Below are 1,153,433 nucleotides of genomic sequence, written 5' to 3' on the forward strand. Positions count from 1 at the left end.
AAAGGGCTAGTCCCGTCTCCAAGATCCTATCCCAATATGTAGTAGGTGTAATAATATGAGCAAATGCCTCCAATTAGAAATGTAGTATAGTTCTTCTGATTCACTGTGTCGCTTACCCTATGTGCAGGGCATTGCAGTAGCTTAGGTATTCATGATTACAACCAGTAACAACTAACTGTCACTATATGAGTGGTCGTAACCATAGATATTCATGCTACTGCAATGCCCTGACCATGGGGAAAGCGACATAGCGAATCAGAAGAACTATGCTACATTTCTAATTAGAGTTATTTGCTAATATTATTACACCTACTACATATTGGGATAGGATCTTGGAAATGGGAATAATCCTTTAAGTTACGGGTATACGTGTTCTTTGTTCAAAAGTCTAATAAAGGGCACTAGAGGCAAAACTAAAGCAGGTACAAGACAAGGTTACTTTGTTCTTGTCTTGTGAATCCCTGCGCCATTCATTGCCCCCTCAAGTCCTACACTAGGCATAAAACCGTCGCACAGAGTGCTCCTTAATATTTTCTATGACATGTTCTCTCTATTTTTATTCACTGTACAAAAAAATACTTTATAAATAAATAACTTTTTCCACTAAAAAAAATACCAGAAGAAAAAATGAGTAGGGCTCTCTAGTAACTTTCATTGGAACTGACCAGTCATTCATTAAAGGGCCTGGTCCGTAGCGCTCACCCGTAGCCCCGCTACATGTCCGCCCCGAACATTACTACTTTCACACTAAAGGCAGACCTTTTATACACATACAAAATGATCATCTTATTATGGATACTGACAACTTTTTGTTCATTTATAATGGTAGTCACGCACTAAATCCAAACAGACCACATGTTCACATTTTATACCCACTACTTTGTGCATAGAAATAATATGATCAGCTCTCACATATCTTTTTCTTGCGAAGTTTGAGTTTAATATATTTAGGGAAAACCCTCTAGATTATTGGAGTTACTATTAGATCTTGGCCACTAAGGCCCCGATTTCACTATTTTTTTGTCTACTTTTTGGTGTTTTAAGCCAGTTTTTTTTATTTACATCAATTTCTACTTTTAGTTTGTGCCATTTTTAATTACATTTTATATGTTTATTTTTTTTCTTATTATTTTTCTGTTCGCCATTGTGGTCCTGTTTTTTTGTTTTCCAGATGTTTGTAGATGATTCATCAAATGCAGCTTTTTTAAAAAGTCACAACATTTTTGCTGAAATGTACTCTAAATTCCCCCTGGAGTTCTGTGTTTTCAAATACGCACCGAAGGTTAGAATGGATGAGTGGACCCGTGGAAGTTCGGGTTCTGGTACCTAACCGAACCTGAATCCCAAACCCATTGAATTTTGGAGCTCTCTTCTCCTCCCTGGACTCCCGAACTGTAAAACGGACTTCCAAGAGAAGTTCGTGTTCGGAGTTCAGCACTGGACACCTTTCCAGTTCAGGTTCACTCATCTCTACAGATTCATTTACGCTGAATAAAAAAACCACAGTGGGCATGAGATTTCTATAAGTCCATTCACTTTGCTGGAACTGTAAGACGTTGCGTTTTTTGTGCAGAGAAACTACACAGCGTAAAAAAAAAATAACCAAAAACTCATCGTGGGAACTTAACCTTAAAGTTTGCGGTGTTACACCCTACCTCCCCGTGTAGCCACACGAATTTAAAGAACATCCTCCAAATTCGCTAGTCAGCTTCCAAATCTGATGTCCGTAACAGTATTCTTAGTCCTCAGCCTCTTCTCTCAGTATATAAGTATTTACCAGGAAGAAAATTAGCATTTGTACTCCACCGAGAAACCATGTCTACCACCTGCCGTGGCAAAGTGACCATGACGAACCCTAAAGCTGGCAATATATACTAGGCAGATTCTGCAAAATCCAGTTGGGCTTCAACATTACTATTGCCCATGTGTTTAATCCGATTTAATAGCACTGCAGTAGAGGCACATAATACTATAGTGTGCAAAATATGAGTGCATCAAAAAGAAAAAGTGCAAACCGGTATTGGCCATATTGGTCCAGAGAAGACATCATTTTTGTGCAGGTTGTGTCAGTCATCATTCAGCTAAGATAAAAATCTATGCTCATACTCTATTCTTATGAAACATCAATACAGCCATATACACAAGCCATCTGACTACCTGAATACAATATTTATAGAGATCTGTGATGCCATCGGCACGGTGAGATTTGTAGCTGGGTTGCTTATCTCCCTGCCCTGTTAAAGTCATCTTCTCCATGACCTGTCACAGACCTTCCATTACTCCAGTCTCTCGAAATGTACAAATAAAGGTCATTTGTATGATCACATTTGACCAAAATAACAATTATAGTAATGTTTCTGGAGTAAGCCCCCCAGACACGTAAAAGTTATCACTGTAGAAGTCTATCGCAACAACCATATAGCGGTACACAGAGAGGAGGTGAGGACATCTAAGGGGAATCTTAACTACTCAGGACAAGGGATCTACTTGATGATTTGTGGACAGTCGCTCCAAGCTTTTGATTTTCTCTTGGCTAATGCCAGCCACGCTGGTTCTGAGGAGGCAGGAGTGGCATCTGGAGTGGAGAACCTCTTTGGAAGATCCTTCGCATGTGGTACGGGTACAGTCTCTGTGATTTCCACTGTAGGAGAAACAAAGATATGTAATGTTATTTACAAGAAATCACATGTACAATGTATAGACTTGGCTTATTTTGATACATTGTATCTATTTTTATTGTTATTTTTACATAGAGCTGTATATAGGAATATTCAGGCAAAGTTTAACTGTCCACCCAATAGTTCATCCAACAGTCTTTGCACCATGGTTAGTATGTCTTACTGATCATAAATCATTCTTTCAATCACCATAAAACATGGTGATGTAATTATTGTAAGTGTGTGTGATCTTCAGGGTTGCTGACCTACATTTACGTTATTTCTGGACATCTAAACCAAAAATCATCAATGAAAATGAAGAAACATCCAGCTCCCATGATCAAAATAAAATAATGTATGGCTTTATTGAATAACCACAAAAAATATGAACAAGACATGGAGTGTAGATATCCAACGCGTTTCAGATCAATTATGATCCTTTATCATTGCCAAGGTTGATTGGAAACACGTTGCATATCTGCACTCCATGTATTCTCCATATTTATTGTGGATTCTTCAATAAAGCCAACTATTATTTTATTTGGATCGTGGGAGCTGGATGTTACGTCACTTTCCTCTTATCACACCTGTGATCCGTGCACCTGGTGCTTAGTTAGTTGCACTTTTCTTTTTCAAAAATCACGGATGGCCCCAAAGTTTTATGGAAATAAACTATGCCCCTTAAAAAAACAACCACATCTTCATGTCACACCCTCAACATAATGCCTAAGTATGACGAAGCCGGAAGGTGAAACGCGCGTCGAGGCTTTTGCACGGGTCCCAAGCGCACTCTGCTCCATCTGATATTATGACGCAAGGTAATTCCTATTCTTTATAATTTCTCTTAGTCATCAATTGGGACATATTAGAGATAGGATAGGATCGGGCTGCACTTATTTTTTGACTGATTGGGGACATATATCCAACCGATAATAATACTTCAGTGTATTCCTTGGTCCAATATAACTACTAGGATACTTTGTTCATATGATTGGGCACCCAGTGTGTCTCTCTATTTCTTTCACTATGGTGGATATTCCATCACCCTCTCCATAGTGTTGTTGCAGTATCTCCTCATTCCAAACCTTTTATATGATCTTTTGTGTTGTATATTTATATTATATTGAATAAAATGTAATACTTTTTCATAAAACTGACCCCACAGTTTTTTTGAATTCCTGTTTGCTCTCAATGAAACACAATGATGATCTATTCATTGAGTTATACAGATTTGGGAATTCTTTGTTTTTGGGTTTTATATATATGTTAGGGAAGCTCTACTAACTAGAGTGTAAGACATACTGTTACTGCAGCTCTGGATGTGACTGGAGTATAAGGCTATGTGTGTATGTTCAGGAATTGCCTGCAGAAATTTCTGCAGTGTTTTCATGCATTTTTGATGCGTTTTTTTATGTGTTTTTGCCTGCGGATTTGCCATGCGTTTTTCCAATGCATTGTATAGGCAAAAACGAATGCGGAAACGCACAAAGAATGGACATGCTGCGTTTTTTTCCGCACATGAAATCCTGTCAGGAAAATTCCTGATCATGTGCACAGAACTTGCAAAATGTCATAGGAAGTCATGGGATAAGGTATGCAATGCGTTTTTGGTGCAATTCTGCGCAGAAAAAACGCACCAAAAATGCACTGTGTGCACATAGCCTAAGTCATGATGTAACAGGAGAATAGTGATTGAAGCTCAGGATGTAACTAGAGTATAAGACATACTATGACTGCAGCTCTGGATGTGACTGGAGTATAAGACATGATGTAACAGGAGCATAGTGATTGCAGCTCAGGATGTTACTAGAGTACAAGACATACTATGCCTGCAGCTCTGGATGTGACTGGAGTATAAGACATGATGTAACAGGAGAATAGTTATTGCAGCTCAGGATGTAACTAAAGTATCAGACATACTATGACTGCAGCTTTGGATGTAACTAGAGTATAAGACATACTATGACTGCAAGCTGTTGATGTGACTGGAGTATAAATCATGATGTGACTGGAGAATAGTGACTGCAGCTCAGGATGTAACTAAAGTATCAGACATACTATGACTGCAGCTTTGGATGTAACTAGCGTATAAGACATACTATGCCTGCAGCTCTGGATGTGACTGGAGTATAAGACATGATGTAACACATTCCCACCACTTTTTTCTGCAGACTGTTTTTTGCACAATAAAAAGGTTGAAATCCAGCTCGCCTAGGTGAAATGCAGTTTGTGGACATTGTCCTAGGGCGGTGCAGGGATGGAAGCTGTGTCAGCAGCAGGGAAAGATGCAAATGTTGGGTGTATCCAGCATCACATCAACAGGTAATGATTAAAATCAAAGTTCTTTACTATTTCATGGTAAAATGAAAGATTAAAAAATTTTTGAAAAATTGTGTAAAAAACATTGACTTTTAACATTGACTTCAGTGGCCCAGTGGATTGTACTATGAGTAAGAACTTGTTTGAAATGCGTAAGGTTCATCCCGAATATTTTTTGCACTATTTTTCAAGAATATTTAATCTTAAATTTTACCATGGAATAACAAATAACTTTGATTTATATCATTACCGGCGGACGAGATGCTGGATACACCCAACATTTGTTTTTTGCAGACTGTCTGAATTGACAGATGGTTGGGAACCAAGTGCGCGTGATGACCGCTGCCGTGAATGGAGGGTATTGGACAGAAATCTTGCCATACACTAGTAGTAGTAGTAGTGCCTATGGCTCTGTTCATACTTGCGTTGGAGGCGCCATTATTATACCTGTGACAGATGTTGGAAGAGTGTTGGATTTCTGCAGCTGTTCCCTGCGCTGGAGTCTCGTCACCACGGTCTCACATTTCTTCTCTTCCTGGGGCACTGGCTTCTGCAGGGATCCAGATCTGCTCCTGTATTCTCCTGCTTGAACACTGGATGTCTATAAAAACAATATTTGGGAACATATTATATATTTATGAATTCATCAGCAAATTACAATCTTCTTTTTTTCAATGATTTCATTACTTTCAATAATATCTGTTACTTTCTGGATTTAAATTAATGTTTGTCCTCTAGTTCAGATACAATAATCTTTGAGCTGGCTATTATAAACTTTTAAAACATCAAGGAACTTACATAGGTGGTGTATATAGGGTACTATATTTGTCCACGTCAGGTATTAGCACTTAAGTAAATGGGGTTGAGTACCTATGGATGTGAGAAGTACTTCGTCTGTTAAAAAGATATGCAAATAGCCTCTTTACAGCAGAAGGGGACTTGATCACTAGCGCCACCTATTGTACGTAGCAATCCTAAAAGTCTATATCGACCCTGGATAAAAGCCAAATCTGAAACTCCATTAGCATATACGTGTTTCGTGGTGTTTGCCCCTCCTCAGGGCAATACAGGAAATTTGATTTGCCTGTATGAGAGCCTCTGACTGGGGATCTAAGGGGGAACATTTCACCTGGTGGGTGGCTACATTCAATAGGTGGCGCTAGAGATCAAGTCATCTTCCTCGCTGAAGAGGCTATTTGAATATTTAAATTTCCTAAGGAGCATTGCATGGCTTGTTAAAAAGTTGACATTTTAATCTCTTAAAGGTCTCCTGGGCACAGAATTGACCCTAAGTAGGTATAAGGAGTACTTTATCAGCCTCCCAATACCATTTTTATTGTTCCCTATGTTATACCAAAACTCTATATGTGAGTGTTTAAAAACAATGTGAAATCTTTTCAGCTCTCCCTATCTGCAGGCAGTGGACTAGTCAGGGACCACTGTCCATCATTGCTACAACGTGCTGGGATCATGCCCACAGCAGCGTGACTGACACCCTTGTGTGTGCAGGGAGGAGGGATCCATTCAGAAACACTTCTAGCAAAAACAGGTCTGTTACAAACGGAACAAAATCAGATGCAAAACGGAATAAAAAATGGCCATTTTAAATGGATGCGTTTATTTATTTATTTTTTTAAAGATTCAATCAAAAACTTTGGCTTTCATTTGTGCTCGGTTTGTAAGGGATCCATTATTTTTTTAAATTCTGGGTCCATCACAAACGGATGACAAAAGGACATGTGAACAGAGCCTTACACTGATCCTGATGAATTTGCATTGTATGTTAATGTATTAATTGTTTGAAAATAAAATGTAAAATCATATTTAAAAGATGTCCAGAAAAAAATTACGAAGATGCAGTCTTGTCAAAGAAAATAACATTTCATACACTACATATAAACAAAAAAACATACTGACTAGCTGTCCACATAATAACTTAAAAAATTAAGTTAATAAAATATTTACAATGAACTGCAAATGGAAAAAATATGGCAGACATCTCTTGTTTATTCACACCGCAAAAAACATGACACAGTAAGCAATATGTACCTTTTAAAAGTACAATACTATTTCTCACAAGAAAAACAATTCCTAGTAAGTCCTGTTAATGAAAAATATAGCGACATCACTTGCGGGAGCGGCGCTGGTTTCTGCATGCTAAGTATCCTTCTGACAATGAACACTGACAGTGCACTCTCTTGGTAGCGCCTTACTTCTGATCAGTCGGAGAGCGAGCGCACTGTCACTGTGCTTATTGTACAGTGACAAGAATCTACTAAGCATATTTCGGAATTGACAACCGATGCAGGAGCTAACCCAGCCCCCGAAACGGAGGTCATTGATGAAGCTTTTTATCATGGAGGGGGCAGGGACTGCAGCCTCTCCTCCCTGATAACGCTTTGTTGGAGCATCCCAGCATGCACTGGGATACTCAAGCGAGGCGTCATCAAAAAGGAAGTGGAAAAAAAATACAGCAGTTAGAGTAGTGAGGGAATGGTAGTAATGGTAGGCAATTTTTAATTAAAGTATATTAGAAAATAGATTAAATTATGACATTAAATAGATATTTAGGATGAAAACTTATTTGTGTTTCAGACCACACCTTTAAGGTTTTAATATATTAAATAAAATATTATTTGTTTACATATTTAATTTGAGAAATAATAAATCAAATTACAATTTCTTTCCCTAGTTTGTCAGCTTGCTTGGCCTCTCTAGCTTGTCTCCTCTCGTCCCTTGTTGCTTGCTGCTCGCGGAATCCTTTTTGCTTCTGAAGAGCAAGTGTGATCCAGAGGGGCTGAGCAGATTCAACTTTCTCCATCAGTCTTGTGCCATCTAATGAATGCCGGCTCTGAAGCACTGGTCTGTCTGTAAGAACAAATCATACAGAACGTCAGTCATCTCATGATAGAAAGACAGGTGATCTTACATACCTCAACCTCCTACTCATAAACTAGTAGAACAGTCGTAGAACTTGAAATCTACCTGCAGCTAAGAAGCAAAAAAAAGTAAAGATACAACCAACATGAGAATAGTCAAAAAACGTACACTTAGCATTTAGGTCATTCTAGTGAGACTACACATCAGCTCTTTATAATGACCGATTGGAGATTTGTTTTTAATGTACCAGAAAGGTGTTAGCTTTTCCTGTCTATCAAGAAAAACATCATACCAGCATACTGTATTTTTCTCATAAATTATTGCTTTGTTTTGTCAATTTTATGGCTTCAACATTTTCCAAATGTTGAACCAATATTAAAATGTTGTCCAGCGATCCCAAAAATGAAATGAATAACATTAAATGTTATATAACTTAATGGTACATTTCAATTGCGCTAGGTTCCCTGTTCGTCTGGTGGCAGTGGCGTACTGCCAATGGCGGCAGACCACGCGACTGCTATGGGGCCCGTGAGCCGGTGGGGCCCCATAGCAGTCCAGGGGTGGATATACCGCCGCCGGTGCAGCTGCGCCGGGTCCCCACCATGCAGCTGCACCAAGGGGCCCGCATGGTGCAGCTGCTCCCTGCACGTGGCGGTCAGTGAGCGATCCCTGGAGCTCTGCTGCTGTCAGGAGGAGAATAGCAGCGGAGCTGGAGGGTTCGTCCTCTGCTTCCTCCCTGACCCAGGCGCGCGCAGCTTGATGACGTCATCATGCAGCGCGCGCCTGGGTCAGGAAGAAAGCTGCCAGCAACCAGGATGATGCTGCAGGGGAGCGAGCTGAGGTAAGTTGTTTTTTTTTTGTTTGTTTTTTTACTGAAACACTGGGGAGGGGAGGTGGGGGGAGAGCAATGGTGGGATGGTGGGGCTGGGGAGAGCAATAATGGGGCTGATGGGGCTGGGAAGAGCAATAATGGGGCTTATGGGGCTGGGGAGAGGAATTATGGGGCTGGGAAGAGCAATAATGGGGCTGATGGGGCTGGGGAGAGCAATAATGGAGCTGGGGAGAGGAATAATGGGGTTGTTGGGCTGGGGAGAGCAATATTGGGGCTGGGGAGAGGAATTATGGGGCTGGGAAGAGCAATAATAGAGCTGGGGAGAGGAATGATGGGGCTGGGGAGAGGAATGATGGGGTTGATGGGGCTGGGGAGAGGAATAATGGGATGGTGGGGCTGGGGAGAGCAATGATGGGGCTGGAAAGAGGAATGACGGGGGCTGGGGAGAACAATGATGGGGATGGTGGGGCTGGGGAGAGCAATGATGGGATGGTTGGGGCTGGGGTGAGCAATAATGGGGCTGGGGAGAGGAATAAGGGAGTTGATTGGTCTGGGGAGAGCAATGATGGAATGATGGGGCTGGAGAGATGAATGATGGGGCTGGGGAGAGCAATAATGGGGATGATGGGGCCAGGGAGAGGAATGATGGGGCTGATAGGGCCGGGAAGAGGAATGATGGGGCTAATGGGGCCGGAAGAGCAATAATGGGGCTGATGGGGCTGGGGAGAGCAATGATGGGGCTGGGGAGAGGAATGATGGGGTTGATGGGTCTGGGTAGAGCAATGTGGTTGATGAGGCTGGTAAGAGCAATAATGGGGCTGGGAAGAGCAATAATGGGGCTGGGGAGAGCAATGATGGAGGTCCTGGGACAGAGCAATGATGGGGGGGGCTGGGAGAGAGCAATGATGGCGGTGTTGGGACAGAGCAATGATGGGGTTGCAGGGACAGAGTCATGATGGAGGTGCTGGGACAGAATAATGATGGGGTGCTGAGAGAGAGCAATGACGGGGGTGCTGGGAGAGAGCAATGACGGGGGTGCTTTGACAGAGCAATGACGGGGGTGCTGGAAGAGAGCAATGATGGGGGTGCTGAGAGAGAGCAATGATGGGGGTGCTGGGAGAGAGCAATTATGGGGGTTTCAGTTTGCTTGTACTTTGAAGCCTTCTATGTTTTCCGTGTGCACATAGCCTTACAGTTAATTGGGGAGAGTCACAGAGACTGAATAATTTATATTATTGGCTGGTAGAGATTATAGTTAATGGGGGCACAGTGCTGCTTATCACTTTATATTTTGATTACTAAGTGGCTAATAGTATATTAATGGGGGGGGTTACATATCTGTATTCGAGGACGCAGAGCGGGGGAAACAAATGTATGCATACAATATGTGACCTTGCTATTTTCTAGGCTGGAGATCATTGTGACAAGACGAGTCGTGGCTGGGAGATGTCGACGTGAAGGTCTGACCAGATGGAGAAGAAGCAGCAGAAACCGACTCTGATCAGATGACACGTCAGCGGTAAGTGCCTGGATGTAAATATTATTCTGTATCTGCACTGTGTGACTTGGAGTGATAATGTTATCTGTAAAATCCCTTAGGCTGCATTCTCACATTTATGTGAAATGTCCGTGTGCTGCCAGATCTTTTTATCGGATGGTCCACGGACTCGTATAGTTTTATAGATCCATTCACACATCCATGAAAATCACGGATCTGAGAATGAGATCTGTGAGGGTCAGAGAATGTCCTGTTCTGATCCGATTTTGAGGATTAGAATAGGACATGCTCAATGCATCGGTAAAACAGGGCAGCACACTGACACTGCACACAGATGCAGGAATGTAGCCTTATTATGTATAGCACAGTCCCTTAGTATATAGTGTACTCACTTATTATGTATAGCGCCGTCCTTAGTTATATAGTTTCCTCTCTAGCTCTAGGGGCTCACAGTTCGGGGAGCATACTGTGTGTTGGGGTCAGCATACTTTGCCCTGGGAGTTGAGGTAGGGTATAGTAGGGTCATTATACTGCGTATGTGGAGGAATTCACCATGGGGGTATCATACTGTGTTTGGGGGCCCCTTTTATTGGCATCACACTTTATGGGGCAATGAAAGAGAGATCTAGGACTTCAGCAGGAGGAAAATTACTATGTTAAGGATGGAAAGTTGTGAGATGTGATCTTTGGTAACCCCGACTATTATTTACATTTTATTTTGAAGGGGGGCCCAATTAGAGCTTCTGCTATGGGGCTCCATGATTCCTATGTACGCCGCTGTCTGGTGGCCCCTACAATCCTGGGTGTATCCCAGCAGTTTCCAGAGAAGGGAGTGAGCCAGCCCCCCCTCACACACTGTTACGCTTACGTGCCGTCACAGGAAATAGTCAAATGTTAATCACATGACTGGAAATTAAGCTGCCGGGACTGGAGCAGCTACAAAAGGGTCAGGGCATCTGACATAATTAAACTATATTAGTAAGTTATATAACTATTTTTAACTTTATTTTTTTTGTATTTGGCTAGACAACCCCTTTCATTTATTTCATGCCCTTTAAATTGACTTTCCTTTATATTTCCTCCAAATTTAGAGTTGAGCATTTGCGCTACAAAGTTATACTTTTGTCTCATCTGCCTATAAAGCATTTTCCTAGAAACATTATGGAACAACCAGTTTGAGCACATTTGAGATGGACCAGAATGTTTATTTGGACAACACTGCTTTCATTGTGATGTCCTTCCACTACTACTATTCATTTTCAGTGTTTTTTTATTAGAAGACACATAAACAGAGGTGTGTGCAGTGTCTTCAGTAGGTCCTCTTCTGCCACCCTTGGGTACTTTGCCATCTCTAACAGGAACAAGATACCCATTCCTAGGGAAACCTTCAACAGTTCTGAATTTTCTCCATTGGTAGTTGTCTAATCATGAATTGATGCACACCCAGGTCTTTTGGATTGATGTATACCCATGCTTTTGTAGCTTATCTAGCCTTATGAGTTTATATAACAGGTCTTCTGAAGGTTGCTTTCCTTGATGGCCTTGTATACCTAAGCCCCGGTTCACAAATCCATGTTTTGCATTTCCAGTATGGATTATGATGCACAGACAGGCTGGACCTCTAACCCGAACTTGACAGACTTATACAGTTTTGCTAAAAAGTTTACATACCCCGGCAGGATTTTTGCTTTCTTGGCCTTGTTTAAGAGAATATGAATGATAACAAAAAAACTTTTTCTCCACTCATGGTTATTGGTTGGGTGAAGCCATTTATTGTCAAACTACTGTGTTTTCTCTTTTTAAATCTTAATGACAACCAAAAACATACAAATGAACCTGATCAAACGTTCATATACCCTGGTGATTTTGGCCTGATAACATGCACAGAATTTGACACAAATGGGTTTGAATGGCTACTAAAGGTAACATCCTCACCTGTGACCTGTTTGCTTGTAATCAGTGTCTGTGCATAAAAGCTGAGTGAGTTTCTGGGATCCAGACAGACTCTTGTATCTTTTATCCAACCACTGACGTTTCTGGATTGTGAGTCATGGGGAAAGCAAAAGAATTGTCAACGGATCTATGGGAAAAGGTAGTTGAACTGTATAACACAGGAAAGGGATACAAAAAAATCCAAGGAATTGATAATGCCAGTCAACAGCGTTCAAACTGTGATTAACAAATGGAAAAGCAAGAGCTCTGTAAAAAACAAACCACGGTCAGGTAGACCAACAAAGATTTTGTCCACAACTGCCAGGAAAATTGTTCGGGATGCAAAGAAAAACCTACAAATAACATCAGCTGAAATTCAAGACTCTCTGAAAACTAGCGGTGTGACTGTTTCAAGATGCACAATAAAGAGGCACTTGAAGAAAAATGGGCTGCATGGTCGAGTCGCCAGAAGAAAGCCATTACTGTGCAAATACTACAAAGTATCTCGCCTACAATATGCCAAACAGCACAGAGACAAGCCTCAAAACTTCTGGAACAAGGTAATTTGGAGTGATTAGACCAAAATTGAACTTTTTGGGCACAACCATAAACGTTACATTTGGAGAGAGCTCAACAAGGCCTATGATGAAAGCAACACCATTCCTACAGTAAAGCACGGAGGAGGATCGCTGATGTTTTGGGGATGTGTGAGCAGCAAAGGCACCGGAAACTTGAAGGAAAGATGAATGCATCACGTTATCAGCAAATACTGGACGCAAATTTGCACTCATAAGCCGGAAGCTGCGCATGGGATGTACTTGGACGTTCCAACATGACAACGATCCAAAACACAAGGCCAAGTCAACCTGTCATTGGCTACAGCAGAAGAAAATGAAGGTTTGGGAGTGTCCATCTCAGTCTCGTGACCTCGATATCATTGAGCCACTCTGGGAAGATCTCAAGCGCGCAGTTCATGCTAGACAGCCCAGGAATTTACAGGAACTGGAGGCTTTTTGCCAAGAGGAATGGGCAGCTTTACCATCTGAGAAAATAAAGAACCTCATCCTCAACTACCACAAAAGACTTCAAGCAGTCATTGATGTTAGAGGGGGCATTACACGATATTAAGAATTGGGGTATGTGAACTTTTGATCAGGGTCATTTGGATGTTTTTGGTTGTCATTAAGATTTAAAAAGAGAAAACACAGTAGTTTGACAATAAATGGCTTCACTCAACCAATAACCATGAGTGGAGAAAAAAGTTTTTGTTATCATTCATATTCTCTGAAACAAGTCAAAGAAAGGAAAAATTCTGCCGGGGTATGTAAACTTTTGAGCACAACTGTATGTGCCCATGAGGCTGTTGAGTTTGGCCAATCTGTGCATCCCAGACCGTACTCGGACCATGAAACATAGATATGTGAATCCATCTTTAATGTAATGGACAAAGCACCTGTGCAACCAACACTTCCAATTTCATCTTAACTGAAACTCCTTTTGCCAATTAGCTCTTGGAAAAGACATTAACAGAGTTGCTCTTACTTTTTCTTTCTGCACTGTGGATATTTACTGAATGTGCTGAATAAAACATATGACCTTTTCATCTGTACTGTAATTACTTTAGATAGATTGTATACAGTGAATCTAGAATTGTGACTCCTAACAATTAGACCGCATTTTCTTAGCATTTGAAGCAGAAATATAGAGTTTGTTTGGCATTGTGAAAGATCTTGGTTGATTTTCTTATAGACCTTTTTTTCCAACATCTTTTCGAGCAGATATAAACGTATTTTTTTCCTTCAGGATAAACAGATCTACTTTAGTTATCAAGAGAAAGGAAAAAGATCCAAGATCCAGCTAGGGAGTCTGTAGAATAAAAATTCAAATCTTCATTTCATGAATTACAATCCAATGTAATTCCAAGATGCATCTCACATGCAAAGAAAAAAAAAACTAGCATACCTACGCGTTTCAACAATATGCCTCAGTTGTATGAAACGCGTAGGTATGCTAGATTTTTTTTTTTCTGCATGCGAAATCCATTTTAGATTTACATTGGTTTTCAATGTATGAAATAAAGATTTGCAGTTTATTCTATGGACTTCCTAACTAGATCTTAGATAATTTCCTTTCTCTTGATGACTTTCAATGCGGGAGAAGTCTATGCAACAGCGAACACTAATTGCCAGTAAGCTCCCTCTCTTTCTTCCTGTCAACTTTAGTTAGTTATGATGTTTTTAAGTGTAAAGTTATGAATATAAAGTTATCTTAATCGCCAAGACTCCTACAGTATTACTGATTTATTTTATGCCAACAGTTTTCATCGTATCCTTATTGACACAGATCTCTGACGAGCTCCGTGTAGCTACATAACTGATTATATGAATAGGTTGTGGAGTTACTGTAGTCAGAGGTGTACATCAATGCCAACAACCCCAAGCATGATAAAGAACGCAGTGACAGCCAAATGCACTAGACAGGTTAAAGGTTAGAGGAAATGCGTCTGAAAAATAATCAGCTGTATTCTATCAAAGAAGAAAATAATAGTGAAGCCAACTGCATCAACAATTAAGATTGTAGCAGCAATATAATTTGCTGATAAGGCAATTTATTATATTTTCTGTTCTATGGTACAGGCATGAACAAGGAAATGGAAAGCATAATTATATTGTAAGCAGTGGTGTAATTAGAGCTCTATGGGCCCCAGTGCAAAATTTGGACCTCGGTCCTCACCAAAATGTTGATCAAATGTATGGCCCCCTGTAAAAATGTCTTCCATCCTGGTCTGTATAATGTAATATTGTCCCCCATCCTGTAATAATGTCTCTAATATTGTCCCCTTTCTGTAATAATGTCCGCATTTCTCTTCATACTTCGTAGCCGGTGCATTGGAGAAGGCAATGCATGACAGTCATGAGCCGCCCCAATCACAGGAGCTCATGAGCACACTGACATCAGCTGCTGGCCTCTGATTGGTTGGCGGCATGTATAGATTTTGTGGTGCATGGAGCCGGCAGTTCTCTGCACCATAATATATCTCAGGATCTCAGCGCTGGTATCAGCAGACATCCTGACTCCATTGGCCCGGTTCCAGTCGCACCCTCAGTGACCATGATTGTTATGCCTCTGATTTTAAGACGTAAGCTACGCATCTTATGATAATAGAGTAAGGGCCCCAATACACATCAGACTAAAGTCAGCTAAACCCACAGATATCAATGAGTTCAGCCGACATTCTAATGTGGAAGGAGAGGGCACTGGCCGACTGATGATTAGGAGAGATGTCAATCGTGCATGTCAGATTTCAGACTGCCGATGACATGTCGGGCGACAGCTTTCTCATTAGCGCTCCTGTGTATGGAAGTGTCAGCTGAGATGGCTCTCGGCCAAAGCATCATTTGGTCAGTAGCCATTAGTGATGAGCGAGCATGCTCGTTGCTCGAGATTTACGAGCATGCTCGGGCGAGCACCTATTATCTTTAGCATGCTCGGGTGTTAGGTTTTCGTCGCTACCTGAACATGATTTGCGACTGTTTGACAGCGTTAATACATGTGAGGAATGCCTGTTTTTCCAGCATTCCACACATGTATTAAAGCTATAAAACAGTCGCAAATCATGTTCACGGAGTGACGAACACTTAACGCCCGAGCATGCTAAAGATAATAGGTGCTCGCCCGAGCATGCTCGTAAATCTCGAACAACGAGCATGCTCAATCATCACTAGTAGTCCTCTAATGTCCGGCCTAAGGATTTCTATATGGCCATAAAACAACTGCAATATCAGAATCTTCATGGTTCTACTGAACTGAATGACCATGTTGATGCGTGCAGTTTAGTAGAGTCTTGGAGGTCCAGGCTCCCACTTATCATGGATACAACATAGCAGACTTTTCCAGTAACATAAAGGTTAGTATCTTGGAGAAAACAGTGGTGATTTGTAACTTAAAGAGGACCCTTTCACCACGTCAATTTATTTCTCTTGCTCCCCTAAGCATTCCATTTTGTTTTTTTTTTAATCATACTATACTATATAATACACTATAATGCTCCACAGATATGGGCATTTCTATTTTGTGCAAATTTTTAAGGTCTTTGCCAAGGAGGCGATGCTCCCATGATTCTCTAGGGGCGGGTCTACAGGCTGCTCTGCATAATTACCATGTGAGCCACGCCCCTTGTAAAGACTGTAAAAATCGGTGCTAAATGAAAAGGCCCATATCTCTGGAACCGTGCATCGGATTCAAAAAACGAAAAGTGAGAGGAGTAGTGGAAATACAATAAGATAAAAAACTGAACACTTTTGACCTGCTGACAGCTTCTCTTTAAGGCTGTATTCCCCCATCGCTGCCACATTGAAGAAATATTTGCTTCATTCTTTCAAAATTGCAGTAAAAGCAGAGCAGTCCTGCCGATAACTTTATGTGAACGCAGCCTTAGATTGGAACAAATATCATATTTTGGATTTTCTCAACAAATTATGTCATTCTCGTAGAATAAATTTTTTTTGCCACCAATTAACTGAGGCCTCTGCCCTTCACTAACATTAGAATATAGGGATTTGACACTAGTGTGAACACGGATAGCGGGAAATTATGTGTTTATTATATTTGCCGAAATTCACGGCTTATTACACAGACGTATGTCGTGTCATGACTGCTGCTCATAGATCACAGCGTGGTGCACCAAAAAATATTCTCATTGGGGCTATGTTGACACTAGAAATGTGGCTTTTACTTATTATGGAGGCGAGAAACCAAAGATATCACCAATGTCTGACAGACTCCATTGGCTTATAATGAGGTCCATCAAGTTTCATAGGGGCCTCTGCCTTTTCGATAGAAGTATAGCGCTGAATGCAAACTGACTGCATTGGGAACATAGCTATACAACCATGCCACTTTCCTGCATTTTTTTTTTTTTAAATCTGCTATGAGAGTTTCCCTAAATATGGCACACGCCACTGGCACCACTTTTGCAAAACAAACATTACATTACTATTCTGACACATTTGATAACTTCTCAGTTTCAGTGTCGTCATGAAACTAGTTCTTATGTGCAGCACAGCTCGTTCCTGTGTTTCTACAGCGGGGATCATAGTTATAAATGTCTGTACACGAAATAAGACTTGAGTCAAACGTTCTGAATTACTTACACGGTTGTGAATAATTGCACCACTTTATGAGACACTTGGCTACTGGTAAGTGATATGACCAATGTTGACTTATTTTACTCAATTTAAAGGGGTGGTTTGGGCACATGATATTAATGACCTATCCATTAGATAGGACACCATTTACAAATAGGTGTAGGTCCAACACCCGAAGCCCCCACAGATCTGATGTTATTAGGCCCGGCGGTGACCAGATATAAAGCAGCACAGCTCCAGACACTCTTATTTAAGAGAATATCAGCTGATCTGCAGTATCCAGCAGCGGGACACTGCACATTACACATGGCAGTGCTGTTCAGCTCTGTTCAGTGGTTACATATGGCCACTGCTGGAGCTAATAACAGCAGATCAGTTAGACCGCTCCCGATCTGGTATAGTTGACGGATCCTAGGAAAGGTCATCATTGCCATATGCCTAAAAAAAACATTTTAAAGGGAAGCTGTCACCTCGGAAAATGCTTTTTATCTGCAGATAAAGGGTGAATCTGCAGGTAAATAGCGTTACAGTGCCGCATTATTGAATGCCACTGGTTTTCAGTTATGGGGGCAGCTACAGTCACTGCTCACAGTACCGCACACGATACTGTGAGCGGCGGCTGTAAGAAAGCATCAGCACTTTAATTAACAGCTCTCAGTGCAGCGCATCTGTGCAGAGATGGCTGTCAATCAAAGTGCCGGGGCGTACTTACTGCCACTGCTTACAATATCATGCGTGATGCTGTGAGCGAAAACTTTAGCCTCTCCATGCATGCCCCCATGACTGAAAGCCGGCAGCTCCTGGGAGGAAATAAGTTAATTTTCTCCAGGTAGCTGCACTTTCTGTAAGGCAGGCGAGCAGCATTATAACTCCATTTACCTGCAGAACTAACCCTATAGCTGCAGGTAAATAGCATTTTACAAGGTCACTTATTCCCTTTAAAAAGAACCTGTCAGCACGATGTTGTCATGTAAAGTAAAGACATGGCTGTAATGGTGCTGTAATGCTGATTACATTGATACATTTGATGAATAAATCTGCATTGTGGTTCTTCTGTAATCACCATTAGAAGTTTTCTGCTAATTATATTTGGGTGCACAGGGTCCGGACTGTGCACAGGGTCTTCTCCTACTGTCCGTGATTCCCAGCCCTTCCGCCTGCCTCCAGGTTTTGAATGATCTGATTCCTCGCTTTGAAATCTCAGCCGTGACCTGTCATTCACAGAACGGAGGCGGGCGGAGGGATCACAGACAGGGAGGAGAAGACCCTGTGCACAGTCCGTACCCTGTGCACCCAAATATAATTAGCAGAAAACTTTAAATGCTGATTAAAGAAGAACCACAAGGCGAATTTATTCACCAAAGGTATCAATGTAATCAGTATTACAGAGCCATTACAGCAATTTCTTTACCTCACATGACAAATCGTGCTTACAGGTTCTTTATGAGTAACTTCAGTTGGCAGCTTTAAATCCTTGATCTGAAAATGTCAGTATATAAATAAAAGATACATAATTGAGATCTAATTATGTTACCTCTTCCAGTTTTCTCTGGTCTTTTATCCACTTTCTCTCGCCATGGGATTGATGGCAAATCTGTTTTTTCATGCTCCAGACTTTCACTATTTTTTGAAGATGACAAAGCAGCACTCGATTTAACTTCTTCCATTACACTTCTTTGTCTGGTTTTGTCCATCTTTTCCCCATGAGGGTCATTCACATCTGTTTTACTAAGTTTTGAAAGTGGGGAGGATGGTGGGGTTGGGCTGGATGGTTTAGGTGCAAGTGATGGCTTCTGGATGGTGGGCGACTTAGGAGCTATTCTGTCTTTGTTAGGTGATGACAGATGGTGGCTTGTACCTAGGATCAGTGGAGAAATTGGGGTGCCATGCATGCTTTCAGATGAGTTGTTTGAGGTATCTATCAAGACTTTAACAGCGCTATCTTTCCTTAACATTGTAGGGGACTCTGAAATTTCTTTGTCTGATAAAGTCCTTATTTCAGTTTCATCTCCTGCAGAAAATGGAGTAGGAACTCCTTCAAAGCTGTCTCCTGCGCTATATCGTTTCTTCCTCTTCTGCTCATTCTGAGCATCTGAATGAAATCTCAAGGAATAATGTGTCCTTCTTAGTTTGATTCCAAATGGAGCCACCTTCTCTTCTGAAATTTGTAATAATTTATCTGTTCTCATATTGTGGGACATTTGTACATTGGGCGAAGATTGTCCTTCTAAATGACGACGAGGAGACTGAGGTGGGTTAGGAACCAAAAAGGATGGAAGATCTTTAGAAAATATACAACCTTCTGCACCGCTATCAAGCATACCTTGCTTTTTCAGATTATATTCTACCACTTCTTGAACACTTAATGCTCTTTCTGTAGGCCTTCCCTGAGCCATGTTTTCGGGTAACACTGTCCCTATATGTTCCTTACTTCTAACCTCAACGGTTTTTCCAGTTTCTGGAAATTTTTGCCATGCTGGTGTTATAGAAAATTTTGCACTGGCTGACATTGTCTTTCGTAAGAGATTATGGGATTCGACTTTACCCTTTCCTGTCCAGTCATCACTAGATACGTGAGTATCGCTTATATTATTTACAGTCATGGCAACATTTTCAGATTTGTTGAATATTTTTGACCTAGCGGAAGCCAATTCTGCATTGATAGACTGATTTTCCAATGTCTCTGAAGTGTATTTTGTTTTACTGCTGATGTACTTAGTATTGCCAGTATTTCTTTCATTTTTGGTTTCAACAATATCTAAGTTCCTCTCTTCTTTTAATCCAAGTAATGCCTTACAAGCTGGGTCCTTAATCTGATTAAGGTTCACTGCTGTACTGCACAGTTGTGCTCCTGTAACCAAAATTGCAGTGTGGGGAATGCTCTGCGAGGATGGAAGAACTTGTGAACTTATATTAGTTTTAGTCTCGTTAGAGCCTGATGTATTAGGGCATGTTGTTTGCTGCGTTCGTAATGTAACTGGAGATAAATTAACTTTCTCAAATATCATCTGCTTTTCACCTGATGTGACCTTAAATGTAAATGGTCTTTGCCTTTGGTCAAGTTCCTGCCATCGCAATTCTTCATTAATCAGTCTCTGTTTCAAATCCACGTCATTTTCTTTACTTTCCTCTTCTGTTTTTGGCTTTTCGGGGAGCCGTTTCTCTATAATACAGCTTTTATCATCCATAGAGGAATGCTGTGGTTCGTCTACATTCTTCTTTACATCCTCAATAATAGGATCTGATTTTTGTAATAGTTCCTTGTGAAGGAATTTTTTATCCTTCTGGCCTTCCACTTCGAGCCCTTTGTTCTCCTCAGTTGCCTTATGGGCCCTCTGTCCCTCCATGTCACACCTCTTCCCCTCTTCTTCTAGAACTGACTTTTGAAGTTCCTCTTCATGTTTCTTCTGTTCTTCAGATTTCTGGGAAGTTTTCTGCAGCTCCAGTTCACACCTTTTCTGTTCTTCTACCTGTAGTTCTTTGTTTTGCTCCACTTCATGCATTCTTTGCCCTGGTGCAATTTCAAATTCTTTCTTGCTTTCCTCTGCGATTTTAAGCACATTCTGCTGCTCAAGTTCACGGTTCCTCTGCTCTTCTATTACTTGAATTGCTTTCTGCTGGTCTACTTCACAGTTTTTCTTTTCTTGTGCGATCTGAAGAGCTTTTTGTTGCTCAGTTTCACACTTTTCCACCTTTTCTTCCAACGTAAGGATTTTATGCTCCACAAGTTTGTATTTGTTTTGCTCCCCAGCTTCCTGCAGAGCTCTCGCTTCCCCAATGTCACACATTTTCTGGACCTCTGCCACCAGAAGAGCCTTTTGCATCTCGGCTTCATACGTTTTTTGTTTCTCAGCTTCCTGCATAGTTTTCTGTTGCTCCATTTGCGGCTCTCTCTCTTTCTTCTGCTCCTCAGCTTGCTGTACGGCTCTCTGTTGCGCCTGCTCACAAGTTTTTTGTTCTTCTAGTTTGAGGCATCTACGCTCCTCCTGTTCACGTTGTCTTTGCTCATCCTGTCTTCTTTGTTCTGCTTCTTTCAAAATTTGTTCAGCTCGCAGTTTCTTCTCTTCCTCACATCTACGCTGTTCCTTCATTTCATTTTCTTTCTGTTCTCTTATCTTATGCTGGAGCCTTTCTGACTCAATTTTCTTAATTATTTCTTGTCTTCTTTGTTCCTCTTCTGTTTTAAGTTTATCAGCTTCTAACTTCTTTACTTTATCCATGTGTCTACTTTCTTCAGATTTAAAAGTGACTGACTCCTCTTGTTTTGTTTCCCAGTCTTTTTTCACTTCATGTTGACCTCTGGCCACTTGCGTGTTCTCAGGAACCTGTAATCCAGGGGCTTTTGGTTCATAATTAAGAGACACAGTGATATCTTGGTTAGAAATATCCATTGAGTGGTACATGGCTTTATTGAGAGATAGATGGACATTCAGTCCAGGTTCATGTTCATTATCTTCTATGTTGTAACAATCCTGAAGAGAAGATTAAAAATGTTGTAAAAGGAGGCTTGTAATAAATCATAAATTATAAGTTCATTGTCAGAAATCCTAACATAAAACCTAAGGGTTAATCTCCTAAAAATCAACTTATCCCTATCTTGTTAATCACTGGGGCTCTGACCACTAGGACCCCCCTAGTGAAGGGAAGTCATGAACCGCAAGCATGAGGCTCTACAGCCCATCCTTAATGGAGAGGACATGTGCATGCTCGACTTCTGCTTCATTCCTTGTCTATGGGACTGTTGAGCATGAGCACTGTGTTTGGACATTTCCATCAGTCCCATAGACAATGAATATAACTTCTGTTCAGTCCAGGACACGACTGTTCTCAGGTTTCCAGAGTTCTATTCTTGGGAATGCAGGGGTTCAGGCGGTCAGTAAGTAATCCCCCATCCTATGGGTAGGTCATCACTTGAATTATTTTTAAGAATACACCTTTAATTAATGGCATAATAATGTCAATGGATGAGAGAGAGAGGGAGTCACTGCCAAACACGCCAGGTGCTGCTTATTGAAAACCAATAATCTAATTAGGCCTATTAATCGCCTCCAATGAGCAAGAGCAAAATTAAGCCAAAAATAGTGATTTAGTGATTTATTAGCATTATTCAAATATAATTTGGCAGCTTAGATGGTCACTGGAATTGTATGTAAGAACCAAAGGCAAACAAATATGTGCCAAGACTGAAATAATATCGATTATAATTCTATTCTATTATAATAATACCAATTATAATATTTAATACTTAATACATCATAGGTTTTTAACTAATAATTATATTAGTTAAAAACCTAGGATTTATTAAGTATTAAATATTAAAGTGACATATATAGATTTCCAACAAAATAGACAAAAGGACAAATTGATGGGTGAGCCAATAAGGGAACGTCAATAGTAAAAAGGCACCAATCACATAACAAATATAATCCCACTAATCCTACTAAGGACAACATCTGCAAGGAGTTTGTATGTTCTCCCCATGTTTGTGTGGGTTTCCTTTGAGTACTCCGGTTTCCTCCCACACTCCAAAGACATACTGATAGGGATTGTGAGCCCCAATGGGGACAGCAATGATAATGTATGTAAAGTGCTGCGGAATATGTTGTCGCTATATAAAAATAAAAGATTATTATAATAATCAGCTCAAGAGTTATATAAATATCCAAATAATCAATAAAAAGTAGTATTCACACACATACACATATATATATATGTATATATGTATGTGACTCGCCTCCTGGGCCGTGGGGCACTCGGATCCGGGCAATTAGGGAAACGATGGGAGTAGTAGTGGCAACCCGGTTCCGTGGCTCAGGGTGGTCAGGCCAATGGTAGTCTGCTACGTGCTTTAGATAATGTCTGACTACGCCACCCGTGGATTGCGGTTATTAGGAACCGCCGCTGCAAGGCAGTCCGCTGGGGCTGATGATGGGTGCAGCTGAGGTGATGTGACTCCCCACGGGAAGAGTGCAGCCCCAGGGCAGTGTAGTGGATGCTGGGAGTGATGGTAGTGAGAGTCCCAGTACCGGTAGTGCCGGAGGAGCGAAAAAGCACACAGACAACGTACTGCAGTCCAGCGTCTTTACTCACGGTTAATATCCAAGTCACTTCAGCTGGCAATGACTGCCCGAGCCGTGCTGCGTCCACCAGGTGTGGGGCTCGGTCAACTCCCAGGCAGTTCAGGAGCATGGCACAGGACCCCCTTTTATCCTTTCTCTGGCCTGCCTCACCAGTGACCCACTTTTGTCCAGCTGGCGCGGACCTGTGCGGTTAAACGTGGGCCCCGTCCTCCGCTGTCCTATATGGTACCTTCCTAGCAGGTTTGATGAGGTGTCGCACCAATATATGATCACGACGACCGGTGTTTGGCTGAGGGTTGTTTCTCCTCCACCAACTTGGGATCCGGTACCCTTAATCTGCCTGACCCTGCACCCTGGATTCTCGTGGGTTCTTAGGGTCCCTTCCACCTTCTTGTTCCTGAGCCCTTCTGTTTCTCTGTCTCTCCTTCTTTGCAGTTCCTTTCTGTTTCTGTTCCTTTCTCTTGGAGCTGAGATGAGCCAGAATCTCAGCTCCCCTTCACCTCCTCCTCGGCCTCTTCTCCAGGCCCACTTCTCCTTCTCCTCTCAGGCCCCGGCCTCTTCCCTAGGCCTGCCTCTGGAGCAGCACTCAGCCTGAGCTGCTGCTCCCTGTCTTCTCCTCTCCACAGAACTGAACACTGTTCTAAGATGGTGCCCACCTTTTATACCTCCCTCTGACCATGAGCCCAGGTGACCAGCAACCAATGGGCTCCTTCCTACACTCAGGAACCGCCCCCTATCTGCCCCTACAGCACTGAGTGTTCCACCCCTCCCTCCCCACTCCAGCAGGGACATGGTCGGTCGTGCCTGCACTTCTGTCTAGTGGGAGCACCGTTGAGCTGTCCCTGGGAAATGGGGTGTGTGTGCTGCATGCAGCTAACTGAGCCCTGGTCCATTCTCCATCCTTACCCAGGAGTGGAATATCACACCTCTGGTCCGAGGTGCAATACCCCTGTAGCGGCCGAGCCCTCGGGGCGCTACATATGCAATGATTCAGATTGGGGTTCTATAAAGAGTAATTCCCAAACATCTAGATAAAGTACACATAAGAGGCTCACCCACCTATCACCTGACGCGCGTTTCACAAATGCTTCATCAGGGGTGAGCTTCTTATTACTCTGTGTACTTTTTTCATATATCTTAGATTTGTAAACTAACAATTGATATTATATAAGTCCTGGCATATATTTGTTCGCTTTGGTTCTTTCATTAGTGCCTTTTGAGACCCCCTACCCTTTCCAGGGTTGCAGGATTCTGTATCTAGGAATTGTATGTAGTTTACACAAAAGAATGTGAGTTTTGTATTATAGACTGATTGCAAAGCCACATTCTTTCTATAGATGCATTGAAAGAGAAAGGGCAGACATCTAAACTACCTTCATCTGTCTATATGCCAACATTATACAGCACATCTTCATACATTACCTGGGACATTCCCCTGAGTTTCTTTGACACTCTCTGATTTTTTGGCTTCACAGCAAGTTTGTGTTTAGCGGCACTATTATCTAAACAAGCAGCAGATCGAGGAACAGCATCCAAATTTATAGATTCGATCGTGCCAGATGGTCTCTTTGTTCTAGATGATTTCACTGGAGTCACCTGTAACATAGAGTAGATGTGGGAAAATCGACTTTCATGGCCAAATATTTCTTTAATTATCAAAAAAAATTCACATTTAATTACCAGTTCTATATATAAATATCCAGTTAGGTTCCTTTTTTTATTATTCGATCTGTCCTCTAAACTTGCATTCATCCTGAAGGTACATGGCTGGGGTGTGCACAGAGGAAAGGAAACCACTTCTAGATGCTAAGTTATACCGCCATGCCCGTGGCAATTGTTTGCCACCATCACACCTCTTGAAGGAGGGAACTGTACCACGTTCCTAAGGCAAGTTTCAAAGGTACTAGGACTACTTTTTCTGTATGGTTTCTACACATTGACACCTCAAAACTCTAAAATCCCAATGCACATGGGCCACTTACAGTAACTGCAGCAATAATAGTAGTAAAATAGTATAATAAAAACAATAATAATAATAATAATAATAAAGAAAATGACCTTCTCCTCACTCTTGTGCTCTGGCTGAGGAACATTCCTAACGCCATGAGAACTTGGAGTTGCTATAATCTGAATGAAGATAAAAATACAATGGTGAATGGTTTATATATAAGAATAGCAAATAATAATAGTACTAGTTTACCATTACAGCCATATACCTGTAGGCAGGACCATGATTGTAGCATGGTAGCTCAGTGGTTAGCACTGTTACCTTGCAGTTCAAATCCCACCGAGGACAACCATTACAGCCATATACAGGTGCATCTCACTAAGTTAGAATATCATCAAAAAGTTAATTTATTTCAGTTCTTCAATACAAAAAGTGAAACTCATATATTATATAGAGTCATTACAAACAGAGTGATCTATTTCAAGTGTTTATTTCTGTTCATGTTGATGATTATGGCTTACAGCCAATGAAAACACAAAAGTCATTATCTCAGTAAATTAGAATACTTTATAACAGCAGCTTGAAAAATATTTTTAAAATCCGAAATGTTGGCCTACTGAAATGTATGTTCAGTAAATGCACTCAATACTTCAATTGGAATAAGTAACAGGAAAACCAGCACCTACGCCTCCAATAACTCCTTTGTATAGCAGGACTAAGCACCTATGCCTTCAAGTCTTGGGTGCAAAAAAAGGTTCCATTCATAGACAAAAGATACTGTGGATAGTTCAAGAAAAGTGGAAGGCACTCACCGGACTATGTTAAAATGCTTCTTTATTGTTTCTTCTCTAAAAACATCCCAAGCTGGGGGGTATATGTCATGCTGTTCTTGACGACGGCCGTTTTGCACTGACACATGCTTCAACGGGTCAAACAAGTATGGGGAATGTAACAAAGGTGATTACTTTTAATCTAATCAACACACAATGACATCACCAAAAAGGGTCGAAATAAGACCCGCCCATACCGCTGCGAACATATAAACAAAACAACGATATTAAAAACAAAGTACAAAAAATAATTATATTAAACCAGATATTGTTTTTAAACCAGGTATTGGTACTTTTGGCTGTGTGGACAGGTGCCAAGTCCTGCTGGAGAATGAAATTTCCATCTCCAAAAAGCTTGTCGGCAGAGGAAAGCATGAAGTGCTCTAAAATTTCCTGCTAGACGGCTGCGCTGACTTTGGTCTTGATAAAACACAGTGGACCTACAGCAGCAGATGACATGGCTCCCCAAATGATCACTGATTGTGGAAACTTCACACTAGACCTCAAGCAGCTTGGATTGTGTGCCTCTCCACTCTTCCTCCAGACTCTGGGACCTTGATTTCCAAATGAAAATTGGAACTTTGGGACCTCGTGGAGTGTGTCAATGACTGCCTTCTGGACATCTGTCAAGTCAGCAGTCTTCCCCATGATTGTGGAGCCTACTGAAACAGACTAAGGGACCTTTTTAAATGGTTAGGAAGCCTTTGCAGGTGTTTTTTGCTAATTATTTTAATTACTGAGATAATGACTTTTGTGTTTTCATTGGCTGTAAGCCATAATCATCAACATTAACAGAAATAAACACTTGAAATAGATCACTCTGTTTGTAATGACTCTATATAATATATGAGTTTCACTTTTTGTATTGAAGAACTGAAATAAATTAACTTTGTGATGATATTCTAATTTATTGAGATTCACCTGTACCTGTAGGCATGACAACAATTGCAAGAAGTTTTAATGTTGTCCCTGTGTTTTCATGGGATTCCTCCCACACCCCAAAAACATACTGTTAGGGAATGTAGATTGTGAGCCCCAATGGTGACAGTGATAATGATATCTGTGCAGCGCTGTGGAATATGAAAAATGAATAAATAATAGATGCTAGGACTTACTAGACTTAAAGAGTAACTAAGGTTTTAATTACTTTCGTAAATCAATAGAACACGTGGAAATAAGAAAATTTGTAATATGTATTACCAGAAAAGGCCCCCTCTTTCTCCTCCCAAACTGATAATTCATTCTCAAAATTCTTAATTCACAGATAAAACAGTAAATACAGATTTCTCCATTACATTGGTGTGCAATGGTAACTTTAAAGCATTTTTTTATTTTACCCCTGGAGTGGTGCTTCTAATCTAAGGGCCCTGACCCTACTCTTATATTCACTCAGAAGAGAAAATGAACTGATTTGGCACTATCATTATATAGGGTGGAGGACTTAACACTGTGGTCCAACATGTGGGAAAGCCAAAGTCCGGTGGTACTCAGCTAACAGTTCCAAACAGGGAAAGCAAATATAGTGTCCAAAGCAAAAAGGTTTAGCAGCACTCACTGGCAAGGGTAAAACAGATAATCTTTATTCAAATCCTTAAAACATGCAGCGAGGAGGTGAATAGGGTGTGGTTGTGTAGACAACAGCCATTTCGCATCTGAGTACACTTACATGGGTCAAACCCTACTCTTATACTCATCTGCTGCCGTCTACACCTTTTATCACCACCGCTCCCATCGGTCTCCAGCAGTTTGTGACCTGCCTGATCGCTTCAGTGTTTCATGGAGCGAGCCAGAAGTCACAACTCAATACAAGTCCATGAGAGCTTTGTTCTGCCTCTCATAGACTAGCACTGAGAGCTTGTGACGTAACTTCTGACTTCCGGTCAGTCAGAAGCTGCGCTCACAACATGGCGCCATGGGACCGGAGAAGTGCAGGAAAAAAGGTAAAGATGCCGGAGGGTGAGGATAAGACCTTACATCACTAGCACCACTCCAGTGCTGAAAAAAAACCCCGATGGAGTGGTGCTTTAAATATTACCTAACAGAATTACGAGACGTTATACATGTGTTTTCTAGCAAACAACACCAGGCTTTTCCTGACGTGGTTTCCGCTTGAAAACCTCATTGGGTTTGCCCGTCTGGAAAAGACTTTGTGTCAGTTTACCCTAATATTTTTTGGCACTTGTATATGGACAACTTTATCTTCCAGGTCCTAGAAACCTCTGACTGGAGTCACACTGTAGTAAATTGGGTTGTTACAGTGTTTCACAATCTCTGTGTTTTAACAGTCAAACAATTTAGTCTTACCTTACTGCCACTTCGTTCTCCTAAGCTATCCATGGTACTGTTATGTGTTTCCTCAATTTCTTCTTTGGTTGCTCCCAAATTTTGCATTCTCTTTAATGGACTACCGGCTGGCGGTGGTTGTCCAAACCGAATATTCTTTCCCAGTTGTTGCTAGAATGTAATATTGACTATACGATAAATATTTGCTGAGACTAAACTTAGGACACAATAGAACAAACACGTTTTCCGCTGCTTAGAATAGTTTTGTGTGTGTTCGTAGTGACTCATATTTCATCAGATTAGGTTATGTTACATGAGATTTAGAGCTAATTTGACTTTTTATAGCATAACATAAGTGAAGTCTATATCATACACCATATTATGTGGACTATAAGATGCACTTTTAGGCTATGTGCCCATGATGCAGAAATGATGCATATTTTTTATGCTTCTCCCTGGAAGGAAAAACGCATGCGGATTTTACATGCGTTTTTCCCGCCAGGTAGAAGCGTTTGTCAAACATTTTTGCATGCATTTCTACATGCGGGTTATCAAGCGCTTTTAGAAAACGATTTTAGCATCACTTGGAAAGTGCTTGACAACTTGGTCACACTATATAAATCCATGCAACCGGCATGGATTTATAGTAGTGTGACCAAGTTAGTTTAAAAAAAAAAGAATAAGAATGGTAAAAAATAAAAAATAAAGATTATACTTGCCTTCCGATGGCCCCCGGTCTCCTTCTCCGCTCCGTTCGGTCTCCCCGGTGTCTCGCGGTGGTGTGAAGGACCTGCGATGACGTCATTGAGTCATGTGACAGGTCAGGCGACCGCCGATGTCAGCGGTCGCGTGACCTGTCACATGACTCAATGACGTCATGTCAAGTCCTCACCCCACGGCGAGCCGCCCAACACACCGCACGCATCGCTGAGGAGGCTGGGGGACATCGGAAGGTAAGTATCATTTTTTATTTAATTTTTTTTTTTTTTTTACAGTTTCTATGGTACCCAGGTCTGGATGAGAGTCTCCTCTCCTCCAGACCTAGGTACCATCCGCATATTGAACTGTGTGATATCCGCATGTGCAGATGCAGTGATGCGGATGTCACGCGGTCAAATGCAAGTCAGTGGCGGCGATTACGCTGCGTGTCCGCAAAATTAATGGACATGTTGCGGATTGTTCCGCAATGATAATCCGCAGCGGAAATTTCCGCAGCATGTGCAAAGCACATGCTGATTATGATTGGGGACCATGGGGCACATATTACCAAGCGTTTTTTAAGCGTTTTCGCTGCGGAAATTCCGCGACAGAAAAGCTTGAAAATGCATAGTGGGCACTCAGCCTTTAGCAAGAAAAATCCTGATAAACATGTGTGCGTCTAAGGCTCCATGAACTTGTTGAGTATTTTGTGAGTTTTTACCTCAGTATTTTTAAGCCAAAACCAGGAGTGGAACAATCAGAGGAAAAGTATAATAGAAACACGTCACCACTTCTGTATTTATCACCCATTCCTGGTTTTGGCTTACAAATACTGAGGTAAAATACTGACCAAATACTGAACATGTGCACGTGACTTTATGGTCCAGAAGAGCCTTCTGTGATTGAGTAGAACGCTGACACCGTGTGCTTCCTGATCACTGAGAGAACTGCGCTCTCTCCTCCTGCCCCACACTGATCAGTCTGATTAGTGCAGGGCAGGAGAGATCGCTTCTAGGACCTGTACGGATGCTTCACATCCTGAGTAGCTGAAAAACCTTTCATGTCATGTGATGAGTCACATGCCTGGAAGGAATGTTAAACTGTGGTAATGTACACAGTGTATGTGCTGTAGCTGAGCTGTGTGTGTGCTTTGATGATGTAGCTGAGCTGAGTGTTGTAGTTGAGATATGTAATTTGATGATAGAGCCGAGTGTGTTGTAGGTGAGCTGTGTCTGTATGTGTAGCAGAGCTGTGTGTGTGCAGCAGAGCATTGTGGGTGTAGTGGAGCTGTGTGGGTATGCATTAGAAGTGTGTGTTTATTTGTAGCAGAGCTGTGTATGTGTCAGAGGTGTGTGTATTTGTAGCAGAGCTGTGTTTGTGTTTATATAGCATAGCAGTTTGTGTGCACATGCAGCAAGTGTACCTGTAATGTATATGCAGCAGTGTTGTGTATATATGTGCGCTGCAGAGAGTGTATATAATGTGTGTCCTGTACAGCTATATGTGTATAATGCACAAGCTGCAGAAAAACACTAACAATAGCTCTTTTATCTCTCTATTCTACCCTAGTGCATTAAATAAGTGGTAATCACCCCTTCATTTCTTTACGCCATTAGGAAAATTTAGTAGAAGTGATTGTCTGCTCTTACCTGGAGTGACTTCACTTTGCCCACACTCTGGTCTTGTGATGCCGCCTGAGTTTCTTGATCTTCTGCATCTTGCCCTTCTGGTATGAAAATACTGTCATGAGAAAAGGCTCTTGTTCCCATGCTACTGACGAGGAATCTGGAAAAGGTAAATGAAGTATTACTATACCGTACAAAAAGAACTTTCGGCATATACACATGAGTTTCGCCATACATGCATTTTTACAGATTGAACCGGCTCTCTGTCTTCTCTGTACAAGTGGATACTTTATTTCCTAACATGATGATTAAAAATGCCATCGCTGCTTGTAAAACTGCTGATTCATACAAGTCCAAAACACATTAGCAGTTTTACATACCGAGATGGTGTTTTTAAATATCAAGTAAGACAATAAAGCACCCATTTGTATAGAGAAGTCAGAGTGTGGGTTCATCTGTACAATTTTAAGCTTTTGGCTTTAAAGGGAACCTGTGATGTCCCAAAACGCTATTAACCTGCAGATATAGGGTCAATCTGCAGTTAATACCGTTCTAAAGCCATGCGGCCGCTGTACTTGCAGCCCAGCTGCTGGGAGGAAATTAACTTTATTCCTCCCTGCAGCCTCGTGCTTTCAGTCATAGAGGCGCGGCTGGTGAGGCTTCAGTCACCGATCAGTGGATAGTGAGCGGCAGCTGTAACCACACCCTTTTAACCACGCCGGCCGCGCCTCAATGACTGAAAGCCAGAGGCTGCCTGGAAGAATAAAGTTAATTTCCTCCCACCACTGGGGCTCTCGATGCGGTGGCTGCACAGCTTTAGGAAAAATATTGCAAAGTAAAAAATAGAAGTGTTAATAGTTTATTTTTTATCAATTAACAAAATGCAAAGTGAATTAATAAAATAAAAATCTAAATCAAATCAGTATTTAGCGTGACTGCATCAAATTCTTCTAGGTGCACCTGCACACAGTCAGGGATTTTGTAGGATTATAGTCGGGTAGTAAGTAACCAATTATACAACAAGGTGATAATGATCATCATTTTCATATGTAGGCTGAAACACAGTAATTAACTGGAAAAGAAACTGCTGTGTAGAAGGCTTAAAACTGGGTGAGTTAAAGCCAAACTCTGCTACAAAGGTGAGGTTGTGGAAGATAGTTTGATGTCACAGGTCATACACCCTGGCAAGACTTGGCAATGCAACACACACACTGCTCACTCTACACAATACTTGGTACTTACTGTATCTTAGAAAGGGGGGCCTGCCCCTGTTTGTACAAAGTACAAGAGATAACAGCAAACCAAAGAATTGAGCCAAACTATAAGCTGGTATACCTGCAAAGTCTAAGCACACATTCACACTGCGCCCATTTCACAAACAAACAAAACCCAAGAAAAAGGACAAAAATAAAATGAACATGTACCCTACAGCAAGTAAATAGTAATAGTACATGTAAATAATATTGGGTACTTAGTTAACGCTATTTTGATCAAAAAGGCGTAAAAGCCATCCCACCGTGACAAGGTGTACCCATCTATATGCTTTTAACCTGTCTCTAGTATTAAAAACTTATGTGTGAAATGATATAAATGTGAATAAGGGCAGAGCAGGACAGTGCCCCGACTGAGACACCCATCCCTGGGAAGCTATAAAGATGAAATATGAAGTATAATATGAGTACAAACGGTTATTATTTTACATAGGGAAATATAGTAATTAAGAAGGGGTTGTCCGAGTAGTGGACAGCCCCTTTAGTTATAAACGCATACCTTCTGTATGACAAGAATATTGGTAAATTACATATACCTGCTATATAGTAGCTCAAACTGGCTCTTCTAGCATCCTTTAAGTTGTAGTATCAGGCCAAGTTCATTTAATACATACCAAATATGTTCTTTTGCAGTGGTTTTAACACATTTTATGAAATAGTGGCAAAAAAAGGATTATGTGAACACAGTTTAATAACCACTGGAGAGTCACACGTTGGAAACTGCTACTATAGGGAGTACAAAACTTCAATTCACTGCCAGTCTACTATTTTAGCAGGTCACACAAGGTGCAGTGATTATTGTATTGTATTCATGTTTAAAGGGGTTATCTGGGACTATTTATTTTTTTACAATAGGTCAAAGAACTAACTAACAGGCAGGAAGTTTCTACCTACCTGCCTGTTGTGCCCGGCACCGATCTCTGCGGCACAGGGCGGTCACAGACCGCTCCTGCCGGCAATTCAGCAGCTTCTGATGACGCCATGTCGACAGAGCAGCTGTTTCTTTTTTGCTCTGCTCTGTTGAAGAGGTGTGACTGCTGATGTCCTGCTGATTGACATCCGGTTCCCTGCTACCTAACTGCGGGGAGCCAGCTGCCAATCAGCATGACGTGGGCAGTCACACCCCATCAACAGGGGAGTCCAGAAGAGGAAGAGCTGCTGTGTTGATGTAGAGCAGCTGAATTGCCGGCAGGCCGGTCAGTGACCACTCTGTGCTAGAGCTGGGTAGAACAGGCAGATATTTAGCAACTACCTGCCTGTTAGTTTTTAGGCCCAGAGTAAAACAAAAAATTAGTCCTAGATAAATCCTTTAATAAATCTTTCTCACAATACTATTGAGTGGTTCATTTCTAGTGTTTACAGATCCTATGGGGTCTTATTAGAATTACATATAGAAAGTCATATACTGTAGGATGATTTCCTCAGTACAAATAATATTGTGGGTTATAGTTAACTTAGTGACAAAATGTATAATTGGCGGAGAAAGGTTGAACTTGATGGACCTGGGTCTTTTTTCAACCTATGTAACTATGTTAATTCGCTTTAGTCACCCTACCATCAGTCATAATTTGGTAGCATTGCATTGTTTAAATTAATCTGTCGTTGCTCAGGAATTTTGTCGAAAGATAAAAGTTTACTTGTATCCACAGTCTTTCTATAAGATGTAGGAATGGTTGATGGCTTTCTTAGGCATGGTTGATGGCGGTCAAGTCCATTCAAGGTGTCAAATGGCCTCTTTGGTGGCGGTTTAGGTGGAAGTTGCAGACAAGTTAAGGTGGACTCATTTTAACTAATATAATGTAAAACCTCATGAACAGGCTCGGCTTTGGTGGCCAGCCTCAAAGATGTTGTAAATGTAACGTCAATCGGGGCGGGCACGGTGGTTAAGCACAGGAGTGAGGATAATAGGGTCATTGGTGTCCTGAAAGTTTACTGGCTCTGCTTGAATGGCAAGCCAGTGCGTGCCGCCCCTTTATGGCTGTCTGTCCTGGTGCAGTATGTCAGACAGCTGGGGATATCACAGTACTGGTGAATCCCAATGTACTAGCACCTGACTTCTACTATGATTATGATAATCCTGTGATTTAAGTAAAGCTGTGGCCATTTTGACATCTAAAATAATGGGTTTTGTGTATTTATTCCAGGTTTACTGTAGTTATGGTTGTTTTACGGTAGAGTAGGGTCCGTCCCATATCCAAAAGTCATGTATCTAGAGAACGTCTCTCTCATGATTATCTGTCACCCTATTGATTTCTATTTCTTTCTCCATCTAAATACATGTATCCGGTATTACTTTATTTATTATGAACCTTCATTTCTGATATTTCTATAATGCAGAGACTTAGATGGGCTAAATCTGCAGGCAATTACTGGCAGCAACTATAGAAATGAGTCTTTCTGAGCCAGGGGAACACAATGTCTAAAAATACTCGTGAATACAATGCACCATCCTACCTGTGCAGTAAGGAGTAATCAGCGTTGGCAGGTATGTATTATTTCTTCTTATAGGACCGTCTGAATACAGCCTTTCTTGTAAGAATAAATGTATTCAGCCATATACAGAATAGGAAAAGGAACACAGTAGCACATAATTTGTCATTATATTAGGAAATGGGGAGTTATCGCTGGGAAAATGACATAAATTTACAAAACTGCATCATGTTAAATGACTTCATTTATTGGTGGAAACGTAAATCAGAAATCAATCAAACATAAATAGCTCCAGTCGTGACTCGGAAACAGGAGTAGGACTGGTGACTAGCTGCTTTCATGGATTATTGTTAGAGGTAGAGATGTCAATGCACTTTTTAAATCTGTATTTTTAACCTAAAGTCCATGTAATCTGAAAACTATAGATTCCAAATACGTCATGGTGTATATATCAATGAAGGGGTTTAAAATTAAGTTTTTGTGTTAAATGTATATATTTTTTTCATTTTGACAAAGCTTTCTTTTCCCCGATATTAGAATCTGTATTAAGAATAAGAATAATAAATCTTGCATTTTTTACACTAGCTAATAGGGTTATTCTAAACCAGGGATGTCAAACTCAAATACACTGAGGGCAAAAATTAAAAACTTGGTCAAAGTAACGGGCCAACCTAGATATTTATTTAAAAAAAAAGTCTACAAGCCCACAAATTTTATAAATTATCAATTTCAAATTTCACCATTTATGAAAAATTATTTCTACAGGAAATTGGTCCAGAACACACCATATCAGTGATCTATGGGGGTATAAGTAAGGAGGGAGGTGTGGGAAAATTAAAATTTCAATAGACATGGGAAAGAGATATAGGGGCGGAAATATCTCTTGTAGACTGGGAAAGAAGTTTTCTCTTTACTCATAAACTTTCTAGTGCTTGCATTGCTCAGGAGAAAAATTACAAGATACTCACAAGGTAGTATCACTATCCCTCTAAACTACACGTAATATATCCCACTACCTCAGAAATATGTTGGGGATGCGAGCAGGAAATAGGCTCTCTGATCCATACTTGGTGGGAATGTCCCAAGATCAAACCATTTTGGGAAAAAGTGTTTGATAACTATCAACAGATTACAGGAAATAGAGTAGAGAAATCACCCCAAAAAGCCCTGCTAACGATATTACCTTCCTCAATAGGAACTCAAAAGAAAGATATCCTTAGGTTTTGCCTAACTGCTGCAAGGATGGTGTTTCCGCGCTTTTGGAAACTAACTGACCCCCCTACTATAATGGATTGGTATAAAGAGATGGTTAAAATATGTAGAATGGAGGAATTATCAGCAGACCATAACGATGCAAATGATAAGTTTTGGAGAATCTGGAGCGTATGGACTTTATTTCAAGACTCATCTGACTTCCACAGTTTGTTCTGTTAACTCATAAAGGGACATAGGACAATGTGTAACGACATGCATATGATTTTAGGGACCCCCTTCCCCATAACCCCCTCTTTCCTTCCCTCTTCTCCCCCCCCCTTTTTTTTATTATTATTTTGACCTTTCTCTTCTTTTCCATCTTTTCTCTCTGCTATGTATTTTTCTTAAGAATAGACGCCTTTGATTGAAGACCTCACCTCTCAGAATTCTCTCTAGCAGTTAGAAGGCCACATGGTTATCTTTATATTGTATATATTTCATATATTCTACTGAAGTTGTTAATTAATCCAAATTTATGCTTATATACAGTATATATATATATATATATATATATATATATATATATATATATATATATATATATATATATATACACATTTATTCAAGTAGTTCAATACCAAATGTCAAAACAATAAGCAATGTTATTTTGTTTGCAAAGCACTTTAATAAAACCAGATTGAACATAAAAAAATGTCTACAATTGAGAAAGTTTTTCCTTATCATCAATTATGACAATGACCCTTTTCATATGGAAACAAACCTAACAGGGTTGTCCCACGAACAAAGTACATTTTAATTAATAGATCTTATAATAAAATAAATACATAATGGGGCATACTGGAATAATATAATATGTTATGTAAGAGCAGTAAAAAGGATATGGAACAATGGCCTAATTTAAATATCTAATAATAAAGGATAAAAAACTTGAATTAATAAATAATACAGATAATAACACATGATGCCAACAAAAGTGCCCCCCAAACACAGTATGATACCCCCACAGTGAATTCCTCCACAGTACCCTACACATGCACATTATGATGACCCTACTGTACCCCCCAGCAAAGTATGGTGACCCCAACACAGTATGATGCTTCAACTGTTATCCCAACACAGCCCTCTTCACAGTATAATGGACCCCACATAGTCCTCCATACAGTATAATGGGCCCTACATAGTCCTTCATACAGTATAATGGCCCCACATAGTCCTCCATACAGTATAACGGGCCCCACATAGTGCTCCATACAGTATAATGGGCCCTACATAGTCCTTGATACAGTATAATGGGCCCCACATAGTTATTCATACAGAATAATGGGCCCCACATAATCCACCATACAGAATAATGGACCCCACATAGTCCTCCACACAGTATAATGGACCCCACATAGTCCTTCATACAGTATAATGGGCCCTACATAGTCCTTGATACAATATAATGGGTGCCACATACTTATTCATACAGAATAATGGGCCCCACATAATCCGCCATACAGAATAATGGACCTCACATAGTCTCCCATACAGTATTATGGCCCCACATAGTCCTCCATACAGTATAATGGACCCCATAGTCCTCCATACAGTATAATGGGTCCCACATAGTCCTCCATACAGTTTAATGGGCCCCACATAGTCTACCATACAGAATAATGGACATCACATACAGTCCCGGCGCCAGCACCCGAGCACCCCGCCGCGCTATGGGACCCGTGAGCGGAGGAGAACGGTGCCAGCTCTCCCCTACCCCCGCTTGCTCAGGGCCCCAGCAGCTGGCACAGTACTAATCTCTTCCTGTTCCTCCGCAGCAGGTCCTGCATCTTCCGCAGCTGCTGCACTGTGACGTCTCAGGTCAGAGGGTGCGGTGACGTCTTTCCACCGCGCCCTCTGCTGAGTCGTCACAGGCAGCGCAGAGCGGGAAGACGCTGGCGACGCTGAGGAGCCCAGGGCTGAGCAGCGACAGCAGGTAAGAAGTGAGGTGAGTATTTGATTTTTTTTTTTTTACTGTATGAAGGCATGGGGCATTATAAGAGGGGGGTGGGGTGACATCCTGCATGGGGTATTAAATGGGGGGAGAGTGACATCCTGCATGGGGCATTATGGGAGGGGGTGACATCCTGCATGGGGCATTATAAGAGGAGGGGGGGAGTGACATCCTGCATGGGGTATTATATGGGGGGGGAGTGACATCCTGCATGGGGCATTATAGGGGGGGTTGATATCCTGCATGGGGCATTATAAGAGGAGGGGGGGTGACATCCTGCATGGGGCATTATAGGAGGAGAAGGGGAAGTGACATCCTGCATGGGGCATTATATGGGGGGAAGTGACATCCTGCATGGAGCATTATAAAGGGGTGGGGGGACATCCTGCATTGGACATTATAATGTGGGTTGACATCCTGCATGAGGCATTATATGGGGGAAAAGTGACATCCTGCATGGGGCATTATAAGGGGGTGGGGGTGACATCCTGCATGGGGCATTATAAGGGGGTGGGGGTGACATCCTGCATGGGGCATTATAAGGGGGGTGACATCCTGCATGGGCCATTATAAAGGGGGGGTGACATCCTGCATGGGGCATTATATGGGGGGAAGTGACATCCTGCATGGTGCATTATAAGGGGGTGGGGGGGTGACATCCTGCATGGGGCATTATAAGGGCGTGGGGGTGACATCCTGCACGGGGCATTATAAGGGGGTGTGACATACTGCATGGGGCATTATAAGGGGCGGTGACATCCTGCATGGGGCATTATAAGGGGGAGTGACAGCCTGCATGGGGCATTATGTGGGGGGAACAGCCTGCATGGAGCATTATGTGGGGGGGGACAGCCTGCATGGGGCATTATGTGGAGGCGAACAGCGTGCATGGGGCATTATGTGGGGGGGAACAGCCTGCATGGGTCATTATGTGGGGGCGAACAGCCTGCATGGGGCATTATGTGGGGGGAAACAGCCTCCATGGGGCATTATGTGGGGGGAAACAGCCTGCATGGGGCATTATGTGGGGGGAACAGCCTGCATGGAGCATTATGTGGGGACACAGCCTGCATGGAGCATTATATGGGGGCCAGTATCCTGTATGGAGCGTTATATGGGGGCCAGTATCCTGTATGGAGCATTTTATGGGGGCCAGTATTCTGTATGGAGCGATTCGCCGGTTTCTGAGCTATTGTGGAAGTTACAATAGATATCGGTCATGTAATGTAAGAAGTGAAATGTTTGGCCTTGTACTATATATATATTTCTCTGCTGTATCTGTGCATAATGAATTGTGGTATGTGTTAAAGGGGCCCACTGAGACTCTTTCGCCCAGGACCCACAAAAACCTGGAGCTGGCCCTGCTCACATAGCCCTCCATACAGAATAATGGCCCACATAGTCCTCCATACAGTATAATGGGCCCCACATATTCCTCAACACAGTAAAATGCCTCCACATAGTCCTCCATACAGTATAATGGGCCCCACATTAAAAAAATAAATACTCATCTCTCCCTGTTCCCCCCGCTGCTCCTGTCTCAGCAGCGAGCGCTCTGAAGCTCTTCACTGCTTGGCACAGCGGGCGTAAAATAGTGACGACATCATACCTGCTGCGCTGAGATGTCAGACGCAGAATGATGGCGGAGGGAGCATCAGCTGATGCTGATGCTGGCATCACGGGCCAAATATAATCACCCTGTGGGCCAGAGTTGACACACGGGCCGGGGTTTGACGTGTGTTCTAGACTTACTGTTGTTTCAGGAAATCCACATGTACATTGGCATCAATGAACTGACTCATACCTTCTCTTTTATATTGAAGCATCTAATCAGCATGTGTAAAGGTCATTGTGAAGGGAGAAAGGGGAGAGTCGCCTATTGGGATTGGTGAATCCTGTATTATCAGCTGTGTACAGAGGTGTCATCTGTCATTGTAATCCTGCCTCTGCTGATAATGAGCCTGCTGAAAACAGTTCCTGAAGTATGTGCCTAAAATAATCCCAGTGATTTAACCAGTATGCCATTTTCTGATACAATTCCTTCAAAGAATTTGGACCTCATTGGGGCCATTTATTTACTCAAATGGATTCATTTTTTAACCATATGTATTCAATAGTCTCTATGTATCACAGTAGTTAGCATCATGCAAAATGAGTTAACAGTCAAAACCTTCAATGACCTCATCTGATGGCAGGTCTGTAGCCCTTATCTCTCCTCTCCTGAACAATGTTCCAGACATAATTTATGAACAAATCGAAATTCAACTTTAATGTATTCTTAAATCATCTTGAGAGATTGTATGCTAAGCAGACTTTATTTTTTTTACAATCCCTGTATGTTTTCAGGGTCTCCACAGGATTAATACCATTTCCAAGTATTTCCGCTCTCCAAGCTGATATTAGCTTTTCTGCTGCTTGAGGAAAAAATGTAAATGGCACCCCCCCCTCCCAAAAAACAATAAGAATTTCACACAAAAAAAAATCTCAAATTGTAATTCTCTAGTTTAAATGAGCAACTATATACCAGTAGAGAATAAATTCCATACAGCAGTGAATAAAGAGCATACATAATTATATTACACCAAGAAAGAAAAGCCGTGGAATTATGGAAGTCACAGGATCGATAGACATGACTCAGTCCAATAGTAGATTCATATGCATCATTGACTAAACTTGTGCTTAGCTCGGCAGGGCCTCCCACCAGGACCAAAAACAACATAGAAAATTCAGAGAAGCCGAGGCACCCAAACCACTCAGAGCTGTATTTTTTAGGCTTGAGAAAGGCCAATTATGGCTGAAATTTGCCTGCTTTGTCTTCCTGTTTTAACTAATCTGGAATAAAGATCAAGTTTTTTTTTCAAGAACCTGCAGTTTTGGTGCCTCAGTTTCTCTGAATTTTCTAGGATCGATAGACATGTTAATAATATGCAAATAAGAAAAAAATGGAAACAAAATTTTAAAAACATCTCGATTTATTCAGTATCAAGTATGAGTGTCATGCGCAGAAGTATTCGCACATACACTTCTTGGCATACTATTAATGAGGTTATTACTGGTTGTCTGATGAATCTTCTGCTACGCTGAATGCACTTGGGCAAATCATCAAGAGCTGCTGCTGGCAGCTCCCTTTGCAATTGCCGATCAATGACATCCCAAATGTGCTTGATGGGAGACAAGTCCAGAGATGCTGTTGGCCATAGTAGCATGTTTAGGCCACACAGTAGCACGTTTAGGCTAGGCAGCCTGGCATTGTCATGTTGAAATATGCCTTCGGAGACACTTTGGAGAAATGGTCGTAGCACTGGTTCTACAAGCAAATCAAATCAACGCTGACCTGTTATTTTATCTGGAACGACAACTAGAGGGGTCTGACCAGGGTGGCCAACTTGACTGTTTATTTTTTCTGAACAGCTAATCAAAAAATCACGGACAGATATTTTTTATGAACACATTGTAAAACCATAATAAATCACTAGAATTATAAGTGTTACATGTCTACAGCCCATAATACTGATAAGAAAACATCAGCTGCATTCACTGTAAAATGATGATAATTACAGTCAAAATAATCTGTGTAAGTTTCTACAGCCTCAAAAAAATCATAGACGCCTTCATTTTTTTTACAGACAGGGCAAAAAAGTGACCAATTTTTATGGCTTGTCCTGGAATTTCTGGACGGTTAGCGACCGTGGATCTGCCTACCGAACATTATACCAACCCACACTTTAATCCCGGAAGAAGGGCCAGTGTGACATTCCCACATGAAGGCCACTTCATAATATTGCTCATGTTGGTCTACAGACCAATTTTTCAGCTATCACAGCATCCAAGACAAAAGCAGGACTCATCGCTGAAGAGGATAGAGCTCTATTCCAGCCTGTAGAGTCCATTCCAGTCTTCGATCTCCATCTGTAGTCTACACTTAATAGCCTGTTTAGACCAGCCAACTGCATTTTCATTCACCCAGTACGATCATTAATACAATCATTTTGTCCCCACAGAACATTATTTGTAGTGATGAGCGAGCATTCTCGTTACTCAAGATTTACGAGCATGCTCGGGTGTTTTCCGAGTATCTTCAGCATGCTCAGGTGTCATGTTTCAGTCACGCTGTGCTCATGATTTGCGACTGTTTGACAGCTTTAATACATGTGAGGAATGTCTGTTTCTTAGGCATTCCTCACATGTATTAAAGCTGTCAAACAGTCGCAAATCATGAGCACGGAGTGATTAAAACATAACAGCCGAGCACGCTAAAGATACTCGGCGAGCACCCAAGCATGCTCGCCGAAAGGGTTAACAGAACATACTCGCTCATCACTAAACATTATGGGATATTGCCATTAAAATTTCCTGTTTACACAGGACGGGATGCTGCCAAGAACAATAATTTTTTAGCCGGCTTAAAAATCATTTCACCCAATGAACAGGTGTTTTGCTCGTTCGTTTGGTAGTTGGTGGCCTGTTTACACTGACCATTTCAAGGAACGCTCCTTCTCATTAATCAGCCAGTGTAAATGGGCCCTAAGACTACATTTTCACAAGATTGTTGTATCAGTTTGTAATACTTGATTTGTGTGCTTGTTAAGTATATAAAAAGGAAGTAAAAAAACAGTATTTTTACCATAAATTGCCATGGTTTTATGATGCAGTTTCTGACAACGCAGTTTTTACAGGTGAGACACATTTCATAATGCGTTTTATCAGCAAAATTGATATTGTCAAACTCCACATTGCAAAAACGCGTCAATTTTCAGTAAAACCATATAAGTTTATTTCTGTGTACTATGGGCTTAATCGAGATAAGCAGATCTTTTGACATTCAAATTTGAATTTTGAATTTTCCCCCAAAATTTGATTTGCAGCAAATAAATTTGTGCGAATCTCAATACTGGAAAGCTTGTAATTGCTTGGAAAATACATGTTGGGAGGAGGAGAGAGAACCCAGGTGACCATAACAGCTTACACTTTACAGAAGAGAGAGACACTTACCCGGTGACTCTGGAGATGGAAAATGACTGCCGTACAAGCTGATCTCCACTGGGAACCACTGATCCGTTGATGACCCAGGTATTGACCACCACTGTACAAGGTATGATAATCTGCTAGACGTCATAGCTGCAGGGCATTATGGGATGGCCCATGCAGCCACACAGAATAACTATGGCTTGCTCTCTGATGCTTCAGCAGTGGAGGAAATGGTGCAGAACAAGTTTTTTTTGTAAATCGCAAATCAAATCTCAAAATTGTTTGAATTCTCGTGAAACAATTAATTACACAAAATTAGACTCAATCCTCCGCGAATCGATCCACTCATCTCTAGTGTTTAAAAATGATAAATAAGGTGTTAAATTCTTATAAAAAGAGGCCAGTGAGGACCCAATGTAATACAGGGGGATGAGAGGATCACACATCATAGATTCTCCACCTGTCCATGCAGCCTCTCTGCTCCCAGCTACGCCCCTCGCCCAAAACTGGCCGTATCTCAGGTTATAAGGCAACTAGAGTTGCAATGGTCTTATTTTAAAGACAAGAGTCTTGGCTCTCAGTCAAGAACAGACAGGAATGCGTCCCTAGCTAACTTACAAGCTGAGATAGCCCCTTCAGAAGACTATCAGGAGGGAGGGCTGGATTGCAGCTAGAGACCACTCCTGACTCCAGCCAGCCAGTGGTGTAGCATCACTATGTTCTGTGCAGGTGGACACTGCCTTAGTCGTGTCTCTCCGGGGCGGCACAATCCTACTTCACAGAACATGGTGATACTTCTGGCTAGCTCAGATCAGGAACAGGAGGATTGTGTCACTCCCTAAGAGATACCTCAGTCCGCTAATTGAGGTGAGCTACTCATCTCAATTCTTGGCAGAGGATGTCCTGCCGCTCCTCATTTTGCATTTTAATGTAGTTTTTGCAATAGCAACTAGATATAGATTCAAAAAAAAAGAGAAGCATAAATCATTCCTGTTGGGCATTCCTGCTTCTGGCTCAAAACCAAAAATCAAAAATTGTAGGACTTACTGATGTAGATGCACTTCTGAAATCTGTGCTTTATGACCTCTAAGGTGTTGCTTCAGACTTGGAATACAGAATTCCTATTTTTGGTGCATCTGTAGTGAACACCCCATGTTGTTGAGGAATGTGGTGCAGACTTAAAACAATGACAGGTCGCGTACCTAGAGGCACTTTTCTAATCTGAAAAGTGGCAAATTGTCTTTGCAATGTTTTCTAACACATGCGCTCTCATTGTAACTAGCAGTGCAATGGACCTCATACATAGGAGAAAGTATTAATGGCTTTGTGCTAGTTTTTGCATTAAAAAATATTGCAAATTTTAGCCGAAAAATGGCACAAAAAGTGGACAGGGTTAGAGGTATGATGAGAGATGTTTTACCCAATTTGACAATGCTAATCACAAAATATGGCTCAAAATGTGAAGCAAATCTACTCGTACTCATGCGCTTCTTAATATCTTTGGGGAATTTCCTGCAGGATACTTTTTGTTTACGTCTGATATAGGAGACCCAGTATTAATAAAGCTCCCTTATAACAAACATTGAGCATTTTTATTATGAAAGAATTGAAAAGTTAGTTGGACACTTACTAATCACTGGATTCTAGACACTTAAAGGGGTTGCACAGGACTAACATATTAATGGTCGATCTTTAGAAGTGGTCATTAATATCAGAATAGTGGGTGTCTGACACCCGGCAACCCCCAGCGATTAGCTGTTATGTGCTCCGGCTGGATACAACAATGGACAGCACTGGAACAGTATGACTCCTTACATTGTCTAGTGGTCGATCCCAGGTACTGCACCTTATCTCTCATTCACTTGATTAGGAGATGAGGTGTAGTACACAGAGCGGCCACTAAACTATGTATGATCTTCCAGCTACATCCACTGTTTGCATCCAACCACCTTGGGTAGACAACAGCTTATCCATGGGGGTGCTGGGTGTCAGACACCCTCCAATCTGACACTGTTAACCTATTCTACAAATAAGTCATCAATGTTAGGCTCGTCCTACATGACTGTGCATCATCCGACATTACTATAAACATGAGCACTCACTCAGCTGACAATCTTATAAACATGAGGGCTCACTCAGCTGACAATCCTATAAACATGAGGGCTCACTCAGCTGACAATCCTATAAACATGAGGGCTCACTCAGCTGACAATCCTATAAACATGAGGGCTCACTCAGCCGACAATCCTATAAACATGAGGGCTCACTCAGCTGACAATCCTATAAACATGAGGGCTCACTCAGCTGACAATCCTATAAACATGAGGGCTCACTCAGCCGACAATCCTATAAACATGAGGGCTCACTCAGCTGACAATCCTATAAACATGAGGGCTCACTCAGCTGACAATCCTATAAACATGAGGGCTCACTCAGCTGACAATCCTATAAACATGAGGGCTCACTCAGCTGACAATCCTATAAACATGAGGGCTCACTCAGCCGACACTCCTATGAACATGAGTGCTCGCTCAGCCGAGCGCTCATTTGTTCTCTATATCTCAGGGAGTACTATGCGATTGGCAGTCTGAAATCAAACATGCGCGATCAATATCTCCCCCGATCATCAATCAGCCGGCGGCCCCATATATATTAGAACATGAATATCAGCGGGTTAAGCCAACTTTATTCTAATGTGTATGAGGGCCCTAAGTCTCAGAAAACTTCTTTAAGGAGAATCTGTCATGTAAAAAAACGCTATTAACCTACATATATGGGGTTAATCGGCAGGTTAATAGCATTCTGAAGCTGCCCAAGCACCCGCACAGAGAGCCCCGCTGCCGGGAGGAAATTAACTTAATTCCTCCTGGCAGCCTTGGGTTTTCAGTCATAGGGGTGTGACTTTAGTCACTACTCAGTACATAGTGAGCGGTGGCTGTAACCGGCACTGACTGACAGCTGACTCAACAGTGCATCAGTGCTGAGCCAGCTGCCAGTTAGTGCCGCGGAGCGGTTACAGCCGCTGCTCACTATGTACTGAGTAGTGACTGAAGCCTCGCCTGCCGCATCCCTATGAAAGTCCAAGGTTGCTGGCAGGAATAAAGTTGATTTCCTCCCAGCAGTGGGGCTCTCAGTGCAGGCACCGGGCAACTTCAGACCATATTTACCTGCAGATTAACACCATACCTGCAATAATGGTTAATAGCGTTTTTTATTACATGACACATTCCTTTTAAAGCCACATTCATAAGTAGTAAAAATTGTCTTAATACCCATATTAAATAATCATCAAAATGAGTATATGTTGTGGAATTTGCAATAGATTAGATTTCATACTTTGCATTGCAAGTGGTGAAATTTGCTGGTAGAAATCTATGCACTATAGAACATAAGGCAACAAAAGGAAGAACTAAGAAACACTTCAGTTCTATCAGAGTGATGAAACACTTCCCATAGTATGATGAAACATAATTTTTATTAAGTATATTAAAAAATATGACAGTCCAAACAAGCTCCCCAACGTACGTTTCGCCCATCTTCATCAGGGGACGTGGTATTTACATTTCAATGATTATAATCTATTTATTTAGCTCATGCAAATTTGATAGTGTACCTGCCTCAGATCTTTTATGATTTTCCTTGCTTATAGTGTGTTTCTTTGGACTTCCATGTTTTATTAATATACCTAATAAAAATTATATTTTATCATACTATGGGAAGTGTTTCATCACTCTAATAGAACTGAGGTGGCTCTTAGTTCTTCTTTCTGTTGTCTTACATTTCAAAATAGTGTTTTTCCCTTTACTTTGATGGATTCGTATTAGGCTTTCCTTATATTTTGTTCACAATATAGAACATGTCAAACATCTGAAAATCCTCAGACTGCCCCAACACCAATTGAGAATTTTTTTATGTATCAGAATTTTGGTAAATAGGTGTTTTGCATCCAAAGGAAAAAAATATTTTGTATTATCTGAGGCTAGTAAACAGTAATGAAAATATATTTTCTTTAACACCATTATACTTGGAAACTAGGAAATCTGTGAATACAGTAGCTTGTATAATTTCAGTCAAGTTTGTTATTGATATTTGTTCAGATATATCACCTTGACATCTATATTCTGTTTAGCTAGAGATCAAATTGATAGCTCCACATATGTTAAAAGAAAAAAAAAAACCTCGTCGTCAGTATATTTTCACTTTTCCTACCTGTTCTTGTCTCCTAATTCCAGCAGTCGCTTTACGGCAATATAGTGTATATTAATTTATTATTGCTAATATTACAGAGTGTTGTTATCTATCACACCCGGGTGGAGAACATCCTCTTCTGTCTCCAGACCTAGATAAATAATGTGCTCACAGATGTGGACCGAGGGTGTGACCCTATTACAGCGCCCCAGCGCTCGCCAGCTATGGGCAGGCACCGCTCACATATGACAAGAATGCTGCACTGATTCATCAGCTTGGATTTTATTACTTGGTAATATTTGGATGCACTAGATTTATTTCTACCCGTTTATTCTTTTAGAAAAATTCACTGTTAATAATAAACAGCACCATTGGCCAAGTACTGTAAGTAAAAGCCAGGAACAAATGGACCCCCTTCTCCTAAAATCTGGAATACTATTTGATCGTTTCTACTTGGTTTACATATGGCTAATGTACAGCATTCCAATATTCTCACTCTCAAAATCACTTCACCCCATTATTTTACCACTAAGGCAGTCTGGTTCCTCCGCTGTTATATGTCTTTTGTGAATTGATGGCAGCTGATTAATCCTGCCCGAACCAAGGGTAGCATTATCATGATGTTTACTTACATAGCGCCATCATATTCCACAGCGCTTTACAGATACACAGATATATTGTCATTGCTGTCCTCACGCTCTAACTTCCCTATCAGTATGTCTTTGGAGCATGAATAAGAGATCGGCTCCTGCATTCGAAACATTTACAGAACTAGTCCAAATTTTGTACACTCCTGTTCATACAATGGTTTTCATTGTGTTGTAACTATAGGCACTCAAAAGAATCAGCTGTGATCTCCTACTGTCCTGTCTGTATACTATTTTGCTTCCTCCCCTGCCCAGGAGATGTGGTATGATCAGACCATGTTCCTGTACGGTCAGACACAGCCATTACACAGTACACAGCAGGGGAACATTTATAAGATTATCTCAGCACAGGAACATTTTATTTAAACACTTTCAATTGTGGAAGTTATTATTTTTCCAAGATCTGTTAATTAAATTTGTTCTTGGGAAAACCCCTTTGAGTTCCTCAAAGCACCCCTCTTTTACTTTGATGACAGTTTTACACCTGTTGGCATTTTCTCAAGCAGCTTCTCAGGTAGTAATCTGGAATAACTTCCAATGAACAGATATGCCTAGTGAAGAGTTATTTTCTGGATTCACCGGTGAATGTTTGCCACCCTTAGATGTGTTTTGCAGGGGCAGTGTTGGTGCACAGTTAAGTACAGTATTGAGCCCTATTACACAACTGTTCTAAGCCAAAACATAGCATAAACCACTTAACTAAGTAAATATGGAAGTATGTACGAGCACTGACACGACACGAGTGCAGTTCAATTTACGCAGATACAGACAATGGAGAAGATGGAGAAATTAAGTTCACCGTCTTCTCCACACCTGAGAGAATCGGATCACTGTAAACTGACAGAGTTTGAGCCAAGTGTCATTAGCATAATCATCGCTCGTGTGACTCTGGCCTTACACTGGATTCATGATAAGTTTTAGGCCATGCTCACACGCCAATATTTTGGTCAGTATTTCACATAAGCATTTGTAAGGCAAAACCAGGAGGGGGTGAAAAATGCAGAAAAGTTGACGTGTTTCTATTATACTTTTCCTCTGATTGTTCCACTCTTGATTTTGGCTTACAAATACTGATGCGGGATCCAAGGGGTAACATTTCTCCTTGTGGAGAGTGACATGCCAATATGAGACTATTAAGCCTTGCAATGCTTCTATGGGAAATTAAATATGCAAATTGCCTCTTCAGAGAGGAAGAAGACTAGAAATCTAGCACTGATGTGGGGCAGCACCCCGAAACACCGTGTCTGCAAATTGAGACTCTGGTTTGGCTTTTATCCTAAGTCATGTGATAAGGCTCGTTAAAGGGTCATTATTGACTTTTAGAATCGCTGCTTCCAATAGGTGGCGCTATAGTTCTTGTCCTCTTCCTCTCTGAAGAGTCAATTTGCATAAATACAGATGTGAAATACTGATAAAATACTGAACGTGTGAACGTGGTCTCAGGCTGCATGCCCACTATGCATTTTTCAAGCGTTTTTGCCGCAGAATTTCCACAGCGAAAACGCTTAAAAAACGCTTGGTAATACATGCCCCATGGTCCCCAATGATAATCCGCATGTGCTGTGCGCATACTGCAGAAATTTCCGCTGTGGATTATCATTGCGGAAAAATATGCAGCATGTCCATTAATTTTGCGGACACGCAGTGTAATTGCCACCATTGACTTGCATTGAAATGCATAATATCCGTGTCAGTACATTTGTACACACGGATATTATGCGTTTCTATGTGTGGATGGTACCCGGGTTGGGAGAAGATGAGACTCTCCTCCAGACCCGGATACCATAGAACCTGTTAAAAAAATAATTTAAAATAAAAAATAAAGCTTATACTTCCGATGTCCTCCCGGTGTTTTCTCCTCTCCGTCTGGTCTGCTCTATGGGTCGCGGTGTTGTGAAGGACCTGCCATGACGTCATTGAGTCATGTGACCTGACACACCGCGAGCAGTGCAAGAGACCGGATGCGGTGGAGAAAACACCGTGAGGACATCGGAAGGTAAGTATAAGCTTTATTTTTTTATTTTTTACCATTCTTATTCTTTTTTTTTAACTAACTTGGTCACACTACTATAAATCCATGCCAGCTGCATGGATTTATATAGTTTGAACAAGTTGTCAAGCACTTTTCCAAGTGATGCTAAAATCGCTTGGAAAAGCACTTGATAACCCACATGCGGAAATGCATGCAAAAACGCTTGACAAACGCTTCTACCTGGCGGGAAAAACGCATGTAAAATCCGCATGCATTTTTCCTGCCAGGGAGAAGCGGAGAAAATATGCAGCATTTCTGCATCGTGGGCACTTAGCCTAAGGCTGTGTGCCCACGTAGCATTTTTCAAGCGTATGTGCTGCGGAATTTCCGCAGCGTAAACGCTTGAAAAACCCATGTATATCCGCACCCCATGGTCCCCAATGGGATTCCGCAAGTTCTATGCACATGTTGCGGATTTTTCCGCAGCGTTTATGCCGCGTTCAAAAATCCGCAGCATGTCATTTAATTTTGCGTTTCCGCAAGCGGAATTGCCTTAGTCCAATGCATAAAAAACGCAAGGCAATTCCGCATGTGGAAAACGCGTGATAAACGCGCGAAAAATGCGCGATAAACGCGTGCGGAATTCCGCATGCGTTTTTCCGGGAGAGGACTTGCATTTATGCAGCAGAAATTTTCTGCTTCATAAATGCAACGTGGGCACATAGCCTAAGACTGATTCCTTTGTATATGCTATCAGCTATTTGGCCAGCTGTCTACCTGTGATGTGGTTATGTTGGCATTCTTGTTTGCAACCTACATGGTTGTTGCCTTTTCCTTTATTTGCACACCTGAAAGATATCAATCATTTAGATTTTTATGATATGTTTTAAATGGAATTAATCACCGGGGAGACCAATATCATTTAGGCTCTAAATATAGTTACTTAGTAGGGAAATAAAGTACTCAGTGCCAGCTCTGGTGCCAGGCACAGTGTCCCTTCATGCATGAACTCTACACACAGTACTTGCCCAAACTCAGCCACACTTGCCCAGTACATATGGTATATACCCACCTGGTTATCCTGCTATGCTAATAACAGGTTTAACTGTTGTTGCTTCCAAAACCCCATGCACCATTGGCTGTCCAATGACTGTAGCAAAAGAGGACTATGTAGTCACAGCTGAAACACTGCGCACCCCGCCACTGGTCACACAGTAGTATGTGCACACTAATCAGTACGTCAGGCAAACATCACCCTCTGCCAGTTGGGGAACCCATGCCAAGGTTACTGACCCTCGCCATATAGATGTGCTCCATTCAGACATCCTCTCTATAGTCATTCAGTTGGTTGGTAAATGATACCGGGGTTACCGATACTAGAGATCAGTGTGGATGACAGGAGTCGATCATCAACTGATTTAATATTTACAATCCATTTTAAGATCAGCAATAAATGACAGATGGCACCACTAGAAAATAGGGTTTCTTCTGTTGTAGTTAGAAATTCATCAAGTCTTTGAGCATTAGCATCTATGAATAAATATAAGTGGTGCCAGATAGAGAGCAGCGGATATACTGTAGATGTATTAACTGCAAAGGCACTGGAAAAAAACAATTGAGAAATATTTACACTGAACGAGCACTGCACAACGCTATAATAAGTCGATCGGCACTTGTTTAAAGACTAAAGGGTAAACGATTATTGCCATATTTACAAGGGTCTTTTAAGGAGTATTAAAAAAAAAAAGGATAGCTGGCACCCCCAGCGATTCTGAGGTTGCTCTGCAGCCCAGTCTCGAATGGAGCGGAGATGCACATCTTTAATGTCTTACACATGTTCGGCCTCCATTCATTCACTGAAAATGGAACTGCTGGAGAAAGCGGAGTACAGCGACGCAGTGAAGGTCAAGCAAGCACAACTCCTCTATTCAAGGCCGGACTGCAGATCCCCCTTACCAAGGTGCGAGAGCTCAATCTCAGGATCTTTGGGGGTCCCAACTGTGGGACCTCTTGAGTTCAGCAAGTTATCCTCTTTTCTATAGATAGGGGATCACTTGTTTTTTGGGGGGGAATAACCCTTAGATAGTGGAAGACATTGGACTTTCCATATAAAATCTATGGGGCTGGCCGAGGATATCCAAGGAAATTCATATCCTTGTCCCATCCAGTTTTTTTCCCTGGAAAAAGACAGAAGTGAACGGTAGACACTTTTAGTAAATCAGTGTAGAAATTGTGGCTGATATAGTTGTTATTAATCTTTCCATGTCCTTGCCCATGCATACTGCCATGTTATGGATTTACGTTGCTCCAGTTTTATCTACAGTTTTATCTAGCGTAAACCATCCCATCTTTACCTGTGCTATTCTGGGACTCTTTTGTGCAGGTTGAGATATAAAACTGTGCTACAGTAGGGTCAACGGGACAAAAAAACATGTCTGGCCTTGTATATAAACATGTTAGAGTTAAGCAAAAACATTTGCGCTGCTCTGGTGTCCAGTTTAGTCTTCCATGGCTGCCGGATCCAGGCAGCCTTTACTCCTGCATGACATTCTGAGTTACTCTGGCACTTACCAGGCTCCGCAATGTAGTGACATTGTATGACCTTAGTCACTAGGCGGCATGTGACAGGTTAAACACTTGAAACACGTTATTTTTAAAGTGAGTAATGTTTGAATTACTAGTGTTCAGTTATTTTTTCATTTTCCACTGTTTATCATTCGGATATCATGACGCAAACGTGCGTTGTGGGGCACAAATATGTGTAATATGTGCTATATTTGTAAAAGGTCCAAAATCCAAGGCACCAACGTTTCGGCCACATAGGGCCTTCATCAAGCCATAAATGAATAGAGGTGTACCAAGATTGCACAGACTACGGAGTGGTGCATGGCAGTATACCATTTGCATAGGTAGATATTGTTATCCTCATCACACTGAACTCCTGTTCCCTTAAAGGGAATCTGACATCACCAAAAATGCTAATTACCTGCAGATTAACCCTATATCTGTAAGTAAATAGCATTTTTGGTGATGTCAGGGTCCCTTTAATATAAAAATGGGACTACAGGCTCCAGATTTTAGGATTTGTGAAATAAATGCCCCTCAGAATGGCTATGAGAAGTGCCCACATGGCGTCTGTAGATGCCAGGTGCTGCCTTACTTTACAAAAGGTTGAAATGTAATCAAATTGGAGTCCGCATTGCTCAGGAAAAGAGGGACACAATGAATTATCTACTGTCATTCTTGGTTGCCTGCCAAGCAATCTCTGTAAAAAAAAAAAAAAAAAAGCTAAACTAATACAGGGTAATTACTCAAGTAATGATAAAAGATTGATTTGTTCTGAAAATCAGGAATCTGTAATTATGCTTATGCTGCAGCCTTGTTTCTATGACGATACACAAGATCGTCCTAATTAGCAATATGCACTAATCGCGGTGTCTAATGAGGAACATGAGTTTAGTATTGGTGACAGATCTTGTGGTCTTTAAGAACAACCAACCTAGAAGGTAAAATAACTACGTGCTACGTAGGGCCTCTTGTAGAAAAGAAGTCCAATTCATTTTACTCACTGTAGATAAAATATAAGGGACCAATGTAAATATCACCTGTCCTCCAGATATTTTTCTATGTGACGCGCCCCCTGGGCTGTGGGGTACCCGGTGCCGGGCCAGTCGTTGCTAGGGGAGATGTCACAGTGGCGGTGACCCGGTCCGTGACCCAGGGCGGTCAATCAAAAGGGGAATATTTACAGGGGATTATAGTTTTTATATACAGTTCGTGACGCCACCTGTGGTATGCGGCTAAAGGGAGCTGCCGCTTCTGAGCAGGTCCTCTGGAGCTGGTGTAAATGCAGCAGAGTTGGTTTAGCTCTCCACATGTAGAGCTTAGCTCCAGGGCTGTGCTGAGATGTTATGGATGTTGCGGTGTAGTGCAGGGGGTGATGGCGCAGCAGTAATTCACGGAGACAGTGGGGTGCAGTCTTCAAGGTTTACTCACAGTTTTTGCAATCCAAGTTACAGGTACCGGTGTAACTTCCCATGTCACGCTGCGTTCACCAGGCAAGGGGTTCAGCAATCGCTCAGGTAATTCCAGAGCACTTAACGGGACCCCTTTCTGTGTGCCTTTCTCAGTCGTCTTCCTGCGCTGGCTCTCACCCTCCTGCCCTGCGCCTCACAATCAGTGTCCCAAGCCTGCAGCCTCGGGTCTTGTCGGGTGACCTGCAGTCCCCTGGACCCTCTGTGGCCACCTTTTCGGCAATGTAATTGTGGCTGTAGCAACTGCACCCTAAAAGTACAGAAGCCTCCGGTTTCTAGTTGAGCCTTGTAGTTCTCCACTAGTTTAGGACCCGGTCCCCTCTCTGCGGCCTGGCCCTGCCCCCACTGAAGTGGGATGTGTTGGATGCAGGTGTTAGGGTCCTGGGCAGTACTCCTTCCTTACCTGAGAGTGGGATACCACACCTCTGGGTGAGATGCAGTACCTCTGTGGCGACTGAACCCGCAGGGGCGCCACATATGCAATGGCCTCAAGGCCTCATGCACATGGCAGATCCATATTGCACCACCTATAGGAATCAGTGGGCCCATCCTGTCATTTTATGGAGGATGTTTTCTCATATTCGCATATTGATATTGTAGAGGAGAATATAATACAGTATTTAGGCATTCGCCTAACTAATGAGGGCTCCCTGGTCTCTTGCACAAGACTATCATATGTGATCATCCCTAAAACATAAAACAATAAAATCCATTACTCCACGAAGTGTGGATCGTATTGTCTGGGCCAGTAACGGGTCTCTTGAACCAATCTCAAAACACTCATTTACACCTCACTGACATGTTCATGTATGACAATAGAAGAATGATCAGCACCGCCTGAAGATCATATAGTACTTGTATTGTGTTATGCTGATGCATTTTTACAACTGTTGCATTGATTAATAAGTTTACTGTGAAAACTATTGCTAACTGCAGGAGTTTTGGGTAAGAAAGGGTTAGAAATTAGTGGGAAGTTTAAGGAGGAGCTTCTGCTACATAAGGGGCTGTTGAGGCCTAGTTCATCAGAGTGCCTGTAGTTACAACACAAGTGAACATCAGCCAGAGAGAAAGCAGACGCTATCAACCAGGAATCCTATAAGAAAGTGGCAGAAACTTTATCCTAGAAGCTGGGAGAGGCTGGATGGGAACCATGGTGAGGTAGAGCTATTAGTAATCCTGAGACTGCTGTGGGTTACACAAGGTTGCCCTGATACAGTGGTGGACTACAAGTGCCAACATAGTGTGAGAGATTTAGAGAAGGAATTCTATTTCTTTCCTCATGGGAGCATCTGGAAAAGTAGCCTCTGCAGCCAGTGTGCAGAAAGTAGTAAAGATGGATTTTGCTAAAATGGATTTGCTAAAATTGATTCATATGACTGTGAGATTGTATTGGAGAAGAAATGTAAACTTCTGCCGTGTATAACCATCAGTAAAAAAAGAGCTCTGTCAAATTTAAGTGTGAATACCATTCAATACAAAGTCTATGGTTTGTTATGTTCTTTCAAGTTCTGTTTACTATAATGGCCCCTCCTGCCTCCTTGTCCATCACCTCCATTACACTACATCACAGGCCGCAGCCACCGGCAGTCGCCCTGCAGTTGGTTGCAGGAGATCTCTACATTTGGCATTACAGACATCTTCTTAGATGGGTGGCTGTCTTTAGGACCCAGCGGCTGCCTCCCTCTGGCTATTAGCTCCCTGGCCTGAGTGTATAAATACCTGGTGTTTTGAGAGGGAGGTGTCAGCGATATTCATTACTACTTGTGAGGCTTAAGCAAGAGCAGTACTTTGTCTTCTCTGGAGCTTGAGGCCGTGTGGGCATTTGTTTGGAGTCGTCTAAAGCTAAGCATTTGCCTCCTGTTTGTCTACAGTTGTTTTCTATATAGTTTAGTGGAGATCGACTAGTGCTCATTTCCTTCCTTTCTTAGCCTTAGCCATAAGCCAGGGAAAGTCAGGGCGAGGTATGCGTGCTGCAATTGGTGAAGAGCCAATATAGGGACGTTAGGGGAGACAGGGTGACACTAGACCAGACTAGGAGGTCTCCACTCCCCCCTTTCCCTAGTGTCTGGGCTCCCGTTCCCTCTGTGTTGCTCTAAGTCTTTCCCACACCTTGCGTGACAGATAGCCACTGATTGCTAGGTGTAAGAAAAACCGACTCCTGAAAGGGGTTAATGTTATATGAAATGATCCTAAACATATTAATACTTTAATATATAACTTATTATCTTTATAGGTTGGAGAATTAGATTATATAATCTTCACTGCATCCAATGTTTCCAATTAAAGAGCGGATTTACTCTGAGTTTCCGCATCAGTATTTCTGAAGGGGCTGAGAAGAGCCTGCAGGAACAGCTGGAATCTCTGTTATTTAGGAGGCATATTTAATAGGTGAATATATCTGCATAATAATAAACATAATTATATAACAACCAGGATCTGGATTATCCTAGAGGCTTTCTAATTTAGACATATTCTTTGGAATGTAATTTGTAATATTTTTATGTTAATAGAAAAAAGCGTTTAGATTCCACAAGGAAGCAAAACAGCACGCATGGCAAATGTGACCGCTGAATACATGGCATAGTTATGCTGGAAATAACAAGTGACATCGCTTCTTCATCATTCCATCGTATGCAGGGTGGAAGTCACAACCAAGCTTGACACTCAGCTGTATATATTAACAAGCAATAGACATTAATGGGCAGATGAAGCTGATGCCATATGAATTGTCTAGATTCATAAATGTTAAAGAAGATCTGTCATTTAGTAAAAAAGAAAATAGAGCTAAATATGTTGTAAAAAGCTCCCTTGATTCTGCGGTTGTTTTCCGTTTTGTGCTGTGTTGCTCCATTACAGAGATATTCACATTTGTTTCTTGTGGAGCGCAGTATGTGAAATCTCTGCTCGTGGTGCAACTGGGCGTTTCTTCAGAGTCTTCTTTGGGGGTATGTACTTTCATTCCTCCCCCCAGACCCAGCAAATCACAGTTTAGCAGTGTCTGAGACTGATAGACTGCTATATCTGTTACCAAGATGTGATTGGCAGCTTCTGGGAGGGAGGAGTTACAGCGAATACCCACAGAGAAGACTGTGAAGAAACAACCAGTTGGACCACAAGCAGAGATTTCACATAGCAAGCTCCTGAAGAAACAAATATGAATATCTCTACCAGGGCCGCCATGAGGGCGTTTGGGGCCCGGTGAGCAGAGGGGGGCCCGGACCTCTTTCTGCTTCTGCCCAATGGACCCCCGATTCAGTAACTCGTGCATCCTCGGATGGGATATAGACACATGGGGGCAGAATGAAGTCATATGGGGTCAGGAATGAGACACAAGGGGGCAGAATGGAGACATGGGTGGCAAATTGAGACATGGGGCAGAATAGAGACACATGTGGGCAGAATGGTGACACATGGGGGCAGAATGGAGACATGGGGGCAGAATGGAGACACAGTGGGGCAGAATGGAGACACATGGGGGCAGAATGGATACATGGAGACACGTGGGGGCAGGATGGAGACACATGGGAGCAGGATGAAGTCACATGGGGCCAGGAATGAGACACAAGTGGCCAGGAATGAGACACAAGGGGCCAGGAAAGAGACACATGAGCTCCTATGTATAATGTCACTGGTGATCACAGTGTTACCTGTACACTATATACTGTATACAAAGCTCCTGTGTATAATGTCACTGGTGAATCACTGTATTACATGTACACTGACACTATATATTGAGCTCCTGTGTATAAAGTCACTGGTGATCCCTGTATTACCTATACACTGACACTATTTACAGAGCTCCTGTGTATAATGTCACTTGTGATCACTGTATTACCTGTACACTATACACTATATACAGAGCTCCTATGTATAATGTCACCGGTGATCCCTGTATTACCTGTTCACTGACACTATATACAGAGCTCGTGTGTATAATGTCACCGGTGATCCCTGTATTACCTTTATGCTGACACTATACACCATGTACAGAGCTCCTGTGTATAATGGCACTTATGGTAATATTAGTATTGTGATCAGTGATTAGTATTAATGATCGGTATTGTAGTATTCGGTCACTATGTGGTGGTAATATGTAGTCTGGTCATGGTGTGGTGGTATTTGTTCCTTGTATGTGGTATTATTTGGTCACTATGTGGTGGCAATATGTGGTCTGGTCATGGTGTGGCGGTATTTGTCCCTTGTATGTCGTATTATTCGGTCACTATGTGGTGCTAATATGTGTTCTGGTCATGGTGTGGCGGTATTTGTCCCCTGTATGTGGTATTATTCGGTCACTATGTGGTGGTAATATGTGGTCCGGGCATGGTGTGACGGTATTTTTCCCTTGTATTTGGTATTATTGGTAATTTAAAAAAATGTAAGTGACACATTCCCTTAAAGAAAAATAAATAAAAATATATCTAAAAAGAGCATTGAATATTTTAAGAAATGTTTAACAAAAGAGTCTCCTTGTCGTGGTGGCGGCTTAAAAAATCTTTTGGCCAAAACAAAAGTTGCTGGTTGTATGTGTGATATGGTGTTCGATGGGAACTGTTAATGTGTGATTGGTGAGGACGTGGTGCAGAAGTGGAGTTTTTCCAAGAGGGGTGGAGGTGGAGCTGGGGTGGAGCCTGGGTGGATTCTCAAGGGGGCCCGAAACTTTTGCCCTTATGGGGCCCTGAAATTCCTGGTGGCAGCCCTGATCTCTACAATGAAGTGATGCACCACAGAACAGAAAAGAGTGTCAGAGTCAGGGGAGCTCAGGGATATTTACAAGGTATTTAATCCAAATTTTTTGAGCAAATGAAAGATCCACTTTAAAGGGATATTCCATTAGTTTACATTTAGACCTTAAATATTGCTTGAACAGGGCTTCTGTGAAAAGCACAGCCTAGTACTGCCACCAACTAATATTCAGGAGCCAGGGAATGCTGACAGTGACTGACCATTACTATATAAGACGTATTTGTGACCATATTTATTGCTAACCATTTTTCCAAGAAACAGAGTTAATGGAGGTATAACTTAAAATGTTGACTCGGGGATTCACATTTGCTTTTTTTTTTTCAAAATAGCTTAGAACAAATTTTATTGCAGAATTTTTAGACATAATATAAGAGGATGTTAAATACTTGCATCAAGAATTCCAGTAGAGCAACAATGTTACTGCAGCTTCTACCCTCAGTGAGTAACTCTCCAATTAACACCTATACCCAAGTGTGAAGAGATTTGGGTTTACCATTAATCAAAAATTGGAGTTTAGACATAAAGCACAAGATGTAGTTTAGAAAGATTAAGTTGGTTACAGTACAAGGGCAGCACAGTGGCTCAGTACTGCAGCCTTACAGCGCTGGAGTCCTGGGCTCAAATCCCACCAAGGACAACATCTGAAAGGTGTTTGTATGTTCTCCCTGTGTTGTGTTGGTTTCCTCCGGGTTCTCCGGTTTCCTCCCACACCCCAAGAACATAGTGATAGTATTTGTATTTTGTAAAAATCAAAATCACTTTATGATGATGATGATAATTGTTATTATTATTTTTTCTTGATGTTGAAATTGTTCTAGGGTAAAATCATGAGAACTGTTCATTTAAACTGAAATGTTTATTATTTACCTATTTTTGCATTCTATCCCCTTCATTGGTACCTTTGGTATTTTCTGATGTACTCTTATTTTGCTACCATTTTTTCATGTGTTTTGAAAATACAATGGATTTGTTCAGTATTTCCAAATATTATAAAAATCTACAGACAGGTGCTTTACTGCTGTGACTGGAATGAAAATGCTGCAAGCACAAAACTGTAGAAGAACTGACAGCACTAACATAGGGAAATACTTAGCGGGACGTAAATGTCTTTACTGCAAACTCACGGGTGTTGTGATATCAGGTTTGCACATTAAGCATAATTGGTTTTGATCAGGGTGGTCTTACCTATGTTTTCATTGTGAGTATCTAACAGTAGTTGGCAGGTCTGTATGTACAGTGTGCGTAGACACAGTGCAAGTGCCCTGCACCCATTGGTGCTAATGGCCTTTTACCTATTAACATACTATTATCTATTGCATCTTGTACATTTTGCCAGACATATCAGTATAGACCTTAGCACTCTGTAAATTTACACAATTATCTCCATCCGCATCAGTGAGGAGTAGGGTTGCCACCTGGCCGGTAACCTACAGGCAGAGCCGGGATTTACATTTGGAGATTGGTAAAAGTAAAATATTTGTACCAACAATAACCAGTGCAGGTATTTCTACATTATAATACAGTGGTGTTCCTGTGGCAGGCCGGCCGACCCTATGAACATCAGCAGCGTCAGGACTAGGCCAGGTTTTGGATTGACACCAGTGACGGATACTGAGAAGGCAGCAGAGAGCCAGAGACTGCCACTGCTTGCGCAACCCTATGTATGGAAAGCAGTGTACTCATTTAGGGTGATCTCACACTGCGCTCTGCCATGTCCATGTGCTGTATACACACTCTCTTATGTAGAGTGTAATCTCTTATGGTCAGAGGGATCACCTCTCTCTCTATTGTAGAATGTAAATGACGCGCCCCTGGGCCTGTGTCGCGCTGCGTTGCGCATGCGGGAGCTTACCCGGAGCCGGATCTCTTGAGGGTTGTAGTCTCGTGGCGGTGATCCGGTCCGTGCCCAGGGAGTCAGACTAAGTGGCGCTGTATTAGCGGTAGATGTTGGACGACTACGCCACCCGTTGAGTACAGCTAAGGAGCTGCTGCTGCAGGGCAGACCGCTGAGGCCGGTGGTAGGATTGTGCAGCGTGATAGTATAACCCCCAACGGGAGGGGTATGGCCTCAGGGCAGCCGACGTGGATGATGGGGATAGCAGGAACCACTCAGAGACGGTACGGTGTAGTTCAGGGTCTTTACTGGTGACAACGATAGACCCTCCCGGAGTACTGGCTAGCGATTGGGGCCTGGTCAGTCCTTGAGCAGATGGGATCTCCCCTGGCCAGGCGGAGTTGTAGGCCTCCCAAACTAACGATACTCTTCTGGCTACCTTGCTAGAAGCGGGTATAAGTAGCCCACGTCCCTGAGTGTACCGTGTGGTGCTCACCCGTATGGCCGGTGACTCGGGGCCTTCTAGTAGCTTCCGCTCCACGACGGCGGTGCTGGTCCCACGCGTGTGACCGTGCCTTCGGGTTTCTGGGCCAGAGGACCTGCAATCCCCTGCCGGTCGGTTTCTGCTGCTGGATAGGAGTTAGTCCCCACAGCCTCGGACTCCGGGTCCGGTGATAACTTCTCAGTCAGGGCGAGCTCTGCAGCTGCCAGCCCCTGACTCCTTGTAGCACTGCTCCCACAGAGCTCCTGATGTTCTTTCCTATATCTGCTTCTCTTCTCTGTCTCTACTTCTTCTCTACTCACTAACCCTGCCTCAGCCCTAGGTTTATATAGGGGAAGTTCTTCCCCTCCCAGGACTGGGCAGGAGGTGTGGCATGCACAGGATCCCTGACCAAGAGACCTCCCACCTGCTCTCAGACATAACATTGCCGTTACTGTGGAAACCAGACCCCTGGGGTGCCACATAAACTCTCATAGTCAATTGGGTCCTCTCCCTCTCCTGTAGTATATAAGCCCTTATGGTCAACGGGGTCCTCTCTCTATCTCCTGTAGTGTAAGCTCTTATGGTCAGGATGTCCCTCTCTCTCTCTCCTATAATATGTAAGCTCTTATGGTTAGAAGGGTTCTCTCTCTTTCCTGTAGAATGTAAGCTCTTATGGTCAGTGAAGTCCTCTCTCTCTTCTGTAGAATAGAGTGTGTAAGTTCTTATGGTCAATGGAGTTCTTCCTCTCTCTTCTTCCCCACATGTAACAAATTTTTTTGACTATAAGATTAATTTTTCCCCCCAAATTTGGGAGGTGTGGGGGGGGCAGTGGCGGTAGTGGAGCGGGGTCACAAGAGGCAGGAGCACGGTTGCCACTTCAGGAACCTGGCCGCTGGGTCAATCACGTGTGTCCACTATTAAAGAAAATGAATATCCACTGCTCCCCACGCCCATAATCCAGCCCACTTCTCAGCACCGAGGTTAGTGATAGTAAATGACATTGAAGATTTTCACTACCATAGACACCAGTGCAGAGAGGTGGGTGGGATTATGGGCTTGGGGAGCAGTGAATATTAATTTCCTTTTAATGGAGAAATTAAGATTCACTGCTCCTGCTGCTGATGGCTTCCTGCAGCGGTGACCCCTCTCCTGCCTTCGGCACGCCTGTGACTGGGGGCACATGGCAGTGACGGCATGCACTGCCCATCACTTACACGCCGAAGTCAATTGCCGGTATTAAAAAGAGGATGCCTCGCACCTGGGGAGTGGAAGGATAGTAAGCAGAATCGTTTATCTGTGAGGCATAAATACCAGGATGGGCCTATTATGGGGGACATATATACCAGGATGAGTGACATCAGGAAGGGGAACATATATACCAGGAAGGCGCCCAGGATGGGGGACATATATGCCACGGTGGGGAACATATATACCACGATGGGGGACATATACAGTAATGGCCAAAATTGTTAGCACCCTTGAAATTGTTCCAGAAAATGAAGTATTTCTCCCATAAAAATATTGCAATTACACATGTTTTGTTATATTCATGTCTATTTCCTTTGTGTGTATTGTAACAACATAAGAAAAGGAAAATTGGACATAATTTCACACAAAAACCCCAAAATGGGCCAGACAAAATTGTTGGTACACAAAACTTAATATTTGACTGCACACCTTTTGGAATAAATAACTGCAATCAATTGTTTCTTATAACTATTAACAAGTTTCTTACATCTCTCAACTGGAATTTTGGACCCCTCTTCTTTTGCAAACTGCTCCAGGTCTCTCTACCATCAGCAATTTTAAGATCTCTCCACAGGTGTTCAATGGGATTTAGATCTGGACACATTGCTGGCCACTTCACAACTCTCCAGCGCATTGTTTCCATCCATTTCTGGAGTATATTTTAGGATGCAGTCCAAGCTTTCTGACACTGGGCACTACATTGAGACCCAAAATCTTTTGGTAATCATCAGATTTCATGATACCTTGCACACAGTAAAGGCACCCTGTGCCACAGGCAGCAAAGCAGTCCTAAAACATCTTTGAAACTCCACCATATTTGACTGTAGGTACTGTGTTCTTTTCTTTGTAAGCCTCATTCCGTTTCGCTAAACAGTAAAATGATGTGCTTACCAAAAAGCTCTCTCTTGGTCTCATCTGTTCACAACACACTTTCCCAGAAGGATTTTGGCTTACTCACGTACATTTGGCAAACTGCAGTCTAGCTTTTTTATGTCTCTGTGTCAGCAGTGGGGTGCTCCTGGGTCTCCTGCCATAGCGTTTAATTTAATTCAAATGTCGATGGATAGATTATGCTGACAATGATACACCCTGAGCCTGCAGGACAGCTTGAATTTCTTTGGAACTTGATTGGGGTTGCTTATCCACCATCAGGGCTATCCTGCATTACTACCTTTCATCAATTTTTTCTCTGCAATCCACGTCCAGAGAGCTTAGTTACAGTGTCATAGATTGTAAACTTCTTGATTATGTTATGTTACGCATCGTGGACAAAGAAACATTAAGATCTCTGGAGATGGACTTGTAACCTTGAGATTTTTCAACAATTTTGGTTCTCAAGTTCTCAGACAGTTCTCTTCTCCTCTTTCTGTTCTCCAAGCTTAGTGTGGCACACACGCACACGCAATGTAAAGATTGAGTCAACTTCTCCCTTTTTATCTGGCTTCAGGTGTGAGTTTCATATTGCCCACACCTGTTACTTACCACAGAGAAGTTTGAACGAGCATCACATGCTTGAAACAAAGTTGTTTACTCACAATTTTGGAAAGGTGCCAACAATTTTGTCCAGCCCATTTTTGGGGTTCTGTGTTAAATGATGTTCAATTTGCCTTTTTTTCCTATGTTTTTTTGTGCTGTTCTAATACACAAAAAGGAAATAAACACATGTTTAACAAAACATGTGTAATTGCAATAATTTCCTGGGAGAAAGATGACGCGCCCCCTGGGCCGTGGGGTACTCGATGCCGGACCGGTCGTTGCTTGGGGAGATGTCACAGTGGCGGTGACCTGGTCCGTGACCCAGGGCAGTCAATCAAAGGGGAATATTTACAGGGGATTTATAATTTTTATATACAGTTCGTGATGCCACCTGTGGTATGCGGCTAAAGGGAGCCGCCGCTGCGGAGCAGGTCCTCTGGAGCTGGTGTGAATGCAGCAGAGTTGGTTTAGCTCTCCACAGGTAGAGCTTAGCTCCAGGGCAGTGCTGAGATGTTATGAATGTTGCGGTGTAGTGCAGGGGGTGATGGCGCAGCAATAATTTCACAGAGACGGTGGGGTGCAGTCTTCAGGGTTTTACTCACAGTTGTCAAGTTCCTCAGGTTGCACTGTCCAGTTTACATCCTCCCACGTCGCGCTGCGTTCACCAGGCAGGGGTTCAGCCAACCCTCAAGTACCTCCAGAGTACATAGCAGGACCCCCTTCTGTGTGTTCCTCCTGGCCATCTCCCTGCACCTCACACCTAGTGTCCCAATCCAGTGACTGTGGACCTTGTCGGGCGACGTCTTCTCTGTCCCCTGGGTCCTCTATAGCTACCTTCTTGGTGAGACTGATGTGGATTGTGGCTGCAGTACCTGAAATACTACAGCCTCCGGTTTCCTAGTTGAGACTTGAAGAACTCTGCTAGTTTAGGGACCTGTCCCCTCTGTGTGACCTGACCCCTCCACCGCCTGGCAGATTCGGGCGTACGGGTGGCCTCCAGCACTTCCCATACTCCTGGGGTCCCTTCCACGTTCCTGGAGTCTCTCCTGCTCCTCTCTCCTTCAGTCTGTCCAGGGCCTCTCCTCAGGCCCTCCTCCTGAGCAGAGCTCCTGCTCCCAACTCTTCCTCTCCCTGAAGGACTGTCTGAACACCCTCTAGAATGTTCCACCCTCTTTTTATATCACTTCTTCCAATGCTCCCCTGATTTACTTCCTCCACCCACACCCACTACATGGTTCCCCCTCACTTTGGTTCCCCCCACTCCAGCCAGGGACAGGGCTCAGCAAGAAGCGCAACACCTCTTGCCCTTCCAGCTGGTCTGGAGGAGTGTAGTGTTGGATGCAGGTGTTAGGGTCCCGGGCTGTACTCCTTCCTTACCTGAGAGTGAGATACCACACCTCTGGTTGAGATGCAGTACCTCTGTGGCGACCGAACCCTCAGGGGCGCCACAGATACTTCATTTTCTGGAACAATTTCAAGGGTGCCAACACTTTCAGCCATGACTCTATACCATGATATGGAGCATACATACCAGGATGGAGGACATATACACCAGGCTGGGCCACATCTGTATCAGGAAGTGGGACATTTGGACAGAATTTGGTGACCTTACCCCCATAACAATGTCAGCAGCAGATTTCCCCATAACAGTGCGTCATAATCACGTTTTGCTTACATTTTTTTCCCATTTCCCTCCTCTAAAACCTAGGTGCACCTTATGGTCCGATGCGTCTTATAGTCTGAAAAATACAGTATTTTCCAAACCAATTACAAGCTATCTAGTATTTACATTTGTGCAAATTTATTAACAAACACCAATACTTTTTCCCTGTGTCATTTCTTATGATTACACCTAACTTAATTTACGGACATCTATGGTTTGTTTTTTTGCCTGTGTGGATTGGATGGGTTGTTACTAGTGTTGAGCGAGTATGTTCTGTTAACCTTTTCGCCGAGTATGCTCGGGCCGAGCTCCGAGTATTTACAGCTGCTCGGTGATATGTTTGAATCGGCTCCCGTGTGCTTGATTTGCAACTGTTTGACAGTTTTACTACATGTGAGGAATGTCTATTTCTTACAGATTCCTCACATGTAATAAAGCTGTCAAACAGTTGCAAATCATGCACACGGGAGCGATTCAAACATATCACCGAGCAGCTGTAAATACTCGGAGCTCGCCCGAGCATACTCGGAACAGAACATACTCGCTCAACACTAGTTGTTACCGACATCTGGTGAGAATTTCATGTCAATCGCACCTTCAGGCCGGGGTCCCACTAGCGAATCACATCCGATGCGAGATGCTAATGACATTCGGCTCCTGCTCTGCTGCAAGCGGGCGCCGAATGTCAGTGCTCAGTGCTCCAAACCTCTTGCACAGACAGGATCGCAGCTCAGCTGCGGAGGGGATGGAGAAATTAATTTTTCTATCTCCTCTGTTGCTGGCATCGGCGGGAATCGCACTGCACTCGGGTGTTATCCAAGTGCAGTGTGATGTTTCACACGCACCTATAGATTATATGGGTGCGTGCGATCCGAATACAACATGCTCGCAATCCGATCGGTGCTGGGGAAAAATGCAACTGAGCACAGAAACATAGGACTAAATTGGTCTGAATGCAATCCGATTTTTTATCAGATTGCATTCGTCCAATTTAATCGCAAGTGAGAGCGAGCCCTTAGAAATATGTTTACTTAGAAAATAGCTGATGTGTTCAATACTTATTTCACCTGCTGTATATATGTAAAATAGTAATTGGATTGTCTCAAGTGTATTGAATTTAGTAATAAAGAATATGGGGAGACCATGGTCAAGATAAAATTAAAATCTGTTAGAGAGACCAGGCTCAAGATAAAAATAAAAATCTGTTAGGGAAACAAGTTCTGGACTGTAAGGTATTTTGGGATTATCAGCTGTTGGATGAAAGGAGATTCCAATATTGTAAAAGAAGAAGGTATTACATCCCCATCCTGCGGTCTTCTGCATCATGATGACAATCCCACTGACTTTTAATAGCTTTGATCGTTATAATGGGGTCTCCATCATCACCCTGACGTGCGAGTCAGTCAGTATGGCCTTATAAAAAGTTCTATCTAATCATCAGACACTTCAGTAGGAGAGCTGCTGCTTCTACCTGGCACACAGACCTGTCGTACTGGTCTGACGTGAGTCACAGCTCTGGGAATTATGGATCTTTTCTCGGTATCACCTGCAGTTGGTATCACATATTTCGTCAATCCAAAATGAGGAGTACACAATCGGCCAATGTACATAAAGGAATAAGCTGTTGCTAACCTCAGATCATCGCATGCTTCTTCATCAGAGGGCAGGGTTGAGTCCGGGTTAATGCACACGCTCCCAATAGACCGGCTGGGCTTAAGTTTGCCTTCTTGAAAGTGAAGCGAGGAAGTTTTCTTTTTCTTTTTACCGAACAGTTTTCTTAGAGGTTGAAACTTTCCTGTCCTCTTCTTCTCTGCAGAGAGGAAACGCACAGTGTTATCAGAATTGCCAGCAGCATTAAGGCATGGCCGCCGTCACTAATAATAAGATAGGACAAAGTCAAAGTGCAATAAGCAGGAGTATGATCAAACAAGCGCTCGGAATGAATGTCTTGCATTGCCACTGAAGCAGAACTGAGATTATAAAGTCATGCGTTAATAAACACAGATTTCCAAATCACAACACTGTCCCTCTCTGGCGGCTCAGTGAATATATCTGATCGCACTCCACTGAACATGGGGATCTGTGCCAGGATCATAACCACGGACATTCATAAAGAAAGGTGAGAAGCTGTGCATAGACACTGGTTCTAAAACGCTATTAGGATCTGTGAAAATCTAATATCAGAAGATCACGTGTATTAGATTGTGAAAAAGAGGAGGAAGTCTTGTCGAGTTTTCTAAAAATTCTGAACAACATCTGTCTGGCACTCAGGGTTGCCAACCATCCAGAAATTCCAGGCACGTTTTTGCCCTGTCCGTAAAAAAAATTCAAGGTGTCTGTGATTTTTTTGAAGCTGAAGAAACTTATAGTGTTATTTTGACTGCAATTATGCTCATTTTACAATTTACAGTTAATGCAGCTGATGTCTTCATATCAAGAATGATGGACTGATAATCATAATGATTTTTTATAGATTTATTATAGTGTCCCTATAAATTATTGCCTCTGCGTGATTTTGGTTGGCAACACTGATGGCACTTACTGAATTGCCTAAAACTTAGCTAAACTAGAGCAAACTTTTCTTAAAGGGAACCTGTCACCAGAAATAATGCTATTAACCTGCAGATATGCAGTTAATCTACAGGTTAACAGCGTTAGTATGCTGCCCGGCGCCTGCACGCAGCCGTATGCAGAGCAGCTGCTGTAACTGCGCCACCGATCCTGACTGACACTCCCTCTGCATTGCAGCCAGCTGTCAGTCAGGGTCGGGACGCGGTAACAGCGGCCGCTCTGTATACTCAAAGCAATGACTGAACCTGTAGCGCCCCCCGCACCCATGACTGAAACCGAATGCTGGCAGGGAGAATAAAGTTAATTTTCTCCCCACTGCATTCAGCTGCATGCAGGCGCCAGCCAGCATAATAACACTGTTAACCTGCAGATTAACCCCATATCTGCAAGTTAATAGCGTTATTTCTGGTGACAGGTTCCCTTTAAAGTGGTTGTCTGGGATTTTAAACAACTGGCAATGAGATGAAAATGTGTTAAACCGGTTTTCCAGGCTCAAAAAAAATGTCTTCAGTCCCTTCATGTGACTGCAGACTGCCAGTGTGGACATTGCACACTGTAAGGGTTCCCCTTTTTTCCCAGATTTGCATACTTGCTTACTAGACACAAGGCAATTCCACTTTAGATTTACACATATTTACATGGAATATAACTAAAACAATCAACGCTAAGTATCTTGAATTTGACTGGTTTAGTAAGTCCAATATCAAATAGCTTATTAAGCCGTTTTTAGGGGGATCCCTAAATTGAGAGCAGCTAGAATGAGCATGTCTCTCTCGGTCTCTCTTTTTGTCTCTGGAGGATGCAACACATTTGTGCATTACATGAACGGACCTTACAAAATAAGCAAGGTGAACAGTCAGGCAAATGTTAATTCTTTGCTAATCCATCGCAAAAATGGAAGACCATCTTGTAAATGCATCAGTAGGTATTACAACCCTAGTAATATTGCCAAATTGGAGATCTATCATTGGTTCAAGATGAAATTTTATTCATAAGGATGATTATCTAATGCGACTTACCTTGATAAAAGCAATGTATTAGGCTGACCTTCTGAACTTGTGCTAACCATCTCATACTATCAGCAATTAACTGCATGGGATCAGCGAAGTGCCGGAGATTTTATACCCTTCACATTGTAGCAATCGAACTACTCGGTATTTACTATACACATATATCTTTATTTAGCCTTCATAAAGGAAGATAATACGAGAACATAATGCAACATCTAACACAATCTAAAAAACACTAAAAAAAAAAAACCTAGATATCAACCAAATACAGCTACAGCGACAATTGTGCGGATGACGGTTTATTGGATTTTAAATGGAAGATAATACAAATTTTAACTGCAAAACGAATGTAAATGAATCAGCTGCAAATGCCTCTTCTTCCCAAAAGTCTGTGTATTGATTGGGAAAGGAAGTTTATTTCCGTCTCATTTACTGTATTATGTATTATACTATCCTCAGTTTACAGATGATCGCAGCTATCCTCATAGAACCTCAAGTCTGGGGGATGTAGCAGTTTATCATGGCAGATGGTTCAAAGACTCTTTGTAAATCTTGTATGTCTTTCCTATTTTATCAGCATGAACAAATGTGAATCTTAAGTGGCAGGCAATTCCTTTCTGTACTCTTGGCCTGAACCCTACACTAGAGACTGACATATGTATCACATTTTCAGATATTTGCAGATAAATTCATAATATCTTGAGCCATATCTTGACAGTGTACTGATTTATCTTTTATTGTACTCACTTATATAGCACCATCATATTCTACAGTACTCTACAGACAATCATCACTGTCCCCATTGGGGCTCACAATCTAATTCCCTATCAGTATGTCTTTCGAGTGTGGGAGGAAACCGGAGAACCCGGAGGAAACCCACACAAACACGGGGAGAACATACAAACTCCTTGCAGATGTTGTCTTTGGTGGGATTGCAATAAGGGACCCCATCGCTGAGAAGCAACAGTGCTAACCACTGAGCCACCGTGCTGACCTAGGCAATCTGTCCTAAGCATATGCTAATGAGGCTGAAAGTGTATTGGGGGCGTGTTGATGCATAGCGAGTGCATCAGTCTTCATCATTGCCTGGTACCTGGTGTCAAGTTAAAGGGAACCTGTCATGTAAAATAATGCTATTTACCTGCAGATATGGGGTTAATCTGCAGATTATTCACGTTCTGACACTGTGCAGTCCCGGCACTGAGAGTCCCACTGCTGGGAGGAAATGATCTTTATTCCCCGAGGCAGCGTTCGGTTTCCAGTCATGGGAGGGTGGCACCGGCACAGTTTCAGTCACTGCTCAGTGTATAGAGAGCGGTGGCTGTAACTCCTGCACTGACTGACAGCCGGGTCTAATGCTTAGCCACTGCCAGTTGGTGCCAGGGGCGCGGTTACAGTGGCTGCTGTCTAGGCACAGAGCGGTGACTGAAACTGTGCCGCACCGCTCCCATGACTGGAAGCTAAACGCTGCCAGGGGAATAAAGTTCATTTCCTCCTGGCAGTGGGACTCTCAGTGCCGCCACTGCACAATGTCTGAATGCTATTAACCCCATATCTGCAGGTAAATAGAGTTATTTTACATGACAAGTTCCCTTTAACCTAAAAATGCTTGTTGTGATCAACTTTTTTACTCCCCATCAGATAATATGGCCTTGTAGGTCTTGATAATACAAGCTAAGAAATACTGGTCTGGCCCCAAAGTATTGCACCAGCGCTCAGAAATATAATTCAAAAACAATTGGGCGTGTAAGTGCACAGAGATCGCATCAGTCTTCTTCAATTGCTCCCCGCCTGGTGCCATATTGTCCTTGTCTCTGTCAAGAAATGTGTCGCCAGGCGGGGAGCAGTTAGGACTGGTGCATCCATACTAATCCTATGCATTTCCAGCCTCATTAGCATAAACTGTCAGAACACGATGGGGTGCGGGGGGGGGGGGGGGGTAAAGTTGATAACAGATTCCCTTTAAGTTGTAAATGCTGCCTTCATTCGTCTTTTGATACAAAGATCTTCAGATCTATGTGTATGCTGCCAGAATCTCCCATTCCCTGCAATGCCCATGGCAGGCTGGCACTGGGAGGAGAACTGCGGTCCCTTTGTCCAGGAAACAATACAATGATAAATATAGTACAAATGCATTATCAAAGAGAGCTTCCATTCCATACTGACACTTTTCCCATAAGGTAAAGGGGTGATTCAAGGGTATAAATATATGAAAACGTAATTTTCTTAGGAAAAAAATAATCATTGCAGTCTCCTTGTCTTCTGTGATAAACTCAGTGATTGATGTTCGCCATTATATTTATTTAAAATGTTTTGTAAAATGCTAATCTGAGATGTAAAAGCAAACAGTAGGATGAAATAATTATTGAGAACATCCACATAATTATATGGAGAAAGCAGGAACAAAAGTCTAGAGAAATTATCCCTTGAAATGATATTCCCTATTGATGTCTAATAAAGGAACAAGTCACATGCAAAACTGACTGTATCAGGCTGATTCCATATCCAGAATTATGTGTTCACAACGCAGTCTTCTCATGTCATCTTATCCCATCTCATCATCCCGCGTACAGTATAGTCCCAGCACAGGTCTTTGGTATGGAAGGTTCCTTGTCCATGCTGTGTACCCAAATCTAGTGACACAAATAATCTTACTGAATTATTCTAGATAGTACCGATCACTATCTCCGCAAAGGGCCACATGGTTTGCACACAGTGTTAACACCTGTACCCCTTTTTCATTTGCATGAAAAATTGTTGGCCAAATAGTCGAGCCAGTTTGGTAAGGATACCATTTCAGAAATGATCATACCAGTATGTCTTGGAAAGAAAATTAGCCTTAATAAACTACCAGTACTCCTAATACCAATTTTATTCCAAAATATTTAAAACATCACAGTAGTGAGGAGACAATAAAACAACGTTTCAGCCACACGGCCCTTCTCAAGCCTAAAATACAGTCACAATGACTGTATTTTGTCACCTCACTGCTTTGTTGTGTTAAATATTTTGCAATAAAGTTTGTATTTTTATCAGGATCTCTATATTGCCTCAGACATCTTTGGGTTTGCTGCTGTTTTTGGACCTGGTGGAAGGTGTTGCCGAGTAGCCCATACTCATCAATGGTGCATGGGAATTCTATATTGGACCCCAAGGAAGATTGTTTTTGTCATATTTCCGCATTTATGGAAGGTAGGTTATCGTCCGTTTCGGGCAGCCCTCCTTCCTCATTGCATAGCTAGATGCGGCGTTGACTACACGTGCCACAGTGAGGTGCAAGAAACTAATAGCCACTAAATGAAGGTTAAATTTATCTTAACGTTCAATACGACCCGAGTGCTCAGTAAATACATCAATATCCAACCAACAAATGAATTTAGAGGCAAATGGTCTAAAGATTAAAAAGACATACATTTCATGAAATCCTACTAAATCATACATGTAGGATAAATAACAAAAGTAACCCCTCGAACAATGCTAGTAAGTGCATGCACTAATAACATGTTGCCACCAGGTAAAAGTAACATATTACTTTTGCCACCAGGTAAAAGTAACCATCATTAGGCTATGTGCGCACAATCAGGATTTGAAGCAGAAATGTCCTGAGCATGTCTGCATCTCCTTGGCAGGAAAAATGCTGCAGAAAAACTGTGTGGTTTTGCCGCGTTTTTGATGCGTTTTTTATGAGGTTTTTGAAGCATTTTTTAACATCAATGAATTATTTTTGGAGCTAAATAAAGTTATTTGGTGGGACATTGCTTAAACCCTTGGATTACCTTCAGAACTGGGTGAGTATATTGGTTAATTTAAATGATTAAAGAATGTCTGTTGTATTTCAAATAAAGTGTTTGCTTTGTGTCTGAGTGTTTATTTAATTCTTTACTTTACTTTAATTAGGTTTGGTCATGAAAAGGTCTGATTGACACCTTGACATCACATAAACAAAAGACAAAAGAACTAGGTGTCAGCTGATCCCATACACCCAATCTTCATTAGCATTTCCATTCATGTAATTTATGCAGCAGCTGTGACCTGCTATTTTTAGCCTAGGAAGGTTCCATTTGCAAACATGTTCCCTGGCTATAATTAACAGCTCACAGCTGTTTCATTAGCCCCTACGTCCCCCCGATCAGCACTCAGCAGCGCTTTGGACGCAGCATATTTTTGCAGCGTTCAAAACGCTGTGTTCTAATGCCGCACTTTTGCTGTCCATGTGAATCCACCGCATATAATGACACTTCAATCGGGCAAAATCTGCAGCGGAGACTAGAAATTAACATGCTGCGGGTAAGTTTGAGTAAGTGGCCAGGGTCAGGAGCCGCTGCAGGTTTGACACTGCGTGTTCATACAGCGTCAAACCCACAGCGTTCAGATCTTACAGTATAGTGGATGGGATCTCTAGAAATCCCATGTCCGCTATGTGTACATCAGAGGCTGCGGATCACTCGTGTACACTGACATGCCACACGTATTTCAGGACCGCAGCATGTCAAGTTCTCTTGTGGAGTTGCTAGTCTCCGCAACAGAAATTTGACTACTAGAATGTATTGAATGCGGTAAATCCGCATGGTTCAGTGAACACATGTGGATTTACCTGCGTTCAATAGAATGTAGCATTTTGGACGCAGCAAAAATATGAGTCCAAAGCGCTGCTACGTCCGGATCTTGGGCACAGAGCCTAAAATTTAAAAAAAAAAATGGCGTGGGATCCCACGTCATTTTTATAACCAGCAGAGGAAAAGCCGACCTCTGGGGGCTGATACTAGTAGCTAGGGAAGGGGCCATTAGTCAACAATGTTCCCTGGCTATTAATATCAGCCCACAGCTGTTTGCTTAAAAAATTGACGTAGGGCCCCCCTATAAAATCTAACCAGAAAAGGCTAAACAGACAGCTGCAGGCTGATATTAATAGCCAGGGAAGGGGCCATGAATACTAGCCCCCTCCATGGCTATTAATATCACTCCTCAGCAGTCCCAGAAATGGCACATCCATAAGATGCACTAAATCTGGCGCTTAGCCTCCGCTCTTCCCACTGCCCTGTAGCGGTGGCGAGTGGGGTAATGGGGTTGGGGTTCACGTCAGCCTTGCATTGGCGGCTGATGTGAAGCCCAGGCTAGTAATGGAGGGCGTCTATAAGACTCCCCCATTACTCACCACGTAGTAAAATGGTCGCCGCTTTTTCAATAAAAGACACGCCCAGAATAAATTATTTTAATGAAGTAAAAAACACACGGTTCTGCAATTTTTTTTATTACCTTCTGTTCGCGGAGCCATTGATCTTCTGAAAAAAACGTATTATAACAAACAACCATATCCCTCACTTGTCCGCGGCGTCAACGATGCAGTCCACGTACCACCAACGATTGTCCCATGGCGATCCGGGTCACTTCTACAGCACTGACATCAGCAATCACTGATGTCACTGCTGTAGAAGACTGCACTGTATACTGACAGGGGTGTAAAATTACTCCTGTCAGTGTACATGCTGCTGCAGGAGGTCACTGGGGTTCATCAGCTGAAGATCAGCTGATCAGCCCCGGTGAACTTACCACCATGGGAACGTTCTTGAGAATGTTCCCATGGTGAGGTCAGGTGAGCGATCAGCTGATCGCTCAAGTGACCACAGGGCCTGGCAGCACAGTATACCACTGGGAGCGAGCGCCGGGAGGAGAGGATCGCCGGGGACCACGGGGGCCACCGCACAGGTGAGTATAAAGGTTTTTTTTTCTTTTTACTTTTTTTAACCGCTTGGTAGCTGGCTTGGCTGAGGAGAACTACTGCTACCCCCAGCCACGCCACTCTCGCTGTTAACAGCGGGAGCAGCAGTCGGATGAGAGGAGATGTAGTCGTCCAATTCCGACCCGGGTACCACCCGCACCGCTTTTCCGCCGCGGTTTCGCGCCTATTGGCTTTAATTGAAATGCAGCAAATCCACAGGTATAAATATTATACCTGCGGTTTTGCTACGGTTCAATTCAAGTCAATGGGCGCAAATTCGCGGCAGAAATGCCCGAAGAATGGCCATGCTGCGTTTTTCTCCGCAATGGTAATCCTGATGTGCTGTGCACATGATGCGGAAATTTCCGCTCAGGATTACCATTGCGGAGAAAAACCTGGCAGACCTATTAACGAGCGTTTTTGCAGCTTTTCCGCGGCGGAAAAACCACTGCGATAACGCATCAAAAACGCTTAGTGTGCACATAGCCTAAGGATTATCCACGAGTTTTATGTAATGTTACATTAAAAAGGAACTTTCACCAGTTTGAGCATGTTAAACTTGCCACATCATAGAAAGGTGGCTGCAGAGCTGAGTAAACTGTAGTTTTTAATCATTTCTCCTCCCATTGCGAAGATATTGGCTTGTAAAGTTTAAGTCTTAAGTTATGTTATAGTTCAACTGGGCATTACCAGAGATTTGTTCTTGGGGGCGTGTACGTCTTCCCTTGCATGAAGTTGACCAATCATAAGCAGGTAGCGTTATGCAGGAGAGAAAAGAACACTCCCTCCTCACTGATCTCTGCAGCTACTGTGTATAGATAGTACAGAGCTGAGTTATGTATCATTAAGAACACTTTCAGATCTCATCTCAAGGCAGTCAGCGTGGAAGAAGGGTGCCAGTTGACAGCACCATGAGATATCTGGAAGTGTTTGTAATGATAACTCAGCTCAGCTGCCCAGTTGAATTATAACATAAGTTATAACCTAAACTTTGCAAGCTAATATCTCTACAACGGAGAGAAATTAAAAAGTGAAGAAAAATGTTTTGCTCTGCTCTGCTCTGCAGCCACTATTTCATGATGTGGACAGTTTAAAATGCTCAAACTGGTGAAAGTCCTCATTAAAGGGAGTCAGTCAGCTCAAAATGACTGTTCAAACACAGCACAGTGGCTCAATACACCCTTAACGTGGCAAAGTAGTTCAATGCACCTTTCCACTTACTTTTTTTCCATCTATCTCTGACCTTCTCTGACTCCTGTAACTTCAGAACTGTGAATCAAGGGAGATTAGGGTAGAACTAGATGGAAACAAGAAGGTAGGAAGGTGCACTGAACTTTGTGGCTAAGCCAAGGGTGCACTGGGCTTCGCTTGAACAGTTATTTTTTGCTTCTCCAGCGACCTCATCAGTATTCTGTGACGGCTGGACAGGAGCTCTGCAAACTTCCTCCTGCCTGATGGCATCCCACACTCTTATTTTGAATATCCAGCCTGGCGCCAAGTTACCGTTGTAGCAAGACACACACAAAATGTCGTACCAGGCTGACTATTCAACAGAGGAGCCAAGGATGTCGGCAACCAGGAGGCAGTTCGTAGGGCTCCCGTTCAGAGGTCATGGAATACTGATGTTGCTGCTGGACCAGGTCTTGTGAATTTAATAGTTCATCTCTAGTTATTATATATCTAAGGCCATGGGCCCACTATCAGGTGCTGATTTTTAGGTGTTGGCCTAGACCCCATAATTCCAGTGAAAGGAAATCTTAATGCTTCAGCATACAAGACATTTCAGACAACTGTATGCTTTCAACTTTGCAGGAACAGTCTGGGAAAAGCTCCTCTCTATTTCCCATGACTCTGCCCAATGCACAAAGCAAGGTCCTTAAAGGCATGGTTGGATGAGTTTGATGTGGAAGAACATGACTAGCCAGCTGAGAGCCCTGACCTCAACCCCATTGTGCACCTTTGGGATGAACTAGAATTGAGACTGCGTGCCCGACCCTCTCATCAAACAGTGGCTGACTTCAGTAATGCTCTTCTGGATGAATAGGCAAATATTCTTCCAAACACCCTACAAAATCTGTGGAAAAAAAGTGGAAGATGTTCTATCTGCAAGGGGGGAAACAAATCCATATTACTGCCTATGGATTTAGAATGAGATGTCATAAAAAACTCATGTACAGTGGGAAAAAAAGTGTTACGGATCTGGGTGGTGCAACCTCTGTGCTGCGGTGCAAGGAGGGACTAGAGGGGCGTGACTAAGTATCTACTCGGCCTGACCAGGGTCGCATGGCGGCTCAGTCGACTCCGTGAACCAGGGAGGGACCGAGCAGAGGGACTAGGTGCCACTCTGGGACCGACCTTGTATGAGAGCAGGTGACTCCCACGGGTCAGAAGGCAGGAACTGACCGGTACAGCGGAAGAGCACGGCAGGCAGACTGACGGGTGGTCCAGGTAGTCAGGCAGGCTGATTCGGCTGATAGCCAGACAGGTGCACCGGGTAGGCAAGCTGGCGGGTACAACAGATAACAGGCAGGTGCTTCCAGGTAATCAGGCAAGTGGGCAAGGCAGGTAAAGGCAGGCATGCGGGCACGGTAGGTACCAGGCAGGTGCTTCCAGTTAAGCAGGCTGGCAGGCATGACAGGTAACAGGCGGGTGCTTCAGGGAAAGCAGGCTGGCAGGTAACAGGCAGGTGCTTCCAGGTAAGCAGGCGGGCAGAGCCCATAGACAGACTGGCGGACTGGACTGAAGACAGACTGTCGGGCTGGAAAGTAGTCAGGCTGGCGGACTGGACTGACTTGCAGAGGACCTGAGGGCTGAAGCAAAGTAAGTATCACAAAGCAACAACCTTGCACGGGCACCTCCATATTGGAGTAGGTGCTTTAAATAGGGAGAGTCCTCCGGCCATTGGCCGGGGACTTTTTAGGACGGTGCGCGCGGCCCCTTTAAGAGGGAGGGAGCTCGCGCGCCCTAAGCACAGTGCCCGGGAAGCTGTGTGCACCAGCAGCAGCAGGGAGGCCGGAAGACACAGGAGCAGGAGTGCGGCGGTAAGGGGGGCGGTGTCTTCCTAGCAGAGGGCAGATACGCCGATGCTACAGTACCCCCCCCTTTACACCCCCTCTTTTTTAGGCCAGCAAGAAATTATTTAAGAAGAAGGGGGACATGGATGTTCTCCCTGGGCTCCCAAGACCTCTCCTCCGGGCCAAACTCCTTCCAATCCACCGGAAAAAAGGTTTTTCCTCTTACCCTTTTGGTGGCCAAAATGTTCTCTATCTCATAGACGTCCTCAGCGGAGACCGGAGCTGGGGTGGTGCCTGGATCGTCAGAAAAAGAATTAAGAATAACTGGTTTGAGGAGAGATACGTGGAAGGAGTTGGGAATCCGTAAGGTGGCCGGGAGTTTTAGCTTGTAAGCCACTGGATTGATTTGCTTGAGAACCTCAAACGGGCCGATGAACCGCGGACCCAACTTATACGATGGTATCTTGAGCCGAACATGTTTGGAGGAGAGCCAGACCCTGTCTCCCGGACGGAATTGAGGCGGATCCAGACGTCTCTTATCGGCATGTTTCTTCATCCGTTCAGAGGACAGAAGAAGTGTGGATCTAGTGTTCTCCCAAATGATAGAAAATTCGCTGACCAGAGATTCCGCGGCAGGATTGTCCACAGAAGCGGAGACGGGAAATGGAATCCGGGGGTGTTGGCCGTAGACCACAAAGAATGGGGATTTGGAAGAAGACTCATTCTCATGGTTGTTATAGGAGAACTCGGCCCAGGGCAGGAGCTCAACCCAATCATTATGATGAGCATTGACGAAATGCCGGAGAAAGCTGGTGAGGACCTGGTTGATACGTTCCACTTGACCATTGGACTGGGGATGATAAGCAGAGGAGAAGTCCAGGGTGACATCCAGCAGCTTACACGTAGCTCTCCAGAAGCGCGAAGTGAACTGAACCCCCTCGATCAGACACAATGTGGAGGGGAAGGCCTTGGAGATGAAAGAAGTGCTGGATGAAGTCCTTAGCCAGCTCAGATGCGGACGGGAGATCAGGCAGAGGGATGAAGTGAGCCATTTTATAAAAGCGGTCAGCGACCACCCAAATGACAGTACAACCGGCAGAAACAGGAAGATCCGTAATAAAGTCCATACCTATGTGTTGCCACGGGGCGGAAGGTACAGGTAAGGGCAGGAAACGACCAGTGGGAAGATGCCTGGGAACTTTGTTACGGGCACAGGAGGAACAAGCCGTGACAAAATCCGCAACATCCTTGCGTAGAGAGGGCCACCAGTAATGACGGGCGATGAGCAGGAAGGTCTTCCTCTGGCCAGCATGGCTGGCTAATTTGGACGAATGACCCCAGAGAAGAACCTTCTTACGATCTAGAACAGCTACAAAAGTCTTACCGGGTGGAAGACGAGACAGGTCAAATGGGGCCACAGTCATTATTCTGAGGGGTCGATGATATGCAGAGGCTCCTCCTCTTGGTCGGAGGACAGGAATGAGCGGGACAGAGCGTCGGCTTTAACGTTCTTGTCCGCAGGGCGGTAATGTAGAGTAAAGCAGAATCGGGCAAAGAACAGAGACCACCGGGCCTGACGTGGATTGAGTCTCTGGGCATTTTGTAAATAGGCCAGGTTTTTGTGGTCTGTGTAGATGACTACCAGGTGCAGAGTCCCTTCCAGCAGGTAGCGCCACTCCTCCAGCGCCAATTTGATGGCCAGCAACTCACGATCTCCTATGGAGTAGTTGCGCTCGGATGAGGAGAAGAGCTTGGAGAAGAAGCCGCAGGTTACCATTCTTCCGGACGGGGATTTCTGGGTGAGCACCGCTCCGGGTCGGAGGAGGAAGCATCAACCTCCAGGAAGAACTGCTTGTTGCAATTAAGACGGTAGAGCACAGGGGGGGAGGAGAAGGCTTGTTTTAGGGAGACGAAGGCCTCCTCCGCTTCGGGAGTCCACTCCTTGGGATTCGCTCCCTTACAGGTGAGCGCGGAGATGGGAGCGGTCCGGGAAGAGAAATGAGGGATGAAGAGGCGGCAATAATTTGCGAAGCCCAGGAATCGCTGAATCGCCTTCAACCCCTCCGGTCGGCACCATTTTAAGACCGCAGAAATCTTCTCGGGATCCATCCGAAGACCAGTCTCGGAGATAATATATCCTAGGAACGGAAGGGAAGTTTGCTCGAAGAGACATTTCTCAAATTTTGTGTAGAGACGATTCTGCCGGAGCCTAAGCAGTACCTGACGAACATTCTTCCGGTGTGTGGGCAGATCCGGAGAGAAGACCAGGATATCGTCCAGGTATACCACTACGCAAGAATACCAGAGATCTCGGAAGATGTCGTTAACCAGCTCCTGGAAGACGGCTGGAGCATTACAGAGACCAAAGGGCATCACGCGGTATTCATAGTGACCGTCCCGGGTGTTAAATTCCGTCTTCCATTCGTCTCCCTGGCGGATCCGGACCAAATTGTACGCCACACGAAGATCGAGCTTGGTGAAGATCTTCGCGCCTTTAAGGCGGTCGAACAGCTCCGAGATGAGAGGCAGGGGGTACTTATTCTTGATGGTGATCTGGTTTAGGCCCCTGTAGTCAATACACGGCCGTAGTGAGCCGTCTTTCTTTTTAACGAAGAAGAATCCTGCTCCAGCCGGGAAGTAGATTTCTGAATGAATCCCCTAGCAAGATTCTCCTCAATGTACTCAGACATGGCCCGGGTCTCAGCCAGTGACAAGGGGTAGATTCGCCCGCGGGGAGGAGAAGCACCGGGTACCAGGTCGATTGGGCAATCATACGGCCTATGAGGTGGAAGTGTCTCTGCCTCCTTGTCAAAGTTGTCCGCATAGGACCGGTAGGGTGCCGGCAGACCAGATAGATTAGCCGGAGAAGACGGAGGTCGAGCCGGACGAACCGGAACCAGGTAGGTCTCATGGCAATCCTGCCCCCAACGGAACACCTCACCGGATCGCCAATTCAGGACGGGTTCATGACTCTGTAGCCAGGGTAGACCTAGCAATAGGGAGTGGGAGAGTCCGGATAGCACATGAAAGGAAATCCTTTCCAAGTGCAGCATTCCCGCCTGCAAGGTCACTGGCTCCGTGACGAGCAAGATGGTCTCCGGAAGGAGTCTCCCATCCACGGAAGCGACTGCCAATGGTTCGGCCAGACGTTTGGTAGGAATCTGATACCGCTCCACAAGAGCCTGAGAAATGAGATTCCCAGCGGCTCCAGAATCCAGGTGGGCGGTCTCAAAGAAGCGGGTCTCTCCACTGGAAATAGAAACGGAAAGAGTCAAGGACGGAGAGGATTTACTCTTGCCTAGGACGACCTCTCCGAGCGGTCCTAGACACTGGAATTTCCCAGCTTCACCAGACAGGAACGGATCAGATGCTCCTTACTGCCACAGTAGAAGCAGCTCCCCTTGGCTCGGCGAGTCTCTTGGCGAGACTTGACCATCTTGGTCTGGTCTACTTGCATGGGTTCAGGCGAGCGTGACCGGGGAATTGCTGGTTGGGAGGCAGGTTTTTGGAATACAGGAGCGAGATGAGGAAATCTTCTCTCCCGGGTAGTCTCCTTAACTCGTTCCAGGAAACAGATGTCAATCCAGGTAGCTAGTGACACCAGGTCGTCCAGGGTGGAAGGGATGTCACAACCGGCTAGCTCATTCTTGATCCGTCCAGAAAGACCCTCCCAGAAGGTGGACACCAGGGCCTCGTTGTTCCAGACAATCTCATATGCGAGGGTACGGAACTGTATGGCATACTGGCCCATGGTGAGACTCCCTTGGTGGAGACGGAGCAGTGAGGAGGCAGTAGTAGTCTTCCGTCCGGGCTCAACGAAGACCTTCCGGAAGGCAGTGAGGAAACCCGGAAGATCGAACACCAGGGGATCCCCTCTCTCCCATAGGGGGTTTAGCCATGCCAATGCTTTCCCGGTGAGGTGAGACATGATGAACGCTACCTTGGCCCGGTCTGAGGGAAACTGATGTGCCAGGAGTTCGAAGTGCAGCGTGCACTGGTTTAGAAAACCCCGACATAAGACGGGGTCACCACCAAAGCGTGGAGGCGTAGAGAGCCGGGGTCCTGAGCTGGATGCCATGGCACTAGTAGGCTGAGGCGCCGCCGGAGCGGGTGCCGCTCGGCTCGAGACGGACACAGGTGGGATGGACAGCGTGTCCAGGCGGGAGTTGACAGACCGCAGGTAGGTCAGGATAGTTTCCTGTTGGGATCTCTGACGAGAAACCTCCTGGTACAGGTCAGAAAGCGAAGGAGCCTGGGAGGCACCGGGTTCCATGTCCCGTGCAAACTGTTACGGATTCAGGTGGTGGAACCTCTGTGCTGCGGTGCAAGGAGGGACCAGAGGGGCATGACTAAGTATCTACTCGGCCTGACCAGGGTCGCACAGCGGCTCAGTCGACTCTGTGAACCAGGGAGGGACCGAGCAGAGGGACCAGGTGCCACTCTGGAACCGACCTTGTATGAGAGCAGGTGACTCCCACGGGTCAGAAGGCAGGAACTGACCGGTATAGCGGAAGAGCACCGCAGGCCGGCTGACGGGTGGTCCAGGTAGTCAGGCAGGCTGATTCGGCTGATAACCAGACAGGTGCTCCGGGTAGGCAAGCTGGCGGGTACAACAGATAACAGGCAGGTGCTTCCAGGTAAGCAGGCAGGTGGGCATGGCAGGTAAAGACAGGCAAGCGGGCATGGCAGGTACCAGGTGTAGCGCCGGCGTCCCTGCCCTCTGCTAGGCAGGGACGCTGTTCCCCTCACCTCTCTGCTCCGTGCCCGGCGTCCTCCTCCCGCTCTGCTGGCAGCGCGCGCTCCTTCCCGGCCACTGTGCTTAGGGCGCGGGCGCTCTCCCTCCCTCTTAAAGGGGCCGCGCGCGCCGTCCTAAGGAGTCCCCGGCCAATGGCCGGAGGACTTCACCATATATAAGGCACCTCCTCCAAAATGGAGGTGCCCGAGCAATGTTGTTGCACTGTTCACTACTCTGCTTCAGCCCTCAGGTCCCGTTGCCAGTTACCTGCCAGATACCTGCCAGTTTCCTGCCAGCTTGCTGTCTTATTCCTGCCTGATTATCTGCTACCTGTCTGCTAGTCTGAGGTCCGACGGTCTGCCTTACTACTCCTGTCAGTCTGTCTAAGGACCAGCTTGCCTGCTCACCTGGGAGCACACATCTGCTACCTGCCTGCTAGCCTACCTGGAGGCTCCGCCGTCACGTGCTGTGACCACCTGCCTGTCCAGTGACTCCTGCCCGCTCACCTGGGAGCGCTCATCTGCTGCCTGTCTGCTAGCCTACCTGGAGGCTCTGCCGTCACGTGCTGTGACCACCCGCCTGTCCAGAGACTTCTGCCCGCTCACCTGGGAGCGCTCATCTGCCGCCTGTCTGGTGGTCTTCCTGGAGGCTCCGCCGTCACATGCTGTGACCACCCGTTCATCCAGAGACTCTCGCCTGCTCACCTGGGAGCTCACGTCTATCATCAGCCGCCACAGGTCGTACCAACCCTTTACCCAGAGACTGCCCCGGTCACTTGCCGTGACCATCTGCCCGTTCATCCAGAGACTGCCCCGGTCACTTGCCGTGACCATCTGCCCGTTCATTCAGAGACTGCCCCGGTCACTTGCCGTGACCATCTGCCCGTTCATCCAGAGACTGCCCCGGTCACTTGCCGTGACCTCCAGCCCGTTCACTCAGAGACTGTCCCGGTCACCTGCTGTGACTTCCTGCCCGTCTTCCCTGGTCGCCACCCGCTCCCTTACAAGGACCGCCCCCTTGTATAGTAGCTCAGAGGTTCCGCCTCCCAGACCCGTTACACCAGGCAGGTGCTTCCAGGTAAGCAGGCCGGCAGGCACGGCAGGTAACAGGCGGGTGCTTCCATTTAAGCAGGCTGGCAGGCACGGCAGGTAACAGGCCGGTGCTTCCAGGTAAGCAGGCGGGCAGAGCCCATAGACAGACTGGTGGACTGGACTGAAGACAGACTGTCGGGCTGGAAAGTAGTCAGGCTGGCGGACTGGACTGAAGAACAGACTGGCGGACAAGACTGACTTGCAGAGGATCTGAGGGCTGAAGCAAAGTAAGTATCACAAAGCAACAACCTTGCACGGGCACCTCCATATTGGAGTAGGTGCTTTAAATAGGGAGAGTCCGGGGACTTTTTAGGACGGCGCGCGCGGCCCCTTTAAGAGGGAGGGAGTGCGCGCACGCCCTAAGCACAGTGCCCGGGAAGACCTCTCCATTCTTTGTAAGTGGGAAAACTTGCAAAAACGGCCGTGTATCAAATACTTATTTTCCCCACTGTATCTTTTCCTGTGCTAATCTCTGCCACCATTTATAGGATATACGAAGGAGAAGTTGAAAAGAAAAGACCACAAATATGTTGCATTGAAGACTACGTGCTTCTTTGACATTGAGTTGGGTGAGCCCAGACTTACACCTTCATGATTTCCAGATGCATGATTAGTGTCTGAGTATCTACACTAGGGCTAGTTACAAAGGAAGCCAATAGGATGTGCAAGTCATGCTAAGCACCAGGATAGGGGATAACTTGGTGATCCCTGGGGGTCTGATCCTGAGATTTGGGCTCTGCAACCCCATCCTAAATGTAGTGGAGGTGTACATTATCATCCTCTGCTCTATTCATGTCCTGGAGTACGCCAAGTACAGAGCACAGCATTCTCTGCCAGTCCCATAGACAATGAATGAAGCCGAGTATTTGCACTTCCGCTCCATTCAAGACTGGGATGCAGATTCTGTTCTCAGGGGTCAAGTTCCTTGGGGATCACTGGGGGTCCCAACTATCAGCCCCTCATCAAGTTATCCCCTATTCTATGAATAATGAATAACTTGTTTTTTGGGGGGCACGAGCCCTTTAATCCAGAACCCATCAATTAGCTTGTCCTGACACAGAATATGTCATTTTGTCTTTTTCTGAACTTCTCTGTACTAATTTATGACCACAAACCTTATTCAAGTTGAGCTCAACTTTGATGTGGTCATAAATCAGCTGAAAGAAGCGCTGGGGAATGAGCTGACAAATTCTCAGTTAACTGTAAAAAATGCAAGAGCGCAATAAGGTCTCATCCAGGTAACAAATTGATAAAGAACAGTAGAACCGCTCACCTTTATAGGCTTGTGTGAGACACAAAACCTAAAAAACCTGGAATCCAGATGCAGCAGCTTCCTTAAATTATGTCTGGAGTGGAAGTTATTCTGCGCTCTCTGGAGTCACGACAAGCCAGTAGTAAGGAAAATGTAGGTTTATTGTCAAAGCGATTCAGAGTCCATCAACATGTTCTGTTGTCCTGTAGAAGAAGTCGGTTGACTCTGAAATGCGTTGACAATAGTGCAACATTTTTAATAAAAACCAATTGCAAAACTTGTATACATGTATTTAAAGGATTATTTTCATTACATTAAATCAGTAAAATTACAAAATGCTTGTAAAAAAAAGACACCTTGCTATTAACCATACTTGTTATTAAAAGTCTTCTCTATTCTCTAAAACCAAGAGATTTTTAATATTATTGTTTACTGCTTGTTGCCTAGCTTACTGGCCACCGCTGCAGTCTATCAGTGATGGCAAGGAGCACAGGGCTTACAAGCTCTTTTCTGTAGAGCTTGTAATCACTGCTCTGAAGCTGGTCAGGTCACTGGATGCAGCCGGTGTCAGTGCCACTGTGCTCCTGATGCCTCAGAGGCAAGGCGGCCTGAGAGATTGCACAGTTCAGGTCAGCGGTGCAAAGATGCTGCTTTTACAAAAACAATCAGGAGCGCACTACCCCCACCCCCCCTCCCCTCCCCGGCAAGCAGGAAGCAAGGAGGATGGGAAGCATTGTGCTCCTGAAGAAAGACAATGGGACAACCTCTTTAGAACTGCACCCAAAGGAGTCTATATCCTTAAATTGAAATAAAAAATAGAGTGTTAACATAATATAAAATATAATAATGCCAAATTTGATGATTTTGTGGAATCTGTCCACCATTGGGATCCATTGTGAAAAAATTTATTCAGCATGGTAATTTTCTTTACAATGGCACTTGAAAGTGCAGTTCCTTTCCTACATAGTTAAATCAGGGATGTCAAACTCAAACACACAGAGGGCCAAAATTAAAAACTTGGACAAAGCCACAGGCCAACCAGTATAAAGAATAATTAGCCCCATATAGTCCTTCATACAGTATTATGGCCACCACATAGTCCTTCATACATAATAATGGCACCACATAGTCCTCCATACAGAATAATGACCTCACATAGTCATCCATACAGAATAATGGCCTCAAATAAACCTCCATACAGAATAATGGGCCCCACATAGTCCTCCATACAGAATAATGGGCCCCACATAGTCCTCCATACAGTATTATGGGCACCACATAGTCCTCCATACATAATAATGGCCCGACATAGTTCTCCATACATAATAATGGCCTCACATAGTCCTCCATACTGTATAATGGGCCCCACATAGTCCTCCATACAGAATAATGGGCCCCACATAGTCCTCCATACAGAATAATGGCCCCACATAGTCCTCCATACAGAATAATGGCCTCACATAGTCCTACATGCAGTATAATGGACCCCACATAGTCCTCCATACAGAATAATGGGCCCCACGTAGTCCTCCATACAGAATAATGGGCCCCACATAGTCCTCCATACTGTATAATGGGCCCCACATAGTCCTCCATACAGAATAATGGACCCCACATAGTCCTCCATACAGTATAATGGGCCCCACATAGTCCTCCATACAGTACAATGGGCCCCACATAGTCCTCCATACAGAATAATGGGCCCCACATAGTCCCCCATACAGAATAATGGGCCCCACATAGTCTTCCATACAGGATAACGGGCCCCACATAGTCCTCCATACAGTATGATGGTCCCCACATAGTCCTCCATACAGTATAATGAGCCCCACATAGTCCTCCATACAGAATAATTGGCCCAACATAGTGCTCCATACAGAATAATGGCCCCACATAGTCCTCCATACAGTATGATGGGCCCCACACAGTCCTCCATACAGTATAATGGGCCCCACATAGTCCTCCATACAGAATAATGGGCCCCATATAGTCCTCCATACAGAATAACGGTCCCCACATAGACCTCCATACAGAATAATGGCCTCAAATAAACCTCCATACTGTATAATGGGCCCCACATAGTCCTCCATACAGAATAATGGGCCCCACATAGTCCTCCATACAGAATAATGGCCCCACATAGTCCTCCATACAGAATAATGGCCTCACATAGTCCTACATGCAGTATAATGGACCCCACATAGTCCTCCATACAGAATAATGGGCCCCACGTAGTCCTCCATACAGAATAATGGGCCCCACATAGTCCTCCATACAGTATAATGGGCCCCACATAGTCCTCCATACAGAATAATGGACCCCACATAGTCCTCCATACAGTATAATGGGCCCCACATAGTCCTCCATACAGTACAATGGGCCCCACATAGTCCTCCATACAGAATAATGGGCCCCACATAGTCCTCCATACAGAATAATGGGCCCCACATAGTCCCCCATACAGAATAATGGGCCCCACATAGTCTTCCATACAGGATAACGGGCCCCACATAGTCCTCCATACAGTATGATGGTCCCCACATAGTCCTCCATACAGTATAATGAGCCCCACATAGTCCTCCATACAGAATAATTGGCCCAACATAGTGCTCCATACAGAATAATGGCCCCACATAGTCCTCCATACAGTATGATGGGCCCCACACAGTCCTCCATACAGTATAATGGGCCCCACATAGTCCTCCATACAGAATAATGGGCCCCACATAGTCCTCCATACAGAATAACAGTCCCCACATAGTCCTCCATACAGAATAATGGTCCCCACATAGTCCTCCATACAGTATTATGGGCACCACATAGTCCTCCATACATAATAATGGCCCGACATAGTTCTCCATACATAATAATGGCCTCACATAGTCCTCCATACAGTATAATGGGCCCCACATAGTCCTCCATACAGAATAATGGGCCCCACATAGTCCTCCATACAGAATAATGGCCCCACATAGTCCTCCATACAGAATAATGGCCTCACATAGTCCTACATGCAGTATAATGGACCCCACATAGTCCTCCATACAGAATAATGGGCCCCACGTAGTCCTCCATACAGAATAATGGGCCCCACATAGTCCTCCATACAGTATAATGGGCCCCACATAGTCCTCCATACAGAATAATGGGCCCTACATAGTCCTCCATACAGAATAATGGGCCCCACATAGTCTTCCATACAGGATAACGGGCCCCACATAGTCCTCCATACAGTATGATGGTCCCCACATAGTCCTCCATACAGTATAATGAGCCCCACATAGTCCTCCATACAGAATAATTGGCCCAACATAGTGCTCCATACAGAATAATGGCCCCACATAGTCCTCCATACAGTATGATGGGCCCCACATAGTCCTCCATACAGTATAATGGGCCCCACATAGTCCTCCATACAGAATAATGGCCCCTACATAGTCCTCCATACAGAATAATGGGCCCCACATTGTCCTCCATACAGAATAATGGGCCCCACATAGTCCTCCATACAGAATAATGGCCCCACATAGTCCTCCATACAGTATGATGGGCCCCACATAGTCCTCCATACAGTATAATGGGCCCCACATAGTCCTCCATACAGAATAATGGGCCCCACATAGTCCTCCATACAGAATAACGGTCCCCACATAGTCCTCCAAACACTATAATGGGCCCCACATAGTCCTCCATACAGTATAATGGTCCCCACATAGTCCTCCAAACAGTATAATGGGCCCCACATAGTCCTCCATACAGAATAATGGGCCCCACATAGTGCTCCATACAGAATAATTGGCCCCACATAGTCCTTCATACAGAATAACGGGCCCCACATAGTCCTCCATACAGTATGATGGGCCCCACATAGTCCTCCATACAGAATAATGGGCCCCACATAGTCCTCCATACAGTATAATGGGCCCCACATAGTCCTCCATACAGTATAATGGGCCCCACATAGTCCTCCATACAGAATAACGGTCCCCACATAGTCCTCCAAACAGTATAATGGGCCTCACATAGTCCACCATACAGTATAATGGGCCCCACATAGTCCTCCAAACAGAATAATGGGCCCCACATAGTCCTCCATACAGAATAATGGGCCCCACATAGTCCTCCATACAGAATAACGGTCCCCACATAGACCTCCATACAGAATAATGGCCTCAAATAAACCTCCATACTGTATAATGGGCCCCACATAGTCCTCCATACAGAATAATGGGCCCCACATAGTCCTCCATACAGAATAATGGCCCCACATAGTCCTCCATACAGAATAATGGCCTCACATAGTCCTACATGCAGTATAATGGACCCCACATAGTCCTCCATACAGAATAATGGGCCCCACGTAGTCCTCCATACAGAATAATGGGCCCCACGTAGTCCTCCATACAGTATAATGGGCCCCACATAGTCCTCCATACAGAATAATGGACCCCACATAGTCCTCCATACAGTATAATGGGCCCCACATAGTCCTCCATACAGTACAATGGGCCCCACATAGTCCTCCATACAGAATAATGGGCCCCACATAGTCCTCCATACAGAATAATGGGCCCCACATAGTCCCCCATACAGAATAATGGGCCCCACATAGTCTTCCATACAGGATAACGGGCCCCACATAGTCCTCCATACAGTATGATGGTCCCCACATAGTCCTCCATACAGTATAATGAGCCCCACATAGTCCTCCATACAGAATAATTGGCCCAACATAGTGCTCCATACAGAATAATGGCCCCACATAGTCCTCCATACAGTATGATGGGCCCCACACAGTCCTCCATACAGTATAATGGGCCCCACATAGTCCTCCATACAGAATAATGGGCCCCACATAGTCCTCCATACAGAATAACAGTCCCCACATAGTCCTCCATTCAGAATAATGGTCCCCACATAGTCCTCCATACAGTATTATGGGCACCACATAGTCCTCCATACATAATAATGGCCCGACATAGTTCTCCATACATAATAATGGCCTCACATAGTCCTCCATACAGTATAATGGGCCCCACATAGTCCTCCATACAGAATAATGGGCCCCACATAGTCCTCCATACAGAATAATGGCCCCACATAGTCCTCCATACGGAATAATGGCCTCACATAGTCCTACATGCAGTATAATGGACCCCACATAGTCCTCCATACAGAATAATGGGCCCCACGTAGTCCTCCATACAGAATAATGGGCCCCACATAGTCCTCCATACAGTATAATGGGCCCCACATAGTCCTCCATACAGAATAATGGGCCCTACATAGTCCTCCATACAGAATAATGGGCCCCACATAGTCTTCCATACAGGATAACGGGCCCCACATAGTCCTCCATACAGTATGATGGTCCCCACATAGTCCTCCATACAGTATAATGAGCCCCACATAGTCCTCCATACAGAATAATTGGCCCAACATAGTGCTCCATACAGAATAATGGCCCCACATAGTCCTCCATACAGTATGATGGGCCCCACATAGTCCTCCATACAGTATAATGGGCCCCACATAGTCCTCCATACAGAATAATGGCCCCTACATAGTCCTCCATACAGAATAATGGGCCCCACATTGTCCTCTATACAGAATAATGGGCCCCACATAGTCCTCCATACAGAATAATGGCCCCACATAGTCCTCCATACAGTATGATGGGCCCCACATAGTCCTCCATACAGTATAATGGGCCCCACATAGTCCTCCATACAGAATAATGGGCCCCACATAGTCCTCCATACAGAATAACGGTCCCCACATAGTCCTCCAAACACTATAATGGGCCCCACATAGTCCTCCATACAGTATAATGGTCCCCACATAGTCCTCCAAACAGTATAATGGGCCCCACATAGTCCTCCATACAGAATAATGGGCCCCACATAGTGCTCCATACAGAATAATTGGCCCCACATAGTCCTTCATACAGAATAACGGGCCCCACATAGTCCTCCATACAGTATGATGGGCCCCACATAGTCCTCCATACAGAATAATGGGCCCCACATAGTCCTCCATACAGTATAATGGGCCCCACATAGTCCTCCATACAGTATAACGGGCCCCACATAGTCCTCCATACAGTATAATGGGCCCCACATAGTCCTCCATACAGTACAATGGGCCCCACATAGTCCTCCATACAGAATAATGGGCCCCACATAGTCCTCCATACAGAATAATGGGCCCCACATAGTCCCCCATACAGAATAATGGGCCCCACATAGTCTTCCATACAGGATAACGGGCCCCACATAGTCCTCCATACAGTATGATGGTCCCCACATAGTCCTCCATACAGTATAATGAGCCCCACATAGTCCTCCATACAGAATAATTGGCCCAACATAGTGCTCCATACAGAATAATGGCCCCACATAGTCCTCCATACAGTATGATGGGCCCCACACAGTCCTCCATACAGTATAATGGGCCCCACATAGTCCTCCATACAGAATAATGGGCCCCACATAGTCCTCCATACAGAATAACAGTCCCCACATAGTCCTCCATACAGAATAATGGTCCCCACATAGTCCTCCATACAGTATTATGGGCACCACATAGTCCTCCATACATAATAATGGCCCGACATAGTTCTCCATACATAATAATGGCCTCACATAGTCCTCCATACAGTATAATGGGCCCCACATAGTCCTCCATACAGAATAATGGGCCCCACATAGTCCTCCATACAGAATAATGGCCCCACATAGTCCTCCATACAGAATAATGGCCTCACATAGTCCTACATGCAGTATAATGGACCCCACATAGTCCTCCATACAGAATAATGGGCCCCACGTAGTCCTCCATACAGAATAATGGGCCCCACATAGTCCTCCATACAGTATAATGGGCCCCACATAGTCCTCCATACAGAATAATGGGCCCTACATAGTCCTCCATACAGAATAATGGGCCCCACATAGTCTTCCATACAGGATAACGGGCCCCACATAGTCCTCCATACAGTATGATGGTCCCCACATAGTCCTCCATACAGTATAATGAGCCCCACATAGTCCTCCATACAGAATAATTGGCCCAACATAGTGCTCCATACAGAATAATGGCCCCACATAGTCCTCCATACAGTATGATGGGCCCCACATAGTCCTCCATACAGTATAATGGGCCCCACATAGTCCTCCATACAGAATAATGGCCCCTACATAGTCCTCCATACAGAATAATGGGCCCCACATTGTCCTCCATACAGAATAATGGGCCCCACATAGTCCTCCATACAGAATAATGGCCCCACATAGTCCTCCATACAGTATGATGGGCCCCACATAGTCCTCCATACAGTATAATGGGCCCCACATAGTCCTCCATACAGAATAATGGGCCCCACATAGTCCTCCATACAGAATAACGGTCCCCACATAGTCCTCCAAACACTATAATGGGCCCCACATAGTCCTCCATACAGTATAATGGTCCCCACATAGTCCTCCAAACAGTATAATGGGCCCCACATAGTCCTCCATACAGAATAATGGGCCCCACATAGTGCTCCATACAGAATAATTGGCCCCACATAGTCCTTCATACAGAATAACGGGCCCCACATAGTCCTCCATACAGTATGATGGGCCCCACATAGTCCTCCATACAGAATAATGGGCCCCACATAGTCCTCCATACAGTATAATGGGCCCCACATAGTCCTCCATACAGTATAATGGGCCCCACATAGTCCTCCATACAGAATAACGGTCCCCACATAGTCCTCCAAACAGTATAATGGGCCTCACATAGTCCACCATACAGTATAATGGGCCCCACATAGTCCTCCAAACAGAATAATGGGCCCCACATAGTCCTCCATACAGAATAATGGGCCCCACATAGTCCTCCATACAGAATAACGGTCCCCACATAGACCTCCATACAGAATAATTGCCTCAAATAAACCTCCATACTGTATAATGGGCCCCACATAGTCCTCCATACAGAATAATGGGCCCCACATAGTCCTCCATACAGAATAATGGCCCCACATAGTCCTCCATACAGAATAATGGCCTCACATAGTCCTACATGCAGTATAATGGACCCCACATAGTCCTCCATACAGAATAATGGGCCCCACGTAGTCCTCCATACAGAATAATGGGCCCCACGTAGTCCTCCATACAGTATAATGGGCCCCACATAGTCCTCCATACAGAATAATGGACCCCACATAGTCCTCCATACAGTATAATGGGCCCCACATAGTCCTCCATACAGTACAATGGGCCCCACATAGTCCTCCATACAGAATAATGGGCCCCACATAGTCCTCCATACAGAATAATGGGCCCCACATAGTCCCCCATACAGAATAATGGGCCCCACATAGTCTTCCATACAGGATAACGGGCCCCACATAGTCCTCCATACAGTATGATGGTCCCCACATAGTCCTCCATACAGTATAATGAGCCCCACATAGTCCTCCATACAGAATAATTGGCCCAACATAGTGCTCCATACAGAATAATGGCCCCACATAGTCCTCCATACAGTATGATGGGCCCCACACAGTCCTCCATACAGTATAATGGGCCCCACATAGTCCTCCATACAGAATAATGGGCCCCACATAGTCCTCCATACAGAATAACAGTCCCCACATAGTCCTCCATTCAGAATAATGGTCCCCACATAGTCCTCCATACAGTATTATGGGCACCACATAGTCCTCCATACATAATAATGGCCCGACATAGTTCTCCATACATAATAATGGCCTCACATAGTCCTCCATACAGTATAATGGGCCCCACATAGTCCTCCATACAGAATAATGGGCCCCACATAGTCCTCCATACAGAATAATGGCCCCACATAGTCCTCCATACGGAATAATGGCCTCACATAGTCCTACATGCAGTATAATGGACCCCACATAGTCCTCCATACAGAATAATGGGCCCCACGTAGTCCTCCATACAGAATAATGGGCCCCACATAGTCCTCCATACAGTATAATGGGCCCCACATAGTCCTCCATACAGAATAATGGGCCCTACATAGTCCTCCATACAGAATAATGGGCCCCACATAGTCTTCCATACAGGATAACGGGCCCCACATAGTCCTCCATACAGTATGATGGTCCCCACATAGTCCTCCATACAGTATAATGAGCCCCACATAGTCCTCCATACAGAATAATTGGCCCAACATAGTGCTCCATACAGAATAATGGCCCCACATAGTCCTCCATACAGTATGATGGGCCCCACATAGTCCTCCATACAGTATAATGGGCCCCACATAGTCCTCCATACAGAATAATGGCCCCTACATAGTCCTCCATACAGAATAATGGGCCCCACATTGTCCTCTATACAGAATAATGGGCCCCACATAGTCCTCCATACAGAATAATGGCCCCACATAGTCCTCCATACAGTATGATGGGCCCCACATAGTCCTCCATACAGTATAATGGGCCCCACATAGTCCTCCATACAGAATAATGGGCCCCACATAGTCCTCCATACAGAATAACGGTCCCCACATAGTCCTCCAAACACTATAATGGGCCCCACATAGTCCTCCATACAGTATAATGGTCCCCACATAGTCCTCCAAACAGTATAATGGGCCCCACATAGTCCTCCATACAGAATAATGGGCCCCACATAGTGCTCCATACAGAATAATTGGCCCCACATAGTCCTTCATACAGAATAACGGGCCCCACATAGTCCTCCATACAGTATGATGGGCCCCACATAGTCCTCCATACAGAATAATGGGCCCCACATAGTCCTCCATACAGTATAATGGGCCCCACATAGTCCTCCATACAGTATAACGGGCCCCACATAGTCCTCCATACAGAATAACGGTCCCCACATAGTCCTCCAAACAGTATAATGGGCCTCACATAGTCCACCATACAGTATAATGGGCCCCACATAGTCCTCCAAACAGAATAATGGGCCCCACATAGTCCTCCATACAGAATAATGGGCCCCACATAGTCCTCCATACAGAATAATGGGCCCCACATAGTGCTCCATACAGAATAATGGCCCCACATAGTCCTCCATACAGAATAATGGCCCCAGATAGTCCTCCATACAGAATAATTGGCCCCACATAGTCCTCCATACAGAATAACGGGCCCCACATAGTCCTCCATACAGAATAACGGTCCCCACATAGTCCTCCATACAGTATGATGGGCCCCACATAGTCCTCCATACAGAATAACGGTCCCCACATAGTCCTCCAAACAGTATAATGGGCCCCACATAGTCCTCCATACAGAATAATGGCCCCCACATAGTCCTCCATACAGAATAACGGGCCCCACATAGTCCTCCATACAGAATAACGGTCCCCACATAGTCCTCCATACAGTATGATGGGCCCCACATAGTCCTCCATACAGAATAATGGGCCCCACATAGTCCTCCATACAGTATAATGGGCCCCACATAGTCCTCCATACAGAATAACGGTCCCCACATAGTCCTCCAAGCAGTATAATGGGCCCCACATAGTCCACCATACAGTATAATGGGCCCCACATAGTCCTCCAAACAGAATAATGGGCCCCACATAGTCCTCCATACAGAATAATGGGCCCCACATAGTGCTCCATACAGAATAATGGCCCCACATAGTCCTCCATACAGAATAATGGCCCCACATAGTCCTCCATACAGAATAATGGCCCCACATAGTCCTCCATACAGTATGATGGGCCCCACATAGTCCTCCATACAGAATAATGGGCCCCACATAGTCCTCCATACAGAATAATGGGCCCCACATAGTGCTCCATACAGAATAATTGGCCCCACATATGCCTCCATACAGAATAACGGGCCCCACATAGTCCTCCATACAGAATAACGGTCCCCACATAGTCCTCCATACAGTATGATGGGCCCCACATAGTCCTCCATACAGAATAATGGGCCCCACATAGTCCTCCATACAGAATAACGGTCCCCACATAGTCCTCCAAACAGTATAATGGGCCCCACATAGTCCTCCATACAGAATAATGGGCCCCACATAGTCCTCCATACAGAATAATGGGCCCCACATAGTCCTCCATACAGAATAACAGTCCCCACATAGTCCTCCAAACAGTATAATGGGCCCCACATAGTCCACCATACAGTATAATTCGCCCCACATAGTCCTCCATACAGAATAATGGGCCCCACATAGTCCTCCATACAGAATAATGGCCCCACATAGTCCTCCATACAGAATAATGGCCCCACATAGTCCTCCATACAGAATAATGGCCCCACATAGTCCTCCATACAGTATGATGGGCCCCACATAGTCCTCCATACAGAATAATGGGCCCCACATAGTCCTCCATACAGAATAATGGCCCCACATAGTCCTCCATACAGAATAATGGCCCCACATAGTCCTCCATACAGAATAATGGCCCCACATAGGGGTGGCGGTTCTGGTGTCACGAGCCAAACAAAACCACCCAGGGGTCCAGATTGGCCCATAGGCCAGAGTATGAGTTAAGTAAACAATATGCCGATGCATACCAGCCAATGCTATTTTAGACCAGATTTTGGGAATAGGGGACCAGTAGTTAGAAAAAGCTAATATGGCAAAGTGCAGGGATGAAGCCTGGACTTGGTGTTATTCAAGACAAAGTTCACAGCTCACATAATCATAGTTTCAGGTTTTTTGTTCACATAACCAAACAGAAAATATGTTTAAAATGCTACATTTTAAAACAATTCCTAACTTCATCTGAAAAAATAGAAAAATAGAAAAAAAAAAATGCAGTGTGAATAAAGCCTCAGAATATTTGTCAGTTGCGGCTAAGTACTGCACAGTGCAGGCAGAGTCTCATACAAATCCACCTGATTCATAAATCACTTATGGGGTTGTTCATCTGGATCAGTTCAGCTGCAGATTTATTTTTACAAGAGCAATGAATAGATCAAACAGTTTTGTTAGAATAACCCGTGCGGCATGTAGTCTGTGCCAAGATTTCACACTACTGATGAATTTCAATTACAGTAAAGCTTCTACATCAGGTCGTTATCATGTCCTGTTTAAGTTTTATATCACACCAGAGCACACATTGTTCTAAGTGCAGCCTACAAAAGACAGTTTTCTGGGCAGTATCTGGATCTGTCGTGAACGATGGATGACATGTCACAGCCCGGCACTGAAAACAAGCTGGGAGCAAAGGGCTGTGGAGTCGGAGTCGTGGAGTCGGTATGAAATGGACCAACTCCGACTCCTAAAATATATAATAAATTGGGTACAGTAGTTCAATGCAGTTTGTAGGGAATTTTTTTCATAAGAATTTGGGAAAGTTATGAAATGTCCAATAAATGTCTGTCCTATTCCTGATCTAAGGGTCTAGACTTTTAGCTGAGATGAATCTGTGCTACAGTAAATTTATCACTTAAACATGAGTCATGTATGAGGGAGTCGGAGTCGGAGTTGGTGTCATGGAAAATGAGGAGTGGGAGTCGGAGTCGGATGTTTGGCTCACCGACTCCACAGCCCTGGGAGCACGGGTGAAGTATGGCCTGCCATGTGTGCCTGCTGTGCGTCCTCCTAACCCTGGGCATGGTGCTCACATTACCCAACCCTGTGGTCTTGTTACCCTTATGTCCGTCAAACATGTCAGGCAGCTGGGCCCCCCAACAATTGGTTTATGTGCACTATCGCTTAAGAGGACATACTTCAACCAATCAGTTAATATTATTGAGTTTTAACCTTTCGCATCACTTTTAATCAAAATCCAATGATATATGGAACGTTTTCATGAAAGTAAACTCACCTCACAGTTACTGGAAGTATAACATAACCCCATCAAAGGAGAATGACATGGCACCTGGTGAGCGTGCCTGTTTATTTCAATGGTGAGAGGAGAATAAGGCTCAGCCGGAAATCTCACTACGTGACCTATCAACTGCGGGTGCAAAGGATCAAGAAGTTTAAAATCCAACATCCCTGATCCCCCATTTCCCCAATATCTATTGTTGTGGGATATCATGAGGCCCCCATACACATTAGACTATATTCACATCACATTTTACTCCGTCAGTGGCTCTGTTGGGCCTTATGTCTGAATCCCTGGAAAACATAGTTACAGAGTTTATAAGGCCGAAAAAAGACAAGCGTCCATCCAGTTCAGCCTATTTCTTGTGCACTGCAGCTATTCCGCAGCGTTGATCCAGGGGAAGGCAAAAAAAAAACATGCGGTATAGACCAATTTACATCATTGAGGAAAAATTCACTTCCCGACTTCAATCTGGCAGTCAGATTAAATCCCTGGATTAATTAACTATCACTAAGCATAAGATGTAATTTTATTGTTCTCAAGAAAGGCGTCCAGGCCTCTCTTGAACTCATTAAGTGAGTTGGACATCACCACTTCCTCTCCCAGAGAGTTCCAGAGTCTCACGGCTCTGACCGTAAAGAATCCCCTTCTATGCTGGTGCAGGAACATGATTTAGACGTATGCGCTAACGGGGCCATTAACTGTAATAATGCAGACCGAGTCAGTGCGTGCTCTTTCGGACAGCATTTTCAGCCATATACGCTCCAAGACGTGGTTTACTACTTCTCAGAGCCTGTCTCTAATAGACATATTTGGCGTATGTGGCTGAAAATTGTGTCTGACAGAGCACACTTTGCGTCTATCTGCATCAATACAGTCAATGGCTCTGTCAATGCATACACCCAAATTCCATTTTCCAGACGTAAGCTCTGATAGAGCCACTGAAGTGAGGCTAAAACGCAATGTGAACATAGCCTTAGATTGTTGGCTGCGTTTAACCAACTCATGTGTATGCCAACTTAAGGCTTGAGTTGCAAATCTAGAAGTGGGAATCCGAGTGCACAATAGGGTGTCACCCTATGGAGGGAGAGTAGGAGAGTGCTGGTTACGCTCACCTGGTGGAGCTGGGACAGGCACAAGTCCTATGTAGGCCTGAAGAAAAACAGCTGCTGCTGCCTCGTGGCTGGTGGATAAATCCTCCAGAAAATATTGGATCCAGTTGGATGAACACTTAGGTGGGCTGTGCTGCGGGAGTAAATCAATTCTTCAAAAACGATGATGAGGAAAAGTTTTTATCACAACATGTTTCAATGTCATACCAGTGTCTCCTTCAAGTGAAAACGCCGGTACGGCGTTGAAACACGGTGTGATTAAAAGACCTTTTTCTCATTATCATTTCTGAAGAATTGATTTACTCCAGCAGCGCAGCCCACCTACGTGTTCATCCAACTGGATCCAACTTAACACTAGAGGACACCCCTAAACTACAATTAGAGCCCGAGTGCTAAGTGACTGAAGGTAAAGAGCATTGATGAATATTCACCAGTGTTGGCAGGTCTAATAAAATGATGCCAACAATACAGGAACAAAACATTCTCAAATTACGACCCAACAGCTACAGGCCTCTCGAGCATCATCGTGTGTCAGTGGTAATGGCTCCATGAGAAGAAAGACACCAGGCAAAAATAGGATTCAACGTAGAATAGAAAGTGGAAAGTAGGGTTATATAAAAGTAATATGAATCATTGTCCTAAATATGGAACAAAACTAACCACCATAATCAGTGACTCAACATTTCCAAGTCAAATAAATTATAACCAAGAATTCCAAGAAGAAAAACAATAACAAAGATATATGTTGTCCTGTTCTCATCATTTTAAATTTCACTAAAGTCACAAAGCCACCATAAGAGACAGACTTTATGCTCGTTACATAGTTACATAGGTTGAAAAAAGACCTTGGTCCATCAAGTTCAACCTTTCTCCATCAATTATACATTTTTTTGTCACTAAATTATCTATAACCCACTACTTTGTTCCCATAACAGTGCCAGTCGTTCCCCCAATAAGGTGTCCTATTACAGAAAAGTATCAGAGCACCCAGAGCAGTGCAATGCTACAACAGGTATGGGCCAGCAGTTTGATGAGTGATATTATTTCAGAAGACAGTGGTACTAATATTTTTGGATACACCATGTGAATAACACTTGAAAATGTTTATTTATTTTTAGAGATAGCAATTGCATTATTATTTTGAGGTATCTAAATTCATTGGACTTTTCTTTAACCGCTTCCCGACCGCCCACTGTACATAAACGTCGGCGCTGCCTGGGCTCTGTGCAGCGCCGACGTTTATGAACGGTCGGTGGTCCCGCAGCCCTCAGGACCCCCATGGTTCTGCAAGCGCTGCGGGTGCGGTGCAGAGCGACAGCTCTGACAGGGGACATCATCGGGACCTGATTGGATCTGGTCCCAATGATGTTAACCCTTTGCTATCTTCTATATGCCGCGATCTATAGTGATCTCGGCATTTAGAAGATAGTGAGAGGAGAGAGGGTCGTCCACTTACCTCTCCGACGGCCCCCTGATGTCTGACAGGACCTGCCATTGTCATGGCAGCCGGAGGTCACATGACCACCTCCGGATTTGCCATGTATGGTGTCCTGCTAGACTCAGCCTGCAGCTGAAGTCTAGCAGGAGACACTGACTGTGAAACTGTCAGCAAAGTTATCATGCAATGCAATACATGTCTATTGCATTGCATGAGAACAGTGATTAGAAAAATAAAAATTAATGTCCCATACAGGACTAAGTAAAAATGTAAAAAAAAAAAGTCTAAAAAATGTTTTCAAACTGTTAAAAAAAAAATCACAAAATAAATAAAAATAAATAAATAAAATATTAAACCAATAAATCCGTATATATTTATGCAAAAACAAAAAAAGTACACATATTTGGTATCGCGGCGTCCAAAACAATCCGATCTATGAAACTGTCACACTAATTAACTCCTTCTGTGCACACCGTAATAAAAATAAATAAAAAACGGAGCAAAAAACTATGCTTTTTCATCATATAGCCAAACAAAAAGTGGAAAAAATGCGATCAAAAAGCAAAATGGAAATAAAAATGGTACCGCTGAAAACGTCATCTTGTTCTGCAAAAAAAAAGCCGCCATACAGCTCCATCAGGCGAAAAATAAAAAAGTTATAGCTCTCAGAATAAAGCGATGCAAAAAAAATATTTTTTCTATAAAATTGTTTTATTGTGTAAAAGCGCCAAAACGTAAAAAAAATATACAGTAAGTGTAGTATCGCTGTAAACGTACTGACCCGAAGAATAATTCTGCCTTATCACTTTTACCACATGCAGAACGGCATAAAAAAAATCTCAAAAAACAATTCCTGAATTGTTGGTTTTTGTTAATTTTACCTCCCAAAAAACGGAATAGAAAGCAATCAAAAAATGTCACGTACCCAAAAATGGTACCAATAAAAATGTCAACTCATCCCGCGAAAAACAAGCCATCACATGACTCTGTCGGCCGAAATATGGAAAAATGATAGCTCTCAAAATATGGCGATGCAAAAACTAGATTTTGAAAAAAAAAGCGTCTTTTAGTGTGTGACAGCTGTCAGTCATAAAAACCCGATATAAATCTGGTATCTCTGTAATCGACCCGAAGAATAAAGTAATCTCATCACTTATACCGCACGAGGAATGGCGTAAAAAATAAATAAAACCAATTCTTCACCTGCTACTGATTTGTTTATTATGTCTCCCAAAGATCGCAGTAAGGGTCTGCTCACATTTATCCTGCGCTCTGCGCTGAGTGCTTACACCAGAGTTTCCGTGTAAATCTCTGAAATACGTGATTCAGACGGAACCCATGACGGAAGATTCCCTGTAATGAGGCAGATATAGACCCCTGTGGATGCTGCCTGGCCTGTGATCACACGGTGTCAGTTTTTTTAGGCGTGCATAAAAGTGCGGTTGGCCACAGTTTTGTGCACTTCTGAAAAAAAGGACACCGCTAAACAGAGGCCAGACGGAGTCCAGAGTAACTCTGCTGCCTCATTACAGTGAATGGATCCCGCAGGGGTTTCATCTGAATTACATCACTTGGAAATTTAGATGGAAACCCCGATGTAAGTGCTCAGCGTAGAGCGCCGGATAAATGTTACGTAAAATGTTCCCAATAAAAGCTTCAACTCAGTCCTCAAAAAAAGCTAGTCCCCACTCAGGTCCGTCATCTGTTAAAAATATAAGGGACTTCCAAGTTAATGGTAGCAGAAAGGCTCTGGAAAAGCAAAATGGCCCTTGCCCCCCAAAAGAAATTCAGAAAACGTTGTGCTCCCAAATCCAAATGCCTATTCTACAATAATTTGTTCTCCAATTGTCAAATAGCGCTCTGTCCCTCCCAGATCTCGCCGTATGGCTAAACGGTACGATACAGCCACATATGGGGTATTGCCACTTTTAGAAGAAATTGTGTGACACATTTCGGCACCATTTTTACCCATTGCCCTGTGTGAAAATGTCAAATCTGAGGGTAAAACATTTTTTTGTGGTAAAAATATAATTATGTTTTCTTCACTGCCCAATGGTATAAATTTAAAAATTAAAAAATATTCACTACTTCCCTAAATGAATTTCTTGAGAGGTGTAGTTTACAAAATGGTGTCACTTGTGGGGGTTTCTGCTGTTTCAGCATGTCAGCAACTCTTCAAATGTGACATGGTGTCTGCAACCTATCCCAGCCAACATAGCGCTCCTTTCTCTTCCGAACCCTGCCGTACACCAAAGCAGTGGTTTTCCCCCACATATGGGGGATCGGCGTACTCAGGAGAAATTGCACAACAAATTTCACGGTGCAATTTCTCCTGTTACCCTTATGATAATGCAAAATTAGGGGATGAAAAACATTTTTTGTGGGAAAAATGTGAAAATTTTATTTTTACGGCTCAATATTATAAACTTCTGTGAAGCACCTGAGGGTGCAAGGTGCTCACCACACATCTAGATAAGTTCCCTAAGGGGTCTAGTTTCCAAAATGGTGTCACTTGTGGGGGGTTTCCACTGTTTAGGCACATCAGGGGCTCCCCAAATGCGACATGGCGTCTGCTAATTATTCAAACAAATTTTACATTCAAAAATTTAAATGGCGCTCCTTCCCTTCCGAACCCTGCAGTGTACCCAAATAGTGGTTTTCCCCCACATATGGATCGGCATACTCAGGAGAAATTGCACAGCAAATTTCATGGTGCAATTTCTCCTGTTACCCTTATGATAATGCAAAATTAGGGCATGAAAAACATTTTTTGTGGGAAAAATTTGAAAATTTTATTTTTAAGGCTCAATATTATAAACTTCTGTGAAGCACCTGGGGGTGCAAGGTGCTCACCACACATCTAGATAAGTTCCCTGAGGGGTCTAGTTTCCAAAATGGTGTCACTTGTGGCGGGTTTCCACTGTTTAGGCACATCAGGAGCTCTCCAAACGCAACATGGCATCCGCTAATTATTCAAACAAATTTTACATTCAAAAAGTCTAACGGCGCTCCTTCTCATCCGAACCCTGCCGTGCGCCCAAACAGTGGTTTTCCCTCACATATGGGGTATCAGCGCGCTCATGAGAAATTGCACTACAAATTGTGTAGTCCATTTTTTCCTGTTACCCTTGTGAAAATAAAAAAATTGGGTCTAAAGCAGGGGTCTCAAACTCAGCTGGGCATATGGGCCGCACACGGAAAAACATTTAATTTGGGGGGCCGCATTATTTGCATGACAAAGTGACATTTTTAGTGATACCATTTTATTTTCTATACACCTTTTGAACTGGTCCTCATCTTGCAGACATGGTCTCCCCTCCAGGTCCCCCATACTGCAGACATGGTCTCCCCTCCAGGTCCCCCATACTGCAGACATGGTCTCACATCCTGGTCCCCCATACTGCAGACATGGTCTCCCATCCAGGTCCCCCATATAGCAGACATGGTCTCCCATCCAGGTCCCCCATATTGCAGACATGGTCTCCCATCCAGGTCCCCCTACTGCAGACATGGTCTCCCATCCAGGTCCCCCATACTGCAGACATGGTCTCCCATCCAGGTCCCCCATACTGCAGACATGGTCTCCCATCCAGGTCCCCCATAGTGCAGACATGGTCTCCCATCCAGGTCCCCCATACTGCAGACATGGTCTCACATCCAGGTCCCCCATACTGCAGACATGGTCTCCCATCCAGATCCCCCATACTGCAGACATGGTCTCCCATTCAGGTCTCCCATATTGCAGACATGGTCTCCCATCCAGGTCCCCCATACTGCAGACATGGTCTCCCATCCAGGTCCCCCATACTGAAGACATGGTCTCCCATCCAGGTCCCCCATACTGCAGACATGGTCTCCCATCCAGGTCCCCCATACTGCAGACATGGTCTCCCATCCAGGTCCCCCATACTGCAGACATGGTCTCCCATCCAGGTCCCCCATACTGCAGACATGGTCTCCCATCCAGGTCCCCCATACTGTAGACATGGTCTCCCATCCAGGTCCCCCATACTGTAGACATGGTCTCCCATCCAGGTCCCCCATATTGCAGACATGGTCACCCATCCAGGTCCCCCATATTGCAGACATGGTGGTGCCCCATATTGCAGACATGGTCCCCGATCCAGGTCCCCCATATTGCAGACATGGTCCCCATATTGCAGACATGGTCTCCCATCCAGGTCCCCCATATTACAGCCATGGTCCCCCATCCTGGTCCTTATCTTGCAGACATGTCCCCCATCCAGGTTCCCCCCATACTGCGGTCAGGGTCCCCATCCCCCCACACGGCGGTCAGGGTCCCCGTCCCCCCACACGGCGGTCAGAGTCCCCGTCCCTCCACACGGCGGTCAGGGTCCCCGTCCCCCCACACGGCGGTCAGGGTCCCCGTCCCCCCATACGGCGCACAGTGCCCCCCTGTGCTGTGTTTCACATGACAGAGAAAAAAAAAAAAGATTCTCGCTTGTCCTCCGTTCCCTCGGCGTCCTTTATGCACCTGTGGCCCGCAGGCACAGACCCCGTAACGATCGCGGCTCTCTCCAGCCGCCGCCGACATCAGCGCTGTAGCGCAGTGTATTGCCGTGCAGAGACCGGCTCTCCGCACAGCAATACCAGTATCAGCTGCCGGCCTATCAGAGGCCAGCAGCTGATATCTGCGTCCCAGCGCAGCGGCGTATGACGTCACTGCCATGCGCAGAGGTCAACTGCTGGCCTCTGATAGGCCGGCAGCTGACACTGGTATTGCTGTGCAGAGAGCCGGTCTCTGCGCGGCAATACACTGCGCTACAGCGCTGATGTCGGCGGCAGCTGGAGAGAGCCGCGATCGTTACGGGGTCTGTGCCTGCGGGCCACAAGAAGCAGCCGGAGGGGCCGCATGCGGCCCGCGGGCCGCGTGTTTGAGACCCCTGGTCTAAAGTAACATTTTTGTGAAAAAAAGTTAAATGTTCATTGTTTTCTTCCACATTCCAAAAATTCCCGTGAAACACCTGAAGGGTTAATAAACTTCTTGAATGTGGTTTTGAGCACCTTGAGGGGTGCAGTTTTTAGAATGGTGTCACTTTTGGGTATTTTCTGTCATAAAGGCCCCTCAAAGTCACTTCAAATAAGATGTGGTCCCTAAAAAAATGTTTTTTTAAATTTTGTTGGAAAAATGAGAAATCGCTGGTCAACTTTTAACCCTTAGAACTTCCTAACAAAAAAAAATTTTGGTTCCAAAATTATGCTGATGTAAAGTAGACATGTGGGAAATGTTATTTATTAACTATTTTGTGTGACATATCTCTCTGATTTAAGTGCATGAAACTTCAAAGTTTGAAAATTGCAAAATGTTCAAAATTTTCGCCAAATTTCCAATTTTTTCACAAATAAACGCAAGTGATATCGAAGAAATTTTACCACTACCATGAAGTACAATATGTCACGAAAAAAACAATCTCAGAATCAGGGGAATCCGTTGAAGTGTTCCAGAGTAATTACCTCATAAAGTGACAGTGGTCAGAATTGAAAAAATTGGCCCGGTCACGAAGGCAAAAACAGGCTCTGGCGCGAAGTGGTTAAGCAATATAGTATTTTAGGTCATTAGGCAACTAGTAGAGCAACAAGCAACACTGTTAAAAAGCAAACATATTACTGGAGTAAAAGCACAACGGCAGTCTTAAAAAGGGTGGAAGACAAAGAATCGGAGTAGCTTTAGACCACACGAGAGAGGGGGAAAATATGTCTAGGTAGCAAATTCTGTAGTCTAATCATCTACAAGAATAATCATAGTGTTCTGGGCTGGATGGAGAATAAAAGAAAAGTGAATGATTAAAATTAGAGAAGTCACCAACTGTGAGTCACTGGATGAAATAGGTATTTACTGGGTACTGACCTCTATAGTCTCTAGAGTGATAATAGTCTGTAGACCAACTGTATAAAACTCTTATCAGACCACTATATGGTGCTCCCTGTATGGTGGCATTCTTGGTCATATTGGTCTTTTCATAGTAATATCGTACACTTGTCCTTGACTGAAAAAGTTGTATGATTAGCTGTTTCTGTGTTCCACTTTTCTAGCTTGTATTGTAAAGAGAAATTGCCACATTTCCCACCCCTCTACACCTGGACTAGTGATCAGCGAGCGTTCTCTTTTAACTCTTTCACCAAGCATGCTCGGGTGCTTGACTAGTATCTTCGGCGTGCTCGTATACTATGTTCGAGTCCCTGCGTCTGCATGATTTACAGCTTTAAAACACATGTGAGGATTCCCTTACAAACACGCAATCCCTGCATGTGTTGAGGCTGTCTTACCAGCTGTAAATCATGCAGACGCAGGGACTCGAACATAATATACAAGCACGCCGAAGATACTCGGTAAGCACCCGAGCATGCTCGGTGAAAGGATTAAACGATCACGCTCGCTCATCACTAATCTGGACCTACTGTGTGACAGAACCCAAAACAAAAAGTTTATGCACAAGTCTTCAAATGGAAAAGGATACATCCAATCTAAGAAGCCCTGCAAGGATGAGTTAGCTAAAATTCAAATCCAGCAATTTAGTAGATTGGGATCAGTCGTAGGAACTTTATAGTCGCCTTCATTTCTTCAAAATGTTTTGTAAGCAGTCACAATAGCAACAAACTCAGCAGTAATTTACATACATCTGTGTTCACTGAGGGTCTATATATCTGATACATAGCGTATATCTATAGGGGATCCGACCACTGTCACCCCTGTTGTTCACTTGTAGATAGCGTCTGCGAAGCTAAACAAGTGTGGCGCCCCTGAGGGTTCAGTCGCCACACAGGTACTGCACCTCACCCAGAGGTGTGGTGTCTCCCTTCTCTCAGGTAAGGAGGGAGTGCTGCACGGAACCCCAAAACCTACATCCAACACTACACTGCTCCAGGCCGGCTGGAGGGGCAAGACACAATGTATGTTTCCTGCTGAGCCCCGTCCCTAGCTGGAGTGGGGGGAACCAAAGGTAGGGGGAACCAGTAGTGGGTGTGGGTGGAGGAAGTAGTAGAGGGAGCACTTTGGTAGGAGTATATATTGAGAAACCATCTTAGATTGTAAGTTCAATCCAGACGTGTTGTGAGGGAGCAGTTCAGAAGAACAGCTCGGGACAGTTCAGAAGAACAGTCCGGGAGCAGAGCCTCATTAGGAGCTCTGCTCCACAAGTAGGGCCTGGTCTGGAGGCCCAGGAGGGGTGCAGGGAGTAGGCTCCATTCTGAGAAGGGATCCTAGGGGGTATGGCGCGTGCAGGACGGCACCCGTATGCCCTGCATCTGTCAGAGGACAGAGGGATCGTAGCCGCATTCTAATCCCATGAGGGTCAAGCAAGTCTGTGTAACTCTGAGGGACAGGAGGGACTTCAGAGTACCCGAACAAGATTCAGAGTGGGCAGCGCAGGGCAGGAGGGAGAAAGAACCAGTGTGAAGACAGTCAAAATAGGAACATGAGAAAGTGGGCTTCTGCCAGGTATTCCCAAGCTGCCTGAGGAAGGATTGAACCCCTGCCCGGTGAACGTAGCGCAACGTGGGAGGCCTGCATCTGTACAGTGCACCTGTGGACTGCCTTAAGAACTGTGAGTAAAAACTCGGATGACTGCACTGTACTGCCTCCGTCCATTCTTTCATCGGCGCCATTGTTCCCCCTGCACTATAACGCCCAGTACAACCCACGCTCTCATTTCACTGCCCTGAGGCCTGCTCCACCTGTGGGGAGCCGTCCCATCACAAGCTGCCCTAACATCTGCCTCAGAGGACTGTTCCAGCGCTGGTGATCCTCACCAGGCACCACAGGTGGCGTCACAAACTTTCCAAAAATCCCCATATAAAAATACCCCCTTTTTGCACTGACCACCCTGGGTCATGGACTGGGCCAGCCACCGTGATATTCCCCCAGCAGCGACAAGAGGCCCGGCTGCCGAGTAACCCACGGCCCTGGGGGCGCGTCACAAGAGTTGTGTCATTTTGCCTCCTGGCGGCTTCACTTGTCTGCGTGGTCATCCCGTTATAGCAAATGGCCCCCTGGAAAAAGCTGAGCATGTCTTATCATAAGAAGGTAAGGAGATTTATATCCGTAAACCAACGTCAGCGTTTCACCCACGCGCACAGTACGCAGGAGTAGAGCTGACGGCTGTCAGTCACTCGGCTGTATTTTCTGAATGCAGTGACATTTCTTCAGAGTGAATGTTAATGTATTTTCCAATTGTTTATATATTCAGTACAAAGCAAAGTGCAAACACCATTTACCACCGAGATGTATTACACACGTTATGCGGCCCTTTAACACAGTATGCGGAGAAGATGGTTTCATTAACCTATGGCATAATACATCTCACAATTTTGGGACCCCCCCTCCTGCTTTCTTTATTAGTGGAGATACTGTCACAATAGCGCCAATATATTCTACATACTGTAGCAGCACTCTCCGCAGGATTAAGGTCACAGCACACCTCAAACTACCATGAAATTATCCAGCTCATTTGAATAATTCATGTCTGTTCGCTGCGGCGTGAATCACGGCACACACACATTTCAGGCTACAGAGACAGAATCCATTTTTAGCAGATAATGATATTAAAGAAGAATATTAGCTAAAATACTTTAAGGTGCATTAGCATTTCATGAATTGAAGACTAAGCCTGTACAATCCCAGCATTCCCTATGACTAGGTGATGGGTAGGCACAATGTAAGGCTGATATACTAAGAAGATTTAGGGTAGCGTCCCCCGGGGAGGCTGCCAGTGGTGAATGAGTGTAAGAGTTTGTCGTAACATTGAGCTTGTGGCCTCGGCCTTCTAACACACGCGGCAGCCACAGGGTAGGGCCCTATCCTAAATGGACTCTTTGTTAGGAATCGTGGTTCTGTGCTCCCACCTGGAAATGGATCGGGTCTGGTGCTACGCTACTCCGGTCGCAGGCGCCGCCTTGTGCTGACCCTGGAGGTGGAGTTACTATGCGTGCATGGAAACCGTCCCAATCTTATGGAGCATTGCGTTCTGGAGTAGTAGGATGTGTGGGGATGCCGTATATCAAGCGGATTTCACTGCCCGGGGAACATGGGATGCTGTGTTCCCCTGTTGCCACGCAATGCAGGACGCTGCAGTGTCTGGCACTAGGTAGTGGTGAGATTGTGTCCATTCTGCTGTGCAAGTTAGCAGGGAGTGGTTGTCTGGGGATTATTGGGAGGTATTCAATACCTGATCATTTCCTCCAGCATTAGGTGGGCTGTTTAACCCTGTTCCCTGCTCAGTCCTTTGCTGCTTATTGCAGTTCCTATGTGCTGTGGTGGTGCTAGCAGTATTGTTTGCTATATTTTCTGGGTTTTCTTAAGGGTCTTCTCCTTCTCTTTTCTTTCTTCCCAGGGGTTCTTGCAGAGGTACCCACTTGGTTCCTAACTAGGCACCGGCCACGTCACCAGATGCCAGCTGACCGGCTACAGTGGGCCTGGGAAGGGCTCTGCCAAAGTCCCCCTTCCATTTACTAGGAGCCTGATGAAGAATATCCTGGCACCTCAAGGGCTCGCCTAGCTTGGCAGCTTGCGCCAAGTGCGTCTGTGGCTGCGCCTTTGCTGGTTTGGTGCCAGTCTTGCTGGGTCTTTCTGCATTAGTGCATAACCCTCTTGCTCTAATTTTTAATAAATCATTTCAGATATCAATAGTGATGATAATCTGCCTGGAGAGAGGCGTGAGGGAATCTGGCACCCTATAAAGACTAGCAAAGTTGCACTCTGTAATGCTATAGCATGCAAACAGCATGAAATTGGAATTGCATTACTGCTCTAGAAAATAGGAAAAAATGAAGATACTTAGCGCATAAATTAGCCAATTCATTTAGCCCAGGAGAGGAAACACATTAGGTTAGGTTCCCAGCAAAGAGGATCGCCTTCTCATGACTGCTAGGCACACAAGCATTAGCCAATTTATGTGCTAAGTATCTTTGCTTTTTATATTTTCTACAGCAGTAATGCAGTTCCTTTTTAATATATTTCATGTTGACATTCTATAGCGTTACAGAGTGCAACTTTATTTGTTAGTTATATATGGAGATGGCTATCTCCATGCACCTGTTCACACCTGGTTTCTGTTTGAAAGTGACGGTCAGTCTTTTGATATTTGTATACCCTATAAAGACTTAAGGACAAGAAAACCTCTTCTTTTACATTTTGGACTTTCTATTAAAGCCGATCCATGACTGACATATTGATGACCAATCCTACACTTGGCACCCACATCATTCAGCTCCAGCCTTATGAAAATAGTAATATATGGACTTTGAACAGCACAGCTCCGTACATTGTGTAATGGGAGTTGTTAATTACTGCAGCTCAGCTCCCATGTACTTTAATAGGAGTACTTTAATAGGAGCTGTGCTACGGTACCCATGGAACGGCCACCTCACAGTGTATGGAGTTGTGCTGTTTTATACTCTTTACATCTGGCCAGAGCTCATAACAACTGAACAGTGGGGTGGTGGGTGTCAGACTCCCACCAATCTGATATTAATGACCTATCAGGACCCCTTTAATATGCACCTAGAGTTGTCAATTCCTTGTGATTGTTCTGCAGACCAATCAGAAACTATTCTTTAAAGGGGTTGTCCGATCTTAAGCTTACAAGTCTGCAGTCACTCTATGTGACTGCAGACTTATGAATCTGCACATCGTGTGCACTGCCGGCTGTGAGGATACTCCGGTGACAGCAGTCATGGGACCACAAGTATGCGATATGCACACTCCCAGCCAAATTCCAACTAGATGGGCACGGCCTCCCTGAATGCAAGTGTATTGAGCTAGGCCAGAACCAGTCTAGTCGTAATGTGGCCGGGATTATGCATATTGCATACTTGCGGTCACATGACTGCTGCTCCCGGCGCTGACACTGAAGAATCCTCACAGCACACAGTGCGCGTGATGTGAGGATTCACTCGTCTACTGGCACACAGAGTGACTGCAGGCTTGTAGTTTAAGACCGGACAACCCCTTTAAGGGTATGCTCACACCGGACAGATTTGTTGCAGAATTTCTGCGACTGTCCCTTTCATGTAAATGGGGCTTACAAAAATCCATGCACATGCTACAGAAACAACCCAAGTCACATGAAAAGAATGACTTTTTCAGTCACAGAAAGCAATGCAGGAAATCTACCATGTGTCAGCATATCTTATTAGTGGATGCAAAGGTGGAACGTAACTCAAATACTATATGTAGTTGGGCTGCATGGGCAGCATTTTATCCAGACAGGAAATCTGGTGCATATCTAGGAATCAGTACTGTTAGGCTATGTGCCCACGTTGCATTTATGCAGCAGAAAATTTCTGCTGCATAAATGCAAGTTCTCTCCCGGAAAAACGCATGCGGAATTCCGCACGCGTTTATCGCGCATTTTTCGCGCGTTTATCACGCGTTTTCCACATGCGGAATTGCCTTGCGTTTTTTATGCATTGGACAAAGGCAATTCCGCTTGCGGAAACGCAAAATTAAATGACATGCTGCGGATTTTTGAACGCGGCATAAACGCTGCGGAAAAATCTGCAGCATGTGCATAGAACTTGCGGAATCCCATTGGGGACCATGGGGTGCGGATATACATGCGTTTTTCAAGCGTTTACGCTGCGGAAATTCCGCAGCATATACGCTTGAAAAATGCTACGTGGGCACACAGCCTAACTGTGATTTTGTGAAATCTCAACCCCTCGCTGCCCAGGAAATCTGCAGCATGTGAATATATGTTGTGGATTTTCAGTACGGATTACGCTTTGCAATGCAAATGTACAAATCTACACAACCTGTATGATTTGGTGTGGATTTTCCTGCTGTGAATTTTGCTGCAGAATTTCCTTTCCAGGTCAGTTCCTCTTTTGTTATCAGTGTATACTTTGTACCATGGACATAACTGTATGCCATCAAGAACATGCAGATACATTTTTCTCAAGTAAGGACTTCGGGAAAGTTCCCTGTTTTGTCCTATTGGAATTCAATCCCATTATTGGCACAAAGTGTTCAGGCAGACCTGTGTTACTACCATCTGAATACACCCAAAGGGTGGAAGATATTTTATTTTTAGTAGTGTGGAGTAGTCTATTTGAGATATATAATTAGATTATTTTAAAGGGGTTGTCTGAGCTATTGATAACCTCAATACTAGATCAGTTGGTGGCCGACACCTGGCACCTCCACAGATCCGCTGTTATTAGCGCCAACAGTGGCCAGATGTAAAGATGTACTGAGTTGAACAGCATGTGTGTAGTTGTCGATGCTGAGAACTTCAGCTCAGCTTCTATTCTATTCAATAGGAGAGGTCCCAAAATCTGTTGTCAGTAATTTCTTCATGCATATTTATAGTGGTCGGAGATTTGTTTTTTTCCGCACAGAGCCTCAAATTCTCAGCAGAGACATAGAGCCAAAAGGAATCTGTCAGAAGGATTTAATCCCCCAAACTATTTATATGTGCATGTAGCTCTTTCAAAGACAAGTCCAGCTATACTTTTATATGGCCAGCCCGTTCTTCCATTACTGGGAAATCAGTGTTTTAATTAATATGCAAATGAGGCTGAAAAACTATTTGTATATCTGACGCCTCTGTCACTCCAGCTCTATTCCCCATCCTGCATCACTTTCTCCTGCATGACTGACAGCTTCTTTGCTGTGTGACTTCAGGCAAAGGATCCATCAGTCAAGCAGGAGGAGACAGTGCTGGACGAGGAATAGAGCTGGAGTGACAGAGGCTTCCGATATACAAATAGTTATTCAGCCTCATTTGCATATTAATTAAAACGCTAATTTCTCAGTAACAGAAGAACGGACTGGCCATATAAAGGTTTTGCTGGATTTGTCTTTGAAAGAGCTACATGCACATATAAATAGTTTGGGGGATGAAATCCTGCTGACAGATTCCTTTAAGGACTTTTCCAGAATTGCAAAAAAATGCCCAAGGGGAAAAAAACGACAACAACATTTTCTCCCTTTGGGCAATTTTTTTTTTAACCTCACATAAAATATACTGACTTCCTAAAGTGGTGGCTTCAGGTAGCCAACATGTTATCTTTTAAAGTGTTGGTCATGCAAGGGATTCGGAGCTCTTGTTTGAGAAAAAAAATAGGTGACGGTTATAAAGATCTCAGTGCATAATTTAGATAAAAAATGAGTGGGAATTCACTTTAAGGCCACAGCTGAAAGTTTTTATTATTGTGCACTCTATATTAGGTTTTAGATTCAACTTTTGTCAACCTTGGATATGGATAGTTTATCTGAAGGGCATAACTGTCTAGAGCAAATCATTATGAAGACAGGTTATATACAAGATAAGGCTTTCTCCTGCTCATAATACATGTATATTATTTTTACCTCTCTTGTTGTTTCTTGGCTCTTTTCTCCTCTTTCCCCACTTCCCTCATTACTTCTGTTCACATCTAGTATACGTCCACATCAAATCTGTGACTTTTCTTGTACATGATGGAAACACATCATATAAAGTTGGTTTCAAACAAAAGAGAGATAATTCTTGTTTAATACCTATTGTTTTTGAAATCTAGTATATTTTTGTATTTCTATATTTCTTTTGTCTTTATATTATTTAGTCACTGGTATAGTAATTCTCAATTCATTTAGCCATTGTGTTTGAACCTATTATTCTCTCTACTTGTATTCCCATCCTTTATTTCCCACACTTTTTACTTATTCTTGCATGTATAAACTAAATAGTCTTTTCGTAATTTTAATGTAGTTTTCTAAGTATATGGCTTCCAGATCAGACTATATTCTATATCCTTTAGGCTATGTTCACACATTGCGTTTTTTTCAGCGTTTTTTTTTATGCCTTTTTTATGCAAATTTTCTGCTGCATTTTACAGTACCAGCAAAAGACTATGAAATTCCAGAAATCTCATGCACACACCTTGGTTTTTGCTTGATCAGTATTTTGTGCTTTGCATGTTTTTTTGCAGAATAGAGCATGTCACTTCTTTCAATGTTTTTTCAGTGTTTTTCACCCATTGGAACTAATTGGTGCTGAAAATATGCCTAGTCACACATAGCTATCAGGTTTTGCTGCATTTTTGGTGGAAAAAAGCAAGTAGAGCAGTATGTGAAACTCATTTATTTTTGTGATTTTACCATCTTGTCTTGGTCACCTGAAATGGGAGTCTCGATTAGGACAGTTTAATTAAATTAGTGATTCGTAAAACAGTAAACATTGGCTGAGCTAGGTGTGAGATTGAACAATACCTGTGGCCCAGGTAGGTGTAAAATTGAACAGTGACTGAGCAACTCGATAGCAGACCATAATAAATAGTGTCCTACAAACTTAATGCACTGCCAGTGTCTTAGATAAACTATTTATGAACAATTCACCCCCCCCCCACTGTTACATTTGAAATTCTGGTTAATATGGTTTCACATATGTTTTGCATTGGTGACCTGCGTTCATGCTTTTGTAGTGGAAGCAAAGCTGAACTTCGGGATCTTGAAAAATGCACCGAAAACGCACCAAAAAATAAGGAAAAAATCAAGCAAATCCTGAACAAACCTTCCTGGCAAGAGATCAGGTTTTGCTGCAGAAAAAAACTGCTGAAAAAAACGCAATGTGTGAACATAGCCTAAGGCCTTTTTTACATGGGCCGATAATCAGCTGAATGAGCGTTCATATAAATATTCTCTTCCGGTCATCAGCCCTATTAAACATGGCAGTGATCAGCTGATGAATGCGCAAATGCTTGTTTGTCGGCCAATTGCACCTTATATGTGGCCTTAAAGAATAATCACTTTTGGCAGAACAACCCCCCCCCCCTCAAATATGCAAACCGTATGGGGACAAATGTATCTTTAGTCTCTATACGGTTTGTATTGACCCCTTTAAAAAATGCTCTAAAATGAGAACCTATTTACCTACTATATTGTTGATCAGGGCAGAAATCAACTCATGAAAAAGGGCAAATTTTAGCAACAAGTAAATGAATCATCCTACAGACTTAGACCCAGAAAGTTGGTGGGGCCATCTATGTACAGTATACAAACAGACGAGTCGGCGTCAGGATATGTATAGATTATAATGCTCAGGCTCATCTTCCATTAAGTCTATTGCACTGTCTGCTGTACTTCCTACAATTAATAATCCATATACATTGTAAATGTTTCAGGAGTCAGACTATAATAGCCAGGACGACACTTTTTAGTAAGTTAAGAGTGTGTGTATATATACAGAAAGAAATAATAAAATATACATGCGCCCTGCTATTTCTGTATGTCTCTGATGACTATGTTGTGAAGTGCTGTATATATTGTATTAGCTTTTATCTTTATTACCCACTTTCTTTAGGCCTTAATTCTCTTTCAGTTGTTTGGATACATCTGCACATCTAGTTTCTACTCTTTTATGCAGGGGGGGACACAATGTTGGACTGTGGGTAGATTATTAAATGAATAAGATGTTGCCTTTCTCTGTACATAGTGATTCTAGTATATAGTGCCAAGTACTGCTCATATAAGAGGGTGGTGGCCCACCAGAGGATTCTCCTGTTCTCCTGTGGGCCAGTCCCAGCCTGTGGGATATATCATTGGTGTAACCTGTGCAGCCGCAGGGGTAAGGGGGCCATCACCACCTCCAAAGAGGTGGAATTGTGCATTATGATGAGATATTGGACTGCAAAGAGCCCATATATTCTTCTTGCACAGCCGCCTCTTCTGTCTGTGTCTGCTCCTGCTTTTATGACTATTATCTACAATACTGTTGACAGCCAGCCACCTTTGCCATCTGTACAGTTCATTCTCAGCTACTAATATACCAGGAAGGGCATTGAGTTTAAACTGAACTAGTAATGAAGAATCACGTGTTGCAGTGCTTACTATCAGTTTTAAAGGGTTATTCCCTTCCTGATAGATTGAAATTGCCTGATAGTGTTTGTAAAAACAAGCATTTTTGCAATGTACAGCTTTATAAAATCTTGTTGTCTTAGAAACCGACCACCACCGCTGTCTAATTTGTAAACACTACAAAAAAGCTTGCCAGGATTTGGAGGTAAGAGCACACTCCAGAGATCCCAGACAGCTTCAAAACAGTGGTTACACGCTCAATAGAAAAGAGCTTGTGAACACTGTGCATATTCAGCTGTCCAGCAGCAGTGGTCGGTCTCCAAAGCAACGAGCTGTAAACAAAAGAAGAAAACTGATAATATTTCAAGAACAGCTGAAAATTTCAAGCAGCAGTAAATTGCAAAATTTATAAGCACTATCTGATAATACCTATTTCTGAGAAGGGGAATAACCCTTTAACTTTGTCATATTGTTAGCACAGTCCTCGTTTTTGAGCTTCAGCAGTACAGACACTCTTGTAACTGGCAGTCCATCTCCAGCAGCAGACAGGGTGTGCTGCGCTGTCTCCTCTACATCTATATCCAGCAGGGACGCTGCAGCAAAACTCATTGATTATACAGTAAGAGCATCACAGCGAGGCTTTCTCCTGGCTTTGAATGCTGCAGTGTGCACAGGGCTCTGTCTGCTGGTCCTGGGGCTTCTCTCCCAGCTGTAGGAGTGTGTGGCTTGAGTTTCTGTGCTCTTGGGATGCAAAAAGAATCTCTGCTGTACAACTAAATGGCAAAGTTATGGTAAGTTCACACTAGTATTCGGAATCCATAATGGATCTAGTTAAAAATGCAAACAGAGAGGTTACAGAAACAGATCCCAAAAGTTCCGTTTTCGTTCTATTTTGAACTTATCCATTTTTACTAGAGGTGTCTCTGAATATCCCTGTTTTTATGTACAGTAGCCAAGCATAATGGATGGCCATCTGTTCTGATCTGTTTAGTTTCCCATAAGGGAGGGGTGTGGGTGCAGACACAGTATGGGGAGCGAGTAGGGAGAAATTTGAGGACAGTATGGGGAGCAAGGGGATACATTTGTATGGGGAGCAAAGTGGTGGAATGGGTGCTGACACAGTATGGGGCTTGAGGGGGAATGTATGTGAAAATGAGTATGGGGAGCGAGGAGGAGATGGGTGCATACACAGTATGGAGAGCAAGGGGGGATGAGTGCGGAAACTATGGGGAGTGGAGGGATATGTGTCAGGAGGCTATTGAGGGTAATAATGTGAGGAGACACTATGGGATGAAAAAAATGTGAGTGGGCACAGACTAGAGACTGGGTAGTGTGGGGGAGCAAGTATGGAGAGGGGGCAGCAGTGTGGGGCCACAGCAAGGAGGGGACAATATGCCAAGGAGGGGGAGTGTGATGAGGGAGCACAGTGTAGAGACTGGGCAGTATAGAGGGATACAGTGTGAGAGCACAGTGGGGGCCAGTATGGAAAGATACTGAAGAAGATGGAAGTCTGCAGAGACGAGCTGTAGCTGTGAAAAGTCATCATGGCACCTGGACAAGATGAAGAAAAAAGAGAGAAATGACTCCAATCAGAGACAACATCATCTATAAGGCGCCTGGATGTAAATGTTTATTTGTGATGCTGACTAAATCTCATCAGTACTGTGGTTCCTGTATGGTCCGCAGTCTGATGATGACTGATAGCAACAGCTTCCAGTATTTCCTTACCATTGTTAAGGACGTGATGGAAGTTGTAGGTTCATGCAATACTAATGTATATGGGTCTAATGGTGGTTCTGGTGCTGAATTCATGTACTGATGTATTGATGGTGGTTCTAGTGATGTATTTATGTACTGATGGTGGTTTTGGTGATGTATTCCTGTATTGATAGTGGTCCTGGTGATGTATTCCTGTACTGATGGTGGTTCTTGTGATGTATTCCTGTAATGATGAGGATTTTGATGCTGTGTTTCTGTGCTGATGGGGGTTATGTATTTTGTATGTTGCATTTTTGTACTGCTGGTGATTCTGATGATTAATTTCTGTACTGCTGGTGTTTCTGGTTATGTATTTCTGTACTGATGAGGGTTGTGATGATGTGTTTCTGTACTGATAGGGATTCTAGTGATGTATTTCTGTACTGCGGGGGTTCTCGTGATGGACTCTTGTGCTGTTATTGGTTCTGATCCTGTACACATGTAACGATCCATGACTTGTAAGATTACGTGATACAGTACATGGCTATGTTAGTAAAGTTTGTGCTGTCTCACAAGTTAAGGGTCACTATGTTTTTATTTATGTTTGGAGCATTAAAGGGGTTGTCCAAGTTTGTGATGAGTCATTCTATGTGACTGCAGGCTTTTGCATTCTCACAGCACGCACTGCACGCAGTTTGGAATCTCTGGTTCTGACGGTGAGAGTGGGAGGTCACGAAACCGCAAATATGTGCTTTTCATACATGCGGTCACGTGCCGTCAAGACATGTGTGGCCTTACTCAATGAAAATGAATTGAGTGAGGCCGGACACACCTAGTTGGAAATGGCCAGAAGTATACAAATCACATTTCTGAGCTCACATGAATGTCCACTCTTGCCACTGGCAAGGGTGAGTCCTAAAAGTGTGCAGTGAAAGCGCTGTGAGAAATCAGGAGCCTGCAGTCACATAGAGTGCTTTACATATAAGAAAAACATGGATTCCTCTGGAATAAGACATTCGATCGCAGATATCAATGTATCATTTTATTCAGCTTCCTATGACCTATATGCCCATATAGAGGCTTAGAATGGTTGATCCTACTGACAGATTCCCTTAAGTTCTGTTTTGTTTGTTTTTTTAATTATCCAAAGGATAGCAAATTGAATGGATGCAAATGGTTGACATTTTATAAAATTACAAATTGGTTCAGTTATACTGTAAGACCAATCAAAATGGGTCCCATAACTAAGCTTTTTATTTCTGCTCTTCTGACAGATCGGAACAACAGAAATAAAAAAGCTAGTGTGAACACAAACTAAAAGTGATTATACCACATTGTAGTATCAGCTCTCCTATCACTTCTCATCCAGCTACTTCTGTTTTGTTAGGGGCGAGTCAGATCTTCTCTGATAGATACATCCAGGCAGTGGCTCAGCAGTGACATTATTGGGCCACTGGACTGAACATGTGCATCTTTATGCTGCTATATATACAAACTATAGCAGCAATGGTGGCATAGGATTCTCTCTGATCGTAATAGCCAGCTATGGTAAGTGAGGTTTCCACAATCAAGTGCACCGTGAACATCCTAGATACCTGAAAGGTGTCCAGAAGTCTCTGTCACCAGATAGAGACCATGATTTCAGCGATGTCACTTATTGCGCTGCTTACTACAGTTTTAATAAAATCACTGTTTTATCGGCAGGAGATTATCATTAGATAACTAGTAAACCTGCTGCAATGTAGTCATCCGCATTCATGAGTGCTTTATAACCCTGTCCCCACCACTGATTGGCAGTTTTCTGCCTATGCACAGTGTACACAGAAATCTGCCAATCAGTGGTGTGGGCGGGGTTATACAGAGCTCAGCATTCAGAGGACTGGTAGATTTACAGCAGATAAAACAGGGATTTTATCAAAACTGCAGCAAGCAGTCCAGTGAGTGACACATCAGGGGAATCAGGGTCTCTGCCCCTACATTATGCTGCTCTCAGATGGGGTAGCAAAAACCTGGTAACAGATTCTCTTTAAGAGGTATTGCGCATGTTCCAGCTACACTAGGAAAGAGGTAGGAGGAACTGCGCAAGAGCGGTCACTGCATCTAGAATGAAAACTAGCTGCAATATGGAAAGTGTTGGAAGGAAAGTATTGCATCCTGATATTCATGTTTTATAACGGTAGGTGCACTTAATTAAGAGACCTGATTTTGGTATTTTACCATTGCAGTTCAGATTTTGAGGTGATCCAAGGGTGAAAGCTGTAAAACTAGTGGATGGACTAGAGACTGGTACATCATGGACACCAGCGAGCTAGAGATGGGCTAGTGTTGGCAGATCTGGAGCGTGCACCATGTTGTTCTGTTTTTCCTTGTGATACTAGTATGTTATAGGGTTATCAGCCATACATTCGGTTGTGCTTGTACTTCAGATTGATATATTTTACACTTTATATGAAGAAAGCTCTCAGGCTGACCTTCACCAAAGGTACAAATCATTCATGATATGATGCCTCTGCACGTGGGCTAATTATCATGGATTCTGTCTCTAATTTGCAGCCCAAAAGCCTTGGGAGATTTTACCTGAAATCTTAGCACTCAGCAATTCCTCCTGATTATCTTGTATTGCTTCTATTTCATCTGCCATGTTTTTCCTAGGGATTACTGAAATAAAAATGTAAAATTGCACATACATACAGTATATGGTGTAAAATATAAGATTAAACCTCACTAAAAAAAGCAAACATTACACAGGCGCAGATAGATACGGCCGGTCACAGTGGGATGACCATCACTGTGGCCCTTCTAGTGCAGGCGGTGGCCGAAGAGACGGTTCTGCCTTGTCTCCACCATCGGCCTGCTGGAAGGAGGAACATGTCTGCTGTACCACTTGCAGGGCAAAGCGAAAGGGCAGTACACTACTTGTTTTTTTGTCTCAAGAAATCTGTATTTAGTCACAATTCCTACATCTGGAATATCTACAATGTTGCATTAAAAGATGAACAGAAAACTACTGTAAAAAACTCCAGATGCAACCCAGGGAATGGGCCACATCCCCACACCGCACACAGGACAAACCTGCCTACCTTACAGTATGGTACCTACCAGCCATATGAAATTGCTACATTACTTATACAGTTATTCTGAAAAAAAAGGCACCTCCTTGAATCAGAGCGAACATCACCTTCAGATTTCTCTGATTTACCAATTTCTATGAGAGTGCCACATTTCGGCTTCCTATAGCCACAATTGCTGTGATCCAAGATGGCAGCAGGACTAACCAATCCTCACTCCTACCAGCAGCGCCCAGCACCAAGCAAGCACTAGCTTAATTCAGAGTAAGACAGTCCGCTTACTGAAGTAGGAATGGAGAGTGCAACAGTAGAATGTAATGATTATACTGAGCAGTTTTTCATCTCAGCTGCTGCCTATGCAGAGCGCAACAGCATGACAAAGTCATCTCAACTGCTGGGCTGTTGCATGGGCAGCGACAGAGATACTGTATGGTAAGCTGTGAAGCTCCTTGTGAGAAAAGACTAAGGGCATGATTGATCAATATGTCTGCACCAGAACTCTGGGGTAAAATACTTGTGCAATTTGTCTCTTCAGGGAGGAAGAGGACTAGAACTCAAGTGCCATCTATAGGAAGTATGGTAGCAATCGTAAAAGCCTCTTCAACGAGGCTTGTCACATGACTTAGAGTAAAAGCCAGAACCAGAATCTCAATTTGCAGACACTCGCGGTACTGCCCCTCATCAGTGCATAATGTGAGATCTGGTTTGGCTAGGTGAGAGGCGTCTAACCGGAATCCAAGGGGTAACGTTCTCCTTGTGGAGAGTGACATGTTATACATGTCAAGGTGAGGAGACTTTTAAGCTGCAATGCTCCTCTGGGAAAAATGCAAATTGTCTCTTCAGAGAGGAAGAGGACTAGAACTCTAGTGCCACCTACTGGAAGTAGCAATCTTAAAAGTCAATATCACCTCTCCAACAAGCCTTGTCACATGACTTACAATAAAAACCAGAACCAGAATCTCAATTTGCAGTCACTGTGTTTCGGGTACTGCCCCTCATCAGTGCAAAGTGTGAGATTTGGTTTGGCTAGGTGAGAGGCGTCAGACCAGGATCCAAGGGGAAACGTTTCTCCTCGTGGAGAGTGACATGTTAAGCATGTCAAGGTGAGGAAACTATTAAGCCGCAATGCTCCTCTGGGAAATAGGCAGATTGTCTCTTCAGAATGGAAGAGGACTAGAACCCAAGTGCCACCTACTGGATGTAGCAATCCTAAAAGTCAATATCACCTCTCCAAAGGGCAATTTTTTATGTTTTTACATCAGTCCTGGGCAGCTCTTCCAAAATGAGTGGAGATAGGTTGGGATGGGGCTTGACAATGCTCGTCCTGAAAAAAAAACATCAAAATTTATACCACCTTAGTTGTGTAAATGACTCCAGAAATGTACACCGGTCCCTCGTTGGAGTAATATTTCTGGTGGAGACGCACGGCTTTGTAATTCATTAAGAGGTATGCGCCTCTTAATGAATTCGGTGCATCTTACCTCAGCACAATCTTAATGAATCCGGCCCTAAAAGTGAAGATAGTAGACAGTATTCAAGGGGGCAACGGGCACACTGGGGTACTGGGGTAGGCAGTGACACTATACTCAATCGGGGGAAATAAACTCCGGGCACACTGAGAATTCATAGGCAGAGAAGCCATTGATTGCTGTGCTTGTATATCACAGATGATTAATAATGTGCGTAGCGAGGTGTCGGGCTGTGGCGGAGCCAACATTCCATGTTTATGTTCCGCTTATAGGAACAGACAAATGTAATTCATGAGCATAAAGTATCCGTAGCATTAACGATGCACAAAAGCACAGGGGCCCCACTGATTGTGATGGGGTCGGTCAGGGTTTTCTTTCACGTCAATTTTCACAACGGAAAAAAAGTTTTGAATGCAGAACTATTTCTTCGGTTGTAAAATGTGGCATAAAAACGGAACGGAAAAAGACCCCACAGTAATCAATGGGGCCCCCTTCTTACGTATGTATAACTCATGTATAGGGATACGTTTGCGCATGAATTGCATTTGTTCCTTTAAATAGAACAGACATCAGAATGTACGGAAATGTGCCTTAACTTTGATTACATTAATATTTTCTTAAAATACAATACATGTGCTTGGGGAGTAAGTGGTTCAAATAATGGACTGGTGTAAGGGGCTCGGAGTGTTATCACTCCACCGATGAGGGGGCACAAAATACTTGCATTTTAATACATAGTGTTACATGTATCAGTAAATAGAGAGTTTAAGAGTTTGTTTTTTAGTGCTTTCCTTGGTGACTTAGATACAGTTGAAACCAGAAGTTTACATAGACTATATAAAAAGACACAGGCATGTTTTTCTCAATATCTCAATTTGGGCATAATGACCATCGTTACGTTTGGAGGAGAAAGGGAGAAGCTTGGAAGCCTAAGAACACCATCCCAACTGTGAAACACGGGGGTGGCAGCATCATGTTGTGGGGTTGTTTTGCTGCAGGAGGGACTTGTGCACTTCACAAAATAGATGGCATCATGAGAAAAGAAGATTATGTGGCAATACTGAAGCAACATCTCAAGACATCAGCCAGGAAGTTAAAGCTTGGGCAGAAATGCATCTTCGAAATGGACAATGACCCAAAGCATACTGCCAAAATGGTAAGAAAGTGGCTTAAGACTAACAAAGTCAATGTTTTGGAGTGGCCATCACAAAGCCCTGATCTCAATCCTATTGAAAATTTATGGGCAAAGCTGAAAAGGCAGGTGCGAGCAAGGAGACCTACAAACCTGGCTCAGTTACACCAGCTTTGTCAGGAGGAATGGGCTCAAATTCCGACCAACTATTGTGGGAAGGTTGTGGAAGGATATCCCAAACTTTTGACCGAAGTCATTCAGTTTAAGGGCAATGGTACCAAATACTAATGAAATGTATGTAAAGTTTTGACTTTGCAGTAAGTAATAAAAATGCCTTAAAACTTTCTCTCTCATTATTCTGGCATTTGGCAAATATTAAGAATTATGGTAATCCTAATTGACGTAAAACGGGAAAGGTTTATTCTGATTTCATGTCAGATATTGAGAAAAACATGTATATGTGTCTTTTTATATAGTGTATGTAAACTTCTGGTTTCAACTGTAAGCCTTTTTCTAACGTTCTAATGTATGGACAGATTTGTTTTGGGGAGAGAGGTGAGGTTAATAGGAATATAGGATCAGTAATTTATATAAAAGAGAGGGAGATCCATATGTAAAATCAAACGGGGTCACATGGTTATTGCTGAATTTTACCATTTTACCAACCAGTTTTTTATCTTTGTTTTACTTCTCATACTCTTTCTGGCAAACTTTTTGATAACACTGCAGTTCCTTTAGAACACCTATTTCAAACTCTGGCCCATGGACCAAATCTATCCCGCAGGGTGATTATATTTGGCCTGTGATGCCAGCACCACCACCCCCATTAAACTATATGGAGGGCCATTATACTGTATGGAGGACTATGTGTGGCCCATTATTCTGTATGGAGGACTGTATGAGGTCTATTATTCTGTATGGAGGACTATGTGACGCCCATTATTCTGTATGGAGGACTATGTGGGGCCATTATACTGTATGGAGGACTATGTGGGCCCATTATACTGTATGTAGGACTATGTGGGGCCACTATACTGTATGGAGGACTATGTGAGGCCCATTATACTGTATGGAGCACTATGTGAGGCCCATTATTCTGTATGGAGGACTATGTGGGGCCATTATACTGTATGGAGGACTATGTGGGGCCCATTATTCTGCATGGAGGACTATGTGGGGCCCATTATTCTGTATGGAGGACTATGTGGGGCCCATTATTCTGTATGGAGGACTATGTGGGGCCCATTATTCCGTATGAAGGACTATGTGGGGCCCATTATTCTGTATGGAGGACTATGTGGGGCCCATTATTCCGTATGGAGGACTATGTGGGGCCCATTATTCTGTATGGAGGACTATGTGGGACCCATTATACTGTATGGAGGACTATGTAGGGCCATTATACTGTATGGAGGACTGTGTGGGGCCCATTATTCTGTATGGAGGACTATGTGGGGCCCATTATACTGTATGGAGGACTATGTGGGGCCCATTATTCTGTATGGAGGATTATGTGGGGCCCAATATACTGTAAGGAGGACTATGTGGGGCCCATTATTCTGTATGGAGGACTATGTGGGGTCCATTATACTGTATGGAGGACTATGTGGGGCCCATTATTCTGTATGGAGGACTGTGTGGGGCCCATTATTCTGTATAGAGGACTATGTGGGGCCCATTATACTGTATGGAGGACTATGTGGGGCCCATTATACTGTATGGAGAACTATGTGGGGCCCATTATACTGTATGGAGGACTATGTGGAGCCCATTAATCTGTATGAAGGACTATGTGGGGCCCATTGTTCTGTTTGGAGGACTATGTGGGGCTTACTATGCTGTGTGGAGGCCTGTGTGGGGATCACAGTTGGGTCAACATACTGTGTTGAGGTCCCCATACTTTGCTGGTGGGGTAAAGTAGGGTCATCATACTGTGCGTGTGGAAGAATTCACTGTGGGGGTATCATACCGTGTTTGGGAGGAACTTTTGTTGGCATCATACTTTATTATCTGTATTATTTATTAAATTAGTTTTTCAACCTTTGTGATTACATATTTAAATTAGGCCATTGTTCCATATCCTTTTTACTGCTCTTACATAACATATTATATTATTCCAGTATGCCCCATTTGTGATTATGTGTTTATTTTATTCTAAGATCTATTAATTACAATGTACTTTGTTTGTGGGACAACCCTTTTAAGTTTGTTTCTATATGAAAAGGTTCATCGTTACATTTGATGACAAAACTTCCTCAATTGTAGACTTTTTTTTTAATAAATATCAAGGTTGGCCCCCGACTTTGTCCAAGTTTTTTATTTTGGCCCTCTGTGTATTTGAGTTTGACATCCCTGTTTTAGTGTTTTAGAGATAGGAGTTCTTTAAAGTTCCTTACTACCTAAAGGACACGTGTCCATAACTACCATAGCCTTTATGGAGAGGTTACTTTGGACCGTTCCTAAAGGTGGGAGCCGTACCATCCAAGAATTTATCATTGGAAAATTTCTTCATCTCAATAACTTTATTATTTAATTTGTAAAACTAACATTTTCACCTTAAAGTTAGAAAACTGGTTTTGACATCCAATTCTTAAAAAAAAAAAATTTTTTTTTTTTAAACATTTTAATTTTTTATTTTTGCTACATTCATTCCTGTACCTTATTTTTAAATCCTATTTATTCCCATTTTTGTGCATAAACCAATGCTGACTTCTGATTTTCCTTTTAATTTACATTTTTTTAATTAGTAGGAAGAGACAAAACGACACTGAACAGAGCAGCAATGAGACCGTTACTAAACAATCTGCTTACTTCTTTACACCACCATTGCACAGCAGGAAAAAACACTATTTGCTTCCGAGATCCTATTTCTTAGATTATACCTATTCAGCGCAGGCTTTTAATGTATTTCACTGGACCAGAAAATGGAAAGTGAACAATAAAAGTTTTCCAAGGAGACGGTTTCCCAATTGTACGACCATGTTATTATATGTAGTCGCATGCTATTCTCGTGTTACTGGGGTCATTTACTCACCGTTCCCAGATACGGACAGAAAGATGATTCAGGTAAGTGCTTACCTCTAATGTATGTGTATAAGTCACCTGAGCAGGCAATTTCTACAAGAAGCCTTCACTCATCTTCTGATTATGTACAATAAACAGTGAGTTCCCTCTAGAAATGGATCAATAAACCATTACAGCTATCTCCGGTTCCTCAATCACTTTTCCTACAGTCCTAAGAGACAAATCTTACCTATACAGCAATGAGAAAGTTGAGCTTTGTAAATGACTATGACTAAAATAGAAGTCTGGGGGAATTTTTTAGCAAAATAAAAAAGTATTTTTGGCAGGTAAGTGGGCTTTACTATATCCAGTGGTACCTCTCTCCACCATCTTCAGCAGCAAAATTCAGGATCAGGTAATTTAAAGAGGACCTGTATCTAGGTCAGAAGTGGCCAGTTTTTCCTCTTATTTTATTCCCTCTGTTCCACTGACAATTCTGCTTTTTTCTTTTTTTAAATCCACCATATGGTTCCAGAGATATGGTCTTTTTAATTTGGTGATAATTTTTAGGCTCTTTTTTTCAAGGGGCATGGCTTACAAGGTAATTATGCAGCGCAGCCTAAAGACACGCCCCCATAAAATCCAATGGGCCACTCCCCCTTAGTAAAATGAATAAAAATGAGTTGCAGATACAAAGGCTCATATCTCTTGAACCATATGCCGATTTTTAAAAAAAGAAAAAGTAGAATACTTAGGGGATGTAATGGAAATAAAATAAGAGCAAAAACTGGACATTTTGCACCTGGTGGCTGGTCCACTTTAAGTGATCTGCAATGAATTTTCCGTGAGCTCTCTGTCAATCTCCCCTTTTATCATCTAGGCACTTCATCTATGAGTTTATACGAGTCAGGCAGGGCTCCATTCTCTTTAATAGATTAGCAATACTATAGGTTTTCTCAAATAACAGGGTTTGACAAGTTCTGTGCTGCAGAAAATGGAGTGGAAATTCTAAGACATCCTGAAATAAACCTGTTAACCAGCAGTTGGCAATGCTATATCCGGATCCTCACGACCATGGATAATAAAGCACAATGGACAGGAGAAGTCACATATCCAAACACTAAATAGGTCTAAGTGCCATGGGCAAGAGCAGGGAGTGAGTGCAATTCACGAGCAAAAGTAAAGGAGATAGATTTTATCAACCTTAGTGCCAGACCAATATCATATAAAGGTTGGATCTGCTGCTGTGCTTTTGATCAAGTACAAAGCCTACACGATCCCTTACCTTATTTTAATGAAGACATAATGGAACCAATGCTTCAATATGACCACAGCAACAACCAACAGCTCAGTCTCAGTACCAGATGGCCCGAAGACACTGATAATAATCGTCACATTTGTATCTGCCATTCTGCTATCCTGTAATCCCATCATAATCATTTACCTACCGCAGAGTATTGGAAACTTGTCTGAAGCCTTGTAGTTTCCTCTCAATGGCCGCTGGTCAGTGCGGGACACATAGCCTCTGAGCATGGACTGATCCACATCACCTCCCCCTTTAAAAGATCTAGATAAAAACACAGGCGATTAGTCAGTGGTCCTCCTGCTGTATGATTCTCACCATTCAGTAATATATACAACGGAGCTGCATTAGTCATTTCATCAGCGAAAAAAAATACTTATATTATGTAACCAGATTTCAATCATAAATTAATTACATTTCCTAAAAAGATTGAAAAATTATGTTAATCGAATACAGCAACTGACTTTACATTATCTTAAAAAAATATAATTTTCTAATTTGCTACCTGTGTCAAACTTACAAATAAGATAAAGCGATTGCACTGTATGTTGGACAAAACTGACTTTTCAAACCAAGCACAGACGTTTGGGTCACCCTCGCCGTTGTTGAGAAGCTCAGTGCACCTCCGCACCTAATTTCCATCGCTCTCTAGATGGAAAACAAGTAAGTGGGAAGTTGAACTGATTGGCCATGCCAATGATGCACCGAGTGACTGTGCTTGGTTTGAACAGTCAATTTAGGTTGACGGACTTCCTTTAAGGGGCTTGAGATTGGAAAAATCTGCATTTTTTTTTCCAGAAACAATGTCACTATTATTCATGGGCTGGGTTTGGTGCTTCAGCTCTACATATATACTGTACAGTACATTAAAGGACCTTTAAACCCCATAATAAATAATAAAAGAGGTAAACTGGAGATAACATACATGATTTTCTCCATATTTCTGTAAGATTTCTTGTAGAAATTCTGCAGAGAACACAGAGGTTTATTTTCTGGTCACGTTCCTTTTCAGCTTGTGGATGATGGGACAGTCGTCAAGGTTTAATGATCTTTGTGCCCTACTGCAGACAGTGGGGAGAGGCTCCTGCTGCAGCCAGTTGTCTTACAGTCAGACAAAAGATAGTGAGGAGGATGAGAAAACGGACATAGCTAATTTTTTGGGAAACAGACAAGATTTCTTTATATTTGTCTCAGTTTTTCAATGCATTATACGACAAAATAGTATGAAGGAAACGGAATCCATTAAGAAAGGAAGTGCTGGGTCTGGCATCCTCTTTTTGTACACTTTCGCTGGATATTGATATAATTTCCTTTTGATAAGTTATCAATTTCATATCAGTGGAAGTCCGTTACCCTGCACCCTCCCTGATCAGCTGCAGGCCGCTCTGGCGACCAGATGTAAACATTGAACATAGTTTCACTGCTTGGAGAACCCCTTTAAGGCCACATTCACACATTCAGGATTTGGTTACTATTTTACATCAGTATTTTCAGAGGAAAAGTATGATAGAAACACGTCACCACTTCTGTATTTATCACCCACTCCTGGTTTTGGCTTACAAATACTGACGTAAAATACTAACCAAATACTGAGCGTGTCAACATGGCCTAAGGGGCATACTGACAAATAAAGGCAAATCATTATCTGAGAGACCCAAATAATTTGTTGTAAAAAAAAAAATGCAACATGTGAAACCAATATTTGGATTAACGGTCTCATCGTCTACTAATCTTTAACGGTACTTTCATGAGAAATTTCATTTCAATATATGTTATGCCATCCATTTCCTTTGATAAACTGTACCAAGATATTTGCCTAAATTCACACCATGTTACTTATCCATGTTTGACGTATATGCCGGGAAAATCTGTGGTAATATGTGGTAAAGCACACACAGTTTAGCCATCTTCTAGCAGTGCTATTTGGAGAACACACTTGAGTTGATGCAAATTTATTTGCAGGTCTCAATCCAATTTCTACGACAGTGGTCTGTGGCCGCTGCATGGGATAGGGAGCACCGCCTCTTAGCTTTTGATGTTCGTGGCACTTGTTTTGATTAGTTAGCCTGGCGCGAAGTCACATGGGCGTCACGCCGCAACAATGACATCGCACCAGTCTGGCTAATCAAAAGAAGAGCAGCGGCGGTGCTCCCTCTCTCCTGCAGCGGCCACAGATCAGCGTCATGGCCGATGGAATGGGACGTGTGAATTGATTCGCACCACCTCTAGAGTACACCCTAAAACAGAATATCAGAGCCTCCATCATTTCCACTCCAGTATGGTTTTTCCATAAATGTAGATATAATGTAGAATGCAGCGCAGTGGGAATTTTACATGAACAGAAAAGTATAGAAACTATAAATGGGACATAAAACTGCACCAGCGTTCCCATGGACTGAATTACTGATTGATTAGATGTCACAGCATTAGGTGTTAGATCATTAAATGGTCATTTCTAAATCACGGTGACTAACAGTAATTTTATTCTCTATTAATTTCAAAGGAGGAAAGTTCGCTTGATATTGCAGCAATTCTGTACCTGGGGAATCATTCTACACTGTCAGCTATTAAAAAGATTAATAAAATGACACTAGGGTACTTTCACATGTATCGCTTGGTAATATTATCACAATGGTCAAATTTTGGACTATAATAAAAAATCCTGGAACCAAGATTGCCTCCTAGTCTGAGCACATATTCTTCCCCTCTAACAGGCCTTTAAGAGTAGCTATCAATTTTTTTTTTCCATAAATCAATAATTCACATTAACATAAGAAACTTTGTAATATATCATATTAGAGAATTTCACTTATTTCTGTACCTGCACTGTCATTTCAGGAGAACTTGCAGAAGAATGTCTGTTTTTGCCTCCAGCTCCTCCTCCTTCCCTCTCCATAGAATATTATAAGTACAAACTGTTATCTCCAATCTCAATAGTGTGAATATTTGTCTTCACTGAATACAGATTTTACCCAATAATTGAGAAGAAAAGATTAATCCAGAAGGTGAATTTCTCTGATACAATTGTATTACAAAGTAGCTTATTTTCATATGTAACATTAACTTTTGAAACAAAAATTAAAACAACGGATGCTCTTTATAAAAATATTTTGGGTCCATTTACACCACTATATATTTCATGAAGGCTTATGGAGGAAAACCCCTTATGTAAATGAGGATCTACTGATGATTAGCTGATTATTGCAGCCTGACAGATGAAATCTCCCGTGATCAGCTTTTATTTTTTGGTTGCACATTAGTGACTGCTGTAGAAAAAATGAGATATTGCATGGTGTCTGTGAGAATTAGTGGGCAACACAATAAAACAAGGTCACTTTGCGTCATCAAGAGTGGGAACTGCTGTGCGCCACAACTCTCTGCTGTGACTACTAGAGAAGTCCTAGTGAGGGCGCCACCTGTCTAAAGTGAAATTCAAAGTGGACTTGATCTTAAGGACATTAATTGTTGTTACAATGAAACACAGTATGAAACTCTCCAGCTTTTACAGAACATAATATGTTACAAAAGACATTTAACTGTTGATTAAGTAATAAATGTAAAAGCAGTTATTGTGTAGATGCAGGATCAGGGCTTTCTGTTAGTGGGCGGTAAAAGCTGAAACGATGCCATGTCTTATAATTGTTAGATGTATTGATTCCTATAGTCTGAAATAGTTGTACTGCTTAACACCCGAGAACTATACATTAGGTTAAATCATTGCCGGTCTATGTATAGTTTTGCTTAAAAAGAGAAATAATTGACTGGTGGCCACACGCTGCGCATCCGGAGAAATATTCAATACACAATCTTTCAGCATATCTCCACCCTGCTGCGCGGCATTGTAATAGCCGTGGGCGGCACCACTATGTAAATGCTGCATTTATTGAAATTATTGTGGTCTTTAAGTAAAAATCTGAAGACCAAACTAGATGTAAGAGGCCCCGGCATTGCACTGATCCCAGTGTAGAAAATGTACTTTAGCTGTTGTCCTTTAGGCTACCCCGCAAATTGTTTGTCAGATCGGAAGATGAAGATATTTATGACTATAAAACTGTACTCAAGCTTTGTGGGAACGATCAAAGCAAAAAAAGATCCTCTGCCACAATCATGGGGTCTAGTGACAACAAGCCCATAAATTCCACCCGCATACAATGTTTTGAAGGTGACTTTGGAACAGATCTTTCGCCGCTATTAGGCAGTGCGGCCTGGGGCATATGTAGAAACCATGGAGTCCCGTAGCAAAAGTCTTAATCAGCTATCCCCCCCCACCTCAAAAAAATTGGCGGAGTAGATTAGTCAGGGTCAAGGTTCATAGGTGTAGTCACAAATGTGTGTATCAAAAAAATTTTAATGATAGAAAGAAGAACATGTACTACAACAATTACAAAGTAACTTTGCCCCTATTGAAGCACCTTAATGTTCTCACCCACTAAGATACACATTTAATGGCCCCCATTAAGTATGATGCCAAAATGCCCTCAATACTGTATGATGGCCACCACAGTCCCAAAACACAGTATGATGGCTCCCACAGTCCAACAAAACAGTATGATGGTCACCACAGTCTCATAATACTATATAATGGCCCCCCAGCCCTCCACACAGTATAATGGCCCCTACAAAGCGCTCTCCACAGTATGGCTCCCACACACAGCCCTCCACACAGTATAATGGTCCCCACACACAGTCCTCCACGCAGTATAATGGCCCCCACACACAGTCCTCCATGCAGTATAATCGCCCCCACACAGCCCTCCAGACTGTGTAATGGCCCCAACACTGTCATCTACACAGTATAATGGCCCCCAAACAGTATAATGACTCCCACACTGCCCTCTGCACAGTGTATTGGCCCCCACATAGCCACCCACGCACTATAATGGCCCCCACATAGCCCTCCAAACAGTATAATGGCCCCCACACAGAATAATGACCCCCACAGAGTATAATAGCCCCCACAGTCCTTCACACATTATAATGCACCCACTCACTGTATAATGATCCCCACACAGTACAATAGCCTCCACACAGTATAATAGCCCCCACACAGCCCCCCACATAGTATAATGTACCCCACACGGCCCTATACACAGTATATTGGCCCCCCACAGCCGATGGAGCAAGGAGCTGTCAGTTTCCTGTTCCATCATTGTTTTCAACCGTATGTGTAACCATGATGCAGATACTGTTGAAAGTGTGATGCCAGGCGAGGGGTGGGGCTCCATAATGGCCAAGGGATCTGCCACAATTAGCGTTAGGCCACTGCCAGCAACACTATATGGGTTTAATATGAAGCTATATATGCAATACTCGTGGACTCATCTTCTTAATAAAACCAGTGTTATTACAGTACTATTATTACTAGACATAACCAAATGAATTTGCTGGACTGGCTTTTGATTTGAAGGCCTAATTACTGTGGTGTGACAAATGCATGAAGTTGCGCCAGACCTACTAAATAGAAGAGGCACTGGGGGTACTGGCATGTACGAGGCAGTTTGCAGGGCACCCATCCACCAACAAACTACCAACGTGGCTGCTTGACCGATCGATTAACTCATGTCTAATTTATTGCTTAGTTGTAATACTGCAGTTTTGATGTCTTGATCTTAGAAATAACTAATTCTATGGGGCAGGAGCTACATTTCTTCTCACTATAGTCCAGTCATGGCCACCTTCTCTAAGGCTGGCAATACATAATGCATAGCTATCAGCCAAGCACTTGTTTAGAATCTATCTCTCCTGATCCCCCATACACATGTATACTTACCTCAGCCATGTGTGTATATGTGGTAAATTGGGAGAGGGGAGCAAGGGGCCCCATACACAATAGCTGTCGGGCGAACGATGGTTCGGTCAATGTATTGGACAGCAGCTATCTCTTCTGACTCCGTCATACACAGGAGTGCTCGCTCTGCTGAGCGTTCTTGTGTTTTCTATGAGAGGACTGCTGCCATACTGTTCTGGTGACTTATCCCGCATAGAACAAGAGGATAGGCAGTCCGAAATTGGACATGATGTATCTTTATCTCCAGGGAGAGTTGGGAGGCCCCTATACACATTAGACTGTCGACCAAGATTGGGTCTGGGACCTGCTCTGCTCCCATCTATTTTGAGGTCTAGGTTTGGTCTGTTGGCCAAGGTTGGGTCTGGATACTGCTCTGCCCCCATCTACGTTGAGGTCTGCTGACACATAGAGAGGTTTAATACTAGAGACCGGATCGTCCAGATTGGGTACACCTTGTCGTGGTGGAACTGCTTTTACGCTTTTTTGATCAACCTAGTGTTAACTAAGTGCCGTATGTTATTTTCATGCACTATTACTCTTACTATTTATTTACTGCAGGGGATTTGCTTATTTGGTTTTTATCTTAGGTTTTGTCTGTCGGCCAAGGTAGTCAAATATGTATGGGAGCCTTAAGTCACTGCCATACATATCATGTGGCAGCATATCGCCCTTAACAGCAAAAAGATGGGGTAAGTTGAAATCCAACCACCAGGTCCTTCTTCCCACACACACCAGATTGTAGGTCCTGCGGAAATCTGCTAGTTCAGCAGACATTCATTTAAGGAGTGTGAGCACCTGAACTCTTGTCTCTTCGTTGCGACACTAGGTTTGATATATTATCATTACAATGTTATCAGTGAACTATGAATGACACACAATCTTTTTGTATTACATATTTAAGCTTTATTTTATTTATGTTGTTTTGGCGTTTGCACACATTATAAATGAGGGTTGACTCCTATAATTTATTTTTAGTAGTTGCATGTGAATAAGAAGTTTGTAACCAGATCTTCTGCTTTGTGAAGAGTCCTCTAAAGAAATCTGTTTCTAATTGTAGGTGCTGAGGATTGGTATTGTCCAGCAGGTAACGTGATCGCCTTCAAACAACCAAACATGGATACCTAAAACAGTAAGACATCAATAAGCTGCACACTAAAAGACACATAGCAATGGTGTAGAGCAATGGCAGCCGCAATGCAGGAATAGCAGCAGCATGGGCCAATACAAAGCTGTCTGCTGGATTACTTCATATCCAAGGGTAACACCTAATATTGTATAATACATCACAGGAGAACGGGCAGATGGCCTCCTGTATTTACAGAAAAAAACTGATTATTAGATGTTTCTGATTCAGCTTTCCAGGAGCCAGCATCAAGTGCTCCGGCCTCGCTCTGCAGCTGCTGGCTTTCTCCGCTCCTCTATCCACGCTCTTGTCACATCACTGTTCTGTGCCATTTAGTAAGCCTTATGTGGCCACCAGAGAGTTCAGGTAGTTGGCATCTGCTATATCGCCGACTATCACCCCTTTACTCTGGTGATACTATTCCTTCTGACATAGTCAGCTCTGCTTTATTACCACTGTGTGCCTCCTGACATTGTTACAATAGGCATACTTGGCTCTACTACATTGCTGGGCTCTTTTCCATAGCCATGAGTGCCTCCTGACATATCCAGTGTATACTGTTGGGCTCTGCTACATCAAAACTGTGTGCCTTCTAACACATCCAGCTCTAATTGTCAATGGGCTCTGCTACATTGCCACATAACGCCTTCTGATATATTCAACTCTGCTACATCGCTGGACTCTGCTACATTGCATCTTCTGATATGCTCAACTCTGCTGCATCACAGGACTCTGCTACCTCATTTCACAGCGCCTTCTGATCTACTCTGCTCTGGAATTAACGCTCTGCTTCTACAGCTCCTATTCCATCTCTACTGACTTCTTAGTTCCTACTGCATCACTCTGCAGCACTCACATCATCTGTCCATACTGCATTGCTACTGCTCATCCAGAGAGAGGACTTTGAGGATCCCCCTCACCAGGTGAGACATAATAATGTTCCTGATTGCATTATTAAAGGGGAACACAAAGGTGTATCCTTTCACACTCTGACTTTGTAAGTTCTGATTGTGTAGGCACGCACCCATCTGGTAACACCCAGTGGTCAGTCTACTCATAGGAGGAATGAAAGAGGAACTACAAAACGTAAAGTTGAGTTACTCAAGAATTGTAATTTTATGGGGAACACAAGTATTCACTAAGACAGACATGTCAAGGAGCTGACAGATAAAAAAAATATATACAGTGACATGATTACACAAAAAGTGGCAATTATACAGTACATCGATAAATTTGCTCCATTATTTCTAACCTGACTATAGTATTCTTATGATAGAAGGTGAATACACGCATATAGCATTGCACATGTCAAACAAGCAGATAATAAGTATACAAAGTAAATAACAATTAGCAGTAACAATGCATGCAGGGTAAGGAAAATAATAAAATAAATCATCCATAGGGCTTGTATGGAGGCACACCAGGGGGAACGTGGTCTTGGTTTAAAAAGACGGGTATAACAACTGAGTCAGCAAGAAATCACTCCAATTAAAATGCTAGGCATATTCATTTACAAAATGTTTTACCTTTGTTATCTTCATGTACTGTGCAAGTTCTTAATTTAGTGTTGTGATCAAATACAATCTACTTCATAAATCATCTACTGCTGACAGCACCGACAGTAACCACAATAGGTGCAGGGGTTACAGATGCACCCAGGCCCTGGAGCCCATAAGGAGCCTTTTGTCAGAATTTCTGATGCCTTATACAGTTTGACCACTAGTGGTCGCTATTGTTCACTTTAATAATTGTGCTGCAGTTTCACTCCTTACCACTGGAGGCTGCTGTTGTGTTCTGCAATTGCCCTTTACCAAGATGACAGATTCTAAATATACAGAATCCATCTTGTTTCCTGTTTGGGCCTACTTAAAGCCGCATGGATCTCTCACTCATTGCTTGAGTATTGTGTCTAGCTGTTAGCCTAGTTTCAGTTTCCAGTTTCTGAGCATTCTTACCCAGACTGTTCTAATTTATCTAGGGATTGTTTTCTACAACTCCTTGCTATCTCCAAGAACTTCTACTACCACTTGCTGTTCCTGCTTGTGCTCCTTCGGCCACTGGTTTCCAGCAGTTCTACGCCAGTATCGTAACACTTTGGACCATATGAGAAGACCAGTACTATTAAAGACAGTTAAGGCCCTGTTGGCAATTTTGCATCCTAGCCCATGCAATGCAAATAACGCCAGTGAGCACCAACGTTCCTCCAGGAAACATGTATTCTTATGAGGTCTTGGTTTTATATTTACCTATGTTGTTCCTTTACACCATAGATCAAAACACATGACTGCAATATACTATGTGGTATATATAATATGCCGTCCACCTCCACTGCGCTTATAGCAAGGAAGCAGCATTCAGTAACACAGCTGGGCAGCCCACTGTACATCGCTCCATACAAGTTTAGGAAGAGATGTCAGCCCGGGTCGCTGTCTCTCCACAACAATCCACAAACGGCAGACAAGACATGGTGACTTTTAGCCCTTCTCATGTTCGTTCTGTGTTTCTCATCAGCCCATTCACCATGGTTGGTGATGTTACACACAGTGACAGTTTCGGTAACCCATTCCCCAACCTCTCTGTGTGTGCCATGGCTGGTGATCCAGGCTTCAAGTGACATGTCTGGCTTGATTGGTTCCAAGATTGATTTGTTTGTTCTTCTTGCCATCCATGGTATTGATAACATCCTTCTCTAGCACCACATTTCAAAGGTGTCGATCCTTCTTCTGTCTTGTTTCAATATTGTACAGATTTCACATCCATATTTTACTACAGAAAAGACCAGACTATGTATAAGCAATGTCTTTGTTGCCAGTGAAATGTTCCTCGATTTGAAGACCTTGTCCAGCGACTTCATTGTTAATTTGCTCATAGCTATTGTCCTATTCACTTTCAGTGTCGTTGCTGCATCTTGAGTTATCATCAATCAGAGTAGGATGAAGTCCTTAAAAACTTCCAATTTGTCGTCTTCATCTCAAATGTGTCCCGGTCGTACCTGGCAGTCGTCAATATCTTTGCCTTCTTTGTGTTGAGTAGCAGTCCCATGTTCGAGTTTTCCATCTTGACACTCTGTAAAAAGTGCTTCATTCCACCTATGCTTGTTGCTATCAACGTTGTATCGTCTGCGTATTTAAGATTGTTGATGATTCGTCCAGCAATTTTGTTTCCTTCTTCTTTTTCGGCAAGTCCAGCCTTCCTGAAAATAGCTTCTGCATGTAAATTGAAGAGAAATGGTGACAGGATGCAGCCTTGTCTGATGCCTCGCTCTACTTTGAACCACGTCGTGTCATTGTATTCCGTTTGGACTACTGCTTTTTGGTCTATGTAAAGGTTCCTAATGAGGCTGACCAGATGGTTTGGCACACCCATATCCTTCATGGTATTCCACAGTTGAAGGCTTTGCTGTAGTTGATGAAGCAAAAATAGATCTTGTTGTATTCTTTGGCCTTTTCCATTATCCATCTAATGTTAGCAAACATATCTCCTGTTCTTCTGCTTTTTCTGAATCCTGCTTGTTCCTCTAGCAGCTCTTTGTCAAAGATGTTACTCTGTTAGAAAATGCTTTTATTCAATATTTAATCAAGAAGATTTTATGCTCTATCCATGTGGCTGGACTAAAGATGCATTTTTGGGGTAACTTTTTATGCCCGGACTCCAATAGTTCCTTCAAGTTCCCCTCATATCTTTCCTGGTATAAGTTGAGCAGATCTCAAGATGTAAATGTTTGACTAAAAAGTTGCAACAGATCCGACTATATAGGACTACAGTGGGACACATCACCCGTCGGAGCTGACTGTAAAAGCCATTTATATATTTTGTCTTACTAGATACAACTGTATGAAATAGTCCACTATGCTATCCATACATTATTTTGCAGTTTAATGACATATATTGGCTCAATGGAGGCTAATAGAACCCTCTTATGGTCTTCATCAAGTGAATAAGGCCAGGTGATTTCATGTCTATGTCATATGTACATGACAATTGTACAGTAATGTGAACAGGGCCTGGCAATACTATTCACAACCAAGAGCATATGGATATTAGTGTAGATGTGAGATGTGGGTATTATTGGTGATGTTACACACAGGTCAGGAGCACAACATGTAAAGGGAGAAGGGAGTACTGCCTAACACAAGAAGTGGGTGCTGTCTTCCACTTTTTGCTTTAGTTAGTATCTAATTAGCATATAGAGATATTTACATATAGATGCCCATTTTTCAGTTCCTATGCTAATTTTTCCTGAAGGATGACATTGGAGCAGTCTCGTTTTGCCTATATGTAAATCAGGCTGATATTTTGGTTTCTGTTATATCTAATGTATCTTACTCTCTTCTTTACTGATTACTCCAATTTCCCACTTTCAGCTTCCAACATTCACAGATATTACTTAAGGCCTCAATGCACATTAGGCTAAAAGCATCTGAACCGAGTGGTATCGGTCAACAGTCTAATGTGTGTGAGGAGTCTCTTGACTCCCCCCCAAGAGATGATGTCAGAGAGAAGGATCGGCAAGTTGGATTTCCATCGGCCGATAATTTTGTTATCTACAGAGATAAGCCAATGCCAAACATGTAAATGTAAAGAACACAAAAACACTTGGTCAAGTAAAGTATCCCTGTGTATGGGGAATCCGCAGAGATAGCTCTCGGCTGAACAATCGTGTAAGGAGGCCGTAGCTGCACCTCCCTTCTATGTGGAGCGGTGACCTAGCCGCAGCCTCTATGTCCCCTGCCCTGAAAAGGACAACCAATAAAGCTGTCAAGCTCAACATAAAAAAAAGAGATTATATTTAAAATAACCACTTTGTAGATTTATTATATTTATTTATTTTACTCACTTACATAGCGTCATTAATTCTATAACGCTTTGCCGACATTATCGGCACCGTCCCCATTGGGGCTCACCATCTACATTCCCTATTAGTATGTCTTTGGAGTGTGGGAGGAAACCAGAGAACCCGGAGGAAACCCACACAAACACGGGGAGAACATACAAACTCCTTGCAGATGTTGTCCTTGGTGGAATTAGAACCCAGAACCCCAGCGCTACAAGGATGCAGTGCCAATCACTAAGCCAAAAAGAAAGGACTCCAAAGTATGCCTCTCACATTCAACAGGCAGCGTTAGAAGGTCGGCATTGCCATGTTCTTCTCTCTCAAATTTAGTTTTTTTAAGAGTCCTACATTCCATCAGAGGCTGGACATAACTTGAGCAACCGCATCAAATAGTTAATGAATCCATTCAAAAATGTTCTCAAATCATGAGTCCAGTGAAGAGATAATAAAGTTCTCTCTTTACTGGAGCAGAGGTGTAGACGCTAAGTGAAATAAATGTGTCTAGATATTGATTCACTCACTTGCAGAATAAAACTCTTCATAAAGCATGAATCTGTTTACACGGGCAGATCCTGCAGCATTGCTGAGCTGTCCTTTTAGGTAAGGAGATGTGAACATGCCACTTATGGTTGAAGCTCAATTTCTCATAAAGACTGCAAGGTCAAAGTGCTGGACTAAGTGTCTGTCAGCTCAGCAAATCTTTTATTAACCTCAGTAGAGTAAGAGATACTGCATGCTATAGAAACATATACATATTTATTCACTTTTAACAACATGGAGAAATGTGAAATTACATTCTTGACTTGCTTTCGGCTGTTTTTCCTTTTAGTTTTCTTTTCCATCTAAAAGCAGGTCACATAGTCTCCCAATCCAAAGCAATGAGCTGTGATCATCTGTTCATTTACCCTACAGCACTACTACAGGAGAAATAAGGTATTACACTGTTCCCATTGATATGATTGATTTGTCCATTTAAGACAACAGGTGTGATATATGTTTGCAAGTGATGCTCTAATAGTGATTCTAAACAGTATGCCCCTCTCTATATAGAGCTACCTTTAAAGGAGGTTTCTACTTTCATAAAAATGGTACTCGGTCAATTGCATAGGTGTAAAACTGATAGATAGTACTCATCCTCCCTTGGTCCATTACCGGCTTTCCATGGCTGCACTGGTATCTGTGTATTAGGGCTCTTTCACACATCCGGATATTTCCGCCTGGGAATCAGCGGTAGTTAGCGCTGTTACCAAGTGCCGGGTGCTGAATGCTGCCCTCATCATTGTCCCCTGCCGGCGCTGCGTTCAGCGCTAGCAAGGGACAATGTCGAGAGTAGTATACTGCTTCGCTGTCTCCTAGTGAAAAAATAAGAATAAAATAAAAAAATCACCTGTCCGAAGATGAAATAAGTGTCCCACACTGTAATCCATCTGACCGCACACACTGAGGCACAGAGGAGAATGACTCGCTTCAGCGAGCAGGCTCCTGCACTGCGCTGAGCTCAGTGAGTGGTGACCTGTCACTTAGTGAGCTCAGTGCAGGTCAGGGGCCCGCTCGCTGGAGCGAGACATTCTCCTCTGCTCCTCAGTGTGTGCAGTCGCCTCAAGCGACCGCAGATGCTGATGCAGAATTGTTGGTCAGATGGATTACAGCGTGGCACAGTATGTTGGACAGGTGAGTATTATGGTTGTTTTTTGTTTTATTTTTTTTACAGGAGACAATGGCTAAAGGGAATTAGGTGTACAGGTGAGTATAATGTTTTTATTTAAGATATATTTTACACTTGCTGGACACAGCAGGGGCAGAATACAGCTGTCAACATTGTCCCTTGCTCACTCTGATCTTAGAGCCGACAGGGGACAATGATAACAGATGCCTGCAGCACCCGGCTCTTGGGAACAGTGCGAACAGTACTGCTGATTCCCAGGCACCGGTACATGTCACACGGATGACACACGGATATCATGCTGTGGGTAAAAAACGGACATGTCAGCGTGTTTTGTCCATATACACACGGTCCGTGAAAACACACTGAGATGTGCACAGACCCATTCATTTGAATGGGTCTACGTGTGTCAGTGTCTCCAGTACGCATGGAAATAGACACCACATGTGCTAGAAACACGGACATGTGAAAGAGCCCTTAGCTGCAGTGGTGACGTCACAACTACAGAGCACATAACCACTTCAGCCAAGTAGAGACTAAGGGCTTGAGAGCCAGAAACGCGTAACCTGTGTTTCTTTCCTATGTGATTTTATGTGCACACTGCTTGGTGTTTTTTACTCTTGTACAAAGAATTCAACAATAAATCTATGGATATTATTGCAAGCCCTTCTGCTGGTCGATTTTTTTGGACTTACTTCAGCCAATAGTAAGCTAAGCAGCTCTTTTGATGTAGGCGGCACAAACTGCTGAGCTCAGTGATTGGCTGCAGCGACGTGACGTGACGTCACCACTGCAACCAATATACAGAGATTGGATCAAAAGCACATAGCTGGCACTGGACCCAGGGTGAGTGAGTGATGTGAAGTAGAAGTAAAGTACACAGACAGCACAAAAATTACAGCAATACTACTTCAAACGATGGACCATTCAGCCCTTCCCATATTGATAGTTCTACTTCACGTCACTTATCTAATTACTGCATTATTCTATGTCCTGTTGTGTATAAATATGTGACTCTTCAGATATTGTGCTATACTATGCCTGATGAAGCGATCTGAGTAGTCTCCAAAGCTTACTATTTGTTATCTTTTTATTTAGATGTTAAAAAGTATCAACTGATATCACTGAGGACTCTCAGTTTTGAAATTTACAGTATTTTCAGTTCCCATTCCCAATAAACATAATTTTTACAGAATAGGGGGACATAAATCTCTGGGGCCAAATATCTCCAAAATGAGCAAAATAATTAGACATGAAAAATTAATTCTGCAGGATCTTTGCGCTTCCCAATAGTACCTTCCAGCAAACATATACCAAACTCTATATATATTAAGCTGGTACAAGATCCTCATATAATGGTACAATCCATCAACAAACATCTGCTGTCTATAATCACTAACAGTAACAATTGTTTTTCTGTATTTCTTTCCAGGTGCTGTTAGGAAACAAAGAAAAAACCCCACTGCGCCCTAGTATGTAGAAGCAGCCTTTGTATGACGTGACTGCAAACCTTCAAACAGGTTATGGAAAATGGCATTAGATTTGGAAAGGTCGGACATCCGTCAGCCCTTGTGATGTGATGCTTTAGAGCCTCTGTAGTAGATTCTGTCAGCACAACATGCTGCCCTGTTACCTCCTGTAAGATGACGGACACCATGATGGCAACCTGGAGAATCCAAGCAATGGGTCCATTGGACACTGGGTGTGTCAGTCATATGGCGATACATGCTCTACATGAATTCCATTATTCTCTTCCTATAACAGAGTTGGGCATTTGGATTTGTGTTGCCATGGTCCATAACCCAGTCCTCCATGGCTGGCAGATCAGGGCAGTCTGGTCCAAATGCCATGTAGGACTCGACTGCATCCCGCATTAGGGCAGTGCAAATGTTTTTGCTCAACTCTATGTAATAGAAAAACAGAATTCCTAACACAGATGTGAACAGTGTCCTAAATGTGTATAGGCAGTGTCAGACTTGGTTGGCAAAGGCTCACCAATAACATTGACTCTTGGGGCCCACTGTTCAGCTACATGCAAAAAAAAACAACTGACCCTAGTACGCAAATTTACTTTTGCTTCTATGAAATATTAAATTGGCGACCTTGTTTCCTGAATGATTAGATGACTCTTTATCTGCAACAAGTACAATAGAACTGCTCTTTAGCACTCTTTCATAGGGGTCTACCGGAGGATTCCCCGGTTCTCCTGTGGGCCAGTCCAAACCTGTGTATAGGAGTGATTCGCAGCCATACTTGGGTAGATTAGAGAATATAACTAGTAGGTAAATGTTATTATAAAGAAAGCAAGAAACATTATTCCATATAATTACTTTAACTATGCATTAAATCAGTATTCCCTATTAGGCATAAATTCTAATGACATATCGGGTGTATGGTAAAGAATATAGCGCATTCTCAAGAAACTGGAAGAAACTTGCAGCCATATAGTATGTTATATGAAATGTGGCATTAAATTGCATAACTACTGCTGTAGGGAACAACTATGCATAAGCATTAATGACAGAGCAGAGTGGAGCATGATGCCTTAGATAAGGCTAAAAAAATGATAAACTGTCGTGTATATGTGACGCCCAGCTGCGCTTGGTATCACAGGTCCTGGAAGAGTGCATTGATGGATTCCTCCACAAGAGGCCCCCATAACCATTCACACATCTCCACCTTCCACCTCAGACCACCAGAGGGAGCCCGTTAGGGATAGATAAATAGGGAAGGTGGAGCCAGGCAGCAGTTAGTCTATTCTGGTTTAGCAGTGAGTCCAGTACAGTCTGAGAAGAGTTACCTCAGAGGACAAAAGCCTGTTCCAGCTCCTGCAATTGCTATCCTGCAGTAGAGCCTATCCAGATCAAGACTCAGTTGTAGCTCAGAGTAGTGAGCTTTAGGTGTGCCGACGCCATAAGATCGGTGAAGCACGGCACACTGCCGTTAGTGTGTATAGCCTAGTGAGGGCCCGAGTAGGCCGAAGGCGAGTGGAGAGTTAGTACATAGGGGGCAGAGGAGCTTAACTAGCTTACCCCGAAGCCTTTACCGGATACCGGGTCCGAAGTTTACCGGGATCTCTAAGACCCAGTAAGGCATAACCGGAATCCCTGGAGAACTACAAGTCCCAGGATCGCTAAAGTGCTGATACGTAACAGAGCCAGGAGACACATAGGCCCGCAGCTAAGGTGCGTGTACTCCAAGAAAAGGCCCTACCACAAGGTCAGTCAGCGCAGGACAGAGACAGAGTTAGGCCTAGCTCCAGGCAGCTCAGAAACTTACTACGCAGAAGCAAGAAACAGGAAGCTCTACAACTGCTAATTGGGGAGGATCCTGACATGCACCCTTCACCCTACAGTGCTCCGGGACGTGCCGAAATTTCCATCAGTAAAAGGTACTGAAGTGACTATCGTATCTGTTCCTGTTCTTGCTCGGACCCGGCTGGGTCTCATCTGTCCTGCATTCCCCTTTATACACTGCCCTGAGGCCTAGCTCCACCTGTGGGGAGCCATATCCCAGTATAATATCCAACGCTTTTAAAGAGGGACCCCAGGGTACGGGCCCGGGAGCCAACCACCGCGACATCCCCAAGGCAAAGGCCTGGGTACCGAGTCCCCCATCTCCCAGGGTAAAATAAAGGGCTTTTTCAAGTAAGAGGCGTCACATATAGACACATCGAATCTAAAAATCTTTAGCAGGTGCTCCGGGCACATCAGTGTTGGAGGCCTTTGGCACAGAGTCACATCTGACAGGTCAGTGGTAGCACTGGACTCCTAGGTTCGAATCCAACCAGAGACATAAGGATCTTTGGGTTTTTAGGTTCTCCTGTGCTGGTTATTTCTAGTTACTCTGAATTCTTTGCGCACTCCATGATCTTTTATAATGTGCATAAAACTATAATATAGTTTATTATTGACATAAAAGACTGGGTACTCGTATTGTGAACTGCACCGTAAATTATGTAAAGCCTATAAAGAAGCCTCTCCCAATAAATGTAACACCATACTAAGGCTAATAAAATGTGTGGCACGAAGACCACGGAGAGATTCCAGTTTAGCAGATGGCACTTCTAGTTAATTGGAAACTGAAATTATTACAAGAAAGAAAAGAGAAGGCCTTTAATACAACAGCTATCCAGGGACTTGTTCGCTAAGCGCCACGACATTCTGGTGAGAACGTAATAAACTGTAATATGTAAAGTACATGTATATGAGACACTTACCCTTCTATTGTAATAAATGTAATGATTACCAGGCAAATGTAAGATTAAGAGCCTTGGAGATATATATATATTTTTTTAATTCACTAAAAATAAACCAGACACTTCGTTTTCTAATTAAAATAGGCAACGTGAATTTACAGGTGGCAATCAGGACTCATGCGCACGGGCCGACCACGGACTGCAACACCCGGACTGGCCATGAATCTCCCGACCTGAGTGTGACAGCCCCACAGCACCATATGAAGTGTCAGGAGCCACACGACTGGTCCGTGCTCAGTACTTGTTGCATGGACGTCTGCATGAGTCCTTACAGATTTTCCAACTTTACTATGAACTTCCAGGCCCTATCAATCTGGCAATAAGGGGGGATGTTTGATGCGACCACCATATCTCCTAATATCTACATTCTAAAATTGTGAGACATGAAAGGCTATAGTATTTACACCTTTGGACAGAATTTTTTTAATTGTTTATTTGCTTCCTAGATGAAAACTTAAGCAACTTTATTAATAGACTTCATTATTTTTTTTCTACCATGTTGCAGCTTTATTGCCTCTACGTCCTATATGTAGCTATGCACTTTTAAAAGAATATGTTACAAATCTGTCAGAGCTCCAGCTCTTAGCTCTGATGGCTAAGTCTGCTCCGCACCCCATTTTCCCAGTGTCACTGATAGCAGGAGGGAGGAGAAGGAGCTTATACACAGATCTGCAGTGGAGAGGGGAGAAAGTATCTCAGGGAGGGCAGAGAATCCAGGCTGTAGACAAAGAAGAAAGCACTTGTAGAGGAAATATTTTTGAGCAGCTGTGCTGATACATGAAAGCAAGTGATGACAGCAACACTTTGGATATACACAGACCTCACATCCAACCTATATTACTGGGAAGGACACTCCCACAAGAGGAAAATATGAAGCTTGAATCAGACTGCAAACTGTATATTAGGGAGTCTGAAAAGGAATGATGTTTGCTGACTGCAGGTGATCAGTCACATATGTTAATATTAAAGTTTAACAAAAAGATTCACAGGACCCTGGTCCAGCTGCCATGCTGGCAGTCTGAGGCCACCAGACCAGAGCCTCCTCTTACACTCTGGCACCCCCACCACCTCTTTGGATTAGTTACCTCGTTGCACCGTCATGTATGTGTCATATTGCAACCATGACGTCAAGCCAGACTTACTAATCAGAAGATGGTATGCCGACGTGGCCACTAGACCAGGGTCCTACAAATCTTTTTGCACAACACTACTAAAATAATATTTTCTATGTGTCTATAGTCTTTAAGCCCTCACTATTGTCTATGCTGCATCTGTAGCTGCTTTTCTGTGGGAGGTTCAGCTTGTTTGTCTGCTTGTGTCTAACCCTTGAAAACTATTTAATAAAAGCATGGACAGGATATCCTCACTCCTGGATGGCCACTGTGCTCTCTCGGTTATAGGAAGTTTCGCCCCCAGCAATTTGCCCCATCAGTTCGCCGCCATCAGTTCGCCCCCAGGTACATTTCGCCCCCAGGAAGATTCGCCCCCGGACCGGGGCGAACTGGGGGCGATATGTGCGGGGGTGAAATGTACGGGGGCAAAACATCCTGGGGGCCAAATGCTGGGGACGAAATGTGCGGGGGCGAAATGTATCCGGGGGCGAACTGCTGGGGGTGAACTGCTGGGGGCGAAACATCCAATTCCCGCTCTTCTCCTACTCAAATACTCAAAATGTTTGAAAAGAAAAATCTATTATTAAAGTAATTAGTTAAAAAAAAAGGCATGTTTAGGGCTAACTGCATACAGGACCTGGTTGCATTACAATTGGCAAATACAACATGAATTTGACTAGTGGACAGGAAGAAGAAGTAGATAAGCTAGGTATGGGTGGGGTGGAGAATGACCACAAATATCCAGTGAAATGCTATGGAAATATTCCCTTTATGACGCTCTATAAGCCACCGTTATGGGGCATGATCTATCAATAAAAAATAAAATGTTGCCATTGATATAATAAGGTCAATCTTATGGACTCTGTTTAACTGAATTTTTCTTTATTTGACCTATAATATTTAGTCATCTTGTTGGAAACACCATTTTTTATTCAGTCGAAGCCAGAATAGTGGTGCCAACCAAACGTATGGGCTTCTTTGTTGATCATGGGAAGCGCGGCATGAATGGTAGAACTTTTTTAATGCCCCTCCTTGATGAATACTTTTCATAGAACCGTAAATAATTTACATGATATAAACCCCTCCGTACCCAATGTTGTGTAAAAAGTGAGTTTCTAATTTGAAGATTAGAGATGTTTATAACCAACATGTTTTACGTGTTTGTCGGAAACAACAGCGGCCTCATAATCACTGGGTTTTATGTTGTTAAACCAATTTTAGAGCTATCAAGGCAATTTGTCTGCCCTTAAAATCAGCTAATTATTTCCCATATCCGTCCGATAGCATCAATGTGAGCAGTCCTTCACTATCTCAAAGGGCAAGTGAATGAAAACTGAAAGACCTTTGTGCACCCGACACCGGCGTAGTGTCCTCCGATACCACAGCCGTCATTACTTCAATCTTATGTCAAGTTCAACAATAAATTCAGATTGATACGTCTTACGGCACAACAGATGGCAGCAACCTGATGGGCTGTCGAGATTCAGGAAAATCTACGTAGATAAACATGGATGGAGAAATGTAGTCCATATGGCACAATGTGTCACGTTATAATGTTCATATGGAAGCTTATATGTAAATAAAACAAAAAATAAGTCATATATTAAGACATTGCAAACCTAGCTCATTATCAGAGCAGCTCCCTTGACAATTAGTAGGGATCTGATATGAAAGGGTCTTCTCCTCTCTTAAAGAAGTGTCATATTGCTAGCATATGCCATCACTGTATGATAGGTGGGGTCCAGCCTCTGGAACCCCCTCTATTCTTGACAATAAAGCACTGGTAAAGTTAGAATGACCTGCAGCTCTGCACCAGTCCTCACCCCACTCATTCTCAGGAATGGTGGGAGTCCAGAGCTTAGACTTTCCACAGTCATGAAGTGGTGGCACAGCTTAGCAATATGCCATCACTTTACATGGGAAAAACTCTTTTGGGTATGTTCATCTTACACATTTTTGCCTATTTTACCAAATCACGGTAAATTTGCCACATTTTTAGCGCATATTTGGAAAATCACAGCAAAAAATGCAACATGAACGCATCACATCCTTATAGTAAATTTGCTACCTGGTGAAGCTAGTGAAATTACTTTCAACATTTATGACAGTATGGTTATAGAATGATTTTTGAAATTCTGCCTGATATTAAATGGGCATTTTAGGAGATTAGGGTGTTGTAAATTAAATAAAGTGATTAAGAGATTAGAACCATATATAAGAATAATAAATTGTAATTGGAAATGATACAATTCCCTAAAGTAACAAGGTAAATCTATACCTTATATTGTTTTAGGCATGAAAGAAATCGACATTATGGTCAATTGGCGTATTTGTTAAGCCACATTCACACATTCAGTATTTGATCAGTATTTTACCTCAGTATTTATAAGCCAAAACCAGGAGTGGAGCAATCAGAGGAAAAGTATCATAGAAATCCATCACCACCTCTGTATTTTTAACCCACTCCTGGTTTTGGTTTTGAATTAGATTCAATGTGAATCTTATTCATGTCAAATTTATGGGAGTTCAAACAATTTGCAATTCGCTTTGTGTAAAAATCCTAAAATGACCGCCACCTGTTTACAAACTGCAGAAGACTGCATCAGTCACAGAGGAATCGCAAGAACTCGAACACGGCCAGGCTTTTCCATAATGACTTGCTGCTATCACATGGTACAGCACAGCCAATCAGGGGGAGACTAGCAAAGCCTGTATAAAAGCAGAAGCAGGGAATGCAGCAGCCATATTGTGGTGAATATGGATAGGGAGAGGACGTTACAGCTCACAGCTTAGGGTGCTTTCACACTGCATTTAATTACACACTCAGTGGCCCTGTCTGAATTGTTCAAATACGTTAGAACTGGAGGTGAACAACCAGACACAGTCTACTACATTTGCGTATCCACCTCCAGTAGGCATATACGCCCGGAAATGATGCACGGCATCAAGTTCACTTTGCCAGCACCATTATAGTCTATGGCCTCGCCGGCGCATACGTCCGCATCCCATTTTGCGAGGGGGATCGGACGTAAGCCCTGACGGGTCACTGAGCGTGTACTAAACGCAATGTAAAAGCACCCTTAGCCATAGAGATAGGGAGAGAAAGCTGTAAAACAACAAAACTCTATGGAAAAGTGTGATAGCACAGCAATGAAGAAGATTAATGTGTGAGGAACAAGTTGTTGGTTACTACCGGTTATCATCAGTTTACCCATATCCATATTAAGCCATGTAAACTAAGTACCCTATGTTATTTACATGTACTATTACTATTCACTTACTTATTACAAGTTGTTTGCTCATTTTGTTTTTATCCTAGGTTCTGTCTGTTAAATTCCAACAGTGTGAATGCACATCTATGCATTGCACTTATACCAGGGGTCTCAAACTCGGCTAAGTATATTAGAAAAAATGTGAATTTGCAGGATGATAGGAAATTTTTAATGATACCATATTGTTTTTTTCTATACACCTTTTGGATCATTTTTTGAACATTTTTGGCTTTATTTTATTCTTTTACATGGCATTCATTTTATGGGCTATGGTACAGTTTTATAGTTTTTACATGTTTACAGTTTTACAGTTTTTACAATTTTTATTTCCTTTTTGTGTCCCCTAATTGGCCACATACAGTGATTTTTTTTCTTACAATTTGCACCATATAGTAATTCTGACCAACTTCTTATAGTAATGTCCCCATCTTGTAGTAGTTTCCCCATCTCGTGGTAATGTCCCCATCCTTGTTCGCATCTTGTAGTAATGTCCCCCATCTTGGTCCCCATCTTGTAGTAATGAGCCCATCCTGGTCCCCATCTTGTAGTAATGTCCCCATCCTTGTCCGCATCTTGCAGTAATGTCCTCCATCTTGGTCCCCATCTTGTAGTGATGTGCTCATCCCAGTCCCCATCTTGTAGTACTGTTCCCATCCCGTAGTAATGTCCCCATCCTGGTCTCCATCTTGTATTAATGTCCTCCATCTTGGTCTCCATCTTGCAGTAATGTGCCCATCTTGGTCCCCATCTTGTAGTAATGTGCCCATCCCAGTCCCCATCTTGTAGTAATGTGCCCATCCCAGTCCCCATCTTGTAGTAATGTGCCCATCCTGGACCCCATCTTGTAGTATTGTGCCCATCCCGGTCCCCATCTTGTAGTAATGTCCTCCATCTTGGTCCCCATCTTGTAGTGATCTGCTCATCCCGGTCCCCATCTTGTAGTACTGTCCCCATCCCGGTCCCCATCTTGTAGTAATGTCCTCCATCTTGTAGTAATGTCCCCCATCTTGATCCCCATCTTGTAGTAATGTGCCCATCCCAGTCCCCATCTTGTAGTAATGTGCCCATCTCGGTCCCCATCTTATAGTAATGTGCCCATCCCGGTCCCCATCTTGTAGTAATGTGCTCATCCTGGTCTCCATCTTGTAGTAATGTGCCCATCCCGGTCCCCATCTTGTAGTAATGTGCCCATACCCATACCCATACCCATCTTGTCATCCTGGTCCCCATCATGCAGTAATGTGCTCATCCTGGTCCCCATCTTGTAGTAATGCGCTCATCCTGGTCCCCATCTTGTAGTAATGGTCCATGCTGGTTCCTAACTTGTAGAACATTCAACTGAAAAGAATCGCTGACTTTGGCGGCCCTCAGGACCAGGCCGCAATCATTACAGAGGCTCCGGTGCCTGAGGGCCGCATTAAGCAGCCGTGTTTGTGGCATGCGTGTTTGAGACCCCTGACTTATACCAACATATGCTCTGGTTCATTTTTTTTACTTTGTACAAACAGGTGTGTGGCTCCCCCTTTTGGGCTGTCCATTTTATTGGGCTTTCCACTGATGGGTGACTGCACAGTCGGGACCCAGGTCCTACTCTGTCCTTATCTATTTGGACCTCTGCTGACACATAGTGAAGTCACCTTAACTAAGTACCCTGTGTTATTTACATGTACTATTACTATTCACTTACTTATTACAAAGGTATTTGCTCATTTTGTTTTCATCTTAGGTTCCATTGTTGAGGACATCCACTCTGACAGTACTAAGGCTGTGTTTGCATTAAAGAGCTTGAAAAAGGTTAGGCGCAGTCCAAGGAGTGATATTCACGTCTTTTCAGGGAAATTGTAGACTTTTTTATACTTTCGATTTGCGGCAAATCTAATTTCCTGAGAAAATTCAGTGAAGCTGGTGAATTTTAATTTCAAAAGATTTGCTCATCTCTAGACAGTTCCTCTCCTTTTACATGGCTTCCTAGTAGTGAATAATTCCCACTAAAAAGCTCAAAACGTCTCTCAATCAGCCACAACTGCAGTCATGGCCGAACGTGTGGCACCCTTGAAATCGTTCCAGAAAATGAAGTATTTCTCCCAGAAAATTATTGCAATTACACATGTTTTGTTATACACATGTTTATTACCTTTGTGTGTATTGGAACAACACAAAATAGAAAAAAAGGCAAATTGGGCATAATTTCACACTAAACCCCAAAAATGGGCTGGACAAAGCATGTGATGCTCGTTCAAACTCACATGTCTCAAGTAACAGGTGTGGGCAGTATAAAAATCACACCTGAAACCAGATAAAAAGAGATGTTGACTCAAGCTTTGCATTGTGTGTGCCACACTAAGCATAGAGAACAGAAAGAGAAGAGAACTGTCTGAGGACTTGAGAACCAAAATTGTTGAAAAATATCAACAATGTCAAGGTTACAAGTCCATGTCCAGAAATATTGATGTTCCTTTGTCCACGGTGCACAACACAAGCAAGAAGTTTACAACCCATGGAACTACAGCTATTCTCACTGGATGTGAACTGCCAGAAAAAAATTGATGAACGGTTGCAACACAGCATAGTTCAGATGGTGGATAAGCAGCCCCAATCAAGTTCCAAAGAAATTCAAGCTGTCCTGCAGGTTCAGGGTTCATCAGTGTCAGCGCAAACTATCCATTAACATTTAAATGAAATGAAACACTATGGCAGGAAACCCAGGAGGACCCCACTGCTGACACAGAGGCATAAAAAAGCTAGACTGCAGTTTGCCAAAATGTACGTAAGGAAGCCAAAATCCTCCTGGGAAAGTGTCTTGTGGAAAGATGAGACCAAGATAAAGCTTTTTGGTAAGCACATCATTCTACTGTTTACCAAAAATGGAATGAGGCATACAAAGAAAAGAACACAGCACCTACAGTCAAATATGGTGGAGGTTCAAAGATGTTTTGGGGTTGTTTTGCTGCCTCTGGCACTTGCTGCCTTGACAGTGTGCAAGGCATAATGAAATGTAAAGATTACCAAAGTATTTTGGGTCGCAATATAGTGCCCAATGTCAGAAAGTTGAGTTTGCATCCTAGGTCATGGGTCTTCCAGCAGGACAATGACCTCAAACATACTTCAAGAAGCACCCGTTGAGATAAGGCACCCTTCAAATATGAGAGACCTGGAGCAGTTTGCAAAAGAAGAATGGTCAAAAATTCCAGTTGAGAGGTGTAAGAAGCTTGTTGATGGTTATAGGAAGGGATTGATTGCAGTTATTTATTCTAAAAAATGTGCAACCAAATATTAAGTTGAGGGTGCCAACAATTTTGTCCAGCTCATTATTGGGGTTTAGTGTGAAATTATGTCCAATTTGCCTTTTTTCCCTCTGTTTTTTTTTGTGTTGTTCCAACACACACAAATGAAATGAACTTGTATAACAAAATATGTGTAATTGCAATCATTTTCTAGGAGAAATATTTAATTTTTGGAACAATTTCAAGGGTGCCAACACTTTCGGCCATGACTGTATATGTAGCATTCCACCTTCCATCATGATACTGGTAGAACTTTAGGTACATTTATAGCTAGCAAATTTCCCAGTATAAGAATTTAAGTGATACCTGTGGCAGGAAATGTGGCATTGTATTGCACCCATTCATATGACTGGGTAATGATGTAATGCTTGGCTATTTAGAATTCACCTGAATTGGAGCCACTCTTTATAGTGACTGTCCACACTTGCAAATAGAGGGAACTGCAAAGCTAGTGGCCTACCTCTTTGACATCAGCATGTCCTAAAGATTGCGGATTATAGAGGGTAGAAGTAAGGACATGGAGGGGAGACATGTTCTCCATGATGGAGGTTTGTCTAAAGTAGTTGAGTAATCAGACACAATCACTTTTAAACTGTTCCTTACTTACCCTCCCCAGGTTGAGACTGAGTCTCCACCTCTGCTCCCTGTATCTGTTATTGTCTGCAGCACTGACATCTCGTCGACAGTGCTGCAGACAATCAGTGGCTTGTGCCATCTTCTCAGCCAAAGCCACCGGGCTCAGTTATTGACTGCAGCTCTGTTGACTTGACATCAGAGCTGTAGACAATAGCAGACACCAGGAGCAGCAGTGGAGACTCGCATCTGGACCCGGGGATGGTGAGTAAAGTGCAGTTTGTTTCTTTACAACAAATTGTAGCTGGGTGACATGGGTTTTCTGAAACTGGAAAACCCCTTTAAGCTTTTTTTTTTTTGCTTTAACATAATCATCTCTTGTGATATCAAAACTTTTTATAAGAAAAATTACACAAGCAGAAGTCAGAAAGTAACCTAAGAGCATATTTCACTAGATAAGTACATATGCCCGGCAAACCACTTAAGAAATGTGCGTCACCAAAGGTTGTAAGTCACTCACACGTGAATTGCACTCCTTACTGCCTACACCATGCTGCCTCTCCTCTGGTCAAAGTCTCCACTTCTCTGTAGAAATCTCCGACATGTTGACATTAAAACTTATATTTCTGAAGTTATCATGTAAATTGCTACTGTAGCACACCTCTTTGTGATATAGATAAAGGCAATAGCCAGTGATACTATACGAGTATCTATTACACTTCAGATACTTTGTAACTTCATCGTGACAACTTCAACCAACAATAATATTGGTCTAGGAGGCCTCCAGCATTGATAGTACATGTGGTTAATAATGTAGTCAATATCTGTAGAGGTAGCAGAAAGTAACAGATCACAATAACTAACATTTTTTTAACCTTCAAAAGCAGCAGCGGCATGGAGAACAATATCTAGGAGTATTGAGCAGTGCAGCTGTGAATCCAGTAATGGGGTGAGATAGAAAGTAAGTAAAACTAGCATTAGCACTATCTTCATCTCTCTTGTTCCAGTTTTTCCTTCCTCTCCACTCTTTGAAGATTTCTAATCTCAGTGCAGACACATGCAGGATACAGGACACATCTTCTGTTACTTTGGCTAGACAGCAATCACTAGGAGATATCTTGTGCCACACTGATATAGTGGGTTACTCTCGCACTACTGTCGCAATTATTAATCCCTTAAAGGGAAACTATAATCAAAAAATTAATTTAGATTTTTGGCTTAAATACACTGCTCAAAAAAATAAAGGGAACACAAACAACAGAATATAACTCCAAGTAAATCATACTTCTGTGAAATCAAACTGTCCACTTAGGAAGCAACACTGATTGACAATCAATTTCACATGCTGTTGTGCAAATGGAATAGACAATAGATGGAAATTATTGGTAATTATCAAGACACCCTCAATAAAGGAGTGGTTCTGCAGGTGGGGACCACAGACCACATCTCAGTACCAATGCTTTCTGGCTGATGTTTTGGTCACTTTTGAATGTTGGTTGTACTTTCACACTCGTGGTCGCATGAGACGGACTCTACAGCCCACAGAAGTTGCTCAAGTAGTGCAGCTCATCCAGGATGGCACATCAATGCGAGTTGTGGCAAGAAGGTTTGCTGTGTCTGTCAGCATAGTGTCCAGAGGCTGGAGGCACTACCAGGAGATAGACCAGTACACCAGGAGACGTGGAGGGGGCCGTAGGAGGGCAACAACCCAACAGCAGGACTGCTACCTCCGCCTTTGTGCAAGGAGGAACAGGAGGAGCACTGCCAGAGCCCTGCAAAATGACCTCCAGCAGGCCACAAATGTACATGTGCCCGCACAAACGGTTAGAAACCGACTCCATGAGCGTGGTATGAGGGCCCGACGTCCACGGATGGGGATTGTGCTCACAGTCCAACACCGTGCAGGACGCTTGGCATTTGCCACAGAACATCAGGATTGGCAAAGTCACCACTGGCGCCCTGTGCTCTTCACAGATGAAAGCAGGTTCACACTGAGCACATGTGACAGACATGACAGAGTCTGGAGACGCTGTGGAGAGCGATCTGCTGCCTGCAACATCCTTCAGCATGACCGGTTTGGCAGTGGGTCAGTAATGGTGTGGGGTGGCATTTCTTTGGAGAGCCGCACAGCCCTCCATGTGCTCGCCAGAGGTAGCCTGACTGCCATTAGGTACCGAGATGAGATCCTCAGACCCCTTGTGAGACCATATGCTGGTGCGGCTGGCCCTGGGTTCCTCCTAATGCAGGACAATGCCAGACCTCATGTGGCTGGAGTGTGTCAGCAGTTCCTGCAAGATGAAGGCATTGAAGCTATGGACTGGCCCGCCCGTTCCTCAGACCTGAATCTGATTGAGCACATCTGGGACATCATGTCTCGCCCCATCCACCACGTTGCACCACAGACTGTCCAGGAGTTGGCGGATGCTTTAGTCCAAGTCTTGGAGGAGATCCCACAGGAGACCATCCACAACCTCATCAGGAGCATGCCCAGGCATTGTAGGGAGGTCATACAGGCACGTGGAGGTCACACACAATACTGAGCCTCATTTTGACTTGTTTTAAGGACATTACATCAAAGTTGGATCAGCCATTAGTGTGTTTTTCCACTTTAATTTTGGGGGTGACTTCAAATCCAGACATCCATTGGTTAATAAATTTGATTTCCATTGATGATTTTTGTGTGATTTTGTTGTCAGCACATTCAACTTTGTACAGAACAAAGTATTTAATGAGAATATTTCATTCATTCAGATCTAGGATGTGTTATTTGAGTATTCCCTTTATTTTTTTGAGCAGTGTATACAGTGGTGGCCAAAAGTATTGGCACCCCTGCAATTCTGTCAGATAATACTCAGTTTCTTCCCGAAAATGATTGCAATCACTAATTCTTTGGTATTATTATCTTCATTTAATTTGTCTTCAATAAAAAAAAACACAAAAAGAATTGTCCTAAAGCCAAATTGGATATAATTCCACACCAAACCTAAAAAAGGGGGTGGACAAAAGTACTGGCACTGTTTGAAAAATCATGTGATGCTTCTCTAATTCGTGTAATTAACAGCACCTGTAACTTACCTGTGGCACCTAACAGGTGTTGACAATAACTAAATCACACTTGCAGCCAGTTAACATGGATTAAAGTTGACTCAACCTCTGTCCTGTGTCCTTGTGTGTACCACATTGAGCATGGAGAAAAGAAAGAAGATCAAAGAACTGTCTGAGGACTTGAGAAACCAAATTGTGAGGAAGCATGAGCAATCTCAAGGCTACAAGTCCATCTCCAAAGACCTGAATGTTCCTGTGTCTTCCGTGCGCAGTGTCATCAAGAAGTTTAAAGCCCATGGCACTGTGGCTAACCTCCCTAGATGTGGACGGAAAAGAAAAATTGACAAGAGATTTCAACGCAAGATTGTGTGGATGGTGGATAAAGAACCTCGACTAACATCCAAACAAGTTCAAGCTGCCCTGCAGTCCGAGGGTACAACAGTGTCAACCCGTACTATCCGTCGGCGTCTGAATGAAAAGGGACTGTATGGTAGGATACCCAGGAAGACCCCACTTCTTACCCCGAGACATAAAAAAGCCAGGCTGGAGTTTGCCAAAACTTACCTGAGAAAGCCTAAAATGTTTTGGAAGAATGTTCTCTGGTCAGATGAGACAAAAGTAGAGCTTTTTGGGAAAAAACATCAACACAGAGTGTACAGGAAAAAAAAAGAGGCATTCAAAGAAAAGAACACGGTCCCTACAGTCAAACATGGCGGAGGTTCCCTGATGTTTTGGGGTTGCTTTGCTGCCTCTGGCACTGGACTGCTTGACCGTGTGCATGGCATTATGAAGTCTGAAGACTACCAACAAATTTTGCAGCATAATGTAGGGCCCAGTGTGAGAAAGCTGGGTCTCCCTCAGAGGTCATGGGTCTTCCAGCAGGGCAATGACCCAAAACACACTTCCAAAAGCACTATAAAATGGTTTGAGAGAAAGCACTGGAGACTTCTAAGGTGGCCAGCAATGAGTCCAGACCTGAATCCCATAGAACACCTGTGGAGAGATCTCAAAATGGCAGTTTGGAGAAGGCACCCTTCAAATATCAGGGACCTGGAGCAGTTTGCCAAAGAAGAATGGTCTACAATTCCAGCACAGCATTGTAAGAAACTCATTGATGGTTACCGGAAGCGGTTGTTCGCAGTTATTTTGGCTAAAGGTTGTGCAACCAAGTATTAGGCTGAGGGTGCCAATACTTTTGTCTGGCCCATTTTTGGAGTTTTGTGTGAAATGATCAATGATTTGATTTTTGCTTCATTCTCTTTTGTGTTTTTTCCTTGCAAGCAAATTAAATTAAGATAATACGAGCAAAGAATTTGTGATTGCAATCATTTACTTTTGGCCACCACTGTGTGTGTGTGTGTATATATATATATATATATATATAATTTTTTTTTATGTTTGGCAATGTTTTTTTTCCATGTCACAATCTGTATGAAAAAGAAAAAAATAGAAATCTTGCCAATTTCACACTGAACCCCTGGGGCATTAGCTGCAATGAACAGACTCCGGCCCTTTTTTTGGAATTGAAGCATCTAATTAGTCTGTGCAGAAGTTATTGTGAATGGAGGGGAGCAGGTCAGGTGTGATATTGCCTATTGTGTTATTGTGATTGGAAGATCCTGTGATATCAGTTGTGTAGAGAAGTGTTACCTGTCATTGAAATCCTGACTCTGCTGATGAGTCTGCTGAAAACTCTATCTGAGTCCAAAAAAGCCCCATGAGAAAACTGCAAGATTCCAAATTTAGGGATTTTTTTAAAATAAAAATCATGATATGAAAAATAAAATATTGCCAGAAAGTTTACTAAAAAAACAAACAAAGAGACCCGATTTAAACAAAAGGTCATTTTCTGATGACAGCATCCCCCTTCTGCCAAGAGCCATAACTTTTTTTATTTTACCATCTGCATAGCCGGATGACAGCTTGTTTTTTTCTGGTTGTAATTTTAAATTTCTCCATTCATTTTACCATATAATGTGCTGGAAAACATGAAAAAGAATCCAAGTGAGATGAAATGGTGAATAAAGTTCTGACATTGCTTTTTTTAGTTTATCTATTCATTATGTGGGGACAATGATAATGACCTGCTGCCACGATTCTCCAGGTCAGTACGATTACGACAATACCAAACTTATAGTTTTTTTTATTATTTTAGTGGTTTAGAAACATTTCAAAAGTTTATATAAAACAAAAATTTGGGTTTGTGTCAGTATTTTCCTAGACCTAATGGACCTCTGTGAGGTCTTGATTTTAAATGCTGAGTTGTAGTTTTTATTGGTACCATTTTTGTGTTTATACAATGTTTGAATTGCTTTTTATTGTGTTTTTTTTTTTTGTTCATTGACCAAACAATAGCACTTCTGGCATTTCAAATTTTTTTCTTTACAGGCTTTATCTTATAGGTTACATCATTTTATAATTTCATAGATCAGACTTTTATGGATGCAGTGATATCACATATGCTTAATTTATTATTTATTTGTTTTCTTTTTCCATATTCAGTACAGACCAAAAGTTTGGACACACCTTCTCATTTAAAGATTTTTCTGTATTTTCATGACAATGAAAATTGTACATTCACACTGAAGGCATCAAAACTATGAATTAACACATGTGGAATTATATACTTAACAAAAAAGTGTGAAACAACTGAAAATATGTCTTATATTCTAGGTTCTTCAAAGTAGCCACCTTTAGCTTTGATGACTGCTTTGCGCACTCTTGGCATTCTCTTGATGAGCTTCAAGAGGTAGTCACCGGAAATGGTCTTCCAACAATCTTGAAGGAGTTCCCAGAGATGCTTAGTACTTGTTGGCCCTTTTGCCTTCACTCTGCGGTCCAGCTCACCCCAAACCATCTCGATTGGGTTCAACAAGGGCCAACAAGTGCTAAGCATCTCTGGGAACTCCTTCAAGATTGTTGGAAGACCATTTCCGGTGACTACCTCTTGAAGCTCATCAAGAGAATGCCAAGAGTGCGCAAAGCAGTCATCAAAAGCTAAAGGTGGCTACTTTGAAGAACCTAGAATATAAGACATATTTTCAGTTGTTTCACACTTTTTGTTAAGTATATAATTCCACATGTGTTAATTCATAGTTTTGATGCCTTCGGTGTGAACGTACAATTTTCATTGTCATGAAAATACAGAAAAATCTTTAAATGAGAAGGTGTGTCCAAACTTCTGGTCTGTACTGTATATATTTTTTAAAGCAATTGTTTTACCTTTTTACTTCATTTTTTAGTCCCCGCAAAGAACAAGCGATCGTTTGATACTATAGTATTGCGGTAAATAGCTAAAATTGTAGTCTCCTATGCAGTCCAGGCTGTAGGGGGACTTCACAGGAGCACCAAGATGGCGGTGAAGGGTGCCTTTAGCAGTATGGCATCCCATCGGCACTCCACGATTGCATTGGTTGGGTCCGGATGAACACTGGCAAGACGCCCCAGCAGAATCACTCAACTTAAACGCCGCTGTCAGAAATGGCAACATTTAAGAGTGGCATTTAAGTGGTTGAACAGCAGGATTCAGCCATGCAAAAGTTAGTGGACCTGTTCGGACATTGCATAAAAATACCAAAGTAGTGCCAGAAAATGGCAACACTTAAAGCAGTTTTATGCCAGTATTCTGGTTGGCGAATAGGCGCCTATGTGTCTGAGGTTGGGTTCCAAGAAAAATAACGAGAAGATATTTTTGCATTGGGACACTATTTGCATGAGATAACAGTGATCATTTATCTTATAGCTTGTCATCTACAGGATTACTTTATAAATTAATACATAATTGGCAATTAATTAGTAAATTTATACATTTATTAACTGTAGGATTTTTATAATAGAATTACTTTGTGAATTTTAAACTTTCTACTAAAAGCAAAACTGTGCCTCTCCATCCATAGCATTTATGCCTCAATGTTAATCACAGTTATTGTGCATGACCCAGTTTTGGCGGAGCTATAACATACGGATGGATAGTCTGGCATTCTATCTATGGAAAGCTACATTTTAGTTCTAGCAGAAAAAGCTGCCACAAACGTCCCACATATATCACAACTGTTAGTTCTAGACTATAATATAAATGAAACTCATATGAAATAAAGATCCTTTAATGCACAGAAAAGCTGTGAAAACAGTTATTTGACATCTCACTTGTGTGCTTAGATATGATTGCTTGACGTTACTGGTCCATAGAATGAGAAGAGATTCACCGGTGGCCAGTGTCTCTTGTCATGGCCTCATGTGGATACAATTCAAGTGCATGGATGTTCCCACATGCACAATCCACAAAATTCCAACATTTTGGACCCTTCCCTCCTCTGACGTCATCTGGAAGTTAGGAGGCCCTTTTATCCATTAGATTGTTGGCCAATCCCATCTAAATACTTGTCCTTTTTAGATAAAAATTCTAAACTAGCAGATACACACTACCCAGAGGTAGAGACTAAGGGACTTTTTTAAACACTTAGGAAGCCTTTGCAGGTGTTTTTTGTTAATTATTTTAATTTACTGAGATAATGACTTTTGTGTTCTCATTGGCTGTAAGCCATAATCATCAACATTAACAGAAATAAACACTTGAAATAGATCACTCTGTTTGTAATGACTCTATATAATATATGAGTTTCACTTTTTGTATTGAAGAACTGAAATAAATTAACTTTTTGATGATATTCTAATTTAGTGAGATGCACCTGTACATTACCAAGACTCCTTTAGTCTCTTATTATCCCCAGTAAATTTTGGGATTTAGCTTTGGACAGCTAATCATTGTAACCACAGCAGTGTAGACTGGAGATATATTAGATAAAGCAATGATCATAATGAAGACATATATCCTGAATTCTCGGTAAAGAGCACTCCAAGAAGCTTAAGGCGCCCACAGACCTTGCGGTGCATTTACACTGAAAGATTAATGTGAACGAGCGGTCCTAGGAACACATGTTTCCCAATAATCTTGCAGTGTAAACAGGCTGCTGATCAAAATGCTCGTTGATCAAGTGAAATAATTTCTAAGTTCGATTAAAAACCATCGTTCTTGGCAGTGCTTCATCGTGTGTAAACAGAGATCGCGCTGCCGAGAACAATTGCAGCCTATGTGCACTGAACGATCTATTACAGGTGGTTCAGTGAGCATCATTTAGCGCTGTCTGTGTTTGTAAATAGGCTTAGTAGAGTGCACAAGTGGCATGTCCACCCCTGTTCTCGTCCATATGGGCGATTGAGAAAGCATACATGCATTCTGAATGGGGAGGATGAAGTAAGGACTCGTTCACATTAGTTGACGTGCGGCACTTTAGGCAACTTTAAGCAACTAGTTTTCTGATTGGCAGTCATTTAAATTAATGTTTACACAAGCAGACGACACTTCCAATGTGCACTGAACCATCTGTAATAGATCACTCAGTGCACATAACCTGCCATTGTTCTCGCTAGCACGAGTCCTGTTTACATAGGATGCACCGCTGAGTTCAATGATTTTTCAAGCTTACTTAAAAATCATTTCACCTGACAAACAAGTGTTTTGCTCATTCTTTGGGTGGTCAACACTCATTCACAATCATCTTACCGTGTGAATGCACATTAAAGATACCGTCACACTTAACGATCCCGACAACGATACGACATGGCAGGGATCGCTGCTGCGTCGCTATGTGGTCACTGGTGAGATGTCAAACAGTCAGATCTTCCCAACGACGCAGCAACAATACGGCGACCCGTAGCGATCTGTATAACGATGCACACCTATGTGTCTCAGTTCTGAGTCGCCAACGAGGTCGTTGGTAAGGTGTCAAACACACCGATGCATGCTACCCAGCGGGACCTCAATGATCAAAAAATGGTCAGGACATTTCGACACGACCAGCGATCTTACAGCAGGGGCCTGGTCACTGCTACGTGTCAAATGTAGCGAGATCGCTGCTGAGGTCGCTGTTGCGTCACAAAACTTGTGACTCAGCAGCAATCTCGCTAGCGATCTCGCTTAGTGTGACGGGGGCTTTAGTCACTGCCAGACACCTTTGGCGGTAGCTTATCTCCTGGGAAAACTAAAGGATCGAGCATTGTAAATCAATGACCCTAACCTTTTCTCCCCTGACATCATCTCTTTGGGAAGAGCTGGGAGGCCTTAATACACAATAGATAGTTGGCAGGTCCCACAGAAATCAGCAGATTTGGCTGACTACAATGTGAATAGGGACCTTTAGAACTACCCCTGAAATGGCTACTTATAAGTAACAATGGGTCGCATACAATTGCATTGCAATTTGAAGTAATAAGGACTACAGCATGTGATTTTTATGAAATGCTTCTTCCCCGGCACTAGATCGTCATATCCCATAAAGTAGTACTAAAAAATCTTTCTCAATAATTGCGTACTAAACTTGGATAAAGCCGAACGCTCCTCTGTTGATTTTTTTCCACTTGAAAAAAAACCTTGTAAGTAATCACTAGATAATTATAAGGTTTGTGTCAGGGCAGCAAAAATCTTGTTGTATAAGAGAAACAGCAGAAAAGCACCTCAAGGGAGCTTTCATCAGCTCCATCTCTCACACTTGTATCGCAGGAGACCATAAAAGTATCAAACAAGTATCATAAACAAATTAAATTATGTTTCTGTTTAAACCCAAGAAAAAATCTAATTGTTAACGAGAATTTCTCATGCTTGCAGGCCACCATATCGCCAGGATATGTCATCTGTGTGTGGCATACGTAGTGTGACAACATAGGAGATGATCAGTTCTCCAGACTGCCGTCTACTGGGAAAGGACTTTCCCTCTAACTCAAAGGGATGTAGACCACAACCAGCCTTTTATCTTTCCACAAGGCAAATCAAGTACATGACTGTCAAAGAACCTCCATGCCTGTCCACCTACGAACTAAACATCAAATCTTGTTTCCATCTGTAACCTATCGGACCCTCAGCCCCTCAAACCATCACACAGTGCATAACATTCCTCATGGTGATGGCGACGCTCACAAGACTTGGCACAGCCTCCCATTGTATAATTGGACTGCTTTTCCATAGAGTGGAGTCTTCTTTGCTCTTCCACCCAGGTAAAGAGAGAGGACAGATGACATGACATAAACGTGCCAATTTAGTAACCACTTTGAAACATTGGGTACAACTGCTCTGTCACCATATTCATGAGAATAAGGGGAAGGGCTCAGACCCCGTTATCACACCAAATACAAAAACTAACTAGAATTCAATTGCTCTAACCTGGAAAGAAAGTGTCATCAGCTCTTCTGTCCAATGCCAAGAATAACATTAAGTCTTGAAAAAAAAAGTGTTACTATTCAGGGCTGTTATCTACTATCTACAATACCTACTATCTACATTTTCTACAAAATCCTATAAACATGTAGGAATATGAGCCATATGCAAAAAAAAATTCTTTATTGAATGCTTACAAAACATATAAAAAAAAACTTTAAAAGGGAGAGTGCCAAACATTTCCCTCGGAGGAAGCAGCACGCAAAACGCGCGTCAGGGGTGCTCCTTTGGCTGCCACACAGGTCTATCTTTATACCCTCACTGTGATTATTATTTTGGTCATTCAGCTTTTGTCATTCGGCTCAGGAATGAGTTTAGTTGCATCTATGTCTTATTTCAGACTAGCTATTCTGATTGAGCGATTCACTTTTATGCTCTGCTTATTTAGTAGCTACTTTCCTGTAGCTCATACACATTTTGCCCATCAGACATGTGCTCTGAGGATATTTATTCCTTTCAATCAGTGACTTCTCTGTCATATTCCTTTCTCTGGTAGGATTTTGTTCCACCCTATATATTTGTTGTGGAGTTCCCTCATGTATTGGTGTATATGTGCATACTGATATGGAGGTTGCTACTATAACTCAGTGATTATCAACAGCTGTATTTTATGGCCTTATGTGTGGCTTGGCCTATGTCTGACACTCTCCTTTTTAAAGTTTTTGATATGTTTTGTAAGTATTCAATAAAGAATTGTTTTTACATATGGCTCATATTCCTACATGTCCATAGGATTTTGTTGTCCTTGATAAGGGATAGCCCTTAATGGTGCTGGTCCATTAGGTAACTATCTACGTATTCTGTCCGTAAACACGAAAGTCTGGGCATATTCATAGTCACCATTTACCTGTTAAATACTTCCAGTACAATTAGGATGTTAAAATAAAAGTAACTTGTGCTGAGAAAGGATGTTTGTGGCATGGTGGATATGTGGGGACAGACTTGTGGACAAACAGTACTAGAAATGTAGTTTTAATATTTTCAGAATTGACTTGCTGCACATATTTCCAATGCAAATAGCATCGTACATTGTATGTGACGCGCCCCCTGGGACATATTCCTTTTTGAGGGGAATACCCGGCACCGGATCAGATGGGGGGTTGTAGTCTCCGAGCGGCTGTGACCCGGTCCCGTGCCCAGGGCGTCAAGCTCAGTGTGATGTGGCAGTTCTACAGATGTTACTAAAGTTCTTTTGTGTCGACTACGCCACCCGTTGTGATGCGGTCACTGTGGCCGCCGCTGCAGCAGGGTCCGCTGAGGCTGATGGTGGGTGCGCAGCTTGGTGAGATAACCCCCAACGGGAGGGGTATAGCCTCAGAGGGGACAGGCGCAGAGGATGGGGGTTGTGGTGGTGTAGTGCAGACGGCAGTGAAGACAGAGTCGGGTTGTGCAGTTAAGGGTGTTTACTTACTGCAGATGTTGTACTGGTCACTCCAGCTGCTAGTGACCACCCGAGCCGTGCTGCGTCCACCAGGTCCTGGATCCAGCCAACCCCCAAACAAGTCCGGAGCGTGGCCCTGAGCTCTCCCTCTGTCCTTTCTTCAGCCGTCCCCACCAGTGATCCACCTAGGTCCAGCTCCCTCGGGCCTTCTGTTGGGACACCCTTGGCCCTGGGTTCCCTGACCCTTCATGTGGTGTGCCTTCGGGGTGAATGTGGTGGGTGACCGTGACAGACACTGCCCACGGTCTCCGGTCTCTGGCTGGGGATTGTTTTTACCCCCACCAGCTTGGGTTCCGGTACCCTGATGCTGACTCCTCACCCGGTGCTCTGATTTGGGTTCTTGGGTCCCTTCTCTTCTGTGCTCTGGGTCTTTCTCTTTTCTCCTCTCTCACTCTGGGTCTTGGTCTTTCTTCTCTCCTCTCCTAACTTGTTTTCTGCAGCTGATCCTCTCTGCATCTGACTCTCTGCGTCTGACCCTGATCTTAGTTGGTGCCCACCTTATATACACCCTCTATGTGTGAGCTCAGGTGACCAGCACCCAATGAGCTCCTAACTTTACCCAGGCTGCTCCCCCTATCTGCCCCTACACTACATGGGATGTTCCACCCCCCTCCCACTCCAGCCAGGAACAGACTCGGTCGTACCTGCACATTTCTAAGTGGGAGTACCGTCGGCCTGTTCCTCGGAAATGGGATGTGTGTAGTGCATGCAGCCTACCGAGCTCAGTTCCACTCTCCATCCTTACCCGGGAGTGGAATATCACACCTCTGGGTTGAGGTGCAATACCCCTGTAGCAGCCGAATCCTCAGGGTGCTACATATGTTTGCTCAAAATTTTGTTAAAACTCACATAGAGGGACTCGGGGACTGCCCAAGCCAATCCTGGTGGCGGAGGATGCAGGTCCCTGATGAACGCCCATCAATCAGACATTTATAGTTTGCTCTGAGGTTGAGATCTCCCTGATCAGCTGTTATACTTTTGTTGGGAAACAAAACACATCAAGATGACCACTTTAATTGAGAATTCCTTGACACTTGTTACTTACAATGGATACCCAATTGCGGTGCTCCTGTGTTGAAAGTTACTCTGAACAAACAGCGTTTGCTGAAAGGAGGGACCTGAGAAGTAAGAATACCCACTAATATAAAAGCAAACCACAAACGGGCATTTATAAAGTCATTGCCAAAAAGCTGAAAATCAATTTAATATAAAAACAAAAGAAGCCGGTGGTAGGATATTTATTGCAAGGTATTCTGGTACATATTCAGGAGGTGTAATTCCACAATTGCTGGGGAAGTTTCACTATTGGGAAATTTTAGTTCCAGAAAATAAGGCTGAGAAGTGTGACACCTCCAAAAGATATATAGTACAGACCAAAAGTTTGAACACACCTTCTCATTTAAAGATTTTCCACATGTGTTAATTCATAGTTTTGATGCCTTCAGTGTGAATGTACAATTTTCATAGTCAAGAAAATACAGAAAAATCTTTAAATGAAAAGGTGTGTCCAAACTTTTGGTCTGTACTGTATACTATCTCACTTATGATTGTAGTAATACTTGTACCAATTCTTTGCAACCCCTGACTGAGCGAACCTTGACTAGTTGATTTTGCAATTACAGGCCCCCATACACATTAGATAACTGTCAGATGAACAATTGTTGGGCCAACAGCCATATCGCCCAACTACCTTATATACAGGACCACTCAGCTCCACCGACCGCTCCTGTCTTCTCTATGAAAGAGATGTTGTGATACTCCTTTGACTTATCTACAGGAGAACTAAAGGATCCCCGTTGGAAATCCAACAGACTGGATCATTTTATCTAAATATGCAATCTTTAGGGGGAGAGTCGGGAGGTCGCCATACATTAGACCAATGATAGCGAACCTTTCAGAGACCGAGTGCCCAAACTGCAATCCAAAACCAACTTACTTATCGCAAAGTGCCAACACGGCAATTTAACCTGAATACTGAGGTTTTAGTTTAGAAAAACAACTCGTACATTAGCGCGATATAGAGTCTATAGCAAAGAGCTTGTAAGCACTGCACTCCAAGCCTAAGATACTAGCCACCAATTGCAGTGGAGGTCTGTTCTTGATAAAGGAGAGTTTTTTTTTAATCAATAGTAGAATTGCAACCTCTTTGCAATTGTATCCCTTAATCATGATGAGAATAATCCTTTAAACCGGGGATGTCAAACTCAAATACACAGAGGGCCAAAGTTAAAAGCTTGGACAAAGTCGCAGGCCAACCTTGATATTTGTTAAAAAATGTCTACAATTGAGGAAGTTTTTCCTTACAAAATAAAATGATTAATTTTTGGAATTATAGTAGAATAATATAAAATGTTATGTAAGAGCAGTAAAAAGCATATGGCCCCATGGCCTAATTTAAATATGTAATAACAAAGGATAAAAAACCTTGAATAAAACAGAAAACAAAGTATGATGCAAACAAAAGTGCCCCCAAACACAGTGTGATACCCCCACAGTGAATTCCTCCACAAGCACAGTATGATGACCCTACTGGACCCCTCTCCCTCAATCTCCCCAGCAAAGAATGGTGACCCCATTACATTATGATTCTCCAACTGTATGATCTCCACACAGTCCTCTACACAGTATAATGGCCAAAAAAAGTCCTCCATACAGTGTAATGGGCCCCACATAGTTCTCCATACAATGTAACGGGCTCCACATAGTACTCCATACAGTATAATGGGCCCCACATAGTCTTCCATACAGTATAATGGGCACCACATAGTCATCATACAGTGTAATAAGCCCACATAGTCCTCCATACAGTAGAATGGGCACCACATAGTCCTCATACAGTGTAATGAGCCCCACATAGTGCTCCATACAGTATAATGGGCCCCATATAGTCCTCCATACGATGTAATCGGCCCCACATAGTGCTCCATACAGTGTAATGGGCCCCATGTAGTTCTCTATACAGCGTAATGGGCCCCACATAGTGCTCCATACAGGGTAATGGGTCTCACATAGTACTCCATGTAGTATAATGCACACCACATAGTGCTCCATACAGTGTAATGGGCCCTACATAATGCTCCATACAGTATAATGGGCCCAACATAGTGCTCCATACAGTGTAATGGGCCCTACATAGTGCTCCATACAGTATAATGGGCCCCACATAGTGCTCCATACAGCGTAATAGGCGCTAACATAGTGCTCCATACAGTGTAATGGGCCCTACATAGTCCTTCATACAGTGTAATGGGCCCTACATAGTGCTCCATACAGTATAATGGGCCCCACATAGTCCTCCATACAGTGTAATGGGCTCCATATACTCCTCCATACAGTGTAATGGGCCCCATATAGTGCTCCATACAATGTAATGGGCCCCATATAGTGCTCCATACAGTGTAATGGTCCTCATATAGTCCTCTATACAGCGTAATGGGCCCTAAATAGTGCTCCATACAGTGTAATGGGCCCCACATAGTGCTCCATACAGTATAATGCACACCACATAGTCCTTCATACAGTGTAATGGGCCCTACATAGTGCTCCATACAGTGTAATGGCCCCAAATAGTGCACCATACAGTATAATGGGCCCCACATAGTCCTCCATACAGTGTAATGGGCTCCATATAGTCCTCCATACAGTGTAATGGGCGCCATATAGTGCTCCATACAGTGTAATGGTCCCCATATAGTCCTCCATACAGTATAATGGGCCCCACATAGTGCTCCATACAGTGTAATGAGCCCCACATAGTGCCCCATACAGTATAATGGGCACCACATAGAACATAGTGCACCATACAGTGTAATGGGCCCCACATAGGGCTCCATACAGTGTAATGGGCCACACATAGTGCTCCATACAGCGTAATGGGCCCCACATAGTGCTCCATACAGCGTAATAGGCCCCACATAGTGCTCCATACATTACAATGCACACAACATAGTGCTCCATACAGAATAATGGCCCCAAATAGTGCTCAATACTATATAATGGCCCCGCATGATGCTTCATACAGTAAAATGGCCCACACCTAGTGCTCAATACTGTATAACGGCCCCGCATGATGCTCAATACTGTATAATGGCCCCACCTAGTGCTCCATACTGTATAATGGCACCACATGATGCTCCATACTGTATAATGGCCCCACATGATGCTCCATACTGTATAATGGCCCCACCTAGTGCTCCATACTGTATAATGGCCCCATATGATGCTTCATACTTTATAATGACCCATATGATGCTCCATACTGTATAATAGTCCCTCATGATGCTCCATACTGTATAATGGCCTCACATGATGCTCCATACTGTATAATGGTCCCTCATGATGCTCCATACTGTATAATGGCCTGACATGATGGTCCATACTGTATAATGGTCCCTCATGATGTTCCATACAGTATAATGGCCCCACATAGTTTTCCATACTGTATAATGGCCTCACATGATGCTTAATACTGTATACTGGTCCCTAATGATGTTCCATACAGTATAATGGCCCCACATGATGCTCCATACTGTATAATGGTGCCACATGATGCTCTATACTGTATACACTGTGTTCCAAATTATTATGCAAATAATATTTTCTCAGACTTTCCCAAATTACCTATGTGAATTGCTGTCATTGTAAATTTTCCAGTCAAATAACTATTAGAGTACAATTGAAAGGTTTTTGTACAAACTGCCTATGATAACAGTATATTTTTTAAAAAATAAAATACTCAAACTGCACTCAAAATGCATGTTCCAAATTATTATGCACAGCAGAGTTTTCAACCTTTTCATTTTAATAAAGAACAAAAAAATGGTCATTTTTGCAATTATAAGCATTAGCAGGTTATTACAAACTGAAATCAAACAGTTTTCACCTCAAAACTTTATTCTAGGTGATGTTACATTTGCACATAGGACCCCTTGTTCGAAAGGAGCTTCTGAACTCTCTCGTCCATTGAATTTGTCAGGTTTTGGATGGTTTCTGCTTCGATTGTTTTGCATGAGGACAGAATACCCTCCCAGAGCTGTTGCTTAGATGTGAACTGCCTCCCGCCATCATAGACACTTCTTTTGATGATGCTCCAGAGGTTCTCAATGGGGTTGAGGTCAGGGGTGCATGGGGGCCACACCATAAGTTTGTCCCCTTTTATGCCCACTCCATCCATCTGGACCATCGAACTGTTTTGTTCACCGATGAGTGCCGTTCAACGCTCGATGGTCCAGATGGATGGAGTGGAGGATGGCTGGTTGATGGACACCCCATGCAAACACGGCTACGGCGCCAACAAGGAGGAGGTGGAGTAATGTTTTGGGCTGGAATCATGGGGAGAGAGATTGTCGGCCCCTTTAGGATCCCTGAAGGGGTAAAGATGAACTCCATAATGTATGTTGAGTTTCTCAAACAGCACTTCCTGCCATGGTTCAAGAAGAAGAACCGTGCATTCCGCAGCAAGATCATTTTCATGCATGATAATGCACCGTCTCATGCAGCATATAACACATCTGCATCTCTGGCTGCTATGGGCATAAAAGGGGACAAACTTATGGTGTGGCACCCATGCTCCCCTGACCTCAACCCCATTGAGAACCTCTGGAGCATCATCAAAAGGAGTGTCTATGATGGCGGGAGGCAGTTCACATCTAAGCAACAGCTCTGGGAGGGTATTCTGTCCTCATGCAAAACAACTGAAGCAGAAACCATCCAAAACCTGACAAATTCAATGGACGAGAGAGTTCAGAATCTCCTTTCGGACAAGGGGTCCTATATGCAAATGTGACATCACCTAGAATCAAGTTTTGAGTTGAAAACTGTTTGATTTCAATTTGTAATAACCTGCTAATGCTTATAATTTAAAAAATGACCATTTTTTTGTTCTTTATTAAAATGAAAAGGTTGAAAACTCTGCTGTGCATAATAATTTGGAACATGCATTTTGAGTGCAGTTTGAGTGTTTTATTTTTTTAAAAATATACTGTTATCATAGGCAGTTTGTACAAAAACCTTTCAATTGTACTCTAATAGTTATTTGTCTGGAAAATTACAATGACTGCAATTCATATAGGTAATTTGGGAAAATCTGAGAAAATATTATTTGCATAATAATTCGGAACACAGTGTAATGGTCCCACATGATGCTCCATAAAGTATAATGGCCCCACATGATGCTCCATACTGTATAATGGTCCCACATGATGCTCCATACAGTATAATGGCCCCACATGATGCTCCATACTGTATAATGGCCCCACATGATGCTCCATTCTGTATAATGGTCCCACATGATGCTCCATAAAGTATAATGGCCCCACATGATGCTCCATACTGTATAATGGTCCCACATGATGCTCCATACAGTATAATGGCCCCACATAAAAAAAACCTCTGCCCATTTCCACGCTGATCTGGTCTCTTCATATATCATGGTCCAAATTGCACTGCCGCTGCCACTCTCCTCACCCTCATCAGCACGCGCGCAGACTGATGAGATGATGTGCGGCCTGATGGCAGGGTGCGCCGCCTGATGGGAGTGCATGCGTGCATATGAGAGTGCGCTAGTGATGAGGGGGATGGCGAGCGGGCTGAGGAGAGTGGTGGCGGTGGCAGTGTTGAGGAGATGGCATGTCCTTAGGCTCGCCACCACTGCATTAAACTTTTGGTCATTCCCACTGATATTGGTGGGTTAAGATGACTTTAGTCTAATATGTGTAACGCCGACGTCCCTGCATGCTGCTTCCCCCCTTCCCCTGGCAGGGACGCCAACATTCTCACTGGTTCGGCTGCCCAGCCACGTCCTCTGCTCCGGCTCTCCCCGCACCTCCTGTGTCCCAGTTCCTGCTTGTCCTTCTCGTTTCTATAGTATTTCTACATCCAGCAAGTACATTTTCTATGGACCTTTTGCTCAAGCATGACCCACTGTTCTTCTTGCCACCGCTAATCCTTTTTAAGCCTATATTCCCATCTCATATGGACTAAAATCTGGCAGCCTGGACATCTCTTCATCCTACTTCATCCTACCAACATTGTCGACAAGGACTGCCTGCTGTGGATTTACTTAACTGTTTGTTATGCAATCCAATCATATTGATTTTGTTTCATTGTTTTGATTTTTGTCCATTTTACTAATATCATCTATAGTGGTCCTTGTTGCTTTTGACTGATGTACTTACATGCATAGTTGTTAACTTGTATTTTCATTGTTCATTCATTCAATTATTTATTTTTTTTTTTAGTTCACATGTGTGCCTTGGCTTTTTCTTTGTCAGCGTTGTACCAATACCGCCCCTGTGGGAGCCCTCTCTTCATCTTGTGGTCATTACTACAATATTACCCTCTGTTCTGCTATAGCGCATGCGCATTATTTATCCATTTGGCTTTGCCCTTTCGCCAGCTTAATACATCTAGTTGGAACAGCGCACGCGTATTATCTACATATATGGTTTCATAGTACCCGACATGTCTCATATGTTTGGCCTCGGCCATGGCGCTTGCGCATTGCATTTTTATTTGGCATCAGCCTTTTGATTGGCTGGCCTTTTGCGCAGGCGCACTAATACCTTTAGAGCTGCCGGACTTTACTTATAAACGCCGTTTTCATATTTCTGTGTTACGCCGTACCTGATTGGTTCCTCTTTACTTAGCAAGCGCCGACCGCGCTTTTTAAGCGCTGTTTGATAGGCTTTTTTTGCGGCGTAGGTGTATTGACATTCTTTGTGATCATCCCCTGGCATGCCGTCCCTTAGCTTCATCTCAGCATGTGTGGTAAATCTTACCTTAATTATCCTGACATATAAATGATGAACTATATAGATCTTTCTTGTGCTTCCTTCCCCTGATGAAGCCACACTAGAGGTGGCGATACGCGTGGGGTTTCCAACTCCTCCATACTTATTGACCTCATTCATCTTCAGGTACTCTTCCTGGCCACATTTTGTCTATGTTTCTACCATGTTCATGTTTTTTCCTTTACTTATATTATGGGTAGTTTTTACTCTATTTAACTTGCCTCTATTATACCCTGAGGTTTATCATCTTTACTTTATGGTCTGTGGTATTTGGAGGAGGGGTGTTTTTTCCTATTATGGATTCACCTGTTGGATTGAAATCAAGATAGCATGTGTTGCTTTTTAAATGTTTTTAATTGTTTTTGTTCATCTTTTTCTGTTTAATAAAATTATTTGATTGTATTTTGTGGTGATCCCAGTTTCTTTTGCACACCGCTTGGTCTTCCATTGTTCAGTAAATTTTTTTGGTGTGCTTCTGGATGATCCCCGTTTATATTTGGGTGGTGCCTTCGGTTTCATTCACATCCAGTCCCTGCACATGCCACACAGGTCTCCTCGGTTCTTAAAGAGTTAAAAGAGGTAGCACGCGCACTCCTGATGTGTCCCCAGTAGTGTTGAGCGATACCTTCCGATATCAGGAAATATCGTATCGGATTGGATCGGGCCGATACCCAAAAAGTATCGGATATCGCCGATTCCGATACCGGAAACCAATGCAAGTCAATGGGACACAAATATCGGAATGAAAATAAACCCTTTCTTTCCTTGTAGGTTAATTCTACATGAAGGAAAACAACTAAGAATAATGTAGAATGACATGAAAAGCCGGCAATTCATCAGCGGCATACACCGGTACCCGACAATTTACAACAGAAAGAATAGAGCTTCACACATAGATTAGATAGATAGAAACATGTCAGTCACATATATATGAAGTACAGTGACAGTGTTGATTACTGTACTTGTCATTTAGTGTAAAGGATTTATTAAAAAAAATATTAGTGTTTTCGTGCACCGTCTCTTTAAAAAAGCCGGCCGGCAATTCAGCAGCGGTACCCGACAACTTATAACAGACAGAATAGAGCTTCACACATAGATTAGATAGATAGAAACATGTCAGTCACATATATAAGAAGTACAGTGACAGTGTTGCTTACTGTACTTGTCATTTAGTGTAAAGGATTTATTTAAAAAAATAATAGTGTTTTCATGCACCGTCTCTTTAAGAAAGCCGGCCGGCAATTCAGCATCTGTACCCGACAATTTATAACAGAAAGAATAGAGAATCATACATAGATTAGATAGATAGAAACATGTCAGTCACATATATATGAAGTACAGTGACAGTGTTGCTTACTGTACTTGTCATTTAGTGTAAAGGATTTATTAAAAAAAATATTAGTGTTTTCGTGCACCGTCTCTTTAAAAAAGCCGGCCGGCAATTCAGCAGCGGTACCCGACAATTTATAACAGACAGAATAGAGCTTCACACATAGATTAGATAGATAGAAACATGTCAGTCACATATATATGAAGTACAGTGACAGTGTTGCTTACTGTACTTGTCATTTAGTGTAAAGGATTTATTTAAAAAAATAATAGTGTTTTCATGCACCGTCTCTTTAAGAAAGCCGGCCGGCAATTCAGCATCTGTACCCGACAATTTATAACAGACAGAATAGAGCTTCACACATAGATTAGATAGATAGAAACATGTCAGTCACATATATATGAAGTACAGTGACAGTGTTGATTACTGTACTTGTCATTTAGTGTTAAAATAAAGGATTTATTTAAAAAAAAATTGGCGTGGGGTTCCCCTTAATTTTAGGCTCTAGCGGAGGTTAAGCAGACAGCTGGGGCAAATGTTTGAAGCCTGGGAAGGGGGTAATACCCACGGAGCTTCCCAGGCTACTAATATCAGCCCCCAGCTGAATACCTACCCTTTACTAGCTATTAAAATGGGGGAACACCCCCCCAAAAAATAACGTGGGGTCCCCCCTAATTTAATAGCTAGCACAGGCTAGGCAGACAGCTGGGGGCTGATATTAATAGCCCAGGAAGGGTGCCATGAATATTGGCCCCCTCCCAGGCTAGAAACACCAGCCGTCAGCCGCCCCAGAAATGGCGCATCCATAGGATGCGCCAATTCTGGCACTTAGCCTCGCTCTTCCACGCTGCCCTGGTGCGGTGGCAGGGGGTAATAGGGTTGGGGTTGATGTCAGCTTATAATGCCAGCTGACATCAAGCCCAGGTTAGTAATGGAGAGGCGTCTATAAGACACCCCCATTACTAACCCCATAGTCAAAGTTAAAAGAAAACACAAACACCCAGAATAAAGTCCTTTAATTGAAATAAAGACACAATTCTTTATTGTTCTAAATTAAACCATACTTACCATCACGCCCATTCCAGCTGAAGCCAACGATCTCCTGCAATAAAAGTAAAATAATAAAGCAACCTCATCCTTACCTTTCCATGGTTCCCACGACAGCTTCAGCTCTGCTACATCGAGATGACAGGCTGGACCGCAGAAGAACGCTGCCATCCAGCCTGTCATCCCGCAGACACTGAGAAGCGCAGGCATGCTTGCGCTCCTCAGTGTCTCTCTGTGACGTCATCCAGATGAGCCGAGTTCATGTCCAATGAACTCAGCTCACCTCATGCATGTCACTGACAGCGTGGGAAAATTCTCACGCTGAAGTGCTGAGTGCAGGAGAATTTTCCCACGCTGTCAGTGACGTGCATGAGGTGAGCTGAGTTCATTGGACATGACCTCGGCTCATCTGGATGCCGTCACAGCCAGACACTGAGGAGTGGAAGTATGCCTGCGCTTCTCAGTGTCTGCGGGATGACAGGATGGATGGCAGCGTTCTGCTGCGGTCCAGCCTGTCATCTCGATGTAGCAGAGCTGAAGCTGTCGTGGGAGCCATGGAAAGGTAAGGATGATGTTGCTTTATTATTTTACTTTTATTGCAGGAGATCGTTGGCTTCAGCTGGAATGGGCGTGATGGTAAGTATGGTTTAATTTAGAACAATAAAGAATTGTGTGTTTATTTCAATTAAAGGACTTTATTCTGGGTGTTGTGTTTTTTTAAATACTTTACTAGAAATTCATGGTGGTCATGTCTAATATTGGCGTGACCCCATGAATTTCGGGCTTAGGGCCAGCTGATAATGCCAAGCTGGCCTTAACCCCTTTATTACCCAGTGAGCCACCGCACCAGGGCCCTGGATGAGTTGGGTACAGCGCCAGAAGATGGCGCTTCTATGAACGCGCCATTTTCTGGGGCGGCTGCGGACTGCAATTTGCAGCGGGGGTGGCCCAGAAAGCTTGGGTCTCCCTGCGCTGCGGATTCCAGTCCCCAGCTGCCTAGTTGTATCTGGCTGGGCACAAAAATAGGGCGAAGCCCCACGCATTTTTTTTTTAAATTATTTCATGAAATTCATGGAATAATTAAGAAAAAAAGGGCTTCCCTATATTGTTGTGTCCAACCAGGTACAAATAGGCAGCTGGTGGTTGGGGGCAGCCCATTCCTGCCTGCTGTACCTGGCTGGACACAAATATAGTGCGAAGCCCCACGTCAATTTTTTTAAAATTATTTCATGAAATAATTTTTTTAAAAAAGGCCTTCCCTATATTGTTGTGTCCGGCCAGGTACAAATAGGCAGCTGGTGGTTGGGGGCAGCCTGTTCCTGCCTGCTGTACCTGGCTGGACACAAATATAGGGCGAAGCCCCACGTCAATTTTTTTTAAAATAAATCCTTTATTTTAACACTAAATGACATTTGAGGAGTTAATAAAGATGCAGTCCCTAAATTATTATTTATTTTTTAATTAATTTTTCCCAAAACTTTTGACGTGGGCTTCGCCATATTTTTGTATGCCAGCCAGGTACAGCATCCAGCTTCTATGAACGCGCCATTTTCCGGGGTGGCTGCGGACTGCAATTTTCAGCGGGGGGGGGGGGGGGGGGGGGCAGAAAGCTTGGGCCTCCCTGCGCTGCAGATTCCAGCCCCCAGCTGCCTAGTTGTACCTGGCTGGACACAAAAATAGGGAGAAGCTTCACGTATTTTTTTTTTTTTAATTATTTCATGAAATTCATGAAATAATTAAGAAAAAAAGGGCTTCCCTATATTGTTGTGTCCAACCAGGTACAAATAGGCAGCTGGTGGTTGGGGGCAGCCCGTTCCTGCCTGCTGTACCTGGCTGGACACAAATATAGTGCGAAGCCCCACGTCAATTTTTTTTAAATCATTTCAGGAAATTCATGAAATAATTAAAAAAAATTGATGTGGGGCTTCGCCCTATATTTGTGTCCAGTCAGGTACAGCAGGCAGGAACGGGCTGCCCCCAACCACCAGCTGCCTATTTGTACCTAGCCGGACACAACAATATAGGGAAGCCCTTTTTTTCTTAATTATTCCATGAATTTCATGAAATAATTTAAAAAAAAAATACGTGGGGCTTCGCCCTATTTTTGTGTCCAGCCAGGTACAACAAGGCAGCTGGGGGCTGGAATCCGCAGCGCAGGGAGGCCCAAGCTTTCTGGGCCCCACCCGCTGCAAATTGCAGTCCGCAGCCGCCCCGGAAAATGGCGCGTTCATAGAAGCGCCATCTTCTGGCGCTGTACCCAACTCATCCAGGGCCCTGGTGCGGTGGCTCACTGGGTAATAAAGGGGTTAAGGCCAGCTTGGCATTATCAGCTGGCCCTAAGCCCGAAATTCATGGGGTCACGCCAATATTAGACATGACCACCATGAATTTCTAGTAAAGTATTTAAAAAAAACACAAACACCCAGAAAAAAGTCCTTTAATTGAAATAAAGACACAATTCTTTATTGTTCTAAATTAAACCATACTTACCATCACGCCCATTCCAGCTGAAGCCAACGATCTCCTGCAATAAAAGAAAAATAATAAAGCAACCTCATCCTTACCTTTCCATGGTTCCCACGACAGCTTCAGCTCTGCTACATCGAGATGACAGGCTGGACCGCAGCAGAACGCTGCCATCCAGCCTGTCATCCCGCAGACACTGAGAAGCGCAGGCATACTTCCACTCCTCAGTGTCTGGCTGTGACGGCATCCAGATGAGCCGACAATGAACTCGGCTCACCTCATGTACGTCACTGACAGCGTGGGAGAATTCTCCTGCACTCAGCGCTTCAGCGTGAGAATTTTCCCACGCTGTCAGTGACGTGCATGAGGTGAGGTCATGTCCAATGAACTCGGCGCACCTCATGCACGTCACTGACAGCGTGGGAAAATTCTCACGCTGAAGCGCTGAGTGCAGGAGAATTTTCCCACGCTGTCAGTGACGTGCATGAGGTGAGCTGAGTTCATTGGACATGACCTCGGCTCATCTGGATGCCGTCACAGCGAGACACTGAGGAGCGCAAGCATGCCTGCGCTTCTCAGTGTCTGCGGGATGACAGGCTGGATGGCAGCGTTCTGCTGCGGTCCAGCCTGTCATCTCGATGTAGCATTGCTGAAGCTGTCCTGGGAACCATGGAAAGGTAAGGATGAGGTTGCTTTATTATTTTACTTTTATTGCAGGAGATCGTTGGCTTCAGCTGGAATGGGCGTGACTGTAAGTATGGTTTAATTTAGAACAATAAAGAATTGTGTCTTTATTTCAATTAAAGGACTTTTTTCTGGATGTTTGTGTTTTTTTTAAATACTTTACTAGAAATTCATGGTGGTCATGTCTAATATTGGCGTGACCCCATGAATTTCGGGCTTAGGGCCAGCTGATAATGCCAAGCTGGCCTTAACCCCTTTATTACCCAGTGAGCCACCGCACCAGGGCCCTGGATGAGTTGGGTACAGCGCCAGAAGATGGCGCTTCTATGAACGCGCCATTTTCCGGGGCGGCTGCGGACTGCAATTTGCAGCGGGTGGGGCCCAGAAAGCTTGGGCCTCCCTGCGCTGCGGATTCCAGCCCCCAGCTGCCTTGTTGTACCTGGCTGGACACAAAAATAGGGCGAAGCCCCACGTATTTTTTTTTTTAATTATTTCATGAAATTCATGGAATAATTAAGAAAAAAAGGGCTTCCCTATATTGTTGTGTCCGGCTAGGTACAAATAGGCAGCTGGTGGTTGGGGGCAGCCCGTTCCTGCCTGCTGTACCTGACTGGACACAAATATAGGGCGAAGCCCCACATAATTTTTTTTAATTATTTCATGAATTTCCTGAAATAATTAAAAAAAAATTGACGTGGGGCTTTGCACTATATTTGGGTCCAGCCAGGTACAGCAGGCAGGAACGGGCTGCCCCCAACCACCAGCTGCCTATTTGTACCTGGTTGGACACAACAATATAGGGAAGCCCTTTTTTTCTTAATTATTCCATGAATTTCATGAAATAATTAAAAAAAAAAAAAACCGTGGAGCTTCTCCCTATTTTTGTGTCCAGCCAGGTACAACTAGGCAGCTGGGGGATGGAATCTGCAGCGCAGGGAGGCCCAAGCTTTCTGCCCCCCGCTGAAAATTGCAGTCCGCAGCCGCCCCGGAAAATGGCGCGTTCATAGAAGCTGGATGCTGTACCTGGCTGGCATACAAAAATATGGCGAAGCCCACGTCAAAAGTTTGGGGAAAAATTAATTAAAAAATAAATAATAATTTAGGGACTGCATCTTTATTAACTCCTCAAATGTCATTTAGTGTTAAAATAATGGATTTATTTAAAAAAAAACTGGCGTGGGATCCCCCATAATTTTAGTCTCTAGCGGAGGTTAAGCAGACGGCTGGGGCAGATGTTTGAAGCCTGGGAAGGGGGTAAAACCCACGGAGCTTCCCAGGCTACTAATATCAGCCCCCAGCTGAATACCTAGCCTTTACTAGCTATTAAAATGGGGGACCCCCCCCAAAAAAATGACGTGGGGTCCCCCCTATTTTAATAGCTAGCAAAGGCTAGGCAGACAGCTGGGGGCTGATATTAATAGCCCAGGAAGGGTGCCATGAATATTGGCCCCCTCCCAGGCTAGAAACACCAGTCGTCAGCCGCCCCAGAAATGGCGCATCCATAGGATGCGCCAACTCTGGCACTTAGCCTCGCTCTTCCAGGCTGCCCTGGTGCGGTGGCAGGGGGTAATAGTGGTGGGGTTCATGTCAGCGCCAGCTGCCATGAAGCCCAGGTTAGTAATGATGGGCGTCTATAAGACACCCCCATTACTAACCTACAAAGTGTTAAAAAGAAAAAACACACTACACCCAGAAAAAAATAATTTATTTGAAATAAAACACACAATTTTATTTAATTCTTAGTTTACTAAAAATAATAGTTACCTGTCCACGTTCCTGCGCTGATCTCCCATGCACAGCTGTCACATCTGGAGATGGTGACAGCTGTGCATGGCTGCTGTAAGCTCACGCTGCCGGGAACACGTCCGCTCCCGGCAGCGGGAGCCACTGACTGAGGTCACCGGAGTGCATTCAGGCAGCGCAGCTCCAGAGACCTCCTTTACAGCACTGCTGTACCGTGGGAATTTCTCACGATACAGCAGGGCCGTAAAGGAGCTAACCGGAGCAGCGCTGCCTGAACTCCGGTGAACCCTTACGGCCCCGTCATTCTAGCGGCGGCAGCGGTTCAGAGCGGTCACATTCACATGTTCAACCTTTTAACCCACTGTGGGTCCGTCAGGATTATCATTTGCACTCATTGTCGGACTTGGGTGCCAAGGGCCCACCAGTAACCAACTCCAGGCAAATGTGACATTATCCTCAATCTCAAATTTATATAACAATGAACTGGGTCGAGTGTTAAATGAATAAGATGTTGCCTTTCTCTGTACATAGTGATTCAAGTGTATTGTGCCACTTACTGCTCATATAAGAAGGTGGTGGCCCACCAGAGGATTCTTCTGTTCTCCTGTGGGCCAGTCCAAGCCTGCTGACTTTATGAATATGTATTCCTCTGTATTTCTGCAATTGAGTAGCCTTTTTTGCCATAAAGAATACCTTTTGGTGAGCTTCAAATTCTATGTCTAAAGAATGAGTCAGGAGGACTCATTCACAAGTCCGTTGTTCTCGAGTACTATCCGTGATTTTCACATTCCTATGATAGTTTATTGGGCCATTCCCATGTCCGTGATTTTTCAGTCCACGCAAAATCGAGAAGACATGTTCAATTTTAATCCGAGTATTGGATTAAAATTGGCAATGCAAGTCCATGGGTCGGTGAAAAAATCAAACCGCACTCTGACATTCGAGTGCGGTCTGATTTCACGGACTGTCAGGAAAAGGTGTAGAAACCTTTTTTTTCCATGTGTGAAAAGAACAGATGACACTCAGACTAAATTCTAATCAAAGTCTAATAAAAATGTCTGTTTTTCTCGTATGTAGAAAATACTGACATGTGCATGAGCCCCTAAAGTTTAGACACAGAGCTGTATTATGGATCTATGTTGTAGGAATCAATAATAATAATAATAATAATAATAATAATAAAAACCCACAGTATTCTCATAATCAATCTCCAGTATTATCCATTGCTTGCCGTAATATGCAGGTATTTTCCACTATAGAGACATTACTTATAGAGAATACTGAACCTCATAGATAGGATGGCATCTACGTACTGTCTTAGGAAGTTCACATTGCCCTGGTCCAGCTACCAGAGAGTACCGATATGGATACCATATTGGGGTCCTGCAAATCTTTCTGCTGAACTTTAAGTAAAGGGTTTGTCTTATTCAGAACATTTATGGAATATCAACAGGGCATGCCATAAATGTCCAACAGATGGGGGTCCCAGCGCTCAAGTATTGGACCATGCTGAGTACTGGTGAGAAAGAAGAGATGACTGAGCATATATGGCTCTTTCCATTAATTTCTACAGAAGATGCAAAAATCTAAGGTGCCATGTCATGAAGTGGCAGAGCTCTGTACATAGCATAGCAGCCATGAATAGTACTGCAAGATCTCTCCCAGGTAGGAGTAATAGACACTAAAGGGGTTCATAGCAGATGGGATGAAATTTCCTGCCATACAAAACAGTAATATCCAAATGGGAAGTAGATGAGGAATTTTGTGGCAGCATTAGACACAAATGTATGAAGACCACCTTGTTCTTTTCAAGGCCATCTGATTCATGATGTGCAAATCACAAGCAGCATGAATGAGTCTGGCTGCGTTACTGCAGTCATGTATGTTTTTTTTTTCTGAAATGCTGCAACATTTAGGAGAAAACTCACTTTGAAAGCCCTGGGTGGCTTTTCTCTCCCCTGAACCTTTTGACCGACAGATCATTCCCTATGCACACTCACAGGAGGAGACTTGTGAGTCTAGGGAAGCAAGGCGGTGAGAAGAGGCTGGGGACCTGCTCTTGAATTTGTGACCTGAGAAACATAGTCCCTGCCGCCAGGTATGTTTTCTCTGCAATGCTACAGTGTTTCAGAGTAAAACATACCTGCGGCAATTGTGCAGCCGGTGTCTGATCCATACTGCTCATGGCTCATGCAGCATGAATCAGATAACAGGTTCCCTTTAAGTGCTAACAATCTGCACTACATCAGCTTTTCATCCATCAGAAACATCTCTAAAAGTATGTGGCAATGCGAAAAAGTAGTGCAATGGCAGGTATATTTGGTGGGTTCTGCCACAATTTCCAGCATTTGGTCCTGCGTCACTATTCTAAACTGCAGAAAAACCAGATATTCTTGAAAAAGTCTATGGGGTCAGACATGATTATTGGATAACAGATCCTTCATAGCTTTAGCCATGATGCTACTGTGATCAGGCTAATAGGTAATTAAGTCACAAGGATGTCCTAGCTTGAAGTTGTCTCATCATAATTGTACCTGATATTGCACATGTTGATGGCAACTAGGACACGCTCTTGAATTCTTGTATGAAAAGTGTTGTATCTCCCACCTTTTGGTTAAATTGTGTCGTCCATGAATCTGCAGCATTCATGTGAACAATTCAGTCATATTTCCCACATACAGTGGGGAAAATAAGTATTTGATACACTGCCGATTTTGCAAGTTTTCTCACCTACAAACAATGGAGAGGTCTGTAATATTTATCATGGCTACACTTCAATTGTGAGAGACAAAATCTAAAAAGAAAAACCAGAATATCACATTGTATGATTTTACATAATTAACTTGCATTTTATTAGATGAAATAAGTATTTGATCACCTATCAACCAGCAAGAATTCTGGCTCATAGTTTTTAGCTTTTTTTTTTAAGAAGAACTCCTACTCTGCACTCATTACACCTGTTTGAACTCGTTACCTGTATAAAAGACACCTGTCTACACACTCAATCAATCACACTCCAACCTCTCCACCATGGCCAAGACCAAAGAGCTGTCTAAGGACACCAGGCACAAAATTGTAGACCTGCACAAGGCTGGGATGGTTTACAGAACAATATGCAAGCAGCTTAGTGAGAAGGCAACAACTGTTGGTGCAATTATTAGAAAATGGAAGAAACACAAGATGGCTATCAATCTTGCTCGGTCTGGGGCTCCACGCAAGATCTCGCCTAGTGAGGTAAGGATAATTCTGAGAAAGATCAGGAATCCGCCCAGGACTACACGGGAGGACCTGGTCAATGACCTGAAGAGAGCTGGGACCAAAATCTCAAACATTATCGCTAGTAACACACTACGCCGTCATGGATTAAAATCCTGCAGGGCACGCAAGGTCCCCCTGCTCACGCCATCACATGTCCAGGCCGGTTTGAAGTTCCTCAATGACCCTCTGGATTAGCCAGAGGAGGCATGGGAGAAGGTCATGTGGTTAGATGAGACCAAAATAGAACTTTTTGGTATCAACTCCACTCGCCATGTTTGGAGGAAGAAGGATGAGTACAACCCCAAGAACACCGTACCAACTGTGAAGCATGGTGGGGGAAACATCATACATTGGGGGTGCTGTTCTGCAAAGGGGATAGGACAACTGCATCGTATTGCAGGGAGGATGGATGGGGTCATGTATCACGAGATTTTGGCCAACAACCTCTTTCCCTCAGTAAGAGCATTGAAGATGGGACATGGCTGGATCTTCCAGCATGACAATGACCAGAAACACACAGCCAGGGCAACTAAGGAGTGGCTCCGTAAGAAGCATTTCAAGGTCCTGGAGTGGCCTATCTAGTCTCCAGACCTGAACTCAATAGAAAATCTTTGGAGGGAGCTGAAACTCAATGCTGCCCAGCAACAGCCCCAAAACCTGAATGATCTGGAGAAGATCTGTATGGAGGAGTGGGCCAAAATCCCTGCTGCAGTGTGCGCGAACTTGGTCAAGAACTATAGGAAATGTCTGACCTCTGAAATTGAAAACAGGTTTCTGTACCAAATATTAAGTTCTGTTTTTCTATTGTATCAAATACTTATTTCATGCAATAAAAGACAAATTAATTATGTAAAAATCATACAATATGATATTCTGGATTTTTTTTAGATTCTGTCTCAAAGTTGAAGTGTACTGCGATAAAAATTACAGACCTCTCCATTCTTTGTTGGTGTGAAAACTTGCAAAATCGTCAGTGTATCAAATATTTATTTTCCCCTCTGTACGTTGCAATCTGTGTATTTCAGGTTAAATAATAGGTTTGCAAATATGAGAAGATTTTCTCCAGTAAGGTGTCAATAGTAACATTTAATTTGTGTAAAAACTGAATTAATTGAGCAAAGAACTGAGAGTTTTTTGGTGCTCATGCTGCTCGTCTTCGTACTGTCAGCTCCTAAAGTCTCAGATTGTGGCAGATCAACTGCACCTTCAGAGTAGGGATTAGATAACGAAATGCTAGCAGCAATGACGATGATACGTGGCGGCATAATTCTTAATGACTAATAGGAATGAAGAATTACAATACAGTGGTAGTTTACTGCTGGTGATGCATATCCTAGCAAACCTTTCTGTAATGGAGATTAAAGAACCCATGATGTACCAAAGTAGTCATAATCCTATCTAATTATACAACAATAAATACATTTATTCCAATGGGACCATTAATCCACCCTTGTTCTCACAATTATAGCCCCTCAGATCTACTATTACACTGGCCATACTGTACAAATAGTCCATGGTCTGAGGGACTTGTATTGCATGGATCCCAAATAAGGTGTAATGCACTTTAATGGTGCAGTGCATACTGCCCTATAAAAGTAGAGTAGTTATCAAAGACAGTGGAGACAGAAAACACCTTCGGCGCTGCGTATACTCCGTGTATGTCGTTGGTATAGGAAAAAATGTATTACCCAGGATGTGATGAGGCTCCCCTAGCCGCATACCACAGGTGGCGTCACAAACTTTATACAATCACTATAAATCGCCTATAAATAAACCCCCTGTTATTGACCGCCCTGGGTCACCGCCACTGTGACATCCTCTAGCATTTACCGGCCCGGCACTGGGTACCCCACGGACCAGGGGGCGCATCATAGATCCTCTTTAGAATTCAAATCAAGGAGTATTCAAAGAGAATTTAAAAAGTGTTTTATGAGCCGAATATAGAACTAGATCTGCTTCAAAATCCACATAAAAAACTCTGTATGAACATGTCCAACAGATTTAGATGCTCTACTGGTTTGACCATGTTGATGTCTCTAGTAGCCCCAGACACTCGTGATGAAGGCAACAGGCGCTGAAACATTCAGTAAGTCATTGGACCACTAGTGACACCAGGTAGGCCTGTCACGGGTGCATAGCTATAAGAGCAGGGGTGAACAACCTCTAGCTGGGGGCCACATGTGGCCCGCGATTCCATTCTGTGTGGCCTACAACCATATGGACAGAAAAATGTTTGTCTGACAGGTTAACTATATGTGGGAAGCCACACGCAGATGAGTAGTGTCAGTAGCTGAGAAGCAGGGACTGGCAAGGACTAATGGTGCCCTGTGTAGACATCTCTGGGTGCCTCATACATCAGGAGAACGAGGTCTCAAACTGTTTGGAACTACAAAAAAAAGTATATGAATTAGACAGGTGGCTTCTGTGTCTGTGGCTCGCTCCACTGTATTTTATGGGAGTTCTGAATCATTAGGCAGTAAGCAATAACACCATGATCAGAGCTGAGCGAACTTGAAATGTAAAGCTTGGGGTTCGTACCAGAAGGGGCTGAACTCCGAACATGGACTTCTCCCGGAAGTCCGTTTAAGTGTTTGGAGTTCCAGGAGGAGGCAGAGAGAAAGAGAGAGACAATTTTACAGCACCAAAGTTCAGGACCCCATTGACTTCTATGGGGTTCGGGTTCTGGTTCAAGTTCGGGTAGAGTTCTAGAGTTCTTTGGATTACAGTTCGGTTGAACCCGACGAACTTGAACATCCATGGGTCCGCTCATCACTAAGCATGATCAATGGTAGAGAGTCATGTGCAATGTGACCTGTTCCACTTTTGAGCGTATTCACGCAGGTTTTTTTTTTACGAGGATTTAGCAGCAGATTTTACTGCAAATCCACAAAGAATGCTTCAAATATTCTTAATAAGCTTTCTATTCGTTTTACTGCGAAATGTCCAAAATAATGTAAAAAAACAGTACTGTGTGCACTAAAGGAGCTTTTCCCAATAAAATTAGTCAGAAACGTATTCAAAGAATATTTGATGCAGTTTTTGATGTGAATTTAGGAGCAGAATCTATTTCTAAAGCCTTGTAAAAAAAAAAAAAAAACGTGTGTGACCGTACCATTAGAGTGCTGATTATTGGAGGTAAGAAACCTGCAAGTAGAATTTGTACCTATCAGACATTTATGGTATATACATATGTCACAAAAGGTAATACGTTGGTTTAAGATGACAATGTGGCTATAGAGGGTACAGAGGAAGCAGAAATTTCACATCATGCTTCTGATCGCTAACAGTCTATCCCTGCTGTTATTGTATAGCGCATTATTTTTGAGTATGTATATACACCTACGAGGGGATCCATGAAGAGAAGAGAGCCTTACAATGTATTTTCACCGCTGACAGATGGCATGATTGTGCTGCCGTGGGTTAGGCTGTCAGATCCACACATAACTGGCATTATAGCGGATTTCTGTGGCCTCTAATAGAATAATAGTGTTTAATACGTAGAACAAATCTGCAGAATATGCAGCACTGATGATGCCTTCTAATGAATGGCAAGGTGCACACGAAAAGCCTGCAAAGCAAACAGCCACACATAGCGGGCACAGTCACCCCCTATTTATTGCTGTTTATGGGGACACAGATCAGGCTGACAGGTTAATGAATTGAAAATTAGCTGAGGAATATTTACTAGCCGCCCTGCAGCCATAAACAGCACTTACCCTTTCTATAATCTGCCCTTCCCCCTCCCGCACTCCCACTTGCAGATCAGTTTCCTAACCATTATTGAGGAGGCATTAAATTTTCACAAAGCAAGGAGGCTGATACTAGGTTTCTTTTAACTCTTTGTATGGACACAGATATACAACTCCTCTTCAAGGTGCAAGACAGCTCAGGGGTGAATGTAATATCTTGCTTTTCTGGGATGGAGGCCTCTTTAATCAGAAATGGTAAAATATATACTCATCCTGTTCTGTAGAGAATATGGACAGGTTTACAATGGAAGTATCTGTCATTTCCTAAAATGTGGCCCCCGAGTGCTGATCTTAGGTAGGGGTGTAGTAGAAGGGGCGTTGTTTGTTTACATGCTGCAAGTCCATCCATCCCTGCGGTGCCAAGTACACGCACCATAACGGGCGATGATCGCCAATGTCATCGAGCAGAAGCAATGGCAAGGACAGTACGGTCGCTAATCGTCTTGTCCCTATACGGTATCATGGTATTGGCAGCATATCACTTGTTTACAAGGAGTAAAGTGTATTGTTCTTTGCCGCCATGAATGATCTGATCACCCGATCACCGTTTCACTAGTGGATAACTGGGAACGAGCTTTCCTATGAAAGCTCATCACCAATGATCTACTCATCTAAATGCACCATTAGTCCATAGAGCTACACGAAGCGTTATGCCCCTTGAAAAAGGCTTGCACCGAAACGCGCATCGCGGAGACGAGTTCGACGCGGAGTAGTACAGTGGCTACTATCCACTTTAGGTAACATACTTGGTTATGACTTCCATATGCTTTTTGCATGCTGGTTGAATACATATATGTACCTTAAGTATGCCCCTCCATTTTGTAGTGTCTTGTACTCACAACAACTGCACCTTGGTGGTAATCCCTTATAGTACGTTTAGACCACCTTTATATCTCGGTAACCTACTATATAATCGGCTTATCCCGTCTGTCTGTCCGTCCAGAAAATCCCACGTCGCTGATTGGTCCGGCCGCGGCCAATCAGCGACGCGGAATTTCAGAACAAGATGGCGGCCATTAGCGGCTCATCTGCCGCACGGAGGTCAGTGGCGATGCAGCCGGGAGCTCGCAGCAGAAGTACTCCGACCGGAGGCCTAGGCGGCGCCGCTCCCCAGTCCTCCCTTCACACTTGCCGTCGGGAGATCAGTGGCCCTAGCCGCTGATCTCCCGACGGTAGCCGCATGGAGGTCAGCGGCGATGCAGCCGGGAGATGACCGGCGCTAGCTGGTCATCTCCCGGCTGCTCGCAGCGAAAGTACCCGCACAGGCAGCGCCGCTCCCCGGTCCTCACTAGCACGGCGCAAAATTTAAAACACCGCTGTCCTGATTGGTCGCGGCCGAATTTGAAACACGCTTCACTGATTGGTCGCACCTGCCCGCGACCAATCAGCGATATTGGGGGGAAATTTAAAACACCGCTTCTCTGATTGGTCGCGGCCGTCTGGCCGCGACCAATCAGCGACTGGCGCAGCCCGGACGCGAATTGGCGCTGGATTTGAAACACGCAGGCCACCGTCGGGAGATCAGCGGCGACACCGCCGGGAGATGACGGGTGCTAGCCGGACATCTCCCGGCTGCTTGCAGCAGAAGTACCCCGACTGGCGGCCTCGCTCCCCGTCCTCCCTTCACACTTGCCGCATGGTCAGCGATGTTGTCACAAGCAGTATTGACAACATGACGTAATTACAAAATTCATTAGGGGCCCCGGGGGGATACATTGGGGGGTTAATTTAAAGTAGTTCACAACCCATTTAAACACTGCTTCGCTGATTAGTCGCGCCCGGTCGGCCGCATACATATTCTAGAATACCCGATGCGTTAGAATCGGGCCACCATCTAGTGTATATATAATATTGATAGGATTGGATAGAGATAATGCTCCTGCATTTTGGATGTTTTTATATGTATATGTGTTGTACACTCTCTCTAATTACCGTGTTGTATTTATGCATTCAATAAAGATTTTCAGTTTTATATTAATATTGACTAATAGATCTTTTTTTTTGCTGTTTAGCTCCTCCTTATACGAAGCGTTATGGGCGAATCAAATGTAAATATGTATTATTTATCTTATTCATTTATATAGCGCCAACCTATTCTCCAGCGCTGCACAGAGATCGCGCACATGAATCCAAGCCCCATTCGGGCTCTCAATACTAAATCTAAATTGACCTATGTGTATGTTTTGGAGGAGCCTGTGCGAACACGGGAAGGCTAAACAGACTCCATGCAGATGTCTGTAAGCCGCCGTACCAACCACAAGGCCACTGTGCTGCCAAAATCACGGCCTCTCACCTCTTGTGGTCCCCAGGATCAAGAAACCAAACATTGTATGGCTTATGGAGGAAAGTTTGTACACATCTATTGATTCTTCCATTCACCCCTATTTTTTTTTTAGTGAGGAGCACCCTTTAAGAAGCGATTAATAGGTTTCCTCCCACACTCCAAAGACATACTGATCGGGAATCTAGATTGTGAGCCCCAATGGGGACAGTGCCGATATTGTCTGTAAAGCTCTGTGGAATTAATGGCGCTATATAAGTGAGTAAAATAAATAAAAATAGTAAAACAGGAAAGTGAGGGTGCTGATGTAGATGAGGATAACCTACACAGTCTACTGCCAATGGATCACATCCTTGGCAAGATAGCCGTCACGAGGAAGAAACCTTATGTCATGGAATGTATCTTGGGTAATACTGGATGGCACCTAACATCTGGCCTAATGACAAGCACCAAATACCAGATATGACACCTACTGGCGGAGGTGCAGGTAAGAAGTACAATGGAAATATCAGGCAAAATGTACAGCCGAGGGCTACAAAACTGAGAATTTTCTGATTTGCATCTAGAAATGTCCAACCAAGAGTAAATGATGAGAAATGGCTGCTGTAGGTACATTTAGAGGACAAGTGCCGTGTAGTGTTTCCCCAGACTAAGGACAAAGGCATGAGGATCTAGCCCTGATAATGCAGGGACACTGCCGAGAAAGAACAACTAGCCCAAAACAGCCAGGGGATAATAGAGCCGGGGGGCTACAGCCCAGCGACAGACACAAAGGAGCCTGGCAGTAGCCAAGGTTAGCCAGGCAATGACCAGACCACTCTGATGTATAGGGGATGCCTGCAGCTGTCATCTGCAGCCTGGAAACCACTAATACAGGCACCATCACAGCTGGATGTACTACAATGCACACCCCAGGGAAGGCGGGCACAGGAAAAACCCTATACCCATTCATTCACATGAAATATTAGACCCCTGCGGTACGTGCAGGGCTATATCTACTGCATAAGAACTGCAAGGAGATGAGGAAAGGGTGCGTTATTAATGGGGAAGCCATGTATCAATGGATCAGCTTCAGAGCAATACTGCAAAATCAATGATATCACAGCAGCATCCCTCAGCCATGTACAGCAAGAGGCTCCATCCAGGGGCAGACAATGCAGCTCTCTGCAGACATCACAGAGCCCCCTGTCAGAACAAAGCAGCCTACCTTGTAGATGTGCAGGAGAGATGTCTGCTCCTATCAGCCTCCCCCAGCAGCTGCAGCCTGTGTATGGTACAATGTGCCTGTCTGTCAGGCAGCCTCCATGGCTGCTCCCCTCACAGCTGATGCTTGCTGCCACACCATGGCAATGTAAGAGGAGCAGTCACATGCTGCAGCCGGCACACACTGCCTGCCTACCCAGGGACCGCACTCACTGGCCTTACATGTATCCCCCTGGGGAGAGGGAGGCAATGTGCTCATCCTGCCCGCTCACACTGCAGGATAATAGGAGTTATTGTCTGTCTGATCCACAGAAGTGCTTATTACTTATGTATATAGCACCGTCATCTACAGTAGCAAAGTACTATACATATCTATGGCTCTATAAACAGATATATTAATAACCTTGTAATAAAGAGCGCTTTATAAGTCGCGGTGGCTCCTTGTATTAGATTAGCTCACTATGTTTCCTCTTTTATTTCACCCGTCTTCATGTAAAGATGATATTTGTACATCACTGTAACATCTTGGAGTTTTCATTGGAAGATACAGAAAACCATGGATGTAAGTTGCTGCCACTAGGTGGCGTGGTACTAGGAAAACATTGGCTCCTGACTACAGGCTATGCTGAGACTACAGGCTATGATCGGACTACAGGCTATACCCAGACTACAGGCTATACCCAGACTACAGGCTATGCTGAGACTACAGGCTATGCTGAGACTACAGGCTATGCCGAGACTACAGGCTATGCTGAGACTACAGGCTATACCCAGACTACAGGCTATGCTGAGACTACAGGCTATGCTGAGACTACAGGCTATACCCAGACTACAGGCTATGCTGAGACTACAGGCTATGCTGAGACTACAGGCTATACCCAGACTACAGGCTATGCTGAGACTACAGGCTATGATCGGACTACAGGCTATACCCAGACTACAGGCTATGCTGAGACTACAGGCTATGCTGAGACTACAGGCTATGCCGAGACTACAGGCTATGCTGAGACTACAGGCTATACCCAGACTACAGGCTATGCTGAGACTACAGGCTATGCTGAGACTACAGGCTATACCCAGACTACAGGCTATGCTGAGACTACAGGCTATACCCAGACTACAGGCTATACCCAGACTACAGGCTATGATCGGACTACAGGCTATACCCAGACTACAGGCTATACCCAGACTACAGGCTATGCCCAGACTACAGGCTATGCTCAGACTACAGGCTATGATGAGACTACAGGCTATGCTGAGACTACAGGCTATGATGAGACTACAGGCTATACCCAGACTACAGGCTATGATCGGACTACAGGCTATACCCAGACTACAGGCTATACCCAGACTACAGGCTATACCCAGACTACAGGCTATACCCAGACTACAGGCTATGCTGAGACTACAGGCTATACCCAGACTACAGGCTATACCCAGACTACAGGCTATGCTGAGACTACAGGCTATACCCAGACTACAGGCTATGATCGGACTACAGGCTATGCTCAGACTACAGGCTATACCCAGACTACAGGCTATGCTGAGATTACAGGCTATGCTGAGATTGCAGGCTATGCTGAGACTACAGGCTATGCTGAGACTGCAGGCTATGCTGAGACTGCAGGCTATACCCAGACTACAGGCACAAAGCTAATATCAGTTTGTACACCAGCAGAAGTGTAAAGGGTTGTTCCACTACTTTGATATTGATGACCTTATCATTATCAAATCAGTGAGGGTCTGACACCTATCACCACCACCTCAGCTGTTCTCAATGGATTAGGAGAGCTCTGCTGTACCTGGCAGTGGCTTCTACATTATTGTCAGAGCTCTCCTATTCAGTTCCTATCTGTATTTTTTTGCGAAAAAATATGTCTATAAGAGATTTCCAAATTATTGCATCCTTGTTTTCTTTACATTTTATACAGTGACCCAACTTTTTTTTTTTTTTTTGTAATTGGGGTTGCATAAACCGTGCCCCATGTATTCTGGTTCTGCTTATGCAACACATGATCCAGCTAATCATTTACCAGAGTAGCTTGAATCACTGAAATTCCGGTACCAGCTGAGTATGTGGAGCCGACCTCTGAATGTGGGAAATTAAAGGACATCTGTCAGTAGGACCAGCCCTCCTAATTAGAGATGAGCAAACCAGAACTGTAAAGTCCGGGACGAAAGAGGGAGAGAGATATTTTCCAGCTCCAAAGTTCGGGTCCCCATTGCTTTCAATGGGATTTGAGTTCAGGTTCAAGTTTGAGTACAGTTCTGGTACCCGAACCAAACTTTGTGCTAAAGTTTGGGTTGGATACCAAAACCCAAACTTTCACAAGTCCGCTCATCCCTACTCTTAAGTCATCTATATGGGCATGTAGATCATAGAAAGCTGAATAAAATGATACCTCGATATCTATGATCCGATGTCTTATTCCAGAGAAATCAACAATTTTCTTATATGTAAATGAGCTGTTAAGATCTATGGGCTGGACACTGATCTCTCTGAGATCAGGCTCCAAAGCTTATTTTAAATATAAGGGGGTGTTACCAGTGTGAGACATGTAATGACTGACAATCTGCTCTTATAGTCACACAGCTTTACAATGAGATCAGAACATAGTACAGCAGAAGTGAACTTTGTCTCAGTGCAAACATTTGCAGCAGCAGTTGTCCTCTCATAGTGCTGTAAGCTCTGCTGCACAGCTGTGCATGATTATAACCAACAGCACAGCAGAGTTGAACCTTGTCTCATTGCCAACACATTTGCAGTGCTGTCAGCTTTGCTGTACTACCTCTCTTCCCACACTGGCTGCCTGTGAGATGGAAGCTGAAGCACTATGAGAGGACACCTGCAGTGCAAATGTGTTAGCACAACAGAAGAGAACTTTGTCCCATTAGTGTTAGCTCAGCTGTACTGTGTTAGCTCTGATTTCACTGTAGAGCTGTGACTATGAGCACACTGTCAGTCATTACTTGGTTCACACTGGTCCCGCCCATAGATCTTAACAGCTCATTGGCTTATAAAAACGTGGATTTCTCTGGAATAAGACATTGGATCGCAGATATCAAGGTGTCATTTTATTCAGCTTTCTGTGACTTACATGCCCATACAGACGGCTTAGGAGGGGTGGTCCAACTGACAGATGCCCTGTAAGAATCCTATAGGTGACGTGTGATGTCCCAATCGGGTCGCTTCTGGAGGAAGACAGGCACTTGATCATTACAACAAAAGACTAACAGTAGATCAGGCTTTTGCTTAGAAGCAAATTACTTCTCTATTAGGTGTGCGGCTACATAGTGTGGTTTTGTTTTCCTAGAAAATACATCAACCCATTAATATATAAAAATGTATTTTTTATAAGCCAGCTATAACTGCACAGGTCATTAAGAATGCATTAATTGTTATGGTGTTTTAGTATTCCTAATAAGATGCATTATTTTATGCACCGTATTAATAAGATAAACCACAATGTGCCTCAGAAAAAGCTAAATATTAAAGCAGCACTCGCATATATTTTTTCACATATAATGGTATCTCCTCAGCAATATTCCATGTAATTTGTTTCATCCCAGCTCAGATGAATCTGTAAATTTGAAACCTTTTCATTTCGTTTAAAGGCTTTGTCCATTAGATGGGTAGTGTTGTATAGTGCAGAGTGATAGCTGCATAAAAATACAGGCTGTCACGCTCTGATCAGGAAAGCCGCTGGCCAGTCCAAGCATTGTGATCCGTGTTATACAGCCGTCTGTCTGTGCCCTATCCTATGTGATGCAGCTTAAGCCTGTTCCCCTGCCTCCTGCTGGTAGGAGCTGGCAGGAAAAAAACTATCACATGCAGGAGGCAGGGGAGACAAGCTGCAGCTACATTGTATAAGATACCCTGAGACAATGCAGAATGAATAAAGGACCAGCATTTTTTGTCACTGATCTATAATTGACAGTACTTATAGATAGATCAAATAAATAGATCAAATAAAATGTAACACCCTGCCCTCCTTGCAAAGCCAAAAGCAACATGGCAAGTGCAATCTCATTCAGGCTGGCTTCACACATCTGACATTCATGGCCTATTATTGACTAGCCTTGGGTCCTTTACTAAAATTCAACTCATAGGCATATATGAGAGGTGTTGCGTTTGGTTCAAGAGATCCACAGACAGTCCATACACCTCAGTCTGAACCTGGACCGTGAATATCAGATGTGTTAAATTGGCCTTAAGTGGAACCATTAGAGGGGAAGAAGAAACCTAGATATCAGACAATCCAGAAATGGTCTTGCAACAAAAGCAGGTTTTCACAAGAGCCTCTACATAATTATCTATTCATTGCCTATGCTGCACTATATCTTCAAAATTATTGCTGCTTTAATATCATAAAGATCACAGATAGAAAAAGATGTGCAGACAATAACTGAATAAATAAATACACTTTTATTAGTTCACCCTAAAATCAGGCAAATAAATGATTAAAAAAATATCAATATCAAAGAGAATCAGAAAGCAGATGGGGAACCTCCAAGATATACATGGAACACTGCAATACATATGTACATACTTATATATGCACATCAGGTGATGCAAATCTATTTCGCACCCGGTCCATCGGCCACTTCAGTAATTTGTGGTGACTGGACGGGAGCCCTGAGAACCACATCTTACCTCCTGGTATCTGCAGCTCTTTCTTTGTGTGTATTGGAACAACAGACACTGGGCATTATATTGCGACCCAAAATCCTCTTTGGTAATCTTCAGATTTGATAAGACCTTGCACATAGTCAAGGCACCCAGTGCCAGAAGCAGCGAGACAACCCCAATGCATCTTTGAGCCTCCACCATATTTGATTGTAGGTACTGTGTTCTTTTCTTTGTAGGCCTCATTCCGTTTTCGATAAACACTAGGATGTGCTTTACCAAAAAGCTCTATCTTTGTCTCATCAGTCCACAAAACGCTTTCCCAGAAGGATTTTGGCTTACTCACGTACATTTTGGCAAACTACAGTCTAGCTTTTTGTGGCTATGTGTCAGCAGTGGGGTCCTCTTGGGTCTCCAGCCAGAGCGTTTCATTTCATTCAAATGTCGATGGGTAGTTCGTGCTGACACTGATGCACCCTTAGCCTGCAGGACACCTTGAATTTCTTTGGAATTTTATTGGGGCTGCATATCCACCATCCAGACTATCATGCATTGCAACCTCAATTTTTCTCGGCCGACCACATCCAGGGAAATTAGCTACAGCACCATGGCATGTAAACTTCTTGATTATGTTGCGCACCGTGTACAAAGGAACATCAAGATCTCTGGAGATAAACTTGAAACCTTGAGATTGTTGATATTTTTAACAACTTAGGATCTCAAGTTCTCAGACAGTTCTCTTCTCCTCTCCATGCTAAGTGTGGCATACACAGACACAGAATGCAAAGATTGAGTCAACTTCTCCGCTTTTATCTGGTTTCAGGTGTGATTTTCATATTGCCCACACCTGTTACTTGCCACAGGTGGGTTTGAATGAGCATCACATGCTTGAAACAAAGTTGTTAACCCACAATTTTGGAAAGGTGACAACAATTTTGTCCAGTCCATTTTTAGGGTTTTGTGTGAAATGATGTCCAATTTGCCTTTTTTTCTGTTTTTTTGTGTTGTTCCAATACACACAAAAGTAAATAAATGTGTAATTGCAAAACATGTGTAACTGCAATAACTTTCTGGGAGAAATACTTCATTTACTAGAACAATTTAAAGAGTGTCAACACTTTCACTTTACCTTATGTAGTTTTTTTGGTTTTCATATCCCTTCTTAGTGGCCCTGATTGGTAGGCTTACTTTGCAAGTCCAATTACATTTATTGAATTGGACTTTTGCCTGACATTTCTGGGCCTCATAAATAACGTTGTACCTGTTATATATATACACACACACGAGTTATATATTTATATGTATACACAAGTGTGTTAAAATTATATACATACAGCGGGTACAGAAAGTATTCAGACCCCTTTAAAATTTTCACTCTTTCATTGCAGCCATTTAGTAAATTCTAAAAAGTTCATTTTTTTCTCATTAAAGTACACTCTGCACCCCATCTTGACTGAAAAAAAAAACAGAAATGTAGACATTTTTGCAAATTTATTAAAAAAGAAAAACTGAAATATCACATGGTCATAAGTATTCAGACCCTTTGCTCAGTATTGAGTAGAAGCAGCCTTTTGAGCTAGTACAGCCATGAGTCTTCTTGGGAATGATGCAACAAGTTTTTCACACCTGGATTTGGGGATCCTCTGCCATTCTTCCTTGCAGACCCTCTTCAGTTCCGTCAGGTTGGATGGTAAACGTTGGTGGACAGCCATTTTTAGGCTTCTCCAGAGATGCTCAATTGGGTTTAGGTCAGGGTAATAAATACACATTTTCATGTAAAAAAAAAAAATGAAATAAAAAAAGTTCACATATTTGGTATTGCCACGTCCGGAACGACCCGACCTATAAAAGTGTCACACTAGTTAACCCCTTCAGTGAATGCCGTGACCCCCCCCCCCCCCAAAAAAACTAGCGAAACTATGCTTGATCATCATACCGCTGGAAAAAAGTGGAATAAAACGCGATAAAAAACCCCAAATATAAATAAAATTGGTACTGCTGAAAACGTCATCTTGTCCCGCAAAAAACAAGCTGCCATGAAGCTCCATCAGCGGAAAAATAAAAAAGTTATAGCTTCCAGAATACAGCGATGCAAAAATAATTCTTTATCCTATAAACGTTTTTGTGTAAAAGCACCAAAACATAAAAAAACACGATATAAATGAGGTATCGCTGTAATCGTATTGACCCGAAGAATAAAGCTGCTTTATCATTTTTACCACATGCGGAATGGCATAAAAAAACAAAACAACAAAAACAAACAATTCCTGAATTTTTGTTCATTCTGCCTCCCTGAAATCGGAATAGAAAGCGATAAAAAAATGTCACGTGCCCGAAAATGGTACCAATAAAAACGTCAACTTGTCCCGCAAAAAAACAAGCCATCACATGACTGTCCCGGAGGAAGATTCCCTATAATGAGGCAGTTGGAGGCACTGTGGACTCCGTCTGACCTGTGATCCGGTGGTGTCCATCTTTTTATGCATGCATAAAAGTACGGTCAGCCACAGTATTGTGAACCTCTGAAAAGAAGGACAACGCTGAACAGAGGCCAGAGTAACTCTGCTGCCTCATTATAGTGAATGGATCCCCCCCAGGGGTTTCACCTGAATCATGTTACTCAGAAATTTAGATGGAAACCCCAAAGTAATTGCTCAGCGTAGAGAGCCGGATAAATGTGATCTAAAATGTTATGTAAAATGTTCCCAATAAAAACTTCAACTCAATCCGCAAAAGAAAACCCCACTCAGGTCCATCATCTGTCAATGGAAATATAGGGGGTTTCCACGTTACTGGTAGCATAAAGGCTCTGGAAAAGTGAAATGGCTCCTCACCCTCAAATGAAATTCAGCAAATTCTGCACTCCGAAATTCTAATGCCTCCCCCCCAGCCTTCTGAGCCCCAGTGTGTGCCTAAACCACATTTACCATCCACATGTTTGGCAGGGGTATAATTTCTAAAATGGGGTAATTTGAGCGGGAATTCTGCTCTTCTAGCATTTAGGGTCTCTGTATATGGAGTCGACAAACTATACTAGGAAAATCTGTGCTCCAGGAGGCAAATAGCACTCCGACCCTCCCGAGTCTTGCCATATGGCTCAGCAGTACTGTACAGCCACATATGAGGTATTGCCACATTCAGCAGAAATTGTTCAAAAAGTCAAACGGTGCTCCTTCCTTTCCGAGCCCTGCCGTGCGCCCAGTGTTTTTCCCCCATATATGGGGTATCAGCGTACTTGGGAGAAATTGCACAACAACTTTTGGGGTCCATGTTCTTCTGTTACCCTTGTGAAAATAAAAAAAATTGGGGCTAAAAGTTCATTTTTGTGGAAAAAATTGGATTTTTTATTTTCACAGCTCTATGTTATAAACTTCTGTGAAGCACCTGGGGGTTCAAAGAGCTCACCACACATCTAGATAAGTTAATTGAGGGGTCTAGTTTCCAAAATGGGGTCATTTTGTGTTTTTTTTTCACTGTTTAGGCACATCAGGGACTCTTTAAATGTGATATGGCATCTGCTAATTATTCCAGCAAATTGTGAATTCAAAAAGTCAAATGGCGCTCCTTCCCTTCCGAACCCTGCCATGTGCCCAAACAGCAATTTTCTGCCACATATTGGGTATCGGCATGCTCAGGAGAAATTTCACAATACATTTTGGGGTCCATTTTTATGTGTTACCCTTGTGAAAGTAAAAAAAATTGAGTCTAAATTTAATTTTTGGTGAAAAAAAGTTAAATGTTAATTCTTTTCTTCCTCATTGCTTCAGTTCCTGAGAAGCACCTGAAGGGTTAATAAAGTTCTTGAATGTGGTTTTGAGCATCTTGAGGGATGCAGTTTTTAGAATGGTGTCACTTTTGGGTATTTTCTGTCATATAGTTGCCTCAAAGTCACTTCAAATGTGATGTGGTCCCTAAAAAAAATGGTTTTGTAAAATTTGCTGGAAAAATGAGAAATAGCTGGTCAACTTTTAACCCTTATAACATCATAACAAAAAAAAAATTGTTTCTAAAATTGTGCTGATGTAAAGTAAACATGTGGAAAATGTTATTTATTAACTATTTTGTATCACACATCTCTCTGATTTAAAGGCATGAAAATTCAAAGTTTGAAAATTGCAAATTTTTATTTTTTTCCACAAATAAACGCAAGTGATATCGAAGAAATTTTACCACCATCATGAAGTACAATATGTCACGAAAAACCGTCTCAGAATCAGTGGGATCCGTTGAAGTGTTCCAGAGTTATTACCTCAAAGTGACAGTGGTCAAATTGAAAAAAATGAGGTCTGGTCATTACCCTACAAAGTAGGGGAGTTAAAGGAGACGTTAGAGTAGCAGCTAAATATTGACTATTGTGTTTGTTTTTACTTGGATATATTGTAATTTTTCAGATTTGGTGCAGTGGTCAATTTTGCAGAGGCGACATTAGGAAGTGCAGACATTGTCACCTGTGAATTCGTTTTTCAAAACTGACAATTAACGTTTACTGTGTCCATAAAAGACAAGATGAATTATGTGATCTAGTAAATTTGGATTTTACCTGGTTTGGAGTGCCAACATCAATCCCTCTTCTTTCTTCTACGATTTAGCTGTGCTCACCAGTGGGACCGGCACACTCTAGAGATTTATTCTTACCTCAGTGTGGATCCAGCGTAGCAGCTCCCTGACCCTCCGTCCTGCCTACTGAGAAGCTTAGGCTCACATTTCTAAGGTTTTCTATTGGGCAGTCAGTTTTATTTCCTTTTGGAAGCAAAAATAGTATATTATGCAGCAATGACAACACCGCTGCAGCCAATCAGTGAACTCAATGGCTTGTGCCGTCTACAGCTGAAGTTAGTGTTTGGCTGCAGCGGTGATGTGCACTGTTGTCATGATATCATTGCTGCAGCCGAGATCAAAGCAAGGTGGGGGGAGCCGGCGCTTGACCCAGGAAGACGGAGTACTACGTGGGTGTTGTTTTACAATTATGCAATCATTTAGGCAATTTGGTGAAAATGGAAAACCCTTGTAAGGCTATATGCCCACGATGCAGAAATGAAGCGGAAAATTTCCGCTTCATTTCTGCATGTCTTTGCCCGGAATTTAACACGCGTTTTTCGCGCGTTTTGGACATTCGGAATTGTTTTGCGTTTTTCGAATGCATTGCAATTCCGCATGCGTAAATGCACAAATAATGGACATGCTGCGGATTATTTCCGCACATCAAAAACGCTGTGGAAAATTCCGCAGCATGGGCATTGAACATGCGGATTGACATTGGGGACCATGGGGCACGGATTACCAAGCGTTTTACAAACGTTTACGCTGCACAAATTCCGCAGCAAAAACGCTTGGAAAACGCATCGTGGGCACGCAGCCTAAAGGTTTGAAGAGATTGTCCGGCCACTTTTTAAAATATTCAAAATTGCATAACATAATGAAAACGCGTTCTAACGCATTATAGATCCCTCCCAGTCTCTATACTTTCAGCTATGGCTGGACACATGACCGCTGCGGTCAATCACTAGCTGTAAGGAGTGACATTTTGGTACAGACAGACCAGGAAGTACGGAGGCAGGTGGGGGACCCAAAAGTGTTAGCAGGGGATTGGTGAGCATTACTTTTATTCTTCACACCCTTATGAGTAGCTTGTAAAAAAATATGTAATTATTTGGACAACCCCTTTGGATTGTACCAGGAATGTGAGCTGGACAATATAAACAAGAAAAGTAAATCTTATATTGTATATAGAGTATAAATGTATTTTACCACATGCTGCATAATTGCATAGAACCCTTTCAGATTTTGTGCTAGTAATCAAATTGTGTTTTGATTATACTGTATATTGGTACGTATGAATGGTGAAAATATATACCCGATCACTAAAGGCCAGACTGACCATTTTGCATAAATTGAGAGAAATCTGTAGACTGGCTGCTATAGGCACAGATTGAACTGGTCTATCACTACTTCCTATACAGTAACTAATTAAATTTGTAGATATAAATACACTAAATCGAAATGTAAAAGTAAAAAAACAAAAACTTAATATTTAAACACCAACTTGTGATAAAAATCCATGCAATTATACAGCAGATCTGTTTTAGGTTTATGAATGGCATTACATGGTAATAAGCATCCTACACTGATTTAGCATAGTGACAAAGGGCCAGTATTCACTTATATTACGTGGGCATTTAAACAAGTGACTTACAGAAGAATTCACTTAAGATCTCCATTGTGCCACTCGCAGAATAATAGGAGGTTTAATAGATTCTATACATTCCAGATGAATGGAGCCACCTCCTGATACATTCCTAGATAATGGTTTTTTTTCAGGACCAGTAATATCTGAATGCAAGTTAATTTCTACTATGATATAACAAATATGAGTACACATTATGTACACACACGCATACACAGGACGGGCCACCAAAATCGCAATGTGCATGTACACAGCTGTAAGTTCATATTCAACAAAGGATGTTACACCCACAATCCACATATCCGTGATCGTACACCAAACAAGAAGTTTTGGATCAAGAAGTGGCTTTTGGTGCAGCTTGTCTGAATTTACTGTGTCAGTGATAGAAATTGCTAATTGACTTGTGGGACCCTGGTCCAGTTGCCACTGTTGTAGTTTGAGACTGTCAGACAGGAACCCGGCACAGATCTCCCCCTACCTACCGGCATCCCTGGTACATTCATTGTTCTATGAATATGAAGGGTTTTGTCCAGAAGTTTAACATTGATGGCCTGCCCTTGGTATAGGTCCAACAATGTCTGATCGGTGGGGATCGGCACCCCTGCCGATCAGCTGTTTCTGGTGTCGGCTGGAACTGCTCAGTTGCGGAGCTGCACAGCTCAGTTCCATTGACTGTATAGTAGACTTGGTCATGTACTGCACATCCACCACCTATTCAAATCAATAGTACTTGGCCACAGCCACTATTCTGTCAATGCAGCTCTGCAACTGAGCATTTCCGGCCGCCGACACTGGGAACAGGTGATCAGCGGGGCTGACGAGTGTTAGGTCATCAATGTCTGATGGTGGGGGTCTATCTGTTAGGTCATCAATTTTAAAGTCCCAGATAACCACTTCAAGGAAATCTGTCACCAGATTTCAGATGAGAGCAGCATGATGTAGGGGGTCCGAGACCCCGATTGCAGTCATGTATCATTTACTGGGCTGATTGCTGCAGTTTAGATACAATCCCTGTTATATCTGCTGCAGATCTACCAGTTCTCTGAATGCTGAGCTTTGTATAACCCCGCCCACATCACTGATTAGCCGCTTTCCACATACACCAGAAATCTGCTAATCAGTGGTGGGGGCGGGGTTACCCATCAGTAGGACTATATGGCACGAGAAACCTAGTCCTGTAGTGATAATCTCCTGCTGATAAAACAGTGATTTTATTGAAAAATACAGACTAGTAAGTGACACATCACTGGTATCAAGGTCTCAGCACCTACATCATGCTGGTCTCAGATTATGTAGCTAATACCTGTTTACAGATTACCCTAAACATGCTTCATGTGAAAGGACCACATTTTATCACTCAATTTCTTGCAATGGGTCCAAATAATCGTTTATGGTAATATTTAGAAGCCACTTGCCGTATGCCCATCTCTTCTCCCTTTTAATCTGACAGTGGCTTTAGGTGAAGTAATTTCAGTACACGTCAACATGATGTTTTGTATCTGCTGGGAAAATTTTGGCCTTAATGTCCTCATGCTTCACATAATCCTCTCGTGGTTGTCAGCAACTGTGGCTGGCGTCTGAACACATTGTCTATTTTTTTGGTATGGGCCATGGACACTGGTTTTACGTCCTTTGTGCACCAAGAGATGTACACTGAGTTTTGCATGAACAGTCGGGATACTGACCGGCAAAACAGTCATGTATTTCTGCGAATGAACCTGTGCATAACTAGGCCTTCACTGTTGAATACAGTATGTTGGACAATGCCCTCCGGAGAGTGAAAATGGACTGGCAGGAAGGCTATGATGGGATCATTCAATTGTGGGCTACAAATAAAGTTTTACTGTAAATTGGTTCTGATAAATAAAGCCCAAAAAGCAAGTGGTAAGACACTTAAAATCATGGAGGTATTTCACAAATGTCACTGGAATTTAGGCTGAACTCTATGCGGCTGGACAGTCCGACCACTACTGATGAAGGTGCATGTGCCCCAGAGAGGAGGATCCTGATTGATAATGCAGTTTGTGAATCCTAAATCAAGATTAGATTATATAAAGAAGTCTCAGGGCCCGATTCATTACTGCATTTCTGCCTAGTTTTTGGTGGTTTTCATTTGTGCCTTTTTTCTTAATCTGCTTTATATGTATTGGCAGCATGGTGGCTCAGTGGTTAACACTGCAGCCTTGCAGCGCTGGGGTCCTGGGTTCAAATCCCACCAAGGACAACATCTGCAAGGAGTTTGTATGCTCTCCCCGTGTTTGTGTGGGTTTCCTCCGGGTTCTCTGGTTTCCTCCCACACTCCAAATACATACTGATAGGGAATCTAGATTGTGAGCCCCAATGGGGACAGTGATGATAATGTCTGTAAAGCGCTGTGGAATTAATGGCGCTATATAAGTGAGTAAAATAAATACATAAATATGTTTTTTTTATGTTCACTGTTGTGGGCTGTGTTTGGAGTTTCCAAATGTTTTCAGGAGATTCATGAATTGTAACTTTTTAACCCCTTTAAAGCCCATGACGTATTAATAAGCGTCTGTGCCCTGGGCTTTAAGAGCCTGACCCGTATTAGTACGTCATGGCGATCGCGCGCGCACACAGGCTGTGCGGGCGCGATCGTCGCCGGGTGTCAGCTGATTGTCACAGCAGTTGATCGCAGCATTGTGGTGGCTAAGGGGAGGTGATCGGCGATACTCACCTCCTCTTCCGGCCTCCAGCGCTGTCTGCCGCGGCTTCCCGGATGTTGCCATGACGACCCCATGTCGTCATGACAACATCCGGGTCACCAGAGAGCAGGAAGATTTTTGGGTCACGCGCAGTACATGACCAAACTATCGTCTCACTGCAGCGCTGACAGCCTGCATGGCACAAGGATGGTGCTCCATCCCTATGCTATGCAGGCGATCAGAATAAAAAAAGTGAAAGTCCCATAGTGGGACAAAGTAAAAAAGTGTAAAAACTGTCAGAAAGTGAAAAAAAAAAAAAAAATTGTAAATATATATATATATATATATATATATATATATATATATATAGAAAAAAAAATCCACCAAAAATAAAAATATAATGTACCCATCAATAAATATTATGAAAAACAAATAAACAATAAAAGTACACGTATTTGGTATCGCCGCGTCCGGGACGATGTGCCCTATAAAATTGTCCGACTAGTTAACCCTGTCAGTGAACACAGTAAAAAAAAAAAAAAAAAAAAAAAAAAAAAAAAAAAAAAAAAAACTAACCAAAAAACAATGCTTTATCATCATACCGCCAAACAAAAAATGGAATAACACGCGATCAAAAAGACGAATATAAATAAAAATGGTACCGCTGAAAACGTCATCTCGTCCCGCAAAACATAAGCCGAAACATAAACATACAGCTCCATCAGCCGAAAAATAAAAAAGTTATAGCTCTCAGAATAAAGCGGTGCAAAAAAAATGATTTTTTCTATAAAATGGCTTTTATTGTGTAAAAGCGCCAAAACATAGAAAAACGATATAAATGTGGTACCGCTGTAAACGCACTGACCCGAAGAATAAAGCTGCCTTATCAATTTTACCACACGCACAGTAGAATAATTAAAAAAAAACAAAACAAAAAAAAAAAAACAATTCCTGAATTGTTTGTTTTTGTTTATTCTGCCTCCCAAAAATCGGAATAGAAAGAGATCAAAAAAGTCACGTGCCTGAAAATGGCACCAATAAAACCGTAAACTCATCCCGCAAAAAACAAGCTGTCACATGACTGTCGGCCAAAATATGGAAAAATTATAGCTCTCAAAATATGGCGATGCAAAAACTAGATTTTACAAAATATGTGTCTTTTAGTGTGACAGCTGTCAATCATAAAAACCCGATATGATTCTGGCATCGCTGTAATCGCACCGACCCGAAGAATAAAGTCGTCTAATCACTTATACCGCACTAGGAACGGCGTAAAAAATAAACGCTAGGGCTGTTTTTTTTGTTTTTTTTCAAAAGTAAAAAAAAAAAAAAAAAAAAAAAAAAAAAAAAAAAGATGACGATATGGCGACTACTGTTGAGCGCAAGTGCTCGCTACTTGAGTTTGCATAGGGTGCTCGGGTATGCATTGAGTATCACGGGTGCTCGAGTCTCCGACCCCATAAGCTTCGCGGCCAAAAAAACCTCGCGGGGATTGCCTGCCATGCACGAGCGATTCCCGCATGTTTTTTTTTTGGGTGTCTAATAACCGTGAAACATGCGAGGCGGGGACTCGAGCATGTCACTCGAGCACCCGCGATACATGGTGCATACCCGAGTACCCAATGCAAACTCAAGTAGCGAGCACTTGCGCTCAAGACTAAAGACAATTTATTCAATATGATGACCTAATGTTATCAAATTCTGTCTCGTACCTCTGCGGGGTGTAGTTTCCAAAATGGGGTCACTTGTGGGGGGGTTTCCACTATTTAGGCACATCAGGGGCTCTCCAAAAGCGACATGGCGTCCGCTCTCAATTCCAGCCGATTTTGCGTTCAAGAAGTCACACAGTGCTCCTTCCCTTCTGAACTCTGCCGTGCGCCCAAACACTGTATTTTCCCCACATATGGGGTATTGGCGTACTCAGGAGAAATTGCACAAAAGTTTTTGGGGTCCATTTTCTCCTTTTACCCTTGTGAAAATAAAAAAATTGGGGCTAAAACATCATTTTTGTGGAAAAAGTTTGATTTTTTTATTTTCACGGCTCCATGTTATAAACTTCTGTAAAGGACTTCTGGTTTCAAGGTGCTCACCACACATGTAGATAAGTTCCCTGAGGAGTCTAGTTTCCAAAATGGTGTCACTTGTGGGGGGGTTTCCACTGTTTAGGCACATCAGGGACTCTCCAAACGCAACATGCCGTCTGCTAATTATTCAAGCAAATTTTACAATCAAAAAGTCAAAAATGGCGCTCCTTCCCTTCTGAACCCTGCCATGCGCCCAAACAGTGTTTCCCCCCCCCATATGGGGTATCTGCTAACTCAGGAGAAATTGCACAACAAACTGCATGGTGCAATTTCTCCTGTTACCCTTATGAAAATGCAAAAGTGGGGGCTGAAAAACATTTTTGTGGGAACAATGTAAAAATTTTATTTTTACGGCTCAATGTTCTAAACTTCTGTGAAGCACCTGGGGGTTCAAGGTGCTCACCACACATCTAGATAAGTTCCCTGAGGGGTCTAGTTTCTAAAATGGTGACACTTGTGGGGGGTTTCCACTGTTTAGGCACATCAGGGGCTCCCCAAATGCAACATGGCGTCTGCTAATTATTCAAGCAAATTTTACATTCAAAAAGTCAAATGGCGCTCCTTCCCTTCCGAACCCTGCCGTGCACCCAAACAGTGTTTTTTCCCCACATATGGGGTATCTACGTTCTCAGGGGAAATTGCACAACAAATTTTTGGGGTCAATTTTTTACTGTTACCCCTGCAAAAATAAAAAAAACTTGGGTCTAAAGTAACATTTTTGTGAAAAAAGTTAAATGTTAATTTTTTTCTTCAACATTCCAAAAATTCCTGTGAAGCACCTGAAGGGTTAATAAAGTTCTTGAATGTGGTTTTGAGCACCTTGAGGGGTGCAGTTTTTAGAATGGTGTCACTTTTGGGTATTTTCTGTCATAAAGACCTCTCAAAGTGACTTCAAATATGATGTGGTCCCTAAAAAAATGGTTTTGTAAATTTTGTTGGAAAAATGAGAAATCGCTGGTCAACTTTTAACCCTTATAGCTCCCTAACAAAAAAAAAAATTTTGATTCCAAAATTGTGCTGATGTAAAGTAGACATGTGGGAAATGTTATTTATTAACTATTTTGTGTGACATATCTCTCTGATTTAAGGGCATAAAAATTCAAATTTTGAAAATTGCAAAATTTTCGCCAAATTTCCGTTTTTTTCACAAATAAACACAAGTTATATCGAAGAAATTTTACCACAATCATGAAGTACAATATGTCACGAAAAAACAATCTCAGAATCAGGGGGATCCGTTGAAGCGTTCCAGAGTAATTACCTCATAAAGTGACAGTGGTCAGAATTGTAAAAATTGGCCTGGTCATTAATGTGCAAACCACCTTGGGTCGTAAAGGGGTTAAAAAGTTGGATTTTTTTTTTTTAGCACCTTTGTACTTGTCCCTCCCCGGTTTTATGTACTGAAATTTGTATGCAAATTTTGCGACATTTAAGCAAAAATAAGGAGATTTTTGTGTACTCACCGTAAAATCTCTTTCTCTTAGCCTCTAATTGGGGGACACAGGACCATGGGTGTTATGCTGCTGTCCACTAGGAGGCGACACTATGCATAATCTGAAAAAGATTAAGCGTGGCTCCTCCTCTGCAGTATACACCCCTGGACGGCATCAGCCTACTCCAGTTTTGTGCAAAAGCAGTAGGAGGAACGTAACATGGATAACATAACCATGCCTATAAGAAGGCAACTAAGTATGAGCTCAAATAAGAAAACAATATGAGAACTCAACATAATAACGGCCCGGAACGGGCGACAGGGTGGGACCTGTGTCCCCCAATTAGAGGCTAAGAGAACGAGATTTTACGGTGAGTACACAAAAATCTCCTTTACTCTGTCGCCTCATTGGGGGACACAGGACCATGGGACGTCCCAAAGCAGTCCCTGGGTGGGAAGCAATGAACGAATATTGTGTAGACGGGCCCCTACAATTGGGGTACCGCTGCCTGCAGAACACATCTACCCAGGCTCGCGTCTGCTGAGGACTGGGTATGAACCCTGTAGTGTTTGGTAAACGTGTGTAGGCTAGTCCAGGTGGCTGCCTTACACACTTGTTGTGCCGAACCTGGTGCCTAATGGCTCAGGAGGCCCCTACCGCACGTGTAGAGTGTGCCATAATACCTGCTGGAAGAGGAGAATTTTTGAGGCGGTAGGCCTCTTGTATGGTGGATTTGATCCACCTGGCAAGGGTAGCTTTGGAAGCTGGCAGACCCTTGCGGCCGCCTTTCAGAAGAAGGAAAAGAGAATCAGACTTCCGGAAGGGCGTAGTCCTAGACACATAGATACGCAATGCCCTGACAAGGTCAAGCGTATTCAGAGCCTTCTCCACTCTATGAACCGGGACCGGACAGAGGGATGGCAGTGAAATTTCCTCATTGAGGTGGAAGCTGGACACAACCTTCGGAAGGAAGGATGGGACCGTATGGAGAACTACCTTGTCCTGGTAAAAAGCCAGGAAGGGCCGTCTGCAGGAGAGTGCTGTCAGTTCAGACACCCTGTGTAGCGAGGTGATTGCCACCAGGAAAACCACTTTCTGGGATAGAAGGCGGAGTGGGACTTCCCTAAGGGGTTCAAAGAGTGTTTCCTGCAATGCTGTCAGCACCAGGTTGAGGTCCCACGTTTCTAGTGGTCGTCTGTAGGGGGGAACCAATCAGGAAACCCCCTGAAGAAATGTCCTTACTTGCGGCTTGTTAGCAATGCACCTCTGAAAAACCACAGAGAGAGCTGACACCTGGCTCTTAAGGGAGGCCAGGGACAGTCTGGCCTCCAGACCCGATTGGAGAAACCCAAGTACCCTGGGGAGGGAATAAGGGAATGGGGTCTGGCCACGAGATTCGCACCAGGTAAAGAAGGCTTTCCAGGTACGGTAATAAATCTTAGCAGAGGTTGGCTTCCGTGCCCTGATCATGGTTCCAATGACGTCCGGCGAGAACCCTGACTGGGTTAGAACCCAGGTCTCAATGGCCACGCCGTCAAATTGAGGGCCCCTGAGTTCTGGTGGTAGAACGGGCCTTGTGACAGAAGGTCCGGGCGGTCAGGGAGACGCCAGGGGAAGTCTGCTGTGAGCTGTACGATGTCGGCGTACCATGTACGTGTGGGCCAGTCCGGTGCGATTAGGATGGTTGGAACTCCCTCTTGCTTGATCTTCCTCACCACTCTGGATATCAGGGGGAGAGGTGGAAAAATGTACAGGAGCTGGAACTGGGTCCAGTCCTGAACCAGGTTGCTTCCGCTGGGGACCACTTGCCCTGTGCTCTGTGGTGTAGGTGCACCGCACCCTAACCTGTAAGGCTCGCGTCGGTGGTCAGAACCTTCCATTGACCCGTGAGAAAGGATTTCCCCTTTGTTAGTGAGGTTGGCTTGAGCCACCAGTGCAGGGACCTCCTGGTTGACTACTTCAGCTGGAACTCCCTGTCGAGAGAAAAAGGGTTCCTGTCCCATGACTAGAGGATGGCTAGTTGGAGAGGTCTGAGGTGAAGCTGGGCAAATGGGACCACTTCTATTGCCACCACCATCCTGCCGAGGACTCTCATGGCAAACCGGAGAGATCGAGGGGGTTTGCTGAGGAGAATGCGAACTCCTAGACGGAGAGGCAGTGCCTTGTCTTGGGAAGGATCATTAGAGCCTTGAAGGTGTTGAATAGCATTCCCAGGAAGGTCAGAGACTGACTCGGGGTTGGTGATGACTTTTGTAGGTTGACTAACCAACCCAGGCGACTCATGGTGTCGATTGTGATTGAGACACTGAGCTCGCAGTCCTTGGAGGTGGGAGCCTTGATAAGGAGATCGTCCAGGTATGGAACGACTACTATTCCTCTGGAGTGCAGGACGTCCATGGTGGCTGGCATGACTTTGGTAAACACTCTGGGAGCCGTGGCGAGTCCGAACGGGAGAGCCACGAACTGGTAGTGGTCCTGGTCGATTGCGAACCTGAGAAATCTCTGATGGGCAGGTGCAATTGGTATATGCAGGTATGCGTCTTGTATGTCTATGGAGGCGAGAAATTCTCCCTTTTCCATGGACGCAATGATGGACAGAAGGGACTCCATGCGGAAGTGATGTACCCGTACATATTTGTTGAGCTGTTTTAGGTCCAGTATGGGCCGTACGCCGCCTTCTTTCTTGGGGACTACGAATAAATTGGAGTAGAACCCTTGGAAGCGCTCGGCCACGGGGAACGGTACTATGACTCCTGCTTGAAGAAGTGAGAAGACCGCTTGGCGGAAGGCACAAGCCTTGGCTGGCGGTTTTGGGGGAACAGAAAGAAAGAGTCTGTTTGGTGGGTTGGAAGTGAACTCTATCTTGTATCCCGAAGACACTAGTTCCCTGACCCACCTGTCTTCTGTAATAGGCAGCCAGACTTGATGAAAGAGCAAAAGTCAGCCGCCTACAGGTAGGGTGTCTTCCGGAGTCCGTGAGTCATGATGAGGAGGAAGTCTGAGATTTTCCTCCTTTGAACCTTGACTGGCCTGCTTTTGACTGCCAGGTCTTGTCCGACTTTTGCGTCGACCGAGAGTTGTCCCTGCATAGGGAGAGGTTGCTATTTTGTGCCCAAACTGAAGCGAACGCGGGAGCCAGGGAGGCCCCTGAGGCCTCGAGAATTGAACGAGCCATGCGTTCTACGTGGCGGTCTGCTGTGTCCCTGAGGGTTGAGCTATCTGGCAGTGACAGTGCTGCTAGCCTAGAGACTGGGGGATCCACTTCGGGTGGATCTGTCCATTCCTTGGTGGTCTCCTGTGGGAAGGGGTACCGCGCCTCCAGATATTTGCGAGTGGTAAACTTCTTCTCAGGCTGTGAGAACTGTTTTTTTAAGGATCGACTTAAACTCTGGGTGGTCAAAGAAGACCTTAGGCGGCTTCAGAAGTCCTTCAAAGGAAATCTTGTGTTGTGGTGCCTCCGGGGGCGGATCAGAAATGTCCAGCACCCGATGGATGGACGATATTACGTCCTCAACTAGCGCTGTATTGCTAGGGGGGATTGGGATCAGAGACCCTTCAGTTTCCTTTTCTGAGTCGGAATCACAGATGCCTTCCGAATCCTGTGTATCGCTAAGGCGTCTCCTGCTGGATGAACCAGGTTGGAGACCTTCTCTGGTCGGGGATCGCTGCGGAGAACTGCATTGTCTGACCCTGGTAGGGGACGGTCTAGATGACCTGGAACTACGGTGTCTCTACCTAGAAGGGGATGACAGTGTGCTATGGGATGACGCAGATGAACGTGACCTGTGGGTCCGCTTGCGTCCTGACCTAGACGTGGATGTGCTCGGGTCGTCATGTTCCTGAGTCGAGCCTTCCCTTTGCTGGGTAGCGTTCATAGCCGAGGCATGACTCTGCAGAGCCTGAAGCAATGTGGAGGTTAGGTTATCTATAGACTTCGTCATAGACTGCGACATCTGAGTGACCCATTCTGGCGTGGCATTAGACACCAAGGCATTGGCAGGGGCTTCTTGGGGCTCTGGCACAGTAGTCTGGATGCAGTCCTGGCAGTGCGGGTACGTGCTGCCACTAGGGAGAGTATTTTGCAGGCTGTACAGAGTGCATAATAGCAGTCCTGCCTGGTTCTCTTGGACCTTGAGCCCGGTATAGTGCACTGGGGTGGCTATGCAGAGGGCCCTACAGGGGTGGCTATGCAGAGGAGCCTGGACTCACAGCCGAGGAAGAACTCCAGCTGTGATCTTATCCCACTGGTGTGCCCCTAGGTCCAGCGCCGAAGATCCACGGTCCTGTGCCTCCCGGAGACTGGCTGGTCTTCCCTTATCCTGCAGCAGATAATGGCCGCTGGAGTAAAGTTAAGAAAGAAGGGGGGCGGAGAGCTGAAAAGGGCGGCAGAACTGTGTGAAATCGCTCACTTTCAGTCTCGATCCACCCCCTCTATGACACTGTAGTGTCATATTTGTCATCCGGGGGGTGGGCCGGGGAGAGGAGGTGGTGGCTTCGGCTAGGCCGAAGCCGTGGCCTAAATTAGATGCCTGATGCCCAAAGGGACTGCAGGCCGGCGCGGAAGTCCGGGAGGGGGCCGGATCTGAGCCGGGGGGGGGGGGGGGGGCGGGCCCTGTGAAGAGTCCCCCCTGAGGCACCGTAGAGCTGGTGCTGCCGCAGAAACAGGGCGCAGGGAGGCCTGTGCCTCTGTTGTGTTCAGCCTGCGCTCCCCCCGGTCCCGACAGGAGCCGGCAGCAGGGCTGGGGTCCCTGGATTCAGCCGTAGTGTGCTGGCTGCTGGGAGCTGCCGCCTGTACAGGCCCTACCGTTTCAACCTAATTCCCCCCAGGGGGAGGATTAGGGAGGTGCTGTTGTCCGTCTCGACCTCAACCCAGAAACCAAAAGGAATTGGGGAAGGAGGGGGGTCTCGACTTCGAACCAGCACCCGAGGGGCTGGGGAAGGAGCGATATGGGGAATAGCCATCTCATCTTCTACCGTGCACCCCATAATAAGGGGCTGAGGAAGGAGCCATGCCGGGAGTCTCGCAGTAGACCCACTTTTCTTCATCTGTAATCCCGTCGGTGAAAAACGGAGTAAAAGTTTTAGGTGTGCCTCCTATGCGACACTAAGCAAAAACTGGAGAAGGCTGATGCCGTCCAGGGGTGTATACTGCAGAGGAGGAGCCACGGTTAATCTTTTTCAGATTACGCATAGTGTCGCCTCCTAGTGGACAGCAGCACAACACGCATGGTCCATGGTCCTGTGTCCCCCAATGAGGCGACAGAGTAAAAGAGCCTTTTTGATTTTGCGCAAAATTCATGAATCATGGGGGCCAATATAATATTTGTTGCAAAAAAAAAGTCAACAAATACAAGCCAAAAAAAACAAAAGTGACATTAAAAAAATGTAAATGATGAATCAGGTCCACAGTGTTGTTTTTTTTTTTTTTACTGATGTCTTCAGTTTCTATCGGTTCCTGGCTGCGCATTCAAAAACTACATAAAAAAAACCTCTGGAACAGTTAGGAATTTTTTTTTAAAAAGAATGGGGGTCCAGAGTCTCCCGTTCCTTTTCACTGCAGTGCTGCATGAATTAGAAAGCTGTGCTCACCCATTTATTTTACTGTCCCATACAAAGTGAATGGAGCAGGAAGGTGCATGAGCGACCACCAGGCTGTTCAAGTCCTTAGCAGTGCAGAAGAAAAGGGGGTTTGGGACCCTCTGTTCTAGCGATCGGTGTGGGCTCCCGTCGAAAATACATTTATCCTCCAACCTGTGGATAGATGATAAATGTGTACTCCCTTTACATTTACTAAAAGTGGACACATGAAATAAAAAAATGACAAATTTATTTAGTTATAAATAGTAATTGATATAAAAATAAATACACAAGGACAAGTCGTCCGCGGTATATCACAATGCAGTAAAAAGTTACAACATTTAAACATTTTAAATTATTCACATTTACAAACAGTGAAATTAAGTGAAAAATAAAAAGTAAAATGTAACCTAACCAAAATGTAAAATACATAATGTTTTATATGCAAGTTGTTTAAGCCATCAATCAACATATATCAATGTTATTTCATATATAAAATTTCATATACATACAGAAGTCAGATAACCCTCCATGCCAGCTTTACTGACCTCTTTGGGGCATCCTATATATATACAGGTACTCTTTTTGTGGACTTACGCACAAAAGGCTCAAGTTTAAAGGGAATCTGTCACCAGGTTTTTGATACCCCATCTGAGAGCAGTATAATATAGGAGCAGAGACCCTGATTCCAGGGATGTATCACTAACTGGGATGCTTGCTGTCATTTTGATAAAATTATTGTTTTCTCTGCTGCAGATCTAGCAGTGCTCTGAATGCGGTGCTCTGTATAACCATCCCACCACTGATTGGCAGCTTTCTGTGTATACTGTGCATAGGCAGAAAGCTGCTAGTCAGTGGTGGGGATGGGGTTATACAGAGCAGGAAGACTACATGGCACGAGACCTCTAGTGATAATCTCCTGCTGATAAAACACTGATTTATTGAAACAACAACAAGCAGCCCAGTAAGTGACATCACTGGAATCATAGTTTCTGCCCCTACAGAAACTATGAAAATCTTGGTGACAAAATTGAATGAATACTGGTTACATGCAGACATAAACCACCTATTACTAATAATGCACTACAACACTTTCTTTTTTTTATATGGTTTAACAAAATAAGATACAACAAAGAAAATAAAGAAATGTGTGAATTCATAGTGCAAAATACCTGAGATTTATTCTTAAACAGCTCAAAGAGCACTTGGTCACCACTGATGTGTAAAGATAGGCGTCACCACTGCTAGATCGGGCGGTCCCCATCATAAATGTTAGTGCGACACGGCGGGTTCCCCTCCTTAATTAATAGGTTAAATTATTCAATATCTACAGGATACAGACTCTATAATGTCCTTCTTGTGGATGACACTTAATGTGGCATCTTACACTTCTGTGGATTAAACATAGCATCATAATAGGAGGAAATTATACTCAAAATGTGTAGAATAATTTCAGAGGAAAGAGAATTACTAACCATTTTTATATGAGGTTTACCCTGTGCAAATGCAGCATGAAATTACAAGGCAAAATGAATGTGCGCCAAGACGGATGAAAGCTATAGAGACATTCACAGTGTTTGTCTTGTATCCGCGCTCCAGAACCATCAGTCTTTGAAACTTACGCTCCTAAGTGGGGAAAAGAAAAAACAACAAGAAAAAAAAACTTATGAATGACAGGGATTCATCTATTAGGATGAGGCTTAGAAATTTTAATTTTAGGCCCTTACATAAAATTTTTCATGCTGAACTGGACACACGATGCACTAGTGGGTGCATAGCGGAAAAAAACATTATTTTTTTAGTTTCTTCTATCTGTTGGGGAGATATTAGCAATAAACGTAACGGCACCTAATTATTTAACCTTTGTTAAGTCCAAGTGGGCGTTATTAGATAGCAACTCCTAAAAGGGAGAAGACGTACACGCCCCCAGTGAACACACCCACTTGGACTTAACTAATGTTAACTCATTAGGTGCCAAATACTTTGCTTGCTAATCTCTCCAAAGAAAAATTACAAAAAGAAAAAAAAAAAAACAGGCACAATGAAACAAAGTAAATGCAGCAGCCTCACCAATGTCAGTATTCTAGGCAGTAGCATCTCAAGCAGTTTAAATGTGTTCACCAAACAAGCACCTCTGTCTAGTACTGACCAGAAGAATAACGTTTTCTTAACACTGTTACTGCACAACAAATGGCGTAAAAAAGAGTAAATGAAAACAATTCATGAATTGCTGGTTTTTGTTCACTCTGCCACATGTAGTCCAAATAAGCAACTGCCGAAGACTTTGCCTTATTCTTCAAGCTGAAGCTTGACACCATCAGACAAAGCTTTTGCCTAAAGTCCCCACAGCCCCATCTAATATCAACTCAACCCTCCTCCTCCAAAACCAGCTTCTCCACCATTGCGGACGATCAACTTTCCGCTTTACTCTCCAAATTACACCTCACCACCTGTGAACGTGGCCCAATCCCGTTCCACCTCATCCCTAACCTTCCCACAGTCTTCATCCCAACCCTAACCCACCTTTACAACCTGTCACTAACTACTGGTGTCTTCCCCTCATGCTTCAAACATGCCTCGATCACAACCATCCTCAAAAAGCCCTCCCTTGACACATCCTCTCTGTCTAGCTATCGCCCCATGTCACTTCTCCCCTATGCCTCAAAACTACTGGAACAACACGTCCATTCTGAACTGTCCTCCTACCTCCTCCTCCATTGACCGCTTACAATCTGGCTTCCGACAGCACCATTCCACTGAAACTGCCCTGACTAAAGTCACCAACGATCTACTAACTGCCAAATCCAAGCGACACTACTATGTCCTCCTCCTAGACCTGTCATCTGCCTTAGGCTTGGCATCACAGACTGGGCCCTATCTTGAATCTCCTCATACCTAACAGACCAGACATTCAGCGTCTCCCACTCACACACCACCAAATCATCTCGCCCCCTGTCGGTGTCCACCAAGGTTCAGTCCTAGGACCCCTGCTCTTCTCCATCTACACATTCGGCCTGACACTGCTCATAGAGTCCCACGGCTTTCAGTATCACCTCTATGGTGATGACACACAGATCTACCTCTCTGGACCTGATATCACCTCCTTACTAACCAGAATTCCACAATGTCTGTCAGCTATTACATACTTCTCTGCTAGAATTGTAAAACTTAACATGGATAAAACAAAATACATCATCTTTCCACCATCTCATTCATCCCCCCCAGCTGACCTATCCATCATATTCAATGGCTGCTCACTCTCTCCAGTACCATAAGCTCGCTGTTTGGGGGTAACCCTGGATTCTAATCTCTCTTTCAAACCACATATCCAAGCCCTTTCCACTTCCTGCCGACTCCAACTCAAAAATATCTCCCGAATCCACACATTCCTCAACCATGAATCTGCAAAAACACTAGTGCATGCCCTCATCATCTCCCGCCTCGACTACAGCAACCTCCTGCTCTGTGGTCTGCCCTCTAACACTCTCGCACCCCCTCCAATCTATCCTAAACTCTGCTCCCTGACTAATCCACTTGTCCCCCCGCTATTCCCCGGCCTCTCCTCTCTGTCAATCCCTTCGCTGGCTCCCCATTGCCCAGAGACTGCAGTTCAAAACCCCAACCACCTTCTCTACTCCCCTCTTCCCACAATCGCATACAAGATTTCTCCCGTGCTTCCCTCCTACTTTGGAACTCTCTACTCCAACATATCAGACTCTATCCTACTTGTGAAACCTTCAAAATGAACCTGAAGACCCACCTCTTTCGACAAGCATACAACCTGCAGCAGCCCTCGCTCCACCATACCGCTGCACAACCAGCTCTACCCTCACCTACTGTATCCTATTCCTCAACCATCCCTTATAGATTGTGAGCACGGTACTCTCTCCTCCTGTACCAGTCGCCAACTTGTGTTGTTCAAGATTATTATACTTGTTATTTGCTATGTATGCCCCCTCTTTCACATGTAAAGCGCCATGGAATAAATGGCGCTATAATAATAAATAATAACTCATCCAGCAAAATACAACCTCAATCACAGCTCTTTTGGAGGAGAAATAAAAAAGTTATAGCTGTCAGAATAAGGGACGCTGCCAGAGCAGTTTTCATCTAATCGGTGGTGGTGGTGGGGGGATGTTGGACCTCCACTGATCTCATATTGAGTTTGGTCATCAGTTATTAAATCCTGGACAACCTACTTAATTTATTGGGAGCATTCTCCATAAGTACAAGCTGGGCAATATCCACAGCACACCAACATCCACTGCACGCTGGTGGGGATGAAATAGTCACCACACTTGCAGATGAATTCCCTGAGTGTAATAGCAACAGTCATAAAAAGGAGAGGGAAGAAGGACGAGTCAGCTCACCGCAATCTGAAGCACCTTCTCATCAGAATACACCGCACTGAGCCGCCCTGGTCCAGGCAGATATAATCATGTAGCAAAAAAGTGGGTCTCCAGCAATGATGGAAAAACAGGCAAGTATAAAACTTCACATTTATTTAAGCATGACTAAAGAAGCTAGCCAAAACGCGTTGGTTTTTTCTGTAGTGCTGCACTGTGTCATGTCGATATGACTTTTAAATAAATAATTAAATAATAATTAATTAAATGTGAAGTTTTATAATTACCTGTTTTTCCATCATCACTGGAGAACCACTTTTTCTCTACATAATTTGCACACAGGGGTCACTTTTTGAGAATTTCTGCTGTTTTGCCAGCTTTGGGGCTATGCAAAAGGGTCTACAAACTACTCCAGTATACTTTGCGCCCCAAAAGCCAAGTGGTGCTCCTTCTATTCAGAGCTGTGCAATGTGCCAAAATAGAAGTGTACAACCACATATAGGGTATTGCCACACTTGGGAGAAATAGCGTAATAAATTACAGGTGCTTTCTTCATACTGACCACAGTAAAGATGAAACATTTTCAGCTAAACCTGCTTATTGTAACAAATGTAATTTTTCATTTTCACAGAGCACAATGGTAAAGAAATCAGAAAAACATTTGTTGGATAAAAATGCTCACTACACTCCTACATGACTTCCAGGGATCGTGTAGTTTCCAAAATGACATACCAACAAAAGAACATAAGTGAAAAATTGCACTCAAAAAATGCAAGTAACCGAATAGGTGCAGAAAATCTGCAACATCAAAAAGTCACCAAAAACCCACTGTGGAAAAGTAGCCAAACTGACAAATTTTGGTGCCAAAAGCCAAATCGCGTCCTCTCCTTCCGAGCCCGTCCCTGTTCACAAACAGTAGTTTCTGACCACATACTGGGAAATGCAGCATTCGGGAGAATTTGCTTTTTAAATTGTGGCTCCATTTCCTCCTATTTACCCCCTGTGAAAATGAAAAATTTGGTGCTAAAGTAACATTTCAGTGGAGAAAAACTTGATTTTTTTTGTTTCCACGGCCAAGCATTATAAAATTCAGCGAAGCACCTGTGGGTTGGAAACGCTCACCACATCCCCAGATTAATTTCTTGAGTTTAGTTTTCGAGATGGGTCACCTGGAGGACTCTGCAAGTGGTTCCTGCATACTACTCCAGACACATTTGGGCAACAATAGCGTTTGTTTCCTTCAGAACCCTGCTGTGTGTCCAAACTAGTTTTTGACCACATAAGAGGTATTTCCATGTTCAGGAGAAATTGCTTTACAAATTGTGGCATCAATTTTCTCCTATTACCCCTTGTGAAAATTAAAAGTTTGGTGGCTTTGTAAATGTGATATGGTGCCCATAAGCAGCTTCCTTTTGGTGCCTCACCGTGTGCCCAAACAGTAGACTCTGACCACATAAGGGGTGTCCGTGCATTTAATAGAAATTTTTGGGTGCAGTCTCTCTCATTACAGCTTGAGAAAATTAAAAATCTCAGGGTAAAGCAACTGTTGAGACAATGTCATTTTTCATTCCACTTTTGCTCTAATTCTAATGTCTTCAAGCCAAATTTGTGCTTCAAAACTTTTTTTGTGCTGATCACACATTGGGTATCGACGCACTCAGAAGAAAATGCATAACAAATTGGGTCATCCATTTTCTCTTTTTACCTTAGTGAAAATGAAAAATTGGGAAAAAATAAATGTGTTCTTCCATGTTGTTTTAATTCCTGAATGCATAGGCCCCTTAAATAGGTCTGTAAAAAAACATTTTTTGTAAATTTGGTTGAAAAAAAAAGAAAATTGAAGTTAAACTTTTAATCATCTTAATAAAATAAAAGGACATTTAAAAAATGATGCTGATGTAAATTAGAGATTTGAGAAATGTTATTTATCACCTCTTTTGTGGGTTATCACTATGTGTTAGTAGGGCAAAAAATATATAAAATTTGAAAATTGCCAATTTTTATACATTTTCACCAAATTTCTTATGTTTTCATTAATGAACGCAAATTTTCTCAATTTAACCACTTCGCACCAGAGCCTGTTTTTCCTTCGTGACCGGGCCAATTTTTACAATTCTGACCACTGTCACTTTATGAGGTAATTACTCTGGAACGCTTCAACGGATTCCCCTGATTCTGAGACTGTTTTTTTTGTGACATATTGTACTTCATGATAGTGGTAAAATTTCTTCAATATCACTTGCGTTTATTTGTGAAAAAATCGGAAATTTGGCGAAAATTTTGAAAACTTTGCAATTTTCAAACTTTGAATTTTCATGCCCTTAAATCAGAGAGATATGTCACACAAAATAGTTAATAAATAACATTTCCCACATGTCTACTTTACATCAGCACAATTTTGGAACACAAATTTTTTTTTGTTAGGAAACTATAAGGGTTAAAAGTTGACCAGCGATTTCTCATTTTTCCAACAAAATTTACAAAAACATTTTTTTAGGGACCACATCTTATTTGAAGTCACTTTGAGGGGCCTTTATGACAGAAAATGCCCAAAAGTGGCACCATTCTAAAAACTGCACCCTCAAGGTGCTCAAAACCACATTCAAGAAGTTTATTAACCCTTCTTTTTCATCCCTTAATTTTGCATTATCATAAGGGTAACAGGAGAAATTGCACCATGAAATTTGTTGTGCAATTTTTCCTTAACACGCCGATACCCCATATGTGGAGGAAATTCACTGTTTGGGAGTACGGCAGGGTTTGGAAGGGAAGGAGCGCCATTTGACTTTTTGAATGTAAAATTTGCTTGAATAATTAGCGGACGCCATGATGCATTTGGGGAGCCCCTGATGTGCCTAAACAGTGGAAACCCCCCACAAGTGACATCATTTTGGAAACTAGACCCCTTAGGGAACTTATCTAGATGTGTGGTTAGCACCTTGCACCCCCAGGTGCTTCACAGAAGTTTATAATATTGAGCCGTAAAAATAAAATTTTCACATTTTTCCCACAAAAAATGTTTTTCATCCCCTGATTTTGCATTATCATAAGGGTAACAGGAGAAATTGCACCATGAAATTTGTTGTACAATTTCTCCTGAGTACGCCGATACCCCATATGTGGGGGAAAACCACTGCTTTGGTGTATGGCAGGGTTCGGAAGAGAAAGGAGCGCTATGTTGGCTGGGATAGGTTGCAGACACCATGTCACATTTGAAGAGTCGCTGACATGCCGAAACAGCAGAAACCCCCACAAGTGACCCCATTTTGTAAACTACACCTCTCAAGGAATTCATCTAGGGAAGTAGTGAGTATTTTTTAATTTTTAATTTTATATCATTGGGCAGTGAAGAAAACATAATTGTATTTTTACAACAAAAAATGTTTTACCCTCAGATTTTACATTTTCACACAGGGCAATGGGTAAAAATGGTGCCGAAATGTGTCACACAATTTCTTCTAAAAGTGGCAATACCCCATATGTGGCTGTATCGTACCGCTCAGCCATACGGCGAGATCTGGGGGGGACGGAGCGCTATTTGACAATTGGAGAACAAAATATTGTAGAATAGGCATTTGGATTTGGGAGCACAAAATTTTCTAAATTTCTTTTGGGGGGCAAGGGCCATTAAGCTTTTCCAGAGCCTTTTTGCTACCAGTAACTTGGAAGTCCCTTATATTTTTAACAGATGACGGACCTGAGTGGGGACTAGCTTTTTTTGAGGACTGAGTTGAAGCTTTTATTGGGAACATTTTACGTAACATTTATCCGGCACTCGAGGCTGAGCACTTACATCGGGGTTTCCATCTAAATTTCCAAGTGATGTAATTCAATTCAGATGAAACCCCTGCGGGATCCATTCACTGTAATGAGGCAGCAGAGTTACTCTGGACTCCGTCTGGCCTCTGTTTAGCGGTGTCCTTTTTTTCAGAAGTGCACAAAACTGTGGCCAACCGCACTTTTATGCATGCCTAAAAAAACTGACACCGTGGGATCACAGGCCAGACGGCATCCACAGTGGCCTATATCGGCCTCATTACAGGGAATCTTCTGTCATGGGTTCCGTCTGAATCACGTATTTAAGAGATTTACACGGAAACTCTCGTGTAAGTGTTCAGCGCAGAGCGCAGGATAAATGTGGGCAGAGCCTTACTGCGATCTTTGGGAGACATAATAAACAAATCAGTAGCAGGTGAAGAATTGGTTTTATTTATTTTTTACGCGGTTCCTCGTGCGGTATAAGTGATGAGATTACTTTATTCTTCGGGTCGGTGCGATTACAGAGATACCAGATTTATATCGGGTTTTTATGACTGACAGCTGTCACACACTATAAGACGCTTTTTTTTGCAAAATCTAGTTTTTGCATCACCATATTTTGAGAGCTATAATTTTTCCATATTTCGGCCGACAGTCATGTGACGGCTTGTTTTTTGTGGGACGGGTTGACATTTTTATTGGTACCATTTTTGGGTACGTGACATTTTTTGATCTCTTTCTATTCCGTTTTTTGGGAGGTAAAATTAACAAAAACCAACAATTCAGGAATTTTTTTTTTAGTTTTTTTTAAATGCCGTTCTGCATGTGGTAAAAGTGATAAGGCAGCATTATTCTTCGGGTCAGTACGTTTACAGCGATACTACACTTACTGTATATTTTTTTTATGTTTTGCCGCTTTTACACAATAAAACAATTTCATAGAAAAAATATTTTTTTGCATCGCTTTATTCTGAGAGCTATAACTTTTTTATTTTTTGGCTGATGGAGCTGTATGGTGGCTTTTTTTTTGCGAACAAGATGACGTTTTCAGCGGTACTATTTTTATTTCCATTTTGCTTTTTGATCGCATTTTTTTCCACTTTTTGTTTGGCGATATGATGAAAAAGCATAGTTTTTTGCTTCGTTTTTTTATTTATTTTTATTACGGTGTGCACAGAAGGAGCTAATTAGTGTGACAGTTTGATAGATCGGGTTGTTTCGGACGCAGCGATACCAAATATGTGTACTTTTTTCGTTTTTGCATAAATATACGGATTTATTGGTTTAATATTTTATTTATTTATTTTTATTTATTTTGTGATTTTTTTTTAACAGTTTGAAAACATTTTTTAGACTTTTTTTTTACTTAGTCCTGTATGGGACATTAATTTTTATTTTTCTAATCACTGTTCTCATGCAATGCAATAGACATTGCATGAGAACTTTGCTGACAGTTTCACACTGTCGGTCTCCTGCTAGACTCAGCTGTAGGCTGAGCTCAGCAGGACACCATATATGGCAGATCTGGAGGCCGTCATGTGACCTCCAGCTGCCATAACAACGGCAGGTCCTGGAAGACATCAGGGGGCCGTCGGAGAGGTAAGTGGACGACCCCCTCTCCTCTCACTATCTTCTATATGACGCGATCACTATAGATCGTGGCATATAGAAGATAGCAAAGGGTTAACATCATTGGGACCTGATCCAATCAGGTCCCGATGATGTCCCCTGTCAGAGCTGTCGCTCTGAACCGCACCCGCAGCGCTTGCAGGACCCTGGGGGTCCTGACGTCTGCGGGACCACCGACCGTTCATAAACGTGTCGGCGCTGCACAGAGCCCAGGCAGCGCCGACGTTTATGTAGAGTGGGTGGTCGGGAAGCGGTTAAGTTTACCACTATCAAGAAGTACGAAGTGTCACAAAAAATGATCTCAGAATCACTGGGATTGGAAGAAGCATTCCACGTAACGTGGCACGTCAGATTTGAAAAACGGGGCAGTACTTAGATGATAATAAGCCTTCGCTTGTAAGTGGTAAGTATATGAAATGAACATTTCACTATAACAAACCCTATGAATGCTATTAGAGATGCAATCATTCTCTTCTACAGCATGCAAGTGCATTGCCAATCTTTACTTTAGGCTACCCTAAAGTTTCATCTTCAGGAACTAACTGCTCCTCTGCCTCCCAGCTTCCTCCGGGGCGGGGGCAGCGTGCTCCTGAAGATTGACAGTACGGAGAAGCGGCATAGGTACGCTGCAGCCGCATCACAGGAGAATAGAGGCTCTGAAGCTGGTTTGAATAAGCCTTAGATCAGTTTTTAATACTAGAGGTTAGGACCATCTTGATTGTGGCACACCTTGACTATGGCTTTTACACTTTTTTTATCAAAATGATGTTTACTAAGTACCCTATGTCATTTATATGCACTATTGCTTTCAGGGCTGTGGAGTCGGAGTTGGTGTCATGGAAATTGAGGAGTCGGAGGTTTGGCTTACTGACTCCACAGCGCTGATCGCTTTTACTTATTTATTTACAGCAGGGTATATGTTCATTTTGTTTCTGTCTTGGGTCTTGTTTGATCAGTGTTTACAGGCTCTGTCTGCAGAGGTAGTCGGTAACCTAGACAGCGAGCATTAGACAATAAAATAAAAGAGGATTGTTTAGAAGATTTCTTCTTCACGTTTGCTTGTTTTTACAAGGACTTTGCAATTTTAACCATTAGTGCTATTGAGAAAACTCCTTTTAAAGTATTAGAGACCAAATTAAGTACAATAACAAAACCTGTCACCCATCCCAGGGCAAATACCTAAAGAAAACATGTGACTGACAAAAAACAAACCTACTTTTCTGCTGATTTATCAGATCCTCGTTCCACCGATCTTAATATGGATCGCTCTGGAGACAATGCGGGTGACTTCATAGTTGACGTAAGGGGTGATGAGGTGCGGATGGATGAAGTGGACAGACCGTGACGACGTAACTCCTGAACTGCACGCTCCCTGGTTTAAGACAATATGCATGTAGACATATTAGAGCCCCCTACTCTTATTCCATGATGGTATAATAGCTGTCACGTGCATTTTAACTCATAATACATAGGTAAAAACAAAAGAGTAATACCCATCATAGGAGGATCGCTTAGCTCTGGGTGAGGTTGTGTGACAGATTGACTTTTCCATTACTGAAATCAGCACTTCTGAGGAAGACCTCAGTTGTATGTAGCTCATGAACGAGGCAGTGCATTGTAATATGAATATTATACACTCATGTGCTGAGGAGAGAGGTGGGGGATTCTTACGGCATTAGGTTTTCAATAAGCATCCAATTAAAGTCCACTATATAATAGCCTGAAAACAATAATGTCAAGTTTAATGACTCCTTCAATGATTTATGTTCAGCTTAGGGCATTTCTGGTGGGGTCTATGGTGTCTTCTTACAATTCATACATGTTAAAGGGAATCTGTCAGTAGGATGAACCCTCCTAAGCCGTCTACATGGGCACACAGGACATAGGAAGCTGAATACAATGATACCTTTGGATCCCGGATAACAAGGTATCATTTTATTCAGCTTCCTATGACCTACATGCCCATATAGACGGCTTAGGAGGGTTTATCCTACTGACATATGCCCTTTAACACCTTTACGACCTTGGACATATAGGTACGTCTAAGGCTGTCTTGTCCCCTTTGATGCGGGCTCCGCATCTTTCCCGGCAAATGACAGCTGATTTGATCAGCCGTCAGGTGCGTCTAACAGCCGCAGATGGAATCGCGATCCATCTGCAGCTGTTAACATGTTAAATGCCGCTGCCAATCACTGAGAGAGGCAATTAACTTGAGCGCGCCGGAAGCACATCATTAAGACCTGCCTATCGGTGCCCCTGTCACGTGATCGCCGGGTACTAATGGATTGGCATGACAGCCGGGGGTCTGCAGATCTCCTCTGAACGCGTTCATAGGAGATGATGATTTCTGCTATGTGTAACACAAGCGATCGGTAAAAAAATAAATATTTTAAAATATTAAAGTTCAAATCACCCCCTTTTTGCACCATTCAAAATAAAACAAAAAATAAATAAAAAATACACATTTGGTATCGCTGCATTCAGAAAGGTCTGATCTATCTATCAAAATATAAACTAAATTAATCCATTAGGTAAACGGCGTAACGAAAAATATAATCGAACCACCAGCCCTAGATCATGAAAAATGGAGAAGCTACAAATCTTGGAAAATAGAACCTACAAAAGACAAAAATATATCTCATACCCTACCATCATTATATATAAATGTAAAGCAAAGTTGCATAATAAATATAGGGTACTTAGTGAACTATTTTTGATCAAAAAAAGTATACAAGCCGTCCCACCAGCGGCAAGGTGACCCTAAATTGGGACGGTACCTATACTGCCTATATTAAAAACCTTACTGTATATCAAAGTTGAAGTAATGCATATAAAAGGGTAGACAAATAGGACCGGGTCCCAACTCCAGACCACCCAGGCCCGTGGTAAGCTACATATATACCAGTCAGCTCAACAAAGGGGATGCCACACCCTTAAATTGCACAGAATGCAAACAAGACAAAAAACCAGGCAATGTGAACTGAGGTCTAAGATGGTAGACATGCAAGAAATAGGAGCATGTTCACACTAGCAAAAAAGAAACAAAACCTACAAAAGACAAAAATATATCTCATACCCTACCATCATTATATATAAATGTAAAGCAAAGTTGCATAATAAATATAGGGTACTTAGTGAACTATTTTTGATCAAAAAAAGTATACAAGCCGTCCCACCAGCGGCAAGGTGACCCTAAATTGGGACGGTACCTATACTGCCTATATTAAAAACCTTACTGTATATCAAAGTTGAAGTAATGCATATAAAAGGGTAGACAAATAGGACAGGGTCCCAACTCCAGACCACCCAGGCCCGTGGTAAGCTACATATATACCAGTCAGCTCAACAAAGGGGATGCCACACCCTTAAATTGCACAGAATGCAAACAAGACAAAAAACCAGGCAATGTGAACTGAGGTCTAAGATGGTAGACATGCATCTTAGACCTCAGTTCACATTGCCTGGTTTTAAATCTTGGAAAATAGCACAATTTTTTTTTTCTTACAAGTTTTGGATTTTTTTCACCACTTAAATAAAAAAGAACCAATACATGTTTGGAATCTGTGTACTCGTATTGAGCTGGAGAATCATCTTGCCTGGCCAGTTTTAGCAAGTCGTGAACATGGTAAAAAAAAAAAAACTTTTTGCATTTTCACCTAACTTGGAATTTATTTCCCGCTTTCCAGTAAGCTATATGGTAAAATCAATGGTGTCATTCAAAAGTACAACTTGACCCGCAAAAGACAAGCCCTCACACGGCCATATTGATCGAAAAAAAAAAAGAAGGGGAGCAAAAACAGAAAATTGCAGGGTTGCGAAGGGGTTAAACTTTTCTTACCTTTCAAATCGCTCTGTAGTAAGCTGCCTTTTTGCTATATCGTAGTCAGACTGCAGCTGAGTAAGTTTGTTACGGAGCATGGTGGCTTCTCGGGAGTGACTGTTGCTATAAATGTACAAGAATTAGTAAATCTCTGTCTATCAGAATACCATAGTAAAACAAACTATACAAACATATTCACTTATTATTTTATATTTACACGGATGTAAATATTTTCAGATTGATTACTTCATAGAAAACACAAGATCTATGTGGTTGAGGAACATTTTCTTGAAATGGGAACAATAAAAAGAAGGCATTATGATGAGTAAGCAAAGTAATCACGAGTGACAAATTTCACAAAATTGCTCATCTTTGCATAAACATATTATTGCCACTTGGTGCAAGCATACCAAATTAAGATACACTATAGGTGAAACCATCATGGATTGTTTGGCTTTATTTGGTTCTTATGTGTGGATAGAAAAAGAAAACTTTGCATGAAGTGCCGTTTATGGATATGGACGCCTTCAGGGTTTTACTTAAATGTATTTATTTTGGGCTAAAAATAATTTTTGCAATTGGGTTTCATTAAAAACTTTGCACCGTTTAGTTTTAAGGCTGTTTATTTAACTGCACATTGATGGCTGCAGAATGAGACTAACTAAGAATAATCCAGGCAGCCCTAAACTAATTTTTCCCCCCAAAAATTAAAACAGTGAAAATCCTATTCCCCAAAACATAGCGACTACCTCTCCAGCAGAATGTGTGTGCAGTTGTGGGATTCTCACAGGCTTCTCACAACCCTCCATTTGTAGTCAGAATAAGAGATATCTCAGGTTATTGTGACATCTCGTGGACGTAACTAAAGGAACGCTGCCCGCAGAATTAAACTTACTGATGTAATCAATGTAACAGTGGTGGGAATGCTGCGGGCAGCGTTCCTTCCGTCAAAACACCAGAACTGATATGTTATTCTGCATTTGCTCATTAAATGATCATATTAAAAAGTGATCAAATTGTTTGGATTACTGAAGAGTGAAAGAGTTTTTACAGGAATCTCAGGAAGAAAGGATACGCACAGTTTACTCTCTGCTAGGGTGAGCTTATCTTTCAGCAGCTGAATCTCCGATTCCTTCTCATGAGAGCTTAGATGACTCTGGAACTCCTTCTCTCGGTTTGTGGCTAGCAAAGTCTCCAGATTCTTAATTGTGAGCCTTTCACTTGCTAACTGTTTCTTTAAAAGTTCGGCTTCAGACTTCATATCTTCCAGTTCATCTAAGACCTTGGGAAGAATACACAATAATGTTCTTTGATGAGAAAGTCCAAGTCATTGTAAATTTCCTTACTGGGTGTATGGAAAGTACTAAGGCCTGATACAATAACAACTGAGGTGTCCGTGTACACCGGCAAGTCTACACACATACTGGACTGGTGCATGTCAGTGCCGCAAATCCTGCTCCCATCTGCTATGTGGGGAGCAAACAGAGCGGCACACAGTCATTCAAGTCCGCAATTTGCAGATGTGATTGGCCTTTTTTCTTTCGGCTGATTTAACCTGGCCTAAAAGTGGTCATACACATTAAATAATCCACCTAGCTCCACATGCAGTTTATCTTAATGGAAAGAATGGAATCGGCTACGGACAGACACCTCAGGACCAGTATGCTGAAATCCAACACACCCAATCTTTTCCCAACACCAGCCATTGGGGAGTCAGGTGGCCCCATACATATTAATTGGCCAATACTGATGAAATTGTTGAGTTTAGCCTGAGTTTTGTACATAGGTGCATTTATTTTATCAATAGTGTCCTGCTCTTGTATAATTTCTGAAAAAAAAACGACTTGAGAATGCAAGTTAAGCAGGAGTCATAAATGAGACGGTGCTGCAATTAAGAATGAATTACTGATGTTATCATAGCATCAGTAATCAAGTGTCGACTACTCAAGTCCATCTCCAGCTAAGGCACAGTGAAACCCTGCTGCTATGTAGCACATAAACAGAGCAACAGAAGGGTATTGAGGGCAAATACTCATTCTACCTCAGTTTATCTATATTTATACATCACCCAATTTAATTGTATTAATGTGCATATTCTGCATATATACACACTCCTCAACAATGTTAATGATATAAAATGGAAACAACATTTTCAAAACATCTCTATTTATTCAGCATTGAGTATAAGCACCATGTGCAGGAATCCCCACACTTAGCATGTTATCAATGAGGTTATGAATGGTTGCCTAAGTCATCAAGATCCTCTGCTGGCAGCTCCTTTTGCAACTGCTGACTAATGACGTCCCAGATGTTCTTGATGGCAGACCAGACTAGAGATGTTGCAGGCCATGGTAGCTTTTGTAGACCATGCAGGTTGTTCACAGTAGCATGAGCAAAATGCAGCTTGGCATTGTTGTGTTGAATAATGGGCTAAAAAGAGAAAAAGAGCCAGCTCACCCACACTCCTTGACGTCCTGGAGACAGAACCCAAGGGACCACTTGAATGAACAGACGAAATCAAGAGTAAGTTCCAGCTTCCATAGTGTGCAAAAAGGACTTATTGGTAAAATGGCAATTCCATAAGAAGTATAGGCATAGCAACGCGTTTCAAACGCAGTTATGCTTTTTTAGTCAAAGCTCAAATAATGGCACCTGGGACAACTTGGAGAAATTGCTGTACCACTTGTTCCATGACCAAATCAATATAACACTGAGATGCTACTATACCTGGAAAGAAGACTAGAGGGGTCCAGCAACTGTACATAATGCCACCTACAACATAATACTGGCAGTAGGATCAGTGTGATGTTTCCTAGTGAAGGCCTCACATCACCACTCTAAAAGGTGGCAAATCAGGATGGCAGTGGAGCTCAGTCCCCTTAATCCAAGAGGACTCAGTGATAGCTTGATATTGGTCTGGACATGATGTGGGCAACACAATGAAGAGGCTTTCAGGAGGGAATGTCACACCGAACCACTGGTGTGGCCATTTCTCAAGATGACAACGCCAGGCCGCATGTTGCTCATGCTACTGTGAGCAGTATGCATGGCCTACAATGTGTCTTGTCTTCCATCAAACACATGATTTCTTGGTGTTACAATTTCAATCCTGAGGAGTGTGTATTTGATTCCTTTCTTAAACATGAGCAGCTGAAATGTAGCATATATCTTGGTGAATAAAGTCCACCTTTTCCCTTATTTCCATTGGAGTGCCGCTTTCTTTCTACATTTGAAGGATTTGGGCTGGTTGACTGCATAACTATTGCATCCAAAACTATAGCATTGTGCTATAGGAGAAAAGAAAGGGGGGTTAGAAAAATTAATTATTATAATTTTTTTTTTAAAGTGCCATTCTAGTCTACGGGCTTTGTACCAAACTAAACAAAACTCATGGCCAAGAGAGAAGACATTTCTGAGAAGCTAACAATCTTGAAACATATTAAAGTGCCTCCACAGGTAATCATGCCTGAACAAAATAGATCCTTACTCGTTCATACTCCATGTTCCGTGCTGTTAGTTGTCTAGAGAACTGCTCTTTGCTGGAGTCCAGCTTCACACACAGCTCCCTCACTGATGCCAAGTCAGACAGAACCAAAGCCTTCTCATCCAGCTCATGCCGCAGTTGCTCCTCATATTTGGACAAGGCTTTGGCCATGGAAGATATTTGAGTTTCATAAGCCTGATGAGCATTCATGTGCTGCAAGAGAGAAATCCATGGATTACTGTAGAATCGACGTGTTTAATAAATGTAATCGTGTGTGTTGGAGGTACAGAGCAGTGGGCACGCAGTGGCATCCATCGCCCACAGGCTCCCCTATGCCAGTATTTAGAACTGCGCAGGAGACTGCACTATGCCTCGCAGTTCATGAAAACTCATACCAAAATAATAACATGACAAAGGCCAAAACAAAACTCTTTTGGCCTCTACCGACAGAGTGAGGGGCCTAAGGGTACATCTGCTTCGAGTGAAACAGAGGTTATTTTAGTTTTGACATTTGTGGGAGGAGGACTAGCATTGTCTACAACAGGCATTAAAGAGGTTGTCCGACACCAAAATCCACATTTTTTAAGCTAATCTGTGCTGTATTGTAATATACAACACCCCTATTCATTTTGTTTCTACCTTTCATTCCTCCTGAATTTCACTTCATTCCCTGCACACAGTTCGTTTACAACTGGCTCTACAAGACCAGGCAGCCTGAGGTAGCTCCGTCCCTAGCCTCAGTGTCCAGCCCCGCCCTCTGCACACTCATTGGCCATTAGTATCTGCCTCCTCACTGCCCTCTGCACACTAATTGGCCATTAGTATCTGCCTCCTCACTGCCCTCTACACACTCATTGGCCATTAGTATCTGCCTCCTCACTGCCCTCTGCACACTCATTGGCCATTAGTATCTGCCTCCTCACTGCCCTCTGCACACTCATTGGCCATTAGTATCTGCCTCCTCACTGCCCTCTGCACACTAATTGGCCATTAGTATCTGCCTCCTCACTGCCCTCTGCACACTCATTGGCCATTAGTATCTGCCTCCTCACTGTCCTCTGCACACTAATTGGCCATTAGTATCTGCTTCCTCACTGCCCTCTACACACTCATTGGCCATTAGTATCTGCCTCCTCACTGCCCTCTGCACACTAATTGGCCATAAGTATCTGCCTCCTCACTGCCCTCTGCACACTAATTGGCCATTAGTATCTGCCTCCTCACTGCCCTCTACACACTCATTGGCCATTAGTATCTGCCTCCTCACTGCCCTCTGCACACTAATTGGCCATTAGTATCTGCATCAGCCCCGCCCTCTGCACACTCATTGGCCATTAGTATCTGCCTCAGCCCCGCCCTCTGCACACTCATTGGCTGTTAATATCTGCCTCTTTACTGCCCTGTCATTCATCCCTGCGTGGAACTGACAGAGGAGCGATCCTGTGTCCTCATCTGTAGTGCAACAATCTACCTCCTATCACATTCAGTGGTGAGAGAGCCTTGATAAGCTTGATAAGCCCCGTTAAGTTATAGTATGAATGCAGTACACAAGCACCATCTCACTGTGCGGAGGCTGCGGTATTTTACCCTCATGCACAATTACATTTATATAGTTTCCGATTTTATAAATAAATTAAAAAATAATATTCATCCGGATTTGGAGAACATATGAAGTTCATTGAGTCTTACCTCTTGGACTTCATTTTCCAGGTCTTCAAGTCGTTGTCGAAGACGCCTTCTATCAGTATCCACAGAAAGCAGCTCCATCTTTACAGAGCTGCTTTCTCCGAGAGCACTTTGTGCCCTAACCTCCCATTCCTCCGCCTGGCTATGAACCATTCTGAATTGATCTAAAAGATCTCGATTCTCTTGTTCCTAAATGGCATAAAATGGAGTCAAACAAAAGCAGAAATACTATAGAGAACGGTATCTGTTTAATAGAAGGCTGGTTTCAACACAACATCAGGTAAGAGTCAGCACTCCATGAATGAAGAAGCCCAGGATTTTTGGCATAGTGTGCTTGACTTTAACACCTTCTGTGGCAACAACTTTTGTTACATCATTACATGTAGTTATAAATGTCAGTATCATGCAAAATAAAGTCAGCCAAGATTACAGTGAAACCTACAACACAAGGTATGGGATCCAATACAATGCGACGCAAGAAGGGCTCACCTTGGCAGCCATTAATGTCTCAATTCTAGACACCTCAGAGATGTAACCATGAACTCTTAGTTTTAATTCCTCTTTTTCATGTATTGCATTCTCTAATTCCAATGTAACAGTCTAGAAAAAGGATGAAACATAGCACATAAGCTTGGAAAAGCCAAATTGCAAATCTACATACTGATGGCAGTAGTAACAGTGGATGAACATGTAGATACAACTGATTTCACGGCCAGTTCATAGACTGCATCAATAGCAGACGTGTCCACATACAGTGGAATGTAAAAGTTTGGGCACCCATGGTCAAAATTACTGTTATTGTGAACAGTTAAGCAAGTTGAAGATTAAATGATCTCTAAAAATGCTGAAGTTAAAGATGACACATTTCCTTTGTATTTTAAATTCTTCCAGTTCTGTGAGATCCCTAGGTCGTCTTGCGTGCACTGCTATTTTGAGGTCTGGCCACAGATTTTCAATGATGTTCAGATCAGGGAACTGTGAGGGCCATTGTAAAACCTTCAGCTTGCGCCTTTTGAGTTAGTCTATTGTGGATTTTGACTTGTGTTTAGGATCATTATCCATTTGTAGACGTCATCCTCTTTTCAACTTCAGCTTTTTACAGATGATGTTATGTCTGCATCAAAAATTTGTTGAAATTTCATTGAATCCATTCTTCCCTCTACCCATGAAATGTTCCCCATGCCATTGGCTCTAACGCAACCCCAAAGCATGATTGGTCCACCCCATGCTTAATGGTTGGCATGATGTTCTTTTACTGAAATTCTGTGCCCTTGCTTCTCCACACACACCTTTGATCATTGTGGCCAAAGACTTCTATTTTAACCTCCTCGGTCCACAGGACTCGTTTCCAAAATGCATCAGGCTTGCTTAGATGTTCTTTTACATACTTCTGAAGCTGAATTTTATTGTGAGGACGCAACAGAGGTTTTCTTCTGATGACTCTTCCATGAAAGCCATATTTGTGTAGGCGTCTCTGAACAGTAGAAAAAATGTACCAACTCCAGAGTCTGCTAAATCTTTCTAAAGGTCTTTTGCAGTCAAACAGGGGTTCTGATTTGCCTCTTTAGCAAACCTACGAGCAGCTCTTGAAATTTTGCTTGGTCTTCCAGATCTTATCTTGACCTCCACTTAATTACATTTTGAACTGATGAAAGTGCAACTTGAAAACGCTTTACCATCTTCTTATAGCCTTCTCCTGCTTTGTGGCTCTCCACCATTTTCATTTTCAGAGTGCTAGCTGCTTAGAAGAATCCATGGCTGCTGTTTTTTGGCACAAGGTTAGAGGAGGATGGGTTTTTATAAAGCTGGGAAATTTGCATCACCTGGCCTTTCCTAACAATGATAGTGAACAAGCCATAACCATAACAGGCCAATTAATGTCTGAAACCTTGGTCAAAGTTATATGAGCACAAAAATCTCCAAGAGTGCCCAAACTTTTGAATCGGCCCATTTTCCTTTTTGTAATTTGTAAAAAATTACAACATATATATATATATATATATATATATATATATATATATACAGTACAGACCAAAAGTTTAGACACACCTTCTCATTTAAAGTTTTTTCTGTATTTTCATGACTATGAAAATTGTACATTCACACTGAAGGCATCACAACTATGAATTAACACATGTGGAATTATATACTTAACAAAAAAGTGTGAAACAACTGAAAATATGTATTATATTCTAGGTTCTTCAAAGTAGCCACCTTTTGCTTTGATGACTGCTTTGCACACTCTTGGCATTCTCTTGATGAGCTTCAAGGGGTAGTCACCGGAAATGGTCTTCCAACAATCTTGAAGGAGTTCCCAGAGATGCTTAGCACTTGTTGGCCCTTTTGCCTTCACTCTGCGGTCCAGCTCACCCCAAACCATCTCGATTGGGTTCAGGTCTGGTGACTGTGGAGGCCAGGTCACCTGGCGTAGCACCCCATCACTCTCCTTTATGGTCAAATAGTCCTTACACAGCCTGGAGGTATGTTTGGGGTCATTTTCCTTTTGAAAAATAAATGATGGTCCAACTAAAAACAAACCGGATGGAATAGCATGACGCTGCAAGATGCTGTGGTAGCCATGCTGGTTCATAAGGCTTTCAATTTTGAATAAATCCGCAACAGTTTAACCAGCAAAGCACCCCCACACCATCACACCTCCTCCTCCATGCTTCACGGTGGGAACCAGGAATGTATAGTCCATCCGTTCACCTTTTCTGCGTCGCACAAAGACACGGTGGTTGGAACCAAAGATCTTAAATTTGGACTCATCAGACCAAAGCACAGATTTCCACTGGTCTAATGTCCATTCCTTGTGTTCTTTAGCCCACATTCCTTGTGTTCTTTAGTGGTTTCCTAGCAGCTATTTTACCATGAAGGCCTGCTGCACAAAGTCTCCTCTTAACAGTTGTTGAAGAGATGTGTCTGCTCCTAGAACTCTGTGTGGCATTGACCTGGTCTCTAATCTGAGCTGCTGTTAACCTGCGATTTCTGAGGCTGGTGACTCGGATAAACTTATCTTCAGAAGCAGAGGTGACTCTTGGTCTTCCTTTCCTGGGGCGGTGCTCATGTGAGCCAGTTTTTTGTAGCACTTGATGGTTTTTGCAACTGCACTTGGGGACACTTTCAAAGTTTTCCCAATTTTTCGCACTGACTGACCTTCATTTCTTAAAGTAATGATGGCCACTCGTTTTTCTTTACTTAGCTGCTTTTTTCTTGCCATAATACAAATTCTAACAGTCTATTCAGTAGGACTATCAGCTGTGTATCCACCAGACTTCTGAACAACACAACTGATGGTCCTGACCCCATTTATAAGGCAAGAAATCCCACTTATTAAACCTGAAAGGGCACACCTGTGAAGTGAAAACTATTTCCGGTGACTACCTCTTGAAGCTCATCAAGAGAATGCCAAGAGTGTGCAAAGCGGTCATCAAAGCAAAAGGTGGCTACTTTGAAGAACCTAGAATATAAGACATATTTTCAGTTGTTTCACACTTTTTTGTTAAGTATATAATTCCACATGTGTTAATTCATAATTTTGATGCCACCAGTGTGAATGTACAATTTTCATAGTCATGAAAATACAGAAAAATCTTTAAATGAGAAGCTGTGTCCAAACTTTTGGTCTGTACTGTATATATATATATATGCCTCAAATACAAAGGAAATGTGTCATCTTTAACTTTAGGCCTTTTAGAGATCATTTCATCTTCAACTTGCTTAACTGTTAACAGTAATTTTGATCAGGGGGCCCAAACTTTTACATGCGACTGTATGCAGACATCTTGTTGAAGCAGGCTGTGAGAGGAGTATGAACGCAGCAGAACTGCAACCAGAAAAGTGACCTGGAAGTGTAAAAATCCTTTACCCTTCTGTATATTCTCACATGACCCTGGCTAATACTGCGAAGTGCTAGTCTCCGGTCCAGACACTGCCTACCATATGTTTGGTACTACATCAGTCAGTGTGCGGTAAAAGACCGGCCAATATTATTCATCAACACAGTACGATTACACCGATACCAAGATGTTAGAGGTCGGGGCCGGCTATATAACACAGTTGACATCAGCAGGGTATGCAGCAGGGTATGCAACAGGCTCAGCTCCTGAGTCTGCTCCATACACATACACCCAATAAAGGGGCTAAGCTAGCAGAAAATTCAATATTTATACCTGATTCTCTCTAGCCATGGTGGCCAAGTCATCCTGCAATCTTCTGTTCTCCTTCAGAGAAATTTCTCTCAGCTTTACATTTTCTGTAAGATCTGAATGGGTAGAGTCAAGTTGTCGGCGAAGACTGGAGAGCTCTCGGTCTTTGTTACTGAGGGCATCTTTCAAGTGGCTACAAATGAAAGTTATATGATTAGACAAAGGAGACTATAACGAAATGTTCACATATTGGGACTTAATCCAAGGTGCAGGTTCCGCAGTAGAAATACGGAGCGGACACTCAGATTTCTGCCACCAATGTGACACAGATCTGTATGAAGATTGATCTCCTTGTCATTAAATGCAGGTAATCTCGGCACACACCTTACCGAATCCGTAAGAAGAATGTGCATGCTCATTCTTGTGGATTTTTTCAATGGTACGTGAAAACGGTATGAAATATCGCATAGACTATGTAATGTTATCTGATCTGATGAAGATTTTAGAAAGCAATCTGTGATTAAATCCGGAAAGTATGAACATAAACTAAAAAGAAGCCATGCACTAAAACTAAGAATTGTCCTAAGGGACCGTAAAGCACATGCACATACTAAATTACTTGAAACTCATGTTTGTAGGATCACAAAAAAAAACAAATGTATGTCATCAAAGTCATAGTTATTTAAAGAGAATCTGACAGCCCCCCCATAAATTAAAATAGCTATTGGGAGAAGGTAGGCTTGAAGTATGAGTGACTTGGAGCAGTTTGCAAAAGAAGAGTGGTCCAAATTCCAGTTGAGGTGTAAGAAGCTTGTTAATGGTTATAGAAAGCGATTGACTGCAGTTACTTATTCCAAAGGGTGCACAACCAAATATTAAGTTGAAGGTGCCAACAATTTTGTCTGGCCCATTTTTAGGGTATTGTGTGAATTTAAGTCCAATTTGCCTTTCTTCTCTGTTATTTTTGTGTTGTTCCAATATACACATGTTTTGTGTGTAACAAAACATGTGTATTTGTAATAATTTTCTGGGAGAAAGAATTAATTTTCTGGAACAATTTCAAGGGTGTCAACACTTTCGGACATGGCTGTATATATTAGTATTAATTCCCAGTCTTTGTAGAAATGCACCACAATGATATAATCATAAATACCTTATAGATATATATGCAGATAGAACAGAAGCAGTAGGAAGGAGACACTAATGTCACAATGAAGCTGCATTTTCCATCATTCACAAGTAAAGCAAATGTGCTTTATACTACACTGACTTACTCGACAGTAGCCTCAAGCTCAGAAAGGGTCAGGCGTAAGTTGGTTATAGTTTTGTCCTGAAAAAGAAAAGAAAATATTAAAACTCAAACTGTTTAGAAAAATAAAAGATTTGCCAGAGGAAATTATCACAGAGTTTTGTAACATACTTTATTATCCAGATTCTCATCTAAACATGCTACATGCTCTGTCTTCTCGTCCACTTCTTCCTGAAGGTTATCTTTTTCCTTATCCAAGACAGAAATTGTGTTCCTGAGAACGGTCATTTCAGTGGTTTGTGCAGACACTTTGTAATTCAGCTCCCCTAAAAGTTATATAAAAGAAAAAAAAAGAGTTAAAGTGGTCATCCAGCTGAAGAGATTCTCTTGTGCTCTTATTCTAAATAATCTACTTTTACTTCTAAGGTCTCCTGATCTACAGTTATCAGGCTCGCTCCCAGGTGTTCCACCTCCTGTGTCAGCACGTTGTCAGTGCTGTTTGTGTAAAGGGGGCTGGCTGGTTGGCTCATTTCCATAACTGAACAACCTTATCTGTCAATGCATTATGACAGAGGGGGGCTGACTGAGCTATGGAATGGAGCCAAACAGCTAGCACTACAGTCATGGCCAAAAGTTTTGAGAATGACACCAAAATTATATTTTCACATGATCTGCTGGCCTCTGGTTTTTATTAGTGTTTGTGTGATGTTTATATCACATACAGAAATATAATTGCAATCATATTATGAGTACCAATAGGTTATATTGACAGTTAGAATGAGTTAATGCAGCAAGTCAATATTTGCAGTGTTGCCCCTTCTTCTTCAAGACCTCTGTAATTCTCCCTGGCATGCTCTCAATCAACTTTTGGACCAAATCCTGACTGATAGCAGTCCATTCTTGCACAATCAATGCTTGCATTTTGCCAGAATTTGTTGGTTTTTGTTTGTCCACCCGTCTCTTGATGATTGACCACAAGTTCTCAATGGGATTAAGATCTGGGGAGTTTCCAGGCCATGGACCCAAAATCTCTATGTTTTGTTCCATGAGCCACTTAGTTATCACCTTTGCTTTATGGCAAGGTGCTCCATCATGCTGGAAAAGGCATTTTTGGGCGCCAAACTGCTCTTGGACGGTTGGGAGAAGTTGCTCTTGGAGGACATTCTGGTACCATTCTTTATTCATGGCTGTGTTTTTAGGCAAGACTGTGAGTGAGCCGATTCCCTTGGCTGAGAAGCAACCCCACACATGAATGGTTTCAGGATGCTTTACAGTTGGCATGAGACAAGACTGGTGGTAGCGCTCACCTCTTCTTCTCCGAATAAGCTGTTTTCCAGATGTCCCAAACAATCAAAAAGGGGATTCATCAGAGAAAATGACTTTGCCCCAGTCCTCAGCAGTCCACTCCCTGTACCTTTTGCAGAATATCAGTCGGTCCCTGATGTTTTTTCTGGAGAGAAGTGGCTTCTTTGCTGCCCTCCTTGAAACCAGCCCTTGCTCAAAGAGTCTCCACCTCACAGTGCGTGCAGAAGCACTCACACCAGCCTGCTGCCATTCCTGAGCAAGCTCGGCACTGCTGGTAGTCCGATCCCACAGCTGAAACAGTTTTAAGATACGGTCCTGGCGCTTGCTGGTCTTTCTTGGGCTCCCTGGAGCCTTTTTGACAACAATGGAAGCTCTCTCCTTGAAGTTCTTGATGATGCGATAGATTGTTGACTGAGGTGCAATCTTTGTAGCTGCGATACTCTTCCCTGTTAGGCCATTTTTGTGCAGTGCAATGATGGCTGCACGTGTTTCTTTAGCGATAACCATGGTTAACTGAAGAGAAACAATGATACCAAGAACCAGCCTCCTTTTAAAGTGTCCAGTGATGTCATTCTTACTTAATCATGACTGATTGATCGCCAGCCCTGTCCTCATCAACACCCACAACTGTGTTAATGGATCAATCACTAAAACGATGTTAGCTGCTCCTTTTAAGGCAGGACTGCAATGATGTTGAAATGTGTTTTGGGGGTTAAAGTTCATTTTCTGGGCAAATATTGACTTTGCAAGTACAGTAATTGCTGTTAAGCTGATCACTCTTTGACATTCAGGAGTATATGCAAATTGCCATTACAAAAAATGAAGCAGTAAACTTTGGAAAAATTACTATTTGTCTCATTCTCAATACTTTTGGCCATGACTGTACTCACTGATGATGTGCCAACACAGAAAACACTCTCTTGTGTGGTGCACTGGCCAGAAGTGAAGCTACCAGAACTGAGGGACAAGGCTGAAAGCTGAACATTGAGCACATTTAAAAATAAAAGCAAAAATGGGGATGAGGAGTCAGCTCTGGGTAGACGCAGGTTCACAAAGGAATGCAGGTTCAATAACAAACTGGTGGTTTATTAAGTGTCCATAAACCAGTCAGGAAAACGCCTAGAAATGCCATGATCAGCTTCTTTGTGGCCTCGACCTCTGATTTATTTGTGATTTTATTTCCCCTCTACCAACCACGTAGCCCAGATACTTGGCTTCCTCTATCCCCATAGCACATTTCTTTGGGTTGATGGTAAAGCCTGCCTTTCTTAGGGCGTCAAGTATGGCTTGAACTTTGCCAAGATGACTTTCCCAGTCCTGGCTGAATATGACGATGTCATCTAGGTAGGCCGCTGCATACTTAGATCCGGTCCATGGCTCTGTGGAAGGCGACCGGAGCTCCCTGCAACCCAAACAGCATTCTGACATATTGCTAATATTTGTCTGGCGTCGAGAAGGCCGTCTTATCCTTGGCCTCTTAGGACAGGGGAATTTGCCAGTATCCTTTGGTGAGGTCCAGGGTGGTGATGTACCAAGCAGGTCCTAGCCTTTCGATAAGCTCATCTACCCTAGGCATTGGGTAGGTGTCGAACTTCGACACCTCGTTCAGCTTCCTATAGTCGTTGCAAAACCGCCATTCCCCATCTGGTTTCGGAACTAAGACTACAGGACTGGACCAGCCACTCTTGGACTCCTCAATGACTCCCAAGTTAAGTATCCGCTTCACCTCTTTCGAGATCACCTCTCTGTGGGCCTCTGGGATCTGATATGGTTTTAGGTTGACACGAAGGTGAGGCTCTGTTAGTACTTCATGCTCTATGACCTGAGTGAGTCCTGGCAACTCCAAAAACAGGTCTTTATTTCGCTGCAATAGCTCCCGACATTGCTGTTTCTGTGAACAGGACAAGGTGGCTGCCACTTTAACATTTTCCACGTTGACTTCAGACTTGGCTACCAGACAAGGAGCTTCTATGGGTTCTCTGTCATGCCACAATTTAAGCAGGTTAACATGGTAAATTTGGTAGGGCTTCCTCTTCCCCAGTTGGTGGATTTTATATTTTCTCTACCACCTCATAGTGGCCCTGCCACTTGGCCAGGAACTTGCTCTCCACTGTTGGCACTAACACAAGTGCATGGTCTCCTGGGTTGAACTGTCTCACTCTGGCTGAGCTATCATACACCCTGGGCTGAGCCTTGAGGAGGTGCTCCTTCACAATGGGCATCACGTTGGCAATCCTTTCTTGCATCTGGGCAATATGCTCCACCATGCTCCTATAGGGAGTGGTCTCAGCTTCCCAGGACTCTTTTGCCACATCCAGGAGTCCTCGAGGGTGTCTGCCATAAAGTAGTGGAAGCTTGGGGAAGTTCCCTGATGGAGAACATCAGATAGGGAAGCAGACCGTCCCAATCTCGGCCATCCTTCTCCATTGCTTTCCTCAACATCGCCTTCAAGGTTTTGTTAAACCTCTCCACCAGTCCGTCCGTCTGGGGATTGTACACTGAGGTTCGGAGCTGGGCAATTTGTAGTGTCTTGCACAATTCCCTAATAACCTTCGACATAAATGGGGTCCCTTGGACTGTTAGAATCTCCTTAGGCAACCCCATTCTGGAAAATATATGGACTAACTTCCGGGCTATACAACTGGCCGAGGTGGTTCATCGTGGTATGGCCTCCGGATACCGTGTAGCATAATCCAGTGCCACTAGGATATACTGATGCCCTCTGGCGGACTTGACCTGGGGCCCCACTAGATTCATTGCTATTCGTTCAAATGGGACCTCGATGACAGGTAGAGGTACTAGGGGACTGCGGAAGTGGGCCACCGGGGAGGTTAGCTGGCATGTGGGGCAGGAACGACAATATTTCGTAATTTCTCTGTAGCACCTGGCCAGTAGAATCTCTGGAGAATCCGTTCCGGAGTCTTATCTGCGCCCAGGTGACCACCCAACACATGGGAATGAGCCATGTCTAGTACCCTGCGTCTATAGGGCCCTGGCACTAGCAACTGCTCTATTACCTCACCCCTTGGCTTGGTTACTCTGTACAGCAAATCCCCATTCACAGCAAAATGAGGGAAACGACTGTCGGCCCCTGGCTCCTGAGGCACTCCATTTAACACGGTAACATTTTCGAACGCCCCTTTCAAAGTTAAATCCCTGAGTTGGGCAGCTCTAAAGTTTCCCTCGGACACCTCCAGCTCAGGGATATTGGCCTCAGGGGAAGCTATCTCATCTCCATCGCCCACAAACATACACATGGGAAACTCGTCCGTTACAGCCTGCGGCGAGGTTTCTTCAGGGATGATCTGGCTGTCCGAGCAACCAGGTGTACCCGCTTTCCCCCACATATCCCAGAATAATGCAGAGTCCCGTCCAATTATTATCGGGTGCATCAAGTCTTTAACGACCCCCACTTCCTGAGATGTGGTACCACAGTCCGTGTTTACATCCACCCGGGCCACAGGATAGTTTTTAGCATCCCCATGGATACAGCGGACACTCACCACCTTCCCAGGATTCAGCCGATGAGGGAGTTTGGCGCTTATCAGGGTTGCCAAACTTCCCGAGTCCAACAGTCCAGACACTTGCACCCCATTTACGGACACTGAGCATGCCCGATGGCCCTCGCCATGTTGAGGAATCGCGCTGCAGGCGGGTAGGCAAAAAAGGAGCAACGCCGGCCTATGTTGCAGTCTATTGGCTCAGAGTTCATGGGACACCGGGCGGCTATATGGCCAGGGCCATGAAACCTCCAACAGAGGATGGAATGGGACTGATTACCCAGCTGCGATTCAGCTGCCTCCTGGGACTTTGGACGCCCACTCAGTGAATATTTAGTCCTCTTCTTTGAGAGCCCCAGAAAGCTGATCTAACCCCAGCTTGACAACCCAGGGAAGCCTCTACTAGGCCCACCAGGTCGTCTGCATTTTGGGGATCTGCCTGGGCAACCCAGGACTGAATAGGCTTGGGCAGTGAGTGGATAAACCGATCCATGACCACTCTCTAGACCATCTGGGCTGCGGAACAAGTCTCTGGCTGCAGCCACTTCTGTACTAGGTGCAAAAGATCAAACATTTATGACCGAAGAGGTTTATCCCTGTGGAAGTCCCAGAGGTGGACTCGTTGTGCCCTGACTGCCAGGGTTACACTCAGCCGCACCAGGATCTCAGCCTTAACCTTGCTATACTCCTTAGCGTTCTGTAGGGCCAGATCAAAATACGCCTTCTGTGGTTCCCTGGTCAGATATGGAGTTAGAACCTCCGCCCATTGCTCCGGAGGTAGTCTCTAACGGTCCGCCAACCTCTCAAACATGGTCAGGAACACCTCAACGTCATAACCCGGAGTCATCTTTTGCAACACCCCTCTCACGGTTTTCCTCATCTGGGTGTCATTGCTTCGGCCTGGAGGTGGTGTGGCTCCTCTGACACGGATGGCCTCCGCCAGGAGCGTCATTACTTCCTGCTGCTGTCTCTGCTGAATCTGTTGCTGTTGAAGCTGGAATTGCTGTATTAACAATTTGTTGGTCTTTTGAGCTTGCTGCTGATGCATATTCACCTGCACCAGATGCTTTATAAGATCCTCCATGCTGCCGGACGAACCTTGCTGGCTGGCAGCTTTCACCCAGGATATATACGGTGTAGTGTCGGCGTCTCTGCCTCCTACCAGGCAGAGACGCCGTTCCCCTCACCGCTGCGGTCACGGTCTGGCGCCCTCCAGCTCCCCTGCTCCAGCTGTTGCACACACCGCGCGCAGCTTCCCGGGCACTGTGTTTGGGGCGCACGCTCCCTCCCTCTTAAAGGGGCCGCGCGGGCCGTCCTAAAGAGTCCCCGGCCAATGGCCGGAGGACCACTCCTATATAAAGCACTTCCTCCAAAATGGAGGTGCCTATGCAAGGTTGTTGTTTGTGTGCTAATACTCTCCTCAGCCCTCAGGTTCCAGTGCCTGCCAGCCTGCCTGTCAGCCGTGCCCGCCAGCCTGTGTCAGCCGTGCCCACCAGCCAGTCTGTCAGCCGTGCCCGCCAGCCTGTCTGTCAGACGTGCCCGCCAGCCTGTCTGTCTGTCAGCCGTGTCCGCCAGCCTGTCTGTCCGGATCACCTGTCAGGCCACCTGCCGAGTCCGCCTGCTTGCCTACCCGGATCACCAGTCTGGCTACCTGCCGTGCCCGCCTGCTTGCCAACCCGGATCACCCGTCTGGCTACCTGCCAAGCTCTCCCGCTGTACCTGTCAGCTTCAGCCATCTGACACGTGGGAGTTGCCTGCTCTCACACAAGGTCGGTCCCAGAGTGGCACCTGGTCCACGGAGTCGACTAAGCCGCCGTGCGACCAGGGTCGGTCCGGGTAGGCACTTAGTTACACCCCTCTGGTCCCTCCTTGCATCCCAGCACAGAGGTTCCATCACCCGGATCCGTAACAGTTTGCATAGGCCATGGAACCCAGTGGCTCCCAGGCTCCTTCGCTCTCTGACCTGTACCAATAGGTATCTCGCCAGAGATCCCAACAGGATACTATCCTGTCCTATCTGCAGACAGTCAACTCCCGCCTGGACGCGCTGTCCACTCTGACTGTGTCCACCTCTAATCGAGTGGCACCTCAACCCAGTGGCGCTGTGGCACAAGGCTTTGGACCCGGGCTCTCTTCGCCTTCACGTTTTTGTGGTGACCCCGTCCTATGTCGGGGCTTCATAAATCAGTGTACGCTGCACTTTGAACTCCTGGCACACCAGTTCACCTCCAACCGGGCCAAGGTTGCGTTCATCATGTCTCACCTCACCTGAGAGGCATTGGTGTGGCTTAACCCTCTGTGGGAGAGAGGGGATCCTCTGGTGTCCGATCTTCAGGCTTTCCTCGCGGCCTTCCGGAAGGTGTTCGATGATCCCGGACAAAAATCTTCTACTGCCTCCTCCCTTCTCCGACTCCGCCAAGGGAGTCTCACTGTAGGCCAGTATGCCGTACGTTTCCGAACCCTCGCATCTGAACTTGCCTGGAACAATGAGGCCCTGGTGTCCACCTTTTGGGAGGGCCTTTCCGGACGGATCAAGGATGAGCTAGCCAGTTGTGACACACCTCCCTCCCTGGACGACCTGGTGTCATTAGCTACCCAGATTGACATTCGTTTCCTGGAACGCGCTAAGGAGATGACCCGTGAGAGGAAACCTCCGCGCCTCGCTCCCGTCCTCCAAAGTCCAGTCTCGCAACCTGCACTCCCCCCCAGGTGTCTTCTCCAGAGCCGATGCAAATTGATCAAGTCAAGATGGTCAAGTCTCACCAGGAGACCCGTCGTGCCGAGTGGATTGCTTCTATTGTTGCAATATTGAGCATCAGATCCGCTCTTGCCCGGTGAGACCGGGAAACTCCAGTGTCTAGGACTGCTCGGAGAGGTGGTCCTAGGCAAGAGTTCTTCCTCTCCGCCCTTGACTCTGTCCATTTCCGTTACCAGTGGTGAGACCCGCTTCTTCGAGACGGCCCACCTGGATTCCAGAGCCGCTGGGAATCTCATCCAACAGGCTGTTGTGGAGCATTTTCAGATTCCTACCATACGTCTGGCGGAACTTTAAGCAGTTTCCTCTGTGGATGGAAAGCTTCTCCCTGCAACCATCTTGTTGGTCACTGAGCCGGTAATTCTTCAGGTGGAAATGCTGCACTCGGAGAAGATCTCCTTTTACGTACTGTACGTACTGTCCGGTCTCTTTCATGCCATCTTGCTTGGCCTGCCTTGGTTACAGAAACATGAGCCCGTCCTGAATTAGAGCTCAGGAGAGGTGCTCCGTCGGGGTCAGGAATGCCATAAGACCTGTTTGGTTCCAGTTCATCCTGCTCGACCTCCGTCTACTCCGGCTACCTTACCTGGCCTGCCAGCACCCTACTGGTCCTATGCAGACGTTTTTGATAAAAAGGAGGCAGAGACACTACCACCTCATAGGCCGCATGATTGCCCCATCGACCCAATACCTGGTGCTTCACCTCCTCGCGGGTGAATTTACCCCTTGTCGATGGCCGAGACCAGTGCCATGTCCGAATATATTGAAGAAAATCCTGCTAGGGGATTTATCCAGAAATCCACCTCTCCGGCTGGAGCAGGGTTCGTCTTCGTCAAGAAGAAGGATGGCTCTCTCTGTCCCTATATCGACTATAGGGGCCTAAACCAGATTACCATCAAGAATAAGTACCCCCTGCCTCTCATCTTGGAGCGGTTTGACTGCCTAAAGGGCGCAAAGGTCTTCACTAAGCTCGACCTGCGTGGGGCGTATAATCTGGTCCGGATCTGCCAGGGAGACGAGTGGAAGACGGCATTCAACTCCCGGGATGGTCACTACGAGTACCGCGTGATGCCCTTCGGTCTCTGTAATGCTCCAGCCGTCTTCCAGGAGTTGGTAAACGATAAATTTGAGATCCTGTGTGGTGGTGTACCTGGACGATATCTTGGTGTTCTCCCCTTATCTGCCTTCTCAATGGGAGGGATGTTCGTCAGGTACTGTGGAGGCTCTGGAAGAATCGCCTGTATGCTAAGTAGGAGAAATGCCTCTTTGAGCAGACCTCCCTGCCATTTCTGGGGTATATCATCTCGGAGACCGGACTTCGGATGGATCCCGAGAAGTTGTCTGCCATGTTAAAGTGGCCCCGACCTGAGGGGTTGAAGGCTATTCAGCGGATTCTGGGATTCGCTAACTATTACCGCCTCTTCATTCCTCATTTCTTCTCCTGGACAGCTCCCATATCTGCTCTTACCCGTAAGGGAGCAAATCCCAGGGAGTGGTCTCCCGAGGCAGAGAATGCCTTTATCTTTCTTAAACAAGCCTTCTCCTCCGCTTCTGTGCTACAACGTCATGATGGCAATAAACTATTATTCCTGGAGGTTGATGCCTCATCCTCCGGAGCCGGAGCAGTGCTCACCCAGAAATCCTCGTCCGTGCGAATGGTGACCTGCAGCTTCTTCTCCAAACTCTTCTCTCCGGCTGAGCGTAATTACTCCATAGGAGATCGAGAACTGCTGGCCATCAAATTAGCGCTGGAGGAGTGGCGCTACTTGCTTGAGGGGGCTCTGCACCCTGTGGTCATCGACACTGACCATAAAAACATTGCGTATTTGCAGACGGCCCAGAGACTAAACCCGCGTCAGGCCAGATGGTCTTTGCTCTTTGCTCGATTCTGCTTCAATCTCCATTACTGCCCGGCAGACAAGAACATTATAGCCGACGCTCTATCCCGCTCTTTTCTGTCTTCCGACCTGGAGGAGGAGCCTCTACACATCATTGATCCTTCCAGAATAATGACTGTTACACCGTTTGACCTGTCTCATCTACATCCTGGTAAGACCTTTGTAGCGGCTAAGGATCGAAACTCTGGGGCCTTACTCTCGGGTCTTACTCTGGGGCCATTCGTCCAAACTGGCTGGCCATGCCGGCCAGAGGAAGACACTTCTGCTCATTGCCAGGCACTATTGGTGGCCCACCCTGAGCAAGGATGTTGCAGATTTTGTCACGGCTTGTTCCTCTTGTGCCCGTAACAAGATACCTAGGCACCTTCCTCTTCCCGTGCCTTCCGCTCCGTGGCAACATATTGCAATGGGCTTCATCACGGATCTTTCGGTATCGGCCGGTTGTATTGTCTTTTGGGTGGTCGCCGACCGCTTCTCCAAGATGGCTCACTTCATTCCTCTGCCTGGCCTTCCGTCTGCACCTGCGCTGGCTAAGGACTTTATCAGTCACATTTTCCGTCTCCACGGCTTACCCCTCCACATTGTCTCGGATTGAGGAGTTCAGGTCACTTCTCGCTTTTGGAGAGCCACGTGCAAGCAGCTGAATGTCTCTTTGGATTTCTCTTCTGTCTATCATCCTCAGTCCAATGGTCAAGTGGAACGTATCAATCAGATCCTTACCAGCTTTCTTCGGCACTTTGTCAACGTTCACCATAGCGATTGGGTTGAGCTCCTGCCCTGGTCCGAGTTTTCCTATAACAACCAAGTGAGTGAGTCCTCTGCTAAGTCTCCATTTTTTGTGGTCTACGGTCAACACCCCCGGATTCCGTTTCCCATCTCCGCTTCAGTGGACAATCCTGTAGCAGAGTCTCTCGTCAGTGAATTTTCTGCGATATGGGAGGACACTAGATCTGAGCTTCTTCAGTCCTCCGAGCGAATGAAGAAGCATGCTGATAAGAGACGTCTGGATCTGCCTCAATTCCGTCCGGGAGACAATTTCAGGCTTTCCTCTAAATATGTCCGTCTCAAGATACCATCATATTACTTGGGTCCACGGTTCATCGGTCAGTTCGAGATTCTGAACCAAATAAATCCAGTGGCTTACAAGCTGAAACTCCCGGCCTCCTTACGGATTCCCAACTCCTTTCACGTGTCTGTCCTCAAGCCTGTTGTTCTTAATTCTTTCTTTGACGATCCAGGTACCGCTCCAGCTCCAGTGGAAGGGGTTTGGTCCTGAGGAGAGAACTTGGGAGCCCATGGTGAACATTCATGCCCCTCATATTCTTGAAAAATTTCTTGTGGGCCTAAAGAAGAGGGGGCGTAAAGGGGGGTGTACTGTAGCGCCCTGCCGAACAGAGACGCCGTTACCCTCACCGCCGCGGTCCCGGTCCGGCGTCCTCCAGCTCCCCTGCTGCTGTTGCGCGCACAGCTTCCCGGGCACTGTGATTAGGGCGAGCTCCCTCTTAAAGGGGCCGCGTGCGCCGCCCAAAAGAGTCCACAGCCAATGGCCGGAGGACCACTCCTATATAAAGCACCTCCTCCAAAATGGAAGCCGTGCCCGCCAGCCTGTCTGTCAGCCGTGCCCGCCAGCCTGTCTGTCAGCCGTGCCCGCCAGCCTGTCTGTTAGCCGTGCCCGCCAGCCTGTCTGTCAGCCGTGCCCGCCTGCCGGTCTATCCGGATCACCTGTCAGGCCACCTGCCGAGTCCGCCAGCTTGCCCACCCGGATCACCCGTCTGGCTACCTGCCGTGCCCGCCTGCTTGCCAACCTGGATCACCCGTCAGGCTACCTGTCGTACTCTCCCGCTGTACCTGTCAGCTTCAGCCATCTGACCCGTGGGAGTCGCCTGCTCTCACACAAGGTCGGTCCCAGAGTGGCACCTGGTCCACCTGCCCGGTCCCTCCTTGGTTCACGGAGTCGACCAAGCCGCCGTGCGAGCAGGGTCGGTCCGAGTAGGCACTTAGTTATGCCCCTCTGGTCCCTCCTTGCATCGCAGCACAGAGGTTACACCACCCGGATCCGTAACATATGGTTTCCTATAGCAGCCACACTGCCCCTTGGGATTCGTTCCCTCACTTCTAGCACCAACATGTGAGGAGTCAGCACTGGGTAGACGCAGGTTCACATAGGAATGCAGTCCGCAGGTTCAAAAACAAACTGGTGGTTTATTATGTGTCCATAAACCAGTCAGGAAAACAAAACATAACAGCCTCTTCCTGGCACAAAAAGGTATAACTGAACAAAAACTCCAAAATAACCAGTCCATTTACAGCACGGCCTCAGCCGTTTAAATAATGTGCTTTTCTCTGCCTCCAGCAGAGTCTGAGCAGCACATGCAAGGCTTGCTCACCCTGCACAACACACAGCACACTGAGAAAGGCACAGCTGTCTTAAATCAGGCCTTCCAAGACCTGGACAGGAGGTAAGTGAGCAGGTGATCCCCCCCCAGCTGTTTCAGCTGCTCGTAAAACCCGTCCCTATAATCCGAGCCCATTAACCACCTCTCAGCACTATGTGTGCTGGAGCCTGCTTTTCCGAGTCCTACATCCTACATATACCTCATATATTTTATTATATATATATATATATATATATATATATATATATATATATATATATACACACACACTTTCGGAAGTTTGCCCACTGACAAAGACATGAAAAGTCTATAGTTTTAATGGTAGGTTAAGTTTAACATTGAGAGATACAGACCAGTTAGACGCTCCTAATCAACTCGTTACCTGCATTAACCGTTTCCCGACCGCCCACTGTAGATAAACGTCCGCGCAGCCTGGGCTCTGTGCAGCGCCGACGTTTAAAAACGGTGGGTGGTCTCGCAGTGCTCAGGACCCCCAGGGTCCTGCAAGCACTGCGATTCCGGTGCAGAGCGTTAGCTCTGACAGGGTACATCATCGGGACCTGATTAGATCAGGTCCCAGTGATGTTAACCCTTTGCTGTCTTCTATATGCTGTGATCTATAGTGATCGCGGCATATAGGAGACAGCAGGAAGAGAGGGGGTCGTCTTACTTACCTCCGAAGACCTCCGTTTCGTTTGAGGACCTGGGGTTGCTATGGCAGCTGGAGGTCACATGACCGCCTCCAGCTCTGCCATATATGGTGTCCTTCCTGTCTGGCTTCAGCCTGTATGTAGCTGATGCCAGACAGGAAACTGACTGAAACAGTCAGTGAAGATCTCATGTAATGTAATATATGTCTATTACATTACATGAGATCAGAAAAATAAAAATTAATGTCCCATACAGGGACTAAGTAAAAATGTAAAAAAAAGTAAAAAAAAAGTTTTTAAACTATTAAAAAAAATCACAAAATAAATAAAAATAAATAAAATATTAAACCAATAAATCCGTATATTATTACAAAACCAAAAAAAGTACACATATTTGGTATCGCCGCGTCCGAAACAACCCGAGCTATAAAACTGTCACACTAATTAACTCCTTCTGTGCACACCGTAATAAAAATAAATAAAAAACGGAGCAAAAAAATATACTTTTTCATCATATCGACAAACAAAAAGTGGAAAAAAATGCGATCAAAAAGCAGAATAGAAATAAAAATGGTACCACTGAAAACGTCATCTTGTTCCGCAAAAAAAAGCCGCCATACAGCTCCATCAGCCGAATAAAGCAATGCAAAAAAAATATTTTTTTTTCTATAAAATTGTTTTATTGTGTAAAAGCGCCAAAACATAAAAAAAATACAGTAAGTGTAGTATCGCTGTAAACGTACTGATCCGAAGAATAACGCTGCCTGATCACTTTTACCACACGAAGAACGGCATAAAAAAACCCTCAAAAAACAATTCCTGAAGTGTTTGTTTTTGCTAACTTTACCTCCCAAAAAACGGAATAGAAAGCGATCAAAAAATGTCACGTACCCAAAAATGGTTCCAATAAAAATGTCAACTCGTCCCGCAAAAAACAAGCCGTCACATGACTCTATCGGCCGAAATATGGAAAAATTATAGCTCTCAAAATATGGTGATGCAAAAACTAGATTTTGCAAAAAAAGCGTCTTTTAGTGTGTGACAGCTGTCAGTCATAAAAACCCGATATAAATCTGGTATCTCTGTAATCGCACCGACCCGAAGAATAAAGTAATCTAATCAGTTATATCACACTAGGAACGGCATAAAAAATAAATAAAACAAATATTATTCACCTGCTACTGATTTGTTTATTATGTCTCCCAAAGATCCCAGTAAGGCTCTGTTCACATTTATCCTGCGCTCTGCGCTGAGCACTTACACCAGAGTTTCCGTGTAAATCTCTGAAATACGTGATTCAGCCAGAACCCATGACGGAAGATTCCCTGTAATGAGGCAGATATAGGCCACTGTGGACGCCGTCTAGCCTGGGATCCCACGGTGTCATTTGTTTTAGGCGTGCATAAAAGTGCGGTTGGCCACAGTTTTGTGCACTTCTGAAAAAAAGGACACCACTAAACAGAGGCCAGACGGAGTCCAGAGTAACTCTGCTGCCTCATTACAGTGAATGGATCCCGCAGGGGTTTCATCTGAATTACATCACTTGGAAATTTAGATGGAAACCCCGATGTAAGTGCTCAGCCTAGAGCGCCGGATAAATGTTACGTAAAATGTTCCCAATAAAAGCTTCAACTCAGTCCTCAAAAAAAGCTAGTCCCCACTCAGGTCCGTCATCTGTTAAAAATATAAGGGACTTCCAAGTTACTGGTAGCAGAAAGGCTCTGGAAAAGCAAAATGGTCCTTGCCCCCCAAAAGAAATTCAGAAAATTTTGTGCTCCCAAATCCAAATGCCTATTCTACAATAATTTGTTCTCCAATTGTCAAATAGCACTCCTTCCCCCTCAAATCTCACCGTATGGCTAAGCGGTATGATACAGCCACATATGGGGTATTAACACTTTTAGAAGAAATTGTGTGACACATTTCTTTACCATTTTTACCCATTGCCCTGTGTGAAAATGTAAAATCTGAGGGTAAAACATTTTTTTGTGGTAAAAATATAATTATGCTTTTTTCACTGCCCAATGGTATAAATTTAAAAATTAAAAAATGCTCACTACTTCCCTAGATGAATTCCTTGAGAGGTGTAGTTTACAAAATGGGGTCACTTGTGGGGGTTTCTGCTGTTTTGGCATGTCAGCGACTCTTCAAATGTGACATGGTGTCTGCAACCTATCCCAGCCAACATAGCGCTTCTTTCTCTTCTGAACCCTGCCGTACACCAAAGCAGTGGTTTTCCCCCACATATGGGGTATCGGCGTACTCAGGAGAAATTGTACAACAAATTTCATGGTGCAATTTCTCCTGTTACCCTTATGATAATGCAAAATTAGGGAATGAAAAACATTTTTTATGGGAAAAATGTGAAAATTTTATTTTTACGGCTCAATATTATAAACTTCTGTGAAGCAGCTGGGGGTGCAAGGTGCTCACCACACATCTAGATAAGTTCCCTAAGGGGTCTAGTTTCCAAAATGGTGGCACTTGTGGGGGGTTACCACTGTTTAGGCACATTAGGGGCTCCCCAAATGCAACATGGCGTCTGCTAATTATTCAAACAAATTTTACATTCAAAAAGTCAAATGGCGCTCCTTCCCTTTCAAACCCTGCCATGTGCCCAAACAGTAATTTGCCTCCACATATGGGGTATCGGCGTGTTCAGGAGAAATTGCACAACAAATTTCATGGTGCAATTTATCCTGTTACCCTTATGATAATGCAAAATTAGGGAATGAAAAACATTTTTTGAGGGAAAAATGTGAAAATTTTATTTTTACAGCTCAATATTATAAACTTCTGTGAAGCAGCTGGGGGTGCAAGGTGCTCACCACACATCTAGATAAGTTCCCTAAGGGGTCTAGTTTCCAAAATGGTGGCACTTGTGGGGGGGTTTCCACTGTTTAGGCACATTAGGGGCTCCCCAAATGTGACATGGCGTCCGCTAATTATTCAAACAAATTTTACATTCAAAAAGTCAAATGGCGCTCCTTCCCTTTCAAACCCTGCCATGTGCCCAAACAGTAATTTGCCTCCACATATGGGGTATCAGCGTGTTCAGGAGAAATTGCATAACAAATTTCATGGTGCAATTTATCCTATTACCCTTATGATAATGCAAAATTAAGGGATGAAAAACGGTTTTGTGGGAAAAATGTGAAAATTTTATTTTTACAGCTCAATATTATAAACTTCTGTGAAGCACCTGGGGGTTCAAGGTGCTCACCACACATCTAGATAAGTTCCCTAAGGGGTCTAGTTTCCAAAATGGTGTCACTTGTGGGGGGTTTCCACTGTTTAGGCACATCAGGAGCTCTCCAAACGCAACATAGCGTCTGCTAATTATTCAGACAAATTTTACATTCAAAAAGTCTAATGGCGCTCCTTCCCTTCCGAACCCTGCAGTGCGCCCAAACAGTGGTTTTCCCTCACATATGGGGTATCAGCACGCTCAAGAGAAATTGCACAAAAAAATTTGGGGTCCATTTTTTCATGTTACCCCTGTGAAAATAAAAAAAATTGGGTCTAAAGTAACATTTTTGTGAAAAAAGTTAAATGTTAATTTTTTTCTTCCACATTCCAAAAATTCCTGTGAAGCACCTGAAGGGTTAATAAAGTTCTTGAATGTGGTTTTGAGCACCTTGAGGGGTGCAGTTTTTAGAATGGTGTCACTTTTGGGTATTTTCTGTCATAAAGACCCCTCAAAGTGACTTCAAATATGATGTGGTCCCTAAAAAAATGTTTTTGTAAATTTTGTTGGAAAAATGAGAAATCGCTGGTCAACTTTTAACCCTTATAGCTCCCTAACAAAAAAAAATTTTGGTTCCAAAATTGTGCTGATGTAAAGTAGACATGTGGGAAATGTTATTTATTAACTATTTTGTGTGACATATCTCTCTGATTTAAGGGCATGAAAATTCAAAGTTTGAAAATTGCAAAATTTTCAAAATTTTCGCCAAATTTCCGATTTTTTCACAAATAAACACAAGTTATATCGAAGAAATTTTACCACTATCATGAAGTACAATATGTCACGAAAAAACAGTCTCAAAATCAGGGGAATACGTTGAAGCGTTCCAGAGTAATTACTTCATAAAGTGACAGTGGTCAGAATTGAAAAAATTGGCCCGGTCACGAAGGCAAAAACAGGCTCTGGCGCGAAGTGGTTAAAGACAGCTGTCTTACATAGTCACCTGTATAAAAGACTCCTGTCCACAGACTCAATTAATCAGTCAGACTCTAACCTCTACAACATGGGCAAGACCAAAGAGATTTCTAAGGATGTCAGCGACAAAATCATAGACCTGCACAAAGCTGGAATGGGCTACAAAACCATAAGTAAGACGCTGTGAGAAGGAGACAACTGTTGGTGCAATAGTAAGAAAATGGAATAAATACAAAATGACTGTCAATCAACATTGATCTGGGGCACCATACAAAAATCTCACCAAGTGGGGTATCCTTGATCATGAGGAAGGTGAGAGATCAGCCTAAAACTACACAGGGAAAACTTGTTAATGATCTCCAGACAGCTGGGACCACAGTCACTAAGAAAACCATTGGTAACACATTACGCCTTAAAAGTTTAAAATCCTGGAGTGCCCACAAGGTCCCCCTGCTCAAGAAGGCACATGTGCAGGCCCGTCTGAAGCTTGCCAATGAACACCTGGATGATTCTGTGAGTTATTGGGAGAAGGTGCTGTGGTCAGATGAGACAAATATTGAGCTCTTGGGCATTAACTCAACTCGCCGTGTTTGGAGGAAGAAGGATAAGTACAACCCTAAGAACATCGTCCCAACCGTGAAGCATGGTGGGGGAAACATTATACTTTGGGGGTGCTTTTCTGCAAAGGGGACATGACGACTGCACCGTACTGAAGGGAAGATGGATGCATCGTGAGATTTTGGCCAACAACATCCTTCCCTCAGTAAGAACACTGAAGATGGGTCGTGGCTGGGTCTTCCAGCAAGGCAATTACCCAAAACATACAGCCAAGGCAACAAAGGAGTGGCTCAAAAAGAAGCACAGTAAGGTTATGAAGTGGGCTAGCTAGTCTCCAGACCGTAATCCCATAGAAAACTTATGGAGGGAGTTGAAGCTCCGAGTTGCCAAGCGACAGCCTCAAAATCTTAATGATTCAGAGATGATCTGCAAAGAGAAGTGGGCCAAAATTCCTCCCGACATGTGCACAAACCTCATCATCAACTACAAAAAACGTCTGACTGCTGTGCTTGCCAACAAGGGTTTTGCCACCAAGTATTAAGTGTTGTTTGCCAGAGGGATCAAATACTTATTTCTCACTGCAAAAAAAAAAATATCTAATTTATACAATGTGATTTTCTTGATGTTTTTGGGATATTCTATCTCTCAATGTTAAAATTAACCTACCCTTAAAATTATAGACTGTTCATGTCTTTGTCAGTGGGCAAACTTACAAAAACAGCAAGGGATCAAATACTTATTTCCCCCACTGTGTACAGTGGGTACGGAAAGTATTCAGACCCCTTTACATTTTTCACTGTGTTTCATTGCAGCCATTTGGTAAATTCTAAAAAGTTATTTTTTTTCTCATTAAAGTACACTCTGCACCCCATCTTGACTGAAAAAAAACCAGATGTAGAAATTTTTGCAAATTTATTAAAAAAGAAAAATTGAAATATTACATGGTCAAAAGTATTCAGACCCTTTGCTCAGACACTCATATTTAAGTCACATGCTGTCCATTTCCTTGTGATCCTCCTTGAGATGGTTCTACTTCTTCATTGGAGTCCAGCTGTGTTTAATTAAACTGATAGGACAGTTTTGGAAAGGCACACACTTTTCTATATAAGACCTCACAGCTCACAGTGCATGTCAGACCACATGAGAATCAGGAGCTCAAAGGAACGGCCCAAGGAGCTCAGAGACAGAATTGTGGCAAGGCACAGATCTGGCCAAGGTTACAAAAGAATTTCTGCAGTACTCAAAGTTCCTAAGAGCACAGTGGCCTCCATAATCCTCAAATGGAAGAAGTTTGGGACCATCAAAAGTCTTCCTAGACCTGGCTGTCCAGCCAAACTGAGTAATTGTGGGAGAAGAGCCTTGGTGAGAGAGGTAAAGAAGAACCCCAAGATCACTGTGGCTGAGAGCCAGAGATGCAGTAGGGAGATGGGAGAAAGTTCCACAAAGTCAACTATCACTGCGGCCCTCCACCAGTCGGGCCTTTATGGCAGAGTGGCCCGACGGAAGCCTCTCCTCAGTGCAAGACATATGAAAGCCTGCATAGAGTTTGCTCAAAAACACATGAAGGACTCCCAGACTATGAGAAATAAGATTCTCTGGTCTGATGAGATGAAGACAGAACTTTTTGGTGATAATTCTAAGCGGTATGTGTGGAGAAATCCAGGCACTGCTCATCACCTGCCCAATACAATCCCAACAGTGAAACATGGTGGTGGCAGCATCATGCTATGGGGGTGTTTTTCAGCTGCTTCGACAGGATGACTGATTGCAATTGAAGGAAACATGAATGTGGCCAAGTACAGAGATATCCTGGATGAAAACCTCTTCCAGAGTGCTCTGGACCTCAGACTTGGCCGAAGGTTCACCTTCCAACAAGACAATGACCCTAAGCACACAGCTAAAATAACAAAGGAGTGGCTTCAGAACAACTCTGTGACCATTCTTGGTGAGGAGAAAATGAAAGGATTCATCCAGTCTGTTCAGCGCTCCCAGGAGACAGGCACCAGGCAGAGGTATTAAAAGTCTTCAGAAATTTACTTAGATAAAAATCATCATAAAAAAAGATACATAGAACAACGCGTTTCGGCTATATATTTGTACAGAATAGCCTTCCTCAGGTAAGATCTGAGCAGACTGGTTGAATCCTTTAATTTTCTCCTGACCTTCATTCCACGGTCTCCTGGCTGAGAGATCCGTTGTATCCAGACAATAGCTGCACATCAAGGAGTCAAGGCATCTCAGTCAGACCTAAGAGGTCGATACGCTATGCCACAAGCTACATCAAAGGTGAGCAAATTAGCGTCTGAAAAATAGCTGAACCTAATAATCTGCATTTAGATCTGCGCCCGTGTTTTCTGTCTTTTCCCCTCTCCTAGACCCTATAGCCTTGGGGTCATATACCTCTGTGACCATTCTTGACTGGCCCAGCCAGAGCCCTGACCTAAACCCAATTGAGCATCTCTGGAGAGACCTGAAAATGGCTGTCCACCAACGTTCACCATTCAACCTGACGGAACTGGATAGGATCTGTAAGGAAGAATGGCAGAGGAACCCCAAATCCAGGTGTGAAAAACTTGTTGCATCATTTCCAAGAAGACTCATGGCTGTACTAGCTCAAAAGGGTGCTTCTACTCAATACTGAGCAAAGGGTCTGAATACTTATGACCATGTGATATTTCAGTTTTTCTTTTTTAATAAACTTGCAAAAATTTCTACATTTCTGCTTTTTTTCCAGTCAAGATGGGGTGCAGAGTGTACTTTAATGAGAAAAAAATTAACTTTTTAGAATTTACCAAATGACTGCAATGAAACAAAGAGTGAAAAATTTAAAGGGGTCTAAATACTTTCCGTACCCAGTGTATGTATGTATATATATATGTATATATATATATATATATATATATATATATAAATAAATAAAATATCTATCTATATATACACACATATGCATACAACACACCTGATCTATTATCCAATGCTGTGCTATATACAGCATTCCAGCCACTGCCATTTTACCATATTCTTCTGTGATTACATACTCTATGTCCCCAATATCAAATGCTGAAAGGGTTAAATCAACTGAGTATACTCTATTTGTAATATAATCCAATAATAAAGGACGGCCTATTAAATGCAGTAAACTACAGATCCGATTGCAAAAATGAAGTACCATATATAGTAGAGTATAAGCCAACCCGAATATAAGCCGAGGCACCTAATTTTACCACTAAAAAACTTGGAAAACGTATTGACTCGAGCATAAGCCTAGAGTGGGAATAGTGCTGCTACTGGTAAATTTCCCCATCCTGGTATGCATGGCCCCCTCATCCCCAATCCTGGTATGCATGGCACCCCTCATCCCTAATCCTGGTATGCATGGCACCCCTCATCCCAATCATGATATGCATGGCACCCCTCATCCCAATCCTGGTATGCATGGCACCCCTCATCCCTATCCTGGTATGCATAGCACCCTGCATCCCCAATCCTGGTATGCATGGCACCAAGCATCCCCAATCCAGGTATGCATGGCACCCCGCATCCCCAATCCTGGTATGCATGGCACCCCGCATCCCCAATCCTGGTTTGCATGGCACCCCTCATCACAATCCTGGTTTGCATGGCACCCTCAACCCAATCATGGTATGCATGGCAACCCTCATCCCAATCATGGTATGCATGGCACCCCTCATCTCCAATCCTGGTATGCATGGCACCCCTCATCTCCAATCCTGGTATGCATGGCACCCCACAACCCAATCCTGGTATGCATGGCACCCCTCAACCCAATCCTGGTATGCATGGCACCCCTCCTCCCAATCCTGGTATGCATGGCCCAATCATCCCCAATCCTGGTAAGTGTTGTCTCCCATCGCCAATCCTGGTATGCATGGCACCCCTCACCCCAAATCCTGGTATGTATGGCCCCCTCATCTCAATCCTGGTATACATGGCCCCCTCATCCCCAATCCTGGTATACATGACACCCCTCATCCCCAATCCTAGTATGCATGACACCCCTCATCTCCAATCCTGGTATGCATGGCACCCCTCATACCAATCCTGGTATGCATGGCCCCATCATCCCCAATCCTGGTAAGCATAGTCTCCCATCACCAATCCTGGTATGCATGGCCCCCTATCCTGGTATACATGGCCCCCTATCCTGGTATACATGGCCCCCCATCACTGCACACATGAAAAAAATGAATAATGTTTTTAAAAAAAAAAAAAAAAAAAAAAAAAATCTTTTTAATATTATAATTTTGAAATAAAGATGTTATAGTTTAAATAATTGAAGCAGACATACTTCATTTTTGCAATCGGATCTCTATTTAATATCCAGCACTCTGTTCCAAGAGGCGACCAGGTGAGGGCAGGACCTTGGCATGCGCAGTAGATTTGGTGGATGCACTTTGCATTTAGGGCACAGCGGGTGCAGGCAGGGGCAGTTACAGACAGAAGTGGGTCCCTGTAAAAGAACAGTATATGGACCTTTTACAGTCCAATAGGTCATCATAATGCACAATTCCACCTGCCTTGGAATTGAAAGTGGGCCCTTTACCTCTTGGGTCAATGTGCGACTGCACAGGTTGCACCAATGGTGTGTCCGCTCCTAGGTCCAGGTGTTTCCCTATGTCATGTAAGACTTGAGGTATTCAGTATATGCGGTGAATCAGGTAGAGGGGAGACAGTCTGTATCTCGCTGAGGGATTATCATGGTATTCTTTCAAGCATTTCCTGCCAATGACATCATAGGGGGCCTATATCTTCCTTCCATTTAGCCTTAGAGAGTATCGGATAGTTTACGAATACTAAATGCAATAAAGAATTATAGTAAAGTATGTAGATCAGTCCAGCCAAGATGCATGAACTTTCAATCTTCTTCTGCAACAAATTCATGGGTAAAGGCACTCAGATTTAGCTCTTCTGCTTGGCATGCCTGTCTCAGCTGGAGATGTCTATAAAATTCAGTATGGGGAATAGAAAAATACCCCTGTAATTAACCACCTCCCCTAATAAAATATGAGATAGTCTAAGGATCTCCTTCCACCTCCAGCTCTTAAACCCCTCTAAATGAAAGAAATCGAGGAGCTAAGGGGTCTCCACACTGGAGTGTGCTGGGTGATTGCGTCTAGATCCCTAACCTTCCACCGCACTTTGTGAATTTACATTAAGGTGGGGTGTTCACTGAGGACACTCTGAACTTACAGGCCTCATACAACCTGGGCGTGCCAAGCAATTGTTGCAGTAAAAGGCAGTGACCTCCTCCTCCTTCAGGATTGTCCCTACCAGGTATATATTGAAAGTGGGATGCTAAATAATAAACCCGCCAGGCCTCATTCCTTTTGTCTCTCAGCAATGTCAAAGTTTGATTCCCCCAAATCAGTCTCCTAATGAGAGAGTTAATTTTGATAAAATATCGCTGGATTATCCACAGGGGAAAGTTGTGTGTAACGTACAGCATTAACCCCAACAAAGGAAGTGTAGAGCAGGCTGTAGCTTTGCTTTTAACTTTGTGATAATTATGGTAAGGTTCAGCCTTTCATAGTCAGCTACCTGTGTGGTTATATTAATACCCAGGTATTTAAATTCGGATACTACTTGCAACCCTGACTGACTTGATATGATTCGGTGCGACTGACTTACTCAGTTGAAGGGGTTTTTGGAGAATGTGATAAATATGGCGCCCGTGACATGATTCACACTGCAGCCATCCTAGTAACGTGTCAGGACGGCAGCACTCTGACGAGACGCATCTCAACTGCCAGAGGAGCTGCCGTCATCGGCACACAGACCTCTCTCGGCTGAGGAGCAGCCTGATGTGAGACGGAATAAATCTGGTCACCGACTGAGCACAAAGGGGAGGGGTGGGTTTCTCCAGCTTCAGTGGTCAGTCAGTGAAAAGATTTATTCCGTCTCATGTCAGCGCTGTTCTTCGGCTTAGAGAAGTATATGTGCTTATGACGGCAGCTCCTCTAGACAATCTAAATCTAGAGCTCTGTTTCTTTAACGTGCAGCTATTCTGACAGGTGGCCAGGATGACTGCAGTTTGAATTATGACCCATTTGCCATGTTTATCCCATTCTTGGAGAACCCCTTTAATGACTAACCCAGAGTATTGACCAAACCTTTCAATAACCCCAATTGTTGTGCATAAGGTTGTAGAGGTGTTCCCCAGAAACAACAGGGTATTGTCACCATGGGAGTGGTGAATATTCATAGACTTTAATAGCGGGAACGCTGACCGCCGAGCTCAGCAGGAGCCGTGCTGCGGCTACAGTGTGCGCGCTCGCTATTAGGGAGAATGAATGGTAACTGCTCCCCACGCACGCAGTCCCGGCGTGGGGAGCAGTGACTATTCCGGCACAGAGCGGGACACAGCGCTGGAGTAGAAAGGAGGTGAGTATAATTGTTTATTTTTTTTCTGTGCAGCGCGACGGGGATCAGGGAGTGCCTAGCATACCAGGATGAGGGGGGCCATACATACCAGAAAGAGGGATCAGGGGGGCCATACGTACCAGGAGCTGCGCTGCAGGCACAGTGTGCCGGCTATTAAGGAAAATTAAAATTCACTGCTCGCTACGCCCACGGGCCTGGGGAGCAGTGAATATTCATTTCCTTTAGTAGCGGTCACAGTGTAGGCTGCAGCAGGCGGCTGCTGCCTCCTGTGCACCGCTACTCCACCGCTGTTGCTTCCCCCACCACCCACAGTATGTATGTATATCGGACTGTAAGACGCACCCCCCCCCCCACTTTCCTCCAAAATTTTTGAGGAAAAAAGTGCGTCTTATATTCCGAAAAATACGGTACATTTGTTTTTGGCTACTTCCATCACATGGGAATTGTATGCGTCCTACGTCTCCGTCCAAATCAATAGGTCTCTGGACTCTGCTCACAAGACAAAAGCTTCTTATGTGGATCAAGAATTCTAGGATTTTAAAGTCGGAGGGGACCTCCAGGTTCTTCGTGTCCAACCCCCTGCTCAATGCAGGATTCACTAAACCATCTCAGACAGATGTCTGTCCAGCCTCTGTTTGAAGACTTCCATTGAAGGAGAACTCACCACCTCTCGTGGCCGCCTGTTCCACTCATTGATCACCCTCACGGTCAAAAAGTTTTTTCTAATATCTGATCTGCATCTTCTCCCTTTCAGTTTCCTTCTATTTCTTCTCGTGTTTCCATGTGCAAATGAGAATAAGGATGATCCCTCTACACTGTGACATCCCTTCAGATATTTGTAGACAGCTATTAAGTTTCCTCTTAGCCTTCTTTTTGGCAATCTAAACATTCCCAGATCCTTTAACTGTTCCTCATAGGACACAGTTTGCAGACCGGTCACCATTCTGGTCGCTCTTCTCTTAACTTGCTCCACTTTATTGATGTCTTTTTTAAAATGTGGTGCCCAGAACTGCACACAGTATTCCAGATGAGGTCTGACCAAGAAGGGGGATAATTACTTCACGTGATCTAGACTCTATGCTTCAGAACGGTTTGCCTTTTTTGCAGCTGTATCACACTGTTGACTCATGTGCAGTCTGTAATCTATGAGACTGTGTGCCCACGATGCGTTTTTTAAGCGTTTCCTCAGCGGCAAAAACGCTGCAGAAACGCTTAAAAAACGCATGGTAGAAGGTCTGCCATGTCCCTCAATGATAATTCGCATGTGCTGTGCACATGCTGTGGAAATTTCCGCTGTGGATTATCATTGCGGAAAAAAACGCAGCACTACCAATTATTTTGCAGAAGTGCTGCGTTTTCGCCGCCATTGACTTGCATTAGAACGCGCCAATTCCGCAAGACTGCATCTGTACTTGCGTAATTGGCACGTTCTAATGTGCGGATGGTACCTGGGTGTAGAGGAGAGGAGAGTCTCATCCACACCCAGGTACCATTAAAAAAGCTGTAAGAATAAAATAAAAAATAAATATATACTTACCTTCCGGCGGCCTGGCTGCGCTCCTCCTTGCTTCCTGGCACTTCACGATGGAATGAAGGACCTGCGCTGACGTCAGAGTCATGTGACGGGTCACGCGACGCTGACTTCGGCAGGTCCTTCAATCCACCGCTGCCAGCAGCCGGGACCGAGCGAAGCAAGACAGCGCAGGCCATCGGAGGGTAAGTATATATTTATTTTTTGACATTCTCTCGGTCACACTATATAAATCCATGCTGTTTGCATGGATTTATATAGTGTGACCAAGTTGACAAGCACTTTCCAAGTGATGCTAAAATTGCTTGGAAAGCGCTTGTCAACCCGCATGCGGAAATGCATGTGAAGAACGCTTCACTTCCGCTTGTCCCTGGCAGGAAAAACGCATGTACAATCCGCATGTACAATCCGCATGCGTTTTTTTCTGCCAGGGAGATGCAGAAACGCTCAGGAAAAAATCCTGAGCATTTCTGCATCGTGGGCACATAGCCTTAGTATACCCAAGTCTTTTTTCACACATGCTGTTGCTTAGTTCTATTCCTCCCATTCTGTAGATGTAATTTTCGTTTTTCTTGCCCAGATGTATAATCTTGCATTTCTCCCTGTTAAATACAATTCTATTAGTCTCTGCCCATTGTTCAAGCTTATATAGATCCTTCTGAATCTTTTCTCGGTCTTTTCTAGTGTTAGCTACCCCTACTAGCTTTGCATAGTCTGCAAAGTTGATTAGTTTACCTTCAGTTCCCTTATCTAGATCATTGTAAAAAATGTTGAACAACACTGGGGCCAAGACAGAGCCTTGTGGTACCCCACTAGAAATACTCTTCCAATTGGATGTGCAACCATTTATTGCCATTCTTTGAGTATGATCACGGAGCCAGTTATGAATCCATCTAACCGTAGCCTTGTCAATCCCATAGTTGGTCATTTTTTCAATTAGGAAACTTGGTCTTGAAGGAACTCCCCAAATTAACGGGCCGTGATTTTGGACAAAGTGATGGTATGCATTAGTACACCTCTCAAACTTCCATTCATGGCATCTCAGAGAATATTCTGGGAAAGCGATTAGCATTCTCAAAGAAATATTGTCGGAGAGCGGTAGCAACTAATTGACTGTCCACCACCTGCAGCCAAGAGATTCATGATCCACAGTCATGAATCTGGTTTTAATAAAAGGCATGTTAATAAAGAAGCGTGATCCGATAAAACCCTGGTAGATATTCTGCAGATTCTAAATAAGAAAATATGTTCTGTGCCCACTATTAAGTCAATACAGTAAATTGTTTCATGTGTCTTAGAATAACATGAGTATTGCAAATCTTGTGTGTGTGGCGCCACAGATCAATGTCAATTCCGATGATGGCCCTGATCACAGTTTGGTGAGTTACGTTCTGCAACCTGATCTGGTCCGAATTTATCCCAGCATGCGTGAAAAATATTATTCAAGTCTCCCATCATTAGCACCGGGACATCTTGCATCTTACATTATTGTATGGGGGAGGGAAATAGATGCTATGAATTCCTTGGAATATATCTTGCAATGAATGCACACAAATTTGACATTCCCTTCGACCTTGGAGATAACACATTAAAAAAACGGACCTATACATTAAGATACCGACACCTTTGGAGTATACAGAATGAAAACTAGGTCTGAAAAGAGCTCGAACATTGACAAAAAGTAACAAGGCGAAGGAAAAGCCCCCCCAATCTGCAGGTCAGACTCAACATGTCAAGCAGCACTATGTCTAATATAAAGAGAAATGATCTGTGAATATATAATGCTACCAATATATGCAGTACACTTTGGTTCCATTTGTAAAATGTTCCATTTTATTTACAGACCAGAATAAATATATAATAATCTGGGACACCTGAAAATACTTTTAATACAACTTACCTATTCTTTCTTCCAATGTTGCTATCTCTTCCTGTGATAACTGCAGCTCATTAGACTTTACCGCCAGGCGATGCTGCAGGTCTTCCATAGACTTCTGAATTTGGTCATTCAGTAACCTGTATCACAAATGACATTTTGGAAAAGAAGTTACATCATCCAGAAGACAATGCGGAATCCTTTTTGTGTAAAAGTTTATAAACATGTTTCCCCACCTCAGCGTATTGTGTATACAATTGGAGAAAAAAGTGTTGTAGTGGGCACAGTCACGAATAAACTAAGTAGTGTAAGGGGGAAAAAACCCTAGCTTTTATTGATAAAAGTAACACGTTTCGACATCGTTCCAATTTCTTTCTCAAACAGATTTCGAAATGCGCTGTCTCTGTCAATAAAATCATTTTTTTTCCCTCTTTCTTTTCTCAGTTTGTACGTGACAGCAGCAATCATGCTTTTTTTTCTCCTACTGATTTATTCCATATTATTGAGACTTTCCTTGGCTGAGCGTGAGAAGCAGCAGTCTGCTCGTTGGATCAGCACTTTCTATCAGAGTTGAGCCAGAGTCTGCACAACATCGAGGCGAGTGACCAGAACTGCTTTCCTTCTATCGCTATTAGGCTTACACTACGGAGCGCCCCTATTTCATCTTATAGTGTATACAATAGTGTCATTTAGACGAGTCACTGGATCTAAAACTCCCCGAACACTTCCTTCAGCTGTCAGAGGACGAACGGCGTGGGCAACCTACAGCGACATCTCGTGACTTCACATACACATTTGTTTCATTCATTCGTGTGTGCATTCGTTTCATTCATTCGTGTGTGCATTCGTTTCATTCATTCGTGTGTGCATTTGTTTCATTCATTCGTGTGTGCATTTGTTTCATTCATTCGTGTGTGCATTTGTTCCTAGCAAGCGAGTCTAGATTTGCAGCAAAATAATATAACATTGGATCCAGCAAGTGCCTACGGTGTCGCGTTGCGACAGAGTTGAATAGGTTTCCTAATGTGTTGGAATTTCTGTCTCTAATCGCATGCGACACACCTACCATAGACTTCAATGCATGAGACAAGCGACTTGTCTGTATTATTTACAGCAAAATCAGGGCTCTAAAATAGATGAGTCAAGTTACATAACTTTTTCAGAGAACTGCAGTCATGTGACAAGTGTCGCCATGTAGCCTTAGGCTAACGTTTACACTGCACGATAGCAGCTGTTAAATAACCGCCAATCTGCAGTCATTTGCTGGCTGCTTTAGATTGTCTGACTACAATTCTATATGCACAGAACGATGGTGGAAGTCTATGCACACAGGGCGACGTGCTGCCAAGATTGAAAATATTTAAGCCGGCTTAAAAAAATCATCAAATTTGATGTTTTGTTTGTTCGTCAGGTGTTTGTCGGCCTGTTTAGACACAGATAGTGGAGAATGATCGTTCTTATAAACGCTCATTCCCCGATCATCGGCCCAAATAAATACAGGCCCCAAGCAAAGATGTGCTGCAGACAATGAAACTGTATGTAAATTAACAATTGTACTCATTAATAATTGTTGCTCGCACAAAAAGATGATCATTGCTCCATCTAAATGAGCACCGACTGCTAAACTATCATTGCTTGTATCAGCCAGAAAATCTGCCATGTAAAAGACCATCACGCTCTACCAACAAACGATAGGACTGGGGGCTGATTTATAAAAAAGGAAACAATAGAGACATAGACCTGGATCGACGCTGACTACACAAAACAGTTACCATTTCTTCTACACTAATTCTTTTTTTTTTCTTAAAGGCAAAGCTGTGGACAATGGGGTAGATTGTATAAGAAATGATCAGGCGATCACTTATTTTATGCCAGTTCTGATAAATCTGCCCCTATTGTACTTACCAAACAATTCACATGAGAAATTAAGTTATTAAAAAGACATAATTTATTGTTGTATGTAGTGGTAAAGAAGACAGACCTTAAGGAATTTAATTCAGCTTTATGCTGCGAAGAGTCATCCTGAGTCTGAGCCAGTGTAAGGGATTGTGAGCGGTTTACATTATCTAAGGACGAGATCTTTTCCTTTAGTTCAGATATAGTAGATTTCAACTCGAACCGTTCTGTTTCCAGCTACAAAAATTAAAACAGATGATTAGTCATTAATGACACAGGCATAATAATTTAACAAGAGCCTCAGTTCCTCATAAGCCAGGGATTTTCATTTCACCTACAGTAAACGGTTATTAAAAGGGTTTTCCGATTTCAGAAAACACCTCTACACGTGTGCAGTTTGCTAGGTCCAGCATTGAGTCTGCAAAGCTACTCCCAGTGTCTGCAGTACTGATCGACAACACTGCAGCCAATCACTGAGCTCAGCGGCTCTGAGCGGATCACAGCCCCTGAGCTCAGTTACTGGCCGCAGTGAGCGGACTTCAGCGCTGCAGAAAGCAACAGACACCAGGAGCAGAAGCAGAGAACCAGTGCTGGACCTGGGGAGGGCAAAGAACAGCAAGCTGCAGCCGGGGGCAAGGGTTTTCTAAAGCGGGAAAATCCTTTTAACTATTCAGATTCAATTGCGGTTGTTAGATGAAGATTTCTATATTAAAAGCACAGAACTACTTTTCTATCCCCAGGTGCTATGACCATTCCCAAATGAGGACAAACCAGAAGTGACCCCTCATTACTAAAAAATAAAACACGGCTTACTATCTGTGCAGTACTTTCTAAGTCTGCAATCTTTTGGGCGAGCTTAAACCTTTCTGAGGCGGAAACTTCTTGCTGAACCTGAAAACAAAAATGATGACGTCAGAGATACATTACTTCTAAGACCAAACTAAAAGTGTTATTTCGGGACTTAAAAACGGTCGTTCCCCAGTCTAGGCCATCAATGTGAGACAGCATGGAGGGGGAGCAACTCAGCACCTCCACCCATCAAGTGCCATCCCTTGCGACAAGCGCCATCCCTTGCGACAAGCGCCATCCCTTTTGTTACCAGACGCAGCTCGGTACTTTTGGTAGCAGCTTAGCCTGTAATTACAGATCAGGATCATTCACCTAAATAGGACAAAGCTAACATTGCAATGAACACTGTGCATTAGATAGCTGTCAGCCGGAGCCTCATCAGGGCACAGCTATCTCTCCCACCCCTCGTTCTAGCCGTTCTTCTGCCAATGACTTATTTCACAAGAACAAAAGGATCAGGAGAAATGAAGTCTAACAGCCTGGTTCTTATCCGTCATCAGGAAAGAGCGGAGAGGCCCCCATACACATCAGATGTCATCAGTCCAGCCAAACTTGGTAGGTTCTTCTGATATACGAATGGCGGGTGATCACGTTTCATGCCCCAGAATCGCTCTTTTAAAGCATTACATCAAACCAAATAATGACATAAATCAGTTACAGTACAAGCTTTAAAAGTATCACTTGCAACAATCCACTTGAAATGAAAAGAATATTAAAGGGGTATTCCCATCTCCAAGATCCTATATCAATATGTAGTAGTTGTAATAATAATATTAGCAAATACCTCCAATTAGAAATGTAGTATAGTATTTTTTATTCGCTATGTCTCTTACCTCATGTGCAGGCATTGCAGGACCTTAGGTATCCATGGTTACATCCACTGATAAAGTGACAGTTAGTTAGCTAGCTGCTGGTGGTCGTAACCGTGGATACCTAAGGTCCTGCAATGCCTGTACATGAGGTAAATGGCATAGAGAATCAAAAATACTATACTACATTTATAACTGAAGGTATTTGCTAATATTATTATTATTACACCTACTACATATTGGGATAGGATCTTGGAGATGGGAATACCCCTTTAAGCAACAATGTAAATGAACCTCTGTCAATGCTCTATACGGGCTGTATATGCTGTAAGAGAGGTGTCCGCTCCCCCCACAGGTCTGATAAAGAGAATAATTGTAAGAATGATTACTGATATAGTAAATAATTGTATTCTGCACCGTCTCTTACAATTCTGCACGGAGCTGCGCTTTGAGAAATGTATGAATAAATTGAAATTGGGGTGTTACTAGCTGGGGGTCTCTACACGCTGACCGCCCAGAGGGACATCTCTTTGACTTGAATGATAAGAGCGAGTTGTCAATTTATTGATATATCTGAAAAAAAATAACAGCGGACCAGCACAACACATACTAGAGGATTGCCATTTTATAGGGAATACAATTATTTACGGCCTTCAGGGTCTTTGATTCTTATATGGATAAGTTTACATTGCTACCTTGCTGGAGTCACACATTGAGTTGTGAATTTAGCACAAAATCCATATCAGTAGGTTACGAATAGAGATATTTAATGACATATTATGTAGAAATCGACTACTAAGCCAAAGTCTCATGTGAGTACAGTGCTAAGATCACATCATGTTCATCTGGATGCAAAATCAAATGGATTTCACCACCATTGTACCATCCATCAATACATTGTGCAATACTTGTGCGAATCTTGATTACATCTTGTGTGATAGTCCACAGCCACATTCCCAATTCTGCAGGTCCGGACAGTCGACAAGACTTGTAGACACTGAGCGTCATCATCAAGAGTACAGCTCTGAAGCCTACAGTGGTGTAAATGTGGCTCTACATTGTACCTCCACCCAACGTAGGACCAGTACGACATTAGTAATTCTAGCCACTCAGCTCTTTTTGTAAAAATAATGCAGCTCCGTGATTTCCCTAAACGGTTTAACAGAAAAACTGGCATTGATACCCACTGCAATCAGAGCTCAGCTTTCATTTACTAAACTCCTCTGGAGACATAAAAGCTGCAGTGTGAATGGCTGCCATGTGCAAAAAGAAGTTTTTCTTTCTATGTAAGTGGCTACAAAATGGCCCGGGAGCTGTCAGAGCGGCTGCCGTACAGATCTATTGCAGCCGCCTTATCCATAGCAGCTCATAAAGACCAACCTGCAGCGATTCCGATAAGTCAGGGTCCTCTGTACACGTTGTAGCTTCGTACAGAGGCAGAATGTGCGCACTGATGTCCTATATTGGCCAAGATAACAGTTTTTTCATTACTACAAAGGTTCTTTATTTTATCGGCAAATTACAAAATTTGTTAAAAAAATAAAGAAATGCCTTTGGCTGTAAGCACAGGGACGCTTACATGGAAACGTACGTACCAGCTCCCAGCCAACGGCAGCCATTGTAGGACGAGGCAGAAGGCGACCGCACTCAAGTGAATGGTCTCATTTATATATATTGTCCCTGCCAAAGGACCACCAGCGAGGGATTACACACTGCGTCTTTTGTAATAACATATAAGGAAAACATCTTAACCTTTATCTTGTCTCTGAGTCCCTCATTCTCATCCTGAAGTCTTCTTAAATCTGACTGGACCAGATCTCGCTCCTCCTCTAGATGGCGCAATTCAACACCTGAAGAGGCGCTTGTACGGAGAGGAGACCGGTCTCGTTTAGCCAATGTCAGCTCATTCTGGGCCTGAAAATTCAGATTTTATGCAAAATAACTAAACGTTAAAAATAATTGCACATGATGAAAGCGTCAGATAAGGTTAAAATAAGTGGTATGGTGCACTGGGCTGTACTTTCTATAGATCCATACACCACTCTGCTCGAGCATCTGAGCAAAAACAATCACCACCGCAGGAGCACAGTGCTCTGATGAGTGCTTCTACCACTTCCCTTCAATGAGCGATCGGTGGGGGTCTCAGCATTCGACCTCCCCCCATCAGAACAACTGAGTGAGTATACCACTACTAGAACACGTAGGTAGAATTAGATACATCTATTTGTTTGTCTCCGTTGACAAGTTAAACAGTAAAAGAACGGTCTTTTATAGAAAATTAATTTTACTACTCCCTAGTGAGAAATCCCAAGTTAATATGGGGTTGGGGTGTCATCCATTCTGAATCTTTTGGCCAGAGTAGTGAGTGGTTACAAAGAGCATTTTCTCCCTCTGTAGGATCTGTACTGTCCTGCAATACTCGAACATCCCATTGATATGAATGGGCACCATGTAACACTTTCCTCAACACAGATATCAGCTGATTGCTGGCATCCCAGCAGAGGACTGGCCAAAGCAAAGACCACCTTTAATATTCAATCTATGCAGAAATTAAAAAAACAAACAAAAAAAACAACTTACTAGAGAGAATACAGCGCGAGCGTAACCAGATTGTGAGTCTCTTGTAACTAAGTGGAGAGTGCACTGCTCCTCACTAATGACTGGCAGCTGCAGTGTACACATCAGAGGTGTGACAGTGCACTCGTGAATACATACAGCGGATCCATGTTATTTAGCACACTAGATGTATCTGGTGCCATAAGCTGATAAGAGTGTACAGAAAGCTACTAATGTACAATGAAAGCAGAAAAAACTAACAACAAAAATAAATAAATTAAAGAAAGTAAACAAGAGGCAGCTTTATCCCAAGTTTACCTGCTCATAAAGGATTCGGAACTTGTCTCGCTCCATCGTTAGCGCCTTCACATTGGTCTGGATCTCAAACATGTGTTTTTCAAACCTATCCAGCATGTTCTGGAGGTCGTCTCTTTCTCTGGTCAAACGCTTAACGTGTGCATTGGATCCTGAGTCCTAAATAGCATTTTTATAAACAGGACATATGTATATTATAAAATATAGGTTCATTACATGAATAACTGTAAATTATCACAATCTGAAATATCCTAAAAGGGAATCTGTTACCAATATTTTTGCCACCTAATCTGAGAGCAGCATAATGTAGAGACAGAACTTGATTGCAGGGATTACTGGGCTGCTTGCTGTAGTTTTGATAAAGCAGTGATTTTATCAGCAGGAGATTATCACTAGAGGACTAGTAAACCTGTTGCCATGTAGTCCTCCATATTCATGAGCTCTGTATAACCCCGCTCCACCACAGCTTCTGCCTATGCACAGTGTACACAGAAAGCTGCCAATCAGTGGCGTGGGTGGGGTTATACAGGGCTCCGCATTCATAAAAAACAATGATTTTATCAAAACTGCAACAAGCAGCCCAGTAAGAGACACATTGCTGGAATCCAGGTCTCTGCCACTACATCATGCTGCTCTAAGATGGGGTAGCAAAATCTCAGTGACTGGTTCCATTTAAAGGGAAACTGTCATGATGAAAATGGAATCTGATCTGCAGGCAGGATGTTATACAGCAGGAGGAGCTGATCAGATTAATATACATTTTTGTTGGAAAATTTTCAGAAGAACTTTTATTCTTTGAAATCCCTGGTGTTGGTGTTAGGAGTCCAGTGGGCGGTCCTACTCAGTGATTGACAATCTTCCCTGTATGACATGTACATGCAGAGATACCTTTCAATCAATATCAGGGCAGCACGGTGGCTCAGTGGTTAGCACTGCAGTCTTACAGCAATGGAGTCCTGGGTTCAAATCCCACCAAGGACAACATCTGAAAGGAGTTTGTATGTTCTCCCTGTGTTTGTGTGGGTTTTCTCCGGGTTCTCCGGTTTCCTCCCACACTACACATACATACTGATAGGGAATGTAGATTGTGAGTGCTATATAAAAATAAAGATTATTATTAATAGTAGGACTGGACTCGTATACATACAAATATCAGGGATTTCAATGAATAAGATAAAAATTATGCTGAATCTTTTCCAACAAACCTATATATCATTGTAATTCCAAAGGTTATATAAACCTAAGCTCAGCTTTGTAAAGTGCACATCACAAGACAGTATAAGGTTGATGTATTGGGAGCATAATGAATTTGACCATGATAAAACGATATTTACCAGACCACTGTCATCTGCGCCTGACGCACGTTTTGCTGTCGCTTCATCAACTTTACACAGTCTTGTCACATGCACTTTACAAAGATGAGTTTATTTTTTATATACAGCTCTGGCAAAAATGAAGAGACCACTGCAAAATGTTCATTTTCTCTGATTTTTCTCTTTATAGGTATATTTTTGAGTAAAATGTACATTGTTGTTTTATTCTATAAACTACTGACAATAGGTCTCAGAAATTCAAAGCTAAAAATTTTGCATTTATTTGCAGCAAATGAGAAATCGTCAAAATAATAAAAAAGAAACAGGGGACCTCAAATAATGCAAAGAAAACAAGTTCTTATTCATTTAGAAACAACAATACTCGTGTTTTAACTCAGGAAGAGTTCAGAAATCAATATTTGGTGGAATAACCATGATTTTTAATCACATCGTCTTGGCTTGCTTTCCTCCAGTCTTTCACGCTGCTTTTGGGTGACCTTATGCCTTTCCTGGCACAAAAATTTAACCAGTTCTTCTTTGTTTGATGGCTTGTGACTATCCATCTTCCTCTTGATTACATTCCAGAGGTTTTCAATGGGGTTCAGGTCTGGAGATTGGGCTGGCCATGACAGGGTCTTGATGTGGTGCTCCTTCATCCACACATTGATTGACCTAGCTGTGTGGTATGGGGCATTGTCCTGCTGGAAAAAAAAGTCCTCAATGTTGGGGAACATTGCCTGAGCAGAAGGAAGCAAGTGTTTTTCAAGGATAACCTTGTATGCGGCTTGATTCATACGTCCTTCGCAAAGATTAACCTGCCCAATTCCAGCCTTGCTGAAGCATCCCCAGATCATCACCGATCCTCCACCAAATTTCACAGTGGGTGCAAGACACTGTGGCTTGTATGCCTTCTCCAGGTCTCCGTCTAACCATTAGACAACCAGGTGTTGGGCAAAGCTGAAAATTAGACTCATCGGAGAAGATTACCTTACTCCAGTCCTCTATGGTCCAATCCTTATGGTCTTTGGCAAACTTCTGCCTGGCTCTCCTTTGCCTCTCATTGATGAAAGGCTTTTTTCTAGCTTCACATGACTTGAGGCCTGCCTCTAGGAGCCTGTTACAAACTGTACTTGCCGTGCACTTCACCCCAGCTGCCATTTGCCATTCCTTTTGTAGGTCACTCGATGTCATCCTGCGGTTGCTAAGTGACATTCGAATAAGATGACGGTCATCCCGGTCAGTGGAGAGTCGCTTTCGCCCTCTGCCGGTCTGTAGCTTTGTTGTCCCGGCTGCTTGACCTTGTTGTAATGGACTGCCGTCTTCGAAATTTTAAGGATGAAGGCAACATGACGCTCACTATATCCCTCTGCTAGTAAAGCCAGAATTGAGCCCTTCTTTTCCTTACTCAAGATTTGTTCATTCAAATTACTTTTGGGCTATTCCTAGCACTTGTTTTGCCATCCAGCTTGTCCTATTGCAAGAGGATTGTGAAGACCACAGCAGTGTTGTTTATCCTTTCCCTCGTTACATAAGATTTGGTTCAGGTGATCACCTAATCAGAAGCACAGTAAGTATAATGAGGTGGACGGTGGTTGGAATTCAACTGACACTGGAATGGAATGGCTGAAGACATGTAGAGAAAACTGTGCAGTGGTCTCTTAATTCTTGCCAGAGCTGTATACCTGTGGTATACATATGCTCTTGTAGGATAGGGTCTCCTATCTACCAATAGGTGGTATACTAAAATACTGTGATTTAAATGTTTAAGCGCTACATCTAGCTCTTTTTTCCTGAACTCGTTGGTGAATTTTATATTTTGGATAATTTAAGTCTGCAGTATGAAACATCACTTAAAGAAGCATCTTTCCCGTCAAAGTTTTTATCCTCTTAATATATTGCAGTCATCACATTATATATGGTAATGTATCGAAAAAGACACTACATAGCAACCAGCACCCTTCCAATAGAGAAAATAGAAAAAAAGTTTATTGAACAACACATGATAAAATCATTTAAAAGAGGCCATGAAATGGCATGTATACTGTCCCCCCCATGACAGATGTCAAATAGCAAACAATTGTTGGCACCCTAAAATTTGTTCAAATATAATAATCAATTGAAGATGACCTTCAGATAATGAGACAATGTATCATCTGAAAATCCCCAATTATGCAAGTAGAGAATGGAATATATTAACAGGTGAGTAACTGTAAAATACAGCATGCATAAAGATAAGAGGCAACATTAATATAAGTGGACAAGGACATATATCCCAATAAATGCTGACCCCAATCAAATAACCTTCATGAGAACAATATAATATGAGACCATAAACCTGTTGCGGTCAAAAAATGGAAAATAACCCAAACCAATAGATAATGCACAATGCTCAGTATTGGGCTGGAAGATCTGAGAATAATCTATCTCCCAAAGGGGTGTATGCGGCAGGCGTCCTGACAGGACGATAGATCGTTACCTAAAACACCAGCTCGCATAAGAGGGGAGGGGGCCTGAATAGCTTCAGAGGACACAGGAAAGCCCCACGCGTATCGCCGTGACCCAAGTCGTCAGGGAAATAATTTCCGTGAGTGTTTAGTCCATTATATATCCTTATAGTGAATGGTAGCGCTTACCGGTGTTGGCGTGTCTCGGCCTGGACCAGAAGTCACGCGGCCGGAAATGACATGGGAGGCACAGCATCAGCTAATACCGCCTCAAATATCGAGAGGGACACAAAAATGTGTAACCATGACTTCCAGTGGGCGGTCACAAGGATGTCCATTCATGGCACATAACAGATATATGAAATTGGTAAGTAATTAGCCTGTTCAGTGTCGGTACAGAGAATGTGGACACATATCCAAGGTATGTACATAAAGGCCACTTACGAGGCATAGAGCATATTAAAAAGTATTGTACGCTTTGAACTGTATATAGCTAACGCTGTCACGCATTGGCCGCATGGGGTGAGGGACAGGGAGCCCTCACTGCATACAGCCAAGGTCGGCAGAGTATACCAATTGCTATGAGACAGGAACAAGGATGTATTCATCCTTCAGCATCCATCATAAGTTGCAACATATATAAACCAAGACAAGGAGTCAAAAAGGAAATCCACTTGCTACGGATATTATATCAGGCGAACCTACTGACCCCATAGCCCTGGGATGTTACCAGGTAGTGTAATAATGAACGATGGACCCGAAAATGAGTGTCAAAATGTATTCTATTAGCAAAGTCAAAAATCAAGAGATTACAAAGAGGAGAGATGGTATACGATTCCTCAAAGGTCCCACTCCATATATTGCAAATAAAAAGAGAAACTAAAAATATTGTTATAAATATTATTGGAACCAAAGAGGGGGGGGGGGGGTGAAGAGGAAAGTGAACAAGGTCCACCCAAGGATGGATGGTCCTATTCCAGGGGTGGTCAAGAACAATTTAGGAGGAGAAAGGAATATCAAAGAAATGGAGAAATATCCATCAATAGGTCACAAATAAGGGATATAAATCCCAACCCACAAAATTCACACGCAGGATAAAGAGAGAGGGGCACATATATCTCAAACTTATTGTAGTCTGTAATCTCCTCCATATCCGCACTGCAAATCCATCACTTGAGGGTCCAAAGATCCTTCTGATGTGTCTCCAAGTTGGAAGATGACATGCAGAGATAGTGTTCACCGAAGTGGTGGGTCAACCATAGTCTTTGTTGATTCAAGTAAAAAAGAAGGGTCAAGATGTATTCAATCCATTATAATGTAGATCTACCATCTCCCATAGGGCTGGTCCAGAGGAAGTATCCTGGGAGATGGTAGATCTACATTATAATGGATTGAATACATCTTGACCCTTCTTTTTTACTTGAATCATCCCATATGTTACATAGGGCTGCCAGCGGAGCTTGTAACAGATGATCAGTGGTAGTGCCGGATACTCACAGCTCTGACACTCTGACAATGGTGACTTATCTGATAGATAGGTCATCAATATATTTGGAAAGGACAACCTCTATCAATTGATGACTTATCCTTATGAGAAGTCATCAATACGAGATCATATGAAATCTGCTCTGGCAGGGGACACATTTAAACAATATATGTGGTGGAGCACCATAGCCCCAAACATTATTTAGGGCAGCTGCACTTTATTCTCATTACTCGGTGTCGGTCATTTAGCAATGTAAGGAGCTGCGGTGCTCCACATACTTTATATCCGCAGCTGCGGGAGCAGATTTCAGCTGATCGGTGGTAAGAGTGCTGGACCCCCGACAATCTCATACTCATTAGATCCAAAGCATAGGTCACCCATTGTTAAGACCCGGACAATCCCTTTAATTCCAAAAGATACATATTCCACTAAGTGATATAAATTAGTATGAGTTAAGGATTACTACTGAAGTCATTTGGAAATAACTGTGTAAATAGTGAATGAAAACTCGGCCCCGGACATTGTGAGCAGATATTACAGTAACTGGTGCCATCAGCTGATAACAAGAGCTCATTTACTCATCGTGTCAATTAGCAAAACAACAAACTGACTGGAAAAATAAATTCAGATCATTTTCATAAATTAGTGCCGTTCAGTATTCACTACAATGCACAGGAGCGCACCTTTTCTGGGGAACTTGGTGTTCTGCTGCTTTCCTGCATGGAAACATTCCGGGTGCTGGATTTTAGATTAAGGGCTCGCTCCAATTTCTCCATCTCTATTCTATAATGGTCTCTTTCTTCCTCCAAGGATTTAACAAAGGAATCCAATCGAGACGGTGAACGATCAGTTCGCAAAATGCCATGCTGTGTCCGCATCCTTTCAATCTCGAGCACCAGTTCCCGTTCTGAAAAGAAATTGAAGCACAAAAGAATATTTCATATTTTACTGCAAACAGGCTAAGATCTCTGTGATAAATCGGTGCGACCATGCACCGTGCAAACCTAAGGAGATGTAAGAACAAAGCCCAGATCGGCTATGAGAGGCAACTACTCCAAAGATTCACCTGTGACCATCTGCGTCTCAAGTCTACTTGAAAGCCGCTGCTTTTCGTTCTCGCCGTGGTTCAGGAGGGACTCTAATTTACGATTTTCATCCTTTCTGTTCTCAAGCTCACCAGCTAGTTTATTCTTTTCGAATTCACAAGTGCTTAGATCCTAAAAAGAAAAATAATATTCTGCGTACAAACCCAATTTCATTAAAGGGGTGGGCCACTACTTATTATTTATAAGATATCGTCCGGATAGGCCATCAATCGGTAGAGGTGCGACAACCGGTACCCCTGCCCATTAGCAATTTCTGGTGGCAGCTGGAATTTCTCAGACTCTGCTGGAGCATCGCAGCGCCAATCACCTCCCTTTTTAAATAGGTGATGGATCTGTTGTACCAGGCAAAACCACTAGGAGCTGCTCTGGTAGCGTTTGAGAATTTCCATCAGCTGCCCACCAATCAGATATGACCCATGTTGAGGATAGACGATCAGCAAGAAAGTAGTGGCCAACCCCTTTAACTGATGTAAGCTTGGGATGAGGTTACGGGGATTGTCTAGGATCTGCCGAATTCCTAACAAACTCCAAATATGCAATTATTAAAATAAAGATGTGTTACTCATGCGCTCTACTTGCAATGTGAGCTCATCAGAACCGCAGCAGTGAATCCAGCTTACCGACCAACAAAAGTGCAATCTCTATTCTGCACCCAATGCACTGCTAGACCAGACCTATGCACATATCATCATTTCTGGGTACAAACCTGCCAGGAAGGATCATGTATCAGATATATGGCACAAGATTTGCAAGAAAAAGTTGAGCAAGCGATTAAGTTGGACCTATATTAATACCAAATTTGTATAAGTGTTTATATCAGGCTACATTATAAAATGGAAGAGAGGATTTGGCCTGAACCAATGCACTTGCTATGAGGATAAAAATACAGAAATCAGAGACATATGTCATTTCTTGGACCTGGATCAAGAAAGGATGGGAGTTTTTCAGAGAAAAACAACAGGCTTAGATGAGGAAGTCTATGATGGAAATAGGAACCCAACAGAAGATTACATTTCAGAGATTAGGAGGACATGGCAGCAGACACCACTAATCACTAATGTTTTGTAGGCGAAAAAGAAATCATATAGTTTGAGATCATAAAAATAATACTATAAAGACAATCTCTGAAGAAAGCTGGGACTTAAAAAAGAGAAAATGGGAGATACAGATTCTTGGGTACCCTGACATATAGAAGTAGAAACAGCAATGCACGCACTAAAACTGCGATCAGAGATGTAGCAAAATAACAAAACAAAATATAGCCAAATCTTTTAAGAGTGTGTTATAGTGGGGTCATATACTGTGTCACATGTAGCAGACCTATGGAGAAGAATTAAAGATTCATGTACTTAAGGAGTGATTGACAGACATTATTCTAAATTTGATTTGTGTTGTTTCCTACACCATACGTAGCAGAAAGGCGAACACTTGTTCAGCCAACAACCAATGCCCCTAATACCCCCTATATTTGAATGTGGAGACAGTAGTGACTCGCTGCCAGATCTCCCAGGTGATGACTTACTCCCTGTAGAAAAGGATGGAAGTCCTGATCCAACATGTGTAATCCTTCTCACTCCAGAAACGGCAAAGGAGGCGCACACACACATAAGACGATCAACAGGTCCATCTGAAATCGTTCAGCAACCTAATATGTATGGTGGCCTTAAAGGGAATCTGTCAGCAGGTCTTTGCTATGTAATCTGAAGACAGCATGAGGTAGGGGTTCAAACGCAGAATTCAGCAAGTGTGGTTTTGTTTGCTTACAATGATTGTTTTAGCACCAGGAGTTTATCACTGTTGGACCCAGCAGGGAGTGCATGCTAGTCCGACTCCGCCCCCTGCTGTGATAAGCAGCTCACTATCTATGAACATTGTATATACAGAGGCTGGTGGGGGCGGGGTTAGCTTTCTCAGCTCTGCTGGTTGCTAAATCTAAAAACTCTGTGTGAGCACGGCTGCACCCGGTAATCTAAGTAATACATCGTTGGATTCAGCTTCTCTTTGGCTACATCAGGTGAGATTTAGCAGAGAAAGTGTCCGCCAGATGAGCACACATCATGTGTTTAGTTTAACGTGTTAGCACTGGACAGTGAGTCAGGAAATACTCACAAGTGAATGTAAAGAGATTTAATGTTAAATGGCAATAACATTTCTTTACTGTAAATTTATAATTTCCTTCTTGGAGTAAGAAAGAAATTGTTCTGCTCTTTTAGCCTTTGTGAGGATGACTTACCGACTTATACTGAGATAAGACGCTTTCTAGTTTAGTGATTTCAATGTGAAGTCTTTTTATTTCACTCTAGAACACAGAAAAACTAAGTTAGAAAGTGAATTTATTCACAAATAAAGAGTGTTAATGGAAACATCCCCCAATATCATAACTGTCCATCATAGTCAACATAATGTTGTGTATTCTTTTCTATTATTGCAAAATTAGTATTAGGTAGAAATTATTCAGATTCCAGCTTATTTCTCAGGGGATTTGCTCTCAAGAAAAGCAAACCAGCAATCTAATTAATGACTATGGAAACTACTAATGACTCTGGGGGCACCAGAGCGGGATATTAAATTATTTCATTGTTAAATAAATGACTGATATAAAGTCACACTTTTATTGACATCATAAATAAATTCCATGTTTCCATTATTAAGAGGGAACTAATGGAACATGAATAAAATAAAATAGCACCTCACAACATCACTTACTTTTGCCTCTTCGATTTCAGCGTCAGCAGTCACCAGCACCCTCTCCTTGTCCCTCTCCAGCTGCTGGGCCATTTGGTCTATCTCCAGTAGCTCTTGACATAGTTCTTCGTTTTTGGTACTCAGGTTCACCACTTCACTGGTGACATTTTGTCTGGTTTCTAGCAGCTCTTGTGCACGATTTTCAAGGTCTCGGTTTGCTTTCTGGAGGTATTCGATCTAGTAAAACATCCACAAAGCATTTATAAGTTACAACTGTTTTTCATTATCAAAACCAAACCAGGCTGGGGTCCCAGGTAGTGGTCAGCCTGCTTTCTGTTGTACTATTAAAGATTAGACAAAGCAGCCACAGACCAGTGAGCCCCCAACCCCCAGCCGGCATCCTTGACGCCTCTTCTAGAGGTTGTCCTGAGGAAGAAGTTTGTACACTTCGAAACGTGTTGACTAAATAAACCACTTACACTCGGATTGGCATCCCTCATACTTTCTACATGGCAGTGCAGAATTAACCCATTTGTTTCTCCATTACCTGCATGTTCATCCCCTCATGGGTCTGCAGCAGCCTAAGAATTATTAGTGATGGTGTGCACACAACCAGACCAGGTGAGCACTATCAAATTATTCTACTGTTACCCAGATAAGACCCTATTTTTGCGCTTTGTGTCTTTCCAGTTCTCCCTTTACTTGGATTTTCTAGACTACTGACATGGTTGCTGGACCGGGCTCCTGCAAATCTTCTTGCTACGGTCACTTTCAAAAATGCTACTTACCTGCAAATACAGGGGTAATCTGCAGATAAATAGCATTTACAGTACCACTCCAGCAGTTTTCTTTATTGCAGCGCTAGAGTCGTGCCACTCATCCAAGTTCCCTGCCCCTTAGTATACCCTAGTATACTCGTCTTCATCAGAATCGGTACCGCACTGGTCGGTCTTCTGCAAGTTGTGACCTGTCGGATCGCTCCAGTCACTACTCAATGTAAGTCTATGAGAGCCAGAATGAGGTTCTCATAGACTTACATACAGAGCTCGTGGATCTTACCCCCAACTTCTAGTGAGTCAGAAGTTGTGGTCTTAAGTTGAAGGTTCGAGACGTCAGGAACAGCTGAAGACAGCGGCTGATAAGTATAATACTAGGGGGCAGGGAACTTAGATTAGTGGCACCACTCCAGCGATGAAATAAAAAAAAAATGCTGGAGTGGTGCTTTAAATCATATCTGGATGGCTCACTGGAAAAGTGGCTATGGGAGAAAATGAAGTTGTATTCTCCCTTCAACTGCTCGCTTCCTGTCATCACCGCGATGCAGGGAGCGGTTACATAGTGGTCATCCCCTAATTAGATGCCATCCTTGTCAAGGCTCCCTCTTACTCCAAGGACCTACAGAGTTTGCAGATCACTCTGGACAAGTCGTCTCTGATCCCATCTTCGTGCATTATCTTCCTGGGACGGCTTTTCAACACCATTAACCCCTTTAGGACCCTGGGATTTTCCATTTTTGCATTTTCATTTTTTGCTCCCCTTGTTCCCAGAGCCATAGTGTTTTTATTTTTTGGTCAATATGGCCGTGTGAGGGCTTATTTTTTGCGGGACAAGTTGTACTTTTGAATGACATTACTGGTTTTACCATATCGTGCACTCCAATACGGTCCAAAATTATTGCTTCCCAATCAACATATAACTACAATGAGAAACCCGCGTGCTGTCGCACCAGTTTCAAGAGTAGGAAGATACACAATAATTAACATAATTTTAAAATGAATATTTTTTATTTGAAAATAATTTAAAATACATTAAAAATAAAATACAGGTACTTTCAAATTACATACACCACCAGCCCCAGGCTGATCAATTATAATTTTAATATATATATTTATTTATATTCCATCAGTTGCTATTCTAATATTATATTACACCCGTCCCCATATCAAAAGGTGCAAGTAGGCTTCAAAGTGCAAAGTGCAAAATTTTCCAGTGCAAATATGCTACAAAGTGCAAATGCAGTTTTTAAACTGGGGGTCTTTACTTAGTATTACCACCCACTCTCTGATATTATACACTTGTAAGTACACCTTTATATTCGTACCCATATAGATGTATATGTAGGAAATACTAAGTAAAGACCCCAGTGTGACTATAGGACCATTGATCAATCCTTTATGTTGAAAAGGAGTTCAGCATTAGCACTTTTATCCACATATGGAACCATTAATTAATAGTCATTTGTATATAGGGGCATAAAAGAGGTATTTAAAAACTGCATTTGCACTTTGTAGCATATTTGCACTGGAAAATTTTGCATTTTGCACTTTGAAGCCTACTTGCACCTTTTGATATGGGGACAGGTGTAATATAATATTAGAATAGCAACTGATGGAATATAAATAAATATATATATTAAAATTATAATTGATCAGCCTGGGGCTGGTGGTGTATGTAATTTGAAAGTACCTGTATTTTATTTTTAATGTATTTTAAATTATTTTCAAATAAAAAATATTCATTTTAAAATTATGTTAATTATTGTGTATCTTCCTACTCTTGAAACTGGTGCGACAGCACGAGGGTTTCTCATTGTAGTTTTACCATAACGTGTACAGGAAAACGGGAAAAAAAATTCCAAGTGCGGTGAAATTGCAAAAAATGTGCAATACCACAGATGTTTTTTTAACCACGTTCACTGGATGCTAAAACTGACCTGCCATTATTATTCTCCAGGTCATTACGAGTTTGTAGATAACAAACATGTACAGGTTCTTTTTTATTTAAGTGGTGAAAAAAAAATCCAAAGTTTGCTAAAAAAAAAAAAAAAAAAAAAAAATGGCGCCATTTTCCAAGACCCGTAGCGTCTCCATTTTTCGGGGTCTGGGGCCGGGTGAGGGCTTATTTTTTGCGTGCCGAGCTGAAGTTTTATTGATTCCATTCTGGGGAAGATCCGATGTTTTGATCGCCCGTTATTGCATTTTATTGCAATCTTGCTGCGTCCAAAAAACGTAATTCTGGCGTTTAGAATTTTTTTCTCGTTACGCCGTTTACTGATCGGATTAATTATTTTTTTATATTGATAGATCGGGCGATTCTGAACCCGGCGATACCAAATATGTGTATGTGTTTTTTTTTTATTATTTTATTTTGAATGGGGCGAAAGGGGGGTGATTTAGACTTTTATATTTTTTAAAACATTTTTTTTTCCACTTTTTGCTTGCTTCTATAGTCTCCATAGCAGACTAGAAGCAGCAACTGTCCGATAGGCCTCAGCTACATAGAGGTGATGCACAGATCACCTCTATGTAGGTGAAATGCTCCTGTGCTATGAGCGCCGACCACTAGGTGGCGCTCATAGCGATCAGTACATGACAACCACTGGGGTCTGTTGCAGACCAACGGTTGTCATGCCCACCCATCAGTGACCCGCGATCAAGCGACGGGGTCACCGATGGGCGGGGTAAGTGACGCGCTTCCGGCGCGGCGCTGTTAAATGCCGCTGTCAGAGATTGACAGTGGCATTTAACATGTTAACAGCCGCGGGTGGATTGCGATTCCACCCGCGGCTGTTGCGGGCACATGTCAGCAGTAAGAATCAGCTGACATGTGCCCGGTTCAGTGTGGGCTTACAGCCGGAGCCAGCGCTGAACAGGGGGCGATAGCCTGGTGCGTACTAATACGCCCCAGGCTGTAACGGGGTTAACCCCTGCATGACCTTGCAAATTTCTGTTTTTGTGCTTTCCTTTGTTCCTCCCCTTCTTCCCAGAGCCATAACTTTTTTATTTTTCTGTCAATATGGCCATGTGAGAGGGCTTGTTTTTTGTGGGACGAGTTGCACTTTTGAATGACACCAATGATTTTACCATATCGTGTACTGAAAAACGGGAAAAATATTCCAACTGCGGTGAAATTGCAAAAAAAAAAAAATACAATTCCACAAATGTTTTTTTTTTTATTCACCATGTTCACTATATGGTAAAACTGACTTGGCAATATGATTCCTAAAGTCAGTACGAGTACGCAGATACCAAACATGTATAGTTTTTCTTTTATTTAACCCCTTAGTGGCCAATAGATGTCTTTTTACTGACATGCGATATAAGAGATTAACATCCCCCGACACGTGACAATCCTGTAGCCATCACCTGACAACTTGCTGCATCCATCACGATCAGTGTTGGCACTGACCATGGCCGTTAAACCCTTTTGATGCTGCTGTCGATAGTGACTACAGAATCTAAATAGTTAAAGTGTGGCGGCTCCCTTTTTAACTCCATCGGCACTTTGAGATCTTGATCGTGTTGTCCTGATGTTTGCCATGGCAGGTAACGGCCAAATAACAGCCTTAGAGTCTGCCGGCTATAGCGGCCTGCTCAGACTTTATCAAAATTTAGATGGTAAAACAAAAATTTTTCATTCCTGTCGTGCCACTTTGCTTTAATTCCTGAAAAGCACCTGAAGGTGCTACCTGAAAGCAGTTTTGAATACGTTGAGGGTGCGGTTTTTAAAATGGTATCATTTTTGGGTGGTTTTCAATATATAGGACCCTCAAAGTCACTTCAAAACTGAACAGGTCCCTATAAAAATAAGTTTTGTACACTTTCTTGAAAAAATGAAAAATTACTGCTACATCTTTAAACCTTCTAAAATACTAACAAAATAAAACAATGTTTTACAAATGGCGCTGATGTAAAACAGACCTGAGGGAAATGTTATTTATTAATGTTTTTGTGTGGTATAACTGTCTGGATTAAAGGGAAAGTCATTCAAATTTGAAAATTGCAATTTTTTAAATTTGTCAAATTTCTGATATTTTTAGAAATAAAAGCAAACCAAATCAACATAAATGTACCACTACCATAAAGTATAACGTGTCACGAAAAAACAATCTCAAAATTACTGGGAAACGTTGAAGCATTCCAGAGTTATTACCACATAAAGTGACACTGGTCAGATTTTAAAAAAATTGGTCCAGTCACTAAGGGGGTTAAGTGGTGGGAAAAAAAATTCCGAAATCTGTAAGAATTTTTTTTTTTTGCTTGTGTCGCCATTTTCCAAGACCCGTAACTTTTTCATTTTTCAGTATCGGGGTTTGAATGAGGGCTTGTTTTTTGCACCCTGACATTTTTATTGATACTATTTTGGGGTAGATACAATGATTTGATCGCCTCTTATTGTATTTTATTGTAATGTTGCAATGTCCAAAAAGATGGAATTCTGGAGTTTTGATTTTTATTCTCGTTACGCAATTTACCGATCTGATTAATTTATTTTATATTTTGATAGACCGGACATTTCTGAACACAGCAATATCAAATATGTGTATTTTTTTATTGTTTTATTTTCCATGGGGCAAAAGGGGGGTGTTTTGAACTTGTGGTTTTTTTTCATATTTTTAAAACTTTTTCTCACACTTTTAACTGACTTCAATAGTCACCTTAGATTTGCAGCTGTGATTGTCTGTGCTATACATAGCAGGGCTTCAGGTCTGCTATGTATAGCATAAATAACGATCCCCTATGAACACCGGCCACACGCCAGCGTTTACAGAAGAATCACAATGACAGGCACGGTCGGTGGAAGAGTCAAAGTCCTTGTTCCTATCAATGTCCTGAAACTCAGGGAAATTCATCTTGCACTTATACTTTGGCAGGACCAGCTGTCTGGTCTCCCAATTTGAGTCCAGTCCGACAAGGCCATTGCTGTAGCTTGTATCAAGGTGGGACTTTGAATAGTCAAGCAATAGCAGAGGTCTCACAGATACTCCACTGATCGGAAAAAAGAATTCCGGCAATCTCAGCGATCCATATTCCAGGAGTAGACATCTGGGCCGTGGACTTTCTTTTATGTGAGAATAAACTGAAGCAGACTGGTCTCTGCACCCTATCGTCATTGATCAAATCTACCTGCAGTAGGCACTCCAGATGCTGACATGAGGGCATCCAGACACAATCACAAAGTTACACCTGAATTCTCGTTTTTTCCGATTAGGTTGTTCATAACACGATTAAGGACTAACAACATACTCATCTCGTATCTACCATCGTACCTGAAAGACCTTTTCCCGCTGGTGTGAATTTCAAGATGTCACCCCTATGGATTTTCCCGTACCTTCTCTTCTCATATTCCTGCAGTCGGGTCTTGAGTCTGGCATAGCCCTTAGCTCCCTCAAGAACTAGGTCTTGACCCTGTCCATTCTTTTCCAGAAAGAAATCAGAACTTTTCTTCAGTGCGTGGCCCACTATGTTCCTCATAAGGACGTCTGAAACCCGGGGATCTTAACCTGTTGCTTAACGTACTACAGTGTCCTCCTTCTGTATTAATCCATAGCATTTCCCCGTGCCAGTTTCCGGATTGCCATCACTTCCATCAGGCGAATATCAGTACTTCCAACTTTGTCCTGAATCTCACTTTTTCTTGTCCTTCACCTGGGCAAGATGGTGTTGCGTCGAAAGCCTTCATTCCTTATCAAGGTAGTTTATTCATTCCACCATAACGAAGAGATTGTTCTTCCTTCCCTCTGTCCTTTTCCTTCTAATGCAGCAGAGAAATCCTTACATGTTTGGATCTGGTCAGAGCAGAGCACCAGTACCTGTCAGTGAGCGCTTTTTTCAGATGCTCAGATTCCCTGTTTGTCATTTCAGAGGGACTTCATCAAGGTCTCTCTGCCTCTAAGGCGACCATGGATTTGTCTTGCCATGCTGGGAGCTTATAAAGCCAGGAACAAAGCCCCCCGCCAGGGGCCAAGGTCCATTCAGCTCGGGCAGTGGGGGGGGGCTTCTTGGGCTATTTGCTATCAGGCTTTGACCTTATACAACCCCTGGCAAAAATTATGGAATCACCGGGCTCGGAGGATGTTCATTCAGTTGTTTAATGTTGTTGAAAAAAAGCAGATCACAGACATGGCACAAAACTAAAGTCATTTCAAATGGCAACTTTATGGCTTTAAGAAACACTAAAAGAAATCAAGATAAAAATGTGGTACTCAGTAAGGGTAATTTTTTTCAGACCAAGCAGAGGGAAAAAAATATGGAATCATGAAAAACAAACAGACAAAAAGAACACTCCAATACATCACTAGTATTTTGTTGCACCACCTCTGGCTTTAATAACAGCTTGCAGTCTCTGAGGCATGGACTTAATGAGTGCCAAACAGTACTCTTCATCAATCTGGCTCCAACTTTCTCTGATTGCTGTTGCCAGATCAGCTTTGCAGGTTGGAGCCTTGTCATGGACCATTTTGTTCAACTTCAACCAAAGATTTTCAATTGGATTGAGATCCGGACTACTTGCAGGCCATGACATTGACCTTATGTGTCTTCTTTCAAGGAATGTTATCACAGTTTTTGCTCTATGGCAGGATGCATTATCATCTTGAAAAATTATGTAATCATCCCCAAACATCCTTTCAATTGATGGGATAATAAAACTGTCCAAAATATCAATGTAAACGTTGGCATTTATTGAAGATGTAATGACAGCCATCTCCACAGTGCCTTTACCTGACATGCAGCCCCATATCATCAATGACTGTGGAAATTTGCATGTTCTCTTCATGCAGTCATCTTTATAAATCTCATTGGAACGGCACCAAACAAAAGTTCCAGCATCATCACCTTGCCCAATGCAGATTCGGGATTCATCACTGAATATGACTTTCATCCAGTCATCCACAGTCCACGATTGCTTTTCCTTAGCCCATTGTAACCTTGTTTTTTTCTGTTTAGGTGTTAATGATGGCTTTTGTTTAGCTTTTCTGTATGTAAATCCCATTTTCTTTAGGCGGCTTCTTACAGTTCGGTTACAGACATTGACTCTAGTTTCCTTCCATTCCTCATTTGTTTTGTTGTGCATTTCCTGTTTTGGAGACATATTGCTTTAAGTTTACGGTCTTGACGCTTTGATGTCTTCCTTGGTCTACCAGTATGTTTGCCTTTAACAACCTTCCCATGTTGTTTGTATTTGGTCCAGATTTTAGACACAGCTGACGGGTGAACAACCAACATCTTTTGCAACATTGCGTGATGATTTACCTTTTTTTAAGAGTTTGATAATCCTCTCCTTTGTTTCAATTGACATCTCTAGTGTTGGAGCCAGCTCTCCAGGGTGTGATCACTCCTTTTTAGACGCAGACTAACAAGCAGATCTAATTTGATGCAGATGGTAGTTTTGGAAATTAAAATTTACAGGGTGATTCCATAATTTTTTCCTCAAAATTGAGTGATTCCAGAATTTTTTCCCTCCGCTTGGTCTGAAAAAAATTACCCTTACTGAGTACCACAATTTTTATCTTGATTTATTTTAGTGTTTCTTAAAGCCATAAAGTTGCCATTTGAAATTACTTTAGTTTTGTGCCATGTCTGTGATCTGCTTTTTTCAACAACATTAAACAATTGAATGAACATCCTCCGAGCCCGGTGATTCCATAATTTTTGCCAGGGGTTGTAGTTTTGTAAAACTCCTACTTGGTCCGCCGTCCATGCTTTCTCAAAATTCTTCAGGTTTCACACTTTTGCCTGGGTCGTTGTGAGTCTGGGCAAAAAGGTGCTGTAAGCGGCAGTCACCCAGGTTACTACTTGAGGGATTTGAATTACACATTTATACATATTTACTGCCCTTGGAATTACTTCAGAATGTCCCATAGCTTCCAATCTCTCCGATGAAGCACCTGAAAAAAGAGGACTTTTGGACTTACTGTAAAATCTCTTTCTCATAGCCTTTGTTGGGGGGACACAGAACTCATCCTTTTGTCATGTTGCCCCGGTGGGTTTTTTGTTTTGCCAGTAGGCAGGAGCCAACTTTTTCTCTTAAAGGTAGTTACTTTTAATCCACGGCCCCACTATCAGTATTTTTTCTCAGGAGTGGGAGCCAAAACCAGGAGTGGGTGATAAATTCAGAATGGGTGCACCTGTTTCTATTATACCCTGTCTCTGATTATTTCTCACTGGTTTTGGCTCCCACTCATGAAAAAAAAATACTGACCGAATACTGACCAAATACTGATAGTGGGGCTGTGGCCTTAGTGTCAGCCTCCTAGTGGCAGCAGCATACACCCATGGTTTCCTGTGTCTCCCAATGAAGGCTACGAGAAAGGGACTTTATGGTAAGCCCAAAAATCCTCTCTTTTCGCCCAGAAGAAATTGTCACTTTTTCATCCACATTGTCATCCAAATGTCCATTTTTTTTCATCTGTATAATATTCGCGTTACATTCAAAGTTTAGACTATAATAGTTTGAATATCATTTTCAACATTAAAGGGAGTCTGTCATCCCCAAGATGGTGGTATTTAAACAGTCTAAACATTTATATAGGAAACCTACTACATATTTAAATCATATTAGGCAAAGATAGCTCAACTTTATAGTTAAATAATAATAATAAAAAAAAAACATCAACTTTTATTTGATATGCAAGTGAGGGTGCTTCGGTGCACCCTTGGCGTGGCCTACGCCTTAGTACATCTCACATTGATTGACTTGTATCTAAGGCCCAGAGTGAATGCTGTGTCTCCTGTCTGCGCACTGTGCGAGCATGCACACGCGGTGACGTCTGGCTCCTGCCTTTAATTGCAATTGGTCTGTAAAAAACAGATGCCGTACGGATGGCGTGAGGTTCTTTTTGTAACACACCCATTAAGTTCAAGAATATGACTAGTGAACGTTGAGATTTCTTACACACAGACCATCAGTCCATGAATAAAAACGTTGATGTAAAATTACACCACTGACTTCCACTGGTTAGTGCGCTGTCCGTTCGCTATCAGTTTTGCATGCGGACAGCACATATATGTGATGTACACTCTGCTGAACAAGCCCTAGAAGTGTAACTTACTTGCAGATTTAGATGGGCAACAAGTTTCTCGTTACTTCTATATCTGGCTTCCAAAGAAATAACATCATGAGAACGCCCACCATCCAATGCTAGTGCTAATCGCTCTAATTCTTTGTCTCTCATTTCAACCTTAAGAGGAAAAAAAAAATCAAATTAATAATACAATATAACACTATTACAGATCTTTGCCAATCAGATGAGATCTTATAGGACTCTCTTCAAGAGTCACAGCTACAAACAACAATCCAAAAACAATGGAGAGGTCCAGATCTAAAAAAAAAATGGCAACCACATCTTCAAATATGACACATGCTGAATGAGAAAAAGCCAACCTGATGGGTGAGGTGCTTCACTGCTCTGTCTGAAGACTCCAACTTTTCTTGCAGAGAGGCGACGTCTTGCTGCAGCTCTCGTATTCTGATAAGCACAATAAGCTGATTAAATGACAGCATGCCAGAAACCAACCTCAAGACACATAATAATGGATAAAATATCTAGCTTATAAAATGGCTTGACGACATTATATGAAGACCTACCGGTCATCTGCTACTTGGAGAAGATCTGCAACGTACGGATCCTCTGGCTGTGGGACGGGATGAGTGCTGACTCCTGAGGGAGGGATCGGCTGATCAATCTGCATGCGCTGACGCCTGAAAGGTATATTTCTTTTCTTTCCACCTGAATAAAATAGTGAATATGAACACCTGGGAAAATAAGAATTAACACAGCATACAGTAGGCAAAAAAAAATGTTTGAGGCCTAAACCCTTTATCTCTAATGAAACATTTTAAAGATTTACACCCGTACATCTGTGTAGTAAGCACACAGGAGCTCAGCCTATACAGAGGACACAGTGTCTACACACCCTGTAGAATGTCTGGTTGTTGTCACATAAAAAGAATAATTTTGGAACTTTTTCTGCCTTTAACCCCTTAAGGACCGAGCAATATTTTATTTTTGCACTTTCATTTCTTCCAATAGCCATAACTTATGTATATCTCCACCCTAATAACAGTACAAGGGCTTGTGTGCTGTAGGGCGAGTTGTAATCTTGAATGACACCATTCATATTACCATATAATGTATTGGGAAAAGGAAAAAAGTGAGCTGAAATTGCAAAAAAAAAAAAACTGCAATTCCGACTTTGTTTTTTGGGTTTTGTTTTTATGGCGTTCATTCATTAATCAGTGAAAATGAATCTGCAAGTCAGCATGGTAGCGTAGATACCAAACTTGCATACGTTTTTTTTTCTGTTCTTTTTATACTTAAGCAGTAAAAGAAATGGGGTGGATTAGATGGCTTCTTATTTCATTTAACAGGTTAATAGCCGCAGTGAAGCTCTGTTATACTTGCTGCCATTAGAGGCAGATATGGCTGAATGACATTCATCATCTGATGGGAACAGGGCAGGCTCAGCTCCTGAGCACGCTCCATTCATCCTCTGCTGCTGATGGCACGGCTGGACATCTTCCGATTTGGAAGGAAAGTAAGCATGATGTGTCTTTTATCTGTTGCACTAAGTTTCCTTGGCCGACCACCGTGCTTACAGCACACAAAGTTGCCCATTTCTTGGTGCTCCTTCACAAGACCTTGAACAGCACATCTGGAAAAAACAGTCTGCTTTAAAATCTTTGCCTGGCTGAAGACCCCATGATAAAGGCGGGGCAGCACAGGTCCGAAATACTGATGAAACGACCACTCACACACCTACTAATTCATGGAGGGGGTGGCTGCCCAGTATTAAAAATGAACAAAGATGAGGCTTGCATAGGACGCCAGTCACAGAGGTACATGTGATGCACAGTGTCTGGCTTACAGACTATTGATGACGCAAGCTGCCCAACACTATATAAGTGCACCCCCCAAGGACAGACACACCCAATTCACCCAACCAACACTAAATAAAAATGTTCAAAAAAAGATGAAAACAATGTATAAAATACAAGAAGCATTGGTTGATATTTTGGCCACAATATGCAAGCTCATCTTAAAATCCCATGCTGCTTAAAAATCTGTGCCTGAGAGAGACCTTGCAGATGCAGTATAACTACCTAGTTTCATGTTACTGTGCCCAGTGTTGACATGGTGAATGACCTTTGACATTAAACTGTCTTCCATAACCTCACTTTGCAGCAAAGTTTGGCTGTTCCTCCCCCAGTTTTAAGCTTCCTAAACAGCTGTTTCTGTTTTAGCTTGGTATAATTGCTTACTCATACATCTGACTATAACCCCATAAAATCTCTGACTTTGCCCAAGTGTACCTAGAAGAACTGATGCTGTTTTGAAGGTAAAGCGTGGTCACACCAATTATTGAATTGATTTAGATTTCTCTTTTCTTCTTTCACTTTGAATTTTATTAATCGAGACACTTTTTTTCCACAACTGTCTAAAACTTTTCCAACAGTACTGTATTTTTAAAAATCTTCCCTAACTACAGTGACGTGACTCCAGAGACATATAAGCATTGTAGCGCTACTCACGTTCATTTACACGTTCTTCCTCCATAATATGGGCAGTATACAGGACAGGGACAAACAGGAGTGGTGACAATCTACGTGCCACCACTGAATGATATCTAGCAGAGCACACTTCCCTGACCAGAACTAACCTGGTGTTTGCACCACAGCCTGCAGGTTCTTCTCTTGAAGTTGTTGAATCCGTTCAGCCTTTGCTTTGCTTTCTTTTTCCATAGACCGGATTTTATGGACATATTGGTTATTTAAGAATTTCAGGTCAGCGGTTTGGTGTTCAAGTTTTCTCAGAGAAGCTTTCAAGTCTTCAGAAAAAGTAAAAACATGTTTAAGTGAAAATCCACAAGAATGTAGGGTTTCCAAATATTTGATTATTCTCTTTGTAAAGCGTTATACTAAGCTGTTTAACAAAGCAGCTCTTACTAGACGACTTGGTGTGGTGCCTGACCTTTAATGTGGCGATCCGATTCTTCTTTGATCTTCAGAAGCTCTAAGTGAAGCTCGTTATTCTCTCTGACGAGTCTGGCATTTTCTGCCTTGTAAGGTTCTATCACCGCATCAAAATTCTTGTTCTCCTTCTCATTCTTGCCAGCATTTAGCTTTGCATTGCGAAGACTTTCTGTCGTATGAACAAGGTCACTGAAAAATGCAAAAGCAAGGAGTCACTAAAAAAAGAACAAAATTAAAACCTAACACATTGAAAGGGTTGTCCACTACTCAGACCACCCCTCCTGAATCCCTATGTTTCCCCCAGTAAAATAATAACACTTATACTCACCTCTGGGGCAGTTAGGTCTCTCCCGGTGACCATGTGATATGTCACACAATTCCTTTGGCCAATCAGTGCTGGCTTCACTCCTCCTCCGGACAAATCAAGATGTCAATTACGTCTGTAGGTGAGAAGAGTGAAGCCAAAGCTGACTGGCTGCAGGGCTTGCGTGACATAAGAATGTCACAAGATCCCCGGGAAATCCAGTGCTGACACTGCCGGAACGGTGGCGGCACCGGAGGCGAATATAGGTGTTATTATTTTATTTGGGGTAAAACGTAGGGATTCAGAAGGGGTTGTCTGAGTAGTGGACAACCCCTTTAAGCCACCTAAATAAGATAACGTCTATGTACTGTATTTACAAGAGCATCTGAATCAGTCTGCACAGAACTTCACATATTAGAGCAACAATTTGTGGCCTAAAAAGCTCTATCATTCACTGGGGTCCAGAAATTGCACCATGATTTCTGGACAGGCTGGTCTCCTAACTTAAAGGGAATGTCAGCCTGTTTTTGTTATTAATCTGACAGCTCCATGATGTATAGGCTCAGATTCCGATTCCAGTGTTACTTATTAAGCTGTGTTTTGCTGTTTCAGTACAATCAATGTTTTATCACCTGGAGAATGTCACTAACTGGTCAAGTTGCCCCTGTGCCTCCTAGTCTAACCATGTCCCCAGCATTGATTAGCAGCTTTTTGTCACTATACATTGCACGCCAATCAGTGGTGCGGTGGGGTTATACACAGCTCAGCATTCAGAGCTCTGCTAGATCTGCAACAGAGAAAACTGTGATTCTATCGCAACTGCTGCACCCAGTAAACTAAAGGGGCATTTACACTGCAAGATAATCATGAACGAGCGTTATTAAAAAAGCATACTTCACGATTACTTTGCCGTGTAAACAGATTGCAAATCACTTTATGAACGAGCAAAACGCTAATTCATCATGTAAAATGATCTTTAGCTCAGCGCAAAAAAACATTGTTCTTGGCAATCAAATTTACTGATCGGCGAGCGATCATATTGTGCCATTTGTCGGTCTGTGTAAATGGACCTTAAGTGATACATTGCTGGAATTAGGGTCTCTGTCCCTACATCATGCTGATTTCATTAGATTGCAAAAACCAGCTGACAGATTCCCCTTTAAACTTATCAGCCTTGTATATGCACCTATGAGACTGATGAGTTTAACTTCTGAAATCCTGGTCCGAGCTCAGACCATGATATTTAGATGTCTGAATTCAGAATTAAAGGGGCTCTCCGGTCCAAACCGATTAGTCACACTCTGCATGACTGCAAACTTATGAATCCCCCCCCTCCCAGAGCATGCACTGTGGGGATTCGCTGGTTTCAGACCCGGGACCAGAAGGTATATATGAGTTATACATACACCGGCCAGTGGGCCCAGCCTCGCTCTCCATGGACTTGTATGAGGCCGTGCTGCTAGATTGGGCGCAGCCTCGGCTCAATACAAGTGTATAGAGTGAGGCCGTGCCCACTGGCCGGCGTATGTATAACTCATACATACCCTCTGGTCCCGGGTCTGAAACCGGCGAATCCGTTTTTTATGGGATTATATCTGTTGTGGTTGTATTTTTGTAATTATTATTATTAATTAATTTATATAGCGCTATTGATTCTATGGCGCTGAATATTTACTAATACATTTTGTCAATTATGTTTAAAATACAGTGAGTCGCTATTTACTGTTCGCCTGATGGTAATTACATTTGGAACGGTTCTTGGGAGGTACCTTCCGGACCTTAATTAACTAACTATAACTAATTAATAAGAATGGGTCACAGTGTTTGTTTTTTGATATTAACTGGATATGATGATTGACTGCAAGGTCAGGAGATGGAGGGGGCTTCAGGCCATCAGCCAATAAGTGGCCAGGTGCCTGTCTGACTCTATGGATGTAATCACCGGATCCAGCAGAGTCCATTAGAGCTGTAGGGTTTGTAGAGGTAAGTAACACTTTTTCTTTTACAACCATCCCTTCCATCTGGCCACTTCTGAAAAAGGGGCAGAACCCCCCTTTAATAACTCACGCTGATTAACCACATCACTTCGGTACGGCCATGAGACTGGAGCAAGAATATGGAGAATCTACTACTTTTCACAGAAACGAAATGATTTGTTCTATGAAACATGAGAAAATCCTTCACTTTCACACGACTGTGAGTTCTTGTGTGCTGCATCTTACAAGACACATCTCTCGCTTATTTCAGCTCTACCCCAAGCTCCAAGATACCTGAAGAGCTTTTCTACAAGAGGTAAGGACTCGATGCCCAGCGGCTGCTTGTAGCCAAGCTGGTCCAGACGTTTGCGGAGGTTTAAGAACTTTCTTTCGGCGGCGGTGCTCATTGTAGCGATCTTCACATAGACGAGGCCGTCTGATTCTTTGCAGTTTGATCCTTAGTTCAGTGTCTGCACAGGAATACAAGAAAAGAGCTTAGAAATAAGATATTGCTGTAATCCATTCTCAAAGTAAACTGCAGATTGCACGCCAGTTACATAAGAGTGATGAGCACACAATGGCTGATGCTGTTTCTGCAGCTTTCTTCTATAGAGATCTGGATGAGGAACGCTTTCTGTTTGTTAGATGACACGCAGAACAACCGGCCTACAAGGGAGTGTCAGCCCACATGACTACAACTAGCGTCCTACTACCACTGTGTGTGCGGCCATGTTACATCAGGGCTCTACGGTGCCCCTCCACTGAGGCCGTGCACTCACCATTGTACAGTTTATCACATTTACCAGTTTACATATCGCAGCATTATTTTATAACAATGAAATCACAGAAAACAAAACAGAACCTGAAGCACTGACTTATAACACACCCTATAGGCAGCTGTCAGTCAACAGCTATGTCTCCAGACTTAAACTTACACTTAAAGAGGTTGTCCACTACTCGGACAACTGAATCACTATGTCCCCCCCCCCCCCAATAAAATAATAGCACTTATACTCACCTCCGATGCTGACACAAGATCCCTGCAGCCAATCAGCGGCCGCTTCACTCACCCCACCTTTGGACAAATCAAAACATCTCGCAATTCTCAGAAAATCACCCCCAAAGTATGATGTTTCCCCCACCATGCGTCACAGTTGGGACAGTGTTCTTGGGGTTGTACTCATCCTTGTTCCTCCAAATTCAGCGAGTGGAGTTGTAACCAAAAATATCTATTTTGGTTTCATCTGACCACATGACCTTCTCCCATGCCTCCTCTGGATCATCCAGAGGGTCAGTGGTGAACTTCAAACGGGCCTGGACATGTGCTGGCGTGAGCGCAGGATTTTAATCCATGACTGCATAGTGTGTTACTAACGGTAATGTTTGAGACTGTGGTCCCAGCATTGACCAGGTCCTCCCGTGTAGTTCTGGGCTGATTCCTGACCTTTCTCAGAATCATCCTTATCCTACGAGGCAAGATCTTGCACGGAGCCCCAGACCGAGGAAGATTGACAGTCCTCTTGTGTTTCTTCAATTTTCTAATAATTGTGCCAGCTAATAATAGTTGTTGCCTTCTCACCAAGCTGCTTGCTTATTGTATTATCCTGCAGCCCATGCCACCCTTGTGCAGGTATACAATTTTGTCCCTGGTGTCCTTAGACAGCTCTTTGGTCTTGGCCATGGTGGAGAGGTTGGAGTGTGATTGAGTGTGTGGACAGTTGTCTTTTATACAGGAAAAGAGTTCAAACAACAGTAATTAATACAGGTAATGAGTGCAGAATAGGAAGGCTTCTTAAAGAAAAACTAACAGGTCTGTGAGAGCCAGAAATCTTGCTGGTTGGTAGGTGATCAAATACTTATTTCATGAAATTTAATTATGTAAAAATCATACAATGTGATTTTCTGTATTTTATTTTTAGATTCTGTCTCTCACAATTGAAGTGTACCTACGATAAAAATTACAGACCTCTCCATTCTTTGTAGGTGGGAAAACTTGCAAAATAGGCAGTGTATCAAATACTTATTTTCCACACTGTAGGAGGTGAAAAAACATTTCCTGGCCCCTGTGACAATTGGAGAGCTTATCCAGGAACTGTGGTAGTACCGGGTGCATTCTGGAAGTAATGTAATATGTATGGTGAAGAATACATAATTGTGTGGCTCTTTCAATATAGTTAGGGGAAATATGTTTAGGTGCTCCCAAGGCGAACCCCAGTGCTCATCGCTCCTAATGTCTCCCACTTGCTTCTCATCTGGTTATATAGTGGTTCCATACTAACTGCCAACAAAAGGGCATGTAAATTGGATATAACCCGAGATCCAAGGGGAGAGCAGACCCTCCTTGCATCCAGGGATCCCACAGTATCCAATGCTGGATTTTCGCCCTACAGCCCTGCCAAATAAAAGAGAATAAGAAGTTGAATCTATCAAACAAGGTTGAAAGGTCCTCTGTAAGGTCCCTTTACACTGCATGATTATCGTGAACAAGAATTCCTGGGAACATTGCTGTATAAACAATCTGGAGGGCACTCTTTGGCTGACTGAGTGCAAATGATTTTTTCTCCAGCCTCAGTCAAGGAGATTTATTTCTTCTCCTATCACAGCCCTTCTCCAGCAGCTGTGCTCATGTGCTTGCGATACTGCTATTCTGTGAGTTGAGACACAGGTCTCGGGATCGGTGTTTCTTCTTACTGCTGCCTGTCCTGGACACAATACTAGGATAGACTGCTGTTTTAATTATGTGACAGAGGCCATTTAGTACATTCTTGGAAACCCCCTTTAAAGGGAACCTGTCATGTGAAAAATATGCTATTAACCTGCAGGTATGGGGTTAATCTGCAGGTTTCTGCAGTTTCAGTCACCGCTTAGCGAATAGAGAACAGTGCCTGAAACCACACCCTTGACACTGACAACTGCTGCTCTCTATACACTGAGCAGTGATTGAACCCTCGCCGGCATCAGCCCCGTGATTGAATATCGAACGTTACCATGGGGAATAAAGTTAATTTCCTCCCAGCGGCGGGGCCCTAAGTGCAGTAGCCAGGCAGGTTCAGAACACTATTAATCTATAGATTAACTGCATATCTGCAAGTCAACAGCAATTTTTCACTTGATAGGTTCCCTTTCAAGGACGGAAAGCGTCTAGAAACATTCCAACAAGCGCGGTGAGGAGCGATTAAAGGGGTTGTCTCAAGTTCAGAAACGGGCAAGATTACAAAGTACTTGCAAAAACAAGCAACTTTATCATTTAACTCTTATTAAACATCCGCTCAGTTCTAAACAACAGAGGGATTTTGTTTATTTTATAGTGACCAGGTTACCGGCCACCTCGCAGTCTCAGAGTGGCGGGTCACATAGGCAATGAACAAGCGGTGAGAGCAGACCTACGCCCCACAGCAGGACCTACGCCACTCTAATGCTGGCAGCATTCAACCAGCCTCAGTGCACCTGCGCTTCCTTCATGTTGCAGAGGCAAAGCTGCCCCTGCTAGCGCGACTATGGCTCTCGTCTGCAATATTGATCTTCAGGACCTAACGAAGCAGGAAGCCGGTGTGCTCCTGAAGATACATCTTGAGAAAATCCAGTTAATGAACTTCGCATTGTGGTGATATTAGATGGGCAGGTTTTTTTGGTGATGTGTATAGTTTCCCATCACATGACTGCATTACTTCTCTCTCGCTGACAGATCATGTGCTGTACATGGAGCATATCCAGCCCCGCTCATCTCCTTCCCCTAATGTGTCTGTGACTTAAGAAGGCTCAAAGCGTGTGTGCACAGTATGTCCCAAACACAGGTCATGAGAGCACGCTGGAGCCTGCCGATATACGGACATCAGTGCTGACATGTACACTGGGCGACAGCACCAGAATCTGGGAACCAGAGGTCCAGGATCAATACAAAATCCAAGACTGGGTAAGCACAAGGAACACAAGCAGCGCAGAAGGGATCAGGGGAGGAGGAGCGCAGGCGGCACAGGCAACAGACAGATTTATTTCAAATGAACAAAGTGTAGTAAGGATATAAGGCTTAGGGTCACGTTCAGTATTCCACATCAGTATTTATAAACCAAAACCAGCAGTGGAACAATCAGAGGAATAGTATAAGGGTATGTGCCCACGTAGCGTTTTACAAGCGTATTTTATGCGGAATTTCCGCAGCGGAAACGCTTGTAAAACGCTTGGTAATCTGCACCCCATGGTCCCCAATGAGAATCCGTAAGTCCTATGCCCATGCTGCGGATTTTTCCGCAGCGTTTTTGATGCGCTCAAAAATCCACAGCATGTTCATTAATTTTGCGTTTCCACATGCGGAATTTCCTTTGCAATGCAATAAAAAACGCAAGGAAATTCCGCGTGTCGAAAACGCGTGAATTACGCGCGAAAAAAGCATGTGAAACCCGCATGCGTTTTTCCGGGAAAGGACATGCGGAAATGAAGAGCAAATTTTCCGCTTCATTTCCGCAACGTGGGCACATAGGCTAAGAGACACGTCACCACTTCTGTATTTATCACCACTCCTGGTTTTGGCTTACAAATACTGATGTAAAATACTGACCAAATACTGAATGTGTGAACGTGGTCCAACAGTCAGATCCGCAGGCTACATCATGATGTGTGACATGCAGGGCTGTGGAGTCGGAGTTGGTGTCCATTTTGGTGGAGTCGTGATAAAATGAACGGACTCCTAAAATATATAATAAATTGGGTACAGTAGTTCAATGCAGTTTGTGGGGAATATTTTTTCATAAGAATTTGGGAAAGTTATGAAATGTCCTATAAATGTCTGTCCTATTCCTGATCTAAGGGTTTAGACTTTTAGCTGAGATGAATCTGTGCTACAGTAAATTTATCACTTAAACATGAGCCATGTATGAGGGAGTCGGAGGTTAGGCCTGGTGACAGGTGTGGGCCCCAGGACACCTCCGTCTACACTGACCAGACTACCAGGACCGTCAGCGCCTGCCCATGTATCCCCTGCCTGGATGTGGCCCCACCATTTGATTGGGGGCACATCTATGTCCACTATAACACAGCCAGGAGAATTAGGGCTGACCCTCACCCGTAGGACGTCTCCTGCATAGGACGGCCGTACATGTAGGAGAATGTAGGGGGGTGATCCCACCAGTCACACTCAGGCCAGGGGGAGGCATGCAGGGATCCCCCCACTACCTACAAGTATGGGGGCTCCCATATCCCCATAGAGCAGAAGTGATCACAGGGTGATGGCCCATCCATGGGTGAAGGTCCTGTACACACAGTGCGACTGCTGCAGCGGTGACTGGTTTGTAGTCGCACATGCGCACTGCACTTGGAGGCACCGACCGGACGGGTCTCCGGCTCAGCGGGGTTCCCGGTGTCCCCACCACCTGACACCACACTACGGAGGTGCCGTAACTGTGGGATGGAAGTCCAGGGGGGGTCTGAGATGTGTGGGAATGAATCACAGAAGACATCGCTCACCAGACATCGGGCGATATGGTTGTTTATTGTCTGTACACTACATACAGATCGGCAGTCTGTGGCGGGGCCGGGGACTGATCGGCCGGTACACTATACATAACACGGAGACTATGAGGGCAAGAAGGAAGACGGGACCTACCGGACAGGGAAGTGTGCGGTCACCGCGGACGTCCACGGCCTCATATCAGCTCCTGGAGCGGAGAGACGCCGGAGGTCACACTGAGGGACCATGGGATGTGTGGGGGATGTGGACGGCGGGCGCAGAAGCGGTTTGAAAATGGCGCGCAGGAAGCCGGGCCTGGAGCTGGGGAGCGCAGCGCCCGTAACTCATAGCAACCCTTCCCTGTCCGCCCTCCAAGCCGGGTGACGTCTCCTAACGTCTGTCACATGCTCTAATAAACCCCGCCCTTATGTAATGAGAGCAGCGCGGCTCCACCCACGTCCGAGTGCCGCAAAACTGCGCCCATGTGAGGGCAGCACGTGATAGGACGAAGCCTTTGTTTATGGGAGAAGCCAGTGACAGGAAAAGCTCCGCCCCCATAGGAACGGTGACCGTGAAGCCCCGCCCACATACAAGAGAACTGAGTGACGTAGTGAAGCCCCGCCCCGTGCAGGCGGATCTGTCACCTGTGAGCAATGGGCAGAATCGGGCAGGTGTTAAATGTGAGCTCGGGAGGGGGAGGAGCCACAGGACCGGTCGGGCGCGAATTTTTATCGCAGTCACAGCTCTCAGACCCATTGCATGTCTTAGGGCTCGTTCACACCACTGATTTTTTCGAAAAAAAAAACCAGACTGATTACTCGGAGTCGGATCAAAATTGGACTTCTCTTGGTCTAAGGAAAAAAATCATGTGACAGCCCCCTAGACTATCATAGATAAGAGCGTCATCTGTGAGAACCATAGATGGCCCTCGCACAAGAAAAGCGGATGTGTGGACGAGGCCTTATTGTGCCTGGAGCCTGGTTAGCGTCCGCTCCGCTCTCCCGTATGATGGCTATGTGACACCGAGTCCGGGCGGTGTACAATAACCTGCCAGCGCTCGGCCTCTTCACCTGGATGACAGTAATCGTGGAGGGGCTTTTCCTGGGTCTGTGAAAAAAAATCATCCAGCACTCTGATGCCATCCGAGTGCAGTCTGTCCGGGCTGATGGGAGGCGGAGAAACTTTTTTTTGTTGTTTCTCATCCAAGAAAAAACTGATGAAATTCGGACAAAATTCTGACACTGACCAAACTGTGATGAGACTGATAAAAAAACACTGATGACAGCCACACTGATATTCTCATCACTGATGTGTGAACGAGCCCTTATCATGGCAATGTGCAGCCCCCCATCCCCATAAGCCCTAAGGAGCAGACTCCATGAGTGGTGGCAGCGGGATCAGGGGCAGCAGTCACTGCCCTCACGGCTCCACAATTCTAGGAACGTGGTTGGTGACACATCCACAGCATTGGGCTGAGATCACAGAGGGCTTACAGGTGCATCTCACTAAATTAGAATATCATCAAAAAGTTAATTTATTTCAGTTCTTCAATACAAAAAGTGAAACTCATATTATATAGAGTCATTACAGAGTGATCTATTTCAAGTGTTTATTTCTGTTAATGTTGATGATTATGGCTTACAGCCAATGAAAACACAAAAGTCATTATCTCAGTAAATTAGAATTTAGAAAAGGCTTCCTAAGGGTTTAAAAAGGTCCCTTAGTCTGTTTCAGTAGGCTCCACAATCATGGGGAAGACTGCTGAGTTGATAGATGTCCAGAAGCAGTGGCGTACCGCCAATGGCGGCAAGCCACGCGACTGCTATGGGGCCCGTGACGCGAGGGGGCCCCATAGCAGTCCAGGGGAGGACACACCGCCGCCGGTGCAGCTGCTCCCTGCACGCGGCGGGCATGGAGCGATCACTGCAGCTCTGCTGCTGACAGGAGGAAAATGGCAGCAGAGCTGGAGGGATCCATTCTGTGCTTCCTCCTTGACACAGACGCGCGCAGCTTGATGACATCATCATGCAGCGCTCGCCTGGGTCAGGAAGAAAGTTGCCAGCAACTAGGAGGATTCTGCAGGAGAGCATGCTGAGAGGTAAGTTTTTTTTTTTTTTTTTTTTTAACTTAAAACGCTGGGGAGAGGAACAGGAGAATGAGGGGAAGTGGGGAGAGCAATGGTGGAGCTGGGGAGAGCAATGAGGGGGATGGGGAGAGAAATTATGGGGATGATGGGGCTGGGGAGAGCAATGATGGGGATATGGTGCTGGGGAGAGCAATGGTGGGGCTGGGGAGAGCAATGATGGGGCTGGGGAGAGCACTGATGGGGCTAATGGAGCTGGGGAGAGCAATGATGGGGCTGAGGAGATCAATGATGTGGATGGTGGGGCTGGGGAGAGGAATGATGGGGCTGGGGAGAGCAATGATGGGGATGGTGGGGCTCGGGAGAGCAATGATGGGGCTGGGGAGAGCAATGATGGGGCTAATGGAGCTGGGGAGAGCAATGATGGGGCTGAGGAGATCAATGATGTGGATGATGGGGCTGGGGAGAGGAATGATGGGGCTGGGGAGAGCAATGGTGGGGCTGGGGAGAGCAATGATGGGGCTGGGGAGAGCAATGATGGGGCTAATGGAGCTGGGGAGAGCAATTATGGAGCTGAGGAGTTCAATGATGTGGATGGTGGTGCTGGGGAGAGGAATGATGGGGCTGGGGAGAGCAATGATGGGGATGGTGGGGTTGGGGAGAGCAATGATGGAGCTGGGGAGAGCAATTATGGGGATGGTGGGGCTGGGGAGAGAAATGATGGGGCTGATGGAGCTGGAGAGAGCAATGATGGGGATGGTGGGGCTGGGGAAAGCAATGGTGGGGCTGGGGAGAGCAATGATGGGGATGGTGGGGCTGGGGAGAGCAATGATGGGGCTGGGGAAAGCAATGATGGGGATGGTGGGACTGGGGAGAGCAATGATGCGGATGGTGGCAATGGGGAAAGCAATTATGGGGATGGTGAGGCTGGGGAGAGCAATGATGGAGCTGGGGAGAGCAATGATGGGGATGGTGGGGCTGGGGAGAGCAATGATGGGGCTGGGGAAAGCAATAATGGGGATGGTGGGACTGGGGAGAGCAATGATGGGGATGGTGGTAATGGGGAGAGCAATGATGGGGGTGCTAGGAGAGAGCAATGATGGGGGTTTCACTTTGCTTGTACTGCAAAGCCTTGTATATTGTCCGTGTGCACATAGCCTTACAGTTAATTGGGGAGAGTCACAGAGACTGAATAATTTATATTATTGGCCGATGGAGATTATAGTTAATGGGGGGCACAGTGCTGCTTATCACTTTATATTTTGATTACTAAGTGGCTAATAGTATATTAATGGTGGGGTACATATCTGTATTCAGGAGCACAGTGTGGGGGAGACACAAGTATATATACAATATATGTGACCTTGTTATTTTTAGGGATGTACTGATCATTGTGACAAGATGAGTTGTGGCTGGGAGATGTCGACATAAAGGTCTGACCAGATGGAGAAGAAGCAGCAGAAACTGACTCTGATCAGATGAGACGTTAGCGGTAAGTTCCTGGATGTAAATATTATTCTGTATCTGCACTGTGTGACTTGGAGTGATAATGTTATCTGTAAAATCCCTTGGGCTGCATTCTCACATTTGTGTGAAATGTCCGTGTGCTGCCAGAATTTTTTATCGCATGGTCCACGGACTCGTAGAGTTTTATAGATACATAACACATCCATGAAAATCACGGATCTGAGAATGAGATCTGTGAGGGTCAGAGAATGTCCTGTTCTGATTCGATTTTGAGGATTAGAATAGGACATGCTCAATGCATCTGTAAAAGTGGGCAGCACACCGACCCTGCACACAGATGCAGGAATGTAGCCGTATTATGTATAGCATACTCAGTATATAGTGTACTCACTTATTATGTATAGCGCCGTACTTAGTTATATAGTTTCACCTTTTTTTATGTATAACACCCTCCCTTATTATGCATCATCCTCTCTAGCTCTAAGGGGTCACAGTTGGGGGATCATACTGTGTTGGGGTCACCATACTTTGCCCTGGGAGTTGAGGTGGGGTACAGCAGGGACATTATACTGCGGATGTGGAGGAATTCACCATGGGGGTATCATACTGTGTTTGGGGGACACTTTTGTTGGCATGACACTTTATGGGGCAATTAAAGAGGGATCTAGGACTACAGCAGGGGGAAAATTACTATGTAACGGATGGAAAGTTGTGAGATCTGCTCTTGTGTGACCACGACAAGTATTTACTTTTTTTTTGGGGGGGGGGGGGCCCAATTAGAACTTCTGCTATGGGGCCCCATGATTCCTATGTACGCCGCTGTCCAGAAGGCAGTCATTGACACACTCCACAAGGTCCCAGACTCTGGAGGAAGAGTGGAGAGACCACAATCCAATCAGCTTCAGGTCTAGTGTGAAGTTTCCACAATCAGTGATGGTTTGAGGAGCCATGTCATCTGCTGGTGTAGGTCCACTGGGTTTTATCAAGACCAATGTCAGTGCAGCCGTCTACCAGGAAATTGTAGAGCACTTCATGCTTCCCTCTGCCGACAAGTTTTTTGGAGATGGAAATGTCATTCTCCAGTAGGACTTGGCACCTGTCCACACTGCCAAAGGACCAATACCTGGTTTACAAAACAACAGTATCACTGTGCTTGATTGGCCAGCAAACTCGCCTGACCTTAACCCCATAGAGAATCTATTATAGAGAATCTACGGGGTATTGTCAAGAGGAAGATGAGAGACACCAGACCCAACAATGCAGACGAGCTGAAGGCTGCTATCAAAGCAACCTGGGCTTCCATAACACCTCAGCCGTGCCACAGGCTGATCGCCTCCATGCCACGCCGCACTGATGCAGTAATTGATGCAAAAGGAACCCCGACCAAGTACTGAGTGCATTTACTGAACATACATTTCAGTACATTTCGGATTTTAAAAACATTTTTCAAGCTGTTATAAAGTATTCTAATTTACTGAGATAATGACTTTTGTGTTTTCATTGGCTGTAAGCCATAATCATCAACATTAACAGAAATAAACACTTGAAATAGATCACTCTGTTTGTAATGACTCTATATGAGTTTCACTTTTTGTATTGAAGAACTGAAATAAATGAACTTTTTGATAATATTCTAATTTAATGAGATGCAGCTGTAGATGTCCTTCCATCTTCATTCAGAAAACAGAAGATTTTTCACCTGTTTGTCAGCTGTGTGACATCTGCTCTTATCCATCAGCAGTGGCCGTAATGTACAAGAACAAAGTTTCCTGTGTTAATGATGGCAATGGATCCATAAATACTAGACATACTATACAGATGAGCCACATGGGATCTGATATTTTGCCTCTTAGACTTTAATATGATAGAAATTCTTCTGGATTTCAGATGAGACTATCACACAAACAGGTGTAAAAACGGTCACTTTAAAGGGGTTATCCAGGGTTATTTTATTTATTTTTTTTTACTATGGGCCTAAAAAGGCCTGCCTGTCGTGGAGCGCGTCCATTGACATCACGTCGAGAGAGCAGCTTCTCTTCTGCTGAGTTCTGCTGATGGGGCCTTACTGCTTACTGACAGCTATCTTTTTGCTGCCTTCCTCTTGGCAGCCGACTGTCAATCAGCATGATGCCGGCAGCTGCGCCCCGTCCACAGAGCATCCCAGAAGAGGAAGATCTGCTCTGTTGATGTGAAGCAGCAGAATCGCCGGCAAGAGCGGTCAGTGATCGATCTGTGCCGGCAGCGAGTAGAGCAGGCAGGTAGTTAGCAGCTACATGCCTATTCGTTATTAGACCCATAGTAAAAAATAAAATAAAATGGTTCTGGTAATCCCCATTACTGCACATCGAATTACATCTGTTGGTGGGAGCTCAGTTTTCCATGGACAGCACAGTCATGTGAACATAGCCGTAGTGTGTGATCCTAAGGCCACGGCCCCACTATCAGTATTCGGTCAGTATTTTTTCTCAGGAGTGGGAGACAAAACCAGGTGAGGAACAATCAGAGAAAAGGTCTAATAGAAACAAGTCACCAATTCTGCATTTATCACCCACTCCTGGTTTTGGCTCCCACTCCTGAGAAAAAATACTGACCGAATACTGACCAAATACTGATAGTGGGGCCGTGGTCTTACACTGGCTTCCATTCCAGTGTCTGTCATTTACAGCTGTTTTCATACATCTACACTATAAACTGTACATGATCAAATACAGTTTCCTAGGTTCATAATAATCTATATGTATCCACAAAAATCGGATACTCAAATGTTCCATGTAGGATCAGGTTTCTTTTCTTTGCTCCCATAGACTTGAATGGGTGAGTGTCATACAAGAATCGTAAGAAAGCAGTGCATAGGTCAGGGGCTGTCCGATCAAAAATTGTACAACACACATCTAATTTATATACTCGTCCTCACGTGCCCTAGCATAGATGGTGGGACCATTGCGCAGATCTGTCTTGTATCCAGTCTCCAGATGTGATTGTCATTTCAATATAGTAGGAGAATTCGGCACTCAAAAGGTTGCAGTAAATAAGTTTAATTGCCAATCGTTTCAATCCTACATATGGACCTTCATCAGAACCGATTGCGACTTGGAATTTGAATGGTAGTCCATGTATAGCAGCGCTGTAGAACCGCATTGATCGTCGCTGTGCTCATCCTCGCGTTGCGGTTCTACAGTGCTGCTATACGCTGGTTATCATTTACTGTATCCTTTTGAACGCCGAATTCTTCTACTATATTGACCACAGGTTGGAACCCAACTTGGGCACCTCACCTCATCACCAGGAGTGCCATATACATCTTTCGTGATTGTCATATTAGTCACTGTCTATAATATATCCCCTTTCTGCCAAGAACAATTTTCATTTTTACACTTTTTTTTTCCTCCCCTTTCTTTCAGGAAACACATCTTTTTTTCCACATTTATGGCCATTGTCAGGTGCATACACTTAGGAGGTATGTGCCCGATGGTGGCCATTGCCAGGATGGATGCCGAGACATCCCTCCCCCATAGGGGTCCATTGTAAGTAACCATATACTGCATGGGAAAGGTTTCTTTGCAGCGGCCTCTGTATAGGAGCAGTCGGCGGCACTTTCCTATACCCTTACACAAATGGTCAGGGAGAAGCCACATGAACACACTTTTGGCCTCCGTCTGATGAATGTGCGTCTAGGGCAATGTTACCTTAAACGGCGGGAATCGCTCCATATACTGTAGGCCAGGTGCACAGACACATGAGGACTAGTTGTTTTCTCATGGTAAGCATATTGCATGCAGCTTGGTGATACAAGTCTGTATGATGGCACGGCCCACTTACCACACGGCATCGCGGACCCCAAGTGATAAGGCTACGTTCCCACGATGAGTCTTTGGTGAGTTTTTGATGTTGCAGATTTTCTGCAGGATTTCTGCTCCTTTTAGGTAAATTCAGTTAATTGCATTTTTTTTCATTGCTTTTTTTGAGGGCATTTTTATGGTGTTTTTGACTTGGTGGCTTTTGTCTCTTCTTGGTGTCATGTTTTAAATAAAGTTGTTTTTTTTGTTATACTTCCTGGTATTTGGCTTTGATAAAACTTTATCGACACAGTCATGTGGTTTTATGCGGCAATGCTTTAGTGCGGTAGTTTCAGCCGCTGCTCACTATGTACTGAGAGCTGACCGTGCCTCTATGACTGGAAGCCGGAGGAATAAAATTCATTTCCTCCCGGCAGTGGGGCTTTCAGCGCGGGGCCCGCACGGCTTTAGAATACTATTAACCTGCACATTAACCCCACATCTGCAGAGTAATAGGGGTTTTTTAACATGACAGGTTCCGATTAAATATTTCACTAAAGACTTGAAGGTAAGCATTGTTAGTCTAAAAAAAAGAAAATAACATTATTAAAAAGCAACGAAGACTTCACGAAAACGCAAAGCGACGGTTGCGAATCCAGCCGTACTCTGCTATAATAAAGACAGAAACCGAAGTAAAATACACAGATATATTTATAGTGAAATCGGGAAGAAACCCAACAAATGAATTAATGTAAGTAACCCAAAAAGGGAGAAGTAAAATGCAAAACACACTTTTTCAACCAAAAGATTTAATTTTAGCCCCCCCCCCCTCAAAAAAAAAAAAAAAAAAAAAAAAGTAAAAATAACAGCGATAACATTAACCAGTGTTTGAGAACATTTACATTAATAAAAAAACAGTACAATATCCAAATCGCCCACCTTAAATAGCAAGTGAAGGATTTCTGGCGACAGTGTAAAGGACATTACAATTACTGGGGCAAAATCTGTTACAGAAAGATCCACCCAAGTAAATGAGGAGTGTACGGGGGAGAAACACGGAAATAAGCTCCAGGCATCATCTGCTGTCAGTCTGGGAAAAATTCTATTCTGGATTGTCTGACTCAGAAATACCCATTATCAAAGCCACATTAGGAGGGGAGTTAAAAGGGATTCTCCAGGACGATTCTATTTTTCTCTAAAAACGAACCTGCGCCGATCTCTGTTGGCACAGAGAGGTCACAAACTGCTCCTGCCGGTGATTCAGCATCACGTCAGAAACTGCTCCTGCCGGTGATTCAGCATCACGTCACAAACTGCTCCTGCCGGTGATTCAGCATCACGTCACAAACTGCTCCTGCCGGTGATTCAGCATCAAGTCACAAACTGCTCCTGCCAGTGATTCAGCATCAAGTCACAAACTGCTCCTGCCAGCGATTCAGCATCAAGTCACAAACTGCTCCTGCCAGCGATTCAGCATCATGTCACAAACTGCTCCTGCCAGCGATTCAGCATCATGTCACAAACTGCTCCTGCCAGTGATTCAGCATCATGTCACAAACTGCTCCTGCCAGTGATTCAGCATCACGTCACAAACTGCTCCTGCCAGCGATTCAGCATCATGTCACAAACTGCTCCTGCCAGCGATTCAGCATCATGTCACAAACTGCTCCTGCCAGTGATTCAGCATCACGTCACAAACTGCTCCTGCCAGTGATTCAGCATCATGTCACAAACTGCTCCTGCCAGTGATTCAGCATCACGTCACAAACTGCTCCTGCCAGTGATTCAGCATCACGTCACAAACTGCTCCTGCCAGTGATTCAGCATCAAGTCACGTTGGCAGAGCAGCTGCTTCTCTTTAGCTCTGTTGATGGGGCGTGACTGCCGGTGTTATGCTGATTGGCAGTTGTCTCTCCACTGCCTAACTGCGGGGAGCTGGCTGTCAGTCAGCATGATGGTGGCAGTCACACCCTGTGGACAGAGCAGTCCGGCAGTAAGAGCTGCTCTATTGACGTGAAGCGGCAGAATTGCCGGCAGGGGCAATCTGTGATTGCCGAGTAGAACAGGTAGGTAGTTAGAAACTCCCTGCCTGTAAGTTCCTAGCCTCATATAAAAAAAAAAAAAAAAAAAAAAGAGTCCAGGATAACCCCTTTAAAGACTGTTTCCAGTTTTACAGAAAAGTTTTTATAGTGTAGACATGCACAGTAATTAGTTGTTGTCATTAGCTGGAAACTGAGGTGTAACATAAAGCTCATGTCCCCAAAGCAAAATCATCAATAGGGCCGCAAGCGATCACAGGTGTTTAATAGGCTGCTCAAATGGGCCGAAAGGCTGTCTGGGTTCCAGGGCCGGGTGTCACTGCTACCCCTGCACCTATAGTTACACCCATGGCTGGAAATAAACTTTTAATAGAGCAAAAAATAGTTAGAATTGGATGTATCATCTATGAGGCTGGTTTCACATGGCGTGTGCTTGGATCAGAAAACCCGAGTGCCTGGTCTCCGGATCAGAACCTCCTAGACATAGATGTGGCAATCAGCAAAGGTCAGGAGACCTGTAGTCGGGATGGGTTTTCCAATCCGTGCACAAGTGGCCTAATGGAGCCTATTAGAAGACCTCTCCTTGTGGGAGTCCGGACATGGTTTTGCATTATTGTGTGTTTTCCCTGTGGTGGTGCTGTAAGGTCACTGACTATGTGCAGCAGCCAGGTTCACCCAGGATCAGTTACTGTAGGGAGACCCACTGACGGGTTGGCATGGGTTATTTGCGAGAAAGTAGCATGTCGCACAACTGATAAACATTTCTCATAAGAACAACTTCTTCCCTTGTACTTGCCCACTACAGGGGAAACACAAGATTTCATGTGCTTCAGCCAGACATGATGCAAAACCATGGCAAATTAGGGACAGCTTTGCCGGCAAGGTTCCCCGTCACGCAGTACTGAACCATTCTGCACATGTCACCTAAAATCAAAGAGGGACTTTCCAATGCAGATAACATCTTTAATTCTATTTAATTGCATAAAAGCCCTGTGTCCATCACCATCACAGCTCCTGATGAGGAGGTCGCCCTGCTTCGGCCATGGTATCACACAATCTGATAATATAACTCTGCAAAATTGGGCAGATCTTCTTCAGGAGCTCGAGCCAGCGGCACCTGTAATGGAGGCATTATTGCCACAAATCTACCCTACAAATATAAAAACGGAGAATGGACAGAAGATGATGACAGAAGTTTATTTCCTGTGATGATAATGAGAGGAGTTGCGGCCGGATAGAGCAAAATGTACTTTGCTCCTTGCTGACATTTTAACACTGCCATAATTGTAGTCCTGTAATGTGTGTGCAGTGTTCGGGCTACGGACGTCTTCTTTCAGCTTATTTCACTCATCCTCTTTCCTTTCACTTATATGACACTTAAAGTGCTTTTTATTCTTTAAAGGAAAACTCCATGAAAAAACAAACAAACAAACTAGTACACCATGTTATATGGCAGCGATGCACAGTGCGGAGATCCAACACACCCAAGGATTGAAGCCATGAGCCGCATCCTTTAGGTTCTGTAGGTGAATCAGAAAATTCCTTTCAATGCATCCAGCTTTCCTAATGAGATTGTGCAATGCTAGAGAAATACTCCAGGATGTCTTGGATGGTGAATTCCATGGTGATACCGGCTCCGGTGTAACATTTCTCAATCAAACCTTCAAAGTGCTTATACTGGCGGATAAATTCATCTTGCATGGTGTGCCAAACCACCTGGGGAACAGAACAGGCACCACATCACATTGGTAAGGGCACAGCAAAGTCACATACAGGTGCAAATACTAAACTTACACGAAAAAAGAAAAATTCAGGTAGGAGAACAAACCATCACAATATACCGCTATGTGGACAATCGAGCGCTGTACTCGCCATTTTCGTCAGTCCTAAAGACAATGAATGGAGTGGCGGGGTGCTTGGAATATCATGGCTGTGCAGCGAGGAGGAATGTACAGTGGGTACGGAAAGTATTCAGACCCCTTTCCAATTTTCACTCTTTGTTTCATTGCAGCCATTTAGTAAATTCTAAAAAGTTAATTTTTTTTCTCATTAAAGTACACTCTGCATTTCAGTTTTTCTTTTTTAATAAATTTGCAAAAATTTCTATATTTTAGTTATTTTCAGTCAAGATGGGGTGCAGAGTGTACTTTAATGAGAAAAAAATAAACTTTTTAGAATTTACCAAATGACTGCAATGAAACAAAGAGTGAAAAATGTAAAGGGGTCTGAATACTTTCCGTAACCACTGTATACAAAGGGTCCCACAAAAACTAATTTATCACCTATACACAGGATTGATGATAAATGTGAAATCACTAAAGGCCCCCAGCAATTAGACAGTTCTCACCTATCAAGTCATGGATATATTAAATAGCAGGGATTCTAGGAAGCAGGAACGAGTCCGCCATATTGTATGGTAACTGTGCTCAGTGTCTGGTGGCTGACCGTGGCCACTATGATGGAGAAGGTGCGACACTTTCGGCTTCCATGATCATTACTTGAATTCCAGCTTTAGTGTTTCTTTGAATGAGGCTTTATCCACTCACCTGCAGCAGGTTCTCCTCCTCACACAGATGTTTATCCATCTTTTTGTAGAGGTTATCTAGTCCCTTCTTCACCTCCTTTCCCGGATAGTCCTTTATGACTTTCCGCAGTTCTTGCTTGCTGAACGCCAGTTGGTAGCTGACTTCGTCATAGCCGATACCCTGGGCGACACGCGCCTTCACCCCTTCAAAGAAAATCTTTGTAGAAGCAAAGTAAATGCACTAACAATTAGTTGACGACCACAATAACCATCATCAGCACACAAATGCATAGTACTGAATAATGTGAAAATGAGAAGATTTTTTTTTTCAGTGCAAAAAAAACAAACAAGAAATGGAGTCCCAATAGGGCAACTGTAGTGCTGTACGGGGACTAGGCGGGATCAACAGGTAGCACAATTTTATGACGCAACTTCAAGTGTGAACTGTGCAGATTTTGCTGCAGACTTGCAACAGATTACACCTCTCATTCAAAGGGGTGAAATCTGCATCTGAAAGTTGACAAGCTGTCATTTTTAAAATCCACACAGCAGGTCAATTACTGTGCAGAAAAATTGGACATCATGTGAATAAACATTTGTTATAAGCTCAACCACTTCTGAGACAATAACCTGCTGCAGACTGTCAGCATGCACATAGACAGATAAAATCCGCAGCTGTTACTGTACCACAGTGTGTTTCTGATTGTATATGGAGGCGGCAGGGTGTTTAGCAGAATCTGTACAAAAACATTATTGTAAAGGGGGAAGGTGCCGCTCAGTCCCCTCCAGCGTATGAGGCTTGCAGTGCTCGTCTCATCAAAAATGGTTAAAATTGCAAAGTGCTTTAAAAAAAGCAAATAAATTTGCAAGCTACATGTTATTAAATATCCTCTCCGTTCTCAAAACGGATGGAGAGATATTTCATTCTACTGTTTTTTTTTTTGCTCGTTGCCTAGTGTCCGGCCACCACTGCAGTCGATCAGAGAAAGCAGTCCCTTAGGTAATGAGCGCAGAGCTCTTTTCTATAGAGCTTGTAAATGATTCAGTGCCTCTATCCTTCAGCATTAGAGAGCTCACAGTTTGGGCCCTTAAGAACAATCATGCCACAGGTCCAAACTGCCAATCAGGAGCACGCTGCACCCGCAGGAAAGCCAGAGGCCGGGAAGCAGTGCGCTCCTGCAGGCTGAAGAGGACCTCTTTAAAGCTCTTTACTTATGTCATCATACAAAAGTAAAACACAGTGTCCATACCAGGGTGTTCAGTTGCGTGTTTTGGGATGGCGGAATAAACACTTCTTTTGCAACTTAACACCCTGGTATGGACGCTGTCTTTTACTTTTGTATGCTGATATTTCCTCGAGTGGGTTCCTTGAGGATTATGGACGTGTGTCCCTTGCAGTGAGTGATGCTGACCACCTTCTTTCCTGGACTTTACTTCTGTCATGTCTCAAATAGCAACAGTGCAATATCATATCCACCTCCAAGCACGCATCAGGAAATGACCCTTCGAGGAAACCTTACATTTAATTTCTCCAGAGGATGTCCCAGGGAGTGTATGACATAGGACTGCAGATGGTCGTTATATTTCTGCTTGGCCTCTCTCTTTTCTGCTTCCAAACAGGAGATCTTTAATCGTGAAAGAGTAGCAAAGACGTGGTGAAAGTTTTCCATCATGACGACATCTCGAGGAGTCTTCTGGCTTTCAATTGCAACTTTTTCAACTGAAGGAAGATAGAAATGAGAAGATGTTTTCCTTTTTTTAGCTATTGGATGTACAGTATGTGTGTAGAAGCCTTTGCATAACTACTGTATTTCTTGCACACAACTTATTATAACATGCACCGCAGGTTTAGACAGCGAGAAAAAAAGAAAAACATTTACTACTAATTAAATCTTCCCTAATGAGGTCGATCTCACTAATTTTAATGCAATACGGAAGAATAGGGAGGTAATAGTTCTCCTGTTAGTGTTCCTCTGCAGCTTGTGTAATATACACATATAGCTTTACAGCACACAACACTGCTACGCCCACACTGACCTCTGATACACACACTTGTACTCCTCTGCTCTACACTGTATACACTAAAACATTTTAAAGTTCCTTCCAGGCAACTGACGGATGACAAGTTGAAAAGTCCTTCATCTAGTCAGGACCTGTAGCGTCCATGCAGCTTTAGTGACGTGTAGGCGCTGGCAGCTCGCTCTCCTGTCCTGCACCAATTTTACTAGTCAATGTCAGGCTAGAGCAGAGCGCTGTACCGCTGCACACTTCTCTCAGTGATCGTAAAGGACGCTGTGTCAGCCTTCTCCTCGATCACAGGAAGCTGCCTTCAGACTATAATCCACACACTGTTTTTAGCAAGATTTTTTTTCTTGCTACAAAGTCCATCTTCTTTAGTAAAAATAGATGGCAATTAATAGCAATATAACCAATCTATTACATTTTACTATTACTATGCATCTATTATTTTCTTTGCATATGTGTTTGACCAGCAAAGAAATAGGTCTATTATCTGCTTGATATGATTTGGAGTGCAGTAGGTAGGCGCCTTGCTTCCTACATTTAGGATTTTGTGGGTTTTTTTTTCTTCTAAAAAATGTACCATTTATGGAAACTGCTTTAATTAGTTTTGTGTAAGCTTTATCCAAGTCTCCTCGTCTTTCAGCTGATCGAAAGATTGACTCTGCCAGTTCAGCAAACTCTTCAAACCCCGACACAAATGGAAGGATACCGACTTTGCTTTTTTTTGAGATTTTGACGTCTTCCATCTGCTTGATCTGGTTGGTCTAAACAATGATGAGAAGAAGAGAAGTGTCAGTAGATCATCCTATGACAAAATTAAATACCACATGGAAGGAGGGATAACATGGAAAAAAGAAAAACAAAAAATGTATTAGGCAATGACTAGTACTAGTCTTAGCAAGCAGAGTACAGCAGGGGGTCGGTAGGCTCCTTCACCTCCTATGACCATCACCAACGCAGCTACAACTAGAGTTTCTCACCTGTAGAGTCACCTAATGTAATACAGTAAGTAGAATACACAGCATTCATTGCTTCTTTGCATAGAAATTAGATTACTCATCTATATACAGTAAGACTAATACATACATGTAAACATGGAGATAGCCTCTAGTCGCCAATGCAGAGCAAGTTATAAATGGTAAAAGCCATAAAGCAAATAAAAAATGAAACACCAAAGTTGACGTTAATCTGTTGTGTACCCTAAAAACGTATCACTAAAAAGGTCAGCTCTGCACGCAAAATACAAGCCCTCACACAGCTCTACTGCTGTAAAAATAACCACCCCCCACCCCCTTTTTTATTTTTATTTTATTATTCAAAATTTTCCATTTTTTTTACCACTAAAACAAAAAGAAAAAATATTGTCAGGTCACCTAAACTATACAAAGAAACCTGTAAAAATAAAACCTAAAAAACAAATGGCGGAACTCCATTTTTTTTTTTTCATCATTTCACCCCAGTTGGAATTATTTCATTCTGTTTTTCAGTACATTGTGCGTTAAAATGAATGGTGCTACTCAATACTACAACTCGTCCCGCAAAAAAGACAAGCCATCATGGGGCTATTTTGATGGGCAAATAAAAAATGTTATAACTCTTGGCAGAAAGGGAGAGAAAAACTAAAAAGAGCAAAAAAACACAAGTGACAATGGTGGGAAGAGGTTAAACCAAGCAATAAAAATTGTAGAAATCTAAAGAAAACAATCCAAAAAGTGAGGCACTAGCAGAAAACTGGCTACACTTTCCAGCATTAGCCCGGCACACATCTGTCCGTACTCGTACATCCCTAAGCTGAATGTTCCCCTTGGACATTAGTCAGTCTGCCAGAGCATAATCCAGAAGGTCCTACAGGCACACGCTGATACATGGCTCTTCCCACTTACTATGCACTTATCAAAATTCCTTTTCACTGTAACCAGGACGTTGCCGAGTGTAGTGCTGAGGAAGGAGGCAGAGTCCACGTTTTCTGCCGTCCACACGTGGTGGCTCATCTTCACCAGCATATACAGGGAGTTGAAGCTGTCAATCTTGTCTCCCAAAGCGATAAGGTTGTTGAGTTCTGGCTCTATGCAGCGGAAGATGTGCGTCATCATCTGCCGGATCATTTCCTTCCTAGAAAGTAGTCACCAAACCAATGTAAGAAATAAGGTACCAGGAATCAATACCAATATGTAAGAGGACCAACATCATTCACCAAAGTTCAATTTAGGGGTTGGCCTTTATTTCCCTCAGGCCAGCTTTAGATGGCTGTATTACAAGGACTGTGAGGTTAGGACTGACTATGAGCTTGTGGCCAGGGGATCTGCGGTCAAACCAGGCTTTGAGGTTCATGTGCGGACCATAAAATGCAGCCATCTGTACCCGGTATCAATGTGCTGAAAACATCACACATTATTGGGAGCTCTCTTGATTCGTATAGTGCAGTCCCCTTATTCAGTCCAATCTTCATCACTGGCTGTATGGCGTTCTACTCCTAACATGGCCGATGATGTGACCAGAGGTCCCCAATGAATGACACACTGCACAACAAATAAAACTAGTGTATGCTCAGAGCTGTGAGCAGTATTATCCAATGGAGGCCACCGGTGGACCATTCTGGTTCCCCCATGGTGAAGTCGGGACTGAAACATCATACAGCCTGTGATGAAAATTGGACTAAACAAGAGAGTGGCACTGTACAAGTGGAGACATTGGCCCAGATCTTCTACTAACATATTAAAGACTTTATGTGCACATTTGAAAAAAAGAGAGATATAATAAAAATAGCTTTAAACTCTACATATCTCACTAAAGCTAGCAATACACATTTGATAATTATTAAAATTTCAATAGGCTCTGCTGACAATCTAATGTGTATGCCCAGTGCACCTTCCTAAAGGTACCATCACACTTAGCGACGCTACAGCGATCCCGACAACGATATGACCTGACAGGGATCGTTGCTGCGTCGCTGTGTGGTCGCTGGTGAGATGTCAAACAGTCAGATCTTCCCAACGACGCAGCAACGATGCGGCGACCCGTAACTATCTATATAATGATGCACACCTATGTGTTTCTGTGTCTGAGTTGCCAACGAGGTCGTTGGAAAGGTGTCAAACACACCGATGCATGCTACCCAGCGGGACCTCAACGATCAAAGAAAAGGTCCAGACCATTCTGACACGACCAGCGATCTCACAGCAGGGGCCTGGTCGCTGCTAAGTGTCAAACGTAGCGAGATCGCTGCTGAGGTCGCTGTTGCGTCACAAAACTTGTGACTCAGCAGCGATCTCACTAGCGATCTCGCTTAGTGTGACGGGGGCTTAAGGATCGGTCATCTTAAATTCCCCACAGACGAATATCACCATTTCTTATGGTTGTAAGCTAGCTAAGCACACATCTAATACGTACAGGTGATGAATGACGCCATCAGACATTGCAGATGGGAGCAAAATTTAGTTTAACTGGTATTTATCTGCTTCAAATCATTAAACGGTTGTCATCATCAATCTTCAGGGGCACTCATCTCCCCAACCACCTGAATGTTATGGTGGGAAGGGGGGCGAGTCCTGATTGATAGTTTGGCCCAGCAGCATCATAGCACTCCTGATGCTGGTGCGGCTTCTCCTCTGCAGCAAAGGAGGCGCACAGGAACGCTGGAGCAGGCAGGACCAGGAGCTAACTGAGCGCTCCACTGATCCCGGACAGCATCAGTGCTTACAAGTTCTGGTGGGAACAGCTTGTCCGGCCATCTAGCAGCAGTGGCCGGACCATTAGGCAACGAGCAGTTAAGGATAGAAAAAAAACTTGCTCAAGTTGCTGAGTTTTACCAATCAGTGTACAGTCATACCCATCATCTTTGAAAAGGGGAATGACCCTTTAAGAGAAAACTACTGTACAACTAACTTTAATAGATCATTAAATTTAGAGCTTCAAGAGGTTGTTCAATATTCTGACAACCCCTTCTCTATTGCAATGGTCCCCCTTATAAAACAAAAATAGCTATACTCACCGCCGGCACCGTTTGCACGATGACAGCGCTGGCTCCCCCGGGGCTTGTGTGACATTGTGATGTCACGTGAGCCCTGCAGCCAATCAGCAGCAGCTTCACTTTTCCTTCAGATGTAACTAAATAGAGCTGCTGCTGCTCAGACTTCTTCAGGGTGTCAGTTTAATCTGAAGGAAGTGAGAATGAAGCGCTTAGTTGTAATTCGCACTCTTCTAGTTCTGAGCAGGAGGATGTCTTCTGCAGAGTCATGACCAGAAGTCACTCGCTGCAGGCAGCTAATTGTAGAACTAAGGAGCTTGAGGGAATGAAAACTCAGGATTGGGACACTGTAGGGGAGACGCGTACACTTTATGTCAGCAGCCGTCACTGACGCTCAAGTGCACATACAATAAGGCAGAAAGCTGCCAATCAGTGGTGTGGTTGGGTTATACACAGCTCAGTATTCTCAGCCGAGACAACAGTGATTACATCAAACCTAAAAATCAGGGTCTCTGCTCCTGCATATGTTTCTCTCAGATGGGGAGCAAAACCCTTATGACAGATTCCATTTAAAAGGGTTGTTTAATACTTGAAAAAACCCCTAGTTAATCCCTGTTTCTCCACAGTAAAATAATAAACACTTATACTCACATCCAGTGCTGTGGCTGCTCTCTCACTTCTTCCGGATGCCTTGATTTGTGCGGACGAGAGAGGGAAGCCAGAGCTGATTGGCTGCAGTGATCCGATGCCAGCACTGACTCTCCCGGGGCTTGCGTGACATAAGAGTGCCATGAGAGCCCCAGGAGACCCAGTGATGTCACTGCTGGAACAGTGCCGGCACCAGACAGGAGTATAAGTGTTATTATTTTACTGGGGGAAAACATAGGGATTCAGAAGGGGTGGTCCAGCTCCTTTAATAGACTATGCGCAGCAGAGAGGCAGTGACAGGTTCGATAAAAGCATCAGTTCACAGTCACACTCTTTGCAATTCTACTGTATTCATTTCTCCATTATCCTTGCCAAAAACAGTGTTATGGTAGAGAAATGTTTTCAACAGGTTTAATGTTAATGTAGAGCCAAGTGGATCTGAAGAAATTCTAATTCGCCAAATTGCACAGATTTTCCCGGGAAATTTTATTTGCAGCGAAGTTATTTTCCTCAAACTGAATGTCCCTTATTATGGTCTCAAGATCTCCAGATCCCAGAGGATAATAAATGCAAGATGTAAAAAGAATAAAAAAACTCATAGCTCACCTGTCTGGGCCCTCTGCTGTACCGAGCCCGGGTCTCCGCAGATACATTGCGCTGCATCTCCGGGCTGCTGTTTACTCTAAGCTGGGACTTCCAGACACGAGCTTGCCCCAAGTGTGTGCAGTGACATCGCGGGGCATGCTTGCCGCCTTAAGTCCTGGCCACCGAACCGGAACGTCCAGCCACAGGTCTCTGTGCAACGGGGCCTGTTCAGAGCCAGATGTTCCAGCTCAGGGTGTACACCGAGACAGAGATGTGGTGTCACAAAGGCTTGGAGAATCGGACAGTAAGAAGCAGGGGTGACCGGAGAGGCTTCTTAAAGGAATCCTGTCATGTCTTATCTGCTAAGTAAACTGCCCCCATTGCGTTGATAGTGATGCAATGTGCATCACCAACACGCTTTTTCATTAAAATCAGTGGTAATATAATGAGTATATAACAATTTATATCCTTATAGTCATACCTGCTCATTCAGGCATAGGGGTGTGATCCTCACATTCAGTCAGGGCTGGCGCCTACCGTGTATACGGCCAGGCAGTAAAGCTTCCAGCACTGGGAGTCGCACATGTGCTATGACGAGCGGCTCCGGCGGCACAGAGTGAAGCTGGAAAGTACACAGCCTCACTGCGCACACGCGGGGAGCCGATCATCATAGCGCATGTGCGACTCCCAGCACTGCAAGCTTTACTGCCTGGCTGTGTCATACTGCGCAAGCACCCCATTACTTCAGCGCTCTCCGGGAGCAAAATTCAAATACGCGGTAGGCGCCAGCCCTGACTGTATGTGAGGATCACACCCCTATGCCTGAACAAGCAGGTATGATTATAAGTATATAAAATTTTATATACTCATTATAGTTGCACCAATTTTAATGAAAAAATGTGCTAGTGATGCACATTGCATCACTAACAACGCAATGGGGGCAGTTGCTTAGCAGATAAGATATGACAGGTTCCCTTTAACCTTTTGTTGGCCCTCTATTGTTAAGCAAGATGCTGTTATCTGAGTTCATAAGGAGCAAATCATAAAAAAATCCTTACTCTCTAGAATGAAGATTTTTTGTAAAATTTGAGAATTCATTTCCACTGGAATAAATTTTCTCATCACTAGTTTATAGCAGATCATGTGGAGCGGACGACGTTAACAACTGCTGACAAAGTATACAACTTTCCCCCATAGTGTCCCCATCCTGAGCATTCAGTCCCCAGCACTGAATGTGCTTTCTGCTCCAAGCAGCGAGATCCGCCGATAGTCTTCGAGATCTTGCTGTTCAGGGAACAGAGATCACCTGCAGCGCTGAGAAATGATGAAGTGCCGCAAACCATGCCGGGAACTTCCAGTTCGGCTGCCTGGAACCAAATTTCCCCAAAAAGTAGACAATCTGCATACCCAGACACAAGCACTTCTGTATGTGCAATATCACGTCACATAAATGTTTACAAGCAATGAGAAGGAGAGCAGACGTACTCCGAGGAGGTTGTTGTGCTCGTGTTCGAGGGTCGAGAGTGTCCACCACCATCTGCATCATCCACTTCACCCTAAAATAAAAAACACACAAGCTTGGTTACTGTGGGCACCAGCTCCACTTTCTCTTATTCTCTGTGAATTTTCTTAAATCTTTTCCAATATCTCCATGCCAGAACCCCTATTTAGGGGCCTTCACCCACAACATACTCTATAGAGGTGCTATAAATACTGCTGCCAGATGTTAGCTAGGAGCCATAGAGAAACACAATATACTCTATACACTGCAGGATTTTTATAGGTAGCTTTCTTTGTTTCACTTTACCAACATTTTTTGTTTTTGTGTCAGTTTGGCATTTTTTTCAGGAGATTTTCTACCATAGACTACTATTCTTATTTTCTCTGTTAAAAAAAATGCTTATGCGACTACGGATTTCACATTTTGGTTCTGTTCATTGTTGTGTTTTTGAGATTGCAAAATGTGTGATTCTATGAGGAATCCTGGAAAACACATCATCTATGTATCACGACTTGGAACTTGAAAAATGTAACAAAAAACAAACAAGTACTAATCTTTAAAAAAAAAAAAACACGCTGGGAAATATCAAAACCATGATTAAAAAGGTAGCCTTAAAAAAGTAGTCTCAAGTTTGGAAGTTATCCTCAAGTATGGGATAAAGGATAACATCTTGACCGCTGGGGTCCAACTTCTGGGACCCCCAACAATCCCAAGACCTGTAAAAATGGAGTAATGGTCGATCGTGCGCAATGCCGCTCCATTCATTTTTAATAAGACCGGCGGAGATAGAGTGCTGCATTCGATTGGTCTTCAGTTCTCCATAAGAATGAATGGAGCTGCAGAACATATGATTGACCACGCTCTATTCACACAGGGCTCTTCAGAGGCTCTATTATCAGGATCAGTGGGGGTCTCAGCAGCTGTACCCCCCAGCAGTCATACCCCCAGTGATCCAGTAGATAGAGGATAACTTCCAAACTTGAGAATACCCCTTTAAGATGGCACTACAGAGCCAAATTTGCTTCTGATCTGATATTCCCCCACTGCAGATATGAGGGGCCACAGCATTTTAATAGGCTGCATTCAGGCGAGCCAGGGTTACCCAGCACATTGATCTGGCAGAGGGAATTCAGTAACCTGTGCCATGTAAGCTCTCTGCACCACCACTCACAATATACTATATGTGGTGGCCGGAAATAACTGTGCCATTAAAGAAGATCCCTCCTGTAACAAGTAATAAGTGACATCACCCGTTGTAAATGGTGGATCCAATTTTATCCATATATAAAAACACTGATGAAAAGTCATCTGTACAGAACAGGAAGTGCGAGTCTAGTAACATCATTAGTAGCCAGTGTGAAAATTGCAAGATTTCAGATTTATTTATTTTTCATTCTAGATCTAATGACACATCCCATTTAATTAAGCACTCCTCCTCCTCCTCCCATCAAAATTTTTATCCTCTTAATACATTGCAGTCATCGCATTATACAGCACTGTGTACTTACAATTGCTCATTTTCCCTTCTACCCAATCAATTCTTCTGTTTTCCATTAGGTCCAGTGTCGGACTGCGGTGCCAAAGGCCCACCAGTAACCAACTCCAGGGCCCCACTTTTCAGTTACATGCAAATGTGACATTATCCTCAATCACAAATTTATATAACAATGAACTGGGTATATTGTTAAATGAATAAGATGCCGCCTTTCTCTGTACATAATGATTCAAGTATATTGTGCCAAGTGCTGCTCATACAAGGGGTTGGTGGCCTACCAGAGGATTCTCCTGTTCTCCTGTGGGCCAGTCCAAGTCTGATTGGGTCTATGACGTCACGCGATTAAAAACTGACTAGCTGAATCCTTCTAAACTCTATGTGGAAACAGGAGGTCCATTTTCTCTGCACAAGTCATAAGTCACTGCAAAAGTCTATGGCAGAGGGGTGGAGGGAGCGGCTGGGTCAGAAGTTGAAGAGTGGAATGATGAATGCAGGGACAAGAGACTTACTGTTTCTACATAGAGAAAGCAGAAAAATTAGCTGGGTAGAAAGGCAAAATGAGCAATTGTAAGTACAGTGTTATATAATAGGATGACTGCAATATATTAAGAAGATAAAAACTTTGATGGGAGGAGGAGTGCTTCTTTAATGCTTACCCCACCTGAAAGGAAAATCAGCTAGAGCTGGACTCCTAAAATATTCATTTTTATAGCATGTATTTTCAAAGTACACAAGTCTCATAAGTTTTCAGAAATCTATTTAATAACGTATACTGTGAAATCTGATGACAGATCCACTATGAATCGTTAACACTTAGAAAAAAAAAAGAGGCGGGCAACACGGTGGCTCAGTATTCAGAACTGATGCTTAGCAGCGCTGGGGTCCTGAGTACAATCGCAGCAACAACGACATCTGCAAGGAGTTTGTATGTTCTCCCCGTGTTTGTGTGGGTTTCCTCCGGGTTCTGCAGTTTCCTCCCACACCCCAAAGACCTACTGATAGGGAATGTAGAATGTGAGCCCCAATGGGGAGAGTGATGATGATGTCAGTAAAGCGCTGCGGAATATGATGGCGCTATATAAGTGAGTAAAATAAATAAATATATAAATGGTATCTAAATGAAAAGTTTGAGTGCCACTGCTGGGTCCACTAAGAGAACAGGGCTCTGAATTGCTCCTTACATGGTCACCTATAATGGAATTACTGATGGAAAAGCAGTGATATACCATCACTTACAAGGTTGGGAATAGCCTTTAAGGCTATGTGCGCACGTTCAGGATTTGAAGCAGAAATTTCCTAAGCGTTTCCGCATCTCCTTGGCAGGAAAAACCGTTGCGAAAACGCATCAAAAACGCTACGTGTGCACATAGCCTAAAGCAAAATTCAAGGGACAGGTAAAGGGGGAATAAAATAATATAATTTTCTTAAAGTGTGTTAACATGGAACCACAAAAAACTTTAGCAATTATTCCAATGCAATAGAGTTGACACGGTGGTTATGGTTGTCTATCTGCCCAATCTTACATTTTCCTGCCATTTTAAGTGTCGGATTCTTCTAAGCCACATTATCATCTTGATAAGGGTTTGTTTAATAATAAATGGTTTCCGCCCCAACCAAAAGAATAAGATGGCGTCCCTTTTCTCCTCTAATCCATTACGTGTACTCGTCAGCTAGACTTTTACAGAACCGCAACAGAGGAGTGAATTTAATTATTAATTCATGGTGTCCTCTATGTTCTCCTAAAAAACAGGCAGTTGTGGTCAATTCATCTGTTCAGCTCAACATAAAAGCCCTGTTTATTTTCCAGTAACAGATACATAATTTCTGATTTTTTTCGCCCCCAAAAGACAATAAATGTATTTGATTATTGTATGAATGTGTATTTATCAGAAAGGCTGGAAATTAGAAAAACCAAACTGATATCAATTCCCATAGAACATTAGCGACTTTTTAGAACAATATTTCCCAACACTTGTGCTCAGGAAAGCAGCATCTGATATTTTCTGCAACAATATGGCATATGCCTTCATTTACACATTGATATATTGTAATATCATTAGAAGTACCTATAACTCACATTTTGTAATTATTTTATTATCTCTTTTCATGGGACAGCCTGAAGATCTGACACTTTGACACAATGTAAAGTAATCAGTGTACAGCTTGTATAATGGTGTAAATTTGGTGTGCCCTCTAAATAACTCCACAGACAGCCATAATGTCTAAACCGCTGGCAAAAAAATGAGTGCACCCCTAAGTCAAAATGGTCAAACTATGCATATTTTGTGTGGCCACCAGTATTTCCAAACACTGCCTTAACTGTCTTTGGCATGGAGGTCACTAGAGCTTCATTAGTAGCCACTGGAATCCTCTTCCACTCCTCCATGATGACATCACGGAGCTGGTGGATGTTGGCGACCTTGCGCTCCTCCACCTTCTATTTGAAGACGTCTCACAGATGCTCAATAGCCTTTAGGTCTGGAGACATGCTTGGCCAGGCCAGCACCTTTACCCTCAAGGCAGTAGTCATCTGGGAGGTGTGTTTGGGGTCGTTATGTTGGAATACTGCCCTGCGGCCCAGTTTCCAGAGGGAGCGGATCATGCTCTGCTTCAGCATGTCACAGTACTCGTCGGCATTCATGGTTCCCTCAATGAACGGCGTCTCCCCACAGCTGGAAGCACTCATGCAGCCACCAACGATGACACACTCACCACCATGCTTGACTGTAGGCAAGACACACTTGTGTTTGTACTCCTCACCTGTTTGCCCCCACACACGCTTAAACACCATCTGAAACAAATACGTTTATCTTGGTCTCATCAGGCCACAGGACATGGTTCCAGTAATGTCATTAGTCTGCTTGTCTTCAGCACACTGTTAGTCTTGAGCATCATCTTTAGAAGAGGCTTCCTTCTGGGACAACAGCCATGCAGATCAATTTGATGCAGAGTGTGGTCTGAGCACCGACAAGCCGATCTCCAACCCCTGTAACCTCTGGAGTAATAATGGCAGCACTTGTACATGTATTCTGACCAGACAACCTCTGGATATGAAGCTGAGCATGTACTCAACTTATTTGGTCGTCAATGGTGAGGCCTGTCCTGAGTGAAACCTGTCTTGTTAAACCACTCTATGGTTTTGGCCACCGTGCTGCAGCTCAGTTTCATGGTGTTGGCAATCTTCTTATAGCCTTGGCCATCTTTTTGTAGAGCAACAATTCTTTTTTTCAGATCCTCAGAGAGTTCTTTGCCATTAGGTGCCATGTTCTTCCAGTGACCAGTATAAGAGAGTGCGAGAGCGATAACAAATTTACCTTATCTGCTCTCCATTCACACCGGAGACCTTGTAACACTAATAAGTCACACGACACTGGGGAGGGAAAATGACTAATTGGGCACAATTTGGCCATTTTGACTTCGGGATGTACTCACTTTTGCTGTCAGTGGTTTGGACATTAATGGCTGTGTGTGGAGTTATTTAGAGGGCACACCAAATTTACACTGTTATACAAGCTGTATACAGACTACTTTACATTGCATCAGTGTCATATCTTCTATAAGATTGTAAGGGATGTACTCCCTTTTGTGATATACTATATAAGGCATATACAGTATTAGGGCTCATTCACACTTTAGTTCTTCATGTACAAGTGCTATCAGGGTGTTTCACAACTAGCACTCATGCCTATGACAGTCTATGGCTGTTCACATGTCCCTGTTTTTTAGCAGACCAAGTGGTCCATGCAAAATCGAGGAGACAAGTCTGATATTGATCAGATTGTCAGATCAAACTTGGCAATGAACATCTGCAAAAAAAAAATCATTGTACAGCAGTCGGATGCCATCCATGTGATGTCCATTTTTTCGTGGACTGACAGAAGGTGGAGAAATATTTTTTCTCCCCATCAAAAAAAAACTGATGAAACTCGGACCAAACTCTGATCAAACAGAATGATGAAGCTTGGCCTGATTATGAGAAAATCACTGATGTGTGAATGATCCCTTATAGGAACGCAGGGAGCACCAGATCTCCTGAGATTCTCTTCTCTGGGGATACTAACTGTGAGCAGAGAGCTGAGTTTATACAGCATCTGATTGTGTAATACAGGTGCATCTCACTAAATTAGAATATCATCAAAAAGTTAATTATTTCAGTTCTTCAATACAAAAAGTGAAACTCGTATTATATAGAGTCATTACAAACAGAGTGATCTATTTCAAGTGTTTATTTCTGTTACTGTTGATGATTATGGCTTACAGCCAATGAAAACACAAAAGTCATTATCTCAGTAAATTAGAATAGTTAACAAAAAACACCTGCAAAGGCTTCCTAAGCCTTAAAAAAAGTTCCCTTAGTCGGTTTCAGTAGGCTCCACAATCATGGGGAAGACTGCTGACTGGACAGATGTCCAGAAGGCAGTCATTGACACACTCCACAAGGAGGGTAAGGTCATTGCTAAAGAAGCTGGCTGTTCATAGAGTGCTGTATCCATCCATATTAATGGAAGTTGAGTGGAAGGAAAAAGTTTGGTAGAAAAAGGTGCACAAGCAGACGGGATAACCGCAGCCTTGAAAGGATTGTTAAGAAAAAGCCATTCAAAAATTTGGGGGAGATTCACAAGGAGTGGACTGCTGCTGGAGTCATTGCTTCAAGAGCCACCACACACAGATGTATCCAGGACATGGGCTACAAGTGTCGCATTCCTTGTGTCAAGCCACTCATGACCTATAGACAACGTCAGAAGCGTCTTACCTGGGCCAAGGAGAAAAAGACCTGGACTGTTGCTCAGTGGTCCAAGGTGTTGTTTTCAGATGAAAGTAAATTTTGCATTTCATTTAGAAATCAAGATCCCAGAGTCTGGAGGAAGAGTGGAGAGGCCACAATCCAAGCAGCTTCAGGTCTAGTGTGAAGTTTCCACAATCAGTGATGGTTTGAGGAGCCATGTCATCTGCTGGTGTCGGTCCACCGTGTTTTATCAAGACCAAAGTCAGTGCAGCGGTCTACCAGGAAATTGTAGAGCACTTCATGCTTCCCTCTGCCGACAAGTTTTTTGGAGATGGAAATGTCATTCTCCAGCAGGACTTGGCACCTGTCCACACTGCCAAAAGTACCAATACCTGGTTTACAAACAACAGTATCACTGTGCTTGATTGGCCAGCAAACTCGCCTGACCTTAACCCCATAGAGAATCTATGGAGCATTGTCAAGAGGAAGATGAGAGACACCAGACCCAACAATGCAGACGAGCTGAAGGCTGCTATCAAAGCAACCTGGGCTTCCATAACACCTCAGCAGTGCCACAGGCTGATCGCCTCCATGCCACGCCACATTGATGCAGTAATTGATGCAAAAGGAGCCCCGACCAAGTATTGAGTGCATTTACTGAACATACATTTCAGTAGGCTAACATTTCGGATTTTATAACCGCCTGAAAAATGTTTTTAAAGTATTCTAATTTACTGAGATGACTTGTGTTTTCATTGGCTGTAAGCCATAATCATCAACATTAACAGAAATAAACACTTGAAATAGATCACTCTGTAATGACTCTATATAATATGAGTTTCAATTTTTGTATTGAAGAACTGAAATAAATTAAATTTTTGAGGATATTCTAAATTTAGTGAGAAGCACTTGTAAGTCCACAATAAATCCTACCAGATGTCACAGTTTTGTAGAGTTAATGGTCCATAGGATATAATGGGATAACTAGAGTTAGTGAGAATCTATTTGCAGGAACCAGTCCATCTGCCATGTCAGTGATCTTCCTCCAGTGCTGGGAGGGAGGAGGTGGTCCTCAGGTCTCCTGTTCAGCAGACACAGATCACTTACATGGCTGATGTACCGAGTCCTGTGAACCAATTTGCACTAACTCTAGGGAGAACCTATTCACCTATTTCTTTTTAAAAAAAATTGTCAAAGGCAAACAATTAGGGACAGCGGATAACTTCTGAACTTGGTACAACTCCTTTGAGAAATCTTAGTAGGCCCATTTTCCAATAATGAAAATGTGCTCTGACTTTCACAGTAAACAAAATCCACAATAAACAGTGACATTAATAAATCATTAGCTCTGTACCATGGGTGTCCGAGGCATGCTCTGATGTTGGGATAGATTAAAGAATTTACTGATGAAGTCTTGCTCAGCTAGACACAGCGGCTCCAGTTCACTTAAGACCTGTTCGAAGATCTGAACAGAAAAAAAAAACAAAACAAAAATCGGCGTCCATATCTCATTAACCACATTAAAACATTTAAAACCATGTAAAGCAATTATCCAAGTCACAAAGGGCACTAAATTGTGTAGAAAACGCAAATGTTTTTAGCGCTATTTCACAGTATTAATAGTGGTGTCTAGTAAAGACCAGACCAGTAGGGCACATAGATGTCATAGAAGGGGCATCCCATGCTGAGGACCCCCTCCATGACCCGGGATAATGACCTACTCTATACAATCGCTCCCGTTCTTGAGCCAGTTGTACATGGACGCCATTCATTCATGCCGAGATGCAGTTCCCCCAGGGAAAATCAGCTGTTTGTTATGGGTGCTCTGTGCAGGAGTATCAGGGGGCTGTATTCTGAAATTGGTTGGCTTTAATTAGACATCCTCTTTAGTGATACATATGCACCATGTATGCTCGAATAAGACAGGTATTGTAAATTATGTTTTTTATTCAAATTTAATTGTGATTGGTGGGGGTCCGACCCACTGGAGCTACAACTGTCAGCAGGGTTATGGTGCTTCTTCTTCACTGTTGTTCCAGAGCTCAGTCTTATTTACTTCAACAGGACAGAGATGCAATACCATCCTTAGGACTGGGAGTCAATGTGTTAAAAGGAAGGACACCCCATAAATTGGCTGAATAAAGGGGTCACAACCCTAGCAGGTTTGCCCAGGCGTAGAAGTGCATCCCAACAAAGAGCTTTGTCCAGAAGTACAGCCTAAGTTCAGACCCACTTACTGTGATGGGGGCTACAAAGCATGCAAGGACGTCTGGACCAAGAGTAAGGAGGCCGCGTACCTCCAGCAAGCATCACAGCCTCTCCATTCTGCAGGACAGGAGAGTCTCAGGGTTCAGGCACTCAACAATCACCGATTTTGGAATTACAGCAAATATATAGCACACGTGTATTCAGCAGTGTTCCTCAGATGGCGATGAACTAACACAACCAGATATAAGTTCTAAGATCAGAAGGAAGCCTGGGTAATAGGATGCCCTCCTTAAAGCCAAAGCACTGCTGGGTATCACTGATATACCCAATTATTGCCTTATTCTGAAGAATGAAGGGACCTGGAGGGGAAGGTAATGAACAGAATCCAGGAGCCATATCCACCAGCTACATCCTATGTATGGACAGTGAGGAGGTGCGGTGTCCGCGCCGATCGCCACACGGCGTCCGCCTGCATAGGTGGCTCATAGACTGAAGGAAGCAACAAGATGTGGAGCAACATCTATGAGAAGTAGCAGACATGAATTATAGTTGTGAATTATTAACCATTTTGGGTGAAACGGCAGAGAGTTATGTGCCAGGAAAGATCCATAGACCCTCATACATCAGAAGTAGCCAATTTGGCCCTACGTTCTGCATTATCAAAAATGTAGGGTTTCTGTCCAGTGGCCCTACAGTATGACGTACCAGCTACGTGCAGTAACATCCAGTGGATTCCTATAGGTGACCGATGTCACAGTTACAGCCTCTGTCACCACATCCGTTAATATGTCGGAGGCTTGCTTGGAAAAAAAAAAATACATAAAAACTGCTTGTATTGGTAGGATTCCCTTGCATACAAATCACAGTGATGTGATGATTAAAACGGACATCTTTTATACAAGTTTTTCTTCCATTGAAAAGAGTAGGAAAAAGATCCATCAAAATGCAAAGGGGTAAAAAGTGATGGTAAGAAAAGGGCACAACAGGTCCTAAATCCACCCCCATTGCTCAATTACCCTACATCTGCAATATTGTGATTGTAAAAAAATATGGAGGTGCTCAAAGGCGAGAGATTAGCTGCAAAAAGTTCTGTGACTTACCCATTCAGATAAATGGAATTGATATTCAATCCAATAAGTAGGAATATACTCTAATAGGTTTAAAAAAAAAAAAAAAAAAAAAGGCCACGTATACATCCAAGATCACAGCTGATACCTTATCAAATTTGGTGCGGTCGGCTACATCCAAGTCTGAGGCCGACATGTTGCCCATATCCAGCAATGACGAGGACTGAGACCTGCGGCTTCCTGAACTCTGGACCGTTAGTTTATTCAGACTGGATGTGGATCCCGTCAGCTTCCCAGAGCTGCCATGAAGACCTGAGACCCAGAAAGAGGGAAGAGATGTTATAGGAGGGGAATGGTGACACCAGACAGAGTGGCTAAAGAGCTGTGGCCACCATATCAGGCCACACCTGGCCATAAAATGTTGCCAGTAATTGTGTGGACATCACCCGCGGCGGGTGGGCTTGGATTTGCTGCTTGTATTTAGCCACACTGCCTGGTTTCACTTAAAAGGAAATGTAACTGTCCAAGGATAACCTGTTACTTAAGTGATAAAAATGTTTCAATTAAAGTCATAAAAATCTTAAATTCAACGTGATCAAGACACGGGATCTGAAGCCTTCACGCCTGATCCACACTGCAACTACTCTACGCAGAATACCTTGCCAATGATATGAGTTGAATTGCCATACGACTTCACAGAATAGGTCTTAAAGTGTAACCATATTTTTAATTTTCATTTCATAAATCAATAGTAGACATGAAAATTAGAAACTTTGCAGTATATCTTGTTGGAGAAATCTGCTTCTTTCTCCTCTTGGACTGATCATTCAGTCTCAAAATTCTGAATTCACAGGTAAAATGTGTTGTCAGTGAATACAGACTTTTCTATTACTGAAACAGGAGATGACATTTAGTGCTTATAAGATTCTATGTAGATGTAGGGGGAGGAGTTCTGCCTCTAGCTCCTCCCAGCTACATCAAATATTATGAGCACCAACTATCATCTCCTATCAGTAATGTAAATATCTGTCTTCACAGAATACAGGTATAATCCATGAAATGAGAATTTTGAGAATGAATGATCAGTGCCGGCAGAGAAAGAAGCAGATTTCTCCAATAAGATATATCACAAAGTTGCTTATGTTCAGGTGTACTATTGATTTATGAAATAAAAATTAAAATGACAATTATTCAAAACTAGAATGTGATAAAATAACAGTATAGGAGCAAAAGTTTCCAAACCTTTTCCAGCTTGTAGATTGGTGGTCTTTTATACCGGTTATGTTGTAAATTCCCATTGACTTTCTGATATCCACTTAAAGGAATTGTCCAACAAACAATTTTCACCTCACCTATAGTATAGATAATCAATGGATAAATGTATGATCAGTGCAGACAGTCAACAATCCCAAAAAACAGGATCCCAAGTGCCATGCGTAAAAAGGAGTGGTAGCAAACATGTGCGACCACTGCTCCTTTAGCCGTCTACAGGTCGCACATGCTCAGTACTGCACCATTAGGACCTCCTGTTCTCAGAAGGGTGGGCGCTCAAGCAGCCGGACCACCAGTGATCATACATGTATCATGTGTGAGAAGGTGAAATGTTGTTTATAGGATAATCCCTTTGTTTTTTTGGTTTCATATGAAAAGAAAGAGATGATTTGAATTAGAAAAGGGGAAAATGTTTCTCCGTTGTACTGACTACCATCAGGCAGAAGAAGAATCTGAATAATGGTAAAGATAGACAACTACTCGTGGACATTATGACTGTACGAGCACAAAGCCCAGTGGCCTTTAATGAAGCCCATGCAATTAGCCACAGTCTTTGAATGAGGACGACAATACATCTAAAAGGTGCCGCCATTTATCAAGCCATTTGGTAAAATGATTTCATTACGCAGTTGCCAATAAAAGGCAGCCATGGTATACTCACTTTCTGTCTCCTGTTTCACGGCAGTCTCTTTTCGAGGCAGCGTAGCTGGTTTGGATTAAGTTGCAAGCACCAAAGACAAAGATGCATTAGAAAAAAACAGGCATTTAGCGGAGACCATGCACAAGAGGCTAGTTAGGCACTAGTTGGAAAGAGACGTGCAGAAGACTAGATTAAGCAGATATGGTTATCTTAGGCTGTAAACAGTTACATGGACAACTCAACGGAGAACTGTTGTTAGACACACGACGGCACACTGTATATTAGAGGTACCCAGTCATTCATGTGGGATGTGATGATGGCCACTAAATCTCATGGAGAGGATGTCAGAAGACAAGGATGTGGTTGGATAGATCTAGAAATGCCTGTTTAAAAGAACCAATGCAACCTTATTGACCCTGTGGACCCCCCCCCCCCATCTTTGCGGCAGTCGCTGCCTTATATTTATTCATTTTAGACACATATAAAAGGCAGCAGACTATATAATGATTACTTTCCTTTCTAGGTAAAATGTGGTGAGTATGTAGTTGGGTAAGAAACAGGACAACATTATGACTGTAAGACAAGGGATTCTGACTGCAGGTGAACAGAGGGTGTATCCATTATGCTTAGTGCACATTAACTTATGGACTCTCTCTTTTACCGTGTTTACTGATTATTCTTGTGGAACCAACACAATCTGTATTAAAAAGGAGAAAAATGTCTTGTGTGAAGAAAACTCAAGACCATGTCACGCACAGCCACCTTATAAACCTCTACATGTTAAGCCGCACGCGCTTGCACCATACCTTCGAGCTCCACACATCATCAGCAAGCAAGGCATCGTATAGCAGGCATAAAATAACCTATCATGTCCTACCATGATAGAGTTTGTAAGGATGTGGAAGAACTGCACACAAGCTGCACGGCATCCAGCGTTACCAAGCAAGTACAGCACAGGAAACCTTCACAACGCCTGCGGAGTTAGGGAACCTCAACGCCGGACTGATCAGAGGAAGTTTTGGATTTGCGTGCAGAAAATATACTGCTTATTACAATACCAGCAAAGAGGATGAGATTTTTAAGAAATCTCATCCACACCCTGCTGAGAAAATCTGCATTAGAAACTGACCAGTCCATTTTTACTGCAGATGTTTTTGCCACTGTAGATGTCTCTAAGGAAAGTCCACAGTGGATCAGTCCTGTTTTCACGTACCTCAATTGTCTTAATTAGAGCTTGTCCCACTGTAACCTCTCTTTCAGGGTGCTGGCTTTACCTGTTAATCAGACAGGCTATAAAGTATAGTAGGTGGCAGTAAAACCTCTGGAAGTTTCCTCGTTACCAAGAACAAGGGGCCTCAAGTCCCAGTTCCTGGCCTTGAAGCAGCAGCAGTAGGTTTCTAGCTATCGTCCATGGAAAAAAATAGAACCACCAAAACCATTTTGATGTTTCTGGAATTTCCATGAAAGGGTTTATCCAGGTTTGTTTGTTTATTTAACTATGGGCCTACGAGCTAACAGGCAGGTAATTACTAACTACTCCCCACCAATCTCTGTCAACATAGAATGGTAGAGTTGGAGGGACCTCCAGGGTCATTGTGTCCAACCCCCTGCTCAATGCAGGATTCACTAAACCATCTCAGACAGATGTCTGTCCAGCCTCTGTTTGATGACTTCCATTGAAGGAGAACTCACCACCTCTCGTGGCAGCCTATTCCATTCATTGATCACCCTCACAGTCAAAAAGTTTTTTCTAATATCTAATCTGTATCTTCTCCCATTCAGTTTCATCCCATTGCTTCTAGTCTTTCTTTGTGCAAATGAGAATAAGGATGATCCCTCTACACTGTGACAGCCCTTGAGATATTTGTAGACAGCTATTAAGTCACAGACCGGTCTTGCCGACGACTCAGCAGCTTCTGCTGATGTCAATTTGACAGGGCAGCGGCTTCTCTTCCTCTTTGCGCTGTCCAAAGGGCGTGACTGCCGACGTCATTCTGATTGACTGTCGGCTGCCCACAGTTTCGCAGCCGGCTCCCTGCAGCCTATCAGAATGACGTCGACAGTCAAGCCCCTTCGACAGAGCAACCAGGAAGAAGAGCTGTTGACTCTGAGCAGCTGAATCGCCGGTAGGAGCCGTCAATGACCACTCTGTCAGCGCCAGGTAGAACAGGCAGGTAGTCAATATACGCCATAAGTGTGATTTTGGGCCATTTTAACTGAATGTAGACCTAACCCTAACCGCTCAGAGTTACTGTAATTTGCCCAAATAGCTTACCAAATTTCTTTCCTTCCTTGGCGACACCAGTCATCTTGTTTTTAGCCACCTCGAAAAAGTCCCTGATCTCTCTGTCATATAAGCGGACAATATAATCTATGTAGTTCTGAAAAACAAAATACAAGTTCAGAGACAAGTGTCTGGTAAGGCCCCCATCGTCTTAGCATGAATTAAAATCTAAACTTTACAAGCAAATATCTCCACAACGGTGATAAAAAAAATTGGAAACAAAAAGTATGTTTTATTCAGTTCTGCAGCCACTATTCCATCATGAGGTCAGTATATCCTGCTTAAACTCGTGAAATGTCCTCTTTAATGCCCTTCCAGGCTTGGTCAAGATTTGGGCAAGATTTTGGCTTTTCTATGTTATTATAGGCAACATTAATAAGCAGTCAACATTTCAAAGACAAAGAAAGCAAACCCTACAAACCTTGGTAAGTCCCTCGTATCTTGTGTACTCCGTAGTTTTCAGCCACTCCATCAACTTGGCATATCGCAGAAGGTCACGATGAAAAGGATGGTGATTGGGTAATGTCATCTCTACGGAAAGGGTGGAAGTCTGATCGTGGCCCTGAAAAGAAACAAACAAATAAAACACAAGTGTTAACTTATTTTTTCAACTTTTCTACAAGACATTTGGAATATTGTTAAAAAAAACAAAACAAGCACGCCAGAAAAACGTCATTCCAACACAAACATCAGCCATTAGAAGATAATTATGGGATATCCCCCAAAGACAATGTTATATAGGAAACAATAAAAACCATAAAGCGTTGACACTAATACACAGCATACTTAACCTCTATAAAGCTGCTCAGCAAACATGGCCTCTGGACTCATCAATTAGTCATTGCCCCCTACAATAAGTGGACTTACATTTACATCCATAAGGTGGGATTAAATATGAAATACCCGTCAGAAGAATGATGCTTTCACCATTAATTATGCATCACCGTACAGCAGCGGGTTACAGCCTATATTCATCAGATGCACATGTTCCTATCGTGCTGTGAACAAGGGTTATTAACCCCTTAGGGCACAACCTAATATGGGCTGTAAAGGGGTATTCCTACCCATCTACAAAGACCTCGCCTACTCTGCAGAGGACACGAGCACTCGAGCGAGTCCCCGGAAGAAGTCACACGCCGCACAGAAGCCGGGGAGAGAGAGCGCGATTTAGTGCTCGAGTTTCCCATAATCTTCTATTATACTCGTTACTCGAGTCAAGCGGGTCCGAGCGTCTAACCTGCTCGATTCAAGTAACGAGCACACGAGTATTTTAATGCTCGCTCACCACTAGTCAACACCTATCCTACGGACTTGCTGCTATGATAGCCTGACCAATGGCCAGCAGCAGCGATTAATACATAATGGAAGTAGACACATGATGATTTCTCGAAGGCCTTACACAAGGAGCTCCCATATTCTACAGGCGACAGGACATTTCTATATATCCCACGGATTCGGATACTGTTTTTTCATGACTTATTGTACTTTATGTTTGTGGTGAGTTTAGGTTGATTTGTTTTGCGTTTATTAATGAAAATATCTAAAAAATTTGCCAAAAATGTTGAAAAAAATTAACAATTTTCAAACTTCTGTTTTAAGGGCACAAAAATTCATACCATACAAAATATAGTTGTTAAATAACAGTTACCACATGTCTACTTTATGTTAGCATCGTTCTTGAAACATCTTTTTGTTTTGCTAAGATGTTAGAAGGGACAAAAGTTTGGCAGCAAATTTCCATTTTTTTCAACAAAATTTTACAAAAAGTCTTTAGCTATTTACCGGTAACAGGATTTTTCGGAGACCATGACAGCACCACGAGAGAGGGGATCCACTCACCAAGGACAGGAAACCTACAGTCTTAAAAGGGTGGCACCTCTCTCTCGCCTCAGTTTGGATTAGAGCATTGAGAGGACCGCCAGGTTAATAAACACAGCAAACAATCACAACAACTTACCATACCACATGACACCCATTAAGTGTGAAATTATAATTAATTATCAGGGAGCGCTCCCACCAAGTGAAGGGAGGGAATATAAGGGTGCTGTCATGGTCTCCGAAAAATCCCGTTACCAGTAAGTAAATTATGACTTTATCAGTCGACCATGACAGCACCAAGAGAGAATTAAAGATGAGATAATCTAGGGAGGGACCACAGTCTAGAGCACTCTTCTCCCAAAGGTGAGGTCAGTGGAAACAACCATATCCAGCCTATAGAATGTAGAAGGAGAGGACCAGGTAGCAGCCTTACATATGTCTTCTATCGAGACACCTGTCTTCTCAACCCAGGAGGTCGCCACTGCCCGGGTGGAGTGAGCCTTCAACCCTTCTGGCGCTTCCTCGCCACTAGATGTATAAGCTAGAGAAATAGCCTTCCTAATTCATCTGGCTATGGTGGACTATGTGACTTTAAATCCTTTCCTCGCCCCCTGGTAGGATATAAATAATGAGCTATTTTTTTTAAAGTCTTTGGTAACCGAAAGGTAGCTAACCACACATCTCCTCACATCTAATGTATGTAACTCTGCTTCTTTCTGGTTACTAGGATTTGGACAAAAGGAGGGTAGGACTACTTCCTGAAGTCTGTGGAAACAAGTTGCTACCTTAGGGAGATAGAGTGATTTTTAGACCTGATCCTGCCTATCATCAAGGATTTGAGCAAATGGCAAGGTTGTAGACAGGGCCTGAATGTCACTAATCCTCCTGGCCGAGGTTAAAGCTATTAGCAGCGCTGTTTTAAGGGAAAGGGATTTAAGATTCTATTGGCTCAAAAGGGGAGCTAGTCAAGGCCTTAAGAACCATATTTAGATCCCAAGGAACCAAAGGTGCTTTTAACGATGGGTCTAGATCTAAACGCTGCCTGAGTGAACCAAGAAACCCAATAGTTGCCTGCCAGATCACAGCTATATAGTGAGCCTAAAGCCCCCGTCTCACATAGCGAGATCGCTAGCGAGATCGCTGCTGTGTCACGGTTTTGGTGACGCAACAGCGACCTCACCAGCGATGTCGCTATGTGTGACACTTTGCAACGATCAGGCCCTTGCTGTGAGGTCGCTGATCGCTGCAAAGTGTCCTGGACCATTTTTTGGTCGTTGCTCTCCCGCTGGTTAGCACACATCGCTGTGTGTGACCAGTGGGAGCAGCGATCAGGCTGGTAACTATGGTAAACATCGGGTTACTAGGGGCACACGCGCACTTAGTAACCTGCTGTTTATCATGGTTACGAGCCTGCTAAAGTGAGCGGTAACCTCCCGCTTACCGTAGCAGAGTGGTAACCATGATAAACAACGGGTTACTAGGAGCACTTGTGCCCCTAGTAACTCGATGTTTACCATAGCTACCAGCCTGCTCCTGCTTCAGCAGGCTCGTAACCAGGAGCAGGACATCGTGGAAAGATTCTTTCCACGATGTCGCTGCTCCCCTGATCGTTGGTGAGCCTGCCTGTTTGACAGCTCACCAGCGACCACATAGCGACGCAGCAACGATCCCTGACAGGTCGTATCATTGTCGGGATCGTTGCAGCGTCGCTAAGTGTGACGGGGCCTTAAGGCAGAAACCTGAACTTTTAAGGTGCTGGTGGATAACCCTAGTTCAAGACCCTTTTGTAAAAACTCCAAAACCTTTCCTATTGGTGCCACCTCATCAACTCTAGATCCAGAAAAAGACAAAAACTTCTTCCAAGTTCTGGCATAAATTCGAGTTGTAACAGGTTTTCTGCTACACATTAGGGTAGCTACTACACCTGGAGAAAAGCCTTCCTGACTTAGCAGTGACCTTTCAAGTTCCATACCATCAAGTGGAGGCCAGATGCTTGAGGATGGACAGCAGAACCCTCGCCTTGTCCTCCCTGATCTTTCTTATGACCATGGGAAGAAGAGCCAACGGGGGAAAGGCATAGGCCAGGATGAATTCACAAGGTATCAGGAGAGCGTCCACTGCCAAGGGATTTTCTCTGAGATTTAGGGAACAGAAGAGCCTCGTCTTCCGATTTAGTCTTGTGGCAAACAGGTATACCACCGGAGGCCCCCATCTTCGGACTATTTGGGAGAAAACATCTTGTTTTAATTCCCATTGTCCCTGCCTCAGAGGATAGCGGCTTAAGTAGTCTGCTCTTGTATTTTCTATTCCCCTTATATGGAGGGCCGTCAACAAAAGGAGTTGACTTTCCGTGATCTGAAAGAGATGATCCGTCAGTCTCATCAGCGTTCTTGACCGTGTACCCCCCTGGTGGTTCACGTATGCCACAGCAACTCTATTATCCGAAAGGATCTTTACATTCTGACCTTGGAGGAAAACTAAGAAATTATTAACCGCCTTGTCTACCGCCAGCAGTTCTTTTGTGTTGGAGGAGAGACCCTTTTCGTTATTTGACCAGGTCCCCATGGCTACCATATTCCCCAGATGGGTTCTCCGCCCACTGGGACTCGCATCAGTGGTAATTGTTCTAGTGGTTCTAAGTACCCAGGGAACCTCTCGAGATGGGAGGACGAGGCAAACCTACCACTGTAAGGACTTTACTGACCGGGGTGACAAGGACATCTTTCCTTCCAGGTGTCCCTTAAGCGAAACTTCATTATATAGCACATCCCACTGTAGAACCCAGGAGTGGTATTGTGCCCACAGAACCCCTGGGAGTCATGATGTCAGGATACCCAACAGGGATATTGCTGCTCTAAGGGACATGACCGGATTTGTTACGGCATTCTTCATCTGATTCCTTATCTTTTGTTTTTTGGCTTCCGGGAGTTAACATTCTTGAGAAGCTCAATCAAGCATAATTCCTAATAATGCTGAACTTTTGAGGGTACTAACCTAAATTTTTCAAAATTTAGCACCCAGCCCAGACTCTCTAAGATGGTGATCACCTCTTTCAGGTGTTTATTACATTGGAATACAGAATTTCCAACCACCAAGAAATCATCCAGATAAGGGATAATCAAAATATCACGTTCCCTGACATGAGCCATGACCTCCGCTATAATTTTAGCAAATACGCGGGAGGCTATGGCCAGACAAAACGGCAGGGCCCTATACTGGAAATGCTTGATTTCCTCATCCATGACCAAGGCCACCCTAAGGTATTTCTGGTATTTCTCATGGATAGGTACATGGTAATTGGCGTCTTTTAAATCAAATACTACCATTAACAGCCTGAAAATAGCAATTTTATTGTTGAATTAACAGACTCCATCTTAAAAGGTGGGAATTATCAAGAACTTATTAACCCCTTTAAAGCCCAAGACGTACTAATACGTATCTGCGCCCTGGGCTTTAAGAGCCTGATACGTATTAGTACGTCTTTGCGATCGCGCCCACACACAGGCTGTGCAGGAACGATCGCCGCCAAGTGTCAGCTGATTGTCACAGCTGACACCCGATACTATGTGCAGGGAGCGGTCCCGCACCGCTCCCGGCATATTAACCCCCGGAATGCTGCGATCAAAGTCAATTGCAGCATTGTGGTGGCAAGGGGAGGTGATCGCAATACTCACCTCCTCTTCCGGCCTTCAGCACTGTCTGCCGTGGCTTCCCAGATATTGCCATGACGACCCGATGTCGTCATGACAACATCCGGGTCACCAGACAGCATGAAGATAGTTTGGTCATGGGCAGTGCATGACCAAACTATCTTCTACCTGTGCAGAGCTGACAGCCTGCATAGCACAGGGATGGTGCTCCATTCCTGTGCTATGCAGGTGATCAGAATAAAAAAAAAGTGAAAGTCCCAGTATAAAAGTAAAAAAAAAGTGTCAAAGTGAAAAAAAAAAAAAAAATCCACAAAAAAGAAAAAGATAAATGAAAAAAAAAGCAAAACAAAAACAATAAAAGTACACATATTTGGTATCGCTGCGTCCGGAACGACCTGACCTATAAAATTGTTCCACTAGTTAACCCCTTCAGAGAACACAGTAATAAAAAACTAGGCAAAAAACAATGCTTTGTCATCACACCGCCAAACAAAAAAGAGAATAACACGTGATCAAAAAGACGAATATAAATAAATATGGTACCACTGAAAACCTCATCCGCAAAAAAACAAGCCGCCATACAACTCAATCAGCCGAAAAAGAAAAAAGTTATAGCTCTCAGAATAAAGAGATTAAAAAAAATAATTTTTTCTATAAAATTGCTTTTAAACATAAAGCGCCAAAACATAGAAAATCGATATAAATGTGGTACCGCTGTAAACGTACTGACCCGAAGAATAAAGCTACCTCATCAATTTTACCACACACTGAGTAGAGTAAAAAAAATAAAAAAAAAAACAATTCCTGAATTGTTGGTTTTTGTTTATTCTGCCTCCCAAAAATCGGAATAGAAAGCGATCAAAAAATGTCACGTGCCCGAAAATGGTACCAATAAAAACCTCAACTCATCCCGCAAAAAACAAGCTGTCACATGACTCTGTCGGCCAAAATATGGAAAAATTATAGCTCTCTAAATATGGCGATGCAAAAACTACATTTTACAAAAAAAATGCGTGTTTTAGTGTGTGACAGCTGTCAATAATAAAAACCCAATAAGATTCTGGTATCACTGTAATCGCACCGACCCGAAGAATAAAGTCGTCTAATCACTTATACCGCACGACAAACGGCGTAAAAAATAAACTCTCGGGTTAGGCTAGGGTTAGGGTTGGGATTTTTTTCAAAAGTAAAAAAAAAAAAATAAATGACGATATGGCAACTAGTGTTGAGCGCAAGTGCTCGCTACTTGAGTTTTCATCGGGTGCTCAGGAATGCACCGAGTATCGCGGGTGTTCGAGTGACAAGCTCGAGTCTCCACCCCATATACTTCGCGGCCAAAAAAACCTCGCGGGGATTGCCTGCCATGCACGAGCGATCCCCGCATGTTTTTTTGGGGTGTCTAATAACCGTGAAACATGCGGGCGTGGACTCGAGCATATCACTCGAGCACCAGTGATACATGGCGCATACCTGAGTACCTGATGCAAACTCAAGTAGCGAGCACTTGTGCTCAAGACTAATGACAACTTATTCAATATGATGACCTAATGTTATCAAATTCTGTGTCGTACCTCTGGGTTCAAAATGTTCACTATACCCCTTGATAAGTTCCCTGAGGGGTGTAGTTTCCAAAATGAGGTCACTTGTGGGGGTTTCCACTATTTATGCACATCAGGGGCTCTCCAAACACTACATGGCGTCTGCTCTCGATTCCAGCCAATATGGTGTTCAAAAAGTCACACAGTGCTCCTTCCCTTCTGAACTCTGCCGTGCGCCCAAACACTGTATTTTCCCCACATATGGGGTATCTGCTTACTCAGGAGAAATTGCACAACAAACTGCATGGTGTAACTTCTCCTGTTACCCTTATGAAAATGCAAAATTGGGGGCTGAAAAACATTTTTGTGGGAAACATGTGAAAATTTTATTTTTACAGCTTAATGTTATAAACTTCTGTGAAGCACCTGGGGGTTCATGGTGCTCACTACACATTTAGATAAGTTCCCTGAGGGGTCTAGTTTCCAAAATGGTGTCACTTGTGGGGGTTTCCACTGTTTAGGCAACATGGCGTCCCCTAATTATTCAAGCAAATTTTACAATCAAAAAGTCAAATGGCGCTCCTTCCCTTCCGAACCTTGCCGTGCGCCAAAACAGTGTTTTTTCCCCAAATATAATATGGGGTATCTGCGTGCCCAGGGGAAATTGCACAACAAATTTTGGGGTCTATTTTTTCCTGTTACCCCTGCGAAAATAAAAAAAAAAAATTGGGTCTAAAATAACATTTTTGTGAAAAAAGTTAAAATGTTAATTTTTTTCTTCCACATTCCAAAAATTCCTGTGAAGCACCTGAAGGGTTAATAAAGTTCTTGAATGTTGTTTTGAGCACCTTGAGGGGGTGGAGTTTTTAGAATGGTGTCACTTTTGGGTATTTTCTGTCATAAAGACCCCTCAAAGAGACTTCAAATGTGATGTGGTCCCTAAAAAAAATGGTTTTGTATATTTTGTTGGAAAAAATGAGAAATCGCTGGTCAACTTTTAACCCTTATAGCTCCCTAATAATAAAAAAAAAAAATGGTTCCAAAATTGTGCTGATGTAAAGTAGACATGTGGGAAATGTTATTTATTAACTATTTTGTGTGACATATCGCTCTGATTTAAGGGCATAAAAATAAAAATTTTGAAAATAGCAGAATTTTCAAAAGTTTCGCCAAATTTCCGTTTTTTTCACAAATAAACACAAATGATATCGAAGAAATTTTACCACAACCATGAAGTACAATATGTCACGTAAAAACAGTCTCAGAATCAGGGGGATCCGTTGAAGCGTTCCAGAGTAATTACCTCATAAAGTGACAGTGGTCAGAATAGTAAAAATTGGCCTGGTCATTAACGTGCAAACCACCTTGGGTTGTAAAGGGGTTAAGAGCTTTTAAGCTAATTATATATCTGAAGGAGCTGTCCAGCTTAGAAACCAGGACGAGAGGAGAGTAGAACCCCAACCCCCTTTCGGACGCCGGGACTTCCACCAGGACTGCTTTATGAACTAAGTCCAGCACCTCCTTTTGTAGGGCCAGCTGCTCTGACACTGAGGAACGGACCGGGGTCAAGGTGAATCTCCCACGAGGAATCGCCTGGAACTCGAACCTCAGACCCGAACCTATCAGATCGACGATCTAACTATACTGGCTGAAATTTGTGTCCAGGCGGGCAAGAAGCTCAACAGCATCCCGCCTACCTGGCCTACGAGTCATTGACTCGGCCTTTGGGGCCCCCGAGAAGAATAAGAACCGAACAGAAGCCCTCTACCTTTTGGCCTGCGGTCTTCCCATTTATCCTGATCTCTCTTCGGTCTCTTACGTACAAATCTTTTTTTACGAAATAAATGTTTATTAGCAGGCATGGATAAGCTAGAGAATCCTTTTTTCGTGTCACTTGCTTTAACCAAGATTTCATCCATAACTGGTCCAAAGAGATGTTCCCCCTCACATGGTATAGAGCACAGTCTCGTTCTGGCCTGGAAGTCTCCCGGCCAACACTTAAGCCACAAGGCTCTACGGGCTGCGTTGGACATGGCAGCCAACCTTGCTGCCAACCCAACCGAGACTGCAGAAGCGTCCGCTAGGAAAGCTGCTGCCCCCTGCATGAGTGGGACATTGGACAATATCTCTTTTCTGAATGTCTTATTCTTTACAAGGGACTCAAGCTTTTCCAGCCATATCATCAAGGACCTGACCGTACAAGTTGCAGCAACTGCCAGCTTTAAAGCCCCAGCTGTTGTTTCCCATGTCCCTTTGAGAAAGGCATCAGCTTTTCTGTCCAAAGGTTCCTTAAGAGCTCCCATATCATCAAAGGGGAGAGATGACCTTCTAGATGCCTTTGTTATAGCTATATCTAGTTTTGAGGTTTTCTCCCAGGAGGAAGAGGCTTAGTCCTCAAAGGGGTATTTCCTCTTAAAAGAAGGGGGAAGAGAGCCCTTTCTCTCCGGTCTTTCCCATTCCCTATGTATCAGATCCTGAAGCTTATCATTAACCGTGAAATACCTTCTTTTCTTCCGTCCCAGACCCCTGAACATAACATCCTGGACTGATTTTTCTGGCCTGGTATCCGTAAGTTGAACGGACCGCTTTAACTAGACCGTCAATTTCATTTAGGGGAAAACAATGTTGTCCTGCACCACTGCTCAAGAATGAAGAGGAGGAAGAAGATGAATCATCAGAGTCCACCTCATAGACCGACCAGAGGGAGACGTTAGAAGCTGGGGCCACAAAGTCCGTATCATCCTTTCTCTTAACTTTTTATTTTTAGAGAGGACTTTGCTGATCGCTGCTTTGACTATGGTTTTTAATCCTGAGGCGAAACTAGGGGTCAAGTCTGCCAATGTTTGGTTAATACAAGATTGGCATAGCCCTTTGGGATATCAGTTGGCCAATACGGCCTTACATAATGCACATTCCTTGTGCTTGGATTTGGAGGTACACTTCTTCCCCTATTAAGATTAGATAAGAAGGAGGAACACTCTATTACTATGTGAACTTTCTCGAAGATCCCTTACCCGAACTGCTCAAAGGATTGGTACCGGTTTGGAGGAAGGACCTTTCTCAGCTGCGGGATCATCCCTGGAGGCTGCAGATTCATCCATCCTGCTGGAGCTACGATGGCTGGACCTGGTCGCAGATCCTCGCCTTCCTGAGGTCCGGGTGTTACCGGTAACTAGAACACATTGTGTCTCCTGGGGCTCCCCAAGCGGCCGCTGAAACGGTGAAGGTGGCGGCTGCTGAATTTGCTGCTGCTGCTCACTTTCTGACTCCATTTTATGACAGAGAAGTAGCTGGGAAGCCTGTAGCAACGGTGCATAGATGCTTATATATAGCAGCACCTGCTCCACTTTTTTCTTTTTTTCTCATACATTTCTTTCAATGGTGCAACTGCGCGCCACCTTCTGGCCGTAGGGGTAATTACAGGGCTCCCTCGGCATTTGAATATACGAGACCGGAACTTCCTGGTCCGGTCACGTGACCACCAGGGCGCATAGCGGCGTCATCAAGCCGCGCCCCCAGCTACATAGAGTCCGGAAGTGCGCGGCAACCCTGGAAAAACGCCGTATCATGCGGCGCTGAAGACACAACCCCATGAAGGGCGCTGCTCCTGCTCACCGTCCGGCGACAGTGCCTGAGCAATGCTGGAGTTGCTGACCCCAGGCAGGGGCGCAGCTCCACAGGTGCTCCCATTGATGTGTAGAGCTGGAGCTGCTGACCCCAGGCAGGGGCGCAAGCTCCACAGCTGCTCTCTCACTGACGTGCAGAGCTGGAGCTGCTGACCCCAGGCAGGGGCGCAGCTCCACAGCTGCTCTCTCACTGACGTGCAGAGCAGGAGCTGCTGACCCCAGGCAGGGGCGCAGCTCCTCAGCTGCTCTCTCACTGACGTGCAGAGCAGGAGCTGCTGACCCCAGGCAGGGGCGCAGCTCCTCAGCTGCTCTCTCACTGACGTGCAGAGCTGGAGCTGCTGACCCCAGGCAGGGGCGCAGCTCCACAGCTGCTCTCTCACTGACGTGCAGAGCAGGAGCTGCTGACCCCAGGCAGGGGCGCAGCTCCTCAGCTGCTCTCTCACTGATGTGCAGAGCAGGAGCTGCTGACCCCAGGCAGGGGCGCAGCTCCACAGCTGCTCTCTCACCGACGAGCAGAGCTGGAGCTGCTGACCCCAGGCAGGGGCGCAGTGCCGCAGCAGCTTCTCTACTGACGTGCAGAGCAAGAGCTGCTGACCCCAGGAAAGGGCGCCGCTCAGTCATATCAGGACATCTTCAACAGGTAAGCCTGTCTAAGGTTCCCCCATCAAGGACAGCAAACCAAACTGAGGCGAGAGAGAGGTGCCGCCCCTTTTGAGCCTGTAGGTTTCCTGTCCTTGATGGGCGGATCCCCTCTTTCGTAGTGCTGTCATGGTCGACCTGATAAACAATTTTTTTTCAGGGAAGACACTACCATTAGTGACTGAGGGGTCTATACATATGAAATCCCCAAACATTTCAAAATCTACACGCCTGCAAGCATCTAAAACCACAGTAAGGAAGTTTAAACCATTAAGGTGCTTCACTGGAATTAACGTCAAGTGGAAGGAAATCCATTTATAAGGCAAGAAATCCCACTTATTAAACCTGACAGGGCACACCTGCGAAGTGAAAACCATTTCCGGTGACTACCTCTTGAAGCTCATCAAGAGAATGCCAAGAGTGTGCAAAGCAGTCATCAAAGCAAAAGGTGGCTACTTTGAAGAACCTAGAATATAAGACATATTTTCAGTTGTTTCACACTTTTTTGTTAAGTATATAATTCCACATGTGTTGATTCATAGTTTTGATGCCTTCAGTGTGAATGTACAATTTTCATAGTCCTGAAAATACAGAAAAATCTTTAAATGAGAAGGTGTGTCCAAACTTTTGGTGTGTACTCTATATATATTTGTATATACACACACATATATACAAATAAAATTAATTTCAATCCACCATTACACAACCTATGCTGATTGCAGCCACTCATGGTAAACTCCCCATAAGTGCTCCATTTTACACATGCAGCGACTGAGAAGACAAAGCAGGCATTGACTGCTTTACTAGTGCAGCGCCTAACTCCTACAAGAGTGCGTAAAATTGTTCATTAGAGAAACGACCATAAGCTTCACTTTATTAACATTAAAAACACATTGTCACAGTATATGTTTTTTATTAAAATTATTTGCTGTCGTCATGCCCTGGTGACAGCTGGGACCATCTATGCTTAGTCACCTCAGAGCTGGAGCTTCGCATGCAGAATAGCTTACAGCCAGGCAGAAAAGATCTGGCCGGCTGAGGAGGATGGATACTAGTTCACTGGACAGCTGAAGCAGCAAGCTGAGAGAGAGAACTGCGCATGCTCGGCCACTAAAAGAGAGGACGGGCATAGCGGTCAGCAATATGAACGCTAGAGTGAGCTAAGCCAAACAGCAAAGGTACATAGCTTTCGAGCAGAGCAAAAATGTCTTGGCCCCAGTGTTGTTCAACATTTTTATAAACAATCTAGATAAGGGAACTGAAGGTAAACTAATCAAATTTGCAGACGATGCAAAGCTAGGAGGGGTAGCTAACATTAGAGAAGACAGAAAGGATTCAGAAGAATCTAGATAAGCTTGAATAATGGGCAGTGACTAATAGAATGGCATTTAAAAGTGAGAAATGCAAGATTCTACATCTGGGCAAAGAAAATGAAAATGATGATATCTACAGAATGGGAGGAATAGAACTAAGCAACAGCATGTGTGAAAAAGACTTGGGTATACTAATAGATCACACACTGCACACGAGTCAACAGTGTGATGCAGCATAGAGTCTAGATCACCGAAGTAATAATCCCCCAATACTCTTCCTTGGTCAGACCTCATCTGGCATGCTGTTTCCAGTTCTGGGCACCACATTTTTTAAAAAAAAAGATCAAAAAACTGGAGCAAGTTCAGAGAAGAGCTACCAGGAAGATGAGCGGACTGCAAACTATGTCTTATGAGGAACAGTTAAAGGATCTGGGAATGTTTAGCTTGTAAAAAAGAAATCTAAGAGGAGACTTAACAGCGGTTTTCAAATATCTGAAGGGATGTCACACTATAGCGGGATCATCCTTTTTCTCATTTGCACATGGAAATAAGAGAAGCAATGTAATGAAACTGAAAGGGAGAAGATACAGATTAGATACCGGTGCATCTCACTAAATTAGAATATCATCAAAAAGTTAACTTATTTCAGTTCTTCAAAACAAAAAGTGAAACTCATATTATATAGAGTCATTACAAACAGAGTGATCTATTTCAAGTGATTATTTCTGCTAATGTTGATGATTATGGCTTACAGCCAATGAAAACACAAAAGCCATTATCTCAGTAAATTAAAATAATTAACAAAAAAACACCTGCAAAGGCTTCCTAAGCGTTTAAAAAATTCAAAATAAAACTTTTTAACAGTGAGAGTGATCAATGAGTGGAACAGGCGGCCACGAGAGGTGGCGAGTTCTCCTTCAATGGACGTCTTCAAACAGAGGCTGGACAGACATCTGTCTGAGATGGTTTAGTGAATCCTGTATTGAGCAGGGGGTTGGACACGACGACCATGGAGGTCCCCTCCAACTCTAACATTCTATGATTCTATGAAAATTGTTAATATATTTGCAATGAAAAAAAGTTTTTATTTTCTAAGATACCTGCGGTATTAAATACATGTTATATGGTGGCACAACCACTTTAACTTTTCTTTTATTGTTAGCATTTTTGGGATACATTTTGGATCACTTTTAAGGCTAAGTACTCTATGCTGCACTTTTACATCAGGGTGTCCATCTAAGTATGCAAAATATGTGATTTAGACAAAACCCCCAATGGATCCATTTACTGTAATGAGGCAGATTGAAACAATTTGGACTCCATTTGGCCTTTATTCAGTCGCATCATTTTATAGGTGCACAAAAGAGCGGTTCACTGTGGTTTTCTGCATGTCTAACAAGATTGCACACTCCTGGGAAATAGGCAAGATGGAGTGCCTCATTACAGCAATGGATCCATCGGGGGTGCTGTCTAAATCACACTCTTCGGAGAGTTAGATAGAAGTCCAGACGTTAGTGCTCAGTTTAAAACACAGGAGAAGTGTGAACTGAGCCTCATACCAATTATTGGGAGGTAGAATGAACAAATCAACAGCAGTTCAACATTGTTTTTTTATGCTGTTCATCGGAATAAGTATCATCATAGTTTCATAATTTTTAAGGTTGAAGGCAGATATATGCCAATCGAGTTCAATGCATACCTTTACATGTTGATCCAGAGGAAGGCAAAAAACCCATGAAACAGATGCTAACAGCTCAATATTAAAGGGAAAATTCCTTCCTGACTGCACAAGTCCCATCACAGAACCTAGTACCCATATCCTGTAGTAAGATATTTTTTCAAGAAAGGTATTCAGGACTCCTTGTACTTTTGTGATGAATCAACCATTACAACGTCATGTAGCAGAGAGTTCCATAGTCTCACTGCTCTTACAGTAAAGAATCTGTCTGGGATTATGATTAAACCTTTTTCCTCTAGACGTAGAGGATGCCCCCTTGTCTTAGACAGAGCAGAATTATCTCTTCATGATTCAGAAAGAGAAGAAATTCGAACTGCACCTGACGAAACAGAGGAATGGAAGCATGTGACCCACAGAAGCAGGAGGATCGAGAGGCAGTCAGCACCCATACTGCTCAGGAACCAGTACCAGGCTCTCACGCAGGAGAACCATGAAGAAATACAGCAAAATAAGACTTTGCCAGCAATGAATAACCTTGTAAGCCCTCAGAATCCTCCTGGATGGAGAAAGAAGAATGTTGTGAAGAAAAAACGGAGAGTGGTGGTTATGGGGGATTCCCTGTTAAGAGGAACAGAGGCCGCTATCTGCAGACCAGACATAACCTCAAGAGAAATGTGCTGTCTTCCAGGAGCAAAAATTAAAGATGTGTCTGACAGGATATCAAGACTCTTCAGACCTACAGATCACTACCCATTCCTGCTAATACATGTGGGGACAAATGACACCGCAAGAAAGGACCTGGAAACCATCTGCAGTGACTTTGAAGACTTAGGCAAGAAAGTGAAAGAATTGGGAGCGCAGGTGGTCTTCTCATCCATCCTCCCAGTGGATGGCCATGGAACAATGAGGTGGAATAAGATTCTACAGGTGAACAACTGGCTACGTCGATGGTGCCGTCAACAAGGATTTGGATTTCTGGATCACGGAATGAATTACCTATACGATGGACTACTTGCTAGAGATGGGGTGCACCTTACGAAGACTGGAAAACATGTATTTGGAAGTCGCCTTGCTACACTCATCAGAAGAGCTTTAAACTAGAACAATGTGGGAAGGGAAGCAAAAGGCCAGAAAAAGCCATACAGCTGACAAATACTATTGAGATCTCTGCTACTGGAAGTGGAAAAGAAGAACAAAGACAAAACAATTTAAATAATAAAAATATGGGAGGAAGAGAAACCAATCACAAACTAAAATGTTTTTATACAAATGCACAAAGCATGGGCAACAAACAAGGAGAATTGGAACTACTAATGCAGGAAAAGGAATATGATGTCATTGGAATCACTGAAACTTGGTGGGACGATACACATGATTGGAATAAAAGGCTAAAAGGATACAACTTATTTGCAAGAAACAGACTTGATAAACGAGGAGGAGGTGTTGCATTGTATGTTAGAAAAGCGTATATATGCACAGAGATTGAAGCTTCAGAGACTGGGAGTTCTGTGGAAACTGTTTGGGTAAGAATACAAGGAGAGAACAACGGAAAGGACACCATTGTAGGCATTTACTACAGGCCACCTGGGCAAGCTGAAGATATGGATGAACTCTTTATGTATCAAATGACCAAGTTCTCCAAAAAATATGACGTAGTGGTCATGGGAGATTTCAACTATCCAGACATTTGTTGGGAATCTCTCTCAAGTAAAACTAACAGGTCAAGCAAATTCTTATCCTCTCTTGCTGACAACTTTATCTTCCAAAAGGTAGGGGAGAAAACAAGGGGATCTGCTACTTTGGATCGAATCCTTATAAACAGGGAGGAAATGGTTGAGGAGGTAAAGGTGGCTGGGACCCTAGGAGGCAGCGATCATGCTATTATAGAATTTTGGATAACTAGAGGAGGAAGACATGTGAAGACTCAAACTTCAAGGTTAGATTTTAGAAAGGCAGATTTTAAGAGACTCAGAAAGAGAATAGGAGGGATCCAATGGCTGGATGTCCTTAAGGACAAAAATGTCCAGGAAGGATGGGAAATTTTTAAAAATGAGATTCTCAAAGCACAATCGTTAACAATCCCGAAAAGTAGGAAGAATGGGAAGCATTTAAGGAAACCAGGATGGATGAACACAGAACTTAAACACATGCTAAAAGGAAAGAAAGAAATGTTTATTAAATGGAAAGAGGGAGGCATATCTAAAGAAGATTATAATGCAGTCTGCAGATCCTGCAGGGCACGTATCAGGTTAGCTAAAGCTGACAATGAATTAAGGCTTGCAAGAGATGTCAAAAGCAATAAAAAAGGATTTTGGGGGTATGTCAAAAGTAAAAGAAAAGTCAAAGATGCTATAGGATTTTTACAGGATGAAAATGGAGAAATGGTAAGAGAGGATGTTGAGAAGGCCGAACTTTTTAATTCCTATTTTGCATCTGTTTTCTCTCAGAAATAAAATGTAACATCAACTGATCTTCACTGTCCTTTTAAAGGAATAGAGGAATCCAAGTTATCTGTAAACCGAAAGATTGTGAGGGAATATTTAGCTAACATAAATGAGTTCAAGTCTCCAGGTCCAGATGAATTACACCCCAGAGTACTGAAGGAGATCGTAGAAGAAATTTTAGAACCACTCTCCATAATCTTTGAAAATTCTTGGAGAACAGGAGAAGTCCCAGAAGACTGGAGAAGAGCAAATGTTGTTCCTATCTTTAAAAAGGGGAAGAAGGTGGACCCAGGGAACTATAGGCCGGTGAGTCTGACTTCTATACCAGGAAAGATCTTTGAACAAATTATTAAACAACATGTATGTAAGTACATGGATAAGAATGAAGTGATTAACCAGAGTCAGCATGGGTTTGTAACTAACAAGTCATGTCAGACTAACTTAATTTCCTTCTATGACAGAATCACTGACTGGGTGGATCAGGGAAATGCTGTAGATATAGTATATCTTGACTTCAGCAAAGCATTTGACAAAGTATCTCACACCATCCTTATTGAAAAAATGACCAAGTATGCAATGGACCAGGCAACTGTTAGGTGGATTCATAACTGGCTTAGTGATCGGACTCAAAGGGTGGTTGTAAATGGCTTCACATCCAGCTGGATGAATGTCTCAAGTGGGGTACCACAGGGCTCCGTCCTGGGACCTGTATTGTTCAACATCTTTATCAATGATTTAGATGAAGGAATTGAGGGTAAGCTGATTAAATTTGCTGATGACACAAAGCTAGGAGGGATAGCTAATACTAGAGAAGAGAGAGAGAGAGGATTCAAAAAGACCTAAATAAACTGGAGCAGTGGGCAGCAACCAACAGAATGGTTTTTAACAGGGAAAAATGCAAAGTACTACATCTGGGCAATAAAAATGAAAAAAGCATATACAGAATGGGAGGAATAGAGCTAAGCAACAGTACATGTGAAAAAGACTTAGGTATACTAATAGATCATAGACTGAACATGAGTCAACAGTGTGATGCAGCAGCAAAAAAGGCAAATACAATTCTGGGATGTATTAACAGAAGCATACAGTCTAGATCACGTGAAGTCATTATCGGTCTTTACTCCTCTTTGGTCAGACCTCATCTGGAATACTGTGTACAGTTTTGGGCACCACATTTTAAAAAAGACATAGACAAACTGGAGCAAGTTCAGAGAAGAGCGACCAGAATGGTGACTGGTCTGCAAACCATGTCCTATGAGGAACGGTTGCAGGATTTGGGAATGTTTAGCTTGCAAAAAAGAAGACTGAGAGGAGACTTAATAGCTGTCTACAAATATGTCAAGGGCTGTCACATTGTAGAAGGATCATCTTTATTCTCATTTGCACAAGGAAAGACTAGAAGCAATGGGATGAAACTAAATGGGAGGAGACACAGATTAGATATTAGAAAAAACTTTTTGACAGTTAGGGTGATTAATGAGTGGAACAGGCTGCCACGAGAGGTGGTGAGTTCCCCTTCAATGGACGTCTTCAAACAGAGGCTGGACAGACATCTGTCTGAGATGATCTAGTGAATCCTGCTTTGAGCAGGGGGTTGGACCAGATGACCCAGGAGGTCCCTTCCAACTCTACCATTCTATGATTCTATGATCATTGCAGTTCTAGAAGTAAAAAGATCATAAGAAAGATCTCTGTACTGTCCCCTCATATATTTGTATATTGTAATAAGTTAGCCCCTAAGCCTTTGTTTTTCCAAACTAAATAACTCAAGTTTTATAACCTGTTTTGGTATTGTAAGCCATCCATTCCAATAATAACCTTGGTTGCTCTTCTCTGCCTGCACCCGCTCAAGTTCAGTTACTTCCTTCTTATACTTGGGAACCCAAATTTACACATAGTATTCTAGATCTTGTTCCTGTAATCTATGGTGCATCTATGCCTCTAAATGCATGCCATGATTTTATCTGCCTTGGCAGCAGCAGCCTGGCATTGGTCGCTAAAGTACAGTGCCGGCCAAAGAAAAACAGTACATGTAAAATGCACGTCATGATTTCACTTCTTAAAAGTGCACACAATGAATGAGATACTCAAAAACTGTCTAATAGCAAAACTGGCTTAGTAAAATGTAAATACTAATTAATGCCGAAATACTAATCGTAACAAAATATCCAAAATAAGACACTTGAATGTTAAAGGTTGTGGTTTTGTTGAATTTGTACAGATTTTTTTTTTTTGCCGGCACTGTAGAGTTTGTCGTATCCCCAACCATCCAGAGATAAGATGGCCTTATTTTTTTTCGGGTTACTATCATTACAGCGATGCCAGATTATTATAGGCTTTTAGGTTTCGCGGTTTTTTTTTTTGGTTTTTTTAAACAAAACTTTTTTGCATCGTCGTTTTGACAGATATAACTTTGTTAATTTTTCCACCAACAGAGTTGTATAATCAGTAATAAATATATATATATATATATATATATATATATATATATATATATTTTGGGGTCGGGTGGTGGCTTATTTTTTGCGCGTCGAGCTGACGTTTTTATTAATACCATTTTGGGGTAGATCCGATGATTTGATCGCCAGTTATTGCATTTTATTGCAAAGTTGCAATGACCAAAAAACCTTAATTCTGACGTTTAGAATTTTTTTCTCCTTGCGCCGTTTACCGATCTGATTCTTTTTTTATATTGATAGATCGGGCGATTCTGAACACGGCGATACCAAATGTTTATGTGGTTTTTTTTTATTATTATTATTATATTTTGAATAGAGTGAAAAGGGGGTGATTTAAACTTTTATATTTTTAAAAACTTTTTTTTTTTTTTTTTACACTTTCTGCTTGCTTCAATAGTCTCCATAGGAGACTAGAAGCAGCACTTGTCAGATCTTCCCTGCTGCATACAGGCGACAAGCAGGACGCCTGTATGCAGCAGAAATGCTCACTTGCTATGAATGCCAACCACTGGGCGGTGCTCATAACAATCGAGACATGACAACTACAGGGGTCTGCTGCAGACCCTGGGTTGTCATGCCCACCCATCAATGACCCGCGATCACGTGACGGAGTCACCGATGGGCGAGGCTAATGCTGCACTTCCGGCGCAGAGATGTTAAATGCCACTGTCAGAGATTGACAGCAGCATTTAACATGTTAACAGCCGCAGGTGGATCGCGATCCCACCCGCGGCTGTTGCAGGCACACGTCAGCTGTATAAATCAGCCAACATGCGCTTGGTTCAGTGCGGGCTCAGCGCCGGAGCCCTCACTGAACCGGAGGTAATGGCCTGGGGAGTACTAATGCGCCCCAGGCCAGAAAGAAGTTAAAGAATAACCAGCCTGAGAATATCTACACAGAAGATACCTATTAAATCAGTAGAGCAGCGCCTTTATGCCCATACCTTTCATTTATCATGACTGATCCTGAGGACAGGTTCTCTTTAACTATCAATTTCTGATGTGTGTGCCATGTTCTGTTGTGAATGAAATACAGCTATAAGAGATCTCACAATCGTTACGTTCTTGTTTTTGTTACATTATACACAGCATCCCAACTTTTTTGGAGTTGGGGTTGTAAATCAAATCAATATTTGCCCCACTACAGAATTAACTCTTCGTTACAACACTCGTTAGTTGATTATGGACTTGTATAAACATGAACCTAATTATGCGAAACCACTCTAAGTGACTGGATTTTTCATGCCAGCATTAAAAACCATAGTTATGATAGCACATCAAGTAGTGTTAACAGTGGATGTGTTGCCGATGACCAGAATTTTCTATGCACAGAACAATCATATTAACAATCGTTCTGTGCAGACAGAATTGTGGTCAGCCTGTCTATAAAGGCTACTAAAGGGCTGCAGTCGGCGAGTCTAAATGGACCCTATGGTACACCTATACTGACAGTAGATCCGTAGCACACTGGTCACTGACTAGAACCCCTTGATACTTTCTTTACAGGAGATCTCAGCATTTTCTGAAAGTACAAAAACCATTAAAGGCAATATATTTTGCTATTTGTTCATTAAACACAAAGTGATTCCAAGAAGACGAGTCAGAAGGTCACCAGCTTGTTTTCTATTATTCACCGCAAACATAAAAACGATGACTGCACAAAGAACAGAGAAAAAGGTTAATTTCCTATTTACTCTCTTATCTAATGCTTCTTGTTAGGAAACTGTCAGGAGTCTAATAATAGGAAGGTTATTCCAACCAATGTCAAAAATGAGCTTAAAGGGCTACCAGCTTATATAGCAAGCATTCATATAGGGATGCCCCACACCTCCAGATTGTTCCCTACTGTCTACTGAGTTCACCAAAGTTCCAAAAAGTCCCACACATAATCGATCAAAGCAGGCAGAGCCGTCAATTTCAGCAGGACCGGCCGACCATCCAATCTGTATGGGGAGGCTCCTGATGAAGAGTATTCAGGCAGCAAAGACAGATGATGGCTGATAACAGCTATTTTTTTTAATCTTAAACACATGTATATACAGTGAAGGAAATAAGTATTTGATCCCTTGCTGTTTTTGTAAGTTTGCTCACTGACAAAGACATGAACAGTCTAGAATTTTAAGGGTAGGTTAATTTTAACATTGAGAGATAGAATATCCCCAAAAAAATCACATTGTATAAATTAGATGCATTTTTTTGCATTTTGCAGTGAGAAATAAGTATTTGATTCCTCTAACAAACAACACTTAGTACTTGGTGGCAAAACCCTTGTTGGCAAGCATAGCAGTCAGACGTTTTTTGTAGTTGATGAGGTTTGCGCACATGTCAGGAGGAATTTTGGTCCACTCCTCTTTGTAGATCATCTCTAAATCATTAAGATTTTGAGGCTGTCGCTTTGGCAACTCGGAGCTTCAACTCCCTCCATAAGTTTTCTATGGGATTAAGGTCTGGAGACTAGCTAGGCCACTCCATGACCTTAATGTGCTTCTTTTTGAGCCACTCCTTTGTTTCCTTGGCTGTATGTTTTGGGTCATTGTCTTGCTGGAAGACCCGGCCACGACCAATTTTTAATGTCCTGGTGGAGGGAAGGAAGTTGTCACTCAGGATTTTACGGTACATGGCTCCATCCATTCTCCCATTGATGCGGTGAACTAGTCCTGTCCTCTTAGCAGAGAAACACCCCCAAAACATAATGTTTCCACCTCCATGCTTGACAGTGGGGACGGTTTTCTTTGAGTCATAGGCAGCATTTCTTTTCCTCCAAACACGGCGAGTTGAGTTAATGCCAAAGAGCTCAATTTCTGTCTCATCTGACCACAGCACCTTCTCCCAATAACTCACAAAATCATCCAGGTGTTCATTGGCAAACTTCAGACGGGCCTGCACATGTGCCTTCTTGAGCAGGAGGACCTTACGGGCACTGCAGGATTTTAAAACCTTTAAGGCGTAATGTGTTACCAATGGTTTTCTTGGTGACTGTGGTCCCAGCTGCCTTGAGATCATTAACAAGTTCCCATGTGTAGTTTTAGGCTGATCTCTCACCTTGCTCATGATCAAGGATACCCCACGAGGTGACATTTTGCATGGTGCCCCAGATCGATGTCGATTGACAGTCATTTTGTATTTCTTCCAACGGGACCAACAGTTGTCTCCTTCTCACCAAGCGTCTTACTTATGGTCTTACTTATGGTTTTGTAACCCATTCCAGCTTTGTGCAGGTCTATAATCTTGTCCCTGACATCCTTAGAAATCTCTTTGGTCTTGCCCATGTTGTAGAGGTTAGAGTCTGACTGATTGAGTCTGTGGACAAGAGTCTTTTATACAGGTGACTATGTAAGACAGCTGTCTTTAATGCAGGTAACGAGTTGATTAGGAGCGTCTAACTGGTCTGTAGGAGTCAGAACTCATAATGGTTTGTAGGGGGATCAAATACTTATTGCTCACTGAAAAATGCAAATAAATGTATCTAATTTATACAATGTGATTTTCTTGATTTCTTGGGGGGATATTCTATCTCTCAATGTTAAAATTAACCTACCCTTAAAATTATAGACTGTTCATGTCTTTATCAGTGGGCAAACTTACAAAAACAGCAAGGGATCAAATAATTATTTCCTTCACTGTAGAGCTAAAAATCATTCTTGCTTTTGTGTTTGATTAAAACTTTTGCACAGTTTTGCTTTTACAGGATAGTTGTTTCTCTGCTCATTCATCTGTAATCATAAATCAGCTGAGAAGAGCTCAGAAAAAGACAGATAAAAGAGTTACAAACTCTCCGTCAGACTGTCACAGTGGGCTCACTCATAGATTGTCAGTTATCTCATTCTGATGGCTATATACAATGTTATCCCATACCAGTATAAAGCTAATTAATTCAAGCCAAGGCTGTTAAATATTAATATCATGTTTGCCTGGTTGCTATGTAGGATACACCAGTGCCCATATTTTTTGTAGTTTCGTGTCATCCGGGGGTTGGCAGACCTATACTAATTACACAAATCAGTCATGCTTCAGAAAACAGCAGAGCAAACAGATTGTATTGTTAGTAACAAGAAACCATCAATCTCTAGTCCCCAACCAGTGGGCGATAGACAAGAGCATAGCACTCCGTACACTGCGTACTCACTGCCAGAGCCAGATAGTAGGACCTGCTATACAAGTGAGGGAACATCTGCGTAAACTAGTGGAAAACAAAATGCAGAGAAAACCAGCTGAGATATAAAAAAGGGAGAAAAAGAAGGAACAGTTATAAAGGAAAGGTAAACCTGCAATCCATTACTATTAGAATGCTCAATCAGGTCATGATCCGGCCTGTTGACAAGCTCATTTTGATAATGGTTTTTATTAATGAGCATATAAGCAACACCCAGTGATGCCCAGCAGGAAACTGGCCAGACACACTGCGGAGTGCAATGTGGAGGCCTGCACAGGATAAGATCCTTAAAAGGTGCTGGCCACTTTCTGCCAAATTTTCAGAAGTGCTGTACGCTGATCTAATATAATAACATAAGGAAAGCTTTAAGGGCTTACATTAGCCTACAAAATGAAGCCTCATTAGAAGGCATGAAGATTTAGTGCATCAATAACTTCCCTCTCCTGCTGCGGGTGCTAAAAGCCCTCAGTCCTGCACGGTATTGGTGCTGACAGCAAGGCGATACAAGGTGTCTTTAGCGTCCCAAAGTGGCGACAGTTTCCTCTACTGAGTGTGCACATAGAAGCAAGATCTTCTCCATCTACACTTAACCACCCCAGCACTTGTGCAGCAGGAGACCCGGCCATTGTGCTTTGTATCCTATGCACAGATGAGCACTGGGAGGGGGCTTCCCTGTGCAGGATAAGGTGGGCCCTGAAGAGCTTTAGAGTTCCTTCTACCACTCCAGGTCACAACATTTCTGAGATTCAGGCAGAAACTGGTAAGCCCCTTTAAAGGCTTTTCAGACTGTAATGTGTGAGCCTGGTATGCTCCGAAAATTACAATTTGTAAGGCTGGAAAACATTTTTTACAATGGATTGTCGGCTCTTTAAGAACAGGCTGCGAATCCAAGTATATTGGTTAGTTAAAGAATAAGAGAGAGAACTATTCTTTTCAGAGACAGATACAAGTTTTATTATTAATAAGAAATTAAAAAGAGGCTTTAAAGCCTGAAATAAGTGTTGGATGGACACATTGTTCAAGTACCTGCTGGACGAAGACATTGTTCAAGTGGCTGGCGAGTCTGCGAGCAAACTGCTCCCGGAGGTCTCTGAACATCTGCTGCTGCTGGGAGACGGCCTGGAGCATGGAGTGTCCTGTGTGATATCAACAGGGGAACAGGTCAGATCACTTTATCAGAAGCACAATCATTATATTGTACAATGGATGTAGCAAGTAAATAGTCAAAATAAGAATAACTCAGACCCGCTTTGTACAATCTGTTCTGGCTGTAAGGACATGTAACTGCTGAATCTAATCGCTGGTCGCTGCAATGACACGTTGGTCACCGCTGTGGTCAGTGACCGGCACCATCACTGACATGCCCATACTGCTACAAGACAAAGCAAGGGGATTGATGGAATACCGGGGGAATTGGTAAGGTAACAATACATCATTTTTTTTCTTTTACAAATATGAATGAAATTGGTGCTAGTGTTTTAGTCAATTTCTCTTCAAGATAATGTCTAACCTGCCGTGTGACGTATAAATGGGGTGAAAAGAGTGCACGGCTTAATGGAGTACTAGTAGGTGTGATAATAAAGAATAATAATAATAATAATAATAATAATAATAATAAATAATAGCAAATACCTCCAATTAGAAAAGAGAAATGTAGTATATTTTTTTCTGATTCGCTATGTCTCTTACCCCATGTGCAGGGCATTGCAGGACCTTAGGTATCCTTGGTTATGACCACTGATATATTGTGACAGTTAGCTAGTTGTTAGTGGTCGTAACCATGGATACCTAAAGTCCTGCAATGGCTGCACATGAGGAAAGAGACATAGCGAATCAGAAAAACTATATATACCATATTTCTAATTGGAGGTATTTGCTAATATTATTACAGCTACTACATATTGGAATAGGATCATGGAGATGGGAATACCCCTTTAATGCTACTTTTTTTTTTCTTTTTGGATGCTACTTTTTAAAATGATGCAAAAAAAAAAAAAATGCAAATGAGAAAAAAAAAAGTTACATCTCTTCGTTGAGTATGAGGCCAAGTTCGTACAACCATACTTTCAGTCTGCGTGAAAAAAAGAACACACGAACACTCAGACCATTATAAATCAATGCGCTATTTTTAAGCGATATGGATAAGCGCATAAGCAATATTTTTTTTTTTCATGGACCAAATCAGAGCAATTAAAAAAATAAATAAAATTGCAGCATGCTCTAGTTTCTTCCGTGTGTCAAATGAGACTCACCCATTCAAGTCTATGGGTGCACACAAAAAAAAAAAAAAATACAAACAAATAATTCCACACAGAGACGCCGTATAGCATCCAATTTTTATGGATACATTGCAATGCTTTAAACCCAGGAAACTGTATTCGGTCTTGTAACTTTTTAATAACTATTTGTATAAAAACGATTGCACAAGGATCACTAATGAAAAGAAATATGCAAATTGCCTCTTCAGAGAGAAGGAGGACTTGAACGCTATAGCGCCACCTGTTGGAAGCAGCAATCCTACAAGTCATAATCGACGCCGAGTCTTGCAATATGACTTAGTATAATAGCCAAATCAGAATCTCAATTTGTAGACACAGTGTTTCGGGCTATTGCCCCTCGTCAGTGCAAAGTATGAGAACTGATTTGGTTACGTGAGAGAAAAATGAAAAGAAAAAAAAAAAAAATAGTCTGAGTTTTCTGGATGAAACGTTGATTCTTTTTATACGCTCATCTGATCTGAATGGCAGTGACATATCGGTCAGACACGGCAAATGCAGTCCTAAATCTGTCACAATGATTAAATAGACCAGCTTCTACCTAGGCACGGGCTTTGATAACTGTGGGCAAGGCGTGTACCTGGCTGGAGCGTGACATTCATACACTGTAGCAGCGCCTCTGACGCATTGGTGCAAGCCTCAATCCCACGGGATGACGACAGATCCGCCTCCTGCAGGGCTTTAATGTGACCCTTCGACAAGTCCATATGGTTCTGAAACATGGCGAAGACATTTATTTATACATCCTCCTACTTGTGACAATACTTTCATATCAAACACAGAGAAAACAAGAAAAATACAACTAAAAATAAAAGATATGAACTGAAATAGAAAAAAAACTAACAAATATCAGGGAGACGTTTAATATCCAACATTACTTCTACCCTCCCACACACAGCCGAAGAGCAGTACTCCCGTCCATAGGATGCAGTATAGAGTGAGTGGCAAGTGGAAATACTGTGTATTAAAGGGATTGTCCTGTATTAAAAAAAACAAAAACAAACAAACAAAAAACCATGGCTGTTTTGTTTGGGAAATAGTGCCACAAAATGCCACAGGATGTGCATGGTAATGCAGCTCAGCCTCATTTGCTTAAAGGGGTTTGTCCCCATAATTTATAAGCTCCTGATAGTTGGGATCTCCACAGATCCTGGGAACAGATGGGAATCCCTATGTTTGATAGGTTGAGAATGCATAACACCGCTCCATTCACTGTCTATGGGACTAACAGAGATCGCTGTTAAAGGGGTAATCCCATGAGTCTCAGGAATAATGCTCATTACTCACACCTTTACAACATTAGTCTCTTCATTCCTTGTGGGCGGCATCAGCTTTTCCCATGTAACCAGGAGGCACCTATATCTATCTATCTATCCATCCCTAACCATACGTGTCCACAACAGAGGGTGACCCTGCACTCCACATAGCAGAAACCACATGGGCCACTATTATCAATGAAAATAGAACTTATAAAGCCGCACACTATTTTTAATGGATGCATATTGCAAATACACACTATATTGTTTTCTGAACAATGCTTTTTCAGAGACACCCCCTTTAAGACTATACTTATTATGGGTTTACACCACCCGACTTAAAGCAATGAACGACTGACGATCAATAAATATTTACTGTTTAAAGGACTGTCAGCACAGAATGACTGTCCAAACCAAGCACAAGTGTTCGGTGTATCACAGCAGGGCCAATCATTTATATACACACCTTCCCACCTGCTTGTTTTCCCTCAATTTTCACCCCCATATTCTTTAATTGACAGCTCTGGCTTCATAGAGCCAGATAAGGGAGGAGATAGAGGGAAAACAAGCAGGTGGGAAGGTGTATATAAATGATTGTTCAAACCAAGTACAGGCAGTCGGTGCATCACAGCTTGGCCAGTCATTGTGCTGATAGAGTCTCTTTAATAGCCCGTTCACACAAGAAGACCGCCCTTCAGATGCGCACTTGGTAATCAATAACACAATATTCAGTGAAGGCCGCCATTGTTCTCGGCAGCACAAAACATGTTTACACAGGACAATGTGCGTCAGAAAACGATGAATTTATGTGCAGCACAAAAGAGGGATTTTTGGTACTCACCGTAAAATCTTTCTTGGAGCCTTCATTGGGGGACACAGGACCATGGGTGTATGCTGCGGTCGCTAGGAGGTTGACACTAGGCAAAAAAAGAAATAGCTCCTCCTCCGCAGTATACACCCGCCTACAGGCACTAAGCTCACCAGTTAGTGGCTAAAGCAGTAGGAGAAACATAAAATAACCAACTATGCAATGCCCAACGGGGCACAACCGTGAAAACTAAATGAGATGCCCAAAATCAGGGAGGGTGCTGTGTCCCCCAATGAAGGCTCCAAGAAAGAGATTTTACGGTGAGTACCAAAAATCCCTCTTTTAGCGCTTCATTGGGGGACATAGGACCATGGGACGTCCTAAAGCAGTCCCTTGGGTGGGAGAACACAAGATAGTCACAGACTAGGTCAGACTGCGGGCAACCGCCACCTGCAGGACCTTCCGTCCAGGACTTGCATCAGCCGAAGAATAAGTGTGGACCTTGTAAAACCTTGAAAAAGGTGTGGAGTGAAGAACACGTTGCGGCTTTACAGATTTGAGAAGCCGAAGCCTGATGGCGAACCGCCCAAGAGGCCCCCACCGCCCGGGTGAAGTGAGCCCTTACCCACCCTGGGGGAGGTTTGTCTGAGACGCAATATGCCTCCAAAATGGTCGAACGTATCCAACGGACGATGGTTGACTTGGAAGCAGGAAGACCCTTGCGACGCCCCTCAGGGATGACAAACAGGGCATCTGAACGCCGAAGGGTAGCAGTTCTAGAAAGGTACACACGTAGAGCTCTGACCAGATCCAGCTTATGCAGGGATTTCTCCTGTGGATGCACTAGAGCCGGGCATAAAGAAGACAAAACAATGTCCTCATTGATGTGGAAAGAGGAGACTACTTTCGGCAAAAAGGAAGGCACCGGCCTGAGCACTACCTTGTCTTGATGGAAGACCAGAAAGGGCAACCGACATGAGAGGGCTGCGAGCTCTGCAACCCCTCCTAATTGAGGTAACCGCCACCAAAAAAGCCACCTTCCAGGAGAGAAGAGAGGCGGAGATGTCCTGAATGGGTTCAAACGGGGCCTGTTGGAGAACGCTTAGGACCATATTAAGGTCCCATGGGTCCACTGGAGGACGATAAGGCGGCGCCAGGTGAGCTACCCCTTGTAGAAACGTCTTGACCTGAGGACAGCCAGCCAAGTTACGTTGGAATAGAATGGACAAGGCCGAAACTTGGCCTTTGAGAGTGCTTAGAGAGAGAGTCCCGCCTCCAGGCCAGACGGAAGAAAGGCCAAAATGACCGGTAACGAAAAAGACATTGGAGCTAGCTGATCTTGCTCGCAGTGACGAAAAAAAGGCTCTCCAGGTTCTGTGGTATATGCGTGAGGTAGCGGGTTTTCTGGCGTTAATTAGGGTCTGAATGACGTGGTCAGCAAAACCCGCCTTCCTCAACACTGCGGCCTCAACGGCCATGCCATTAAATTCAGAGAACGAGAACTCTGATGAAGAATAGGTCCTTGAGAGAGGAGATCCGGACGGTCTGGTAGTCTCCAGGGGGAGTCGACGAGCAGGTTTACTAGATCTGCATACCAGATGCATCTGGGCCAATCTGGGGCTACTAGAATTACCGGTACTCCTTCTGTCTTGATCTTTTTGACGACTCGAGGGATCAAAGGTAGAGGGGGAAAGAGATAGGGCAGCTGGAACTGAGACCATGATATGACTAGCGTGTCTTGAGCGATCGCTAGCGGATCGCGGGACCGAGCTACAAAGGATGGGACCTTGTGGTTTAACCAAGACGCCATGAGGTCGACGTCCGGCGTGCCCCACCGTAAGCAAATCTGACGAAATACCTCGGGATGGAGAGCCCATTCTCCTGAGGTAAGACCCTGCCAACTGAGGAAGTCGGCCGCCCAATTGTCGACCCCCGGAATGTGGACTGCCGAGATTGCCGGAACGGTCTTTCGGCCCAAACTAGCACTCTTGCTACCTCTTTCAAGACGGGCTTGCTGCGCGTTCCTCCCTGATGGTTTATGTATGCCACGGCCGTGGCATTGTCCGATTGTATGCAGACTGGGAACCCTGGTAGAATCTCCTGCCAGTGACGCAACGCCAGGTAAATTGCCCTTATCTCCAAGATGTTGATCAGTAGGGAGACTTCGTGGGGACTCCACCGACCCTGCACCGTGTGGTGAAGGAAGACTGCCCACCAACCGATGAGGCTGGCATCGGTCATGACCACCTGCCAGCGAAGCGGTAGGAATGACCTCCTGGGTCTGAAGGAAGAGAGGCGGGTCCACCAGGTTAGTGATCTTCTTACATGAAGTGGTAACCTGATGCGTCGATCTAGAGACGACGGGTTCTTGTCCCAAGCCGACAGAAGGGCCAGTTGAAGAGGCGGGTATGAAACTGGGCAAAAGGCACTGCTTCCATGGCTGCGACCATTTTTCCCAGGACACTCATGCATAGGTGAAGGGGGTGTGAACTTGGGTCGGAGAGAAGGTGGATCCCCCGACGGAGAGAGTTTCTTTTCCCTCGGAAGAAGGACCCGGGCACGGGTCGTGTCGAACTGCATCCCTGGAAAGGTTACATGTTTGATCTGGAGGCTGTGGAGACCGTCCCTGAACATGGGACCTTTGATTAACAGGTCGTCGAGGTAGGGGATAATTACAATCCCCCTGGCTCGTAGAATGGCCATGACAGTCGCCATTACCTTCGTGAAAACCCTCGGGGCGGAGGCGAGGCCGAAAGGGAGGGAAGTGAACTGGTAATGTGCGTTCTGGAAGGAAAAGTGAAGGAACTTCTGATGTGATGCGCAGATTGGGATGTGAAGATACGCGTCTTGAATGTCCACTGAACATAGATATTCCTCGGCTTCCATCGAGGCGATTACCGACCTGAGGGACTCCATTCTGAAGCGTCGGGTGCGTACTTGTTGGTTTAGCTGTTTGAGATCCAGGATTGGACGTAGTGAGCCGTCCTTTTTTGGAACAACGAAAAGATTGGAGTAAAAACCGGAAAACCTTTCCTGAAAGGGGACGGAAACTATGACTCGTAAGCGCAGAAGGGAGGCAATGGCCTGAAGGAAGCCGGGAAGCAGAGATGGTTGTGGGGGGTGGGACCTGAGAAATCGTGTTCCTGGCCTGGCGTTAAATTCGATTTTGTAGCCGGAGGTCACAATCTCCTTGACCCAGGCGTCTTCTATTGCCGAGACCCAAGAGTCTCGGAACAGAAGCAGACTGCCGCCCACCCTGGGAGAAGTCCCAGGTGGGAGTGACCCATCCTGCTGAGGAAAATCTGTTGGATTGTGATCAGGATCCAGAGGACTCGGAGGAGCGACCCTTTGCACGCCAGTTGGGAGTGGGCCTAAAGGAAGGCTTACGTCTCTCTCACTGTGCAGGGGTATGGTCCTTTTGAGAGGAGGGGCCCGGTTGAGCGAACTGACGAAAGGACCGGAACTGAAGGGAACGTCTCCTAGGAAAGGGCCGTTTAGGTCTGTGCTGGGGAAGGGAGGTGCTTGTCCCCAGTGGCATCAGAAATAATTTGGTCTAACTTAGACCCAAACAACCTGGAGCCTTGAAAAGGAAGATTTTTTGGAAGCCGGGTCGGCGTTCTAAGCCTTCAGCCAAAGAATTCTACGTAAGGTAATAAGATTGCTAGAGACACGGGCTGAGCAGGCAGCAGAGTCGAGGGACGCCGTGAGCAGTTATTTCCCTGCGTGGGCGATCTGATCCGCTAGGTCAGCCAGATCGTCCGGGGAAGAACCCGTTAAAAAGCCCTGCCTAAGCTGTTTGGCACATGCGGACACTGCTTTCGATACCCAAGTTGAGACAAAGGGAGGCGCCAGCAGCCTCTAAGGCTGACTTAGCCAAGGCCTCAACCTGTCTATCCGTAGTGTCCTTAAGGGAGCAACTATCTGGAAGAGACAGCACCGTTTTGCCCGAGAGACAGGAGGATCCACCGATGGGGACTCTGTCCATTTGCTGACAAGTTCATGGATAAACGGGTATAGCATGTCTAACTGTTTCTTTCCAGAGAAGCGCTTTTCTGGATGCTCCCACTGTTTCTGAAAGACGCCGTCAAATTCTGTATGGTTAGAAAAGGTGCGTGCCGGGCGCTTAATTCTCTTGAAGGAAACAGAGTAGTCCTGAGAAGGGCTCTCATCCTCTTTAACGTGCAGAGTCTGATTGACGGCCGATATAAGGCTGTCAACCATGTCCTGGATCTTGGAATATTGGTCCGTGTTGGATCCAGAGTCTGAATCTGATGCAGAGTTAGATCCCAGGGAAGTCTGGAGAGCTGGAGGATGAGCTTGTGTGAATCAGTTTCTGAGAACGTGCTCTCAGTCTGCCCTTGGGAGGAGGGGGCAGGGGTGCCTGCGAACCGTCCGTGGGAACGTTCGGAGCACTGGTGGCCGTGGATAACAAAGGCAAGCGTTCTAGGACCTGCACCAGAGATTGAGATATCTTGGGGAGGTCAGAGACAGACTGGGACATAGCAACAGCCCACTCTGGAGGAGAGGGAGTTCCTTCATCCTGGGTGGCGGGGGGATCTTGGGGTGCCAGCATGGCGGGAGGTTTGCAGGTTGAGCAGAAAGATGTTGTGAGACCCGCGGGCCACTTAGTACCGCAAAGAGCACAGGCGTAGTATGTGACTATGTGAGAAGGACAGACAGAGCTCCCTGGGTTTGGGCATATGTGCCTGACCAGGGATACTGCAGAGGAGGGAGCCTGTGGGCAGGAAAGGGTGTGGTTCGGTGCCAGGGCAGAGCCTACCCGGTCCTGAAGTAACCACGCTCAAGTGTCCCCCGTCGGAACTCCGGAGCTGAGGCTGGAGTGGGAGTCAGGAGCAGAGCTGCGGTGTTGCAGCAGCCAGGCAGAGTGATGGCATCGGCGTAGAGGGGCGGGGCAGGAGCAGAGCGCGCTGCCCTGATGACAAGGGGCGCCGAGACTCTGATAGGTGGAGGGAAAGGGGGCGGGCTAAAAGGACCCGGCTGCTGATAGGTCCGCGGGAGGGCTTGTGGGCATGGCGGAAGCATCACAATGCTCCTCGGTCCTGATTGGTATATTGCAGGAGGGGGTGTATACCTGCCGGTAAGATGAACGGCGCACCAGAGACGCCCCCCGACGGAGAAAACGCGGGCAGTTTTGCCACGCATAATGAAGAGGAAGGAGGTGGGGGGACGCGAGGAGAGGGGGCGTGGCCCAGGAAGCGCTGCTGTAGTAAGCGCCATGTTTGATGAGGGGGGGAGAGGGAGAGGAGGGGGCATGGCAGGCAGCGCTGGGGGCCTGGGACCTGCGGTTGTGAGACAGCAGGAGCTGTACCTTTCTGTCCTTTTTTAGGATCCCGATACCTCTTCTTCTTCTCCCCTTCTGAGGATGATCACAGGAGGTCCTCCGTGGATAGGGGGGATCCTGGCTCTTCCTCCTTCCCGCACTGGACAGTGCAGGAGACGGTGTCAACCCCAGATCTGGGAGAAGGTCACCGCAGTGACCACCGTCTCCCTCCCAGGCCGCTCTGAGGAGGGGGCTGGGGTGGGGAATAGACAAGGATTGGCCACCGGAAATCACCCTGAGGTGACAGGGTATAGGTCCTGCCCAGCGGGTCCGAGAGTGGGCGATGTGGGGGCTGCCACACTGCTCTCTCGGTCGCTTGTGAAATGGGTTAACAGGAGACGCAATGTTACCTGTTAAACCTGAAGAGCTGTATCTGAAAAATAAAAAAAAAAAGTATTAATAAAACACAACAGGGTTGGATCTGTTAGGACACTAAGCTTAAACTGGTGAGCTTGGTGCCTGTAGGCGGGTGTATACTGCGGAGGAGGAGCTATTTCTTTTTTTGCCTAGTGTCAACCTCCTAGCGACAGCAGCATACACCCATGGTCCTGTGTCCCCCAATGAAGCGATAAAGAAATATAATTTCAACCAACGAACAGGCATTTTTCTCATTCATCGGGTGATTGGCATTCTGTTTACTTTGCCCGACTATCAGGAAACATGAGTTCGCCCACAATTGGGTGTAAATGGGCCCTAACACAGCACAAGAACTTGTATAATAGTGTTTATATTATCAGGAAAGAAACAAAGGCAACAATACAGTGAGTACAGAAAGTATTCAGACCCCTTTAAATTTTTCACTCTGATTCATTGCAGCCATTTGGTAAATTCTACAAAGTTCTTTTTTTTTTCTCATTAAGGTACACTCTGCACCCCATCTTGACTGAAAAAAAAACAGAAATGTAGAAATATTTGCAAATGTATTAAAAAAGAAAAACTGAAATATCACATGGTCATAAGTATTCAGACCCTTTGCTCAGACACTCATATTTAAGTCACATGCTGTCCATTTCCTTGTGATCCTCCTTGAGATGGTTCTACTCCTTCATTGAAGTCCAGCTGTGTTTAATTAAACTGATAGGACTTGATTTGGAAAGACACACACCTGTCTATATAAGACCTTACAGCTCACAGTGCATGTCAGACCAGATGAGAATCATGAGCTCAAAGGAACTGCCCAAGGAGCTCAGAGACAGAATTGTGGCAAGGCACAGATCTGGCCAAGGTTACAAAAGAATTTCTGCATTACTCAAGGTTCCTAAGAGCACAGTGGCCTCCATAATCCTCAAATGGAAGAAGTTTGGGACCATCAAAAGTCTTCCTACACCTGGCTGTCCAGCCAAACTGAGTAATTGTGGGAGAAGAGCCTTGGTGAGAGAGGTAAAGAAGAACCCCAAGATCACTGTGGCTGAGCTCCAGAGATGCAGTAGGGAGATGGGAGAAAGTTCCACAAAGTCAACTATCACTGCGGCCCTCCACCAGTCGGGCCTTTATGGCAGAGTGGCCCGACAGAAGCCTCTCCTAAGTGCAAGACATATGAAAGCCCGCTCAAAAAATGAAAGTTTGCTCAAAAACACATGAAGGACTCCCAGACTATGAGAAATAAGATTCTCTGGTCTGATGAGACGAAGATAGAACCTTTTGGTGATAATTCTAAGTAGTATGTGTGGAGAAAACCAGGCACTGCTCATCACCTGCCCAATACAATCCCAACAGTGAAACATGGTGGTGGCAGCATCATGCTATGGGGGTGTTTTTCAGCTGCAGGGATAGGAAGACTGGTTGCAACTGAAGGAAACATGAATGAGGCCAAGTACAGAGATATCCTGGATGAAAACCTCTTCCAGAATGCTCTGGACCTCAGACTTGGCCGAAGGTTAACCTTCAAACAAGACATTGACCCTAAGCACACAGCTAAAATAACAGGAGTGGCTTCAAAATAACTCTGTGATCCTTCTTGACTGGCCCAGCCAGAGCCTTGACTTAAACCCAATTGAGCATCTCTGGAGAGACCTGAAAATGGCTTTCCACCAACGTTCACCATTCAACCTGACGGAACTGGATAGGATCTGTAAGGAAGAATGGCAGAGGATCCCCAAATCCAGGTGTGAAAAACTTGTTGCATCATTCCCAAGAAGACTCATGGCTGTACTAGCTCAAAAGGGGGCTTCTACTCAATACTGAGCAAAGGGTCTGAATACTTATGACCATGTATATTTCAGTTTTTCTTTTTTAATAAATTTGTAAAAATTTCTACATTTCTGGGTTTTTTTTTCAGTCAACATGGGGTGCAGAGTGTACTTTAATGAGAAAAAAAAATGAACTTTTTTAGAATTTACCAAATGGCTGCAATGAAACAAAGAGTGAAAAATTTAAAGGGGTCTAAATACTTTCCGTACCCACTGTAAATATGCAGAAATATGTCCGGTGTACTTATGTCTCTATAGCTCTTAGCCTGTGACTGGGTGGGAAAACCAAAGAGACGGCATTGCGTGGTCCTCTGTGACACTAATCACCACATTAATGCATTATATGGCCACTGTACACACACATTATGTTACTATTACTACACCAGAGTGGCTCAAGGTACTTACCACAAGAAACTCGATTTCCCCCAGCAGGGTCTCGCTGTTGGCTTTGCTCAGCTCGATGAGGTAGTTGCTTTCAGAGATGTGATCCATCTGCTCCTTCACGCTTTGAAGCATCTCCTCGTAGCTGCTCAACTTGCCTTCGATCTGGTCCACCTCCTTCAGAGCCTCGTCCAGCAGCTTCATCAGGATGTTCACTTGTTTCTCAGAGGCCATGATGGACTGGATATTGGCCTGGAAAGGATTACGCAAATGTTTACAGCCCTTAGCCTCATATTGTAACGTTTCACTGTCTTATTAATGAGGTTGCCAGAGGATAAAAACGGATCTTGACACTCTGGAAATGGCAGAATATGACCACTTAGCCAAACAAGCAGAGACCCACCAGAACTTCTTGCCATTTCCAGTGTGTCAAGACAAGATCAGAAAGTAGGGACCAGGTAAGCTTTAGTCTGGGAGCTGCTGGAAATCAGAGGACAAGTATTGCTTCCTTTATTTTTCTTTAACCAATCTAAGCCCTAACGGCTCATTCATACGTCAGTTTTTCACGTACAAGTGCGATCAATGTTATGACTAAGGATGAGTCATCAATGTAAAAGTAGTGGACAACCTCTTTAATGAAATGTCTCATTCCATGAAAAGGAAATGCAAATACTGCCACAAATATGGCTCCAGGTCACGTAACACCAAACGTTGGCCCTGAGCACTTGCAGAGATTGTCCCCTCATAGGACAAATGCAAAGAGGCAATCACCGCCATACGCAGCACACTTCCATCCTCAAGATCACTAGTGTCTCTTACCCCATCCAGAACTTGCAGCTCTCTGGATAACTTTTCTGCAAAGGCTTCTGCATTGGAAATGGCATATTCACAACCCTCCATCATGAACTCAATGTCCTGCTTCTCCCGTGTATTTAGCTCCTGGTACTCGGCAGCCTCGTCTTCTCCCCCGGCCACGCTCTGATTCTCTCCACTGGGAACAGATTCTTTAAATTTACAATAAAAAGATAAAAATCACACTGGAGAACATATGCACGAGTACACACAGTGCGCTGAGCTTTGGGATTGTCACAACAATGTGCTCTTATAGAGGAGTCAAGCTGCTTGGATCCTAAATGACCAGACCTTTTTTTTTACTTTTACTTTTTGTTGCATACAGTGGTATAAAAGGAACCAGTCAGGTTATTCAGGAACAAAGCTCCTTATACCAGACATCTATGGTTCATTCTGACACGCTGCCGCATTACAGAGAAAACATCTGAATGTTAGCTGGAAAGAGAGCAATCATCTTATTGTTCGCACCAGATTATTGCTGCACCGCTCTGCTAACGCTCATTTGGTTTAACACTTTTGGCAGCCACACATACATACATACATACATACATACAAATTTTCTAACACTCAAGGATGGAATGATTTACACCCCTTTGGGACAAGGAGGAGGTTCGAGGAAATGTAGATGTCTGTCAAATCTTTGGGATTTCAGTCTTATTTAGAGGCACAAGAACCTGGTTTCTGCATTGTTTTGGCATCCAGTGAAGGAATTGTTAAGGGGAGGAGTAAACAGTGACTTTGGCCACGACACCTGCTGTGCAATCAAAGTTCTCTAGGTGTCACTGACACAGCGCAATACAAGGATTGTATATAGTTTTGCGACTTGCTTGTTGCATTCGCAGTACCCGGGAGCACCCAGTGCTATTCCATTTCGTTTATTAGGTGTTGCAATGAAGCAACGACATCTAGCGAACTTTGATCGTGATACAGGTGTTGCCAAGTAGTTACAGGCTTACACATTAGGGAATGGCATTATGGTCTGGTTCACATAGTAAAGATCGGGACAGTCATGTCTGCAAATTCTGGATATGGCTGGCTCCATGTGCTCGTCTGCATCACGTCTGGATGCAGGAGCCGCCTGCTTTTACACGTCTGCATCACGTCTGGATGCAGGAGCCGCCTGCTTTTACACGTCTGCATCACGTCTGGATGCAGGAGCCGCCTGCTTTTACACGTCTGCATCACGTCTGGATGCAGGAGCCGCCTGCTTTTACACGTCTGCATCACGTCTGGATGCAGGAGCCGCCTGCTTTTACACGTCTGCATCACGTCTGGATGCAGGAGCCGCCTGCTTTTACACGTCTGCATCACGTCTGGATGCAGGAGCCGCCTGCTTTTACACGTCTGCATCACGTCTGGATGCAGGAGCCGCCTGCTTTTACACGTCTGCATCACGTCTGGATGCAGGAGCCGCCTGCTTTTACACGTCTGCATCACGTCTGGATGCAGGAGCCGCCTGCTTTTACACGTCTGCATCACGTCTGAATGCAAGAGCCGCCTGCTTTTACACGTCTGCATCACGTCTGAATGCAAGAGCCGCCTGCTTTTACACGTCTGCATCACGTCTGGATGCAGGAGCCGCCTGCTTTTACACGTCTGTATCACGTCTGAATGCAAGAGCCGCCTGCTTTTACACGTCTGCATCACGTCTGGATGCAAGAGCCGCCTGCTTTTACACGTCTGCATCACGTCTGGATGCAGGAGCCGCCTGCTTTTACACGTCTGCATCACGTCTGGATGCAGGAGCCGCCTGCTTTTACACGTCTGCATCACGTCTGGATGCAGGAGCCGCCTGCTTTTACATGCAATATTCTCATCAGTAAAATGGATCAGACAAGTGCACGATGCAAGTTCTTCCAGACCATCAGTGCTTGTGGAAATTGCTTGTTTGCACTGGCACGTAGACAATGTCTGGTCATTGTGCCGTCCATTGCTCGCATAGACAGCACAGTGACCGAGACTGCAGCCGTCTGACCCAAGTGGCAGCCATCCAGGTAAAAAGGAGAGGATAGGTTTTCTCACAGGGTTTATCACTTCCACATATACTAAATTTACATTTCATGGCTATTATACAATTGCTTTAGGGTTTGTCCATACATGACTGATATGCTGCGAAGTGGAAGTGCTTGTGGAAAATTCACAGCAGCAAATAATCTCATCTGTAGCAAACTGGAAGAAAAATCTCATGAATACAGAAAAATTCTGCAGCTTATAATGACCTGTGGTGCAGAATTTTAATCCATAGTATGCAAATCTATGGTTCATATTTACACAGCAATGCAAAGAGTGAATTCTACGGCATTTCTGGAATAAAATCCGTATGATTTGTTGTGGTATTTTTTTTTTTGCCGCTGCAGAATCCACAGCATATCAGTCCCATGTGCACATACCCGTAAAGTTTCCATAACACCAGACAGAAGTAGAGAAGTCAGATCACCCACCTTCAGCAACTTTAGGCAGTTCTGGAAAGTAGTAAGTTTGGGAAAAAGAGCAGAGGACAGTAAGCAAAGGAGTATTATAGCGAGACAGACGGAGATTGCACTCACATATAGATACTTGTAATACTGCACTGATTAAGAAACTTACATTATTAATGAAAAAAAATATAAAGAATGAAACAAGGAAATTATTTGCTGGCAATCTCATACCTCTTAGCAATAATAAAGGCAGGCCACATCGCATGCAAATGCTGGTGGGGTATACAAAATTGGGATATTTCTATCCTATGATCTAATATCCAAGATTACAGTAGGTAGTGGGCACAATGTTCCAAAACTGGAGCCAAGTTAGACACTTAATTCAATGGTGATCAGTTTTCCTTAGTGAAAAAGTAAAGAAGTGCAAAAAAAGTACACAACGTACATCCAGCCCCCCGAGGATCAACTGAGAAAAGATATCGCTGGAAAATGGGAGTCATTGCTTGTGCTACGACCTTGACGTTGCCAAATGCTCTCCCCCTCCAGTTCTACCCTTAGCACGCACCTTCCAAAAGCTGAGAGCTGACATTAGCAAACTCGATTTTCTTCCTTAAATATCGCTGGTTCAGCTTCCAGATGCAGGAAATGAATGCATTCTTTTCAGCAGGGCTGCTGGCGACCCACTTGTAGATTTTGTCAAAATGGAGATCAAAATCTGGACTTTCCTGAAACATAATGATTTCAATTTAGCCCAATGACGAAGCAGTGCGGTTTTGAAAGCATTTGATAGTAAAAGTAATAGTTTAGAAAAAAGGCTCTGTCTGTGAGCGTCAAACAGGGACACCTAAGTCACACAGGTACAGGGGTGTGCGACAATAAATAGCTGATATTAGGACAGCCACATTACAGCTGAGCATATAGCACCAGAGATTGGATAATGGGCTGGAGCGGTAATGTGAAGACTGGAGCCATATGACGCAACTCGAGATTACAGATATTAGACTTTTTTAGAATGTGCTCACATTTGTAGTGTGAACCACCATCGGAGATGCCACCAAGCTTTCCTGCATTTAGGCTGTTATTGGCATCACAAATACATACTTAAAAGGGGTATTCCCATCTCCAAGATCCTATCCCAATATGTAGTGGGTATAATAATATTAACAAATACCTCCAACTAGAAATATAGTCTAAACCACCACCACCACAAAGTGTAGCCCCCTCTTATTCTTGCATATTCACTTACTTTAAGAGCATCCTTGGCATCCACCATAGACAGGTCTTTGAGCAACCATGCCGTCTGAGTCTTGTAGAAGTCACCTTTATCAGACTTCTTCACCTTCACCACTCGGACGTGTGCAGGCCACTCAGTGGTCACTGGGTGAATAGAGCGGCGTCATTAATTAGTGTGATAAAATGCATTACACAAAAATGTCACAACTTTCTGGTCTGAGAGACACATCTTCACATTGTAAAAATCTGAAGGGCATTTCCCATCTCACACATTTTGGGCATAATGGCAGTTTATGCTGAAAATGTCTGACTGGGGGGGGGGGGGGTGTCAATCGGGTTCCAGGATTGACGCTTATCAGTAAAACGGAGTTCCTCAGCTTCGTTGTTCCCCAAACTCCAGAGAAGAGGAGACATAATGGCCACAAATCAGTTATCACCACTATAGTTTTTGGGAGTTACAAAAACAACCACACAGCGGCCCATATAAGTGTCAGCCTCACACCACACACCATCCATCTATTAGGTGGCGACTTTCCTCAAAAAATTTGCATGAGCAGTTTGGGTCATAGTGATATATCTTAAGCCACTTTTACCCACTAAAATCATGCTTCTTGTCAAGTGAAGCAAAAAAAAGGGTCCAAACAAACACGTGAAATATGTGCAAGGCATGGGCTGCAGGTTACTGCAAATTGTGTTAAACATCTGGCACATATGGATCAGTAAAAAGTCCCCATTATCCCAAATGCAGTCTCATTAGCGCTCCCTACAGTGGGATTACTATCTCCCTTTTTCTACTTCATTGTACTTTCTTTCCTTGTTCTTCTTACAACAGTATCTCTCTGATCTGCCAAGACATAGACAAGTACAGTCTGTATGAGTCTTAATGGTTGGAGGCAATAGAGAACGGCATCATGGGCATCACGTTGTGCTCCAGCCTGGCCGCCGAGTCCCCGCCTGCAAGCCCAGCTCCCACCTGGTCGCAGAGCCCCTGCATTACACTGTAGAGCATGTAGCCTTTCCATTTTCTGTGATCACAGTATTGCTGATCTATCAGATCAGGGGGTGTCTGACTATCGCAACCTTGTCAATCAACTGTCTAAAGGGGCCACAGGGCTTGTATGATTACTACCGCCTCCTGTATGATCATTGCTCTGTATACTGTGGTGCACTGTTTGCAAATGTCCCATTGTACTGAGTGGGACATGATGCAATGCCCAGGCACCACCACTACCATTGAAGAGGCTGCAGCACTTACACAAGAGCCATGGCACCTTCTAATAGTAGAGTAGAAACTACTACTACCATAAAGTTGACAGAAAATTTTCCATATAAAATTGTAAACCATACTGGAAGTATATTATGTGCCCACAGCGCTGAATGGCAAAAACTGCCCATTTTGGAGGTTGTATGGACACACAGTATACAGTAGTAGATTGTTGAAGTGCTAAGGCTGGCATTATAACTGTGCCACTTACAACAAATAACAACCCCTAGGTGACCACATGGCATCCCCCCAGCTGTATTTTTGCATCACTCACACAGATGACAGAATTTCTTAATAGAAAATTTCTACTTCTAAACCAAAGGTTCCCTGAACACCTTTCATGATATATACAGTGGGTACGGAAAGTATTCAGACCCCTTTACATTTTTCACTCTTTGTTTCATTGCAGCCATTTGGTAAATTCTAAAAAGTTCATTTTTTTTCTCATTAAAGTACACTCTGCACCCCATCTTGACTGAAAAAAAAACCCAGAAATGTAGAAATTTTTGCAAATTTATTATAAAAGAAAAACTGAAATATCACATGGTCATAAGTATTCAGATCCTTTGCTCAGTATTGAGTAGAAGCACCCTTTTGAGCTAGTACAGCCATGAGTCTTCTTGGAAATGATGCAACAAGTTTTTCACACCTGGATTTGGGGATCCTCAGCCATTCTTCCTTGCAGATCCTCTCCAGTTCCGTCAGGTTGGATGGTGAACGTTGGTAGACAGCCATTTTCAGGTCTCTCCAGAGATGCTCAATTGGGTATAGGTCAGGGCTCTGGCTGGGCCAGTCAAGAATGGTCACAGAGTTGTTCTGAAGCCAGTCCTTTGTTATTTTAGCTGTGTGCTTAGGGTCATTGTCTTGTTCGAAGGTGAACCTTCGTCCAAGTCTGAGGTCCAGAGCACTCTGGAAGAGGTTTTCATCCAGGATATGTCTGTACTTGGCCGCATTCATGTTTCCTTCTATTGCAACCAGTCGTCCTGTCCCTGCAGCTGAAAAACACCCCCATAGCATGATGCTGCCACCACCATGTTTCACTGTTGGGATTGTATTGGGCAGGTGATGAGCAGTTCCAGGATTTCTCCACACATACCGCTTAGAACCTTTTGTTGATAATTCTATCTTCATCTCATCAGACCAGAGAATCTTATTTCTCATAGTCTGGGAGTCCTCCATGTGTTTTTGAGCAAACTCTATGCAGGCGTTCATATGTCTTGCACTGAGGAAAGGCTTCCGTTGGGCCACTCTGCCATAAAGGCCCGACTGGTGGAGGGCCGCAGTGATAGTTGAATTTGTGGAACTTTCTCCCATCTCCCTACTGCATCTGTGGAGCTCAGCCACAGTGATCTTGGGGTTCTTCTTTACCTATCTCACCAAGGCTCTTCTCCCACGATTGCTCAGTTTGGCTGGACGGCCAGGTCTAGGAAGACTTCTGGTGGTCCCAAATTTCTTAAATTTAAGGATTATGGAGGCCACTGTGCTCTTAGGAACCTTGAGTAATGCAGAAATATAATATATATAATCGTCTTATCCCGTCTGTCTGTCCTTCTGTCCAGAAAATCCCGTGTCGCTGATTGGTCCGGCCGCGGCCAATCAGCAACGCGGGATTTCAGAAAAAGATGGCGGCCGTTAGCGGCTCATCTGCTGCACGGAGGTCAGCGGCGATGCAGCCGGGAGATGACCGGCGCTAGCTGCTCGCAGCGGAAGTACCCGCACAGGCAGCGCTGCTCCCCGGTCCTCATTAATGCGATTCGCTGATTGGTCGTGGCCGCGACCAGTCAGCGATATTGGTGCCAAATTTAAAAACCTCTCTGATGATTGCGCCCGGTCGGCCGCATACATATTCTAGAATACCCGATGCGTTAGAATCGGGCCACCATCTAGTTATTTTATAACCTTGGTCAGATCTGTGCCTTGCCACAATTCTGTCTCTGAGCTCATCATTCTGATTTGGTCTGACATGCACTGTGAGCTGTGAGGTCTTATATAGACAGGTGTGTGCCTTTCCAAATCAAGTCCTATCAGTTTAATTAAACACAGCTGGACTCCAATGAAGGAGTAGAACCATCTCAAGGAGGATCACAAGGAAATGGACAGCATGTGACTTAAATATGAGTGTCTGAGCAAAGGGTCTGAATACTTATGACCATGTGATATTTCAGTTTTTCTTTTTTCATAAATTTGCAAAAATTTCTACATTTCTGTTTTTTCAGTCAAGATGGGGTGCAGAGTGTACTTTAATGAGCAAAAAAAAATGAACTTTTTAGAATTTACCAAATGGCTGCAATGAAACAATGAGTGAAAAATTTAAAGGAGTATGAATACTTTCCGTACCCACTGTATATATGAACTTTGTTCTGGCCGCTTCTGCTGTGTAAATATCTAGAAGATGCCGCATCCTCCGCTAACTTACCGGTGGCACATAGGAAACAGTTTTTCTTCTTTTTCCCAGCTTTGCAGACATTGACAATACTCAGAAGGCGCTCATCATTAGGGGTGAAGATATCCCTCTGCAGGGCATGCTTAATGGCAGTCATCCTCCAGGCGCCAAATTCACATCTATGTCACCTAGTAAGAGAAAGAGAATCTAAATACAACATGAGAAATTATTGCGTTTATGAAAAAAATTAACTAAAAGGAATCAAGAAACGGCATAAAGGCTCCAGTACAAGAGTTTTATTCTTTAGCTACACCAAATTCACGACCTGCACAGATTGCCTTAAACTTCTTTTGACAGCCAACAAGTTGTCATAAATGAGTAGGAAATAAACTGCAGTACTTGGCAACAGCTGCTAAGCAATGTATGGACCCGCGATGGTCATTGTTTCCATCAGTCTGCTGAAGGGTAGGGGGTGCCGGGTGGCAGACTCCTGTGTCCAGTGTAGATCATGTTTATCTATAAACAAGTCCCAGGAAACCCCTTTAAGCATTGCCGTGCACCCACTTGTCGGGGAGGTTGCATAATCATGGTGAAAACTGCAATGCCTATGCACCTGCTTTTTTTGTGCTCAAATTGATCTACAATTCCGGTGCATATATACTAGTTTATCACTCCAAGGCTAAGTTCACACACGTTGTGTTTTGCTGCAGAATTTGCAGCAGATTTTTATGCACATTTTCAGCTGCGTTTTGCAGTACCAGCAAAGTCTATGAGAAACCAGAGTTCTCTGTTCACACATGTTGCTTTTTGTTTGCTGCGTATTTTCTGCCTTGCTTACGTTTTTGGAAAATAAGGCAATGTCACTTCTTTCAGCGGTTTTTCACCCATAGGAAGTAATGGGTGGTGAAAAAAAAAAAAAAAAAAAAAAAAGTATCAAAAAACGCAGCTAAATTTATTTCAGCGTTTTTGATGGCAAAACATGGGTTCTATTTTGTGATTAACCATCTTGTCTTGGTCACTGAGATGGCTGTTTGTATTGGGAGAGTTTAAATAAAGCAGCAATGTGTAGAGGGTGTAAACATTAGCTGAGCTAGATGTGAGATTGAACAATACCTGTGGCCCAGTGAGGTGTGAAATTGATCCCATAGTGTGAAAGCAAATCGTGTCATACAAACTCAATGCATTGCCAATGTCTAAACTATTCCTGAACAATTCACTTCCCCCATTATGCCAAAAACAGAATGAGATTTTATTTTTTTTCCACAGAACTTTATGCATGAATAGAGACAGAAAGACAGCGGGAAGAAAAAAAACCGCTGAAAAAATGCATCTAAAAAAAGGCAGCAAAACCTGCATTTTTGACGCAGCCGTTTTCCTGCCAGAGAAAAGTTGTCAGCAGATTTAGCTGCAAAAAAAAAACACGTGTGTGAACATAGCCCGAGGCCGCAATCAGACATCTGTGTTTCACGTATATGTTCTGTGATTTTGAAGGACCACTCTGGCAGGTTTTTTTTATTTTACCACTGCCTGCACCTAGCCTTATACTTACCAGCCGCTGTTGTCTTCTGTTCGGTGCCACTCTAGTTGGTCTCCTGTAGTTTGTGACCTGCCGGATCGCTCCATGTTAGTTGGACGATCCGGAAGTCACAACTCAGTATAAGTCTATGAAAGACAGAACAAGGACCTCAGACTTACATTGAGAGCTTGTGACCATTACCTTTGACTTCTGGTCAGTCAGAAGGTGGCGGTCTGGGACCTGGAAAAGCTATAGACGGCAGCTAGTAAGTATAAGACTAGGGTAAGGGAACTTACATTAGCACAACCACTCCAGTGCGGAAATAAAAAAAAGACAACTGATGGAGCAGTGCATTAACGGGTAGAACATGTGCCCATTATAGTCTATGTGGCTATTCACATGTCACCAAGTGTCCACAAAAAAAAAATAAATCAGAGACATGTCCATCTTTGATCAGTTATGAATCAAAACGATCCATACAAGTCCATAGGTCTGTGAAATCACTGACAGCACAGGGAAGGCTCCAGTGCACAGTCTGTGCCGGCCGAGATTAACATTGCAGTGGATGGGAGAACCTTACTATTTTTTTTTTTTTTTTTTTAGATACATGAAAAATTGCTGATAAAACACTGATGGTAAAAACTGACACAAGGACCAAATACTAATGAAAATGAGATCCAAAACACTGATAATAATCAACGTTTTTTTTTTACGTACAATAAAAACACAGATGTCTGAATGAGGCCTGAAACGTAGCGGTTTGTACCGAGGCAGCGACAGGTCCCTGGATTACGTGTCCTATGCGCTCACAATGTCACCCCAATGGCGGCTCACATATCCTCCAACAGATTCAGGCTCGTACAGAGAAGATGGAGGACACACAGATCACACTGGGTCCTTTAGCTCTGGTAACGCGGCTCGTCCCTGCCCAGTGTCCTCCTCTATGGCACACTGGGTGCACTTAGGAGCATAAATGCTGTGCATTACATGCTCCCCTGCCAATCTACCCACCTGGCCTGCACGGCGGGCCGTTCCTTCATACATGGCCTCCGCGGACGCACCACATCTGTAGAGTACGGTGCACAGATCCAAAAAGGAGGAGCATCGTCCAGAGTCAGATGGTCAGTGCAATGGAGGACACAAACTATATGGTGACAGAGCCAGCAGCCGCCAAGTGTGAACCCCGTGAGGACTGATGGGGTATACAGAAGCTTCACCATAAGCAGCCACCTGCAGGGCGGCACCTGAGCATCAGCCTCCTGTCAGGGCAGGGCACAGGTGCTGGCACCGAAGGCCAACAGCTACCACCATCACCATAGGCTGGCACCGAAGGCCAACAGCTACCACCATCACCATAGGCTGGCATCTGGGCACCAGCCTCCTGTCAGGGCAGGGCACAGGTGCTGGCACCGAAGGCCAACAGCTACCACCATCACCATAGGCTGGCACCTGAGCATCAGCCTCCCATTAGGGCAGGGAACAGGTGCTGGGACCGAAGGCAAACAGCTACCACCACAGACTGGCACCCTAGCATCAGCCTCCTGTCAGTGCAGGGCACAGGTGTAGGCACCGACGGCAAAGAGCTACCACCATAGGCTGGCACCAGAGCATCAGCCTTCTGTCAGGGCAGGGCACAGGTGCTGGCACCGAAGACAAACAGCTACCACCATCATCATAGGCTGGCACCTGAGCATCAGCCTCCCATCAGGGCACAGGTGCTGGCACCGAAGGCAAACAGCTACCACCACAGACTGGCACCCTAGCATCAGCCTCTTGTCAGTGCAGGGCACAGGTACTGGCACCGAAGGCCAACAGCTACCACCATCACCATAGGCTGGCACCAGAGCATCAGCCTCCTGTCAGGACAGGGCACAGGTACTGGCACCAAAGGCCAACAGCTACCACCATCACCATAGGCTGGCACCTGGGCACCAGCCTCCTGTCAGGGCAGGGCAAAGGTACTGGCACCGAAGGCCAACAGCTACCACCATCACCATAGGCTGGCACCTGAGCATCAGCCTCCTGTCAGGGCAGGGCACAGGTACTGGCACCGAAGGCAAACAGCTACCACCACAGACTGGCACCGTAGCATCAGCCTTCTGTCAGGGCAGGGCAGGGCACAGGTGCTGGCACCATAGGCTGTTACACACACCACCGCAGACAGGTCACGCATTGGGCTGCTTTATATACAGCAGTGTATGGAGAAGAATCACTAGGAAAAAAACCTTTATTCTGCTAATAGGACCCCGGGCGTATAAGCACGGATATCCCGCAGCCTGGACTGTACACAGAAAACGGAGCCGCCCGCCACTCACCGGAAACCACGGAGGCCTCTCCGCCGTCACCACGCACTCTCCTCGGCTTTCCTGCCGCTCCCAGTCACCAGGGCCGGGGAAGGGAGGACACAGCGATGGGACTACACCTCACAGAAAGCCCTTGCGGGAGGAAGAAACACATTCAAACCCAGAAAACTTTATTCATACAAGCAGACAGTACACTGAGAAGCGTGTGCTCTGCACCAGTACACATACCGGCGCCGCGTTATTACTGATGGGGGATTAACCCCTCCACATCCGGAGACCATTTTCATTTCCCCTCCCTTTCCAAAAGCCTTAAATATTTGGTTTCTTGCAGGACGGGTTGTGGTATTTAATGTCACCATTCGTTTTACCATGTAATGAATTCCAAGTGGGATGAAATAAAAATGCTGAAGTTGGTTTCTTATTTGGGCAATTTCTTTTTTTTTCTGTTTTTTTTACAGGTTTAATGACAAAAATAAAAATTACAACAATAAAATACATTACAGTGAGGTGCCCTGATGTGAATAAGCTTAAAAGCGACTACAAAAGTTATAAAACTGGCACAAAAATGGGCATCAGAGTGGACACTGAAATGCGTTATTGAAAGGGGTAAATGACTTTGGGCCACTGATCTCACACAGCCATTACATACATAGTGATGCCCCACATCAAATTCAGGTCACTCTATCCTGGCCGAAATGGGTTCTGGGCATCAGCACTGGCATCAAAGCGGGCAAATAGCCTCTTTTCACAGATTTGAATAAGTAACTGGTGTTTCAGGGGTTAATTTAACGTTATTTTACCCCTGAAAAACACCAGTTACTTATACAAATCTGTGAAAAATGGCTATTTGCCCGCTTTGATGCCAGTGCTGATGCCCAGAACCCATTTGGGCCAGGCTGGGGTGACCTGAATTTCATGCGAGCCATCACTATGTATGTAATGGCTGTGTGAGATCAGTGGCCCAAAGTCATTTTACCCCTGAAAAACACCAGCTACTTATTCAAATCTGTGAAAAGTGGCTATTTGCCCGCTTTGATGCCAGTGCTGATACCCAGAACCCATTTCGGCCAGGCTGGGGTGACCGGAATTTGATGTGGGGCATCCTGATCTACAGTGCTGGCCAAAAGTATTGGCACCCCTGCAGTTCTGTCAGATAATACTCAGTTTCTTCCTGAAAATGATTGCAATCACAAATGCTTTGATATTATTCTCTTCATTTAATTTGTCTTCAATGAAAAAAACACAAAAAGAATTGTCCTAAAGCCAAATTGGATATAATTCCACACCAAACCTAAAAAAGGGGGTGGACAAAAGTATTGGCACCGTTTGAAAAATCATGTGATGCTTCTCTAATTCGTGTAATTAACAGCACCTGTAACTTACCTGTGGCACCTAACAGGTGTTGGCAATAACTAAATCACACTTGCAGCCAGTTAACATGGATTAAAGTTGACTCAACCTCTGTCCTGTGTCCTTGTGTGTACCACATTGAGCATGGAGAAAAGAAAGAAGACCAAAGAACTGTCTGAGGACTTGAGAAACCAAATTGTGAGGAAGCATGAGCAATCTCAAGGCTACAAGTCCATCTCCAATGACCTGAATGTTCCTGTGTCTTCCGTGCGCAGTGTCATCAAGAAGTTTAAAGCCCATGGCACTGTGGCTAACCTCCCTAGATGTGGACGGAAAAGAAAAATTGACAAGAGATTTCAACGCAAGATTGTGCGGATGGTGGATAAAGAACCTTGACTAACATCCAAACAAGTTCAAGCTGCCCTGCAGTCCGAGGGTACAACAGTGTCAACCCGTACTATCCATCGGCGTCTGATTGAAAAGGGACTGTATGGTAGTGTGACGCCTCAATTCTCGAAAGAGCCCTTTTAGTCTTGAGTTTACCCTGGGTGTTGGGGGACTCGGTGTCGGGCCCTGTGACGAAGAGATGGGATGTAGCCGTGGCCCGGACCCGACCCGTGCTCAGGGCCGTCACATGAAAACTCCTAAACTCTGCTGCTCGACTAATCCACCTGTCCCCCTGCTATTCCCCGGCCTCTCCTCTCTGTCAATCCCTTCACTGGCTCCCCATTGCCCAGAGAATTCAGTTCAAAACCCTAACCATGGCATACAAAGCCATCCACAACCTGTCTCCCCCATACATCTGTGACCTAGTCTCCCAGTACTTACCTGCACGCTCCCTCCGATCCTCACAAGATCTCCTTCTCTACTCCCCTCTTATCTCCTCCTCCCACAATCGTATACAAGATTTCTCCCGTGCTTCCCCCCTACTCTGGAACTCTCTACCCCAACATATCAGACTCTCGCCGACCGTGGAAACCTTCAAAAGGAACCTGAAGACCTACCTCTTCCGACAAGCCTACAACCTGCAGTAAACACCACTGCACGACCAGCTCTACCCTCACCTACTGTATCCTCACCCATCCCTTCTAGAATGTGAGCCCTCGCGGGCAGGGTCCTCGCTCCTCCTGTACCAGTCGCTGACTCGTCTTGTTAAGATTATGTAAATGCTTTTGTTATGTATATCCCTATCACATGTAAAGCGCCATGGAATAAATGGCGCTATAATAATAAAATAATAATAATAATGTCGTGGGCTCGTCCGGGTTGAGTGGCTTATTTTAACGACTACGCCACCTGTGGTGCCTGGTGAAGGGTCACCAGCGCCGCTACAGTCCGCTGAGGCCTGGTGTCGTGGCGGCCAAAGTTCTCACTGCTCCCCACAGGTGGAGCAAGGCCTCAGGGCAAGCAAACAGGATGGAGGGGGGGAGTAGTAGTGCGGGGAGTACGGGCACCGCGTCGCATGGTATGGCGCATAATGAACAGTCCGGAGGCCATAGGGGTGAAATTCCAAGGCTTTACTCACTCAGAAATGACAGCGGGAAGGCGGCTCCCTGCTCCCCGCGGAGTCCTGCGGCCACCAGGGACGGGGGTCCGACTACCTCCGAGAAAGTCCAGTGTTCGGTAGCGACCCTACACCAGAGTGTTCCTGCGCTACAGACTTCACCCTTTCCCGTCTGTGTAGATAGGCCAGGTCCCCCTCTGAGCTCCTCTCAGGACTAGGGCATGGGTGGCAATTCCTCTCCATCCGATGCCCGGTGGGATCCTCAGGGCCTAACCGTGCTTTCCCGTCCAGGACATAGAGTACGAGGTCGGGTGTCGGGGGCTGGTACCCCTCTTGCAGACGGAATCCCTCTGAATAGATCAGGTAGGCGAGGACAGGTGGCGTACTCCGCTTCGTCTGCATCCTCCCCGGGACCCATTTGCTGGGGAGCCACACTCTAAAGCTCCCGGGCCTTCTTGATTCTGGTCCTCGGCCGGGTTGAGACATTCCTTGTCTGCAACCTACCTCTCGTCCCAAGGCCAGGGTACGAGGACTGTGTCCCTTACCGGCGCAGGCCCACACAGGATCTGCGCTCCCGGAGGGAGGTCACATTACACACAGTATTTTGACCGCACAGTACGACCAACTAATTAACTAGGGAGAATTAGCAGAAGGACCACTTGACAGACAGACTGCCAAAAGACCAAGATCAAAGATGGCTTTTTATTAAATATGAATTCTAAAGTGCAACTAACTTGTAAGTTCTCCACCCTCACCCACTAACTAGTTCCTACCACTTTGTGTTCCCCAGTCTCCCTGTAACCAGGGGAGCAGCACCTAGTGCATACTAGCTCCCTCTGGTGGAGAAATGTGGTGTTGGATGCAAAGCTGGGTCACGACTATCACACTGGCCTTACCTCAGAGGATGAACACTACACTCCATTATAGAAGTGCAGCATCCCTGTGGCGGTCGAACCCTCAGGGGCGCCACAGTAGGATACCCAGGAAGACCCCACTTCTTACCCCAAGACATAAAAAAGCCAGGCTGGAGTTTGCTAAAACTTACCTGAGAAAGCCTAAGACGTTTTGAAAGAATGTTCTCTGGTCAGATGAGACAAAAGTAGAGCTTTTGGGAAAAATCATCAACATAGAGTGTACAGGAAAAAAAAAGAGGCATTCAAAGAAAAGAACACGGTCCCTACAGTCAAACATGGCGGAGGTTCCCTGATGTTTTGGGGTTGCTTTGCTGCCTCTGGCACTGGACTGCTTGACCGTGTGCATGGCATTATGAAGTCTGAAGACTACCAACAAATTTTGCAGCATAATGTAGGGCCCAGTGTGAGAAAGCTGGGTCTCCCTCAGAGGTCATGGGTCTTCCAGCAGGACAATGACCCAAAACACACTTCCAAAAGCACTATAAAATGGTTTGAGAGAAAGCACTGGAGACTTCTAAGGTGGCCAGCAATGAGTCCAGACCTGAATCCCATAGAACACCTGTGGAGAGATCTCAAAATGGCAGTTTGGAGAAGGCACCCTTCAAATATCAGGGACCTGAAGCAGTTTGCCAAAGAAGAATGGTCTACAATTCCAGCAGAGCATTGTAAGAAACTCATTGATGGTTACCGGAAGCCGTTGTTCGCAGTTATTTTGGCTAAAGGTTGTGCAACCAAGTATTAGGCTGAGGGTGCCAATACTTTTGTCTGGCCCATTTTTGGAGTTTTGTGTGAAATGATCAATGATTTGATTTTTGCTTCATTCTCTTTTGTGTTTTTTCCTTGCAAGCAAATTAAATGAAGAGAATAATACCAAAGAATTTGTGATTGCAATCATTTTCAGGAAGAAACTGAGTATTATCTGACAGAATTGCAGGGGTGCCAATACTTTTGGCCAGCACTGTATGTGTCTGCACTGTGAGATCAGTGGCCCAAAGTCATTTAACCCTTCAATAATGCCTTTCAGTGCCCACTTTAATGCCCATTTTTGTGCCAGTTTTGATAACTTTTGTAGCCGCTTTTAAGCTTATTCGCTTCAGCACACCTCACTGTAATGTATTTTATTGTTGTAATTTTTATTTTTGTCAATAAACCTGTAAAAAAACAGAAAAAAAGAAATTGCTGAATAAGAAACCAACTTCAGTATCGTAATTCTACTATTGTTTTTTGGGTTTAGTTTTCAGTGTTCCTCTTGAGACCCGGTAGCCCGATCCCTCAGTTCTGTGGTGATAAGACCCCGGCCTTTCTGTTCCCCCATCAGTGGGGCTGTGTCCGGGCGTTTGGTTACTTTTCATCACATATTTTAGGGAGCTGCGTCCCCTGAAACGCGGCTAATTTGACGTTTACTGTACAGGATAAATGCATTATATTGTGATGGATCGGAGTATGACTGACCCAAAATTATATAAATATGTATATGTAGACAGAAAAGGAGAGGGATTCACGCCGCTATACTTTTATACTTCTGAAAATATATTTTTCTACTTTCTTTTATAGTCCCCTTAGGGAACTTAACCCTGCTGTCATTTGAGCGCTTGTTAGCTATCCTGCAATGTCACAATATTGCAGAGTACAAAGGAAATGCTGCTCTTCACAAGAGAACCAAGATGGCAGCCATGGGAGCTTACAGCAGGCCCCCCGGCTGCCATGACAGCCCATGGAATTACACCGACCCCCCCAATACCACCTCCTCATTATGTCCTACGTCAGGAAGGGTTAAAGAAGATGTACATTTATCAATTCAGAAACACTTAACACCTTAAGGCAAACATGTCAAACTCTGGCCCGAAGGATGGTTTTATTTGGCCTGAGATACCAGAACCGCCACCCCTATGTGGGGTCATTATTCTGTATGGAGGACTATGTGGGGACCATTATTCGGTATGGAGGACTATGTGGGGCCCATTATTCTGTGTGGAGGACTATGTGGGGCCGATTATACTGTATGGAAGACTATGTGGAGCCCTTATTCTGTATAGAGGACTATGTGGGGCCCTTATTCTGTATGGAGGACTATGTGGGGCTATTATTCTGTATGGAGGACTATGTGGGGCACTTATTCTGAATGGAGGACTATGTGGGGCTCTTATTCTGTATGGAGGACTATATGGGGCTCATTATACTGTATGGAGGACTATGTGGGGTCATTATTCTGTATGGAGGACTATGTGGGGCCCTTATTCTGTATGGAGGACTATGTGGGGTCCTTATTCTGTATGGAGGACTATATGGGGCTCATTATACTGTATGGAGGACTATGTGGGGCCATTATTCTGTATGGAGGACTATGTGGGGCCTTTATTCTGTATGGAGGACTATGTGGGGCTATTATTCTGTATGGTGGACTATGCGGGGCACTTATTCTGTATGGAGGACTATGTGGGGCCCATTATACTGCATGGAGGACTATGTGGGCCCATTATACTGTATGGAGGACTATGTGGGGCCCTTATTCTGTATGGAGGACTATGTTGGGCCCATTATTCTGTATGGAGGACTATGTGGGGCCCTTATTCTGTATGGAGCACTATGTGGGGCCATTATTCTGTATGGAGAACTATGTGGGGTCATTATTCTGTATGGAGGACTATGTGGGCCCATTATACTGTATGGAGGATTATGTGGGGCCATTATACTGTATGGAGGACTATGTGGGGCCATTATTCTATATGGAGGACTATGTGGGGCCCTTATTCTGTATGGAGGACTATGTGGGGCTATTATTCTGTATGGAGGACTATGTGGGGCTCTTATTCTGTATGGAGAACTATGTGGGGTCATTATTCTGTATGGAGGACTATGTGGGGCCCTTACTCTGTATGGAGGACTATGTGGGGCCATTATTCTGTATGGAGGACTATGTGGGGCCTTTAATCTGTATGGAGGACTATGTGGGGCTATTATTCTGTATGGAGGACTATGTGGGGCCCTTATTCTGTATGGAGGACTATGTGGGGCCATTATTCTGTATGGAGAACTATGTGGGGCCCATTATTCTGTATGGAGCACTATATGGAGCCATTATTCTATATGCAGGACTATGTGGGGCCATTATTATGTATGGAGGGCTATGTGGGGCCCATTATTCTGTATGGAGGACTATGTGGGGCCCTTATTCTGTATGGAGGACTATGTGGGGCCATTATTCTGTATGGGGGACTATGTGGGGCCATTATTATGTATGGAGGGCTATGTGGGGCCCATTATTCTGTATGGAGGACTATGTGGGGCCCTTATTCTGTATGGAGGACTATGTGGGGCCATTATTCTGTATGGAGAACTATGTGGGGTCATTATTCTGTATGGAGGACTATGTGGGCCCATTATACTGTATGAAGGACTATGTGGGGCCATTATTCTATATGGAGGACTATGTGGGGCCCTTATTCTGTATGGAGGACTATGTGGGGCTATTTTTCTGTATGGAGGACTATGTGGGGCCCTTATTCTGTATGGAGAACTATTTGGGGGTCATTAATCTGTATGGAGGACTATGTGGGCCCATTATACTGTATGGAGGACTATGTGGGGCCCTTATTCTGTATGGAGGACTATGTGGGTCCATTATACTGTATGGAGGACTATGTGGGGCCCATTATACTGTATGGAGGACTATGTGGGGCCATTATTCTGTATGGAGAACTATGTGGGGCCCATTATTCTGTATGGAGCACTATATGGAGCCATTATTCTATATGCAGGACTATGTGGGGCCATTATTCTGTATGGAGGGCTATGTGGGACCCATTATTCTGTATGGAGGACTATGTGGGGTCATTATTCTATATGCAGGACTATGTGGGGCCATTATTCTGTATGGAGGGCTATGTGGGGTTCATTATTCTCTATGGAGGACTATGTGGGGCTTTTATTCTGTATGGAGGGCTATGTGGGGCCCATAATTCTGTATGGAGGGCTATGTGGGCCCATTATACTGTATGGAGGACTATGTGGGGCCCATTATTCTTTATGGAGGACTATGTGGGGTTCAGTATTCTGTATGGAGGACTATGTGGGGCCCATTATTCTGTATAGAGGACTAAGAGGGGCCCATTATTCTGTATGGAGGATTATGTGGTTCCCATTATTCTGTATGGAGGACTATGTGGGGCCCATTATTCTGTATGGAGGACTATGTGGGGCCCATTATTCTGTATGGAGGAGTATGTGGGGTTCATTATTCTGTATGGAGGACTATGTGGGGCTTTTATTCTGTATGGAGGACTATATGTGGTCCATTATTCTGTATGGAGGACTATGTGGGGCCCATTATTCTGTATGGAGGACTATGTGGGGCCCATTATTCTGTATGGAGGGCTATGTTGGGTCATTATTCTGTATGGAGGGCTAAGTGGGGCCCATTTTACTGTATGGAGGACTATGTGGAGCCCATTATTCTGTATGGAGGACTATGTGGGGTTCATTATTTTGTATGGAGGACTATGTGGGGTTCATTATTCAGTATGGAGGACTATGTGGGGCTTTTATTCTGTATGGAGGGCTATGTGGGGCCCATTATACTGTATAGAGGACTATGTGGGGTTCATTATTCTGTATAGAGGACTAAGAGGGGCCCATTATTCTGTATGGAGGATTATGTGGGTCCCATTATTCAGTATGGAGGACTATGTGGGGCTTTTATTCTGCATAGAGGACTAAGAGGGGCCCATTATTCTGTGTGGAGGATTATGTGGGTCCCATTATTCTGTATGGAGGACTATGTGGGGCCCATTATTCTGTATGGAGGACTATGTGGGGCCCATTATTCTGTATGGAGGACTATGTGGGGTTCATTATTCTGTATGGAGGACTATGTGGGGCTTTTATTCTGTATGGAGGACTATATGTGGTCCATTATTCTGTATGGAGGACTATGTGGGGCCCATTATTCTGTATGGAGGACTATGTGGGGCCCATTATTCTGTATGGAGGGCTATGTTGGGTCATTATTCTGTATGGAGGACTATGTGGGGCCCATTATACTGTATGGAGGACTATGTGGGGCCCATTATACTGTATGGAGGGCTATGTGGGACCCATTATTCTGTATGGAGGACTAAGTGGGGCCCATTTTACTGTATGGAGGACTATGTGGAGCCCATTATTCTGTATGGAGGACTATATGGGGTTCATTATTTTGTATAGAGGACTATGTGGGGTTCATTATTCTGTATGGAGGACTATGTGGGGCTTTTATTCTGTATGGAGGGCTATGTGGGGCCCATTATACTGTATAGAGGACTATGTGGGGTTCATTATTCTGTATGGAGGACTACGGCCCTATGTCCCTTGTGCTGGCCCCTATGTCCTTTATGCTGGCCCCATGTCCCTTGTTCTGACCCCTATGTCCTTGGTGCTGACCCCTATGTCCTTGGTGCTGGCCCCTATGTCCTTGCTGCTGGCCCCTATGTCCCTGGTACTGGCCCCATGACCCTGGTCTCATGCCCTTGGCCCCATGTCCCTGGTCTCATGTCCCTGGTCTCATGTCCCTGGTCCTTGCCCTCCATCCGCAGAAGAAAAAAATTCTTACTTGCCTGTGCTCCTAATGCCGCGCGGCGTCCTCTCCCTTCAGATCCGGCGCAATCGTGTTAAAATGGTCGGCGACTGACGTCAGTGCACCCATTGCACCCATTGAGATCACTTTCATGCGCTGCCTGCGACGGGCACACTGACGTCAGCCGTCAGCCGCCAGCCTCTGATAGGCCGGCGGCCTTGTTAACTATTGCAGTGCATACTTTCTGCACCGCAATACATTTCAACTGATCGTGCGTCCTCAGATGCACATTCAGGTGAAAGCAGCGGGCCCCCTCTATATCCTGTTCGGGGGTTCCACCGATGACCAATGCCCACAGGAGAATCGTCCGATGTCCCGGTGCTCCAGTTCAGCCCTCTATCTGTCTATAAAAGATAAAGGCAGCACTCCACAGTCCAATGATCTGTGGTTTATTGACCCATTATGTCAGGCAACGTTTTGTTCCGAATGTGTTTAAAAATATACATAAAATGATGATGTCTGTAAAGCGCGGTGGAATACAATAACGCCATATAAAAGAGTGCAATAAAAATAGTATACACTATGTATATACACTGTACACAAAGGGTATATTCACATGGGGCAGATTTGAAGTGGAGTTTTGTGTTACGAATCTGTGGGATATGCTGTATATGTGGAAAAATCCACACTTTTTACTTGCGGTTTTGGCTTTGCTGCAGATTTCACCCTAAGAGCAGGTGCAGACGACCGTAGATTCTATCACCCAAGAGAATCGGGCAGATTATGCAAATCACACTCTCATCCAAATCTGATCCACGTGTGATCTGATTCTTTCGGATGAGGAGAAGATGGAGAAAAAAATGTCTCCATCTTCTCCATTCTATTAGTTCGTGGAAATCGAACTGCACTCAGATGTCATCCGACTGCAGTCCAGTGGTTTCCACGCACTCATTGACTGGCATGGCTGAGTGTATCATGGCTGAGTGAATATTGGACCAAATGGGACATATGCACAATCCCATAGACTAACATTGCGATGCTATGTTTTGTCGGATCGCACTCGGACCAAAAATACTCTTGTGTGCAGCTTGTGTGAACCCTCGCTTACATTGACATTCATTGCAAGCAATGATTGTATGACTACTTATGAGACTGGCTCACGGCCTCCATCACTCTTCACTGGTAGTTGTATAATTACCTAAGAGACTGGCTCACGGCCTCCATTACTCTTCACTGGTAGTGAGCGTTACGTACAAATGTTAGTGTTTCCTTGTCTGCTGAGTGTGACATTTTGAAGAGTGATATTCTTTAAAGTCATTTTAATGCCATGGCGTCAGTGTAGGGACTTCATATATGATCACAGGTTCTTTTTGATTAAAAGTTTATCACAGGATCTTTGTTGCTTGAAATAGTGACAGGCGGCCTGGTGTCAGCAGCATCGGTTATGTGTGAATTATATGCAATAGATTTGTTAAAGGCTTTTGTCCCCTTTCGGAAAATCTTGGCCCTAGGGCACAGTTTGGTGTAAAGAACCATACCACACTTACTCACCATCCCCAGGTCCATCGGTGAGTCTCCGCCACTGCTGCCAGTGTCTAGTATTGGCTGCGTCATTGACATCATGTTGTCAGCCAATCAGTGAGCTCATTGGCTCTGAGCTGAGGATCCATTAATATGGGCAGAGCAGCTGACATAACCGATCCGTTGTGGCGCTGTCACCGTAATGTCCATGCCGCAGCAGGAGCAGCGTAGGAGACTTAGCGGTGACTTGTGGATGGTGAGTAACAAGTGGTTTGTTTTTTAGAACAAACTGCGCCTCTGTACCAAGATTTTCTGACAGGGGACGACATCTTTAATCTCACTCTTTAATAGTTCTGTGCAGTGTTAGATGTGTTTTGGGTGTTGGCGCTTTTTTTGGGAGGGTTTTTTCATGATTTCTGTGAAGTATTTTTTAGGGCTCGCTCACGCGAGCGTATAACACAGCCGAATGCTATGAGATGTTTTATCAGATAGCACTCGGTCCAGTGTTATTCTATGGGGCCGCTCAGATCTGCGATTATTTTCTCATGCCGAGAATCGGTTTGCACGTAACCCATACAAGTCTATGGATGCATGTGAAACATTGGATTGCACTCGGATGTCATCCAAGTGCAGTCTGATTACAGCAGACTCCGGCAATAGAGGAGATTGAGAAATCACTTTCTCCGTCTCCTCCGCACCTGGGCTGCGATTCTCTCATGCGACAGAGTTTGAGCCGAGTGTCATTAGTATAATGAGCCCCGATTCTCTCGCATGAACATACGCTCGTGTGACCCCGGCCTTACTGTCGCTCCCCAGTCATTTTTTTTTCACTCTATTGAATAATGAAGAAACCACTAGCATTTTTTTTTAAGCAAAAACAACAACAAATGCGCCAAAAAAAAAGTCTGATTGTCTTCCGGGCATCATATGAGCTTTAACATTGACTTGTATTGTAAAGTAACACTGCGAGCAGCAAACTCCAGAACAACGCTCAGGTCACTTCTTTTATGCTGTTGGCATTTTTAGAAATTTGAAGTTGTTAAAAGACGTTCAAAAGCCTGAACATGTGCAAAGCACATAGAAAAGAAGATGGCCATTCTTGTGGACATTTGTTGAGAGGTTTTTCAAGCAGTTTCTGCATTGAAATCTGTCTGAAAAGATGTTGTGTGCACAGGGCCACTCAGTAACATTTCCTGCATTGCCAGGATTCCCATAGTATTTGTTTGTATTTGGGAACAATATGGCGGTATTATTCAGTCTTTGTTTGGTTGTGTTATTTAGTCACAGTATGGTGCTAGTATAGTGGTAATATTCAGTCTTTGCATGATGGTTGTCAAATCCTAACAAGGTAGTGGTCATATGATGGGACTATTTAGTCATGGTATGGGTGTGTTACTCAGTCACAGTATGGTGGTGTTATTAGGAAATTATATAGTGGTATTATTCAGTCTCTGTATAGGAATAATATTTTGTCTCAGTATTTATTACTATGTGCTCAAGAAGACCAAATAATTGGGGACACAAATCACACCACTGACCGCCAGGACCAGGCTGCTCGCTGGGCAGATCAGACTTCTGGAAATGATGCACCCGGTATGAATTATTTTTACATTCTTATAACTAGTGATCAATTATAAACAATAGTTTTATTATTGAGGTTCTCCTTTGTTATCATTGACCAATCATTGACTAGACATGACCTTACCATACGAATAATTGGTATAAATGGACCACTAATCAGGGTGCATTTACGACCAGTGCCTGGGGCAGCATGAACTGAAAATACAGCCCTTGGTTTCACTGCATTTGGGAGAAATTGGATAACAATATATGTGGTACATTTTGTTCTATTATCCCTTCTGGAAATTGCAAACTTGGGGCTAAGGCTGTGTTCACACGATGCGTATTTCATGCGTTTCCGCGGCGTTTTTGCAGTTGCGTAAACGCCGCGGAAACGCATGAAAAACGCATGGTAGAAGGGAAGCAATGTTCCCCAATGGAAATCCGCATGTGCTGTGCCCATGATGCGGATTTTTCCGCAGCGTTAACGCTGCGGTCAAAAATCCGCAGCATGTCAATTAATTTTGCGGAAACGCGGCGATTTCGCCGCCATTGACTTGCATTAGAACGCGCCAATTCCGCAAGACTGCATCTGTACTTGCGTAATTGGTGCGTTCTAATGTGCGGATGGTACCCGGGTGTGGAGGAGAGGAGAGTCTCATCCACACCCAGGTACCATTAAAAAAGCTGTAAAAAGAAGAATAAAATAAAAAATAAATGTATTCTTACCTTCTGTCGGCCCGCGCACCGCTCCTACTTGGTTCCCGGCACTTGCAGTGAGTTGTAGGACCTGCGGTGACGTCAGAGTCATGTGACGGGTCACGTGACGCTGACGTCGGCAGGTCTTTCAATTCAAAGTTGCCGGCAGCCGGGAGAACGGAGTGAGCAGGACAGCGCGGGCCATCGGAGGTAAGTATATACACTCTCTCGGGTCACACTATATAAATCCATGCTGTTTGCATGGATTTATACAGTGTGACCTAGTTGTCAAGCACTTTCCAGGTGATGCTAAAATCGCCTGGAAAGCGCTTGTCAATCTGCATGCGGAAACGCATGTGAATCTGCATGTGGATCCGCATGTATTCTGCAGGAAAAACGCATGCACAATCTGCATGCGTTTTTTCTGCCAGGGAGATGCAGAAATGATGCAGAAATTTTCTGCTTCATTTCTGCATCGTGTGCACATACCCTAACACAGTATTTCCATGGAAAATATAAATGTTTTTGTTTTCACATCTAATTGTTATAAAATTTTGGGAAACAAATTAATTTGTTAAAAATGCTAGATTAATTCCTTGATGGGTTTAGTTTCCAAAATGGGGTCATTTTTGTGGGGTTTCTGCTGCTTTGGCATGTCAGGGGGTCTGCACATGTGACATGGCATTCACAATCTATTCCAGCCAAATTTAAGCTCCAAAAATCAAGTAGCGCTCTTTCCTCTTCAAGCCCTGCCATGTGCTGACACAGCAGTTTTTCACCGCACAGGGGGCATCATTACGTTCGGGAGAAATTGCGTAACAAACTATGGGGTCTGTTTTCTCCTATTATCCCCTGTGAAAATTACAAATTTGGTACTAAAACAACATTGCAGTCACCACTCACATTGCTGAGAATGGCGGTTGTGAGCACAGCCTGGCACTGACTGTACTGCATAGCCGGCTGTCAGTCAGTGCCGGGTTACTATTATTATTTATTATTATTGGGAACCTTCCTAACTCTATTAACCTGCAGATTAACTCTATATGTTCAGGTTTGTAGCGTTATCAGACAAAAAAGTTTCCCTTTAAGTAAGAATGATTTTTATACTGCCTCTTAGGACTGGGGTGCAGCTCCCATATGGTGGCAGGGGTGACCCTGCCCTCACCTATCAGGATAAAGAAGATTCTGTGTAGCTTCTGTTCCCACAGATCATCTTGCATCCAGCCTTCTCCTTTGAAGACAACGGGAGTTACAGGAATAGACGAGTAATCTGTTTATAATACTGCTGTAATACAATTCTTTAATCCATTGATGAGAGCACACATCCAGGAGTTGTGCTGTAATGCTTGACTCCTCTTCTCCGTCATCATCATCAGAGCAGGGGCGACCCCTGGATCAAAATGTGCTTACTGGGTTCTGTGCTTCCGGCAGATGTCCAGCCGTATGTGAATGACCACGACCCCCAAACAAAATGAATCAGACAGAAGCAAACAAAATAGATACACGAAGGATTGCAATAAGGTGTCAAATGGTCACAAATTTATTTAAATTTACATGACACCGAAATTAGCACAACCCCCGACTCACGAAGAGTCACCCTCCAACACTCAGGAGAGGAAAACCCCCTGTGGAGGAAACCTCTAGGGAACCATGGATTGAGGGCTGCCCTTTCCTTGGGCTTAGAAAGTTAGTGCCAATATATAACAGTTGTAACTGCAGAATTTTACAATTTGTACATTTTACCAGATTTGCAGAGAACGGCATAACAAATATAGACTATAAATGTGATAAAGAAGACGTGGGAGAGATCTGGCTGTGATATCTGTCACCACATTGACTGTTAGAACGAATTTGGTTGATCTGATTGTCCAGCGGATCTACTATCTCTCTGACAGGAGAATTTCACCTACCAAGTGAGATAGGACAACACCTGAATTCAGGGAGTAGATCTCTCTGTATTTACTTGATATGCTATGTGTTCCCATCTTTGTCCAATGAAAGCCTGTAAAGGACGAATATGACAACACAGTAATTAGTAGGAAGGGTCCCCAAGGAGTGGGTTCTTGATGAAAAATGTAGTCACTTCTATGAAAGAGGAAAATACATTCACAGGTACTTGTGACTAGGATAAAACACACAATTCACAACTACTTTCACAATCACGGTTTGGACAAACATGCATACATGAAGACACCTGACCCACAGAATATTAACAGACAAGAGAAACATATAACTGTCAACCACACCTAATTGGACTCCCTTATACACTCAGGATTTTATATTTAATCTTTATACATTCATTCTAGAACTCATTCAATGAGTCTCATGTGTATACATAAAACATATATTTTATGGCCTTTTAGTTTTACGATATAAAAAGACAGACAAATGACAATGACACGATTGACAGAAAACATAATTTAACAAAATACTGGTATATAGATATATACTTGTATATATAACAGTCTATTATTTTACTTTAGCCCAGCGGATTCTTAACAATTCTCAAAGGGTCCTACACCCTTACCATCTAGATCTTTTAATGTGTACAAGGAATTATTTATTCCAATAGTCTTCTCACATAGACTATAGACTATTTGCAAGTTAAAGGGGTCACACAAATCCCAAGTGTGGCAATTTACAGGGGTCAAAACAAACCCCAATTGCGGCAACTTACAGGGGTCAAACAAACTCTGCTTGTGGCAACTTACAGGGGTCACACAAATCCCAATTGCGGCAACTTACAGGGGTCAAAACAAATCCTAATTGTGGCAATTTACTGGGGTCAAAACAAATCCCAATTGTGGCAGCTTACAGGGGTCAAAACAAACCTCAATTGCGGCAACTAACAGAGGTCAAACAAACTCTACTTGTGGCAACTTACAGGGGTCAAAACAAACCCCAATTGTGGCAACTTACAGGAGTCAAAGCAAACCCCAATTGCAGCAATTTACAGGGGTCAAAACAAATCCCAATTGCAGCAACTTACAGGGGTCAAAACAAATCCCAATTATGGCAACTTACAGGGGTCAAAGCAAACCCCAATTGCAGCAACTTACAGGGGTCAAAATAAATCCCAATTGTGGCAACTTACAGGGGTCAAAACAAACCCCAATTGCAGCAACTTACAGGAGCAAACAAACTCTACTTGTGGCAACTTACAGGGGTCAAAACAAATCCCAATTGCGGCAACTTACAGGGGTCAAAACAAACCCCAATTGCGGCAACACAAAGAGATCAAAACAAACCCCAATTGCGGTAACACACAGGGGTCAAAACAAACCCCAATTGCAGAAACTTGTAAATACCACTAATACTGGACTAACAATATTACCTAATTAATAATAATAAAATTTTTCTTACTCCAATTCAGTCGAATCCGTTTCTCCTCCTCAGTCAGGGCGAACGCTGGCCTCTTTTGACGCCAATTCAGGCAGAGGACTTATTCTACAGAGGGTATTTTAATCCCTCCCCATGCGCGGTATCAGCACTAGTCTATCTTTATGATCCCTTACCTAATTACTATCTCTACCTAATCTCTACTAATGAACACATTGAATATAAATATGCAAAATGGATGAAATTATCTACTCATTACAAAAATTATTATAACACTCTCCCTTACAGATCTAGGTCCAATTCTCAAGAAGATGGACACTCATTTACAGGAATTGATCGTTATGGATAACACCTAATAGGATAAATACCCCCTCCCTCCTTCCTTATGCCCCTCCCAACACAGCATTCAGAAATTTCATAGGTCTGTCCATGTTCACCCAAAGGAGAGCGGCTCTATGTAGAGCAGGGGTCTCAAACTCAGCTGGGCATATGGACCGCACACAGAAAAACATTTAATTTGGGGGGCCGCATTATTTGCATGACAAAGTGACAATTTTAGTGATACCATTTTATTTTCTATACACCTTTTGAACTGGTCCTCATCTTGCAGACATGGTCTCCCATCCAGGTCCTTCGTATTGCAGACATGGTCCCCCATCCAGGTCCCCCATATTGCTGACATGGTCTCCCATCCAGGTCCTCCATATTGCAGATGTGGTCTCCCATCCAGGTCCCCCATATTGCAGACATGGTCTCCCATCCAGGTCCCCCACATTGCAGACATGGTCTCCCATCCATGTCCCCCACATTGCAGACATGGTCTCCCATCCAGGTCCCCCACATTGCAGACATGGTCTCCCATCCAGGTCCCCCTCATTGCAGACATGGTCTCCCATCCAGGTCCCCCACATTGCAGACATGGTCTCCCATCCAGGTCCCCCACATTGCACACATGGTCTCCCATCCAGGTCCCCCACATTGCAGACATGGTCTCCCATCCAGGTCCCCCACATTGCACACATGGTCTCCCATCCAGGTCCCCCACATTGCAGACATGGTCTCCCATCCAGGTCCCCCATATTGCAGACATGGTCTACCAACCAGGTCCCCCATATTGCAGACATGGTCCCCATATTGCAGACATGGTCTCCCATATTGCACACATGGTCCCCATATTGCATGGTCTCCCATCCAGGTCCCCCATATTGCAGACATGGTCCCCATATTGCAGACATGGTCCCCCATATTGCAGACATGGTCCCAATATTGCAGACACGGTCTCCCATCCAGGTCCCCCATATTGCAGACATGGTCTCCCATCCAGGTCCCCCACATTGCAGACATGGTCTCCCATCCAGGTCCCCCACATTGCAGACATGATCTCCCATCCAGGTCCCCCACATTGCAGACATGGTCTCCCATCCAGATCCCCAACATTGCAGACATGGTCTCCCATCCAGGTCCCCCACATTGCAGGACATGGTCTCCCATCCAGGTCCCCCACATTGCAGACATGGTCTCCCATCCAGGTCCCCCACATTGCAGACATGGTCTCCCATCCAGGTCCCCCACATTGCAGACATGGTCTCCCATCCAGGTCCCCCACATTGCAGACATGGTCTCCCATCCAGGTCCCCCACATTGCAGACATGGTCTCCCATCCAGGTCCCCCACATTGCAGACATGGTCTCCCATCCAGGTCCCCCACATTGCAGACATGGTCTCCAATCCAGGTCCCCCACATTGCAGACATGGTCTCCCATCCAGGTCCCCCATATTGCAGACATGGTCTCCCAACCAGGTCCCCCATATTGCAGACATGGTCCCCATATTGCAGACATGGTCTCCCATATTGCACACATGGTCCCCATATTGCATGGTCTCCCATCCAGGTCCCCCATATTGCAGACATGGTCCCCATATTGCAGACATGGTCCCCCATATTGCAGACATGGTCCCAATATTGCAGACACGGTCTCCCATCCAGGTCCCCCATATTGCAGACATGGTCTCCCATCCAGGTCCCCCACATTGCAGACATGGTCTCCCATCCAGGTCCCCCACATTGCAGACATGATCTCCCATCCAGGTCCCCCACATTGCAGACATGGTCTCCCATCCAGATCCCCAACATTGCAGACATGGTCTCCCATCCAGGTCCCCCACATTGCAGGACATGGTCTCCCATCCAGGTCCCCCACATTGCAGACATGGTCTCCCATCCAGGTCCCCCACATTGCAGACATGGTCTCCCATCCAGGTCCCCCACATTGCAGACATGGTCTCCCATCCAGGTCCCCCATATTGCAGACATGGTCTCCCATCCAGGTCCCCCATATTGCAGATATGGTCTCCCATCCAGGTCCCCCATATTGCAGACATGGTCCCCGTATTGCAGACATGGTCCCCCATATTGCAGACATGGTCCCCATATTGCAGACATGGTCTCCCATCCAGGTCCCCCATATTGCAGACATGGTCCCCATATTGCAGACATGGTCTCCCATCCAGGGCCCCCATATTGCAGACATGGTCTCCCATCCAGGTCCTCCATATTGCAGACATAGTCCCCCATATTGTAGACATGATCCCCATATTGCAGACATGGTCTCCCATCGACGTCCCTCATATTGCAGACATGGTCCCCCATCCAGGTCCCCCATATTGCAGACATGGTCCTCCATCCTGGTCCTTATTTTGCAGACATGTCTCCCATCCAGGTCCCCCACATTGCAGACATGGTCTCCCATCCAGGTCCCCCATATTGCAGACATGGTCTCCCAACCAGGTCCCCCATATTGCAGACATGGTCCCCATATTGCAGATGTGATGAACCTGTAGCCGCCATCTTGGTAATGATAAATCATATCCAGGGATGGCCACACTTCAGCAGCCCCCACCCTTGGGACCTTCTGTTAAAACGTCAACTAGATAGTTTCCCCCCATCCAGGCTCCTGTAAGATAAGAAGCCTACTTAACACTTGAATGCTAGGAGCTTCAAAGACTTCGAGAGGAAACACAGCCAGCAGGGGGGGGTGCTTCGTCTATCTGTACCTGACCATTTGTCCCATAGGACTAGTTTCTTTGTCTGTCACAAGCATGGAGGCATAAGATATAGAAACATGAAAAGTACACGCATGTTGCATGGGATGGGCCAATAAAAAAATATCACGGCGTCCCGGAGCCATTGCGCACACAAGCCTCCGCGGTAGACGTTTGTACGTGCTCTGGAAGCCAAGATATAGCGCGGAGCCATTCCTGAGGACCGTATGGTATCATAATTGATATCAAAAGGTCGGTTACGGCGGCCCGAATCCATGGGAACCCCTGGGGGTATCATGAGACCATCCCAGAAGAAGTTATTGGGTTCCATAGAATTTGGGCTTCTGATCGAAGTTAGACCTGAGGGTGGAGACTGAGCCAGCTGACCTCACCAGCAGTGGGCGGGACGGGGCAGGTAAGATAGCAGGACAGACAAGAGACAAGTCAGTCTTGACCCAAGAGTGGTGTGCTGAACATCTGAGCACCAGCTGAGGCCACCAAGGGGAGGAGCAGTTTGACCATGCGGTGGTAGGCCTCAGCCTGTAACAAAGAACCGTGCCTGCGACCGCAGAATCCTCTCCCTGCGTCACAAGAAAATCAAGAAACCGGTAACTGATATGCTGTGGTGATTCTGTGTGTTGTATTCCATTGTTGTATAGTTTAGCCTGACCTTATACCTGTGTATATTTAGTTGTATATCGTGTATCTAGTGTATTATTATAATCAATTACCTCAAGTAATTGTGGGCCTGCCTTTTATTCTGCATAACGAACGCACGTCCGTGTGAGCTCGGCTCAAGCCAAAAACGCTACCCAGGGTTGGTTCCTGACCCGATATAGGCCCATTCACGGACTGGGCGTATATCTAAAATAGGGACTGGTGGCAGCATACCAACTGGGGATTGGGGAAGGCTGGTAGTGACGGTCGGAGGTTCAGATATATATATTCCTGGCGCGGCCAAGGAAGATATATATACCGCCCTCACTACAGAGGGCCCCGATACCCAGTAGGTTACAGGACAGTCTCCCTGGCGACCGCTTATCCTAGGTGCAGTTCCTTGACTGACCTGAGGCTAAGAGGGCGCTAGCGAGTTGTGCTGTGTAGTGACGTTACGGTTTAGTGACGTTGAAGGGATAACACACTACCGTGTTCCCTGCGCTGGTTGCAGCTTCCTGGCACTACTTTCTCTAGGTGCAGTACCTTGACTGACCTGAGAGGAAAGGGGGCGCCAGAGAGCTGCACCCACCGGCCGGCTTTCATCACAGCAGACATGGTCTCCCATATTGCACACATGGTCCCCATATTGCATGGTCTCCCATCCAGGTCCCCCATATTGCAGACATGGTCCCCATATTGCAGACATGGTCCCCCATATTGCAGACATGGTCCCAATATTGCAGACACGGTCTCCCATCCAGGTCCCCCATATTGCAGACATGGTCTCCCATCCAGGTCCCCCACATTGCAGACATGGTCTCCCATCCAGGTCCCCCACATTGCAGACATGATCTCCCATCCAGGTCCCCCACATTGCAGACATGGTCTCACATCCAGGTCCCCAACATTGCAGACATGGTCTCCCATCCAGGTCCCCCACATTGCAGGACATGGTCTCCCATCCAGGTCCCCCACATTGCAGACATGGTCTCCCATCCAGGTCCCCCACATTGCAGACATGGTCTCCCATCCAGGTCCCCCACATTGCAGACATGGTCTCCCATCCAGGTCCCCCATATTGCAGACATGGTCTCCCATCCAGGTCCCCCATATTGCAGATATGGTCTCCCATCCAGGTCCCCCATATTGCAGACATGGTCCCCGTATTGCAGACATGGTCCCCCATATTGCAGACATGGTCCCCATATTGCAGACATGGTCCCCATATTGCAGACATGGTCTCCCATCCAGGTCCCCCATATTGCAGACATGGTCCCCATATTGCAGACATGGTCTCCCATCCAGGGCCCCCATATTGCAGACATGGTCTCCCATCCAGGTCCTCCATATTGCAGACCTGGTCCCCCATATTGCAGACATGATCCCCATATTGCAGACATGGTCTCCCATCGACGTCCCTCATATTGCAGACATGGTCCCCCATCCAGGTTTCCCCATATTGCAGACATGGTCCTCCATCCTGGTCCTTATTTTGCAGACATGTCTCCCATCCAGGTCCCCCCCATACTGTGCACAGGGTTCCCCCCCCATACTGCGCACAGGGCCCCCCCCATACTGCGCACAGGGTCCGCCCCCCCATACTGCGCACAGGGCCCCCCCATACTACGCACAGGGTCCCCCTCCTCATACTGCGCACAGGGTCCCCCCCATACTGCGCACAGGGTCCCCATCCCCCCCATACTGCACACAGGGTCCCCGTCCCCCCCATACTGCGCACAGGGTCCCCGTCCCCCCCATACTGCGCACAGGGTCCCCGACCCCCATACTGCGCACAGGGTCCCCGCCCCCCCATACTGCGCACAGGGTCCCCGCCTCCCCATACTGCGCACAGGGTCCCCGTCCTGCCATACTGCGCTCAGGGTCCCCGTCCCCCCATACTGTGCTCAGGGTCCCCGTCCCCCATACTGCGCTCAGGGTCCCCGTCCCCCCATACGGCGCAAAGTGCCCCCCCCATATTGAGCACAGGTTCCCCCTCCCCATTCTGCGCACAGGGTCCACCCCATACTGCGCACAGGGTCCCCGTCCCCTCATACTGCGCACAGGGTCCCCCCATACTGCGCACAGGGTCCCCGTCCCCCTCATACTGCGCACATGGTCCCCAACCCCCATACTGCGCAAAGGGTCCCCGTCCCCCCATACTGCGCACAGGGTCCCCGTCCCGCCATACTGCGCTCAGGGTACCCGTCCCCCCATACTGCGCACAGGGTCCCCGTCCCCCCATACTGCGCTCAGGGTCCCCGTCCCCCATACTGCGCTCAGGGTCCCCGTCCCCCCATACTGCGCAAAGTGCCCCCCCCATACTGAGCACAGGTCTCCTGTGCTGTATTTCACATGACAGAGAAAAAAAAAGATTCTCACCTGTCCTCCGTTCCCTCGGCATCCTTTCTGCACCTGTGGCCCGCAGGCACAGACCCCGTAACGATCGCGGCTCTCTCCAGCAGCCACCGACATCAGCGCTGTAATGCAGTGTATTGCCGCGCAGAGACCGGCTCTCTGCACAGCAATACCAGTGCCAGCCGCCGGCCTATCAGAGGCCAGCAGCTGACATCTGCGCATGGCAGTGACGTCATACGCCGCTGCGCTGGGACGCTGGCACTGGTATTGCTGTGCGGAGAGCTGGTCTCTGCGCGGCAATACACTGCATTACAGCGCTGAAGTCAGCGGCGGCTGGAGAGAGCCGCGATCGTTACGGGGTCTATGTGCCTGCGGGCCGCAAGAAGCAGCCGGAGGGGCCGCATGCGGCCCGCGGGCCGCGTGTTTGAGACCCCTGATGTAGAGGGTCTCTCTGCTCTGGGGAACAGAAGGGGATCATCTGCTGGAGAACCCCCTCTATTACCTTCATACACCCTGGGGGCATCTAAAGCAGACAACCCCTTTACCTGCTAGAACCTTCAAATTACACCAAGGGGGGTACATTACGTGCGATGGTCAAGCTCAAGGTCCTCGGCCTCATCAGTAATGGCGCTGATTGTGGCAGTGCACCCTTCGTTTGTGGAATCTTCTTTATGACATGTGTTTATGACCTCATAACCGTTGTCATGGTGACTACAGGGGCAATTACTAATGCAGGGCCCAAGTATTAACCCTTTCACCACAGACAGTTCACTTCACTGCTGCGGCAATTAAACTACACTTGTTACAAAGCAGGTGCCTTATCATTATGGTGTCCCTTAGACAGCCTGAAAAATACAGGTTACAGATTCCATGTAAAGTTTTTTTAGGTGTGACATATACTGTAACTCTGAGGTCCAAAGACAGGGCTTATAAATACCACCAGGACTGACCAGAAATTCCAGGACAGTCCATAAAAATAGGGCAATTTTTTGCCCTGTCCGTAACAATTTTTTAATTTTTTTGAAACTGAAGAAACTTCTGCAGATTATTTTGACTGTAATTATCATCATGTTACAGTTTACAGTGAATGCAGCTGACGTCTACAGTCATGGCCAAAAGTATTGAGAATGAGACAAATTTTTTGTAATGGCAATTTGCATATACTCCTGAATGTCAAAGAGTGATCAGCTTAACAGCAATTACTGTACTTGCAAAGTCAATATTTGCCCAGAAAATGAACTTTAACCCCCAAAACACATTTCAACATCATTGCAATCCTGCCTTAAAAGGAGCAGCTAACATCGTTTTAGTGATTGATCCATTAACACAGGTGTGGGTGTTGATGAGGACAGGGCTGGCGATCAATCAGTCATGATTAGGTAAGAATGACATCACTGGACACTTTAAAAGGAGGCTGGTTCTTGGTATCATTGTTTCTCTTAAGTTAACCATGGTTATCTCTAAAGAAACACGTGCAGCCATCATTGCACTGCACAAAAATGGCCTAACAGGGAAGAGTATCGCAGCTACAAAGATTGCACCTCAGTCAACAATCTATCGCATCATCAAGAACTTCAAGGAGAGAGCTTCCATTGTTGTCAAAAAGGCTCCAGGGCGCCCAAGAAAGACCAGCAAGCGCCAGGACCGTATCTTAAAACTGTTTCAGCTGCGGGATCGGACTACCGGCAGTGCCGAGCTTGCTCAGGAATGGCAGCAGGCTGGTGTGAGTGCTTCTGCACACACTGTGAGGCGGAGACTCTTTGAGCAAGGGCTGGTTTCAAGGAGGGCAGCAAAGAAGCCACTTCTCTCCAGAAAAAACATCAGGGACCGACTGATATTCTGCAAAAGGTACAGGGAGTGGACTGCTGAGGACTTGGGCAAAGTCATTTTCTCTGATGAATCCCCTTTTCGATTGTTTGGGACATCTGGAAAACAGCTTATTCGGAGAAGAAGAGGTGAGCGCTACCACCAGTCTTGTCTCATGCCAACTGTAAAGCATCCTGAAACAGCATCCTGTAAAGCATCCTGTGGGGTTGCTTCTCAGCCAAGGGAATCGGCTCACTCACAGTCTTGCCTAAAAACACAGCCATGAATAAAGAATGGTACCAGAATGTCCTCCAAGACCAACTTCTCCCAACCGTCCAAGAGCAGTTTGGCGCCAACAATGCCTTTTCCAGCATGATGGAGCACCTTGCCATAAAGCAAAGGTGATAACTAAATGGCTCATGGAACAAAACATAGAGATTTTGGGTCCATGGCCTAGAAACTCCCCAGATCTTAATCCCATTGAGAACTTGTGGTCAATCATCAAGAGACGGGTGGACAAACAAAAACCAACAAATTCTGGCAAAATGCAAGCATTGATTATGCAAGAACGGACTGCTATCAGTCAGGATTTGGTCCAAAAGTAGATTGAGAGCATGCCAGGGAGAATTACAGAGGTCTTGAAGAAGAAGGGGCAACACTGCAAATATTGACTTGCTGCATTAACTCATTCTAACTGTCAATATAACCTATTGGTACTCATAATATGATTGCAGTTATATTTCTGTATGTGATATAAACATCAGACAAACACTAATAAAAACCAGAGGCCAGCAGATCATGTGAAAATATAATTTTGGTGTCATTCTCAAAACTTTTGGCCATGACTGTACATATCAGAATTATGAGCTGTAGACATCACTTATAATCATAATGATTTCTTATGGTTTTCCAATGTGTCTGTAAAAAATATTGTCTGTCCGTGATTTTTTAATAAGCTGTCCAAAAATAGTAAAAAAAAAACAGTTTTCAATTCTGCATATTGGCATTATGATTTTGTCGTAATTCATCCTTTTGGTATCATTAAAATCAGAACTTCACTTTACAGTAGACCGGGTTGACTCCAGCAGGCATGTTAGTCGCCCAGCTTTTGCTCAGTGGATACGTTTTCCTTCTGATTGAAGTCCTTGAGACCGGTGTTTGGGGACTTCAAACAAACCAGATTGTGTGGGATTAGGCGACGCCATCCTAACTTGTGTCTTCGACTGAAATCTGGTCATTTGCCGGAAGGCAGTAAACTTTTTTTCAATGAAAGTTAGGTATTTAGGTAGCAGCGGATGCAAAAAAATGCTGCAAAGTTTTCCAAAATAGAAGAGTTAATGGTTTATTTTTTATCAATCAACAAAATGTAAAGCGAATGAACAACATAAAAATCGAAATGACATCAATATTTGTTGTGATCGCCCTTTGCCTTGTACACTTGTCACTTACACACAATTTTTGAAGGAAGTCGGCAGGGAGCTTGTTTCAGACATCTTGGAGAACTAGCAACCAGTGGCATACCACCAATGGCGGCAGGCCACGCGACTGATATGGGGCCCATGAGACGAGGGGCCCGGTGTCAGCGCCCGCACAGGGGCCCCCCACACCTGACCCCACCTCCAACCATCCAGTGCAGCTTTCCCGCCCCGCATTCAACTGTATCAGTAGATGCTGATACAGTTGAAAGCAATGATGGAGCAGGGAGCATCATGTGACACTCCCTCTCCCATCATTCCTCCGCTGCGTCAGACGCAGCGGGCGCGGTGACGTCACTTCATCACGCCATGCCGTGTCAGGGAATGGAGCTACTGAGACGTGCTGCAGAGGCCGAAGCAACAGGGAACGAGGAGGATAGGTGAGTATTGTATTTTTTTAAAAAAATCAGTACGTGGTGCCCCTAGTACTAGAGGACTGGGGGTGCATTATACTCTATGGGGGCTGCATTATACTCTATGGGGGCTGCATTTTACCCTATGGGGGCTGCATTTTACCCTATGGGGTGTGCATTATACCCTAAGGGATGTGAATTATATTCTATCGGGTGTGCATTATACCCTATGGGGTGTGTATTATACCCTATGGGGTGTGCATTATACTGTATGGAGGATAATGGGGAATGGGGAGTGCATTAGGCTGTGTGCCCACGATGCATTTTTCTAATCGTTTCCGCAGCGGCAAAAATGCTGCAGAAACGCTTAAAAAACGCTTGGTAGAAGGCCTGCTATGTTCCCCAATGATAATCCGCATGTGCTGTGCACATGCTGCGGAAATTTCCGCTGCGGATTATCATTGCGGAAAAAAACGCAGCACTACCAATTATTTTGCGGAAGCGCTGCGTTTTCGCCGCCATTGACTTGCATTGGAACGCATGGAACCAGCATCACTGGATCTGTAGATGCGCAGTCCATGCGTTTCAATGTGCGGATGGTACCCGGGTCTGGAGAAGAGGAGACTCTCCTCCAGACCCGGGTACCATAGAACATGTAAAAAAAAGAATAAAATAAAAAATAAATACAGTATATACTTACCTTCTGATGGCCCCCGGTGTCCTTGTCTTCGCTTGTCGGCAGATCGCGGTGGACTGAAGGACCTGCGCTGACGTCATTTAGTCATGTGACGGCAGGTCCTTCAGTGTACCGCGAGCTGCCGGCAGCCAGGACGGATCGAATAAAGACACCGGGTGCCATCAGAAGGTAAGTATATACTGTATTTATTTTTTTATTTTTTACCATTCTTTCGGTCACACTATATAAATCCATGCTGTTTGCATGGATTTATATAGTGTGACCAAGTTGTCAAGCACTTTCCGAGTGATGCTAAAATTGCTTGGAAAGCGCTTGTCAACCCGCATGCGGAAATGCAAGTGAAGAACGCTTCACATCCGCTTGTCCCTGGCAGGAAAAACGCATGTACAATCCGCATGCGTTTTTTCTGCCAGGGAGATGCAAAAACGCTCAGGAAATATCCGGAGCATTTCTGCATAGTGGGCACATAGCCTTATGCTATACGGAGGACCTTAGGGAGAGCATTTTATTCTATGGAGGACCATGGGGAGAGCATTATATTTTATGAAGGACCATGGGGAGTACATTATACTATATGGAGGATTATGGGGGGGCATTATGCTATATAGAGAGCTATGTGGGGCCATTATAATATTTGGCGGGCTATGTGGGTGGCCATTATACTGTATGCAAGCAATTAACAGTGGAAAGGTTTGTGTGGGGGTACCTTCATACTGTTTGGAGGGCTGTGTGGGGGCCATATTACTGTTTGGAGGGCTAGTGTGAGCCATTTTACAGTGTGGTGAGTTGTGGGGCCATTATACTGTAATTAGGCCCATTATACTGCATGGAGAGCTGTGTAGGGGTCACAGTTGGAAGATCATACTGTGTTCGGGTCACGATACTTTGCTTTGGAAGTTGAGGTGGGGTACAGTAGGATCATTATACTGTGCATGTGGAGGAATTCACCAGGGGGATAGCATACTGTGCTTGGGGGGACTTTTGTTCGCATCATACTTTATGTGGGCAATGAATGAGGAATCTAGAACTTCAGCAGTAGGAGAATTACCATGTAAAGGCTGAAAAGTTGTGAGATCTGCTCTTCTGTAACCTCAATAAATATATATATATATTTTTGTTTGGGGGGGGACCAATTAGAACTTCTGCTATGTGGCCCCATGATTTCTATGTACAACCCTGCTAACAACAGATCTGTGGATGTCACTTGTTCAAATCCTTCTGTCTCTTCTTGTAATCCCAGATGTTGAGATCAGGGGTCTTTGGGGCTGTATCATCACTTCCATGACTCCTTGTTTTACTTCACACTGAAGATATTTCTTGATGACATTGGCTGTATGTTTGGGGTAGTTGTCCTGCTGCAGAATAAATTTGGAGGCAATCAGACGCCTCCTTGATGGTGATGTATGATGGATAAGTATCTGCCTGCGTTTCTCAGCATTGAGGACACCAAGAAATGGGCAACATTGAGGATGGTAGACGTAGTGGTTGGCCAAGGAAGCGGTGCAGCCGATGAAAGATACATTATGTGTAATACATCCAACGCGTTTCAGGGTGAACCCCTTTATCAAGAATACATTTCAAATATGCTAATTTTCCTTTGGTTCACCTCAAACCGCATTGGATGTATGCAATTTTTTTTTGCTAAATTATTTAAAGTTTTTTTGATTAAACTACCATTTTTTTTAATATGGCTCATGTTTGCTGACTGGAAAGAAGGACCAATCTAGATTGCGTGACTTGAGAAGTGCTGTTCCAGGAAAAGAGGAGAGCAGAATGCTAACTTTTTCTATGTTCCCATATTTAAATGGAATTCTGATTGAGTGGATTTTGGTGTGGATTGAAGCCTAGAAAAAAAGGGAAATAAGCGCCATGGAATATTTGTAACTGGTGGTAATTTGCCACTTCCAAAGAGTAATGGTATGCGCACACTGTCCAGAGCCGCCTGCGGCCCCGACACACCGGAATAGCCGCCGGTGGCTTCCGCTCATTTTATGCAAATGAGTGACGCCATTTTTTTTTCACCTGCGGACTCTCTTCATAGAGGTTAGTGTGTCACCCTGGCCTGGATGCCACAAGTGTAATAAAGCTGTGTCTGAGAGCAAGGGGGAGGTTCTCTGGTCAGGGGAACATTAGCATGCAGTACCTCCTGTCTCAGGCCAGTAGGGGGAGCAGGCTGCCCCTATAAAAGCTGGTGCGGGGGGCAGGGTTAGGGAGAACTGGACGACCTGTCTCAGGACTGAGACTTGTCCCAGAGCAGAGCAGGGACAGAAAGTTGTATTGTACCTATGAGGAAGTGTGGCAGGAGGAGAGCCACAAGCCAGAAACAAGAGGCGAAGTGAGCCTGTCTTGGCAGATAAAGGACTTAATTTACCAGACTTTGGTGTCTGAGGCTGGGAGGATTCCACATCCTACAGCAGATAACCAGTCCGCAGGGGACTGTATATTCCTTGGCCTAAGAAGCCTGGAGGCTCTGTCACAACAGAAGGGACCAGCACAGCCGTACCAGGCCGGGAGCAGAAAGGAACCCACGTCGCAGGCCATACAGGCGAGAGTACACGGAAAGCTCGGAAACATGGGCTGTTATCCTATAAGGAGGAGATAGCCAGAAGGAGCGCAGAAAGCACGGTAGGCCTACACCCTCACCCTGACCAGGGCCAATTTCCCCATTGCTCTCAGACATCCAGGTCCCCTCCTAGCCGGGACTGTTTGTGGGTCAGTTTACCTGTTCTAGTAAAGACCCTGGACTGCAACCTGTCGTCTGTGTGCTCCTTGCTCCTCCAGCACTATCAGCACTGGGACTCTCACCACCATCACTCCCACCATCCACTACACTGCCCTGGGGCCGCACTCTTCCCGTGGGGAGTCACACCATCCCAGCTGCATACATCATCAGCCCCAGCGGTCTGCCTTGCAGCGGCAGTTCCTAATGACCGCAAATCCACGGGTGGCGTAGTCAGACATAATCAACAGCACATAACGGACTACCACTGGCCTGACCACCCTGAGCCACGGAACCGGGTTGCCACTACTACTCCCATCGTTCCCCTACTGCCCGGATCCGAGTGCCCCAGGGCCCAGGGGGCGAGTCATTAGTCTATGGGGAAAGCCCGCATCTGGACCCACCGGAGAAATTGACATGTCGAGGTCTGGAAAGACGCACCGCATGTCAGTTTCCGAGAGTGAGCCGCAGACGCATAGTGGACATGGGATTTCTACAAATCTCATCCACTATGCTGTAACATCTGGCCGCTGCGGGTTTGATGCGGCATAACATGCAGCGTCAAACCCGCAGCGGCTCCTGACAGTGGGAACATACCCTTAGTGCCTTAAATTTTATTTATGCTTTTTTTTATTCTCTTTTTCCGCTCTGTCAGTGTAAAGCTAGGTGGGTGTGAGTGATCCCGATAACATTTAACTATTTTTTTTTCTTTACCTTGCATATGTAGCCTATAGGTCATTAATTTTCAAAGTAAATACACCAGTCTCATCAGGTCTTTGAGATCTATTTCACCCCTTCACGACATATGACATACATTTACGTCATGTGTCGGGTCCCTGCCTTTGATGCCCGGCATCTTTCCCAGTACATGACAGCTGATTTAAATCAGCCATCATGTGCCTTTAATAGGAGCTGGCTCCACTTGCGGCTATTCATCTGTTAAATCCTGTGGTCAATGTCTGACAGCGGCATTTAACACACACCGGCAGAGAGCGCGTCATTCCTGGCTGTCATCGGCGGGCCCGTGATGTGTTCGTGGGGCGCCGATGGTTGTCATAACAGCCAGGGGTCTGATGATGATCCTCGTGCCTGTCATTACGATCCCCCTGTGAATGCCTGAATGCCATCCCGTGGCCGGCGTTGATAGGAGTTCGTCATTTCTCCTGTACACAGCAGGGCTGAAGCCCTGCTATGTGTAGCACAGGCGATCAGACGATTGCAGCTTCAAGTCTCCTAACATGACTATTAAATACAGTGAAAAATAAAAAAAAACGTTTTTTAAAAATATGACAAAATAAAAAAAACACAAGTTCAAATTATCCCCCTTCTGCCCCATTGGAAATAAAACAATTAAATTAAAATGAAAAATACACACATTTCGTATCGCTGCTTTCAGAAATGTCCAATCTATCAAAATATTAAATAATTTAATCCAATCGGTAAACAGCGTAATGAAAAAAATTAAAAACTCCAGAATTGAGTTTTTCTGGCCGCTGCAACATAACAATAAAATGCAATCAAAACATCGTATCTACCCCAAAATGGTATCAATAAAATACCGCAAAAAATGTCAGCCCTTATCCAGCCCCAGATTCCAAAAAATGAAAACGATACGGGAAGTGGCGTAACTAGAGACTGATGGGCCCCAGTGCAAGATATGGACCGGGCCCTCCCCATCCTGATTATATATATATACACATATCCTCCATCCTGGTATATATGTCCCACATCCTGGTATATTTATATCCCCTTCATCCTCGTATTTATGTCCCTCATCCTGGCCCTCGTTCTGCTGCTGTTCTTTAATGTATAGAAAAAAAAACATTATACTCACCAGGGGTGAACATAGAAGTCATGGGGCCCCATTGCAGAAGTATAATGCACTCCCCATATTCCTCCCTATAGTATAATGCACTCTAGGTCTCCATATAGTAAAATGCACTCATCATAGTTCTCGATACAGTATAAGGACCCCTCATAGTCCTCCATATAGTATAATGCACGCTTCTATAATCATCCATATAGTATAATGCAACCCTCATAGTCCTTCATACAGTATAATGCAACCCCATAGTCGTCCATATAGTATACTACACTCCCCGTATTCCTCCATATAGTATAATGCACCCTCCATAGTCCTCCATATAATATACGGCACAGCCCATAGTCCTCCATATAGTATAATGCACAGCCCATAGTTCTCCATATACTGTAGTATAATTCACTCCCCATAGTCCTCCATACAGTATAATGTACTCCCCATAGTCATCCATGTAGTATAATGCACAGCCCATAGTCATACATGTAATATAATGCACAGCCAGTAGTCCATACATGTAGTATAATGCACAGCCTATAGTCATCCATGTAGTATAATGCACAGCCCATAGTCATACATATAATATAATGCACAGCCCATAGTCATCCACGTAGTATAATGTACAGCCCATAGTCCATACATGTAGTATAATGCACAGCCCACAGTCATACATGTAGTATAAAGCACAGCCCATTGTCATACATGTAGTATAATGCACAGCCCATAGTCCATACATGTAGTATAATGCACAGCCCATAGTCATACATGTAGTTTAATGCACAGCCCATAGTCCATACATGTAGTGTAATGCACAGCCCATAGTCATCCATGTAGTATAATCCACAGCCCAAAGTCATACATATAATATAATGCACAGCCCATAGTCATCCATGTAGTATAATGCACAGCCCATAGTTATCCATGTAGTATAATGCACAGCCCAAAGTCATACATATAATATAATGTACAGCCCATAGTCATACATATAATATAATGCACAACCCCTAGTCATCCATGTAGTATAATGCACAGCCCATAGTCATACATGCAGTATAATTAATAGCCGTAGTCATTCATGTAGTATAATGCACAGCCCATAGTCCATACGTGTAGTATAATGTACAGCCCATAGACCATACATGTAGTATAATGCACAGCCCGTAGTCGTCCATGTAGTATAATGCACAGTCCATAGTCATCCATGATGTAGTATAATGCACAGCCCATAGTCATACATATAATATAATGCACAGCCCATAGTCATCCATGTAGTATAATGCACAGCCCATAGTCATACATGTAGTATAATCCACAGCCCATAGTCATACATGTAGTATAATGTACAGCCCATAGTCCATACATGTAGTATAATGCACAGCCCATAGTCATACATGTAGTATAATGCACAGCCCATTGTCATCCATGTAGTATAATGTACAACCAATAATCACCCATGTAGTATAATGCACAGCCCATAGTCATTCCATGTAGTGTAATTCACAGCCCATAGTCATCCATGTAGTATAATGTACAGCCCATAGTCCGTACATGTAGTATAATGAACAGCCCATAGTCATCCATGTAGTATAATGCACAGCCGATAGTCATCCATGTAGTGTAATTCACAGCCCATAGTCATCCATGTAGTATAATGCACAGCCCATAGTCATCCATGTAGTATAATGCACAGCCCATAGTCATCCATGTAGTATAATGCACAGTCACAGTCATACATGTAGTATAATGCACAGTCACAGTCATACATGTAGTATAATGCATAGCCGATAATCATCCATGTAGTATAATGCACAGCCCATGGTCATCCATGTAGTATAATGCACAGTCCATAGTCATGCATGTAGTATAATGCACAGCCCATAGTCATGCATGTAGTATAATGCACAGTCCATAGTCATGCATGTAGTATAATGCACAGCCGATAGTCATCCATGTAGTGTAATTCACAGCCCATAGTCATCCATGTAGTATAATGCACAGCCCATAGTCATCCATGTAGTATAATGCACAGCCCATAGTCATCCATGTAGTATAATGCACAGTCACAGTCATACATGTAGTATAATGCACAGTCACAGTCATACATGTAGTATAATGCATAGCCGATAATCATCCATGTAGTATAATGCACAGCCCATGGTCATCCATGTAGTATAATGCACAGTCCATAGTCATGCATGTAGTATAATGCACAGCCCATAGTCATGCATATAGTATAATGCACAGTCCATAGTCATGCATGTAGTATAATGCACAGCCCATAGTCATGCATGTAGTCTAATGCACAGCCCATAGTCCATACATGTAGTATAATGCACAGCCCATAGTCATACATGTAGTATAATGCACAGCCCATTGTCATCCATGTAGTATAATGTACAACCAATAATCACCCATGTAGTATAATGCACAGCCCATAGTCATTCCATGTAGTGTAATTCACAGCCCATAGTCATCCATGTAGTATAATGTACAGCCCATAGTCCGTACATGTAGTATAATGAACAGCCCATAGTCATCCATGTAGTATAATGCACAGCCGATAGTCATCCATGTAGTGTAATTCACAGCCCATAGTCATCCATGTAGTATAATGCACAGCCCATAGTCATCCATGTAGTATAATGCACAGCCCATAGTCATCCATGTAGTATAATGCACAGTCACAGTCATACATGTAGTATAATGCACAGTCACAGTCATACATGTAGTATAATGCATAGCCGATAATCATCCATGTAGTATAATGCACAGCCCATGGTCATCCATGTAGTATAATGCACAGTCCATAGTCATGCATGTAGTATAATGCACAGCCCATAGTCATGCATGTAGTATAATGCACAGTCCATAGTCATGCATGTAGTATAATGCACAGCCGATAGTCATCCATGTAGTGTAATTCACAGCCCATAGTCATCCATGTAGTATAATGCACAGCCCATAGTCATCCATGTAGTATAATGCACAGCCCATAGTCATCCATGTAGTATAATGCACAGTCACAGTCATACATGTAGTATAATGCACAGTCACAGTCATACATGTAGTATAATGCATAGCCGATAATCATCCATGTAGTATAATGCACAGCCCATGGTCATCCATGTAGTATAATGCACAGTCCATAGTCATGCATGTAGTATAATGCACAGCCCATAGTCATGCATATAGTATAATGCACAGTCCATAGTCATGCATGTAGTATAATGCACAGCCCATAGTCATGCATGTAGTCTAATGCACAGCCCATAGTCATGCATGTAGTATAATGCACAGCCCATAGTCATGCATGTAGTATAATGCACAGCCCATAGTCATCCATGTAGTATAATGCACAGCCCATAGTCATGCATGTACAGTCATGGCCAAAAGTATTGAGAATGAGACAAATAGTAATTTTTCCAAAGTTTACTGCTTCATTTTTTGTAATGGCAATTTGCATATACTCCTAAATGTCAAAGAGTGATCAGCTTAACAGCAATTACTGCACTTGCAAAGTAAATATTTGCCCAGAAAATGAACTTTAACCCCCAAACACATTTCAACATCATTGCAGTCCTGCCTTAAAAGGAGCAGCTAACATCGTTTTAGTGATTGATCCATTAACACAGGTGTGGGTGTTGATGAGGACAGGGCTGGCGATCAATCAGTCATGATTAAGTAAGAATGACATCACTGGATACTTTAAAAGGAGACTGGTTCTTGGTATCATTGTGTCTCTTCAGTTAACCATGGTTATCTCTAAAGAAACACGTGCAGCCATCTTTGCACTGCACAAAAATGGCCTAACAGGGAAGAGTATCGCAGCTACAGAGATTGCACCTCAGTCAACAATCTATCGCATCATCAAGAACTTCAAGGAGAGAGCTTCCATTGTTGTCAAAAAGGCTCCAGGGCGCCCAAGAAAGACCAGCAAGCACCAGGACCGTATCTTAAAACTGTTTCAGCTGCGGGATCAGACTACCAGCAGTGCCGAGCTTGTTCAGGAATGGCAGCAGGCTGGTGTGAGTGCTTCTGCACACACTGTGAGGCGGAGACTCTTTGAGCAAGGGCTGGTTTCAAGGAGGGCAGCAAAGAAGCCACTTCTCTCCAGAAAAAACATCAGGGACCGACTGATATTCTGCAAAAGGTACAGGGAGTGGACTGCCGAGGACTGGGGCAAAGTCATTTTCTCTGCTGAATCCCCTTTTCGATTGTTTGGGACATCTGGAAAACAGCTTATTCGGAGAAGAAGAGGTGAGCGCTACCACCAGTCTTGTCTCATGCCAACTGTAAAGCATCCTGAAACCATTCATGTGTGGGGTTGCTTCTCAGCCAAGGAAATAGGCTCACTCACAGTCTTGCCTAAAAACACAGCCATGAATAAAGAATGGTACCAGAATGTCCTCCAAGAGCAACTTCTCCCAACCATCCAAGAGCAGTTTGGCGCCCAAAAATGCCTTTTCCAGCATGATGGAGCACCTTGCCATAAAGCAAAGGTGATAACAAAATGGCTCATGGAGCAAAACATAGAGATTTTGGGTCCATGGCCTGGAAACTACCCAGATCTTAATCCCATTGAGAACTTGTGGTCAATCATCAAGAGACGGGTGGACAAACAAAAACCAACAAATTCTGGCAAAATGCAAGCATTGATTATTCAAGAATGGACTGTTATCAGTCAGGATTTGGTCCAAAAGTTGATTGAGAGCATGCCAGGGAGAATTACAGAGGTCTTGAAGAAGAAGGGGCAACACTGCAAATATTGACTTGCTGCATTAACTCATTCTAACTGTCAATATAACCTATTGGTACTCATAATATGATTGCAATTATATTTCGGTATGTGATATAAACATCAGACAAACACTAATAAAAACCAGAGGCCAGCAGATCATGTGAAAATATAATTTTGGTGTCATTCTCAAAACTTTTGGCCATGACTGTAGTATAATGCACAGCCCATAGTCATGCATGTAGTATAATGCCCTCGGTCATGTGCACTGGAACATCAGCTACTGGCCTCTGATAAGCAATACACTTCAGCTGAATGTGTGTGTGTGTGTGTGTGTGTGTGTGTGAATGCACATCCAGCTTAAGTGTTTGCTGGCGTCGGCAGGCCTCTCACCCGCAGGGCTCTCTGCGAATGCAGTCTCGGAAAAAGATGACAAAAGTAAAAAAAAATTCAAAAACTATGCATGTTTGGTATCTACCTACTCGTTTTTAACTGGAGAATTATATTGCCAGGACAGTTTTACCATGTAGTAAACATGATAAATAAAAAATAAACAGTTGTGGAATTGAACTTTTTTTTTTTTTGCAATTTCACCGCTCTTGGAATTTTCTTCCCATTTTCCAGTGTACTGTGTGGTAGAATGCATGGTGCATTCAAAAGTACAACTCATTGCGCAAATAACAAGCCCTCATATGGCTATATTGACGGAAAAATGAAACACTTATGGTTCTTGGAAGAAGGGGAGGAAAAAAATGATATTTTTGTTAATATAGTAAGCAGTTTATATATTGTCTAGTGACAGATATGCACAGTGTCGGACTGGGGTGCCAAAGGCCGACCAATAATCAACTCCAGGGCCCCACTTTTCAGCTACATGCAAATGTGAAATTATCCTCAACCACAAGTTTCTAGTCACGAGTTTACCGCAACTGAGAGGAGCCAGAAGACTGCAGCGTCTGATTCCTCCCACTCTGGCAATAATTAGAAGCCTTTCACCTTCATGTTAAACAGTGCAAGTTTCTTTTAGCAGTGCAGGGGTTAATCTGCTCAGTTGTGAGCTCCTGGAAGCTTATCTTCATTTAGGCTGAGTTCACACGATGCGTATTTAATGCGTTTCCGCGGCGTTTTTGTAGTTGCGGAAACGCATGAAAAACGCATGGTAGAAGGGCAGCAATGTTCCCCGATTGAAATCCGCATGTGCTGTGCCCATGATGCGGATTTTTCCGCAGCGTAAACGCTGCGCTCAAAAATCCGCAGCATGTCAATTAATTTTGCGTAAACGCGGCGTTTTTGCCGCCATTGACTTGCATTAGAACGCGCCAATTCCGCAAGACTGCATCTGTACTTGCGTTATTGGCGCGTTCTAATGTGCGGATGGTACGCGGGTGTGGAGGAGAGGAGAGTCTCATCCACACCCAGGTACCATTAAAAAAGCTGTAAAACAAGAATAAAATAAAAAATATATATATACTTACCATCTGTCGGCCCGCGCAGCGCTCCTGCTTGGTTCCCGGCACTTGCAGTGAGTTGAAGGACCTGCGCTGACGTCAGAGTCATGTGACGGGTCACGTGACGCTGACGTCGGCAGGTCTTTCAATTCAAAGTTGCCGGCAGCCGGGAGAACGGAGTGAGCAGGACAGCGCGGGCCATCGGAGGTAAGTATATACACTCTCTCGGGTCACACTATATAAATCCATGCTCTTTGCATGGATTTATATAGTGTGACCTAGTTGTCAAGCACTTTCCAGGTGATGCTAAAATCGCCTGGAAAGCGCTTGTCAATCTGCATGCGGAAACGCATGTGAATCCGCATGTATTCTGCAGGAAAAACGCATGCACAATCTGCATGCGTTTTTTCTGCCAGGGAGATGCAGAAATGATGCAGAAATTTTCTGCTTCATTTCTGCATCGTGTGCACATACCCTTAGGCTGTCCAGTGTTAGCCACTCCCTGCTCCTATATATACTGGGCTTTGGCAGGCTATCATTGCCAGGGCTAGCTTATGCTGCATGGTTCTAGGAGAGTGGTGGAGAGTGGTTATTTGAGAAGGCGTTTGGTGGATTTCAGCTTAGACTGTTGTGTGGTTTAGGTTGCATGTTAATTGTATTCTTCTCCTATTTTGGTTTGTTTCTCATCCTACACTTCCCGGTGTTAACCTCTGTTATTTGTGTGCGTATGATTGGTACTTTCCTTTAGCCCTGTTTGTATTACCTTGTTAGTCTGGTTTGTGTACTGGCATACACTACTACTCCCCTCTTCCCTTGGGGGGAAAGGAACAGACTGAGGGCAGATTGAGGAGTTCAGACAAGGTACATGGCCCCAGCGTTTTCACCTTCAGAAGTAATCCGGGGAACAGGGCCAGCTAGGGCGCCCCTAACATTAGGGACAGGGTAGAAGCCCCCGGCCCCAGGATACCCAACAACAGAGTTGTGACATTAGCTCTGGCCGAAACCATTTTCTGATCCATCATGGATGCTATAACAGCTCTGACAGAGCAACTGCAGCAACTCAGCCTGGAGGTGGCAGATCTACGCACTGTAGTGTAGCAGAACCCTAGCATATCCGGTTTGGGGACCGTGACTCCCAGGCAACCCCCGGTGGAGCCCAAGATTGCTTTGCCTCTGTTCTCTGGGGTACATGACATGTTTGTAGTTTTCAGGGAAGCCTGTAAGCCGTACTTACTGTTACGTCCTATCTCCTCAGGAACTGAGGAGCAACGGGTGGGGATAATAATCTCGCCCCTTCAGGGTGATCCCCAAGCATGGGCATTTTCTCTCCCACCAGACTCCCAGTCGCTCCCCACGGTGGAGGAATTCTTTCTAGCGCTGGTCATATGTATGACGACCCTGATCGCGTCTCCCTGGCTGAGTCCACGCTACATCAGCTTCATCAGGGAGACTGCCCGGCAGAGGAGTATTGCTCCAAGTTTCAAAGGTGGTCCACAGACACTAAGTGGAATGACCCTGCACTCCGTAGCCAGTTTTGTAAAGGGCTATCTGCAAGGTTATTGGATGTCCCTGCACTGTATGAGACTCCAGTCTCTCTTGAAGCGGCCATGTCTCTGGCGATCCGGGTTGATCGGCATCTTCGCCAGAGACATGAAGTGACACCCCAATATGGGGGTGGTCCAGGGCCAAGGGAACCCTGGTCAGAGTCATGTAAGGAGCCCATGCAGTTGGATGGGGCAACTCGTTCTGTGGATCAAACTGGAGTTCAGCATAAAGGGGAGTATATTTTTACTGTTGCAGGAAGGGTACCCTACCTCACCATAAACAGCCGCTGGTAAACTAAGGAGCCCAGGTTGCGGGGAGGTTAGCAACCCGGGTGTACATATCTCCTCCGTGGGTAGGTCACAATTTTTTCTACCGGCTGAAATCCATGTGGGCAAAAATAAAGTGACCATTTCTGCCTTTCTGGACAGTATGGTGGGGTTTACTTTGATTGATGCCAGGTTCGTCCAGGTCCAGGGTCTCAAACCACAAACACTGTCCAGACACATACTTATAATTGCCATTGACTCTGCACCCTTGAGCCAGGGGTATTTGACTCAAGTCGTCCGAGGGTTACATCTACAGGTAGGGCCCATACACTCAGAATGCATTGACTGTTATGTGCTAGAGGGTCAACCCTCTCCTGTGGTTCTGGGACTACTTTAGCTCCCGCTGCACAACTCTGTGGTAGATTGGCAGACGCAGGAGATAGCTAAGTGGAGCGAGTATGGTCAAGGACACTGTTTGGGCACTCGGCTGGCTAGGGTGGATACCCAGTCTGTGCCTAAATACCTGTCTGACTTTGGGGATGTGTTCTTGGAGCAGGTGTGTCAGGAACTCCCTCCCCATTGTCCTTATGACTACACCGTTAATTTTGTTCCTGGGTCCAAGCTGCCTAAGAGCAGACTTTATAATATCTCTGGTCCAGAGAGGCAGGCCATGAAGGACTATATCATGGAGAGTTTGGCAAGGGGTCATATCAGACCATCCTCATCCCCTGTTTCTGTGGGGGGTTTTCTTTGTAAAGAAGAAAGACAGGGGGTTACGCCCCTGCCTAGATTTCCGCAAACTCAATGAGATCACGATACGGGATCCATATCCGCTCCCTCTCATCCCGGACCTATATAATGAGATCGTGGGAGCAAAATGGTTTTCTAAAATGGATCTCAGGGGGCGTATAATCTCATTCATATTAAAGAGGGAGATGAGTGGAAAACAGCCTTCAATAAGCCGGAGGGACACTATGAGAAGCTTGTGATGCCATTTGGGTTAACTAATGCTCTCGCCGTTTTTCAGCATTTTGTAAATGACATCTTTAGTCATCTGGCAGGTAGATTTGTGGTGATCTATCTTGATGACATATTACTTTATTCACCTGACCTTGAGTCACATCAGGTACATGCCAGGCAGGTTTTACACATACTCAGAGACAAATTATTTGTAAAATCAGAGAAGTGCATGTTCTCGGTTGAGGAGATCCCTTTCCTGGGATATATTTTATCATCCACCAATTTTCGCATGGATCCAGTGAAAGTCCAGGCGGTACTGGATTGGGATAGTCCTGAGGACTGAATGACGTTACACAGGTTTTTGGGTTTCGCCAACTGCAACTGCAAGTTCATCAAAACCTCTGACGGATATGACCAGGAAAGGAATGGACTTTTCCAAATGATCCAGTCTGGCCAGGTAGGCATTTAAGACCTTGGGGGTTTTACATCTGCACCGATTCTTATACAGGCTGACGTCACTTAGGCCAGTCAACTACAGCTCTGATTTTACTGAGATCCACATGGGGGGGATGAGAGATACACATGGGGGGATGAGAGATGCACATGGGGGGATGAGAGATGCACATGGGGGGAATGAGAGATGCACATGGGGGAATTGGGAGAGAATGAGCTGCACATGGGGGAATTAGGAGTAGGGGGAGAATGAGCTGCACATAATGAATGTGGGGTGGGGGAGAGTAAATGATGAATGATGATGGGGTGGGGAGAGCACGGACATGACATAATGAATTGGGGCAGGGGGTGCATGTAAATAATGAATAGGGGGAGCAGGAGGTATAGAGTAGGGGGCATTGTGGATGCAGGAGTGTGACTGATAACAAATTGGCGGAAAGAGTAGAGGTTCTAATTAATTTACATATTTATTAAGTGCGTATTTACAGTTAATGGGGGCACCGTGGTGGATTACAATTTATATTTGGAATGGTGGGTTGCATAATAACTAACTATATATTGATGGTGGATGCACGTCTCTATTAAGCTTCGTAATGTAGAAGCTGGGGAATGTGCTCTAGATAACTGTGTTATTTTATGCAGAGACGAGTCCTGGCTGTCAGACGTGATGGCGGTCTGTGCTGGATGAAGGAGAAAACCGTAGCTGAAGGACTTCACCTAGAGACGTCACCTGTGAGTCCGTGTATTACATGTACACTTACACTATATACTATGTACCGGGCTCCTGTGTATAATGTCACTGGTGATCACTGTATTACCTGTACACTATATACAGAGCTCCTGTGTATAATGTCACTGGTGATCACTGAATTACCTGTACACTGACACTATATACAGAGCTCCTGTGTATAATGTCACTGGTGATCACTAGATTATCTGGACACTTACATTATAAGCTGTATACCATGTATAGAGCTCCCGTGTATAATGGCACTTATGGTAATATTAGTATTGTGTTCTTTTATTAATGATCAGTATTGTAGTATTTGGTGAAAATGTGGTTGTAATATGTGGTCTGGTCATGGTGTGGTGGTTTTTGTCCCTTCTGTGTGGTATTATTCAGCCACTATGTTGTGGTAATATGTGGTCTGGTCATGGCGTGGCGGTTTTTGTCCCTTCTGTGTGGTATTATTTGGTCACTATGTTGTGGTAATATGTGGTCTGGTCATGGTGTGGCGGTATTCCCTGTATGTGGTATTATTGGTCATTTTAAAAAAATGTATATGACATATTCCCTTAAAGAAAACTAAATAAAAATATATCTAAATGAGTATTGGATATTTTAAGAAAATTTTAATAGGTTAGAGTAGGGCCTGGCCAGAAGAGTCTACCTTATTGTGGTGGCGGCTTTAAAAGTCTTTTGGCCAAAACAAAAGCTTCTGGCTATGTATGTGATCTGGTGTTCACTGGGAACTGGTAATGTGTGATTACTGAGGACGTGGTGCAGAAGTGGACCGCCCTGCTACATGACGTCAGGCAGGGCCCAGCATACACAGGGGCGCGGGTCTATTTAAAAGTTCATGAAATGGCTGACATGAGCCAGTGTCATTCTGCCCTGCAGCATCTGCTGAAGAGGAGCCGCCACCCATGCACAGTGACCCACAGTTTGTCTGCAGCCTGCCTGGTCTCCTGCTGAGCCCTGCTGCTTCAGTCTCAAAGTGTGTATTCTGTCTTAAAAGTATGTTTTTTGTATATCAATGAATAATGGATGGTCCCCTGCAGTTTTATACAGAGTGCTTGCTGGCTGCCTTCTAGTGTTCCTGCCACTTGCCACAGACAAACATTAGCTTATATCATCGTCTGTCTCAGACAGTGTCTGTGGACTGTGGCAGTGGAACGGGGTGGGCAGCCAGCAGCACTTTGTATGAAAGGGCAGAGGATTATTGTCATTTTTAAAATTTGTACATAATGTTGGGGATGGGAGAGGAGTGGACTGAAACTACGTAAAGACAAATGCCCCTGAACACTGTCTACTCCCCCCCCCCCCCATCATCTTAGAAATTTTGCTTGCATCATGTATTTCATTATTTGTATAAATATACAAGCAAAATTTCCAAGGTGGAGGGGTACATAGTGTGCAGGGGCATTTGCCCCATGTAGTTTCAGTCCACTCCCATCCCCCACATTTTTTACACAATGAAAGGATCCTTGGCAAAAGTATTTTTTAACTGAAGGTAAATTTTAGATTAATGGCTGTTTTTTAGGTTAGTTTCACTCGGCAGCTATTTTTTTCAATAATAATGTTTCAGGTATATGCTGACCCCCGACCCGTCATGAGGGGGAGGGGGGGCCACGCAGTCTCAACTGCCCGGGGCCCTGGCCATCCTTAATCCACCCCTGCTCCAGGGTATCTGAAAATATAAGTATGTCATAGAGATAAACAACAACAAATTGATCCAAGAAATCTGAAAAAACATCATTAATGAAGTGCTGAAAGGTGGCTGCTAAGGCAGGAGACATGTAAAGACTGACAGTCTGCTCTCCTGATCTACATGTCTCACACTGGTAACTCTCCCTCTTATTTTTACTAAGCTCTGGAGGCAGATTCTCAGGGAGATCTTGTCCGGCCTATAGATCTTAACAGCTCATTTACATATGAAGAAAAATATGAATTTCTAGGAAATAAAAAATTGTATCGCAGATATCAAGGTATCATTTTATTCAACTTCCTATATTTCACATTCCCATATATACGGTTTAGGAGGGTTAATTCTTCTGACAGATGCCATTTAATGTGAGTTGCTAAAATGTGTTTTACTCTTCTCATCCTCTGCTAGTAATTGGGGTCACAGATAGGAGCACATAGTAAACTATAGGTTCTTCTCTAGCCTTGCTCTGCACCATGCCATATCTCTTCTTTCTGGCAACGAATATACATGTCAGAAGCCAACAGAAAGACAATTATTTTTATTATATGGTTGGGGGTCGCATGTAGCACCTGTGCCACAGGTTGTGCAACCCTGAACAAAACAATGTACATTGCTTATATCCACTAGCTGCTGCAAGAAATATCAGCTGATTGCTGGGGGTGCAGTGTATCAGCCCCCACTGATCTCATATTAGAATGATTTTCTGGTTTCGAAAAATCCCCTCTCTCACCGGCGCAGTTTGCTTTAAAACAGGAATAATTATAGTCTTCAACTGGTGCGAATACATCATAATTTTAGTAACACGTATTTACCAGCTCCTGTGGATTACTAATAGACTGGGGCATAATCGCGAATAGTATAAAAAAAAAAACAGAACAAAAAATGCGATCAAAAACGACCCCACTAGAGAAAGTAGAATAGAAAGATGAAATTTTATTACACAATTACTAATAAATATACATGTAAATAGAACAAGGTGGAATGGGGAACATACACACGTGAAAAAAACTACGGCCCCAGATATGCTAAGGCAGAAGCATGTTGCTAGTGCAACCCCACATGGGGTAGTGCATTAGAAGTATTTCTTGCTATCTAGTGGACATGAGCTGATCACCCCCCCCTAGTCCACATAAATACACTAAAGTGCTCACTGGTATAATCCAAAGTCTGGGCCAAAAACGATAATACACTTACTAAAGTATAGCCACAGCAGGGTACTGGGGGCCGCAAGGCCTTCTTCAGGGTGCGTGTTTTTTCAAGTGTGTATGTTCCGCATTTTTTGTTCTCTGTTTTTTTTTTAAAACAGGGATGTCAAACTCAAATACACAGAGGGCCAAAGTTAAAAGCTTGGACAGTGTTACCGGCCAACCTTTATATCTATTAAAAAAAAGTCTACAGTTGAGGAATTTTTCCTTATCATTAAACATAACGATTAACTTTTTCTTATGGAAACAAACTTAAAGGGATTGTCTCACCAACAAAGTACATTTTAATTAATAGATTAATAAAATACTGTAATAATACATTATGTTATGTAAGCGCAGTAAAAATAATATGCTGGTGCATTGCAATGTATTATACCTGAGATCAAAATGAAAAAGTGAAAATCCCAAGAGGGAATAAGTAACAAAGTTAAAAAAAGTAAAACATTTTTGTAAAAATATATATACAAAAAAGTACACATTTGGTATCACCACGTTCGGAACAACACAATCTATCAAATTGTAACACTAGTAAACCCCTTCAGTGAAGGCCATAAAAAAAAAAACAACAAAAAAAAACAATGGTTTTTCATCAAACCAATGGAAAACAAAGGGAATAAAACACGATAAAGAATGTAGATAAAAATGGTATTGCTGAAAACGTCATCTTGTCCCGCCATAAAACAGGCCTACATACAGCTCCATCAGAGGAAAAATTACAAAGTTATAGCTCTCAGAATAAAACGATGCAAAAATAACTTTTTTCTGCAAATTAGATTTTATTGTGTATAAGCGCCAAAAGATAAAAAAATTGCATGAATGTTGTATTGCTGTAATTGTGCTGAGCCAAAAAATAAAGCGCCTTATCAATTTTACCACACGTAAAACTGCATAAACCCGCCCAAAAAACAATTCCTAAATTGCTGTTTTTTGTTCATCCTGCCTCCCAAAAATCGGAATAGAGAGGTACATCAGGGGCTTTCCAAACGCGACATAATGTATGCTCTCGATTCCAGCCATTTTTACGTTCAAAAAGTCATAGGGTGCTCCTTCCCTTCCAAGCCTTGTCATGCGCCCACACAGTAGTTTTCCCCATCATGTGAGGTATCGGCGTACTCAGGAGAAATTGCATAACAAATTGTGTGGTGCATTTTCTCCTGTTACCCTTGAGAAAATAAAAAATGTGGGGAGAAAAGAACATTTTTGTGGGAAAAAAAAATTTTTTTTTATTTTCACGGCTCAAAATTATAAATTTCTGTGAAGCACCTGGAGGTTCAAGGTGCTCACCACACACATGTAGATACATTCCTTAAGGGGTCTAGTTTACAAAATGGGGTCACTTGTGGGGGGTTTCCATTGTTTAGGCACATCAGGAGCTCTCCAAACGCAACATGACATCCACTTTCGATTCAAGCCAGTTTTGCGTTCAAAAACTCAAACGGTGCTCCTTCCCTTCCATGCCCTGCCATGTGCCAGAGCAGTAGTTTTCAACACATGTGGGGTATCAGCATACTCGTAAAAATTGCATAACAAATTTTGAGGTCCTTTTTCTCCTCTTACCTTTGTGAAAATAAAAAAATTGGGGCTAAAGTAAAATTTTTGTGAAAAAAGGTAAAATGTTAATTTTTTCCTTCCACATTGCATTAATTCCTGAGAAGCACCTGAAGGGTTAATAAACTTCTTGATAGAGCTTTTGAGGACTTTGAGGGGTGCAGTTTTTAGAATGTTGTCACTTTTGGTTATTTTCTTTTCCCCTCAAAGTCACTTCAAATTTGATGTGGTCCCTAAAAAAAATGGAAAAAAAGCTGAGAAAATGCACCAAAAACGCACAGTGTGCACACAGCTTGAGGGGTTAAACTACCTCCAGGCAAAACTTTCCCCAAAATACAAATGCCAGAACAGAAATACTGATACTGTCTACTGTTCCTTCAGGTTTTTTTTCCATTTCAGAGTGCTGATAGAGTCAGCATCCTGATGCCTGCACTTCTCATCACGTATTGCATGGTTGTCCATTCATTTTAAAGGGAACCTGTCAGATCCCCCGTGCCCCCAGAATCAACAGCAGTTGTCTACCTATCTAAATTCCCTGCGTAACAGTCCCTTTATTATATTGGACACATAAACAGATCTTTAGAAAAAGTATTTCTAAAGTCCGTTTATGATATGTAAATGAGGCTTTGACTAGTTGATGGGGCGTTAGAGTCCCCAGTCTAGTCGTCCCACTTAGCATGTTATCACGCCTCTGCGTCATCATAGCCAGCGCTATATAAATTTGCGCATGCGCACGTCTGTGTGCACTCATATCATTGAGCCTCTGAAGCCGAGTGTATGCGTCCTGGCTTCAGAGATGCAAACATGCGCATGATCGGAAGTCTTCTAATCTGGACTTTTCCCTGCAGATAACAGCTGATCGACACAGGTTTCTAGGACTTGGATTGTCATGACAATCAGGACTGTTTCATAAAGCCTTACCTGAAGACAACCCCTTTAAGTGGAGTTTACTTCTTTCTTATGACAAACAACACCAGTAAGTAGTAAACGCTTGTAATTATCTTCAGGGCTCAATAAGTTGCATCCTCTGTATAGATACATGCACTTTCCAAGATGTATATGGGACTGCTGACAGCTTTCCATTGTTGGCAAGCCTGGAGATATGTGGCATAGCTGATTGTTAGCACTTTTAGAATGCATTATAATTTAAAATTTATGAAGCAAGAGACATAGTGAAGAACTGGATTCGTGAGGTGATAAATCAACATTGGTAATATACTGACAATTTGTTATATTGCTTTGTAGAATTAACTCTTATGCCTACCTACTTTACCTTTTTATTGGCATACTTTGTTTAATCTGGTGTCTGCGATAAGCTTCTATTACATAGAAACTGATCCACAGCCGTGGCACGTATCGTTGCAATGAAAGTAAATGAATCCTTTGAAATAACCTGGATTTCTGCATTGATTGCTACTAAAATGTGTCCTGATTTACCAAGTCACACATTTAGACAAACACTAACAAATAACACACAAACAGTTGTTCATTCATATCTTTTATTAAAGGGATTATCCACTTCACAGATAACTTCTTCGTGTGCACGCTATCAGTATTTTCCAACTCCCTGACGAAGGCTAATGCCGAAGCGCACGTCAGGGTGGGCACCACGATTTTTGTGATCCTCTGTTCACTTCTTTACAGTAAGTAAAGTGACACATTATTGTTATTTTATGGGTGGTTCTGTCATTATCCATGCTTTTACTATACTCTGCACTTACTTATCCAAGTACACTTGTACTGTGCATTCTGCCATAGACATATATCACACCCAGATTGTGTGTCATACATTTTGATTGCACACTGCAATATACATGCTACAAATATATGTGGCATACACTCACATTGTGCATGACTTTTTGCACAATTTTGGTACACTTTTCGATTTCAGTATATTGGACCTCAGTATATTTTTAGCATTGACTTTTTTCTGTAATTTTTATACTCTGCACGTGTGCCCCTTCCTTGTTGTACATATGTTACCTCCCTGACTTTTGCAATTAACTTTATATCACAATCTACCTTGTATCTAAACTTTTTGGTCGGCTTTTCTTCCTCCCCTTTGTTCTAAATTTTACCAACTGTCTAGGCTGCTATCACTATCCCACATAACGTATAGAGTGACATTTTTACTCTAGTACATATGCAATACCCTATACTTTGTTACTTCCATGCCATACTTTTATGTGTTCAATTGGCTGCATTTATACAGTATTTTTTGATGTTGAGAGTGGGTGGTCACATGATGTGACCGCATATATGCTTACTTGCGATCACGTGCCTACTACACTGCTTGTCCTCTTTTAATAGAAGCCCGTTGCGTTGAGATAGCACAAGCACGTCTAGTCAGAATGTGGCAAGAAGTAAGGAAATCACCTGCTGTCACATATTGTAACTGCAGACTTCCATCCCAAGACTGGACAACCCCTTTAATTTGTGCAACACCACGTTAGCAAAAGGTGTCTTATTTAAAAAGATGAGACAAGAAATATGGGTTTCACCAGAGCCAGATTACCACTTAGATGTAGTAGGCAACAGCCCATGGAGCCCATGTCACTTGTGGCCCCCGCAATGGATGAAAAATAATTTTGATTTGATATTGAAATAAATGAAAAACAGTGTGCCAGTCCAGCCATCTGACAGTGCAGGCCAGGTGGAGCGCTAGAGCTCCAATCTGAGCATTACAGCAAGAGGCAGTGAAGCAATTTTTCGTCTGTCGGGTATATTTCAGAATTCACGAGTAGTAGAAGAGGGGCAGCTATGTGATTGGTCTGTAATTAAGTTTGATTACCTTAGTTCTTGTTCTCTTTAATAAAATTTAATTTGAGTATTAAAATTGTTGTTAGTAAATTTAAAAACATATTAGGAAATAATTTGCTGGAGGGGCCCCAAGATGTTGACTGCATAGGGGCCTCCACTGGGTTTAATCAGGCGCTGGGTTTTATTTGTTTTGCCTATTAAATAATGGCACATAGCCTGGTTACTGACAAATCTGTTCTTCAGTCTCTGCTTTGTGTGCACCTGGTCTCTAGAGAAACAACTTTCAGAACTGTTTATTTATTTATTTATTTATTTTACTCACTTATATAGCTCCATTAATTCCACAGCACTTTACAGACATTATCATCACTGTCCCCATTGGGGCTCACAATCTAATTTCCCTATCAGTATGTCTTGGGAGTGTGGGAGGAAGCCGGAGAACCTGGAGGAAACCCACACAAACACGGGGAGAACATACAAACTCCTTGCAGATGTTGTCCTTGGTGGGATTTGAATCCAGGACCCCAGCGCTGCAAGGCTGCAGTGCTAACCACTGAGCCACCGTGCTGCCCTTAACAAATAAGAAACAAAATTAAATTTCTGTTTCAAAATAAATAACTGCCAAGTATAAAATAACAATAGTTGTAGGGTGGAAGTCCAAACCAAAGAGCACAGACTTCATCATAGACACATTTCTGTTGCTCCTGGAAGCTGATTCTGTTATGGCTGAATACCAAATAATGGACAAAAAGACTTCTTCTGTTTCTTAGGGTAGGTTCACACAAGTGTATAAAAAATTGTCCAGAGTTTCATCCAGAAAAGTGGGATGATTTTTTTCTCACTTGTCATCCCTCTTCAGTTTGTGTGCAATCTGTTTTTTTTATAACTGTAGTGTCACAAATCCATCATTTGCTGTATCCTAGGGACACAGTGAGTGACAGCTCAGTCACCCAATAGATGGCAGGGGTGTACTGGGCTGTCAGTATTGTTAATGGCATAGTCCAGCTGCCTAATCACAAACTGGGGTCTGCCGACTATCCTCATGATAATTAGGGATAGTCCAGCTGCCCAACCAGCTGCAAATTAGGGATTACCCAGCAGCCAATCACAGGCTGGTCCTGCTAGGCTTTCATCAGGTGTCGCCCTTTCAAAGTGATTGCCTGGCTATTTAGCTGGCTGACAATAGTCAGACCATTTCCAGTCGTAGCTTTGCTTGGTGGTGTGCGTGCCAAGTGCTTCTGTGTTCTGCTCTTCTGATCTTCTGCTGCCTGACCTCGGACCTTGCCTTTTGACTATTCATTTGCCTAGCATCTTTGCCTTGATCTGCTACTGGTTTGGACTTCTGACCTCGGACTGTGATCAATTTACTCTTTTGTCTTTCCCCTTTGCCTTTGATGTACACTCTGGGTATTTGACCCTGGACTTCTTGACTTCCTTACATCATGGCTTATTTATGAGAAGTGACTATAGCAAGCATCACAAACAGCTTTTAATAATTTACAAGACCATTTACAGTTTCCTGTGTTACAGAATTGCAATGTATCCGTAAAAATTGGATGCTGTACTGTGGCTCCGTATGGCATCCTATTTTTTTTACGCATCCGTAGACTTTAATGGGTGAGTTTCATCTGATTTATAGAAGAAACTAGTACATGCTGTGAGTTTCTTCACACACAGATTTGGTCTGTAAGAGTGTAACAGAAACTGTGGTATACCTGCCCCTGAAGACAACAAATTGCATAGTGTGAATATTGACTTGCAGTTTTATTGCATTCTGCTCTGTAATGTGAAATGTGTAAAGTGTAGTGTGATTAATGCAAAGTGTTATAAGTACTGATGCTGCTGTGTGGGTACTGTAAGGTAACGGCTAAGGTAACTCTGGTAAACTTAGGGGTAGGGAAAGTATAGAATATAGGCTAGTACTTAGGTAGTGATAGATAGGAACATTAGAATAGACAAGTCAGTGGCAGGCCTTATTAGTGTACAGTAATAGGAAGAGGGTAGGATACAATTACATGTTTGGGACCTGACCAGTATGGGAGCGGATAAGACCAATTAAAAAGGGGAATCACTTCTTGGTTTCAGTTAGAGAGAGTTAGAGAAAATGTGAAGTGTGTGACAAGTGGAAGTTCAAGGTGCAGTGGGCTAAAGGCATGTGGAGTACATATCAATCTGGCAGCATGAGGTTGTACCAAATTTCCTGCGGACCTTCCTGTAACGGCCAGGTCTACAGTTCGAACAAGGCACAGAGGAGTGTGCATAACTTCCTTCCATATAGAGAAAGCCGGATCGGGAACTGCGAGAGGGAAATGTAATAGATCTTGGGAGTGCTGTGGGGTCGGATAGGAAATCCCTGGGGCTGACAAGAGCGTAAAGTGTAGTGAAAGTCCGAGCTGAACGTGAGCAAAGGCTTCAAATGTGCTGTGTTGATGGAACTGGAACCAGGTGGGTGTTGTGCCTGATACTGCGTGTTATAAGACTGATATAACTGAACTGTCCAGTAAAGTTAAACTTGTTATAACGAACCAGGTTTCCCCTGTTGTGTGCGCGGCTGATCCTGGACCAAAGGACATGGATGCAGCGGAGGCCTCCAGATTACAAGTGAGTGCAAAGCAAACTTCACAGCACAGTACATATAGACTGGGACACTGTTTGTTTGTGGGGTGCCAGGGTGAGGAGAAGCTGCAGCTCGCCCACAGCTACCGACCTGGGCACCTTACATACAGGTCAGTGAAAAAAATCTTTCATCTGCACTGCCCCATTGAATAACACTGGGCAAAGTGTGATCCAGTTTTTTTAACAAATATCACTTGGACCGAAAATACAGTCATGTGCACGAACCTTTATATAGATAGAGAGTAAACCATACCTTTTGGTTGTTTGAAACATTCAGAGCAGTATGCTCAGGAGATCATTAAAATGATAGTCATTGTCATTTTTTTAAGTGTCTGCTTTGCTATTCATCCAAAAAGAATGAGACGCTATCGCAGAACCTGATGGATTGCACAATAAGTCAGATTCTTCAATGCTTCATAATTTTTATTATATAAGCTATGTACTGTAGTTAGGGTCAAAATCTGTAGTTCTGTAACTAGGCGTAACTTCACAGGGCACATGTTTGGTTGAAGAATAAGGAGCTAACTTAAAACAGACTTGGCATTGCCTTCTGCCTCCTTTCTAATGTGCCTCTTGGCGTAAATCCATTGATAAATCTGTCCTGTTATTTTTACACCACTGGCTAAATACTGAATTTATAGCTGTGTTCATTTCATATCTTTTGCTTTCATCTCTCCTCTCTGTTTTAGACTTGATCCCAAGGGTAAATTCTTAGAATGTCTCGACCCATAACTCTTAGACTGAAGATAAAAATCCTCTATCTCTGGTTTTGTGGGAAAATGTTGGTTAATATGAATTAGCTGTAAGCATGTGAATACCATTTACATTAAAAAGGCTTTTACTATACCGTAATAATGTAAGTCAGTAGACGACCCCAATTACCCTGTAAAACCACTTCCCTCCTGTTTCCCCACAATGTACATTACATGCATTATAATGTGCATGATAAATGCTCTGTCCTAACGGATTTCTCTTTATGACTTTGTAAGGATTTCTAATAGGCTTAACACAAGGAGTGCTGAGATATTTCCACTTTTCAGAACTAGTAATATGTGAGACTGCATAGCTCTATTGACAATGTTTAACTATCAGATTATGAATATCTCCTTATAAGAAAAACTAGGAAACATTATTATAGACCATTTTAAACTATAGCATAGGACGTTTGACATCCGAGTCACATTAGTTACGTGTTCTAATAAGAAATCATAACGCTTTTCTATTGAATGTCTACATTCCAATTTCTTTACCTTTAAATGGAATCTGTCATCAGGTTTTTTTTATATTGTTGGAATAATACTTATTATTGCATATATTGCATCAACTACTATTTACTACTGTTTAATAGTACATGAGTTTCTGTCTCCAGCAATAGTGTTATATTGCCAGAAAAGCAGGAAATTCCTGTTCACAGTGTGTGTAGCTGGAGAACATTTTAAATTCATGTTGTAAGCTGACAGACAAGGTGCTAAGATCCTAAGCTATAAGAAATACTACTTGTAAGCTGTGTTATCTTTGTTCCTCAATAAATATACATTTGTAGCACCCTGAGGATTCGGCTGCTACAGGGGTATTACACCTCACTCCAGAGGTGTGGTATTCCACTCCCGGGTAAGGATGGAGTGTGGGACTGAGCTCAGTAGGCTGCATGCACTACATACATCCCATTTCCGGGGGACAGAACAACGGTACTCCCACCAGTATATGTGCAGGTACGACAGCGTCTGTCCCTGGCTGGAGTGGGAGGGGGGTGGAACATCCCAGTAGTGTAGGGGCAGATAGGGGGAGTAGTCTGGGTAAAGCTAGGAGCCCATTGGGTGCTGGTCACCTGGGTTCACACATAGAGGGAGTATATAAGGTGGGCACCATCTTAGGACAGGGTCTTTTTTAGCAGAGGAGCTCAGCCAGGAGGGCTGACAGGGAGCTGTGGCTCCGGCTGGGCCCAGCTCCAGGGCCAAGCCTGCATTGAAGAGAGAGAGGAGGAAGAAAGGCCCAGAGAAGCAGAGTCAGAAGGAACCCTAAGAACCCAGAATCAGACCAAAAAGGGTGAAGGGTTGGCGGACACGGGTACCGGAACCCGAACTGGTGGAGGCCACTTATCCTCAGCCAGGAACCGGAGGTCGTGGTCAAGATTTGCCACGACCCTCACCAAATCCACCAGAAAGGCACACCAAGCATAGGGTCAGGGAACCCAGAGGAGGTTTGACCACCAAGAGACCCGAGGGAGCCGGCCAAAGGTGGATCCCTGGTGGGAATGGCCAGAGACAGAGAGAGAGAAAGGGAGCTCAGGACCACGCTCCAGAACTGCCTGGGGGTTAGCCGAGTCCAGGACCTGGTGGACGCAGCACGGCTCGGGTGGTCACTCAAGGCCAGAGTGACTGAGAGAACAACCGTGAGTAAAAACCCTGAAACTGCACCTCAAGTCTCTGACTCTCCTTTCTACAACATAACTACACCCATCATCCACACCTGCTGCCCTGAGGCCATACCCCACCCGTTGGGGGTTATACCATCATCGCTGCACCCATACCACCGGCCTCAGCGGACTGTTCTGCAGCGGCGGCTGCAAAGCCGCACTCAACGGGTGGCGTAGTCGACATCCAAGTTAACATCTACTGCCATAGACAGCCACTTAGTTTGACACCCTGGGCACGGACCGGGTCACCGCCACAAGGACTACTACCCCTATCCAGATCCGGCTCCGGGTATCCCCTGAACATGGCCCAGGGGGTGCGTCACATTCACTGTTGAACAGCTGGACGGTACATGTTATGCAAACGCCCGGACTGACTGGCGTGTGCGTGTTTAGTGATCCCACTGGACCATGAACCGGAGAGTGCCTGGAGGGGCGTTACTAAGTATCTACCCGATCCGACCAAGGTCGCACGACGGCTAATGACGCCTGTGCACCAGGGAGGAACCGAGCAGAGGGACCTGGTGCGACTCCAGGTCAGACCCCAGACACGGCTGTTGACCCACGCTGGGGAATACAGGAACAGGCAGGTTAGAGCACAGGCTGGGTAGGGTCCAGTACAGACTAGGAAACGGGTTCAGAGACGCAGATGCGGTAATCAAGCAGAGTAAAGCGAAGCCGCAGGTGCGGTAGACCAGGCTGAGCAGAGCGAAACCGCAGGTGCAGTGGACAAGGCTGAGCAGAGCGAAACCGCTGGTGCGGTGGACAAGGCTGAGCAGAGCGAAACCGCTGGTGCGGTGGACAAGGCTGAGCAGAGCGAAACCGCAGGTGCGGTGGACAAGGCTGAGCAGAGCGAAACCGCAGGTGCGGTGGACAAGGCTGAGCAGAGCGAAACCGCAGGTGCGGTGGACAAGGCTGAGCAGAGTGAAACCGCAAGTGCGGTGGACAAGGCTGAGCAGAGCGAAACCGCAGATGTGGTGGACAAGGCTGAGCAGAGTGAAACCGCAAGTGCGGTGGACAAGGCTGAGCAGAGCGAAACCGCAGATGTGGTGGACAAGGCTGAGCAGAGCGAAACCGCAGATGCGGTGGACAAGGCAGAGCAGAGCGAAACCGCAGATGCGGTGGACAAGGCTGAGCAGAGCGAAACCGCAGATGCGGTGGACAGGGCTGAGCAGAGCGAAACCGCAAGTGCGGTAGACAGAGCAGAGTGGGCAGAAACCACCAGAGCGGTAAGTAAGACAGAGCAGAGATAAACCGCCAAAGCGCCGAGCAAAGACAGAGCAGAGGGGACAGGGCTCTGTTCACACGGAACAGACTGGAAGGGAAAGGCAGAACCAGATACACACAAGGTACTTGCAAAGAAGTAGCGAGTGGACTCCAAACTCACAAATAAAAGTACAGCGACAACGAGTAGGAGTTAGGTGCAGGTTCAGACTCTGCAGCAAAAGGGAGGAAACGGACATAGGGACCAAACAGGTAACAGGTTAGGAAACAGTTCAGACAGGAACTGTACTGCAACGAAATACAGGAACGAGCCTAGGTATAGCCAAGAGCTAGTTCAGACACTGCAGCTAAAAGGGAGGGAACGGACATAGAGACAAAACAGGTAACAGGTTAGGAGACAGTTCAGACAGGAACTGTACTGCAACAAAATACAGGAACGAGCCTAGGTATAGCCAAGAGCTGGTTCAGACACTGCAGCAAAAGGGAGGAAACGGACATAAAAACAAAACAAGTAACAGGTTAGGAGACAGTTCAGACAGGAACTGTTACTGCAGCGAAATACAAGAACGAGCCTGGGTATACGGCCCCCAGAGGCAGAAACGAACAGGCTAGGAGCGTGTTCAGACTGGCCTGGAAATACTGCTTCCAGGAAGGCGGACAGACAGGCAAGAAACACAGATAACAGATCTAGGTATGCGGCCCCTAGAAGGCGGGACGAACAGGCTAGGAGCATGTTCATACAGGCCTGGAAATACAGCTTCCAGGAAGGCAGACAGTCAGGAGAAACAGAACAGGACCTGGCACATTCAGAGTCTAGGAGCACACTGAATGATAAAGTTGCTCAGGCATCAGCTTCCAGGTGAAGCTGGTTTAAATATCCAGTGACAGACAGCAATAGGCTGAGGACGCATTAGAGGTGTGCCAACAGCAGCTACAAGAATCAGGAAGTAACCGGGCCGCCGCCCTAAGCAGTCAGAACAGAGACAAACAGACAGCATGAATAGAAGCCAGGCTAGCAGACTGGACTGAAGATCAAGTTTGCGATCTTGCATAGTGAGAGATGGTGCACTATGCAAGCCCGCCACCAGGTATGTTACAGTACAGAGATTAATCTGCTGCCAACAGGTTATGGGCCCAGAGACCCAGAAGCCCAGAAACCCAAAGAACTCAGAACAGCCAAGAGGAGAGAGAACAATATTGTGCTAAGAGGAAGAAGAAGCAAAGATGGCCACCAGCAGCAACTTTGTGAAGTTCACAGTGCCAAATCTGACTAACCAGAACTACCAATCCTGGAAATTCAAGGTAAAGATGCTGCTGAAAAGAGAAGGTAAGTGGGAATACACACAGGAGTCTAGACCTGACCTACTACCAGAAGACTGGGTAGAGAAGGATAAAAAAGCACTCAGTATAGTTGATGATCAGATTGTGCATGCATGTAAATGTGAAACTGCAAAAGAAATATGGGAACAGCTGCAGAAAGTGCTTGAAAGTATAAATCTCAGCAATAAGCTCTATTTAATGAGAAAGCTGTATCAGTCTAAGCTAAATAAGGGCCAAGATATGAAAGATTGCATAAGAAATACTCTAGTAATTGTGGCGCACCTGTGGGGCATTGGGGAAGATCTAAAGGATTTCCATGCTGCTGTACTACTGCACTCAATTCAGGCATTTCTCAATCCAGTGAGCTGATGAATACTTTGTTTTTTTCACTACTACTAAGTGGTCTACCAGAAAGCTATGACACACTTGTAACTGCACTAGATGCACGCCCAGATTATGAGCTTACATTGGAGAATGTCAGAGTAAAGCTTGTAGATGAGTATAAGTGAAAGACAAAAAGTGTAAGCAGCAGTGGGGTATCCAAAGCAGAATCCGGTTTACAAACCCAAATTCTATCCCAAAATAAAAGCCATTTGAAGGAAACACGTTAGTGTTTTGTCTGCAAGAAATCAGGGCACATAAAGGCTAACTGTAGAATCTGGAACACTAGAATGAATCAGCTTAAGAAGCAAAATAATCATCAAAAGGGTTAAAAATGCCATTACTGAAGAATATTGTAGCGCCCTGAGGGTTCGGTCGCTACAGAGGTATTGCATCTCAACCAGATGTGCAATATCTCACTTCCAGGTAAGGATGGAGTGTGAATCAGGACCCTGACACCTGCATGCATTACACCACATTTCCAGGGGGCAGGGCGACCGATATGCTCCAAGTAGAGCATGACAGTCCCTGTCCCTGGCTGGAGTGGGGGGAGGGAACACCGAGGAAGGGGGGGACCCTGTAGTGCATAGGAGGGAGAGGGCAGTTCCTGGGTGCACCTAGAGGGAGGTATAAAAGGTGGGCACCATCTTAGTTCTGTGTGAAGTCAGTCAGTTCAGTAGTTGGGAGAAGAGGAGGCTGGGAGCAGAGGCTCTGCATGGGCTCTGCTCCGCAGGCAGGCCGGAGAGGGCGGCCGGAGCCTGGAGAAAGGAGAAGGAAGGAAGAGGAGCGGAGGAGGCTCCAGGAACAAGGAACGAAGGGACCCCAGGGATGTGGACCGGTGAGTCGCCACCGCACGCCCGAATCTTCCCTGCGTAGAAGGGTCAGGCCTAAGGGGGAGACCGGTCCCCGAAACTAGTGGAGGCGGGGAACTACCCTCAGCTAGAAACCGGAGGCTGTGACATATCATGTGGCGCAGCCCCCAGCTACACCCGCTAGGAAGGCACCACATAGGGTCAGGGAAACTGGCGCCAAGGTTTACCAGAGAAGGCCCGAGGCAGCCAGACAGAAGCGAGGTCACTGGCGGGGTATGACAGGCCAGAGAAAGGACACACAAAGGGAGTGCTGTGAAACGCTCCAAAGTTATCTGGGAGTAGGCCAAGCCCCTCACCTGGTGAACACAGTGCGACGTGGGACGTTATGACCAGCTGTAGTAACGTGGATAAAGAACTGTGAGTAAATACCCTGGACTGCATTACAGGACTCTGTGTCGTTACTGCTGCGCCCACGCACCATCACCCCCAACTTCCACACTTGCTGCCCTGAGGCTATACTCCTCCCGTGGGGAGTTATACTTCCCTCTGCTGCACCCACAACACCAGCCTCAGCGGTCTGCCCTGCAGCGGTGGTTCACTCTGACCGCAATCCACGGGTGGCGTAGTCGGACATTTAACCCTATAAATAGACTGCCATTTGGGCTGACCACCCTGAGCCACGTGACCGGGTCCCCGCCACGCAAGGACTACAACCCCCCAGCATCCACAACGGGTCCGGTTCCGGGTATCCCCACACGCACGCGGCCCAGGGGCCCATCAACTTGACTAGTGATGGGCGAGCACTAAAATGCTCGGGTACTCGATGCTCGGGTCGAGCAAATTGGAATGCTCGGGTGCTCAATTCGAGCTGCGAGCCCAATGTAAGTCTATGGGAAACTCGAGCATTTTTCAGGCGGTCCTCCCCGGCGGTCTGCAGAGGGCCTAAAAATTGCCCAAATCGATGGGAACAGTGCTCAAATGACATGGAAACAACATGGGGAAGACCCCTAGTAGCATTTCTGACTCCCAGGTTACTGCTGTCAACAACGTTGTCAGAGGTATTACGCCACTCTTACGGACTCACAATAAAACATACAAAAACGAAACCAAAATGGATTTTCCTGGGAAATTTGTTAAGGAACATCCTTTCCAGATAATTACTTGTATATAAGGCAAAATAAATAACCAAAAACAAAAAAAACTCCTCCACACCTTGGACTATGTTCATACGTAGTGTTTTTGATGCGTTTTTGCACTTTTGCATTGCTTTCAACCGTGACAAATGCATTCACCTGGAAATGTTATTTTAACATTTTACAACCTTATCTGGTCATGTGGTGTGTGAGACATGATCATACACATCCTGTTTCATTTATGAAAGAGGGACTCTGAAAGTCACAAAGCCTATTTTTATAGGACCATCAGGCGGCCTTTACTATTCTTAAAGGGCCAGCAGTCGGCCCTCGCTATTCTTAGAGAGCCATCAGCCGGATATGCTTTGTTGTTCCCACTACTAAAGAGTGGGTCTCCTATACTGTTATTGTGTATGCAGTGAGTGGCAGGTCTGCCCAAAATTTGGACGCACCCCAATACCCCTTTGAAAATTTGGACGCACCCCAATGCCCCTTTGAAGAGACTTAGAGGAGGACCTCCCGATAACAATGTTCCCATTATTAGGAAGTGGGTCTCTCATACTGTTTGCCTATGCAGTGAATGCAAGGGCTGCCAAAAATTTGGACCTACTCCAATGCCCCTTGGAAGAGACATAAAGGAGGGCCTCCTGAAAAATAATGTTCCCATTATTAGGAAGTGGGTCTCCCATTGTGTTTGCCTATGCAGTGAATGCAAGGGTTGCCAAAAATTTGGAAGCACTGCAATGCCCCTTGGAATAGACGTGGAGATCAGAGGGCCTCCTGAAAACAATGTTCCCATTATTAGGAAGTGGGACTCCCATTGTGCTTGCCTATGCAGTGAATGCAAGGGTTTCCAAAAATTTGGCGGCACTCCAATGCCCCTTGGAAGAGACGTGGAGGTCAGAGGGCCTCCTGAAAACAATGTTCCCATTATTAGGAAGTGGGTCTCCCATAGTGTTGGCCTATGTAGTGAATGCAAGAGCTACCAAAAATTGTGAGGCTCTCCAATGCCCCTTGGAAGAGACGTAGAGGACCTCATGAAAAAATGTTCCCATTATTAGGAAGTGGGTCTCCTATAGTGTTGGCCTATGCAGTGAATGCAAGGGCTGTTGAAAATTGGGAAGCACTCCAATGCATCTTGGAAAAGACGTGGAGGAAGGCCTCACAAAAAAATGTTCCTATTAGAAAGGAGCAGGTCTCCTATACTTGTAATGCCCATGCACTAAGTGTATGGGCTGAAAAACATTTACCCCTGGGGGTATACATGAACATGCTGTATACAAATTTTTTTTACGGCATCATAAACACCCTTTAAAAAAATTATGTGGGTGTTGCATCATGGATCACGGTCACCCTGGTGATATGGTGGTGGAGAATGAGGATGAGGAAAAGGAGGAGGACGAGAGCAAATAGCCAAAATCAGGAAGCGTATATACACATGTGTGGGTATGAAAAAGTGCATGGGAATACACCTCCCAAAAAAAGACACTGTATTTGAGTTTATGTTACGCTACTATCATTCGCCGGTGTTGAGAAGTCTGGCCTAATCCAGCCCTCTTTCATTTTTATAAGAGTCAGCCTGTCAGCATTTTCAGTTGACAGGCAGATGCGCTTATCAGTTATAATTCCACCAGCGGCACTAAAAACCCGCTCTGATAAAATGCTAGCGACAGAGCAGGCCAGGACCTCCAAGGCGTAGAGAGCCAGTTCATGCCACGTATCCAGCTTGGATACCCAATAATTATAAGGCACAGAGGAATCATGGAGGACGTTGGTACGGTCGGCAAGGTACCCCCTCAGCATGTTCCCAAACTTTGCACTCCTTGTGAGGGTAACCCGCGCCTCAGGGCCTGTGCGATGGGAGGGGCTGAGAAAACTCTCCCAGAACTTTGACAGTGTTCCCCTGCCTCTGCTGGATTGGAGTTGTGTCTCTCTTGCCTGTACTCCTTGGTTGTCTAACAAACTGTAACCTCTGCCGCCAGCGTTTTCAGATGGGAATTAGTTCCACAACAAGGGCCTTCTGGTACGGCCCCATTTTTGTAGACCTGTCCTCCTCAGGAATAATAGATATAATGTTCTCCTTGTAGCGTGGGTCTAGAAGTGTCACCAACCAGTAATGACTGTCACCCAAAATTTGGAGAATTGTGAGGGTCACGGGAAAGGCAGCGTAACATAAACTCAGCCATGCGTGCCAGACTGCTAACAGGCAAGACTTCTGTGTCCTCACCAAGAGGACAACTGACCATGCTCTCCTCCTCCTCCCTGTCCTCAGGCCATCCATACTGAACAGATGGTATGACAGTTGTGCTGGTAGTACCAACTATAGCGCATTAAACTAGCTCCTGTTCTTCCTCCTCTTCCTCATTGTCACCCAATCCACGTTGGGATGAGATAAGCCTGGGCTGTGTGTAATCACCATGTATTGTTCCTTGCTCCATCTCATCGTGCTCCGCCTGCAATGCATCCTCTTTGATTGTGAGCAGAGAGTGTTTCAGAAGACAGAGAAGCGGGATGGTGACGTTATGGCGTCATCGCCGCTCACCATCTTGGTGGAGTCCTCAAAGTTTTGGAGGATGGTACAGATGTCTGACATCCATGTCCACTCCTGAGGTCTTATGTGTGGAGTCTGACCTGAATACCGACGGCCTTGTTGATGCTGGTAGTCAACAACTGCCGTCTTCTGCCACCAAATCCTTCCCAACATCTGCAGTGTAGAGTTCCAATGCGTGGGGACATCACACATCAGTTGGTGAACTGGACGCTGCAAACGCTTCTGAAGCACGGCAAGGGCGGCGGAAGCTGTAGCTGACTTTCTAAAATGGGCACACAGGCAGCATACTTTGACAAGCAGATCCGGCAGCTCCAGGTAGGTTTTGGGAAACTGCTGAACCACTAGGTTAAGCACATGGGCCAGGCACGGTACATGTGTGAGCTCGCCTCGCAGCCGCAACCAGGTTCCGGCCATTGTCACACACGACCATGCCTGGCTGTAGGTTCAGGGGTGTCAGCCACAGATCTCCCTGCTCTTTCAGAGCTGTCCACAACTCTTCAGCATTGTGCGGTTTGTCACCGAAGAATATTAGCTTCAGCACAGCCTGTTGCTGCTTGGCCGAGGCAGTGCTGCAGTGCTTCCAGCTTGTGATTGATGTGGTCATTTCAGAGATGGAGGCTGAAGAGGAGGAGGAGGCTGAGGAGGATGAGGTGCAGGAGCTATAGACTGTGGGGGCAACCCTGATTGACCTAGGGCCCGCAATCTTTGGTGTCTGGAGGATGTGTTCCGTCCCAAGGTCCGACTGGGTCTCGGCTTCCACTATGTTAATCCAGTGTGCCATCAGCGAGATGTACTGTCCCTGCCCACAAGCACTTGTCCACGTGTCCGTGGTTAGGTGGACTTTCCCAGTAACTGCATTGTTGAGGGCACGGCTAATGTTGTGGGACACGTGCTTGTGGAGAAATAGTGGCGGCTGGGGACCGAATATCGAGGGACGGCTGCCACCATCAGGTTGCGGAAAGCTTCCGTCTCCACGAGCCTAAAAGGCAACATTTCGTGCGCAAGCAGTCGCGAAATGTGGGAATTTAGTAGTGTGGCCTGTGGGGCGTTGGCTGCGTATTTGCGCTTGTGTTCCAAGAACTGTGGTATGGACAACTGAACACTGCGCTGGGACAAGTACGTGCTTGCTGATGGTGCTAGTTGAGAGTCTGCAACGACAGGTGCAGGGAAGGAGGCATCTTCGCATGCACTATGGATAGGGGATTGGCTTGCACGCACAACAGCGGAAGAAGCCGTCGTGTCACCCGCAGACACTGTTCATGGACCCTGCTGCCATGTGCCTGATCATGCTGGTGGTGGTCAGGCTGGTCATTTTGCTACCCCTGCTGATGCTGGCCTGGCAGTTGGTGCAAATGGCCTTTTTGGGGTTATCGGCAGAGTCTTTAAAAAAACAACCAGACTCGAGAAGACCTAATAGTTGTACTGGCAACTTCCGTAGTGTGGGTGTTACGGGGGAACTGTTGCCTGCCTTCTGTCTGCAGCCACCACACTGCTTCTTCCTGCCTGTTGGGGTGCTCTGCCTCCCTTCCCCTGTGTGCTGCTGTCCTCGCTCTGCATGTCCTCCTGCCAAATTGGGTCAGTTACTATATCATCCACCACCTCGTCTTCCACTTCCGCACCCTGGTCCTCCTCCTGACTTTCTGGCAATTGTGTCTCATCATCGTCCACCTCTTGTGACACTTTCCCACCGTTGCTTTTGTATGAATTTGGGCATCACTACATGCAATCTCCTCTTGCCCCGCTTCAAGTAGACTGTAAGGCAAAATGTATTTTTGGTCCCAATTTTAAAAAATGAAAGCTGTCTTAAATTTCCACCCCTGTCCATTTGTAAGACATAGAACTGCAGTGCTGGCCCCCACCCTAAGAATTTTTATTACCGTCGTAAACCCTCAGTGTAGAGCAGCTGTTAGCTCAAACTAGATTTTCCCTCCAATTCTATTGTTTAGCTGGACCAACGTTTAATGTCAATTTTAATAATGCACAGGACTGTCACAAACACCGGGACCACATTTTTGGAATGCTCACCTTTTTCCCATTACAATAGTATATCTTGCATAACTGAGAAACAACCGGGAACTGGGATAATGGATTCTGAGCTTCTGAGCGTCATAGCGATTTCATATTTGATATCAATCTTTATGAATAGTAGTGACGGTCAAGATGATGTCTCCCTCTTGGATGTGGGACCCCCCCACACCAAGATATGACATCTGAAGGATTTTTAGGTCTTCTGCAGCTGGGTGGGCCCGCAAAGCCGAGCCCCCCTTGTGAGGTAAATAATGGGTGTCTCCCAGAGTTTTGGCTGCTTTGCTAAAAACTAGATCGGCCATTTTCCAAGTCATTCTTCTCAGGGACGTCAGACGCACGCACACCACGCTGCGTGGAAGAATCACGTCTACTTTCCGGGGAGCCGTCCCCCCCACAGAATCTGAGACCATAACCTTGTGAATCAGGTTTTGCTATTACTTATCCCTTTTATTTTAATAACTGTTTATGCATATATGTAAACTGTCTCCTTTATAATATCTTGTATATATTTTGTAAACACTGTCCCCCTTTTGGGAGTAAATCATTATTATTTACCAGTTTCGTTCTTCTTGTCCTATGCCGAGCAAACACGTTCCTCACCCGCTAATTCACGTTACCTAACGGGTACCCGATCCACCTGTTAAGCGATCGGTGGTGGCAGTATACCAGTATTTATGTGATATTGTGGTTTGAGGGTGGCTGGTCGGAGGTATATATATGTTCCTGGAAGGAACTGGTGGTATATATACGTCCTGTCACATCACGTGCCGCAATAGTCGACATAAATTAGAGCAGCTGCACCCGTGCTTATCCTCGGTCAATACCGTGTTTGACCAGCAGGATAAGGGGGCGCCAGAGGGCTGCAAAGTCTGACCCAAAAGTGGGTGTTGTTTCATGACAAATTGGTGGCAAGCGGTGGGATCATAGGACATTAGTGATCTGGTTTGAGCAATCATTCCTCTCACTAAAAACTTGCACAAAAGTTTTGGAAGATCGAACTCAGTGTTTATTAGATCTGAGACATTACTGTATGTGTAGCAGTTGCCCCTACCCTTCTCTTGTCTTTCTATCCTATCTTTTATTTGGCAATAATGGCTACACGTCGAGAGTCCTGGTATCACCAGCAGACGAAGGACACTATCACTGCTCTCTGTGAGCTGGGGCAGATTGATCCCACGGGCAAAACCAAGGTCCAAATGATTGCGGAACTGTTACAAGGTGCTGCAGAGCCCATCCGACAGCAGAGCCCTGATTATGGGGCGGCCAGCCACGGCCCGGATGGCGCTGCTGCAGGGGTCCCACCTGTGATTGCCAGCCATACCCGCAACCAGGGTAGTGTGGACCCCCACCTGCAGATGGCCTTGGAGGAGCTCGCCGCAGACGATCGTGATGGACGACTGCAGCTGATCCTGATATTCCAGGAGCGAGCAGAGCAACAGGCCCAAGCTGACCGAGAGGCTGCTGAGTGACAAGCTGACCGACAACACCAGCTGGAGCTAGCCCGGATTCAGAAGGAGTCACCCTCTACGCAGACCTGTGAGTCCAACAGTGCCAGCTGCTTTAAGCCTCGTCCTGAGCTCTTTCCTGTGATGGAAAAGGATGGGGACTTGGACACATTTCTGCGAGGCTTTGAAAAGGCCTGCAGGCAGTATCAGCTGCCAACAGACGAGTGAGCAAAATATTTAACCCCAGGAATCCGAGGAAAAGCTTTGGAGGTGTTTGCTTCCCTCCCTCGAGAGCAAGATGGAGACTATGAGGCCGTCAAGCAGGCCCTGATAAAAAAGTATCAGCTGACTCCGGAGGTTTACCGGAAAAAGTTCAGAGCCCTCCAACGTGGACCACATGACACCTACAGCGATGTGGTAGACGGGCTCCGAACCAACTTTGAGCAGTGGATCCAAGGACTGTCAGCGACCACCTTTGAGCAGCTAAAGGACCTGATGGTGAAAGACCAGTTCCTGCATCTGTGTCCGACTGAGGTACGGCAGTTCGTAATGGATCGGGAGCCACCAGATGCCAATAAAGCAGCGCAGATCGCAGACACCTACGAGGCTACCCGGAGACCGGAGGTGCGGAAGCCGATCGTCACCAGCTGGAAAGGGGGTAAGCCATCAACCACCATCCCTGCCCCTGCCAGCCGACCTTCCGGAGGCCTTTTCCCCGTTACCAAGGCCCTGCCTGCATCTGATGCCCGCAGGTGTTATTTCTGCAACCAGACTGGTCATCTCAGCGCCACATGCCCAGAGAAGCACAGGAAGAACCCCCCATCCAAGGCCCCAGGGCCTAAGGCATCAGTTCTTTTGGTGGGTGGGCCAGTTGGGAGGGCCTGTGAAAACTTGCAGTCTGTCAGGGTGGGGGACACTCTCACTGTAGGCCTCAAGGACAGTGGGGCCGAACGAGCCCTCATCCGACCCGAACTGGTGTCCACTGAAGAGCTTATTCCGGGAAAGACCCTGACTGTCACCAGGATTGGGGGCGTCCGATGCCCCTTGCCCATGGCCCGGGTTTTTATTGATTGGGGTGCGGGGAGTGGGGTGAAGGAAGTGGGAATATCTGCAAACCTACCTGCAAATGTTTTGTTGGGAACTGATTTGGGGAGGATGTTTGCTTATTATGCCCCTGACCCCCCTCCCAGATCTGATATGGTTGGTAAGGTTAATGCTAATAATGGGAATGTCAATGCTTTACCTGATGATGATGATGATGATGATGATGATGTTGTATTGGAAGGTGCAGGAGAACTCAGCCATGTCACTCTGCGGGGTGATGTTGCTGAGGATCCCCTAGCAGGAGCAAAGGTCAGTGCCAAGGGTAATGGGGAGAGGCACGAGGACCATGAAGCAGGTGGTGCTGTGCCAGTGACCAGTGGCACAACAGAAGGTGACCTGGCTGATAGTCGCTGTCCCATACCGTAGCACTGTGCCTGAGGTAATGGAGGTTGATGGAGAAGTAGTTCTCATGGCCTCGCAGGCTAATGAGACGGTGTTATTCCCCGGGGAGACGGCCTATATAGCCGCTGTTACCCGCAGTCAGAGTGCCCAGAACGCAAGTAACGCCCTGCCTTCTGGACCCTCCTCGGACAGAGGAATAACTGAATCAGGTATTGACCCAGAGCCGGTCCCAGAGGGTCCCAGTGAGGACGTGGCCTTAACCTCACTTCTGGCTTCCTCCAGCCAGGAGTTTCAGGCAGCTCTGCACTCAGATGCTAGCCTAGAGACGCTAAGGAGCCTCGCTGAGAAGCCCACCTCCGAGTCGGATAAGGAGAGGGTATTCTGGGACCAAGGGAGGTTGTACCGGGAGACAGTTCCCTGTACACCCCAACAGGAGTGGCTGAGGGAAAGACAGCTAGTCGTCCTCTACCAATTCAGGGATGAGTTGTTGCGGATCGCCCATGAAATTCCACTCGCTGGACACTTGGGGGTCAGCAAAACCAAGGCCCGACTGTCTCATCACTTTTATTGGCCCAAAATGAGGACAGATGTGGTGAACTACTGTCGCTCCTGTACCACGTGTCAAAGAGTGGGAAAGTCAGGGCCGGCCCCCAAAGCCCCCCTGATCTCTTTGCCAGTGATAGAGGAGCCTTTCCAGAGGATTGCTGTGGACATTGTGGGACCACTGGCTATACCCAGCAGCTCTGAAAAATGTTTCATCCTTACCGTGGTAGGCTATGCTACCCGGTATCCGGAGGCAGTAGCCCTGTCCTCAATTAGGGCGGATAAGGTGGCGGACGCCCTCTTGGCCATCTTTTCGCGAGTAGGATTTCCCAGGGAGATGCTTACCGACCAGGGGACCCAGTTCATGTCACGCTTAATGGAGGCCCTATGTAAGAAAATGCAGGTGCAGCATTTGGTATTGAGCGCGTATCACCCACAGACCAATGGTTTGTGTGAGCGATTCAATAGTACCCTCAAACAGATGTTAAAAATGCTGGTTGAAACCCAGGGTCGCGACTGGGAGCGTTACCTCCCACACCTGTTATTTGCTTACAGAGAGGTTCCACAGGCCTCGACGGGGTTCTCCCCCTTTGAGCTCCTGTATGGCAGACGTGTCCGAGGACCCCTTGGGTTGATAAGGGAATTCTGGGAAGAAGAGCCGAGCTCCCCAGGAGTGTCAATCGTGGAGTATGTCATGCGCTTCCGTGACAAGATGCAGACCTTGACGCAGTTGGTGCATGACAACATGGAGCAAGCCCAGGCTGACCAGAAGCATTGGTACGACCAGAACGCCCGAGAACGGACCTACCAGATGGGTCAGAAGGTGTGGGTGCTGGTCCCTGTACCAAAGGACAAGCTTCAGGCGGCCTGGGAAGGCCCGTACGTCATTCACCAACAGCTCAACCCGGTCATCTACGTGATTACACTTGACCACGAGCGGGGTAGGCGGAAGGCGTTTCACGTTAATATGATGAAGGCTCATCAAGAACGTGGAACCTGCGTCCTACCGGTCTGCAACCTGCCCGAGGATGGGGAGGATGACCCCCTCTTGGACATGCTCGCCCAAGCGAAGGCCAGCGGGTCCCTAGAGGATGTAGAGATAAGCGACTTGCTATCCGCAGACCAGAGGTCTCAGCTGCGAGCAATGCTGAAACCCTTCCAAGCAGTGTTCACCAACATGCCTGGCAGGACTGAGGCGGCGGTCCATGAAGTGGACACCGGGAATCATGCCCCACTCCGGCGGACAGCCTATCGAATCTCCGACGAGGTGCAGCATGTCATGCGCCAGGAGGTCAAGTAGATGCTGAAGCTGGGGGTGATTAAGCGGTCAAAGAGCACGTGGGCCTCACCTGTAGTCCTGGTGCCAAAAAAGGACCAGACCACCTGGTTCTGTGTGGACTACAGGGGGCTCAACGCTATCACAGCCTCTGACGCACAACCAATGCCACGCATTGAGGAGCTGCTGGAGCGGTTAGCCAGTGCGAGCTATCTCTCCATTATGGATTTGAGTCGGGGATATTGGCAGATTCCCTTGAGCCCCAGGGCCCAGGAGAAGTCTGCCTTTATCACCCCCTTCGGATTGTATGAATCCACGGTCATGCCTTTTGGCATGAAAAATGCCCCTGCCACTTTCCAGCGAATGGTCAACCACCTGCTCCAGGGACTGGACAGGTACACAGTGGCGTACCTGGATGACATTACCATCTTCAGTCCCACCTGGGAGGATCACCTCGAGCATCTGCAGCAGGTGCTCGGGCGCATTCACCAGGCGGGCTTGACCATCAAGCCAGGAAAGTGCCAGATGGGCATGAACGAGGTCCACTACCTGGGGCACCGGGTAGGTGGGGGTACTCTGAAGCCAGAGCCTGGAAAGGTGGACGCTATCGTGTCCTGGCCCACCCCCAGAACCAAGAAGCAGGTGCAGTCCTTCTTGGGCACCGCAGGGTACTATAGACGCTTTGTACAAAACTATAGTAGCCTTGCGAAGCCCTTGACAGATCTCACCAGGAGGAGCCTACCTTATTCAGTCAAGTGGACAGATGAATGCGAGGTGGCCTTCCGGGCTTTGAAGACTGCCCTGAGCAGTTCTCCTGTACTAAAGGTGGTCGACGGCACACGACCACTCGTAGTACAGACCGACGCCAGTGAATTTGGCCTCGGTGCTGTACTCAGCCAGGTCGACTCGGGGAACCAAGAACACCCCGTGTTGTACCTAAGCCGGAAACTGCTGCCGAGGGAAGTGGCCTATTCCTCCGTAGAGAAGGAGTGCCTGGCCATTGTATGGGCCCTCAACCGTTTACAGCCTTACTTGTACGGGCGCCCCTTCACTGTCGTGACTGACCACAACCCCCTGAGTTGGCTGCACACCATGTCAGGTGCCAACGGAAAGTTGTTACGCTGGAGCCTCACCCTCCAGCAGTATGACTTTACCGTTCAACACCGCAAGGGCAGCGAGCATGGCAATGCCGATGGGTTGTCCCGGCGAGGGGAGCCTCCAGACATACGCTTGGAGGAGTACCAGAAGGTCCTACCTCCATAGCGCAGTCAAAAAGGGGGAGGTGTAAGGCAAAATGTATTTTTGGTCCCAATTTTAAAAAATGAAAGCTGTCTTAAATTTCCACCCCTGTCCATTTGTAAGACATAGTGTAGCGTCGGCGTCCCTGCCTCCTGCTAGGCAGAGACGCTGTTCCCCTCACCTCTCCGCTCTGTGCCCGGCGTCTTCCTCCCGCTCTGCTGGCAGCGCGCACTGCTTCCCGGCCACGGTGCTTAGGGCGCACGCGCGCGCGCTCCCCCTCTCTTAAAGGGGCCGCGCGCGCCGTCCTAAGGAGTCCCCGGCCAATGGCCGGAGGACTTCACCATATATAAGGCACCTCCTCCAAAATGGAGGTGCCCGAGCAATGTTGTTGCAAAGCCTTCACTCTGCTTCACCCCTCAGGTCCTGTTTCCAGTTACCTGCCAGTCACCTGCCAGTCACCTGCCAGATTCCTGCCTGTTACCTGCCAGTCACCTGCCAGATTCCTGCTTGATACCTGCCAGATATCTGTTTACCTGCTTGCAAGCCTGCGGTCCGACGGTCTGCCTTCCGACACCTGTCAGTCTGTCTATGGACCAGCCTGCCCGCTCACCTGGGAGCGCTCATCTGCTACCTGCCTGCTAGCCTACCTGGAGGCTCCGCCGTCACTTGCCGTGACCACCTGCCTGTCCAGAGACTCTTGTCTGCTCACCTGGGAGCGCTCATCTGTTACCTGCCTGCTAGCCTACCTGGAGGCTCCGCCGTCACTTGCCGTGACCACCTGCCTGTCCAGAGACTCTTGTCTGCTCACCTGGGAGCGCTCATCTGCTACCTGCCTGCTAGCCTACCTGGAGGCTCTGCCGTCACTAGCCGTGACCACCTGCCTGTCCAGAGACTGTCCCTGTCACTTGCTGTGAGTACCCGTCCTTCTACCCAGAAACTGTCCCTGTCACTTGCCGTGACTACCTGCCCTTCTACCCAGAGACTGTCCCTGTCACTTGCCGTGATTACCTGCCCGTCTTCCCTGGGAGCCACCCGCTTCCTTACAAGGACCGCCCCCTTGTATAGTTGCTCAGAGGTTCCGCCTCCCAGACCCGTTACAGTTTGCTCGGGCCATGGAATCCGGTGGCACCCAAGCTCCCTCGCTCTCGGACCTATGTCATGAACTGTCCCATCAGAGGTCCCAACAGGAGTCCATCCTGAGTCACCTGCGGAGTGTCAACTCTCGCCTGGACACTCTGTCTGCTCCACCTGCAACCACCGCTAGTGTCATGACTCGCAACCCGGCAGCGCCGCTGCCCACCAATACCATGGTATCCTGTCCCGGACCCCGGTTTTCTGCACCTCCTCGTTTCGGAGGTGACTCCGCTCAAGCTCGGGGCTTCATAAACCAGTGCACCCTGCACTTTGAACTCTTGTCCCACCAGTTTATCTCCGACCGGTCCAAAGTAGCCTTTATCATGTCCCACCTCACGGGGGAGGCTCTGGCTTGGCTAAATCCTCTGTGGGAGAGAGGAGATCCCCTGGTGTCCGACCTGCCAGCCTTTCTCACGGCTTTCCGGAAAGTCTTCGACGAACCCGGACGGAGGACCTCATCCGCATCGTCTCTGCTACGCCTCCGTCAAGGAGATCTCACCGTGGGCCAATATGCCATACGGTTCCGTACCCTTGCTTCGGAGCCGGCCTGGGATAACGACGCTCTGGTGTCTGTCTTCTGGGAGGGTCTGTCCGGCCGTATTAAAGATGAACTCGCCGGTCGGGACATTCCTACCACTCTCGACGACTTAATAACACTTGCCACCCGGATTGACATCCGATTCCAGGAGCGCGCCAAAGAGGTCACCCGTGAGAGGAGGTTTCCACGTCTAGCCCCCACCTTCCAGAAACCCGTCACTCCCTCCGTTACTCCCCAGGCACACTCACCTGAGCCTATGCAGGTCGACCAGACCAAGATGGTCAAAACCCGTCAAGACTTACGCCGTGCCGAGGGGAGCTGCTTCTACTGTGGCAGTAAGGAGCACCGGATCCGTTCCTGCCCAGAGAGGTCGGGAAACGCCTGTGTCTAGGATCGCTCAGAGAGGTCGCCCTAGACAAAAGTAAACCCTCTCCATCTCTGATGCTGTCAGTCTCTATCACCTGCGGAGAGAACCGCTATTTCGAACTGGCTCAACTTGACTCAGGAGCTGCTGGAAATCTCATTTCTCAGTCTCTGGTAGAGAAATACCGCATTCCCACCAAACCTCTGGCCGTACCTTTATCTGTCGCCGCCGTGGATGGGGGCCTCTTACCACATCCCATCCAACTCATCACCGAATCCATAACTCTGCAGGTGGGAATGCTGCATTCTGAGAGCATCTCCTTTCATGTTCTGCCTGGACTCTCTCACGCACTCTTGTTAGGCGTACCTTGGCTCCATAAACATGCACCCGTGCTTGACTGGCAGACCGGAGAAGTCCTTCGCTGGGGACAGGACTGCCATAGGACTTGTCTAGTTCCCGTTCATCCTGCTCGTCCTTCTCCTACCCCAGTCAGTCTACCCGGTCTACCGGTTCCCTATTGGTCTTATGCAGATGTCTTCAATAAAAAAGAAGCAGAGACATTACCCCCTCATAGACCATACGATTGTCCAATCGACCTGATACCCGGCTCTACTCCTCCCCGTGGGCGTATCTACCCTTTGTCCGCAGCGGAGACCCGGTCCATGTCAGAATATATTGAGGAGAATCTGGCCCGGGGATTTATCCGGAAATCTACCTCCCCGGCGAGAGCAGGCTTCTTCTTCGTCAAAAAGAAGGACGGCTCACTCCGTCCATGTATAGATTATAGAGGCATTAACCAGATTACAGTGAAGAATAAATACCCCCTCCCGCTCATTCCTGAATTATTTGACCGCCTGAGGGGGGCTAGAATCTTCACCAAACTGGATCTCCGTGGGGCGTATAACCTGGTCCGTATCCGTCAGGGGGATGAGTGGAAGACGGCATTCAACACCCGGGACGGCCACTATGAGTACCTTGTAATGCCCTTCGGTCTCTGTAACGTTCCTGCCGTCTTTCAAGAGTTGGTCAATGACATCTTCCGTGACCTTCTCTACCTGGACGACATCTTGGTCTTCTCTCCGGACCTTCCTACTCACCGGAGGGATGTTCGTCAGGTCCTGCTCAGGCTCAGGCAGAACCACCTCTACGCTAAATATGAGAAGTGCATCTTTGAGCAGACCTCTCTTCCATTTCTGGGTTACATAATCTCTCAGACCGGCCTACAAATGGATCCTGAGAAACTGTCTGCCATCCAGAAGTGGCCCCGACCAGAGGGGTTGAAGGCTATTCAGCGGTTCCTGGGCTTCGCCAACTATTACCGCCTCTTCATACCGCACTTCTCTTCCCGGACTGCCCCTATCTCTGCGCTCACCCGTAAGGGTACTAATCCCAGAAGATGGCCGCCCGAAGCTGAGGAGGCCTTTCTTTCCTTAAAACAGGCCTTCTCCTCCGCCCCGGTGCTGCATCGTCCGGACGGCAACAAACAATTCTTCCTAGAAGTTGACGCTTCCTCCTCCGGAGCCGGGGCGGTACTTACCCAAAAGTCTTCTTCCGGAAGAATGGTAACCTGCGTTTTTTTCTCCAAACTCTTCTCCTCTTCTGAGCGCAACTATTCTATTGGAGACCGTGAATTGTTAGCCATTAAGCTGGCACTGGAGGAGTGGCGTTACCTGCTCGAGGGGGCTCTTCACCCGGTAATAATTTACACGGACCACAAGAACTTGGCTTACCTTCAGAGCGCCCAGAGACTTAACCCGCGCCAAGCCCGGTGGTCCTTGTTTTTTGCCCGCTTTGATTTTGTTCTTCATTTTCGCCCGGCAGACAAAAACATCAAAGCTGACGCCTTGTCCCGATCCTTCCTGGTATCTGATCTAGAGGAGGAACCTAAGCACATCATTGATCCCGCCAGAGTAATGCAAGTGGCTCCCGTGAATCGAAATCGTCTCCCTCCCGGTAAGACGTTTGTAACTGTACCTGATCGGAAGAAGGTCCTACACTGGGGTCACTCGTCTAAGCTAGCTGGCCACGCCGGTCAGAAAAAGACCCTCCAGCTCATTACCCGGTATTACTGGTGGCCTACCCTGCACAAGGATGTAATAGACTTTGTTTCTGCCTGTGTGTCCTGCGCCCGCAACAAAGTTCCGAGACACCTGCCAGCCGGTCGCCTTCTTCCTCTTCCAGTACCTGCTGCCCCGTGGCAGCATATTGCTATGGACTTTATAACGGATCTTCCTGTCTCTGCCGGTTGTATGGTCATTTGGGTGGTCGCTGATCGCTTCTCCAAGATGGCGCACTTCATTCCCCTGCCGGGTCTCCCGTCTGCACCCGAACTGGCTAAAGACTTTTTCCGCCACATCTTCCGTCTCCATGGCCTGCCCCTCCACATCGTGTCAGATCGTGGGGTTCAGTTCACCTCACGCTTCTGGAGAGCCACATGTAAGTTGCTTGACGTCACTCTGGACTTCTCCTCCGCTTACCATCCACAGTCCAATGGTCAAGTGGAGCGGATCAATCAGAACCTGACCAGTTACTTCCGGCACTTCGCTAATGCCCACCATTCGGACTGGGTGGATCTCCTACCATGGGCCGAGTTCTCTTACAATAATCACGAGAGCGAATCTTCCTCCAAATCCCCGTTTTTTGTAGTCTTCGGTCAGCATCCTCGGATCCCATTTCCCGTCTCCACCTCGGTGGACAATCCGGCTGCGGAATCTCTCGTTCGCGAATTCTCCTCCATTTGGGAGAGTACCCAATCCGCACTCCTTCAGTCGTCCGAACGGATGAAAAAACACGCTGACAAGAAACGCCTGGATCCTCCACAATTCCGTCCTGGAGATAAAGTCTGGCTCTCGTCCAAATATGTCCGGCTCAAGATTCCCTCCTACAAGTTAGGGCCTCGGTTCATCGGCCCACTGGAAGTTATCAAACAGATCAACCCGGTGGCCTATAAATTAAAACTCCCGGCCAACTTACGGATCCCTAACTCCTTCCATGTATCTCTCCTCAAACCCGTGGTACTTAAGTCTTTTTCCAAGTCTACAGGTACGCCTCCTGCTCCGGTTTCCGCTGAGAACGAGTTTGAGGTAGAGAACATTCTGGCCACCAAAAGGGTAAGAGGAAAAACCTTTTTTCTGGTAGATTGGAAGGGGTTTGGTCCTGAGGAGAGAACGTGGGAGCCCCGGGAGAGCATCCATGCCCCTCTCATCCTTGATAAATTTCTCTCTGGCCTAAAAAAGGGGAGGCCTAAAGGGGGGGGTACTGTAGCGTCGGCGTCCCTGCCTTCTGCTAGGCAGAGACGCTGTTCCCCTCACCTCTCCGCGCTGTGCCCGGCATCTTCCTCCCGCTCTGCTGGCAGCACGCTCTGCTTCCCGGCCACGGTGCTTAGGGCGCTCGCGCGTGCGCTCCCCCTCTCTTAAGGGGGCCGCGCGCGCCGTCCTAAGGAGTCCCCGGCCAATGGCCGGAGGACTTCACCATATATAAGGCACCTCCTCCAAAATGGAGGTGCCCGAGCAATGTTGTTGCAAAGCCTTCACTCTGCTTCAGCCCTCAGGTCCCGTTTCCAGTTACCTGCCAGTCACCTGCCAGATTCCTGCCTGTTACCTGCCAGTCACCTGCCAGATTCCTGCCTGTTATCTGCCAGTCACCTGCCAGATTCCTGCTTGATACCTGCCAGATATCCGTTTACCTGCTTGCAAGCCTGCGGTCCGACGGTCTGCCTTCCGACACCTGTCAGTCTGTCTATGGACCAGCCTGCCCGCTCACCTGGGAGCGCTCATCTGCTACCTGCCTGCTAGCCTACCTGGAGGCTCCGCCGTCACTTGCCGTGACCACCTGCCTGTCCAGAGACTCTTGTCTGCTCACCTGGGAACGCTCATCTGCTACCTGCCTGCTAGCCTACCTGAAGGCTCTGCCGTCACTAGCCGTGACCACCTGCCTGTCCAGAGACTGTCCCTGTCACTTGCCGTGAGTACCCGTCCTTCTACCCAGAGACTGTCCCTGTCACTTGCCGTGACTACCTGCCCTTCTACCCAGAGACTGTCCCTGTCACTTGCCGTGACTACCTGCCCTTCTACCCAGAGACTGTCCCTGTCACTTGCCGTGATTACCTGCCCGTCTTCCCTGGGAGCCACCCGCTTCCTTACAAGGACCGCCCCCTTGTATAGTTGCTCAGAGGTTCCGCCTCCCAGACCCGTTACACATAGAACTGCAGTGCTGGCCCCCACCCTAAGAATTTTTATTACCGTCGTAAACCCTCAGTGTAGAGCAGCTTTTAGCTCAAACTAGATTTTCCCTCCAATTCTATTGTTTAGCTGGACCAACGTTTAATGTCAATTTTAATAATGCACAGGACTGTCACAAACACCGGGACCACATTTTTGGAATGCTCACCTTTTTCCCATTACAATAGTATATCTTGCATAACTGAGAAACGACCGGGAACTGGGATAATGGATTCTGAGCTTCTGAGCGTCATAGCGATTTCATATTTGATATCAATCTTTATGAATAGTGGTGACGGTCAAGATGATGTCTCCCTCTTGGATGTGGGACCCCCCCCCCACACCAAGATATGACATCTGAAGGATTTTTAGGTCTTCTGCAGCTGGGTGGGCCCGCAAAGCCGAGCCCCCCTTGTGAGGTAAATAATGGGTGTCTCCCAGAGTTTTGGCTGCTTTGCTAAAAACTAGATCGGCCATTTTCCAAGTCATTCTTCTCAGGGACGTCAGACGCACGCACACCACGCTGCGTGGAAGAATCATGTCTACTTTCCGGGGAGCCATCCCCCCCTCAGAATCTGAGACCATCACCTTGTGAAGCAGGTTTTGCTATTACTTATCCCTTTTATTTTAATAACTGTTTATGCATATATGTAAATTGTCTCCTTTACAATATCTTGTATATATTTTGTAAACACTGCCCCCCTTTTGGGAGTAAATCATTATTATTTACCAGTTTCGTTCTTCTTGTCCTATGCCGAGCAAACACGTTCCTCACCCGCTAATTCACGTTACCTAACGGGTACCCGATCCACCTGTTAAGCGATCGGTGGTGGCAGTATACCAGTATTTATGTGATATTGTGGTTTGAGGGTGGCCGGTCGGAGGTATATATACGTTCCTGGAAGGAACTGGTGGTATATATACGTCCTGTCACATCACGTGCCGCAATAGTCGACATAAATTAGAGCAGCTGCACCCGTGCTTATCCTCGGTCAATACCGTGTTTGACCAGCAGGATAAGGGGGCGCCAGAGGGCTGCAAAGTCTGACCGAAAAGTGGGTGTTGTTTCATGACATAGACCAGGCGAGAGGCCCGAATCTATAAATGGAAAAGTGAACAGCTCTTCGGAGTGTCCAAATGTGGGATCAGTTGTCTCTGGGCACTCGGCATAGTGGGAGGAAGGAGGATCAGAGTGAGGAATATACAGTCCAGACTCACGGCTACTGAGACTTGACCACGTGGAAGACAGGGTGGTGGTGGTGGCTAAGTGACTGGTCTGAACTGATGATGTGACTGGTCTGATATAGACCTGATGACGCTGTGCTGCCAGCCAATCACTATAATGCCACAAGCAACATGACTGAGGCATTAGAGTGTGTGGCAGACAATCCCTGCATGTTTATCGTCACTCTAAAGAGCGCCAAACATGCAGGGAGGCGACCCGAGCTCCTGCCGAGCAACCCTGGAATTACTCGGCGAGTGCCGAGCATCTCGAGCAGTGAGCAGTGAGTCAAAAGGGTCTGAATACTTATGACCATGTGATATTTCAGTTTTTCTTTTTTAATAAATTTGCAAAAATTTCTACATTTCTGGTATTTTTTCAGTCAAGATGGGGTGCAGAGTGTACTTTAATGAGAAAAAAAATGAACTTTTTAGAATTTACCAAATGGCTGCAATGAAACAAAGAGTGAAAATTTTAAAGGGGTCTCAATACTTTCTGTACCCACTATATGGTTAATGACCTCCCGCCCTTCACAATGTCATTCACAAAAATCACCCCCTTTTAAAATGGTGGTTTAATCCCCAACACATCACGTGCTGGAAGAAATTTGTAGGTTTAGTTCACTGAAGCTAGTAGCCACAGTGAAAAATATCTACCCTCACATATATCACCAGTGACTTTGTCACAGTACATATTCCCAAAGAAAAAACGTACCAAGTGGGAATCTCATAGAAAAGAGGGTATCCTGGTTGGCTACAGTGAAACCCAGAAAGGATATAGAATTCTGTACCCAGAAACGAACAAGGTCACAATAAGCAGAAATATAATGATTGATGAGAACTTTGTTTCACTCAAGTTTGATGACATCATACCAGTAGTCCAGCTTTAGCAACAACAATCTCAGTCACAACTTTAAAATAACAAGGAAAGGGATGTAGAAATTTGGTTAGGTTCTTCAACCACTGAAGAAGCAACAGAAAAATCAGGTGAACCAGAAGCCAGGAGATCGTCGAGAAGAAACAAAGGTATACCAGCTAGGCGTCTATTCTACTTTATCAAAACACTACCTGAGTCATGGGATGAGATACAATAACTACCTGTCCATGAAAAACTGAAGTGGATTAATGCTGCTAATGAGGAAATGAAGTCTCTTCATCAACTTCAAACTTGGAAACTCACCAAACTATCACAAGACAACAAAAGCAATCAAATGTAAATGGGTTTTTAAGACCAAGTACCACTCTGAAGGCAAGGTTCACAGATTTAAAGCAAGATTAGTCGCAAAAGGATATTCTCAGAAATATGGTGAAGATTATGATGCCACATTCTCTCCAGTTGCAAAGCAGACCACATTCAGGACTCAAATGACTAAATATGCTGTACAAAAGATGTTTGTCAGACATTTGGACATCAAAACTGCCTTTTTAAATGGTGACATTGAAAAGGACTTGTACATGACTCAACCTAAGGGTTATATCAAAGAAGGTGAAGAGAATCTCGTTTGCAAACTACAAAAATCTCTCTATGGTCTTAAGCAATTGGCAAGAGCATGGAACATCAAAATGAACAGTCTTATTGGAAGAACGATTTAAAAGAGGTCAAGAAAATCCGTGTTTATACACAAAATTTACAGACTGAAAGTAGATGTATATTCTCTCATATGTGGATGATGTGATTATGATTCATCAAGAGGAAACAGATATTGCATAGTTGACTAAAATTCTGAATCAGCATTTTGAAACTAAAGACCTTGGAAATGTGACATATTAACTAGGAATCCAGGTCCAAAAAGAAGAACATGGAAGCTTTCTTCTAAACCAAAGTGCAAAAATCAACTCAATTCTGAATCCGTTTGGAATGTCAGAAGCCAAAGGTATATAAACTCCAATGGAACTGACGTGCCCCCAGGGCAGTGGGGTACTCGGCAGCCGGGCTTATGGATGCTGGGGGGGTATGTCACAGTATAAAATAAAGTAGTTTGTGACGCCACCTGTGGTACCTGGTAAGGTTTACCAGCGCTGCTGCAGACCTCCGGGGGGTGATGAGATGGCAGCTGAGGTGTTTCTGCTTCCCACAGGTGGAGCGGGCCCCCGGGGCAGTGTGGAGTTTGGTGGGTGGTGATGCTGGGACTTGTAGTGCAGACGGGATGGCGCAGCAGGAGTAATTGACAGAGACAGGGTATTCGCTTCAATACCTTTACTGGTGCGGATGTCAGGTACGGTCCAGGGTACTCAGTAGGATGGGTGCACTTCAGGACTTCTCCCCAGTGAGCGGGTATAAGGCCTCCTGGTCAGTGTCTGCCTCTCTGTATGCTCCTGGCCAGCCTGCAACTGGGCCTAACTTATGTGTCGTGCTGTTCCTTCACCTGTCGCTCGGTAGTAGGACCTTCTGCTGGCAACTACTATCCGGTACTATCTGGTAACGCTGGGGCCTTCGTGGTTCATGGTCCTGTAATAGGTCTAGCTTCAGGTTGTCCAGGGACTTGTAGTCCTCCTGGAATGCCGGTGATCCCTACTATGTATGAAGGACCCTGTAGGCGCGGACCCGGTGTCCGGTTTGTATATCGGGGTGAGCCTATGATGCTCCTCTGCCCCCTCAACTCCTCTCTCCTTTCTCCTCTTGCCTTCGGCCACACTCGGGGCCCTCAGAACTCAGCAGCAGACGTGCTGCGTCTTCGCTGCTCTCAGCGTCAGCACGCTCTCACACTCTCTGACTCTGTCTGACTACTAACTAAAACTGAACTGCCTGGCTCCACCCTCCATATATATTTCCCTAACGGGCTCTCTCTAGTGTGAGGTGGAAGGGTGGAGGTGTTTGTGTGGCGCCCCTGCTGCACATTGGTGCCACAGAACCTAGAAGGGTGCATAGATGGATTTCTCCATAAGAGGCCCTCACTACATGCAAACACCTCCACCTTCCACCTCATATCAGCAGAGGGAGCCCTGATAGGGATATATAAAGGGAAGGTGGAGCCAGGCAGCTCAGTGAGTGTTCAGTCTGCAGAGAGACAGGATGTAGCTGCACGCAGGCTGCTGTGTGAGGCAGCCCTGAAGCCTAGTGAGGGCCCTGAGCGGCCCAAGGCAAGTGGAACTAAGGGGGCAGAGGAGCATAGTAAGCTCACCCGGATTTATATACCGGACACTGGGTCCGCCCCTACAGGGATCTTTATGACCCGTAGGAACAACCGGAATCCCTGGAGAACTACAAGTCCCAGGTTAACCAACCGCTGACCACAGCAACAGGGTTAGGTACCACTAAGGCTCCAGCGACCAGGAATAGTGGGAACCAGGAGAAAACCCTACTGCCAGGTCAGTAGGTACAAGAAGGATGCAGTAAGCAAGCCATGCCTAGCTTCAGGCAGGCCCGAAGCTTAGAGAGTAAAAGACACAGATCAGGAGGCCTTACACCCGCTCACTGGGGAGAGTCCAGAAATGTACCCTTCGCCCTGAAGGCCCAGCTGCCGAGCACCCCATGGCCCTGGGGGCGCGTCATTTGTATGTAATGAGGGCCTCTTGTGGAGAAGTCCATCCATGCACCCTTGGTGCTGTGGTACCTATGCACAGCAGGGTGCCACAGAACCATCCTACTTAAAGTTGAAAGGAGAAGATGATCTGTTATCTAGCAATGAGAAATACAGACAGGCAGTGGGGGCACTTCTATACATAGCAATTATGATTTGACCAGATATCGCAGCAACATTTGGAATTCTCTGCAGATATGTGGAAAAGCCGCGCCAAAAAATACTGAAATGCCGTTAAGAGAGTTTTTCGATATTTGAAGTAGACTCAAGACATAAATTTAAGGATATCTGCAACAGGAGATCTAAAACTCACAGGCTATGTGGATGCAGACTTGGCTGGTGACTTAACTTAAATTGACAAGCGGCTATTTGTTCAAGCTTGGAGAAAGTTTCATTTCTTGGTCTAGCAAAAAACAGGTATCTGTAGCCTTGTCATCTACAGAAGCCGAGTATGTGTCTGCTGCTCACGCAAGTCAAGAGGTCATTTGGTTAAACCATTTGCTAGGTGATCTTGGTAATCCATCAACTCAACTGACGGTGATTTATGAAGACAACCAAGGATGCATTAAAGTTGCATGCAGTGAGAAGAGCAATGCTAGAGCAAAAAACATTTTAACGTTAAACATCATTACCTGCGTGATTTGATAGAACATGGCATAATTGAGTTTGTTTATTGCAAGACTGACCAGATGAGAGCTGATGTTATGACAAAGCCACTTCCAAGAGTCACATTTGAAGAATTCAGAACCACTGTGGAACTAACAGGATATGTAGTTGTTGAGTGGGGGTGTTGGAATAATGCTTATTATTGTATATATTATATATTGCATCAACTACTATTTACTACTTTTTAATGGTACATGAGTTTATGTGTGCAGCAAAGGTGTTATGTTGCCAGTAAAACACTGATAAAAAAAGAAAAAAAAAAAAGAAAGTTCCTGTTCACAGTGTGTGTAGCTGAAGAACCTTTTACTTTCACTTTGCAAGCTGACAGACAAGGAGCTAACTATCCTAAACTATAATAAATAAGTAAGCTGTGTTATCTTTGTTCCTGAATAAATATACATCTACTGTTGAATAGCTAGACAGTACAGAGATTAATCCACTGCCAACAGATATTTAATCTGAGAACAACATAATGTAGGGGCAGATAACCTGATTCCAGTGATGCATCACTTACTGGGCTGCTTGCTGCAGTTTTGATAAACATATTGTTTTCTCTGCTGCAGATCTAGCAGTGCTCCAAATGTTGAGCTGTGTATAACTCCGCCCACACCACTGATTGGCAGCTTTGTGTCACTGTGCATAGGCAGAAAGCTATCAAATAGTGGTTTGGGCAGGGTTACACAGAGCAGGTGGACTAGATTGCACGAGACAACTAGTCATCTACGGCAGTGATAATTTTCTTCTGATAAAACACTGATTTTATTGAAACTACAACAAGCTGCTCAGTAAGTGACACATTACTGGAATCTGCCCTACATCATCCTTGTCTCAGAATAAATAGCAAAAACCTGGTATTCGTCTGTTTGTCATGTACTTGGCTGAGGAAATATGTCACTTGAGAGTCTGGTTGGTTACCAAGCAGATTCTGCATATACAGGTGCTTCTCATAAAATTAGAATATCATCAAAAAGTTAATTTATTTCAGTTCTTCAATACAGAAGGTGAAACTCATATATTATAGTCATTACAAACAGAGTGATCTATTTCAATGTTTATTTCTGTTATTGTTGATGATTATGGCTTACAGCCAATGAAAACACAAAAGACATTAGCTCAGTAAATTAGAATAATTAACAAAAAACACCTGCAAAGGTTTCCTACGAGTTTAAAAAGGTCCCTTAGTTTGTTTCAGTAGGCTCCAAAATCATGGGGAAGACTGCTGACTTGACAGATGTCCAGAGGGCAGTCATTGACACACTCCACAAGGAGGGTAAGCCACAAAAGGTCATTGTTAAAGAAGCTGGCTGTTCACAGAGTGCTGTATCCAAGCATATTAATGGTAAGTTGAGTGGAAGGAAAAAGTGTGGTAGAAAAAGGTGCAGAAGCAACCGGGATAACCGCAGCCTTGAAAGGATTGTTAAGAAAGGGCCATTCAAAAATTTGGGGGAGATTCACAAGGAGTGGACTGCTGCTGGAGTCATTGCTTCAAGAGCCACCACACACAGACGTATCCAGGACATGGGCTACAAGTGTCACATTCCTTGTGTCAAGCCACTCATGACCAATAGACAACGCCAGAAGCATCTTACTTGGGCCAAGGAGAAAAAGACCTGGACTGTTGCTCAGTGGTCCAAGGTGTTGTTTTCAGATTAAAGTAAATTTTGCATTTAATTTGGAAATCAAGGTTCCAGAGTCTGGAGGAAGAGTGGAGAGGCCACAATCCAAGCTGCTTGAGGTCTAGTGTGAAGTTTCCACAATCAGTGATGGTTTGGGGAGCCATGTTATCGGCTGGTGTAGCAATAAATAACCTGGCACTCAATTGACTCGTTGATGCTTTTTATGAATTGTATTTAAGAATTTTATAGTACAACAAGCAGACGTTTCGGTCGCAAAGGACCTTCATCGGTGTACTACAGAGATGACAAATAAACAAAATTAAGTATCACGTAGATCACTGCATATACAAGATACAATATGAGTAAAAAGAAATCAAAATTAAACCAAATCATCATGAAAATAAACATTGTATGTACAACATGAGAAATGGATGGAAAGGAGGAAAAAGGGGTTGGTAATAGTAGTACAAAAGATGGAACCTACCAGAGTATATGTGGAGGTGTGTATAAGGTAAATGCCTGGTTGGTGCAGTAGCTGTAAAAGAAATGGAAAGTGTAAGTGTGAACTTTCTGGAAGGTGCCAGAGGGTCCAGGTAGGGGTATAGATATATACCTGTAAGGTGTAGAGACCAAACGCAGTCGTAATGGTGATAGAACACGGTGTCCACCGTTTGTTCAAGGTGGTCTGAGAGAGGGTGGGATGGTAGAGGTATAAGTAGGTGGTGGGTGTGTGCTGTTTTCATAGACTGGCCAATCATTGGTGGCAGTGGAGTGAATGAGAGCGGTAATACAAGTGGCATAGGACCTGCGCGACCGGAAGTGGCATCATAGTGACATTCTTCAGGTCCTGTAAAGAAATCGCCGGTCATGTGACCGGAAGTGACGCATGTGATGCGTTCCACCGTTGTTCAGATGCGTTCCACTGGATTCTGAAAGCGCTATGGTGACAGTTTAAATGAGAGTAATAGAAGGATGGACCCAGATAAGGATACAGGAGGAATGGGGATCAGGAATAGGAGCGCCAATAGGGTGGTATCTAAAAAACAAGAGATCAGTATGACTATGCTGCGTAAACAAACAGTACTATTATGGTAATAGACATTCATTAAATTAAATCTTTAGACATGAATGATACACATTCATGGAAGTCATCTGACATAAAGAATATTGGCAATCTGTGCTGTTAATAGTCAGATGGCTGTACGAGAGAATAACAGTACATAAATATATACAGGGTACTCAGATGAATGAGCCGAGATCATATTCTTTGTTTAAACCTTTTGGGGACAAGGATTGTAACTCGTGTATCCAGAATGCCTCCCTGTATTTAAGTAAGCGAATACGGTCTCCTCCACGTCTCGGTGGGGCAACGTGTTCTATAACTTGAAATTTGAGTTGCGAGACAGAATGCCCCGCTGACGCAAAATGTGATGGAATGGGTAAAAGGAGATTTTTGCAGCGAATGGTGGACTTGTGTTTGGAAATTCTGTCTTTGATGGATTGGGTAGTTTCGCTGACATAAATGAGGCCGCAGGGGCATTTAATAACATAGCTCACATAGGAAGAATTAATAAAATAATCTTTAATCCTATATTGTTTCCCCGATTGTGGATGGTAGAGGGTGTTTCCTCTAAGTATATTGTTACATTGGTATCATTGTAAGCACGGAAACGTCCCCGTTTTGGGTGTAGATAGGAATCTTTGATGGGGTCTAGTGTTAGTAGTGCTAATGTCAGCGTGTACAAGACGATCTCGGATATTTGGAGCTCTTTTACAGCAAGGTAGAAAAGGGGCTTTGAATTCAGGGACTGTTGGGTAAGCTGTTTGAAGAATGTTCCAATGTTGTATAATTTTCCTATTGAGTATGAAGGCTATGGGATGGTAGGTGTGTACAAAAGGAATCCGATTATTGGAAGTAAGACGAGCATGAGTGGCGGGTTCCAATGCTCGAGATAGGGTGCCTGAAGGGTAACCTCTATCTGTAAATTTTTGTTTCATCTCATTTAATCTGAGTAGATGGATTACTGACTATACATTTAACGCGATGAAATTGTGATTTGGGAACTGAGATGAAGATGGATTTCGGATGTAGACTTGCATAATGCAAGAGCCTATTCCTATCTGTGGGATTCACAGGTGACCCGATTCAGCTTTGATGATGGTCGTGTCTAGGAAATTGATAGATTCTTTACTGGACGTAATGGTAAAACGGAGACCATCCCAAGATGAATTTAAGGTCTCAAAAAATTCCATGAGAGTTTCGGGGGGCCCACTCCATATGCAAAAAATATCGTCAATATAGCGTTTCCACATTGTGGAATAAGTCTTGAAGAGAGGATGTGTGTATACCACTTCCTCTTCAAATACGGACATGTAACAATTTGCATACAGGGGCGGCCACATTTGACCCCATGGCGGTACCCTGTTTTTGTAAGAAGATGTCCTGGAAAAGGAAGAAATTCTTTGTTAAGACCAGGGTTAAGAGATCGAGGCAAAGGTGGCTGACTTCAGGCGATGTCTGTGAGTTTTCTAGTAATTTTTTTACGCAATCGATACCTTTATCATGGGGAATGAAAGTATACAGGTTATTGACGTCGAGGGTGACCAACAGGGAATCAGGGTTAATCTGTGCAATATCCCTGATGATAGTAAGGAAGGCACCAGTATCTAAGATAAAGGATGTGGTTTCCTTGACTAAAGGGGTCAAGATTTTTTCTAAGACAATTGACAATGGAGATAAAATTGATTTGGTGGAAGATACGATCGGACGTCCCGGGGGACTCTCTAGATTCTTGTGAATTTTCAGTAGTGTATAGAACACAGGGGTGATTGGGAAATTTTTGGATAAATATTCACAAGTTTTAAGATCAATTGTCCCTTTAAGGGAATGGTGTTCTAGAGTCTTGGAGATAGAATCCCTGATTGTAGAGGTGGGGTCGTGTGTCAGCTTTTGATACGCTGAATTGCCTCCAACTGTCTTTGAACAAACGGTGGACACCGTGTTCTATCACCACTACGAATGCGTTTGGTCTCTACACCCTACAGGTATATATCTATACCCCTACCTGGACCCTCTGCTACCTTCCAGAAAGTTCACATTTACACTTTCCATTTCTTTTACAGCTACTGCACCAACCAGGCATTTGCCTTATACACACCTCCACCTTTTGTACTCCCATTACCAACCCCTTTTTCCTCCTTCCCATCTATTTCCCATGTTGAACATACAATGTTTATTTTCATGACGATTTGGTTTCATTTTGATTTCTTTTTACTCATATTATATTTTGCAGTTCCACGGGTCAAATCTCTGTATTATCCTGCTTTTGGCATTTTTTGCCGTAAAGAAAAACTAATAGTGTCTCCCTGATTTTTCAGACACAAATATATCTGTTGAAAATAGTCTGGTGTAGGCCCGAGAAATAGAAGTGTGGTTTTGCAGTTCCACGGGTCAAATCTCTGTATTATCCTGCTTTTGGCATTTTTTGCCGTAAAGAAAAACTAATAGTGTCTCCCTGATTTTTCAGACACAAATATATCTGTTGAAAATAGCCTGGTGTAGGCCCGAGAAATAGAAGTGTGGTTTTGCAGTTCCACGGGTCAAATCTCTGTATTATCCTGCTTTTTGCATTTTTTTGCCGTAAAGAAAAACAGTAGTGTCTCCTGATTGTTCAGACACAAATATATCTGTTGAAAATAGTCTGGTGTAGGCCCGAGAAATAGAAGTGTGGTTTTGCAGTTCCACGGTTCAAACCTCTGTATTATCCACTTTTGGGCCATTTGTATCTAAAAAAAAACAGTTTGAGTGTGTCACTCACTGTTCAGCCGCAAATACAGTACAGACCAAAAGTTTGGACACACCTTCTCATTTAAAGATTGTTCTGTATTTTCATGACTATGAAAATTGTACATTCACACTGAAGGCATCAAAACTATGAATTAACACATGTGGAATTATATACTTAACAAAAAAGTGTGAAACAACTGAAAATATGTCTTATATTCTAGGTTCTTCAAAGTAGCCACCTTTTGCTTTGATGACTGCTTTGCACACTCTTGGCATTCTCTTGATGAGCTTCAAGAGGTAGTCACAGGGAATGGTTTTCACTTCACAGGTGTGCCCTGTCAGGTTTAATAAGTGGGATTTCTTGACTTATAAATGGGGTTGGGACCATCAGTTGTGTTGTGCAGAAGTCTGGTGGATACACAGCTGATAGTCCTACTGAATAGACTGTTAGAATTTGTATTATGGCAAGAAAAAAGCTGCTAAGTAAAGAAAAACGAGTGGCCATCATTACTTTAAGAAATGAAGGTCAGTCAGTCTGAAAAATTGGGAAAACTTTCAATGTGTCCCCAAGTGCAGCTGCAAAAACCATCAAGCGCTACAAAGAAACTGGCTCACATGAGGACCGCCCCAGGAAAGGAAGACCAAGAGTCACCTCTGCTTCTGAGGATAAGTTTATCCGAGTCACCAGCCTCAGAAATCGCAGGTTAACAGCAGCTCAGATTAGAGACCAGGTCAATGCCACACAGAGTTCTAGCAGCAGACACATCTCTTCAACAACTGTTAAGATGAGACTTTGTGTAGCAGGCATTCATGGTAAAATAGCTGCTAGGAAACCACTGCTAAGGACAGGCAACAAGCAGAAGAGACTTGTTTAGGTTAAAGAACACAAGGAATGGACATTAGACCAGTGGAAATCTGTGCTTTGGTCTGATGAGTCCAAATTTGAGATCTTTGGTTCCAACCACCGTGTCTTTGTGCGACGCAGAAAAGGTGAACGGATGGACTCTACATGCCTGGTTCCCACCGTGAAGCATGGAGGAGGAGGTGTGATGGTGTGGGCGTGCTTTGCTGGTGACACTGTTGGGATTTATTCAAAATTGAAGGCATACTGAACCAGCATGGCTACCACAGCATCTTGCAGCGGCATGCTATTCCATCCGGTTTGCGTTTAGTTGGACCATCATTTATTTTTCAACAGGACAATGACCCCAAACACACCTCCAGGCTGTGTAAGGGCTATTTGACCAAGAAGGAGAGTGATGGGGTGCTACGCCAGATGACCTGGCCTCCACAGTCACCAGACCTGAACCCAATCGAGATGGTTTGGGGTGAGCTGGACCGCAGAGTGAAGGCAAAAGGGCCAACAAGTGCTAAGCATATCTGGGAACTCCTTCAAGATTGTTGGAAGACCATTTCTGGTGACTACCTCTTGAAGCTCATCAAGAGAATGCCAAGAGTGTGCAAAGCAGTCATCAAAGCAAAAGGTGACTACTTTGAAGAACCTAGAATATAAGACATATTTTCAGTTGTTTCACACTTTTTTGTTAAGTATATAATTCCACATGTGTTAATTCATAGTTTTGATGTCTTCAGAGTGAATGTACAATTTTCATAGTCATGAAAATACAGAAAAATATTTAAATGAGAAGGTGTGTCCAAACTTTTGGTCTGTACTGTATATCTATTTAAAATTGTCTGGTATACCCCAGTAAACAATAACTGTGGTTTTGCCATTCCACGGTAAAAAATCTCTATTATTCAGCTTTTGGTATTTTTTCCGTAAAGAAAAACAGTAATAGTTTCTCCCTGATTGTTCAGATTGTTTAAAAGAGTCGGGTGTAGGCCCGAGAAATAGAACTGTGGTTTTCCTCTTCCACGGTTCTAATCTACTTTTTATTACCCTTTTTCCATTGATAGTGCGAGTGTAAGCTATTTTACTTCCTTTACAATGGGCAAGGCGCGTGGCAAGGGACGTGGAACTGGATGTTCGGGTGATGGTGCGTGCAGAGGATGGGGCCATGGCCTAGGTGAAAATGTGCCACAACCAACAGCCACATCTTCTCGCTCCCACTTCTTGACCGAATTACTAGGGAAGCACAGAACAACACCAGTATTGCGAACTGATCAGTGTGAACAGGTTATTAATTGGATAGCAGATAATACTTCCAGTTACCTGGGCACCACCCCCTCCGGTCTGTACTCCACACGTTCACCTCTTAGTAGCCGTGAGTCTCAACCGCATACTCCTCCTCACCCTGATGCTCCTTCCTCCCACCATGCCGAGTGTCGTCAGACAGCAACTGATCCCACACTTGGACACTCTGAAGAGCTGTTCACTGGTCCATTTCCAGATTTGTGCCCCTTGCCTGCTCTGCTTGAAGTCGTGGAAGAGGAGATCCCATGTAGCGATGCCCAGATATTTGAACAGCCACGGCCACAGGAGGCGACGCTGGCAATTTGTCACAAGAGGTGGACAATGACGAAACACAATTGCCAGGAAGTGAGGAGGAGGATTGTGGTGCGCAAGTGGAAGAGGAGGAGGTGGTGGATGATCTAGTAACTGACCCAACGTGGCAGGAGGACATGCAGAGCGAGGCCAGCAGCACACAGGGTGAGGGAGGCAGAGTACTCCAACAGGCAGGAAGAAGTAATGTGGTGGCCGCACACAGAAGGCAGGCAACCGTTCCCCGAAACACCAACACGAGGGACGTTGCCAGTACAACCTGTAGGTCTACCAGAGTCTGGAATTTTTTTAAAGACTCTGTTGATAGCGCCAAAAAGGCCATTTGTACCACCTGCCATGCCAGCATCAGCAGGGGTGACAAAACTACCAGCCTGACCACCACCAGCATGATCAGGCACATGGCAGCAAAGCACCCGACTTTGTGGGGTGAACCCCAGGGTCCACGACCAGTGTCAGCGGGTGTCACCACTGCTTCTTCCGCTGTTGTGCGTGCAATAGAATCCCCTGTTGTGTGTGCAAGGCAATCCCCTGTCCATACTGCATGCAAAGATGCCCCCTCCTCTCAGTCTTCACTTGTTCTGACAGTTTCTCAAGAAACAGCATCAACGTCCATGTCCACGTCCCACCGCAGCGTTCAATTGTCCATATCCAAGACCTTTGAACGAAAGCGGAAATTCGCAGCCAACGCCCCACAGGCAACAGTCCTAAATTCGCAAATTTCACGACTGCTTGCGTTGGAAATGCTGCCTTTTAGGCTGGTGGAAACAGAATCCTTCCGCAACCTTATGGCGGTGGCCGTCCCTCGGTACTCGGTCCCCAGCCAACACTATTTTGCCCGGTGTGCCATCCCTGCACTACACAAGCACGTGTCCCAAAACATCTGCCGTGCCCTCAACAACGTAGTTACTGGGAGAGTCCACCTGACAACGGACACGTGGACAAGTGCTTGTGGCCAGGGACGGTACATCTCCCTGACGGCACACTGGGTAAACATAGTGGAAGCCGGGACCCAGTCTTACCTTGGGACGGAACACATCCTCCCCACACCGAGGATTGCGGGCCCTATGTCAGTCAGAGTTGCCCCCACAGTGTACAGCTCCTGCGCATCATCCTCCTCCTCCTCCTCATGTTCAGCCTCCATCTCAGATATCACCACATCAGTTACAAGCTGGAAGCACTGCAGTACTGCCTGCGCCAAGCGACAACAGGCTGTGCTGAAACTCATAAGCTTAGGTGAGAAACCTCACACTGCTTGTGAGTTGTGGACAGCTGTGAAAGAGCAGGCAGATCTGTGGCTGACACCGCTGAACCTACATCCAGGCATGGTCATGTGTGACTATGACTGTAACCTGGTGGCGGCTCTGAGGTGAGGTGAGATCACACACGTACCATGCCTGGCTCATGTGCTTAACCTCGTGGTTCAGTGGTTTCTTAAATCGTACCCCGAGTTGCCAAATCTGCTCGTCAAAGTACGCTGCCTGTCAGCTCATTTTCGCAAGTCTGCTACAGCTTCCGCCGCCCTTGCTGTGTTGCAGCAGCATTTGCAGCTTCCGTCACACCGACTGGTGTGTGATGTCCCCACACGTTGGAACTCTACCCTACACATGTTGCAAAGGATTTGTGAGCAGAAGAGAGCAGTTGTGGAGTACCAGCTGCTACAAGGCCGTCGATATTCATGTCAGACTCCACACATAAGACCTCAGGAGTGGACCTGGATGTCTGACATATGTACCATCTTGACAAACTTTGAGGAGTCCACCAAGATGGTGAGTGGCGATGACGCCATCATTTGCATCAGCATTCCACTTGTCTGTCTTTTGCAACGCTCTCTGCAGAGAATTAAAGAGGAGGCATTGCAGCCAGAGTATGATGAGATAGATCAAGAAGCCGTAGCGGTCGATTACTCACAGCCCAGCCTCATCTCATCCCAACGTGCATTGGGGGACAATGAGGGAGAGGAGGAGGAGGAGGAGGAGGAGGAAGAACAGGAGCTTGTATCATGCGCTGTAGACGGTAGTACCTGTTAACTGTCATACCGTCGGTTCAGCGTGGGTGGCCTGCCTGAGGACAGGGGGGAGGAGGAGGAGGAGGAGGAGAGCATTGTCAGTCGTCATCTTGGTGAGGATACGGAAGTCTTGCCCGTTACCAGTCTGGCACGCATGGCTGACTTTATGTTACGCTGCCTTAACCGTGACCCTCGCGTTGTCAAAATGTTGGGTGACAGTCATTACTGGTTGGTGACACTTTTAGACCCCCGCTACAAGGAGAACTTTCACTCTCTTATTCCTGAGGTGGAGAGGTCTACAAAAATGGGGCAGTACCAGAAGGCCCTTGCTGCAGAATTGTTAAAATAATTCCCATCTGAACACGCTAGCGGCAGAGGTCACAGTTCGTTGCCCAACCAAGGCGTACATGCGAGAGAGACGCAACTCCAATCCAGCAGAGGCAGGGGAACACTGTCAATGTTCTGGGACAGTTTTCTCAGACCCTCCCTTCGGACAGACCCTGAGGCGCGGGGTTCTCTCACAAGGAGTGGAAAGTTTCAAAAGATGGTGAGGGAGTACCTTGCCGACCGTACCAGCGTCCTCCGTGATTCCTCTGTGCCTTTTAATTATTGGGTATCCAAGCTGGACACTTGGAATGAACTCGCTCTGTACGCCTTTAAGGTCCTGGCCTGCCCTGCCGCTAGCGTGTTATCGGAGCATGTTTTTAGTGCCTCTGGGGGAATTATAACTGATAAGCGCACTCGCCTGTCAACTGACAATGCTGACAAGCTGACCCTTATCAAAATGAACAAGGGCTGGATTGGGCCTGACTTCTCATCACCACCAAATGACAGCAGAGTAACATAAAGTCAAATCCACTGTGTTATTTCGGGAGGTGTATTCACATGCACCGCTTCACACCCACACATGGGTATACGCTTCCTCATTTCGGCTGTTTTATGTTCTTCTCCTTATCCTCAGCCTCCACCACCACTATACCACCAGGGTGACCGTGGTCCGTGTTGCCATTAATGAAGTTTCCTCCGTCCTTATTTTTGTCAGCCTTTGCTTGAAAGGCAAAAGTAAAGACTGTGGGAGACCCACTCCCCAATAATGGGAATAATATTTTTAAGATGCTGTACTGTATGGCTCTTCCAAGGGGCATTCAAACCGTCTTGTTAAGCTACTGCGACCTCCACCACTTTTCCAAGGGGTATTAAAACCATCTTGTTAAGCTACTGGGACCTCCACGTCTCTTCCAAAGGGCATTCAAACCGTCTTGTTAAGCTACTGTGACCTCCACGTCTCTTCCAAGGGGCATTCAAACCGTCTTGTTAAGCTACTGGGACCTCCACATCTCTTCCAAGGGACATTCAAACCGTCTTGTTAAGCTACTGTGACCTCCACCACTTTTCCAAGGGGCATTAAAACCGTCTTGTTAAGCTACTGGGACCTCCACGTCTCTTCTGAGGGGCATTCAAACCGTCTTGTTAAGCTACTGCGACCTCCACCACTTTTCCAAGGGGCATTAAAACCGTCTTGTTAAGCTACTGTGACCTCCACCACTTTTCCAATGGGCATTAAAACCGTCTTGTTAAGCTACTGGGACCTCCACGTCTCTTTTGAGGGACATTAAAAGCGTCTTGTTAAGCTACTGCGACCTCCACCACTTTTCCGATGGGCATTAAAACCGTCTTGTTAAGCTACTGGGACTTCCACCACTTTTCCGAAGAGCATTAAAACCATCTTGTTAAGCTACTGGGACCTCCACGTCTCTTCCAAGGGGCATTAAAACCGTCTTGTTAAGCTACTGTGACCTCCACCACTTTTCCAATGGGATTAAAACCGCCTTGTTAAGCTACTGGGACCTCCACGTCTCTTCCAAGGGGCATTCAAATCGTCTTGTTAAGCTACTGGGACCTCCACGTCTCTTCCAAGGGGCATTCAAACCGTCTTGTTAAGCTACTGCGACCTCCACCACTTTTCCAAGGGGCATTCAAACCGTCTTATTAAGCTACTGGGACCTCCACGTCTCTTCTGAGGTACATTAAAAGCTTCTTGTTAAACCACTCTGAACTCCACAGCTCTTCCAAGGGGCATTGAAATGTTGTTTTTAATTAACTCTAACCTCCACGACTCTTCGAACGGGCATTGCATTTCCTCCTAATTTTTGGTAGCTTTTGCTTGGAAGGCATAAGCAAAGACTATGGGATATCCACTCCCCAATAATGGGAATAATGTTTGTAATGTGCTGTACTGCATGGCTCTTGTAAGGGGCATTGCTAGTTCCTCCGTCCTAATTTTTGGCAGCTTTTGCTTGGAAGGCATAAGCAAAGACTATGGGAGACCCACTCCCCAATAATGGGAATAATGTTTGTAATATGCTGTACTGCATGGCTCTTGTAAGGGGCATTGCAAGTTCCTCCGTCCTAATTTTTGGCAGCTTTTGCTTGGAAGGCATAAGCAAAGACTATGGGAGACCCATTCCCCAATAATGGGAATAATGTTAAGCTACTGCGACCTCCACCACTTTTCCAAGGGGCATTCAAACCATCTTGTTAAGCTACTGTGACCTCCACCACTTTTCCAAGGGGCATTAAAACCGTCTTGTTAAGCTACTGGGACCTCCACGTCTCTTCCGAGGGGCATCAAAACCGTCTTGCTAAGCTACTGTGACCTCCACGTCTCTTCAAAGGGGCATTAAAAGCGTCTTCTTAAGCCACTCTGAACTCCACAGCTCTTCCAAGGGGCATTGAAATGTTGTTTTTAATTACCTCTAACCTCCACGACTTTTCCAACGGGCATTGCATTTCCTCCTAATTGTAGTCAGCTTTTGCTTTTCAATGCAAAGGCGAAAACTAAGGGAGACCCACTCCCCAATAATGGGTAGAAGGTTTTTAGTACGCTGTAATCCACATCTGTTTCAAGGGGCATTGCAGTTCCTCATACTTTTTGGAAAGCCTTCCATTCACTGCTTAGGCCAACAGTGTACAGGAGACCCAGTTGCTATAAATGGAAAAAACAGTTTAGTTAAGGCCCTCTGACCTCCATGTCATTTCCAAGGGGCATTGGAGTGCCTCGAAATTTTTGGTAGGCATTGCACTCACTGTATGTGACTCGACCCCTGGGCCGTGGGGCACTCGGAACCGGGCTTTAGTGCGATGATGGGGGTAGTAGTGGCAACCCGATCCCGTGGCTCAGGGTGGTCAGACCAAATGCTGTGGCAGTCTATTTGTAGGGTTTTGAATGTCCGACTACGCCACCCGTGGATTGCGGTCAGGGATGACCGCCGCTGCAAGGCAGACCGCTGAGGCTGATGTTGGTATGCAGCACAGGGATAGGATAACTCCCCACGGGAAGAGTGTAGCCTCAGGGCAGTGTAATAGGATGCTGGGGGTGATGGTGCAGGCTGCAATAATAAGGGTTCAGAGTCTGCTTCAAACAGTCCAGGGTCTTTATTGTAGTTAGTACTAATGACCCAACAGGAGTACAGGGTAGGAGTGGGCCTGGGTGTCTGAGAGCATTCGGGCGAGCCCCACTGGTCAGGGTGAGTGGGTAGGCCTACCGTTCTCTCTCTGACCTTGCTGACTATCCCCCTTTTCGTGGTGTGATAGCCCACGTCCCTGAGCTGGCCGTGTACTACGCCTGTATGGCTTGCGACTCGGGCCTTAGGTACCTGTTGCTTCTCCGTGCTGTACCGGTCCCTCTGTGTGGCGGAGCCTCCAGGCTTCTCAGGCCAAGGGACCTGAAATCCCTCGCAGGTTGGTTATCTGCTGCCGGGCTTGCAACCCTGACAGCCTCGGACCCCAGTGTCCGGTTGTGTAGTTCTCTCTCAGCCAGGACCGGCTCTCGTCGCCTCTGTCCCTGGCTTGCTGTTCCTCCTCTGCCTCCCGGACTCCTCAGCTGCTTCTGACCTGTCCCTTTCCTCTGGGAACCCTTCTGGATGCTTCAGAAGTGGGTCCTGGTCTCTCTAACCATGCCCTCAGTTCCAGCTTTTATAGGGGCAGCCTGCTCCCCCTACTGGCCTGGGACAGGAGGTCCTGCATGCTAATGGTCCCTGACCAGGGAACCTCCCTCCTGCTCTCAGACACAGCCTTTAATATTTGTGGCATCCAGGCCTGGGGTGACAGATTCCCCCCTAGTAAATTTTAGTACTTCGGGACTAAACAAGAAACACAAATACAGGCTATAAATTCATGACCAAAACACAACAGGGAAAGAAATAACAAACAACACCACATATTGAGTTCTTTAGGTCACAGTGTGGTCTGTGACCGGGTGTCCATATCACCAACAAAAGAAGAGGGTCACAGTATGATCCGTGACCGGGTGTCCATTTCAACCCATAAGGCGAAGTTTTTGAGCGATGTGGGGACCTGTCCCTATAAACCCCAAGTTCCTGGCCTTGGGTGGAGCGGCAAGGCTGAGCTACCTACTTTGGACCACAAGGAGGCCACGCCGGACAGGTTTTTCTTCCGTGGTCGTCTTCGAAAGAGGGCACCAAGTGCAACTATCTACTTGGTAGTTCCGGTTATTCACTGTCCGTAACCTGTCAGTCCATTGCATCTAGGAAAACTGGAGAAACATTATTAGTAACCAGGGTACAAACATAACACATAAAATATATACATTATACATTTAGATCTTCCCCTAGTGCTCCGGGTTGACCTCCGTAACCCACTGTCTGGTGGTGGTCTAACCTGGCTTTCCCCACTAGTATTAAGGGTACAGCTACTAGCTGGGTTTACAGGCAGGGCAGGCAGCTGTCTGCGGGTTCTTTGGTTTACCGCAGGCATGGCAGGCTCACTGTCAGCAGAGGGTTGACTCTCCTGGGCTGCCGGCATGGGTTCTTCTGCCTCCGGAGCTGCTTGTTCTTCTTGTTCTTCCTGCTCTCCTGTAGGCTCCTGCTGGGTAGGTTGAAGGAAGTGTAGGACGGGTACCACTATGGCGTCATTTATCCGAGTCCAGGTCCGGGGGAACTCTCCAAGAACTGTGCTGATCATTTCTTCCTTGTCCTCTGCGGGCTCAAGGTCATGTTGATCTTCATTTGGACTCTGCTCGGGGTACCGTTTTAGGTGGTCTCTGGAGACGGTGCTAGTGGTTTCTACTCCATCCTTTGTAATCACACATACCTTCGGGTTGTTGTGGTCGGACTGCAGTACTGTGTACGGGTCTCTCTCCCACTGGTCGCCCAGCTTGTGAAGCCTTCTCTTCCGCTTCAGGACCTGCTCAACAGGTTCCAGGGGTCTAGCAGGGGCGTGTTGGTTGAAGAGCCTCTCTTGCTTTTCTCTCGCTTGAGCCAGACTCCTCTCCACACTCTCCTGTACCTTCTTGTACTGTAGCCGCCGTTCCGTATCCCAGTCCACGTCTGGGGAGGTGTCCTCGGGTGTCAGGACTCCCATCTCAAGGTCTATTGGCAGCTTACCTGGTCTTGCTCGCATCAGGTAAGCCGGGGTGCAATTTGTAGCATTCACCGGGATATGGTTGTACAAGTCAATCAGGTCTGGCAGCTTCTATGGCCACAGGCTGCATTCCTCCTGGGGCAACGTCTTGAGGAGATCAATGACGATATTATTCATTTTCTCACACAGCCCGTTGGTTTGCGGGTGGTAAGCAGTGTTGAGCATTCCGATACTGAAATATCGGGTATCGGCCGATATTCGCGGTATCGGAATTCCGATACTTAATTCCGATACTTTTACAATATCGAATACCGGAATCGGAAGTTCCCATAACGCCTGCGCTCTGCAGTGTCTCTGAACGATGACAAGCTGGATGGCAGCACTCAGCTGAGATCCAGCCTGTCATCAGAATGCCATCCCAGCGTGAGAGAATTCTCCTGATTGTTTAAAAGCCGGCGCGCGGTAAAAAGCCGGCGGGCAGTAAATAGCCGCCGGCTTTTAAACAATCACACAGCCCCATACTGCTTCCCCGCAGCCTCCCACCCCGATCCTCCGCTCCCCTCGCCACCTCCCATCCTGATCGTAAGTTAAGACCGGGCGGGGAGCGCAGCACCAAGGAGCGGGGAGCGAAGGACCCGGGCGGGGAAGCCGGCAGTGAAAAGACTTCACCGCCGGCTTTCCCGTTCTGTGCTGCGCTTTCCCGCCGGTTATTTCAAATGAACAGCTGAGGTATCAGGTGATGCCGATCAGCTGTTCATTTGAAGTCGCCGCGGTGCCCTCGGAGGGTTCATGTGAGTTCATGCTTGACTGCATTGCATGAACTCACATGAACTTTCCCACGGCCGCACAGGTCAGCCTCACCTCCCAGACCCGTCATGATTGGTGTGTGCGGGTGTCTGTGCGATGTCTGCGGGGGTGTGCGCGGTGTCTGTGCGATGTCTGCGAGTGTGTGCGGGTGTGCGCGGTGTCTGTGCGATGTCTGCGAGTGTGTGCGGGTGTGCGCGGTGTCTGTGCGATGTGTGCGAGTGTGTGCGGGTGTGCGGGTGTGTGCGTGCAGGCAGACATAGGCCGATGTGACACTACTACTCCCATCGGCCTATGTCTGTCCCCCGTCCACTCGTGCCAGCAGGATCAGCTCGATGGGAGCAGTAGTTCCCATCAGCCTGATCCTGCTATTTAAATTGCCCCATGGTCCCCAATAAATTTTAAATACATGTCATTGGTGACCAGTGGTTACCTACAATAAATTAGTTTATACATTACCTGTCCCCGCCGATCGCCACCTAAAATAAAGTAAAAAATAAAAAACTACACCTATACTCACCTAGACACCTAATTCCCTGAAGCCATCGATCTCCTGTAATAAAATATAAAATAATAAACCACAACCTTATCCTTACCCCTCCGTAGTAGTCCACGAGTGTCCCACGATGATCTCCAGTTTAGAGCAGCCACATAGAATGTGACCGCTCTGAACCGCCGCCGCCGCTAGAATGACGGGGCCGTAAAGCAGCCCCGTCATTGCATAAGCGGGTTCACCGGAGTTCAGGCAGCGCTGCTCCGGTTAGCTGCTTTACGGCCCTGCTGTATCGTGAGAAATTCCCACGGTACAGCAGTGCCGTAAGGGAGGTTTCCGGAGCTGCGCTGCCTGAATGCACTCCGGTGACCTCAGTCAGTGGCTCCCGCTGCCGGGAGCGGACGTGTTCCCGGCAGTGTGAGCTTACAGCAGCCATGCACAGCTGTCACCATCTCCAGATGTGACAGCTGTGCATGGCAGATCAGCGCAGGAACGTGGACAGGTAACTATTTTTTTTTTTTAGTAAACTAAGAATTAAATAAAATGGTGTGTTTTATTTCAAATAAATTATTTTTTTCTGGGTGTAGTGTGTTTTTTCTTTTTAACACTTTGTAGGTTAGTAATGGGGGTGTCTTATAGACGCCCATCATTACTAACCTGGGCTTCATGGCAGCTGGCGCTGACATGAACCCCAGCCCTATTACCCCCTGCCACCGCACCAGGGCAGCGTGGAAGAGCGAGGCTAAGTGCCAGAGTTGGCGCTGATGGCTGACGGCTGGTGTTTCTAGCCTGGGAGGGGGCCAATATTCATGGCACCCTTCCTGGGCTATTAATATCAGCCCCCAGCTGTCTGCCTAGCCTTTGCTAGCTATTAAAATAGGGGGGACCCCACGTCACTTTTTGGGGGGGGTCCCCCATTTTAATAGCTAGTAAAGGCTAGGTATTCAGCTGGGGGCTGATATTAGTAGTCTGGGAAGCTCCGTGGGTATTACCCCCTTCCCAGGCTTCAAACATCTGCCCCAGCCGTCTGCTTAACCTCCGCTAGAGACTAAAATTATGGGGGATCCCACGCCAATTTTTTTTTTAAATAAATCCTTTATTTTAACACTAAATGACATTTGAGGAGTTAATAAAGATGCAGTCCCTAAATTATTATTTATTCTTTAATTAATTTTTCCCAAAAATTTTGACGTGGGCTTTGCCATATTTTTGTATGCCAGCCAGGTACAGCATCCAGCTTCTATGAACGCGCCATTTTCCGGGGTGGCTGCGGACTGCAATTTGCAGCGGGGGGGGGGGGGGGCAGAAAGCTTGGGCCTCCCTGCGCTGCAGATTCCAGCCCCCAGCTGCCTAGTTGTACCTGGCTGGACACAAAAATAGGGAGAAGCCCCACGTATTTTTTTTTTAAATTATTTCATGAAATTCATGAAATAATAAAGAAAAAAAGGGCTTCCTTATATTGTTGTGTCCGGCCAGGTACAAATAGGCAGCTGGTGGTTGGGGGCAGCCCGTTCCTGCCTGCTGTACCTGGCTGGACACAAATATAGTGCGAAGCCCCACGTCAATTTTTTTTTAATTATTTCAGGAAATTCATGAAATAATTTAAAAAAAATTGATGTGGGGCTTCGCCCTATATTTGTGTCCAGCCAGGTACAGCAGGCAGGAACGGGCTGCCCCCAACTCCGCTAGAGACTAAAATTAAGGGGAACCTCACGCCAATTTTTTTTTAAATAAATCCTTTATTTTAACACTTAATGACAAGTACAGTAATCAACACTGTCACTGTACTTCATATACAGTACAGACCAAAAGTTTGGACACACCTTCTCATTTTATAGATTTTTCTGAATTTTCATAACTATGAAGATTGTGCATTCACACTGAAGGCATCAAAACTATGAATTACCACATGTGGAATTATATACTTAACAAAAAAGTGTGAAACAACTGAAAATATGTCTTATATTCTAGGTTCTTCACAGTAGCCACCGTTTGCTTTGATGACGGCTTTGCACACTCTTGGCATTCTCTTGATGAGCTTCAAGTGGTAGTCACCGGAAATGGTTTTCACTTCACAGGTGTGCCCTGTCAGGTTTAATAAGAGGGATTTCTTGCCTTATAAATGGGGTTGGGACCATCAGTTGTGTTGTGCAGAAGTCTGGTGGATACACAGCTGATAGTCCTACTGAATAGACTGTTAGAATTTGTATTATGGCAAGAAAAAAGCAGCTAAGTAAAGAAAAACGAGTGGCCATCATTACTTTAAGAAATGAAGGTCAGTCAGTGCGAAAAATTGGGCAAACTTTGAAAGTGTCCTCAAGTGCAGTTGCAAAAACCATCAAGCACTACAAAGAAACTGTCTCACATGAGGACCGCCCCAGGAAAGGAAGACCAAGAGTCACCTCTGCTTCTGAGGATAAGTTTATCCGAGTCACCAGCCTCAGAAATCGCAGGTTAACAGCAGCTCAGATTAGAGACCAGGTCAATGCCACACAGAGTTCTAGTAGCAGACACATCTCTTCAACAACTGTTAAGAAGAGACTTTGTGTAGCAGGCCTTCATGGTAAAATAACTGCTAGGAAACCACTGCTAAGGACAGGCAACAAGCAGAAGACACTTGTTTGGGCTAAAGAACACAAGGAATGGACCAGTGGAAATCTGTGCTTTGGTCTGATGAGTCCAAATTTGAGATCTTTGGTTCCAACCACCGTGTGTTTGTGCGACGCAGAAAAGGTGAACGGATGGACTCTACATGCCTGGTTCCCACCGTGAAGCATGGAGGAGGAGGTGTGATGGTGTGGGGGTGCTTTGCTGGTGACACTGTTGGGAATTAATTCAAAATTGAAGGCATACTGAACCAGCATGACTACCACTGCATCTTGCAGCGGCATGCTATTCCATCCGGCTTGCGTTTAGTTGGACCATCTTTTATTTTTCAATAGGACAATGACCCCAAACACACCTCCAGGCTGTGTAAGGGCTATTTGACCAAGAAGGAGAGTGATGGGGGGCTACGCCAGATGACCTGGCCTCCACAGTCACCAGACCTGAACCCAATCGAGATGGTTTGGGGTGAGCTGGACCGCAGAGTGAAGGCAAAAGGGCCAACAAGTGTTAAGCATCTCTGGGAACTCCTTCAAGATTGTTGGAAGACCATTTCCGTTGACTACCTCTTGAAGCTCATCAAGAGAATGCCAAGCAGTCATCAAAGCAAAAGGTGGCTACTTTGAAGAACCTAGAATATAAGACATATTTTCAGTTGTTTCACACTTTTTTGTTAAGTATATAATTCCACATGTGGTAATTCATAGTTTTGATGCCTTCAGTGTGAATGTACAATTTTCATAGTCATGAAAATTCAGAAAAATCTTTAAATGAGAAGGTGTGTCCAAACTTTTGGTCTGTACTGTATATGTGACTGACATGTTTCTATCTATCTAATCTATGTGTGAAGCTCTATTCTGTCTGTTATAAATTGTCGGGTACCTCTGCTGAATTGCCGGCCGGCTTTCTTAAAGAGACGGTGCATGAAAACACTATTATTTTTTTAAATAAATCCTTTACACTAAATGACAAGTACAGTAACCAACACTGTCACAGTACTTCATATATATGTGACTGACATGTTTCAATCTATCTAATCTATGTGTGAAGCTCTATTCTGTCTGTTATAAATTGTCGGGTACAGATGCTGAATTGCCGGCCGGCTTTTTTAAAGAGACGGTGCATGAAAACACAATTATTTTTTTTAATAAATCCTTTACACTAAATGACAAGTACAGTAAGCAACACTGTCACTGTACTTCATATATATGTGACTGACATGTTTCTATCTATCTAATCTATGTGTGAAGCTCTATTCTTTCTGTTGTAAATTGTCGGGTACCGGTGTATGCCGCTGATGAATTGCCGGCTTTTCGCGTAATACATTCTACATTATTCTTAGTTGCTTTACTTCATGTAGAATTAACCTACAAGGAAAGAAAGGGTTTATTTTCATTCCGATATTATTGTCCCATTGACTTGCATTGGTTTCCGGTATCGGAATCAGCGATATCTGATACTTTTTGAGTATCGGTCCGATCCAATCCGATACGATATTTCCTGATATCGGAAGGTATCGCTCAACACTAGTGGTAAGGCGTTGTCCTAATCTTCCTACAGCCGTAGAGGTTGCAGAACTCCTGGAAGACTTCCGCCTCAAACGCTGGACCTTGATCTGTCAAGATCTGTTCCGGATACCCGTGTAGATGGCAGAAGTGTTGCTGGAAGGCTCTGGCCGCTGTTTGGGCTGTCAAGTCTTTAACCGGGACCACCACCAAGAACTGGGAGTAATGGTCCACAGTCGTGAGGGCATAGACGTAGCCGGACCGACTTGGAGCCAACTTCGCATGGTCCAGAGCTACTAGCTCAAGAGGCTGCCTGGTGACGATGGGCCTCAAGGGTGTCTTCTGGCTGGTACAGTCCTTCCTTCTGTGGTGGCATGGGCCGCAGTCCCTGCTCCACTTCTCTATGGCCCCTCTCATACCGATCCAGTAGAACCGCTCTCTCAGCAGGAACTCCAGTTTCTTCCACCCGAAGTGTCCCGCTCTGTCATGGTAGGCCTCCAGGACCATTGCTGCATCTCGCCTTGGGACCACTATCTGCCAGGTCAGCTCGTGCGTCCGGTGTTTGACAAGCCTTCTGCACAGCTTGCCCTCGTAGAGGAATAGCCTGCTTTTCTCCTTCCATAACTGCTTGGCTTCCTCTGGAGTGTTCGGGTCAGGGCTAGTGTCTGCCTGGGTTAATAGATCTTTCACCAGGCGAACTGCAGGGTCACTATCTTGCATTTCAGCCCAGCCGTGGTGGGGTAAGGGGTTGAACATGACGGTAGTTAGGTCTTTGTCTCTTACCCGGTGAGAATACTGAGTGGCCCCATACCGGTGGAACGCAGGGAGCTCTACTTCCTCCAGCCCTTCTGAGTCTTCTTCTCCTTCAGGTAGGTGGGGCATTCATGATAGAGTGTCTGCATTGGCGTTGGTTCTGCCTGCCCGGTATTTGATTGTGAAGTCATAATTTGATAGCCGGGCCATCCACCGCTGTTCTAGGGCACCTAGCCTTGCATTGTCCAGGTGTGTCAGCAGGTTGTTGTCCGTGTACACAGTGAACTTTGCAGAGGCCAGGTAATGCTTAAACCGTTCTGTGACGGCCCACACCACTGCCAAGAATTCTAGCTTGAAGGAGCTGTAATTCTCCGGGTTTCTCTCGGTGGGCCTCAGCTTCCGGCTTGCGTACGCGATCACCCTTTCTCTGCCCTGTTGGTTTTGTGACAGTACGGCTCCCAGTCCCACATTACTGGCGTCTGTGTGGAGAATAAAAGGCTGGCCATAGTCAGGGTAGGCCAGGATCTCATCCCCCGTGAGGGCCATCTTCAAATGGCGGAAGGACTCCTCTTCCGGTTGATCCCACTTGAAGGGTGGCTTTTGACTTCTGGACTTAGACTGTCCTATCAGGAGGTCCTGCATAGGAGCTGCCATCTTAGTGAACCCGGGGATGAACCTTCGGTAGTAGCCTACCAACCCGAGGAATTGCCTCACTTCCTTGATGTTCGAAGGGCTTGGCCAGCTCTTGATTGCCGTGACCTTGTCAGGGTCGGGGTCTACTCCTTCCGCACTTACCACGTGCCCTAGGTACTGGACCTTTGGTTTCAGCAGGTGACACTTTGATGGTTTCACCTTCAGGCCATAACCTGCCAGGGCTTCGAACACCTCTGCCAGGTGTTTTAGATGGTCCTCGTAGGTCTTCGAATAGACGATCACGTCGTCCAGGTAAAGGAGGACCGTCTCGAAGTTTCAGTGCCCTAGACAGCATTCCATCAGCCTCTGGAAGGTCCCTGGTGCATTGCAGAGCCCGAAGGGCATACAGTTGAATTCACTCAATCCCATCGGGGTGGTGAAGGCGGTCTTCTACTTGTCAGCCTCTGCCACAGGAACCTGCCAGTACCCGCTAGTAAGGTCCAAAGTAGAGAAGAAGTTAGCTGATTTTAGGGCTGCTAAAGACTCCTCTATCCTAGGTAACGGGTACGCGTCTTTATGGGTGATACGATTGATTTGTCTGTAGTCCAAGCACATTCTCATGGTACCGTCTTTCTTTTTTACCAGAACCAAGGGGGCTGCCCAGGGGCTACAGCTATCTCTAATGACCCCCGCTTCTTTCATTTCTCTCAGCATGCCCTTTGCGTTCTGATAATGTGCAGGGGGTACAGGTCTGTGTTTCTCTTTTATTGGTGGGTGGCTCCCCGTGGGGATGTGGTGTTCTACTCCCTTTACTCGGCTGAAGTCTAGCGGGTGCTTACTAAAAATTCTCTCGTACTCCTGAACCACCCGGTAGACTCCTTGTTTTTGGTGCGAGGGAGTCGAGTCAGCACCCACATGGAGTTTCTGGCACCAGTCCTCCTTGTGTTTCTGGGAGCCATTATCCTCCACGGGGGGAGATGGAGGCAAGGGTTCCACGACCCTGAGAGCATTGTGTTCGACGGCAAACAATTTGGCTAGTGTAGCGTACCGGGGCAAGTGTACTTCCCTTTCCCCGATGTTTAAGATCCGGACGGGCACCCTTCCATGGCGGACATCAACCACCCCCCTGGCTGTCAAAATGGTGGGCCTGCTGTCTGAGTACACGGGTTCTAACATGGCTTAGTAGTCTCTCCCTCTTAACCCGATTGCAGTCCGACATCAGATCATCATTTCACTTTTGGGAGGCATGGCAATGGGGAACGGGTCGCTCATCCTCACGCTACCGATCTCACCACCAGACAGTTCTACCTGTTGCCGTCTCATCAGGGCTCTTATCTCTTTCTGGAGGACCCACTGTTGACTGGAGCTCGCATTCATCGCCACCTGCTGCAAAATTACAATTACTTCTGAAAGACAGTTTTCAATCACATTAGTACCCAAGGTTATTTTAGGGTGACTTTCACGACGGTCAATGTCCACAATGATCACTCCCTGTGCCGGCAGTTCAACCTTACCAATCTTGATAGTCATCTCTCTGAACCCCACCTGCGGCACGGGTTGGCCATTGCTGGCGATGATGCTTAAGTCATCGTCTGGATAACGGGTTATATCCGCGTCACTCCAGTACCGCTTGAAAAGTACGTAGGGGATGGTAGTCACTTGGGACCCGGTGTCCAGCAGTGCACTCATGGGGATACCGTCCAGCACTACGGGTAAGACCGGGCGTCCCCCCACGTACTTATCACGCCAATTAGACGGGCCTGATGAACTTATGCCTGGGGGTTGGCCCTCTGCCCCAGGTCGGACCCATTTAAAGTACAGTATCTTGCTATGTGTCCTGGCTGCCTACAACGGTGGCAAATCGGCTGTCCATCCTTGGTGTAAGGGTCGGCGGGCCTCCCTCTGAACGACGGGGTCCTCCTCTGTCGACGCCACGGGACATCCTCCGGACTGTAAGCCAACTTGATTGGTCTTGACGGTTCCACCTGCAATGACTGTACGGTCCTGGTCAGTGCAGCCACACTCTTTGTTAGTTCTTGGACCTGATGGTGCAGGGTTGCAGGCTGGGATGGATTTAGGGTCTGTGCATCAGCCCCCACAAGGTCTGCGGGGTAGGGCACCGCCCCCTGGTGGTAAGTGATGGCAGGGCGCCGGGAAGCTACAGCGCCACCTGGTGCGGGTTCTCGGAGCACCCGGATGGCCCTATCCTTGAACTGCGCAAAAGTCAAATCGGGGTTCTGTAGGGCCATGAGGCGCAGCTGGGTTCAGTGGGCGCTGGACAGCAGACCTTCTATGAACTGGTCAGTCAACAGTTTATCGGTGTCCTGCACTCTGCCAGGGTCAGCTTGTTTAATTGCTCCCAGAGCTTCTTGCAGGTTCAAGGCATAGTCTCTGATACTATATTGGGCTCGCTGCTTACAGCCATAGAACCGCATTTTGATTTCTGCTGAGGTACGGGTATCAAAGGTACTCCGCAGCCGGGTCAGAATGTCCTTTACAGTCCTTTTCTCCTCACCTGACCATGATTTCACTTCCCGCTGGGCTGCACCGGTTAGCTGCCCCGTCAGAATGCTCACTTTCTGTTCTTCTGTCAGGGGATAAACTTTAAATAAACTGTGCAGTCTTTACTTAAAGTCAGTTAACGTATGGGATTCCCCTGAGTATTGGGGCAGCCAGGCTGCTCCGGGGATGTAGGGCATGGAGAACGGCATCACCGCTGCTGCAGCCACGCTGATGGTAGAAGGTCCTTCCGCGTCCGTCATCTTCCTCCTCCCTAGTTAAGTGCGGCCTACATTCCGTTGATCCTCTTCCGTAGGCCGTGGCTCCGCTGGTGCTGCTCCGGGCGAGGACCTTGCGTCGCGTCCTGGTGACGTCAGCGTCGCTCTCACTCCTTCCAGGACCTTGCGCAGCGTCGGTGCGTAGGGCGGGGCTTCAGGTCTCGCGCGGTTTGGACATCCACGCCCCTCTTCTTCCCACGCGGCGTCCCGAAGATGGCGCCCGATGGCGGGAACACGGCTGAGGATGGTGGGAAACGGCTGAAGATGGCGGGAAACGGCTCTGGATGGCAGGAAACCTCTTTTTCAGGTAAGTATGAAGTCTTTTTCAGGCACGCAATACCCGTTTGTGGCGGGTTGGTCACAATCCTGCCGACTACGCCAAAGCTGACTCGCCCCCTGGGCCGTGGGGCACCCGGAACCGGGCTTTAGTGCGATGATGGGGGTAGTAGTGGCAACCCGATCCTGTGGCTCAGGGTGGTCAGACCAAATGCTGTGGCAGTCTATTTGTAGGGTTTTGAATGTCCGACTATGCCACCCGTGGATTGCGGTCAGGGATGACCGCCGCTGCAAGGCAGACCGCTGAGGCTGATGTTGGTATGCAGCACAGGGATAGGATAACTCCCCACGGGAAGAGTGTAGCCTCAGGGCAGTGTAATAGGATGCTGGGGGTGATGGTGCAGGCCGCAATAATAAGGGTTCAGAGTCTGCTTCAAACAGTCCAGGGTCTTTATTGTAGTTAGTACTAATGACCCAACAGGAGTACAGGGTAGGAATGGGCCTGGGTGTCTGAGAGCATTTGGGCGAGCCCCACTGGTCAGGGTGAGTGGGTAGGCCTACCGTTCTCTCTCTGCCCTTGCTGACTATCCCCCTTTTCGTGGTGTGATAGCCCACGTCCCTGAGCTGGCCGTGTACTACGCCTGTATGGCTTGCGACTCGGGCCTTAGGTACCTGTTGCTTCTCCATGCTGTACCAGTCCCTCTGTGTGGCGGAGCCTCCAGGCTTCTCAGGCCAAGGGACCTGAAATCCCTCGCAGGTTGGTTATCTGCTGCCGGGCTTGCAACCCTGACAGCCTCGGACCCCAGTGTCCGGTTGTGTAGTTCTCTCTCAGCCAGGACCGTCTCTCGTCGCCTCTGTCCCTGGCTTGCTGTTCCTCCTCTGCCTCCCGGACTCCTCAGCTGCTTCTGACCTGTCCCTTTCCTCTGGGAACCCTTCTGGATGCTTCAGAAGTGGGTCCTGGTCTCTCTAACCCTGCCCTCAGTTCCAGCTTTTATAGGGGTAGCCTGCTCCCCCTACTGGCCTGGGACAGGAGTTGCCGCATGCTAATGGTCCCTGACCAGGGAACCTGCCTCCTGCTCTCAGACACAACCTTTAATTTTTCTGGCATCCAGGCCTGGGGTGACACATATACCCTATAACTGTGTAGCCGAACCGCTCCTTTTGTTACAGAAACATATCCTACAAGACATATGTAGTTGACTGGCCTGATATTGATCTGAATGGTCCCTGTTCCTCCTTCTCTTTCTCCTTTGCCACCACCTCATCCATCATTTATCACCTGAAGCTTTGTTTTAATGGGAGTCATAGAACTGGGATAGTAGCAGGAAAACATCCAGCAATCCTCGGAGGAGGTAGGATATGCGCCAAAACGCTGACCACCTCAGGCCTAGCCGCTACTACATACATGCGCTTGCATTCCAAGAAAACAAAGCAGATGCTAACTTCTATCATCATCATCATGCTCCTCACCTTGGCACTCTCAACTCCCCTGATGTAGAAGCCAGGGCCCACCGGAGGAGTCTAGTTCTCTGGTGGGCTCGTCCAATGCTGCCCTAAAGCAGGCTGGGCTAATAAATGTGTGTGGGGGGAAGTTGACAGGAGAAATAGGGGCGGCTCGGGACCGTTTATGGACACCCCGCTGCCCCTAGGTGGCTGGGGACCGTGTGTGGACACCCGGCCGCCCCCTGGCGGCTGGGGACCGAGTGTGGACACCCAGCCGCCGAGCGGCTGGGGACTGAGTATGGATACCAGGCCGCCAACGCAGCCATGACGTGGTGGCCAGATTCCGCCTCCACATGCCTTAAAGGCCAAATTTCAAGTGCAAGCAAGCAGTATGGTATTGCAGCTTGGGGGTGGGTGGGCGGCAGGCTGCATACTTGCGATTGCATTGCAAGAAATGGGGGAGGTACAATTGAATACTGCTCTGGGAGAAGGACTTGCACGGGGATAGTTGCAAGTCTGCATCTTCTGATGCGGCAAGGATGACTTCTGATGGGCACACTTTTAGGCAGTGACCTGAGTGTCAGAGATGCTTCCAGGGGTCTTCCCCATGCTGTTCCCATGTCTTTTCAGCACTGTATGCATGTGTCACACAGCACATGGCCAGATAAGGTTGTAAAATGTTAAAATGACATTTCCTGGTGAATGCATTTGTCACGGTTGAAAGCAATACAAAAGTGCAAAAACGCATAAAAAATGCTACTTGTGAACATAGCCCAAGGTGTGGAGGAGTATTTTTTTGGGGGGGTTATTTATTTTACCTTATACACAAGTCTTTACCCTGGAAAGGAACTTCCCTAACATATTTCACAGGAAAGCAGTTTCAGTTTGGTTTTTGAATGTTTTATTGTGAGCCCTTAAAAGTGGCTTAATACCTCTGACCACGTTGTTGACAGCAGTGACCTGGGGGTCAGAAATGCTTTCTGGGGCGATCCCCATGCTGTTCCCATGTCATTTGAGCACTGTCACTATCGTTTTGGGCACTTGTTAGGCTTTTAAAAGACTGCCGGGGGTGCCACCGCAAAAATACACGAGCTTCGAACACCCGAGCATTTTAGTGCTCGCTCAACACTAATCAAGACCAAAGTCAGCGCAGCCGTCTACCAGGAAATTTTACAGCACTTCATACTTCCCTCTGCCGACAAGCTTTTTGGAGATGGAAATGTCATTCTCCAGCAGGACTTGGCATCTGTCCACACTGCCAAAAGTACCAATACCTGGTTTAAAAACAACAGTATCACTGTGCTTGATTGGCCAGCAAATTCGCCTGACCTTAACCCCATAGAGAATCAATGGGGTATTGTCAAGAGGAAGATGAGAGACACCAGACCCAACAATGCAGACGAGCTGAAGGCTGCTATCAAAGCAACCTGGGCTTCCTTAACACCTCAGCAGTGCCACAGGCTGATCGCCTCCATGCCACGCCGCATTGATGCAGTAATTGATGCAAAAGGAGCCCCGATCAAGTACTGAGTGCATTTACTGAACATACATTTCAGTAGGCTAACATTTCAGATTTTAAAAACATTTTTTCAAGCTGTTATAAAGTATTCTAATTTACTGAGATAATGACTTTTGTGTTTTCATTGGCTGTAAGCCATAATCATCAACATTAACAGAAATAAACACTTAAAATAGATCACTCTGTTTGTAATGACGCTATATAATATATCAGTTTCACTTTTTGTATTGAAGAACTGAAATAAATTAACTTTTTGATGATATTCTAATTTTGTGAGAAGCACCTGTATATGAAAGTTTGTAGTATTTCTTCCTTGAGAAAACTGCCTGTTTCTCCATTTCTTAGCTCCTTTTTCTCTCTCATCCCTTTCCCCTCCCTACCATCAACCCACTTCATGGTCATTCACTATAAATTTTTTGGTAAATTCTAGCGATGAGCGAATGTGCTCTGATAAGGTGTTATCCAAGCATGCTCGGGTGCTAACCTAGTGTCTTCGAACAGGCATTCACTGCATGTGTTGCAGCTGTCTCACAGCTGCGAGACATGCAGCCCCGGGGACTCAAACATATTTTTCGAGCATTCTGAAGTCACTCAATTAGCACCTTAGTGTGCTCGGATAACACTTTATTCGAGCACGTCAGCTCATCACTAGTAAATTCGTCTTAAGAGGCGAAAATGATTATCAGCAGGTAGAAGCATAATGTTATATGCTGCCAATAGTAGTGAATGAAGAGGGAAGAAGGTGTTGCTTCAGTCTGAGAGAGATAGTCAAAGAGACAAGTACACTTCTAGCTGTTCTGCCAACTGAAGTGAGTATTGTAATATCTCCTCTCCCCGGAGTACAATTCCTCTATTGGTTTTCAGGTTCTTTTTTACTGCATTTATTATATGTTTTAAATGACTAGGCAACTTGATTCTCCAGGTCAGTATGATTACGATGATACCAAACTTAGATAGATTTTTTTTATGAAATGTTGAAAAAAAAATTCAGAAGTTTGTAATAAAAGAAAATGGTTTGATTTGCCATTTTCAGAGACCCGAAAAGTTTTTATTTTATCTGTCGATGAAGCTATATCAGGGCTTGTTTTTTGCATGGTGAGCTGACATATTCTTTAATATTAATTTATAGTAGATACAATTTTTTGGCCGCTTCTTGTTGAATTTTTTATTACGTGAGTGAGTTAACCAAAAGAACTTAATTTTGGCATTTCGACTATTTTTCTGTTTATGGTATTTTCTGCATGAGGTAATAATTTTATATTTTGTGTAGATACTAATTATATTTATTTTTATTTTATGAAATCATTATATATTTTTTTTTGAAAGAGTGAGACTTGAATTTTAATTTTTATATTTTGAGTGGTAAACACGGTGGGCATCAGGGTGTGCAGCACCAACTTCAGATGCCCTCTAACACCTTCTCTAAGGCCCTAGGTTATTCAGCTGCTGAGTAACATATACAAATAGCTGCAGTTGAAGATTCTACTAACATAGGACTAGGCATTAGGAGGGGGACGGGACAGGAGGTGTGGAGGTAGTTTGCACTGGCCCTGGTCACCATTTGCCTATAATTACAGTGATCAGGGCAGAGCAGGCAAATCATTGCTGGCTGAATCACAGTGGTTACTTGTTCTCACCGCTAGAAGACGTCACCGCTGCAGCCTTGGTGCCCGGGCCGCTTGTCCTCACTCACTCACCGGTAATCACTTGTGATCCAAGCGCAGCAGCCGGCAATGATTTGACTGCTTAGTTGTGATCACAGTAAGTAGCAATGGCCAGGGGAGGACACAGCATCAGACTGAAGTACCTTGGACCCACCAGAGAAAATAAATCTTGGGGCCTACCATGTAGCTACATAGAAATAAATACAAAACCACCAATTGTGTGGTAAAACATGCTAATATCAGGGTATAAAAGTAGTGTAAGGGTGTAATGCAGGTGCCGGAATGCAACGTACAGAGACACAAGGCGAGGACAGTCAGGGATGGATATAAACAGTTTATATATACAGTACAGACCAAAAGTTTGGACACACCTTCTCATTTAAAGATTTTTCTGTATTTTCATGACTATGGAATTTGTACATTCACACTGAAGGCATCAAAACTATGAATTACCACATGTGGAAATATATACTTAACAAAAAAGTGTGAAACAACTGAAAATATGTCTTATATTCTAGGTTCTTCAAAGTAGCCACCTTTTGCTTTGATGACTGCTTTGCACACTCTTGGCATTCTCTTGATGAGCTTCAAGAGGTAGTCACCGGAAATGGTCTTCCAACAATCTTGAAGGAGTTCCCAGAGATGCTTAGCACTTGTTGGCCCTTTTGCCTTCACTCTGCGGTCCAGCTCACCCCAAACCATCTTGATTGGGTTCAGGTCTGGTGACTGTGGAGGCCAGGTCATCTGGCGTAGCACCCCATCACTCTCCTTCTTGGTCAAATAGCCATTACACAGCCTGGAGGTGTGTTTGGGGTCATTGTCCTGTTGAAAAATAAATGATGGTCCAACTAAACGCAAACCGGATGGAATAGCATGCCGCTGCAAGATGCTGTGGTAGCCATGCTGGTTCAGTATGCCTTCAATTTTGAATAAATCCCCAACAGTGTCACCAGCAAAGCACCCCCACACCATCACACCTCCTCCTCCATGCTTCACGGTGGGAACCAGGCATGTAGAGTCCATCCGTTCACCTTTTCTGCGTCGCACAAAGACACGGTGGTTGGAACCAAAGATCACAAATTTGGACTCATCAGACTAAAGCACAGATTTCCACTGGTCTAATGTCCATTCCTTGTGTTCTTTAGCCCAAACAAGTCTCTTCTGCTTGTTGCCTGTCCTTAGCAGTGGTTTCCTAGCAGCTATTTTACCATGAAGGCCTGCTGCACAAAGTCTCCTCTTAACAGTTGTTGTAGAGATGTGTCTGCTGCTAGAACTCTGTGTGGCATTGACCTGGTCTCTAATCTGAGCTGCTGTTAACCTGCGATTTCTGAGGCTGGTGACTCAGATAAACTTATCCTCAGAAGTAGAGGTGACTCTTGGTCTTCCTTTCCTGGGGCGGTCCTCATGTGAGCCAGTTTCTTTGAAGCGCTTGATGATTTTTGCAACTGCACTTGGGGACATTCTCAAAGTTTGCCCAATTTTTCGCACTGACTGACCTTCATTTCTTAAAGTAATGATGGCCACTCGTTTTTCTTTACTTAGCTGCATTTTTCTTGCCATAATACAAATTCTAACAGTCTATTCAGTATGACTATCAGCTGTGTATCCACCAGACTTCTGCACAACACAACTGATGGTCCCAACCCCATTTATAAGGCAATAAATCCCACTTATTAAACCTGACAGGGCACACCTGTGAAGTGAAAACCATTTCTGGTGACTACCTCTTGAAGCTCATCAAGAGAATGCCAAGAGTGTGCAAAGCAGTCATCAAAGCAAAAGGTGGCTACTTTGAAGAACCTAGAATATAAGACATATTTTCAGTTGTTTCACACTTTTTTGTTAAGTATATAATTCCACATGTGTTAATTCATAGTTGTGATGCCTTCAGTGTGAATGTACAATTTTCATAGTAATGAAAATACAGAAAAATCTTTAAATGAGAAGGTGTGTCCAAACTTTTGGTCTGTACTGTATATGTAACAGGTGTTCTAAGCAAGGGAATAGTAACAGGGATAACAAACGGTAATTTGAAGTATTAATGCAAAGTCTCTCAAGGTAGTGTGATGCACCCAATCGTGGGAGTCACCACGTTAGTTTTTTAACTCTGTATATGGCCCTAGCGGGGGTCACCGTTTATTCCCGCTAGGCCGCAAGTCTTTTCCGGACAAAGTCAATCAAATCAAGTTTAGCTTTTCCCCACCCAATCGGTCCCCTCCCAACCTGAGATCCTAAACCCAACTGCCCCCGGTACTGTAGGTGAACAGTGGAAGTGACTGCCCTGTTTACTTGTGCAGCTCCCCTGCTTCCGCTGGCGTGACTCTCCTGGTGCAGCCCTCTCCCAGCTCCTCTCTGCTGGCCGTTGGAGGCAGTCTCTCAAGCCTTGGGTAGGGGGATCCAGATGTCTTGTCCTGCAAACTCACTCAGCACCGCAAACAGGTCCCGACTCTCCTCAGCAGACGCAGCACTCGGGGCACTTCTGTGGGGAATCCGGAGTTCATCCACTGGTGTCCAGCTGTTATGTATCGCAGGCCTCTGGCTCAAGACTGTCACGCTGGTCACGTCGGGAGGCTTGGCACGCTGGACTTTTATATTCAGGAAATCCTCCCTAGAAGTCACATGACTGGGTCCAGCATCTAAATCTGCTCCCCCTTCAACTTTCCTAACACATCTTGGTTCCGTTTGTTTGTGTCTGGCAAGCAGATGGCATTCTCTCCTCATCTTTGACACATCCTGCAAGAATTCTCCTGAAGGCTTTCTTGCTTCTACTACAAGGGGATAAAGAAGTAAAGGGACACATATAACAGTGTTTAAAGCCGAGTATTTGTGAGCGAACACCGACACTTGCTGATCAAGGACAAAAGAGAAAGTGAAAGCAAAAGAATTGTATTAGTATATATGTAGCACCCCGAGGGCTCGGCTGCTACAGGGGTATTGCACCTCAAACCAGAGGTGTGATATTCCACTCCCGGGTAAGGATGGAGTGTGGACCAGGACTCAGTAGGCTGCATGCATCACACACACCCCATTTCCGAGGGACAGCTCAACGGTGCTCCCACTAGACAGAAGTGCAGGCACGACAGCATCTGTTCCTGGCTGGAGTGGGGAGGGGGTGGAATACCCAGTGGTGTAGGAGCAGATAGGGGTGGGTCTCTGGGCATAGATAGGAGCCCATTGGTTGCTAGTCACCTGGGCTCACACATAGAGGGAGGTATATAAGGTGGGCACCATCTTAGGACAGGGTTCAGTTCAGAGTGGAGGAGAAGAAGACAGGAGCTCAGCCAGAGAGGGCTGACAGGGAGCTGTGGCTCAGTCTGGGCCCAGCTCCAGAGGCAGGCCTGGAGTGGAGGCCAGAAACAGCAGAAAGAGAGAGGAGGAGCGGAAAGGAAAGTAAGAAAGGAGCTGGAACAGAGGAGATAGGAAGCAAGGAACACAGAGAAAGGCCCAGAGACACAAGGACAGAAGGAACCCCATATGCCCAGGAGATACAGGGTGAAGGGTTGGCAGAACAGGGTACCGGAGCCCAAATTGGTGGAGGCGACTAATCCTCAGCCAAAACCGGAGGTTGTTACCACATCTTGGTGCTACCCCTCACTACATCCACCAGGAAGGCATACCACATAGGGTCAGGGACGCAGAGATCAGCGTGCCCAGAGAAGGCCCGAGGGAGCTGGACAAAGGTGGGTCACTGGTGGGGACGGCCAGAGAAAGGAAAGGAAGGGAGCCCTGTGCCACGCTCTGGAATTGCCTGGGAGTTGACCGAGTCCCTCACCTGGTGGACGCAGCATGACTCGAGCGGTCCTAACTGCGCACAAGTGACCTGATAAAGAACTGTGAGTAAAGCATTGAAAACTGCAACTGCATGTCTCTGTGGTTCATCGCCACACCAGCACCATTGGCACTGGGACGCTCACACCATCACTCCCATCATCTTCTACTCTAGCTGCCCTGAGGCAATACTTCTCCCGCGGGGAGTTATCCCATTCTTGGCAGCGCATATAACATCAGCCTCAGCGGTCTGCAGCGCAGCGGCGGTCCCCACTGACCGCAATCCACGGGTGGCGTAGTCGGACAATTACAATACAAATAGACTGCCACTGGTTTGACCGCCCTGGGCACGGACCGGGTCACCGCCACGGAGAACTACAACCCCCAGCGATCCGGCTCCGGGTATCCCCTTGCACAGCACAGGCCCAGGGGGCGCGTCAACTTTGGCGTAGTCAGCAGGATCTTTACCAACCCGCCACAAGCGGGTATTGCGTGCCTGAAGAAAACTGCACATGTACCTTAAAAAGAAGTCTCCCGCCATTTCCAGAAGTTTCCCGCCATCTGGAGCTGATTCCCGCCATCAGATGCCATTTTGGACCGTTTCCCGCCGTCTTCATCCGTTTTTCCCGCCCTGGCAGAGCGGACGCCATTATGTGCGCACCAAAAGACAGCAGGAAGCCACCTCCCATCGTGGGCCAGGTCCCAGAATGGCGCCAAAGGAGGAGCCCGCCCCCACCAGCAATGAATGCAGCAGTGGGGATGTCCATCAACATGGGGGGGCTGCCCCTGAAGGTGATTGTCAGCAGATGCCCCCAAGACCAACCCCTATGGGGGCGGATAGGAAAGAAAACTGAGGGGCTGGGTGCGGCTGGATCAGTCTGGACCTGCTGCACCCGGAGATGGAGGGAGCAGAGAACTCCACCAGCACCCTGGCCCGCAGCCTGCTGCAAGCGGAGCCACCTTGCAGCCTGACAGAATTGCTGGCCCAGCTGCCTAGAGACCCGGGCAGTGCGCGCGCAGCGCTGGAAGACCTGAACAGGAGGATGGTCCGGGCGCAGCGGGATGTGTTTGCCGGGTGGAGAGAGAAGATGGCCCGGCAGCACGAAGGCAGCCAGTGGAGGACCCCACCGGGACTGGGCAGAGTGCTTACCGCTGGGCGCGGAGAAGAGGGACCGGCAGCTGCAGACGACGCCGCGGAGGAGGCCACGGAGACCGAGGCAGGTAATGGGGACGCCACCACCCCAAGCCCTGGGAACACCAGCCTGCCTTCACCCTCTGTTGCAGGACCCGAAGCCCAGGGGACCGTACCTGACACCACGCCTCCACCGCCGCCAGCTAGGCCTCAGGCAGCAAGAACCGTCATCACGCCCCGCGCTGTGCCCTCTGAACTCGGGCGCCGTAAAGCAGGAGACATCACAGGCCGGGACGAAAGGCCCAGCACACCCGGGCGCCGCTGCCTCACCAGCGCCCCCTACCTTGGCGGTGCCACCCCCGGGCGCGACCACCGGCCTGGTCGCAAGGCCGAGTGCCAAGAGGGCCCGGACGGACCTGAAGACTACCCGGAAGAGCGAGGAGGACACCGTTACCAGTAAACGGTAAAATGGAACTGTTCCCGTTTGTGAAAGTGTGGTCCCCGTTGGGACAAATAGTGAACTGTTGACTGTTTAAAAATTGCCCCTAATCCCAAACCAGGCTGAGGACTGTGAGCAGCCACTCCCTTATCCCCACTGGCCAAGGACTGAGAGCGGCCATCCTGTACATAGTTGCGCTTCTTAAAGCGCCCCTACTGGTTTTATACGAAACTGCAACGTCTACCTCGGAATTAAATGGACTGTTGCACCTTTACCTAGTCGCAAGTTGCACAGCGGCCAGAGTTCAAGAATCTGTTTGAAAATGTTTTACTTGAAAATGTCTTAAATTGAAAAGTTTAATATGCTGCTAAAATAATAATGCCAAAGTTTTATATAGTATTTTATAAAAGAGTTCCGGTGGCATTAGTAAAATGTTTTATACCAGTAACGTTAAAAAAAAGAAAAGAGTACCTCCCATAAAGGGATGAGTTTTGGTTAATGTCTTATATGCGAGTGCACTTTAAAAATTTGTATGTTTTAAATTGTTTTGCTCTTTTCCAGCCCGAGGACGTGCTGTGATTTACCAGGGGGGAATGTAGCACCCCGAGGTCTCGGCTGCTACAGGGGTATTGCACCTCAAACCAGAGGTGTGATATTCCACTCCCGGGTAAGGATGGAGTGTGGACCAGGACTCAGTAGGCTGCATGCATCACACACACCCCATTTCCGAGGGACAGCTCAACGGTGCTCCCACTAGACTGAAGTGCAGGCACGACAGCATCTGTTCCTGGCTGGAGTGGGGAGGGGGTGGAATACCCAGTGGTGTAGGAGCAGATAGGGGTGGGTCTCTGGGCATAGATAGGAGCCCATTGGTTGCTAGTCACCTGGGCTCACACATAGAGGGAGGTATATAAGGTGGGCACCATCTTAGGACAGGGTTCAGTTCAGAGAGGAGGAGAAGAAGACAGGAGCTCAGCCAGAGAGGGCTGACAGGGAGCTGTGGCTCAGTCTGGGCCCAGCTCCAGAGGCAGGCCTGGAGTGGAGGCCAGAAACAGCAGAAAGAGAGAGGAGAAGGAGCGGAAAGGAAAGTAAGAAAGGAGCTGGAACAGAGGAGAAAGGAAGCAAGGAACACAGAGAAAGGCCCAGAGACACAAGGACAGAAGGAACCCCATATGCCCAGGAGATACAGGGTGAAGGGTTGGCAGAACAGGGTACAGGAGCCCAAATTGGTGGAGGCGACTAATCCTCAGCCAAAACCGGAGGTTGTTACCACATCTTGGTGCGACCCCTCACTACATCCACCAGGAAGGCATACCACATAGGGTCAGGGACGCAGAGATCAGAGTGCCCAGAGAAGGCCCGAGGGAGGTGGACAAAGGTGGGTCACTGGTGGGGACGGCCAGAGAAAGGAAAGGAAGGGAGCCCTGTGCCACGCTCTGGAATTGCCTGGGAGTTGACCGAGTCCCTCACCTGGTGGACGCAGCATGACTCGGGCGGTCCTAACTGCGCACAAGTGACCTGATAAAGAACTGTGAGTAAAGCATTGAAAACTGCAACTGCATGTCTCTGTGGTTCATCGCCACACCAGCACCATTGGCACTGGGACGCTCACACCATCACTCCCATCATCTTCTACTCTAGCTGCCCTGAGGCAATACTTCTCCCGCGGGGAGTTATCCCATTCTTGGCAGCGCATATAACATCAGCCTCAGCGGTCTGCAGCGCAGCGGCGTTCCCCACTGACCGCAATCCACGGGTGGCGTAGTCGGACAATTACAATACAAATAGACTGCCACTGGTTTGACCGCCCTTGGCACGGACCGGGTCACCGCCACGGAGAACTACAACCCCCAGCGATCCGGCTCCGGGTATCCCCTTGCACAGCACAGGCCCAGGGGGCGCGTCATATACACTGCTTAAAAAAATAAAGGAAACACTTAAACAACAGAATATAACTCCACGTAAATCAAACTTCTGTGAAATTAAACTGTTCACTTAGGAAGCAACACTGATTGTCAATCAATTTCACATGCTGTTGTGCAAATGGAATAGACAATAGATGGAAATTTTTGGCAATTATCAAGACACCCTCAATAAAGAAGTGGTTCTGCAGTTGGGGTGGGGACCACAGACCACATCTCAGTACCAATGCTTTCTGGCTGATGTTTTGGTCACTTTTGAATGTTGGTTGTTCTTTCACACTCGTGGTAGCATGAGACGGACTCTACAACCCACAGAAGTTGCTCAGGTAGTGCAGCTCATCCAGGATGGCACATCAATGCGAGCTGTGGCAAGAAGGTTTGCTGTGCCTGTCAGCGTAGTGTCCAGAGGCTGGAGGCGCTACCAGGAGACAGGCCAGTACACCAGGAGACATGGAGGGGGCCGTAGGAGGGCAACAACCCAGCAGCAGGATCGCTACCTCCACCTTTGTGCAGGGAGGAACAGGAAGAGCACTGCCAGAGCCCTGCAAAATGACCTCCAGCAGGCCACAAATGTGCATGTGTCTGCACAAACGGTTAGAAACCGACTCCATGAGGGTGGTATGAGGCTCGACGTCCACAGATGGGGGTTGTGCTCACAGCCCAACACTGTGCAGGACGCTTGGCATTTGCCACAGAACACCAAGATTGGCAAAGTAGCCACTGGTGCCCTGTGCTCTTCATAGATGAAAGCAGGTTCACACTGAGCACATGTGACAGACGTAACAGAGTCTGGAGACGCTGTGGAGAGCGATCTGCTGCCTGCAACATCCTTCAGCATGGCCGGTTTGGCAGTGGGTCAGTAATGGTGTGGGGTGGCATTTCTTTGGAGGGCCGCACAGCCTTCCGTGTGCTTGCCAGAGGTAGCCTGACTTCCATTAGGTACCGAGATGAGATCCTCAGACCCCTTGTGGGACCATATGCTGGTGCGGTTGGCCCTGGGTTCCTCCTAATGCAGGACAATGCCAGACCTCATGTGGCTGGAGTGTGTCAGCAGTTCCTGCAAGATGAAGGCATTGAAGCTATGGACTGGCCCACCTGTTCCCCAGACCTGAATCCGATTGAGCACATCTGGGACATCATGTCTCGCTCCATCCACCAACGTCACGTTGCACCGAAGACTGTCCAGGAGTTGGCGGATGCTTTAGTCCAGGTCTGGGAGGAGATCCCACAGGAGACCATCCGCAACCTCATCAGGAGCATGCCCAGGTGTTGTAGGGAGGTCATACAAGGACCTGGAGGCCACAGACAATACTGAGCCTCATTTTGACTTGTTTTAAGGACATTACATCAAAGTTGGATCAGCCTGCAGTGTGTTTTTCCACTTTAATTTTGGGGGTGACTCCAAATCCAGGCTTCCATTGGTTAATAAATTTGATTTCCATTGATGATTTTTGTGTGATTTTGTTGTCAGCACATTCAACTTTGTACAGAACAAAGTATTCAATGAAAATATTTCATTCATTCAGATCTAGGATGTGTTATTTGAGTGTTCCCTTTATTTTTTTGAGCAGTGTACTTAATAGTGGGAACCTATGTTCCTACAGGAAGGGGATTGAGGAGACACCGGATCAGGTGACAGTTGTGTTGCGGCTATCAAATATAAAAGGCCTGGTCGGGCCGAGAACGGAAGAGTTGAAAGAACCTGTACAAGGATAACTCGTGTAGCTGTGAGATGGGTTTACAGCCAACATTGACACATAAGCGTCCGAGAGCGGTCAGATGCAGGAGAAGGCCTGAGCTGTGAGGAAGATCCGTGCCCCACACCAGTAGAAGACCGTAGGCAGCACCAGTAGAAGACCGTAAGCAGCGCCAGTAGAAAACCGTGACCAGATCAGAACCAGGCTCGGGAGACGATCTGGCCGTAGCAGAGGACCATTCCTGTGGGCCGTTACTTCCAGCGTAAATGTACGGTAGAGGATGTGGGCTGGAACCATACTTCAGGGAACGGAGACAGCCAGTGCGACGAGCACACTGTATACCCAGTAACTCACATATATAGGACTTGTGGCCTAGTGGTAAATACCAGTGACCCCTGCTAAGACCAGTGTAATGATCAGAGGTGCTAACAGAGACTACGACAAGGACGGGCCTGGTACTGAGAGTGGCGCCCATTAAGCTGAGACTTTAAGGCTAAGCATAAAGCCCCCGTCTCACATAGCGATATCGCTAGCGAGATCGCTGCTGAGTCAAGGTTTTGGTGACGCAACAGCGACCTCACCAGCGATGTCGCTATGTGTGACCCTTTGCAACGATCAGGCCCCTGCTGTGAGGTCGTTGATCGCTGCAAAGTGTCCTGGACCATTTTTTGGTCGTTGGCCTCCTGCTGGCCAGCACACATCACTGTGTGTGACCAGCCGGACCAACGATCAGGCTGGTATCCATAGTAAACATCGGGTTACTAGGGGCACGCGCGCACTTAGTAACCCGCTGTTTACCATGGATACCACTCTGCTACGGTGCGCGGGAGGTTACCGCTCACCTTAGCAGAGTCGTATCCATGATAAACATCGGGTTACTAAGTGCGCGTATGCCCCTAGTAACCCGATGTTTATCATGGATACGACTCTGCTAAGGTGAACGGTAACCTCCCGCGCACGGTAGCAGAGTGGTATCCATGGTAAACAGCGGGTTACTAGGGGCACACGCGCACTTAGTAACCCGATGTTTATCATGGTTACGAGCCTGCTCCTGCTTCAGCAGCAGGCTGGTAACCGGGAGCAGGACATCGTGGAACGATTCTTTCCACGATATCGCTGCTCCCCTGATCGCTGGTGAGCCTGCCTGTTTGACAGCTCACCAGCAATGTATTAGCGACGCAGCAACGATCCCTGACAGGTCATATCGTTGTCAGGATCGCTGCTGCATCGCTTAGTGTGACGGGGCCTTTACTCACCAATCATCGTTTAACTGCTAGAGAATAAGGAGTGTACATAAATAGGATGTTGAATGGGTATTGTATTAAAATGCATTGCTGTGTTCTGATAGTATCATAATATACAGTGCTGTATTTACCTTTCTACTGTTGCCCCCAAAATAGTGCTTACTTGTGTGTATATATATATATATATATATTGTAAGGCGGCGGTGTTCACACCGTGCAGTAACTGAGGCAGTGATCGAAGCAAGTCCAACATTAACAGCTTTTATTTCAGCAACTCACGGGTTAACAGAAAGTCCTCCGGTTCGCAGCCGGGTTAACAGAAAGTCCATACACAATGGTTGCTGAGGGCAACGGCCGTGCCGGCCGCTCAGAGCCTGACAGGTGCAGAGGGATCCCAGGCAAGGGTTCAGCCACCCTCAGTCCTGCTGAGGTTTCTTGCTGTGCTCCTAGCAGGTTCCAACATAGAACAACACTAATCCTTAGTGCAGGGTTTTAAAGGACCTGGGGCAAGAGCCACTGGAAAACCCAAGTTGGAGGGAGGAGGCCGCCCCACTGCCTCCTGTGACCTCCTCCAAGAAATGAAGGCCCTGCCAAGTTTCACTAATCTGCCTTAGCCAGATAGCCTGACCAGGTCATTGCTCACCTTCATTCCTGCTGTAACATACCTGGCGGCGTCCTTGCATAGTGGTCCATCTCCCACTGTGCAGGAGCGCGCACTTGATCTCCTGTCCAGAATGTCTCTCTGGCTTCCCTCCATGCTGTCTGTTTGTGTCTGTCTCTGCTGCCTAAGGGCGGCGCCCGATCACTTCCTGCTTTTTGTACCTGCTGTGGGTCACACCCCTTGTGCGTCCTCAGCCTATTGCTGTCTGACACTTGGTATATAGCTCAGCAGCTCCCTTCTATCCCTGCCTGAGCATAGTGTTTTCCTTCAGTGTGTGCTTGCACTCTGAAGGTGCCAGGTCCCGTCTTTGTTTCCTTGTCTGCCTTTCCTGGAGGCTGTATTTCCAGGCCTGTCTGAACTTAGTCCTGTATGTCTCCTGCTTTGCGGTATCAGCTCCCGTGTCTGAACTGTGTCCTGTATGTCTCCTGCTTTGCGGTATCAGCTCCCGTGTCTGAACTGAGTCCTGTATGTCTCCTGCTTTGCGGTATTAGTTCCCGTGTCTGAACTGAGTCCTTTCTGTGTATCTTGTCTGTCCTGTCTGAACACGCTCCTAGCCTGTTCCTCCCGCCTTCTAGGGGCTGATTACCTAGACCCGTTCCTGTATCTTGTCTGACCTGTCTGTACTCGCTCCTAGCCTGTTCCTCTCGCCTTCTAGTGGCCGATTTCCTAGACCCGCTCCTGTGTCTGGTCTGTCCTGTCTGAACACGCTCCTTGCCTGTTCGTTCCGCCTTTTAGTGGCCGATTTCCTAGACCCGCTCCTGTGTCTGGTCTGTCCTGTCTGAACACGCTCCTTGCCTGTTCGTTCCGCCTTTTAGTGGCCGATTTCCTAGACCCGCTCCTGTGTCTGGTCTGTCCTGTCTGAACACGCTCCTTGCCTGTTCGTTCTGCCTTCTAGTGGCCGATTTCCTAGACCCGCTCCTGTGTCTGGTCTGTCCTGTCTGAACACGCTCCTTGCCTGTTCGTTCCGCCTCTCTGGGGGCCGTATTCCCAGACCCGCTCCTGTATCCCTCTGCAGTGTCGGTCTCCTCCGTACACTCAGTTCCAGTCTGAACTCTCTCCTATCCTTTACCTGTTTTGCCTCTATGTCCGTTCCCTTCCTTTTTCTGCAGAGTCTGAACTCGTACCTAACTCCTGCCTGTTGTCTCTGTACTCCCGTTTGTGAGTTTGTGTTCCACTCGCTACTTCACTGCAAGTACCCTGTGGGTGTCTGGCTCTGTCTTTCCCTTCCTGTCTGTTCCGTGTGAACAGAGTCCTGTCCTGCCCTGCTTCTGCCCGCTGCTCCGGCAGTCCTGTCCTGCCCTGCTTCTGCCCGCTGCTCCGGCAGTCCTGTCCTGCCCTGCTTCTGCCCGCTGCTCCGGCAGTCCTGTCCTGCCCTGCTTCTGCCCGCTGCTCCGGCAGTCCTGTCCTGCCCTGCTTCTGCCCGCTGCTCCGGCAGTCCTGTCCTGCCCTGCTTCTGCCCGCTGCTCCGGCAGTCCTGTCCTGCCCTGCTTCTGCCCGCTGCTCCGGCAGTCCTGTCCTGCCCTGCCTGTACCCCTCTGCCTGTAATGTTCCTGAGTCCCAGTGTGTACTGGGCCCTATCCCGCCTGTGTTCCTACCTGCTAGTGCCTCCCTGTCTGCACTCTAGCTGTGCTTGCCTGTACCCCCCCTGCCTGCTTACCCGCCTGCCTGCATACCAGTCGTGCCTGCCTATACCCACCAGTCTGTGTGCCAGCCTACCAGTCTGTTCCTGTATTCCCCTGTGTGGGTCAACAGCCGTGTCCGGGGTCTGTCCTGGAGTAGCACCTGGTCCCTCTGCTCGGTTCCTCCTTGGTGCACTGGCGTCGTATGCCGTCGTGCGACCCTGGTCGGATCGGGTGAATACCTAGTTACGCCCCTCCAGGCATTCACTCTCCGGCACGGTCCAGTGGAATCACTACCAATCACACGCACACGCCGCTTAGCCCGGGCGTGTGCATAACAGCATGCTCAGGCCATGGTTCCCGTTGAGCCCCACGGCCTTCGCTCTTTGAGAAGTTTTTCCAGCGAATACATGCATTAAAATAAAATAAATAATTTTTTTTTCCCCCTTTAGCTGAGTTCCAGGCGAATTACGCACCCGTCCAGATGGATCTATCAGCTCTCGTTCCTGCGGATCCGCCACGTTACTATGGGGATCCAAGACAGTGTCGTGCATTTGTGGAGCAATGCATGCTACACTTTAAGGCCTACCCTCTCTATTTTCCTTCCGATTGGGCTAAAGTGGCCTTTATTATGTCTTACCTGGCGGGTGATGCCTTGGAATGGATCAACCCCCTATATGAAACACAGGATCCGATCCTCCTGGACCTAATGGCCTTCCTGGTGGCCTTTCTAATGGTCTTCGATGATCCTAACCCGGAGGCTCCTGCTGAAGCTTCACCTCCCAATATCCCGGAGCAGCCCCGATGGGTAATGTGTGTGGGTAGCGCAATAGTCCTCCAGCCCAATGAGACTACTGCCCACCCAGAATCCTCACAGGGTGACTACGCTTTCCGGAATACTTCTCTCAACCTCAAGAGGCAGTCCAGACGTGCTAGACTTAGAGGCAAGCCGTCACGCCAGGGTCTGTCCTCCCTGAGACCTCCTGACCCCAACCTTGAAGTCCCTACTGAAGCTTCATCTCCCTGTATCCCGGAGAAACCCCAATGGGTAATGTGCGTGGGTAGTGCACCAGTTCTCCTGCCCGAAGAGACTTCTGCCCATCCAGACTCCACACAGGAGAACTTCCTGCACCCGGCATCAGATGCTTCTCTCTCTTTAACCGGTGTGCATGTCCAAGGATGCTCCAAAGCTGTGGTTACCTCTGAGTCTGTGCACCTCTACTACCTGGCGGAGGATCCCCTGTTGCCTCCTGAATCCTCCGGGATACCACTCGATGACAAATGGAGAGAGACTTCTCTACACCCGGTACTCAATACCTTGTCCGCTTCGTCCTGTGAGCCTGACAATGGGTACCCCAAAGTGGTAGTTACCTCCGAGTCTCTACACCTCTCCGACCAGGCGGAGGATCTCCAATTGTCTCCTGAACCCTTCGGGGTGCTACCTGGTAGCGAAAGGACAGAGACTCTCCTATACTCTGTACCTGATACCTCGCTCGCTTCGTCCAGTGAGCCCAACCTAGTGTACTCCGAAGCAGAGGTTACTCCTGAGTCTCTACACCCCTCCGACCAGGCGGAGGACCTCCAGTTGTGTTCAGAACCCTTCGGGGTGCCACCTGGTGGTGAATGGACAGAGACTTTCCTATACTCTGTACCTGATACCTCGCTCGCTTCGTCCAGTGAGTCCAACCTAGTGTACTCCGAAGCAGAGGTTACTCCTGAGTCTCTACACCCCTCCGACCAGGCGGAGGACCTCCAGTTGTGTTCAGAATCCTTCGGGGTGCCACCTGGTGGTGAATGGACAGAGACTTTCCTATATCCTGGATCTGATACCTCGCCTGCTTCCTCCAGTGAGTCCGAACTAGTGTACTCTGAAGCAGTTGTTTTCTCTGAGCCTCTGCACTCTTCTGACCCGGCGGAGGACCTCCAGTTGTTTCTTGAATCCTCCGGGATACCACCAGATAACAAAGAGACAGTGACTTTTCCTCATTATGTACCTGATAACCCGTCTATTTTTTTCCTGTGAGCTTGACAAGATGTACCTCGAAGCAGAGATTACCCTCAAGTCTCTGTCCCCCTCCAACCCAGTGAACGACTGGTCCTCGAATTCCCTGCGGAAGATTCTGGCAGGCCTGAAGAAGAGGGGGCGTAAGGGGGGAGGTACTGTAACATACCTGGCGGCGTCCTTGCATAGTGGTCCATCTCCCACTGTGCAGGAGCGCGCACTTGATCTCCTGTCCAGAATGTCTCTCTGGCTTCCCTCCATGCTGTCTGTTTGTGTCTGTCTCTGCTGCCTAAGGGCGGCGCCCGATCACTTCCTGCTTTTTGTACCTGCTGTGGGTCACACCCCTTGTGCGTCCTCAGCCTATTGCTGTCTGACACTTGGTATATAGCTCAGCAGCTCCCTTCTATCCCTGCCTGAGCATAGTGTTTTCCTTCAGTGTGTGCTTGCACTCTGAAGGTGCCAGGTCCCGTCTTTGTTTCCTTGTCTGCCTTTCCTGGAGGCTGTATTTCCAGGCCTGTCTGAACTTAGTCCTGTATGTCTCCTGCTTTGCGGTATCAGCTCCCGTGTCTGAACTGTGTCCTGTATGTCTCCTGCTTTGCGGTATCAGCTCCCGTGTCTGAACTGAGTCCTGTATGTCTCCTGCTTTGCGGTATTAGTTCCCGTGTCTGAACTGAGTCCTTTCTGTGTATCTTGTCTGTCCTGTCTGAACACGCTCCTAGCCTGTTCCTCCCGCCTTCTAGGGGCCGATTACCTAGACCCGTTCCTGTATCTTGTCTGACCTGTCTGTACTCGCTCCTAGCCTGTTCCTCTCGCCTTCTAGTGGCCGATTTCCTAGACCCGCTCCTGTGTCTGGTCTGTCCTGTCTGAACACGCTCCTTGCCTGTTCGTTCCGCCTTTTAGTGGCCGATTTCCTAGACCCGCTCCTGTGTCTGGTCTGTCCTGTCTGAACACGCTCCTTGCCTGTTCGTTCCGCCTTTTAGTGGCCGATTTCCTAGACCCGCTCCTGTGTCTGGTCTGTCCTGTCTGAACACGCTCCTTGCCTGTTCGTTCTGCCTTCTAGTGGCCGATTTCCTAGACCCGCTCCTGTGTCTGGTCTGTCCTGTCTGAACACGCTCCTTGCCTGTTCGTTCCGCCTCTCTGGGGGCCGTATTCCCAGACCCGCTCCTGTATCCCTCTGCAGTGTCGGTCTCCTCCGTACACTCAGTTCCAGTCTGAACTCTCTCCTATCCTTTACCTGTTTTGCCTCTATGTCCGTTCCCTTCCTTTTTCTGCAGAGTCTGAACTCGTACCTAACTCCTGCCTGTTGTCTCTGTACTCCCGTTTGTGAGTTTGTGTTCCACTCGCTACTTCACTGCAAGTACCCTGTGGGTGTCTGGCTCTGTCTTTCCCTTCCTGTCTGTTCCGTGTGAACAGAGTCCTGTCCTGCCCTGCTTCTGCCCGCTGCTCCGGCAGTCCTGTCCTGCCCTGCTTCTGCCCGCTGCTCCGGCAGTCCTGTCCTGCCCTGCTTCTGCCCGCTGCTCCGGCAGTCCTGTCCTGCCCTGCTTCTGCCCGCTGCTCCGGCAGTCCTGTCCTGCCCTGCTTCTGCCCGCTGCTCCGGCAGTCCTGTCCTGCCCTGCTTCTGCCCGCTGCTCCGGCAGTCCTGTCCTGCCCTGCTTCTGCCCGCTGCTCCGGCAGTCCTGTCCTGCCCTGCCTGTACCCCTCTGCCTGTAATGTTCCTGAGTCCCAGTGTGTACTGGGCCCTATCCCGCCTGTGTTCCTACCTGCTAGTGCCTCCCTGTCTGCACTCTAGCTGTGCTTGCCTGTACCCCCCCTGCCTGCTTACCCGCCTGCCTGCATACCAGTCGTGCCTGCCTATACCCACCAGTCTGTGTGCCAGCCTACCAGTCTGTTCCTGTATTCCCCTGTGTGGGTCAACAGCCGTGTCCGGGGTCTGTCCTGGAGTAGCACCTGGTCCCTCTGCTCGGTTCCTCCTTGGTGCACTGGCGTCGTATGCCGTCGTGCGACCCTGGTCGGATCGGGTGAATACCTAGTTACGCCCCTCCAGGCATTCACTCTCCGGCACGGTCCAGTGGAATCACTACCAATTACACGCACACGCCGCTTAGCCCGGGCGTGTGCATAACAGCATGCTCAGGCCATGGTTCCCGTTGAGCCCCACGGCCTTCGCTCTTTGAGAAGTTTTTCCAGCGAATACATGCATTAAAATAAAATAAATAATTTTTTTTTCCCCCTTTAGCTGAGTTCCAGGCGAATTACGCACCCGTCCAGATGGATCTATCAGCTCTCGTTCCTGCGGATCCGCCACGTTACTATGGGGATCCAAGACAGTGTCGTGCATTTGTGGAGCAATGCATGCTACACTTTAAGGCCTACCCTCTCTATTTTCCTTCCGATTGGGCTAAAGTGGCCTTTATTATGTCTTACCTGGCGGGTGATGCCTTGGAATGGATCAACCCCCTATATGAAACACAGGATCCGATCCTCCTGGACCTAATGGCCTTCCTGGTGGCCTTTCTAATGGTCTTCGATGATCCTAACCCGGAGGCTCCTGCTGAAGCTTCACCTCCCAATATCCCGGAGCAGCCCCGATGGGTAATGTGTGTGGGTAGCGCAATAGTCCTCCAGCCCAATGAGACTACTGCCCACCCAGAATCCTCACAGGGTGACTACGCTTTCCGGAATACTTCTCTCAACCTCAAGAGGCAGTCCAGACGTGCTAGACTTAGAGGCAAGCCGTCACGCCAGGGTCTGTCCTCCCTGAGACCTCCTGACCCCAACCTTGAAGTCCCTACTGAAGCTTCATCTCCCTGTATCCCGGAGAAACCCCAATGGGTAATGTGCGTGGGTAGTGCACCAGTTCTCCTGCCCGAAGAGACTTCTGCCCATCCAGACTCCACACAGGAGAACTTCCTGCACCCGGCATCAGATGCTTCTCTCTCTTTAACCGGTGTGCATGTCCAAGGATGCTCCAAAGCTGTGGTTACCTCTGAGTCTGTGCACCTCTACTACCTGGCGGAGGATCCCCTGTTGCCTCCTGAATCCTCCGGGATACCACTCGATGACAAATGGAGAGAGACTTCTCTACACCCGGTACTCAATACCTTGTCCGCTTCGTCCTGTGAGCCTGACAATGGGTACCCCAAAGTGGTAGTTACTTCCGAGTCTCTACACCTCTCCGACCAGGCGGAGGATCTCCAATTGTCTCCTGAACCCTTCGGGGTGCTACCTGGTAGCGAAAGGACAGAGACTCTCCTATACTCTGTACCTGATACCTCGCTCGCTTCGTCCAGTGAGCCCAACCTAGTGTACTCCGAAGCAGAGGTTACTCCTGAGTCTCTACACCCCTCCGACCAGGCGGAGGACCTCCAGTTGTGTTCAGAACCCTTCGGGGTGCCACCTGGTGGTGAATGGACAGAGACTTTCCTATACTCTGTACCTGATACCTCGCTCGCTTCGTCCAGTGAGTCCAACCTAGTGTACTCCGAAGCAGAGGTTACTCCTGAGTCTCTACACCCCTCCGACCAGGCGGAGGACCTCCAGTTGTGTTCAGAATCCTTCGGGGTGCCACCTGGTGGTGAATGGACAGAGACTTTCCTATATCCTGGATCTGATACCTCGCCTGCTTCCTCCAGTGAGTCCGACCTAGTGTACTCTGAAGCAGTTGTTTTCTCTGAGCCTCTGCACTCTTCTGACCCGGCGGAGGACCTCCAGTTGTTTCCTGAATCCTCCGGGATACCACCAGATAACAAAGAGACAGTGACTTTTCCTTATTATGTACCTGATAACCCGTCTATTTTTTTCCTGTGAGCTTGACAAGATGTACCTCGAAGCAGAGATTACCCTCAAGTCTCTGTCCCCCTCCAACCCAGTGAACGACTGGTCCTCGAATTCCCTGCGGAAGATTCTGGCAGGCCTGAAGAAGAGGGGGCGTAAGGGGGGAGGTACTGTAACATACCTGGCGGCGTCCTTGCATAGTGGTCCATCTCCCACTGTGCAGGAGCGCGCACTTGATCTCCTGTCCAGAATGTCTCTCTGGCTTCCCTCCATGCTGTCTGTTTGTGTCTGTCTCTGCTGCCTAAGGGCGGCGCCCGATCACTTCCTGCTTTTTGTACCTGCTGTGGGTCACACCCCTTGTGCGTCCTCAGCCTATTGCTGTCTGACACTTGGTATATAGCTCAGCAGCTCCCTTCTATCCCTGCCTGAGCATAGTGTTTTCCTTCAGTGTGTGCTTGCACTCTGAAGGTGCCAGGTCCCGTCTTTGTTTCCTTGTCTGCCTTTCCTGGAGGCTGTATTTCCAGGCCTGTCTGAACTTAGTCCTGTATGTCTCCTGCTTTGCGGTATCAGCTCCCGTGTCTGAACTGTGTCCTGTATGTCTCCTGCTTTGCGGTATCAGCTCCCGTGTCTGAACTGAGTCCTGTATGTCTCCTGCTTTGCGGTATTAGTTCCCGTGTCTGAACTGAGTCCTTTCTGTGTATCTTGTCTGTCCTGTCTGAACACGCTCCTAGCCTGTTCCTCCCGCCTTCTAGGGGCCGATTACCTAGACCCGTTCCTGTATCTTGTCTGACCTGTCTGTACTCGCTCCTAGCCTGTTCCTCTCGCCTTCTAGTGGCCGATTTCCTAGACCCGCTCCTGTGTCTGGTCTGTCCTGTCTGAACACGCTCCTTGCCTGTTCGTTCCGCCTTTTAGTGGCCGATTTCCTAGACCCGCTCCTGTGTCTGGTCTGTCCTGTCTGAACACGCTCCTTGCCTGTTCGTTCCGCCTTTTAGTGGCCGATTTCCTAGACCCGCTCCTGTGTCTGGTCTGTCCTGTCTGAACACGCTCCTTGCCTGTTCGTTCTGCCTTCTAGTGGCCGATTTCCTAGACCCGCTCCTGTGTCTGGTCTGTCCTGTCTGAACACGCTCCTTGCCTGTTCGTTCCGCCTCTCTGGGGGCCGTATTCCCAGACCCGCTCCTGTATCCCTCTGCAGTGTCGGTCTCCTCCGTACACTCAGTTCCAGTCTGAACTCTCTCCTATCCTTTACCTGTTTTGCCTCTATGTCCGTTCCCTTCCTTTTTCTGCAGAGTCTGAACTCGTACCTAACTCCTGCCTGTTGTCTCTGTACTCCCGTTTGTGAGTTTGTGTTCCACTCGCTACTTCACTGCAAGTACCCTGTGGGTGTCTGGCTCTGTCTTTCCCTTCCTGTCTGTTCCGTGTGAACAGAGTCCTGTCCTGCCCTGCTTCTGCCCGCTGCTCCGGCAGTCCTGTCCTGCCCTGCTTCTGCCCGCTGCTCCGGCAGTCCTGTCCTGCCCTGCTTCTGCCCGCTGCTCCGGCAGTCCTGTCCTGCCCTGCTTCTGCCCGCTGCTCCGGCAGTCCTGTCCTGCCCTGCTTCTGCCCGCTGCTCCGGCAGTCCTGTCCTGCCCTGCTTCTGCCCGCTGCTCCGGCAGTCCTGTCCTGCCCTGCCTGTACCCCTCTGCCTGTAATGTTCCTGAGTCCCAGTGTGTACTGGGCCCTATCCCGCCTGTGTTCCTACCTGCTAGTGCCTCCCTGTCTGCACTCTAGCTGTGCTTGCCTGTACTCCCCCTGCCTGCTTACCCGCCTGCCTGCATACCAGTCGTGCCTGCCTATACCCACCAGTCTGTGTGCCAGCCTACCAGTCTGTTCCTGTATTCCCCTGTGTGGGTCAACAGCCGTGTCCGGGGTCTGTCCTGGAGTAGCACCTGGTCCCTCTGCTCGGTTCCTCCTTGGTGCACTGGCGTCGTATGCCGTCGTGCGACCCTGGTCGGATCGGGTGAATACCTAGTTACGCCCCTCCAGGCATTCACTCTCCGGCACGGTCCAGTGGAATCACTACCAATCACACGCACACGCCGCTTAGCCCGGGCGTGTGCATAACACCTGCATTGCAGCCGCAGCTGTGTCTGTGACTGCAACGCACTCCAATGGTTTTAATAGGTCTCTGTGCACATTCTGGGGGAGATATAACGTCCCTCGTATATGATCCCGGTCGCAGCCTCACAATATATACATATATATATATATATATATATATATATATATATATATATATATATATATATATATATCTATATATACAGTACAGACCAAAAGTTTGGTCACACCTTCTCATTTAAAGATTTTTCTGTATTGTCATGACTATGCATGACCCTTATAAGGGTTGCTGTGAGGTGGCGGGATAGCTTTTACATTATTTTGATCAAAATTATGTTAACTAAATACCCTTTATTTTTTATTATTATTTTTGCACTGTGCGATCTACCCATTTACTTCCAGTTATTTGGGTATTTTTCTTGTCTTTGGTTTTTCACTGTTGGGCTGACAGGGGGGCCTCCTTCAGTCAATGCAGCTGTGTCAAGTTGTCGTCTGTCTCCCTCTGCTGCTTACACTATGGGGAGAGGGGAGTGCGTGTTATGCGTGTTATGAATGACAGCACAGCTCATTACCTGAGCTGTGCTGTAGAGCCGGCGAGAAGAGGACACAAACAAAGCTAGCACTGATTGGCTGCAATGTGGCCCATCAGTGTTAGCCTTATGAAGAGGTGCACCGCTCTCCCTGCTTGTTCAATGCAAGGAAGGGTGGTGTCATAAAAAGCCTTCAGGATGCAACAACGATCTACTACTTATAAATAGTAAATAACAGCCAGTTCATTAAGGGCTCATGTAGACGTCCGTGCAACTAGGTCTGAACACAGACCACAATGCAAGGACTGCCCACGCGTCTCCTGATCTAGGCATGGCAATCTCATAGAATTACATGAAGCTGGCACGCTCTGACCTTGTTGCACAGACATCTGTATAAGCGCTAAGGCTGGTGTTCGCAAGGCCAGTCTTAATGAGTCGAGCCCACCATTCTCCTACAAATTGCTGGTATTTTATCACCCCCTGCAGATTTATCTAGCATGCATGAATATTTCCCAGTTCATAAATTTGCTGTAATAGTTAAATTCAACAGGACAGGAAGCATGCTCTTTATGTGATTTTTCTTTTTTGCTCACAACGATGCCTGTCATGTTTCAGGACAGCTATGTGCTGTGTCAGTTCCTTCCTTGTCTTGTTTTTTTCCTTGATACTTCGTTTTCATTTAAAAAGGCACAGACCAAAGTATTAACTCAATTTAATTGTGAACAACATATTTTCCTCTCCTTATTCTGATAGATTTAAAGTGTTCCTGTCATTTCCGGTATCTTTTCAGAATAAGCTGTTATGTGTGCAATTGTCTGACTGGGGAACATTGAGCCCACCAAAGGACTTGATTCTGAGGGCCCACCTTTCATTTCTACAAAACAAATGCATTATCATTAACCCCTTCACGACGGGGCCAATTTGTGTTTTTGCGTTTCCTTTTTTTCCTCACCTTCTTCCCAAAGCCAGAACTCTTTTATTTTTCTGTCCATATAGACATATGAGGGGTTGATTTTTTACGGGATGAGTTGTACTTTTGAAAGACACCATTCATTTTGCCACATAGTGTACTGAAAAATGGGAAAAATGTAAAATGCGGTGAAATTGTGGAAAAAACGCAATTCTAAAATTTTTTGGAGGAATTGTTTTTACAGTGTACATATTGTTAGGCCTCTTGATAAAGCAAACCCCGCGAAACGAGAGTCGAGGCTTGTATCCTCCACATCTGTCCGCTCTTGCCTTGTCCCCCCCTTCCTAGAGCAATTTCTGGTGACCTTATTGGTGAGTTATCTTTACTTACATGCCACATAGTATGGCTGTTTAATAACACTATAATGTTTGAAACTCACCTAATCTCCTGAGTTGCTTGTGTCATTCTGTGAGTTCTGCTCTTGCCACCAGTTTTTATATGAATCTTTCGATTGTTTCCCATTTATGGTGTTACCCTACTACTCATTGGGTCATTTTGTTCCCCTTTCCTCATATAAGGACTAGGTTGCCCGTAGTTACAATTAGGATTTTGGGCTTATTTGACCTCTAATCTTTGCTGTATCGTGTTTGCGGGGACCCTTTGGGAAATTCCTGTTCATTGACTTGTTCCGCAATTTGCACATATTTGTAATGTAATTATTTTTCACTATGAATTTATATTATAACTAATAAAGTTTTTCATATGCCTTATACTCAGTTTTCTCCAGTGTTTATAAATATATATTTGAGTAGGCAATATCTCACGGCTGTGGGGTGTGAGCTGTGTTTCTTCCACACCTCCTATCCGTGACTCTTATCATGTTGGCCGAAGTGTTTGCAACTGTTAAGAGGAGACTTTGTGCAGCAGGCCTTCATGGTAAAATAGCTGCTAGGAAACCACTGCTAAGGACAGGCAACAAGCAGAAGAGACTTGTTTGGGCTAAAGAACACAAGGAATGGACATTAGACCAGTGGAAATCTGTGCTTTGGTCTGATGAGTCCAAATTTGAGATCTTTGGTTCCAACCACCGTGTCTTTGTGCTACGCAGAAAAGGTGAACGGATGGACTCTACATGCCTGGTTCCTACCGTGAAGCATGGAGGAGGAGGTGTGATGGTGTGGGGGTGCTTTGCTGGTGACACTGTTGGGGACTTATTCAAAATTGAAGGCATACTGAACTAGCATGGCTACCACAGCATCTTGCAGCGGCATGCTATTCCATCCGGTTTGCGTTTAGTTGGACCATCATTTATTTTTCAACAGGACAATGACCCCAAACACTCCTCCAGGCTGTGTAAGGGCTATTTGACAAGAAGGAGAGTGATGGGGTGCTACACCAGATGACCTGGCCTCCACAGTCACCAGACCTGAACCCAATCAAGATGGTTTGGGGTGAGCTGGACCGCAGAGTGAAGACAAAAGGGCCAACAAGTGCTAAGCATCTCTGGGAACTCCTTCAAGATTGTTGGAAGACCATTTCCGGTGACTACCTCTTGAAGCTCATCAAGAGAATGCCAAGAGTGTGCAAAGCAGTCATCACAGCGAAAGGTGGCTACTTTGAAGAACCTAGAATATAAGACATATTTTCAGTTGTTTCACACTTTTTTGTTAAGTATATAATTCCACATGTGTTAATTCAGTTTTGATGCCTTCAGTGTGAATGTACAATTTTCATAGTCATGAAAATACAGAAAAATCTTTACATGAGAAGGTGTGTCCAAACTTTTGGTCTGTACTGTACATTGGAGATAGCAGTGGAGTGTAGCTCCATAAATGTTTACATCGGGCCAATGCCAGAGGCTATTACAGTTGATCAGCAGGGGTGCTGAGTGTTGGACCCTCACCGATACGAAATCGATGACCTATCTGAGAAATAGGTTATGAATGTCACTTGCCCGTAGAAGCTCCTTAGTATTTTCACCTACTACAAGAACCCTTTCATAGCTCCCTTTAAGTAAGATGCCCACAAAAATGCACCCTCCACATTCAGTATGATACCCCCACAATAAATTCCTCCACTCAAGCACAGTATGTTGACCCCAGAGTGACCCCACCAAAGTTTGATGCCCCAACAACACAGTGTGATGTCTTCCACAGCTCCCTATATACAGTATGATGTCCTCCACAGCTCCGTATATATACAGTATTATGCCCCCACAGCTCTGTATACACAGTACAATGTTGTGGCCACTCCCTTATGTACAGTATGATGGCCTCCACAGCTGCATATATACAGTATGATGTTCCCACAACTCTCTTATGCACAGTCTGATGCCCCCATAGATACAGTACGATGACCCCATAGTTCAGTATATATAGTATTATGTCCCCCACAGCTCCATATATATAGTATGATGGCCCCCACAGCTCAGAATACACAGTATGATGCCACCTACAATCATGGCCAAAAGTTTTGGCACCCTTGAAATTGTTCCAGAAAATTAAATATTTCTCCCAAAAAATGATTGTAATTACACATGTTTTGTTATACACATGTTTATTTCCTTTGTGTGTATTGGAACAATGCAAAAAACTGAGAAAATAAGGCAAATTGGACATAATTTCACTCAAAACCCTAAAAATGGGCTGAACAAAATTGTTGGCACCTTTCCAAAATTGTGGGTAAACAACTTTGTTTCAAGCATGCAATGCTCGTTCAAACTCACCTATGGCAAGTGACAGGTGTGGGCAATATGAAACCCTTTTCAGCCTATGTTTTATATGAAACACTGCATTATACATGACTACAATCTCGCAGCCAGGCTTTAATTCATGCTGTCTGAAACACAAGCATTATTCTAATGACCGGCTCACTTTATTGACATCTATGAATAAATGTGTTCCTTGTCAAGGATTTTATCTTGTTCCCTCAGGCTAGGGCCACATGACTGATTTTATCTCATCCGAGAAAATCAGAGTTTGATCAGAGTGTGATCGGAGGTGGAGAAAGTCTGTCCATGAAAATCGTATCACACTCGGATATGGTCCGAGTGCGGTCCGATGTTTTCCATGGACCCATAGGCATGAATGTGTGATCTGAATATTGGAGGCAAATTGTGGATGCTACACAGAGTGGTCTGAGAAACTAATCAGATATGTGCACGGCCTCATAAAATAACATGGTGATGAATTGCACTCCAATTTTTAGGGTCATGTGCATGAGCCCTTAGGCAGCATTTATTCATTGCAGCCGCATCATTATTTTTTTATCATCCTGGTAAAACAGCAACCTATTTGTCGCAATTTTGCAAAATAGTGGCAAAACAACATGTTTTTTTCTCCCGATTACAATAATGCGGCCACTATATGTGAACGCAGCTTTGGAGTGTGGCTACATGGTTACTATACGGGAGGTTGACTTAAAATATGTCTCGTACCATAGAGAACATCCTTCATGGGAATAGTAAATCTGGATTATGTAACTGGAGAACTGGTATGCTGTACACTATAGGAATATATATTTTTTAATTATGTAAATACTTTTTTTAACTTGTTGTGGGGTATGAGGCCAGCCAGATCATTCTTTTTTTACGGGTTATACTAAAGTAACTCTATGGGCAATGACAAAAAAGTAGAGACAAACAAAAACAATTTTGACATTCTGATTTATTGAGAATATTAAAGATATGCAAATAAAAGCAGAAATGTCTTAGAAAATAGGTGTCACTGTCCTATTAAGTATAACAGACTTTTGGCCAATAGGGTATAAGTAAGTTTTATCCTTGGTGATGTTACTTTATATAACATGAGCCATAAATGATGCTTGTGATCTTGACACACTGGAAGATTGTGAGTATGCACAGAAAAGATCAGAGATAATCAAGGCATGTACATAAATGAGGGAGACACATATTAACACAATCGCATTTCACTATAGCAATCATTTAATCTTCTATCTTCAGGAGACCCCTATACTTTGCCTCATGGCTTACTGCTTTTCCAGGGCTGGTACGCTTCTAAAGGTTGACATTTTGGTCAATCTTCCAAACTGAGCGCTCTACCATGCTGCTAGCAGGGGCAGCTTAGTCTCTGTAGCATTGGAGGACTGATGTTGATCAGCGACCAGTCCAGCTTCAAAGCAGATCGTGTAGACTCTACACTCCCTGACAGAAGTTATGTCGCTTATCCATGTTATGTAAATAAAAGCTTATAACCTGACGTTAAATTCATCCATTGGTTTTATAAATTACTCTTTTGAAAGCTGAAACCCTCCCAAATTTGGTTTAGGTTAAGAAAATAAATTGGCATCAATGCTGAAATATTGATCATTTAATGAACAGAATGGTCAGATTTTGGCAAGACAAAAGTTTTGTCGCCCACAGAAAGTAATGTGATATTCAAACAAATAATTATCTTAAAATACAAATATATGTTGCATAACATTGGTGATTGAAGTTGTGGTGCTATTAGAGTCATATTTAATATTTTGTGTGACTTCCATGAGCTTGAAGGACTGCATCCATGCGGTTCAACAATGATTCATACAATTTATTAATGAAGTCATCAGGAATAGCTAAGAATGCAGTCTTGCATGCCTCCCAGAGTTCATCTAGATTCTTTGGTTTTGTCTTCCAAGCTTCCTCTTTCATCCTACCCCAAACATGCTCAATGATGTTCATGTCTAGTGACTGGGCTGGCCAGTAGTGTTGAGCCACCCCCGTAGTGTTCGAGTTCGGTTCGGTTCGTCGAACACCCGTGTGTTCGCCGAACTGTTCGTCGAACTGTTCGTCGAACACCTTCGAACACCGTTAAAACCAATGGCAGGCAAACAAAAACACATAGAAACACATAGAAAACACCTTCAAAGGTGTCCAAAAGCTGACAAACTGCTCAGAAGACACAACTAACACATGGAAAAGTGACAAGTACATATAGTCATGTGAAAAGAAAAGAGGTGGAGGAGTAAAAGGAGGGGGAGACACAGATATAGGCATGTCATGCCCTTCTAAAATCCAAAAAGTGAGAAGCCGACACGTTCAGTCCGCTCCTGCCCGTGCCACCTCCGCGTCGCCGGGTTTGTGCCAGAGCCGCGGTGAACCCTGACGGCCAGCCCCCCTCTCCCAATACTGGTGCCTGTCCACTGGTGGGTCGAGCGAGCCCCCCTGTGGTGGAGGCAGCTCTAAGCTTTTTAATTTAAATTGTCTCTCTAATTTGAATGAATACACTTTAAATCCATTTACAAGGATCTATTGGAGGGCAAGTCTCATGCCAGCAGCCGCGTAATTCCAGCTCCAGTAGCGTCCACTAAAGCTGCTGCAGTTAAAAAGCTTTTATAAGGATCGAGCTCGGCTGTCCACCGCAAGGCATCCTACTGCCAGTCCCAGCCCCTATGCCTTGGGGTGCCTCCTGATGCTCTTCACTGAGTATCCCGTGGTCCCGAAGCATTTCCTTTGAAAAAATTAAGTGTCCAAACTACAGGTGGTGTAGCTTGCTTAACAGCCGGGATAATCCGCTGACTAGCAGACACTGCTACTAGGCACAAAGTATTTCCTGGGCTAGATGCAGTTAAAAATTTGTAATTAGATACTCTCGTTGGATGCTGAGAAAGCATTCCATAGAGTCTCCTGGCACGCCATATATGATTCTCTTAAAAAGCTTGGGGTAGGGGTCTAGGGGACCCTTTTATAGCCAAAATCACGGCCCTGTATCGCAATACGTCACCTAGGCTGAAGATAAATGGAACTGTAGCACCCTGAGGGCTCGGTTGCTACAGAGGTATTGCACCTCACCCAGAGGTGTGATATCTCACTCTCAGGTAAGGATGGAGTGTGGATCAGGACCCGACACCTGCATGCATTACACCACATTGCCGTGGGGCAGGGCGACCAATATGCCCCTGAGATGGGCACGACAGTCCCTGTCCCTGGCTGGAGTGGGGGGAGGGAACACTGAGGAAGGGGAACCCTGTAGTGCAGGAGCAGGGAGGAAGCAGTTCCTGGGTGCATTGAGAAGGGAGTATAAAAGGTGGGCACCATCTTAGTTCAGTGCAGAGAAGTCTGAGCAGAAGTGGCAGGGAGCAGGGGCTCTGCATGAGCTCTGCTCCGGAGGCGGGCCTAGTAACAGAGGCCCAGGCCTGGAAGAGGGAGAAGGAAGGAAGAGGAGCGGAGAAGGCTCCAGGAACGAGGAATGAAGGGATCCCAGGGGTGCGGACGGGCGAGTCGCCACCGCACGCCCGAATCCACCTGCGTGGAGGGGTCAGGCCAAAGGGGGAGACCGGTCCCCGAAACTAGTGGAGGCAGGAAACGACCCTCAGCTAGAAACAGGAGGCTGTGACATTTTATGTGGCGCAGCCCCTCGCTACACCCGCTAGGAAGGCACCACATAGGGTCAGGGAAACTGGCGCCAAGTTTACCAAGAGGAGGCCCGAGGCAGCCGGACAGAAGGGTTGGTAAGAAAGGCCAGACAAAGGACACACAAAGGGGGTCCTGTGAAGCGCTCCAAAGTTATCTGGGAGTTGTCTGAGCCCCTCACCTGGTGAGCACAGTATGACGTGGGCAGCCGTTACCTGCAGACGTGGTCTGGATAATAAGAACTGTGAGTAAAGGCCCTGGACTGCATCACTGACTCCGTGTCGTTACTGCTGCTGCCCTGCACCATCACCCCCATCCTCCGCATACACTGCCCTGAGGCTATACTCCTCCCGTGGGGAGTTATGCTACGCTCTGCTGCACCCACAACACCAGCCTCAGCGGTCTGCCCTGGAGCTGCGTTTCACTCTGACCGCAATCCACGGGTGGCGTAGTCGGACATTTAAACATCAAAACCACATAAATAGTTCCGCCACTGGTTTGACCGCCCTGAGCCACGGAACCGGGTCGCCGCCACGGAGACTACAACCACCAGCATCCACCAAAAAGGGTCCGGCTCCGGGTGTCCCAAGGCCCAGGGGGCGCGTCAGAACATTTTCATCACCTTTCACAATCACCAATGGGACAAGGCAGGGATGTTCTCTGTCCCCTCTCTTATACATCCTAGTGACGGAGCACCTGCTCTCATCAATTCGCCATAACCCCAATATTAGGTGGATTGAGGTGGGAGGCACCGAGTACAAGTGCTCTCTATTTGCTGATGATGTCCTAGTATATATCACTCAATCACATATATCCATCCATGCTGTTATGGCTGAAATAGATCACTTTGTTACATGGTCAAATTTTAAAATCAATGCAGCGAAGTCTGAGGCCCTCGATGTCTACCTCCCCAAATCCATATAGGATTCCATCCAGTCCAACTTTCCCTTTGCCTGGCCCTCACAGGGTATCAAATACTTAGGAATTCCTATTCATAGAGACCTCTCCCATCTATGTTATCTTAATTTTGGGCCCTTTATTGAACAACTCCATACAGACCACGGTTGGCAAGTTAGAACTGTAAGATTCACTACGTGAACCACTGGTGTTTTGTGGAAAAGCACATGTACACTGTGTTCCAAATTATTATGCAAAAAGTGTTTAGGAGTGATAAGGGAAGAATTTGTTTGTTTGTCAGTTAAACTCATTGATGGTGATGTGTGTCAGGGCTCTTTATATCACTGTAAGCAATTGCAGACACCTGTGCTAATTAGTTTGGCAGGTGTGTCCAATGAAAGGCAAGACTACTTAAGAAGGCTGTCTCACATTATTAAGCAGCCTACATTTTCTGCCAAAATGGGAAAGAAAAAGGATGTGTCGGCTGCTGAGAAGCAACAAATTGTGGAGTGTTTAGGTCAAGGCATGACTACAATCAACATTGTGCGATGATCAGGATGAAGTGTCTTGGCAATCAAGAAGTATGTAGCTGATTCACAGTACACACGTGTGCGTGCTGATAAGGGCAAATTGAGGACTCTTTCCTACAGGCAATTACGTCAGGTTGAAAGAGCAGCGGCAAAAAAGCCTTGTCATAGCAGCAGACAAGTTTTTGAAGCTGCTGGTGCCTCCAACGTCCCCCGAACAACAAGATGCAGGGTCCTTCAGAGGTTTGCAGCTGTGCATACGCCATCCTGTCGACCTCCTCTATCCACTTCACACAAGCAGAAACGGCTCCAGTGGGCCAAACATTACATGAAGACTGATTTCAAAACTGTTTTGTTCACGGATGAGTGCCATGCAGCGCTCGATGGTCCAGATGGATGGAGTGGAGGATGGCTGGCTGATGGACACCCCATGCAAACACGGCTACAGCGCCAACAAGGAGGAGGTGGAGTAATGTTTTGGGCTGGAATCATGGGGAGAGAGATTGTCAGCCCCTTTAGGATCCCTGAAGGCGCTAAAGATGAACTCCATAATGTATGTGGATTTTCTCAAACAGCACTTCCTGCCATGGTTCAAGAAGAAGAACCGTGTATTTCACAGCAAGGTCATTTTTTTGCATGATAATGCACCATCTCATGCTGCACATAAAACATCTGCATCTCTGGCTGATATGGGCATAAAAGGGGACAAACTTATGGTGTGACCCCCATGCTCCCCTGACCTCTACCCCATTCAGAACCTTTGGAGCATCATTAAAAGGAGTGTCTATGATGGCGGGAGGCAGTTCACATCTAAGCAACAGCTCTGGGAGGGTATTCTGTCCTCATGCAAAACAATTGAAGCAGAAACCATCCAAAACCTGACAAATTCAATGGACGAGAGAGTTCAGAAGCTCCTTTCGAACAAGGGGTCCTATGTGAAAATGTAACATCACCTAGAATAAAGTTTTGAGTTGAAAACTGTTTGATTTCAGTTTCTAACAACCTGCTAATGCTTATAATTTCAAAAATGACCATTTTTTTGGTCTTTATTAAAATGAAAAGATTGATCGAAAAGTTTGGGGGATCTAAGAGTGTGGCAACCCAGTAGTCTCGATTACTTAGAATTCTGACAATATGAGGGTCATGCTGCAGGTAGTGCAGCAAGAAGGCACTTATGTGTCTTGCGCATCTCGGAGCCCCAAAATTATTTTCCGGGCTAGATGCAGCTAAAAATTATTATTAATTTTAAATCTGGTGAAGCTTTAGTATAGATGGCCTAATAGGATCAGTGCTGCACACTGCTACAAAGCCCAAATTATTTTCCAGTCAAGATACAGATAAACATGATTAGTAATTTTAAATCTGGTGGAGCTTATTATAGATGGCCTAATAGAATCAGTGCTGCACACTGCTACAAAGCCCAAATTATTTTCCAGCCAAGATACAGATAAACATGATTAGTAATTTGAAAGCTTAAAACGGTTGGTAGGGTGATTTTAACCAATCATCAAGCTTTTACTCTCCCCAGGATGACACAGGGGTAGAAAAGTCGTTTCGGATCCATGATTTGTTCATCTTTATGAACGTGAGTCTGTCTACATTATCAGTGGAGAGCCGCGTGCGCTTATCTGTCAGCACACCACCAGCAGCGCTGAACACACGTTCAGACAGAACGCTGGCTGCGGGGCATGACAAGATCTCCAAGGCGTAAGTGGCTAGCTCCGGCCATTTATCCAGATTGGAAGCCCAAAAAGAGCAAGGGTCCAGTGACACAGTCATGGCTTCAATGTTTACTTGGAGATACTCCTGTACCATCGTCTCTAGGCGTTGACTATGTGTCAGACTTCTTGTCTCCTGTGGCCTTGCAAAGGATGGGCTAAAAAAGTGGTGAAATGATTCCGCAAAATTGATGTTACCAGCAGATACTGTGGTTCTGTTACGGTTTGAGTGCTGAACACTTGACGGTCCCACGGTTGGCAAGTTGGAACTGTGAGATTCACTACGTGCACCACTGGTATTTTGTGGAAAAGCACATGTAAGATTCTGCAACAGTCTCTGCTGATACTCCTGCATGCGTGCATCCCTTTCTATGGCAGGAATAATTTCTGCAAATTTACTTTTGTACCGGGGATCTAACAGTGTGGCAACCCAGTAGTCAGGATTATTTCTAATTCTCACAATTCGAGGGTCATGTTGCAGGTAGTGCAGCAAGAAGGCACTCATGTGTGTTGCGCATCCAGGAGCACCAAGTCCCTGTTGTGTTGGTGGCGAGGTAACAATCATGCTTCCTTCCTCTGTCCTCTCCCCCCAACCTCGCACAACAGAAATGTGATCAAGGTCTCCCTCATCTGATGAGTCTTCCATCAGTTCGTCCTCCACTTCTTCCTGGGCTCCTGCACCTTCCTCACTAGTTTGGCTGCTACCATGCGCCCTGGTAAAACCATCTCCCCCACCCTCACATGCCTGCCGCCTTGGTGCTGCCGACCGTCTGGACCTTGCAGATGTTAGCCCTTCCGCATACAACTCCTCCTCCTCTACTTCCTCCACCTCCTCTTGTGCCACCACCTGACTCCGAATTCTGTTTAACATGTGCTCCAGCATGTAAATCACCGGAATAGTCATGCTGATAATGGCATCGTCAGCACTAAACATCTTCGTCGCCATTTCAAAACTGTGCAGAAGGGTGCATAGGTCCCTGATCTGAGACCACTCCTCCAGCGTGATTTGCCCCACCTCTGGATCTCGTTGGCCCAGGCTATACGTCAGAACGTATTGCACCAGGGCTTGTCGGTGCTGCCACAGTCGCTGCAACATGGGCAGAGTTGAATTCCACCGGGTAGGCACATCGCATTTTAGCCGGTGAAGTGGCAGGCCCAACGACTTCTGTAGAGATGTAAGTCGCTGAGCTGTGGGATGCGAACGGCGGAAGTGAGCACACAGCGACCGTGCCCTCTGCAGAAGGCCATCTAGTCTGGGATAGTGGGCTAAAAATTGCTGGACAACCAGGTTCAACACGTGAGCCATACAAGGCACGTGTGTGACATTGCCCCGGCGAAGGGCCGCACCCAGGTTTGCAGCATTGTCGCACACGGCCTTCCCTGGTTTCAGGTCCAGTGGAGACAACCATTCATGAAATTGGTTCTCCAGAGCTGACCACAACTCCTCAGCTGTGTGACTCACATTTCCCAGACATTTCAATGTAAAAACCGCCTGATGACGTTGAGCCCTACTGCCAGCATAGTAAGGAGGTGTGCAGGATCCCTTCTGCGCAGTTAGAAAGCTTGTGGCATGACCAGACAGGCTTTGGGTGCAGGTGGAAGACCGAGAGGAGGTTGAGGAGGCAGAAGCAGTGGAGGAACTTTGACATAAAGAGGATTGACGCACAACTCGTGGGGACGGCAAGACTTGGACAGCAGCCCCTTGTCCTGCTGTCACCATAGTTACCCAGTGCCCAGTCAGCGACATGTAACGTCCCTGTCCATGCCTACTCGTCCAAGTGTCTGTGGTGAAATGCACCCTGTCACACACAGAGTTTCTCAAAGAAGCGGTGATGTTGTGTGCGACATGCTGGTGGAGCGCAGGCACACCTTTCTTTGAGAAGTAGTGCCGACTGGGCATCTGGTACTGGGGCACTGCGACGGACATAAGGTCTCGAAAATCCTCTGTGTCCACCAGGCGGAAAGGCAGCATTTCTGTAGCCAAGAGCTTGCAGATGGTGAAATTCAACCTCTTAGCTTTCTCATGGCTAGGAGGAAATGGTCTTTTACATGTCCACATCTGAGGGACCGAGGGCTGGCTATTGTGCTTAGACGGGGTTGATAAGGGTGTCCCCGGCAAACTGCCGGTCTGTGAGGAAGATGCAGGCGGACATGTTAGGTTGCCTTGATCCAAAGGTGGTGCTATCGATGTCGGACAGCGCTCAACACCAGCTGGTGTTACCACCTCCAAAGAAAATGATGACCTGCCAATCATGCTGGCTGTTGCGGGTAAAGAGGTGGCAGGTCTGCGCCCCAAAACAGGTGTGACTGCTGTCCCCCCAGTCACAGAGGATGAAGAGGCCGCGGATGCACAAGATATGGCAGACGGTGGTTGGCCCGGCCGGCTAGGCCGCATTGTAGCACACTGAGCTTCCCACTGCAACTTATGCTTCATGTCCATGTGCCGGTTCATGCATGAAGTACTCAAACTATGTATTTTTTGGCCTCTACTTAGCTTTTGCTGACAAATGTTACAGATAACACGAGTTGGGTCATCTTTATCGATCTGAAAAAATGCCCAGGCTATGCAAGGCTTAGCACCCATGCGACCTGAAGAGCCACCACGACTTGTGGTGAGAGGCAGAGTTGTGTTTGAGGATGCAGTTGTTGACGTGCTTCCAGTACTACGTCTCTGTCCAGGAAGGCGCAACCTGACCTCGTCGTCACTAGCATCTTCCTCCACCTCCTCTGCTGACCTCATCTCTTGGCTGACTGTGGGTTGACAGTAAGTGGGATCTCCAACCTCATCATCATCACCCTGTGCGTTATCACACCCGTCGTCCTCAGAGCCAACCTGTTCCTGCCCTGACAAAAAACTAAAGTTGTCGCTCCAATCAGGTATTTGAGTCTTATCATCGTCTTCCTCATTGTCTCCACCAACAGGAGTTACAGTTTGGGAATGAGGGTCTACATTATGGTCAGAACCTTCTGCGTCTGGTCCTGGATCCGACTCATAAAGATTCTGGGCATCAGTGCAGATCATTTCCTCGTCTGGATTCACAGAAGCGCTGGAGTCGACCTCTGATTCCCAGGCTATAGTATGAGTAAACAGCTCTGCAGACTCAACCATCTGTTCTACCTCATACTCAGACGGGCAGCTGGAGATTTGGGAGCTGTGAGGAAGCAAGTGCGATTGGGGTGACACCTTTGAGGACTGGAGTATTTGTGATGTTGAAGTTGATGTGGAGGAGAGGCCACTTAAAGGAGCACTTGATATCCGTTGAAGCACCTGCTGTTTTTGTGCCTCATCTGGAATTTGTAGCGATTGGCGTGGCCGTAAGAAAGGGATCTTATCACATTGTCCGCTAAAAGAAGTAGACATTTTAGTTTGGCTGGAAGATGGTCTTTCTTCTGCAGATGTTACTGTTGCTTTAACACCTACCCCACGGACACAACCTTTTTTCCCCTTCCCAACACGCCTATTCCCCTTTCCACCAGCAGCAGGACTTTTTCCACTCATTTTGGTGGTTAACTAATTCACAACTCTGGAGTTGTTTGCACAAAAAAACAATGGATGGGAACCGAGCAGAGCTGAGTAGCCAAACTGTGGTATTAGGCCAAAACTATTGGCTGGGTTAGATGCAGAAAAAAATTATATTCAATTTGCAACCTGATGGAGGTCAGTATAGATGGACTAATAGAACAAGTCCCACACACAGCTAGAAGCCCAAATATTTTTTCAGAGGTAGATGCAGAAAAATTTTTTATTCAGTTTGCAACCTGATGGAGGTCTGTATAGATGGATTAATAGAACAAGTCCCACACACAGCTACAAGCCCAATATTTTTTCAGAGGTAGATGCAGAAAAATATATATTCAGTTTGCAACCTGATGGAGGTCAGTATAGATGGACTAATAGAGAAAGTCCCACACACTGCTAGAAGGCCAAATATTTTTTCAGAGCTAGATGCAGACAAAAAATTATTTTGAATTTGCAACCTGATGGAGGTCAGTATAGGTGGACTAATAGAACAAGTCCCACACACTGCTAGAAGGCCAAATATTTTTTCAGAGCTAGATGCAGAAAAAAATTATATTCAGTTTGCAACCTGATGGAGGTCTGTATAGATGGATTAATAGAACAAGTCCCACACACAGCTAGAAGCGCAAATATTTTTTTCAGAGGTAGATGCAGATAAAAATTATATTCAATTTGCAACCTGATGGAGGTCAGTATAGATGGACTAATAGAACAAGTCCCACACACAGCTAGAAGCCCAAATATTTTTTCAGAGGTACTGTAGATGCAGATAAAAATTATTTTTAATTTGCAACCTGATGGCGGTCAGTATAGATGGACTAATAGAGAAAGTCCCACACACTGCTAGAAGGCCAAATATTTTTTCAGAGCTAGATGCAGATAAAAATTATATTCAATTTGCAACCTGATGGAGGTCAGTATAGATGGACTAATAGAACAAGTCCCACACACAGCTAGAAGCCCAAATATTTTTTCAGAGGTACTGTAGATGCAGATAAAAATTATTTTTAATTTGCAACCTGATGGAGGTCAGTATAGATGGACTAATACAACAAGTCCCACACACAGATAGAAGCCCAATATTTTTTCAGAGGTAGATGCAGAAAAAAATATATTCAGTTTGCAACCTGATGGAGGTCAGTATAGATGGAGTAATAGAACAAGTCCCACACACAGCTAGAAGCCCAAATATTTTTTCAGAGGTAGATGCAGATAAAAAATATATTCAGTTTGCAACCTGATGGAGGTCAGTATAGATGGACTAATAGAGAAAGTCCCACACACTGCTAGAAGGCCAAATATTTTTTCAGAGCTAGATGCAGATAAAAATTATATTCAATTTGCAACCTGATGGAGGTCAGTATAGATGGACTAATAGAACAAGTCCCACACACAGCTAGAAGGCCACATATTTTTTCAGAGGTAGATGCAGATAAAAATTATTTTTAATTTGCAACCTGATGGAGGTCAGTATAGATGGACTAATAGAGAAAGTCCCACACACTGCTAGAAGGCCAAATATTTTTTCAGAGCTAGATGCAGATAAAAATTATATTCAATTTACAACCTGATGGAGGTCAGTATAGATGGACTAATAGAGAAAGTCCCACACACTGCTAGAAGGCCAAATATTTTTTCAGAGCTAGATGCAGATAAAAATTATATTCAATTTGCAACCTGATGGAGGTCAGTATAGATGGACTAATAGAACAAGTCCCACACACTGCTAGAAGCCCAAATATTTTTTCAGAGGTACTGTAGATGCAGATAAAAATTATTTTTAATTTGCAACCTGATGGAGGTCAGTATAGATGGACTAATAGAGAAAGTCCCACACACTGCTAGAAGGCCAAATATTTTTTCAGAGCTAGATGCAGAAAAAAATTATATTCAGTTTGCCACCTGATATTGGTCAGTATAGATGGACTAATAGAGAAAGTCCCACACACTGCTAGAAGGCCACATATTTTTTCAGAGGTAGACGCAGAAAAAATGATATTCAGTTTGCATCCTGATGGAGGTCTGTATAGATGGATTAATAGAACAAGTCCCACACACAGCTAGAAGCCCAATATTTTTTCAGAGGTAGATGCAGAAAAAAATATATTCAGTTTGCAACCTGATGGAGGTCAGTATAGATGGACTAATACAACAAGTCCCACACACAGCTAGAAGCCCAATATTTTTTCAGAGGTAGATGCAGAAAAAAATATATTCAGTTTGCAACCTGATGGAGGTCTGTATAGATGGATTAATAGAACAAGTCCCACACACAGCTAGAAGCCCAATATTTTTTCAGAGGTAGATGCAGAAAAAAATATATTCAGTTTGCAACCTGATGGAGGTCAGTATAGATGGACTAATACAACAAGTCCCACACACAGCTAGAAGCCCAATATTTTTTCAGAGCTAGATGCAGAAAAAAATTATATTCAATTTGCAACCTGATGGAGGTCAGTATAGATGGACTAATAGAATGATGCTATGTCCAAAAGATTTTACTTCACTAGGTGCAGTAAAAAAATTGGTATTCTATACACAGGTGGTATATCTTGCTACACAGATAAGCTACTCCACTGACTAACACACTCTGCAATAGGCCAAAAAGGATTAGCTTTGCTAGATTCAGCCAAATACTGTGAAAAAAACTTGCACAGCACTGGCACAGACCTGCCTGGCAAAATCTGATAGGAACTGATGTAACCTAGTCCTGAAAAGGACTGCAATTACAATTAGTCTTTACTCCCACAATCTATCTATTTAAGAGCACAGACCTGCCTGATAAAAGTCGTAGGAAATGCTGTAACCTAGTCCTTAAAAGGACTGCAATCACAACTATTCCCTACTCCCAAGCTATCTGTAGATTTGTGCGAAAATTGGCTTGAAATTAACAAGGTATAGCGCACACAGCAACAGCGGTGCCGTCTAACACGCAGCTGCAGCAGTGAGAAAATGGTGGCGACGGGGAAAATGGCTTGGTCTTATAGGGCAAGGACATGTGACATACACTGCCAATGACACATGCCCTTGCTTGTGTGAAAAAAAGCACTTCGCTCCGTGTGTGCGCTGCTGATAGGCTGACAGATTGCACCTCCCCACTGTAAATGCGGGAAAGAGAAAAAAAAAATGGAGATCTTCATTGTTCCTGCAGAGATCCATCCCCTGCCCCTCCCCCCACCCCGCTGTACACTCAAACTGCGTATTAACATTAATTTTCATCATTACTGAGAAAAAATCCAGTTATGATTTTGGTGCACGAACAGTTATCGAACATAACCTCGAACAACCGAATTTTTCTCAAATTGTTCGTGTTCGCCGAACGGCTCGAACACCGCCCAAAACAGCTCGAATTTGAGATTGGCGAACAGTTCGAGTAGAACAACGCTCATCTCTACTGGCCAGTCCTTAAGCACCTTGATCTTTTTTGCCTGGAGGAACTTTGTTGTAGAGATGGATATATGAGACGGAGCACCATCCTGCTGCAGAATTTGACCCCTTTTAAGATTTGGAATGTAAGAGGTAGCTAATACTTCTTGATATTTTAGGCTATTGATATTGTCTTCCAAATTTGCCTTGCAAATGTTTCGCACACCCCCATACTGAATGTAACCCCAGACCATGATCTTTCCACCACCAAATGTAACCGTTTTCTGGGTGTATTTTGGATCCATACAGGCTCCAGTAGGTCTACTGCAGTATTTGCGGCGGCTGTGGTGTAATTCTACTGAAGATTCATCAGAGAAATCCACCTTCTGACACTTTTCCAGTGTCCATCTGTTTAGTAGACTGTGGAACTTTGCAAATGCCACACGGTTTTTTATTTGCCTTTTGTTTAGTGCTGGCTTCTGGGCACTGATTTGACCATGGAGGCCATTTCGAGACAGAATCCTACAAACTGTTCTAGTTGACACAGGGACTTGAGGTGACCAGGCCTGTTGGACCTCTGCTGCAGTGGAAGAGGGGCTTGCTTTGGATTTTCTAACCAACAAACGTTCCTCCTGAGCAGTTGTCTTGCGGGGTCTGCCGGACCTGGGCTTGTCAAACACATCTCCAGTCTCTTCAAATCTTTTTCTAATTCTTTGTACTTGATGCTGAGATACATTAAAGGTGCCAGCCACCTCTGCAGTGGATCTGGTCTTCAGCCTCTTGATAATCAAGGCTTTCGTCTCAGGGTGGATTTTTGGCATGTTGCCAGTGTTAGAACCTTGTTCTTAGGTTTTTTCCTTTGCTGGTCACATGACCTTGTTGGCCTATTTAATCCTGCTCCGCCCTTCTGGCTTTGCTGGACTTCATTGTTTAACTACTTTCTAGCTAGCCTGTGCTCTGTATCTAACTCTGTTAGTTTGCTTGGTCTACGGACCTCTATGTTCTATATATTTTGTTTGTTCGTCTGTCTGCTACTATTTCTGTTAGAAGGTGTCCCGTTTTCCTCCCAGTCCTTAGTACTTGTAGGGATTCCTTCCCCACATCTATAGGTCTCCGTACAGACTAGCTTAGGACTTTAGCAGGTCTGATCGCAGGATCAGGTCCCCTGTTACATCGTAGGGATTAAGCTGAGTTCTATCGTAGGGACAGATCTCCTCTCTTTCCTTAGCTCTGGTAGCAGAACATAACAGTAAGTCCAGCCCAGCAAATGCTCTAAGGAAAGATTTTTTCTGTTCCATCATGGTGTTGGTTCTGGATTTGGCTAAACACCTGCAGGGACTCTCTTTGGAGGTGACTGAGCTCCGTCAACACGTGAGTAACTGTCCTGGAGCACATTTCTTGGAGCCTAAGGTACGTTTGCCGGATTTATTTTTTGGTGAACACCGAGAATTTTTTTCATTTAAAAATGCTTGCTTATTGTATTTTCGTTTGAGACCCAAGTCCTCTGGGGATGATTCCCAGCGCATAGGGTTTATAATGTCACTTTTGCGCAAAGAGCCTCAGGAGTGGGCCTTTTCTTTGCAACCTAGTGATACATGCTTCAGTTCAGTGGATAGTTTTTTTTCTGCTTTGGGACTATTATATGATGATCCTGACCGTGTCTCATCAGCTGAGACTGAGTTAAGACGTTTGAGACAGGGATCAGGTAATGTGGAAAAATATTGTACTCATTTCCGTCGATGGTCTACTCAAACAGGGTGGAACGATTCTGCTCTGAAAAGTCTATTTCTTGCTGGGCTCAGTGAAAGGGTTAAAGACCTGCTAATTGCTTATCCTACACCTGAAGATTTGCAACAGGCTATGCAATTAGCTATACGGGTGGATAGGAGACTGCGTGCAAGGGTTAATGAGAGCAAATCCTCTGCTATGTCAGTTTCTGGTTATGAGAATGTGTGTACTAACAGTGGTGAATCGATGGAGATTGGAGCGATGGCACCTCGCTCTCAAGAAAAAGATCGCAAATTTTCTGAAGGCTTGTGTTTCTATTGCGGAAAATCTGGTCATTTAATTAAAGACTGTGAGCTTCGTATCAAGAAAGAAAAAAAAATGGTCAGTCATGCCCGTATTGCCTGTTTAAATTCCAAGGGTGTATTTTTAGCTGCTTCCACGATTGCTCAGGAAAAATTAATGGAATTTCGGGTGTTTGTTGATTGTGGGTCTACTCTGAATGTTATTGATGGGGGATTCTTGGAAAGACTCAATTTAAAACCCGAACCTTTATCATCCCCCATTGCTGTGGTTTCTGTGGATGGCTCCCCTTTGAAGAATATTACTCTCAAGGTCTGTGAATTTCCTCTCACTATTAATGGTGTTCACCATGAGAAATTGGATTTGGTAGTGTTGAATAACTTGCCTTCTCCAGTAATATTGGGATTGCCCTGGTTAAAATTTCACAATCCTGTACTGGATTGGTCTACCAGTGAAATTAAATCCTGGAGCCATAAATGTTATGACAAGTGTTGTAACGGGCGTATTGCAGCTTTGGATAAGGGAGAATTGCCTGTTCCTATTCAGGATTTTTGGAGAGTTTTTTCTGAGAAGGAATCGCAGGTATTGCCTCCCCATAGAGACTATGATTGTTCTATTGAATTTGTCCCTGGAGCGAATCTTCCTAAAAGTCGTTTATTTAACCTTACTATTCCTGAGAGAAAGGCTTTGGAGGAATACATACAGACAAGTTTGGCCGCCGGTCACATTAGGCCCTCTAAGTCTCCTGTGGCGGTTGGATTTTTTTTTGTAAAAAAAAAGGACGGCGGTTTACGTCCTTGTCTGGATTTTCGTGAGATTAACAAAATTACTGTACGCAATCCTTACCCACTGCCATTGATTCCTGATCTGTTTAACCAGTTAATGGGGGCCAAGTGGTTCTCTAAAATCGACCTTAAGGGGGCATACAATATGTTGCGCATGAAGGAGGGTGACGAATGGAAGACTGCTTTTAACACTCCTGTGGGTCATTTTGAGAATCTGGTTATGCCTTTTGGTCTTACTAATGCTCCTGCATTTTTTCAGAATCTTATTAATGACATCCTTAGACCTTTGATCGGCAAAAATGTGGTTGTGTATTTGGATGACATTTTGATTTATTCGTCGGATCTGGAGTCTCATTGGCGGAGCGTACGTGAGGTATTACAGTTATTAATGGACAATTCGCTTTTTGCTAAGCTGGAGAAATGTGAGTTCGCTGTACAGAGAATTAGTTTTTTGGGCTACATTATCTCCAGCGAAGGTTTTGAGATGGACCCGGTTAAAGTTCAAGCTGTACAGGAATGGCCTAGGCCTATTGGTTTGAAATCGATACAGAGGTTTTTGGGTTTCGCCAATTATTACAGAAAATTCATAAAAATTTTTTCTAGTATTGTCAAACCTCTGACCGATCTCACCAGGAAAGGTGCTGATGCGGTTCAGTGGTCTTCTGAGGCCATTGAAGCTTTTGTGTATCTCAAGGAGAGGTTCACCTCTGCTCCCATCCTTATGCAGCCTGATGTGACTAAGCCGTTTTTGGTTGAGGTTGATGCTTCCTCTGTGGGGGTTGGCGCAGTATTGTCTCAGGATAACGGGGATGGATTACATCCCTGTGCCTTTTTTTCAAAAAAATTTTCGGAGACTGAACTGAATTACAATATTGGTAATCGGGAATTATTGGCTATTAAACTCGCATTTGAACACTGGCGCCACTTCTTGGAAGGTGCGGAATTTCCCGTTCAGGTTCTTACGGATCATAAAAATCTGATATATCTTGATGCTGCCAAGCGCCTGAATGCCCGTCAGGCTAGGTGGGCACTGTTTTTCTCGCGGTTTAATTTCTCCGTTACTTACATCCCTGGTACTAAGAATGTTAAGGCGGATGCCTTGTCTCGCAGTTTTTCTCCCATAGTTGGTGCTGAGAAAGAGGAGAACATTTTACAAGAAGGTGTTGTGATAGCTGCTTTGGACTCCGTTTTGGAAGATGAGATTCTTAAAGCACAGGAGAATGCCCCATCTAACACTCCTCATGGGAGGTTGTTTGTGCCTGGGACCTTTAGGAGAGATTTGTTTGTTGAGTGTCACGAATCTCGGTTGGCAGGTCATCCCGGAATCTCTGAGACCAAGAGACTGGTGGGTCGCAGTTTTTGGTGGCCTGGATGGCAGAAGGAAGTCATTAAGTGGGTGCGCCAATGTACTATATGTGCTAGATCTAAGTCCTCACATACTCCTGCTGCGGGGTTGCTTTGTCCTTTGGAGGTTCCCAGTGCTCCTTGGACACATTTGGCTATGGACTTTATAACTGACCTTCCCCCCTCTGAGGGTTTTACTGTCATCTGGGTGGTCGTGGACCGTTTTAGCAAGATGTGTCACTTGGTTCCCTTCGTCAAACTGCCCTGCGCTAAAACTCTCGCTAAGGCCTTTGTCAAGGAAATTGTCAGACTTCATGGCGTTCCTACTGACATTGTTTCTGATAGGGGTCCTCAGTTCGTGGCTCGTTTTTGGCGTGCCTTTTGTGACAGGTTGGGAGTTCATTTGTCGTTCTCGTCAGGATATCATCCTGAATCTAATGGCCAGACAGAAAGGAAAAACGAGGATGTTGAGCAGTTCTTGCGTTGTTTTGTGGCAGACAATCAAGAGGGGTGGTCTGAGTTTCTGCCACTTGCTGAATTTGCTCTGAACAATCATACATCTTCTTCTGCTGGTTGTTCGCCTTTTTTTTGTTGTTCTGGGAGACATCCGTCGTTTGGGTCGTTCTCCAAGTTGGGATCTGCCGTGCCTGAGGAGGAGAATTTTTCCGGTGATTTGGAGAGAGTTTGGACGGATGTGCGTGGTAATCTTCAGGAGGCCAACAGAAAATCTAAAGACTACTTTGATAGGAAACGACAGGAGGTTTTGTTCGCTGTTGGTGACATGGTTTGGTTGTCCTCTAGGAATCTGCGGTTGAGGATTCCTTCTAAGAAATTGGGTCCCAAGTTTGTAGGGCCCTTTAAGGTGCTTCAGGTTGTCAACCAATCTGCTGTTAGGTTGGAGGTTCCTACCTCCTGGAGAATTAATCCGGTATTTCATGTCTCTCTGTTGAAAAAAGCTGTTGTATCGGATTGTGACGCCTCTGCCTCTGTTCCTCCGGTGGTGGAGGACGGGGAATATGAAATTTCTTGCATCCTTAACTCTAGACAGTATAGAGGTAGCTTGCAGTATCTTGTGGCCTGGAAAGGTTTCGGACCCGAGGATAACTCTTGGGTGAGGTCGGATGATGTTTCCGCGTCCAGACTTATCAGAGCGTTTCACAGGAGATTTCCTGATAAGCCTGGTCCTAGGGGATCCAGAGGATCCTCTTAGAAGGGGGGGGTACTGTTAGAACCTTGTTCTTAGGTTTTTTCCTTTGCTGGTCACATGACCTTGTTGGCCTATTTAATCCTGCTCCGCCCTTCTGGCTTTGCTGGACTTCATTGTTTAACTACTTTCTAGCTAGCCTGTGCTCTGTGTCTAACTCTGTTAGTTTGCTTGGTCTACGGACCTCTATGTTCTATATATTTTATTTGTTCGTCTGTCTGCTACTATTTCTGTTAGGAGGTGTCCCGTTTTCCTCCAAGCCCTTAGTACTTGTAGGGATTCCTTCCCCACATCTATAGGTCTCCGTACAGACTAGCTTAGGACTTTAGCAGGTCTGATCGCAGGATCAGGTCCCCTGTTACATCGTAGGGATTAAGCTGAGTTCTATCGTAGGGACAGATCTCCTCTCTTTCCTTAGCTCTGGTAGCAGAACATAACAGCCAGAGCTCAAGTTGCAGTTCAAGTGAAGGTCTGGGGTGCTAGGTTTCTTTTTGTATACACACCCACTAATTAACCGATCATTTACTGAGCACTGGTGAGGATGTAAACTAGGATTGGGTGCATTATATGACCAGGCGACAAAACTTTTGTCTTGCCAAAATCTGACCATTCTGTGTTCATTAAATGATCAATATTTCAGCATTGATGCCAATTTATTTTATTAACCTAAACCATATTTGGGAGGGTTTCAGCTTTCAAAAGAGTAATTTATAAAACCAATGGATGAATTTAACGTCAGGTTATAAGCTTTTATTTACATAACATGGATAAGCGACATAACTTCTGTCAGGTAGTGTAAAGCATAGAACCTGCAATGGCTTCCACTGAAGGTGACTGGCTTCTCAGAGATTGCAGGATGGCCAGTAAGTAACCAAGGCACTGAGCTGTAAACTAAAGAATTAAAAATCCCTCCATTCTTAAGAATGGAAAGGACTTTTAATAAGAGGAAAATTGCAAAGTGGCTTGTTCTTACAAGCACCTTGTAATTTTAATCATTTAAGAACTTGAGACAGTCCCTTTAATATTACATTGTGTAGGGGTAATTATAAAGGGTAGTGGCTAGCGGTGTTGGGTGTCAAAGGACTGGACACTGCCGTACCATTATACTTTGGACAGGGAGTTTAGATATACTACTAGGCCAATGAACAGAAATCTTTCACAGTGTAAAGGAAGCCTTTGTAAGACTGCATAAGGTATCTGCACATGACGTCTTTTCAGGCGGATTCCTCCTGAAATCCACCTGAAAATACGCCACAAACCCGCAGCAAAAAATTAACCTAATGCATAGCAATGTAACCTCTTCAGGGTTCATAAACTGTTAAGCGGTTCAAAGCAGTAGCATGTTCATTCTTCGGGCCGCCTTCCTAGCGGAAGTCATACAACAGTAATGGTATAAATTATAGAAAAAAGACCCCCGCAAAATTGCAAGCGAAGCCACTTCTTGAAAAAGATTGCTGACTTCTAAAGCAGCTCCACCTAGGAAAACCTCAGTGGGTGCGCCGGCGTGTTAAATATCTTGTGTGTACATACCTTAAGGTTGTTCCTCAAGCTTTCCAGCAGATAACTAACCACCAACAAGGTAAGCTCCTACATTGATAGGTCAGCTAGGTCAGTTTAAAAACTTGACCAATTGTAATTTTGCCCCTGAACTTTTATTACAAATTCAAAGTTCATGGTACAGTTTGTCCATTATTGTATCGCTCTATCTTGACTATAACTAATTTTTTTTTCTGAGCACTGGATACCCATACTTCAGGACAGCTTTTGAAGTCTCAGCTCAATAACTCCATGACCTCTATGATTGATTGAGAATTATGCCTGTTACCCTCAGAGAAGTTTTATAGGCTCAACCAATTGCCGGAACAGTTCCATTCCATCTTGATTGTGAGTCAGCCGGTCAATTAAAAAAAGTAGGTGGTTTGGTCCATAGAGGAGATGTTTTTTGATGTTCTCTTTAAAATGTCCAACTAGATTCAAGGTAGTTTACTTGTCATGACCCCTTTGATTTAGTGATCCATGTCACAGCTGACATCTTTGGTATCTGGCAGGTTATGAAAAGTATTTGAATCTTATCTTTTATAAGTGTGATGCCCATTTTGATTTGAATAAAAAAGGTAAAAATACATTTCTTTAATATCATTGTTAGTGTTTACCTTTATTATTGTACTTTGTAATGAATTATCTTTTTTACAGGAGACCTAAGAAATGATCCTGACTATCCTTACACTTATTGTCTATGTTGCTTTTAGCTGATTCTCACAATGTATGAACACCTAAAACAGTTCAGTAACAATCTGACATAAAGTATGTAATCTACAACCTGGACTGTACAGTCTGAAACACTAGAATAGTTCATCAAAACAGACTTAACTACAATTCACACGAGGCTTCTAGGAGATCAGTGATTCATGAATTATTGATGCTGACCATGTAACCTATGGCATAGGACATAAAGATAAGCACAGAAGATTAGAGGCATAAAAACAGATTCTCATAAGTACTAAACAGTCCCCGTTGTTTGAAGACCAGATGACACCTTCTTCTATGTAAGAGGAGTCGAAATTTAACACCTTGATGTCCCTCTTCGTGTGCAGAGTGTTCAGTTTAATTAAACATCGAGCAAAGGCGTACTTGGAGGCACAACTGTAAGCTTCCACATTACAGACCTCTTCAAACATCATGTCAAAATATGGATTGTCCTACAGAATATCAAGAAGAATTTCATCAAGTACACAATAAATTAAAGTTGAACAGTTTCTTAGGGCAGAAACCCTTTGATAGTAGAGTTACTGAGGCAGTCTGCTGATTGGCACAGGTCCATACCCCAATGCCCCCAATACATGTTAGTTAACTGTTAGACAAATGATCATATAGCCAACAGATATCTCTCTCGAATCTCCATACACAGCAACGTTCAGTTAGATAGTAGCGGCTTATGACCCCATCGATAATAAAGATTGGCCATTGAAATTTAACAGTGGCTTATTTTCTTCCCCAACATTTTCAGCTGGTGGAGAATCCGAAGGCCCCCATATCTGGCCAACATCAAATTGTCAGCCAATTCCTCAGAAATCAGCTAGTTTGGGCATTCTTAAACAAATGTGTTTAAAGGTCTTACAGGGGTTGTCCGATGTAAAATAGTGCATTTTAATCAACAGATCTTGAAATATTAAGAAGTTCTACAATTGGCTGTGTTTAAAAAAATGTTGCTTGTGCAGAGGTAACTAACCTTATCTGACAATAGCTGATGGTCACACATACACAGCTTCTGGCATGGGGATATAGTAAATCTGAATATACTGATGTAATTGGCAGGGACTCTTTTTAGCTGCTTCTTTGTGTGAAGTATGAGCTCAGAGGTTGGATCGACACCTAAACTGAGCTCACAGCTTATCATTACAGTGAAATCTCAGACGTCACTGAGTGTAGAGCCCCAGAGTGAATGAAATTACTCCTCTTTTCTTGTTCTTTTCCTCTGAGGACCAAGCTCATACAGACTATTTGACTGGACTTTTCACCGGCTCATTCACTCTGAAGCTGCACTCAGTGATATCCCTGGCTTCACCAAAATGATAAGCTGTATGCTCAGTTTAGGCGTTTGTCTGATTAGACCACAAACTTAGGCCAGAAAATCAGGCTGTCAGTCATTATAAATCTCACACACTGAGAAATCTGCTCTAAGCTATGATGGGGGCGTGTTCTTCTTTACTTTGAGTATTGCTGCTTGCTTATGATTGGTCAGCATCATACAGGGAGAAAAAGAACACGCCCTCAATTAAAGCTATATGATAACACACACTTAGACTTAACAAAAGCTTACTCATTAGGACTGCGATTGTTGTTATTACGTTTGTACCGGAAAAAGACTGTTTTCATTTAAAGACAGGTGCAAGTTTGTGGAGTTCAACTCTGCTTTGACATAGAATCCGGTGCTTGTGTGAACTCTTGTACCTACCTGAGAGCATGAATTCCTATACTGTATACCCCCGAAAATATTTTTTGAATTGTTCCCGCGCTGTATGTAAATCTGGATGGTCCAGTCCAATTGGCATCATTGCTGCGACAATCTGTCCCTCCTCTCTGCTGCAAATCGCCGTCCTCTGCCTTTGATTGATGTGAATGCGTCATCCACATAGCTCAACGAAATCTCGTGCCTGTGCAGTAGCATTGCTGGTGGGTGCAGGCACACTTTTCTCTACCCTACTGCGGGCAGGGCATAAAACATAACTGTGCATGCACAGAGACACGTCATTCCGGCTCCTATGTACCGCAACCAGTAGGGCAGAGCAAAGTGCACCTGCGTGAGCTTGCAATGCTACTGCACAGGCATGTGATTTCGCAGGATGCATCATCCACATTAATAAAAGGCGGAGCGATAAGCAGCTGAGAGGAGAGACAGATGCCGCAGCAATGACGCCCATAAGACCGGACCATCTGGATTTACATATAGCTCAAGAGCAATTCAAAAAGTATTTTTGGGGGTATACAGTGTAGGGATTATTTATCTCAGGTAGACACTAGAGTTCACGCAAGCACTGGATTGTATGTCAAAACAGAGTGATGTTTATTGAACTCCATAAACTTGCATGAGTCTTTTAATGAAAGCAGCATTTTTCCCGTACAAACATAACAACAACAATCACAGTCCTTTGTCAATAAAGGGCAAGAAATAACAGGGTTTCACCCAGACAGCAATTCAGGTCCAGCATTAGGCTCAGTGAGCTCACCTTCACTGGCTACTCACCAGCTCTAACACATCACGCTGCTCAGCTTCCCTAGCTGACAGAGAGTCAAATGAACTCATGGCCTGGTTCTAGTCATAGCTAACCAGGCGCACCTAATCAGGAACGCTAATGCAAGGATTTAACCCTGTCCTACCTGGCTTTCCTACAAAAGGGAGAGTCAGGAGACAATAGACAACTTTGTGGAATGCAGTACAAGAGCTGTAAAACGTGGTGGCATTTGTTCAGACACTAAAAAACTGGTGACAAGTTCCCTTTAAGGATTCTAGCTCCCATAAATACAGAGCAGCTTACTGGTTGTACTGATTGTACCAGTATTGTGCTCTGTTCTGATTGTGGCAAAAAACCCAAAACCATTGCCTGCAGACAGGAGATCCCACTAAGGACAGATTGATATGTTCAGTATTTGGTCAGTATTTTCCATCAGTATTTGTAAGCCAAAACCACGAGTGGAACAATCAGAGGAAAAGTATAGTAGAAACACGTCACCACTTCGGCATTTATCACCCACTTCTGGTTTTGGCTTACAAATAATGCTGTAAAATACTGAACAAATACTGAACGTGTGAACGTGGCCTTAAAGAAGAACTCTCATTCAGTTTTTTTATTGGCTATACCTATGTAATTTTGTATGTTATATAGTGTAAGTGTGTTAATATACTCTCCAATCTTTCCTGGTTTCCAGCGTCACTCTAGACCTCTTTTGGGTCATGTGGATCACACTGGGGTCTATGTATGAGCAAGAAGTTGCTTTTACAGTGTAATCCTATACAGCCTCAGAACGTTGCTCCATAGGCTTACATTGTAAAAGCGACAGTAAAACAAACTGTGCCATGAACTTTGACATATTAGTAAATATAGTAATTTTTTTCTGAACTTACAGTGTCTGGTTCCTTCCCATCAATGAACTTGAGATCTTTCAGAAACCACTTCTCAGCCACTTCATATATTTCATCTAGACAAGCTCTGTAATGTTTCACCAAGGATATGTGAACGTCCTCGTCCTTAGCCACTGAAAGACATACAGTAAGTACAATGTTAGACAGTGTTTTTTTTTTTTTTTTAATGATTGAAATGATATATAATGTACATGAATCATCTGCTTGAAATATTGAAAGGCTTTAACATTCCTCCTGGGACTCTTTGAAGTGGCAATGAAAAAAGGCTTGATTATATATACCGTAGACATCTTTTATCCATAATTGATCTCCTTCTGTTTCAGATGTCAAGATGAAAATCATCTATTACAGTGAACTTTTGTTATAAGACTAATATTATTTATCGGAATGAAATTATGATTACATTTTTTCTCATTATTTTTGCCGTTATCTTGCGTCACTAATTTTGACTTTTAGGTTCCAACTGTATAGAAAATGATTTTTTTTTTATGGTTCAATGGTGATTTTCTTCTTGATATAGAGCTGCTTCTTCATGGAAAATATGTATAATGAAAACTTGAGTGGTTAAGTTCCTATCTTGGGGTGACTCGATCCGATCATCTATCTTCCATTCCTCATGACCAGCTTGTTGCCAAAATTCCTTTGTAGGTTCAGTCTATGTGCCGATGTAGTAATGCAAAGCATCATTATCTTTTTGTGTGTAGAAGGAAGTTGTATGGTTTATTTTACATATCTGGCCAACATATATAATAACAATAATATTATTTAAGTAAGGTTATGTACCTAGGTAATAGGTTCGATCCATTAAATGATATACATGCATGAGCATGGACTCATGAGTACTGAGTAACATAACTAAGCACCATCAGCTGCAGAAGCCTAACAATCTTTTTTGCACTCATAACAAATGAGGTGAATGCCGTGATTCTAGTACATATAGTATCTGACACAATGTTGAATGACCTATCATCAACAAACTTTGCATAAATCAATAGTATAAGCAAATATAAGAAGCTTTATGATATATATTATCAGAGAAATCTGCTTCTTCCTCTTCCGCCTACCTACTGAACTCACCACGCACTACTATGAAAAACAGCTGAAATTGATACTGGTCAAAGCAAGATGGACTGCAAGCACACTGACTACTCTGCCTATTATACTCTATAGAAAAGGGAGGTGGGAGGAGGCGTGAGGAGCACTCATCACAGGGAGAGATCAGACAGACACTGACAGACAAGGAGATCATGCTACAACTTTCAGCAAAACTATTTCATTTCAGTGCTGGATTCACAGCCACACAGTGCAGTACTGCTGTATAATGTCTTCCAAGCTGCTGCTACATCTGTCTTTGTGTTACAAAGAAAGAAGAGCATAAATCAATTTTTGTATGTGTGAGCTGTGTAAAGTATATATCATAGCAACTATTTCCCACCCACTAGGTCAGAGAAAACTATAAATTACACATAGTCTGCAGAGGATAAAACAGGTGAAAAATAGCAGGCTGCAAGTCATATGATGGCCAAAAATAGTGTCAGTCCTCATATAAATACACAGATGACAGCTTATCCTAAAAAGTCAATATTTAGACATCTACACCAGGGTTTTCAAACACGCGGCCCACAGGCCGCATGCATCCCCTGAGGCTCCGTTGTGCGGCCCTCGGGCCCCTGAGACAATCACGTCCAGTGTGTCAGGGGTCCGCCGAGTCAGCGCTTCTTTTCAATTGAAATGTTTTGTGGTGCAAAGGCCATCTCTTTGCGCCACAATACCAATACCAGCCACTAGCCAATCAGAGTTTTTTTGTGTAGGTAAAGAGCAGCAGAATGGGGTACATTGTTACAATAAGGGGACAAGGATGGGGACATTTCTATAAGATGGGACCAGGATGAAGTCATTACTATAAGATGGGACCAGGATGGGGACATTACTACAAGATGGGACCAGGATGAAGTCATTACTATAAGATGTTACCCGGATGGGGACATTACTACAAGATGGGACCAGGATTAGGACATTACCATTTTATAGTAATGTCCTAATCCTAATGGGACCAGAATGGGGACATTACTACAGGACAGGGGACATTATTACCGGATTGGGGACATCATTACAGGGTAGGTAACTATTATTACAGGACAGTGGACATTATTACAGGATTGGGGACCATTATTACAGGATAGGGGACAATTATTACAGGACAAGGGACTTTATTACAGGGTAACGGAAATTATTACTGGGTGAGGAACATTATTGCAAGACAGGGGACATTATTACAGGGTGAGAGACATTATTACAAGACAGGGGACATTATTAAAGGCTTGGGGATATTGCAAGATTGAGTAAATTACTACAGGATTGGAGACATTATTACAGGACAGGGGACATTATAACATGATTGGAAACAATTACAGGATGGGGGCCAGAATTACTATATGGGGCTATTTGTAAAATTATATTACTGAAAAAATAATGGAATAATATTTGGGCACTAAAAATTCAGTTTTATGTAAAAATTCAAGTAAAAGAGAAGACCTGTACCATAACCCATATGATAAGCACCATTAAAGAGAATAAAAAACACACAAAAAAAAAAAGATGATGACTAAAAAGTCATATAGAAAAATAATGATATCAATGAAAACATAATCTTCTCCCAGGGCCCCCATCAGGGCATTACTGCCCTTACTGACGTACGAGGTCCCCGTTCTTCTTCTCACTGGGCCCCAGCAGCAAGATTCTTCCATCCAAGACTCTGCGTCCAAGGATGCACATTCACTTTAAATCTATCTATATTAGTTAACAGTCACTGTCATGCGCCAGCAACTGTGCTTCGGATGATGGGAGAGCCCAGCACCGCTGGAGCACGACAAGGTAAGGAAAAACTTTTTTTTTTTTTTTTAAAGCCGCACTATGGGGGCAGGATGGAGAGACATTGGGGGCAGGATGGGAACATGGGGCAGAATGGAAACATGGGGCAGAATGGAGAGACATGGAGTAGGATGGAGACATTGGGGGCAGAATGGAGAGACATGGGGCAGGATGGAGATATTGGGGGCAGGATGGAGACATTAAGGGCAGAATGGAAACATGGGGGCACAATGGAGACAAATGGGGGCACAATGGAGACAAATGTGGGTAGGACGGAGACAAATGGGGGCAGGATGGAGACAAATGGAGACATTGAGGGCAGAATGGAAACATGGGGGCAGAATGGAGACAAATGGAGCAGGATGGAGACATGGGACCAGGATGTGGAACATTATTACTGTAGGGGCTAATTATGGAGACATTGGGGCAGAATGGAGACATTGGGGCAGGATGTGGGATATTACTGTAGGGGCTAACTATGGATATTATTACTGTTGTGATGTGTTTTATTTTTGAGGATACTGTTTTCAGTGTGGGGGGTTCCTATTACTGTGCAGGGTGACACTGTCGCTTTTTTTCTTCATCTTTTGCAGTGTAGAAGTTGAGAAAAAATTAGCGGAATGTGCTCAGCAAGTGGTGCTCTAGATAACTGTGTTATTTTATGCAGAGACGAGTCCTGGCTGTAAGAAGTGATGGCAGTTTGTGCTGGATTAAGAGGAAAAACGAAGATGAAGGACTTCAAATAGAGACGTCACCGGTGAGTCAATGTGTTATCTGTACATTGACACTATACACTGTATACTATGTACAGAGCTCCTGTGTATAATGGCACTTATGGTAATATTAGCATTGTTTTTTTTTTGCTAATTATCAGTATTTTAGTATTCAGTAAATATGTGATGGTAATATGTGGTCTGGTCATGGTGTGGCGGTATTTGTACCTTGTATGTGGTAGTATTCTGTCATTATGTGGTGGTAATATGTGGTCTCGTCATGGTGTAACAGTATTTCTCCCTTGTATGTGGCATTATTCGGTCACTATGTGGTGGTAATATGTGATCTGGTCATGGTGTGGCGGTATTTGTTCCTTGTATGTGGTATTATTCGGTCACTATGTGGTGGTAATATGTGGTCTGGTCATGGTGTGGCGGTATTTTTTCCTTGTATGTGGTATTATTCGGTCACTGTGTGGTGGTAATATGTGGTCTGGTCATGGTGTGATGGTATTTGTTCCTTGTATGTGATATTATTGGTCATTTTAAAAAATGCATGTGACACATTCCCTTAAATAAATAAAAATATACCTAAAAAAAGAGTATTGGGTATTATAAGAAATGTTTAATAGGTTAGAGTAGAGTAGGGCTCGGCCAGAAGAGTGTCCATGTCTTGGTGGCAGTTTAAAACATATTTTGGCCAAAACAAAAGCTGATGGCTACAGTTGAAACTAGAAGTTTACATACACTATATAAAAAGACATATATGCATGTTTTCTCAATATCTGACATGAAATCAGAATAAACCTTTCCCTCTTTAGGTCAATTAGGATTACTGTAATTTCTAATATTTGCCAAATGCCAGAATAATGAGAGAGAGAGAATGTTTTTATTACTTACTGCAAAGTCAAAAGTTTACATACACTAAGATTACTATGCCTTTAAACAATTCTGGACTGCCCATATGATGAGGTCATGTGTTTGGAAGCTTCTGACAGTTTTTTTTGGCAACATCAGAGTTAATTAGAGACACACCTGTGGATGTATTTTAATACACACCTGAAATACACTGCTTCTTTGTGCAGCATCGTGGGAAAGTCTAAAGAAATCAGCCAAGATATCAGGAAGAGAATTGTGGACTTGCACAAGTCTGGCTCATCCTTGGGTACAATTTCAAGATACCTGAAGGTGCTTCGTTCATCTGTACAAACAGTTATAAGCAAGTACAAACAAGATGGGAATGTCCAGCCATCATACCGCTCAGAGATGAACGTGCTTTGGTCCGACATGTGCATATCACCCAAGGACAAAAGCAAAAAGACCTTGTGAAGACAATGGCGGAAGCTGGTAAGATTGTGTCAATATCCACAGTGAAACGAGTACTGTATCAACATGGGCTGAAAGGCCACTCTGCCAGGAAGAAGCCATTACTCCAAAAGAAACATAAAAAAGCCAGATTAATGTTTGCAAATGCACACAGGAACAAAGACCTTAATTTTTGGAGATATGTCCCGTGGTCTGATGAAACTAAAATTGAACTTTTTGGGCATAATGACCATCATTACGTTTGGAGGAAAAAGGGAGACGCTTGGAAGCCTAAGAACACCATTCCAACTGTGAAACACGGGGGTGGGAGCATCATGTTGTGGGGTTGTTTTGCTGCAGGAGGAACTTGTGCACTTCACAAAATTGATTTTTATTATGGCAAGAGGAAGCCAATAAGGTACAATTTCTTGATAAACTTTTCCTATAGGGTGTGATAGTTACAGTGTGATCAGTCAGAGTCAAGGTCAAAATCTATGCATATATGATATATTGCAGACACATAAGTCCACCTCTATAAACAATATTAATATATGCCAACTGCTACTAACAACGAAGAAAAACCATCCTTTAGACACGGATCAAACCCTCACTGGGGTGTGAAGTGGAGGATACACAACTTCTATATTCACATGGAGACCATTGTGTTAATCTACTTATTATCCATTACACTGATTGATCCATGTGTTTTCTTTGTTGTTATTAGTAGTTGTTATTTCATTGTGTTGAGTATTTTTATGTATCAGATCACATAGAACCAATATCATGAATAGGGATCAAGAAATAGCTAACAGCGAATGCCCTAAAATTTAACTTTTAATAATGCGAATAAAAATACTCAAATAGAACGTGATCAATATACATGAACAAATAAGGTGCAAAAGATGCTAAAGTGACGTAATGGAAATGCTACTTATAGGTATAGTCCTATTGGATGACAGCCAATACACTATAAACCAGAAGGTAGATACCATATATATATATATATATATATATATATATATATATGTGGCGCCCCTGAGGGTTCGGTCGCCACAGAGGTACTGCACCTCACCCAGAGGTGCTGTGCCTCCCTTCATTCAGGTAAGGAGGGAGTGCTGCACGGAACCCCAACACCTACATCCAACACTACACTACCCCAGGCCAGCAGGAGGGGCAAGACGCAATGTAGTTTTCTGCTGAGCCCTGACCCTGGCTGGGGCGGGGGGAACCCAATTTAGGGGGAACCAGTAGTGGGTGTAGGTGGAGGAAGTAGTTCATGGGAGCACTCATACAGTAAAGATATAAAAAGAAGCCATCTTAGAATAGTGCAGTTCAGTCAGTGAGAGGAGAGAGTAAAGTCAGTCAGGGAGCAGAGTCTCAGTCAGAGTTCTGCTCCCCAAGCGGGGCCTAGCCTCAGAGGCCCAGGAGGGGAGCAGGGAGGAAGCTCCATTCTAAAGAAGGGATCCTAGGGGAGTACGGCGAGTGCACGCGGCACCTGTACACCCCGAACCTGCCAAGTGTCAGGAGGATCTAGGCCGCAAGAAGGGGACCGGCCCCTGGCCCAGTCGTGCAGCTTCAAGCCTCGGCTGGAAAAAACGGAGGCTTCTGGCTTCTATAGCCATTAGTCGAACTCCCACTCCAATCCAAGTAAGGTCAAGCAGGTCTGTGCAACTCCGACGGACAGGGGGGACCTCAGAGCACCCGAACAGGATTCACAGTGGGAAGCGCAGGGCAGGAGGGAGTAAGACCCAGCGTGAAGTTGGTCTAGAGAGGCACACAAGAAAGTGGGGGTTCTGCCAGGTACGCCCGAGCTGCCTGACTAAGGACTGAACCCCTGCCCGGTGAATGCAGTGCGACGCGGGAGGCTTGCACCTATAAAGTGCACCCGTGGACTGTCTAAGAACTATGAGTAAATCTTGGATGACTGCACTGTACTGCCTCTGTCCCTTTCTTTCGCTGGCGCCATTTCCCTCCCTGCACTACAACGCCCAGCGCACCTCCATTTTTCTACACTGCCCTGAGGCCTGCTCCACCTGTGGGGAGCCGTTCCATCTCAAGCTGCCCTAACATCTGCCTCAGAGGACTGCTGCAGCGCTGGTGATCCTCACCAGACACCACAGGTGGCGTCACGAATAATCCCAAAATCCCCATATAACATAAGTCCCCCTTTTGAGTGACCGCCCTGGGCCACGGACCGGGCCAGCCACCGTGATATCCCCTGCAAGCAGCCACAAGGCCTGGCTGCCGAGTGCCCTACGGCCCTGGGGGCGCGTCATATACACTGCTCAAAAAAATAAAGGGAACAGTGAAATAACACATCCTAGATTTGAATGAATGAAATATTCTCATTGAATACTTTGTTCTGTACAAAGTTGAATGTGCTGACAACAAAATCACACAAAAATCATCAATGGAAATAAAATGTATTAACCAATGGAGGCCTGGATTTGGAGTCACCCCCAAAATTAAAGTGGAAAAACACACTGCAGGCTGATCCAACTTTGATGTAATGTCCTTAAAACAAGTCAAAATGAGGCTCAGTATTGTGTGTGGCCTCCATGTGCCTGTATCCCTACAACGCCTGGGCATGCTCCTGATGAGGTTGCGGATGGTCTCCTGCGGGATCTCCTCCCAGACCTGGACTAAAGCATCCGCCAACTCCTGGACAGTCTGTGGTGCAACGTGACGTTGCTGGATTGAGCGAGACATGATGTCCCAGATGTGCTCAATCAGATTCAGGTCTGGGGAACGGGCGGGCCAGTCCATAGCTTCAATGCCTTCATCTTGCAGGAACTGCTGACACACTCCAGCCACATGAGGTCTGGCATTGTCCTGCATTAGGAGGAACCCTTGGCCAACCGCACCAGCATATGGTCTCACAAGGGGTCTGAGGATCTCATCTCGGTACCTAATGGCAGTCAGGCTACCTCTGGCGGGCACATGGAGGGCTGTGCAACCCTCTAAAGAAATGCCACCCCACACCATTACTGACCCATTGCCAAACCGGTCTTGCTGAAGGATGTTGCAGGCAGCAGATCGCTCTCCACGGCATCTCCAAACTCTGTCACGTCTGTCACATGTGCTCAGTGTGAACCTGCTTTCATCTCTGAAGAGCACAGGGCGCCAATGGCGACTTTGCCAATCCTGGTGTTCTGTGGCAAATGCCAAGCGTCCTGTACGGTGTTGGGCTGTGAGCACAACCCCCATCTGTGGACGTCGGGCACTCATACCACCCTCATGGAGTCGGTTTCTAACTGTTTGTGCAGACACATGCACATTTGTGGCCTGCTGGAGGTCATTTTGCAGGGCTCTGGCAATGCTCCTCCTGTTCCTCCTTGCACAAAGGCGGAGGTAGCAATGCTACTGCTGGGTTGTTGCCTTCCTACGGTCCCCTCCACGTCTCCTGGTGTACTGGCCTGTCTCCTGGTAGCGCCTCCACACTACGCTGACAGACACAGCAAACCTTCTTGCCACAGCTTGCATTGATGTGCCATCCTGGATGAGCTGCACTACCTGAGCAACTTCTGTGGGTTGTAGAGTCCGTCTCATGCTACCTAGAGTGTGAAAGCACAACCAACATTCAAAAGTGACCAAAACATCAGCCAGAAAGCATTGGTACTGAAATGTGGCCTGTGGTCCCCACCTGCAGAACCACTCCATTATTGAGGGTGTCTTGATAATTGCCAATAATTTCCATCTATTGTCTATTCCATTTGCACAACAGCATGTGAAATTGATTGTCAATCAGTGTTGCTTCCTAAGTGGACAGTTTGATTTCACAGAAGTTTGATTTACTTGGGGTTATATTCTGTTGTTTAAGTGTTCCCTTTATTTTTTTGAGCAGTGTATATGGCGCCTATAGCTCTATGTTCAGAGCTAAAAGTAATGTCAAAGGGGCACTTTAGCATAAGTATGAACAAACAGCAAGACAAATAAATCGCATAGAGTGTAGTTCACACTTTATGAAGTCTGCGTGCACACTACAGCGACTTGGTAAGATGTTATACCACATATGATGTGCACTTATATACCACACACTTCCCATATGTATAGGAGGCCCCCCATCACGCATGTTCGTCCAACCAGATAAATAAATGTTGTCCAATGTGGGTCAGATCTCCAATAAAGCCAAGATTAACAGACTCTACACTCAGTGCATGATAAAGTATAATCACATAGTAACCCTTGTGTTGAGGAGCACGAGTGCGTGGTCCAAAAATATTAGGTTAGTACTGATAGACGTTTCATTCTTAAACCAGAATGTTATGTATTGAACTATTCCAATAAGTAGCATTTGCATTACGTCACTTTAGCATCTTTTGCACCTTATTTATTCATGTATATTGAGCATGTTCTATTTGAGTATTTTTAATCGCATTATTAAAAGGTAAATTTTAGGGCATTCGCTGTTAGCTGTATTTTTATGTATCCCTCTGATTGTAGATGTTAATTAGAGATGAGCGTTGTTCTACTCGAACTGTTCGCCAATCTCAAATTCGAGCTGTTTTGGTCGGTGTTCGAGCCGGTCGGCGAACACGAACAATTTGAGAAAAATTCGGCTGTTCGAGGTTATGTTCGATAACTGTTCGTGCACCAAAATCATAACTGGATTTTTTCTCAGTAATGATGAAAATTAATGTTAATACGCAGTTTGAGTGTACAGCGGGGCGGGGGGAGGGGCAGGGGATGGATCTCTGCAGGAACAATGAAGATCTCCATTTTTTTTTCTCTTTCCCGCATTTGCAGTGGGGAGGTGCAATCTGTCAGCCTATCAGCAGCGCACACACGGAGCGAAGTGCTTTTTTTCACACAAGCAAGGGCATGTGTGATTGGCAGTGTATGTCACATGTCCTTGCCCTATAAGACCAAGCCATTTTCCCCGTCGCCACCATTTTCTCACTGCTGCAGCTGCGTGTTAGACGGCACCGCTGTTGCTGTGTGCGCTATACCTTGTTAATTTCAAGCCAATTTTCGCACAAATATACAGATAGCTTGGGAGTAGGGAATAGTTGTGATTGCAGTCCTTTTAAGGACTAGGTTACAGCATTTCCTACGACTTTTATCAGGCAGGTCTGTGCTCTTAAATAGATAGATTGTGGGAGTAAAGACTAATTGTAATTGGAGTCCTTTTCAGGACTAGGTTACATCAGTTCCTATCAGTTTTTGCCAGGCAGGTCTGTGCCAGTGCTGTGCAAGTTTTTTTCACAGCATTTGGCTGAATCTAGCAAAGCTAATCCTTTTTGGCCTATTGCAGAGTATGTTAGTCAGTGGAGTAGCCTATCTGTGTTGCAAGATATACCACCTGTGTATAGAATACCAATTTTTTTACTGCACCTAGTGAAGTAAAATCTTTTGGGCATAGCATCATTCTATTAGTCCATGTATACTGACCTCCATCAGGTTGCAAACTGAATATAATTTTTTTCTGCATCTAGCTCTGAAAAAATATTTGGGCTTCTAGCAGTGTGTGGGACTTGGTCTATTAGTCCATCTATATTGACCTCCATCAGGTTGCAAATTAAAAATAATTTTTTTCTTCATTTAGCTCTGAAAAAATATTTGGGCTTCTAGCAGTGTGTGGGACTTGTTCTATTAGTCCTTCTATACTGACCTCCAGCAGGTTGCAAATTAAAAATAATTTTTTTCTTCATTTAGCTCTGAAAAAATATTTGGGCTTCTAGCAGTGTGTGGGACTTGTTCTATTAGTCCTTCTATACTGACCTCCAGCAGGTTGCAAATTGAATATAATTTTTTTCTGCATCTAGCTCTGAAAAAATATTTGGGCTTCTAGCAGTGTGTGGGACTTGGTCTATTAGTCCATCTATACTGACCTCCATCAGGTTGCAAATTAAAAATAATTTTTTTCTTCATTTAGCTCTGAAAAAATATTTGGGCTTCTAGCAGTGTGTGGGACTTGTTCTATTAGTCCTTCTATACTGACCTCCAGCAGGTTGCAAATTGAATATAATTTTTTTCTGCATCTAGCTCTGAAAAAATATTTGGCCTTCTAGCAGTGTGTGGGACTTGGTCTATTAGTCCATCTATACTGACCTCCATCAGGTTGCAAATTAAAAATAATTTTTTTCTGCATCTAGCTCTGAAAAAATATTTGGGCTTCTAGCAGTGTGTGGGACTTGGTCTATTAGTCCATCTATACTGACCTCCATCAGGTTGCAAATTAAAAATAATTTTTTTCTTCATTTATCTCTGAAAAAATATTTGGGCTTCTAGCAGCGTGTGGGACTTGTTCTATTAGTCCATCTATACTGACCTCCATCAGGTTGCAAATTAAAAATAATTTTTTTCTGCATCTAGCTCTGAAAAAATATTTGGGCTTCTAGCAGTGTGTGGGACTTGGTCTATTAGTCCATCTATACTGACCTCCATCAGGTTGCAAATTAAAAATAATTTTTTTCTTCATTTATCTCTGAAAAAATATTTGGGCTTCTAGCAGCGTGTGGGACTTGTTCTATTAGTCCATCTATACTGACCTCCATCAGGTTGCAAATTAAAAATAATTTTTTTCTGCATCTAACCCAGCCAATAGTTTTGGCCTAATACCACAGTTTGGCCACTCAGCTCTGCTCGGTTACCATCCATTGTTTTTTTGTGCAAACAACTCCAGAGTTGTGAATTAGTTAACCACCAAAATGAGTGGAAAAAGGCCTGCTGCTGGTGGAAAGGGGAATAGGCGTGTTGGGAAGGGGAAAAAAGGTTGTGTCCGTGGGGTAGGTGAAGAAGAAAGACCATCTTCCAGCCAAACTAAAATGTCTACTTCTTTTAGCGGACAATGTGATAAGATCCCTTTCTTACGGCCACGCCAATCGCTACAAATTCCAGATGAGGCACAAAAACAGCAGGTGCTTCAACGGATATCAAGTGCTCCTTTAAGTGGGCTCTCCTCCACATCAACTTCAACATCACAAATACTCCAGTCCTCAAAGGTGTCACCCAAATCGCACTTGCTTCCTCACAGCTCCCAAATCTCCAGCTGCCCGTCTGAGTATGAGGTAGAACAGATGGTTGAGTCTGCAGAGCTGTTTACTCATACTATAGCCTGGGAATCAGAGGTCGACTCCAGCGCTTCTGTGAATCCAGACGAGGAAATGATCTGCACTGATGCCCAGAATCTTTATGAGTCGGATCCAGGACCAGACGCAGAAGGTTCTGACCATAATGTAGACCCTCATTCCCAAACTGTAACTCCTGTTGGTGGAGACAATGAGGAAGACGATGATAAGACTCAAATACCTGATTGGAGCGACAACTTTAGTTTTTTGTCAGGGCAGGAACAGGTTGGCTCTGAGGACGACGGGTGTGATAACGCACAGGGTGATGATGATGAGGTCGGAGATCCCACTTACTGTCAACCCACAGTCAGCCAAGAGATGAGGTCAGCAGAGGAGGTGGAGGAAGATGCTAGTGACGACGAGGTCAGGTTGCGCCTTCCTGGACAGAGACGTAGTACTGGAAGCACGTCAACAACTGCATCCTCAAACACAACTCTGCCTCTCACCACAAGTCGTGGTGGCTCTTCAGGTCGCATGGGTGCTAAGCCTTGCATAGCCTGGGCATTTTTTCAGATCGATAAAGATGACCCAACTCGTGTTATCTGTAACATTTGTCAGCAAAAGCTAAGTAGAGGCCAAAAAATACATAGTTTGAGTACTTCATGCATGAACCGGCACATGGACATGAAGCATAAGTTGCAGTGGGAAGCTCAGTGTGCTACAATGCGGTCTAGCCGGCCGGGCCAACCACCGTCTGCCATATCTTGTGCATCCGCGGCCTCTTCATCCTCTGTGACTGGGGGGACAGCAGTCACACCTGTTTTGGGGCGCAGACCTGCCACCTCTTTACCCGCAACAGCCAGCGTGATTGGCAGGTCATCATTTTCTTTGGAGGAACTCTGTGTGTGACAGGGTGCATTTCACCACAGACACTTGGACGAGTAGGCATGGACAGGGGCGTTACATGTCGCTGACTGGGCACTGGGTAACTATGGTGACAGCAGGACAAGGGGCTGCTGTCCAAGTCTTGCCGTCCCCACGAGTTGTGCGTCAATCCTCTTTATGTCAAAGTTCCTCCACTGCTTCTGCCTCCTCAACCTCCTCTCGGTCTTCCACCTGCACCCAAAGCCTGTCTGGTCATGCCACAAGCTTTCTAACTGCGCAGAAGGGATCCTGCACACCTCCTTACTATGCTGGCAGTAGGGCTCAACGTCATCAGGCGGTTTTTACATTGAAATGTCTGGGAAATGTGAGTCACACAGCTGAGGAGTTGTGGTCAGCTCTGGAGAACCAATTTCATGAATGGTTGTCTCCACTGGACCTGAAACCAGGGAAGGCCGTGTGCGACAATGCTGCAAACCTGGGTGCGGCCCTTCGCCGGGGCAATGTCACACACGTGCCTTGTATGGCTCACGTATTGAACCTGGTTGTCCAGCAATTTTTAGCCCACTATCCCAGACTAGATGGCCTTCTGCAGAGGGCATGGTCGCTGTGTGCTCACTTCCGCCGTTCGCATCCCGCAGCTCAGCGACTTACATCTCTACAGAAGTCGTTGGGCCTGCCACTTCACCGGCTAAAATGCGATGTGCCTACCCGGTGGAATTCAACTCTGCACATGTTGCAGCGACTGTGGCAGCACCGACAAGCCCTGGTGCAATACGTTCTGACGTATAGCCTGGGCCAACGAGATTCAGAGGTGGGGCAAATCACGCTGGAGGAGTGGTCTCAGATCAGGGACCTATGCACCCTTCTGCACAGTTTTGAAATGGCGACGAAGATGTTTAGTGCTGACGATGCCATTATCAGCATGACTATTCCGGTGATTTACATGCTGGAGCACATGTTAAACAGAATTCGGAGTCAGGTGGTGGCACAAGAGGAGGTGGAGGAAGTAGAGGAGGAGGAGTTGTATGCGGAAGGGCTAACATCTGCAAGGTCCAGACGGTCGGCAGCACCAGGGCGGCAGGCATGTGAGGGTGGGGGAGATGATTTTACCAGGGCTCATGGTAGCAGCCAAACTAGTGAGGAAGGTGCAGGAGCCCAGGAAGAAGTGGAGGACGAACTGATGGAAGACTCATCAGATGAGGGAGACCTTGATCACATTTCTGTTGTGCGAGGTTGGGGGGAGAGGACAGAGGAAGGAAGCATGATTGTTACCTCGCCACCAACACAACAGGGACTTGGTGCTCCTGGATGCGCAACACACATGAGTGCCTTCTTGCTGCACTACCTGCAACATGACCCTCGAATTGTGAGAATTAGAAATAATCCTGACTACTGGGTTGCCACACTGTTAGATCCCCGGTACAAAAGTAAATTTGCAGAAATTATTCCTGCCATAGAAAGGGATGCACGCATGCAGGAGTATCAGCAGAGACTGTTGCAGAATCTTACATGTGCTTTTCCACAAAATACCAGTGGTGCACGTAGTGAATCTCACAGTTCCAACTTGCCAACCGTGGGACCGTCAAGTGTTCAGCACTCAAACCGTAACAGAACCACAGTATCTGCTGGTAACATCAATTTTGCGGAATCATTTCACCACTTTTTTAGCCCATCCTTTGCAAGGCCACAGGAGACAAGAAGTCTGACACATAGTCAACGCCTAGAGACGATGGTACAGGAGTATCTCCAAGTAAACATTGAAGCCACGACTGTGTCACTGGACCCTTGCTCTTTTTGGGCTTCCAATCTGGATAAATGGCCGGAGCTAGCCACTTACGCCTTGGAGATCTTGTCATGCCCCGCAGCCAGCGTTCTGTCTGAACGTGTGTTCAGCGCTGCTGCTGGTGTGCTGACAGATAAGCGCACGCGGCTCTCCACTGATAATGTAGACAGACTCACGTTCATAAAGATGAACAAATCATGGATCCGAAACGACTTTTCTACCCCTGTGTCATCCTGGGGAGAGTAAAAGCTTGATGATTGGTTAAAATCACCCTACCAACCGTTTTAAGCTTTCAAATTACTAATCATGTTTATCTGTATCTTGACTGGAAAATAATTTGGGCTTTGTAGCAGTGTGCAGCACTGATCCTATTAGGCCATCTATAATAAGCTTCACCAGATTTAAAATTAAAAATAATTTTTAGCTGCATCTAGCCCGGAAAATAATTTTGGGGCTCCGAGATGCGCAAGACACATAAGTGCCTTCTTGCTGCACTACCTGCAGCATGACCCTCATATTGTCAGAATTCGAAGTAATCATGACTACTGGGTTGCCACACTCTTAGATCCCCCAAACTTTTCGATCAACCTTTTCATTTTAATAAAGACCAAAAAAATGGTCATTTTTGAAATTATAAGCATTAGCAGGTTGTTAGAAACTGAAATCAAACAGTTTTCAACTCAAAACTTTATTCTAGGTGATGTTACATTTTCACATAGGACCCCTTGTTCGAAAGGAGCTTCTGAACTCTCTCGTCCATTGAATTTGTCAGGTTTTGGATGGTTTCTGCTTCAATTGTTTTGCATGAGGACAGAATACCCTCCCAGAGCTGTTGCTTAGATGTGAACTGCCTCCCGCCATCATAGACACTCCTTTTAATGATGCTCCAAAGGTTCTGAATGGGGTAGAGGTCAGGGGAGCATGGGGGTCACACCATAAGTTTGTCCCCTTTTATGCCCATATCAGCCAGAGATGCAGATGTTTTATGTGCAGCATGAGATGGTGCATTATCATGCAGAAAAATGATCTTGCTGTGAAATACACGGTTCTTCTTCTTGAACCATGGCAGGAAGTGCTGTTTGAGAAAATCCACATACATTATGGAGTTCATCTTTAGCGCCTTCAGGGATCCTAAAGGGGCCGACAATCTCTCTCCCCATGATTCCAGCCCAAAACATTACTCCACCTCCTCCTTGTTGGCGCTGTAGCCGTGTTTGCGTGGGGTGTCCATCAACCAGCCATCCTCCACTCCATTCATCTGGACCATCGAGCGCTGCACGGCACTCATCCGTGAACAAAACAGTTTTGAAATCAGTCTTCATGTAATGTTTGGCCCACTGGAGCCGTTTCTGCTTGTGTGAAGTGGATAGAGGAGGTCGACAGGATGGCGTATGCACAGCTGCAAACCTCTGAAGGACCCTGCATCTTGTTGTTCGGGGGACGTTGGAGGCACAAGCAGCTTCAAAAACTTGTCTGCTGCTATGACAAGGCTTTTTTGCCGCTGCTCTTTCAACCTGACGTAATTGCCTGTAGGAAAGAGTCCTCAATTTGCCCTTATCAGCACGCACACGTGTGTACTGTGAATCAGCTACATACTTCTTGATTGCCAAGACACTTCATCCTGATCATCGCACAATGTTGATTGTAGTCATGCCTTGACCTAAACACTCCACAATTTGTTGCTTCTCAGCAGCCGACACATCCTTTTTCTTTCCCATTTTGGCAGAAAATGTAGGCTGCTTAATAATGTGAGAGAGCCTTCTTAAGTAGTCTTGCCTTTCATTGGACACACCTGCCAAACTAATTAGCACAGGTGTCTGCAATTGCTTACAGTGATATAAAGAGCCCTGACACACATCACCATCAATGAGTTTAACTGACAAACAAACAAATTCTTCCCTTATCACTCCTAAACACTTTTTGCATAATAATTTGGAACGCGGTGTACATGTGCTTTTCCACAAAACACCAGTGGTTCACGTAGTGAATCTTACAGTTCTAACTTGCCAACCGTGGTCTGCATGGAATTGTTCAATAAAGGGCCCAAAATTAAGATAACATAGATGGGAGAGGTCTCTATGAATAGGAATTCCTAAGTATTTGATACCCTGTGAGGGCCAGGCAAAGGGAAAGTTGGACTGGATGGAATCCTATATGGATTTAGGGAGGGAGACATCGAGGGCCTCAGACTTCGCTGCATTGATTTTAAAATTTTACCATGTAACAAAGTGATCTATTTCAGCCATAACAGCAGGGATGGATATATGTGATTGAGTGATATATACTAGGACATCATCAGCAAATAGATAGCACTTGTACTCGGTGCCTCCCACCTCAATCCACCTAATATTGGGGTTATGGCGAATTGATGAGAGCAGGTGCTCCGTCACTAGGATGTATAAGAGAGGGGACAGAGGACATCCCTGCCTTGTCCCATTGGTGATTGTGAAAGGTGATGAAAATGTTCTGACGCACCCCCTGGGCCTTGGGACACCCGGAGCCGGACCCTTTTTGGTGGATGCTGGTGGTTGTAGTCTTCGTGGCGGCGATCCGGTTCCGTGGCTCAGGGCGGTCAAACCAGTGGCGGAACTATTTATGTGGTTTTGATGTTTAAATGTCCGACTACGCCACCCGTGGATTGCGGTCAGAGTGAACCGCCGCTACAGGGCAGACCGCTAAGGCTGGTGTTGTGGGTGCAGCAGAGCGTAGCATAACTCCCCACGGGAGGAGTATAGCCTCAGGGCAGTGTATGCGGAGGATGGGGGTGATGGTGCAGGGCAGCAGCAGTAACGACACGGAGTCAGTGATGCAGTTCAGGGCCTTTACTCACAGTTCTTATTATCCAGACCACGTCTGCAGGTAACGGCTGCCCACGTCGTACTGTGCTCACCAGGTGAGGGGCTCAGACAACTCCCAGATAACTTTGGAGCGCTTCACAGGACCCCCTTTGTGTGTCCTTTGTCTGGCCTTTCTTACCAACACTTCTGTCCGGCTGCCTCGGGCCTCCTCTTGGTAAACTTGGCGCCAGTTTCCCTGACCCTATGTGGTGCCTTCCTAGCGGGTGGAGCAAGGGGCTGCGCCACATAAAATGTCAGAGCCTCCGGTTTCTAGCTGAGGGTCGTTTCCTGCCTCCACTAGTTCGGGGACCGGTCTCCCCCTTTGGCCTGACCCCTCCACGCAGGTGGATTCGGGCGTGCGGTGGCGACTCGCCCGTCCGCACCCCTGGGATCCCTTCATTCCTCGTTCCTGGAGCCTTCTCCGCTCCTCTTCCTTCCTTCTCCCTCTTGCAGGCCTGGGCCTCTGTTACTAGGCCCGCCTCCGGAGCAGAGCTCATGCAGAGCCCCTGCTCCCTGCCACTTCTGCTCAGACTTCTCTGCACTGAACTAAGATGGTGCCCACCTTTTATACTCCCTTCTCAATGCACCCAGGAACTGCTTCCTCCCTGCTCCTGCACTGCAGGGTTCCCCTTCCTCAGTGTTCCCTCCCCCCACTCCAGCCAGGGACAGGGACTGTCGTGCCCATCTCAGGGGCATATTGGTCGCCCTGCCCCACGGCAATGTGGTGTAATGCATGCAGGTGTCGGGTCCTGATCCACACTCCATCCTTATCTGAGAGTGAGATATCACACCTCTGGGTGAGGTGCAATACGTCTGTAGCAACCGAGCCCTCGGTGCTACAGTTCCATTTATCTTCAGCCTAGGTGACGTATTGTGATACAGGGCCGTGATTTTGGCTATAAAAGGGTCCCCTAGACCCCTACCCCAAGCTTTTTAAGAGAATCATATATGGCGTGCCAGGAGACTCTATGGAATGCTTTCTCAGCATCCAACGAGAGTATCTACTTACAAATTTTTAACTGCATCTAGCCCAGGAAATACTTTGTGCCTAGTAGCAGTGTCTGCTAGTCAGCGGATTATCCCGGCTGTTAAGCAAGCTACACCACCTGTAGTTTGGACACTTAATTTTTTCAAAGGAAATGCTTCGGGACCACGGGATACTTAGTGAAGAGCATCAGGAGGCACCCCAAGGCATAGGGGCTGGGACTGGCACTAGGATGCCTTGCGGTGGACAGCCGAGCTCGATCCTTATAAAAGCTTTTTAACTGCAGCAGCTTTAGTGGACGCTACTGGAGCTGGAATTACGCGGCTGCTGGCATGAGACTTGCCCTCCAATAGATCCTTGTAAATGGATTTAAAGTGTATTCATTCAAATTAGAGGGACAATTTAAATTAAAAAGCTTAGAGCTGCCTCCACCACATGGGGGCTCTCTCGACCCACCATCGGACAGGCACCAGTATTGGGAGAGGGGGGCTGGCCGTCAGGGTTCACCGCGGCTCTGGCACAAACCCGGCGACACGGAGGTGGCACGGGCAGGAGCGGACTGGCCGTCTCGGCTTCTCACTTTTTGGATTTTAGAAGGGCATGACATGCCTATATCTGTGTCTCCCCCTCCTTTTACTCCTCCACCTCTTTTCTTTTCGCATGACTATATGTACTTGTCACTTTTCCATGTGTTAGTTGTGTCTTCTGAGCAGTTTGTCAGCTTTTGGACACCTTTGAAGGTGTTTTCTATGTGTTTCTATGTGTTTTTGTTTGCCTGCCATTGGTTTTAACGGTGTTCGAAGGTGTTCGACGAACAGTTCGACGAACAGTTCGGCGAACACACGGGTGTTCGACGAACCGAACCGAACTCGAACACTACGGGGGTGGCTCAACACTAATGTTAATAACTTATAATTCTGAAAAGTCACCTAAAAAGACAAGTTTACTTTAAATAATTCTCAGCTAACAAATTTTCCCACATGATCCTCCCTATAAACATTTATACATGGGTTGTTACTTTATGTATTAATCTCTTCACGACCTATGACGTATAGGTACGTCATAGGTCGTGCTCAAGCGATGAGTCCGCCTCTTTCCCGGCACATGACAGCTAATTTGAATATAATTCAATAACAGGCGATCAAAACATTGTATTTGCCCCTGACTCGCCCCCAGGGGCCTTACTGTCTGGGGCAGTATATCACGGTGGCTGGCCCAGGGCGGTCAGTGCACAAAAGGGGTAGCAATTACTACTAAAAGTTCAGAGAAATTTGTGACGCCACCTGTGGTGTCTGATGAAGGTCACCAACGCTGCAGCAGTCCTCTGAGGCAGGTGTCAAGGCAGCTAAAGATGGTACAGCTTCCCACAGGTGGAGCGGGCCTCAGGGCAGTGTAGATAGATAAATGATGGGAGCGCTGGGCGTTGTGGTGCAGGTAGATGGCGCAGCCGGAGTAACGGACAGAGACAGGGGGTTTTGCTTCGTTACCTTTACTGGTACAGCTGTTAGATATGGTCCAGGGTACTCAAGGTGAAGGGCGCACTTTTGGACTTCTCCCCAGGGAGCGGGCATAAGGCCTCCTGATCCATGTCTGCCTCTGTGTAAGCTCCTGGCCAGCCTGCAACTGTGCCTAGCTTATGTGTCTTGCTTTTTCTACTCCACCTGTTGCTCTGAAGTAGGACCTCCGGTTGGTAACCACTTTCCCTGGGCGTCGGGGCCTTCGTGGTACCTGGTCCTGTATGTGTCTAGCTTCAGGTTTGCCAGGGACTTGTAGTCCTCCTGGGATTCCGGTTATCCCTACTGGGTGTAAAGGGTCCCTGTAGGCTCGGACCCGGTGTCCGGTATATATACTGGGGTGAGCCTGGTATGCTCCTCTGCCCCCTTAGTTCCACTCTCCTTTCCTCCTCGCCGTCGGCCACACTCCGGGCCCTCACTAGGCTTCAGGGCTGCTGGAGGCCTAGCTTGCCTCACACAGCAGCCTGCGTGCTGCTCTCACTTCAAAGCACACACTGTAACTAAACTGGAAACTAACTGCCTAGCTCCACCTTCCCTTTATATATCCCTATCAGGGCTCCCTCTGCTGGTATGAGGTGGAAGGTGGAGGTGTGTGCATGTAGTGAGGGGCTCTTGTGGAGAAATCCATCCATGCACCCTTCTGGGTCCTGTGGCACCGTGCGCAGCAGGGCGCCACATTCCCCCCTAGTAAAACTCAGTACTCCTGGACTGAAGCATTTTTTTTGCAAAAACAAGTTAAACAATAACATTAACATTTACAATAATAACAATATGGTTACAGCAAGTCCCGTAACCTGGTGTCCTTTTCACCAAAAGCACATGGTAGCATGAGGGACCCGTCCGCAAACCCTCCACGTAGGCCCTGGGCGTGGCTGCAGGGCATAGGTGATCCAGGTGATGGACCACGTCTTCCGCCATGCCAAACGGGTTTTTGTTCAGTGGTCAGTAACAAAGGCACTCCAGGGAGTGCAATTATGTACATGAACAGTTTTTGGGCTGCTCACAGTCCTCAGCCTCAGATTCTTTTTATATATACCCTTACGGGTGACTAAATGCAATAGAAAAGTGTCCATGTCACTTAAATTGTCCATCAGCAAGGCAAAATACAACCATAAATGAATACTGGAAAATTTCACAATAATAACATACCCCAAGGGCAACTATTTATACTATAGGTATTTCTGCTTATTCGCTAAACCGAACAGGGGCCTGGCCTTTGGTGTTACGTGTTGATCTGCGTAGTACGGGAGTGTGGATGGTATCTGTGTTTGCTAGCCTGTCAGTTCTATGTGTGGGTAAATTGTAAAACTGCCTTAACCTCTCCATGGGACTGGCAAGTGCACCATTGGCTGGGCCTTCTTGCTCTGCTCCAACCGGGGATCCTTCTTCCAGGGATTCTTCTTGAGCAGGCTCTTCTGGAGCACTTACATGTTCTTCTTGCTGTGGAGGGTCTTCTGGCTGTTGGAAGAAGGGGATCACAGGTATCATCACTGCTCCTCCTATTTGGGGCCAATCTGCCGTGGAAATCTCCTAATTCGGTATGTATTACTGCTTCTTTAGGCTCCTCCGGTACGGTGAGAGGTGCTTCCTCCTGGGGCTTTAGCAGACCTGGACACAACTTCAGGTGATCTCTTGATACCATTGCAGTCGTTCTTCCTCCGTCCTTGGTAATTAGACAGGTCTTCCTGCTATCAAATCTTGACTTTAACACAGTGTAGGGTTCTCTCTCCCACTGGTCATCAAGTTTGTGATTTCTCTTTTTCCTCTTTAACACCACTTCTCCTGGTGTGAAGGGTTCTGCGGGGGCACTTTTATTGTAGTGGGCTTCCTGCTTGTCCCTTACCCGAGTGAGACTGTCTTCGACACAGGCCTGTACTCTTCTGTACTGCTCCTGTCTGGTCGTGTCCCAGTCCTCAGTGGACATATCTGCTTCTGGTTCTACTACACCAAGCTCCAGGTCCATGGGCAACTTCCCGGGTCTTGCTCGCATGAGATATGCTGGAGTACAATTGGTGGAACTCACAGGTATGTGGTTGTACAGATCTACCAGGTCAGGTAGTTGGTCTGGCCACTGATTTCTCTCCTCTAATGGTAAGGTCTTCAGCAGGTCGATGACGATGTTATTCATCTTTTCACAGAGACCGTGTCACGGGTGTGTCGCCACGAAGATCGTCACGAGTACACAGCCTGACTTCTCGCAGCTGACTTGTTGGTGCTTTGTGTTTTTCGGCAGTGAGGGAGTTAATTCTCTCTCTCTCTGTGCTAGACGAGGTCCAGCCTCGCCCAGCTGCAATCAATACTGCTGTAGTGAGACTCCTTCAAATGCCTGCTGGTCTGTTTGGGAAGTGTCGGTGAAAGCATTTCATTCAGACTAACAGAGCGGATCGTGGTGTTTGGAGTTTCTGAGATAAGTGTATTTGGAGTGTTTTTTCCCTTCCTCGCTTTATCATTTATCTCCTTTCCCGTTGGTGTTCCCTCTGTTGTAGTTGTGTAGTTGTTGTATGCAAGGTGGTTTTGGTTTTTCCCTTGTACTGTCTCGTTCGTCTAAGTACTGTGTGTGGGCATATTATTACTTGTCCCCTTTTGTTGTGATCGGGGTCCTTCTCAGGACTAGATTACTTAGGTGCAGGGATCCTCAGGAGGTAGGGGTTACGCTGGCGGCCTGGACCTCTGTACCTTTAACAGTACCTCCAGGTTGAGGGACTAGTCAGGGCCCCAGCTTAGGGTCAGCTTAGGCCCCCTACCTCCAGTATACAGAGACAGCGTGACATTTTCACCGACCCACTTAGTTTTTCTCCAGCTACCATGGATCCAGTAGCCGGTCTAGCTAGGCAGTTGCAGAGTTTGTCCATGGAGCTGGCGGACGTTAGGTCCAAGGTTTTGCATCCTCAGGAGCAAGCCGGACCAGAACCTAAAGTAGCTCTCCCTGACAGGTTCACTGGGGGGTGGGACAAGTTTTTTGTTTTCCGGGAGGCATGCAAGTTGTACTTTCGGCTGCGGTCTCGGTCATCGGGGAGTGAAGAACAAAGGGTGGGAATTGTCATCTCGCTCCTACAAGGGGACCCACAATCTTGGGCGTTCTCTCTTCCCCCGGGCTCCCCGGCTCTCCAGTCAGTGGATAGGTTTTTCGCTGCTCTGGGACTCGTATATGATGACCCAGATCGGATCTCCCTTGCTGAGTCTAAGTTACGTAGGATCCAGCAGGGAGATCGTCTGGCGGAGGAATTCTGTTCGGAGTTCCGTAGGTGGGCCACGGACACCCAGTGGAATGACCCGGCTCTTAGGAGCCAGTTTTGTCATGGTTTATCCGACAAATTACAGGATGTGTTGGCACAGTATGACTCTCCCGCGTCACTGGAAGCCGCTATGGCCCTTGCTATTCGCGTTGACAGACGGCTTCGGGAGAGGTGCGGGATAACTCTACCCCCTGTGATGACTCCACCTCCTACAAGGTCCCCTCATATGGTGGTTCCCCTGGTCAGTCCAGAGGAGCCTATGCAATTAGGAGGGACATCATTTTGGAGGAGGGGACCGGTGGTGCGCCATAAGACAGGAAGGTGTTTCTTCTGCGGGAGAAAGGGACATTTTATTGGGGGGTGTCCATCCCGTCCCTTGCAGAGTGAAGAGTCGTCGGAAAACTGTTGATCCCAGGTTGTGTGGTGGACGGCAATCTGGGAGTAGGTATTTCGTCCCTAGGTTCGTCTCAGTTTCTCGTACCGGCGGAGGTGGTGGTGGGTACGAGAACTGAGAGGATATCTGTTCTTCTGGATAGTGGGGCCGGAGCTAATATGGTTGATGCTCGGTTTGCCCGGGTTCAAGGTATGCGATTGAGTGAGTTGGCTAAACCCATCCCCATATTCTCGATCGATGCCAGGCCTCTCGGTCAGGGAAGTTTTTTGCAAGCTGTGCATGACGTAAAACTTCAAGTGGGGGCGATACATAAAGAACTGTTGTCTTGCTACGTGTTGGAGGGTCTTCCCACTCCTATAGTGTTGGGCCTTCCTTGGTTAGCTAAGCATAACCCGGTTATTAATTGGCAAACCAGAGAGATAAGCCAATGGAGTAAATTCTGTAATAAAAACTGCATGAACACGGTCATCGGTGCGGTTACTCCTTGGGTCTTACCTCCATTTCTGGCGGACTTTGAGGATGTATTCTCGGAGAAAGGGTGTCAGGAACTACCTCCTCATCGCGAGTATGACTGTTCTGTAAAACTGCTCCCTGAGGCCAAGTTACCTAAAGCTAGGTTGTATAACCTTTCTGGTCCTGAGAGGCAGGCCATGAAGGATTATATTTCAGAAAGTCTGGCTAAGGGGCATATTAGACCTTCATCTTCACCGGTGGCTGCGGGGTTCTTCTTTGTTAAGAAGAAAGATGGAGGCCTACGCCCTTGCCTGGATTTCCGTGAACTTAATCGGATTACGGTCCGAGATCCGTATCCGCTCCCACTTATTCCCGATCTCTTTAATCAGATCGAGGGCGCCAAATGGTTCTCTAAGTTGGATCTCAGGGGGCGTACAATCTGATTAGGATGAAGGAGGGGGATGAGTGGAAGACGGCGTTTAACACTCCGGAGGGGCATTATGAGAACCTTGTCATGCCATTCGGTCTGACTAATGCCCCGGCGGTGTTCCAACACTTTGTTAATGACATTTTTCGCCGCCTGGTGGGACAGTTTGTTGTCATATATCTGGATGATATCTTAATTTACTCGCCGGATCTGGTGTCTCATCAGGAGCACGTTAGGCAGGTGTTACAGATCTTGCGGGATAATAAACTGTATGCCAAATGGGAAAAGTGTGTGTTCGCCGTACAGGAACTCCAGTTTTTAGGCTTCCTGGTTTCAGCGTCCGGTTTTCGTATGGACCCTGGGAAAGTGCGGGCAGTTCTTGCGTGGGATCGGCTAGAGAATCTTAAGGCACTACAATGTTTCCTGGGGTTTGCTAATTATTACCGGAAGTTCATTCGTAATTTCTCGTCCATGGTTAAGCCTCTCACAGACATGACTAAAAAGGGGACGGATTTTTCTAGGTGGTCTGACAAGGCTTGTCAAGCATTCTCCTCCTTGAAAAAATGTTTTGCCTCGGCACCCATACTCATTCAACCTGATGCGTCACAGCCATTCATTGTAGAGGTAGACGCTTCCGAGGTAGGGGTGGGAGCAGTATTGTCACAAGGTTCGTCCCCTGGTAAGTGGCATCCGTGCACCTTTTTCTCTAAAAAATTGTCGTCCGCTGAGAGGAATTACGATGTCGGCAATAGGGAACTCTTGGCCATTAAGTTAGCTTTTGAGGAGTGGCGCCATTTTTTGGAGGGGGCAGTCCATCCGGTCACCGTCATCACCGATCACAAGAACCTGCTATATCTGGAGTCCGCGAAACGTCTGAATCCCAGACAAGCTAGGTGGTCATTGTTTTTTACCAGGTTTAATTTTGTCGTTACATATCGTCCTGGGTCAAAAAATGTAAAGGCGGATGCCTTATCTCGTAGTTTCCCTGGGGCCGGGAATACGGACGACCCGATTCCTATCCTTCAGGAGGGGGTGGTGGTTTCGGCAGTATGCTCTGAGCTGGAGGAGGAGGTATTGGAGGCTCAGGGGGACGCCCCTGTTGGACCTCCGGGGAGACTGTTTGTTCCAGATCAGTTGCGACAAAAGGTGATCGAGGCACACCATAACTCAGTTTTTGCAGGACACCCGGGGAGTAAAGCAACTGTGGATCTCCTCTCGCGTCGGTTTTGGTGGCCTAACTTACATAAGGAGGTGGTAACTTTTGTCGCGTCCTGTGGGGTTTGTGCGCGCTCTAAGACCTCACATACCCGTCCGTCTGGGGCCCTCTTACCTTTGAAGATCCCGGAGCGTCCTTGGACTCATCTGTCTATGGACTTTATTACGGACCTCCCTCCGTCTTCGGGTAAAACGGTCATACTCGTTGTAGTGGACAGGTTCAGCAAGATGGCACATTTTATCGCTCTTCCGGCTCTCCCTAATGCTAAAACTCTTGCGCAGGTGTTCATTGGGGAGATTGTGAGGCTTCACGGGGTACCCTCCGAGGTGGTGTCTGATCGGGGGTCTCAGTTTGTGTCCAAGTTCTGGAAGGCGTTTTGTGCACGGCGGGGGATGCATTTGTCATTCTCATCGGCTTTTCATCCTCAGACCAATGGTCAGACGGAACGTATGAACCAGAGCTTGGAGACATATCTCCGGTGTTTTGTGTCAGAGAACCAGGAGGACTGGGCTTCTTTCTTACCTCTGGCAGAGTTTGCTCTTAATAATAGGCGGAGCGAGTCCACTGGTAAGTCCCCGTTTTTTGGGGCATATGGTTTTCACCCCCAGTTTTGTACTTTCAGTAGGGGGGGCTCTTCGGGGGTTCCTGAGGAGGAACGATTTTCCTCATCACTCGCTTCAGTATGGAGAGGGGTGCTGAAGAATCTGAATACTATGGGGAACCGATACAAACGTATGGCTGATAGGAGGAGAGTGTCTGGTCCGGACCTAAGTGTGAACGATCGGGTATGGTTGTCTACCAGGAATATTAAACTTAAGGTTCCCTCCTGGAAACTGGGTCCCAGGTTCATCAGGCCGTACAGAATCAGTTCTATTATTAATTCGGTGGCATTCCGTCTTGACCTCCCCCCTACGTTTAAAATTCACAACGTGTTCCACAGATCGTTGCTTAAGAGGTATGTGGCGCCGGTGGTACCGTCACCTTTACCTCCCCCTCCAGTGGTGGTCAATGGTAACTTGGAGTTCCAGGTATCGAGGGTCATCGATTCACGCTTTAATCGCCGGTCCCTTCAGTACCTGGTTCATTGGAAAGGGTATGGTCCTGAGGAGAGGATGTGGGTTCCTGCGTCGGATATTAACGCAGACAGATTAGTTCGGGCCTTCCACACGACTCACCCGGATAAACCTGGCCCTGAGGGTCCGGAGGCCCCTCGTAGAAGGGGGGGTACTGTCACGGGTGTGTCGCCACGAAGATCGTCACGAGTACACAGCCTGACTTCTCGCAGCTGACTTGTTGGTGCTTTGTGTTTTTCGGCAGTGAGGGAGTTAATTCTCTCTCTCTCTGTGCTAGACGAGGTCCAGCCTCGCCCAGCTGCAATCAATACTGCTGTAGTGAGACTCCTTCAAATGCCTGCTGGTCTGTTTGGGAAGTGTCGGTGAAAGCATTTCATTCAGACTAACAGAGCGGATCGTGGTGTTTGGAGTTTCTGAGATAAGTGTATTTGGAGTGTTTTTTCCCTTCCTCGCTTTATCATTTATCTCCTTTCCCGTTGGTGTTCCCTCTGTTGTAGTTGTGTAGTTGTTGTATGCAAGGTGGTTTTGGTTTTTCCCTTGTACTGTCTCGTTCGTCTAAGTACTGTGTGTGGGCATATTATTACTTGTCCCCTTTTGTTGTGATCGGGGTCCTTCTCAGGACTAGATTACTTAGGTGCAGGGATCCTCAGGAGGTAGGGGTTACGCTGGCGGCCTGGACCTCTGTACCTTTAACAGTACCTCCAGGTTGAAGGACTAGTCAGGGCCCCAGCTTAAGGTCAGCTTAGGCCCCCTACCTCCAGTATACAGAGACAGTGTGACAGACCGTTGGTTTGGGGGTGGTACGGTGTAGTCCAGATCTTTTTACACCCGTACAGATGGCAGAACTCCTTGAACAATTCGGCTTCAAAGGTTGAGCCTTGATCTGTCAGCACCTGCTCCGGGTATCCATGGGGCCTGCAGAAGTACGCCTGAAACGTCTTCGCCGCAGTTTCTGCCGTCAGATCCTTGACGGGGCTACCACCAGGAACCGGGAGTAGTGATCCACCATGGTCAGGGCATAGGAATATCCTGACCTGCTGGGTGACAGCTTGACATGATCCAGGGCCACGATCTCCAAGGGTCGAGTTGTCTTGATGGGTTGCAGGGGTGCCTTCTGGCTGCTGTAGTCTTTCCTTCTGAGGATACAGGGTCCACAGTCTCGGCACCATCTCTCTATGGAGCTTCACATTCCAACCCAGTAAAACCGACCTTTTAGCAGGGTTTCTAGCTTCTTCCAGCCAAAGTGCCCCGCTTGATCGTGGTAGGCCTCCAACACCATCTGGATGTCCGTCCTGGGCAGTACAATCTGCCACACCATCTCATGGGTCCTCGGGTTGACGTACCTTCAGCACAGCTTCTCCCTATAGATGAACAGCCGGCTTCTCTCACCCCACAGTTGCTTGGCTTGTAGAGACGCTTCCTTCTCCAGGGAGGAACCTTCCTGGGTTATCAGTTCCTTGATACAGCTGACAACCGGGTCGCTGTCCTGGGTCTCCTTCCAGCTGTGGTGAGGCAAAGGGTTTAGCATCTTACCGCGATGTCTCCTGGAGGCTCGTTGCTCGTGGACCATTCCATTACGGTGGAAGGCAGGTAGCTCAATCTCTTCCAGGTCATCCACTTCTTCTTCAGTGTCCGACTGGTGAGGCATCCTGGACAGGGCATCGGCGTTGGCATTCTTGTGGCCTGCCCAGTATTTAATGGTGAACTGGTAGTTTGACAGCTGAGCCATCCATTGTTGTTCCATGGCTCCTAACTTGGCTGTTTCCAGATGAGTCAAGGGGTTATTGTCTGTGTAGGCAGTGAACTTACTGGAGGCTAGGTAGTTTTTGAACTGCTCAGTGATGGCCCAGACCAGGGCCAGGAACTCCAACTTGAAGCTGCTATAGTTCTCTGGGTTCCTCTCGGTCGGGCGGAGCTTCCTGCTTGCATAGGCGATCACCTTTTCTTGGCCATTCTGCTTCTGACTTAACACAGCTCCTAATCCCTCGTTGCTGGCATCAGTGTACAGCAGGAACGGTTGGCTGTAGTCAGGGTAGGCTAGGATCTCTTCGCCGGTCAGCATCTCCTTCATCACCTTAAAGGATTCAACTTGCTCCTTACCCCACTGGAACGGGAGGTTTCTGCCTCTCCCGGACTGTCCTACCAGGAGATTTTGCAAAGGCGCCGCTTTCTTGGTATAGTCCTTCACAAACCTCCGGTAATACCCGACTAGTCCCAGGAACTGACGTACCTCCTTGAGGCTCTTTGGCTCCGGTCATTTCTGGATGGCAGTGACCTTCTCCAGGTCTGGTGCTACTCCCTCTGGACTAACGATGTGCCCCAGGTACTGTACCTTTCGCTTGAGCAGGTGGCACTTTGAGGGCTTCAGCTTCATCCCATACCGGGACAGCGACTCAAATACCTCTGCCAGGTGCTTCAAGTGGTCCTCATACGTTTTTGAGTACACTATCATATCGTCCAGGTATAGTAGTACAGTCTCGAAGTTGCAGTGTCCCAGGCAGCACTCCATCAATCTCTGGAATGTTCCGGGGGCGTTGCAGAGTCCGAACGGCATACTGTTGAACTCGCAGAGTCCCATCGGGGTGGTAAAGGCCGTCTTCTCCCATTCCTCCTCAGCAACAGCTACTTGCCAGTACCCACTAGTGAGGTCAAGGGTGGAGAAGTAATTTGCAGACTTTAAGGCAGCCAGGGATTCCTCTATACGTGGTAAAGGGTATGCATCTTTATGTGTAATGCGATTTACTTGTCTGTAATCTACACACATTCTCATGCTTCCGTCCTTTTTCCTGACTAGAACTAGGGGAGCCGCCCAGGGACTACAACTATCCCTTACTACCCCTGCCTTCTTCATGTCGTGCAACATCTCCTTCGCTTTCTGGTAGTGTGCTGGTGGTATAGGCCTGTAACGTTCTTTGATGGGTGGATGGTCACCTGTGGGGATATGGTGTTGTACCCCTTTAATCCTCCCAAAGTCAAGTGGGTGTTTACTGAATACCTGCTCGTATTCCTGAACCACCCGGTGTACACCCTGCTTCTGATGGGCAGAAGTGGTGTCTGTTCCAACATGGAGCTGTTGACACCAATCCTCCACCTGGGTTCCCGGGTCATTATCCTCTACTTCGTCTGATGAGGTTAAGGACTCCGCCGTGTGTATGGAGTTGTTATCTACTGTGTAAAGTTTGGCAACAGTGGCATAGTGTGGTAATCTAATCTCGTCCTCCCCGTAGTTTAGGAGGCATACGGGCACCCTCCCATTGCGTACATCCACTACCCCTCTGGCAGTCAAGAGTGTAGGTCTATGCTTCGAGCTAAGGGGCTCTACTACCGCCTGGTAGCTCCGTCCTTTGAGACCTATTGCTGCTCTACACCAAATCAGCATTTCACTCATTGGGGAAATCACAATGGGTATCGGGTCTGTCACCCGTACATTACCGATTTCACCACCTGATAGCTTTACCTGTTGCTGGTACATAAGGGCTCGGATCTCTTTCTGGAGCTCCCTCCTCTGCCTCGGTCTGGCGGTGTAAGCCATCTGTTGGAGCAAAAACAACACTTCTCCCAAACAGTTACTAACAATATTTGTGCCAAGTACCATATACAAGTCGGTATCATCAGGGTTAGTCTCTACTACAATTAGTCCCTGGTCCTTCAGTTCCACTCTTCCCACCTTTACTGCCACATCCTTAACCCCGACTAGGTTAAGGGGAAGGCCATTGGACGCATACACGGAAAGGTTTGGAGCTGGCGGGCTCAGTTCGTCTATGGACCAGAACCTTTTGTAGAGGACATCAGGCATGATAGTTACCTGAGATCCTGTGTCCAGCAGGGCAGGGGTCGCGATGCCGTCCAGCACAATGGACAGGAAAGGTCTTCCTCCCACGAACCGGCGGTACCAGTTTGTTGGGCCTGGTTGGTCTACTCCTGGGTGTCGGCCCTCGGCCCCAGGGTTTCCTCGTTTAAAGGACACCTCCGCATGGTGTGGCCTGCTTTATGGCAGCGGTAGCAGATGAAGTCCTCTGGAGGGCGCCTTTGGTCGTTGGTCCTCCCACGGGGTGGTGTTGTCTTCCTACGGGGTGGCGTCATCCTTCTTCTTCTTCTCATCCAGGGGACATCCTCAGGGCTGTCGGCTAGCAAGAGCCTTCCTTCCGGCTCAGGCTCCGTCTGTAGCTGCAGGGTTCTCATGACAGTGGCCACGGTTTTACTTAGCTGGCGCACCTCGGAGCGTAGGCACTGTTTGCATCCTTGTTTCGGCCGTTAGTGAAGGAGCGGTGGGTGCTGCAGGCACGGGGGTGGCCCCACCGTGGTAACGCTGGATAGCAGTGTCTGTTGTTTCCAGGGGCTGCAGGCCCTTTATAGCCATGTCCTTAAGGGTGTCAAAGGTGGCATCTGGATGGTCTAGGGTGGAAGGTGGAGGTGTGTGCATGTAGTGAGGGCCTCTTGTGGAGAAATATATCCATGCACCCTTCTGGGTTCTGTGGCACCATGCGCAGCAGGGCGCCACACCCCCAAATGGTATCAATAAAAACATCAGCTCAGCTGGCAAAAATAAGCCCTCACCCAGCCCCAGATAAAAGTAGAGTCGCTACGGGTTTTGGAAAATGGCGCCATTTTTTTTCTTACAAACGTATTTTTTTTCGACACTGAAATAAAAAAGAACCTATACATGTTTGGTATCTGCCAACTTCTACTGGCATGGAGAATGATAATGGCAGCTCAGTTTTAGCATTTAGTGAACATGGTAAATAAAAAAACAAACAAAAAACATTGTGGAATTGCACTTTTTTTGCAATTCACTGCACTTGAAATATTTTTCCCGTTTTCCAGTACACCATATGGCAAAATGAATGGTGTCCCACAAAAAAACAAGCGCTCACATGGCCATATTGACGGAAAATTAAAAAGTTGTGGTTCTGGGAAGAAGGGGAGCAAAAAACAGAAACGCAAAAATGGAAAATGCCAAGGTCGTGAAGGGGTTAAGCTTCTCCTTATTCCCTTATCCCGTTAAATTGAGAGGGTACAAAGGATCATGTGACAATTCAGTTTGCTATATGATTTTTTCCCCCCAAAACTTGTGAAACATCTAACTTGCTTGCTCTTCATAACCTGCTCATAAATTTATGTCATACAAATCATGCCAGGGGAATGGCTATAGGTTTTCTTAACATGATCACAAATATAACAACTTTTTCATCTCTCTGATAAGTCTTGTGCGCGTTCCATTCGCCTGCCGCTACTTCCCCCTGAGCACTACGGGCAGCCAGTGAAGAACATATCTAACCTGGGTCTGAGCTCACACAATAACCCTTTGCTGCTGCCTGGAATCAGCGTAGATCAGGCCCACCATCCAACCCACAGCCTGGCTATGTAAGGCTATGCAATTAACTTGAGCTAGCACACCATTGAAGAGTGGCTTGCACAGACCTAGCACAGGTGGTAGTATACCAGTGCCTCGCAGCAAACATACACAACCTGTTCAAAGGTAGGTTATAGCTCTGGCTATAACCGCACCCCCGGCCCTGACCGACAGCCGGCCTCAATGCAGAGCCAGTGGCAGTCAGGGCCGGGGGCACAGTCACAGCCACCACTCTGTATACTATGTATACGCACTGCCCGTGTGACTGAAACCCAAACGCTGCCAGGAGGAATAAAGTTAATTTTCTCCCCGCTGCATTCGGGTAAGTGCGAGCACTGGGCAGGTTAGTGATGCTATTAACCTGGAGATTAACCCCATATCTGCAGGTTAATAGCATTTTCTCTGGTGACAGGTCCCCTTTAAAGGGGTTGTCCCTTTAAAGAAAGCTTTTCCTGTTATGTACAGTTCATTAAAAAAAAAAAAAACATACAAACTGTACTTTAATTACCCTCCTGCATACAGGAGAGTGTCTTTGCCATTGCCCCGGTCTACATTGCTTAGCTGCAGCGGTGACGTCACTTCCACATTGCTGCAGTCAATCACTGCACAGATGCTCATGCCATTTACATGGACAGATCTGCTGAGCTCAGTGATTGGCTACAATGATGTTGAGATGATGCCACTGCTGCAGCTAAGTAACGGAGACAAGGGTAGTGGTGGAGACATTGCGCTGGACTCAGGAGCATAAGTAAAGAACATTTTTTTTTTACAACAAACTGTACTTATCAAGTTTTATGAGCGGGGACAATCCTTTGAAGTGATTGTAACAGCTAAAAGATACCTGTACCTCCCATGTTTTAAATCTCAACAAATTTGTCTTGGCTGTAATCCCTGGTGAATTTTAAATGGTCCTTCCATGTGCCAAGACTTGGAATCATACAGTATTGTATTGTCATTGTATTGTTGCTGTTATACTGCTCTGCAATCAGGTTTGCCTTTTGGAAGATTGTCCTCCCTCTCTCCCTGTAGGCACCTCTCTGATGTAAGTAACCCCTCCCTTCTTCTTCCTCTTGTGTCATTCAATAAAGACTTAATAGTTGTTCATGTGCTTTACTGATTGTCCAATGGCCCTTACTTTCTCAAAACATCCATTAAACACATGGTCCTAAATTGTCCATCCTATTCTCTCATCATTTACAAGGGAGTTAGAGATTTCCAATATTTTGGGTAAAAATGTCAGTAAAATCAATTTACTTAAGCATTTATTTGCATATATATTTAAAATATATTGTATATACTCATCTCACTAGGCTCTTGTGCTGGAATTTTTCACCATTTGGCCCAATAATTGCTATGCACACCACTGTCCAATCCTTTTGTGTAGTCAAATAGTCAGCCAATCTGTGAGCCCGATTAGTGGGCCAAATATCAGATCTCTGGTCAGGTTGCCTGAAAGCTCTGTTTGAATCTCTCAGGTACATATGTCTGTGTCAGTTATTAGTTTAGGCTACCTGGTTTTGTTCTTTGCTCCTACTTAGTTCTGACACAGTTTGTTCCCTGCTTCAGAATTCCCCTCAATCTCTCAGTATATTATCTGCTGCTGACCCCTTGACTGTTTTGATTACCCTTCTACCTGCCAGTCTGGGGCTTGTCCTACTACTTGATTTTAGGGATGAGTCCAGTGCACTAATAACAAGACTTGGTGCTTTTTCAATTTAGCCTTCCACCAGGACAATTCAACATGCAGAGTCCAATGATTTGAGACACCAGAGTTTGCAGAATCCAATGATCTGCTGTATTGGATTCTTGGACTGTACTTCTTTCAATATTGTCTAGATGTTGACCTTGACTTGCTCTTGCTCTGTGGTACTTTCTGCCATACTCCCTGCTGTCAGACACAGCTCTTGGTAATCTCCGGCAGTCAAATAAGAATGAATGGAATGGAGGTGCGCATGCTTAACCTCCAGTGTATCTAGACCGGGCTCTTCAGAGCCCCATTCTCAGGATTGGTAGAATTCCAAGAGTCTGATTGGTAAATTTCTACATAAAGGGGATAAACTTCCTAACTTAGCACAAATCTTTTAAACACACAATACCAATATTTGCTTTGGATGTATGTCAGCCTAAATGGGAAGCAGAAACACATAACCTTACTTGAATTTGTAACCCTTCCCCTGCTATATATATTTATGCATACGCAAGCAGGTGTTTCGGAGTTTACATTAAGGATAATTTTTTCCATGCTTATTAAATATTAATATAAAATGCTTTACATGTGATTAGTGTTAAGAACTGGCACTGACTTACTACTGCGAGTGGGAATCTAAATTGACAACAGCATTAACATGTTAATTTTAATGCTGAAGATCCACAGAAATTGTAAATTTGTACTGAAGAAATGAAATTGGTCAAAATTTTTGTAAACCTATAGAATATAAAATTCAGTATTTTTTTTCTTAAATGACATGATCTGTTAATACTTTGTTAGCTGGGTTTTGCATGAGGTTTTAACCCTTTCCCTGATTCACAGGTTAATAATTGCAAAATATATCAAGTAAATACTGTTATATGTTTTACTTCTTAACTGCCATAAAACTATAGATGCAAAACAGTTGTTTTTATTAATTTTATTGTATCACTGTATGCAAAGAGATACACCAACTACGGTCTTTTAGACATGAGCTATAGTTTTGCACAGAAAGCAATAAGGCCTGAAGGAAATGGCAAAACTTTGTCTTCTCCAGCAAAAACTTTGTTTGACTCTTTACCCAAGGAGTTCTTCCAGATCTACTTTAATAAGTAATGTGTTTCCATAGTGGGGCCAGTGTCAGACAGAGGAGCAGATAATATAGGAAGTCACTTTTGGCTCACCCTGACATCGGCGTACCTTAAATTTTAGTTGTTACTCAAGTATATACCTCTCCAATATGACTTACTGCATACTTCTAAAGATAGTTTCTCACCATGTTTTCTCATTCTGTTGAAATGACACATGCATGCCTACCATACATCATCCTGATTCTTTGCACTTGCATAGTAAAAAAAAAATCCAAATTGATTGGGATCCGGCTGTTCAACTGAACAATAAAAAAAAAATCAGACAGTCCCCGATTGTCCTACTAAAAAAATGGGTCATGATGACACAAGTATGCCATGTGGGAGACAAATCAAACAAATGTTTGAAAAGATTAGTGAATTCTGATGTAAGAATAGTTTATGGTCAGTAAAACATATAAGGGCTTCATAAATTGTTTGGTGGGAACTGAAAACTGCCACCTTGGGATGATGCCATGTTTATGAGTAAGCCTTTTATTGTAAGCTTTTTCCATAGGTGTTAAATCAGTTTTGCCACTACTAGGTTATATCTGTTTTTTCCACTTGTCTTTATTTTATTCATCTGTACCTTGTTATAATTTTCATATTGTAGCCAGCAAAAAATATTAGTTTAAAATATATAAAAGATATAGAAATATATGCGGTAGATTATTTAAGCAGAAATAAAAAAAAAAGCCCCTTGGGCTCATGTTGAATTTCATTGAATTTATCTACTAATCAGAATTACATACTGTATTAACACAGACAATATTGCTGTATTGTTTTACCAGGAGACATATCTATAATGGCAGATTCAGAAGAACTTCACTTAAAAAGAATGTATATAAAAGTATAAATTTTCTCTAAAATGTAAAAATTGGCAACACAATTATACAGTTAAATGTTTAACGAATGAGACCCTGATGCAAAATGAGAACATGTAAGAGATTATAACGATTGATAAGTGAAGGCGAAGCACTGACATACATTATATATTACCTGAGGCACATAGATAAAACCTCTCCTTGGTTTTGGACTTTGTTTCGATGAACTCATACAAAGTGTGTCCTTTTGGTTTGAAAAGTTTTTTCTCCATATCTTCCTTTAGGAGTGATGACATATCCAGTTGTTAAAAATCATCCACATTCAGGAGAGTTATCTTAGTATCCTTGTCCTCCTAGGTATTCCTTAGGACTTTATGTAACATAGAACTTCAACACTTTCTTAGCTTCCCAATGTTGTAAGAGTCCAATTTCACGGAAGTCCTCGCAGCAACTATCCTCTATGTTGAAGTTCTGTAAGCTCTTGTGCCTACGGAGTTTGCACGTGAATTCATAGTTTGACGTATATAGAGACGCAACTTTAACGTTCTTGTCATTTGTAGAGATTTTTAAACTCCAAAATGAGGGAATAGAAAAGCTGTTTAGATTCCATTAAAATAATCAGTTAACAGCTGTCTTGATGTATTGATTCAGCTCCTCTTCCATTAAGACTATTATTACAAGTAGCAAATGAAGGCAGGGCCGTTCTTTTATACTGCTGAACACTTAACGCTTCCCACAAGTCTATGCCCATGACGTTGCTTTAGAAAAAGGAGCCAGACAATTCCCAGTCCAAAACCGCTTTTCAAAACCATGCAGCATCCCTTGCATTATCGCTAAGAGCACTACTTCATGAAAAGAGCTGTATTCATTTAGATTCGGCGCTGCCCTTCACAGGGGCCAGGAGTTATTTATTAAAAGACACTCTCTTTGTATCTGAAATCAATTTTCATTAACCGTGAACGAATCAATGCAGCATTTTTCTCTTTGCTTTAAATTCACAACTTCCCCCAAACAATCCCCTTTTCAACACTTATTTATGGCCTTCTTTTCTTGTGGCCATTTCATACTATCATCTGACACTGGATCTACAAAGCAACAATGAAAAGTCTTCCACCATCAATTGTAATAAGTACTTCGTTTTTTAATTAATTTCCTAGAAAGATTAAATGTACAATATTTTCTATCTAATTAGATCACATATGTCAAACTCTGGCCCGCAGGCCAAATCTGGCCCACATGGTGAGTATATTTGGCCCGCAGACCTGCATAGTGAGTATATTCTGCCTGGCATCGCACTTTCACTCAGCACCACACTTTCAACTGTATCAGCATCCTAGATGCCGATACAGTTGAAAGCAATGATGCAGGAGGGAGCATCAGCTGACGCTACCTGTCCCATCCTTCCCCCTCTGCGTCTGACGTCTCAGCGCAGCGGGCGAGATGTTGTCATGTCTCGCTGTAGCAAGATGTGCAGAGGATCTGAAAACACAATGAAGAGACTGGAACAGCAAGGGAACGGGCAGAGGTGAGCGTTCTTTTTTTATGTGGGGCCCATTATTCTGTATGGAGCACTATGTGAGCCCTATTATACTGTATGGAGGTCTATGTGGGGCCATTATACTGTATGGAGGACTATGTGAGGCCATTATTCTGTATGGAGCACTATGTGAGGCCATTATACTGTATGGAGCACTATATGTGGCCCATTATAATGTATGGAGGACTATGTGGGGCCATTATACTGTATGGAGCACTATGTGAGGCCATTATACTGTATGGAGCACTATGTGAGGCCATTATACTGTATGGAGCACTATATGTGGCCCATTATAGTGTATGGAGCACTATATGGGGCCCATTATACTTTATGGAGCACTATGTGGGGCCAGTATACTGTATGGAGGACTATGTGGGGCCCATTATACTGTATGGAGCGCTTTGTGGGGCCATTATACTGTATGGAGGACTATATGGGGTCCATTATACTTTATGGAGCACTATATGAGACCTATTATACTGTATGGAGCACTGTCTGGGACCTATTATACTATACGGAGCACTATGTGGGGCCCATTGTACTGTATAGAGGACTATGTGGGGCCCATTATACTGTATGGAGCACCATGTGAGGCAATTCTACTGTATGGAGCACTATGTGGGCCCATTATACTGTGTGGGGATTGCAGTAGGACAGGGGTGGAGAATCTTTTTTCTGTAAAGGGCCATTTGGATATTTATACCATCCTTTTGGGGCCTTACAAATGGTGTGCTACCTCCACCCACAAAGTAAGTCCTGACGCTGGCACTGGTGTCAAGATGTAATCTGTCACTGCATGCGCCTCATTGTTCAGTAGTGAAGACTGTGTGCTCACAGAGCAAGAAGAAATTAATGGGCCAGCGGCCATCAAAATACAGCTGCTGGCCCAAGCACTGTGGTCCCCAGAAATCTGCCCGGAGGCCGGATGAAAAGTGATCGAGGGTCATAAATGGCCTACGGACCTGAGATTCCCCACCCCTGCAGTAGGACAATCATACTGTGATGGGGTCACCATGATTTGGCGGGGGGATTGAGGGAGAGGGGTACAGTAGGGTCACTATACCGTGCGTGTGAAGGATACTGTGGAGGAATTTACTGTGGGGGTGTCTTACTGTGTTTGGGGGCACTTTTGTTGTCATCCTACTTTATTACCTGTATTATTCAAGGTTCTTTATCCTTTGTTATTACATATTTAAATTAGGCCATATGCTTTTTACTGCTCTTACATAACATATTACATTATTCTGATATTTTATTCTAAGACTTATTAATTGAAATGTACTTTATTTGATGAGATAACCCCTTTATGTTTTTTCCATATGAATACGTTTATCGCTATATTTGATAAGGAACAACTTCCTCAAATGTAGATATTTTTTTAATAAATATCAAGGTTGGCCTGCGACTTTGTCCAAGCTTTTAATTTTGTCCCTCTGTGTATTTGAGTTTGACATCCCTGATTTATGTGATCAACAGTCATTTGGCTCTTTAAGTGTTTTTAATGTTGTCTTTGGTTTCATGTACAATAAACATTAATTATTTTCGGTGATCCCTTTTTGCATACTTCTCCCTATCCTCAGTATAGGCCATCAATATTATCAGCTACATTTGTATGCCCTTCCAACAGATAGTCACCTCACAAAATAATAAATAACATTTACCACATGTCTGCTTTACATCGGCATCCTATTTAAATGTCTATTTTTTGTTAGGATATTAGAAGGGTTAGAAGTTTAGCAATTTTTCAATGAAATTTACAAAACCTATATTTTTTGGGGTCTATATGTCAGAAAAACTGCAAACAAGACCGCATTTTAAAAATCTGCACCCCCTCAGCATTTTCAAAACTGCATTCAGAAAGTTTGTTAACCCTTAATGTGGAAGAAAGAAATTAAACATTTTATATAATATATATATATGGTATATATAAATTATTATTTTCTTATTTAATAAAATGATGCTTTAGCCCCAAATTTTCAGTGTAAAAGGAGAAAATGAACCCCACAATTTATTGTGCAATTTCTCCTTTGTACACAGATACCCCATATGAATTACTCAGAAACTATTGTTTGAGCACATGGCAGGGCTCGGAAGGGAGAAAGTGCTATTTGACTTTTGGAGTATAATTTATTCTGGAACAGATTGTGGATGACATATCACATTTGCCAATCCCCCATGGTGCCAAAACAGCAAAACACCACCCACAAGTGACCCCACTTTTGAAACTGCACCCCTTATGGCATTTATCTAGGGGTGCAGTGAGCATTTTAAACCCACTGGTGATTAGCGGAATTTTATATTGTTGGAACGTAAAAAAAATTTTTACCATTAAAAAAATGTTGCTTTAGGCCAAAAATTCTCATTTTCACAAGAGTAGCAAGAGAAAATGGGCCTGACAATTTTTTGTGCAATTTCTCTTTCGTAGAGTAAATTTCTCTTTCAGAGTGAAAATTGCTAATATGCAGTTGTAGTGCCTGTACATTGTAGTGCCCGTACATTGTAGTCCCCGTACATTGTGCCCGGCTTGTGCTTCTGGAGACTCGCACCCTGAAATTTGTTAAGTGGCTCTCCCCATTGCAGTAATTCTGAACATGTGGTCGCTAACTGCAGTTTAGGCACACTGTGGGGCACAGAGAGGAGAGGAGAATTTGGATTTGGCAGTGCAGATTTTGCTGCATTTATTTTGGTAGTAGCCATGTTGCTTTTCCAGAGCCTTTGTGCTTCCAATAACGTGTAAATCTCCTATTATTCCACTGACAGGTGACGGACCAGAGTGGGGACTTGCTTTTTTTGTGGGTTGAGTTGAAGCTGCTATTGGTAGCATTTTGGGGTACATAAAGGGGTTGTCCAAGACGCTTTATTTTTTTTCTTAAGAGCAGGCAGTTTGTTCCTACCTACCTGTCTGTTTTGCCTGATGTTGATCTTGGCTGCCTCAGAACAGTCATGGACCACTCCTGATGGCAATTCTGTAGCTTCTGGTGACATCACATTAATAGAGCAGCGGCTTCTCTTCCGCTCTGCTCTGTTGATGGGGCGTGACAGCCGAAGTCATGCTGATTGGCAGCTCAACGCTGCCTAACTGCGTGGAGCCAGCTATCAATCAGCATGACATAAGTAGTCACACTGTGACGACAGAGCAGCTCGGAAGACGAAGAGCTGCTTCGCTAGCAGGAGTGGTCCGTCAGTGCTCTGAGCCGGTGCCAGGCTGAACAGAAAGGTAATCAGCAACTACCTTCCTTTCAATTCTCAGCCCCATAGGGAAAAAATAGTCCCTTAAAATCCCTTTAAGGCTCGGTTCACATGAATCCTCTGCTCTACGCTAAGCACTTACATCGAAGTTTCCATCTAAATCTCTGAAAGTCTTGATTCAGATGAAAACCCCTGATGTATCCATTCAGTGTAATGATGCAGTAGAGTTACTCTGGACTCTTCTGGCCTCTGTTCAGTGGTGTCTGTCTTTTCAGTGGTGCAGAAAACTGTGGCCGACCGCACTATTTTGCACTTCTAAAAAGACGGACACCACCGGATCATAGGCCAGACGACGTCCACAGTGCTTCCATCTGCCAGGGCTTCCATCTGAATCACGTATTTCAGAGATTTACACATAAACCCCGGTGTAAGCGCTCAGAGCAGAGCACAGGATAAATGTGAGCTGAATCTTACTGCAATCTTTGGGATAATATACGATTAGCATATAATTTAATAGGTAACTAAGTGTTTACGTGTCTATAACTAGAAGACCTACATGTATGACACATAAACTAGATATGTTTAAAAATAACATTTATTATTGAATAAATATACTAAAAACCACATAATATGGGTAAAGCAGGGAAAGGAAACACATGGGGAGAAAAAAGTCACAAGGGTAGATTACGGCTATCATTGAATTACATGCATAAAGTGCAAATCATTAGAACCATACTCCACAGAAATATACTGCATATATTGAAAAAGGAGTGCAGCAATAAAGTGCATAGTGCCAATTGTGCAAACTCATAACAATAAATATAAAATAATGCAGTAAAAATAAATGAACATGGTGTGCAATATTAAAGCTTGTGCAAAGTAGCAGAGTATGTACTAACCCCTGTGACCGGGATCCGATGCGCGTTTCGCCTGGGGCTTTCCTCGTCCCCGCATGTTTTTTTTTGGGTGTCTAATAACCGTGAAACATGCGGAGCAGGGACTCGAGCATGTCACTCGAGCACACGCTGTACATGGTGCATACCTAAGTACCCGATGCAAACTCAAGTAGTGAGCACTTGCGCTCAAGAATAATGACAACTTATTCAATATGATGACCTAATGTAAACAAATTCTGTGCCGTACCTCTGGGTTCAAAATGTTCACTATACACCTTAATAAAATCTTTGAGGGGTATAGTTTCCAAAATGGGGACACTTGTGGGGGAGCTCCACTGTTTAGGCACATCACGGGCAGGGCCGGCCTTAGGGTATATGGCGCCCTGTGCGAAATCCCTCTTGGCGCCCCCCCCCAAAGAAAAAAAATTAAACTCATGTAGGTGAAAACAACAAGTGCATTTTTTATTAATCAAATGATCAAGTAATAACAAGCAACAAAAGTTGAAAAGTTTTAAAGCCGCCACCACGATAAGGTAGACTCTTCTGGCAGGGCCCTACTCTAACCTATTAAAATTTTCTTAAAATATCCAATACTCTTTTTAGATATATTTTTATTTAGTTTTCTTTAAGGGAATGTGTCATATACATTTTTTTTTAAAAATGACCAATAATACCACATACAGGGAATACTGCCACACCATGACCAGACCACATATTACCACAACATAGTGACCGAATAATACCACACAGAAGGGGGAAAAACTGCCACACCATGACCAGACCACATATTACCACCACATTACTAATATTACCACCACATTACTAATATTACCATAAGTGTCATTATGCACGGGAGCTCTATACATGGTATGTATAATGTAAGTGTCCAGGTAATCTAGTGATCACCAGTGACATTATACACAGGAGCTCTGTATATAGTGTCAGTGTACAGGTAATACAGTGATCATCAGTGACATTATACACAGGAGCTCTGTATATAGTGTCAGTGTACAGGTAATACAGTGATCACCAGTGACATTATACACAGGAGCCCGGTACATAGTATATAGTGTAAGTGTACATGTAATACACTGACTCACTGGTGACGTCTCTAGGTGAAGTCCTTCAGCTACGCTTTTCTCCTTCATCCAGCACAGACCGCCATTACGTCTTCCAGCCAGGACTCGTCTCTGCATAAAATAACACAGTTATCTAGAGCACATTCCCCAACTTCTACATTACGCAGCTGAATACAGACGTGTATCCACCATCAATATATGGTTAGTTATTATACAACCTACCATTCCAAATATAAATTGTAATCCACCACGGTGCCCCCATTAACTGTAAATAGGCACTTAATATATAATTTAATTAGAACCTCTACTCTTTCCGCCAATTTGTTACCAGTTACACTCCTGCATCCGCAACGCCCCCTACTCTATACTTCCTGCTCCCCGCATTCATTATTTACATGCACCCCCTGCCCCAATTCATTATATCATGTCCTGCTCTCCCCACCCCATCATCATTTACTGTCCCCCACCCCACATTCATTATGTGCAGCTCATTATCCCCCTACTCCCAATTCCCCCATGTGCAGCTCATTTTCTCCCAATTCCCCCATGTGCAGCTCTCACCCCCCCATGTGCACATCTCTCATCCCCCTCCCCCACATGTGCCCCTCTCTCATCCCCCTCCCCCACATGTGCACCTCTCTCATCCCACTCCCCCACATGTGCACCTCTCTCATCCCCCTCCCCCACATGTGCACCTCTCTCATCCCCCTCCCCCACATGTGCACCTCTCTCATCCCCCCCATGTGCACATCTCTCATCCCCCTCCCCCACATGTGCACCTCTCTCATCCCCCTCCCCCACATGTGCACCTCTCTCATCCCCCTCCCCCACATGTGCACACCTCTCATCCCCCTCCCCCACATGTGCACCTCTCTCATCCCCCTCCCCCACATGTGCACCTCTCTCATTCCCCTCCCCCACATGTGCACCTCCCATTCCCCCCACTCCTAGTAAATTGTATTTAAAAAAAAAAAAAAACTTGTTATACTTACCCCCATGCGATCCCTGCAGAATCCTCGTCCAAATCGATGACACCAGGTTCTCCTGACTTCCGGTCATGTGACGGTGCCGTCACATGACCGGAAGTCAGAGAAATCATGACAGAGATGTTCCGGCCCCGGCGCTTAGCATGGGGCCGGGGGCCCCATGAGGAGAGAGACACACAAGAGGGGGGCCCCCAAGGGGGCCCCTACCGGCCGGGCCCCATACTGGAGTCAGGGCAGTCATGCCCTGATGGCGGCCCTGCTGGAGGCTGAAGGGGCCCCCTCTCCCTCGGGGCCCCCGTTCAATGAACCGGCTGCACGGGCGGTAGTTCCGCCCCTGTGTGTGAGGAGGAGAGAGTGCAGCGCGCCCGGGTCCCGGCCGGACATTTCAGAGCAGAGAGGGGGCGCCGGCGCCTGAGCACAGAAGAAACGCTGGGCGCTCCCTCTCTGCTCTTCCATAAGAAAAATACCGACGGGGAGGGAGCCAGCGCAGCGCCCCCCTTCACTCTCAAGTTTGAGGCGCCCTGTGCAGTTGCACAGCTGGCACGCCCCAAAGGCCGGCCCTGATCACGGGCTCTCCAAACGCGACATGGTGTCCGCTAACAAATTGAATGGAAAATCGGCTCAAATTGTTAGCGGACACCACATTGCGTTTGGAGAGCCCCTCTGTGCCCAAACTTTGGAGCTCCCCCACAAGTGACCCCATTTTGGAAACTAGACCCCCCAAGGCACCTTTCTAGATGCATAGTGAGCACTTGGAACCCCCAGGTGCTTCACAAATTGATTCGTAATAATGAAAAAGTGAAAAAAAAACACTTTCATTTTTATGAATCAATTTGTGAAGCACCTGGGGTTCCAAGTGCTCACTATGAATCTAGATAGGTGCCTTGGGGGGTCTAGTTTCCAAAATGGGGTCACTTGTGGGGGCGCTCCAATGTTTGGGCACACAGGGACTCTCCAAATGCAACATGATATCCGCTAACAAATTGTCGGCTCAAATTGTTAGCGGATATCATGTTGCATTTGGAGAGTCCCTGTGTGCCCAAACATTGGAGCTCCCCCACAAGTGACCCCATTTTGGAAACTAGACCCCCCAAGGCACCTATCTAGATGCATAGTGAGCACTTGGAACCCCAGGTGCTTCACAAATTGATTCGTAAAAATGAAAAAGTGTTTTTTTTTTCACTTTTTCATTTTTATGAATCAATTTGTGAAGCACCTGGGGGTTCCAAGTGCTCACTATGCATCTATAAAGGTGCCTTGGGGGGTCTAGTTTCCAAAATGGGGTCACTTGTGGGGGGGCTCCAAAGTTTGGGCACACAGGGGCTCTCCAAACACAACATGGCGTCCGCTAATTATTCAAGCAAATTTTACAATCAAAAAGTCAAATGGCGCTCCTTCCCTTCCTTGCCCTGCTGTGCGCCCAAACAGTGTTTCTTCCCCAAATATTGGGTATCTGCGTGCCCAGGGGAAATTGCACAACAAAATAAAAAAAATTGGGTCTAAAGTAACATTTTTGTGAAAAAAGTTAAATGTTCATTTTTTTCTTCCACATTCAAAAAATTCCTGTGAAGCACCTGAAGGGTTAATAAAGTTCTTGAATGTGGTTTTGAGCACCTTGAGGGGTGCAGTTTTTAGAATGGTGTCACTTTTGGGTATTTTCTGTCATAAAGACCTCTCCAAGTGACTTCAAATGTGATGTGGTCCCTAAAAAAATGGTTTTATAAATTTTGTTGGAAAAATGAGAAATCGCTGGTCAACTTTTAACCCTTATAGATCCCTAACAAAAAAAAATTTTGGTTCCAAAATTGTGCTGATGTAAAGTAGACATGTGGGAAATGTTATTTATTAACTCTTTTGTGTGACATATTGCTCTGATTTCAGGGCTTAAAAATTCAAATTTTGAAAATTGCAAAATTTTCAAAATTTTTGCCAAATTTCCATTTTTTTCACAAATAAACGCAAGTGATATCGAAGAAATTTTTCCACAATCATGAAGTACAATATGTCACGAAAAAACAATCTCAGAATCAGGGGGATCCGTCGAAGCGTTCCAGAGTAATTACCTCATAAAGTGACAGTGGTCAGAATTGTAAAAATTGGCCCGGTCATTAACGTGCAAACCACCCGCGGGGCTTAAGGGGTTAAAGAGAATATGTTAGTAGTATCATCCCTCCTAAGCTGTGTATTTGGGAATGTAGGTCATAGGAAGCTGAATAAAATAATATTTTGATATCAGCAATTTGATGTTTTATTCCAGAGAAATCCACATTTTTCTTATATGTAAATGAGCTGTTCAGGACTATGGGCCAAACACTGTTCTGAATGAGAATCTGCAGCCAGAGAGTATTGTACATGAAGGGGAGTTACCAGTGTGATGTGTAATGGTCACTCTCTGCTCTCCTGATCTCACAGCAGAGCTGTGTGTGATTATACCTGACACATCTGCAGGTTCCACTCAGCTTCCAGCTCACAGGCAGTGTTACAATACAGCAGAGCTGTGAGAGCTGCAGCTACTAATGTGTTTGTTATGAGATAAAGCTCAGTTCTCCTGTTCTGAGTTACATGTCTAATACTGGTAATATCCCCTTTCATGTATAATAATCTCTGGAGGCAGATTCTCATGCAGATCAGCGTCCGGCCCATAACCTGGAACAGCTCATTTACATATAAGAGAAACATGTATTTCTCTGACATTGGATTGCAGATATCAAGGTATCATTTTATTCCTATGACCTGCATATACTTAGGAGGGTTGATCCTACTGACAGATTCCCTTTAATATTTTTGCATTTTTTCTCTATAACTTAGTCCCTCTATGGGACTTTACCTTTTATTTGTCTGGTCACAGATCTAATGGATTGCAATGCTCCAGAGTTGTCACCTTTAGGCTGACAGAACACCTGTTAGACATTGCTTACGGCAGGGTCTAAGAGGCCACCGTACTTGGCAGGTCTGGAGGTCATTGTTTGACCTCTGTGTGCCATGACAACTATCGGCCGCTTGTAGGGGTGCAGATGGATTGAGGGTACCCCCTTCCTCTCACCACCTTCTAAATGCAGCGATCACTATTGATTGTGACATCTAGAAGATAAAACAGTCATGGTTGGGTGCTGGCTCTGGATATTACACCAGGAGCTCAGGTATCGGTTTTGTTGAGCTCCCGGCAGTGATTTTTTTATGGTTAATACCACCATGATGTACGGGAAGTTGCTGCAAAATGTGATGTATCACAACATCCAATGTTTGGGAGGTGATGATAACTGCACGGCATTATGGGGAAGCTCCTGTGGCTGAGCCTGACGTCTTGGGCCTGTTCTCTGGCTGATGCAATCTTTAGCAATGTGTGAAATGGCGTCCAGTATTTCTTTTTTGTGATCTACTATGAAATTGCAAATTGTTCAAATTTACCTGGACCTGCGGATTTTAGGAAATTTGACTAATAATGGATTTGCAGCAGCATACCTCCCAACTTTTGGAGAAAAGAAAAAAGGACACATCATGTAGCGCGAGCCACCGGGCCACACCCCAATCCACGCCCTTTTACAATTATCTTTCTCCCCCGGCAGGAGGAGTTGTCAGAGTGGCGCTGGCAGTGAGGGACATTCAGCAGAGGCTTGAGGCTGCAGGGCGTAGACCCAAATTCAGGACTGTCCGTTGTATCCAGGACGGTTGGGACTAGAGATGAGTGGATAGATTCCCAGGTCTCCAGTCCAGCGTCCAGGTCAGTGGTACCTGGAGGCTGTACAGGAGGCCTTGAATCTCTAACCATCCGGTGTCCCCAGCGGTTTTTAATCACCTGGGGCAGCGCGACTTCATCTGTACGTCCTGCTCATCTCTAGTTGGCTAGTTGGGACATGTGGATTCTTTTTTGTTCCCTCATTCACAGTCGGAGCTGCCAGAACTTTCCCATCCTGATGTATCTTCACTATACGACATCCGGCATTTTTGTGTCTCTAAGGCCATGTTCACACGTTGCATAAATACTGTGTTTTTTGTTTTCAGCAGATGTCCGCACCAAACTACACAATCACAATCTTCTCCGCCTTATTTGATGCATTTCTGGTGCAGATGTGATGTGATGTGATGCCGCATTTTTAATGTTTTTTCTGTAGCACAGAAAAGCTTTGATTCTGCACTTAATAAAATATCTGAGTTTTTAGGCTCCACATAGAAGCATCTAGAGAAAAAAAAGCACCAAAACCGCTCAGTGCAGCAGCGCCCTTGGGTGCACAACAGGCACCTTTCTTGTTAAAGTAGTTTTTATTAAGGATTTTTTACATAAATGGGGTAAAGAAAAAGGGGGAGAGACTGTGACGGGCTGTGCGACAGAGCAGGAAGGGACACCAGGCCGATGATCAATCCAACAAGATTTATTAAGGCAGGGAACATAGAACATCTAATATCAATATTGTTCCTTAGAGTCCACAATGAGTCCACACCAAAAAGAGGAACAGTTCCGGGGGCACCACCCAGCAATCCGACGCCAGGAAAAAGGCAGAAATAATCCTGGGATGAGTTTGATGAATCCAACAGATGAGGGACGCAACACAATCCCACGTGGCAACGGATCTCCAATAGTCCATACACGGCACCAGAATCTGGCCTCAGCACAGGTCCTAGCCCTTCACACAGCACAGCATCAACTAACTAAAAACATGTGTCTTAGTGTCTTACATGCCTTGGGATCAGCCCTCTGGTTGGGTACAGATACACACACCCCACCCCTTAAACATTTGCTACAAGTAACTGGAAGAATGAGGAATCTTCTAGAACTCCAGTCAGTCTGCAGTGTTGTGCATTTAAGGGAAGCCCCATGCAGAGAGGAACAAAGACACACATTCCCCCACTAGAAGCAGGACAGAAAATGCTAATATAGGCATGAGTCCAGTATGGTCCATGAAAACAGGCTGGGGGGGAGGGGTCACAGTAATATAGAAAAAGGGGGGAGACATATTATAAATACACAGTAATATAGAAAAAGGAGGGAGGCATATTATAAATACACAGTAACAATAGAAAAAGGGGGAGACATATAATAAATACACAGTAATATAGAAAAAGGGGGGAGACATATTATAAATACACAGTAATATAGAAAAAGGGGGAGAAATATTATAAATACACAGTAATATAGAAAAAGGGGGGAGACATATTATAAATACACAATAATATAGAAAAAGGGGGAGACATTATAAATACACAGTAATATAGAAAAAGGGGGAGACATTATAAATACACAGTAATATAGAAGCAAACAAGAATAAAATAAAAGCAAAAAAGCGAAGTTTAAAGGGATGAAAGATGCAGGGATCCTCTTACTACCTCACATAATAATGCCACCACTGTGCCCCTTACATAGTAAAATGTCTCTTTTGTGCTCTCACAGTTGCTCCCACACTCTTTAATGGTCACCACAGTAGCTCCCACACTGTATATAAGCCCCACAGTTTATGATAGGCCCCCCACAGTAACTCACACACTGTATATAGGCCCCCACACTGTATGATGGCTCCCACTGTATACTTCAAACTGTATAATGGCCCTCACATTAACTTCAACACTGTATAATGGTTCCCGCAATAGCTATCACGCAGGACAATCAACTGTTTTCTACTGAATATGTGGACTGTACACAGCATTACTGCCATTTAGACTGTACCAGCCCACATTGGCAAATTCTTGTGTGCCCACTAGCTACGACACTGTGACCTTTCCTTTGTTGGGACCCTATCCACTTCTATGACATGTGCCTGACATGTCTGATAGAAAAAGTTAGGGTCCCATTAAAGGAAATGTCACCTTGTCGTGGCTGGGGGCAGTATAGTCTATATGGCAGTAATGCAGTTTCCATGTCCCGTAGTCGGTGTTTGCACATACCCTGGTGCACACCACACGCTACGTGGATTGTTAGATTTGCTGCTACTATGATAACACTGCCTGGCACAAGTCATTATCAGATCTAATACCAGTAATTACTGATCGATGTACTATGATAACACTGCATGGCACAAGTCATTATTACACCTAATACCAGTAATTACTGATCGATGTACTATGATAACACTGCCTGGCACAAGTCATTATGACACCTAATACCAGTAATTACTGATCAGTGTACTATGATAACACTGCCTGGCACAAGTCATTATTACACCTAATACCAGTAATTACTGATCGGTGTACTATGATAACACTGCCTGGCACAAGTCATTATCACACCTAATCCCAGTAATTACTGATCGGTGTACTATGGTAACACTGCCTGGCACAAGTCATTATCACACCTAATACCAGTAATTACTGATCGGTGTACTATGGTAACACTGCCTGGCACAAGTCATTATTACACCTAATACCAGTAATTACTGATCAGTGTACTATGGTAACACTGCCTGGCACAAGTCATTATCACACCTAATACCAGTAATTACTGATCGGTGTACTATGGTAACACTGCCTGGCACAAGTCATTATCACACCTAATACCAGTAATTACAGATCGGTGTACTATGGTAACACTGCCTGGCACAAGTCATTATTACACCTAATACCAGTAATTACTGGTCGGTGTACTATGGTAACACTGCCAGGCACAAGTCATTATCACACCTAATACCAGTAATTACTGATCGGTGTACTATGATAACACTGCCTGGCACAAGTCATTATTACACCTAATACCAGTAATTACTGATCAGTGTACTATGGTAACACTGCCTGGCACAAGTCATTATCACACCTAATACCAGTAATTACTGATCGGTGTACTATGGTAACACTGCCTGGCACAAGTCATTATCACACCTAATACCAGTAATTACTGATCGGTGTACTATGGTAACACTGCCTGGCACAAGTCATTATTACACCTAATACCAGTAATTACTGGTCGGTGTACTATGGTAACACTGCCTGGCACAAGTCATTATCACACCTAATACCAGTAATTACTAATCAGTGTACTATGGTAACACTGCCTGGCACAAGTCATTATCACACCTAATACCAGTAATTACTGATCGGTGTACTATGGTAACACTGCCTGGCACAAGTCATTATCACACCTAATACCAGTAATTACTGGTCGGTGTACTATGGTAACACTGCCTGGCACAAGTCATTATCACACCTAATACTAGTAATTACTGATCGGTGTACTATGGTAACACTGCCTGGCACAAGTCATTATTACACCTAATACCAGTAATTACTGGTCGGTGTACTATGATAACACTGCCTGGCACAAGTCATTATCACACCTAATACCAGTAATTACTGATCAGTGTACTATGGTAACACTGCCTGGCACAAGTCATTATCACACCTAATACCAGTAATTACTGATCGGTGTACTATGGTAACACTGCCTGGCACAAGTCATTATCACACCTAATACCAGTAATTACTGATCGGTGTACTATGATAACACTGCCTGGCACAAGTCATTATCACACCTAATACCAGTAATTACTGATCGGTGTACTATGGTAACACTGCCTGGCACAAGTCATTATTACACCTAATACCAGTAATTACTGATCAGTGTACTATGGTAACACTGCCTGGCACAAGTCATTATCACACCTAATACCAGTAATTACTGATCGGTGTACTATGATAACACTGCCTGGCACAAGTCATTATCACACCTAATACCAGTAATTACTGATCGGTGTACTATGGTAACACTGCCTGGCACAAGTCATTATTACACCTAATACCAGTAATTACTGATCGGTGTACTATGATAACACTGCCTGGCACAAGTCATTCTCACACCTAATACCAGTAAATACTGATCGGTGTACTATGGTAACACTGCCTGGCACAAGTCATTATTACACCTAATACCAGTAATTACTGATCGGTGTACTATGGTAACACTGCCTGGCACAAGTCATTATCACACCTAATACCAGTAATTATTGATCGGTGTACTATGATAACACTGCCTGGCACAAGTCATTCTCACACCTAATACCAGTAATTACTGATCGGTGTACTATGATAACACTGCCTGGCACAAGTCATTATCACACCTAATACCAGTAATTACTGATCGGTGTACTATGGTAACACTGCCTGGCACAAGTCATTATCACACCCAATACCAGTAATTACTGATCGGTGTACTATGGTAACACTGCCTGGCACAAGTCATTATCACTCCTAATACCAGTAATTACTGATCGGTGTACTATGGTAACACTGCCTGGCACAAGTCATTATTACACCTAATAACAGTAATTACTGATCGGTGTACTATGGTAACACTGCCTGGCACAAGTCATTCTCACACCTAATACCAGTAATTACTGATCGGTGTACTATGGTAACACTGCCTGGCACAAGTCATTATCACTCCTAATACCAGTAATTACTGATCGGTGTACTATGGTAACACTGCCTGGCACAAGTCATTATTACACCTAATACCAGTAATTACTGATCGGTGTACTATGATAACACTGCCTGGCACAAGTCATTATTACACCTAATACCAGTAATTACTGATCGGTGTACTATGATAACACTGCCTGGCACAAGTCATTCTCCCACCTAATACCAGTAATTACTGATCGGTGTACTATGGTAACACTGCCTGGCACAAGTCATTATCACTCCCAATACCAGTAATTACTGATCGGTGTACTATGGTAACACTGCCTGGCACAAGTCATTATTACACCTAATACCAGTAATTACTGATCGGTGTACTATGGTAACACTGCCTGACACAAGTCATTATTACACCTAATACCAGTAATTACTGATCGGTGTACTATGATAACACTGCCTGGCACAAGTCATTATTACACCTAATACCAGTAATTACTGATCGGTGTACTATGGTAACACTGCCTGGCACAAGTCATTATTACACCTAATACCAGTAATTACTGATCGGTGTACTATGGTAACACTGCCTGGCACAAGTCATTATCACACCTAATACCAGTAATTACTGATCGATGTACTATGATAACACTGCCTGGCACAAGTCATTATTACACCTAATACCAGTAATTACTGATCAGTGTACTATGATAACACTGCCTGGCACAAGTCATTATCACACCCAATACCAGTAATTACTGATCAGTGTACTATGGTAACACTGCCTGGCACAAGTCATTATTACACCTAATACCAGTAATTACTGATCGGTGTACTATGGTAACACTGCCTGGCACAAGTCATTCTCACACCTAATACCAGTAATTACTGATCGGTGTACTATGGTAACACTGCCTGGCACAAGTCATTATCACTCCTAATACCAGTAATTACTGATCGGTGTACTATGGTAACATTGCCTGGCACAAGTCATTATTACACCTAATACCAGTAATTACTGATCGGTGTACTATGATAACACTGCCTGGCACAAGTCATTCTCACACCTAATACCAGTAATTACTGATCGGTGTACTATGATAACACTGCCTGGCACAAGTCATTATCACACCTAATACCAGTAATTACTGATCGGTGTACTATGGTAACACTGCCTGGCACAAGTCATTATCACTCCTAATACCAGTAATTACTGATCGGTGTACTATGGTAACACTGCCTGGCACAAGTCATTATTACACCTAATACCAGTAATTACTGATCGGTGTACTATGGTAACACTGCCTGGCACAAGTCATTATCACACCTAATACCAGTAATTACTGATCGGTGTACTATAGTAACACTGCCTGGCACAAGTCATTATCACTCCTAATACCAGTAATTACTGATCGGTGTACTATGGTAACACTGCCTGGCACAAGTCATTATCACACCTAATACCAGTAATTACTGATCGGTGTACTATAGTAACACTGCCTGGCACAAGTCATTATCACTCCTAATACCAGTAATTACTGATCGGTGTACTATGGTAACACTGCCTGGCACAAGTCATTATTACACCTAATACCAGTAATTACTGATCGGTGTACTATGGTAAAACTGCCTGGCACAAGTCATTATTACACCTAATACCAGTAATTACTGATCGGTGTACTATGGTAACACTGCCTGGCACAAGTCATTATCACACCTAATACCAGTAATTACTGATCGATGTACTATGATAACACTGCCTGGCACAAGTCATTATTACACCTAATACCAGTAATTACTGATCTGTGTACTATGGTAAAACTGCCTGGCACAAGTCATTATTACACCTAATACCAGTAATTACTGATCGGTGTACTATGGTAACACTGCCTGGCACAAGTCATTATCACACCTAATACCAGTAATTACTGATCGATGTACTATGGTAACACTGCCTGGCACAAGTCATTATCACACCCAATACCAGTAATTACTGATCAGTGTACTATGATAACACTGCCTGGTACAAGTCATTATCACACCCAATACCAGTAATTACTGATCGGTGTACTATGATAACACTGCCTGGCACAAGTCATTATCACACCCAATACCAGTAATTACTGATCGGTGTACTATGGTAACACTGCCTGGCACAAGTCATTATCACACCCAATACCAGTAATTACTGATCGGTGTACTATGGTAACACTGCCTGGCACAAGTCATTATCACACCTAATACCAGTAATTACTGATCGGTGTACTATGATAACACTGCCTGGTACAAGTCATTATCACACCCAATACCAGTAATTACTGATCGGTGTACTATGGTAACACTGCCTGGCACAAGTCATTATCACACCTAATACCAGTAATTACTGATCGGTGCACTATGATAACACTGCCTGGCACAAGTCATTATTACACCTAATACCAGTAATTACTGATCGGTGCACTATGATAACACTGCCTGGCATAAGTCATTCTCACACCTAATACCAGTAATTACTGATCGGTGTACTATGATAACACTGCCTGGTACAAGTCATTATCACACCTAATACCAGTAATTACTGATCTGTGTACTATGATAACACTGCCTGGCACAAGTCATTATTACACCTAATACCAGTAATTACTGATCTGTGTACTATGATAACACTGCCTGGCACAAGTCATTATTACACCTAATACCAGTAATTACTGATCGGTGTACTATGGTAACACTGCCTGGCACAAGTCATTCTCACACCTAATACCAGTAATTACTGATCGGTGTACTATGGTAACACTGCCTGGCACAAGTCATTATCACACCTAATACCAGTAATTACTGATCGGTGTACTATGATAACACTGCCTGGCACAAGTCATTATCACACCCAATACCAGTAACTACTGATCGGTGTACTATGGTAACACTGCCTGGCACAAGTCATTATCACACCCAATACCAGTAATTACTGATGGGTGTACTATGGTAACACTGCCTGGCACAAGTCATTCTCACACCTAATACCAGTAATTACTGATCGGTGTACTATGATAACACTGCCTGGTACAAGTCATTATTACACCTAATACCAGTAATTACTGATCGGTGTACTATGGTAACACTGCCTGGCACAAGTAATTATCACACCTAATACCAGTAATTACTGATGGGTGTACTATGATAACACTGCCTGGTACAAGTCATTATCACACCCAATACCAGTAATTACTGATCGGTGTACTATGGTAACACTGCCTGGCACAAGTCATTATCACTCATAATACCAGTAATTACTGATCGGTGTACTATGGTAACACTGCCTGGCACAAGTCATTATCACACCTAATACCAGTAATTACTGATCGGTGTACTATGATAACACTGCCTGGCACAAGTCATTATTACACCTAATACCAGTAATTACTGATCAGTGTACTATGATAACACTGCCTGGCACAAGTCATTATTACACCTAATACCAGTAATTACTGGTCGGTGTACTATGATAACACTGCCTGGCTCAAGTAATTATCACACCTAATACCAGTAATTACTGATCGGTGTACTATGATAACACTGCCTGGCACAAGTCATTATTACACCTAATACCAGTAATTACTGATCAGTGTACTATGATAACACTGCCTGATACAAGTCATTATCACACCTAATACCAGTAATTACTGATCAGTGTAGTATGATAACACTGCCTGGCACAAGTCATTATCACACCTAATACCAGTAATTACTGATCGGTGTACTATGATAACACTGCCTGGCTCAAGTAATTATCACACCTAATACCAGTAATTACTGATCGGTGTACTATGATAACACTGCCTGATACAAGTCATTATCACACCTAATACCAGTAATTACTGATCAGTGTAGTATGATAACACTGCCTGGCACAAGTCATTATCACACCTAATACCAGTAATTACTGATCGGTGTACTATGATAATGACGCGCCCCCTGGGCCTGTGTTGTGCTGCTGCTGTGCAGGGGGAATACCCGGAGCCGGATCGCTGGGGGTTGTAATTCTCCGTGGCGGTGACCCGGTCCGTGCCCAGGGTGGTCAAACCAGTGGCAGTCTATTTGTATTGTAATAAGTGTCCGACTACGCCACCCGTGGATTGCGGTCAGTGGGGACCGCCGCTGCGCTGCCGACCGCTGAGGCTGATGTTGGTTGCGCAGCTGAGTATGGGATAACTCCCCACGGGAGGAGTATTGCCTCAGGGCAGCTAATGTGGATGATGGTGGTAGTGATGGTGTGAGTGTCCCAGTACTGATGGTGCTGGTGCGGCGATGAAACACAGAGACTTGTAATTGCAGTTTCGAAAACTTTACTCACGGTTGTTATTCAGGTCAATGCTGCAGGCGATGACTGCCCAAGCCGTGCTGCGTCCACCAGGTGAGGGACTCGGTCAACTCCCAGGCAATTCCAGAGCGTGGTTCAGAGCTCCCCTCTCTTCCTTTCTACTGGCCGTCCCCACCAGTGACCCACCTTTGTCCAGCTTCCTCGGGCCTTCTGTTGGCGAAACCTCTCCCGGTTTCCCTGACCCTATGCGGTATGCCTTTCTGGTGGATGTAGTGAGGGGTCGCACCAAGATGTGGTCACAACCTCCGGTTTTGGCTGAGGATTAGTCGCCTCCACCAATTTGGGTTCCGGTACCCTGCTCTGCCAACCCTTCACCCTGTATCTCCTGGGCATATGGGGTTCCTTCTGCCTTCGTGTCTCTGGGCCTTTCTCTGTGTTCTTTGCTTCCTTTCTCCTCTGTTCCAGTTCCTTTCTTACTTTCCTTTCTGTTCCTCCTCCTCTCTCTCTGCTGCTTCTGGCCTCCACTCCAGGCCTGCCTCTGGAGCTGGGCCCAGACTGAGCCACAGCTCCCTGTCAGCCCTCTCTGGCTGAGCTCCTCTCCTCTTCTCCTCCTGCCTGAACTGAACACTGATCTAAGATGGTGCCCACCTTATATACCTCCCTCTATGTGTGAGCCCAGGTGACTAGCAACCAATGGGCTCCTATCTATGCCCAGAAACCCACCCCTATCTGCTCCTACACCACTGGGTGTACTTTCCCCTCCCCATTCCAGCCAGGAACAGAAGCTGTCGTGCCTGCACTCTGTCTAGTGGGAGCACCGTTGGTCTGTTCCTCGGAAATGGGGTGTGTGTGGTGCATGCAGCCTACCGAGTCCTGGTCCACACTCCATCCTTACCCGGGAGTGGAATATCACACCTCTGGACTGAGGTGCAATACCCCTGTAGCAGCCAAGCCCTCGGGGTGCTACATTCCCCCCTGGTAAATCACAGCACGTCCTCGGGCTGGAAAAGAGCAAAGACAATTTAAACATACAAGTTTTTAGAATGCATTCGTATATAATACATTAACTTTTCACTCATCCCTTTATGGGAGGTATTCTTCTCTTTTTAACGTTACTTGGTACTCCCTTTCATAAAACATCTTGCTAATGCCACTGGAACTCTTTTAGCATATAAAACATCACATAAAACATTTGCATTATTATTCTAGCAGCATATAAAACTTTTCAATATTAGACATTTTCAAATAAAACATTTTCTTCAAAAACACATTCTGGGGCTCTGGCCGCTGTGCAACTTGCGACCAGGTGTTCACTCTTCTTTTAAGTGCATCAGTCCATTTAATCCTGAGGTAGACGTTGCGGTTTTTGTATAAAACCAGTAGGGGGCGCTTTAAGAAGCGCAACTATTTACAAGGGATTGGCCGCTCTCAGTCCTCGGCCAGTGGGGATAAGGGAGTGGCTGCTCACAGTCCTCAGCCTGGTAAAGGATATTGGGGTAACACGCACACAGGAAACTTTTTATCAAGAAACAGTTCCACACTAGTCCCAACGGGGACCACACTTCAATTAGCAACAGTTCTTGTACCCTGACGGGTAACTATATACAGTTCCACTTTACCGTTTACTGGTAACGGTGTCCTCCTCGCTCCTCCGGGTAATCTTCTGGTTCGTCCGGATCCTCAGTGTATTCCGTGTCTGGGCGGTACTGCAGTTCCTCCTCTGTGAGCCGGTGAACGTGGAGGGCGTACAGTCCCTTTGCGCCCTTGTGCCGGGTGTAGGTGACCACGTCGCCGGGGTACAGGTCACTTCCGTGATGTCCCTCTGGCAGGTGGCTTTCAACGTCCCTTCTAGTGACGAAGACGTCGGTGTCAGCCTCCGGGTCTCTGATGAAGACCCAGCCATGCTCCAGCTGGAACTTGACTACGGTCCCGGTGGCTCTGGGTCCGCGGATGGCGTGGGTGTCTTGTCGGGCCCTCCTCTTTTGCTCCGCGCTCCTGGCCTGGAGTCGCTGCTCCCTGATGCGCCTCTGCCGCCGCTCTCTTTCATAGGTGGCTAGCTGCTGACGGCAGCACTCCAGGCGCTGGGCTTCTTCCGCCCGGGTCTCCTGGGTGAAGCCCATGAGGTTCTCGCCAGTGGGGTCCCATGCAAACTGGGCATCCTCCGGCAGGGGTGGAGCGATGTTGGCGGGCTCCGGGGCCGGGATCAAAGGCTCACTCAGGGGTCGCTCTTTCCGGAGACGGGGGTTGGCGAACTCCGGCGGCCATTCAAAGGGTAGCCCGTCCGGGCTGGTATATTGGGCATACAGGTTCGCGCCCAAGGGTGGCACTGTGGGCTTCGGACGGGTGGCAGCGCCCGGGGGCACTCGGCCTTGCGACCAGGCCGGTGGTCGCTTGTTGGTCGCGCCCGGGGGTGGCACCGCCAAGGTAGGGGGCGCTGGTGAGGCAGCGGCGCCCGGGTGTGCTGGGCCTTGCGTCCTGGCCTGTGACGTCTCACGCTGTACGGCGCCAGGGTTCAGAGGGCACAGCGCGGGGCGGGGCGTGACGACTGTGCTTGCTGCCTGAGGCCTAGCTGGTGGCGGTGGAGGCGTGGTGTCAGGTACGGTCCCCGGGACTTCGGGTCCCGCAACGGAGGGTGAGGGCAGGCTGGTGTTCCCCGGGCTTGGGGTGGTGGCGTCCCCATTACCTGCCTCGGTCTCCGTGGCCTCCTCCGCGGCGTCATCTGCAGCTGCCGGTCCCTCTTCTCCGCGCCCAGTGGTAAGCGCGCTGCCCGGTTCCGGCGGGGTCCTCTGCTGGTCACCTCCGTGCTGCCGGGCCATCTCCTCTCTCCACCCGACAAACACATCCCGCTGCGCCCGGTCCATTCTTCTATTCAGATCTTCCAGCGCTGCGCGCGCACGGTCCGGGTCTCTAGGCAGTTGGGCCAGCAGTTCTGTCAGGCTGCAGGGTGGCTCCGCTTGCAGCAGGCTGCGGGCCAGGGTGCTGGTGGAGTTTTCTGCTCCCTCCATCTCCGGGTGCAGCAGGTCCAGACTGATCCAGGCCGCACCCAGCCCCTCAGTTTTCTTTCCTATCCGCCCCCATGGGGGTTGGTCTTGGGGGCATCTGCTGACAATCACCTTCAGGGGCAGCCCCCCCACGTTGATGGACATCTCCATTGCTGCATTCATGGCTGGTGGGGGCGGGCTCCTTCTTTGGCGCCACTTTGGGACCTGGCCCACGATGGGAGGTGGCTTCCTGCTGTCCTTTGGTGCGCACATAATGGCGTCCGCTCTGCCAGGGCGGGAAAAACGGATGAAGATGGCGGGAAACGGTCCAAAAATGGCGTCTGATGGCGGGAATCGGCTCCGGACAGCGGGAAACTTCTGGAAATGGCGGGAGACTTCTTTTTAAGGTACATGTGCAGTTTTCTTCAGGCACGCAATACCCGCTTGTGGCGGGTTGGTGATGATCCTGCCGACTACGCCAAAGTTGACGCGCCCCCTGGGCCTGTGTTGTGCTGCTGCTGTGCAGGGGGAATACCCGGAGCCAGATCGCTGGGGGTTGTAGTTCTCCGTGGCGGTGACCCGGTCCGTGCCCAGGGTGGTCAAACCAGTGGCAGTCTATTTGTATTGTAATAAGTGTCCGACTACGCCACCCGTGGATTGCGGTCAGTGGGGATCGCCGCTGCGCTGCCGACCGCTGAGGCTGATGTTGGTTACGCAGCTGAGTATGGGATAACTCCCCACGGGAGGAGTATTGCCTCAGGGCAGCTAATGTGGATGATGGTGGTAGTGATGGTGTGAGTGTCCCAGTACTGATGGTGCTGGTGCGGCGATGAAACACAGAGACTTGTAATTGCAGTTTCCAAAACTTTACTCACGGTTGTTATTCAGGTCAATGCTGCAGGCGATGACTGCCCAAGCCGTGCTGCGTCCACCAGGTGAGGGACTCGGTCAACTCCCAGGCAATTCCAGAGCGTGGTTCAGAGCTCCCCTCTCTTCCTTTCTACTGGCCGTCCCCACCAGTGACCCACCTTTGTCCAGCTTCCTTGGGCCTTCTGTTGGCGAAACCTCTCCCGGTTTCCCTGACCCTATGCGGTATGCCTTTCTGGTGGATGTAGTGAGGGGTCGCACCAAGATGTGGTCACAACCTCCGGTTTTGGCTGAGGATTAGTCGCCTCCACCAATTTGGGTTCCGGTACCCTGCTCTGCCAACCCTTCACCCTGTATCTCCTGGGCATATGGGGTTCCTTCTGCCTTCGTGTCTCTGGGCCTTTCTCTGTGTTCTTTGCTTCCTTTCTCCTCTGTTCCAGTTCCTTTCTTACTTTCCTTTCTGTTCCTCCTCCTCTCTCTCTGCTGCTTCTGGCCTCCACTCCAGGCCTGCCTCTGGAGCTGGGCCCAGACTGAGCCACAGCTCCCTGTCAGCCCTCTCTGGCTGAGCTCCTCTCCTCTTCTCCTCCTGCCTGAACTGAACACTGATCTAAGATGGTGCCCACCTTATATACCTCCCTCTATGTGTGAGCCCAGGTGACTAGCAACCAATGGGCTCCTATCTATGCCCAGAAACCCACCCCTATCTGCTCCTACACCACTGGGTGTACTTTCCCCTCCCCACTCCAGCCAGGAACAGAAGCTGTCGTGCCTGCACTCTGTCTAGTGGGAGCACCGTTGGTCTGTTCCTCGGAAATGGGGTGTGTGTGGTGCATGCAGCCTACCGAGTCCCGGTCCACACTCCATCCTTACCCGGGAGTGGAATATCACACCTCTGGACTGAGGTGCAATACCCCTGTAGCAGCCGAGCCCTCGGGGTGCTACAATAACACTGCCTGGCACAAGTCATTATCACACCTAATACCAATAATTACTGATCGGTGTACTATGATAACACTGCCTGGCACAAGTCATTATTACACCTAATACCAGTAATTACTGATCGGTGTACTATGATAACACTGCCTGGCACAAGTCATTATCACACCTAATACCAGTAATTACTGATCGATGTACTATGATAACACTGCCTGGCACAAGTCATTATCACACCTAATACCAGTAATTACTGATCGATGTACTATGATAACACTGCCTGGCACAAGTCATTATCACACCTAATACCAGTAATTACTGATCGATGTACTATGATAACACTGCCTGGCACAAGTCATTATCACACCTAATACCAGTAATTACTGATCGGTGTACTATGATAACACTGCCTGGCACAAGTCATTATCACACCTAATACCTGTAATTACTGATTGGTGTACTATGATAACACTGCCTGGCACAAGTCATTATTACACCTAATACCAGTAATTACTGATCGGTGTACTATGATAACACTGCCTGGCACAAGTCATTATCACTCCTAATACCAGTAATTACTGATCGGTGCACTATGGTAACACTGCCTGGCACAAGTCATTATTACAACTAATACCAGTAATTACTGATCAGTGTACTATGATAACACTGCCTGATACAAGTAATTATCACACCTAATACCAGTAATTACTGATCGGTGTACTATGATAACACTGCCTGGCACAAGTAATTATCACACCTAATACCAGTAATTACTGATCGGTGTACTATGATAACACTGCCTGGCACAAGTAATTATAACACCTAATACCAGTAATTACTGATCGGTGTACTATGATAACACTGCCTGGCACAAGTCATTATCACACCTAATACCAGTAATTACTGATCGGTGTACTATGGTAACACTGCCTGGCACAAGTCATTCTCACACCTAATACTAGTAATTACTGATCGGTGTACTATGGTAACACTGCCTGGCACAAGTCATTATCACACCTAATACCAGTAATTACTGATCGGTGTACTATGATAACACTGCCTGGCACAAGTCATTATCACACCTAATTCCAGTAATTACTGATCGGTGTACTATGATAACACTGCCTGATACAAGTCATTATCACACCTAATACCAGTAATTACTGATCGGTGTACTATGGTAACACTGCCTGGCACAAGTCATTATCACACCTAATACCAGTAATTACTGATCAGTGTACTATGGTAACACTGCCTGGCACAAGTCATTCTCACACCTAATACTAGTAATTACTGATCGGTGTACTATGGTAACACTGCCTGGCACAAGTCATTATCACACCTAATACCAGTAATTACTGATCGGTGTACTATGATAACACTGCCTGGCACAAGTCATTATCACACCTAATACCAGTAATTACTGATCGGTGTACTATGGTAACACTGCCTGGCACAAGTCATTATCACACCTAATACCAGTAATTACTGATCGGTGTACTATGGTAACACTGCCTGGCACAAGTCATTATCACACCTAATACCAGTAATTACTGATCGGTGTACTATGGTAACACTGCCTGATACAAGTCATTATCATACCTAATACCAGTAATTACTGATCGGTGTACTATGATAACACTGCCTGGCTCAAGTAATTATCACACCTAATACCAGTAATTACTGATCGGTGTACTATGATAACACTGCCTGGCACAAGTCATTATCACACCTAATACCAGTAATTACTGATGGGTGTACTATGGTAACACTGCCTGGCACAAGTCATTCTCACACCTAATATCAGTACGGTAATTACAAGCTCAGTTTTATTTGCTGTTTTATGAACTTTATGTAATAAACCTTAATTTTTGCGGACAAAATACTTTCTTTATGTGGTGGTGTGAATGATGCTGCTCTTCTGTGGCTTTTGGTTGGAGTTCAGTGAATATCTGGAAGAATTTTCTAAGGAAGAATGGATGAAAATCCCTCAAACAAGAATTGAAAAACTCTTGTCTGGCTACAAAAAGCATTTACAAGCTGTGATACTTTCAAAAGAGGGTGATACTAGGTACTTACCATGCAGGGTGCCCAAACTTTGCAAGCCAGTGTGCGCGTGGTGTCGACTCACACTGTACGGTGCTGGACTCCATGACGTTGTACACAGCAGCAGTGGCGGAGATGGCAGGCAACTTTGCTATAGATGGAGATGGGCGATTTTGCCAAATAATAAAATCTTAATTTGTTTTTTCTCGAAGTTCCTGTCTTGTTGCTAAACACAATCCAGATAAGTTTAAAATTTAAATGAAGCCGCTGCACCCCCCTCCTTCAGTGCTTCCGTGCCATCAGCTCCCTGATGGTCTCTGTATCGCGGCCTCCAGCAATAACCTTTTGTCAAGAGATTGTTGCAGTCGTCAAGAGATTGTGGCAGTCGTCACGTGATTGTGGCAGCCGTCACGTGATTATGGCAGCCGTCACGTGATTATGGCAGCCGTCACGTGCTGGTATAACATGTTGCTATTAGAAATGGGAAGCGGCACAGGAGTCACAATATCAAGGCAGTGCTGCTGGTAACACAAGAATCCAACAAGCCGAGCGTCCACACATCATCCAACTGCCCAACATGGATGATGATAATCCGCGGGATGTCACATAATCCGCGATGTTCAGGCAGAGAACACAATCTGCGATGTTCTCCCACCAACGTCTTCATCAGGTCAGGAAGAGGCGTCTGTGTAAGTACATCACATTTTTTGTTTTCCTCCCTGAATATCGTGGATTATTAGATGACTGATGTTCTGCTACTTTTTATTTTTGGAAGTTGTCTACACACGTAATGGCTGAATGCCGGATACAGAGACCGGCGGGGGCAGCGCTGTCCTCTGGACTTGGCACAGCTTTCACAAGTGGTCACCCTGCAGTTTGCTCTGGATTTGCTGTGGAGACTTTTCACAACACATCTAATACTTGTGAACCTTCCTCCTCACATCTTTATTCTCTTGTCCGCTGGTCAGACTGGGGGGATGAAAGCCGGACAAGGGGTGAAGAATGATCCTTATTACATATAATGGCGGCTCTGAGTGATGGGGAAAAGCCTCAGAGGACTGAGAGCAGAAGGGCAGAGGGGTTTCCTTTTCTTCGTAGGAGAAAGTCCACAGGAAGTGTGACGCCTCATGCTCGAAAAAGCCCTTAATTTTACCCTGGGTGATGGGGGACTCGGAGTCGGGTCCTGTGATGGAGAGATGGGGTGCAGCCGTGGCCCGGACCCGACCCGTGCTCAGGGCCGTCACATTAAAAGAGATGGTGTGGGCTCATCCGGGTTGAGTGGCTGATTTAACGACTACGCCACCTGTGGCACATGGTGAAGGCCACCAGCGCCGCTGCAGTCCGCTGAGGCATGGTGTTATGGCGGCCAGAGTTATTACTACTCCCTACAGGCGGAGCAAGGCCTCAGGGCAGAGGGACAGAATGGAGGGGGTACTAGTAGAGGAGAACGGGCGCCTCGTCGTGCGGTGTAGCGCAGAATAAACAGTCCGGAGGCCATAGGGGTGAACTTCCAAGGCTTTACTCACTTTAGAGATGGCAGAAGGAAGGCGACTCCCTGCTCCCCGCGGAGTCCTGTGGTCACCAGGGACGGGGGTCCGACAACCTCCGAGTAAGTCCAGCATTCAGTCGGGACCCTACACCAGAGTGTTCCTGAACTACAGACCGAATCCTTTCCTGTCCGTGTGTGTGCGAATAGGCCGGGACTCCCTCTGAGCTCCTCTCAGAACTAGGGCACGGGTGGCAGCTCCGCTCCGTCCGATACCCGGTGGGATCCTGTGGGCCTACCGGGCTTTCCCGTCCAGGACATAGAGTAGCAAGGTCGGGTGTCGGGGGCTGGTACCCCTCTTGCAGCCGGAGTCCCTCTGAATATATCAGCATGGCGAGGACAGGTGGCGTACTCCGTTCCGTCTGCATCCTGCCTGGGATCCATTTGCTATGGAGCCACACTCTTAAGCTCCGGGCCTTCTTGGTCCTGGTCATTGGCCGGGTTGAGACATTCCTGGTCTGCAACCTGCCCCTCGTCCCAAGGCCGGGGTACGAGGGCTGTGTCCCTTGCCGGTGCAGGCCCACACAGGATCTGCGCTCCGGTAGGGAGGTCACAGTTACACACAGTATATGACAGCACACAAGTACAGCCGAGAGACCAAGACCAAAGATGGCTTTTTATTAAATATGAAATTCAAAGTGTAATTAACTTGTAAGTCCTCCACCCTCACCCACTAACTGGTTCCCCTCACTCTTGGTTCCCCAGTCTCCTTGTAACCAGGGGAGCAGCACCTAGGGCATACCAGCTCCCTCTGGTGGAGAAATGTGGTGTTGGATGCAAAGGTTGGGTCACGACTATCACACTGTTCTTACCTCAGGGGAGGAACACTACACTCCATTAGAGAAGTGCCGCATCCCTGTGGCGGTCGAACCCTCAGGGGTGCCACAGAAGCAGCACAGAAGCCGGTGCAGAAGGGGAGACGACGGCTGAGACACTTACACAGACAGAAAGCTGAGGAGCTGAGGACATGTTTTTACTCCAGGATCCGCTCCTATGTGGCATCCAAGCGCTGAGAGCGGCTTTTTCCGGAGCCCCATAGAGAATGAATGGAGCTGCAGTTGGTCCTTGACTTTCCAATCAGACGATGGTTCCCAGCGGTCGGACCCCATGATCTGTAAGTGATCACCGAGCCTGTGGATAAGTGATAACTTGTTTTCATCAGACATCCCCTTTAAAGGGAATCTGTCACCACTTTGGAGTTATCAGACCTCTACTATGGGCATACAGGGTATAGAAAAGTAAATCTATACATACCTGTATGGCCCATGGTAGAGCTCTGAATGCAGAGAAATGTAGTTTTATCTCCTTGGTTTTTCACAGGCTTCGCGTCCCCCGGACACCAAGCTATCCCCGCCCATCAAAGGGGGCAATGTTGTTATATGGCCTACAGCAAAATATGAAAAAGAAGCCTTTTGGCAATTGTCTGATTCATCCTGCTATCGGAGACTGGATAAAAATCCAATTCTGAAGTTTAACAGTGAGTTGGTGAACATTCTTGCAACTGCAGTAGAGAAAAATATTATTCCCAAATCTATTTTTGAGGGATTAATTGCAGATAATCCCACTATACCGACATTATACCTTCTCCCGAAGGTTCATAAAGATATCATTGACCCCCTGGGCGGCCAATAGTATCTGGAAAAAATGGATTATGTGAACCAGCTTGTAAATTCCTTGATTATTATTTAAAGCCACTTGTACAGAACTTGCCATCATATATTAAGGATTCAACAGACCTATTGGTCAGACTCCAGGATATAACGCTTGACCAAGACATAATCATGGCAACTGCGGATGTGGAGTCCCTATATACATCAATAAACCATGAGGACGGCTTAATAGCAGTTACATTTTTCCTGGATCTGACCAATATGGATCATCAACTGATTGAATTACTCCTCCAACTGTTGCGATATATCCTTACGCATAACTTTTTTCTTTTTAAGGATAGAATATACCTCCAGGAGAGGGGCACGGCTATGGGGGCATCTTGTGCGCCCTCATATGCGTGTCTCTTCCTGGGGTATTGGGAACATGGTATCAATTACCCGGACAAAGACGATGGGGCGGACCACATGTGGGTCCGCTTCATCGATGACCTTTTTCTGATTTGGCAGGGCGGAGAACATCAATTGGAGTGTTTCTTTGACGAACTAAATAGAAACAAACGGAATATACGACTGACATATTCTTTGAGCCCTAATGAAATTGAATTCCTTGATCTACGAATTAAAAAGGGGATGGATGGTCAAATTTCAACTGATATACATAGAAAAAAAACGGCAGTAAATTCTCTGCTTAGTGCCAAGTCCTCTCATCCTCCTCAAGTAATCAAATCGATCCCTAAAGGACAATTTCTTCGGGCTCGGAGAATATGTTCCTCGGATGTTCTGTTTGAAAATCAGGCTAAGGAATTACACAAACGTTTTAAAGCCCGTGATTATAATAATGATATCATCCAACAGGGCTACGCAAGAGCAGCGGCAACTTCAAGGGACCAGCTCTTGAGAAATAAACCAAAGAAAAAAGATGAACAGGTGAGATTGATAACTCCTTATCATGCAGACTGGAGGGAAATGTCTGCAATATTTACAAGATATTGGCCGGTTCTTATGTCAGACCCCATTCTTAAAAATATTGTATCTCCAAAACCTTTGATAACCCCAAAAAGATCTCAGAATCTAAATGATATGCTGGTAAGAAGCCATTATATACCACCTCCAATAGAAAGTTCATTTTTTGGCTCCCGTAATCCTAAATGGGGTTGCTATTCTTGTGGTTCATGTGGAGCTTGTCCCCAGGTAGATAGAGCTTTTGATTTTCATGACTCCACTAATACTCGTACTTTTAAAAATCTTCATCGGATATCCTGTTGCTCCACTGATGTAATTTACTGGTCAATTTGTCCCTGCAAATTGATTTACGTGGGATTAACATCCAGAGAATTTCGTGTGAGAATTTTAGAACATATACGTGACATTAAAAATGCGGCAAAAATTACTGACTTGGAACAAATAGCGAAGCTTAAAAATATCCCTAAACACTTTCGTGAGTCCCATAATTGTAATTGGCGCCTTTTACGCTTTCAAGCAATTGATCAAATCCATCTGGGTGTGAGGGGAGGAGATGCTAAAAATTTATTATATAAAACGGAAGTAAAATGGATCACTATCCTTGACACTGTCAAACCTAATGGTCTGAACGATTCAGTGAGCTTTGCCCTATTTCTGCTGTGATTGTTGTAGCGTCGGCGTCCCTGCCTCCTGCTAGGCAGGGACGCTGTTCCCCTCACCTCTCTGCTCCGTGCCCGGCGGCTTCCTCCCGCTCTGCTTACAGCGCGCGCTCTCCCCCGGTCACTGTGCTTAGGGCGCGCGCGCGCGCGCTCCCCTCTCTTAAAGGGGCCGCGCGCGCCGCCCTAAGGAGTCCCCGGCCAATGGCCGGAGGATCCCTCCATATATAAGGCACCTCCTCCAAAATGGAGGTGCCCGAGCAATGTTGTTGCACTGTTCACTACTCTGCTTCAGCCCTCAGGTCCCGTTTCCAGTTACCTGCCAGTTACCTGCCAGTTTCCTGCCAGTTTGCTGTCTGATTCCTGCCTGTTATCCGCTTACCTGCTTGCTAGCCTGAGGTCCGACGGTCTGCCTTCCGACACCAGTCAGTCTGTCTATGGACCAGCTTGCCCGCTCACCTGGGAGCGCTCATCTGCTACCTGCCTGTTAGCCTACCTGGAGGCTCTGTCGTCACGTGCTGTGACCACCTGCCAGTCCAGAGACTCTTGCCCGCTCACCTGGGAGCGCTCATCTACTAGCCTACCTGGAGGCTCCGCCGTCACGTGCTGTGACCACCTGCCTGTCCAGAGACTCTCGCCTGCTCACCTGGGAGCACACATCTGCTACTCGCCTGCTAGCCTACCTGGAGGCTCCGCCGTCACGTGCTGTGACCACCTGCCTGTCCAGAGACTCTCGCCTGCTCACCTGGGAGCACACATCTGCTACTCGCCTGCTAGCCTACCTGGAGGCTCCGCCGTCACGTGCTGTGACCACATGCCTGTCCAGAGACTCTCGCCTGCTCACCTGGGAGCACACATCTGCTACTCGCCTGCTAGCCTACCTGGAGGCTCAGCCGTCACAGGTCGTACCGGCCCTTTACCCAGAGACTGCCCCGGTCACTTACCGTGACCACCTGCCCGTTATCCAGAGACTGTCCCGGTCACTTGCCGTGACCACCTGCCCATTTACCCAGAGACTGTCCCGGTCACTTGCCGTGACCACCTGCCCGTTACCCAGAGACTGTCCCGGTCACTTGCCGTGACCTCCTGCCCGTTTACCCAGAGACTGCCCCGGTCACTTGCTGTGACTACCTGCCCATCTTCCCTGGGCGCCACCCGCTTCCTTACAAGGACCGCCCCCTTGTATAGTTGCTCAGAGGTTCCGCCTCCCAGACCCGTTACAGTTGTGACATTGCTGTGTCTGTATCCATGCCAATATATTATACTGCCTTTCCTGGGAATTGTATATTATCTAACAAAATATGTTAAAGCAAATGATAAATGGAGAAAATCCATACAGAATTAATTATTTTGATTGTTTATCTATATTAATATATTAAGATCTGAACTATTTGCTCTTTTTATCTTCAAGATTTTGAATTTGAATTTGGACTGAACGATGAATTATTAAATATGAAGATAATATCATCTGCTGCAACATAGGATATATATGTACTTGATTGTTTTGTCTTTAATGTGTTTTATATGGTTGCAAATGGATAATGGCAATTTTTCCCAAATCCAAAATGGCGCCATAGGACCTCCCGTGTGGTGCGCGCGCGCACCGTGTCATTGTGGCCTCGCCTCCACTGCCCGGCGTCCAATCGGATGTCATGCCCTGCGGACATGCGCAGTTTGACTTCCGGGACGCCGTCCGTGGAAGGACGATGCGCAATGGACGGAGTGGACATGACCATTAGCACGGGTTGTCACAGGTGATCGGAATCTACTTACTACATAAAAACCCAGGCATGGCACTGCCTCAGTACCCCCCGACGAAGCAGAACGCGAAACGTGCGTTGGGGTACGAGGCAGTGTGGTTTCTTACATCATGGCACATGGTCTGTATGGTTACCTATTTATTTAAACTCCACCAAGCTTTGGGGTCTATGATATAACTCTCTGGGTGCTATTTTTTATGATCTACCTCTGGGTGGCTTTTGTGTACTAATAATTAGTCTAATTTTCTGACCCATTGAGATAATGTCATATACTTTAATATCTGTATACATGACCTATAAGCTGGCTTTTTGATTTTTTAACATTGTGCATTGACAGTGATATTATTAATATGATTAACTGGTATTGTAAAGCCATATGTACATGTTATTTAGGATATTTATCACTTATGTAATCACACTTGATAATATATGGATTGAATTCTTATGCCAATTTTGTATCATGTCCATGGTTATTGGTCTATGAATTAACTATGTTGCCGTACAAGATTATTACCTAGAACCACACTGCCTCAATCTTTTTAAATGGGTCTTTTTTAGGGGAAATTTTTATATATAAGGGGTGTCTGCTGTTTGTGAAATAAAAATTCTTGATGTAATAAATTTATTAAAATACATGAACTTTCACTTTTTGATTTATTCTAATGAGGGATGAGAATTAGTATAAGCGACATTGGTTATCCTCATTGTTTTCTTGAATAGAATATTATACTTGAAATGAACCTAGTTGTCCTATTTTGCGTACTTATCCCCGCCCACCTGTTTATTATTCCACCAATTCCCCGCCTATGTACACGTTTACCATATTTCCCCCCCTCCCCGCACGTCACAGGTCTCTGTGATGTGCTTTTTTTCCCCTCACCCCCTGCTCATGCGCAAAGCGCGTGACGCTCCCCCAGGGCCGTGGGGTACTCGGCAGCCGGGCCTTTTGGCTGCTTTTGGGGGAGATCACGGTGGCTGGCCTGGTCCATGACCCAGGGCTGTCAGTGCAAAAAGGGGATATTTACAGGGGATTTGTCATGACGCCACCTGTGGTGTCTGGTGAGGATTACCAGCGCTGCGACAGTCCTCTGAGGCAGGTGTTAGGGCAGCTTGGGATGGAACGGCTCCCCACAGGTGGATCAGGTGTAGATGAATGGAGGTGCGCTGGGCGTTGTAGTGCAGGAAGGGAAATGGCGCCGGCGAAAGAAAGGGACGGAGGCAGTACCGTGCAGTCATCCAAGATTTGCTCACAGTTCTTAGACAGTCCACAGGTGCACTGTACTGGTGCAAGCCTCCCGCGTCACACTGCGTTCACCGGGCAGGGGTTCAGTCCTTCCTCAGGCAGCTCGGGTGTACCTGGCGGAACCCCACTTTCTTATGTACCTCTCTAGACCAACTTCACGCTGGGTCTTACTCCCTCCTGCCCTGCGCTTCCCACTGTGAATCCTGTTCGGGTGCTGCGAGGTCCCCCCTGTCCGTCGGAGTTGCACAGACCTGCTCTTGACCTTACTTGGATTGAAGCGGGGATTTGGCTTCTGGCTATAGAAGTCAGAAGCCTCCGGTTTTTCCAGCCGAGGCTTGAAGCTGCACGACTGGGCCAGGGGCCGGTCCCCTTCTTGCGGCCTAGATCCTCCTGACACTTGGCAGGTTCAGGGTGTACAGGTGCCGCCTGCACTCGCCGTACCCCCTAGGATCCCTTCTGCAGAACGGAGCTTACTCCCTGCTCCCCTCCTGGGCCTCAGTCCTAGGCCCTTGTGGTGGAGCAGAGCTCCTACAGAGACTCTGCTCCCAGACTGTTCCCACTCAACCAACACTACTCCTCTCTGGGTGAGGTGCAGTACCTCTGTGGCGACTGAACCCTCAGGGACGCCACACGTGGCTCACAGATAGTGCGCTTTGTTTCCTCCCAGGCCTGTTGGCTGAGCACAGTGCAGCAGTGCTCTATTGCGCAGGCGCCGGGGACTCACTGTGGACTCCCCGGTGCCTGCGCAATAGAGCACTGTGGTACTGTGCTCAGCCAACGGGCCCGGGAGAAAACAAAGCGCGCTCCCTGTGAGCCGCGGTTTGCACATGCGCCGGGAGGTGAGGGGAAAAAAGTGCACGTCACAGTGACCTGTGACGTGCGGGGTGGGGGGGAAATATGGTAAATGTGTACATAGGCGGGGAATTGGTGGAATAATAAGCAGATGGGCAGGGATAGCTTGGCGTCCAGGGGACGCCAAGCCCATGAAAAGCCAAGGAGTTAAAACAGCATTTCTCTGCATTCAGACCTCTACTATGGGCCATACAGGTATGTATAGATTTACTTTTCTATTCCCTGTATGCCCATAGTAGAGGTCTGATAACTCCAAAGTGGGGACAGATTCCCTTTAGGCAATGGAGCACGCCAGCAGTGAAGGCGGGAGGAGGTGCTGGGTACAGGGGAGACTTTACCTCTGGGGGCCCATATAGGGCATGTGAGGGGAAGACACTTCCCGTATTCATCATTACTGAGCCCCCGCTCTGTACCGCTCTTATCTGAGTGCATGAGACGCAGCAGTTACTAATCAGCCGCTCTCTGGTCACTTGCAGCCGTCCGAGCTCTGCTGTGCCTGTTAGGGGTGAAGTTCGGGTCCTAGGAGGCAGCGACTATGCAGCCTGCACAGCAGATCACAGCCCGGGCATCGCATCTCCGGATAAATCTTCACCTTGTGAGCTGCTTCTTGTGCAGCAGCCCCATGCAAGTCGCTCCGCTCTCCTCGGTCAGCTCCTGCTGAAGACTGAGCTCCTCTGCCCAATCTAGAAGCCCAATACCCCTGATCACACCAGTGGTAGCCCAGCTCTGCTGGGGGGCAGGGCTGGATCCGATTTAGATAAAGATTTACAAATAATAAACTACTCAGCCCTAGGTATTTCAAATAGCTGCAGAGCAGGCGACATAACTCTGACCGGTGTCCTCATAGACCTTTCTTCAGCTGAGTTCTAATAGGAGCAGTACGATGGCCGTCATGGGGTCCATTGTTAGATCACGGCTGCCATAGAAACTCATCGGCACCATGATCGCGCCTCCCTCTCCTGTCTAAAGGGCCTATATGCTGTGGAAGCCACTGACTGTGTCGTATAAGGGGTTAAGCTGCCAGGATCAGGGTTGGCTCCACTGCCGGTGGCTGAGGCAGGAGCGGGACTGTGTTAAACAGCCACACCTCTGCCGCAGATCTTGTAGGTGGCCTGACAGCACCTGCCTGATGATAATGTGCACTATAGAGCGGGTCCTGGTACCGGACTGCCCTTTATATATTCACCACTAGCTGGGTTCCAGTTATTTACAAGGTCTAGTTTCTGATGTGTTTCCAGGATCTATAGTTATTAGCATTTTACCCTTAAAGGGGTTGTCTGGTCCAAATCAATAAATCTACAGTCACTCTGTGTGACTGCAGACTTATAAATCCCCCTAGAGCAAGCACTCTGTGCTGCAGAGATTCCACTGTTTATGAGCCGGGAGCGGAGGGTATGTATGAGTTATACATACTCCCAGGCATGGTGCACCCACTGCCCCGGAGTATGTATAATTCATACATACCCTCAGGCTCAGAAACCAGTCAATTTCCACAGTGTACAGTTCATGCGCTAGGGGGATTTATAAGTCTGCAGTCACACAGAGTGACTGCAGATTTATTGATTTGGACCAGACAAACCCTTTAAGGCCCAGTTATAATATCACTGTAACACTATCACTGGATATGAGCGTCCTGTACCTGTATATCAACCATGTGTCCTGCAAAAAAGGAAATAACAAAATGTGTCTGCACAGATACCTATCTCCTGAATGATATTATTGTAGATCTCCTATACATAGAAATATGAGGTTCTTAGCGCACATTTTGAGCAAATTGTGCGAGCCCATCTGCCAACGTCAAGGCGCCCTCTTCAGATGGGTCCCTACACTAACACTACTCTAACTTACTAATTAACTGGGACTAGGCGTCACAAATGTTTTATCATCACTTTTATTATAGCTGCACTACTACATTTAAAATTGTACCTGTTATAATCACATTTTTTAAATTAGTTTTAAAATTTTGGTTTACTGTTATGATTCTAATAATGGTATTACTAAAATCCCTATGCCTAAAGCTGTTGATACAGAAGAAGGCAAAAACCCCAGGACACCTTCAGCCAATTTGTGTCACAGGGGAAACATTCCTTCTTGACCCCGGGAAAAGGCGATCAGTACTAGGACCCTGGATCAAACCTAATTATATTATCACTAGTTATGTAATTATTATTACTGTACTAAATGTACTACTATAGTTGTGTTTTTAATATAGATTTTTTTTCTTTTTATAGATTTTATATTTATTATGTCCTGCTTTCTTATTACAGTACTATTCTAACTTTTCTACCACTATTTAATATTACAGTACTGATTGAACTACTTCTATAATTATTTTTATTTAGTTTTTTTTTTCTTTATAGATATAACTATTTTAGATTGTTATTATTATGAATATCCTACAATTTTATTAGTATTATTCTTCTTTGCTATCACTACTAATACTACCTGATCAGTGTTGATCCAGAAGAAGGCAAAAACCCCCGGACACCTTCAGCCAATTTGTGTCACAGGGGAAAAATTCCTTCTTGACCCCGAGAAAAGGCGATCAGTCCTAGGACCCTGGATCATACTGCTATTCTACCTACTACTATTACTACTGTTATTTTATTACTATTTTATTACTTTCTTACTATTATCACTAGTATTATTACTCTTATTACACTAATACTGATACACTACCACTATATTACACTATCCTGCTGTTATTTGGTGGTCTTATACTTACCAGCCGGTATTGCCGTATGTGATGTTATCGGCAGAGAGGTTCCAGCAGGATGGTCCACATGATGTTCCTCTTTCCTCTCAAATACCGGTTGATGTACTGGCGGATGTTGGTCTGGTTCTCCTTCTTCCTTCTTGTTGTAGGGATCGGTTGTCTTCTTTTCTGGCCTATGGCCGTCACTTCCCTCCTAGGGATCTTGATGTGGAGTTTCATTGTCTTCGCTTTCTTTTCTTTCTTTTCTTCCTCTTCTTCCTCTTCATCCAGGTAGGCGCACAGTTCTTTTAGTGTCTTCTGTCTTAATTCCCTTTCCATGATGTCCAGCTTTATCTTCTTTGCTGCTTTCTCCTCTTCTTCCTTCTCTTCTTCCTCATCTTCCTCTTCATCCAGGTACTTGCGCTGTTCTTTTAGCTCCTTGTGCCTTTCTTCCCTCTTCCTTTTCTCCCTGGCTTTATACTCTTCGATGCATCTTCTTTGGGCAATGGGGTTGGTCGGCATCAGGCGCTGGAAGAGAAGAGATGAAGTTAGGAGGATACTAGAAAGATCCGAATACACAATTATCTTATAGAAGAGGCCGTAGCGTTGCCCTGAGTTGTCTCACTGACCTCCTTCTTGTAGAGGGGAGAAGGGAGAAACTTCATACAATACGCCAGTCTTCTCAGCTGTTCCTCAGGACTGATGTAATCTGCAGAAAACACAACCATATTTTAGGAATAATGCTACCTGTACAGAGAGAACGTATGTATGTTAAGACTGTCAGAAGGAGCTCACTGATGGATTCTCAGTTAGATAATTCTGCAGTCAGCAATAGACAGTACAGCACAGAGGCTATAGGAGGCAACATTTATAATAAAACTCGATTACAAAAATCAGTTTTAGAGTTTTAGCCCCAAATACTTGCATTGAAGTACAAAAATGCCCCCAAAGCTGGATAACCCCTTTAACTCCTTACCAACATCTGCAGTACATGTATGGTGTAAGTCAGTAGCAGGATAATGGAGCAGGGTAATAGGGTCATCTCGGCCCATACATGGCAGATAATGGCTGTGACAACCAGGACCTGCCTATAACAGCGGTGAGTGGAGCGAAAACCTGCCCACGACTTTTAACCTGCTAAATGCTGCTGTCAATCTCTGACAACAGCATTAACAGCGCGCTGACATTGGGATGTGATCACAGGGTGCCGATGGGTTGCTATGACAGCCGGGGATCTGTTGAAGACCTCCGTGCCTGTCATCATGGAGCTTTATTTGGGCTGCAAAGGAGACTGTGATTTTGCTATGTGGAGCATTACTATGGTATTGCTGTATATAGCACAAGCCATCAGAAGATATATGCAAATACAGTCAAAAATAAAAAAAAATCTTTCAAAAAAACCCATACGTTCAAAAATACCAAAAATAAAGATAATAAAAAAATACACATGTGGTACTGTCGCTTCCAGAAAAGTCAAATCTAAAAAAATATAAAAATAATTAACCCGATCTGTAAACACCTTAAACAGAAAAAAATTCAAGAAGCCAAAATTGCATTTTTTTTTTCGTTCCCCACAATACTGCAGAAAATCCTGTAAGAAGCGATGACAATGTCATGTCTGTCCCAAAATGGTGTAAATGAAAACGTCATCTTGCCCTCGCTCAGCTCCATCGACCCGAAACATGAAAATGTTACGGGTCTCCGAAAAAATGGTGACGCAATCAAAAAAATGTTTTTTTTTTCCCAAAAATACTGGACAAGATTGGTCTTACTGTTATCACCCTGAGGAGCAGGATCCTATTACCAGGTTATTTTTACCACACAATGTAAAACTGTTCCCAAAAAAACAATGTCAGACTTGCTGTTTTTTTTTTTGCAATTTTACTGCACTTGAAAATTTTTTCTAGTACTATGTGGTAAATGAATGGTGTCATTTATAAGTACAGCTCGTCCTGCAAAATAACAAGACCTCACACTTCTAAGTGGACAGAGATTTAAAAAGTTATAGCTCTTGGATAAAGCAGAGGACAAAAACAAAAAAAACATAAATTGGTTATATTGGGAAGGGGTAAAGCTGAAGAAACCCATATACAATAGAATATGGAGGAAGGTCAGATATCACTGATGGATACTACCTGGTCCAACGCTGGCTGAATACTCGATCCCCATGGTGTCCGCTCACTTCTTCTCTTGTCAAAACGTATCCAAAATCTATAAAACATCCAGAGCTGTCAGCAGAGGGTTTGGTGATTGACTCATATTGGCGATATATTCAGGGACAATACTGGAGCCAGGGGAAGATTGGGAATGAATAGTGTATTGGCTGTTAGATATGTGATCTCTTCCATTAAAGGGGATGTCTATTGGAACAAGTTGTCACTGATCTCTGGATAGGTGATGACTTTTAGGTCAGTGGGTTTGACCGCTGTAACCCAATAACCAGAACAGCACTCTTATCCCTGTTATAAGTGAGCGAGGTGCACATGTTCAACCGCCGCTCCGTTTATTCTCTATGGGGACTGTGGGGAGCACTGTACTCCAGCATAGAGAATAAATGGAGTGGTGGTCGGGGGAGGGTACTAGCAGGGATTAGTTGGGTTCCCAGTGGATATATGCCCTCCGATCTAGAAGTTCTCACTTATCCAACAGATAGGTGATGACTTGTCCCAGTAGGAGTAGCCCTGTATTATGTGGTATATGGAGAATGAGATATCGTGCAGAGCTCTAGCAGTACTACACTTCGGGCCGTTCTGCGTGCTTTGGAGCCATTCCCTATGGAAGAGCGGAGCTGGGGGTAAATATCGGGATTCCTAGCTGGATCCATCCAGATGGGAGATGTAATGAGTGCGGCGCCCCCCACTGGTGTCTCAGCGTATCATGTGTTGGGGAATAATGACTTCTCCTCTGGTAAATGGGCTGATTCCTGTCAGTTGTGGTCGCTGAGTGCGTGTGATGGGATGTGGCTCCGTCCGTTATATTATATCACGTCTTATACCTATAATCTCTCGCTGATCGCAGGTGTCTGTCTTCACACTCAGATGAGATGGAACAAACTGAAGACTTAGGAGTTTGTTTTTTCTTCAAATTCAAACCGAGCAATCCTATTGGCTGAGTATGAATGCCGTTACCATGATGACAGAAGTAGCTGCAGATTTAAAGGGACAAGACACTAATATTGGATTATAGTGTATTTTATTATATATTTCACATAATACTGTATAATATATGGACCTGTACAGATAATATGTGGGCATACACTTATATATGTCATCATATTTTTATACAGTTTTATGAGGGAGCTGTAGAGATATTTTGGTGGTGTCACAAAATTTTATACCATTAGGTAGTGAATAAAAAATAATTACATTTTTACCACAAAAATGTTCTTTTAGCCCCAGATTTTACATTTTCACTTGTGGAAATGGGTAAAAATTGCACCAAAATTTGTCACACAATTTTTACTGAATGTGGAAATACACCATATGTGGCTGTACAGTACTGCTTAGCCATGCATCGAGACTATGGAGGGAAGGAGTGCTTTATGCCTCCTAGAGCACAGATTATCCTAGAATAGTTTGCGGACTCCATATACAAAGCTCTTAAGTGCTAGAAGACCAGAATAGCCCCCTCAAGTGACCCCATTTTGCAAATTACGCCCCTGTGGGAATTTATCTACAGGTGTAGTGATGATTTAACTCCATGGGTGTTTTCCAGAAACAAACAGCAGTGGATGTTGCTTAGTGAAAATTGCAATTTTGGCATTACAGTGCCCAGTACATTGTAGTGCCCATACGATGTAGTGCCCAGTACACTATGCCCAGCTGCTGGAGACATGCACCTGTAAATTAGGCAGGCTCTCATCGCTACAGAAATGCTAAATATGTGGATGCTAAATGTGGTTTAGGCACACTGGGGCTCAGAAGTGAAAGGGGCATTTGGATTTGGGAGCACAGAATTTGCTGAATTTCTTTTTTGGGAGGAGTGGGGGTGTGAGGATTCATAGCGCTTTTCCAGAGCCTTTGTACTACCACTACCGTGGTGCCTCTGTTCATTGTTGTCCTTTTTTTCAGAAGTGCACAAAACTGTGGCGGACCGCACTTTTATGCACTCATAAAAAGACGGATCATAGGCCAGACCCTGTCCACGGTGTCTCCATCTGCCTCATTATAGGGAATCTTCCGCCGGGGGATTCCGTCTGAATCGCTAATTTCAGAGATTTACACGGAAACCCCGATGTAAGCGCTCAGCGCAGAGTGGAGGGTAAATGTGAGCCGAGCTGTAGTGCGATCTTTGGGAGGCAGAATGAACAAATCAATAGTAAGTCAAGAATTGGTTTTATTTATTTTTTTACGCTGTTCTTCATGTTGTATAAGTGACTAGACAACTTTATTGGTTGTATAGTTCTATCCACATGTTGGAGATTACAATTGCATTACAGTAAATAAATCACATATTTCGTTTTGGAATTCAATAATTGGGTAATGGGAAAGATTTCTCCTGTGATCGTGGATTTTAATTCCGTGCAGCCAAGTAATAACATGTTGCAACAGAGACATTTGGCTCCCACACAGCTAAAGGATCCCATGAGTGGTAATGGGGAAATAGGCGTTTGAATTAATCGGGTAGGGGATTTGTCTGATTTGATACTGCTACGTGTAATATGATCGCTGTGGGGGAGTCAAATGCCTCTGTTGCAACATGTTATTACATGGTTGCAGGGAATTCAAATTCCCGATCACAGAAGAAATCTTTCACATAATTCATATTGCAATTCAAAAGTTGGGTTAGGTGATTGACTATTGCAATGCAATTGTAATCTCCAACATGTGGGTAGTACTATACAACCAGTTCACAACAGGATGAATAAACATGGATATAACATACGCCATGGCATAGTCAATCATAGATTGTCAAAACAGTTCTTATTAAAACATCAAAAAGATCTGAGTAACTTAAAACTCAATATCATTGATCAGATAACAGATAATATTACAAATCGATTTCAGAAACTTATTAACATGGATCTTCAAATTATCAACATTAATACCTGAGAGTCTTAACGAATGCATTGAAAACACCATACAATGAAGGGTTAATCTGTGGGAATATCTCAAGAGTTACTCTTAGATTTGTATATGCATCATTCAGTGCAAATATTCCATAATATGATCAAGGATTAGTTGTAATATGTTGACATTATAACTATATATATATTTACCAATGCTTTCATATAATTTATATCGTTTGATTATGTTTTTTTACGTGACTGGTGACCCTTATGAAGGTCACCTGTCACTTCCTGTCTGTACACACCTGAGGAAGGAGCTGGATCGGCTCCAAAATGTGTAGTCTCTTTAAATAATTTTTATTTTCATCTATTTGGAATCTCTGCCACTTGGCAGCTCTTTTGGAGCCAGGAACTTTTTATTTCTGATGGTCACTATGAACAGGTTATCATGCCTCTGGGATCTAGCTGTGCTTCAGCACTTTGTTAATGGGATCTTTCATGATGTCCTATATTGGTATGATCTAGTCTATCTGGATGACATCCTAATCTTCTCCAGATATCTAGATTTGCATTATTGTATTATCTGCTTCGCTGTGAAGAGACTGTGCCCAAAACATCTTTATGTCAAACAGGAAAAATGTCTCTTTGAGCATTATGAACTGCCACTTCTCGGATATATCATCTTATTTGGTGATCTGCGTATGGATCCAGAGAAAGTTTCTGCTACTTAGGGTTTGCCACAACCCATTGGTTTCAAAGCTCTCCAAAGATTCCTCATCTTTGCAAATATTTACCACTAGTTCATTAAAAACTACTCTCAAGTAGTCATTCCTGATATTGCCCTACCTCGGAAAGGAACTCATTCTTGTACTTTAACTGGTGAGATTAAGCTGTTCAAACCTTCTAAGAACTTATTTTTCCACTACTCCAATCCTACATTATCCTGGTTTCAACAGGCTGATATTATGGAAGTAGATGACTCTGCTCTTGGTGTAGGAGCAGTTCTCTCACAAAATTCCTCTGGCTAAAGAAATCATCCCTTTGGATTCTCTTCCAAGAACTTTCACCAGCAGAACGGAATTATCCTTTCGGCAACTGAACTCTTAGTGAAAAAATTTGCTTTAGATAAATGGCAACATGACGCGCCCCCTGGGCCGTGTGTGCACGTGTGTGGGTTACCCGGAGCCGGGTCTCTGGGGGTTGTAGTCTCCGTGGCGGTGACCCGGTCCCGTGGCTCAGGGTGGTCAGACCAGTGGCCGTCTTTTATAGGGTTTTTATGATTTAATGTCCGACTACGCCACCCGTGGATTGCGGTCAGGATGTACAGCCGCTGCGAGGCAGACCGCTGAGACTGGTGTGGTGTGCGCAGCAGAGGATGGGATAACTCCCCACGAGAGGAGTATAGCCTCAGGGCAGTGAGTGTGGATGATGGGAGTGATGGTGCACGGGTGAAGCAGGAACGACTCAGAGTCTTTGCAGTGCAGTTCAGGGTCTTTACTGATGATGATAAGGCAGACCCTTCCGGGAGTACTGGCTAGCATAAGGGGCCTGGTCAGTCTGGGAACAAACAGGAGTTCCCCTGGCCAGGTGGAGTTGTAGGCCTCCCCGTCTATCTGCACTCTTCCTGGCTACCTTGCTGTAAGCGAGTGGAAGTAGCCCACGTCCCTGAGTATACCGTGTAGTGCTCACCCGTATGGCTGGTGACTTGGACCCTCTGGTAGCTTCCGCTCCTCGATGGCGGTACCGGTCCCTTGTGTGTGTGACTGACCCTCCGGGCTTCTAGGGCCAGATGACCTGGAATCCCCTGCCGGCTGGTTTCTGCGGCTGGATATATAAGTCCTCACAGCCTCGGACTCCTGTGTCCGGTTCTTAGCGTCTTCTGCCAGGACGAACTCTGCTTAGTTCAAGTCCCTGGTCTTCAGCTCCTGCTCCTACAGAGCTCCTAGCTGTTACTTTCCCTGTGTCTGGAACTAACTCCAGGCTCTGACTAACTAACCCCGCCCCAGATCCAGTTTATATAGGGCAGGTTCCTCCCCTATCTGGTCTGGGACAGGAGGTGTTGCATGTTCAAGGGCTCCTGACCAGGGAACCTCCCACTTGCTCTCAGATGTAATATTTCTATTGCTGTGGCAACCAGACCCCTTGGGTGCCACAAACACCTACTTGAAGGAGCTTTTTTTCCCCAAGGTTATAAAAGTCTGGAATATCTTATGTCAGCCTGTAGGTCAATGATGGTCAATATTCTCAAGGATTGACTTCATCCTCTCCTACTGTCCAGCTGAGAAAAAACACAGGGCACATGCGCTATCCTTTGATCCTTGTGATGCCTCTGAATATGAATTCTCCTGTGTAATTGAACCTGATTGTATTTTTACTACCATCATCTCTTCTTCCAATTCTCCACCTAAAGGATGTTCTCTAGCCTCAAAAGTACTCCACCAGGAAATGTTTACTTGGGCCACTTTTCTTTTCTCTTTGGTCATGCAGGAGTTAAACAAACTGCAGAACTCCTTTTTTGTTTCTACCAGTGGCCCAAATGAAAGTAAGACGTCAAAGAATTTGTAGCATCTTGTCCTCAGTGTGCTAAGTTTAAGTCTTTTTATCAAGTGCCTCTCTGTCCTCTTTTGCCTCTTCCTATATCACAAGGTTTGGACTGAGCTTTCTATGGACTATGTTACAGATCTTTTTGAGTTGCAAAGATTCACTACTATCTAGCGGATCGTTTCTCTTAAGATGTCTCGCTTTGTTCCATTATGAAGACTTCCATCTGCTACACAGTTAGCCCAAGGGTATGTCAAAGGAATGTTATGATTCCACAGTCTCCCAGCTTGTATAGTCTCTAATCATAGTGTGCAATTTATTTCCAGATTTGATAGGGCACTCGGGAAGAATATAAAGGTCTCCTTTTCCTCCGACTATCATCCTCAAGATACTTGGCAAACTGGGAGAGACAATCAGTCTATGGAACAATATCTTCAAATTTTTATCCAACTCTTATCAAGATAATTGACAGGATTTGGCTGAATTTATTCACAAATTCAGTTTCAGATTTTTCTACGAAATATCCGTTTGTTACAGTGTATAATCAAAAGCCTCTTCCTCTGCTAATTGCATTTCAATGTTTCTGCCCAAAAGCATCTTTCAGAACATACACAACATTCTGACTGAGATGCAATCCAGTTTGGTTGCAGCCACATCTAACGCAGTGTTCTCATAGCCACCATCGGCCTATTTCCAACATCACTTCCAGAGATAACTCTTCCCTATTCTCTCTATCTAAATTTTCTTCAGAATTTGGTCTCTCCTATTCATCCGTCTGTAACAGGAGACTCTTGCAGGACGTGCCATTAGTGAGGAAAGACTGCCATCTGCTGGCCAGGCGAAATCAAGCAGAACCAAGTTGTGCTAGAAGATTTGAAGGGGGAGTAAATTCAGATGCCGGGCCTGATCAGATGACCCATAGGAGGGATTTCCTGGATATAAAAGCCCTGTGCACCAAACCGCAGGCAGATTTGGCGCCAAGTCGGAGTGCAGAGCAGACAAGCTATACAGGTGCCTCAACCGGCTTGCGTCACCTAAGTGCCGTACATCGCCTGACAAAGTCCAGACCCCTCACAGAAGTGTCTGAGCTCTGCACATTCTGGTCAGAGCCATGATCCGCGCTTGTGCTGATTAAGCTTCTGGAACTCAACGTCGCTTGTCAAGAGCCGAGGTCTGGACCCCTCTGCCCCAAGCATGAGAGACTACCGTCGATGGTCAACCTGAGAAGAGATGAGCGAAGACTGAGACCGGAGAGGCGCAACAGTGATAGTGGAGGAACAGCGTGAGTGAACAGGGCCGTCACTTCCAGTTTTCAACTACGGTACCGGAGACTGTTGGGATTAGGATTTCAGGTTGGGAGGGGGCTGGTTGGTGCGTGGGAGGCTCAACGGGACTTGATTGATTATATCCCGAAGAGACTAGCGGCCTAGCGGGAAGAACAGGTGACCCCCGCTAGGGCAATATAGAGAGAAAGAGAACTTAAGTGGTGACTCCCACGACTGGGTGCCCCGCACTACAGAAAAGAACTTTACTGTTACTTAGTTACAGACTCCTTTTTGTTATGTCAAGTTACTATTTATTACCCTTGTTACTAACTCCTTTTGAATAACTGTTATACATAAAGTGGTTATATCAACCCCTGACTGTTTCCGCCTCGTGGTCTCTGTGCATTGCATTCTGGCACCTGTGTTACACGTCTGTCTCCACATCCTCCATGAACCCAAAAGCACTTGGAATCTGTACTTATACTCATACTGTCAGACTTGTCAGCTCTCTTTCCATGTTATGATGCCCCTGTGGACTTGATAACATAATTTCCACGAGCCGGCGTCATCGCCAGCTGTTGCAAATCTCGCACATGGACGCCACTTATTTTGACAGCGCCACTGAGCCTCTGTATCCAGGTGTACGCTACATGTACCCCAAACCAAGTATTCATAATCCAACACTACAGTCAATGAATATATTTAGTGTTTTGGATAATAAAACCAGTATACACATATTAACACACAAATAGATACATATCAATTTGCATAATAGCTCTGGTCTGGTCTCTGTTGTTCTGGGAAATAGCACTTTATGTGCGGAGCGGTTATTTATAACACTTCCTTATAGCTTAGCTGAGTAAAGCTTTCTCCATTATTATGTGCATCTAGTATACATTTAATGGAGCATGATAATATTCATTACCTGCAAGTGTGTTTACATTAAATAGTGTTGTCTTACATATTCCATTACTAAATTGTCTTATATAATGGTCATGTATTTTATGCAAAAACACTTTAATCACTCCCGGAGAGCCAAGACTGAAAGTAAACCTCTTTTATATCGCTTTTAAAGAGGTTTTCCGGGACTTTAATATTAATGACTCATCCATAGGATAGATCATCAATGTCAAATTGGTGGGATCCGACTCCTGGCAACCCCACAGATTGAATAGAAATAGACCATAGTGCTCCAACGAGTGCTACAGCCTCAGTTCTGACCACTGTTTTGTGGCTGTACCTGCAACTGCAGCTAAGTCCTATCTCAGTCCGATCCTATGGAGGTCATCAATTTTAGAGCAACACAACAGCGTTTTTTTGTTATTGCAGCACAGGAGTGGTGCTTCTAATCAAAGTTCCCTGACCCTAGTCTTATACGTACCAGCTGCTGTCTTCATCTTTTTTGGCGCTGCTTCGGTCAGTTTTCTGCAAATTGTGACCTGCCAGATTGCTCTAGTGCAGTGTTTCCCAAACCCCATCCTCACAGACCCCCACAGCTCATGTTTTCAGGATCTCCTTAGTATTACATAGGTGATTGAAGTATCATCAAGGCACCTGTGCAATACTAAGGAGATCCTGAAAACATGACCTGTGGGGGGCCGCGAGGATGGGGTTTGGGAAACACTGCTCTAGTGTTTGCTGGGCAATCCAGAAGTCACTACTCAATGTAAATCTATGAGAGACGGAAAAAGTCCAGAACGAGCCTCTCATAGATTTACATTGAGATCTTGTGACCGTTACCTCTGACTTCTGGTCCTTCAGAAGTTGACGGTATAAGATGGCGGAACGGGACCGGAGCGGTGCTGGAGAGAGCTGAAGACTGCAGCTGGTAAGTATATTACTAGGGGCGGGGAACTTACAGTCCATTAGTGGCACCACTCCAGCATTGAAATAAAAAAAACTCTGGAGTGGTGCTTTAAAGGGAACCTGCCATGTAAAATAACGCTATAAACATGCAGATATGGGGTTAATCTGCAGGTTAAAAGCGTTCTGACAACATATGGCCACCGTATTGGGAGTCCCGCTGCTGAGAGGTAACAAACTTTATTCCTCCAGGCAGGCTCGGTCTTTCAGTCGTAGAGGTGCGGTCAACACGGTTTCAGTCACAGCTCTGTGCATAGTGAAGGGTGGTTGTAACCGCATCCCCGCCACTGACTGACAGCCTGCTCAGCATTAGGGCTGGCTGTCAGTCAGTGCCTGGGGGTGGTTACAGCTGTCGCTCACTGTGTACTGAGCAGTGACTGAAGCTGCGCCACCTCTATGACTAGAAGACCAAGCCTGCCGGGAGGAATAAAATCATTTCTCTCTGGTAGAGGGGCTCTCAGTGTGGGCTCTGCACCATGTCAGGATGCTAATAACCTGCAGATTAACCCCATTGCTGCAGGTTAATAGCGTTATTTTACATGTCAGGTTCCCTTTAAAGTCTGAGAAAACCTCTTTGATAAGCAAATGCCTTTTATATTCTCCATCATATTTCAGAGGTAGAATTAACTTCATCTTCTGTTTGCTTTTGAGTTCATATTTGCTACCTTGTCAATTTTATACTTAAAAACATGATGTCTCATGAAAAAAATAAAACTTTTTTGGTAATTATCAGTATACAGGTCAATACTTATATGATGTGGTCATTACCGAAACATTTTGTTTTGTTGCAAGCTGTTAATAGGCTGTCTTTACAGTAAGCTGATCACTAAGTGGTATTACTGCTTTTTTCTGAGGGGAAATTGAGAGTACGAGTTAATTTTCCTGCAGCCGCACCCCCACAGGGGAGATGAAGAATTACATAGTACCTATTGAAATAAATAAGTTATCTGTGTAATACAGGTCCAGGCAGGTTCTCCAGAGAGAGAGCAACAATCTTTGTAGACACTCTTTATCCTGACAAAGAGATAAGAAATCAGAAAATAAGTTTCCCCTCTATTAATTCACAATTCCTTAATATTGTATATGGAACTTGGTTTAATAATTGGTACAACCCCTTAAACTGGACATTCTTACCTGCTAAAACTATGAGAAGACCGTACAGATGTGTCCTTCTGTAAAGTGATGCAGAGTGGTAGTCATGACCGAGCTGCTGTCCAGTTTCGCTCTGGCACTTTATCGACAGTGTCCCAGGCTCAATGTGCTGTCAGGTGTGGGGTGCATCACACTCACTTGTAGGCCGCAGGCCTCCGCTGCCTCCAGGCTTTCGTCCTCAGGAGCCGCCGCACACAATTCAGGGGACACCAAGTCCTTTACAATAGGCAAATGTTTACTAGTCAGTTCAAGTTCATAAGGTGGTCACAAGTGGGATAGGGCTCAGCATTTCACGTTTCCTCCTTCCTTAGTACAGTACCCCTTCAGCTCTGCCACCTGTTTGTCCTGGACTACCCCCATGTCCACTGACTCTGTCAGCCTCGGGTATTTCCTGTACACTTCAGCAGTACACCCAGGACCGGCCACCACCTTCCGTCTATCCAGGTCCCTGTCCAACTTCCAATGTATGCCAGAGGACATGATGTGTCCGGCAGCCCTTATACCAGACCTTGTGTTTCGAACGTGACAGAAGCGACTGCCTGGGATCCCAGTAAGGTCTCCCCATAGGCGGATTATAATGAGGACGATCTGGGCTACCGCCCGGGGCCTGTGGCTCCTTGGGGCCCATGGCCAGATCGCCCTCATTATAATGTTTTCTGCAGAGGCAGGGGGACTGCACTGTACCTTTTAGACGCTGGCCGGCTACATCACAGGGAGGCAGACATGCCCCCTGCACTGCACGCTGTGTGCTGCGTCTCCAGGACTGACGTCACACAGCGGCGCCTGGAGCTGCTTCTCTTCAGCCTGCCGGAGAGGAGCTCGTGCAGCAGTGGATGGCGGTAAATAGCAAATGCGAGGACGGGCGCAGGGCAGGATGTCTGGAGTAAGGAGGGGGCTGCAGGATGCTGCTCCCCTCCTGATGAGTTCACATCGATCCCTTAGTGTCAGGTCGGCGGCCACTCTGCTGGGGCTCTGTATGACTTATTGCCAGAGTCTGACCTTTGCTGCCGATCAGGTCGCGCTGTCAGTGCCAGGTCATCGGCTCCAGCGTCACCAGATCTGCAGGAAAATGTCCTGCAATAAATCACACTGAGCCCCAGCAGAGCGACCACAGGCATCAGCAGACCAGATCATACACTGACTGATCAACCCTGAACCTACAGGACGTCACATACTATACTGCTCCATATATGATATGTGAGGTCCTGTAGGCAGGTCCAGGTGTGATCAGTACAGTGTATATCCCTGTACAAAAAATGTCATCCAGTATACAGATTAGTGTATGGTATACTGTGGTACAGACATCAGATGGGATATAACAATGTGTATAGTATATAACATCTGATGTCTGTATCACAGTATATCGTACTAGCTATTGAACCCGTTGTACGCCCAGGTGGCGAGCTTTTTTATTGGTATATGCTCCCCCATCCTGGTATATGCTCCCCCATCCTGGTATATGCTTCCCCATCCTGGTATACGCTCACCCATCCTGGTCCATGCTTCCCCCCCCCATCCTGGTATATGCTCCCCCATCCTGGTCCCCCATCCTGGTATATGCTCCCCCATCCTGGTATATGCTCACCCATCCTGGTCCATGCTTCCCCCCCTATCCTGGTATATGCTCCCCCATCCTGGTATATGCTCCCCCATCCTGGTATTTGCTCACCCATCCTGGTCCATGCTTCCCCCCCTATCCTGGTATATGGTCCCCCATCCTGGTATATGCTCCCCCATCCTGATATATGCTCCCCCATCCTGGTCCATGCTTCCTCCCCATCCTGGTATATGCTCCCCCATCCTGGTCCATGCTTCCCCCAATCCTGGTCCCCCATCCTGGTATATGCTCCCCCATCCTGGTCCCCCATCCTGGTATATGCTCCCCCATCCTGGTATATGCTCACCCATCCTGGTCCATGCTTCCCCCCTATCCTGGTATATGCTCCCCCATCCTGGTATATGCTCCCCCATCCTGGTATTTGCTCACCCATCCTGGTCCATGCTTCCCCCCCTATCCTGGTATATGGTCCCCCATCCTGGTATATGCTCCCCCATCCTGATATATGCTCCCCCATCCTGGTCCATGCTTCCTCCCCATCCTGGTATATGCTCCCCCATCCTGGTCCATGCTTCCCCCAATCCTGGTCCCCCATCCTGGTATATGCTCTACCATCCTGGTATATACTCCCCCGTTCTGGTATATGCTCTCCCATCCTGGTTCCCCATCCTGGTATATGCTCCCCCATCCTGGTCCATGCTTCCCCCCCATCTTGGTATATGCTACCCATCCTGGTCCATGCTTCCCCCCCATCTTGTTCCCCCATCCTGGTATATGCGCCCCCGTCCTGGTATATGCTCCCCCATCCTGGTATATGCTCCCCCATCCTGGTATATGCTCCTCCATCCTGGTCCATGCTTCCCCCCATCTTAGTATATGCTCCCCCATCCTGGTCCATGCTTCCCCCCATCCTGGTATATGCTCCCCCATCCTGGTCTATGCTTCCCCCCCATCCTGGTATATGCTTCCCCTTCCTGGTATATGCTCCCCCATCCTGGTATATGCTCCCCCCTCACCCTGGTCCATGCTCCTCATATCCGCATAGCGCGATATCCGGTTTAATTTGAATGAATACAAATGTGCAGAGTGTATTCAACAAAATAGCGCCAAAGTACGCGCATGCTCATGCGCATACCACACTGTCCATTTTGACGAATACACTGTTCATATTTGTCTTCACTAAAATAGCGCCGGAAATCGCAGTATGTGCAGACGCTGATTCCGGCGCCACACTCCTCCTCCGGCCTCTCCAGTGATGACAGGACCGAACAGGTATGGGTTTATGGTGCCTTTGCATACTGAGATCTCCGGCGCCACACTCCTCATCCTTGTCTGGGATGTGGATGTGTCTTTCTGTCTGCGGCCAGACTGCGCAGGTATTGCGCTTGCATAGTCTATAGAGGCTTCTGACAGAAGGACACATCCCTGATTATACTATAGATACCAGTCATGTATTGTCATATAAACTGTACAGGGCTGTACCTAGGGGAATCAGAGGGGGCATGTGACCTGGATACAGCCGGCAGGGGGGTGCCTCCGGGCCACCTCATGCGGTGGTCAGAGGTGTCTCCCAGGCAGCTGTATTTTGCATCCGACCATTCTCTGAGCTGGCTGTGGAACCGACAGTCGATCAGAGAAGGGAGCTATGTACGGGCTCATAATGTATACAGGGAGCTATGTATGGGCTGATATTGTATATAGGGAGCTATGTACGGGCTCATATTGTATATAGGCAGCTATGTACGGGCTCATATTGTATATAGGGGACTATGAGGGGGCTCATACTATATCTAGGGAGCTATGTGTGGGGCTCATACTGTATCTACGGAGCTATGCGGGGGCTCATACTGTATCTAGGGAGCTATGTGTGGGGCTCATACTGTATATAGGAAGCTATGTACTGGCTCATATTGTATATAGGAGGCTATGTGCGGGCTCATATTGTATATAGGGAACTATGAGGGGGCTCATACTATATCTAGGGAGCTATGCGGGGGCTCATACTGTATCTAGGGAGCTATGTGCGGGGCTCATACTGTATATAGGGAGCTATGTGGGGGCGCATACTGTATATAGGGAGCTATGTGGGGGCACATACTATATATAGGAGGCTATGTGCGGGCCATATTGTATATAGGGGACTATGCGGGGGCTCATACTATATCTAGGGAGCTATGTGTGGGGCTCATACTGTGTGTAGGGAGCTATGCGGGGGCTCATACTGTATCTAGGGAGCTATGCGGGGGCTCATACTGTATATAGTGGGATGTCAGTATACTTAATTCTGCTCAATATTAAATCATACAGTTAATATATTTAGTTTATTATTTTGTTAATATTATTAATATTTAGCAGAATTAATTTCAGCCTATTGGTTTGGCTTCCACAACAGTCGTGGTCTCTCATGTGGCCCCTCAAGGAAATTAATCTCCCACCACTGCTCTACTATAAATAGCGCTATGTTATGTATAGGGCTGTGTACATAATGGAAAAAAATTTCCATCATTTTTCATCTACAGATGTGACCAAAGCATCTGTGTGTTAGTCACATGACCTATCACATGATCTATCAAAGGGGATCATGTGACATGTCATGTGATACATCGGGTACCTGTGGGGGGGGGGGCCACACCTTCTAAACTGCCCGGAGCCCTGGCTACTCTTAATCCACCCCTGGGACTCCCACTGCCTGGAACAAGTGGCACATGCCGCCCCTAGCAGCCCACCGCACCTGAACTTGACCCTGAGGCTATGTGCCCACGATGCAGAAATGAAGCAGAAAATTTCTGCAGCATTTCTGCATCTCCCTGGCAGAAAAAACGCATTCAGATTGTGCATGCGTTTTTCCTGCAGAATACATGCGGAATACATGCGGATCCACATGCGGATTCACATGCGTTTCCGCATGCAGATTGACAAGCGCTTTCCAGGCGATTAGCATCACTTGGAAAGTGCTTGACAACTTGGTCACACTGTATAAATCCATGCAACCAGCATGGATTTATACAGTGTGAACCGTAAAAATGAAAACAAATAAAGCTATACTCACCCCCGAGGCCCCGGCGTGGCTGCAGCGCTCGTTCCTGTCTGGTTCCCGGCTGCCGGCATATCGCGAGACAGAGCGGTGAAGGGCCAGCGGTCACATGACTGTGACATCACCGCAGGTCCTCAAGCGATGCCGGCATTCAGAGAGAAGCCGCCGGACAGGTGAATATAACTTTATTTGTTATTTTATTCTTTTTTTACAGGTACAATGGTACCCAGGTCTGGATGAGAGTCTCCTCTCCTCCAGAACTGGGTACCATCCGCACATAGAAACGCATAGAAGCCGCTTGTAGAAATGTACAGTCGCGGTTTCTATGCGTTTCAATGCAAGTCAATGGTGGGAGTTCCGTGGCGCTACCGCAAAATTAAATGACATGCTGCAGATTTTTGTACGCAGCATAAACGCACAGAACATGCGGAATCCCCTTGGGGACCATGGGGGCGGATTACCTAGCGTTTCACAAGCGTTTACGCTGCGGAAATTCCTCAGCATATACGCTTGAAAAACACTACGTGGGCATGCAGCCTGACACTGCACTTCTCTAACCACACCTGACTCTCATACTACCAGGAAGTGCCCACCCTTTTTTATCATCACTAGTTAGCACCCACTGGGCTAGTTCTATCATTAACTATTTCCTATCCCATATACTAAACCTATTGCTCTTATCCTATGTCCTATACTGTTGCTAAACCACTTACTATATAAACCGTACTTATGCTATCCTAAGCGAATCCTATGCTTATCCTGTACTATACAGTACCACTTTACATGACTTATATACTATACATTACCGCAATACATCACATAAGATGCACATCACTATTACATATAAAACCACATGACACTATATACACAGTGCCGTTGTTGTTTTCAGAGGCAGGAACAAGGTAAGTCAGTCCACATCCCTACACTTCATTAGCTGCTTTGTAAAGCTGGGTGAACATCTTTGTTTTTAGAAGAACCAAAAAAAAGAAAGAAAATAATTGCAGTGTCAGAGCCATCACATGATGGACATCAATTGCACCCAATGGACCTGCTTGGCAGACAGGATTTGAGTTAACATAGTAAATAATTATAAAAGCTAAACCTATCCAAAAGACCCATCTGATAACTTACAAGTAGTGTTGAGCATTCCGATACTGTAATATCGGGTATCGGCCGATATTCGCGGTATCGGAATTCCGATACTTAATTCCGATACTTTTACAATATCGGATACCGGAATCGGAAGTTCCCATAATGCCTGCGCTCTGCAGTGTCTGTGAAGGATGACAAGTTGGATGGCAGCGCGATCCAGCCTGTCATCAGAATGCCATCCCAGCGGGGGAGAATTCTCCTGATTGTTTAAAAGCCGGCGGGCGGTATAAAGCCGCCGGCTTTTAAACAATCACACAGCCCCATACTGCTTCCCCGCAGCCTCCCACCCCGATCCTCCGCTCCCCTCGCCACCTCCCATCCCGATCGTAAGTTAGGACCGGGCGGGGAGCCGGCAGTGAAAAGACTTCACCGCCGGCTTTCCCGTTCTGTGCTGCGCTTTCCCGCCGGTTATTTCAAATGAACAGCTGAGGTATCAGGTGATGCCGATCAGCTGTTCATTTGAAGTCGCCGCGTTGCCCTCAGAGGGTTCATGTGAGTTCATGCTTGACTGCATGAACTCACATGAACTTTCCCACGGCCGCACAGGTCAGCCTCACCTCCCAGACCCGTCATGATTAGTGTGTGTGCGGGGTGTGTGTGCGGGTGTGTGTGCGATGTGTGCGGGGTGTGTGCGCGATGTTTGTGCGGGTGTGCGTGGTGTCTGTGCGATGTGTGCGGGGTGTGTGCGCGATGTTTGTGCGGGTGTGCGCGGTGTCTGTGCGATGTGTGCGGGTGTGTGCGGTGTGTGTGCGTGCAGGCAGACATAGGCCGATGTGACACTACTACTCCCATCGGCCTATGTCTGTCCCCCGTCCACTCCTGCCAGCAGGATCAGCTCGATGGGAGCAGTAGTTCCCATCAGACTGATCCTGCTATTTAAATTGCCCTACTGTGTCCCCAATAAATGTTAGATACATGTCATTGGTGGCCAGTGGTTACCTAAAATAAATTAGTTCATACATTACCTGTCCCCGCCGATCGCCACCTAAAATAAAGTAAAAAATAAAAAACTACACCTATACTCACCAAGACACCTAATTCCCCGAAGCCATCGATCTCCTGTAATAAAATCTAAAATAATAAACCACAACCTTATCCTTACCCCTCCGTAGCAGTCCACGAGTGTCCCACGAAGATCTCCAGTTCAGAGCAGCCACATAGAATGTGACCGCTCTGAACCGCTGCCGCCGCTAGAATGACGGGGCCGTAAGGGTTCACCGGAGTTCAGGCAGCGCTGCTCCGGTTAGCTCCTTTACGGCCCTGCTGTATCGTGAGAAATTCCCACGGTACAGCAGTGCCGTAAAGGAGGTCTCCGGAGCTGCGCTGCCTGAATGCACTCCGGTGACCTCAGTCAGTGGCTCCCGCTGCCGGGAGCGGACGTGTTCCCGGCAGCGTGAGCTTACAGCAGCCATGCACAGCTGTCACCATCTCCAGATGTGACAGCTGTGCATGGGAGATCAGCGCAGGAACGTGGACAGGTAACTATTATTTTTAGTAAACTAAGAATTAAATAAAATTGTGTGTTTTATTTCAAATAAATTATTTTTTTCTGGGTGTAGTGTGTTTTTTCTTTTTAACACTTTGTAGGTTAGTAATGGGGGTGTCTTATAGACGCCCATCATTACTAACCTGGGCTTCATGGCAGCTGGCGCTGACATGAACCCCACCACTATTACCCCCTGCCACCGCACCAGGGCAGCGTGGAAGAGCGAGGCTAAGTGCCAGAGTTGGCGCATCCTATGGATGCGCCATTTCTGGGGCGGCTGACGACTGGTGTTTCTAGCCTGGGAGGGGGCCAATATTCATGGCACCCTTCCTGGGCTATTAATATCAGCCCCCAGCTGTCTGCCTAGCCTTTGCTAGCTAATAAAATAGGGGGGACCCCACGTCATTTTTTTTGGGGGGGTCCCCCATTTTAATAGCTAGTAAAGGCTAGGTATTCAGCTGGGGGCTGATATTAGTAGCCTGGGAAGCTCCGTGGGTTTTACCCCCTTCCCAGGCTTCAAACATCTGCCCCAGCCGTCTGCTTAACCTCCGCTAGAGACTAAAATTATGGGCGATCCCACGCCATTTTTTTTTTAAATAAATCCATTATTTTAACACTAAATGACATTTGAGGAGTTAATAAAGATGCAGTCCCTAAATTATTATTTATTTTTTAATTAATTTTTCCCAAAACTTTTGACGTGGGCTTCGCCATATTTTTGTATGCCAGCCAGGTACAGCATCCAGCTTCTATGAACGCGCCATTTTCCGGGGCGGCTGCGGACTGCAATTTTCAGCGGGGGGCAGAAAGCTTGGGCCTCCCTGCGCTGCAGATTCCATCCCCCAGCTGCCTAGTTGTACCTGGCTGGACACAAAAATAGGGAGAAGCTCCACGTTTTTTTTTTTTTAATTATTTCATGAAATTCATGGAATAATTAAGAAAAAAAGGGCTTCCCTATATTGTTGTGTCCAACCAGGTACAAATAGGCAGCTGGTGGTTGGGGGCAGCCCGTTCCTGCCTGCTGTACCTGGCTGGACCCAAATATAGTGCAAAGCCCCACGTCAATTTTTTTTTAATTATTTCAGGAAATTCATGAAATAATTAAAAAAAAATTATGTGGGGCTTCGCCCTATATTTGTGTCCAGTCAGGTACAGCAGGCAGGAACGGGCTGCCCCCAACCACCAGCTGCCTATTTGTACCTAGCCGGACACAACAATATAGGGAAGCCCTTTTTTTCTTAATTATTCCAAGAATTTCATGAAATAATTAAAAAAAAAAATACGTGGGCTTCGCCCTATTTTTGTGTCCAGCCAGGTACAACAAGGCAGCTGGGGGCTGGAATCCGCAGCGCAGGGAGGCCCAAGCTTTCTGGGCCCCACCCGCTGCAAATTGCAGTCCGCAGCCGCCCCGGAAAATGGCGCGTTCATAGAAGCGCCATCTTCTGGCGCTGTACCCAACTCATCCAGGGCCCTGGTGCGGTGGCTCACTGGGTAATAAAGGGGTTAAGGCCAGCTTGGCATTATCAGCTGGCCCTAAGCCCGAAATTCATGGGGTCACGCCAATATTAGACATGACCACCATGAATTTCTAGTAAAGTATTTAAAAAAAACACAAACACCCAGAAAAAAGTCCTTTAATTGAAATAAAGACACAATTCTTTATTGTTCTAAATTAAACCATACTTACAGTCACGCCCATTCCAGCTGAAGCCAACGATCTCCTGCAATAAAAGTAAAATAATAAAGCAACCTCATCCTTACCTTTCCATGGTTCCCAGGACAGCTTCAGCTCTGCTACATCGAGATGACAGGCTGGACCGCAGCAGAACGCTGCCATCCAGCCTGTCATCCCGCAGACACTGAGAAGCGCAGGCATGCTTGCGCTCCTCAGTGTCTCGCTGTGACGGCATCCAGATGAGCGGAGGTCATGTCCAATGAACTCAGCTCACCTCATGCACGTCACTGACAGCGTGGGAAAATTCTCCTGCACTCAGAGCTTCAGCGTGAGAATTTTCCCACGCTGTCAGTGACGTGCATGAGGTGCGCCGAGTTCATTGGACATGACCTCACCTCATGCACGTCACTGACAGCGTGGGAAAATTCTCACGCTGAAGCGCTGAGTGCAGGAGAATTTTCCCACGCTGTCAGTGACGTACATGAGGTGAGCCGAGTTCATTGTCGGCTCATCTGGATGCCGTCACAGCCAGACACTGAGGAGTGGAAGTATGCCTGCGCTTCTCAGTGTCTGCGGGATGACAGGCTGGATGGCAGCGTTCTGCTGCGGTCCAGCCTGTCATCTCGATGTAGCAGAGCTGGAGCCGTCGTGGGAGCCATGGAAAGGTAAGGATGAGGTTGCTTTATTATTTTTCTTTTATTGCAGGAGATCGTTGGCTTCAGCTGGAATGGGCGTGATGGTAAGTATGGTTTAATTTAGAACAATAAAGAATTGTGTGTTTATTTCAATTAAAGGACTTTTTTCTGGGTGTTTGTGTTTTTTTTAAATACTTTACTAGAAATTCATGGTGGTCATGTCTAATATTGGCGTGACCCCATGAATTTCGGGCTTAGGGCCAGCTGATAATGCCAAGCTGGCCTTAACCCCTTTATTACCCAGTGAGCCACCGCACCAGGGCCCTGGATGAGTTGGGTACAGCGCCAGAAGATGGCGCTTCTATGAACGCGCCATTTTCCGGGGCGGCTGCGGACTGCAATTTGCAGCGGGTGGGGCCCAGAAAGCTTGGGCCTCCCTGCGCTGCAGATTCCAGCCCCCAGCTGCCTAGTTGTACCTGGCTGGACACAAAAATAGGGTGAAGCTCCACGTTTTTTTTTTTAAATTCATGAAATTCATGGAATAATTAAGAAAAAAAGGGCTTCCCTATATTGTTGTGTCCGGCTAGGTACAAATAGGCAGCTGGTGGTTGGGGGCAGCCCGTTCCTGCCTGCTGTACCTGACTGGACACAAATATAGGGCGAAGCCCCACATCATTTTTTTTTAATTATTTCATGAATTTCCTGAAATGATTTAAAAAAAATTGACGTGGGGCTTCGCACTATATTTGTGTCCAGCCAGGTACAGCAGGCAGGAACGGGCTGCCCCCAACCACCAGCTGCCTATTTGTACCTGGTTGGACACAACAATATAGGGAAGCCCTTTTTTTCTTAATTATTTCATGAATTTCATGAAATAATTTAAAAAAAAAAATACGTGAAGCTTCTCCCTATTTTTGTGTCCAGCCAGGTACAACTAGGCAGCTGGGGGATGGAATCTGCAGCGCAGGGAGGCCCAAGCTTTCTGCCCCCCCCCCCCCCGCTGAAAATTGCAGTCCGCAGCCACCCCGGAAAATGGCGCGTTCATAGAAGCTGGATGCTGTACCTGGCTGGCATACAAAAATATGGCGAAGCCCACGTCAAAAGTTTTGGGAAAAATTAATTAAAAAATAAATAATAATTTAGGGACTGCATCTTTATTAACTCCTCAAATGTCATTTAGTGTTAAAATAAAGGATTTATTTTAAAAAAAATTGACGTGGGGCTTCGCCCTATATTTGTGTCCAGCCAGGTACAGCAGGCAGGAACAGGCTGCCCCCAACCACCAGCTGCCTATTTGTACCTGGCCGGACACAACAATATAGGGAAGCCCTTTTTTAAAAAAATTATTTCATGAAATAATTAAAAAAAAATTGACGTGGGGCTTCGCACTATATTTGTGTCCAGCCAGGTACAGCAGGCAGGAATGGGCTGCCCCCAACCACCAGCTGCCTATTTGTACCTGGTTGGACACAACAATATAGGGAAGCCCTTTTTTTCTTAATTATTCCATGAATTTCATGAAATAATTTAAAAAAAAAATGCGTGGGGCTTCGCCCTATTTTTGTGCCCAGCCAGATACAACTAGGCAGCTGGGGGCTGGAATCCGCAGCGCAGGGAGACCCAAGCTTTCTGGGCCACCCCCGCTGCAAATTGCAGTCCGCAGCCGCCCCAGAAAATGGCGCGTTCATAGAAGCGCCATCTTCTGGCGCTGTACCCAACTCATCCAGGGCCCTGGTGCGGTGGCTCACTGGGTAATAAAGGGGTTAAGGCCAGCTTGGCATTATCAGCTGGCCCTAAGCCCGAAATTCATGGGGTCACGCCAATATTAGACATGACCACCATGAATTTCTAGTAAAGTATTTAAAAAAACACAACACCCAGAAAAAAGTCCTTTAATTGAAATAAACACACAATTCTTTATTGTTCTAAATTAAACCATACTTACCATCACGCCCATTCCAGCTGAAGCCAACGATCTTCTGCAATAAAAGTAAAATAATAAAGCAACATCATCCTTACCTTTCCATGGCTCCCACGACAGCTCCAGCTCTGCTACATCGAGATGACAGGCTGGACCGCAGCAGAACGCTGCCATCCATCCTGTCATCCCGCAGACACTGAGAAGCGCAGGCATACTTCCACTCCTCAGTGTCTGGCTGTGACGGCATCCAGATGAGCCGAGGTCATGTCCAATGAACTCAGCTCACCTCATGTACGTCACTGACAGCGTGGGAAAATTCTCCTGCACTCAGCGCTTCAGCGTGAGAATTTTCCCACGCTGTCAGTGACGTGCATGAGGTGAGCTGAGTTCATTGGACATGAACTCGGCTCATCTGGATGACGTCACAGAGAGACACTGAGGAGTGCAAGCATGCCTGCGCTTCTCAGTGTCTGCGGGATGACAGGCTGGATGGCAGCGTTCTGCTGCGGTCCAGCCTGTCATCTCGATGTAGCAGAGCTGGAGCTGTCCTGGGAACCATGGAAAGGTAAGGATGAGGTTGCTTTATTATTTTACTTTTATTGCAGGAGATCGATGGCTTCAGCTGGAATGGGCGTGATGGTAAGTATGGTTTAATTTAGAACAATAAAGAATTGTGTCTTTATTTCAATTAAAGGACTTTATTCTGGGTGTTTGTGTTTTCTTTTAACTTTGACTATGGGGTTAGTAATGGGGGTGTCTTATAGACGCCTCTCCATTACTAACCTGGGCTTGATGTCAGCTGGCATTATAAGCTGACATCAACCCCAACCCTATTACCCCCTGCCACCGCACCAGGGCAGCGTGGAAGAGCGAGGCTAAGTGCCAGAATTGGCGCATCCTATGGATGCGCCATTTCTGGGGCGGCTGACGGCTGGTGTTTCTAGCCTGGGAGGGGGCCAATATTCATGGCACCCTTCCTGGGCTATTAATATCAGCCCCCAGCTGTCTGCCTAGCCTGTGCTAGCTATTAAATTAGGGGGGACCCCACGTTATTTTTTTTGGGGGGTTCCCCCATTTTAATAGCTAGTAAAGGCTAGGTATTCAGCTGGGGGCTGATATTAGTAGCCTGGGAAGCTCCGTGGGTATTACCCCCTTCCCAGGCTTCAAACATTTGCCCCAGCTGTCTGCTTAACCTCCGCTAGAGCCTAAAATTAAGGTGAACCCCACGCCAATTTTTTTTTAAATAAATCCTTTATTTTAACACTAAATGACAAGTACAGTAATCAACACTGTCACTGTACTTCATATATATGTGACTGACATGTTTCTATCTATCTAATCTATGTGTGATTCTCTATTCTTTCTATTCTAAATTGTCCGGTACCGCTGCTGAATTGCCGGCCGGCTTTCTTAAAGAGACGGTGCATGAAAACACTATTATTTTTTTAAATAAATCCTTTACACTAAATGACAAGTACAGTAAGCAACACTGTCACTGTACTTCTTATATATGTGGCTGACATGTTTCTATCTATCTAATCTATGTGTGAAGCTCTATTCTGTCTGTTATAAATTGTCGGGTACCGCTGCTGAATTGCCGGCCGGCTTTTTTAAAGAGACGGTGCACGAAAACACTAATATTTTTTTAAATAAATCCTTTACACTAAATGACAAGTACAGTAAGCAACACTGTCACTGTACTTCATATATATGTGACTGACATGTTTCTATCTATCTAATCTATGTGTGATGCTCTATTCTTTCTGTTGTAAATTGTCGGGTACCGGTGTATGCCGCTGATGAATTGCCGGCTTTTCATGTCATTCTACATTATTCTTAGTTGTTTTACTTCATGTAGAATTAACCTACAAGGAAAGAAAGGGTTTATTTTCATTCCGATATTTGTGTCCCATTGACTTGCATTGGTTTCCGGTATCGGAATCGGCGATATCCGATACTTTTTGGGTATCGGCCCGATCCAATCCGATACGATATTTCCTGATATCGGAAGGTATCGCTCAACACTACTTACAAGGTGTTCTGGAATGAAATGCAAATCTGATTCCCAAGCATACTGTATGTCAAAATTAAACATAATTACACGATCATAAGATCAGAAGGCATTTAGTGCGACAAATATGTAAGAACCGGGGACACATAGGAGGATACACATTTATGCCTTGATACTATTTAAAAAATGCATTAAATGTAACTGTTCAGTGGTTAGCACTGCAGACTTGCAGCCCTGGGGTCCTGGACTCAAATCCCACCAAGGACATCTGCAAGGAGTTTGTATGTTCTCCTTGTGTGTGTGGGGGTTTCCTCCTGATTCTCTAATTTCCTCCCACACTCCAAAGACAGTTATGATGATGTCTTTAGAATACTAAAGGAATTAATGGCCCTATATAAGTGAGCATATGGGCTTGTGCACATGACTGTAAAAATCAGACGCGTGCTATCTGTCTTTTCGTCCCCATGTTATTCAATGAAGCAGTGCACATGTCTCAGACCGAGTGGTCCAAGTGTAGAACGAGCTAAAAAGCTTGTAACAGAACTTCAACATGACGTTTCAAGGATGGAGCGAGACTGCCATCTACTGGCCAGAGACAGTCAAGCGGAACCAAAATACACAAAGGAAGTTGCAGGCAGGAGAAATTCAGAGGCTGGACCCGATCAGGTGACTTCCAGGAAGGAGTTCAGAGAGATAAGAGGCCAGCGCGCCAAACCTGAGGGGTCTTTGGCGCCAAGCAGCAGAGAGGAGCAGACGTGCTCCCTGCGTCCTGAGAAACCCCGCGTGACAGGCCAAATCCAGAGGCCTGAGAGGTGCTCCAGCCGGGCACCGATAAAAGAGCTCCGGATCCCTCACAGTTGTGACTCGAGTGCTGTGCCTGCTGAGGATACTAGGAACCTGATCGCTGTGCTGAGTGAGTTCGCGGAACCCGACGTCGGCCGCCGACAGACGAGGCCTGGACCCCCCTATCCAAGGCTCGAGAGACTGCCCCCAACAGCCAAGCAGAGAGGAGCTGCATACGTGAGCAGGGCCGTCACTTTCACTGCTCACCCACGGTACCGGGGACAATTGGGTTTAAGTACTCAGGTTGGGAGGGGGACGGTTGGGGCTAAAGTAGCACAACGTGATTTAATTGAATTTATCCGGAAAGAGACTCACGGCCTAGCGGGAATAACCGGTGATCCCCACTAGGGCCAAATTCACGGTTAAAGAACTTGTGTGGTGCTTCTCATGCTTGAGGGCATCACCTTACTTTAAGAGACTGCGCCTTATTTTAAGAGACTGCGCCTTACTTTAAGAGACTGCGCCTTATTTTAAGAGACTGCGCCTTATTTTGAGAAATTTCGTATTTTTCTGATATTTCAAACCAGTGTTCATTACCCTTGTTGCTAATCCCTTGTTTCAGTATACCTGTTGTATAAAACTGTTTACAAACATTTCTGACTGTTCTCGCCTTGTGTCTCTGTGCGTTGCATTTCGGCACCTGCATTACATTTGGCGTAGTCGGCAGGATGCAACATTCAGACGCAGAGATGGCGGATCAGTCTATGGCTGGGTCCGGCCGGAGCCATATACCCCTGGGGGCTATGCTCAGCCATCTTCCCAAGTTTACAGGGGATGGCATGTCACTTTGGGACTGGGCAGAAAGACTGAGAAGTATGCTCCGTATGTATCCCCTTGACCCTCTAGCCCAGGCGGAGTTGGCCCTCCTAACCCTTGATGGAGAGGCCTGACAGACTGTGATGTACCGCCCACCTGGGGACCGTGACACCGTGGATAAAGTGATAAAAATTCTAGAGGACATGCACGGTGACACTACAGATTTGGGACACTTGCGCTTACGGTTGTTTCAGCGGGTCCAAGGGGAAAATGAGACAGTAAATCAGTATGTTAATGCATTACAGGAAGTGATGGCCCATATCACTAAGAAAACTCGAGATGGGAACCAAGGACTGGGACCATTGGATGAGGTGTTGCGTGACCAACTGATTGCTGGCTTGAAAGACCCTTCCCTGAGGCAGATCCTGAAGGAGCGGCTGCGATTGAGCCCTGATATGGGCTTCCTGGAGGTAGGGGCTGAAGCTAGAGTCCTGGGGAGAGAAGTTCCTGTTCTCAAAGCCACAGTTAGAAGTCATGAGGCAATTGCTCCTGGATTCACCAACCAAGAGCCTGATTGGGTACGGGAAATACATCAGGAAATTCGAGACATTCGGGGAGAGCTGAATTCTATTAGGAAGACTCCTACTGCCCCCTTGCCGACGGACCGTACTGCTCAACGCGGACGGAGACCAGAACGAGAAAGACGTTCCTGTCCGGCCCCAGCACGACATGTACCCGACCTATCGGCAGAACGAGGACCGGAGTGCTGGACCTGCGGAGGTAGAGGGTATATCTCCAAAGACTGTCCCAACCGAGAAAGGAGGAGGAGGGGACAGCCGTTAAACTAAAATGCCCCACGGTTGTGGAGCATACCGTGGGGTCTCGAGCTTCAGAGAGTAGAAGAGGGAGCTCTGAAGACATTGTCTCCGAGAGGCCCATTATCTGGGCTGAATTCAATGGGCAGCGGATCCGTTGTTTGATGGACACCGGGTCTCAAGTGACCACTATGCCTGAGACGTACTTCCAAAGTCACTTTCCTGAAGTCGCTCGTTCCTGCCGGGAACCCACTGTCAAACTGGTGGCGGCTAATCAACTACCTATCCCAGTAGCGGGAGTAGTATGGATGTCTGTGCGGGCATGTGGAAAGGACCTCGGTCGAAAAGGGATTGTACTGACCACCGGGCCCGGAGGCGATGGGCCCATTGTAACCCTGGGCATGAATGTGCTGAAAGAAGTCGGACAGTTCCTGGCTGAGGGCTGTAGCAAAAACAACTGGACCCGCGCCACTCGAGACCCAGCTAACAAGAGAGTGTTCCAGCACCTCGTGCGGGTCAGTCAGATTCAAAAGTTGCCCACTACCTCCCAGTACCTTGGTAAGGTATCGATACTGTTATGTTCTGCTACCAGAGCTAAGGAAAGAGAGGAGATCTGTCCCTACGATAGAACTCAGCTGAATCCCTACGATGTAACAGGGGACCTGATCCTGCGATCAGACCTGCTAAAGTCCTAAGCTAGTCTGTACAGAGACCTATAGATGTGGGGAAGGAATCCCTACAAGTACTAAGGACTGGGAGGAAAATGGACACCTCCTAACAGAAATAGTAGCAGACAGACGAACAAACAACATATATAGAACATAGAGGTCCGTAGACCAAGCAAACTAACAGAGTTAGATACAGAGCACAGAAAGTAGATATACAATGAAGTCCAGCAAAGCCAGAAGGGCGGAGCAGGATTAAATAGGCCAACAAGGTCATGTGACCAGCAAAGGAAAAAAAACCTAAGAGCAAGGTTCTAACAGTACCCCCCCTTCTAAGAGGATCCTCCGGATCCCCTAGGACCAGGCTTATCAGGAAATCTCCTGTGAAACGCTCTGATAAGTCTGGACGCGGAAACATCATCCGACCTCACCCAAGAGTTATCCTCGGGACCGAAACCTTTCCAGGCCACAAGATACTGCAAACTACCTCTATACCGTCTAGAGTTAAGGATGCGAGAAATTTCATATTCCCCGTCCTCCACCACCGGAGGAACAGAGGCAGAGGCGTCACAATCCGATACAACAGCTTTTTTCAACAGAGAGACATGAAATACCGGATTAATTCTCCAGGAGGTAGGAACCTCCAACCTAACAGCAGATTGGTTGACAACCTGAAGCACCTTAAAGGGCCCTACAAACTTGGGACCCAATTTCTTTGAAGGAATCCTCAACCGCAGATTCCTAGAGGACAACCAAACCATGTCACCAACAGCGAACAAAACCTCCTGTCGTTTCCTATCAAAGTAGTCTTTAGATTTTCTGTTGGCCTCCTGAAGATTACCACGCACATCCGTCCAAACTCTCTCCAAATCACCGGAAAAATTCTCCTCCTCAGGCACGGCAGATCCCAACTTGGAGAACGACCCAAACGACGGATGTCTCCCAGAACAACAAAAAAAAGGCGAACAACCAGCAGAAGAAGATGTATGATTGTTCAGAGCAAATTCAGCAAGTGGCAGAAACTCAGACCACCCCTCTTGATTGTCTGCCACAAAACAACGCAAGAACTGCTCAACATCCTGGTTTTTCCTTTCTGTCTGGCCATTAGATTCAGGATGATATCCGGACGAGAACGACAAATGAACTCCCAACCTATCACAAAAGGCACGCCAAAAACGAGCCACCAACTGAGGACCCCTATCAGAAACAATGTCAGTAGGAACGCCATGAAGTCTGACAATTTCCTTGACAAAGGCCTTAGCGAGAGTTTTAGCGCAGGGCAGTTTGACGAAAGGAACCAAGTGACACATCTTGCTAAAACGGTCCACGACCACCCAGATGACAGTAAAACCCTCAGAGGGGGGAAGGTCAGTTATAAAGTCCATAGCCAAATGTGTCCAAGGAGCACTGGGAACCTCCAAAGGACAAAGCAACCCCGCAGCAGGAGTATGTGAGGACTTAGATCTAGCACATATAGTACATTGACGCACCCACTTAATGACTTCCTTCTGCCATCCAGGCCACCAAAAACTGCGACCCACCAGTCTCTTGGTCTCAGAGATTCCGGGATGACCTGCCAACCGAGATTCGTGACACTCAACAAACAAATCTCTCCTAAAGGTCCCAGGCACAAACAACCTCCCATGAGGAGTGTTAGAAGGGGCATTCTCCTGTGCTTTAAGAATCTCATTTTCCAAAACGGAGTCCAAAGCAGCTATCACAACACCTTCTTGTAAAATGTTCTCCTCTTTCTCAGCACCGACTATGGGAGAAAAACTGCGAGACAAGGCATCCGCCTTAACATTCTTAGTACCAGGGATGTAAGTAACGGAGAAATTAAACCGCGAGAAAAACAGTGCCCACCTAGCCTGACGGGCATTCAGGCGCTTGGCAGCATCAAGATATATCAGATTTTTATGATCCGTAAGAACCTGAACGGGAAATTCCGCACCTTCCAAGAAGTGGCGCCAGTGTTCAAATGCGAGTTTAATAGCCAATAATTCCCGATTACCAATATCGTAATTCAGTTCAGTCTCCGAAAAATTTTTTGAAAAAAAGGCACAGGGATGTAATCCATCCCCGTTATCCTGAGACAATACTGCGCCAACCCCCACAGAGGAAGCATCAACCTCAACCAAAAACGGCCTAGTAACATCAGGCTGCATAAGAATGGGAGCAGAGGTGAACCTCTCCTTGAGATACACAAAAGCTTCAATGGCCTCAGAAGACCACTGAACCGCATCAGCACCTTTCCTGGTGAGATCAGTCAGAGGTTTGACAACACTAGAAAATTTTTTTATGAATTTTCTATAGTAATTGGCGAAACCCAAAAACCTCTGTATCGATTTCAAACCAATAGGCCTAGGCCATTCCTGCACAGCCTGAACCTTAACCGGATCCATCTCAAAACCTTTGCTGGAGATAATGTAGCCCAAAAAACTAATTCTCTGTACAGCGAACTCACATTTCTCCAGCTTAGCAAAAAGCGAATTGTCCATTAATAACTGTAATACCTCACGCACGCTCCGCCAATGAGACTCCAGATCCGGCGAATAAATCAAAATGTCATCCAAATACACAACCACATTTTTACCGATCAAAGGTCTAAGGATGTCATTAATCAGATTCTGAAAAAATGCAGGAGCATTAGTAAGACCAAAAGGCATAACCAGATTCTCAAAATGACCCACAGGAGTGTTAAAAGCAGTCTTCCATTCGTCACCCTCCTTCATGCGCAACAGATTGTATGCCCCCTTAAGGTCAATTTTAGAGAACCACTTGGCCCCCATTAACTGGTTAAACAGATCAGGAATCAATGGCAGTGGGTAAGGATTGCGTACAGTAATTTTGTTAATCTCACGAAAATCCAGACAAGGACGTAAACCGCCGTCCTTTTTTTTTACAAAAAAAAATCCAACCGCCACAGGAGACTTAGAGGGCCTAATGTGACCGGCGGCCAAACTTGTCTGTATGTATTCCTCCAAAGCCTTCCTCTCAGGAATAGTAAGGTTAAATAAACGACTTTTAGGAAGAGTCGCTCCAGGGACAAATTCAATAGAACAATCATAGTCTCTATGGGGAGGCAAAACCTGCGATTCCTTCTCAGAAAAAACTCTCCAAAAATCCTGAATAGGAACAGGCAATTCTCCCCTATCCAAAGCTGCAATACGCCCGTTACAACACTTGTCATAACATTTATGGCTCCAGGATTTAATTTCACTGGTAGACCAATCCAGTACAGGATTGTGAAATTTTAACCAGGGCAATCCCAATATTACTGGAGAAGGCAAGTTATTCAACACTACCAAATCCAATTTCTCATGGTGAACACCATTAATAGTGAGAGGAAATTCACAGACCTTGAGAGTAATATTCTTCAAAGGGGAACCATCCACAGAAACCACAGCAATGGGGGATGATAAAGGTTCAGGTTTTAAATTGAGTCTTTCCACGAATCCCCCATCAATTACATTCAGAGTAGACCCACAATCGACAAACACCCGAAATTCCATTAATTTTTCCTGAGCAATCGTGGAAGCAGCTAAAAATACACCCTTGGAATTTAAACAGGCAATACGGGCATGACTGACCATTTTTTTTTCTTTCTTGATACGAAGCTCACAGCCTTTAATCAAATGACCAGATTTTCCGCAATAGAAACACAAGCCTTCAAAAAATCGACGGTCTTTTTCTTGAGAGCGAGGTGCCACCGATCCAATCTCCATCGGTTCACCACTGTTAGTACACACATTCTCATAACCAGAAACTGACATAGCAGAGGATTTGCTCTCATTAACCCTTGCACGCAGTCTTCTATCCACCCGTATAGCTAATTGCATAGCCTGTTGCAAATCTTCAGGTGTAGGATAAGCAATTAGCAGGTCTTTAACCCTTTCACTGAGCCCAGCAAGAAATAGACTTTTCAGAGCAGAATCGTTCCACCCTGTTTGAGTAGACCAACGACGGAAATGAGTACAATATTTTTCCACATTACCTGATCCCTGTTTTAAACGTCTCAACTCAGTCTCAGCTGATGCGACACGGTCAGGATCATCATATAATAGTCCCAAAGCAGAAAAAAAACTATCCACTGATCTGAAGCATGTATCACTAGGTTGCAAAGAAAAGGCCCACTCCTGAGGCTCTTTGCGCAAAAGTGACATTATGAACCCTACGCGCTGGGATTCATCCCCAGAGGACTTAGGTCTCAAACGAAAATACAATAAGCAAGCATTTTTAAATGAAAAAAAATTCTCGGTGTTCACCAAAAAATAAATCCGGCAAACATACCTTAGGCTCCAAGAAATGTGCTCCAGGACAGCTACTCACGTGCTGACGGAGCTCGGCCACCTCCAGAGAGAGTCCCTGCAGGCGATGAGCCAAATCCTGAACCGACACCATGATGGAACAAAAAAATCTTTCCTTAGAGAATTTGCGGGCTGGACTTACTGTTATGTTCTGCTACCAGAGCTAAGGAAAGAGAGGAGATCTGTCCCTATGATAGAACTCAGCTGAATCCCTACGATGTAACAGGGGACCTGATCCTGCGATCAGACCTGCTAAAGTCCTAAGCTAGTCTGTACGGAGACCTATAGATGTGGGGAAGGAATCCCTACAAGTACTAAGGACTGGGAGGAAAATGGACACCTCCTAACAGAAATAGTAGCAGACAGACGAACAAACAACATATATAGAACATAGAGGTCCGTAGACCAAGCAAACTAACAGAGTTAGATACAGAGCACAGGCTAGCTAGAAAGTAGATATACAATGAAGTCCAGCAAAGCCAGAAGGGCGGAGCAGGATTAAATAGGCCAACAAGGTCATGTGACCAGCAAAGGAAAAAAAACCTAAGAGCAAGGTTCTAACAGATACCGACCGAAGCCACAATAACACTGCCGGTGGGACAGACTGTACTCACTTTGCCGGTGCTGGCACATGTGTCCTTAGAGGGCGTGGACATTCAAGTTGAACCAATGGAGGGAGAAGAAGCGCCCTCTGGACTCCTGATTGCTCGAACTCTGGCCACCGTGCGGCACGGTCGAGTACCCGTGCACTGCATCAATTTAAGTGGCACCAGTTTACAGTTGTTGCCCCGACTAGAGGTGGCGCGAGTGTGCGTAATGCCGGAGGCCCTTACTAGAGCTGACGCTATAGGGCTGGCACCTGTGGAAGGAAAGCCATGGACCCTAGAGGTGTCCCTCAATAGCCAGGAACATGGAAGAGAACCGTTGGCTGGACGCCACCTCCTGGAAGAAATGGAAGCTAACCTGACTGAGTTTTCTGCTGGACAAGTGAGGCAGATCGAACAACTTCTACAGCGATATCAGGGAGTGTTTGCACAGCATGAAGATGATTTCGGGTGCACTCGGGACATTCAGCACGAAATACCCACCGGAAATACTGCTCCCATCCGAGAGAGATATCGGCAGATCCCGCCTCAAATGTACCAGGAGGTGAAAGAGCTATTGGCCCACATGTTGCGGAACGGTGTGATCCGTGAAAGCCAGAGCCCCTGGGCGGCTCCGATCGTGCTGGTCCGAAAGAAGGACGGTACCCTGAGATTCTGCGTAGACTATCGGAAGCTGAATGCCTGTACAGTACAGGACTCCTATCCACTCCCCCGAATCGAAGAGTCTCTATCTGCACTAGGGAGCGCCAAATTCTTCTCCTCCCTCGACCTGGCCAGTGGCTATTGGCAGGTCCCAGTAGCTGAGAAGGATCGTCCGAAGACAGCTTTTATTCTCCCTATGGGCCTGTTTGAGTTCAATCGAAAGCCGTTCGGACTAACAAATGCGCCAGGAACCTTCCAACGGCTGATGGAGAGATGCTTGGGGGACCTCAACTTTGAAGCCACTTTAATATATCTGGACGATATAATTATCTATTCCGCAACGTTTGAGGATCATCTCCGCCGATTGGAACAAGTGTTAGAACGGCTACAAAGGCACGGCCTGAAAATTAAGCCTCGTAAGTGTCGTCTCTTCAAACGAGAAATTGAATATCTGGGGCACACTGTGTCCAGTGCAGGGGTGCACCCCACTGCGGAGAAAGTAGCTGCCGTGCAGAAGTGGCCCACGCCCACCAATCTAAGGGAACTAAGGGCATTCCTGGGGCTCGCTGGATACTACCGCAGATTCATTAAAGACTTCGCTAAGATTGCGAACCCGCTCAATGAATTGCTGAGAAGAACAGCCGGGGGAGCCAAGCGGCAGCCCATTCAGTGGGGCCCACGACAAGAAGAGGCATTCCGAGCATTGAAAATGGCGCTAACAGATGCCCCGATTCTGGCCTACGCTGACTTTTCGCAGCCGTTCATGTTGTACACTGATGGAAGCTTGCATGGGCTGGGAGCAGTGCTGGCTCAAGTACAAGGAGGGAAAGAGCGAGTGATCGCGTATGCCAGCAGGTCACTCCGAGATACGGAGAAGAATCCGGACAACTACAGTTCGTTTAAGCTGGAGCTACTGGCACTGGTGTGGGCCATGACCGAGAAGTTTGCTGAGTACCTGTCAGGGTCAGAAGTGCAAGTGTGGACAGATAACAACCCTTTGGCCCACTTGGAGAATGCCAAACTGGGCGCGTTAGAACAGCGGTGGGTCGCAAGGATGTCCAAATTCCAGTATAAAATCGCCTATCGGTCCAAGGCCCTGAACACACATGCAGATGCCCTGTCCCGGGTCACTCAGGCGGGGCCGAAGAAGGACAGAGATGAGGAGCTCGAAGGCGACGAGATCCCGGATTTCAGCCAGTTCGCCGCTGCTGTGGTCGACGCCCAAGAGACCAGAGGGGAGCCGAGGCCCACTCAGATTCTGGGACGTTCAAGAGACGAATGGATACATCTGCAGCAATCCGACCCGGAGCTAGCAAAGTTGAGAGAATGGGTCGCCCTTAATCAGAGACCCGACCAGGAAACCAGAGCCGCTTCACTTCCAACTACCCTACAAATCCTAGGCCAGTGGGAGAGGCTCCTCCTGAAGGATGGCTTGCTATGCCGAAGAATCCAGCTGCCTCGAGAGTTTGATGTTACCTGGCAAGTGGTAGTTCCAGGAGCACTAGTAACACAGCTAGCCCAAGAAGCTCATAGAAGAGGTGCTCACTTCGGAGTAGAAAAGACCTTCCGGTGGTTGCAACGGCTGGTGTATTGGCCTCAACTGCGACAAGAAGTCGAGGGGGTCTGCCGAACATGTCGCCAGTGTGAGTTGAACAAGCCCCCGGAGCAAAGAGCTCCCATTCAGACCATCCGAACTTCTGCCCCCTTGGAAGTCTTGATGATTGACTACTTGATGGTAGGAACTTCATACAACGGTTATGGACACTGTTTAGTCATGACTGATCACTTCACCAAGTTTGCAGTAGTGACGCCCACTAAAGATCAGACGGCAGAAGCCGCAGCCAAGGCCATCTGTCAAGATTTCATCCGGATTTATGGGTGCCCGAAGCGAATACATTCTGACCAGGGGGCCTGCTTCCAAGGACGAGTGATGGATGAGCTATACCGCATCTATGGGATCGACCGTTCCCGGACAACGCCCTACCACCCGCAAGGGAACGGGGCTTGCGAGCGCTTTAACCGAACCCTGTTGCAAATGTTGCGAACACTGGAAGCGGACAAAAAGATGAAGTGGCCCGAATTCGTGTCCGAGCTGGTGTGGGTGTATAATAATCGAGTTCATGCAACCACCGGCTACACCCCCTACATGTTGCTGTTTGGAAGAAGTGGCCGAGAAATCACCGAACTGGAGCTAGACTCAGAAGACCCCGGTCCGGGCAGTAGCCCAAGTACCTGGATTCGAGAACACCAGCGTCGACTCCATACCGTGAGAAGACTGGTTGCTCAGAAGTTTCAGGAAGTAGAGCATGCAGTTCGGCCCCCGACCACAGGTGGATCACTTCAGCCAGGAGACCGAGTGCTGGTGAGGGCTAAACGATTTGGGAGTAAGCTGGACCATCGTTGGGAGGCAATACCATATCGGGTGGTGAAGAAGGTTCACCCAGACAACCCCGTCTACGAGGTTAGGCCCGAAGGGGATGACACAGCGACATCCAGGGTGTTGCACCGTAATATGTTGCGACCTTGCTCCTCTGAAGCAGAAGTCTGTAACAGGGCTGGGCCCTCAGACGTGTTGGCTGAAGTGCCACATACAGGAACCTTGGGGGATGAAGAAGGGTGGGCCACAATGCAGTTGGGCCCGTCAGAACCGTTGGTGCCACTCCCGAGTGGAAGTCAGAATGAGTCAGGAAATGATTTGCAATCACCAGTAGTTGATTCCTCGGATCTCCCGGAGTCTCCTCCGCAAGAAGAGCCCCGCAGAACTGAGCGGGCTAATGCCGGAATTCCTCCTAACCGGTATGCTCAGGAAGAGTTTATCTGGTCTCGAATCCAACAGAAAACGCAGGAGTGTGCCCAACTCCTGTCTGAGCTTGCACTGCCTGGAAGGAGACATCAATTCTGCGAGGAGTCCACTCGCCCGAGGACTGGCGAGCAAAAAGGAGGGAGGAATGTAGAACGAGCTAAAAAGCTTGTAACAGAACTTCAACATGACGTTTCAAGGATGGAGCGAGACTGCCATCTACTGGCCAGAGACAGTCAAGCGGAACCAAAATACACAAAGGAAGTTGCAGGCAGGAGAAATTCAGAGGCTGGACCCGATCAGGTGACTTCCAGGAAGGAGTTCAGAGAGATAAGAGGCCAGCGCGCCAAACCTGAGGGGTCTTTGGCGCCAAGCAGCAGAGAGGAGCAGACGTGCTCCCTGCGTCCTGAGAAACCCCGCGTGACAGGCCAAATCCAGAGGCCTGAGAGGTGCTCCAGCCGGGCACCGATAAAAGAGCTCCGGATCCCTCACAGTTGTGACTCGAGTGCTGTGCCTGCTGAGGATACTAGGAACCTGATCGCTGTGCTGAGTGAGTTCGCGGAACCCGACGTCGGCCGCCGACAGACGAGGCCTGGACCCCCCTATCCAAGGCTCGAGAGACTGCCCCCAACAGCCAAGCAGAGAGGAGCTGCATACGTGAGCAGGGCCGTCACTTTCACTGCTCACCCACGGTACCGGGGACAATTGGGTTTAAGTACTCAGGTTGGGAGGGGGACGGTTGGGGCTAAAGTAGCACAACGTGATTTAATTGAATTTATCCGGAAAGAGACTCACGGCCTAGCGGGAATAACCGGTGATCCCCGCTAGGGCCAAATTCACGGTTAAAGAACTTGTGTGGTGCTTCTCATGCTTGAGGGCATCACCTTACTTTAAGAGACTGCGCCTTATTTTAAGAGACTGCGCCTTACTTTAAGAGACTGCGCCTTATTTTAAGAGACTGCGCCTTATTTTGAGAAATTTCGTATTTTTCTGATATTTCAAACCACTGTTCATTACCCTTGTTGCTAATCCCTTGTTTCAGTATACCTGTTGTATAAAACTGTTTACAAACATTTCTGACTGTTCTCGCCTTGTTGCATTTCGGCACCTGCATTACACAAGGAAAAAGATCGCAGCATGCATCATTTGCTTCCAATATTGGAATGCACCCAGTCATTCAAGTCTATGGATTCGTGAGAAAAATCTGCTTTTTTTTCGGATGAGAGAAAAACGTTTGTTTGACCCTAGCCTGATGAGTAATCAGTAATAACTGCTGCTATATAAGAGATGCCTGTTGTACTGGTCCGCAGAACCATCTAGTTAAAGGGGTTGTTCTGTTAAAACAAGTTATCACCTATTCCACCAGACAGATGATAACTTGCTGATCCATGGTGGTCCCACCGCTGGGCCTTGAGCTTTTATACCCGACGGGGAGCTTTTATTCTTACAAAATAGTGCAGCACGTACAGCTATTGAGGTCCGGTTGTATAGAGCAATGCTTCTTACAGGAAATATCATTTATTTTGTAAGCAATGTCACCCTGGCTACACATACCACAAGATCATTCAGGTAGGCAAACACGTTACTTCATACAGTCTGCTGTGTTAGTGACTCATTGTTGCCACAGGACAGTGTGTAGTCTGCAGAATGAGTTCTGTGCTCCTTACTGATGAAAAGGTAAGGAATGATCTCTTCTAAATACTTTCTAAAATTATGCTCATTAGGTAATAAATATTTCATGCCAGTGCTTCCTTGCAGGGAGAATGTGGAAGGTTCTACCGTGTGGCCACCAATATAAAGCATGTGTGTGGGATGCTGCTCAACATGAAAAGGTATCGTCACCTGGAGAATGTAGTCTTCTTACTTGTAGCATATAAAGGTATAAATACTGAGGCACCAAAACTTTATAGAAAGCAGCACCATAGCCTTATTCAGGTTATGGATTATGGACAGATTTGGGTAGATTTTTTTCATAGTTACTGTATATTATTTATAGCATAACCCAAGGGTGGACACTGACAGCTTGGGGCCCCTGTGCAAGAAATATGTTTGGGCCCCCCTCCTTTTGTGGCAACTAAGCTATGTATATAGATATATACAGGTGCATCTCACTAAATTAGAATATCATCTTCAATACAAAAAATGAACCTCATTATATAGAGTCATTACAAACAGAGTGATCTATTTCAAGTGTTTATTTCTGTTAATGTTGATGATTATGGCTTACAGCCAATGAAAACACATTATCTCAGTAAATTAAAATAATTAACAAAAAACACCTGCAAAGGCTTCCTAAGCATTTAAAAAAGTCCCTTAGTCTGTTTCAGTAGGCTTCACAATTATGGGGAAGACTGCTGACTTGACAGATGTCCAGAAGGCAGTCAGTGACACACTCCACAAGGTCCCAGAGTTTCAATTTTCATTTGGAAATTAAGGTCCCAGAGTCTGGAGGAAGAGTGGAGAGGCCATAATCCAAGCTGCTTGAGGTGTAGTGTGAAGTTTTCACAATCAGTGATGGTTTGGGGAGCCATGTCATCTGCTGCTGTAGGTCCACTGTGTTTTATCAAGACCAAAGTCAGTGCAGCTGTCTACCAGGAAATTTTAGAGCACTTCATGCTTCCCTCTGCCGACAAGCTTTTTGGAGATGGAAACGTAATTCTCCAGGAGGACTTGACACCTGTCCACACTGCCAAAAGTACCAATACCTTGTTTAAAAACAACAGTATCACTGTGCTTGATTGGCCAGCAAACTCGCCTGACCTTAACCCCATAGAGAATCTATGGCGTATTGTCAAGAGGAAGATGAGAGACACCAGACCCAACAATGACGAGCTGAAGGCTGCTATCAAAGCAACCAGGGCTTCCATAACTCCTCAGCAGTGCCACAAGCTGATCGCCTCCATGCCACGCCACATTGATGCAGTAATTGATGCAAAAGAAGCTCGACCAAGTATTGAGTGCATTTCCTGTACATACAATTCAGTAGGCCAACATTTCAGATTTTAAAAACATTTTTCAAACTTTTGTTATAAAGTATTCTAATTTACTGAGATAATGACTTTTGTGTTTTCATTGGCTGTAAGCCATAATCATCAACATTAACAGAAATAAACACTTGAAATAGATCACTGTTTGTAATGACTCTATATAATATATGAGTTTCACTTTTTGTATTGAAGAACTGAAATAAATTAACTTTTTGATGATATTCTAATTCAGTGAGATGCACCTGAATATATCTATATTGCATAGTCTCATCTCATTATGTATAGTATATTGCCGTCCCTTATTACACAGTGCCCTCTCTTGTTATGTACAGCACCGTTCCTTAACATATCGGATTCTCTTGTTATTTTTGTTATTTATAGCACCTTGGCTTTATTGCATACCCTCCTCTCTTGTTAGATGTATAATGCAATGATGGCTGATGGAACATGGGAAAGCTTCCTTGCTGATGGAGGAGCTGATGGACTGGTCTTCTGGTCAGATGCTGCTCTATCAGCAGTCATTTTATATCTAACAAGAGAAGATGTAATAAAGAGAGGGCGCCGTGATTACCAAAAATAATGACATTACGCTATTTAACGGACTATGCTACATATAAAAAGATATAATACTATGTAATAATGGGACGGCGCTGTACATAACAACAGAGGACGTTATGTAATAATGGACCACCCCATACATAAATAGAGAGGATGGTATGTAATAAAGGACTCCCCTTCCAGTAATAATGTCCCCCATACTGGGCCCATTCCTGGTATAGTGTGCACCATCATGGTTCCCCATACTGGTAGAAAGTTCCCCATCCTGGTCCCATTCCTGGGATAATGTACCTCACCCTGACTTCCACATCCCCGCCATGTCGCATGACGTCACTGTCATGCGCCCCAAGTCACGGGCCCGCCAACATCAGCTGTCGGCCTCGGATTGACCGGCGGTATGTATCGCAGAGAACCGGCGGGTCACCTGCGCCGCAATACATTTCAGCTGTATGTGTGTTCTCGGATGAACATCCAGCTGAAATAGCCGATGATGTCGGTAGACCCCTCTCCATCTACGGGCCCAAGCCTTATACATCGGCGATATGTCCACCCCTGGCATAACCACATCAGATACAAAGGCAAGAAGTACATGGCTGTAGTAGTGCTACATTTTCGAACAGCTTGCTGGGACTAGTAGTTTTTTTACCACTATAAATACATACGTAGGGGACAGTTTGATTTTATAATTAGTTTTATTTTTGTTTCTTGAGGATTTATATTTATGGTATTGAGCACATTATAGGCATTGCATACAGGTATTGTTTTTAGCCCATAATTCATTGACTTGCATTTAAACATTTCTATTCCATTTTGCATCTGCCGTGCCCCCGGGGCCGTGGGGCACTCGGCACCGGGCCTTCAGGAGCTTGAGGGGTATCACGGTGGCTGGCCCGGTCCGTGGCCCAGGGCGGACAACTGAAAAATGGGGAATGTATATTGGGATAATAGGTTTGGAAATGTTCGTGACGCCACCTGTGGTGTCTGGTGAGGATCACTAGCGCTGTGGCAGCCCACTGAGGCCGGTGTTAAGGCAGCTTGCATGGTATAGCTCCCCACAGGTGGAGCTAGGCCTCAGGGCAGCGTAGATGAAAGGATGCAGGGACAGATGGGACCCAGCCGGGTCAGAGCAAGAACAGGGACAGACACGATAGTCACTTCAGTACCTTTTACTGATGGAAATTCAGGCACGTCCCGGAGCACTGTAGGGTGAGGGGTGCACGACCGGATTCTCCCCAGTGAGTGGGTGTAGGGCCTCCTGTTTCTTGCCTTTGTGTGGTAAGTTTCTGACCTGCCTGGAGCTAGGCCTAACTTTGTTTCTGTTCTGCACCTGCTGACTTGGTGATAGGGCCTTCTGTTGGAGATCACTCTCCCTATTCTTTGGGGTCTCCGTGATTCCTGACCCTGGTACGTATCAGCTTTTGGTGATCCTGGGACATGTAGTTCGCCAGGGGTTCCAGTTGTTTTCTACTGGTCATGAAGATCCACGTAGACTCGGACCCGATGTCCGGTATATGCTTCTGGGGTGAGCTTGTAAAGCTCCTCTGCCCCCTATGTTACTTTCTTCCACTTGCCTTCGGCCCCGCTTGGGCCCTCACTAGGCTTCAGGGCTGCTGGAGGCCTAGCTTGCCTCACACAGCAGCTTGCGTGCAGCTACATCCTGTCTCTCTGCAGACTGAACACTGACTGAGCTGCATGGCTCCACCTTCCCTTTATATATCCCTATCAGGGCTCCCTCTGCTGGTATGAGGTGGAAGGTGGAGGTGTTTGCATGTAGTGAGGGCCTCTTGTGGAGAAATCCGTTTATGCACCTGACGTGCCCCTTGGGCCGCGCGGGGAACCTGGAACCGGGCCCTTTTGTGGGATGCTGGGGGCTGTAGCCACCGAGGCGGCGACCCGGTCCAGTGGCTCAGGGTGGTCAAACCAATGGCAGTCTATTTATGTGGTTTTGATGATATTAAATGTCCGACTACGCCACCCGTGGATTGCGGTCAGGATGAACCGCCGCTGCAGGCCAGACCGCTGAGGCTGGTGTTGTGGGTGCAGCCGAGTGTAGTACAACTCCCCACGGGAGCAGTATAGCCTCAGGGCAGTGTAGAGTGATGATGGTGGTGGTGGTGCGGGGCGTCCTAGTACTAGTAGTGCCGATGCGGTGAGAAAGCACAGAGACAAGGTGTTGCAGTTCAGGTTCTTTACTCACAGTTCTCATCCAGGTCACTTGTGCACAGATAGGACCGCCTGAGCTGTGCTGCGTCTATCAGGCAGGGGGCTCGATCAACCCCCAGGCAATTCCGGAGTGTGGCACAGGACTCCCTTCTATCCTTTCGTCAGCCGTGCCCCACCAGTGACACTACTTCTGTCCAGCTGCCTCGGGTCTTCTCCTGGGAGGACTGGGTGTCCACTTCCCTGACCCTATGTGGTGTGCCTTCCTAGTAGGTGTAGTGAGGGGTCGCACCAGTAAATGATCACGACCACCGGTTCTTGGTTAAGGATTAGTCACCTCCACCAACTTGGGATCCTGTACCCTGTTCTGCCAACACGTCACCCGTAATCTCCTGGGTCCTTAGGGTTCCTTCTGCCTTCGTGTCTCTGGGCCTTTCTACACTTTGGGTACTTCTCTTTCTTTGCTGTTCCTTTCTGTTCCTGTTCCTTTCTGTTTCTGTTCCTTCCTTCTGGCTCCGGCCTTCACCCTAGGCCTGCCTCATGGAGCTGGGCCCAGACTGAGCCACAGCTACCTGTCAGCCCTCTCTGGCTGAACTCCTTCTCTCTCTTCTCCTCCTGCCTGAACTGACCCAGAACTAAGATGGTGCCCACCTCTTATACCTCCCTCTAGTGTATGAGCCCAGGTGACTTGCAACTAATGGGCTCCTGCCTATGCCCAGAAACCGTCCCCTCCTGCTCCTACATCACTGGGTTTTCCTCCCCCCTCCCCACTCCAGCCAGGGACATGATCTGTCGTGCCTGCATTACTGTACTAATGGGAGCACCGTTGAGCTGTCCCCCGGAAATGGGGTGTGTGTGATGCATGCAGCTAACTGAGTCCCGGTCCACACACCATCCTTACCCGGGAGTGGGATATCACATCTCTGGTTGAGGTGCAATACCTCTGTAGCGACTGAACCCTCGGGGCGCTACACACCCCTCTAGGATCTGTGGCACTGATGCACAGCAGGGGCACCACACATCCATATATGAGCTACTTTTCAAAAAGTTGACGGAGCAGTCATAAAAATGCTAAAAGTAAAACATTTTCTACAACTATGAGGTGCACAACATTTCAAGCACTTTTACACCAGAATTATAATGCAAACTGATGAATTGGGTCTTAAGCCTTTAACAAAAATCTGACAAAAATACACATGTAAAATGGACAACTGAAAACACAGTACAGAACAAAGACATGTACAATGTAGAAATTTTAAAAAGGAAAAAATTATAAAATATTAGGGTTTCCTACTAGCTGTAAATTTGCAGACCTCTTGGAAAAGGTGATTGTCCTCCATTGAGTGTAATTAACAACAGTTTTGTCTGTGATCTGTGCTTTGAAGAATGTTATTTTTTATTGTTTTTAACAGATATATTGGAAGAAACAGTGTAGTGGAATGGGCGCTTTTTCACCTTCAGATGCAGATACACAGCAGAAGAGATTTGCTCTTCAATATCAGCAGCTTCTCAAAAAATAATATGGTAAATAAATTCATACTGGTGTAAAATATTGTCTTAGAATATTCAGGCTGTATCATTTAAAATGGTTGTCCAGGTTTGTGATGAAAGACTGCAATCACTCTATGTGACTGAAGACTTCTGAATCCTCACAGCGAGTGTTGTCAGGATTCTCCGATGCCAGTGATGAGAGTGGGTGGTCATTGGACTGCAAATATACAATATGCATACGTCTAGCTACATTCCGACTAGACATGACAGCACTTGCTGAATTCACTTGCATTTAGAGAGGCTGTTCTCGTTGTAAGATGACCGCCGGAGAGGTCCTTGAGGGGAGATATGTATCATTGAGGTTGGTATCTTCGGTGATGTAAACCCAGGAAAAGCATGCTTCAGCACACGTAGTGCTGAGAGGGTTAATAGGGCGCATCTGGGCCGGTTTTTACGAGCAGTCATAAGATGAAATGGCTGCTCACATATCCCCACGCCAGGGGGGATGCAATGGCTGCAATGAAACAAAGAGTGAAAAATTTAAAGGGGTCTGAATACTTTCCATACCCACTGTAGAGTCTATCCTGCAGTATGTCACACAGGTACCAATCTTCCTGATATGATCTCTTTGCACTGTAATGAAGGAGGCTCTGTCCCTTTCTGTGACATCATCCCTCATAGTACAAGCTCCATTCTAGACATAGAACAGTTATGCTGGCAGGATGCCAACTGTGAGAGACTGCAATGTGCATGATTGACCAGGGCCCTTCAAACTACAGGAAGGTTCCAATGGCAACTGAAGAGTAAATAGAGTCTAGAGAGTGATCTGTAGGGAGGTGATATGTGTAAAACAGGGCAGATTTAAAAATGGGTTACATTAGCACAAATTAATAAAGATTTGTGTATATTATTATAAGTTCACATTGTGATTTTGGAAGTAACCCTTTAAGAATTATATCTCACCTCTGTGCAGCATTCACAGTTACACTGCTCAGTACTGCTGTATAATAAATGCTATGTTCTGCTCCTGAGGCTGTCGTAGAGAGACAGGGCAGCAGGTCCTTCTCTTTTCTATCTGTGCAGTGAATGGAAGACAATACAGCAGTTAGAAGAAGAGCCTGTAAAGGGGAAAACTAGTGAAAAATGTAGGATACAAGTACCTTCATGGGGCAGGAAACAAAGCTTGAAAGGGTGCAGGAGGCACATGGCTAGTATAAATAGGACATGGTTATGCAAAAAAATGTTAACAAACTTCATTTTAACAAGTTAGTTAATCAGATATAAATATAAATTATATAATCACATTCCTTGTTGCTCAAGATATCCCTCATCTCTTTGGGCACACTTTTGAACATAGAGGTTATGCAGCAAGAAAATTCCAATATTATTGACAACTGACCAGCAAGATTCAAGGGTAGACCCGCACTAAAAGCTGTAAGTAAATGCCTGCAACTCACACAATAATATATATATATATACAGACCAAAAGTTTGGACACACCTTCTCATTTAAAGATTTTTCTGTATTTTCATGACTTTGAAAATTGTACATTCACACTGAAGGCATCAAAACTATGAATTAACACATGTGGAATTATATACTTAACAAAAAGTGTGAAACAACTGAAAATATGTCTTATATTCTAGGTTCTTCAAAGTAGCCACCTTTTGCTTTGATGACTGCTTTGCACACTCTTGGCATTCTCTTGATGAGCTTTAAGAGGTAGTTACCGGAAATGGTTTTCACTTCACAGGTGTGCCCTGTCAGGTGTAATAAGTGGGATTTCTTGCCTTATAAATGGGGTTGGGACCATCAGTTGTGTTGTGCAGAAGTCTGGTGGATACACAGCTGATAGTCCTACTGAATAGACTGTTAGAATTTGTATTATGGCAAGAAAAAAGCAGCTAAGTAAAGAAAAACGAGTGGCCATCATTACTTTAAGAAATTAAGGTCAGTCAGTGCGAAAAATTGGGCAAACATTGAAAGTGTCCCCAAGTGCAGTTGCAAAAATCATCAAGCGCTACAAAGAAACTGTCTCACATGAGGACCGCCCCAGGAAAGGAAGACCAAGAGTCACCTCTGCTTCTGAGGATAAGTTTATCCGAGTCACCAGCCTCAGAAATCGCAGGTTAACAGCAGCTCAGATTAGAGACCAGGTCAATACCACACAGAGTTCTAGCAGCAGACACATCTCTACAACAACTGTTAAGAGGAGACTTTGTGCAGCAGGCCTTCATGGTAAAATAGCTGCTAGGAAACCACTGCTAAGGACAGGCAACAAGCAGAAGAGACTTGTTTGGGCTAAAGAACACAAGGAATGGACATTAGACCAGTGGAAATCTGTGCTTTGGTCTGATGAGTCCAAATTTGAGATCTTTGGTTCCAACCACCGTGTCTTTGTGCAACGCAGAAAAGGTGAACGGATGGACTCTACATGCCTGGTTCCCACCGTGAAGCATGGAGGAGGAGGTGTGATGGTGTGGGGGTGCTTTGCTGGTGACACTGTTGGGGATTTATTGAAGGCATACTGAACCAGCATGGCTACCGCAGCATCTTGCAGCGGCATGCTATTCCATCCGATTTGCGTTTAGTTGGACCATCATTTATTTTTCAACAGGACAATGACCCCAAACACACCTCCAGGCTGTGTAAGGGCTATTTGACCAAGAGGGAGAGTGATAGGGTGCTACGCCAGATGACCTGGCCTCCACAGTCACCAGACCTGAACCCAATCGAGATGGTTTGGGGTGAGCTGGACCGCAGAGTGAAGGCAAAAGGGCCCACAAGTGCTAAGCATCTCTGGGAACTCCTTCAAGATTGTTGGAAGACCATTTCCAGTGACTACCTCTTGAAGCTCATCAAGAGAATGCCAAGAGTGTGCAAAGCAGTCATCAAAGCTAAAGGTGGCTACTTTGAAGAGCCTAGAATATAAGACATATTTTCAGTTGTTTCACACTTTTTTTGTTAAGTATATAATTCCACATGTGTTAATTCATAGTTTTGATGCCTTCAGTGTCAATGTACAATTTTCATAGTCATGAAAATACAGAAAAATCTTTAAATGAGAAGGTGTGCCCAAACATTTGGTCTGTACTGTATATATATATATATATATATATATATATATATATATACACTGCTCAAAAAATTAAAGGGAACACTCAAATAACACATCCTAGATCTGAATGAATGTGAAATATTCTCACTGAATACTTTGTTCTGTACAAAGTTGAATGTGCTGACAACAAAATCACACAAAAATCATCAATGGAAATCAAATTTATTAACCAATGGAGGCCTGGATTTGGAGTCACCCCCAAAATTAAAGTGGAAAAACACACTACAGGCTGATCCAACTTTGATGTAATGTTCTTAAAACAAGTCAAAATGAGGCTCAGCATTGTATGTGGCCTCCACGTGCCTGTATGACCTCCCTACCATGCCTGGGCATGTTCCTGATGAGGTTGTGGATGGTCTCCTGGGGGGATCTCCTCCCAGACCTGGACTAAAGCATCTGTCAACTCCTGGACAGTCTGTGGTGCAACGTGACGTTGGTGGATGGAGCGAGACATGATGTCCCAGATGTGCTCAATCGGATTCAGGTCTGGGGAACGGGCGGGCCAGTCCATAGCTTCAATGCCTTCATCTTGCAGGAACTGCTGACACACTCCAGCCACATAAGGTCTGGCATTGTCCTGCATTAGGAGGAACCCAGGGCCATCCGAACCAGCATATGGTTTCACAAGGGGTCTGAGGATCTTATCTCGGTACCTAATGGCAGTCAGGCTACCTCTGGCGAGCACATGGAGGGCTGTGCAGCCCTCCAAAGAAATGCCACCCCACACCAATTCTGACCCACTGCCAAACCAGTCATGATGAAGGATGTTGCAGGCAGCAGATCGCTCTCCACGGCGTCTCCAGACTCTGTCACGTCTGTCACATGTGCTCAGTGTAAACCTGCTTTCAGCTGTGAAGAGCACAGGGCGCCAGTGGCAACTTTGCTAATCCTGGTGTTCTGTGGCAAATGCCAAGCATCCTGTACGGTGTTGGGCTGTGAGCACAACCCCCATCTGTGGACGTCGGGCCCTCATACCACCCTCATGGAGTCGGTTTCTAACCGTTTGTGCAGACACATGCACATTTGTGGCCTCTAGGAGGTCATTTTGCAGGGCTCTGGCAATGCTCCTCCTGTTCCTCCTTGCACAAAGGCAGAGGTAGCTGTCCTGCTGGTGGGTTGTTGCCCTCCTACGACCCCCTCCACGTCTCCTGGTGTACTGACCTATCTCCTGGTAGCACCTCCAGCCTCTGGACACTACGCTGACAGACACAGCAAACCTTCTTGCCACAGCTCACATTGATGTGCCATCCTGGATGAGCTGCACTACCTGAGCAACTTCTGTGGGTTGTAGAGTCCGTCTCAAGCTACCACGAGTGTGAAAGCACAACCAGCATTCAAAAGTGACCAAAACATCAGCCAGAAAGCATTGGTACTGAGATGTGGTCTGTGGTCCCCACCTGCAGAACCACTCCTTTATTGAGGGTGTCTTGATAATTGCCAATAATTTCCATCTATTGTCTATTCCATTTGCACAACAGCATGTGAAATTGATTGTCAATCAGTGTTGCTTCCTAAGTGGACAGTTTGATTTCACATAAGTTTGATTTACTTGGAGTTATATTCTGTTGTTTAAGTGTTCCCTTTTTTTTTTGAGCAGTGTATATACAGTATATATATGTGTTTGCTTTATTCAAGTGACGTTTCTGATTTACCTGTCATCCGTTATGTTCCAATTCTGATAGATGTACTTGTGAATGGAATATACGATATAGTCTGTGTGCCGTATATATTCTATGACATGAGATAATTATATGATAAAGCCACATGCTAGATTGATTTTCATTTTAATTTATTATTTTAGAAAAAGGATTTTGAAAAATTGAAGAGTTTGTTAACTGTGTGTCCAAAGCAAAGAAGTCCTGAAATTCTCCAACAGGTAGAATAAAAGGCTTATGTTTGTTCTGGGATATTGATTAACTATTGTAAGTGCTGCTGGTGTGCAATAATTACTCCTAACATGTCATTCATTGCTGTGGCTATCTGGATAAAAGGCTCTTATCACCTGAACTACATTCCTGCACCCACACATTACACCTGGCTGAATAAACAGTGTAATCGGTCAGCTACTTATATTCTGCTCACCTGTATGAAAACAGATACTGTGTCTTATTACTGAGCACACAGCAATGTACAGGGACATCGCTCAACCAGTCATTTACATCAGTGTTTATGTTGTTTTGTTTCCATTCCAGTTCCCTAGTACTCTCTTTTTGTGAACAAAAGGCACCATGTCAGGCAACCGGAAACTTTCTCCTATGTAGTTGGAATAGGTGTCAAGGGACCCTTAGTGATATGGATTCTAGGGGATTGATCTACATATACATATATGAAAATATTACTTTTTCAGAGTTATATTAACGTGCAACATTATGCCTCTTTAAATATTGCTGCCCAACCAGTCATTTCCATTTCTGAAGTTAACCTGAGTTTTAATATATCAAAATAAATGTTAAAGATTTATTTCCATCCCATAAAGTTATGAAATATCTCCAGGATATGCCATCACTTTCTTAATGATGAGGTGCTGATCTCTGGGATCTCCACCAATCCTGAAAATGTAGTGGCCACAGCGCTGATTTAGAACTGTGGCCCATATTGTTTTTCCACTGTAGAGAAGTTAGGCTCCCACAATATTCTAATGATGGCATATTTTACCAATATGACATCACTTTCTGTAATGAGAAAGCCCTTATAACCCTTTAATGACCTGTGACGGATATATCTGTCATTTGTTGCATCTCTATTAGGGTTGAGCGAGTATGTTCTGTTCCGAGTATGCTCTGGCCGAGCTCCGAGTATTTACAGCTGCTCGGTGATATGGTTGAATCGCTCCCGTGGGCATGATTTGCAACTGTTTGACAGCTTTATTACATGTGAGGAATGTGTAAGAAATAGACATTCCTCTCATGTAATAAAACTGTCAAACAGTTGCAAATCAAGCACACGGGAGCGATTCAACCATATCACCGAGCAGCTGTAAATACTCGGAGCTCGGCCCGAGCATACTCGGCGAAAGGGTTAATAGAACATACTCGCTCAACACTAATCTCTATGTGTAGATAGCACACAGAAGCTTTATATCCACACCGCACACAGTTTTTAGGAGCAGACACACCATAACTCTGATCACATAAACTTAACAGCTCAGATGCCACTGTAACAACTGTGGTATCTGAAGAGGTACTCAGAGGAAGGTCCCTCAACGTCCACTCTGCCCTCAATGCAATAAGCTTGCATAGGACCGGGATGGCAGCTCATGGCCTAGTGAAAGCCAAGAGACATTCCGTATCAGTATTTCTATTAAGCCCTGACTCAAATATTAAAAATTCCAATCACCCCCTCTATGACCTATACAAAAAGAAACAAAAAATATTGTAAAAATTGTAATAGGAAAAAAATCACTATACTTCCTGCAAACAATGAACCCTCACACAGCTCTTTACTTAAAAAATATGAAGGTTATAGGTGTCGAAATATAGCAATATACATAAAAGTTCATTAAAGAATAAAATATTTAAATTTTACTGTACCAAAGGATAAAGTTAATGTCACATGTTTAGCACAGTTAAAACCATATACTGTACCTTTATAAACTTCCACTCGACAGCTCTGGAGAGCATTATCAAACAGCAAACAATACAAGAGAATATAATTTTAGACACAGACACTGATCAGAATACATAGTTATTAAATCCAGTGAGCTACAAGTGACTACTCCTCTATGTAGACACTATTTCCTTTTTCTTCTCGATCCAGCCCAGCCCTTCTTCCAATGACCACAGAGTTTGTTTCCAAGACATCTATGACCCCTTGTTTCTCCAGCTCATCTGTACCCTCTACACAACACAAGTGCTCCCCATATTAACCTCTCAGTGACTAAGTGTCACGGGTGTGTAATGCAGGTGCCGGAATGCAACGCACAGAGACACAAGGCGAGGACAGTCAGTGGTGGATATAAATAGTTTATATATATATATGCAACAGGTGTTCTAAACAAGGGAATGGTAACAGGGATAACAAAGGGTAATTTGAAGTATTAATGCAAAGTCTCTGAAGATAGTGTGATGCACTCAATTGTGGGAGTCGCTGACTCGCCCAGGAGGATATGGGGGACTCGGTACCTGGGCCTTTACCTTCTGGGTATGTCACGGCAGTCGGCTCCCGGGCCCGTACCCTGGGGTCACTCTTTAAAAGGGGTTTTGTTAACAGTTTTGTCTCGTGATGCCACCTGTGGCTCCTGGTAATGGGTAACAGCGCTGCTGCAGACCTCTGGGGGTGATGGGATGGCAGCTGAGATGTTTCTGCTCCCCACAGGCGGAGCGGGCCCCCGGGGCAGGGTTGATGGAAGGGATGCAGGTGAGAGATGGCCCGGTCGGGTTATGGTAGAATAACAGACATGCACACAGGGGGTTCGCTTCCGTACCTTTACTGGTGTAGGCGGCAGGTACAGTCCAGGGTACTTGATAGGAAGGGTGTGTGACGCCTCTACTCGCAAAGCCCATGTTTTACCCTGGGTGTTGGGGGACTCGGTGTCGGGCCCTGTTGGAGAGATGGGATGCAGCCGTGGCCCGGGCCCGACCCGTGCTCAGGGCCGTCACATTAGAAAGAGATGGTGTGGGCTTGTCCGGGTTGAGTGGCTGATTAACGACTACGCCACCTGTGGTGCCTGGTAAAGGGTCACCAGCGCCGCTACAGTCCGCTGAGGCCAGGTGTCATGGCGGCCAAAGTTCTCACTGCTCCCCACAGGCGGAGCAAGGCCTCAGGGCAGGCAAACAGGAAAGAGAGGGGGTAGTAGTACGGGGAGTACGGGCACCGCGTCGCATGGTATGGCGCGTAATGAACAGTCCGGAGGCCATAGGGGTGAACTTCCAAGGCTTTTACTCACTCAGAGATGACAGCGGGAAGGCGACTCCCTGCTCCCCGTGGAGTCCCGCGGCCACCAGGGACGGGGTCCGACTACCTCCGAGGAAGTCCAGTGTTCGGTAGTGACCCTACACCAGAGTGTTCCTGCACTACAGACTTCCCCCTTTCCCGTCTGTGCGTGTGTGGATAGGCCAGGACTCCCTCTGAGCTCCTCTCAGGACTAGGGCACGGGTGGCAATTCCTCTCCATCCGATGCCCGGTGGGATCCTCAGGGCCTAACCGGGCTTTCCCGTCCAGGACATGGAGTACAAGGTCGGGTGTCGGGGGCCGGTACCCCTTTTGCAGCCGGAATCCCTCTGAATAGATCAGGTAGGCGAGGACAGGTGGCGTACTCCGCTCCGTCTGCATCCTCCCCGGAACCCATTTGCTAGGGAGCCACACTCTAAAGCTCCCGGGGCCTTCTTGATCCTGGTCCTTGGCCGGGTTGAGACATTCCTTGTCTACAACCTACCTCTCGTCCCAAGGCCAGGGTATGAGGGCTGTGTCCCTTGCCGGTGCAGGCCCACACAGGATCTGCGCTCCCGAAGGGAAGTAACATTAACACACAGCAGTTTGACATCACAGTACGACCACTAGAACAGCCGAAGAAGAACCAAGATCAAAGATGGCATTCTATTAAATATGAAATCTAAAGTGTAACTTACTGGTAAGTCCTCCACCCTCACCCACTAACTGGTTCCTACCACTTTGTGTTCCCCAGTCTCCCTGTAACCAGGGGAGCAGCACCTAGTGCATACTAGCTCCCTCTGGTGGAGAAGTGTGGTGTTGGATGCAAGGCTGGGTCGCAACCATCGCACTGGGCTTACCTCAGAGGAGGAACACCACACTCCATTAGAGAAGTGCAGCATTCCTGTGGCGGTCGAACCCTCAGGGGTGCCACAGGTGCACTTCTGGACTCTCCCCAGTGAGCGGGTATAAGGCCTCCTGATCCGTTTCTTCTTCTCACTCTGAAGCTTCTGACCAGCCTGAAACTAGGCCTAGCTTCTGTACTCTTTCACTCTCCTAACCTGTATGCTTGGTGGTAAGAACTTTCCTCTGGATACCACTATCCCTGGACGCTGGGGCCTTCATGGTTCCTAGTTCTGTAAATGATTGTAGGTTCAGGTTGATCAGGGGTCTAGAATCCTCCAGGTATACCGGTTATTCCTACTGGGTGTAGAGGACCCTGTAGGCGAGGACCCGGTGTCCGGCTTGTGTTTTGGGGTGAGCCTAAGATGGTCCTCTGCCCCCATAACTCCTCTCACTCTTCTCCTTGCCTCCGGCCACGCTCTAGGCCCTGAGGCTTCAGCACGTGCTTTATGCCCTGGCTGGCCCTCAGCACAGCAGCTCACATGCTGCTTCTTCACTGAACTAAAGTGCCAGCACACTCTCCCTACCTAACTTCACCCTCCAGTATATATATCCATAACAGGCTCCCTCTGGTGGTATGAGGTGGAAGGGTTGAGGTGTCTGTTATGTAATGAGGGCCTCTTGTGGAGAAGTCCGTCCATGCACCCTTTTTGGGTCCTGTCGTACCTGTAATAGCAGGGTGCCACATTCCCCCCTAGTACAACTCAGTACTCCTGGACTGAAGCATTTTTTTTTTGTAAACAGGTAACAACAACAATTACAATTATAATAACAATAACACATATCAAAATTACAGTGAGTCCCATAACCAGGTGTCCATCTCACTGGTGAAGGTGCAACATGAGCAGCATGAGGGACCCATCTGAAAACCCTCAACGGGGCATGGCTACAGGGCATAAGTGATCCAGGAGTTGGACCACGTCTTCGGCCACGCCAAACGGGTTTTTGTTCAGTGGTCTTTTAATATAAAACCAATAAGGGGCAATTTAATAAGTGCAACTATTTACAGGGACAGTTTTTGGCTGCTCACAGTCCTCAGCCTGCAAGTCTTTATACCCTCACGGGTAACTAAAGGCACATATATACATTTTTCAGTTCACACACATATAACTGTTTGTACCCTTACGGGTAACTATTTACACAGTAGGCATTTGGTACCTTATTCCCTATACCTGGTAGGGATTTGGCCTTGTGTGCTGCGTGTGGATCTGGGTAGCACTGGGGTGATACTGGTGTCTGTCTCTAACGTGCGTGCACTATCCGCTAACCTATCAGGTCTACGTGCGGGTAAGTTATAGAACTGCCTCAACATCTCTATAGGACTGGCAAGTGCACTGTTTATTGGACCCTCAGGTTCTGCTTCCACTGGCGATAGTCTTCTTACTGGGGACTCTTCCTGTTCCTGAGCAGGTTCTTCTAGGGTGTTCACAGGTCCTTCTTGTGGCTGACAGAAGTGTATCACTGATATTATAACTGCTTCATCGAGTTGAGGCCAGTCCGCGGGGAAGTCTCCTAGGACTGTATGAACTACATCTTCCTTGGGTTTTTCCGGTATTTTAAGAGGTACTTCTTCCTCCTGTGTCTTCAGTAGACTTGGGCACAATTTCAAGTGGTCTCTGGAGACTGTTGTAGTTGTCCTACCTCTATCTTTGCTGATCAGGCAGGTTTTGGTGTTGTCAAATCTGGAATTTAACATGGTGTAGGGCTCTCTTTCCCACTGGTCATCGAGCTTGTGACCTCTTCTTTTCCGCTTTAGCACTATTTCTCCGGGTGCCAAGGGTTCTGCTGGTGCATGCTTGTTATACTGGGCTTCTTGTCTTTCCCTGACTTTGTTTAGGCTGTCTTCAACACAGGCCTGTACTTTCCTGTACTGCTCTTGCCGATTTGTGTCCCAGTCTTCTGTGGATGTATCTGCAGCAGGTTCTACCACTCCGAGCTCCTGGTCCATGGCCAATTTTCCAGGTCTTGCTCTCATGAGGTACGCTGGGGTACAATTAGTAGAACTCACAGGTATGTGGTTATACAGGTCCACTAGGTCAGGTAGCTTTTCTGGCCACTGGTTCCTCTCTTCCAAAGGTAGGGTTTTTAACAGGTCAATGACGATGTTATTTATTTTCTCGCACATACCGTTGGTCTGAGGATGATATGGTGTAGTCCTGATCCAGCTCAGCTTCAAAGGCAGGGCCTTGATCGGTTAGCACCTTGTCCGGGTATCCATGGGGCCTGCAGAAGTAAGTTTGAAATGTTCTTGCTGCGGTTTCTGCTGTCAGATCCTTGACAGGGGCTACCACCAGGAACCGGGAATAGTGATCCACCATGGTCAGGGCATAGGAATAGCCTGATCTGCTGGGCGACAGTTTGACATGATCCAGAGCGACAATCTCCAGGGGTTGGGTTGTTTTGATGGACTGCAAGGGTGCTTTCTGACTTCTGTATTCTTTCCTTCTGAGGCTAAAGGGCCCACAATTCCGGCACCACCTTTCTATGGAACTCCGCATTCCAACCCAATAGAACCGGTCCTTCAGCAGGGTTTCCAGCTTCTTCCAGCCAAAATGACCTGCTTGGTCATGGTAGGCCTCTAGCACCATTTGGATATCCGTCCTGGGCACTACAATCTGCCACACCATTTCATGGGTTCTAGGGTTGACATACCTCCTGCACAGCTTTTCTCTGTAGATGATCAGCCGGCTTCTCTCATTCTACAGGTGTTTGGCTTGTGGGGGAGCATCCTTCTCCAGGTGAGAACCTTCTTGGGTTATCAGTCCTTTGATGAGGCTGACAACCGGGTCACTGTCCTGAGTCTCCTTCCAGCTGTGATGAGGTAAAGGGTTTAGCGTCTTACCATGACGTCTTCTGGAAGTATGTTGCTCGTGGACCATTCCATTTCTGTGGAAAGCAGGTAATTCAATTTCTTCTAGGTCATCCAGTTCATCCTCGGTGTCCGACTGGTGGGGCATTCTTCACAGGACATCAGCATTGGTGTTCTTGTGACTTGCCCGGTACTTGATTGTGAACTGGTAATTCGACAATCTGGCCACCCAGCGCTGTTCCATGGCTCCCAACCTGGCTGTCTCCAGGTGTGTCAAGGGGTTATAGTTGGTAAAGGCTTTAAATTTAGTTGAGGCAAGGTAATGTTTGAATCTTTCAATGATAGCCCAGACCAAGGCCAAGAACTCCAGCTTAAAGGAACTGTAATTCTCCGGGTTCCTCTCAGTACGGCGAAGCTTTCTACTGGCATAGGCAATTACCTTTTCTCTGCCGTTTTGCTTCTGGGACAACACAGCTCCCAGTCCCTTGTTGCTGGTATCTGTGTATAACAGGAAAGGTTGGCTGAAGTCGGGGTAAGGCAGGATTTCCTCACCGGTTAGGGCTTCCTTCATTAATGCAAAGCACTCAGTTTGTTCTTTGCCCCACTGGAATGGGGGACTTTTACTTCTTTTGGACTGTCCTACTAGGAGATCTTGTAAAGGTGCTGCCTTTTTGGTGTAGTCCTTAATGAACCTCCTGTAGTACCCGACCAGTCCCAGAAATTGACGTACTTCTTTGATGTTCCTTGGTTCAGGACACTTCTGGATGGCAGTGACCTTCTCTGGGTCTGGTGCTACCCCCTCTGAGATGACTACGTGTCCCAGGTACTGAACCTTCCGTTTGAGCAGGTGGCACTTGGAAGGTTTTAGTTTCATCCCATACCGGGACAATGCCTCAAATACCTCCGCCAGGTGCTTTAGATGGTCTTCATACGTCCTCGAGTACACAATAACGTCATCCAGGTACAGCTGCACTGTCTCAAAGTTCCAGTGTCCCAAGCAACACTCCATCAACCTCTGGAACGTTCCGGGTGCGTTGCAGAGTCCAAATGGCATGCTGTTGAATTCGCCTAATCCCATCGGGGTGGTGAAGGCTGTCTTCTCCCGGTCTTCCTCAGCAACAGAGACTTGCCAGTACCCGCTAGTGAGATCCAATGTAGAGAAATAATTGGCAGATTTTAGTGCAGCCAGGGATTCCTCTATACGGGGCAAAGGGTATGCATCTTTATGTGTTATTCGATTAATTTGTCTATAATCTACACACATCCTCATGCTACCGTCAATCTTTCTGACCAGGACCAGGGGAGCTCCCCAGGGGCTACAGCTATCCCTTACTACCCCTGCCTTTTTCATGTCATGCAACATTTCTTTTGCTTTTTGGTAATGTGCTGGTGGTATGGGTCTGTAACGCTCCTTAATGGGTGGATGGTTACCTGTGGGTATGTGGTGTTGTACCCCTTTGACCCTTCCAAAATCAAGTGGGTGTTTACTAAACACCTGTTCATATTCCTGAACCACTCTGTAAACACCGTGTTTTTGATGGACAGGAGTGGCATCAGTTCCAACATGGAGCTGTTGACACCATTCCTCCAGCTGGGTTTTGGAGTCATTGTCCTCCACTGTATCTGGTGGGGTCAAGGATTCCACGGTGTGTATGGCATTATTATTCACAGTATACAGTCTGGCAACAGTGGCGTACCTTGGCAATTTGACTTCCTCCTCCCCACAATTCAGGAGGCGTACGAGTACCCTCCCATTGCGCACATCAACTACCCCTCTAGCAGTTAGGAGTGTAGGTCTGTGCTCTGAGTTAACGGTCTCTTCTACCGCCTGGTAGTTCTGTCCCTTGAGACCTATTGCTGCCCTACACCAAAACAGCATTTCACTCATTGGGGGAATCACAATGGGTATCGGGTCTGTCACCTGTACATTACCAATCTCACCACCTGTTAGTTTTACCTGTTGCTGGTACAGGAGGGCTCGAATCTCTCTCTGGAGCACCTTCCTCTGCCCTGGTTTGGCAGTGTCAGCAATCTGTTGGAGTAAAAACAACACTTCTCCCAAACAGTTACCAACAACATTTGTGCCAAGTATCATATATGGGTTTGTATCACCAGGGTTAGACTCTATTACAATCAGTCCTTGGTCCTTTAGTTCCACTCTTCCCACCTTCACTGTCACATCCTTAACCCCGACTAGGTTAAGAGGAAGGCCATTGGAGGCATACACAGAGAGGTTTGGGGCTGGCGGGTGGAGTTCATCTATGGACCAGTACCTTTTGTAAAGGACATCAGGTATGATGGTTACATGTGACCCGGTGTCCAGTAGTGCAGGTGTTGCTATGCCGTCCAGCACAATGGACAGGAAAGGCCTTCCTCCTACAAACCGGTCGTACCAGCTCGATGGGCCTGGTTGATCTATTCCTGGGTGTCGGCCTCGGCCCCAGGGTTTTCCCGTTTAAAGGACAGATCCGTGTGGTGTGGCCTGCCTTGTGGCAACGGTAGCAAATGAGTTCACCTGGAGGGCAAGGTCGGTCGTTGGTCCTCCCATGGGGTGGCGTTGTCCTACCTCTTCTCCTCATCCAGGGGACATCCTCAGGACTGTCGGCGAGTAGGATCCTTCCTTCCAGCTCGGGCTCCGTCTGTAGCTGCAGGGCGCTCAGGACAGTCCCCAGGGTTTTACTTAGCTGATGCACTTCAGAGCGCAGGCTGCCAGCTCGCTAGGGGACGCTGCTTGCACTTTTGCCTCAGCCGCTAATGAAGGGGCAGTGAGTGCTGTGGGCATTGGGGTGGCCCCACCCTGGTAACGCTGGATAGCAGTATCTGATGTTTCCAGGGGCTGAAGGCCCTTAATAGCCATGTCCTTCAGGGTGTCAAAGGTGGCATTTGGATGATCTTAGGCCCACCACCGTACAGTTCTGCTCTCCTCCTGGGACCTTAACCCCCGGATGAATTGTTCTATCAGCATTTTGTCTTCATCATGTATGCTGGCTGGACTAACCTGTTTCAGGGCCCGCAGGGCCTCTTGTAAACGCCAGGCATAGTCCCGGATACTGTCCTCAGGTTTCTGGGTACAATGGTAAAACCTCATCCGAAGATCTGTCTCAGTGCGGTTTTCAAAGACAGTTTGCAGTCTCTTAAATATAATAGATACTGATTCCTGGTCCGCGGCTGGCCAGGTTTCAACTTCCCGCTCTGCGGCACCAGCCAATTGTCCCAGCACAACAGCAGCTCTCTGTTTACCAGTCGTTGAGTACATGTCCAATACACCGCATATTTTCCTTTTGAACCCAGACAGGGTGTCTGGTTTGCCGTCATACTGGGGAAGCCATTTCGCTCCGGGGACGTACGGCAGGGCCATGGGTATCACTGGAGTCACGACCCCTGCTGGTGGGGTGGCCGCTCCGACCTGAGCAGCGCCGGGCGCGAGTTGAGCATCGAGAGCGTTAACCGGTGCTCCGGCGTCTTGCTGGTAGTCAGCCATGGTTGCGCCCCCCTAGTAAACCGTAGCCTACCTTCTTTACTTTTATCAGGTAGGCCGCAGCTCCGCAGATCACGGTCTCCTTCCAGGACCTGACGCTTCCTGGTGCTGCGTCAGAGCGCGAGGCGGGGCTTGAGCTTCGCGCGCTACCAATGGTCACGCCTCTCTGGTTCCCGCGGTTACGCCGCTCTTCTTCCCGCGTGGCAACGTGGTAATGGCGGCGATGTTCACCACAGTTCAAACACAGTTCAAATACGGCACACAGTACCCAGTGGCAACGGGCACGAAATTCTGTTCATGACGCCAGGAAGAGATGACTCGCCCAGGGGGATATGGGGGACTCGGTACCCGGGCCTTTACCTTCTGGGGATGTCACGGCAGTCGGCTCCCGGGCCCGTACCCTGGGGTCACTCTTTAAAATGGGTTTTGTCTCGTGACGCCACCTGTGGTTCCCGGTAATGGGTACCAGCACTGCTGCAGACCTCCGGGGGTGATGGGATGGCAGCTGGGATGTTTCTGCTCCCCACAGACGGAGTGGGTCCCCGGGGCAGGGTTGATGGAAGGGATGCAGGTGAGAGATGGCCCGGTCGGGTCAGGGGAGAATAACAGACACGCACAGAGGGGGTTCGCTTCAGTACCTTTACTGGTGTAGATGGCAGGTACGGTCCAGGGTACTTGATAGGAAGGGTGCACTTCTGGACTCTCCCCAGTGAGTGGGTATAAGGCCTCCTGATCCGTTTCTTCCTCTCACTCTGAAGCTTCTGACCAGCCTCAAACTAGGCCTAGCTTCTGTACTCTTTCACTCTCCTAACCTGTATGCTTGGTGGTAAGAACTTTCCTCTGGATACCACTATCCCTGGACGCTGGGGCCTTCGTGGCTCCTAGTTCTGTAAATGATTGTAGGTTCAGGTTGACCAGGGGTCTAGAATCCTCCTGGTATACCGGTTATTCCTACTGGGCGTAGAGGACCCTGTAGGCACGGACCCGGTGTCCGGTTTGTGTTCTTGGGTGAGCCTAAGATGCTCTTCTACCCCCATAACTCCTCTCACTATTCTCCTTGCCTCCGGCCACGCTCTAGGCCCTGAGGCTTCAGCACGTGCTTCAGGCCCTGGATGGCCCTCAGCACAGCAGCTCACATGCTGCTTCTTCACTGAACTAAAGTGCCAGCACACTCTCCCTACCTAACGCCACCCTCCAGTATATATATCCCTAACAGGCTCCCTCTGGTGTTATAAGGTGGAAGGGTGGAGGTGTCTGTTATGTAATGAGGGCCTCTTGTGGAGAAGTCCATCCATGCTCCCTTTTTGGGTCCTGTGGTACCTGTAATAGCGGGGTGCCACATCGCCACGTTAGTTCTTTAACTCTGTATATTGGCCCTAGCGGGGGTCACCGGTTATTCCCGCTAGGCCACAAGTCTTTTCCGGACAAAGTCAATCAAATCAAGTTTAGCTTTTCCCACTCCAACCGGTCCCCTATCAACCTGAGATCCTAAACCCATCTGCCCCTGAACAGTGGAAGTGACGATCCTGTTCACTTGTGCAGCTCCTCTGCTTCCGCTGGCATGACACTCTTGGCGCAGCCTTCTCCCAGCTCCTCTCTGCTTGGCCGTTGGAGGCAATCTCTCAAACCGTGGGGTAGAGGGATCCAGACCTAATCTGTTGGCGGGCGACGTCGGGTCCTGGGAACTCACTCAGCACCGCAAACTGGTCCCGACTCTCCACAGCAGGCGCAGCACTCGATGCACCTCTGTGGGGAATCCAGAGTTCATCCACTCGCGTCTGGCTGTTATGTGTCGCAGGCCTCTGGCTCAGGCCTGCCACGCTGGGCTTCTCAGCATGTCTGCTCCTCTCTGCAGCTTGGTGCCAATGCTGCCTCAGGCTTGGCGCGCTGGACTTTTATTTGCAGGAAAACCTTCCTGGAAGTCATCTGACCGGGTCCAGGGCCAAATCTGCTCCCCCTTCAACTTTCTTAACACATCTTGGTTCCGTTTGTGTCTGACCAGCAGATGGCAATCTCTCCTCATCTTTGACACATTCTGCAAGTATTCTCCTGAAGGCTTTTTTTCTTCTACTACATTCCTCCCCTCTTTTTGCTCACCAGTCCTCGGGCGAGTGAATTTCTTGCGGGATTGATGCCTCCTTCCAGGCAGCGCAAGTTCAGACAAGAGTTGAGCACACTCTTCTGTTTTCTGTTGGATCTGAGACCAGATAAACTCTTCTTGAGCATACCAGTTAGGAAGGATTTAGGCTTTAGCCCACTCAGTTCTGCGGAGCTCCTCCTGCGCAGGTGATTCTGGGGTATCTGACGAATCAACTACCGATTCATTCTGTACTCCATTCGGGATTGGCATCGACAGCTGTGACGGGCCCTACTGCATTGTAGCCCATCCTTCTTCATCCCCCAAAGTCTCTGTATGTGGCATCTCAGCCAATTTGTTTGGAGGCCCAACCCCGTTACAGCCCTCTGCTTCAGAGGAGCAGGGCCGCAGCATATTGTGGTGCAACACCCTAGGTGTCGCGGCGTCATCCCCTTCGGGTCTGACCTCGTAGACTGGGTTGTCTGGGTGGAACTTCACCACACCTCCCAATGATAGTCCAGCTTACTCCTAAATTGTTTGGCCCTTACTAGCACACGGTCTCCTGGCTGGAGTGACCCACCCGAGGTCGGGGGCCGAACTGCACGCTCTACTTCCTGAAACTTCTGTGCAACCAATCTTCTCACTGTATGAAGCCGGTGTCTGAACTCCCGAATCCAGGTACTTGGGCTGCTGACTGGGCTGGAGTCTTCTGACTCTAGCTCTAGTTCAGTAATTTCTCGCCCATTCCTTCCAAACAGCAACATGTAAGGGGTGTAGCCAGTAGTCGCATGAACTCGATTATTATACTCCCACACCAGCTCGGACACGAATTCGGGTCACTTCATCTTTTTGTCCTCTTCCAGAGTTTGCAACATTTGCAACAGGGTTCCGTTGAAGCGCTCGCACTCTCCGTTCCCTTGGGGGTGATACGGCGTTGTTCAGGATTTGTCGATCCCATAGATACGGTATAGCTCATCCATCACTCGCACCTGGAAGCAGGCCCCCTGGTCAGAATGTATTCGCTTTGGGCACCCATAAATCCGAATGAAATCCTGACAGACGGCCTTAGCAGCAGCTTCTGCTGTCTGGTCTCGGGTAGGTGTCAGCACTGCGAACTTGGTGAAGTGATCAGTCATTACCAAGCAGTGTCCGTGACCATTGTATGAAGTTCCGATCATCAGGTAGTTAATCAGGACTTCTAAGGGTGCAGAAGTTCGGATGGTCTGAATGGGAGCTCTTTGTTACAGGGGCTTACTCAACTTAAACTGGCGACATTTTCGGCAGACCCCTTCGACTTCTTGCCGTAGTTGGGGCCAATACACCAGCCGTTGTAACCACTGAAAGGTCTTCTCCACACCGAAGTGAGCACCTCTTCCATGAGCTTCCTGGGCTAGCTGTGTTACCAGTGCTTCTGGAACTACTACCTGCCAGGTAATATCAAAGTCTCAAGGTAGCTGGATTATTTGGCATAGCAAGCTATTCCTCAGGAAGAGCCTTTCCAACTGGCCTAGGATTTGTAGGGTAGTTGGGAGTACAGCAGCCCTGGCCTCCTGGTTGGGTCTTTGACCCAGGGCGACCCATTCTCTCAGCTTTGCCAGCTCTGGGTCAGACTGTTGCAGATGTATCCACTCATCTCTTGAGCGGCCCAGAATTTGAGTGGGCTTCGACTCCTCTCCGGACTCCTGGGCATCGACCACAGCAGCGGTGAACTGGCTGAAATCCGGAATCTCATCCCCTTCAAGCTCCTCATCTATATCTCTCTTCAGCCCCGTCTGCGTGACCCGGGACAGGGCATCTGCATGAGTGTTTAGGGCCTTGGACCGATAGGCGATTTTGTACTAGTATTTAGACATCCTTGCGACCCACTGCTGCTCTAGTGCGCCCAGCTCTGCGTTCTCTAAGTGCGCCAAAGGGTTGTTGTCTGTCTGCACTTGTACTTCTGACCCCGACAAGTACTGCACAAATTTCTCGGTCATGGCCCACACCAGTGCCAGTAGCTCCAGCTTGATCTGTAGTTGTCTGAATTCTTCTCCGTATCCCGGAGCGACCGACTGGCTTATGCGATCACTCGCTCTTTTCCTCCTTGAGCCAGCACTGCTCCCAGCCCATGCAATCAGTGTACAACACAAAAGGCTGTGAAAAATCAGAGTAGGCCAGAATTGGCGCATCCATTAGAGCCATTTTCAATGCTCGGAACGCCTCTTCTTGTCGTGGGCCCCACTGAATGAGCTGCCGCTTGGCTCCCCCAGCCGTTCCTCTCAGCAATTTATTAAACGGGACTGCAATCTTAGCGAAGTCTTTTATTAATCTATGGTAGTATCCAGCGAGCCCCAGGAATGCCCTCAGTTCTCTTAGGTTGGCAGGTGTGGGCCACTTCTGCACTGCAGCTTTCTCCGCGGTGGGGTGTACTCCCGCACTGCACAGTGTGCCCAAGATATTCAATTTCCCGCTTGAAGAGATGACAGTTGTGAAGCTTGATTTTTAGTCCGTGCCTCTGAAGTCGTTCTAACACTAGCTCCAGTCGGCGGAGATGATCTTTAAATGTAGCGGAATAGATAATTATATCATCTAGATATATTAAAGTGGCTTCGAAGTTGAGGTCCCCCAAGCATCTCTCCATCAATCTTTGGAAGGTCCCTATTGCATTTGTTAGCCCGAACGGCATCCGGTTGAACTCAAACAAGCTCATAGGAAGGACAAAGGCTGTCTTTGGATGATCCTTCTCAGCTACTGGGACCTGCCAATAGCCACTGGCCAGGTCGAGAGAAGAGAAGAACTTGGTGCTTCCTAATGCAAACAGAGACTCTTCAATTCGGGGTAGCGGATAGGACTCCCGCACTGTACATGCATTCATCTTCCGATAGTCTACACAAAACCTCAGGGTACCATCCTTCTTCCGACCCAGCATGATAGGGGCTTCCCAAGGACTCTGACTTTCGCGGATCACGCCATTCTGCAACATGTGGGCCAACAGTTCTTTCACCTCCTGGTACATTTGAGGTGGGATCTGCCGATATCTCTCTCGAATGGGAGCAGTATTTCCTGTGGGCATTTCATGTTGAATGTCCTGAATGCACCCAAAATCGTCTTCATGCTGTGCAAACACTCCCTGATACCGCTGTAGAAGTTGTTCAATCTGTCTGACCTGCCCGGCAGAAAACTCAGAAAGATTAGCCTTCATATGTTCTAAGAGGTGGTGCCCATCCAACGGTTCTCTTCCATTCTCTTGGCTATTGAGGGACTCCTCTAGGGTCCATAGTTCTCCTTCCACAGGTGCCAGCCCTATAGCGTCAGCTCTGGTAAGATCCTCTGGCATTATGCAAACTTGTGCCACCTCTTGCCGGGGCAACACCTGCAAACTTGCGCCACTTAGATTGATGCAATGCACGGGCACCCAGCCCTGCCGCACGGTGGCCAGGGTGCGAGCAACCAGAAGTCCGGAGGGCTCTTCCTCTCCCTCTATTGGTTCAATCTGAACGTCCACGCCCTCTAAGGACACATGTGCCAGTACCGGTAAAGTGAGTAGAGTCTGTCCCACTGGCAGTGTCATTGTGGCTTCAGGCGGTATTGATACCTTACCAAGATACAGAGAGGTAGCGGGCAATTTTTGAATTTGACTGACTCGCACGAGATGCTGGAATACTCTTTCTGGCTGGGTCATGAGTGGCGCGGGTCCAGTTGTTTTTGTCAGAGCCCTCAGCCAGGAACTGTCCGACCTCCTTCAGCACATTCATGGCAAGGGTTACGATGGGCCCATTGCCTTTAGACCCTGTGGTCAGTACTATCCCTTTCCGACCGAGGTCCTTTCCGCATGCCCGGACAGACATCCATACTACCCCCGCTACTGGGATAGGTAGTTGATTAGCCGCCACCAGCTTGACAGTGGGTTCCCTCCAGGAACGAGCAACTTCGGGAAAGTGACTTTGGAAATACGTCTCAGGCATAGTGGTCACCTGAGACCCGGTGTCCATTAGACAACAAATCTGCTGCTCATTAAATTCAGCCCAGATGATTGGCCTCTCAGAGACAATGTCTTCAGAGCTCCCTCTTCCACTCTCTGAAGTTCAAAACCCCACGGTATGCTCCACAACCGCGGGGCGTCTTAGTTTAATGGCTGCCCCGTCTCCTCCTTTCTCGGTTCGGACAGTCTTTGGAGCTATGCCCCCTACCGCTGCAGGTCCAACACTCCGGCCCTCGCTCCACCCATGGGCTGGGTACATGACGTGTTGGAGCTTGGTAGGAATCTCTTTCTCGCTCTGACCTCCGTCCATGTGGGGCGGTGTGGTCCATCGGCAAGGGGGTAGAAGGGGTCTTCCTAATAGTGCTCAGCTCACCTCGAAAATCTCGAATTTCCTGACGTATCTCCCGTGCCCAGTCGGGCTCTTTGTGGGTGAATTCATGAATAGTTGCTTCATGGCTTCTGACTGTGGCCTTGAAAACAGGAACTTCTTTTTCAGGACTCTAGCTTCAGCCCCAACCTCCAGGAAGTCCAGATCGGGACTCAAACGCAGCCGCTCCTTTAAGATCTGCCTCAGGGAAGGGTCCTTCAAGCCAGCAATCAGTTGGTAACACAACACTTCATCCAATGATCCCAGTCCTCGGTTCTCATCTCGAGCCTTCTTAACGATATGGGCCATCGCTTCCTGTAATGCATTACCATATTGGTTTATGGTCTCATTTTCCCCTTGGACCCGCTGAAATAACCACAAGCGCAAGTGCCCCAGATCCGTGGTGTCACCGTGCATGTCCTCCAGAATTTTTATCACTTTGTCCACGGTGTCACGGACCCCAGGTGGGCGGTACATCACAGTTTGCCGGGCCTCTTCATCAAAGGTTAGGAGGGCCAGCTCTGCCTGGGCTAGGGGATTGAGGGGATACATGCGTAGCATACTTCTCAGTCTTTCTACCCAGTCCCACAGTGACATACCATCCCCCGTGAACTTGGGAAGGTAGCTGAGCATAGCCCCCAAGGGTATATGTCCCCTGCCGGACCCAGTCACAGACTGATCCACCATTTCTGTGTCTGAATGTTGCATCCTGCTGACTACGCCAAATGTAATGCAGGTGCCAGAATGCAATGCACAGAGACACAAGGTGAGGACAGTCAGGGATGCATATAAACAGTTTATATATATATACAGTGCTGGCCAAAAGTATTGGCACCCCTGCAATTCTGTCAGATAATACTCAGTTTCTTCCTGAAAATGATTGCAATCACAAATTCTTTGGTATTATTCTCTTCATTTAATTTGTCTTCAATGAAAAAAACACAAAAAGAATTGTCCTAAAGCCAAATTGGATATAATTCCACACCAAATCTAAAAAAGGGGGTGGACAAAAGTATTGGCACCCTTTGAAAAATCATGTGATGCTTCTCTAATTCGTGTAATTAACAGCACCTGTAACTTACCTGTGGCACCTAACAGGTGTTGGCAATAACTAAATCACACTTGCAGCCAGTTAACATGGTTTAAAGTTGACTCAACCTCTGTCCTGTGTCCTTGTGTGTACCACATTGAGCATGGAGAAAAGAAAGAAGACCAAAGAACTGTCTGAGGACTTGAGAAACCAAATTGTGAGGAAGCATGAGCAATCTCAAGGCTACAAGTCCATCTCCAAACACCTGAATGTTCCTGTGTCTTCCGTGTGCAGTGTCATCAAGAAGTTTAAAGCCCATGGCACTGTGGCTAACCTCCCTAGATATGGACGGAAAAGAAAAATTCACAAGAGATTTCAACGCAAGATTGTGCGGATGGTGGATAAAGAACCTCGACTAACATCCAAACAAGTTCAAGCTGCCCTGCAGTCCAAGTGTACAACAGTGTCAACCTGTACTATCCGTCGACGTCTGAATGAAAAGGAATTGTATGGTAGGATACCCAGGAAGACCCCACTTCTTACCCCGAGACATAAAAACGCCAGGCTGGAGTTTGCCAAAACTTACCTAAGAAAGCCTAAAACGTTTTGGAAGAATGTTCTCTGGTCAGATGAGACAAAAGTAGAGCTTTTTGGGAAAAAGCATCAACATAGAGTGTACAGGGAAAAAAAAGAGGCATTCAAAGAAAAGAACACGGTCCCTACAGTAAAACATGGCGGAGGTTCCCTGATCTTTGGGGTTGCTTTTCTGCCTCTGGCACTGGACTGCTTGACCGTGTGCATGGCATTATGAAGTCTGAAGACTACCAACAAATTTTGCAGCATAATGTAGGGCCCAGTGTGAGAAAGCTGGGTCTCCCTCAGAGGTCATGGGTCTTCCAGCAGGACAATGACCCAAAACACACTTCCAAAAGCACTATAAAATGGTTTTAGAGAAAGCACTGGAGACTTCTAAGGTGGCCAGCAATGAGTCCAGACCTAAATCCCATAGAACACCTGTGGAGAGATCTCAAAATGGCAGTTTGGAGAAGGCACCCTTCAAATATCAGGGACCTGGAGCAGTTTGCCAAAGAAGAATGGTCTACAATTCCAGCAGAGCATTGTAAGAAACTCATTGATGGTTACCGGAAGCGGATGTTCACAGTTATTTTGGCTAAACGTTGTGCAACCAAGTATTACGCTGGGGGTGCCAATACTTTTGTCCGGCCCTTTTTTGGAGTTTTGTGTGAAATGATCAATGATTTGATTTTTGCTTCATTCTCTTTTGTGTTTTTTCCTTGCAAGCAAATTAAATGAAGAGAATAATACCAAAGAATTTGTGATTGCAATCATTTTCAGGAAGAAACTGAGTATTATCTGACAGAATTGCAGGGGTGCCAATACTTTTGGCCAGCACTGTATATATAAAAGACTTGCGGCCTAGTGGGAATAACCAGCGACTCCTGCTAGGGCCATATACAGAGTTAAAGAACTAACGTGGTGACTCCCACAATTGGGTGCATCGCACTACCTTGATAGACTTTGCATTATTATTTCAAATTACCCTTTGTTATCCCTGTTACCATTCCCTTGTTTAGAATACCTGTTGCATATATATACAGTACAGACCAAAAGTTTGGACACACCTTCTCATTTAAAGATTTTTCTGTATTTTCATGACTATGGAACTTTGCACACTCTTGGCATTCTCTTGATGAGCTTCAAGAGGTAGTCACCGGAAATGGTTTTCACTTCACAGGTGTGCCCTGTCAGGTTTAATAAGTAGGATTTCTTGCCTTATAAATGGGGTTGGGACCATCAGTTCTGTTGTGCACAAGTCTGGTGGATACACAGCTGATAGTCCTACTGAATAGACTGTTAGAATTTGTATTATGGCAAGAAAAAAGCAGCTAAGTAAAGAAAAACGAGTGGCCATCATTACTTTAAGAAATGAAGGTCAGTCAGTCCAAAAAATTGGGAAAACTTTTGCAGTTGCAAAAACCATAAAGCAATACAAAGAAACTGGCTCACATGAGGACCGCCCCAGGAAATGAAGACCAAGAGTCACCTCTGCTTCTGAGGATAAGTTTATCCGAGTCACCAGCCTCAGAAATCGCAGGTTAACAGCCGCTCAGATTAGAGACCAGGTCAATGCCACACAGAGTTATAGCAGCAGACAAATCTCTTCAACAACTGTTAAGAGGAGCATTTGTGCAGCAGGCCTTCATGGTAAAATAGCTGCTAGGAAACCACTGCTAAGGACAGGCAACAAGCAGAAGAGACTTGTTTGGGCTAAAGAACACAAGGAATGGACATTAGACCAGTGGAAATCTGTGCTTTGGTCTAATGAGTCCAAATTTGATATCTTTGGTTCCAACCACCGTGTCTTTGTGCGACGCAGAAAAGGTGAACGGATGGACTCTACATGCCTGGTTCCCACTGTGAAACATGGAGGAGGAGGTGTGATGGTGTTGGGGTGCTTTGCTGGTGACACTGTTGGGGATTTATTCAAAATTGAAGGCATACTGAACCAGCATGGCTACCACAGCATCTTGCAGCGGCATGCTATTCCATCCGGTTTGTATTTAGTTGGACCATCATTTATTTTTCAACAGGACAATGACCCCAAACACACCTCCAGGCTGTGTAAGGGCTATTTGACCAAGAAGGAGAGTGATTGGGTGCTATGTCAGATGACCTGGCCTCCACAGTCACCAGACCTGAACCCAATCAAGATGGTTTGGGGTGAGCTGGACCGCAGAGTGAAGGCAAAAGGGCCAACAAGTGCTAAGCATCTCTGGGAACTCCTTCAAGATTGTTGGAAGACCATTTCCGGTGACTACCTCTTGAAGCTCATCAAGAGAATGCCAAGAGTATGCAAAGCAGTCATCAAAGCAAAAGGTGGCTACTTTGAAGAACCTAGAATATAAGACATATTTTCAGTTGTTTCACACTTTTTTGTTAAGTATATAATACCACATATGTTAATTCATAGTTTTGATGCCTTCAGTGTGAATGTACAATTTTCATAGTCATGAAAATACAAAAAAATCTTTAAATGAGAAGGTGTGTCCAAACTTTTGGTCTGTACTGTATATACAGTCATATGAAAAAGTTTGGGCACCCCTATTAATCTTAAGCTTAATGTTTTATAAAAATTGGTGTTTTTGCAACAGCTATTTCAGTTTGATATATGTAATAACTGTTGGACACAGTAATGTTTCTGCCTTGAAATGAGGTTTATTGTACTAACAGAAAATGTGCAATCTGCATTCAAACAAAATTTGAAAGGTGCATAAGTATGGGCACCCTTATCATTTTCTTGTTTTAAATACTCCTACCTACTTTTTACTGACTTACTAAAGCACTTTTTTTGGTTTTGTAACCTCATGGAGCTTTGAACTTTATAGCCAGGTGTATGCAATCATGAGAAAAGCTACTTAAAGTGGCCACTTGCAAGTTGTTCTCCTGTTTGAATCTCCCCTGAAGAGTGGCATCATGTGCTCCTCAAAACAACTGTCAAATGATCTGAAAACAAAGATTATTCAACATAGTTGTTCAGGGGAAGCATACAAAAAGCTGTCTCAGAGATTTAACCTGTCAATTTCCACTGTAAGGAACATAGTAAGGAAATGGAAGAACACAAGGACAGTTCTTGTTAAGGCCAGAAGTGGCAGACCAAGAAAAACATCAGAAAGGCAGAGAAGAAGAATGGTGAGATCAGTCAAGGACAATCCTCAGACCACCTCCAGAGAGCTGCAGCATCAACTTGCTGCAGATGGTGTCACTGTGCATCGGTCAACTATACAAGGCACTTTGCACAAGGAGAAGCTGTATGGGAGAGTGATGCGAAAGAAGCCGTTTCTGCAAGCACGCCACAAACAGAGTTGGCTGAGGTATGCAAAAGCACATTTGGAGAAGCCAATTTCTTTTTGGAAGAAGGTCCTGTGGACTGATGAAATCAAGATTGAGTTATTTGGTCATACAAAAAGGCGTTATGCATGGTGGCAAAAAAACACAGCATTCCAAGAAAAACACTTGCTACCCACAGTAAAATTTGGTGGAGGTTCCATCATGCTTTGGGGCTGTGTGGTCAATGCTGGCACTGGGAATCTTGTTAAAGTTGAGGGACGCATGGATTCCACTCAGTATCAGCAGATTCTTGACAATAGTGTTCAAGAATCAGTGATAAATATGAAGTTACAAAGTGGATGGATCTTTCAGCAAGACAATGATCCAAAACACCGCTCCAAATCTACTCAGGCATTCATGCAGAGGAACAACTACAATGTTCTGGAATGGCCATCCCAGTCCCCAGACCTGAATATCATTGAACATCTGTGGGATCATTTGAAGAGGGCTGTCCATGCTCGGCGACCATCAAACTTAACTGAACTGGAATTGTTTTGTAAAGAGGAATGGTCAAAAATACCTTCATCCAGGATCCAGGAACTCATTAAAAGCTACAGGAAGCGACTAGAGGCTGTTATTTTTGCAAAAGGAGGATCTACTAACTATTAATGTCACTTTTCTGGTGAGGTGCCCATACTTATGCACCTGTCAAATTTTGTTTGAATGCAGATTGCACATTTTCTGTTAGTACAATGAACCTCATTTCAAGGCAGAAACATTACTGTATCCAACAGTTATTACATATATCAAACTGAAATAGCTGTTGCAAAAACACCAATTTTTATAGAACATTAAGCTTAAGATTAATAGGGGTGCCCAAACTTTTTCATATGACTGTATATGCAACAGGTATTTTAAACAAAGGAATGGTAACAGGGATAACAAAGGGTAATTTGAAATAATAATGCAAAGTCTATCAAGGTAGTGCGATGCACCCAATTGTGGGAGTCACCACCTTAGTTCTTTAACCCTGTATATGGCCCTAGCAGGGGTCCCTGGTTATTCTCGCTAGGCCGCAAGTATTTTCCGGACAAAGTCAATCAAATCAAGTTTAGCTTTTCCCGCCCCAACTGGTTCCCTCCCAACCTGAGATCCTAAACCCAGCTGTCCCTGGTACCGTAGGTGAACAGTGGAAGTGATGGCCCTGTTCACTTGTGCAGCTCTTCTGCTTCCGCTGGCGTGACTCTCTTGGCGCAGACTTCTCCCAGCTCCTCTCTGCTTGGCCGTTGGAGGCAGTCTCTGAAGCCGTCCGTAGAGGGATCTAGACTTCGTCTGTTGGTGGAAAACGCCGGGTCCTGGGAACGCACTCAGCACCGCAAACAGGTCCCGACTCTCCACAGCAGATGCAGCACTCGATCCACCTCTGTGGGGAATCCAGAGTTCATCCACCGGCGTCTGGCTGTTATGTGTCGCAGGCCTCTGGCTCAGGCCTGCCACGCTGGGCTTCTCAGCACGTCGGGAGCATGTCTGCTCCTCTCTGCAGCTTGGTGCCAATCCTGCCTCAGGCTTGGTGCTGGACTTTTATTTGCAGGAAAACCTTCCTGGAAGTCATCTGACTGGGTCCAGGGCCAAATCTGCTCCCCCTTCAACTTTCTTAACACATCTTGGTTCCGTTTGTGTCTGACCAGCAGATGGCAATCTCTCCTCATCTTTGACACATCCTGCAAGAATTCTCCTGAAGGCTTTTTTTCTTCTACTACAGGTGTCTCAGGTGTGACAGACAGTTACTCTGGATCCGGCTGCAGAAGGTCACTGAGCTTAGCATTGCAGGCGCCTTCTTGATCCTCTTATCTCTGTAGTATAGTTATATCCATCTTCCTTTAGGACCCAAAAGCGACCTCCACGTTCTACTGCTGATTGTCACACCCTTGCTTTGTAGTTAAAAACTCTGTTTCTCCAGAGAGTCACCGGTGATAGTTCTATGTACTTCTGTGCAGACGGCTAGTCTCGTCTTTGGTGCCCTTGGAGGACAGTTGGCGTTATCTCTCTGGTGCTTGCTCAAGCTACATGTATCCCCTTTGTTTGTTTACCTTGTTGTCTTTAGTTTGTAGTGGGGCCTGACTAGTGCTCACTCCGTCCCTTCCCTATCTAGGGCTTATCTCTAGGGACGTTCAGTGTTTAGGTTCCTGCTCGGCGATAGGTGCAGAACCTATATAGGGACGATAGGGTAGGCAGGGTGATATTAGATCTGCTTATGGGGTCTCCATTCCCCCTTTCCCTAGTTGTTGGGCCCCCTTCCCCCTTTTCCCGTCATTGTACACTTATTGCTTCCCTCACCTTGCGTGACACCAAGCCAATTTTTTTAAATCTGATGTGTCACTTTATGTGAAAATAAATTTGAAATGTTTCAAATATACCAGTGATTTTGAGACTGTTTTATTCATGACACAGTATACTTTATGATAGTGATAAGTTTAGGTTGATATGTTTTGAGTTTATTTATGACAATATCAGAAATTTAACAAAAATTTCCAAAAATTAGCAATTTTCAAACTTTGAATGTTCATACATTTAGTCCATATAGTCCTACCATATAAAATAGTTAATAAAATGTACCACATGTCTGACTTATATCAACTCTATTTGTCAATTATCATTTTATTAGTTCAGGATGCAAGAAGGTTTAAAAATTTATCAGTAATTTTCCAAGGAAATTTACAAAACTTCTTTTTTAAGGACCTCTTCCGTCTTGAAGTGACTTTGGAGGAATTATACGTATATTGGGAAAAAAAACAAAAGTGATACAATTTTAACAACAGCATCCCTCAACATATACAAAACTGCTGTCAGGTAGTTTGTTAACCTTTCAGGTGCTTTTCAGAAATGAATGCAAAGTGGAATGATAGGAATAAAAAATTACATTTTCACCACTAAAATGTTGCTAACATCTGAACAGGCCACTATAACTGGCAGACTCTAAGGCCATTATTTGGCCCTGGATTGCCATGGTAGCCATCATGACCACACAATCACGATTTTAGGGCTTCAGGACAAGGAAATTAAATCATGGGTGAAGCTAAGAAAAGGACAGAGATTGGACCTTTCTTTAGCGTGTTACTGAGCAGACTTTGAGTGGTCTGTGGGTTTACAGAGGCGGGCCTAAAAGTGAACTTTGGGCGAAGCCACTGTAGTGGTAAATGATGAGTACACCATCAGCCTGAGTGGTTAACCATGACATGTTTGCTGGGGTTGTGAAAAAGGTTAACTGGGAGAGGGAGCCAATGTGGGGTTTGGTGGCGTGCTCTAAGCTTCCTGTCCAGTGTAAATATCTACTTTGAGGTTTGGTTACCTTGGACATGTTCTGGTAGTTCAGTCTTGCACAGGATTGGGCTGAATGGAGTAAACAATAGGAGAAGTGGCATAATGGAAGCCCGTAAAGAGTCAGGGTTAAACTGGGGCCATTGTCCCATTGTCAGTGTGAGTAAATATGAAATGGGCCTAAAGCGTAGCCTGATTGTTCAATAGTGAGATCGCATTCTGGACAGAATGTTTGATGGGAACACGTGAAAAGCGAGGCTACCTCACAGAGGCAAGGTGTGAAGTAACACAGTACTGGTTGTTGTCCCCGTGAGGTAAACTGAGACCTGAGCAAGAAGATGACACAAATTGTTCTTTATTTTAATACATTTTGGGATTTCCTCGATGTTAATAAACTGTTCATCTCATAAGTGTTGAGACCGATAAACATATTCAACCACTTAAAGTAACCAAACAACTTCATGTACCACTGCATTTGCAGTCGTGTTCAGTAAAGTGGAACTGTTTGGATTACGTTGGTCGGTGATGTTACACAACATTGGGCTTCATGAGCAGCCAGCAGCCTTTGTGACAGTGTGTTACTGCGATAAGGTTATCAATACAGTTGACTATGTATAAAACATGTCTCCTAGATTAATTGTCACACCGATAAATAAAAAAACATATTTTTTTCTTAAAGATACAGTTGTGTTTAAAGAAGAACAGAGCATTTCAGAGTCTTCGAGACAAGACACAATTGGAGCTCTGCCAGCATTTCATCTACCAAGAGTACGTGTTCATATCGCTCAGGCCTGGAAGCTGAACATAAAATGCAATATACAGGAAATTGTAGTGTTTTTTTTAAATAATTTTCTCTATGTTTTTCTACGTTTTATACGTTGGTGGTAGCCTATACGTTGCATGATAACATTCATGTTTTTACAGATATGAATCAAAAACATTAGTTCTTAAACAAGGACAGGTTCCATGTGAGTGTTATATAATATTATCTGGACGTTTAGAAGTAACAACAGAGGAGTCACCTTCCAAGAAGCAAAGTTCGTCATCTTCTGTGTTATATGAAGTCGAAGAAGGAGATTTTGTTGGGGTAAGTATTAATGATTTTTTTTATCACAACAGTTAATAGTGTAAAAACTTTAGAATTTACAATGGGGAAAAAGAGTTTGTTATGTCTTGATGAAATTGGGCAAATTCTGTGTCATCGTCCTTTAAAAACACCTTTGCAGTCTAAAAACAGAAATAAAATGCCACAAACTAAATTTATTGTGAATTGAGAACTTATTTTCCACTTGACCACCAGCAAATATCTGGCTGTTACATTTTAGCAACCCCCCAAAAATGTAAAAGAACCCACTTAATCCTATGAATCCATTTTTACTGTGCCATCGTCTATGAGTGTAACACATGAGTGTAACATATATCAGATAGTTGGAAGTCACCCATTTAGGTCAATTTTTTATGTTTCTTAATTTTTTTTATGGTCAATCATTTTTTTTTTTATGCTTCACACTATACAGTCTGAGAAAAAAAAAAACAACTTAGCCGCCTACCCCTCTCCCCAAAAAAATGGACACACTAGAAAATAAAAATGAACTATGAAGATGACAAGTAAGATATGCCTATAGGTCAGATACTAATGTGAACATATTGGCAGCATTGACGGTGAAATGTACAATAATGCTAATTACAATACCACCTCTTCACTGTCCTGTACATGAGTTTAGAGATAGTTTAAAACCCTGAACGTTTTGGATTTTTTTTTCAGCTTTTCATCATTTTCTTTTCACTTTTTTAGACTCCAATTTGTTCTATGCAGCCATGTATTTTTCAATGACTGTATAATGTGAACTTGTATTAAAAATAATATCTTTTAAATGAATTTAATGTACTTTTTTCTTTTTGTTGGCAGGATATTGGCCTTGTTACTAATGAAAGACTTACATCATTTGTGTGCAAATCAGAGGTGGAACTACTGGTGATTAGCAAAGAGGTAATCACATATTTTTCTTCACAGAATATTTCAGTCTGTTGTTTTTCTTATATATCCAGAAGTTCAGAAGATACAGCGATTTTCTACTCTCTGCATATTACCAGCAAGGTTAGGTTTGGGAAATTAAGCTCTTGAGCGGTTCCTTAAGGCCTGGCAGTTGATGAAGTCCAAAAACTGTTAGTGTGCTCGACAGAGCCTGATGGTGGACCATCTCATGGAGCTATGAATGGACAAAAATACTTTGTCACTCCATTGATTTATTATAACACTGACCACGTAGTAGTAAAATACATGATGAAGGAGTTTACCATAAATGTGCATGTAGCAAGTAACATACCAAAAACTCATGAAACAATTTAGTAACGTACTAAAGAAATGATATATTACTGAATGAATATGTCCAAATATATAGACAGATTACTAAAGTGACTAGTGAGTCTTAAATAGGTGATTCAAAACGTGTAATCAAAACGACTAACAAAATTAAACCCTTAAAAGCTTTATATTTTATTATAGAATTATTTAAAAAAAATCTCCAAAAAGTGAATTCTAATTGTAATTAGACAAATTTCTGAAAAAGGAATATTCACGTATAAAATATCAACCACAGCAAAATAAGGTAGAACAATGGCCCAGGGTAGTGGGGGATAATCTTTCCCTATTAATCCCTGTTGTTAGCCCTGTCTAGCCGCAGAGGTTGGCACCCTAGATACAGTGCAAGTGACGCCCCTGCTCGTCGATGACTCACCCTGTTACAATCTAGATAATCCTATAATGATCCCCAAGCTTAAGAGAGTATGAGGATTTTAACATTATTTGAAATGCCTGGTCTGTTTGTACAGGCAACAGGGGTGAGGGTTTGATCCTAGGGGTAACCAGATATAAAGCCTGGGAGAAGGTTACCTTAAAAGGGTTTTCCCACGAATGAAAGTTCATCTTAATCAATATTTCTTGGAATAATAAGTTCCACAATTGGATGTGTTTAAATAAAATGTTCCTGTGCTGAGATAATCTTATAAATGTTCCCCTGTGTAATGGCTGTGTCTGACCGTGCAGGAACATGGTCTGATCATACCACATCTCCTGGGCAGTGGAGGAAGGAAAAGAGTATGCAGACCTTACAGCTGGGGATGACAGATGATTCTTTCTGTGAGGTAAAACATTTCTCTGCCTGTTTATAAACAATGTTTTACCTCACAAAAAGAATCAGCTGTGATCCTGTGCAATAATATCTGTATATACTTTTGCTTTCTCCCCTGCCCAGGAGATGTGGTATGATCAGACCATGTTCCTGTACGGTCAGACACAGCCATTACACAGTACACAGCAGGGGCACATTTATAAGATTATCTCCGCACAGGAACATTTTATTTAAACACATCCAATTGTAGAACTTATTATTATTCCAAGATCTATTGATTAAAATTAGCTTTTGTTCGGGGGAAAACCCCTTACAATTACCATTCAGCATGCGTTCTAAATATTGTCCAGTACTTATTAAGATCCCATACTGTGCCTCTACATGATTACCCTCATTGGGTTCATCAGGAGGCTCCTGGATAGTGTGGCATCAAATCGTGATATCCACAGTACTCTGTATGTTTGCAGCAGGTCTCCATCTGTCCCATTACATTCGCCATATATACCACTCCCACTCTGATGTAATTTACTTCAAAATGCTAGTGTCACTCGGATACTGAGACAGAGAGAGGCCAGAAGATTGAGGCATCTGGTCACCTGAACTCCTACTGGCTAAAACTGCTTCACCATCTTACTAAACAGTGCAGGTTTTCTTTGCTCCAGCATTGCTAGGGTTAATCTGTTCAGTTGATCTCCTCTCCTGAGCTTTCCATCCTGGATTGCCTCCGCTGTTCTGTGTTGGACACTCCCCTCTGGTATATATGCTTGTCACTGGCATTTGGGAATTTCCAGAGATAGTTCATTCTGCCTGGTTTGGAGGAGTTGTTTGGTGTTTGGAGTTGGTGGTTGCAGAGTTGTTCTGGAGATCTCTGCTTGGAGTTTGTTTGCGTTTTCATCCTCATCCTGTCCTATTTGGTTTCCCTTAGCCTACCCTCCCCTGTGTACCACTCTGTTTGGTGAGTGGATTTTATATGATTGTAGTTTTCATTAATCCCTGTCTGTCTTCCCTTGTCTGTCTGGTTAGTGTAATCCTATATACTTCGGCCTCACACCTTCCTGGGTGGTGGAGGGAACAGATAAGGGTAAGACAGGAGAATATCAAGGCACATGACCTTGGCATCTTCACCTTCCTGGGTAATCCGGGGGACAGGAATAGACTAGGGCACCCCCTAGCTTGAGGAATAGGGACGGGGCCCCTAGCCCCAGGATATCCTGCAACAGTACCGTGACAGCTAGAGGACAAAGTCACTCTATTAGCCCAGTATAGTCTGTCCCTCAGTGTGTCATTGCGTAGGCAGTGTATGTGCACTGAGATCTATTACAGATCGCTCAATGCACATCATTTACTTTGGTCTGCCTGTGTGAACAAGTTATTAAACAGCTTTCGATTAATGTAAGGGTTTACTGATCACCTGTCGTGTTGTACCGCTGGTCAATCAGTGTAAAAGTTCTAAGGTAACAGCTGCACATAACCAACTATGGAGGATTCCCCATCTGTAAGGACTTCTGAGTCCTGAGTCCCAAACAGATTGTGAAGAACTGGCCTAGATACTGCATATAGGACACATGCATTTATATATACTTTTAGTAACTAAAGAAAGTCAGACGCCTCTCCATTACTAACCAGTGGGCTTGATGTCAGCTGACATTACAAAGCTGACATCAACCCCACAAATATTACCCCACTTGCCACCACACCAGGGCAAGTGGGAAGAGCCAGGCAAAGTGCCTGAATTGGCGCATCTAATAGATGCGCCTTTTCTTGGTCGGCTGCAGGCTGCTATTTTTAGGCTGGCGAGGGCCAATATGCATGGTCCCCTCCCAGTCTGAGAATATCAGCCTCCAGCTGTCTGCTTTAGCTTGGCTGGTTGTCAAAAATGGGGGGATCCCATGTAGTGATGAGCGAGCATGCTCGCTACTGCTCGGTGCTTGCCCGAGCATCTCACTGCTTGAGATGCTCGGCGCTCGCTGAGTATTTCCGTGTTGCTCGGGCTGGAACTCGGGTCCCCTCCCTGCATGTTTGGCGCTCTTTAGAGAGCCAATGAACATGCAGGGATTGCCTGCCACGCACTGTAATGCCGTAGCCATGTTGGTTGTGGGCATTACAGTGATTGGCTGGCCGCACAGCGTCATCAGGTCTATATCAGACCTGGCGCCGCCATGCTCGTCACAGTCACTCCGGATCAGACAGTGTAGGGAGAGCTGCTGCTGCGTCAGGGAGAGATTTGATCGTGTATTAAGTAGTGTAGGGAGAAAAACCATACTTTACACATATCCATCTTAACAAACAGTCCATCTGAGGACTAATCCATCTGCAGAGATATCAGGCAGGGTGTATAGGGAGGCGGTGTATATAGCAGACTGCAGTGCAAATAGCACAAGAGGCTCCATTCCAATTCTGCCTTCTGCTGCTGTTAGATATTTCTATACAAAGGCTCAGGTCTCAGGGACCAGGAATACTTTTCTTTGGATCTTAATCCTCATTATTTGCTTAAAAAGTAATCCAGAGAACACCGTTTTTCTGCGCCATTTGCTTGTTTTGGGAGAGGTGCTGCTGCGTCAGGGACAGATTTGCTTGTGTGTTAGGTAGTGTAGGGAGAAAAACCGTACATTACACATATCCTTCTTAACAAACAGTCCTTCTGAGGACTAATCCATCTGCAGAGATATCAGGCAGGGTGTATAGGGAGGCGGTGTATATAGCAGACTGCAGTGCATATAGCACAAGAGGCTTCATTCCAATTCTGCCTTCTGCTGCTGTTAGATATTTCTATACAAAGGCCCAGGTCTCAGGGGCCAGGAATACTTTTCTTTGGATCTTAATCCTCATTATTTGCTTAAAAAGCAATCCAGAGAACACAATTTTTTCTGCGCCATTTGCTTGTTGGCACTGCAGAATACAGCCAGGTCCTTTCCATATTAGAGCGCTAGAAATCCAGCTATTTAAAACTATGTTTTCTCCGTCAAACGGATCACATATTCGTTGTCAGAAAATACTGCCATTTCTCGCCTCCATTAAAAATTTCCTTTAGTGTGTCATTGAAGCAATTCACCGCAGTTTGCTGTTCAAACTACTTACCTACAGGCCAGGCATTTAAAACTCTGTTTTCTCCGTCACATGGATCACATATAAGTTCGCTCCAAACTCAGTCATTTGTAGTGAGCGTGAAAGATACTGTCCTCCATTTAAAATTGGCAAGGCATGTGGCAAGGTACGCGGAACTGGACGTGATGGTAATGGTGCATGCGGAGGCCGAGGACAAGGCCGTGGGCAAGCCGAAATTGTGCCACAACAAATACTCACATCTTCGCGCCTGACCTTCCTGTCCCAATTTCTAGGGGACAGCAGCACACCACTATTGAACCCAGAGCAGTGTCAAAAGGTTGTTGGTTGGATAGCGGATAATGCTTCCAGTCACTTAGCCACCACCACCCTGTCTTCCACACGGTCAAGTCTCAGAAGCCGTGAGTTTGGACCGCATATTCCTCACCCTGATCCTCCTTCCTCCCACCATGCCGAGTACCCAAAGACAACTGATCCCACACTTGGACACTCTGAAGAGCTGTTCACTTTTCCATTTATAGATTCGGGCCTATCACCCGGTCCACTTGAAACGGGGCAAGAGGAGATCGCGTGTAGCGATGCCCAAATATTTGAGCAGCCACGGTCACACGAAGGCGACGGTGGGAAAGTGTCACAAGATGTGGACGATGATGAGACACAATTGCCAGAAAGTCAGGAGGAGGACCAGGGTGCGGAAGTGGAAGACGAGGTGGTGGATGATATAGTAACTGACCCAACCTGGCAGGAGGACATGTAGAGCGAGGACAGCAGCACACAGGGGGAGGGAGGCAGAGCACCCCAACAGGCAGGAAGAAGAAGTGTGGTGGCCGCAGACAGAAGGCAGGCAACCGTTCCCCGTAACACCAACACGAAGGAAGATGCCAGTACAACTGTTAGGTCTTCCTGAGTCTGGTTGTTTTTTAAAGACTTTGCCGATAACCCCAAAAAGGCCATTTGCACCACCTGCCAGGCCAGCATCAGCAGGGGTGGCAAAACGACGAGCCTGACCACCACCAGCATGATCAGGCACATGGCAGCAAAGCACCCGACTTTGTGGGCCGAACCCCAGGGTCCAGGAACAGTGTCTGCGGGTGGCACCATTACTTCTTCCGCAGATGTGCATGCAAGCCAATCCCCTGTCCATGGTGCATGAGAAGACGCCTCCTGCCCTGCACCTGTCGTTGCACACTCTCAAGTAGCAGCACGTCCACGTCCTTGTCCCAGCGCAGCGTTCAGTTGTCCATACCCCAGTCCTTGGAACGCAAGCGCAAATATGCAGCCAACGCCCCACAGGCCACACTACTAAATTCTCACATTTCCCGACTGCTTGCACTCGAAATGTTGCCTTTTAGGCTCGTGGAGACGGAAGCATTCCGCAACCTGATGGTGGCGGCTGTCCCTCGGTACTCGGTCCCCAGCCACCACTATTTCTCCCGGTGTGCCGTCCCCGCATTACACAAGCACGTGTCCCAAAACATTAGCCATGCTCTCAACAACGCAGTTACCAGTAAAGTCCACCTAACCACGGACACGTGGACAAGTGCTTGTGGGCAGGGACGGTACATCTCGCTGACGGCACACTGGAAGTGGAAGCTGGGACCCAGTCGGACCTTGGGACAGAACACGTCCTCCTGACACCAAGGATTGCGGGCCCTAGGTCAATCAGGGTTGCCCCCACGGTCTACAGCTCCTGCACCTCATCCTCCTCAGCCTCCTCCTCCTCTTCAGCCTCCATCTCCGAAATGACCACATCAGTCACAAGCTGGAAGCACTGCAGCACTGCCTCGGCCAAGCGGGAACAGGCTGTGCTGAAGCTAATATGCTTAGGTGAAAAACCGCACAATGCTGAAGAGTTGTGGACAGCTCTAAAAGAGCAGGCAGATCTGTGGCTCACACCGCTGAACCTACAGCCAGGCATGTTCGTGTGTGACAATGGCCGGAACCTGGTGGCGGCTCTGAGGCGAGCTCACACACGTACCATGCCTGGCCCATGTGCTTAACCTCGTGGTTCAGCGGTTTTTCAAATCCTACCCGGAGCTGCCAGATCTGCTTGTTAAAGTACGCCACCTATGTGCCCATTTTAGAAAGTCAGCTACAGCTTCCGCCGCCCTTGCCGTGTTTCAGCAGCATTTGCAGCTTCCGGCTCACAGACTGGTGTGTGATGTCCCCACGCGTTGGAACTCTACACTGCAGAAGTTGGGAAGGATTTGTGAGCAGAAGAGGGCAGTTGTTGAGTACCAGCATCAACAAGGCCGTCTGTATTCAGTTCAGACTCCACACATAAGACCTCAGGAGTGGACATGGATGTCAGACATATGTACCATCCTCCAAAACTTTGAGGACTTCACCAAGATGGTGAGCGGCGATGACGCCATAATTAGCGTCACCATCCCGCTTCCCTGTCTTCTGAAAGGCTCTCTGCTCACAATCAAAGAGGATGCATTGCAGGCGGAGCACAATGAGATGGAGCAAGGAACCATACAGGGTGATTACACACAGCCAAGCCTCATCTCATCCCAACGTGGATTGGGTGACCATGAGGAAGAGGAGGAGGAGGAAGGACAGGAGCTAGTTTCATGCACTATAGACGGTACTACCTGCACAGCTGTCATACTGTCTGTTCAGCGTGGATGGTCAGAGGACAGAGAGGAGGAGGAGGAGGAGAGCATGGGCAGTCATCCTCTTGGTGAGGACACAGAAGTCTTGCCTGTTAGTAGTCTGGCACGCATGGCTGAGTTTGTTACTCTGCCTTTCCCATGACCCTCGCGTTCTCAAAATTTTGGGTGACAGTCATTACTGGTTGGTGACACTTCTAGACCCACGCTACAAGGAGAAATTTATATCTCTTATTCCTGAGGCGGACAGGTCTACAAAAATGGGGCAGTACCAGAAGGCCCTTGTTGCGGAACTATTAAAAAATTCCCATCTGAAAACGCTGGCGGCAGAGGGCACACTTCGTTGGACAACCAAGGAGTACAGAAAAGAGAGACACAACTTCAATCCAGCAGAGGCAGGGGAACACTGTCAAAGTTCTGGGAGAGTTTTCTCAGACCCTCCCATCGCACAGGCCCTGAGGCACGGGGTACTCTCACAAGGAGTGCAAAGTTTGGGAAGATGCTGAGGGAGTACCTTGCCGACCGTACCAACGTCCTCCGTGATTCCACTGTGCCTTATAATTATTGGGTATCCAAGCTGGATACGTGAATGAACTGGCTCTCTATGCCTTGGAGGTCCTGGCCTGCCCTGCCGCCAGCGTCTTATCAGAGCGGGTTTTTAGTGCCGCTGGTGGAATTATAACTGATAAGCGCATCCGCCTGTCAACTGATAATGCTGACAGGCTGACTCTTATAAAAATGAACAAGGGCTGGATTGGGCCAGACTTATCAACACCACTGAATGATAGCAGCGTGACATAAACTCAAATCCAGTGTCTTTTCTTCGGAGGTGTATTCCCATGCACCTTTTCACACCCACACATGGGTATACGCTTCCTGATTTTGTCTATTTGCTCTTGTCTTCCTCCTTCTCCTCATCCTCCACCACTATATCACCAGGGTGACCATGGTCTGTGATGCAACACACATATAATTTTTTTAAAGGGTGTTTATGATTCCTGTAAAAATTTTTTTGTATACAGTATGTTCATGTATACCCCCCAGGGGTTAATGTTTGTCAGCCAATACACTTAGTGCATGGGCATTACAAGTGTAGGAGGCCCGCTCCTTTCTAATGGGAACATTTTTTTTATGAGGCCCTCCTCCACGTCTCTTCCAAGGAGCATTGAAGTGCCTCCAAATTTTTGGCAGCCCTTGCATTCACTGCATAGGCCAACACTATGGGAGACTCTCTCCTTCCTAATGGGAATTTGTCGTTACTGTGGCCCTGCTCCATGTGTCTTTAAATTCTTAGTGGGGATTTTCCTAAAATTGGTCAGCCATTGGACTCACTGCATACCCTATAACTGTATAGCAGACCCTCTCCGTTCTAATGGGAACATGTCGTACCTTGCTACTGTGGCCCTGCTCCATGTGTCTTTTAAATTCTTAGTGGGGTTTTTCCTAAAATTGGTCAGCCGTTGGACTCACTGCATACCCCATAACTGTATAGCAGACTCTCTCCTTTCTAATGGGAACATGTCGTACCTTGTTACTGTGGCCCTGCTCCATGTGTCTTTTAAATTCTTAGTGGGGTTTTTCCTAATTTGGTCATCCGCTGGACTCACTGCATACCCTATAACTGTATAGCAGACCCTCTCCTTTCTAATGGGAACATGTCGTACCTTGTTACTGTGGCCCTGCTCCATGTGTCTTTAAATTCTTAGTGGGGTTTTTCCTAATTTGGTCATCCGCTGGACTCACTGCATACCCTATAACTGTATAGCAGACCCTCTCCTTTCTAATGGGAACATGTCGTACCTTGTTACTGTGGCCCTGCTCTATGTGTCTTTAAATTCTTAGTGGTGTTTTTTCCAAATTTTAGCAGCCCTTGCAGTCACAGCATGGGCATTACCACTATAGGAGACCCGCTCCTTTATAATGGGAACATTTATTTTACTGAGACCCTCCTCTATGTCTCTTCAAAGGTGCCACAGCCCTTGCAGTCACTAGATACACAATAACAGTATTGGAGACCCACTTGTTAATAATGGGAATAACAAAGCATAGCCGGCTGATGGCTCTCTAACAATAGCTAGGGCCGACTGCTGGCCTTTTAAGAATAGTAAGGACCGTCTGATGTCCCTATAAAATTAGGCTTTATGACTTTCAGAGTCCCTCCATCCCTCCATGGCTGCATACTTGCACTTGCATTCCAAGTAGCAGAAAACTAAGCAGATGGTGGCCTTTATCATAATCATGGCCTCACCTCGGCACTATGAACTCTCCTGAAGGAGAAGCCAGGGCCCGCCGGAGGAGTCTCCGGTTCTCTGCTGGGCCCGTCCAACCCTGCCGAAAAGCAGCCCTGGCTAAGAAAAGTGTGGGGGAAGGTTCCCAGACACTCTATGGCTGCTTTTTTAATGTGGATCGGCCATGCTTATGCATGTTATTTCTCAAAACGCATTACAGATCAGGCCATTGTCCAACTCTGTATTCAAGAAATTAAATGCGCAAAGAAAGATGTGCGTGTGTGTCAAAGCACCACCGACAAGTGCGAGTTGATGTTGGATGGGCTGCCATTGCTTCTGCAACAAGCTCAACTACAGGACTTCCTGGGAGAAATGACATGCAGGGTAGATACGGTTTCTCTCTATGCCAGTCCTTTCACCGAGCTAAATACAACTCTTAGCAAAAAAAGTTGTGGACTGGCTCCGTACCGTCGCTGGCCACATTCACCTGTCCAAGTGTTTGTGGTTAGGCGGTCCTTCCCTGTAAGCGCACTGGGGAGGGCACGGGCAATGTTGTGGGACCCGTGCTTGTGGAAGGCGGAGGCGATACTGGGAAATATAGCGGCGGCTGGGGACCGAGTATGGACACCCGTCCGCCGCCGGCATGAGGTTGTGAAAAGCTTCCGCCTCCACGAGCCTAAAAGGCCACATTTCAAGTGCAAGCAGCTGTCAAAAATTTGGCAGTATAGTATTGCAGCCTGTGGGTGGGTGGGTGGCTGCCTGCATACTTGCACTTGCATTCCAAGGAATGGGGTAGGGACAACTGAACGTTGCAGTGGGACAAGGACGTGGACGGTGATTGTTGCAAGTCTGCAACAACAGGTGCATGGCGGGAGGCATCTTCGCATGCGCCAAGGATCACTTATGATGGGCACACTTTTAGGCTGTGACCTGGTAGTCAGAGATGCTTCCAGAGGTCTTCCCCATGCTGTTCCCATGTCTTTTCAGCACTGTGTCTGATGATGTGTCACACACCACATGGTCAGATAAGGTTGTAAAATGTTAAAATTACATTTCCTGGTGAATGCATTTGTCTTGGTTGAAAGCAATGGAAAAGTGCAAAAAAGCATCAAAAACGCTACGTGTGAACATAGCCCAAGTTGTGGAGGAGTTTTTTTGTTTTTGGTTATTTATTTTGCCTTATATACAAGTCATTACCCTGGAAAGGATGTTCCTTAACATATTTCCCAGGAAAATCCATTTTGGTTTCGTTTTTGTATGTTTTATTGTGAGTCCGTAAAAGTGGCATAATAATCTGACCACGTTGCTGACAGCAGTGATCTGGGAGTCAGAGATGCTTCCAGGGGTCTTCCCCATGCTGTTCCCATGTCATTTGAGCACTGTTCTCATCGATTTGGGCAATTTTTAGGCCCTCTGCAGACTGCCGGGGGGAGCCGCCTGAAAAATGCTCGAGTTTCCCATAGACTTACATTGGGCTCGTTGCTCGGGTCGAGCACCCGAGTATTCCAATTTGCTCGACTCGAGCAACGAGTACCCGAGCATTTTAGTGCTCGCTCATCACTGAACCCATGCAGTTTTTTTAAATTATTTGTTTAAATAATTAAAAAGAAACGGTGTGCAACCCCTCTATTTTTGATAACCAGCTAATATAAAGCTGACAGCTGTCAGCTTTACCTGTGCTGGTTAGCAAAAATAGAGGGACCGTATGTCTTTTTTTTTTACACAGTGTGCCCCGGCCAATCACAGCAATGCCAACAATGTCATGGTTGTGATTGAGCCGGAAGTGCCACACTGGCAAAGCTTGTTGATTGGCAGTGCTGCTGCCTTTCAACAAACTTTGTTTGGGCTGCCGACCCGAACAGTAGCATGGATTTCCTGGAGAAGTCCATGTTTGGGGTCCACGCACGGACACTAGGTGTTCAGTACATGTGACGCCCAGCTGCGCTTAGTATCACAGATCCTAGAAGAGTGCATTGATGGATTCCTCCACAAGAGGCCCCCATAAACATTCACACATCTCCACCTTCCACCTCAGACCAGCAGAGGGAGCCCGTTAGGGATATAAATAGGGAAGGTGGAGCCAGGCAGTTGAGTCTAGTTCAGTCTAGCCAGAACAGAGTTCCTGCTCACAGTCAGAGAGGGACAGAGTTCTCAGTTCGGTTCCTGCAGAAATCTGTCTGCAGAGTTAAACCCAGTCTAGATTCAGTTGTAGCTCAGAATAGTGAGCTTAAGGTGTGCCGGCGCCATAAGATCAGTGAAGCGCGGCAAGCTGCCGTTAGTGTGTATAGCCTAGTGAGGGCCCAAGTAGGCCGAAGGCGAGTGGAGAGTTAGTACATAGGGGGCAGAGGAGCTTAACTAGCTCACCCCGAAGAATTTACTGGACACCGGGTCCGAAGCTTACCGGGATCTCTGTGACCCAGTAAGGCATAACCGGAATCCCTGGAGAACTACAAGTCCCAGGATCGCTATAGTGCTGATACGTAACAGAGCTGGGAGACACATAGGCCCCGCAAGCTGAGGAGCGTGTATTCCAAGAGAAGGCCCTACCACAAAGTCAGCCAGTGCAGGACAGAGACAAAGTTAGGCCTAGCTCCAGGCAGGTCAGAAACTTACTACGCAGAGGCAAGTAACAGGAGGCCCTACACCCGCTCATTGGGGAGGATCCTGACATGCACCCTTCACCCTACAGTGCTCCGGGACGTGCCTGAATTTCCATCAGTAAAAGGTACTGAAGTGACTATCGTGTCTGTCCCTGTTCTTGCTCTGACCCGGCTGGGTCTCGCCTGTCCTACATCCCCTTTTCCGTATGCTGTCCTGAGGCCTAGCTCCACCTGTGGGGAGCTATACCATCAAGCTGCCTTATCATCAGCCTCAGTGGACTGCGCAGCGCTGGTGACACTCACCAGAAGCCACAGGTGGCGTCACGAACTTTTTATAAAACTAAGAAACTTATCATCCCCTTTTTAAAGAGCGACCCCAAGGTACGGGCCCGGGAGCCGACCACCGCAACATCCCTAAGGCCAGGCTAAAGGCCCGGGTACCCGAGTCATCCCCATCCCCTGGGCTAGTCATACAGACCCCGAACTTTACTGTTTGGGTTCGCCCATCCCTAGTCCTGACTTGTGTTGGGTATGCGGACTATGTTTGTTGGTAATATGTGGGTACTCGTCCTGCATTTCTTACTGTTATAGGGAAATGTGCCCGTCTCTGATGGTGATAAGAGGACACTTCTGACAAGGAGATGCCTTAAGTTAGGAGGCTATTTGTAGGAGAGAAGTGGTAGTTCCGGGAATATTCCTTTCAGTCTGTGGTCTCTGTGGAATTGAGTTGAAAATCAGCACCAATCTTCCTTTGCATGCTCATGTGGGGGTTGTATGTGACCACAACAGGCGCCCTGTTTTTAGCCTCCCTCTGTAGTCCAGGAGGCTGCTTCTTGGGATCCTTACAGCTCCATAGATCTGTTCATCTATTATCAGTGTATGGTATCTTTTTTTATAGGAATGTATTCTTCAGTGATAGCAGGTATAGTTTTCTATCATCACTGTCTGAACAGATCTAATTGTACCTCAGAGCTTGATTATAGATGATGGATTTATTTGTGTGTCTCGGATGAAAGCTGTTCCATCTAAGATATGCCGGACGTCCTGTGGGTTTATGGTCAATTGATGTTTGTATAATATTGTCTTTGATTTATATGGTCGTGTCCAGAAAATGAATTTGAGACTTTAAGAAGTTGAGGTTGAGCTTGATGGTTGGGTGGAACTTGTTGAAGTTATTGAGAAAAGTAAACAGATCATCCTGTGAGCCTGTCCAGATTATTAACAGATCACCAATGTAGCGGAAGTATGCTAGAGGTTTAATAGCACAAGTCGATAGAAACTCTTCCTCTAGTTTAGCCATAAACAGGTTAGCATATGGTGGTGACATTTTGCTTTCCATGGCGCTGCCCATACATTGCAGGTATAAATCGTTGAAAAAATGAAAAAAAATTGTGATGGAGCACAAACCTGATAAATTGCAAGCCGGGTTTTGTGGCTTGTTTTCTGAAAAGATGATCTGTTTACTTTCCACTAGAGTTAATAGGATTCAGTTCTGGCATATTATTAAAGCATGGCGTAAAGTTCACAACCTAAAATTAGTAATCACAGCTGCTGCTTCCCGGCCACTTCTCACTGTACAGTCTATAGAGAAAAAAGCACCAAAACCGCAGAGTACAGCAGTGTCTTTAGACGCACCGAGGGCAGAGATTTCACGAAATCACATCCACTTTTCTTAGACATTTAGACCGTGTTCACATGTAGGGTAAATGCTGGGTTTTTACTGCGGCTTTTTTTTGTACAGAAATTTTGCTGCGTTGAACTCTCCAAGCAAAGTGGATGTGATGTCATGAAAACTGCACCCTCGGTGCGTCTAAACACGATTCTGAACCGTGCGGTTTTGGTGCTTTTTTTTCTCTAGAGACTTCTATGTGGAGCCCGAAAAAAACACATGTAATAAACTGCAGTTACTTTATTAAGTGCAGAATCAAAGCTTTTCTGTACTATAAAAAGCACTAAAAAAACAGCTTCACATCTGCACCTGAAACATATCAAATAGGGGGGAAAAGGCATAAAAGAAAATGCAGCAAAAAATGCAATAATTAGAAAAGATTGTTACTGTGTAGTATGGTGTGCACACCTGCAGAAAACAAAAAACACAGTATTTATGCTATGAGTGAACACGGCCTTACAGACACCAGAAAGTCAGATGTTATATAGTGAAGCTACATCAGGATGAGAAAGTTCTGGCGTCTCCGACTGTGTATGAATGAACAAAAAATAAATCCACATATCCCAACTAGAGATGAGCAGGACGCACAGATGACATCGTGCTGCCCTGGGTGATCAAAGGTGCTCTGGGGACGCCGGAAGATAAGAGAATCGCAGGCCTGCCATCCAGCCACCAGGTACCACTGACTTGGACGCTGGACCAGAGATCCGTGAATTGATCCGCTCATCTCTATTCCCAACCAGGCTTGGACTGGCCCACCGGGAAATCTGACAGTCTCTCCTTTGTCAGCGTGCAGCACATACGCTGCATGCCCGATTTAAGCTTCGCCTCTACCCATCCATCAGAAGAGGGAACTATCAGGAGAGGGAGAGGAGACTACCCAGGAGCACAGTGCTGAGCTGCAGTGAGCACTGGAGCTTCCTATATTCTGTCTCTAGCCCCACTACTCTCTCCTGTCCTCCACTCCAACAAAAACAGTTTTTTCCATACAGTTGCACTTTCCCTGAACCCCTCTACCTCTTACTGCCCTCTAGTTGTTGATATCAGTGTCTTCCCCCACTCCTGTGATGATGACAGGGGGTCACCATCTTTTTCATGGCACTTGCTGCCAGAGATCCAGGTACCTTATTTCTGTGTTTGTATAAATGTATACACAAATACACACTATATAAATTAATACACTGTATATGTCTGCATTTATGTGAATGCGTACATGTGTGACATTTTTAGTGATAAGTCAGACATTAAAAAGCATATATGCTTTAGCTAAAAGCACCACACACACAAAAAAATAAAATGCCTAAACAAATGTACCTTAAAAAAAATAACTGGCATTTTTATATGCAGAATGAATAAATTAATATATATGTTTATAGCAAAAATATAATAGTAAAAAAAATACCACCTCCCCGCCCAAAGAAGTTAATAATAGTAAATCATTTTGAAATGGGTTGTCCCATTTCAAAAATTGCTTCATAAACTCAGGAGTTTAAAAAAAAAAATACAAACTGAGGTTTTACGCTTTTTCTCTTTGTTGGTTGACTGCAGCTGTGAATTTGCGTCTGTGTGTCACCCAGGGGGGATATAGGAGACTCGGTACCCGGGCCTTTTACCTTGTTTAGGAGGTCACGGCAGTCGGCTCCCGGGCTCGTACTCTGGGTCTCTCTTTAAAAAGAGGTTTTTAGTGTACAGTTTGTCTCGTGGCCCCACCTGTGGTTTTCGGTAATGGTTACCGGCGCTGCTGCAGACCTCCGGGGGGGTGATGGGATGGCAGCTGGGATGTTTCTGCTCCCCACAGGCGGAGCGGGCCCCCGGGGCAGTGTAGGTGCAAATGGTGGTGATGCTGGGACTTGCAGTGCAGGAGAGATGGCGCAGCAGAAATAACTGACAGAGGCCGTGCAGTGCAGTCATCTGAGTTTTACTCACAGTTCTTGTTCAAGTTTCTCAGGTACACTGTACGGGTGTCAGCCTCCACGTCGCACTGCGTCTGCCAGGCAGAGGCTCAGCACTCCCTCAGGGAGATTAGAAGCACTTAACGGGACCCCCTTTCTTATGTTCCTTTCCTTGACTGACTTCTTGTGCCGGGTCTTCTCCCTCCTGCCCTGCGCTTTCCCACACACAGTCCCGATCAGGTGCTCTGAAGTCCCTCTGGGCAACCTGGAGTTCCCGGACCTACTTGATGCCCTTCACGGTGACTAGGGTGAGACTGTGGCAACTGCACCATGGAAGTGCAGAAGCCTCCGATTTTCCAGCCGAGACCTGGAGTAACACGGTTGGTCCAGGGACCAGTTCCCTCCTTGCGGCCTGATCCCTCTGACTCCTGGCAGATTCGGGCGTACGGGTGCCGTCCTGCACTCACCGTACCCCCTGGGATCCCTTTTGTTACCGGAGCCTTTCTCCTCTGCTCCCCTCCTGGGCCTCTCTTACTAGGCCCCACTTGTGGAGCAGAGCTCCTGAAGAGACTCTGCTCCCTTCCTCTCCTCACTACTCACTGACTGACTGTCCTGTCCTCTCCTGCCACCCTAAGATGGCTTCCCTTTATATACCTCCTATAATGGTGCTCCCCTACCCTACATCCTCCACCCACACCCACTACTGGTTCCCCCTCTCTTTGGTTCCCCCCACTTCATCCAGGGATAGGGCTCAGCATGAACACAATGCATCTTGCCCTTCCAGCCGGACTGGAGTAGTGTAGTGTTGAATGTGGGTGTTGGGGTCCCTGGCTGCACTCCCTCCTTACCTGAGAGAAGGAGACACCAGACCTCTGGGTGAGGTGCAGTACCTCTGTGGCGACTGAACCCTCAGGGGCGCCACACTCCCCCTGGCTAAACACAGCACGTCCGCGGGCTGGAACTGAGAAAAAACACGGTATTGTAGACATACAAAATTTTTAGAATGCATTCGCTTAGAAGATCATAAAACTTTTTCTTCCCTTTATGGGAGGCACATTACTTGAACGTTACTGGGTAACGTTATTAAGAACAATATAAAACTTTTCACTTGAATATACATATTTTCTCATGTAAAACATTTTCAACATTTTTCAAGCAAATTGCAGTGAGATCCCAAACAGGGTGTCCATCTCACCGGTAAAGGTGTAAATCCAGCAGCATGAGGGACCGTCCGAAAACCCTCAACGTAGACCCTGGGCGTGGCTGTAGGGCTTAAGTGATCCTGGTGCTGGACCACTTCTTCGGCCACGCCAAACGGGGTTTTGTTCTGAGGTCTGCGGTTACAAATATAAAACCAACAGAGGGCACTTTAAGAAGTGCAAACTATATACAAGATCAGTTCTTGGCTGCTCACAGTCCTCAGTCTGAAGTAGGTATACCCTTACCGGGTAATTATGCACACAAAAATTTTCAGTTTGTATACTTGCTGGTAACTTATTTACAATGTTCAGTCCCACTTACTGGTACTTAGTAGTGGGGTCCCCGCCGGGAGTACTTCTGATTTTTGCTGGCTGACCCAGGCGGGTCATCAGTCATGAACTGCTGGGGCATTTCCTCTTCCTCCTCGACTACACGGTATACCTGGAGGGCATACCACCCGCGTTCCCCGTGGTGCCTAGTATAGGTGACACGGTCACCGGGGTACAAATTCTGGTCGGGATGGCCCTGCTCCAGCTGGGGCTCAACATCCCGCCGGTTAACAAATATGTCTCTGCTGAAGTGGGGGTCACGGATGAAGCCCCACCCAGCCTCCAAGTCAAATTTGACGACCAATCCCTCTTAATGGGGACTAGGACAGGCAGATTCTGTTTGCCGGACTTGGGCTTTTGTGGGCTTGTTCTGGGCTTCCAACCGCTCGCAACGCGCCCGCCGGGTGCGCCGTTCCTTTTCTAGTTGTATGCGCTCCCGTCTGCAGAACTCCTTTCTTGCCAGCGCTTGGGCTTGGGTCTCCTGCGGGAACCCCATCAGGTCCCCCCTCTGGTTGTCCCACCTAAACTCTTCTCCTCCTGGGCAGGCAACCAGGGGCACTGGTGTCGAGAGTAGCAGGCATTGTTGCTGGTCCTCAAACCTGGCGGGCCAGTCGAAAGAGGGCGCTCCGTACACCCACTCGGGTGCCGGGGGTGGCGGTTCCGGGAGGGAGCCGAGCAAGAGATCCGCGGAGTCAGCGCTCGGCGGTGGAGGTTCCGGGCTTAGCAGCTGCTCCAGGGTGTACGTGGCTGGGTACGGGGGGGTGCTGCTGTAGGAGGCCCAGGAGCAGGTCGGCGCTTGCAGCGCCCGGAACAGGGGAACTCTTCCTACCTGCTCCTGTGCTGCATATGGCCTCCAGACGCTCATCTGGCTCCGCCTGGGCTGGGTTGCTGCCGATGGTACCGGGCGCTGACTGTCGCCGAGCTGCTATCTTCGCCAGCAGCTCTTTCTTCCATCTGGTGACCGCTCCTTGCTGGGCCCATTCCACCTGCTGGCTCAGCTCCTGGATCTCGTTCTGGAAGAATTCAGCATCCTCTGGGGACAGTTTGACGTTAGTTCCCTCCAGGGTGAGGGGGGTCGTCAGCTCTTGCGGGCCAGAAGCGGAGGTTTGGTCCTGACCTCCTTCCATTCTGGCTGCCGGGTGCGGTCTGCCTAGACTCGTTAAGACCACACCCTGTCTCCATTTCTTCTCTCCTTCTCCCCTCCCTTTTCGGGGGCGGTTCCATGGCAGTCTGCTGTCGGTCACTCCCAGGGACGTCCTCCCCGCCTTGACAGACACATCTATGCGGACGGTCACAATCGCAAGGGGCGGGTTGTGCTTTTGGCGCCATTCTGGGACCTGGCCCACGATGGGAGGTTCCATATTGTTGTCTTTAATCACGCTCATAATGGCGCCTGTTCTTCTGGGACGGCCGCCACATTCAGTGAAGATATACAGTTGAAATAAGGCACACAGTACCCGGTGGCAACGGGCACGAAATACTGTTCGTGACGCCAGGAAAGAGAGATGTGTCACCCAGGGGGGATATAGGGGACTCGGTACCTGGGACTTTTACCTTGTTTAGGAGGTCACGGCAGTCGGCTCCCGGGTCTGTACTCTGGGTCTCTCTTTAAAAAGGGGTTTTTAGTGTACAGTTTGTCTCGTGACGCCACCTGTGGTTTCCGGTAACGGTTACCGGCGCTGATGCAGACCTCCGGGGGGGTGATGGGATGGCAGCTGGGATGTTTCTGCTCCCCACAGGTGGAGCGGGCCCCCGGGGCAGTGTAGGTGCAAATGGTGGTGATGCTGGGCTTGGGTCTCCTGCGGGAACCCCATCAGGTCCCTCCTCTGGTTGTCCCACCTAAACTCTTCTCCTCCTGGGCAGGCAACCAGGGGCACTGGTGTCGAGAGTAGCGGGCATTGTTGCTGGTCCTCAAACCTGGCGGGCCAGTCGAAAGAGGGCGCTCCGTACACCCACTCGGGTGCCGGGGGTGGCGGTTCCGGGAGGGAGCCGAGCAAGAGATCCGCGGAGTCAACGCCCGGGGGTGGAGGTTCCGGGAGGGAGCCGAACAACAGACCCGCGGAGTCAGCGCTCGGCGGTGGAGGTTCCGGGAGGGAGCCGAGCAACAGTCCCACGGCGTCAGCGCTCGGCGGTGGAGGTTCCGGGCTTAGCAGCTGCTCCAGGGTGTATGTGGCTGGGTACGGGGGGGTGCTGCTGTAGGAGGCCCAGGAGCAGGTCGGCGCTTGCAGCGCCCGGGACAGGGGAACTCTTCCTACCTGCTCCTGTGCTGCATATGGCCTCCAGACGCTCATCTGCCTCCGCCTGGGCTGGGTTGCCGCCGATGGTACCGGGCGCTGACTGTCGCCGAGCTGCTATCTTCGCCAGCAGCTCTTTCTTCCATCTGGTGACCGCTCCTTGCTGGGCCCATTCCACCTGCTGGCTCAGCTCCTGGATCTCGTTCTGGAGGAATTCAGCATCCTCCGGGGACAGTTTGACGTCAGTTCCCTCCAGGGTGAGGGGGGTCGTCAGCTCTTGCGGGCCAGAAGCGGAGGTTTGGTCCTGACCTCCTTCCATTCTGGCTGCCGGGTGCGGTCTGCCTAGACTCGTTAAGACCACACCCTGTCTCCATTTCTTCTCTCCTTCTCCCCTCCCTTTTCGGGGGCGGTTCCATGGCAGTCTGCTGTCGGTCACTCCCAGGGACGTCCTCCCCGCCTTGACAGACACATCTATGCGGACGGTCACAATCACAAGGGGCGGGTTGTGCTTTTGGCGCCATTCTGGGACCTGGCCCACGATGGGAGGTTCCATATTGTTGTCTTTAATCACGCTCATAATGGCGCCTGTTCTTCTGGGACGGCCGCCACATTCAGTGAAGATATACAGTTGAAATAAGGCACACAGTACCCAGTGGCAACGGGCACGAAATACTGTTCGTGACGCCAGGAAAGAGAGATGTGTCACCCAGGGGGGATATAGGGGACTCGGTACCTGGGACTTTTACCTTGTTTAGGAGGTCACGGCAGTCGGCTCCCGGGCCTGTACTCTGGGTCTCTCTTTAAAAAGGGGTTTTTAGTGTACAGTTTGTCTCGTGACGCCACCTGTGGTTTCCGGTAATGGTTACCGGCGCTGATGCAGACCTCCGGGGGGGTGATGGGATGGCAGCTGGGATGTTTCTGCTCCCCACAGGTGGAGCGGGCCCCCGGGGCAGTGTAGGTGCAAATGGTGGTGATGCTGGAGCTTGCAGTGCAGGAGAGATGGCGCTGTAGAAATAACTGACGGAGGCCGTGCAGTGCAGTTTTGCTCAAAGTTCTTGTTCAAGTTTCTCAGGTACACTGTACGGGTGTCAGCCTCCGCGTCGCACTGCGTCTGCCAGGCAGGGGCTCAGCACTCCCTCAGGGAGATTAGAAGCACTTAACGGGACCCCCTTTCTTATGTTCCTTTCCTTGACTGACTTCTCGCGCCGGGTCTTCTCCCTCCTGCCCTGCGCTTTCCCACACACAGTCCCGATCAGGTGCTCTGAAGTCCCTCTGGGCAACCTGGAGTTCCCGGACCTACTTGATGCCCTTCACGGTGACTAGGGTGAGACTGTGGCAACTGCACCATGGAAGTGCAGAAGCCTCCGGTTTTCCAGCCGAGACCTGGAGTAACACGGCTGGTCCAGGGACCGGTTCCCTTCTTGCTGCCTGATCCCCCTGACTCCTGGCAGATTCGGGCGTACGGGGGCCGTCCTGCACTCACCGTACCCCTGGGATCCCTTTTGTTACCGGAGCCTTTCTCCTCTGCTCCCCTCCTGGGCCTCTCTTACTAGGCCCCACTTGTGGAGCAGAGCTCCTGAAGAGACTCTGCTCCCCTCCTCTCCTCACTACTCACTGACTGACTGTCCTGTCCTCTCCTGCCACCCTAAGATGGCTTCCCTTTATATACCTCCTAAAATGGTGTTCCCCTACGTTACATCCTCCACCCACACCCACTACTGGTTCCCCCTCTCTTTGGTTCCCCCCACTCCATCCAGGGACAGGGCTCAGCAGGAACACAATGCATCTTGCCCTTCCAGCCGGACTGGAGTAGTGTAGTGTTGAATGTGAGTGTTGGGGTCCCGGGCCGCACTCCCTCCTTCCCTGAGAGAAGGAGACACCACACCTCTGGGTGAGGTGCAGTACCTCTGTGGCGACTGAACCCTCAGGGGTGCCACATCTGCAGCGCTGTAATCAATCACTGAACAAGCCACTGAGCTGTCACTGCTGCAGCCAATCAACAAAGGTGAGAGCAGTGGCAAGAGGCATCGCTGGAGCCTGATACAGTGAGTAAGGTTATATGCACAGTGTCTTTTTCAGGATTACTTTGCTTGGAAAACACCCGAAAAAGAGAAAAAAACAACGCAAAAAAGAATCAAATGATCAGCAATGTAAAAATGAGTTGTGCATAAGTTCACTCTTTTTCAGCTTCTAACCGCTTTAGGTTTTCAAAGATGAAAAATGATTAAAATAACTCTGCAAGAAGCTCACTATTAACACGCACAATACATAAAAAAAAAAAAAAAAAAAAAAGGAAAAATTATGTTTGTAAAAAAAATCTAAAAAGACACTTCTGGAAAAACACCTCTGTTGAGTTCCTGAAAACTCTTCCTATAGTAAAAACAATGTGTCTAAAAGACATCGCATGCACATACCTTAGAAGCTCAGTTTTTTTGTGTGTCCCATAGCATGCGGAGTAATAATCTTTTATACTGGACAACCCCTTTAAATGATAAGCAAGTGTGGCGCCCCTGAGGGTTCAGTCGCCACAGAGGTACTGCATCTCACCCAGAGGTGTGGTATCTCCTTCTCTCAGGTAAGGAGGGAGTGCTGCCCGGAACCCCAGCACCTGCATCCAACACTACACTACTCCAGGCCAGCTGGAAGGGCAAGATGCAATGTGTTTTCCTGCTGAGCCCTATCCCTGGCTGGAGTGGGGGGAACCAGTAGTGGGTGTGGGTGGAGGAAGCAGTTTGAGGGAGCACTGTAGAGTGAGATATAAAAAGGGAAGCCATCTTAGGGTGGCAGATTAGTCAGTGGAGAACAGTCAGGGAGCAGAGTCTCTGTAGGAGGTGTGCTCCACAAGTAGGGGCCAGTCCTAGAGGCCCAGGTGGGGAGCAGAGGAGTAGGCTCCAATCTACAGAAGGAATCCTAGGGGGTACAGCGAGTGCAGGACGGCACCCGTACGCCCCGAATCTGTCAGAAGACAGAGAGATCGTAGGCCGCAAGAAGGGGACCGGCGCCTGGTCCAGCCGTGTTACTCCACGTCTCGGCTGGGAAAACCGGAGGCTTCTGGCTTATATAGTCAGTTGCCGAAGCCTCATTCTAATCCCAGTGAGGGTCAAGCAGGTCCGGAAACTCCAACGTGACAGGAGGGACTTCAGAGCACCCGAGCGGGATTGAGAGTGGAAATCGCAGGGCAGGAGGGAGAAAGACCCAGCGTGAAGACAGTCTAACTAGGAACACAAGAAAGTGGGGTTCTGTCAGGTACTCCTAATCTGCCTGAGGAAGTGCTGAACCCCTGCCTGGTGAACGCAGCGCGACGTGGGAGGCAGACACCTGTACAGTGCACCAGTGGAACTGTCATAAGAACTGTGAGTAAAAACTCGGATGACTGCACCGTCCCTTCTTTCATCTGCGCCATCTTTCCCTCCCGGCACTACAGCGCCCAGCGCAACCTACACTTCCTACACTGCCCTGGAGCCAGCTCTACCTGTGGAGAGCCACGCCATCCCTGCTGCCGTAACACCAGCTCCAGAGGACTGCTCCGCAGCGGTGGCACCCTTTAGCCGCAATCCACAGGTGGCGTCACGAACTTTCCAAATCCCCTATAAATTTCCCTTTTTACTGACCGCCCTGGGTCACGGACCGGGCCAGCCGTGATATCCCCCATATCGGCATCCATAGGCCCGGCACCGGGTACCCCACGGCCCAGGGGGCGCGTCACACCCTCTGTTGTCGGCATTGACAAAATCAAGCCCTTATGTAAACTTAAGAATAAAAAAGATAGGACTTTGGGAAACTAAAAAAAATACTGAATCTTGAAGGCCTAAATGTGAACAGGTATAGCTAGGATCACATTAACATTCAGGGTTTTGTATTATTATATGAACTGAAAATTTAAACTAAAAGAAATGGATCTGTCACATAATAGACAAAAATGGCGATAAACAGATGGCGAAGAATATAATTGGGTTTTTGTTGTTTCCGTTAGGGTTCATCTTTTTAGAAAAAAACAATTGCAGCATGTTGTACCTGTTCTTCTAGTTAATCTAATGAAACTTATTACTAAAACGCATGACTAAGCCTCCTAACAAATACTACAGCACAAAGGTGTACCTAGCCTGTGCATTCAAATTTAGAGTGGGCCCCTGGCGTCAGTTTCACTGGTGGGCCCTAGGCACCGCAGTCCCAACTGTCCTGGATACAGTGGACAATCCCGGATTTGGGTCTATGCCCTGCAGTTTCATGTGTCTGAATTTCTCTCACTACTACCACCCCTCCTGCCAGGGAAGAATGAAATGGCAAATGGGCGTGGATTGGAGTGTGGCCAGGGCCGTGGCCAAAATTTTCCACGTTGCGCTAAGCACGCTGCATGATTTGTCCCTCTTCCTAGTCTTCAAAAGTTGGGAGGTAAGTGTAAAAACTGGATTATATACAGCACATATAGATTTACATTTGATACAATACCCATACAACATACATATGGGAACTGCTGATCTCATGACATTATGATCAGTGAGGGTCCAGCCTCTGGGACTCCCGCCATTATGGTGAAACAAGGGGCTGAGTGGTGGTGGCTTCTGGCTGCCCATTCTCCCACATACTGCAGTTCTGGTATATTCAAGTGGAAAAAATGTTAAGTGCTTAAAGGGAACTTGTCGGGAGCTTTATTGTTATCAAACTAATTCTATGGCTGGATCAGTGGAGGCCCATATGCCAAATTGACATCTCTTCTGCGCTGGAGAAGATGCAGTGATGCAGACAAGACATCAATGAAGTCCATCAGGGAAGTGCTAGGTGGGGAATAATGCAGATGGTCTAGTTAGAAATCAGCTTGTCCTCAATGCACTTCCAGGCAAATTTTCATAAAGATTTTTTTCAGTGATGGAATATTAATTTGTGGTCAAGAATGTATGCTTGCCTTATTTAGCCCACGCTGTCATGTAATTAGTTTTATGACCCAAAAAGCTTTTGACCAGTTCCCTTTTTACTAGTGATATACAAGTGCATCTCACTAAGTTAGAATATCATCAAAAAGTAAATTTATTTCAGTTCGTCAATACAAAAAGTAAAACTCATATATTATATAGAGTCATTACAAACAGAGTGATCTATTTCAAGTGTTTATTTCTGTTAATGTTGATGATTATGGCTTACAGCCAATGAAAACACAAAAGTCATTATCTCAGTAAATTAGAATACTTTGTAACAACAGCTTGAAAAATCTTTTTAAAATCCGAAATGTTGGCCTACTGAAATGTATGTTCAGTAAATGTACTCAATGCTTGGTCGTGGCTCCTTTTGCATCAATTACTGCATCAATGTGGCGTGGCAAGGAGGCGATCGGCCTGTGGCACTGCTGAAGTGTTATGGACGCCCAGGTTGCTTTGATAGCAGCCTTCAGCTCGTCTGCATTATTGGGTCTGGTGTCTCTCATCTTCCTCTTGACAATACCCCATAGGCTCTTTATGGGGTTAAGGTCAGGCGAGTTTGCTGGCCAATCAAGGACAGTGATACTTTTGTTTTTTAAAGTGAACCTGTCATGTCCTATTGTGTCACCTAGGGGGATATAGGGGACTCGGTACCCGGGCCTTTTACCTTGCTTAGGATGTCACGGCAGTCGGCTCCCGGGCCCGTACTCTGGGGTCTCTCTTGAAAAAGGGATTTTTAGTGTATGGTTTGTTTCATGATGCCACCTGTGGTTTCCGGTAATGGTTACCGGCGCTGCTGCAGACCTCCGGGGGTGATGAAATGGCAGCTGGGATGTTTCTGCTCCCCACAGGCGGAGCGGACCCCCGGGGCAGAGTTGATGGAAGGGATGCAGGTGAGAGATGGCCAGATCAAGGGGAATGACGGACATGCACACAGGGGGTTCGCTTCAGTACCTTTACTGGTGTAATGGCAGGTATGGTCCAGGGTACTTGCTAGGAAGGGTGCACTTCAGGACTTCTCCCCAGTGAGCGGGTATAAGGCCTCCTGATCCGTGTCTCCCTCTCTCTAAGCTTCTAGCCAGCCTGAAACTTGGCCTAGCTTCTGTGTTGTGATGCTCTCTCACCTGACCGCTTGGTAGTAGGACCTCTCTTTGGCAGCCACTATCCCTGGACGCCGGGGCCTTAGTGGTTCCTAGTCCGGTTATTGCTGGTAGCTTCAGGATGACCAGGGGTCTGGAAGCCTCCTGGTATGCCGGTTGTCCCTACTGGGTATAGAGGACCCTGTAGGCGCGGACCCAGTGTCCGGATTATGTCTTGGGGTGAGCCTATGATGCCCCCCTCAACTCCTCTCTCCTCTCCTCTTTGCCTCCGGCCACACTCGGGGCCCTCAATCCAGCAGCAGACGTGCTGCGTCTTCACTGCTCTCAGTGGCAGCACACTCTCTGACTAAAAACTGAACTGCCTGACTCCACCCTCCATATATATATGACTCGCCCCCTGGGCCTAGTGTGGACGTGTGTGGGATACCCGGAGCCGGGTCTCTGGGGGTTGTAGAATCCGTGGCGGTGACCCTGTCCCGTGGCTCAGGGTGGTTAGGCCGATGGCGGTATTTTGTGGGGGTTTTAGGTTAATTGTCCGACTACGCCAATCGTGGATTGCGGTCAGCGCGGACCGCCGCTGCAAGGCAGACCGCTGGGGCTGATGATGTGTGCAGCTGAGGTAGTGTGATTCCCCATGGGAAGAGTGGAGCCCCAGGGCAGTGTAGTTGATGGAGAGGGTGATAGTGCACGGGAGTCCCAGCACTAGTAGTGCTGGTGCGGCGATGAAGCTGGAACGACTCAAAGTCTTTGCAGTGCAGTTCAGGGTCTTTACTGGTGATATTAAGGCAGACCCTCCCTGGAGTACTGGCTAACATAAGGGGCCTGGTCAGTCTGCGAGCAAACAGGAGTTCCCCAGGCCAGGTGGAGTTGTAGGCCTCCCCGTCTATCTGCACTCTTTCTGGCTACCTTACTGTAAGCGGGTAGAAGTAGCCCACGTCCCTGAGTATACCGTGTGGTGCTCACCCGTATGGCTGGTGACTTGGGGCCTTCTGTTAGCCTCCGCTCCTGGATGGCGGTGCTGGTCCCTTCCTTGTGACTGAGCCTCCGGGCTTCTATGGCCAGAGGACCTGGAATCCCCTGCTGGCTGGTTTCTGCTGCTGGGTGGATATCAGTCCCCACAGCCTCGGACTTCGGTGTCCGGTACTTGGTTTCTTCTGCCTGGGCGAGCTCTGCTCAGCTCCAGCCCCTGGTCTTCAGCTACTGCTCCTACAGAGCTCCTGCTGTAACTCTCCCTGTGTCTGGAACTGTCTCCAGACTCTGACTGACTCACTAATCCCGCCCCAGACCCAGTTTATAAGGGCAGATTCCTCCCCTCCCAGGTCTGGGCAGGAAGTGTTGCATGCTTAGGGCTCCTGACCAGAGAAACCTCCCACCTGCTCTCAGACGTAATATTTCTATTACTGTGGCAACCAGACCCCTGGGGTGCCACATTCCCCCCTAGTGAATTTTAGTACTCCGAGACTAAACACATTTTTAAGAAAACACAAATACAGGGTACAAACAATAATACAACAACACATATACAAGAAGCTTTAGTCTTTAGAGGTCACGGCGTGTCCGTAACCGGGTGTCCATATCACCCAACAAGGTGAAGTCTTGGCACAGAGTAGGGGACCTGTCCAAAGCAAACCCCAAACGTTGGCCCTGGGCGTGGCTGCAAGGCTGAGGCTAGCTACTTTGGGCCACAAGGAGGCCACGCCAGACAGGTTTTCTCTTCCGCGGCCATCTTCGCAAGAGGCACCAAGGTGCAACTATCTACATGTAGTTCCGGTTATTCAGCGTCCAAAACCTGTCAGTCCAAATAAACCTGAAGGGTAACTAGAGAAACATAATTAGTAACCAGGTAACAAAAACATAAACTATTTTCAACATTTGCAAGTTATAGATGACATTTTAGATTCTCCAGCGAGAGGGCATCTGTCCTCTAGTACTCCTGGTGGACCTACGTAACTCACTATCTGGCTCTGCACTACAGGGTGTAGAAGGTGTTACGGGTAGGTCTGGCAGCTTTCTGCGTACTCTTTGGCTTACTAGGGGCACGGCAGGCTCACTACTAGCAGAGGGTTGATTCTCCTGGGCTGCTGGTATGGATTCTTCTCCCTCCTGGGCCGGCTGCTCTTCTGACACTAACTGTTCTTCTGTAGGCCCTTGAGGGGCTGGCTGGAGAAAGGTGAGGACGGGTACCACGACTGCGTTGTTGATCTGAGTCCAGGACCGGGGAAAGTCTCCGAGTACGGTACTGATCATTTCTTCCCTTTCATCTGCGGGTTGAGGGTTTTCTTGATCTTCTTCAGGGCTTTGCAGCTGCTCGGGACACTTCTTCAGGTGGTCTCTGGAGACAATGGCTGTGGTCTCTCCTCCATCCTTACTGATGATACATACTTTTGGGTTCTCATGACTTGAGGGCAGTACGGTGTACGGGTCCTTCTCCCACTGGTCATCCAACTTGTGGAGCCGTCTCTTTCTCTTTAAGACCTGCTCTCCAGGTACCAGGGGAACAGCGGGAGCATACTGGTTATAAGCCTTCTCTTGCCTTTCTCTTGCTTGAGACAGACTTCGCTCGACGCTTTCCTGTACTTTCCGATACTGCTGCTGCCGTTCTGTATCCCAGTCTGCCTCTGGCGAGGTGTCCTCAGGTGTCAGGACTCCCATATCCAGGTCAATAGGCAGCTTACCAGGTCTTGCTCTCATTAGGTAAGCCGGGGTACAGTTGGTGGAGCCTACAGGGATGTGATTGTACAAGTCCACCAAATCAGGCAGTTTTTCAGGCCACAGACTGCGTTCCTCCAGGGGCAACATTTTTAGCAAGTCTATCACCACCTGGTTCATTTTCTCACATAGTCCGTTAGTCTGAGGGTGATAGGGCGTTGTTCTTATCTTCCTGCAGCCATACAGATTGCAGAACTCCTGGAAGACCTCCGCTTCGAAGGCTGGTCCTTGGTCCGTCAGCACTTGATCCGGGTACCCGTGTGGACGGCAGAAGTGCAGCTGGAAGGCCCTGGCTACTGTTTGGGCCGTTAAGTCCTTGACAGGGACCACCACTAGAAACCGGGAGTAGTGATCTACGATGGTGAGGGCGTAGACGTACCCAGATTTGCTTGGAGCCAGTTTCACATGGTCCAGGGCTACCAGTTCCAGTGGCTGCCTGGTGATGATGGGCTGCAGGGGACTCTTCTGGCTGGCACGGTCCTTTCTTCTTAGGTTGCACGAGCCACAGTCTCTGCACCACCTCTCGATGGCTCCTCTCATGCCTACCCAGTAGAACCGTTCACGCAGCAAGATCTCCAGCTTTTTCCATCTGAAGTGTCCTGCTCCGTCGTGGTACGCCTCCAGAAACATAGCTGCGTCTCGTCTTGGGACCACTACCTGCCATTTCAGCTCATGTGTTCTAGAGTTGACCATTCTCCGGCACAGCTTCTCCTTGTAAAGAAACAGCCTGCTTTTCTCCTTCCACAGTTGCTTGGTCTCCTCCGGAGCGTCTGGGTCAAGACGGGCATCAGCCTGTGTCAGCATTTCCTTCACCAGACGGACTGCGGGATCACTGTCTTGTGTCTCCGCCCAGCTGTAGTGGGGTAAGGGATTGAACGTGGCAGAGCGCCTGTCCCTTACACGGTGGGAATACAGGGTAATCCCATGACAGTGGAACGCAGGAAGTTCGACTTCTTCCAGTTCTTCTGGATCTTCCCCTACGTCCGGTAAGTTTGGCATTCTGGACAGGGCATCCGCGTTGGCATTTGAGCGTCCCGCCCAGTATTTGATGGTGAATTCATAGTTGGACAGGCGGGCCATCCATCTCTGCTCCAGGGCACCAAGTCTTGCAGTGTCCAGGTGTGTCAACGGGTTGTTATCCGTGTACACGGTGAACTTGGAAGAGGCAAGGTAATGCTTGAAACGTTCGGTCACTGCCCACACCACTGCCAGGAACTCTAGCTTGAATGAGCTATAATTCTCAGGGTTTCTCTCTGTGGGCCGTAGTTTTCGGCTGGCGTAAGCAATTACCCGTTCTTTCCCCTGCTGGATCTGGGACAGTATGGCTCCTAGCCCGATGTTGCTCGCGTCCGTGTGGAGGATAAAGGGCTGGCTGTAGTCAGGGTACGCCAGGATTTCATCCCCCGTGAGGGCCATCTTCAGCTGGCGGAAGGACTCTTCTTCCAGCTTTTCCCATCTGAAAGGCGGCTTCTGGTTTTTGGCCTTCCTGGATTGGCCTATCAGGAGGTCCTGCAGAGGAGCTGCCATTTTGGTGAAACCGGGAATGAATCTTCGATAGTAGCCTACCAACCCGAGAAACTGCCGCACTTCCTTTATGCTGGAGGGTCTTGGCCAGTCTTTAATCACGGTGATCTTGTCGGGGTCGGGAGCCACTCCGTCAGCACTCACCACTTGTCCCAGGTACTGCACCTTTGGTTTCAGCAGGTGACACTTGGAGGGTTTCACCTTGAGGCCGTAGCTTGCCAGGGCGTCAAACACTTCTGCCAGGTGTTTCAGATGGTCCTCGTAGGTTTTGGAATAGACGATGACATCGTCCAGGTATAACAGGACTGTCTCGAAATTCCGGTGTCCCAGACAGCATTCCATCAACCGTTGGAAGGTTCCTGGTGCGTTGCGGAGCCCGAACGGCATACAGTTGAATTCGCTGAGGCCCATCGGGGTGGTGAATGCCGTCTTCTCCTACAGGAACCTGCCAGTACCCGCTAGTAAGATCCAAAGTGGAGAAGAAGTTAGCAGATTTTAATGCAGCTAAAGATTCTTCTATTCTAGGTAACGGGTACGCATCTTTGTGTGTGATACGGTTGACCTTTCTGTAGTCTACACACATTCTCATGGTGTTGTCCTTCTTTTTCACTAGAACTAGTGGAGCTGCCCAGGGGCTACAGCTGTCCCTGATTACCCCAGCCTCCTTCATGTCCCGCAACATCCCTTTTGCATGCTGATAGTGTGCAGGGGGTACAGGTCGGTATCTTTCCTTTATGGGCGGATGGTCTCCTGTGGGGATGTGATGTTCTACCCCCTTTACTCGCCCGAAGTCTAGCGGGTGTTTACTAAAGACCCTCTCGTACTCCTGAACCACCCGGTAGACTCCCTGTTTTTGGTGTGAGGGAGTGGAGTCAGTACCCAAATGCAGTTGCTGACACCAGTCCTCCATTTGTTTCTTAGAGCCGTTACCTTCCTCTGGTTGAGATGGAGGCAAGGGTTCCACGGCCCTTACAGAATTTTGGTTTATGGTGAACAATTTGGCTAGCGTGGCATACCGGGGCAGGTATACTTCTCTCTCCCCGATATTTATGATGCGGACGGGCACCCTCCCATGGCGTACATCGACCACCCCCCGTGATGTCAAAATGGTGGGCCTACTGTCTGAGTAGACGGGTTCTACCATTGCTTGGTAGTCTCTACCTCTTAGACCAATAGCTGCCCGGCACCAGATCATCATCTCACTTTTCAGGGGCATGGCAATAGGGAACGGTTCACACATTCTCACGCTACCTATCTCACCACCAGATAGTTCCACTTGTTGCCTCTTCATCAGTGCCCGGATCTCTTTTTGGAGCACACGCTGCTAGCTGGAACTGGCGTTCTTGGCAACCTGCTGTAAAATGAGAATCACCTCTGCAAGACAATTTTCAATCACGTTAGTTCCCAAGGTTATTCTAGTGTGGCTCTCATGACGGTCTATGTCCACAATAATCAGTCCTTGCGCCGCCAGTTCGACTTTACCGACCTTAATGGTCACCTCCTTGAATCCCACCTGCGGCACGGGCTGACCATTGCTGGCGATGATACTCAGGTCGTCATCTGGGTAGCGGGTTATGTCCGAGTCATTCCAGTACCGCTTAAAGAGCACGTACGGGATGGTAGTCACTTGTGACCCACTGTTCAGTAGGGCACTCATAGGAATGCCATCCAGTACCACAGGCAAGACCGGACGTCCCCCTACGTATTTATCACGCCAGTTCGATGGGCCTGATGATCTTATGCCTGGGGGTTGGCCCTCTACCCCAGGTTGTGCCCGTTTAAATTACAGTACCTTGCCATGTGTCTGGGTTGATTGCAACGCGGCAGATGGGTTGTCCGTCCTCGTTGTATCTGTCGCTGGGTCTTCCTCTGGGCGTTGGGATCCTCCTCTGTCGGTGCCACGGGACGTCCTCCGGACTGGTGGCCAGCTTGATCCTTCCTGGAGGAGAGACCTGTAATGACTGCACAGTTCGGGTTAGCGCGGCTACGCTTTTAGTCAGCTCTTGGACCTGATGGTGCAGGTCTGTAGCCGGGTTGTTGTCCAAAGCCTGCGCACCAGCTCCTACAGGCTCTGCAGACAAGGGCGCCGCCTCTTGATGATAGGTTATAGCAGGGCGCCGGTGGGTTACAGCGCTACCCGGTGCCGGTTCTCGGAGCACCCGGATGGCCCTGTCCTTGAACTTTGCAAAGTCTAAACCAGGGTTCTGCAAGGCCATTGCACGTAACTGGGTTCGGTGGGCGTTGGACAGCAGACCCTCAATGAATTGCTCAGTTAACAGTTCATCTGCATTCCGCACACTGTCAGGGTCTGCCTGTTTAATGGCTCCCAGGGCCTCTTGCAAATTCAAAGCATAGTCTCTTATACTGTCTTGGGCCCGCTGCTTGCACCCATAGAATTTCATTTTGATCTCTGCTGAGGTGCGGGTATCAAAGGTGTCCCTCAGATGGGCTAAGATCTCCTTCACAGTCTCCATGTCCCTGACTGACCAGGACTTTACTTCACGTTGAGCTGCCTCGGTTAGCTGGCCTACCAATATGCTCACTTTTTGTCCCTCTGTCAGGGGGTACACCTTAAACAGGCTGTACAGTCTCTCTTTAAAGTCGCTTAGGGTATGCGACTCCCCTGAGTACTGGGGCAGCCAGGCCGCTCCGGGGATATAGGGCATTGTAAACGGCATTACTGCGGCAGCGGCCGCACTGGTGGTAGAGGGTCCCTCCGTATCCATCATCTTCCTCCCCTCTAGTTAAGTGTGGCCTACCTTCTGTTGCTTCTTCTCCGTAGGCCGCGGCTCCGCAGACGATCGTCAGGGTGGAGGACCTTGCGTCGCGCTCTGGTGACGTCAGCGTCGCTCTCTCTCCCTTCCAGGACCTTGCGCAGCGTCGATGCGTGAGGCGGAGCTTCGCGTCACGCGCGCTTTCGGCGTCCACCCCCCTCTTCTTCCCGCGCGGCGTCCCGAAGATGGCGTCCGATGGCGGGAAAACGACTGCGGATGGCGGGAAACTTTTGAAGATGGCGGGAAACGGCTCCGGATGGCGGGGACCTTCACCACGGCAGGTATGACAGTCTTTTGAAGGCGCGCAGTAACCGGTGGTTGCGGGCGCGAAATCCTGCCGACTACGCCAAAGCTGACTCGCCCCCTGGGCCTAGTGTGGACGTGTGTGGGATACCCGGAGCCGGGTCTCTGGGGGTTGTAGAATCCGTGGCTGTGACCCGGTCCCGTGGCTCAGGGTGGTCAGGCCGATGGCGGTATTTTGTGGGGGTTTTAGGTTAATTGTCCGACTACGCCACCCGTGGATTGCGGTCAGTGCGGACCGCCGCTGCAAGGCAGACCGCTGGGGCTGATGGTGTGTGCATCTGAGGTAGTGTGACTCCCCACGGGAAGAGTGGAGCCCCAGGGCAGTGTAGTTGATGGAGAGGGTGATAGTGCACGGGAGTCCCAGCACTAGTAGTGCTGGTGCAGCGATGAAGCAGGAACGACTCAAAGTCTTTGCAGTGCAGTTCAGGGTCTTTACTGGTGATATTAAGGCAGACCCTCCCGGGAGTACTGGCTAACATAAGGGGCCTGGTCAGTCTGCGAGCAAACAGGAGTTCCCCTGGCCAGGTGGAGTTGTAGGCCTCCCCGTCTATCTGCACTCTTTCTGGCTACCTTGCTGTAAGCGGGTAGAAGTAGCCCACGCCCCTGAGTATACCGTGTGGTGCTCACCCGTATGGCTGGTGACTTGGGGCCTTCTGTTAGCCTCCGCTCCTGGATGGCGGTGCTGGTCCCTTCCTTGTGACTGAGCCTCCGGGCTTCTATGACCAGAGGACCTGGAATCCCCTGCCGGCTGGTTTCTGCTGCTGGGTGGATATAAGTCCCCACAGCCTCGGACTCCAGTGTCCGGTACTTGGTTTCTTCTTCCTGGGTGAGCTCTGCTCAGCTCCAGCCCCTGGTCTTCAGCTACTGCTCCTACAGAGCTCCTGCTGTAACTCTCCCTGTGTCTGGAACTGTCTCCAGACTCTGACTGACTCACTAATCCCGCCCCAGACCCAGTTTATAAGGGCAGATTCCCCCCCCTTCCCAGGTCTGGGCTGGATGTGTTGCATGCTTAGGGCTCCTGACCAGAGAAACCTCCCACCTGCTCTCAGATGTAATATTTCTATTACTGTGGCAACCAGACCCCTGGGGTGCCACATATATCCCTAACAGGGCTCCCTCTGGTGGTATAAGGTGGAAGGGTGGAGGTGTCTGCATGTAATGAGGGCCTCTTGTGGAGAAGTCCATCCATGCACCCTTTTGGGTCCTGTGGTACCTGTGAGCAGCAGGGTGTCACACTATCTACTATCTATACTTCCCTCATTGCTTTGCTAGTGATGCAATGTGCATCACTAACAAGCTTTTTTTCATTAAAATTGGTATCCATTAATATGCTTGGATACAGTACTCTGTGAACAGCCAGTTTTATTAGCAATGACCTTTTGTGGTTTACCCTCCTTGTGGAGTGTGTCAATGACTGCCTTCTGGACATCTGTCAAGTCAGCAATCTTTCCCATGATTGTGGAGCCTATTGAAACAGACTAAGGGACCCTTTTAAACGCATCGGATGCCTTTGCGCGTGTTTTTTGTTAATTATTCTAACTTATTGAGATAATGACTTGTATGTTTTCATTGGCTGTAAGCCACAATCATCAACATTAACAGAAATAAACACTTGAAATAGATCACTCTGTTTGTAATGACTCTATATAATTTATGAGTTTCACTTTTTGTATTGAAGAACTGAAATAAATTAACTTTTTGATGATATTCTAATTTAGTGAGAAGCACTTGTATGTCCTTATCACTGAGGATCACTGGAAGTCTTAGCAGTCTGACTCTCACCACTTAAAAATTTGAAGTTATACCTGTTACGCTCACGCCCGGACTGACTGGCGTGAGCGTGATTAGTGATCCCACTGTACCATGAACCGAGGAGTGCCTGGAGGGGCGTAGCTAAGTATCAACCCGATACGACCAAGGTCGCACGGCGGCTCAGTCGACTCCGTGAACCAGGGAGGAACCGAGCAGAGGGACCAGGTGCTACTCCAGGTCAGACCCCGGTCACAGCTGTTGACCCACACCGGGGAATGCAGGAACAGGCAGATTAAACTGGCATATTGACTGGTGAGTACTGGCAGGCACGGCTGGTATGCTGACAGGTGGATATTGACAGGCACGGCTGGTATGCAGACAGGTGGGCACAGGCAGGCACGGCTGACATGCAGACAGGCGGGTACTGGCAAGTAGGAACGTAGGCAGGATAGGGACCAGTACAGACTGGGATACAGGAAAAGAGCCCCAGGTGCGGTAGACAAGCAGAGCGGAGCAAAGCCTGCAGATGAAAGGAAAAGTCTCTCTCCACTTGTTAATATCAGGTAGCACCCCGGGGGATTCAGGAGACAACTGGAAGTCCTCCGCCTGGTTGGAGGGGTGCAGAGACTCGGGGGTAACCACCGCCTTGACGTACACTTTACCAAGCTTACTGGATGAAGTCGGCGGAGTACCAGGTACAGGGTGCAGAAAAGTCTCTCTCCATTTGTTATCAGATAGCACCCTGGAGGATTCAGGAGGCAACTGGAGCTCCTCCGCCTGGTTGGAGGGGTGCAGAGACTTGGAGGTAGCCACCGCCTTGATGGACCTATTGCCAGATTTGTTAGAGATGGAGGATCCTTGCTTAGGGACCAACTTCAGTCTGGTTTCTGAGATGACACATCTGCGAGGCGGGGCGGTGCCTAAAGCCAGATCATTGATACAATCGTCGAGACTGTGTGGGGACAATGTCTCCGCTTCCCTTCCTTCGGAGACTTCAGCGCACAACGAGTCAGCGACTAGCAGGATAGGGACCAGTACAGACTGGGATACAGGAACAGAGCCGCAGGTGCGGTAGACAAGCAGAGCGGAGCAAAACCCGCAGATGCGGTGAACAAGCAAAGCAGAGCAAAACCCGCAGATGCAGTGAGCAAGCAAAGCAGAGCAAAACCACAGATGCGGTGAACAAGCAAAGCAGAGCAAAACCCGCAGATGCGGTGAACAAGCAAAGCAGAGCAAAACCACAGATGCGGTGAACAAGCAAAGCAGAGCAAAACCCGCAGATGCGGTGAACAAGCAAAGCAGAGAAAAACCGCAGATGCGATGAAAAAGCAAAGCAGAGCAAAACCGCAGATGCAGTAAACTAGCAAAGCAGAGCAAAACCCGCAGATGCGGTGAACAAGCAAAGCAGAGCAAAACCGCAGATGCGGTAAACTAGCAAAGCAGAGCAAAACCCGCAGATGCGGTGAATAAGCAAAGCAGAGCAAAACCGCAGATGCAGTGAACTAGCAAAGCAGAGCAAAACCGCAGATGCGGTGAACAAGCAAAGTAGAGCAAAATCCGCAGATGTGGTAAACTAGCAAAGCAGAGCAAAACCCGCAGATGCGGTGAATAAGCAAAGCAGAGCAAAACTGCAGATGCGGTAAACAAGCAAAGCAGAGCAAAACCTGCAGATGTGGTGAACAAGGAAAGCAGAGCAAAACCGCAGATGCGGTGAACTAGCAAAGCAGAGCAAAACCCGCAGATGTAGTGAAAAAGCAAAGCAGAGCAAAACCGCAGATGCAGCAAACTAGCAAAGCAGAGCAAAACCCGCAGATGCGGTGAACAAGCAAAGCAGAGCAAAACCCGCAGATGCGGTGAACAAGCAAAGCAGAGCAAAACCACAGATGCGGTGAACAAGCAAAGAAGAGCAAAACCCGCAGATGCGGTGAACAAGCAAAGCAGAGAAAAACCGCAGATGCGATGAAAAAGCAAAGCAGAGCAAAACCGCAGATGCGGTAAACTAGCAAAGCAGAGCAAAACCCGCAGATGCGGTGAATAAGCAAAGCAGAGCAAAACCGCAGATGCAGTGAACTAGCAAAGCAGAGCAAAACCGCAGATGCGGTGAACAAGCAAAGCAGAGCAAAATCCGCAGATGTGGTAAACTAGCAAAGCAGAGCAAAACCCGCAGATGCGGTGAATAAGCAAAGCAGAGCAAAACCGCAGATGCGGTAAACAAGCAAAGCAGAGCAAAACCCGCAGATGTGGTGAACAAGCAAAGCAGAGCAAAACCGCAGATGCGGTGAACTAGCAAAGCAGAGCAAAACCCGCAGATGTGGTGAAAAAGCAAAGCAGAGCAAAACCGCAGATGCAGTAAACTAGCAAAGCAGAGCAAAACCCACAGATGCGGTGAACAAGCAAAGCAGAGCAAAACCGCAGATGCAGTGAACAAGCAAAGCAGAGCAAAACCTGCAGATGCGGTGAACAAGCAAAGCAGAGCAAAACCGCAGATGCGGTGAACAAGCAAAGCAGAGCAAAACCCGCAGATGCGGTGAACAAGCAAAGCAGAGCAAAACCACAGGTGCAGTGAGCAAGCAGAGCAAAGCAAAACCCGTAGATGCGGTAAACAGGACAGGGTTCTGTTCACATGGAACAGACTGGAAAACACAAGAAGATAGCTGGAACACAGGAGTTAGATACATAGGGAGGGAAACAAAACGAGCAGAACCAGATACACACAGGGTACTTACAATGAAGTAGCGAGTGGACACAAAACACACAAACAGAAGTACAGAGACAGCGAGTTGGAGTTAGGTGCAGGTTCAGATACTGCAGGAAAGAGGGAAGATACTGACATAGAGACAAACAAAAAACCAAGCAATGTGAACTGAGGTCTAAGATGGTACACATGCAAGAAATAGGAGCATGTTCACACTAGCAAAAAGAAGCAAAACTTACAAAAGACAAAAAATATATCTCATACCCTACCATCATTATATATAAATGTAAAGCAAAGTTGCATATTAAATATAGGGTACTTAGTGAACTATTTTTGACCAAAAAAAGTATACAAGCCGTCCCACCCGCGACAATTTAGGGTCCCAATTTAGGGTCACCTTGTCGCTGGTGCAACTTTGCTTTACATTTATATATAATGATGGTAGGGTATGAGATATATTTTTTGTCTTTTGCAGGTTTTGCTTCTTTTTGCTAGTGTGAACATGCTCCTATTTCTTGCATGTGTACCATCTTAGACCTCAGTTCACATTGCTTGCCGTCCCAATTTAGGGTCACCTTGTCGCTGGTGGGACGGCTTGTATACTTTTTTTGGTCAAAAATAGTTCACTAAGTACCCTATATTTAATATGCAACTTTGCTTTACATTTATATATAATGATGGTAGGGTATGAGATATATTTTTTGTCTTTTGTAGGTTTTGCTTCTTTTTGCTAGTGTGAACATGCTCCTATTTCTTGCATGTGTACCATCTTAGACCTCAGTTCACATTGCTTGCCGTCCCAATTTAGGGTCACCTTGTCGCTGGTGGGACGGCTTGTATACTTTTTTTGGTCAAAAATAGTTCACTAAGTACCCTATATTTAATATGCAACTTTGCTTTACATTTATATATAATGATGGTAGGGTATGAGATATATTTTTTGTCTTTTATAGAGACAAACAAGTAACGGACTAGGACACTGTTCAGACAGGATCTGAACCAGGAACAAAATACAGGAACGAGCCTGGGAACTCAGCCCCCAGGGTGGCAGAAACTGACTAGAAGTCACAGGTACAGGTAGAGGCCCTGGGTACTCAGCCCTCAGGGTGGCGGACAGACTAAGGTCAGTACAGGACCTGGCAATGCACAGTTGCACAGAACAGACTTTAAGAAAGTGTTGCTCAGGCACCTCCTATTGGGTGGAGGGGGTTTATGTATTCAGTGACTCACAGCAATAGGCTGGGGACGTATTAGGACTGCGCACACTGTAGCTTTAAGAATCAGAAAGCAACCGCGCTGACGCCCTAAGCCAGCAGACAAGAGACATACAAACAGTAGGTACTGGAGCAAAAGTGTGCAGCCTGGCCTCAAAGGTAAGATTGCGGTCTTGCATGGTGGGAGATGGTAAGTCATGCAAGCACGCCGCCAGGGATGTTACAATACCCTAGCCATATGGCATCACTTCTAATATTAGGAAGCCCATTAGTCCTTACTGGGCTGCCATATCACACACCAGGTGCGGGTGTATGGAGTGAGCTTACAAACTGAGCCAGCACCATACCCAGCAGATACCGGTTGTTATAAAGCCGGCATTTGCTGGTACCAGCAGCGGCTGGAGTTAACTCACTCTGATCACTGCTGTTCAATCCTTTATTTAAGGCCATGGCCCCACTATCAGTATTTGATCAGTATTTTTTCTCAGGAGTGGGAGCCAAAACCAGGTGAGAAGCAATCAGAAAAAAGGTATAATATATATATATATATATATATATATACACACTATATATATATATATATATATATACACACTATATATATATATATATATATATATATTTTTTTTTTTTTACAGATTTTGCTATTGTTTTCCTCTACTTCAGGCGTTTATCTGTAACTTTATTTTTTTCTCTGGAGTCAACAACATACCGTCAAGTAGTTGATAACTACCTTCCTGTTCTACCCTGTGGCGATCTGTTCCGGCTTAGAGTGGTCACGGACCACCCTTACTGGCAATTTTCCAGCTTCCGGTAACATTACATAGGTAGAGCCGCTTCTTCTCTTCCCGTCTGCTCTACTAATGGAGCGTCACTGATGATGTCATGCTGATTGACAGCCGGCTCCCTGCTGCCAAACTATTGGGAGCTACTGTAGCTGTCAATCAATATGATGTCAGCAGTGACGCCCCATCAACAGAGCAGACGGGAAGAGAAAGAGCTGATGTGTCCACGTGAGGTCAAAGGAAGCAGAATTGCCACCTGAACCTGAACAGATCGTCAAAGTGCAGAACGTACAGATTCTTAGCACTATAGAAAAACACAAAGTCCTGGATAACCCCTCTAAATTAAAATCTGTAAATAAGTTTGGTATCACTTTAATAATACTGATCTGGAGAATGATGATGTCAGGTCATTTTTACTGCACAACGAACACTGTAAAAACAAACCCCCCAAAACATTTTTCATCATTTTAGTGCACTTGGAATTTTTCTTCTGTTTTCCAATACATTGTGTAGTAAAATGAATGATGACAATCAAAACGAAAGCATGTCCTGCAAAAAACAAGCCTTTATATGACTTTGTTGATGGAAAAAAGGGGGAGAAAAAAACAAAAACGCAAAATCGAAAATTGTCCGAGGTGGCAAGGGAGAAAAATATGCTGCTTTCTGTGTGCATATCATTTGATGTGGCTGCTACAAGATAAAGTCTACTAAGAATATTCACACTTCTGGAGCTGGGAATAAGTATTTAAGTTAGGTATGTGTTACTACTGAAAGCGAGGATTCATTCATTGTTAATCAGTTCCTGCAGTTAGCAGCGCAGGAGCCTAATGAATGTTGTGGTGAGCAGTGCATTCAGGGTACCGGCAGCTGCTGCCAATTTCCCGACAACAATAATTATTTATGCATTTTCTCTTAGCATTAAAAAAGGCATTAAATGCAGCAGTCAGGGTGCTATCCTCCTAAATATAACTCACGTGGAGATAATGGTTCATTTAGAATGGCTTTGTTCTCGCCAATCTCGGTGAAGGAAGGACTTGGAGTAAGAAACGCCTAATTCATTAAGAACTGTACGTCTCTCAATTAGGTGTTTCTAATGCCATGTGCCTCCACCACAAATGTTAGTAAAATGCTCGGGCTTTGCCACCACCCCGTCCTGTCCCATCCAAGCTTTGCCCACTTTGGCGGAACTAACGCAAAAAACGGCAAAAGTTGTAAAAAGTTTTGCTCAATTTTGAGTACCAAATTTTTTTTAGGATATTTCACTGTTTTATGCCACAAAACTGGTGATAAGTAAACGCCTTCATGAACTTCTTATTTGCAGTCTTCAGAACAGAAATCTTCCAACATTCCTTATTAGTTCAATGTCTGTTCAGAACTCACTCTGAGGCCACAGCCCCACTATCAGTATTCGGTCAGTATTTTTTCTCAGGAGTGGGAGCCAAAACCAGGACTGTGTGATAAATGCAGAATTGGTGACTTGTTTCTGTTATACCTTTTCTCTGATTGTTTCTCACCTCGTTTTGGCTCCCACTCCTGAGAAAAAATACTGACTGAATACTGACCAAATACTGATAGTGAGGCCGTGGCCTTAGGCTAAGTTCACATGAGCGTGTAAAAAAGAGTTTCATCCAGAAAACTCGGACGATTTTTTTCTGACTTGTCATCCATGTGCAGTCCGTATACAATCCATTTTTTACAGCAGCAGCTATTAATCATTTACAGGACCATTAACAGTTTCCTGTGTTACAGAATTGCAATGTATCCATAAAAATCGGATGCTGTACTGTGGCTCCACATGGAATCCAATTTTTTTGCATACCCATACACTTTAATGGGTGAGTCTCATCCAACACATAGAAGAAACTAGGCATGCTGCAATTTTTTTTTCACAGTGAAAAAAATCGCTCATCTGCACTGCCCCATTAAGTAACATTGGCCGTGTGTTGTCTTTTTTTTCACGGGCAGCACTCGGACCAAAAATACGCTCGTGTGAACGTAACCTAGCAATCACTTTATATGATCAGTGAATCCCTTTAATATATAATAATTTAAAATAAAAGTACAGGCAATAGCACGTGTATACAAAATGAGCAAGCACTTTTAGTGCCAATACTGACGCTGATGGGGAGGGGGAATAAGTTTGCTCTTTGTAACAAAACTGTTAAAGTACTTTAAACAAATGACTTAATCGCATTATAAATTGGTCAATACTTATAATATTTTCCATAGAGGTTTTTGTGTTACAGGAACAGTTTGCTCTTCTCCAAAGAGCTTCATTTGCTTACCTGATAATTCATAATTGATCTCAGAACAAAATGTACAGCGCATGGAAATGACTGACTATATTCTGTGCTGACTTTCAGGCATTCAAAGAAATCCTCGCTGCGAAGGTGCAAGAGGAGTACTATGCCTTATGCGGTTTCCTAAGGTAACCTTTATTAACTTACGGCAAGAGTAGATATGGCCAGAAACATATTAGTGCTGATATGTGGAACAAAGACTAAGGCTGTGACCCCACTATCAGTATTTGGTCAGTATTCGGTCAGTATTTTTTCTCAGGAGTTGGAGTCAAAACCAGGTGAGGAACAATCAGAGAAAAGGTATAATAGAAACACGTCACCAATTCTGCATTTATCACCCACTCCTTGTTTTGGCTTCCATTCCTGGAAAAAAATACTGACTGAATACTGACCAAATACTGATAGTGGGGCCGTGGCCTTAGGGCAGGTGCAGATGAGCGTAAATTCTTTCATCCAAGAGAATTAGGCCGATCAGAGTTTGATCAGATTGTCAGCTTAGTGTGATCCGATTCTCATGGATGAGAAGAAGATGAAGAAAAAATGTCTCCATCTTTGGATTGGATGCCTCCATCTTTGAATTGGACTACACTCAGATATCAGAGTGCAGTCCAACGTTTCCCACGCACTCATTGACTTACATTGGCGAGTACAGTCTGAATATCTGATCAAACTTAGGCATGCAGTGATTTTTTCCTTAGACAGTCTCTGTCCAAGGAAAAAAATCAACAAATAAAGTAGCACTCTGCAACTCTAAGTATGCAAACATGAAATATATGAAATTTGAATTGCATTACTGCTCTAGAAAATAGAAAAAGTTGAGACCTCTTAGTGCATAAATTGGACATTTCATGTGTACCCAGTAGCCACAGTAAGGCGACTCTCGTTGCTAGGAACCTATCTAGTGTGAATCCTCTCTTAGACTGAAGTCTACATGTATATGGGAAGGTAGGATCCTGCTATAATTATTACCGCCTGAGGCTTAGGTGTGGAGTGCTCAGTCAGAAAGTCTATGTATACAAAAAATCAGACATGTGCATACCCTTATAGACTAACATTGGTCCGAGTGCGATCCGTTGTTTTGTTGGATCGCACTTGGACCAAAAATACGCTTGTCTGCACCTGCCCTTAGGGCTTATCCAGACGTCACAGATTTCACCTATGATGTCTCAGATCCTGCCCCAGCGTCACCTGTGATGTCTCCTAAGTGCTGTATATACTCCAGCTCCAGTGTCTCTTATGTTTTGTATATGCTCCAGCCCCAGTGTCTCCTATGGGATTTATATGCTGCAGCAGCCCCAGATTCTCCTATGTGATGTATATGCTCCATTCCCAGAGTCTTCTATTGGATTAATATGCTATAGCCCCAGATTCTCCTATTTGATGTATATGCTCCACCCACAGTGTCTCCTATGGATTTATATGCTCCAGCCCCAACGTCTCATATAGGATTCATATGTTCCTGCCCCAGTGTCTCCTATGAGGTGTACATGCTCCAGCCCCAGTGACTCCTATGTGATGTATATGCTCCAGCGCCAGTGTCTCCTATATGATAAAGCAGACCTCCCACTGCTTGCATTCTATATGCTATAGCCCCAGATTTTCCTATGTGATTTATATGCTTTAGCCGCAGCATCTCCTATGGATTTATATGCTCCAGCCCCAACGTCTCCTATGGGATTTATATACTCCAGCCCCAGCATCTCCAATGAGATGTACATGCTCCAGCCCCAATGACTCCTGTGGGATGTGTATGCTCCAGCCCCAATGACTCCTGTGTGATGTGTATGCTCCAGCGCCAGTGTCTCCTATGTGATAAAGCAGACCTCCCACTGCTTGCATTCTATATGCTATATCCCCAGCTTCTCCCATGTGATTTATATGCTTTAGCCGCAGCATCTCCTATGGATTTATATGCTTCAGCCCCAACGTCTCCTATGTGATTTATATGCTTTAGCCGCAGCATCTCCTATGGATTTATATGCTTCAGCCCCAATGTCTCCTATGGGATTTATATGCTCCAGCCCCAATGACTCCTGTGTGATGTGTATGCTCCAGCCCCAGTGTCTATGTGATGTATATGCTCCAGCCCCAGCGTCTCCTAGGGATTTAAATGCTCCAGCTCCAGCGTCTCCTATGAGATGTACATTCTCCAGCCACAATGACTCTTGTGTGATGTGTATGTTCCAGCCCCAGTGTCTCCTATGTGATGTATATGCTCCAGCGCCAGTGTCTCCTATGTGATAAAGCAGACCTCCACTGCTTGCAATCTATAAATGTTATGTGAGCAGTGATGAATTTCCCACTGTTAAGAGACATGTAGTGTAATATACATCTGTCTTCAGAACAACTTAGTGCTGCGATTAATTCTTTACAAAACTTATCATCACAAAGAGTTGATTGCACTCCAGACAAACACAAACCTGGAAAAGCAGTTGCAAGTAGCAACATGACCAATACCACCTTACATCACATGTCTCACCGAGGAGAAGCAGTTCCAGCTGTCAAATTAGGGGGGAGTTAATTAATTGTTTGACCAAATATACCAGGATCATTTTCAAGTTGCTAATTTCTTGTGGCCCCCGATTGATGGTATAAATCTCCATATGGCCCTTGGCAGAAAAAAGGTTCCTTGCCCCTGATCTAGAGTGACAACAGAAATTTATTTTGAGCCCAGAAATCCCTTTTGAACTGACTCAACTGTTCATTCAATTAATATTTTGAATGCTGTATCTTTGTCACTGTGTTTGCCACTTTTATATCAGTTTATGTTGCTTTCAGTATATATTCTTTGGGGACGATTAATCAAGACTGGCATAACCAACGCTTGTACTATGATAAGAGTAGCATTTCTGCCATGTAAAACTTCAGCAGTTTTTATGAATTAAATGAGTGGGCATAGCTACACCTCATCCCGGTTCCTTCCCAGCTATGCACATTTCAGCAGAGCTGATTCAAACTAGTGTGCAATTGCTAAATGTTTCAAACATTTTGCAAAATAACACATAGCACAAAATGTTTGTAACTTTTCAAAGCTTTTTCACCACTTTTGTGGCTTAAAACATTTGATGAATCGGCCCCATTGTCTTTTTTGCACCCATTCTTCTTCATAATGTGAATATTTTTTTACCTCATTAGTTGATCTCTGGTTTCTGCTTGTTTGGATGGGATAACACTTGCTTCGGAGCCTCCGTTAATTCTGTAATTTTCATTGGAAGAAATTCAAAGTGTAATGGAATCTTTGGACCCCATTATAGTCAATGGTATACACCTGGCTCCTATTTATGTCTATCATGGGACAGATTGATTTTTGTCAGTTCAGCTTTTCTGTTCCTATATTGGAATGGAACTCTGAGCATCATCTCCAGTATTAGATCAGAAAGACATGGTGGACAACAGTGTGAGCGGCCTCTTCTTACCTCAGCTCACCTGGTATCTATAGTGTTAGATCAAATTGACAGGGTGGACAGCAGTGTGAGCAGCCTCTTCTTACCTCAGCACACCTGAAATCTCCAGTGTTAGATCAAATTGACAGGGTGGACAGCAGTGTGAGCAGCCTCTTCTTACCTCAGCACACCTGAAATCTCCAGTGTTAGATCAAATTGACTGGGTGGACAGCAGTGTGAGCAGCCTCTTCTTACCTCAGCACACCTTCAATCTCCAGTGTTAGATCAGATAGACAGGGTGGACAGCAATGTGAATGTAGCACCCCGAGGGCTCGGTTGCTACAGAGGTATTGCACCTCACCCAGAGGTGTGATATCTCACTCTCAGGTAAGGATGGAGTGTGGATGAGGACCCCGACACCTGCATGCATTACACCACATTTCCGGAGGGCAGGGTGACCGATATGCCCCTGAGATGGGCACGACAGTCCCTGTCCCTGGCTGGAGTGGGGGGAGGGAACACAGAGGAAGGGGAACCCTGTAGTGCAGGAGTAGGGAGGAAGCAGTTCCTGGGTGCACTAAGAAGGAGGTATAAAAGGTGGGCACCATCTTAGTTCTCAGTTCAGTCTGAAGAGAGGTGACAGGGAGCAGGGGCTCTGCACGAGCTCTGCTCCAGAGGCGGGCCTAGCAACTGAGGCCCACGCCTGGAGGAAGGAGAAGGAAGGAAGCGGAGCGGATGAGCTCCAGGAACAAGGAACGAGGGGACCCCAGGGGTGTGAATCGGCTGGTAGCAACCACACGCCTGAATCTACCTGAGTGGAGGCGTCAGGCCAAAGGGGGAGACCGGTCCCCAAAACTAGTGGAGGCGGGGAACTACCCTCAGCTAGAAACCGGAGGCTGTGACATTTTATGTGGCGCAGCCCCTTGCCATACCCGTTAGGAAGGCACCACATAGGGTCAGGGAAACAGAGGCCAACGTTTACCCGCCAAGGCCCGAGGCAGCCGGACAGAAGCGTGGTCACTGATGGACTATGAACGGCCAGAGAAAGGACACACAAAGGGGGTCCTGTGAAGCGCTCCAAAGTTATCTGAGAGTTGGCCGAGCCCTCACCTGGTGAGCACAGTGCGACGCGGCAAGTTACAACCGGCCGGAGTAACGTGGAGTAACGAACTGTGAGTAAAGATTAGTGTTGAGCCACCCCCGTAGTGTTCGAGTTCGGTTCGGTTCGTCGAACACCCGTGTGTTCGCCGAACTGTTCGTCGAACTGTTCGTCGAACACCTTCGAACACCGTTAAAACCAATGGCAGGCAAACAAAAACACATAGAAACACATAGAAAACACCTTCAAAGGTGTCCAAAAGCTGACAAACTGCTCAGAAGACACAACTAACACATGGAAAAGTGACAAGTACATATAGTCATGCGAAAAGAAAAGAGGTGGAGGAGTAAAAGGAGGGGGAGACACAGATATAGGCATGTCATGCCCTTCTAAAATCCAAAAAGTGAGAAGCCGAGACGGCCAGTCCGCTCCTGCCCGTGCCACCTCCGTGTCGCCGGGTTTGTGCCAGAGCCGCGGTGAACCCTGACGGCCAGCCCCCCTCTCCCAATACTGGTGCCTGTCCGCTGGTGGGTCGAGAGAGCCCCCCTGTGGTGGAGGCAGCTCTAAGCTTTTTAATTTAAATTGTCCCTCTAATTTGAATGAATACACTTTAAATCCATTTACAAGGATCTATTGGAGGGCAAGTCTCATGCCAGCAGCCGCATAATTCCAGCTCCAGTAGCGTCCACTAAAGCTGCTGCAGTTAAAAAGCTTTTATAAGGATCGAGCTCGGCTGTCCACCGCAAGGCATCCTAGTGCCAGTCCCAGCCCCTATGCCTTGGGGTGCCTCCTGATGCTCTTCACTAAGTATCCCGTGGTCCCGAAGCATTTCCTTTGAAAAAATTAAGTGTCCAAACTACAGGTGGTGTAGCTTGCTTAACAGCCGGGATAATCCGCTGACTAGCAGACACTGCTACTAGGCACAAAGTATTTCCTGGGCTAGATGCAGTTAAAAATTTGTAAGTAGATACTCTCGTTGGATGCTGAGAAAGCATTCCATAGAGTCTCCTGGCACGCCATATATGATTCTCTTAAAAAGCTTGGGGTAGGGGTCTAGGGGACCCTTTTATAGCCAAAATCACGGCCCTGTATCACAATACGTCACCTAGGCTGAAGATAAATGGAACTGTAGCACCGAGGGCTCGGTTGCTACAGACGTATTGCACCTCACCCAGAGGTGTGATATCTCACTCTCAGATAAGGATGGAGTGTGGATCAGGACCCGACACCTGCATGCATTACACCACATTGCCGTGGGGCAGGGCGACCAATATGCCCCTGAGATGGGCACGACAGTCCCTGTCCCTGGCTGGAGTGGGGGGAGGGAACACTGAGGAAGGGGAACCCTGCAGTGCAGGAGCAGGGAGGAAGCAGTTCCTGGGTGCATTGAGAAGGGAGTATAAAAGGTGGGCACCATATTAGTTCAGTGCAGAGAAGTCTGAGCAGAAGTGGCAGGGAGCAGGGGCTCTGCATGAGCTCTGCTCCGGAGGCGGGCCTAGTAACAGAGGCCCAGGCCTGCAAGAGGGAGAAGGAAGGAAGAGGAGCGGAGAAGGCTCCAGGAACGAGGAATGAAGGGATCCCAGGGGTGCGGACGGGCGAGTCGCCACCGCACGCCCGAATCCACCTGCGTGGAGGGGTCAGGCCAAAGGGGGAGACCGGTCCCCGAACTAGTGGAGGCAGGAAACGACCCTCAGCTAGAAACCGGAGGCTCTGACATTTTATGTGGCGCAGCCCCTTGCTCCACCCGCTAGGAAGGCACCACATAGGGTCAGGGAAACTGGCGCCAAGTTTACCAAGAGGAGGCCCGAGGCAGCCGGACAGAAGTGTTGGTAAGAAAGGCCAGACAAAGGACACACAAAGGGGGTCCTGTGAAGCGCTCCAAAGTTATCTGGGAGTTGTCTGAGCCCCTCACCTGGTGAGCACAGTACGACGTGGGCAGCCGTTACCTGCAGACGTGGTCTGGATAATAAGAACTGTGAGTAAAGGCCCTGAACTGCATCACTGACTCCGTGTCGTTACTGCTGCTGCCCTGCACCATCACCCCCATCCTCCGCATACACTGCCCTGAGGCTATACTCCTCCCGTGGGGAGTTATGCTACGCTCTGCTGCACCCACAACACCAGCCTTAGCGGTCTGCCCTGTAGCGGCGGTTCACTCTGACCGCAATCCACGGGTGGCGTAGTCGGACATTTAAACATGAAAACCACATAAATAGTTCCGCCACTGGTTTGACCGCCCTGAGCCACGGAACCGGATCGCCGCCACGAAGACTACAACCACCAGCATCCACCAAAAAGGGTCCGGCTCCGGGTGTCCCAAGGCCCAGGGGGTGCGTCAGAACATTTTCATCACCTTTCACAATCACCAATGGGACAAGGCAGGGATGTCCTCTGTCCCCTCTCTTATACATCCTAGTGACGGAGCACCTGCTCTCATCAATTCGCCATAACCCCAATATTAGGTGGATTGAGGTGGGAGGCACCGAGTACAAGTGCTCTCTATTTGCTGATGATGTCCTAGTATATATCACTCAATCACATATATCCATCCCTGCTGTTATGGCTGAAATAGATCACTTTGTTACATGGTAAAATTTTAAAATCAATGCAGCGAAGTCTGAGGCCCTCGATGTCTCCCTCCCTAAATCCATATAGGATTCCATCCAGTCCAACTTTCCCTTTGCCTGGCCCTCACAGGGTATCAAATACTTAGGAATTCCTATTCATAGAGACCTCTCCCATCTATGTTATCTTAATTTTGGGCCCTTTATTGAACAATTCCATACAGACCACGGTTGGCAAGTTAGAACTGTAAGATTCACTACGTGAACCACTGGTGTTTTGTGGAAAAGCACATGTACACCGCGTTCCAAATTATTATGCAAAAAGTGTTTAGGAGTGATAAGGGAAGAATTTGTTTGTTTGTCAGTTAAACTCATTGATGGTGATGTGTGTCAGGGCTCTTTATATCACTGTAAGCAATTGCAGACACCTGTGCTAATTAGTTTGGCAGGTGTGTCCAATGAAAGGCAAGACTACTTAAGAAGGCTCTCTCACATTATTAAGCAGCCTACATTTTCTGCCAAAATGGGAAAGAAAAAGGATGTGTCGGCTGCTGAGAAGCAACAAATTGTGGAGTGTTTAGGTCAAGGCATGACTACAATCAACATTGTGCGATGATCAGGATGAAGTGTCTTGGCAATCAAGAAGTATGTAGCTGATTCACAGTACACACGTGTGCGTGCTGATAAGGGCAAATTGAGGACTCTTTCCTACAGGCAATTACGTCAGGTTGAAAGAGCAGCGGCAAAAAAGCCTTGTCATAGCAGCAGACAAGTTTTTGAAGCTGCTTGTGCCTCCAACGTCCCCCGAACAACAAGATGCAGGGTCCTTCAGAGGTTTGCAGCTGTGCATACGCCATCCTGTCGACCTCCTCTATCCACTTCACACAAGCAGAAACGGCTCCAGTGGGCCAAACATTACATGAAGACTGATTTCAAAACTGTTTTGTTCACGGATGAGTGCCGTGCAGCGCTCGATGGTCCAGATGAATGGAGTGGAGGATGGCTGGTTGATGGACACCCCACGCAAACACGGCTACAGCGCCAACAAGGAGGAGGTGGAGTAATGTTTTGGGCTGGAATCATGGGGAGAGAGATTGTCGGCCCCTTTAGGATCCCTGAAGGCGCTAAAGATGAACTCCATAATGTATGTGGATTTTCTCAAACAGCACTTCCTGCCATGGTTCAAGAAGAAGAACCGTGTATTTCACAGCAAGATCATTTTTCTGCATGATAATGCACCATCTCATGCTGCACATAAAACATCTGCATCTCTGGCTGATATGGGCATAAAAGGGGACAAACTTATGGTGTGACCCCCATGCTCCCCTGACCTCTACCCCATTCAGAACCTTTGGAGCATCATTAAAAGGAGTGTCTATGATGGCGGGAGGCAGTTCACATCTAAGCAACAGCTCTGGGAGGGTATTCTGTCCTCATGCAAAACAATTGAAGCAGAAACCATCCAAAACCTGACAAATTCAATGGACGAGAGAGTTCAGAAGCTCCTTTCGAACAAGGGGTCCTATGTGAAAATGTAACATCACCTAGAATAAAGTTTTGAGTTGAAAACTGTTTGATTTCAGTTTCTAACAACCTGCTAATGCTTATAATTTCAAAAATGACCATTTTTTTGGTCTTTATTAAAATGAAAAGGTTGATCGAAAAGTTTGGGGGATCTAAGAGTGTGGCAACCCAGTAGTCATGATTACTTCGAATTCTGACAACCGGACCTTTTGTGGATGCTGGGGGATGTAGTCTCCGTGGCGGCGGCCCGATCCCGTGGCTCAGGGTGGTCAAACCAGTGGCGGATCTGTTTATAGGGTTTTGTAATGTTTAAGTGTCCGACTACGCCACCCGTGGATTGCGGTCACGGAGAACCGCCGCTGCGGGGCAGACCTCTGAGGCTGATGGTGAGTGCAGCAGAGGGTAGTATAACTCCCCACGGGAGGAGTGTAGCCTCAGGGAAGTTTGTGCGGATGTTAGGGGTGATGGTGCGCGGGAATAATGACTCAGAGTCTCTGTAATGCAGTCCAGGATCTTTACTCACAGTTCGTTACTCCACGTTACTCCGGCCGGTTGTAACTTCCCGCGTCGCACTGTGCTCACCAGGTGAGGGCTCGGCCGACTCTCATATAACTCTGGAGCGCTTCACAGGACCCCCTTTGTGTGTCCTTTCTCTGGCCGTTCATACCCCACCAGTGACCACGCTTCTGTCCGGCTGCCTCGGGCCTTGGCGGGTAAACGTTGGCCTCCGTTTCCCTGACCCTATGTGGTGCCTTCCTAACGGGTATGGCAAGGGGCTGCGCCACATAAAATGTCACAGTCTCCGGTTTCTAGCTGAGGGTAGTTCCCCGCCTCCACTAGTTTCGGGGACCGGTCTCCCCCTTTGGCCTGACCCCTCCACTCAGGTAGATTCGGGCGTGTGGTTGCTACCAGCCGGTCCACACCCCTGGGGTCCCCTCGTTCCTTGTTTCTGGAGCTCCTCTGCTCCGCTTCCTTACTTCTCCTTCCTCCAGGCGTGGGCCTCAGTTGCTAAGCCCGCCTCTGGAGCAGAGCTCGTGCAGAGCCCCTGCTCCCTGTCACCTCTCTTCAGACTGAACTGAGAACTAAGATGGTGCCCACCTTTTATACCTCCTTCTTAGTGCACCCAGGAACTGCTTCCTCCCTACTCCTGCACTACAGGGTTCCCCTTCCTCGGTGTTCCCTCCCCCCCACTCCAGCCAGGGACAGGGACTGTCGTGCCCATCTCAGGGGCATATCGGTCGCCCTGCCCCCCCGGAAATGTGGTGTAATGCATGCAGGTGTCGGGGTCCTCATCCACACTCCATCCTTACCTGAGAGTGAGATATCACACCTCTGGGTGAGGTGCAATACCTCTGTAGCAACCGAGTCCTCGGGGTGCTACATGAACAGTCTCTTCTTACCTCAGCACACCTGAAATCTCCAGTATTAGATCAGATAGACAGGGTGGACAGCAGTGTGAACAGTCTCTTCTTACCTCAGCACACCTGAAATCTCCAGTATTAGATCAGATAGACAGGGTGGACAGCAGTGCGAACAGTGTCTTCTTACCTCAGCCCCCTTGTTATCCCAAGTATTTGATCAGATAGACAGGGTGGACAGCAGTGTGAGCAGCCTCTTCTTTACTCAGCAACCCTGGTATCTGTAGTGTTAGATCAGATAGACATTGTGGGCAGCATTGTAAGCAGCCTTTTCCTATCTCAGCATCCCTGATATCTCCAGTATTAGATAAAATAGACATAGTGAACAGCAGTGTGAGCAGCCTCTCCTTAACTCAGCACTCCTGGGATTTCTAGTATTATATCAGAACATCTACTGGAACACAACTTCTTACACATGAAGGGAGGAGCAGATCTTTCTACTGCACATGCTCATGGGCCCCTTGTCCTAACATTCTCGTGTATCAGGATGGCAGCCATTTTAATTGTATAATGATTAGCTACTTAGAAGAAGCAATTGTGATTTACTGATTAAAGGTATTTAGGAATTTGTAATTGCATAATTTCCTTTAGTTATTTACTCCTTTCTATTCCCAGCGAACTCCTTTAATATCTTTTGGGCATTCTCCTTGTTTTCTGACAGTAGAACGTGAGAATGCATTCTAAGTAGTAATACTGGCTTTTATTACTATCGCCAAAGCAATTTAAAGAGACACTAGCAGCACTTCAATAAACTTTGCATAAACCAATTGTACAAGTGATTCTAAGAAAATGTGTCGTATTGTATATTCAATAAAGAAATATGCCCTTTTTCCACTTGTTCTGCCTCTATGCCTCCTGACCTGATCACTCACTTTTAAAAACTGAGAAGGGAGACAAACTTCCAGATAACTGAGGGATCAGGTCACATGCTACATATAGTGAACTAGGGTCTATGGAGTGGAGGGCAGTTACACAGAGGCAAAGTTATGGCTTTTTAGTAAGTATTTATCTCACCTCCATTGCTAGATTTACAGCTCACTACTAGAGATGAGCAAAATAGATTCACACCCTTCTTTGGCACCCACTGAGGTACTCCATGACAGCAGAGCACTGCAAACTTCCTCGGACGGCACTCAAGAACTGTAATCCTGGGCGCTACTTGTGATTACTAATGCCATAATGCCTACTGACTAGGTGTCACGTGACGTCCGTTTGGACATTCTCTTAGTCTTTTCCTTTTTAGGAAAGGACAAACAAAATTACTCTCCAGAGGTGGTCCAAAGCTTAACTGATGCAAACAGAAGCAGAGGGACCCCATTGATTACGACGGGTTCTGATATGTGCCGGCTTTTAAAACAGAAGAACAAGTTCTGTATGATTCACTTTTTTGTCCATTCCAAAAACAGGCACATAACGGAAACCAGATGGATCCCATAATAATCAACGGGATCCCTCTGCTTCTATTTGCATAAGGATCAATTCTTGACAATTTTCTATTCGTTTGTTCCTAAAAACGGACCAGACAAACAAAAAGTCAAAACAGAAGTGTGAACCCAGTTAATGGATTATTCCTCATAAAATCAAGTGATCACACATCTCATTAAATCTGGAACACTGAGAAGGGGGCTTTCCATTTCCATCTGGATTGGAGAGAAGGTGCGAATGTGAGGCCTCTGCTCCATTCATTGTCTAAGGAACTACAGAGTTCGACTAATTCCGACAGCCACATAGGAGAATAAATGGAAAGGAGGCCTCGCATGCACGCCTCCGCTCCATTCAGGGTTCCAAGTCCTATATCTCAGGGTCGCTGGGAGTCCCTGTGGTTAAATGCCAATGTCAGTAATTTATCCCCTATGCTCAGGATTTAAGGAGGAGAGGGGAATAACCTTTCAGCAATGCAGTAGAATAATGTTCTTACCAAAAAGAAACACTAGAGGGCACTAGAGGGTTGTCAATTTGAAGATGATTAATGAATACTGGCAAAATCATGTAAATTACTATGAAATGTTATCTAGAAATGCAAAACAGATATAATACATTGCTAAAGTCCGACATAACACTTACTGGACGGGGTCAGGCTGTAAGGGCATGTTCTATAGGGGGAACAAAAACATCAAGTTGTCAGCTTATTTATGCATATTCCTCATCAGAATTATCTTATTGGTAATACCAATTATTTTATTGGTAATTTATTAAACTAGGCAATTAGGCATATCAGAGAGCTGTCAGGTTGCTTTAACATTAAACAAAAGAGACAAAATATGGTGCAGTAATTAAACCGTACCATGATGTATAATACAAAGTTATATTGTGGTAACGAGTTAGCCAGAAAATTCAATGTAAATATTTTTATAACAAAAATGACAAGAGTATTTGGAGTGATACCTTTATTGGCTAACCAGAAAAAAAAATATATTTTTTTTCTGGTTAGCCAATAAAGGTATCACTCCGAAAATACTTTTCTCATTTTTGAGCATAAAAGTATTTACAGCACAATTCTACCATGAATTACCTTCTGCATTATCGTTAGATGAGCACTAGGTGGCAGTGTAATATTCCCCAATAAAGTGAAAAAGTTTAGCAGAGTGAAAAAGCCGTCCGCGATCTCAGATATTACGATATCAATAGTAAATAACTTATCAGGGAGATGACAGCATTAATATGCTTTACTCATTATTCCACATAAAATCTATACATGCAATACAGTGCTTTCCCCAATGGGTGTTATTTTATGCTTGAGAGAATTATTCAAGTCAAATCTGATTTTAAGCCTATTTTGCTAACAAGTCGCTCGGCTCTTCCATCAGAGCTCTGCAATATGCATTTTAATAATATTTTCTCCATACTAAATTACCCACAGTGTACACAATGAGCTTTTATAATTTAATGGTAAGTTTTATTTGTACACATGTTGTCAGGGAATATTTATAGAGTTTCTGGGAAATTGGTAAGATTGACTTGCTGTAAAAATTAAAGTGAGACTCAAGGTATCGGAAGTTTTTTTTTAACCGTTTAATTCCAAATTGTGGTGCAGACAGATTAGAATGATGTTATCTGCTTCTTTCTGCTGGATATTTCAAGAATCGGCAAATGAAATGTCTTTAGTGTTCTTATGTTACACATTTCTCTATCTAATGGCTCATGCAGACGTCCGAGCAACACGGTGGTTCGAGCACGGACCACAATGCACAGACTGGCCGCGGGACTCCCGACTTGACTGTGATACCTTCATATAATTCTATGAGGCTGTCACACTTAGGTCAGGAGCCCTGCAGCCAATCAGTTCATAACGGTCCATTCTCGAACCGTGTTGCACGGACTGTCTGCATGAGCCCTTCAAGATATTAAAGGGATTGTCCACTATTCAGATAACCCCTTCTCAATTTCTATATTCCCCCATGTCAAATAATAACATGCTTTACACAACTCGAGTGCCGGCGCTGTTCCAGTGCTGTCGAGACATTATATCATGTGCCAATCAGCGGCCGCTATTAATCTGCTTCACTCTCACTGCCTTCGGACGACACTGACATCCGGAAGAAGTGAGAGCTGCTGCTCTCTGACGCCCCCCGAATGTCAGTTACATCCAAAGGAAGTGAGAATGAAGCGGACCAATAGCAGCTGCTGATTGGCTGCAGCCAGGGCTCACGTGATATGACAACTAGTGTTGATCGAGTGTGTATTGTTAACCCTTTCGGCGTGCACAGCATCTATGTTAGTGTCTCCCCGGCTGCACATGTCACAGCTGTTAGACAGCTGTGACACATGCAGGGATTGCCTAACAAACAGGCAATCCTTGCATGTGTCACAGCTGTCTAACAGCTGTGACACATGCAGCCGTGGCAACACTAACATAGATGCCGAGCACGCCACAAATACTCGGGGAGCACCCAAGCGTGTTCGCCAAAAGGGTTAACAATACACGCTCGATCAACACTAATAACATCGTCACACAAGTCCTGGTGATGTTGCTGGAGTGTCGTCTGCACCAGAGATGAGTACAGGCTGTTTTATTTTATGTGGGGGAATATTTTAATTGAGAAGGGATTATCCGACTATTCGACAACCCCTTTTAGATTATGAAATATGTTTGGGATTGTATTGAGATTGTCTTTAGTGTAATGTAAATGTGCTGCAGAAATAAACTGCAATAACACCAACAACAACATCTTGCATTTTATTCTAATGTAAATTCATCAAGTTTCCGTGCAAATTACATCTGATTACTGGGGGTCAAAGCAGAAGAACGCTCTGTGATCAGCTTATTTCCTGGGATAGCAGCTTTTAAAGGGGTTGGCTTAACATACAGAACCTAAAATAAAAACAAAATGAGCAATTACCGTGTAGTAAGTAAATGAATAAATAGTAATAGTATATGTAAATAACATCGGGTGCTCAATTAGGACTGCTTTGATCAAAAAAGCATAAAAGCCATCCCACCACGACAAGGCGTACCCAATCGGGACGGTCCCTAGCTCTTGTAGTTCACCTCACTAAGTGTCAGCAGACATTAAAATAGATAAGGGCAGAACAGGACCTGGGTCCCGACTGTTCAGACACCTGCCCGTGGTTGACTTAACATCATGCATAGTTAAAATTGCAATGTTCTTGTAAAAACAAGCAATTTTGCAATTTTCTTCTTTATTAAAAATCCAATTTGTTCTCAACAACTATTGTGTTCTTCTTGTTGCCTAACTTCCTGGCCAACTCTGTAAGCTATCAAAGGCGGCTAGTCTCCTATGCAAGGAAAACAGTGCTTACAAGCTCTTTGCTATAGAGGTTGTAAGCACTGCTCCACAAATGGCCTGGTCCGGGCGTCTTCGGTGCCATTGCACTCCTCCTGCAGGGGCAAAGCTGCCTGTGCTTGCAGCATCTGTGACCGCCCATGTATGACACTGCTGGACCGAGACAAACCTTTTTAATAAAAATACATTGTTCAATGTGGATAACCCATATACAGTAAGCGTCTTGACAATTGTGCCTCAATTTCCAGCTCTATGGTTGCAAATCAGCAGAAACACTTCTGATCATTTCAAGCATGTTACTCCAAACACCTGTCTATTAAAATGTTACGTTTAATGTCTGGCAAATTAAAGGGAACCTGACAGCTTCCCCATGCCCCACAAACTGGCCCTATATCATTATTCCACTCTTTATACTGCTTCCAACAAGCCCTTTTCTTTTCTGTTTAATTAATTTCCAAAAAATGTTTTATATAATTTGGATAGACATATGCAATCCAGTGGGGGACTACTCAAGGAGGTGTTTTCTTCCCCCAGACTAATCGTCCCGCTAAGTATGTTTTCACCTCCTTGTGAATAACATGATTGAGAAGAAAGACATTAATGCTGACTCTTTGCAAATCTTTGCCTCCCTGACAAAGCGCAGTGAAGCTGAGTGCACGGACCCCGGCTTCATGGGGGCACTGCACATAACCAGGGAGGTAGCAGTGAAGCAAGACTCAGCCTATTGTTACCACCGGCTGTGCAAATCTCTAGAGAGGTGACAACATGATTAGTGGGAAGATTAATCTGGGAGAAGAAAACGTCCCCCTCGGCTAGCCGCTCACTGATTTGCATTTTCCTGGCCAAATTAAACAAATGATTTCATGGAAATTAATTAATCAATAAAGAAAATAAAATGGCCCGTTCGAAGCGAGATAAAGATATGGGGCCAGTTTTTAGGACATGGGGAAGCTGTCAGGTTTCCTTTAATGAGTAAACCCTGATTGCGGCAATATGCCACTTTCTGGGCTGCTTGCTGTAGTTTTAATAAAATCAATATTTATCAGCAGGAGATTATCACTAGAGGACTACTAAACCTGCTGTCATGTAGTCCTCCATATTCATAAGCTGTGTATAAACCTTCCCCCACCACTGATGGGCAGCTTTCTGCCTATGCACAGTGTACACACGGTAAGCTAACAATCAGTGGTGTGGGCGGGGTTACACGGAGCTCAGCATTCAGAGAACTGATAGATCTGCAGCAGAGAATACAGGGATTTTTCGAAAAATACAGCACACAGCCCAGTACGTGACATCGCTGGAATCAGGGTCTCTACCCCTAGATCATACTAAAATGAAACAGTGCCCCAGGTAAAATGAAAACAGCATATACTCTTGGACTGGCAATGTTCCAGCGATATCGGTGCTGTGTCTGCAGGGGCTCATGGAGCTGGTCCAGGAGGTGAGTATATGCTATTTTTGTTTTATATGGGGAACTGCCTCATTTAATAAAAGCTTTTCCTAGTTGTGGATTATGCCTTGAAATATAATATTTTATTCTATGTAAAATATATCATTTTGACAACATTTTATATTAATGTTTCCCTCTGCAGGGGTCTGTTACTGTTTTCATCATGGCCTTCAGAGAAATTAGAACTTCTTGTTCACTGTGGTCTTCAAAGAAGCTACAGGTCAGAAATGATAAAATATCTCTTATAGTCCGTTTGTTTATTTTTGACATTGTTCTTATAAGAAGATTGTGGGTCTCGCTTACTGAAATGGTCGTCTGGTTTCCTTGCTCATAACAGCTAAACAACTTTTCATCTTTTCTATATGACTAGAAAATAAAAGATGGACCACATTGATTTCTGCAGGCAACAAAGCAACTTTTTATTTTTTCTTAAAGGGAACCTGACAGCTGATACATGCTGTATGATTCAGACACTTGCTTCATGGTTTTGTCAGATATGTTTGACTCTGAAAAAAAACAAAAAAACTTTAAAAGCCGCCGGGGATCGAGCCGCCCGGTAGATTAATCAGACAGGCAGGTCCCAGGCGCCTTCTCACTGCCCGTTGCCTTGGAGTGACAAGTCTCTACCTGGGTGCGTGCGTAGGGAGAGACCTGTCAGTCACTGGCAGTGGGTGGGGAGCAAACACCGGGGATCCGCCTTTCCAACTAGTTTCCCATGTGGCTCAATTCCCATCTGTTTTTAAAGTATGTTTTTGTTCTGAAAAGCAGCAGAGTTTCAGAGTCAAACATACATGGCTGAGATCATACAGCCCAAGCCCATGGATCAGTCAGCAATGCGTGTATCAGCTGTCAGGTTACCTTTAAACAAAACCTGACCTCAGCTTGCATTGTGATAATGTGTAATTACCATAGCTAAACACTTCACCAGCTACAATGTGATTTTCTTGTTTTTTTTTTTTTTGGGGATATTCTATCTCTCAATGTTAAAATTAACCTACCCTTAAAATTATAGACTGTTCATGTCTTTGTCAGTGGGCAAACTTACAAAAACAGCAAGGGATCAAATACTTATTTCCCCCACTGTATGTACGTCTACGTACACCTCCATGGGTTTAATTGATGTCTGTTCAGTGCTGAAATGTCCGAGTTATAAGCAGATTTGAATAGATGTCAATGAATCCCATAGGGTGGGTGCTAGGTGGGGATTAATACAGAAGATTGATGCATTCGCCGGGAATTGCCCACCATCGGTGCACTCACAGTTTCATTTGCATAAAGATTCAAAGTTGATTTTTTTCAGCAAAGGAAAATCCATTTGTGGCCAAGAAGGTGTGTTGGGACTTGTCTTCAGCTCTACTTAGCTATGTAATTAGTTTGTTGACTCTAATATGTTTCCCTTACAAAATAGAAAAGATCTAAGATACAGTCACTAAAAAGGTATTACAGTTCCAAACTGTTATAATATAGTTTGAAGGGGTTGTCCTTTGCTTGGACCACCCATTCTTAAAAAGTATCTTCACCTTTTTGCTGAGCTGTGAGAGGCACATATAGCTCAGGAGGCAGGTGCAAAAAGCTCATGGCCCAGCTCACACACAGAGCTGGTATGAATTCCTTAGAAAGCATAAGCTTTGTAGGCTCTGCTTTCTATTGAACGCATACTCCGGGCTGCGTGTGCCTGTCTTTTGAGCTGCACTTCTTGCACTTCTTGGGGGTTTTGAACGATCGGAGGGGAGGGGGGGAGCAAAATAAAATATGTGAAACATAAGAAAGGTTTAGGCTAAGTGCCCACGATGCAGAAATGCTGCATATTTTTTCCGCTTCTCCCTGGCAGGAAAAACGCATGCGGTTTTTACATGCGTTTTTCCCGCCAGGTAGAAGCGTTTGTCAAGTGTTTTTGCATGCATTTCTGCATGCGGGTTATCAAGCGCTTTTCCAAGCGATTTTAGCATCACTGCATGGATTTATATAGTTTGACCAAGTAATAGTTAAAAAAAAGAATAATAATGATAAAAAATAAAGATTATACTTACCTTCCAATAGCCCCCCGTATTTTCTCCCCTGCATCTGGTCTCTTGCACTGCTTGCAGTGGTGTGAAAGGACCTGCCATGACCTCATTTAGTCATGTGACAGGTCACACGACCGTCGACGTCAGCTGTCGCATGACCTGTCACATGACTAAATGACGTCATGGCAGGTCCTTTCACACCACCGCGACCCATACAAGAGACCAGACGCAGCGGAGAAAACACTGGGGGCCATCAGAAGGTGAGTATAATCTTCATTTTTTATTTTAAATTCTTTTTTAACAGGTACTATGGTACTCAGGTCTGGAGGAGAGTCTTCTCTTCTCCAAACCCGGGTACCGTCCGCACATTGAATCGCATAATATCCACTTGTGCACATGTGCTCACACGGATATTATGCGATTCAATGCAAGTCAATGGCGGCGATTACGCTGCATGTCTGCAAAATTAATGGACATGCTGCGTATTTTTCCACAATGATAATCTGCAGTGGAAATTTCCACAGCATGTGCACAGCACATGCGGATTATCATTGGGGACCATGGGGCACGTATTACCAAGCGTTTTTTAAGCGTTTTTGCTGCGGAAATTCCGTGGCAAAAACACTTGAAAAACGCATAGTGGGCACACAGCCTTAGTTACTGTTTAAATGCTGTAGTCCCAAGATTAAAATAAGAAAAGCTCATACTTACCTCCCGCATTAGTGACCTTCCAGCATAATAAATACAAATGGCACCATTACTAAGCACAGTACATAAATTCTTTATCAGAATGAAAGAGATTATAAAAATACATATGAGAGTCAAGTTTATTGCATTAATACAGTGCAGTAACTTGGCTCAGTGCAAAAATACAATTTCAGAATTGGGCACAGTATTCATCTACTGTGCTTAGTTCTAGTACTATATTTATTTACTGTGCTTGGTTCTGGTAATATATGGACTGTTCTTAGTTCTGGTGCTGTCTTTATTTATTGGGCTTAGCTCTGTGAGGGCTTAGTTATATACTGTACTCAGTCCTGGTACTGTATTTATGTACTGTGCTTAGTTCTGGTACTGTATTTATTTACAGTACCACAAGTGAGCACATTAACTAAATACAGTACATGAACTAAACCCAATATATAAAGAAAGTACCATAACTAAGCACAGTCCATATATTACCAGAACCAAGCACAGTAAATATAGTACTAGCACTAAGCACAGCAAGTACAGTGCCGCAATCAATAACCAAAACTAAGCTAAATACATAAACACAGTACCGGAACTACTGCTTCATATATACAGTATATAATACACACGTGGGGAGTGAATTTAGCACCAAATTATACAGAAAAGATGCAATTGTCATGGATAAGTAAATAGATGTAAATTACATTGGCAATTAGAAGCATTATTCAATTTTTAAAAACTGATGGACTTCCATGGAAGGACATCTTGTCTCATGTGACTGCTGCATTTTAATAGTCCATAATAGGGAACATTCAATTCATGGATAATAATTCGCTGTGACTTGAATTTCCCTGAAAAATCAGCGCGATTTGATGAATTTAAGTTTAGTCAAATCTGCTTATCTCTAGTCATTCTGTAAGTAATACTGGTGGGTTTGGACCCACTGTGCCATGGGCCGGTTTTACCCTTGAGAGGCGTGACTAGGTGTCTACCGGGTCTTCACTAAAGCCTCTGATGGTGAAGATAGGCTTAACTGCCGGTAGACACCGGGCACCACCCCAGGGCAGTCCCAGGACTGCAGAAGCTCACTTGAGGGTGAGAGGCGCAGGTACGAGGTACAGGAGAGTGAAGACAAAGATGTGGTCAAACAATCTGAGGTCAGGGCAGGCAGCACAGGTTCGATACACATAGCCAAGGTCAGGATCAAGAGAGGTCAAACAGGATGGGTAAACAAGCCAGGTCGATAACGGGAGACAGCATGCGTAAAAAAGGTGCTAGCAGGCTAGGAACCAACGTTCAGGCGAGAAATGGGGGGTGGAGTTGCCTGATATATCGTCTGCTGGCTGGAGAAGTAAATCTGTGAAGGACAGGGTGGAGACAAATTCCTGTGAGTATGGCAGCACTTAGATGGCATGTGAGTGGCCGGCGTAATACTGTAAACCTGTGTGTTCAACTAGTAGCCAAAATACGCAGAATGCCAGTGGTTAATAATTATTTTTTAAATTGAGTAATTACAGTAATAATATGGAAATGTTATTTCCTCTTTGGTTGTATTTCCCGCTAAGTCCAATTATGACTAAAGGTGAGGGTATTCCAAGAAGATAGGCTGACACTGACTTTCCAGACACCAAATATAAATGTGATTAAACGTAAAACTGAATGTAAACAGATCTGTTTTATCATGTTCGCATGCAATTTCTCTGCATTTGCCTATGATAGATACTGGTATAACCATCTGTTCGAGATCATCAATTGCGTGCAGATCTTGTGAATGGTTCTGATAATTCTCTAGGGTTTCTTCTGACTCCCTTTCACATTATAACTGTTACATAAAAACAATTATTACTGATGGGAAATTGGTATGAAACTCAGCACCAACAGAACCCAAGATATAAAACAAAAAATTTGATTTTTACATTAAAGGTACATTCTGACTTTGACTGTGTATATTGAGTAAATCTAAAATTTCTACAAACGTTCTTTTAATAATATATCATCAGTTTCTTGTTAATGTTTTTTTATATTTTGGTGGATTTTGACTATGCAGTGTAGAAAAAACTGTAGCTGGAAATCATTGGCAAGCTGCTGTTTACTGACCTTAAAGGGGTTGTCCGGTCAGAAGTGATAAGTCTGCAATCACTCTGTGTAACTGCAGACTTATGAATCCCCACAGCCCAGACACTGTGCGCTGCAGGGATTCGCCGGTATAAGTCCCGGGACCGGAGGCTATGTATGTGTTATACATACCCCCGGCCATTCAGTGCCGCCTCGCTCCATACACTAGTATTGAGCGAGGCCACGCCCTGTCTAGTGACGTGAACGGCAACCCGTTTAACGGCAACCCCCAGACAACCCCTTTAATTCACTATTATCTAACACATTAATACCAAATACAAGTATTTTATATCCATATCCTATTCTGTGAAAAAACACCAGTAGACTATATACATGGTAATAATCTAAGGTGCATGATGTGAATAAAATACAATTTAATATATTCAGATCAGTCACCAGCATTTAGGCGGCTTGTGGGCAGTTTCCAGTTACAAGATTTATTGCTTTGCCTTGAAAATTATAAACCAATATCAACCACTTAACAACCAGCGCCGTACATGTATGGTGATCGTCGGCAGCGGATGAATAGAGATGGCTCAGAAGCTGAGCCTTCCCCATCCCTGGCAATGATGGCTCATCTCTAAGAGCCACGAGTGGAGTCAGGGCAGGCAGAGGGGAATCACAGACAGGGAGGAGAAGACCTAGTGTATAGCCCAGGTCCTGTGCTGCAAAATCTAATTAGCAGAAAATGTAAAATGGTGATTAACGAAGAATGACAAAGCGGATTTCTTCACCAAAGTTATCAATGTAATCAGCGCCATTATAGCGATGGCTTTACTTTACGTAATCATGCTGACAAGTTCTCTTTAAAGGGCTTGTTCACTACTCTATAAACCCTTTCTCAATTTCTATATTCCCCGATATAAAATATAAACAGTCTGTAGTCACCTGCGGTGCCAACGCTATTTCAGAGATGTCGGTGCCAGATCTCCTATTACAATATTTCACGTGAGCCTTACAGCCAATCAATGACTGCTAATGGGCCGCTTCACTCTCACTGCCTTTGGACGTAACTGATATCCAGAGGAAGTCAGAGAGAAGCAGCAGCTCTTACTTCTTCTGGATTTTAGTTTAATTTGAAGTGACCTCTGATTGGCCGAAGGGCTTACGTGGCATAACAATGTCACGCAAGCCCCGGGAGACCCAGTGCCGACATTGCTGGAATGGTGCCAGAACCGGAGATGAGTACAGGCTGTTTTTATTTTACATGGGAGACTATAGTAATTTAGAAAGGATTATTTGAGTAGGGAACAACCCTTTTAAGGAGAACAAGCATTACCCCAAAATAGTGTTGTAAAAATCCAGCAGATTGGAGTTACAGGGCTCAAAATACCTGACAGAGACGGGAGTTATGTGAGACTTGTGATAAGGATGTAGGGAAATAGATTTTTTATTGGGTAGCAAAATCGGAAAAAAGAGGAAATCAGTATTAAATGGGAGTTGCTGGCTCGACAGACCTTGCATTTGAAATGGCATCCACCGAAGACTGGAAGAGCTTAGATACGCACAAATTGAAGCTCTGGTTTATAAATATGTGTTTATAGTCTGATACAGATGGCTATCCTAAAGAACGTCATCAGTATCTTGCGACAAGGCAACCCCTTTAAAGTCTCGAAAGAATAACTATCCCAAATACTGTGTGACAGGAATATGTATTTCATTAAAAAAATGCTTAAAGATTAATTTCATTTAAACAAGTGATGTCTGCCCGGACCCATTAGCGATCAGTTCCTTTAGATATATCTGTCATCTTCTTGTCTTGTTATTGATTGTGACTCTTAAGAGCATGAATTGATTCCACTTTAGAATACTTCTAGTAAAACTTATCAGTAAAATCTCATACTGTTATTAGTGTAACGCCTCATTGTCTACATTGTTAATCATGTCATTTGGTGATTATTCATTTGCCCTACTTCATCAACTGTCTGTAATCATTAACTTTATTGCTAAGTCTGTATGTTCTTCGCAATATTTGGGTACAATGGGTGCTGGGTGGACCATTATTCTCATTAATGATAATAAAATAAGTTACATTATAAAACAAGCCAATAGGGTTAATCTAGTAGTAGAAAAATATGGTTACTTTCTTCCAAAAGCAACATAACACCTGTCCATGGGTAGTGCCATGCCCCACTCCCATCCATGGAACAGAACTGTGATATCGGACAACCCATAAAATCCACTGGTATTATTTCAGGAAGAAAGTAGCCATGTTTTTCTAATCCTGCACAACCCTTTCAACCCTGTCTACCCTGATCAGGCACTAACTCCCCCCCACACTCTGCAATGCAACTACAGGGGGCATGATAGATAAGTATGGCAGCTGGGGGCCCACCGTAACTGTAAAAGGACGATCTATAAAAGTATAACATTAGTTAACCCATAAGGTAAAAGAGGTAGAGCAAGTAAAATTGAAACACCTAGATTGGCGTTTTTTCCAAATAAAATGGAATAAAACATGATAAAACTGTCCCTCATATGTTCTCCTAAATGATATTAGTAAAAGCTGACTCAGCGCAAAAAACAAGCACTCACAAAGGTTTATTAACAGAAAAATAAAAAGACGTCTTACATGTCTCAGTAAAATGGCAGCATAAACCCAAATTTTTTGCAGAGTTCAGAATTTTTTTTAACTACTAAAATATAATAAAAATATATACAAGTTTCCTGTCACTGTAATCATACTGACCTGGAGAATGTGGACAAGTCATTCTTATAGCACAATGAATGCCATAAAATCAAAGCCCAAAAAAATATTGGATTTTAATTTTTTTTTCCACCATTTTACCCAAACTGGATTTTGATTCTAGTTTTTTACTCTGTTATCTGGTAAAATTAATTGTTTAATTCAAAACTAAAAACATCCCACAAAAAAACAGTCAACAGAAAAATAAAGAAAAGTTATGGCTCTTGGAATAAAAGAGAAAAACCTCAAAGGCACACAAAAATGTAAATTGGACTGCTCCTGAAAAATTTGCAATGAATCTGTCAGTAAAATCAGGCTTCATAAACTGTATATATGGGTACGCAGGTGACCAGGAAGTTGAATAAAATGATACCTTGATATCTGCTATCCAATGTCTTCTTCCCGAGAAATCTACATTTGTCTGCATATACCAGGGGTCCTCAAACCTTTTAAACAGGGGGCCAGTTCACGGTCCCTCAGACCATTGGAGGGCCGGAATATAGTTTTTAAAAAAAACTATGAACAAATTCCTATGCACACTGCACATATCTTATTTTGAAGTAAAAAAACAATACAGGAACAAATACAATATTTAAAATGAAGAACAAGTAAAGTTAAATCAACCGGTATTTCAATAGGCAGCATAGGTCCCCAATAGGCAGCATAGGTCCCCAATAGGCAGGTAAATGTCCCCAATAGGTAGGTAAATGTCCCCAATAGGCTGCATAGGTCCTCAATGGGGAGGTAAATGTCCCCAATAGGCAGCATAGATTCTCAATGGGCAGGTAAATGTCCCCAATAGGCAGCATAGGTCCTCAATAGGCAGGCTGTTCCCCCATTAAAATGCCCCATGCAGGCTGTTCCCCCTTATAATGCCCCATGCAGGCTGTTCCCCCCTTATAATGCCCCATGCTGGCTGTTCCCTCCTTATAATGCCCCATGCAGGCTGTTCCCCCCTTATAATACCCCATGCAGGATGTCCCTTTCTCCCACCATATAATGCCCCATGCAAGATATCACTCCCCTGTCTTTATAATGCCCCATGCAGTATGTCACCCTCCATATAATGCCCCATGCAGGATATCACTCCCCTGTCTTTATAATGCCCCATTCAGGATGTCACCCCCCATATAATGCCCCATGCTGGATGTCACCCCCCATATAATGCCCCATGCAGCATGCCACCTCCCCATATAATGCCCCATTCAGGATGTTACCCCCCCATATAATGCCCCATGCAGGATATCACTCCCCTGTCTTTATAATGCCCCATTCAGGATGTCACCCCCCCATATAATGCCCCATGCAGCATGCCACCTCCCCATATAATGCCCCATTCAGGATGTTACCCCCCCATATAATGCCCCATGCAGGATATCACTCCCCTGTCTTTATAATGCCCCATTCAGGATGTCACCCCCCCATATAATGCCCCATGCTGGATGTCACCCCCCATATAATGCCCCATTCAGGATGAACCCCCCTCATATAATGCCCCATGCAGGATATCACTCTCCTGTCGTAATAATGCCCCATTCAGGATGTCACCCCCCATATAATGCCCCATGCTGGATGTCACCCCCCATATAATGCCCCATTCAGGATGAACCCCCCCATATAATGCCCCATGCAGGATATCACTCTCCTGTCGTAATAATGCTCCATTCAGGATGTCACCCCCCCATATAATGCCCCATGTAGGATATCACTCCCCCATATAATGCCCCATGTAGCATGTCACTCCCCCATATAATGCCCCATGCAGGATGTCACCCCTAATATTATGTCCCATGCCTCCATACATTAAAAAAAAAAATTACTCACTCCTCCTCACCTGCTGCCGCTGCTCGGGTCCGGACTCCAGCGTCGCCGGCGTCTTCCCGCTCTGCGCTGCCTGTGACTGCTCAGGGGAAGGCGCGGTGGAAAGACATCACCTCTGACCTGAGACGTCACAGGGAGCGCAGACCAGGAAGACAGCGGATCTGCAGAGGCATGGGGAGAAGTGCTGACACCGCTCTTCACAGCCCACAGCCCGGCGGGCCGGAGAAAAATCCTCTGCGAGCCGCATGTGGCCCGCGGGCCGTAGTTTGAGGACCCCTGGCATATACTGTACACACTAAATATACATATACACATGCATATTCACATAAGGCACACATATACACACACATAAATAAAAAATATGCACATCCATATACAGTGCTCATACATTTGCACATTATGCACACATAGCACTGGCATATACATAGTACACAAATACACACAAGCATATATAAAATACGCACATATACATAACACATGCATATCTTGATTATGCACAAATATACACATTGCTCAAACATTTGCACAAGATTTTTTGTGTGTTCTCCTTCCCACATTTATTGCTGTACCTTTTTAATTTTATATAAACATCTATATTAGAGGTCTTTTTTTCTGTGAGACAAGCTGCAGTTTCTTTAGGTTCCATGCACATATTAAGTGTTACATTTATTTTAACTTTTAATATGGATTAAATGTGGAAAAAATCAATTGCACCAGATTTATTTATTTATATCATTTAGTACTCAGCATAAAGAATGAGTTTCATGTATTGGGATGCTATGATTACAAGGATATGAAATTTATCAATGTTTTTTACTGGTTTATGATGTTTGTTTAAAAAAGTGTATTCCAAAAATGTGATTACTGTAATTGATTAGCGTTATTATTTTCTCTGACATTTGCTTTTTTATATATATTTTTAGCACATATTATGCTTCTATATAAAGATATATCTGTATATAACTACAAAGAAGAAGAATACTATTTATATTTTTTGGCAGAGTAAATTCTCTCATACATAATAGTGCAGCCTGTGGTTCACTGTTTCTGACTTCCAAACCAGCGGTCCTGACAAAGATGACAGGTTCTAATAAGGCTATGTGCCCACGATGCAGAAATGAAGCAGAAAATTTCTGCAGCATTTCTGCATCTCCCTGGCAGAAAAAACGCATGCAGATTGTGCATGCGTTTTTCCTGCAGAATACATGCGGATTCACATGCGCACCCACATGCGTTAACGCATGTGTTTCCGCATGCGGACTGACAAGCACTTTCCAAGCGATTTTAGCATCACTTGGAAAGTGCTTGACAACTAGGTCACACTATATAAATCCATGCAAAAGGCATGGATTTACAGTTATATGAAAAAAGTTTGGGCACCCCTATTAATCTTAAGCTTAATGTTTTATAAAAATTGGTGTTTTTGCAACAGCTATTTCAGTTTGATATATGGAATAACTGTTGGACACAGTAATGTTTCTGCCTTGAAATGAGGTTTATTGTACTAACAGAAAATGTGCAATCTGCATTCAAACAAAATTTGACAGGTGCATAAGTATGGGCACCCCTATCATTTTCTTGTTTTAAATACTCCTACCTACTTTTTACTGACTTACTAAAGCACTTTTTTTGGTTTTGTAACCTCATTGAGCTTTGAACTTCATAGCCAGGTGTATGCAATCATGAGAAAAGCTACTTAAAGTGGCCACTTGCAAGTTGTTCTCCTGTTTGAATCTCCTCTGAAGAGTGGCATCATGGGCTCCTCAAAACAACTGTCAAATGATCTGAAAACAAAGATTATTCAACATAGTTGTTCAGGGGAAGGATACAAAAAGCTGTCTCAGAGATTAAACCTGTCAGTTTCCACCGTGAGGAACATAGTAAGGAAATGGAAGAACACAGGGACAGTGCTTGTTAAGGCCAGAAGTGGCAGGCCAAGAAAAACATCAGAAAGGCAGAGAAGAAGAATGGTGAGATCAGTCAAGGACAATCCTCAGACCACCTCCAGAGAGCTGCAGCATCAACTTGCTGCAGATGGTGTCACTGTGCATCGGTCAACTATACAACGCACTTTACACAAGGAGAAGCTGTATGGGAGAGTGATGCGAAAGAAGCCGTTTCTGCAAACACGCCACAAACAGTCGGCTGAGGTATGCAAAAGCACATTTGGAGAAGCCAATTTCTTTTTGGAAGAAGGTCCTGTGGACTGATGAAACCAAGATTGAGTTGTTTGGTCATACAAAAAGGCGTTATGCATGGCGGCAAAAAAACACAGCATTCCAAGAAAAACACTTGCTACCCACAGTAAAATTTGGTGGAGGTTCCATCATGCTTTGGGGCTGTGTGGCCAATTCCGGCACCGGGAATCTTATTAAAGTTGAGGGACGCATGGATTCCACTCAGTATCAGCAGATTCTTGACAATAATGTTCAAGAATCAGTGATAAAGTTGAAGTTACGCAGGGGATGGATCTTTCAGCAAGACAATGATCCAAAACACCGCTCCAAATCTACTCAGGCATTCATGCAGAGGAACAATTACAATGTTCGGGAATGGTCATCCCAGTCCCCAGACCTGAATATCATTGAACATCTGTGGGATCATTTGAAGAGGGCTGTCCATGCTCGGCGACCATCAAACTTTACTGAACTGGAATTGTTTTGTAAAGAGGAATGGTCAAAAATACCTTAATCCAGGATCTCATTAAAAGCTACAGGAAGCGACTAGAGGCTGTTATTTTTGCAAAAGGAGGATCTACTAAATATTAATGTCACTTTTCTGGTGAGGTGCCCATACTTATGCACCTGTCAAATTTTGTTTGAATGCAGATTGCACATTTTCTGTTAGTACAATAAACCTCATTTCAAGGCAGAAACATTACTGTGTCCAACAGTTATTACATATATCAAACTGAAATAGCTGTTGCAAAAACACCAATTTTTATAAAGCATTAAGCTTAAGATTAATAGGGGTGCCCAAACTTTTTCATATAACTGTATATAGTGTGACCGTAAAAATAAAAAAATAAAGCTATACTTACCTCCGATGCCCCGCCGCGTGTGCTGTCGCGCTCGTCCTGGCTTCTTCCCGGTTGCCGGCATCTCGCGAGACAGCCTGCGGTCACATGACCGCGACGTCATCTCAGGTCCTGGAAGGAGAAGCGCTGCAGGGGCCGCCGGACAGGTGAATATAAACTCTATTTATTATTTTATTCTTTTTTTCACAGGTACAATGGTACCCAGGTCTGGATGAGAGTCTTCTCTCCTCCAGAACTGGGTACCATCCGCACATAGAGACGCATATAATCCGCTTGTACAAATGTACAGACACGGATTCTATGCGTCTCAATGCAAGTCAATGGCGGCGCTTCCGCAAAATTAATGAACATGCTGCGGATTTATTTGCGCTGCAGAAACGCTGCGGAAAAATCCGCAGCATGAGCATTGACATTGCGGAATGCCATTGGGGACCATGGGGTGCGGATTACCATGCGTTTTTGATGCGTTTCCGCTGCGGAAATTCCGCAGCGGAAACGCATGTAAAACGCATCGTGGGCACGCAGCCTAAAAAGTGGAGACTTATTATATGAAGGCATCCACTGTATATAGTCAGATGTCATTGGAGGTCCATCCTCCAGTGACCTTTTTCCTCAGAAGAGAATCTACCCAGAAACAGGAGAAAACAGAGAACATCACGCGTCCCGGCGCGCTATGGGTCCCGTGAGTGGAGGAGAGCGGTGCCAGCGCCCCCCCTCCACTTGCTCAGCCGGCACAATACTTACCTCTCCCCGTGCCTCCGCAGATCTGCTGTCTTCCTGCTGTGTGCTCCCTGTGACGTCTGAGGTCAGAGGGTGCGGTGACATCTTTCCACTGCACCTTCCCCTGAGCTGTCACGGCGCAGAGCGGGAAGACGCCGGCGACGCTGAAGTCCGGACCTGAGCAATGGCAGCAGATGAGAAGGAGTGAGGTGAGTATTTGATTTTTTTTTTTTTAATGTATGGAAGCACGGGGCATTAAAACAGGGGGGGGGGGGTGACATCCTGCATAGGGCATTATATGGGGGGAATGACATCCTGCATGGGGCATTATATGGGGGGTAGTGACATACTGAATGGGGCATTATAAGGGAATGGGTGTGTGACATCCTGCATGGGGCATTATAAAGGGGGGGGGGTGACATCCTGCATGGGGCATTATAAGGGGGTGTGTGTGTGACATCCTGCATGGGGCATTATATGGGGGGGAAGTGACATCCTACATGGGGCATTATAAGAGGGGGTGACATCCTGCATGGGGTATTATAAGGGGGGGTGATATAATGCATGGGGTATTATAAGGGGGGTGACATCCTGAATGGGGCATTATATGGGGGGAGTGACATCCTGCATGGGGCATTATATGGGGGAAAAAGTGACATCCTGCATGGGGCATTATAATGGAGGGGGGGGTGACATCCTGCATGGGGTATGATAAGGGGGGTGACATAATGCATGGGGCATTATAAGGGGGGTGACATAATGCATGGGGCATTATATGGGGGGGGGGACAGCCTGCATGGGGCATTATAAGGGGGAACAGCCTGCGTGGGGCATTATAAGGGGGAACAGCCTGCGTGGGGCATTATGTGGGGGGAACAGCCTGTATGAGGCATTATGGGGGGGGCACAGCCTACATGGAACATTATGTGGGGGCACAGCCTGCATGGAGCATTATATGGGGGCCAGTATCCTGTATGGAGCGTTATATGGGGGCCAGTATCCTGTATGGAGCGTTATATGGGGGCCAGTATCCTGTATGGAGCATTTTATGGGGCCTGCGGTATCTGTGCATCATGAATCGTGGTATGTGTTGAAGGAACCCACTGAGACTCTTTCGCCCAGGGCCCACAAAAACCTCGAGCCGGCCCTGGCAGTACCTGTCAGCTGTAACCATCCTTGGAGTGGCAAAAGATCAGTATATTACAGAGGCTTTATTTTGTACGTGCAGGTAGTTGGCTGCTTACAGGAAAGTTTATGCATCTTATTAGTAGTATCATCTTTACCTACCTCAAAACAGCCCTGACTGTCTATGGTAACCCAAAAGTTAAAATACTAAATTTTTGGCTTCGGATTTATGTATGATTTTATAACTGATTGACCATAGTTTCTAGTTTATGAGAAAAGGAGCAATTGACAAGTTTGGCTAGCTGAAGGAAATAACTAAATAAACCAAAGTAAATACATAGAACTCGATTCATCAAAGCAATTTTTGGCAGAATTCTGGAATAAGTGTATTTGAAAAGTCGCACAATTTTTGCTCAATTCGGAATTGCGCAAAAAAGTTATGACTTTTGGCGTTTTCACATTTTCACACCAGTTATTCTCAGCTCTGCCAAAGTTAATTCATGACAAGCTTTGTCATTTCTTAAAGTGAACCTGACACCTGATGAATGCTGCCCAAACCATGGCATGTATCAGGTACTGGCTGTACGATCTCAGCCATGTATAATTTTAATAGCCCCAGGGGACAGAGCTGCATAATAGACTAGTTGTACAGGTGGGTCCCTGGTGACTTATCCTCGCCTGCTGCCCTGGATTGACAGGTCTCTGGTTAAATGCACATATAGGAAGATACATGTCAATGCAGGGCAGCGGGTGGGGAGAAACCACTGGAGAACCTTTCTGACTAGTCTATATCTCGGCTCAGTCACTGGCAGCTATTAGAAGTATATGTTCTCTGGAAAGCCGCAGCGTTTCAAAGTCATTTGTACATGGCTGAGATCGTACAGCCAGTGCCTCATATATACTGACCAATCCGTGGGCAGTTTGTATCAGCTGTCAGCTTCACTTTAAGACTTGTGGTCAGGTGCACAGCCCTCAACAGGCACTCCTGATTGATGAAGAGTCATTAGCCTCTTAATGAATCAAGAGCGTCTGGGCCCAACATGCACCCTCATCAAGTTCAGGGAAAAAATCTCCTGTCTTGATGAATTGAGGTCATAGTGATGCCAGTGTTAAGCTACTACCATCACACTTGCTGCATGCTTATTTAAGAAGGTGCGACATAAGAGACAAGAATTCCCAGCGCTGTGCGGCATTTGTGCAAGAAGACTGCTATCTATAGTCCAAATGAGACCCTGTGGAACCAACCAGAAGAGGGAGAATTTCATAGAGAAAGAGTTCCCTGATCTAAAAGGCGAGCTTGCCAAAATGTGAGATTTGACACCAAGTGAAGGAACGGGCAGGACATGTATCAAGGAAGATCCTGAGGCTGAGGTGACAGGCAGCAACAGAAGGGCCGAGGCAGTGGGCTGTGGCACGTCTTTAAGCAAAACCAAGGCGATGTCAAGTGAGGTCCGGAATCCAGATGACGCCACTCAAGACCCGAAGATCCGATCCACGCCAGGCAAATTCTGGAATCCAGACGCTGCTGGTCAAGATCCAAAATCCCAACCTGCACCGGACAAGACCTGGAGTCCAGACTAGACTACGCCCGTCAAGAGACAAGGCAGAGCCCTCATCTCACGGGGTACATGAGACATCTGCAATTGGTCAAGTACTGAAGATCCGGGAGAAGACTCTGCTCGGGGATGGATGCCTGCGGTGATGAACGGGAGGCGCGAGTTAACCGGGCCGTTGCTTCCAGCACTGACATACGGTACAGGGGTTGGTCTGGGCTAGTGCAACAGATGGGGGGATATTGAAGTGAAGGAGGCCCAACAAGCCATGTTAGACTTTGTCAGAAGGATTTGCGGCCTAGCGGGAAGAACCAGAGACCCCCCGTAATGCCTGTGTTAGAAGAAGCGATAATACAGTGACTTTCTCTAGTACCGGTATCATCCCCTTTGTCAGAAGAAATAAGAATGTATAACCAGGGACTGCTATAGTAGCAAAAGTGAACCGGAGGATTCTTTGTACATTTGTTATTGTATATTTCATGCTGTAATTATCCTGTTTAGCATTAATTGCCGTTGCTATAGTTACCACAATTCCCGCCATATCAGGGAAATAAATTCAGTGGTTACTTCTGCCTTGTACTTTGTCTGTGCATTGCATCCGGTTACCTGCTTACATTTGGCATAGTCGGCAGGATGCAACATTCCAGCACAGAAATGGTGGATCAGTCAGTAACCAAGCCCGCCGGGGGCACATTTCCCTGGTGGCTATGCTGAGGAATCTCGCGAAGATTATGGGAAGCAACCTTAAGTTGTGGGACTGGGTGGAGCGGCTGAAAAGCATGCTGCACATGTATGCTATGACCCCTACTGTACAGGCGCAGTTGGCCCAATTGACCCTGGACGGACAGGCATGACAAACAGTCATGTACAGACAGCCTAGGGACGGCAACACTGTAGATAAAGTAATTAGAATTTTAGAGGATATGTACGGTGACGCCACAGACCTAGGCAACTTATGTATGTGCTTATTCTGTTGAGTCCATTGGAGGACGAGACTGTAGCCCATTATGTTAACACCCTGCAGAAAGTGACGGCCCACATCACCAAGAAGACACAAAAGGGATAGTGAAGGCTGGGACCATTGGATGAAGTGCTGCAGGATCAACTGGTTGCTGGACTGAGAGACCCCTATCTAATCCAGGCCCTAAAAGAATGCCTACTCTCCAACCCCAGGATGAGCTTACTGGAAGTTGGGGCAGAGGCCCAAGTCCTGGAATGAAAAGCCCCTGTTCTGACAGGTGACTGCAAGGGCTGCCTAAATGTGGGAAAAACCCCAATACCAATTTAAAGACACATAGAGGTGGGCCTCAGTAACAACATGTTCCTATTAGAAAGGAGCGATTCTGCTATACAGTTATAGGGTATGCAGTGGGTACAACAGCTGCCTAAATTTGGGAAAAACCCCAATAACAATTTAAAGACACATAGAAGTGGGCCTCAGTAACGACATGTTCCCATTAGAATGGAGAGGGTCTGCTATCCAGTTTTAGGGTATGCAGTGAGTGCAAAAGCTGCCTAAATTTGGGAAGAACCACAATGCCAATGTAAAGACACATAGAGGTGGGCCTCAGTAACAAAATGTTCCCATTAGAAAGGAGCGGTTCTGCTATACAGTTATTGCATATGCAGTGAGTACAAGGGCTGCCTAAATTTGGGAAAAACCCCAATACCAATTTAAAGACACAGAGGTGGGCGTCAGTAACAAAATGTTCCCAATAGAAAGCAGAGGTTCTGCTACACAGTTATGGGGTATGAAAAAACCAGAGGACACACGAGTATAGTAGCAAAAAACAAAAAATATATTTATTAATAATACAAAAACATAGTAGTAGAAAGTATTACAGAGAAAAAGTAATAGGGCAAAAGGGATCTAAAAAAGCAGTGCCAGACCCCGTGACCCATGGCAGTAAGACTGCAAGGCAGTCCCAGGTAAAAAAGGCATCATTAAGTGTACATATATAAAGACCCTCCAAATGACAGTACATAGTAACCACGCATAATTATAATGGTTAACCCTTAATAGGGCACATGTCTAAGGAGGGCCATATAGTCCAAGAACACTCCCGGTGGTCATACATACAAATCATGCTTAATAGCAGTAATTGACCCTTATAAGAAACAAATCAAAGAGGGGTCATATAATGAGCACAAAGCTCAAAGAGTAGTAACTCTATATAGAGATAGTATGGATGACAGAGATCGAAGTCCTGACTACTATATACCCAGGAAGTGCCTAAAAGCACAGGGAATGCCAAAGAAGTAAAGAAAATAACTCACCCAGATGATAGACACCGGGCAACGGAGAGCCTGCAGACTGCCAGAGGGATCAAAGGGAGTACCAACAGATAGAGACGCGTTCCCATTAGAAAGGAGCAGTTCTGCTATACAATTATAGCGTATGCAGTGAGTACAACGGCTGCCTAAATTTGGGAAAAACCGCAATACCAATTTAAAGACACATAGAGGTGGGCTTCAGTAATGACATGTTCCCATTAGAAAGGAGCGGGTCTCCCGTACTGTTCTTGCATATGCAGTGACTTCAACAGCTGCCAAAACTTTGAACACACTCCAATGCCCCTTGAAAGAGACGTAGAGGAGGACCTCATGAAAAAAATGTTCCCATTATTAGGAAGTGGGTCTCCCATACTGTTATTGCCTATGCAGTGAATGCAAGCACTGCCAAAAATTTAGACACACTCCAATGCCCCTTGGAAGAGACATAGATATGGTAGATATGGTGGTGGAGGATAAGGAGGAGGACAAATAGACAAAATCAGGAAGCGTATACCCATGTCTGGGCGTGAAGAGGTGCATGGGAATAGACCTCCCCCCCAAAAAAAGACACTGAATTTGAGTTTATGTTACGCTGCTATCATTCAATGGTGTTGAGAAGTCTGGCCCAATCCAGCCCTTGTTCATTTTTATAAGAGTCAGCCTGTCAGCATTTTTAGTTGACAGGTGGATGGGCCTATCAGTTATAATTCCCCCTGCGGCACTTAGAACCCGCTCTGACAAAACGCTAGCGGCATGGGAGGCCAGAACCTCCAAGGCGTAGAGAGCCAGTTCATGCCATGTGTCTAGCTTTGATACCCAATAATTATAAGGCACAGAGGAATCATGTAGGACATTGGTTTGGTCAGCAAGGTACTCCTTTAGCATCTTCCCAAACTTTTCCCTCCTTGTGAGACTACCCAGCGCATGAGGGCTTGTGCGATGGTAGGGTCTGAGAAAACTGTCCCAGAATTTTGACAGTGTTCCCCTGCTTCTGCTGAATTGGATTTGTGTCTCTCTCTGCCACCAGCGTTTTCTGATGGGAATTTTTTGAATAATTCCGCAACAAGGGCCTTCTGGTACTGCAACATTTTAGCAGACCTGTCCGCCATGGGAATAAGAGATAGAAAGTTCTCATTGTAGCGTGGATCTAGAAGTGTCACCAACCAATAATGACTATCATCCAAAATTTGGAGAATGTGAGGATCACGGGAAAGGCAGCGTAACAAACTCAGCCATGTGTGCCAGACTGCTAACAGGCAAGACTTCCGTGTCCTCACCAAGAGGATGACTAACCATGCTCTCCTCTTCATCCTCCTCCTCCCTCTTGTCAGGCCATCCATGCTGAACAGATGGTGTAACAGTTGTGCGGGTAGTACTGCCTATAGCGCAGGAAACTAGCTCCTGTTCTTCCTCCTCCTCTTCCTCAATGTCACCCTATCCACATTGAGATGAGATGAGGCGGGACTGTAAGGAATCACCCTTTATGGTTCCTTGCTCCATCTCATCGTGATCCGCCTGCAATGCCTCCTCTTTAATTGTGAGCAGCGATCATTTCAGAAGACAGAGAAGCGGGATGGAGACGCTAATTATGGTGTCATCACCTCAAAGTTTTGGAGGATAGCACAGATGTCTGACATCCATGCCCACTCCTGAGGTCTTATGTGTGGAGGCTGACTTGAATACCGACGGCTGTGTTCATGCTGGTAGTCAATAACAGCCCTCTGCTGGTCACAAATCCTTCTCAACATCTGCAATGTAGAGTTCCAACACGTGGAGACATCACACACCAGTCGGTGAGCTGGAAGCTGCAAAGGCTGCTGAAGCATGGCAAAGGCGGCGGAAGCTGTAGCTGACTTTCTAAAATGGGCACACACGCGTCGTACTTTGACAAGCAGATCCGGCAGATCCGGGTAGGTTTTGAGAAACCGCTGAACCATGAGGTTAAGCACATGGGCTATGCATGGTACGTGTGTGAGCTCACCTCGCTTCAGATCCGCCACCAGGTTCCGGCCATTGTCACACATGACCATGCCTGGCTGTAGGTTCAGCAGTGTCAGCCACAGATCTGACTGCTCTTTCAGAGCTGTCCACAACTCTTCAGCGGTGTGCGGTTTGTCACCTAAGCATATTAGCTTTAGCACAGCCTGTTGCCGCTTGGCCGAGGCCGTGCTGCATTGCTTCCAGCTTGTGACTGATGTGGTCATTTCAGAGATGGAGGCTGAAAAGGAGAAGGAGGAGGTGCAGGAGCTGTAGAATGTGGGGGCAACACTGATTGACCTAGGGCCCACAATCATTGGCGTTGGGTGGACGTGTTCCGTCCCAAAGTCTGACTGGGTCCCGGCTTCCACTATATTAACCCAGTGTGCTGTCAGCAAGATGTACCATACCTGCCCACAGGCAATTGTTCACGTGTCCATGGTTAGGTGGACCTTCCCAGTAACTGTGTTGTTGAGCCCACGGCTAATGTTGTGGGACCCATGCTTGTGTAATGCCGGGACGGCACACTGGGAGAAATGGTGGTGACTGGGGACCGAGTACCGAGGGATGGCCGCTGCCATCAGATTGCGGAAAACTTCCATCTCCACGAGCCTCAAAGGCAACATTTCAAGCGCATGCATTCACAAAATGTGTGAATTTAGTAGAGTGGCCTGTGGGGCATTGGCTGCATATTTGCGCTTGTGTTCCCAGGACTGAGGTAGGGACAACTCAGCGCTGCGCTAGGACACAGACGTGGACGTGGTTGCTGATGGTGCTAGTTGAGAGTGTGCAATGACAGGTGCAGGGCGGGAGGCATCTTTGCATGCGCCATGGACAGGGAATTGGTGTGCACACACAACAGCAGAACAAGCAGTGGTGTCACCCGCAGACACTGTTTCTGGACCCTGGGGTTCAGCCCACCTAGTCGGTTGCTTTGCTGTCATGTGCCTGATCATGCTGGTGGTGGTCAGGCTGTTAGTTTTGCTACCCCTGCTGATGCTGGCCTATCAGATGGTGCAAATGGCCTTTTTGGGGTTATCTGCAACCAGACTCAGGAAGACCTAACAGTTGTACTGGCAACTTCTGTTGTGTTGGTGTTCCGGGAAACAGTTGCGTGCCTTGTGTCTGCGGCCACCACACTGTATCTTGCTGTCTGTTGTGGTGCTACGCCTCCCTCCCCTAGTGTGCTGCTGTCCTTGCTCTACATTTCACCTTGCCAGGCTGGGTCAGTGGCTACATCGTCCACCACCTCGTCTTTCACATCCGCACCCTGGTCCTCTTCCTGATTTTCTGGCAATTGTGTCTCATCATCATCATCATCCGCCTCTTGCGACAGTAATTTAACTAAACCACCGTCGCCTTCGTGGGACCGTGGCTGCTCAAATATTTGGGCATCGCTACACGCGTTCTCTTCTTGCCCCCCTTGAAGCTGGCCGGGCGAGAGGCCCGAATCTATAAATGAAAAAGTGAACAGCTCTTCGAGGTGTCTAAGTGTGGGGTCAGTTGTCTCTGGGCACTCGGCATGGTGGGAGGAAGGAGGACCAGGGTGAGGAATATGCGGTCCTTGACCGTGTGGAAGACAGGGTGGTGGTGGTGGTGGTGGTCGTGGCAAAGTGACTGGAAGCATTATCTGCTATCCAACCAACAACCTTTTGATACTGCTGTTTGTTCAATAGTGGTGTGCTGCGATCCCCTAGCAATTGGGACAGGAAGTTTGAGCGACAAGATGTAGATGTTTGTTGTGGCACAATTTCAGCTCGCCCACGGCCTCGGCCTCAGCATGTACCATCACCATCACATCCACTTCCCCATCCCTTGCCACGTGCCTTACCCATTTTAAATGGAGGATAATATTTTCCGCGTTCACTACAAATGGCTGGATTTGTACCGCAGTTATATGTAATACGTCTGACGAACACCCACGGTTTTTAATAGTGGCCCTGTAGTTTACTATTCTTCACAGCGACCGTGTGTGAATAGCTTCACTAATACACTGAGGCAAAACTCTAAATGGAGAACAATATTTTCCATGTTCACTACAAATGGCTGGATTTCAACCGCAGTTATATGTGATATGTCTAACGGACACCCACGTTTTTAAATAGCGGCCTTGTAGTTTACTATTCTTCACAGCGACCTCGTGTGAATAGCTTCACTGACACACTGCTACAAACTCTAAATGGAAGACAATATTTTCCACGTTCACTACAAATGCCTGGATTTGAACCGCGGTTACTGTATATGTGATATGTCTGACGGACACCCACGGTTTTAAATAGCGGCCCTGTAGTTTACTATTCTTAAAGGGGTTGTCCACTACTTTATATTACCCCCCCAATGTATCCCCCCGGGGCCCCTAAGACTTTTTGTAATTACCTTACGTTGCAGATAATGCCTGTGAGCGGCGCTATCACTGGCCGCTCACAGGCATCACGTGACCCCCGGCTGCAGCTGGCTCTGACATACGCTGATGTCACTACAAGTGCTGGCAGCAGCCGGGGGTCTTTGTCTTCCTGGTTCCATGGTGGATGCCAGGCTGTGGGCGGGGTTACCTCTCCGCGTCACACCCTGCATCCACCGCGCGCTCTGCCTCTCCCCATTCATTGGGAAAGCGCGCGGTGGATGCTGGGTGTGATGTGGGGGGGTAACCCGCCCACAACTCAGCAGCCACCGCGGGGACCCCAGCGCTGAGTCACGCCTCACTTGTCGTGATGTCAGCGCTGGGTCACTTGATGCCTGTGAGCGGCCACCTGTCATGAAAGTTAGCCGCCATCTTAGGTATGATACGTCATACCTGAAGATATTCCCTATTGTCATTTCTAAGAATCCCTCACACAGCTCCTACCATGTCACAATTCTCCAGCCCCTGGTAAACAGAGCAATTCGCCCCCACCTCTGGAGATCAGTCTCAAGGAACTTCTTTGATATGGTAAATAGATGGGCCAGCTCTGTTGTGTCCAAACAGGACAGAGTCAGCTAGGCCCCAGGGGGGTAATTAATAGCTGGCTGTCACTTGAAACCAGAAGCAAACCATTTGTGCAAGCCTGCAAACCTCTCCATTGTCCCAAGGAACCATGTGCTTTCTTTGTGGAAAATGGCCACCAAAAGCTACAGATACAGTATCAATTCATAACCACACGATACAAGTTAGGGAACCCGAATAAAATGTATCATGTGGGGAAGGTGCCCGCGGACACAATCATGGGACTTATAAATCCATGATGGCCCTGGAAAGCTAGATATTTAGAAGAACAATATACAAGGTCCCAGGGGAGGCATGTTTAGAGTCAATGGCTTCCCCAGAAGAATAGGATCACGACGAGACCTCTGGTGAAACGATGAGATCACCCCAGGGAAAGTTATGGGTACTTTTCTCAAATGGAGCCAAAACTGGCATTGGTAGGGGGGGGGGGCTTAGTAAACTGACATCACCAAGAGTGGGCGTGACAGGACTTTAGTATAGCCCACAGCCTGGACGACTGCAACTAAGCTTCAACCTGTGGGATAGCAACGCCTCCCTTGCACCACAAGAACGGTAACTGATTTATCGTTGTTATTCCTGTGTTTTGTATTTGTAATTGTTATATCTCTTATTCTGGCCAAATACCGTTGTATAGTTAATTGTATAGCCTTGTAATCTAGTGTATTCTTATAATCGATTAAATCATAAATTAATCGTGGGCTGTATCCTTTACTCTGCATATACGAATCCAATGGTCCGGAAACACTTGGCTGAAACGCTACTGGGTTGGTTCCTGACCCGATACAAGTCTATTAACGGACCGGGCTTGTATCAAACGAGAACTGGTGGCAGCATACCATCTGGGAGATTTGAGGAAGGCTGGCAGTGACGGTCGGAGGTGTGGATATATATTACTGGAGCAGCCAGGGAAATATATATACCGCCCTCACTGCAGAGGGCCTCAAATACCCAGAGGGCTACAGGACGGCCTCTCCAGCGACCACTCTCTCAAGGTGCAGTACCTTGACTGACCTGAGAGGAAAGGGGCCGCCAGAGAGTTGCGCCTGTATCGTGGCGTCACGGATTGGTGACGTGTAAGGGACAACACACCACCGTGTTTTCCCCCGCTGGTAGCAGCTTCCTGGCACTACTTACTCTAGGTGCAGTACCTTGACTCACCTGAGAGGTAAGGTGGCGCCAGAGAGCTGCACTCACCGGCCGGCATTTCATCACATTGGTGGCAGAGCGGTGGGATTGCAGAGTGGTAATTTCCACTGCTGGAGTCTTAAGGTCAGCCCAACACTAGACGGTCAGAGTAAAATTATAACAAGGTGTGTGCAAACTCAGGGTTGCAGCGGTGTCAGTGACCCAAGGTTACCAAGATGGCGGCAGGCACCAGGAACAAGTTGAAGGAAAAGACCAATGCTTTGGTCGGTGAGCAGGCAGGGGAGGACAATGTTACTCATGGCATGGAGGAGCTCAGCTCGGGCACCTCAGGGAGCCTGTCCCCAGTATCCGGTCCCGCAGTGGATTGCCCACCACCTGCCCACCACAGCCTGTCCAGCATGGATGCCCTCCTGCAGGCAGCCTTGGCCAGTCAGCGGTCTGGGGACACCTCCACTTTTCGGCTCCTCATGGATGAACGCCGGCGAATAGAAGAGGCGGAGCGTGCAGATCGAGCTGCGGAGCGCAAGCATCAACTGGACCTGGCTCAGCGTGGATTCCTTCCAGCACCTCTTACTACCCGCCAGGAGGTCCAGGAACTATTCATCACGGAGCAGTTCTTGTGGAACTGCCCAGAGGACCTCCGACAGTTCCTCTGTGACCGCAAACCAACGGGGGCTTCTGCTACAGTCGCCCTGGCAGATGAGTATACCAATAACAGGGCGCCTGAGCCGAAGAAGTCTGCCAGCAGCACCTGGAGAGGGGGTAAGCCCAATCCTGCCCCTGTTTCCCCAGCCCCCAGAACACAAGGAGTGTATCCCCCTGTTGCCCTCTCCAGGCAAGGAACAGACGTAAGACGTTGTCATCATTGCAACAAGCCAGGACACTTTAGGGCTGAGTGTCCCCAGCGCCAAAAGGCCCCATCCCAGTCCCAGAGAGCGCCCAATATTCTGTGTGTGGGAGGGGGTGGTAGTAGGTCCCTGGACAATATCCAACCAGTCACCATAGGCCGTTCTGCGGTCATGGGACTGCGGGACACTGGCGCTGAACGAACCCTGGTACGGCCTGAGGTGGTGTCCCCTCAAGACTTTGTACGGGGAAAGACCCTTTCCGTCTCCGGGATTGGAGGCGTGGAGCCGGCACTTCCCATTGCCATGGTGTATTTGGATCGGGGTGCCGGGAGGGGGATGCGGGAGGTGGGAGTAACACCAAATATTCCCGCAAATGTTTTATTAGGGACCGACTTGGGGCGGCTAGTGTCGCAGTATGTACCCACTGAACCCCCAAGTTCGGCTCCCCCAGAATGTCTTGATTTATCTGCTTCTAACGCCAATAATGTTGTATGGAGTGTGTCTCCTGCGGACGAGGAGGGAGTGGAACCTGAGAGCAACACACACACAGACACAACACAAACAGGGTTGTTAGTGAGAGCAGATGAGGAAGGTGAGGATGCCCCCAGAGGTGCTCAGCCAGCGCCCAGGGACCTCTTGTTATCCGGTGAGGGAGGAGGGGGGCAGGATCCTGTAGAGGGAGGCTCAGGGATGGAGAGGAAGGTTGCTACCGGCAGTGTAGGGCTTCCAGGAGAATCCAGGCCGCTGAGTCTAGGGCCTCTGCAGTGGGGGGAGCGAGCCATGGGGGGTGGGGGTGTCCCAGGAGAGGAAACGCCAGGTAAGACCCCAGAGCAGGAGTTCCCCATGTCCGGGATGTCGACAGGCCTAGGAAGCCTGCCTGATCTGGCGGCTTGGTCAGAAACCGAGGGGAAGTGGGCACTACCCACGGTCACAGCGGTCATAGCCGCTGTCACCAGGAGTGGGAGCGCCGGAGCCCAAGGAGCCTCACAAAGGTCTGAAGGCTTCCCCATTTCTGACCAAGTGGCAGCTGGGTCAGACAGCGGCAAGGAGACATGTCAGGAGGTGCTGACGGAAGATGTGGCAGTTTCTTCGATTCTTGCCCCATTGAGTCAGGAGTTTCGGGCTGCGTTGGAAGCCGATGACAGCCTGAAAGCGCTCAAGGAGCGGGCGGCACAGCCTCCCCTGGACTCAGACTGCGAGCATGTGGTCTGGGACAAGTGACGGCTGTACCGGATGACGGTCCAGCAGGGTTCACCGGAGGCGTGGCCCAGGGACCGACAGTTAGTGGTACCCTATCCGTTCAGGGCGGAATTGTTGCGGCTCGCACACGAGATTCCGATGGCTCAGCATTTCTACTGGCCTGGGATGGGAGCCGAGGCGACGGCCTACTGCAAGTCGTGTGTCACCTGTCAGAGGGTGGGGAAGTCGGGGCGGCGCTCAAAAGCCCCACTGATACCTCTGCCAATCATTGGAGAGCCTTTCTCGAGGGTGGCTGTGGATCTTGTGGGACCCCTGCCCACTGGCCCCCGCGGGAAACACTTCATACTGACTGTAGTAGACTACGCCACCCGGTACCCGGAAGTGGTAGTTTTGTCGTCCACTAAGGCCGACAAAGTGGCAACCGCCTTATTGGAGATTTTCTCCAGAGTAGTATTTCCCCAGGAAATGCTCACCGATCAGGGGACCCAGTTCATGTCGGAGCTGATGGAGTCCCTATGTAAGCAAATACAGGTGCAACACCTGGTGGCCAGCCCGTATTACCCACAGACTAATGGCCTGTGTGAGCGGTTCAATGGCACCTTGAAACAGATGCTTAAGATGTTCGCCGACTCCTACGGGAGCGACTGGGAACGTCTTCTCCCGCACCTGCTATTTGCTTACCGGGAGGCTCCACAGGCCTCAACGGGGTTCTCCCCCTTTGAGCTCCTGTACGGGCGACTGGTACGGGGACCCCTGGCTCTGGTCAAGGAAGCATGGGAAGGGGATTTAGCCACCTCGGAGGTGTTGGTCATAGAGTATGTCACGCACCACCAGGACAGGATGATGGCCTTGACAAAGCTGGTGCAGGACAATATGGCCCAGGCCCAGGCCGACCAGAAGCGGTGGTACGACCAGAATGCTTGTGAGAGGACCTACCAGGTGGGTCAAAAAGTGTGGGTACTGGTCCCCTTACCACAGAACAAGCTTCAGGCAGCCTGGGAAGGTCCATACCTCGTGCACCAGAAACTCAATGCCGTCACCTATCTGGTCACCCTGGACCACGCCCGTGGAAGGAGGAAGGCCTTCCACGTGAACATGATGAAGGCTCATCATGAGCGGGAAGTGTATGCCCACCCAGTGTGCAACCTTCCCGAGGAGGGAGAGGTAGAAACCCTCCTGGATCTGCTCACCCAAGCCAAGGCGGGTGGATCCATCGAGGATGTGAGGGTTGGCCACCAGATCACGGAGGACCAATGGTCCCAGCTGGAGGCCACCCTGCACTCCTTCCGGGAGCTGTTCAGCAGCCTGCCCGGAAGGACTGAGATGGCTGTCCACAACGTGGTCACCGGCGATCACCCCCCGATCCGGCGTTCAGCATATCGGGTCATTTTCGAGGTGCCGCAAAACCTGCGCCAAGAGATAGACGAGATGCTGAAGCTGGGGGTGATCCAGGCATCCAACAGCACGTGGGCCTCACATGTAGTCCTCGTTCCTAAAAAGGACCGAACTACGCGGTTCTGCGTGGACTACCGGGGTCTCAACGCGGTGACGGTTCCCGATGCATTTCCCATACCACGCATCGATGACCTGCTCGATCGTATGGCCGGGGCCAAGTACCTGACCATCATGGATCTGAGCCGGGGATACTGGTAGATTCCCCTGACCCCCGCGGCAAGGGAATGCTCTGCCTTTATCACCCCTTTCGGACTATACAAGTCCACGGTGATGCCATTCAGCATGAGGAATGCCCCTGCCACTTTTCAGCGGATGGTCAATACGCTGCTTGAGGGACTTGGAGGGTACGCAGCTGTGTACTTGGACGATATTGCAGTCTTCAGTCCCAGCTGGGAGGATCACCTAGAGCACCTGCAGCAGGTGCTCGGTTGGATCCACCGGGCAGGCTTGACCATCAAGCCGGAAAAGTGCCAGCTGGGCATGAGTGAGGTCCTCTACCTGGGTCACCGGGTAGGCGGGGGTGCTCTGAAGCCAGAACCTGGAAAAGTGGATGCCACCGCATCCTGGCCCACCCCCAGGACCAAAAAGCAGGTGCTGTCCTTCTTGGGGACTGCCGGGTACTACAGGAGGTTCGTTCCACACTATAGCACCTTGGCCAAGCCCCTGACGGACCTCACCAAGAAGAAGCTGCCTGTCGCAGTCGACTGAACGGTCACCTGCGAGACAGCCTTCAGGGCACTCAAGACCGCCCTAAGTAGCTCCCCTGTACTTCAAGCTGCCGACTTCGACCGGCCGTTTGTGGTACAGACCGACGCCAGTGACTTTGGCCTCGGTGCTGTGCTAAGTCAGGTCAACACGACAGGCCAGGAACATCCTGTCTTGTATCTGAGCAGGAAGCTACTGCCACGGGAGGTGGCCTACTCCACAGTGGAAAAGGAATGCCTGGCAATTGTATGGGCCCTGCAGCGTCTGCAGCCCTACTTGTACGGGAGCCATTTCATCGTGGAGACGGACCACAACCCCCTCAGCTGGTTACATACGGTCTCTGGGTCAAATGGAAGGTTGCTACGCTGGAGCCTCGCTCTCCAGCAGTATCACTTCTCCATTCACCACAGAAGAGGTAACGCTGACGGGTTATCCCGGCAAGGGGAGGGTGCAGAAGGACGCATGGGAGAACACAGGAATGTGTTACCCCCTCGCGCCATCTTATAGGGGGAGGAATGTGATGAAATGCCGGCTGGTGGGTGCATCTCTCTGGCGCCCCCTTACCTCTCAGGTGAGTTAAGGTACTGCACCTAGAGACACAAAAGAGCTGGCCCATCTATTTACCATATCAAAGAAGTTCCTTGAGACTGATCTCCAGAGGTGGGGGCGAATTGCTCTGTTTACCAGGGGCTGGAGAATTGTGACATGGTAGGAGCTGTGTGAGGGATTTTTAGAAATGACAATAGGGAATATCTTCAGGTATGACGTATCATACCTAAGATGGCGGCTAACTTTCATGACACCACCGATAGCGCCGCTCACAGGCATTACCTGCAACGGAAGGTATTTACAAAAAGTCTTAGGGGCCCTGGGGGATAATCTAAAGTAATGCACAACTTCTTTAACAGCGACCACGTGTGAATAGCTTCACTGACACACTGATGCAAAACTCTAAATGGAGGACAATGTTTTCCACGTTCACTACAAATTTCTGGATTTTTATTGCTGTAATATGGGATTACGTCTGATGATGGAAAAGATCTGGCTGTGTTCTGCAGTGCTAACAAGCAAATGGAGCAGTAAAATGGTGTACTCTGGATTGCTTTTTAAACAAATAATCAGGATTAAGATAAAAAAAAATTAGCCCTGACCCCTGATATCTGGGGCTATGTCTACGGATATCTGTAACAGCAGACAGAAAGTGCAATGGACCCTCTTGTGCTGTATACACTGCCACAAACCTTGCCTGCCTGCCTAACACCTGCTATCATCATTGAATATATGCAGCTGGATTAGTTGTCAGAAGGACTGTTAGTTCAGATGGATATATAGATATGCTGCAAATCTCTCGACTCAGCAGCAGCTCTCCATACTGTTTAGACTGTGACGAGCACAGCGGTGCCAAGTCTTATATAGACCCGATGACGCTTTGCGGCCAGCCAATCACTGTAATACCACAACCAACATGGCTCTGCATTACAGTGCGTGGCAAGCTATCCCTGCATGTTCATTGGCTCTCTAAAGAGCACCAAACATGCAGGGCGGGGACCTGAGCGAACGCCCGAGGAACCCGGAAATACTCGCCGAGTGCCGAGCATGTCGAGCAGAGTGATGCTCGGGCGAGTACTAAGCAGTAGCAAGCTGGCTCACTCATCACTAGTGAACTTACCTGATGGTTATTTTCTCTTTTCACACCTATGCTGAACAGTTACACTATATATTAAGATTATTCTTATAAAGGACTCAGGAAACAGAATTTGTTGTAAACACTAAGAAACAGGAAGCTGATGTGATAAATTTTTCAGAGTAACTGACAGTTCCTGGAAATAGCTACCTCCCTAAACATGTTACTGTCTTACTGTACTTTATATAAGTTATAAAAATAGAAAAGTGACCTCAGGACTTTACCTCATATGAAGTTGTATTTCCAGATAAGCTAAGCTTGTTGTTCTTAATCGCTTTATCTTTATGATTATACAGACTATGTAGTTCAGCATGTATCTTGGTGCTCTGCTTTTTTGAGTAGCTGCCAGTTCAATTCAGATTTGGACTTCATTGTTTTTGCAGACTTAGAATAGTGCATGTTTCTTCATATTTCCTCAACAAATAAAATTAAAATCCTTCATTTCCTCAACATTTTGTCTTGCTCAAACCTCGCTAACCATTCGCCTAGAAACCAGATAGTAGTTAAATAGTGATCCTAACAGTGATCCTAACACATATATACAGTGCTCTGATAAAGTATTCATACCATGTGAACGTTTCCACATTTTTTCACGCTACACCCATGAACTTAAATGTTTATTTGGATTTTATGTGATATACAGTTGTGCTCAAAAGTTTACATACCCCGGCAGAATTTTTCCTTTCTTGGCCTTGTTTCAGAATATGAATGATAACACAAAACCTTTTTCTCCACTCATGGTTATTGGTTGGGTGAAGCCATTTGTCAAACTACTGTGATTTCTCTTTTTAAATCTTAATGACAACCAAAAACATCCAAATGACCCTGATCAAAAGCTCAAATACCATGGTGATTTTGGCCTGATAACATGCACAGAATTTGACACAAAGGGGTTTGAATGGCTACTAAAGGTAACATCCTCACCTGTGATCTGTTTGCTTGTAATCAGTGTGTGTGCATAAAAGCTGAGTGAGTTTCTGGGATCCAGACAGACTCTTGCATCTTTCATCCAGCCACTGACGTTTCTGGATTGTGAGTCATGGGGAAAGCAAAAGAATTGTCCACGGATCTACGGGAAAAGCTAGTTGAACTGTATAACACACGAAAGGGATACAAAAAAATATCCAAGGAATTGATAATTACAGTCAGCAGCGTTCAAACTGTGATTAACAAATGGAAAATCAGGGACTCTGTAAAAACCAAACAACGGTCAGGTAGACTAACAAGAATTTCGGCCACAACTGCTAGGAAAATTGTTTGGGATGTAAAGAAAAACCCACAAATAACATCAGCTGAAATTCTGGACTCTCTGAAAATTAGCGGTGTGGCTGTTTCAAGATGCACAATAAGGAGGCACTTGAAGAAAAATGGGCTGCATGGTCAAGTCGCCAGAAGAAAGCCATTACTGCGCAAATAACACAAAGTATCTTGCCTACAATACGCCAAACAGCACAGAGACCAGCCTCAAAACTTCTGGTACAAGGTAATTTAGAGTGATGAGACCAAAATTGAACTTTTTGACCACAACCATAAACATTACATTTGGAGAGAGGTCAACAAGGCCTATGATGAAAGGAACACCATTCCTACAGTAAAGCACGGAGGTGGATCGCTGATGTTTCGGGGATGTGTGAGCTACAAAGGCACAGGAAACTTGGTAGAAGTTTAAGGAAAGATGAATGCAGCACGTTATCAGCAAATACTGGAGGCAAATTTGCACTCATCAGACCGGAAGGTGTGCATGGGACGTACTTCGACGTTCCAACATGACAACAATCCATAACACAAGACCAAGTCGACCTGTCATTAGCTACAGCAGAACAAAGTGAAGATTCTGGAGTGGCCATCTCAGTCTCTGACCTCAATATAATTGAGCCACTGTGGGGAGATCTCAAGAGTGCAGTTTCATGCTAGACAGCCCAGGAATTTACAGGAACTGGAGGCTTTTTGCCAAGAAGAATGGGCAGCTTTACCATCTGAGAAAATAAAGAACCTCATCCACAACTATCACAAAAGACTTCAAGCTGTCATTAATGTTAGAGGGGGCAATACACGGTATTAAGAACTGGGGTATGTGAACTTTTGATCAGGGTCATTTGGATGTTTTTGGTTGTCATTAAGATTTACAAAGAGAAAACACAGTAGTTTGACAATAAGTGGATTCACCCAACCAATAACCATGAGTGGAGAAAAAGTTTTTTTGTTATCATTCATATTCTCTGAAAAATTCTGCCGGGGTATGTAAACTTTTGAGCACAACTGTACCAACACAAAGTAGCAAGTATTTGCGACATGTAAGGTAAATGATGCATGGTTTTCTTAATATTTTAAAAATATGAACCTGAAAATTATGATGTGCATTTGTATTCAGTCACCTGAATCAATATTTTGTAGGACCACTTTTCACTGCCATTAATGCTGCAAGTCTTTTAGGTTGTGTCTCTACCAGCTTTGCACATCTAGAGACTGAAAGTTATGCCCATTCTGCTTTGTCAACTAGCTCTAGCTCAGTAAGATTAGATGGAGAACATTTATGAACAGCCATTTTTAAGTTTTGCCAGTGACTGGACCGTTCACAAACATGAACATGCTTTTGATCTAAACTATCCATTGTAGCTCTGGCAGTATGTTTAGGGTCGTTGTCCTGCTGGAAGGTGAATCTTTCTAACAAATGCATTCAAGACCATGTTGGAAAAATGAATACACCCAAATGAAAGTTATAGGAGCAAAGTTAAAATTTTGACTACAAAATTCTAATTAACAAGAATACAACCGAACACCTATAGGGAATTCTGAAGAGACAAATTGAGCATCAGTCTCCATCCAGCACACTTGCACAAAGTCAGGGATTTTCTAGGATCATAGTCAGGTGGTAACTAGTGATGAGCGAGTATGTTCTATTAACCCTTTCGGCGAGCACGCTCGGGTGCTTGCTGAGTATCTTCAGCGTGCTTGGGTGTTATGTTTCAGTCACTTTGTGCTTATGATTTGCAACAGTTTGACAGCTTTAATACATGTGAGGAATGCCTAAGAAACAAGCATTCCTCACATGTATTAAAGCTGTCAGACAGTCGCAAATTATGAGCACAGAGTGACTGAAACATAACACCCGAGCATGCTCATAAATCTCGAGTAACGAGGTTTTATGAACAGAAGCATAAATCTTACAAACCAAAAAGTTATGTTGCTCAGTTGAATTTTATTAAATTTTAAACATAAAAGTGTGGGTCAATTATTATACAACCCCTATGTTTAATATTTTGTGGAATAACCCTTGTTTGCAATTACAGCTAATAATCGTCTTTTATAAGACCTGATCAGGCCGGCACAGGTCTGTGGAGTTATCTTGGCCCACTCCTCCATGCAGATCTTCTCCAAGTTATCTAGGTTCTTTGGGTGTCTCATGTGGACTTTATTCTTGAGCTCCTTCCACAAGTTTTCAATTGGGTTAAGGTCAGGAGACTGACTAGGCCACTCCAACACCTTGACTTTTTCCCTATTGAACCAGGCTTTGGTTTTCTTGGCTGTGTGCTTTGGGTCTTTGTCTTGTTGGAAGATGAAATTACGACCCATCTTAAGATCCTTGATGGAGGAGCGGAGGTTCTTGGCCAAAATCTCCAGGTAAGCTGTGCTATCCATCTTCCCATGGATGCGGACCAGATGGCCAGGCCCCTTGGCAGAGAAACAGCCCCACAGCATGATGCTGCCACCACCATGCTTGACTGTAGGGATGGTATTCTTGGGGTCGTATGCAGTGCCATCCAGTCTCCAAACGTCACGTGTGTGGTTGGCACCAAAGATCTAGATCTTGGTCTCATCAGACCATAGAACCTTGAACCAGTCTGTCTCAGAGTCCTCCAAGTGATCATGAGCAAACTGTAGACGAGCCTTGACATGACTCTTTGAAAGTAAAGGTACCTTACGGGCTCGTCTGGAAAGGAGACCATTGCGGTGGAGTACGTTACTTATGGTATTGATTGAAACCAATGTCCCCACTGCCATGAGATCTTCCCGGAGCTCCTTCCTTGTTGTCCTTGGGTTAGCCTTGATTCTTCGGACAAGCCTGGCCTCGGCACGGGAGGACACTTTCAAAGGCTGTCCTGGCCGTGGAAGGCTAACAGTAGTTCCATAAGCCTTCCACTTACGGATGATGCTCCCAACAGTGGAGACAGGTAGGCCCAACTCCTTGGAAAGGGTTTTGTACCCCTTGCCAGCCTTGTGACCCTCCACGATCTTGTCTCTGATGGCCTTGGAATGCTCCTTTGTCTTTCCCATGTTGACCATGTCTGAGTGCTGTTCACAAGTTTGGGGAGGGTCTTAAATAGTCAGAAAAGGCTGGCAAAAGAGATCTTTAATCCACACATGTGAAGTTCATTATTCTTGGTGCCTGAACTACTTCTTAATACTTTAGGGGGACCAAACAGAATTCTTGTGGTTTGAGGGGTTGAATAATAAATGACACTCTGAATTAACTTTTTACGTTTTAAAAAAACAAAAACAAAAAAAACAAAAACAAAATTTGCTGCAGTGCATTTCCCACTTCCAGGCTGATCTACAGTACAAATGTCACAATGCCAAGTTAATTCCGCATGTGTCAACCAGCTAAATCTGCAGGGGGTTGAATACTACTTGTAGGCACTGTATAGGATGAAACAAAGTCATTAAGTGAATCAAACACTGCTGTATAGGAGGTTTACAACTGGGTTAGATGGGCTAGAAACACAAGTGACATATAGTGGAATGACAGTCAGAGGACTAGCACATTGTATATAACTGGGAATATGTTTTTATTATACATTTATTTTTCTTTTAGCAATTCACTACTGAACAGAATTTTGATAAACATAATACAAGTCCTCGTATTTTGCACTCTTCATTTTAGAGTAGGCAAAGTAAGTAGTCACCTAAGTAGAGTTGGGCCGCGTGCACACGATGAGTATTTGTGGAGTTTTTTACCTCAGTATTTGTAAGTCAAAACCAGGAGTGGGTGATAAATACAGAAGTGGTGATGTGTTTCTATTATACTTTTCCTCTGATTGTTCCTCTCCTGGTTTTGGCTTACAAATACTGACGTAAAATACTGACCAAATACTCAACGTGTGAACGTGGCCTTAAGGAGAATCGCAAAGTCCTTTTTTTTTCTGTTTCCTACATACTTGATTACCACCAAACTTTTTAAAAAAAATCAGGACAGTCCGCATATGACTCTGTGAGGACGTAGTACTTGCTTAGACAGAACCTAGGAAATCAGCTGTCAGAGATGGTTTATTACTATCTCTGCATTTCTGATAGCTGTATTCACACTCATGAATAAGAGCTGTGTATACAGTCCAGGATGCTTTCCTCTCAGCCAAATTATCAGGGTGCTGTGAAAGTGCAGGAGGTGTTGGATCATAACGGACCTCAATTTGCTCTGCAGTGCATTCCGAATGCCCTTGTAAGGAGGTGGTCGAGCTGTAATTCACCGTCTCCTTAAGACATCAATGAGTTTAATGTAAATGTGTGAAATATGTTTTCTTGTGAGAACAAGTGTTAATTTCCTTGTGGGCTGCAGTCAGGGCCATATTTGACATTCATGCTGCCCTAGGCACTTTAAGTCTTTACGGCCCCTACTGATCAGTCAGACTTGGGGTATGTGCACACGTCGTCTTTTTCAGGTGATTATCCTCTGTTAATCTTTTGCTAAAAATGCCAAATAAGAGCTAAAAATAATGAATATATGCGCTACAAACTCGGTTGGGTATATGGGCCGCACACGGAAAAAAATTTAATTTGGGGGGCCGCATTCTTTGCAGGACAAAGTGACATTTTTAGTGATACCATTTTTTTTCTATACACCTTTTGAACATTTTTGCTGTTTTATTTTTTATAGCTTGCATCGTTATGAATGTGGCGATAATAAAACATGCACTTTTTTTGTTTACTTTAGTTTAGATATAAAGCAGCATTTTTAGTGGCAAAATATTTTTTCATGCTTTATTTTGAAGTTTTTCTGCCAAAATCTTGTAGTAATGTGCCCCACCCTGGTCTGCATCTTGTAATGTCCCCCATCTTTGTCCCCATCTTGTCGTAATATTCCATACTGGGCCCCATATTGTCGTAATGTCACATACCGGTCCCCATATTGTAGATATGTCCTCATCTTGTAGTAATGCCCCATCCTGGTCCCCATCTTGTTGTAATGTCTCCAGCCTGGTCCCCATGTTTTAGGACTGATCCCAGCCTGGTCTCCACGTTTTAGGACTGTCCCAAGCCTGGTCCCCATGTTTTAGGACTGTCCCCAGCCTGGTCCCCATGTTTTAGGACTGTCCCCAGCCTGGTCCCCATGTTTTAGGACTGTCCCCAGCCTGGTCCCCATCTTTTAAGACTGTCCCCAGCCTGGTCCCCATCTTTTAGGACTGTCCCCAGCCTGGTCCCATTCTTTTAGGACTGTCCCCAGCCTGGTCCCCATCTTTTAGGACTGTCCCCAGCCTGGTCCCCATCTTTTAGGACTGTCCCCAGCCTGGTCCCCATCTTGGAGGACTGTCCCTTGTGCCGTTCTACATATACAAGAGAAAAAAAAAAGATTCTTCTCACCTGTCCTCCGTTCCCTCGGCATCCTTTCTGCACCTGTGGCCCGCAGGCACCATAGACCCCGATCGCGGCCCGGTCCAGGAGCTGCTGGCAGCTGCGCTTCAGTTCAGTGTATTGCCGCGCAGAGACCGGCTCTCTGCACAGCAATACCAGTGGCAGCCGCCGGCCTATCAGAGGCCAGCAACTGACATCTGCGCGTGTCAGTGACGTCATACGCTGCTGCGCTGGGACGCAGATGTCAGCTGGGGGATTGGCGTGCTTGTTACGCTGTTGTGCGTGCACGCCAATCCCCTGTCCATGGCGCATGCCAAGATGCCTCCCGCCCTGCACCTGTCGTTGAAACACTCTCAACTAGCAGCATCAGCAAGCACGTCCACGTCCTTGTCCCAGCGCAGCGTTCAGTTGTCCCTACCCAAGCTCTTGGAACGCAAGTGCAAATACACAGCCAACGCCCCACAGGCCACACTACTAAAGTCACACATTTCGCGAATGCTTGCGCTCGAAACATTGCGTTTTAGGCTCGTGGAGACGGAAGCATTCTGCAACCTGATGGCGGCAGCCGTCCCTTGGTACTCTGTCCCCAGCCGCCACTATTTCTCCCAGTGTGCCGTCCCTGCATTACACGAGCACGTGTCCCACAAGATAAGACGTGCCCTCAACAACGCAGTTACTGAGAAAGTCCACCTAATCACGGACACGTGGACAAGTGCTTGTGGGCAGGGACAGTACATCTCGCTGATGGCACACTGGGTTAATATAGTGGAAGCTGGGACCCAGTCAGACATTGGGACAGAACACGTCCTCCCGACGCCGAAGATTGCGGGCCCTGGGTCAATCAGGGTTGCCCCCACATTCTACAGCTCCTGCACCTCCTCCTCTTCCTCCTCAGCCTCCATCTCCGAAATGACCACATCTGTTGTAAGCTGGAAGCACTGCAGCACTGCCTCGGCCAAGCGGCAACAGGCTGTGCTGAAGCTAATATGCTTAGGTGACAAACCGCACAATGCTGAAGAGTTGTGGACAGCTCTGAAAGAGCAGGCAGATCTGTGGCTGACACTGCTGAACCTACAGCCAGGCATGGTCGTGTGTGACAATGGCCGAAACCAGGTGGCGGCTCTGAGGCGAGGCGAGCTCACACACGTACCATGCCTGGCCCATGTGCTTAACCTCGTGGTTCAGCGGTTTCTCAAAACCTACCCGGATCTGCCAGATCTGCTTGTCAAAATATGCCGCCTGTGTGCCCATTTTAGAAAGTCAGCTACAGCTTCCGCCGCCCTTGCCATGCTTCAGTAGCATTTGCAGCTTCCAGCTCACCGACTGATCTGCGATATCCCCACGCATTGGAACTCTACATTGCAGATGTTGGGAAGGATTTGTGAGCAGAAGAGGGCTGTTGTTGACTACCAGCATCAACAAGACCGTCAGTATTCAGTTCAGACTCCACACATAAGACCTCAGGAGTGGACATGGATGTCAGACATATGTACCATCCTCCAAAACATTGAGGACTCCAGCAAGATAGTGAGCATCGATCATGCCATAATTAGCGTCACCATCCCGCTTCTCTGTCTTCTGAAACGCTGTCTGCTCATAATCAAAGAGGATGCATTGCAGGCGGAGCACGATGAGATGGAGCAAGGAGCCGTACAGGATGATTCCACACAGCCAAGCCTCATCTCATCCCAACGTGGATTGGGTTACAGTGAGGAAGAGGAGGCGGAAGAACAGGAGCTAGTTTCCTGCACTATAGACGGTACTACCTGCACAACTGTCATACCGTCTGTTCAGCGTGGATGGCCTGAGGACAGGGAGGAGGACGATGAGGAGGAGAGCATGGTCAATCATCCTCTTGGTGAGGACACGGAAGTCTTGCCTCTTTGCAATCTGGCACACATGGCTGAGTTTATGTTGCGCTGCCTTTCCCGCGACCCTCGCAGTGTCCAAATTTTGGGTGACAGTAATTACTGGTTGGTGACACTTCTAGACCCATGCTACAAGGAAAACTTTCTGTTTCTTATTCCCACGCTGGACAGGCCTAATGGAATTGGGCAGTACTAGAATGCCCTTGTTGCAGAATTGTTAAAAAAATTTCCATCTGAAAACGCTGGCGGCAGAGGTCACAATTCATTGGACAACCAAGGAGTACAGGCGAGAAAGACACAAATGCAATCCAGCAGAACTGTCAAAGTTCTGGGACAGTTTTCTCAGACTCTCCCATCTCACAGGCCCTGAGGCGGGTACACTCCCAAGGAGGGAAAAGTTTCGGAAGATGGTGAGGGAGTACCTTGCCAACCATACCAACGTCCTCCGTGATTCCTCTGTGCCTTATAATTATTGGTTATCCAAGCTGGACACGTGACATAAACTGGCTCTCTACGCCTTGGAGGGCCTGGCCTGCCCTGCCGTTAGCATTTTGTCAGAGTGGGTTTTTAGTGCCGCTGATGGAATTATAATGAATAGGCGCATCCGCCTGTCAACTGAAAATGCTGACAGGCTGACTCTTATAAAAATGAACAAGGGCTGGATTGGACCAGACTTCTCAACACCACCGAATGATAGCAGCATAACATAAACTCAAATACAGTGTCTTTTCTTTGGGAGGTCTAACTCTATTCCCATGCACCTCTGTCTTCACACCCAGACATGGGTATATGAGGCGCCCCCTGGGCCATGGGGTACCCGGAGCCGGGCCGGTAGACGCTGGGGGTAGTAGTCACAGTGGCGGTGACCCGGTCCGTGACCCAGGGCAGTCAAACCAAAGGCTAGTCTATATGTGTAAAGGTTATATATAATGTCCGACTACGCCACCTGTGAAGTGCGGCTAATGAGGCCGCCGCTGCGGAACAGTCCTCTGAAGCTGATGGTTTGGCAGCAAGGGTGGTATAACAGGAAGAGTGTAGCTTCAGGGCAGTGTGTGTGGATGATGGTGATTGTTGTGCAGGGAGTCAGTAATAAACACGGAGTCCATGGGATGCAGTCTCAGGTCCTTTACTCACAGTTGTTTCATTCCAAGTCATCACTGCAGATCACGACTTCCCACGTGGTCCTGTGTTTACTCAGTGAGGGGTTCAGTCCACCCCCAGGTAGCTCCGGAGTACTTAGCAGGACCCCCTTCTGTGTGTCCTTTCTCTGGCCTTCTCCCTGCACCTCACACCTAGTGACTCCAATCCGGCACCCTCAGGCCTTGGCGGGCGACGTCTGTTCTGTTCCCTGGGTCCTATGTGGCTACCTTCTTAGTGAGACTGGTGTGGACTTTTGGCTAACGATACATAAAGTGCTGCAGCCTCCGGTTTCTAGTTGAGCCTTGCAGTTCTCCACTAGTTAAGGGATCGGTTCCCGTTATCTGGCCTGACCCCTCTACCTCCTGGTAGCAGCGGGCGTACGGGTGGCTTTCTGCACGGCCCGTACACCTAGAGTCCCTTCTCTTCTTCTCCTGGAGCCTTTCCTGCTCCCTCTCCTCTCTTCTCTCAGTCCTGGGCCTCTCACTAGGCCCGCCTCCGGAGCAGAGCTCTTGCAGAGCCTCTGCTCCTTACACTTCTCCTCCTCTGACTGGACACTGATCTAAGATGGTGTCCTGTTTTATACAGCTTCCTTTCAAGTGCTCCCAGGATCTACTTCCTCCACCCCATCCACTACATGGTTCCCCCTCTCTAGGTGGTTCCCCCCACTCCAGCCAGGGACCAGGAATTGTGCTCTCCCGTAGGAGCAATCTCGCCCTGTCCCCCGGAAATGTGGTGTAGTGAATGCAGGTGTTAGGGTCCTGAGCTGTACTCCTTCCTTACCTGAGAGTGAGATACCGCACCTCTGGGTGAGATGCAGCACCTCTGTAGCGACCGAACCCTCAGGGGCGCCACATATATGCTTGCTGATTTTGTCTATTTGCTCATGTCCTCCTCCTTCTCCGCATCCTCATCCTCCACCACATCACCACCATATGTACCATATCAACATATCTATGTCTCTTGCAAGGAACATTGGAGTTCCTTCAAATTTTTGGCAGCTGTTGCTTCACTGCATATACAAACAGTATGGGAGACCCACTTCCTAATATTGGAAACATTGTGTTCAGGAGACCCTCTGAGCTCTATGTCTCTTGAAGGGGCATTGGAGTGCCTCCAAATTTTTGAAAGCTATTGCAGTCACTGCGTAGGTAAACAGTATGGGAGACCCTCTCCTTTCTAATGGGAATATATCGTTACTGAGGCCCAGCTCTATGTGTCTTTAAATTGTTAGTGTGATTTTTCCTAAATTTTGGCAGCCGTTGGACTCACTGCATACCCGTTGACTGTATAGCAGACCCTCTCCTTTGTAATGGAAACATGTCGTTACTGTGGCCCAGCTGTATGTGTCTTTAAATTGTTAGTGGGGTTTTTACCAAATTTTGGCAGCCCTTCCAGTCACAGCATGGGCATTACCACTATAGGAGACCTGCTCCTTTATAATGGGAACATTTTTTTTACTGAGATCCTCCTCTATGTCTCTTCAAAGGGGTATTGGGTTGCGTCCAAATTTTTGACAGCCCTTGCAGTCACTGCATACACAATAACAGTATAGGAAACCCACTCATTAATAATGGGAACAACAAAGCATAGCTGGCTGATGGCTCTCTAACAATAGCGAGGGCCAACTGCTGGTCCTTTAAGAATAGTAAGGTCCGCCTGATGGCCCTATAAAAATAGGCTTTGTGACTTTCAGAGTCCCTCCTTCAGGATGTGTCTGATCATGTCTCACACACAACATGGCCAGATAAGGTAGTAAAATGTTAAAATGACATTTCCTGGTGAATGCATTTGTCTTGGTTGAAAGCAATGCAAAAGTGCAAAAACGCATCAAAAACGCTACATGTGAACTTAGCCCAAGGTGTGGAGGAGCATTTTTGTTTTTGTATATTTATTTTGCCTTATATACAAGTCATTACCCTGAAAATGATGTTCCTTAACATATTTCCCAGGAAAATCCATTTTGTTTTTGTTTTTGTATGTTTTATTGTGAGTCCGTAAAAGAGGCGTAATACCTCTGACAACATTGTTGACAGCATTGACCTGGGAGTCAGAGATGCTTCCAGGGGTCTTCCCCATGCTGTTCCCATGTCATTTGAGCACTGTTCCCATCGATCTGGGCAATTTTTAGGCTCTCTGCAGACCGCCGGGGTGGGGCTGCCAGAAAAATGCTTGAGTGTCCCATAGACTTACATTGGGCTCGTTACTCAAACCGAGCACTCTAGCATTCCAATTTGCTTGACTCGAACAATGAGTGCCCGAGCATTTTAGTGCTCGCTCATCACTAATAATAAACAACTGTTTTACATCTATGTACCTTACAGGAGACATCTTCTGTGATTTGGATTTCTTATCATTCTTTCGTCTTCATCTGCTCCTGATGCTAGGATGACTTTTCCCATCCACAGCTCGTCTCTGCCGACTTTATTCTTCTCCGCTCTTCTGCAGCACATCCCCACACGGTGCCCTTAAAAATAATAGTATCATTATAATGCTCTTGAATAAATGTGACCATCCATGCTGTACCCTAAATAAACCCTACCTTGTGCCCTGGAATAAATAATTGCCCCTCACTGTGCTCCCTGCACAAATAATGATCCCCACATTTTCCTTCTTATATTACATAGTGTCCACACTGTCCTCTCCAATAAAATATTTCCACCATTATTGCCCCCCCTTTTATACTATGACTATAACTATACAGTACGCCTTGGTAAACTACAACCACCACTGTCCTCACTTATGAATTATACTCACCACACCTTCATCCTTATTAATAATAATAATAATAATTATAATATTTTTTTATTTTTATAGCACCAACATATTCCGCAGCACTTTACAATTTTAATGAACAATACCCTGCACATTGTTTCCCCCATGCTGACCCCCCACTATGATTTCATTGTATATTGAGCCCCCTTTTTACACTGTCCCCACACACTCCATACTGAGCCTTCTCTCAATACTGACTTCCCATACTGTCCCTTCTTCATAGATAGCCCCCCATGCTGCCCTTTCTCCATTCACAGACTTCCCATACTGCCCCATCTCCATAGAAAGCCCGTTCATACTGCCCCATCTCCATACCGAGTTCCCCTATAGTGCCCCATCTCCACACAGAGTCACCCGATACTGGCCCATCTCCATACAGAGCCCCCTAAAGTCCTGCTCATGGTTATTGGCACCCATGAAGTTTAAGTACATAATGTGGAATATCTCCTGAAAAAATGAATTAAGTGAAACTGTTTTTTTGTGTAGAGAACTTGTGTTAAATAAAAAAAGAGCAAATGATAAACAATAATTTAAAACAAAAAACAATGGGAGGGAAAAATAGGAAAACCTAAAGCTTGCTGCGACCCTGGTATTGGCATCCTTTACATTAATTGACTTTGCCTGTGGTAAATCACAAAAGAGATTCACCTGTGATTAATTGTGGGTGCCCATGTGACATGAATTAGCCAATGAATGATGACTTCAGTGTTTTATGAGCCACATGGTAGGCCCTGTTTCTTTTCACAATGGTAAAGACAAAGGAGCTGTCTGTGGATAGCAGAACTGCTATTATTAGCAAATATAAGACTTCCAAAGAGTATAAGGCCATATCCAAAGACCTTGGTATCCCAGTTTCAACAGTGCGCAATGTTATTAAGAAATATGCCAAGCATGGAACCATCAAGAACCTCCCTGGACATGGGGGAAAGAGGAAAATTGACAAGAGATGTCTTTGAAGGTTGGTGCGAATGGTGGAAAAAACACCACGACAAACATCCAAAACCCTGAATGCCAACCTGGAACAGTCTGGAGTCATGGTTTCAACAAGTACAATATGCCATACACTAAACCAAGCAGAGCTTTATGGGCGAAGGCCAAGGAAGAAACCATTGCTGAAGAAAAGACCTAAAAAGGAATGATTGATCTTTGCCAAAAATTACCTTGACAAACCACAATCCTTCTGGGAAAATGTTCTGTGGACAGATGAAACAAAAAAAGAGCTTTTTTGGCAATGCAAAGCAAGAGCTTTGAAGAGGAATGAAGCGTATAAGGAAAATTACACTTTACCAACAATTAAGCATGGTGGAGGATCTATAATGCTGTGGGGTTGCTTTGCTGTGTTTGGTACTGGAGGCATTGACCGTATCACAGGAATCATGAAATCAGAGAATTATTAAGAGATTTTACAGCGAAATGTCCTACCCAGTGTAAGAAAACTTGGTTTGAGTCGAAGATCGTGAGTCCTCCAGCAAGACAATGACGCAAAGTACACATCCAAAGTACACAGGAATAGCTGAAAAAGAAAAAAATGGCCAGCAATGAGTCCTGACCTCAATCCCATTGAAAATCTTTGTGGTGAGCTGAAATCTGCTATTGGGAAAAAGAACCCTGCAAACATTCAAGAGCTTAAACAAACTGCAAAGGAAGAGTGGGATAAAATTCCAGATGAGAAGTGCAAGAAGCTTATAGATGGCTACAAGAAAGGTTTGGAGGCTGTCAGCAATGCCAAAGGGTGTGCAACCAAGTATTAATTAGGGATGCCTTTATTACTGCACATGCTGTTTATTCTGTTTCTTCTTTGATATTGCAACATGGAAATTGAAAAACAATGTTTTATTGTTGTATTACTTTGGACCCCTATTTAAAAAATCCTGCGGATATAACTTTGGTACATTTCCATTTCTTTCTGAAGATATTGGACAGTCTATAAAAAAATGAAGGGATGCTAATAATCATGAGCAGGACTGTATACTGCCCCATCTCCATAGGGACAACCCTTATGCTGCCCCATTTCCATAGGGACCCCCTTATGCGGCCCCATCTCTATAGGGATTCCCTTATGCTGCCCCAACTCAATAGGGACCCCATTATGCTGCCCCATCTCAATAGGGACCCCATTATGCTGTCCATCTCCATAGGGACCTCCAGTTGCTGCCCCATCTCCATAGGGACCCCATTATGCTACCCATCTCCATAGGAATGCCCTTATACTGACCATCTCCATATGGACCCCCTTATACTGCGCCATCTCCAGAGTTCACCTATACAGCCCATACTAAGAACCCCCCCCTTACTGCCTCACATTCATAACGAGCTACCAGACCCTACCTATATACTATCCAAATTCCATAATTAGGTCACCTCCCTCATGCTATCTCCTCTTCATGCTAATCCCCCTGTCCACACTGAGTCCACATCTTCAGCTCTGTGATCGCCTACCGTTTCCTGGCTGCCGCTCCAGCTCCCACGTCCTTCAGTCCTCGGTGGCGCTCTAATGACGTCTGCAGCGTGATTAGATGACATAATCGCGCTGCACGTTGGGCACGGAGCTGATCCCGGAAGTGCCAGAGCTCACATATTCATTTGTATTCACATCTTTGTAGACGCGAATACAAGTGAATGCCGGGAACCTCTGACACAGCTCCCCCCCCATCCCTCCCGCGCGCTCGTAGCCGTGATCCGGTGGAGGGAGGAAAAGGGAAAGGAATTTTTATTTTCGGAGAGGAGGATGGGTTTATACTCATGGCAGGCCAGTGCTGCCCCTGCAACCTACCGCCCTAGGCATCTGACCTTTGGTGCCTAGTCGAAAATACGGCCCTGGCTGAAGTAATAACCAATGGTCCCAAGATGTCACGGTCTTCCTCTGTGCTCTTGTACAGGACTGCGTGAAAGGTTAAGTCTGCCCAACAACAGACAGCAGGGACAGTGTCAGGGTTAACTGAAAAGCCAGCCCATAGTGGGGAGGAGGATTGGTAATATCTGGGTAGTTAGAGATTTTTTAGGAAGTTCAGTCAATTAAGAGGAGAGTGTGCAAAGTTCTGGAGAGGAATAGAGCTAGTGAGAAGTGAGCTGAGAGGCACGAGGCAGTAAGAATTGTGAAGGAACTTTAGAGGCGAGTGAGATCAAGTTCAGCAGGCAAGTGGCTGAAACCCATTAGTGGGAGAATTAAAGGTAGAAGTGAGTCTAGTGTTGGCCAGACGTGGGAGAACCTGTAGAGAAAGGTCTTGCTTAGCTGAGGACACAGTAGAGGGAAGAGAGGTCCTCGTTAATGGATTACAGACTGCTGTTTGGGTGCAAGGTTCACATCATAACATATCAACCCATGTGTCCCTGCACTGGGAAGATGGAGGTTTATCTGACTTGCTCTGCTTGTCTACAGTCTGCATGTAAAATCCTGTCACCCGAAACCGATAAGAACACACCTCTGTATGAGACAGAAGAAGTTGTAAAGTGTACTGCCTGCTGTCTTGTGTACTTAAGTGTGTTGCCAAGTAAAGAATGCCTTGTTTTTAAGAATGTGCCTGGTGTCCTGGTCTTGAAATCTAATGGACCTGGTGAGGAGTGGAACAGGACCGACCTGGAGGTGAAGGTACCAATAGCAACACTGCCAGCATACCCACACACACACTCAAAACTCTTTATTTCTTTACTGTAACGTGCTGGAGTGTCGGACTCATGACACTCACCCGCGGCTACCACCTCGGGCACGGCTACATTTGGCGCTGCGAGCAGGGTGTGAGTTCCTGTCACGAAGAGACTGGGGTAGAGGAGACCAGTGGCACAGATGGAAGAGCGACGAAATACATGCGGCCCAAAATGGCGGCCAGAATCATGGACTCCAAGATAGCGACAGAGGCATTGAAGAAAAGAACAAGTACTGCCTGTCGTGGCATAGATGGCGCCTGAGAGCGCAAAAGTGTTTCCACCACACAGGAGTCTTGGCCAGTATGTGCCCTGCAGCTAGGATCCAGCCCGGAGTGGGAGGTGCTTACCTAAGAAGGGCAGGGTGCAGTGTGAAGCGTGGGCCATCGGGTGGAAGACGGCAAAGTCAGGAGGTTTTGCTGAAGGCGGAGTCCCTGGGAGTGATATGCGACGTGGTGATCGTGTCGGAAGTGCAGCCAAGGAAGAGGCTGAGCCAAACCCACAGGAAGCGTGTAAGTGAGTGACTGACGCCATTTTCTCGGAAGTGTGTTTGGAGGAAGGAGCTGGGGAGAGGAGCTATGTTGAAGATGGCTGACACTGATTGAGAGGCAGCTAGGCAACAGTGCGGACGCAAGGACACCAGCGAGGAGAATGTGGAAGCAGAGGAGAAGCTACAGATCGTCACTTTGGGGGGCGAGGCAGGAAGCTACTGTTCAGAGGGAGCTACCTGTGGACCGCCACCCCCGTCACAGATGATGATGCTGTGGTTGACCACCCCGCAGCCGGAGGTAGGCCTCCGAGTCCATGAGCTGTGGGTGTGCTGCTGGAGTTGGATGTCTGAGAAGAGGAAGTCTCTGGGGAAGCCGTGAGGAGGAAACAGAAACGCCCTGTGTAGGCGGTACACCCTCGGTTTTGGTTCACAAGTTGGCTGAAAAGAGAAATACAGCCATGAAAGTTTGGTCCAATTAGGAAGACCAGTTGGGTCTCAGGAAAATAAAGTTTCAGGTGAAGCGCCTCTGTTGTAAAGGACTGTTTGGTACCTTTTTGGCCATAAGGCCTATTTTTCTCTCCCTTAAAGGGAAAGAGAGACTGTTTTGGGAAACCCTCATAGCCGGAAGAGGTCTGTTAGTAGAAACTGTGTTAATGTAAGGACTTTGGCCAATTAACACATGGATTTTGCCACTAAGAGACTGTGTGTTTGCCGCGTAGGCAGGGCTGTGCAGTTAAAGGACTGTGTCCCTGTCCTATGGACTGATGGGGGACAAGTGACTGTACTCCTCATGAACTGTGTCCTGGTCATGAGGACCAATGTTTGGTGAAGGGGGGTTGGATGACCAAAAGTTCCAGCTGGGTCAGGAACCTTAAAGACAGTACCCTTGGACAGGAAGGGATGCTGCTTTATTGGCCTGTGGTCCTTTGTTAAATATGGACATGGACACTTTGTTCCGGGAACTCAACCTAGTGGAACCGGGGTCATGCTGACCCGAAGAAAAAAGAGAGAAAACATCTGTCTTCTGGAGAAGAAAAGAATTAATCTTTTTATGGTGTGGTTTTATGCATTGATGTCTTTAAGATTTATGGATGGTCAAGGACAACCATCATTAAAGATCGGAGAAAAATAAGGAGGTGGTTGAGCTTTCGTATCCCCTCTCCTGAAGACATAAATGAGTTTAATGTAAATGTGTGAAATATGTTTTCTTGTGGTAACAAGTGTTAATTTCCTTGTGGGCTGCAGTACCAACCAACAGTCACAAGATGTCACTGTCTTCCTCTGTGCTCTTGTACAGAACTGGGTGAAAGGTTAAGTCTGCCCAGAGAGAGCAGGGACAGTGTCAGGATTAACTGTAAAGCCGACCCATAGTGGGGAGAAGGATTGTTAATCTCTGGGTAGTTAGAGATTTTGTAGGAAGTTCAATCAGTTAATATGAGAGTGTGCAGAGTTCTTGAGAGGAACAGAGCTAGTGAGAAGAGAGCTGAGGGGCACAAGGCAGTAAGAATCGTGAATGAACTTTAGAGGCAACTGGCAGGCAAGTGGCTGAAACCTATTAGTGAGAATTAAAGAAAGAAGTGAGTCCAGTGTTGGCAAGATGTGGGAGGACCTGTAGAGAAGGGTCTTGCCCAGCTGAGAACATGGTAGAGGGAAGCTGCAATAAGAGAGGCCCTCGTTAACGGACTGCTGTTTGGATGCAGGGTTCACAGTGTAACATATCGACATGTGTGTCCCTGCACTGGGTGCATGGTAGTTTATCTGACTTGCTCTGCTTGTCTTCCGTCCACATGTAAAGTGCCATCACCCGAAACCAATAAGAACGCACCTCTGTATGAGACAGAAACTGTAAAGTGTACTGCCTGCTGCCTTGTGTACTTAAATGTGTTGCCGTTGCCAAGTAAAGAGTGCCTTGTTTCTAAGAACATGCATGGTGTCCTGTCTTGAAGTCTAATGGACCTGGTGAGGAGTGGAACGGGACTGACCTGGAGGTGAAGGTACCAATAGCAACACTGCCAGCATACCCACACACACCCAGAACTCTCATTTTTTCTGTAACATGCTGGGGTGACGGACTCATGCCACTCGTCTACGGCTGCCACCTTGGGCACCTATACATCCTAGCTAATATGCCAGCCCCAGTTACAGCAATAAAAAAAAGATGAAATGCCGAAAAAAAACATTTTATATATGTAAAATTAATACAAAAAATATGGAAAAAATGGAAAGGGGAACGCATATCAAAGGTGAATTATGTCCTTCTATGGGAACACATTTTTAAAAAAATAAAGAAATAAAAACAAAATAGAAAGAAGGAAGCAATATAAAACATAGTGACACTTCATGCCATTAAAAAAACAATAGAAAACATTTTGAAAAATGCAAGAAAAATAAAAAATATAGACAAAAAACAATGCGTCATAAAGTCCAGCGCCCATTGGTTTTATCTGACCATATGACATTCTCCCAATACTCTTCTGGATCATCCAAATGCTCTCTAGCAAACTTCAGATGGGCCCGGACTTGTAATGGCTTAAGCAGGGGGACAAGTCTGGCACTGCAGGATCTGAGTGTGTTACTGATGGTAGCCTGTGTAACGTTGGTCCCAGCTCTCTGCAGGTCATTCACTAGGTCCCCCTATGTGGTTCTGGGATTTTTGCTCACCGTTCTTGAGATCATTTTGACCCCACGGGGTGAGATCTTGTGTGGAGCTCCAGATTGAGGGAGATTATCAGTGGTCTTGTATGTCTTCCATTTTCTAATTATTGCTCCCACAGTTGATTTCTTCGCACCAAGCTGCTTGCCTATTGCAGATTCAGTCTTCCCAGCCTGGTGCAGGGCTACAATTTTGTTTCTGGTGCCCTTCGACAGCTCTTTGGTCTTCACCATAGTGAAGTTTGGAGTGTGACTGTTTGAGGTTGTGGACAGTTGTCTTTTATACTGATAGCAAGTTCAAACATGTGCCAGTACTACAGGTAATGAGTGGAGGACAGAGGAGCCTCTTAAAGAAGAAGTTACAGGTCTGTGAGAGCCAGAAATCTTGCTTGTTTGTAATTGACCAAATACTTATTTTCCACCAAAATTTGAAAAAAATTTCTTTCTAAATCAGACAATGTGATTTTCAGGATTTCTCTTTTTGTCTCTCATAGTTGCTTCATAGGATGGTGTTGTAACATTTTTTTTCCGTTTAAAAAAAAAAACATAAGAAAAAAAATGTAACTAAAAAACAGTATAAAAAGCAGCAAAATGCTAAGTGTGATTTCAGCCTAAAAGTGTTATTTAAACTTTAGCTAAGTTCTGCAAAACAGGAACTCCCAGCATGCCCTGAAAATTAGGAGCGGGAAATATATTTACTCTTTATTGTTCCTGGATCCAAAAACAGTCAAGATAATGGATTATGAAAATACTGGTTTATCAGAGCACTTCATTCAGCAAATGTAAAAACAAAAGTAAATGGACATGAACAAAGCATTATGTCCATGTGGGAGTAGGTCATCTTCAAGGTACTAATTATTTTAACATATTTCTGCGCATTTAATCAGATTTATAGATTTAAAATCTACACAACAAGATCAAATTAAGTGCTCTGTTCATTACAGATCATTGCTCTTAGAGATTCCTCAGATTTCCCCATTTTGTAAATTATTTTGACTGAGTAATAAAAGTATTAAAACATACAAACAAGATAATGCAATATAACCATAGTAAAATAAGAGAACTGCACAATAGGGTAATTTATTAATGTCGTGGAGATTTGTTCCTGCTCATGGCAGTTTCTGGGAATCTATATTAAGCTTTCTCTACAGTGTTTCTCTGTCTGATTCCTGCAAGAGCTTTTTTATATTTGTATGTTTTTCTTTGTTTTCAAGTTACTTTGATACATTAATGTGTTTATCAACTAACAAGATGTCACACTCTGACATCACGATGACATAATCCATTACTGCAGTAGATGAAAATGTTTCCCTTTATCATTTAATCTTGATTCTATGGCTAATGGCAATAGTTTTTTATTTTTCTATTGCTTTTTTATTACTATTAATAGTATGTGTATGTCAGGTCAGGAATTACCCTGAATTATGGGTAAAACAGAACTGTGAACATATTGACAACAAAGTTCCATGAACTGGGTATCGTTGTAAACATTTCTACTTGTGCTATGTGTCTATCTGAAATCTTATATATTATTCAGGTTAAGGGCCTCATTTACTGTATTTTTCAGACTATAAGATGCACTTTTTTCCTCCAAAATTTTGGAGGAAAGTGGGGGGTGTGTCTTTATAGTCCGAACTATACCTGTCCGAACTATATACTGTAGCTGTGGGTGGTGAGCGTTGTGGGGGGGAGCGGCAGCGGTGGATGAGCGGGGCACAGGAGGCAGCAGCCACGCTGTGCCCACTGCTAAAGAAAACAAATATTCCCTGCTTCCCACGCCCATGGGCGTGGAGAGCAGTGAATATTCATTTTCCTTAATAGCGCGCAAATTGTACCTGCAGCGCGGCTCCTGCAGCTGCTCTGCGGTCTGTGTGTCCGCTATTAAAGCTCATGAATATTCACTATAACCCACTCCCATGGGATGAATATTCACTACAACCCACTCCCATGGGTTGTAGTGAATATTCATGGTATTTAATAGCGGGCACACTGACCGCCGGCCGCAGCAAGAGCCACGCTGCAGGTACAGTGTGCGCGCTATTGAAGAGAGTGAATGGTCACTGATCCCCACTAACACAGTCCCGGCAGGGGGAGCAGTGACAATTCCGGCACAGCACTACACTGTGTGAGGGCGCATGGCAGGGATGCCATGCGCGGCTCACAAAGTGAGATCAGTGTCGGCAGCAGAGCGGGACGCATCGCTGGAGGAGAGAGGAGGTGAGTATGATTGTTTATTTTTTTGGTGGGCAGCGTGATGGGGGCTCAAGGGGTGCCATGCATGCCAGGATGGGGGATCAAGGTGTACCATGCATACCAGGATGGGGGATCAAGGGATGCCATGAATACCAGGTTTGGGGATCAAGGGGTGCCATGCATACCAGGATGGGGGATCAAGGGGTGCCATACATGCCAGGATGGGGGATCAAGGGGTGCCATGCATACCAGAATGGGGGATCAAGGGATGCCATGCATACCAGGATAGGGGATCAAGAGGTGCCATGCATACCCGGATGGGGGATCAAAGACTGCCATGAATACCAGGATGGGGAATCAAGGGCTGCCATGAATACCAGGATGGGAGGATCAAGAGGTGCCATGCATACCAGGATGGGGGATCAAGGAGTGCCATGCATACCAGGATGGGTGATCAAGGGGTGCAATGCATACCAGGATGGGGGATCAAGGGGTGCCATGCATACTAGGATGGGGGATCAAGGGGTTCCATGCATACCAGGATGGGGGATCAAGGGGTGCCATGAATACCAGGATGGGAGATCAAGGGGTGCCATGCATACCAGGATGGGAGATCAAGGGGTGCCATGCATACCAGAATGGGGGATCAAGGGGTGCCATGCATACCAGGATGGGGGATTGGGGTGCCATGCATACCAGGATGGGGATGAGGGCCACGTATACCAGGATGGGGATGAGGGGAGCCATACATACCAGGATAGGGATGAGGGGTGCCACGTATACCAGGATGGGGATGAGGGCCACGAATACCTGGAAGGAGGGGCCATGCATGCCAGGATGGAGGATATTAACAGAATTGGGGGACATTACCCCAATACCAGTGTCAGCAGCAGACTCCCTCCCCCATAACAGTGCATTATGACCATATTTTTTGCCTAATTTTTTTTCTATTTTCCTTCTCTAAAACCTAGGTGCATCTTATGGTCCGGTGCGTCTTATAGTCCAAAAAAATACGGTATACAACACTGGCTTTGTTGCCCATTGCAACTGTTCACAGTTAGTATCCCTTTAAATTGCTACTGAAACATATCATCCGATTCATGTTGCCCAAACTACTGGCAACACGAGTCAGAGTTCATTACAGAAATGCAGAAAATATGCATAGAAAATTTAGCCAGGGACTATGTTTCTGTAACATACCTGGCGGCGTCCTTGCATAGTGGTCCATCTCCCACTGTGCAAGAGCGCGCACTTGATCTCCAGTCCAGAATGTCTCTCTGGCTTCCCTCCATGCTGTCTGTTTGCCTCTGTGTCTGCTGCTTAAGGGCGGCGCCCGATCACTTCCTGCTTTTTGTACCTGCTGCAGGCACACCCCTTGTGCGTCCTCAGCCTATTGCTGTCTGTCACCTGGTATTTAAACCAGCTGCTCCAATTAACCAATGCCTGAGCATTGTGTTTCATTCAGTGTGGTCTTTCACTCTGAATGTGCCAGGTCCCCTTCTGTGTTCTCTTGTCTGCCTATCCTGGAGGCTGTATTTCCAGGCCTGTCTGAACACGCTCCTTGCCTGTTCGTCTCGCCTTCTAGGGGCCGCATACCTAGACCCGCTCCTGTATCTTGTCTGTCCTGTCTGAACACGCTCCTAGCCTGTTCCTCCCGCCTTCTAGGGGCTGCATTCCTAGACCTGCTCCTGTATCTAGTCTGTCCTGTCTGAACACGCTCCTGGCCTGTTCCTCCCGCCTTCTAGGGGCTGCATTCCTAGACCCGCTCCTGTATCTTGCTTCTGTGTCTGTTCTTGTCTGTATACTCTTCTAGCCTGTTTCCTTTGTTTCTCTATGTCCGTACCTTTCCTTTTCCTGCAGAGTCTGAACTCGTACCTAACTCCTGCTCGTTGTCACTGTACTTCCGTTTGTGAGTTTGTGGTTCACTCGCTCCTTCACTGCAAGTACCCTGTGGGTATCTGGTTCTGCCTTTCCCTTCCTGTCTGTTCCGTGTGAACAGAGCCCTGTCCCCCCTGCTCTGCCTTTGCTCACCGCTCCGGCGGTTCTAGCCTGCTCTGCCTTTGCTCACCGCTCCGGCGGTTCTAGCCTGCTCTGCCTTTGCTCACCGCTCCGGCGGTTCTAGCCTGCTCTGCCTTTGCTCACCGCTCCGGCGGTTCTAGCCTGCTCTGCCTTTGCTCACCGCTCCGGCGGTTCTAGCCTGCTCTGCCTTTGCTCACCGCTCCGGCGGTTCTAGCCTGCTCTGCCTTTGCTCACCGCTCCGGCGGTTCTAGCCTGCTCTGCCTTTGCTCACCGCTCGGGCGGTCTTGTCCTGCTCTGCTCTTGCTTGCCGCTCCAGGCGGCCTTGTCCTGCTCTGTTCTTGCTTGCCGCTCCGGGCGGCCTTGTCTTGCTCTGCTCTTGCTCGCCGCTCCAGGCGGCCTCGTCCTGCTCTGCTCTTGCTCGCCGCTCCAGGCGGCCTTGTCCTGCTCTGCTCTTTCTCGCCGCTCCGGGCGGCCTTGTCTTGCTCTGCTCTTGCTCGCCGCTTCGGGCGGCCTTGTCTTGCTCTGCTCTTGCTCGCCGCTCCAGGCGGCCTCGTCCTGCTCTGCTCTTGCTCGCCGCTCCAGGCGGCCTCGTCCTGCTCTGCTCTTGCTCGCCGCTCCGGGCGGCCTTGTCCTGCCCTGCTCTCGCTCGCCTCTCTGGGCGGCCTCACTCTTCTGTGTTTGTCCGCCACATCTGTGGTTCTGTTCCTGAGTCCCAGTGTGTGCTGGGTCCTATCCCGCCTGTGTTCCTTCCTGCTAGTGCCTCCCTGTCTGCACTCTAGCCATGCTTGCCTGTACCCCCCTGCCTGCATACCCGCCTGCCTGCATACCAGTCGTGCCTGCCTATACCCACCAGTCTGTGTGCCAGCCTAACCTGTCTGTTCCTGTATTCCCCTGTGTGGGTCAACAGCCGTGTCCGGGGTCTGTCCTGGAGTAGCACCTGGTCCCTCTGCTCGGTTCCTCCTTGGTGCACTGGCGTCGTATGCCGTCGTGCGACCCTGGTCGGATCGGGTGAATACCTTGTTACGCCCCTCCAGGCATTCACTCTCCGGCACGGTCCAGTGGCATCACACGCACATGCCGCTCAGCCCGGGCGTGTGCATTACAGCATCTCAGATGACTTGTCCGAGACAGGTCTCCAAAAGATTCTCCGTGCCATGATCCCCTTGACTGACTCCCTATTTGTGTGCATAGGAAGATATGAGTTAGGGTATGTGCCCACGATGCAGAAATGCTCAGGATTTTTTCCTGAGCGTTTCTGCATCTCCCTGGCAGAAAAAACGCATGCGGATTGTACATGCGGATTGTACATGCGTTTTTCCTGCCAGGGACATGCGGATGTGAAGAGTTCTTCACTGGCATTTCCGCATGCGGGTTGACAAGCGCTTTCCAAGCGATTTTAGCATCACTTGGAAAGTGCTTGTCAACTTTGTCACACTATATAAATCCATGCAAACGGCATGGTTTTATATAGTGTGACCTTAAAGAATGGTAAAAAATAAAAAAATAAATCTATACTTACCTTCTGATGGCCCCCGCAGTCTTGCTTCGCTCCGTCCTGGCTGCCGGCAGCTCGCGGTACACTACACTGAAGGACCTGCCGTCACATGACTAAATGACGTCAGCGCAAGTCCTTCAGTCCACCGCGATCTGCCGGCAAGCGAAGACAAGGAGACCGGGGGCCATCACAAGGTAAATATAATATTTATTTTTTATTTTATTCTTTTTTTTACAGGTTCTATGGTACACGGGTCCGGAGGAGTCTCCTCTCCTCCACACCCGGGTACCATCCGCACAATGAAACGCATGGATTCTGCATGTACAGATCCAGTGATGCGGAATCCAAGTGTTCCAATGAAAGACAATGGCGGCGAAAACGCAGCGCTTCTGTAAAATAATTGGTAGTGCTGCTTTTTTTTCCGCAATGATAACCCACAGCGGAAATTTCCGCAGCATGTGCACAGCACATGCGAATTATCATTGGGGAACATGGCAGGCCTTCTACCATGCGTTTTTTAAGCATTTCTGCAGCGTTTTTGCCGCTGCGGAAATACTTAAAAAACGCATCGTGGGCACACAGCCTTACAGGAATCTGAAGCCCAATTTTATTAACTGGTAAGTCGCGCTTTCACCTAGCGTACACCACTACACCACTATGGGAGCTTGGTTGTGCTCATTAAAAACAGAATAAGGTACATAGAATATAATTTCTGGGTGCACAGTACTATATAACTTATTGCTTATCAGTTACATGATTTATTGATTTGGGGCCACAAGTCCTTTTCTAGGTGCCGTTTTAGCAATCCTAGTTATTATGGCTAAAAAAAAGAGACACCTGCATCAAGTTCAACCAAGGAATGGAACAGGGAATGGAGTATATGTACAACCACAATGCATGATCCTATCCGCCATAAGAAAGCTAATCTTTCCCTCCTCATTCCAATTGTTGATCTGCTAGACCAAACTTTCAAAAAAGATCTTTATACATTTACATAATTATTTGTTATTTTCTTTTAAAAGCATCATAGCCTTTCTTGAAACCATCAACGGTTCCCGCTGTTATCAGCTCTTTGGTTAGACTATTCCACAGATTAATAGTTTTTATGGTAAAGAAGCCATGTTTCCTCTGGAGAGTGAACCTTTCTTTCTCCAGGTGGAGGGAGTGCCCCCTTGTCCTTTGAGGAGGTTTTACATGAAACAGCTTTTGACCATACATTTTGCATGGGCCATTTATATAGTTATACAAATTAATCCTTAGACGTCTCTTCTCAAGACTTAATAAGTGAAATTATTTTAATCTTTCCTCATAACTGAAATCCTTCATGCCTCTTACTAGTTTTGAGGCCCTCCTTTGTACCCTTTCTAACCTTTCTAACTTCAGGGCATCCTTTCTAGGAACTGGTGCCCAGAACTGAACTGCGGATTTCAGATGCAGTTGCACTAATGCTTTAGGACCTGCTGATTGACATTGCATGCTGTTATTTATAGTCTGTGATTTACAAGTATACCCAGATCCTTCTCTTCAAGTGACTCTCCTAGTTTTACTCAATCATGAACATATGGATCCACATATTAGTGAGCATGTGCATATCTTTACATTTCTCCACATGGAACCTCATCTGCCACATGGATGCCCAAACACTCAGTTTGTCCAACTCAGCTGGAAACTTATGAACATCTTCCATAGGCAGCACTATACTGCATAACTTGGTGTCATTTGCAAAAATAGAAACAACACTCTTAATACCATCTTCTATACCATTAATAAATAAGTTGAATAACAGTGAACCCAGCACTGAACCCCTGGGGTGCACCACTTATAACCAGATACTATTCAGAGAAGCAGTCATCCACCATGACTCTCTGGGTTGAGCCAGTTGTTTATATAGTTACAAACCTTATTTTCTATCTCTACAGGTCTTAATTTACCCATTAGGCATGTGTGTGGGACAGTGTCAAATGCTTTTGCAAAGTTCAAAAACAATATATTCATAGCTACCCTACTGTCTGGGTTTCTGTTCACTTCTTTATAGAAATGTATCAGGTTAGTTTGACAACTTTTGTCTATATTAAAATCATGCTGGTGATCACTTATTATGTTATTTTCTATCACATACTCCTGTAAATAATCCCTTACGAGCCCCTCAAACATTTTTTCCGCAATGAATGTCAAGCTTACTGGTCTATAAGTACCAGGGAAAGACCTGGAGCAATTTTTGAAATTGGGCACCATAATAAAATTTTGTGCCAGTCACTTGGTACAGTACCAGTCAGTAAAGCAGGGGTGGGAACCTTTTTTCTGCCAAGGGCCATTTGGATATTTATACCATCATTCACAGGCCATTCAAAATTATCAACTTGAAATTTATTTTGCTATATTTGGTGAAACATTTATTTAAGTCCCCCCTATGTGACAGCTGGAACTGCTCCTCTATGGTGAGGCTGTGATGTTAGGTGGTAGGGATGGTGTTGCTACTCGCAGTTGCTTTTCCAGTTTTGCGTCGGTCAGGAGAGCAGTCAACTCTTTGCATTAAGTTTTGTAATGAACTCGCAACATTAATTGTTTCGAACACAAATGTATATTACTATGCAGGTATGTTCAGAGTGGGAAATTCATCACTGCTCAAGTTACATTTATATAACTCATGCAGCGGGATGTATGTTGTATAATCACATAGGTTACAATGAGACTACTGTATACATCCCATAGGAGATATTGATACTGCTGTATACATCACATAGGATAAACAAACTGCTGTATACATCATGTAGGATACACTGACACTGCTTTATACATCACATAGGAGACACATAGACTGCTGTGTATACATCACATAGGAGACTCTGAGATAGCTGTCTAAATTACAAAAGAGACACCAAGACTGCTATATACATCATATAGGATACATCGGGGCTGGTGCATATATCAAATAGGAGACACTTGGACAGGTGCTGATACATTACCTAGGAGACACTGGGTCTGCTGCACATAAATCACATAGGAGACACTGGGGCAGGAGCATATACATTACATATGATATACTGATGCTGGAGCATATATAGCATATAGGAGACACTGAGGCTGGAGCATATACATCACATGGAATAAACTGGATCTGGAGCATATACATCATAGGAAACACTGGGGCTGGAACTTATACATCACAGGAGACACTGGGGCTGGAACTTATACATCACTGCGACTGTCCTTCAGCTTGAATACTGCAGTCCCTCGGAATCTGCCCCGGGACCAGAAAAAAGGACATAGTTTAAGGCCCATGGACCAAAGGTCCCCCCTGCACTATAGAGTCTCTGAAAATTATGTGTAGGGGCACAGCAATAACTGAGCCAAGTTCCTTAAGAACATTTGGATAAATTGCTGGAGGCCTTGTTCACATTTATTTTATTTAGCTTTGCTTGGACCATATCTACATTTAACCACCTGAGTATATTAAATGTCATATTATGGGCACTGGGATTGGACACATCTGCTGCTCTCATCTTTGATACATATGGAGCTACAGAACACATTTGGTAATTCCGTCTTCTCTTCATCCTCAGTGACCAATTCCCTGTTACTAATATTATGGGACCCACCTGTACATACCTTGCTTTTTATTTTATTTATTATATTCATCAAACCATACCTATACATATATTTCTAGGATCATTTGGACATATCTATTATAGTCCTCCTTGTTTAAATCAGAGTATGATGGTTTTATAACCTGATAAGTTTGCTTGTAACACATGCTTATATTCATGATTAATGCACATTATCATATTCACCTTTAGTCTATGAAATATATCTGTATTTGCTACTCTTCTGGTTCCTCTTTAATTTTGGTTGAGACACCATCATGAGAACAGATAACATATTACTTTTATGGGACTACAGCTATTATCCCAATGGCAGCTTTAAACTAACACATAGCTGTACTCTGTTGGAATTTTTAACATTTATTTAAAGAGGGCCTGTCAATATATATAAAAAAAATTGAGTTAAATACTCTGTAAAAATCATTGAGCTCTTCTTATTCTGCCGCAACTTTCAGTTTTTTTCTCACCAAAAGATCATTGTGGGAACGTAACATAAAAGAAAAAAAGAGGTGCAAATGTAAAGATTATAATCTTTATTAATAAATACTAAAATTAGCACACCAAAAATGTACTAATTAAATTCTGCATTAAAGAGGACCTGTTACTTGCACAAAAAATGTAGTTAAATACCTTATAAAAAACCTTGATCTTCCCTGATTCTGCCGCTCATTTCCAATTTGTGCTGCGTCACGCCATTGCAGAGATATTTACATGTTGTTGCTTCTGAAGAGCAGTATGTGAAATCTTTTCTTGAAGACCAACAGAGTGTTTCTTCCCAGTTTTCCCTGGGGGCATGCTGCAGTGCATCAATATTGCGTCTTGGTGCTGCCGTTTTTCTGTGATTTTTTTTAAATCTTTTTGTCCTTTTTGATAAGTTGCTCAGAATCAAGAGACGTTTTACAAGGTATTTAACAACATTTTTTTGTGCAAGTGACAGATACTCTTTAATGTAAAATTTGTTTAGTAAATTTAAGGCTTGCTAAATGTATTATTTATGAATAAATATCATTTTTACAATTGCACTTTACTCTCTAAGGTTAAGTTTCCACACTTACGCTGCGTATTTCCCCTGCATAAAAAAACCCTGCGGCATCTGATACTTCCAGCAAAGTAGTTGGGATTTATAGAAACCTCATGCCCACTGTGCTTATATTTTATGTAGCATAAAGTGATCTGCAGTGTTTTTTTTTAAATCTGTGACATATCAATTCTCTTGTAGATATGCTGAGTTTTATTTGCGTTTTTTCCCCCTAGAATTGCACTAGATGTAGAATATCCACAGGTAGCAGACTAAAAACTTATGTAATCCACTCAAGACTGTACCAATAAAGTTTTGTCAAATCCTAATATCAGGAAATATTAAAAATAAAGCTGCTTTATTTAAAACATGACATATCCAAGAGACAAAAATTGCAGGGCTAAAAACGTGTTAAAAACACATGAAAAAGAACGCAAGTAATTATTTTAGCAAATAAGAGCAGAAAATCTGCAACTACAATAACGCACCAATTACTCACCGGAGAAACGTAGCTTTGTTTTGTACCTTGTCCTTTTCCCTTTTCTTAAAACAATGCACTTTCATTAAAGGGCTGGAACAACGGTTATCGTGGATAGCACCAAATCCTCATGTTTGGTTTTAGTGAAATCTGTGAGTACAAATAAATCAATTTCACACAATCTATTGCTCTGACAGTCTATGTCATATTTATATATTATCTATATTTATCATCTATCTGTGGTTTCATGGATGACATACTGAAATATATGAATGTTTAGCAGGATTTATGCATTTTTTCAGGGTAAATGTCAGATTGTGGTGCATCTCACTCAGGATAGGCCTGCAACTATTAATACGACATCAAACTACGGCTCGGTGTTAACTCGCCTTCCTTCTGTGCCATTTCTACTAGAGAAAAGAGAAAGTTCTGCGCATACTTTTAAAAGTAAGTTTTCCTATCTGATGGACTTGACACCAGAAGAGAATTCAGCCCTAAAAGCGAGACATAAGGGGGATTCATTGTGCAAGGAATTTTTCAAATCAATTTAGCTTGTGGCTGTGCTGCTATTTGCACCAAGTTTATCAGTGCTCGTGCGATCTGATTTTTTATTGCATGCTGCAATTTGACATGTAAATCGGTTGAGACGCGCCCATTCAAGACTATGGGTGCGTGGAAATCATCGGACTGCACTCAGTCTGAGTACAATCCGATTTCCACTGACTCACAGAATGAAGAAAATGGAGACATTTTGTTCTCCATCTTTTCCTCACAGTGTGCTTCGATTCTCTCGTCCAATAGCTCATCATAATGCACAACTTCACCTGTTTTGAAAGTCAAAATGGGCCCTTTACCCATCGGGCCCCTTGCACCAACGATATGTCCGCCCCTGTTCGATACATTTGGCTTATCTTTACATGTAACACTTCTATTGAGCACTGATACAAGTATTTACTAAAACACACATATTAAATATAAAAAAGTATTGCCCCAAGAGTGAGATCACAAGCATACATATTCACTCTGCAATTTCTATTTTCTGATCCTGATTTGAAAAATTCCTAAAATGAAATTTGTGCTTTAAATACATTTCAAACAGACAGTCCAATTCTGTTGATTAGTAAAAAATGTGGTATTACATATTCTTTAATATATTTAACCAGGATGTATTTTACCAAGAACATCCTACTCAGCTTCCTTCAGAGCCCCTTCTGCTAATATGGAAATGAAACCTCGGCCTCAGGTAATACACGTAATCTTCTTTTAGTTAAAAATGTGTTCATTAAATATTAAAAAATTAAGTCTTGCTGATCCTAGCAGTTTAACCCCACATAAGCTGTCAATAGTCACAGTAACACATGGGGAGTTTGACAATGGGAAAGTACTCCTTCTGTAGCCCATTGGCACAATCACGGGGTACTGATGGGTTGATATGGCAACCGGAGACCGGGCAAACTGTCTGCCATACACCACAGCCTTAAATAAAACATAAAAATCACTGCACACGTAGAGAGGTATGGTATGCTTTAGGTGAAACTTTATAGGGTGATGCTTGAGGGACGTTTCGGCCAACACTGTGGCCTTGATTACAATGTCGCAAGTGGATAGATTCATCCGGGAAGCAAAGGAGAAAGAATTACCAGTCAAGTAGAAGTGAGGGGCAATTCTTAGATAAGGAAACTGTCACTGGTGGTTCAGGTGGAGGACGCTGTAGGCAATCCTGTCAGGGCATACCATACCTCTCTACGTGTGCAGTGATTTTTATGTTTTATTACTGACGGAACCACTGGCTCCCTTCACTAGCACCGTGCCTTTCCACTTTGTTGAGTGCTAGCCTTTATCATTTCCACTATACACCACAGACTGTCAGATTCCATGGGATGCAGGGCTTGATAAGCTACCTGTCAGTCAATCACTGACAGGATAGTGTAATACACAGCACTACTAAAGTAGTACCGTGTATTACTAATGTGATCATAAGATTGCGTGTTCCCTTGAGAGACTAATAAATATTGTAAAAAAAAAAAAGTTGAAAAAATGTTTTAAAGTGTTAAAAAAATTAAAAGCACTAGTCAAAATCTAAGTCAGTTATGTGGTATCATAACAACATATACTATATACTATAAAACTACAATAGGTACGGAAAGTATTCAGAACCCTTTACATTTTTCACTCTTTGTTTACATTGCAGGCATTTGGTAAATTCTAAAAAGTTCATTTTTTCCTCATTAATGTACACTATGCACCCAATCATGACTGAAAAAAACAGAAATGTAGAAATTTTTGCTAATTTATTAAAAAAGAAAAACTGAAATATCACATGGTCATAACTATTCAGACCCTTTGCTCAGACACTCATATTTAAGTCACATGCTGTCCATTTCCTTGTGATCCTCCTTGTGATGGTTCTACTCCTTCATTGGAATCCAGCTGTGTTTAATTAAACTGATAGGACTTGACTTTGAAAGGCACACACCTGTCTATATATGACCTCACAGCTCACAGTGCATGTCAGACCAAATGAGAACAGAGCTCAAAGGAACTGCCCAAGCAGCTCAGAGACAGAATTGTGGCAAGGCATAGATCTGGCCAAGGTTATAAAAGAATTTCTGCAGTACTCAAAGTTCCTAAGAGCACAGTGCCCTCCATCATCCTTACATGGAAGAAGTTTGGGACCACCTAGACCTGGCCATCCAGCCAAAATGAGCAATCGTGGGAGAAGAGCCTTGGTGAGAGTGGTAAAGAAGAACCCCAAGTTCACTGTGGCTGAGCTCCAGAGATGCAGTACGGAGATGGGAGAAAGTTCCACAAAGTCAACTATTACGGCAGTCCTCCACCACTCTGCCATAAAGGCCCGACTGAAGCTTCTCCTCGGTGAAAGACATATGAAAGCCCGCATAGAGTTTGCTGAAAAACACATGAAGGACTCCCAGACTATGAGAAATAAGATTCTCTGGTCTGATGAGACGAAGATAGAACTTTTTGGTGATAATTCTAAGCGGTATGTGTGGTGAAAACCAGGCACTGCTCATCACCTGCCCAATACAATCCCAACAGTGAAACATGGTGGTGGCAGCATCATGCTATGGGGGTGTTTTTCAGCTGCAGGGACAGGACAACTGGTTGCAATTGAAGGAAACAAGAATGCGGCCAAGTACAGAGATATCCTGGATGAAAACCTCAGACTTGGCCGAAGGTTCACCTTCTAACAAGACAATGACCCAAAGCACACAGCTAAAATAACAAAGGAGTGGCTTCAGAACAAATCTGTGACCATTCTTGACTGGCCCAGCCAGAGCCCTGACCTAAACCAATTGACCTTGGACCCGTTGAAGCGTGGGAAGGCAGCGAAACGGCTGTTGTCCTTTGCACTCATCTCCCCAGCACGCCCTTTGGGGCTCCTGCCACACGCTTATATTTGACATGTCCCGTATATTATAATAAAGGACATATTTTAAGAAGATCGGAGGAGTGCTACCTTTTTGCTTTCTTTTCTCTACATTGCATATTCACTTGGCTGCTTCACCGCCGGAATAATCTTCGAGGATTCTGTCTGAGACCAGCTAAAGTGAGTAAATCATTACATACGGCGTGGTGCCGACATGCTTCTCTCTGTTTGTATTGCCTAAACCAAATTGAGCATCTCTGGAGAGACCTGAAAATGGCTTTCCACCAACGTTCACCATCCAACCTGACGGAACTGGAGAGGATCTGCAAGGAAGAATGGCAGAGGATCCCCAAATCCAGGTGTGAAAAACTTGTTGCATCATTCCCAAGAAGACACATGGCTGTACTAGCTCAAAAGGATGCGTCTACTCAATACTGAGCAAAGGGTCTGAATACTTATGACCATGTGATACTTATGACCATGTGATATTTCAGTTTTTCTTTTTTAATAAATTTGCAAAAATTTCTACATTTTTTTTTCAGTCAAGATGGGGTGCAGAGTGTACATTAATGAGAAAAAAAATAACTTTTTAGAATTTACCAAATGGCTGCAGTGAAACAAAGAGTGAAAAATTTAAAGGGTTCTGAATACTTTCCATACCCACTGTTTGTCATTACTTATCCCAAATGGTGAGTATCACAAAAAAAATGAATAAATAGAAAAAACAGTGTCAGAATTGGCATTTTTGCAAATCCACCTCACAAAAAAAACAAAATAAACAGTGATCAAAAATGTTTACATATCGTAAAATGGTGCCAATGAGTAGTAGAGCTTGTTACACAAAAAACAAGCCCCCATGCAACTATAAAAATTAGAAAAAAATTAGTGAGTGGTGAGTTGAGTAACAAGTTTTTTTTTAATTTTTATATTTTTTTATATATATATATGTTTATGGTCCAAAATCCACTTGGAAGCGAATTACAAAAATACATATATGTGTATATATACAAAGGGTGAAAATAAGTATTGAACAGGTCACCGATTTTCTAAGTAAATATATTTCTAAAGGTGCTATTGACATTAAATTCTCAATAGATGTCGATAACAACCCATCCAAACCACACAAGCAAAGAAATCTAACCATACATGTTCATAAATTATGTTATGACTAAAAATTAGAAATGACAAAGGGAAAAAGTATTGAACACATGAAGAAAGAGAGGGGCAAAAAGCCATGGAAAATCATGACACCAGATAAAATCTATCAGTAATTAGAAAGCGATCCTGCCACTTGGTGAAAAATAATATCAGCTTGTTCAACTGATGGTGTATAAAAAGGTCTCATTACTGAGGTGCTGCACAAGAAACATCTCATGATGGGTAAAACCACTGAGCTGTCTCAAGACCTTCACAACCTTATTGTTGCAAATCATACTGATGGCATTGGTTACATAAGAATTTCTAAACTACTGAAGGTTCCAGTGAGCACTGTTGGGGCCATAATCCGGAAGTGGAAAGAATATAATTTCACCATAAACCAGCCACGACCAGATGCTCGCCACAAGATTTTAGACAGAAGAGTGAAAAGAATTATCAGAAGAGCTGTCCATGAGCCAAAGATCATGTCACGGTCTCCACACTTTCCTTGTCTGCTATGTTACTATTGTGTGGAGGCTGTCAGTCTGTTTTGGTTTTGCTGGGTCGTTTCTGCAATCATCTGTGTTCACTTCCCTTGATTAGTCTTCTACTTAAGCATGCTAGCTCCTTCACCCAGTGTCAATTGTACACTTGCTGTTGCCTGTGTAGGACTGATCTCTCTGTGCTCTGTGCCTGACCCAGCCTGACTATTTTCCCTTACCTGTATTTTGACCATTTGCCTGTTATCTGACTACTCTTTTGTCTGCTCCCTTTGTACTGCGCCATTTTCCTGGACTTGAATTTGGATTGTTTGACCTCCCTTTATTTATCCAGTAAGTAGCACTTACATAATATTTCTTTCAGTAATATTAGTCTCTTCTCTCCTCTTGTGAGACTGTTATTTCTGTAGTGACTCGTGCCACAGATCACCTATGGAGAGCTATAGAAAAACATGGAATCAGCAGGTGCAATTGTTTCAAAGAAAAATATAAGTGATGCACTAAATTTTCATGGCCTGTATGCATGCTCATCGTGCAAGATACCATTGTCAAACAAAAAGCATGTTCAAGCATGTTTAAAGTTTGTTTAACAACATTTAGACATGCCTGTGAAATACTGGTAGAATGTGGTCTGTTCAGATGAGACCAAAATTTAACTCTTTGGATGCCATAATATATGCCATGTTTGGAGACCAAACGGCACTGCATATCACCCCCAAAATACCATACCAACAGTGAAGTTTGGAGGTGGGAACATCATGGTGTGGGGCTGTTTTTCAACATATGGCACTGGCAAAATTCAAGTAATTGAAGTAAGGATGAATGGACAAATGTACCAAGACATTCTTGATAAAAATCAGCAATCTACTAGGATGATGAAGAAGAAACGAGGGAAGACATTTCAGCAAGAAAATGATCCCAAACACACAGCCAAGGAAACTCTCAATTGGTTTCAGTTGAGAAAATTAAAGTGTTAGAATGGCCCAGCCAATCACCTGACCTGAATCAAATAGAAAATTTAGGGAAGGAACTAAATCTCAGAGTTCATAGAAGGAGCCCACGGAACCTTCAGGATTCGAAGAGTATTTGTGTGGAAGAATGAAAGAAAAATCACACCAGAGCCATGCATGTGACTTGTTTATCCATATAGGAGGCATCTTGAAGGTGTCATCACCAACAAAGGTTTTTGTTCAAAGTATAAAATACATTTCTGTAACCAATGCCATCAGTATGTTTTGCAACAATAAGGTTGAGAAGGTCTAGAGACAGCTCACTGGTTTTAATTTAATTTATGGATATCTATGGTTTCATTTCTTTGCCTGTGTGGATTGAATGGGTTGTTACCGACATCTGGCGAGAATTTCATGGCAATAGCACCTTTAGAAATATATTTATGTAGAAAATTGGTGAGGTGTTCAATAGTTATTTCACCCGCTGCATATGTATTTGTTAAAAAGTGATTTTCCTGTGTAAAAGTAGTGTAATGTAAAAAATTTATGTAAATTGGATAGCACTGTAATTTTATTGACCCTTGCTATAAAATAATGATATTCTTTTGAGTGCACGTCTTAATAATAACAATTATTACGACATGTAACAAAAATGTATAAAAAATTGTTTTGCCAAAATATATCGGTAGTGAAAACTACAAGTTGTCGTGCAAAAAATAAGCCATTACACAACTCTGACTACAGAAAAACAAAGAATAAAGTTATGGGCCTTGGAATATGGAACTCCCAAAATTAATTTATTTAAAAAATTAATTTATTTTGAGTGAGATAAGTACAGCATGAAAAACTACAGTATATAAATTGGTTATTATTATATCAACCTGCAAAAAATAAAATCCAGAGTTGGTGTTTCTTTTGTCCACTCCATCTCCAAAAAGATTTAATAAAAAGTAATATTTACTATAAAATAGAATCATTGATAACTACGTCTTGTCATACAAAAAATAAGTTCTCATATGACTCCATTTATAGCAAATTGTAAAACGTATGGTTCAGAAAATGGCAACACAAAAACAAATATTTTTTTTTCGAACAGTATGTTTATTGTAAAAAAAAAAGTTGTAAAGCATAAATAAAACTTTATAAATTTACTACTGCCATTATTGTGGTCTGTAACAGAAGAAAGGTAACATCTTATTTGTGCAGCACATGAAACATGAAAAAATGACAACAGAATTGCTGGTTATTTTTTCTATTTCTTCACATAAAACACAATAAAAGTTAGGCAATAAGTTACATGTACCCCAGAATTCTGCCACTAATAAAATACAACTCATCCTTAAAAAAACAAGCTACATCAATAAACAAATTAATTTGACAATTAAAAAATAGTTTTGTCCTATTGTCCTAAAACGGGCAAGTCCTTAAGGGGTTAAACAAATGTAAATGACATAGCTGGTGAAAGAAAAATGAGGATAATATGTATATTATAACAATTTATGACGTGCATGTGCTATCAATAAACAAAAAGAAGAATCACGGGATGGAAATTGTCATATAGTTGCGTTAGAATGATCACCTCACTACTGGCAGAACCATCTTATGCAGCAATTAGGGTGTCCGCCTGTTAGAGAATTACAGTAGTCCCAATAAAAGTGTTTGGTGATAGATTACTGCATGAAATGAAGTGTAAATGGTTGGGCGTCTTTCTGCAGTCTACGTATCATTGTCATGACGCTTGTTACAACAGCCTTCAGCAGCCTATTTCTCCTGTGACGAATGACCCTCATTTATTCTCACTTTAATGCTTTGCAGACTGCAGGACCATCAACCTTCTCATTAAGAGACAGGAGGATTCGTTGTGATTTGGACTGTGCAGGTAATAAATCTATGGGGAAAACCAAGTTATATCGATGGCACAATGTTACACTGGTGATTGCCTCTGTTACTTGATGTGTCAACTGCTGCTGATGTTTCTTAGGCCTACAGTAACATCATGCGTCATGAGGATGTTCTTAGGATTTCCGTCTTATAATTTTATGTATCCATTTTAGGATGTGCAGGAACACACATACCCCCTCCTGGCAGAGCAGCCACCCTCAGCTTATTGCATAAATGCTGATGGTCAATTTAGTTCATTAAAGTTTGCATTCTGTAGTCTGAAATACAGGAAAACGATTTGCCAACTATTATAAAAACAAAGTAAAATTAAAATGACTTTATTAACTTTTAGCCTAGAATTATTATTTTTTTATACAATGGATTATGTTATAAAGACAAGTTTCTTTGTCTGGAAAAGTTAGGCCTCTGGAAATTCGGCTTTCAAGTTATAGAGTTATGCTAATCATCTTAGATGGTAAAATTGTAAGATGCTTGTAAAACAAGCAACTTTCCAATTTACTTGTCATTAAAAATCATCTGCGTTTTCAAGAACTAAGTAATTTTTTATTTAATTGTTTGCTGCTCATCTCCTGCGTCACCAACCATCGCTGCTAGAATTCCTAGCCAATATTCAGTAGAAGTAAAAGTAAAAATAGAGCTTGCAAGGGCTGCTCTGGGGCTGGCTGGATTTCTATAGTGCACTGTTAGCTCCCGTTCCAGCTAGATACTGTGCCACTGCACTCTTCTGATAACTGCAGAGGCAAAGCTGCAGGGGTGGACATACCATTGGTGCAACCTGTGCAGTCGCATAAGGATCCAAAAAGTAAAGGAGCCTTCCACCTCTAATGCAGGTGGCATTGGGCATTATGTTGAGCTATTGGACTTTAGAGGACTAAAATATTGTTATTGCACAGGTTCCTTCTTATGTCGGTCTGCTCCTGCAAAGCTGCATATTCTTGCAGCGTTGGAGAGTCCACAGTTTGAGCCAGTGGTGCAGTGATGATACTGGTACAAACTATCAAGTGCATCACAACCCTGACAATTAGGAAGATACAAGGCTGGAGGCCGTTCACTTCTAAAGATTGATGACTGCCCCTTAAAACTTTGTGTTTTTTTTAACCTAGACTAGAGAGTACTCTGTCGGCTCTCCTGACATGACTGTTTTAGTAAATACTTACATTTGTCCACAGAATAATAATTCGTGAGCATCATTCCTTTAAACCTTTGCACTTTGTTGTTGCAATACATACATTATTCATATCATGCATTATTGGTAACATTTAAATAAATTGACTACTCAGAATTATCATTCCTGTTACTAATAGTCTCCATTTCCCCATTATGAAGGGGAAATCAGGTGGCTGTTAGAAATTTGATAGAAATTATTAAAGACGATCGAATATTTTAAAATTTGAATTTGCTGGATTTTTACACCAAAAATTGCATTCGCAGCAAATTGATTTGCTGTGAATCTCAATATTGAAAATCCTCTAATTGCCCAGAACAGATGTGTGTAACACTCTGAGGTCTCCTAGCACTGTATTGAACCCTCTTCAAGCTCTTTAATGCAAGCACAGCTCGCTATAATAGGCAACCGTATGGTAACAAGAATTAACCAGCACTCAGTTTAATAACACTGGACTGTGGCAGATTATTTAGTCTTCTTAAATTGTAAAAGTGGTCCAAAAATTATCCCTTTTTGGGAGCAGATGCCTGCTCTGCTGCTGTTTATACATTTGTGATGCAAATGGAAGAAGCAATGGCATTGTCACTTGTGGAAAAAGTATCCCTATTTGAGGAGTATCAAGATACTTGTTCTTTGCTAAATGAATAAGCGATAACTTTTTCATAAATTATCCAAAAATTATCCTTTTATTTAGTGAGCAGAAACCAGTGTGGTGATTTGAAATTAAAGAAGCAACGGCTTCCCAACTAGAAGTGAAAAAATAGTATTTTGGGGGATCTGCAACAGGCTTGCCATTCTCTAAATGATTAAACAACTACAATGACTTTTTTTTTTATCACGCCTTTAACTCCTTTTTGAACTGAAGCGTAATAATACATCTCTGTGACCTGGGCCTTAATGACCAGGTACGTATTATTATGCCTCACAGATCGCGCCTGCACAGAGGCTGTGCAGGTGCGATCGCCGCCGGGTGTCAGCTGATTCTGACAACTGACACCCGGTACTATGTGCCAGGAGCGGTCCTGCACATTAGCCCCCCGAAATGCTGCGATCAAAGTCGATCGCAGCATTCCGGGGGCATGCGGAATTAAGAGAGCCCCTCTTACCTTGGATCGGAGACCACGCGCTGTCATCGTTGCCATGGTTACCCGATGTTGTTATGGTGACATCTGGGTCACCGGGCATCAGGAAGTTAGATCGTGCACTGCACATGATCTAGCTATCTACAGTGGGTACGGAAAGTATTCAGACCCCTTTACATTTTTCACTCTTTGTTTCATTGCAGCCATTTGGTAAATTCTAAAAAGTAAATTTTTATTTCTCATTAAAGTACACTCTGCTCCCCATCTTGACTGAAAAAAAACAGAAATGTAGAATTTTTTGCAAATTTATTAAAAAAGAAAAACTGAAATATCACATGGTCATAAGTATTCAGATCCTTTGCTCAGTATTGAGTAGAAGCAGCCTTTTGAGCTAGTATAGCCATGAGTCTTCTTGGAAATGATGCAACAAGTTTGTTCACACCTGGATTTGGGGATCCTTTGCCATTCTTCCTTGCAGATCCTCTCCAGTTCCGTCAGGTTGGATGGTGAACGTTGGTGGACAGACATTTTCAGGTCTCTCCAGAGGTGCTCAATTGGGTTTAGGTCAGGGCTCTGACTGGGCCAGTCAAGAATGGTCACAGAGTTGTTCTGAAGCCACTCCTTTGTTATTTTAGCTGTGTGCTTAGGGTCATTGTCTTGTTGGAAGGTGAACCTTCGGCCAAGTCTGAGGTCCAGAGCACTCTGGAAGAGGTTTTCATCCAGGATATCTCTGTACTTGGCCGCATTCATGTTTCCTTCAATTGCAACCATTCATCCTGTCCCTGCAGCTGAAAAACACCCCATAGCATGATGCTGCCACCATCATGTTTCACTGTTGGGATTATATTGGGAAGGTGATGAGGAGTGCCTGGTTTTCTCCACACATACTGCTTAGCATTATCACCAAAAAGTTCTATCGTCGTCTCATCAGACCAGAGAATCTTATTTCTCATAGTCTGGGAGTCCTTCATGTGTTTTTCAGCAAACTCTATGTGGGCTTTCATATGTCTTGCACTGAGGAGAGGCTTCTGTTGGCCACTCTGCTGTAAAGACCCGACTGGTGGAGGGCTGCAGTGATAGTTGACTTTGTGGAGCTTTCTCCCATCTCCCTACTGCATCTCTGGAGCTCAGCCACAGTGATCTTGGGGTTCTTCTTTACTTCTCTCACCAAGGCTCTTCTCCCACGACTGCTCAGTTTGGCTGGATGGCCAGGTCTAGGAAGACTTCTGGTGGTCCCAAACTTCTTCAATTTAAGGATTATGGAGGCCACTGTGCTCTTAGGAACCTTGAGTAATGCAGAAATTCTTTTTTAACCTTGGCCAGATCTCTGTCTTGCCACAATTCTGTCTCTGAGCTCCTTGGGCAGTTCCTTTGAGCTCATGATTCCCGTTTGGTCTGACATGCACTGTGAGCTGTGAGGTCTTATATAGACAGGTGTGTGCCTTTCCAAATCAAGTCCTATCAGTTTAATTAAACACAGCTGGACTCCAATAAAAGAGTAGAACCATCTCAAGGAGGATCACAAGGAAATGGACAGCATGTGACTTAAATACGAGTGTCTGAGCAAAGGGTCTGAATACTTATGACCATGTGATATTTCAGTTTTTCTTTTTTAATAAATTTGCAAAAATTTCATAGAATCATAGAATCATAGAATGGTAGAGTTGGAAGGGACCTCCTGGGTCATCTGGTCCAACCCCCTGCTCAAAGCAGCATTCACTAGATCATCTCAGACAGATGTCTGTCCAGCCTCTGTTTGAAGACGTCCATTGAAGGGGAACTCACCACCTCTCGTGGCAGCCTGTTCCACTCATTAATCACCCTAACTGTCAAAAAGTTTTTTCTAATATCTAATCTGTGTCTCCTCCCATTTAGTTTCATCCCATTGCTTCTAGTCTTTCCTTGTGCAAATGAGAATAAAGATGATCCTTCTACAATGTGACAGCCCTTGACATATTTGTAGACAGCTATTAAGTCTCCTCTCAGTCTTCTTTTTTGCAAGCTAAACATTCCCAAATCCTGCAACCGTTTCTCATAGGACATGGTTTGCAGACCAGTCACCATTCTGGTCGCTCTTCTCTGAACTTGCTCCAGTTTGTCTATGTCTTTTTTAAAATGTGGTGCCCAAAACTGTACACAGTATTCCAGATGAGGTCTGACCAAAGAGGAGTAAAGACCAATAATGACTTCACGTGATCTAGACTGTATGCTTCTGTTAATACATCCCAGAATTGTATTTGCCTTTTTTGCTGCTGCATCACACTGTTGACTCATGTTCAGTCTATGATCTATTAGTATACCTAAGTCTTTTTCACATGTACTGTTGCTTAGCTCTATTCCTCCCATTCTGTATATGCTTTTTTCATTTTTATTGCCCAGATGTAGTACTTTGCATTTTTCCCTGTTAAAAACCATTCTGTTGGTTGCTGCCCACTGCTCCAGTTTATTTAGGTCTTTTTGAATCCTCTCTCTCTCTTCTCTAGTATTAGCTATCCCTCCTAGCTTTGTGTCATCAGCAAATTTAATCAGTTTACCCTCAATTCCTTCATCTAAATCATTGATAAAGATGTTGAACAATACAGGTCCCAGGACGGAGCCCTGTGGTACCCCACTTGAGACAATCATCCAGCTGGATGTGAAGCCATTTACAACCACCCTTTGAGTCCGATCACTAAGCCAGTTATGAATCCACCTAACAGTTGCCTGGTCCATTGCATACTTGGTCATTTTTTCAATAAGGATGGTGTGAGATACTTTGTCAAATGCTTTGCTGAAGTCAAGATATACTATATCTACAGCATTTCCCTGATCCACCCAGTCAGTGATTCTGTCATAGAAGGAAATTAAGTTAGTCTGACATGACTTGTTAGTTACAAACCCATGCTGACTCTGGTTAATCACTTCATTCTTATCCATGTACTTACATACATGTTGTTTAATAATTTGTTCAAAGATCTTTCCTGGTATAGAAGTCAGACTCACCGGCCTATAGTTCCCTGGGTCCACCTTCTTCCCCTTTTTGAAGATAGGAACAACATTTGCTCTTCTCCAGTCTTCTGGGACTTCTCCTGTTCTCCAAGAATTTTCAAAGATTATGGAGAGTGGTTCTAAAATTTCTTCTACGATCTCCTTCAGTACTCTGGGGTGTAATTCATCTGGACCTGGAGACTTGAACTCATTTATGTTAGCTAAATATTCCCTCACAATCTTTCTGTTTACAGATAACTTGGATTCCTCTATTCCTTTAAAAGGACAGTGAAGATCAGTTGATGTTACATTTTCTTTCTGAGAGAAAACAGATGCAAAATAGGAATTAAAAAGTTCGGCCTTCTCAACATCCTCTCTTACCATTTCTCCATTTTCATCCTGTAAAAATCCTATAGCATCTTTGACTTTTCTTTTACTTTTGACATACCCCCAAAATCCTTTTTTATTGCTTTTGACATCTCTTGCAAGCCTTAATTCATTGTCAGCTTTAGCTAACCTGATACGTGCCCTACAGGATCTGCAGACTGCATTATAATCTTCTTTAGATATGCCTCCCTCTTTCCATTTAATAAACATTTCTTTCTTTCTTTTTAGCATGTGTTTAAGTTCTGTGTTCATCCATCCTGGTTTCCTTAAATGCTTCCCATTCTTCCTACTTTTCGGGATTGTTAACGATTGTGCTTTGAGAATTTCATTTTTAAAAATTTCCCATCCTTCCTGGACATTTTTGTCCTTAAGGACATCCAGCCATTGGATCCCTCCTATTCTCTTTCTGAGTCTCTTAAAATCTGCCTTTCTAAAATCTAACCTTGAAGTTTGAGTCTTCACATGTCTTCCTCCTCTAGTTATCCAAAATTCTATAATAGCATGATCGCTGCCTCCTAGGGTCCCAGCCACCTTTACCTCCTCAACCATTTCCTCCCTGTTTATAAGGATTAGATCCAAAGTAGCAGATCCCCTTGTTTTCTCCCCTACCTTTTGGAAGATAAAGTTGTCAGCAAGAGAGGATAAGAATTTGCTTGACCTGTTAGTTTTACTTGAGAGAGATTCCCAACAAATGTCTGGATAGTTGAAATCTCCCATGACCACTACGTCATATTTTTTGGAGAACTTGGTCATTTGATACATAAAGAGTTCATCCATATCTTCAGCTTGCCCAGGTGGCCTGTAGTAAATGCCTACAATGGTGTCCTTTCCGTTGTTCTCTCCTTGTATTCTTACCCAAACAGTTTCCACAGAACTCCCAGTTTCTGAAGCTTCAATCTCTGTGCAGATATACACTTTTCTAACATACAATGCAACACCTCCTCCTCGTTTATCAAGTCTGTTTCTTGCAAATAAGTTGTATCCTTTTAGCCTTTTATTCCAATCATGTGTATCGTCCCACCAAGTTTCAGTGATTCCAATGACATCATATTCCTTTTCCTGCATTAGTAGTTCCAATTCTCCTTGTTTGTTGCCCATGCTTTGTGCATTTGTATAAAAACATTTTAGTTTGTGATTGGTTTCTCTTCCTCCCATATTTTTATTATTTAAATTGTTTTGTCTTTGTTCTTCCTTTCCACTTCCAGTAGCAGAGATCTCAATAGTATTTGTCAGCTGTATGGCTTTTTCTGGCCTTTTGCTTCCCTTCCCACATTGTTCTAGTTTAAAGCTTTTCTGATGAGTGTAGCAAGGCGACTTCCAAATACATGTTTTCCAGTCTTCGTAAGGTGCACCCCATCTCTAGCAAGTAGTCCATCGTATAGGTAATTCATTCCGTGATCCAGAAATCCAAATCCTTGTTGACGGCACCATCGACGTAGCCAGTTGTTCACCTGTAGAATCTTATTCCACCTCATTGTTCCATGGCCATCCACTGGGAGGATGGATGAGAAGACCACCTGCGCTCCCAATTCTTTCACTTTCTTGCCTAAGTCTTCAAAGTCACTTTTGATGGTTTCCAGGTCCTTTCTTGCGGTGTCATTTGTCCCCACATGTATTAGCAGGAATGGGTAGTGATCTGTAGGTCTGAAGAGTCTTGATATCCTGTCAGACACATCTTTAATTTTTGCTCCTGGAAGACAGCACATTTCTCTTGAGGTTATGTCTGGTCTGCAGATAGCGGCCTCTGTTCCTCTTAACAGGGAATCCCCCATGACCACCACTCTCCGTTTTTTCTTCACAACATTCTTCTTTCTCCATCCAGGAGGATTCTGAGGGCTTACAAGGTTATTCATTGCTGGCAAAGTCTTATTTTGCTGTATTTCTTCATGGTTCTCCTGCGTGAGAGCCTGGTACTGGTTCCTGAGCAGTATGGGTGCTGACTGCCTCTCGATCCTCCTGCTTCTGTGGGTCACATGCTTCCATTCCTCTGTTTCGTCAGGTGCAGTTCGAATTTCTTCTCTTTCTGAATCATGAAGAGATAATTCTGCTCTGTCTAAGAACTCTTCACCTTCCTTAATGATTTTCAAGGTAGTTAACCTCTCTTCTAGATTTCGCAACTTTTCCTCCAACAGGGACACAAGCTTGCATTTCTGGCATGTGAAGTTTGGCTTTTCCACTGGCAAGTCTGTGAACATGTAGCAGGATATGCAGCTCACCAAATGGCTCCTGGACTCTTCCATGTTCTTATTGTTAATGTTCTGAAAACAGTGAAAAAAGCTTAAAAAAAAAGCGGTTTACCGATGTCCTCTTTTCAGCTCCAACAGCCAAAATCCAGTGTTCTTTGAGCTCGCGGAGACTCTTCACTTACCCCAAAATGCAGTGGGAATATGCAAATTATCTCCTCAGGACTCCTCCCCTGGTTTGCCGATGTCCTCTTTTCAGCTCCAACAGCCAAAATCCAGTGTTCTTTGAGCTCGCGGAGACTCTTCACTTACCCCAAAATGCAGTGGGAATATGCAAATTATCTCCTCAGGACTCCTCCCCTGGTTTGCCGATGTCCTCTTTTCAGCTCCAACAGCCAAAATCCAGTGTTCTTTGAGCTCGCGGAGACTCTTCACTTACCCCAAAATGCAGTGGGAATATGCAAATTATCTCCTCAGGACTCCTCCCCTGGTTTGCCGATGTCCTCTTTTCAGCTCCAACAGCCAAAATCCAGTGTTCTTTGAGCTCGCGGAGACTCTTCACTTACCCCAAAATGCAGTGGGAATATGCAAATTATCTCCTCAGGACTCCTCCACATTTCTGTTTTTTTTTCAGTCAAGATGGGGTGCAGAGTGTACTTTAATGATTAAAAAAAATAAATTTACCAAATGGCTGCAATGAAACAAAGAGTGAAAAATTTGAAGGCATCTGAATACTTTCCATACCCACTGTAACTTGTACTGCTGCATCCCTATGCTATGCAAGTGTTCAGCCTGCAAAAAATGAAAGTTCCATAGTGGGACAAAGTGTAAAAATGTCAGAAGGTGAAAAACAAAGTGAAAAAACAATTGTAAAAATATAAAAAAAAATGTTGAAAAATAATCCCCAAAAAACAAAAATATACTGTACCCATAAATAAATATTATGAAAAAACACAAAAAAACAATAAAATATTTGGTATTGCTGCATCCGGAATGACCTGACCTATAAAACTTTCGAACTAGTTAACCCCTTTAGTGAACACAGTTAAAAAAAAAAAAAAAAAACGAAGCAAAAAACGATGCTTTATCATCATACTGCCAAACAAAAAATGGAATAAAATGCGATCAAAAAGACAAGTGTAAATAAAAATCATACCGCTGAAAATGTCATCTTGTCCCGCAAAAAAGCAAGCCATGATACAGCTCCATCAGCAAAAAAATGAAAAAGTTACAGCTCCCAGAATAAAGCGATGCAAAAAAAAAAATTTTTTCTATAAAATAGTTTTTATTGTGTAAAATCGGCAAAACATAAAAAAAAGATATAAATGTAGTATCGCTGAAAACGTACTGACCCGCAGAATAATACTGACTTATCAATTTTACCACACACAGAACGGCCTAAAAAAAAATTCCTGAATTGTTAGTTTTTGTTGATTCTGCCTCCCAAGCATTGGAATAGAAAGCAATCAAAAAATTTAATTTGTCTGAAAATGGTACCAATAAAAACGTCAACTTGTCCCACAAAAAACAATCCCTTACATGACTCTGTCGGCCAAAATATGGAAAAATGATTGCCAAAACAAGTCTTTGCAAAAGAAAAGTGTGTTTTAGTGTGTGACAGCTGCCAAACATAAAAACCCGATATGAATCTGGTATCGCTGCAATCGCACTGACCTGAATAATAAAGTCATCTAATCACTTATAAAGCACGAGGAACGCCGTAAAAAATAAACTCTAGGATTAGAGTTATGGTTAGAATTAGGTTTTGGTTAGGATTAGGGTTGTGTTAGGATTAGGGTTGTGTTAGGGTTGGATTAGGGTTAGGGTTGGGTTACGGTTAGGGTTACGGTTAGAGTTAGTGTTAGGGTTGTATTAGGGTTGGGTTACGGTTAGGGTTAGTATTAGGGTTGTATTAGGGTTGGGGTTAGGGTTTGTGTTAGGGTTAGGGTTGTATTAGGGTTGGGATTTTTTCAAAAGTAAAGAAAAAACATAAAAGATGACGATATGGTGACTAGTGTTGAGCGCAAGTGCTCGCTACTTGAGTTTGCATCGGGTGCTCAGGTATGCACCGAGTATCATGGGTTCTTGAGTGACATGCTCGAGTTTCCATTCCATATGTTTTGCGACTGTTATTCAGCCAAAAAAAACACACGGCGATTGCCTGCCATGCACGGGCAATCCCTGCATGTTTTTTTTTGGGTGTCTAACAACCTTAAAACAGGCGGGGCGGGGACTCGAGCATGTCATTCGAGCACTCCCGATACTTGGTGCATACCCAAGTACCCGATACAAACTCAAGTAGCGAGCACTTACGCTCAAGACTAATGTCAACTTATTCAATATGATGACCTAATGTTATCAAATTTTGTGTCCTACCTCTGGGTTGAAAATGTTCACTATACCCCTTGATAAAATCCTTGAGGGGTCTAGTTTCCAAAATGGAGTCACTTGTGGGGGTTTTCCAATGTTTAGGCAAATTAGGGGCTCTCCAAACTCGACATGGAGTCCTCTCTCGATTCCAGCCAATTTTGCGTTCAAAAAGTCACTGTAACATCCTTGGCGGCGTGCTGGCATGGCTTCCTATCTCCCACCATGCAAGGTCGCCAACCTTCCCACCAATCCAGGCTGTGCACTATGTTCTTCTGCTTGCTGTGTGCATGTATCTTGGCTGCATGTCTAGGGTGGCGGCACTTCCCGATTCTTAAAGGAACAGTGCGCGCATTCCTAATGCATCCCCAGCCTATTGCGGTGAGTCACTGGGTAGTTAAGGCACCTCCACCCAGGGGGATGTGACTGAGCAACGTCACGTCCTGTCTCTTGCCTGTCCTGTCTCTTGCCTGTCCTGTCTCTTGCCTGTCCTTTCCTGTCTCTTGCCTGTCCTGTCCTGTCTCTTGCCTGTCCTGTTCTGTCTCTTGCCTGTCCTGTCTCTTGCCTGTCCTGTCCTGTCTCTTGCTTGTCTCTGCCACCCTGGGGGCTGAGTACTCAAGTCTGTACTTCTATCCCGTTCCTGTGTCAGTTCCTGTCTGAACTGTGTCCTAGCCCATTACCTGTTAGATTCTATGTCTCATCTTTCCCTTTACCTTCTGTGCCTGGCCTGTTCCAGTACCTTTTTCATATCCTGCAGTGTCTGTACCAGAACATATATCCTACCTGTCGTCTCTGTACTTCAGTTGGTGTGTGTGTCCACTCGCTACTTCATTGTAAGTACCTTCTGTGTATCTGGCTCTGTTTGTCCCGTTTACTTGTCCCTGTATCTCTCCTCTGTGTACTTGCTATTCTTCTGTGCTTTCCTTACCCTGTCTGTTCATTGTGAACAGAGACCTGTCTTGCCAGACTGCGCTTGCACTATTCCTTCCTGTCTACACCTGCGGTTCCGCTCCGCTCCTGTCCGCACCTGTGATTCCGCTCCACTCCTGACCGCATCTGCGGTTCCGCTTCGCTCCTGCGGTTTCGCTCCTGTCTGCTCCTGCGGTTCCGCTCCTGTCCGCTCCTGCGGTTCCGCTCCGCTCCTGTCCGCACCTGTGGTTCCGCTCCTGCGGTTCCGCTCCGCTCCTGTCTGCTCCTGCGGTTCCACTCTGCTCCTGCAGTTCCGTTCCTGCGACTCCGCTCCGCTCCTGCGGTTCCACTCCGCTCCTGCAGTTCTGCTCCGCTCCTGTCCACACTTGTGGTTTCACTCCGCTCCTGTCCGTACCTGCGGTTCTGCTCCGCTCCTGTCCGCACCTGCAGTTCCGTTCAGCACCTGCGGTTCCGCTCCGCTCCTATCTGCACCTGTGGTTCCGCTCCGCTCCTGCTGTTACGCTCCTGTCTGTAACTGCGGTTCCGCTCCACTCATGTCCGCACCTGCGGCTCCGCTCCTGTGGTTCCACTCCTGTCCGCTCCTGCGGTTCCGCTCCGCTCCTGCAGTTCTGCTCCGCTCCTGTTCGCACTTGTGGTTTCACTCCGCTCCTGTCCGTACCTGCGGTTCTGATCCGCTCCTGTCAGAACCTGCCCGCACCTGCAGTTCCGCTCTGCACCTGCGGTTCCGTTCCGCTCCTATCTGCACCTGCGGTTCTGCTCCGCTCCTGCTGTTCCGCTCCTGTCTGTACCTGCGGTTCCGCTCCACTCTTGTCCGCACCTGAGGCTCCGCTCCTGTCCGCACCTGCGGTTCCGCTTCGCTCCTGTCCGCACCTGTAGTTCCGCTCCACACCGCCGGTTCTGCTCTGCACCTGCGGTTCCACTCCGCTCCTGTCTGCACCTGCGGTTCCACTTTTGTCCACACCCGCTGGTCCTCTTGCACCTGCCAGTGCTTATATGCATGCCAGTCTGCCTGCCTGTATATCAGCCTTGCCCGCCAGTGCCTGCCTGCCTAACTGCATCCACTGGTCCTATTGCACCTGCCAGTGTTTATCTGCATACCACCCAAACCCGCCAGTACCTGCATACCTCGGTGTGGGTCAACAGCCGTGTGACCGAGGTCTGTCCTGGTGTAGCACCTGACCCACCTCCCTCGTCCCTCCTCGGATCATGGAGCTGTTAAGCAGCCGTACGTCCGAGGTCGGATCTGGTGAGGCCCCTAGTCATGCCCCTCCAGGCACTCCTCAGTTTGTGGCCCAGTGGGATCACAATCCACGCTTACGGCAAACAGTCCAGGTGTGAGCGCAACAGTTTGCTCGGGCCATGGTCCTCGCTGAGCCTCACGGTCCTTCGCTCTTGGAAACTTTTGAACCTTTGTCGTGCGAATATACGCGGCAAGAAATTTTTTAATACACCAACGCAAGTGAGGCTATCTGCCCCAGTCCCCGCAGATCCACCATGGTACAATGGGGATCCTAAACAATGCCGACCGTTCGTGGAGCACTGCATGCAACATTTTGAATTCTATGCTAATTTTCTCTCTGATTGGGTTAAAGTGGCATTCCTAATGTCCTACTTAGCAGGAGATGCCCTGAGATGGCTTAACCCCCTATGGGAAGTAAGGGATCCTATCATCTCGGACCTGCAGGCCTTTCTGATGGTCTTCGATGAACCTAACCCTGATTCTTCTGCGAATACTTCCCTTCCCCAGCTGGAAGAGGCAGCTATCATGAGGGATGACTGTGTCTGGCAGACAAAGCAGAATACTTCCCTTCCCAACCTCAAGAGGCAGTCCAGACGAGCGAGGCGTAGAGGAAAACTATCACGTCTGGCCCTATCCTCCCAAAAACCTCCTGTTCCCCAGCCTGTAGAGGCAGCTACCTACGCAGAATCCAAAAAGGTTGACCGTGTTTGTCAGGAAAAGCATAAGCGGTTGCTGGGAACACCCTGACGGTTTTTGTTCTGTGATGTTTGGAGAGTCCCAAAACCTTGGGTCAGTAGGAGAGGCTGCCCATGGCGTTAGTGATTCCTCTCCACAGATAATAGTGATGGTCTCCTTGGCAAGTGGTGGCCTTGGTCTAACGGGAAGTTTCAGGCTGAAAGCCATGAAGAGCCGGTGTCTGATTCCCGTCCGACAACTCCAAGATCCAGTTTGGGCATTGTCTGGGGAAGGACGAGCCAAACTCAGAAGCCGTCAAAATATGTCTGTTCAAATTAAGCTCCAGATAGGAGCATCACTCATGGAGAATGTGACACCCCAGGGGTCTGGTTGCCACAGTGATAGAGATATTACGTCTGAGAGCAGGTGGGAGATCTCTTGGTCAGGGATCCTATGCATGCCACACCTCCTGCCCAGTCCTGGGAGGGGAAGAACTTCCCCTATATAAACCTAGGGCTGAGGCAGGGTTAGTGAGTAGAGAAGAAGTAGAGACAGAGAAGCAGATATAGGAAAAGAACATCAGGAGCTCTGTGGGAGCAGTGCTACAAGGAGTCAGGGGCTGGCAGCTGCAGAGCTCGCCCTGACTGAGAAGTTATCACCGAACCCGGAGTCCCAGGCTGTGGGGACTAACTCCTATCCAGCAGCAGAAACCGACCGGCAGGGGATTGCAGGTCCTCTGGCCCAGAAACCCGAAGGCACGGTCACACGCGTGGGACCAGCACCGCCGTCGTGGAGCGGAAGCTACTAGAAGGCCCCGAGTCACCGGCCATACGGGTGAGCACCACACGGTACACTCAGGGACGTGGGCTACTTATACCCGCCTCTAGCAAGGTAGCCGGAAGAGTATCGTTAGTTTGGGAGGCCTACAACTCCGCCTGGCCAGGGGAGATCCCATCTGCTCAAGGACTGACCAGGCCCCAATCGCTAGCCAGTACTCCGGGAGGGTCTATCTTTGTCACTAGTAAAGACCCTGAACTACACCGTACCGTCTCCGAGTGGTTCCTGCTACCCCCATCATCCACGTCGGCTGCCCTGAGGCCATACCCCTCCCGTTGGGGGTTATACTATCACGCTGCACAATCCTACCACCGGCCTCAGCGGTCTGCCCTGCAGCAGCAGCTCCTCAGCTGTACTCAACGGGTGGCGTAGTCGTCCAACATCTACCGCTAATACAGCGCCACTTAGTCTGACTCCCTGGGCACGGACCGGATCCCCGCCACGAGACTACAACCCTCAAGAGATCCGGCTCCGGGTAAGCTCCCGCGTGCGCAACGCAGCGCGACACAGGCCCAGGGGCGCGTCAACTTTTGGCGTAGTCGGCAGGATTTCGTGCCCGCAACCACCGGGTACTGCGTGCCTGAAAAAGACTGTTCAAACTTACCTGTGGTGAAGATTCCCGCCATCCGGCGCCATCTTCCGCTTCCTTCCCGCCATCGGTGGAGTTTTCCCGCCATCCGGCGCCATCTTCGGCCTTCTTCCCGCCATACGTGGAGTTTTCCCGCCATTGGACGCCATCTTGAGGACACCGCGCGGGAAGAAGAGGGGCGTGGACTCCGAAAGCGCGCGAGAACTGAAGCCCCGCCTCACGTCTGGACGTTGCGTAAGGTCCTGGAAGGAGCCCAGCAGACGCCGACGTCACAGGAGCGCGACGGAAGGTCCTCAACCCTGACGATCCACTGCGGAGCCGCAGCCTATGGAAGAGGATCATCGCAAGGTAGGCCACGGTCCACTAGGGGGGAGAAGCATGTCGGATACGGAGGAGAGCTTCACCGCTTCAACCCCCGCCAGCGCCACCGCTGTTGCGGTCATGCCTTTCACCATGCCCTATATCCCGGGGGCAGCCTGGCTACCCCAGTACTCAGGGGAGTCACATACCCTGCATGACTTTAGAGAAAAGCTGGATAGCCTCTTCCAGGTGTACCCCCTCACAGAGGAGCAAAAAGTGAGCATCCTGGTGGCCCAATTAACCGGGGCAGCCCAAAGGGAGGTAAAGTCCTGGCCACCTGGGGGGAGGACTGTCGCAGGGATACTAACCCGGCTGAGGGACACCTTTGATACCCGCACCTCAGCCGAGATCAAGCTTAGATTCTACGGGTGCAAACAGCGGGCACATGAGAGTATAAGGGACTATGCCCTGAACCTACAAGAGGCCCTGAGAGCCATTAAGCAGACCGACCCTGACGGCGTGGGAGACGAGGACAGGCTGTTGACTGAACAATTTATAGAGGGTTTATGTTGCAATGCCCACCGAACCCAGTTGCGGGCAATGGCCTTACAGGACCCTCATCTGGGATTTGCACAGTTCAAGGACAGAGCCATCCGGGTGCTTCGAGTACCGGCACCAGGTGGCGTTGTGACCCACAGACGCCCCACTACCACTTACCACCAGGAGGCGGCGCCCTTGTCGGCAGGGCCTGTGGGAGCTGATGCGCAGGCTTTGAACAATGACCCGGCTCCAGACCTGCACCATCAGGTCCAAGAGCTAGCTAAAAGCGTTGCTGCGCTAACCCGAACTGTGCAGTCTTTACAGGTTTCCACTCCAGGGAAGATCCAGCTGGCATCCGGACCGGAGGACATCCCGTGGCGTCGACCAAGGAGGACCCCACCGGCCAGAGGAAGACCCAGCGACCGATACAACGAGGACGGACGACCCATCTGCCGCCGCTGCAATCAACCCGGACATATGGCAAGGTACTGTCCTTTAAACTGGCACAACCTGGGGTAGAGGGCCAACCTCCAGGAAAAAGATCACCAGGCCCATCGAACTGGCGCGACAAATATGTGGGAGGACGTCCAGTCTTACCCGTGGTACTGGATGGCATTCCTATGAGTGCCCTACTGGACACCGGGTCACAGGTCACCACCATCCCGTACGTGCTCTTCAAGCAGTACTGGAATGACTCGGATATCACCCGCTACCCTGACGACGACTTGAGTATCATCGCCAGCAATGGTCAGCCCGTGCCACAGATTGGATTTAAAGAGGTGACCATTAAAATCGGTAGAGTCGAATTGGCAGCACAGGGACTGATCATTGTAGACATTAACAAACACGAGAGTCACCCAAAGATAACTCTAGGAACTAATGTAATTGAAAATTGTCTTGCAGAGGTGATTTTCCTTTTACAGCAGGTTGCCAAGAACGCCAGCTCCGGCCAGCAGCGAGTGCTCCAGAAAGAGATCCGGGCACTGATGCGACGGCAACAGCTAGAACTCTCCGGTGGTGAGATTGGTAGCGTGCGAATGTGTGACCCTTTCCCTATTGCCATGCCCCCGAAAAGTGAAATGATGATTTGGTGCCGGGCAGCTATTGGTCTGAGAGGTAGAGATTACCAGGCAATGGTAGAACCAGTTTACTCAGACAGTAGGCCCACCATTTTGACAGCACGGGGGGTGGTCAATGTACGCCATGGGAGGGTGCCCGTTCGCATAATAAATATCGGGAAGAGGGAAGCGTACCTGCCCCGGTATGCCACGCTAGCCAAATTGTATACCATCAATCAAGATTCCATACAGTCCGTAGAACCCTTGCCTCCATCTTCCCCGGAGGAAGGTAACGGCTCTAAGAAAACAATGGAGGACTGGTGTCAGCAACTACATTTGGGTACTGACTCCACTCCCTCACACCAGAAACAGGGAGTCTATCGGGTGGTTCAAGAGTACGAGAGAGTGTTTAGTAAACACCCGTTAGACTTCGGGCGAGTCAAGGGGGTAGAACACCACATCCCCACGGGAGACCATCCTCCCATAAAAGAGAGGTATCGACCCGTACCCCCTGCACACTACCAACACGCCAAGGGGATGCTTAGACACATGAAGGAGGCTGGGGTGATCAGGGATAGCTGTAGCCCCTGGGCAGCTCCACTAGTCTTAGTCAAAAAGAAAGACAACACCATGAGGATGTGTGTAGATTACCGGAAAATCAACCGTATCACACACAAGGATGCGTACCCCTTACCAAGGATAGAGGAGTCTTTGGCTGCTTTAAGATCTGCTAACTTCTTCTCTACCTTGGATCTCACTAGTGGGTACTGGCAGGTTCCTGTAGCAGAGGCGGACCGGGAGAAGACCGCATTCACCACCCCGATGGGACTTAGCGAGTTTACCTGCATGCCGTTCGGACTCTGCAACGCACCAGGGACCTTCCAACGATTAATGGAGTGCTGTCTGGGCCACAGAAATTTCGAGACGGTCTTGTTGTACCTGGACGATGTCATCGTATATTCCAAGACGTATGAGGACCACCTGAAACACCTGGCGGAAGTGTTCGAAGCTCTGGCAAGCTACGGCCTAAAGGTGAAACCCTCCAAGTGTCACCTCCTGAAACCAAAGGTGCAGTACCTGGGACACGTGGTGAGCGCTGATGGAGTGGCTCCCGACCCTGATAAGATCACCGCAATTAAGGAATGGCCAAGTCCCTCCAGTGTAAAGGAAGTGCGGCAGTTCCTCGGGTTGGTAGGCTATTACCGCAGATTCATCCCCGGTTTCACCAAAAAGGCAGCTCCTATGCAGGACCTCCTGATAGGCCAGTCCCGGAAGGCCAAGAACCAGAAGCCACCCTTCAGATGGGAGAAGTTAGAAGAAGAGTCCTTCCGCCAGCTGAAGATGGCCCTCACGGGGGATGAAATCCTGGCGTACCCTGATTACAGCCAGCCCTTTATCCTCTACACCGACGCAAGTAACATCGGGCTAGGAGCCGTGCTGTCCCAGATCCAGCAGGGGAAAGAACGAGTAATCGCTTACGCCAGCCGAAAACTGCGACCCACCGAGAGAAACCCTGAGAATTACAGCTCATTTAAGCTAGAGTTCCTGGCAGTGGTGTGGGCAGTCACCGAACGCTTTAAGCACTACCTCGCTTCTTCCCGGTTCACCGTGTACACGGATAACAACCCGTTGACACACCTGGACACGGCAAGACTCGGTGCCCTAGAGCAAAGATGGATGGCCCGTCTGTCCAACTACGAGTTCACAATCAAATACTGGGCAGGACGCTCCAATACCAACGCGGACGCCCTGTCCAGGATGCCAAACCTACCGGACGTAGGAGAAGATCCAGAGGGACTGGAAGAAGTTGAACTCCCCGCGTTCCACCGTCATGGGACTATCCAGTATTCCCATCGGGTAAGGAGTAAGCAAGCCGCTACGTTTAACCCCTTGCCTCACTACAACTGGGAGGAAACGCAAGACAGTGACCCTGCCGTCCGACTGGTGAAGGAGATGCTGACTCGGCCAGAGGCTCGCCTTGACCCAGACGCTCCGGAGGAAGCCAAGCAACTGTGGGCTGAGAAGAGTCGACTGTTCCTTTACAAGGGGAAGTTGTGCCGCAGAATGGTTAACTCCCGGACGCATGAACTAATCTGGAAAGTAGTGGTGCCACGGAGAGACGCAGCCATGGTGATGGAGGCATACCACGACGGGGCTGGACACTTCGGATGGAAGAAGCTGGAGTTCCTGCTGCGCGGGCGGTTCCACTGGGTAGGCATGAGGGGAACCATCGAGAGGTGGTGCAGAGACTGTGGCCCGTGCAACCTAAGAAGGAAGGACCGTGCCAGCCAGAAGACTCCCCTGCAGTCCATCGTCACCCGGCAGCCGTTGGAACTGGTAGCCTTGGATCATGTAAAACTGACCCCAAGCAGAAGTGGCTACATTTACGCACTAACCATCGTGGATCACTACTCCCGGTTCTTGGTTGTCGTCCCCGTCAAGGACTTAACAGCTCGAACAGCAGCTAGAGCCTTCCAGCAGCACTTCTGCCGTCCACACGGGTACCCGGACCAAGTGCTGACGGACCAGGGACCTGCCTTTGAAGCGGAGGTCTTCCAGGAATTCTGCAATCTGTATGGCTGCCGGAAGATAAGGACGACACCCTATCATCCGCAAACTAATGGACTTTGTGAGAAAATGAACCAGGTGGTAATGGATCTTCTGAAAACGTTGCCCCTGGAAGAACGCAGTCTGTGGCCTGAGAAGCTGCCCGATCTGGTGGACCTATACAACCACATCCCGGTAGGTTCCACCAACTGTACCCCGGCTTACCTGATGAGGGCAAGGCCTGGTAAGCTACCTGTTGACCTGGAGATGGGAGTCCTGACACCCGAGGACACTTCACCAGAAGCAGACTGGGACACAGAAAGGCAGCAGCAGTACCGGAAAGTACAGGAGAGCGTGGAGCGAAGTCTCTGTCAAGCTAGGGAAAGACAAGAGAAAACTTACAACCAGTATGCTCCCGCTGTTCCCCTGGTACCCGGAGAGCAGGTCTTGAAGAGGAAAAGGCGGCTCCACAAGTTGGACGACCAGTGGGAGAAGGACCCGTACATCGTACTGCCCTCAAGCCACGACAACCCAAAGGTCTGTACCATCAGTAAAGACGGAGGGGAAACCACAACCATTGTATCCCGGGATCACCTGAAGAAGTGTCCCGAACAGCTACGGAACCCTGAAGAGGAACAAGAAGACCCTCGACCCGTAGAGGAAAGGGAAGACATGGTTAGTACTGTGCTCGGAGACTTCCCTCGGTCTTGGACTCAAGTCAATGGCGCAGTTGTGGTACCCGTACTCACCTTCCTCCAACCAGCATCCCAAGCACCTACGGAGCAACAGGTAGAGCTGGAAGAACAGCCGGTCCAGGAGGCAGAAGACTCCACACAAGCAGAACAGGAGGATCAACCCTCTGCTTATAGTGAGCCTGCCGTACCCCTAGTGAGCCAAAGAGCCGGTAGACAGCTGCCCAGTTTACCCTTGACAGCTCCTACACCCTGTAGTTCAGGGCTAGACAGTCAGCTCCGTAGGTCCACTAGGGCCACTAGAGGCCAGTTACCCGCACGTTGGAGGATTTGAAATGTATAAATTGTTTTATTTGTGGTTACCTGTTTTTCTTGTTGCTTGTGTATAATTATGTGTTTCTAGTTATTTATAGGAGTCCTTGGTGGATTTACCGGGAATCCTTTGTACATGGTTGGAGCGTAACCTAGGAATGGACTAAAGACTGTTAAGGACTCGGGGCAGGACAGACCCCTACCTGGTTACGTCTCCCTGTTTTGGTGAAATGGACACCTTGCTTTTCTTCAAAAACTGCACCCGGTTGCGGACACGCCGTGACCATCTTTATGTGTTTTTCTTATTGTATTATTATTGTTTATACCTTGTTATGTTTTTCTAAAAATATGTTTAGTCCCGGAGTACTAAATTTCACTAGGGGGGAATGTGACACCCCAGGGGTCTGGTTGCCACAGTGATAGAGATATTACGTCTGAGAGCAGGTGGGAGGTCTCTTGGTCAGGGATCCTATGCATGCCACACCTCCTGCCCAGTCCTGGGAGGGGAAGAACTTCCCCTATATAAACCTAGGGCTGAGGCAGGGTTAGTGAGTAGAGAAGAAGTAGAGACAGAGAAGCAGATATAGGAAAAGAACATCAGGAGCTCTGTGGGAGCAGTGCTACAAGGAGTCAGGGGCTGGCAGCTGCAGAGCTCGCCCTGACTGAGAAGTTATCACCGGACCCGGAGTCCGAGGCTGTGGGGACTAACTCCTATCCAGCAGCAGAAACCGACCGGCAGGGGATTGCAGGTCCTCTGGCCCAGAAACCCGAAGGCACGGTCACACGCGTGGGACCAGCACCGCCGTCGTGGAGCGGAAGCTACTAGAAGGCCCCGAGTCACCGGCCATACGGATGAGCACCACACGGTACACTCAGGGACGTGGGCTACTTATACCCGCCTCTAGCAAGGTAGCCGGAAGAGTATCGTTAGTTTGGGAGGCCTACAACTCCGCCTGGCCAGGGGAGATCCCATCTGCTCAAGGACTGACCAGGCCCCAATCGCTAGCCAGTACTCCGGGAGGGTCTATCTTTGTCACCAGTAAAGACCCTGAACTACACCGTACCATCTCCGAGTGGTTCCTGCTACCCCCATCATCCACGTCGGCTGCCCTGAGGCCATACCCCTCCCATTGGGGGTTATACTATCACGCTGCACAATCCTACCACCGGCCTCAGCGGTCTGCCCTGCAGCAGCAGCTCCTCAGCTGTACTCAACGGGTGGCGTAGTTGTCCAACATCTACCGCTAATACAGCGCCACTTAGTCTGACTCCCTGGGCACGGACCGGATCCCCGCCACGAGACTACAACCCTCAAGAGATCCGGCTCCGGGTAAGCTCCCGCGTGCGCAACGCAGCGCGACACAGGCCCAGGGGCGCGTCAAGAAGGCTATATTCCAGGTGCTGTCTGGTGTGCCCACAGGTCGTACAGAGCCGAGAACTCTACTGCCCGCTCAAGTCTGGAGACCCAAAGCTGTGAAGAGCTGATGTCTAATTCCCATCCGACAACTCCAGAATCCGGTTTGGGCATTGTCAGGGGAAGGACGAGCCCTACTCAGAAACAGTCAAAATATGTCTGTACAAATCAAGCTCCAGATATGTGCATTACACATGAAGAAGATTACATTCCAGGTGCTGTCTGATATGCCCACAGGTCACCAAGAGCCAAGAGCTCTAGTGCCTGTTCAGGTCTGGAGACCCTGCATGGTGTTTCCTGGGGGACTACTAAGTACAAGAAGTGTCTGGTCTCCATTCCTCCAGTTCAGTCAGCAGTGTCTTCATCTTCTCCATCAGTTCTGCTAGTCGCCGACTCACTGTGTGCTGAAGTCTCTGAAGGAGGGGAGGCAGAGGCGCTGTCCCCACACAGTATCAATGATTGTACCAATGATCTGGCCTCTGGTACCGCCCTGCCTCTTAGATGTGTCATCTTGGAGACCAGACCGAAGACGATTCCAATACAGGTATCTTCTGTCTCTTGGAAGTCTGGCAAGGAGTATGTCAAGGTGGTGGCTTCTCCCAAGTCTCTGCACTCCACTAACCAGGCGGAGGATCTCCAGTTGGTCCTTGAATCCTCCAGGGTGCTATTTGATATCAACCAATGGAGAGAGACTTTCCTATGCCCTAATCCTGGTACTTCGCCCACTTCATCTGATGCTGAGGATGGCTTGATGGGAAGAAGCATCCTAGTCACCAAGATGGTGAAACCTGTCTCATTCTTTCTAGTGGACAGAGGAGGTAGTCATCTTGAAGAGAAGTTTTGGGAGTTCATGAAGAAGGGTCGGCCTCCAAGTTCCTCCAGAGTGCTACTTGATATCAACAAATGGAGAGAGACTTTGCTATGCCCTGTTCATGGAACTTCACCCGCTTTGTCTTGTGCTGAGGATTGCTCGATTTGAAGAAATATTCCAGTCACTAAGATGGTGAGACCTGTCTCGTTCCTTCTAGTGGACAGAAGAGGTAGTCTACTTGAAGAGAAGTCTTGGCAGTCCATTGAGAAGGATTGGCCTCCAACTTCTTTGCAGAAAATCCTTGCAGGCTTGAAAGAGAGGGGGCGTAAAGGGGGCGTATTTTAACATCCTTGGTGGCGTGCTGGCATGGCTTCCCATCTCCCACCATGCAAGGCCGCCAACCTACTCACCAATCCAGGCTGTGCACTATGTTCCACTGCTTGCTGTGTGCATGTGTCTTAGCAGTATGTCTAGGGCGGCGGCAGCTGCACTTCCTGATTCTTAAAGGAACAGTGCACGCATTCCTAATGCATCTCCAGCCTATTGCTGTGAGTTACTGGGTACATAAGGCACCTCCACCCAGTGGGAGGTGCCTGAGCAACACTATATTTCAATGTGTTCTGTGCAACTGCTGAGTTGCCAGGTCCTGTCCTATCTCTTGCCTGTTTCTGCCACCCTGGGGGCTGAGTACCCAGGCCCGTACCTGTATCCCTTTCCTGTGTCAGTTCCTGTCTGTACTGCGTCCTAGCCCGTTACCTGTTAGATTCTATGTCTGATCTTTCCTTTTACCTCCTGTTGTCTCTGTACTTCAGTTGGTGTGTGTGTGTCCACTCGCTACTTTATTGTAAGTAAATTATGTGTATCTGGCTCTGTTTGTCCTGTTTTCTTGTCCCTGTATCTTTCCTCTGTGTACTTGCAATTCTCCTATGCATTCCTTACCCTGTCTGTTCATTGTGAACGGAGCCCTGTCTTGCCAGACCGAGCTTGCAGTCTTCCTTCCTGTTCGCACCTGCAGTTCCACTCCGCTCCTGTCCACATCTGCGGTTACGCTCCACTCCTGTGTGCACCTGCGGTTCTGCTTCTGTATCCCAGTCTGCCTGCCTGTATATCAGCCGTGCCTGCCTACCTGGATACCCCCTGGTCCTCTTGCACCTGCCAGTGCTTATCTGCATACCAGTCTGCCTGCCTGTATATCAGCCGTGCCCGCCGGTGCCTGCCTGCCTACCTGCATACCCGCTGGTCTTATTGCACCTGCCAGTGCTTATCTGCATACCACCCAAACCCACCAGTACCTGCATACCTTGGTGTGGGTCAACAGCCGTGTGACCGAGGTCTGTCCTGGTGTAGCACCTGGCCCACCTCCCTCGTCCCTCCTCGGATCACGGAGTCGTTAAGCCGCAGTACATCTGAGGTTGGATCTGACGAAGCCCCTAGTCACGCCCCTTCAGGCACTCCTCAGTTCGTGGCTCAGTGGGATCACAATCCACTCTCACGCCAAACAGTCCATGCGTGAGCGCAACAGTCACACAGTGCTCCTTCCCTTCTGAACCCTGCCATGTTTTTTCCCCACATATGTGGTATCTGTGTATTCAGGAGAAATTTCACAACAGTTTTTGTGGTCCATTTTCTCCTCTTACCCTTGTGAAAATAAAAAATTTGAGGCGAAAACATAATTTTTGTGGAAAAAGTTTAATTCTTTTCATTTTCACGGCTCTACGTTATAAACTTCTGTGGAGCACCTGGGGGTTCAGGGTACTCACCACACATCTACAAAAGTTCCTTGAGGGCTCTAGTTTCCAAAATGGTGTCACTTGAGGGGGGTTTCCACATTTTAGGAACATCAGTGGCTCCCCAAATGAAACATTGCGTCCGCTAATTATTCAAGCAAATTTTACATTCAAACAATCAAATGGCTCTCCTTCCCTACCGAACTCTGCCGTGCGCCCAAACAGTGGTTTTCCCCCACATATGGGTTATCGGCTTACTCAGGTGAAATTGCAAAACAAATGGTATGATGCAATTTCGCCTGTTACCCTTATGAAAATGCAAAATTGGGGGATGAAAAACATTTATTTTAAACAATTATTTTTACAGCTCAATATTATAAACTTCTGTGAAGCACCCAGGGGTTCAAGGTGCTCGCCACACATCTAGATAAGTTCCCTGAGGGGTCTAGTTTCCAAAATGGTGTCACTTGTGGGGAGCTTCTACTGTTTAGGCACATCATGTTTTCCTCAAACACGACATGGCGTCCGCTAAGGCTGCGTGCCCACGATGCGTTTTTCATGCGTTTCCGCATGGACCCCAATGGCATTCCGCAATGTCAATGCACATGCTGCGGATTTTTCCGCAGCATTTCTGCAGCGCTCATAAATCCGCAGCATGTTCATTAATTTTGCGGAAGCGCAGCGGAAACGCCGCCATAGACTTGCATTGAGACGCATAGAATCCGTGTCTGTACATTTGTACACGCGGATAATATGCGATTCAATGTGCGGATGGTACCCAGTTCTGGAGGAGAGAAGACTCTCATCCAGACCTGGGTACCATTCTACCTGTGAAAAAAAGAATAAAATAATAAATAAAGTTTATACTCACCTTTCCGACGGCTTCTCTCTGCATGCCGGCAGCGCTGAAGGACCTTCGGTGACGTCACAGTCATGTGACTGCAGGCCCTTCACCGCTGTGTCTCGCGATATGCCGGCAGCCAGGAACCAGACAGGAACGAGCGCTGCAGCACACGCCGGGGCATCGGGGGTGAGTATAGCTTTATTTTAAGCATTGTTTTATGGTCACGCTATATAAATCCATGCTATTTGCATGGATTTATATAGTGTGACCTAGTTGTCAAGCACTTTCCAAGTGATGCTAATCGCCTGGAAAGCGCTTGTCAATCTACATGCGGAAACGCATGTGAATCCGCATGTGAATCCGCATGTATTCCGCATGTATTCTGCAGGAAAAAGGCATGCATAATCTGCATGCGTTTTTTCTGCCAGGGAGATGCAGAAATGCTGCAGAAATTTTCTGCTTCATTTCTGCATCGTGGGCACATAGCCTAATTATTCAAGCAAATTTTACATTCAAAAAGTCAAATGGCGCTCCTTCCCTCCCGGACCCTGCTGTGCGCCCAAACAGTGGTTTTCCCCCACATATGGGGTATCGGCTTACTCAGGAGAAATTGCACAACAAATTTTGTCATCCATTTTTTCCCTTTTACCCTTGCAAAAATAAAAAATTTGGACCTAAAGTATTTAGATTTGAGAGTTCTGAGTGTTTGATAGCTTTTAATGGCTAACTGAAAAGATGGTAACAGGTTGCAAGCTTTCGAGGCTACTCAGGCCTCTTCATCAGGCTAATATAACACAAAATCTGAAGAGCCACATATTTATACACATTAGGATACAGAAATAATGCAATAGATGAGACAGGTAACATTAAGCAGAGCTATTACTGTGGGAGAAAGATAAACAGTTCTGGCTTTAAATATTGGATTGGTTCATAGATAAGGACTGTTATGATGACCCCAAAGCTCTGAGGACCACATTCCTTAGTTGATGTAGAATGACATAAATCCATGCGACACATTCATGCCTGCTCTGAAGGTGTCAAAGGTCAACATTAGTTTATATTCTGAGACTTTTCGGTCTCTCTGAGATTTGAAGTTACCTTTTAATACCAATAATTTCATGTCTGTGATGTTGTGATCAGGTAAACAAAAATGCTTGGCCACAGGTCGATCTATTTTTTCTTCTTTTATTGTGTGGCGATGATGATTCATCCTTGTCTTAAGTTTTTGCCCTGTCTCCCCTACATACAGACCCCCTGATGGACATTTGGTGCATATAATTAAGTACACTACATTAGATGTGATACAGCTGAACGTACCTGGGATCTTGTATTCCTGATGTGAGTTTGGTATCTTTATCTTGTCTGTGGATCATTATAAATGGACAGGTTTTGCATTTTTTATGGTTGCAGGGAAAGGTACCTGTAGCTGGTGGAGATGACAGGGAGCTTCTGACAATGATGCTTCTTAAATTTGGGGGCTGCCTGAAACACAGAAGTGGGGGGTCTGGAAATATGGATTGTAATTGGGCATCTTTTTGTAGTAAGGGTTGTAGCTTCTATGCAACTCTCCTTAGCACCTGCTGATTTCGGTTATAGGTGACTACTAGAGGCACCCGGTTGCTTTCTTGTTTAGTTTTGTAATGTAGGAGATGATTCCTTGATATTCTGGTGGCTCTTGTAATCTGGTTCTCAATTGTTCTTGGATGGTAGCCCTGATTCAAAAAGGTCTTTCTGAGGCCATCAAGGTGTTTGTCTCTATCCATGGGATTGGAACATATCCGTTTGTATCTGATGGCTTGGCTGTAGACAATAGAGTTTTTTTATGTATTTCGGATGGAAACTGTCCCATTTAAGGTATGTTGGAAGGTCGATTGGCTTCTGGTACAAGGATGTCTCTATTTCATTGTTCTGTAGCTTGATGATGGTGTCCAAAAAGTTAATTTCAGTACAGGAGTAGTTAAGTGTTAGGTTAATGATGGGATGAAATCGATTAAAGTGTTCATGGAACGTCTTCAGTAGTGTTGAGCCACCCCCGTAGTGTTCGAGTTCGGTTCGGTTCGTCGAACACCCGTGTGTTCGCCGAACTGTTCGTCGAACTGTTCGTCGAACACCTTCGAACACCGTTAAAACCAATGGCAGGCAAACAAAAACACATAGAAACACATAGAAAACACCTTCAAAGGTGTCCAAAAGCTGACAAACTGCTCAGAAGACATAACTAACACATGGAAAAGTGACAAGTACATATAGTCATGCGAAAATAAAAGAGGTGGAGGAGTAAAAGGAGGGGGAGACACAGATATAGGCATGTCATGCCCTTCTAAAATCCAAAAAGTGAGAAGCCGACACGGCCAGTCCGCTCCTGCCCGTGCCACCTACGTGTCGCCGGGTTTGTGCCAGAGCCGCGGTGAACCCTGACGGCCAGCCCCCCTCTCCCAATACTGGTGCCTGTCCGCTGGTGGGTCGAGCGAGCCCCCCTGTGGTGGAGGCAGCTCTAAGCTTTTTAATTTAAATTGTCTCTCTAATTTGAATGAATACACTTTAAATCCATTTACAAGGATCTATTGGAGGGCAAGTCTCATGCCAGCAGCCGCGGTAATTCCAGCTCCAGTAGCGTCCACTAAAGCTGCTGCAGTTAAAAAGCTTTTATAAGGATCGAGCTCGGCTGTCCACCGCAAGGCATCCTACTGCCAGTCCCAGCCCCTATGCCTTGGGGTGCCTCCTGATGCTCTTCACTAAGTATCCCATGGTCCCGAAGCATTTCCTTTGAAAAAATTAAGTGTCTAAACTACAGGTGGTGTAGCTTGCTTAACAGCCGGGATAATCCGCTGACTAGCAGACACTGCTACTAGGCACAAAGTATTTCCTGGGCTAGATGCAGTTAAAAATTTGTAATTAGATACTCTCGTTGGATGCTGAGAAAGCATTCCATAGAGTCTCCTGGCACGCCATATATGATTCTCTTAAAAAGCTTGGGGTAGGGGTCTAGGGGACCCTTTTATAGCCAAAATCACGGCCCTGTATCGCAATACGTCACCTAGGCTGAAGATAAATGGAACTGTAGCACCCTGAGGGCTCGGTTGCTACAGACGTATTGCACCTCACCCAGAGGTGTGATATCTCACTCTCAGGTAAGAATGGAGTGTGGATCAGGACCCGACACCTGCATGCATTACACCACATTGCCGTGGGGCAGGGCGACCAATATGCCCCTGAGATGGGCACGACAGTCCCTGTCCCTGGCTGGAGTGGGGGGAGGGAACACTGAGGAAGGGGAACCCTGTAGTGCAGGAGCAGGGAGGAAGCAGTTGCTGGGTGCATTGAGAAGGGAGTATAAAAGGTGGGCACCATCTTAGTTCAGTGCAGAGAAGTCTGAGCAGAAGTGGCAGGGAGCAGGGGCTCTGCATGAGCTCTGCTCCGGAGGCGGGCCTAGTAACAGAGGCCCAGGCCTGGAAGAGGGAGAAGGAAGGAAGAGGAGCGGAGAAGGCTCCAGGAACGAGGAATGAAGGGATCCCAGGGGTGCGGACGGGCGAGTCGCCACCGCACGCCCGAATCCACCTGCGTGGAGGGGTCAGGCCAAAGGGGGAGACCGGTCCCCGAACTAGTGGAGGCAGGAAACGACCCTCAGCTAGAAACCGGAGGCTCTGACATTTTATGTGGTGCAACCCCTCGCTACACCCGCTAGGAAGGCACCACATAGGGTCAGGGAAACTGGCGCCAAGTTTACCAAGAGGAGGCCCGAGGCAGCCGGACAGAAGTGTTGGTAAGAAAGGCCAGACAAAGGACACACAAAGGGGGTCCTGTGAAGTGCTCCAAAGTTATCTGGGAGTTGTCTGAGCCCCTCACCTGGTGAGCACAGTACGACGTGGGCAGCCGTTACCTGCAGACGTGGTCTGGATAATAAGAACTGTGAGTAAAGGCCCTGGACTGCATCACTGACTCCGTGTCGTTACTGCTGCTGCCCTGCACCATCACCCCCATCCTCCGCATACACTGCCCTGAGGCTATACTCCTCCCGTGGGGAGTTATGCTACGCTCTGCTGCACCCACAACACCAGCCTCAGCGGTCTGCCCTGTAGCGGCGGTTCACTCTGACCGCAATCCACGGGTGGCGTAGTCGGACATTTAAACATCAAAACCACATAAATAGTTCCGCCACTGGTTTGACCGCCCTGAGCCACGGAACCGGGTCGCCGCCACGAAGACTACAACCACCAGCATCCACCAAAAAGGGTCCGGCTCCGGGTGTCCCAAGGCCCAGGGGGTGCGTCAGAACATTTTCATCACCTTTCACAATCACCAATGGGACAAGGCAGGGATGTCCTCTGTCCCCTCTCTTATACATCCTAGTGACGGAGCACCTGCTCTCATCAATTCGCCATAACCCCAATATTAGGTGGATTGAGGTGGGAGGCACCGAGTACAAGTGCTCTCTATTTGCTGATGATGTCCTAGTATATATCACTCAATCACATATATCCATCCCTGCTGTTATGGCTGAAATAGATCACTTTGTTACATGGTAAAATTTTAAAATCAATGCAGCGAAGTCTGAGGCCCTTGATGTCTCCCTCCCCAAATCCATATAGGATTCCATCCAGTCCAACTTTCCCTTTGCCTGGCCCTCACAGGGTATCAAATACTTAGGAATTCCTATTCATAGAGACCTCTCCCATCTATGTTATCTTAATTTTGGGCCCTTTATTGAACAATTCCATACAGACCACGGTTGGCAAGTTAGAACTGTAAGATTCACTACGTGAACCACTGGTGTTTTGTGGAAAAGCACATGTACACTGTGTTCCAAATTATTATGCAAAAAGTGTTTAGGAGTGATAAGGGAAGAATTTGTTTGTTTGTCAGTTAAACTCATTGATGGTGATGTGTGTCAGGGCTCTTTATATCACTGTAAGCAATTGCAGACACCTGTGCTAATTAGTTTGGCAGGTGTGTCCAATGAAAGGCAAGACTACTTAAGAAGGCTCTCTCACATTATTAAGCAGCCTACATTTTCTGCCAAAATGGGAAAGAAAAAGGATGTGTCGGCTGCTGAGAAGCAACAAATTGTGGAGTGTTTAGGTCAAGGCATGACTACAATCAACATTGTGCGATGATCAGGATGAAGTGTCTTGGCAATCAAGAAGTATGTAGCTGATTCACAGTACACACGTGTGCGTGCTGATAAGGGCAAATTGAGGACTCTTTCCTACAGGCAATTACGTCAGGTTAAAAGAGCAGCGGCAAGAAAGCCTTGTCATAGCAGCAGACAAGTTTTTGAAGCTGCTGGTGCCTCCAACGTCCCCCGAACAACAAGATGCAGGGTCCTTCAGAGGTTTGCAGCTGTGCATACGCCATCCTGTTGACCTCCTCTATCCACTTCACACAAGCAGAAACGGCTCCAGTGGGCCAAACATTACATGAAGACTGATTTCAAAACTGTTTTGTTCACGGATGAGTGCCGTGCAGCGCTCGATGGTCCAGATGGATGGAGTGGAGGATGGCTGGTTGATGGACACCCCACGCAAACACGGCTACAGCGCCAACAAGGAGGAGGTGGAGTAATGTTTTGGGCTGGAATCATGGGGAGAGAGATTGTCGGCCCCTTTAGGATCCCTGAAGGCGCTAAAGATGAACTCCATAATGTATGTGGATTTTCTCAAACAGCACTTCCTGCCATGGTTCAAGAAGAAGAACCGTGTATTTCACAGCAAGATCATTTTTCTGCATGATAATGCACCATCTCATGCTGCACATAAAACATCTGCATCTCTGGCTGATATGGGCATAAAAGGGGACAAACTTATGGTGTGACCCCCATGCTCCCCTGACCTCTACCCCATTCAGAACCTTTGGAGCATCATTAAAAGGAGTGTCTATGATGGCGGGAGGCAGTTCACATCTAAGCAACAGCTCTGGGAGGGTATTCTGTCCTCATGCAAAACAATTGAAGCAGAAACCATCCAAAACCTGACAAATTCAATGGACGAGAGAGTTCAGAAGCTCCTTTCGAACAAGGGGTCCTATGTGAAAATGTAACATCACCTACAATAAAGTTTTGAGTTGAAAACTGTTTGATTTCAGTTTCTAACAACCTGCTAATGCTTATAATTTCAAAAATGACCATTTTTTTGGTCTTTATTAAAATGAAAAGGTTGATCGAAAAGTTTGGGGGATCTAAGAGTGTGGCAACCCAGTAGTCATGATTACTTCGAATTCTGACAATATGAGGGTCATGCTGCAGGTAGTGCAGCAAGAAGGCACTTATGTGTCTTGCGCATCTCGGAGCCCCAAAATTATTTTCCGGGCTAGATGCAGCTAAAAATTATTTTTAATTTTAAATCTGGTGGAGCTTATTATAGATGGCCTAATAGAATCAGTGCTGCACACTGCTACAAAGCCCAAATTATTTTCCAGTCAAGATACAGATAAACATGATTAGTAATTTGAAAGCTTAAAACGGTTGGTAGGGTGATTTTAACCAATCATCAAGCTTTTACTCTCCCCAGGATGACACAGGGGTAGAAAAGTCGTTTCGGATCCATGATTTGTTCATCTTTATGAACGTGAGTCTGTCTACATTATCAGTGGAGAGCCGCGTGCGCTTATCTGTCAGCACACCACCAGCAGCGCTGAACACACGTTCAGACAGAACGCTGGCTGCGGGGCATGACAAGATCTCCAAGGCGTAAGTGGCTAGCTCCGGCCATTTATCCAGATTGGAAGCCCAAAAAGAGCAAGGGTCCAGTGACACAGTCGTGGCTTCAATGTTTACTTGGAGATACTCCTGTACCATCGTCTCTAGGCGTTGACTATGTGTCAGACTTCTTGTCTCCTGTGGCCTTGCAAAGGATGGGCTAAAAAAGTGGTGAAATGATTCCGCAAAATTGATGTTACCAGCAGATACTGTGGTTCTGTTACCGTTTGAGTGCTGAACACTTGACGGTCCCACGGTTGGCAAGTTGGAACTGTGAGATTCACTACGTGCACCACTGGTATTTTGTGGAAAAGCACATGTAAGATTCTGCAACAGTCTCTGCTGATACTCCTGCATGCGTGCATCCCTTTCTATGGCAGGAATAATTTCTGCAAATTTACTTTTGTACCGGGGATCTAACAGTGTGGCAACCCAGTAGTCAGGATTATTTCTAATTCTCACAATTCGAGGGTCATGTTGCAGGTAGTGCAGCAAGAAGGCACTCATGTGTGTTGCGCATCCAGGAGCACCAAGTCCCTGTTGTGTTGGTGGCGAGGTAACAATCATGCTTCCTTCCTCTGTCCTCTCCCCCCAACCTCGCACAACAGAAATGTGATCAAGGTCTCCCTCATCTGATGAGTCTTCCATCAGTTCGTCCTCCACTTCTTCCTGGGCTCCTGCACCTTCCTCACTAGTTTGGCTGCTACCATGCGCCCTGGTAAAACCATCTCCCCCAACCTCACATGCCTTCCGCCTTGGTGCTGCCGACCGTCTGGACCTTGCAGATGTTAGCCCTTCCGCATACAACTCCTCCTCCTCTACTTCCTCCACCTCCTCTTGTGCCACCACCTGACTCCGAATTCTGTTTAACATGTGCTCCAGCATGTAAATCACCGGAATAGTCATGCTGATAATGGCATCGTCAGCACTAAACATCTTCGTCGCCATTTCAAAACTGTGCAGAAGGGTGCATAGGTCCCTGATCTGAGACCACTCCTCCAGCGTGATTTGCCCCACCTCTGAATCTCGTTGGCCCAGGCTATACGTCAGAACGTATTGCACCAGGGCTTGTCGGTGCTGCCACAGTCGCTGCAACATGTGCAGAGTTGAATTCCACCGGGTAGGCACATCGCATTTTAGCCGGTGAAGTGGCAGGCCCAACGACTTCTGTAGAGATGTAAGTCGCTGAGCTGCGGGATGCGAACGGCGGAAGTGAGCACACAGCGACCGTGCCCTCTGCAGAAGGCCATCTAGTCTGGGATAGTGGGCTAAAAATTGCTGGACAACCAGGTTCAACACGTGAGCCATACAAGGCACGTGTGTGACATTGCCCCGGCGAAGGGCCGCACCCAGGTTTGCAGCATTGTCGCACACGGCCTTCCCTGGTTTCAGGTCCAGTGGAGACAACCATTCATGAAATTGGTTCTCCAGAGCTGACCACAACTCCTCAGCTGTGTGACTCACATTTCCCAGACATTTCAAAGTAAAAACCGCCTGATGACGTTGAGCCCTACTGCCAGCATAGTAAGGAGGTGTGCAGGATCCCTTCTGCGCAGTTAGAAAGCTTGTGGCATGACCAGACAGGCTTTGGGTGCAGGTGGAAGACCGAGAGGAGGTTGAGGAGGCAGAATCAGTGGAGGAACTTTGACATAAAGAGGATTGACGCACAACTCGTGGGGACGGCAAGACTTGGACAGCAGCCCCTTGTCCTGCTGTCACCATAGTTACCCAGTGCCCAGGCAGCGACATGTAACGCCCCTGTCCATGCCTACTCGTCCAAGTGTCTGTGGTGAAATGCACCCTGTCACACACAGAGTTTCTCAAAGAAGCGGTGATGTTGTGTGCGACATGCTGGTGGAGCGCAGGCACACCTTTCTTTGAGAAGTAGTGCCGACTGGGCATCTGGTACTGGGGCACTGCGACGGACATAAGGTCTCGAAAATCCTCTGTGTCCACCAGGCGGAAAGGCAGCATTTCTGTAGCCAAGAGCTTGCAGATGGTGAAATTCAACCTCTTAGCTTTCTCATGGCTAGGAGGAAATGGTCTTTTACTTGTCCACATCTGAGGGACCGAGGGCTGGCTATTGTGCTTAGACGGGGTTGATAAGGGTGTCCCCGGCAAACTGCCGGTCTGTGAGGAAGATGCAGGCGGACATGTTAGGTTGCCTTGATCCAAAGGTGGTGCTATCGATGTCGGACAGCGCTCAACACCAGCTGGTGTTACCACCTCCAAAGAAAATGATGACCTGCCAATCACGCTGGCTGTTGCGGGTAAAGAGGTGGCAGGTCTGCGCCCCAAAACAGGTGTGACTGCTGTCCCCCCAGTCACAGAGGATGAAGAGGCCGCGGATGCACAAGATATGGCAGACGGTGGTTGGCCCGGCCGGCTAGGCCGCATTGTAGCACACTGAGCTTCCCACTGCAACTTATGCTTCATGTCCATGTGCCGGTTCATGCATGAAGTACTCAAACTATGTATTTTTTGGCCTCTACTTAGCTTTTGCTGACAAATGTTACAGATAACACGAGTTGGGTCATCTTTATCGATCTGAAAAAATGCCCAGGCTATGCAAGGCTTAGCACCCATGCGACCTGAAGAGCCACCACGACTTGTGGTGAGAGGCAGAGTTGTGTTTGAGGATGCAGTTGTTGACGTGCTTCCAGTACTACGTCTCTGTCCAGGAAGGCGCAACCTGACCTCGTCGTCACTAGCATCTTCCTCCACCTCCTCTGCTGACCTCATCTCTTGGCTGACTGTGGGTTGACAGTAAGTGGGATCTCCAACCTCATCATCATCACCCTGTGTGTTATCACACCCGTCGTCCTCAGAGCCAACCTGTTCCTGCCCTGACAAAAAACTAAAGTTGTCGCTCCAATCAGGTATTTGAGTCTTATCATCGTCTTCCTCATTGTCTCCACCAACAGGAGTTACAGTTTGGGAATGAGGGTCTACATTATGGTCAGAACCTTCTGCGTCTGGTCCTGGATCCGACTCATAAAGATTCTGGGCATCAGTGCAGATCATTTCCTCGTCTGGATTCACAGAAGCGCTGGAATCGACCTCTGATTCCCAGGCTATAGTATGAGTAAACAGCTCTGCAGACTCAACCATCTGTTCTACCTCATACTCAGACGGGCAGCTGGAGATTTGGGAGCTGTGAGGAAGCAAGTGCGATTTGGGTGACACCTTTGAGGACTGGAGTATTTGTGATGTTGAAGTTGATGTGGAGGAGAGCCCACTTAAAGGAGCACTTGATATCCGTTGAAGCACCTGCTGTTTTTGTGCCTCATCTGGAATTTGTAGCGATTGGCGTGGCCGTAAGAAAGGGATCTTATCACATTGTCCGCTAAAAGAAGTAGACATTTTAGTTTGGCTGGAAGATGGTCTTTCTTCTGCAGATGTTACTGTTGCTTTAACACCTACCCCACGGACACAACCTTTTTTCCCCTTCCCAACACGCCTATTCCCCTTTCCACCAGCAGCAGGCCTTTTTCCACTCATTTTGGTGGTTAACTAATTCACAACTCTGGAGTTGTTTGCACAAAAAAACAATGGATGGTAACCGAGCAGAGCTGAGTGGCCAAACTGTGGTATTAGGCCAAAACTATTGGCTGGGTTAGATGCAGAAAAAAATTATATTCAATTTGCAACCTGATGGAGGTCAGTATAGATGGACTAATACAACAAGTCCCACACACAGCTAGAAGCCCAATATTTTTTCAGAGGTAGATGCAGAAAAAAATATATTCAGTTTGCAACCTGATGGAGGTCAGTATAGATGGACTAATACAACAAGTCCCACACACAGCTAGAAGCCCAATATTTTTTCAGAGGTAGATGCAGAAAAAAATATATTCAGTTTGCAACCTGATGGAGGTCAGTATAGATGGACTAATACAACAAGTCCCACACACAGCTAGAAGCCCAAATATTTTTTCAGAGGTACTGTAGATGCAGATAAAAATTACTTTTAATTTGCAACCTGATGGAGGTCAGTATAGATGGACTAATAGAGAAAGTCCGACACACTACTAGAAGGCCAAATATTTTTTCAGAGCTAGATGCAGAAAAAAATTATATTCAGTTTGCAACCTGATGGAGGTCAGTATAGATGGATTAATAGAACAAGACCCACACACAGCTAGAAGCCCAATATTTTTTCAGAGGTAGATGCAGAAAAAAATATATTCAGTTTGCAACCTGATGGAGGTCAGTATAGATGGACTAACAGAGAAAGTCCCACACACTACTAGAAGGCCAAATATTTTTTCAGAGCTAGATGCAGAAAAAAATTATATTCAGTTTGCAACCTGATGGAGGTCTGTATAGATGGATTAATAGAACAAGACCCACACACAGCTAGAAGCCCAATATTTTTTCAGAGGTAGATGCAGAAAAAAATATATTCAGTTTGCAACCTGATGGAGGTCAGTATAGATGGACTAATACAACAAGTCCCACACACAGCTAGAAGCCCAAATATTTTTTCAGAGGTACTGTAGATGCAGATAAAAATTATTTTGAATTTGCAACCTGATGGAGGTCAGTATAGATGGACTAATAGAGAAAGTCCGACACACTGCTAGAAGGCCAAATATTTTTTCAGAGGTACTGTAGATGCAGATAAAAATTATTTTTAATTTGCAACCTGATGGAGGTCAGTATAGATGGACTAATAGAGAAAGTCCGACACACTACTAGAAGGCCAAATATTTTTTCAGAGCTAGATGCAGAAAAAAATTATATTCAGTTTGCAACCTGATGGAGGTCAGTATAGATGGACTAATACAACAAGTCCCACACACAGCTAGAAGCCCAATATTTTTTCAGAGGTAGATGCAGAAAAAAATATATTCAGTTTGCAACCTGATGGAGGTCAGTATAGATGGACTAATACAACAAGTCCCACACACAGCTAGAAGCCCAATATTTTTTCAGAGGTAGATGCAGAAAAAAATATATTCAGTTTGCAACCTGATGGAGGTCAGTATAGATGGACTAATACAACAAGTCCCACACACAGCTAGAAGCCCAAATATTTTTTCAGAGGTACTGTAGATGCAGATAAAAATTATTTTGAATTTGCAACCTGATGGAGGTCAGTATAGATGGACTAATAGAGAAAGTCCGACACACTGCTAGAAGGCCAAATATTTTTTCAGAGCTAGATGCAGAAAAAAATTATATTCAGTTTGCAACCTGATGGAGGTCTGTATAGATGGATTAATAGAACAAGACCCACACACAGCTAGAAGCCCAATATTTTTTCAGAGGTAGATGCAGAAAAAAATATATTCAGTTTGCAACCTGATGGAGGTCAGTATAGATGGACTAATACAACAAGTCCCACACACAGCTAGAAGCCCAAATATTTTTTCAGAGGTACTGTAGATGCAGATAAAAATTATTTTGAATTTGCAACCTGATGGAGGTCAGTATAGATGGACTAATAGAGAAAGTCCGACACACTGCTAGAAGGCCAAATATTTTTTCAGAGGTACTGTAGATGCAGATAAAAATTATTTTTAATTTGCAACCTGATGGAGGTCAGTATAGATGGACTAATAGAGAAAGTCCGACACACTACTAGAAGGCCAAATATTTTTTCAGAGCTAGATGCAGAAAAAAATTATATTCAGTTTGCAACCTGATGGAGGTCAGTATAGATGGACTAATACAACAAGTCCCACACACAGCTAGAAGCCCAATATTTTTTCAGAGGTAGATGCAGAAAAAAATATATTCAGTTTGCAACCTGATGGAGGTCAGTATAGATGGACTAATACAACAAGTCCCACACACTGCTAGAAGCCCAATATTTTTTCAGAGGTAGATGCAGAAAAAAATATATTCAGTTTGCAACCTGATGGAGGTCAGTATAGATGGACAAATACAACAAGTCCCACACACAGCTAGAAGCCCAAATATTTTTTCAGAGGTACTGTAGATGCAGATAAAAATTATTTTGAATTTGCAACCTGATGGAGGTCAGTATAAATGGACTAATAGAGAAAGTCCGACACACTGCTAGAAGGCCAAATATTTTTTCAGAGCTAGATGCAGAAAAAAATTAGATTCAGTTTGCAACCTGATGGAGGTCAGTATAGATGGACTAATAGAATGATGCTATGCCCAAAAGATTTTACTTCACTAGGTGCAGCAAAAAAAATGGTATTCTATACACAGGTGGTATATCTTGCAACACAGATAGGCTACTCCTCTGACTAACACACTTTGCAATAGGCCAAAAAGGATTAGCTTTGCTAGATTCAGCCAAATGCTGTGAAAAAAACTTGCACAGCACTGGCACAGACCTGCCTGGCAAAAACTGATAGGAACTGATGTAACCTAGTCCTGAAAAGGACTCCAATTGCAATTAGTCTTTACTCCCACAACCTATCTATTTAAGAGCACAGACCTGCCTGATAAAAGTCGTAGGAAATGCTGTAACCTAGTCCTTAAAAGGACTGCAATCACAACTATTCCCTACTCCCAAGCTATCTGTAGATTTGTGCGAAAATTGGCTTGAAATTAACAAGGTATAGCGCACACAGCAACAGCGGTGCCGTCTAACACGCAGCTGCAGGAGTGAGAAAATGGTGGCGACGGGGAAAATGGCTTGGTCTTATAGGGCAAGGACATGTGACATACACTGCCAATGACACATGCCCTTGCTTGTGTGAAAAAAAGCACTTCGCTCCGTGTGTGCGCTGCTGATAGGCTGCCAGATTGCACCTCCCCACTGTAAATGCGGGAAAGAGAAAAAAAAATGGAGATCTTCATTGTTCCTGCAGAGATCCATCCCCTGCCCCTCACCCCGCTGTACACTCAAACTGCGTATTAACATTAATTTTCATCATTACTGAGAAAAAATCCAGTTATGATTTTGGTGCACGAACAGTTATCGAACATAACCTCGAACAGCCGAATTTTTCTCAAATTGTTCGTGTTCGCCGAACGGCTCGAACACCACCCAAAACAGCTCGAATTTGAGATTGACGAACAGTTCGAGTAGAACAACGCTCATCTCTAGTCTTCAGCTGTTGCTCAGACTAAAATAACATTTTTATGAAAAAAGTTAAATGTTCATTGTTTTCTACTACATTCCAAAAATTCCTGTGATGCACCTGAAGGGTTAATAAAGTTCTTGAATGTGGTTTTGAGCACCTTGAGGGTGCAGTTTTTAGAATGGTGTCACTTTTGGGTACTTTCTGTCATAAAGGCCCCTCAAAGTCACTTCAAATGTGATGTGGTCCCTAATAAAAAGGTTTTGTAAATTTTGTTGGAAAAATGAGAAGTCGCTGTTCAACTTTTAACCCTTATAACTTCTTAACAAAAAAAAAAAAATTTTGGTTCCAAAATTGTGCTGATGTAAAAGTAGACATGTGGGAAATGTTATTTATTAACTACTTTGTGTGACATATCTCTCTGATTTAAGTTTAGTCCTTGCACTAATCTTCTCACTGCTGGCAAGTTTAATACATCATTGGTTGTTCTCATAGATAACTGTTGGCTGAGCTAGTGGCTTGCCGAAATCTTCCAAAAGTTGTTTCAACCAAATAATTTCTTGACTTGCATAAACAGCTGACACATATTCTGCTTCTGTAGAAGACAATGCGACTGACACTTGTTTTCTGCTGGACCAAGAAATTGAATTTTCTCCTAACTTGAACAAGTAACCACTTGTTGATTTCCGATCACTTGTATCTCCAGCCCATTCTTGCCTTAAACCAGTGAACTTTACCTTCTAAGTCATATTTGTTTTTGAAGAGCCACTTACATCCGATAGCTCTTTTTCCTTGTGGTAGCTCCGTAAGCTCCCATGTCTGGAGTTGGTAAAGGGACACCATCTCTTCATTAATGGCATTTAGCCACTTCTGCTTCTCGTGGACAGGCAGTTTTTGCATCTCTTGCCATGACTGTGGCTGTGGCTCAGGAAGTGTTCTGACCATATAAGAAAGGCGTCTAGCTGGGATACCTTTGTTTGGTCTTTCTGATTTCCTGACTGGAGGTTGACTTGGTTCTTCTGTTACTTTCTTGCTGGCTTCAGAGCTTATCCAAACTTCAGTGTTTTCTTTTCAGTGTCTGGGTTTGGTGATTGAGATTCTTGTTTTTGTTTCTTGGCTTGAATGACTGGTGTAACTTCATGGAATTTGAGCGAAACTGAGTTCTCAGCAATCACTACGTCTCTGCTGATTGTTACTGTGTTCGTCTCTGGGTGCAAGATTCTGTATCCCCTTTGAGTTTCGCTATAGCCCACCAGGACTCCTTGCTTTGTATGTGATTCCCACTTGGAACGTTTTTCATTGGGAACATACACAAACGTTTTGCTTTCAAATATCCTTAGGTGCTTCAGGTTAGGCTTCTCACAGTTCCATAGCTCATATGGAGTTTTATTTGTGGCTTTACCTGGCAGTTTGTTTTGAAGATAGCAAGCTGTCGTGATGGCTTCTCCCCAATACGTTGTAGGTAGATTCGCATCAAACAACATACTTCTTCCACTTTCACAGAGAGTGTGATTCTTTCTCTCTGCAAGATATTCTTCAAGTTTCTGTGGAACTTCATCCTTACTGTGAAGCAGGTAGGCGACTGTATATCTGGAGTAGTCATCAATAAATGTGAGAAAATATCTCTTCTTGCTTGGAGTTTGAACACTCATTCGACCGCAAACATCTGTGTGCATCGAATCCGGTGGCTGTGCAGATCTAGTGGTGCTTACTTTAGGAAAGGATTTTCTGGACATTTTCCCTTTAAGACAGCTAGTGCACTTCATCATTTGACTACATTGCTTGATTTCCACACGATTTGCAAGTTGACCTAGCTTCCTTATTGCTTCTGGGTCTCTGTGCCCAAGACGTCTGTGCCATATATGGATACAGTTCTTATGCAGATCTTGTCTAGCACTGTACACTCTTTCTTTACATTTTAGCTGATAAAGTTCATTTTGGATTTTTCCTTCTGCAAGAGTGTGACCCTTCTTTGCTATAATGCAGCTGTTGTCTTTAAAAGTAACTACATTCCCTTTTTGCGTAAGCTTCTTTACTGACAGACTGGGAACATAGAGACCATCCTTTACTGGGATCTTTCTGCTTTGTTCTGAGAAAACTGGACAATGGCGATAGCCATCTCCTACTCCTTCTGAAGTCATATATTGACCATTAGCTAAGATGACCTTTTCTGACTTGCTTTCATCAAGGTCAGTGAATAAATCCTTGTTATTCGTCATATGACGGCTAGCACCAGAGTCTATACACCACATATGCTTTGCAGATGAGCCTGTACTGGTATTAAATGCAGTTTCAATACATGCAGACTTTTCCTCTACAGCTGTTTTCACCTTTTGATCACTGATCTGCTTTTTAAGCTGACTCATTCTTGCTTTCCAAATTCTGCAGTCTGCTTTAAGGTGGCCGGGCTTTCTACAGACAAAACATTCACGAGTTTCCCTTAGATTGCTCTTATTTTTAGGAAAGTCCAGTGTCTTTAATGCTGTTTCTGCTCTAGATTCATTACTGCTGCTTACATTGTATGTTTTTCGCTTGAATTCATCTACAAGCTTGCCTTTGACATATTCTAGTGTGAGCTCATCATCCGGCCGTGCATCTAGTGTAGTGACAAGTGTGTCATAACTTTCTGGATCATTCAGGATACTCTCAAAGTGTGTTGACAACAGAACAAAGCTTTAATTAGCTATAAACAGGTACAGATATGATAGGCTTTGTGGAATCAGGAATATACATATCTTAGGGTCTCTGTGCAGCATCAGCAGGCCGCTTCTCCTCTCATGCACAGACACAGGAAACTGAACACAGTCACATGGTCTTTTCTGTGTGTGAGCCTCTGGGAGTTTTTTTTTTTTTTTAACTTTATAGACAATACACAAACCTAGCAATAGAACATTTACATACACAGGAATGGAGTTGTTGCACTAAACATATTCCAACAGGTACATTTCTCAGCTGCAGTACAGTTCAGCTATAAAACACACTGGACAAGTGCAGGAGAAGTGTGTGGGCATCTAGGCGCAGTGGCATATAGGGTAGGATGGTAGTGTAGGGTCAGTAACAACAGCCATGGTAGCAGAATAGCATAGCACCATAAAATAGAGTGAGCCGTCAGGAGATGTGTAGCTTTTGTGGCTGTGCTGTGGCAGAAACAGAAGCGGCCTGGTATTAAAATATGACAGGAAGGTAAGTAGATGTCTGGCAGTGTAGAGCAAGTTCTGGCAAATTCAGCAGCAGAAGTACAGTAGAGCACTATAAAACTCATTGAACAGCCAGGACATGTGTAGTTATGCAGTTGCAGTGGCAGAAGTCGCATCTTTGAAAAAATATGATGAGGCAGGCAACAAGATATCTGGCAGTGTATGACTAGCCAGCAACATCACCCCTGGCAGCTGCATTACTACAGTATAGATGACATGATGGATAGGGATCAGATGCCTGGCACGGGCCATCGGTAGTGGCGGCAGCAGAACAGTGTAGATGTCAGTTGACCTATCTAATCACTGGCATCGATCTTCATGTGAAAGTCAGAGCTTTTATATGTCAGCAGTATTGTTGTGTGTGTACAATTGTAAAGTTGAACTGGTGTAACACTTTTGGAAAACCTTAAAGCGGATCTATGACCATAAATTACCCCTGACTTTTTATTTTAATATACTACAAATAAAAAAATAAAGCAAATTCTAAATATAAGTCATTAAAAAAATTAACGAGAAAAGTGGTTTTATTAATGGGGGAAAAATATGCAGATTATATGCTAATCAGACTGTCAGTGAAAGTCACCACCATTTCCTGACATACCTTGTGGCGCTACCTGTTCTGGGCATCTTCCGTGTTGTGAAGTGAGTGCACACTGCTTCGGGGGCACACTGCTACTTCATTAGAAGACCTTTTCCTGCCTGTCTGCAGCTTCACTGCCTATCATTGTCACACTGATCTGTGCACTGATTGGCATAAAAAAGGCCAAGACCAAAGACCAGACTACTGTAATACACTTATCGCTGCTGGAGCAGTGGTGATTGGTCTACTCAGAAAGTGCACCAATGTCCCGGGAGCTGCATGTATGATAACACTTCTTGGTTTCTCTCTTCACTAAACAGTGAGATCCATGGTAACTTGCGATCAGACCACAGAGCAGTGTGACAGTGATAGGTAGGAAAGCTGCAGACAGTCTTATAATAAAATATTAATATAGATTTGGGAGCAGCGTGCTTCTGGTCTCTCTGCCTGTGCATATGCATTAGAAGCATGCATGGTGCAGAGGGATCAGTTGGAAGCGGTGCCAACCATAAACTGGCAGTGCACTTCCATTAAAAAAGGATACAAAAATCAAAGGTTCTTAGGTAGATACTGACTTTCAAAGCAGTCACTATCTATCTAAATTAAGTAAACACACATTTAATTACATTTTTACTAAAACCAAATATTTGGTGATAGGTCCTCTTTAAAGTAAATCTGTCAGTAAGATCAACCCTCCTAAGCCGACTATATGGGCATGTAGACCATAGGAAGCTGAATAAAGTGAAACTGCGATCTGATGTTTTATTCCAGAGAAATTCACATTTTTCTTAAATGTAAATGAGCTGCTAAGATCTATGGGCTGGACTTAGATCTCCCTGAGAATCTGCCTCCAGAGATTATTGTAAATCAAAGAGGGCAATACCAGTATAACCCAGTATGTACAGCATATATATATATATATATATATATATATATATATATATATATATATATATATATATATATATATATAATGTGTATATGTATACTGTATATATTTATGTACATATGTGTCACCCCAGGCCTGGATGCCACAAATATTAAAGGCTGTGTCTGAGAGCAGGAGGGAGGTTCCCTGGTCAGGGACAATTAGCATGCAGCACCTCCTGTCCCAGGCCAGTAGGGGGAGCTGGCTGCCCCTATAAAAGCTGGAACTGGGGCAGGGTTAGAGAGACCAGAACCCACTTCTGATGTGTCCAGAAGGGTTCTCAGAGAAGAGGGACAGGTCAGTAGCAGTTGAGGAGTCCGTGAGGCAGAGGAGAGACTGCAAGCCAGGGACAGAGGCGACGAGAGCCGGTCCTGGCTGAGAGAAGCACACAACCGGACATTGGGGTCCGAGGCTGTCAGGGTTGCAAGCCCAGCAGCAGAGAACCAACCCGCGAGGGATTTTAGGTCCCTTGGCCTAAGAAGCCTGGAGGCTCCGCCACACAGAGGGACCAGCAGGAGAAAGCAAAAGGTACCTAAGGCCCGAGTCGCAAGCCATACAGGCGAAGTACACGGCCTGCTCAGGGACGTGGGCTATTACACCACGAAGAGGGGGATAGTCAGAAAGAGCATATAGAGAACGGTAGGCCTACACACTCACCCTGACTAGTGGGGCTCGCCCGAATGCTCTCAGATACCCAGGCCCATTCCTAACCGGTACTCCTGTTGGGTCAGTAATAACATCTGCAATAAAGACCCAGAACTGTTTGAAACGGGCTCTGAACTTTTACTATTGCGGCTGGCACTATCACCCCCAGCATCCACCTACTCTGCCCTGAGGCTACACTCTTCCCGTGGGGAGTTATCCTACCCCTGTGCTGCACACCAACACCAGCCTCAGCGGTCTGCCTTGCAGCGGCGGTCATCCCTGACCGCAATCCACGGGTGGCGTAGTCGGACATTCAAAACCCTGATAAATAGACTGTCACAATTTGGTCTGACCCCCCTGAGCCACGGGATCGGGTTGCCACTACTACCCCCATCAGCACCGTACACAAGAAGGCCCGGTTTCGGGTACCTCACGGCCCAGGGGGCGAGTCAGCTTTGGCGTAGTCGGCAGGATTGTGACCAACCCGCCACAAACGGGTATTGCGTGCCTGAAAAAGACTTTGTACTTACCTGAGTGAAGTTTCCCGCCATCCGGAGCCGTTTTCCCGCCATCTTCAGCCGTTTTCCCGCCATCGGACGCCATCTTCGGGACGCTGCGCGGGAAGAAGAGGGGCGTGGACGTCAAAACCGCGCGAGACCTGAAGCTCCGCCCTACGCTGAGACGCTGCGCAAGGTCCTGGAAGGAGAGAGAGTGACGCTGACGTCACCAGGACGCGACGCAAGGTCCTCGCCCAGAGCAGCGCTAGCAGAACCGCGGCCTACGGAAGAGGATCAACGGAAGGTAGGCCACGGTTAACTAGGGGGGAGGAAGATGTCGGACGCGGAGGGACCCTCTACCACCAGCGTAGCCGCTGCAGCTGTGATGCCGTTTTCCATGCCCTATATCCCTGGAGCGGCCTGGCTGCCACAGTATGCTGGCGAGTCGCATACCTTGGGCGACTTTAAAGAAAGACTGTATAGCTTATTCAAAGTTTATCCCCTGACAGAAGAACAGAAAGTAAGCATACTGATAGGGCAGTTAACTGGTGCGGCCCAGCGGGAGGTAAAGTCTTGGACAGCTGAAGAGAAAAGGACTGTAAGTGGGGTTCTGACCCGTCTATGGGACACCTTTGACACCCGTACCTCAGCAGAAATCAAAATGCGGTTCTATGGCTGTAAGCAGCGAGCCCAAGATTATATCAGAGACTATGCCTTAAACCTGCAAGAAGCCCTGGGAGCAATCAAACAAGCTGACCCTGGCAGCGTGCAGGACACCGATAAACTGTTGACTGACCAGTTCATAGAAGGTCTGCTGTCCAGCACCCACAGAACCCAGCTGCGCCTGATGGCCCTGCAGAACCCCGATTTGACTTTTGCACAGTTCAAAGATAGGGCCATCCGGGTGCTCCGAGAACCCGCACCAGGTGGCGCTGTAGCTTCCGGGCGCCCTGCCATCACTTACCACCAGGGGGCGGCGCCCTACCCCGCAGACCTTGTGGGGGCTGATGCGCAGGCCCTAAATCCATCCCAGCCTGCAAACCTGCACCATCGGGTCCAAGAACTAACAAAGAGTGTGGCTGCATTGACCAGGACCGTACTGTCGTTGCAGATGGAACCGTCAGGACCAATCAAGCTGGCGTCGGCCAAGGAGGATCCCGTCGTTCAGAGGGAGGCCCGCCGACCGTTACACTGAGGATGGACAGCTGATTTGCCGCCGTTGCAGCCGGCCAGGACACATAGCCAGGTACTGTACTTTAAATGGGTCCGACCTGGGGCAGAGGGCGAACCCCCAGGCATAAGGTCACCAGGCCCATCTAATTGACGCGATAAGTACGTGGGGGGATGCCCGGTTTTACCCGTAGTGCTGGACGGTATCCCCATGAGTGCACTGCTGGACACCGGGTCTCAAGTGACTACCATCCCCTATGTACTTTTCAAGCAGTACTGGAGTGACGCTGATGTAACCCGTTATCCAGACGATGACTTGAGCATCATCGCCAGCAATGGTCAACCCGTGCCGCAGGTGGGGTTCAGAGAGATGACCATCAAGATTGGTAAGGTTGAACTGCCGGCACAGGGAGTGATCATTGTGGACATTGACCGTCGAGAAAGTCACCCTAAAATAACCTTGGGTACTAACGTGATTGAAAATTGTCTTTCAGAAGTAATTGTAATTTTGCAGCAGGTGGCGATGAATGTGAGCTCCAGCCAACAGAGGGTCCTCCAGAAAGAAATAAGAGCCCTGATGAGACGGCAACAGGTAGAACTGTCTGGTGGTGAGATCGGTAGCGTGAGGATGAGCGACCCGTTCCCCATTGCCATGCCTCCCAAAAGTGAAATGATGATCTGGTGTTGGACTGCAATCGGGTTAAGAGGGAGAGACTACCAAGCCATGGTAGAACCCGTGTACTCAGACGGCAGGCCCACCATTTTGACAGCCTGGGAGGTGGTTGATGTCCGCCATGGAAGGGTGCCCATCCGGATCTTAAACATTGGGGAAAGGGAAGTACATTTGCCCTGGTACGCTACATTAGCCAAATTGTTTGCTGTCGAACACAATGCTCTCAGGGTCATGGAGCCCTTGCCTCCATCTCTTCCGGTAGAGGATAATGGCTCCCAGAAACACAAGGAGGACTGGTGCCAGAAACTCCATGTGGGTGCTGACTCTACTCCCCTGCACCAAAAACAAGGAGTCTACCGGGTGGTTCAGGAGTATGAGAGAATCTTTAGTAAGCACCCGCTAGACTTCGGCCGGGTAAAGGGAGTAGAACACCACATTCCCATGGGGAGTCACCCACCAATAAAAGAGAGACACAGACCTGTACCCCCTGCACATTATCAGAACGCAAAGGGCATGCTGAGAGAAATGAAAGAAGCTGGGGTCATTAGAGATAGCTGTAGCCCCTGGGCAGCTCCCTTAGTTTTGGTGAAAAAGAAAGACGGTACCATGAGAATGTGCGTGGACTATAGAAAGGTCAATCGTATCACCCATAAAGACGCGTACCCGTTACCTAGGATAGAGGAGTCTTTAGCCGCACTAAAATCAGCTAACTTCTTCTCTACTTTGGATCTTACTAGCGGGTACTGGAAGGTTCCTGTGGCAGAGGCTGACAAGGAGAAGACCGCCTTCACCACCCCGATGGGATTAAGTGAATTCAACTGTATGCCATTCGGGCTCTGCAACGCACCCGGGACCTTCCAGAGGCTGATGGAATGCTGTCTAGGGCACCGAAACTTCGAGACGGTCCTACTTTACCTGGACGGCGTGATTGTCTATTCGAAGACTTACGAGGACCATCTAAAGCACCTGGCCGAGGTGTTCGAAGCCCTGGCAGGCTATGGCCTGAAAGTGAAACCCTCAAAGTGTCACATGTTGAAACCAAAGGTACAGTACCTGGGGCACGTGGTGAGTGCTGAGGGAGTAGCCCCCGACCCCGACAAGGTTACAGCCATCAAGAGCTGGCCAAGCCCCTCTAACATCAAAGAAGTGAGGCAATTCCTTGGGTTGGTAGGCTGCTACCGAAGGTTCATCCCCGGGTTCACAAAGAAGGCAGCTCCAATGCAGGACCTCCTGATAGGTCAGTCTAAATCCTGAAGCCACAAGCCACCCTTCAAGTGGGACAAGCCGGAAGAGGAGTCCTTCCGCCAGTTGAAGCTGGCCGTCACGGGGGATGAGATCCTGGTCTACCCCGATTATGGCCAGCCTTTTATCCTCCACACAGACGCCAGTACTGTCACAGAACCAACAGGGCAGAGAAAGGGTGATCGCGTACGCCAGCCGGAAGCTGAGGCCCACTGAAAGAAACCCGGAGAATTACAGCTCCTTCAAGCTAGAATTCTTGGCAGTGGTGTGGACAATCACAGAACGGTTTAAATATTACCTGGCCTCCGCAAAGTTCACTGCGTACACGGACAACAACCCGTTGACACACCTGGACAATGCAAGACTAAGTGCCCTAGAACAGCGGTGGATGGCCCGGCTATCAAATTATGACTTCACAATAAAATACCGGGCAGGAAGAATCAACACCAATGCAGATGCCCTATCAAGAATGCCCCACCTACCCGAAGGAGAAGAGGACTCGGAAGAGCTGGAGGAAGTAGAGCTCCCTGCGTTCTACCGGTATGGGGCCACTCAGTATTCTCACCGGGTAAGAGACAAAGACCTAACCACCGTCATGTTCAACCCCTTGCCCCACCACGGCTGGGCTGAAACGCAAGATAGTGACCCTGCAATTCGCCTGGTGAAAGACCTGTTAACCCAGGCAGACGCTAGCCCTGGCCCGGACGCTCCGGAGGAAGCCAAGCCGTTATGGAAGGAGAAAAGCAGGCTATTCTTCTACGAGGGTAAGCTGTGCAGAAGGCTTGTCAACCACCGGACGCACGAGCTGACCTGGCAGGTAGTGGTCCCAAGACGAGATGCAGCAATGGTCCTGGAGGCCTACCATGACAGAGCGGGACACTTCGGGTGGAAGAAACTGGAGTTCCTACTAAGAGAACTGGATCGGTATGAGAGGGGCCATAGAGAAGTGGTGCAGGGATTGCGGCCCATGTCACCTCAGAAGGAAGGACCGTACCAGCCAGAAGACACCCTTGAGGCCCATCGTCACCAGGCAGCCTCTTGAGCTGGTAGCTCTGGACCATGTGAAGTTGGCTCGAAGCCGGTCCGGCTACATCTATGCCCTCACGATTGTGGACCATTACTCCCGGTTCTTGGTGGTGGTCCCGGTTAAAGACTTGACAGCCCAAACGGCGGCCAGAGCCTTCCAACAACACTTCTGCCGTCCACACGGGTATCCGGAACAGGTCTTGACAGATCAAGGTCCAGCGTTTGAGGCGGAAGTCTTCCAGGAGTTCTGCAACCTCTACGGCTGTAGGAAGATTCGGACAACGCCTTACCACCCACAAACCAACGGGCTGTGTGAGAAAATGAATAATATCGTCATTGATCTCCTCAAGACGTTGCCCCTGGAAGAACGCAGCCTGTGGCTGGAAAAGCTGCCAGACCTGATAGACTTGTACAACCATATCCCGGTGAATGCTACAAACTGCACCCCGGCTTACCTGATGCGAGCAAGACCAGGTAAGCTGCCTATGGACCTGGAGATGGGAGTCCTGACACCCGAGGACACCTCCCCAGATGCGGACTGGGATACGGAACGGCGGTTACAGTACAAGAAGGTACTGGAGAGTGTGGAGAGGAGTCTGGCTCAAGCGAGAGAAAAGCAATAGAGGCTCTTCAACCAACACGCCCCTGCTGGTCCCCTGGAACCTGATGAGCAGGTCCTGAAGCGGAAGAGAAGGCTTCACAAGCTAGATGACCAGTGGGAGAGCGACCCGTACACAGTACTGCAGTCCGACCACAACAACCTGAAGGTATGTGTGATTACCAAGGATGGAGGAGAAACCACTAGCACCATCTCCAAAGACCACCTAAAACGGTGCCCCGAGCAACTGCAGAGTCCAAGTGAAGATCAAGATGACCTTGAGCCCGCAGTGGACAAGGAAGAAATGGTCAGCACCGTTCTCGGAGAGTTCCCCTGGACCTGGACTCGGATAAACGACGCGATAGTGGTACCCGTCCTACACTTCCTTCAACCTACCCAGCAGGAGCCTACAGGAGAGCAGGAAGAACAAGAGGAACGAGCAGCCCAGGAGAGTCAACCCTCTGCTGACAGTGAGCCTGCCATGCCTGCGGTAAACCAAAGGACCCGCAGACAGCTGCCTGCCCTGCCTGTAAACCCAGCTAGTAGCTGTACCCTAAATGCTAGTGGGGAAAGCCAGGTTAGGCCACCACCAGACAGTGGGTTATGCAGGTCAACCCGGAGCGCTAAGGGTCAAATACCAGCTCGCTGGAAGATCTAAAGGCTGTATATTGTAAATGTTTTATGTTTGTTGCCTGATTATTAATACTGTTTTTTCCAGTTTCCCTAGTTCAATGGACTGACAGGTCATGGACACTGAATGGCCGGAACTGTCTTGTAAATAGTTGCACTTGGTACCCTCTTGTGAAGATGGCCACAGAAGAAAAACCTGTCCGGCATGGCTCCCTTGTGGCCCAAAGTAGTTAGCTCGGCCTTGTCGCCACGCCCAAGGCCAGGAACTTGGGGTTTTTGGAGACAGGTCCCCGCACCGCTCAAAAACTTCACCTTGTTGGGTGATATGGACACCCGGTCACGGAAGCGCCGTGACCTTAAGGACAAAATGTGCTTGTAAATATGTTATGTTATCATTTATACCCTGTATTTGTGTTTCCTGTTTAGTCCGGAGTACTAAATTTTACTAGGGGGGAATGTGTCACCCCAGGCCTGGATGCCACAAATATTAAAGGCTGTGTCTGAGAGCAGGAGGGAGGTTCCCTTGGTCAGGGACAATTAGCATGCAGCACCTCCTGTCCCAGGCCAGTAGGGGGAGCTGGCTGCCCCTATAAAAGCTGGAACTGGGGCAGGGTTAGAGAGACCAGAACCCACTTCTGAAGTGTCCAGAAGGGTTCTCAGAGAAGAGGGACAGGTCAGCAGCAGCTGAGGAATTTTTGAGACAGAGGAGAGACTGCAAGCCAGGGACAGAGGCGATGAGAGCCGGTCCTGGCTGAGAGAAGCACACAACCAGACATTGCGGTCCGAGGCTGTCAGGGTTGCAAGCCCAGCAGCAGAGAACCAACCCACGAGGGGTTTCAGGTCCCTTGGCCTAAGAAGCCTGGAGGCTCTGCCACACAGAGGGACCAGTACAGCAGGAAAAAGCAAAAGGCACCTAAGGCCCGAGTCGCAAGCCATACAGGCGAAGTACACGGCCAGCTCAGGGACGTGGGCTATTACACCACGAAGAGGGGGATAGTCAGAAAGAGCATAGAGAGAACGGTATGCCTACACACTCACCCTGACTAGTGGGGCTCGCCCGAATGCTCTCAGATACCCAGGCCCATTCCTAACCGGTACTCCTGTTGGGTCAGTAATAACATCTGCAATAAAGACCCAGAACTGTTTGAAACGGGCTCTGAACTTTTACTATTGCGGCTGGCACTATCACCCCCAGCATCCACCTACTCTGCCCTGAGGCTACACTCTTCCCGTGGGGAGTTATCCTACCCCTGTGCTGCACACCAACACCAGCCTCAGCGGTCTGCCTTGCAGCGGCGGTCATCCCTGACCGCAATCCACGGGTGGCGTAGTCGGACATTCAAAACCCTGACAAATAGACTGTCACAATTTGGTCTGACCCCCCTGAGCCACGGGATCGGGTTGCCACTACTACCCCCATCAGCACCGTACACAAGAAGGCCCGGTTCCGGGTACCCCACGGCCCAGGGGGCGAGTCACGTACGTACATCATCTTTTTATGTTCTCCCTCTCTTGAGAAAATTTCTATAACCCTAAAAAACTACATTGCTATGTTGCTACCCGCATGGAAAGGAAGACGTGACAACAGCCAGCAGTATGGTTGTGGCACATACGGTTGTTAAATTGGACTAAAACAGTTTTGGAAGTCTTTGAACTTTTTAGATATTTATTTTTTTTTAGATATTTTTGTTTTAAATTATTCTCCCTCCCTTGATAAAAAATGTGCTGCCTTTAACACAAAAATGCTACATTGTTAGGTGGGTACACGTAGATACACACCAAGAAAGTAACATGCTGCAATAGCATGCAGTATTGTCACGGTTTGTACGGTTGATAAATTGGACTAGTAAAACAGATATGCAGTTAACATGCTTCATTAGTGTTAAATATTTAAAATAACACCCCTCAGGCCTTTAACAAAAATGACATGACAAGAAAAACTAGGTAGGTTCATGCCCGAAAAGCGAGGACCTGCAACAGGCCATTGTATTTGTGTGGTGTGTATGGTTGTAGTATTGGACTATTACATAAAGTGTGCAAAAAAATTTAATACATTTTTAATACAGACTTTGTTAGGTACACAGTTGCATTTAAATTTCTAGAATGTCGAGATTTTCTTTTCTCCCTTTACAAAAAAAAAATGCAAAAGAAATGCAAAAACTGATATTGCTTATGGCTTGTCCATCTCACAAGCCAGGAAGCATACTTTCTCTGACAGATACACCTTGGTTTCAGTATTTTTCTTCATTAGGTAAAATTAAGATTGAGGGGACTTAAAATGCCCTCCTTGTTTGTAGGGCAGTGAGAATGAAAAAAAATGGTGTTATTAAGGTGTTGTATGGCCATTTCTTTCCCTGCCCTCATCTTTTATAGTGCCTAAGATTGTTCCTCTTAATTGGCTGCACTAGACTATGTGATGTAAAGCATTATGTGCACAACCCTGCCTGATATCATGTGAAACCATCCTCTGGTGTATGCAAGCTTTAGCAATGTGTGAAATGGAGCAATTTTTATTTTTTGGGGTGGGGGTACTGATTACCCTGTTCTGGGTTATAGTTTTCAGTTTATAAATCTCTAATTTGTAAAAGTTGGGAACCTTTATTCTAAATCTTCTTTATTTTCTTGTTTTGTTTTATTGATTATATTAAAAAGTACCAAGAAAGAACATTAAAAAGTACAAAAATGTTGGCAACGGAAAATATAAGCACATGAAGAACAATGGCTTTACATAGGCAAAAGTAAATGTGGTCAAAGGTTAAACATAAGGCTTTTTGTAAGGACTGACGTACTAGACTAGCTGGTGCGGTTAATAACCAGGAGCATTGATCTTGTAAGTCATGTTTCTTCCTACTGAAGCATGTGGTCGTCATAAAGGCCATGACCCTTTCTTTATTCTAATTCATTAGATAAAATGTTGACAGGATGTGTGTTCTAGGAGAGGAAACATTCCCATACGTGTCTTCATTTTTGTTTTGTTAGAAGTGAAGAGTAATTTTGCTTACGATACTAAGTTGTTAGTGTATTTCAAGTGTTTATCGAAAAAGATTTTAGAAACACATTTTTAAAGAAATATTTTTTAATTTGCTTCATAATAATGTAATACCTAGAATGTTCAGTAAGTGGTGTTTGTAGGTAGTTTGCCAAAAAAAAGAAGTCATTTCTTTGTATTTTAAGTTGTTTTGTTATGAGTGTAGCTGTTCCTGTAACCTTGTCAAAGTAAGGGCAGGTGCAAACGGCCGTAGAATCTCTCATCCAAGAGAATTGGGCCGACTATGCAAATTACACTATGAGCAAACTCTGACCAGAGCTTAATCAGAGTGTCAGCATAGTGTGATCCGATTCTCTCAGATGAGAGAATTGGAGCACACTGTGAGAAGAAGGTGGAGGACAACATTTCTCCATCTTCTCCATTGTGTCAGTACGCAGAAATTGGACACTCAGATGTCATCCAAGTACAGTCCAATTATTTTTACGCATTCATTGACTTGCATGGCCGATTGCGGTCCAAATACTCATTGCAGAGCTGGGTGTTTATCCTGACAGAAGAAAGTGCAACAGAGCTGTGTTTTCAGTAATCACTATGAATCTCAGGACCAGGACCCACACAGATCAGCAGCATATATAATTACTGTATCTTTTGGACTATAAGACACACCAGACCATAAGACGCACCCCAAATTTTGGGGTGGAATATAGGAAAAAAAATATTTTTTATACGATGGGGTCCGTCTTATAGTCTGAATAGGTATCTTACCTGGGGGGCGGTGGAGCGAGGGTCACAGGAGGCAGGGTCCTTCAGGAAGCCAGTGCTCCAGCAGCGGGGATTTGCGGGGTTGCTGGAACAGGATCACAGGGCCCTCCATTCCCTCCCTCAGGAACCTGGCGGCTGTAGCAGAAGAGGTGAGATGGCTGAGGCCCGGTGTCTGGCTGGGGGACGGAGCCATTTTCTGGCTGGGGGAGAGTGAGCGGCGTGTCAGAGCGGCGTGCGCGGCTTTCCGGGATGCGCGGCCATCTTCCTGAAGTTGTGATCTACAGGAAAATGGCCGCCAGAGCTACCAGTCTGCGCATGCGCGGGCTCGAGCGCCCATTTTTCTGTAGATCACAGCTTCAGGAAGATGGCGACGCACACCAGGAAGCCGCGTACTATGGTCAGCCACGCCGCCCACCGGCCGCCAGCCAGACACCGGCCCACTGCATCTCACTTCTTCTTCTGCTGCCACCGCGTACTGAAGGAGGGAGGGAATGAAGGGCCCTGCGATCCCACTCCACCACCGCTGCAACTATCCGGTAAGCTCTACGTTCGGACCATAAGACGCACCCCCCATTTTCCTCCCAAATTTGGGGGAAAAAAGTGCGTCTTATGGTCTGAAAAATACGGTATGTTAAATATAAAAAATACTACCCTTTAAGCTATTCGGTACTGTGCATGATCTAACAATACAAATTCTATGGGAAAGAAAAAATGCTTTACCGCTTAAAGGGAATCTGTCAGTAAGGTCAACCCCTCAAACGGAATATACAGTACAGACCAAAAGTTTGGACACACCTTCTCATTTAAAGATTTTTCTGCATTTTCATGACTATGAAAATTGTACATTCACACTGAAGGCATCAAAACTATGAGTTAACACATGTGGAATTATATACTTAACAAAAAAGTGTGAAACAACTGAAAATATGTCTTATATTCTAGGTTCTTCAAAGTAACCACCTTTTGCTTTGATGACTGCTTTGCACACTCTTGGCATTCTCTTGATGAGCTTCAAGAGGTAGTCACCGGAAATGGTCTTCGAACAATCTTGAAGGAGTTCCCAGAGATGCTTAGCACTTGTTGGCCCTTTTGTCTTCACTCTGCGGTCCAGCTCACCCCAAACCATCTCGATTGGGTTCAGGTCTGGTGACTGTGGAGGCCAGGTCATCTGGCCTAGCACCCCATCACTCTTCTTCTTGGTCAAATATCCCTTACACAGCCTGGAGGTGTGTTTGGGGTCATTGTCCTGTTGAAAAATAAATGATTGTCCAACTAAACGCAAACCCGATGGAATAGCATGCCGCTGCAAGATGCTGTGGTAGCCATGCTGGTTCAGTATGCCTTCAATTTTGAATAAATCCCCAACAGTGTCACCAGCAAAGCACCCCCACACCATCACACCTCCTCCTCCATGCTTCACGGTGGGAACCAGGCATGTAGAGTCCATCCGTTAACCTTTTCTGCGTCGCACAAAGACACGGTGGTTGGAACCAAAGATCTCAAATTTGGACTCATCAGACCAAAGCACAGATTTCCACTGGTCTAATGTCCATTCCTAGTGTTCTTTAGCCCAAACAAGTCTCTTCTGCTTGTTGCCTGTCCTTAGCAGTGGTTTCCTAGCAGCTATTTTACCATGAAGGCCTGTTGCACAAAGTCTCCTCTTAACAGTTGTTGTAGAGATGTGTCTGCTGCTAGAACTCTGTGTGGCATTGACCTGGTCTCTAATCTGAGCTGCTGTTAACCTGCGATTTCTGAGGCTGGTGACTCAGATAAACTTATCCTCAGAAGCAGAGGTGACTCTTGGTCTTCCTTTCCTGGGGCGGTCCTCATGTGAGCCAGTTTCTTTGTAGCGCTTGATGGTTTTTGCAACTGCACTTGGGGACACTTTCAAAGTTTTCCCAATTTTTCGCACTGACTGACCTTCACTTCTTAAAGTAATGATGGCCATTCATTTTTCTTTACTTAGCTGCTTTTTTTCTTGCCATAATACAAATTCTAACAGTCTATTCAGTAGGACTATCAGCTGTGTATCCACCTGACTTCTGCACAACACAACTGATGGTCCCAACCCCATTTATAAGGCAAGAAATCACACTTATTAAACCTGACAGGGCACACCTGTGAAGTGAAAACCATTTCCGGTGACTACCTCTTGAAGGTCATCAAGAGAATGCCTAGAATATAAGACATATTTTCAGTTGTTTCACACTTTTTTGTTAAGTATATAATTCCACATGTGTTAATTCATAGTTTTGATGCCTTCAGTCTGAATGTACAATTTTCATAGTCATGAAAATACAGAAAAATCTTAAAATGAGAAGGTGTGTCCAAACTTTTGGTCTGTACTGTATATGGACATGCATGTCTGTGAAAGCTAAATCCATCGATACCTATATCTTCTGTCTGTTCTCTGGACGTGACAGAGCACTTCCCAAGCCTCTCCCACTCCAGATTGTTTCCCCACCCAGCACCATCCTCTTTAGCTTGATTGATAGCTCACTGTCTGATTTCCTTGCCTGGTGCCTGACATCACACAGACAATGGGCGATCAATGAAGCTAAAGAGGATGGTGCTGGGCTGGAAAAAAAACTTGAGAGCAGAGGGTTCTGAAAGTGCTCTGTCCTGCCCAGAGTATTTAAGACTTCAATTGTATGTGTGTTAAATTCCTATTTGACCTTTCTAATCTTGTTGGCTTTTGGCCATTGACACCAAATTTGCCACGGTCTAACAGCCAAGGGAGTTCAGGTTACATAAGTCCAGGAGATCTGCGGGGTGTCTAGTAGTGGACCTCACACCTGTTTAACAATTAACCACAATTAGTTGATAACTTTTACAAACTGAAACACTCTTTCTAGTTCACAGAATGGACTATCCCATGTTTTTTCAAGGTAGGCCTTGAGCTTAAAGGGGTATTCTCATGTCTAAATATTATCCCCTATACAAACGATAGGGGATAACTTTCTGATCGCTGGGAGTCAAACCGCAGTGCCCCCTACTGATCTAGAGAATCTCCACATTGAATGGGGTGGGGGTCATGAACACTACCGCTAGATTCATTCTTACCTGGAGCGTCGGAGATTGCCGAGCAGTACACTCAGCTGATCTTCAGCGCTCCCATTAGAATGAATGGAGTGATAGTCCGCATGATCAACCTCCATTCAGTTGAAGAGCTCCATTTCTTTGGTTCAGTGGGGGTCATGGCAGTCAGCCCCTCAGCATACCCCCAGCGATCGGAAAGTTATCCCCTATTCTGTGAATAGTGGATAACTTTTAAACTTGGGAACACCCCTTTAAATTATAGTTGTCAATTCTGCAGATAATCACCTTGTTAATAAATTTTGAAATAATGATAGTTATAGCAACTAATGCTACTATTTTGTCTAATTTGTGTACTTTAAAATCTATGGTCCTGATTCATCATTTGCGTTCTTTAAGTCACATTTTTGTCTTGTGATATTATTTGCTAATTTGCTGCCAAGTTCATCAAAATGGCGCAAGCGATTTATGAATTTGGTTCAGAGTCAAAAACAGGCTTTTTTCCCTGTCTTGAACTGTTTTTGGCTGCAAAAGTCACATGTTGGTGAACAAAAGTCAGAAAAATTGGGTCAATTTTTGGACGTACTCAAAAAAACAGTATGAAGGACTGAAGAGACGTTGCACCAAATTTTGAGACTTTTTTAAAAGTTTCAATCGATGAATCAGGCTAAAACATCTGGAATTGGTAGGCTCAGTCCACAAAGTGGAACACAAAAAAATGCAAACAGTTATTAATTAGGTTAAAAATGGCGGAAATAGAATAAAGAATAGAGAGCAAACAAAAAAGCCACAATAATACACAAAACTAGAAAAAGAACGGGCAGTATGTTTGTGAAGTATGGTTTTGACTTGGCCCTTTGATTAGTACTTGTGCTGTCTTCTTTGGGCCAATTGATCAAAGAAGCAATACTGCAGTAGGGAAACATAGGTAATTATATAGCATTTATCATGAAGATGTATCTACATTACACAGTAGTAAGTGGCTGGTACAGAAATGAACCCTTCTGGCAGGTTTTACTGATGGGACCCTTTGGCTCAGAACATACAGGAAAATCAAATCAGTTTGATCAATATTTTCCAATCTAAGTGGTTAGTGGTAGTTTGCAGGGATAAGATTGATACAAAAGTATAAAACTTAAGGCTCCCAATTCACTGAAACTGACTTTCATATCTTATAGTTGTTGTGATTAAGCTGAACATAGACTATAAATAACAGCAAAAAGTATTTTTCCTGACTAGCTCACAAACATATCATCACGACTGCTTGGCTGAGCATGTGTGTTTATGAGAAACAAGTGTATCTTTTGAAATTCGAATTTGCCGGGTTCGGAACTGTTAACTAGTGTTGAGCGAGCATGCTCAACACTGCTCGGTACTCGCCCGAGCATCGCGCTTCTCGGGATGTTCGGCGAGCACCGAGCATTTCCGGGTTACTCGTGCGGGAGCTCGGGTCTCCGCCCTGCATGTTTGGGGCTCTTTACAGAGCCAATGAACATGCAGGGAGTGCCAGCCAGTCACTGTAATGCCGCAGTCATGTTGTTTGTGGGCATTACAGTGATTGGCTGGCCGCACAGCGTCACCTCAAGTATTTAAAACCGGGCACCGCCATCTTGGACACAGACGCTACGGATCAGACAGTGTAGGGACAGCGCTGCTGAGCTAGGGAGAGATTTTTCCTGCAAAATAGTTAGTGTAGGGTCTGTGAAGGCTGCCAGAACAAACAAACAGTCCTTCTCAGGACTAATATCCATCCCAGATATCAGGCAGGCAGGCTGTATAGGAGACGCAGTGGTTATACCAGCAAACGCTGCATTACAGTCCTGTGTGCTCCTGTTTCTGAAATTGCTGGACTTAGCTGCAGGTCTCGGGGGCCAGTAAAAATCATTTTTTTTCATCTAAATCCTCTTTTTTTTTTCCTCCTACACACTGTACAAATACCCGTCTTATAAACCTATTGGTGTCCCCCACCCCCCCAAAAAAAAAGTGTGTCTCTGATTTTTCAGACACAAATATATCAGTTGAAAAGAGTCTGGTATAGGCCACGGAAACAGAAGTGTGGTTTTGCAGTTCCACGGGTAAAATCTCTGTAGTATCCAGTTTTGGGCCTTTGGTATCTAAAAAAAAACAGTTTGAGTGTGTCGCTCACTGTTCAGCCGCAAATCTATATTTTCAAAAAAAGTCTGGTATATACACCAGTAAATTAAAACTGTGGTTTTGCTGTTCCACGGTAAAAAATCTCTATTATCCTGCTTTTCGCATTTTTTGCAGTAAAAAAACCCAGTAGTGTCTCCTGAGTGTTCTGACACAAAAATATATCTGTTGAAAATAGTCTGGTGTACGCCTGACAAATCCCAGTGTGGTTTTGCAGTTCTACCAGTAAAATCTCTGTAGTATCCAGTTTTGGGCCTTTGGTATCTAAAAAAAAACCAGTTTGAGTGTGTCGCTCACGGTTCAGCCGCAAATGTATATTTTTAAAAAAGTCTGGTACATACACCAGTAAATTAAAACTGTGGTTTTGCTGTTCCACGGTAAAAAATCTCTATTATCCTGCTTTTTGCATTTTTTGCAGTAAAAAAACCCAGTAGTGTCTCCTGAGTGTTCTGACACAAAAATATATCTGTTGAAAATAGTCTGGTGTACGCCTGACAAATCCCAGTGTGGTTTTGCAGTTCTACCGGTAAAATCTCTGTAGTATCCAGTTTTGGGCCTTTGGTATCTAAAAAAAATACAGTTTGAGTGTGTCGCTCACTGTTCAGCCGCAAATCTATATATTTTCAAAAGTGTGGTATACACCAGTAAATTAAAACTGTGGTTTTGCTGTTCCACGGTAAAAAATCTCTATTATCCTGCTTTTTGCATTTTTTGCAGTAAAAAAAACAGTAGTGTCTCCTGAGTGTTCTGACACAAAAATGTATCTGTTGAAAATAGTCTGGTGTACGCCTGACAAATCCCAGTGTGGTTTTGCAGTTCTACGGGTAAAATCTCTGTAGTATCCAGTTTTGGGCCTTTGGTATCTAAAAAAAAAACAGCTTGAGTGTGTCGCTCACTGTTCAGCCGCAAATCTATATATTTTAAAAAGTGTGGTATACACCAGTAAACAATAACTGTGGTTTTGCCATTCCACGGTAAAAAATCTCTATTATTCAGGTTTTGGTATTTTTTCCGTAAGGAAAAACAGTAATAGTTTCTCCCTGATTGTTCTGATTGTTTAAAAGAGTCGGGTATAGGCCAGAGAAATAGAATTGTGGTTTTGCTCTTCCACGGTTCTAATCTACTTTTTGTTACCCTTTTTCCATTGATAGTGCGAGTGTAAGCTATTTTACTTTCTTTACAATGGGCAAGGCGCGTGGCAAGGGACGTGGAACTGGACGTTCTGGTGATGGTGCGTGCAGAGGATGGGCCATGGCCAAGGTGAAAATGTGTTTTACCAACTAACACAAAAAGCCCTTTTATCTATTTATTATGAAAGATAATCTTTAATAGTCATATTTGACAAATATAACATACAAAAAGTGCCCGTAAAGTGCCCATAAAAAGTGACCTAGTGCAGGCAGAAATATACATTCATCATGTTTAATTTTTCCTATTTTCACACCTTCTTACTGAAGACGATAATCTTTCACTACTTGATATATAATATATAGGTGTGAACTTAAACAAAAAACAGCCTATACATAATAGGTCACTAATCTTAAAAACAGCAGGAGAAGGTTATTGTAGGTGAAAATGTGCCACAACCAACAGCCACATCTTCTTGCTCCCACTTCTTGACCGAATTACTAAGGAAGCACAGAACAACACCAGTATTGAGAACTGATCAGTGTGAACAGGTTATTAATTGGATAGCAGATAATACTTCCAGTTACCTGGGCACCACCACCTCCGGTCTGTCTTCCACACGGTCAACTCTTAGTAGCCGTGAGTCTCGACCGCATACTCCTCCTCAACCTGATGCTCCTTCCTCCCACCATGCCGAGTGTCGTCAGACAGCAATTGATCCCACACTTGGACACTCTGAAGAGCTGTTCACTGGTCCATTTCCATATTTGTGCCCCTCGCCTGCTACTCTTGAAGTGGTGGAAGAGCAGATCCCATGTAGCGATGCCCAAATATTTGAACAGCCACGGCCACAGGAAGTCGACGCTGGCAATTTGTCACAAGAGGTGGACGATGACGAGATACAATTGCCAGGAAGTGAGGAGGAGCATCGTGGTGCGCAAGTGGAAGAGATGGAGGTGGTAGATGATCTAGTAACTGACCCAACGTGGCAGGAGGACATGCAGAGTGAGGCCAGCAGCACACAGGGGGAGGGAGGCAGAGTACCCCAACAGGCAGGAAGAAGCAGTGTGGTGGCCGCAGACAGAAGGCGGGCAGCCGTTCCCTGTAACACCAACACGAGGGACGTTGCCAGTACAACGAGTAGGTCTTCCAGAGTCTGGAATTTTTTTAAAGACTCTGCTGATAACCCCAAAAAGGCCATTTGTACCACCTGCCATGCCAGCATCAGCAGGGGTGACAAAACTACCAGCCTGACCACCACCAGCATGATCAGGCACATGGCAGCAAAGCACCCGACTTTGTGGGGCGAAACCCAGGGTCCACGACCAGTGTCAGCGGGTGTCACCACTGCTTCTTCCGCTGTTGTGCGTGCAATAGATCCCCCTGTTGTGTGTGCAAGGCAATCCCCTGTCCATACTGCATGTAAAGATGCCCCCTCCTCTCAGTCTTCACTTGTTATGGCAGTTTCTCAAGAAACAGCATCAACGTCCACGTCCACGTCCCACCGCAGCGTTCAATTGTCCATATCCCAGACCTTTGAACAAAAGCGGAAATTCGCAGCTAACGCCCCACAGGCCACAGACCTAAATTCGCACATTTCACGACTGCTTGCGTTGGAAATGCTGCCTTTTAGGCTGGTGGAGACAGAATCCTTCCGCAACCTTATGGCGGTGGCCGTCCCTCGGTACTCGGTCCCCAGCCGACACTATTTTGCCCGGTGTGCCATCCCCGCACTACACAAGCACGTGTCCCAAAACATCTGCCGTGCCCTCAACAACGCAGTTACTGGGAGAGTCCACCTGACAACGGACATGTGGACAAGTGCTTGTGGCCAGGGACTGTACATTAGAGATGAGCGTTGTTCTACTCGAACTGTTCGCCAATCTCAAATTCGAGCTGTTTTGGGCGGTGTTCGAGCCGGTCGGCGAACACGAACAATTTGAGAAAAATTCGGCTGTTCGAGGTTATGTTCGATAACTGTTCGTGCACCAAAATCATAACTGGATTTTTTCTCAGTAATGATGAAAATTAATGTTAATACGCAGTTTGAGTGTACAGCGGGGCGGGGGGAGGGGCAGGGGATGGATCTCTGCAGGAACAATGAAGATCTCCATTTTTTTTTCTCTTTCCCGCATTTGCAGTGGGGAGGTGCAATCTGTCAGCCTATCAGCAGCGCACACACGGAGCGAAGTGCTTTTTTTCACACAAGCAAGGGCATGTGTGATTGGCAGTGTATGTCACATGTCCTTGCCCTATAAGACCAAGCCATTTTCCCCGTCGCCACCATTTTCTCACTGCTGCAGCTGCGTGTTAGACGGCACCGCTGTTGCTGTGTGCGCTATACCTTGTTAATTTCAAGCCAATTTTCGCACAAATATACAGATAGCTTGGGAGTAGGGAATAGTTGTGATTGCAGTCCTTTTAAGGACTAGGTTACAGCATTTCCTACGACTTTTATCAAGCAGGTCTGTGCTCTTAAATAGATACAGTGCCTACAAGTAGTATTCAACCCCCTGCAGATTTAGCTGGTTGACACATGCGGAATTAACTTGGCATTGTGACATTTGTACTGTAGATCAGCCTGGAAGTGGGAAATGCACTGCAGCAAATATTGTTTTTGGTTTTTTTTTGTTTGTTTTCTTAAAACGTTAAAAGTTAATTCAGAGTGTCATTTATTATTCAACCCCTCAAACCACAAGAATTCTGTTTGGTCCCCCTAAAGTATTAAGAAGTAGTTCAGGCACCAAGAATAATGAGCTTCACATGTGTGGATTAAAGATCTCTTTTGCCAGCCTTTTCTGACTATTTAAGACCCTCCCCAAACTTGTGAACAGCACTCAGACATGGTCAACATGGGAAAGACAAAGGAGCATTCCAAGGCCATCAGAGACAAGATCGTGGAGGGTCACAAGGCTGACAAGGGGTACAAAACCCTTTCCAAGGAGTTGGGCCTACCTGTCTCCACTGTTGGGAGCATCATCCGTAAGTGGAAGGCTTATGGAACTACTGTTAGCCTTCCACGGCCTGGACAGCCTTTGAAAGTGTCCTCCCGTGCCGAGGCCAGGCTTGTCCGAAGAGTCAAGGCTAACCCAAGGACAACAAGGAAGGAGCTCCGGGAAGATCTCATGGCAGTGGGGACATTGGTTTAAGTCAATACCATAAGTAACGTACTCCACCGCAATGGTCTCCGTTCCAGACGAGCCCGTAAGGTACCTTTACTTTCAAAGCGTCATGTCAAGGCTCGTCTACAGTTTGCTCATGATCACTTGGAGGACTCTGAGACAGACTGGTTCAAGGTTCTATGGTCTGATGAGACCAAGATCGAGATCTTTGGTGCCAACCACACACGTGACGTTTGGAGACTGGATGGCACTGCATACGACCCCAAGAATACCATCCCTACAATCAAGCATGGTGGTGGCAGCATCATGCTGTGGGGCTGTTTCTCAGCCAAGGGGCCTGGCCATCTGGTCCGCATCCATGGAAAGATGGATAGCACGGCCTACCTGGATATTTTGGCCAAGAACTTCCGCTCCTCCATCAAGGATCTTAAGATGAGTCGTAATTTCATCTTCCAACAAGACAACGACCCAAAGCACACAGCCAAGAAAACCAAGGCCTGGTTCAAGAGGGAAAAAGTCAAGGTGTTGGAGTGGCCTAGTCAGTCTCCTGACCTTAACCCAATTGAAAACTTGTGGAAGGAGCTCAAGAATAAAGTCCACATGAGACACCCAAAGAACCTAGATAACTTGGAGAAGATCTGCATGGAGGAATGGGCCAAGATAACTCCACAGACCTGTGCCGGCCTGATCAGGTCTTATAAAAGACGATTATTAGCTGTAATTGCAAACAAGGGTTATTCCACAAAATATTAAACATAGGGGTTGAATAATAATTGACCCACACTTTTATGTTTAAAATTTAATAAAATTCAACTGAGCAACATAACTTTTTGGTTTGTAAGATTTATGCTTCTGTTCATAAATCCTACTCTCGTTTGCAGTTTGAAGGCTCTAACTTATTTGCATCTTATCAAACCAGCTAAATCTGCAGGGGGTTGAATACTACTTGTAGGCACTGTAGATTGTGGGAGTAAAGACTAATTGTAATTGGAGTCCTTTTCAGGACTAGGTTACATCAGTTCCTATCAGTTTTTGCCAGGCAGGTCTGTGCCAGTGCTGTGCAAGTTTTTTTCACAGCATTTGGCTGAATCTAGCAAAGCTAATCCTTTTTGGCCTATTGCAGAGTGTGTTAGTCAGTGGAGTAGCCTATCTGTGTTGCAAGATATACCACCTGTGTATAGAATACCAATTTTTTTACTGCACCTAGTGAAGTAAAATCTTTTGGGCATAGCATCATTCTATTAGTCCATCTATACTGACCTCCATCAGGTTGCAAATTAAAAATAATTTTTTTCTGCATCTAGCTCTGAAAAAATATTTGGGCTTCTAGCAGTGTGTGGGACTTGGTCTATTAGTCCATCTATACTGACCTCCATCAGGTTGCAAAATAAAAATAATTTTTTTCTTCATTTATCTCTGAAAAAATATTTGGGCTTCTAGCAGCGTGTGGGACTTGTTCTATTAGTCCATCTATACTGACCTCCATCAGGTTGCAAATTAAAAATAATTTTTTTCTGCATCTAGCTCTGAAAAAATATTTGGGTTTCTAGCAGTGTGTGGGACTTGGTCTATTAGTCCATCTATACTGACCTCCATCAGGTTGCAAATTAAAAATAATTTTTTTCTGCATCTAGCTCTGAAAAAATATTTGGGCTTCTAGCAGTGTGTGGGACTTGGTCTATTAGTCCATCTATACTGACCTCCATCAGGTTGCAAATTGAATAAAAAAAATTTCTGCATCTAGCTCTGAAAAAATATTTGGGCTTCTAGCGGTGTGTGGGACTTGGTCTATTAGTCCATCTATACTGACCTCCATCAGGTTGCAAATTAAAAATAATTTTTTTCTGCATCTAGCTCTGAAAAAATATTTGGGCTTCTAGCAGTGTGTGGGACTTGGTCTATTAGTCCATCTATACTGACCTCCATCAGGTTGCAAATTAAAAATAATTTTTTTCTTCATTTAGCTCTGAAAAAATATTTGGGCTTCTAGCAGTGTGTGGGACTTGTTCTATTAGTCCTTCTATACTGACCTCCAGCAGGTTGCAAATTGAATATAATTTTTTTCTGCATCTAGCTCTGAAAAAATATTTGGGCTTCTAGCGGTGTGTGGGACTTGGTCTATTAGTCCATCTATACTGACCTCCATCAGGTTGCAAATTAAAAATAATTTTTTTCTGCATCTAGCTCTGAAAAAATATTTGGGCTTCTAGCAGTGTGTGGGACTTGGTCTATTAGTCCATCTAAACTGACCTCCATCAGGTTGCAAATTAAAAATAATTTTTTTCTTCATTTATCTCTGAAAAAATATTTGGGCTTCTAGCAGCGTGTGGGACTTGTTCTATTAGTCCATCTATACTGACCTCCATCAGGTTGCAAATTAAAAATAATTTTTTTCTGCATCTAGCTCTGAAAAAATATTTGGGCTTCTAGCAGTGTGTGGGACTTGGTCTATTAGTCAATGTAAACTGACCTCCATCAGGTTGCAAATTAAAAATAATTTTTTTCTTCATTTATCTCTGAAAAAATATTTGGGCTTCTAGCAGCGTGTGGGACTTGTTCTATTAGTCCATCTATACTGACCTCCATCAGGTTGCAAATTAAAAATAATTTTTTTCTGCATCTAGCTCTGAAAAAATATTTGGGCTTCTAGCAGTGTGTGGGACTTGGTCTATTAGTCCATCTATACTGACCTCCATCAGGTTGCAAATTAAAAATAATTTTTTTCTTCATTTAGCTCTGAAAAAATATTTGGGCTTCTAGCAGTGTGTGGGACTTGTTCTATTAGTCCTTCTATACTGACCTCCAGCAGGTTGCAAATTGAATATAATTTTTTTCTGCATCTAGCTCTGAAAAAATATTTGGGCTTCTAGCGGTGTGTGGGACTTGGTCTATTAGTCCATCTATACTGACCTCCATCAGGTTGCAAATTAAAAATAATTTTTTTCTGCATCTAGCTCTGAAAAAATATTTGGGCTTCTAGCTGTGTGTGGGACTTGGTCTATTAGTCCATCTATACTGACCTCCATCAGGTTGCAAATTAAAAATAATTTTTTTCTGCATCTAGCTCGGAAAAAATATTTGGGCTTCTAGCAGTGTGTGGGACTTGGTCTATTAGTCCATCTATACTGACCTCCATCAGGTTGCAAATTAAAAATAATTTTTTTCTTCATTTATCTCTGAAAAAATATTTGGGCTTCTAGCAGCGTGTGGGACTTGTTCTATTAGTCCATCTATACTGACCTCCATCAGGTTGCAAATTAAAAATAATTTTTTTCTGCATCTAGCTCTGAAAAAATATTTGGGCTTCTAGCAGTGTGTGGGACTTGGTCTATTAGTCCATCTATACTGACCTCCATCAGGTTGCAAATTAAAAATAATTTTTTTCTTCATTTAGCTCTGAAAAAATATTTGGGCTTCTAGCAGTGTGTGGGACTTGTTCTATTAGTCCTTCTATACTGACCTCCAGCAGGTTGCAAATTGAATATAATTTTTTTCTGCATCTAGCTCTGAAAAAATATTTGGGCTTCTAGCGGTGTGTGGGACTTGGTCTATTAGTCCATCTATACTGACCTCCATCAGGTTGCAAATTAAAAATAATTTTTTTCTGCATCTAGCTCTGAAAAAATATTTGGGCTTCTAGCAGTGTGTGGGACTTGGTCTATTAGTCCATCTATACTGACCTCCATCAGGTTGCAAATTGAATAAAAAAATTTTCTGCATCTAGCTCTGAAAAAATATTTGGGCTTCTAGCGGTGTGTGGGACTTGGTCTATTAGTCCATCTATACTGACCTCCATCAGGTTGCAAATTAAAAATAATTTTTTTCTGCATCTAACCCAGCCAATAGTTTTGGCCTAATACCACAGTTTGGCCACTCAGCTCTGCTCGGTTACCATCCATTGTTTTTTTGTGCAAACAACTCCAGAGTTGTGAATTAGTTAACCACCAAAATGAGTGGAAAAAGGCCTGCTGCTGGTGGAAAGGGGAATAGGCGTGTTGGGAAGGGGAAAAAAGGTTGTGTCCGTGGGGTAGGTGCAGAAGAAAGACCATCTTCCAGCCAAACTAAAATGTCTACTTCTTTTAGCGGACAATGTGATAAGATCCCTTTCTTACGGCCACGCCAATCGCTACAAATTCCAGATGAGGCACAAAAACAGCAGGTGCTTCAACGGATATCAAGTGCTCCTTTAAGTGGGCTCTCCTCCACATCAACTTCAACATCACAAATACTCCAGTCCTCAAATGTGTCACCCAAATCGCACTTGCTTCCTCACAGCTCCCAAATCTCCAGCTGCCCATCTGAGTATGAGGTAGAACAGATGGTTGAGTCTGCAGAGCTGTTTACTCATACTATAGCCTGGGAATCAGAGGTCGACTCCAGCGCTTCTGTGAATCCAGACGAGGAAATGATCTGCACTGATGCCCAGAATCTTTATGAGTCGGATCCAGGACCAGACGCAGAAGGTTCTGACCATAATGTAGACCCTCATTCCCAAACTGTAACTCCTGTTGGTGGAGACAATGAGGAAGACGATGATAAGACTCAAATACCTGATTGGAGCGACAACTTTAGTTTTTTGTCAGGGCAGGAACAGGTTGGCTCTGAGGACGACGGGTGTGATAACGCACAGGGTGATGATGATGAGTTCGGAGATCCCACTTACTGTCAACCCACAGTCAGCCAAGAGATGAGGTCAGCAGAGGAGGTGGAGGAAGATGCTAGTGACGACGAGGTCAGGTTGCGCCTTCCTGGACAGAGACGTAGTACTGGAAGCACGTCAACAACTGCATCCTCAAACACAACTCTGCCTCTCACCACAAGTCGTGGTGGCTCTTCAGGTCGCATGGGTGCTAAGCCTTGCATAGCCTGGGCATTTTTTCAGATCGATAAAGATGACCCAACTCGTGTTATCTGTAACATTTGTCAGCAAAAGCTAAGTAGAGGCCAAAAAATACATAGTTTGAGTACTTCATGCATGAACCGGCACATGGACATGAAGCATAAGTTGCAGTGGGAAGCTCAGTGTGCTACAATGCGGCCTAGCCGGCCGGGCCAACCACCGTCTGCCATATCTTGTGCATCCGCGGCCTCTTCATCCTCTGTGACTGGGGGGACAGCAGTCACACCTGTTTTGGGGCGCAGACCTGCCACCTCTTTACCCGCAACAGCCAGCGTGATTGGCAGGTCATCATTTTCTTTGGAGGTGGTAACACCAGCTGGTCTTGAGCGCTGTCCAACATCGATAGCACCACCTTTGGATCAAGGCAACCTAACATGTCCGCCTGCATCTTCCTCACAGACCGGCAGTTTGCCGGGGACACCCTTATCAACCCCGTCTAAGCACAATAGCCAGCCCTCGGTCCCTCAGATGTGGACAAGTAAAAGACCATTTCCTCCTAGCCATGAGAAAGCTAAGAGGTTGAATTTCACCATCTGCAAGCTCTTGGCTACAGAAATGCTGCCTTTCCGCCTGGTGGACACAGAGGATTTTCGAGACCTTATGTCCGTCGCAGTGCCCCAGTACCAGATGCCCAGTCGGCACTGCTTCTCAAAGAAAGGTGTGCCTGCGCTCCACCAGCATGTCGCACACAACATCACCGCTTCTTTGAGAAACTCTGTGTGTGACAGGGTGCATTTCACCACAGACACTTGGACGAGTAGGCATGGACAGGGGCGTTACATGTCGCTGACTGGGCACTGGGTAACTATGGTGACAGCAGGACAAGGGGCTGCTGTCCAAGTCTTGCCGTCCCCACGAGTTGTGTGTCAATCCTCTTTATGTCAAAGTTCCTCCACTGCTTCTGCCTCCTCAACCTCCTCTCGGTCTTCCACCTGCACCCAAAGCCTGTCTGGTCATGCCACAAGCTTTCTAACTGCGCAGAAGGGATCCTGCACACCTCCTTACTATGCTGGCAGTAGGGCTCAACGTCATCAGGCGGTTTTTACATTGAAATGTCTGGGAAATGTGAGTCACACAGCTGAGGAGTTGTGGTCAGCTCTGGAGAACCAATTTCATGAATGGTTGTCTCCACTGGACCTGAAACCAGGGAAGGCTGTGTGCGACAATGCTGCAAACCTGGGTGCGGCCCTTCGCCGGGGCAATGTCACACACGTGCCTTGTATGGCTCACGTGTTGAACCTGGTTGTCCAGCAATTTTTAGCCCACTATCCCAGACTAGATGGCCTTCTGCAGAGGGCACGGTCGCTGTGTGCTCACTTCCGCCGTTCGCATTCCGCAGCTCAGCGACTTACATCTCTACAGAAGTCGTTGGGCCTGCCACTTCACCGGCTAAAATGCGATGTGCCTACCCGGTGGAATTCAACTCTGCACATGTTGCAGCGACTGTGGCAGCACCGACAAGCCCTGGTGCATTACGTTCTGACGTATAGCCTGGGCCAACGAGATTCAGAGGTGGGGCAAATCACGCTGGAGGAGTGGTCTCAGATCAGGGACCTATGCACCCTTCTGCACAGTTTTGAAATGGCGACGAAGATGTTTAGTGCTGACGATGCCATTATCAGCATGACTATTCCGGTGATTTACATGCTGGAGCACATGTTAAACAGAATTCGGAGTCAGGTGGTGGCACAAGAGGAGGTGGAGGAAGTAGAGGAGGAGGAGTTGTATGCGGAAGGGCTAACATCTGCAAGGTCCAGACGGTCGGCAGCACCAAGGCGGCAGGCATGTGAGGGTGGGGGAGATGATTTTACCAGGGCGCATGGTAGCAGCCAAACTAGTGAGGAAGGTGCAGGAGCCCAGGAAGAAGTGGAGGACGAACTGATGGAAGACTCATCAGATGAGGGAGACCTTGATCACATTTCTGTTGTGCGAGGTTGGGGGGAGAGGACAGAGGAAGGAAGCATGATTGTTACCTCGCCACCAACACAACAGGGACTTGGTGCTCCTGGATGCGCAACACACATGAGTGCCTTCTTGCTGCACTACCTGCAACATGACCCTCGAATTGTGAGAATTAGAAATAATCCTGACTACTGGGTTGCCACACTGTTAGATCCCCGGTACAAAAGTAAATTTGCAGAAATTATTCCTGCCATAGAAAGGGATGCACGCATGCAGGAGTATCAGCAGAGACTGTTGCAGAATCTTACATGTGCTTTTCCACAAAATACCAGTGGTGCACGTAGTGAATCTCACAGTTCCAACTTGCCAACCGTGGGACCGTCAAGTGTTCAGCACTCAAACCGTAACAGAACCACAGTATCTGCTGGTAACATCAATTTTGCGGAATCATTTCACCACTTTTTTAGCCCATCCTTTGCAAGGCCACAGGAGACAAGAAGTCTGACACATAGTCAACGCCTAGAGACGATGGTACAGGAGTATCTCCAAGTAAACATTGAAGCCACGACTGTGTCACTGGACCCTTGCTCTTTTTGGGCTTCCAATCTGGATAAATGGCCGGAGCTAGCCACTTACGCCTTGGAGATCTTGTCATGCCCCGCAGCCAGCGTTCTGTCTGAACGTGTGTTCAGCGCTGCTGGTGGTGTGCTGACAGATAAGCGCACGCGGCTCTCCACTGATAATGTAGACAGACTCACGTTCATAAAGATGAACAAATCATGGATCCGAAACGACTTTTCTACCCCTGTGTCATCCTGGGGAGAGTAAAAGCTTGATGATTGGTTAAAATCACCCTACCAACCGTTTTAAGCTTTCAAATTACTAATCATGTTTATCTGTATCTTGACTGGAAAATAATTTGGGCTTTGTAGCAGTGTGCAGCACTGATCCTATTAGGCCATCTATAATAAGCTTCACCAGATTTAAAATTAAAAATAATTTTTAGCTGCATCTAGCCCGGAAAATAATTTTGGGGCTCCGAGATGCGCAAGACACATAAGTGCCTTCTTGCTGCACTACCTGCAGCATGACCCTCATATTGTCAGAATTCGAAGTAATCATGACTACTGGGTTGCCACACTCTTAGATCCCCCAAACTTTTCGATCAACCTTTTCATTTTAATAAAGACCAAAAAAATGGTCATTTTTGAAATTATAAGCATTAGCAGGTTGTTAGAAACTGAAATCAAACAGTTTTCAACTCAAAACTTTATTCTAGGTGATGTTACATTTTCACATAGGACCCCTTGTTCGAAAGGAGCTTCTGAACTCTCTCGTCCATTGAATTTGTCAGGTTTTGGATGGTTTCTGCTTCAATTGTTTTGCATGAGGACAGAATACCCTCCCAGAGCTGTTGCTTAGATGTGAACTGCCTCCCGCCATCATAGACACTCCTTTTAATGATGCTCCAAAGGTTCTGAATGGGGTAGAGGTCAGGGGAGCATGGGGGTCACACCATAAGTTTGTCCCCTTTTATGCCCATATCAGCCAGAGATGCAGATGTTTTATGTGCAGCATGAGATGGTGCATTATCATGCAGAAAAATGATCTTGCTGTGAAATACACGGTTCTTCTTCTTGAACCATGGCAGGAAGTGCTGTTTGAGAAAATCCACATACATTATGGAGTTCATCTTTAGCGCCTTCAGGGATCCTAAAGGGGCCGACAATCTCTCTCCCCATGATTCCAGCCCAAAACATTACTCCACCTCCTCCTTGTTGGCGCTGTAGCCGTGTTTGCGTGGGGTGTCCATCAACCAGCCATCCTCCACTCCATTCATCTGGACCATCGAGCGCTGCACGGCACTCATCCGTGAACAAAACAGTTTTGAAATCAGTCTTCATGTAATGTTTGGCCCACTGGAGCCGTTTCTGCTTGTGTGAAGTGGATAGAGGAGGTCGACAGGATGGCGTATGCACAGCTGCAAACCTCTGAAGGACCCTGCATCTTGTTGTTCGGGGGACGTTGGAGGCACAAGCAGCTTCAAAAACTTGTCTGCTGCTATGACAAGGCTTTTTTGCCGCTGCTCTTTCAACCTGACGTAATTGCCTGTAGGAAAGAGTCCTCAATTTGCCCTTATCAGCACGCACACGTGTGTACTGTGAATCAGCTACATACTTCTTGATTGCCAAGACACTTCATCCTGATCATCGCACAATGTTGATTGTAGTCATGCCTTGACCTAAACACTCCACAATTTGTTGCTTCTCAGCAGCCGACACATCCTTTTTCTTTCCCATTTTGGCAGAAAATGTAGGCTGCTTAATAATGTGAGAGAGCCTTCTTAAGTAGTCTTGCCTTTCATTGGACACACCTGCCAAACTAATTAGCACAGGTGTCTGCAATTGCTTACAGTGATATAAAGAGCCCTGACACACATCACCATCAATGAGTTTAACTGACAAACAAACAAATTCTTCCCTTATCACTCCTAAACACTTTTTGCATAATAATTTGGAACGCGGTGTACATGTGCTTTTCCACAAAACACCAGTGGTTCACGTAGTGAATCTTACAGTTCTAACTTGCCAACCGTGGTCTGTATGGAATTGTTCAATAAAGGGCCCAAAATTAAGATAACATAGATGGGAGAGGTCTCTATGAATAGGAATTCCTAAGTATTTGATACCCTGTGAGGGCCAGGCAAAGGGAAAGTTGGACTGGATGGAATCCTATATGGATTTAGGGAGGGAGACATCGAGGGCCTCAGACTTCGCTGCATTGATTTTAAAATTTTACCATGTAACAAAGTGATCTATTTCAGCCATAACAGCAGGGATGGATATATGTGATTGAGTGATATATACTAGGACATCATCAGCAAATAGAGAGCACTTGTACTCGGTGCCTCCCACCTCAATCCACCTAATATTGGGGTTATGGCGAATTGATGAGAGCAGGTGCTCCGTCACTAGGATGTATAAGAGAGGGGACAGAGGACATCCCTGCCTTGTCCCATTGGTGATTGTGAAAGGTGATGAAAATGTTCTGACGCACCCCCTGGGCCTTGGGACACCTGGAGCCGGACCCTTTTTGGTGGATGCTGGTGGTTGTAGTCTTCGTGGCGGCGATCCGGTTCCGTGGCTCAGGGCGGTCAAACCAGTGGCGGAACTATTTATGTGGTTTTGATGTTTAAATGTCCGACTACGCCACCCGTGGATTGCGGTCAGAGTGAACCGCCGCTACAGGGCAGACCGCTAAGGCTGGTGTTGTGGGTGCAGCAGAGCGTAGCATAACTCCCCACGGGAGGAGTATAGCCTCAGGGCAGTGTATGCGGAGGATGGGGGTGATGGTGCAGGGCAGCAGCAGTAACGACACGGAGTCAGTGATGCAGTTCAGGGCCTTTACTCACAGTTCTTATTATCCAGACCACGTCTGCAGGTAACGGCTGCCCACGTCGTACTGTGCTCACCAGGTGAGGGGCTCAGACAACTCCCAGATAACTTTGGAGCGCTTCACAGGACCCCCTTTGTGTGTCCTTTGTCTGGCCTTTCTTACCAACACTTCTGTCCGGCTGCCTCGGGCCTCCTCTTGGTAAACTTGGCGCCAGTTTCCCTGACCCTATGTGGTGCCTTCCTAGCGGGTGGAGCAAGGGGCTGCGCCACATAAAATGTCAGAGCCTCCGGTTTCTAGCTGAGGGTCGTTTCCTGCCTCCACTAGTTCGGGGACCGGTCTCCCCCTTTGGCCTGACCCCTCCACGCAGGTGGATTCGGGCGTGCGGTGGCGACTCGCCCGTCCGCACCCCTGGGATCCCTTCATTCCTCGTTCCTGGAGCCTTCTCCGCTCCTCTTCCTTCCTTCTCCCTCTTGCAGGCCTGGGCCTCTGTTACTAGGCCCGCCTCCGGAGCAGAGCTCATGCAGAGCCCCTGCTCCCTGCCACTTCTGCTCAGACTTCTCTGCACTGAACTAAGATGGTGCCCACCTTTTATACTCCCTTCTCAATGCACCCAGGAACTGCTTCCTCCCTGCTCCTGCACTGCAGGGTTCCCCTTCCTCAGTGTTCCCTCCCCCCACTCCAGCCAGGGACAGGGACTGTCGTGCCCATCTCAGGGGCATATTGGTCGCCCTGCCCCACGGCAATGTGGTGTAATGCATGCAGGTGTCGGGTCCTGATCCACACTCCATCCTTATCTGAGAGTGAGATATCACACCTCTGGGTGAGGTGCAATACGTCTGTAGCAACCGAGCCCTCGGTGCTACAGTTCCATTTATCTTCAGCCTAGGTGACGTATTGTGATACAGGGCCGTGATTTTGGCTATAAAAGGGTCCCCTAGACCCCTACCCCAAGCTTTTTAAGAGAATCATATATGGCGTGCCAGGAGACTCTATGGAATGCTTTCTCAGCATCCAACGAGAGTATCTACTTACAAATTTTTAACTGCATCTAGCCCAGGAAATACTTTGTGCCTAGTAGCAGTGTCTGCTAGTCAGCGGATTATCCCGGCTGTTAAGCAAGCTACACCACCTGTAGTTTGGACACTTAATTTTTTCAAAGGAAATGCTTCGGGACCACGGGATACTCAGTGAAGAGCATCAGGAGGCACCCCAAGGCATAGGGGCTGGGACTGGCACTAGGATGCCTTGCGGTGGACAGCCGAGCTCGATCCTTATAAAAGCTTTTTAACTGCAGCAGCTTTAGTGGACGCTACTGGAGCTGGAATTACGCGGCTGCTGGCATGAGACTTGCCCTCCAATAGATCCTTGTAAATGGATTTAAAGTGTATTCATTCAAATTAGAGGGACAATTTAAATTAAAAAGCTTAGAGCTGCCTCCACCACAGGGGGGCTCTCTCGACCCACCAGCGGACAGGCACCAGTATTGGGAGAGGGGGGCTGGCCGTCAGGGTTCACCGCGGCTCTGGCACAAACCCGGCGACACGGAGGTGGCACGGGCAGGAGCGGACTGGCCGTCTCGGCTTCTCACTTTTTGGATTTTAGAAGGGCATGACATGCCTATATCTGTGTCTCCCCCTCCTTTTACTCCTCCACCTCTTTTCTTTTCGCATGACTATATGTACTTGTCACTTTTCCATGTGTTAGTTGTGTCTTCTGAGCAGTTTGTCAGCTTTTGGACACCTTTGAAGGTGTTTTCTATGTGTTTCTATGTGTTTTTGTTTGCCTGCCATTGGTTTTAACGGTGTTCGAAGGTGTTCGACGAACAGTTCGACGAACAGTTCGACGAACAGTTCGGCGAACACACGGGTGTTCGACGAACCGAACCGAACTCGAACACTACGGGGGTGGCTCAACACTACTGTACATCTCCCTGACAGCACACTGGGTAAACATAGTGGAAGCCGGGACCCAGTCGGACCTTGGGACGGAACACATCCTCCCCACACCGAGGATTGCGGGCCCTATGTCAGTCAGAGTTGCCCCCACAGTGTACAGTTCCTGCGCATCATCCTCCTCCTCCTCCTCCTCCTCATGTTCAGCCTCCATCTCGGAGATCACCACATCAGTTACAAGCTGGAAGCACTGCAGTACTGCCTCCGCTAAGCGGCAACAGGCTGTGCTGAAACTCATAAGCTTAGGTGATAAACCTCACACTGCTTGTGAGTTGTGGACAGCTGTGAAAGAGCAGGCAGATCTGTGGCTGAGACCGCTGAACCTACATCCCGGCATGGTCATGTGTGACAATGGCCGTAACCTGGTGGCGGCTCTGAGGCGAGGCGAGATCACACACGTACCATGCCTGGCTCATGTGCTTAACCTCGTGGTTCAGCGGTTTCTTAAATTGTACCCTGAGTTGCCAGATCTGCTCGTGAAAGTACGCCGCCTGTCAGCTCATTTTTGCAAGTCGGCTACAGCTTCCGCCGCCCTTGCTGTGTTGCAGCAGCGTTTGCAGCTTCCGGCACACCGACTGGTGTGTGATGTCCCCACACGTTGGAACTCTACCCTCCACATGTTGCAAAGGATTTGTGAGCAGAAGAGAGCAGTTGTGGAGTACCAGCTGCAACAAGGCCGTCGATATTCAGGTCAGACTCCACACATAAGACCTCATGAGTGGACCTGGATGTCTGACATATGTACCATCCTGACAAACTTTGAGGAGGCCACCAAGATGGTGAGTGGCGATGACGCCATCATTAGTGTCAGCATCCCACTTGTCTGTCTTTTGCAACGCTCTCTGCTGAGAATTAAAGAGGAGGCATTGCAGCCAGTGTATGATGAGATGGATCAAGAAGCCGTAGTGGGCGATTACACACAGCCCAGCCTCATCTCATCCCAACGTGCATTGGGGGACAATGAGGGAGAGGAGGAGGAGGAGGAGGAGGAAGAACAGGAGCTGGTATCATGCGCTGTAGACTGTAGTACCTGTACAAGTGTCATACCGTCGGTTCAGTGTGGGTGGCCTGAGGACAGGGGGGAGGAGGAGGAGGAGGAGAGCATGGTCAGTCGTCATCTTCGTGAGGACACGGAAATCTTGCCCGTTACCACTCTGGCACGCATGGCTGACTTTGTTACGTTGCCTTAACCGTGACCCTCGCATTGTCAAAATGTTGGGTGACAGTCATTACTGGTTGGTGACACTTGTAGACCCCCGCTACAAGGAGAACTTTCACTCTCTTATTCCTGAGGTGGAGAGGTCTACAAAAATGTGCCAGTACCAGAAGGCCCTTGCTGCAGAACTGTTAAAAAAATTCCCATCTGAACACGCTAGCGGCAGAGGTCACAGTTCGTTGACCAACCAAAGCGTACAAGCGAGAGAGAGGCAACTCCAATCCAGCAGAGGCAGGGGAACACTGTCAACGTTCTGAGACAGTTTTCTCAGACCCTCCCTTCAGACAGACCCTGAGGCGCGGGGTACTCTCACAAGGAGTGGAAAGTTTCAAAAGATGGTGAGGGAGTACCTTGCCGACCGTACCAGTGTCCACCGTTATTCCTCTGTGCCTTTTAATTATTGAGTATCCAAGCTGGACACTTGGAATGAACTCGCTCTGTACGCCTTGGAGGTCCTGGCCTGCCCTGCTGCTAGCGTGTTATCGGAGCGTGTTTTTAATGCTGCTGGGGGAATTATAACTGATAAGCGCACTCGCCTGTCAACTGACAATGCTGACAAGCTGACCCTTATCAAAATGAACAAGGGCTGGATTGGGCCAGACTTCTCATCACCACCAAATGACAGCAGAGTAACATAAAGTCAAATCCACTGTGTTATTTCGGGAGGTGTATTCACCCACACATGGGTATACGCTTCCTCATTTCGGCTGTTTTATGTTCTTCTCCTTATCCTCAGCCTCCACCACCACTATACCACAAGGGTGACCGTGGTCTGTGTTGCCATTATTGAAAGTTCCTCCGTCCTTATTTTTGTCAGCTTTTGCTTGGAAGGCATAAGCAAAGACTGTGGGAGACCCACTCCCCAATAAGGGGAATAATATTTTTAAGATGCTGTACTGTATGGCTCTTGTAAGGGGCATTAAAACCATCTTGTTATACCACTCTGACCTCTACGTCTCTTGTAAGGGGCATTAAAAGCGTCTTGTTATACCACTCTGACCTCCACGTCTCTTCTGAGGGGCATTAAAAGCGTCTTGTTATACCACTCTGACCTCCACGTCTCTTCTGAGGGGCATTAAAAGAGTCTTGTTATACCACTCTGACTCCACGTCTCTTCTGAGGGGCATTAAAAGTGTCTTGTTATACCACTCTGACCTCCACGTCTCTTCTGAGGGGCATTAAAAGCGTCTTGTTATACCACTCTGACCTCCAAGTCTCTTCTGAGGGGCATTAAAAGCGTCTTGTTATACCACTCTGACCTCCACGTCTCTTCTGAGGGGCATTAAAAGCGTCTTGTTATACCACTCTGACCTCCACGTCTCTTCTGAGGGGCATTAAAAGCGTCTTGTTATACCACTCTGACCTCCACGTCTCTTGTAAAGGGCATTAAAAGCTTCTTGTTATACCACTCTGACCTCCACGTCTCTTCTGAGGGGCATTAAAAGCGTCTTGTTATATCACTCTGACCTCCATGTCTCTTGTAAGGGGCATTAAAAGCATCTTGTTATACCACTCTGACCTCCACGTCTCTTGTAAGGGGCATGAAAAGAGTCTTCTTATACCACTCTGACCTCCACGTTTCTTGTAAGGGGCATTAAAAGCGTCTTGTTGTACCACTCTGAACTCCACGTCTCTTCTGAGGGGCATTAAAAGCGTCTTGTTATACCACTCTGACCTCCACGTCTCCTGTAAGGGGCATTAAAAGCGTCTTGTTATACCACTCTGACCTCCACGTCTCTTGTAAGGGGCATTAAAAGCGTCTTGTTATACCACTCTGACCTCCACGTCTGTTGTAAGGGGCATGAAAAGCGTCTTGTTATACCACTCTGCCCTCCACGTCTCTTCTGGGGGGCATTAAAACCGTCTTGTTATACCACGCTGACCTCCACATCTCTTCTGAGGGGCATTAAAAGCGTCTTGCTATACCACTCTGACCTCCACGTCTCTTCTGAGGGGCATAAAAAGCGTCTTGTTATACCACTTTGACCTCCACGTCTCTTCTGAGGGGCATTATAACCATCTTGTTATACCACTCTGACCTCCAAGTCTCTTCTGAGGGGCATTAAAAGCGTCTTGTTATACCACTCTGACCTCCACGTCTCTTGTAAGGGGCATTAAAAGCGTCTTGTTATACCACTCTGACCTCCACGTCTCTTGTAAGGGGCATTAAAAGCGTCTTGTTATACCACTCTGACCTCCACGTCTCTTGTAAGGGGCATTAAAAGCATCTTGTTATACCACTCTGACCTCCACGTCTCTTCTGAGGGGCATTAAAAGCGTCTTGTTATACCACTCTGACCTCCACGTCTCTTGTAAGGGGCATTAAAAGCGTCTTGTTATACCACTCTGACCTCCACGTCTCTTGTAAGGGGCATTAAAAGCGTCTTGTTATACCACTCTGACCTCCACGTCTCTTGTAAGGGGCATTAAAACCGTCTTATTATACCACTCTGACCTCCACGTCTCTTGTAAGGGGTATTAAAAGCGTCTTGTTATACCACTCTGACCTCCACGTCTCTTCTGAGGGGCATTAAAAGCGTCTTGTTATACCACTCTGACCTCCACGTCTCTTCTGAGGGGCATTAAAAGCGTCTTGTTATACCACTCTGACCTCCACGTCTCTTCTGAGGGGCATTAAAAGCGTCTTGTTATACCACTCTGACCTCCACGTCTCTTGTAAGGGGCATTAAAAGCGTCTTGTTATACCACTGTGACCTCCACGTCTCTTGCAAGGGGCATTAAAAGCATCTTGTTATACCACTCTGACCTCCACATCTCTTCTGAGGGGCATTAAAAGCATCTTGTTATACCACTCTGACCTCCACGTCTCTTGTAAGGGGCATTAAAAGCATCTTGCTATACCACTCTGATCTCCACGTCTCTTGTAAGGGGCATTAAAAGTGTCTTGTTATACCACTCTGACCTCCACGTCTCTACTGAGGGGCATTAAAAGCGTCTTGTTATAACACTCTGACCTCCACATCTCTTCTGAGGGGCATTAAAAGCGTCTTGTTATACCACTCTGACCTCCACGTCTCTTGTAAGGGACATTAAAAGCGTCTTGTTATACCATTCTGACCTCCACGTCTCTTGTAAGGGGCATTAAAAGCATCTTGTTATACCATTCTGACCTCCACGTCTCTTCTGAGGGGCATTAAAAGCGTCTTGTTATACCACTCTGACCTCCACGTCTCTTGTAAGGGCATTAAAAGCGTCTTGTTATACCACTCTGACCTCCACGTCTCTTGTAAGGGCATTAAAAGCGTCTTGTTATACCACTCTGACCTCCACGTCTCTTGTAAGGGGCATTAAAAGTGTCTTGTTATCCCACTCTGACCTCCACGTCTCTTGTAAGGGGCATTAAAAGCGTCTTGTTATACCACTCTGACCTCCACGTCTCTTCTGAGGGCATTAAAAGCGTCTTGTTATACCACTCTGACCTCCACGTCTCTTGTAAGGGGCATTAAAACCGTCTTGTTAAGCTACTGAGACCTCCACGAGTCTTTGAACGGGCATTGCATTTCCTCCTAATTTTTGGAAGCTTTAGCTTGGAAGGCATAAGCAAATACTATGGGAAACCCACTCCCCAATAATGGGACTTATGTTTGTAATATGCTGTACTGCATGGCTCTTGTAAGGGGCATTGCAAGTTGCTCCGTACTAATTTTTGGAAGCTTTTTCTTGGAAGTCATAAGCAAATACTATGGGAGACCCACTTCCCAATAATGGGAATAATGTTTGTAATATGCTGTACTGCATGGCTCTTGTAAGGGGCATTGCTAGTTGCTCCGTCCTAATTTTTGGAAGCTTTTGCTTGGAAGGCATAAGCAAATACTATGGGAGACCCACTCCCCAATAATGGGACTTAAGTTTGTAATATGCTGTACTGCATGGCTCTTGTATGGGGCATTGCAAGTTGCTCCGTCCTAATTTTTGGAAGCTTTTGCTTGGAAGGCATAAGCAAATACTATGGGAGAGCCACTCCCCAATAATGGGACTTATGTTTGTAATATGCTGTACTGCATGGCTCTTGTAAGGGGCATTGCAAGTTGCTCCGTCTTAATTTTTGGAAGCTTTTGCTTGGAAGGCTTAAGCAAATACTATGGGAGACCTACTCCCCAGTAATGGGAATAATATTTTTAAGATGCTGTACTGTATGGCTATTGTAAGGGGCATTAAAAGCGTCTTGTTATACAACGCTGACCTCCACGTCTCTTCTGAGGGGCATTAAAAGCGTCTTGCTATACCACTCTGACCTCCACGTCTCTTCTGAGGGGCATAAAAAACGTCTTGTTATACCACTCTGACCTCCACGTCTCTTCTGAGGGGCATTATAACCATCTTGTTATACCACTCTGACCTCCACGTCTCTTCTGAGGGGCATTAAAAGCATCTTGTTATACCACTCTGACCTCCACGTCTCTAGTAAGGGGCATTAAAAGTGTCTTGTTATACCACTCTGACCTCCACGTCTCTTGTAAGGGGCATTAAAAGTATCTTGTTATACCACTCTGACCTCCACGTCTCTTGTAAGGGGCATTAAAAGCGTCTTGTTATACCACTCTGACCTCCACGTCTCTTGTAAGGGGCATTAAAAACGTCTTGTTATACCACTCTGACCTCCACGTCTCTTCTGAGGGGCATTAAAAGCGTCTTGTTATACCACTCTGACCTCCACGTCTCTTGTAAGGGGCATTAAAAGCGTCTTGTTATACCACTCTGACCTCCACGTCTCTTGTAAGGGGCATTAAAAGTGTTTTTTTATACCACTCTGACCTCCACGTCTCTTGTAAGGGGCATTAAAAGCGTCTTGTTATACCACTCTGACCTCCACGTCTCTTCTGAGGGGCATTAAAAGCGTCTTGTTATACCACTCTGACCTCCACGTCTCTTCTGAGGGGCATTAAAAGCGTCTTGTTATACCACTCTGACCTCCACGTCTCTTCTAAGGGGCATTAAAAGCGTCTTGTTATACCACTCTGACCTCCACGTCTCTTGTAAGGGGCATTAAAAGCGTCTTGTTATACCACTGTGACCTCCACGTCTCTTGTAAGGGGCATTAAAAGCATCTTGTTATACCACTCTGACCTCCACGTCTCTTCTGAGGGGCATTAAAAGCGTCTTGTTATACCACTCTGACCTCCACGTCTCTTGTAAGTGGCATTAAAAGCATCTTGTTATACCACTCTGACCTCCACGTCTCTTGTAAGTGGCATTAAAAGCGTCTTGTTATACAACTCTGACCTCCACGTCTCTTCTGAGGGGCATTAAAAGCATTTTGTTATACCACTCTGACCTCCACGTCTCTTGTAAGGGGCATTAAAAGCATCTTGCTATACCACTCTGACCTCCACGTCTCTTGTAAGGGGCATTAAAAGTGTCTTGTTATACCACTCTGACCTCCACGTCTCTACTGAGGGGCATTAAAAGCGTCTTGTTATACCACTCTGACCTCCACGTCTCTTCTGAGGGGCATTAAAAGCGTCTTGTTATACCACTCTGACCTCCATGTCTCTTGTAAGGGACATTAAAAGCGTCTTGTTATACCATTCTGACCTCCACGTCTCTTGTAAGGGGCATTAAAAGCATCTTGTTATACCATTCTGACCTCCACGTCTCTTCTGAGGGGCATTAAAAGCGTCTTGTTATACCACTCTGACCTCCACGTCTCTTGTAAGGGCATTAAAAGCGTCTTGTTATACCACTCTGACCTCCACGTCTCTTGTAAGGGGCATTAAAAGTGTCTTGTTATCCCACTCTGACCTCCACGTCTCTTGTAAGGGGCATTAAAAGCGTCTTGTTATACCACTCTGACCTCCACGTCTCTTCTGAGGGCATTAAAAGCGTCTTGTTATACCACTCTGACCTCCACGTCTCTTGTAAGGGGCATTAAAACCGTCTTGTTAAGCTACTGAGACCTCCACGAGTCTTCGAACGGGCATTGCATTTCCTCCTAATTTTTGGAAGCTTTTGCTTGGAAGGCATAAGCAAATACTATGGGAAACCCACTCCCCAATAATGGGACTTATGTTTGTAATATGCTGTACTGCATGGCTCTTGTAAGGGGCATTGCAAGTTGCTCCGTACTAATTTTTGGAAGCTTTTGCTTGGAAGTCATAAGCAAATACTATGGGAGACCCACTTCCCAATAATGGGAATAATGTTTGTAATATGCTGTACTGCATGTGACGCGCCCCTGGGCCTGTGTCGCGCTGCGTTGCGCACGCGGGAGCTTACCCGGAGCCAGATCTCTTGAGGGTTGTAGTCTCGTGGCGGTGATCCGGTCCGTGCCCAGGGAGTCAGACTAAGTGGCGCTGTATTAGCGGTAGATGTTGGACGACTACGCCACCCGTTGAGTACAGCTAAGGAGCTGCTGCTGCAGGGCAGACCGCTGAGGCCGGTGGTAGGATTGTGCAGCGTGATAGTATAACCCCCAACGGGAGGGGTATGGCCTCAGGGCAGCCGACGTGGATGATGGGGGTAGCAGGAACCACTCAGAGACGGTACGGTGTAGTTCAGGGTCTTTACTGGTGACAACGATAGACCCTCCCGGAGTACTGGCTAGCGATTGGGGCCTGGTCAGTCCTTGAGCAGATGGGATCTCCCCTGGCCAGGCGGAGTTGTAGGCCTCCCAAACTGACTGTACTCTTCTGGCTACCTTGCTAGAGGCGGGTATAAGTAGCCCACGTCCCTGAGTGTACCGTGTGGTGCTCACCCGTATGGCCGGTGACTCGGGGCCTTCTAGTAGCTTCCGCTCCACGACGGCGGTGCTGGTCCCATGCGTGTGACCGTGCCTTCGGGTTTCTTGGCCAGAGGACCTGAAATCCCCTGCCTGACGGATTCTGCTGCTGGGTAGGAGTTAGTCCCCACAGCCTCGGACTCCGGGTCCGGTAAGAAATCTTCTCAGTCAGGGCGAGCTCTGCAGCTGCCAGCCCCTGACTCCTTGTAACACTGCTCCCACAGAGCTCCTGTTGTTTCTTCCCATAGCTGCTTCTCTTCTCTGTCTCTACTTCTGGCATGGCCCAGAAGCTGGGCCCAGCCGGAGCCACAGCTCCCTGTCAGCCCTCCTGGCTGAACTCTCCCTCTGAACTCTCTAACCCTGCCTCAGCCCCAGGTTTATACAGGGGAAGTTCTTCCCCTCCCAGGACTGGGCAGGAGGTGTGGCATGCATAGGATTCCTGACCAAGAGACCTCCCACCTGCTCTCAGACATAACATTGTTGTTACTGTGGAAACCAGACCCCTGGGGTGCCACATTCCCCCCTAGTGAAATTTAGTACTCCGGGACTAAACATATTTTTAAACATAACAAGGTATAAACAATAATAGTACAATAAGAAAAACATATAAAGATGGTCACGGCGTGTCCGCAACCGGGTGCAGTTTTTGAAGAAAAGCAAGGTGTCCATTTCACCAAAACAGGGAGACGTAACCAGGTAGGGGTCTGTCCTGCCCCGAGTCCTTAACAGTCTTTAGTCCGTCCTGGGTTACGCTCCAACTATGTACAAAGGATTCCCGGTAAATCCACCAAAGACTCCCATAAATTACTAGAAACACATAATTATTTACAGGATATGGCCGCTCTCAGTCCTCGGCCAGTGGGGATAAGGAATGGCTGCTCACAGTCCTCAGCCTGGTAAGGGATAGGGGATGGCTGCTCACAGTCCTCAGCTTGGTAAGGGATAGGGACACACGGGGAACAATTCACTAATCCCAACGGGGACCATATTTTAATTAGCAGCAGTCCTTGTACCCTTACGGGTAACTATTTACAGCTCTTTATTCACGCTACTTCCCTTCAGTAGCTATGTCCTCTTTGTGCTCCCTCCTGAGGGTAGTCCTCAGACCCGTCCGGGTCCTCTTGGCTTTCCTCGTATTGGTAGTACTGCAGCTCCTCCTCGGTTAGCTGGGTTAGTATCTCTGCGACAGTCCTCCTCCCAGGTGGCCAGGACTTTACCTCCCTTTGGGCTGCCCCGGTTAATTGGGCCACCAGGATGCTCACTTTTTGCTCCTCTGTGAGGGGGTACACCTGGAAGAGGCTATCCAGCTTTTCTCTAAAGTCATGCAGGGTATGTGACTCCCCTGAGTACTGGGGTAGCCAGGCTGCCCCCGGGATATAGGGCATGGTGAAAGGCATGACCGCAACAGCGGTGGCGCTGGCGGGGGTTGAAGCGGTGAAGCTCTCCTCTGTATCCGAAATCCTTCTCCCCCCTAGTGGACCGTGGCCTACCTTGCGATGATCCTCTTCCGTAGGCCGCGGCTCCGCAGTGGATCGTCAGGGTTGAGGACCTTCCGTCGCGCTCCTGTGACGTCGGCGTCTGCTGGGCTCCTTCCAGGACCTTACGCAACGTCCGGACGTGAGGCGGGGCTTCAGTTCTCGCGCGCTTTCGGAGTCCACTCCCCTCTTCTTCCCGCGCGGCGTCCTCAAGATGGCGTCCAATGGCGGGAAAACTCCACGTATGGCGGGAAGAAGGCCGAAGATGGCGCCGGATGGCGGGAAAACTCCACCGATGGCGGGAAGGAAGCGGAAGATGGCGCCGGATGGCGGGAATCTTCACCACAGGTAAGTTTGAACAGTCTTTTTCAGGCACGCAGTACCCGGTGGTTGCGGGCACGAAATCCTGCCGACTACGCCAAAAGTTGACGCGCCCCTGGGCCTGTGTCGCGCTGCGTTGCGCACGCGGGTGCTTACCCGGAGCCGGATCTCTTGAGGGTTGTAGTCTCGTGGCGGTGATCCGGTCCGTGCCCAGGGAGTCAGACTAAGTGGCGCTGTATTAGCGGTAGATGTTGGACGACTACGCCACCCGTTGAGTACAGCTAAGGAGCTGCTGCTGCAGGGCAGACCGCTGAGGCCGGTGGTAGGATTGTGCAGCGTGATAGTATAACCCCCAACGGGAGGGGTATGGCCTCAGGGCAGCCGACGTGGATGATGGGGGTAGCAGGAACCACTCAGAGACGGTACGGTGTAGTTCAGGGTCTTTACTGGTGACAACGATAGACCCTCCCGGAGTACTGGCTAGCGATTGGGGCCTGGTCAGTCCTTGAGCAGATGGGATCTCCCCTGGCCAGGCGGAGTTGTAGGCCTCCCAAACTGACTGTACTCTTCTGGCTACCTTGCTAGAGGCGGGTATAAGTAGCCCACGTCCCTGAGTGTACAGTGTGGTGCTCACCCATATGGCCGGTGACTCGGGGCCTTCTAGTAGCTTCCGCTCCATGACGGCGGTGCTGGTCCCATGGGTGTGACCGTGCCTTCGGGTTTCTTGGCCAGAGGACCTGAAATCCCCTGCCTGACGGATTCTGCTGCTGGGTAGGAGTTAGTCCCCACAGCCTCGGACTCCGGGTCCGGTAAGAAATCTTCTCAGTCAGGGCGAGCTCTGCAGCTGCCAGCCCCTGACTCCTTGTAACACTGCTCCCACAGAGCTCCTGTTGTTTCTTCCCATAGCTGCTTCTCTTCTCTGTCTCTACTTCTGGCATGGCCCAGAAGCTGGGCCCAGCCGGAGCCACAGCTCCCTGTCAGCCCTCCTGGCTGAACTCTCCCTCTGAACTCTCTAACCCTGCCTCAGCCCCAGGTTTATACAGGGGAAGTTCTTCCCCTCCCAGGACTGGGCAGGAGGTGTGGCATGCATAGGATTCCTGACCAAGAGACCTCCCACCTGCTCTCAGACATAACATTGTTGTTACTGTGGAAACCAGACCCCTGGGGTGCCACACATGGCTCTTGTAAGGGGCATTGCAAGTTGCTCCGTCCTAATTTTTGGAAGCTTTTGCTTGGAAGGCATAAGCAAATACTATGGGAGACCCACTCCCAAATAATGGGACTTAAGTTTGTAATATGCTGTACTGCATGGCTCTTGTATGGGGCATTGCAAGTTGCTCCGTCCTAATTTTTGGAAGCTTTTGCTTGGAAGGCATAAGCAAATACTATGGGAGAGCCACTCCCCAATAATGGGACTTATGTTTGTAATATGCTGTACTGCATGGCTCTTGTAAGGGGCATTGCAAGTTGCTCCGTCTTAATTTTTGGAAGCTTTTGCTTGGAAGGCTTAAGCAAATACTATGGGAGACCCACTCCCCAGTAATTGGAATAATATTTTTAAGATGCTGTACTGTATGGCTCTTGTAAGGGGCATTAAAAGCGTCTTGTTAAGCTACTGTGACCTCCACGTCTCTTCCAAGGGGCATTCAAACCATCTTGTTAAGCTACTGGGACCTCCACGTCTTTTCCGAGGGGCATTAAAACCGTCTTGTTAAGCTACTGGGACCTCCACGTCTTTTCCGAGGGTCATTGAAACCATCTTGTTAAGCTACTGTGACCTCCATGTCTCTTCAAAGGGGCATTAAAAGCGTCTTCTTAAGCCACTCTGAACTCCACAGCTCTTCCAAGGGGCATTGAAATGTTGTTTTTAATTACCTCTAACCTCTACGACTCTTCCAACGGGCATTGCATTTCCTCCTAATTTTAGTCAGCTTTTGCTTTTCAATGCAAAGGTGAAAACTAAGGGAGACCCACTCCCCAATAATGGGTAGAAGGTTTTTAGTACGCTGTAATCCACGTCTGTTTCAAGGGGCATTGCAGTTCCTCATAATTTTTGGAAAGCCTTCCATTCACTGCTTAGGCTAACAGTGTACAGGAGACCCAGTTTCTATAAATGGAAAAAATGGTTTAGTTAAGGCCCTCTGACCTCCATGTCATTTCCAAGGGGCATTGGAGTGCCTCGAAATTTTTGGTAGGCATTGCACTCACTGTATGCCCTATAACTGTGTAGCCGAACCGCTCCTTTTGTTACAGAAACATATCCTACAAGACATATGTGGTTGACTGGCCTGATATTGATGTGAATGGTCCCTGTTCCTCCTGCTCTTTCTCCTTTGCCACCACCTCATCCATCATTTATCACCTGAAGCTTTGTTTTAACGGGAGTCATAGAACTGGAATAGTAGCAGGAAAACATCCAGCAATCCTCGGAGGAGGTAGGATATGCGCCAAAATGCTGACCACCTCAGGCCTAGCCACTACTACATACATGCGCTTGCATTCCAAGAAAACAAAGCAGATGCTAACTTGTATCGTCATCATCATGGTCCTCACCTTGGCACTCTCAACTCCCATGATGGAGAAGTCAGGGCCCACCGGAGGAGTCTGGTTCTCTGGTGGTCTCGTCCAATGCTGCCTAAAGCAGGCCAGGCTAAGAAAAGTGTGTGGGGGGAAGTTGACAGGAGAAATAGGGGCGGCTGGGGACCGTTTATGGACACCCGGCTGCCCCCAGGCGGCTGGGGATCGTGTGTGGACACCCGGGCGTGGGGAGGCTGGGGACCGAGTATGGACACCCGTCCGCCCCCTGGTGGCTGGGGACCGAGTATGGACACCCGTCCACCCCCTGGCGGCTGGGGACCCAGTGTGGACACCCAGCCGCCGGGCGGCTGGGGACTGAGTATGGATTCCAGGCCGCCAACACAGCCATGACGTGGTGGCCAGATTCCGCCTCCACATGCCTAAAAGGCCCAATTTCAAGTGCAAGCAAGCAAGCAGTATGGTATTGCAGCCTGGGGGTGGGTGGGTGGCAGGCTGCATACTTGCGCTTGCATTGCAAGGAATGGGAGAGGTACAATTGAACACTGCCCTGGGACAAGGACTTGAACGGGGATAGTTGCAAGTCTGCAACGACAGGTGCAGGGTGGGAGGCTTCTTCGCATGTACCATGAACAGGGGTTTGGCATGCACACACTACAGCAGAATAGGCTGTCCTTCCCACTAAATGCACTGGGGAGGGCACAGGTAATGTTTTGGTATACGCGCTTAATCTTATGTATAAGGCACACCGGGACAAATAGAGGCGGCTGGGGACTGAGTATGGATACCTCGCTGCCGAAGCAGCCATGAGGTAGTGGCTAGCTTCGGCCTCCTCCAAACTAAAAGGCCCCATTTCAAGTGCAAGCTAGCAGTATGGCATTGCAGCCTTGGGGTGGGTGGGTGGCAGGCTGCACACTTATGCTTGCATTAAAAGAAAACAAAGCAGATGCTAACTTCTATCATCATCATCATGCTCCTCACCTTGGCACTCTCAACTCCCCTGATGGAGAAGTCAGGGCCCACCGGAGGAGTCTGGTTCTCTGGTGGTCTCGTCCAATGCTGCCCTAAAGCAGGCCGGGCTAAGAAAAGTGTGTGGGGGGGAAGTTGACAGGAGAAATAGGGGCGGCTGGGGACCGTTTATGGACACCCGGCTGCCCCCAGGCGGCTGGGGATCGTGTGTGGACACCCGGCCGTGGGGAGGCTGGGGACCGAGTATGGACACCCGTCCGCCCACTGGCGGCTGGGGACCGAGTATGGACACCCGGCCGCCCCCTGGCGGCTGGGGACCGAGTGTGGACACCCGGCCTCCGGGCGGCTGGGGACTGAGTATGGATTCCAGGCCGCCAACGCAGCCATGACGTGGTGGCCAGATTCCGCCTCCACATGCCTAAAAGGCCCAATTTCAAGTGCAAGCAAGCAGTATGGTATTGCAGCCTGGGGGTGGGTGGGTGGTTGGCTGCATATTTGCACTTGCATTGCAAGGAATGGGGGAGGTACCATTAAACACTGCCCTGGGATAAGAACTTGCACGGGGATAGTTGCAAGTCCGCATCTTCTGATGCGGCAAGGATGACTTCTGATGGGCACACTTTTAGGCTGTGACTTGGGTGTCAGAGATGCTTCCAGGGGTCTTGCCCATGCTGTTCCCATGTCTTTTCAGCACTGTATGCATGTGTCACACAGCACATGGCCAGATAAGGTTGTAAAATGTTAAAATGACATTTCCCGGTGAATGCATTTGTCACGGTTGAAAGCAATACAAAAGTGCAAAAACGCATAAAAAATGCTACTTGTGAACATAGCCCAAGGTGTGGAGGAGTATTTTTTTGGGGGGGTTATTTATTTTACCTTATACACAAGTCTTCTTTACCCTGGAAAGGAACTCCCTTAACATATTTCACAGGAAAGCAGTTTCAGTTTCGTTTTTGAACCTTTTATTGTGATCCCTTAAAAGTGGTTTAATACCTCTGACCACGTTGTTGATAGCAGTGACCTGGGGGTCAGAAATGCTTCCTGGGGCGATCCCCATGCTGTCCCCATGTCATTTGAGCACTGTCACTATCGTTTTGGGCAATTGTAAGGCTTTTAAAAGACTGCCGGGGGTGTCGCGCCAAAAATGCTCGGGTCTCCCATAGACTAACATTGGGCTCGTTGCTCGGGTCGAGCACCCGAGTATCACGGCGAGCTCGGCCCGAGCTTCGAGCACCCGAGCATTTTAGTGCTCGATCAACACTACTGTTAACCTGTTAAATGCCACAAAAATCTCTGACAGCGGCAGTTAACACGTGCTGGCACAGAGCTCGTCATTCCACGCTTCCATCAGTACGCCCGTAACGTGATCGCGGGGCGACAATGGGTTGCCTTGGCAGCCATGGGTCTGGTGATAACCCCTGTGCCTGTCATTACGTTCCGTGCCTGTCATTCTGAACCCGTAACCGGTGTTCATTAGAGATTGTGATTTTAACTATACATAGCAGTGCTGATGCAGTGCTATGTATAGCACAAGAGATCAGACGGTCGTAGCTTCAAGTATTAAATACAGTAAAAAGTAAAAAAAAAATGTTTTTAAGAAAAATGAAAAAAAAAAAACACAAAAGTTCAAATCACTCCCCTTTTGCCCCATTAAAAAAAACAATTAACAAAAAAATAAAAAAATACACATTTTTTATATCGCTGCATTTGTAAAAGTCCTATCTGTCAAAATATAAAGTAAATTAATCTGATCGGTAAACGATGTAATGAAAATAAAAATGCCAGAATTACGTTTTTTGGCTACCGCAACATTGCAATAGAATGAAATAAGAGGTGATCAAAACACTGTATCTACCCCAAAATGGTATCAGTAAAAATATCAGCTCAGGGGGCAAAAAATAAGCTCTCACACAGCCTGATATCCTGAAAAATGTAAATGTTAGTGGTCTTGGAGAATGGCTACAAAAGCAAAAAAATATTTTTTTACAAATTTACAAGTTTTTTTTTCACTACTTAACTAAAAAAAAGTTATACATGTTTGGTCTCTGTGTACTCGTGCTGACCTGGAGAATCATAACGGCAGGTCAGTTATACCATATAGTGAACATAGTAAACATATTAAATAAAAAAGCCCAGCAAACAATTCTGAAATTGCACTTTTTTTAGCAATCTCAATGCACTTGGAATTGTTTTCCTGCTTTCAAGCGCATCACATGATAAAATGAATGATGCCATTCAAAAGTACAACTCATCCCACATAAAATCAAGCCCTCATACGGCTATTTGAACAGGAAAATAAAAAAGTTCTGGGGAAAAAAAAAATGAAAACAAAAAAACAGAAAATGGCCTGGGCAGTGCAGGGGTTAATGTGCTGTTACTGCAGTATATCTCAGATCAATCAATTCACAGCCACACTGAGTGACTATACATCTACTGCACTTCCTTATATATCACTTGACTCTTTGAATTATTATTCACAGACTACGACTACCACTCCCATTTTCACACAAGCATATTTTGGGGTTGGGTGCTGTCCATGAAAAAACGGACTGCACACAGACAGCACTGGGACCAATGTTCTTTAATTGGGCTGCTTATATGACCATTTTTTTCATTGACAGAATATGAGAGAGAAAACTACACTAACTTACTAGAACTAGGCCTCACAAATGACCATTACCATTTTTATTTTTATCATTACTGCGTTATTACAATTACAAATAAACCAGTTTATCATTTTTTAATTTGTTTTATTTTTGTATTACTGTTATGGTATTACTAAAATCCCTGTACCTAAATCTGTTGATCCAGAAGAAGGCAAAAACCCCAGAATACAGTCAGCCAATTTGCATCACGGGGAAAAATTCCTTCTTGACCCCGAGAAAGGCGATCAGTCCTAGAACCCTGAATCAAAAGTACTACTATAGGTGTAACATTTTGTCTAATTTAACTGTAGCCCACAATGTTATGTGTATGGAGGAAATCATCCAGCCCTTATTTGAACGCTGTTATAGTATCTGCCAATACTACCTCTTGTGGTAGGGAATTCCACAGACCGACTGCTCTGACTGTAAAGAACCCTTTCCTGTTTAGGTGCCGGAATCGCCTTTCTTCCATCCGTAATGATTCCCCCCTGGTCCTTAGTATGGTCTTTGAAAGGAATAAGTCATGGGCTAGACCTTTGTGTGGCGCCCCGAGGGTTCGGTTGCCACAGGGGTATTGCACCTCAACCAGAGGTGTGATATTCCACTCCCAGGTAAGGATGGAGTGTGGACCAGGGCTCAGTTAGCTGCACATACACATACACACCCCATTTCCGGGGGACAGCTCGACGGTGCTCCCATTTATGCAGGCACGACTGACTAGGCTCGACGGTGCTCCCATTTATGCAGGCACAACTGACCATGTCCCTAGCTGGAGTGGGGAGGGGGGAGAGAACCCAGTGATGTAGGAGCAGTAGGGGATGGTTTCTGGAGCATAGGAAGGAGCTCATTGGGTGCAGGTCACCTGAGCTCAGACACAGAGAAGCAGATAAAAGGTGGGAGCCATCTTTAGTCAGTCCAGAGAGAGAGAAGGAGTTCAGCCAGAGAGAGCTGACAGGGAGCTGTGGCTCAGCCTGAGCTCAGCTCCACGAGGCAGGCCTGGGGAGAAGGCCGGGGCCAGAAAGGAGAAGAGGAGAAGGAGAAGGAAGGAAAGAGGAGAGACAGAGGAGTAGAAAATCTCCAGAAACAAGAAGGCAGAAGGGACCCTAAGAGAGCAGAACGGACAGCAACCGTTGCAAGCCTGCGTTATATCGGGTGTAGGGTCAGGCCGCAGAAGGGTACCGGATTCCCAAGTTGGTGGAGGTAAATCATCCCTCATTCAAAAAAGGTCGTGATCATCTATTGGTGCGACCCCTTGCTACACCCGCTAGGAAGGCACCACATAGGGTCAGGGAAACTGGCGCCAAGTTTTACCAGAGAAGGCCCGATGCAGCTGGACAGAAGCGTGGTCACTGGTGGGGCACGAGAGGCCAGAGAAAGGATAGAAGGGGGTCCTGTGCCATACTCCTGAATTGCCTGGGGGTTGACCAAGCCCCTCACCTGGTGGACGCAGCACGGCTCAGGCAGTCCTTGCCAACGGAAGTGACTTGGATAACAACTGTGAGTAAAAGGCCTGAACTGCACCATTGGACTCTGTGTGATTTATGCTGCGCCTGCACCATCACCCCCAGCATCCATCTACATTACCCTGAGGCTACACTCTTCCCGTGGGGAGTTATCCTATCCCTGTGCTGCACACCAACACCAGCCTCAGTGGTCTACCTCGCAGCGGCGGTTATCTCTGACCGCAATCCACGGGTGGCGTAGTCGGACATTCAAAATCCTGATAAATAGACTACCACAGCATTTGGTCTGACCACCCTGAGCCACGGGATCGGGTTGCCACTACTACCCCCAGCATCGCATAGAAGCCCGGTTCCGGGTGCCCCACAGCCCAGGGGGCGAGTCATTTGTATTGTCCACACATATATTTGTACATGTAAATGAGATCTCCTCTGAGGCGTCGTTTTTCTAAGCTAAACAAGCTCAACTTTTTCAACCTCTCATCGTATGAGAGGCCTTCCATCCCTAGTAATATTCTAGTTGCCCACCTTTGAACTGACTCTAACTTCTGAATATCTTTTTTAAAATGTGGAGCCCAAATGTGGAGATACAAAAGCTGTGGGCCAACCAAAAGTTGGGAGACAATGGGTATCACCTGGTATGGGGCAGTGAACTATCGACCACAGGATGGGATCTTGTGGACTAGCGACATTGTATTGTGACCATCCACCTGGAATTACTGTAAGGCTGTGTGCCCACGATGAATTTTTTAAGCGTTTCCGCAGCGGCAAAAACGCTGCAGAAACGCTTAAAAAACGCATGGTAGAAGGCCTGCCATGTTCCCCAATGATAATCCACATGTGCTGTGCACATGCTGCAGAAATTTCCGCTGCAGGTTATCATTGTGGAAAAAAACGCAGCACTAACAATTATTTTGCGGAAGCGCTGTGTTTTCGGTGCCATTGACTTGCATTGGAACGCATGGAACCAGCATCACTGGATCTGTACATGCAGAATCCATGCATTTCAATGTGCGGATGGTACCCGGGTGTGGAGGACAGGAGACTCTCCTCCGGACCCGGGTACCATAGAACCTGTAAAAAAAAGAATAAAATAAAAAATAAATGTTATATTTACCTTCTGACGGCCCCCGCTGCGCTTGTCCTCCCTTGCCGGCAGATCGCGGTGGACTGAAGGACCTGCGCTGACGTCATAGTCATGTGACGGCAGGTCCTTCAGTGTAGTGTTCGCGAGCTGCCGGCAGCCAAGATGGAGTGAAGCAAGACTCCGGGTGCCATCGGAAGGTAAGTATAGATTTATTTTTTTATTTTTAAACATTCTTTGGGGTCACACTATATAAATCCATGCCGGTTGCATGGATTTATATAGAGTGACCAAGTTGACAAGCACTTTCTGAGTGATGCTAAAATCGCTTGGAAAGCGTTTGTCAACCCGCATGCGGAAATGCATGTGAAGAACGCTTCACATCCGCATGTCCCTGGCAGGAAAAACGCATGTACAATCCGCATGTACAATCCACATGCGTTTTTTCTGCCAGAGAGATGCAGAAACGCTCAGGAAAAAATCCAGAGCATTTCTGCATCGTGGGCACATAGCCTAAGACCGTGGACGTAAGGAATAAAAGTAGTTACATTGTTAACCTGCCTAGGTGATTATTACAACCCACAACCTCACATCTTCACAATAGGGAACAGTAATTGGTCTTTTAAATCATTAATAACTGCTGCTGTAAAAAAAAAACGGATTGCATACTGATGACAAGTGAGAAAAAAATAGTTTGAATTTTTTGGATGAAACTCTCATGATATATTACACGCGCTTGTGAACCTACACTTTGTGAGACTTTTTCTCTACGTACTCTGCGTTACTTCCATGCTCCAAAAACAAAGTGAGAGGTTCATTGACCTTTGTGTATGTGTTTGCAAGTGGGAAATAAATAAATAATTTAAATAAATATGGTACATACAGAGTAACCCAAGAGAAACCCATTAGCAGGGAGCACAGGGTGACTTTGGCCGCACATCATATCAAACAGATGAAGATTGCTGTGTCATGATGAAATGCAAGTGACTAGAAATCGTGCAAGTTTGGTTTCCTGGTGACCACATTTACTAATTCTCAACCTTTATCAGAATATGTAGATGTTGAGAAACTGACCAACATCCCAAATTTCTTCACAACAAAAATATAGACATAACCATCAGGTGCACCTTGCTTAGGCATGAAAAGAAACACACATTGGCTTTTTCTTGGTTACATCTATCATATGGGTTCTCCTTTGTTCAGGAAATCTAATAAATACAATACATTTGATTGCTACAATTACCTAGTTATGCTGCTATTAGTTTTAGTTCTATCTTGTGATTTCGTACAGTTGACACATACAGATTTGACTTATTCATGTTTACTTTTGACATTTTGGCAATTTGTTCAAGACATTTGTTACTAAAACAAAGCAGATTGCTTATACTGATTAGAGCTTCAGAAGGTGCCCATCAGTTACTGAACTTCAAGCACTCATTAAATTTCCCTTGATTGGGTGCCAAATCAGTTTTGACACATTGTAGGACTGCGACAAAGAAAACAACTGGCAATTTGTTACGGGACTTGGGTTTTACATGTTGGAAACATTAACGCTGATTTCTGTCTTGGCACAGGCAAGAAGCTTGGTGACAAAGGAAGACGTGGCCAACAAGATGTAAGATGTGTTTCACTTCACTTAATTAAACAGAGCTTTTAGGCTAAGTGCCCACGATGCAGAAATGCTGCAGATTTTTTCCGCATCTCCCTGGCAGGAAAAACGCATGCGGATTTTACATGCGTTTTTCCCACCAGGTAGAAGCATTTGTCAAGCGTTCTTCACATGCATTTCCGCATGCAGGTTATCAAGCGTTTTTCCAAGCGATTTTAGCATCACTTGGAAAAGTGCTTGACAACTTGGTCACACTATATAAATCCATGCAACTGGCATGGATTTATATAGTGTGACCAAGTTAATAGTTGAAAAAAAGAATAAAAATGGTAAAAAATGAAAAAAAAACATTCTACTCACCTTCCGTTGTTCCCCAGTCTTTTCTCTGCTGCATCCAGTCTCTTGTACGTCTCGGGGTGGTGTGAAAGGACCTTTCATGACGTCATTTAGTCATGTGACAGGTCACGTGACCACTGACATCAGCGGTTGCGTGACCTGTCACATGACTAAATGACGTCATGGAAGGTCCTTTCACACCACCGCGAGACGTACAAGAGACCAGACGCAGCGGAGAAAAGACCGGGGGACAACGGAAGGTGAGTATATGTTTATTTTTTATTTTGAATTCTTTTTTTAACATGAACCATGGTACCCGGGTCTGGAGGAGAGTCTCCTCTTCTCCAGACCTGGGTACACATTGAATCACTTAATATCTGCATGTGCACATGTAGTGATGTGGATATTAAGCAATTCAATGTAAGTCAATGGCGTCAATTACGCTGCGTGTCCGCAAAATTAATGGACATGCTGCGTATTTTTCCGCAATGATAATCCGCAGCGGAAATTTCTGCAGCATGTGCACAGCACATGCGGATTATCATTGGGGACTATGGGGCACGTATTACCAAGCGTTTTTTAAGAGTTTTTGCTGCGGAAATTCCGCGGCAAAAACGCTTGAAAAGCGCATAGTGGGCACGCAGGCAAGGAAGAGGGAGGTGGAGAAAGAGGGAAAGAAGTAGGTGGGAAGGTGAACTGAACTGCTGAGCTGTGCTAACGGTGCATGAGAGCCTGTGATTGGTTCGAATAGTTCTTTTCTGCTTACTGGTGATGCTAAAAGTTCTTGATGATTTCTTGTTACAGTATATCTGATCGGAGCTCTGAAGGGTGGCTTCAGACTAAACCTAAGTTTAGTCAGAAAACCCTACTGTTGGATTAACAGAAGGATTAAAATAATAAAGGCATTACAATACGAAACGGGAAAAATTGCTGTTAATAGTGATTAGTATAGTGGTAAAGCCATGAGATACTATGATATAAAATACACATAAGTCACCATTATGTAGAATAAATCATGACAATTATATGGCATTCAGCTATTACAGGTCCGTCATTGCCTTATAGGTGAGCTCATCATCATCAGTTCGATTTGTTACTGTCGGGACTCTGGAACGTGGAGGCATCTTTGTAAGTTATTAATTGCATTTACAATTTTTTTTTTTATAAATACTTAAAGAGTAACCGTCATTTTAATTTTTATTTAATAAATCAATAGACATGAAAATAAGCAACTTTGTAATATATCTTATCAGACAAATCTGCTTTTTTCTCTGTCAGAATTGATCAGTCATTATCAAAATTCTCAATTCTCAATAATCTGTATTCAGTGAAGACTCTCCCATTACTGAGATAGGAGATGGCAGCTAGTACTGATGATATTCTATGTATATAGGAGAGGGAGGAGGAGCTCTGCCTCTTGCTCCTCCATCTTTACATTAACATAGAATTGTATTCCTAGCGTGCATGTCCACCATCACTCAGCTCAATAGGTGGACATGCTAATATCAGGTGGGAAAACTTTAAAAAAGATTTATACAGGTATCTTGATTTTTTTCTCAAAGTAAATACACCAACCTCATCAAGTCTAAGAGGACTATTTAATAAAGTATGCAAAACTTCTGTAACAAGAGTTTCATGTGAGCACTTGTGTTTTGTGTAATAGGCAGGAACACAAGAGAAGACCCCAAACCTTTCTATGGTTTCCATTATAAATAGAAGAGAAATACTGATTATCTACAAATAGCAACGAATCGTCCACATACAGGGCAACCTGCTCCTCTCTGCCTCCATAATTAAAGGGAATCTGTCACCAGATTTTTACTATCTCATCTGAAAGCAGCATAATGTAGAGAAAGAGACCCTGATTCCAATGATGTATCACTTAGGTTATTGGGTGCAGCAGTTGTGACCCAATCAAAGTTCTGAGATGCAGCATGAAGCAGAGCTGAGAAAGCTAACCCCGCCCACACCAGGCTCTCAGTGTACATAGTCTACTGACAGTGAGCTTCTTATCACAGGAGGGGCGGAGTTGGACTACTTGGCATGAGGCAGCTAGTCTCTTCATTGTGAGTAAATAACAGCACACAGCCTGATGGGTGACATATCGCTGAATTCAGTGTTTTAACTCCTACCTCATGCTGTCCTCAGATTACATAGCAAAAACTTGCTGACACATTCCCTTTAAAGCCCTTAATCCCCGTGTGATGTGAGGATCTACTAGATGGAAAATGTATATATTTTCGGGGAAGGTAAAGGGACTTATTTTTCAAAACTGGTTATCAAAAACTTGTATTTTTTTTCCATACCAACTAATCACAGCACTATTTTCATTTTTTGAACAGAAATATGAAAGTAACACTGATCGGCTGCTATAGATACAAAATACTTTTTTGGCAGCTTTGATAAATCTACCTTACACTACGTTATACTACTAAAAATAATTAAAGTAAATTATATTCTGGGAATTGTAGTGTTACAACAGTTTAGGAGTCTAATAGTCTTTAGATATTCTCAAAATGTAGTAGAAATAGTAATGATATTGTCATTCACAGGGAATGGCAGAAACAATGTTCCGGTCCCCTAATCTACGTTTCAGCCTGGTAAGTTTTTATAGGTGAGGTTGTGACTGAATCGTGCTGTGTCTCATATTACATATAATGAAAAAACGTAGATATTGGTACAAATAGCAAAGCACAAAAGTAAGAATAAAGTAAGAAACAGGATACTACTAATCAGAGCCTACACTCCCTGACAGAAGTTATGTCGCTTATCCATGTTATGCAAATGAAAGCTTATAACCTGACGTTAAATTCATCCATTGGTTTTATAAATTACTCTTTTGAAAGCTGAAACCCTCCCAAATTTGGTTTAGGTTAAGAAAATTAATTGGCATCAATGCTGAAATATTGATCATTTAATGAACACAGAATGGTCAGATTTTGGCAAGACAAAAGTTTTGTCGCCCACAGAAAGTAATGTGATATTCAAACAAATAATTATCTTAAAATACAAATATATGTTGCATAACATTGGTGAATGAAGTTGTGGTGCTATTAGAGTCATATTTAATATTTTATGTGACTTCCATGAGCTTGAAGGACTGCATCCATGCGGTTCAACAATGATTCATACAATTTATTAATGAAGTCATCAGGAATTACAAAGAATGCAGTCTTACATGCCTCCCAGAGTTCATCTAGATTCTTTGGTTTTGTCTTCCAAGCTTCCTCTTTCATCCTACCCCAAACATGCTCAATGATGTTCATGTCTGGTGACAGGGCTGGCCAGTGCTTGAGCACCTTGATCTTTTTTTCCTGGAGGAACTTTGTTGTAGAGATGGATGTATGAGATGGAGCACCATCCTGCTGCAGAATTTGACCCCTTTTATGATTTGGAATGTAAGAGGTAGCTAATACTTCTTGATATTTTAGGCTATTAATATTGCCTTCCACCTTGCAAATGTTTCGCACACCCCCATACTGAATGTAACTCCAGATCATGATCTTTCCACCACCAAATTTAACTGTTTTCTGGGTGTATTTTGGATCCATACGGGCTCCAGTAGGTCTCCTGCAGTATTTGTGGTGGCTGTGGTGTAATTCTACTGAAGATTCATCAGAAAAATCCACCTTCTGCCACTTTTCCAGCGTCCATCTGTTTAGCAGGCTGTGGGACTTTGCAAATGCCACACGTTTTTTTATTTAATAGATTTGAGAAACACAGAGTTTTTTTATAGGCATAAGACATTCAAATTTTATTACAACATTTAAAATTACACATAAAATACAATATAAGGTGACAATATATAGATGGTGGCCAAGAAAGATATTCACTGGAGAAGAGAGCCGGTAAAAGAAGTCCCCATAGTCCCAGAAGATTCATACAGCAAGATAATATATGTACTGAAACTAATAGTAGTGGTGTATTGGTATATATCGGAGCACAATCGTAAGTGTGTTTCCGAAAAAAGTAATTATTGCTGAAGAAAGGGACTATCAAAGGGGCAAGTCCTACATGTTAGGCAGCCTTACCCAGTGAAAATCAATCACAAGCCAGTGATAATAGCCACAAAATGGCAGACCCCCAGTATACAGGTGGTGGCCAAGGAAGATGTACACTACAAGAAATAACTAGTAGTAAAGGTCCTCATGATCCCAAAATACATACAGTAAGATAGTCCAATAATAAGAATAGAGTAATTACTGTTGAGAAGAGGGATAACCATAGGGACAAATGTTAGCATTAGGTCATCTTACCCAGTGAGAAGCCAAACACTGGCTAGTAATAATAGCCGCGCAGTAGCAAGCCCCGACGCGCGTTTCACGGCCCAAAACTAGCCGCTTCCTCAAGGGGAATGTGCAGGGTTAAGAAGGCGGCACCCTTTTCAACCATGGCGTCGGTCATGTGTGGCCACACATGACCGATCACATGATTAGCAAGTAGGCGTGGTTTGATGCCGATAAGCGGCGCATGCGTCGCCACTCCCCGCCCCAGGACGCGAGCCCAGGCCGTCAGGGGCCAGTGCGCAAGCGCGGGCGCGCGGCCAAAGACAAGGCCGAGCGCCCGCGCACGCACCAGCCCCGCAGAGACAGCCGGGCGCGTGACCCACAGCGCAGGGGGCGGAGCACGCGCACAACATCAAAAGGGCACAGGTTAAAGCGGAAGAAAACAAGATGCATATAATAAATATAACACTGCATTTAAAGATGTATCGTATCCCAGAATAAACAACTTGATTTGAGAAAAACACAAGCAAGTCACTTTATCGATGATTGGTCCACCAATTTGATGCAGTGTGCAGAAAGATCACTTTCAGAGCGATGGTGTTTTCGTATAACATTAATTATTGTTACGTCCGCCAACATCAGACCGATTCGCAGATGATTTAATTCAGGCATCATCATAATCCGGCATAAGGGGGCCAAATATTCCAAACATACGATAAAAACTAGAAATAAATATAAAAGTTAGAAACTGGGGAAACCCCATATATACAATAAAAACAAATACTAGAGCGCGACAAAATTATTTGAAGCTCAAGAAGGGGGGAGAGAAAAGGAAAGAAAAGGGAAAGGACCAAAGGGGAACAATTGCATAAGAGACTAAGTTAAATGAATAGTCATAAGTCAAGTTTACAAAAATGAGGAGAAGGACAGGGACTCATTTAAACCATGTGGAGAAAGAGTATCCAACATGGTGATCCACTTAGTCTCGGCACGTGCCAAGGCTTTTCTTACATTACCCCCCCGGGCACCCATATGAACCACATCTATCCCACGAACTTTGAGGCATCCAGGGTCACAGTTATGAGCGACCCTGAAATGTCTCGGAATTGTTTTTAATTCAGTAACGTCAGCCACTGTCCTGGCCGCGCCAATGTCCCGCACATGCTCCCGTATGCGTACCCGGAGCTCCCTGGATGTCAGACCAATCAATATATATCAGAGAGCAGTCACAAGTTGCGTAATAAATTACGTTACTTGTGCCACACGAGATGTAATGTCTGATGTCAAACTGTCTTATACCATCCGAGGACGCAAAAGTGGTGCAGCGGAGGACATTGGCGCAGGCACGACAGTGGCCGCAGGGAAACATGACCAGAGTAGGGCCACGGGAGCCGAAGGGGTTTGATTTTTTCGCGACATAGTGGCTCGACACTAAAATATCTTTCAGGATGTTGGACCGTCTAGGGGTCATTAGGGGATAATCCCCAAGAGTCGGTCCCAGGGAGGCGTCGGTCATCAGGATACTCCAGTGTTTTGTCATTATACTCCTCATATTATCCCACTCGTGATTAAATGTAGATATATATCGTATCTTCTTCTGCCCATCATCATTGATTTTATATACTTTGTTTGGGTATAATAAATGGTTTCTTGGGGTACGCCTAGCATGTTCGTAACCCCGCCTCACACATCTATTACTGTAGCCACGTGATGCGAATCTTGATTTGAGATCGATAGCCTGCTTCTCAAATTTATGGTCCGATGAGCAGATCCGCCTCGCCCTCAGGAATTGCCCGACCGGGACGGCCCTTATTGTGGTTGGATGGTGGGCACTACTTGCATGAATAAGGGAATTGGTCGACGTTGGTTTCCTATAGATGTCCGTCTGAAGGCGGCCAAAATCGTCCACCTCCAGACAGACATCCAGGAATTCAATCTTAGATGCATCATATTTATATGTCAACCGAATTCCCCACATGTTTATATTTAGCTGTGCCATGAAACTCTCAAGCTGCTGCACCGACCCACGCCAAAGAAACAAAATATCATCGATGTAGCGCAGCCAACACAGCACATGGTCCGCGACCCCCACGCCTCCGTCGCCAAAAATCAGTCTCTCCCATGCCCCTAGGAAGAGATTGGCGTACGAAGGCGCGCAGGCCGCCCCCATCGCTGTGCCGCGCTTCTGTAGATAAATATTATCTTTAAACAAAAAATAATTGTGCGTGAGTACAAAGTGCAACAGCTCGCAGATAAAATCACACATAGGGCCGCCCAAGTCAGACGCCCCGAGGAAAAGGCGGACCACATCCAGACCAATGTTGTGGTCAATACAAGTATATAAAGACTCAACATCTACCGTGACAAGTAGAACCCCCTTATCCAGAGAGACGCCGTCGACCCGAGTAAGGACGTCCGTCGTGTCCCTAACGTATGAGGGTAACGTCGCTACAATTGGTTTTAAATAAAAATCAATAAATTTACAGGCTGGTTCACAGAGACCCTCTATACCGGACACGATCGGACGCCCAGGTGGGTCCACGGCGTCTTTGTGGATCTTGGGCAGAAGATAGAACGTAGATGTCTTAGGGAACCGTACGGTAAGTGCTTCAACTGTTTTTTCAGATATGGTCCCTACTTCACAGGCACGGGTGAGGATAGATTGAAGTGCGGAGGAGTAGGAGTGAGTCGGATTAAAATTTAATTTACAATACGTATTGCTATCTCGTAGTTGCCTAAACGCCTCTCTTTCGTATTTGGCACATTGCCAAATCACAATGTTTCCCCCCTTGTCCGCAGGTTTGATTACAATGTCATCATAAGTTTTGAGTTGCTGAATCGCCAAACGTTGTCGCGCAGTAAGGTTGTCAAATTTTCTTTTATTTGATAGTTTTTTAAAATCATCCGCAACAAGTTTGGAAAAAATCTCAACTGCTGGACAGAGGGACAAGGGGGGAAATCGTGTCGATTTGGGAACCGCACATTGAGGCAACCCACCTGATTGTGAGGGAGTTTGTTCCAGTAAAAGTTCCTCCAAAGTAGCAATCGCCTCCTGCTCCGCCGCACTCAAAGCACCAGTAGGGGCATCCTTCTTAGAGTGGAGTTTGTGCAAGATGAGTTTCCGAGAGAACAGGTGGAGGTCCTTTAGGGCTGTAAAGTAGTTAAAACTATTAGTGGGAGAAAAGGTTAGGCCCATACCGAGGACCTCCAACTGTTCAGTAGAAAGAACATGTGTCGATAAATTGACAATCCGTAAGCCTCCATGAGACCGACTCACCCGTTGTGCTGCCAAGCCCCTATTTTTGCTTGTAAGTCTGGTTTGAATCCTCTTTGTGCCAGATGCAGATGTTCCAGGATTATTTGCTGCTTGAGGCCCATCATGCGTCTCTTCAGTAGAAGTAAAAGACGATACTGAGGTAGATCTGGACCTAGATTGGGACTTATGTTTTTGGAATGGTCGAGATCGTCCCCTCGTGATGTCCCATTTATATACTTTTTGTAGTGATTTATCCTGGGTATCCCTCTGAAATTTTTTTGTTTTAGCTTGTTGTGTCTCTTTTGCCCATTTTTGAGCTAAAACCTCAATGTCCTCATTCAACTTTTTTAGTGAGTCTGCAGTCATTTCACTCTTAAAGGAAAGTTGCAGTTTCTCAATTTGAGTCTCAATAGCGGATAGCGATATCTGATTCATTTCAATTAACAGATTCATGTATCCAATCGAGCACGTGTTAGAGTATTGTTAGAGTATTGTTCCCATCTGTTTTTAATTGTGTCATCATCTACATTAAAAGAAGGGAATATTTCCTTTTCTCTCCCCCCTTCTTGTGCTTCAAATAATTTTGTCGCGCTCTAGTATTTGTTTTTATTGTATATATGGGGTTTCCCCAGTTTCTAACTTTTATATTTATTTCTAGTTTTTATCGTATGTTTGGAATATTTGGCCCCCTTATGCCGGATTATGATGATGCCTGAATTAAATCATCTGCGAATCGGTCTGATGTTGGCGGACGTAACAATAATTAATGTTATACGAAAACACCATCGCTCTGAAAGTGATCTTTCTGCACACTGCATCAAATTGGTGGACCAATCATCGATAAAGTGACTTGCTTGTGTTTTTCTCAAATCAAGTTGTTTATTCTGGGATACGATACATCTTTAAATGCAGTGTTATATTTATTATATGCATCTTGTTTTCTTCCGCTTTAACCTGTGCCCTTTTGATGTTGTGCGCGTGCTCCGCCCCCTCCGCTGTGGGTCACGCGCCCGGCTGTCTCTGCGGGGCTGGTGCGTGCGCGGGCGCTCGGCCTTGTCTTTGGCCGCGCGCCCGCGCTTGCGCACTGGCCCCTGACGGCCTGGGCTCGCGTCCTGGGGCGGGGAGTGGCGACGCATGCGCCGCTTATCGGCATCAAACCACGCCTACTTGCTAATCATGTGATCGGTCATGTGTGGCCACACATGACCGACGCCATGGTTGAAAAGGGTGCCGCCTTCTTACCCCTGCACATTCCCCTTGAGGAAGCGGCCAGTTTTGGGCCGTGAAACGCGCGTCGGGGCTTGCTACTGCGCGGCTATTATTACTAGCCAGTGTTTGGCTTCTCACTGGGTAAGATGACCTAATGCTAACATTTGTCCCTATGGTTATCCCTCTTCTCAACAGTAATTACTCTATTCTTATTATTGGACTATCTTACTGTATGTATTTTGGGATCATGAGGACCTTTACTACTAGTTATTTCTTGCAGTGTACATCTTCCTTGGCCACCACCTGTATACTGGGAGTCTGCCATTTTGTGGCTATTATCACTGGCTTGTGATTGATTTTCACTGGGTAAGGCTGCCTAACATGTAGGACTTGCCCCTTTGATAGTCCCTTTCTTCAGCAATAATTACTTTTTTCGGAAACACACTTACGATTGTGCTCCGATATATACCAATACACCACTACTATTAGTTTCAGTACATATATTATCTTGCTGTATGAATCTTCTGGGACTATGGGGACTTCTTTTACCGGCTCTCTTCTCCAGTGAATATCTTTCTTGGCCACCATCTATATATTGTCACCTTATATTGTATTTTATGTGTAATTTTAAATGTTGTAATAAAATTTGAATGTCTTATGCCTATAAAAAAACTCTGTGTTTCTCAAATCTATTATATATAACATGAGTTGGCATGATTTGGTGCTCAGGGTTAGTCTTTCTTTCCCTCAGATACGCCAATCTAGCTATAAAAGGGTTAAATTGTTGATACGTTTTTTTATTTGCCTATTGTTTAGTTCTGGCTTCTGGCCACTGATTCGACCATGGAGGCCATTTCGAGACAGAATCCTACAAACTGTTCTAGTTGACACAGGGACTTGAGGTGACAAGGCCTGTTGGAGCTCTGCTGCAGTGAAAGAGGGGCTTGCTTTGGATTTACGTTCCTCCTGAGCAGTTGTCTTGCGGGGTCTGCTGGACCTGGGCTTGTCAAACACATCTCCAGTCTCTTCAAATTTTTTTTTTAATTCTTTGTACTTGACGCTGAGACACATTAAAGGTGCCAGCCACCTCTGCAGTGGATCTGGTCTTCAGCCTCTTGATAATCAAGGCTTTGGTCGCAGGGTGGATTTTTGGCATGTTGTCAGAGCTCAAGTTGCAGTTCAAGTGAAGGTCTGGGGTGCTGGGTTTCTTTTCATACACACCCACTAATTAACCGATCATTTACTGAGCACTGGTGTGGATGTAAACTAGGATTGGGTGCATTATATGACCAGGCGCCAAAATCAGACCATTCTGTGTTCATTAAATGATCAATATTTCAGCATTGATGCCAATATATTTTCTTAACCTAAACCAAATTTGGGAGGGTTTCAGCTTTCAAAAGAGTAATTTATAAAACCAATGGATGAATTTAACGTCAGGTTATAAGCTTTAATTTACATAACATGGATAAGCGACATAACCTCTGTCAGGGAGTGTACAGTATAAAATCACAAAAGTCCTTTACAAGTAATAATGAGAGCACATTTTAGTATTCTGCTACTAATCTTCTTATATAGTTAAGAATGCGAAAATTAATCATTGGACACAGGTCGTAATGAAATTGTGAAATTAATATGATGTAAAAAAGTGCTGAATGGATTTTTACTATGCTCGGGACATGATTCTCCCAATCATCCACATGTAGATTAAAATATTGATAAATCCTGGAACTGAAATTAACAATAAATTCTACATTCCATCAGTGTACATTCAGATGTTTAATCAGGTGTTGTTTAATCCGGCGCCATATTACTGAAGACACATTTGCAGTGTGTCTTCAGCAAAATGGCGCCGGACAGCGCGGTATGGGCACACGCATACTCCGGCGTTGCACTCCTCCCCCGGCCTCCGGCAGAACAGGACACAGCAGCGCTGGAGCACAGGGAAGAAAGGTGAGTATAAGTGTTTATTTTTTTGCATGTGTGCAGCGTGAAAGGGATCAGTGGTACAATGCATACCAGGATAGGGATGAGGGGGTGCCATGCATACCAGGATTGGGGGATGAGGGTACCATGCATGCCTGGATTGGGGGGTGAGGAGTGCCATGCATACCAGAATAGGGATGAGGGGTACCATGCATGCCAGGATAGGGATGAGGGGTACCATACATACCAGGATTGGGGGATGAGGGGTGCCATGCATACCAGGATAGGAATGAGGTGCCATGCATACCAGGATGAGGGGTACCACACATACCAAGATTGGGGGGTGAGGGGAACGTGCATACCAGGATTGAGGAGTGAGGGGACCATGCATACCAGGATTGGGGGGTGAGGGGACCATGCATACCAGGATTGGGGGGTGAGGGGACCATGCATACCAGGATTGGGGGGTGAGGGAACCATACTTATCAGAATTGGGGGGTGAGGGGACCATGCATACCAGGATTGGGGAAGAGGGGTGCCATGTATACCAGGATGAGGAATGGGGTGCCATTCATACCAGGATGAGGGGTACCACACATACCAGGATTGGGGGTGAGGGGACCATGCATACCAGGATTGGGATGTGTGGGGACCATGCATACCAGGATTGGGGAAAAGGGGTGCCATGCATACCAGGATTGGGGGGTGAGGGGTGGCATGCATACCAGAATAGGGATGAGGGGTACCATACATACCAGGATAGGAATGCGGGGTACCATATGTACCAGGATAGGGATGAGGGGTACCATACATAACAGGATAGGAATGTGGGGTACCATGCATACCAGAATAGGGATGAGGGGCACCATGCATACCAGGATAAGGGATGGGGTGCCATGCATACCAGGATAGGGATGAGGGAGCCATACATACCAGGATTGGGGCTGAGGCGTGCCATGCATACCAGGATGAGGGATTGGGTGCCATGCATACCAGGATGAGGGGTACCACACATACCAGGATTGGGAGGTGAGGGGACCATGCATACCAAGATTGCGGGGTGAGGGGTACCATACATACCAGGATAGGAATGCGGGGTACCATGCACACCAGGATAGGGATGAGGGGTACCATACATACCAGGATAGGAATGCGGGGTACCATGCATACCAGGAAAGGAATGTGGGGTACCATGCATACCAGAATATTGATGAAGGGTACCATGCATACCAGTATAGGGATGAGGGGTACCATGTATACCAGTATAGGGATGAGGGGTACCATGCATACCAGTATAGGGATGAGGGAGCCATACATACCAAGATTGGGAATGAGGCATGCCGTGCATACCAGGATGAGGGATTGGGTGCCATGCATACTAGGTTTCTGGGATCAGGAGGCCATACATACCAGGATTGGAGCTGAGGCATGCCATGTATACCAGGATGAGAGATGGTGTGCCATGCATACCAGGATGAGGTGTACCATACATACCAGGATTTGGGGGTGAGGGGACCATGCATACCAAGATTGCGGAGTGAGGGGTACCATACATACCAGGATAGGAATACGGGGTACCATGCATTCCAGGAAAGGGATGAGGGGTACTATACATACCAGGATAGGGATGTGGGGGGGGCATGCGTACCAGTATTCAGATGAGGGGCCATGCATACCAGGGTAGGGATGAGGGGTACCATCCATACCAGGATGAGGGGTATCGTACATACCAGTATAGGGAAGAGGGATAGGATACCATGCATACCAGGATAGGGACGAGGGGTGCCATGCATACCAGGATAGGGATGAGGGGTGCCGTGCATACCAGGATGGGGGTGAGGGGTGCCATGCATACCAGGATTGGGTATGAGGGAGCCATGCATACCAGGATTGGGGATGAGGGGTGCCATGCATACCAGGATTGGGTATGAGGGAGCCATGCATACCAGGATTGGGGATGAGGGGTGCCATGCATACCAGGATTGGGGGTGAGAGGTGCCATGCATACCAGGATGGGGATGAAGGGTGCCATGCATACCAGGATGGGGATGAGGGGTGCCATGCATACCAGGATGGGGATGAGGGGTGCCATGCATACCAGGATGGGATAGTGGGGACAGGATGGGGGCAGCACAAATACCAGGATGGGGCAGCAGAAATACCAGGAGGGGTGCAGTACATACCAGCATGGGAGACCATATACCAATAAAAATGCTCTCCATCCGGGTGTAGAACGGATTCAATAGCTAGTTTATTATATCACATTCTGATCTCCACCTGTACACAATCCTGCAAAGAGCAGATAATGTTACGGATCCGGGTGGTGGAACCTCTGTGCTGCGGTGCAAGGAGGGACCAGAAGGGCATAACTAGGTATCAACTCGGACTGACCAAGGTCGCACGGCGGCTCAATCGACTCCATGAACCAGGGAAGGACCGAGCAGAGGGACCAGGTGCTACTCTAGGCCAGTCCTTGTATGAGAGCAGGTGACTCCCACGGGTAACTGGCAGGAGCCTCCAGGTAGGCTGGCTGGTAGGCTCGGCAGGTAACTGATAGGAGCCTCCAGGTAGGCTGGCTGGTAGGCACATCAGGTAACTGGTACGTTCTCCGGGTAGGCAGGCAAGCCTGGCCCATAGACAGACTGGCGGGTTTGGACCGTAGGTAGACCGTCGGGCTGGAGAGTGCACTTGGCTGGCGGAGACAAGTAGTCAGGCTGGCGGACTGGACTGGTAGTCAGGCTGGCGCCTGGACTGGTAGTCAGGCTGGTGGACTGGACTGGTAGTCAGACCAGCAGCGGGACCTGAGGGCTGAAGCAGAGTTTAGAACACAAAGCTACAACCTTGCACGGGCACCTCCATTTTGGAGGAAATGCCTTTTATATGAGAAGTCCTCCGGCTATTGGCCGGGGACTCCTTAGGACGGCGCGCGCGGTCCCTTTAAGAGGGTGGGAGCGCGCGCGCGCCCTAAGGACAGTGCCAAGGAAGCTGCGCGCGCCGGCAGCAGAAGCAGCAGGAGAGCTGGCGTGGCGTAAGGGGGATGGCGTCTTTGCCTGACAGATAATATGCTGAGAACCACTGGTGGACACAGACCAAAGACGGCCCCTGTGCAAGAACAATGTATGGGCCCTTTGCAGCCCAAGAGCTCATCATAATGCAAAATTTTACCTGCTTTGGAGGTAAAATGGGCCTCCTTACCTCTTGGGCCCCTGTGTGGCTGCACAGGTTGCACCAGTGATATGTCCGCCCTTGCCCAGAACAATTAACTCCAGAGTCTAATAGTATTCCAAAATGTATATTTTCTACATGGATTGATTTTAGCAATGTGGAATTGTCTTCCACTGGGCGTGACAGAGCAGTTAAGGAGTCTCCATCTCCTGAGGTTGTTTCCCTGCCTAGCACCATCCTTTAGCTTGATTGATGGCACACTGCCTGATTTATTTTTCTCTTGAGGTCACAAAACCAGTGAGGTATCTATCAATGAAGCTAAAGAGGTTGGTGCTGGTGGGGGGCTGGGGTTAAGCAGCTCTGGAAGCAGTTGCTCCTTTTGTGATCTGACAAGTCCAGAGGACTTAATGCCTCATTTGCCAATGAAAGAAAACGCAAATTACTTGGGAATGCAGCAGCAGATAGAAGATATGAAGGTGTCAATGGATTTACATTTCAAAGACCTGCTTGCCCATATACAGTTATGTCCATATATATTTGGACAGAGACAACATTTTTCTAATTTTGGTTCTAGACATTACCACAATGAATTTTAAGCAAAACAATTCAGATGCAGTTGAAGTTCAGACTTTCAGCTTTCGTTTGAGGGTATCCACATTAAAATTGGATGAAGGGTTTAGGAGTTTCAGCTCCTTAACATGTGCCCCCCTGTTTTTAAAGGGACCAAAAGTAATTGGACAATTGACTCCAAGGCTATTTCATGGACAGGTGTGGGCAATCCTTTTGTTATGTCATTCTCAATTAAGCAGATAAAAGGCCTGGAGTTGATTTGAGGTGTGGTGCTTGCATTTGGAAGGTTTTGCTGTAAGTAAACATGCGGTCAAAGGAGTTCTCCATGCAGGTGAAAGAAGCCATCCTTAAGCTGCCAAAACAGAAAAAACCCATCCGAGAAATTGCTACAATATTAGGAGTGGCAAAATCTGCAGTTTGGCACATCCTGAGAAAGAAAGAAAGCACTGGTGAACTCATCAATGCAAAAAGACCTGGGCGCCCACGGAAGACAACAGTGGTGGATGATCGCAGAATAATCTCCATGGTGAAGAGAAACCCCTTCACAACAGCCAACCAAGTGAACAACACTCTCCAGGAGGTAGGCGTATTAATATCCAAATTTACCATAAACAGAAGACTGCATGAAAGTAAATACAGAGGGTTCACTGCACGGTGCAAGCCACTCATAAGCATCAAGAATAAAAAGGCTAGACTGGACTTTGCTAAAAAACATCTAAAAAAGCCAGCACAGTTCTGGAAGAACATTCTTTGGACAGATGAAACCAAGATCAACCTCTACCAGAATGATGGAAAGAGAAAAGTATGGCAAAGGCACGGTACAGCTCATGATCCAAAGCATACCACATCATCTGTAAAACACGGCGGAGGCAGTGTGATGGCTTGGGCATGCATGGCTGCCAGTACTGTGTGCTCAGATCCAGCCAAATGCAGCCAAACTGATTGGTCGTCGTTTCATACTACAGATGGACAATGACCCAAAACATAAAGCCAAAGCAACCCAGGAGTTTATTAAAGCAAAGAAGTGGAATATTCTTGAATGGCCAAGTCAGTCACCTGATCTCAACCCAATTGAGCATGCATTTCACTTGTTAAAGACTAAACTTCAGACAGAAAGGCCCACAAACAAACAGCAACTGAAAACCACCGCAGTGAAGGCCTGGCAGAGCATCAAAAAGGAGGAAACCCAGCGTCTGGTGATGTCCATGAGTTCAAGACTTCAGGCAGTCATTGCCAACAAAGGGTTTTCAACCAAGTACTAGAAATGAACATTTTATTTACAATTATTTAATCTGTCCAATTACTTTTGGTCCCTTTAAAAACAGAGTGGCACATGTTAAGGAGCTGAAACTCCTCAACCCTTCATCCAATTTTAATGTGGATACCCTCAAATGAAAACTGAAAGTCTGAACTTCAACTGCATCTGAATTGTTTTGTTTAAAATTGATTGTGGTAATATCTAGAACCAAAATTAGAAAAATGTCTCTGTCCAAATATATATGGACCTAACTGTATGCTGCTTAGGGGATCTTATTGACAAATTCCGTTTGTCAGGCCACATTTCACATGATCCATCTCACCACTGCTAACTATTTAAGAAGCATAACTGGAAAAAAGGAAGTACAACAAAAAAGCCCTGCTTCATCAAAGCTTTTAAGCCGGAATATAATGTGAAAAAGCTGCGGAAAATGCAAAGCTGAAGAGAAGTGTTGCGATTTATAGCATTTTCACTCCTTTTTCACCCCCCATCTCTGCCAAAATGGATAGAGCGGGGGGCCGAACAGGGGCGTGGCAGGGCTTGGCGATCACTGCTCATCAAATTCACAATGAGCATACCTTATGCCACTAATCTTACTCCAATCCCCAACTGGAGTAAGATTTGTGGTGAGGCGCACTCGAACGTACATGCTATTTTCCACTTCTCCTGAGTCATTAAAAGGCATACTCCTCTTAGTGAATCAGGTGCCTCACACTCCACCTCCCCCCCTCATCAAGACCAGCTTGAAAAATGCCAGTCATGATTAATCTGGGCCATAGTTATTATCATGTTTGGCACAATTTATTCTGTCTCTTCACTTCTTTAAATACAGAAGAAATAGCACAACATAGTTAAAGGGAACCTGTCACCAGGTTTTTCCCATATAAAGTATGGCCAGCACCTGCATTTTAAAATGCTGTATAAATGTCCCCAATGTGCACTCCATAAAATGAAAAATAGCTTTTATTGTACTCACCTAGAAGCTGGTCCAGTCCAATGGTCATCTCTGGTCTTGATCTTGCTCCCTCCTCTCTTCTTGCTTTGTGTGGATGACCATTTTTACTTACATTCGACTTTTTGATCGTGTTTTATTCCACGTTTTGTTCAGTGGTATGATGAAAAAGCATAGTTATTTTATTGTGTTCACTGAAGGGGTTAACTAGTGGGAGAGTTTTATAGGTCAGGTTGTTCCAGATGCGGTGATACCAAATACGTGTACTTTATTTTTGTTTTTACATAAATATATTTATTTATTGTATTTATATTTTTCATTTTTTTTGTTCTTTATTTTTTTTATTCAATTTTTACAATTGTTTAAAACTTTTTTTTTTACTTTCTTACCTTGTCTCAGTATGGGACATCAACTTTCCCTGCCCTGATCGCTGATCAATATTCTGTAATGCTTTTGCATTGCAGGGCATTAGATCAGGCAAGAAAATAATTTTGGTGAGTTCCAAAAATAATTAAAATCCTCAATTTATTTCAAAATAATTTAAAAGATCATGGAGGTTGGGAATACATCTCAACGCGTTTCTGGCAAAAAGCCCTTATTCACTGAGATACAGATTCCTTATGATACATACTATAAAAACAAATGGTAACCAATCGTTGATCAATAAACACATGTTAAGAATCAATCACATTTGAGAATAATTAGCATAATCACAAGGCTAAATCACAAGGAAAACCCGAAGGAGAGAAAAAGGAAAAAAACTGCATTCAAATCCCTAAGATTTAATATAGGTAAAGAGTATCATTCCTATGGTTCATGTTGTTGGGGTATTTTGTATCAAGTTTAATGATCCAAAATAATTCTCTTAGGAGGAGTTTTTTCCTCCAATCCCCTCCTCTAATATGAATATCCACTTTTTCTATCCCATAGAATGAAAAATTGTTTAATTCCCCTTTATGTCTCTCTACAAAATGTTTGCATGCTCCTGAATAATGGTAACATGTTCTGCCATCCTTTTCTTTAATTTACGTATTGTGCAGCCAATGTATTTTATTTTACATTCTTTGCACAATATGCAATACACAACATAATTTGCTTTGCAGTTAATAAATCTTTTAATATCATTGGCTGCATCAATTTTTTGAGTTTGCAATGTATACTGGCACATCGTACATTTGGACCATGCACATTTAAAAAAACCTTTACAACTTAGCCATTTTTTTTATCACTTTTTTGTGGCATGTATAGACTTGGGGACAAAGTAGCACCCATTGATCTCCCTTTTCTCGGCACACGTACTAATCCATTTTTCAGGATTTTATTTAAGTCCCGATCTTGGAATAATACAGGGACATATCTGTTTACAATATTTTTTATTTCCTGAAATTGGCAGCTATATGGGGTACTGAAAATGTTTTTTTTTGTCCATATTATTAGATTTTATTATTATGTGAAGCCGTAAGTCACGGCTACTGGTTGGAGACCTATAACATTGTTTATTTACCATTAGATCAGGCAATCATACATCAGAAGGAGGTGTGTCAGCTCTTTCTCTGAGCAGGAGCTTTCATGCCACCATACCTGGGTGACCCCACAGACATCTTTTGGTCCGGGGTCACAATGAAGATCGGCACAATGCGATCGCAGTCGTTCGGCTGCACAACAAAGCATAGTAAAATTGCAAAAATAGGTAAATTTAGCATTAGTCTTATGGTCTCCTTTCCAGCACAGTAGAGCAGCCCTGATTTTAACGCAACTACAATTTTACAATAGTGCAATACAATAGTGAAAATTATTGAACAGCGTAACCCGTCTACAGAAATCAGGCTGCAGTGATTCAGTAATAGGAATTTCTAACTGGAACATTTTAATAACATTATTACTGAGATCAGGAAGCCAGAAATGTCCTTAAACCAACTATACTGAATATTTTAATTGCCATATTGATATATAATGAGATCCCCTGGGGCTCATTTCTGGTAACAATTAACACGACAGCCAACGACCAACTCTCCAGTGTGCCCAGCCTGTCATTTCAGAGTTTACATCTAAAGGTTACGTTAGGAAGCAATGTCTAATACACATTTACTAATCATATAGAAAATACTTTGTCTGAATACAAACAAGTGCTACAAACAAACAAATAATCTCTCTGACCTTCTCAGCATAATAACTAGGAAATCAAACCACATGAAATGACCAAACCATTATATTAAGAATATGATTCTCTATGTGTGGGCAACAGTTTACAGCCCTTATACTAGACATAATAACTGTCTTCATAGAATAGCAATGAAATCCAAGAAAAGTAAAATCCGACTAATTATAACCATGGAAAGTGTCTTTGTTGGCTGAAAAATAAACCTATCCCTCCTCCACCAAACATTACAGCTGGCACTTTACAACTTTACAGCTGGCACAATGCAGTCAGCTGACATTTTCCAAATCCGAACATGTCCATCAGATGCCAGATAGAAGCAGGATTCATCAGTTTACAAAACACATTCCACTGCTCCAGAGTTCAGTGGCGGCAGCTTTACACCACTCCATCCGATGCTTGGCATTGTGCTGGGTGATATAAGTAATTCATGCAGCTGCTCGGCCATGGAAATCCAAACTGTGAAGCTCCTGGCACTCAATTTCTGGGTAAGCACATGTGGGTCCAGAATCAAAACACTGAAAAGCAATATTCTGTCATCAATGACCCAGTCAGTACATTAAAGGGCACCCGGTGTACCATCAATTACAGTGCTGTGTTAGGGAAGATAAGATTTTTAGACACAACTATGTTATTAACAATAAATAACACAATGGCCAGGGACTAGAATGAACCCCATAGCAGAAAGAAGTAAGCTAACCAATAAATAAAATCAATAAACCTATGAAATATGAGATAGATTAAAAAAAAACATATTAAAAAGGTGCCTCACATTAGGGACACAAATATAGCCAGGTAATAATATACAAAGGCACTAGAGAATGGTATTGTAGGGAGAAAACAGCATATGATCAATATTGATATACTGTATATGTGTCTTCCACCATGTAAACTAACCTGCTAGACACAAAGTACAATAATGAGCGACATGCAGTAATACATATAATATAATAATAGACTGTATATACCTTTTAGAAGTAAATCAATCTCTGCATGAGAATAGAATGGCACTGTGTCCCTCAAGCCCGACGCGCGTTTGGCCCAGCTTCTTCCAAGGCATATTTATTGGTTAGCTCACTTCTTTCTGCTCTCAATCTAGTCTCAGATTGTTGAGTTGTTTAATGTTTATTGAAGTGCTATGTAACAGTTATATCTTATGAAAATTACTTTGTGTTGTTTGAAGGTTATTAACAAGTGTAATTTTTATCAAATAATATTTTATTATTTTCACCTTCCTTCCTTCCTTCCTTCCTCTATCCCTTCCTTTTTCTCTTCTTCCTTCCTTCCCTCCTTCCTTCCCTTATGTTTGTAAGATTGTATGAACTTCCAAATTAGTAAAAACTTTACTCCCAGAGTCTAAAGCTACAGTTGCAGTCCAGTGATCAGTGCTGTGTGTTATAACGAGCCATATCTGTGTGTCCATCACAAGACCAGGACAATGTTTTATCCACTGGAACTAAACAACAAATATTCCTAATAAATGACAGCACGCAATGATTTAAAAAATTGTGAGGAACAGATACAGGAATTGTGTCCAAAAATGACTTTTTTCCCCCTTAATTTTGCATGTACACTTTCATTAAGTTAGGGATTAGGCTAAAACGGCAAATGTTTTATTTTTTTCTCTTGATCAGAAGTTTTTCAAATAACAGATGACAGTTATAGTTTCTTTTTTTGAATCTTAAAGGGACTTTCAGATAAAGTTCTTAAAGGGAAAGTGAGCGCTGTCCTAAAGTGTCCCCAGCCAACGGCTGGGAGATACTTATTATTTAAGGCACCTCCACCTGTTGGGAGGTGCCTGAGCAATGTGTTCACTTTGTTAGTTGCATGTTTGCTAGTTCTTGGGCCCCCTGTCCTAGTTTATCTTCCAGTACCTGCCTGTACCTGCCAGTACCAGCCAGTACCTGCCTGTGCCTGCCTGTATATCAGCCATTCCTGCCTGCACCTGCCGTGCCCACCTGTATAACAGCCGTACCTGCCTGCACCTGCCGTGCCCATGTGTATAACAGCCATACCTGCTGTGCCCACCTGTATAACAGTCGTATCTGCCAGCACCTGCCTGTATAACAGCCGTACCTGCCTGCACCTACCAGTGCCTGCCTGTATACCAGCCGTACCTGTCTGCACCTGTCAGTGCCTGCCAGTATAACAGCCATCCCCGCCAGCACCTGCCGCTCCTGTGTTCCTGTCGTGCCTGCGTGTACCAACTGAACTTTCTTTTCTAGGACGTTCCAGCTTCCTGCCCCTTGAGGGTCAGCTGCCATGCGTCCGAGGTCTGTCCTGGTGTAGCATCTGGTGTCCATTTGGAGCCAAGTCTAACCCCACTATCAGGGGCTCTGGTGAAGAGTCAGGTGTTCACCTAGCTACCCCCCTCCAAGCTCTCCTAGGACCACGGTACAGTGGTTCCACCACCACTCCCATTACAGAAACAGCTTCAGTATCCATGTAATATAATCACAAAGCCCCTAAAGCAGTAGCAATCACAGTGCTCCCATAAGGTCATGTTTCCACAGTTCGGATGTGCACTAGGCAAATTCGCTGTAGATTTGGAACATTATCTATGGCAGGAATTTGCAGAGTTAAAGGGAACCTGACAGTTCATCCATGCTGCTGGATCCATGGGCAGCATATATCAGACACTGGTTGTATGACTTCAGCCATATAGGTTTTAGAAAATCATAATAATATTAATAGGTTCCGGGAGACTAGTCAGACAGGCGAGTCTCCGACGGCTTCTCCCCACCCACTGCCAGTGATTGACAGGTGTCTCCCTATATACACACGCAGGGATAGATCTGTCACCCTTGGCTATTAAACTATTGTGGTAGCTGTGTGTTCTGACTCAAAGTCAGATTACGAGATCACCAAAGAGGCCCTCTCAGTCAACAGCGCTTGGAGAAAAGAAATGCAAACCGTTGTGAGCATAAACAATTCTGTTTATTAACCATGTGTACAAGATTCTTATACCACTTACAGACAAATGTAGTTCCCATTGGAGATTTCAGCTGGCCTGTTCTCACAAACATATTATGAGATTTTGTTAGCGATTATGTCTTTCTTCGTATACTACCCATAACACACAGATTTCTCATAACATTGAATATGGGATAGGAAAATATTAGACCAAATATGAAACATTAAGAAAAATATTAAACAAAATATAAGACTGAGACTAGTTAATACTAAAAAATACAGAATATAGAGGAAAATGTTAACCCTTCTATACCACTATGTTTTCACTGAAACACTGCAGCGTTTCACAGTTAAACATACAGTACAGACCAAAAGTTTGGACACACCTTCTCATTTAAAGATTTTTCTGTATTTTCATGACTTTGAAAATTGTACATTCACACTGAAGGCATCAAAACTATGAATTAACACATGTGGAATTATATACTTAACAAAAAAGTGTGAAACTACTGAAAATATGTCTTATATTCTAGGTTCTTCAAAGTAGCCACATTTTGCTTTGATGACTGCTTTGCACACTCTTGGCATTCTCTTGATGAGCTTCAAGAGGTAGTCACCGGAAATGGTTTTCACTTCACAGGTGTGCCCTGTCAGGTTTAATAAGTGGGATTGCTTGCCTTATAAATTGGGTTGGGACCATCAGTTGTGTTGTGAAGAAGTCAGGTGGATACACAGCTGATAGTCCTACTGAATAGACTGTTAGAATTTGTATTATGGCAAGAAAAAAGCAGCTAAGTAAAGAAAAATGAGTGGCCATCATTACTTTAAGAAATGAAGGTCAGTCAGTCCGAAAAATTGGGCAAACTTTGAATGTGTCCCCAAGTGCAGTTGCAAAAACCATCAAGCGCTACAAAGAAACTGGCTCACATGAGGACCGCCCCAGGAAAGGAAGACCAAGAGTCACCTCTGCTTCTGAGGATAAGTTTATCCGAGTCACCAGCCTCAGAAATCGCAGGTTAACAGCAGCTCAGATTAGAGACCAGGTCAATGTCACACAGAGTTCTAGCAGCAGACACATCTCTTCAACAACTGTTAAGAGGAGACTTTGTGCAGCAGGCCTTCATGGTAAAATAGCTGCTAGGAAACCACTGCTAAGGACAGGCAACAAGCAGAAGAGACTTATTTGGGCTAAAGAACACAAGGAATGGACATTAGACCAGTGGAAATCTGTGCTTTGGTCTGATGAGTCCAAATTTGAGATCTTTGGTTCCAACCACCGTGTCTTTGTGCGACGCAGAAAAGGTGAACGGATGGACTCTACATGCCTGGTTCCCACCGTGAAGCATGGAGGAGGAGGTGTGATGGTGTGGGGGTGCTTTGCTGGTGACACTGTTGGGGATTTATTCAAAATTGAAGGGATACTGAACCAGCATGGCTACCACAGCACCTTGCAGCTGGATGCTATTCCATCCGGTTTGCGTTTAGTTGGACCATCATTTATTTTTCAACAGGACAATGACCCCAAACACACCTCCAGGCTGTGTAAGGGCTATTTGACCAAGAAGGAGAGTGATGGGGTGCTACGCCAGATGACCTGGTCTCCACAGTCACCAGACCTGAACCCAATTGAGATGGTTTGGGGTGAGCTGGACCTCAGAGTGAAGGCAAAAGGGCCAACAAGTGCTAAGCATCTCTGGGAACTACTTCAAGATTGTTGGAAGACCATTTCCGGTGACTACCTCTTGCAGCTCATCAAGAGAATGCCAAGAGTGTGCAAAGCCATCATCAAAGCAAAAGGTGACTACATTGAAGAAACTAGAATATAAGACACATTTTCAGTTGTTTCACACTTTTTTGTTACGTATATAATTCCACATGTGTTAATTCATAGTTTTGATGCCTTCAGTGTGAATGTACAATTTTCATAGTCATGAAAATACAGAAAAATCTTTAAATGAGAAGGTGTGTCCAAACTTTTGGTCTGTACTTTACCTGGCTGGAATCTTGCAGCCAGTGTCTGATACATGCTGCTAGTTGATCGGGCAGCATGTATCAGCTGTCATATTTCCTGTAAATTAGATTTCTCCTACAGATTTGGACTGTGATCCACACTCTAGATCCTTTGTAAATCAGTGAAACTAAGATGCAGTTTTTCATTGTAGATCCACACCAATTAAGAACAGGCCCTCGATTTTTAAGCCTTGTTCCGTTGTAGAGTAAATGCTATGTTTTTTCATCTGTGCTTTTTGGGGGCAGAAAATTGCTGCATTCAACAGTTCAGTCAAAGTGGATGTGATTTTATGAAAACATATGCCCACTGCGTTTTTAATGACATGGCTGAACTGTATTTTTGTATCTTTTTTTCTATACAATCTTGAGTTGGTAGCCTCAAAAAAATGATTGCAAAAAATGAAGTTGCATTTTTAAAAGCAGAATCCCATTGTCTATATACTAAAATATGCATTTACAAAAACTCTGCTTAGATCAGTACCAAAAATGCATTGAAAAAAAGCCCAGAAAATACTCAATAGCTATTCCGTATTTTGGTGGGAGCACCTGCAGAAAAAATGCAGCAGTGAAAAAAAAAGCAATGTTTAACATACTACGTGGAAACATGGCCTCAAAGCATGATGTTAAAGGGGACTTCCGAAACTAAATTTAATTTTAATCCTAAATTTCTATCTATTTAAAGTGATAATCTAATCTTTCTTCTAATATAGTTTAATTAAACATTCCCTATTCTTCTCTAACTACACTATCTAACTACATTATTATTTGTTTTAACTAGTTCCATTGTGATGATGATTCATTTGAGAACCCCAGTGCATGCTGGGATACTCAAATGAGTCTTCATTAGGGTGCAAAGGCTGCAGTCACTGCTGCAGCTTCTGCCCCCACCCTGAATTGAAGCATAATCAGAGATGTCCATTTCAGGGGCTGAGGCAGTTGTCAAATTCAGACATATGCTCAGCAGGATCTTGTCACTGTACAATATTCTTCCCAGTGCACAGTGACAGTGCCCTTCCTTGCCAGCTCTGATCATAAGTGATGAATTAGCAACAGAGCACACTGTCATTGCACATTGTAAGAAGAGAATGAGCGAGCAGAGACCAGCCCACGCAAGTGATGTTACCTGACTGTCAAATTCTTCAAAATGGGCAGAATTTCTTACACCAGAAAAGTTACTTCAGTCCCTAGTGTAACATTTCTTGTGAGGTGCAGGGAGACGCACAGCACTGATAAGATGTGCTGAATTCATTAAGTTGTGTGCACCTCTTATGAATTTGGTGCATCTTATTTCTACATACCGCCCATCAAGACAGCCATATGAAATGCCAGTCTAATGAATTGGGGCCTTTGTTTCCTGTCCTTTAACTGGTTTTCTAACCGTGTACATATAGTGTCCCCATGTCCCTGTACTGGGGCTTTAGTACAAGGCTGTTGTGTGGTACAATATCAAATGCCTTTGCAAAGTCAAGATATATCAAATCAGCCGCATGACCAACATCCAGATTTGCATTTTCCTCCTAATAAGTAAGCATGCTGGTTAGACACAATTTGTCTTTCATGAATCCATGCTGGTTGTCGATCTGCAGAAAGATACATTGCCAAACAAATTAATGTATGTAATATGACAATGAAAAAAAAATGAAAAGAAAAAATACTGTATCTTAAAGGGGTTGTCCAGTACTTTATATTACCCCCCAATGTATCCCCCCGGGGCCCCTAAGGATTTTTGTAATTACCTTATGTTGCAGATAATGCCTTTGAGGGGCGCTTTCGCTGGCCGCTCACAGGCATCATGTGACCCCCGGCTGCAGCCGGCTCTGACATCCGCTGACGTCACGACAAGTGCTGGCAGCAGCCGGGAGTCTTTGTCTTCCGCGTTCCAGGTGAATGCCAGGCTGTGGGCGGGGTTACCCCCCGCGTCACACCCGGCAACCACCGCGCGCTCTGCCTCTCCCCATTCATTGGGAAAGCACGCGGTGTAATGCTGGGTGTGACGCGGAGGGTAACCCCGCCCACAACCCAGCAGCCACCATATGGACCCCAGCGCTGAGTCACGCCTCACTTGTCGTGGCATCAGCGTGGGGTCACGTGATGCCTGTGAGTGGCCACCGATAGCGCCTCTCACAGGCATTATCAGCAACGTAAGGTAATTACAAAAAGACTTAGGGGCCTTGGAGGATACATTGTGGGGGTAATATAAAGTACTGTACAACTTCTTTAAAGGTTTTAAAATGGTCATGTCCTTTAAGGGAATTTGTCCCCAGTTTTTTGCTACCCCATGTGAGAGCAACAAAATGCAGAGACAGAGAGCCTGATTCCAGCAATGTATCACTTACTGAGATGTTTACTGCAGTTTTTTATAACATCCCTGTTTTAAATTCTGCAGATCTAGCAGTACTCTGAATGCTGAGTTCTGTATAACCCCACCCACACCACTGATTGGCAGCTTTCTGTGTACCTTGTGCATAGGCAAAAAACTGCAAATCAGTGGTGGGGCGGGATTATACAGAGTTCATGAATATGGAAAACTACATTGCAGCAGGATTACTAGTCCTCTAGTGATAATCTCCTGCTCATAAAACAGTGACTCTATCAAACCTACAAAAAGCAGCCTGGTAAGTTCTTCAATCAGGATCTCTGCCTCTACATCAAGCTGCTCTCAATTAGGTGGCAAAAACCAGATGACAGATTCCCTTTTAGGGGTAGACATAATGGTTCCTTTTTATTGCTGGATTTTTTTACCTTATTGCAATATTCTCATAATATATCTTTATACACTCCCCATTTTTCTTCAGCATCCCCATTTACAGACATGATTCTCATTATGCAAGACCAAGGTCTTCCCTTATTCGCTTTTCTAAAGTCCAGGTTTTTGTTTTTCCTCTTCGTAACGTTTTTTTGCTCACTTATATAGCCCCATTAATTCCACAGCGCTTAACAGACAGTATCATCGCTGTCCCATTAGAGTCTCAAAATCTAGATCCCCTATCAGTAGGTCCTTGGAGTGTGGGAGGAAACCGGAGAACCTGGAGGAAACCCACAAACACGGGGAGAACATACAAACTCCTTGCAGATGTTGTCCTTGGTTGGATTTGAACACAAGACTCCAGTGCTGAAAAGCTGCAGTGCTGACTACTGATCCACAGTGCTGCTGTATTCTATGTCTGTTGAATATTATTTTGAAACTCCCTGTTGCCCAAGTGCTCACAGACATGCAGATCTGATATTGTATCTGGTCTATTTGACAAAATTGTATCCAGCAAATTCTTTCCTTTGGATGGTTAATCACCCAACTGAGTCTTCTGGTTGACCTTTATCAACAATTCAAGACAATTATTTCTCTGTGTCCCATTGAATGTCTGGATAGTTAAAATCCCTCATGATAAGGCTGTTATTATTATTATTTGCTTCCTTTTTCATTTGTTGCAGCATTTCATCCTCCACCAGTTCAGCTATTCTAGGAGGCTTTTAGCAAACTCCAATTTGCAGCTTTCCATTATTGCCATCCCCAAGTATATTTACCCATACTGACTCTACATTGTCGCAGCTCCCCCAATGTTATCATTGAGAACAGGTCTCAAAGGGGTTTTCCCATGAACGAAAGTTGATTTTAATTAACAGATCTTGGAATAATAATAACTTCCACAATTAGATCTGTTTAAATAAAATGCTCCTGTGCTGAGATAATCTTATAAATGTTCCCCTGCTGTGTGCTGTGTAATGGCTGTGTCTGACCGTACAGGAACATGGTCTGATCATACCACATCTCCTGGGCAGGGGAGGAAGCAAACGAGTATACAGACAGGACAGCAGGAGATCACAGCTGATTCTTTTTGTGAGTTAAAACATTTCACTGCTGTTTTTAAGCAATGTTTTACCTAACAGAAAGAATCAGCTGTGATCACATACTGTCCTGTCTGTATACTCTTGTTTCCTCCTCTGCCCAGGAGATGTGGTATGATCAGACCATGTTCCTGTACGGTCAGACACAGCCACAGCCACACCCCTACCACTTTTTCATCTTCCCTATTCTTTATGTACCCCTCCATATTTGTCAACCAGTCATGGCTCTCATTCAGTCAGGTTACTGTAATGCCCACCACATTGTAATCTGTGGCTTACATTACATTACATCACATTTTGTTTCTCAGACTTCTTGCATTCGCCAGCAGACATTTGATGCTGTTGGCACATTTAATTTTCCTAGGTCCACGATTATTCATAGTCACTTCCCTACTTTTCTTGCTAGGCCCAGCCCCCATTAAATCCTTATTAATCCCTGTTGAATCCCTCTCTATCTGCTCTACCTATCCCCTTTGATACAACCATTCTTCCTCCTTTGTTCTGTGGTCTGGTCTGGGCTTTCAGGTTGCAGATTTGTCACACTACAGGAATGACATCCCTCAACAAAGTCCATCATCTGATACACATATTAATGTCACAAAAAGGTGCTGGTGGTCAGCAAAAAATATAATGTAAATCTGCATTATGAGCTGTCCACAATCTGTAGTGTATGGACAACTTTGCTCTCTATTCATTCCAGCTAAACTATTTCTGAATGTGGCAGTTTAATATACAAATTGCCTCTTCAGAGAAAAAGAGGACTTGAACTCTACAGCGCCACCTATTGGAAGCAGCAATCCTACAAGTCACAATCAACCCTTTAACGAGTCGTGCAATATGACTTAGGATAAAAGCCAAATCAGAATCTCAATTTGCAGACACGGTGTTTCGGGCTGTTGGCCCTCGTCAGTGCAAAGTATGAGAACTGATTTGGCTAGGTGAGAGGCTCTGGACTGAATGTGGCAGGAGAGTTAATCAGTGGCTGTTATGTTATCTAGACACCATTACTAATGTTACTGTGTCCAGAAAGTGAGGTCTTCACAAGCTCTGCACCAATGTATATTTCAACTCCTAAATGACCTTATGGGCAATTTCTGAAACAATTGCTTTTGTTTGGCAGATAAGTGAAGGTGCTGACTGCATTTTTATTCCAACAAACCTTTTCCTGGCAGAAGCCCCTGTTAAGTCCAGACAATTTGCCCAAGAACTGGCGAACAGTTTTCCAAGAGAGACAAAGATCAGAGAATGTTACTCCGCTCTGCAAACCTGGAGAGCCTACAAGGAAAGGATTATTGGAAAGCCAGTAGGTGGAGGCATGAAATTCCCAAATCTTAGAAAATAAATGCCAAAGAATTTTTGTGTGCACAACCTTCAGATCAATGTGCTTAAGTCTGTAATGTAATGTGTCTAACAATCAGGCGCTAGCCATAATATACTAATAACGCAGTTTTCTTCCAAAATGCGAAAAAACACACTGGTATGGCATGGTATCTACAACATACATACTGGACATGATACTGGATATTTGAAATATAACTGATACATGTTTACTTCTATTTCATCATGATATTACTTTTCACTACCACCATATGGTGGTCATCATGACACACCATTATTTTTCGGTTTGGGTTTTTATCTATGTTAACATAGGATATTTTAATATCAGGTATGGTACATATTCATCTTATGTACTAAATCAGAAAAACAAAATTTTTTCGGAACTAATGCATTTATATATGTATATGTTTATAATAGTTACTTATGTTTTTTTGTTGTTATGGTTGTTCTAGAGAAATTGCTTGGCAAGTATATGTATAGGCTTGTTGTATTTACTAAATTTAGTTCTGTTCATCAGTAATCCGCCTTTGTAAAATGTATTTCTCTAAAAAAATTAAATAATGAAGAAATAAATAAAAATTGGCAGTACTAATTTCCTGTATATACATTCCAAATACACAATTAACAAGTGTGAATCAGTGATTTCCAGGAAAATTCAAAGGGGAGGATAGATATTTATCAAACTATACGTATTTGCACCAAAATTGTCTTTCCTAACTCACCCCATATTAATAATGTTTTAGGCACTTTCTTTGCCTTGCTCAACAGGCGTGTGGCCAGTGGTGTAACTAGAGTCTTATGGGCCCCAGTGCAAAATTTGTACCGGGGCCGACACCAACATGTTCATCAAATGTACTGATTCCTGTGAAATAATGTAATCTATCCTGGCCCCTATCTTGTAATAGTATCCCCCATCCTGGAATAATGTCCACCATCCTGGCTCAATCCTATAATAATGTTCCCCGTCTTAGCCACCATTCAGTAATAATGTCCCCCATTCTGGCCACCAACCTGTAATAATGCCCCCCATCCTGTAATAATGTATTCCATCCTGTAAGAATGTCTCCCAACCTATAATAATGTCCCCCATCCAGTAATAATGTCCACTGTCCTAGCCTTATCCAGTAATAATATCCCTTGTCCTAGTCTCATCCTGTAATAATGTCCCCCATTCTGGCCTCCATCCTGCAATAATGTCCCCCTTCCTGGCACATTTCTTTTTCTTTTAATAATGTGCCTTATCTTTAAATGTCTTCTGCCCTGTAATAATGTCCCCTATCCTGTAATAATGTCTCTCATCCTGTAATAATGTTCCCCACCCTGTAATAATGTCCCCCATCCAGTAATAATGTCCACCGTCCTAGCCTCATCCTGTAATAATGTCCCCCATTCTGGCCTCCATCCTGTAATAATGCCCCCCTTCCTGGCAACTTTCTTTTAATAATGTGCCCCATCCTAAAATAATGTCTTCTGCCCTGTAATAATGCCCCCTATCCTGTAATAATGTCCCTCATCCTGTAATAATGTTCCCCACCCTGTAATAATGTCCCTCATCCAGTAACAATGTCCCCTTCCTGTAATAATAATTTTATTTTGCAAACTTCTGATTTTTTTCACCACTAAAATAAAAAAACTGGAGATGTTTGGTATCGCCATAAATGTACTAATAAGCAGAATATTGCGAGGTCATTTTTACCAAAAAATGCACACCATAAAAACTATTTCCAAAAAACAATGTCAGAATTGCGTTTTTTTTCTAAATTTCTCTCCACATGGAATTTTATTCCCATTTTCCAGTACATGATATGGTAAAATGAACGGTGTCATTCAAAAGTACAACTCGTCTTGTTAAAAAAAAAAAGCCCTCATATGTCAATGTGGACAGAAAAATAAAAAAAGTTATGGGAAGAAGTTGAGGAAAAAACAAAAACTCAAAAATGGAAATTGGCCATGTCGTGAAGGAGTTAAAAAGCTGGTCAAAGTGACTAGAATGACTAGTTGAAGAGGTAGGTCCCCACTGGCCTCTCCACATCCTGCTCACCTTACTGTTCCCTATGTGTGCATGTAGGAGAAACCAGTCAGTCTAGGTGAGTGGATCAGGGAGATGCTGGCAGAGACATAGTATTTCAAATAATAAGTAGATTAATAAAAATATTTTTATTTCCATAGCTCCAACATACTCCATAACACTTTCCAAATCAGAAGCCACATGTAGAAACGATACTAAGCCGTACATTATTAAGCAAGATGAGTGAGGGCCCTGCTTGCAAGCTTACAATCTAAAAAGGAAATAGGAGTGACACGAAAGGTAAAAAAGTGCTTTACGTGTATGGTCCAATATAATAAATGAATAGGGATATTTAAATAAAGCGGCATGAACCCGTCATCAGCCAGTATCTGTATAAGTATAAGTTCAAAGTACTACTGAGTGCATGAAGCATGTGAAATAGATAATAGGAAGGACCAGACTCTGAGGAAAAGTTAGGAAGGGAGAAAAGTGAATAGTAAGATTAATGAGGCAATAGGAAATTCTAAGGAAATCTGTTTTTAGAGCATGCTTAAAACAATGGTTACTGGGAATCAGTCGGATTGTCCTGGGTAGTGCATTCCAGAGACTTGGCTCATCACAAAAGAAGCTTTGAAGATGGGAGTGAGACAATCAGATTGTAGAGGTTATTTGTCTTAGGTCATTAACGGAACGGAGAGCACGGGTAGGATGTGGACAGAGATGACGGGGAAGATGTAGGATGGTGTGGAACTGTGAAGAGCTTTGTTGGTGAGAATGATTCGTTTATATTGTACTCTGTAGCAGAGGGGTAACCAGTTGTCACGCCAGGAAAGACTTAGTGCAACACAGAGGGAAGAGGGAAAGGGAGCCCAGACACTAGGGAAAGGGGGGAGTGGAGACCTCCTAGTCTGGTCTAATGTCACCCTGTCTCAACTACTGTCCCTATATTGCCTCTTCAGCGATAGCCGTACGCGTGACTCGCCCTGTCTTTCCCTGGCGTAAAGTTAAGGCTAGGGATGGGAGGAGATGAGCACTAGCTGATCTCCACTAAACTCTATAGACAACAAGGGTAGACAAACAGGGGGAGAATGCTTAGCTTTAGACGACTCCAGACAAATGCAAACTCGGCCTCAAGCTCCAGAGAGGACGAAGTACTGCTCTTGCTAAGCCTTCACAAATAGTAATGAATATGGCCGGCACCTCCCTCTCAGACACACCAGGTATATATACACCCAGGCCAGGGAACTAATTACCAGAGGGAGGTAGCCGCTAGGTCCTAGAGACAGCCTCTCATCTAAGAAGATGTCTATAATGCCAAACGTAGAGATCTCCTGCAACCAACTGCAGGGCGACTGTCTGTCACCTCTGATACACCCGTGACACCAGTGCAATGACGACTGGCACATGATAGAGGCATCGGTGTGTGGTAGATATGACTCTGGCTGGTGAATTTAGGATAGATTGGAGAGGAGAAAGTTTAGTTAGAGGAAGACCGTTTAATTGAATAGAACAGATGAGAATGAATCAGAGAGGCAATGAGACCTTTGCAGTGTCAAAGGTAAGAAAAGGATAGATTTCCAAGATGGTTTTGAGGTGTAAGTGACACGAGTGAGTGATTTGACATAAAGAGTGAAGGAAAGATTTGAGTCTGTTGCTTGAGAGTTATAGTTGAACCCCACATGGAAATGGTAATATCGGCCCACACCAACAAGCCCTTCCAACTCTGAAGAGTGTTTTTCAATACACCTCACTCCAGAGGTACATTCTCAGAGATCCCAGAACAATAGCCCCATTCAAAACAGGCCGAACACCGATTCAAACACACCTAACCTCCCCTACCCCCCTAACCACCCAATCCCACCCCTCATGTCAGTCGCTGTCGCACAACCTACAGCCACTCCCACCACTTTAAACAATAGATTTGATATTCTAACAACTATCAATGAATCCCCACTTAATGAGGAAGACCAACCCGACATGGCCACCAATAACACCCCAAAGAGACTAAGTCGTGACAGTAATTCGAGACACCCACAAGTACGCAAGAAAACCAGTTCCTCAAATTTTTTTCAGAGGGCTCAAAGAATAGACGCAAGAGGGGATGTAGAGGAGAGCAACTCTCCAAAAAGAAAAAGGCACACACGGAAGATATAAACAAAAAAGTTAATATCATCTTTAATCTCAGCAAACATACCCTAAAACCAAACGAAATCAACCTCCTAACTAAAGGTCTTAAATATGCCCCCTCCACAGGATTCAATAAATTTCAAGCTTTCATTGGAGTCAAACAGTTTATGCGTAAACTAGCACTCAAAAAATACTACCTAAAACATCAGGACCAAGGGTGCACAAACGAATCCAAAAACCCACTCACTTTAAACTATGTCCCCACAAATTTAAAAATCAAATCTAAATTCCATCCACTTAACGAATACTCATCTGCCCTTGAAAGTTTCCAAAACAATGTCATCTCAGACATCCGTAAATTAAGCGACAAAAGATGTAACAAATTCCAAAACAACCTTAATGCCTCCGAGAGGAAAGAAATAAACCTCCTCCAAAAAAATCAGAACATAATTATACGTCCAGCTGATAAAGGAGGGGGTATAGTCATACTTGACCTAGAACAATACCAAATAGAAACAAACAGATTACTTAGCGACACAAGAACATACAAAACTATGAGAGAGGACCCCACGAATATGTACCTAAAAGAGCTAAAAACATTAACTATCAAAGGACTAGACAAAGGCTTCCTCACCAAACAGGAGTTTGAGTATATCACTGTTTCTCACCCACGCCTTGCAGCATTCTATTATCTACCAAAAATACACAAGTCACTTTCCCATCCTCCAGGCAGACCTATCATCTCGGGTATCCAATGCCTAACATCAAACCTATCCAGATATGTTGATAAACACTTACAAGACCTGGTACCTCTCTTGCCGACATACTTGAAAGACAGCCAACATGTACTCCTGCTTTTACAACAAGTACAATGGCGTGACAACTTCATCCTAGGCACCCTGGATATCTCTTCCTTATATACCGTAATCCAACATGATGCGGGCTGCGACGCAGCCACACATTTCCTTTTGAAACATAACAAATTACCTAAAGAACAAATAATGTTTATCAAGGAATGTATGAAGTTCATACTCACGCATAACTATTTTAAATACGATAAACTCTTTTACACACAACAGTGGGGCACAGCAATGGGGACGAGATTTGCCCCAAGTTATGCCAATTTATATGTTGGCAAATGGGAGGAGTCAGCCATCCACCCAGGCGGAACACTTAGACCTAATCTGGTCTTGTGGCACAGATTTATCGACGACATACTATTCATATGGTCTGGCGACCAAGAATCTCTAGACTCCTTCATCAGGGAGATTAATACCAATAATTTCTTCTTGGAATTCACCTCCAACATAAGCCAAAAACAAGTAAATTTCCTAGATCTCAACATTTTTATCAAAGATCAAAAAATCCATACAAAAACATATATGAAACCAACGGACGCTAACAGCTTCATCTCTTTGGACAGCTGTCACCTCCCCAGTTGGTTGCTAAATATCCCACGCAGTCAATATATGCGATTATACAGAAACTGCTCCAACACTGGGGACTTCAACGAAGAAGCTACACAATTAACAAAAAAATTTTTAGAAAAAGGATACAATCCACAATTTTTAAATAAAGTGAAAACTCAGATTCAAACTATGCCCAGAGAACACCTCTCTAAGAACAATACTACCAAAATTGATACTACCAAAATTGACACCACCGATCTTACAAAACAACCAGATATCTCTATCATAACCCAATACAACTCCAACACACACTTACTTAGAAAAATTATTTCCAAACACTGGCATATCCTTCATGATGACAAAACAATAGGTGATCTGATTCCACCAAAGCCAAGATTTATTCATAGGAAAGCAAAAAACCTGGGTAATCTCATTGCACCAACAGTTCGCAATCCCCAAATCAACAATAAACCCTCACTCATTAAAGAAACTGTTGGTTTTTTCCCCTATAACAAATGAGCAGCATGCAAGAAGCTGCACACCAAAAAACAGAAAATAATTACGGAAGGCCAAACCACCCACACAATTTCAGATTTCATTACTTGCAATACTGAAGGTGTCATTTATGGCCTCCGATGTCCGTGTAATAAACTTTATATAGGTGGAACCAAACGCCCCTTACATGTACGCACAAACGAACATCTGCGCAATATTTCCAAAAAATTTGATGGACACCCACTATCTAGACATTACTCTGAAAAACATGGAGGTTCCATAAAGGGCACCACCATTACAGGCCTACAGAAGGTCCATAAAGAATGGCGCAAAGGAGACTATATAAAACAAATGTCCAGGATTGAAAGCAAGTGGATATTCAATCTGGACACGTTAAAACCCAAAGGACTCAACTCTGAGATTGAGTTATTTGCTTTTAACGATGACTAAAACATTCACCAATTTAAGCTCACTATATCTGAATACCAGGCTAACCCCTCCCCCACTAATCAATCATGGACAGCGCGCATATACAAGTGACCAGCCTACATCAGTTGAACAGCCCTGAGGAAGAGAACCGTAGTTCTTGAAACGCATTGGTCTTTTGGTCCCTGTCAGCCACCGTACCGGTATGTGTCACGTGCACTGACGTCACGCAGGTCCTACTGCGTTGACACAAGGCGCCAATCCAAGGTCCTTTCCGCCCTCCACAGACCATCAACGGAGGATACTTAGCGCAAGGGAGAACAGCTGGTCTCCGGCTGGGACCCTGTCACACTCCCTGCGCGACTCACCTCTATAACCTACCGCTCCCCCACTCTCTCCCCCACTGCCAACCGAGACTTGGGGAGCACCTATAGCTAGACGCTAATGAACTCCTGTCAGTCCTGACAGACAACCAACTGTAAGTAACGGAGCTCCGCTACCACGGTGACATCTAATATCCAAGACTGTACCATCGTGTGCACCTTCTTGCACACACACCAGACTGCACATCTCCCATGATCAACACGAAAGTGTCCAAGAGGAGTAAATAGATCCTCAGTGTATTTACCTAGAGCACATACACCGCTTCCCCACTGCTATCCACACTACTAGTGTGTCCAAGGAACCAGCAGACTCTCAGTGCTCTTACCTAACAGGTAACCCTAATTTTCTTATCTGTATTGTGCATGCCCTCCCTCTACCAATTCGGATCCATATTTGCCTTTTTTGACTTACATTTAATTCCATAGCACCCTTTAAAGCCTCTTGATATATAAACAGCGGTCCATCACCCAGCATAGGACAGCATCAATCAAGAGCCCAGTTACCAGCACAGCTACCCTGGGACCTACACAGCACCTCCTACAGGTAAATACGTATTTTCTTAGCTGTGCCTCACAGACCCCATACACGTACACACCTATATACTATTCGCCAACAGCAGCAAGTAGCCTCAGGCACTGCGATTCACAACAGCCGTCCATTGCCCGGAACCGGACAACCATCAAGACGACAGACACCATCAAGTGCAGCCCTGTCACCCACACAGAGTCCTCCTTCTTCACGGGTAAATACTGCACTTCTTCTTATGGTCCATTTTGACCCTCTCTACTGTGTTATAGGTTTAACTAACAATACTCTATATCCACTAGCGGCTACTCCTAACCCCGCTGCCTTAACCAGCAACGATCATCACCCAAAGTACCAGCCATCCACACTTGGATATCCTATCTGACCGACAACAGGTAAATCACCTCTTCCACTAGGGAGATTAGCCATTCCAATCATACTGGTCACTATCTAGTCATTAACCCCTCCTTTCCCCCTCTCCCCCCCCCCGCCTTTTTTACACCCAGGTACCATCCAGACTACAACCCCTCTAAAACTGGCCTGGAAACCCACGAGGCCACTAGTACAAGAATATACACAGAGCCTCTACAACTAAATACCCACCATCAACCCCTATTTTATTATTTTAATATTTTAAGTGTCTATGTTATTTAACGTCATTTTTATGTGAGATTATTATCCTAAATAAAAATAAACACATTTTTATCATCCTCTCCTACTGTTCATATCTTGTCCCTAAAAAACCCTCCCCCTTCTTCTATACGGCCTAAACGTTACCAGCGCAGGATATTTTAAGTATTTTCATTTTAACAATTGGACTCTTCCAATATTGTCAACCTGTGGTTGGTTGTCTATGCCTTGCAGCAGGTAATATGGAGGCCTACCTACCAAGCGCCTACACACAATTCTATTTGTTAATATCGGCTCTAGGCTGGTTATTAGAGAAAGGAAACACAAGAAGTTCAGTTTTGGAAAGCTGTGGGCAACAAAACCATTTTTGAACAGTTTTGATACATCTTTTATAGCCTTTTATAGGACATGCTATACAACAGTATGATCAGTCATATAATTATTGCAATGTACCAGCATGGTCATGTACACTGGTGTCCTGATCCCCCAGCACCAGCTTCAATGCATTGCAGTATCATGACAGTGACGCCCTCATTATCACTGGCCCAATACCTGTGTAAGGCACACTATATAAACGCCCCAATGTAGCACTTAAATACCTCCTGACAAAACCACAGGTGGCGGTGAAATGCTTGTTGAGGTGTCCTTTAGCCCCATATCATATACTATCATATATATACTATAATGGTCAAAGGAAATTTCATTGCTATGACATATTGTTAATACCTGTTATTATGTAATAGCTGGTGATTATTTATGTACAGTGGTGTGAAAAAGTGTTTGCCCCCTTCCTGATTTCTTATTCTTTTGCATGTTTGTCACACTTAAATGTTTCAGATCACAAAACAAATTTAAATATTAGACAAAGATCACACAAGTAACCACAAAATGCAGTTTTTAAATGGAGGTCTTTATTATTAATGGAAAAAGAAATCTAAACCTACAGGGCCCTGTGTGAAAAAGTGACCCTAAACCTAATAACTGGTTGGGCCACCCTTAAAAGCAACAACTGCAATCAAGCATTTGCGATAACTGGCAATGAGTCTGTTGCAATCACACTACCACCACCATATTTCACTGTTGTTATGATGTTCCTTTTCTGAAATACAGTGTTACTTCTATGCCAGATGTAATCGGTAGTGTTGAGCGAGCATGCTCGACACTGCTCGGTACTCGCCCGAGCATCTCACTACTCGGGATGTTTGGCGAGCGCCCAGCATTTCCAGGCTATTCGGGCGGGAGCTCCGGTCTCCGCCCTGCATGTTTGGCGCTCTTTACAGAGCATGCAGGGATTGCCAGCCAGTCACTGTAATGCCGCAGCCATGTTGGTTGTGGGCATTACAGTGATTGGCTGGCCGCACAGCGTCACCTCGAGTATTTAAAACCGGGCGCCGCCATCTTGGACACAGTCGCTCCGGATCAGATGGCGTAGGGAGAGTGCTGCTGAGCTAGGGAGAGATTTATACTTCGAAATAGGTAGTGTAGGGTCTATAAAGCCTGCAAAATCAAACAAACAGTCCTTCTCAGGACTAATATCCATCCCAGATGTAACACCTGCACAGGGAATTGTCAGGGCAGCTACTGGTATATTGGAACTTACAGACACTAAGTAGAGCTTTGCAGCTGCTGTTAAACAGGGACCTACAGACATTAACCGTTTTTCCCCTGAGCTGCAGTGGACTACAATTCCCATGGACCCTTGTTTCAGTCAGATGACACAGCCTGGAAGGATAGAAGGAGAGAGAGTGAATTGGATGAGGAGGGACTTGGGGGAGGGAGCTGGGCAGGAAGTGAAAGTGAATGAAAGTTCAGAGAAGAAAGAGCGTGGCAGCTTGCTGTAAGGGACGGAGCGGTGTGGATCTGCATTACTCTACGCTGCCGAGTGTGGTGGCCCCCTCTGAGATACCCGCGCTGCTGGAGAGAGCGCAGTCTTGTCACCCTCTGAAGCAAGTTACATCAAGGACTTGGAGAGTTCTACCGGCACTCCCATCGTATAAAGGCCTGAATCCTGCCACCCCCAGCTTGTGTCCAGAGAACCATCTGACCGTTTGAGACACACAGTGAGTGCCCTTCTGAGACTTGTGGTTCTACCAGCGCTATTTACAGTGAGTACACTACAACACATACTATTGACATTAATATTCATCTAAGTGCACCAACGGTTCTCATTTGCGCGCCAACATCCACGGCAACTGGGCCCCAACGTTTGGACTGAGTTAATACAAAAAGGGAAAACCTGCTACGTGATATTTGCAGGGTTGAAGTAGAAGTAGATTGTGATGTGTATATGACTTTTATAGAGCACCGTTACTTGTATTGTATGTTATTCCTTTAAACCCACCTCAATTCTGCTGCATAGCAATAAACCTGTTAAACGGTTTTACTCCTGTTCCCTGAGAGTGTGTATTGAGCTGTGGCAGGGCTTCCCCAATCAGCCCCTGGCAGAAAATAACAGTCCCAGAGAGAGAGAGCTCCAATCAAGATTGGATGGAGGCACTGAGCCCTAGAGAGGTGAGACCCCCCATAACACCCAGTGTACCATGGTAGCCCTAAAAGGGGTGTTACACAGATATCAGGAAGCAGGCAGGCTGTATAGGAGATGCAGTGGTTATACCAACAAACACTGCATTACAGTCCTGTGTGCTGCTTTTCAAATTGCTAGACTTAGCCCCAGGTCTCAGGGGCCAGGAAAAATCCTTTTTTTTCATCTAAATCCTCTTTTTTTTTTTTTCCTCAGTCAGACTGTACAAATACCCGTCTTATTAGCCTTTTGGTATTCCGCCCCCCAAAAAAAAAAAATTTAGTGTGTCGGTGAGTGTTCAGACACAAATATATCTGCTTAAAAGAGTCTGGTGTAGGCCAGATAACTAGTACTGCGGTTTTCCTCTTCCATGGTTCAAATCTCTGTATTATCCACTTTTTTGCCTTTTTTCAATAAAAAAAAACAAACATTTTGAGTGTCTCGCTGACTGTTCAGACACAAATATATCTGTTTAAAAGAGTCTGGTGTAGGCCAGATAACTAGAACTGTGGTTTTCCTCTTCCACGGTTCAAATCTGGGTGTAGTCCACCTTTTTGCATAAAAAAAAACATTTCGAGTGTCTCGCTGACTGTTCAGACACAAATATATCTGTTTAAAAGAGTCTGGTGCAGGCCAGCTAACTAGAACTGTGGTTTTCCTCTTCCACGGTTCAAATCTCCTTTTTATTACCCTTTTGCCATTGATAGTGCGAGTGTAAGCTATTTTACTTCATTTACAATGGGCAAGGCGCGTGGCAAGGGACGTGGAACTGGACATTCTGGTGATGGTGCATGCAGAGGACGGGGCCGTGGCCAAGGTGAAAATGTGCCACAACCAACAGCCACATCTTCTCGCTCCCAGTTCTCGACCGAATTACTAGGGAAGCACATAATAGCACCACTATTGCGAACTGATCAGTGTGAACAGGTTATTAATTGGATAGCAGATAATACTTCCAGTCACCTGGGCACCACCACCTCCGGTCTGTCTTCCACACGGTCAAGTGTTAGTAGCTGTGAGTCTCGACCACATACTCCTCCTCACCCTGATGCTCCTTCCTCCCACCATGCCGAGTGTCGTCAGACAGCAACTGATCCCACAGTTGAACACTCTGAAGAGCTGTTCACTGGTCCATTTCCATATTTGGGCCCCTCGCCTGCTCCGCTTGAAGTGGTGGAAGAGGAGATTCCATGTAGCGATGGCCAAATATTTGAACAGCCACCGCCAAAGGAAGGCGACGCTGGCAATTTGTCACAAGAGATGGACGATGACGAGACCCAATTGCCACGAAGCGAGGAGGAGGACCGTGGTGCGGAAGTGGAAGAGGAGGAGGTGGTAGATGATCTAGTAACTGACCCAACGTGGCAGGAGGACACACAGAGCGAGGCCAGCAGCACACAGGGGGAGGGAGGCAGAGTACCCCAACAGGCAGGAAGAAGCAGTGTGGTAGCCGCAGACAGAAGGTGGGCAACCGCTCCCCGTAACACCAACACGAGGGACTTTGCCAGTACAACCAGTAGGTCTTTCAGAGTCTGGAATTTTTTTAAAGACTCTGCTGATAACACCAAAAAGGCCATTTGTACCACTTGCCAGGCCAGCATCAGCAGGGGTGACAAAACTACCAGCCTGACCACCACCAGCATGATGAGGCACATGTCAGCAAAGCACCCGACTTTGTGGGGTGAACCCCAGGGTCCACGACCAGTGTCAGCGGGTGTCACCACTGCTTCTTCCGCTGTTGTGCGTGTAAGAGAACCCCCTGTTGTGCGTGCAAGGCAATCCCCTGTCCATACTGCATGCAAAGATGCCCCCCCCTCTCAGTCTTCACTTGTTATGGCAGTTTCTCAAGAAACAGCATCAACGTCCACATCCACATACCACAGCAGCGTTCAATTGTCCATATCCTAGACCTTTGAATGAAAGCGAAAGTTCGCAGCCAACGCCCCACAGGCCACAGTCCTAAATAAGCACATTTCACGACTGCTTGCGTTGGAAATGCTGCCTTTTAGGCTGGCGAGACGGAATCTTTCCGCAACCTTATGGCAGTGGCCGTCCCTCGGTACTCGGTCCCCAGCCGACACTATTTTGCCCGGTGTGCCATCCCCGCTCTACACAAGCACGTGTCCCAAAACATCTGCCGTGCCCTCAACAACGCAGTTACTGGTAGAGTCCACCTGACAACGGACTCGTGGACAAGTGCTTGTAGCCAGGGACGGTACATCTCCCTGATGGCACACTGGGTAAACATAGTGGAAGCTGGGATCCAGTCGGACCTTGGGACGGAACACATCCTCCCCACACCGAGGATTGCGGGCCCTATGTCAGTCAGAGTTGCCCCCCCAGTGTACAGCTCCTGCTCATCATCCTCCTCCTCCTCCTCCTCATGTTCAGCCTCCATCTCAGATATCACCACATCAGTTACAAGCTGGAAGCACTGCAGTACTGCCTCGGCCAAGCGGCAACAGGCTGTGCTGAAACTCATAAGCTTAGGTGATAAACCTTACACTGCTTGTGAGTTGTGGACAACTGTGAAAGAGCAGGCAGATCTGCGACTGAGACCGCTGAACCTACATTCAGGCATGGTCGTGTGTGAAAATGGCCGTAACCTGGTGGCGGCTCTGAGGCAAGGCGAGATCACACACATACCATGCCTGGCTCATGTGCTTAACCTCGTGGTTCAGCGGTTTCTTAAATCGTACCCCGAGTTTCCAGATCTGCTCGTCAAAGTACGCAGCCTGTCAGCTCATTTTCGGAAGTCGGCTACAGCTTCCGCCGCCACTGACTGGTGTGTGATGTCCCCACACGTTGGAACTCTACCCTCCACATGTTGCAAAGGATTTGTGAGCAGAAGAGAGCAGTTGTGGAGTACCAGCTGCAACAAGGCCGTCAATATTCAGGTCAGACTCCACACATAAGACCTCAGGAGTGGACCTGGATGTCTGACATATTTACCATCCTGGCAAACTTTGAAAAGTCCACCAAGATGGTGAGTGGCGATGATGCCATCATTAGCGTCAGCATCCCACTTGTTTGTCTTTTGCAATGCTCTCTGAAGAGAATTAAAGAGGAGGCATTGCAGCCAGAGTATTATGAGATGGATCAAGAAGCCGTAGTGGGCGATTACACACAGCCCAGCTTCATCTCATCCCAACGTGCATTGGGGGATAATGAGGGAGAGGAGGAGGAGGAGGAGGAAGAACAGGATCTGGTATCATGCGCTGTAGACGGTAGTACCTGTACAACTGTCATACTGTCGGTTCAATGTGGGTGGCCTGAGGACAGGGGGGAGGAGAAGGAAGACGAGGAGGAGAGCATGGTCAGTCGTCATCTTGGTGAGGACACGGAAGTCTTGCCCGTTACCAGTCTGGCACGCATGGCTGACTTTATGTTACGCTGCCTTAACCGTGACCGTTGCGTTGTCAAAATGTTGGGTGACAGTCATTACTGGTTGGTGACACTTGTAGACCCCCGCTACAAAGAGAACTTTCACTCTCTTATTCCTGAGGTGGAGAGGTCTACAAAAATGGGGCAGTACCAGAAGGCCCTTGCTGCAGAACTGTTTAAAAAATTCCTATTTGAACACGCTAGCAGCAGAGGTCACAGTTCGTTGCCCAACCAAGGCGTACAGGAGAGAGAGACGCAACTCCAATCCAGCAGAGGCAGGGGAACACTGTCAACGTTCTGGGACAGTTTTCTGAGACCCGCCCAGCTTGCAGTCCCTTAGGCGCAGGGTACTCTCACAAGGAGTGGAAAGTTTCAAAAGATGGTGAGGGAGTACCTTGCCGACCGTACCAGCATCCTCCGTGATTCCTCTGTGCCTTTTAATTATTGGGTATCCAAGCTGGACACTTGGAATGAACTCGCTCTGTACGCCTTGGAGGTCCTGGCCTGCCCGGCCGCTAGCGTGTTATCGGAGCGTGTTTTTAGTGCCACTGGGGGAATTATAACTGATAAGCGCTATCGCCTGTCAACTGACAATGCTGACAAGCTGACCCTTATCAAAATGAACAAGGGCTGGATTGGGCCAGACTTCTCATCACCACCAAATGACAGCAGTCAAATCCACTGTGTTATTTCGGGAGGTCTATTCCCATGCACCGCCTCACACCCACACATGGGTATACGCTTCCTCATTTCGGCTGTTTTTTGCTCATCTCCTTATCCTCAGCCTCCACCACCACTATACCACCAGGGTGACCGTGGTCCGTGTTGCCAGCATTGCAAGATCCTCCGTCCTAATTTTTGGCAGCTTTTGCTTGGAAGGCATAGGCAAAGACTATGGGAGACCCACTCCCCAATAATGGGAATAATGTATTTAATATGCTGTACTGCATGGCTCTTGTAAGGGGCATTGCAAGTTCCTCTGTCCAAATTTTTGGCAGCTTTTGCTTGGAAGGCATACGCAAAGACTATGGGAGACCCTCTCCCTAATAATGGGAATAATGTTTTTAATATGCTGTACTGCATGGCTCTTGTAAGGGGCATTGCAAGTTCCTCTGTCCTAATTTTTGGCAGCTTTTGCTTGGAAGGCATAGGCAAAGACTATGGGAGACCCACTCCCCAATAATGGGAATAATGTTTTTAATATGCTGTACTGCATGGCTCTTGTAAGGGGCATTGCAAGTTCCTCCATCCTAATTTTTGGCAGCTTTTGCTTGGAAGGCATAGGCAAAGACTATGGGAGACCCACTCCCCAATAATGGGAATAATGTTTTTAATATGCTGTACTGCATGGCTCTTGTAAGGGGCATTGCAAGTTCCTCCATCCTAATTTTTGGCAGCTTTTGCTTGGAAGGCATAGGCAAAGACTATGGGAGACCCACTCCCCAATAATGGGAATAATGTTTTTAATATGCTGTACTGCATGGCTCTTGCAAGGGGCATTAAAATCGTCTTGTTAAGCTACTGTGACCTCCACGTCTCTTCCAAGGGTCATTGATATTGTCTTTTTATTCCACTGTGACCTCCACGTCTCTTCCAAGGGGCATTAAAACCATCTTGTTAAACCACTCTGAATTCCACGTCTCTTCCAAGGGGCATTGATATTGTCTTTTTATTCTACTGCGACCTCCACCATACTTCCAAGGGGCATTGATATTGTCTTTTTATTCCACTGTTACCTCCACCACTCTTCCAAGGGACATTGATATTGTCTTTTTATTCCACTGGGACCTCCACGTCTCTTCCAAGGGGCATTAAAATCGTCTTGTTAAGCTACTGTGACCTCCACATCTCTTCCAAGGGGCATTAAAACCGTCTTGTTAAGCTACTGGGACCTTCATGTCTCTTCCAAGGGGCATTAAAACAGTGTTGTTAAACCACTCTGAACTCCACGTCTCTTCCAAGGGGCATTAAAAGCGTCTTGTTAAACCACTCTGAACTCCACGTCTCTTCCAAGGGGCATTGATATTGTCTTTTTATTCCACTGCGACCTCCACCACTCTTCCAAGGGACATTGATATTGTCTTTTTATTCCACTGTAACCTCCACCACTCTACCAAGGGGCATTGATATTGTCTTTTTATTCCACTGGGACCTCCACGTCTCTTCCAAGGGGCATTAAAACCATCTTGTTAAACCACTCTGAACTCCACATCTCTTCCAAGGGGCATTAAAAGCGTCTTATTAAGCTACTGTGACCTCCACGTCACTTCCAAGGGGCATTAAAACCGTCTTGTTAAGCTACTGTGACCTCCACGTCTCTTCCAAGGGGCATTAAAATCGTCTCGTTAAGCTACTGTGACCTCCACATATCTTCCAAGGGGCATTAAAACCGTCTTGTTAAGCTACTGAGACCTTCATGTCTCTTCCAAGGGGCATTAAAACTGTCTTGTTAAGCTACTGTGACCTCCACGTCTCTTCCAAGTGTCATTGATATTGTCTTTTTATTCCACTGTAACCTCCACCACTCTTCCAAGGGGCATTGAAATTGTCTTTTTATTCCACTGGGACCTCCACGTCTCTTCCTTGGAGCATTAAAACCGTCTTGTTAAACTACTTTGAACTCCACGTCTCTTCCAAGGGGCATTAAAACCATCTTGTTAAACCACTCTCAACTCCACGTCTCTTCCAAGGGGCATTAAAACCGTCTTGTTAAGCTACTGTGACCTCCACGTCTCTTCCAAGGGGCATTAAAATCATCTTGTTAAGCTACTGTGACCTCCACGTCTCCTCCAAGGGGCATTAAAACCGTCTTGTTAAACCACTCTGATCTCCATGTCTCTTCCAAGGGGCATTGATATTGTCTTTTTATTCCACTGGGACCTCCACCACTCTTCCAAGGGGCATTGATACTGTCTTTTTATTCCACTGTAACTTCCACCACTCTTCCAAGGGGCATTGATATTGTCTTTTTATTCCACTGTAACCTCCACCACTCTTCCAAGGGGCATTGATATTGTCTTTTTATTCCACTGGGACCTTTACGTCTCTTCTAAGGGGCATTAACACGGTCTTGTTAAACCACTCTGAACTCCACGTCTCTTCCAAGGGGCATTAAAACCGTCTTGTTAAGCTACTGTGACCTCCACATCTCTTCCAAGGGGCATTAAAACAGTCTTGTTAAACCACTCTGAACTCCACGTCTCTTCCAAGAGGCATTAAAACCATCTTGTTAAGCTACTGTGACCTCCACGTCTCTTCCAAGGTGCATTAAAACTGTCTTGTTAAGCTACTGTGACCTCCACGTCTCTTCCAAGGGGCATTAAAACTGTCTTGTTAAGCTACTGTGACCTCCACATCTCTTCCAAGTGTCATTCATATTGTCTTTTTATTCCACTGTAACCTCCACCACTCTTCCAAGGGGCATTGATATTGTCTTTTTATTCCACTGGGACCTCCACGTCTCTTCCAAGGGTCATTAAAACCATCTTGTTAAACCACTCTGAACTCCATGTCTCTTCCAACGGGCTTTAAAACCATCTTGTTAAGCTACTGTGACCTCCAAGTCTCCTCCCAGGGGCATTAAAACCGCCTTGTTAAACCACTCTGAACTCCACGTCTTTTCCAAGGGGCATTAAAACCATCTTGTTAAGCTACTGTGACCTCCACGTCTCTTCCAAGGGGCATTGATTGATATAGTCTTTTTATTCCACTGTGACCTCCACCACTCTTCCAAGGGACATTGATATTGTCTTTTTATTCCACTTTAACCTCCACCACTCTTCCAAGGGGCATTAAAACCATCTTGTTAAGCTACTGTGACCTCCACGTCTCATCCAACGGGCATTAAAACCGTCTTGTTAAACCACTCAGAACTCCACAGCCCTTCCAAGGGGCATTGAAATGTTGTTTTTAATTACCTCTAACCTCCACGACTCTTCCAAAGGGCATTGCATTTCCTCCTAATTTTAGTCAGCTTTTGCTTTTCAATGCATAGGCGAACACTAAGGGAGACCCACTCCCCAATAGAAGGTTTTTAGTACGCTGTAATCCACGTCTGTTTCAAGGGGCATTGCAGTTCCTCATAATTTTTGGAAAGCTTTCCATTCACTGCTTAGGCCAACAGTGTACAGGTGACCCAGTTGCTCTAAATGGAAAAAACGGTTTAGTTAAGGCCCTCTGACCTCCATGTCACTTCCAAGGGTCATTGGAGTGCCTGGAAATTTTTGGTAGGCATTGCACTCACTGTATGCCCTATAACTGTGTAGCCAAACCGCTCCTTTTGGTACAGAAACATATCCTACAAGACATGTGTGGTTGACTGGCCTGATATTGATGTGAATGGTCCCTGTTCCTCCTGCTCTCTCTCTTTTGCCACCACCTCATCATTCATTCATCACCTGAAGCTTTGTTTTAACGGGAGTCATAGAACTGGGATAGTAGCAGGAAAACATCCAGCAATCCTCGGAGGAGGTAGGATATGCGCCAAAACGCTGACCACCTCAGGCCTAGCCGCTACTACATACATGCACTTGCATTCCAAGGAACAGAAAGCTAAGGAGATGGATGGCCTCATGATCATGAATAATTTACTCGTTGTGTAGGAGGCCGACCACTGCTGCTGTCTACCTTCTGAACTTTGTGTTGAAGCCTGATTGACCGAGGACCCGCAATCCTCTATGTCTGGAGGATGTGTTGCATCCCAGTGTCCAACTGTGTCCCGGCTTCCACATTATTAACCCTGTGTGAAGGCGTCAGTGAGATGGACCATCCTTGGCCACATTCACTTGCCCACGTGTTTGTGGTTAGGCTGTCCTTCCCACTAAATGCACTGGAGATGGCACAGGTAATGTTTTGGTATGCGCGCTTGTGTATAAGGCGCACAAGGACAAATAGGGGCGGCTGGGTACTGTTTATGGACACCCGGCCGCCCGTAGGCGGCTGGGGACCATGTGTGGGTACCCGGCCGCGGGGCGGCTGGGGACCGAGTATGAACACCTGGACGCCCCCTGGCGGCTGGGGACCAAGTGTGGACACCCGGCCGCCGGGCGGCTGGGGACTGAGCATGGATACCAGGCCGCCGACGCAGCCATGACGTGGTGGCCAGATGCCGCCTGCACATGCCTAAAAGGCCCAATTTTAAGTGCAAGCAAGCAAGCAGTATGGTACTGCAACCTGGGGGTGGGTGGGTGGCAGGCAGCATACTTGCGCTTGCATTGAAAGGAATGGGGGAGGTACAATTGAACACTGCCCTGGGACAAGGACTTGCACAGGGATAGTTGCAAGTCTGCATCTTCTGATGCGGCAAGGATCACTTCTGATGGGCACACTTTTAGGCAGTGACCTGGGTGTCAGAGATGCTTCCAGGGGTCTTCCCCATGCTGTTCCCATGTCTTTTCAGCACTGTATGCATGTGTCACACAGCACATGGCCAGATAAGGTTGTAAAATGTTAAAATGACATTTCCCGGTGAATGCATTTGTCACGGTTGAAAGCAATACAAAAGTGCAAAAACGCATAAAAAATGCTATTTGTGAACATAGCCCAAGGTGTGGAGGAGTATTTTTGTTTTTGGTTATTTATTTTACCTTATACACAAGTCTTTACCCTGGAAAGGATGTTCCTTAATATATTTCACAGGAAAGCAGTTTGTTTCGTTTTTGAACGTTTTATACTGAGCCCGTAAAAGTGGCTTAATACCTCTGACCACGTTGTTGACAGCAGTGATCTGGGAGTCAGAAATGCTTCCTGGGGCGATCCCCATGCTGTCCCCATGTCATTGCTCGGGTCTCCCATAGACTAACATTAGGCTCGTTGCTCGGGTCGTGCACCCGAGTATCACGGTGAGTCTGGCCCGAGCTTCGAGCACCTGAGCATTTTAGTGCTCGCTCAACACTAGTAATCGGACATACACCTTCCAAAAATCTCAACTTTTGTCTCGTCAGTCCACAGAGAATTCTCCCAAAAGCCTTGGTGATCATCAAGATGTTTTCTGGCAAAACTGAGACAAGCCTTTATGTTCTTTTTGCTCAGCAGTGGTTTTCATCTTGTAACTCTGACATGCATGTCATTTTTGCCCAGTCTCTTTCCTGTGGTGGAGTCGTGAACACTGACCTTAACTGAGGCAAGTGAGGTCTGCAGTTCTTTGGATGTTGTTGTGGGTTTTTTGTGACCTCTTGGATGAGTCATCTTTGCGCTCTTGGGATAATTTTGGTTGGTTGGCCACTCCTGGGAAGGTTCACCACTGTTCCATGTTTATGCCATTTGTGGATAATAGCTCTCACTGTGGTTCACTGGAGTCCCAAAGCTTTAGAAATGGCTTTATAACCCTTTCCAGACTGATAAATCTCAATTACTTTGTTTCTCATTTGTTCCTGAATTTCTTTGGCTCACAGCATGATGTCTAGCTTTTGAGGATCCTTTGATCTACTTCACTTTGTCAGGCAGATCCTGTTTAAGTGATTTCTTGATTGAGAACAGGTGTGTCAGTAATCAGGCCTGTGTGTGGCTAGGGAAATTGAACTCCGCTTCCCAAAGATGTGATAAACCACAGTTAATTTATGTTTTTACCCCCTTTCTGGCCCAAGGTGTACTAATACGTACAGTACAGACCAAAAGTTTGGACACACCTTCTCATTTAAAGATTTTTCTGTATTTTCATGACTATGAAAATTGTACATTCACACTGAAGGCATCAAAACTATGAATTAACACATGTGGAATTATATACCTAACAAAAAAGTGTGAAACAACTGAAAATATGTCTTATATTCTAGGTTCTTCAAAGTAGCCACCTTTTCCTTTAATGACTGCTTTGCACACTCTTGGCATTCTCTTGATGAGCTTCAAGAGGTAGTCACCGGAAATGGTCTTCCAACAATCTTGAAGGAGTTCCCAGAGATGCTTAGCACTTGTTGGCCCTTTTGCCTTCACTCTGCGGTCCAGCTCACCTCAAACCATCTCGATTGGGTTCAGGTCTGGTGACTGTGGAGGCCAGGTCATCTGGCGTAGCACTCCATCACTCTCCTTCTTGGTCAAATAGCCCTTACACAGCCTGAAGGTGTGTTTGAGGTCATTGTCCTGTTGAAAAATAAATGATGGTCCAACTAAACACAAACCGGATGGAATAGCACGCCGCTTCAAGATGTTGTGGTAGCCATGCTGGTTCAGTATGCCTTCAATTTTGAATAAATCCCGAACAGTGTCACCAGCAAAGCACCCGCACACCATCACACCGCCTCCTCCATGCTTCACGGTGGGAACCAGGCATGTAGAGTCCATCCGTTCACCTTTTCTGCGTCGCACAAAGACACGATGGTTGGAACCAAAGATCTCAAATTTGGACTCATCAGACCAAACCACAGATTTCCACTGGTCTAATGTTCATTCCTTGTGTTCTTTAGCCCAAGCAAGTCTCTTCTGCTTGTTGCCTGTCCTTAGCAGTGGTTTCCCAGCAGCTATTTTACCATGAAGGCCTGCTGCACAAAGTCTCCTCTTAACAGTTGTTGTAGAGATATGTCTGCTACTAGAACTCTGTGTGGCATTGACCTGGTCTCTAATCTGAGCTGCTGTTAACCTGCGATTTCTGAGGCTGGTGACTCAGATAAACTTATCCTCAGAAGCAGAGGTGACTCTTGGTCTTCTTTTCCTGGGGCGGTCCTCATGTGAGCCAGTTTCTTTGTAGCGCTTGATGGTTTTTGCAACTGCACTTGGGGACACTTTCAAAGTTTTCCCAATTTTTCACACTGACTGACCTTCATTTCTTAAAGTAATGATGGCCACTCATTTTTCTTTACTTAGCTGCTTTTTTCTTGCCATAATACAAATTCTAATAGTCTATTCAGTAGCTCTATCAGCTGTGTATCCACCAGGCTTCTGCACAACACAACTGATGGTCCCAACCCCATTTATAAGGCAAGAAATCCCACTTATTAAACCTGACAGGGCACACCTGTGAAGTGAAAACCATTTCCGGTGACTACCTCTTGAAGCTCATCAAGAGAATGCCAAGAGTGTGCAAAGCAGTCAACAAAGCAAAAGGTGGCTACTTTGAAGAACCTAGAATATAAGACATATTTTCAGTTGTTTCACACTTTTTTGTTAAGTACAGTGGTGGCCAAAAGTATTGGCACCCCTGCAATTCTGTCAGATAATACTCAGTTTCTTCCTGAAAATGTTTGCAATCACAAATTCTTTGGTATTATTATCTTCATTTAATTTGCTTGCAAGGAAAAAACACAAAAGAGAATGAAGCAAAAATCAAATCATTGATCATTTCACACAAAACTCCAAAAATGGGCCAGACAAAAGTATTGGCACCCTCAGCCTAATACTTGGTTGCACAACCTTTAGCCAAAATAACTGCGAACAACCGCTTCCGGTAACCATCAATGAGTTTCTTACAATGCTCTGCTGGAATTGTAGACCATTCTTCTTTGGCAAACTGCTCCAGGTCCCTGATATTTGAAGGGTGCCTTCTCCAAAATGCCATTTTGAGATCTCTCCACAGGTGTTCTATGGGATTCAGGTCTGGACTCATTGCTGGCCACCTTAGAAGTCTCCAGTGCTTTCTCTCAAACCATTTTATAGTGCTTTTGGAAGTGTGTTTTGGGTCATTGTCCTGCTGGAAGACCCATGACCTCTGAGGGAGACCCAGCTTTCTCACACTGGGCCCTACATTATGCTGCAAAATTTGTTGGTAGTCTTCAGACTTCATAATGCCATGCACACGGTCAAGCAGTCCAGTGCCAGAGGCAGCAAAGCAACCCCAAAACATCAGGGAACCTCCACCATGTTTGACTGTAGGGACCGTGTTCTTTTCTTTGAATGCCTCTTTTTTTTTCCTGTACACTCTATGTTGATGCTTTTTGCCAAAAAGCTCTACTTTTGTCTCATCTGACCAGAGAACATTTTTCTAAAACGTTTTAGGCTTTCTCAGATTTTGGCAAGCTCCAGCCTGGCTTTTTTATGTCTCGGGGTAAGAAGTGGGGTCTTCCTGGGTATCCTACCATGCAGTCCCTTTTCATTCAGACGCCGACGGATAGTACGGGTTGACACTGTTGTACCCTCGGACTGCAGGGCAGCTTGAACTTGTTAGGATGTTAGTCGAGGTTCTTTATCCACCATCCGCACAATCTTGCGTTGAAATCTCTCGTCAATTTTTCTTTTCCGTTCACATCTAGGGAGGTTAGCCACAGTGCCATGGGCTTTAAACTTCTTGATGACACTCCGCACGGAAGACACAGGAACATTCAGGTCTTTGGAGATGGACTTGTAGCCTTGAGATTGCTCATGCTTCCTCACAATTTGGTTTCTCAAGTCCTCAGACAGTTCTTTGGTCTTCTTTCTTTTCTCCATGCTCAATGTGGTACACACAAGGACACAGGACAGAGGTTGAGTCAACTTTAATCCATGTTAACTGGCTGCAAGTGTGATTTAGTTATTGCCAACACCTGTTAGGTGCCACAAGTAAGTTACAGGTGCTGTTAATTACACGAATTAGAGAAGCATCACATGATTTTTCAAACAGTGCCAATACTTTTGTCCACCCCCTTTTTTAGGTTTGTTGTGGAATTGTATCCAATTTGGCTTTAGGACAATTCTTTTTGTGTTTTTTCATTGAAGACAAATTAAATGAAGATAATAATACCAAAGAATTTGTGATTGCAATCATTTTCAGGAAGAAACTGAGTATTATCTGACAGAATTGCAGGGGTGCCAATACTTTTGGCCACCACTGTATATAATTCCACATGTGTTAATTCATAGTTTTGATGCCTTCAGTGTGAATGTACAATTTTCATAGTCATGAAAATACAGAAAAAATTTTAAATGAGAAGGTGTGTCCAAACTTTTGGTCTGTACTGTATCTGTGACCTGGGCCTTATGGACCAGATACGTATTAGTACGCCCTGGCGATTTCGCCCGAACACAGGCTATGCGAGCATGATCACCGCCGGGTATCAGCTGATTGTCACAGCTGACACCCGGTGCTATGAGCTGGGAATGGTCCTGCACCACTCCCAGTACATTAACCCCCGAAATGCTGCGATCGAAGTCTATCGCAGCATTCCGGGGGCAAGAGGAGGTAAGCGCCGGTACTCACTTCCTCTCCGACGTCCCGCGGTGTCTGTGGCCGGGTCCCGTGGTTGTCATGTCACCAGACAGCAGGAAGATACGTTGATCATGTGCAGAGCGCGATCAAAGTATCTTCTGCCTGTGCAGCGCTGACAGGTTGTATAGCACAGGGAAGGTGCTGCATTCCTGTGCTATACAGCCGATCAGAATGTAAAAAGTGAAAGTCTCATAGTGGGACAAAGTATAAAAGTAAGAAAAGTGTCAAAAAGTGAAAAAAAAAAAAAATTGTAAAAATATTAAAAAAAAAAAAAAAAGAAAAAAATAATCCCCAAAAAGAAAAATATAATGTACCCATCAATAAATGAAAAAAAAAAAAAAAAAGTAAACATATTTGGTATCACCGCGTCCGGAACGACCTGACCTATAAAACTGTTTCACTAGTTAACCCCTTTAGTGAACACTGAAAAAAAAAAAAAAAAAAAAAAAGCAAAAAACGATGATTTTTCTTCATACCGCCAAAAAAAGTGGAATAAAACGCGATCAAAACGACGAATGTAAATATAAATGGTACCGCTGAAAATGTCATCTTGTTCCACAAAAAACAAGCCACCCTACATCTCCATCAGCTGAAAAATAAAAAAGTTATAGCTCTCAGAATAAAGTGATGCAAAAAATTTCTTTTTTCTATAAAAGTTTTTATTATGTAAAAGCACCAAAGCATAGAAAAAACTATATAAATGTGGTACCGCTGTAAACATACTGACCCGAAAAATAAAGCTACCTTATCAATTTTACCACACGCGGTACGGCATAAAAAAAAACAAAAAAACAATTCCTGAATTGTTGTTTTTTGTTTATTCTGCCTCCCAAAAATCGGAATAGAAAGCGATCAAAAAATGTCACGTGCCCGAAAATGGCACCAATAAAAAATCAACTCGTCCCACAAAAAACAATCCGTCACATGACTCTGTCGGCAGAAATGTGGAAAAATTGTAGCTCTGAAAATATGGCAATGCAAAAACTAGTCTTTGCAAAAAAAAAAGCATCTTTTAGTGTGTGACAGCTGTCAATCATAAAAACCCGATATCAATCTGGCATCGCTGTAATCGCACCGACTCGAAGAATAAAGTCGTCTAATCACTTATACCGCACGAGGAAAGGCGTAAAAAATAAACTCTATGGTTACGGCTGTGCTAGGGTTAGGGTTGTGCTAGGATTGTGCTGGGGTTGGGATTATTTCAAAAGTAAAGAAAAAAAATGACGATATGTGGACTAGTGTTAAGCGCAAGTGCTTGCTACTTGAGTTTGCATAGGGTGCTTGGGTATGCACCGAGTATCGCGGGTGCTCGAGTGACATGCTCGAGCCTCTGCCCCATATGCTTCGCGGCCAGAAAAACCTCGTGGGGATTGCCAGCCATGCACGAGCGATCCCCGCATGTTTTATTTTGGGTGTCTAACAACCGTGAAACATGCGGGCGGGGACTCGAGCATGTCACTCAAGCACGCGCGATGCGCGATGCGTGATGCATACCTGAGTACCTGATGCAAACTCAAGTAGCGAGCACTTGCGCTCAAGACTAATGACAACTTATTCAATATGATGAACTAATGTTATCAATTTCTGTGTCGTACCTTTGGGTTCAAAATGTTCACTATATCCCTTGATAAAATTCTTGAGGGGTGTAGTTTCCAAAATGGGGTTACTTGTGGGGGGGTTTCCACTATTTAGGCACATCAGGGGCTCTCCAAACGCGACATGACGTCCGCTCTCAATTCCAGCCAATTTTGCGTTCAAAAAGTCACACAGTGCTCCTTTCCTTCTGAACCCTGCCGTGCGCCCAAACAGTGTTTTTTCCTTACATATGGGGTATAGACGTACTCTGAAGAAATTGCACAAAAGTTTTTGGGGTCCATTTTGTCCTCTTACTGTTGTGAAAATAAAAAATTTGAGGCTAAAACATCATTTTTATGGAAAAAGTTTTATTTTTTATGTTCACATCTCCATGTTATAAACTTCTGTGAAGCACCTGGGGGTTCAGAGTACTCACCACACATCTAGATAAGTTCCCTGAGGGGTCTGTTTTCCAAAATGGTGTCACTTGTGGGGGGTTTCCACTGTTTAGGCACATCAGGGGCTCTCTAAACGCGACATGGCGTCCACTAATTATTCAAGCAAATTTTACATTCAAAAAGTCAAATGGCGCTCCTTCCCTTCTGAGCTCTGCTGTACACCCAAACAGTGGTTTTCTCCCACATATGTGGTATCGGCTTACTCAGGAGAAATTGCACAACAAATTTTGGGGTCCATTTTTTCCTATTACCATTGCAAAAATTAAAAAAAATGGGGTCTAAAGTAACATTTTGATGAAAAAAGTTAAATGTTCATTTTTTTCTTCCACTTTCCAAAAATTCCTGTGAAGCACCTGAAGGGTTAATACACTTCTTGAATGTGGTTTTGAGCACCTTGAGGGGTGCGATTTTTAGAATGATGTCACTTTTGGATATTTTCTGTCATAAAGACCCCTCAAAGTCACTTCAAATGTGATGTGGTCCCTAAAAAAATGGTTTGTAAATTTTGTTGGAAAAATGAGAAATCGCTGGTCAACTTTTAACCCTTATAACTTCCTAACCCAAAAAAATTTGGGTTCCAAAATTGTGGTGATGTAAAGTAGACATGTGGGAAATGTTATTTATTAACTATTTTGTGTGACATATCTCTCTGATTTAAGGGCATCAAAATTCAAAGTTTGAAAATTGTGAAATTTTCTAAATTTTTGCCAAATTTCCATTTTTTCCACAAATAAACGCAAGTGATATCGAAGAAATTTTACTACTATCATGAAGTACAATATGTCATGAAAAAACAATCTCAGAATCAGTGGGATCCGCTGAAGCGCTCCAGAGTTATTACCTCATAAAGTGACAGTGGTTAGAATTGTAAAAATTGGCCTGGTCATTAACGTACAAATAACCCTCAGGTAAAGGGGATAAGGGGTGTGTGGCAATCACTTTTTCACACAGGGCCCTGTAGGTTTGGATTTCTTTTTCCCTTAAAAGGGAAAAGACATTCATTTAAAAACTGCATTTTGTGGTTACTTGTGTTATCTTTGTCTAATATTTAAATTTGTTTTGTGATCTGAAACATTTAAGTGTGACAAACATGCAAAAGAATAAGAAATCAGGAAAGGGGTAAACACTTTTTCACTCCACTATATACAAATTCTAGGTGACTTCACCACAGAATGCAACTTGATATGTAATATTTGCTGTTATGCAGCAGCCTTTTGCTACATTATACAGACATGTCAGTTCATTGTATACTATTTATAGCCTGGTTCTGATTTATATGTATGTCATTAGTATTACATTATATGACATCATTTAATATTTTTGTGGGAGCTGTTTTTCTTCTTGTGCCTGCATGAGCCCATAAATCAACTTTTTCATCTTATTCTTGTGCTCTTGTCACATATAGATATGCAAACCCCAGTTATTTTATTTTGTGCTTAAAAAATATTTATATTTTATTCATGATTATTGCTGGTGCTCCCCTTTTTCCACTGTAGGTTTATAAATTGTATTCACAAGGGTTTTAATTATATATATATGAGCAATTGTCTATATTTTGTGCTGTATAAATTATTGCAATGTGTTTTATGTCCTCTGATTTATAATCTACTTGCCCAACTTTACTGTATATTGTTTTCTCTATTAAAGTGATGTGATGGAGATGCATAGCGAGGGGTTTAACACAGTTGGTAGAACACATATCATTGAGCCCTCTACCCTACGTAATGTATGTTTGCAGCTGCAGAGGTGCTCCCTAATCATAATGGGTGTAGGAGGCACCTTAGCGAATAACAATGCTGTTACTGAATAAAAAAAGACTACATAAAGACCAAGGCAAATACTTAGACCATGCAGTGATCATATAGTAGTAAACATCAGTTCTACAGACTGCACAAGGTATTACATTACAGATCAATCCATTGACTCACAGGTGACATCCTGTTTCATTAGAATGATTTACTTGTCCATCTGGCCCAGACCGTTATGACAACATCTTTCAGCTATGACTTGTCTGCAGAGTTTTGACACATTTGACTTTACACATTTCCAGCACCTTCCACAGCTGTTCCCAACCTTTACAAACTCTCCTTCCTGTTGCTACCTTCACTTCTCTGTCTGAAGTGGCCCTACTAGACAGTAATAAAATAATAGAAAATATAAAAAACATCTGTGTGCTCCCTAGAAAATAATAGTATTGTATTTTGCCCCAGACAGTGCCTTCAGAACCTAATAAAGATCAGAGTGCCCTCTTGACTGATTATAATGCATAAAGAGCTCCCTTAACAGATTATAATGCCCAGAGATCCCCCTTAATGAGCAAAAATGTCTAGAGTGCCCGCTTAATGAGTACTGGAGTTCATCTAAATAATTCATGTTAAAAGTAGTAGTGCCCCTTAAGTTCCCTATTAAATGTAATAATGCCCTAGAAAAAACATTTCTACTAAACTAAACCCAACTCCCCAACTAGCAGAGTAACTCCCCTCTTAGGCGCAATTAATTGTAAAGGAAATGTGGCGCCCCTGCTGCGCATGAATGCCACAGATCCTAGAGGGGTGCATGAACGGATTCCTCCACAAGAGGCCCTCATAGCATACACACACCTCCACCTTCCACCTCAGACCACCAGAGGGAGCCCGTTAGGGATATAAATAGGGAAGGTGGAGCTAGGCAAGCAGTTCCTCTGGAGAGTTCAGCAAGTGCAGGTCTGAATACAGAGTCGAGCTCAGCTAATAGTTCCTGAAGTAGAGAAGCCTGAGAGAGGTCAGCCTGCAGTGGAGCTCAGTTAGAGCCCAAGGCGTGCCGACGCCATAAGAGCGGTGAAGCGTGGCAAGCTGCCGCTAGTGTGTATAGCCTAGTGAGGGCCTCGAGCGAGGCCGAAGGCTAGAGGATTGAGTAGCATTGGGGGCAGAGGAGCTGTACAAGCTCACCCCAGAAAACATATACCGGACACCGGGTCCGCATCTACAGGGCCGTATATCCCCCTGTAGAGACAACCGGAGACCCCTGGAAGACTTCAGGTCCCAGGATCACCCAAGAGCTGATACGTACCAGAGCCAGGAGTCACGGAGGGCCCGCAAGCTGGGAGCGTGTACTCCAAGAGAAGGCCCTACCACAAAGTCAGCCGGTGCAGGACAGAGACAAAGTTAGACCTAGCTCCAGGCAGGTCAAAAACTTACTACACAAAGGCAAGAGGCAGGAGGCCCTATACCCGCTCACTGGGGAGGATCCCGATATGCACCCTTCACCCTACAGTGCTCCGGAAAGTGCCTGAATTTCGATCAGTAAAAGATACTGAAGTGAACTTTGTGTCTGCCTATACTTCTTCAGACCCGGCTGGGTCCCCCCTGTCCTGCATCCCTTCTCCTACGCTGCCCTGAGGCCTAGCTCCACCTGTGGGGAGCTACACCACCCAAGCTGCCTTGACACCGGCCTCAGTGGGCTGCCGCAGCGCTGGTGCTTCTCACCAGACACCCACAGGTGGCGTCACAAACTTTTATATCATTATCCACCCTTTTAAAAGAGAGTACGGACTACCGCGACATCCCCTGAAACTACCAACAAGGCCCGGGCACGACATTCTCTTTCCTGGCGTCACGAACAGGATTTCGTGCCCGCTGCAACGAAGGAGTGTTATGCCCGTTGCCACCGGATACTGTGCGCCTTTAATCAAAAACTGTGTATTTAACTGTGGCGAAGATTGCCGCCATTGTTGGGCCGCCGAGCGGGAAGAAGGGTGTAACCTCGGGAAACTGAGAGGCCTACCTGCAAAAGCGCGCAAAGCCCCGGATACGCCCCACGCCTCGACGTCAAACCAGGAAGCGCCAGGTCCTGGAAGGAGCCCCGTTGAACGCTCTGACGTAGGACGCAAACGACGCAAGGTCCTGAAGAAGACCATCATCTGCGGAGCTGCCGCCTACAGGAAGAAAAGAAAAGAAGGTAGGCCACGGTTCGCTAGGGGGGTGCCAGAATGTCTGAGGAACAGCAGAACGCCGGAATACCGGTTAACGGCCCTGATGTTCAACCCGTGCCCGACGTCGAGCAGGCCGGAGAAGCCGCTCCACCAGCAGCGCCTGTAACCCCTGTCATACCCATGGCCCTACCGTATATCCCTGGAGCGAAGTGGCTCCCCCAGTACAGCGGCAAACCAGATACCCTGTCTGGATTTAAACGGAAAATATGCGGTATTCTGGACATGTACTCTATGACAGGCAAGCAAAGAGCCGCTGTTGTATTAGGACAATTGACTGGTGCTGCAGAGCGAGAAGTAGAAACATGGTCGGCCGCAGACCAGGAGTCAGTGTCCACAATCTTTAAAAAGTTAAAGACTGTCTTTGAGAATCGTACTGAGACTGATCTCCGGATGAGGTTCTACAACTGCTCTCAACAACCGGAGGACAGTGTTCGGGACTATGCCTGGCGTTTGCAAGGGGCCCTGAGAGCTCTGAAATAGGTTAGTCCAACCAGCATCAATGATGAAAATAAAATGCTGAAAGAACAGTTTATCCGGGGACTGAGGTCCCAAGAGGAGAGCAGGACTGTGCGTTGGTGGTCCCTGGATCATCCAGATGCCACCTTTGACACCCTTAAGGACATGGCTATAAAAGGACTGCAACCCCTGGAAACAACCGCCATCCAATGTTACCATGGTGGGGCCACCCCAGTACCTGCAGCATCTACCTTTTCTCCGGTGGCTGCTGAAGCCAAGGTGCAAGCAACGTCCCCTACTGATCTGGATAGTATGCGCTCTGAAGTGCGTCAGTTGAGCAAAACTCTGACCACTGTGCTGATTGCCCTGCAGCTGAGGACGGAGCCCGAGGAGGAAGGTAAGATTCTGTTAGCCGACAGCCCTGAGGATGTCCCCTGGATGCGAAGGAGGAGGAGGACAACGCCACCCCCTGGGAGGGTCAGCGACCAACGCCGCCCACAGAGGGACCCCGTCTGCTACAACTGCCACAAGTCCGGCCACACCATCCAGAGCTGCCCTTTAAACGAGAAAACCCTGGGGCCGAGGGCCGACACCCAGGAGTAAATTCCCCAGGCCCATCAGACTGGTACAGCAGGTTCGTGGGAGGAAGACCTTTCCTGTCCATTGTGCTGGACGGCATCCCGATACATGCTCTGCTAGACACAGGATCTCAGGTAACCATCATGCCTGATGTCCTCTACAGAAGGTTCTGGTCCATGGACGATCTACGCCCGCCAGCTCCAAATCTTTCCGTTTATGCCTCAAATGGCCTCCCCCTTAACCTAGTCGGGGTTAAGGATGTGGCAGTGAAGGTGGGGAGAGTGGAACTGAAGGACCAGGGACTAATTGTAGTAGAGACTAATCCTGATGATACCAATTTGTATATGGTACTTGGCACTAATATTGTTGGTAACTCTTTGGGAGAAGTTGTGTTCTTGTTCCAACAGATAGCTGACACTGCCAGACCAGGGCAGAGGAGGGCGCTGCAGAAGGAGATCCGAGCCCTGATGTACCAGCAGCAAGTAAAGCTAACAGGTGGTGAAATTGGTAATGTGCGGGTAACAGACCTCATACCCATTGTGATTCTCCCAATGAGTGAAATGCTTATCTGGTGTAGAGCAGCAATAGGTCTCAAAGGACAGAGCTACCAGGCAGTAGTAGAACCCCTTGGCTCTGAGCACAGACCTACACTCTTAACTGCCAGAGGGGTAGTGGATGTACGCAATGGGAGGGTGCCCGTACGTCTTCTCAACTATGGGGAAGATGAGGTTAGATTACCACGCTATGCCACTGTTGCCAAGTTACATGCTGTAAATAACAACTCCATTCACACGGCGGAGTCCTTGACCTCCCCAGACCCGGTGGAGGATAATGACCCTGCAACCCAGGTGGAGGATTGGTGTCAACAGCTCCATGTTGGGACAGACACCACTCCTGCCCATCAGAAGCAGGGTGTACACCGGGTGGTTCAGGAATATGCGCAGGTGTTCAGTAAGCACCCACTTGACTTTGGGAGGATTAAGGGGGTTTAACACCATATCCCCACAGGTGACCATCCACCCATCAAAGAACATTACAGGCCTATACCACCAGTATACTACCAGAAGGCCAAGGAAATGTTGCACGACATGAAGAAGGCAGGGGTAGTAAGGGATAGTTGTAGTCCCTGGGCATCTCCCCTACTTCTAGTCGGGAAAAGGATGGAAGCATGAGAATGTGTGTAGATTACAGACAAGTAAATCGCATTACACATAAAGATGCATATCCTTTACCACGCATTGAGGAATCCCTGGCTGCCTTAAAGTCTGCAAATTACTTTTCCACCCTTGACCTCACTAGTGGGTACTGGCAAGTAGCTGTGGCTGAGGAGGATCGGGAGAAGACGGCTTTCACCACTCCGATGGGACTCTGCGAGTTCAACAGTATGCCGTTTGGACTCTGCAATGCCCCCGGAACGTTCCAAAGATTGATGGAGTGCTGCCTGGGACACTGCAACTTCGAGACTGTGTTACTATACCTGGATGACATGATAGTGTACTTCAGGACGTATGAGGACCACTTGAAGCACCTGGCGGAGGTATTTGAGTCACTGTCCCGGTACGGGATGAAGCTGAAGCCCTCAAAGTGCCACCTGCTCAAGAGAAAGGTACAGTACCTGGGGCACATTGTCAGTCCAGAAGGGGTAGCACCAGACCTAGAGAAGGTCACTGCCATCCAGAAGTGGCCAGAGCCGAAGAACCTCAAGGAGGTGCGTCAGTTCCTGGAACTAGTAGGATACTACCGGAGGTTTGTAAAAGACTACACTAAGAAAGCAGCCCCTCTGCAAGACCTCCTGGTAGGACAGTCCCCCAAAGGCAAAAATCCCCCATTCCACTGGGGTAAGGAGCAAGCCGAGTCATTTTAGGAGATGAAGGAGATCCTGACAGGCGATGAGATCCTAGCCTACCCTGACTACAGCCAACCGTTCCTGCTGTATACTGATGCCAGCAACAAAGGACTGGGAGCTGTCCTAAGTCAGAAGCAGAATGGCCAAGAGAAAGTGATCGCATACGCAAGCAGGAAGCTCCGCCCGACCGAGAGGAACCCAGAGAACTATAGCAGCTTCAAGTTGGAGTTCCTGGCCCTGGTCTGGGCCATCACCGAACGGTTCAAGCACTACCTAGCCTCCAGCAAGTTCACTGCCTTCACTAATAACAACCCCTTGACTCATTTTGAAACAGCCAAGTTAGGAGCCTTGGAGCAACGATGGATGGCTCGACTGTCAAACTACCATTTCACAATTATGTACCGGGTGGGCCGCAAGAACGCCAACGCTGATGCCCTGTCCAGGATGCCTCACCAGTCAGACACAGAAGAAGAAGTGGATGACCTGGAAGAGATTGAGCTACCTGCCTTTCACCGGAAAGGGATGATCCACGAGCAACGAGCCTCCAGGAGGCAGCGTCGGAAGACGTTAAACCCTTTGCCTCACCACAGCTGGAAAGAGACCCAGGACGGTTGTCAGCCGTATCAAGGAGCTGATAACCCAAGAAGGTTCCTCCCTGGAGAAGGATGCGTCTCTGCAAGCAAAGCAGCTGTGGAATGAGAGAAGCCGGCTGTTTATCTACCGTGAGAAGCTGTGCCGGAGGTACGTCAATCCAAAAACCCATGAGATGGTATGGCAGATAGTGGTCCCCAAGACAGACATCCAAATTGTAGTTGGAGGCCTACCACGATCAGGCGGGGCACTTTGGCTGGAAGAAGATAGAGACCCTGCTGAAGTGTCGATTCTACTGGGTAGGAATGTGCAGCTCCATTGAGCGGTGGTGCCGAAACTGTGGACCTTGTAGCCTCAGAAGAAAAGACTACAGCAGCCAGAAGGCACCCCTGCAACCCATAAAGACGACTCGACCCCTGGAGATCATGGCCCTGGACCATGTCAAGCTGTCACCCAGCAGGTCAGGGTACTCCTATGCCCTGACCATGGTGGATCACTACTCCAGGTTCCTGGTGGTCGCCCCAGTCAAAGACCTGATGGCAGAGACAGCAGCAAAAACGTTGCAGGCATGTTTCTGCAGACTCCATGGATACCCTGAGCAGGTGGTGACGGACCAAGGCCCGGCCTTTGAGGCTGAGTTGTTCAAGGAGTTCTGCCATCTCTACGGGTGTAAGAAGATAAGAACTACACTGTACCACCCACAAACCAACGGTCTCTGTGAAAAGATGAATAGCATCATCATCGACCTGCTGAAGACCATACCACTAGAGGAGAGAAATCAGTGGCCAGACCTACTACCTGACCTAGTAGATCTGTACAATCACATACCAGTAAGTTCCACCAACTGCACTCCGGCATATCTCATGCGGGCAAGACCAGGAAAGCTGCCCATGGACCTGGAGCTTGGTCTTGTAGAACCAGAAGCGGATGTGACCACTGAGGACTGGGACACCACCAGACAGGAGCAGTATAGAAGGCCTGTGTCGAAGACACTCTCACTCGGGGGAGAGACAAGCAGGAGGCCCACTACAACAAAAGTGCGCCAGCAGAACCCTTCACACCTGGTGAAGTAGTGTTGAAAAGGAAGAGAAGAAACCACAAACTTGATGACCAGTGGGAGAGAGAACCCTACACTGTGTTAAACTCCAGGTTTGATAATAGGAAGACCTGCCTAATTAGTAGAGACGGAGGGAGGACGACTGCAACAGTATCCAGGGATCATCTGAAGTTGTGTCCAGGTCTGCTAAAGCCCCAAGATGAAGAGCCTCTCACCGTACCGGAGGAGCCTAAAGAATCAGTAATACACACTGACTTAGGAGATTTCCCGGCAGATTGTCCCCAACTAGGAGGAGCAGTAATCATACCTGTAATCACCTTCTACCCACAGCAAGAAGAACCTGTAGGTGCCCCAGAAGAGCCTGCTCAAGAAGAGTCCCCGGAAGAAGGATCCCCGGCTGGAGCAGAGCAAGAAGGCCCAGCTAATGGTATACTTGCCAGTCCTGCAGAGAGGCCAAGGCAGTCTAGCAGCCCCTCTACACCTAGTACTGACAGAATGGGAGGTAGTGCTAGTACTAGTGCCTCACGCATTCCAGTACCACGCAGGTCTATACGTAGTACCAAAGGTCAGATTCCTGTCAGGTACAGAGAGTAAGAAGGGTCTGACAGTGTAGATAGTTACCCCTGGGGGTATTATATAGCCTCGTATGGTATTATATAGCCTTGTATTGTATAATATTGCATAGTATTGTGTATTATATTGTGTATTTTTATGAATATGCATTTAACTTATATTTTTGCCTCCTAATGGACAATCTAAGTGATACGGACACTTCCCTTGTTACATAAAGAACTCTGTGGCTGAGGACTATGTGCCGCCCAAAAACTTTGCTTTGTAAGTAGTGGCACTCCCTGGAGTGCCCCCTTTAGGTGACTTCAGAAGGAAAACCTGTCTGGAGTGGCTCTACCGGAGGTCCAACTCAGGATCTCCATGCCCTGCAGCCACCCCAGGGCCTAAGTTGAGGGTTTGGGACAGGTCCCTCAAGCTACCAAGTACTCTACCCTGTGAGACGGACATCCTACCAGGGAACCTCACCAAAAGAGACTTGGATTCTAGGGTTGGTTATTGGAATGTATATATTTGTTGTTTATAATGTTTTTTATGTAACGTTTAAGCAAGTGCCTCCCTTAAAGGGAAGAGTTATTGTTCATGTTAAATTGTTGTTTCAAAATGTACTTCAGCCCGGGAGTGCTGAGCTTTGCTAGGGGGGAATGTGGCACCCCTGCTGCGCATGAGTGCCACAGATCCTAGAGGGGTGTGACGCGCCCCCTGGGCCGTGTGTGGGGGAAATACCCGGAGCCGGGTCTCTGTGTAATGCTGGGGGTTTGTAGTCTCCGTGACGGCAACCCGGTCCCGTGGCTCAGGGTGGTCAAACCAGTGGTGGATCTGTTTATTTGGTTTTTAATGTTTAAATGTCCGACTACGCCACCCATGGATTGCGGTCACTGAGAACCACCGCTGCGGGGCAGACCGCTGAGGCTGATGTGTGCGCAGCAGAGGGTAGTATAACTGCCCACGGGAGGAGTATAGCCTCAGGGCAGTGAGTGCAGATGGTGGGGGTGATGGTGCGCGGGAGCAACAGTAATGACTCAGAGTCCAGTGATGCAGTCCAGGGTCTTTACTCACAGTTTTACACTCCATGCCACTTCTGCAGGTAATGGCTGCCCACGTCGTACTGTGCTCACCAGGTGAGGGGCTCAGCCAACTCCCAGGTACCTTTGGAATGCTTTTCAGAACCCCCTTCGTGTGTCCTTGCTCTGGCCCGTCGTACCCCACAATTGACAATGTTTCTGTCCAGCTGCCTCGGGCCTTGGCGGGCAAGCGTATGTTCCGTTTCCCTGGGCCCTATATTGTGCCTTCCTAACAGGTGTAGTGAGGGGCCGTAACACGTGCAATGCCATGGCCTCCGGTTACTAGCTGAGGGTAATTGCTCTCCTCCACTAGATGAGGGATCCGGTTCCCTTTCTTGGCCTGAGCCCCCTACTCTGGTAGCGGCGGGCGTACGGTGGCGACTGGCCGGTCCACACCCCTGGGGTCCCTTCACTCCACTCCTGGAACCTCCTCCATTCCTCTCCTCTCCTTTCTTCTTGCTCTTTCAGTCCTGGCTGGGCCTCACAGGCTAGGCCCGCCTCCGGAGCAGAGCTCCACAGAGGCCCTGCTCTGTCACTTCTTCCCTCTGACTGAACATTGTCTCTAAGATGGCTCCCATCTTTTATACCTCTCTCATCAGTGCACCCAGGATCTACTCTCCACACCCACACACTACCGGGTTCCCCCTTTCTAGGTGTTCCCTCCCCCCACTCCAGCCAGGGACAGCGGCAGTTGTGCTCACTCTTGGGAGCATTGTCGCCCTGCCCCCCGGAAATGTGGTGTAGTGCATGTGGGTGTTAGGGTCCAGAGCCACACTCCATCCTTACCTGGAAGTGAGATATCACACCTCTGGGTGAGATGCAATACCTCTGTAGCGACCGAACCCTCGGGGCGCTACAGGTGCATGAACGGATTCCTCCACAAGAGGCCCTCATAGCATACACACACCTCCACCTTCCACCTCAGACCACTAGAGGGAGCCCGTTAGGGATATAAATAGGGAAGGTGGAGCTAGGCAGTCAGTTCCTCTGGAGAGTTCAGCAAGTGCAGGTCTGAATACAGAGTCGAGCTCAGCTAATAGTTCCTGCAGTAGAGAAGCCTGAGAGAGGTCAGCCTGCAGTGGAGCTCAGTTAGAGCCCAAGGCGTGCCGACGCCATAAGAGCGGTGAAGCGCGGCAAGCTGCCGCTAGTGTGTATAGCCTAGTGAGGGCCTCGAGCAAGAGGCAGGAGGCCCTATACCCGCTCACTGGGGAGGATCCCGATATGCACCCTTCACCCTACCGTGCTCCGAAAAGTGCCTGAATTTCCATCAGTAAAAGGTACTGAAGTGAACTGTGTGTCTGCCTATCCTTCTTCAGACCTGGCTGGGTCCCCTCTGTCCTGCATCCCTTCTCCTACGCTGCCCTGAGGCCTAGCTCCACCTGTGGGGAGCTACACCACCCAAGCAGCCTTGACACCGGCCTCAGTGGGCTGCCGCAGCGCTGGTGATTCTCACCAGACACCACAGGTGGCGTCACTTTTATATCATTATCCACCCTTTTAAAAGAGAGGCCCAGAGTACGGGCCCGGGAGCCGACTACCGCGACATCCCCTGAAACTACCAACAAGGCCCGGACACCGAGTCCTCCCCATCCCCTGGGCTCGACACATAGTCGTCATGATGCGATGACATTATCATACCACCTGTGCTGGGACGCTAATGTCCATTGTGTGACGCAGCTGCCATGTAGATAACAGACCTAAGTAGCCTCCAGCTTCCAAATCAGAGAGTGGTAGAGCAGTGGTAGAGCCCATTACCCTGTATACAACCATAGGTTTTAACTACGAGTGCCAATACAGCCCTGGTACTCACTCAGGGATATGGATGTGAGCCTGCACCAGGCTCTGCACTCATCCACCTCTAGATATGCTACTGCTGTGATTTATCTATTTTATTTTGTTATTAATATGAAATCAGTAAAACGTATTTGCAAAAACATTTAGTTTTTGATGTTAAATCAAGTTAGCTGACTGATATACACTAGTGGCCAAAATTAAGGCAACACCTGCAGTTTTTCACCATCAGCAATATTTAATGAAAGTTTTCACTGACATAATTACTTGAACACACGCCCTTTTCTACGATATGTATTCTATGTTTGTTTATAGTGACCTGGGTGTGATTTAAGACCAATATTGTGGCAGCAGTATTAGACAGGAGTGGTCACCTAAGAAGAGAGCCAAAGCTGCTACTTTAAGAGAAGAAAGGTACAGTTACCAGGAAATTGCAGCACGAATTGGAAAAGGGATCTCACCGGCCAGCATTCTCAAAGTGTGTAAGCGGTTTCAAGAGACTGGTTCGATAAAGAATAAACCAGGTAGAGGAAGGAAGAAGGCTACAACTCCTCAGACTGATAGAAGAATTGTTAGAATCACCTTAAATAACAGGAAATCAACTGCTGTTGACATCAACAAGGAGCTTGTCAACACTGGAGTGACAGTGCCCGATCGGACGGTTCGACGACGATTGGTAAACGTGGGGTTAAGAGCCAGAATACCACCTAAAAAGCCATTATTGAATGCCTCACAGCGTCAAACGACTGCAGTGGCCAAAGAACCTTTTAAATGGACAATTGAACAATGGAGAAATGTTTTATGGAGCGAAGAGACACGCATATCCATCTTTGGCAGCGACGGTGTCCGCTACGTTGGACAACGACCTGGAGAGGATTGCTTGCCAGAGTGTACAATACCCACCATGAAGCATCCTCTGAGTGTTATGGTATGGGGCTGCATGTCCAGAGATGCAGTTGGTAGGCTGCTGGTAATTGAAGGAACAGGTAATGCTGAAAAGTACATCAAGGAAGTCCTTCAGCCTAAACTCATTCCTTCGGCACGTGATGTATTTGATGAAGGGACACCGTCTATTTTTCAGCAAGATGGAGCCCCATGCCATACAGCTAAAAAATGTCTCTCTTTGTTCAAGGACAAAAATGTCCAGCTATTGAATCGGCCAGGAAACAGCCCAGATCTCAATCCTATTGAGAATCTCTGGGCTCGGCTCAAAAGAGCGGTGTCAAAACAGCGGGCTTCAAACAAGCAGGAACTCATTGCAGCCATCATAAAATCATGGTTTCATATCCTTACACCATCTGATTTAAACAAACTGGTAGATATCATGCCAAGTAGATGCCAGGAAGTTATCAAGGCCAAGGGCTATCCAACTAAATATTAACATTTTAGTGTTAGATATGAAAATAGGACAAATAAATGGCTTTTCTCCCACAGTCATCTGAGTGACAATAGTGTTCAATTTGTTGAGAAATGAACAAATTTCCTGCTAATATTGTGTTTCTATATGAGATTTTGTTATTTCTACTTAAAAACTTTACTGTGAAATCAAAAACATTCATGAAATTTGGATTTGTATTGGCAAAATGCTAAAAATTCATAAATCTTGATGGTGTTGCCTCAATTTTGGCCACTAGTGTACACAGAAGTTGGAAGGTAAATAATTAGCTCAAAAAGCTAATAAGTAAAGAGTAACTGTCATTTTAATTTTTATTCCTTAACCCCTTTACGACATGGTACGTAATAGTAAGCATCACGTCGTAACCGCCGGTTCAGTGCGGGCTCCGGCGGTGAGCCCGCACTAAACTGGGCACATGTCAGCTGATTTACACAGCTGACATGTGCTTGCAACAGCCGCGGGTGGAATCGCGATCCACCCACGGCTGTTAACTAGTTAAATGCCACTGTCAATGTTTGACAGCGGCATTTAACAGCGCCGTTCCGGAAGCGCGTCACTTACCCCGCGCATTAGTGACCCTGTCACATGGTTGCGTGTCACCGATGGATTGGCATAACAACCCGGGGTTTGCAGCAGACCCCTGTGGTTGTCATGTCCAGATTGCTATGAGCGCCCGCCCAGTGGTCGGCGCTCATAGCAAGTGAGCAAGTCTGCTACATTCAGGCGATCTGCTCATTGCCTGTATGTAGCAGAGCCGATCAGGCAAGGGTTGCTTCTAGTCTCCCACGGAGACTACTAAAGCAAGCAGAAAGTAAGAAAATCACCCCCCTTTTGTCCCATTCAAAATAAAAGAATAAAAAAAAAAAACCACATACACATATTTGGTATCACCGAGTTCAGAATCTCTCAATCTAGCAATATAAAAAAAGAATTAATCCGGTCGGTAAACGGCGTAACAAGAAATAAATTCTAAACGCTAGAATTGCGTTTTTTTGTTTTCGCAACATTGCAATGAAATGCAATAACGGGCGAACAAGACATCAGATCTACCCCAAAATTGTATCAATAAAAACGTCAGCTTGGCACGCAAAAAATAAGCCCTTAACCGGCCTCTCTGAAACATAGAGGCTTTACGGGTCTCGGAAAATGGCGCCATTTTTTTTTTTTTTTAATAAAACTTTGGATTTTTTTTACCAATTAAATAAAAAAACTATACATGTTTGGTATCCACAAACTCGTAATGACCTGGAGAATAATAAAGGCAGGACAGTTTTAGCATTCAGTGAATGTGGTAAAAAAAAAAAAAAACAACTGTGGAATTGCACTTTTTTGGAATTTCACAGAACTTGGAGATTTTTAATTCCTGTTTGCCAGTACACGATATGGTAAAATCAATGGCGTTGTTCAAAAGTACAACTCGCAAAAAATAAGCCCTCACATGGCCATATTGACAAAAAATAAAAAAAGTTATGGCTATGGGAACAAGGGGAGCAAAAAAACGAAAATGCAAAAATGGAAAATGCTCCGGTCATTAAGGGGTTAAATCAACAGTATAAGAGAAAAAAAAATTGCACGTATGACACACCCCTTTAAGCCGCTTCCATGGGCAGGGTGTCTGGTAGTTCTCACCTAAATATGGGGTAGTGCCTCCACCCAAATCTTGCTGGGAGCTGTAGTGAGATCCTGGAGGATCTTCCTCTTCTGCCAGGATTCGACTGGGGAAACCTCTGTCCACGCTCCATATACACTCACAAAACATGAGGTTGAAACAATTAACAGGTTTATTTGAAAAATAAACATATAATATCACACAATCTATGATACAGGTTCAAAATGTGCTTTGCAATAAGGCTATGTGCCCACGTTGCATTTATGAAGCAGAAAATTTCTGCTTCATTTCTGCAAGTCCTCTCCCGGAAAAACGCATGCGGAATTCCGCACGCGTTTATCGCGCATTTTTCGCGCGTTTATCACGCGTTTTCCACATGCGGAATTGCCTTGCGTTTTTTATGCATTGGACAAAGGCAATTCTGCTTGCGGAAACGCAAAATTAATTGACATGCTGCGGATTTTTGAACGCAGCATAAACGCTGCGGAAAAATCCGCAGCATGTGCATAGAACTTGCGGAATCCCATTGGGGACCATGGGGAGCGGGTTACCAAGCGTTTTACAAGCGTTTCCGCTGCGGAAATTCCGCATCAAAAACGCTTGAAAAACGCTACGTGGGCACACAGCCTCAGTCTGACTGTTAATGATGACACTTCCCCTTTAAGTGACAGCAGACACACTCCTAACAAATGAGAAACCTTCCTTTTACAGTAACTTTTCATGTTAATATTACAGAAAAAAATGTGAAATATTTCATGTGTACATGTTGTAGCACTTTCTTATTTTTCTGTAGTAGCAATGCAGTTTCTATGTTTCAAAGCAATCACTCTTAGCAATTTAGGATGCAACTTTGAAGTTTTTTCATTGTTTGAAATTTTTTAAGTTGGCTTCTGTTCACACTGGTTTGGATGTGCTGGTCATTTTTGCTATTTGTTTACTCCTAACTAATAACACCCAATAATGGCTGGAGCAATACCAGTAACACAGTCCAACGATGCAGCAAAGTTTCTGCGGTTGTTGGCACACTTTGCAGAAGCCATTGGTGCACGAAATACAATAGGAACAAATTCCCCTCAGCAACAGTTCTCTTATTAACTCCTCAACAGTGGAACCACAAGCCCCAGCAATAGCTCAGCAACAGTTCTCTTATTAACTTCTCAACATTGGAACCACAATTCCCAACAATAGCTACTCCTTGATGTTGCAGGTTTGGAGGTCACACAGGGAATCCAGTTTCAGGGTCCGGACTCCTTAGACACAATGGATGGATTGTAGACTCATCCCTTAGTTAAGCAGGATATTGGTGGACATCACCTGGTAACCTGGCTGGTCTGCAGATATGGTTTGGCTGCAGGATTATCTTCTCCCATCACACACTGAGCAGTTGGGCTATTAGAACTCTGTGCCTCTGTCCCTTCCTCTGCAGGATCAGACTCTCACATGTCTGACATGGAGGATTGCGTACATCTCTTCCCCCACCCTTCTTCTCCAAACTGTACAGCCAATCAGCCCCTTTGTCTGCTGCTCCTCCTCATCTATGATGCAGAGAGGAACAATGTCTGCTGGGAGGTGTAGTCCACGGCAGTGCAGCAAGAGAATCATTAATGTCTGCTGCTGTGAATGTCTGTGTAACCCAGCCACACCTGTCTCTGCACAAATAAGTCTCACTGCAGGTGTTACACTTATATCTTATTAGAGTAATCTCATGCTTTATCCTCCAGAACTGATCATTAATTTTCAAAATTTTCAATTTTACAGGTAAAATCTATATTCACTGAAGACAGATTTTAACATTACTGAGATAGGAGATGACAGTTGGTGCTTATAAGATTCTCTGTATATGGGAGGGGGAAGATGAAGGAGGAGCAAGAGGCAGAGCGAATTCTCCCTTTGTCTCTCCCACCTTTCTACATTGGAGATGACAGTTGTAACTGATAAGATTCTATCTCAGTAAAGGGAACTTCACTAAATACAGATTTTACCAGTGAATCAAGTGAAAGATCAGTTCTGGCAGAGAAAGAAAGAGATTTCTTTTATAAAATATATTACAAATAGTGATGAGCGAGCACTAAAATGCTCGGGTACTCATTGCTCGGGTCAAGCAAATTGGAATACTCGGGTGCTCGACCCGAGCAACGAGCCCAATGTAAGTCTATGTGAAACTCGAGCATTTTTCAGGCGGCTCCCCCCGGCGGTCTGCAGAGAGCCTAAAAATTGCCCAAATCGATGGGAACAGTGCTCAAATAACATGGGAACAGCATGGGGAAGACCCCTGGAAGCATCTCTGACTCCCAGATCACTTCTGTCAGCAACGTGGTCTGAGGTATTACACCACTTTTACGGACTCACAATAAAACATACAAAAACTAAACCAAAATGGATTTTCCTGGGAAATATGTTAAGGAACATCCTTTCCAGGGTAATGACTTGTATATAAGGCAAAATAAATAGCCAAAAACAAAAATACTCCTCCACAACTTGGGCTGTGTTCACACGTAGCGTTTTTGATGCGTTTTTGCACTTTTGAATTGCTTTCAACCAAGACAAATGCATTCACCAGGAAATGTCATTTTAACATTTTACAACCTTATCTGGCCATGTGGTGTGTGACACATCATCAGACACATGCATACAGTGCTGAAAAGACATGGGAACAGCATGGGGAAGACCTCTGGAAGCATCTCTGACTCCCAGGTCACTGCCTAAAAGTGTGCCCATCATAAGTGATCCTTGGCGCATGCGAAGATGCCTCCCACCATACACCTGTCGTTGCAGACTTGCAACAATCACCGTCCACATCCTTGTCTCACTGCAGCATTCAGTTGACCCTACCCCATTCCTTGGAATGCAAGCGCAAGTATGCAGGCAGCCACCCACCCACAGGCCGCAATACTATACTGCCAAATTTTTGACAGCTACTTGCACTTGAAATATGGCCTTTTAAGCTCGTGGAGGCGGAAGCTTTTCACAACCTCATGCCGGCAGCGGGCGGGTGTCCATACTCGGTCCCCAGCCACCACTATATTTCTCGGTATCGCCTCCGCCTTCCACAAGCACGGGTCCCACAACATTACTCGTGCTCTCCCCAGTGCACTTACTGGGAAAGACAGCCTAACCACAAACACGTGGACAGGTGAATGTGGCCAGGGACAGTACAAAGCCAGTCCACAACCTTTTTTGCTGAGAGTTGTATTTAGCTCGGTGAAAGGACTGGCATAGAGGGAAACCGTATCTACCCTGCGTGTCATTTCTCCCAGGAAGTCCTGTAATTGAGCTTGTTGCAGAAGCAATGGCAGCTCGTTCAACATCAACTCGCTTTTGTCGGTGGTGCTTTGACACACACACATCTTTCTTTGCGCATTTAATGTCTTGAATACAGAGTTGGACAATGGCCTGATCTGTAATGCGTTTTGAGAAATAACATGCATAAGCATGGCCGATCCACATTAAAAAAGCAGCCATAGAGTGTCCGGGAACCTACCCCCACACTTTTCTTAGCCAGGGCTGCTTTTCAGCAGGGTTGGATGGGCCCACCAGAGAACCGGAGACTCCTCCGGCGGGCCCTGGCTTCTCCTTCAGGAGAGTTCATAGTGCCGAGGTGAGGCCATGATGATGATAGAGGCCACCATCTGCTTAGTTTTCTGTTACTTGGAATGCGAGTGCAAGTATGCAGCCAGCCACCCACCCACAGGCCGCAACACTAAACTGCCAGATTTCTGGGCAGCTCTTTGCACTTGAAATATGGCCTTTTAAGCTCATGGAGGCGGAAGCTTTTCACAACCTCATGCCGGCGGCGGCCGGGTGTCCATGCTCGGTCCCCAGCCGCCACTATATTTCCCGGTATCGCCTCCGCCTTCCACAAGCACGGGTCCCACAACATTACCCGTGCCCTCACCAGTGCACTTACTGGGAAGGACCGCCTAACCACAAACACGTGGACAGGTGAATGTGGCCAGGGACATACCGGAGCCAGTCCACAACTTTTTTTGCTAACAGTTGTATTTAGCTCTGTGAAAGGACAGGCATAGAGGGAAACCGTATCTACCCTGCGTGTCATTTCTCCCAGGAAGTCCTCTAAAGCTGCTTGCACTTGAAATGTGGCCTGAACATTACTGCTGCTACTTTTCTGTGGGAATTTGCTTGCCTCCTACTAGCCTGGAATATTTCCAGCAAACTATGGTACAACGCCATGGTATTAGCACTGCCCCCAGTACCAGTAGCGAAGCCATCCCCAATTTCCTTCTCAGGAATTTTATTTGGTAGATTGAGTGGCCGCCCAAATACATTTTCTCACAAAGGAGCTGAAGATAGAGTGGCAGTAGGTTGTCACACTGTCACAGAATACTGGAGGTAGGGGGCCTAAGCTGACCCTAAGCTGGGACCCTGACTAACCCCTCAACCTGGAGGTACTGTTAAAGGTACAGAGGTCCAGGCCGCCAGCGTAACCCCTACCTCCTGAGGATCCCTGCACCTAAGTAATCTAGTCCTGAGAAGGACCCCGATCACAACAATAGGGAACCAGAAATAATATGCCCACACACAGTATTTAGACGAACGAGACAGTACAAGGGAAAAACCAAAACCACCTTGCATACAACTTCTACACAACTACAACAGAGGGAACACCAACGGGAAAGGAGATAAATGATAAAGCGAGGAAAGGGAAAAAACACTTCCAAATACACTTATCTCAGCAACTCCAAACACCACGATCCGCTCTGTAAGTCTGAATGAAAAGCTTTCACCGACACCTCCCAAACAGACCTGCAGGAATATAAAGGAGTCTCACTAAAGAAGCATTGATTGCAGCTGGGCGAGGCTGGACCTCAGCTAGCCCAGAGAGAGAGAGAATTAACTCCTACACTGCCGAGAAAACACAAAGCACCAACAAGTCAGCTGCGAGAAGTCAGGCTGTGTACTCGTGACGATCTTCGTGGCAACACACCCGTGACAGTACCCCCCCTTCTACGAGGGGCCTCCGGACCCTCAGGGCCAGGTTTATCCGGGTGAGTCGAGTGGAAGGCCCGAACTAATCGGTCTGCGTTAATATCCGATGCAGGAACCCACATCCTCTCCTCAGGACCATACCCCTTCCAATGAACCAAGTACTGAAGGGACCGGCGATTAAAGCGTGAATCAATGACCCTCGATACCTGGAACTCCAAGTTACCATTGACAACCACAGGAGGGGGAGGTAAAGGTGACGGTACCACCGGCGCCACATACCTCTTAAGCAATGATCTGTGAAACACGTTGTGAATTTTAAACGTAGGGGGGAGGTCAAGACGGAATGCCACCGGATTAATAACAGAACTGATTCTGTACGGCCCGATGAACCTGGGACCCAGTTTCCAGGAGGGAACCTTAAGTTTAATATTCCTGGTAGACAACCATACCTGATCGTTCACACTTAGGTCCGGACCAGACACTCTCCTCCTATCAGCCATACGTTTGTATCGGTTCCCCATAGTATTCAGATTCTTCAGCACCCCTCTCCATACTGAAGCGAGAGATGAGGAAAATCGTTCCTCCTCCGGAACCCCCGAAGAGCCCCCCCTACTGAAAGTACAAAACTGGGGGTGAAAACCATATGCCCCAAAAAACGGGGACTTACCAGTGGACTCGCTCCGCCTATTATTAAGAGCAAACTCTGCCAGAGGTAGGAAAGAAGCCCAGTCCTCCTGGTTCTCTGACACAAAACACCGAAGATATGTCTCCAAGCTCTGGTTCATACGTTCCGTCTGACCATTGGTCTGAGGATGAAAAGCCGACGAGAATGACAAATGCATCCCCCGCCGAGCACAAAACGCCTTCCAGAACTTGGACACAAACTGAGACCCCCGATCAGACACCACCTCGGAGGGTACCCCGTGAAGCCTCACAATCTCCCCAATGAACACCTGCGCAAGAGTTTTAGCATTAGGGAGAGCCGGAAGAGCGATAAAATGTGCCATCTTGCTGAACCTGTCCACTACAACGAGTATGACCGTTTTACCCGAAGACGGAGGGAGGTCCGTAATAAAGTCCATAGACAGATGAGTCCAAGGACGCTCCGGGATCTTCAAAGGTAAGAGGGCCCCAGACGGACGGGTATGTGAGGTCTTAGAGCGCGCACAAACCCCACAGGACGCGACAAAAGTTACCACCTCTTTATGTAAGTTAGGCCACCAAAACCGACGCGAGAGGAGATCCACAGTTGCTTTACTCCCCGGGTGTCCTGCAAAAACTGAGTTATGGTGTGCCTCGATCACCTTTTGTCGCAACTGATCTGGAACGAACAGTCTCCCCGAAGGTCCAACAGGGGCGTCCCCCTGAGCCTCCAATATCTCCTCCTCCAGTTCAGAGCATACTGCCGAAACCACCACCCCCTCCTGAAGAATAGGAATCGGGTCGTCCGTATTCCCGGCCCCAGGGAAACTGCGAGATAAGGCATCCGCCTTTACATTTTTAGACCCAGGACGATATGTAACGACGAAATTAAACCTGGTAAAAAACAATGACCACCTAGCTTGTCTGGGATTCAGACGTTTAGCGGACTCCAGATATAGCAGGTTCTTGTGATCGGTGATGACGGTGACCGGATGAACTGCCCCCTCCAAAAAATGGCGCCACTCCTCAAAAGCTAACTTAATGGCCAAGAGTTCCCTATTGCCGACATCGTAATTCCTCTCAGCGGACGACAACTTTTTAGAGAAAAAGGCGCACGGATGCCACTTACCAGGGGACGAACCCTGTGACAATACTGCTCCCACCCCTACCTCGGAAGCGTCTACCTCTACAAAGAATGGCTGAGACGCATCAGGTTGAATGAGTATGGGTGCCGAGGCAAAACATTTTTTCAAGGAGGAGAATGCTTGACAAGCCTTGTCAGACCACCTAGAAAAATCCGTCCCCTTTTTAGTCATGTCTGTGAGAGGCTTAACCATGGACGAGAAATTACGAATGAACTTCCGGTAATAGTTAGCAAACCCCAGGAAACGTTGTAGTGCCTTAAGATTCTCCGGCCGATCCCACTCAAGAACTGCCCGCACTTTCCCAGGGTCCATACGAAAACCGGACGCTGAAACCAGGAAGCCTAAAAACTGGAGTTCCTGTACGGCGAACACACACTTTTCCCACTTGGCATACAGTTTATTATCCCGCAAGATCTGTAACACCTGTCTAACGTGCTCCTGATGAGACACCAGATCCGGCGAGTAAATTAAGATATCATCCAGATATATGACAACAAACTGTCCCACCAGGTGGCGAAAAATATCATTAACAAAGTGTTGAAACACCGCCGGGGCATTAGTCAGACCGAATGGCATGACAAGGTTCTCATAATGCCCCTCCGGAGTGTTAAAAGCCGTCTTCCACTCATCCCCCTCCTTCATCCTAATCAGATTGTACGCCCCCCTGAGATCCAACTTAGAGAACCATTTGGCGCCCACGATCTGATTAAAGAGATCGGGAATAAGTGGGAGCGGATACGGATCTCGGACCGTAATCCGATTAAGTTCACGGAAATCCAGGCAAGGGCGTAGGCCTCCATCTTTCTTCTTAACAAAGAAGAACCCCGCGGCCACCGGTGAAGATGAAGGTCTAATATGCCCCTTAGCCAGACTTTCAGAAATATAATCCTTCATGGCCTGCCTCTCAGGACCAGAAAGGTTATACAACCTAGCTTTAGGTAACTTGGCCTCAGGGAGCAGTTTTACAGAACAGTCATACTCGCGATGAGGAGGTAGTTCCTGACACCCATTCTCCGAGAATACATCCTCAAAGTCCGCCAGAAATGGAGGTAAGACCCAAGGAGTAACCGCACCGATGACCGACTACTGGATCCATGGTAGCTGGAGAAAACTAAGTGGGTCGGTGAAAATGTCACACTGTCACAGAATACTGGAGGTAGGGGGCCTAAGCTGACCCTAAGCTGGGACCCTGACTAACCCCTCAACCTGGAGGTACTGTTAAAGGTACAGAGGTCCAGGCCGCCAGCGTAACCCCTACCTCCTGAGGATCCCTGCACCTAAGTAATCTAGTCCTGAGAAGGACCCCGATCACAACAATAGGGAACCAGAAATAATATGCCCACACACAGTATTTAGACGAACGAGACAGTACAAGGGAAAAACCAAAACCACCTTGCATACAACTTCTACACAACTACAACAGAGGGAACACCAACGGGAAAGGAGATAAATGATAAAGCGAGGAAAGGGAAAAAACACTTCCAAATACACTTATCTCAGCAACTCCAAACACCACGATCCGCTCTGTAAGTCTGAATGAAAAGCTTTCACCGACACCTCCCAAACAGACCTGCAGGAATATAAAGGAGTCTCACTAAAGAAGCATTGATTGCAGCTGGGCGAGGCTGGACCTCAGCTAGCCCAGAGAGAGAGAGAATTAACTCCTACACTGCCGAGAAAACACAAAGCACCAACAAGTCAGCTGCGAGAAGTCAGGCTGTGTACTCGTGACGATCTTCGTGGCAACACACCCGTGACATAGGTGCAAATTTCTCCAGCCTGTTAGATATTAGAGGGTGAACGGCAGCACATTGGATCAGTGGTTAGCACTGAAGCCTTGCAGTGCTGGGATCCTGGGTTCAAATCCCAGCAAGGACAACATCTGCAAGGACTTTGTATGTTCTCCCCGTGTTTGCGTGTGTTTCCTCCTCAGTAAAAATAGAGTGTCCGGGAACCTTCCCACACACTTTTCTTAGCATGCACTGCTTTTCGGCCGGATTGAACGGTCCCACCAGAGAATCCTCTGGTGTGCCTTGGCTTCTACCTCAGGAGAGTTCATGATAACGCTAACTTTGCAGCTGCTATGGGGCTCTTGAGCGCGTGAGAAAGGTTATCCCTCAGAATCAAATCCTCTGGTGGGCACAATGTTTTTCAATCTGAAACAGCTTCTCAGTGGGAGTTATATTTCACCACAGCCATATTCTTTAGTTCGGTGAAAGGACTGGCATAGAGGGAAACCGTATCTACCCCGGCTGTCATTTCTCTGTCACCAGGTTCCACCCATTGTCACACACGACCATGCCTGGCTGTATGTTCAGCAGTGAGAGCCACAGATCATGCTGCTGTGTTACAGCTTTCAACAACTCTGCAGCGCTGGGCAGTTTGTCAATTAAGCACAAAGCATGTTATCTTCAGCACAGCCTGTTGCCGCTTGGCCAAGGCAGTGCTGCAGTGCTGTCAGCTTGTGACTGATGTGGTCATTTCGGAGATGGAGGAGGTGCATGAGCTGAACAATGTGATTACATTGAGGTTAAATTGGTGACACTGTTTTTATACTAAAAAAAGATCCTATTGTTTTGTTTTTTTTTTACGTTATTTTTTAAGATAAATGCATTCATCGGGAAATGTCATTTTAACATTTTACAACCTTTTCTGGCAATGTGGTGTGTGACACATCATCAGACACATCCTGTTTTATTAATGATGGAGGGACTCTGAAAGTCATAAAGCCTATTTTTATAGGTCCATCAGACGGCCCTTACTATTCTTAAAAGGCAAGCAGTCGGCCCTCGCTATTGTTAGAGTGCCATCAGCAGGCTATGCTTTGTTGTTTCCATTATTAACAAGTGGGTCTCCTATACTGTTATTGCGTATCCAGTGACTGCAAGGGCTGCCAAAAATTTGGACGCAACCCAATATCCCTTTGAAGAGACATAGAGGAGGGTCACAGTAAAAAAAAATGTTCCCATTATAAAGGAGCGGGTGGTAATGCCCATGCTGTGACTGCAAGGGCTGCCAAAATTTGAGAAAAACCCCACTAAGAATTTAAAGACACATAGAGCAGGGCCGCAGTAACGACAAATTCCATTTAGAAAGGAAAGAGTCTGCTATATATCAGTTATAGGGTATGCAGTGAGTCCAACGGCTGACCAATTTTAGGAAAAAGCCCACTAAGAATTTAAAGACACACAGAGCAGGGCCACAGTAACAAGTACGACATGTTCCCATTAGAAAGGAGAGGGTCTGCTATACAGATATAGGGTATGCAGCGAGTCCAACGGCTGACCAATTTTAGGAAAAAGCCCACTAAGAATTTAAATACACACAGAGCAGGGCCACAGTAACAAGTACGACATGTTCCCATTAGAAAGGAGAGGGTCTGCTATACAGTTATAGGGTATGCAGCGAGTCCAACGGCAGACCAATTTTAGGAAAAACCCCACTAAGAATTTAAAGACACATAGAGCAGGGCCACAGTAACAAGGTACGACATGTTCCCATTAGAAAGGAGAGGGTCTGCTATACAGTTATAGGGTATGCAGTGAGTCCAACGACTGACCAATTTTAGGAAAAACCCCACTAAGAATTTAAAGACACATAGAGCAGGGCCACAGTAATGACAAATTCCCATTAGAAAGGAGAGAGTCTCCCATAGTGTTGGCCTATGCAGTGAATGCAAGGGAGGCACTTCAATGACCCTTGGAAGAGACGCGGAGGAGGGCCTCATAAAAAAATGTTCCCATTAGAAAGGAGCTGGCCTCCTATACTTGTAATGCCCATGCACTAAGTGTATGGGCTGACAAACATTTACCCCTGGGGGCTATACATGAACATAATGTATGAAAAAAAAATTTTACGGGCATCATAAACACCCTTTAAAAAAATTATGTGGGTGTTGCATCCCGGACCACGGTCACCCTGGTGATATGGTGGTGGAGGATGAGGAGAAGGAGGAGGACAAGAGCAAATAGCCAAACTCAGGAAGCATTTACCCATGTGTGGGTGTGAAAAGGTGCATGGGAATACACCTCCCAAGAAAAGACACTGGATTTGAGTTTATGTTACGCTGCTATCATTCGGTGGTGTTGAGAAGTCTGGCCCAATCCAGCCCTTGTTCATTTTCATAAGAGTCAGCCTGTCAGCATTTTCAGTTGACAGGCGGATGCGTTTATCAGTTATAATTCCACCATCGGCACTAAAAACCCGCTCTGATAAAACGCTGGCTGCAGGGCAGGCCAGGACCTCCAAGGCATATAGAGAGCCAGTTCATTCCACGTATCCAGCTTGGATACCCAATAATTATAAGGCACAGCGGAATCACGGAGGACGTTGGTACGGTCGGCAAGGTACTCCCTCAGCATCTTCCCAAACTTTGCACTTCTTTTGAGAGTACCCCGCGCCTCAGGGCCTGTGCGATGGGAGGGTCTGAGAAAATTCTCCCAGAACTTTGACAGTGTTCCCCTGCCTCTGCTGGATTGAAGTTGTGTCTCTCTCGCCTGTACTCCTTGGTTGTCCAACAAAGTGTGCCCTCTGCCGCCAGCGTTTTCAGATGGGAATTTCTTTAATAGTTCCACAACAAGCGCCTTCTGGTACTGCCCCATTTTTGTAGACCTGTCCACCTCAGGAATAAGAGATAGAAAGTTCTCCTTGTAGCATGGGTCTAGAAGTGTCACCAACCAGTAATGACTGTCACCCAAAATTTTGAGTACGCGAGGGTCATGTGAAAGGCAGCGTAACCTAAACTCAGCCATGCGTGCCAGACTACTAACAGGCAAGACTTCCGTGTCCTCACCAAGAGGATGACTGACCATGCTCTCCTCCTCCTCCTCCTCCTCTCTGTCTTCTGGCCATCCACGCTGAACAGACGGTATGACAGCTGTGCAGGTAGTACCATCTATAGTGCATGAAACTAGCTCCTGTCCTTCCTCCTCCTCCTCCTCCTCTTCCTCATTGTCACCCAATCCACATTGGGATGAGATGAGGCTTGGCTGTGTGTAATCACTCTGTATGGTTCCTTGCTCCATCTCATCGTGCTCCGCCTGCAATGCATCCTCTTTGATTGTGAGCAGAGAGCGTTTCAGAAGACAGAGAAGTGGGAAGGGGATGCTAATTATGGCGTCATCGCCGCTCACCATCTTGGTGGAGTCCTCAAAGTTTTGGAGGATGGTACATATGTCTGACATCCATGTCCACTCCTGAGGTCTTATGTGTGGAGTCTGAACTGAATACCGACGGCCTTGTTGATGCTGGTACTCAGCAACTGCCCTCTTCAGCTCTCAAATCCTTCCCAATATCTGCAGTGTAGAGTTCCAACGCGTGGGGACAGCATACACCAGTCTGTGAGCCGGAAGCTTTAAACACTGCTGAAGCACAGCAAGGGCGGCGGAAGCTGTAGGTGACTTTCCAAAATGGGCACACAGGCGGCATACTTTAACAAGCAGATCCGGCAGCTCCGGGTAGGATTTGAGAAACAGCTGAACCATGAGGTTAAGCACATGGGCCAGGCATGGTGCGTGTGTGAGCTCGCCTCTCCTCAGAGCTGCCACCAGGTTCCGGCCATTGTCACACACAAACATGCCTGGCTGTAGGTTCAGCGGTGTGAGCCACAGATCTGCCTGCTCTATCAGAGCTGTCCACAACTCTTCAGAATTATGTGGTTTTTCACCTAAGCATATTAGCTTCAGCGCAGCCTGTTGCCGCTTGGCCGAGGCAGTGCTGCAGTGCTTCCATCTTGTGACTGATGTGGTCATTTCGGATTTGGAGGCTGAAAAAGAGGTGGAGGCTGAGGAGGATGAGGTGCAGGAGCTGTAGACCGTGGGGGCAATCTTGATTGACCTAGGGCCCGCAATCCTTGGTGTCGGGAGGACGTGTTCCGTCCCAAGGTCCGACTGGGTCCCGGCTTCCACTATGTTAACCCAGTGTGCCCTCAGCGAGATGTACCGTCCCTGCCCACAAGCACTTGTCCACGTGTCCGTGGTTAGGTGGACTTTACTGGTAACTGCATTGTTGTGAGCACGGCTAATGTTTTGGGACACGTGCTTGTGTAATGCGGGGACGGCACACTGGGAGAAATAGTGGCGGTTGGGGACTGAGTACCGAGGGACGGCCGCCGCCATCAGGTTGTGGAATGCTTCCGTCTCCACGAGCCTAAAAGGCAACATTTCGAGCACAAGCAATCGAGAAATGTGAGAATTTAGTAGTGTGGCCTGTGGGGCATTGGCTGCATATTTGCGCTTGCGTTCCAAGGACTGGGGTATGGAAAACTCAATGCTGCTCTAGGACAAGGACATGGACGTGCTTCCTGATGCTGCTACTTGAGAGTGTGCAACGACAGGTGCAGGGCAGTAGGCATCTTCGCATGCACCATGGACAGGGGATTGGCTTGCCTGCACAACAGCGGAAAAAGCAATGGTGTCACCTGCAGACACTGTTCCTGGACCCTGGGGTTCGGCCCACAAAGTCGGGTGCTTTGCTGCCATGTGCCTGATCATGCTGGTGGTGGTCAGGCTGGTCGTTTTGCCACCCCTGCTGATGCTGGCCTGGCAGGTGGTGCAAATGGCCTTTTTGGGGTTATCAGCAGAGTCTTTAAAAAACAACCAGACTCAGGAAGACCTAACAGTTGTACTGGCAACTTCCTTCGTGTTGGTGTTACGGGGAACGGTTGCCTGCCTTCTGTCTGCGGCCACCACACTGCTTCTTCCTGCCTGTTGGGGTACTCTGCCTCCCTCCCCCTGTGTGCTGCTGTCCTCGCTCTGCATGTCCTCCTGCCAGGTTGGGTCAGTTACTATATCATCCACCACCTCGTCTTCCACTTCCGCACCCTGGTCCTCCTCCTGACTTTCTGGCAATTGTGTCTCATCATCGTCCACATCTTGTGACACTTTCCCACCGTCGCCTTCGTGTGACCGTGGTGCTCAAATATTTGGGCATCGCTACACGCGATCTCCTCTTGCCCCGCTTCAAATAGACTGGACGAAAAGTGAACAGCTCTTCAGAGTGTCCAAGTGTAGGATCAGTTGTCTCTGGGTACTCGGCATGGTGGGAGGAAGGAGGATCAGGGTGAGGAATATGCGGTCCAGACTCACGGCTACTGAGACTTGACCGTGTGGAAGACAGGGTGGTGATGGTGGTGGCTAAGTGACTGGAAGCAGTATCCGCTATCCAACCAACAACCTTTTGACACTGCTCTGGGTTCAATAGTGATGTGCTGCAGTCCCCTAGAAATTGGGACAGGAAGGTCAGGTGAGAAGATGTACGTGTTTGTTGTGGCACAATTTCGGCTTGCCCACGGCCTTGTCCTCGGCCTCTGCATGCACCATTACCATCACGTCCAGTTCCCCGTCCCTTGCCACGTGCCTTGCCCATTTTAAATGGAGTACAGTATCTTCCACGCTCACTACAAATGTCTGAGTTTGGAGCGAACTTATATGTGATCCGTGTGATGGAGAAAACAGAGTTTCACTGACACACTGAAAATTTTTTTAATGGAGGCCAGAAATGGCAATATTTTCTGACAACGTTTATGTGATCCATGTGATGGAGAAAACAGAGTTTTAAATACCTGGCCTGTAGATGAGTAGTTTGAACAGCAAACTGCTGTGAATTGCTTCTGACGCGCCCCCTGGACCGTGCAGTACTCGGTGCCGGGCCGGTCGTTGCTAGGGAAGATGTCACAGTGGCGGTGACCCGGTTCGTGACCCAGGACGGTCAGTAAAAAGGGGATTTTATAGTTTTTATGTACAAAGTTCGTGACGCCACCTGTGGTATGCGGCTAAAAGGAGCCGCCGCTGCGGAGCAGGTCCTCTGGAGCTTATGTAAGTGCTGCAAAGCTGATGTGGCTCTCCACAGGTAGAGCTTAGCTCCAGGGGAGGGTAGATGTTATAGGTGACGCTGGGCATTGTATTGCAGGGGTTGATGGCGCAGCAATAATCAGTCCACAACTTAATGGCGTTTCCTTTTATCTTTACTGGCAGTGATTAGGCAAACCGGGAATAGGCTACTGGCTAGAAGTGGAAATCCGGGCAGCCTGGAAGCAATTAAGAAATCCACCTCACCAGGTGAAGTTGGAGGCCTTCCCTTTTCACTAATCTCTTTGGCCCTGCTGCTTGTAGCTGTGCGGTGGCCCTCGTCCCTGAGTGCAATGTCTTTGTGCTCACCCGTATGGCAGGCAGCTCGGGCCTTGCTGATGCGTCGCTCCCACGTGGCGGGGCTGGGCCCTGCGGTGCTGCTGAGCCTCCGGGCATCTGATGGGGCCAGGAGACCTGCAGTCTCCTGCCCTCCGGTTTCTGCTGCTGGGCCTTCAGTGCCCCACAGCCTTGGACTCCTGTGTGCGGTTCCTCTGTGTTGGTTCCTTCTGGGGTGAACTGCTGCGCAGCTCCACTCCCCAGCTCCTCTCTCGTTGACGTCCTCACTTCCACTCCTCACACTAAGTCTAACTAACCCCGCCCCCAGATCCCAGTTGCTAAGGGGAGGAGCTCCCCTTGCTGGTGTGGAGCCATGAACGTGTTGTATGTTAGTATACCTGACTAGGGGACCCCTGCTTGCTTCCAGGCATGGCATCACCTCTTGTGAGGGAGGCAATGCCACTGTGGCAACCGGACCCCTGGGGTGCCACATTCCCCTCTATTTAACTTCAGTACTCCCGGACTGAGGATACCTTTTAAAATTAACAAATAACAATTCACATTACAAACAGGTTACAAAGTCAAAAATTACAAAAACCCAACAAAAATTGAAAGCAGTCTTTACGTCACCATCCGGGGATTGTCTTTTTCCGGATAACTGAAATTTGGCTGGTGGAAACCGCATCAACCCACTTTGTGCATCGTCCCTGGGCGTGGTTTCAGGGCACTCTTTCGTTGGGCCTGGTCTTCAGCCACGCCTGCGGTTTATTTTCTAGGCCGATTAGTAACTATTTTCAATATTGTCCTGACCACACCTAGTCCTGTGGCCCAATTGTCCATAAATTCAACAAATATACATATCCAAGATTATTTAACGGGTACAACTATATACAACATACGCTTTAATTCTCTTATACTTTAGTTCCTCCAGTGGGCAGGAAGCTGACCTTTTGCTGTCCAGATCGACCTATGTAGTATGTGGCACCCCAGGGGTCTGGTTTCCACAGTAACAGCAGTGTTATGTCTGAGAGCAGGTGGGAGGTCTCTTGGTCAGGAATCCTATGCATGCCACACCTCCTGCCCAGTCCTGGGAGGGGAAGGACTTCCCCTATATAAACCTGGGGCTGAGGCAGGGTTAGGGAGAAGAGTAGAGAGAAGAAGAGAAGCAGTGATAGGAAAGAAAGATCAGGAGCTCTGTGGGAGTCGTGCTAAGAGGAGATCAGGGCTGGAAGCTGTAGAGCTCGCCCTGATTGAAGATTTCTTACCGGACCCGGAGTCCGAGGCTGTGGGGACTAACTCCTACCCAGCAGCAGAAACCGACCGGCAGGGGATTTCAGGTCCTCTGGCCCAGAAACCCGAAGGCTCGGTCACAAGTGTGGGACCAGCACCGCCGTCGTGGAGCGGAAGCTACTAGAAGGCCCCGAGTCACCGGCCATACGGGTGAGCACCACACGGTACACTCAGGGACGTGGGCTACCTTTACCCGCCTCTAGCAAGGTAGCAAGAAGAGTACAATTAGTTGGGGAGGCCTACAACTCCGCCTGGCCAAGGGGGATCCCATCTGCTCAAGGACTGACCAGGCCCCGACCGCTAGCCAGTACTCCGGGAGGGTCTATCTTTGTCACCAGTAAAGACCCTGAACTACACCGTATCGTCTCTGAGTGATTCCTGCTACCCCCATCATCCATGTCGGCTGCCCTGAGGCCATACCCCTCCCGTTGGGGGTTATACCATCCACACTGCACCATCCTCCCACCGGCCTCAGCGGTTTGCCCTGCAGCGGCAGCTCCATAGCTGCATTCAACGGGTGGCGTAGTCGTTCTACATCTACTGCTAATATACCGCCACTTAGTCTGACTCCCTGGGCACGGACCGGGTCACCGCCACGAGACTACTACCCCTATCAGATCCGGCTCCGGGTAGTCCCTGCGTGCGCAACTCTGCATCACATAGGCCCAGGGCGCGTCATAGTACATTTGTTGTCACTGTCCTACCCTAGTCCCTACTGTCTATCCCCGTTGTGGTGGGTTCACTATCCTCTACATTTCTCTTGGACCTACTCCGTACTGGTATACCGGACTGCCTTCTCCGGACTCCTAAACCCACCATGGGACTGACAGGTTCACTGCTAGCAGAGGGTAGATTCTCCTGATCTTCTGCTGATGAAACATCTGTCTCTGGGGTCGGCCTATTTTCAATATTGTCCTGACCACATCTAGTCCTGTGGCCCAATTGTCCATAAATTCAACAAATATACAGTACAGAGCAAAAGTTTGGACACACCTTTTCATTTAAAGATTTTTCTGTATTTTCATGACTATGAAAATTGTACATTCACACTGAAGGCATTGTGGCGTAAAGACTGCTTTCAATTTTTGTTGGGTTTGTGTAATTTTTGACTTTGTAACCTGTTTGTAATGTGAATTGTTATTTGTTAATTTTAAAAGGTATCCTTAGTCTGGGAGTACTGAAGTTAACTAGGGGGGAATGTGGCACCCCAGGGGTCCGGTTGCCACAGTGGCATTGCCTCCCTCACAAGAGGTGATGCCATGCCTGGAAGCAAGCAGGGGTCCCGTAGTCAGGTATACTAACATGCAACACGTTCCTGGCTCCACACCAGCAAGGGGAGCTCCTCCCCTTAGCAACTGGGATCTGGGGGCGGGGTTAGTTAGACTTAGGGTGAGGAGTGGAAATGAGGACGTCGACGACAGAGGAGCTGGGGAGTGGAGCTGCGCGGCAGTTCACCCCAGAAGGAACCAACACAGAGGAACCGGACACGGGAGTCCGAGGCTGTGGGGCACTGAAGGCCCAGCAGCAGAAACCGGAGGGCAGGAGACTGCAGGTCTCCTGGCCCCATCAGCCGCCCGGAGGCTCAGCAGCACCGCAGGGCCCAGCACCGCCACGTGGGAGCGACGCATCAGCAAGGCCCGAGCTGCCTGCCATACGGGTGAGCACAAAGACGTTGCACTCAGGGACGAGGGCCACCGCACAGCTACAAGCAGCAGGGCCAAAGAGATTAGTGGAAAGGGAAGGCCTCCAACTTCACCTGGTGAGGTGGATTCCTTACTTGCTTCCAGGCTGCCCGGACTTCCACTTCTAGCCAGTACCCTAGTCCCGGTTTGCCTAATCACTGCCAGTAAAGATAAGAGGAAACCGCCATTAAGTTGTGGACTGATTATTGCGGCGCCATCAACCCCTGCACTACAACGCCCAGCATCACCTATAACATCTACCCTGCCCTGGAGCTAAGCTCTACCTGTGGAGAGCCACATCAGCTTTGCAGCACTAACATCAGCTCCAGAGGACCTGCTCCGCAGCGGCGGCTCCCTTTAGCCGCATACCACAGGTGGCGTCACAAACTTTGTACATAAAAACTATAAAATACCCTTTTTACTGACCGTCCTGGGTCACGGACCGGGTCACCCCCACTGTGACATCTCCCCTATCAACGACCGGCCCGGCACCGAGTACTCCACGGCCCAGGGGGCGCGTCAGAAGCAATTCACCGCAGTTTGCTGTTCAAACTACTCACCTACAGGCCAGGTATTTAAAACTCTGTTTTCTCCATCACATGGATCACATAAACGTTGTCAGAAAATATTGCCAATTCTGGCCTCCATTAAAAATTTCTTTCAGTGTGTCAGTGAAACTCTGTTTTCTCCATCATATGGATCACATATAAGTTCGCTCCAAACTCAGACATTTGTAGTGAGCGTGGAAGATACTGTACTCCATTTAAAATGGGAAAGGCACGTGGCAAGGGACGGGAACTGGACGTGATGGTAATGGTGCATGCAGAGGCCGAGGACAAGGCCGTGGGCAAGCCGAAATTGTGCCACAAAAAACACCCACATCTTCTCGCCTGACCTTCCTGTCCCAATTTCTAGGGGACCGCAGCACACCACTATTGAACCCAGAGCAGTGTCAAAAGGTTGTTGGTTGGATAGCGGATAATGCTTCCAGTCACTTAGCCACCACCATCACCACCCTGTCTTCCACACGGTCAAGTCTCAGTAGCCGTGAGTCTGGACCGCATATTCCTCACCCTGATCCTCCTTCCTCCCACCATGCCGAGTACCCAGAGACAACTGATCCTACACTTGGACACTCTGAAGAGCTGTTCACTTTTCCATTTATAGATTCGGGCCTCTCGCCCGGTCTACTTGAAGCGGGGCAAGAGGAGATCGCGTGTAACGATGCCCACGTATTTGAGCACCACGGTCACACGAAGGCGACGGTGGGAAAGTGTCACAAGAGGTGAACGATGATGAGACACAATTGCCAGAAAGTCAGGAGGTGAACCAGGGTGCGGAAGTGGAAGACGAGGTGGTGGATGATATAGTAACTGACCCAACCTGGCAGGCGGACATGCAGAGCGAGGACAGCAGCACACAGGGGGAGGGAGGCAGAGTACCCCAACAGGCAGGAAGAAGCAGTGTGGTGGCCGTAGACAGACGGCAGGCAACCGTTCCCCGTAACACCAACACGAAGGAAGTTGCCAGTACAACTGTTAGGTCTTCCTGAGTCTGGTTGTTTTTTAAAGACTCTGCTGATAACCCCAAAAAGGCCATTTGTACCACCTGCCAGGCTAGCATCAGCAGGGGTGGCAAAACGACCAGCCTGACCACCGCATTTCCTGTTTTGCATTTCCTGTGTTGTCATAATTGTTAGTGTCCTTTGATTGGTGCACCTACCGTATCTAATGGTTGCTCTTTGATTTGCTCTCTAATCTACCTGAGGAAGATAGCTTCTGCTATCGAAACGCGTCGTGGCGTTAGAGAGCGTACTAAACAATAAAAGGTTTGTGTGTTATAACCTAATCCCCTGTCTAGTTGTTCTAGCACTTCACTAACACCGCACAATTCCTTCTTTCTTGATTGCTTTCAACAGTTCAGGACATATCTTCAAGTGGTCTCTTGAGACTGCCGCTGAATTTTCCCCTCCATCTTTGCTGATGAGGCACACTTTGGTGTTGTTGTAATTCGAGGGAAGGACGGTGTATGGCTCAACCTCCCACTGGTCATCTAACTTGTGGACTCGTCTTTTCCTCTTAAGTACCTTTTCTCCAGGTGATAAGGGAACGGCAGGTGCGTGCTGATTATAAGTTTTCTCTTGCTTCTGTCTCGCCTGGGACAAACTTTTCTCAACACGCTCTTGCACCTTGCGGTATTGTTGCTGCCGCTCTGTATCCCAATCTGCATCTGGTGATGTCGTCTTTAGTGTTAAGACTCCCATGTCTAAGTCGATGGGTAGCTTACCAGGTCTTACTCTCATCAGGTAAGCAGGTGTACAGTTGGTGGAGTTCACCGGGATGTGGTTATATAGGTCCACCAAATCTGGTAACTTCTCTGGCCACAGGCTACGTTCTTCAAGGGGCAACATCTTCAACAGGTCTATCACCACCTGGTTCATCTTCTCGCACAACCCGTTGGTCTGGGGATGATACGGCGTCGTCCTGATTTTCTTGCAGCCGTACAAGTTACAGAATTCCTGGAACACCTCTGCTTCAAAGTCTGGACCTTGGTCGGTAAGCACTTGTTCAGGGTAACAATACAGACTACAAAAGTGTTGTTGAAACGCTTTGGCTGCCGTCTGAGCCATCTGATCTTTCACTGGCACTACTACCAAGAACCTGGAGTAGTGGTCTACTATGGTGAGAGCGTAGACATAGCCTGACCGGCTTGGGGCTAGCTTCACGTGGTCCAAGGCTACCAGTTCAAGTGGTTGCTTGGTGATTATGGGCTGCAGGGGAGCCCTCTGGCTATCACTGTCTTTTCGTCTCAGGTTGCATGGACCACATTCTTGACACCATCTCTCGATTGCTTTCCTCATGCCAACCCAGTAGAATCGCTCACGTAGCAGGACTTCCAACTTCTTCCACCCGAAGTGTCCTGCCCCATCGTGGTACGCTTCTAAGACCATTGGCGCATCCTGCCTCGGGACTACCACCTGCCAGACCAGTTCGTGTGTCCGGGAGTTGATACTTCTTCGACACAGCTTTCCCTCATAGATGAACAGCTTGCCCTTCTCCTTCCACAACTGTTGGGTCTCCTGTGGAGCATCTGGATCAGGGTGTGAGTCCACCTGTGTCAGCAACTCCTTTACCAGGCGGATAGCCTGATCGCTATCTTGCGTTTCTGCCCATCCATGGTGGGACAATGGGTTGAATGTGGCCTCTCTGTTGGCGGAGCGCTTATCCCTTACACAGTGGGAGCACTGGGTCACCCCGTGACGATGGGAAGCAGGTAGCTCTATCTCCTCCAGCTCTTCCGGGTCTTCTCCCCCATCTGGCAAGTTAGGCATCCTGGACAGCGCATCAGCATTTGCATTTTTATGCCCCGCCCGATACTTGATGGTAAACTCATAGTTAGACAGTCGGGCCATCCATCGTTGTTCTAGGGCACCAAGCTTCGCAGTCTCCAGGTGCATCAGCGGGTTGTTATCTGTGAAGACTGTAAATCTGGAGGAGGCGAGGTAGTGTTTGAAGCGCTCTGTTACAGCCCAGACTATGGCGAGAAACTCCACCTTGAAGGAACTGTAGTTGTCGGGGTTCCTTTCCGTAGGGCGCAGCTTCCTCCTGGCGTAGGCAATCAGTCTCTCTCTGCCTTGCTGTACCTGGGACAGCACCGCTCCCAATCCCACGTTGCTGGCATCCGTATGAAGTATAAAGGGTTGGCCATAGTCGGGGTAGGCCAGGACTTCGTCTCCGGTGAGAGCCATTTTCAGTCGGGTGAAGGATTCGTCTTCTGGTTTATTCCATTTGAACGGAGCTTTCTGGTTCTTGGCCTTCTTGGACTGGCCTACTAGGAGGTCCTGCATTGGTGCCGCTATCTTGGTGAAACCCTTGATAAATCTCCTGTAGTAGCCTACCAGCCTGAGGAACTGCCGCACTTCCTTAATAGTGGAGGGTCTTGGCCAGTCTTTGATCACGGTGACTTTTTCTGGGTCTGGTGCTACACCTTCGGCGCTTACCACATGACCTAGGTACTGCACCTTGGGCTTCAGCAGGTGGCACTTGGACGGCTTTACCCTCAGGCCAAAACCAGATAGGGCTTCGAACACCTCGGCCAGGTGGTCTTCATATGTCTTTGAGTAGACAATTACATCATCTAGGTACAGCAGGACGGTTTCAAAGTTTTTGTGTTCTAGGCAGCACTCCATTAACCGCTGGAAGGTTCCTGGGGCGTTGCAGAGCCCGAATGGCATGCAGTTGAACTCGCTGAGGCCCATTGGTGTTGTAAAAGAGGTCTTTTCCTTGTCCGCCTCTGCCACAGGAACCTGCCAGTACCCACTGGTGAGATCCAAAGTGGAGAAATAGTTAGCTGATCTCAGTGCTGCTAATGATTCCTCAATTCTGGGTAATGGGTAGGCGTCCTTATGTGTAATGCGGTTAATCTGCCTGTAATCAACACACATCCTCATTGTACCATCCTTCTTTCTAATGAGAACTAATGGAGCTGCCCAGGGGCTACAACTATCTCTGATAACCCCAGCCTCCTTCATCTCCCGTAACATTCCTTTGGCACATTGATAGTGAGCTGGGGGTACAGGCCGGTACCTCTCTTTAATGGGCGGATGATCTCCTGTGGGGATATGATTTTGGACCCCTTTTACCTGCCCAAAGTCTAGTGGGTGTTTGCTGAAGACTCGTTCATATTCTTGGACCACCCGGAATACTCCATGCCTTTGGTGCAAAGGGGTGGAGTCAGTGCCTACTTGTAGCTTCTGACACCAATCCTCCATCTGCCCCTTGGAGCCGTTATCCTCCGCCGGTTTGGATGGAGGCAAGGGTTCCACTGCCTTTATTGCATTGTTACTGACAGTGAACAGCTTAGCAAGGGTAGCATACCGGGGTAAATGGACCTCTTTCTCCCCACAATTCAGGATGCGTATCGGTACTCTCCCCTTGCGGACATCAACTACCCCACTGGCTGTCAAGATGGTGGGCCTACTGTCAGAGTACATGGGTTCCACCAGGGCCTGATAATCTTGACCCCTGAGACCTATTGCTGCCCGACATCATATAAACATTTCACTTCTAGGGGGCATTGTAATGGGGAATGGATCACTCATCCTGACACTACCAACTTCTCCACCAGACAGCGCTACCTGTTGTCTTTTCATCAGGGCTCTGATTTCCCTCTGCAGAACTCGCTGCTGACTGGAACTGGCAGTCTCTGCGACCTGTTGCAACAAAACAATAATTTCTCCAAGACAATTTTCTATCACATTGGTGCCTAAGGTTAACATGGGATGACTTTCTCGGCGATCAATATCAACAATAATCATTCCTTGTGATGGCAATTCTACTTTGCCAACTTTTATGGTCACCTCTTTATACCCCACCTGAGGCAAGGGCTGACCATTGCTGGCATAGATACTAAGATGTTCATCTGGACGGCGGGTAATGTCTGAATCAGTCTAGTATTGTTTATAAAGGATATATGGCATCGTGGTCACCTGGGACCCAGTGTCCAGCAACGCGTTCATTGGGATGCCATCAAGCACGACAGGTAGGACCGGTCGTCCTCCTACGTACTTGTCTCGCCAGCTTTGTGGGCCCGGTCATCTTATTCCTGGGGGTTGGCCCTCTGCCCCAGGGGTTGCTCGTTTAAATTACAGAACCTTGCGTAGTGCCCTGCCTTTGGACAGCGGCGGCAGATGGGTTGTCCTTCCTGGTCGTAGCGATCACTGTTCCTCCCTCTGGTCGGTGGAATTCTTCTCTGTTGTCGCCACGGGACGTCATCTGGACTGGAAGCCAGCTGGATCTTTTCCTTTGGAGACACTTGCATGGCCTGCACGGTTTTGGTTAGTGTAGCCACACTTTTGGTCAGCTCCTGGACCTGAAGGCGCAGGTCTGCAGATGGATCATTATCTAGGTTCTGCGCGTCAGCCTCCACAGGTGCTGGGGAAAAGGACGCCACCTCCTGGTGGTATGTGATAGCTGGACGCCGGAGGGATGCAATGCCACTTGGGATTGATTCTCGCAGCACCCGGATGGCTCTGTCTTTAAATTGTGCAAAGTCCAGATCAGGGTTTTGCAGAGCCATAATGCGCAGCTGTGTCCTGTGAGCGCCAGAAAGGAGCCCCTCAATAAACTGCTCAGTTAGCAATCTGTCCTTATCTCGCACACTGTCGGGGTCTACCTGTTTGATGGCCTGTGCGGCCTCCTGCTGTGTATAGATGGCGCTGTGCAACCACCAGTTGTGTATAGATGGCGCCGTGCGGCCTCCTGCTGTGTATAGATGGCGCCGTGCGGCCTCCCGCTGTGTATATATGGTGCTGTGCGGCCTGCTGCTGTGTATAGATGGCGCTGTGCAACCTCCCGCTGTGTATAGATGGCGCTGTGCAACCTCCAGTTGTGTATAGATGGCGCCGTGCGGCCTCCTGCTGTGTATAGATGGCGCCGTGCGGCCTCCCGCTGTGTATAGATGGCGCCGTGCGGCCTCCTGCTGTGTATAGATGGTGCTGTGCGGCCTCCTGCTGTGTACAGATGGCGCTGTGCAACCTCCAGTTGTGTATAGATGGCACCGTGCAGCCTCCTGCTATCTATAGATGGCGCCGTGCGGCCTCCTGCTGTGTATAGATGGCTACGTGCGGCCTCCTGCTGTGTATAGATGGCTACGTGCGGCCTCCTGCTGTGTATAGATGGCTACGTGTGGCCTCCCGCTGTGTATAGATGGCTACGTGCGGCCTCCCGCTGTGTATAGATGGCTACGTGCGGCCTCCCGCTGTGTATAGATGGCTACGTGTGGCCTCCTGCTGTGTATAGATGGCTACGTGTGGCCTCCTGCTGTGTATAGATGGCTACGTGCGGCCTCCCGCTGTGTATAGATGGCGCCGTGCGGCCTCCTGCTGTGTGTAGATGGCGCCGTGCGGCCTCCTGCTGTGTATAGATGGCGCCATGCGGCCTCCCGCTGTGTATAGATGGCGCCGTGCAGCCTCCCGCCGTGTATAGATGGTGCCGTGCAGCCTCCCGCCGTGTATAGATGGCTACGTGTGCTCAATATTGAGTCATACAATTAATGTAAGGCTATGTGCCCACGATGCAGAAATGCTTCGGATTTTTTTCCTGCCAGGGACACGTGGATGTGAAGCGTTCTTCACTTGCAATTCCGCATGTGGGTTGACAAGCGATTTTAGCATCACTTGGAAAGGGCTTGACAACTTGGTCACACTATATAAATCCATGCAACCAGCATGGATTTATATAGTGTGACCGTAAAAGAATGGTAAAAAATAAAAAATAAATATATAATTACCTTCTGATGGCCTGCCAACATCAGCGGTCGCGTGACACGTCACATGACTAAATGACATCACGGCAGATCCTTTTCAGACCATCGTGAGCTGCCGGCAAGCCAGGACGCATCGGATAAAGACACTGGGGGCCATCAGAAGGTAAGTATGATATTTATTTTTTATTTTATTCTTTATTTTAACAGGTACTATGGTACCCGGGTCTGAAGGAGAGTCTCCTCTTCTCCAAACCCGGGTACCATCCGCACATTGAAACGCATGGATTCTGCATGTACAGATGCAATGATGCGGATTACATGCGTTCCAATGCAAGTCAATGGCGGCGAAAACGCCAAGCTTCCGCAAAATAATTGGTAGAGCTGTGGATTTTTCCACAATGATAATCCGCAGTGGAAATTTCCCCAGCATGTGCACAGCACATGCGGATTATCATTGGGGAACATGGCAGACCTTCTACCAAGTGTTTTTAAGCGTTTCTGCACTGGAATTGCCGCTGCGGAAACGCTTAAAAAATGCATAGTGGGCACACAGCCTAAAAAAAATTATTATAATTAATATTGTGCCAAATTAATTTCACGTTAACTATCACATGATCTATCACAGGGGATCATGTGACATGTGATACATCAAGTGTGTGTGTGTGTGGGGGGGGCCCGTGCCTTCTAAACTGCCCGGGGCCCTTGCTACTCTTAATCCACCCCTGATCGCGCCCTCTCGCCCTCCGGTCACGCCCACCCACCTCACCTCTCTAGTCTGCTCTGCTGCTGCGATTTGGAAAGAAGAGGAGGAGCCCAGGCACTTGAAGTTCCCGCGGAGGACCGGGCAGCACATCGCTGGCGGCGGCTCATCTCAGCAGGCAGCACCGGTAATTGTGTCCTGTTGTGATGTGCCATTGCGCCGACACTGCCACCCGGGTCGTGGTGCCGGTGCATGATGCTGGCTGAGGATAATTGATGATGGCAGGCGGCGAGGCGGGCGGCGGGATCATAGTTTAGGCGCAGACGCGCAGTCAGCAGCTGCCGCCGGTACTGTGTTCTGTGCTGTGCACAGACAGTACCGCCAGCGGGCAGCAGTGCCAGCCTGACAGAGCCCAGACTGCCTGAGTCTCTGACTAGTCTCAGACTCTGAGGAGTCTGACTAGTCTGTGACTGTTGTCACTGGTCAGACATGATGGCAGGCAGCAGCAGGGAGGGACACAGTGGGGTCTGAATCCCAGACATGGGCTGCATCAGGCACTGCAGCATTGCATATGGGCCATATGCAATGCTGCAGTGCCTGCTGCAGCCCAGTTCTGTGTGGGCCGCTCCCACCCCCCCACCCCCATATACAATGCTGCAGCCCTGTGGTCTGTGTGGGCCGCTCCCATCCCCCCCACCCCCATATGCAATGCTGCAGCCCTGTGGTCTGTGTGGGCCGCTCCCATCCCCCCCCACCCCCATATGCAATGCTGCAGCCCTGTGGTCTGTGTGGGCCGCTCCCATCCCCCCCAACCCCCATATACAATGCTGCAGCACTGTGGTCTGTGTGGGCCGACCCCCATATGCAATGCTGCAGCCCTGTGGTCTGTGTGGGCCGATCCCATCCCCCCCCCACCCCAACCTTTTATATGTGCTACATGGAATGGGGGGGGGGAAGCTACATGAAACTTGAGGAAACGGCTGCGATGGGGGGGGAGATATTGGATGCGAGGGGGGCACGACGTGGGGGGGACGTGACGGGGGGGTGAGGGTCGGCGTGACCGTGGGGGGGCGACCACTGACAGTGCCTAGGGCAGCAGAAACTCCAAATATGGCCCTGCGTATGACAGGCAGCTCGGGCCTTGCTGATGCGTCACTCCCACGTGGCAGTGCTGGGCCCTGCGGTGCTGCTGAGCCTCCGGGCGTCTGATGGGGCCAGGAGACCTGCAGTCTCCTGCCCTCCGGTTTCTGCTGCTGGGCCTTCAGTGCCCCCACAGCCTCGGACTCCGGTGTCCGGTTCCTCTGTGTTGGTTCCTTCTGGGGTGAACTGCCGTGCAGCTCCACTCCCCAGCTCCTCTCTCGTCGATGTCCTCACTTCCACTCCTCACACTAAGTCTAACTAACCCCGCCCCCAGATCCCAGTTGCTAAGGGGAGGGGCTCCCTTGCTGGTCTGGAGCCAGGAACGTGTTGCATGTTAGTATACCTGACTAGGGGACCCCTGCTTGCTTCCAGGCATGGCATCACCTCTTGTGAGGGAGGCAATGCCACTGTGGCAACCGGACCCCTGGGGTGCCACATTTCAATGACACACTAAAGGAAATTTTTAATGGAGGCCAGAAATGGCAGTATTTTCTGACAACGTATATGTGATCCATTTGACGGAGAAAACACAGTTTTAAATAGCTGGATTTCTAGCGCTGTAATATGGAAAGGACCTGGCTGTATTCTGCAGTGCCAACAAGCAAATGGCGCAGAAAAAACGGTGTTCTCTGGATTGCTTTTAAAGCAAATAATGAGGATTAAGATCCAAAGAAAAGTATTCCTGGCCCCTGAGACCTGGGCCTTTGTATAGAAATATCTAACAGCAGCAGAAGGCAGAATTGGAATGGAGTCTCTTGTGCTATATGCACTGCAGTCTGCTATATACACCGCCTGCCTATACACCCTGCCTGCCTTATATCTCTGCAGATGGATTAGTCCTCAGAAGGACTGTTTGTTAAGATGGATATGTGTAATGTACGTTTTTTCTTCCTACACTACCTAAAACACAATCAAATCTGTCCCTGACACAGCAGCAGCTCTCCCTACACGGTCTGATCCGGAGTGACTGTGACGAGCATGGCGGCGCCAGGTCTGATATAGACCTGATGACGCTGTGCGGCCAGCCAATCACTGTAATGCCCACAATCAACATGGCTACGGCATTACATTGCATGGCAGGCAATCCCTGCATGTTCATTGGCTCTCTAAAGAGCGCCAAACATGCAGGAAGGGGACCCGAGCTCCCGCCGAGCAACCAGGAAATACTCGCAGAGCGCTGAGCATCTCGAGCACCATGATGCTCGGGCGAGTACCGAGCAGTAGCGAGCATGCTCGCTCATCACTAATTACAAAGTTTCTTATTTTCAAGTGTACTATTAATTTATAAAATAAAAATTAAACGGTGGTTACTCTTTAAAATAACCAGTTACACAGACCTCATGTCTATTTAGGTGCATACTGCAGATCGGAAACATTAATCTTCGCGGTTACAATATCTGACTGACTTTGCCTTGAATATGTATAAGCTCAGGGAACGTTACCTTCATGTAGAACTGCGCCTGCTGTGCGCTCATCATCTGACTGGTGAATCACTAAAGACATGTTCATTTCAGAAGCCGTTCCTGTGCCTAATTAGTAAAATATTGTACTATAAAGACATAAGACTCATTTCCCGTGTTTATCAAGTCATTTGTAATCTCTTCAGAATTCAAACCAATTTACTCATCAATTTATAATGTGCCATGCAGCTAATGTATCATAAATCAGGCTATTAACATTGAAATTAAGTATGGGAAAAGTAAGTCTGAGGATCAGTCTCCAAGTTTTATTACATGCTCCAATTAGTAAGTAAGGTATAAAACTTTTATATAGTGTCTGCAGGCGCTGTATATATATTTTCAGAATTTGTTTTTGATCATTGAAAATTATAATATATTCTGATAGCTGAGGTGTGCCACAAGATAAGTAATTTAATGTTATATTGGTTTGGAGAAATAAAATGTGTCCCCTGACAAAAATATAACTTTGACAGTGCTTTAAATCACTATGTAGCCTTGCTTGGAGCACCAAGCGCTGTATCTATGTAAAGTAATAGAGCTATGGCACCATGCCATACAGCAGCGGTGGGCAATTAATTTTCCAGAGGGGCCATATGAGAGACCATGACTATTGTAGAGGGCCAAACCAATATGCTGAAATTAATTATGCTCAATATTAACATTAACATATTAATTACAGTTATAGTTATTTTATATTTATATTATCACTTAATATTGAGCAGAATTAAGTATGTTGACATCACCCTATGTACAGCATGAACCCCCACACAGCCTCGCTATATACAGCATTAGGCCCCACATAGCCTCCCTATATACAGCATGAGCCCCCACACAGCCTTCCAATATACAGAATGAGCCCTTACATAGACTCTGTATATACAGTATGAATCCTTACACACCTTCCCTATATACAGTATGAGCCCCCACATTGCCTCCAATATACAGCATGAGCCCCCACATAACACCCTATATTCAGTATGAACCATCACATAGCCTCCCTATATACAGCATGAGCCCCCACACAGCCTTCCAATATACAGAATGAGCCCTTACATAGACTCCGTATATACAGTATGAGTCCTTACACACCTTCCCTATGTACAGTATGAGCCCCCACATTGCCTCCAATATACAGCATGAGCCCCCACATAACACCCTATATTCAGTATGAACCCTCACATAGCCTCCCTATATACAGCATGAGCCCCCACACAGCCTCCTAAATACAGTACAGTATGAGCCCCACATAGCACCTTATATACAGTATGAGCCCCACAGAGCCTCCTATATACAGTATGAGTCCCCACATAGCCTTCTATATCCATGTAAACATCCCATACACATATGAAAGAAAGAAAAAAAATCATACTCACTTTTCTCCTGTTCCTCTGGCGCTCTGCTCCTGCCTCTGGTGCACTGACTCTCAGCAGCAGCAGCATGATGAAGTGACGTCATCACGTCTGCGGTCTCACATGCTGATTGGTGGAAGAAGGAGCTGGCTGCCCCATCCTTCACCAATGTATTCACCACTGTCTGCATCCCGAGGATTCGGATAGTGGTGAAAGCGGGAAGCAGCGGATGGGCGCCATAGGATTTGGGGGAGTTTGATTGGTTCTGCCATACAGTATACAGAAGTGATGAAACATACACAGCTTTTGATTAATAACTGGGCTATCATGCTTTTCATTTAGCACCTTAGATGCCATGGCAATTAGTAGACATGTCATGTTAGGCGTTTAACAGAAGTAGACAGCTTCCTTTGTGAAGTCTATTCCCAATGGTAGTTGGTGGCTAACAAAAGTCTCCATGTCTGTCAGAGGCACCGACAGGCAATACTGCTATAGTATACTAAGTATTCAAAAGCAATACACAAGTAATCAAGAAACTTCTGCTTCAAGTTCCCTTACGTGACACAAAGTGTCCCATAAAAATACATATTTAGCCTTGCTGAAATTATAACAACGCATCGTTATTGGCACCCATGAAGTTTAAGTACATAATGTGGAATATCTCCTGAAAAAAATCAATCAAGTGAAACTGTTTTTTTTGTATAGAGCACTCGTGTTAAATACAAAAGAGCAAACGATGAACAATAATTTAAAACCGAAAACAATGACAGGGAAAAATAGAAAAACCTAAAGCTTGCTGTGTCACTGGTTTTGGCACATTTTACATTAATTTAGTGTGGAAACACGTTTTGACTCGCCTGTGGTAAATCTCAAAAGATATTCACCTGTGATTAATTGCCGGTGCCCATGTGACAAATGTCATGCACAGTGTAGGAAAGATAAAGTGCAACACGAGGAGATGAGGGGAAGGGAGCCCAGACACTAAGGACAGAGGTGTGGAGACCTCCTAGGCTGATCTGATATCACCCTGTCCTTCCCTACTATTATTATTTATTTATATAGCACCATTGATTCCATGGCGCTGTACATAAGAAAGGGTTACATACCAAATACAGATATCAGTAAACAAACTAACAATGATAGACTGGTACAGAGGGGAAGAGGACCCTGCCCTTGCGGGCTTACATTGGTTGCTCACCAATCGCCGAGCAGGAACCTAAAACCCTGTCTCTCCCAAGAGCTAGGGTCTGGCTAGGGAACAGGGGGGATGAGCGCTAGTCAGCCCCTACTAACACTAAAGACAGCAAGGGGAGACAGACACAGGGGAAGAAGCTTAGCTTGAGTCGACTTCAGAGAGATTGCACACACATCCTCTTAGCACCAGAGAGGAAGTAAGAACTGCACTTTATCCAAGCCTTCACAAGGGGTCATGTGAATATCACCGGTGCCTCCCTATTGCAAAGTGAAGGCATTTATACACCCAGGCCAGGGTGTTAATTAGCAAGAGGAAGGTAGCCGCTGGATCCTAGAGTGAGACAGATCTAAGAAGGTGTCTGTAATGCCAAACAAAGAGATCTCCTGCAACCAACTGCAGGTCGACTGTCTGTCACATCTGACACACCCGTGACAATGAATTATCCAATAAATGATGACTTCACATGGTAGGCCCTGTTCTTTTGTCACAATGGTGAAAACAAAGGGGCTGTCCGAGGACATCAGAACTGCTATTATTAGCAAACACAAGACTTCCAAAGGGTATAAGGCTATCTCCAAAGACCTTGGTATCCAAATTTCAACAGTGTGCAATGTTATTAAGAAGCTTGCCAAGCATGGAGCTGTCAAGAACCTCCCTGGACGTGGGGGAAAGAGCAAAATTGACAAGCGATGTCTTTGAAGGTTGGTGCAACTGGTGGAAAAAACACCATGTCAAAAGTCCAAAGACCTGCAGGCCAACCTGGAACAGTCTGGGGTCATGGTTTCAATAAGTACGATGACCTGCACACTAAACCAAGCAGAGATTCATGGGCAAAGACCAAGGAATAAATCAATGCTGAAGAAAAGACCTAAAAAGGAACAGCAACTTTTTGGCAATGCAAAGCAACAGTTTGTTTACAGACGGCACAATGAAGCTTATAAGGAAAAGAGCACCTTACCCACAGTTAAGCATGGTGAAGGATCCATAATGTTGTGGGGTTACTTTGCTGCTTCTGGTACTGGAGGCCTTGACTGGCAAAGGAATCACGAAATCAGAGAATTATCAAAATATTTTAGAGCTAAATGTCCTACCCAGTGTAAGAAAACTTGGTTTGAGTCGAAGATCATGGGTCCTCCAGCATGACAATGTCCCAAAACACACTTCCAAAAGTACACAGAAATGGTTGACAAAGAAAAAATGTAATGTTTTAAAATTAAAATGTACCAATCAAGAAAATGACTACATTCAAATGTGTTCTGTAGTTATTTGAAATATGTATGAAATTCAAATGAATTGCAACCATATAGTCCATGGAAAAGCTATGCAGTAGTAGCTAGAGCAGCAGTTTGCCTTAATTATGGGCTCTACCTCTGGTTCATAGAAGATCTTGCAATAAAAGGGCTCATGAAACAGACAACCCTTATAATGAATAGACAAGTTATAACTTAACATAAGCAATTTAGAAATGTTTTAATGTACTTAGGATGACATTTCCACAACTTATAGATGGTTTTCTAGCCTTATTGTTAAACAGTCAACTACCATTGGAGTTGTCTTCCTCATTAAAATCTTTGCTCATTAAACCTACTGTTCAACTAACAGTCATACAGTAACTAAATATCTACCAATGCTAACTAGAGAATATGCACCAGATATATTACTTTAGATCATTAAACCTTGGATCTCATTAACAAAGTAGTTTTATATATACAGTCTTAAACATAAATAAGTACACCCCCTTTGGAAAATAAGATGTTAATCAATATCTCACTGAGCACAAGAACAATTTACAAAATGTTGACAAGTCCGAGTTTTTAGAACTTTTTTTTTAACTCTTTACATGAAACTAAGGTTAATGAAATAATATAATCTCTGCACAAGTATCAATAATATTATAACTTTAATGGCAAAATCTTCAGTTTTACTCAAATTAGTTGAAGCAAAAATGAATACACCCCACATCTACATGTACCATGTTGTATGACTCCCATGATTATTAAGGACAGCACCAAGACTTTTAGACATGGAATGAACAAGTTGGCGACATATTGCAACATTTATCTTTTTCTACTCTTCAAGAACAACCTATTTTAGAGCTTAAATGCTCTTCAAAATTCCCCAAAAATGTTCGATTGAATTCAGATCAGGAGACATACTTGGCCACTGAATCACTTTCACCCTGCTCTTCTTCAGAAATGCAACAATGGCTTTAGATGTGTATTTTGGATCATTCACATTATTTTAGAAAAATACAAAAAAGATCTTTACTGAATATTTAGCAGACAAATCATATGCAAAAAAACTTTTTAAAAAACATTTAAAACAATCAATACATAAGTTGTTCCAATATGCATAACAAGTTCAAGTATAATAACTCAAGAATCTTCTTAGCCTTGCAAAGCAGGAATTAAATTAATATTACCACAAATAGTAAAAATCATTAATAAAATCCCCCCCCATAGGATTAAATTTAAAGATAATTCTTATATTTGATCCAGATAAATCAAAACCTGGGGCACAAAATAAACAACCACCAAACAACACCCCCAAAGGTCACCAAGGGATTCCTCTGGGTGAGTGGTGGAAATATCTCAGGGAGATTAACTAATACCCTATTAAAGTCTATGGATAAGGTGATTGGGGAAAGGTTTTATCTGCAAGCGCCTGCAAGCTGGAACACCCAACGCGTGTCGCTGCTCCAAGGCAGCTTCGTCACGGGTAAGTAAGCATATCAAGTGTCTACTTCTTATATCCTATCTAATTGGTACCAGTGACCAAAAAAGTGGCAGCAGCTGTCTATCTGTGATTAAGGGGAGGCGTAGCCCAAGATGCGGTGTATATTTCAGCTGGTTAAGCACACTGACCTGATGTATTAGTATTCAGCTGGCATCACATCCGATATTCAGAGGCGCTCCAGCCATCACGGGGCTGAGCGCTAACCGGATCTGACGTCACAAGTCATAAGAACAGGTACTTGAGGGACCTAATATCGAATTGGCGTCATATCCTGTGTGGTTGCATGGTATGCGTTCTGAGGATCACGGTGGAACGCAAACTGGATATGTCATCTGAGCGATCAGCCTGTGGGTACCAGGCAGAAGGAAAAGAAAAAAGAAGAAGGAAAGAAAAAAGGGGGAAAAGGTAGGCAGAAGGAATGCATTCCAACAATGAATCTAGTGGAACGCAAACTGAAGATAGCACATCCGCTATCAAAAAAAACGGTACCATACATTAAAGTGAATATCAGAAAAGATGTATATATGAAAAACAGACAAACAATTGTACTAAACAGAACTAGACACATGAAACAAGTTCCAATACATAGACAAATAGGGGATAGTGATCAGTGAACACATAGAGAAAGGGAGCCACATGACATAAATAACAATACATATACTTGCTAGTGTTGAGCGAGCACTAAAATGCTCGGGAGCTCGAAGCTCGGGCCGAGCTCACCGTGATACTCGGGTGCTAGACCCGAACAACAAGCACAATGTTAGTCTATGGGAGACCCGAGCATTTTTGCGGCGGCACCCCCGGCAGTCTGTAGAAAGCCTAAAAAGTGCCCAAAATGATAGTGACCGTGCTCAAATGACATGGGGACAGCATGGGGATTGCCCCAGGAAGCATTTCTGACTCCCAGGTCACTGCTGTCAACAACATGGTCAGAAGTATTAAGCCACTTTAACGGGCTCACAATAAAACGTTCAAAAACGAAACTGAAACTGTTTTCCTGTGAAATATGTTAAGGAACTTCCTTTCCAGGGTAAAGGCTTGTGTATAAGGTAAAATAAATAAGCAAAAACAAAAATACTCCTCCAAACCTTGGGCTATGTTCACAAGTAGCATTTTTTATGCGTTTTTGCACTTTTGTATTGCTTTCAACCGTGACAAATGCATTCACCGGGAAATGTCATTTTAACATTTTACAACCTTATCTGGCCATGGGCAGTGTGACACACACATACAGTGCTGAAAACACATGGGAACAGCATGGGGAAGACCCCTGGAAGCATCTCTGACACCCAGGTCACTGCCTAAAAGTGTGCCCATCAGAAGTAATCCTTGCCGCATCAGAAGATGCAGACTTGAAACTATAACTGTGCAAGTCCTTGTCCCAGGGCAGTGTTCAATTGTACCTCCCCCATTCCTTGCAAAGCAAGCACAAGTATGCAGCCTGCCACCAACCTACCCTCAGGCTGCAATACCATACTGCTTGCTTGCACTTGAAATTGGGCCTTTTAGGCATGTGGAGGCGGAATCTGGCCACGTCATGGCTGCGTCGGCGGCCTGGTATCCATACTCAGTCCCCAGCTGCCCGGCGGCCGGGTGTCCACACTCGGTCCCCAGCCGCCAGGGGGCGACCTGGTGTCCATACTCGGTCCCCAGCCGCCACGCAGACGGGTGCCCACACACAGTCCCCAGCCGCCTGGGGGAGACCAGGTGTCCATAAACGGTCCCCAGCCACCACTATTTGTCCCGGTGCGTCTTATACACAAGTGCGCATACCAAAACATTACCTGTGCCCTCCCCAGTGCATTTAGTGGGAAGGACATCCTAACCACAAACACGTGGACAAGTGAATGTGGCCAGGGATGGTCCATCTCACTGACGCCTTCACACTGGGTTAATATTGTGGAAGCCGGGACACAGTTGGACACTGGGATGCAACACGTACTCCAGACATAGAGGATTGCGGGTCCTGGGTCAATCATGCTTCAACACAAAGTTCAGAAGGTAGACAGCAGCAGTGGTCGGCCTCCTACACAACGAGTAAATTATTCATGATCATGAGGCCATCCACCTCCTTAGCTTTCTGTTCCTTGGAATGCAAGCGCATGTATGTAGTAGCGGCTAGGCCTGAGGTGGTCAGCGTTTTGGCGCATATCCTACCTCCTCCGAGGATTGCTGGATGTTTTCCTGCTACTTTCCCAGTTCTATGACTCCCGTTAAAACAAAGCTTCAGGTGATGAATCATGGATGAGGTGGTGGCAAAGGAGAAAGAGCAGGAGGAACAGGGACCATTCACATCAATATCAGGCCAGTCAACCACACATGTCTTGTAGGATATGTTTGTGTACCAAAAGGAGCGGTTCGGCTACACAGTTATAGGGCATACAGTGAGTGCAATGCCTACCAAAAATTTCGAAGCGCTCCAATGCCCCTTGGAAGTGATATGGAGGTCAGAGGGCCTTAACTAAACTGTTTTTTCCATTTATAGCAACTGGGTCTCCAGTACACTGTTGGCCTAAGCAGTGAATGGAAGGCTTTCTAAAAATTCTGAGGAACTGCAATGCCTCTTGAAACAGACGTGGATTACAGCGTACTAAAAACCTTCTACCCATTATTGGGGAGTGGGTCTCCCTTAGTGTTTGCCTATGCTTTGAAAAGAAAAAGCTGACTAAAATTAGGAGGAAATGCAATGCCCGTTGGAAGAGTCATGGAGGTTAGAGGTAATTAAAAACAACATTTCAATGCCCCTTGGAAGAGCTGTGGAGTTCAGAGTGGTTTAACAAGATGGTTTTAATGCCCCTTGGAAGAGACGTGGAGGTCAATGTAGCTTAACAAGATGGTTTTAATGACCCTTGGAAGAGTGGTGGAGGTCGCAGTGGAATAAAAAGACAATATCAATGCCCCTTGGAAGAGTGGTGGAGGTCGCAATGGAATAAAAAGTCAATATCAATGCCCCTTGGAAGAGTGGTGGAGGTCGCAGTAGCTTAACAAGACGGTTTTAATGCCCATTGGAAGAGACGTGGAGGTCACAGTAGCTTATCAACAAAGAAAATGACGGCACTTCCACTGCAAGAAATAGGTGTGAACAGGTGCTTACTAAGAGGCGCTACCTCGGTGTGCCGGAAGCTGCAAACGCTGCTGCAACACAGCAAGGGCAACGGAAGCTGTAGCCGACTTATGAAAATGAGCTGACAGGCGGTGTACTTTGACGAGCAGATCTGGCAACTCGGGGTACGATTTAAGAAACCGCTGAACCACGAGGTTAAGCACATGAGCCAGGCATGGTACGTGTGTGATCTCACCTCGCCTCATAGCCGCCACCAGGTTACGGCCATTGTCACACACGACCATGCCTGGATATAGGTTCAGCGGTCTAAGCAACAGGTCTGCCTGCTCTTTCACAGCTGTCCACAACTCACAAGTAGTGTGAGGTTTATCACCTAAGCTTATGAGTTTCAGCACAGCCTGTTGCCACTTGGCTGAGGCAGTACTGCAGTGCTTCCAGCTTGTAACTGATGTGGCGATATCTGAGATGGAGGCTGAACATGAGGAGGAGGAGGAGGATGAAGCGCAGGAGCTGTACACTGTGGGGGCAACTCTGACTGACATAGGGCCCGCAATCCTCGGCGTGGGGAGGATGTGTTCCATCCCAATGTCCTACTGGGTCCCGGCTTCCACTATGTTTACCCAGTGTGCCATCAGGGAGATGTACCATCCCTGGCCACAACACTTGTCCACATGTCCGTTGTCAGGTGGACTCTCCCAGTAATTGCGCTGTTGAGGGCACGGCAGATGTTTTTGGACATGTGCTTGTGTAGTGCGGGGATGGCACACCGGGCAAAATAGTGTCAGCTGGGGACCGAGTACCGAGGGACGGCCACCGCCATAAGGTTGCGGAAGGATTCCGTCTCCACCAGCCTAAAACGCAGCATTTCCAACGCAAGCAGTCGTGAAATGTGCAAATTTAGGACTGTGGCCTGTGGGGCATTGGCTGCGAATTTGTGCTTTCGTTCAAAGGTCTGGGATATGGACAATTGAATGCTGCGTTGGGACGTGGACATGGACATTGATGCTGTTTCTTGAGAAACTGCCATAACAAGTGAAGACTGAGAGGAGGAGGCATCTTTGCATGCAGTATGGACAGAGGATTGCCTTGCACGCACAACAGGGGGTTCTCTTACACGCACAACAGCGGAAGAAGCAGTGGTGACACCCGCTGACACTGGTCGTGGACCCTGGGGTTCGCCCCACAAAGTCAGGTGCTTTGCTGCCATGTGCCTGATCATGCTGGTGGTGGTCAGGCTGGTAGTTTTGTCACCCCTGCTGATGCTGGCTTGGCAGGTGGTACAAATGGCCTTTTTGGGGTTATCAGCAGAGTTTTTAAAAAAATTCCAGACTCTGGAAGACATACCGGTTGTACTGGCAACGTCCCTCGTGTTGGAGTTACGGGGAACGGTTGCCCAACTTCTGTCTGCAGCCACCACACTGCTTCTTCCTGCCTGTTGGGGTACTCTGCCTCCCTCCCCCTGTATGCTGCTGGCCTCGCTCTGCGTGTCCTCCTGCCACGTTGGGTCAGTCACTAGATCATCCACCACCTCCTCCTCTTCCACTTCCGCACCACTGTCCTCCTCACTTTGAGGCAATTGTGTCTCGTCATCGTCCACCTCTTGTGACAAATTGCCAGCGTCGCCTTCCTGTGGCCGTGGCTGTTCAAATATTTGGCCATCGCTACATGGGATCTCCTCTTCCACCACTTCAAGTGGAGCAGGCGAGGGGTCCAAATATGGAAATGGACCACTGAACAGCTCTTCAGAGTGTCCAACTGTGGGATCAGTTGCTGTCTGGTGACACTCGGCATAGTGGGAGGAAGGAGCATCAGGGTGAGGAGGAGTATGCGGTCGAGACTCACGGCTACTAACACTTGACAGTGTGGAAGACAGACCAGAGGTGGTGGTGCCCAGGTGACTGGAAATATTATCTGCTATCCAATTAATAACCTGTTCACACTGATCAGTTCGCAATAGTGGTCTTGTTGTTGTTTGCTTCCCTAGTAATTCGGTCAAGAACTGGGAGCGAGAAGATGTGGCTGTTGGTTGTGGCACATTTTCACCTTGGCCACGGCCCCGTCCTCTGCACGCACCATCACCAGAACGTCCTATTCCACCAGTTCCACATCACTTGCCACGCACCTTGCCCATTGTAAATGAAGTAAAATAGCTTACACTCGCACTATCAATGGCAAAAGGGTAATAAAAAGGAGATTAGAACCGTGGAAGAGGAAAACCACACTTCTATTTCTTTGGCCTGCACCAGACTCTTTTAAACAGATATATTGGTGTTTGAACAGTCAGCGAGACACTGAAAATGTTTTTTTTATGGAAAAAAGACAAAAAAGTGGATAATACAGAGATTTGAACCGTGGAACTGCAAAACCACAGTTAGAATTTCCTGGTGTATACCAGACTTGTTAAAATAGATATATTTGTGTCTGAACAGTCAGCGACACACTCAACTGTTTTTTTTTTTATGGAAAAAAGGCAAGCAGGTTGATAACACCCAGATTTGAACCGTGGAAGAGGAAAACAACAGTTCTATTTCTCTGGCCTACACCAGACTCTTTTAAACAGATATATTTGTGTCTGAACAGTCAGCGACACACTCAAACTGTTTTTTTTTATGGAAAAAAGGCAAGCAGGTTGATAACAGACACACTCAATTTTATTTTGGGGGGGGGATACCAAAAGGTTAATAAGAAGGGTATTTGTACAGTCTGACTGAGGAAAACAAAACAAAACAGGATTTAGATGAAAAAAAAAAAGGATTTTTCCTGGCCCCTGAGACCTGGGGATAAGTCTAGCAATTTGACCACCAGGAGCACACAGGACTGTAATGCAGTGTTTGTTGGTATAACCACTGCGTCTCCTATACAGCCTGCCTGCCTGCCTGATATCTGGGATGGATATTAGTCCTGAGAAGGACTGTTTGTTTGATTTGGCAGGCTTTAGAGACTCTACACTAACTATTTTGCAGTATAAATCTCTCCCTAGCTCTGCAGCACTGACCCTACACTGTCTGATCCGGAGTGACTGTGTCCAAGATGGCGGTGCCCAGTTTTAAATACTCGAGGTGATGCTGTGCGGCCAGCCAATCACTATAATGCCCACAAACAACATGGCTGCGGCATTACAGTGACTGGCTGGCAATCCCTGCATGTTCATTGGCTCTGTAAAGAGCGCTAAACATGCAAGGCGGAGACCCGAGCTCCCGCCCGAGTAACCTGGAAATGCTCGGTGCTCACCGAACATCCCAAGTAGTGAGATGCTCGGGCAAGTAACGAGCAGTGTCGAGCATGCTCGCTCAACACTAATACTTACCATCTCTCTAAATAGATGCCACCCAAAAAAAATTCTGCAAGTCCCTCGTAGCACCCTTTTGATAATCATATTGATGTTCACATATGTATAGCTGTGCCTACCCATTTATATAATCTTCTGTCGTGCCTTTCTGTCAGTTTTTCTGATTTCTGCGGTGAATGCACACATGGATGGATAATACATTTATGTGGATTGATTAAACTATCTTCGATTTATATTTTCAGACTCAATTTGCTACTGTGACCAATCTTTTGGCGATTGTGTCTTTTGATTTTGATACCAGGGAGGCGGCTTGGAACAAACTGAGTTTAAGCACTTTTTCATCTACAGCATCAGTAGAGGATAATGGTTTTAATGTTTTGACACGGGACCTGACTGATTTGCACAAATCAATAACCAGGGTATGGTGGAATATTTCTAGCTTAGAGGAATAGCAGAGACTCTCTATTATACCACGTGGCCTTAGGGTACAAATTTTTCCGGCCTGGGAAGCCTCTTCGTCGTTTAAATTCCTTTGGGAAACTGGCCTCACGCAATGTTCTAACATTTTGGTCAATTTATTAATACAACACGACAAGGAATTATTTCACTCACTTAAAAGTCGGATTAAGACTCTTGAGACACAAATGACCAAGTATGATCATGTTAAACAGGTATTGCCATTTCAGGCAACCTTGAAAGAGACCATTGATCGCTATGATAAAGAAATTATGGATCGAAAAAAGAACAAACTTAACCGGGATAAATGGGACTATGACAAGGGCCTAACCTTTAAGTGGAAACATAGCGGAAATATGCGATTTTATCGGTTTGATCAAACAAGCGAGATGCCGTCCATGACTGGTAATGATAATAGTGATTTTTTAAGCTCGGAAACGAGCGATAATGACGGAGGACGAGACGCAGTAGATGTAAGCAAAAAACTAGGCCCCAAATGCAACAGATCGGTTACAACCAGGACCAGCAGGAGGAGGGGCAGGTATTAATCCGCACTGGCACTCAACTTCAGATTATCAACTTATCTACACATATCCTTACTGTTATGATCTGCAACAAGTACTAAGGAAAGAAAGGGGAAAGCTTTCCCTACAGTAAGACTAAGCTGAATCCCTACGATGTAGCGGGCTGCCTGTTCCTTGCGAACAGACCCGCCTTAGTCCTCGGCTAGTCTGAACGAAGACCTATGGCATAAAGGGGAGGGGTCCCTAAAAGAACTAAGGACTGGAACAAAAATGGGACACCTCCTAAACAGAGAAGTTGTTACAGAACGCAAAAAGATAAACTGACCAAAAGGTACTAGAGGTCCCAGAAGGACCAATCGAACTGACAGAGAAAGGCACAGAAGCACCTGGCTAGCAAAACAGTCAAACAACACTGAAGTCCAGCAAAGCCAAAAGGGCGGAGCTGGAATATAAAGGCAGATGGTCAAGTGACCGCAAAACACAAGATGGTAAAAACAAACAGGAGGGTTCTAACAGTACCCCCTCTTTGATGAGGATCCTCCGGATCCTTCAGGCCCAGGCCTATCCGGAAACCTCTTGTGGAAAGCTCTAACAAGCCTAGGAGCAGAGACATCATCCGCCCTTACCCATGAGTTATCTTTGGGACCGAAACCCTTCCAGGAGACAAGATACTGTAATCTCCCTCTATGCCATCTAGATTTCCAGATATGAGAAATTTCATATTCGCCGTCTTCCACCACAGGAGGAACTGTGACGGTGGCGTCCCTATCTGATACATCAGCTTTTTTCAACAAGGAAACATGAAACACAGGATTAATCTTCCAGGAAGTATGGACATCCAACCTAATCACAGACGCATTAATAACCTGAAGCACTTTAAATTGACCCACAAACTTAGGACCCAGTTTTTTTAGAGGGAATCCTCAACCGCAAGTTCATTGAGGACAACCAAACCATGTCACCCACAGTAAACAAAACCTCCTTACGTTTCCTGTCAAAATACTTCTTGGACTTCTTGTTAGGCTCTTGAAGGTTGCAACGTACATTAGTTCAAACTCTCTCCAAATCACCGGAAAAATTCTCCTCCTCTGGCACCGCCGACCCCAATTTGGAGAATGAACCAAAAAACGGATGTCTCCCAGTACAACAAAAAAAAGGAGAACACCCAGCTGAGGAGGATGTATGATTGTTAAGAGCAAATTCTGCGAGCGGCAGAAACTCAGACCACCCCTCTTGATTGTCCGCCACAAAACAATGCAAAAACTGTTCTACATCCTGGTTCTTTCTTTCAGTCTGTCCATTAGACTCAGGATGATACCCAGACGAAAATGACAAATGGACTCCCAACCTGTCACAAAAAACACGCCAAAAGCGAGTCACAATCTGAGGTCCTCTATCAGAAAAAATATCAGTGGGAACGCCATGAAGCTTGACAATCTTCTTAACAAACGCCTTAGCGAGAGTCTTGGCGCAGGGCAACTTAATGAATGGAACCAAATGACACATCTTACTAAAACGGTCCACGACCACCCAGATGACAGTAAAACACTCGGACTCAGGCAGATCAGTAATAAAATCCATTGTGAGATGCGTCCAAGGCACACTAGGAACCTCCAGAGGGCAAAGCAACCCCGCAGCAGGAGTATGTGAAGCCTTTGACCTAGCACACACAGTACATTGACGCACCCACTTGATGACTTCTTTCTGCCATCCAGGCCACCAAAAACTGTGACTGATAAGTCTCTTAGTCTCAGAAATTCCTGGATGACCTGCCAACCGAGACTCATGACACTCCACAACCAAATCTCTCCTAAAGGTTCTAGGCACGAACAACCTTCCATGGGGAGTGTTAGACGGAGCATCATCTTGAGCTTTTAGAATCCCACTCTCCAAAACGGAGTCCAATGCCGCCACCACAACTCCTTTCTGTAAAATGCTCTCCACCTCCTCGGCACCCACCGTAGGAGAGAAGCTGTGAGATAAAGCATCGGCTTTAACATTCTTAGTACCAGGGATATAGGTAACAGAAAAATGAAACCGAGAAAAAAAAAGTGCCCACTTAGCTTGACGGGCATTCAAGCGCTTGGCAGCATCCAGATAGATCAAATTCTTATGATCTGTGAAAACCTGAATAGGAAATCTAGCGCCTTCCAAAAAATGACGCCAATGTTCAAACGCGAGTCTAATAGCCAGCAACTCCCGATTTCCAACATCATAATTCAGTTTGGTTTCCGAAATTTTTTTCGAAAAGAAGGCACAAGGATGTACTCCATCCTTGTTCTCCTGAGACAAAACTGCTCCGACCCCAACTGATGAAGCATCGACCTCAACCAAAAAAGGCTTGGTCTCATCAGGCTGCATAAGGATAGGGGCAGAACTGAACCTCTCTTTGAGATACTTAAACGCTTCAATGGCTTCAGTAGTCCACTGGACAGTATTCGCACCTTTCCAGGTGAGATCGGTTAGAGGCTTAACAATTACAGAAAAATTCTTAATGAATTTCCTGTAATAATTGTCAAAACCCAAAAATCTCTGTATAGATTTCAAACCAATAGGCCTAGGCCATTCCTGAACAGCCTGAACCTTCACTGGGTCCATCTCAAAGCCCTCGCTGGAGACAATGTAGCCCAAAAAACTAATTTTCTGCACAGCGAACTCACATTTCTCCTGCTTAGCAAAGAGTGAATTATCACTCAATAACTGAAAAACTTCACGTACACTCTGCCAATGGGACTCCAGATCTGGCGAATAAATCAAAATGTCATCTAAATACACAACCACATTCTTACCAATCAAATGTCTCACGATGTCATTAATAAGGTTCTGAAAAAAATGCAGGTGCATTGGTAAGACCAAAAGGCATCACCTGACCCCTGATTCAAACGCCTGAGTTCTGCCTCAGCAGATGAGATTCGATCAGGATCGTCATATAATAGACCCAAAGCAGAAAAAAATTCTTCTACAGACCTTAAGCATGGATCATTAGGTTGGAGAGAAAAGGCCCACCCCTGTGGTTCATTGCGCAAAAGGGACATAATAAAACCAATGTGCTGTGATTCATTCCCAGAGGACCTTGGTCTCAAACAAAAATATAACAAACAAGCATTTTTAAAGGAAAAAAAATCTTGCTGTTTACCATAAAAAACATCAGGCAGTCCTACCTTGGGTCCGACAAAATTCGCTCCAGAACAGCTACTCACAAGTTGCTGGATCTCGGCCACCTCCAGAGACAATCCCTGCAAGCGTTGAGCCAAAACTTGGACGGAAGCCATACTGATCCCCGAATTTCTTTCCTTTAGTTTTTTGGGCTGGACTTACTGTTATGATCTGCAACAAGTACTAAGGAAAGAAAGGGGAAAGATTTCCCTACAGTATGACTAAGCTGAATCCCTACAATGTAGCGGGTTGCCTGTTCCTTGCGAACAGACCCGCCTTAGTCCTCGGCTAGTCTGAACGAAGACCTATAGCATAAAGGGGAGGGGTCCCTAAAAGAACTAAGGACTGGAACAAAAATGGGACACCTCCTAAACAGAGAAGTTGTTACAGAACGCAAAAAGATAAACTGACCAAAAGGTACTAGAGGTCCCAGAAGGACCAAGCGAACTGACAGAGAAAGGCACAGAAGCACCTGGCTAGCAAAACAGTCAAACAACACTGAAGTCCAGCACAGCCAAAAGGGCGGAGCTGGAATATAAAGACAGATGGTCACGTGACCGCAAAACACAAGATGGAAAAAACAAACAGGAGGGTTCTAACACTTACAATCCATGAAAGGTCAGTATTACAGAAAGGACTTACCTTTTCTCCTATGGCCCCAGTAGACAAATTTACCTAACTGAAGGACTTATATCTCTTTTGCAGAAAAATTATTTTCAGGGTCATTTACAGCAAATCAAATGTTGCCCATGAGCTATCGTCTCTTCTGACCTGCTCGATATTCTGAACGAGAACAAAGAGAACTCAGGTAGGCATAAATTCCCTCATTGTTCACCTTCTAAAGTCATACCATCTCTCTCTATGGTCCCGGCGGTGTCAACGTTCGTCGAGGTGATGAAGGAAGAGATTAAAAACTTACCTGTTAACAACTATACTCACCAAAATCAGTCACCTTTGGAAAGACGTGCATTGTTGGATTTACAGAATAACCAGGACTTTTTGATCAAAGAGGCAGATAAGGGGGGGAATATCGTGTTGTGGCCCAGAGACATGTATGTCTCTGAAGTGCAGAGGCAATTCATTAATTCCAATTATTATCATAGACTTCCATCTGATCCTACCTCAGTTTTCTTAGGTAAATTCGAACGTCTTTTGTTGAAGGCATTTGGTTTGGGGATAATCACTAAACAAGAGAAAGACTTTATGCTAGTTAAAAACCAACAATACCTACCTTCTACATCCTGCCCAAAGTACATAAAGATATGGAATGTCCCCCGGGAAGACCTATTGTGTCGGGCATAGGCAAAATCTATGTAGATTTTTATTTACAACCACTTGTGACTAATTTGCCTTCTTGCCTCAGGGATTCAGTGCACTTGATCCAGATCTTGGACTCGCTTCACTTACCCGATCAAGTACTTTTGATAACCATCGACGTCATTATTCTCGAACATTCTGCATAAGGATGGACTGGCAGCAGTAATGCACTTTTTGGATTCTAATAGTGGAGGTAACCGCTCACATGGTTCACTTATTGTGGACCTTCTTAATCTTGAGTTAACACATAACTATTTTGTTTTTGATCACATCTTTTACCACCAGATCTTGGGGACCCCTATGGGTGTGCGCTGTGCGCCCTCCTTCACCAACCTATTCATGGGTTGATGGGACATCTGTACCCTAGGCCGGATTTTTGTCAACACGTCTACAGATGGTTACGGTTTATAGACGATATCCTTGTGGTCTGGACGGGCTCTGAATCGGAGGCTTTGGCCTTTATTCGGATACTAAATGACAATAACCTCAATATTCATTTGACGTATCAAATCTCTTCTATTACAGTAAATTTCCTGGATCTGGAGATTAGTGTGGCAGGCAATTCTCTGACAACAAAGCTATACAGAAAAGAAACAGCAACAAATATCCTTTTGAATCACCATAGTTTCTATCCTCGAAATTTGAAGAATGGAATACCGGTTGGACAATTCTCAAGAATTAAGAGGATCTGTTCTAATAACCATGATTATAGGTTGGAGGCCAGAGATCTGACCCACAGGTTCTGGGAATGGGGATACCCCAGATCGGTTGTTTCTAAAGCTCATGAAAAGATCCTGGCTAAGCCACGTGAATTGCTTTTACAAACTCAAATTAAGACTAATGACTCCCAAATTAGATTCATCACAAGATTCAATAATCAATGGAATTATTTTAATGAGGTATTGGGTCCACACTGGAACATACTTAGGACGGACAAATGTTTATCTGGAATCATATCCGACAGGACTTTAATAATGGCTAGGCGTGCACCCAGCCTTAAAGACAGGCTTGTAAAACGTCATTACACATGTCCCACACGTCATACCTCTGGAGATATCCGTTTCAAAGGTTCCTACCCGTGTGGTGATTGTTCTGTATGTCCATTTTTTCGTTCGGAAAAAACTTTCATTAATCCCATTGATAACGTACGGTATCCCCTTAAGGGCTTCATAAACTGTAGGACATCCAATGTTGTTTATGCTCTCAAACGTATGTGCCCTCTCAGGAGTTGCGCAAGAGAGTGCAGCAGCACGTCTCTAACATTAATCTTGCGGAACAGGACTTGAAAAAGGGACGGTCTATTTCATCTGTGGCAGCCCATTTCCTCCAATTCCTCTCTGGTAGCCCGAGATGTCTACAGGTAATAGGTCTTCAAAAATGAATCCAAATTCACATAAAACCGATTACTCCAGTGATCTGCTAAGATCTGAATCCAGATGGATTTTTTTACTGGATTCGGTTACCCCTAGAGGAATTAATGAGGACTTCTCCTTCACAGGATATTTAAATTAGGATCTGGGTAGTTCTATGGTGCCCTTTTTTAGAATGGTGCCTTTCTCTGGTCCGTTATCACATACTGTTTTTGTGTCTAGTTTGTGTCGGTCTGATCCCTGGTCCATCCTCATTGAGCCTTGTCTTATCTCTGTTTTGTTCCGGTCTGATCCGGGGTTACTATTGTATTTTTTCTCCATTTCCGTCACATTTTCTCAGCTCAATTTTTTTTTGGGTGGCATCAATTTAGAGAGATGGTAAGTATATGTATTGTTATTTATGTCATGTGGCTCCCTTTCCCTATGTGTTCACTGATCACTATCCCCTATGTGTCTATGTATTGGATCTTGTTTCATGTGTCTAGTTCTGTTTAGTACAATTGTTTGTCTGTTTTTCATATATACATCTTTTCTGATATTCACTTTAATGTATGGTACTGTTTTTTTGATAGCGGATGTGCTATCTTCAGTTTACGTTCCACTAGATTCATTGTTGGAACGCATTCCTTCTGCCTACCTTTTTCCCCTTTTTCTTTCCTTCTTCTTTTTTCTTCTTTTTCTTTTCCTTCTGCCTGGTACTCACAGGCTGATCGCTCAAATGACATATCCAGTTTGCGTTCCACTGTGATCCTTCGTTGGAACGCATACCATGCAGCCACACAGGATATGATGACGCCAATCCGATATTAGGTCCCTCAATTCTGGCTTATGCGTTCCACATGGTGGAACGCATGATCAAGTTCCTGTTCCTTTGACTTGTGACACATCCGGTTAGCGCTCAGCCGCGATTGCTGGCTGGAGCGCCTCTGAATATCGGATGTGACGCTAGCTGAATACTAATACGTCAGGTCAGTGTGCTTAACCAGCTGAAATATACACCGCATCTTGGGCTACGCCTCCCCTTAATCACAGATAGACAGCTGCTGACACTTTTTTGGTCACTGGTACCAATTAGTTAGGATATAAGAAGTAGACACTTGATATGCTTAATTACCCCTGACGAAGCTGCCTTGGAGCAGCGACACGCATTGGGTATTCCAGCTTGCAGGCACTTGCAGGTAAAACCTTTCCCCAATCACCTTATCCATTGGACTTTAATAGGGTATTAGTTAATCTCCCTGAGATATTTCCACCACTCACCCAGTGGAATCCCTTGGTGACCTTTGGGGGTGTTGTTTGGTGGTTGTTTATTTTGTGCCCCAGGTCTTGATTTATCTGGATCAAATATAAGAATTATCTTTGAATTTATTCCTATGGGGGGAGAGGTTTTTATTAATGATTTTTACTATTTGTGGTAATATTAATTTAATTCCTGCTCTGCAAGGCTAAGAAGATTCTTGAGTTATTATACTTGAACTTGTTATGCATATTGGAACAACTTATGTATTGGTTGTTTTAAATGTTTTTAAAAAAGTTTTTTGCATATGATTTGTCTGCTAAATGTTCAATAAAGATCTTTTTTGTATTTTTGCAAAATAATGTGAGTGCACAGCTTTTGTCTCTTGCCTTGCGTCTTTTCGCTCTTTAATCTACGTTAATTATCTGCAAGATTTGATAATCATATTGATGTTCACATATGTATAGCTGTGCCTACCATTTATATAATCTTCTATTTTGGATCATTGTCATGTTGGAAAAGTGCACGTCTACCAAGGGCACGGAGTGATGGTAGCATCTTCTCTTTCAATATAGAACAGTACACCTGTGAATTCATGATACCATCAATGAAATGTAGCTCCCCGACACCAGCAGCACTCATGCGGCCTCACATAAGGACACTGACACCACCATAAAATTTACCTTACAGCTGATTTTCATTAGTACCACTTAATTTTCCAGTCTTTTGTTAACCCGGTCCCAAGTTTTTTGAGATGTGTTGCTAATATCTAATGAGTTAATTGCAAATTATTTTCATGGGCAATGGAAAAAAATCTAAAGATCAACTTCTGATCTGTGATCTATGTTCAGTTGAGAATAAAATATGACTATAAGACACTAGCGGACACAAATGGAAGAGGGTCCCTGTGCAAGAACAGTATGCAGGCCCTTTGCAGTCCAATAGCTCATCAAAATGCACAATTCCAACTACTTTAGATAGGGTAGTTATAGAAGGATTGCAAACAGTAACTCCAGTTAACTTGCAGCCTTGCCAGTCCTGTTTATGATTGAGGTCTTCCTGTGTGGTGCCCCTGCGGGTTCAGTCGCCACAGAGGTGTTGCATCTCACCCAGAGGTGTGGTATCCCACTCTCAGGTAAGGATGGAGTACTGCCCGGGACCCAAACACCTGCATCTAACACTACACCACTCCAGACCATCAGGCAGGGCAAGACGCACCTTGCTCACTGCTGAGCCCTGCCCCTGGCTGGAATGGGGGGAACCAAGAGAGGGGCAACCATGTAGTGGGTGTGGGTGGAGGAAGTAGTTTAGGGGAGCACTTCAGGAGTAGTATAAAAAGGGAAGCCATCTTGGGAGTGGTCAGAACAATCTGAGGAGAAATAGTGGGAGCAGGAGCTCCGCAGGAGTTCTGCTCAGGAGGAGCAGGCCTGAGTGAGAGAGGCCCAGGAGGTGAGACTGACTAAAGAGAGGAGAGGAGCAGGAAGGAATGCTCCAGAAGGAAAGAGGGGATCCTAGGGGTACGGGAAGTGCTGGAAGCCACCCGTACGCCTGAATCTACCAAGACGTGGAGGGATCAAGCTGCAGAGGGGACCGGCCCCTAACTAGTGAGAATTGCAATATTCAGCTAGAAACCGGAGGCTTCTACATTTCCAGGGTGTAGTTGACACAGCCGAAATCAATCGCCAAAAAGGTAGCCGCACAGGATCCAGGGAACTCCAGGTTGCCCGCCAAGATCTGAGGTTACCGGCTTGGGACACTAATTGCGAGGCGCAGGGCAGGAGGGTGAGAGCCAGCGCAGGAAGACGACTGAGAAAGGCACATAGAAAGGGGTCCCGTTAAGTGCTCTTGAATTACCTGAGGGATTGCTGAACCCCTCCCGTGGTGAACGCAGGACGACGTGGGTGGTTATAATCTGCAGTTGTAACCAGGAGCAACGTGGTAATCATGAGTAAACCCTGAAGACTGCACCCCACTGTCTCTGTGAATTATTGCTGCGCCATCATCCCCCGCACCACACTGCACAACAACATCTACCTCATCTATAATCACCACAGTTTAGCTCTACCTGTGGAGAGCTGAACCAACTCTGCTGCATTACCAACAGCTCCAAAGGACCTGCTCCGCAGCGGCGGCTCTCTTTAGCCGCATACCACAGGTGGCGTCACGAACATTAAACATAAAAACTATAATCCTTTTCTTTAAAACCCCTTTTATTGACCGCCCTGGGTCACGGACCGGGTCACCGCCACTGTGAAATCTCCCCTAGAAACGACCGGCCCAGCTACCGAGTACCCCATGGCCCAGGGGGCGCGTCATCTTCACATACCATTGCAAGTAGAGATGAGTGCATCAGGCATATTCAAATTTTCCTATTTGCACAAATTTGATATTCAGAGAAGTTATACTCCACAAATTGAATGTCTCTTATTATACCCTGGGGTCTCTCAAGACCCCCTAAAAGCAAAATATATGTAAGATGAAAAAAATATAGAAAATCCTCATGCTCACCTTACTACTCACCACTCCGCTCCTCACCATCACCTGCCCGGTCCTTGCTGCATTTTCTGATCCTCAAGCGTTGAAATCTCTAGGCCTCTCATGGTAGGCGAGACTTTTGGCTCTGATGAGGACTATGATGGTACTGTGCATGCGTGCCTATTATCATGGTATACGTTGTCACCTTTTGCATGCTTGCGCTGAACCATCACGGCTTTATCAGAGTTGGAAGTCTCAACAGAACTGGAAGTTCCCATTTAGCATTAGAGGCCCAGGAATTTTAATGCTCACAGCAGTGATCAAAAGATGCATCGAGGACCAGACTGGTGACGGTTAAGAGTGGAGGGGGTCAGAGAGGTGAGTGGCATGGTAAGTTCTAAGTATCTTTTTTTTAAGTTTTGAAGGCCATTTACGGTTCAGAAAAATGGTGGTCAATGGCTGCGATTTTGCAAAATCCGCCCAGAAGGGAATAACAAAAAATTTGAACTTTGGTGATTTTTGTAAAATTCTAGTAGAATCCAATTCCATTCATATATATTTGCTCCTGTCTATTCACAAGGTATTGACCTTGAGTTTCATTGGAATTGTGTTGTTCCTTTAAGAAAATAGGTATAGTGAAATTCTTTCTTTGAGGTTTAACATGTATTTCTGTAAAATGACAGCAAGAAAGAGAATATCAAGAATATCACAGATCCCTGATGGGAAAGAAGATGATTTTATTGTTTTTGCATTATGAAATTATTTCTGGTGTAAAAGGCCTTTAAAGCATTTTATCTTTTGGATCACTGCGTTCCCTAGCTGTCAGAACTGTTGATGCAGAACAAAATTACATTTGCCTTTAGGATACCTTTTTGTTAGGAAGAAAACACCTACAGTTTTGAGTATACAACTGAACAAGTTTTAAAGCATGATAGCTTATGTTTATATCTTAGCGTTTCGAATTAAAAGTGGTTGTCCACTCATTTTTTAAGTTAAAAAAATAAAAGAAGCAGTTCTCACTTAGCCTATTCCTGTGATATCTGATTCCCTGCTGGTCTTTACTTCCTGCTGCAAAAGTGACATTCTGACACAGTGGCATGTGACCGCTGAAGACAATCACTGGTTGAGGCAAGTCACTTCTGTTTCCAGTGATTTGCAAAGCAGTCATTTCCGGTGCTTCAGAAGGGATCAGAGAGTAGAATCCAGCAAGGAACCAGATAAATGTTTGAACTGGAGCAATGGGGATTAGTGATTTTTTTAAGCAATTCTGACTTTTAAAAACTATTTTTGAAGTGGCCAACCCCTTTTAAGAAGTAAATCAATCATTACAATATGTAGAATTTTTTAGGGAGAATTTAGATAAATATGAATAATTAAAATTTTGGTTTAAATATTTTTGCACAGATTGTATTGGATATATTTTGCATTCTAGTTTTGCTTTTCTCAAAGTCTATGAACTTAGGATAAAAAACATACTTGAAAACTAGAAAGTAGGGTTCATATTTTAAACCCTATTCTCATTTGGCCTCTTGATATTGATAGAGCAGGAGGAAACATTAGAATGAATATTCTTAAATTAATTTTTTTTAAATTTTCATATTGTTACAATTTTTGGGGAGCTAACGTAGATATTTTGGATCTTTTCCTCCCTTCTGCATAATTTCTCCAAAAGTATATTTACTCCCCAGAGTTGAGTGGGCTGTACCCTATAGGGAGGGGTACGTAAGCTATGAGCTATTACCTAGTAGCTAAATGCTATCTTCTAGTCCGTCCTTGCCTTTCACAGCATGAGTCCCTCTAACAGTATGACTTCTATATAGACGCTCAGGTGGAGTTGCTGCTTCAATTTTTCCCAACTCCATGTCTCACATATACTACATTTTGATGACTGAAGATGTTTCTAAAATATTCAGCAAAGGCTGCAGCCTGATAATGGGGGACCACAGAGTGTCACAAAGAGAAACATGCATTTTCTATAACATTATGTTGTTGTGTGATCACCTTGTGAGGTGGATTCTCTAACTTATAGGGCAGGATCAGCAGCAGAGAATTTAGGCAATGGAGCAGGTCTTGCTGGATGGCACTTGGATCAACAAGGGCCATACAGCGGGGAATGTTGGACAACAGACATACGAGCAGACCAGTGAAGCACATCAAGTGTGAGGATACACACGGGAACAGTAGGTATGTTGTTAGAAGCAGGATAGCAGTGATGTAATGGGAACTGATTAATGCTTACAAAAGTGTAGTTGCATACAGGAGAAATAAATGCATAGACAATCAGTAACTGGCTTGTGGAGTTATGATTTATAGCTAAGATGTATGCAGACAGAGACTTCTAGCTAGGAATGGTTAATTGCAGGATAGCAGTGAAGTAATGGCAATTTTTTCTTACTTGCAGAGTTGAGGTTCACCATAAATAGCAGGAATGTACAGACAATCTGTAAACTAGCTTGCTGTGATACATTACATTGATTGCAGTGACTAGGGTGCAAACAGTCCCAAGAACAAACAGTAATCTGGAAACTTGATTAGAAGAGATAGTAGTGATGAGCGAGCCTGCTCACCAGTACTCGGTACTTGCCCGAGCATCACTCTGCTCGACATGCTCGGCACTCGGCAAGTATTTCTGAGTTGCTCGGGCGGGAGCTCGGGTCCCCTGCATGTTTGGCGCTCATTAGAGAGCCAATGAACATGCAGGAATTGCTAGCCACACACTGTAATGCCATAGCCATGTTGGTTGTGGCATTACAGTGATTGGCTGGCCACACAGCGTCATCAGGTCTATATAAGACCTGGTGCCACTATGCTCGCCACAGTCTACCCCGGAAACAGGCAGAGTAGGGAGAGATGCTGCTGAGCTAGGGACAGAATTGGCTGTGTAACAGTTAGATATAGGTATTCTACAGCAAGATATATATCCATCTGAACTAACAGTCTTCCTGAGGACTAATCCAGCTTCATATATTCAGTGGTGAAGGTGATAGCAGGAGTTAGGCAGGCAGGGTTTGTGTCAGTGTATACAGCACAAGAGGGTCCATTGCATGTTCTGTCTGCTGCTGCTGTTACAGATATCCGTAGGCATAGCCTCAGATATCAGGGCTATTTTTTTTTATCTTAATCCTGATTATTTTCTTAAAAAGCAATACAGAGTACACCATTTTAGTGCTCCATTTGCTTGTTAGCACTACAGAATACAGCCAGATCTTTTCCATTATCAGATGTGATCCCATATTACAGCGATAAAAATCCAGAAATTTGTAGTGAACGTGAAAAATATTGTACTCCATTTAGAGTTTTGCATCAGTGTGTCAGTGAAGCTATTCACAGGAGGTTGCTGCCAAGAATAGTAAACGACAGGGCCACTATTTAAAACCGTGGGTGTCCGTCAGATGTATCACATATAACTGCGGTACAAATCCAGCCATTTTTAGTGAACGTGGAAAATATTGTCCTCCATTTAGAGTTTTGCAACTGTGTGTCAGTGAAGCTATTCACCCATGGTCGCTGTGAAGAATAGTAAACTATAGGGCTGCTATTTAAAACCGTGGGTGTTCGTCAGACGTATCACATATAACTATGGTACAAATCCAGCCATTTCTGTCCTCCATTGAGTTTGTAGCAGTGTGTAAGTGAAGCTATTCACATGTGGTCGCTGTGACAAATAGGAAACTACAGAGGCACTATTTAAAACCGTGGGTGTCCGTCAGATGTATCACATATAAGTGTTTTACAAATCCAGCCATTTGTAGTGAATGTGGAAAATATTGAATGTGGAAAATATTGTCCTCCATTTACAGTTTGTAGCAGTGTGTCAGTGTACACCATTTTACTGCTCCATTTGCTTGTTCGCAGAATACAGCCAGATTTTTTTAATTTTATTCACATTACTGTATTGTGGAAGCAGAGAAACTTTTTTCAATGATCAGACGTGATCCATATGACTGCCGTAATAATACAGCAATTTTGTGAAGCGTGCCAAATATTTCACTCCATTTAAAGTCAGCCACCTGTGTTTTGTTGAACCAATTGACACTTGGTTGCTGACAAATACCATACTATTCGGCGACTGCCTGAAACCTTGGCCATCAGACGTTATCCCCTATGCCTGTCCTAATAATCCAGCAATTTTTGTGAGCGTGTCAAATATTACACTCCATTTACAGTATTGCAGTTGTGGGTTCAAACCTATTCACAGTTGGTCACTGGCAAATAGCATATCTGTGAACAATGTTGTCAGAGTATAACACCACTTTTAGGCTGCGTGCCCACGATGCGTTTTTCATGCGTTTCCGCTGCGGAATTTCCGCAGCGGAAATGCATCAAAAACGCTTGGTAATCCGCACCCCATGGTCCACAATGGCATTCCGCAGTGTCTATGCACATGCTGCGGATTTTTCCGCAGCGTTTCTGCAGCGCTCATAAATCCGCAGCATGTTCATTAATTTTGCGGAAGCGCCGCGGAATTGCCGCCATTGACTTGCATTGAGACGCACATAATCCGTGTCTGTACATTTGTACACGCGGATTATATGTGTTTCAATGTGCGGATGGTACCCAGTTCTGGAGGAGAGAAGACTCTCATCCAGACCGGGTACCATTGTACCTGTAAAAAAAAGAATAAAATAATAAATAAAGTTTATATTCACCTGTCCGGCGGCTTCTCCTTCCAGGACCTGAGATGACGTCGCGGTCATGTGACCACAGGTTGTCTCGCGAGATGCCGGCAACCAGAAGAAGCCAGAACGAGCGTGACAGCACACGCGGCGGGGCATCGGAGGTAAGTATAGCTTTATTTTTTTATTTTTACGGTCACACTATATAAATCCATGCCGTTTGCATGGATTTATATAGTGTGACCTGTAACGGGTCTGGGAGGCGGAACCTCTGAGCTACTATACAAGGGGCGGTCCTTGTAAGGGAGCGGGTGGCGACCAGGGAAGACGGGCAGGCAGTCACAGCAGGTGACTGGGACAGTCTCTGAGTGAACGGGCAGGAGGTCACGGCAAGTGACCGGGGCAGTCTCTGGATGAACGGGCAGGAGGTCACGGCAAGTGACCGGGGCAGTCTCTGGATGAACGGGCAGGAGGTCACGGCAAGTGACAGGGGCAGTCTCTGGATGAACGGGCAGGAGGTCACGGCCAGTGACCGGGGCAGTCTCTGGATGAACGGGCAGGAGGTCACGGCAAGTGACCGGGGCAGTCTCTGGGTAAAGGGTTGGTACGACCTGTGGCGGCTGATGGTAGACGTGAGCTCCCAGGTGAGCAAGCGAGAGTCTCTGGATAAACGGGTGGTCACAGCATGTGACGGCGGAGCCTCCAGGAAGACCAACAGACAGGCGGCAGATGAGCGCTCCCAGGTGAGCGGGCAGAAGTCACTGGACAGGCGGGTGGTCACAGCACGTGACGGCAGAGCCTCCAGGTAGGCTAGCAGGCAGGTAGCAGATGTGCGCTCCCAGGTGAGCGGGCAAGCTGGTCCATAGACAGACTGACAGGAGTTGGAAGGCAGACCGTCGGACCTCAGGCAAGCAGGCAGGTAGCTGATGTGCGCTCCCAGGTGAGCAGGCAAGCTGGTCCTTAGACAGACTGACAGGAGTTGTAAGGCAGACCGTCGGACCTCAGGCTAGCAGGCAGGTAGCAGAATATCAGGCAGGAATAAGACAGCAAGCTGGCAGGAATCTGGCAGGTATCTGGCAGGTAACTGGCAACGGGACCTGAGGGCTGAAGCAGAGTAGTGAACAGTGCAACAACATTGCTCGGGCACCTCCATTTTGGAGGAGGTGCCTTATATATGGTGAAGTCCTCCGGCCATTGGCCGGGGACTCCTTAGGACGGCGCGCGCGGCCCCTTTAAGAGGGAGGGAGAGCGCGCGCGCGCGCCCTAAGCACAGTGGCCGGGAAGGAGCGCGCGCTGCCAGCAGAGCGGGAGGAGGACGCCGGGCACGGAGCAGAGAGGTGAGGGGAACAGCGTCCCTGCCTAGCAGAGGGCAGGGACGCCGGCGCTACAGTACCCCCCCCTTTAGGCCCCCCCTTTTTTAGGCCAGACAGAAATTTAGCAAGGATAAGAGGGGCATGGATGTTCTCCCGGGGCTCCCATGTTCTCTCCTCAGGACCAAACCCCTTCCAATCCACTAGAAAAAAGGTCTTTCCTCTTACCCTTTTGGTGGCAAGAATGTTCTCTACCTCAAACTCGTCCTCAGCAGAAACCGGAGCAGGAGGCGTACCTGTAGACTTGGAAAAAGAGTTAAGGACCACAGGTTTGAGGAGAGATACATGGAAGGAGTTAGGGATCCGTAAGTTGGCCGGGAGTTTCAATTTATAGGCCACCGGGTTGATCTGACTGATGACCAGTGTTGAGCCACCCCCGTAGTGTTCGAGTTCGGTTCGGTTCGTCGAACACCCGTGTGTTCGCCGAACTGTTCGTCGAACTGTTCGTCGAACACCTTCGAACACCGTTAAAACCAATGGCAGGCAAACAAAAACACATAGAAACACATAGAAAACACCTTCAAAGGTGTCCAAAAGCTGACAAACTGCTCAGAAGACATAACTAACACATGGAAAAGTGACAAGTACATATAGTCATGCGAAAATAAAAGAGGTGGAGGAGTAAAAGGAGGGGGAGACACAGATATAGGCATGTCATGCCCTTCTAAAATCCAAAAAGTGAGAAGCCGACACGGCCAGTCCGCTCCTGCCCGTGCCACCTCCGTGTCGCCGGGTTTGTGCCAGAGCCGCGGTGAACCCTGAGTGCCAGCCCCCCTCTCCCAATACTGGTGCCTGTCCGCTGGTGGGTCGAGCGAGCCCCCCTGTGGTGGAGGCAGCTCTAAGCTTTTTAATTTAAATTGTCTCTCTAATTTGAATGAATACACTTTAAATCCATTTACAAGGATCTATTGGAGGGCAAGTTTCATGCCAGCAGCCGCGTAATTCCAGCTCCAGTAGCGTCCACTAAAGCTGCTGCAGTTAAAAAGCTTTTATAAGGATCGAGCTCGGCTGTCCACCGCAAGGCATCCTACTGCCAGTCCCAGCCCCTATGCCTTGGGGTGCCTCCTGATGCTCTTCACTGAGTATCCCGTGGTCCCGAAGCATTTCCTTTGAAAAAATGAAGTGTCCAAACTACAGGTGGTGTAGCTTGCTTAACAGCCGGGATAATCCGCTGACTAGCAGACCCTGCTACTAGGCACAAAGTATTTCCTGGGCTAGATGCAGTTAAAAATTTGTAATTAGATACTCTCGTTGGATGCTGAGAAAGCATTCCATAGAGTCTCCTGGCACGCCATATATGATTCTCTTAAAAAGCTTGGGGTAGGGGTCTAGGGGACCCTTTTATAGCCAAAATCACGGCCCTGTATCGCAATACGTCACCTAGGCTGAAGATAAATGGAACTGTAGCACCCTGAGGGCTCGGTTGCTACAGAGGTATTGCACCTCACCCAGAGGTGTGATATCTCACTCTCAGGTAAGGATGTAGTGTGGATCAGGACCCGACACCTGCATGCATTACACCACATTGCCGTGGGGCAGGGCGACCAATATGCCCCTGAGATGGGCACGACAGTCCCTGTCCCTGGCTGGAGTGGGGGGAGGGAACACTGAGGAAGGGGAACCCTGTAGTGCAGGAGCAGGGAGGAAGCAGTTCCTGGGTGCATTGAGAAGGGAGTATAAAAGGTGGGCACCATCTTAGTTCAGTGCAGAGAAGTCTGAGCAGAAGTGGCAGGGAGCAGGGACTCTGCATGAGCTCTGCTCCGGAGGCCTAGTAACAGAGGCCCAGGCCTGGAAGAGGGAGAAGGAAGGAAGAGGAGCGGAGAAGGCTCCAGGAACGAGGAACGAAGGGATCTCAGGGGTGCGGACGGGCGAGTCGCCACCGCACGCCAGAATCCACCTGCGTGGAGGGGTCAGGCCAAAGGGGGAGACCGGTCCCCGAAACTAGTGGAGGCAGGAAACGACCCTCAGCTAGAAACAGGAGGCTGTGACATTTTATGTGGCGCAGCCCCTCGCTACACCCGCTAGGAAGGCACCACATAGGGTCAGGGAAACTGGCGCCAAGTTTACCAAGAGGAGGCCCGAGGCAGCCGGACAGAAGGGTTGGTAAGAAAGGCCAGACAAAGGACACACAAAGGGGGTCCTGTGAAGCGCTCCAAAGTTATCTGGGAGTTGTCTGAGCCCCTCACCTGGTGAGCACAGTACGACGTGGGCAGCCGTTACCTGCAGACGTGGTCTGAATAATAAGAACTGTGAGTAAAGGCCCTGGACTGCATCACTGACTCCGTGTCATTACTGCTGCTGCCCTGCACCATCACCCCCATCCTCCGCATACACTGCCCTGAGGCTATACTCCTCCCGTGGGGAGTTATGCTACGCTCTGCTGCACCCACAACACCAGCCTCAGCGGTCTGCCCTGGAGCGGCGGTTCACTCTGACCGCAATCCACGGGTGGCGTAGTCGGACATTTAAACATCAAAACCACATAAATAGTTCCGCCACTGGTTTGACCGCCCTGAGCCACGGAACCGGGTTGCCGCCACGGAGACTACAACCACCAGCATCCACCAAAAAGGGTCCGGCTCCGGGTGTCCCAAGGCCCAGGGGGCGCGTCAGAACATTTTCATCACCTTTCACAATCACCAATGGGACAAGGCAGGGATGTTCTCTGTCCCCTCTCTTATACATCCTAGTGACGGAGCACCTGCTCTCATCAATTCGCCATAACCCCAATATTAGGTGGATTGAGGTGGGAGGCACTGAGTACATGTGCTCTCTATTTGCTGATGATGTCCTAGTATATATCACTCAATCACATATATCCATCCATGCTGTTATGGCTGAAATAGATCACTTTGTTACATGGTCAAATTTTAAAATCAATGCAGCGAAGTCTGAGGCCCTCGATGTCTCCCTCCCCAAATCCATATAGGATTCCATCCAGTCCAACTTTCCCTTTGCCTGGCCCTCACAGGGTATCAAATACTTAGGAATTCCTATTCATAGAGACCTCTCCCATCTATGTTATCTTAATTTTGGGCCCTTTATTGAACAACTCCATACAGACCACGGTTGGCAAGTTAGAACTGTAAGATTCACTACGTGAACCACTGGTGTTTTGTGGAAAAGCACATGTACACTGTGTTCCAAATTATTATGCAAAAAGTGTTTAGGAGTGATAAGGGAAGAATTTGTTTGTTTGTCAGTTAAACTCATTGATGGTGATGTGTGTCAGGGCTCTTTATATCACTGTAAGCAATTGCAGACACCAGTGCTAATTAGTTTGGCAGGTGTGTCCAATGAAAGGCAAGACTACTTAAGAAGGCTCTCTCACATTATTCAGCAGCCTACATTTTCTGCCAAAATGGGAAAGAAAAAGGATGTGTCGGTTGCTGAGAAGCAACAAATTGTGGAGTGTTTAGGTCAAGGCATGACTACAATCAACATTGTGCGATGATCAGGATGAAGTGTCTTGGCAATCAAGAAGTATGTAGCTGATTCACAGTACACACGTGTGCGTGCTGATAAGGGCAAATTGAGGACTCTTTCCTACAGGCAATTACGTCAGGTTGAAAGAGCAGCGGCAAAAAAGCCTTGTCATAGCAGCAGACAAGTTTTTGAAGCTGCTTGTGCCTCCAACGTCCACCGAACAACAAGATGCAGGGTCCTTCAGAGGTTTGCAGCTGTGCATACGCCATCCTGTCGACCTCCTCTATCCACTTCACACAAGCAGAAACGGCTCCAGTGGCCAAACATTACATGAAGACTGATTTCAAAACAGTTTTGTTCACGGATGAGTGCCGTGCAGCGCTCGATGGTCCAGATGGATGGAGTGGAGGATGGCTGGTTGATGGACACCCCACGCAAACACGGCTACAGCGCCAACAAGGAGGAGGTGGAGTAATGTTTTGGGCTGGAATCATGGGGAGAGAGATTGTCGGCCCCTTTAGGATCCCTGAAGGCGCTAAAGATGAACTCCATAATGTATGTGGATTTTCTCAAACAGCACTTCCTGCCATGGTTCAAGAAGAAGAACCGTGTATTTCACAGCAAGATCATTTTTCTGCATGATAATGCACCATCTCATGCTGCACATAAAACATCTGCATCTCTGGCTGATATGGGCATAAAAGGGGACAAACTTATGGTGTGACCCCCATGCTCCCCTGACCTCTACCCCATTCAGAACCTTTGGAGCATCATTAAAAGGAGTGTCTATGATGGCGGGAGGCAGTTCACATCTAAGCAACAGCTCTGGGAGGGTATTCTGTCCTCATGCAAAACAATTGAAGCAGAAACCATCCAAAACCTGACAAATTCAATGGACGAGAGAGTTCAGAAGCTCCTTTCGAACAAGGGGTCCTATGTGAAAATGTAACATCACCTAGAATAAAGTTTTGAGTTGAAAACTGTTTGATTTCAGTTTCTAACAACCTGCTAATGCTTATAATTTCAAAAATGACCATTTTTTTGGTCTTTATTAAAATGAAAAGGTTGATCGAAAAGTTTGGGGGATCTAAGAGTGTGGCAACCCAGTAGTCATGATTACTTCGAATTCTGACAATATGAGGGTCATGCTGCAGGTAGTGCAGCAAGAAGGCACTTATGTGTCTTGCGCATCTCGGAGCCCCAAAATTATTTTCCGGGCTAGATGCAGCTAAAAATTATTTTTAATTTTAAATCTGGTGGAGCTTATTATAGATGGCCTAATAGGATCAGTGCTGCACACTGCTACAAAGCCCAAATTATTTTCCAGTCAAGATACAGATAAACATGATTAGTAATTTGAAAGCTTAAAACGGTTGGTAGGGTGATTTTAAACAATCATCAAGCTTTTACTCTCCCCAGGATGACACAGGGGTAGAAAAGTCGTTTCGGATCCATGATTTGTTCATCTTTATGAACGTGAGTCTGTCTACATTATCAGTGGAGAGCCGCGTGCGCTTATCTGTCAGCACACCACCAGCAGCGCTGAACACACGTTCAGACAGAACGCTGGCTGCGGGGCATGACAAGATCTCCAAGGCGTAAGTGGCTAGCTCCGGCCATTTATCCAGATTGGAAGCCCAAAAAGAGCAAGGGTCCAGTGACACAGTCGTGGCTTCAGTGTTTACTTGGAGATACTCCTGTACCATCGTCTCTAGGCGTTGACTATGTGTCAGACTTCTTGTCTCCTGTGGCCTTGCAAAGGATGGGCTAAAAAAGTGGTGAAATGATTCCGCAAAATTGATGTTACCACCAGATACTGTGGTTCTGTTACGGTTTGAGTGCTGAACACTTGACGGTCCCACGGTTGGCAAGTTGGAACTGTGAGATTCACTACGTGCACCACTGGTATTTTGTGGAAAAGCACATGTAAGATTCTGCAACAGTCTCTGCTGATACTCCTGCATGCGTGCATCCCTTTCTATGGCAGGAATAATTTCTGCAAATTTACTTTTGTACCGGGGATCTAACAGTGTGGCAACCCAGTAGTCAGGATTATTTCTAATTCTCACAATTCGAGGGTCATGTTGCAGGTAGTGCAGCAAGAAGGCACTCATGTGTGTTGCGCATCCAGGAGCACCAAGTCCCTGTTGTGTTGGTGGCGAGGTAACAATCATGCTTCCTTCCTCTGTCCTCTCCCCCCAACCTCGCACAACAGAAATGTGATCAAGGTCTCCCTCATCTGATGAGTCTTCCATCAGTTCGTCCTCCACTTCTTCCTGGGCTCCTGCACCTTCCTCACTAGTTTGGCTGCTACCATGCGCCCTGGTAAAACCATCTCCCCCACCCTCACATGCCTGCCGCCTTGGTGCTGCCGACCGTCTGGACCTTGCAGATGTTAGCCCTTCCGCATACAACTCCTCCTCCTCTACTTCCTCCACCTCCTCTTGTGCCACCACCTGACTCCGAATTCTGTTTAACATGTGCTCCAGCATGTAAATCACTGGAATAGTCATGCTGATAATGGCATCGTCAGCACTAAACATCTTCGTCGCCATTTCAAAACTGTGCAGAAGGGTGCATAGGTCCCTGATCTGAGACCACTCCTCCAGCGTGATTTGCCCCACCTCTGAATCTCGTTGGCCCAGGCTATACGTCAGAACGTATTGCACCAGGGCTTGTCGGTGCTGCCACAGTCGCTGCAACATGTGCAGAGTTGAATTCCACCGGGTAGGCACATCGCATTTTAGCCGGTGAAGTGGCAGGCCCAACGACTTCTGTAGAGATGTAAGTCGCTGAGCTGCGGGATGCGAACGGCGGAAGTGAGCACACAGCGACCGTGCCCTCTGCAGAAGGCCATCTAGTCTGGGATAGTAGGCTAAAAATTGCTGGACAACCAGGTTCAACACGTGAGCCATACAAGGCACGTGTGTGACATTGCCCCGGCGAAGGGCCGCACCCAGGTTTGCAGCATTGTCGCACACGGCCTTCCCTGGTTTCAGGTCCAGTGGAGACAACCATTCATGAAATTGGTTCTCCAGAGCTGACCACAACTCCTCAGCTGTGTGACTCACATTTCCCAGACATTTCAATGTAAAAACCGCCTGATGACGTTGAGCCCTACTGCCAGCATAGTAAGGAGGTGTGCAGGATCCCTTCTGCGCAGTTAGAAAGCTTGTGGCATGACCAGACAGGCTTTGGGTGCAGGTGGAAGACCGAGAGGAGGTTGAGGAGGCAGAAGCAGTGCAGGAACTTTGACATAAAGAGGATTGACGCACAACTCGTGGGGACGGCAAGACTTGGACAGCAGCCCCTTGTCCTGCTGTCACCATAGTTACCCAGTGCCCAGTCAGCGACATGTAACGCCCCTGTCCATGCCTACTCGTCCAAGTGTCTGTGGTGAAATGCACCCTGTCACACACAGAGTTTCTCAAAGAAGCGGTGATGTTGTGTGCGACATGCTGGTGGAGCGCAGGCACACCTTTCTTTGAGAAGTAGTGCCGACTGGGCATCTGGTACTGGGGCACTGCGACGGACATAAGGTCTCGAAAATCCTCTGTGTCCACCAGGCGGAAAGGCAGCATTTCTGTAGCCAAGAGCTTGCAGATGGTGAAATTCAACCTCTTAGCTTTCTCATGGCTAGGAGGAAATGGTCTTTTACTTGTCCACATCTGAGGGACCGAGGGCTGGCTATTGTGCTTAGACGGGGTTGATAAGGGTGTCCCCGGCAAACTGCCGGTCTGTGAGGAAGATGCAGGCGGACATGTTAGGTTGCCTTGATCCAAAGGTGGTGCTATCGATGTCGGACAGCGCTCAACACCAGCTGCTGTTACCACCTCCAAAGAAAATGATGACCTGCCAATCACGCTGGCTGTTGCGGGTAAAGAGGTGGCAGGTCTGCGCCCCAAAACAGGTGTGACTGCTGTCCCCCCAGTCACAGAGGATGAAGAGGCCGCGGATGCACAAGATATGGCAGACGGTGGTTGGCCCGGCCGGCTAGGCCGCATTGTAGCACACTGAGCTTCCCACTGCAACTTATGCTTCATGTCCATGTGCCGGTTCATGCATGAAGTACTCAAACTATGTATTTTTTGGCCTCTACTTAGCTTTTGCTGACAAATGTTACAGATAACACGAGTTGGGTCATCTTTATCGATCTGAAAAAATGCCCAGGCTATGCAAGGCTTAGCACCCATGCGACCTGAAGAGCCACCACGACTTGTGGTGAGAGGCAGAGTTGTGTTTGAGGATGCAGTTGTTGACGTGCTTCCAGTACTACGTCTCTGTCCAGGAAGGCGCAACCTGACCTCGTCGTCACTAGCATCTTCCTCCACCTCCTCTGCTGACCTCATCTCTTGGCTGACTGTGGGTTGACAGTAAGTGGGATCTCCAACCTCATCATCATCACCCTGTGTGTTATCACACCCGTCGTCCTCAGAGCCAACCTGTTCCTGCCCTGACAAAAAACTAAAGTTGTCGCTACAATCAGGTATTTGAGTCTTATCATCGTCTTCCTCATTGTCTCCACCAACAGGAGTTACAGTTTGGGAATGAGGGTCTACATTATGGTCAGAACCTTCTGCGTCTGGTCCTGGATCCGACTCATAAAGATTCTGGGCATCAGTGCAGATCATTTCCTCGTCTGGATTCACAGAAGCGCTGGAGTCGACCTCTGATTCCCAGGCTATAGTATGAGTAAACAGCTCTGCAGACTCAACCATCTGTTCTACCTCATACTCAGACGGGCAGCTGGAGATTTGGGAGCTGTGAGGAAGCAAGTGCGATTTGGGTGACACCTTTGAGGACTGGAGTATTTGTGATGTTGAAGTTGATGTGGAGGAGAGCCCACTTAAAGGAGCACTTGATATCCGTTGAAGCACCTGCTGTTTTTGTGCCTCATCTGGAATTTGTAGCGATTAGCGTGGCCGTAAGAAAGGGATCTTATCACATTGTCCGCTAAAAGAAGTAGACATTTTAGTTTGGCTGGAAGATGGTCTTTCTTCTGCAGATGTTACTGTTGCTTTAACACCTACCCCACGGACACAACCTTTTTTCCCCTTCCCAACACGCCTATTCCCCTTTCCACCAGCAGCAGGCCTTTTTCCACTCATTTTGGTGGTTAACTAATTCACAACTCTGGAGTTGTTTGCACAAAAAAACAATGGATGGTAACCGAGCAGAGCTGAGTGGCCAAACTGTGGTATTAGGCCAAAACTATTGGCTGGGTTAGATGCAGAAAAAAATATATTCAGTTTGCAACCTGATGGAGGTCAGTATAGATGGACTAATAGAGAAAGTCCGACACACTGCTACAAGGCCAAATATTTTTTCAGAGGTAGATGCAGAAAAAAATTATATTCAGTTTGCAACCTGATGGAGGTCTGTATAGATGGATTAATAGAACAAGACCCACACACAGCTAGAAGCCCATTATTTTTTCAGAGGTAGATGCAGAAAAAAATATATTCAGTTTGCAACCTGATGGAGGTCAGTATAGATGGACTAATACAACAAGTCCCACACACAGCTAGAAGCCCAATATTTTTTCAGAGGTAGATGCAGAAAAAAATATATTCAGTTTGCAACCTGATGGAGGTCAGTATAGATGGACTAATACAACAAGTCCCACACACAGCTAGAAGCCCAAATATTTTTTCAGAGGTACTGTAGATGCAGATAAAAATTATTTTTAATTTGCAACCTGATGGAGGTCAGTATAGATGGACTAATACAACAAGTCCCACATACAGCTAGAAGCCCAAATATTTTTTCAGAGGTACTGTAGATGCAGATAAAAATTATTTTTAATTTGCAACCTGATGGAGGTCAGTATAGATGGACTAATAGAGAAAGTCCGACACACTGCTAGAAGGCCAAATATTTTTTCAGAGCTAGATGCAGAAAAAAATTATATTCAGTTTGCAACCTGATGGAGGTCAGTATAGATGGATTAATAGAACAAGACCCACACACAGCTAGAAGCCCAATATTTTTTCAGAGGTAGATGCAGAAAAAAATATATTCAGTTTGCAACCTGATGGAGGTCAGTATAGATGGACTAATACAACAAGTCCCACACACAGCTAGAAGCCCAAATATTTTTTCAGAGGTACTGTAGATGCAGATAAAAATTAGTTTTAATTTGCAACCTGATGGAGGTCAGTATAGATGGACTAATACAACAAGTCCCACACACAGCTAGAAGCCCAAATATTTTTTCAGAGGTACTGTAGATGCAGATACAAATTATTTTTAATTTGCAACCTGATGGAGGTCAGTATAGATGGACTAATACAACAAGTCCCACACACAGCTAGAAGCCCAAATATTTTTTCAGAGGTAGATGCAGAAAAAAATATATTCAGTTTGCAACCTGATGGAGGTCAGTATAGATGGACTAATACAACAAGTCCCACACACAGCTAGAAGCCCAAATATTTTTTCAGAGGTACTGTAGATGCAGATACAAATTATTTTTAATTTGCAACCTGATGGAGGTCAGTATAGATGGACTAATACAACAAGTCCCGCACACAGCTAGAAGCCCAAATATTTTTTCAGAGGTACTGTAGATGCAGATAAAAATTATTTTTAATTTGCAACCTGATGGAGGTCAGTATAGATGGACTAATAGAGAAAGTCCGACACACTGCTAGGAGGCCAAATATTTTTTCAGAGCTAGATGCAGAAAAAAATTATATTCAGTTTGCAACCTGATGGAGGTCAGTATAGATGGATTAATAGAACAAGACCCACACACAGCTAGAAGCCCAATATTTTTTCAGAGGTAGATGCAGAAAAAAATATATTCAGTTTGCAACCTGATGGAGGTCAGTATAGATGGACTAATACAACAAGTCCCACACACAGCTAGAAGCCCAAATATTTTTTCAGAGGTACTGTAGATGCAGATACAAATTATTTTTAATTTGCAACCTGATGGAGGTCAGTATAGATGGACTAATACAACAAGTCCCACACACAGCTAGAAGCCCAAATATTTTTTCAGAGGTACTGTAGATGCAGATACAAATTATTTTTAATTTGCAACCTGATGGAGGTCAGTATAGATGGACTAATAGAGAAAGTCCGACACACTGCTAGAATGCCAAATATTTTTTCAGAGCTAGATGCAGAAAAAATTATATTCAGTTTGCAACCTGATGGAGGTCAGTATAGATGGATTAATAGAACAAGACCCACACACAGCTAGAAGCCCAAATATTTTTTCAGAGGTAGATGCAGAAAAAAATATATTCAGTTTGCAACCTGATGGAGGTCAGTATAGATGGACTAATACAACAAGTCCCACACACAGCTAGAAGCCCAAATATTTTTTCAGAGGTACTGTAGATGCAGATAAAAATTAGTTTTAATTTGCAACCTGATGGAGGTCAGTATAGATGGACTAATAGAATGATGCTATGCCCAAAAGATTTTACTTCACTAGGTGCAGTAAAAAAATTGGTATTCTATACACAGGTGGTATATCTTGCAGCACAGATAGGCTACTCCACTGACTAACACACTCTGCAATAGGCCAAAAAGGATTAGCTTTGCTAGATTCAGCCAAATGCTGTGAAAAAAACTTGCACAGCACTGGCACAGACCTGCCTGGCAAAAACTGATAGGAACTGATGTAACCTAGTCCTGAAAAGGACTCCAATTACAATTAGTCTTTACTCCCACAACCTATCTATTTAAGAGCACAGACCTCCCTGATAAAAGTCGTAGGAAATGCTGTAACCTAGTCCTTAAAAGGACTGCAATCACAACTATTCCCTACTCCCAAGCTATCTGTATATTTGTGCGAAAATTGGCTTGAAATTAACAAGGTATAGCGCACACAGCAACAGCGGTGCCGTCTAACACGCAGCTGCAGCAGTGAGAAAATGGTGGCGACGGGGAAAATGGCTTGGTCTTATAGGGCAAGGACATGTGACATACACTGCCAATGACACATGCCCTTGCTTGTGTGAAAAAAAGCACTTCGCTCCGTGTGTGCGCTGCTGATAGGCTGACAGATTGCACCTCCCCACTGCAAATGCGGGAAAGAGAAAAAAAAATGGAGATCTTCATTGTTCCTGCAGAGATCCATCCCCTGCCCCTCCCCCCACCCCGCTGTACACTCAAACTGCGTATTAACATTAATTTTCATCATTACTGAGAAAAAATCCAGTTATGATTTTGGTGCACGAACAGTTATCGAACATAACCTCGAACAGCCGAATTTTTATCAAATTGTTTGTGTTCGCCGAACGGCTCGAACACCGCCCAAAACAGCTCGAATTTGAGATTGGCGAACAGTTCGAGTAGAACAACGCTCATCTCTAAGGAGGAGGCGTCAACTTCCAGGAAGAACTGCTTGTTGCCGTCCGGGCGATGCAGCACCAGGGCGGAAGAGAAGGCCTGTTTTAAGGAAAGAAAGGCCTCCTCTGCTTCGGGCGGCCACTCTTTGGGATTAGTACCCTTACGGGTGAGCGCGGAAATTGGGGCAGTCCGGGAAGAGAAGTGTGGTATGAAGAGGTGGTAGTAGTTGGCGAAGCCCAGGAACCGCTGAATGGCCTTCAACCCCTCCGGTCGAGGCCATTTCTCGATGGCAGACAGTTTCTCTGGATCCATTCGTAGGCCGGTCTGAGAAATAATGTAGCCCAAAAACGGAAGCGAGGTCTGCTCAAAGAGGCACTTCTCGTATTTAGCGAAGAGGTGATTCTGCCTGAGCCTGAGCAGGACCTGACGAACGTCCCTCCGGTGAGTCTGGAGATCCGGAGAGAAGACCAAGATGTCGTCCAGGTACACCACTACGCAGGAGTAGAGAATGTCCCGGAAGATGTCATTGACCAACTCTTGAAAGACGGCAGGAGCATTACAGAGACCAAAGGGCATTACCAGATATTCATAGTGGCCGTCCCGGGTGTTGAATGCCGTCTTCCATTCATCCCCCTGACGGATACGAACCAGGTTGTACGCCCCACGGAGGTCCAGTTTGGTGAAGATTCTAGCCCCCCTCAGACGATCAAATAACTCCGGAATGAGCGGAAGGGGGTACTTATTCTTCACCGTGATCTGGTTAAGGCCTCTATAGTCTATACAGGGACGGAGAGAGCCGTCCTTCTTTTTGACGAAAAAGAAGCCTGCTCCCGCCGGGGAGGTAGATTTCCGGATGAATCCCCTGGCCAGATTCTCCTCAATATATTCGGACATCGACCGGGTCTCAGGAGCGGATAATGGATAAATACGCCCACGGGGAGGAGTAGTACCGGGTAACAGGTCGATAGGGCAGTCGTATGGTCTATGAGGGGGTAGTGTCTCTGCCTCCTTTTTATTAAAGACATCAGCATAAGACCAATAAGGAATCGGAAGTCCAGGTAGATTAGCTGGGGTAGGAGAAGGACGGACGGGATGGACGGGAACCAGACAGGTCTTATGGCAGTCCTGTCCCCAGCGAAGGACTTCTCCGGTCTGCCAGTCAAGCACGGGTGCATGTCTCTGGAGCCAAGGTAAACCTAGCAAGAGGGCGTGAGAGAGTCCAGGCAGAACATGAAAGGAGATACTCTCAGAATGCAGCATTCCCACCTGCAGAGTAATGGATTCGGTGATGAGTTGGATGGGGCGTGGTAAGAGACCCCCATCCACGGCAGCAACAGACAAGGGTACAGCCAGAGGTTTGGTGGGGATGCGGTATTTCTCTACCAGGGACTGTGAAATAAGATTCCCGGCTGCTCCAGAGTCAAGTTGGGCTAGTTCGAAATAACGGTTCTCCCCGCAGACAATTGTGACTGACAGCAGCAGAGATGGAGAGGATTTATTCTTGTCTAGGTCGACCTCTCTGAGCGAACCTAGACACAGGCGTTTCCCGACCTCTCTGGGCAGGCACGGATCCGGTGCTCCTTACTGCCACAGTAGAAGCAGCTCCCCTCGGCACGGCGTAAGTCCTGACGGGTTTTGACCATCTTGGTCTGGTCGACCTGCATAGGCTCAGGAGAGTGTACCTGGGGAGAGACGGAGGGAGTGACGGGTTTCTGAAAAGTAGGAGCTAGACGTGGAAACCTCCTCTCACGGATGACCTCTTTGGCACGCTCCTGGAACCGTAGGTCAATCCGGGTGGCAAGAGTTATTAGGTCATCGAGAGTGGTAGGAATGTCCCGACCGGCAAGTTCATCTTTAATACGGCCGGACAGACCCTCCCAGAAGACGGATACCAGAGCGTCGTTATCCCAGGCCAGCTCCGAGGCAAGGGTACGGAACCGTATGGCATATTGGCCCACGGTGAGACTTCCCTGACGGAGGCGTAGCAGTGATGATGCGGATGAGGTCCTCCGTCCGGGTTCGTCGAAGACTTTCCGGAAAGCCGTGAGAAAGGCAGGCAAGTCGGACACCAGGGGGTCTCCTCTCTCCCATAGAGGATTTAGCCAGGCCAGGGCCTCCCCGGTGAGATGGGACATGATGAAGGCAATTTTGGCCCGGTCGGAGTTAAACTGGTGGGACAGGAGTTCAAAGTGCAGGGTGCACTGATTTATGAAGCCCCGAGCCTGGGCGGAGTCGTCTCCGAAGCGAGGAGGTGCAGAAAGCCGGGGGCCGGGGTAGGATACCATGGTATTAGTGGACAGCGGAGTTGCCGGATTGCGAGTCCTGGCACTGGCGGAGGTTGCTGGCGGAGCAGTCAGAGTGTCCAGGCGAGAATTGACATTCCGCAGGTGACCCAGGATGGACTCCTGTTGGGACCTCTGACGGGACAGTTCATGACACAGGTCCGAGAGCGAGGGAGCTTGGGTGCCACCGGGTTCCATGGCCCGAGCAAACTGTAACGGGTCTGGGAGGCGGAACCTCTGAGCTACTATACAAGGGGGCGGTCCTTGTAAGGGAGCGGGTGGCGACCAGGGAAGACGGGCAGGCAGTCACAGCAGGTGACCGGGACAGTCTCTGAGTGAACGGGCTGGAGGTCACGGCAAGTAACCGGGGCAGTCTCTGGATGAACGGGCAGGAGGTCACGGCAAGTGACCGGGGCAGTCTCTGGATGAACGGGCAGGAGGTCACGGCAAGTGACCGGGGCAGTCTCTGGATGAACGGGCAGGAGGTCACGGCAAGTGACCGGGGCAGTCTCTGGATGAACGGGCAGGAGGTCACGGCAAGTGACCGGGGCAGTCTCTGGGTAAAGGGTTGGTACGACCTGTGGCGGCTGATGGTAGACGTGAGCTCCCAGGTGAGCAGGCGAGAGTCTCTGGATAAACGGGTGGTCACAGCATGTGATGGCGGAGCCTCCAGGAAGACCAACAGACAGGCGGCAGATGAGCGCTCCCAGGTGAGCGGGCAGAAGTCACTGGACAGGCGGGTGGTCACAGCACGTGACGGCAGAGCCTCCAGGTAGGCTAGCAGACAGGCAGCAGATGAGCGCTCCCAGGTGAGCGGGCAGGAGTCACTGGACAGGCAGGTGGTCACTGCACGTGACGGCGGAGCCTCCAGGTAGGCTAGCAGGCAGGTAGCAGATGTCCGCTCCCAGGTGAGCGGGCAAGCTGGTCCATAGACAGACTGACAGGAGTTGGAAGGCAGACCGTCGAACCTCAGGCAAGCAGGCAGGTAGCTGATGTGCGCTCCCAGGTGAGCGGGCAAGCTGGTCCTTAGACAGACTGACAGGAGTTGTAAGGCAGACCGTCGGACCTCAGGCTAGCAGGCAGGTAGCAGAATATCAGGCAGGAATAAGACAGCAAGCTGGCAGGAATCTGGCAGGTATCTGGCAGGTAACTGGCAACGGGACCTGAGGGCTGAAGCAGAGTAGTGAACAGTGCAACAACATTGCTCGGGCACCTCCATTTTGGAGGAGGTGCCTTATATATGGTGAAGTCCTCTGGCCATTGGCCGGGGACTCCTTAGGACGGCGCGCGCGGCCCCTTTAAGAGGGAGGGAGAGCGCGCGCGCCCTAAGCACAGTGGCCGGGAAGGAGCGCGCGCTGCCAGCAGAGCGGGAGGAGGACGCCGGGCACGGAGCAGAGAGGTGAGGGGAACAGCGTCCCTGCCTAGCAGAGGGCAGGGACGCCGGCGCTACATGACCTAGTTGTCAAGCACTTTCCAAGTGATGCTATCGCCTGGAAAGTGCTTGTCAGTTCACATGCGGAAATGCATGCGTTAACGCATGTGAATCCTCATGTGAATCTGCATGTATTCTGCAGGAAAAACGCATGCACAATCTGCATGCGTTTTTTCTGGCAAGGGAGATGCAGAAACGCTGCAGAAATTTTCTGCTTCATTTCTGCATCGTGGGCACATAGCCTTACTTTGACAAAAAAACATACAAAAAACAAGCTGAAATGGAAAAAATGTTAACAAATATTCTTTCCAGGGCAATGACTTGTATATAAAGCCAAAGAAATCCAAAAAAAAAAGTTATGGACCAGAATGAACACTCATATGTCGCTGATGATACCACCTAGCAGCACCTGTCCCTATTGTAAATGCTTCTAACAGCGTTATCTATGGGGAATAGAATAGATTTTACATTTTTTGATCAGCACCAGCAGCACGCAGTATAAGGCAATAATACCTGGCTGGATCGGTGTAATACGCTATTCGTACTGAGACACCTCACCCGTAAATGAATTTCATATAAGACAGTTAATATTCTAGAATATAGAATCTATTTGAATTATTCTTCCCATTATTAAGGAGTGTGTCTCCTATACTGTTATTGCATATGCAGCAATTTCAAGGGCTGCCAAAAATTTGGACACACTCCAATACACATTTGAAGAGACGTAGAAAAATAATAATAAATAAATAAAAACAGAGTAGGATCTTTCTTTAGTATAAAAACCAGACTCGCCAATGTAACCTCAATGTAATCACATTGTTCAGCTCCTGGACCTCCTCCTCCTCTTCCTGTTCGGACTCCATCTCTGAAATGACCACATTAGTCACAAGCTGAAAGCACTGCAGCACTGCTTGGCCAAGCAGCAACAGGCTGTGCTGAAGATAATATGCTTAATGCTTAGGTGACAAACCGCCCACCACTGCAGAGTTGTTGAAAGCTGTAACACAGCAGGCAGATCTGTGGCTCTCACCGCTGAACATACAGCCAGGCATGGTCGTGTGTGACAATGGCCGGAACCTGATGGTGGAGAAATGACAGCCGGAGTAGATACAGTTTCCCTCTATGCCAGTCCTTTCACCGTGCTTTAATAACATGGCTGTGGTGAAATACAACTCTCACCGAGAAGCAGTGTCAGACTGAAGAACATTGGGCCCACCAGAGAATTTGATTCTGGGCCCGCCTTTCTCCCCCACTCAAAAGCCCCATAGCAGCTGCAAAGTTTGCGTTATGAACTCCCCTGATGGAGAAGCCAGAGCCCACCAGAGAATTCTCTGGTGGGCCCGTCCAACCCTGCCGAGAAGCAGCCCTGGCTAAGAAAGGTCTGTGTGAAGGTTCCTGGACACTCTATGGCTGCTTTTTTTTTTACTGTGGACTGCCTCCAGCAATCTATAAGATTGCAATCTATAAGATCCCTTCACTGGCTCCCCATTGCCCAGAGACTCCAGTTCAAAACCCTAACCATGACATGCAAAGCCATCCACAACCTGTCTCCTCTATATATCTGTGACCTAGTCTCCTGGTAAATACCTGCACACAACCTCCGATTCTCACAAGATCTCCTTCTCTACTCCCATCTGATCTCCTCTTCCCATAATCGCATACAAGATTTCTCCTCCTTTTCTTGAACTCTGTACCCCAACATATCAGACTCTCACCTACTGTTGAAAACTTTAAAAGGAAGCTGAAGACCCACTTCTTCTGACAAGCCTACAACCTGCAGTAACCCTCGCTTCACCATACCGCTGCACGACCAGCTGTACCCTCACATACTGTATCCTCACCCATCCCTTATAGACTGTTTGTGCGCCCTCAAGGGCAGGGTCCTCTCTCCTCTTGTACCAGTCGGTGTCCTCTTTTCACATGTAAAACGCAATGGAATAAGTGTTGTTATAATAATAAATAATAATAATTGTACTACTTGTACTCTTGGTCAATTGATGGCACTTTCCTGGTGTCTGCCCCTAAATTGATGTGTTTTGGCAGCTTTTGGTCCTGTTTGAAGGTGTTGTGTATGCATTTCGTTTTGGCCCCCATTGAATCCAATGGCGTTCGGCAATGTTCGGCGAATATTCGACAATTACATTGGCGAACATTGCAAAAACGGCGATTGTAATCTGAAACAAATATTGAAATATTTGCTCATCTCTAATCAGAAACACCCTTAAAAAAATTTATGTGGGCATGGCATGATTGTTACCATTGTTAAGGAGTGGGTCTCCTATGCTGGTAATGCCCATGCACTAAGTGCATGGGCTGAAAAACATTTATATTTACCCATGGGGGATATACATGAACATACTGTATAACATACAGAATCTTAGAGGTAGGCCTCTAAAAATTTTTCCTAAGGACATTATAAACACCCTTACAAAAATATTATGTGGGTGTTGCTGGTGATATGGTGGTGGAGGATGAGGAGAAGGAGGAGGGTGACATAAAATAGAACAATTGCTGAAGCGTATACCCATGTCTGGGTGTGAAGGGGTGCATGGGAATAGACCCCCCAAAAAATAACCACTGGATTTGAGTTTATGTTCGATGCTATCATCTGGTGGTGTTGAGAAGTCTGGCCCAATCCAGAACTTGTTCATTTTGATAAGTCGGTCTGTCAGTATTTTCAGCTGACAGGATGATGCCCTTATCAGTTATATTAGTTATAATGCCCCCGGTGGCACTAAAAACCATCTCTGACAAAACGCTAGCGGCCAGTACCTCCAAGGCGTAGAGAGACAGTTCATGCCATGTGTCCAGCTTGGATACCCAACAGTTGTAAGACACAGAGCGGAATCATGGAGGACGCTGGTACAGTCTCCAAGCTAGTCCTTCAGCATCTTCCAAAACTTTCCCTTCCTTGTCAGAGTACCCCGTGTAACAGGGCCTGGGTCCTGGGAGGGTCTGAGAAAACTGTCCCAGACCTTTGACAGCATTCCCCTGCCTCTGCAGCATCTGGTTTTTGTCTCCCTCGCTTGTACTCCTTGGTTGTCAGATGTGAATTTTTTTTTTTATAATTCTATCTTCAACAAGAGCCTGAACTTAATATCTCCAAAAATGAACACCTTCAGTTTCCTCCCTCTACTAACCTACCTATACCTGACTTTTACTAACCTACCTATATCTGACTTTGCAATTTCCTTTAGGTGATGCCACCATAACTCCCACTCGGCACTCCTGCTGTCTTGGAGTAATATTTGACACACAACTTTCCTTTATTCAACGTGGAAAATCACTCACTCGCTCATGTCACCTACACCTTAAAAACATCTCCAGAATTGGACCTTTTCTCACTTTTGATACTGCAAAAACTCTTACTGTTGCTCTTATTCACTACTGCAACTCTCTTCTAATCAGTCTCCCTCTAAACAAACTGTCTCTTCTCCAATCCCTTCTGAATGCAGCAGCCAGGGTCGTATTTCTATCAAGCCGCTTCACCGACGCCTCTACCCTTTGCCAGTTATTGCACTGGTTAGGTTAAACAATCACTACAGAATACAATACAAACTCATCTCTCTCATCCACCAAGCTGTCCACAGTTCTGCACCGCCCTATATCTCATCCATTTCTCTGTATCACTCCTCCCGTGCCCTCCGTTCTGCGACTGACATCCTCCTTAATCAGAACCTCATAACTCCGTGTCCAAGAATTCTTTCGTGCCGTGCCAGTTTTCTGTAATGCCCAAAATGCATATGACGCGCCCCCTGGGCCATATTCTTTATGGGAATATCCGGAGCCGGATCAGATGGGGGTTGTAGTCTCCGAGTGGCTGTGACCCGGTCCGTGCCCAGGGTGTCAAACTCAGTTGTATGTGGCAGTCCTACAGATGTTACTAAGTTCTTAATGTCGACTACGCCACCCGTTGTGTTGCGGTCACTGTGGCCGCCGCTGCAGCAGGGTCCGCTGAGGCTGGTGGTGCAGGTGCAGCTTTGGTGATATAACCCCCAACGGGTGGGGTATAGCCTCAGGGGGATCAGGTGCAGAGGATGGGAGTTGTGGTGATGCAGTGTAGACGGCAATCAGAGACAGAGTCGGGTTATGCAGTTTAGGATGTTTACTCACTGCTGATGTTCTGGTCACTCCAGCTTCGAGTGACCTCCCGAGCCGTGCTGCGTCCACCAGGTTCTGGATCCAGCCAACTCCCAAATAAGTCCGGAGCGTGACCCTGAGCTCTCCTTCTGTCCTTTCTCTGGCCGTCCCCACTATTGATCCACCCAGGTCCAGCTCCCTCGGGCCTTCTGTTGGGAGACCCTTGGCCTTGGGTTCCCTGACTCTCCTCGTGGTATGCCTTCGTGGTGGATGTGGTGGGTGACCGTGGCAAACGCTGCCCACGGCCTCCGGTCTCTGGCTGGGGTGTGTTTTTGCCCCCACCAGCTTGGGTTCCGGTACCCTGTGCCGACTCTTCACCCGGGGATTTAGTTTGGGGTCTTGGAGTCCTTTTCTTCTGTTTTCCCCTCTGGGTCTCTCTTTCTCCTCTCTCACTCTGGGTCTCTCTTCTCCTCTGCTCGCTGACTTTCTCTCTGCAACTGACCCTGTTCTTAGTTGGTGCCCACCTTATATACACCCTCTATGTGTGAGCTCAGGTGACCAGCACCCAATGAGCTCCTATCTTTACCCAGGCTGCTCCCCCTATCTGCCCCTACACTACTTGGGATGTACCACCCCCCTCCCACTCCAGCCAGGAACAGACTCTGTCGTACCTGCACATTTCTAAGTGGGAGTACCGTCGGTCTGCTCCTCGGAAATGGGATGTGTGTAGTGCATGCAGCCTACCGAGCTCAGTTCCACACTCCATCCTTACCCGGGAGTGGAATATCACACCTCTGGGTTGAGGTGCAATACCCCTGTAGCAGCCGAATCCTCAGGGTGCTACATTCCCCCCTGGTAAATCACAGCACGTCCTCGGGCTGTAAGACAAAAACATCACATAACATACAAAATTTTTCATAAACATATAAAATATATAAAACATTATATATATAAAACTTTCTCGTCGCCTCTGGCTCCTCCTCCGGTCACTGTGCAACGTGTGACCGGGTACAGTGCGACAGTCTTTCTAGAAAAATGGTTTTCCTATAAAACCGGTAGGGGGCGCTTTAGGAAGCGCAACTATGTACAGGGATATGGCCGCTCTCAGTCCTCGGCCAGGTAAGGAGGGAAAGGGAATGGCTGCTCACAGTCCTCAGCCTGTGGGATCAAGGGTAAACGGGTGAACAGTTCACATCAGCTAGTCCCAACGGGGACTATATTTGCAGTAACAGTTTCTTTATACCCCGATCGGGTAACTATTTACAGCACCTGCTCCGCTGTACTCAACAGCGTCTTCCTCCTGCTCCTTCTTTGGGGATCTCAGCTTCAGACCCGTCCGGATCCTCTTGCTCTTCCTCCTCACATCGCAGCTCCTCCTCTGTCAGGCGATGCACATGGAGGGCGTAAGGTCCTTTGGCACACTTGTGCCGGGTAAAGGTGACCTCGTCCCCGATATAAAGGTCACGACCTCTGTGCCCCTCCGGCAGATGGGACTCCACATCTCTGCGCGTGACAAAGACGTCGCCGGGGGTGTTGTTGTCTCTGATGAAGCCCCACCCATGCTGCATATTGAACTTAATTACAGTCCCGGTGGTGCGGGGACTGTGCGCTGCACGGGGATCCCTCCTGGTTCGGCTCTTCTGCTCGGCGCTCCTTATTTGGGCCTGTTGTTCCCGGACCCGCCTCTCTCTCCGCTCCCTCGCAAACTCCTCGAGCTGTTGGCGGCAGCACTCAGCACGCTCCGCTGCAGCTGCCCTGGTTTCCTGAGTGAACCCCATTAGATCTTCTCCGGTGGGGTCCCACTCAAACTGCGCTTCCGCTAGCGGGGGCGAGATCCTTATTACGGGCTTCGGAGCCGGAATCAGGGGTTCATCCAGGGGTCTTAGTCTCTGCTGCCGTCCCAGCTCATGGTATTCTTCGGGCCAGATGAAGGGCCGCCCGTCCGGCCATGTGAGCTGGCTGAACAAGTCCTCCCCCAGGTGTGGCACCCTTGGTTTTACGGGTGCGGGCGCGGTGGTGGTGGCGCCCGGGTTGCCCAGGCCTTGCGGCCAGGCCTGGGGCACCTGGAAGGTGAAGGGCACCGTTAGGACGGCGGCGCCCTGGGCTACCTGGCCTTGCGACCAGGCCGGAGGCTCCGCGGAGGTAGGGGGCGCTGTTGGTGATGCGACGCCCGGGAATTCTAGGCCCTGCGACCAGGCTGGTGGTACTTCCTGCTTGGTCACGCTCGGGGTCGAGGCGTGTGACGTCACAGGGGTCGCGGCGGCGGCTTCCGGTTGGGGCCTAGTCTGCGTCGGTGACATGGCGTTTTCGGGCACAGCAGGGGGACTTTCGGGCTCTGCGACGGGGAGCTGGGGCAGGTAAGCGGTGTCACGGCTTGGGGTATAGGCGTCCCCTTTACCTGCCTCCATGCGTTCGGCTCCCTCCTCGGCGCCGTCTCCGGCCTTCAGTCCTCCCGCGCCATCCTCAGAGGCGGTCTGCTTCCTCATCTCGGCTGGCGTGCTCCGGGTCTTGGTTTGCTGGGCCATCTCCCGGCTCCACTCCGCCAATGTCTCTCGCTGTACCCGGGCCATCCTCCGTGCGAGGCCCTCCAGGGCAGTCTGTGCACACTCCCGGTCTCGGGGGAGCTGTGCAAGGACCTCCACTAGGCCTAGTGGGGTCGTGGTGTCCAGCAGGCTCCTGACCAACGGGTCGGTGCTGCTCTGCTCTTCTTCCAGCAGGCTCCTGGCCAGCGGGCCGGTGCTGCTCTGCTCTCTGGACATCTCCGGGTGAGCTTCTCTGCTACTCCTCTCCAGACTTCTTGCCTCCGGGTGCGCTCGCTCCAGACTGCTCCAGGCGGCACCCATCTTCGTTCTTTTCTTTCGTCTCCTCCCACTTCGAGGGCGGTCCCGGGGCCACTGGGTGACTGTCAGCTCCAGTGGCGGTTCTTTCACGCTGACAGACACCTCTAGCATCACAGTCTCTGTTGGTGGGGGCGGTTTCCACTTTTGGCGCCATTTTCGGTCCTGGCCCACGATGGGAGGCGGCCTCTTGCCACCCTCTGGCACGCCCATAATGGCGTCCGCTCTGACAAGGCGGGAAACCTTTGGAAATGGCGGGAATCGTCTCCCAGTGGCGGGAAACTCTGCAGATGGCGGGAAAAAGCTGTTAATGGCGGACACCCGGCGGGAATCGACTGGTGATGGGGTCCGATGGCGGGGACCCTCCGGAACCGGCAGGAGACTTCTTTTTGAGGTAAACTCGCACTTTTCTTCAGGCACGCAGTACCCGGGTGTTGCGGGCACGTAATCCTGCCGACTACGCCAAAGTTGACGCGCCCCCTGGGCCATATTCTTTATGGGAATATCCGGAGCCGGATCAGATGGGGGTTGTAGTCTCCGAGTGGCTGTGACCCGGTCCGTGCCCAGGGTGTCAAACTCAGTTGTATGTGGCAGTCCTACAGATGTTACTAAGTTCTTAATGTCGACTACGCCACCCGTTGTGTTGCGGTCACTGTGGCCGCCGCTGCAGCAGGGTCCGCTGAGGCTGGTGGTGCAGGTGCAGCTTTGGTGATATAACCCCCAACGGGTGGGGTATAGCCTCAGGGGGATCAGGTGCAGAGGATGGGAGTTGTGGTGATGCAGTGTAGACGGCAATCAGAGACAGAGTCGGGTTATGCAGTTTAGGATGTTTACTCACTGCTGATGTTCTGGTCACTCCAGCTTCGAGTGACCTCCCGAGCCGTGCTGCGTCCACCAGGTTCTGGATCCAGCCAACTCCCAAATAAGTCCGGAGCGTGACCCTGAGCTCTCCTTCTGTCCTTTCTCTGGCCGTCCCCACTATTGATCCACCCAGGTCCAGCTCCCTCGGGCCTTCTGTTGGGAGACCCTTGGCCTTGGGTTCCCTGACTCTCCTCGTGGTATGCCTTCGTGGTGGATGTGGTGGGTGACCGTGGCAAACGCTGCCCACGGCCTCCGGTCTCTGGCTGGGGTGTGTTTTTGCCCCCACCAGCTTGGGTTCCGGTACCCTGTGCCGACTCTTCACCCGGGGATTTAGTTTGGGGTCTTGGAGTCCTTTTCTTCTGTTTTCCCCTCTGGGTCTCTCTTTCTCCTCTCTCACTCTGGGTCTCTCTTCTCCTCTGCTCGCTGACTTTCTCTCTGCAACTGACCCTGTTCTTAGTTGGTGCCCACCTTATATACACCCTCTATGTGTGAGCTCAGGTGACCAGCACCCAATGAGCTCCTATCTTTACCCAGGCTGCTCCCCCTATCTGCCCCTACACTACTTGGGATGTACCACCCCCCTCCCACTCCAGCCAGGAACAGACTCTGTCGTACCTGCACATTTCTAAGTGGGAGTACCGTCGGTCTGCTCCTCGGAAATGGGATGTGTGTAGTGCATGCAGCCTACCGAGCTCAGTTCCACACTCCATCCTTACCCGGGAGTGGAATATCACACCTCTGGGTTGAGGTGCAATACCCCTGTAGCAGCCGAATCCTCAGGGTGCTACACATACAACGCGATGGTCACGGTAAAGGCAGTGGAACATAAAGTCAGCTACATTTGCCAGACTGCCAACAGCCAAGACTTCCCTTTTCTCACCAAAGGACGATTGTCCATGTTCTCTTCCTCCTCCTCCTCATTATCACCCAATCCGCGTTGAGATGAGATGAGGCTGGGCTGAATAGCATCACCCTGAATAGTTCCTTGCTTCGCGAGCAATGCCTCTTCTTTAATTGTGAGCAGCCAGCGTTTCAGTAGACAGAGAAGCGGGATGGTAACACTAATTATGGTGTCATAGCCACTCACCATCTTGGTGGAATCCTTAAAGTTTTGGAGCAACCACGATTCTACAAAAACACTAGTGCACGCCCTCATCATCTCCCGTATCGACCACTGCAACCTCCTGCTCTGTGGCCTCCCTTCTAACACTGTCGCATTTCTCCAATCAATCCTAAACTCTGTTGCCCAACTAATCCACCTGTCCCCTCACTATTCCCTGGCCTCTCCTCTCTGTCAAACCTTTTCCTGACTCCCCATTGCCGAGAGACTCCAGTTCAAATCCCTAAACTTGGCATGGAAAGCCATCAACAACCTGTCTCCTCCATACATCTGTGACCTAGTCTCCCAGTACTTACCTCCACGCAACCTCCGATCCTCACAAGATCTCCTCTTCCCACAATCGCATACATGATTTCTCTCCTTCTCTGGAAATCTCTACCCCAACATTTCTGACTCTCACCTATTCTTGAAACCTTCAAAAGGTACCTGAAGACCCACCTCTTCCGACAAGTGTACAATCTGCAGTAACCCTTGCTCCCCAATACCGCTGCATGACCAGCTCTTTCCTCACCTACTCTATCCTCACCCATCCCTTGTAGACTGTTAGCCCTCATGGGCAGGGTCCTCTCCTCTCCTGTAGCAGTCGCTGTCACATTTTTGTTCAAGATTATTGTAATTGTTTTTGCGATGTATTTGTAAACCCCTTTTTCACATGTAAAGAGCCATGAAATAAATGGCGCTAAATTAATAATAATAATGTGGTTCCGACTCACAGCTACTTAGACTGGACTGTGTGGAAGACAGGGAGGTGGTGGTGGCAAACTGACTGGAAGCATTATCTGCTATCCAACCAACAACCTTTTCACACTGCTCTGCCTTCAAGAGTGGTGTTCCGCGCCCCCGTAGAAATTGAGTCAGGAAAGCAGTTCGACATGATATGGGTGTTTGTTGTGCTCCCTCAGCAGGCACAGTTTCATCTTGCCCACGGCCTCGGCATCTGCGTGCACCATCACCATTACGTCCACTTCCCCGTCCCTTGCCCCTTTGAAATGGAGTTTAATATTTGTCACGTTGCCAAAAATATCTGTATCATTACAGCAGTAATATAGGATCACGTCTGATGACCACGGTATTAGGCAGTGACATGGGAGTCAGAGATGCTTCCAGGGTTCTCCCCCATGCTGTTCCCATGTCTTTTCAGCACTGTATGGATGTGTCTGATCATGTCTCACATACCACATGGCTAGATAAGTTAGTAAAATGTTAAAATGACATTTACCGGTGAATGTATTTTTCACTGTTGAAAGCAAAAGTACAAAAACGCATCAAAAACGCTACGTGTGAACATAGCCCAAGGTGTGGAGGAGTATTTTTGTTTTTGGTTATTTATTTTACCTTATATACAAGTCATTACCCTGGAAAGGATGTCCCTTAACATTTTTCCCAGGAAAATACATTTTGGTTTCGTTTTTGTATGTTTTATTGTGAGTCCGTAAAAGTGGCGTAATACTCTGATAACGTTGTTGACAGCAGTGGCCTGGGAGTCAGAGATGCTTCCATGGGTCTTCCCCATGCTGTTCCCATGACATTTGAGCACTGTTCCCATCGATTTCGGCAATTTTAAGGCCCTCTGCTGACCGCCGGGGGGAGGCGCCTGAAGAATGCTAGAGTTTCCCATAGACTTACATTGGGCTCGTTACTTGGATCGAGCACTTGAGCATTCCAATTTGCTCGACCTGAGCATCGAGCACCCGAGCATTTTAGTGCTCGCTCTTCACTAGATAGGAGTAGACTACACCTAGGTAAGCTGGACTTTGCTTGGAAATCAATGCTGGTAGTTGAATAAAAGTCAGGAGTAGCAAGAGATAATTAGGCAACAGGCTGGTGACGCACCCCCTGGGCCATGTTCAGGGGATACCCGGAGCCGGATTTGGATAGGGGTAGTAGTCCTTGTGGCGGTGACCCGGTCCGTGCCCAGGGTGTCATACTAAGTGGCAGTCTATGGCAGTAGATGTTAACTTGATTGTCGACTACGCCACCCGTTGAGTGCGGCTTTGACGCCGCCGCTGCAGAGCAGTCCGCTGAGGCCGGTGGTACATGTGCAGCAGTGATGGTATAACCCCCAACGGGAGGGGTATGGCCTCAGGGCAGCAGGTGTGGATGATGGGGGTTGTGATGATGCAGAAAGAAGACTCAGAGTCAGGAGATGCAGTTCAGGGTTTTTACTTACTGGTGTTCTTTTGGTCACTCTGGCCTTGAGTGACCACCCGAGCCGTGCTGCGTCCACCAGGTCCTGGACTTGGCTAACCCCCAGGCGATTCCGGAGCGTGGTCCTGAGCTCCCTTCTGACTCTCTCTCTCTCTCTGGCCGTTCCCACCAGGGATCCACCTGTGTCCGGCTCCCTCGGGTCTCTTGTTGGTTGAACCTTCCCTGGCTTCCCTGACCCTATGCTCGGTGTGCCATTCTGGTGGATTTGGTGAGGGTCGTGGCAGATCCTGCCCACGACCTCCGGTTCCTGGCTAAGGTTTGTTTTGGCCTCTGCCAGCTTGGGATCCGGTACCCTTGTCCGCCAACCCTTCACCCTTTTGTCTTTATTCTGGGGTCTTGGGGTTCCCTTCTTGTCTTTCTCTCTGGGTCCTTCTTTTCTCCTCTCTCCCTCTGCAGGCTTGGCTCTGGAGCTGGGCCCAGCCGGAGCCACAGCTCCCTGTCAGCCCTCCTGGCTGAGCTCCTCTGCTCTGCTCCTCAGGCTAAAAAGACCCTGTCCTAAGATGGTGCCCACCATATATACTCCCTCTATGTGTGAGCCCAGGTGACTAGCACCCAATGAGCTCCTAGCTTTACCCAGACTACTCCCCCTATCTGCCCCTACACTACTGGGATGTTCCACCCCCCTCCCACTCCAGCCAGGGACAGACGCTGTCGTACCTGCACATATACTGGTGGGAGTACCGTAGTTCTGTCCCCCGGAAATGGGATGTATGTAGTGCATGCAGCCTACTGAGCTCAGTTCCACACTCCATCCTTACCCGGGAGTGGAATACCACACCTCTGGCTTGAGGTGTAATACCCCTGTAGCAGCCGAATCCTCAGGGTGCTACATTCCCCCCTGGTAAATCACAGCACGTCCTCGGGCTGTAAAAGAGCAAAATATCCAAAAACATACAAAATTTTTGCAAAAACATCATAAACATATAAAACACTATATATATATCAGCAGCATAATACTCTTCATATAAAACTTTTCATTATAAACATTCTTGACCTCTGGCCACTCGTGCAAATTGTGACCTGGTAAGTGCCACAGTCTCTGGTAGAAAAAACAGTTTCCTATAAAACCGGTAGGGGGCACTTTAGGAAGCGCAACTATATACAAGGGAAGGTGGCCGCTCTCAGTCCTCGGCCAGTGGGGAAAAGGGATGGCTGCTCACAGTCCTCAGCCTGTGGGGAGATGGGACACACTGGAACAGTTCACTGGTCCCAACGGGGACTATAATGGTAACAGTTCCTGTACCCTAACGGCTAACTATTTTACAGTTCCATTTACCGTACTTTAGTAGCGGCGTCCTCCTGATGCTTCCTCCCTGTACCCTTCAGACCCGTCCGGGTCCTCTTGCTCCTCCTGACACCTCAGCTCTTTCTCTGTCAGTCGGTGTACATGAAGGGCATAGGGTCCTTTGGCACATTGGTGCCGGGTGAAGGTGACCTCATCACCCAGGTAAAGGTCACGACCTCTGTGTCCCTCCGGTAGGTGGGACTCGACATCTCTTCTGGTCACGAAGACGTCGCCGGGGGTGTGATGATCTCTGATGAAGCCCCAACCGTGCTGCAGTTGGAATTTGATTACAGTCCCGGTGGCACGGGGACCGTGGGCTGCACGGGGGTTCCTTCGGGTCCGGCTCTTTTGTTCTGCACTCTTTACTTGCAGCCGCTCCTCGCGGACCCGCCTCTCTCGCCGTTCCCGGTCGAAAACCTCTAACTGCTGCCGGCAGCACTCTGCACGCTCCGCTGCAGCCGCCCGGGTCTCTTGAGTGAACCCGATGAGGTCTCCTCCAGTGGGGTCCCACGCAAACTGCGCTTCCTCCAGCGAGAGTGGGGTGATCTTGGCGGGCGCCGGAGCCGGGATCAGGGGCTCATCCAGGGGCCTTTCCTTCCGGAGTCGGGGATGGTAGTACTCCGGTGGCCACTCAAAGGGCTGCCCATCCGGGCAAGTGTGCTGGGCAAACAAGTCCTCACCCAGGTGCGGCACAGTGGAAGTTGAGGGCGCGGTGGTGGCAGCGGCGCCCGGGATCACTAGGCCTTGTGACCAGGCTTGGGGTACCCTGAAGGTAAAGGGCACCGTGAAGACGGCGGCGCCCGGGGGCACTCGGCTTTGCGACCAGGCCGGTGGCGTCTCCTGCTTGGCCGCGCTCAGGGTTGAGGCGCGTGACGTCACAGGGGGCGTGGTCGCGGCTCCTGCTTGGGGCCTAGTCTGGAGCGGTAGCGGTGCGGCAACGGGCATGATCAGTGGGACTTCGGGCTCTGCGACGGGGAGCGGGGGTAGGCTTACGGTGGCTGGGCTCGGGGTAGTAACGTCCCCTTTACTTGCCTCCGTCTCTTCAGCTCCCTCTGCGGCGTCGTCTCCGGCCTCCGTCCCTTCTGCATCCTCTTCAGGGGCAGGCGTGCCCCTCGTTGCGGGTGGTGTGCTCCGCTGGCGGGTTCTAGCCTGCTGGGCCATCTCCCTGCTCCACTCCATCAGCGTTTCTCGCTGCACCTGGGCCATCCTCCGTGCGAGGCCCTCAAGCGCGGTCTGTGCACGCTCCCGGTCTCGGGGGAGCTGTGCCAGGATCTCCACCAGGTCTTGTGGGGTGGTTGCTTGCATCAGGCTCCTGACCACAGGGTCGGTGCTGCCTGCCTCTCCCTCCATCTCCGGGTACGGCTCCTCCAGACTTCTCCAAGCTGCTCCCATCTTCTCTCTTTTGTTCTGTCTCCGCCCCCATTGAGGGCGGTCCTGGGGCAACTTGGTGATTGTCAGTTCCAGGGGCAGACCCCCCACGCTGATGGACATCTCAATCATTGCAGTCTCTGCTGGTGGGGGCGGTCTTCGTTTTTGGCGCCCTTCTTGGTCCTGGCCCACGATGGGAGGTCGTCTCTTACCACCCTCTGGCACGCCCATAATGGCGTCCGCTCTGCCAGGGCGGGAAATCTTCTCAGATGGCGGGAACCGCTTCCCAGTGGCGGGAAACACTGCAGATGGCGGGAAAAGACTGCAGATGACGGGCAAATGGCGGGAACCGATCCGAGATGGCGTCCGATGGCGGGGACCCTCCGGAACCGGCGGGAGACTTCTTTTTGAGGTAAATGCGAACTTTTCTTCAGGCACGCAGTACCCGATGGTTGCGGGCACGTGATCCTGCCGACTACGCCAAAGTTGACGCACCCCCTGGGCCATGTTCAGGGGATACCCGGAGCCGGATCTGGATAGGGGTAGTAGTCCTTGTGGCGGTGACCCGGTCCGTGCCCAGGGTGTCAAACTAAGTGGCAGTCTATGGCAGTAGATGTTAACTTGATTGTCGACTACGCCACCCGTTGAGTGCGGCTTTGACGCCGCCGCTGCAGAGCAGTCCGCTGAGGCCGGTGGTACATGTGCAGCAGTGATGGTATAACCCCCAACGGGAGGGGTATGGCATCAGGGCAGCAGGTTTGGATGATGGGGGTTGTGATGATGCAGAAAGAAGACTCAGAGTCAGGAGATGCAGTTCAGGGTTTTTACTTACTGGTGTTCTTTTGGTCACTCTGGCCTTGAGTGACCACCCGAGCCGTGCTGCGTCCACCAGGTCCTGGACTCGGCTAACCCCCAGGCGATTCCGGAGTGTGGTCCTGAGCTCCCTTCTGACTCTCTCTCTCTCTCTGGCCGTTCCCACCAGGGATCCACCTGTGTCCGGCTCCCTCGGGTCTCTTGTTGGTTGAACCTTCCCTGGCTTCCCTGACCCTATGCTCGGTGTGCCATTCTGGTGGATTTGGTGAGGGTCGTGGCAGATCCTGCCCACGACCTCCGGTTCCTGGCTAAGGTTTGTTTTGGCCTCTGCCAGCTTGGGATCCGGTACCCTTGTCCGCCAACCCTTCACCCTTTTGTCTTTATTCTGGGGTCTTGGGGTTCCCTTCTTGTCTTTCTCTCTGGGTCCTTCTTTTCTCCTCTCTCCCTCTGCAGGCTTGGCTCTGGAGCTGGGCCCAGCCGGAGCCACAGCTCCCTGTCAGCCCTCCTGGCTGAGCTCCTCTGCTCTGCTCCTCAGGCTAAAAAGACCCTGTCCTAAGATGGTGCCCACCATATATACTCCCTCTATGTGTGAGCCCAGGTGACTAGCACCCAATGAGCTCCTAGCTTTACCCAGACTACTCCCCCTATCTGCCCCTACACTACTGGGATGTTCCACCCCCCTCCCACTCCAGCCAGGGACAGACGCTGTCGTACCTGCACATATACTGGTGGGAGTACCGTAGTTCTGTCCCCCGGAAATGGGATGTATGTAGTGCATGCAGCCTACTGAGCTCAGTTCCACACTCCATCCTTACCCGGGAGTGGAATACCACACCTCTGGCTTGAGGTGTAATACCCCTGTAGCAGCCGAATCCTCAGGGTGCTACACTGGAGCTTGAGGTAAATGGAAGGTGAAGCAGCTCCTGACAAGCACATAGTTGCTGAGAGCAATGCTATCTCAATACTCAGACACCTCTTGCTGCCTGAGCCAATCTTAAAGGGATCCTTACCACTAATACATGTTGCCAGATCCACAGGCAGCATGTATCAGACCGTGGCCGTATGATTTCAGCTATATATGTTTAACTCAGAAACACTACGGTGTTGCAGAGAAACGCATTGTTTAAAAGCTGCCACTTCTCCCACACAGACCCTTAGAATGACCAGTTTCTCCCTATAAGCGCACACAGGGAGAGACCTGTCAGTCACTGGCAGCAGGCGGGGAGTTGCTGCCGTTAACGTATCTGTCTGATTAGTCTTCTGTGTGGCTCGATCCCCGGAAGCTTTTAAACAGTTTTTCTCTGAAACGCTGCAGTGTATCAGAGTTGAACATACATGGTTGACGTCATACAGCCAGTGTCTGATACATGTTGCCTGTGGATCGAGAAGCATGTATCCACTGTCAGGTTTCCTTTAAAAGGCCTTGAGGGGTGTTCGCTGGATTATCACAGCAATCCGGCATCAACTAGCACAAACAGAACTGGCTATATGGCAAGGGAACAAGGCATTTTTTTTAACCCCTTAACGACCTTGGGTCTTTCTGTTATTGTGTTTTCATTTTTTGCTCCCCTTCTTCCCAGAGCCAGAACTTTTTTCATTTTCATTCAATATGGCCAGATGAGGGCTTATTTTTTGCGGGACGAGTTGTACTTATAAACGCCATCACTGGTTTTACCATATCCTGTGCTGGAAAACGGGAAAAAAATTGCAAGTGCGGTGAAACTGCAAAAAAAATGCAATTCCACAGTTGTTTTTTGGGTCCTTTTTTTTACCACGTTCACTGATTGCTAAAACTGACCTGCCATCATTATTCTCCAGGTCATTACGAGTTCGTAGACACTAAATATGTACAGGTTCTTTTTTATTTAAGTGGTGAAAAAAAAATCCAAAGTTTGCAAAAAAAAAAAAAAAAATGACGCCATTTTCCGAGACCCGCAGCGTCTCCATTTTTCGGGATCTGAGGCTGGGTGAGGGCTTATTTTTTTATTTTATTTTTATTTATACCATTTTGGGGTAGATCCAATGTTTTGATCGCCCGTTATTGCATTTTATTGCAATGTTGCAGTGACCAAAAAAACGTAATTCTGGCGTTTAGAATTTTTTTCTCGTTACGCCGTTTACTGATGGGATTAATTCTTCTTTTATATTGATAGATCGGGTGATTCTGAACGCGGCGATACCAAATATGGGTATGTGGTTTTTTTTATATATATATATATATATATATATATTATTTTGAATGGGGCGAAAGGGGGGTGATTTAAACTTTTATATTTTTTTTATTTTTTTAATATTTTTAAAAACTTTTTTTTTTACACTTTCTGCTTGCTTCTATAGTCTCCATGGGAGACTAGAAGCAGCAGTTGTCTGATTGCTTCTACTGCAAACAGGCGATGAGCAGATCGCTTGTATGCAGGAGAAATGCTCACTTGCTATGAGCGCTGACCACTAGGTGGCGCTCATAGCAATTGAGACATGACAATCATGTGACGAGGTCACCAATGGGCGGGACTCAGGACGCGCTTCCCGGAAGCGCGAGTTAGATGCCGCTGTCACAGATTGACAGCGGCATTTAACATGTTAACAGCCGCGGGTGGATAGCGATTCCACCCGCGGCTGTTGGGGGCACATGTCTGCTGTAATAATCAGCTGACATGTGCTCGGTTGGCTCACCGCCGGAGCCCCCGCTGAACCGGCCTTCCTGACCTGGTGCGTACTATTACTGACCAGGTCGGAAAGGGGTTAAGGTAACATTACTTCTAATTAATAAAATGATATTTCCTCCTTAAAGTTTCACAGCATATTATGGACCCTTTAATTAATTTATAAAATACATTAATTATGAGATCAGGCAATTAGACTTTTTAGTCAACACTATTAATAAGACCATAGATTATATTTTATGAAAATAAAATTAACATCCAGTGACATTTGGAAAGTTCAACAATCTAATAAATTAATGTCTCCAGACCCATGCATGTATACAGACCACACTGTCTCTTTTTTTTATTCTATTACTAATTATATGAATAGTAGTTATTTCAATTTGTTGGTGCATTTTTCCACTTTAGCCTTCATTGTTATAAGTCTGCTATAACTTTCCTAATTAGAATCATGATTACCAGATACTTTATCAATAAGGGCTGGTTAACGCACACATATTGATGGTCCCCGGACCCTTTAGAAGCTGCTACGGTCCTGTTTGACCATTGGTTTCAGGATGATAAGCAGAAAAAAACATCAGGTCAATCACCAATTTCTTACAAAACGCTCTCCAGAATTTGGAGACAAACTGTGCCCCCCTATCGGTTACAATGTTCAAAGGAATGCCATGCAATCTCACCACATGATTGATAAATAACCTGGAAAGCGTCTCCGTATTAGGTAACCCTGATAACGGAACAAAGTGAGCTGTTTACTGAATCGGTCAACCACCACCCAAATAACGGTTTTCTCACTAGACAATGGCAAATCAGTAATGATATCCATGGACAAAGGAGCCCACAGTCTTTCTGGAATAGGCAATGGGGCCAATTCCCTGGCCGGTTATGACAAACTTTAGTGCGTGCGCAAACCTCACAAGCGGATACAACACTTTTAATGTTGTTAAGCATAGCCACCAAAAGAGTCTACATACAGCTTTCTGCGTAGCTTTTGTAGCGGTGCCTGAATAACACCGCAGGACAGGACTCAAATACGGCACAGTAGACGATGAGGTAGAAACAATACACCGGCTTTATTGAGTGACATGGTATTATATGCCGGAAGATAAGAGTAACAGTTATTGTAATGATAATAGAAATAATGGATACAAGAAGAGGTAGCTGGAGCGTGTCACACAAGCTGCACTCCAGCTCTGGCAATGCAGAGTTCAATACAAGTAGAATAAACAATTCCTACAAACTACTCTGTGCTAAATTCCTACCTGGCTTCCGATAATCAGGCCGCGCTGCTACAGCTCCCTAACTAACTAGAGAAATCTACTCTAAACCCTAACACACTTGAACACCGGTGTCATACTCACAGTTCTGTAGCCTTAGACGAAGGTCTCATAGATGCTGTGAGGTCCTGATGTAGCAGAGCCGAGTTTGTTGTGTTGAGCTCTTCCTTCAGATTAATGGATCCGTCCTTTTCCGGATCCAAGCAAGTCTCTTTCCCACTTTCAATGTACAGGGGTTACTGGTACCACAGAGTTGTTTTCCTCCCTCAGGTTACAGGTGCTTGGGGAGGACTACCCTGGCTGTGCAATGCACCTCCTTCCTTTTGACATGGTCCTGGAGATCGATCCTGTGGTAAACTGGCACTATCTTCTTCCTTGTCAGGACACATTTATTGCCTTGCCTGTATCCCACAGGGCAGTACAAGTCTCACTCAAGCAAAAGTCTCTCACAGCACACGAGTCCCCCTCTTTACTTCCTGAATGGACACTTCCTGCTCCTAGTCCAAACCAACACACTGCAAACTCCAGAGAAGAAAGGACTAGTCCAAGTGCACACAAAGTAGATGGGAGCATTATCTCTTCAAGTCATAGTGCAATTCAATTGTTAGGCTGTCTGGGGCGTAATCTTATGTGACAAGCAGAAGTAGTCGTGTTGCTTTAAAAGCATTCAGCAACTATTAGAAGTAACACAAGCACAGTAGACAGGAAGTGTTGTGCTCCAGAAGCATCCAGCAGCATCCAGCAACTAGAGGGGTTAAAACAGTCACAGGAGAAGGGGAGTGTTTTAGCAGAGCCCCAGGGGGATTGTGGGGAAGTTGTTAACTGTCTGGCTGGAGCCGAAGAGAAAGGATGTGTGTGTGTTATGTATCTCACAGATGCACCCCTGCAAGTGAAAAGGATTCAAGTCAGGAGCGAAGCTAAGCACAGGTCAGGTAGAGTTCCTGAACTAACAGTGCAGAGAACTGTGAGGCAGAAAGATAAGGACTAGAAGAAATTTTGTCACAGGGATCATCTCCATCAGCAAACCTTCCCCCACCCCTCCTCCATCTCACTGTGCTGTAAAGCATGCTGTGTTCATTAATGTGCCTTTGCATGGAACTGTGCTGTCCTGTACTACTGGGAAGACTGTGAACTGCTGTGCTGCTAAGGAAACTGTACTGTTTGTCACTGGAGCCTGTTGCTCATAAGACTTAACTTGCACTGGCTGTGTGGCTTCTTATTAAATGCTACTGTTCTACCATTTATGAGGACTCTTGTCAAGTGTGTCTGGTCAACAAGTGAAACAACCTATGTGTCTGTGCCTGAGGGTCAATACCCCTGTGTGCCTGAGAGAAGCTGCAGCACATGGTGTATGGTCGCCATGAGTAACGGTTCCCCTAGGATTCCAAAGAATTCATGTAACCTGTCTCGCCCCTATCTGAACCTTGCGGCGCGCGTGTAACATCTACCTCAGTGAAGATGGTATCCTGTATCGTAAAGGAGGACAAAACCGGCAGTTGGTACTACCCACAGTATTCCGTAGGTTGGTCTTCAATGACCTCCATGAAAACATGGGACACCTTGGAGTGGAAAGGACAACAAATTTAATCCGTGAACATTTCTTCTGGCCATACATGCAGAGAGATATTGAGAGGTATGTGACCAGGGAGTGTGGGTGTCTGAAAGTTAAACATCCCAACACATCAACCCAGGCACCTATGGGCAACATCCAAATTATGTATCCATTTGAGATGGTCTCAATAGACTTTCTACATCTCGAGACGTGCAAGGGTGGTTACAAATACATCTTGATGGTGATGGACCATTTCACTCGATTTGCTCAAGCATATGCCACCGCCAATAAATCGGGTCGAACTGCAACAGAGAAGATCTTCAATGATTTTGCTTTGAGGTTTGGGTTCCCTACGAGGTTACACCACAACCAAGGAAGTGAATTTTAGAACCCGCTCTTTGCCAATCTAGGAAAGTACTGTAGAATTCAGAGATCCCACACAACGCCCTATCATCCAGAGGGTAATGGACAAGTTGAACGTTTTAACCGAACATTATTGTCGATGTTGCGCACCTTAACAGCTGATGAGAACAAAGACTGGAAGAGTTCTCTGTCAAAAGTGGTACATGCCTATAACTGTACAAAGAGCGATGCAATGGGTTACTCACCCTTTTTACTATTGTATGGACGATCGTCAAGACTGGCAATCGACATCATGTTCGATACTTCAGTGTCAGAGACTTACAGAATGTATCCGGAGTATGTTCGGAAATGGAAAGAACAGATGGCAGAGGCATACAACATAGCGTCCAAAGTGGTTACGCAAGGACAGAGCAAGAGTAAGGAGTACTATGATCGAAAATGTTATGGAGCAGAATTGGCACCGGGAAGCCGAGTGCTAGTCAAGAATGTACGTGATAATGGCTGTCCAGGAAAACTTTGTTCACACTGGGAAGACAAGATGTATGTGGTTGTAAGGAGGAAAGCTGATGACAACCCAGTGTATGAAATTCGATTGGAAAAGGGAGACAAGAAAACCAGAATAATCCATCGGAATTCATTACTACCCTGTGATTATCTCCCACCACAACAAGATTTCTCAGAAGTAGACCGACATCGTCCGAGATCAACTAAGGGATCACCACAGACTGAAGCTCCTGAGGTGGATAGTGACTTTGAAAGTACCGATGGAGAAGAACACACCGTTGTATTTCTCGGACCGGCAAGGAGAGGGATGTACCATCCTCAGGAGAGTGAACTAAGTCCTGAGGCTCCAGAGTTCGTACAAAGGAGGGATATGGTTGTTTGTTTTTTTATGTTAAGGTCAAGGGATTCAGGGACTGAGAGGGTAATAAAAAAAATTGTAGAACCGTGTGTTTTTTATTTTAAAATACTTTATTCTGGCCGTGTTTTTATTGAAAAGGTGGCGACCATTTCACTATGCAGTTAGTAATGGGGGCGTCTCATAGACGCCCCCACTACTATCCTGGGCTTCACATCAGCTGCCAATACAAGGCTGACATGAGCCCCAACCACATTACCCCACTCGCCACCGCTACAGGGCAATGGGAAGAGCGGAGGCTAAGCACCAGATTTGGCACATCTTATGGATGCGCCATTTCTGGGACTGCTGAGGGGTGATGTTAATAGCCGCGGAGGGGGCTAGTATCCATGGCTCCTTCCCTGGCTATTAATATCAGCCCGCAGCTGTCTAGTTTAGCCTAATTTAGATTTTATAGGGACAAAAAGGAATCCCAGCACTCACAAGTGGTGAATTAATCTGGTTTATTTCCACATCTCAAAATGTTTCAGCTCATCCAGAGCCTTTGTCAATTGACAGGCTCACAGCTGCCGCTTAAATTACATGAATAAAAATGCTAATGAAGATTTCGTGAATGGGACTAGCTGACACCTAGCTCTTTTGTTTGGTTATGACAAGGTGTCAATCAGACCTCTTCATGACCAAACTTAATTAAAGTAAAGTAAAGAGTTAAATAAACACACAGACACAGAGTAAACACGTTATTTGAAATACAACAGACACATTATTTAATCATTCAAATGAACCAATATACTCACCCCAGTTCTGATGGTAATCCAAGGTCACCAAATAACTTTATTTAGCTCCGAAAAGCATTCATTGATGAACAAAAACGCTTCAAAAATGCTTCAAAAACAAAAAAAGCATGCGTTTTTTCTGCCAAGGAGAAGCAGAAATACACAGGAAATTTTTGCTTCAAATACGCACCGTGCACACATAGCCTTACAGTGCCCAGTACGTTGTAGTGCTCAGTACGTTTTAGTGCTAAGCTCACAAAATGACAAACATGTGGACGCTAAATGTGGGCATACTGGGGCTAAGAGGGGAGAGCGGCATCTGAATTTGGGAGCTCAGAATTTGTTGAATTTCTTTTGAAGGGCAAGGAGCTGTTTTGCATTTCCAGAGCCTTTGTACTACCAGTAATGTGGAAGACCCCTATATTTCCGTTAACAGATGACATACCTGAGTGAGGACTTGCTTTTTTCGTGTATTGATTTGAAGCTTTTGTTGACAACATTTTACATAACATTTTGGATCACATTTATCCTGCGCTCTTCGCTGAGCACTTACCATCTAAATCTAAACCTAAATCTCCGAACGACATGATTCAGATGAACCCCCGAGGGATCCATTCACTGTAATGAGGCAGCAGAGTTACTCTTGACTCCGTCTGGCCTCTGTTCATCGTTGTGCTTCTTTTCAGAAGTGCACAAAACTATGGTCAACCGTGCATAATGCACGCCTAAAAAGATGGACACCTCCGAATCATAGGATAGACTACGTCCACTGTGTCTTCATCTGTCTCATTATAGGTAATCTTCTGTTGAGATTTCTGTATGAATCACATATTTCAGATTTACACAGAAAGCCCGGTGTAACCGCTAAGCATAGAGCGCAGGATAAATGTGAGCCGAGCCTTACTGCGATCTTTGGGAGGTAGAATGAAAAAATCAACAACAAGTAAAGAATTGGTTTTATTTATTTTTTACGCAATTCCACATGTGATATAAGTGATTAGACGACTTTATTCTTTCGGTCTGTGCGATTACAGCGATACCAGATTCATAGTTTTTTTCAATTTGGCTGCTGTCACATGCTAAAAAACACTTTTTATTGCAGCCCCATTTTTTGAGAGCTATAATTCTCCTATATTTCTGCCAACAGAGTCATATTAGGGCTTGTTGTTTGCAGGATAAGTTGATGTTTTCATTGGTAACATTTTGGGCACATAACCTTTTTTGATTGCTTTCTATTCAGATTTTTGGGAGGCAGAATGAACAAAAAGCAGCAATTCGGGAACTGTATTTTGAGTTTTTTTTAATTCCGTTCCGCGTGTGGTAAAATTGATAAGGCAGCTTTATTCTTAAGGTCAGTGCGATTACAGCAATACCACATTTATACTGACACACAAGCCTGTTAGACCATGATCTCAGCATGGTCTAATATGCTTACTAGCCTGGTGACCCGGAGGGGAAAAGGAACCACCTCCCTCTCTCTGAGTCTAAATGCTGCTATCGATATTGATCGGGACATTTAGAGGGTTAAACTGCCAGGGTGTCAGCTATGATGTTAGCTGAACACCCAGCGGCGAACACGAGTGAGCGCAAAATCGCCATGACGTACTCTGTACGTCATAGGTCGGGAAGTCATTCCCTTCTGGGTATGTCAAAGGTTGGAAATGGGTTAAAATTAAATATATGGCTCAAAGCTGTGCACATCCCTGGTAAGAGCAATTTGGCGGCTGATTCGCTTTCTTGCTTTTAGTTCAACAAGTTCTTTAGCCTCGTATCAGAACCAGTGGGAGAAGATTGCCCGCACTATTTATGACTGATTTGGTCATAGTTTTGGAATTATTACAGCGGTCGGTCGGCTACGCGGAAAGGTTACATATCGGCATGTGAGCTGTGTTCCAAGTTATCTGTTGGTAAACAGAGAGGTTTAGAAGTTCAGAGCAAGCCGCATAGATATTTTGTATGAAGCTATTTAAGAAGTGGCTGGCCTATACCACAGTGGGAAAAACATTAGCGGATGTGTATTTTTTTCTTAAACTACTTAAAGGTCAGCAACCTTTAAATAGCTATTTTCTTATAAAATAATTATTGAAAGGATCACTGTCTCTGGGATGGTAGATATCCTATTACTTCCGATATCTTGAGAAATCGCTATATGGTATCGCATTCATGCTGTTTTAGTGAAATTGAGTCATTGCTTTTTTCTACAACATGTTCATTATTGTTTTTCGGTGCATTGCGCAATGGCGAGTTGTTACCTCAGAGTTACCGTAAAAGGGAAGTGTTATTGACGCACCCCCTGGGCCGTGGGGTACTTGGTGCCGGGCAGGTCGTTGCTAGGGGAGATGTCACAGTGGCGGTGACCCGGTCCGTGACCCAGGGCGGTCAATCAAAAGGGGAATATTTACAGGGGATTTATAGTTTTTATATACAGTTCGTGACGCCATCTGTGGTATGCGGCTATATGGAGCCGCCGCTGCGGAGCAGGTACTCTGGAGCTGGTGTAAATGCAGCAGAGTTGGCTTAGCTCTCCACAGGTAGAGCTTAGCTCCAGGGCTGTGCGGAGTTGTTATGGATGTTGCAGTGTAGTGCAGGGGGTGATGGCGCAGCAATAATTTCACAGAGACAGTGGGGTGCAGTCCTCAGGGTTTACTCACAGTTGTTAAGCTCCTCTGCACTTTCCGGATTATGACCTCCCACGTCGCGCTGCGTTCACCAGGCAGGGGTTCAGCAAACTCCCAGGTGTTTCAAGAGTGCCTGACAGGACCCCGTTCTATATTCCTTTCTCAGCCGTCTTCCAGCACTGGCCCTCACCCTTCATGCCCTGCGCCTCGCCAAACAATGTCCCAAGCCGGTATCCTCGGATCTTTCTGGGCAACCTGGAGTTCCCATGATCCTATGTGGTTACCTTTTTGGCGACTTGAGTGCGGATGTGGCAACTGCACCCTGAAAGTACAGAAGCCTCCTGTTTCCAGTTGAACTTTGTAATTCTCACTGATTAGGGGCCGGTCCCCTCTGCGGCTCGATCCCTCCACCGCCTGGCAGATTCGGGCGTACGGGTGGCCTCCAGCACTGCCCATACCCCTGGGATCCCTTTTTTGTTCCTGGAGCCTTTCTCCTGCTCCTCTCCTCCTCAGTCTGTCATGAGCCTGCATTTGACTGTCAGTTCCTGCATTTGACTCGCCCAGGGGGATATGGGGGACTCGGTACCCGGGCTTTTACCTTCTTGGGAGGTCACGGCAGTCGGCTCCCGGGCGCGTAATCTGGGGTCACTCTTTAAAAGGGGCTTGTTACTTGAAGGGATGAATAACAGTTTTGTCTCGTGACGCCACCTGTGGTTCCTGGTAATGGGTACCAGCGCTGCTGCAGACCTCCGGGGTGATGGGATGGCAGCTGGGATGCTTCGGCTCCCCACAGGCAGAGCGGGCCCCCGGGGCAGGGTTGATGGAAGAGATGCAGGTGAGAGGTGGCCCGGTCGGGTCAGGGGGAATGACGGACACGCACACAGGGGATTCGCTTCAGTACCTTTACTGGTGTAACGGCAGGTATGGTCCAGGGTACTCAGTAGGAAGGGTGCACTTCTGGACTCTTCCCAGTGAGCGGGTAGCAGGCCTCCTGGTCCATTTCCTCCTCTCTCTAAAGCTCCTGGCCAGCCTGGAACTAGGCCTAGCTTCTGTACTGTTTCACTCTCTCACCTGTCGGCTTGGAAGTAGAACTTTTCTCTGGCAACCACTATCCCGAGATGCTGGGGCCTTCGTGGTTTCTAGTTCTGTAAATGATTATAGCTTCAGGTTGACCAGGGGTCTGTAATCCTCCTGGTATGCCGGTTATCCCTACTGGGTGTAGAGGACCCTGTAAGCACGGACCCGGTGTCCGGTTTGTGTTCTGGGGTGAGCTTAATATGCTCCTCTTCCCCCTTAACTCCTCTCTCCTCTCCTTGCCTCCGGCCACACTCAAGGCCCTCAGCACAGCAGCTCAACAGGTGCTGCCTCTTCGCTGATCTCAAGTGCCAGCACACTCTGCCTCCCTAACTCCACCATCCAGTATATATATCCCTAACAGGGCGCCCTCTGGTGGTATAAGGTGGAAGGGTGGAGGTGTCTGTGTGTAGTAAGGGCCTCTTGTGGAGAAGTCCGTCCATGCACCCTTTTGGGTCCTGTGGTACCTGTGTGTAGCAGGGTGCCACATTCCCCCCTAGTACAATTCAGTACTACTGGACTGAAGCATTTTTTTGTAAACAGGTCACAACAACAATTACAATAACAATAACATATATCAAAGTTACAGTGAGTCCCATAACCAGGTGTCCATCTCACTGGTGAAGGTGCAACATGAGTAGCATGAGGGACCCGTCCGAAAACCCTCCACGTAGGCCCTGGGCGTGGCTACAGGGCATAAGTGATCCAGGTGTTGGACCACGTCTTCGGCCACGCCAAACGGGCTTTTGTTCAGTGGTCTTTTAATATAAAACCAACAGGGGGCACTTTAATAAGTGCAACTATTTACAATGGACAGTTTTTGGCTGCTCACAGTCCTCAGCCTGCAAGTCTTTATACCCTTTAGGGGTAACTAAATGCATAACTTTTCCAATTCACACAAACAATGCTATACCCTTCCGGGTAGCTATTTACACTGTAGGCATTTTGTACCTTGTTCCCTATACCTGGTGGAGATTTGGCCTTGTGTGCTGCGTGTGGATCTACATAGCACTGGGGTGACACTGGTGTCTGTGCATGCACTATCCGCTAACCTATCAGGTCTACGTGCGGGTAAGTTATAGAATTGCATCAACATCGCTATAGGACTGGCAAGTGCACTGTTTACTGGACACTCAGGCTCTGTTTCAACTGGTGATCCTCCTCTTACTGGGAACTCTTTCTGTTCCTGAGCAGGTTCTTCCAGGGTGCTCACAGGTTCTTCTTGTGGTGGAAGTTCTTCTGGTGGCTGACAGAAGTGCATCACTGGTATGATAACTGCTCCATCAAGTTGAGGCCAGTCCGCGGGGAAGTCTCCTAGGACTGTATGAACTACATCTTCCTTTGGGTTTTCCGGTATTATAAGAGGTACTCCTTCCTCCTGTGTCTTCAGTAGACCTGGGCACAATTTCAAGTGGTCTCTTGGGACTGTTGTGGTTGTCCTACCTCCATCCTTGCTGATCAGGCAGGTTTTGGTGTTGTCAAATCTGGAATTTAACACGGTGTAGGGCTTTCTTTCCCACTGGTCATCGAGCTTGTGACCTCTTCTTTTCCTCTTTAGCACTATTTCTCCTGGTGCCAAGGGTTCTGCTGGTGCATGCTTGTAATACTGGTCTTCTTGTCTTTCCCTGACTTTGTTTAAGCTGTCTTCAACACAGGCCTGTACTTTCCTGTACTGCTCTTGTCGATTCGTGTCCCAGTCTTCAGTGGACATATCTGCAGCAGGTTCTACCACTCCGAGTTCCAGGTCCATGGGCAATTTTCCAGGTCTTGCTCTCATGAGGTACGCGGGGATACAATTACTAGAACTCACAGGTATGTGGTTATACAGGTCCACCAGGTCAGATAGTTTGTCTGGCCACTTGGTTCCTCTCTTCCAAAGGTAGGGTTTTTAACCGGTCAAGGACGATGTTATTCATTTTCTCGCACATACCGTTGGTCCGAGGATGATATGGTGTAGTCCGGATCTTCTTGCATCCATACAGGTGACAGAATTCTTTAAACAGCTCAGCTTCAAAGGCAGGGCCTTGATCTGTTAGCACCTTGTCCGGGTATCCATGGGGCCTGCAGAAGTAGGTTTGGAATGTTCTTGCTGCAGTTTCTGCTGTCAGATCCTTGACAGGGGCTACCACCAGGAACCGGGAATAGTGATCCACCATGGTCAGGGCATAGGAATAGCCTGATCTACTTGGCAACAGTTTGACGTGATCCAGAGCGATAATCTCCAGGGGTTGGGTTGTTTTGATGGACTGCAAGGGTGCTTTCTGACTTCCGTAGTCTTTCCTTCTGAGGCTACAGGGCCCACAATTCCGGCACCACCTTTCTTTGGAACTCCGCATTCCAACCCAATAGAACCGGTCCTTCAGCAGGGTTTCCAGCTTCTTCCAGCCAAAATGACCTGCTTGGTCATGGTAGGCCTCTAGCACCATCTGGATATCCGTCCTAGGCACTACAATCTGTCACACCATTTCATGGGTTCTAGGGTTGACATACCTTCTGCACAGCTTTTCTCTGTAGATGAACAGCTGGCTTCTCTCATTCCACAGGTGTTTGGCTTATGGAGGAGCATCCTTCTCCAGGTGAGAACCTTCTTGGGTTATCAGTCCTTTGATGAGGCCGACAACCGGGTCACTGTCCTGGGTCTCCTTACAGCTGTGATGAGGTAAAGGGTTTAGCGTCTTACCATGACGTCTTCTGAAGGGGTGTTGCTCTTGGACCATTCAATTTCTGTGGAAAGCAGGTAATTCAATTTCTTCTAGGTCATCCACTTCATCATCGGTGTCCGACTGGTGGGGCATTCTTGACAGAGCATCGGCATTGGTGTTCTTGTGACCTGCCCGGTACTTGATTGTGAACTGGTAATTCGACAATCTGGCCACCCAATGCTGTTCCATGGCTCCCAACCTGGCTGTCTTCAGGTGTGTCAAGGGGTTATTGTCGGTAAAGGCTGTAAATTTAGTTGAGGCTAGGTAATGTTTGAATCTTTCAGTGATAGCCCAGACCAAGGCCAGGAACTCCAGCTTGAAGGAACTGTAATTCCTCTCAGTAGGGCGAAGCTTTCTACTGGCGTAGGCAATTACCTTTTCTCTGCCGTTTTGCTTCTGGGACAACACAGCTCCCAGTCCCTCATTGCTGGTATCTGTGTATAACAGGAAAGGTTGGCTGTAGTTGGGGTAAGCCAGGATTTCCTCACCAGTTAGGGCTTCCTTCATTAATGCAAAGGACTCAGTCTGTTCTTTGCCCCACTGGAATGGGGGACTTTTACTTCTTTTGGACTGTCCTACTAGGAGATCTTGTAAAGGTGCTGCCTTTTTGGTGTAGTCCTTAATGAACCTCCTGTAGTACCCAACCAGTCCCAGAAACTGACGTACTTCTTTGATGTTCCTTGGTTCAGGCCACTTCTGGATGGCAGTGACCTTCTCTGGGTCTTGTGCTACCCCCTCTGAGCTGACTACGTGTCCCAGGTACTGAACATTCCGTTTGAGCAGGTGGCACTTGGAAGGTTTTAGTTTCATCCCATACTGGGACAATGCCTCAAATACCTCCGCCAGGTGCTTTAGATGGTCTTCATACGTCCTCGAGTACACGATAACGTCATCCAGGTATAGCAGCACTGTCTCAAAGTTCCGGTATCCCAAGCAACACTCCATCAACCTCTGGAACGTTCCGGGTGTGTTCCAGAGTCCAAATTGCATGCTGTTGAATTCGCATAATCCCATCAGGGTGGTGAAGGCAGTCTTCTTCACGTCTTCCTCAACAACATAGACTTTCCAGTACCCGCTAGTGAGATCCAATGTGGAGAAATAATTTGCAGATTTTAGTGCAGCCAGGGATTCCTCTATACGGGGCAAAGGGTATGCATCTTTATGTGTTATTCGATTGATTTGTCTATAATCTACACACATCCTCATGCTACCGTCGTTCTTTCTGACCAGGACCAGGGGAGCTGCCCAGGGGCTACAGCTATCCCTTACTACCCCTGCCTTTATCCTGTCATGCAACATTTCTTTTGCTTTTTGGTAATGTGCTGGTGGCATGGGTCTGTAACGCTCCTTAATGGGTGGATGGTTACCTGTGGGTATGTGGTGTTGTACCCCTTTGATCCTTCCAAAATCAAGTGAGTGTTTACTAAACACCTGTTCATATTCCTGAACCACTCTGTAGACACCATGTTTTTGATGGACAGGAGTGGCGTCAGTTCCAACATGGAGCTGTTGACACCATTCCTCCAGCTGGGTTTTGGAGTCATTGTCCTCCACCGTATCCGGTGGGGTCAAGGATTCCACTGTGTGTATGGCATTATTATCCACAGTATACAGTCTGGCAACAGTGGCGTATCTTGGCAATTTGACTTCCTCCTCCCCACAATTTAGGAGGCGTACGGGTACCCTCCCATTGCGCACATCAACTACCCCTCTAGCAGTTAGGAGTGTAGGTCTGTGCTCTGAGTTAACGGTCTCTTCTACCGCCTGGTAGTTCTGTCCCTTGAGACCTATTGCTGCCCTACACCAAATCAGCATTTCACTTAGTGGGGGAATCACAATGGGGATCGGGTCTGTCACCCGTACATTACCAATCTCACCGCCTGTTAGTTTTACCTGTTGCTGGTACAGGAGGGCGCGAATTTCCTTCTGGAGCACCTTCCTCTGCCCTGGTCTGGCAGTGTCAGCAATCTGTTGGAGTAAGGACAACACTTCTCCCAAACAGTTACCAACAACATTTGTGCCAAGTATCATATATGGGTTTGTATCACCAGGGTTAGACTTTATTACAATCAGTCCTTGGTCCTTTAGTTCCACTCTTCCCACCTTCACTGTCACATCCTTAACCCTGACTAGGTTAAGAGGAAGGCCATTGGAGGCATACACAGAGAGGTTTGGGTCTGGCGGGTGGAGTTCATCTATGGACCAGTACCTTTTGTAGAGGACATCAGGTATGATGGTTACCTGTGACCCAGTGTCCAGTAGTGCAGATGTTGCTATGCCTTCCAGCACGATGGACAGGAAAGGCCTTCCTCCTACAAGCCGGTCGTACCAGCTCGATGGGCCTGGTTGATCTACTCCTGGGTGTCGGCCCTTGGTCCCAGGGTTTGCCTGTTTAAAGGACAGGTCCGTGTGGTGTGGCCTGCTTTGTGGCAACGGTAGCAAATGAGTTCACCTGGAGGGCGAGGTCGGTTGTTGGTCCTCCCACGGGGTGGCGTTGTCCTCCTTCTTCTCCTCATCCAGGAGACATCCTCAGGACTGTCGGCGAGTAGGATCCTTCCATCCGGCTCGGGCTCCGTCTGTAGCTGCAGGGCGCTCAGGACAGTGGTCAGGGTTTTACTTAGCTGACGCACTTCACAGCGCAGGCTGTCCAGATCGCTAGGGGACGCTGTTTGCACTTTTGCCTCAGCCGCTAATGAAGGGGCAGTGAGTGCTGTGGGCATTGGGGTGGCCCCATCCTGGTAACGCTGGATAGCAGTATCTGATGTTTCCAGGGGCTGAAGGCCCTTAATAGCCATGTCCTTCAGGGCGTCAAAGGTGGCATTTGGATGATCTAAGGCCCACCACCGTACAGTTCTGCTCTCTTCCTGGGACCTTAACCCCCGGATGAATTGTTCTATCACCATTTTGTCCTCATCATGTATGCTGGTGGGACTAACCTGTTTCAGGGCCCGCAGGGCCTCTTTTAAACGACAGGCATAGTCCCAGATACTGTCCTCAGGTTTCTGGGTACAGTGGTAGAACCTCATCCGAAGATCTGTCTCAGTGCGGTTTTCAAAGACAGTTTGCAGTCTCTTAAATATAATAGATACTGATTCCTGGTCTGCGGCTGGCCAGGTTTCAACTTCCCGCTCTGCGGCACCAGCCAATTGTCCCAGCACAACAGCAGCTTTCTGTTTACTAGTCATTGAGTACATGTCTAATACACCGCATATTTTCCTTTTGAACCCAGACAGGGTGTCTGGTTTGCCGTCATACTGGGGAAGCCATTTCACTCCAGGGGCATACGGCAGGGCCATGGGTATCACTGGAGTCACGACCCCTGCTGGTTGGGCGGCCGCTCCGGCCTGAGCAGCGCCGGGCGCGAGTTGAGCATCAGGAGCGTTAACCGGTGCTCCGGCATTTTGCTGGTCTTCGGCCATGGTTGCGCCCCCCTAGTAAACCGTAGCCTACCTTCTTTACTTTTATCAGGTAGGCCGCAGCTCCGCAGATCACGGTCTACTTCCAGGACCTGACGCTTCCTGGTGCGGCGTCAGAACGCGAGGTGGGGCTTGGGTGTCGCGCTCTACTAACGGTCACGCCTCTCTGGTTCCCGCGGTTACGCCCCTCTTCTTCCCGTGCGGCGAAGCGGTAATGGCGACGATGTTCACCACAGTTCAAACACAGTTCAAATACGGCACACAGTACCCGGTGGCAACGGGCACGAAATCCTGTTCGTGACGCCAGGAAGAGATGACTCGCCCAGGGGGATATGGGGGACTCGGTACCCGGGCTTTTACCTTCTTGGGAGGTCACGGCAGTCAGCTCCCGGGCCCGTAATCTGGGGTCACTCTTTAAAAGGGGCTTGTTACTTGAAGGGATGAATAACAGTTTTGTCTCGTGACGCCACCTGTGGTTCCTGGTAATGGGTACCAGCGCTGCTGCAGACCTCCGGGGGTGATGGGATGGCAGCTGGGATGCTTCGTCTCCCCATAGGCGAAGCGGGCCCCCGGGGCAGGGTTGATGGAAGGGATGCAGGTGAGAGGTGGCCCGGTCGGGTCAGGGGGAATGACGGACACGCACACAGGGGATTCGCTTCAGTACCTTTACTGGTGTAACGGCAGGTATGGTCTGGGGTACTCAGTAGGAAGGGTGCACTTCTGGACTCTCCCCAGTGAGCGGGTAGCAGGCCTCCTGGTCCGTTTCTTCCTCTCTAAAGCTCCTGGCCAGCCTGGAACTAGGCCTAGCTTCTGTACTGTTTCACTCTCTCACCTGTCGGCTTGGTAGTAGAACTTTTCTCTGGCAACCACTATCCCTGGACGCTGGGGCCTTCGTGGTTCCTAGTTCTGTAAATGATTATAGCTTCAGGTTGACCAGGGGTCTGTAATCCTCCTGGTATGCCGGTTATCCCTACTGGGTGTAGAGGACACTGTAAGCGCGGACCCGGTGTCCAGCTTGTGTTGATGGGGTCGCCGAAGTCAGCGGCCGGCTCCAGCGCAGGCTGTAGAAGAGGACCCGGCGCGGCATGGGAGTGTTTTGGGAAGGTGAGTAGTATCGTTTCTTTTTAATGTATTACAAAACAGGGGACATTAAAGCAGGATGTGGGACATATATACGAGGATAGGGCACATTATACCAGGATGGGGGACTTATATACGAGGATAGGGCACATTATACCAGGATGGGGGACATATATACCTGGATGGGACACATTATACCAGGAAGGGGGACATATATATCTGGATGGGGCACATTATAGCAGGATGGGGCACATTATAGCAGGATGGGGCACATTATACCTGGATGGGGGACATATAGACAAGCATGGGGCACAATACACCAGGATGGGGCGCATTATAGCAGGATGGGGTACATATATCCCTGAATGGGACACATTATACCAGGATGGGGGGCATATATACGAGGATGGGGCACATATAAAGTGGTGACTAAAAGTTTTGCTTTTTTTTTTAAAGTGTGATTTTTTAAAAGTGTGATTACTTCTGTCTGGTTGTTATGATTAGTGTTGAGCCACCCCCGTAGTGTTCGAGTTCGGTTTGGTTCGTCGAACACCCGTGTGTTCGCCGAACTGTTCGTCGAACACCTTCGAACACCGTTAAAACCAATGGCAGGCACATAGAAACACATAAAAAACTCCTTCAAAGGTGTCCAAAAGCTGACAAACTGCTCAGAAGACATAACTAACACATGGAAAAGTGACAAGTACATATAGTCATGCGAAAAGAAAAGAGGTGGAGGAGTAAAAGGAGGGGGAGACACAGATATAGGCATGTCATGCCCTTCTAAAATCCAAAAAGTGAGAAGCCGACACGGCCAGTCCGTTTCTGCCCGTGCCACCTCCGTGTCGCCGGGTTTGTGCCAGAGCCGTGGTGGACCCTGACGGCCAGCCCCCCTCTCCCAATACTGGTGCCTGTCCGCTGGTGGGTCGAGCGAGCCCCTCTGTGGGGGAGGCAGCTCTAAGCTTTTTAATTTAAATTGTCTCTCTAATTTGAATGAATACACTTTAAATCCTTTTACAAGGATCTATTGGAGGGCAAGTCTCATGCCAGCAGCCGCGTAATTCCAGCTCCAGTAGCGTCCACTAAAGCTGCCGCAGTTAAAAAGCTTTTATAAGGATCGAGCTCGGCTGTCCACCGCAAGGCATCCTACTGCCAGTCCCAGCCCCTATGCCTTGGGGTGCCTCCTGATGCTCTTCACTGAGTATCCCATGGTCCCGAAGCATTTCCTTTGAAAAAATTAAGTGTCCAAACTACAGGTGGTGTAGCTTGCTTAACAGCCGGGATAATCCGCTGACTAGCAGACACTGCTACTAGGCACAAAGTATTTCCTGGGCTAGATGCAGTTAAAAATTTGTAATTAGATACTCTCGTTGGATGCTGAGAAAGCATTCCATAGAGTCTCCTGGCACGCCATATATTATTCTCTTAAAAAGCTTGGGGTAGGGGTCTAGGGGACCCTTTTATAGCCAAAATCACGGCCCTGTATCGCAATACGTCACCTAGGCTGAAGATAAATGGAACTGTAGCACCATGAGGGCTCGGTTGCTACAGAGCGATTGCACCTCACCCAGAGGTGTGATATCTCACTCTCAGGTAAGGATGGAGTGTGGATCAGGACCCGACACCTGCATGCATTACACCACATTGCCGTGGGGCAGGGTGACCAATATGCCCCTGAGATGGGCACGACAGTCCCTGTCCCTGGCTGGAGTGGGGGGAGGGAACACTGAGGAAGGGGAACCCTGTAGTAGAGGAGCAGGGAGGAAGCAGTTCCTGGGTGCATTGAGAAGGGAGTATAAAAGGTGGGCACCATCTTAGTTCAGTGCAGAGAAGTCTGAGCAGAAGTGACAGGGAGCAGGGGCTCTGCATGAGCTCTGCTCCGGAGGCGGGCCTAGTAACAGAGGCCCAGGCCTGGAAGAGGGAGAAGGAAGGAAGAGGAGCAGAGAAGGCTGAAGGAACAAGGAACGAAGGGATCCCAGGGGTGCGGACGGGCGAGTCACCACCGCACGCCCGAATCCACCTGCGTGGAGGGGCCAGGCCAAAGGGGGAGACCGGTCCCCGAAGCTAGTGGAGGCGGGAAACGACCCTCAGCTAGAAACCGGAGGCTGTGACATTTTATGTGGCGCAGCCCCTCGCTACACCCGCTAGGAAGGCACCACATAGGGTCAGGGAAACTGGCGCCAAGTTTACCAAGAGGAGGCCCGAGGCAGCCGGACAGAAGGGTTGGTAAGAAAGGCCAGACAAAGGACACACAAAGGGGGTCCTGTGAAGCGCTCCAAAGTTATCTGGGAGTTGTCTGAGCCCCTCACCTGGTGAGCACGACGTGGGCAGCCGTTACCTGCAAAAGTGGTCTGGATAATAAGAACTGTGAGTAAAGTCCCTGGACTGCATCACTGACTCCGTGTCGTTACTGCTGCTGCCCTGCACCATCACCCCCATTCTCCGCATACACTGCCCTGAGGCTATACTCCTCCCGTGGGGAGTTATGCTACGCTCTGCTGCACCCACAACACCAGCCTCAGCGGTCTGCCCTGCAGCGGCGGTTCACTCTGACCGCAATCCACGGGTGGCATAGTCGGATGTTTAAACATCAAAACCACATAAATAGTTCCGCCACTGATTTGACCGCCCTGAGCCACGGAACCGGGTCGCCGCCACAGAGACTACAACCACCAGCATCCACCAAAAAGGGTCCGGCTCCGGGTGTCCCAAGGCCCAGGGGGCGCGTCAGAACATTTTCATCACTTTTCATAATCACCAATGGGACAAGGCAGGGATGTCCTCTGTCCCCTCTCTTATACATCCTAGTGACGGAGCACCTGCTCTCATCAATTCGCCATAACCCCAATATTAGGTGGATTGAGGTGGGAAGCACCGAGTACAAGTGCTCTCTATTTGCTGATGATGTCCTAGTATATATCACTCAATCACATTTATCCATCCCTGCTGTTATGGCTGAAATAGATCACTTTGTTACATGGTCAAATTTTAAAATCAATGCAGCGAAGTCTGAGGCCCTCGATGTCTCCCTCCCCAAATCCATACAGGATTCCATCCAGTCCAACTTTCCCTTTGCCTGGCCCTCACAGGGTATCAAATACTTAGGAATTCCTATTCATAGAGACCTCTCCCGTCTATGTTATCTTAATTTTGGGCCCTTTATTGAACAACTCCATACAGACCACGGTTGGCAAGTTAGAACTGTAAGATTCACTACGTGAACCACTGGTGTTTTGTGGAAAAGCACATGTACACTGTGTTCCAAATTATTATGCAAAACGTGTTTAGGAGTGATAAGGGAAGAATTTGTTTGTTTGTCAGTTAAACTCATTGATGGTGATGTGTGTCAGGGCTCTTTATATCACTGTAAGCAATTGCAGACACCTGTGCTAATTAGTTTGGCAGGTGTGTCCAATGAAAGGCAAGACTACTTAAGAAGGCTGTCCCACATTATTAAGCAGCCTACATTTTCTGCCAAAATGGGAAAGAAAAAGGATGTGTCGGCTGCTGAGAAGCAACAAATTGTGGAGTGTTTAGGTCAAGGCATGACTACAATCAACATTGTGCGATGATCAGGATGAAGTATCTGGGCAATCAAGAAGTATGTAGCTGATTCACAGTACACACGTGTGCGTGCTGATAAGGGCAAATTGAGGACTCTTTCCTACAGGCAATTACGTCAGGTTAAAAGAGCAGCGGCAAAAAAGCCTTGTCATAGCAGCAGACAAGTTTTTGAAGCTGCTTGTGCCTCCAACGTCCCCCGAACAACAAGATGCAGGGTCCTTCAGAGGTTTGCAGCTGTGCGTACGCCATCCTGTCGACCTCCTCTATCCACTGCACACAAGCAGAAACGGCTCCAGTGGGCCAAACAATACATGAAGACTGATTTCAAAACTGTTTTGTTCACGGATGAGTGCCGTGCAACGCTCGATGGTCCAGATGGATGGAGTGGAGGATGGCTGGTTGATGGACACCCCACGCAAACACGGCTACAGCGCCAACAAGGAGGAGGTGGAGTAATTTTTTGGGCTGCAATCATGGGGAGAGAGATTGTCGGCCCCTTTAGGATCCCTGAAGGGGTAAAGATGAACTCCATAATGTATGTGGAGTTTCTCAAACAGCACTTCCTGCCATGGTTCAAGTAGAAGAACCGTGTATTCCACAGCAAGATCATTTTCATGCATGATAATGCACCGTCTCATGCTGCACATAACACATCTGCATCTCTGGCTGATATGGGCATAAAAGGGGACAAACTTATGGTGTGATCCCCATGCTCCCCTGACCTCTACCCCATTCAGAACCTCTGGCGCATCATCAAAAGGAGTGTCTATGATGGCGGGAGGCAGTTCACATCTAAGCAACAGCTCTGGGGGGGTATTCTGTCCTCATGCAAAACAATTGAAGCAGAAACCATCCAAAACCTGACAAATTCAATGGACGAGAGAGTTCAGAAGCTCCTTTCGAACAAGGGGTCCTATGTGCAAATGTAACATCACCTAGAATAAACTTTTGAGTTGAAAACTGTTTGATTTCAGTTTCTAATAACCTGCTAATGCTTATAATTTCAAAAATGACCATTTTTTTGGTCTTTATTAAAATGAAAAGGTTGATCGAAGAGTGTGGGGGATCTAAGAGTGTGGCAACCCAGTAGTCAGGATTACTTCGAATTCTGACAATCTGAGGGTCATGTTGCAGGTAGTGCAGCAAGAAGGCACTTATGTGTCTTGCGCATCTCGGAGCCCCACAATTATTTTCCGGGCTAGATGCAGCTAAAAATTATTATTAATTTTAAATCTGGTGGAGTTTAGTATAGATGGCCTAATATAATCAGTAGTGTTGAGCCACCCCCGTAGTGTTCGAGTTCGGTTCGGTTCGTCGAACACCCATGTGTTCGCCGAACTGTTCGTCGAACTGTTCGTCGAACACCTTCGAACACCGTTAAAACCAATGGCAGGCAAACAAAAACACATAGAAACACATAGAAAACACCTTCAAAGGTGTCCAAAAGCTGACAAACGGCTCAGAAGACACAACTAACACATGGAAAAGTGACAAGTACATATAGTCATGCGAAAAGAAAAGAGGTGGAGGAGTAAAAGGAGGGGGAGACACAGATATAGGCATGTCATGCCCTTCTAAAATCCAAAAAGTGAGAAGCCGAGACGGCCAGTCCGCTCCTGCCCGTGCCACCTCCGTGTCGCCGGGTTTGTGCCAGAGCCGCGGTGAACCCTGACGGCCAGCCCCCCTCTCCCAATACTGGTGCCTGTCCGCTGGTGGGTCGAGAGTGCCCCCCTGTGGTGGAGGCAGCTCTAAGCTTTTTAATTTAAATTGTCCCTCTAATTTGAATGAATACACTTTAAATCCATTTACAAGGATCTATTGGAGGGCAAGTCTCATGCCAGCAGCCGCGTAATTCCAGCTCCAGTAGCGTCCACTAAAGCTGCTGCAGTTAAAAAGCTTTTATAAGGATCGAGCTCGGCTGTCCACCGCAAGGCATCCTAGTGCCAGTCCCAGCCCCTATGCCTTGGGGTGCCTCCTGATGCTCTTCACTGAGTATCCGGTGGTCCCGAAGCATTTCCTTTGAAAAAATTAAGTGTCCAAACTACAGGTGGTGTAGCTTGCTTAACAGCCGGGATAATCCGCTGACTAGCAGACACTGCTACTAGGCACAAAGTATTTCCTGGGCTAGATGCAGTTAAAAATTTGTAAGTAGATACTCTCGTTGGATGCTGAGAAAGCATTCCATAGAGTCTCCTGGCACGCCATATATGATTCTCTTAAAAAGCTTGGGGTAGGGGTCTAGGGGACCCTTTTATAGCCAAAATCACGGCCCTGTATCACAATACGTCACCTAGGCTGAAGATAAATGGAACTGTAGCACCGAGGGCTCGGTTGCTACAGACGTATTGCACCTCACCCAGAGGTGTGATATCTCACTCTCAGATAAGGATGGAGTGTGGATCAGGACCCGACACCTGCATGCATTACACCACATTGCCGTGGGGCAGGGCGACCAATATGCCCCTGAGATGGGCACGACAGTCCCTGTCCCTGGCTGGAGTGGGGGGAGGGAACACTGAGGAAGGGGAACCCTGCAGTGCAGGAGCAGGGAGGAAGCAGTTCCTGGGTGCATTGAGAAGGGAGTATAAAAGGTGGGCACCATCTTAGTTCAGTGCAGAGAAGTCTGAGCAGAAGTGGCAGGGAGCAGGGGCTCTGCATGAGCTCTGCTCCGGAGGCGGGCCTAGTAACAGAGGCCCAGGCCTGCAAGAGGGAGAAGGAAGGAAGAGGAGCGGAGAAGGCTCCAGGAACGAGGAATGAAGGGATCCCAGGGGTGCGGACGGGCGAGTCACCACCGCACGCCCGAATCCACCTGCGTGGAGGGGCCAGGCCAAAGGGGGAGACCGGTCCCCGAAGCTAGTGGAGGCGGGAAACGACCCTCAGCTAGAAACCGGAGGCTGTGACATTTTATGTGGCGCAGCCCCTTGCTCCACCCGCTAGGAAGGCACCACATAGGGTCAGGGAAACTGGCGCCAAGTTTACCAAGAGGAGGCCCGAGGCAGCCGGACAGAAGTGTTGGTAAGAAAGGCCAGACAAAGGACACACAAAGGGGGTCCTGTGAAGCGCTCCAAAGTTATCTGGGAGTTGTCTGAGCCCCTCACCTGGTGAGCACAGTACGACGTGGGCAGCCGTTACCTGCAGACGTGGTCTGGATAATAAGAACTGTGAGTAAAGGCCCTGAACTGCATCACTGACTCCGTGTCGTTACTGCTGCTGCCCTGCACCATCACCCCCATCCTCCGCATACACTGCCCTGAGGCTATACTCCTCCCGTGGGGAGTTATGCTACGCTCTGCTGCACCCACAACACCAGCCTTAGCGGTCTGCCCTGTAGCGGCGGTTCACTCTGACCGCAATCCACGGGTGGCGTAGTCGGACATTTAAACATCAAAACCACATAAATAGTTCCGCCACTGGTTTGACCGCCCTGAGCCACGGAACCGGATCGCCGCCACGAAGACTACAACCACCAGCATCCACCAAAAAGGGTCCGGCTCCGGGTGTCCCAAGGCCCAGGGGGTGCGTCAGAACATTTTCATCACCTTTCACAATCACCAATGGGACAAGGCAGGGATGTCCTCTGTCCCCTCTCTTATACATTGTAGTGGCGGAGCACCTGCTCTCATCAATTCGCCATAACCCCAATATTAGGTGGATTGAGGTGGGAGGCACCGAGTACAAGTGCTCTCTATTTGCTGATGATGTCCTAGTATATATCACTCAATCACATATATCCATCCCTGCTGTTATGGCTGAAATAGATCACTTTGTTACATGGTAAAATTTTAAAATCAATGCAGCGAAGTCTGAGGCCCTCGATGTCTCCCTCCCTAAATCCATATAGGATTCCATCCAGTCCAACTTTCCCTTTGCATGGCCCTCACAGGGTATCAAATACTTAGGAATTCCTATTCATAGAGACCTCTCCCATCTATGTTATCTTAATTTTGGGCCCTTTATTGAACAATTCCATACAGACCACGGTTGGCAAGTTAGAACTGTAAGATTCACTACGTGAACCACTGGTGTTTTGTGGAAAAGCACATGTACACCGCGTTCCAAATTATTATGCAAAAAGTGTTTAGGAGTGATAAGGGAAGAATTTGTTTGTTTGTCAGTTAAACTCATTGATGGTGATGTGTGTCAGGGCTCTTTATATCACTGTAAGCAATTGCAGACACCTGTGCTAATTAGTTTGGCAGGTGTGTCCAATGAAAGGCAAGACTACTTAAGAAGGCTCTCTCACATTATTAAGCAGCCTACATTTTCTGCCAAAATGGGAAAGAAAAAGGATGTGTCGGCTGCTGAGAAGCAACAAATTGTGGAGTGTTTAGGTCAAGGCATGACTACAATCAACATTGTGCGATGATCAGGATGAAGTGTCTTGGCAATTAAGAAGTATGTAGCTGATTCACAGTACACACGTGTGCGTGCTGATAAGGGCAAATTGAGGACTCTTTCCTACAGGCAATTACGTCAGGTTGAAAGAGCAGCGGCAAAAAAGCCTTGTCATAGCAGCAGACAAGTTTTTGAAGCTGCTTGTGCCTCCAACGTCCCCCGAACAACAAGATGCAGGGTCCTTCAGAGGTTTGCAGCTGTGCATACGCCATCCTGTCGACCTCCTCTATCCACTTCACACAAGCAGAAACGGCTCCAGTGGGCCAAACATTACATGAAGACTGATTTCAAAACTGTTTTGTTCACGGATGAGTGCCGTGCAGCGCTCGATGGTCCAGATGAATGGAGTGGAGGATGGCTGGTTGATGGACACCCCACGCAAACACGGCTACAGCGCCAACAAGGAGGAGGTGGAGTAATGTTTTGGGCTGGAATCATGGGGAGAGAGATTGTCGGCCCCTTTAGGATCCCTGAAGGTGCTAAAGATGAACTCCATAATGTATGTGGATTTTCTCAAACAGCACTTCCTGCCATGGTTCAAGAAGAAGAACCGTGTATTTCACAGCAAGATCATTTTTCTGCATGATAATGCACCATCTCATGCTGCACATAAAACATCTGCATCTCTGGCTGATATGGGCATAAAAGGGGACAAACTTATGGTGTGACCCCCATGCTCCCCTGACCTCTACCCCATTCAGAACCTTTGGAGCATCATTAAAAGGAGTGTCTATGATGGCGGGAGGCAGTTCACATCTAAGCAACAGCTCTGGGAGGGTATTCTGTCCTCATGCAAAACAATTGAAGCAGAAACCATCCAAAACCTGACAAATTCAATGGACGAGAGAGTTCAGAAGCTCCTTTCGAACAAGGGGTCCTATGTGAAAATGTAACATCACCTAGAATAAAGTTTTGAGTTGAAAACTGTTTGATTTCAGTTTCTAACAACCTGCTAATGCTTATAATTTCAAAAATGACCATTTTTTTGGTCTTTATTAAAATGAAAAGGTTGATCGAAAAGTTTGGGGGATCTAAGAGTGTGGCAACCCAGTAGTCATGATTACTTCGAATTCTGACAATATGAGGGTCATGCTGCAGGTAGTGCAGCAAGAAGGCACTTATGTGTCTTGCGCATCTCGGAGCCCCAAAATTATTTTCCGGGCTAGATGCAGCTAAAAATTATTTTTAATTTTAAATCTGGTGAAGCTTATTATAGATGGCCTAATAGGATCAGTGCTGCACACTGCTACAAAGCCCAAATTATTTTCCAGTCAAGATACAGATAAACATGATTAGTAATTTGAAAGCTTAAAACGGTTGGTAGGGTGATTTTAACCAATCATCAAGCTTTTACTCTCCCCAGGATGACACAGGGGTAGAAAAGTCGTTTCGGATCCATGATTTGTTCATCTTTATGAACGTGAGTCTGTCTACATTATCAGTGGAGAGCCGCGTGCGCTTATCTGTCAGCACACCACCAGCAGCGCTGAACACACGTTCAGACAGAACGCTGGCTGCGGGGCATGACAAGATCTCCAAGGCGTAAGTGGCTAGCTCCGGCCATTTATCCAGATTGGAAGCCCAAAAAGAGCAAGGGTCCAGTGACACAGTCGTGGCTTCAATGTTTACTTGGAGATACTCCTGTACCATCGTCTCTAGGCGTTGACTATGTGTCAGACTTCTTGTCTCCTGTGGCCTTGCAAAGGATGGGCTAAAAAAGTGGTGAAATGATTCCGCAAAATTGATGTTACCAGCAGATACTGTGGTTCTGTTACGGTTTGAGTGCTGGACACTTGACGGTCCCACGGTTGGCAAGTTGGAACTGTGAGATTCACTACGTGCACCACTGGTATTTTGTGGAAAAGCACATGTAAGATTCTGCAACAGTCTCTGCTGATACTCCTGCATGCGTGCATCCCTTTCTATGGCAGGAATAATTTCTGCAAATTTACTTTTGTACCGGGGATCTAACAGTGTGGCAACCCAGTAGTCAGGATTATTTCTAATTCTCACAATTCGAGGGTCATGTTGCAGGTAGTGCAGCAAGAAGGCACTCATGTGTGTTGCGCATCCAGGAGCACCAAGTCCCTGTTGTGTTGGTGGCGAGGTAACAATCATGCTTCCTTCCTCTGTCCTCTCTCCCCAACCTCGCACAACAGAAATGTGATCAAGGTCTCCCTCATCTGATGAGTCTTCCATCAGTTCGTCCTCCACTTCTTCCTGGGCTCCTGCACCTTCCTCACTAGTTTGGCTGCTACCATGCGCCCTGGTAAAATCATCTCCCCCACCCTCACATGCCTGCCGCCTTGGTGCTGCCGACCGTCTGGACCTTGCAGATGTTAGCCCTTCCGCATACAACTCCTCCTCCTCTACTTCCTCCACCTCCTCTTGTGCCACCACCTGACTCCGAATTCTGTTTAACATGTGCTCCAGCATGTAAATCACCGGAATAGTCATGCTGATAATGGCATCGTCAGCACTAAACATCTTCGTCGCCATTTCAAAACTGTGCAGAAGGGTGCATAGGTCCCTGATCTGAGACCACTCCTCCAGCGTGATTTGCCCCACCTCTGAATCTCGTTGGCCCAGGCTATACGTCAGAACGTATTGCACCAGGGCTTGTCGGTGCTGCCACAGTCGCTGCAACATGTGCAGAGTTGAATTCCACCGGGTAGGCACATCGCATTTTAGCCGGTGAAGTGGCAGGCCCAACGACTTCTGTAGAGATGTAAGTCGCTGAGCTGCGGGATGCGAACGGCGGAAGTGAGCACACAGCGACCGTGCCCTCTGCAGAAGGCCATCTAGTCTGGGATAGTGGGCTAAAAATTGCTGGACAACCAGGTTCAACACGTGAGCCATGCAAGGCACGTGTGTGACATTGCCCCGGCGAAGGGCCGCACCCAGGTTTGCAGCATTGTCGCACACGGCCTTCCCTGGTTTCAGGTCCAGTGGAGACAACCATTCATGAAATTGGTTCTCCAGAGCTGACCACAACTCCTCAGCTGTGTGACTCACATTTCCCAGACATTTCAATGTAAAAACCGCCTGATGACGTTGAGCCCTACTGCCAGCATAGTAAGGAGGTGTGCAGGATCCCTTCTGCGCAGTTAGAAAGCTTGTGGCATGACCAGACAGGCTTTGGGTGCAGGTGGAAGACCGAGAGGAGGTTGAGGAGGCAGAAGCAGTGGAGGAACTTTGAGATAAAGAGGATTGACGCACAACTCGTGGGGACGGCAAGACTTGGACAGCAGCCCCTTGTCCTGCTGTCACCATAGTTACCCAGTGCCCAGTCAGCGACATGTAACGCCCCTGTCCATGCCTACTCGTCCAAGTGTCTGTGGTGAAATGCACCCTGTCACACACAGAGTTTCTCAAAGAAGCGGTGATGTTGTGTGCGACATGCTGGTGGAGCGCAGGCACACCTTTCTTTGAGAAGTAGTGCCGACTGGGCATCTGGTACTGGGGCACTGCGACGGACATAAGGTCTCGAAAATCCTCTGTGTCCACCAGGCGGAAAGGCAGCATTTCTGTAGCCAAGAGCTTGCAGATGGTGAAATTCAACCTCTTAGCTTTCTCATGGCTAGGAGGAAATGGTCTTTTACTTGTCCACATCTGAGGGACCGAGGGCTGGCTATTGTGCTTAGACGGGGTTGATAAGGGTGTCCCCGGCAAACTGCCGGTCTGTGAGGAAGATGCAGGCGGACATGTTAGGTTGCCTTGATCCAAAGGTGATGCTATCGATGTCGGACAGCGCTCAAGACCAGCTGGTGTTACCACCTCCAAAGAAAATGATGACCTGCCAATCACGCTGGCTGTTGCGGGTAAAGAGGTGGCAGGTCTGCGCCCCAAAACAGGTGTGACTGCTGTCCCCCCAGTCACAGAGGATGAAGAGGCCGCGGATGCACAAGATATGGCAGACGGTGGTTGGCCCGGCCGGCTAGGCCGCATTGTAGCACACTGAGCTTCCCACTGCAACTTATGCTTCATATCCATGTGCCGATTCATGCATGAAGTACTCAAACTATGTATTTTTTGGCCTCTACTTAGCTTTTGCTGACAAATGTTACAGATAACACGAGTTGGGTCATCTTTATCGATCTGAAAAAATGCCCAGGCTATGCAAGGCTTAGCACCCATGCGACCTGAAGAGCCACCACGACTTGTGGTGAGAGGCAGAGTTGTGTTTGAGGATGCAGTTGTTGACGTGCTTCCAGTACTACGTCTCTGTCCAGGAAGGCGCAACCTGACCTCGTCGTCACTAGCATCTTCCTCCACCTCCTCTGCTGACCTCATCTCTTGGCTGACTGTGGGTTGACAGTAAGTGGGATCTCCGACCTCATCATCATCACCCTGTGCGTTATCACACCCGTCGTCCTCAGAGCCAACCTGTTCCTGCCCTGACAAAAAACTAAAGTTGTCGCTCCAATCAGGTATTTGAGTCTTATCATCGTCTTCCTCATTGTCTCCACCAACAGGAGTTACAGTTTGGGAATGAGGGTCTACATTATGGTCAGAACCTTCTGCGTCTGGTCCTGGATCCGACTCATAAAGATTCTGGGCATCAGTGCAGATCATTTCCTCGTCTGGATTCACAGAAGCGCTGGAGTCGACCTCTGATTCCCAGGCTATAGTATGAGTAAACAGCTCTGCAGACTCAACCATCTGTTCTACCTCATACTCAGACGGGCAGCTGGAGATTTGGGAGCTGTGAGGAAGCAAGTGCGATTTGGGTGACACCTTTGAGGACTGGAGTATTTGTGATGTTGAAGTTGATGTGGAGGAGAGCCCACTTAAAGAAGCACTTGATATCCGTTGAAGCACCTGCTGTTTTTGTGCCTCATCTGGAATTTGTAGCGATTGGCGTGGCCGTAAGAAAGGGATCTTATCACATTGTCCGCTAAAAGAAGTAGACATTTTAGTTTGGCTGGAAGATGGTCTTTCTTCTGCACCTACCCCACGGACACAACCTTTTTTCCCCTTCCCAACACGCCTATTCCCCTTTCCACCAGCAGCAGGCCTTTTTCCACTCATTTTGGTGGTTAACTAATTCACAACTCTGGAGTTGTTTGCACAAAAAAACAATGGATGGTAACCGAGCAGAGCTGAGTGGCCAAACTGTGGTATTAGGCCAAAACTATTGGCTGGGTTAGATGCAGAAAAAAATTATTTTTAATTTGCAACCTGATGGAGGTCAGTATAGATGGACTAATAGACCAAGTCCCACACACCGCTAGAAGCCCAAATATTTTTTTCAGAGCTAGATGCAGAAATTTTTTTTATTCAATTTGCAACCTGATGGAGGTCAGTATAGATGGACTAATAGACCAAGTCCCACACACTGCTAGAAGCCCAAATATTTTTTCAGAGCTAGATGCAGAAAAAAAATATTTTTAATTTGCAACCTGATGGAGGTCAGTATAGATGGACTAATAGACCAAGTCCCACACACCGCTAGAAGCCCAAATATTTTTTCAGAGCTAGATGCAGAAAAAAATTATATTCAATTTGCAACCTGCTGGAGGTCAGTATAGAAGGACTAATAGAACAAGTCCCACACACTGCTAGAAGCCCAAATATTTTTTCAGAGCTAAATGAAGAAAAAAATTATTTTTAATTTGCAACCTGATGGAGGTCAGTATAGATGGACTAATAGACCAAGTCCCACACACTGCTAGAAGCCCAAATATTTTTTCAGAGCTAGATGCAGAAAAAAATTATTTTTAATTTGCAACCTGATGGAGGTCAGTATAGATGGACTAATAGAACAAGTCCCACATGCTGCTAGAAGCCCAAATATTTTTTCAGAGATAAATGAAGAAAAAAATTATTTTTAATTTGCAACCTGATGGAGGTCAGTATAGATGAACTAATAGACCAAGTCCCACACACTGCTAGAAGCCCAAATATTTTTTCAGAGCTAGATGCAGAAAAAAATTATTTTTAATTTGCAACCTGATGGAGGTCAGTATAGATGGACTAATAGACCAAGTCCCACACACCGCTAGAAGCCCAAATATTTTTTCAGAGCTAGATGCAGAAAATTTTTTTATTCAATTTGCAACCTGATGGAGGTCAGTATAGATGGACTAATAGCCCAAGTCCCACACACTGCTTGAAGCCCAAATATTTTTTCAGAGCTAGATGCAGAAAAAAATTATTTTTAATTTGCAACCTGATGGAGGTCAGTATAGATGGACTAATAGAACAAGTCCCACACGCTGCTAGAAGCCCAAATATTTTTTCAGAGCTAGATGCAGAAAAAAATTATATTCAGTTTGCAACCTGATGGAGGTCAGTATAGATGGACTAATAGAATGATGCTATGCCCAAAAGATTTTACTTCACTAGGTGCAGTAAAAAAATTGGTATTCTATACACAGGTGGTATATCTTGCAACACAGATAGGCTACTCCACTGACTAACACACTCTGCAATAGGCCAAAAAGGATTAGCTTTGCTAGATTCAGCCAAATGCTGTGAAAAAAACTTGCACAGCACTGGCACAGACCTGCCTGGCAAAAACTGATAGGAACTGATGTAACCTAGTCCTGAAAAGGACTCCAATTACAATTAGTCTTTACTCCCACAATCTATCTATTTAAGAGCACAGACATACACTGCCAATCACACATGCCCTTGCTTGTGTGAAAAAAAGCACTTCGCTCCGTGTGTGCGCTGCTGATGGGCTGACAGATTGCACCTCCCCACTGCAAATGCGGGAAAGAGAAAAAAAAATGGAGATCTTCATTGTTCCTGCAGAGATCCATCCCCTGCCCCTCCCCCCGCCCCGCTGTACACTCAAACTGCGTATTAACATTAATTTTCATCATTACTGAGAAAAAATCCAGTTATGATTTTGGTGCACGAACAGTTATCGAACATAACCTCGAACAGCCGAATTTTTCTCAAATTGTTCGTGTTCGCCGACCGGCTCGAACACCGCCCAAAACAGCTCGAATTTGAGATTGGCGAACAGTTCGAGTAGAACAACGCTCATCTCTAATAATCAGTACTGCACACTGCTACAATGCCCAAATTATTTTCCAGCCAAGATGCAGATAAACATGATTAGTAATTTTAAATCTGCTGGAGCTTAGTATAGATGGCCTAATAGAATCAGTGCTGCACACTGCTACAAAGCCCAAATTATTTTCCAGCCAAGATACAGATAAACATGATTAGTAATTTGAAAGCTTAAAACGGTTGGTGAGGTGATTTTAACCAATCATCAAGCTTTTACTCTCCCCAGGATGACACAGGGGTAGAAAAGTCGTTTCGGATCCATGATTTGTTCATCTTTATGAACGTGAGTCTGTCTACATTATCAGTGGAGAGCCACGTGCGCTTATCTGTCAGCACACCACCAGCAGCGCTGAACACACGTTCAGACAGAACGCTGGCTGCGGGGCATGACAAGATCTCCAAGGCGTAAGTGGCTAGCTCCGGCCATTTATCCAGATTGGAAGCCCAAAAAGAGCATGGGTCAAGTGACACAGTCATGGCTTCAATGTTTACTTGGAGATACTCCTGTACCATCGTCTCTAGGCGTTGACTATGTGTCAGACTTCTTGTCTCCTGTGGCCTTGCAAAGGATGGGCTAAAAAAGTGGTGAAATGATTCCGCAAAATTGATGTTACCAGCAGATACTGTGTTTCTTTTACGGTTTGAGTGCTGAACACTCGACAGTCCCACGGTTGGCAAGTTGGAACTGTGAGATTCACTACGTGCACCACTGGTGTTTTGTGGAAAAGCACATGTAAGATTCTGCAACAGTCTCTGCGGATACTCCTTCATGCGTGCATCCATAGGCGGATTATAATGAGGGCAATCCGGGCGACCGCCCGGGGCCCCGAGCCGGCAGGGGGCCAGCGGCTCCAGGCGGGGTGTCTAATGCCGGATTGCCCTCATTATATGTGCGGGCCGCCGCGGCACATAGCGGTAGCAGTGGCGGGAGGTGGGGCCCGGACCGCTCCGCCAGCAGCGGCCGCCGCTACTTCTTCATCGGCCGGGCCAGCACTGCAGCAGTTAACTTCCCTGTGCTGGCCCGGCCGCATCACTGCTAGGAGACACGGCCCTGTGCGCGGCTGTGTCTCCTAGCTGTGACGTCACGCAGTGCGCCCCGGCCTGCGGTGCTGCACCGGAAAATAGACAGAGCAGGCAGGAGGAATGGAGCCGGGAGATGGTGAGTGTGTGTGTGTGGGCGGGCAGATGTGTGTGTGGGCAGGTGTGTGCGTGTTTGTGGGCAGGTGTCTGTGTGGGCAGGTGTGTGTGTGTGTGTGGGCAGGTGTGTGTGTGTGTGTGTATATGTGTGTGGGCAGGTGTGTGTGTGTTTGTGGGCAGGTGTCTGTGTGGGCAGGTGTGTGTGTGTGTATATGTGTGTGTGTGTGGGCAGGTGTGTGTGTGTGTGGGCAGGTGTGTGTGTGTGTGTGTGGGCAGGTGTGTTTGTGTGTGGGCAGGTGTGTGTTTGTGGGCAGGTGTGTGTGTGTGTGTTTGTGGGCAGGTGTGTGTGTGTGTGTGTGTGTGTGTGTGTGTGGGCAGGTGTGTGTGTGTGTGTGGGCAGGTGTGTGTGTGTGTGGGCAGGTGTGTGTGTGTGTGTGTGTGGGCAGGTGTGTGTGTGTGTGTGTGTGTGGGCAGGTGTGTGTGGGCAGGTGTGTGTGTGTGTGGGCAGGTGTGTGTGGGCAGGTGTGTGTGTGTGTGGGCAGGTGTGTGTTGTGTGTGGGCAGGTGTGTGTGTGTGTGTGTGGGCAGGTGTGTGTGTGTGTGTGTGTGGGCAGGTGTGTGTGTGTGTGGGCAGGTGTGTGTGTGTGTGTGTGTGTGTGGGCAGGTGTGTGTGTGTGTGGGCAGGTGTGTATGTATATGTGTGTGTGTGTGTGTGTGTGGGCAGGTGTGTGTGTGTATATGTGTGTGTGGGCAGGTGTGTGTGTGTGGGCAGGTGTGTGTGTCTGTGTGGGCAGGTGTGTGTATATGTGTGTGTGTGTGTGGGCAGGTTAGAAAGTCTTGCCCTGTTGAACACTACACCTGACTTGAGGCCACCACCTCTTGGTTGTCCAATGTTCTTGCTTCTCTAGGGCTCTTCTCAGATATTCATTATACCAGCTCCCCAGAATACCAAAGCTAGGGTGGGTGACCGTGAGCCCTGGTGGTGGTCATAACTGCGGCCACCCAGGGGCAATACTCCATAACAACAATCCCCTGAGGTGGTGTAGGATGTAAGGACCTATTCACACTACATTCAGCGCTGCATTCAGGTCTTTACACAAGGCTTACAACTGAATCCCTGAAATTCAGGATTGTGCTGTCTGAAATGAGACATCTGAAAGCAGAGCAAATGGAGCCTAAAGATTCAGACTTTAGCCTCGGTTTGCCTTTGTTCAAATCAATGGCTATGTCAAGGCCCATCTGAATGCCATTTTTCAGGGATTTAGATAGAAGCCTGGAAAGAGGAGATGAATGCATTGCAAAATTCAGTGTGAATAGCCCTTATATCTGGAGTCTTGATATTGATGCCACATGCATTTTACTTGTTTTTAACTTAAAAAAAAAATACACACACACAAATTATACACACACACACACACACTATACATACACACACACTATACACACTATACATACACACTATACATACACACACACTATACATACACACACATTATACACACACACACTATACATACACACACACATTATACACACACACACACATTATACACGCACACACTATACATACACACACACAGATGTGTGTGTGGGCAGGTGTGTGTGGGCAGGTGTGTGTGTGTGTGGGCAGGTGTGTGTTTGTGTGTGTGATGTCTGTCTGTTTGTGTGTGTGTGTGTGGGCAGATGTCATTGTGTGATGTCTGTTTGTATGTATATTTGTGTTTCAAATGTGTTTATGCGTGTCTGTATATGTTTGTGTGTGTGTATGACTGCATGCGGCCTCCTGCTGAGTATAGTTGGCGCAGTGCGGCCTCTTGATGTCTCTGGGGGGGCGCCGTGCGGCCTCCCGCTGTGCATAGATGGCTACGTGCGCCCCCCCGCTGTGTATAGATGGCTACGTGCGGCCCCCCGCTGTGTATAGACGGCGCCGTGCGGCCCCCCGCTGTGTATAGATGGCTACGTGCGGCCCCCCGCTGAGTATAGATGTCGCTGTGTGGCCTCCTGCTGTGTATAGATGGCTATGTGCGGTCTCCCGCTGAGTATAGATGGCGCTGTGCGGCCTCCTGCTGTCTCTGGGTGGAGCGCTGTGCGGCATCTATACTCAGCAGGAGGCCGCACGTAGCCATCTATACACGTATACTCAGCAGGAGGCCGCACGTAGCCATCTATACGGTGCCATCTATACACAGCGGGAGGCCGCATGGCGCCATCTATACACAGCGGGAGGCCGCACGGCGCCATCTATACACTGCGGGAGTCTCAGTGCTTTGCAACAGCAGTCAATAAATTCTGCTTGACTAATTCTGAGCACCATAAAGTCTGGTTCGCTTCTAACCTGCTGTCTTCATTTTCAGCTTGCTGAATTCTAACTCATTTACTGTCATTCGAGACGATGCCTTTGCTGGTCTCTTTCACCTTGAATACCTGTAAGTGCTCCACTTAATGTCATATTTTTGATTCTGTTCTTCTTCATCTTTTGGCATGTGCAATTGTATGAGCAAGTATTCATATGAATTTATGACCTACTTAAACCTTGGAGGACCTTAAATTTTATTCAATCAAATTTTTTTCCAGTTTAAAACTATGGGACATATATGTGCCTTGGTCCTCAAAGGGTTTTTAAAGGGGCTGCAAACATAAATCCGAAAAAAATAATTCAATTAGTGCTTTTTGTGTTCATTTAATTTTTATTTGAAGTCCATTTTTTTTATATACCTTGAAATTAAGCCCTACCCCATGGAATGAAGCCCTACCTACATGACATCTGAGAGCTACATGGATCCCGCTTGTGAGGTGCCTGTCTGTCACTACTATTCAGTTTTAGGGTCCACTCACTAAGCCATATATTCTCTCATGCAAGAGAATAGGGCCAATTATGCTAATGACACTCGGCTCAAACTCTGTCAGAGCTTCAACTGAGTGTGATCCGATTCTCTCGCAGCACAGATATGGAGAAGATGGAGAACTTAATTTCTCCATCTTCTCCATAGTCTCTGTGAGTGTTCATCGGACTGCACTTGGATGACATCCGAGTGCAGTCCAATGTTTTACGTGCACCCGTAGACTTGTATGGGTGCACATGGTCCGAATATCGAATGAGATTATTTTCTCATGCCAATAATCGCAGATCTGCACTGTCCCATAGTATAACATAGGGCCGAGTCCTATCCGATAAAACATCACATAGCATTCAGCCGTGTTATACGACAGTGTGAGCGAGCCCTTAGAGTCAAGGAATATTTACATGCAGATGATGATATTACTCTCCAAGTGTTTATTTTTTTAGGCAAGTTCATAGTAAATGCTTTGCCTTTTTGACATGTGATCAACTAAAGAACAAGAAAGATTTAGGACCTCCCCTATACAGAAACGGAAAATAGTTTGGAGGACTTGCATGTCCTTTTTTATTTATTATGAGAAAATCATAAAAGATCCCGTTTTTTAACCATGCTGTGACTTTCTGCTGAGGGAGAGGGAGAGAGCTGCCCTATTCAGAGTCTGTAATAAGACCTGCTGACAAAAGTGTTGAAGATACAGTCTAATGTGAATTAACAATGAAAAAAAGTTAATTTCACAAATGGCTTGTATTTTTTTTTAATACAAACTTTTTTGTCTTTACAGCTCCTTTAAAGGGAATCTGTCATCAGGTTTTTGCCACCTAATCTGAGAGCAGCATAATGTAGGGTTAGAGGCACTGATTCCAGTAATGTGTCACTTACTGGGCTGCTTAGTGTTGTTTTGATAAAATCATTGATTTGTCAGAAGGTAATTGACTAGTAAGTTCTGTAGGACCCCACCCCCATCACTGATCAGTAGATTTCTGTGTACACTGAGCATGGGCAGAAAGCTGCCAATCAGTGGTGTGGGCGGGGCTATACAGAGCGCAGCATTCAGAGAGCTGCTAGATCTGCAGCAGATAAAACGGTGATTTTCTCAAAATGACAACAAGCAGCTGAAAAAGTGACACATCGCTGGAATCAGGGTATCTGCCCCTATATTGTGCTGCTCTCAGATGGGGCAGCACAATTAATATTGTGCCAAATTAATTTCCCGTGAACTATCACATGATCTATCACAGGGGATCATGTGACATGTCACGTGATAAATCAGGTGGGGGGGGGGGCCCGCGCCTTCTAAACTGCCCGGGGCCCTTGCTACTCTTAATCCACCCCTGCGTGCATCCCTTTCTATGGCAGGAATAATTTCTGCAAATTTACTTTTGTACCGGGGATCTAACAGTGTGGCAACCCAGTAGTCAGGATTATTTCTAATTCTCACAATTCGAGGGTCATGTTGCAGGTAATGCAGAAAGAAGGCACTCATGTGTCTTGCGCATCCAGGAGCACCAAGTCCCTGTTGTGTTGGTGGCGAGGTAACAATCATGCTTCCTTCCTCTGTCCTCTCCCCCCAACCTCGCACAACAGAAATGTGATCAAGGTCTCCCTCATCTGATGAGTCTTCCATCAGTTCGTCCTCCACTTCTTGCTGGGCTCCTGCACCTTCCTCACTAGTTTGGCTGCTACCATGCGCCCTGGTAAAACCATCTCCCCCACCCTCACATGCCTGCCGCCTTGGTGCTGCCCACCGTCAATGTAGCGCCCCGAGGGTTAGGCCGCTACAGGGGTATTGCACCTCAGACCAGAGGTGTGATATTCCACTCCCAGGTAAGGATGGAGTGTGGACCAGGGCTCAGTTAGCTGCATACAGTACACACACCCCATTTCCGAGGGACAGCTCAACGGTGCTCCCACTAGACAGAAGTGCAGGCACGACCGACTATGTCCCTGTCTGGAGTGGGGAGGGGGGGTGGAACACCCAGTGCTGTAGGGGCAAATAGGGGTTGGTTCCTGAGCGTAGGAAGGAGCCCATTGGTTGCTGGTCACCTGGGCTCATGGTCAGAGGGAGATATAAAAGGTGGGCACCATCTTAGATCTAGCTTCGTTCAGTCAGAGGAGAAGACCGGGAGTGGAGGCTCTGTAGGAGCTCCACTCAGGAGCGGGCCTAGAGAGAGGCCGAGGAAGAGAGAGAGAGAGGAGGTGAAAGGGAGCTGTGATTAAGTCTCATCCCAGCTCCACGAGAAAGGAACAGAAAGGAACAGAGAAAGAGAAGAAGAGACAGAGAAACAGAAGGGCTCAGGAACAAGAAGGTGGAAGGGACCCTAAGAACCCACGAGAATCCAGGGTGAAGGGTCAGGCAGATTAAGGGTACCGGATCCCAAGTTGGTGGAGGAGAAACTACCCTCAGCCAAAGACCGGTCGTCGTGATCATCTATTGGTGCGACACCTCATCAAACCTGCCAGGAAGGCACCATATAGGACAGCGGAGGACGGGGCCCACGTTTAACCGCACAAGTCCGCGGCAGCTGGACAAAAGTGGGTCACTGGTGAGGCAGGCCAAAGAAAGGATTAAAGGGGGTCCTGTGCCATGCTCCTGAACTGCCTGGGAGTTGACCGAGCCCCACACCTGGTGGACGCAGCACGGCTCGGGCGGTCACTGCTGACAGAAGTGACCCGGAACAAATGAACTGTGAGTAAAGACCCTGGACTGTAACTTGTTGTCTCTGTGCTCCTTCGCGCCTCCAGCACTACCGGTACTGGGACTCTCACCACCATCACTCCCACCATCTACTACACTGCCCTGGGGCCGCACTCTTCCCGTGGGGAGTCACACCATCCCAGCTGCATTCATCATCAGCCCCAGCGGACTGCCTTGCAGCGGCGGTTCCTAATAACCGCAATCCACGGGTGGCGTAGTCGGACATTATCTGAAGCACGTAGCAGACTACCATTGGTCTGACCACCCTGAGCCGCGGGACCGGGCCGCCACTACTACTCCCAGCGTCTCCCTATTGCCCGGTTCCGCGTGCCCCACGGCCCAGGGGGCGAGTCATCTGGACCTTGCAGATGTTAGCTGCATGCATAGTCGGCAGGATTTCGTGCCCGCTAACCACGGGTACTGCGCGCCTGAAAAGAGACTGTTTCATTGTACTAAAGATGGCGCCCGCCCTAGAAGAACGAGCGCCATAATGTGCGCGCCAAAAAAACACAGGAGGCCGCCTCCCATCGTGGGCCGGGTCCCAGAATGGCGCCAAAGAGGAAGCCCGCCCCCAACAACCATGAGCACGGCTGTGGAAATGTCCGTCAACGTGGGGGGGCTGCCCCTTAGAGTGATTGTCAGCAGAATGCCCCAGGACCACCCCCCATGGGGGCGGAAAGAGAAGAAAACTGCGGGGCAGGGGGTGGTCTGGATCAGTCCAGACAGACCGCACCCGGGGATGGACGCCCTCAGCAGCACCAGCCTCCTGGCCCGAAGCCTGCTGCAGGCCGAACCGCTCTGCAGCCTAGCAGAAGTCCTAGCGCAGCTCCCCAGAAACCCGGAGCGTGCGCAAGCTGCACTGGAGGACCTGGAGCGGAGGATGGTCCGGGCGCAGCAGGGTGCACTCACTGAGTGGAGAGAGGAACTGGCCCGGCAGGCCGAGACCCACCAGCTACAGGCCTCAACTGCACCCCGGAGTTTGCCTGCCTCTGAGGACGGCGCAGGAGGAGAGAGGACCGGAGGCGACGCCGCAGAGGGAGCCACGAGGACTGAGGCAAGTGAAGGGGGCGTCACCACCCCAAGCCCAGCAACCGCAAGCCTGCCCCAGCCTCCCGTCGCAGCACCCGAAGCCCCACTCACCGCACCTGTTGCCGCGCCGCCACTGCTCCCAGCTAGGCCTCAAGCGGCGAGCGCCGCGGCCACGCCCCGCTCGGCGCCACGCCCCTTGACCCCGGGCACCGTAAAGCAAGAAGCATCATCGGCCCAGTCGCAAGGCCTGGATGACCCGGGCGCCATCGCTAAGCCTGCGCCCCTGCCACCTAGCGCAGCCAAAAGACCCCCGGCCTGGTCGCAAGGCCGAGTGCCCCCGGGCGCTGCTCCCAGATCAGGTCCCCCCACTATACCATCGCTGGGCGTGGACCTATTGGCACATCATACCGGTCCGGATGGACTGCCGCTGGAGTGGCCGGCGGAAGTGACCGGCAATCAGCCATGGAAGGCCCAGCCCCCGCGCGAGCCTCTGATACCGGCTCCAGAACCCGTAGAGGTCACCCTACCCCCACTGGAGGACGTCCAATTTGCGTGGGACCCCACTAGCGAGAACTTGATGGGGTTCTCTCAAGAGACCCGGGCAGACGCGGTCCGTCGTCTGGAGGCCTGTCATCAGCAACTGGCGACCTTTGAGCGGGAGCGATGAGAGAGGCGCGTCAGAGAGGAACGGCTCCAGGCCCAGAGTGCTGAACAAAAACGCAAGGCCCGCCAAGACCCCCGAGCAGCCCGTGGTCCCCGAATCACCGGGACCATAGTCAAATTCCACATGGAGAACGGCTGGGGGTTCATCAGGGGCCCAGAAACCGCAGGCGACGTCTTTGTGACCCGCAGGGACGTTGAGAGTCATCTACCTGAGGGACATCGTGGCCGTGACCTATACCCTGGTGATGTGGTCGCCTTTACCCGCCACGTAGGTGCAAAAGGACCGTACGCCCTACATGTTCATCGGCTCACCGAGGAGGAGCTACAGCACTGCGGCTATGAGGAGAGCCAAGAGGACCCGGACGGGTCTGAAGAACCATATGAGGAGGAAGAAGGAGCATATGGAGGACACCGCTACTAGTAAGTAGCAAAGTACCTGTGTACAAAGTTACCCGTCAGGGTACAGAGAACTGATTGCTGTTATGGAACTGTGTGAACGTTATACCTCTTCCCCTAACAGGCTGAGGACTTTGAGCAGCCATTTCCCTTCCCAAAACTGGCCGAGGACTGAGAGCGGTCAACCCCTTGTATATAGTTGCGCTTCCTAAAGCGCCCCCTACTGGTTTTATAAAAAGACTACCACGTCTACCTTGGGACAGCAAGTCCCTCGTGTTTACAAGTTTGCCAAAGTTCCTGCACTTACAAGAAGAGTGCACACCTGGTCGCAAGTTGCACCGCCGCCAGGATCCAAGAATGTGTTGTAAAAATGTTTTCCTGCAAATGTTTTATATGAAAAGTTTTTATATGCTGCTAGATAGTAATGTGAATGTTTTCCAATAGTGTTTATATGTCAAAAGAGTTCCAGAAGTATTAGTAAGCGTTTTATAATAGTGTGACAAGAAAAGAAAAGCGTTTCCCATAAAGGGAATTGAACCATGTTGCCTGTTTTCTGATGTGAAAAGTTTTAAAAAGTTTACATGTCCTGTAATTAACAGTTTTTGCTCTTTTCCAGCCCGAGGACGTGCTGTGCTTTACCAGGGGGGAATGTAGCGCCCCGAGGGTTCGGCCGCTACAGGGGTATTGCACCTCAGACCAGAGGTGTGATATTCCACTCCCAGGTAAGGATGGAGTGTGGACCAGGGCTCAGTTAACTGCATACAGCACACACACCCCATTTCCGAGGGACAGCTCAACGGTGCTCCCACTAGACAGAAGTGCAGGCACGACCGACTATGTCCCTGTCTGGTGTGGGGAGGGGGGTGGAACACCCAGTGCTGTAGGGGCAGATAGGGGTTGGTTCCTGAGCGTAGGAAGGAGCCCATTGGTTGCTGGTCACCTGGGCTCATGGTCAGAGGGAGGTATAAAAGGTGGGCACCATCTTAGATCTAGGTTCGTTCAGTCAGAGGAGAAGACCGGGAGTGGAGGCTCTGTAGGAGCTCCACTCAGGAGCGGGCCTAGAGAGAGGCTGAGGAAGAGAGAGAGAGAAGGTGAAAGGGAGCTGTGATTAAGTCTCATCCCAGCTCCACGAGAAAGGAACAGAAAGGAACAGAGAAAGAGAAGAAGAGACAGAGAAACAGAAGGGCTCAGGAACAAGAAGGTGGAAGGGACCCTAAGAACCCACGAGAATCCAGGGTGAAGGGTCAGGCAGATTAAGGGTACCGGATCCCAAGTTGGTGGAGGAGAAACTACCCTCAGCCAAAGACCGGTCGTCGTGATCATCTATTGGTGCAACACCTCATCAAACCTGCTAGGAAGGCACCATATAGGACAGCGGAGGACGGGGCCCACGTTTAACCGCACAAGTCCGCGGCAGCTGGACAAAAGTGGGTCACTGGTGAGGCAGGCCAGAGAAAGGATTAAAGGGGGTCCTGTGCCATGCTCCTGAACTGCCTGGGAGTTGACCGAGCCCCACACCTGGTGGACGCAGCACGGCTCGCGCGGTCACTGCTGACAGAAGTGACCCGGAACAAATGAACTGTGAGTAAAGACCCTGGACTGTAACTTGTTGTCTGTGTGCTCCTTCGCGCCTCCAGCACTACCGGTACTGGGACTCTCACCACCATCACTCCCACCATCCACTACACTGCCCTGTGGCCGCACTCTTCCCGTGGGGAGTCACACCATCCCAGCTGCATTCATCATCAGCCCCAGCGGACTGCCTTGCAGCGGCGGTTCCTAATAACCGCAATCCACGGGTGGCGTAGTCGGACATTATCTGAAGCACGTAGCAGACTACCATTGGTCTGACCACCCTGAGCCGCGGGACCGGGCTGCCACTACTACTCCCAGCGTCTCCCTATTGCCCGGTTCCGCATGCCCCACGGCCCAGGGGGCGAGTAATCTGGACCTTGCAGATGTTAGCCCTTCCGCATACAACTCCTCCTCTACTTCCTCCACCTCCTCTTGTGCCACCACCTGACTCCGAATTCTGTTTAACATGTGCTCCAGCATGTAAATCACTGGAATAGTCATGCTGATAATGGCATCGTCAGCACTAAACATCTTCGTCGCCATTTCAAAACTGTGCAGAAGGGTGCATAGGTCCCTGATCTGAGACCACTCCTCCAGCGTGATTTGCCCCACCTCTGGATCTCGTTGGCCCAGGCTATATGTCAGAACGTATTGCACCAGGGCTTGTCGGTGCTGCCACAGTCGCTGCAACATGTGCAGAGTTGAATTCCACCGGGTAGGTGTGTCACCCTGGCCTGGATGCCACAAAATGTAATAAAGCTGTGTCTGAGAGCAAGGGGGAGGTTCTCTAGTCAGGGGAACATTAGCATGCAGTACCTCCTGTCTCAGGCCAGTAGGGGGAGCATGCTGCCCCTATAAAAGCTGGTGCTGGGGGCAGGGTTACAGAGAACTGGATGACCTGTCTCAGTACTGAGACTTGTCCCGGAGCAGAGCAGGGACAGAAAGTTGTATTGCACCTAAGAGGAAGTGTGGCAGGAGGAGAGGCGAAGTGAGCCTGTCTTGGCAGATAAAGGACTTAATTTACCAGACTTTGGTGTCTGAGGCTGGGAGGATTCCACAACCTACAGCAGATAACCAGTCCGCAGGGGACTGTATGTTCCTTGGCCTAAGAAACCTGGAGGCTCTGCCACAACAGAAGGGACCAGTAAAGCCGTACCAGGCCGGGAGCAGAAAGGAACCCACGTCGCAGGTCATACAGGCGAGAGTACACGGAAAGCTCGGAAACGTGGGCTGTTACCCTATAAGGAGGAGATAGCCAGAAGGAGCACAGAAAGCACGGTAGGCCTACACCCTCACCCTGACCAGGGCCAATTTCCCCATTGCTCTCAGACATCCAGGTCCCCTCCTAGCCGGGACTGTTTATGGGTCAGTTTATCTGTTTTAGTAAAGGCCCTGGACTGCAACCTGTTGTCTGTGTGCTCCTTCACGCCTCCAGCACTACCGGTACTGGGACTCTCACCACCATCACTCCCACCATCCATTACACTGCCCTGGGGCCGCACTCTTCCCGTGGGGAGTCACACTACCCTAGCTGCACACCTCATCAGCCCCAGCGGTCTGCATGCAGCGGCGGTTCCTAATAACCGCAATCCACGGGTGGCGTAGTCGGACATTATCTAAAACATTTAAAAGACTGCCACTGGTCTGACCACCCTGAGCCACAGGACCGGGTCGCCACTAGTACCCCCATCGTCTCCCTATTGCCCGGTTCTGAGTGCCCCACGGCCCAGTGGGCGAGTCAGCTTTGGCGTAGTCGGCAGGATTGCAACCAACCCGCCACAAACGGGTATTGCGTGCCTGAAAAAGACGTTGCACTTACCTGAAAAGAGGTTTCCCGTCGTCCGGAGCCGTTTCCCGCCATTTCCAGCCGTCTCCCGCCATCTTCCATCGGTTCCCGCCATCTTCAGCCGTTTTCCCGCCATCGGACGCCATCTTCAGGACGCCGCGCGGGAGGAAGAGGGGCGTGGACGTCCAAACCGCGCGAGACCCGAAGCTCCGCCCCACGCACCGACACTGCGCAAGGTCCTGGAAGGGAGAGAGAGCGACGCTGACGTCACCAGGACGCGACGCAAGGTCCTCGTCCAGAGCAGCAGCAGCGGAGCCGCGGCCTACAGAAGCGGATCGTCGGAAGGTAGGCCACGCTTGACTAGGGGGGAGGAAGATGTCGGATACAGAGGCGCCCATTACCACCAACGCAGCTGCAGCAGCGGTGATGCCATTTTCCCTGCCCTACATCCCTGGAGCGGCCTGGCTGCCCAAGAACTCAGGGGAGCCCCATGCCCTAACTGACTTTAAGGAAAGGCTGTACAGTTTGTTCCAAGTCTACCCCCTGACAGAGGAACAGAAGGTCAGCATATTAACAGGGCAGTTAACTGGCGCAGCCCAAAGGGAGGTAAAATCATGGCCCACTGAGGGGAAAAGGACCGTGAAGGGTATTCTGGCCCGGCTGCGGGGTACCTTTGACACACGTACCTCCACTGAAATTAAAATGAGGTTCTATGGATGTAAGCAGCGGGCACAGGACAGCATCAGAGACTATGCCCTAAATTTGCAGGAAGCCTTGAGAGCCATCAAACAAACTGACCCTGGCAGCGTGCAGGAAACGGATAAGCTACTAACAGAACAGTTTATAGAAGGTCTGCTGTCTAGCGCCCACAGGACCCAGCTGCGCCTCATGTTCTTTCAGAACCCTGATCTGACCTTTGCCCAATTCAAGGACAGGGCCATAAGGGTGCTCCATGAATCCGCAACAAGTGGCGCTATAAACCCCCGGTGCCCTGCTCTCACCTACCACCAGGAGGCGGCGCCCTCCTCTATGGACTCCGTGGGGACTGATGCACAGGCCCTGAACCAAGCCCTGTCGAAAGATCTGCACCACCAAGTCCAGGAGCTGACCAGGAGCGTCGCGGTGTTGACCAGGACCGTCCAGGCGTTACAAGTGGACCCGTCAAGACCCATCGAGCTGGCTTCAAGTCCGGAGGATGTCCCGTGGCGTCAACAGAGGAGGATCCCGTCATTCCGAGGGAGGCCCACAGACTGCTACGCAGAGGATGGACAGCCCATTTGCCGCCGATGCAACCAGCCCGGACACATTTCCAGGTACTGTAATTTAAACGGGTCCAACCTGGGGCAGAGGGCCAACCCCCAGGCATAAGATCACCAGGCCCTTACAATTGGCGTAATAAGTACGATGGGGGGCGCCCGGTTTTACCCGTGGTGCTGGACGGTATCCCCATGAGCGCCTTGCTGGATACTGGGTCGCAAGAAACCACTATCCCTTATGTACTTTTTAAGCAGTATTGGACTGATGCTGATATCACAGGGTATCCAGACAGTAACTTGAGCATCATCGCCAGTAATGGCTTACCCGTGCCGCAGATGGGGTTCAAGGAGATGACCATTAAGATTGGTAAAGTTGAACTGCCGGCACAGGGAGTAATTATTGTGGACATTGACCATCGTGAAAGTCACCCTAAAATAACTGTGGGTACTAACGTGATTGAAAATTGTCTTTCAGAGGTAATTGTAATTCTACAACAGGTGGCGGTGAATGCTAGTTCTAGCCAACAGAGAGTACTCAACAAGGAGATAAAAGCCCTGATGAGATGGCAGCAGGTAGAACTGTCTGGTGGTGAGATCGGTAGCGTAAGACTGAGTGACCCATTCCCCATTTCCATGCCTGCAATCGGGTTGAGAGGTAGAGACTCCAAGCCATGGTAGAACCCGTGTACTCAGACAGCAGGCCCACCATTTTGACAGCCCGGGGGGTGGTTGACGTCCGTCATGGGAGGGTGCCCGTCCGCATCCTCAACATTGGGGAGAGGGAAGCACACTTACCCAGGTACGCTACACTCGCCAAACTGTTTGTTGTCGAACACAAAGCTATCAGGGCCGTGGAACCCTTGCCTCCATCTCCACAGGCGGAGGGTAATGGCTCCCAGAAACAAAAGGAGGACTGGTGCCATAAACTCCATGTGGGTGCTGACTCCACTCCCCTGCACCAAAAACAAGGAGTCTACCGGGTGGTACAGGAGTACGAGAGAGTCTTTAGTAAGCACCCGCTAGACTTCGGCAGAGTAAAGAGGATAGAACACCACATCCCCACAGGGAGCCACCCACCGATAAAAGAAAGACACAGACCTGTACCCCCTGCACATTATCAGAATGCAAAGGGCATGCTAAGAGAAATGAAAGAAGCTGGGGTCATTAGAGATAGCTGTAGCCCCTGGGCAGCCCCCTTGGTTCTGGTGAAAAAGAAGGACGGCATCATGAGAATGTGCGTAGACTATAGACAAATCAACCGTATCACCCATAAAGACGCATACCCGCTGCCTAGAATAGAGGTGTCTTTAGCCGCACTATAATCAGCTAACTTCTTTTCTACTTTGGACCTTACTAGCGGGTACTGGCAGGTTCCTGTGGCAGAGGCTGACAAGGAGAAGACCGCCTTCACCACCCCGATGGGACTGAGCGAGTTCAACTGTATGCCTTTCGGGCTCTACAACGCACCAGGGACCTTCCAGCGGATGATGGAATGCTGTCTAGGGCACCGAAACTTCGAGATGGTCCTCCTTTACCTGGACGACATGATCGTCTATTCGAAAACCTACGAGGACCATCTAAAGCACCTGGCTGAGGTGTTCGAAGCCCTGGCAGGCTATGGCCTGAAGGTGAAACCATCGAAGTGTCACCTGCTGAAACCAAAGGTCCAGTACCTAGGGCACGTGGTAAGCGTGGAAGGAGTGGCCCCCGACCCTGACAAGGTCACGGCAATCAAGAGCTGGCCAAGCCCCTCGAACATCAAAGAGGTGAGACAGTTTCTCGGATTGGTAGGCTACTACCGAAGGTTCATCCCCGGGTTCACTAGGATGGCAGCTCCTATGCAGGACCTCCTAATCGGACAGTCTAAGTCCAGGAGCCAAAAGCCGCCCTTCAAGTGGGATAAACCGGAAGAGGAGTCCTTCCGCCAGTTGAAGATGGCCCTCACGGGGGATGAGATCCTGGCCTACCCTGATTATGGTCAGCCTTTTATTCTCCACACGGATGCCAGTAATGTGGGACTGGGAGCCGTACTGTCCCAAAACCAACAGGGCAGAGAAAGGGTGATCGCGTACGCCAGCCGGAAGCTGAGGCCCACCGAAAGGACTTCGGAGAATTACAGCTCCTTCAAGCTAGAATTCTTGGCGGTGGTGTGGGCCGTGACAGAACGCTTCAAGCATTACCTGGCCTCCGCAAAGTTCACCGTGTACACGGACAACAACCCGTTGCACACCTGGACAATGCAAGACTGGGTGCCCTAGAACAGCGGTGGATGGCCTGTCTCTCCAACTATGACTTCGTGATCAAGTACCGGGCCGGCAAAACCAATGCCAACGCTGACGTCCTATCGAGGATGCCTCACTTACCTGAAGGTGATGAAGACCCAGAAGAGCTGGAGGAGGTAGAACTCCCCCCGTTTCACCGGTATGGAGCCGCTCAATACTCCCACCGCATGAAGGAGGAGGATCTAACAACCGTAATGATCAATCCCCTACCTCACCACAGCTGGGCTGAGACCCAAGATAGTGACCCTGCCATCCGCCTGGTAAAAGATCTGCTGACCCAGGAAGACGCCCGCATGGATCCGGATGCCCCAGAGGAAGCCAAGCAGCTATGGAAAGAGAAGAGCAAGCTGTTCCTCTATGAAGGCAAGTTGTGCAGAAGGATTGTCAACCACCGGACGCACGAGCTGACCTGGCAAGTCGTAGTCCCAAGGCGGGATGCAGATATGGTCCTGGGGGCTTACCATGACAGAGCGGGGCACTTCGGTTGGAAGAAACTGGAGTTCCTGCTAAGAGGAAGGTTCTTTTGGGTCGGCATGAGAGGAGCTGTAGAAAAATGGTGCAGAGACTGTGGCCCTTGTCACCTAAGGAGGAAGGACTGTGCCAGCCAGAAGACACCCTTGAGGCCCATCGTCACCACGCAGCCTCTTGAGCTGGTAGCTCTGGACCATGTCAAATTGGCTCCCAGCCGGTCAGGATACATCTATACCCTGACAATCGTGGACCACTATTCCCGTTTTCTAGTGGTGGTCCCGGTAAAGGACTTGACAGCCCAAACAGCGGCCAGAGCCTTCCAGCAATACTTCTGCCGTCCACACGGGTATCCGGAACAGGTCCTGACAGACCAGGGTCCAGCGTTCGAGGCTGAAATCTTCCAAGAGTTCTGCAACCTCTATGGCTGTAAGAAGATTCGGACAACACCTTACCATCCACAAACCAACGGGATGTGTGAGAAAATGAACAATATAGTCATTGACCTCCTGAAGACGTTGCCCCTGGAGGAACGCAGCCTGTGGCCAGAAAAACTGCCGGACCTGATAGACCTATACAACCATATCCCGGTGAATGCTACTAACTGCACCCCGGCTTACCTGATGCGAGCCAGACCAGGTAAGCTGCCCGTAGACCTGGAGATGGGAGTCCTAACACCTGAGGACACCTCCCCGGATGCGGACTGGGATACGGAAAGGCAACTGCAGTACAAGAAGGTACAGGAGAGTGTGGAGAGGAGCCTGGCCCAGGTGAGAGAAAGTCAAGAAAGACTCTTCAACCAACACGCCCCTGCTGGTCCCCTAGAACCTGGTGAGCAAGTCCTAAAGCGAAAAAGAAGGCTACATAAGTTGGACGACCAGTGGGAAAGGGAACCCTACACCGTACTGCAGTCTGACCACGAAAACCCGAAGGTGTGCGTGATCACCAAGGACGGAGGAGAAACCACTAGTCCAGTCTCCAGAGACCACCTAAAAAGGTGCCCCGAGCAACTCCGTAGTGCAGAAGAGGATCAGAGTGACCTTGAACCCGCAGAGGACAAGGAAGAAATGATCAGCACCATTCTCGGAGAGTTCCCTCAGTCCTGGACTCGAATAAACGATGCAATAGTGGTACCCGTCCTGCATTTCCTGCAACCGACTGCGCAACCACCTGCACCAGAGCCGGAAGGTGAAGAGGAGCCAGCAGTTCCAGAGGCAGAAGAGCCTGTACCAGCAGCCCAGGAGAGTCAACCCTCTGCTGACAGTGAGCCTGCCATGCCTGCAGTAAGCCAAAGGACCCGCAGACAGCTGCCTGCCCTACCTGTACACCCAGCTGGTAGCTGTACCCCTAACGCTAGTGGGGAAAGCCAGGTCGGTCCACCACCAGACAGTGGGTTAAGGAGATCAACCAGGAGCACAAAGGGGCAGATACCCGCTCGCTGGAAAATATAGAGCGCGCAAAAATTGTAAATAACCCTGTTGCCAAATGTTGAATTGTTTGCCAAGTTACCTGCGTGATTAGTAATTGTGTGTTTCAGTTCCTTACAGTTGCCGTGCAGACTCGAAGGTTATGGACTTTTTATAACTGGAATCTTGTATGGACTGCGTTCGGAGCCTAACCAAGGAATGAACTAAGACTGTAAAGGACTTGGGGTAGGACAGACCCCCACCTGGTTAAGGCTCCCCGTTGTATTGGTGATATGGACACCCGGTCACAGACCACACTGTGACCTTAAGAACTCAATTTGTGCGTCACTTTCCTGATAATGTTTTATGGTTATGCATGTTATTCTTTATTTACTGTTTAGTCCCTGAGTACTAAATTTCACTAGGGGGGAATGTGTCACCCTGGCCTGGATGCCACAAAATGTAATAAAGCTGTGTCTGAGAGCAAGGGGGAGGTTCTCTAGTCAGCGGAACATTAGCATGCAGTACCTCCTGTCTCAGGCCAGTAGGGGGAGCAGGCTGCCCCTATAAAAGCTGGTGCTGGGGGCAGGGTTACAGAGAACTGGATGACCTGTCTCAGTACTGAGACTTGTCCCGGAGCAGAGCAGGGACAGAAAGTTGTATTACACCTAAGAGGAAGTGTGGCAGGAGGAGAGCCACAAGCCAGAGACAAGAGGCGAAGTGAGCCTGTCTTGGCAGATAAAAGACTTACTTTACCAGACTTTGGTGTCTGAGGCTGGGAGGATTCCACATCCTCCAGCAGATAACCAGTCCGCAAGGGACTGTATATTCCTTGGCCTAAGAAGCCTGAAGGCCCTGCCACAACAGAAGGGACCAGCAAAGCCGTACCAGGCCTGGAGCAGAAAGGAACCCACGTCGCAGGTCATACAGGCGAGGATACACGGAGAGCTCGGAAGCGTGGGCTGTTACCCTATAACGAGGAGATAGCCAGAAGGAGCGCAGAAAGCACGGTAGGCCTACACCCTCACCCTGACCAGGGCCAATTTCCCCGTTGCTCTCAGACATCCAGGTCCCCTCCTAGCTGGGACTGTTTATGGGTCAGTTTACCTGTTTTAGTAAAGGCCCTGGACTGCAACCTGTTGTCTGTGTGCTCCTTCGCGCCTCCAGCACTACCAGTACTGGGACTCTCACCACCATCACTCCCACGATCCATTATACTGCCCTGGGGCCGCACTCTTCCCGTGGGGAGTCACACTACCCTAGCTGCACACCTCATCAGCCCGAGCGGTCTGCATGCAGCGGTGGTTCCTAATAACCGCAATCCACGGGTGGCGTAGTCGGACATTATCTAAAACATCTAAAAGACTGCCACTGGTCTGACCACCCTGAGCCACAGGACCGGGTCGCCACTACTACCCCCATCGTCTCCCTATTGCCCGGTTCTGAGTGCCCCATGGCCCAGGGGGCGAGTCATAGGCACATCGCATTTTAGCCGGTGAAGTGGCAGGCCCAACGACTTCTGTAGAGATGTAAGTCGCTGAGCTGCGGGATGCGAACGGCGGAAGTGAGCACACAGCGACCGTGCCCTCTGCAGAAGGCCATCTAGTCCGGGATAGTGGGCTAAAAATTGCTGGACAACCAGGTTCAACACGTGAGCCATACAAGGCACGTGTGTGACATTGCCCCGGCGAAGGGCCGCACCCAGGTTTGCAGCATTGTCGTACACGGCCTTCCCTGGTTTCAGGTCCAGTGGAGACAACCATTCATGATATTGGTTCTCCAGAGTTGACCACAACTCCTCAGCTGTGTGACTCACATTTCCCAGACATTTCAAAGTAAAAACCGCCTGATGACGTTGAGCCCTACTGCCAGCATAGTAAGGAGGTGTGCAGGATCCCTTCTGCGCAGTTAGAAAGCTTGTGGCATGACCAGACAGGCTTTGGGTGCAGGTGGAGGACCGAGAGGAGGTTGAGGAGGCAGAAACAGTGGAGGAACTTTGAGATAAAGAGGATTGACACACAACTCGTGGGGACGGCAAGACTTGGACAGCAGTCCCTTGTCCTGCTGTCACCATAGTTACCCAGTGCCCAGTCAGCGACATGTAATGCCCCTGTCCATGCCAACTCGTCCAAGTGTCTGTGGTGAAATGCACCCTGTCACACACAGAGTTTCTCAAAGAAGCGGTGATGTTGTGTGCGACATGCTGGTGGAGCGCAGGCACACCTTTCTTTGAGAAGTAGTGCCGACTGGGCATCTGGTACTGGGGCACTGCGACGGACATAAGGTCTCGAAAATCCTCTGTGTCCACCAGGCGGAAAGGCAGCATTTATGTAGCCAAGAGCTTGCAGATGGTGAAATTCAACCTCTTAGCTTTCTCATGGCTAGGAGGAAATGGTCTTTTACGTGTCCACATCTGAGGGACCGAGGGCTGGCTGTTGTGCTTAGACGGGGTTGATAAGGGTGTCCCCGGCAAACTGCCGGTCTGTGAGGAAGATGCAGGCGGACATGTTAGGTTGCCTTGATCCAAAGGTGGTGCTATCGATGTCGGACAGCGCTCAACACCAGCTGGTGTTACCACCTCCAAAGAAAATGATGACCTGCCAATCACGCTGGCTGTTGCGGGTAAAGAGGTGGCAGGTCTGCGTCCCAAAACAGGTGTGACTGCTGTCCCCCCAGTCACAGAGGATGAAGAGTCCGCGGATGCACAAGATGTGGTAGACGGTGGTTGGCCCGGCCGGCTAGGCCGCATTGTAGCACAGTGAGCTTCCCACTGCAACTTATGCTTCATGTCCATGTGCCGGTTCATGCATGAAGTACTCAAACTATGTATTTTTTGGCCTCTGCTTAGCTTTTGCTGACAAATGTTACAGATAACACGTGTTGGGTCATCTTTATCGATCTGAAAAAATGCCCAGGCTATGCCAGGCTTAGCACCCGTGCGACCTGAAGAGCCACCACGACTTGTGGTGAGAGGCAGAGTTGTGTTTGAGGATGCAGTTGTTGACGTGCTTCCAGTACTACGTCTCTGTCCAGGAAGGCGCAACCTGACCTCGTCGTCACAAGCATCCTCCTCCACCTCCTCTGCTGACCTCATCTCTTGGCTGACTGTGGGTTGACAGTAAGTGTGATCTCCAACCTCATCATCATCACCCTGTGTGTTATCACACCCGTCGTCCTCAGAGCCAACCTGCTCCTGCCCTGACAAAAAACTAAAGTTGTCGCTCCAATCAGGTATTTGAGTCTCATCATCCTCTTCCTCATTGTCTCCACCAACAGGAGTTGCAGTTTGGGAATGAGGGTCTACATTATGGTCAGAACCTTCTGCGTCTGGTCCTGGATCTGACTCATAAAGATTCTGGGCATCAGTGCAGATCATTTCCTCGTCTGGATTCACAGAAGCGCTGGAGCCGACCTCTGATTCCCAGGTTATAGTATGAGTAAACAGCTCTGCAGACTCAACCATCTGTTCTACCTCATACTCAGAGGGGCAGCTGGAGATTTGGGAGCTGTGAGGAAGCAAGTGCGATTGGGGTGACACCTCTGAGGACTGGAGTATTTGTGATGTTGAAGTTGATGTGGAGGAGAGCCCACTTAAAGGAGCACTTGATATCCGTTGAAGCACCTGCTGTTTTTGTGCCTCATCTGGAATTTGTAGCGATTGGCGTAGCGGTAAGAAAGGGATCTTATCACATTGTCCGCTAAAAGAAGTAGACATTTTAGTTTGGCTGGAAGATGGTCTTTCTTCTGCAGATGTTACTGTTGCTTTAACACCTACCCTACAGACACAACCTTTTTTCCCCTTCCCAACACGCCTATTCCCCTTTCCACCAGCAGCAGGCCTTTTTCCACTCATTTTGGTGGTTAACTAATTCACAACTCTGGAGTTGTTTGCACAAAAAAACAATGGATGGGAACCGAGCAGAGCTGAGTGGCCAAACTGTGGTATTAGGCCAAAATTATTGGCTGGGTTAGATGCAGAAAAAAATTATATTCAATTTGCAACCTGATGGAGGTCAGTATAGATGGACTAATAGAACAAGTCCCACACACTGCTAGAAGCCCAAATATTTTTTCAGAGCTAGATGCAGATAAAAAATATTTTTAATTTGCAACCTGATGGAGGTCAGTATAGATGGACTAATAGACCAAGTCCCACATACTGCTAGAAGCCCAAATATTTTTTCAGAGCTAGATGCAGAAAAAAATTATATTGAATTTGCAACCTGATGGAGGTCAGTATAGATGGACTAATAGACCAAGTCCCACACACTGCTAGAAGCCCAAATATTTTTTCAGAACTAGATGCAGAAAAAAATTATATTCAATTTGCAACCTGATGGAGGTCAGTATAGATGGACTAATAGAACAAGTCCCACACACTGCTAGAAGCCCAAATATTTTTTCAGAGCTAGATGCAGATAAAACTTATTTTTAATTTGCAACCTGATGGAGGTCAGTATAGATGGACTAATAGAACAAGTCCCACACACTGCTAGAAGCCCAAATATTTTTTCAGAGCTAGATGCAGAAAAAAATTATATTCAATTTGCAACCTGATGGAGGTCAGTATAGATGGACTAATAGAACAAGTCCCACACACTGCTAGAAGCCCAAATATTTTTTCAGAGCTAGATGCAGAAAAAAATTATATTCAATTTGCAACCTGATGGAGGTCAGTATAGATGGACTAATAGAACAAGTCCCTCACACTGCTAGAAGCCCAAATATTTTTTGAGAGCTAGATGCAGATAAAAATTATTTTTAATTTGCAACCTGATGGAGGTCAGTATAGATGGACTAATAGACCAAGTCCCACACACTGCTAGAAGCCCAAATATTTTTTCAGAGCTAGATGCAGATAAAAATTATTTTTAATTTGCAACCTGATGGAGGTCAGTATAGATGGACTAATAGACCAAGTCCCACACACTGCTAGAAGCCCAAATATTTTTTTCAGAGCTAGATGCAGATAAAAATTATTTTTAATTTGCAACCTGATGGAGGTCAGTATAGATGAACTAATAGACCAAGTCCCACATACTGCTAGAAGCCCAAATATTTTTTCAGAGCTAGATGCAGATAAAAATTATATTGAATTTGCAACCTGATGGAGGTCAGTATAGATGGACTAATAGACCAAGTCCCACACACTGCTAGAAGCCCAAATATTTTTTCAGAACTAGATGCAGAAAAAAATTATATTCAATTTGCAACCTGGTGGAGGTCAGTATAGATGGACTAATAGAACAAGTCCCACACACTGCTAGAAGCCCAAATATTTTTTCAGAGCTAGATGCAGAAAAAAATGATATTCAATTTGCAACCTGATGGAGGTCAGTATAGATGGACTAATAGAATGATGCTATGCTCAAAAGGTTTTACTTCACTAGGTGCAGTAAAGAAATTGGTATTCTATACACAGGTGGTGTAGCTTGCAACACAGATAGGCTACTCCACTGACTAACACACTCTGCAATAGGCCAAAAAGGATTAGCTTTGCTAGATTTAGCCAAATGCTGTGAAAAAAACTTGCACAGCACTGGCACAGACCTGCCTGGCAAAAACTGATAGGAACTGATCTAACTTAGTCCTGAAAAGGACTGCAATTACAATTAGTCTTTACTCCCAACCTATCTATTTAAGAACACAGACCTGCCTGATAAAAGTCGTAGGAAATGCTGTAACCTAGTCCTTAAAAGGACTGCAATCACAACTATTCCCTACTCCCAAGCTATCTGTAGATTTGTGCGAAAATTGGCTTGAAATTAACAAGGTATAGCGCACACAGCAACAGCGGTGCCGTCTAACACGCAGCTGCAGCAGTGAGAAAATGGTGGCGATGGGGAAAATGGCTGGGTCTTATAGGGCAAGGACATGTGACATACACTGCCAATGACACATGCCCATGCTTGTGTGAAAAAAAGCACTTCGCTCCGTGTGTGCGCTGCTGATAGGCTGACAGATTGCACCTCCCCACTGTAAATGCGGGAAAGAGAAAAAAAATGGAGATCTTCATTATTCCTGCAGAGATCCATCCCCTGCCCCTCCCCCCACCCCTCTGTACACTCAAACTGCGTATTAACATTAATTTTCATCATTACTGAGAAAAAATCCAGTTATGATTTTGGTGCACGAACAGTTATCGAACATAACCTCGAACAGCCGAATTTTTTTCAAATCGTTCGTGTTCGCCGAACGGCTCAAACACTGCCCAAAACAGCTCGAATTTGAGATTGGCGAACAGTTCGAGTCGAACAACGCTCATCTCTAGTTATGATGTAATTTTCCTGGTTATTTTAGTAAACCAGAAGCAAATGGTTGTCAACTCTAAGGAGGAAAATGGTGCTTGACATTGTTTTATCCCTTTATGTGTTAGTTTTCAACATTTTCTGGGCCAAATGTTTTGCATATTTTGTCATGGGTAGTCAAATTTTGCCTAAAATTTTCTTTTTTTTGATGTGTGTTTTTAGATTAAAACATCGCAAAGACAAAGCCAATTTTATCACCAGATGTCAGGAAGCTTATTATTCTGAGAGTGAAGTCAGGCAAAAGCCAAAAAGAGGTAGTTATGGAATTCACCTGTTCTCAGAGTCAAGTGTCACATATATTAAATAAAGAAAAAGAAGGTTATGAATAGAGATGAGCGGTGTTCGACTAGAACTGTTCGCCAATCTCAAATTCGAGCTGTTTTGGGCGGTGTTCGAGTTGTTCGACGAACCCGAACGATTTGCAAAAAATTCGGCTGTTCGAGGTTATGTTCGATAACTGTTCGTGCACCAAAAGCGTGTCCTGCATGTCTGGCGCTATTTAGAGCACCAATCATGCAGGGATTGTCTGCCACTCACTGTAATGCCACAGCCATGGTGGTTGTGGCATTACAGTGATTGCCCAAATCGATGGGAACAGTGCCAACAGTGAAACATGAAAAGCCGGCAATTCAGCAGCGGCATACACCTGTACCCGACAATTTAGAACCGAAAGAATAGAGCTTCACACATAGATTAGATAGATAGAAACATGTCAGCCACATATATACGAAGTACAGTGACAGTGTTGCTTACTGTACTTGTCATTTAGCGTAAAGGATTTATCAAAAAAAATAATAGTGTTTTCATGCACCGTCTCTTTAAAAAAGCCGGCCGGCAATTCAGCATCTGTACCCGACAATTTATAACAGACAGAATAGAGCTTCACACATAGATTAGATAGATAGAAACATGTCAGTCACATATATATGAAGTACAGTGATAGTGTTGGTTACTGTACTTGTCATTTAGTATTAAAATAAAGGATTTATTATTAAAAAAATTGGCGTGGGGTTCCCCTTAATTTTAGGCTCTAGCGGAGGTTAAGCAGACGGCTGGGGCAGATGTTTGAAGCCTGGGAAGGGGGTAATACCCACGGAGCTTCCCAGGCTACTAATATCAGCCCCCAGCTGAATACATAGCCTTTACTAGCTATTAAAATGGGGGACACCCCAAAAAAAATGACGTGGGGTCCCCCCTAATTTAATAGCTAGCAAAGGCTAGGCAGACAGCTGGGGGCTGATATTAATAGTCCAGGAAGGGAGCCATGAATATTGGCCCCCTCCCAGGCTAGAAACACCAGCCGTCAGCCGCCCCAGAAATGGCGCATTCATAGGATGCGCCAATTCTGGCACTTAGCCTCGCTCTTCCACGCTGCCCTGGTGCGGTGGCAGGGGGTAATAGGGTTGGGGTTGATGTCAGCTTATAATGCCAGCTGACATCAAGCCCAGGTTAGTAATGGAGAGGCGTCTATAAGACACCCCCATTACTAACCCCATAGTCAAAGTTAAAAAAAACACAAACACCCAGAATAAAGTCCTTTAATTGAAATAAAGACACAATCCTTTATTGTTCTAAATTAAACCATACTTACCGTCACGCCCATTCCAGCTGAAGCCAACGATCTCCTGCAATAAAAGAAAAATAATAAAGCAACCTCATCCTTACCTTTCCATGGTTCCCACGACAGCTTCAGCTCTGCTACATCGAGATGACAGGCTGGACCGCAGCAGAACGCTGCCATCCAGTCTCTCATCCCGCAGACACTGAGAAGCGCAGGCTTGCTTGCGCTGCTCAGCGTCTCTCTGTGACGACATCCAGATGAGCCGAGTTCATGTCCAATGAACTCGGCTCACCTCATGCACGTCACTGACAGCGTGGGAAAATTCTCACGCTGAAGCGGTGAGTGCAGGAGAATTCTCCCACGCTGTCAGTGACGTGCATAAGGTGAGCTCATGTCCAATGAACTCAGCTCACCTACTGCACGTCACTGACAGCGTGGGAAAATTCTCCTGCAATCAGCGCTTCAGCGTGAGAATTTTCCCACGCTGTCAGTGACGTGCATGAGGTGAGCCGAGTTCATTGGACATGAACTCGGCTCATCTGGATGTCGTCACAGAGAGACGCTGAGCAGCGCAAGCAAGCCTGCGCTTCTCAGTGTCTGCGGGATGACAGGCTGGATGGCAGCGTTCTGCTGCGGTCCAGCCTGTCATCTCGATGTAGCAGAGCTGAAGCTGTCGTGGGAACCATGGAAAGGTAAGGATGAGGTTGCTTTATTATTTTTCTTTTATTGCAGGAGATCGTTGGCTTCAGCTGGAATGGGCGTGATGGTAAGTATGGTTTAATTTAGAACAATAAAGGATTGTGTCTTTATTTCAATTAAAGGACTTTATTCTGGGTGTTTGTGTTTTTTTTAACTTTGACTATGGGGTTAGTAATGGGGGTGTCTTATAGACGCCTCTCCATTACTAACCTGGGCTTGATGTCAGCTGGCATTATAAGCTGACATCAACCCCAACCCTATTACCCCCTGCCACCGCACCAGGGCAGCGTGGAAGAGCGAGGCTAAGTGCCAGAATTGGCGCATCCTATGAATGCGCCATTTCTGGGGCGGTTGACGGCTGGTGTTTCTAGCCTGGGAGGGGGCCAATATTCATGGCTCCCTTCCTGGGCTATTAATATCAGCCCCCAGCTGTCTGCCTAGCCTTTGCTAGCTATTAAATTAGGGGGGACCCCACGTCATTTTTTTGGGGGGTCCCCCATTTTAATAGCTAGTAAAGGCTATGTATTCAGCTGGGGGCTGATATTAGTAGCCTGGGAAGCTCCGTGGGTATTACCCCCTTCCCAGGCTTCAAACATCTGCCCCAGCCGTCTGCTTAACCTCCGCTAGAGCCTAAAATTAAGGGGAACCCCACGCCAATTTTTTTAATAATAAATCCTTTATTTTAATACTAAATGACAAGTACAGTAACCAACACTATCACTGTACTTCATATATATGTGACTGACATGTTTCTATCTATCTAATCTATGTGTGATGCTCTATCTTTCTGTTCTAAATTGTCGGGTACCGCTGCTGAATTGCCGGCCGGCTTTTTTAAAGAGACAGTGCATGAAAACACTATTATTTTTTTAAATAAATCCTTTACACTAAATGACAAGTACAGTAAGCAACACTATCACTGTACTTATTATATATGTGACTGACATGTTTCTATCTATCTAATCTATGTGTGAAGCTCTATTCTTTCTGTTCTAAATTGTCGGGTACAGATGCTGAATTGCCGGCCGGCTTTTTTAAAGAGACGGTGCATGAAAACACTAATATTTTTTTTAATAAATCCTTTACACTAAATGACAAGTGCAGTAAGCAACACTGTCACTGTACTTCTTATATATGTGGCTGACATGTTTCTATCTATCTAATCTATGTGTGATGCTCTATTCCTTCTTGTCTAAATTGTCGGGTACCGGTGTATGCCGCTGCTGAATTTGCCGGCCGGCTTTTTTAAAGAGAGTGTCTTCTGAGCAGTTTGTCAGCTTTTGGACACCTTTGCAGGTGTTTTCTATGTGTTTCTATGTGTTTTTGTTTGCCTGCCATTGGTTTTAACGGTGTTCGACGGTGTTCTAAGGTGTTCGACGAACAGTTCGACGAACAGTTCCTCGAACATCCCGGTGTTCGACGAACCGAACCGAACCCGAACACTACGGGGGTGGCTCAACACTAGTTATGAACAGCTGACAAACCTACAAGTGGACGACCATGGAAAACTTCCTCCAGAGTTGATCACATTATTAAGAAAAAGTCAGTATCTGATATCCATAAAAGTGCTGTACAGATTTCACACCAAATGAATGAAGAATATAGGGTCAAAGTGAGTCGCCAAACTGTGGTGCGACGGCTAAGAGCAGTAGGGTTGAATGCACAAGTTCCAGTCAAGAAGCCTTTCATCTCTGCAAAGAACAGGAAGATCAGACTTGAGTTTGCCAAAGAACACAACCAATAGAAAGAGACAGATTGGTCTAAGGTGTTGTTGTCGGATGAATCCAAGTTCAATCTGTTTGGTAGTGATGGCAAGCACTATATATACCACCCAATTGGAAAAAGTAATGCTGTAATGTACCAAACACCTACAGTGAAACATGGTGGTGGCAATGTCGTGGATTGGGGCTGCTTTTCTGCATCTGCCATTGCCCCTCTGCATAGAATTGATGAAAATATGAATGCCACCATGTACAAGGATATACTGGAGAATGTAACGCTGCCACATGGTAAAACCAAAGTAGGCAGGGGATGGAAATTCCAGCAAGACAATGATTCTAAGCACACATACAATTTAGTCAAAAATTGGTTAGCAATGAAAAATGTTCTTCTGTTGCAATTGCCAAGCCAATCACCTGATTTACACCCTGTAGAGCACCTTTGGGATGAGATAGGGCGACGAGTTGGGGCCCCTATCCATAGCAAAAAACATGAATTGTTTGTAGATTTGCAATGGAATGGAGCAAGATCCCTCAAGATGTCTTGAATACACTAGTGGCTTCAATGCCCCGTCGGTGTGGTGTAGTAATTAAAGCAAGAGGTTATGCTACAAAATACTAAATTATGGCATTGTGAGCAATGAATTACTCTCTATGTTGTGAGCAAAACTTTTGGCAGTCAGTTTTCTTTGACCATACATATATTGAAAAGCAATTTGGTTAAAATTAAGGTGCATGATAACAACTTCATGCACTTTCAATTACTCACCTGAGAAATGGCATCACAACAACCAGACAGAAGGAATCACAGTTTTAAAAAAATGTAAAACTTTTGGTCGCCACTGTATACCTGGATTTGGGACATATATACCAGGATGGAGCACATGTATACCAGGATAGGGCACATATATCCTGGTATATATTCCAGGATGGGGGGGTCATATACTGTATATGAGGATGGGACACATACAGTCATATGAAAAAGTTTGGGCACCCCTATTAATCTTAAGCTTAATGTTTTATAAAAATTGGTGTTTTTGCAACAGCTATTTCAGTTTGATATATGTAATAACTGTTGGATACAGTAATGTTTCTGCCTTGAAATGAGGTTTATTGTACTAACAGAAAATGTGCAATCTGCATTCAAACAAAATTTGACAGGTGCATAAGTATGGGCACCTCACCAGAAAAGTGACATTAATATTTAGTAGATCCTCCTTTTGCAAAAATAACAGCCTCTAGTCGCTTCCTGTAGCTTTTAATGAGTTCCTGGATCCTGGATGAAGGTATTTTTGACCATTCCTCTTTACAAAACAATTCCAGTTCAGTTAAGTTTGATGGTCGCCGAGCATGGACAGCCTCTTCAAATGATCCCACAGATGTTCAATGATATTCAGGTCTGGGGACTGGGATGGCCATTCCAGAACATTATAATTGTTCCTCTGCATGAATGCCTGAGTAGATTTGGAGCGGTGTTTTGGATCATTGTCTTGCTGAAAGATCCATCCACTGCGTAACTTCAACTTTATCACTGATTCTTGAACACTATTGCCAAGAATCTGCTGATACTGAGTGGAATCCATGCGTCCCTCAACTTTAACAAGATTCCCAGTGCCGGCATTGACCACACAGCCCCAAAGCATGATGGAACCTCCACCAAATTTTACTGTGGGTAGCAAGTGTTTTTCTTGGAATGCTGTGTTTTTTTGCCACCATGCATAACGCCTTTTTGTATGACCAAACAACTCAATCTTGGTTTCATCAGTCCACAGGACCTTCTTCCAAAAAGAAATAGGCTTCTTCAAATGTGCTTTTGCATACCTCAGCCGACTCTGTTTGTGCGTACTTGCAGAAACGGCTTCTTTCGCATCACTCTCCCATACAGCTTCTCCTTGTGCAAAGTGCGTTGTATAGTTGACCGATGCAGTGACACCATCTGCAGCAAGTTGATGCTGCAGCTCTCTGGAGGTGGTCTGAGGATTGTCCTTGACTGATCTCACCATTCTTCTTCTCTGCCTTTCTGATGTTTTTCTTGTCCTGACACTTCTGGCCTTAACAAGAACTGTCCCTATGTTCTTCCATTTCCTTACTATGTTCCTCACAGTGGAAACTGACAGGTTAAATCTGTTATGCACACGCCCGGGCTGAGCGGCGTGTGCGTGTGATTGTAGTGATTCCACTGGACCATGAACCGGAGAGTGCCTGGAGGGGCGTGACTAAGTATCTGGCCAATCCGACCAAGATGGCACGACGGCATACGACGCCAGTGCACCAGGGAGAAACCGGGCAGAGGGACCAGGTGCTACTCCAGGTCAAACTCCGGACACGGGGGTTGACCCACACAGGGATTACTGGATCAGGCTGGTTAGGCTGGCGCACAGACTGGAGGGTATAGGCAGGCACGACTGGTATGCAGGCAGGCGGGTAAAGGCAAGCGCAGCTAGAGTGCAGACAGGGAGGCACTAGCAGGTAGGAACACAGGCGGGATAGGACCCAGTACACACTGGGACTCAGGAACAATACAGGTAGAGGGGTACAGGCAAGCACAGCTAGAGTGCAGACAGGGAGGCACTAGCAGGTAGGAACACAGGCGGGATAGGACCCAGTACACACTGGGACTCAGGAACAGGCAGGTTAGGCTGGCACAGACTGGTGGATATAAGCAAACACGGCAGGTATGCAGATGGGTGGATACAGGCGAGTATGCAGGCAGGGAGGTACTGGCCGAAAGGACGGGCTGGAGCACAGAAAGGTTAAGACCCAGTACAGACTGGGTCACAGAACCGCAGATGCGGTAGACAACCACAGCAGAGAGGGAACGCCCGAAGCGGTGGGCAAGAACAGAGCAGGACGGGGCTGCAGGAGCAGCGAGCACAAGCAGGGCAGGACAGGACTGCCGGAGCAGCGGGCAGAAGCAGGGCAGGACAGGACTGCCGGAGCAGCGGGCAGAAGCAGGGCAGGACAGGACTGCCGGAGCAGCGGGCAGAAGCAGGGCAGGACAGGACTGCCGGAGCAGCGGGAAGAAGCAGGGCAGGACAGGACTGCCGGAGCAGCAGGCAGAAGCAGGGCAGGACAGGACTGCCGGAGCAGCGGGCAGAAGCAGGGCAGGACAGGACTGCCAGAGCAGCGGGCAGAAGCAGGGCAGGACAGGACTGCCAGAGCAGTGAGCAAGGAGTCAGAGCAGGCTAGAACCGCCGGAGCGGTAAGCAAAGGAGTCAGAGCAGACTACAACCGCCGGAGCGGTGAGCAAAGGAGTCAGAGCAGGCTAGAACCGCCGGAGCGGTGAGCAAAGGAGTCAGAGCAGGCTAGAACCCCCGGAGCGGTGAGCAAAGGAGTCAGAGCAGGCTAGAACCGCCGGAGCGGTGAGCAAAGGAGTCAGAGCAGGCTAGGCTGAGTAGGGGGGACAGGGCTCTGTTCACACGGAACAGACAGGAAGGGAAAGGCAGAGCCAGACACCCACAGGGTACTTGCAGTGAAGTAGCGAGTGGACCACAAACTCACAAACGGGAGTACAGAGACAACAAGCAGGAGTTAGGTACGAGTTCAGACTCTGCAGAAAAAGGAAGGGAACGGACATAGAGGCAAAACAGGTAAAGGATAGGAGAGAGTTCAGACTGGAACTGAGTGTACGGAGGAGACCGACACTGCAGCGGAATACAGGAGCGGGTCTGGGAATACGGCCCCCAGAGAGGCAGGACGAACAGGCAAGGAGCGTGCTCAGACAGGACAGACAAGATACAGGAGCGGGTCTAGGTAATCAGCCCCTAGAAGGCGAGAGGAACAGGCTAGGAGCGTGTTCAGACAGGTCAGACAAGATACAGGAACAGGTCTAGGTAATCGGCCCCTAGAAGGCAGGAGGAACAGGCTAGGAGCGTGTTCAGACAGGCCTGGAAATACAGCCTCCAGGATAGGCAGACAAGAGAACACAGAACGGGACCTGGCACCTTCAGAGTGCACGCACACACTGAATGAAACACTATGCTCAGGCAGGGATAGATGGGCGCAGCTGAGCTATATACCAGGTGACAGACAGCAATAGGCTGAGGACGCACAAGAGGTGTGACCCACAGCAGGTACAAAAAGCAGGAAGTGATCGGGCGCCGCCCTTAAGCAGCAGAAACAGACACAAACAGACAGCATGGAGGGAAGCCAGAGAGACATTCTGGACAGGAGATCAAGTGCGCGCTCTTGCACAGTGGGAGATGGACCACTATGCAAGGACGCCGCCAGGTATGTTACAAAATCTCTGAGACAGCTTTTTGTATCCTTCCCCTGAACAACTATGTTGAATAATCTTTGTTTTCAGATCATTTGACAGTTGTTTTGAGGAGCCCATGATGCCACTCTTCAGAGGAGATTCAAACAGGAGAACAACTTGCAAGTGGCCACTTTAAGTAGCTTTTCTCATGATTGCATACACCTGGCTATAAAGTTCAAAGCTCAATGAGGTTACAAAACCAAAAAAAGTGCTTTAGTAAGTCAGTAAAAAGTAGGCAGGAGTATTTAAATCAAGAAAATGATAAGGGTGCCCATACTTATGCACCGGTCAAATTTTGTTTGAATGCAGATTGCACATTTTCTGTTAGCACAATAAACCTCATTTCAAGGCAGAAACATTACTGTGTCCAACAGTTATTACATATATCAAACTGAAATAGCTGTTGCAAAAACACCAATTTTTATAAAACATTAAGCTTAAGATTAATAGGGGTGCCCAAACTTTTTCATATGACTGTATATACCTGGGGCACATTATAGCAGGATGTGGGACATAAATACGATAATGGGGCACATTATACCAGAATGGGGGACATATACAGTGGTGTGAAAAAGTATTTGCCCCCTTCCTGATTTCTTATTCTTTTGCATGCTTGTCACACTTAAATGTTTCAAATCACAAAACAAATTTAAATATTAGACAAATATAACACAAGTAAGCACAAAATGTAGTTTTTAAATGAAGGTCTTTATTATTAAGTGAAAAAGAAATCCAAACCTACAGGGCCCTGTATGTATATACATTACATAGGATATACTGGGGCCAATATATATATACATTAGATAGGATACGCAGGGACCGATGTATATACATCACATAGGATATGCTGGGGCCGATGTATATACATTTAACTTTGTAATTAGAGTTAAAACATTTTACATGATTTTTTTGTGCGCTTTTGTGTTTTTTTTTGTATTTTTACAAATCTTATTTTTTTAATATATATTTTTACTTAGTCCTACAATAGGACTTTAATATTTTACATGTTGATTGCTACTCTCATACACTTCAGTACTCATGTGCATGAGGAAGAAAGCTGGTTGAGCCAGTAATACACGAGGTGATTCATTCCCTACTTTGGTCTCCATCTATTATTTTATCCAGGACTTTGGTATATACATACATTTATTCTTTGATGCTGAAATTATTTTACTTCTTTGGTCTTATGCACCTTATGCCTCTTTTGACTTAGCCTCTTATCCCCTTTTATGTGGCTTATTTTTTAAGTTCTTGATTTTAACATTGTTGTGTTGTCCTTTTTATTAGATTTCAAATATCCAAATAATTAGATGAAGATGGTTTTCCACTGATAGCCTTATCACACGCTTCTGTTGGTCTGTTTAAGCTTCTTCCGTTTTAAATGTTTATAATTTTTTTGTGACTTTAATAAAATGTAGTTGTTTAAAACATGCCAGAATTACTATAGGTATATAATTTTCTTCTCCTTCTGTCATTAACATTAAGCAAGCAATTTGCAGTTAAAGGGTTGGTCCCACGTTGTCTGTTCTGCAGCTGGAGGCAGTGCATTCCTACAATACTGACAGCTTGGACCAACAGCATTGCTGCTCTGCTGACTCAATGTTACGCACCTATCTTGGCTCAGCAGGGCTCCGCTTCCTTCTGTCATGACCGCTGCTCTTTGATGTGCACCACATTGGGTTTTACAAGTGGCCCGGCATATCTCCATAACATCATCTCCCTAGGCCTCTTAAGGCCTGTTGGTCACTCACCTGTGTCTGAGAGATAAACCAATACTATGTCCTCCAGATGTGATGCGCCTAGTGTGCGCGCGGGATCGCTTCCCCATTCTTAAAGGGGCAGCATGCACACATAGTAAAATGCTCCCAGCGAATAGCTGGTAAGCATTTAGTATAATGAGTTCACCTGTTGAATGGCTCAGTCTATTACTGAGAGTCATCCTGTATAAAAGACTCCCTCTTCCTTAGGGAGTCGCTCGAGTAACAGCTTTCATTAATATGTAGTCTCCCCTACTAGTGAGTTGTTAGGTCCTCTGGTCCTGGTGTGGCCAGCATCATGTACCCGAATCCCTGGTCATGGTGTAGTCAGTCCTGTTCCCAAAGTCCCGTGGTCCTGGTGCAGTAATGCCTTAACCCTCGTCCCCTGAGCGGCCAGTGCCTAAACATTGTCCCCTGGTCCTGGTGAAGCCAGCCCTTCTCCCGAAGTCCCCTGGTCACAGTGCGACCAGTATCTGAACGTTCCCTATCTAACTCTCTGTGTCAATGATCCTGGACTGTACCTACTGAGTCTGAATGGAGCCCTAATCAGTGTCAGCTCACCTGATGCCACCCTGGAGTGGTACCTGGCAGCTACCTGCCACACAAGCCTGACCTCTCCACTAAAGGCTCCAGTGAACACCAAGGTAGCTGCTTAGTCACACCCCTCCCAGGTAGGCCCAGTGGGTCCACAAATCCACACGCGCCACCAGTGGGTGAAACAGCTTCGAACTCTGACTTTATACACAAACTCAGTACCTGTTGCTTTCTCATACTTTGTGAACTCTTCATCATTCCAACAGGATATCTCATTCCTTGCCATCTGCTTCTTGGTCCATCACAGCTCAGCTTTTCTCCCGGCTTCTATTTATAGAAACTCTCGGATGTTTGGGTGTAGCTCCTCCTCCTCGGGGGCGGGGCCACTCACTGACCAGTGAATAAATTAAATTATATTACTCACCTCTTCTTTCTCCTGTGCCCACACCTGCCTGGGACTTGAACCATGAACTCAGTATCCAGAGGCTGAAGCTCTAACCACTGAACCACAGCTGTCAATGATGAACATAGGAGTCAATGAATCCAGAAGCAGCTCATACAAGTCCATAGAAATACATTGTGAATAGCCTGTGCCGGTATACTGAGCAGAAGAAAATGATTTTTTGGACCTATAAATAAAAGTAGTAAATTTATGAGCAATTACAAGAATGTGTTTTTTTTCTGTGAGTCCCTGGTCTTGAACCCACAACTAGAGATGAGCGGTGTTCGACTAGAACTGTTCGCCAATCTCAAATTCGAGCTGTTTTGGGCGGTGTTCGAGTTGTTCGACGAACCCGAACGATTTGCAAAAAATTCGGCTGTTCGAGGTTATGTTCGATAACTGTTCGTGCACCAAAAGCGTGTCCTGCATGTCTGGCGCTATTTAGAGCACCAATCATGCAGGGATTGTCTGCCACTCACTGTAATGCCACAGCCATGGTGGTTGTGGCATTACAGTGATTGCCCAAATCGATGGGAACAGTGCCAACAGTGAAACATGAAAAGCCGGCAATTCAGCAGCGGCATACACCTGTACCCGACAATTTAGAACCGAAAGAATAGAGCTTCACACATAGATTAGATAGATATAAACATGTCAGCCACATATATACGAAGTACAGTGAAAGTGCTGCTTACTGTACTTGTCATTTAGCGTAAAGGATTTATCAAAAAAAATAATAGTGTTTTCATGCACCGTCTCTTTAAAAAAGCCGGCCGGCAATTCAGCAGCGGTACCCGACAATTTATAACAGACAGAATAGAGCTTCACACATAGATTAGATAGATAGAAACATGTCAGTCACATATATATGAAGTACAGTGATAGTGTTGGTTACTGTACTTGTCATTTAGTATTAAAATAAAGGATTTATTATTAAAAAAATTGGCGTGGGGTTCCCCTTAATTTTAGTCTCTAGCGGAGGTTAAGCAGACGGCTGGGGCAGATGTTTGAAGCCTGGGAAGGGGGTAATACCCACGGAGCTTCCCAGGCTACTAATATCAGCCCCCAGCTGAATACATAGCCTTTACTAGCTATTAAAATGGGGGACCCCCCAAAAAAAATGACGTGGGGTCCCCCCTAATTTAATAGCTAGCAAAGGCTAGGCAGACAGCTGGGGGCTGATATTAATAGCCCAGGAAGGGAGCCATGAATATTGGCCCCCTCCCAGGCTAGAAACACCAGCCGTCAGCCGCCCCAGAAATGGCGCATTCATAGGATGCGCCAATTCTGGCACTTAGCCTCGCTCTTCCACGCTGCCCTGGTGTGGTGGCAGGGGGTAATAGGGTTGGGGTTGATGTCAGCTTATAATGCCAGCTGACATCAAGCCCAGGTTAGTAATGGAGAGGCGTCTATAAGACACCCCCATTACTAACCCCATAGTCAAAGTTAAAAAAAACACAAACACCCAGAATAAAGTCCTTTAATTGAAATAAAGACACAATCCTTTATTGTTCTAAATTAAACCATACTTACCGTCACGCCCATTCCAGCTGAAGCCAACGATCTCCTGCAATAAAAGAAAAATAATAAAGCAACCTCATCCTTACCTTTCCATGGTTCCCACGACAGCTTCAGCTCTGCTACATCGAGATGACAGGCTGGACCGCAGCAGAACGCTGCCATCCAGCCTCTCATCCCGCAGACACTGAGAAGCGCAGGCTTGCTTGCGCTGCTCAGCGTCTCTCCGTGACGACATCCAGATGAGCCGAGTTCATGTCCAATGAACTCGGCTCACCTCATGCACGTCACTGACAGCGTGGGAAAATTCTCACGCTGAAGCGGTGAGTGCAGGAGAATTCTCCCACGCTGTCAGTGACGTGCATAAGGTGAGCTCATGTCCAATGAACTCAGCTCACCTCCTGCACGTCACTGACAGCGTGGGAGAATTCTCCTACACTCAGCGCTTCAGCGTGAGAATTCTCCCACGCTGAAGCGCTGAGTGCAGGAGAATTTTCCCACGCTGTCAGTGACGTGCATAAGGTGAGCTCATGTCCAATGAACTCAGCTCACCTCCTGCACGTCACTGACAGCGTGGGAGAATTCTCCTGCACTCAGCGCTTCAGTGTGAGAATTCTCCCACGCTGAAGCGCTGAGTGCAGGAGAATTTTCCCACGCTGTCAGTGACGTGCATGAGGTGAGCCGAGTTCATTGGACATTAACTCGGCTCATCTGGATGCCCTCACAGAGAGACACTGTGGAGCGCAAGCAAGCCTGCGCTTCTCAGTGTCTGCGGGATGACAGGCTGGATGGCAGCGTTCTGCTGCGGTCCAGCCTGTCATCTCGATGTAGCAGAGCTGAAGCTGTCATGGGAACCATGGAAAGGTAAGGATGATGTTGCTTTATTATTTTTCTTTTATTTCAGGAGATCGTTGGCTTCAGCTGGAATGGGCGTGATGGTAAGTATGGTTTAATTTAGAACAATAAAGAATTGTGTTTATTTCAATTAAAGGACTTTTTTCTGGGTGTTGTGTTTTTTTTAAATACTTTACTAGAAATTCATGGTGGTCATGTCTAATATTGGCGTGACCCCATGAATTTCGGGCTTAGGGCCAGCTGATAATGCCAAGCTGGCCCTAACCCCTTTATTACCCAGTGAGCCACCGCATCAGGGCCCTGGATGAGTTGGGTACAGCGCCAGAAGATGGCGCTTCTATGAACGCGCCATTTTCCGGGGTGGCTGCGGACTGCAATTTGCAGCGGGGGTGGCCCAGAAAGCTTGGGCCTCCCTGCGCTGCGGATTCCAGCCCCCAGCTGCCTAGTTGTACCTGGCTGGACACAAAAACAGGGCGAAGCCCCACGTCAATTTTCTTTAAATTATTTCATGAAATAATTAAGAAAAAAAGGGCTTCCCTATATTGTTGTGTCCAGCCAGGTACAAATAGGCAGCTGGTGGTTGGGGGCAGCCCGTTCCTGCCTGCTGTACCTGGCTGGACACAAATATAGTGCGAAGCCCCATGTCAATTTTTTTTTAATTATTTCATGAATTTCCTGAAATAATTTAAAAAAATTGAAGTGGGGCTTCGCACTATATTTGTGTCCAGCCAGGTACAGCAGGCAGGAACGGGCTGCCCCCATCCACCAGCTGCCTATTTGTACCTGGCCGGACACAACAATATAGGGAAGGCCTTTTTTTCTTAATTATTTCATGAATTTCATGAAATAATTAAAAAAAAAGTACGTGGGGCTTCGCCCTATTTTTGTGTCCAGCCAGGTACAACTAGGCAGCTGGGGGCTGGAATCTGCAGCGCAGGGAGGCCCAAGCTTTCTGGGCCCCCCCCCGCTACAAATTGCAGTCCACAGCCACCCCGGAAAATGGCGCGTTCATAGAAGCGCCATCTTCTGGCGCTGTACCCAACTCATCCAGGGCCCTGGTGCGGTGGCTCACTGGGTAATAAAGGGGTTAGGGCCAGCTTGGTATTATCAGCTGGCCCCAAGCCCAAAATTCATGGGGTCACGCCAGTATTAGACATGACCGCCATGAATTTCTAGTAAAGTATTTAAAAAAAACACAACACCCAGAATAAAGTCCTTTAATTGAAATAAAGACACAATTCTTTATTGTTCTAAATTAAACCATACTTACCATCACACCCATTCCAGCTGAAGCCAACGATCTCCTGCAATAAAAGAAAAATAATAAACCAACCTCATCCTTACCTTTCCATGGTTCCCACGACAGCTTCAGCTCTGCTACATCGAGATGACTGGCTGGACCGCAGCAGAACGCTGCCATCCAGTCTGTCATCCCGCAGACACTGAGAAGCGCAGGCATGCTTGCGCTCCTCACTGTCTCGCTGTGACGGCATCCAGATGAGCCGAGGTCATGTCCAATGAACTCGGCTCACCTCATGCACGTCACTGACAGCGTGGGAAAATTCTCACGCTGAAGTGCTGAGTGCAGGAGAATTCTCCCACGCTGTCAGTGATGTGCATGAGGTGAGCTCATGTCCAATTAACTCAGCTCACCTCCTGCACGTCACTGACAGCGTGGGAAAATTCTCCTGCAATCAGCGCTTCAGCGTGAGAATTTTCCCACGCTGTCAGTGACGTGCATGAGGTGAGCCGAGTTCATTGGACATGAACTCGGCTCATCTGGATGTCGTCACAGAGAGACGCTGAGCAGCGCAAGCAAGCCTGCGCTTCTCAGTGTCTGCGGGATGACAGGCTGGATGGCAGCGTTCTGCTGTGGTCCAGCCTGTCATCTCGATGTAGCAGAGCTGAAGCTGTCGTGGGAACCTTGGAAAGGTAAGGATGAGGTTGCTTTATTATTTTTCTTTTATTGCAGGAGATCGTTGGCTTCAGCTGGAATGGGTGTGATGGTAAGTAGAGTTTAATTTAGAACAATAAAGGATTGTGTCTTTATTTCAATTAAAGGACTTTATTCTGGGTGTTTGTGTTTTTTTTAACTTTGACTATGGGGTTAGTAATGGGGGTGTCTTATAGACGCCTCTCCATTACTAACCTGGGCTTGATGTCAGCTGGCATTATAAGCTGACATCAACCCCAACCCTATTACCCCCTGCCACCGCACCAGGGCAGCGTGGAAGAGCGAGGCTAAGTGCCAGAATTGGCGCATCCTATGAATGCGCCATTTCTGGGGCGGCTGACGGCTGGTGTTTCTAGCCTGGGAGGGGGCCAATATTCATGGCTCCCTTCCTGGGCTATTAATATCAGCCCCCAGCTGTCTGCCTAGCCTTTGCTAGCTATTAAATTAGGGGGGACCCCACGTAATTTTTTTTGGGGGGTCCCCCATTTTAATAGCTAGTAAAGGCTATGTATTCAGCTGGGGGCTGATATTAGTAGCCTGGGAAGCTCCGTGGGTATTACCCCCTTCCCAGGCTTCAAACATCTGCCCCAGCCGTCTGCTTAACCTCCGCTAGAGCCTAAAATTAAGGGGAACCCCACGCCAATTTTTTTAATAATAAATCCTTTATTTTAATACTAAATGACAAGTACAGTAACCAACACTATCACTGTACTTCATATATATGTGACTGACATGTTTCTATCTATCTAATCTATGTGTGATGCTCTATCTTTCTGTTCTAAATTGTCGGGTACCGCTGCTGAATTGCCGGCCGGCTTTTTTAAAGAGACAGTGCATGAAAACACTATTATTTTTTTAAATAAATCCTTTACACTAAATGACAAGTATAGTAAGCAACACTATCACTGTACTTATTATATATGTGACTGACATGTTTCTATCTATCTAATCTATGTGTGAAGCTCTATTCTTTCTGTTCTAAATTGTCGGGTACAGATGCTGAATTGCCGGCCGGCTTTTTTAAAGAGACGGTGCATGAAAACACTAATATTTTTTTTAATAAATCCTTTACACTAAATGACAAGTGCAGTAACCAACACTGTCACTGTGCTTCTTATATGTGTGACTGACATGTTTCTATCTATCTAATCTATGTGTGATGCTCTATTCCTTCTTGTCTAAATTGTCGGGTACCGGTGTATGCCGCTGCTGAATTTGCCGGCCGGCTTTTTTAAAGAGAGTGTCTTCTGAGCAGTTTGTCAGCTTTTGGACACCTTTGCAGGTGTTTTCTATGTGTTTCTATGTGTTTTTGTTTGCCTGCCATTGGTTTTAACGGTGTTCGACGGTGTTCTAAGGTGTTCGACGAACAGTTCGACGAACAGTTCCTCGAACATCCCGGTGTTCGACGAACCGAACCGAACCCGAACACTACGGGGGTGGCTCAACACTACCCACAACCTTAAATAATTACTGCCACAGACACTTAACCTGCAGAGCCATAAGATATAGTGATATCATTGCTAGAATTCTGTCTGCTTCATCTGTACTGCTGGATCTGCCTAGGCTGATAGAAATACACTGCTGTGTATATTGAGAGTATTTTTATACATACATTGTACACAGCAGAATAAGAGATTTTTTTCAGCCTATAAAATTGCTAAAAAAATAATAAAGAAAAACATTTCATAATGAAGAAAATATTGTCATTTTTAATGTGTTTTTTAAAAAATAATGAACATCACAAATCAGCACATAACATGGACATATTTGGTGTCCCTGTAATTGTAACGACCCACAGAATACAGCGATCAGATTCTTTATGGCGAAAGGTAAAAAAATGGCGTAATTGATATTTTTTCTCTATTAAACCAATAAAAAAAATGTCATAAAACTGTAATGCTGAGGCCGTGTTTACACATAGCGTAAATGCTGCATTCTTTCTGCTGTTTTTTCTGCAGGTGTCCGCACCACACGGAGCAATAACAATCTTCTATGACTATTATGTGTTTTCTGCGTTTCTTTTATGCGTTTTCCTGCTTATTTGATGCGATTTTGGGGTAGATATGGAGCAGAGATTTTAAGGCTTTTTAATAGTACAGAAAAGCTTTGATTCTGCACTTAAAACTTCAGCGGAGTTTTTTTTCTTCATGAGTTTTTTTCAGAACAAGCCTATAGAGAGAAATGCTCCAAAACTGCAGTATAGAGATGAGCGAGTGTGTATTGTTAACCCTTTCAGCGAGCACGCTCGGGTGCTCGCAGAGTATTTTTGGCGTGCTCAGCATCTACGTTTGAGCCGCAGCGGCTGCATGTGTCGCGGCTGTTAGACAGCTGTGACACATGGAGCCGCGGCGGCACTAACATACATGCTGAGCACGCCGAAAATACTCTGCGAGCACCCGAGCATGCTCGCTGAAAGGGTTAACAATACACGCTCGCTCATCTCTACCGCGGAGTTCAGCAGCGTCTTCCGACGCTTCTATGTGGAGCCTAAAAAAACGCAGATACTTCATTAAGTGCAAAGTCAAAGCTTTTCTGTACTATAACATCTGCACCAAAATGCATCAAATAAAGGGGAGGAGATTGTTCTTGTGTAGTTTGGTGCGGACATCTGCAGGACACACAGATGACGTTGCGCTGACCCGGAAGATTAGAGAATTGCGGCCTCTCTCCAGCCGTCAGGTAGCACTGATCTGGACACTGGACCAGAGACCCGGGAATCCATCTGCTCATCTCTAGTCCCAGCTGTCCCGGATACAGTGGACCGTCCTGGATTTGGGTCTACACCCTGTAGTCTCAGGCGTCTGCTGAATTTTCCTCACTACCAGCACCCCTTTGACAACTCCTCCTGCCGGGGGAGAAAGATAATGGTAAATGGGTGTGGATTGGGGTGTGGCCAGGGGCGTGACCAAAATTTGCGCTACGTGCGCCGCATATTTTATCCCTCTTTCTATTTTTCAAAAGTTGTGAGGTATGCCTGCAAATGTTATTGGAGTCTGTTTGCATTACCTACGAATGTGTGCCTGCTTCCTTCTTCTGTCTTCCTGCTTCTGTGTCTTTCAGCGTGATTGCCAGTTTGTCTGCTGTTTGCATTGCCGGTTTTCCAAGTCCACATCCTACCACGTGCCTGACAGCTGCTGTGATGACGCCTGGGGTCTGTGTGTCCATCCTGACCTGTGACTTGGTGAATCCAACTCATCAAGTGAGCTTAACACCCAAACCCAGTATTGCTATATGAGGCAGCTTTGCTTCTGTAGCATCGCAGTAGTGTAGTAGCACTGAAGTTGTGCTCCTTTGATCTCAGACCACTTCAATGCAGTGCTTTCAAGCTCTATTCGAAAAAGCGTGCAAGTATTTCACATGTCTGACCACCACTGCTAGACAGCAGCAATGGCCGTTCCTCTAGACAGCTGTAAACCAACAAAAACATTTGTACCAATTAGGGGAATGAATCTGAATTTTAACAAATAAAAATTTACAAAACTGTATTGTTTTAACAAGCATTTTCTAACAACGGCCATCAATAAAGAAGGGAATAATCCTTTAATGCAACATGTAAAATGCTTAATTTGGTCATTGTCTTTGCATTTCTTGGTGCTAAGCTTGGCTCTGTTGATGTATGTGTGCACTAAACCATGCTCTGTTAGCCTTTCTTAGTACAGATCTTAGTTTTTTTTTACCACATCTTAGTACTGAATCTTAGCACATTTTAGATCTAGTATTTAGTTTTGTTAGAATCTACATGTATTTCTAGGTGCTGAGCTTGGCTCTGTTATTGTATCTTAGTACTGAGCCATGTTCTATTAGCCTATCTTAGTACTGAGCTTGGTTCTATAAGCCTATCTTAGTACTGAGCTTGGTTCTATAAGCCTATCTTAGTACTGAGCTTGGTTCTATAAGCCTATCTTGGTACTGAGCTTGGTTCTATAAGCCTATCTTAGTTTGGTTCTGTTAGATCATCTTAGTACTGAGCTTCTTCTGGTTTTGTTACCTTGTCTATGCATTTCTTGCTGCTGACCTTGGTTCTATTAAAATGTATCTACTGTATGTATTGAGCCATTTTCTGTTATTGTACCATAATACTAGGCAAGATGAATGACATAAAAACATTTTTCATGCGCTTACTCCAAAATTTTTTATTAAAAATCAATATACAGTATTATGTGTATCCCAAAACGGTGCTAATGAAATCTACAAATTCTCATATAACTATGTCAATGGAAAAGTTATGACTCTCAGAATTCTGTGCCCTGAAAAGCAATCCGACACTGTGATTCAATTCGTTTTTCTAACTTACAGGTTTGTGGAAACAATCCACTTCCAATGGTAAGCATTAGAAATGACTGGTTCCCCAGAGATAAAGTTTACCTTAATTACCACAACAGCAGAACTCTGGAAATGAACCTGTCATTCAAACTATATACATTTCATACTATTCTGGAATATCTCTATCCGTGCACCCACTCAATGTGTCTGCCATAGCAAAACTTGCTCTATCAGCAACACTTTGCAAGAAAAATATGTTTCTTTCATCTACTAAGAAAATATAAAACTACTTGACGTCACAGTTACACACAGCTAATTTCATTCATGGGAAAAATCTTGACTTTTTTATTGTTCTATAACATAAAATGGTCAGATTGTTTCAACATTATTCATAACATTATCTACCTCAAATCAATAGATTTACGCGTGCAAGGAGAATCTGCTGATTTTGCTACCAATTGCTTAGATAAATATGTTTCCGGGAAACTATTGAAGATTAAGTCAGTGCGAAATTTATGTGACATGAAACATTTTGCCAACATGCAGTCAATTAAATCAAAATTTACTAAATATATGGGCGAAAAGCTTTGTTCAGCATGATTAATTAACTGAAATATATCCCATTTACATAATTTACATGACTTTTGTTACTGTCATAAGACTTGATTTGTCAGAATAAATAAACTATGCAGAAAATTCTAACTAGAAGACTAACCTTTTCATTCAAAGGCCAGGAATACAGAATAAACAAAATTAACCTTCTTTTTACACGACAAAGATCTCTGGAATAAAACATATTAAGGTGCATTGCTGAGGTTACAAATGGGTATGTCCACTAAATTTACAAAAAAACATGGCACATGGTAGACATTGTCAGTGGCTTTTTAAAGAAAATCTCCCAATGACAGTATGGACATTATTTATACCATGGAGTGCATATCTTATTTTTGGAAACTCCATGCACGTGACAGAGATATCTAATGCTACCAATAAGTTAGAGCAGACCTGGGTAAATAGTAGACCATAGGCCACATACGACCTAGCTTTAGCTGTCTGTCTGGTCTGTGCATGGAAATCAAATGCTGGAGCAGTGCTCTGCGATTCTATGGCACAGTGTGCACCTGACCTTCGAAGACGCATATAGACATGGGTCAAGTGCACACACTACATTGCACCTGACCCGAGAGAGCAGAACATTTAAAACCGTTAGACTTTAGCATGTTGGGGAAGTTCGTGATCAAACGCTGCAGAGATGCAGAAGAATCAGAACAAAGTAGAGATCATTAGATTTAGCTGTTTGTAGACTGTTAGAGACTTTAGTGAGGGCAGGTTTAGCAAAATGTAAAGAGTGAAATAAGAATGTAAAGGTTCAAAAGGAGAATTATTCGAAAGATGGTGGATTAGACCAACCATTACAGGGGTTTACAGATGAAGTGGAGAATAAAGACAGGTCAGTAATTAGCAGAGCAGGATGGGTCAAGAGATGCTATTTTTATTTGCAACAGAGTTATGATGGTATGTTTGAAAGAAGGAAAGATAAAAGAAAAATAGAGAGCGGTTAAATATTTTAGTTAGATTGCTAGTGATTACTAGATAGAGAGATTGGTGGAGATGTGAGGAAATAGGGTGAAGAAGTGTGAGTCTGACAATGTGGATCGCAAAAGAGAGAAAGATAAGTGAGGGTACTTACCCGAAAAAGTATATTGTGCAGAAAAAAGCAGGCCAACACTTCCACCTTGTCTTTTCTCAGCTCTGGAATTAAGACAAAAGTGTAGCCCATCATAGAAGAAAACAGCACTGGAGGTGGTGTCCTACTGGTCCAGGTTTCAGTGAGAGCCTGTAGATTAAGAGAAAATTTTGAAATGTGGAAGTCATGAATGTGGGCGAGTTTATTACGTATAGGTGTACTGGGTGTTTCAGTGGGTACAGTTGGTAAGGGACACAGGAGAAGATATTCAATGTATGTTAAGATTAGCAGGGTTTCTGTGTACGGCAGAAAATAAATTAAATTTAGCAGTACAATGTGGGTCAGGTTTGATAGAGCTCTTTCCTGTAGCTAGGAGTAGTAAAATAGAAGTAGACAATAGATGGTTCAGTGACTTGTGAGAGTGTTTCCTATGTTGTAGATGGGAGAGGATGGATATCAGAGTGCCTACACACTGGCATGTACAGTAGATGGAAGAGGCAAGTCTCTACTGCATGACCTGGGTTCTTCAAGCACCAAGCTGACAGGCAGCCAAGAAAGTAAAAAAAAAATTTGTGCAGATACTATTTCCTGGACTGCGGAATCACTAGCAGCACAGCGGTTATGAATAAGACTGCCAATCTGTGTCCATCTGAATACAGTTTAATACAGACTGCAGGACAGCGGATTGCAATGACTTGTCCTTCCAAGATGGCTGATGCCGAATCATATGGGCCAGTAGTATGAGGGTTTGACGCGCCCCCTGGGACATATTCCTTTTTGAGGGGAATACCCGGCACCGGATCAGATGGGGGGGTTGTAGTCTCCGAGCGGCTGTGACCCGGTCCCGTGCCCAGGGCGTCAAGCTCAGTGTGATGTGGCAGTTCTACAGATGTTACTAAAGTTCTTTTGTGTCGACTACGCCACCCGTTGTGATGCGGTCACTGTGGCCGCCGCTGCAGCAGGGTCCGCTGAGGCTGATGGTGGGTGCGCAGCTTGGTGGGATAACCCCCAACGGGAGGGGTATAGCCTCAGAGGGGACAGGCGCAGAGGATGGGGGTTGTGGTGGTGTAGTGCAGACGGCAGTGAAGACAGAGTCGGGTTGTGCAGTTAAGGGTGTTTACTTACTGCAGATGTTGTACTGGTCACTCCAGCTGCTAGTGACCACCCGAGCCGTGCTGCGTCCACCAGGTCCTGGATCCAGCCAACCCCCAAACAAGTCCGGAGCGTGGCCCTGAGCTCTCCCTCTGTCCTTTCTTCAGCCGTCCCCACCAGTGATCCACCTAGGTCCAGCTCCCTCGGGCCTTCTGTTGGGACACCCTTGGCCCTGGGTTCCCTGACCCTTCATGTGGTGTGCCTTCGGGGTGAATGTGGTGGGTGACCGTGACAGACACTGCCCACGGTCTCCGGTCTCTGGCTGGGGATTGTTTTTACCCCCACCAGCTTGGGTTCCGGTACCCTGATGCTGACTCCTCACCCGGTGCTCTGATTTGGGTTCTTGGGTCCCTTCTCTTCTGTGCTCTGGGTCTTTCTCTTTTCTCCTCTCTCACTCTGGGTCTTGGTCTTTCTTCTCTCCTCTCCTAACTTGTTTTCTGCAGCTGATCCTCTCTGCATCTGACTCTCTGCGTCTGACCCTGATTCTAGTTGGTGCCCACCTTATATATCCCTCTATGTGTGAGCTCAGGTGACCAGCACCCAATGAGCTCCTATCTTTACCCAGGCTGCTCCCCCTATCTGCCCCTACACTACATGGGATGTACCACCCCCCTCCCACTCCAGCCAGGAACAGACTCGGTCGTACCTGCACATTTCTAAGTGGGAGTACCGTCGGCCTGTTCCTCGGAAATGGGATGTGTGTAGTGCATGCAGCCTACCGAGCTCAGTTCCACTCTCCATCCTTACCCGGGAGTGGAATATCACACCTCTGGGTTGAGGTGCAATACCCCTGTAGCAGCCGAATCCTCAGGGTGCTACATTCCCCCCTGGTAAATCACAGCACGTCCTCGGGCTGTAAAGACAAAAACACCAAAACATACAAAAATTTTTCACATAAACATAATAAAACATATAAAACATTATATATATAAAACTTTTCATATAAACATTCTCGTCGTCTCTTGTTTCAGGTTCCTCCTCCGGACACTGTGCACCGTGTGTCCGGGAAAAGTGCGACAGTCTCTTAGAAAATCTGGTTTTCTATAAAACCGGTAGGGGGCGCTTTAGGACGCGCAACTATTTACAGGGATAGTTGGCCGCTCTCAGTCCTCGGCCAGGTAGAGGGAAGGGAATGGCTGCTCACAGTCCTCAGCCTGTAGGATGAAGGGGTTAACGGGTAAACAGTTCACTGGTCCCAACGGGGACTATTTTAGCAGCAACGGTTCACTGTGCCCCGACGGGCAACTATATACAGTCTCTATTCCCGTCCTCAACGACGGCTCCCTCCTGCTTTTCTTAGTGATACGGTGTTGCTTCAGACCCGTCCGGGTCCTCTGGCTCCTCCTCCCCGTACCGCAACTCCTCCTCCGTCAAGCGGTGTACGTGGAGGGCGTAAGGTCCTTTGGCACACTTGTGCCGGGTGAAAGTGACCTCGTCTCCGACGTAGAGGTCACGGCCTTTGTGACCTTCCGGCAGGTGGGACTCGACGTCTCTGCGGGTCACAAAAACGTCACCGCGGTTGTTACGGTCCCGAATAAAGCCCCACCCATGCTGCGGGTTGAACTTTATCACCGTCCCGATGGTGCGGGGACAGTGCGCTGCACGGGGGTTCCTCCTAGTCCGGCTCTTCTGCTCCGCACTCCGGATTTGGGCCTGTTGTTCTCTGACCCGCCTCTCCTCCCGTTCTCTCGTAAACTCTGCTAGCTGCTGACGACAACACTCAGTACGCTCAGCGGCGACTGCCCGAGTTTCCTGAGTGAACCCCATTAAATCTTCTCCGGTGGGGTCCCACTCAAACTGTGCTTCCGCTAGCGGGGGCGAGATCCGTGCCACGGGCTTCGGAGCCGGAATCAGGGGTTCATCCAGGGGTCTTAGTCTCTGCTGCCGTTCCAGCTCATGGTATCCTTCGGGCCAGATGAAGGGCCGCCCGTCCGGCCATGTGAGCTGGCTGAAGAGGTCCTCCCCCAGGTGTGGCACCCTTGGTATTGCGGGCGCGGGCGCGGTGGTGGTGGCGCCCGGGTTGCCCAGGCCTTGCGGCCAGGCCTGGGGCACCTGGAAGGTGAAGGGCACCGTTAGGACGGCGGCGCCCTGGGCTACTTGGCCCTGCGACCAGGCCGGGGGCTCCGCGGAGGTAGGGGGCGCTGTTGGTATTGCGGCGCCCGGGGGTACTAGGCCTTGCGACCAGGCTGGTGGTAATTCCTGCTTTGTCACGCTCCGGATCGAGGCGCGTGACGTCACAGGGGTCGCTGCGGCGGCTTCCGGTCGGGGCCTAGTCCATAGCGGTGACGTGGCGGCTACGGGCACAGCAGGGGGACTTTCGGGCTCTGCGACGGGGAGCTGGGGCAGGTGAGCGGTGTCACGGCTTGGGGTATAGGCGTCCCCTTTACCTGCCTCCATGCGTTCGGCTCCCTCCTCGGCGCCGTCTCCGGCCTTGGGTCCTCCCGCGCCATCCTCAGAGGCGGTCTGCTTCCTCTTCCAGGGTAGCGTGCTCCGTTGACTGGTCTCTGCTTGCTGGGCCATCTCCCGGCTCCACTCCGCCAGTATCTCACGCTGTACCCGGGCCATCCTCCGTGCGAGGCCCTCCAGGGCAGTTTGTGCACACTCCCGGTCTCGGGGGAGCTGCGCTAAGATCTCCGCTAGACCTAGCGGGGTTGTGGACTCTAGCAGGCTCCTGACCATCGGGTCGGTGCTGCTCTGCTCTGCTTCCAGCAGGCTCCTGGCCAGCGGGCCGGTGCTGCTCTGCCCTCCTTCCTCGGTCTCTAGCAGACTCCTGGCCAGCGGGCCGGTGCTGTTCTGCTTTCTCTCCATCTCCGGGTAAGCTCCTCCGCTACTCCTCGTTAGACCTCTTGCCTCCGGGTGCGCTCGCTCCAGACTGCTCCAAGCGACACCCATCTTTTCTCTTCTCTTTCGTCTCCTCCCACTTCGAGGGCGGTCCCGGGGCAACTCGGTGACTGTCAGCTCCAGGGGTAGTTCTTTCACGCTGACAGACACCTCCAGCATCACAGTCTCTGTTGGTGGGGGCGGTTTCCACTTTTGGCGCCATTTTCTGTCCTGGCCCACGATGGGAGGTGGCCTCTTGCCCTCCTTTGGCACGCCCATAATGGCGTCCGCTGCTCTTCCAAGGCGGGAAATCTGCGGTTTTGGCGGGAAGCGTCGCCCAGTGGCGGGAAACTCTGCAGATGGCGGGAACAAGCTGGAAATGGCGGACAATCGGCGGGAAACGACCTGTGATGGGGTCCGATGGCGTGGACCCTCCGGAACCGGCGGGAGACTTCTTTCTGAGGTAAACTTGCACTTTTCTTCAGGCACGCAGTACCCGGGTGTTGCGGGCACGTAATCCTGCCGACTACGCCAAAGTTGACGCGCCCCCTGGGACATATTCCTTTTTGAGGGGAATACCCGGCACCGGATCAGATGGGGGGGTTGTAGTCTCCGAGCGGCTGTGACCCGGTCCCGTGCCCAGGGCGTCAAGCTCAGTGTGATGTGGCAGTTCTACAGATGTTACTAAAGTTCTTTTGTGTCGACTACGCCACCCGTTGTGATGCGGTCACTGTGGCCGCCGCTGCAGCAGGGTCCGCTGAGGCTGATGGTGGGTGCGCAGCTTGGTGGGATAACCCCCAACGGGAGGGGTATAGCCTCAGAGGGGACAGGCGCAGAGGATGGGGGTTGTGGTGGTGTAGTGCAGACGGCAGTGAAGACAGAGTCGGGTTGTGCAGTTAAGGGTGTTTACTTACTGCAGATGTTGTACTGGTCACTCCAGCTGCTAGTGACCACCCGAGCCGTGCTGCGTCCACCAGGTCCTGGATCCAGCCAACCCCCAAACAAGTCCGGAGCGTGGCCCTGAGCTCTCCCTCTGTCCTTTCTTCAGCCGTCCCCACCAGTGATCCACCTAGGTCCAGCTCCCTCGGGCCTTCTGTTGGGACACCCTTGGCCCTGGGTTCCCTGACCCTTCATGTGGTGTGCCTTCGGGGTGAATGTGGTGGGTGACCGTGACAGACACTGCCCACGGTCTCCGGTCTCTGGCTGGGGATTGTTTTTACCCCCACCAGCTTGGGTTCCGGTACCCTGATGCTGACTCCTCACCCGGTGCTCTGATTTGGGTTCTTGGGTCCCTTCTCTTCTGTGCTCTGGGTCTTTCTCTTTTCTCCTCTCTCACTCTGGGTCTTGGTCTTTCTTCTCTCCTCTCCTAACTTGTTTTCTGCAGCTGATCCTCTCTGCATCTGACTCTCTGCGTCTGACCCTGATTCTAGTTGGTGCCCACCTTATATATCCCTCTATGTGTGAGCTCAGGTGACCAGCACCCAATGAGCTCCTATCTTTACCCAGGCTGCTCCCCCTATCTGCCCCTACACTACATGGGATGTACCACCCCCCTCCCACTCCAGCCAGGAACAGACTCGGTCGTACCTGCACATTTCTAAGTGGGAGTACCGTCGGCCTGTTCCTCGGAAATGGGATGTGTGTAGTGCATGCAGCCTACCGAGCTCAGTTCCACTCTCCATCCTTACCCGGGAGTGCAATATCACACCTCTGGGTTGAGGTGCAATACCCCTGTAGCAGCCGAATCCTCAGGGTGCTACAGGTTAATAAATGGGTAGCTGCTTTACCTTTATATTAATGCACCTTATTCAATGAGTTCTCGTCATGAGGCTTTTGTACCATGAAGAGGATTAACATTGCCTCTTCAGAATTATTTCCAGTTAGTGATCCACCAGATTTTTTAAAGGGACCAGAGTGCGATCGGAGCTGAGCTGATCCCAAATCTGCTTATGTACAGTGGGTACGGAAAGTATTCAGACCCCTTTAAATTTTTCACTCTTTGTTTCATTCAGCCATTTGGGAAATTCTAAAAAGTTCATTTTTTTTCTCATTAATGTACACTCCGCACCCCATCTTGACTGAAAAAAACAGAATTGTAGAAATTTTTTGCAAATTTATTAAAAAAGAAAAACTGAAATATCACATGGTCATAAGTATTCAGACCCTTTGCTCAGACACTCATATTTAAGTCACATACTGTCCATTTCCTTGTGATCCTCCTTGAGATGGTTCTACTCCTTCATTGGAGTCCAGCTGTGTTTAATTAAACTGATAGGACTTGATTTGGAAAGGCACACACCTGTCTATATAAGACCTCACAGCTCACAGTGCATGTCAGACCAAATGAGAATCATGAGCTCAAAGGAACTGCCCAAGGAGCTCAGAGACAGAATTGTGGCAAGGCACAGATCTGGCCAAGGTTACAAAAGAATTTCTGCAGTACTCAAGGTTCTTAAGAGCACAGTGGCCTCCATAATCCTTAAATAGAAGAAGTTTGGGACCACCAGAAGTCTTCCTAGACCTGGCTGTCCAGCCAAATTGAGCAATCGTGGAAGAAGAGACTTGGTGAGAGAGGTAAAGAAGAACCCCAAGATCACTGTGGCTGAGCTCCAGAGATGCAGTAGGGAGATGGGAGAAAGTTCCACAAATTCAACTTTCACTGCAGCCCTCCACCAGTTTGGCCTTTATGGCATAGTGGCCGGATGGAAGCCTCTCCTCAGTGCAAGACATATGAAATCTCACATAGAGTTTGCTCAAAAACACATGAAGGACTCCCAGACTATGAGAAATAAGATTGTCTGGTCTGATGAGACGAAGATAGAACTTGGTGATAATTCTAAGCGGTATGTGTGGAGAAAACCAAGCACTG

General features: G+C 45.9%; 6 protein-coding genes and 1 long non-coding RNA gene across 24 annotated transcripts; 2 read left to right on the forward strand and 5 right to left on the reverse strand.

Annotated features, from left to right (window-relative positions):
• Positions 1 to 306: 306 nt before the first annotated feature.
• Positions 307 to 190,565, reverse strand: CRACD (capping protein inhibiting regulator of actin dynamics). 3 transcript variants are annotated; one of them, XM_073645446.1, is made up of 11 exons: positions 190,346 to 190,565; positions 127,273 to 127,391; positions 66,529 to 66,706; positions 30,755 to 30,890; positions 28,428 to 28,577; positions 25,404 to 25,472; positions 24,768 to 24,941; positions 18,800 to 21,737; positions 7,654 to 7,844; positions 5,424 to 5,577; positions 307 to 2,641 (listed from the first exon to the last, which is right to left on the reverse strand). In XM_073645446.1, the coding sequence occupies exons 2-11, from the start codon at positions 127,355 to 127,357 to the stop codon at positions 2,484 to 2,486; spliced, it is 4,233 nt and encodes a 1,410-aa protein (XP_073501547.1). In that variant the 5' UTR covers positions 127,358 to 127,391; positions 190,346 to 190,565; the 3' UTR covers positions 307 to 2,483. The 3 variants fall into 3 exon arrangements, with proteins under 3 accessions (XP_073501547.1, XP_073501549.1, XP_073501548.1); XM_073645448.1 differs by lacking the exons at positions 66,529 to 66,706; positions 127,273 to 127,391; positions 190,346 to 190,565 and adding an exon at positions 46,814 to 46,975; XM_073645447.1 differs by lacking the exons at positions 66,529 to 66,706; positions 127,273 to 127,391; positions 190,346 to 190,565 and adding an exon at positions 42,629 to 43,404.
• On the forward strand, positions 66,823 to 142,764 carry LOC141159328 (uncharacterized). 2 transcript variants are annotated; one of them, XR_012249340.1, is made up of 4 exons: positions 66,823 to 67,015; positions 133,973 to 134,044; positions 139,702 to 139,805; positions 141,968 to 142,764. It is a non-coding gene; the product is annotated as an uncharacterized lncRNA (long non-coding RNA). The 2 variants fall into 2 exon arrangements; XR_012249346.1 differs by having other exon boundaries at positions 139,722 to 139,805.
• A 22,580-nt stretch (positions 190,566 to 213,145) lies between the features above and the next one.
• CEP135 (centrosomal protein 135) lies at positions 213,146 to 300,417 on the reverse strand. Of its 3 annotated transcripts, XM_073645449.1 has the most exons (26): positions 300,158 to 300,416; positions 294,853 to 295,028; positions 292,277 to 292,467; positions 291,966 to 292,133; positions 289,894 to 290,035; positions 289,690 to 289,774; positions 289,358 to 289,486; positions 279,547 to 279,762; positions 279,074 to 279,139; positions 276,801 to 276,951; positions 276,418 to 276,641; positions 270,495 to 270,650; positions 269,373 to 269,534; positions 266,776 to 266,853; positions 266,048 to 266,199; positions 264,091 to 264,206; positions 237,205 to 237,359; positions 237,059 to 237,114; positions 235,809 to 235,977; positions 232,126 to 232,236; positions 231,640 to 231,825; positions 229,954 to 230,163; positions 227,546 to 227,748; positions 226,485 to 226,589; positions 223,863 to 224,018; positions 213,146 to 214,538 (listed from the first exon to the last, which is right to left on the reverse strand). In XM_073645449.1, the coding sequence occupies exons 2-26, from the start codon at positions 294,963 to 294,965 to the stop codon at positions 214,517 to 214,519; spliced, it is 3,522 nt and encodes a 1,173-aa protein (XP_073501550.1). In that variant the 5' UTR covers positions 294,966 to 295,028; positions 300,158 to 300,416; the 3' UTR covers positions 213,146 to 214,516. The 3 variants fall into 3 exon arrangements, with proteins under 3 accessions (XP_073501550.1, XP_073501552.1, XP_073501551.1); XM_073645451.1 differs by lacking the exon at positions 269,373 to 269,534 and having other exon boundaries at positions 300,158 to 300,417; XM_073645450.1 differs by lacking the exon at positions 266,776 to 266,853 and having other exon boundaries at positions 300,158 to 300,417.
• Positions 300,418 to 310,544: 10,127 nt separating this feature from the next.
• EXOC1 (exocyst complex component 1) lies at positions 310,545 to 382,016 on the reverse strand. Of its 7 annotated transcripts, XM_073645452.1 has the most exons (21): positions 381,855 to 382,016; positions 378,057 to 378,211; positions 374,390 to 374,520; positions 373,709 to 373,868; positions 373,168 to 373,188; positions 370,694 to 370,878; positions 369,899 to 370,126; positions 360,480 to 360,612; positions 358,650 to 358,759; positions 357,597 to 357,650; positions 334,727 to 334,867; positions 334,297 to 334,402; positions 332,043 to 332,087; positions 330,258 to 330,421; positions 328,189 to 328,299; positions 320,598 to 320,668; positions 315,796 to 316,024; positions 314,493 to 314,676; positions 313,411 to 313,610; positions 311,913 to 312,107; positions 310,545 to 311,082 (listed from the first exon to the last, which is right to left on the reverse strand). In XM_073645452.1, exons 2-21 carry the CDS (start codon positions 378,178 to 378,180, stop codon positions 310,930 to 310,932), a joined length of 2,745 nt encoding a protein of 914 aa, XP_073501553.1. In that variant the 5' UTR covers positions 378,181 to 378,211; positions 381,855 to 382,016; the 3' UTR covers positions 310,545 to 310,929. The 7 variants fall into 7 exon arrangements, with proteins under 7 accessions (XP_073501553.1, XP_073501555.1, XP_073501554.1 ...); XM_073645454.1 differs by lacking the exon at positions 332,043 to 332,087; XM_073645453.1 differs by lacking the exon at positions 373,168 to 373,188 and having other exon boundaries at positions 381,855 to 382,015.
• A 47,330-nt stretch (positions 382,017 to 429,346) lies between these two features.
• Positions 429,347 to 941,231, forward strand: LOC141159456 (uncharacterized). 6 transcript variants are annotated; one of them, XM_073645460.1, is made up of 19 exons: positions 429,347 to 429,435; positions 433,082 to 433,153; positions 541,524 to 541,666; positions 654,222 to 654,295; positions 659,581 to 659,692; positions 664,579 to 664,653; positions 690,118 to 690,206; positions 690,363 to 690,525; positions 691,348 to 691,428; positions 732,532 to 732,596; positions 748,794 to 748,871; positions 808,704 to 808,764; positions 808,915 to 809,059; positions 809,776 to 809,855; positions 816,403 to 816,466; positions 911,403 to 911,443; positions 912,839 to 912,901; positions 914,326 to 914,373; positions 940,380 to 941,231. In XM_073645460.1, the coding sequence occupies exons 4-19, from the start codon at positions 654,276 to 654,278 to the stop codon at positions 940,599 to 940,601; spliced, it is 1,407 nt and encodes a 468-aa protein (XP_073501561.1). In that variant the 5' UTR covers positions 429,347 to 429,435; positions 433,082 to 433,153; positions 541,524 to 541,666; positions 654,222 to 654,275; the 3' UTR covers positions 940,602 to 941,231. The 6 variants fall into 6 exon arrangements, with proteins under 6 accessions (XP_073501561.1, XP_073501564.1, XP_073501562.1 ...); XM_073645463.1 differs by lacking the exon at positions 659,581 to 659,692; XM_073645461.1 differs by lacking the exon at positions 433,082 to 433,153 and having other exon boundaries at positions 429,349 to 429,435.
• Positions 537,611 to 577,943, reverse strand: EXOC1L (exocyst complex component 1 like). Its single transcript, XM_073645465.1, has 3 exons — positions 577,408 to 577,943; positions 541,522 to 541,652; positions 537,611 to 538,597 (listed from the first exon to the last, which is right to left on the reverse strand). Exons 1-3 carry the CDS (start codon positions 577,526 to 577,528, stop codon positions 538,334 to 538,336), a joined length of 516 nt encoding a protein of 171 aa, XP_073501566.1. The 5' UTR covers positions 577,529 to 577,943; the 3' UTR covers positions 537,611 to 538,333.
• Positions 614,878 to 618,869, reverse strand: LOC141172496 (uncharacterized). 2 transcript variants are annotated; one of them, XM_073656773.1, is made up of 4 exons: positions 618,725 to 618,869; positions 617,865 to 617,940; positions 616,359 to 616,438; positions 614,878 to 616,257 (listed from the first exon to the last, which is right to left on the reverse strand). In XM_073656773.1, the coding sequence occupies exons 2-4, from the start codon at positions 617,896 to 617,898 to the stop codon at positions 615,784 to 615,786; spliced, it is 588 nt and encodes a 195-aa protein (XP_073512874.1). In that variant the 5' UTR covers positions 617,899 to 617,940; positions 618,725 to 618,869; the 3' UTR covers positions 614,878 to 615,783. The 2 variants fall into 2 exon arrangements, with proteins under 2 accessions (XP_073512874.1, XP_073512865.1); XM_073656764.1 differs by lacking the exons at positions 617,865 to 617,940; positions 618,725 to 618,869 and adding an exon at positions 616,706 to 616,854.
• Positions 941,232 to 1,153,433: the final 212,202 nt, after the last annotated feature.

Source organism: Phyllobates terribilis, unplaced genomic scaffold, assembly GCF_046119375.1.
Source record: "Phyllobates terribilis strain yellow unplaced genomic scaffold, ASM4611937v1 Scaffold_1__5_contigs__length_1240528914, whole genome shotgun sequence".
NCBI classification, from domain to species: Eukaryota; Metazoa; Chordata; class Amphibia; order Anura; family Dendrobatidae; genus Phyllobates; species Phyllobates terribilis.

Excerpts from the sequence above, each read along its gene's own strand:
- CRACD (XM_073645446.1), bottom strand. The coding sequence starts at position 127,357 with ATGCTCAGAGGCTATGTGTCCCGCACTGACCAGCGGCCATTGAGAGGA. Across the intron at positions 24,942-25,403 it reads AGCACAAGAGTGAGGAGAAG|GTGACTCCAGTGAAATCATC; the intron begins GTCATTTTCTTT and ends TCTATGTTACAG. Across the intron at positions 5,578-7,653 it reads ACAAACTAGGGAAAGAAATT|ACATCCAGTGTTCAAGCAGG; the intron begins GTAATTTGATTT and ends TTGTTTTTATAG.
- CEP135 (XM_073645449.1), bottom strand. The coding sequence starts at position 294,965 with ATGAGCACCGCCGCCGAAAGAAAGTTCTTAAACCTCCGCAAACGTCTG. Across the intron at positions 292,468-294,852 it reads CTTGTAGAAAAGCTCTTCAG|TGACCTTGTTCATACGACAG; the intron begins GTATCTTGGAGC and ends TGCATTTTTCAG. Across the intron at positions 276,642-276,800 it reads TGAGACGCAGATGGTCACAG|AACGGGAACTGGTGCTCGAG; the intron begins GTGAATCTTTGG and ends ATTTCTTTTCAG.
- EXOC1 (XM_073645452.1), bottom strand. The coding sequence starts at position 378,180 with ATGACTGCCATTAAGCATGCCCTGCAGAGGGATATCTTCACCCCTAAT. Across the intron at positions 360,613-369,898 it reads GGGAAATCGAGTTTCTTGTG|AACCATATGGACTTGTCGAA; the intron begins GTAAGTACCTTG and ends GCCATGTTTCAG. Across the intron at positions 328,300-330,257 it reads ACCGCACCAAATTTGATAAG|ATCTTCGAACAGGTCTTAAG; the intron begins GTATCAGCTGTG and ends TTTTCTGTTCAG.
- EXOC1L (XM_073645465.1), bottom strand. The coding sequence starts at position 577,528 with ATGTCATCACTCCTAAAGGAAGATATGGAGAAAAAACTTTTCAAACCA. Across the intron at positions 541,653-577,407 it reads GTTTTATCTATGTGCCTCAG|TGGCTAAGGACGAGGACGTT; the intron begins GTAATATATAAT and ends TATGTCTTTCAG. Across the intron at positions 538,598-541,521 it reads ATGGGAAGGAACCAGACACT|GACAATCCATATTTTGACAT; the intron begins GTAAGTTCAGAA and ends GATATTCTGTAG.
- LOC141172496 (XM_073656764.1), bottom strand. The coding sequence starts at position 616,781 with ATGGGCCGAGATGACCCTATTACCCTGCTCCATTATCCTGCTACTGAC. Across the intron at positions 616,439-616,705 it reads TACATGTACTGCAGATGTTG|ATTACATCAGTCCTGAGGAA; the intron begins GTAAGGAGTTAA and ends TGTTTTCTGCAG. Across the intron at positions 616,258-616,358 it reads CTCCCCTCTACAAGAAGGAG|CGCCTGATGCCGACCAACCC; the intron begins GTCAGTGAGACA and ends CTTCTCTTCCAG.
- LOC141159456 (XM_073645459.1), top strand. The coding sequence starts at position 654,111 with ATGAGTTCTGTGCTCCTTACTGATGAAAAG. Across the intron at positions 816,467-911,402 it reads TTGTGATTTGGACTGTGCAG|GCAAGAAGCTTGGTGACAAA; the intron begins GTAATAAATCTA and ends GTCTTGGCACAG. Across the intron at positions 911,444-912,838 it reads GAAGACGTGGCCAACAAGAT|GTGAGCTCATCATCATCAGT; the intron begins GTAAGATGTGTT and ends ATTGCCTTATAG.